This window comes from Malaya genurostris, chromosome 3 (genome assembly GCF_030247185.1).
Source record: "Malaya genurostris strain Urasoe2022 chromosome 3, Malgen_1.1, whole genome shotgun sequence".
In the NCBI taxonomy this organism is placed as follows: Eukaryota; Metazoa; Arthropoda; class Insecta; order Diptera; family Culicidae; genus Malaya; species Malaya genurostris.
The window spans coordinates 152771038-153924470 of record NC_080572.1 but is presented as its reverse complement, the minus strand read 5'-3'; the positions used below and the strand labels follow the sequence as shown (position 1 = coordinate 153924470).

The window sequence follows — 1153433 nt, the reverse complement described above, 5'->3', positions numbered from 1 at the left end:
TACTACTATGGAAAGCGAGGGATCTGTGTTATACGACACTTCGGATCACGAAGCGATCACTTACGAATTGAAGGAAAATGGAAATACAGTTGGAACGCAAACGACGGAAATTCGAGACAAGCTTCGGGAAACGATCGGACGCCAGTCTAGAGGAGCAAAGACTGGAGAGATAAATGCTCCGCACAACGTTTATTACATGCAAACACTCACACGTCATCAATGTAGTTATATTGCTAAAAAAGAGATGATTCTCCATGTGAGGCTATCATTGATTGCGGTGCTACACGAACACTAATCAGCTACAAATTCTGGAAAAGTCCGTCCAATGATTGCGGTAAAAAGTTCATTAGGACTGTTTCTGAGCAACTGACTCCCAGAAAGAACGTTGGATTTAAGTTTAGAGATCTCAAAATACATCATTCTGCCTGCGTGGTAGATTCACCGGAAGACTGCATAATCGGAAGTGACTTTCTTCCAGCAAACGGTTGCGCTATGGACTTTTCCAATGGAGATTTGAACTTTTCTGACTGTCTCTGTTTCTTTGCTGAACTACAGTGCGTGTAAGGAAAGAACGCCAGTTTTTTTCTGTTGATATCGATACCAATACTCGAACAAATCGACCATTTAACCCTTTCACGGCCATACGATGTCCTCCTTATAGCTATTGTGGGTGTAAGGTACGAGAATATCCCCAGTAAAACATAGCAGGGTGAATAAGTTTCCTACAATTTCATGGAAAATATTTTTCCCTATGACTCTCCGTAATAACAAACGAAGAGTTGGGTTTATTACATCGTAATTTAATTTATTGATTTTATTTCATTAATTAACAAAATAGTAAAATAAATAGTTAGTTATGGTATTCTACAAAACAATTTCGTGTACTTGTTAAGCACAAGTGAACGTTGCACATAACAAATTTAATGTGTTCTTTTTTCTATGCGTCGTTTTGCATAAACTTTTTAGTGCTGTGAAGATTGATAGTACTTTTTTCTATTCGTTCAAAAACACATTTGTCGCCTTGGAAATAAGCTTTTTTAACATTCAGTAAAAAAACACATCGATTTAATAATAATTGAAGAATCGATAACGATTTTTATAGAAGGGAAATATATTTCCCCACGAGCGTTAAGGGGTTAAAATCCCGCCACGGAAAATTCCACTAGCGAAACGCGCCGAAGTTGAGTATTTGCTCAAGGAATTGGAGGCACAAGGTGTTATTAAGAGGTGGTGCTCGCCAGTATTTGTCGTATGTTTGAGTCAGTAGAATCGTATGTCGTATCGTATGGTTTTGCGTTGATTATCGAACATTGAATGACTTAACTAGACTGACTTAAAGATTCTTATCCTTTCCAAAAAAACGATTTAACGCTCGACGCTTTAATCGGATCGCAGTGGTTCTCAACCCTCGACTTACAGAGTGGATTTTGGCAACTTCCATTGGATGAAGCAGTTCAAAACAAGAATGTTTTTACTACCGGTAATGTTTTGTAGAACCTCACAGCTATGCCTTTTGGGCTATGTAACAGTCCTGCAACTTTTGATTGTTTGATGGACATGACACCAAAAGGTCTTCCGTGGCCACTTTGTTTGGTTTACGCGGACGATGTGATGGTGTATTCTAAATACTTCAACGACTGTCTAATTAACCTAGCGGATGTATTTGATAGGCTACAAAATACCAACATTAAACTGAACCTCAAAAAATGTGTACTGCTGGAGCACGAAGTGTCACTTCTTGGTCATATGGTTTCATCGCAAGGAGTGCATATGATCTGAAGAAAATAAACGCAATTTCTCGATCCTCGTCTCATCCTAAAGAAATTGTTGGTCAGAGATTTCTCTTCAATGGCCAAAACGTATGTATTATATATATATATATATATATATATATATATATATATATATATATATATATATATATATATATATATATATATATATATATATATATATATATATATATATATATATATATATATATATATATATATATATATATATATATATATATATATATATATATATATATATATATATATATATATATATATATATATATATATATATATATATTCTTATCAACGTGTAAACATATTCATGTAAAGTACAGAGGTCGGATGTAAATTCTTATACCCGAACCCGACCCGAATTATCCATAGCCGACACGAAGAAGATTAAACAATGAAAAACTTTACCCGTATTAGACCCTGTCAGCTTGGAGCGAAATCAATCTTCAGTTCAGCAACGCCATCGCACGGCATCACATTCAACATATCATGTCAATTGTATGGGTGTGTAGTTCTGCTGATTTGACGCGCACGAATTTGACATTCCTCTCCCCTACTTCTATGTACGAGTTTCAATGCGGACTCGCCTGAGGGCGCCATGCTCGCAGAAAAGGATGTTGCCAATGATTTGTTCGGGGAATGTGAGAGCTGGATATCTTGTTAATATGATGTCTTTGCCCGTACCCAACCCGAACCCAAACACCCGAAGCCCGACCATCTCTCATATGCACTGACGAGTCGAATACGGAGCGTAAATAAAATCTAACCTTTGAATCAGTTTTTAATTATTCCAACAATTTTGTTTATCCTTATTATTTGATTTATGTTTAACTATTAAGTTCAATAATAATTTTACCTGTTTGGATCGTAAGTTTGATTGCCGCCATGTGACATCCTCTCCGTGCTTTCCACACCATATATCGCATACTGATCATCAGTTAACATAGTATCTTTTCTGTAAACCAACTGTTGTAAAATTCATTGTTATTTTGTTATTTGCCTGCCATACCCGCGTTCTTCATCCATAATTGACGGAGCAGGATTTCCTCGAGAACCATATTGACTGTAATATGGTTCTTCATATGATCTGTTAGTACATCCTCGTTCAGGAGAGCTCATATATCCATCTAAAAATACCAAACAACTCTGTCTGTAAATATTTTACTAAAATTTGTGATCAATTTAATTTATAATTTTATGATTATATATCCATATAAAAATGCTTACTGCAACGCTACTAATCAAAGAATCCCAATCTTTAGATTAGTTGTTTCTGCATTTCCCTGAAGAAAAGTAATACAATTTTTGGAAAACCCAACTTTCTATCGGAGCTCCAGAGACCGGAGAGGACGAGATCGAAAAATATTGACGTGTGTTTGTGTATGTATGTATGTGTGCATCTTTTTAAATATTTCATCTCCGCATAATTTGCTTGGAGATTTTATGAATACATATTCATATAGCAATTCTAACTTTAACGCTACTAATCAAAGAATCCCAATCTTTAGATTAGTTGTTTTTGCATTTCCCTGAAGAAAAGTAATACAATTTTTGGAAAACCCAACTTTTTACCGGAGCTCCAGAGACCGGAGACGACGAGATCGAAAAACATTGACGTGTGTTCGTGTATGTATGTACGTGTGCACCTTTTCAAAGATTTTATCTCCGCATAATTTGCTCGGAGATGGCTTAACCGAATTCAACAAATTTTGGCTAGTTTGAAGCTACTATTGAGTTTTGAATCAAGTTCGTTGATTATATGGGAAATAGCAGGCCAATTCAGAACTTTCAGTGATAGATTTTTGTCGTAATTATGACTTACTTTACTATGGGGTTCCTTTCCAAAATTTACCCTGTACAACAATGGGCAGAACTTTATCGCGAATATCTCTTGATGTAATTAACGCAACAACATAACGCATGCTTACCTTTTTGCACCCGGACGACGGTTTTGAGGTAGTCAAGCACATATCAGTTCTGATTGTACGAGTATAAAAGGTAAATTTCGATTGAAAATCGTTCATTCGTCATCTAACACTCGATGTGGATAGACGAATAACCTACTACGACTAATATCGATTTTGTTTTATCTTTTATTCGCAGCTGTCTACCTATCCAAGCTATGGGTAAAACGCGACATAGATCCGAGAAGGATCCAAAGGATGCTATGCGTCTGAAGCCAAGTGATGTACAGGTAAACGACCGTTTGCTGAGTAACAACCAATACGCTGATCTGCCAGTTGATGTCGAAGAGGATCTGCAGAAGAAGGAAAAAATGTCGCCTTTCTACCTGTAGGGCTTCCCACCAACTCTACGCTCGGATTTCAACACACTGATCAGCAAAGGAATATAATCCGTTTATGTACTGAAGACTACAAAATAACTATTCCGGCTTTGAACCACTACAAAGCAGTGGAATTGTACCTGAAGCAGACAAAAGCGGAATACTTCACATACGATATTGCGCCAATAAACCTATGAAGGTTGTACTTCGAGAACTACCCGACGTGAAGGAAGCCGAACTAAAGCAGGCACTGTCGGAGGCTGGACTAAAGCCTGTGATAGTATTTAAAATGAAACGACATAATACGGACAAAAAGTATCGAGATCAACTGTACCTGGTTCACCTGGAGAAGAACTCCATCACCATGAGTCAACTAAAAACGATAAAATCTTTATTCCATATAATCATCGAATGGCAAAAGTATAAACCTAATCATCGGGATGTCACACAGTGCACGAACTGTTTGAACTACCGCCATGGAGCGAGGAATTGCCACATGAAAAGTCGGTGCGAGAAATGCGCCGAATCACAAAATACCAACGTCAATGCCTACTAGATAACATAGTAAATGTGTGTAAAATGTGTGAGCTGTGATGGCGACCATCCATCTACTAGCAATTCGTTTCCCAAACGTGCTGAGTTCACAAAACTTCGACAGCAGGCGTCTAGTAAACAAAGATCGCGCAAGAACGTTCCACAGAATGATGAAATTAATTACCCACGGCTCCCACCGAAGAGGGATATTCCAAATTTGCGTCACTTCCTCACAGCAATCATAAAGATTCAGCCGCTAGATCACAAAAAGATTCTTCCTAGAAAATCTCTCCTGAGTGGGGCAATAATCAACCACAAGCAAAGGATGACTTTGGTGATTTATTCTCTGCTGAACAACTGATCGTCATTTTTGAAACAATGACAATAAAACTACGAAACTGCAGAACGCGGTTAGATCAAATCAACGTCTTAGGAAAATTCACACTATAATGAGTTGGTTGTAGTAAATTGGAATGCTTGCTCACTCAGGAGCAAAACTACTGAATTATCCGACTTTCTTCAAGAGTAGAATGCCGATATTGCTATTTTAACTTAAACCTGAAATTTCTATTTTTATTTCCAATCACAGGATTCACAGGCTCGACAGAACAACTACCAGTGGAGGGGGAGTTGACATTGCCATTAAACGATCCATTCAGCACAGGCTTCTGTCAGCCTTTAAATTGCAACTTATAGAAGCCTTCGAAATTTAGATTACAACGACGATGGGACCCATCATCATCACTGCAGCGTACTGCCCCAAACAAACCAATCTTCGAGATAGCACGTGTGCATCATTGAAGTTATATCTGGATATGCTCACTCGACGACAGAACAAATTCATCATTACTGGGGATCTGAACGCAAGGCATGAACTGTGGGGAAACAAAAGACAGAATCGAAACGGATTCGTAATTTAGTACTCAACATTGTTAGTCAACATGAAAAAGCCGTTGCTGATAGCATAGCTGAGGTTGATCAATCAGACAGCTTGGATCCTGAGGAAAGTAGAGTCACTGCGAATGAGCTGATGGCTATTGCGAATAAATCCAAAAATATGAAGGCCCCCGGTTTTGACAACACATTCAGCATTGAGCTGAAACATTTGAGTATTCGCTCATTTGTCTTCATAGCTAAAATTTTCAACAGGTGCTGGGAGCTTGGTTACTTCCCTTCAAAGTGGAAGTTAGCTAAAGTTATCCCAGTTTTGAAACCGGGGAAAGATCCTTCCTTTTTAAAGAGCAATCGGCCCATCAGCTTACTCTCTGTCCTATCCAAGCTATTTGAAAAGTCAATACAAAGGCAAATTCTTGCTTTCGCAGATGAACAGGATATATTACTGGAAGAACAGTTTGGGTTCCGGAAAGGAAGATCCACCATCCACCAACTCACAAGGATTAACAACGTCATCCAGCAAAACAAATCAGTGTCCAGAACGACTGCCATGGTAATATTGGATATTGAAAAGGCATTCGATAATGTGTGGCACGATGGCCTGGTGTTTAAACCGCATCGGTATAATTTTTCCATGTATCTTATTAAAATGATCAAATATTATCTTGCAGATAGAGCATTCCAGGTTTCTCTGAATAATGCACTTTCAGAAAGATTTACTATTCCTGCTGGTGTACCCCAAGAAAGTATCCTAGGTCCCATCCTGTACAACATTTTTACATCAGACATCCCACCTCTTCCGGGTGGTGGTGTTATGTCACAATTTACTGATGATACTGCAATTCTTTACAAAGGTCGTGTCATTAATGGTCTGAAGAATATACTACAGACAGGTCTGGACTCTCTAACTGAATATTTTACAAGCTGGACAATTGTGTTCAATGCAGCACAAACTCAGGTCATCGTGTTTCCACATTCAAGATCTCCAAAACTTGTTCCATCAGACGAATGCCGAATACGATTCGGTGATGAGGTCATCCAATGGTCCGACGAAGTTATCTATCTAGGACTCACCTTTGACAGATATCTGATATTCAGGGCACATGTTGACAAAATCGTTCAAAAATGCAACATACTCATTAGGTCTCTGTATCCGCTGGTTTGTAGAACATCTAAACTGTGCCTGAAGAACCAAAAGGCTGTCTATAAACTAATAATCTACCCCGCAATTGAATACGCAGTTTGGCGTATTGTTTGGCGAGGCTGTGCACGAACACACAAACTTAGGCTTCAGCGCATTTAAAGTAAGATCTTAAAGATGATTCTAAATCTACCCCCTTGGACAAGGACTAGTGAAGTACATGAAATGGCCTCCCTGGATATACTAGAACAAAAATTCGAACAATAGTGCACGAAATTTGAAGAGAGGTGCTCAATCTCTGTAATACAAAATATTCAAAATTTGTACGTATTAGATTAGGGATAGTTATAAGTAGGTAGATGTTTTATTAATAATTAAAATAAATATTATGATTAAACATTAGTATGTAAAACAAGAGTAACTAAACCACCTATTATTAATAACGAATTGTATGAACAACAAAGATGAAAGGCCGAAGGGTCAAAACACTTGTACCGTAAAATGTTGATGTTATACACAAAAATAAGATTAATGAACAACTTGTTATGCAAAAGTAAAAAGAAAATCATTCATTTCTTCTAGTGCTTCAGACGGAACTGGATGTAGAGGTGGTGCTCTCCCACCATCAGCAAGAACAAATCAAGTATACAGCATGAAACGCTCAGGTCGTGCTTTCATTTGGACTTCGATCGTCGGGAGCAGCAGACGCCAGTAATTAGAGCAGACCTTTTGAGTGATACAAAACCTCAAACTTACAGGTCGCAGAGCCAGTTTCACTTCGAAGAAGAACGATTGCATCATGATTGCATGGAACAAAATCAGCTCTTCTAATGGCTCCAAATGTTATCTAAAGAATTATAAAGATTTCTTCTTTGTAAATCGAAAATTAAAACCATCAGTGTAGTGCAAATTAAAGATAATTTGATTAGCTTGGTTTTTTTCGCAGTGCAAAATTCGTAACAATGTTTATTATCGTTTATATCATAAAGAGCTATACGAGCTATTTTGTAATATTTAATTGTATGTTATAATGTTTAATGTAACTAATCTGTACTTTAGTTTAGGTGTATTGTTTCAAATTGTACACGGAAATTGAATTCACAACAAACCTTACGACTGCGTGAGCCGGAGGAACCGTGACAGGAGTCAGAGTCGCACTTATGTTATTGTTTTTTGCATTGTCACAGAAAGGCACTGTTTAATGTGGAATGTTTAATCTTTAAAAGAAATAGAATTTTTTAATTCCTAAAAGCACTCCACAATACAGAGACTTTCTATCGAGACGTATTAGGTTAAAGTCATTAAAATTTACGCTACGTTTGAAGTTAGCCATATTTTGCAAAAAGCAAATACATCACATTGTGGACTATGCAATAAAACTTTGAATGAATCAAGTTTTGGCATGATGCTTCGACAATTCCACTGTAGGACAGTGATTGCATCTCATGCAACGGATGATAAATTATTCATCAAATGATATAAACCCTGAGAAAATTGACCATTGAGCTGGTAACTGCTTCAAAAAGGTTTTAACTATTGGGAGGAATGCCGTTATGAGGGTCTTTAAGGGTTCAGAAATATTGCATGCTGTGAAAATCCGTTCTACAATTTCCGAAAACTTGATACGTAATAGTAATCCTTTTCGTGGATGTGAAATGGAGCACACTGGAATATTATCTTGTGAAATGGAGCAAACTAGAATATTATCTTGTTTAACACTGCAATTTTTTTTATAGTGAAATTTAAGGTGTCTTTTTGGTAATTTGGGGGAGGACTTCTTTTTCTTAACTGACCCTTGGGTAGGGATAAACAAAGTACTTTCACTATTTCCGGCAGAATCAGATTCCTCTTGCTCCTCTACATTTGAAAACCCGTTTTCGGTTTCCAAAGTGGGGACATCAACCGGAAAAACTAATGAAAATCTGATTTTTCCCGTTCCAAGTTTTTTTTTCAAGCTCAAAATGTGCCCTATCTGCATTCATGCGGCACCTGCATCGCGAATCGGCTTTACCGAGTCATAACTTTGTTCAGCTTTACCGAGTCACAACTTTGTTGTTAGTCAACCGATCTTCAAAATTTGTTCACCATTGGACAGGCACTACTTCCAGAAATAAAATGCACCAAAAAAACGAAAAATAGGGATGTCCACTCAAAGTTATAATGAACATATGACCTAAGAGAAGGTGAGACTTTTTACAGTGATCGTAAATATCTCGAAATTCAAAGCGATGACCTATATCTTTTTACACATCATTCGATTGCTAGTGATACCAGCAACAATTTTCGTTCAACTATCATTCCTGCACAATCAAAAGAAAACATTAAAAAATCGATGAATTTATAAATATATATATGAATTTTTCATATTTTACATGTTTGTATATAACTCAAAAATTAAAGCGTTGACATGTATATTTTTTGTTTCAGAATATTGGAATCCTTACCAGAAACAATGTATTGATGAACAAAATTATATATCCGTTCAAAGAATCTCAAGAAATTTGGTACAAATACAGATAATTTCTATTATTGGGAAAATTTTGCCAAACAAAATCAAATCAAAACTTATAAATTTTATGATATATATTTTTTTATCATTTTAGTTGAAAATTTATTATGAACAAAATCTTCACAAAAAAAGTGAAATTTTTAAAATTTTAAAAATTTTGGTGAATAACCTAAAACTCTAAAAATAGTTGTATTTTTGTATTGGACATAAGATCTAAACAATTTTTATGCACAACCCAAACTCAATTGATAACTACTAAAATTCTGATTTTGTTTTAGGTTTGCCGTAGAATATCAAAAAATAAATAAAAGATCGGAAATTTTAAAATTTCCGAGTTAAATTGCATTGCACAGTGGTCCGGATCCACAATTTAGGGGGACAAAAACATTTGTGGCTTAACCTTATACTTTAGAGCTATGATGTGCTCAATATTAATGATCAGTGAAGATAAGCCATATGTCGATGTACATGGTATTAGGGTGGCTCTTATTATTAAGGTGATCCAAAACTTATTTTCCGGATGTGTTGAGATAGAGGACTGCATTCTTCGGCAAAATTGTAGATAAACTTATATCGAGCAGCTTTGCTGAGGACACCATATACTACTGCAACGGTTTTAGTGTTACAGCTATTTTTAAAGAGCAACTTAGGGTGTTCCTCAAAAAATAAGATTTTCAGCTCAAGCATTCATATTTTTCTCTTTTCGTATTTTAGGTATCTTTGAACATCGTTTAGAGTTTGTTATTTTTTAATGACTGGCGCATTCAGGTAGCGTTTCCTAAACCGAAGTTATTAGCAAAACTAGTTCAAAACCAGGTTATTTTTAACCTGCTATATTGCATTGAGGCAAACGAAAAAATATCCGTTTCTTGTATTTGACAGAAAATATTTTCGAGCATGTTCATAAAAAAAGGCGGAGGAGATATTTTTTTAATTTTTTAAATTATGTTCAAACATTTGGTTTTTTCATTTTTATTAGCTATATATGAAAATAAGGTATTTTTGTCTTCTAAAGTGTTAAATTAAATCAAGTGCATATTCTGGAATAAATCGTTGCATTCTTCTGGGAATATGCTAAATTCGGAATTCTACTTTTTCTGAATTGTTTTCTAATAGAAAATTCAAATAATTTTCGAATTCTATACATTCCGAAATAATTTTAAGTTTGTGATATTTAAATTTTAATATTTTATCGATTATAATTGATGTCGTTTAAGATAGCGGAATATTTAAGATATATGTTTTTGTTCTTAATTGCTTGTAAAACAAAAATCAACCAATTTTTTTTCAAATCGTAGTTGGTTTCTTTGGCCGTGGGTTAGTATATGGAATTCATATAAATTTACGTTCTATTTCTTTTTGTACAAAGTCATTGAAATAATTTAAAATTTTTGTGTTGTCACAAAATTTATTTTATTAATATAAAACAAATTCTACGTTCTTTGAAACAGATGAAATCAACACGGATTCCAATATTTTCACTATGATTTGCAGAAACGTTGGAACGCAATATATATCAGAAATTTTGAAATTTCCGATCTTCTACCGATTTTGTGAGATTTTACGGAAAACCTAAAACAAAAAAACCTAATTTTAGTAGTTATCAATTGCGTTTGGGTTGTGCATAAAAACTGTCTAGATCTTTTGTCCAATACAAAAATATAATTATTTTTAGAGTTTTAGTATATTTACCAAAATTTTCAAGATTTTTAGTGAAATCCAAGTTTCAGTTTTTTTTGTAAATAAATAAATATAATAAATAATAAAATATAATAATAAATAATAATAAATAATAAATAAATAAATAATAAATTTTCAACCAAAATAATAAAAAAATATATGTCAAAGTTTTGATTTGTTTTTTTTTGCAAAATTTTCCCAATAATAGAAATTCTCTGTGTTTGTATCACATTTGTTGAGATTCTTTGAACGGATATATAATTTTGATCATCAATACATTGTTTCTGGTAATGATTCCAATATTTTGAATCAAATTTTTGAGTTATATACAAACATGTGAAAAAAAATGAAAAATTCATATATATTTATAAATTTATCGATTTTTTAATGTTTTCTTTTGATTGTGCAGGAAGGATAGTTGAGCGAAAATTGTATGATGTGTAAAAGTATATAGATCATCGCTTTGAATTTCGAGATATTTACTATCATTGTAAAAAGTCTCACCTTTTCTTAGGTCATCTATCTACAGTTTTCATTATAACTTTTGGTAGACAACCCTATTTTTCGTTTTTTTACGATCGGTTGACTAACAACAAAGTTATGACCCCGTAAAGTTGAAGTATTCAATATTTTCTATGCGATGCGACGTTTATGCCAAAGGAAAGAAAATAGGAAAGCAGATAGGGCATATTGGGCGCGAGAAAAAAACCTGGAACGAGAAAAAATATTTTTTCATTGGTTTATCTTTACCAATCATCTCCTACAAAATTTCTGAATCAATCTACGAACTTCACAAAATCCGAGATTGTAAAATTTATTGAGATTCGTTGAAAAACAGCTGAGCTATGACAGCTCAAAGTTACCGTCCCAACTTTTTTTTAGGCTTGGTATTTGGAGTGTTAAAGAATGCTTCCTTTTGTTTTTGTGCAACTTAAATGCAGCGCATACTGAAAGATCATGAGGACTCTCCCCACAATAAATACTTTTTTCAATTTCTTTATTGCAATCATTTTCTGAATGGGATCCTTCGTACTTTATACATTTTGCCGAACAGGAAGACGAATTTTATCGATGTTTATTGGACGGCAACGCAGACCCGGCAAATGTCACTCGAAACGAGTCTGATGGGCGTTTTTTTTTTGAACTACTGAATACAGTTGTTTACACTCGAGTATTTTCACACCCTCAAGCATAGAGTTCTTGAAATGACTAACACCTTGCTTGAGTAATTCATCTACCGAAAGACTCCCTTCGACACCGTCAATTTCGACATCTTTGGAATGTATGTATATTTTATACTTTCTAGTAAATAGATCCGAAAAGACAATATCATTCGCGTGTATAAGATTCATGCTAGGATTTGAAATCAAATTTTCGTCCATTTAATTGAATTTTTAATCAAATTTTGAAATTTTAAATGAATTAAACAATATAGAACACTCAATAAAAAGGAAAAAATAATTCTACCTCGCAATTGTTGTCTATCTCTGTTGCACTGTCGTGTTGGATCTCGTTGTACTTGTTGATTGTACCTAATAAAATACGATGTGATGTGATTCTCTTTCATCCACTATCACCGGTGTATACCTGCGTGTTGCATGGAAGTGGATAGATCGAGTTGCCTTGTCTCGTTCTTCCTTGTGCTCCGCACCGATATGCTTCTGCACCAATGTGCCTTTGCACCTATTCGATGTTCCATTGCACTCTCTTGCTCAACTCATGGCTGTACATGCAATAAAACACAAACATTTCATCTGATTTCAAAATTTATTTTTTCATATTAAAATATAATCCTTCCGGTTAATTGTGGAATATAATTTTATTCAAAAGGCTGCCTCGGCTAGCCTTGCAGTACGTCATACGGTCGGTCCAGTTTTTTAGTAGATTTTTGATTGTATGCAGCTTTATTTCAGCCATGGCTATGGCTACACGAATGTTGTCCTTCAAGGCTTGAATTGTCTCTGGCTTGTCCACATAAAATTTATCTTTGGCAGCCCTCCAAAGATAATAGTCTAACGGCGTCGAATCACAACTTCGAGGCGGACGAACGACATCCGAAAAGTTTCAAAGTAAAACTGCACTATTTTCACGCGTTCCTTAAACCTATACACAACCATTTTTGTTCAGCGAAAGGATAAAACTAAGTTTCTGTCAAATCAGAAGTGACATTAAGGTTACCAATGTCGAAATAACCGCTAGTTAAAAAAATGTTAGATGGCGGACCCTGTTTATTGTGGCCTGGGTAGAACTTGAGAAACGCCCTTTGTTGTTTCCTTCACCAGCTTGGTCCAGCACTAAGGCTCTCTTATAAAGCACGACTACACATTTTGACGGTTGATGCCTCTACCTGTATTTTAACCGTTGTTGTTTTAACGCGTGTGAACCAACCACCGTAATTAAACTATACGCTACTAGACACAACCTCTTTGGCGAAATGGTTTTTATGGAATGAAATTATGAATTAAATTGAATAAAAATAAAAAAAAGCCCAAAACAGAATTTTTTCCTTTCAAATACTTGAAGTAAAAAAGAGCGAAACACATCACGCTCAAAATTGAATAGACGATAAACTTGCAGAGCTCGAAAATACATTAGACTTAGATCTATTTGGTAATATTTACCGTGTCACAAAATTGATCACGAGAAAATTTTTTATGACCGATTGAAAACAAATTAGCCCACGCAAAACCATCACTGCTACTCACGTTCAAAGACAAATTATGAAACAAAATCAATTAAATAAAGAAAACATGGCAAATCTCGAAAATACGACCAAAACATTCGTTGAATGGTGTCACTCCAACAAGATGGTAAAGCCTCTAAATGCTCCGTCATATCATTTTCCCGCAAGCACTCAGTAATAAGATATGACTACAACCTTTTGCAAAATGTTCTTAAGCGTGAATCGTTCGTGAAAGATTCAGGAGTTATTCTTGATGATAAACTTAATTTTAAGAATCACATTGACTATGTGATTTCGGAGGCATCGAAACTCTTTGGCTTCATATTTGGAATTACAAAAAATTTCGCTAACATACACTGCTTGAAAATTCTTTATTGTGCACTAGTTCGATCATCGCTTGAATATGCGGCTGTCGTTTGGTCACCTCATTATCAAACTGATATTGATCGTATTGAAGCTGTTCAACGCAAATTCATTAGGTTTGCTCTCAGAAGTCTACCATGGAGAGACCCATTAACCTTTCAAGTTATAATGATCGTTGCCAACTGACCGATCCACTGTGTATTCGTGGAAACGTCTACAAGGCCGTTTCCATCGCTGATTTAATACAATCACATATTGATTGCCCTGATCTCCTACGATTGGTCAACTTTGACATCCATCGCAATCTTCGTTCACATCCATTTTTACGAATCCCTCGGGCTAGAACTAACAACGGATATAATGAACCGTTTCTCAGTATGTGTCGTTTGTTTAACAGTTGCTCGCAGGTCTTTGATTTTCATCTCTCGCGTAATGCGATAAGACGCTTTTTCAACGATTTCTTAACTATCCAGTAAATAAATGTTCACCATCTTCATTGGAAACTAATCAGATTCGTTGAAACTAACCTGTTCGTCCTCCCTCTCATTTTCTTCGTCTTCCACTATCTTTTTGATCACTAACTAGATCTACATGCCGGTTCTAACCCCGTCGTTCGTCCACGCTCACTCCCAAATGCCTCCAAATTTTAACCAGTGGCATAACTTGCCTCAACAAATGTTTGGTTGAGGACAATTTTCTTTTGTTCCTAATTATCGGTTCTATTCACAGTACCAAAATCAATACAAAAATAACTGAGGAAATAACTCCAATACCAATTTTAACGAGGCTACCACGTTTGGCATAAAGTCGTTTGACATAATACCGTTTGGGATGAACATGCTGCTTAATAGAAATTGTTCTAATTTACTGCAATTTTGCAAGGTCTAATCTTTTTTAATGACCTGATGTCCGACCTCGCAGCCGCTCTTTCGGACTTAACTGAGGGATAGCTCCTAGCTTTGGGTAATCAGGACAGACGCCCGCAACTATACATAAGTTATTTCTTCGGCCGTGCTCTTATAGAATGATAGTGTGCTATTTACTACAGAATTTTAAAAATAAAAGAAAAATAATGAGGTTTCACCTAATATTATCGAGATATTTGGACCAAATATAAAATTCACATATTTCGTTCGAGTTTTCCTTGCACAACATCACTTGATCGAAACACAAACGGAAATTTACATTAGATTAAAATACTGCAAATCCAATTATTATTATGACAAATGACATTATGCTAAATGACCATTATGCCAAAAGACCATTATGCCAAATAACTGTTATGCCAAATAATCATTATACCAAACAGCGTTATACCAAACGGTATTATGTCAAATGACTTTATGCCAAATGGGCCTCCCCCATTTTAACAACGCACATCTAAGCAGAAATGTGATGTTTGCGGAAAACACTCTGGAGCTAACGTCAAAAAAGTGCAATTGGGACAACCAACACAAATTAGAACACGAGAACAGAACCAAAATGTAGGTCACATTCAAACCAGCAATGAAATTAAATTAAACCAGCAACCAGCAATGAAATTAAATTAATTAAATTAAATTGTAGATACAGGTACACACATCTTTATATTAAAAGAAAGCGCACTAAAGCCACACGTACTTCTTCACGTGAATGAGAATTGTATTATAAATGATGTTACCGAAGGTCACACGGAAACCGAAGGCAGCACATGTGCCAATATTAAACTACATAATAATTCAATACCACATAAGTTCCAAATAGTTAATGATAAGTTATTTATCTTTACAGAGGGAATTCTCGGTAGAGACCTCCTAATAAACAACGAATTATTCCAACATATGCCTAAAAACATGGCGAAATAAATTATAAAATTTTCGAAATACCCTTTAGAGATAAATTCAAAGAAAAATTTATTATGCGATCTTGATGTCAAGTTATTAAGGAAATTGATTTAAAAAATATCACTGAGGATAGTGTTATCCTATCCGAAGACATAAAGCCAGGAGTGAATTATTCAAACGCTCTCATAAGTCCTGGTGCTCAATATTTAAATATTATGAATACATGAGATAATTTTGAACTAATTTCATTTAATGGTTTACTAGAAAAAATCAAAGTAAATCCAGTTCGCAATTACAGCCGGAAATGAAAATGAAAATTATAATCAGAAAAATAAAAAACGAATATAATATTTTCAAAATCAACTTAACACTGAATATATTGTAATGCTCAAAATAAATTAAGAGACCTATGCAAAAGATAAAACGACATTTTCGCACTGAAGGATGATCCATTAAGTGCAAACAATTTCTACAAACAAGAAATTAGCCTTTAGTATCTCCGTACAATTCTCCCCTACTAGTACTGAAAAAATAAACTACTGATGACAAAAAATGACGATTAGTAATTGATTTTCGTTAATTGAACAAAAAAAAATTATTGCAGATAAATTTCCATTACCAAGAACTGATAAAATACTTGATAATTTTGGCCGAGCAAAGTATTTTACGACACTCGACATAATGTCAGGAATTCATCAGATCGAATTACGGGAAAACTCAAAGAAACACACAGCATTCTCGAGTTCAACAGGCCACTATGAATTTAATAGACTAAATATTTCACCCAATAGTTTCCTACATATGATGACAATCGCTCTGAGTGGATTACAGCCAGAATGTGCGTTTTTGTAAAAAGATGATATTATTGTGGTGGGCTGTTCAATCAACCACCATTTGAAAAATTTTGAAAGTGTTTTTCAACAACTTAGGAAAAATAATTCAAAATTAAACCCAACAAAATGTAAAGTTTTCGGAAGTGACGTCACATATTTGGGTCATCACATTTCGGAAAAAATCCAACTTGTAATGTCACATGAAAGCAATTTGCCGACTGCTCCACCTGACCTCCAAATGAGAGCACGACCTGAGCGCTTGAGGTTTTGTCTGGCTAAAAGTCTGCTCTTATTACTGGCGTCTACTGATCGATTGTGTGAATTGTGCAACTTTTGCTCTTTCTACACTACTAGAATTTGAAACGATATACCTAAACTACAGTACAGATTAGTTACATTAAAGATTCTAACACAAATGTTACGAAATAACCAGTATAGTTCTTTATGATAAAATAATGGTGGTTCCGAAAAGAACCTTTTATGAAGGCTTTCGTGATGGAGAGTGTCGAGTTGAGTCCAAATTCCGATGGATACCACTGACTTCCGATGGATACCGCGGACTTCCGTAATCTATTTCCAAGCTGACCTGTTTTTCGCGGGTGCGATACTGATGTGTTCTGTTGAAGTCTCCTGCTTCTTCCGCTTGCGGTAACAAGCTTTGTATTTTGCTTGGAGATTCTTTGATCGCACCATAATCCTTGCGCAGGGGCCATGCTAATATTCTCTGCATCGTTCCAATTTTGTCCAGCCAAAGCTAGGACTATCGCACCATAATCAACACGATGACAACGACAGCCAAATTCGAAATGAGTGACTTCTGAGTCGATGCTATGCATTTTATATAGCATCAACAGAAAGTTTACAACAAATTACAACCAGTTGAAAAATGGGCAGTACACTGTATAGTGAAGTAAAATTTCGCATAATTTTTTGGGTATAAAATTATGGTTCTAAATGGCACCTTAGAGAATTTTGATGGTTATTTCATTTCGGATTTCAATATTTCAGTAGAAGAAACTATCAAAATGCTGTACGGGATTAATTTCTGACATTCCAGAAGGGCCAAATTCTATAATTCTCTAAGATATTAAACATTGATTGGATATAAAAGATTTTAAACACTGTTGCGAATTTAGCACTGTAAAAATTGCATAAAAAACTAATCGAGTTATCTTAGATTTGCACTACACTGCTAACATTAATTTTCGATTTACTTTGACCCTTTGGCCTTTCATCTTTGTTATTCATACAATTCGTTATTAATAATAGGTGTTTTAGTTACTCTTGTTCTACATACTAATGTTTAATCATAATATTTATTTTAATTATTTATAAAATATCTATCTACTTATAACTACCTAACCTAATACGTACAAATTTTGAATTATTTTTATTTCAGAGATTGAGCACCTCTCTTCAAATTTCGTGCAGTATTGTTCGAATTTTTTTTTCTAGTATATCCAGGGAGGCCATTTCATGTACTTCACTAGTCCTTGTCCAAGGGGGTAGATTTAGAATCATCCTCAAGATTTTACTTTGAATGCGCTGAAGCCTAAGTTTGTGTGTTCGTGCACAGCCTCGCCAAACAGGGACTGCGTATTCAATTGCGGAGTAGATGATTTGTTTATAGACAGCCATCTGATTCTTCAGGCACAGTTTAGATGTTCTACAAATCAGCGGATACAGAGACCTGATGAGTATGCTGCATTTTTGAACGCTTTTGTCAACATGTGCCCTGAACATCAGATGTCTGTCAAAGGTGAGTCCTAGATAGATAACGTCGAACCATTGGATGACCTCATCACCGAATCGTATTCGGCATTCGTCTGATGGAACAAGTTTTGGAGATCTTGAATGTGGTAACAAGATGACCTGAGTTTTTGCTGCATTGATCACAATTTTCCAGCTTGTAAAATATTCAGTTAGAGCGTCCAGACCTGTCTGTAGTTTATTCTTCAGAGCATTAATGACACGACCTTTTTAAAGAATGGCAGTATCATCAGCACCACCCGGAAAAGGGGAGGGGGGAGATTTCTGATGTCACACAACCACCCGGAAGAGGTGGGATTTTTGGTGTAAAAATGTTGTATAGAATGGGACCTCGGATACTTCCGTGGGGTACACCAGCAGGAATAGTAAATCTTTCTGAAAGTGCATTATTCAGAGAAACCTGGAATGATCTATCTGCAAGATAATTTTTGATAATTTTAATAAGATACATAGGAAAATTATACCGATGCAGTTTAAACACCAGTCCATCGTGCCACACATTATAGAATGCCTTTTCAATATCCAATATTGCCATGGCAGTCGTTCTGGACACTGATTTGTTTCGCTGGATGACTTTGTTAACCCTTGTGAGTTGGTGGATGGTGGATCTTCCTTTCCGGAACCCAAACTGTTCTTCCAGTAATATATCCTGTTTATCTGCAAAAGCAAAAATTCGCCTTTGTATTGACTTTTCAAACAGCTTGAATAGGGCAGATATAAAGCTGATGGGCCGATAGCTCGTGGAAAAGGAAGGATCTTTCCCCGGTTTCAAAACTGGGATAACTTTAGCTAACTTCCACATTGAAGGGAAGTAACCAAGCTCCCAGCACCTGTTAAAAATTTTAGCTAAAAAGACAAATGAGCGAATACTCAAATGCTCAATGTTGAATGTGTTGTGGAAACCGGGGGCCTACATATTTTTGGAATCAGAACAAATTGGCTCAAATGGCACGTTACCCTTGATATTTGGAGATTTGTGCCTTGCCATCAATTTGTTTTTAGCATCATTTTTCCGATATATAAGAGGGAAGGATTGAAAGGAAATGGTAAGGGTTGGACTAGGAGGATGGGAAAAATTGACGACACAAAAACACATAAAAGCAGAAGTAAATTCTGCACCCCTAAGGGATGCTGAACAATCTGCTGAGGATCACATTTAGTGGAAGCAGAAGGAAATTCTGAACCTCTACGAGGTCCCGAACAGTCTGCTGTTAATAAAACCTCCAACCCCCGAGAGGATTTAGAGATCTTACAAAAGCGACACCATTCTCGGAAGAATGCAGAACGACTCGCAGTATGTACGAGCAGAAGTAAATTCGGTACCCCCCAAAGGATGCCAAACAATCTGCTAAACCCTATCTAAGGTGAATACAGAAGGGATTCATTCACTCCAGGAAGAACGATGAACCCTTCTGACTACAGCTCCTCACCACATTGGGTGAGAAACGAGAGAATATCCTTCAATTTTAGCTCCGCATACACAGGTGCAACCATGGATGGAGAATCAAAAACCCGGATACGTAGCTGCGTCAATGCGGGACAGTTACATATCAGATGACATGAAGTACCATAATCGCATTCACACAAATCACACGAATAATACTCAGCACGTTGAATAGTAGCCATGTGATAATTGAGTTTGCAATGTCCAGCCAGAGCTCCGACCAGAATACTGCAATGATACTTGGAGAAATGCAGTAGACACTTTGACATTTTCAGATTTAAATCTGGTAGAAATGCTTTTGTCTGAGCGCAAGTTTGCAAACTGCGCCAGTAGCTGGCATGTTTGGATGCAGCCCAAGAACGAATCTTGTGCTTTATCCAACTAGTTGAAAGTAGTAAAGCTGGTTCAGGACCAACGAAATCATTCGTTGCACCAGCTCCAGCCAACTCATCAGCCCATTCACTTCCAGTAATACCACAATGGCCGGGTACCCATAAGAAGCAAACAGCATCTGAAATGCTAAGGTCTTCAATCTGAGTTCGACATGCGATCACTAGATTCGACCGTGAGTCATTCGAACTGAGTGCTTTTAAGGCTGCCTGACTATCGGAACAAGAATAAACACGTTTACCACAGATCCCCTGCTGAAGTGCCGACTGTACTCCACACAGAATTGCGTAGACTTCCGCTTGGAACACAGCACAGCATCCACCAAGTGAGTGAGACCGCTCCAGCCTCATTTCACGACAGTAGACACCAGCACCAGCACGACCATTCAACTGAGAACCGTCCGTATAACAAACTATGTGTTCATCAAGTGGTCGTTCCAGACAACCATTCCTGACGAAGAGGATAGCTCACATTGAATGTTTTGAAAGGAAAACTGGTGTGAGAGTTAGGTCACTAGGAGCGAGTAAATACTCATCCCACGTAACCATTTGAGACCACAAGCGAGTGTGGCTGGTAGCATAATCTAATGGGTTACTGTTCCAAAGCCCTGTAACCCTAAGACGGTATGCACAAGATAATGCTTCTTGTTTTAGGAACACATGTAGTGGTTTAATACACAGTAGCGCCTCTAGAGCAGCATTAGGAGTTGTCGTGAATGCTCCTGTCATCGTCATTAGGACCATCCTTTGGAGATGATTTAGCTTTGACTGAACTGTCGCGACTTCTCCTTTCTGCCACCATACAAGACATCCATATGCTAAAATTGGTCTAACAATAGTTGTGTAGATCCAATCAATGTATCTGGGTTTGAGTCCCCATGATTTTCCAAAAGCTCGCCTGCATTGGCCGACTGCCATGCACGCTCCTTCAATCCTGAAGTCAATGTGAGCAGACCAATTCAGTTTTGAGTCTAGAATAACCCCGACGTATTTAACTTGATCGACCACAGTGACCTCTGAACCAAAGAACTGCAACGGACGAGCTCCTGTAATTATCCTACGATGAGTGAAAAGCACCATTGATGTTTTGCCCGGATTTACAGATAATCCAACCTGACAACACCATTGCTCAACAGATCGCAGGGCTTGCTGCATTAAATCAAAGAGAGTGTTAATGCTTATACCGGTCATCAATTTATGATAATCGTCGGCAAAACCATAAGTCGGAAATCCAAGGTTATTAAGTTTCCTTAACAAACCATCAGCGACTAGGTTCCATAAAAGTGGGGATAGTACACCACCTTGAGGACACCCACAGACACTTAGCTTTCTAATCTCTGCTTGCCGAAGCGATGAACAAAGAAGTCGATTGCTAAGCATTGCGTGTATCCATTAAGGGAAAAACCCAAGATATTCCGTTCACGACTGCAATGTTTAACCTTCTGCAGCCATTCAGCCATCGGCACGGAAATACACCTTGACTTAGGAGTTCATATTTTTGTGGCCTTTTACGACATGGAACAGGAAACCAGTGGATCAATTCTTGGTAAAAAATAATTCCGCCGGATGCCACACGGCTTACCTGTTTGGTGGACTTATACCACCGGTACAGGTGGACCGTAGCGTTATTCTTAGCCAGTTGGGAAACCGCTACCGACACTACACGGCTATCTAGGCTGCTCAGAGAGGGAAGTTGACATTGATGGTCAACTTCCATGGATGGCCGAGCAGCCGCATATACATATACATATTTTTGGATTTTTTTCACAATAGCCATCAGCTCATTCGCAGTGACTCTACTTTCCTTAGGAACTAAGCTGTCTGATTGGTCAACCTCAGCTACGCTATCAGCAACGGCTCTTTCATGTGGACTAACAATGTTGAGTCCTAAATTGTGAGGACACACAAACTGCTGGCCTAGCGCATTTGCCTTCTCTATTGGTTTGATTAAAGTTACTCCTTCAGCTGCGTCCTGGGGTGACATCAGAGGAGGAATAGGCTTCGGTTTTTTCTTAAGCACCTTCGTTAAGGACCAGAAGGGCCTTGAATGTGGAAGAATTTCTCGAAGCTTTTGCTGGATGTTCCTGTTGCGAAGCTCAGATATCTTTTCCTGGATTATCCTAGTTAAGTTGCTATAAAAAGTCTTCTTATCTAGGATGCCAGTTCGTTTATACTGCCTCTGGCAGATATTTCGAAGTCGGATGAGTTTCTTGGTGACACTGTCAATTTGAAGAGAGGAACTCGGCATATGTTGTACTGGAACCGTCCTATCACGAGCGAATTGAATGCTGGAAGGAAGATAGGGCCGCATCGATTTCCATCGGGGAATCTAGTGGCAAATCGATATTAATAAGTTGGTCGGCGATTTGTTGAAATTGGACCCAGTCGGTGCGATAATAGTTCCTCCGAGGTTGAATAGGCACTGTTTTCTGTGAAGATCCCAACGTCAATATTACTGGAAAGTGGTCGGAAGAGAGCTCGTTGAAGACAACCGGAGAGCTGTCTATGGCGATGTTGCTGATAAATATATCCAAAATGGAATGAACTCCTGATCTGGAAAGTCGCGTTGGTTGATCCGGAGCGAGAATGTTGTACTGTCCAGCTTCGTAATTTTCGGCAAGTACGAATCCGTTTCGATTCTGTCTTTTGTTTCCCCACAGCTCATGCCGTGCGTTCAGGTCCACAGCAATGATGAATTTGTTCTGTCGTCGAGTGAGCATAACCAGATCTAGCTTCAATGATGCGCACGTACCATATCGAAGATTTGTTTGTTTGGGGCAGTACGCTACAATGATGATGATGAATTCCGATGGCTTCTATAAGTTGCAATTTAAAGGCTGACAGAAGCCTGTGCTGAATGGATCGTTTAATGGCAATGGCAACTCCCCCTCCACTGGAAGTTGTCTTGTCGAGCCTGTGAATCCTGTAATTGGAAATAAAAAGAGAAATTTCAGGTTTAAGATGAGTTTCAGTTAAAATAGCAATATCGGCATTTTTCTCTTGAAGAAAGTCAGATAACTCAGCAGTTTTGCTCCTGAGTGAGCAAGCATTCCAATTTACTACAACCAACTCATTATATTGCATATTCGATGATGAATTTGCCTAAGACGTTGATTGGATCTAACCGCGTTCTGCAGCTTCGTAGTTTTGTTGTCATTGTTTCAAAAATGACGATCAATTTTTTAGCAGAGAATAAATCACCAGAGTCATCCTTTGCTTGTGGTTGATTATTGCTTCAGCCAGGAGGGATTTTTGAGGAAGATTCTTTTTGTAATCCAGCGGCTGAATCTTTTGTATTGCTGCGAGGAAATGGCGGCAAATTTGGAATATCCCTCTTCGGTGGGAGCCGTGGGAAATTAATTTCATCCTTCCTGATCGATTTTCGACCACGGTTCCCGTTTTATAACGTTCAGTTGAAGATATGTGCCTGACTACCTCAAAATCGTCGTCCTTGCACGAAAAACTCAAGCGAAAGTGAAGAGTTTTCCGCGTTGTTTTCAAGGTTTAAGAAAACTCAATTTTTGAGTTATTCATGGTTATCTCACACTGCTCAAAATATTATCCTAAATTATTGATCATAGTATTGATGAAATAGTGAAAGAATTATGTTGCTGCCGTTAATACAAGTCGTTATTTTCACGATTAAGTTCTGCCCATTCTTCCATATGGCTAATTTTAAAATAGTAAAGCAAGTCGTATTCACGACAAAAATAAATAATATTTGCGATAATTGTAACATGACAGTATTAAATACGAGTACCATGAAACGGATCCCAAGACCTCCTTCACGCCCAAGTGCATCAGATTACTTCTGGAAAATATTTCCAGATTTACACCGTAGCGATCATTTACCAATCATCGTCAGCGGTGGCATTGCTACTTCAAGTAATATTCCATATGATTTGACAAAAAATATTGACTGGATTAAATACCAAAGTAGTATCTCAAGTATTTTAAAGTCAATGGAAGAGCTCCCCCTACTTGAAGAATAGACTTCCTCGATTGTTCAATTCTGGAGGCCGCAGAACAATCCCAAACCAAACGTTTTCCTGGACCGACGACTAACAGAAGGCCTCTCAGAGGGTAAGGAATACTCGAACCGATGGATATTTGAGTTTGCTAGGAAAGTTTGCCCAGATTCTGTTCCCACGCGGAGCATTATTCGGGAATCTTCTCCAAATAATGGTTTCAATAATAGCCCCTGTTTGCCTTTTCCATATAGAAAGGTTATGCAATCACTGTGAAAACCAACTTTTGAACCGAGGCCCGGAGGGCCGAAAGTCATACTGACGTTTTGCGTACTCAACGAACTGAGTTGAATGGTCTCAGTTCGTCGAGTACGCAAAATGTCGGTATGTGTGTAAGTGTGTGTGTATGCGTGTGTGTGCATGTGTGTATGTATGTATGTAACATTTTTTGCACTAACTTTTCTTGGAGATGGCGGAACCGATTTTCATGAACTTAGATTCAAATGTAGGGTCTTGTAACCCCACACAAAATCCCTAAATTTAAAAAGCACTTACTTTTCCCAGAGATGCCTGAACCGATTTTCACAAACTTAGATTCAAATGAAAGGTACAATTGTCCTATACAAAGTTCCTGAATTTTATTTTGATCCAACTTTCGGTTCCAGGGTTACAGGGTGATTAGTGAAAAATATCTTATTTCAAATTACCTCCATAATTTTGTCAGAGATAGCGTGACCGATTTCAACAAACTCAGATCCAAATGAAAGGTCCCATACAAAGCTTCTAAATTTCATCCAAGTTCCGGTTCCGGTTCCGGAATTATATGGTGAATTAAGAATTGGATACCGTCATTTAATGCGGCGAAACAAAATATGGGGGAAAATTCTTAACTTACCTCGAAACTATTCCAATCGGTAACCATTGTCAATAGACAACCAGACAACCCGATTCTGATTATGCTTGTTCTCGTTTTCTGATTCCGGAAGTACCGGAAATCAAAAGTGAAATAATTTCTAAACTTGCCTCAAAACTATTCCAATCGGTAGTCATTGTCAGTAGACGGCCAAACATTAATTTGGCTTTCCTTGTTCTTAGGTTTTGGATGAATAACCGAATATTGGAACCATAGACTCAAAAATGGAAGTCACTTTTCTCAAACCAGCTTCCGAACTACCAGTTCCCAGATTTCGGTATCCGAAGTACATCTTTTCGTTTCCTCAAAGATTACCTAACCAAACTGAGTACTGTTTCACTCTGTAGGTTATATTAGTTTATGAACAAACCTTTTTTGTTTTTTAAGAATTAAAGAAAATTAATATCACAAGAATATCACACATTTATAAATGAGAATATGTGAAATATGAGAAAGACGTCATTACACCACTAGGTGGATAAAAACAGGTCATAAGTTCGTTTGTTTCTTAAGGCAGTTTACATAAGTTTTTTTCCGCCGTAGCATCACTATATCACTATATCACAGAATTCTATATATATATATATATATATATATATATATATATATATATATATATATATATATATATATATATATATATATATATATATATATATATATATATATATATATATATATATATATATATATATATATATATATATATATATATATATATATATATATATATATATATATATATATATATATATATATATATATATATATATATATATATATATATATATATATATATATATATATATATATATATATATATATATATATATATATATATATATATATATATATATATATATATATATATATATATATATATAATAGCGAAAAAAGTGTGTGTTGCTAATGTTCTATGGTATGCGTGGGCCGATCTTAAAATGATTTTTTTTTTGTTCGAAAGGTGACGTTTATGCGGAGGTTTTAGGCTATAGTACATAAAGAAAAATCCTCCGGGAAAGTACAGAAAATCTAGAAATTTGGTTCGTTTGGAATTGGAAATTTTCCACTCAATGCATGCTAGATCTCCGATGATTGTTTGGCGCGCATCAAGTTATGCAATGTTGCTGCCCGCTGAAGAAAAAATATGAATACTAGATTATTAATAAAACCGTTCGGCGCCAAACGAGCTGATTTGTGCAAAAATTTCACTGAGCCTGCTTGATTCACGTGTTTCTTTATTTCGAATCGTATGTTCAATTCAGTAAGGACTCCAAATGAACAGCATACAGGTTTCCCTTTTCAGATATATCAGGTGTACAACTTTGCTTCTGCCGTTTTCCGATAGGTGGCTGTACCGGCTGAGGCTGGTTAAAATACATAGATGATAATGCCTTTGAAGTGAGTGTGTACAGTGCCTAACGAATTGTCATCGCCGTTTCAGTGACAGTTGTTCTTGTTTTCGTATTATTCACGCTCGAAAATGTCTGTTTATGTGCCCAATTCTCGCCATTTGCGGGAAGTTTTACTTTTCTGTTACAATTCGAAAAAAATGCAACTGAAGCGCATCGAATGCTTTCAGAAATTTACGGTGATGCTGCTATGAGTAAAAGAACGTGTCGGGAGTGGTTTCAACGTTTTAAAAATGGTGATTTCGATGTCGAAGACAAACATGATGGTGGAAGAAAAAAAACCTTCAAAGATGAATAACAATTTACTACGAGCTCGTAAAACCGGGTGAAACCATCACAGGAGATCGCTACCGAACGCAACTGTTGCGCCTTAGTCGCGCGCTAAAAGAAAAGCGGCCACAGTATCAAGAGCGACATGGCAAAGTCATCCTCCAACACGACAATGCTCGGCCTCACGTCGCGAAAGTGGTCAAAAAGTACCTAAAAAGGCTGAAATGAGAAGTCTTGTCCCACCCGCCGTATTCCCCAGATGTCTGATCAGATCAACATTTGCAATCCTTCGAAGAGTTGGAAAAATGGATTGCTTCATGGATAGCTTCAAAAAAGGACTCCCTTTTTCGAGGCGGGATCCGAAAATTTCCGGAAAGATTGGAGAAAGCTAGCGACGGACAATACTTTGAATAATACATCTATGAGCACTTTTTCACAATAAAGCTTCAAATTTTGGAAAAAAACGGCGGAAGCAAAGTTGTACACCTAATATAAATTTGGGTTCAATGCCGTGAAGTCAAGTTATAGAACGAATATAAGAAAAGAAAGTAAACCGGGGTAAAATAAATGATATAAAACCCTGTTTTAATCCACCTAGTGGTGTAATGATGCCTTTCTCATATCAATCATACTATCATATATAATACTGTGGTATTCTTCAAAATACTTTTCTTCCAAAATCGGTTTGTTTGACCGTCTACTGATAAAAACTAGCAATTTGAAAAGATTTGAGGTAGATTTAGAAAACTTTTTAAGGTTTTTCCCCATTTTCGGTGATGGTATACAATTTTTAACCCCCTTTACGCTATATTTCCGGATCCGGAAGTCGGATCCGCATGAAATTCAGGAATTACGTATAGGACCTTTCATTTGAACCTAAGTTCGTGAAAATCGGTCGCGCCATCTATGAGAAAAGTTAGAACACACATTATCTTTATTTTGCACATTTTACCCCATAACTCCCGAATCGGAAGTCGGATCGAAATAATATTCAAGAATTTTTTATGAAACCTTACATACACACATACGCACATACTCACACACTGACATTTTGCGTACTCGACAAACTGAGTCGAATGGTATATCCGGGCCTCCGGGCCTCGGTTCAAAAGTTGATTTTCACAGTGATTGCATAACCTTTCTGTATGAGAAAAGCAAAAAAGAGAGGAAAAGAAAGTGATTAACGTTTTTTTCAATGATTCGTTGTTTTCCTAAAACTCCAGAAATGTGAATCAGGATTTTGAGGTGTGCTGCCACTTCAAATTAACAACGTTCACTCAAACATCAAAACTGTTCGGCTCTCTACTTTTTGGAACAGTTCCATTCGAATTAGAAGGAAATTCTTTCGGTTTGAATTTCTCAAAAGCATTTCCCATGTTGTACCTTTCAAGGATTTTTTGGACGGGATTTTGTGTAAATTTTTCTCAAAACGACCTCTAAATTTCGTCAATTGCTTCATATTGCAAGCTCGATTATTGATTTGAGTCGAAACGTCTTAAATTGAATTCGAATGGCTATGAACATTTTCGTCCAATGTACTCGAACCATCCCGTTTGCCTCCTATTATTAAATTATGCTACATTGATGAAACCGAGATTTGGGAACTCATCGACATGTTTTACCTATTCGAATGATTCACTCTCTTGCTCATAAACTGATTTTGGTTGCCTTTCACTTGGATCAGTTGGGACTTTCAAGAGCAGGAAAAAACTGTTTCAAAGTGCGAAGTGTACGTGTGTACCGGTTTTGGGGAAATCAACAACAATTATCAGAAGATTCATTTTTACGGAACATGAAGGATAATACTTCTCACTGTACGAGATAAATACCATTCTACTTCACTGATCACGAGCGATCATGAGGGTCGTTCGATTATTCTGACTTAAGAGTATTCAAAATAATTTCCACCCAAAGATCATTTTTGAGCTGCGAGAAGTTCACCGGGACAGGAGAAAATACAAAAGGTACAGGAACAAGTACAGAAATGAGTGAAACAAGTACAGGATGTACTGGCACAGTTGTAGAGAGTGCAGAAAAAGGTACAGAATGTGCAGATGGTACAGATATAAGTACAGAAGTTACAGGACCAAATACAGAAAATACTGGAGCAGGTATAGAACGTACAGGAAAAAATTCTGAAACAAGCACAGAAAGTACAGGAACAAACACACAAATTACTGGAACAAGCACATATAGTACAAAATAAAGTGAATACAATACAGGAACAAGTATGATATGTCATTTCAATTTGAACGTCATTGTATCATCCGTTTAACTTTTCTGTTACCATCAATAATCACTAGGAGTTTGTAGCGTGGGCAACCGTTTTTTTTAGAGTTTTTTCAGATAGTAAATTGTACGCTGCCTGCTTGCGTTTCGGAAAACCATCGGTTTTATATATTTTGTCCTGTTGTCCACGATATAAAAAGGTTGGAGCCACTATCATAGAGCATTATAATGATATTTTCCTTCAATAACCATTAAAATTTATAAGTAGTTTTGATTTTCTACATCAAATGTAATATTATTGCGCTAGGAAGTGCGCATGACTTCGGGACAAGTACAATGATTAGTCTCGGAAAGTTAAATTCGAAGGAGATGTGCATCTAACGTGTAGTGATTGAACATGAGTCTGCACAGCACATGAATGAAGTCCCTACTCACATTAAGCTCCCTGAACCATGTCTTTGTCGATATTTTAGGAATAATTGAGTGCATTCACCGACCAAGATCATCTCTATCCTAATAAGCTTGCCAGCTGGCAAGTGTTCTTTGGCGAAACGAAGTTTGGCGAAGTTCAAACTTCGATTCCCAAGCTTTCAATAACTTTAGTATTGAAAGAAGATAAAATTCGATGTTTAATTTGCCGTTGGACAAAAATGGCAACTCCACCACCCATTCCAGTAAACCTGTCAAATCGATGAACCACATAATGTGGATTGCTTTTCAATTCGACATTTGGTTTAAGAAATGTTTCTTTCGACATTTGGTTTAAGAAATGGCAATATGAATTTTGTGAACTTTGAGAAAATTATAAAATTCATCTTCACTTGATTTTAAAAATCGAGCATTCCAATTTAAAATAATGAAGGAGGAGATGGAAAAATTCAAATCCATCACTGATTCGTTTGCTGGTGTGCATGAGAGCATCAAGGCACACATTAATATCGCGATAGAAAAGGGAATCGATAGACTGATCAGATCTTCCAATAATGCTCTGGAGAGCAAAATGGCCTGCTTAGATAACAGTGTGGTCAAAAAGTTGGACGATTTGAAAAGTTTGTTGATTTTGAATAATCAGCCAAATAATAATGATTTGGTTGTAATGAATAGAAAGAAAATTGTTGCAAATAGGAAGACTCATTCGGTGTCGGATGGAAATCCCAGACGAAGGAGAAAAGTTATTTCAAATACTGATGATGAACCGCTTGATAAGAATATTGTTAATGAAGGTAACGACGAAGTACTTGATAGAAATAACAAAAGATCATACGCGAACGTTCTATCTGGAAAAATTTCTAGAAAAAGTACGAAAAGCAATAGAAATCGTAAGACTCGCTCGGTTATTATGATCAAACCTGTGGAGTCTTCGCAAATGAGTGATGACACGAGAAAGATTTTGAAGGGTAGGTTAGATTCAAGAACACATAAAATTAGTAATTTAAAAAATGGTAAAGAGCCATTGTTGAGTGCGCAGCAGCAGAAGACTGAAAATAGTGGGGATGAGTGATCGATATTCCTCTGATGTATTTATTGACCTTTTGAAAAGTCAGAACCAGGAATTTTCGATCGAAGATGTAAAAGTTGTTGCTGACTTTGAGAATCCACGCTTCAAATATAACAAATATGGTGTTATAATTGAGGTTGATAAGAATACTTATTCCAGCTTGATGGCAGCCGGCAAGGTTTGCGTCGGCTGGGATAGGTGCTCGGTTTTCGAGTCGTTCAACGTATTGCGCTGTTTCAAGTGTGGTGAGTTTGATCACATGAGCACCGAATGTTTAAATAGTGAAAATTGTTCTAAATGAAATTCCGCACATAAAACATCTAAGTGTTCTTCAACTGAATTCCAATGCGTTAATTGTCTGAAAATGAACAAAGAAAAAATAAATTAATTTAGACTTTCACCATCCAGCATTTAATAAGCGGTGTCATGTATATCTGAGATTGCTTGAAACGAAAAAGAACAACATTATGTCAATGGAATAACAGCTAATGGATGAGAGGCATTCAGATATTTTGTATTTGAACATAGCCGGTTTGTCTTCTAATTATGTTGCAATGCGTCATCTTATAGATGATAGACATCCTTCATTAGTTTTGCTCTCAGAAACACATATAGTTGATTCTGACGCTTTCGATCAGTTCGGTGTTCCGGGTTACACTGTTGCTTTTTGTTTGTCCCATTCCAGGCACACGGGTAGAGTTGCAATTTACGCCAGAGAATCAATTCAATCAAACGAAGCAGTCTAGAAAACTGGTGGGAGAATTTCATCGATTTTGGTAAACTAAATATTATTACTGGAGATTTTAATATTGATTGGCTCAGTGATCAAGGCTCGAATCAATTGAAACAGTTGGCAGAATTCTTCAATTTGAAACAAACTGTGAATGAATTTACAAGAATTTTGAGATACAGTACATTGATAGATCACGTGTATTCCAATTTCGACGGTGTTTATTCAAATGTGGAATCCGATTGCAAGATTTCAGATCATGAAACAATTGCAATTTCCGTAACGAGTAGTTCTAGAAATGAGGAAAATACGGTGAAAATCAAGTGTTGGGAAAACTATTCAAAGCAAACCCTATCTCGACTATCAAAAAGTTTGGGTTGTACACAGTTGACTGGAAATTTGGATCACAGGGCATCTATTCTTACGGACATATTAAAAAAGTGTACTAATGAATTAGTAACTGAAAAGTATGTTAGTTTGAATAGCTCGATTAGTTGGTACTCAATACACCTCTTACGGTTAAAACGGGAGAGGGATAAACAGTACAAGAGATTCTGTAGAACGAACAATGATAGTCACTGGAGTAGATATAGACAAGCACGAAATATTTATTCTTACCTTACCATACCTAACAGCTCTAGACCTGGGGTGTCCTTTGCTGTATCAGGCATGCATCTCCACATAACTCGGTCCATGGCTGCTCGTCGTCATCCACTCAAGGCACGGATGCTTCTGAGATCACCCTCCACTTGATTGATCCACCTTGCTCGCTGCGCTACTCTTCTTCTTGTACCAGTCGGATTAGATTCAAGAACCATTTTCACTGGGCTGTCGTCCGACATCCTTATGACATGCCCAGCCTACCGTAGACGTCCGATTTTAACTGTCTGTACGATAGGTGGTTCTCCTAGCAGCTGTTGCAATTCATGATTCATACGCCATCTCCAGGTTCCGTCTTTCATCTGCACTCCGCCATAGTTGGTCCTCAGTACCTTTCTTTCGAAAACACTGAGGGCGCGTTGGTCCTCTACCAACATAGTCCAGGTCTCGTGGACATAGAGAACAACCGGGCTAATGAGCGTTTTGTAGATGGTCAATTTCGTGCGGTTGCGTACTTTTCTCGATCGGAGGGTTCTTCTGAGTCCAAAGTACGCATGATTCCCTGCCAAAATACGTCTATGAATTTCTCTGCTGGTGCATTATCGGTGGTCACCAGTGAGCCAAATACACGAACTCGTCAACCACCTCGATATCGTCACCGTCTATCAATATTCGTGGTGGGAGGCGTAGTGTTTCTTCTCTAGAGCCTCTTCCTCTCATGTATTTTGTTTTCGACGCATTTATGACCAGTCCGATACGCCTTCAGTCCGATATAGGTTTCCGTCATCTTCTCAAGGTTACGTGTTACAATATCAATATCGTCAACGAAGCCAAAAAGTTGTACGGACTTCCGGAAGATCGTGCCACTCGTGTCGAATCACACCTTCCAGGGCATTATTGAACGAGATACAAGAAAGTCCATCACCTTGACGTAGCCCTCTCCGAGATTCGAAGGGACTCGAGAGCGTCCCAGATACTCGGACGTAGCACATCACTCTATCCATTGTTGCTTTGACGTCAGTTTATCCGGGAAACCGTATTCGTGCATTATCTGCCATAGCTGTTCTCGATCGATTGTGTCGTATGCCGCTTTGAGGTCAATGAATAGGTGATGCGTGGGTACGTTGTATTCACGACACTCCTGGATTACTTGTCTTATCGCGAATATGTGATCCGTAGTGAAGCGGGCTCCAGTAAATCCCGTTTGGTACGGCCCTACGAATTCCTTAGCTATTGGTAGAATATTTATTCACGGACCCTGAAGAAGACTAGATATAAATACATACAGAGGAAGATCGATCAATATCAACAAAACAGCGGAGGGTTATGGAAAATTCTCAAACAGTTGATCAAGCCTACACAAAGTGCATCGAAAACCATAACTTTTAACGGTATAGAAGAGCATACAGAACAAATTATATCTGAAAAGTTCAACAGTTATTTCTTAAAACAGTGTTCAGAAGATCAATCAAAGTATTAAATTGGTAGGTGAACCTGTTGAAATAACACAGCCGATGAATAAATATTGTAGACTTGATGAATTTCAACCAATCACTTTTGAACAATTGAAATATATTTGTTTTAATTTGAGAAACTCGACTGGTATTGACAATGTAAACTCAAAAGTGATACAGGATTGCTTTCATGTTATCGGACACGATCTACTGGATTTGGTAAATAAATCGTTGTACACGGGGCACGTGCCAAAAGTGTGGAAAGAATCTCTGATGGTTCCTATCCCCAAGGTTACTGGAACGGATAAAACCGAGGAGTACCGTCCCATTAACATGTTGCACACGCTTGAAAAAATTCTGGAACTTGTTGTTAAAGATCAGCTGATTACCTATTTGAACTCTAACAGTTTGCTAAAACCTAAACAATTTGGATATCGTAAGGGTCACTCTTGTGAAGCCGATTTGAACCTAGTATTGGCAAAATGGAAGGAGAAAATCAAAGCCAAAGAGAGTATTTTTGCTGTGTTCTTGGATCTGAAGAGAGCCTTTGAAACAATTTCCTTTATTGTTGCAGAGATTACGGCGTTTTGTTAGCACCGGTCATGACGCAAATGTGGAAATTGATGGTGAAACTATTGATCGCGTTAGAGTAATGAAGTATCTTGAAGTCATAAATGATGAAAAGTTAACATTCAAAGCTCATATTAATAACGTCATCAAGAAGATAACCAACGAACAGTCATTCGCACCGCACGCGTATAGCTCTTGGCTCCTGGAAATTTTTTCTGGCTACCTAGAGTTTCATTGATTCAGAGCTTCAGTCTTTTTCAAGGCTACCTGAATCACTAACAGTCTTCTTAAAGACTAAAAATTAGTCAGCCTTTCTCAAGGCTATACAAAGAGTGATATTAGAGTGACTAAGTGATACAAAGTGTGATATTAGAGTGGCTAAGTGATACAAAGAGTGATATTAGAGAGACTAAGAATTTAATCAGCCTTTTTTAAGGCTAGCTATTCAAAAAACTATTATTCAAACTTCAAAATTTCAAAATTCCATTCATTTCAAAAATGCCTGCGTCCAACCGGAAAGGCAACCAGCCTAAGGCTAAACTAATTCAATACGGAATAAATCACAATCCGTTATTCAACATTTTTCTAATAACATTCACGATCTTATAGAATCTGAATGTAAAAATAAAAGACAACGGACGGATTTCCCTTCCGCTGATCCTATGCCGTCTAACAATATTTACGAGATTCTTCCTGAATCCGATTGTAGCGACATAGAAGAAAATTCTTCAAAAATTCCCAAAATGGACGCTTGTCGTTCTGGGAAGAAACAACAATCTATGCCACCAGTGACGGTGATGATTTCCGAATTCAAAGCATTCCGTACTGAGCTTTCTACTTTTCTCCCGGAAGTAAAAGTGTCATTTCAAATCGGACGAAGAGGAGAATGTCGAGTCTTGGTTGATGGATTGGAAGATTTCGAACGTCTTATTCGATATTTGTCCGAGAATCTTCATAAATTTTATTCATATGATATAAAATCAGACAGACCCTTCAAGGCTGTCTTGAAAGGCTTATCAAATGATCAAAGTACAGATGAAATTAAAAATGAACTAAAAGAAATACTTGGTTTTGCCCCTTTTCAAGTAATACTTATGAAACAAAGAGCGAATGGTACTTCTAAACCAAGCTCTGGAATTTTCCATGAACTTTACCTAATACACTTCAATCGAAGTGATGTAAACAATTTGAAAACTTTAGAAAAATTACGTTACATTTCCCACATTAAAATTCATTGGGAACATTATAAACGGCATAATCGTATTGCAAACTTAACGCAATGTCGTCGTTGCCAAGGCTTCGGCCATGGAACCAAAAATTGTCATATGGATATACGGTGTTTGAATTGTGGTAAATCGCATTCGAAAAACGTTTGTCGAAATTTATCAGTGGTTTCATAAATTTTCATGTTCAAATTGCGATGGAAATCATAAATCTAATTATTTGAAATGTCCTCTCAGGGAAAAAATTTTAAACGCTCGTTCGCTTAGACAACAAGTCAAATCAACGACATTAAATTTACAGAACACACCTGAAAATCAAAAACCGTTACAAATGCAACGCCCAATTCTTCTAAAGCACTTATTTCTTCGAATTTAAAACAAAAAACAGGTACGCCTGTCTATTCGTCTTCTAACGAAAACAATTTATTGACAAGTAGATCGGCCTCGTCATCATCTTCTTCTAATGCCAGTTAAGCTAGTATAACAGGTAGAAATCTACCACTTAATTCTTCTAATGAAAATAATCAAAACACAGGACCGCATTGCAGTTCATCTTCTAACGAAAACAATTTATTAATAGGTATATCGGCCATATCATCTTCTTCTAATGGCAGTCTACCTACAAATATTCCTTCAATGCCATTCGCTTCTTCAAATGAAGTTGATTTAGGCGATATAACTGAAAATAATATGATCTACCTACAAGATCAAATTTTTCAAATGATCATCCGAATGAATTCGACTTCATCACTTTTTGAAGCATTTCAAATCGGATGACAATTTGCAAATAATTTTATAATGAATTTAAAATTTAACAGTGATGTTAAATAATTATTTGAATATTTTAAATTGGAATGCTCGATCTTTGAAATCGAGTGAAGATGAATTTTATAATTTTCTCAAAGTTCACAAAATCCATATTGCCATTGTGACAGAAATTTTTCTTAAACCAAATGTCAAATTGAAAAGTAATCCATATTATGTGGTTCATCGAATTGACAGGTTTACTGGAATGGGTGGTGGAGTTGCCATTTTTGTCCAACGGCGAATTAAACATTGAATTTTACCTTCTTTCAATACTAAAGTTATTGAAAGCATGGGAATCGAAGTTGAAACCATTCATGGAATTTATTTCATCGCTTGAGCATATTTGCCATTTAAATGCACCGGCGAACAGTTTAATTCTTTAAGGGCGATTTGCAAAATCTCACAAGATATCGACCGAAATTTTTCGTAATAGGGGACTTAAATGCTAAGCATGTCCAGTGGAATTGTAGGCAAAATAACAGTAATGGTAAAATACTTCATAATCAACTCTCAGCTGGTTACTTCACAGTTCTTCATCCCAGTAATCCGAATTGTTTTTCTTCCGTGAAAACCCCGTCTACAATAGATCTGGTTCTAACGGATCAAAGTCACTTTTGTAGTGAACCGATTACACATGCTGACTTTGGCTCAGATCATCTTCCTGTAACATTCAGACTTTCCAACGAAGCTTTAATTAATCCAATTAGTTCTATATTCAACTATCATAGAGCTAATTGGTTGGATTACAGATCTCACATTGAAAATCATGTGGATCATGAAACTATTTTAGAAAATTCTGCGGACATCGACACAGAAATTGATAATTTAAATCATTATATTATCGAAGCTAGAAATCTTTCAGTTCCCAAATCTCAAACTAAATTAAATTCTCCTATCATCGATGACAATTTTCAACTGCTCATTCGGTTGAAGAATGTTCGTCGACGTCAATATCAACGTTATCGTGTTCCTGCTATGAAAAACATAGTTAAGGATTTACAAAAAAAAATTAATCTTAAATTTACTCTTGTGCGAAATGAAAATTTCGCTAAAGAAGTTGAACAAATTAACCCATATTCTAAACCTTTCTGGAAACTTTCTAAGGTTCTTAAGAAACCTCAGAAATTAATTCCTGCTCTCAAGGAAGGAAATCAAATACTTCTTACGAATGGCGAAAAAGCTCAAAAACTTGCCAGACTGTCCACAATTTTAATTTGAACGTTGTGAGTCCTATTGAAAATGAAGTCTCACTGAAATATGAGCATATTTCAACCCAATTGTTATCACAAGATGACATTATTGAGACGAATTTTGATGAAATTAAATCAATTATTAGGAAACTTAAAAACATGAAGGCTCCTGGTAATTATGGAATTTTTAATATTCTTATTAAAAATCTTCCCGATGTTGCCTTGAGACTCTTGGTTAAAATTTTAAACAAGTGTTTTTCATTAGCTTACTTTCCAAAAAGATGGAAAAACGCTAATGTAATTCCTATCCTCAAACCTGATAAAAACCCAGCAGAAACATCAAGTTATCGACCAATTAGCTTACTTTCTTCTATCAGTAAACTTTTTGAAAAAAATATCTTGTTGAGAATGATGTTTCATATAAATGAGAATTCATTTTTTTTACCAGAGTAGTTTGGATTTCGTCATGAACAATCAACTAATCATCAACTTGTCAGAGTAACGAACATGATAAAATCAAATAAATCTTCTGGGTTATCCACTGGATTTGCTCTTCTAGACATGGAAAAAGCATTCGACAGTGTTTGGCACAAAGGTTTAATAGCAAAAATGTCTGATTTCCAGTTTCCTATTTATTTGATCAAAATGATTCAAAATTATTTAACTGATCGTACTCTTCAGGTTAGCTATCAGAATTGTAAATCTGAATTGCTTCCCGCACGAGCCGGTGTTCCGCAGGATTCGAGCGTAGCTCCAATCTTGTATAATATTTTCACTTCTGATCTTCCAAATCTACCCGTTGGTTGTCAGAAATCGTTATTCTGTGACGACACAAGTCTGTTAGCCACAGGTAGAAATCTAAGAGTGATCTGCAGTCGCCTTCAAAGAAGTTTAAACATTTTCAGTGATTATCTGTCAAAATGGAAAATTAAACCAAATGCAGCAAATACGCAATTAATTATCTTTCCTCATAAGCCAAGAGCTTCTTTTCTAAAACCAAACAATAATCACATTCTCAAATTGAATGGCTTGGAATTGACATGGTCTGATCAAGCTTAATACTTAGGTTTAACGTATAACAATAAACTCACTTTCAAGGATCACATTGAAGGAATACAGGCAAAGTCTAATAAATATATGAAATGTTTATATCCTCTTATAAACAGAAATTCTAAACTCTGTCTAAAAAACAAGTTATTAATTTATAAACAAATTTTCCGACCAGCCATGCTTTATGCAGTACCAATTTGGTCAAGTTGTTGTTCCACCAGGAAGAAAACGCTTCAAATGATTCAGAATAAAATTCTGAAAATGATTTTGAAGCGTCCTCCCTGGTTTAGTAAAAATGAGTTACACAGACTCACAAATATAGAACCATTAGATGTAATGTCACTGTTCGATACCGAACGCATAATGCAGAGAAAAAATCACTCATGTCTTGTCTTGTCTCAAAATTATTGTTTTGTCATACATTCCCGTTCCCATATTCCCCACTGAACTCCAATTTAATCCAATAGCTTGTATCTGTTCCCTAAAATTCACACGCATTGATCATGTCCATTCATGTCCGCACAGGAAAGTCTCCCCATGCAAGCATTCTCTGCTAACGCGCAATTCGTGTTGCTGTATTGAAAGGGGGTGGGGCTGCTGAATGAGTGCACACGTCGAACTGAAAAATAGTATATAAAGTATATAAGAAATCGTTTCACGCACTAAAATTCATTATTGTTGTAACCATTGTACAGTAAACATCGCGAAATAAAATTAAAGAGTTAAACCTGGAATTTCTATTCTGCCACCGAAAGAACTCATTCGAGGTTTGGTATCCGCTGCTTGAGTGAGAATTCCGACTGCTGCTGCTGTTGAGCCTGTCGCCATCGTGTATAGTTCGTTTCAGCGTTCCGAGTCGCTATCGAACTTCGTCCATCCGTTCTGCAGCACCGCCGAGAGAACCTCAAAAATTTGTCTATCGATCCGATCCTCAATCAGACCCTACCCAAGGTAATCTGTTGTGGACACCGGTTCAAACTGAACGGACAATTTTAATTCTCCGGTGTGCTCGTGTTAGCCGTAGCGGAATTAGATTGCCCACTGAAGAGATTTGTTCCTGTGCCATTATCCCTACATTGTACGCCGTACATTGTTTTGGTCCTTCGAACCGGATAGCAACATCGGTAGCTTTGCGATTGCAGCTGGAGTTGTTTTATTTTTCTCTGGTGGAGAAGTGAAATCCGTAAACATTTTGACCAGATTTGAGTCGTTCGCGTTCGAAAGTATAGTCCGCGCGAGAGACTAGTGAACAAGTGGAAACACGTCCGAACAAGTTTCGGTAAGACAGTTAATGGTGAACACCCAAATGATTGAACATTTAAGACAATAGTGTTTGTGCTTGATTGAACTAAATAAGTGATTGTTTTAATTGAACTGATGTCGTTAATGTACACACCGCAAAAAAGTGATAAAATGGTCGAGTTAAAAACACTCGTGCATCTTCGTGGTCAAACCAAGGCAAAAGTGACCAGAATCCGTAAAACCGTCGAAGAAGTGTCGGGTGCTGGCGCTGTGCAGTTCACACTAGCTCAGTTAAAGGTGTATTTAAGAAATTTAGAAGCCTATTATCAAGAGTATCTAAATTTACTCCATCAAATTATTGGACTATCACCGCCTGAAAAGTTAGACGATAATGATGCCACGTATCTCCAATTTGAATCACTGCATACTGAAACTGCAACTATGGTGGAAGCACTCATTCAATCGTCGAGCCCGCAACCCATCTTACAAACAGGATCAGCAGTTCTTCCTCCAAGTGTGTATCAACCGCAGATTACAGTCCAACAGCAACCGCTTCCGATTCCCATTCCTTCGTTTGATGGGAAACCGGAAAATTGGCCGAGATTTCAGCAGATTTCTGAGACTCTGATGCCGTAAAATTGCATCACCTCGAGAGGGCAATTTCTGGCGGTTCCGCTGCCAAACTCATCAATCCAAAAACGCTTAGAGAAGGAAATTTCGCCCACGCTTGGGAGCTACTGCTGGACGTATACGAAGATGAAAGGAAAGCAGTGGACTCTCACATCCATGGATTGCTGAGCCTTAAACGCATGCATAAGGAATGCTCCAAGCAAATGAGGGAGCTTTTAAACGAAACAACTCGTCACGTCGAAGGTTTGAAGCTGCTGAAACAGGATCTACAAGGCGTTTCTGAACGTTTTGTCGTCGTCGTTCTATCTGATGCTTTCGACACTGAGACAAGGAAACAGTGGGAAGCAACTATTCCTCATAAGCAGATTCCCAAGTATGAAGACACCATTCAATTTTTGAAGGAGCGATGTTCTTTGCTTGAACGTTGCGAATCCAGTCATCCTAAGTCAACATCAGCCAAGGATATGAGTCAGAAAATTACTTCAAAACTACCCCCAGCGAAATCATTTGCTACGAATGCACCCGTTTCGAATAGTAGTGCTACTTGTGAGATTTGTAGTGCGAGCCATCCCAATTATAAGTGCGATAAGTTTCTTGCTTTGACGGTACCCCAACGTAGAGTTAAGGTAAGAGAACTGAATCTATGTTTTAATTGTTTGAGGAAAGGCCATATTTCCTCGAAATGTACGTCCAACAGAACTTGCCAGGAGTGTCAAAATAGACACAAACATTGCTACATGAGCTCAAGATAACAAAGCCCAATATAAATCCCGCCGTAAACGATCCAAAATCTGTAACTGATAACTTGAAATCTGATAATCCAAAACCAAAATCAGGAGATTGTCAAGTGGTCATTAGTTCTCAATCATCTCTCCAGCCCGCAGATCAATCTTCTTTTTCCAATTCAATTCACAAGGTTCGTCGATCGGATAGCACTATTCTACTAACGGCCATGGTTGACGTCTTGGACAGCCATGGAAGTCCCCATCCCTGCCCACAATGCTTTCCTCGATTGTGGTTCCCAACCAAATTTGGTTTCCCGTTCCCTTGTTGAGTACTTGGAAATAGACCAGGTACCAACTCATGTTGAAGTATTTGGTGCCACCGGCAAAAGATCGTTGTTGAATAAAAAGGCAACACTTAGGTTCCATTCCCGTTGTACTGATTATCATGCTCAAATAGAATGTTTGGTCACCGATGTGGTGACTGGTCCCCTTCCAGGTCAAAAATTAGACTATCGGTCTTGGAATACTCCTTACGGTTTATCTCTTGCCGACTCTGCTTTCCATTCCCCAGGAGAAGTTAGCCTATTAATTGGAATTAAGTTATTTTTCCATTTAATGCTCCCCGATCAGATAACTCGGTAAAAATTTACCAATCCTTAAGGAAACCCGTTTGGGATGGGTTGTTGCTGGTGGTGCTGAAGATCTGCATGAAAATCAGCATTGTTATACAGCTAATCTCAAACAACTTTCGGAAAGCATCGAAAAATTTTGGAATGTTGAATCGGTTGAACTTGTTGATGCTGTGTCCAAAGAATAGCAAGAATGTGAGGAAATTTTCCGTTCAACTACAATTCGTAACCACGATGGCTCCTATACTGTTCATTTGCCACTTAAAGAAGCCGTTAGCGAATTACCAAATAATCGCTTATTAGCTCTTAAACGTTTTCACATTCTTGAGCATCGTTTCAAGAAAAATCCCGATTTGAAAAAGGCTTATACTGATTTCATTAATGAATACAAATTGTTATCCCATTGCAAACAAGTTTTTGAATCCGACAATCTCCCTGGGAAACTTATTCATTATTTGTCACACCACGCAATTCTGAAACCAAGCAGTTCCACCACCCGTTTAAGAGTTGTTTTTGATGCTTCGGCTCGAGCAACTGGTCCATCACTAAATGACGTTATGATGATTGGACCCACAGTTCAAGATGATCTTTTCTCCATAATTCTCAGATTTAGAAAACATCGTTTCGCAATACCTAAGGAACATCTAGCGCCCCATTGTTGGCCACCCGAACATTATTAAAATTAGCTAGAGATGAATATCACCGTTTACCATTAGCATCTAAGGCAATTGAAGAAGATTGCTATGTAGATGACGTGGTATCTGGAGCAGATACCATTGAAAAGGCCATTAAACTTTGTTGTGATTTAACAAACTTGTTTGATTCCGGTGGCTTCCCGGTGCATAAATGGTGTGCGAGTGATTCCATTATTCTTGATAATGTTCCTGAAGAAGATCGCGAAAGGTTTCTTGAATTCGAATCTTCTGATATAAACAAGGTTAACAAAACACTAGGGTTACTTTGGGACCCTGAAAACGATATTTTTCGTTTCCATTGTGATTTAAAACCAACTTCGTCTATACCAACCAAACGTATTGTTCTTTCTGAGATCTCCCGTCTGTTCGACCCTTTAGGGTTGGTGGCCCCGGTAATAGTTCTGGCGAAGGAAATTATGCAGCGTTTATGGAAAGATGGATTAGGATGGGATGATCCATTAGAAAACGATATATTGCAGTCTTGGCTTTTATTCAGAGAATCTTTGAGTTATATAAACCAAATTAAAATTCCACGTTTTGTTGGACTAGAATGCATAGAATATTTTGAAGTGCACGGTTTTGCAGACGCCTCCAATCGCGCTTACGGAGCAGTCATTTATGTAAGAGCTGTTTCTAATACCGATGTTAAACTTTCTTTGCTTTGTAGTAAGTCAAGAATTGCTCCATTAAAACCATTAACAATTCCTAAAATGGAATTATGTGTCGCCTTGTTACTTCCGAAGCTAGTTCAGAAATGTATATCATCGTTAAAATTAGATACCAGGCGCGTCTGTCTATGGTCGGACAGTCGTATTGTTCTAGCTTGGTTAAAGAAGTCTCCCACTCAGCTTGAAGTTTTTGTTCGCAATCGTGTGACAGATATAAACACCATCACCGAAAGCTTTTATTGGTCTTATGTACGTTCGGAGGACAATCCAGCCGATATTGTGTTCCGAGGGCAACTCCCACAGGCTCTTTCGAACAATAATTTATGGTGGAACGGAGCGTGTTTTCTAAAATCCCATCGATACGAAACCTTCTATCCTGATATTCCTTTGGATTCAGAGCTTCCGGAAATCATACAAAATGTGACAGTTATGTCTGCCGCAGTTGTTTTACAAGATGTTCCTTTTCTTGTAGCCTACAGCTCGTTTCGGAAATTGCAAAGAGTTATTGCATATGTCCTACGATTTGCAGCTAATTGTAGATCTAGCCACGCAAATCGTATGCATTCCAAAGGGTTGACGGTACCAGAATTACGAAAGTCAATGCTTACTATAGTTGGTTTGATTCAACGGCTTGAAATGTCGGATGAAATTTGTTTGATTTCATCAGGGAAACCTAATCGTCATCTAGGCACGCTTGATCCAGTGTTTGTGGATGGTTTATTAAGAGTTGGAGGAAGATTAAAAAACTCTCGTCTACCTTATGAAGCCCGACATCAAAAATTACTACCGAGTAAAAATCAAGTTTGCGATTTATTAATCCGAGACATGTATTTAGAAAACCTTTATTTAGGTCCCTCCGGCTTGATGTCACTTTTGCGTAAGAGATTTTGGATAATTAATGCCAAACCAACCATTCGTAAGGTGCTAAGAAAATGTATAATCTGTTTCTGATCTCGTCCACAATGTCTTCAACCCATGATGGATAATTTACCAGCAGCCCGTGCTGTTACATCTGATCCATTTTCCAAGACAGGTGTAGATTTTGCCGGACCGATATTTGTGAGGACTGGTCTCCGAAAATTCGTTCGAGTAAAGGCTTACATCTGTATATTCATATGCCTTGCTACCAAAGCCATTCACCTAGAATTGGTTTCTGACTTGTCGTCAGCGGCATTTATAGCTTCTTTGCACCGATTTGTTAGTCGTAGAGGATTAGTAGAAGAAATACACTCCGATCACGGCTCAAATTTCGTTGGTGCCAGATCAGATCTCTATGAACATTATTTGATGTTTCGCGACGATCAGGCCAAGGGAAAAATAGACCAGTTTTGTTCCGCAAGAGAAATTCTATGGAAATTTATTCCGCCACGATCTCCTAATTTTGGCTGATTGTGGGGGGCTGGTGTGAAAAGTATAAAAACTCATTTGCGTAAAATTCTGTCCAATGCTTGTCTCACGTTTGAAGAATTCTATACTGTTCTCACGCAAATTGAAGCGGTCCTAAATTCGCGCCCACTCATTGCAATATCATCGGACACACATCAACCTTGTGCCTTGACTCCGGGACATTTTCTGATTGGCAGAGAACTAGTTGCTATCCCTGAACCCAGTATTAAAGATATACCTGTTAATTATTTGTCCCGATGGAACTATTTGCAGTCTCTTAAAGAACAGTTTTGGAAACTTTGGTCAAACGAGTATCTCAATACACTACAGGCTGGTTCTAAGTGGATAAAAGGTTCCCCCAACGTGGTGCCTGGGCTCATTGTTTTAATAAACGAAGATAACCTTCCTTCCCAGTCATGGAAATTGGGCAAAATTTTAAATGTGTATCCTGGCAATGATTCTATAGTCAGAGTAGTAGACGTACAAACATCGACTGGGGTATACCGTCGTTCAGTATCCAAACTCGCATCTCTGCCAATTGAAGAGAATGATCAAGCACTCGCATCTACAGATCTACATCGTAGCCCGGCGGGTGAATGTTCGATACCGAACGCATAATGCAGAGAAAAAATCACTCATGTCTTGTCTTTTCTCAAAATTATTGTTTTGTCATACATTCCCGTTCCCATATTCCCCACTGAACTCAAATTTAATCCAATAGCTTGTATCTGTTCCCTAAAATTCACACGCATTGATCATGTCCATTCATGTCCACACAGGAAAGTCTCCCCATGCAAGCATTCTCTGCTAACACGCAATTCGTGTTGTTGTATTGAAAGGGGGTGGGGATTAATCCTTGCTGAATGGATGCACACATCGAACTGAAAAATAGTATATAAGAAATCGTTTCACGCACTAAAATTTATTATTGTTGTAACCATTGTACGGTAAACATCGCAAAATAAAATTAAACAGTTAAACCTGGAATTTCTATTCTGCCACCGAAAGAACACCATTTGAGGTTTGGTATCCGCTGCCTGAGTGAGAATTCCGACTGCTGCTGCTGTTGAGCCTGTCGCTATCGAGTATAGTTCGTTTCAGCGTTCCGAGTCGCTATCGAACTTCGTCCATCCGTTCTGGAGCACCGCCGAGAGAACCACAAAAATTTGTCTATCGATCCGATGCTCAATCAGACCCTACCCAAGGTAATCTGTTGTGGACACCGGTTCAAACTGTACGGACAATTTTAATTCTCTGGTGTGTTGGTGTTAGCCGTAGCGGAATTAGATTGCCCTCTGAAGAAATTTGTTCCTGTGCCATTATCCCTACATTGTACGCCGTACAGTCACATAATATTATAAGCAAATTCCGACAAAAATCGATGCAATCTTCAACTTATTCGATTCGCTCTCTGTATTAGTTAGTGAGTTAGTATATGAGTTCCTTTTCTCCATTACACAATACAAGTAGGTTTATAATTTTCCTAACATAAAAATCTCAGAATTGCGGAAGCAAATGATGTCCTCATGGTAACAACCAAATCATATATATATAATAAGGCTGAAAAGTCACCACTTGTGGCTGAACACCCAATTTAAATCTTAATAATTTAATTTTAACTCATATTCCAACAAATAGTTATTTAAAAAAAGGGAAAAAAAGAAGATTGCCAAAAAGTATGGTGTATTATGTCGTTTGAAAAATGACTTAACGACCCATAGTAAGATTCTTTTGTATAAAACAGTCATTTCACTACACATTGATATCTGCCCATACATTCTGTTTCTAGCTAATAACACACAAATCTTGAGATTACAGCGACTGCAAAATAAAATCATGCGATTAATTCTTAAATGTAGTAGATATACTTCCTCAGATTTTCTACTGAACGCATTACAATGACTTTCAGTGGAACAGAGAATTTACTACTTAACCATGGTATTTATTTTCAAGATATTAAATGGCATGCTGCTTCGATATTTGTGTGATTAAATTGATAGAGGAACTGATTTGCATTGGTACAATACTAGAAATGCATTTGATGCTGAAACATTAAGCTTTCTGTTAGCCAGATCGGAAAACTCATTATTGTACAGGGGAATTAGTTTTTTCAATTCGATGCCAAGAGAGAACAAACGCACAGCGACATTGGTGAAGTTCAAAAAGTTATGTATTTCACACATAAAGTCCGCTTTGTAAGCAAATATTTAGTTAGTTATTTCAAATTTTTTAGATTTTTTTTTACGTATTACGAAGATTGTATTTTCTTTTTGGTTATATATATATATATATATATATATATATATATATATATATATATATATATATATATATATATATATATATATATATATATATATATATATATATATATATATATTATTGTGATACGATGATGATGGATTTTTAGTTTGCTCGAGAGTTAAAAATAATGAGCAGTCTACAAACGTTTGAGCCTCGCGCGCGAAGCAGGTAGTGACTATTTGGAAAGCGAACAGGACTGGCCGGAAGCCTTAGCATTCAGTGTGCTAAGTTAGCTCTTGACCTTGATTAAGGTTTGAAGGTTTGATTAATGATTTAAGGAATAGATTCGGGAAACTAATTGGGATCGACAGTTGTTGATGGAATTGGGCTTGGCTCTGCTCATCCGCAGTCTCGTTACTCCATCGTAGCTGATGTGGTAAAGATATCGGGTTCGAATCCTGATGTGATCAAGGATCTTCCCGGATTGGAAATTTTCTTGATTAACCGGGAACCCTGGATAGTAAATCCGAAATATTTGAACGTTATTTAGTGGTCAGTCGTTCTTTTGAAGAAGAATCTATACCTGCTAGATTAATCAGATCATTTTATTTTGTTTATTAATATTAATTATCATTTAGATAACTCGTTCTGCTCACACCTTTGTAAGGGTATGAGGTGGGACCATCATCGTCATCATTAGAAGAATTAAGTGGTAGTTGTTCACCTGTTGTAAAACTGTCATTAGAAAAAGATGTTGACGAGGTCGATCTACCTGTCAATAAATTGTTTTCATTAGAAGACTAATTGGAATGCGTATCTGTTTTGTCGTGAATACGACTTACTTTATTATGGGGTGCCTTTTCAAAATTTATCCTCTGAGAGAGTGATATGTTTTTGATCGTGAATATCTCTTGTTGTATTTAACGAATCAACATAATTTTTGATACACGCCATCGGAAATACGATCACAATTTTATGATAAAATTAACAGTTGTGTGACATAATCTCAAATAATTCAAAATTAAACTTTTCTGAAATGTTTGGTATGAACGAATATCAAAGGGGATAATCCATAAGGCGCGTTCGCCTTGCTCGTATTTTTAAAGCTCATAGCTCAGTGATCTGTGAAAGGATTTATATAATCTAACTACCAATAGAATCGAAATTTTCAACTTAAACTTGTATAGCAAAAGCATTGAAGTATTTCAATAGTACACTATTGGAAAACCTGTCTCATTTGTCCCATGTCAACACCAGCCAATCAGAACGCGTTCTGATGAAGAGGACAAAATATCTGCTAGTGTACAACAAATCGTTCGAGAAAAATGTTCCCAAAAGTGTTGAATATCGTAGTGAGTTCTTCAATTTGGTCCTTCTGAATGCTAGAAACGAATCCCTACAGCATATTGATAGTTTCTTTCAATAAATTATGCAAATCCAATATGAAATAATCGACATTAAAATTCTATATGCGACTATTTTTATTGCCATTAGTGATAAAGCTACAAACGAGATCACGTAAAAAGAAAGCTCCAAACAAAAATTGGAGCAGTTTGGATTCTATCGCCAATGCGAGCAGATGTATTTTGTGTCGTTTGCAAAGCTAGTTTCGCTTCCGACAAGAGCGATTACGTCACAGGTGCCAGTCATTTGTATTGATAAAAAAAAACAACGGTGGAGAGCATTGCACAAAATCAGCCGTTCTAATGGCTCAAAAGTTTTCTAAAGAACTATTAGGATTTGTTGTTCGCAAATCGAAGGTAAATATCCTCAGTTTAGTGGTTAGATTTGTGCACTTTTCGCTGTGTGAAATTCACAGTAATCGAGATCAAGTGAAGCCTTCTTTGTTTTTGCGAAAAATGTTCCAGAGTTTAATGTCGTAGAGAATTACGCAATTTGACCCCCCTGAATGCTAGAAACGAATCCCTATAGCATACTGATAGTTTCGTTCAATTAATTAGACCTATTGTACCATTGATCAACCCAACGAATTTCTTTATTGGAATATTATAATCGGTAGTAAACGCTGACGGAAGTCAGCGGCATCCATCGGAATTCGAATTCAACTTATTACTCTCCATCACAAACGCTCTCATGAAAGGTTCTTTTCAGAGCCACCATTATTTTATTATAAGGAACTATACTGGTTATTCCATAATATTTGTGTTTCAGAATGTTAAATGTAACTAATTTGTACTTTAGTTTAGGTGTTTCGTTTAATATTCTACATACAATTTCATACAATTGATAAACTAATTGATATTCGGAAGTGTTAAGGAACATGTCAGTTGTTTTCGTATTAACGACATCCAGTTATATCTCTGACATTACCCACCCGACTTTTTTGTTTTAAATTCGAAGAAATAAGTGCCTTAGAAGAATTAGGCGTGGCATTTGTATCTTTTTTTTTATTTTCAGGTATGTTCTGTAAATTTAAGGTCGTTGATTTGACTTGTTGTCTAAGCGAACGGGCGAATAAATTTTTTCCCTGACAGAACATTTCGAATAATTGGATTTATGATTTCCATCAAAATTAGAACATGAAAATTTATCAGTGGTTTCATTCATTGGACAAACGTCTTTCGAAACCGATTTACCACAATTTAAACACCGTATGCCAGTGCTTCGTACCATGGCCAAAGCCTTGTCAACGACGAAATTGCGTTAAGTTTGCAATACGTTTTGCCGGTTACAATGGTCCCAATGAATTTTGATGTGGAAAATGAAACGTACTTTTTCTAAAGTTTTCAAATTGTTTACACCACTTCGATTGAAGTGTATTAAATAAAGTTCATGGGAAATTCCAGAGCGCGGTTTAGAAGTACCATTCGCTCTTTTTTTATAAGTATTACTTGCGAAGGGCTGAAACCAAGCAATTCTTTTAGCTCATTTTTAATGTCATCAGTAATCTGACCATTGGATAAGCCTTTCAAGATAGCCTTGAAGGATCTGTCTGATTTTATATCATATGAATAAAATTTATGAAGTTTCTTGGACAAATATCGGAGATGACGTTCGTAATCTTCCAATCCATCAACCAAGACTCGACATTCTCCTTTTCGTCCGATTTGAAATGATACTTTTACTTCCGAAAAAAAGTAGAAAGCTCAGTACGGAATGCTTTGAAGTTGGAAATCATCACCGTCACTGGAGGCATATATTAATGTTTCTTCCCAGAACGACAAGCGTCCATTTTATGAATTTTAGAAGAATTTTCTTCTATGTCGCTACAATCAGATTCAGGAAGAATCTCGTGAATATTGTTAGACGGCATAGAATCAACGGAAGGGAAGTCCGTCCGTTGTCTTTTATTTTTACATTCAGATTCTATAAGATCAGTGGCGTACCGAGGAAATTTGGCTCGCCCGGGACAAAATAAGAGTTTTGCCGCCCCCATCGTTGGAAGCAGAGCTGTAGAGACACAGAGGTGCGAGCGCATAGAACTGACGAGTCGCATAAAGGTGCGAAGACGAAGGGGTGGAAAGGCAACTCAGTGCTGATCTGCAAGCATCATATTTGATCGCCACCAAGAGCAATAGCACTGTACCTGGGGCCAGGTACAGGCAGCACACCAAGTTCAGTGGTGATCACAACGACGACAAAGCAACGGAGGTAGCACAAGACTGCCAATTGGAAATCGTTGGATGAGCTTTACGTCGTTCTTTACGACAGAGGAACTTAGACAACAGCAACAAGGTAGTTTTAATTGAATTTAATTTTTTGATTTCTCTTGTAACAGCAATTTTACTATACATAAGTTTTTATTTTGATATTATTAATTTACAAAAAAAAACAGTTAATGTAATGGATGATCTCATAGAAGATCATCCGATTTCGGATACTAGTTAGATCTTAAATACTCCAAGGGCTAAACATTATCCAGAGGGTTCCACTGGGCCATGGATAGTCTATTTTCGACGCAAAAAAAGGTATGAAATTTGATGCAAATTACAAAGGATTTGACATCACATTTCTCTGAAGGAAAACTCTAAAGTTCATAGAGATAAAATTCGAGTTGTTGTTAACGATTTGAAACAGGCAAACGAAATTGTAACCTGTATTTGTTTTGCTATTGAACATCGAGTTTACATTTCATCGAAGGAGGTGGAAATTGACGGTATTGCCACTGAAGGAAGTCTGACAGCCGATGATTTACTTAAAAATGGACTTGGTTGTTTCAAAAGCTTTGTTTTTCTTTTTATGCGATATTCACCTAACCAGAGACCATTTTTGTAGAAACAGAAAATGAAAATTATAGAATGATAGTACTCAAGAGAAAGCAAGGATGTGAATATATAGAACGGAAAATGCCGGTTCGGATAATAAATGGTAAAAGACCTTTATCACTACTTTCCGACATACCAGAGACTTGGGCGATTCGCATTGTTCAGATGCCTGAACCCGACTCCTTTGGTAGAAGGTAAAAGTTAAGTTACTAAAAGATTTCTGCTTGCCTAAAATAACCCTCTGTCACGTCTCTCATTTTCCGTTCTATATAATCACACCCTTGCTCTTTCTTGAGTACTATCATTATATAATTTTCATTTTCTGTTTCTACAAAAATGGTCTCTGGTTAGGTGAATATCGCATAAAAAGAAAGAAGTTTGTTTGTTGTGAAAGTTAAAGCCATTCAAAAGCCGGGTAAACCACCTTCCAAACACAACTCATATAGACCCATTGCAATGTGGTCCTGCATCAGAAAATTGTTCGAAAAAATTATTCTTCGACGTCCCTACACTTAGGTCGAGACGAACGGTTTGTTGTCAGATACTCAGTTTGGCTTAAGTGGAAAGAGACGAATGATTGCCTTGCATTACTTTCGTCTGACATCCAAATTACCTTCGCTCAAAAACAAAAATAGCGGAACAACAACTTGACCAAATTGGTACTGCATAAAGCATGGCTGGACTGAAAATTTGTTTATAAATTAACAATTTTTTTAAACACAGCTTAGAATTTCTGTTTATAAGATGATATAAACATTTAATATATTTATTACACTTTGCCTGGATTTCTTTTGTCATACGTTAAACCTAAGTATTTAGCTTGATGAGTCCATGTCAATTCCAAGCCATTCAATTTGAGAATGTGATTATTGTTTGGTTTGAGAAAAGAAGCTCTTGGCTTATGGGGAAAGATAATTAATTGCGTATTTGCTGCATTTGGTTTAATTTTCCTTTCCTTCTTTGTAGGCGACTGCAGATCACTCTTAGATTTCTACCTGTGGCTAACAGACTTGTGTCGTAACAGAATAGCGATTTCTGACAACCAACGGGTAGATTTGGAAGATCAGAAGTGAAAATATTATACAAGATTGGAGCTACGCTCGAACCCTGCGGAACACCGGCTCGTATGGGTAGCAATTCAGATTTACAATTCTTAACCTGAAGAGTATGATCAATTAAATAATTTTGAATCATTTTGATCAAATAAATAGGAAACTGGAAATCAGACATTTTTGCTATTAAACCTTTGTGCCAAACACTGTAGAATGCTTTTTCTATGTCTAGACCCAGAAGACTTATTTGCTTTTATCATGTTCGTAACTCTTACAAGTTGATGAGAAGTTGAATGTTCATGACGAAATAAAAAGTGCTCTGGTAAAAATATTGAATTCTCATCTATATGAGGCATCATTCTCATCAAGAAATTTTTTTCAAAAAGTTTACTGATAGAAAAAAGTAAGCTAATTGGTCGATAACTTGATGTTTCTGCTGGGTTTTTATCAGATTTGAAGATAGGAATTACTTTAGTGTTTTTCCATCTTTTTGGGAAGTAAGCTAATGAAAAACACTTGTTGAAAATTTTAACCAGGAGTCTCAAGGCAACATCGGGAAGATTTTTAATAAGAATATTAAAAATTCCATCATTACCAGGACCCTTCATGTTTTTAAGTGTCCTATTAATTGACTTAATTTCATCAAAATTCGTCTCAATAATGTCATCCTGTGATAACACTTGAGTTGAAATATGATCATATTTCAGTGAGACTTCATTTTCAATAGGACTCACAACGTTCAAATTAAAATTGTGTACACTCTCGAACTGCTGAGCAAGTTTTTGAGCTTTTTCGCCATTTGTAAGAAGTATTTGATTTATTTCCTTGAGAGTAGGAATTGGTTTCTGAGGTTTCTTAAAAACCTTAGAAAGTTTCCAGAAAGGTTTAGAGTATGGTTTAATTTGTTCAACTTCTTTAGCGAAATTTTCATTTCGCAAAAGAGTTAATCTATGTTTAATTTCTTTTTGTAAATCCTTAACTATGTTTTTCATAGCAGGATCACGAGAACGTTGATATTGTCGTCGACGAACATTCTTCAACCGAATGAGCAGATGAAGATTGTCATCGATGATAGGAGAATTTAATTTAGTTTGAGATTTGGGAACTGAAAGATTTCTAGCTTCGATAATATAATGATTCAAATTATCAATTGCTGTGTCGATGTCCGCAGAATCTTCTAAAATAGTTTCATGATCCACATGATTTTCAATGTGAGATCTGTAATCCAACCAATTAGCTCTATGATAGTTGAATATAAAACTAATTGGAATAATTAAAGCTTCGTTGGAAAGTCTGAATGTTACAGGAAGATGATCTGAGTCAATGTCAGCATGTGTAATCGGTTCACTACAAATGTGACTTTGATCCGTTAGAACCAGGTCAATTGTAGACGGGTTTTTTCACGGAAGAGAAACAAGTCGGACTACTGGGATGAAGAACTGTGAAGTAACCAGCTGAGAGTTGATTATGAAGTATTTTACCATTACTGTTATTTTGCCTACAATTCCACTGGACATGCTTAGCATTTAAGTCCCCTATTACGAAAAATTTCGGTCGATATCTTGTGAGTTTTTGCAAATCGCCTTTAAAGAAATTTAATTGTTCGCCGGTGCCTTGGAATGACAAATATGCTCCAGCGATGAAATAAATTCCGTGAATGGTTTCAACTTCGATTCCCAAGCTTTCAATAACTTTAGCATCGAAAGAAGGTAAAATTCGATGTTTAATTTTCCATTGGACAAAAATGGCCAGTAAACCTGTCAAATCGATGAACCACATAATGTGGATTACTATTCAATTTGACATTTGGTTTAAGAAAAGTTTCTGTCACAATGGCAATATGAATTTTGTGAACTTTGAGAAAATTATAAAATTCATCTTCACTCGATTTCAAAAATCGAGCATTCCAATTTAAAATATTCAAATAATTATTTAACATCACTGTTAAATTTTAAATTCATTATAATGTTATTTGCGAATTGTCATCCGATTTGAAATGCTTCAAAAAGTGATGAAGTCGAATTCATTCGGATGATCATTTGAAAAAGTTGATCTTGTAGGTAGATCATTTTATTTTCAGTTATATCGCCTAAATCAATTTCATTTAAAGAAGCGAATGGCATTGAAGGAATATTTGTAGGTAGACTGCCATTAGAAGAAAATGATATGGCCGATGTGCAGACTCATGTTCAATCCACTTTTCTCTTCTATCCCGCCTTTCAAGGAAGCTGCTCTGTAATGCTGTAATATTGTGTCATCAACTAGTTATATAGTTAGTGGTTTAGCTTTAACTGTTAGTTTTAATTGTTAGTTTTAAACGTAAATGTATCTGTTGGATCATTGTAATCTGTTGATACAAAAGATGAGGAGGTTTTATGCCTGCTGGAGAGAGAGATCGCTATATTTCATCTCCATCGGGCTTTTCCCTGCTCCCCAAAATAAACAAACAAAATCACTACACGTTAGATGTACATCTCCTTCGAATTGGACTTTCCGAGACTAATCATTGTGCTTTAGGCGAAGGTTATCGCGATATTGATCATGTCGTTTGGACATGCGTGGAGTATCGTGATTTCAACTAATAAATTGTCAGATCTCAACTAATAAATTCAAATGACCCAGTTCGCGGCATTCTTGTTTGTCGTTACTTTAATTTTTTATTTATCAGTGTGCGTTAGGCACTCGGCGTGTACGGTCGATTTCTCTGATAGCTCCGCGATTTTAGATATGTTTTTGCTAGTGCTGCGCCATCCGGATTGCAATACTTGTCCGGTCTCTGCCTCTCGTTTTTCCGAAGGCTCTTCGTTGGTAGTGTGTGGTAGTGCCGCGAGTGGTAGAACATGGAGAGTACGTGGCGGAGGAGTGCATTGTTGCTTTAATATAAGTGGTGCTAGAGTTCATTTCGATAATCAAACGCGCTTGCTAAAGGAGAGGAATCGCATTATAAAGCTAAACAGGTCGCTAATGGAAGGGCCTCGGGTGCAACGTTGCAATACAGTGAACGACAGAAAATAAAACCAAGGAAGTGGTTGGAATGTGTTGATTTGAATCGGCGATAGAACCACTACAGTGAAAATAGCGTGTACATCAGAGCATGTTTTCCTTGAAAATTCTAAATGGGTGAGAGAGTTCCATATCATTATTCATAAAGAATACAATGCTTTTTCAATAGTCATGTTCTCTGTTTTTTAATGTAAAATGTGCTTTGATCTTGAAATCTTGCAGGCTATTATATTTCTGATTGTAAGTTCGTATGTATTGGTGGGAGGTGCAAAAATACGGTTCGATGTTTACATACAACACACACTATAGTAACTACAGGGTCCGGCACTCGAAGTGTAACCAATTAAAAAGGCCATAAATTCAGTTTGGAAAATTACTTTTACTTAATTCAAAGTACAAAATGTGTAAAAATAATACAAAATTCAGAATCAATTCACTTTTGCTCGATATGACCACCTTTTGCCTTGACTTGATGACTTGAGAGAGCGAAGGAGTTGCTTCGTTTAGCCGAAAGCGATCAATTTCCGAACATTGTATTTTCTGACGAAAAAATTTTTCCAATTGAGCAATTCGTAAACTCTCAAAACGATAGGGTTCACTTGACCGACCGTTCATACGAGAATTTGAGTCATCGATTGGCCACCAGGAGGCAGCACCCGCAACAGATAATAGTTTGGGCCGCTGTAACCGCAGATGGGCGCTCTCCGATCGTTTTCTTCGAGCCTGGTGTCAAGGTAAATGCGACATATTATCGGGAAAGTATTCTGGAGGTTGCTTTGAAGCCGTGGGCAGACAAACATTTCGGTGGTAGACCATGGACGTTTCAGCAGGACTCGGCACCGTCTCACAAAGCTCGAGTGAACCAAGAATGGCTGAAAAACAACGTTCCGAACTTCATCACGTCCACACAATGGCTCTCGAATTCACCAGATGCGAATCCAATGGATTATTCTCTTTGGGCCATTTTGGAGAGCAAAGTCCGAACTAAAAGATACACCAGTCTCGAGGCGCTGAAAAAAGTTATTGTCCGCGAGTGGGCCAAAATACCTGCAAGTCACATTCGGCTAAACGAAGCAACTCCTTCACTCTCTCAAGTCATCAAGTCAAGGCAAAAGGTGGTCATATCGAGCAAAAGTGAATTGATTCTGAATTTTGTATTATTTTTACACATTTTGTACTTTGAATTAAGTAAAAGTAATTTTCCAAACTGAATTTATGGCCTTTTTAATTGGTTACACTTCGAGTGCCGGACCCTGTACGTTCAATCTGGTAAACTAATTCGATGGTCCCGCGGCGGAGGGGCCAAGCTGCGGGTGACGGTTTCTCTTTGGTTGCATTTTCTTTAACGATTTACCAGATTGATTTTATATATGACGCCTTACGCCTTGCGAATCTGTTCGGCGCAAAAATCTGTTTGTACCATATCGGTTTGGTGAGCAAAAAAAAAGGTCTCGTAGCAACCTTTTCTCCTGTCTATCCATGCTTTCAACGAAAATCGGTGTTTGTCTGTACGATCCGTGAATTGTCGGTATTTTGGGGGTACATATCTGTATTGCAACGTTGCACCCGAGGCCAGACTACAAAGCCGCAATGCGAGTTGTCTCATCTTGTTTAGGGTTTTTACCAGAGATGCCAGATCTGCAGATTTGTCTGTATATTTGCAGATTTCATATATAGTGCTGCAGACTTTTTTTGCAGACTCCTGAAAATCGAGTTTCTCGTAGACTTTCATCAAAATTTACCAATACCAAAAATTGCCAAAGGTTCTATATTAACATATTGATTGATATATTAGAGCCTGATGCAGTCATGCAGTATTATACGACATTTCAACGAGGCTTATTATATATGTACTAGTTTGGATCATAAGTATTCTACTAAATTTTATTGTATTATATTATATTATATTAAATTTTTTTTTCATAAATACGTTTATTTCTTAAGGCAGTTTACATAAGTTTTTCTTCGCCGTAGCATCACTTTTACATAATATTCTTATCCTAATTTAATTCTAACATAGTCACAACGTTTTGAATTTATTAAAACATATTCTCTTATAGCTTAAATATCATCTTAGGTAACTCGTCATTAATTATGAAATCTACTCGGAAAAATTATTTGAACCAAACGATTAACTTCTATAAATTATAAAATAAGCTGTTATTTTCAGACATTTTGTTGATAATTTCATAAACTGTTTCGAGTTTGTTTGTATCATTACATAATTTTTATTCTAATTTAGCTATTGGTTGAACTCATGGATGCAGCTGGGATCAGAACTAAGTCTTAAAAGGGGCCTTTATTAAATTGAAACTCCAATTTTCTTTATGAAATGATAAATAAGTTTCATGTATGAAAGGTCACGACAAGCAGGAATGTCTCGAACTGGGATATTGGATAGTCTTCCTTGGGTACGCAAAGAATTTATTAGTTGAGATCTGACATCACGATACTCCACGCATGTCCAAAGGACATGATCAATATCCCGATAACCTTCTCCGCAAGCACAATGATGAGTCTCGGAGAGCCCAATTCGAAGGAGATGTGCATCTAACGTGTAGTGATTGGACATGAGTCTGGACATCACACGAATGAAATCCCTACTCACATCCAGTCCCCTGAACCATGCCTTTGTCGATATTTTCGGAATAATTGAGTACATCCACCGACCCAGATCATCTCCATCCCAAGAAGCTTGCCAGCTGGCAAGTGTTCTTTGGCGAGACGAGCTATAGAATTCGTTGAAAGCAATCGGTCGCTCATAAATTTCACCCTCAATAGCACCACGTTTGGCTAAAATATCGGCTCTTTCATTGCCAGGAATGGAGCAATGAGCCGGGACCCAGACTATAGTGATTAGATAATTATTGTTCAATATGTCGTTCAGGCACTGTTTTATTTTGCCCAGGAAAAACGGTTCAGTCTTGCCAGTCATGTTTGAGCGAATGGCTTCAATTGCACTCAGACTATCTGTGAAGAGGAAATAATGGTTTGGAGATAATGTGACGATTACACTCAAACTATAATGAACTGCTGCTAGCTCTGCTATATAAACAGATGCAGGTTCTTGAAGCCTAAATGAGGCCGAAACATTATTGTTGAACATACCAAACCCTGTCGCTTCTTCAATTCGCGATCCGTCCGTGTAAAACATTTTCTCAGAGTCAATATGCCTGAACTTACTTGAGAATAGTTTTGGGATTTCCGTCGAACGTAGATGTTTCGGGATTCCACGCACTTCGCGCTGCATGGATGTATCGAAAAATAAAGTTGAGTCAGGGGCACTTAGGATGCTGACACGGATAGGAATATATCTTGAAGGGTTGATTTCCTGTGACATATGGTTAAAATATACTGTCATGAATTTTGTTTGAGATCGAAGCTCGACTAGTCGTTCGAAATTAATAATTACCATGGGATTCAGCACCTCACATCTTATTAGCAGGCGTGATGAAAGCTCCCAAAATCGATCTTTTAATGGAAGAACTCCCGCCAGAACTTCAAGACTCATTGTATGTGTCGAATGCATGCAGCCTAAGGCAATTCGCAAACAACGGTACTGAATTCGCTCAAGTTTGATAATATGAGAGTTTGCAGCGGAACGAAAACAAACGCATCCATATTCCATCACTGAAAGTATCGTTGTTTGATACAATTTTATTAGATCTTGCGGATGAGAACCCCACCAAGATCCTGTTATTGTTCGAAGAAAATTTACTCTTTGTTGGCATTTCGTTATCAGATACCTAATGTGTCCTCCCCACGTGCATTTGGAATCAAACCACACCCCGAGGTATTTAAAAGTTAAAACCTGTTGGATCATTCTTCCCATCATATGGAGCTGAAGCTGCGCGGGATCATGCTTTCTTGAAAAGACGACCATCTCTGTTTTCTCCGCAGAGAATTCGATACCCAGATGAACAGCCCAAACGGACAAGTTATCTAAGGTATCTTGCAATGGTTTATGCAGATCAATAGCTTTGGGTCCAGTAACTGAAACCACGCCATCTTCTGCCAATTGTCTTAGTGTACATGGGGTTTCTAGACAGCTGTCAATGTCATTCACGTAAAAATTATAAAGGAGCGGACTGAGGCATGAGCCTTGCGGTAGACCCATGTAGCTAATTCTGAATGTTGTCAAATCGCCATATGAAAAATGCATGCGTTTCTCTGACAAAAGGTTGTGCAAATAATTATTTATAACCGCTGGGAGTCCATGTTGGTGGAGCTTGTCTGAAAGAACATCAATGGAAACTGAATCAAATGCTCCTTTAATGTCTAAAAATACAGATGCCATTTGTTGCTTTTGAGCGAAGGCAATTTGGATGTCAGACGAAAGTAATGCAAGGCAATCATTCGTCCCTTTATTTCTACGGAAGCCAAACTGAGTATCTGACAACAAACCGTTCGTCTCGACCCAAGTGTCGAGACGTCGTAGAATATTTTTTTCGAACAATTTTCTGATGCAGGACAACATCGCAATGGGTCTATATGAGTTGTGATTGGAAGCTGGTTTCCCCGGCTTTTGAATGGAGACTTTCACTTGTCTCCAGTCAGATGGAACAATATTTTGCTCAAGAAACTTGTTGAACAATTCCAACAAACGTCTTTTTGCGAGGTCGGGCAGAATCTTCACCAAGTTGAATTTAATTCTGTCCAACCCAGGAGCGTTATTGTTACAAGACAAGAGTGCTACAGAAAATTCCATCATGGGTTATTAATAAAACCATTATTTGGAGGAGATTCCCGTATAATGCTCTGCGTAGGAACAGAATCTGGGCAAACTTTCCTCGCAAAATCAAATATCCATCGATTCGAGTACTCCTCACTCTCATTTCCTACGTTACGATTCCTCATTCGTCTGGCCGTGTTCCAAAGAGTGCTCATTGAGGTTTCTCTTGACAAACCTTCGACAAAATTTCTCCAATAGCTACATTTTTTGGCTCGAAGTATGCTCTTGTACTTGGTTTCTAAAACCATAAGTTATTCAAAATTCTGAGGAGTTCCTCCTCCCCGTTTTAGAAACGTCTTGCAAGCATTTTGTTTTGCGAGTTTAGCCTCTGAGCACTCTTTGTCCCACCAGGTGTTGGGAGGACCTCTGTTAGTCGTTGGCCCAGGAAAGCGTTTAGTTTGGGATTGTTCTGCTGCCTCCAGAATCGAACAAATGAGGAAGTCATATATTATATTAAATTATATTATATTATATTATATTATATTGTATTATATTATATTATATTATATTATTATATATTATATTATATTTCATTTATTATATTGTATTATATTATATTATGTTATGTTGTATTACATTATATAGTGCTGTGTTTATGACATAGTTCAGTTCAGTTTTCTTGAATCGATAGACTTTCAGCCGGAGGATGGTTCGTCTATGTTGTAATATAGTATATTATATCTTATTGTATATGTTTGAAATATATGGTATTATGATGGATTATATTACATTATTATATTATTATATTATATGATATTATATTATGTTTTATTATATTGAATTATATTACATTAAACTATATTATTTTATCATATATTGAAGTACATTGTGTTATATTATATTGATATAAAGTATTTATCATGGGGACGTAATGGGAGGTTGCACCAGGGCATCGGACGAATTGATGACTGGACGAGGGATTGTGGATAGCCAGCCCAAGTCACTTGAAGGAATCTCGTTTTCCTTCTGAAGGTCTGACATGAGCCTGACGCACCCTTCTCAAACAAACCATCAGGCGGGTTCAAGCATGTAAAGCGATATGCTTCACCCATGCATTGGATATTATGGCTTGAAGAGCATCTTTTATTCCCGCGGAATACGTGTAAGTGACTCTGCTGACATTTCCGCCCAACCCTTTTTGTTCGCTCTTCGATAACAGCTGTAGTAAGAAGGTGAATGAGTGAACCATATCGGGGCTACTGTAAGTCTACCCACATCCACTGGAAAGACCTTGAACTGATGGTGGCTTCATTTCACATCACACATCACACATCACTTTAATTTTTTATTTATGTTCGACTCCTTTCTCTTCCATGAGTTCAACCATACCATAACCATATCATACTAAATAAAAGTGATGAACTGATACAAACCTGTAATAGTTATAAAATCATGTACAAAATAAATGCATTTGATTTAAAGTAATTTTAATAGCAAACCTATTGATAAAAACAGTGTTTCGATTAACTAATGAATACCAACATACTAATATGACATTCGATATATATTAGGTTTAAAGTACTATATATTGTGGACCCCACGGGGAAGAAAAAATGTATATTGCCTATGAAATAAACGTATTTATGGAAAAAAAAGTTTCTCAATAATTGCTGCGATGCTTAGGTCATTTTGCAGTAGTACTTCCTCCGACATTTTCAGTTTTCGAAATTGTCCAATAATCAAATCCAAGTCAGTATTAGTCTACATTATTCTCAACAGTCCAAAAAATAATCATAAAAAAAAATCCAAATCGGTTTAGTACCAACGAAGATACAATCATTTGAGTTGTATTAAATTATTAAGATTCAAATTGGGTATTCAGCCACAAGTGGTGGCTTTTCAGCCCTATTATATACATGATTTGGTTATTACCATGAAGAGTCAAACTAATAACTCTTCTATTTTCAACAACAAAAACGAAAAAAAATATTCGAACATATGACAACTAACTTGTAAGACCAGCGCCGTATGCATTGAATCACCAACCCTGGTCGGTATATATATATATATATATATATATATATATATATATATATATATATATATATATATATATATATATATATATATATATATATATATATATATATATATATATATATATATATATATATATATATATATATATATATATATATATATATATATATATATATATATATATATATATATATATATATATATATATATATATATATATATATATATATATATATATATATATATATATATATATATATATATATATATATATATATATATATATATATATATGTATATACAGGGTGATTTTTTAAGAGCTTGAGAACTTTTTTAAACAATAAAACGCATAAAATTTGCAAAATCTCATCGGTTCTTTATTTTAAACGTTAGATTGGTACATGACATTTACTTTTTGAAGATAATTTCATTTAAATGTTGACCGCGGCTGCGTCTTAGGTGGTCCATTCGGAAAGTCCAATTTTGGGCAACTTTTTCGAGCATTTCGGTGTTCAGCGATGAGGCTCATTTCTGGTTGAATGGCTACGTAAATAAGCAAAATTGCCGCATTTGGAGTGAAGAGCAACCAGAAGCCGTTCAAGAACTGCCCATGCATCCCGAAAAATGCACTGTTTGGTGTGGTTTGTACGCTGGTGGAATCATTGGACCGTATTTTTTCAAAGATGCTGTTGGACGCAACGTTACAGTGAATGGCGATCGCTATCGTTCGATGCTAACAAACTTTTTGTTGCCAAAAATGGAAGAACTGAACTTGGTTGACATGTGGTTTCAACAAGATGGCGCTACATGCCACACAGCTCGCGATTCTATGGCCATTTTGAGGGAAAACTTCGGAGAACAATTCATCTCAAGAAATGGACCGGTAAGTTGGCCACCAAGATCATGCGATTTGACGCCTTTAGACTATTTTTTGTGGGGCTACGTCAAGTCTAAAGTCTACAGAAATAAGCCAGTAACTATTCCAGCTTTGGAAGACAACATTTCCGAAGAAATTCGGGCTATTCCGGCCGAAATGCTCGAAAAAGTTGCCCAAAATTGGACTTTCCGAATGGACCACCTAAGACGCAGCCGCGGTCAACATTTAAATGAAATTATCTTCAAAAAGTAAATGTCATGTACCAATCTAACGTTTAAAATAAAGAACCGATGAGATTTTGCAAATTTTATGCGTTTTATTGTTTAAAAAAGTTCTCAAGCTCTTAAAAAATCACCCTTTATATATATATATATATATATATATATATATATATATATATATATATATATATATATATATATATATATATATATATATATATATATATATATATATATATATATATATATATATATATATATATATATATAATTACGTTCTTGGTTCGCGGGAGCGAGTTTTAAAAAACTTATTTTATTATTATTATTAACAACGGAACCTTCTTTGTACACTTCTGATAAAGACTGATTGAAAACTGCCTAAGCTACCTGTCGCTAACCTAACCTGTTGGGACCAAGGGTGCTGATGATGCAGTTAATATGCCGGGTCTCTGATTTCGTTGCTAACCGGGATAGTGCTTACGTTGTTTCCTGTCTCACGCCACGTCGTCTGTTGGCAAGTGCGTGAGATGCTTAGTTTGCATGAATTTAGTCCATAACTCCTCCGGGGGGTGAAAAAGTGGCGTCCTCGGCACTTGAGCATGGGTTTCTAGAATTTGTAATGGTTTGGGAATTATTGGGTTTATGAGTTGTCTTGTGGTGATTTTTCCAACGATCTTTTGAACGTTTGTAGGAAAGAATTATGAAGGCACTTAAGGCTATTAACAATATTGTCGTTAGAGACAATCCTCCTGATAGACTCCATGTCCAGATCTTATTATCATACTGCTTTAAATAAACATGCTGAATTTGTTTGCGGTTCAGCAGTGTTCTATTATCGATCTCGTCAATGTCATGATTGTCCAACAGTTGATGATTCATAAGTAGGTTGTGTAGAGCGCCTTGCATAACTTGTGGTTCTTCGAAGATTTCGTTTGTTATGAATTGTTTATTCATAATTATTATGGTACAGTTTGAGAATGTTATTAGGAGATTTCCTTTTAATGGTCTGTTGTCTGGACCACAGTCGGATTTTAGCTCGTTGTTTTTAGCATTCGTAATTAGAAGCTGGTTGTTTCCGATGAGTTTTGCTTCGGTACCGGATTCGGTTTTGGTTATACAGTGGCTTTGCATTCCGTTGATAATGGGATAAATGCAATTGTCTTGGAACTTTTCGATGAATGTGCTTCGTTGAACGTAGTCTTCTGGTTTGCTTGTTGTAAAAAGTTCTTTTCCATGTTTGATGAGGTGAATTGGATGGTTTTTGATAACTGTGTTGTTGTAGTTTAATGCGAAAATACGGATTATGTCCGATTCCTTTTCCTGTAGTTTTGGAATATGTAGGATGTACAAAAGTGTGTCCTTGCTAGTAGCTATTTTGGGTGTAACATAGGTAAGCGCTTCATCTGGGATGTCTACTGTGACTCCTTGGTTTTGTAGTATTTGTTTGATGGTGTTAACTTCTTTGAATGATAACATTTTACTGTTGGCTGTTGCAGTTTTCGATAATAGTATCGCGTCCTGGATGTCTAGTAGTATTTTGTTTATTGTGTCTACGTTCAAGATCAGCGTAATTGTATCTAGTTCGGTGAGAACTAGCTGGTTGGAGTGGTAGTTTTCTGCTATGCTATTTATAGCGTTTGTTAATTGTTGAATTCTTTGACCCAGTTGCTCGTTGACCGTGTACTGCCTATTATTTTCGTCTATTAGTTTGTTCAGCGTTGTGTTGATTATCCTTAAGTCCTCTGCATCCGGGTTGCCGGCGATCCATTTCCATGTACTCCCTAGTGTGTCCCATCTCTTGAATCTGTGGTTTGTTTCTGGTCTGATCTGATAGAAGTTACTATATGTATTTCTAATCTTATGTTTTGCTATGTTTTTCAGAGTGTTGTTATCTGAGATCTTTTTGTATGCTATGTTGGTCAATGTTTGAATAGTAATTTCTAGATTTGTTAAGTTTATAGGATGTATAATTTGAGTGTTCCCTATTTGGATCCTGCATTTTCTTAGTTTCAACATCAAGATAGGCTTCTCGTTCAAGTCTGTGATTCCTAGGTTCTGACATAATGTTCCTGTTACTAAAAATAAGATAGTTATAATTTGCATCTTGGTATTGAATGAAGGGAGAGAGAAAAATTTGATACTAGGGTTTTTTTTTGTTGAGCTGAAAAGAAAAGAATGCTGGTATTTTGGTTAGTGTAAGCTGCTTTCAGTGGCCGGTTTTGTAGTACGTCTCTTTATTTTCTATATATTTTTTATTGTATCAATGGTTCCTAAAACGAGAAAGGAAAATATTAGTGGAGTTATCTCTTGTTTCTTGTCCGTTTTAATTTGCTCTTGTTCCTTTTAACGTTTCGTTTAATTGCAATTGTTTTTTCGTTGTTACTTAAACATTTTGATTCTGTAAATCTGGGGTCAGTTTTCTTTCTAGTTATCTTTTTTATGAAAACATCATCATTTAATTTAATTTCTGGGGGGTGTTCTTTTGTGTCGTTGTATTTGGTCATGTTTATTTGACTTCTTTTTAGGTGGTTTCGGGTTTTGGAGAATATATTCTGGGCGGCTTGTGTTATGTTGCGTGGGTGTATTGTATTCGTTTGGTTGAAGATAATTTCATTAGGTTTATATGAGGTAGCTGAGTGTATGGTTTCGTTGTATAGAGCTACGACAAGTGCAATGATTTCTGGAGAATTGAGTTCGGGGAATTTATGTTTGGATGTCTACAACGTTTCGAGTTGGGATTTCGATAAGATAGAGGTGTTTCGAGAAAGCGCATATTAGGGATAAGTAGTTGTGCTTGTCAATGCCAAAGATGTCCATATGGACCCTATGGAAAGGAGCTGTTTCTATTGGCCTGGGTGATATTTTGATGTTGTATGGTCGTCTTTCGTATTTATGTTGCGCGCAGATTATGCATGAATTTATAAATTTCCGAATTTTTTTTGTTATATTAGGGAAGAAGAAAGATCGTTTTATCTGGTTCTCCACTTCTTGTATGCCACGGTGGGCACGTTCGTGCTCTCTTTTTATAATTTGATCTTGTCTCTCTTCTACGGTCACGTCCTCTACTGTATTTTGTGTTATGACAAAGTGGGAGTTAGAGTTTGAGAAATGTTCTCTATACACGTCCTGAATCATTTGCAACATATTTTCTGGGGCTTGTATGGCTGTCTGCCTTCCGTTATGATATGTTTTCAGAGCGTCTGTAATGGTTTCATGGTTAAAAGAACCACGGCAGATAATTGTTCTTCTATAGTTTGGAAAAATTTGTTCGGTGATGTCTGAATTGAAGGTAGCTTCTCGGAATATTAATTGATTTCTGAAGTTATTGATGGGTCTTTCGGTACAGTGGATGTAGAAGTCGTCGGACGTATCAGCGGAGTGTGAGGTGTCTGGCAAGGAACAGGGTGGGTTGTTGATTTGGGAGTCTGAGAGGCTTGAGGTTTCGTCTGTTTCGTTTGCATTGACGTCGATCTTTCGGCTTAACGCGTCGGCAACGACGTTTGTTTTACCTGTTCTGTATACTACGTCGTAGTCGTAGTTTTCTAGGTCTAATCTCCAGCGGATTATTTTCTGGTTTTTGGTCGAATTTTTTATAAAAATCAAAGGTTTATGATCCGTTATGAGAGTGAATTTGTTTCCGTATAAATACGGTTTGAATTTTTCTACGGCCCAAATTATGGCTAGCGCTTCTTTTTCTGTCGTGGAATAGTTGATTTCGTGTTTATTTAACGTACGGGATGCGAAAGCAATGGGATGGTCTTTTTGTTCGTGTATTTGGGATAATACAGCGCCCAATGCGTAATTAGACGCATCGGTCGTCAAAATGAAGGGTTTGGTGAAGTCGGGGTATCTGAGTATGGGGTCGCCTACTAGGATTTTTTTTGCATTTTTCGAAAGTTTCTATGAATTGTGGGTCGTTAGCATTTAGTGTTTTTTTCTTTTTTTAAGTATTGGGTCATGGGTTTTGTAAGTTTTGCGTAATCTTTTATAAATTTCCTGTAGTAGCCTAAAAGTCCTAGGAATTGTTTGATTTGTTTTTCTGAAGTTGGCAATTGCCAATTTTGTATTTCTTTAATTTTTTCTATGTTGGGTTTTATACCGTCGGGAGTTATTATGTGTCCGAGAAATTCACAATTTCTTTGGAGAAATTCGCATTTGTCGAGTTGTATTTTGAGATTAGCGTTCTCCAATCTTTCTAATACGTTTTTCAGATTTTTTAAATGATCTTTTAGGTCCCTGCCGAAAACGATTACGTCGTCTAGGTATACATAACAGATTTTGCCGATTAGTTCTCCTAAGATGGCGTTCATGGCCCTTTGAAAAGTTGCCGGAGCATTTTTGAGGCCGAACGGCATCCGCAAGAATTCGTGGTGTCCGAGATCGGTACTAAATGCCGTTTTTTGTCTCGATTCATCGTCCATTTCGATTTGGTGGAATCCTGATTTTAGGTCGATAGTGGTGAAATATTGTGAATGTCCTAAATTGTCGAGTATATCTTCGATTTGTGGTATAGGGTGTTTGTCGTCTATTGTTACTTCGTTCAGTTTCCTGTAGTCTATAACTACGCGAAACTTCTTTTTGCCTGACGCATCGGTTTTTTTTGGTACAACCCATATAGGAGCGTTCCACGGTGAGTTTGAGTGTGTTATTATTCCGTTCTCGAACATTTCTTGAATTTGTTCTTTAACGGTTTCTTTATGGATGTGCGGATAGCGATAGGTTTTAGTATAGATTGGTCTGTCGCTAGTTGTTTGGATCTTATGCTTTATTTTGGTTGTCGAGGTCAGTTTTTCGTCTTCTTTTAATATGACATTATGATGATCGGTGAGTACCTGTAGTAGTTCGGTTTTCTCTAGGTTAGAAAGATGGTCGGTTCGAATTAAGGTTTTTAGGTTATCTTTAAATTTGGGTGAGTTTTCTGTTTTTTGCGAAAAGAAATCATGTGTTTCGAAGTTGTTGACTTTGATTTGAATTTTCTTAAGTGGTAATTGTGGTTTTTTGGGACTGTTTGTTCTGACAAGAAGAGAAGTAAGTTTATTTTTTGATTGGTATAAGCCAGGTTCGACGAGTATGTTTTTGCATAGTTTTGTAGGTTTCGGGACAAACCAGTCTCCATTTCTGTTGCTTGGAAGAGTTATTATATGGTTGAAACTTTTCTTCAGTGGGTAATATTTGCAATAAGGTATCGTGTGACCTGCTATCGATATTGTTTTTGTTTTGTAGTCAATTACAGTATTTGTTTTAGCGAAGAATTCTGAGCCAATGATTCCGTCAAAAAAATTGTGAAAATTTGCTTCGAAATAGATTTGTTTGGGGATGTCAAAACCAAGTAAGTTGACTTCTCCTTTGCGATTGATGATGTGCGTACCAGTGATATTTTTCACGCTTGTATTTTTGGTTATTTTTGTGTTGGGGATTATTCCCGGTTTAATGATATTCTTATTAGCTCCTGTATCTAAAAGCAATTTTATTTTATGTTGTGTTTCTAAATATGGGAGGTAATTCATGTTTCGGGGATGTTCTGAGTTGTTAGCCAAAAATTTACTTCATTTTCCTCCTCTTCGTCTGACTGCTCCGAGTTGTCGGAATCGGCTACCGTTTCACTATTATTAATCGCTTTCTTGTTCAAAGTGAGTCTACTCCTGATCGATGGATCTACGTCCATGGGTATGGTGGGTGGTTGTTGGTTGTAGAAAGGTTTTTTCGGTTCCGGCTTGTCGTTAGAAGTTTGTTTGTTAAAATTAGGTTTATCATTTGGGTTTTGTCTGTTGGGGTTTGATTTTACGAATTTCGGCTGGTTCATATTATTCGCCGTTATTTCTTTGCTTCCAAATTTGCACAGGAAGGCGTATGCATCTTCCAGATCTTTTGGGCGCGCAGCCTGTGCATAACCAAAGTATGGTTCGCGAAGGCCGGCAATAAAGGCTGCGAGTGCGTCCTCTTCTATGAAGCTGTTAATTGCATCCCAGTGTATGCGATATTTTTCGTTTTGTTTTGAGAGTGTTTTGATATTTTGGATGAGGTCTTTAGTCCGTTGATAGTATTTATGTACGCTTGTGTTTTCAGTCATTTTTATTTTGCCATAACTGGCTCTTGTAAGTAGATAATTCTTGTCTGTCACCTATGGCATTGGTTAGTATTTCCTTGATTTCTTCGAAAGATGTCGGGTTTCCGGCGAGGCATAAAATGTCTTTTGCCTTACCCTCTATTTTATTGCTAACTGCTTGTAAATATATTTGGAATACCTGTTCGTTAACGATAGGTCTAAAAATGTTGAGTGTATTCTCGGCAGTGGTTAGCCAAGAATTTAGTTGCCTACGGTTACCATCATAAGCTGGGATGGACTTAATAGGGTCGGGGATCCTGAATAGGTCCTTTTGGTTAACTGTGGATATTGGTGGAGGATAAAAAGTGTCCTGTGTGGAGCTATTGTTATCTATTTTAGTGTTCATCGTCGCTAGCATGTTCTCATATTGCGTTTGTTTAGCAGTCATCGTGTTGATTGATTGCGTCAACGCGTTCATTTGGCAAGCAAGTTGCTGCAAAAATTCGTTTTGATCTGTCATTTCAGCCTTTTCTTGTAATGTAAGGTCAAATGAAAGATCCAAATTTTTTATTGGAATGTGGGAATTTTGTTCTGAGTTCTCGCTATCGTCACTATGTTCGTCGTCGCTATTAATCAGTCGATTCGCGAACAGGACTTCTGCTAGCCTTTTAATCATGTAGTTTAAATAAGTAGAATGAAAACAGCGTCTATCTGGTAGTGCGTTGTTTTCGGAGAAAGGGAGAGAGGAAGAGAAAAAAAAATAACGCCAATCTGGTAGTGCGAGATTTTCTTGGACGGCGCCTATCTGGTAGTACGCTATCAAAAAGATTTTGGCCTATTTGCTAGTGCACAGAATCTTCTTCGCAAATAACTACTTAAATGATTAACGTATAGTTACTCACGGTGCTGTCGTATCCTGTTCGGCTGACGTTGCTGGTTGTCCAGATGGTTACACACGGGGGGATCCTCAACTCGACGTACACACTTTCGAGACGTTGATGTTTTCGCGGAATCACTTAAGGTATAAGAGTTCACTTTATACACAAGTCCACTGTTATCGCATGTAAATCCACTTAGCCGTTTCCCGGACGGCTGCGCCAATTACGTTCTTGGTTCGCGGCAGCGAGTTTTAAAAAACTTATTTTATTATTATTATTAACAACGGAACCTTCTTTGTACACTTCTGATAAAAGACTGATTGAAAACTGCCTAAGCTACCTGTCGCTAACCTAACCTGTTGGGACCAAGGGTGCTGATGATGCAGTTAATATGCCGGGTCTCTGGTTTCGTTGCTAACCGGGATAGTGCTTACGTTGTTTCCTGTCTCACGCCACATCGTCTGTTGGCAAGTGCGTGAGATGCTTAGTTTGCATGAATTTAGTCCATAACTATATATATACAGGGTGATTTTTTAAGAGCTTGAGAACTTTTTTAAACAATAAAACGCATAAAATTTGCAAAATCTCATCGGTTCTTTATTTTAAACGTTAGATTGGTACATGACATTTACTTTTTGAAGATAATTTCATTTAAATGTTGACCGCGGCTGCGTCTTAGGTGGTCCATTCGGAAAGTCCAATTTTGGGCAACTTTTTCGAGCATTTCGGCCGGAATAGCCCGAATTTCTTCGGAAATGTTGTCTTCCAAAGCTGGAATAGTTACTGGCTTATTTCTGTAGACTTTAGACTTGACGTAGCCCCACAAAAAATAGTCTAAAGGCGTCAAATCGCATGATCTTGGTGGCCAACTTACCGGTCCATTTCTTGAGATGAATTGTTCTCCGAAGTTTTCCCTCAAAATGGCCATAGAATCGCGAGCTGTGTGGCATGTAGCGCCATCTTGTTGAAACCACATGTCAACCAAGTTCAGTTCTTCCATTTTTGGCAACAAAAAGTTTGTTAGCATCGAACGATAGCGATCGCCATTCACTGTAACGTTGCGTCCAATAGCATCTTTGAAAAAATACGGTCCAATGATTCCACCAGCGTACAAACCACACCAAACAGTGCATTTTTCGTTCACTCACATTCACATTCACATCAAATGCGGCAATTTTGCTTATTTACGTAGCCATTCAACCAGAAATGAGCCTCATCGCTGAACAAAATTTGTCGATAAAAAAGCGAATTTTCCGAATGGACCACCTAAGACGCAGCCGCGGTCAACATTTAAATGAAATTATCTTCAAAAAGTAAATGTCATGTACCAATCTAACGTTTAAAATAAAGAACCGATGAGATTTTGCAAATTTTATGCGTTTTATTGTTTAAAAAAGTTCTTAAGCTCTTGAAAAATCACCCTGTATATATATATATATATATATATATATATATATATATATATATATATATATATATATATATATATATATATATATATATATATATATATATATATATATATATATACATATATATACATATATATATATATATATATATATATATATATATATATATATATATATATATATATATATATATATATATATATATATATATATATATATATATATATATATATATATATATATATATATATATATATATATATATATATATATATATATATATATACATATATATCGATCAATAAGTCCCGAACCTAAAGCAGAGATGGCGCTCGTAGTAAACCAGTAACCACGTCTTTCTAGAGTACTAACCTTTACTTGAAACGGGTCAAAATTTTAAGTCGATCCGACCAGAAACAGCTGAGTTATCGAGGTTGGAGTAAAGTCGTTTTGTAGTTTGTTTAAAAAATAGAAAAAACCGAGTTTCGTGTTTAAATAAAGCATTGTTTTTTTAAGGGTAAAAACATCGTGCAAGCGAAACAATGGATTGAAAAATGTTATCCGGACTCTTGTCCATCAAAAGCAACGATTTGTCGGTGGTTCGCCGAGTTTAAACGTGGTCGTACCGACACCAATGACGCGGAACGCTCGGGTAGACCTGTGGAAGCCGTTACACCGGAAAATGTGAGTGAAGTGACAAAAATTATAATGAAAGATCGTAAAGTGAAGCTCCGTGAGATTGCTGAGATGACACAGATATCATATGGAAGTGTATTTACTATCCTTCATGAAAAAATGAGCATGAAAAAGGTTTTTTCCAAGTGGGTGCCGCGATTGCTTTCGATGGAACAAAAACACCCTGCCACAAGTCGATGAAAACAATGGCGAAATTGAACGAATTGGGCTTTGATCTGCTTCCCCACCTCCCATACTCGCCAGATTTAGCCCCCAGTGACTACTGGCTCTTTGCTGATCTTAAAAAAATGCTCCAGAGAAAATATTTGGCTCAAATGAGGAGGTCATCGCTGAAACTGAAGCTTATTTTGAAGCGAAAGATAAATTTTTTTATAAACATGGTATTGAAAAATTGGAAAAACGTTGGAACCATTGTATCACCCTAAAAGGTGATTATGTTGATGAATAAAAAAAATTTTGCAAAAAAATGTTGTTTCCATTGTTAGTCTCGGGACTTATTGATCCATGTGTTATTTATAGATTCGCGTGCTTCCAACAGCTTCGCTTTGGCAACGATTGACCAATCAGAGCGATGCTTTCCCATTGATATATCGCTTACTCCTCCAAAACCGTCGTCTATGGCAGGGAAATCCGGTATGCCGGAGATTTTTAGCAGACAAAATAGGACACTGTTAGCTATTAATCAACATTTTAATTATATATATAATTGAAAATACATGGCTATGAACATTCAATTCAATACGTAGAAATATTTTCAATCAGTTGGTAAAATAATAATACTGGTTGAAACTAAACTGACTGAGCTGTAAGTGTTCAAAAGCTGACCACATTTCTACTTGTATTTACCCCTAAGTTTCTAATTTGCACCCCTATATAGAAAACAAAGATGTGTTCCACATCAAAAATAAGAAAAAATTAGCTCAATCGGCCACATTAAGCATGCAAGCGAATTGGCCTGTATAAAATATCCTTTAAATTAAAACAATTAACTGTTACATTGTTGTATTTTTATTCATGTTTGGACGGCTCTTTTGTAGATAATACGACTTACTTTTCAGTTTCGCTTCCGAAGAAATAAAGGGACGAATGATTACCTTGCATTACTTTCGTTTGTCATCCAAACTGCCTTCGTTCAAAAACAACAAATGGCATCTGTATTTTTATAATTAAAAAAAAAACATTTTTACCATTGACATTCTTTCAGACAAGCTCCACCAACATGGACTTCCAGTGGTTATAAATAATTAGTTGCACAGCCTTTTGTCAAAGAAGCGCATGCATTTTTCACATGGCGATTTGGCAACAATCAGAATTAGCTACATGAGTCTCCCGCAAGGCTCATGCCTCCGTCTGCTCCTCTATAATTTTTACGTGAAGGACATTGAAAGCTGTTTAGTAACCACATGCACACTAAGACAATTGGCAGATGATGGTGTGATTTCAGTTATTGGACCCAAAACTGGACCTGCAAAAACCATTGCAAGATACCTTAGATAACCTGTTCATTTGGGTATCGAGTTCTCTGCGGAGAAAACAAAGCTTCAAGAAAGCATAATCCCGCGCAGCTTTAGCTCGTTATGATGGGAACACTCATCGCGCAGGTTTTGACTTTCAAATACCTCGGGGTGTGGTTTGATTCCAAGTGCACGTGGAGAAGGCCACATTAGGTATCTGATAAGGAAATGCCAACGAAGAGTAAATTTTATTCGAACAATAACACATACAATGAGTCTTGAAATACTGGAGTTTTTCCATTGAAAGATGGCTTTTGGGTGCTTTCATCACGACTGCTAATAAGATGTGAGGTGCTTAATACCCGGGATATTAAATCCTTCGAAAGGCTAGTTGAGCTTCAATCTCAAACAAGATTCATAACAGTATAATTTAACTATATGTTACAGGAAATTAACCCTTCAAGGTATATTACTACCCGTGTCAGCTTCCTAAATTTTCCTGACTACACTTTATTTTTCGACACATCCGACACATCCATGCAGCGCGATGTGCGCGGAATCCCGGAACACCTACGCTCGATGGAAATCCCAAAAATATTTTCAAGTAAGTTCAGGCATATTAACTCTGAGAAAATGTTTTACACGGATGGATCACGAATTAAAGAGACGATAGAGTTTGGTATGTTCAACAATAATTTTGTGAGTCCTCTTGAAAATGAAGTCTCACTAAAAAATGATCATATTTTAACTCAAGCGTTATTACAAGATGACATTATTGAGACGAATTTTGATGAAATTAAGTCAATTATTAGGAAACTTAAAAACATGAAGGCTCCTGGTAATGATAATGATACATCTTCAATATTTTTATTGAAAAGGTTTCCGATGTTGCCTTGAGACTCTTGGTTAAAATTTTCAACAAGTGTTTTTCATTAGCTGGCTGGTAAACGACTGGACAATGCGCAATTCAGGCCCCATTGTGGTTCTTAGCCTCTTGTCCAGTAACTCCTATCCCTACCTCCCCGCGGTGCCGGCTGGGGTACGAGCAACCATAGGAAAGATCGGGTAACCAACCCCGGTGGGACCTTGGTCGTATGCTGACAGGGAAGGGGGTCCTCTTTAGAGGATGTCGGAGCGTCTGTACTCCATGTTAGGAGCGGCTTCAAACAGCGTCTGTTCGGGTATCCAGCGGCTGAGTATGAAATGCTGCATCCCGTCCAGCTAAATCCAAGGTGGCAACCCCACCAACGGGATCGTCCTAGTGCTAGTTGGGACGTTAAACAGAGCAAGCACGATGATCCTCCGGCGAGACAGGGGGTTGGCGTAGGCCTAATAAGCCGCCCATAAAACTTTAATTACAAACAATACAGGAGATAATACGACCCGGAACAATCGGCATAGACCCACGCGACGAAATAAGGACTACGATTGGAAACTTGGAACATGGAACTGCAAGTCGCTAGGTTTCGCAGGCTGCGACAGGATAATATACGACGAACTAAATCCTCGCAGCTTCGACGTCGTAGCGCTGCAGGAGCTTTGTTGGATGGGACAGAAGGTGTGGAAAAGCGGACATCGAGCGGCTACCTTCTACCAAAGCTGTGGCACAACGAACGAGCTGGGAACTGGCTTTATAGTGCTGGGCAAGATGCGTCAGCGAGTGATTGGGTGGCAGCCGATCAACGCTAGGATGTGTAAGTTGAGAATTAAAGGCCGTTTTTTCAATTACAGCATCATCAACGTGCACTGCCCACATGAAGGGAGACCCGATGACGAGAAAGAAGCGTTCTACGTGCAGCTGGAACAAGTCTATGACGGCTGCCCACGCAGAGACGTAAAAATTGTCATCGGTGACATGAATGCCCAGGTAGGAAGGGAGGTAATGTACCGACCGGTAATCGGGCCGAACAGCCTGCATGCCGCATCGAATAACAACGGCCAACGGTGTGTCAACTTTGCGGCCTCCCGAGGAATGGTAGTCAGAAGCACCTTCTTTCCCCGCAAGGATATCCACAAAGCTACCTGGAGATCACCTGACCAACAGACCGAAAACCAAATCGACCACGTTTTGATCGACGGAAAATTCTTCTCGGACATCAACAATGTTCGCACCTACCGCAGTGCGAAAATAGATTCGGACCACTACTTGGTTGCTGTATGCATGCGCTCAAAACTTTCGACGGTGGCTACCCGACGTCGAAACCGATCGTCGCGGTTTAACATTGCGCGGCTCCGGGATGCAGGAGTAGCCCAAGATTACGCGCAGCAGTTGGCAGTGGCACTACCAACGGAAGAGCAGCTTGGTGCAGCTACTCTTGAAGATGGCTGGAGACACATCCGATCTGCCATAGGTAGCACTGCTTCAGCAACGCTAGGTACGGCGGCACCGAACGTAAGGAACGACTGGTTCGACGACGAATGTGAACAGTTAGTGGCCGAGAAGAATGCAGCTTGGGCGAGTAAGCTGCAACACCGGACGAGAGCAAACGAGGAGAGATACAGACAGGCGCGGAACAGACTAAACTCGGTATCCCGTAGAAAAAAGCGCCAACAGGAAGACCGAGATCGCGAAGCGATGGAACAGGCCGATATGTGCAAGGACACCAACGGGGATCTTCTCACGAACCACTGTGAGGTGATCGAGAGGTGGCGGCAGTATTTCGACGAGCACCTCAATGGCGATGTGGCGGAATACGAAAGTGGCGGCGTGGTAACGAACTTGGGAACGCGTGCGGAGGACGATAGACTGCCGGTCCCAGACCTCCAAGAAGTGGAGGAGGTGGTAAGCCGGTTGAAAAATAATAAGGCTGCTGGTGTTGATCAACTACCAAGCGAGCTACTAAAACACGGTGATAATGCACTAGTGAAAGCACTGCACTGGGTCGTTACCAAGATCTGGGAGGACGAGATTTTACCGGAGGAATGGATGGAAGGAATCGTGTGTCCCATCTACAAAAAGGGCGATAAGCTGGAGTGCTGCAATTACCGCGCGATAACTCTGCTGAACGCCGCCTACAAGGTACTCTCCCAAATCTTATGCCGTCGACTTTCACCGATTGCAAACGAATTCGTGGGACAATATCAGGCAGGATTTATGGGTGAACGTGCTACCACGGACCAAGTGTTCGCCATCCGCCAGGTGTTGCAAAAGTGCCGCGAATACAATGTGCCCACACATCACTTATTCATCGATTTCAAATCAGCCTACGACACAATCGATCGAGAACAGCTATGGAAAATCATGCACGACTACGGATTCCCGGACAAACTGATACGATTGGTCAAGGCTACGATGGATCGAGTGATGTGCGTTGTTCGAGTATCGGGGATAAACTCGAGTCCCTTCGAAACTCGCAGAGGGCTACGGCAAGGTGATGGCCTTTCGTGTCTGCTATTCAACATTGCTTTGGAGGGTGTGATAAGAAGAGCGAGGATAGACACGAGTGGCACGATTTTCAGAAAGTCCGTCCAGCTACTTGGTTTCGCTGATGATATTGATATTATAGCACGCAACTTTGAGAAGATGGAAGATACGTACATCGGACTAAAAGCTGAGGCCAAGCGGATCGGACTAGACATCAATGTGTCAAAGACAAAGTACATGAAATGCAGGGGCTCGAGAGAAGATAACGTCAGCCACCCATTACGAGTTCTGATTGGTGGTGATGAAATCGAAATGGTCGACGAGTTCGTGTACTTGGGCTCACTGGTGACTGCCGATAATGACACCAGCAGAGAAATTCAGAGACGCATATTGTCAGGAAATCGTGCTTACTTTGGACTGCGCAGGACGCTTCGATCGAGCAAAATTCGCCGTCGTACGAAGTTAACTATCTACAAAACGCTGATTAGACCGGTTATCCTCTACGGGCATGAGTCCTGGACAATGCTTGCGGAGGACCAACGCGCACTAGCTGTTTTTGAACGGAAGGTGTTGCGAACCATCTTCGGTGGAGTGCGGATGGAAGACGGTACGTGGAGAAGGCGAATGAACCATGAACTGCACCAGTTGCTGGGAGGACCAACCCTCGTCCAAACGGCCAAGGTCGGGCGGTTACGGTGGGCCGGGCATGTTGTTAGAATGTCGGAGAACAACCCGGTTAAAATGATTCTCGATAATGATCCGACCGGTATAAGAAGAAGAGGCGCGCAGCGGGCAAGATGGATCGATCAAATTGAGGACGACCTGCGGACCCTTCGCAGCTACCGAGGCTGGCGGCGAACAGCCATGAACCGAGTTGAATGGAGACGCCTCCTGTATACAGCAGAGACCCGCGTGGTCTACGACTGATAGAGTAAGAGTAGTGTTTTTCATTAGCTTACTTCCCAAGGAAAAACGCTAAAGTAATTCCTATCCTCAAACCTGATAAAAACCCAGCAAAAACATCAAGTTATCGACCAATTTTTTTACTTTCTTCTATCAGTAAACTTTTTGAAAAAATTATCTTGTTGATAATGATGCCTTATATAAATGAAATTTTTTTACAAGAGTAGTTTGGATTTCGTCATGAACATTCAACTACTCATCAACTTGTCAGAGTAACGAACACGATAAAAGCAAATTAATCTTCTGGGATAACCACTGGAGTTGCTCTTCTAGACATAGAAAAAGCATTCGACAGTGTTTGGTACAAAGATTTAATAGCAGAAATGTCTGATTTCCAGTTTCCCATCTATATGATCAAAATGATTTAAAATTATTCAACTGATCATATTCTTCAGGTTAGCTATCAGAATTCTACATCTTAATTGCTACCCGTACGAGCAGGTGTTCTGCAGGGTTTGAGCGTAGTTCCAATCTTGTATAATATTTTCACTTCTGATCTTCCAAATCTACCCGTTGGTTGTCAGAAATCGCTATTCTGTGACGAAACAAGTCTGTTAGCCACAGGTAGAAATCTAAGAGTGATCTGCAGTCGCCTACAAAGAAGTTAAAATATTTTCAGTGAGTGTTGGTCAAAACGGAAAATTAAACCAAATGCAGCAACAACGCAATTAATTATCTTTCCTCATAAGCCAAGAGCTTCTTTTCCTAAACCAAACAATAATCACATTATCAAATTGAACGGCTTGGCATTTACATGGTCTGATCAAGCAAAATACTTAGGTGTAACGTATGACAAAAAACTCACTTTCAAGGATCGCATTGAAGGAATTAAGGCAAAGTGGATTAAATACATTTAATGTTTATATCCTCTTATAAACAGAAATTTTAAGCTCTGTCTAAAAAAACAAATTATTAATGTATAAACAAATTTTCAGTCCAGCCATGCTTTATGCAATACCAATTTGGTCAAGTTGTTGTTCAACCAGGAAGAAAAGGATTCAGAATAACATTCTGACAATGTTGTTGAAGCGTCCTCCCTGGTTCAGTAGAAATGAGTTACATAGACTCACAAACGTTCTTTACAAAAACGACTTCTACCCATGATTCGAAGCCACAAGGGTTCTGTTCTTTTGGCCAGATCTTGCTTCTTGCCACTACTCGAAATCAACGGTAGAATGGTATACTACCAAAAATGTCACTTTCGTCCCAAAAGACATGAATCCACCAAATTGCCCACAACTTCGACCAATTGAGGAGTTTTGGGCATTAACGAAAGCACATCTTAGGAAACATGTCTCGGCAGCCGAAACCATTCAACAGTTCTAAAGAGATTGGAAAAAAAGTGTCAAAACTTGTCGCGAAGAAGTCTGTATGGAATTTAAACTTGTCGCAAGAAGGTCTACAATGGCTAAGCTAGTCTACAATGGCTAAGTAGCAAATGTTGAGAATAATATTCTGTTGTTTTAGTCTAATATTATCAGTACATCGAATAAAATTTGAATATCTAACACTTGTGAATTATTTACAGCGAAATCAAAATGCGTCCATACTTTTTGGAACAGTCTTTAGTATATAAGTTCCGTTTCCCCATTACACAATACAAGTAGGTTTACAATTTTCCCCACACAAAAATCACAGAATTGCAAAAGCAAATGATGCCTTCATGGTAATAACCAAACCATGTGTTTAATAGGAATGAAAAGTTACCACACGGAGAACCCTTCGATCATAAAACTGCGATATCGCAGTTTTTGATTTTTGCGATAGTTGATTTAACTAATTTCTTTTTGATTCAACCAAAATGGTTTTTGATTTGCATATATTCAAGTAGTTGAAAAATATGTTGTTTTGAATGCTGTCAAATGCCGGAGACAGTTGAAAGCAAAACAATAATCGCAATGCAAAATCAACAACTTTTTTAGTTGAAATCTGTTCGCGTCGCTTCAAAATGTCAATGAAAACAACATCGATGGTTAAAGCGTTTAATGAAATTGTGTTCATTCGATTTGAGAATTTTATGATAACAAGTGTTTATCTAACAGCGGTGTTGTGATAAAATTAACCTCGTTTGAGATGAAAAAGATTTGGTGACAAATTAGAAAATGTTAATGAATGCTCATCTCGTAATCTTTCAGGTATGCGCAAACATTTTATGCTTCAAATTCGATCTTTATTTACTTCCAGCAGACTGTTTCATTTCCAACTGTTTGTTACCGATGATGATGTTCATGCATTAGCAATAAAACGCTTTTTGTCATGAATTTAATTTATAAAAGTAACAGGAGCGAAGGGTTTCAAACGCACAGAACGCGCTGCGATTGAATGGCGCGTTTGAATTGCCGTCGCTAAATTCCAATTCCCAGCGGTTGATGCACCCAAGCTCATATAAATTGTCTAAAATTATCAGTGCATAACTTTAGTTAAACCGTTTGAAGGCATCATTTTAGGTAAATTTAATAATTTCGCTAATTTACTCGCCCCTCCGGGCACTTTTGCTGATTAAAAACCTTTTTCTACATCAATCATTTCCGATCGAATCAGAAGTATTTTTTTTAGAATTTAGATCTTTACTCATCTACAAACAAACAAACAAATAAAACCGTTTTATTTTTCAACTAACAGAATTTTGTTTCAATAACAACACCAGTTATTTCAACTAAAATATTTGTTGAAATTGAAAGGTATGTGTGCTCACTAATTGACAGCATTTTTTTTCAAACAGTTGAATTAGTTGTTTCAATCATCGTTTCTACTAATCGAAAAACAAAAATGACAGTTTAGTTAAAACAACAATCGATTAGTTGTACCAAATTTTAACCAATCGAATTCAGAAAATCAACTAATATTCTGGTTGAAATGGGATCGCGGGTGGTTCCGTGCACTTGTGGCTGAACACCCAATTTAAATCTTAATAATTTTAACTCATATGCCAATAAATAGTTATTAAAAAATATTTCGGTCATATTTAGCCTTCAAGAACCTGCTATATAAACATAGCTAGCTGCTGTTCATTACAGCTTGAGTGTAATCGTCACATTATCTCCAAACCATCAATTCCTCTTCACAGATGGTCTGAGTGCAATTGAAGCCATTCGCTCAAACATGACTTGCAAGAATGGACCGTTTTTTGGGCAAAATAAAACAGTGCCTGAACGACATATTGCATAATGATTATCAAATCACAATAGTTTGGGTCCCGGCTCATTGCTTTATTTCAGGCAATGAAAGAGCCGACATGGTAGCCAAACGTGATGCTATTGAAAGTGAAATTTTTAAGCGACCGATTGCTTTCAACGAATTCTATAGTGCGTCTCAACAAGGAACACTTGCCAGCTGGCAAGATTCTTGGGATAAAGCTGATCTGGGTCGGTGGATGCACTTATTATTCCTAAAATATCGACAAATGCATGGTTCAGAGGGCTGCATGTGAGTAGGATTTTCATCTCGTGATGTCCAGACTCATGTCCAATCACTGCACATCTCCTTCGAATTGGACTTTCCGAGACTAGTCATTGTGCTTGTAGCGAAGGTTACCGCGATATTGATCATGTCGTTTGTACATGCGTGGAGTATCGTGATGTCAGATCTCAACTAATAAATTCCTTGCGTACACAAGGTGGACTATCCAAAGTCCCGATTCGTGACATTCTTTCTTGTCGTGGCATTCTTGTATGATTGTCATACATGAAACTTCTTCATCATATCATTGAGACCATTGGAATTCCAATTTAATTTTTATGTTATGTTAGACTCCTTCCTCTTCCATGAGTTCAACCAATAGCCAGCTTATATTGAATAAAAGTGATGAACTGATACACACAAACCTGAATAGTTTTAAGATCATGTACGAAATATATGCTTTTTATTTAATGTAATTTATAATAGCAAATCGCTTGATAAACTTTGTTTATATTAACTAATGAATACCGACATATTAATATGATATTCGAAATGTAGTAGGTTTAAAGTACTATGTATTGTGGATGCTACGACGAAGAAAAACTTATGCATATTGCCTATGTAATAAACATATTGATGAAAATATGACTTACTTTACTATGGGTCGCATTTTTAAAATTTACCAATCTTCTATATATATAAAAATGGATGTAAGTTTGTATGTTTGTAACGCGATAACTTCGGAACTACTGAACGGATTGCCACCAATTCGGCACAGGTACTTCTTGTATTTCAGAGATGATTTAGGGAGTATATTTATATGGGAGGGAGCGTAGCAAGTGTCATAAACAAGGGGGGGTCATAGAAAAATTCATATAACTTGACAAGAATCGATACGTTTTGAAGACCGTAGAACCATTTTGCATACATTAGATATGACTTTACGAAGGGTGGATGTAGCAAGTGGCTTTAAAAAAGGGGGTGTAATGTTTCAAACGGCACAATTCCGAAACTATTGAACGGATTGCCACCAAACTTGGCACAGATACTTCTTGCTCTTCTGATAAGGTCATAAGGGTATTTTAATGGGGGAGGGAGCGTAGTAAGTGTTCTTAACAGGGGGGGGGGGCATGAAAAAATTTGTGTAATTTAACGACAATCGATACTTTTTTTAGACCATAGAAACAGTTTGCATATATTAGATAAGATTATATGGTGGGTGGATGTAGCAAGTGCCTTTAAAAAGGGGGGGGGGGGGGGGGTGTAATGTTTGTAATGGCATAACTCCGGAATCACTGAACGGATTGCTATCAAACTTTGCACATGTACTTCTTGCTCTTCAGAGATGGTCATAAGCGTATTTTTATGGGAGGAGAGAGCGTAGCACGTGTCATAACCAAGGAGGGGTCATGAAAAAATCCACATAACTTGATGAAAACCGATATTTGTTGAAGATCTTAGAAACATTTTGCATGCCGTAGATATAATTTAATGGGAGATGGATGCAGCAAATGCCTTTAAACAGAGGGGTGTAATGTTTGTAATGGCATAACTTCAAAACTACTTAACGGATTGCTATCAAACCTGGTACATCAGAAATTGTCATAAAGGTGTTTTTATAGAAGAGGAAGCGTAGCAGGTATCAATAACAGGAGGGGCCATGAAAAAAATCATAAAATTTAACAAGAATCTATTATTTTTGAAGATCATGCAAACATTTTCCATACCTTAGATATGATAGATAAGGGAGTGTATATAGCAAGTGCATTTAAAAAGGGGGGTGTAACGGCATAGCTCCGACATTACTGAACGAATTGCTATCACACTTGGCATAGCTGCTTTTTGCTCTTCAGAGATAGTTGTAAGGGTATTTTTATGGGGGAGAGAGCGTAGCAACTATCCTTAACAAGGGTCATGAAAAAAATTATTCAATTTGACGAGAATCGATACTTTGTGAAGACCATAGATACTTTTTGTGCAACTTAGGGTATTCGTGTGGGGTGGATGTAGTACGGCCCTCTAAAAAGGGGATGTAATGTTTGTAACGGCGCAACTCCGGAACTACTGAACGGATTGCTATCAAATTTGGCACAAAGAAGCTCTTCAGAAATGATCATTAGGACATTTTCAGAGGGGAAAGTGTGTAGGAAGTGTCCTTAACATGGGGGAGAGGGTCAATGACGAAATTTGAAGAGAATCGATATTTAGACTAGAAGGAAGAGTTTTTGAAAATAAATTTTCATCTCCCATTTTTTATAAAACAAGAGAGTGGCAAGAAGTCAAAGGTCGAATTTTTCTTTGAATAATTTCAAAAGATCTGGTTCCATTTTGCCGGGGAATTCAAAGAACTAAGGGAAAATAATCTTTGTCTGCCTATGAACGTGAGTGTATTCAAGTCTCAGCATGTACCAAAGGTGGGAGTCGATATTTTTTGAAAAGCACAGATACTTTCTATACTACTCAGGGTAATCATGAAGGAGTTCACTGACAAAAAGGAAGTTAAATAAAAATAGATTATATGGTTATTTAGAGTGTGAGAGAGTGAGGTAAGTGTCCCGACTTGGAAAGTGAAAGGGAAAATTGATCAGGTTTTACGAAAAATTGGTACTTCTTTACGAGTACAGTATCTTTCTAGCAACAAAGTGAGGTTCACAAAAATATTCACAAGAGGAAGGGGAAATAAGTATTCTCAACATTGATCTGAATTGACGAAATCATACAACCAATGTGCATTTTATTATGTAAATTGAAAAAACTGTCGACTCAAGGTAATGGAAATAAGTTTACAACAATAATTGTATTAACTGAATCGTTATTCCATAAGTTTTCCTCCCTGATGAACGACCAAAATGGTTAAAACCTTGGTAAAATAAATTATATAAAAACGTCATTCTATAGTACGAATGTAGTTATGATGTTAAACAACCTTACGTTATAAAATAATCATTATCAGATGGAAAATTTTGAACAATTCATGATGTTATAAAATTTTTATAAAGAGGAGGGAGTAGCAAGTCATTATATCCATGGAAGACAAAGGTAATGTAGATCGATTGTGACGAGGAAGTACGGAAGTGCGTTACAAGCACATATAGATATGAAACTCGGAGGTTACTAAGAAGGTATTAATAGAGAGAAAGGTGTTTTAAATGTTTCTAACAAAAGGGTTCAAATATAAAACTGACCCAGTTTGTCGAGAATACCATGAAAATTATGATTATTGTGAGTTCTGAGATGGGACACTGATCATTCGCAATCTGAATATGAACGGAGTATTGTTCAATCGAGTTGCCGTCTAAGTTATGTTTCACTACAACAGTATTTCACTAAGCAGGACAACTTCGAGAATTTTTTTCGCCCTTCCCTTCACGAAACATTTCCGAGCAACGCCGGGTAATTCAGCTAGTGCTCTTATAAAAGATTTTCTCTCTTATAGCGAAATTGTTCATTGTTGTAGATCGAAATCTTTGCATTTATTTATTTTATTTATTTATTTATTTATTTATTTGAATCAACAGACATAATTTAGTCCAAATGATTATTTCTTAGTATATTTAAAAAATTAGATCGTATGGCACGGCGTGGCAGATGGAAACCAAATCCCAATGAAACTCTGTTGAAGAACCGCTGCATTCCTGTAATAGCACCGTTAATTCCATAATTAGTGCGACGAAATGGCAAGCGAAGGAACAAACTGTTACGAAGAACACGTGATCGAACGTTTAAATTGATTTCGCTAAGAAGTGCGGGGCAATCGATCCTATCAGATATTGTCATTGCTCGTGATAAATCACGTCGAACTTGCAGTGTGTCAATTCCAATTAACATCACTCGACTTTCATAACTCGGGAGCTGTTGTGGATTATTCCAAGGCAACCGGCGCAGTGCAAAGCGAATAAATCTGCGGTGTATCGATTCGATAAGATTGACACCGTTGAGATAGTAAGGGTTCCATACCACTGAGCAATATTCAAGAATAGAGCGTACCAGCGAACAGTAAACAGTTTTCAGGCAGTAAATATCATTGAAATTTTTGGTTATCCGTATTACAAATCCCAAGCATCGGGAAGCTTTCGCAACTAACATGTTGCTTAAACGTCAGTTGTTCATCGAGGAAAATACCAAGATCTTTCACACATGTCGTCCTTTCAATTGAAGTGTCACCAATGCAGTATTCAAAACGAACAGGATTTTTCGTTCGTGTAAATGTTATGATCGAACATTTCCGGGGATTTAGAATCATTCGATTGATCTCACACCAGTCAGCAAACATAACAATGCACTAAAACTTTTTGAGTTGACGGATCCAATCAGAAAATACATATTTTGAGTAATGAATTGAAAACGTTTGGTTTCATTTGATTAGTTTTACATGTTAAACGTTGGTTGTCACCATCATTTTACTTATAGTGTCATGAAAAATGCAATTATTTCAAATTTTAGGTTAAATTCAACATAGCTGTACTTATGTTATGTTTGTTTATTTTCTTTATAATCAATAGCTATAGCATTCTCTGAAACTAAAGAAATTTAGTTATGTCTCTGTCATTATTCACCCGGCTTATTTTGTTTTAGCTAAACCGATTTTTACAAACTAAGATTGAAACTTGAAATTCATTTGGATATGACCTCTGGTTCCGGAGTTACATGGTAATATGTGAAAATTTGAGAAATAGTGTGCATTCAATTTTCTATGAAACAGCTCAACCAATTTATCAAACTATGATTCAAATGAATGATCTTATAGTTTCCTAGAAATTTCTAGACCATTTCATCCAGATCCGACTTCCGGTTCCGGAACTAAAGGGTGATATGTGGAAAATTAATAATTTCATTTGTATTTTTTCACAAACGATGGTCAAAAACTGGTACAAATCCCATGCAACTGTCTGATATTTTTTTCTAGTTTGCAGAGCTTGTTAGTTTGTGGGTATGAAAGCTTAATTCGGCACTACTGGTCCCCCCTTTTCCAGTTCCGGAAGCACCGAAAGTGGTGCAGAAAAACTTAACAAATAGAACTCACTTCGATTTGTCAGCGATGCTTGAACCTATTTTCATATATCTTGATTGGAATTGAAGCTCATATTATCTTTAAAGCTACTGTGAAATTTTATCTGATTACGACTTCCGGTTCCGCAGTTACAGGGTGATGAGTGTCAAAGTTTACATATCGCCATATAGAATGACAATAGTACCACGCCGAAAGAAGAAGAAAACACAAAACAAACAATGCGTGCTTTGTTCTATTTCGTACACGCTATGAAAAAATCGAAACGGTTTCCAATGTCTAATACTAGTGTGTAATATTGGATAAAGACTGTGGTGCTGTGGTTGATAAAAATTATAGTTATTCAAATTTATTTGAATAAATATGCAATTTACACAGCTTGTAGTGCAGTAATAACGTTCCGGTTGTGTAGTGATGTCAATAATAAAAACAATAATAATAATAATAATAAAAATATTATTTTTTTTTGTTTATATGCTACTCTGGCCGAGGGGGTGGTTACAACGATACGCACTTTCCATGCCGGACGAACTAGGCTATGGTGCCCAAATGAACACTAGTAACGAAGGAGGAAACCGGCCTATCATTGATAGGTTCCCTCCAGCATGTAACCCAAGCGACAGATTCCTTTACGGTTATCAATTTGCAACGAAAGATACGAATATCTTCTATTGCAAGTTCACCAGAGAGTTTGTCACTTGGGCAGGAAGTGTGTGCTTCACCCTTTAACCAGTCAATCTTTGAGTCGACTGCTTCTGTGTCTTAAATATCCTCGTCGATGAAACTTTGGAAAATTTCGCATTGTATCCGCTTCGGTCTTGGCCCTGCTTTCCTATATAGTCTTTTATGTCTGAAGCGATACTTACGATTATTACTTTGAAGTTCCTTAATCAATGTAGATATGTTTGGTCTATTTACACTATCCAATCTAATCTATTCTAATTGTTTCTATCTTTGTCGATGTTACGATACGTTTCCTTTTGCCCCATTGCATTGCTTTTTACTATACCGGAGACACCTGTTAATATCACAAGCTAGTAGATGATCAGGAATAAAGGAAAAATAATGAGATTGATAATAATAATAATTAAAATAATAATAATAATAATAATAATAATAATAATAATAATAATAATAATAATAATAATAATAATAATAATAATAATAATAATAATATTAATAATAATACCAAAATTTACTTACCAAAAGCTAGGTAATTTTATAAAATACCAATTATATTTCATTTTCTTGAGAACATTCTAGGGTCTGTTTCTTGGTCTTAAATCTTCGATAATAATCCTTTGTTTCAGCAGGCTCGGATTTCGTCAAGAACATAAAATAAAATAAAATCAGGTGTTAGTAAGCTTGTCAAATTATATAACGTAAGGATGCGCATTTAACACTAGATTGCCCAGAAAAGTCACAATATGTAAAGAATGGAAGGATTGCTTAAAATTCTATGAACTTTTTTAATTCTTTATTTAACGATATATGCACTAAGGCACACTGCACTAGCTTTTATTTATTCTGTCACAGTTTTTATTATTGACTTTCTCTCTTCCAATAATTTTGACTTCTTTAGAGCAATTTAGGTCTAAACTAAGTTTTGGGCCTTTTAGTGTTGAGCACGCATCCAGGAAACAAGAACTACGTGTATTTCGTGAAGAAATACTAGGTGTGATTGTATGAAATGGTCCACGTGAACCGTTCTCTTCCAGAAACACACATCTCACACCCTTAGTTAGAAGGTGGCATCTGTGTCCAAGTTGGAGAAATCTAAGAACATTCAAACCTTTCTCGATTTGAGAGTGTATTTACACCCGATCAATCATCCTCGCTGTCATTGCAACTTGTATACATTACCGACACCGAACCGTATCGGAAAGGGTTGAAAGTTCATAAACGGTTCATAAGATATCAATTTACTTCTATTCCTGATAACAATAGTCCTTCTTTTTGAATTAAATTCACCAGTCCAGGACGATTATTATATATTAATATTCATCCCAACTGGATCAAAATAATTCAAATTGGTGACCAATTCCAGGCATAAGAATGCTCAAAACCACCTACCGACCTATTGTCAATTTCAAGCAGTATTAGTCCTGTCCACTCCGAGATCGATCCAGATAACATAACAATTTTCATCTTTTTACTTTTATAAGCGAACGATCGATCGATCTCGGTATGGTCCGACTTTGTCAGTACGAAGTATAAATTGACTCCCATCCCCATCCACCAAAGGGGGATACGCGCCCTTGTAGCTCATCAATCAAAGCCTAGGGAATAATAATAATAATAATAATAATAATAATAATAATAATAATAATAATAATAATAATAATAATAATAATAATAATAATAATAATAATAATAATAATAATAATAATAATAATAATAATAATAATAATAATAATAATAATAATAATAATAATAATAATAATAATAATAATAATAATAATAATAATAATAATAATAATAATAATAATAATAATAATAATAATAATAATAATAATATTAATAATGACAATAATAATAATAATAATCCTACATGTTTCATGCTGTTTAGCTTGACCTACATATGCAGTAGTAACAGAAACGCAGGTTCGCTTCGTTTGTTAGATTTCGTTTAATTGATTTAATCGAAATAGAGCAAGAGATAGTAAGTCTAGATTTTACAAGGTTCAAAACAGTTAGAATTTTTAAGTCATATTTGTTGCTGGCGGACAGACCAACTTCGTCTATTCCGTTCATCTAAATCCGGGTTCGGAAGAATCGGAAATGGTGACTACAGAATAGATCTCGAAATCGAAAAAAAAATCTTACAGTTTCATACGGAACTCTTTAATTTGTTGTGGATACTACTTCTGGTTCCGGAACTACACGGTTAAAAGGATTTGTACAGTTTGTTAGATTAGGTCCGAACAAATTTTTCTATTTCGATTCAATGAATAGTCATTTTTGCGAATCCCACAGTAATATTTTGGATGTTATGAGTAATATGAGAAAGGCATCACTACACTAGGTTGATAAAAACAGTTTATTTTTGTTTTTAATAATTTATTTTGATAATCATTGATTTTTCTTCGAATAATAATATTTAATTAATACGTGATGTTCGTAGTATTAGTAACGATTAGTTACTTCTTGTTCATTTTATCTTAATTTATTGAAAAATTCAGCATCACTTTCAGTTTTACCCTACTAATAAAACATTCCATTGTACCAAAACTTATGCAGAACAATGTGAGTGCAGTTAGACAGCAGTTTATACGAAGAAAAGCTATGCCCGTTGTTCTCCAACTCCATCTAGTGAACGGTAATGAATTAGTATCAATATCAGAACCCATCACAATTTTAAATTGTTTCACGTACAAAACCAGCATAAGCTAGAGCATCGAGAAACCGTCACCTAAAGGACTAGATTACATTGGAGCCATAGTTTTAATAGCAAGTCTCGTCATGGTCTACGTAATCTTTCTCATAAAAGCAATTCACAAACTAATAGCCTGTCCGCACTATACCGGGACGACCGGGACGGGACCGTCCGGGACTATCCGGGACGTTTTTTTCCCTCATCGGCGATGACTGAGCTGCCGGCGTGTGTATGTGTTGGAATCCCGGACCCGGCATAAAATCCATTTGCTTGCCGCCGATATTCCTCACCGAGTTTTTCGCACCATGCCGACAGCCCACACAGAAAGAGAGTGAATTGAGAGAGCAAGAGCGAAAGGAAGACCGAAATAAATCCAAATCGTTCCATTGATATTTCTTAGCTTAATTGATTGATTGATTTAGTTAATCATCAAGAGTCCTTACAATCGAGTAATGTCATTATAATTAGCCATTACATTACATTTTAGGATGGTGATTTTTTAATTGTTGCTACTCATTACATATTGAATTACACTACTGATCCTCGTCTATGGTCCCCTATTGATTATGTTATCATTGAATTAAATAGAAATGTTCATGGTTCATTGTACATCTATTCGTAAAACTATTTTAAATAGAATAAATAAATGGTAGTTCAGTCTTATTATTATTGAAAGGTTTGGTCTGAAGGAACTAGGCTTATTTTGATTTACAGCAGCGCCGCTTTCACGTAATAATGGGCTCGGGAGCAACATATATTTGTGTGCTTATTAATAAGACCGTGGACACGTGCCCCACTGTCTCTCTTATTATTGTTATTATTAGAGATTGGAATTAATATGAAACAACGCAAGAAACAAGTACGATGTTTTACTTCAATTCGAATCCACTGCCATACATTATTAATAAAGCTATAAAGTGATAATGTGACGAAACTTCTTTACAAGCACAGTTACTTGTTGTATCTGAGATGTTTTCATAAAAGTACTTATAGAGACAATGGGTATTTTTAACAATGGAGACGTCTACTAAACATGAGAATATAATTTAACCATATATTATATATTTAAATTTTTTATTTGAATAAATGATTATTGTTTGATTTATGAATAGAAGCTCTAGACTTTCAGGATTTTCAGGCAGCCAACGGGTAGATTTAGTTCATTCCACTAACTAGCGTCTTGACTCGTACTATGGCAGCAGTTTTGGTATTACAGGTAGCCTTAAAAAAAACTGTTACACCCGGCAACTCTAGGAAGCCAGAAATTTTTCTAGATTAGTATGCGGTGCAAACGGCTGTTTGAAATCGATTTATTTTCCCAATATTTCTCTGTATTCAGATGACAATGAGTTTGCAGGTTTGAGTACACTTGTTTAACGGTTCGCTTCTGAGTTAACCAACCTTGAAGAAGGATAAGGTCCAGACTATGTCAATTTTCAACATTTAGTACTATTATTAAATTTTCTTTCACTTATTCAAATCAAATTGGATACAGTGGTTCCCCAACCGCCGCTTATAAGAATTAAAACTGATACATTGATGAAAGATGTAATAAGCAGACCAAAATACTAGTATCTGCTTCTGTTACATCTGTTGATTATATATAAATATTTCTATTTGCAGTGACTTTAACAGCGAAATATCACAAGACATGAACAACACGATTGACACTCCTTATAACTACGACGACGCTGACGATAAAAACCCTTACAATAGTTCAATTAATGGAAGCGGAAACAGCGGCGACGATAAAAACTCCTACAATACTTCTATCAATGATAAGAAAATATCTGAAAATATCACCATTGACACCAACATTATCACCAATATGAACACGCCTACAAGTGAAGTCGTTAAAACAGCATTCAATACCATCAACAACAATTTTATGGAAATAATCAATCCCAGCGACATAACATCCAACTTAAACTATGATCATATAATATATGGAAGCCCCCCGAAAGCTTTTTCCAACTTCAAATAAATAAGTACACGTTTCTTCTTGTCTATAAGTTGTTTATTTATTCATTTTGCCATGGTACTGCTCCAGCCTCAGAATTGAAGTAATTCTTATAGATTTCTCGCACTTGGAAAGCAGATTTTGACGAATTTCCACCTCGTTTAGATAACTGTGCGAGCTCTAAATTTGCACATTTTTTATTGTAATAATGCATGCCATCATACTTACGGATAAAACAGTGCAGTAGTATATATTCAGGGTCCAACTCGATTCGTCGATTGGAAATTCTAAACTTCTGTGTTAGGATACCAAAAGCATTTTCAGATGTTCTCCTGGCGCGAATCAACCGATAGTTGAAAATCCGTTTTTGATTGTTCAGTTCTTGTCCTGGATATGGTCTCATAAGATATGTTTTCAACGGGAACGCCTCGCCTCCAACAATCACATAAGGTGCTACAGTATCAGTTCCAGGTAAGATAGAATCTGATGACACTGACAGATTGTTGTTTTCTAGTGCATGTCCTAAATTAGAGTTTGCGAAAATCCCGCCATCACTATCTCTTCCTTTGGCCCCAACGTTCACTGCCAAGAAGTTGCATTTTGCGTTTACTAAAGCTAACAACACTATTGAAAATCTATCTTTATAAATATAAAATTCTGTGCCACTATTAGGAGGCTTTTGATAAAAATGTGCTTCCTATCGAGAGCACCCAAGCAATTTGGAAAGTTCCAAATTATTGTACAGGTCTCATGCACAATTTCATGAACTGTAGTCTTCCCCAGGCGATAACTGAATGATAAAGTTGTCATTGAGTCCTAAATTAAGAGTAAATGCAATGGGGGGTGGGGGGTTGTTGGGGGATAATCGCCAGTCGAAATTTGGAGTCTTCCTTTTTTGGATAAACTTCTAGTTTGCGTAGAAGTAATTCAAAGCAGTGTTGCGACATCCTGAAGTATTCGTGGAATTTTTATCCATCGGCTACTAACTCTTTGAAAAGTGTAGCAAATTCTCCCTCCGTTTCACGTTTCGTCCAAGCTTCATGAACCCACTTCTTTTTTTTAGCAGAGGGAGTTTGATCCTCATCTTCCTCTTCGTCTTCAAATGCAATAGCAATCATCATAACTTCGTCATCAGTGAAGTTCTCCATTTTCTACTTACTAAATATTATTTATCACTTTACGTCATGAAATATATCGTATATTAACGCTTCTGATACTTGTTTCAAACTACTTTTATTACACCTAACTCAGTCAATAAATACTTGTTGGTAGGTATTCAAACGTTATTGAAAATATAAATATATAGGTACACAGATTCGCTAATTGATAGGTAACGAAATTGTGAACGTGGTATAGTGTTCATTTTATCAGGTAACCATTAAACATAATTGATTTTATGTGTATATAGAGAAGCGCCCATCGAGTCGAAAATCCGCATGTAGAGCATGTAAAGGACTGACCCGGCTACTTGTACACAAAATAATTTAAAGCAACAAATTTTACAATAAACAATCCACACTCCAAATTCTTAACTTATTAGAGCGATTGGTGGAATGAACCAATTCGCTTTTAAAGAAAAAAAAAATCCTTTTATTTTCACTATATTCAATCCAATTTGATTTGAATAAGTGAAAGAAAATTTAATAATAGTACTAAATGTTGAAAATTGACATAGTCTGGACCTTATCCTTCTTCAAGGTTGGTTAACTCAGAAGCGAACCGTTAAACAAGTGTACTCAAACCTGCAAACTCATTGTCATCTGAATACAGAGAAATATTGGGAAAATAAATCGATTTCAAACAGCCGTTTGCACCGCATACTAATCTAGAAAAATTTCTGGCTTCCTAGAGTTGCCGGGTGTAACAGTTTTTTTTAAGGCTACCTGTAATACCAAAACTGCTGCCATAGTACGAGTCAAGACGCTAGTTAGTGGAATGAACTAAATCTACCCGTTGGCTGCCTGAAAATCCTGAAAGTCTAGAGCTTCTATTCATAAATCAAACAATAATCATTTATTCAAATAAAAAATTTAAATATATAATATATGGTTAAATTATATTCTCATGTTTAGTAGACGTCTCCATTGTTAAAAATACCCATTGTCTCTATAAGTACTTTTATGAAAACATCTCAGATACAACAAGTAACTGTGCTTGTAAAGAAGTTTCGTCACATTATCACTTTATAGCTTTATTAATAATGTATGGCAGTGGATTCGAATTGAAGTAAAACATCGTACTTGTTTCTTGCGTTGTTTCATATTAATTCCAATCTCTAATAATAACAATAATAAGAGAGACAGTGGGGCACGTGTCCACGGTCTTATTAATAAGCACACAAATATATGTTGCTCCCGAGCCCATTATTACGTGAAAGCGGCGCTGCTGTAAATCAAAATAAGCCTAGTTCCTTCAGACCAAACCTTTCAATAATAATAAGACTGAACTACCATTTATTTATTCTATTTAAAATAGTTTTACGAATAGATGTACAATGAACCATGAACATTTCTATTTAATTCAATGATAACATAATCAATAGGGGACCATAGACGAGGATCAGTAGTGTAATTCAATATGTAATGAGTAGCAACAATTAAAAAATCACCATCCTAAAATGTAATGTAATGGCTAATTATAATGACATTACTCGATTGTAAGGACTCTTGATGATTAACTAAATCAATCAATCAATTAAGCTAAGAAATATCAATGGAACGATTTGGATTTATTTCGGTCTTCCTTTCGCTCTTGCTCTCTCAATTCACTCTCTTTCTGTGTGGGCTGTCGGCATGGTGCGAAAAACTCGGTGAGGAATATCGGCGGCAAGCAAATGGATTTTATGCCGGGTCCGGGATTCCAACACATACACACGCCGGCAGCTCAGTCATCGCCGATGAGGAAAAAAAACGTCCCGGATAGTCCCGGACGGTCCCGTCCCGGTCGTCCCGGTATAGTGCGGACAGGCTATAAAGCTGAAACCGCCACCTCATTTTCAGGGTTGAACCGGTTAGGACGACAATATACTCCTTACGGCTTTATCTGTTGTACTATATCTTCTCATTCAAGATAGTGCACATTTCGTGTCACCTTCAATTACCTGGCATGCTGTACAGCTGGTCCGATGGATAAGTAAACATCGGTGTTGTTGTTGTGACCTTCGATCCACATGACCGAATTGATTTAGCAGAAAAAGCTAAACAAAAAGAAAACCAAAATAGTATGGTTCAATTAGAATTTCAAATGTTCTCATGAAAGTTACATTTCACTCAGGTCTATATATATATATATATATATATATATATATATATATATACATATATATATATATATATATATATATATATATATATATATATATATATATATATATATATATATATATATATATATATATATATATATATATATATATATATATATATATATATATATATATATATATATATATATATATTATATATATATATATATATATATATATATATATATATATATATATATATATATATATATATATATATATATATATATATATATATATATATATATATATATATATATATATATATATATATATATTATAATATATATTCGGAAAAATCGAAAAATATATGAGCCGTATTTTTTATTTTGTCATTAGGGTGACCTTCAAAAAAGACATAAATTTAAAAATCATAATTTTAGAACCATTTGACCAATTACGCTAATTTTAGGATATGTTGTCAATAAATGCCTATAGATTTTGGAATAAATGTGCAAATTTCTAAAAGACAATTGCATAACTTTTTATGAGCAATTCCTCGCCAAATCATCCAAAATGGCAAAAATTCTGGCACGACCCCCTTGGATATGCATGAGATTTTACATGTGTGATTGGTATAGCAGATGAAGTATTTTTCACTAATCTAAAGATATTTTCACTCAAGACTAATTTTTGAAAAAGGCGTATGTGGCTAAAACACATTATTTTCAAACAATTATAACTAGCAATCTCTACCTTCCACAAAACAATATATCTAAAAAGGAGTTATAGGTAATCAATTGAACTTTCTAAAAATATATACACTGAAACAAAAATCTTCCGATTTATCGTGAATTCAAAAATAAAATTTAATTTTCAAAATTCTCAGGTGTTTTACCGAACGTTTTTTTTTAAATTTTTTATATAAAAAACGTCAAGTTACAAGGAAACTAATAAATGTTTTAGAAAGTTGGAAAGTTGATAAATAAAAACAGTTTTCCAAGGAAAATTTTTTAACAATTTCCGTAAAATGATGTTTTGCCTTTCTCATATAGAAAGACGAACTAAGCAAATGTGTGTGTGTGTGTGTGTGTGTATGTATGTATGTGACAAAAATATGCACTCATTTCTCTCGGAGATGGCTGAACCGATTTTAACAAACTTAGATTCAAATGAAAGGTCTCATGGTCCCATAGCCTGCTACTGAATTTCATCCCGATCCAACTTTCGGTTCCGGAGATACAGTATGATATGTACCAAAAATATGGAAAATATATGCACTCACTTTTTCAGAGATGGCCCAACCGATTTTCACAAACTTAGATTCAAAGAAAAAGTTTGACGCTCCCATAGCCTGTTTTGAATTTCATTTAGATTCGACTTCGGTTTGCGGAGTTACATGGTAATATTTGAAAATCATAGAAAAAGTGTGTACTCATTTTTCTCGGAAACGGCTTGACCGATTTTTACCAGCAATGATTCAAATTAATGGTCTTATAGTTTTCTAAAAATTTCTTGAACATTTTATTTGGATTCAACTTCCGGTTCCGGAACTAAGACGTGATAAGTGAAAAATTACCAATTTCATTAGAATAGTTTTACGAACGATGGTCAAAACCAGGTACAAATCCCATAAAACTGTCTGATAAAGTATTCTAGTTTGCAAAACTTGTTATTTTGTGGGAATAAAAACTCAATTCCGCACTACTGGTCCTCCCTTTTCCTGTTTCCGAAGCATCCAAGTAATAAAGAAAAATTTCAAAAATAGAACTCACTTCGATTTCTCAGCGATGCTTTTATCGATTCTCACAAATCTTGATTTGAATTAAAACTCATATTGTCTTTAAAGCTACTGTGAAATTTCATCTTGTTACGACCTCCGGTTCCAGAGTTGCAGGGCGATGAGTGTTAAAGTTTTCAAACTGCTATGTATCGGAATCCGGGATCCGGGATAAAATCCATTTGGTTGCCACCGATATTCCTCTCCGAGTTTTTTTTCCAGCGCCAACGGTGCGAAAAACTCGGCGAGGAATATCGGCAGCAACCAAATCGATTTGATCCCAATACATACACAATCCGGGATTCCAATACATACACAATACATGAGGAAAAAAAACCCGTTTTAATCCACCTAGTGGTGTAATGATGCCTTTCTCATGTATGTAATATTGTGGTATTCTATTCTAAAATTTTCTCTTTTATTTTTGAAAGAAACCAAGAGATTGTTTGTGCATAACATACAAAATAAAACAGTGCTTTGATTGCGTAGGTCATCCTTAAGAAAACGAAATGGGTTCACTATTATATGCACTTCCGGCACCAGAACCCGAGAACCGGTATAATCAAAGTCGGTTCGTACTGCCACCAACTAACATGACATACAAACTCTACTAGTTTTAATTCAAATTTTGAAGATTTTATACAATTTTGTCATCGCACTCTAAATGACGATATAAATGTTTGTTGCATCTGAAAATATTTTAAGTGGCGGTGTACAATATGTAACACACTTTACCATATAACCTCTGAACCTGAAGTCGGATCCGGATGAAATTCAGGAATTCCGTATGGGACCACGAGATCTTTCATTTGAATCTAAATTTGTGGAAATCGGTCAAACTATCGCTGAGAAAAGTGAGTGAGATCCTTTTTGGTATATATGACCACTATTTCCGGTACTTCTGGAACCGGATACCGGGAACCAGGATAACCGGAATTCGTTTGGTTAGTTGCCTACTGATAATGACTATCAATTTGTGTGGTTTTGAGACCAGTTTAGAATTTTTTTACGTTCTTTGTTTCGCCGGTTTAAGTGACGGTGTACAATATGTAACACACTTTACCATATAACTCCAGAACCGGAAGTCGGATCCGGATGAAATTCAGGAATTCCGTATGGGACCACGAGATCTTTCATTTGAATCTAAGTTTGTGGAAATCGGTCAAACTATCGCTGAGAAAAGTGAGTGAGATCCATTTTGGTATACATGACCACTATTTCCGGTACTTCCGGAACCGGATACCGGGAACCAGGATAGTCGGAATCGGTTTGGTTAGTTGCCTACTGATAGTGACTATCGATTTGTGTAGTTTTGAGACCAGTTTTGAAAATTTTTTACGTTTTTTGTTTCGCCGGTTTAAGTGACGGTGTACAATATGTAACACACTTTACCCTATAACTCCGGAACCGGAAGTCGGATCCGGATGAAATTCAGGAATTCCGTATGGGACTACGAGATCTTTCATTTGAATCTAAGTTTGTGGAAATTGGTCAAACTATCGCTGAGAAAAGTGAGTGAGATCCATTTTGGTATACATGACCACTATTTCCGGTACTTCCGGAACCGGATACTGGGAACCAGGATAGCCGGAATCGGTCTGGTTAGTTGCCTACTGATAATGACTATCGATTTGTGTAGTTTTGAGACCAGTTTTGAAAATTTTTTACGTTTTTTGTTTCGCCGGTTTAAGTGAAACAGCCCCCCGGGTCAATTTTCACTAGTCGGTTTTTCAAGTGATTGCATAACCTTTCTATATGAGAAAGGCAAAACGTCCCGGATAGTCTCGGACGGTCCCGTCCCGGTATAGTGCGAACAGGCTATTATGAATGTCTGCTACTGTTGTTTGATATTGGTAAAAAACGATGCAGCGGTTGATGAAAATCTTAGCTATTTTATGATAAGTGAATAAAATAGATGACAGGTACAAATAAAGAATGTCAATGAATTGAAATTTATTTGAAAAATATACACATAACGGAATTCCAAGCTTCGCGATGTAAATGAAATTTTCACAGCCGGTAGTGTTCAATAATACTACAACTTCTTATTAGACATATTTTTTGCAGAAGCTCATACGCCCTTTTCATAAATTCGTCCTACACATATGTTCTTTTCGTAAATTTGTCCTTAGTGAAAAAAAATTCTAGACCTGTAGAAAATACTTAATTTGCTATAATATACACACATGCAAAGTTTCATGCAAACCCAAGGGAGTCGTGCCAACAGTTAATCGATTTCGCATGGAATTGCTCATATGCAAAAGTTAGCGATTTATACGACAAGTTTCGTCAAGTTTAAGTTTGTTTACTATTGTTGAGTACAAAAGTATTTCAAAATAATCATTATTAAATTCTCGATTCGGAACCGAGCACCCGTGAATCGTTATTGGTAGACTCTTCGGAACAATCCTAGCGTGAAATACCACCTGGTTGTGTTTTATCTAGCCAGAGATCCCAGTGTAATTTTCAATAAAGTGCCTGCTTATTTGTTTTCGTTTACGCGCCAAGCAACTTCATTGTTATCATCTGTATTTGGTTTCTTAAAGTTCTTACTGTTTCGCTATCTACCATCCGTGAATCACAAAGCAATGAAGACAACAAGATGGATAAAAAACAGTGTGGCGAATGTAAACTTCATATGAACGACATCGAACCGATGCGCTGCGGCTTCTGTGATGCTTACTTGTACATCAGCCAACACTGTTGTGGTATGCCTTTGCTCAAGGTAAGCTTATACACTTGTGCACCGTTTGCAGAGAAGAGTTAAATGGTCGAAGCCTTCGCAGCTATATTACTGAGACTCAGCAAGCGCCAACTGTGTCGCCTGACTCGCATATCGATTTAGTTCAATTGCCTGCGCAAGTCCAGCAGCTTTCTGAAGCCCTAATTGCACTAAATAAAAAAATTGACGGTATGTTGTCTGCTCAGCCTAGATGGCCTATGCTAAACTCAGCAACACCAAGTTGCTTGAATGTAACAGAACCAGTGGATCCCGTTCAGCTTGTGCCAAAAGGGCAGGATGTTACCGGCTTCTCGTTTATTTCGTATAAAATTGGATTGGAACCTGGCTTAAAAACTAAAGCATTAGACCCATCATCTTGGCCCGTCGGAATCTTGTTCCGGGAATTCGTGCATCTTTCAAAAAACTTGGATCGTCGCGTATTTCCCACCAGTTCGGAGAGTTCCTAAATAAATCTATTTCCGTGCGCTGTACTGTGGACAGTGGAAACCTTCGGGTTTCCACCAGAGGCGAGTATTTTCCAATTGATTTATATTTCACTACACTAAATGACCCCGCTTTGCAGCATGAGGAACGTAACGAGACACAAATATGGGTGTACTACCAAAATGATCGAGGCTTGAGTACTAAAATTGATTAAATTTCCTTGACAACAGCTGATTGTAATTTTGACATTATCATTTTAACTGAAACTGGACTCGACGACCGTATCAACTCCTAGCAGCTGTTTGGGAACTCCTTAAACGTCTTCCGCTGCGATCGCAACTCAACAAATAGTGACAAATCTACATTTGGTGTCGTATTAATTGCCATCTCACAGCAATATGCCAGTTCTATCATTGAAACGCAGAATGGACACTTTATTGAAAAGTGTGTGCTAGTGCTACCGTACGTGGAATAAAATTTTTTCTATGCGGTGTATACATTCCTCCTGATAAAAGCAAAAACGTCGATTTGATAGATGTACACGTTTCAACTGTTTCTGAACTGTGCAGTAAAGGTTCTGCTATTGATATTATTTTAGTGTGCAGTGATTTTGACCAGCCCTGGATTGTATGGAATCAACGGCATGAGGAAACACATTTCATCTGTTCCTCTTTGTTACCCGCTGCAAGGACGGCGCTGATCGATAGAATCGATTATCTTTGTCAAGCGAGTCAACAAAGAAACCATCTCGGGCGATTACACGATCTAATTTTTTGCTCTTAAGAGCGTCACGTTGACCGTAGTGTTGCTCTTCTGTTACCAGTCAACTCGCATCATCAGAATTTAGTTGTTTCCGTGCCAGTTGACTGTGTGAACAATTCACTGCACTCGGAGCCTATTCAAGAATCGAGGAGGTTAAATTATCGTAAAACTAATTTTACGGCTTTACTAGAACTTTTGCCGAATGTTGATTGGACATATTTACAAGGGATCAATAATGTATGTAACCCGCGTGTTACAATGGTTCATTAAAGACTTAATAGTTTTAACAACATCTGTTACTGCAATGTTATCTTTGTATCAAAATATTGTTTTCACCATTTCTAGTTTGCTATAAAAGGAAGTTGAAGGTAAACGATTACCTCACTATCGGGCAGAACTGATCATATCGCTTGATCAGGCGCATTTCCAATGTAATTAAAATATATCAATATCGTAGATAATCGATTAACGCCCTGAGTACGATTATTAGCACCGAATAAATCCAAACCAAACGAATTTTCACGGGGCAATTCTTTGAACCAATTTTGTCGACGTAGGTGATGCATGTGACCAATTAATTAATATGTTATACCATATAAGATCAAAAAACGGCAATTAAACATATTCATACGAGTACATGGATTCTTAAACCATAAATAAAATGTTTACTTACGTTCGGCGCCTAGATAGGAGGTTACCTCTTAGTCATTTGGTTATTTCTTTAGCTAGGTTAAAATAGTATGACAATTATTGATTAGTTCGATCGTCGTTATGATCGATTTACACTACTATCATATTTGCGTTCGGATGATAACGAATTCAGATGTCCGTTTCCGGAAGATCAGGCGAGCGAAAGAGAGAGGATTTAGCGAGAGCGAGAGGTATAAAAGGACCTCTGGCACATGGATCGGGGCTATTTTGTTAGATACTCTACTGTAGAGTCGACACTAGTAGTCGGAATCGCGGATACTCGGACAAGATCAGCCCAGAAGGGTTTGATAAACGTAACATCGTGCAAAATAGTGAAATGTATCAGGAATTAACTGTTTGTGCGTGAACGCGTGTGACAGCCTTGAGGGAATGATCGCGGAGTGGTGTTCTCTGGGACCGAAAACGTACCATAGTGACCCGGAAGTGATAATTGGAACTCGTTAGAGGGTTCTATCGGTAGCGTATGCCCGATATAGTTAAATGCGTCTTTCCCTTTAAAAAAACCCACTCAATACTATAGTGCACTGTGATACCCCCCTAAAAACCTAGTGTCCGTCCTAGTCCGTCACGACCGTTCATCAACATACGGTCCCGCGATCCCGAACCCACATAATGCTTGCTCTAAAACCATTACCGATCACCGCAGTGGCCCCAGCAGTACCCACTGCATACGAAGCTGTACTCGGAGATAAGTATCGGCAATTCTCCACATCACTACCAGACCACGAGCGACCGGCGCGTCGCAGCCGAAGGTACGTGAAACCGTTTTACTCTCGCTCCCTAAATCCTCGTGCACTATATCGTCAGTCCACATGGGACCATCGAAGGCGCCCAACCCGGCCGCAGCATACTAGCTAACGTATCGCACCTTGAAATGTTTTTTTTTTTATAAATATTAAATAATATCTACAAGATGAATATACATATATTTCCGTAGTTTCTAATTAAGGTTCTTCTTTTGTTTAAATTTGAATAAATTATGGTTAGGTTATTAAAATCGCTATTGTGTACTTTTAGAAAAGAAATCTTAGTGAATCGGTAGTCTCAAATGAACGGGTAAGTGTTAATCTGTCGTCATCCACCTCTGAATTGCCCTGGGTACTTGTGACCGGTGTCCTCTGGTCAGCAGATAAAGTGGAGTTTTTCACCACTTTTCACAAAAGAAAAATATAAATTTGTTAGGAGAGTAACATCTAAAAGAAATGGCAATGGTTTTCTGCGATGCGTTACTTCTCAAATTTACCATTCGTCGAACGGCCCATCAATCCTCCTTGGTCCACAGCAAGGTCACGTGAATTAAAACGGGTTCGTAATGTATGGCAGCGTAAACATCGTCGTTGGCATAGCTCTGAAACACTACGTTCAAAAGTTCCAGTGAAAACTATCGTCGGTTGAATGCGGGGTTATACAAAGCCTACGTAATGCGGGTTCAAACTGATCTTCGTCGGAATCCCAATAAATTTTGCATCAGTTCCTTCATCTGTTTGCTACAATGGTGTTGTATCCAAATCAATATTGGAGACTTGTTTGCCATGTTTTTTGCTTCGGTATTTGCTGGAAATACTGCCTCTGACATCGAAGCTAAGGTTGCAGCGTTGGATGTTCTTGAGCACTTAGTGCACATAGGCACTTTCGATATTACTCTCGAAATGGTTGTTGCAGCGGCAAAGAAATTGAAACGTTCATTCTCGACCGGTCCTGATGGTATACCAGCAGCAATATATAGCCATTGTACTACTGTTTTAGCCGTTCCTCTCTGCATTATATTCAACAGATCATTTGAGGAAGGAATCTTCCTGATATTTTGGAATCAGTCTTTTTTTTTATTTAAAACATATTTTCTTGCAGGTCTATTTGCATACGAGCTTTACGTGGCCGATTGAGCCAATTTATTAAATAATTTTTTTTTTTTTTGTATTGGATCTCGTTGTCACCCTTTTTCTAGAGGGCGAATAGCTTCCATTTCCCTCCTGCGAGGATTGAGAGGCACTTTATTCGTGGTTCGTATCGTAATCCATTGCCGCATCGGTGGTATTGTTGTTGATTTTCGTATTCCTTTCGTTTCCCTTATTGTTTGCAGTCTTGAGTTCGTTGCTAGTTCCTGTAGATACACTGTTTACGCATCGCGTAGGTTATGGATGGCAATCTGCTCGAAAAAGGTAATACTGTTGGCTCTTTCCACCAGCAGTTCAATTGTTAATCCATCTCAGTATCCGAACTAAGAAACCGATCGTTATCGCACTTTAGCTCTCTACCCATCTTCCCGCTAACTGATAACATGTACACCGCAATCAATTTAGAGAGTTAGTCACAAATAAAATCTATCACTTCGGCTATTGTTATAAATAATTGAAGGATAAAATAAACTGTTGTATCGTTCTACCTCCAAATTTCAAGGACACTGATTCTTACTTCGAAAGACTTGATCGCGGTAACATAAAATTTGGTCTTTCGAGCCGGATCAAGGATTGAATAAGAACATTGTTTGCGACTGTTATCAATTATGATATTCGCGAGACGATAAATTGAGCTGGCCGATGTACCAAGTGATATTCAGAAGTGTTGAAATACAACAATCGTGACAAGTGATTTCCCAGTGTTATATCGACATGAGCAGAGCGTCGCCCTATTGTGCTATTTATCTGCATTCACTATTGTTAACACCGTTGTGCTTGGTTTGGGCACGTGGTTTGAACGTCGCAGCGTGGTGTGGCTTGGGTTTTCATTGTTATACGGCAAGACTGTAACAACATTTTACATGTGTTTTTGAGTACTATGCACCCTCATGCGTGTGAGGAAAACAAAACGAAATAGTTTGTCGCGAGATAATTTCGATACTTTGGCAATTTAGTGTGCACGTGTTTTTTCGATCACATTGTTCTTAATAACACATCGTTCAGGATGGATGAAACTCTTAAAAAGCATATAAAAAAGGAGCTTTTCTGTGCAGATTCTCTACAAATCATTGATCGAATGATTTGCGAATACTCAGAAGAGTCAGATACGAAAAAAATTTGGCACGTGGATGGACAGGTTAAATGCCATTTTTAGTAAAAATGAATATATAAGACTTGAGATAAATATGATAGAAGATGATAAAGCAAAACTAGACCACGCGGATGGTGAAATTGATAATGATGGCTCTATAATTTATGATCGGAGTCCAAATTCTCGTGAAGAATTCAAGATGACATGTCTAAAGTTAAAGGCGTTTCTACAATCGAAATTGCGTAAAAACACATGTCCCTTAAATCAGATAAATGTTAACCGTGTTGAGCAATTACCAACAGCCCCAAAGCAAAGCCTTGGTATTACAATTCCTGTAGAGGAATTTGACCTTCTGTTTCAACAGACTTCGCAGCCGATTCAGAGTGTACAGAACCAGTACACGGCTGGTGCTACGATTCTACTGACACTACGAATCCTTCCAGGTCGGGGCTTTTATTTGCACTTCGTAAATTAAACTGGACAGCATTTCCTCTACCATCAAATGAAGCACGCTGTATGCTTATCAATATACAAACACTAATAACGCTGCGACTTTGTAATGCTTTATTTTATCAGCGACATTATTTCTCAACGCATTCAATCAGCTCCATTATTATCGCAATTAAATTTCTATATACCTAGCTGTCAACTACGTTCCAATTATTTTTTTCTAGAAAGACATACTAGAACAAATTATGCAAAATACAGTATAGTCATTCGAATAGTGCGCCATTAAAATCAATACTGCGAACATCTTACTACGTCAAAAAATCAAATAAAATCTCAGCTTTGTCGTAGAAATGATGCGTAGTAAGCAAGTGAACATTGTAATCCTTTTATATGAAGTCTACATTTGCTTGGCGAAATAAATGAATCTGGATTTTCAGCAGTCGTAACGAAATCTTTCCGAGCCTTGAGGGCACCATCGTCAAGACGGTACTCTAACATGGTGCTCCAAGCATCAATCGGTTCACCAAGTTGAAGTGTTTTGATGTGACGTTTGAAATCGTCGACGACGCAATGCAAGGCAAAAGCGGACTCTTTTTCATTCTGGGGCAATCCAGCAGGGACATAAGATGCCGTTTTGCCTTTCTCATATATGATATACGACAAAAAAATGAAAATAAATGTCACTCACTTTACTCATAGATGGCGTGACCAATTTTCACGAATTTAAATTCAAATGAAAGGTCTTATAGTCCCACAGAACTCTATTGAATTTTATTTTCATCCGACTTCCGATTCTGGAAGTAACCAAGGTGATATGCGCAAATCTATAAGAAAAAGTGCATTCAATTTTCTCGGAAACTTTTCCACCGATTTTTACAAGTTAAGATGCAAATGAAAGGTCTTGAAAATCTTCGAAAAGTCCTCGAAAAGTCGATCCCGATCCGACTGCCGGTTCCGGTATAACAGTGAGATTAATAAAAAATTTCAATTTCGTGAGGATTTTTTCACAAGTAATGGCGAAACGAGGTGCGCATTTTTATAAAATTTACTGGTAAATTCATCTAGTTGGCAGACCTTGTTAGTTGTTGGATATATAAATCTACTTTGGGACTACTAGTGCCCGGTTTCCAGAGTCAACTTCCGGTTCCGAAATTATAGGGCAATGGGTATCAAAACTTTCAAACTGTCATACAAAATGATACAAAATCGGTACACATCGGTACGTGCTGGTACGGAAGAAGAAGAAAACGTGCCCGTCTAGCACACAACGTGCTTTATTCAAGTTTGTATAGCGTGCAGGGTTGCAACATTTAAATCTTTATTAACTTGACATAACTGTTTACAAATTGAAACTACCAATATCGAAGAAAGTTTTTGATTTTATTCAAGTTTCAAAAAAGAAACTAGAAACTAAGTAATATGAGAAAGGCATCATCACACCACTAGGTGGATTAAAAAAGGGTTTTCAGTAGATTATCGTTTGCGTATTGGGAGACGAGGGTTTGCCAAGCGGTTGTATAGTTGGTGGAGTTTATGGCAATGGACTCGATGCGTTGCGCTGCTTCTCTTTTGATAGCAGCGAGAAGATAGTGAAGCTTTTGAATGGCTGGAACCTCAGTATTAGCGTCAATTTAAGCAACGAATGTATTGTGGAAGGCTAACCATTGGTTATAGTCTCTATCGAATTCCGGAAGCGAAATGGTTGGTAAGTTTATGCCCGAGATCCCAGAGAATGTAGACTGAGGGATTACATTTGTTGAAGTAGGAAACATGGGAAGGTACGATTTAAGTGCAGATTTTATTCGAATGTAGGACGTTTCATAATGGGAACGGAATTAGATGTGTTTCGCCATACCTTCACTTTTTTTCTTCCATACCCTCGTGCTGAGTTTGTACTTCATCCAGTCACATCCACACGTTGTCTAATGTATCGGTTCGAATTGAAACTTGCCCGGCGTCCCGTTCCACCACGTAATTTTCGACGAATCGATCTACTGTTCGAAATGACGCGATGAGTAGTGTTCGTCGATTGAGAAGCGTTCGTAAGCCATTTCAAATGCGATGAATCCTATCTATGCAAACCTGATTGACCTGTTTCGCACGGCATATTTCCAAACGACACCCATACTAGTATAAAGATGTATTCTACATCATTACTTTCATTTTTGCATTGCTTGAGTCGAAATTGAAGGTGTTAGTGACGAATCAAACTTTATCTACTTCCATTATGATAAATCTGATGCTTTTTGTACGAAAGAGATAATTCAATTAATTCTTTATGATGCTTAGAATTTCTGTTTATAAGAGGATATAAACATTTAAAGTATTTATTACACTTTGCCTGGATTCCTTCAATGTGATCCTTGAACGTGAGTTTTTTGTCATACGTTAAACTAAAGTATTAAGCTTGATCAGACCATGTCAATTCCAAGCCATTCAATTTGAGAATGTGATTATTGTTTGGTTTAAGATAAGAAGCTCTTGGCTTACGAGGAAAGATAATTAATTGCGTTTTCGCTGCATTTCTTTTAATTTTCCATTTTGACAGATAATCACTGGAAATATTTAAACTTCTTTATAGGCGACTGCAGATCACTCTTAGATTTCTACCTGTGGCTAACAGACTTGTGTCGTCACAGAATAGCGATTTCTGACAACCAACGGGTAGATTTGGAAGATCAGAAGTGGAAATATTATACAAGATTGGAGCTACGCTCGAACCCAACGGAACACCTGCTCGTACCTGCAATTCAGATTTACAATTCTGATAGCTAACCTGAAGAGTACGATCGGTTAAATAATTTTGAATCATTTTAATCAAATAAATGGGAAACTGGAAATCAGACATTTTGCTATTAAACCTTTGTTCAAAACACTGTCGAATTCGTTTTCTTTGTCTAGAAGAGCAACTCCAGTGGATAACCCAGAAGATTTATTTGCTTTTATCATGTTCGTTACTCTGACCAGTTGATGAGTAGTTGAATGTTCATGTCGAAATCCAAACTGCTCTGGTACGAAAATTGAATACTCATTTATATGAGACATTATTCTCAACAAGATAATTTTTTCAAAAAGTTGACTGATAGAAAAAAGTAAGCTAATTGGTCGATAACTTGATGTTTTTGCTGGGTTTTTATCAGGTTTAAGGATAGGAATTACTTTAGCGTTTTTCGTCTTTTTGGGAAGTAAGCTAATGAAAAACACTTGTAGAAAATTTTAACCAGGAGTCTCAAGGCAACATCGGGAAGATTTTTAATAAGAATATTAAAAAATCCATCATTACCAGGAGCCTTCATGTTTTTTAAGTTTCCTAATAATTGAATTGTTTTTAAGTTTCCTATCAATTGACTTAATTTCATCAAAAATCGTCTCAATAATGTCATCTTGTGATAACACTTGAGTTGAAATATGATCATATTTCAGTGAGACTTCATTTTCAATAGGACTCACAACGTTCAAATAAAATTGTGGACACTCTCGAACTGCTGAGCAAGTTTTTGAGCTTCTTCGCCATTTGATTTTCGTATTTGATTTCCTTCCTTGAGCGCAAGAATTGGTTTCTGAGGTTTCTTAAGAACCTTAGAAAGTTAATTTAGTTTGAGCTGTGGGAACTGAAAGATTTCTTGATTCGATAACGTAATGATTCAAATTATCAATTGATGTGTCGATATCCGCAGAATTTTCTAAAATAGTTTCATGATGCACATGATTTTCAATGGGAGATCTGTAATCCAACCAATTAGCTCTATGATAGTTGTTGAATATAGAACTAATTGGATTAATGATAGCTTCGTAGGAAAGTCTGAATGTTACAGGAAGATGATCTGAGTCAAAGTCAGCATGTGTAATCAGTTCACTACAAATGTGACTTTGATCTGTTAGAACCAGATCAATTGTAGACGGGTTTTTCACGGAAGAGAAGCAAGTCGGATTACTGGGATGAAGAACTGTGAAGTAACCAGCTGAGAGTTGATTATGAAGTATTTTACCATTACTGTTATTTTGCCTACAATTCCACTGGACATGCTTAGCATTTAAGTCCCCTATTACGAAAAAATTCGGTCGATATCTTGTGAGTTTTTGCAAATCGCCTTTAAAGAAATTTAATTGTTCGCCGGAGCATTGGAATGGCAAATATGCTCCTAAGATGAAATAAATTCAATGAATGGTTTCAACTTCAATTCCCAAGCTTTCAATAACTTTAGTATTGAAAGAAGGTAAAATTCGATGTTTAATTTGCCGTTGGACAAAAATGAAAATTGAATACTCATTTATATGAGACATTATTCTCAACAAGATAATTTTTTCAAAAAGTTGACTGATAGAAAAAAGTAAGCTAATTGGTCGATAACTTGATGTTTTTGCTGGGTTTTTATCAGGTTTAAGGATAGGAATTACTTTAGCGTTTTTCGTCTTTTTGGGAAGTAAGCTAATGAAAAACACTTGTAGAAAATTTTAACCAGGAGTCTCAAGGCAACATCGGGAAGATTTTTAATAAGAATATTAAAAAATCCATCATTACCAGGAGCCTTCATGTTTTTTAAGTTTCCTAATAATTGAATTGTTTTTAAGTTTCCTATCAATTGACTTAATTTCATCAAAAATCGTCTCAATAATGTCATCTTGTGATAACACTTGAGTTGAAATATGATCATATTTCAGTGAGACTTCATTTTCAATAGGACTCACAACGTTCAAATTAAAATTGTGGACACTCTCGAACTGCTGAGCAAGTTTTTGAGCTTCTTCGCCATTTGATTTTCGTATTTGATTTCCTTCCTTGAGCGCAAGAATTGGTTTCTGAGGTTTCTTAAGAACCTTAGAAAGTTAATTTAGTTTGAGCTGTGGGAACTGAAAGATTTCTTGATTCGATAACGTAATGATTCAAATTATCAATTGATGTGTCGATATCCGCAGAATTTTCTAAAATAGTTTCATGATGCACATGATTTTCAATGGGAGATCTGTAATCCAACCAATTAGCTCTATGATAGTTGTTGAATATAGAACTAATTGGATTAATGATAGCTTCGTAGGAAAGTCTGAATGTTACAGGAAGATGATCTGAGTCAAAGTCAGCATGTGTAATCAGTTCACTACAAATGTGACTTTGATCTGTTAGAACCAGATCAATTGTAGACGGGTTTTTCACGGAAGAGAAGCAAGTCGGATTACTGGGATGAAGAACTGTGAAGTAACCAGCTGAGAGTTGATTATGAAGTATTTTACCATTACTGTTATTTTGCCTACAATTCCACTGGACATGCTTAGCATTTAAGTCCCCTATTACGAAAAAATTCGGTCGATATCTTGTGAGTTTTTGCAAATCGCCTTTAAAGAAATTTAATTGTTCGCCGGAGCATTGGAATGGCAAATATGCTCCTAAGATGAAATAAATTCAATGAATGGTTTCAACTTCAATTCCCAAGCTTTCAATAACTTTAGTATTGAAAGAAGGTAAAATTCGATGTTTAATTTGCCGTTGGACAAAAATGGCAACTCCACCATCCATTCCAGTAAACCTGTTAAATCGATGAACCACATAATGTGGATTACTTTCCAATTTGACATTTGGTTTAAGAAAAGTTTCTGCAACAATGGCAATAAGAATTTTGTGAACTTTGAGAAAATTATAAAATTCATCTTCACTCGATTTTAAAGATTTCAAATATTCAAATAATTATTTAAAATCACTGTTAAATTTTAAATTCATTATAATATTATTTGCAAAAAAAATGAATGATTCATAAAGTGATTAAGTCGAATTCATTTGGATGATCGTTTGAAAAAGTTGATCTTGTAGGTAGATCATTTTATTTTCACTTATATCGTCTAAATAGACTTCATTTAAAAAAGTGAATGGCGTTGAAGGAATATTTTTAGGTAGACTGCCATTAGAAGAACATGATTTGGCCGATCTACCTGTCAATAAATTGTTTAGTGAAGTCGGAAATCATCACCATCACTAGTGGCATAGATTGTTGTTTTTTCCCAGAACGACAAGCGTCCTTTTTGGTAATTTTTGAAGAATTTTCTTCTATGTCGCTACAATCAGATTTAGGAAGAATCTCGTAAATATTGTTAGACGGCATAGGATCAACGGAAGGGAAATCCGTCCGTTGTCTTTTATTTTTACATTCTGATTCTATAAGATCGTGAATGTTATTAGAAAAAGGTTGAATAACGGATTGTGATTTATTCCGTATTTAATTATTTTTAGCCTTAGGCTTGTTGCCTTTCCGGTTGGACGCAGGGATTTTTGAAATGAAAGAAATTTGAAGTTTTATTAACTAGGCTAAATTAGTCTTCGATTAGACTCCTAGTTTGGAAAAGTCTTGATAAATACTGATTTTGTGGGAGTCTTAATACTGAATAGTTCGAAGAATAGTTCATTGAATAGCTAGCCTTAAGAAAGGTTGATTAATTTCTTAGTCTTGAAAAATACTGATTATATTAGAATATCACTCTTTGTATAGCCTTAAGAAAGGCTGACTAATTGTTAGTCTTTAAAAAAGACTATTAGTGATTCAGGTAGCCTTGAAAAAGACTGAAGCCTGGAATCAATGAAACTCTAGGTAGCCAGAAAAAAATTTCAGGAGCCAAGAGTTATACGCGTGCGGTGCGAACGACTGTTCAACACCGACTCATCTGCTCATCTGCAGCATTATTGTGATCTTGCCCACTACGTCTCTCCACAATCTCCATTGGGAACTAACTAGATTCGATCGTCGAAATTAACTCGTTCGTGCCTTCTACTTTTTCTTTGTCATCCACCATCCGTTTTTCGAACACTAACCAAACCTTCATGCCGATTCTAACCCCGTCGTTTTCTCTGTCTTACACTATCTTTTTGATCACTAATTAGATCTACATGCCGATTCTAACACCGTCGTTAGCCCACTCTCGTTTACCACCCCACCCCCTTACCAACCATTATATAACACATAACTATTCACTTTTTACTTCTCTCTCACCTTTTAAGCAAAAGCGCTATTACTGCCCTGCAATGCTTAGTGTCATCAACTAGTTATATATAGGGTTATAGAATCAGTTTTAATTGTTAGTGTTAAGCCCAAATGCATCTGTTGGATCATTGTAATCTGTTGATACAAATGATGAGGAGGTTTTATGCATGCTGGAAAGAGATTACCATATTTCATCTCCATCGGGCTTTTCCCTGTTCTAAAATAAATAAATAAATAAAAAAATAAATTCACTGCTGAAACATATTAAAAATAGAAAACAAAAAGCACACACAATTTACGAACAAGAAAAATGTGACGTTCATTTCCAAAATTACATAGACCTCTGCAATCAACGCAAAATAGCTATAAATACAGCACATGAAAAATATAAACGGAAAATTGAAAACGAAATAAAGACTTGTCCTAAGATTTTTTAACTACACGAAAACAAAACTAACAAACATCAATTTCTTATCTCAAATGCATCTCGACGGACATGTAGGAAAAAAATAGTACAGAAATCTTCAAACAGTTAGTTTTTTTTAAGTATGTACATCGTATTCTGAAACTGACCGTGACCGTGAATACCTTTCTTTCATACCTGCATTTTCCAACTCCATCTCTGTAAACTATCTGTCAGAACATGACATTTCGACAGCACTTAAAAGCTTAGACGCCTCAAAAGGGCCTGGACCTGACAGTATACCACCAATATTTTTAAAAAATCTTGCTGAAGAACTTACACTACCACTACAATTATTTTTAACTTATCACTTAATAAATGTACTTTTCCTAAGGCATGGAAATCTTCTTTTCTTGTACCACTATTTAAATCTGATTCAAAATCTAACATTGGAACTACCGTGGAATAGCCATTATCTCATGCATTCCAAAATTATTTGAAAAAATTGTAAATGAAAAACTTTTTCATCAACTTAAAAATGTAATAACAAACAAACAACATGGCTTTTTCAAAGGCCGCTCAATTACAACAAATCTCCTAGAATTTATGACATTCACTCTGAACGCAATAGATGCTGGCAACTACGTAGAAACTTTTTACACCGACTTTAGTAAAGCTTTCGACCGTACTGACACACCATTACTTCTACATAAACTACAAAAATATGGCATAGAACATAGCCTTCTGGAATGGCTCAAATCATACTTAACGAATCGTGTACAGGTAGTCCGCTTCCAAAACATTCTGTCTGAACCAATTAAAGTAACTTCTGGCGTACCTCAGGGTTCTCACTTAGGGCCTCTTCATTTTATTTCACATATTAACGACATTTCCTTCATACTCAAAAATCTAAAAGTGCTTATATATACAGACTTCATGGACATTAAAAATATCAACAACGCTGCGATATTCCAGAACGAAATCAATCTATTCCACATTTGGTGCTGCAAAAGTCTACTCCAACTCAATGTAAAAAATGTAACTCAATAACACAATTATCAATAGAGCAAATAGTATGCTGGGCTTTATCAAACGCTTCAGTCATAATTAAAATAAAATTGCAATATAGTACATATGTCAGACCCATTTGAAATATTGCAGCCTAGTATGCAATCCATTTAATATTATTCACGAAGAACGCATGGAATCGATACAAAAACAATTTCTTATATTCGCACTTCGTAAATTAAACTGGACAGCATTTCCTCTACCATCAAATTAAGCACGGTGCATGCTCATCAATATACAAACACTAAGAACGCCGCGACTTTGCAATGATTTATTTTATCAGCGACATTATTTCTCAACGCATTCAATCAGCTCCATTATTATCGCAATTAAATTTCTATATACCTAGCTGTCAACTACGTTCGAATTATTTTTTTCTAGAAAGACATACTAGAACAAATTATGCAAAATACAGTATAGTCAATCGAATAGTGCGCCATTAAAATCAATACTGCGAACATCTTACTACGTCAAAAAATCAAATAAAATCTCAGCTTTGTCGATGAAATAATTTGGATTTTCAGCAGTCGTAACGAAATCTTTCCAAGCCTTGAGGGCACCATCGTCAAGACGGTACTCTAACATGGTGCTCCAAGCATCAATCGGTTCACCAAGTTGAAGTGTTTTGATGTGACGTTTAAAATCAGCGACGACGCAATGCAAGGCAAAAGCGAACACTTTTTCATTCTGGGACAATCCAGCAGGGACATAAGATGCCGTTTTGCCTTTCTCATATATGATATACGACAAAAAATGGAAGTAAACGTCACTCACTTTTCTCATAGATGGCTTGACCAATTTTCACGAACTTAGATTCAAATGAAAGGTCTTGTAGTCCCACAGATCTCTATTTAATTTTATTTTCATCCGACTTTCGGTTCCGGAATTACAAGGTGATATGTGCAAATCTAAAAGAAAAAGTGCATTCAATTTCCTCGGAAACTTCTCCACCGATTTTTACAAGCTAAGATGCAAATGAAAGGTCTTGAGAATCTTCGAAAAGTCCTCCAAAAGTGGATCCCGATCCAACTGCCGGTTCCGGTATTACAGTGAGATTAGTAAAAAAATCAATTTCATGAGGATTTTTTCACAAGTAATGGCGAAACGAGGTGCACATTTTTATAAAATTTACTGGTAAATTCATCTAACTGACAGACCTTGTTAGTTGATGGATACATAAATCTACTTTGGGACTACTAGTGCCCGGTTTCCAGAGTCAACTTCCGGTTCCGAAATTATAGGACAATGAGTATCAAAACTTTCAAACTGTCATACAAAATGATACAAAATCGGTACACATCGGTACGTGCTGGTACGGAAGAAGAAGAAAACGTGCCCGTCTAGCACACAACGTGCTTTATTCAAGTTTGTATAGCGTGCAGGGTTGCCACATTTAAATCTTTATTAACTTGACATAACTGTTTACAAATTAAAAAGGTGATGGTAGTTTGTATCGAAGAAAATTTTTGATTTTATTCAAGTTTCAAAAAAGAAACTAGAAACTAAGTAATATGAGAAAGGCATCATCACACCACCAGGTGGATTAAAAAAGGGTTTTCAGTAGATTATCGTTTGCGTATTGGGAGACGAGGGTTTGCCAAGCGATTGTATAGTTGGCGGAGTTTATGGAAATGGACTCGATGCGTTGCGCTGCTTCTCTTTTGATAGCAGCGCGAAGATAGCTAAGCTTTTGAATGGCTAGAACGTCATTTAGCGTCAATTAAAGCAACGAATATATCGTGGAAGGCTAACCATTGGTTATAGTCTCCATCGGATTCCGGAAGCGAAATGGTTGGTAAGTTTATGCCCGAGATCCCAGAGAATGTAGACTGAGGGATTACATTTGTTGAAGTAGGAAACACGGGGAGGTACGATTTAAGAGCATATTTTTTTTTTTTAATAACTATTTATTGGAATATGAGTTAAAATTAAATTATTAAGATTTAAATTGGGTGTTCAGCCACAAGTGGTGACTTTTCAGCCCTGTTATATATATATATATATGATTTGGTTATTACCATGCAGACATCATTTGCTTCCGCAATTCTGAGATTTTTGTGTAGGGAAAATTCTAAACCTACTTGTATTGTGTAATGGGGAAAAGGAACTTATATACTAACTTACTAACTAATACAGAGAGCGAATCGATTCAATTGAAGATTGCATCGATTTTTGTCGGAATTTGCTTATAATATTATGTGACATTACATCTAATGGTTCTATATTTGTGAGTCTGTGTAACTCATTTGTACTAAACCAGCATATTTTATTCGAATGTAACATAGGACGTTTCATAATGGGAACGGAATTAGATGGGTTTTGCCATACCTTCACTTTTTTCTTCCATACCCTCGAGCTGAGTTTGTATTTCATCCAGTCACATCCACACGTTGTATCGATTCGAATTGAAACTTGCCCGGCGTCCCGTTTCACCACGTAATTTTCGACGAATCGATCCGCTGTTCGAAATGACGCGATGAGTAGTGTTCGTCGATTGAGAAGCGTTTGTAAGCCATTTTAAATGTGATGAATCCTATCTATGCAAACCTGACGGAATTTTAAAAAAAATAGGTAGAGCCCGGAGTAGAGAACTTGGAGCGGTACTAACCTTCACAAAGCTATGCATTTAAGTGAAATCAGCAGCGAATCCTAAACAGCAACTAGAACGTTGTTGAATACTAACTGCAGATAATGTATCCTTTAAACAAGAAACAAGCGGATTTTTTCTGCTGGGTACATCCGGAACCGTAGAGGATACGGTACACGTATATGGAATGGGAAAAAGGTTGGTGGGTAATATCAGAGACATAACTGGATGTCGTGAATACGAAAACAACTGGCATGTTCCTTAACACTTAAAAATATCAATAATTTGATCAATTGAATGAATTACAATACAATTTTTCACTACTAGAATTTGAAACGATGCACCTGAACAAAAGATCAATTCAACATTATGAAATAACCATATATATAACTTTATCTACTTCCGTTATGATAAATCTGATGCTTTTTGTACGAAAGAGATAATTCAATTAATTCTTTATGATGATCTATAGCACTGAAAAGTGCTTTGAATTGTCACGAACAACAGGATCCGCATTTAGATCCCAGATGGTTCTTTGCGTGCACACTGATGACTTCAGCTGGTAGGCTTTTGGTGTGTTATTGCTGTGTGACCGCGGCCCGGCTGCGACTACCGCTCGCATTTCAGCGTGAAGTCTTTAAACTAACCTACTGCCTGTTCTACGTACATAAAGGTGGGAGGAGCCAGTTACAATACTTTTTTTAAATAATTTGTTAGCGGAAGAGAGGAAAAAGAGAAAGAATATCGATTGGTGCATCAATGCAAAAGAAGGCGATTGAACCTATCGCGCATTACGCAAGGGAAAGAAATGTCGCATTGGCGGATAGTGTGGGAAGCTTGCTTAGCTCGCCGTGTGCAGCATATGTTGCAACACGGCCGGCTAGCATGGGAACTTGATGTGAACCATATGGCTGGTTCTTGGGGAATGTAACGATCGTCAAGTGTTTTTACGACCAGTTACTAATTTGGATGCATGGTACTTGAAGGAAAAAGGATGTAAGGATTGGTGTTTAGGATTTTAGTACATGTTCGGTTTTAGTTTATGATCTGTGATCAGAGAAGGATTGGTTAGAGATCGTGTGAATGCTGGAATGTGGGAAAGTGTTTCGTTTGGGTTAATCGGATTAATATTATAATGCTACATCACCCTCCTTTTGGTTGAATAATGTAAAGTAGTGTAATCATTCAAATGTAATCGAACTGGCTTCCTAACATTATTAATGGATAGTGAGTGTGTTGTGTGTCTTCTGTATATAATCTACTGTATGTGTGGTTTTAATTGGGGTTGTATGTGTGTCATTAAAATGTATATAAATGGATTTTTTTTAATTTAACCTTCTACAAGTCTGTTTTTATGTACTATCATTCGTTGCTTTGTTATGTTGTTTTCGCAATTTACATCTAGAATTTTGATTATGGTGTACGTTCCGATATAAAATGAATCGAGATTCTTCCTATTTTCGTTTTGTAAATACACTATTTCGCCTATTTGTACTTCTAGTGGGTTTATATGGATATTTGAGTTTTTGCACCTGGAGTTTTTACATTCATTTAATCTTTGTTTTGCTATTACGTTAGATTTTTCCAATTTGTATTTGAGTTCGTTGCTGTAAAGATCAAAATTGTAAACGGGGTTCGTTATCTTTGGGTAATTTTCTTGCGATAATTTTGCTTTAATTAAAAGACTAATTCGTATGGTGTAAATTGATGTTCCGAATGTGGTGTGGTGTTGTAGGTAAATGCGTAATATGGTAACCAGTCATCCCAGTCTGATTGATGTTCATTGGCGAAGGATCGCAGATACTCGTTTAGGCATCTGTGATTTCTCTCCAATGACACAATAGTCTGCAGATGATAGGCAGTTGCAAAATTTTGTTTGATTTGTAAGTATTTGCATACTTTCTCAAGTACTTCATTTTTGTACTCGGTTCCTTGATCGGATTTTAATTCCGAAAATTTTCCGTATATTAGTATGAATTTTTCTACTAAGTTTTTAGCTATTGTGTTTGCTTCTTTGTTTTGGATGGGTATTATTGTAATGTATTTTGTTAGTTCACATTGAATGGTTATTGCATAGCGGTTGTTATTGTTGGATTTGGGTAATGGATCTATTGTATCTAGTGATATTATTTCAAATGGTTTTGACGGTGTGTTAGTTAATATTTGTTTTTCTTTAGTGTGTTTAAAAATTTTATTCCTCTTACACGACTCACATGCCTTTATGAATCGTGAAATAGTTCCTTTCATATCCTTAAAATTTTAATATTCTCTTATTTTAGGTACAGACGATGCTGTCCTACGTGTCCTCCCGTAGGGGTTTCATGATAATTTTTAATAGATTCTGTATCTTGCCAGGTTCACTGATGAACTTGGGTGGATGATACATCATTATTTGTATGTTTTTATTCGTTTGTTGTACTAATGTTTTGAATATATTCATGGGTACCCTTTTAAATATTGCTTCTTCTGTAGACATTGCGACTCTATCTATTTTCATTATTGTCAGTTCTTGTTCTAATGTTGAAAGTATGAGTTCAAGAGCTCTTCTTTCATTTACATATGAGGCTGTCCATAAAAGACGTCACGCTTTTTTGGTAATTTTTGACTCCCCCCCCTTGTCACAAATTGTCACAGCAGCAAAGACCCCCCACCCCCCCTATCTCACATGTCACGAATTCAAAGTAAATAAAATTTATCTCAATACTTACTCAATCTGTATGACAAACCATACAAATATGAGGGACATATCTGTATGACAAACTATACAAATCGATTTACTACATGCTGTCATTAGATTAAAAAATATCTCTAAAACTACAAAACCATCGAAATTATTTTATCAATATTAATTATATAATTTAGCTTTAGCTAAGGATTATTATTTCTTTAGTGTAGCATACAGGGCTGAGAAAATAAAGTTCAAAACCTCATCAAATCGAGATCACTGCCGAAGTAGATCGCTTGTGATCTTTCCCAATAAAGATCACTTCTGATCAGTGATCAGTGATCTTTAAATCACATCGATCAAAATCGGTACGGATCTTCCGTCACACAAAATCGGTCGTGATTTTGAGATAAAATGATTCTTGATTCATGTAAGTTCAATCATTGGATGGTTCGATCAGCTTTGATCTTGGTGGAGGAAAATTATGCATGATCAAGATAAGACATGACATGATCTACGTCTGAAATTGTTGATCCCCCGCTGAGGGTTGTAAGAATTAGTAATAACAGCAATCCTACAGGAATTTATAACTAAGGATTACGCGTGTCAATGAGACTTTTCCAATATCCTGGAACATAGTCAATTTTGTATCTTTAGGAAATGCTCTTTTAACACTCCTTATCAATAGAGTTGGGGAAAAAACCGGTTTCGTTACGTTGCGTTTTACGTAGTTTCAACATATATTCTCGTTTGATGCATCCCGTGTTCGATTTCGCAACCGTTGTTTCATTCGCAATAAAATAAAACGATCTTGGCATCAATTTAATTTATGGAAGTAACAGGAGCACAGGGTTTGAGCACACAGCAGGTGCTGCGTTTGAAAGACGCGTTTGAATTGCCCTAGCAAAAATTGCACTCCTACCGGGTAGATGTGAATAGTAAACGAAATCAAAATAATAACAAATATTACTATTATATCTTGTCTTGATGTTCCTGTGCCGTCATAGCATTTCTTGATATTTAATCGAAGTAATCTTCTTGATAGATTAGACAAAATCTATTTAGCATCAAGATTTGTTATTATATCTTATTTCGTTATTGATGAGGCATACCAATTTCATTAAGTACAATTGATCCAGTGGTTCCCTTTTCAAATTGAATACAATTGAATATACTGCATCAGAACAAGATAAGAGAAATTCTTATGATATACTATTCTCATAGCTAGAGAATCAAATTACTGAAAAATTCGTCTTTTATAAATGTTTTGCTCTTGCTTTGAAGTTACAATGATAGAATTTTAAATTTCGTTGCTGTTTTCTCAGGCAGACTTTGAAATAATTTTTGATATTTAAACTCTTATTTCGAACTAAATAATGGTATTTTCTGCCATTGAGATGTTTGATTTTTAATAATTGGTTTGCAATAAACAGGGTAAATTTATCAGCTGCATGACATGCTTTATGATTGAACATGTTTTTCTTATCGTTATAATTATTGATAATCACAACGTATATGTTAATGTTATTTGCTGGTTTTATTGATATTACTCCGCCAACATGGTATTGATGAATGAATTTTCAATACATCAAGAAGCATGAAATTTCACTGCGACCCCACTTTTGCTGATCACAACAGAAATGATTTCCTGCACCATTCATTACCGAATTTACAAGAAGTAGCTATTACATCAACAAATACACGTTTCCTTATAGAATGTAAACGTTTATTGTGAAGATTTTTTCAGGAAATAGGGCAAAGCAGTAATATAATTAGGTATTTCAAAAATGCGCTCATTGAAAATATTGAACGTCATATTTCAACAACCCACCCCCTTTCCCCCTGTCGCAAAAGGTCACGTTTTGTGAAACACCCCCTCACCCTTTCGGTGTGACGTCTTTTATGGACAGCCCCTATGTTGCTATTTGCTTTATTATTTTTTTCATTTGCGCGTCTTTGTATATGCTAATTATTACGTATGTATTTTCTACAATAATTCTTAACTTGAGTAAGGTTCTCGTTTCAGTCGGGTTTTCGGTCGTATAGATAACAAGGTGGTCAGTCTTTTTACCTTTTGTCGTTGGTAGCTTGTCTTTCACAGTTGTCGGTTTATTGTTAAAATTGTCGTTGTTAATATTGTTGTTATTATTAATATTATTATTTAATTTTGTCATGGCTCTTGTGTTGACTCTAAATACGTTGAGGGCTTTTAATTCATCGGAGGTTGTTATAATTCTGGATAAGGCATCTGCCGTAGCGTTGCTTTTTCCACTAATATATTCTATGTTGAAATCAAATTCTTCTAAATCTAATCTCATTCTTGTTAGCTTAGAAGTAGGGTTTTTCATGTTAAACAGATATACTAGAGGTCGGTGGTCTGTCTTGACCGTAAATTTTCTTTCGTATAGGTAAGGCTTAAAATAATTTATTCTCCAGTGTATTCCTGTCAGTTCCTTTAGTATTGTTGGTTTATTATTTTCTCCCGGGGTAAAACTTTTGCTCGCAAAAGCTATAGGTAAGTCGTTTCCGTTTCTGATTTGAGAAAGTACAGCTCCACAACCTACGTCTGAAGCGTCGGTTGTGAGTATAAAGGGTAGTGTGAAGTGTGGGTATTGAAGTAATTTAGGTGACATTAGGTATAGTTTTAATGTGTTAAAAGCGTTTTGGCATTCGTTAGTCCAAACGAATTGTTTGTTTTTCTTAAGGAGTTGATTGAGAGGGTGTGCTATCGTTGCGAAATTTGGTACGAATTTACGGTAATAATTGCAGAAAGCTACAAATCGTCTAGTGTCGTCGCTGTTTTTCGGTATCGGATAGTTGCTGATGGCGTCGTATTTTGTACTAACTGCTAATATTCCTCTATCTGTAATTTTATGTTCTAGATATGTCACATCGGTATTAAAAAATTTACATTTGTTCGGGTTTAATTTTAGGTTGTATTTTCTAATTCTTTCAAAAACTTTTGTTAAATTTTGTAATTGGTGTTGGATGGAACATCCTATCACTATTATATCGTCAATGTAAACGAATGCGTGTTCTGGTGTAAGTCCAGCCATGGCAATCGTCATCATTCTTTGGAAACTGTTTGGGCTAATATTTAGTCCGAAAGGTAGACGTGTGAATTGGTAGTGTCCACTTTGTGTTGAAAAGGCTGTAAATTTTCTTGAGTTATTTTCTAAAGGTATTTGGTGAAACCTGACATTGAATCTAGTGTCGAAAAATATTTTGCTCTACCAAGTTGATCCAAAATTGTATCAATTCTTGGTAAGGGAAATTTGTCTGCTAGTAGTTTTTTTGTTTAGTTGTTTAAAATCTACCACAAGTCTCCATTTTCTTTTTGCGTCGTTTGATTTTTTTTGGTACTAGGAGGATGGGGCTATTGTAAGGTGATATGAACGGCTGAAAGCAAAAGTCGGATAAGTGCAACTTAGTTTGGAAAACCCGTTTAAGTATTTTTGAATGCAAAAACCGGATAAAAACATTGAGCGCAAAAGTCGGACACGGACTTTGAAATGCAAAAGCCGTTTAAAAACATTTTTATTGCAAGAACCGGACAAAAATACTTTGAATGCAAAAACCGGACAAAAACTTAACCGGTTCTTCCAAAACAAATGTATTTATCCGGTTTTTGCATTCAAAGTTATTTTCGGCCAACTGCCGCTGCGGGATAAGGCATGGGTCGCTAGTTTGCTACGGGTGGCGTGATGTGTAAGGACATTTTCATTGAGTCTCGTCTTGTTCCGCAGGGAAAATCGAATGTGATTTGATAATTATGTCAAGTCTACTTTATAAATTTTAATAGAAACTCTTTGCAATAAATTATTATAGATGAATCATTAATGTATAAAACTCTTGGTACGAAAATGAAACATGAAATATAGCTTGATAAACTTAGTTCGTATCTGTTTTCATCACGACGGAACTATATTTTCCATAATGGATGGAGATAATATACTTTATTAATGACTCGTAACTACGATGCATTCATGTTCACTGAATTTATAATGTTTTCGCCAATTAACAAACAAACATGTATTAAGGTTTGCTGAAAAAAATGAGAACGGAGTTGTGTTTCTTTTGATAAGGTCAATACTCCGAGTGAAATGTTCAACATCTTCTATTCATTCAATTCATTCAAACCATCAGTTGGAGTAGGATTCACTATCTCTGCACAAAAAAGAAACTTATACGATATGTAAGTCAATAGTAATATGAAATGGACATCAATTTGATTGACAAACATACTCGATATAAAACTAAATACGAATGCATTGATTTTAAATGAATAAAATTTTATTTTTCAATTAACGCTCAGGTTTGCTTCTTGGGTAAAAAGAAAAATAAAAAACTGTAAAGTAATTTTAAATTAATTATCTTTTTTAACATATGTGCATGAAAATAGGCGTAATTGTTTATTTGTGCATGGCATTAACTCAGATGATAGAGTAACAATCGGAAGGATTGATTCGAATATTATCTTTACTAAAACACATGTATTTCGAATATACTTTTTTATTTGTTTCAAATTTTGCATAAGCATTATCCTTGCCCCATTATCCTTGTAAAAATTGCATTATTAGCTCGTAATATTCAACAGTACATTGTAGCCATAAACTGTTAGTTAAAAATGGAGGCAGAGCTGGAACTTCATTAGATTAATCCGAACACAAAAACTGCTTTTCGAAAAGTACATTCAATTGTTAAATTTAATAAATTTGGAATGAAATGCGAACACAAGCTAAGATCATATTCATTCATGTGAGGAAGCGAAAAGATTCAAAACGATTTTTTTAAATATTATTTTATAGGGCCAATTGCATTCTTGCAAATACAGGGTGGGTCATTTAAAGTGGAAGCATCGGGCAACCTGGTATGACGCTTCCAACGCGATATGTCATTAGTCGAATTGACAATTCTGTCGATCTGACGACTGATGACATACCGCGTTGGAAGCGTCATTCCAAGATAATTTTACCATTGAACAATACACATCAAAAGAATGCGCTGAAATTGGTCAGCTTTGCATGCAAAACGAGAGCAACTTTTGGCAAAAATCATCATGTCAGAGGCACATTTCACGTTTAATAGATGCTTTTATAAACAAAATTGTTGGTTATATGCAACTGAAAACCCTCAATTAATGGAGCCTCAATTAATTCAGGAACAGTCTCTATACGATCAAAAAGTTACAGTTTGGTGTGGTGTTTTTTTTTTCATAGCAACGTGAAATGTCCATGGTGATCGTTATCGTGCCATGATAAATGATTTTGTGATACCCACTGTTCGTCAAAATGGTTTGAATGGCTACTGGTTTCAACAGTATGGTGCAACATGCCATACGGTTTGACTAACAATCGATTTGTTATGAGCATTGTCTTCCGTTCTTTTAATCCAAGGTATACGCTGATAAGTCATGAAGCATAGCAAAATTCAAAGTCGACATACGACGTGAAATCGCCGCCATATCGACCGATACATTGGTCAAAACGATGGAAAATGCCGAAAAAAGGATACATTTTGTACTCAAGACCAAATGTCACCATTGCACAGTGGTTCAAAAGCGCAATTTCACGCTCCTAATTGATAACTGATAGGAACGTGGTTTTTGAGGTAGAATATCTTCAGCAAAGAATGATAGACGCCATCTTTTGGCAAATTTTATTTATGTGATTGATCCCCCTAAAAGTGATATAAAAATATTATTTCAGTTCAGGGCCAACATAGGGGCTAAGTTACTTCGACAAAGTTGTTCAAAAAGTTATTTCAAACAAATTTGCTGAAGATACTATTCCCGTAACTTGAGTGTAATTTATTATATAATGTATTTTCTGAAAAGAGTGTCCTAAAACCAGTTTTTGTATGAAAACACATATATTTTCAATTTATATGAGTTTTTCATGTTCTACAAAATTTTTCATCATTAAAAACTACATAACTTTCTCAAACATACTATGCTGCTATCATTTCAGTTCAATGAAGTAGAGCCATTTTTCATGTTTTTTATTACAAAATTTCAACTTGTCGATCATCAAAAGGCGCAGAAAGGTGCAGATGAGACTACTTACATATTACTTACATGGTTGAATTACTCGTCTGCAGGCGAGATATGTTCTTTTCAAATATTCTTGTCCTTGACATTTGCAATGATAAGGTTCACTTCATGTCATATCAGATTTCAGTATATATTCATTACTATTGTACTTGCCACAAAATATGATTTTTTTGCACATCGAAGTCTACAAACAGAAAAGTTTAGTAATCATTACAGACGATTTTTGAAAGTAACTGTCAGACGTTTTTTGAAAGTGAGATAAAAAGCCACGACTTTGAATTACGTCGAATTACGTTGTCATTTTTTGGTGAATTTTCTATAGAAAATCTCTGCGGACAAATATCTTCCATTCATCAATTATACTTGCTATATTGTACTGTTCACAATGATTAAGAAGTTTCTGTCATACAGATTTCGAGAGTATTATACACCCAAGCAATACAGATCACTTTCGAATCGGGATTCCATGTATTGGTTATTAATTTCATCGGATCCTTTGGTTACAAATATTCGTGAATGGCCAAAAGAGTCCAAGAAGAATCTGTCGGACGATGCTAAGAGTCTTTTAGCTGGTTAAGAACATTGTCAGCTATCATAGAATAAATACAAATAACTAAAAAATGAGTTTTGATCATACTTTTCTCTAACAAAAAAAGACGTAACTTAATTCGATTTAATGATTGCTTTTTTTAAAGTCGTGACAAAACAGTTACCAAACTATTCAATTTATAAACTTCGATGTGCAAAATAAATCATATTTTGTGGCAAGTACCATAGTAATGAATATATACTGATATCTGATATGACATGAAGTGAACCTTGTCATTGCAAATGTCAAGGACAAGAATATTTGAAAAGAACATATCTCGCCTGCAGACGATCGCAGACGAGTAATTCAACCACGGTATGAAAGCTTTTATCAAGTAGTTTAATATGTAAGTAGTCTCATCTGCACCTTTCTGCGCCTTTTGATGATCGACAAGTTGAAATTTTGTAATAAAAAACATGAAAAATGGATCTATTTCATTGAACTGAAATGATAGCAGCATAGTATGTTTGAGAAAGTTGTGTAGTTTTTAATGATGAAAAACTTTGTAGAACATGAAAAACTCATATAAATTGAAAATATATGTGTTTTCATACAAAAACTGGTTTTTGGACACTCTTTTCAGAAAATACATTATATAATAAATTACACTCAAGTTACGGGAATAGTATCTTCAGCAAATTTGTTTGAAATAACTTTTTGAACAACTTTGTCGAAGTAACTTAGCCCCTATGTTGGCCCTGAACCAAAATAATATTTTTATCTCACTTTTACGGGGATCAATCACATAAATAAAATTTGCCAAAAGATGGCGTCTATCATTCTGAGTAACTTTGCTGAAGATATTCTACCTCAAAAACCACGTTCCTATCAGTTATCAATTAAGAGCGTAAAATTGCACTTTTGAACCACTGTGCATTGACGCGATATCATTTTCAAAAAATAGATGTAACATATCACCTTCAACAAAAAATATTATAATCTAAATGAAAATTAAATTAACAAATCCTTCCTCTATAAATGGCCTACTCTGTACAATAATGGCAAATCCAATCACCTTTCAAACGTCTTCAATTTTCAACCCTTTTGAGACGATTTTAGAATGTTATTCACTCAATAAAGCTCGTCGTTACAGAAGATTAGAGGTTGCATATTCGACACATGCTGGCTAAACACTTGTTATACTTATTATTAGCTGGGAACGGGTATAGCGTTCAGCGATGTCAGATCTACGGAAATCTTCGTAGATCTACGGATTCAAACATTTTCTACGGATATCTCCTTTTTTCGGGTTTTAAATTTATTTGGTGTCACAATGGCGGCCATGAAATGTTCCTTAAGCAAAATTACGCTTAATCTAAAATGTGATAAACCCTTTAACCATACATTTATACCGACAGTCATCTCATTTGTTTAATCGCTTTATTTTTTAGCTGAAAGTCGAGTTTCAATTAACAAATTGTGATAAAATCGAATTAAACCTCTTTGCTTCGGCTCTAAGAATTACGTTGTCATTTTTTGGTGAATTTTCTATAGAAAATCTCTGCGGACAAATATCTTCCATTCATCAATTATACTTGCTATATTGTACTGTTCACAATGATTAAGAAGTTTCTGTCATACAGATTTCGAGAGTATTATACACCCAAGCAATACAGATCACTTTCGAATCGGGATTCCATGTATTGGTTATTAATTTCATCGGATCCTTTGGTTACAAATATTCGTGAATGGCCAAAAGAGTCCAAGAAGAATCTGTCGGACGATGCTAAGAGTCTTTTAGCTGGTTAAGAACATTGTCAGCTATCATAGAATAAATACAAATAACTAAAAAATGAGTTTTGATCATACTTTTCTCTAACAAAAAAAGACGTAACTTAATTCGATTTAATGATTGCTTTTTTTTAAAGTCGTGACAAAACAGTTACCAAACTATTCAATTTATAAACTTCGATGTGCAAAATAAATCATATTTTGTGGCAAGTACCATAGTAATGAATATATACTGATATCTGATATGACATGAAGTGAACCTTGTCATTGCAAATGTCAAGGACAAGAATATTTGAAAAGAACATATCTCGCCCTTCAACAAAAAATATTATAATCTAAATGAAAATTAAATTAACAAATCCTTCCTCTATAAATGGCCTACTCTGTACAATAATGGCAAATCCAGTCACCTTTCAAACGTCTTCAATTTTCAACCCTTTTGAGACGATTTTAGAATGTTATTCACTCAATAAAGCTCGTCGTTACAGAAGATTAGAGGTTGCATATTCGACACATGCTGGCTAAACACTTGTTATACTTATTATTAGCTGGGAACGGGTATAGCGTTCAGCGATGTCAGATCTACGGAAATCTTCGTAGATCTACGGATTCAAACATTTTCTACGGATATCTCCTTTTTTCGGGTTTTAAATTTATTTGGTGTCTCAATGGCGGCCATGAAATGTTCCTTAAGGAAAATTACGCTTAATCTAAAATGTGATAAACCCTTTAACCATACATTTATACCGACAGTCATCTCATTTGTTTAATCGCTTTATTTTTTAGCTGAAAGTCGAGTTTCAATTAACAAATTGTGATAAAATCGAATTAAACCTCTTTGCTTCGGCTCTAAGAAACAGTATTTCAGAAAAAAATTGCTTGAGGATTGAGCAATACTGCTGTTTTAGAAACGCGAATGATTCTATTTCCATCCATTTCCTTTGAGCCAGTGGCTCGAGCAGATCTTACATTAAGCAATGATTTTAGTGTATGAGAAGAGTACTGGAACTAAGTTGAACGGGGGTACCGTTACCCTATATTGACCTTATTATTCGAAACAGAAAACTCAATCACTCGATTTACAATCAAAGGATTGCATGTTATGAATACATTGAATGAATAGAAGAGCCGACATGAATATAGCATAGTTATCATATATCTATGAAAAGGTTTAGAATATGTTGAACATTTCACTCTAATATCGTTTGAATAAAAATTACAAATCTGTTGTAATATTCACAATTGAACTGATACAACTATGATGTTCCTCGAATTGAAACCACTAATATGCATACTTGACTGCACAGATAATTAACCGGAGTATTGACCTTATCAAAAGAAACACAACTCTGTTCTCATTTTTTCAGCAATCCTTAATACATGTTTGTTTGTTAATTGGCGAAAACATTATAAATTCAGTGAACATGAATGCATCGTAGTTACAGATACGAACTAAGTTTATCATCAGTCGGTGTTGAACAGTCGTTCGCACCGCACGCGTATAGCTCTTGGCTCCTGGAATTTTTTTCTGGCTACCTAGAGTTTCATTGATTCAAGGCTTCAGTCTTTTTCAAGACTACCTGAATCACTAACTAAGTGACTAAGTGATACAAAGAGTGATATTAGAGTGACTAAGTGATACGAAGAGTGATATTAGAGTGACTAAGAAATTAAACAGCCTTTTTTAAGGCTAGCTAGGAGTCTAATCGAAGACTAATTTAGCCTAGTTAATTTAATTTAAAATTTCATTCATTTAAGAAATGCCTGCGTCCAACCGGAAAGGCAACAAGCCTAAGGCTAAAAATAATTCAATACGGAATAAATCACAATCCGTTATTCAACATTTTTCTAATGACATTCACGATCTTATAGAATCTGAATGTAAAAATAAAAGACAACGGACGGATTTCCCTTCCGCTGATCCTATGCCGTCTAACAATATTTACGAGATTCTTCCTGAATCCGATTGTAGCGACATAGAAGAAAATTCTTCAAAAATTCCCAAAATGGACGCTTGTCGTTCTGGGAAGAAACATCAATCTATGCCACCAGTGACGGTGATGATTTCCGACTTCAAAGCATTCCGTACTGAGCTTTCTACTTTTCTCCCGGAAGTAAAAGTCTCATTTCAAATCGGACGAAGAGGAGAATGTCGAGTCTTGGTGGATGGATTGGAAGATTATGAACGTCTTATTCGATATTTGTCCGAGAAACTTCATAAATTTTATTCATATGATATAAAATCAGACAGACCCTTCAAGGCTGTCTTGAAAGGATTATCAAATGATCAAAGTATTGATGAAATTAAAAATGAACTAAAAGAATTGCTTGGTTTTGCCCCTTCCCAAGTAATACTTATGAAAAAAAGATCGAATGGTACTTCTAAACCACGCTCTGGAATTTTCCATGAACTTTACCTAATACACTTCAATCGAAGTGATGTAAACAATTTGAAAACTTTAGAAAAAGTACGTTTCATTTCCCACATTAAAATTCATTGGGAACATTATAAACGGCATAATCGTATTGCAAACTTAACGCAATGTCGTCGTTGCCAAGGCTTCGGTCATTGAACCAAAAATTGTCATATGGATATACGGTGTTTGAATTGTGGTAAATCACATTCGAAAGACGTTTGTCCAATGAATGAAACCACTGATAATTTTTCATGTTCAAATTGCAATGGAAATCATAAATCCAATTATTTGAAATGTCCTGTCAGGGAAAAAATTTTAAACGCTCGTTCGCTTAGACAACAAGTCAAATCAACGACCTTAAATTTACAGAACATACCTGAAAATCAAAAAACCGTTACAAATGCCACGCCTAATTCTTCTAAGGCACTGATTTCTTCTAATTTAAAACAAAAAACAGGTACGCCTGCCAATTCGTCTTCTAACGAAAACAATTTATTGACAGGTAGATCGACCTCGTCATCATCTTCTTCTAATGTCAGTTATGCTGGTATATTAGGTAGAAAACTACCACCTATTTCTTCTAATGTAAATAATTCTAACGAAAACAATTTATTAATAGGTAGACCGGCCAAATCACCTTCTTCTAATGGCAGTCTACCTACCAATATTCCTTCAATGCCATTCGCTTCTTTAAATGAAGTCGATTTAGGCGATATAACTGAAAATAAAATGATCTACCTACAAGATCAACTTTTTCAAATGATCATCCAAATGAATTCGACTTCATCTCTTTTTGAAGCATTTCAAATCGGATGGAAATTTGCAAATAATATTATAATGAATTTAAAATTTAACAGTGATGTTAAATAAATATTTGAATATTTTAAATTGGAATCGATCTTTGAAATCGAGTGAAGATGAATTTTATAATTTTCTCGAAGTTCACAAAATCCATATTGCCATTGTGACAGAAACTTTTCTTAAACCAAATGTCAAATTGAAAAGTAATCCACATTATGTGGTTCATCGATTTGACAGGTTTACTGGAATGGGTGGTGGAGTTGCCATTTTTGTCCAACGGCAAATTAAACATCGAATTTTACCTTCTTTCAATACTAAAGTTATTGAAAGCTTGGGAATTGAAGTTGAAACCATTCATGGAATTTATTTCATCGCTGGAGCATATTTGCCATTCCAATGCACCGGCGAACAATTAAATTTCTTTAAAGGCGATTTGCAAAAACTTACAAGATATCGATCGAAATTTTTCGTAATAGGGGACTTAAATGCAAAGCATGTCCAGTGGAATTGTAGGCAAAATAACAGTAATGGTAAAATACTTCATAATCAACTCTCAGCTGGTTACTTCACAGTTCTTCATCCCAGTAATCCGACTTGTTTCTCTTCAGTGAAAAACCGGTCTACAATTGATCTGGTTCTAACAGATCAAAGTCACATTTGTAGTGAACCGATTACACATGCTGACTTTGACTCAGATCATCTTCCAGTAACATTCAGACTTTCCAACGAAGCTATAATTAATCCAATTAGTTCTATTTTCAACTATCATAGAGCTAATTGGTTGGATTACAGATCTCACATTGAAAATCATGTGGATCATGAAACTATTTTAGAAAATTCTGCGGACATCGACACAGCAATTGATAATTTGAATCATTATATTATCGAAGCTAGAAATCTTTCAGTTCCCAAAGCTCAAACTAAATTAAATTCTCCTATCATCGATGACAATCTTCAACTGCTCATTCGGTTGAAGAATGTTCGTCGACGACAATATCAACGTTCTCGTGATCCTGCTATGAAAAACATAGTTAAGGATTTACAAAAAGAAATTAAACATAGATTTACTCTTTTGCGAAATGAAAATTTCGCTAAAGAAGTTGAACAAATTAAACCATATTCTAAACCTTTCTGGAAACTTTCTAAGGTTCTTAAGAAACCTCAGAAACCAATTCCTGCTCTCAAGGAAGGAAATCAAATACTTCTTACAAATGGCGAAAAAGCTCAAAAACTTGCTCAGCAGTTCGAGAGTGTCCACAATTTTAATTTGAACGTTGTGAGTCCTATTGAAAATGAAGTCTCACTGAAATATGATCATATTTCAACCCAAGTGTTATCACAGGATGACATTATTGAGACGAATTTTGATGAAATTAAATCAATTATTAGGAAACTCAAAAACATGAAGGCTCCTGGTAATGATGGAATTTTTAATATTCTTATTAAAAATCTTCCCGATGTTGCCTTGAGACTCCTGGTTAAAATTTTCAACAAGTGTTTTTCATTAGCTTACTTCCCAAAAAGATGGAAAAACGCTAAAGTAATTCCTATCCTGAAACCTGATAAAAACCCAGCAGAAACATCAAGTTATCGACCAATTAGCTTACTTTCTTCTATCAGTAAACTTTTTGAAAAAATTATCTTGTCGAGAATGATGACTCATATAAATGAGAATTCAATTTTTTTACCAGAGCAGTTTGGATTTCGTCATGAACATTCAACTACTCATCAACTTGTCAGAGTAACGAACATGATAAAATCAAATAAATCTTCTGGGTTATCCACTGGAGTTGCTCTTCTAGACATAGAAAAAGCATTCGACAGTGTTTGGCACAAAGGTTTAATAGCAAAAAGGTCTGATTTCCAGTTTCCTATTTATTTGATCAAAATGATTCAAAATTATTTAACTGATCGTACTTTTCAGGTTAGCTATCAGAATTGTAAATCTGAATTGCTACCCGTACGAGCCGGTGTTCCGCAGGGTTCGAGTGTAGCTCCAATCTTGTATAATATTTTCACTTCTGATCTTCCAAATCTACCCGTTGGTTGTCAGAAATCGCTATTCTGTGACGACACAAGTCTGTTAGCTACAGGTAGAAATCTAAGAGTGATCTGCAGTCGCCTACAAAGAAGTTTAAATATTTTCAGTGATTATCTGTCAAAATGGAAAATTAAACCAAATGCAGCAAAAACGCAATTAATTATCTTTCCCCATAAGCCAAGAGCTTCTTTTCTTAAACCAAATAATAATCACATTCTCAAATTGAATGGCTTGGAATTGACATGGTCTGATCAAGCTAAATACTTAGGTTTAACGTATGACAAAAAACTCACTTTCAAGGATCACATTGAAGGAATCCAGGCAAAATGTAATAAATATATTAAATGTTTATATCCTCTTATAAACAGAAATTCTAAGCTCTGTCTAAAAAACATTAATTTATAAACAAATTTTCAGCCAGCCATGCTTTATGCGGTACCAATTTGGTTAAGCTGTTGTTCCACCAGGAAGAAAACGCTTCAAAGGATTCAGAATAAAATTCTGAAAATGATTTTGAAGCGTCCTCCCTAGTTTAGTACAAATGAGTTACACAGACTCACAAATATAGAACCATTAGATGTAATGTCACATGATATTATAAGCAAATTCCGACAAAAATCGATGCAATCTTCAATTGAATCGATTCGCTCTCTGTATTAGTTAGTAAGTTAGTATATAAGTTCCTTTTCCCCATTACACAATACACAAGTAGGTTTAGAATTTTCCCTACACAAAAATCTCAGAATTGCGGAAGCAAATAATGTCCTCATGGTAATAACCAAATCATATATATATATATATATATATATATATATATATATATATATATATATATATATATATATATATATATATATATATATATATATATATATATATATATATATATATATATATATATATATATATATATATATATATATATATATATATATATATATATATATATATATATATATATAATAGGGCTGAAAAGTCACCACTTGTGGCTGAACACCCAATTTAAATCTTAATAATTTAATTTTAACTCATATTCCAATAAATAATTATAAAAAAAAAAACTAAGTTTATCAAGCTATATTTCATGTTTCATCTTCGTACCAAGAGTTTTATACATTAATGATTCATCTATAATAATTTATTGCAAAGAGTTTCTATTAAAATTTATAAAGTAGACTTGACATAATTATCAAATCACATTCGATTTTCCCTGCGGAACAAGACGAGACTCAATGAAAATGTCCTTACACATCACGCCACCCGTAGCAAACTAGCGACCCATGCCTTATCCCGCAGCGGCAGTTGGCCGAAAATAACTTTGAATGCAAAAACCGGATAAATACATTTGTTTTGGAAGAACCGGTTAAGTTTTTGTCCGGTTTTTGCATTCAAAGTATTTTTGTCCGGTTCTTGCAATAAAAATGTTTTTAAACGGCTTTTGCATTTCAAAGTCCGTGTCCGACTTTTGCGCTCAATGTTTTTATCCGGTTTTTGCATTCAAAAATACTTAAACGGGTTTTCCAAACTAAGTTGCACTTATCCGACTTTTGCTTTCAGCCGTTTATATAGAAGGTTCTATAATTTTGTCGTTCAGCATTTTATTGACTTGTGTTTCTATTTCGTCGTGTTGTGAATGATTCGTTTTGTAGTTAGGAATATAGACTGGAACGTTATCGTTTAGGTTGATATTTTGGTTATAGAAGTTATTGGTCGTCAAGGGTTCTTCTGGGGTAGAGAATATATTTGTATATTTCAATATTAGATTCTTTAATTCCTTTTGTGCGTAAGTAGGTACGTTGTTCATGTCTATTTCGTTCAATAGTTTATGGTTTCTTGAATCGTTCAGGGGTTTATTGTTAAATTTTATTATATTGTAATTCGCTAAGAGTTCCATTTCAGGTGTAAATTCTAAGTTGGATATATTCACAGGTATTTTCTTGTGTTCATGATTTTTATATAAGGGTTTTGTGGGGATATGATAGCAGATATGATTCCACAGAAAACTCCTGGTTCGATTTCCTGTGAAAAGATTGTCTTCTGTTATAGTTTGATTACTTAATTTTCTAATCACTTCTAATTCACTTCGTTGTGGAATAATATAGTTTTCATTAACTCTATCTTCTATAGGTATAGATACATTTATATTATTTACACTAAAATTTAATAACCCGTACTCATAATCAATCTGGCATTTGTGAAAGATGAAAAAGTCTCTGCCCAATATGCCGTCCGTTTGAATAGGAAAATCTGGTCCAACTAAATGAAAAATGTCTAGTGGTTACATTAGTTCTGTTTCGGTTATGATGTAGTTTCTATTTCCCCATCTGTTATTCCAGTTAGTTTTGTTCTTACGTTTCTATTCACAATTTGGTTAGGAATTATTCTATTTGCTTTAAAAATTGAAATATCTCCGGAATCTATCAGTAAAGTACAAATTGAGTTAGTCATTCGTACTCCGACCTTAATGAAGTTAGAAGCGCTTAGATTTAAAGTCAACACATTTGCCCAAAAAATGATTTTGCATCGGTTGGTTCTGCTGATGCAGTTGTTGCCGCTCGCTCGGTGCATTGACCGGCACAGCTGTTTGCATTTGCATTGGATGTATATACGGTAAAGGCTCAGAGCCTGCTACAAAGACATTCTGCCGATTGTGCTGGAATCGACGTGACCCATATCGAATTTGTTGAGGTTGGTAATGTCCGCGGCCTCGGTTATTATTGTTATAGTATGAGTAATTGGAGCAATTTGAGCGCTCAGGTCTGTTAGTGTGGAATTGGTTATGGTTGTTGTAAATACGGTGTGGTTCGTTATAGCGTTGATTTGCACTAAAATTGCTTTGGGTGGAGAAATTCCTCCCGTTTCCTCTAGAGAAACGGTTATGGGTTTTGAAATTATTGTGATTTTGTCTAGCTCTCGTGGTTAAGACTTGCGCGGTGGTTGTATTTTTGGTCAAATTTTCTTGTGCTTTTTGGATACCTTCCTTTATTGAATGGAAGTTTCCTGCTTTTAATATCGTTTTTGTTTCAGGTTGGTTTATTCCTGATACAAGGGTATTTAGGCCCGTATTTTTGTTATCGGTCCACTCTGTCGGGTGGCTTTTAGTTTTGCAATGATGTTTTCGGGTGTTGAAATGTCCATGCACCTTGATTTAACGTTTTCTATTAACTCGTTTATATTACTTATATTATCAGGTAGGCCCAATCTTGCTAACGGCGTGCCGTCGTACATTTGTATTAACGCCGTTGCCTGGCGGATGTCAAAGACTGCTGGTGTTGTGTTTGTCATTTTGGAGTCTCTTCTCGTCAACTAATTGTTCTTGTATCTTCGAGGTTACTGTAGTACGGATGTCTGTAATTGCATTTCTTGCTGCTTTAACGAGAAATGTTAATTCTGAATGTGATAAAGAGTCTTCGTTTTCTAAAAGATTGCTTTCTATTTGAGCATATAGCGCGTTGGTATAGTTTAATTTAGAGTTTCTGTTTTAAATTTTTTGTTAACCGATTTTTTTTAAGTTGTTATATATAGTTACAAGTATTTTTATTTCTTCGTGTAATTGCTCTATTGTCATAGGCATTTAGCCAGCTAGTAAAATGATAAAACTATGATATTAATGTATATATTTTTATTTATATTTTATTTGTGGGGTTTTTAAGCGATTGAATTTATGCTTTGTGCTGTTTTAAATCCTTTCTTGGTCCAGCGTTTTTTCATTATTTTATGTATTTTTAATAGAAGTAAGATCGTCGAAATTGCGATAATAATCCACAATTTGAACTCGTGGTCTTGGTGACTAGTCGTAGACTGTTCAATATGCTCATTAATTTGGATATTGGTGTCATCAGACTGGTTGGTTTCTTTTGATTGCCCTTTCCCCATGGTATTTGATTTTTACTACAACGAACTGGAATATTTTTTTTAAACAAGTAAAGCGCTAGCCGCGTCTTCGACTGTTAAGAACTTCTTGCAGGAAATCGTCAATTAATTCCCACAACTCTATATTGTCCCAGAATGGGTCTTTCATTTATAATATAAGCAAGAGCAAAAATAAAAATAAATAAAAGAACTTTTACTATTTATTCTCATTGATTTCGTTTTTCTTCCTCTTCTTCTACATAATTTACCCAGGTTAGTGGATCGTCTCTTGGTAAATCCTTAATTCTTTTAACTAGTTCGTTCCACGAAATTTTCTCAAGGGGGGCAAAAGCTCCTGTTCCCTTCCCTTGTTTTATTTCGTCTTACAATTCTAGGAACTCTTTTAGTTCCTGTATGTCTATTACTATTTCCTTTACTAGCTACTTATCTCCAGAGGTCTTATTAATTATTAACCTGATGGACTGTGAAGATGGAGTGTATACATACATTCGAGTTCACGGTTGCGGTTAGTTGACTGCTAGTGTTGAATTTATTCGGACTAATGTTGCTACTTCCACTAACATCGGTATTGATTCCACTCGAAACAAGGTTGTCACGTATTGATATTAAGCTGCATTATACTTCGATGGCACGACCAGCCACAAATATCGAATGTTCCGTTGCATTTGATAAAAATACTTTTTTTTAACTGTTCTGGTTTTTATGTTCGGTTTACCAGGGAACGTCTTTAATATGAACAGAAAAAACATTACCGAACTGCGGAAGTCTAGGAGTGCTTAGATAGTGTATTCGTTTTCGAAAAGATTTCTGGTGCTATAATGCCATTTTCTGTTTTTTTTTTTCTTCCGTTTCGACTACTGTTTGAACGGAACCACTGTTTGTACTGCTGTAACTACTGTTTCTGATATCACTATTTTATGTTTTTCTTCTGAAATGTTCTTTACTGGTAACACATACACTTTTTGGTTGTTGTTTGTTCTTCAATGGAAACATCACAATTTACTGGATACGGATTATTACTTTTGTCATGGTCCAATGGAAACATCAATGGAAACATCAATGGAAACATCACATTTACTGGATACGGATTAGCACTGTCGCGGTCCAATGGGAACATCAATGGAAATATCACATTTACTGGGTACAGATTACACTGTCACGGTCGCCATGTTAGTTCTTTTCCGTTCATAAATTAAGAACATTAGAAGGTAGTAAACCTTCTTTCTCGATTGTTTTACCAAGATTGATTTTATTGAAAAGTTCTAGACTTAAACTAACCTACTGCCTGGTCTACGTACATATAGGTGGGAGGAGCCAGTTACAATACTTTCGTTAAATAATTTGTTAGCGGGAGAGAGGAAAAAGAGAGAGAATATCGATTGGTGCATCAATGCAAAAGAAGGCGATTGAACCTATCGCGCATTACGCAAGGGAAAGAAATGTCGCATTGGCGGATAGTGTGGGAAGCTTACTTAGCTCGCCGTGTGCAGCATATGTTGCAACACGGCCGGCTAGCATGGGAACTTGATGTGAACCATATGGTTGGTTCTTAGGAAATGTAACGATCGTCAAGTGTTTTTACGACCTGTTACTAATTTGGATGCATAGTACTTGAAGGATAAAGGATGTAAGGATTGGTGTTTAGGATTTAGTACATGTTCGGTTTTAGTTTATGATCTGTGATCAGAGAAGGATTGGTTAGAGATCGTGAGAATGCTGTAATGTGAGAAAGTGTTTCGTTTGGGTTAATCGGATCAATATTATAATGCTTCACGTTAGATACAACAAGAAATATTCACGATCAAAAACTTATTCCTCTCGCAGAGGGTAAATTTTGATAAGGCGCCCCATAGTAAAGTAAGTCGTATTCACCTCGAAAATGCAAAATATCTCAGGCCACCTGTGATCAATTCCTACACACATTGAAAATATACGTATCGTGGCGTATGCAAATTGGGCCTTTTAAAATACTATTTGCAGCGATGATATTCTCCGGGTAATACTTGGGTGGTAATGATCCGGAAACAATAGTGATTTAACAAAAATGATTGCGAAAAGCGTCGGTTTCCGTTGTGTGATGGCGGATTTTTTGGGAAAAACCGAATCCTGGTCATGACAACAAAATGTTTTGGCAGGATCGTGATTCCCAACGGATTAGTGCTTGGATATCACACACGACAACGAACGAATAACACCGCCAAACGGAAATGCCAATTGTAACTAAATTAAAACTATTGCCACCTTTGAGCACAAAATTAGTATCTTACAATACAGCAGAAAAGAGAGGCTTTGTTTCTGAACTAAGCCAATTTAAACCTACGTTGTGTATTTGAGAAGCTTTTCTCACGAACTCAATTGTAGCAAGTTGGGCTGACCACACTGTCTTACAGCTAAACTTATCATACCCATAATATTGAGAGCTTTATTTTTTTTAAATAACTATTTATTGGAATATGAGTTAAAATTAAATTATTAAGATTTAAATTGGGTGTTCAGCCACAAGTGGTGACTTTTCAGCCCTATTATATATATGATTTGATAATTCCATGAGGCCATCATTTGCTTCCGCAATTCTGAGATTTTTGTGTAGGGAAAATTCTAAGCCTACTTGTATTGTGTAATGGGGAAAAGGAACTTATATACTAACTTACTAACTAATACAGAGAGTGAATCGATTCAATTGAAGATTGCATCGATTTTTGTCGGAATTTGCTTATAATATTATGTGACATTACATCTAATGGTTCTATATTTGTGAGTATGCGTAACTCATTTGTATTAAACCAGGAAGGACGCTTCAAAATCATTTTCAGAATTTTATTCTGAATCCTTTGAAGCGTTTTCTTCCTGGTGGAACAACAACTTGACCAAATTTGTACTGCATAAAGCATTTCTGGTCTGAAAATTTGTATATAAATTAACAATTTGTTTGTTAGACAAAGCTTAGAATTTCTGTTTATAAGAGGAACATTTAATATATTTATTACACTTTGCCTGGATTCCTTCAATGTGATCCATGAAAGTGAGTTTTTTGTCATACGTTAAACCTAAATATTTAGCTTGATAAGACCATGTCAAATCCAAGCCATTCAATTTGAGAATGTGATTATTGTTTGGTTTAAGAAAAGAAGCTCTTGGCTTATGAGGAAAGATAATTAATTGCGTATTTGCTACATTTGGTTTAATTTTCCATTTTGACAGATAATCACTGGAAATATTTAAACTTCTTTGTAGGCGACTGCAGATCACTCTTAGATTTCTACCTGTGGCTAACAGACTTGTGTCGTCACAGAAAAGCGATTTCTGACAACCAACGGGTAGATTTGGAAGATCAGAAGTGAAAATATTATACCAGATTGCAGCTACGCTCGAACCCTGCGGAACACCGGCTCGTACGGGTAGCAATTCAGATTTACAATTCTGATAGCTAACCTGAAGAGTGCGATCAGTTAAATAATTTTGAAAATAAATAGGAAACTGGAAATCAGACATTTTTGCTATTAAACCTTTGTGCCAAACACTGTCGAATGCTTTTTCTATGTCTAGAAGAGCAACTCCAGTGGATAGCCCAGAAGATTTATTTGCCTTTATCATGTTCGTTACTCTGACAAGTTGATGAGTAGTTGAATGTTCATGACGAAATCCAAACTGCTCTGGTAAAAAAAAATGAATTCTCATTTATATGAGACATCATTCTCAACAAGATATTTTTTTCAAAAAATTTACTGACAGAAAAAAGTAAGCTAATTGGTCGATAACTTGATGTTTCTGCTGGGTTTTCATCAGGTTTGAGGATAGGAATTCCTTTTTTTATTCATTATTTTCCATCTTTTTGGGAAGTAAGCTAATGAAACACACTTGTTGAAAATTTTAACCAGGAGTCTCAAGGAAACATCGGGAAGATTTTTAATAAGAATATTAAAAATTCCATCATTACCAGGAGCCTTCATGTTTTTAAGTTTCCTAATAATTGAATTGTTTTAAAGTTTCCTAATAATTTCATCAACATTCGTCTCAATAATGTTATCTTGTGATAACACCTGTGTTGAAATATGATCATATTTCAGTGAGACTTCATTTTCAATAGGACTCACAACGTTCAAATTAAAATTGTGTACACTCTCGAACTGCTGAACAAGTTTTTGAGCTTTTCCGCCATTTGTAAGAAGTATTTGATTTCCTTCCTTGAGAGCAGGAATTGGTTTCTGAGGTTTCTTAGAAAGTTTCCAAAAAGGTTTAGAATATGGTTTAATTTGTTCAACTTCTTTAGCGAAAATTTCATTTCGCAAAAGAGTAAATCTATGTTTAATTTCTTTTTGTAAATCCTTAACTATGTTTTTCATAGTAGGATCACGAGAACGTTGATATTGTCGTCGACGAACATTTTTAAACCGAATGAGCAGTTGAAGATTGTCATCGATGATAGGAGAATTTAATTTAGTTTGAGCTTTGGGAACTGAAAGATTTCTAGCTTCGATAATGTAATGATCCAAATGATCAATTGCTGCGTCGATGTCCGCAGAATTTTCTAAAATAGTTTCATGATCCACATGATTTTCAATGTGAGATCTGTAATCCAACCAATTAGCTCTATGATAGTTGAATATAGAACTAATTGGTTTAGTCAGTATGTGTAATTGGTTCACTACAAATGTGAATTTGATCTGTTAGAACCAGATCAATTGTAGACGGGTTTTTCACGGAAGAGAAACAAGTAGGATTACTGGGATGAAGAACAGTGAAGTAACCAGTTGAGAGTTTATTATGAAGTATTTTACCATTACTGTTATTTTGCCTACAATTCCACTGGACATACTTAGCATTTAAGTCCCCTATTACGAAAAATTTCAATCGATATCTTGAAAGTTTTTGCAAATCGCCTTTAAAGAAATTTAATTATTCGCCGGTGCATTGGAATGGCAAATATGCTCAAGCGATGAAATAAATTCCATGAATGGTTTCAACTTCGATTCCCAAGCTTCAAATAACTTTAGTATTGAAAGAAAGTAAAATTCGATGTTTAATTTGCCGTTGGACAAAAATGGCAACTCCACCACCAATTCCAGTAAACCTTTTAAATCGATGAACCACATAATGTGGATTACTTTTCAATTTGACATTTGGTTTAAGAAAAGTTTCTGTCACAATGTCAATGTGAATTTTGTGAACTTTGAGAAAATTATAAAATTCATCTTCACTCGATTTTAAAGATTTTAAATATTCAAATAATTATTTAACATCACTGTTGAATTTTAAATTCATTTTAATATTATTTGTAAAAAAATTAAATGCTTCAAAAAGTGATGAAGTCGAATTCATTCGGATGATCATTTGAAAAAGTTGATAGTGTAGGTGGATCATTTAATTTTCAGTTATATCGCCTAAATCAACTTCATTTAAAGAAGCGAATGGCATTGAAAGAATATTTGTAGGTAGACTGTCATTAGAAGATTAATTAATTGTTTTCGTTAGAAGATGAACTGCAAAACTGATACTAATAAATTGTTCTCGTTAGGAGATGAACTGCAAGGCGGTCCTGTGTTTTGATTATTTACATTAGAAGAAGTAGGTGGTAGATTTCTACCTGATACACTAGCATAACTGACATTAGAAGAAGTTGATGACGAGGTCGATCTACCTGTCAATAAATTGTTTTCGTTAGAAGACGAATTGGCAGGCGTACATGTTTTTTGTTTTAAGTTCGAAGAATTAGGCGTGGCATTTGTAACGGTTTTTTGATTTTCAGGTATGTTCTGTAAATTTAAGGTCGTTGATTTGACTTGTTGTCTAAGCGAACGAGCGTTTAAAATTTTTTCCCTGACAGGACATTTCAAATAATTGGATTTATGATTTCCATTGCAATTTGAACATGAAAATTTATCAGTGGTTTCATTCATTAGACAAACGTCTTTCGAATGCGATTTACCACAATTCAAACACCGTATACCCATATGACCATTTTTGGTTATATGGCCGAAACCTTGGCAACGACGACATTGCGTTAAGTTTGCAATACGATTATGCCTTTTATAATGTTCACAATGAATTTTATTGTGCGAAAAGTTTTCAAATTGCTTACATCACTTCGATTGAAGTGTATTAGGTGATGTTCATGGGAAATTCCAGAGCGTGGTTTAGAAGTACCATTCGCTCTTTTTTTTTTATAAGTATTACTTGAGAAGGGGCAAAACCAAGGATCAACGGAAGGGAATTCCGTCCGTTGTCTTTTATTTTTACATTCTGATACTATAAGATCGTGAATGTTATTAGTAAAATGTTGAATAACGGATTGTGATTTATTCCGTATTGAATTATTTTTAGCCTTAGGCTTGTTGCCTTTCCGGTTGGACGCAGGTATTTTTGAAATGAATGAAATTTTAAATTAAATTAACTAGGCTAAATTAGCCTTCGATTAGACTCCTAGCTAGCCTTAGAAAAAGCTGATTAATTTCTTAGTCACTCTAATATCACTTTGTCACTCAAATATTACTTTTTGTATAGCCTTGAGAAAGGCTGACTAATTGTTAGTCTTTAAAAAGACTGTTAGTGATTCAGGTAGCATTGAATAAAACTGAAGCCTTGAAGGAGCCAAGAGCTATACGCGTGCGGTGCGAACGACTGTTCAACACCGACTGACAATATTGAGAGCTGTAATTTTATATTATATGATATAATATTATATATTATTATATTATATTATATTATGTTATATTGTATTATATTATGTTATATTATATTATATTATATTATATTATATTATATTATATTATATTATATTATATTATATTATATTATATTATATTATATTATATTATATTATATTATATTATATTATATTATATTATATTATATTATATTATATTATATTATATTATATTATAGTATATTATATTATATGTTGTTGTGTGAGATAAACAACCAAGTTGTGTTTGAGTATTGCTTGTGACTAATAATTTTTTTATTATTTATTTATTTATTTTATTTATTTCGTCAAGCAAATATAGACTACATATAAATTGTTTACAATGTTCACTTACATACTACGCATTATTTCTACGACAAAGCTGAGATTTGATTTGATTTTTCGACATAGTAAGGTCAAGATGTTCGCAGTATTGATTGTAATGGCGCATTATTCGATTGACTGGACTGTATTTTGCATAATTTGTTCTAGCTTGTTTTTCTAAAAATAATTTCCTGGAATGTAATTGACGGCTAGGTATATAAAAATTTAATTGCGATAATAATGGAGCTGATTGAATACGTTGAGAAATAATGTCGCTGATAAAATAAAGCATTGCAAAGTCGCGGCGTTCTTTAAGTGTTTGTATATTGATGAGCATGCAGCGTGCTTCATATGATGGTAGAGGAAATGCTGTCCAGTTTAATTTACGAAGTGCATATAAAAGAAATTGTTTTTGAATAGATTCGATGCGTTCTTCGTGAATAATATTGTATGGATTCCATACTAGGCTGCAATATTCCAAAATAGGTCTGACATATGTAGTGTATAATAATTTAATTGTGTATGGGTCCTGAAAGTTATGACTGAAGCGTTTAATAAAGCCCAGCATGCTATTAGCTTTATTGATTATGGTATTGTAGTGTTCCACAAAAGTGAGCTTGGAGTCTAAGATTACGCCTAAATCTCTTACAATTTTACATTTTTCTACAAGTTGATTTCCTAGATGTATGTCTATAGGTATAGTCTCATTTTTCCTACTGAAAGTTATTGAGTTACATTTTTTTTACATTGAGTTGGAGTAGACTTTTGCAGCACCAAATGTGGAATAGATTGATTTCGTTCTGGAATATTACAGCGTCGTTGATATTTTTAATTTCCATGAAGAGTTTCATGTCGTATGCATATATAAGCACTTTCAGATTTTTGAGTATGAAGGAAATGTCGTTTATATGTAAAATAAAAAGGAGAGGCCCTAAGTGAGAACCCTGAGGTACGCCAGAAGTTACATTAATTGGTTCAGACAGAATGTTTTGGAAGCGGACTACCTGTACACGATTCGTTAAGTATGATTTGAGCCTTTCCAGAAGAGTATGTTTTATGCCATATTTTTGTAGTTTGTGTAGAAGTAATGGTATGTCAATACGGTCGAAGGCTTTGCTAAAGTCAGTGTAAAGAGTTTCTATGTAGTTTCCGGCGTCCATTGCATTCAGAGTGAATGTCATAAATTCTAAGAGATTTGTTGTTGTTGAGCGGCCTTTAAAAAAGCCATGTTGTTTGTTTGTTATTACATTTTTAAGTTGATGAAAAAGTTTTTCATTTACAATTTTTTCAAATAATTTTGGAATGCATGAGATAATGGCTATTCCACGGTAGTTCCGAATGTTAGATTTTGCACCAGATTTAAATATTGGTACAAGAAAGGAAGATTTCCATGCTTTAGGAAAAGTACATTTATTAAGTGATAGGTTAAAAATTAGTTGTAGTGGTAGTGTAAGTTCTTCAGCAAGATTTTTTAAAAATATTGGTGGTATACTGTCAGGTCCAGGCCCTTTTGAGGCGTCTAAGTTTTTCAGTGCTGTCGAAATGTCATGTTCTGATAGATAGTTTACAGATATGGAGTTGGAAAATGCAGGTATGAAAGAGAAGTATTCACGGTCACGGTCAGTTTCTGAATAAGATGTATATACTTCTTGGAAAAAAATTGCAAAGCGATTGCAGATTTCTGTACTATTTTTCCCTACATGTTCGTCGAGGTGCATTTGAGATGGAAAATTGTTGCTTTTTAGTTTAGTTTTTGTGTAGTTAAAAAAGTTCTTAGGGCAAGTCTTTATTTCGTTTTCAATTTTGCGGTTATATTCTTCATGTACTGTGTTAATGGCTATTTGAGTTGATTGCATAGATTTAAGTAATTTTGAAGATGAGCGTCACTTTTTTCTTGTTTGTAAGTTTTGTGTGCTTTTTGTTTCCTATTTTTCAAATGTTTTAATTGTGAATTGAACCATACAGGTAATTTGCTGTTATGATTTTTTCTTCTTCTTTTCATAGGCAAAGTTTCGGCTAATATTTTGTATATAATGTGATAGAATTTGTTTACTTCGACGTCGACATTTCCTTCTGTACTCAGTATGTTCCGCCAATTTATTATACTTAGTCTACACTTGACTTCTTCAAAGTCAATTTTATTGTATTCTGGCACTTCCTCATATTCCAAGTCGTAGGGAAGGGATGCATTGTGTGTAAATAATGAATAATCAATTGCGGTGTGAAATGCTTCATTTTTCCATAATGGCAGGTTTGATGCATTCACACAAAAGTCTTCTGTGCAATTTGTGAAAAGAAGGTCTAAATATGCATTTTGTTGATTTTTTACGGAGTTTACTTGATGCAGGCCAAAATTATAAATTTTGTCGAAAAAGTAATGCAATGTTGCGTTTTCTCCTACGACTGGAAGTAAGATTGATTCATTTTCAATGTCAGAAATGAAGTCCGCATTACGCATTGATTGAAGTCGCCAAAAATATGAAGCTTTACTTCAGGTTCCACATTCGAAATAATTGTGTCTAAAGATTGAAAGAATAATTCAAAAGAGAATTTGTTCGCATTTTCGGGTGGGAAATAGCCAGAGCAGTAAATATGTTCTTCTCCCAATATTGAGACTTTGGCCCATACATGCTCAAATTCTTTATATTTAGGAGTAATAATTTCTTCAGAAGTAAAGCAAGAGTTTATGGCTATGAGGACTCCACCTTCAGATTTTTTCTGACAGAGAGATAAATTTCGGTCGTGCCGGAATACGTTAAAATTATTTCCAAAAACTTCATCAATAAAATCGATTTCTTCAACGTATATACTTCAAGCTGAATAGTGTCGTGAACATATTTTGCTGTTTTTTTTTCGGAAAAAAAGTTCACCGTTTCATACGAAGGTGCTCTTGTCTACGAAAACACAATGGAGGTCGTATTGTTGTGTAACGCTTGTGCTTGCGAATTGAATGTGAAAGATAAAATTATTTGCCGTGGTTTCTGTCACTCATCTTTCCACCTGAAGTGCGATAAACTTTCCACTGTCGAAAGAGACTTAATCGTCTCTAAAACGAACATGCACTGGATGGAGGGGAGAGTTGGCATTACTGAAAGTGCGATGTGGTGTTCTGCTGCTGCTCTCAAAAAAGTATAATTTCAATGTGTTGTTTGATACGTATAGTTAAAAAATTGGTTGACATAGTTATTTTGAGTGACAGTGCAAGTGTGGCAAGTGTGTGTTTAATAGTTAGAGTGCTATTTATTGAATAATATTGATCCGCGAAACGAAAGATGCTAAAGCGGCGAAAACTGAGAATTAACCACCCCTAAATTCAACGATGTTAACCTGTTACCCTATTGAAGCGCTGTCTGCATGTTATTGTCGGTGTTGTCGGATTTCTATGGAATTAAGAAAGTTTACAAATCGTGTCATTCAGACTGAAGGTCTAGGGTTGGTCTGCAGCGGACCCATTCGCAAGTGTTTTTATTTAATTTTTCAGTGGTCGTGTTTCATCTCGCGAGTTGGAGAAAAGGGATACTGGTGAGATCGTTCCTTGGAGATATTTTATATTTTTCTTACTTATTATATTTCTCTTGTGTATCAAAAATCAGGTTTTGTTGAGATCATATTGTTTACCGAAACATATCCGGATCTCTTTCCCTCCCTACTAACAAATCTCATATCCCGTGATGCTCGTGGAGATACAGTGGTACCCGCGGTCTCTAGAAACAACGAGTATCGGACTAACATTCCTTCCTTTCCCTCAGTAGTACAGCCTTTGGTCGTAGCCAGCGTCGTTATTGATTATTTAATACAAAGTTAGGAGTGAGTGGGTATGTACAGTGTAAATGATTTGCTTCTCCCAAGCTTCATTTTCTTGGTTCATTGTACATTTCCACTCATTCGATCAATCACGAAGTGCAACTATGGGCGATCTACTTCAGCTCAGCTCTAAAACCAACATGCACTGGATGTGTAATGCCTGTACTAAGATAATGGAAAACACAACATTTCGTAACGCAATATTATCAACCAATTCGGCCCAGCAGTTAACAAATGATGAGCTTCTTAAAACACTGCAGGAGCTGAAAAGGGAGATAGAACAAAACACCAATAACAATAAACCAAATTCTAAATCAAACGACCGTAAGTAACATTACACCACATCGGATTTTTGATACCACCACTGGCCAAATTGTTAGAAAAAACGGCAACTGCTGGATGCTGTGCAAAGTAGTTCGAGTTCGAACCGTGAATTTGTCGGTATAAAGGATACGGTACCGGGTGTTACAGCTCCCCTTGCTGCAAAACTGTCTGAGAGTGAGCATTTTTGGACGTATCTTTCTGGTTTTGCACCCGAAGCCACTACTGAGCAGGTAACTGACTTAGTAAAGCATAACCTCAACATCGACGATACTATACAAGGTGAGATGAAAAAACTGCAACCAACTTCAGACTGCTGTCATTTCTAAACCGCTCGTCCCACAGCTGTCAGATTTATTCTAGTGACAGCTCATTATATTATTTACAAGCGCACAAAAGCATTTTGGTGGGAATTTTTCAGAAAAAAAATTTTTTGTGATGGAATTCAAGTGTGATAGTGTGATTGCTTTGCATTTGGCTGGAAAACCACAAGTGGCTATCGTTAGAGCCCTCCAGCATTTAAAAGTGAATAAATCTTTTGTGTCTCGTACCATCGCTCGTTACCGTGATACTGGTAGCGTAGCCCGACGTCAAGGAAGTGGACGAAAAAAAACAGCAACATCGGCAGAAATGGTTCGAAAAGTGAAGAAGCGAATTGAACGAAATCCGCGTCGCAGTGGCCGAAAAATGGCTCGTGAGCTGAACATATCGCAATATGCCATTCGGCAAATATTGAAAAATGAGCTTGGACTAAAGCCATTGAAGTTCCAAAAAGTGCAAGATCTTACTGATGCGCAAAAAAAAGTTAGACTCGAAAAAGCTAAAGAGTTGCTTCGCTTGGCCGAAAGTGGTGAACTGCCGAATTTGGTTTTCTCCGATGAGAAACCATTCGTTATCCAGCAGTTTGTAAACAAACAAAATGATCGTGTTTACTTGCCAGAGAGGTCAGCTGAAAATTTGCAACTTCGGTTGGCCACCAGAACTCAAAAGCCGGCCATGGTGATGGTGTGGGCCGCCATAATAGCCGATGGTCGCTCGCCGCTCGTATTCATCGACCGTGGGGTCAAAATAAATGCGCAAATCTATCGCGAAAATATTTTGGAGGGAGTTCTGAAGCCCTGGGCACGCAAACATTTCGGCCGCAGACCTTGGACATTCCAACAGGACTCAGCACCATCGCACTCAGCACGCGCCACCCAAGAATGGTTAAGAAATGAGGTTCCTCGCTTCATTTCCACCGCACAATGGCCACCAAAATCTCCGGATGCCAATCCGTTGGACTATTGTGCCTGGGGTATTTTGGAAAGCAAGGTTGGCACTAAAAAATACCAAAGTGTCGATCATCTCAAGCAAGCGCTTCGCCGAGAATGGGACAAAATACCGCAGAGCCACTTTCGGGCAGCGTGTGATGGTTTCATTGGCCGTTTGAAGGCCATAGTTCGTGCCAAAGGTGGCCAATTCGAACAAATCTAAACCGATTCTCAAATTTGATGTTATTTCCGACATTTTTTGCTTTCATTCAATAAAATTTAAAAAAAAAATGAAAAAATTATGGCGTTTTACTTTGTTGCAGTTTTTTCATCTCACCTTGTAAACGTGACAAAGTTAGTTCCGAAAGGCAAAAGTCTCAATGAGCTAACTTTTGTCTCGTTTAAAGTGGGAATCGGTCTGCAGTACAAAGATAAGCATTGTTAGCGGAGACATGGCAAAAAAGAATCACGTTCCGTCAATTTGATTTTGATCGCAAAACAACGTCACGCACTCCTTTTCGCTTTCAACCGTCACAGGGTGAATCAGCAGTCAAACAATAGGTCACCGCTACGAACAAACCCCAACCGGATCCGTTCGATTCCTCCCCATACTCATTCACACTTTACTACCAGAACGTAAGAGGTCTTCGCATGTAAACAAACGATCTGTTTTTAGCACTTACAGAGTGCGATTACGACGTCGTAGTACTAACGGAAACATGGCTGCATGAAAATATCACAAACAGTGCACAGTGGTCCAGATCCACAATTTAGGGGGACAAAAACATTTGTGGCTTAGTCTTATACTTTAGAGCTATGATGTCTTCAGAACAAATGATCAGTGAAAGATCCATATTTTGAAGCATATGGTATTTGGGTGGTTCTAATTATTAGGGTGATCCAAAAATTATTTTCCGTATGTTTTGAGATAGAGAACTGCATCCTTTGGCAAAATTGTAGGAAAACTTATATCAAGCAACTTTGCCGAAAACACTATTGTAGTATCTCTAACGGTTTTATTGTTACAGCTATTTTAATAGAGCAACTTAGGGCGTTCCTAAAAAAATCAGATTTTTTGCTCTAGCTATCTTAATTTTCACTTCTCGATTTTGGTGTCTGAATATCTTTTAGAGTTTGTTGAAACCATTTTTTTTTCATGACTAGCGCATTCAGGTAACGTTTTCTCAACCGAAGTTATGAGTAAAACTTGTTCAAAAACATATCATTTTTAAACTGCTATATCTAACATTGGAGCAAATGAAAAAAAATCGGTTTCTTTCATTTGATAGAAAATACTTTCGAGCATGTTTATAAAAAAAATGGCGGAGGAAATATTTTTTTAAATTTTTTAAATTGTGTTCAAACATTGGGTTTTTACATTGAAAAATGCTCTTTCAGGTAAGACATTTATTAGCTATATATATTAAAAAAATGTATTGCTGTCTTCTAGCGTGTCAAAACTAATTCAGCTGTATAATCGGGAAGATGGAGTACACTCACGTTGGTTGGTACTCTATTCGATAATGCTATTACAGGATCAGACGTTAAAAGAAATCGTTTGAATACATCCTCTAGATTCACTAAACGATTGAAATTCTGCGGATGGAATTGCCTATACTTGCGAATTGATTTATTTCGACTCTCTTGCGCTTCCTTACTGTACATACCAATAGTAAGCATAGCATGTTTTATAATTGCAGTCCCATGCACCAGAAGTTTATGCACGGTTGGCGACAGAGCATACCATCCATACAGCTCCACAAAACGGATTTTTGTTTGTTCAGCAAACTCCTGGAAAGCAGGTACCGAAATCTTCACATTGCTGTTTATCAACGTTAAGATTATAAAAAACCGTACAAGTATATTTCCATTTAACTCGATGATTTGCGCTACTGTGTTATATTCTTTGAAAAATCTACGGGCCCAGATACTATCATTCGAGTTATCGCCTCCAGGTAATGGTTTTTATTTATTTATTTATTTATTTATTTGGAGCAGGGAAAAGCCCGGTGGAGATGAAATGTATCAATCTCTCTCTCCAACAGGCATAAAACCTCCTCATCATTTGTATCAACAGATTACAGGTAACATTGGTTCACCAATGCCAGACCCTGTCAGCTTGGAGCGAAATCAATCTTCAGTATAGGAACGCCATCGCACGGCATCACATTCAACATATCATGTCAATTGTGTGGGTGCGCAGTGCTGCTATTTTTGCGCGCAAAAAATTGACATTTCTCTTCCCTACTTCTATGTACGAGATTCGATGCGGACTCACCTGAGGGCACCATGCTCGCAAAAAAGGATGTTGTCAATGATTTATTCTGGAAATGTGAGAGCTGGATATCTTGTTAATATGATGTCTTTGCCAATACGTAACCCTAGCTGCTCTTTTAATGCCGTTAGTATGTTTGTCTCTTGCTCCTTGACATGCTGATTTTGTCGGGACACGCGCCATGTCGGTTTCTCAATGTGGAAACAATAACTCATTTTTACCAAAAGTTGCATAGATCAAATCATTGCGTGTAGAGGCGAAATTCCAAATTGATATTTGTTTGGATTATTCTCATTTGTTTCAGTTCTTGAAAAATTCAGAGCTTTTCCTGAGCGCTTGCATATGCACCAAGCTTGGGAGTGTATGCCTGTTATGTCGTTTAACATTTTCGTATCGTTCAGGCAGAACAATAGCTTCGTTGATACAAATACTTTCCCGAATACTGTGGGAACAAGCTCTGCAATTTCTGCATTTACTTTGTCCACTTCCTGCTGTTAGTTCCGTGTTTTCCTTTTGAAAGATTATTATTTTGGGCAGCAAAGGGAAACAGATGAAGCATAATTGTTGTTCCAGATTATCCAGCCTTCTTGCTCAACAATCAATCGCAAGGGAACCAAACAGATAGCAAATAATGTACAGTAAAGAAGCACAAGAAAGTCGAAATAAATCAATTCGCAAGTATAGGCAGTTCCATCCGCAGAACTTCAATCGTTTAGTGAATCTAGTGGATGTATTCAAACGATTTCTTTCAACGTCTGATCCTGTAATAGCATTATCGAATAGAGTAACAACCAACGTGAGTGTACTCCATCTTCCCGATTATGCAGCTGAATTAGTTTTGACACGCTAGAAGACAGCAATACATTATTTTAATAGAGAACTGCATCCTTTGGCAAAATTGTAGGAAAACTTATATCAAGCAACTTTGCCGAAAACACTATTGTAGTATCTCTAACGGTTTTATTGTTACAGCTATTTTAATAGAGCAACTTAGGGCGTTCCTAAAAAAATCAGATTTTTTGCTCTAGCTATCTTAATTTTCACTTCTCGATTTTGGTGTCTTTGAATATCTTTTAGAGTTTGTTGAAACCATTTTTTTTTTCATGACTAGCGCATTCTGGTAACGTTTTCTGAACCGAAGTTATGAGTAAAACTTGTTCAAAAACATATCATTTTTAAACTGCTATATCTAACATTGGAGCAAATGAAAAAAAATCGGTTTCTTTCACTATATAGCTAATAAATGTCTTACATGAAAGATCATTTTTCAATAAAAAAAACCCAATGTTTGAACACAATTTAAAAAATTTAAAAAAATATCTCCTCCGCCATTTTTTTAATAACATACTCGAAAGTATTTTCTATCAAATGAAAGAAACCGATTTTTTTTTTCATTTGCTTCAATGTCAGATATAGCAGTTTGAAAATGATCTGTTTTTGAACTAGTGTTGCTCATAACTTCGGTTCAGAAAATGCTACCTGAATGCGCTAGTCATGAAAAAATTGGTTTCAACAAACTCTAAAAGATATTCAAAGACACCAAAATCGAGAAGTGAAAATTAAGAAAGCTAGAACAAAAAATCTGATTTTTTTTAGGAACACCCTAAGTTGCTCTATTAAAATAGCTGTAACACTAAAACGGTTAGAGATACTACAGTAGTGTTTTCGGCAAAGTTGCTTGATATAAGTTTTCCTACAATTTTGCCGAAGGATGCAGTTCTCTATCTCAAAATATACGGAAAATAATTTTTGGATCACCCTAATAATTAGAACCACCCTAATACCATATGCTTCAAAATATGGCTTGTCTTTCACTGATCATTTGTTCTGAAGACATCAAAGCTCTAAAGTAGTACATCATAGCTCTAAAGTATAAGACTAAGCCACAAATGTTTTTGTCCTCCTAAATTGTGGATCCGGACCACTGTGCAATGAAATCACCAAAAACTACTGTTTATATCGATGTGATCGAAATTTCGATACCAGTTCATTTCAACGAGGTGGCGGAGTGTTAATCGGCGTAAAAAGAGAACTGAATAGCTCCTCCGTCACAAGCGACCGTTCGAATAAAACTAAAATTTTTCTCTCTTTTCATCTGCATAATCTATCTTCCACCGAACTCAGACGTTTCATTGTACCAAGCGCACTCATCTTGTGTTAACGATCTCTGCACACATGCAGCCGAAAATGATGTTATTGTTGTTATGGGTGACAATAATTTGCCTCACTTAGATTAGCAGTTCGAAGACGTAACTAATTCACTGTTGCCAGTTAATGCTTCATCGGAACATGAAATTGTCTTAGTTGAAAAGTTGTTATCCAGTGGACTGCGACAGATCAACAATTTCATAAACGCTAATGGTCGATTATAAGACCTAGCGTTTACCAATGATCCTATGATCCTGCGTTGATTGATTTGCTTGAAGTAGGACTGACTATTCTAATCTGAACGAAATGATCTCCGAAGTTGAGTGGGCTGAAATTATACGAGGTGAAACTATCGATGATGCCGTTTCATTGTTTTACTCAAAATTGTATGAAATCATTGGAAATAATGTACCAATTAAACAACGTTTTCGTCGGAAAAAATTCAACCAACCATGGTGGAATTCTGAACTTCAACATTTGCGCAACCGATTGCGGAAGGCGAAGAATCGTTATTTTAAAACCAAATCCACATGGCACAAAACCGAGTCACGTGAAATAGAACGTCAATATAACTCTTTCCATGTGTCTTGTTTTCACAATTACATACAGCAAATCGAAAGCAATGTGAAGGATAATCCAACAGTATTTTGGAACTACATCACTAGCCGCAAAATATCAAACGGTATACCTATAAACGTATGCTACAATGGTGAATCTGCTGAAACATCACTAAGCACTGCTAACCTATTCTCGTCCTTCTTTCAAAGTGTGCTAAGTAACAATTCATTACCTTTGTCAGAACCGTACTTGAGTGGTTTGGCCCATTACAACCTGGACATACCATGTTTAGTTTTTGGTCTCCAAGAAGTCACTAGAAAGCTGTTGACGATTGATGTCTAGAAAGGTGCTGGTCCGGACGGACTACCTACTTCTTTCATCAAAAACTGTGCAGCCTCTCTTGCCTTCCCAGTATTCATAACCTTCAACAGATCTTTCGCCAATTGCGTATTTCCTAGTGCATAGAAAGCTGCTGCAATAATTCCGATTTACAAGAGTGGTAGTGTTCACGATGTGAAAAATTATCGCTCAATTTCAATCCTCAGCTGTTCACCGAAAATACTTGAAAGCATGGTTCATGATGCCATATAATATTCTGTTCATCACATAATCGCCGAAGAACCACACGGTTTTGTAAGAAAACGTTCTACAACAACAAATTTGATGTGCTACGTTTCGAATTTAATCGCGAAAATGCAGAAACGGCAGCAGTTACGCACTGCAATCTGATATTGAAACAATTGACTATAAAATTTCCACAACATGTATTCAACGAGTCACTATAATAAAGGATCTTGGAGTCTATTCGGAATACACAGTCGTTCGAAGACATCTATTGCCTGAAAGCTTTGTACTGTTCAGTTGTTCGCAGTATTTTAGAATATGCCGTTCCGGTATGGGCACCATTCCATAGTGTTCATATCAGAAGAATTGAAAGCGTGCAAAGGATCGTCATACGATACGCACTACGTCTACTGCCTTGGTCGAATCCCGTTCATCTCCCCTCTTACGAGGACCGCTGTCGACTCATCAATCTACCAACACTGGAAAGCCGGAGACAGGTCTTGCAGCGGCTCCTGATATTCGATATAATAGTAAAGAACATTGACAGCGCATAGCTAAGACGAACTCGACGTGTGCAATTTCTATGGCTGTCAATCCATCGCACTCAATATGGACAAAACAACCCTTTTTATGTATGTTGCCGTCTTTTTAACGAAGTTTACGACAAATTTGATTTCAATTTGTCCAAAAATATGCTAAGATTAGGAATTAGTAATTAGGTGTCTAAGCGATGTAAATTATCGAAGACTAAGTAAATAAAAAGGCGGGTGGGTAATGTCAGAGACATAACTGGATGTCGTGAATACGAAAACAACTGACATGTTCCTTAACACTTCCGAATATCAATTAGTTGATCAATTGTATGAATTATGCAAGCATTCCCCTTTTTCACATTTTTCGCAAAAAAAAAGGAAAGCTTCACCTGATCACGATTGCTGTGAATTTCACACAGCGAAAAGTGCACAAATCTAATCAAACAGTTCTAGATTTGCACTAAGCTGAGATTTTTTACCTTCGATTTGCGAGCAAGAAATCCTAATAGTTCTTTCGAAAACTTTTAGAGCCATTAGAACGGCTGATTTTGTGTGATGCTCTCCACCGTTGTCCTCTTTCCGTTGTTTTACACCAATGCAAACAACTGGCGGCTGTGACGTAATCGCTCTTGTCGATAGCGAAACTAGCTTTGCAAACGACACACAATACATCTGCTCGCAGTGGCGATAGAATCCAAACTGATCCAATTTTTGTTAAGAGGTTTCTTTTAACGTGATTTCGTTTGTAGCTATTTCACTAATGGGCGGTCCTAACAGAATTTTAATGTCGATTATCTAATTTCAGATTTGCATTTCATTGAAAGAAACTATCAGGATGCTCTACGGGATTTATTCCTGCCTTTCAGAAGGACCAAATTGTAAAACTTACTACGATATTAAGCACTGTTCAGAACATTTTTCTCGAACGATTTGTTGTACAGCAGCAGATATTTTGTTCTCTTCCTCAGAACGCATTCTGATTGGCTGGTGTTGACATGGGTCAAATGAGACAGGTTTTTCAATAGTTCACTATTGAATTACTTCAATGCTGTTGCTATACACGTTTAAGTTGAAAAATTTCTATTCTATTGGTAGTTAGATTATAGAAATCCTTTCACAGATCACTGAACTATGAGCTTCCAAAATACGACAAAGGCAAACGCGCCTTTTGAATTATGCTCTTTGATACTCGTTTATACCAAACATTTCAGAAAAGTTTAATTTTGAATTATTTGAGATTATGTCACACAACTGATAGTTTTATCATAAAATTGTGATCATATTTCCGATGGCATGCAGCAAAAATTATGTTGATTCGTTAGATATAACAAAAGATATTCACGATCAAAAACTTGGAACTCTCTCAGAGTGTAAATATAATATAATATATTATATTATATTATATTATTATATTATATTATATTATATTATATTATATTATATTATATTATATTATATTATATTATATTCTATTATATTATATTATATTATATTATATTATATTATATTATATTATATTATATTATATTATATTATATTATATTATATTATATTGAGGTGCAAAGAATGCATCAGGGTATCTTCCAAATGAATGACTGGATGAAGGAGTGAATTGTAACCTGATTCACATGGAGTAAGCATTGTATTTTTCCGTGAAGGTCTGAAGTGAGTAAGACGTACCCTACTAACAAATAAACCAGGTTAAGCTGATACAGCGGAATTCTTTATTTTATGGCCGGATGTTTTTGCTGGAAGGCACCGGGTTCTCAAAACCCATTTTTGCCTTTTTGACAGCAGTTATATAAAAAATATGTATGGCTTCACATATACCTTATGAGCAAAAAAGAACCAGAATTTTCATTTTAAAATTCCCGCGCTTGTCTAATCGGTAAACTTTTATTCTCTCAACGTTGGCAACACTTTTATACACATTCTGTCAAATTTTGATGCATATCGTACGATTAGTTTTTGTTTGGCGTCTATACAAAGAAGCTGAAAAAATTTCGTGTGGCGTACATACATACATACATACATACCATTTCTGGTGTTTCCGGTATCGAAATCCGAGCTCCATTATTACCAGAATCGGGTTGTTTGATTGTGTACTAACAATGATTACCGATTGGAATGGTTTTGAGTCTAATTTTCAAGCGGTAATTCTTGAGTCAGTAGTCAGATTCGAATGAAATTCTAGAAGTTTGAAATTTGAGGACCATCAACCAAACCAAACCAAAGTTTGTGCAAATCGGTCAAGCTATCTCCAAGAAAAGCTAGTGAGCATATGCGACACACACACATAACAGATCGGCTGAAAAGTTCGTATCGTTTCTATGAGAGGGCGTCACTAGAATTAAATCCATACCATTTTCAGTTAGTATCAACCTTCAAAAGATACGTGTATAAATTTGACAGCTGTCTGATTACTAGTTTGTGAGAAATTGCATTTTGAGTGAAGCTACTTTTGTTATTGTGAAAAAAATGGAAAAAAAGGAATTTCGTGTGTTGATGAAACACTACTTTTTGATGAAAAAAAGTGCCACCGATACCAAAAACTGGCTTGATGAGTGTTATTCAGACTCTGCACCGGGCGAAGCAACAATTCGTAAGTGGTTTGCAAAATTTCGTACTGGTCATATGAGCACCGAAGACGATGAACGCAGTGGACGTCCAAAAGAGGCTGTTACCGATGAAAACGTGAAAAAAAATCCACAAAATGATTTTCATTGACCGTAAAGTGAAGTTGATCGAGATAGCTGACACCCTAAAGATATCAAAGGAACGTGTTGGACATATTATTCACGAATATTTGGATATGAAAAAGCTTTGTGCTAAATGGGTGCCGCGTGAGCTCACAATCACAATGTCACAAGTCGATGAAAACCATGCTGAAATTGAACGAATTGGGCTTCGAATTGCTCCCTCATCCACCGTATTCTCCAGATTTGGCCCCCAGTGACTTTTTCCTGTTCTCAGACCTCAAGAGAATGCTCGCTGGTAAAAAGTTTAGAAGCAATGAAGAGGTAATCGCTGAAACTGAGGCCTATTTTGAGGCAAAGGACAAATCGTACTACAAAAATGGTATCGAAAAGTTGGAAGATCGCTAGAATCGCTGTATCGCCTCTGATGGCAATTATGTTGAATAATAAAAACGAATTTTGGCAAAAAAATGTGTGTTTCTATTAAACGATACGAACTTTTCAGCCGAACTGTTACTGACATTTCTCAACGCGACTAATCGAGTCGAATGGTATATGACTCTCATCTCTTCGGGCCTCAGTTTTCACAGCGATTGCAAAATCATTTCATATGAGGAAGACAAAACAGAGCTAACATGCGTTTAAATTTTGTGTCTGTTGCATTTTTATCGAATAAAGTCGTTGAGTATGCACAAGATGCTGCAAATAAATCTTGCTAGCGATTAACAATGTATGATAATAGATATTGCGAAATAGTGTTTTGAATTTATCTTTTTTGTTAAACACAGGAACACGATCTTCAATTTTGCTAGTATCACATAAAATAATTCCTCAAAATGTTGTTGAAAATCAGTAGTGTGTCTTTTAAATTATTATTAATAATTACCAGAAGCAGTTTTAGTTCCATCAGAATATATTCCACGAGGTAAAGTTTGCACTCCTGTGTAGTACGAAATTTTTCCGGGCTGAAAATAGGAGAAAATTAAATTTATTAAACATAATATGACAATATTTGCACAGTGAGCATTTCATTTGCATTTATTTCCAATTATTGGGGTTAGTATATTAGAGTCGATAATTTCGTTCATCTATTGGATTTTAGGCAACAAGATCAAGCATTTTTCTTTCTCGTGAAAAGATTGTGCAATCTCTGGCAAAATCGACCTGTAAGCATTAGCACGGAGGGCCAAGTATTATATAGCAATCACATCATTTCGTCGAGATGCGCAATGTTTGTGTGTGGAAGTGTCAAACCTTCTTACTCTTTTCTCAGAGATAGCTATATTGATTTCTACAAATTTATATGCAAATGAAATATTTCATGATCCCATACGGAATTCTTGAACATTATCTGGATCCTACTTAAGGTTCCAAAATTACAAAACGAGACCTAGTAATGTGATGACGCCTTTTCCATATCATTCATTCCTCAAAAACAATGCTGTGGCATTCATCACTCGGTACTGTTCATTGAATAAAAACAGAAAATTTTGTTCGAGCGTAAACAAGCATAACTCTTAGATCGAAGTAGTTTTCAACTCAGAATTAGATGAACTTTTCAATTTTGCAGTGACGATTCGAAATTTTAAAAACACTTATTTCGGAACCGGATTCCAAGGACCGGTTGAGACGAAGTTGGTTCGTATGGATCTGTAAATTGGAACAGTTTTCAGCCCAATTCTGAAGGATTTTCCCTTTTTGCATCGTCGCTCAAAATGACGGTTTGAAATTTAAAACACTTATTCTTCTGCAACTGGAAGTCGGTTCCGGACAACGTTTAGAAATTCTGGAGTTCTAGAATACCGTTTATTTGAGCCTAGGTTTGTAGAAATAGGTTGTGTCGAAGTAGTTTTCGAAGTACTTGATCACTATTTCTAATATTTCCGGAATAGGGTTTCGAGGACTAGTGAAGGAGGACTATTGGAAAAAAAAGGAAAGGGAAAATTGTGTGCAGTTTTTCACCCATTTTACTTTGTAATTCCGCAACTGGAAGTCAGATCAATACGACATTTAAAAAGTTTCTATGGACAATATTTCCTCTCATGTAAGCCTAAGCATGTGAAAATCGGTTAATCCGTCTCGGAGAAAAGTGAGTGCATATTTTGGTCACATACACATACAGACGTTTTGCGATTTCGACGAAGTGATTCAAATGGTGACCTACATTGCATTTACTTAAGATTTTTAAAGGAATATAAGGGGTGTTAACGTAATATCAAAATTTTAGGAAATTTCAATGGATCTTCAGAATTTTGAAACATTACAGATGTCATAGTAACCGAATATGACTGAAAAATTATATTTGCTCCCTCTACGAAATATCGCATTAGAGTTCATTACTGAGTCATAGCCATAGTCGAAACAGAGAAAAAGTCGGAATCGGGTCAGTCGCATCGGTCAGTTCTGCTAAGTGCGGATTGACATTTATAAAGCATTCTTTTCTTGTAGAGAACAATCCAGTGGAGAAAAATATTTCAAACAAGTTATCAAGAATAGCCTGATAAACTACACATCATTTCATCATCTGAGCATCGAATGACGTTTGAAAGCACATTTTTATAACATTCATGGTGTGTTTCGTCCCCCTAGTTTTGACTTCAATGAATTTTCCGTTTACTTAAAAAATTCAACGTGCTCTGTTCAACCGAAGGGTATGTGTTTCATTGTAGGTGGTATAAATATGCCAATGAGAGATTAACAACAACATTGCGACAATACATTATGGTTTTTGTAGAATTATTTGTCTTTTCGTGTACAAATTGTTTTACTACCAGACCAATGACCAACGTAACGTAACGTAACGACACAACATTCAATCAGTTAATGTGGTACTTTCAAATCTTAACGACATTAAAATTTGAATAAAAGGCACCTACAACCTATAATTAATAACAATCGTCAATTGAGTCAAGAGTTTTCTCATTTCAATAATTGAATTTATGTCATAGACGTCACTGAATATTTTTTACAATGCATAAATCTTGTGTATAATTCCCCTCCTACAAACATACAAGAAAAATTATAAAAACGGATAATGAGAAAGGTATTCATAAAACGTGAATATCTCCAGCGTTATTACATATATCGAAATTCAGTACCAGGAAAAGGCACAGTAACCTTTATATGAACACACCTAGAAATTTTGGAGAAATTTTAACGTGCATTCAGGCTCACAAAAAGGGCAAGATAAATTCGATTCACAATGACAATAAAATTTATGTAAACTCTGAAGTATATAAGATATTCAATTAAATTCTTCTCTACTATCGGCCTAAAGATAACTAAAAATACTTGTCGTTGATTTGTATACTAAATTTGGCCGCACTGCGTGTGGTAAGTATTTCTCACATTGGTGCTAACAGGCGACGGTGAGATAACAATTATGGCCCTTCTGGCAACTAGGTTTATGATCACGATCGATAATATAGCGTTCCCGCTCGCTCCGATCAGTCAGTAGAAAATTAAATAGTGAAGCGAACAGATCGCACTGTGAACAGTCCCACTGAAAGTAATAAAAGTCAAGTTCAAGTTGTTCAAACAAAGTGTATTCGTATGCTGAAATAAATTACTTACCTGTTTAACCTGGAAGAGACTTTATTACTTACCTGTGCTGCAGTAATCCGAAGTACTTACCTGCTGCAGTAATCCGAAGTACTTACTTAGTGTTTCACAAACAGTTCACAAGCAGTGGTTGTAGAAGATGCTGTCACTTCTTCAAGGTAGACATTAGGAGGTACATTTGATGTTTTATTTTTCGAATTAACGAAGTTCCAGAATCCTTTGGGGTTACATCGCAATCCAGATTGAACTCGAAGAACATAAGACCTATATAAGGCAGCATTAAGATTCCGATATGCAATGCTAGCGGCATGGAAATCGTGAGCAGTGATAGTCGAACGTCTACGGCGAAGTTTACGCTGACAGGCATTTCGTTTTCGGCGCAAAGAACGCAGTAGTAGTGTACTCCAAGGTGGGGAAATCGGTCTACGTGTAACGGGAAGATTTGCAGCAAGCCAGTCTTGTAAGACATTACAAAATAGAAATGTCATTGTGTCAATATCAGATAGTCCAAACAATGTTTGCGAATCAAGATGGAAACTTGTCAACGCTGAAAAATCGATCTTTCGGTAGTTCAGAGACCGGACATTACTAGCTACGGCTCTTACAGCGGATGGTTGCATCGAAATAACCAATGGGGGGGGGGGGTTGGATATCAATCGGCATGAGAGGAGCAGTTGATTCCTCAATTCACAAGGTTTTACCTTTTTCATATATATATATATATATATATATATATATATATATATATATATATATATATATATATATATATATATATATATATATATATATATATATATATATATATATATATATATATATATATATATATATATATATATATATATATATATATATATACAAGGTGAGATGAAAAAACTGCAACAAAGTAAAACGCCATAATTTTTTCATTTTTTTTTTAAATTTTATTGAATGAAAGCAAAAAATGTCGGAAATAACATCAAATTTGAGAATCGGTTTAGATTTGTTCGAATTGGCCACCTTTGGCACGAACTATGGCCTTCAAACGGCCAATGAAACCATCACACGCTGCCCGAAAGTGGCTCTGCGGTATTTTGTCCCATTCTCGGCGAAGCGCTTGCTTGAGATGATCGACACTTTGGTATTTTTTAGTGCCAACCTTGCTTTCCAAAATACCCCAGGCACAATAGTCCAACGGATTGGCATCCGGAGATTTTGGTGGCCATTGTGCGGTGGAAATGAAGCGAGGAACCTCATTTCTTAACCATTCTTGGGTGGCGCGTGCTGAGTGCGATGGTGCTGAGTCCGATGGTGCTGAGAAAAATTCCCACCAAAATGCTTTTGTGCGCTTGTAAATAATATAATGAGCTGTCACTAGCATAAATCTGACAGCTGTGGGACGAGCGGTTTAGAAATGACAGCAGTCTGAAGTTGGTTGCAGTTTTTTCATCTCACCTTGTATATATATATATATATATATATATATATATATATATATATATATATATATATATATATATATATATATATATATATATATATATATATATATATATATATATATATATATATATATATATATATATATATATATATATATATATATATATATATATATATATATATATATATATATATATATATATATATATATATATATATATATATATATATATATATAATAGGTATAGAATTCGCTCAAACTTTCGAACATTTTTCCGAGGCCCGGAGGGCCGAATGACATATACCAATCGATTCAGCTCGACGAACTAAGCAAATGTCTGTGTGTGTGTATGTGTGTGTGTCTGTATGTGTGTTGTCAACTAAGAGGTCGAGATCTCAGAGATGGCTGGACCGATTTTGATCAAACTAGTCGCAAATGAAAGGTCTCCCCGTCACCCAAAACGCTATTGAATGGTTTTGAGATCGGATGTTTACTTTTTGAGTTATTCGAAGTTTTATGTCAAAATTTTCAGTTTTTTGACAGTATCTGTCACAATTGACCTTGAAAACAGAATATGTTTTCAGACTTAGATTCCGCACGATAATACCTATTCAACAAGCCATAGATTGTTAAAATCCGTCCATTTTTAACGGAGATATCGAAATTTTTGTATAAAGGACTTTTTGCCCTATTCCAGCAGTAGGAGTTTTGAGCGCTGTCTGGCAAAGAAATGTTTGGGAGCAACGGAAAACACGATTTTTTATACTGTTACATACAATTGTTTCTAAGTACCAAAAAGACTGTGTACAGCATCCTTTTTCATGGCAATTTGCCTCGGACCGATTTTAGCACTTCTCGTTTTTGGCAACATAATCGTTCGAATATGACATATATAAACCAGATGATGGCAGATTTTTTTTAATTATATTGTTTTAAACTACTTACAGCAATAAATGCTGCAAGAACATAACATCCATATACCATTCGAATCAGTTCGTCGAGATCAGCAAATGCGTGTGTGACAAATAATTTCACTCAATTTTCTCTGAAAATTTCTTTTCTACAAATTCATATTCATACGAAAATTCGTATGCTCCCAAACAAAGTTCCTGAATTATGTTTGGTTCCGACCTCTACAGGATGATATATTAAACGAAATCAAAATTGTGTAACTCATTCTTCTCGTAGATGGCTGAACCGATCTAAGATTCAAATGAAATCTAAGAATCATCTTAGATTCAAATGAAAAGTTTTAAGATTCTATAAAACATCTTGTTTTTTTAGAGTCAGATCCAACTTCCGGTTTCGGTACAGTGTGATTAGTATAAAAATGTCTATTCCACATAAATTACTCAGGTTTATCGGGTTAGCAGATTTGGATAGTCGATAAAAAAATTAACTTTTTTCAGTTTTAGTGGTATTCAGTTGTCGATTCAGAAGGCACCTAAAAATTTAATTCGTGCTATGATTTCTCAAAGATGTCTTCACTGATTTTCAAATATTTTGAAACAAATGTAAACTATACAGCTATTCAGGTGAATTTATCTGACTTCGGCCATACCGATTTTAGAATTCCGGTTCCAGTATAAAATCGTTTCTCAAAGCTCAATCGTTTTCTCTAAAAAAGTCTAATCAAATTTCAGAAACAAAAATTCAAATTAAAATAAACTTATATACAAAATTAATTAATTTTATAAATACATACAAAAATTAATGAATTTTATCCAATTAAGCTTCAAAGTTGTACTCAAAACTGTAATTTATTCGTCATATGGCCATACGAATCGGTTTGGGTTATGCTGGTTCCTGAATACCGGCTCTTGAAGTACCTTAAATTACCGTAAACTCTAAAGTGGAACTTACATATCATGGCATGTTTAATCGATTATCACACTTCTAGATTTAAATTCGATTGTATTTGCAGTTTCGACATTACAGAGTAATGAGTGATTACAATCTCAAATTGTCGCTTAAACCGACGGTCATTAAAATAATGTAATGAAAACTTAAACACCGAAGAATATTCATGCAAAAAACACATGCGGATTGATAAAAAAAGGTATCATCTCACTACTAGGTGGATTAATCACGTTTTTTTTTTTTTCATAAATACGTTTATTTCTTAAGGCAGTTTACATAAGTTTTTCTTCGCCGTAGCATCACTTTTACATAATATTCTTATCCTAATTTAATTCTAACATAGTCACAACGTTTTGAATTTATTAAAACATATTCTCTTATTACTTAACTTAAATGTCATCTTAGGTAACTCGTCATTAATTATGAAATCTACTCGGAAATATTATTTGAACCAAACGATTAACTTCTATAAATTATAAAATAAGCTGTTATTTTCAGACATTTTGTTGATAATTTCATAAACTGTTTCGAGTTTGTTTGTATCATTACATAATTTTTATTCTAATTTAGCTATTGGTTGAACTCATGGACGCAGCTGGGATCAGAACTAAGTCTTGAAAGGGGCCTTTATTAAATTGAAACTCCAATTTTCTTTATGAATTGATAAATAAGTTTCATGTATGAAAGGTCACGACAAGCAAGAATGTCTCGAACTGGGATATTGGATAGTCTACCTTGGGTACGCAAAGAATTTATTAGTTGAGATCTGACATCACGATACTCCACGCATGTCCAAACGACATGATCAATATCCCGATAACCTTCTCCGCAAGCACAATGATTAGTCACGGAGAGCCCAATTCGAAGGAGATGTGCATCTAACGTGTAGTGATTGGACATGAGTCTGGACATCACACGAATGAAATCCCTACTCACATCCAGTCCCCTGAACCATGCCTTTGTCGATATTTTCGGAATAATTGAGTGCATCCACCGACCCAGATCATCTTTATCCCAAGAAGCTTGCCAGCTGGCAAGTGTTCTTTGGCGAGACGAGCTATAGAATTCGTTGAAAGCAATTGGTCTCTCATAAATTTCACCCTCAATAGCACCACGTTTGGCTAAAATATCGGCTCTTTCATTGCCAGGAATGGAGCAATGAGCCGGGACCCAGACTATAGTGATTAGATAATTATTGTTCAATATGTCGTTCAGGCACTGTTTTATTTTGCCCAGGAAAAACGGTTCAGTCTTGCCAGTCATGTTTGAGCGAATGGCTTCAATTGCACTCAGACTATCTGTGAAGAGGAAATAATAGTTTGGAGATAATGTGACGATTACACTCAAACTATAATGAACTGCTGCCAGCTCTGCTATATAAACAGATGCAGGTTCTTGAAGCCTAAATGAGGCCGAAACATTATTGTTGAACATACCAAACCCTGTCGCTTCTTCAATTCGCGATCCGTCCGTGTAAAACATTTTCTCATAGTCAATATGCCTGAACTTACTTGAAAATATTTTTGGGATTTCCGTCGAACGTAGATGATCCGGGATTCCACGCACTTCGCGCTGCATGGATGTATCGAAAAATAAAGTTGAGTCAGGGGCACTTAGGATGCTGACACGGATAGGAATATATCTTGAAGGGTTGATTTCCTGTGACATATGGTTAAAATATACTGTCATGAATTTTGTTTGAGATCGAAGCTCGACTAGTCGTTCGAAATTATTAATTACCATGGGATTCAGCACCTCACATCTTTTTAATGGAAGAACTCCCGCCAGAACTTCAAGACTCATTGTATGTGTCGAATGCATGCAGCCTAAGGCAATTCGCAAACAACGGTACTGAATTCGCTCAAGTTTGATAATATGAGAGTTTGCAGCGGAACGAAAACAAACGCATCCATATTCCATCACTGAAAGTATCGTTGTTTGATACAATTTTATTAGATCTTGCGGATGAGCACCCCACCAAGATCCTGTTATTGTTCGAAGAAAATTTACTCTTTGTTGGCATTTCGTTATCAGATACCTAATGTGTCCTTCCCACGTGCATTTGGAATCGAACCACACCCCGAGGTATTTAAAAGTTAAAACATGTTGGATCATTCTTCCCATCATATGGAGCTGAAGCTGCGCGGGATCATGCTTTCTTGAAAAGACGACTAACTCTGTTTTCTCCGCAGAGAATTCGATACCAAGATGAACAGCCCAATCGGACAAGTTATCTAAGGTATCTTGCAATGGTTTATGCAGATCAATAGCTTTGGGTCCAGTAACTGAAACCACGCCATCATCTGCCAATTGTCTTAGTGTACATGGGGTTACTAGACAGCTATCAATGTCATTCACGTAAAAATTATAGAGGAGCGGACTGAGGCATGAGCCTTGCGGGAGACCCGTGTAACTAATTCTGAGAGTTGCCAAACCGCCATGTGAAAAATGCATGCGTTTCTCTGACAAAAGGTTGTGCAAATAATTATTTATAACCGCTGGGAGTCTATGTTGGTGAAAGAACAGCAATGGAAACTGAATCAAATTCTCCTTTAATGTCTAAAAATACAGATGCCATTTGTTGCTTTGGAGCGAAGGCAATTTGGATGTCAGACGAAAGTAATGCAAGGCAATCATTCGTCCCTTTATTTCCACGGAAGCCAAACTGAGTATCTGACAACAACCCGTTCGTCTCGACCCAAGTGTCGAGACGTCGTAGAATAATTTTTTCGAACAATTTTCTGATGCAGCACAACATCGCAATGGGTCTATAAGAGTTGTGATTGGAAGCTGGTTTCCCCGGCTTTTGAATGGCGATAACTTTCACTTGTCTCCAGTCAGGTAGAACAATATTTTGCTCAAGAAACTTGTTGAACAATTCCAACAAACGTCTTTTTGCCAGGTCGGGCAGATTCTTCACCAAGTTGAATTTAATTCTGTCCAACCCAGGAGCGTTATTGTTACAAGACAAGAGTGCTATAGAAAATTCCATCATTGAAAATGGGTTATTAATAAAACCATTATTTGGAGGAGATTCCCGTATAATGCTCTGCGTAGGAACAGAATCTAGGCAAACTTTCCTAGCAAAGTCAAATATCCATCGGTTCGAGTATTCATCACTTTCATTGCCCACGTTACGATTCCTCATTCGTCTGGCCGTGTTTCAAAGAGTGCTCATTGAGGTTTCTCTTGACAAACCTTCGACAAAATTTCTCCAATAGCTACATTTTTTGGCTCGAAGTATGCTCTTGTACTTGGTTTCTAAAACCATAAGTTTTTCAAAATTCTGAGGAGTTCCTCCTCCCCGTTTTAGAAACGTCTTGCAAGCATTTTGTTTTGCGAGTTTAGCCTCTGAGCACTCTTTGTACCACCAGGGGTTGGGAGGCCTTCTGTTAGTCGTTGGCCCAGGAAAGCGTTTAGTTTGGGATTGTTCTGCTGCCTCCAGAATCGAACAAATGAGGAAGTCATATTCTTCAAGTGGAGGGAGCTCTTCCATTGAATTCAAAATACTAGAGACACTACTTTGGTATTTAATCCAGTCGATATTTTTTGTCAAATCATATGGAATACTAGCTGTAGTAGCAATGCAATTGTTACTGCTAATTGAGATGATGATCTGTGCTAGATCCTGGATTGGTTTGTGAATTTGACAAACCAGGAGGCACATTCTTTGGTTTTGACTTTTTTTGTTTAACACGGGGATCTTTTTTTGAAGATGAAATTTTAGGTGTCTTTTTTGGTAATTTGGAGGAAGACTTCTTTCTCTTAACTGACCCTTGGGTAGTGATAAACGAATTACCTTCACTATTTTCGTCAGAGTCAGAGTCCTCTGGTTCCTCTAGATTTGAAAACCCGTTTTCGGTTTCCAAAGGGGGGACATCAATGACCGTTTTAAGCATTTCTGCATATGTGCGCTTAGACCGTACTTTTAAAGAAAGCTTAATTTTGTCATCATCATGAGGACTATTCCCACAATAAATACATTTTTCAATTTCCTTGTTGCAATAATTATCTTTATGAGGCCCTTCACACTTAATACATTTTGGTTTATTACTACAGTAAGTAGCTGTGTGGCCGAATTTTTTGCAGTTCGTGCAATTCATTACATTTGGAAAAAAAAAGCCGAACAGGGAGGCGAATTTTATCGACATAGACATGGGACGGCAACGCAAACCCGGCAAATGTCACTCGAAACGAGTCTGATGGGCGATAAACTTTTTTTCCCTCTTCATGAACTATTGAGTACAGTTGTTTGCACTCCAGTATTTTCACACCCTCAAGCATAGAGTTCTTGAAACGACCAACACCATGCTTGAGTAAATCATCTACCGAAAGACTCGCTTCGGTAACAACACCGTCAATTTCGACATCTTGGGAGGGTATGTAAACTTTATACTCTCTAGTGAAATGTTCCGAAGAGACAATATCATTCGCTTGTTTCAAATTATTTACTACAACACGAATTTTATCATTATTTACTTTGATTGAGGAGAATCGTGATGTCAAACCTTTAGAAATTTGTAAAATGTTTAATGGCTTTGATATACGACTAAAAAAGACTATCCAAGGCCCAGAAGAGCTCTCCTGATATTTTTTCGTTCATGCTAGGATTTACGTCCATGGATTCATCCATCACATTAAAATTTTTAACCAAACTTTAAAATAAAATTTGAAACCAACACTACACAGTACTCAATCAAAAGGAAAAGAAAAAACTTCTACCTTGAAATTGTTGTCTATCTCCGTTGCACTGCCGTGTAGATCTTCGTTGCTCTAGATGTTCTTGTTGGATGTATCTGGACGTTGATACAATGCTGAAGCTCACTGTAGCGATAGAATACGATGTGATGCTACTGATACCTGACATCCAGCACCACTCGAATTCCGATTTACTTTCGTCTTCGCCAGCTGTAACCTGCGTCTTGTATGGCAGTGGAAAGACCGAGTTGTCTTGTCTCCTTCTTCCTTGTGCTCCGCACCGATATGCCTCTGCACCGAAGTGCCTTCGCGCGGGTGTGCCTTTGCACTCTCCTGCTTTTATGTGCCTTTGCACTCTTCTTCTTCGATGTGCCTTTGCACTCTCCTGCTCAGCACTTGTGGCTGTATATTGCGGCCTGGGTAGAGTTTGGGAAACGCCCTTTGTTGTTTCCTTCACCAGCTTGGCCCAGCACTAGGGCTCTCGTATGCAGCACGACTATACGTTTTAACGGCTGCTGCCAACAGGTCTCTACCTGTAGTTCAACCGTTGTCGTATTTAACGCGTGTAAACCAACCAGCGTTATTAAACTGTACGCTTCTATACACAACCTTCTCGGTTGAACGGCTATTACTGAATGTATACACAAGGTTGTTAGCGTGTAAATTGAACTGATTGAGATTTAAAAAATCCATTCCATCAATCAAGGCAGAACTAGCAGGTGATAGCTCAGATAAATTATCAACACGAATATTATTATCAATAGATACCCAATTCAACAGTGGTTGGTTGTAATCTCCGCAGACCAAAACCATATCTTCGGTAGAACCTGTGTCGCAAAGCTCTTGGACTGATGCGATATGGGACTCAATAGTACGAACATCTCTGCTAATATCAGAAGGAATATATATATATATATATATATATATATATATATATATATATATATATATATATATATATATATATATATATATATATATATATATATATATATATATATATATATATATATATATATATATATATATATATATATATATTTATTTATTTATAGCACAGAGAAGCAATTTACGATTCCCAATGCTAACCGAAACGCAAACCTGTTCCAAGTTTGCCTCATGAGTAACGTTTACGCGTGATTTAATATGGCGATCCGAAACTGCAATTAAAACTCCTCCAAAGCTCTTTTTTCGGCTGTTGTATTCGTTCCGGTAATTGAATAGACTGAATTCGATCGTCAAGTCCTGTTTCCGTCATCACAATGATATCCAAATTGCAGTCACATATAGCTACGAAAGCAGCATCGATTTTGGAGCGCAGGCCACGGACGTTTTGGTAGTACAACCATATACTGTTGAGATGTTGTTGAGAAGCAAGTTGAAAAGTAGTCTGAAACGGTATTATTCCATTAAATGTGTGTGCAGTTTCAAGCCTAGCTTCGGGAAGACATATACGCTCTTGATTTTTACCTGGCGAACCAGAGTTGGCACTGGTTTCTAAGTTACACTCAGAAGTACCAACAAATTCTCCTGGAAGGAATTAGCTGGTTCGTGACAACATCTGTAATTGAGACATCTCTCTCAGCGGTAGTGAAGTGTAAGATTTTTACCTGAGAAACCAGGGTTGGCACTGGTATATGAACATAATGAGTCCACCGTATCATCTGATTGCTAGGAGTAGTCAATTCTCAATTTGGCCATTTTTAGGCGCTTCAGGTAGAGCGGGCACTCCAAGCTCCATACAGTGTGGCAAGTTCCAGTAGCTTCATTGGTAGATGTAGACGCTCCAATCGATTTGGTACAGTTCACACACTTCTCAAAGTTAGAATTGCAATCATTGACTGCATGGTTTTCAACACACTTAGGGCAGCAGAAAGGCTTATTGTAGGTTGACGCTTTGTGGTCGTATTTAGAACAATTAAAGCAACGAAAAACATCAACATCTTCGAAAATTCGGCAACGGTCCCAACCGATGAAAACATGCTGCAACTTCAGCAAGCAGTTGTAAGTGCAGGAGTCACATTCGAAAATTACTGCCGTAGGATTACTCAGAACATGCTCTCGTTTGTAAAATTTTACGATTTGAATTGTACACGGGTCCGGCAGAGTATTTTGTTTTTTTTTTTTTTTAATTTTTCAATAAACTCGTTTTGGTTAAAATTTTCCGATATTCCGACTATTTTGATCCTAGGCTTCAATGTTTTTTTGAATTTCAATGTCATACTTTTCCGATAACAAATCTCTAGAAGTTGACACAAGCTTTGAGGCATGCTCACTAGAGACGCATTTAACAGCAACCGCATTATCTTTAAACTTTACATTGGTAACAGAAAACATGGTTGAATCTAGATTTGAACGAATGTCATTCTTGGTGATATCAACCGCCTGTGATGACTTTGGTTTGAAAAAAAAACAGTTTGCTCTAGTTTTTTCACAACTTCTGACTTCGACTTGGGTGAAATTGTATCAACATCAGAGCAATTTATATCAGATTCAGCATCATCCGCAACATTACTGACATCACGATCAACTCTACGACGCTTACCGGACATCAAAAAGCCACCTTCGTCGACTGTCGGAAAGTCATTATTTTTGTGCTTCAAGCGGTCACCGGTTACAGTTTTCGCACCAACTTGCTTTGGTTTAGAACGAGACAAGCCAGTATCACCAGACACTATGTTAGCATAGGAACTCTTAGTATTGGAGGTGTCAGCTTTGGCAGACTTTAGTGCTGTCGAAATCACTTCACTCTTTACTGCTTTCTTGACAACCGAAGTCACATGTGTAAGCAACGACCGTTCCGCTTCAAAAATTCCAGCTTTCACAACATTGTGAAGTTTATCTTCAAAGCCGCCTACAGTATCACTTAGTAGCTTTACCGTCTCGGTTAACTCAGCACATTTAATTAGAACATCATTCAGGCTAAGTTGTTGTTTGCGACACTCGAAACACATGAATTTCAGAGCAACATTATTTGTCATAGCAAGAACACCAGGATTATTCAGATCGGAGCCCCTGGTGTGCAAAATTTGCATACATCCACCAAAACAGTATATACGATCGCTTTCCGAAGAAATACGCTGTGAGCAAACATCGCACTGTACAGAAGCCATGGCTATTGTTGCGACCTTGCGTCACTCCTATTGATTCGCCCGAGTGCGAGCTTTCAAAGAAAACAGCACTGCTTGCAATAGCCTTTGTTCACCGGAGCACGTACCGAAAATGAAATATTTAACGCAATTTATAGCGAAAAATAAGCTGGAACTGATCAGATGCATACGAACAAAATGATACACTCTTCATGAGCAACAAATTGATTTAGTTTTTACCGCTAGCTAGGGCATACGGCAACCTATTGTTGCAACAAACTGCGATGCGGCAAATGCGCAGAGGCGCATAAGGACGATCTCTGCACATAAGGACGATCTCTGCAGCGGAAAAGTGTTGCTACTGCGGGGAGAATTCTCGTAATCTATCGGTGTGCCCTACGTACATACAGCGTGCTAATAAATTGAAGCGTTCCGTGAAAGAACGCTCTAAACGTTCTTACGCGGAAATCCTAAAAAGACCCACTCCATCGAACCCTGAGAACCCATTTGCACTCTTGCCAGTTGAAGAGGATAACCCTGACGACCTTGGCGAAGGACCTTCCTACACGCAGATTGAAGGAAGCAGGGAAAGACAAAATCTGGCTTCTCCCAGGCTTCCTCGTGAAGGCCTCAGACTGTCCTCTTCATCACTAAAGGACCAAACGGAAACGAAAAGTGCTGACTCAAACCCGAAGCAAACACCTTCTGGGTTAAAAAAAAACTTAGGGATGATAAAGAGTACCCAGTACTTCCTGAACAGAACAGTTGACTGAACTATTGCCCCTCCTTGCAGCGATCGCATATTTTGATGTATAATTTACTACTGAGAATCGAAGACATGATCATTGTGCTTCAGTGGAATTGCAGAAGTATCATCCCAAAACTTTAATTTTTCAAACATTTACTTCTTCTTACTTCTAACATCAACCTCGACCTTCGTAATTTTATCATAATCCGCCTGGACCGCGAAGACTCTTATGCAAGGGGAATTTTTAGAGGGAAAAAATGCTATTCATTTTATCGTATTAACCTCCCCGCGACACCGGGATTCGAAGTTGTTGCTTGCCAAATTAATATTAAAGGCAAAGATCTATGTATAGCTTCCATCTACATTCCTCCCATTCCTCCCAGAGTCTCGAAAGGGCATCGTCGGCTTGCAGACATCATAGAACTTCTTCCTTCATCGCGGTTGGTTTTAGGGGACTTTAACTCGCATGGTACAAAATGGTGCAGCTTTTATGATGATAATCGTTCTTCGTTAATCCAAGATCTGTGTGACAACTTCAATTTGACAATTCTAAACAAGGTAGAAAGGACACGGAACCCTAGACCGCCAGCACAACCAAGTGCGCTGGATTTATCCCTTTGCTCGACTTCGCTACAGTTAGATTGCAAGTGGAACGTAATCTGTGATCCCCATGGTAGCGATCACTTACCAATCACAGTTTCTATCACCAGCCATGTAAAACCATCGGAAACAATGTTTGGTACGATTTCACACGAAATATTGATTGGAAAAGTTACGCGAGCTCAATATCATCACAGGAGCTTCCTCTAGAGGAAGAGTATACATTTTTGGCTGGCTTGATTCTCAACACCGCAATTCAAGCTCAGACGAAACGAGTACCCAGCGCGCAAACTAGTATGCATTCTCCCGCGACATTGAATACAAACGAAACACCGTTTTCGATGGTAGAGTTTTCACTTGCGCTTTTGTCGTGTAACAACAGAGCCGCGGAATTAGACAGAATTAAATTCAATTTGTTGAAAAATATGTTCGACTCTGCCAAAATGCGCTTGTTGAATTTATTCAACAAGTTCCTCGAGGATAATATTATTCCACACGAATGGAAAGAAGTGAGAGTTATCACTATTAAAAAACCAGGGAAACCAGCCTCCGATCTTAATTGATATCGGCCGATCGCTATGCTTTCTTGTATTCGGAATTTGTTGGAGAAAATGATTCTCTTCCGTCTAGACAAAAAAAGCAAAGTCTTGGCATTACATTCATTTTGTGGAATTTGGCCTTTCTGTTTCAACAGACTTCGCAGCCGATTCATATAGCGTACAGAATCATTGCATGGCTAGTACTATGGATCCTACTGACGCTAAGAATCCTTCCAGGTCGGGGCTCGAACATACGACAACTGGCTTGTAAGACCAGCGCCCTATGCATTGAACCGCCAACCCGGGGCAATTGGGTCAAAACAATTGCTTTCAGGTACACAATTCGGGTTCTGCAGGGGCAAAGGAACGAACGATTGTCTAGAGTTGCTCTCAATAGAAATTCAAATGGCATTCGCTCGTAAAGAACAAATGGCATCAGTTTTCCTCGACATCAAGGGGCATTCGATTCAGTTTCCAGTAACGTTCTATCTGAGAAGTTGCATTGTCCGAAAAACACATGCATTTTGAGCATGGTGATTTGACGACAAAGCGATTCAGCTACATGGGTCTTCCTCAGGACTCATGCTTAAGCCTCTTTTATACAATTTTTACGTAAACAACATTGATGAATGTATCAACACATCCTGCATGCTAAGACAACTTGCCAACGACAGCGTTGTGTCTATTATAGGACCCGAAGCTGCTGATCTCCACGGACCATTGCAAGATACCCTCGACAACTTGTCGACATGAGCTCTTCAAATGGGTATCGAGTTCTCTACGGATAATCGGTTGTATTTTCAAGGAAGCGAGAACCAGCACAATTATAGCTTCATCTAGGGGGTGAAACCATAGCTCAGGTCTTCACATTTAAATATCTCGGGGTCTGGTTCGATTCCAAACGTACCTGGGGATGTCACATTAGGTATCTGAAACGAAAATGCCTACAGAGAATCAATTTCCTTCCTACAATAACCGGAACTTGGTGGAGCTCGCACCCAGGAGACCTGATCAGGTTAAACAAAACGACGATATTATCAGTAATGGAATGTTTCTGTTTCTGCTCCGGTGCGAATATTCATTTCAGTATACTGGAAAGAATTCAGTATCGTTGTTTGTGTATTGCTTGGGTTGCATGCAATCAACTCATACGATGAGTCTAGAAGTGCTGGAAGTCGTCCTACTGTTGAAAAACCGATTCTGGGATCTCTCATATCGATTGCTTATCCGATGCGACATCTTGAATCCGATAGTGATTAAAAACTTTGAAAAGCTTGTCGAGTTTAATTCACAGACCCGTTTTATGTCCTTGTATTTTGACTACATGGCTCGAGACTTCTTCGTTAGTTCCCAACCGTGTTCATTTTGTGGATACTTCTAATTCTACTGTGTTTTTCGACACATCCATGAGAGCAGAAATTCGTGGAGTCCCGGCCCTTAAGAGATAAAAAAATATTTTAATAATAAATTTAAAGAAGTCGACTGTAATAAAATGCTTTAAACTGACGGATCACATCTCGACGGGTCCACTGGCTTTGGTATATTCAATGTAAATTTCACCGCTTCCTATAAACTCAGTGATCCAGTTTCAGTTTACGTCGTAGAACTAGCTGCAATTCAGTATACCCTTGAGATCATTGACATTCTGCCCACAGATCACTACTTCATTGTATCGGACAGTCTCAGCTCCATTGAGGCTCTCCGTTCAGTGAGGCCTGGAAAGTACTCACCGTACTTCCTGGGGAAAATACTGAAATACTTTGAGTGCTTTATCTGCAAAATCATACCAGATTACTTTGGCTTGGGTTCCCTCACATTGTTCCATACAGGGCAGGGCGGACGCGTTAGCCAAGGTGGGCGCACTATGGGTGATATCTATGAAAGACCAATCTGCTTCAATGAATGTTTCAGATGCTGTCGTCAGAAAATTCCAGCCAGCTGGCAAAATACATGGAATAGTGGAACGATGGTTACACTCAATAATTCCACAGGTAGCGATGAAACCTTGGTTCCGGGGGTTAGACGTGAGCCGAGACTTTATTCGTGTAATGTTGAGGCTTATGTCTAATCATTATATGTTCAGGGCGCATCTCCGTCGTGTGGGGCTTGCTGAGAGTGGTGTCTGCGTTTGCGGTGAGGGTTATCATGACATCGAGCGTATTGTTTGGACGTGCGTCGAGTATTGTGATGCCAGGTCCCAACTCATAGGTTCCCTTCGGGCCCGAGGTATACCACCCTTCGTACCGGTCCGCGACGTCTTGGCAACTCGAAATCTTCCTTATATGACTTTCATCTACAATTTCTTAAAAACTATCATTGCTCCAATTTAGTGCTCTCCCTATCTCTTTCTCGTCAACAACTCTACCACACTCTTCTTTACTTTGCTGGAAGTATGGCCTGTGTATACCTGACCGAGTTACTGGAAGCTACCCAAAAACGTCACACCAACAAAGGATCCCAGTCCAGAATAATCTCTTCCTTGCTACAACCTGCAAAACAAGAAGATACATCGAACGCAAAGTGTGTCTAAAAGATGTATGCCACAAACGAATGATGTATTTAAATTTCAATTCAATACTGTGTAGGTCCCACCCTCCCTATGTCCATATACTACCTCTAGGGGAGTATGCTGCCCCGTGATATGGCATCCGTTCCTCTCTTCCTAACAACAAGACAATCGGCCACGTTAAGCTAAAGCAAATGAGCCCAATTAAATTTTATTTGAAAAAAAACACCGAAGTTTCATTATACCATACGCTAGCTGATATCGAATCCATACTACGGCTATGGAGGTAACCGTACCGTAATAATGTACAAAGACGAATATGACCAGAAGATGACCGCATTGCTGGAGAACCGCATTGCTGGAGAACCCGTACCAAAAGACCCCACACCATCGATTCAGAGACAGAATAATATGCTGATCACCAGATTGCATAACTTAAAATTAATATATACTGGAATAGTAAAACTGCTAAAATCAACAAAATCGATATGCCCCCGTATATATGAACAGCCCAAAGGTCATAAACCTAATCTGCCACTCAGATCGGTAGTTCCAAACATCACGGCGCCGACCTACAAACTATCGAAATACCTAGCCAACATTCTACAGAAATCAGTGAACAGTGAGTACAATATCTTTTACAGCTTCCAATTCGTAGAATACATTAATCAAATTACCTTACCGCCAAACTATATTCTGGTCCCCATCGATGTAGTCTCATTGTTCACAAATATACCGATAGCACAAATCACACATGATATCATAATGAATTGGAATGATATTAAAAACCACAGCAACATAAATTTAGACCTTTTTTCGAGTCGAGTTTTGTGTAAAAAGTAGCTATTTTCGCTTTCAAGAAAAACACTACGTTCAAGTTTTAATGCGGAACACATTTTTGTTTTCTATATAGGCGTGCAAACTAGAAACTCAAGAAAAATACACGTAGAAATGTGGTCAGGTTTTGAACAATTACAGCTCAGTCAATTTTATATAAATTATTAATATTATGTCACCATTTGATTGGAAATATTTCTACGTATTGATTTGAATGTTCATAGGCATGTATTTTTAATTGTGTATCATTGAAATGTTGATTAATAGCTAGCAGTGTCCTATTTCGTCTGCAAAAATTTCCGGCATACTGGATTTCCCTGCCATAGTCGACGGTTTTGAAGGAGTAAGCGATATATCAAAGGAAAAGCATTGCTCTGATTGGTCAATCGATGCTAAAGCGCAGCTGCTGGAAGCACGCGAATCTATAAATATAAGCAAAATTATAGCTAACGTTTCAGTAGGTTGTTGCTAGACAACAAGACAAAAAGTGACATAAAACGATTTGAAGCTTTAATTAGTATGCTCTGATCTTGTGTCATGCAAGTTCGGATGAAATTCAATGTTATGTCGTTTCGCCTGAGAAATTGACAACTACCCCAGGGTAAATTTGAAGTGCATAAGATTAATTTCCAATTTATATAAGATGAACTCGATTGATATTAAGAAACTCGCTTCAACCGAAATCGCAGAATGGTTGTAGTGGTATAGAAACGCTATAAAAAAAGGCGGGTGGGTAATGTCAGAGTCATAACTGGATGTCGTGAATACGAAAACAACTGACATGTTCCTTAACACTTCCGAATATCAATTAGTTGATCAATTGTATGAATTATGCAAGCATTTCCCTTTGCACATTTTCCGCAAAAACAAAGAAGGCTTCACTTTTTATTGAGAGGCTTGTTTCTACCTGATTTCGTTTGTAGCTTTTTCACTAATGGGCGGTCCTAACGGCTATAAAAATATCCGCATTCAGAATTTTAATGTTGATTATTTCATTTCGGATTTGCATAATTTATTGAAAGAAACTATCAATATGCTGAAGGGACTCGTTTCTAGCATTCAGAAAGGTCAAATTGCGTAATTCTCTACGACATTAAACTCTAGAACATTTTTCGCAAAAACAAAGAAGGCTTCACTTGATCTCGTTTACTGTGAGTTTCACACAGCGAAATGTGCACAAATCTAACCAAACTGTTCTAGATTTGCAGTAAACTGAGGATATTTCCCTACGATTTGCGAACAACAAATCCTAACAGTTCTTTAGAAAACTTTTAGAGCCATTAGAACGGCTGATTTTGTGCAAAGCTCTCCACCGTTGTTTTTTCACCAATGGTAATGACTGGCAGCTGTGACGTAATCGCTCTTGTCGAAAGCGAAACTAATTGTGCAGACGACACAAAACACATCTGCTCGCAGTGGCGATAGAATCCAAACTGATTCATGTTTTGTTGAGAGGCTTGTTTCTACCTGTTTTCGTTTGTAGCCTTTTCACTAATGGGCGGTCCTAACGGCTATAAAAATAGCCGCATACAGAATTTTAATGTCGATTATATCATTTCGGATTTGCGTAATTTATTGAAAGAAACTATCAATATGCTGTAGGGATTCGTTTTCAGCATTCAGAAGAGTCAAATTGCGTAATTCTCTACGACATTAAACTCTGGAACATTTTTCGAGAAAAAAGGCTTCACTTGATCTCGATTACTGTGAATTTCACACAGCGAAAAGTGCACAAATCTAAGCAAACTGTTCTTGATTTGCAGTAAACTGAGAATATTTCCCTACGATTTGCGAACAACAAATCCTAATAGTTCTTTAGAAAACTTTTAGAGCCATTAGAACGGCTGATTTTGTGCAATGCTCTCCACCGTTGTTTTTTCACCAATGCTAATGACTGGCAGCTGTGACGTAATCGCTCTTGTCGCAAGCGAAACTAGCTGTGCAGACGACACAAAACACATCTGCTCGCAGCGTCCAAACTGATTGAATTTTTGTTAAGAGATTTCCTTTTATGTGATTTCGTTTGTAGCTTTTTCACTAATGGGCGGTCCTAACGGCTATAAAAATAGCCGCATATAGAATTTTAATGTCGATTATTTCATTTCGGATTTGCATAATTTATTGAAAGAAACTATCAATATGTTGTAGGTATTCGTTTCTAGCATTCACAAAGACCAAATTGAGGAACTCACTGCGATATTCACCACTTCTCGGAACATTTTTCCCGGACGATTTGTTGTACAGCAGCAGATATTTTGTTCTCTTCCTTAGAACGCGTTCTGATTGGCTGGTGTTGACATGGATCAAATGAGACAAGTTTTTCAATAGTGTTCTATTGAAATACTTCAATGCTTTTGCTATACACGTTTAAATTGAAAAATTTCGATTCTATTGGTAGTTAGATTATATAAATCCTTTCACAGATCACTGAGCTATGAGCTTTAAAAATACGAGAAAGGCAAACGCGCCATATGAATTATGCTCTTCGATACTCGTTTATACCAAACATTTCAGAAAAGTTTAATTTTGAATTATTTGAGACTATGTCACTAAACTGATAATTTTATCATAAAATTGTGATCATATTTCCGATGGCATGTCGCAAGAATTATGTTGATTCATTAGATACAACAATAGATATTCACGATCAAAAACTTATCACTCTCTCAGAGGGTAAATTTTGAAAAGGCACCCCATAGTAAAGTAAGTCGTATTCACGACAATAACTGCTTGCATACAAAACATGAACACAAGTTTGGCGAAGAGATTAAATTAAAATTAAATATCGATATCCGTATCGCAAGCATAAATATCGATATCCGTATCGTGTACAAACATATAATTGCATACATTTGGGCTATTGGTTTAATTTTGTCGGCTACAAAACAAATACAAATCACGACAAATAAAGTCTATATTCTGGATTCGCGTGTTCTGTTTTGGTTCCTAATAAAGTTCAATCTAAGCAGACTCTCATGCATTTGCGAATTCAAAAATGTGACGATTGATTGAACTGTTTGATTGTAGATCATTAGAAATTTTGGTTGCCTTGTTCCACATCAATGGCTCGAACAACCCCATGGGGCTGATCCTTGTAGTTTTTGGTACTTCCATGGGCAACCCTCTATCACCCATATTAGCCGATATCGTCATGGAAAACTATCTGAAAACAGCAACCAGACAACTTCCGTTTGACATTCCCGTGATACATAAATACGTCGACGATTTGTTCATGGCTATTCCCAAGGACAAAGTACAATATACACTCGATATGTTCAATTCATACAATCCACATCTAAAATTCACCAAGGAGGAAGAATCAAACACAAACTACCATTTTTAGATACGATAGTAACGCGACAATCAGATTAAACAATGTCAACCATGTGGTATGCCAAACCCATCTCATCGAACCGACTTCTTAATTTTCTCTCGTTTCATCCGCTATCAATGAAAATAAACGTCGCTGTAAACTATATAAAAAGAGTGACCAGTCTTTCCACGAATCAAGACCATAATTTCCAGCGCAATGTAATCTTCAATCATCTTCGCACAAACAACTATCCAACATCACTAATAAACAGGCTCATGACTCGCAACAATAGCCCTAACAACATAAAACGGATAACTGACACTCCATCAAGCAACAGCTCCAGCATAAACAACAGCATAGTTTTTACCTACAGATCACTACCACATATTCCTTCTCTAAGTACGACGATAGACAGCATTCTCAAAACAGATTAAATAAATTACACAGATATCCAATAGGCCCCATGTTTCAATCAAACGTTATTTACAGTATATCATGTGAAGACTGTAATATGTGCTATATCGGTATGACAAGAAATCAACTAAAAACAAGGCTCTATGGGCATAACAGCAACATAAATCAGTACCACAAACTGAGAGACGCTGGTAGAAACAGCAACGATGAACAGATGAACAGTCTTGGGGAAAAACTGCCTTGATCCAACATATCATTTAACACAATCACACGTTTAATACAGTACAATACTAGAGATGTGCCAAATTACAAACACAGCTAATTCAGTCGGTGTTGAACAGTCGTTCGCACCGCACGCATATAGCTCTTGGCTCCTGGAAATTTTTTCTGGCTGTCTAGTGTTTCATTGATTCAGGGTTTCAGTCTTTTTCAAGGCTACCTGAATCACTAACAGTCTTTTTAAATACTAACAATTAGTCAGCCAAGGCTATACAAAGAGTGATATTAGAGTGACTAAGTGATACAAAGAGTGATATTAAAGTGACTAAGTGATACAAAGAGTGATATTAGAGTGATTAAGAAATTAATCAGCCTTTTTCAAAGAACTATTATTCAAAATTCAAAATTCCATTCATTTCAAAAATGCCTGCGTCCAATCGGAAAGGCAACAAGCCTAAGGCTAAAAATAATTCAATACGGAATAAATCACAATCCGTTATTCAACATTTTTCTAATAACATTCACGATCTTATAGAATCTGAATGTAAAATAAAAGACAACGGACGGATTTCCCTTCCGTTGATCCTATGCCGTCTAACAATATTTACGAGATTCTTCCTGAATCCGATTGTAGCGACATAGAAGAAAATTCTTCAAAAATTCCCAAAATGGACGCTTGTCGTTCTGGGAAGAAACAACAATCTATACCACCAGTGACGGTGATGATTTCCGACTTCAAAGCATTCCGTACTGAGCTTTCTACTTTTCTCCCGAAAGTAAAAGTCTCATTTCAAATCGGACGAAGAGGAGAATGTCGAGTCTTGGTTGATGGATTGGAAGATTACGAACGACTTATTCGTTATTTGTCCGAGAAACTTCATAAATTTTATTCATATGATATCACACAGACCCTTCAAGGCTGTCTTGAAAGGCTTATCAAATAATCAAAGTATTGATGAAATAAAAAATGAAATAAAAGAATTGATTGGTTTTGCCCCTTCCCAAGTAATACTTATGAAAAAAAAGAGCGAATGGTACTTCTAAACCACGTTCTGGAATTTCCCATGAACTTTACCTAATACACTTCAATCGAAGTGATGTAAACAATTTGAAAACTTTAGAAAAAGTACGTTTCATTTCCCACATTGAAATTCATTGGGAACATTATAAACGGCATAATCGTATTGCAAACTTGAAATGAAAATTTCGCTAATGAAGTTGAAAAAATTAAACCATGTTCTAAACCATTCTGGAAACTTTCTAAGGTTCTTAAGAAACCTCAGAAACCAATTCCTGCTCTCAAGGAAGGAAATCAAAAGCTCAAAAACTTGCTCAGCAGTTTGAAAGTGTACACAATTTTAATTTGAACGTTGTGAGTCCTATTGAAAATGAAGTCTCACTGAAATATGAGCATATTTCAACCCAAGTGATATCACACGATTACATTATTGAGACGAATTTTGACGAAATTAAATCAATTATTAGAAAACTCAAAAACATGAAGGCTCCTGGTAATGATGGAATTTTTAATATTCTTATTAAAAATCTTCCCGAGGTTGCCTTGAGGCTCCTGGTTAAAATTTTCAACAAGTGTTTTTCATTAGCTTACTTCCCAAAAAGATGGAAAAACACCAAAGTAATTCCAATCCTGAAACCTGATAAAAATCCAGCAGAAACATCAAGTTATCGACCAATTAGCTTACTTTCTTCTATCAGTAAACTTTTTGAAAAAATTATCTTGTTGAGAATGATGTCTCATATAAATGAGAATTCAATTTTTTTACGAGAACAGTTTGGATTTCGTCATGAACATTCAACTACTCATCAACTTGTCAGAGTAACGAACATGATAAAAGCAAGTAAATCTTCTGGGTTATCCACTGGAGTTGCTCTTCTAGACATATAAAAAGCATTCGACAGTGTTTGGCACAAAGGTTTAATAGCAAAAATGTCTGATTTCCAGTTTCCTATTTATTTGATCAAAATGATTCAAAATTATTTAACTGATCGTACGCTTCAGGTCAGCTATCAGAATTGTAAATCTGAATTGCTACCCGTACGAGCCGGTGTTCTGCAGGGTTCGAGCGTAGCTCCAATCTTGTATAATATTTTCACTTCTGATCTTCCAAATCTACCCGTTGGTTGTCAGAAATCGTTATTCTGTGACGACACAAGTCTGTTAGCCACAGGTAGAAATCTAATCTATTTTCTATTTTCAGTGATTATCTGTCAAAATGGAAAATTAAACCAAATGCAGCAAAAACGCAATTAATTATCTTTCCTCATAAGCCAAGAGCTTCTTTTCTTAAACCAAACAATAATCACATTCTCAAATTGAATGACTTGGAATTGACATGGTCTGATCAAGCTAAATACTTAGGTTTAACGTATGAAAAAAAATTCACTTTCAAGGATCACATTGAAGGAATCCAGGCAAAGTGTAATAAATATATTAAATGTTTATATCCTCTTATAAACAGAAATTCTAAGCTCTGTCTAAAAAACAAGTTGTTAATTTATAAACAAATTTTCAGACCAGCCATGCTTTATGCAGTACCAATTTGGTCAAGTTGTTGTTCCACCAGGAAGAAAACGCTTCAAAGGATTCAGAAGAAAATTCTGAAAATGATTTTGAAGCTGGTTTAGTACAAATGAGTTACACAGACTCACAAATATAGAACCATTAGATGTAATGTCACATAATATTATAAGCAAATTCCGACAAAAATCGATGCAATCTTCAATTGAATCGATTCGCTCTATGTATTAGTTAGTAAGTTAGTATATAAGTTCCTTTTCCCCATTACACAATACAAGTAGGTTTAGAATTTTCCCTACACAAAAATCTCAGAATTGCGGAAGCAAATAATGTCCTCATGGTAATAACCAAATCATATATATATATAATAGGGCTGAAAAGTCACCACTTGTAGCTGAGCACACAATTTAAATCTTAATAATTTAATTTTAACTCATATTCCAATAAATAGTTATTTAAAAAGAAACACAGCTAATACCATCAATCATCGTACCGATGTAGACGGACTCAACACTATCTACGCAGGCATTTTACACACAATTAAAGCTACCACTAGTCGCCGAAAAAGAATCACAACAGTGAGCAAAATGATTGTGGATCACGTGTCTCACTAAGCACACAAGCAACACCAGTTTGTTCACCAAATTTCTACTGATCGCTGTGAAGCAAGTGTACACCCAGAGAGTCTGTGACTGTTATCGACTACCAAATGAAAATATCCGCGAAGCAATTAAAGCCGTTTAAAATTGTTGAACTTCTTACCGCTGGCAATCAACGTACTCGACCAAATCAAATTGCCTAAAGTGTGTTTAAAATATGTTTGTAGTATTTTGTATTTATGTAACTTTTTTGTACCTTCTTTTTGACAATAATAAAAACACAACTTTACAGTTTCCTTTGAAAAAGGCCATCAAAAATGGCCGAAACGTCGGGTAATTTAAGAATTAAATCGTTTGCCTAGTGATTTGGGACTGATAAAGCCGTCAATACATATATAAACTCATATTCCAGTCGTTACAACCATCACACATTATTATTGTAATAAGTATTGTTAAGGAGTGCGACCCACATTGAACTACAATCCTGGCAGATACTGGTTTCAATCATCGAGTGCAGTCCACTACCTATACAACAAATACAACAAATTTAATTTTAGTCGGCATGAGCGTAAATCGAATGGAGATCAATGGAGATATAGATGTGATCAACGATAATCAACGTGGAACGAAGGGAGCAATATCGGAAAACATCGCATATGAAAGCCGACTACTGCATTGATCGGAGATCGGAGGTATAGTTCAGTGCCAGTCTATTAGCAAAGGAGGACAGTTCAGTTATATTTTAATTATGGGTTTTAAGATTATTTAAGTCAAATAAATCGGCATGTCAGTTTTTTAGTTAGGAGCAAAAATAAACTACAATTTACGTTTTATCAAATACTTTCTGATGTCCAATTAGCAAGATGTACGAGGTTGAATAGACAGTAACGGCGTACATCACTACGCGTCAGTGCAAGTCTACAAGGTTGATTACGATCGTTTCGGTGTTGGCCAGGACCAAAGAGCCAACATTTTGGTCCTTCGAATCGGATCCTGGACAGGATTTGGTATTACAAGAGACACGCTGACACTGGGACGCCATTGGAATAAGTGGCTACTATTGTTCACAACCGCCATCACGTTTGCCTATCAAGGAAGATAGACAATTCGGCCATTGTCGTGAACGCCATTTTGTAAACTTCATCGTCAAACCGGACATTAGCGACAAGGGATTTCTCGTAGGTGAGTTGAATCGCTACTATATGTCCAGTCGAAGCTGGCACTGTTACTTCATGCTAACACTATTGGTTTGTGGCACATCATATTGCTTTCTGCATTTGGAGATAATTGAAGCCGAGGAACAGGATCTGCACTTTGGCAACATTTTCGTGTACAAATCACCATTCGATATCGATATCGATATTGATCGTTAGCTGTCTACGGAGAGGGAGAAAGCACATTTCGTGAAATATACGCAACCTAAAGGTTTCGTAGATAATTTTATCCTCTTCGACTGCGTTGTCCAAAATACGAATTGAGCCCTGAATCAAGTCTTGATGTCTATGTACTCTGGATTTTGCGCATTGCTTTTGGATGCTAGTCGCACTGCCAGTCTCTTAACTTAATCAATTTGTACTAGCCTTTGGTACCTGGATGCTATATTTGAAATCTAGTTTTTGGAGCAGTATTTTTATGCAGGTAAAACACACATCATTGTTCAAACTGCCTCTTCTCGCGAAGGAATCGGCTTCTGAATTACACGTCCTTTTTGGAAAATTTCGAACTAATAGCTTAAACATTGGATCAAACTGTACAATCGGGTGATTATAAGGATTTGTTACTGGTTAATCTTCTCACCACACGGTTGGACCTGTTACCCGCAGTGAGTGGGAAGAATGCTCGACCAGCAGGGAAACAGATAAGCTTAAGGACCTTACGGATTTCCTTCATCAGGTGTTAAAATCGTTGCCACCAAGTGCATTTGAAGCTAGAAGCAATCAGCATGCACAACCACATTTAAAACCGAAGCTCCCTCATGTGAAGATCAAATACAATGCGACACATGCCAATTCATTTGTTGTATCAGCGTGTGGAGCCTTCAGCGGATGTCGGTAACCGAACGGGACGAATTACTTCGGACTGATTCCCTATGCCGTAACTGTTTCCGACATGGACATCAGGCAAGAGAGTGCCAGTCTAAATTCCCCTGCCGCACATGTAAGGGTCGGCAAAAAACCCATGTCATTTCTATCAAGTATACACCACATTCAGCATCTTCTTCTACTTCTCAAATATCCACACTTGGTACCAAGTTTTCAATTGGTAGTTAGTACTACTGAATACTAAATCCAAGCCAAAGGGTTTTAATTTTGATTTAAGTGGATATGCCATGTTTGTGTTGAAGTCCACCGATATTCTTTTCAAATTTTCTGATAAGAGGGTCAAAGTTGTGGTGGTAGTTTCTTTAACAATCTCACTTTTTTATCAAAGATTGTTTGGATTGAGCGCTCCGGATATGGATATCCATTGAGCTTTCCAATTTCGAAAATAAAATTTTTCTCTTTTATTACCGCATCATTATTGAGAGGTAAGGTCAGCATTCTATGAAACATATGATGAAATGCTGCCATTTTGTGTTGGTGAGAATGATTGGAAGTGTTTGGTATGACGCGGTCCGTATTGGTTGGCTTCCTATATATTCCGAAAATTAAAAACTTTGCCTTTCTGAAAATGAGAATATCTATAAAAGGTAAGCTGTTGTTTTCCTCTATCTCATAGGTGAATTTAATATTTTTATGTAATTTATTAATTATTTCTAAGAAATTAGATAAATCATTGCGTTTGATGATGCAAAATATATCATCAACGTATCTCCACCAGCGATTAGGTAATAATCCCTGTTTATTTAAAAGTTCTTCAAGGTTTGCCATAAATAGTTCGCATAAAACGGGGAGAGCGGATTACCCATTGGGACCCCTTGTAATTGTTTATAAAATTTCTCTCTAAATCTGAAGTAATTTACATCCATGCAAAGTCGAGTTAGCTTAAGATAACACCTTACTTAACATTTCCATGAACTACTACTCTTTTATTGAAGTAACCAATCCTCCAACAGATTGATTGAGTCCTCCACCGGGACACTTGGGAATAAGGCGGTTACATCGAAATATACCATTATTTCATCATCTTCGATTTAACCTGAGCTCAGAAGTTGAGTAGCGAACTCTTGCGTATTGGGATTAGATTTACTAAAAAACTTTTTCGGCATATTTTTGAATTCTTCCACTAGCCATTTGGAGATTTTTTGGGTAGGGGCTCCTACTGAAAAAATAATTTCCCTTATTTCATTCCCAGGTTTATAGTTATTTATTATAGTTCTGGCGTCATTTATTTTTTGAAAAAGAAAGGTTACGGTTATTTAGACTAGTTTCAACGTCTATAATAACTTGTTCAAGATTAACTTTGGAAAAAATAGCATAATTTAACCCCATGTTGAGAAAATTTGTTTGTTTGTTCGTGAAATTTTGAGATGAACGATTGACTAGGAAGTTCTCTGAGAACTGTATCGAAGGTTTTGGGGGTGGGATTCTACGATTTTGGGCAAGCAAATTTTCGAATTTCTTATGAAGGAGAATTCGTTTTAGTTCAGATTGACAATGCAAATTTTATTTTGGTTAGAAACTTTCAAACCCTTGAGGGTATTGTTTTGCTAGTTTTAAATGAAGGTTATAACATTCCACAGTTTCGATACAGTTCTCAAAGAACTTCCTAGTCAATCGTTCATCTCAAAAGTTCACATGTTGGCGGCACTTCACACATCTCGTCATTGTCGAAGAGGAGCTTTACTTTTCAGAAAAGGTGCTATTTCTGGGTAAGTGAGGATGTTCAGGAGTGCAACCCGGATTGAACTACAACCCTAGCAGATATTGGTTTCAATCATATAGTACAGTCCACTATCTGTACAACAAATACAACAAACTTAACGGACCTGTGGTAGTACGCCGGAGATATGGCCGTGATCAACGATCACCAACGTGAAACGAAGCAAAAGTATCCATATTCCACCACGGACAATATCGTTGTTTAATATAACCTGATCAAGTCTCCTGGATGGGCACCCCACCACTATCCGGTTATTGTACGATGAAAGTTGATTCTCCGTTGGCATTTTTGTTTCAGATATCGAATGTGACATCCCAAAGTGCCTTTGGAGCCGAACGAGACCCCGAGATATTTGAATGTGACGACCTGAGCTATGGTTTCACCCCTTAGTTGAAGCTGTATTTGTGCTGGTTCTCGCTTCCTTGAAAATACAACCAGCTCAGTTTTCTCCGTAGAGAACTCGATACCCATTTGAAGAGTTCATGTCGACAAGTTGTCGAGGGTATCTTGTAATGGTCCTTGAAGATCAGCAGCTTTGGGTCCTACAATAGAAACAACGCTGTCGTCGGCAAGTTGTCTTAGTGTGCAGGATGTGTTGATACATTCATCTATGTTGTTTACGTGAAAATTGTACAAAAGGGGATGTTACTGCATATGCCGCAATTTGATACTTTACCTTACTATAGTTGCCTTTTGATCAAATCGGTCACTCTCTTTTGCCTACAACAAGAAGAGGAGATTTCTATTGTTTGTATCATACCCATCTCATATTGATAGGCAAGACAATCAGTTAAATAAAGTACTTTGAAGAGTACACATCCCTTTTCTCTATCATGAATAATAAAGAGTGGATTACGTTTAGGAAGCAAACTAACAGCCACGTGCTAGTAAAATAAATTATCTAAAATATCACCGCCGGAGCGATTCGACATGCTTGATTCCGTCACAGTCCGGAGAACCAGCAATTCTCGCGAACATTAATGGTCCTTCGAGCCGGATTGTGAAACCAACAGTTGGTACAGAAAGTGAATAGTCGCTTCGCAAATCGATCACTACGGAGACGTAACACCGTGTTCAACACCGCTACTGTGTGGAATTTTCACAGTAGCCACGGCGTGATGATGGTAACTCTACCATCATCACGCCGTGGCTACTGTGAAAATTTCGGACTGGGAGCGTGGAGCTATCATATCATCCTCCAGTTCCACGGCATATCGGCGTGGTTTGGGTCGGCGAACAATAAGCGAATAGAGTGAGTACATTCTATATAAATTGTACGACAATAAATCGATGCTCGTCTTTGGTCGTATAAGGACAATTGTTTATGTTTTATACTTCCTGTTAAATAATTGTTCGTTGTGGAATCGGCATCTTGGCGTCGTTGCGTGAGCTAACTAAAATCGAACGTGGTCTCGTTAATTCCCTATCTAACCGTGAGTTATTTGTGGAGACATATGATGACGAGAAAGATAAAAGCAAAATTAGTACTCGTTTGGATCGATTAGAAGCCGTTTTCTCAGAATATGGAAAAAATCGTGCAAAAATTGAGACACGTCAGGAGCAAGAGTTAAGTCTTACCATCGAACCGGTTGACGCCAAGGAAAGACAAGTGCAATTAGAGGTTGAAGCTTCGAACAAAAAATGACGTGTCGAGTTTGAGAATAGATATTTTGATGTTAAAGATTTTCTCTCTGCTAGGCATGTACAACCGACTACTGCAGCCACACCCTCTGTTCCTCCTCCGTTCGGCCAACCCATTACTTCCCGAATTCATCTGCCAGCATTCAAAATCCCTTCCTTTGACGGTAGTGTTGAAGATTGGTTGAGTTTTCGAGATTCCTTTCAAAGCATGATTGATAAGGATCCTTCTCTCACGGCGGTCGATAAGTTCCATTATCATCTAACGGTGCTATCTAAAGATGCTAAGACGCTTATAGAGTCTATTGAAGTAACGACTACAAATTATGAAGTGGCTTGGACAATGTTAAAAGATCGATTTGAAAATCGGAAGATTATTACTCGTACGCTCTTATTTCAGTTGAAAAAGTTAGGACTCGTTACTGATGGTTGGTCACATCTTCTGGCACATTTACTATATAAACGTTTGGATTCAGAGACTCAGCGACATTGGGAACGATCTCACCACTGATAAGCCGAAGGCGAAACGTGAAGAAAGCTGAAATAAAATATGTGCTTTTCTGTACAAATCCAAAAAACCCCTAAATGTTCATGTAAATCTTTCTTTCTTGTACGAATATTTAATTTTGAATCTAGCATTCGGAAATACCGAGGAATAGCCATTATCTCATGCATTCCAAAATTTCTTGAAAAAATTGTAAACGAAAAACTTTTTCATCAACTTAAAAATGTAGTAACAAACATGGCTTTTTTAAAGGCCGCTCAACTACAACAAATCTCTTACATACCATTACTTCTACACAATCTACAAAAATAGGGCATAAAACATAACGAATCGTGTGCAGGTAGTCCGCTTCCAAAACATACTGTCTGAACCAATTAATGTAACTTCTGGCGTACCTCAGGGTTCTCACTTTGAGCCTCTCCTTTTCATATAACATATGAACGACGACATTATATATGCAGACGACATGAAATTCTTCATAGAAATAAAAAATATCAGCGACGCTGTAATATTCCAGAACGAAATCAATCTATTCCACATTTGGTGCTGCAAAAGTCTACTTAAACTCAATGTAAAAAAATGTAACTCAATAACTTTAAGCAGGAAAAATGAAACTATATCTATAAACATACATCTAGGAAATCAACTTGTAGAAAAATGTAAAGTTGTACGAGATTTATGCGTAATCTTAGACTCCAAGCTCACTTTTGTGGAACACTACAATACCATAAACAATAAGGCAAACAGCATGCTGGGCTTTATTAAACGCTTAAGTCATAACTTTCAGGACCCATACACAATTAAATTATTATACAGTACATATGTCAGAACTATTTTGGAAGCCTAGTATGGAATCCATACAATATTATTCACGAAGAACGCATCGAATCTATTCAAAAACAATTTCTTTTATATGCACTTCGTAAATTAAACTGGACACCATTTCCTTTACCGCCATATGAAGCACGCTGCATGCTCATCAATATTCAAACACTTAATGAACGCTGAAATTGGCATTCTCATGCAGTTTATTCCTTTTACATGAAGAAAATTCTTGAAAATGTTCATCATGTCGTTTTCTGTAAACTCTTTTGCTATTATGGTCCGGTGATATTTCGGAAAAACTTGTTCGTACGATGTTATGTCTTTGTTGCCTAATTTTAAAATGATTTGATTCCTGAAAAGGTTAATTGGTTTTTCAGTACAGGGTATGAAATAATCATCACTCGTGTCTGCTGAGTGAACTGTTTCTAGATCATCACTTTCACTTGAGGATAGTTCTACTTTTATACTTCTTGAGGAATTAGCGTTTATAGTCTGATTTTCTGAAACTATGTTGATTCTGGAGAGAGCGTCTGCTATGACGTTTTGCCTGCCGGGTTTGTATATAATCTCATAGTCGAACTCTCCTAGGTTAAGCTTCCATCGAACGATTTTACTGTTCGTGTTGGTTAAGGAATATGTAAGGGGTTGATGATCTGTAACTAACTTAAATTTTCTTCCGTAAAGATACGGTCACTGTGTGTCCTGAAAATTGGACTTCCTTTTTGAAGAACTCACATTTGTCCAGTTGTATCTTCAGACCGGCGTCTTTCAACTTTTTCATTACTCGTATCAAGTCTTTTTGATGCTCTTGCAGTGAGCTAGAGAAAATGATTATGTCGTCCATATAGACGAAACAACACACTCCTACTAGTTCTCGAAAAATACAATCTATTACTCGCTGAAATGTGGCAGTGCGCTGTTTTTCGGTATCTGCCTCGGCTAGTTGTATCTGGTGAAATCCTGATACTAAGTCGATTGTAGAAAAATACTGAGCTCTACCCAATTTGTCAAGTATGTCTGTTATATCCGGAATCGGATATTTGTCATTTACTGTTTTTTCGTTGAGTTTTCGGTAATCAAAATTTTTTTTTGTCCAGATGCATCGGCTTTTTTCGGTACTATCCAAGTTACAATTTCATGAACCGGTTTTTAAAAAAGCGGGTCTTCACAGTTCGGAAGTTAATTGGGGAATGAATTTATTTTCAATTAATTTTGTTACAGAGGCCTAACTTGCTGATCTAACTGAATTATTATAAAGTGCCTACGCTGCTCCTGCTGCTCGGTAACCGTCGCGTCGGTCAGCTGCGTATGCACTTTATGTGCTGGTGACACGCGCAATCAATTTGCGCGCGGTGATGGGATTTTTTATGGTTCGGGTGAACCTGGTGGTAACTGCTCTTTCCTGTGGTTTTGAAGCTCCTGATTCAATTTACTATGATTTTCTTTGAATATCTTCGATTGAGAGTGGTTTGTAATATATTACCGGGTTGGATGTGTTTCTCGGGTTGATTGCTGTAATGTTTACTGAAGTTGCCTTTTGTCTAGCTTTAATGAAAATATAGCGTGATGGTAAGTCGATGCCCTTCACGCCGCCCGACTGGGTTCGATTCCCAACCCCGCACATAGGGTCAGAAAGTTTTTCTGGCCCGAAGAGGCGAATGACATTAATGTCAAAGCCTCTATAATTGAAACAAAAAAAAACTTGGTTTGCAGGTGATTCAACATTTTCGTGTTCTTCAGATGAAGGTTTTGTAGTATTTCCGTATTTATCGTCCTAATGAAATGGGTTCTTGTGACATCTAAATTAATGGAGGACGTGAACGGTAGTTGTTCGACTGTTCTAATTACTCTATTGGTAAACGTGAGGTTTTGGAAAGTTAGAGTGCAATTCGTAAAGATTACCATTATGAGCCTATTAGCTTTTTACTAGCGGCTCCGCAGGTGTTCCAAAGCGTGTCATTCACATCATTGAATAAAAGGGTTGTGTGTTCCGTTTCTGTTATTGGGAGATATTGGAAAGTATTCTCGTATAAACATTGACTAGGTTGACTGTTTATCAAGTTTGCAATGCATTTGTCTTCGGAGACGTCTTCAATGGCTGAAGGTTTGCAGATTGTCCAATCTGATAGACTTTGGCAATTGGTGGTTTGAAAAAATATCTTGTTCTGATGCTTGAGATAGTGATTTCCAGGTAGTATGATTCTTTCATTGGATTTAATTATTGGTTCAACGCGAAGATATTCGAAATTCGTTTCACTGAAGTTAGGGATGCCGATGATGTAGAAAATTAATGTTCCGTTCGTGACTATAGATGTAGAGGCAAATTCTAGAGCTTCCTCGATGAGATGAGTGTGAACTCCTTGTTGTTCTAGGCACTTGTGAATAAATTCTACTTCTGCTGCTTCTAATAAATTTGGATTTATAATGTTTAGTTTTGGAAGGATAATGGCTGACTGTATAGTTTCAATTTCTTTGTTTATTACATCTAGATGGAATAAAATGTTTATAAAATTTAACTCAGATGATATATTTTTAAAGAAAGTCGAGTCTTCTAATATTGATCGTTGTAGGAAGACCGACTCTTTTTTGAATTCTACTATTTAGGGCTGTTTGCTCATTGTTGTTATCTACTAACTCGTTGATTGATTTGTCTATAGCTTTTAGGTCGTCAGCGTCTGGTGATCCGGAAAGCTATTTCCATGCTCTGCCTAGGGCTTCCCATCGTTTTACTCTATTTTGATTTGAATTTGAGTGTGTAATTTGGTATAAATTTGAGTGTATCTGAATGATTTTATGATTTATTAGAGGATTCGATTCTGAACTATTTGAAGTTTGAATGATATCTTCTATTCTGGTTACAGTTTCTTCTAGGGCAGTTATATTTATTTTGTGTATTTTTTTGTAATGGCCTGTTAATATTTTTGCTGCTCCGTTGTGAACTATTGCTATGGGATGTGTATCAAGACTAGGGATCTCCAAGGATGCAAGGATTGTAGTAATAGGGAAAAGGCTGGAATTAAATTTAGAGGTAGGTTATCAAAAGGTTGGACTTGTGAAACTATTGGTTGAGATAGAATGATGCTTCGTGTCATTGTCCCCTAACATTATTTTTTATATTTGATTTATGAATTTTGGCATTGTGTTCATTTCTAAATGTAGTATTCTGGTTTTCTTGAACATGTTGTTTTTTTAAAATTCTTTGTGTTTGGCTTTGAAGACTTTATCTTTAACAAATACAGCTTGTCCTGTTGTAAGCTCTGGATGATCTGATCTGTTTTGTTATGCTGGTTTAATTGATTTCCCGAGTAAAGTCTAACATCAAAATTAGAACAAATTGATATTTCATTATGATAGCAACATCAGATTGAAATCCTAATATGATATCAACTCATCAAATTTTCAATTAATATCACATTATGTTACCATTTGCTGTTTAAAGGCAAAAATTTTGTGAAACTCAAAAAATGAAAATATTAAAATCAACAACTTAGTGAATCCATTGAAATTGAGCAAATTTCAAATGGCAGCACAAAAATACAAAGTTATGTTTCAATGGAAGAATTATTTCTTGTTGCCTTTTACAAAAATGCTTTGACATCCTGCCGAAATTCTGCAGTTGACCGCAACCACAACCGCGAAGAATTGATTTATTTCAACATTTTTTTCAACTTTTACGTAAGTAATGCTCTTTCTTTTTAACCACGAGTATATTGGTGTCAAACCACACGTCTGGGAGGCATTAGATTAATTTGCGATCATCGGTACCACGTTCCCATCTCGCTGATCGTTAGCCGTAGAAGGAGCTTATTTAAGAATTTGAAATGAGAAATATATTTGACATAGTCGATTTCCTTCTAGATACGTTAGGTATCCGATCATGTAACAATTTTTGAGTTCAGTTTAAAAAAATGTTTCGTTATTTGAAATCATACGACGTCGCGAAGTTTTGAGACCATTATTTTCAGTGCATCCAGAAATCGGGGACCTGGATGGCGAAAACAATCTACTCGCCAAACCCGTTCTGAAAATACTCATAAGTTTATATCCAACAGTATGGAAAAATTCATTGTTTACGAAGTTCGAACATCGAATATTGAATGTCTCAGATTCCAGAACCTAGAGCTAATAATACTTCAGTAGCTTAGAGGAGCCACCAAGAAAATATATGTTTCATTTGTATATTCCTAAGTAGTCCACAAACTATGTCGAAGACACTCTTCAAAACAAACTCACTCCTGGTTATAAATGCTTAGAACTTCATATACTTACTAACGCTAGATATTATGAGAAGTGTTTCATCAATCATCTAATAGATCTTGGAACTTAAATACACTTTTCTAAAGAAACCGTCTAACTAAATCTTTATAATTTTGAGTCACAGGACTAATTCTGCATCAAATGATTGTAAATTATTAGTCTACACCAGAAATAAAAATTTACTGAAGAGATTCTGGTTCTATCTGTGGTCAGAAGCGAGATAATCGTTCATTGTCCCAATTAGTCGAAAAAACAAATGATCTGGGATACCTTATTGCCGGATTCCTAATTCACGTTCCCTGTGTTGTAGAAAACTTCACTGTAAAACGTTCGGTCTTCAGAGCCTCTAAATTCGTATTTCAAAGTGATTACATGTGCGAGTTGTGTGAGATCAAATAGACAACTCAATTTAATGTTATAATATTTGAATGCTGCAGCTTTGGATATGAGAAGGACAAAGAGAACATTTTTATACTGTGCTCAAATAGCCACACTGCTATTCACAGTGGATGCGGGATGGAAGCGACGCAACGAGTGTGCATTGACAGAAACCACCTGCATACAACTTTGTTAAACAACACTGCTTGTCATATAACCGAAAATTTTCCATTACCTTATAGTCCATCTCGAAAAGTTCTCATTCCAAATCATCTAAGTTCGAAACCGGATTCTCTTCGCGGTAGTGTGGAGGAGATTGCATGAAATCTTTTTTCTTGCTCGCGACTAATATGGAGATTGCATAAAATCTTTTTTCTTGCTATCGAGTAATATCGCCTAAATGTATACTATCCCGGACATTTTTGGGGTGTTCTATTTTTAGATTATGCTCGTGACGTGTCATTTCGAGAAAATCTACATCATATTAAGTTTTCAATGTGCTTTCACTGAGAGCAAAACTAGTTTCCAGTTTGATGTCACACAGCATTTTTTTTGCTGTCAATTTTAATCTTTTAACCGTTAAAACGACCAAAACGATAGCAAATTAAGTAATCGATATATACGAACAGCACAACATCAAATTGAGTTTTCTTTTTATTCTCACACTCTACTCGGGTTGCTTGTGCTTCTTTTAATCTTACAACGATTTCATCATACTGCTTTTTCCTACTCGCCTGAATTTCTCCTGGTGTTACTGTGTTATGAGCTGTTCCTGAAAGTATTTCTTTGGGTGTTTTCCGGTAACAGAAAGAATTGTGTTATTGTATTTTTCTACCACTACCACATCAGAGTTTTGCAATTTACTTCTGGAGAAATTTGTTTTTGAATTCGGTACATTTCTGTAATCGTAGAGTGAAAACGTTCTACAGGGCCATGAACTTCTGATTTATTACTTGGAGTTGTGAAATATTTGATATTTAAATCGAGCATCATTCCTCTTATACCGGGGGATAGGAAGGCTTTTTCGTTATCCGTGACAACGAAAGAGGGAATTAAGTTGGATGTGATGGTATCGTGGAAAGCTTTTCTAGTATGGACGGCGTGTCGGGACTTGTCAATATTCGACAGGAAGTAATTGTTATCAGTTTGGTAGATATCAATATGTAGGATCTCGAAGGGGAATTTAGGTATTGGGGTTTCTTGTAATTTTACAACAAGCGGATTCCTGTCATATTGTGATACATTACAGAGATCGCAAACTCGCACGAATTGTCGAACTTTGTCGGTTATTTTCGGGAAATAAAATTTATTTAGTATTTGTTGTTTGTTTTCTTCAATTCCGCGGTATGCTCTCTCGTGGGTTTCTTGAATTATTTTCTGTTGTATTTCAGGTTTCACAATGTTCTCAAGGATTTTTTGAGTAAATCGGACCTTAAGGAGTCGCGATCTACTGAAGAATTTTATGTAAACTTCTTGAATCTGACCTAGTACTGGCTCGGATGTGTGAAGTCCTATTAATTTATTTGGGGTGAAGAATTCTTTCATTAGAGCAGTCAAAATTTCTTCACTAAATCTTGTTCTCTTTATCGTTATTCTGGTATAACCAGGAAATGGAGATGTGGTAGTTGTGTCCGCATTTGTATTGGTTTTCTCTATTATAGTTTGTAATTTAAAAGCGTTTAGTGGAGCCTCTGTTGAGATGATATAGTGGGAGTCATCATCTTCGCCGGAGTGTTGCGTTGGAGTGAGTGAGTGAACTTGAATTCTGCTGAGCGCGTGAGCTACTACGTTAGTTTTTCCTAGTTTATACACGATTTCATAGTCGTGTTCTTCTAAGTAGGATTTCCATCGTTTGAGTTCATTGTTCTAGAGGCAAAATGTATCGGTTTGTCCTTGCCGATTTCACTCTGGCTTAGCACTGCGCTTATAGCATAATTTGAAGCGTCGGTGGTTATCAGAAATGTTTTTTTGCCTTTCTCATATAGAAAGGCTATGCAATCACTGTGAAAATCGACTTTTTAACCGAGGCCCGGAGGGCCGAATGTCATATACCATTCGACTCAGCTCGACGAACTGAGCAAGTGTGTGTGTATGTGTGTGTGTATGTAACAAAAATATGCACTCACTTTTCTCAGAGATGGCTGAACCGATTTTCACAAACAAAGATTCAAATGAAAGGTCTCATAGTCCCATAGCTTGCTATTTAATTTCATTCCGATCCGACTTCCGGTTCCGGAGATATAGGATGATATGTACCAAAAAAGTGAAAAAAATATGCACTCCCTTTTTTCAGAGATGGCTGAACCGATTTTTACAAACTAAGATTCAAATAAAAGGTATTATGGTCCCATAGCTTGCTATTGAATTTCATTTGAATGTGACTTCCGGTTCCGGAGTTATATGGTAATATGTGAAAATTTGAGCAAAAGTTTACACTCAATTATCTTTGGAACAACTCAACCGATTTTTGCAAACTAAGATTCAAATGAAAGGTCTTATAATATCCTAAAAATTTGTGGAACATTTTATCAGGATCCGACTTCCGGTTTCGGAACTAAAGCGTGATAAGTGGGAAATTACCAATTTTATAAGTATTTTTTCACGAACGATGGTTAAAAACAGGTACAAATCCCTTAAAACTGCCTGATAAATTCATCTAGTTTGCAGAGTTTGTTAGTTTTTGGGCATGAAAACTTAATTCGGCACTACTGGTCCCCTCTTTTCCTGTTCCGATAGCACCGAAAGTGGAGACGAAAAACTCCTAAAACTAAATTTACCTCGATTTCTCTGCGATGCTTGAACCGATTTTCACAAATCTTGATTTGAATTAAAGTTCATACTGTCTTTAAACCTACTGTGAAATTTCATCCGGATCCGACTTCCGGTTCCGCAGTTGCAGGGCGATTAGTGTCAAAGTTTTCAAATCGCCATATAGAGTGACAATATGTACTACACCTAAAAAAGTAGAAAAGTCAAAACAAACGATGCGTGCTTTGTTCTATTTCGTATGCAGAAGTAACAGAAACGCAGGTTCGTTTCGTTTGTTAGATTTCGTTTAATTGGTTTAATCGAAATAGAGCATGAGATAGTAAGTATAGGTTTAACTACGTTGAAAACTGTTCCAATTTGTAGGTCATATTTGTTGGTAGCAAACGATCCAACTTCGGCTATTCCGTTTATCTGAATCCGGTTTCGGAAGAATTGGAAATAGTGATCAAAAACTGCAAAAAGGATCTCACTCACTTTTCTTGGAGATGGCCAAATCGATTTTCACAAACTTATAGGTTCAAAAGAAAAGTCTTACAGTTTCATATGGAATTCCTTAATTTGTTGTGGATACTACTTTCGTTTCCGGAACTACAGGTTTTATAGAGTTTGTGAGATTAGATCCGAACAAATTATCCTATTTCTATTCAATAAACAGTTGTTTTTGCGAATTTCACGATTATACTTATGATGTAATGAGTAATATGAGAAAGGCATCATTACACCACTAGGTGGATTAAAATAGGTTTTTTTAATTTGGATATGTCAGTATGTCGTTGCTTATGATTTTTTTTTTAATTTTTCGGAAACATTCCTTTTCGTTATCATCGAATTTAATTTTCATTTTTGAAACGAGCTTCCTCTCCCCTCTCAAGAGGTTTGTAAGGGGTTTCGCTATTTTTGCGAAATCTCTAACGAATCTCCGATAATAACCAAGAAGTCCAAGAAAACCTCTCAAATCTTGAAATTGTTTCAAAGGCTCTCTTCAGATCCAAGAACACAGCAAAAATACTCTCTTTGGCTTCGATTTTCTCCTTCCATTTTGCCAATACTAGGTTCAAAGCGGTTTCACAAGAGTGACCCTTTTTTTTTTTTTTTTTTTTGCAAGGTGAAATGCATTTACGCACGGAGTGTGGGACTCTCCACAGGACTACCCAACTGTTGATTGGAACTACCCACTAAAACACCTTGGATCTCCAACCCTACCTCCCCGGCACCACCGCTAGGTATTACTTCGGGGTGAAAGGCTATTGGTGCTCACAGCACCCTTCCCAGATTTATGCAGAATGGGGATCAGCATCCTGCTCTCGAGGGATCGACCAGTTGGATGACGAGGTCGGTCCAGTGATGCCGGCTGGAGGGTAACTTCCGGTTCACTGGCGCCTCGACGACCCAAAACTGATGCTACGTCGCGGAACTACTCGACTAGCCTCCGCCAAAAGATCTAGTCTACACCGACGGAGGGTTCCCCGACGAGGGAAGTCCTCCCGAACCGACGCTTACGGTACGCGTCTACGACCCGACCGAAAGGATGCCTAAGTCGATCCAATGATTCCGGTTGGAGCGTGGCTTCCGGTTCACTGGCGCTCAGACGATCCTATCGGTATCACGCGACGATCTACTCGTCTAGTCCCAGACAAAGGATCTAGACTACTCCGACGGAGATTTCCCCGGCGAAGGAGAATCTCCCGACACCGAGTCTCTTACACCACACGGGACACCCGATGGAGTGCCGAGGTCGGTCCCGCGATTCCGGTTGGAGCATGGCTTCCGGTTCGCTGGCGCCTCGACGACTCGAATCGGTGTTGTGGCGGCTACTCGACTAGCCCCCGCCGAAGGATCTAGCCTACACCGACGGAGAGTTCCCCGACGAAGGAGGCCCTCCCGAAACCGACGCTTTCGATTCCCGTCAACGCCCGACCGAGAGGATGCCTGGGTCGGTCCAGTGATTCCGGTTGGAGGAAAGCTTCCGGTTCACTGGCGCCCTGACGATCCTAGCGGTATTACACCACGATTTACTCGTCTAGTCCCCGACGAAGGATCTAGACTACTCCGACGGAGATTTCCCCGGCGAAGGAGAATCTCCCGACACCGAGTCTCTTACACCACACGGGACACCCGATGGAGTGCCGAGGTCGGTCCCGCGATTCCGGTTGGAGCATGGCTTCCGGTTCGCTGGCGCCTCGACGACTCGAATCGGTGTTGTGGCGGCTACTCGACTAGCCCCCGCCGAAGGATCTAGCCTACACCGACGGAGAGTTCCCCGACGAAGGAGGCCCTCCCGAAACCGACGCCTTCGATACCCGTCAACGCCCGACCGAGAGGATGCCTGGGTCGATCCAGTGATTCCGGTTGGAGGAAAGCTTCCGGTTCACTGGCGCCCCGACGATCCTAACAGTTTTACGTACTACTCGTCTAGTCCCCGACGATGGATCTAGACTACTCCGACGAAGAGCTTCCCGACGAAGAAGGTTCTCCCGGACCGACGTTTATTCGCTGATCCCTCTTGAACCTACTACGGTACGCGGCTGACCTGTTGTTGATCCGCACTCCATTTCCGCTGCAATATTCCCGCAATTTGGGATGCCGCGGTCGACACTGCGTTCCAGTTCTCTACGCAGTGGCACATTCTCTGGATCAGGTTTTCCGGTGTGGTGTCCCTGCCGCATGTCTCCAGTAGCTCACTCCTTTGAGCCGCGAAACGGGAACATGCGAACAAGACGTGTTCAGCCGTCTCGATCTCGTCTGGGCAGCCAGGACATACAGGGGATGTCGCGTGGCCGAACCTGTGGAGGTACCATCTGAAGCACCCGTGCCCTGTGAGGAACTGCGTCAGGCCGAAGTTCACTTCTCCGTGAGGTCTATCTAACCAGCTCGAGACCCTAGATATGAGCCGATGTGTCCACCTGCCCTTGGTTGAGCTGTCCCACTCTTGTTGCCATCTGCGTAGAGAAGCGGCTTTGGAGGCCCTACGGGCGTTCCTGTCTCCTCGCATGCTGTAGCGCTCCGCGTCTTCCTTCACTATCAGACTGATAGGCATCATGCTTGCAACCACGCAGGCCGCATCCCTCGATACAGTGCGGTATGCACTGATTACGCGAAGACACATCAGTCTATGCGTACTCTCCAGCATCTGTGCGTTGCGTTCCACATTCAGTGCCGACGCCCATACCGGGCTGCCGTACCTGAGGATCGAAACTGCCACTCCTGCCAGTAACCTTCGTTTACTGGAGCGCACGGGCGAGCTGTTGGCCATCAAACGAGAGAGCGCCGCGATCGCTGTTGATGCGCGCTTGCAGGCGTATTCAACGTGCTTGCTGAAACTGAGTTTGTCGTCAAGCATCACACCCAATTGCTTCAGTGATCTCTTGGAGGGGATCACGCAATCTCCGGCATGTACCAGCGCCTCCTGTTCCGATTTGCGGTTGTTTACCACCATCACTTCTGTTTTGTGGTGCGCGAGTTGCAGTTTCCTGCTACGCAGCCAGTCCTCCACCAAGCAGATTGAGTGTGATGCACTCAGTTCGACCTCTTCGATGGATTCGCCGTAGACTGTCAGCGTGACGTCGTCCGCGAACCCGACTATCTTGACACCCGGAGGGAGCCTCAACCTCAGTACTCCATCGTACATTATATTCCACAGGATCGGGCCCAAGATAGATCCCTGTGGTACTCCAGCCGTGATTGGAGTGCTACGTGTGCCTTCGTCGGTCTCGTAGAGCAATACTCGGTTCTGGAAGTAGCTTTCCAGAATCTTGTACAGCCCTTCCGGTACTCCTAGTCGAAGTAGGGAATCAGCAATGTCTGCCCAGCAAGCACTATTGAACGCGTTCTTGACGTCTAGCGTTACTACCGCACAGTAGCGGATCCCTCGTCGTTTGCGCTGTATAGCTACCTCCGCCGTGGTTACCACCGATGTTATGGCGTCCACCGTCGACCTGCCTCTGCGGAACCCGTACTGTTGACTGGACAGTCCTCCTACCTCCTCTATGAAGGGGGCTAGCCTGTTGAGGATGATTTTCTCAAGGAGCTTACCCACAGTGTCTATCAGACAGATTGGTCTATACGCCGAAGGATCCCCTGGGGGTTTCCCAGGTTTCGGTAATAGTACCAATCTTTGTCTTTTCCAAATGTCTGGGAACATACGCTCGTCCAGACATCTCTGTATGACCTCCCTGAACATGTCCGGTTTTGTCATTATAGCCGCCTTTAGAGCCACGTTCGGGATACCGTCTGGCCCCGGGGCTTTCTTTGTATCGAGTGATCTCGCCGCAGTGAGCAACTCCTCGTTCGTCACCTTTACGACTTCATTCGCTGGTAGCGGAGCTGGCTGCCAGGGGGACGTGTCGTGGTGGGGAAAGAGAACCGTTATGATTTCCTTCAACCTCGCCGGACTACGTTCAGGGGGTGCTAGCGCCCCTCTCGTTTTGGCCATCACCATCCTGTAGGCATCGCCCCATGGGTTGGAGTTGGCTCCCTCGCATAGCTTGTCGAAACAGGCTCTTTTGCTTGCGCTGATGGCCTTGTTTAGTGCTAGCTTCGCCGCTTTGAACGCCGTGTTTCTCTCCATCCTCATCTCCGCTGATCGAGCTCTTTGCATCCTTCTTCTAGCCCTGAGGCAGGATGCGCGAAGGCGTGCAATTTGCTCGTTCCACCAGTAGACCGGCGGTCTATTGGTCCTCGGTTGAGCCTTTCTAGGCATGGTCGCGTCACACGCCCGTGACAGGATAGCGACCAACTCGTCCCCTCTCAGGTTCGCGTTGTTCTCCTCTAATTCGAGGGCAGCGCAAAACGTTTCGCGGTCGAAGTTAGCCACCTTCCACGCTAGAGTTTTGGGAGTATTACTCCTCCTTGTGTTTCTCGCCAATTGGCCGATCGTGTAGCGAATGGCTAGATGGTCGCTATGGGTGTAGCCATCATCAACTCTCCAGTTAAGATCTCCAGCTAGGCCGGGACTACAGAAAGTCAGGTCGATAAACGACTCGACTCCGTTCCGCTGGAAGGTACTTTTCAGTCCATCATTCGCTAACATGACGTCCAACTTGGCGAGGGCCTCCATTAGCGTCTGTCCTCTCCTATTGGTGAAGCGGCTGCCCCAAGCCGTTGCCCAGGCATTGAAGTCTCCGGCTATCACCACCGGCTTCCGACTCACCAGGTCTGCGGTCAACATGTCGACCATCCGAGTGAACTGGTCTATTGACCATCTCGGTGGTGCGTAGCAGCTACAATAGTAAACTCCGTTTACCTTAGCTATGGCTACTCCCTCCGCTTGTGTTTTCACCACCTCTTGCACTGGGTATCGACCAGTCGTCAAGATCGCCACCGTCTTGGCTTCGTCAGACACCCAGTACCCGTTATCTACCGGTGTGTGATAGGGATCCGAAAGAATCGCGACATCAATGCCCCATTCCGTCACTGACTGGTGCAGCAATTGCTGGCCAGCTGCACAGTGATTAAGGTTCAGCTGTACTACTTGCATGCTGATTTACTCCCTCCACTTGTTGAGCAAGTAGGTCCGCCCATGACGTGGTTTGTGGCCTTCTTCTTGCTCGCGCATAGCATGCAACGTGGCGTTCTTTCGCATGCATACGCCTTGTGCCCCTCGCCGCCGCAACGCTTGCAGAGGTTGCTCCGGTCTGGGCCTTTGCAATTCCACGACTTGTGGCCAGGTTCGAAACACCTGAAGCACATGTCGACCACCGGCGGTTGGTAAGCGGTCACTGGGCATACCGACCATCCGACCTTTAGCCTGCCCACTTTGAGGACCTTATTGGCATCCGTGGCCGATAGCTTAAATGTAGCTATCTGGGTGCCCTGTGGTCCTTTCCTCATGCGGATGGATTCCCGTGAGACATCCACACCTCCTTGCTCCTTGATGGCCATGGCAAGTTCTTCTGCGGTGGCGATTTCGTCCAACCGTTTGCACTGGAGTGCAACCTCGTTACGCAGGGCTCTAACTTCGGCCGTATCGCCCAGGACTTGTTGGGCAAGCGCAACAAGCTCCGTTCCGCCCTGAGCTCCCTTTTTAAGCTCGAGCAGCATCTCTCCCGTCTTCGTACGACGGATGCTGCGAACCTCTTTGCCAAGCTCGGCTAGCTTTGCCTCGCTCCGCATGGCCTTGAGCACATCGGCGTACTTTTCTTTGTCGGCCTTAACCAACAAAGCCTCTCCTTTGTCCCTAGCCTTCCTCGCGGGAATGGGCCCGGCCTCTTTTGGGACCTTTTTCTTTTTCGCGACCTTCACCCATGGATTCTCGCCGGGTTCGCTTACATGGCTCGGATCCGGGGTTCGAGTGCCGAGGTTTGGGTTGAGCCCCTCGCCACGTTCCTTTGCCCCATCACTTCCGCCATGGTCTTTGCTCCTTTTGGCCTTGGGAGTCAGGCGTTTACTGCCTGGAGAATCCCTGGCGCGTTTCCGGCGCTGTTTGTTCCGCTCAATCGTGAGCCGGAGCGCATAGTCGACCGCCTCCTGTTTTTTGTCGGTGTCGAAGGTGAAGGGCTCTGTTTGAGAACACTTCTCCGACTTTCCGCCACCCTCTAGCCGCACTATTAACGCCTCTTGGTCCCTTTTAGCTACGTTCACGGCTTTACGTAGCTTCAGAAGGTTCGCCTTCAGCTCCTTGCTGATGTTGGATTTCTCCTGCGCGAATTCAATAATCGCGTCGAGTTGATCTATGACCGCTGTCATACTCGGCTTGATTATTTCCTTCCCTTGCTCCTGGGACTCAGGCTGGTTCGCTGGTTTGACATGGACATTGCTGTCACTCGTCTCCTCAGCTACTGCTTCGCTCTCCTTTCTCGCACCCGTTCTGGATGGAGACCTCCTCAAACCCCCTCTTGCGAAAGGGTTTACCTCCTCACTCGACCCTTACGATATTCCGATTGTACCGGTATTAGCAAACTGTAAGTTAATTAGTTAATCAGCTGATCTTTAACAACAAGTTCCAAAATTTTTTCCAACGTGTGCAACATGTTAATGGGACGGCACTCCTCGGCTTTATCCGTTCCAGTAACCTTGGGGATAGGAACCACCAGAGATTCTTTCCACACTTTTGGCACGTGCCCCGTGTACAACGATTCATTTACCAAATCCAGTAGATCGTGTCCGATAACATGAAAGCAATCCTGTATCACTTTTGAGTTTACATTGTCAATACCCGTCGATTTTCCCAAATTAAAACAAATATTTTTCAATTGTTCAAAAGTGATTGGTTGAAATTCATCAAGTCTACAATAGTTATTCATCGGCTGTGTTATTTCAACAGGTTCACCTACCAATTCAATACTTTGATTGATCTGCTGAACACTATTTATGAAATAACTGTTGAACTTTTCAGATATAATTTGTTCTGTGTGTTCTTCTATACCGTCAAAAGTTATACTTTTCGATGCACTATGTGTAGGCTTGATAAGCTGTTTGAGAATTTTCCATAACTCTCTACTGTTTTGTGAATTTGATCGATTCTCCTCTTTATGTATTCATATCTAGTCTTCTTCAGGGCCCGTGAATAAATATTTCGTGCTTGTGTATATCTATTCCAGTGACTATCATTGTTAGTTCTACAGAATCTCTTGTACTGTTTATCCCTCTCTCGTTTTAACCGTAAAAGGTCTATTGAGTACCAACTACTCAAGCTGTTCAAACTAACATACTTTTCAATTACTAATTCATGAGTACACTTTTTCAGTATGTCAGTAAGAATAGATGCCCAGTGATCCAAATTTCCAGTCAGCTGTGTACAACCCAAGCTTCTTGATACAAGTCGAGATATAGTTTGCTCTGAATAGTTTTTCCAACACTTGATTTTCACCGTATCTTCCTCATTTTTAGAGCTACTCGTTACGGAAATTGCAATTGTTTCATGATCTGAAATCTTGCAATCGGATTCCACATTTGAATAAACACCATCGAAATTGGAATACACGTGATCTATCAATGTTTTACTGTATCTCGAAATTCTTGTAAATTCATTCACAGTTTCCTTCAAATTGAAGAATTCTGCTAACTGTTTCAATTGATTCGAACCTTGATCACTGAGCCAATCAATATTAAAATCTCCAGTAATAATATTTAGTTTAATATTTAGTTTAGTATACCAAAATCGACGAAATTCTCCCACCAGTTTTCTAGAATTTCCAGAAACTGGCGGTCGCTTGAACTTGGAGAGTGGTAAACGACTCCATAATTTCCCATCTGCATGTCTCTTTCAACTGATATACCCAAGAACCAATTATTTCCAACTGCTTCGTTTGATTGAATGCTGAATTTAATTGATTCTCTGGCGTAAATTGCAACTCCACCCGTGTGCCTGGAATGGGACAAACAAAAAGCAACAGTGTAACCCGGAACACTGAACTTATCGAAAGCGTCAGAATCAACAATATGTGTCTCTGAGAGCAAAACTAATGAAGGATGTCTATCCTCTATAAGATGACGCATTGCGACATAATTAGAAGACAAACCGGCTATGTTCAAATACAAAATATCTGAATGCCTCCCATCGATTAGTTGCTATTCCATTGACATAATGTTGTTCTTTTTCGTTTCAAGCAATCTCAGATATACAGGACACTGCTTACTAAATGCTGGATGGTGAATGTCTAAATTCAATTTCATTTCTTTGTTCATTTTCAGACAATTAACGCATTTGAATTCAATTGAAGAACACTCAGATGTTCTATGTGCGGAATTACATTTGGAACAATTTTCACTGTTTAAACATTCGGTGCTCTTGTGACCAAACTCACCACACTTGAAACAGCGCAATACGTTGAACGACTCGAAAACCGAACACCTATCCCAGCCGACGCAAACCTTGCCGGCGGCCATCAAACTAGAATAAGTATTTTTATCAACCTCAATTATAACACTGAATTTGTTATATTTGAAGCGTGGATTCTCAAAGTCAGCAACAACTTTTACATCTTCAATCGAAATTTCCTGATTTTGACTTTTCAAAAGGTCAATAAATACATCAGAGGAATATCGATCACTCATCCCCACTATTTTCAGTTTTGGTTTCCCGGGCTTGGGTATAACAGCATTGTATTCAGTACCTAAATATCGGGATATATGTCCACTAAATTTGCGAATCGTTTTGCAGCGGGATTAGTGTGCTGCATAGAATTTGATGCAGGTCTAGCTAATTTAAAATTTGGTCTGTTTCCGTAATTAACTCGTCTAGAGCGAATTGATTGATCGATTTCCATGGGTTCGGGGTTGTCTTGTCGTGGGTAGAAAGTTCGATTTGGTGCGAAGGCATTTCTGCCAACAGGATAAGTACGGTTAGGAGCAAACACATTTGGTGTTGCTTGAGAAATAAATTGTCTTGGGGTTGCATTCGGTGGCATTCGAGATGGTAAATTTTGAATTGGTATGCGCCTTGGTGGTAAGGCGGCTTTTCTGGTGATTTTGCTTGGTACCCTGGAATTGCTGAAATTTGTTTTGGTACCGGTGTTGGTACTGGTTGCCAAGAGGGTATGTTTACAGGAGCGTTACGTGCGTCAAGATTCAAATAATCTACACAGTAACTGTACGCTTGTGCTAAACTTTGTGGCTTAAAATTTTTGTAAAAACGTGAAAGAGGATCTCCAAGACCTCGAATGAACGTATCTAACGCGATTTGATTGTACAATCGCATTAAGATTAATTCATGACCATGACACTGGTCGTCCATAGATATGGCAGAACTAACTCTCGCACACGGCTTTGGTAGCTTTCTATACTTTCTGGCTTGCTTCTGACTAATGATTTTAGTTGGTTGTAAAGAGTCATTAAGAGTCTTTTTTCTCGCGTAATAGAGTTTTAGTACCACTTTAATGCTTTGCCATTGTGTTGGAGTGTTACTGGTAATTAGAGCATCATTTGCTTCACCTTTGATTTTCCGCCTGATTGTTTTCATAAGCAGGTGGTATTGAAAACTTTGTTGTAGGTCTTCTAATAGTTCTAACACGTCTTCGACGTCTAGAATCCATTGACTAAGGTCTCGTGGATTCCCGTTAAAGTCAGGCAAATCTCTGACTATCTGTGGTATTTTACCACGTTCTTCAAAGCCTAAATTTCGATCAATGACGAAACGGGGCTGTGGTACAGGTTGGGATTGAGGAGCAGGATCTGGATTAGGTGGATTCATATTGAGGCTATTAAGTAATTCGATTAGTTCCTCTATTTTTACCCACTGGAACACTTTAAATTTTGTTCGATTGGGTTAGTGACGCGCCTATCTGTGATATTTTAACGGTTCGCTTACAATTGGTCCGGGCTTGCCGTTGTGTTGTTAGTAGACGATTCCGCGATTATAATAATTAAGTTTTAAAGTTAAGTTTGCTGATTTTTTTTATATTAGTACACACGCGCACTATGTGTTATTCGGGGTTAGTAGTTATTAAATTGCTTTTTTTATTTAAACTATACTCACAAAAATATAGGAAGTACATCAGTACTGCGGGACAACGCCTAGCTCCTGAGGTCCTATTCTTAAGGAAGCACGGTCCGTGCTGCGGGATAATGCCTGAGTCCTTGTAATCCTGTTTTGCGGGTTTCCGGTTCCACTCAGCGCACCTCTTCGCGCTTCGAAGTCTCAAATCGCCAACTTAATTGACGATGGCGCTAGGTCCGGGCTTCGAATTCCGTCTTTCAGGCAGCTAGAGATGTCTTCGTTTTAGCAATGTGTGCTAACTTATATCGTTACTGAGAGGTCCCGACTTTGGGCGCCAGTTACACTTTCATGAACCGGTAGTTCTTTTTAAAAAAGCGAGTTTACACAGTTCGGGAGTTAATTGTGGAATGAATTTATTTTCAATTAATTTTGTTACAGAGGCTGGCTAACTTGCTGATCTAACTGAATTATCATAAAGTGCCTACGCTGCTCCTGCTGCTCGGTTACCGTCGCATCGGTTCGCTGCGTATGCACTTTATGTGCTGGTGACAAGCGCAATCAATTTGCGCACGGTGATGAGATTTTTTTTATGGTTCGGGTGAACCTGGTGGTAACTTCAATACGGGAGAGGTGTATGGTGATATCGACTCTTTGATAATGCCGTCTTTTAGCATCTTCTGTACCTGATATTTGTAGGATTTTGTATGAATTGGTATATTGTCCGCTGTCTTGATTTCATGTTTAATTTTATGTGTAAATGTCAATTTTTCAGATTCTTATTGTAGTATTTCTTTATTTTGGTTGATGACGGTTTATAGCGCTTTCTTTTCTTCGTCGTTTCGATGGTCTTCCCGAAATATTTTGGGTAATTTCTCTTCTATGAAGCTCTTAGTGCAACTAAGACTACTTCACTAGTTTCACTTAAGTTTTCCACTTAATTCCACTTAATTTGCCGTCGACTGCGCCAGTTATAATTCGGGTGGTCCGAGTTTGAAAAAAATATAAACTTTATTTCTCATAAAAAACGATTTACAAATGCACTAAACAACTTCTTCACTAGAACTGACTAAACTGGCTCGATCCAAATGGTTTTGTTTGCCGATCTTGTTGTGTCAGTATTCCTCATCCGGTTGGTTATGGTAGCTTGATTGGTTTGTTGGGTCATCGATTTATCCGTGGTGAACGTGGTATCTTCTATCCGCATGTCGGTTATGAATATTGGCTGGTCAGCTGTTTTTGTGGTGTGGTCGCGATATCGAGTTAGGGTACTGAATGGAGTTTCCGTATATATATATATATATATATATATATATATATATATATATATATATATATATATATATATATATATATATATATATATATATATATATATATATATATATATATATATATATATATATATATATATATATATATATATATATATATATATATATATATATATATATATATATATATATATATATATATATATATATATATATATATATATATATATATATATATATATATATATATATATATATAGTCCTCGAAAAGCTACTATATGCTGCCTCTGTTATATCTGGCATGAGCGAAGCTTCACTAAGATGGTTAGAGCCGATACACAACACTTGGCTAAGAATGTTAACAGGTGCATTCCGCACGAGCCCGATTTGAAATCTGCAAGCAGAAGCAGGAATTACAAGTATACAAACACTCCTAGATCAGAAAACTTCAGTTTTTGCAGCACGTAGAACAGCAACCTCAGAGGCACATAACAACGAGTCTCACAACAATAACGATACCCCTGCGAAGAAACACAGGATAGCGGAGAACTCTGGAAAACTGCACCCTGCGCAGTTAAGAAACACGACTCGTCAAGATCCAGAGTGGAAAACGTCTTGCAAAATCTCAAAATCACATTACCCACGCTAACAATGTTCACATATCCCAGCACCCCACCCTGGCAGAGACCGAGGATACCCACGGACAAAGAACTTTCTAGACGCTTGCAGCAAGGAGCTCGTCCAGACGAATTACGTACGATGTTCAGCAAGCTGAGAAACACAAGATACCGTATCCACAGCTACATCTACCCTGACGGATCAAAAATGAACGAAAGGTGTGGATACAGCGTAAACTCGGAGGATTTAACTATTAGAAAACGAATACATAGTATGAATAGCATTTACACGGCAGAAAGTCTGGCAGTAAAAGATGCATTAGCATGGGTTGCAAGTAGACAACACACAGGGGCGTTCGTAATATGTACCGATTCAATGAAAAAGGGAGAACATCTAGCAAATGGAAAGATAACGGCGGAAGTTTGTATATCCAAGCAAAACAAAAAGCTACAGAAGTGTTTATTTGTTGCGTACCAAGCTACATCGGTATCACCGGCAATGAACAAGCAAATCTAGAGGCCAAGAAAGCACTTAAAGCAGCGCAAATTGATCACGACAAACTGGACGTCAAAGAACTCAAAACAGTTGTGAAGAACTGCATATATTTAAGGTAGCAGCGTAGCTGGGATTTTGAACGTAGCAGCAAATTACGGGAAATAAAAAACACCATCCTGCCTTTCAAAGAGGCAATAGGCGAAAATAGGAAGGAAAGCGTGAAACTGTGTAGACTTCGCATAGGACACACTGCTTTCACACATGGATACTTACTCGAGAGAACCGAAGCACCCCGATACAAATTCTGCAACGAAATCCTATGGGTAAAACACGTAATTGTTGACTACGAAGCACTCAGCGAAGTATGAACACGAACAGGATTGCCGGCTAACATGAGAGAAGCCCTCGCAGACGACTCGGATAGAGCTAGAAAAGTGTTGAACTGTTTCAGAGTAATTGAACATGTACGATAACATATGAATGAAAATGAAATGAAAATATATTTTTTGGGACGGACCTTAATTAATAGATCCTAAATATACAAAAACAAATTATAATAATAATAAAAAATAATAATAATTAAATTAGTGATAATAACGATAATAATGCTAATAATTTTTTCACATCAATACGTTTAATAAGTTTTTGTATGCTGTAGCATCACTTTTACATAGAATTCTCATCCTTATATCATACGAACGTAGTCACAATGATTTGAAATCAATAAAACATATTCCTCTTATATTTTAAATTTCCCCTCTTTAGCTTCTGTGTATTTTCCCCTGAAAATACTAACAAAGCAACTTTCGAGCTATTCTTTTAAGCCGTAGAAAATATTATATCGAATATGGAATCAGAAGTTAAGTTACACAAATACGGTGACTTTAACCAACGAAACGCTCACATCATCACCGATGAACAAAATGAATCCATTCTGCTTCCAATTGCAGCAGAACATGAAGCACTACAATTTCTTTTGAACGAAATTTCTTTATTCGACTTGAATCAAATAAATTCGATAAAAAACATACAAAATGCATATCTTGATCTTCTTTTCTCAAACTGTACCGAAGACTTCTGTGTATATGCCACACCAAATCCACTCTGGAAAAATGAAGTCTCCCTAACGAAATAGAATACGATGAAGTGCCGGTATACCACAAAACAAATTTCGAAGAAGAAAAAAGTGGACTAAGTACATAAAACTGGCCAAATATTTTGAGTATAGAAGGAAACGTCAATGAAGTAGTGGAAAAATTCTATCTACCCTCCCGTGGTTGATGGGCTTGACGGTATTGCAAACATCATCAGATTACAATTTGATAAAGATATGTGTTACAGTTTTTAGCTTCATTATTGAATTATATGAATAAGATATGGAACGACTTGAATAAGATATTGATTGCATTACGCTCCAACATCCGGGTTATTTTAACTAGAGTTAACCTCATTAGTAAAACATAGTGGCGGAGATATAAAAAATTGTTCATTAGCGTGTCCCTTAGAGAGAAGTATAAAAACCCTTCTTAATCCACCTAGTGGTGTGATAATGCCTTTCTCTTCTTTCATAACAGTCTCATGAAAATATGTTTCATACATTTATTAAATAATTTTAGACGCCAATTGATTCAGATTGATTCGAGTAGTTCACAAAAGCATACTTCAGTGTTTATGTCACACAGTCAGCATCTTTTTTCCAAACTAGTGCTTGACATTTGCGTTGCCTATTTGTATGAGAACAGTGAAAAGCCTTCTTAGTCCACTTAGTGATGTTTTCATATATCTTGAAAAATCACCATAGGGGGGAGTACATGAAATTTTCGAAATCGAAAAAAATTTTTTGATGCCAAAAGGCTTAGAATTGCATGAAACGTCGAGATTTAGTGTCATCTCGAAAAAAAATTTTTTTGAAAAAATCGACTTTTTGGGACTTAGAAAAAATATGGAAATTTTTATAAGTCCCAGAAAGTTGATTTTTTCAAAAAAAAATTTTTTTTGAGATGGCACTAAATTTCTATGTTTTATGCAGTTTTAAGAGTTTTGGCATCAAAAAAAATTTTCGATTTTGGAAATTTCATGTACTCCCCCCTATGGTGCTTTTTCAAGATCGAAAATTGCCAAACCTTTACCACCGGGCAGCACCCCTTAAGCATGTCCGATTTAGGTCAAATTTTGCATGAAGGCTTTTTTCGAGGTGCTTAAACTTTTGAACACTAGAACTTTACGAAAATAGAGTTGATCCCAAAATTTTGGCACCCTTATATATATATATATATATATATATATATATATATATATATATATATATATATATATATATATATATATATATATATATATATATATATATATATATATATATATATATATATATATATATATATATATATATATATATAAGAGCGGTAAAAATCAACGTGTTTTGTCGGTTACGTCACTTATACCATCATATATCTGGAACCAAAAGTCACAAGCATTTGATCTTCGAACTTGATCAACGGCCCGACAGTAGCTTTCAAACGAGCCCAAGTTTGTTAAAATCCGATCAGCCATCTCTGAGAAAATTGAGCGCGTTCAAATACAACGCTTTTTGTCGGTTACGTCACTTATACAATCATATCTCCGGAACCAAAAGTCACAGCCATTTGATCTTCGAACTTGATCAATGGCCTGCCAGTAGCTTTCAAACGAGTCCAAGTTTGTTAAAATCGGTTCAGCCATCTCTGAGAAAATTGAGCGCGTTCAAATACAACGCTTTTTGTCGGTTACGTCACTTATACGATCATATCTCCGGAACCAAAAGTCACAGCCATTTTATCTTCGAACTTGATCAATGGCCCGACAGTAGCTTTCAAACGAGCCCAAGTTTGTTAAAATCGGTTCAGCCATCTCTAAGAAAATTGAGCGCGTTCAAATTCAACGCTTTTTGTCGGTTACGTCACTTATACAATCATATCTCCGGAACCAAAAGTCACAGCCATTTGATCTTTTAACTCGATCAATGACCCGACAGTAGCTTTCAAACGAGCCCAAGTTTGTTAAAATCGGATCAGCCATCTCTAAGAAAATTGAGCGCGTTCAAATTCAACGCTTTTTGTCGGTTACGTCACTTATACAATCATATCTCCGGAACCAAAAGTCACAGCCATTTGATCTTTGAACTCGATCAATGGCCCGACAGTAGCTTTCAAACGAGCCCAAGTTTGTTAAAATAGGATCAGCCATCTCTGAGAAAATTGAGCGCGTTCAAATACAACGCCTTTTGTCGGTTACGTCACTTATACAATCATATCTCCGGAACCAAAAGTCACAGCCATTTGATCTTCGAACTTGATCAATGGCCCGACAGTAGCTTTCAAACGAGCCCAAGTTTGTTAAAATCGGTTCAGCCATCTCTGAGAAAATTGAGCGCGTTCAAATACAACGCTTTTTGTCGGTTACGTCACTTATACAATCATATCTCCGAAACCAAAAATCACAGCCATTTGATCTTTGAACTCGATCAATGGCCCGACAGTAGCTTTCAAACGAGCCCAAGTTTGTTAAAATCGGTTCAGCCATCTCTGAGAAAATTGAGCGCGTTCAAATATCTTCTAAAAGTGCACACACACACATACACACACACACACACACACACACACACACACACACACACACACACACACACACACACACACACACACACACACAGACATTTTCCGATCTCGTCGAACTGAGTCGAATGGTATATAACACTATGGGTCTCCGAGGCTCCGTTCGAAAGTCGGTTTTTCCAGCAATTCTAATACCTTTCTATAGAGAAAGGCAAAAAGCCTGCATACATGCATAGATACATAGATACAAACATACATATATAAATACATACATACACACATATACACACATAAAAACATCATAACATTGAGTTACTATTTGTATTCTAATAAATTTTAACTAGAGTTAATCTCATTAGTAGAGTCACATTGTTATTTTACCGATTACTCGACTTTCAATCAATGAATTATGATTGATAAAATCTAATACAATATCTTTGCTTCGGATTTGTGAAGCACTACCACAGAAAAAGTAGTTCGAAAATTTTTCAATACTGATATTATAGCGACGCGAAAACTCGAAGAGAATGCTCCTAATTTTATCCTACTCTAGAAGTCAATCTATCGAACAGAGACTACAGATCTCACTCTAACTAATGGTTTTCATATATGAGAAGACTAATGGAGGTGAGACCGTTACCCTACTTTTACGTTTCTACTATTGGTTAATCGTTAGTCCTGAGCTGAAACGGTGACCTTTATTATCGTTCTTGCATGCACCTCCTCTTACATTTCACCCATCAGACATCCTCACAAAATAAACTGGATGAACATCGTTTGACAGCTATAAGTGGTTTGCTCACATGTTCGGTCTCTATTATTTTATTCAATTTTACAATATTACATCTTATTCCACTGTATTCTATGGTACACAAAGCACTAATAAACGTCAAAGATGAACTTGATTTACTGTTCATCTTCCGCCATCGTGTGAAACCCAATTGGGATACGTTCATTCCACTTAATTTCCACTTCACACTGGTACTAAGAGCCGGCAGTATGAGAATGAAACATAAAACAGAGCTCAGTTAAGCCCTACCGCCCTCACCAACCCCGGATGTTGGAGCGTAATGCAATCAGTATCTTATTCAAGTCGTTCCATATCTTATTCATTTAATTCAATAAGGAAGCTAAAAATTGTAACACATATCTTTATCAAGTTGTAACGCAAATAGACTGTATCTGATGATGTTTGCAATACCGTCAAGCCCATCAACCACGGGAGAGTAGATAGAATTTTTCCACTACTTCATTGACGTTTCCTTCTATACTCAAAATATTTGGCCAGTTTTATGTACTTAGTCCACTTTTTTCTTCTTCGAAATTTGTTTTGTGGTATTCCGGCACTTCATCGTATTCTATTTCGTTAGGGAGACTTCATTTTTCCAGAGTGGATTTGGTGAGGCATATACACAGAAGTCTTCGGTACAGTTTGAGAAAAGAAGATCAAGATATGCATTTTGTTTGTTTTTTTTATTGAATTTATTTGATTCAAGTCGAATAAAGAATTGTTCAAAAGCAGAGCTAATAAAAGTCATTTTCATTGACTGAAAAATAGACGAAAATGACAAGAAATCACTGTCACTCTCAGTTTCGCTTGCAAACTATGAGAACGAAATCCATGTTCAGTCAATGACATAAGCGGGACAGTAGTTTCAAAATTTTGTTTTTTTCTTTCATTTGCCCTTTCAGTCATTTGCAGTTTTTAGTGAAAATCCCATAGTATGCAGTGTCGATATTCAACCAAAGCTGTGAGAATTGAAAACGACAGAAAAAGGTTTCACAATATGTTTTAACTGTTGGTGCTCGAATTTGTAGTAGTTTTGGATTCCAAAGAAGTTCTGGGATGTAATTACTTCGATTTTCCATATATTAGTCACTTTTTATAGCCAAACGTCACATATTTTCAATACATCGATGAAAGAATGAGAATTGAAATTCTTCTGTTGCTACCTGAAGACGTTAGTTTGGTTTCGTCTGGTCACAGAGGAAAGAGTGACGTTGGCAATTATACTCTCTCATTTTTTCGATGAGAAACGAAAATGCTTCGTCTCTCTTCGTTTGTTCTAGTGTCGATCATTTACGAATGAGACAGTAAAACATTGAAAATGAGACTGCTGAAATGGTTTCTTTCATTGAGAATGCGTGAAAGTTTTAAGCTCTGTTCAAAAGAAATTGTAGTGTTTCATTTTCTGCTGCAATTGGAAGCAGAATGGATTCATTTTGTTCATCGGTTATGATGTGAGCGTTTCGTTGGTTAAAGTATATGTGTAACTTAACTTCTGATTTTAAAGTCGACATAATATTTTCTATGGTTTAAAAGAAAAGCTCAAAAGTTGCTTTGTTAGTATTATCAGGGGAAAATACACAGAGGCTAAAGAGGGGAAATTTAAAATATAAGAGGAATATGTTATATTGATTTCAAATCATTGTGACTACATTCGAATGATATAAGGATAAGAATTCGTTGTAAAAGTAATGCTACGGCATACAAAAACTTATTAAACGTATTGATGAGAAAAAAATTATTGGCATTATTATCGTTATTATTACTAATTTTATTATTATTTTTTATTATTATTATTTCTATTATTATTATTATTATTTGTATATTTAGGACCCTTTATAACTTTGTCATTCAGTTCGTGCTCGCATCGCACCCGACACAGTCGAAAATTTCTTACGGTCGCGACGACAGAAACAAAGAGAATACAGTGCAGTGAACAATAGAGTGTACGAAATGAGCAAATACGATTTGACAAAGCCTGAAACTTGGCCTACAAGACCAAACTCAATTTGTATTAATTTCAAGCGCTGCAAAGTTAGACCAGCAGCAACCGAAATTGAAATCTTGCTTAAGGAACGAATGCATCTAAAAGTTAATGATGTAAATGAGATTCAATTCAACAAGGCGTCTAACTGTGTGTACATTATGTTCAAACGTGAAAAAGATGCAATTTCATTTGCTTCGATTAATAACGGGGTGCACAGTATTGATCATGACAATGTTAAATATAATATCCCTGTGTACATGGTGGACAATGCCATAGAAGTACGCGTGCATGACCTTCCCCCGCAGACTAGCGATGGGTATGTTCGGGAAAGTATGTCGTAGTACGGTGAAGTTCTTTCCATCGAAAGGGAAGTATGGCGGAATTTTTTCCCACTACTTCATTGACGTTTCCTTCTATACTCAAAATATTTGGCCAGTTTTATGTACTTAGTCCACTTTTTTCTTCTTCGAAATTTGTTTTGTGGTATTCCGGCACTTCATCGTATTCTATTTCGTTAGGGAGATTTCATTTTTCCAGAGTGGATTTGGTGAGGCATATACACAGAAGTCTTCGGTACAGTTTGAGAAAAGAAGATCAAGATATGCATTTTGTTTGTTTTTTTATTGAATTTATTTGATTCAAGTCGAATAAAGAATTGTTCAAAAGCAGAGCTAATAAAAGTCATTTTCATTGACTGAAAAATAGACGAAAATGACAAGAAATCACTGTCACTTTCAGTTTCGCTTGCAAACTATGAGAACGAAATCCATGTTCAGTCAATGACATAAGCGGGACAGTAGTTTCAAAATTTTGTTTTTTTCTTTCATTTGCCCTTTCAGTCATTTGCAGTTTTTAGTGAAAATCCCATAGTATGCAGTGTCGATATTCAACCAAAGCTGTGAGAATTGAAAACGACAGAAAAAGGTTTCACAATATGTTTTAACTGTGTTTTAACTTTTATATTAGTCACTTTTTATAGCCAAACGTCACATATTTTCAATACATCGATGAAAGAATGAGAATTGAAATTCTGCTGTTGCTACCTGAAGACGTTAGTTTGGTTTCGTCTGGTCACAGAGGAAAGAGTGACGTTGGCAATTATACTCTCTCATTTTTTCGATGAGAAACGAAAATGCTTCGTCTCTCTTCGTTTGTTCTAGTGTCGATCATTTACGAATGAGACAGTAAAACATTGAAAATGAGACTGCTGAAATGGTTTCTTTCATTGAGAATGCGTGACAGTTTTAAGCTCTGTTCAAAAGAAATTGTAGTGTTTCATTTTCTGCTGCAATTGGAAGCAGAATGGATTCATTTTGTTCATCGGTTATGATGTGAGCGTTTCGTTGGTTAAAGTATATGTGTAACTTAACTTCTGATTTTAAAGTCGACATAATATTTTCTATGGTTTAAAAGAAAAGCTCAAAAGTTGCTTTGTTAGTATTATCAGGGGAAAATACACAGAGGCTAAAGAGGGGAAATTTAAAATATAAGAGGAATATGTTATATTGATTTCAAATCATTGTGACTACATTCGAATGATATAAGGATAAGAATTCGTTGTAAAAGTAATGCTACGGCATACAAAAACTTATTAAACGTATTGATGAGAAAAAAATTATTGGCATTATTATCGTTATTATTACTAATTTTATTATTATTTTTTATTATTATTATTTCTATTATTATTATTATTATTATTTGTATATTTAGGACCCTTTATAACTTTGTCATTCAGTTCGTGCTCGCATCGCACCCGACACAGTCGAAAATTTCTTACGGTCGCGACGACAGAAACAAAGAGAATACAGTGCAGTGAACAATAGAGTGTACGAAATGAGCAAATACGATTTGACAAAGCCTGAAACTTGGCCTACAAGACCAAACTCAATTTGTATTAATTTCAAGCGCTGCAAAGTTAGACCAGCAGCAACCGAAATTGAAATCTTGCTTAAGGAACGAATGCATCTAAACGTTAATGATGTAAATGAGATTCAATTCAACAAGGCGTCTAACTGTGTGTACATTATGTTCAAACGTGAAAAAGATGCAATTTCATTTGCTTCGATTAATAACGGGGTGCACAGTATTGATCATGACAATGTTAAATATAATATCCCTGTGTACATGGTGGACAATGCCATAGAAGTACGCGTGCATGACCTTCCCCCGCAGACTAGCGATGGGTATGTTCGGGAAAGTATGTCGTAGTACGGTGAAGTTCTTTCCATCGAAAGGGAAGTATGGCGTAATTTTTTCCCGGGTATCCGGAATGGTGTGCGAGTGGTACGTATGCAACTACGTAAAGCAATTCCATCTTACATCATTTGTGATCAAGACGGGATACATCCGTGTAAAACGTTGATTACGTATAAAAATCAATTGGTTACATGTCAGTTTTGTGAACAACCTGCATACTACGGCAAACCTTGCACTGAAACTGCGAAAACAAACAAAACAAACAAAAACAAGGACAACCGCTCAACAATGGAAACTAGTGAATGCAGTGCTCCTGTTTCAAAAACACCTTCACCATCTAACCAACTATCATCTGCAATCAATGTACAAAGCGCATCTACAGCAACTGCAAATGAATCCAAGACTGCGATCAACAATGAAAACAAGGAAATGGAAACCTCTCACAATTCCAACGATGTAGCCATGGATGATATGAGCAACGGACAAAATGACCTCCAATCTTCGCTAGAAGGAAATGGAAGCTCCTCTCCCCCTAGAAGAAGGGTGACAACGAGATCCAACAATAAAAAAATAATTTTATGTAACAAAAACATGGGTAAATTGGCCACGTAAAGCTATACGCAAATCGGCCAGAATAAAAATCGTTAAAAAAAACTTTGTCATTAAGGTCCGTCCCAAACTTCTCTCCGTACAACTTCTCTGAAAAAGTTCAACACTTTTCTAGATCTTTCCGAGTCGTCTGCGAGGGCATCTCTCATGTTAGCCGGCAATCCTGTTCGTGTTCATACTTCGCTGAGTGCTTCGTAGTCAACAATTACGTGTTTCACCATAGGATTTCGTTGCAGAATTTGTAACGGGGTACTTCGGTTCTCTCGAATAAGTATCCATGTGTGAAAGCAGTGTGTCCTATGCGAAGTCTACCCAGTTTCACGCTTTCCCTCCTATTTTCGCCTATTGCCTCTTTGAAAGGCAGGATGGTGTTTTATATTTCCCGTAATTTGCAGCTACGTTCAAAATCCCAGCTACGCTGCTATCTTAAATATATGCAGTTCTTCACAACTGTTTTGAGTTCTTTGACGTCCAGTTTGTCATGATCAATTTGCGCGTCCAGTTTGTCATGATTCAGTGCTTTCTTGGCCTCTAGATTTGCTTGTTCATTGCCGGTGATACCGATGTAGCTTGGACCCAACAAACAAACACTTCTGTAGCTTTTTGTTTTGCTTGGATATACAAACCGCTATCTTTCCATTTGCTAGATGTTCTCCATTTTTCATTGAATCGGTACACATTACGAACGCCCCTGTGTGTTGTCTACTTGCAACCCATGCTAATGCATCTTTTACTGCCAGACTTTCTGCCGTGTAGATGCTATTCATACTATGTATTCGTTTTCTAATAGTTAAATCTTCCGAGTTTACGCTGTATCCACACCTTTCGTTCATTTTTTATCTGTCAGTGTAGATGTAGCTGTGGATACGGTATCTTATGTTTCTCAGCTTGCTTAACATCGTACGTAATTCGTCTGGACGAGCTCCTTGCTGCAAGCGTCTAGAAAGTTCTTTGTCCGTGGGTATCCTCGGTCTCTGCCAGGGTGGGGTGCTGGGATATGTGAACATTGTTAGCGTGGGTAATGTGATTTTTAAATTTTGTAAGACGTTCTCCCCTCCGGATCTTGACGAGTTGTGTTTCTTAACTGCGCATGGTGCAATTCCCCAGAGTTCTACGCTATTCTGTGTTTCCTCGCAGGAGGTGTCATTTTCGTCAGAGGTATGGTTATTGTTGTGAGACTCGTCGTTATGTGCCTCTGAGGTTGCTGTTCTACGTGCTGCGAAAACTGCAGTTCTCTGATCTAGGAGTGTTTGTATACTTGGAATTCCTGCTTGTTGTTGCAGACTTCGATTTGGGCTCGTGCGGAATGCACCTGTTAACATTCTTAGACAAGTGTTGTGTATCGGCTCTAACCTTCTTAGTGAAGCTTCGCTCATGCCAGATATAACAGGGGCAGCATACAGTAGCTTCTCGAGGACTGTTGATCGGTACAGTTTCGTTAGAGTGCATCTATCTCCTCCCAGTTTCTTCCAGATATGCTACTTAGAAAATGAATTTTTTGTTGACAGCTCGCTTTTATTCTTCTACATGTTTTCTAAATTGTGGCAAAGCAAAGTCCTGGCATTATATTTCTTCTGTGAAATTTGGCCTTTCTGTTTTAACAGACTTCGCAGCCGATTCTTAGTGTACAGAATCATTGCATGGTTGCTAGTACTATGGATCCTACTGACACTAAAAATCCTTCAAAGTCGGACCTCGAATATACGACAACTGGCTTGTAAGACCAGCGTCCTATGCATTGAACCACCAACCGTTCAGCAAATCTGTGGCTGTTTTCTCGTGGGATGATTGTGCTGTTGAGTTGAAGTGTGTTTGGGTGACGTGGTTTACGGAAACGAGGTTTTCTGAAGATCACACTCACACTTTCGTCCGCGAATATTTTGAATTCGGTGTCTCTTTGCCAGTCTTCTATCGCTTTTAGTGCATTTTGTAGTTGGGACTCTTTTGCATTCTCTCCCCTTGCTATGAGTACGATGTCATCTGCATATATAAGGCCCTTCACGTTTAGATGAAGATATTGCGTGATTGTGTCTATCGCGATTAGGAACATGGTTACACTCAGAACTGATCCTTGACAAAGCCCTGTTTCCATGGTTTTTGCGTTAGAGAGGTAGCCATTCACAAGGACTCTGAAGGATCTCACTCTAAGCATTTTTTTCCAAAAAATAAAGCTTCTCACCTCCAATTCGATGATCGATTAGTATCTGAAGGATAAACCTTCTCCAGGTGGTGTCATATGCTTTCATAACATCCAGAAATACAGCATGTGTATAGTGGTTTTTGGACATACCATGCCTTATTTATTCCTCTATTGTCGCAAGATGATCAACTGTGGTTCTTCCTGTCCGAAATGCGTATTGATGTTTACTCAGCATGTGTTTTGTTTCCAGCAAATGGATTAGCTGGTTGTTTACCATTCGTTCGAAGACCTTTTTTAGGCAACTATTGAGGTATATGGGTCGGTAGTTTGGTAGTTTCGTGGGTTAGAGCGTATGCCTTTACCTTTGTAGATTGGTATTAATATTGATGTTGCCCATTCTGGAGGGTAGACTGATTCGGACCATAATCGGTTGTACGCTTCAAGGAGTTGTGTTTTGCAATCTTGTGGTAAATTACTGATCATTGCGTAGTGGATGTCGTCAGAGCCAGGTGATGACCCACGAAGTCCTTCCAATGCTTTTTCCAATTCGTTCATTCTGTATGCTTGGTTGTATTCTGCTTCGGTGCCTAGGGGTGTTGCCTCGAATTGCCCGTTTCTTTCTTGAAACTAGACATTGTACGATGTGTTGCTCGATATCTCTTCGAATGCATTTCCCAAAATTTCGACGATTGCTATACCAGTGGTAGCTATTTCGCCGTTGTGTTTGATTGCACTAATGATGACGCTTCTTCTTTTGTTTTCTGTTTCGGTAGCGCTCCAGGAAATGTTAGGATTATTGGTATGTGATCACTGCCGTGCGTATCTTCACTTATTGTCCATTTGAGCAGCATGCAACATCTATGCACGAAAGATTACCTGTGGCATTGTTGACATGGGTTTGCTCTCCGAAGTTCAGCACTCTCTATTCTGTGCTTTCAATGAGGTCCGCGATAAGTTGTCCACGTGGACTGCTAGTAGAACCCCATAAAGGATGGTGTGCGTGCAAGTCACCAACTAGTAGAAAGGTATTTCCGGCCTGTTTCAGCTGTTCGTTAATTTCGTCGCAAGTTACATCTTCACTCGGCGGAAGATAGAAGTTTATTATGTTCGGGTTCAAAGGTGGGCCTACTTTGATGATCATGGCTTCGAGACGTTTTTCTATGTTGACTAGTTCACTGTCAATACCAGATTTTATTGATGTTAGTATACCTCCTTCTCGGTTACGGTGATATACTGTATAGCCATTTACTTTAGGTGCGTCGCGTGGGGTACACATGCTCTCTCTTTTCTTTTATGATTATCTTCAGTTCGGCTTTACCTGTCCTCAAACCCTGAATATTCCACGAAATTATCTGCGGCGAATGGTTTGCTGTTTTAGTAGTTGTTCCGTTGCTGTTGGCAGAATGTCCGTGTAGCTGTCGGGCACAGGTTGGGGTATTACGTCCTCGCTCCCATTCACTGGATAATTTTCTCCTCCTAGGAGGAGTGGGGCGGCTACTTTCTCTTCACTCTGCCTCAACCAATGTTCTTCTTGATACAGGTGTTGCTTTGTGTGATAGTTGCTTGCTTCCATGTTGGTTTCTTCCTTTGTCAAAGGTCGTCCTAGAGTGTATTCTGAATAATTGGCTATTTTAGTGTCTTCCTCTTCCCTTTTTTGTGGGTGATGAGTTGGTGCACTTTCATATATTACTTCCGGTAGTTTTTCATCGGCACTTCCTCGAGGAACTGTTTCGCTGTCGGTCGCGTCAATTTTACGTTTTGCATTCGTTGTTTAGTATTTGTCGTCTTTCTTTGTGCTTGCTTCTTGATCACTTCCATTTGTCATTATCTGATCCTGCTCGTCTTCTGATATTTCCGAATATTCCATATTGGTCCTCCTTTTCATCTCTTCCTGCATGGATCGAATTTTTCTGAGTTCGGCTCGGAGTTTTTTTTATTTCAGTATCCTTTTTGTTTTCTTTTGCTGCGTTCTTGAGTTTTTTTCTATTTTCCCTTCAGGATTCGGATTTCGCCATCCTTCCTTATGCTATCAAGACTTTCTTGAGCAGTGCAAACTGCTGGGTATGTATTATCTCCGTGTTGTTTGGCGTAATTTGCTCTTCCTTGACGTATACCGGACACTTTCTGTTCGTGAGTGTCTGCCTTTACAGTTTTTCAAAACGGGATTTCTTCGCAGGTATAAACTATGTGGTCCCCTGAGCATTTTTGACAAACTGGTTTGTTGGAGCATTTGTCTTTTGTGTGACCATAACTACAGCAGTTAAAGCAAATCATAGGGTTCGAAATGAACTCGTGTGTTTCAACTCGTAAAGGACCGAAGTAAATGTACTTCGGGAATGTTGTTCCTTGGAACGTTAAGATTAAGGTAGGTGGGTTTACACGGGCGTCTTCTACTTTTCTCGTTATTCTTCTGATATCTTCCAGCCCCAGTGACGCCAATTCTTTTTTTAAAGACTTCGATTGGCATGTCTATTGCATCTCTGAAGCTTAGCACACATCGAACTCGGTTCAGGGTGGCATGTGACTCGACAACAACCTTTGTTCCATCGATTAACTCGTTCATTTGCAACAGTTTTTTCGCTTGTTCAACGCTTCATGTTTTCAGAACGAACTTGGTACCGCGTTCCTCTGTATGTGCTGGCTCGATTCTGCCTCCACAAATGTTTCCAATTGTTTTACCTCATCAACGGCTCGTAATTGGAGTGTTATCCTTTGACCGTGCATACCCAAGCGATCCATCCACTAAGACACAGTTTGCTAGTTGTAATTTTTTCTTCCAAGATCCGGTCCGTCGCCCGGTGGTGCATTTCTCGGACCAGAGGTGCTTGCTGACTCCATGATGCCAGCAAACCCTGGTGGGCTTCTTAATGGAAGTCGATCAGTACAGCTTATATCCAGGTGCTGTATGTTCGGAAACTTGTGCTACGAGTCCATTCTTGCCTAGACAAGAAATGTCTACCCTTTACCCTCGAGCTTTCCTGATCCACCTAAGGGTTAAAGGTACAGATGATCAGTTTGCGGCTTCACCTAGGCGGATGACGTCTACGCTTTCTCCTGATACTATGTCGACCAAGCGTTAGAGGTCTAGTCGAGATAGGAACGTTTTAACCTATTCTGTAAATACTGCCCAATACGATCAAAGGTGCTGACAGGTTCTACGCTACTCCACCGAAAATAAATTATATGACGCCTCTTGGTACTTTGTTCGCGTGCCTTGTCACAAGCAAGTTTGAAACGGACGCTTCCCACTAGCGAAAGAAAGATGGCCCTCTGTACGACAGAGAGATCAGTTTGTTGGAGCTTTCGGTTGTGACTAGCGAGCGCCAGAGCTTAGTGCATGGAATGTTGCGTGTAAGCCTGCAAGGCTAATCGGTTTGCTGTCTCTAAAAAAAACGGCTGCATTATTGTTCGTTGGCCGTTTCGATTAGCTGCCTTGTTACCTTCAGCTGAGTGAAAGTAAAACCAAGATGTTGGTTTCTACGGAATGAACGATGCTCGCTCCCTTATCACTTAATACTCGGCACTTTGGGCTGCCATGGCTACTAATACTTTTCACCAAATCGATTGGTATGCAAGAAACCTTAGCAAAAACTTTAATCTGTTGAACTGTACACTGAAAGAAAACGCCAGCCGCATATTGAATGAAATTTCATTCAATGCGACAAATAACTGAGAATTCCGACTATTGAATAATATAACAATCTGCATGATCATATGATCAATATTCAGTGAGTTTTACTTCTTTTATGTGTGATTACCATTCATATATTATATGACTGTCAGTTTCATTTGAAGTGTTAGTGAACTGTGTGTTAATCATCATGAATCAGACTGAATGTATGTTACCCATTGTCATTAAATCCCTGAGAAGAGTTTATTCCTAATAATGAATTATAGAACAGTTCGAATAATTTTACGATGAACGAAAAATGAGTTTCAACTCATTTCGTCTGATTTTCTTCCAACATTTATATGATTGGCATAAATATATGGAATTGTATAACAATTGTATTTAAAATTGATAAAATCGAAATGAATTTGTTATATGATATTCCCGTAACAAAAATCTATTCATGCATGTATTATTTTCATTTTGCAGTGTTTCATACAATCGAACACAGAAGAAGTTCTTCTTTCGAAATTTAAATGAAACTTTGATGATTCGCAATGTTGAAGGAAAAATAACATAGCATGATTTTATTACTAATTATCAGTGTGTTTCCTCCAGTTGTTAAAATATGTTTGAATAACTTGCCAGAAAAGTCGATGACAGAATGTAAACAAAACGCGTTTTTTAACCGAAGTTATACGTTTAAGGTTTTTATTTAATACGTATTGTGGTGGTGATACGAAATCAGTGATTAAGGATGGTGCTCTATGGAAATATTGGAAAACCTGTTGTCAGAGTACTTTGGTGAGTATTCAGTGAAGTAAGAGTCTGTAGTAGACTTAGAATTCACGTAATGTAAGGGTGATTTCTGCTTTAGACAAACAATTTTTGTGGCCAATTCTATTTTTCTAGGATTGTATATTGCCCCCCCCCCCCTGATTTAATAAATTCTAAATCTTTTGAATCCGTATATCGGATCAATCGTATTTTATTTGTATCTACTATCTTAAATCAGTTTGATAAGAGGAGACTTGCTCCGACCTCCGACCTTTATGTTTATTAGAAAATCGAGCCAAAGAACTGAATTGAAATGAATGACGATTTTTAAAGAAAAAAAAACTCAGATTTAATCAGTAGAATGAAAAATGATCAAAATTTGACAAGAAAGTTTTCATTCTACCATGGAGCTACTGCATACTCTTGGAATGGATCAAATCTGATGTCGTTTTCGTTTTTAAATTGCACTACACTGGTGCAGCGAAAGCTGCACTGGAACCGTTCGTTTTTATCAATTGCACTACTCCAGTGCTACACTTTTTCTGCACCGATACCACTGGTGTAGCACTCATAAAAAGTTCGGTGTAGCTCTGTGCAATGGAATCTTTTATTGTAGTCAAGGGTTACTGTTTATGTTTTCATCATTTCTGTTCGTTTATTCATGCCATGGTGTAGCACTGCACCGGTGTAGTGCAGTTTAAAAACGAAAACGACATGAGTTTTTTTTTTTTTACAAGCGTCTTTTTCCAGGATTGCTATGGAGATGGAAACCAACAAATCTCTGTAACTATATTGCAATGCATAACTTGATCATCTGCATACTTTACTGCAGGTTTTTAGTGTACAAGTCAATCATGGTCTTACTATCAATCAATTTTATTGTAAATAAAAATATTATTTTAAATAATCGTGGAAATTTATTTTAAAATCATTACTTTTACAGACAATAAATAACAAAAATAAATCGAAGCGCTGGACCTTTTTACTTTATCCAAATTTAACTTTTCTGGCTGTTTAAATGAATTTATTGTGAAATAGATTGGAAAGGTTATAACGGTTTTTCAACAGTAATGTAATTTGCATTTGAATGGAAACGGAAAAGTCGTGTATCTCACAGCGAACGATATTTTATATGGCATTGATACTTTCAACTTTAAAGTTTTCTTACATTTTTTTATATTAATAAACCATTGTATTTTTCATTTGACCAACCAATACCACAGCGGAAATAAGTGATTGTCAATCGGAACTATTCGGTTAAATACAATTTATTGTATTTTGATGACAAAATATATTTTTTACTGTGCAATATATTTTTCTTATTTTGGTTTCTGCTACTTAACACTCCTAATACCAAGCCCAAAAAAGTTACGCGAAGCACCAAGCCTCAAAAAAAGTTGGAACGGTAACTTTGAGCTATCATAGCTCAGTTGTTACTTGACCAATTTCGATAAATTTTTCACCCTCGAATTTTGTGAAGTTCGTAGATTATTTTAGGTATATCATTATTGATGATCTTTTAGGAAAAACTAATGAAAATCAGATTTTTCCCGTTCCAAGTTTTTTTTCGAGCTCAAAACGTGCCCTATCTGCATTCATGCGGCACCTGCATCGCGAATTGGATATTGAAAACTTTAACTTTACCGAGTCATAACTTTGTTGTTAGTCAACCGATCTTCAAAATATGTTCACCATTGGAAAGGTAATACTTCCAGAAATAAGTTGCACTGAAAAAAAACTAAAAATAGGGTTGTCTACCCAAAGTTATGATGAAAATTGTAAATAGATGACCTAAGGAAAGATGAGACTAGGGGACGGGTATAGCGTGATGGGATAGTCGATGCCTATTACGCAGCCCACCTGGGTTCGATTCCCAACCCCGCACATAGGGCCAGAAAGATTTTCTGGTCCGAAGAGGCGAATGACCTTAAGATGTTAAAACCTCTATAAAAAAAAAAAAAAGATGAGACTTTTTACAATGATCGTAAATATCTCGAAATTCAAAGCGATGACCTATATATTTTTATACATCATTCGATTGCTAGTGATACCAGCTACAATTTTCGCTCAACTACCATTCCTGCACAATCAAAAGAAAACATTAAACAATCGATGAATTTAAGAATATATATGAATTTTTCTTTTTTTTTCACATGTTTGTATATAACTCAAAAATTAAAGCGATGACATGTACATTTTTTTGATTCAAAATATTGGAATCATTACCAGCAACAATGTATTGATGATCAAAATTATATATCCGTTCAAAGAATCTCAAGAAATTTGGTACAAATACAGAGAATTTCTATTATTGGGAAAATTTTGACAAACAACATGAAATCAAAACTTTTCAATTTTATAACATATATTTTTTTATTATTTTAGTTGAAAATTTATTATAAACAAAATTTACAAAAAAAGCTGAAACTTGGATTTCACTGAAAAATTTAAAAATTTTAGTAAATAACCTAAAACTCTAAAAATAGTTATATTTTTGTATTGGACAAACGATCTAAACAATTTTTATGCACAACCCAAATGCAATTGATAACTACTAAAATTCTGATTTTGTTGTAGGTTTGCCGTAGAATCTCAAAAAATAGGTAAAAGATCGGAAATTTTAAAATTTCCGAGTTAAATTGCATTGTACAGTGGTCCGGATCCACAATTTAGGGGGGAAAAAACATTTGTGGCTTAACCTTATACTTTAGAGCTATGATGTCTTCAAAACAAATGATCAGTGAAGATAAGCCATATGTCGATGTACATGGTATTAGGGTGGCTCTTATTATTAAGGTGATCCAAAACTTATTTTCCGGATGTATTGAGATAGAGGACTGCATTCTTCGCTTCTTGTAGATAAACTTATATCGAGCAGCTTTGCTGAGGACACCATAGTAGTATCTGCAACGGTTTTAGTGTTACAGCTATTTTTAAAGAGTAACTTATAATGTTTCTCTAAAAATCAGATTTTTTGCTCTAGCTTTTATATTTTTCTCTTTTCGAATAGGTATCTTTGAACATCTTTTAGAGTTTGTTAAAACCAATTTTTTAATGACTGGCGTATCGAGGTAGCGTTTTCTGAACCGAAGTTATGAGCAAAACTAGTTCAAAAACAGGTTATTTTTAAACTGCTATATCTAACATTGAGCAAACGAAAAAAATCCGTTTCTTGTATTTGACAGAAAATATTTTCGAGCATGTTTGTAAAATAAGGCGGAGGAGATATTTTTTAAAAAATTTTTAAATTATGTTTATACATTGGGTTTTTTCATTGAAAAATATTCGCATTCTTCGAGGAATGCAAAATGGTGTCGCTTTTGTAAAATCTCTAAGGCCCCTCGGTGGTTGGAGGTTTTATCAACCGCATTTTGGCACCTGCAGATCGTTCAGCGTTCTTTCGGGAACGCAGGACGATTTATTTCTTTATGTTGTGTGCTGTTTTCCCACCTCACCCAATTCCCAATTCCCTTCCATGTTCATTTTATCCTTCCCTTCCCATCAGAAGGTTGATTAGAAGCTACGGCAAAGCACAAATCTCCAAATAACTAGGGGAATATGCCATTTGAGCCAATTAGTTCTGATAACATAGGTGTAGGGTTTCATTCAGTAAAAAGCATTCAAACGAAGAGGTTGTTTTTCGAGACGAAGACAACTTTTAGCTGCAAATAGATTGGTTGGTTGTTGCTAATCGCAAAGGGTGCTGCAAAGCCAATATTCGGGGCGATTCCAGTTTCATAAGTGGAACCTGAAATAGTGGAACTCACTTCACTGAGAAAGATGGCCTAACCGATTTGAGAACTGTTTCATTTTGTAGGTTACACTAGTTCATGCACTAGCTTTCATGTTTTTCAAAAATCAAACAAAACTGTTTGAAGAAAACATTTTTTATATGAGATTAAAAGAGATATGAGAAAGGCATCATTACACAACTAGGTGGATAAAAACAAATTTTACTTAATTTCGTGTGATTTTTTGTGCTAAATTCAGAATTCTACTTTTTCTGAATTGTATACTAATAGAAAATTCAAAAAATTTTCGAACTCTATACATTCCGAAATAATTCTAAGTTTGTGATATTTAAATTTTAATATTCTATCTATTATAATTGATATTGTTTAGGAAAGCGGAAAATTTAAGATACATGTTTTTGTTCTTAATTGTTTGTAAAACAAAAATCAAGCAATAATTTTGTTTAAATTGTAGTTGGTTTCTTTTGCCATGGGTTAGTTTATGAAATTCATATAATTTTACGTTCTATTTCTTATCGTACAGCCATTAAAATAATTTAAAATTTTCGTGTTGTCACAAAATTTATTTTATTAATAGAAACAAATTCTACGTCTCTTTGAAACAGATGAAATCAAAACGGATTCCAATATTTTCACTTTGATTTGCAGAAACGTTGGAACGCAATATATATCAGAAATTTTGAAATTTCCGATCTTCTACCGATTTTTTGAGATTTCACGGAAAACCTAAAACAAAAAAACCTAATTTGAGTAGTTATCAATTCCGTTTGGGTTGTGCATAAAAATTGGTTAGATCTTTTGTCCAACACAAAAACATAATTATTTTTAGAGTTTAGGTATATTTACCAAAATTTTTAAGATTTTCAGTGAAATCCAAGTTTCAGTTTTTTTGTAAAATTTGTTCACTAAAATAATAAAAAAATATATGTTATAAAATTTCAGAATTTTTGATTTGTTTTTTTTTTTGGCAAAATTTTCCCAATAAAAAAAATTCTCTGTATTTGTACCAAATTTCTTGAGATTCTTTGAACGGATATATAAATTTGATCATCAGTACATTGTTTCTGGTAATGATTCCAATATTTTGAATCAAAAAAATGTACATGTCATCGCTTTAATTTTTGAGTTATATACAAACATGTGAAAAATAAATGAAAAATTCATATATATTTATAAATTCATCGATTGTTTAATGTTTTCTTTTGATTGTGCAGGAATGGTAGTTGAGCGAAAATTGTAGCTGGTATCACTAGCAATCGAATGATGTATAAAAATATATAGGTCACCGCTTTGAATTTCGAGATATTCACGATCATTGTAAAAAGTCTCATCTTTTCTTAGGTCATCTATCTACAGTTTTCATTATAACTTTGGGTAGACAACCCTATTTTTAGTTTTTTTCAGTGCATTTTATTTCTGGCAGTATTACCTTTCCAATGGTGAACAAATTTTGAAGATCGGTTGACTAACAACAAAGTTATGACTCGGTAAAGTTGAAGTATTCAATATTTTCTATGCGACGTTTAAGCCAAAGGAACGAAAATTGGAAAGCAGATAGGGCATATTGGGCGTGTGAAAAAAACTTGGAACGGAAAAATCAAATTTTCATTGGTTTTCCTTTACCAATCGTCTGCTATAAAGTTTTGGAATCAATCTACGAACTTCACAAAATTCGAGGGTGTAAAATTTATTGAGATTCGTTGAAAAACAGCTGAGTTATGACAGCTCAAAGTTACCTTTCCAACTTTTTTTGAGGCTTGGTATTTGGAGTGTTAATGGTGAATATATTCAAACTGTACACTTGATTCTTTTCCGAAAAATTGTTGAGGGGAAAAATTAAGCTTTTAATTGTTGCGATACTTAACCTACACACTTCATTGTAAAAAGTTTGTACGATAACTCAACCGACTCCAGCATAGTTTATACAGAATATTGAAATGTATACTTATGTTCAATGGAAAAGTTTCAATGAATATGTAACAATAAATCTTATGGTTTCTCTGCAACATTGTCTCAGGTGTCTAAGTGGTATATGTGAAAACCTTGCTCTCGGCATCTTAAAACTAAAGCAGAGTACCTCATTAAATATATTATTTTTACTACCATGGAGTGGAAAGGTAAGTTTCGTGAAACATTATCTACTATTCACCCAATTGTCTTTTAGTTATTTTAGTCAAGGGCAAGAAGCCAGAAGAAACTATCTTTTATTTTTGTCGTGAATACGACTTACTATACTATGGGGTGCCTTTTCAAAATTTACCCTCTGAGAGAGTGATAAGTTTTTGATCGTGAATATCTCTTGTTGTATCGAACGAATCAACATAATTTTTGCTACATGCCATCGGAAATATGATCACAATTTTATGATAAAATTTTCAGTTGTGTAACATAATCTCAAATAGTTCAAAATTAAACTTTTCTGAAATGTTTGGTATAAACGAGTATCAAAGAGGATAATTCATATGGCGCGTTTGCCTTTCTCGTATTTTGAAAGCTCATAGCTCAGTGATCTGTGGAAGGATTTATATAATCTAACTACCAATAGAATCGAAATTTTTCAACTTAAACGTTTATAGCAAAAGCATTGAAGTACTTCAATAGTACACTATTGAAAAACCTATCTCATTTGACCCATGTCAACACCAGCCAATCAGAACGCGTTCTGAGGAAGAGAAGAAAATAGCTGCTGCTGTACAACAAATCGTTCAAGAAAAATGTTCCGAAAAGTGGTGAATATCGTAATGAGTTCCTCAATTTGGCCCTTCTGAATGCTAGAAACGAATCCCACCAGCATATTGATTCTTTCAATAAATTATGCTAATCCGAAATGAAATAATCGACATTAAAATTCTATATGCGGCTATTTTTATAGCCGTTAGGACCGCCCATTAGTGAAAAAGCTACAAACGAAATCACATAAAAGGAAATCTCTTAACAAAAATTGAATCAGTTTGGATTCTATCGCCACTGCGAGCAGATGTGTTTTGTGTTGTCTGCACAGCTAGTTTCGCTTTCGACAAGAGCGATTACGTCACAGCTGCCAGTCATTAGCATTGGGAAAAAAACAACGGTGGAGAGCATTACACAATATCAGCCCTTCTAATGGCTCTAAAATTTTTCTAAAGAACTATTAGGATTTGTTGTTCGCAAATCGCAGGTAATTATCCTCAGTTTAGTGCAAATCAAGAACAATTTGGTTAGATTTGTGCACTTTTCGCTGTGTGAAATTCACAGTAATCGAGATCAAGTGAAGCCTTTTTTGCGAAAAATGTTCCGAGTTTAATATCGTAGAGAATTTCGCAATTTGACCCTTCTGAATGCTGGAAATGAATCCCTACAGCATATTGATAGTTTATTTCAATAAATTATGCAAAACCGAAATGAAATAATCGACATAAAAATTCTGTATGCGACTATTTTTATAACCGTTAGGATCGCCCATTAGTGAAAAAGCTACAAACGACATCACATAAAAGGAAATCTCTTAACAAAAATTGAATCAGTAAGGATTCTATCGCCACTGCGAGCCGATATGTTTTGTGTCGCCTGCACAGCTAGTTTCGCTTCCGACAAGAGCGATTACGTCACAGCTGCCAGTCATTTGGATGGATGAAAAAGCAACGTTGGAGAGCATTAAAAAAAATCAGCCGTTCTAATGGCTCTAAAAGGTTTCTGAAGAACTATTAGGATGTGTTGTTCGCAAATCGAAAGAAAATATCCTCAGTTTGGTGCAAATGTAAAACAGTTTGTTTAGATTTTTGCACTTTTCGCTGTGTGAAATTCACAGTAATCGAGATCAAGTGAAGCCTTCTTTGTTTTTGCGAAAAATGTGGAAAAGGGGAATGCTTGCATAATTCATACAATTGATCAACTAATTGATATTCGGAAGTGTTAAGGAACATGTCATTTGTTTTCGTATTCACGACATCCACTTTTGTCTCTGACATTACCCACCCGCCTTTTTTTATTTCGATTATAGAGGTTTTAACCTTAAGGTCATTCGCCTCTTCGGGCCAGAAAATTTTTTCTGACCCTATGTGCGGGGTTGGGAATCGAACCCAGGCAGGCTGCGTGAAAGGCATCGACTTACCCATCACGCTGTACCCGTCCCCCAAGAAACTATCTTTGATCCGCATACATACGACCAATGTTGCGACATGTTTTACAGTTCGGAATTTATTTCAAAGAAAAATAGCACGCTCGGTAATTTCTGGTGTAATCAGTGTAAGTGGATTTACATAAATTCGGCAATAAATAATTCGATTATTATGAACCGTTTTATCAACAACAAAAATACGACCAACTTCAAAAAGCAGATCAAAACTTGAAATAACTGTCGTCGTAATGGTTAGAAGCAAAGCCTTCCAGATGAATCGGGTGATAGTGCTGATCGGTTGAAAATATATTAATTATAATTATAATAACACGTATGCGAAAATAAACAAAATTTAAATTTGAACAAATATATTTTTATTTTTGTTAAATAAATGATTTTTACCTTCAGTGTTATTTATATCTTCTTCTTTCAATGTTATTGTTTTTATTAATTCAGTGATTTTCACTTTTAAAAAATTTAAATCCATTATAGAAAAACAAATTGCAGCTTCAACCAATTGTATTCATTAAATTAACTTTTTTATGACTGTTACTATTTGAATAAAATAAATTGAAATTGCCCAAACTTAATTTTTCGTGCAATATTTCATAGTTTTATTAGGCATCCTGCGGTTCCAGGCCAAAACACTCTTGCGAATAATCTTATCAATTTTTGTAAACTATAGTACACGCCAAAAGCCGTTCCCACATCTTGGTTGACGAAAGTGTGTGGCACATTCTTCGTCATATTTTTCTTATCAAGTCTGATCATTTCCACCTTTGTTAGGAGCTCTTACATATGAGTTCATCGATTTTGAAAAACATCCATATACTGTGATACCTTTTTGACACTTTGACCAGTTCTTATTCATACTCATTGAACTCCAATGCTATTGTAAAAAAATTCAACTGTCATAGAAATGTTCAAAAATGGAAGTGGAGCATAATTAACACTCCAAATACCAAGCCTCAAAAAAAGTTGGAACGGTAACTTTGAGCTGTCATAGCTCAGCTGTTTTTCAACGAATCTCAATAAATTTTACACCCTCGAATTTTGTGAAGTTCGAAGATTGATTCCAAAACTTTGTAGCAGACGATTGGTAAAGGAAAACCAATGAAAAGGCTATAGCAGGATAAGCATGTGAAATCTGCCCCCAAAGGGAATTCATATTGTTATACCACATTCGAAAGGTCATAGACTGGAAACAATTTTCTCAAAGTTTCAACCCTTTAACTGCCATATTGACGGAGCTAGGGTGGTTCTATTGATTTTTATTTTATTTGATTTTTGAAGAAACTGCTTCTCCGAAAAATTTGAAAAAAATCAGGCATGTTTAAGGCATTATGGGGATGCTTCACAATTTTTTTCAAAATTTTTGAAGATGTATTTCTTTTATTAAAAAATACTAGAAAATTTTGAAACATATTTTTTTCCTCTTCCAATTTTTGCACCACCCTGGATTTTTTAGTGATAAATAAAGAATTTTTGGACATGTTAAAATGGTATGTTTTCATATTTTTTAAAAATGTGGACGACCAAAATATTTAATTTTTTCTAAAAAATCAATAACAGTCGACCATGCGTTCCCATCAAATTCTGAGAGAAGGAAACGCATGGTGCTTTATCTTAGCAGTTTCTAGTAGTAGTCGACCATGCGTTCCCATAAAGTTCTCTTAAAAAGGAAACGCATGGTGCTTTGTTCTAGTAGTTCATGATGCAACTCAAGCGCAGGGCTTAGAAATCAAAGTAACTAAAAGGAGGAAATGAGTTTCAACCTTTGCATAATACATACACGATCATACTTCGGGTACAACCTAGAGAGCTACAAAGCAAGAACTTACTGGTATGTGGTTTATATATGAATGGTAGTAGTATATGAACGTTGCGAGTATCACACATATGCAGTTCGGTTACGGCAGTCAAGAACTAGAGCGGATGACTGTATAAAATTCGATGATTCGATAGTGTTTCATGAAATGGTCAAATCGTTTTGCACTGTTGGGTCTCGTACAACGCGGTTTTCTTTTTGCCAGCTCTGTACATTTCACTAAATACATAGCGAGTTGAAACAGCAGTGAATTTAATGTTTTCTTTTTTATATTGGTGTCAATCAAAAGTGGCCACTGATGAAGGTTGGAATCGATTGCATAGAATTGTTTTTCCATAAATACGTTTATTTCTTAAGGCAATTTACATAAGTTGTTCTTCGCCGTAGCATCGCTTTTACATAGAATTCTTATCCTAATATAATACTAATATAGTCACATCAATTTGAGTTTAATAAAGCATATTCCTCTTATTTTTTAAATATCATATTATTTAAACCAAACGATGAACTGCTATAAATTTTAAAATAAGCTGAAATTTTTATACATTTTGTGGTTGATTTCATAATCCACTTGGAGTTTTTTTTATCAGCACATCATTTTCAATAAAATTTTGCTATTGGATGAACTAATGGACGCAGTAGGAGTGAGAACTAAGACTCAAAAGGGTCAATTATTAAATTGAAACTTCAATTGTCTTTATGAAATGATTAAGAAGTTTCATGTAAGAAAGGTCACGAAAAAATTTCTGTAAATTATTGACTGTATTTTTCATTTAAATAGGAAATGGGATAAAAATGTTATAAAAATACATTGCTGTTTCAATGCACACATTTTCTCTCTGATTCTTTTCGTTTATTCTATAGAAATATCATCGTCACTTGGTAGCTGTTCTGATTTAAGCATTTCTGACAATATTTTCGCCGGTCTCACAATTCTGGATAAAAACCGAGCATAAGGAAAGGTAGTGAATAATGGCAATATTTTTTTTATATCTGTTGTTGTTTCAAATTTTAGAATAAATATAAAAATATATAACGCTATCAGTCTACAAACCATGAAAACCATCATGAAGATATTCGATTGACGTTTTCAAACACAAAATTCCAACTTTATCTTTATCACACATTTTCCAGAAAACTATAGACATCCCTCGATAACATATCTTTATGATAACTTTTGACGCTATAATGAAATCTTCATTCTTTCATTCACTATTCTTTCATTACATCCATCAGCAACACATAAAAAACTGACACCCGCTCTAGTTCTTGACTGCCGTAACCGAACTGCATATGTGTGATACTCGCAACGTTCATATACTACTACCATTCATATATAAACCACATACCAGTAAGTTCTTGCTTTGTAGCTTTCTAGGTTGTAACCGAAGTATGATCGTGTATGTATTATGCAAAGGTTGAAACTCATTTCCTCCTTTTAGTTACTTTGATTTCTAAGCCCTGCGCTTGAGTTGCATCATGAACTACTAGAACAAAGCACCATGCGTTTCCCTTTTAAGAGAACTTTATGGGAACGCATGGTCGACTACTACTAGAAACTGCTAAGATAAAGCACCATGCGTTTCCTTCTCTCAGAATTTGATGGGAACGCATGGTCGACTGTTATTGATTTTTTAGAAAAAATTAAATATTTTGGTCGTCCACATTTTTAAAAAATATGAAAACATACCATTTTAACATGTCCAAAAATTCTTTATTTATCACTAAAAAATCCAGGGTGGTGCAAAAATTGGAAGAGGAAAAAAATATGTTTCAAAATTTTCTAGTATTTTTTAATAAAAGAAATACATCTTCAAAAATTTTGAAAAAAATTGTGAAGCATCCCCATAATGCCTTAAACATGCCTGATTTTTTTCAAATTTTTCGGAGAAGCAGTTTCTTCAAAAATCAAATAAAATAAAAATCAATAGAACCACCCTAGCTCCGTCAATATGGCAGTTAAAGGGTTGAAACTTTGAGAAAATTGTTTCCAGTCTATGACCTTTCGAATGTGGTATAACAATATGAATTCCCTTTGGGGGCAGATTTCACATGCTTATCCTGCTATAGCCTTTGATTTTTCACGTTCCAAGGTTTTTTCACGCGCCCAATATGCCCTATCTGCTTTCCAATTTTCTTTCCTTTGGCATGAACGTCGCATAGAAAATATTGAATACTTCAACTTTACCGATTCATAGCTTTGTTGTTAGTCAACCGATCTTCACCGAATTTGTTCACCATTGGAAAGGTACTACTTCCACAAATGAAATGCACTGAAAAAAGGCGGGTGGGTAATGTCAGAGACATAACTAGATGTCGTGAATACGAAAACAACTGACATGTTCCTTAACACCTCCGAATATCAATTAGTTGATCAATTGTATGAATTATGCAAGCATTCCCCTTTTTCACATTTTGAGCAAAAACAAAGTAAGCTTGATTTCGATTACTGTGAATTTCACACTGCGAAAAGTGCACAAATCTAACCAAACTGTTTTAAATTTGCACTAAACTGAGGATATTTACCTTAGACTTGAGAAAAATAATTCCTAATAGTTCTTTAACAAATTTTTAGAGCCATTAGAACGGCTGATTTTGTGTGATGCTCTTCATCGTTGTTTTTTCACCAATAAAAATGACTGGCAGCTGTGGCGTAATCGCTCTTGTCGGTAGCGAAACTAGCTTTACAAACGACACAAAATACATCTGCTCGCAGTGGCGATAGAATCCAAACTGATTCAATTTTTGCTAGGAGACTTCTTTTTACGTAATTTCGTTTGTAGCTTTTTCACTAATGGGCGGTCCTAACGGCTATGTGGCTACAGAATTTTAATGTCGATTATTTCATTTCGAATTCGCATAATTTATTGAAAGAAAATATCTATATGCTGTTGAGATTCGTTTCTATCATTCAGAAGGACCAAATTGAAAAACTCACTACGGTGAATTTTCGGAACATTTTCCTCGAACGATTTGTTGTACAGCAGCAGATATTTTGTTCTCTTCCTGAGAACGCGTTCTGATTCTCCTTCTGATTGACCTTCACAGATCACTGTGATATGAGCCTTCAAAATACGAGAAAGGCAAACGCGCCTTATGAATTATCCTCTTTGATACTCGTTTATACCAAACATTTCAGAAAAGTTTCATTTTGAATTATTTGAGATTATGTCACACAACTGAAAATTTTATCATAAAATTGTGATCATATTCCCGATGGCATGTAGCAAAAATTATCTTGATTCGTTAGATACAACAAGAGATATTCACGATCAAAAACTTATCACTCTCTCAGAGGGTAAATTTTGAAAAGGCACCCCATAGTAAAGTAAGTCGTATTCACGACAAAAACTAAAAATAGGGTTGTCTACCCAAAGTTATAATGAAAACTGTAGATAGATGACCTTAGAAAAGATGCGACTTTTTACAATGATCGTAAATATCGCAAAATTCAAAGCGATGACCTATATATTTTTATACATCATACGATTGCTAGTGATACCAGCTACAATTTACGCTCAACTACTATTCCTGCACAATTCAAGGAAAACATTAAACAATCGATGAATTAGTAAACATATATGAACTTTTCATGTTTTTTTCACATGTTAGTATATAACTAAAAAATTAAAGCGATGACATGTACATTTTTTTGATTCAAAATATTGGAATCATTGCCAAAAACAATGTATTGATGATCAAAATTATATATCCGTTCGAAGAATCTCAAGAAATTTGGTACAAATACAGAGAATTTCTATTATTGGGAAAATTTTGCCAAAATAAAACACACCAAAACTTTGAAACTTTATGACATATATTTTTTTAATATTTTAGTTGGAAATATATTATGAACAAAATTTACAAAAAAACTGAAACTTTTATTTCACTGAAAATCCTAAAAAATTTGGTAAATATACCTATAAATAATCATGTGTTTGTATTGGACAAAAGATTTAACCAATTTTTATGCACAACCCAAACGGAATTGATAACTAATAAAATTAGTTTTTTTTTGGTTTTAGGTTTTCCGCAAAATCTCAGAAAATCGGTAGAAGATCGGAGATTTCAAAATTTCTGATATATATTGCTTTCCAACGTTTCTGCAAATCAAAGTGAAAATATTGGAATCCGTGTTAATTTCATCTGTTTCAAAGAGACGTAGAATTTGTTTTTTATTAATATAATAAATTTTGTGACAACACAAAAATTTTAAATTGGTTCAATGGCTTTGTACAATAAAAAATAGAACGTAAAAGTATATGAATTTCATATACTAACCCTTGGCAAAAGAAACCAACTACAATTAAAAAAAAATATTGCTTGATTTATGTTTTACAAGCAATTAAGAACAAAAACATATATCTTAAATTTTCCGCTATCCTAAATGACATCAATTATAATTGATAGAATATTAAAATTTAAATATCACAAACTTAGAATTATTTCGGAATGTATAGAATTCGAAAATTATTTGAATTTTCTATTAGTAAACAATTCAGAAAAAGTAGAATCCAGAATTTAGCACAAAAAATCACACGAAATCAAGTAAAACTTGTTTTTATCCACCTAGTTGTGTAATGATGCCTTTCTCATATCTCTCTTATTCTCAAATAAAAAATGTATTCTTCAAACAGTTTTGTTTGATTTTTGAAACATTCGAAAGCTAGTCAATAGTTATATTCCGCTAACAGCTCCAGGTAAAAATAATGATGAAAGCTAGTGCATTAACTAGTGTAGTAACCTACAAAATGAAACAGTTTTCAAATCGGTTAGGCCATCTTTCTCAGTGAAGTGAGTGTAACGTATAAGTTATTTTAAGGTGTAAACCCATTTAATGTGCATATGAGGTGTGAGATTGCAGCGTGTAAACACTTGGAATTATGCGGCATGGGACAACGAAAAGAGATGTTGGCGACAGTGACTCTTTGATGAGGTTCTGTTGAGAGTCACTGGTAGAGTGTGGCGGGTACTGTTTTGGGCTGGTCGTCATTGTCCGTGGCGGAGAGTGGTGATCGTGGAAAAAGTTGTTATCGGTGTATTGCGGATTATCGGAAGAATCGCGACTCTGGCCACTCGCGGTGCTTCGCTATGTGCTTTACAACTCTGGAAGGAAGAGTGAATCCGGACTCCATCCATCAAGTCTGTTGGTCTCGTCGTGTCGCCAGAAATCACGGCGTGATCAAAAATATCGGTGACTACATGCACACGTTTGATTACTCGCCTCTTAGCACATGGTTGCACCTCTGCTCAAATGATAACCTATAAAATTATGACATGAGTCCCACTATTTCAGGTACTTATGAAACTGGAATCGCTCCGAATATTGTCTATGCAGCAGCCTTTGCGATTAGCACCAACCAACCAATCTATTTGCAGGTTACAGTTGTCTTCGTCTCGAAAAACAACCTCTTCGTTTGAATGCTTTTTACTGAATGAAACCCTGCACCTATGTTATCAGAACTAATTGGCTCAAGTGGCGTGTTCCCCTAGTTATTTGGAGATTCGTGCCTTGCCGTAGCTTCTCATCAACTTCCTGATGGGAAGGGAAGGATAAAAGGAACATGGAAGGCAATTGAGAATTGGGTGAGGTGGGAAACAGCACAAAACATAAAGAAATAAATCGTCCTGCATCCCCGAAAGGATGCTGAACGATCTGCAGGTGCCAAAATGCACGGTTGATAAAACCTCCAACCACCGAGAGGCCTTAGAGATTTTACAAAAGCGACACCATTCTGCATTCCCCGAAGAATGCAGAACGATTTCCTCCCGAATATGCACTTGAATTAATTTAACACTTTAGAAGGCAAAAAGCATAATTTAAAAAATTTTAAGAAAAATCTCTTCCGACTATTTTCATAAACATGCTCGAAAATATTTTCTGTCAAATACAAAAAACGGATTTTTTTTCGTTTGCCTCAATGTTAGATATAGCAGTTTGAAAATAACCTGTTTTTGAACTAGTTTTTCTCATAACCTCGGTTCAGAAAACGCTACCTGAATACACCAGTCATTAAAAAATTGGTTTTAACAAACTCTAAAAGATGTTCAAAGATACCTATACGAAAAGAGAAAAATATAAATGCTAGGGCAAAAAATCTGATTTTTGAGGAACACCCTAAGTTGCTCTTTAAAAATAGCTGTAACACTAAAACCGTTGCAGATACTACTATGGTGTCCTCAGCAAAGTTGCTCGATATAAGTTTATCTACAATTTTGCCGAAGAATGCAGTCCTCTATCTCAATACATCCGGAAAATAAGTTTTGGATCACCCTCATAATAAGAGCCACCCTAATACCATGTACATCGACATATGGCTTATCTTCACTGATCATTTGTTTTGAAGACATCATAGTATAAAGTAAGCTCTAAAGTATAAGGTTAAGCCACAAATGTTTTTGTCCCCCTAAATTGTGGAACCGGACCATTGTGCAATGCAATTTAACTCGGAAATTTTATAATTTCTGATCTTTTACCTATTTTTTGAGATTCTACATCCTACCTACAACAAAATCAGAATTTTAGTAGCTATCAATTGCGTTTGGATTGTGCATCAAAATTGTTTAGATCGTTTGTCCAATACAAAAATATAACTATTTTAAGAATTTTAGGTTATTTATTAAATTTTTTAAAATTTTCAGTGAAATCCAAGTTTCAGTTTTTTTTGTAAATTTTGTTTATAATAAATTTCCAACTAAAATATTCAAAAAATGTATGCCAATAAATTTAAAAATTTTGATTTGATTTTTTTTGGCAAAAATTTCCCAATAATAGAAATTCTTTGTATTTGTACCAAATTTCTTGAGATTCTTTGAACGGATGTATAATTTTCGTCATCAATACATTGTTTCTGGTAATAAATTCATCAATTTCTCAATGTTTTCTTTTGATTGTGCAGGAATGGTAGTTGAGCGAAAATTATAGCTGGTATCACTAGCAATCGAATGATGTGTAAAAATATATAGGCCATCGCTTTGAATTTCGAGATATTTACGATCATTTTAAAAAGACTCATCTTTTCTTAGGTCATCTATTTACAGCTTTCATTATAACTTTGGGTAGACAACCCTATTTTTAGTTTTTTTTTCAGTGCATTCTATTTCTGGAAGTAGTACCGTTCCAAAGGTGAACAAATTTTGAAGATCGGTTGACTAACAACAAAGTTATGACTCGGTAAAGTTGAGGTTCTCAATATCCGATTCGCGATGCAGGTGCCGCATAAATGCAGATAGGGAACATTTTGAGCTTGAAAAAAAACTTGAAACGGGAAAAATCAGATTTTCGTTAGTTTTTCCTAAACGATCGTCAATAATGATATACTTAAAATTATCTACAAATTTCACAAAATTCGAGGGTGTAAAATTTATCGAAATTGGTCAAGTAACAACTGAGCTATGATAGCTCAAAACCGTTCCAACTTTTTTTGAGGCTTGGTGTTCCGCGTAACTTTTTTAGGCTTGGTATTAGGAGTGTTAAAAATTTTTTTAATTGCAGGTCATTTGCATTTTAATTTATTTTCATTTCCAGCTGTATAATTTCAATATCAATCCATCTTAATATCATCCGCATTATAAGGACTCCGTAAGACATAAAACTACATGAAAATATCCTTAATATCATCCGACGATTGGTGTAGATTAAATTCATTCGGTTTATGGTATGCCATTATATGTACTATGTATTGTACTATGTATTTCCTATATGGCTGCTGTGATGATTAATTTTGAAACGAAAATCATCTTCGAACAAATTTTCAATGATATTCATACAAATCAATTTGTTTTTGACAGAGGGGAAATTGAATGGCCGACTTATTAAAACCATCTGAAAATCGTTATGGGGATCGGATGAAGCAAAAACCATTCAGCTTGTGACCGGTAAATTCTTTCAGTGTAGCAAGGATATGAACAGACTGGGGATTATTATTATTATTATTATTATTATTATTATTATTATTATTATTATTATTATTATTATTATTATTATTATTATTATTATTATTATTATTATTATTATTATTATTATTATTATTATTATTATTATTATTATTATTATTATTATTATTATTATTATTATTATTATTATTATTATTATTATTATTATTATTATTATTATTATTATTATTATTATTATTATTATTATTATTATTATTATTATTATTATAATTACTAATTAAAGATCAACCAATACATACATTTGAATTGAAATGACGTACTGATAAAAAAAACTCGAAATAGTTTATAAAACTGCTGACATAATGTATAAAAATAACAGCTTATTTTTTAATTTATAGCAGTTAATCCTTCGGTTTGAATAATATTCGTGATCAGATTTAATAATAAATGACAAAATATAAAATATGATATTTAAAATATAAGATGAATATGTTTTTTTTTAAATTCAAATCATTGAGACTATATGGAAATTACATTGAGATAAGAATTCTTCGTAAAAGTGATGCTACGGCATACAAACACTTTTGTAAACTGCCTTGAGAAATAAAAGTATTGATGTGAAAAAAAATTATCATTATTATTATTATTATTATTATTATTATTACTATTACTATTACTATTACTATTACTATTACTATTACTATTACTATTACTATTACTATTACTATTACTATTACTATTACTATTACTATTACTATTACTATTACTATTACTATTACTATTACTATTACTATTACTATTACTATTACTATTACTATTACTATTACTATTACTATTACTATTACTATTACTATTACTATTACTATTACTATTACTATTACTATTACTATTACTATTACTATTACTATTACTATTACTATTACTATTACTATTACTATTACTATTACTATTACTATTACTATTACTATTACTATTACTATTACTATTACTATTACTATTACTATTACTATTACTATTACTATTACTATTACTATTACTATTACTATTACTATTACTATTACTATTACTATTACTATTACTATTACTATTACTATTACTATTACTATTACTATTACTATTACTATTACTATTACTATTACTATTACTATTACTATTACTATTACTATTACTATTACTATTACTATTACTATTACTATTACTATTACTATTACTATTACTATTACTATTACTATTACTATTACTATTACTATTACTATTACTATTACTATTACTATTACTATTACTATTACTATTACTATTACTATTACTATTACTATTACTATTACTATTACTATTACTATTACTATTACTATTACTATTACTATTACTATTACTATTACTATTACTATTACTATTACTATTACTATTACTATTACTATTACTATTACTATTACTATTACTATTACTATTACTATTACTATTACTATTACTATTACTATTACTATTACTATTACTATTACTATTACTATTACTATTACTATTACTATTACTATTACTATTACTATTACTATTACTATTACTATTACTATTACTATTACTATTACTATTACTATTACTATTACTATTACTATTACTATTACTATTACTATTACTATTACTATTACTATTACTATTACTATTACTATTACTATTACTATTACTATTACTATTACTATTACTATTACTATTACTATTACTATTACTATTACTATTACTATTACTATTACTATTACTATTACTATTACTATTACTATTACTATTACTATTACTAGTACTATTACTATTACTATTACTATTACTAGTACTATTACTATTACTATTACTATTACTAGTACTATTACTATTACTATTACTATTACTATTACTAGTACTATTACTATTACTATTACTATTACTATTACTATTACTATTACTATTACTATTACTATTACTATTACTAGTACTATTACTATTACTATTACTATTACTATTACTATTACTATTACTATTACTATTACTATTACTATTACTATTACTATTACTATTACTATTACTATTACTATTACTATTACTATTACTATTACTATTACTATTACTATTACTATTACTATTACTATTACTATTACTATTACTATTACTATTACTATTACTATTACTATTACTATTACTATTACTATTACTATTACTATTACTATTACTATTACTATTACTATTACTATTACTATTACTATTACTATTACTATTACTATTACTATTACTATTACTATTACTATTACTATTACTATTACTATTACTATTACTATTACTATTACTATTACTATTACTATTACTATTACTATTACTATTACTATTACTATTACTATTACTATTACTATTACTATTACAATTACTATTACTATTACCCTAATACCATGTACATCGACATATGGCTTATCTTCACTGATCATTTGTTTTGAAGACATCATAGTATAAAGTAAGCTCTAAAGTATAAGGTTAAGCCACAAATGTTTTTGTCCCCCTAAATTGTGGAACCGGACCATTGTGCAATGCAATTTAACTCGGAAATTTTTTAATTTCTGATCTTTTACCTATTTTTTGAGATTCTACATCCTACCTACAACAAAATCAGAATTTTAGTAGCTATCAATTGCGTTTGGATTGTGCATCAAAATTGTTTAGATCGTTTGTCCAATACAAAAATATAACTATTTTAAGAATTTTAGGTTATTTATTAAAATTTTTAAAATTTTCAGTGAAATCCAAGTTTCAGGTTTTTTTGTAAATTTTGTTTATAATAAATTTCCAACTAAAATATTCAAAAAATGTATGCCAATAAATTTAAAAATTTTGATTTGATTTTTTTTGGCAAAAATTTCCCAATAATAGAAATTCTTTGTATTTGTACCAAATTTCTTGAGATTCTTTGAACGGATGTATAATTTTCGTCATCAATACATTGTTTCTGGTAATAAATTCATCAATTTCTCAATGTTTTCTTTTGATTGTGCAGGAATGGTAGTTGAGCGAAAATTATAGCTGGTATCACTAGCAATCGAATGATGTGTAAAAATATATAGGCCATCGCTTTGAATTTCGAAATATTTACGATCATTTTAAAAAGACTCATCTTTTCTTAGGTCATCTATCTACAGCTTTCATTATAACTTTGGGTAGACAACCCTATTTTTAGTTTTTTTTTCAGTGCATTCTATTTCTGGAAGTAGTACCGTTCCAAAGGTGAACAAATTTTGAAGATCGGTTGACTAACAACAAAGTTATGACTCGGTAAAGTTGAGGTTCTCAATATCCGATTCGCGATGCAGGTGCCGCATAAATGCAGATAGGGAACATTTTGAGCTTGAAAAAAAACTTGAAACGGGATAAATCAGATTTTCGTTAGTTTTTCCTAAACGATCGTCAATAATGATATACTTAAAATTATCTACAAATTTCACAAAATTCGAGGGTGTAAAATTTATCGAAATTGGTCAAGTAACAACTGAGCTATGATAGCTCAAAACCGTTCCAACTTTTTTTGAGGCTTGGTGTTCCGCGTAACTTTTTTAGGCTTGGTATTAGGAGTGTTAAAAGTTTTTTTAATTGCAGGTCATTTGCATTTTAATTTATTTTCATTTCCAGCTGTATAATTTCAATATCAATCCATCTTAATATCATCCGCATTATAAGGACTCCGTAGGATATAAAACTACATGAAAATCTCCTTAATATCATCCGACGATTGGTTTAGATTAAATTCATTCGGTTTATGGTATGCCATTATATGTACTATGTATTGTACTATGTATTTCCTATATGGCTGCTGTGATGATTAATTTTGAAACGAAAATCATCTTCGAACAAATTTTCAATGATATTCATACAAATCAATTTGTTTTTGACAGAGGGGAAATTGAATGGCCGACTTATTAAAACCATCTGAAAATCGTTATGGGGATCGGATGAAGCAAAAACCATTCAGCTTGTGGCCGGTAAATTCTTTCAGTGTAGCAAGGATATGAACAGACTGGGGATTATTATTATTATTATTATTATTATTATTATTATTATTATTATTATTATTATTATTATTATTATTATTATTATTATTTATATTATTATTATTATTATTATTATTATTATTATTATTATTATTATTATTATTATTATTATTATTATTATTATTATAATTAATAATATTTTTATTATTAAAGATCAACCAATACATACATTTGAATTGAAATGACGTACTGATAAAAAAAAACTCGAAATAGTTTATAAAACTGCTGACATAATGTATAAAAATAACAGCTTATTTTTTAATTTATAGCAGTTAATCCTTCGGTTTGAATAATATTCGTGATCAGATTTAATAATAAATCACAAAATATAAAATATGATATTTAAAATATAAGATGAATATGTTTTTTTTAATTCAAATCATTGAGACTATATGGAAATTACATTAGGATAAGAATTCTTCGTAAAAGTGATGCTACGGCATACAAACACTTTTGTAAACTGCCTTGAGAAATAAAAGTATTGATGTGAAAAAAATTATCATTATTATTATTATTATTATTATTATTATTACTATTACTATTACTATTACTATTACTATTACTATTACTATTACTATTACTATTACTATTACTATTACTATTACTATTACTATTACTATTACTATTACTATTTATTTATTTATTTATTTATTTATTTACTAATATACATAATCAACAGACAAAATATGGTCCTAATGATTATTTCTAAGTATATTTAAAAAACTAGTTTTAATTCGACTGCGCGGGACATGGAAATCGAAACCCGTCGAAACAGCATTGAAAGAACGTTGCAATCCAATGATGGCGCCATTGATTCCATAATTAGTGCGGCGTAAAGGCATTCTGAGGAGGTTGTTGTTGCGAAGAGCTCGTGCGCGAACATTTATGTTTATTTGACAAAGAAGTGCTGAACAATCGACATTGTTCAACAAAACATCGGCGATTAGCAATGCACGGGACAGATCACGTCGCACCTTCAGTGTATCGAGTCCGATAAGCAGTCCGCGGCTTTCATAACTCGGCAACTGATGAGGATTATTCCACGGTAACTGGCGAAGAGCGAAACGAACAAATCTGCGCTGTATTGATTCGATTCTGATATTCCCATTATGGTAAAGCGGGTTCCATACCGCCGAACAGTATTCGAGCGTTGAACGTACAAGCGAGCAGTAGAGAGACTTCAAACAGTAGATATCTGTGAAGTGCTTAGCAGTTCTCATTACAAATCCCAGGCAACGTGAAGCTTTTGCAACAATGTACGAGATATGTTGCTTGTAGTTCAGTTGTTCGTCAAGAAAAACCCCAAGATCCTTGGCACATGTGACTCTATCTATCGTAGATCCTCGGAGACAATAGTCGAAACGTATAGGTGTTCTTTTCCGTGTGAACGTGATGATCGAGCATTTACTGATATTTAATGTCATTCGATTAATCTCGCACCACTCCGAAAAAATTTCTAGTTGACTCTGGAGAGAAATGGCATCCTCAGTTGTCTTAATAATTTTGAATAACTTAAGGTCGTCGGCAAATGATAATCGTGGGACACTCAGTAAAAAGTTCACGTCATTGAAGTACAGGAGGAAAATCAGTGGTCCGAGATGACTGCCTTGTGGAATGCCAGAAAAAGCAAAAAAATCATTAGATAGATTATCACCGATCTTAACCGCCAACCGTCGATTGCAGAGGTACGATTCAGTCCACTGAAGAATACAGGAACCGAAACCAAGTCGGTCCAGTTTGGCGATAGTAATAGCGTGATTTATTTTGTCAAAAGCAGCGGAGAGGTCCGTATATAAAACATCTGTTTGAAAACCGTTTGACATAGCATCTGTTATAAACGTCGTAAAGCTTAATAGATTAGTAGCAGTTGAGCGTTTCGGCATGAATCCGTGCTGAGTTTCTACGATATACTGCTTGCAGTGATTGAAAATGGGTTCCAGAACAACCAGTTCGAACAGCTTAGGAATTGCACTAAGTAAGGTAATGCCGCGATAGTTGTCGATATTCTTCCTGTCTCCTTTTTTGTGCACTGGGAACATATAAGAAGATTTCCAAACAACAGGAAATACTCCAGTCGTGAGTGACTGTTGAAACAGTTGACATAAGGGTGTTGCAATACCGCTGGAACATTTCTTCAAGACGACAGCGGGGATGCCATCGGGTCCAGGAGAATATGAAGACTTCATTTTAACGATAGCCTTTTGGACAGAGCTAATATCAACATTGATGAAATTCAACGATTGACTCAAAACAGGAACGTTCCGTGCTGCCTGGGAGATTTGATCCGTTGATAAAAAATCTCTAGAAAAAACCCCAGAGAATTTCTTCATAAACATGTCGCAGATTTCTTGCAAGCTAGAAGTCGGTTGATCGTTGTAGTACATAGACGAAGGAAGATCTGGCTCTTTCCTTTGCTCATTAACGTGCTTCCAGAACGACTTAGGGTTAGATTTTAATTTCCTCTGCACACTTCGCAAATAGTTGGCATAACATCGTTTGGCTGTTTTTTTATAAACTTTTATTTCCAAATAGTTTTGCCTAAGCAAAAAACCACCTTTCTTGGAATATTTCCTTAGAGCTGTTCTTTTCAAACTTTTTAATTTTCGTAACTCAGCGGATTGCCACGGTGCTTGTTTGGAAAGCTGGCTGATTTGCTTTGGCACATATTGGTCAATTGCATAAATCAGAACGTTGGAAAAGGTTTGCGCTGCAAAATTTATATCATCATTGTCAAGAATTTCAGTCCAGTCCACGTTTGAAAGAAATGCAACAATACTGTTGTAGTCGGCTCTTTTAAAATTGTATCTGACGGTTTGAGAAACTTTACAGTTATCCAACGTTTGATTTGATTCAAGTACAATGTGCAGGGGAGGATGATATCTAACGGATTTCACTATAGGAATTGCTGCTTCGGAAATTCTGGGTGCAAAATCGGATTTACTTGAAAAGCAAAGATCGAGAATTCGGTTGTGCTCATTTTCGACGTGATTCACTTGACGCAATAGGTTAAGACTGTAACGGTCAAGCAGATGGACGATACCGGTGTGAAAAGAAGAATTCATTGGGTCAGCGAACATAAAGCCGTTGGAAGCAGGGTACCATTTCAGGCCGGGGAAGTTGAAATCACCAACAATTAGAATATCATCTGCCGGTTTCATGTGAACTGAAACTACTTTTTCTAGCGTCTGAATGTGCGAGTCAATCAGTGACAAATCACGTGTACGATCCGGTGGAAAATAAACCACACAAAGAAATAAGGAACATGTGTTCAGGCAAATTTGAACCCATACCTGCTCGACACTGCTACCAGAAACGTTTGTTATAAGTTGCGCTTTTAAACGTCGGTGAATAGCCGCAAGCACGCCTCCACCGCTTTTCTTCGAACTGTTGCGGGAATCACGATCGCAACGGAACACATCATAGTTCGCACCAAATGCTTGCAAAGACAAAGTACTTTCACTCAACCAAGTCTCTGTCAAGGCGATGATATCGAAACATTCATCCGAACTTGACAACAGGTAGTCATCCAGACATGTATTCATACCACCGACGTTTTGGTAATACAATTGAATATGCGATGACCTTGCCAGAGTGAAAGAATTCGAGCTAGAAACGGGGAAGCAGTCAGTGCATGAATTGTCCACGTTGTTTGTATACTTGCCGACAGCGGCGGGTTGGAAGACCTCTTCGCCACTCGCGCACACAGGACCGGGACGACTGGTGAGCGCTGGCTGCATTGGCACGACTGTGGCGGGGTGCTCAGAGGCTTCCATGATACCTTCTGCGGTGCGTCCCAGTGACCGGTGAATTGACGGCATCAAACTGGAACCAGAATACGAATCAGCGCTTGAACGACTGGAAGTGAATAAATACTTGCCAAGGAGCAAAGTTACTATTACTATTACTATTACTATTACTATTACTATTACTATTACTATTACTATTACTATTACTATTACTATTACTATTACTATTACTATTACTATTACTATTACTATTACTATTACCATTACTATTACTATTACTATTACTATTACTATTACTATTACTATTACTATTACTATTACTATTACTATTACTATTACTATTACTATTACTATTACTATTACTATTACTATTACTATTACTATTACTATTACTATTACTATTACTATTCTTATTACTATTACTATTACTATTACTATTACTATTACTATTACTATTACTATTACTATTACTATTACTATTACTATTACTATTACTATTACTATTACTATTACTATTACTATTACTATTACTATTACTATTACTATTACTATTACTATTACTATTACTATTACTATTACTATTACTATTACTATTACTATTACTATTACTATTACTATTACTATTACTATTACTATTACTATTACTATTACTATTACTATTACTACTACTATTACTATTACTATTACTATTACTATTACTATTACTATTACTATTACTATTACTATTACTATTACTATTACTATTACTATTACTATTACTATTACTATTACTATTACTATTACTATTACTATTACTATTACTATTACTATTACTATTACTATTACTATTACTATTACTATTACTATTACTATTACTATTACTATTACTATTACTATTACTATTACTATTACTATTACTATTACTATTACTATTACTATTTCTATTACTATTACTATTACTATTACTATTACTATTACTATTACTATTACTATTACTATTACTATTACTATTACTATTACTATTACTATTACTATTACTATTACTATTACTATTACTATTACTATTACTATTACTATTACTATTACTATTACTATTACTATTACTATTACTATTACTATTACTATTACTATTACTATTACTATTACTATTACTATTACTATTACTATTACTATTACTATTACTATTACTATTACGATTACTATTACTATTACTATTACTATTACTATTACTATTACTATTACTATTACTACTACTATTAATTATTATTATTATTATTATTATTATTATTATTATTGTTACTATTACTTATTATTATTATTATTATTATTATTATTATTATTATTATTACTATTACTATTACTATTACTATTACTATTACTATTACTATTACTATTACTATTACTATTACTATTACTATTACTATTACTATTACTATTACTATTACTATTACTATTACTATTACTATTACTATTACTATTACTATTACTATTACCATTACCATTACTATTACTATTACTATTACTATTACTATTACTATTACTATTACTATTACTATTACTATTACTATTACTATTACTATTACTATTACTATTACTATTACTATTACTATTACTATTACTATTACTATTACTATTACTATTACTATTACTATTACTATTACTATTACTATTACTATTACTATTACTATTACTATTACTATTACTATTACTATTACTATTACTATTACTATTACTATTACTATTACTATTACTATTACTATTACTATTACTATTACTATTACTATTACTATTACTATTACTATTACTATTACTATTACTATTACTATTACTATTACTATTACTATTACTATTACTATTACTATTACTATTACTATTACTATTACTATTACTATTACTATTACTATTACTATTACTATTACTATTACTATTACTATTACTATTACTATTACTATTACTATTACTATTACTATTACTATTACTATTACTACTACTATTAATTATTATTATTATTATTATTATTATTATTGTTACTATTACTTATTATTATTATTATTATTATTATTATTATTATTATTATTATTATTATTATTAATATTATTATTGTTATTATTATTATTATTATTATTATTATTATTATTATTATTATTATTATTATTATTATTATTATTATTATTATTATTATTATTATTATTATTATTATTATTATTGTAATGATTATTCTTGCATAACCAAGATCGTTGATACATTTCAAAGCAAGCCATTGCAATTGTCTCATATTAAAATTTCTTGAAGAATCTAATACTTCGCACTTAATAGTTTTCGAAAAAAAATACAAATTTTTTGTACCTAGCCTATATCAGCAAATCAAAAAGCTATTGTTTCAGGTTTAGAATATACAGTTTTAAAAAACTAGCTGTTCAATGTAACTAATCTGTAATTTAATGTAGGTGCATCGTTTTAAACTCTAGTAGTAAAAAACCCTTCTTAATGCACCTAGTGGTGTGATAATGCCTTTCTCTTCTTTCATAACAGTCTCATGAAAATATGTTTCATACTTTTATTAATTAAATTTAGATACTAGTTTTGACACCAATTGATTCAGATTGATTCGAGTAGTTCACAAAAGCATGCTTCAGTGTTTATGTCACACAGTCAGCATCATTTTTCCAAACTAGTGCATGACATTTGCGTTGCCTATTTGTATAAGAACAGTGATGCTAATCTAAAAAACCCTTCTTAATCCACCTAGTGGTGTGATAATGCCTTTCTCTTCTTTCATAACAGTCTCATGAAAATATGTTTCATACTTTTATTAAATAATTTTGGATACTAATTTTGACACCAATTGATTCAGATTGATTCGAGTAGTTCACAAAAGCATGCTTCAGTGTTTATGTCACACAGTCAGCATCATTTTTCCAAACTAGTGCTTGACATTTGCGTTGCCTATTTGTATGAGAACAGTGATGCTAATCTAAAAAAAAAGCCTTCTTAGTCCACTTAGTGGAATTTTCATATATCTTTAAAAATCACCATAGGGGGGACTACATGAAATTTTCGAAATCGAAAAAAAAATTTTGATGCCAAAAGGCTTAGAATTGCATGAAACGTCGAGATTTAGTGTCATCTCGAAAAAAAATTTTTTTGAAAAAATCGACTTTTTGGGACTTAGAAAAAATATGAAAATTTCTCTAAGTCCCAGAAAGTTGATTTTTTCAAAAAAAAATTTTTTTTGAGATGACACTAAATTTCGATGTTTTATGCAGTTTTAAGAGTTTTGGCATCAAAAAAACTTTTCGATTTTGGAAATTTTATGTACTCCCCCCTATGGTGCTTTTTCAAGATCGATAATTGTCAAACCTTTACCACCGGGCAGCACCCCTTAAGCATGTCCGATTTAGGTCAAATTTTGCATGAAGGCTTTTTTCGAGGTGCTTAACTCTCGGCTGCTCGGCCATCCATGGAAGTTGACCATCAATGTCAATTTCCCTCTCTGAGCAGCCTAGATAGCCGTGTAGTGTCGGTAGCGGTTTCCCAACTGGCTAAGAATACGCTACGGTCCACCTGTACCGGTGGTATAAGTCCACCAAACAGGTAAGCCGTGTGGCATCCGGCGGAATTATTTTTTACCAAGAATTGATCCACTGGTTTCCTGTTCCATGTCGTAAAAGGCCACAAAAATAGGAACTCCTAAGTCAAGGTGTATTTCCGTGCCGATGGCTGAATGGCTGCAGGAGGTTAAACATTGCAGTCGTGAACGGAATATCTTGGGATTTTCCCTTACTGTGTTAAGCGAAGCTCTGGCACAGTGGACGACTTCTTTCTTCGCAACTCGTGGGATTTAAATGATTAAAACATTTAAAAAAATCCTTACATGGTTCGCTATAGGCGATTATAAGCCAATATATTTGGTTTCTTGTAGTTGTTGTACGGTAAGTGCTGGAGGTGGAGTGTTCGTTACTTTAATTGATAATGGTTAGAGTAGCACAAATCAATCTCCAGCATAAACGTACAGCAACTATGAATCTATCCAGACTTCTGCAAGAAGGTAAAGCTTCTTTAGCTTTGGTTCAAGAACCATATTTCCAAAAGGGAAATTTCTACGCTGGAAAATTGTTAAACCCAGTCTTTGTTGCCTTTAACAAGACCGGAATGACTAATCCACGTGAAATGCCTCGAGCATGCATACTTGCAAATAGTGCTCTCGATGTCTCTCTCATATCGGAGCTCACAACTCGGGATATTTGTGCTGTCACAGTTGGTATGACTACTGATGGCATAGACAGGAAATATGTCTATTGTTCGGCATATTTGCCGCATAACCAACCTTCGCCAAGCGATGACTTCAAAAAGGTTGTATCATACTGCTGCAAAAGTGATTTACCGCTTGTAATCGGCAGTGACATAAATGCTCACCATATCATTTGGGGCAGCACAGATATAAATTCGAGAGGCTCTGATATGATGGAATTTGGAGGGAGTACAAACCTGCACATAGTCAATGCAGGAAACCGTCCAACTTTTGCGAGATCTGGCAGAGAGGAGGTTTTGGACGTAACTCTCTGCTCTGATAGAATTGCGCATGAGTTGGTGAATTGGCTCGTCTCCGATGAGCTCGAACCTTCGTTGTCTGATCATAAGTACATATTCTTTGATCATTCAAACATTAAATTTGATATTATCACATATCGTAATCCCAAATCTACAAACTGGGACCTCTATGAAGAGGGCTTGGCGACTAGATTTTACGGGTACCAACCAACAATTGAAACCCCAATTGATTTGGAAAATGTTGTCGACGAGACAAACTCACTCATAGTTGCAGCATATGAAGAGGCTTGTCCACTTCGGATTGTGCGAGCTACTAGAGGAACTCCTTGGTGGAATGCTGAACTTGCTAGACTAAGGAAACTATGCAGAAGAGCTTGGAACCACCGTCGCAGAAATGGGTCGGAGGCATTCGTGTTGGCTCGAAGGGCTTACAAAAATGCTCTTCGATCGTCTGAGCGAAGTGGTTGGAAAAGCCTCTGCACAAATGTCTCTAGTCTCAACGAGGCTAGCAGATTAAATAAGTTACTTTCGAAGTCTAAGGACTTTAATGTCAGTTTCTTAAGAACTTCAGATGGTGAACACTTGTCTGATGAAGGTGATGTACTTCACTATCTTTTTAACACTCACTTTCCAGGATGTATGGATCCATCACCGACAGCTCTTCCCGAGACTTTTTCAGGTAGTTACGATTCTTGGGCCCTTGCTCGAAGCGTTGTGACGATTGAATCGGTCAAATGGGCAGTTGAGAGTTTTGCTCCGTACAAGTCTCCTGGAAAGGATGGAGTTTTCCCAGTGTTACTGCAGAAAGGGTATGAACATTTCAAACATGTTTTGAAGAAAATACTTACTTTTAGTCTTGCGACAGGATATATTCCAAGAGCCTGGCAGGAAATAATTGTCAAATTTATTCCCAAAGGCGGTCGCGACACTTATGAGGAAGCGAAGAGTTTCAGGCCTATCAGTCTAAGCTCATTTCTTCTTAAAACAGTGGAACGCATAGTCGATCACTATATCAGAAATGTTAGTTTGGGCCTGCATCCGCTACATGGAATGCAACATGCTTACCAGCGTGGAAAGTCCACTACAACCCTGTTACATGATGTTGTGTACAACATTGAAAAAGCTTTCTCACAAAAGATTGCTTGGGAGTTTTCCTAGATATTGAAGGTGCCTTTGATAACGTGTCTTTCAATTCAATTCTGGAAGCAGCCCGTGGTCATGGCATACCTTCAAGTATCACAAATTGGATACACGCAATGCTTAGCAATCGACTTCTTTGTTCATCGCTGCGGCAAGCAGAGATTAGAAAGCTAAGTGTCTGTGGGTGTCCTCAAGGTGGTGTACTATCCCCACTTTTATGGAACCTTGTCGCTGATGGTTTGTTAAGGAAACTTAATAACCTTGGATTTCCGACTTATGGTTTTGCCGACGATTATCATATATTGATGACCGGTATAAGCATTAACACTCTCTTTGATTTAATGCAGCAAGCCCTGCGATCTGTTGAACAATGGTGTTGTCAGGTTGGATTATCTGTAAATCCGGGCAAAACATCAATGGTGCTTTTCATTCATCGTAGGATAATCACAGGAGCTCGTCCGTTGCAGTTCTTTGGTTCAGAGGTCACTGTGGTCGAACAAGTTAAATACGTCGGGGTTATTCTGGACTCAAAACTGAATTGGTCTGCTCACATTGACTTCAGAATTAAAAGAGCTTGCATGGCTTTCGGCCAATGTAGACGAGCTTTTGGAAAATCATGGGGACTCAAACCCAGATATATTCATTGGATCTACACAACTATTGTTAGACCAATTTTAGCATATGGATGTCTTGTATGGTGGCAGAAAGGAGAAGTCGCGACAGTTCAGTCAAAGCTAAATCATCTCCAAAGGATGGTCCTAATGGCGATGACAGGAGCATTCACGACAACTCCTACTGCTGCTCTAGAGGCGCTACTGTGCATTAAACCACTACATGTGTTCCTAAAACAAGAAGCATTATCTTGTGCATATCGTCTTAAGGTTACAGGGCTTTGGAACAGTAACCCATTAGATTATGCTACCAGCCACACTCGCTTGTGGTCTCAAATGGTTACGTGGGATGAGTATTTACTCGCTCCTAGTGACCTAACTCTCACATGCAGTTTTCCTTTCAAAAAATTCAATGTGAGCTATCCTTTTCGTGAGGAATGGTTGTCTGGTTGTCTGGAACGACAACTTGATGAGCACATAGTTTGTTATACGGACGGTTCTCTGTTGAATGGTCGTGCTGGTGCTGGTGTCTACTGTCGTGAAATGAGGCTGGAGCAGTCTCATTCACTTGGTAGATACTGTACTGTGTTTCAAGCAGAAATCTACGCGATTCTGTGTGGAGTACAATCGGCACTTCAGCAGAGGATCTGTGGTAAGCGAATTTATTTTTGTTCCGACAGTCAGGCAGCCTTAAAAGCACTCAGTTCGAATGACTCACGGTCGAATCTAGTGATCGCATGTCGAACTCAAATTGAAGACCTCAGCATTTCAAATGCTGTTTACTTCTTATGGGTACCCGGCCATTCTGGTATTACTGGAAATGAATGGGCTGATGAGTTGGCTAGAGCTGGTGCAACGAATGATTTCGTTGGTCCTGAACCAGCTTTACCACTTTCAACTAGTTGGATAAAGCACAAGATTCGTTCTTGGGCTGTATCCAAACATGCCAGCTACTGGCGCAGCTTGCAAACTTGCGCTCAGACAAAAGCATTTCTACCAGATTTAAATCTGAAAATGTCAAAGTGTCTACTGCATTTCTCCAAGCATCATTGCAGTATTCTGGTCAGAGCTCTGACTGGACATTGCAAACTCAATTATCACATGGCTACTATTCAACGTGCTGAGTATTATTCGTGTGATTTGTGTGAATGCGATTACGGTACTTCATATCATCTGATATGTAACTGTCCCGCATTGACGCAGCTACGTATCCGGGTTTTTGGTTCTCCATACATGGTTGAGTCTGTGTATGCGGAGCTAAAATTGAAGGATATTCTCTCGTTTCTTACCCAATGTGGTAAGGAGCTATAGTCAGAAGGGTTCATCGTTCTTCCTGGAGTGAATGAATCCCTTCTGTATTTACCTTAAATAGGGTTTAGCAGATTGTTTGGCATCTTTTAGGGGGTGCCGAATTTACTTCTGCTCGTACATACTGCGAATCGTTCTGCATTCTTCCGGGAGTGCAGAATGGTGTCGCTTTTGTAAGATCTTCAAATCCTCTCGGGAGTTGGAGGTTTTATTAACAGCGGACTGTTCGGGACCTCGTAGAGGTTCAGAATTTACTTCTGCTTCCACTAAATGTGATCCTCAGCAGATTGTTCGGCATCCCTTAGGGGTGCAGAATTTACTTCTGCTTTTATGTGTTTTTGTGTCGTCAATTTTTCCCATCCTCCTAGTCCAACCCTTACCATTTCCTTTCAATCCTTCCCTCTTATATATCGGGAAAATGATGCTAAAAACAAATTGATGGCAAGGCACAAATCTCCAAATATCAAGGGGAACGTGCCATTTGAGCCAATTTGTTCTGATTCCTGATTCCTGATGGTGCTTTTTCAAGATCGATAATTGTCAAACCTTTACCACCGGGCAGCACCCCTTAAGCATGTCCGATTTAGGTCAAATTTTGCATGAAGGCTTTTTTCGAGGTGCTTAAACTTTTGAGCACTAGAACTTTACGAAAATAGAGTTGATCCCAAAATTTTGGCACCCTTATATATACAAGAGCGGTAAAAATCAACGTGTTTTGTCGGTTACGTCACTTATACCATCATATATCTGGAACCAAAAGTCACAATTTGATCTTCGAACTTGATCAACGGCCCGACAGTAGCTTTCAAACGAGCCCAAGTTTGTTAAAATCGGATCAGCCATCTCTGAGAAAATTGAGCGCGTTCAAATACAACGCTTTTTGTCGGTTACGTCACTTATACAATCTTAGTAGCTTTCAAACGAGCCCAAGATTGTTAAAATCGGTTCAGCCATCTCTGAGAAAATTGAGCGCGTTCAAATACAACGCTTTTTGTCGGTTACGTCACTTATACAATCATATCTCCGGAACCAAAAGTCACAGCCATTTGATTTTCGAACTTGATCAATGGTCCGATAGTAGCTTTCAAACGAGCCCAAGTTTGTTAAAATCGGTTCAGCCATCTCTGAGAAAATTGAGCGCGTTCAAATACAACGCTTTTTGTGGGTTACGTGACTTATACAATCATATCTTCGGAACCAAAAGTCACAGCCATTTGATCTTCGAACTTGATCAAAAGGCCGACAGTAGCTTTCAAACGAGCCCAAGTTTGTTCAAATCGGTTCAGCCATCTCTGAGAAAATTGAGCGCGTTCAAATATCTTCGAAAAGTGCACACACACACACACACACACACACACACACACACACACACACACACATGCACACACACAGACATTTTCCGATGTCGACGAACTGAGTCGAATGGTACATAACACTATGGGTCTCCGAGGCTCCGTTCGAAAGTCGGTTCTTCCAGCAATTCTAATACCTTTCTATAGAGAAAGGCAAAAAGCCTTCTTAGTCCACTTAGTGAAATTTTCATATATCTTGAAAAATCACCATAGGGGGGAGTACATGAAATTTTCGAAATCGAAAAAAAATTTTTGATGCCAAAAGGCTTAGAATTGCATGAAACGTCGAGATTTAGTGTCATCTCGAAAAAAATTTTTTTTGAAAAAATCGACTTTTTGGGACTTAGAAAAAATATGAAAATTTTTCTAAATCCCAGAAAGTTGATTTTTTCAAAAAAAATTTTTTTTTGAGATGACACTAAATTTTGATGTTTTATGCAGTTTTAAGAGTTTTGGCATCAAAAAAAATGTTCGATTTTGGAAATTTCATGTACTCCCCCCTATGGTGCTTTTTCAAGATCGAAAATTGTCAAACCTTTACCACCGGGCAGCACCCCTTAAGCATGTCCGATTTAGGTCAAATTTTGCATGAAGGCTTTTTTCGAGGTGCTTAAACTTTTGAGCACTAGAACATAACGAAAATATAGGTGATCCCAAAATTTTGGCACCCTTATATATATATAAGAGCGGTAGAAATCAACGTGTTTTGTCGGTTACATCACTTATACAATCATATATCTGGAACCAAAAATCACAACCATTTGATCTTCGAACTTGATCAATGGCCCGACAGTAGCTTTCAAACGAGCCCAAGTTTGTTAAAATCGGATCAGCCATCTCTGAGAAAATTGAGCGCGTTCAAATACAACGCTTTTTGTCGGTTACGTCACTTATACAATCATATCTCCGGAACCAAAAGTCACAGCCATTTGATTTTCGAACTTGATCAATGGTTCGATAGTAGCTTTCAAACGAGCTCAAGTTTGTTAAAATCGGTTCAGCCATCTCTGAGAAAATTGAGCGCGTTCAAATACAACGCTTTTTGTCGGTTACGTCACTTATACAATGATATCTCCGGAACCAAAAGTCACAGCCATTTGATCTTCGAACTAGATCAATGGCCCGACAGTAGCTTTCAAACGAGCCCAAGTTTGTTCAAATCGGTTCAGCCATCTCTGAGAAAATTGAGCGCGTTCAAATATCTTCGAAAAGTGCACACACATACTCACACACACATACATACATACACACACACACACACACACACCCACAGACATTTTCCGATCTCGACGAACTGAGTCGAATGGTATATAACACTATGGGTCTCCGAGGCTCCGTTCGAAAGTCGATTTTTCAAGCAATTCTAATACCTTTCTATAGAGAAAGGCAAAAAGGAAAGCTTGCACAATTCACACAACCGATCAACTAACTTATATTCGGAAGTGTACCAGTTTTTTCGCATTCTCGACAGTTATGTCTCACCCGCCTTTTTTATGTGGCAAAAGTTAAAGGATGCGAAAAAATAATTTTCTTAACTTACCAGATAACTTACTTTCAATGAAATTAACACAATTAACTTCTAACAAACGGACTATATTATGGTTGTGCTTGGTAAATTATAGAAAATCCAGCCTTACAATTTGGCGAATTCGAAAATTTGCAGCGGGTCCGAATAGGAAGGAGTAGGCATATAACATTTCGATTTGATCGATTTCTATCGAAAGGGTTTACCGAATTGAAAATTAGTGTGACTGCTTAGAGCTATGTGGCTTACCTTACTCTTATGAATATGCTGATGTTGATATTCTGAATCGAACTCTGGTTCACTGAAGTAACTCTGCAAAAAAAGTACATACATAAATATTGTTTAATACTTTAACAAACGTCACTTTTATGTTTCGATTATAAAATGTTCCCTTGATAGGAAGGAAAGTTTCCGTACATAGCGCTTTATCGTTTCGAGATCCAAAATGTTGCCACAGGGCCAATTTTCTGTTTGCACACACTTAGTAGTAGTATCCGATTCGTACATATGCTGAACAATGTAATGTATATTTATTATTGGAATGAGAATTGATTTTGCATTAATTAAGTTAGGTATTCAATCACAAGTAGTAACTTTTCATCCCTATTATATTATTCTGGTAGTCATGACCCCCACTTACGTTGACAGTTTCTGTGTCTTGCCGGGTTTCACATCATTTCCTGATGGGAGAGGATAGGAAGAGAAGGAATGATGTGTGGGATGGGGGATTTCAGAAACAGCTCAAATAAATCGCAGGGTCGACGCAAGGTTTCCTAAGAAACCAAGAATCTCCACCGCCACGACCTAGAGCTCTTTGTCACATTGGACAAGGAATTATAGGATATCCCTTAGTTAGACATCCAACATCCATCCACATCCATAGATCCAAAAGATGTATTCAGGTTTGAGTCCTCATGTTTTACCAAAAATTCGTCTGCATTGCCCGAAAGCCAATTCAGCCAATTAGTGTTTTAATTGATGTTTTCTTTAGTAGAAGATTATAATCGATTGTGAATGCTATACCTACGCAAACCATATCATTATCTCATACACGGACAACAGGTCAGCTTGGAAATAGATGACGGAAGTCAGCGACATCCATTGGAATTTGAATTCAACTCGTCACTTTCCAACACGAACGCCTTTATAAAAAGTTCTTTTCAGATCCACCATTATTTTATCATACAGAACTATAATGGTTGTTTCGTAATATTTAATTGTATGACAGAATGTTTAATGTAACTAATTTGAACTTTAGTTTAGGTGCATCGTTTTAAAATTCTAGTACTGTAGCAGGGAAATGCTTGCACAATTGACACAATTGATCAACTAACTGATATTCGGAAGTGTGAAGGAAGCGTGCCAGTTTTATTTGTATTCACGACACCCATTTATGTCTCTAACATTACCCACTCACCTTTCTTCACTTCATCAATGTTTTATCTATTCTTGATGTACTCGGGCGCCCGGAACGCTTTGGTCGCTCATATATTCACGGTCCTCTGAGAAAATTTAGTACCATCGATAAACGTTGCTTTTATCCTTAGTAGCGTAGCCGTATGCAAGAGTCAACAACCTGAATGTTTTCGCGCTCTTTAAGTTGGTCTTTACAGAAAGTCAAGGTGGTCAAGAAAAAAATAAACTAAACTGTGCGCTTAACGTAATTTTAAGATTTTAACAAAGTTATAGACAAATTATTCAAATTCTTCTTTCTGTTCAGGAATCGCTGATTGTTGAATACAGTGAAATATACATAAAACGCAAAAAAAAGGTGACGCAAACTACTGAAATCGTATAGTTTTTACAATTAATGATCAACCACATGCCGTTTGGATTCATTGACTTTATATATGTTATCATGGAAGTACTGAAAATAATAATAAAAAACTATTTTGAGTCTATGGCTACAAACTCCGGTCGTTAATCGAAGACCGAGAACAAGGAAGGCCAAATTGATGTTTGGTCGTCTACTGACAATGACAATGAGAACCAGCATAGCCAGAATCGGTTTGTTAGGTTGTCTTTTGGCAATGGCTACTGATTGGAATAGTTTTGAGGCCAACTAATATTTTTTTTTATGTGTTTTGCTTCGCATCAGAGCCGTAGTTGTTCAAATTTCATTGGTTAGTCGTTGACTTTGTTGATGGGGCGCCTTGATTTCCGTGGTACAGGGGCGCATTGCAATTGACTGAAGTTAGATTATTTTTACGGGGTTTGTTGTTTCTTCATCTTCGTATTTTTGTATACAACAGTTTTTTTCGATTACAGAGGGTCATTCGCGCCTTCCATTTTCTGACCCTATGTGCGGGGTTGGGAATCGAACCCAGGTGGGCTGCGTGAAAGGGCATCGACTTACCCATCACGCTATACCCGTCCCCTATATACAACAGTTATATAGTTCTAGTATCAGACTTATTTGTTGCGAGCGAGGCGCCGTATTTTCCTCAACAACTCATTTTTAACTCTTTTGTAAGTTTCCTGAAGCTCTACAATTGCCACACAAATCAACCATGAAGACTCATCTGCAACAGACATAAGTGTTATCATAATCTGAATGTTAATGTTTCCAAGTATCCAGGTGCTGAGATTTCCACTTTTTGTATTTATTATTCTTTCAAATAGTAGTTCCGATTGTGTGATATTGAGATAGAGTTCAAAATCTACTTCTTCAAAACTGCACAGAAAGAAATTATGAATTCATTCCTTTCGTGACCGTCGTATCGATCGGATGGTAGTTTGCATTAGAGCAGCTGTGCGTTAATCCATTCTAATCCGTTTCAAGGTCATTTAATATCAAATCATTTGTATTCGTGAGCTTGTGCAGTAGATCAATACAGTATAAACAATAAATACCGTTAGACAGTGCCGGGTGTTATTGTGTTAAAACAATACGAACAGTTAACGGACGTTTAGTGTGGTGCCGTGAACCAGTGCTGTGTGCTTATTAATTTTCAGAGGTCGTTGTAACTAACGCTTGGCCTCAGCGGCCGAGTTGCTACGGATCATTAGCTAAATATTATATTTTTTTCCTTCGTGTCCCTTTATCGTCTTATATTTTGACTCCCCCTATAATTTGCGCGGAACCTCAACCGCGCTATGGCAAGTCCATCAAATACTCCCCTACCCCCCGAAGATAAAATGGAAACAGATTCTAAATCTGCTCCAAATAGTAAGACTCACCGCAACAACTAGGACACACAGCTTCCCATTGTGGAAATCGGATCCGCTGCTCGAAGTGTGGAGAGAGTCATGCGGATGGCGTTTACGACAGAGACATTGAAAAATGTCTTTACTGTGGGGCGGCCCCGCATGACCTCTCAGCATGTTCTGCGTATAAATTGCGTGGAGATCATTTGAAACGATCTCTCAAGCAACGATCAAACCGCTCGTTCGTAGAAATGCTGAAAATCGCCACACCACCTGAATCGAACCCCTACACCTGCTTGTCTGCGGACGATTGCGACTCTGACGATCCTCAAGAAGGTACATCTTCAACTGTCCCTCGTAGTTTTAGGAAGAGGAGAAATATATCATCTCCTAAGCTCCCTAGCAAGGGTTCGAAGATATCTCTTGAAAGCCCTCCTAAAGTAACAGCAGAAAGAAGTGTTGGTAAAAAAAACGAAAAGACGAAGCCAAAAGCTCCTAGTAATGGAGACTTGAAATTTGAGAAAGAATATCCAACACTTCCGGGGACACCCAAAACCCCGAAAGTCCCCAAGGAACCAGAAAACACATCAAGTGCTGGACTTGTAAAATTCACTGACATTGTGGACTTTATATTTTCCGTTTTCAACATTTCTGACCCCCTAAAAGGTATTTTGATGACTTTCCTACCAAGAGTTAAAATGTTTTTGATGCAGCTGGCTGCAAAATGGCTCCTCCTCTCAGCAATCGTTTCCTTCGATGGCTAATTTTTCGAACGAGGTCAAGGATTCGATCACTGTTTTACAGTGGAACTGTAGAAGTATCATCCCGAAAATAGATCCATTAAAATACCTAGTAAATAATCTGAAATGTGACGCATTTGCATTGTGCGAAAATTGGTTAACTTCTGATGTATCACTAAACTTCCACGATTTTAACATTATTCACCTGGATCGAGATAATCGGTACGGAGGAGTACTTTTGGGGATCAAAAAGTGCTATTCCTTCTTTCGAATTAACCTCCCCTCGATACCAGGTATTGAAGTTGTCGCATGTCATGTCACAATTAAAAGCAAGGACCTTTGTATTGCTTCCATCTATATTCCCCCTAAAGCCTCAGTTGGTTACCACTGGCTCAGCAGTATCATGCAACTTCTTCCCGCACCGACGTTAGTTTTAGGAGACTTTAACCGACGACACGACCAGACACTCCGAATAAAAATCGGAATAAAAAGTGTTCGTGAGCGATTTACCGCCAGTTACCACAAATATAGCGACCCCTTGGAAATGATAATAATAATCTTCTTGCGCAACACTGTTTGAGTTGCTAAGAACTAGTTACCAAGGAGCCCCATAGTAAATAAATAAACCATAGTGTCGAATAAAATCAAAACCGATTTCAAACTTCTACAAGACCAAATGTATATTAGTGATTGATTTTATTTTTGAAATTATCCTGAGTCTCAACTAGATCTTGCTGGATTACTCTGCGGAGGACGATTCAACAAGGCAGAATATGTATATGGATCAGTTTCACACAAGGTTTAAAAGTCTGAATGTTACTTTGGCATTTCATTATGATCGTTTCAGAACACCAAATATGACACCTGGACCACGCGATGGGGTAATAAGTATCAGGCCATAATAAAACATGTCTGGAAGGAATATGGCTGTTTGAGAACTGCAATGTGGTCAAGAATTGGCTGTCTATGCAAATGCGAGTTGAACAATCTTCCAGAAGAGTTTAGAATTTTACGACACTGCTAGTAGTTTGAAAGTAATCTTTCCGATCGTATTAAATTTTTTTTTTTATTTCGAATTACAGAACTACCCTGCATCAGAGTTAAGTTCAACAGTTAACCATGTAGGGTAGCTGAGGTGTTTTGGCCACTCTAATATATTTTAGTCCGGCGTACATGTTTCTGGATATAATCAAAATTAAGTACATAAGTACATCATGTCTCAGAATTTTAAACATTTTTCCATTCATAAACATATTAGGTATGAATATGCACTTCATTTTGATTATAATTAAAAATATATGCACCAGGCCAAAATATATTAGAGTGGCCAAAATAACTCCGTTGCCCAATTTGTTAACAGTTAAAAGACCAGTTTTTTATCCCTATCGCGATTATCAAAATTAAATACCTCTAATAAAAATTTTTAAAAAGATTGGACCCATGGATTTTGTGTAACTTTGAGCAAAGTGATTGTTTTTTTTCTATTTGATACGAATTAAATCGTAGTTTTTACTTGATGATACCGCAAAGATGTAAGCTCAATCCAGTATCTGTTTAAACACGTCCAGAAACTAATTTAGAGCAAGCATTAATAAGTCGATTCATATTTTCGTCTAGAAAAGATTCTGATATTCAAATGCCTTTTTATTTTCGATTTCGACATTCGATACCATATCGATTGATGTAATAAATTACACAATTCCGCTAGCGAAGATAAATCCTACGAATATTTCCTAACACGTTTGTTCCTTATACGAATCTAAGCCCATGTCAAACCTCTTTGAAAAATATAACAGTGTGGCTTCGAAGACCGATTCAAAGAAACCGTACGATCTCCAAATGAAGGTTTTTTCTGTAAAGATGGTAGCGCTGCTCCGTAGCGAAGCAACCTTCACTTTTAAAAATATTTAGATTTAAATTCCTCTTTCAACTGTTATGAAAAGATTAAGGTAAATAAATGATACTACGGCAACGGTAACTGTTATTCCAAAAACAACAGTTTTTCAGGCTGCGTTGCCAGTTTCAAACATTTTTCAAGTGATTTCATTTTGACATTACGAGTTACTGAGGGGTAGTTAAATTTGTGATACAGTTTTTAATAATGAGTGGCAGGTCGTGTCGTCGCTTTAACTCTCACGGTGCAGGATGGGGTTGTCTTCATGATGATAACAGATCAGCTATGATCCATGATATTTGCGACAACTTCAATATGACAATCTTGAATACGGGAGAAATGACACGAATTCCCGCGCCACCAGCAAGACCAAGTGCGCTGGACTTATCCCTTTGCTCGACATCGCTACGGTTGGATTGCACGTGGAAGGTAATCCCGGATCCCCACGGTAGCGATCATCTGCCTATCGTAATTTCAATCGCCAGCGGATAAAGACCATCGGAAACAATTAATGTTTTATATGACCTCACACGAAATATTGATTGGAAATGCTGCGCAATATCGATATCTGAGAAACAAGAAACAACACAAGAACTTCCTCCGAAGGAAGAGTATACGTTTATGGCTGGCTTGATTCTCGACACTGCGATTCAAGCTCAGACGAAACGTAAACCCGGCGCGAATACTAACATTTGTCCTCCCAACCCGTGGTGGGACAAAGAGTGTTCATCACTGAACGCGGAAAGATCTTTAGCATTCAAAAAGTTCAGAAAATATGGAACACCTGATAATTACAGAAATTACGCAGCGCTAGATAACCAAATGAAGAACTTAGATAAAGCAAAGAAATTAGGTTACTGGCGACGGAACACAGCCCGACGAATGCGCAACCAAAACACCACGAACGAAAGCGAGGAATATTCTAATCGCTGGATATTCGATTTCGTTGGAAAAGTATGCCCCGTTTCTGTTCCGGAACAGAAGATCTTCCGTGTCGCGACATCGAATACAAACGAAACACCGTTTTCGATGGTAGAGTTCTCACTTGCGCTCTTGTCGTGTAACAATAAAGCCCCGGGGTTAGACAGAATTAAATTCAACTTGTTGAAAAATCTTCCTGACTCTGCCAAAAGGCGCTTGCTGAATTTATTCAACAAGTTCCTCGAGGGTAATATTGTTCCACACGACTGGAGACAAGTGAGAGTTATCGCCATTCAAAAACCTGGGAAACCAGCCTCCGATCACAATTCGTATCGGCCGATTGCTATGCTTTCCTGTATCCGGAAGTTTTTTCGTAAAAATGATTCTCTTCCGTCTAGACAATTGGGTCGAAACTAATGGCTTGCTTTCAGATACACAATTTGGTTTCCGCCGGAGTAAAGGAACGAACGATTGTCTTGCGTTGCTCTCAGCAGAAATTCAAATGGCATTTGCTCGTAAAGAACTAATGGCATCAGTATTTCTAGTTATCAAGGGGGCTTTTGATTCAGTTTCTATAAATATCCTATCTAAGATCTAAGCTGCCTCAACATGGTCTTTCGCCGATTTTGAACACCTTTTTATATAATCTATATATAATCCGAGAAACACATGTATTTTGCACATGGTGATTTGTCGACAATACGATTCAGTTACATGGGTCTGCCTCAGGGCTCATGCTTAAGCCCCATTTTATACAACTTTTACGTAAACAAAATTGATGAATGTATCAACACATCTTGCACGCTAAGACAACTTGCCGACGACAGCGTTGTGTCCATTATAGGACCCAAAGCTGCCGATCTCCAAGGGCCATTACAAGATACCCTCGACAACTTGTCGACATGGGCTCTTCAAATGGGTATCGAGTTCTCTACGGAGAAAACTGAGCTAGTTGTATTTTCAAGGAAGCGAAAACCAGCACAATTACAGCTTCAACTAGGGGGTGAAACCATAGCTCAGGTCTTCGCATTTAAATATCTCGGGCTCTGGTTCGACTCCAAAGGCACCTGGGGATGTCACATTAGGTATCTGAAACAAAAATGCCAGCGGAGAATTAATTTTCTTCGCACAATAACCGGAACTTGGTGGGGTGCCCACCCAAGAGATCTGATCAGGCTGTACCAAACGACGATATTGTCCGTAATGGAATATGGATGCTTCTGCTTTCGATCCGCCGCGAACACCCATTTCATTAAACTGGAAAGAATTCAGTATCGTTGTTTGCGTATTGCCTTAGGTTGCATGCAGTCGACTCATACGATGAGTCTCAAAGTGCTCGCGGGCGTCTTACCGTTGAAAAATCGATTCTGGGATCTCTCATATCGATTGCTAATCCGATGCGATATCTTGAATCCGATGGTGATTGAAAACTTCGAAAGGCTTGTCGAGCTCAATTCTCAGACCCGTTTTATGTCCTTTTATTTTGATTACATGGCTCAGAATATTAATCCTTCTTCGTTTGTTCCTTGGATACTTCTAATTCTACTGTGGTTTTCGACACATCCATGAGAGAAGAAATTCGTGGAATCCCGGATCACGTACGCCCTCAAGTGGCCCTAAATATTTTTTATAATAAATTCAGAGCAGTCAACTGCGAAAAGATGTTTTACACTGACGGATCAAACAGGCTTCGGAATCTCCAATCAAATCGGAAACTTTATTGTCACGGACAGTCTAAGTTCACTAGAAGATCTCCGCGCAGTGAAGCCAGGAAAATACGGGAACACTTGCGAACTTTATCAGAACGGTCTTATTCAATATCGTTAGTCTGGGTCCCTTCGCATTGTTCCATTCCGGGAAATGAAAAGGCAGACTCATTGGCTAAGGTGGGCGCATTAGAAGGTGATATTTATGAAAGACCAATCTGCTTCAATGAATTTCTCAATATCTCTCGTCAGAAAACTCTCGAAAGTTGGCAAACTTCATGGAGCAATGACGAACTGGGACGATGGCTGCATTCCATTATCCCTAGGGTATCGACGAAACCTTGGTTCAGGGGGATGAACGTGAGTCGTGACTTCATTCGTGTGATGTCTCGGCTTAAGTCAAACCATTACACATCAACGCGCATCTCCAGCGTATTGGAATCGTGGAGAGCGGTCTCTGCGCTTGTGGCGACGGTTATCAGGACATCGAGCATGTCGTATGGACGTATACGGAGTATCGTGACGCCAGATCTTTATTAAAGGACTCCCTAAAGGGCCGAGGTAGACCACCTGAAGTTCCGGTCCGAGATGTGTTGGCTAGTCGGAATATCTCTTATATGCTTCTTATATACCAGTACCTCAAACACATTAATATCCAAGTGTAATCTGTTATACCTCGCTCAGAAAGTATAATCTCCACCTACAGGTTCGACACTAACATCCGCCCGATTCTCTCGATCACCGTCCCTGTCCACCATCTTCATTGGAACTAACAACTAACTTTTCGTTCCCCCTTTCGCCGTCTCTTCACCATCTCGATGGCAACTAATTAGATCTCTGTAGTTTTCAGACATTTTGTTTCCATACCCCATATTTACCTCGGTTTCCACAACATTTACTTTTTTTTCATTTTCTTCGTAACAGCACAATCACCGCCTACGGTCCTACTCTCCAGTCGATGACCAGCATGCGGGCCACCCGCCGGGCCTTCGTAGCCTGGGGGTGTTTCCCACGGACCCACACGAACCGAAAAGAAGCGGCTATAGATAGCGCCATCTTGAAGTCATGCAATATTCAATTCACCGACCACTGCCGAACGACAGCTGGAGCTGGATTTTCGAAAATTCCAGACGACATAATCTAATGATACTATTCCAGTTTTAAGTTAGTGTTTAATTAAAATTAGAAAATACATCCCTTGGCATTTTAGAGCTTAAGCAGTGTGCCTAAAAATATATTATACTATTGAAAAAAAAAGGAATTATGAATTTTCCAGGTGACATAATTATTACTAATTTACAGCCAAGCAGATATGTGCTTCTGTGGCTCAGTCGACTATCTGGTGTGCTTTGTGATCTAATGTTTTTCGATTCAAATCGCGTTGTTGCTCTCGATTTTTAGGTTTTTGTTAATCCATTCGTTATAAAGCCATGAAATTTCCAAATCACACAATTTTTCATGTTCTTGAATATAAATTTGTGTAAGATATGACGCTCCATTTATGAGCATCTGATAAGATGGTAAATTCACGAGCATTTTTCAAACTGTGTGAGTCTTTCTATACATCCATGGAAAGCCTGCAGGCTTTTGGTTACATTGAAAACATCTTGCTGCTCAAGTTGCGAAATTTCTATTGATGATTTCCATATAGAACAGAAAAAGTATCTGGTCACGATCAGTTTCAGTTTGTGTCATGTGTGCCACCACACACCGTGCGTTTGAGATATTCATGTTATTTCAATGTAGCTTAACGCGTGTTTTCCGTCTATCATCAAAAACTATTTGAAATAGCATATTGCACCAAATGCATGATACTTGAGAATATTAGATCATGCCTAACGTGCAACCTAAACTGATGTAGAACATTAAATAATCGATAACATAAAAGGCCCCGTGTGTAGTGGAGGATGTACTGAAACTAATTGCCAATTGCACTAAACCTGTGCTACACTTTTTGCACCGATACCACTTCGCAGTTTGGAAGAAACCTGTAAAATTGAATTGAATTAGATGTAACAAAACGTATCCATCAGAAATTACAAAAAATTACGTGTGATTTGAAAAAAATGATGCAAAAAATTATCGAAATAAAAAAGATAAGTTCGATTGATAACATGATTTGAACCAATAACCATTTGATTACAGAGCGTCCGTCTATTCATTGAGCCACAGAAGCACGTATCTGCTAGTCAGGTAAATCGTATATATAAATTCATACAGTCGAACTAGTTACCTATGTGGAAGCGGTAAGTGAAATTTACGCGCTAAACATGCATAAAAAATTTAACGGCAACAAATTTAATATTAATATGTGAATAGATATTTTGAAATTTATGTTACATTTAATGGAAAATTGTGTCTAATGCAGATTTCCGTTTTCACTGTTTTTGTAAGCGTTAGGATTCCATTTTATTAACACAGAAAAAAATTGTAAATTTTACAGGTGGCACAATTCTACAAAACGATACGATTCATAACAACTTAATATGTCAAATGACGCAATATTCCACTCGGGCAGAATTTTACTGGCTCCTAATGTAATTTACACCTGGCTAGCAAGTGACGCTGTATGCGTTTAGAGATATAAATTATTCACTAAGCAGATATGTGCTTCTGTGGCTCAGTCGATTAACTGGAGCGCTTTGATATCTGATGCTTCTTTGTTCAAGTCTCGCGTAGTTGCTATCGATATTTTGTTTTTTTTTTATTTCATTCGTTTTCAAGCCACACAATTCTACATGTTCTTGCACATAAATTAGTTTGAAACATGACGCTTCATTTATGTGCAGCTTATAAGATGTAAAATCACAAGATTTTTTTGAACTGAGAAATTTTAAGATTTTTTTACTGTATAAATTGTCAAATGACGCAAAAATTCCTTTTGTAATGACTTAATGTGGGATTGAAATGAATTTTATTTGTTCTTACTGTAATTTGAGCTTGGTTAGCAAGTGGGACTATATAAATATTTATGGAACATTTCCTCATCAGCGGCTTGGGTAACTCAGGTAACTAACGGATATATTTTGCATTTAATGAAGTTGCCATTGTTGATGACGAGTTTTTATTTTTTGTTCATATTGTTGAGTTTGATGCCATATAATTTTCAACACTCACAACATTACATGTTTTTCACGTAAGTTTGCGCGAATCATCAAATAGTGCATGTTTTGCAAATTCTGTGAAAACTTATTTCGATCTTAGTTTGTTTAAAATTGTAGATAGAAGACGGCATTCATTCCTAGCAGCTGTCCCGGATTGTTCTTCACTGCATCAAGCATATGTTTCAGTTCCACGGTTCATGGCCCAAGATCTTTTTATAAGGAATTACAACTGGCATTTTTCCGCGCTTGACGAGTTGTTATTAATAATTTATATTTTAAAATTCATAAAATCCAAGATGACTTCTTTTGGTTTGTTGATATTCTATCAACTCGCTATATAATTAGTGTTTTTGAAACAGGTTTGACAAGTAAGTTATTGTAAGTAATGTCATATTATTCTCATGTGGTCTGCCGTGGAATTTTACCGTTACAATTATGCAAGTGACACAATCAATCAACTAGTACATGTGATTGTCGATATTCAGATATGTAGAAAAAGCATGTCAGTTTTATTCGTATTTACGTCATCCAGTTATGTCTGACATTACCCATCAATTTTTTCTGCTAAAAAGACACTATTCTGGCTTACTGGCTTTCCCCTAACGGAGACGATGATTTTGAAAGAACGGGGGATATACGAGGTCTGTTCAAAAAGTTCCCGGAATTTTTTAATTGCGCGCGTCTGGTGAGTCCGGTGGTCAAATTTTTTTTTATTGTGTTGGTACATATGTCCCTAATGTATGGTGAAATTTTCAGCTGTATTCATTGTTTACATTCTGTCTTATAGCGGCTGGTGTAGAAGTGTTTTTTTTTAGCTCGGCGATTTTTGTTAGTTTAAACAATGGAAGAATTGAAGAGTCAAAGAATTTGTATTAAAATTTGCGTGAAAAATGAAATAAAGTGTAACCAAGTGTGCGAAATGTTACAGAGAGACTACGGTGAGTCTGCTATGAAAAAAGCAAGTGTTTACGAGTGGTATAAGCGTTTCCAAGATGGCCGCGAAGACGTTGAAGACGACGAACGCTCCGGTCGACCCAGCACGTCAATAATCGATGAAAATGTGGGAAAAGTGGAAAAAATGATTATGGATGATCGCCGAATCACTACTAGAGAAGTTGCTGATGAAATTGGCATATCAGTTGGCTCATGCCATCATATTTTTTCAAATGTTTTGGGCATGAAACGAGTGGCAACAAAATTCGTTCCAAAACTGCTGAATTTTGATCAAAAACACAAACGCATTACCATCGCTTTAATCATGCCCCAACCTCCTTATTCACCAGATATCGCTCCGTGTGATTTTTTCCTGTTCCCAAAGTTGAAGAGACACATGAAAGGACAGCGTTTTTCATCGATTGAAGAGATAAAGACAGAATCGCAGAGAGTGCTACAGAGCATTACAAAAAGTGACTATCAGGGGTGTTTCGAAGACTGGAAAAAACGCTGGCATAAGTGTATTATATATAGGGGGGATTACTTTGAAGGGGACCATATAGATGTAGACGAATAAATAAATATTTTTTTAGAAAAATGAGAATTCCGGGTACTTTTTGAACAGACCTCGTTTAAGCTGAAAAGAATTGGTCAATCAATGCAGAAGCGAAACTGTGGAAGCTGTGATCAATTGTTATTAACTCGATGAAACTTTTTGCTATGTCGTTTTCGCCTAAGATGTCTGCTACAACCCCAGATAATTCTTAAAATTAATTTCTAATTTAAATAAGATGATCTTGGTTAACCGAAAAAAGTTTTTACCGAAAAAAGTTTTGGATTTTATTCAACTTTGAAAAAAAGAAACTTGAAAGAATCTTCTAGTCATGTTTTTGAAAATATAAGTAATATGAAAAGGCATCATTACACCACTAGGTATTTCTTTAATTTTCACATATTACCCTGTAACTCCGAAATTCGGTTCCTGATGAAATTCAATAACAAGCTATGGGACCATAAGACCTTTCATTTGAATCTAAGTTGGTGAAAATCGTTTCGGCCACCTCTGAAAAAGTGATTGCGGTGATGGCGCAATCACTTTTTCAGACCTGTTTTAATCAAGTAGGAAATTATGCCTTTCTCATACCAATCATACTATCATATATAATACTGTAGTATTCTTCAAAATAATTTTCTTCGATTCTTGAAGAATAACTAAAAACGGTTTGTTTGATCGTCTACTGATGAAAACTATCAATTGGAGAAAATTTGAGGAGGAATTAGAAAATTTTTTACGGGTTTTCGCCCTTTTTTCAGTAATGGTATAAAACTGTTAACCCACTTTACCCTATATTTCCGGATCCGGATCTTCTTGGTTAAGAAAGTTATCAGAAATAAAAGAATAAAGAACGCAACAGCTGTTTTAACGAATTATATTTAGCCATGCACTAACAAGACCTGCAAATTGATTTTGCGCATTTTTGCACTGTCACTTTCAAATAAAATATTCATGGAAATTGAAATATTTAACACCTATCACCCTATTATCCCGGAATCCGTTGTTAGATTCAGATACAATTCAATTGAAATTTCAGTTAAACTGTTATAATACTTTTCGTTTGAATTGAAATTTATGCAAATTAGCCAAGCAATTATTGTGAAAAATTTGTCAAATATTTTGACACACACCTACACGAACATTTGCCATCTAGACTAATTCAAATGATATAGGGCAGTTGAACCAATGTCGTCTCATTAGTCAGAACATCACAGTATTTATCCGATTACTCGATCTTCAGCACACATATGATGGATTCGGAACCAATATCTTCGCCAATGCAGCCCTAACAATCAAAATTAGTGTGAAAATGAACTATACTTCTGTTATGAAAACGTGAAAATCGGAGCAGAATGCATATATTTTCTTCTTATTCTTCGAACCAATGCACAGTAGGGAAAAAAAGGGATCAAAAACGCTACGACTTTTTGGAGGCAGATGACCACAAAAAAATGTAAATGTAAAATGGTCAGTAAAATCGATTCTACGTACTTAGAAAAACCGCACTAAATGCTATCATGTTCATTTTACCTCAAGGTCCCTTTTGTCGTGAATACTTTACTATGAGGCGCCTTTTACAAATTTCCCTCTGAGAGAGTAATAAGTTTTTGATCGTGAATATCTCTTATTGTATCTAACGTATCGACATAATTTTTACTACATGCCATCAGAAATATCATCATCAATTTATGATAACATTTTCAGTAGTATGACATAATCACAAATAATTCAAAATTGAAGTATTCTGAAATTTTTGGTATAAACGAAAGAAATGTCATGACGTCTTTCTCGTACCTGGGTAGGTATAAAACGTTAATACTTGATATATTTCGTTCAGCTCAGGTTCAAGTATCAAGAATTCAGTTCGATATTTCATCAATTGCGTTCAGTATTTAATCCCTTCAAAGAATCGATCGATTGCGTCATCCTGCTGCTTATCGTTTGTATTTTAACAAAATATGTGGAAAACGATGGGAAACATTACGCAAAATCAGCCCTTCTAATGGATTTAAATATTATCTAAAGAACTATTAGAAATACTTATCTGGTGAAATATCTATGCAAATCAGAAGTGAATATAACCAGTTTAGTGAAGGTTTACAGTTTAATTGATTCTAATTGAAAAATTTTCGCATTTTTTCCCGGCTTTTTTAATTGGTTAATTTTGTTAGTGTCAGATGTTTTAATGTTCATTATATTTGCATTAATATAAATTTCAAAATTTTTCGTATTGAATAAAAAAGTTGAACGTATACGTCCTCCTTTTTATCATGAAGAACTATATAAATTTTTTCACAATATTGAACTGTATGTCAGAACGTTTGATGTAACTAATCCGTACTTGAGTGCAGTGCATCGTTTCATACTCTAGTAAAGAAGGGGAAAGCTTGCACAATTCACATAACCGATTCACTAACTGATATTCGGAAGTGTACCAGTTTAATTCCTATTCAAGTCATCCAGTTATGTCTCTGACATTACCCACCCTTCTTTTTGTACTGGATTGTAATAAAGTTTACCTATATAACATATCACAGAAGAAGTTTCAGAAGACCGAATAGAATGTTTCTGATGTAAAAAGGTCTGACAAATCATTGGCATATAGTTTCAATGACAACAGGAAACTCGTTGTACCGTTTTTAATCTACAATCCAGAAGCAGATCCAATACGATCTATCAATATTGATTCACATTACGTAGGAAACTGCAGAAATCCAAGTACATACAATAGGATTGGTAGTACTAGCCCTTTTAATCCGTTTTACATCAATTTATTTCATAAATCGTATCATTGGTTAAAATTTCTATCGCATTCCGAAAGGAGGCTTATTGCGGTTGATTAAAATTATGTCAGCCAAAAAAAAAGAAGAACTAGATAGAACTAAAAATTAAATTACAAATAACTTCAGTGAACGCATGAATCATGTTATACCGTTTCACACCAATATTGATAGGATAAATCCCACTTAGAAAAAAACGTTCAACGGTGGTCCTTCATTGGTCCAATACGTTGTATCATTGGTCCAATGAAAGTCCAATCAATCGTTCAACGGGAGGCCAACACGGGTCCTTCGTTTGCCGATTTTGAAACAGACCGTTGAACCGAATGCCATTTTTTTCGTTCAACAAACCCGGCAGACAGAGGTCCATTGTTGAGCCATTTTTAACATGAGGAGTTGGAGCCCCGTTGGACTAGTTTTACTGCAGAATTTCTGAAGTTTTCTCCACTCATTTGTTTAAACTAACAATACATACCTGCACAATACTTCTACTTCACGTAGAATAACAACAAATTTTCTTTCTATGTAAAGGTAAAACTTAATTTTCACACTATTTTTGCAAGAGAAAAAACAACAACAAACCGTTCCAGCAAATTGAACGAATATTTCGTGCAATATATCGTTCAACAAGCGATCAAAAATCAACAAAATTGAACGGCCTGCTGAGAGGGATTGGAGTAACACGGTATAACATGATTCGTGCGGTCATTAAATCTATTTGCAATCTACTTATTCCACACAATATCAGTCGATTTTGATTAACCGCTGTAAGCCTTCTTTTGAAATGTGAAAGAAAGTTTAATTAATGGTACGATTTATGGAATTAATTGGAGTAAAACGGGTTAGCTAGTATTGTTCTTCCCATTGTATGTACTTGGATCACCGAAGTTTTCTAAGTAATATGGACCACTCTGGCTAGGTCGCATTGATTCTGCTTCAGGATCGTAAAACAGAATTGAACTTAATATTAGGTTTCAAGAAAAATTGGGGTAGAATGTTGTTGCACGATTCACGGGATCATGGAAACTACCTGTTAATTAGTTTGTAGGGCTATGTGCGTAACATCGAACTATCTTGGTTTAACATAATTGATTGAAGAAAATGATTTGGTGTAAGACAGAAAACAGTTTTTTGCAATCGTTCTGACTAACAGCAATCTATTTATAGAACTAATAAAAATGTCAGGAGTACCTTTTCATTAGTCGAATACATTTTTCAGGGTAGTACAGTTAGTGAGGTAGAAAAAAAGAAAAATTTGAAGCAAAACGGCCATGATAGTGAATTTTACGGCTATCCTAATTGTCATCAATCGGTTCTACGGTCAACACTACATAAGATAAACCTACTTTGAAAATATTTTCAAAGATTTCTATGAAATTATTGAGTAAAGTCGCGTTTTTCATCCTTTTTCCCCACAGTGCAATGTATTAATCAAAGACAGCAGATATCATTATTAGTAATGATCCTAAAATGTTAAATTAGTGGTAAACCTGAGATGATCTAGTGTACAGATACCCTATGAAACTCAACTTCGTTTTAAAAGATGGTTGATGCAATTATTGCATAGTTTTCAAAATGACAAAAACAGAAAGCACGTCTCACTATCCATGAAATACAGTATCTATTCATACCCTAATGAAAACGACGAATGGAGCTCATGCCGGTAGAATCTATCTACAGACAACTTTATTCATAAAAATGTCTTTTAATACATGCTGGGTACAGCTAACGTATACGCGGCACAATATTATAATCCAGTCTACTCTAGTTCATTATCAATATTTTGGCGATTGATTATTTTCCATTTTAGTCAAATTGCCTAAATGCATGCAATTTCGTACTACGCGTCTTGTACACATGTCCCGGGTTGGCGGTTCAATGCATAGGACGCTGGTCTTACAAGCCAGTTGTCGTATGGTCGAGCCCCGACCTGGAAGGATTCTTAGTGTCAGTAGGATCCATAGTACTAGCCATGCAATGATTCTGTACACTAAGAATCGGCTGCGAAGTCTGTTGAAACGGAAAGGCCAAATTCCACAAAAGGAATGTAATGCCAGGACTTTGCTTTTTTTGTCTTGTACACAAACGAGTATACATTGACAGAAAATACCAGCATACAGCTTTTCGAATTATTACAGCTTGTCATATCATTGAAAAAAATCATAGTGTCTTCAAGTGGCTATCATAGTCTATAGCGTTAAAAGTGTTAGATATTCTGGAATCAGGAGATCGAAGTTCAAAACCGGTTATAAAACCATCATAGATTTTCAATTTTGTTCACGTTATTTGCAATGAAATTAAACTGAGAATAAGTTTTGTTATCAACTAGAGAAATTCCATATCTCTTTTCAATTTCTGTATGTTTTTCGATATTATAGCAATATTTATCTGCTTTCGATTTTGATTTTTTAACTTTTAAGGTGACCAATACTAAGCAAATTGAGTAACCGATAAATACGAATATCACATCAAATTCAGAAGAAAATGTTTATTTTAGCTCTTAGTGGAAAGCTTTTTAAGAAAATAAATTCCATTTATTTCCACAATATTAAAAATTTCCTAACTATTTCCCACTAATGTCACGAAATAGTAACAGACACAGTTACTAGTAGTGGGAGGAAAGTGCGGTGCTATCTCTGTTGTACTAGTACAGGTGAATCATTTCACATCTTACAGATAATTCATTTTGTTAAGTTACATTCAAATAAATGGTAGATTGGAATGTTTATATTTACATATATTCTTAAACTTTCAGCTACGTTTAGTTTCCATCGGTTAGATGTTTTAATGCGATTCGTTGTAAGCTCATAATTTTCTAAGCATGTTCAGCTATTTTTGACTAGTAATGATAACCTTATATAATTTCTCCGAAATGCACTTTGTTTATATGATCCGAATTTTTTTTCAAAGTATCTCTATGGTCTTATGTAGATCCTAGTATTATTCTTACGGAATACCAAATCCAGACCAAACCTTTTTAGTTTTGTTTAGAGCAGATGTGTAATATCATGGCTGAAATCTATTAAAACTATTTTTAATTTTTCTGTAGGGGACGGGTGTAGCGTGATGGGATAGTCGATGCCTTTCACGCAGCTCGTCTGGGTTCGATTCCCAACCCCGCACATAGGGTCAGAAAGATTTTCTGGTTCGAAGAGACGAATGACCTAAGATATTAAAGCCTCTATAATTAAAACAAAAACAAATTCTGACGGTTGGATTGAAGTAGTAAGTGATTGTTTTTCAACAGTTTTTCTTTTTATCAAAAATTGTTTGAATTAATTGCTCCGAATATTAATTGAGCTTTCCAATATCGAGAATGTATTTTTTCTCGTTTCTTACCGCATTTTCTGCATGAGCTAGGTTATGCATTCAATGAATCATGGTGAAAAGCTGCCATTTTATGCTGATGAGCAGGGCTGGAAAAATCACCAAAAATCAAAAATCACCAGTGATCGACGATCACTGCTGATCTTAAGATCACTGATCTTGAACTTTAAAAAATCACTACTGATCCTAGCCTAAAGAAAAATCGTCGTTACATAATCGCACTCATCTGATCCTTATGTGATTTGATTTCGTGTAAGATCATGATTATGGAATTAGGAAATCAGAGAAGATTTTAATTCCAAAAAATCACTACTGATGCGATCAGAAATGATTTGAGTAGAAAATCGTTTTTGATGAGGATCAGCAAAAATTGTACAAAGGGGTGAGCAAATGATACAATTGTATAAATTTTGCATAATGCAGGTGATATGCGTGCGAGTGTTCAAATCGGTGAAAATTTTCTGTTTTGTCGCTTTTGGGAATCTAATGATGGGTGAAAGAGCGTGTCAATGGGGCTTCAAAATCAATTCGCTCAAGTGTTTTCTATTCATGTTAAGATCGGCAGCTTGCAACAATGGGCTTATCAATGTTTTGAATCCCATCCAGTCAACGAAATTTAAGGGCAGTGAATTTAGTGTTGCAAGCTGTAGAATGCCCAGTATTATCCGTTCTCTGTTGCTATCTACGGACATTGAAGATTTTTTACCTTTTTTAGCTGGCGCTTTCAAAATTGACGTGTTTGCCATACGCTTCTGAGCAACTACGGGCAAACCCAAAACACTTGTAACTTGTGGGTGCTTTTTACGCAGATGCCGCAGAAAATTGCTGTAGTTTAAATTATTGGTTTGCTTATACTCACAAGTCTCTGAAGCAACGCATTTAAATTGGTTATCATTTTTTTTATTACACGCTCAACAAGCTGTTTTTGTGTAGAATTTGAATCATCCATACTGTATCGGTTAAGTATGTACTATCTATCACCTTGTAGCTTCAAACTTCGTTTCCAAACTAATTGTATTCCTTTACTTATCCTTTAGCTCATCGAATTCGAAAACAATGCCTTTTGTTCTAAATATTTGCATACTGATCTTAAATCGTTTAAAATATTAGACGGCAAAACATGATCAAAATCAGACTGTCGTTCATTGTGAGGGTTTCTAATGGAAAATGAAGACGATCTGATTTACAGTCGCATTTATACAAGTTTATCATACATTCTTTAAACAGTTTGTATCTCATTTCACATATAGTGCCATAAGAATTATTATCGTTTCACAGAATGTCATTTATATCATCTATTGTTTTTTTTTAAATTAAGACGTTTATCACCCAACTAATAATGCTGAATTATTTGCGTGTGATATGATCAACTATCCATTTGAACATCCTCCCGCATTCAATGCGTTGGAACTAACTCGTTTACAAGTCCCATTGACACACTTATTCACCCATCATTCTTGAAAGAAACCTATATGAAAAAATTCATCGATTTGAACAGTCTCTCGCGTAAACAAAATTAAAACTTTTTCATTTGATTCAATTCGTTTCGTTTAGATTTAAGATTTTTTTTATTAACTATTACCCAAGTAAAAATGTTGACAAAAGGTTTGCCTTGTGGCCTAATATAAAAATATATAATATGAAGGAAACATAAAACAACTTTTGATATCGTTTGATTCTATTTGATTTTTGATTGATAATCCTATTGACAGGCTCTGTCACCCATCATTTGATTCCCAAAAGCAACAAAATAGAAAATTTTCTCCGATTTGAACACCTCCACTCATTCGAAACATCAAAACTTATTGATTTTCAAACCCCATTGACACGCTCTTTCACCCATCATTAGATTCCCAAAAGCGACAAAATAGAAAATTTTCTCCGATTTGAACACCTCCACGCATTCGAAACATCGAAATTTATTGATTTTGAAGTCCCATTGACACGCCCTATTACGTACCGCTAATCTTTTGTTGGATGCTCAATTTTCTATTGTCATCAATTTTCGCACCCCTCACCAGATGAAACACAACATCAACGATTTAAAAAGTAAATCAATTTGCATTCATGTCTGATCACGATCACGTTTGATTTTTGTCACAATGCTCAAAACAGATCAAATCATCCGATGATTGATCTTACAAAAATCTAGATCAGCTGTGTTTCAAAATCAGCAGTGATTTTGTGTAACGGAAGATCATTGCCGATCGTCCTAGATGTGATTTGGAGATGACTGATCAACTGATCGTAAAAAGATCAGATCAGTAGTGATCTTTAAAGGAAAGATCACAAGTGATTCATGATCAGTAGTGATCGTGATTTGATGATTTTTTGATCGTGATTTTGCCAGCCCTGCTGATGAGAATGATTAGAAGTATAACGTATACTACTCTCCGTATTAGTTAGCTTTCTATATATCAAAAAGGATAAGTTTTCCGTCTTCCTCGGGATGAAAATTTCTAAGAAGTCTGCTGTTATTTGCTTCTTCACAAGTGAATTTAATGCTTTTGTTCATGTTATCGAATGGTGAACTACCTCACTATGTATTGAGTAGGTATTTAATCAAAATGATAAAATTTCATAAAGTCTCTTCTCAGAAGCATATACGAAATTGGAAAATACCAATAAAATTACCATCAGTTGAATTCATGTGGTAATTAATTCTACTATACCGACCTTCTACTAAACAATGCCGAGTTTTAAGAAAAGATGCCAGTGTTTATAATAATTCATCTCGTTCAAAATTATTGAAATTCATCATTTCTTATTCAAAACTTCATTATTATCCAATTTTTCAATAAAGTCAACTTAAAACTATTAAAAGCTGTTAATGAAGATAACAAACAGTTATAAATGCTAGTATATTTTATGTTTGAATATAATAACTGTTAGAAAATTGTCGTTAAGGCAGCACTGCTCACAGCTGACTTGTGCATTGCTTCCTCCCGAGATTCTATTTATATAACTCACAAACAAAGAAATAATTTGCGCTCCATTTATGCTTTCGAAAGCTTTGTAGTATTAGGTAAAAAAGTTCGTTTTGCACCCTGATGTCAATCCTGAGGCACTCCTTACTTATGCTATTTATTTAGCTTGAAAATAAATAATGATTTGCGCCCTCAGTAGAATTATATAAAGTATTTTAAAAGATTTCCACCATACGCCCGGAATAAATTTTAAGAGCACCCTTTTCAATTCTCCTACCGTGATTCTGCGCCCTTAAAACATTCCTAAGGCATCCTTCCAAATTAGGCGTAGATTTTTTTTGCTTGAAAATAGATAGTGATTTGCGCCCTCAGTTGGATCATTTGATGTATTTTAAAATACTTCCACCCTGCGCCCTGGAATCATTCATAAAGCGTCCTTCCAAATTATCTTTACAAGATGTTATTTATTTAGCGTGAAAACAAATAAAAACTTGCGCCCTCACTAGGATTATTTAATGTATTTAAAAATACTTTCATCCTTCACTCCTTCATTTCCCTATGGTGATACAGCGCCTTGGAATAATTCCTGAGATGCCCTTCCAAATTATCTTTACAAGATGTTATGTATTAAGCTTGAAAATAAGTAATAAGTTGCGCCCTCAGTTGGATCAATTAATGTATTTAAAAATAAGTAATAAGTTACGCATTCGGTTGGATCAATTAATGTTTTCAAAAATTCTTTCATTCTGCGCCCTGAAATCTATTGTATGGGTCGCCCTCTTCCATTTTCCTGCGCCCTGGAACTATTACTAAGGCAACCTTCCAAATTATCCTTACAATGTTATTTTTAGCATGGAAATAAGTAATAATTTTTGCCCCTTCTCACGATTATTTAATGTATTTAAAATACATTATTAGTAATGATCCTAAAATGTTAAATTAGTGGTAAACCTGAGATGATCTAGTGTACAGATACCCTACTTCGTTTTAAAAGATGGTTGATACTCAACTTCGTTTTAAAAGATGGTTGATGCAATAATTGCATAGTTTTAAAAATGACAAAAACAGAAAGCACGTCTCACTATCCATGAAATACAGTATCTATTCATACCCTAAAGAAAACGACGAATGGAGCTCATGCCGGTAGAATCTATCTACAGACAAACTTATTCATAAAAATGTCATTTAATACATGCTGGGTACAGCTAACGTATACGCGGTACAATATTATAATCCAGTCTACTCTATCATTGAAAAAAATCATAGTGTCTTCAAGTGGCTATCATAGTCTATAGCGTTAAAAGTGTTAGATATTCTGGAATCAGGAGATCGAAGTTAAAAACCGGTTATAAAACCATCATAGATTATTTTTTTTGTTGTTAATAAAATCACTGAAATTTAAAATCCCGATGATGTTTATCCCATTCTATTTTTAGCCTTTGTTCGCGGTGTTTTCAGTAATGTCAGAGCAGATCAGTAACTGATTAAGCTTTTCAATTTTGTTTACGTTATTTGCAATGAAATTAAACTGAGAATAAGTTTTGTTATCAACTAGAGAAATTCCATATCTCTTTTCAATTTCTGTATGTTTTTCGATATTATAGCAATATTTATCTGCTTTCGATTTTGATTTTTTAACTTTTAAGGTGACCAATACTAAGCAAATTGAGTAACCGATAAATACGAATATCACATCAAATTCAGAAGAAAATGTTTATTTTAGCTCTTAGTGGAAAGCTTTTTAAGAAAATAAATTCCATTTATTTCCACAATATTAAAAATTTCCTAACTATTTCCCACTAATGTCACGAAATAGTAACAGACACAGTTACTAATAGTGGTGTGCTATCTCTGTTGTACTAGTACAGGTGAATCATTTCACATCTTACAGATAACTCATTTTGTTAAGTTACATTCAAATAAATGGTAGATTGGAATGTTTATATTTACATATATTCTTAAACTTTCAGCTACGTTTAGTTTCCATCGGTTAGATGTTTTAATGCGATTCGTTGTAAGCTCATAATTTTCTAAGCATGTTCAGCTATTTTTGACTAGTAATGATAACCTTATATAATTTCTCCGAAATGCACTTTGTTTATATGATCCGAATTTTTTTTCAAAGTATCTCTATGGTCTTATGTAGATCCTAGTATTATTCTTACGGAATACCAAATCCAGACCAAACCTTTTTAGTTTTGTTTAGGGCAGATGTGTAATATCATGGCTGAAATCTATTAAAACTATTTTTAATTTTTCTGTAGGGGACGGGTGTAGCGTGATGGGATAGTCGATGCCTTTCACGCAGCTCGTCTGGGTTCGATTCCCAACCCCGCACATAGGGTCAGAAAGATTTTCTGGTTCGAAGAGGCGAATGACCTAAGATGTTAAAGCCTCTATAATTGAAACAAAAAAAAAAATTCTGACGGTTGGATTGAAGTAGTAGTGTGTAGTAGAAGTGATTGTTTCTCAGCAGTTTTTCTTTTTATCAAAAATTGTTTGAATTAATTGCTCCGAATATTAATTGAGCTTTCCAATATCGAGAATGTATTTTTTCTCGTTTCTTACCGCATTTTCTGCATGAGCTAGGTTATGAATTCAATGAATCATGGTGAAAAGCTGCCATTTTATGCTGATGAGAATGATTAGAAGTATAACGTATAATACTTTCCGTATTAGTTAGCTTTTTATATATCGAAAAGGATAAGTTTTCCGTCTTCCTCCTGATGAAAATGTCTAAGAAGTCTGCTGTTATTTGCTTCTTCACAAGTGAATTTAATGCTTTTGTTCATGTTATCGAATGGTGAACTACCTCACTATGTATTGAGTAGGTATTTAATCAAAATGATAAAATTTCATAAAGTCTCTTCTCAGAAGCATATACGAAATTGGAAAATACCAATGAAATCCCCATCAGTTGAATTCATGTGGTAATTAATTCTACTATACCGACCTTCTACTAAACAATGCCGAGTTTTAAGAAAAGATGCCAGTGTTTATAATAATTCATCTCGTTCAAAATTATTGAAATTCATCATTTCTTATTCAAAACTTCATTATTATCCAATTTTTCAATAAAGTCAACTTAAAACTATTAAAAGCTGTTAATGAAGATTACAAACAGTTATAAATGCTAGTATATTTTATGTTTGAATATAATAACTGTTAGAAAAATTGTTGTTAAGGCAGCACTGCTCAAAGCTGACTTGTGCATTGCTTCCTCCCGATATTCTATTTTTATAACTCACAAACAAAGAAATAATTTGCGCTCCATTTATGCTTTCGAAAGCTTTGTAGTATTAGGTAAAAAAATTCGTTTTGCACCCTACGTGGCCGATTTACCCATGTTTTTGTTACATAAAATTATTTTTTCAATGTGGAACACATTTTTGTTTTCTATATAGCGGTGCAAACTAGAAACTCAAGAAAAATACACGTAGAAATGTAGTCAGGTTTTGAACAATTACAGCTCAGTCAATTTTGTATCAATGATTAATATTATGTCACCATTTGATAGGCAATATTTCTACGTATTAATTTGAATATTCATAGCCATGTATTTTTAATTGTATATCATTGAAATGTTGATTTCTAGCTAGCAGTGTCCTATTTTGGCTGCAAAAAATCTCCGACATACCGGATTTCCCTGCCATAGTCGACGGTTTTGAAGGAGTAAGCGATATATCAAAGGGAAAGCAGCGCTCTGATTGGTCAATCGAAGCAAAAGCAAAGCTGTTGGAAGCACGCGAATCTACAAATAGAAGCGAAATTATAGCTAACGTTTCAGTCTTATGCGTAGCTTGCTAGAGGTAGGTTGTTGCTACACAGCAAGATAAAATGTGCCATAAACGATTTGAAGCTTTTATTGGTATGCTCTGATCTTGTGTCATGCAAGATTGGATGAAATCCCATGTTATGTCGTTTCGCCCGAGAAATTGACAACTACCCCAGGGTAAATTTTGAGTGCATAAGACCAATTTCTAATTTATATAAGATGAATTCGATTGATAATGAGAAATATTTTATCGCTTCAACCGAAATCGCAAAATGGTAGTAATGGTAAAGAAACGCTATAAAAATAACTGCTTGCATACAAAACTTGAACACAAGCTTGGTGAAGAGAAGCTTAAATATCGATATCGGTATCGCAAGCATGTACAAACATTTTATTGTATACATTTGGGCTATTGATGTAATTTCGTCGGCTACGAAAGAAATACAAATCACGATAAATAAAGTCTATATTCTGGGTTCGCGTGTTCGGTGTTGATTCCTAATAAGGATCAATCTAAGCAGACTCTTGTGCATTTGCGGATTCAAAAGTGTGACGATTAATTGAAAATGTCAATCATTGGAAATTTTGGTTGCCTTGTTCCACATTAACGGCTCGAACAACCCCATGGGGCTGATCCTTGTAGTTTTATTGTTGGATCTCGTTGTCACCCTTCTTCTAGGGGGAGAGGAGCTTCCATTTCCTTCTAGCGAGGATTGGAGGTCATTTTGTCCGTTGCTAGTATTATCCATTGCTATATCGTTGGAGTTGTGAGCGGTTTCCGTAGTGTGCAGGTTGTTCACAAAACTGACATGTAACCAATTGATTTTCATACGTAATCAACGTTTTACACGGATGTATTCCACCTTGACCACAAACGATGTAAAATGGAATTGCTTTACGTAGTTGCATACGTACCACTCGCACACCATTCCGGATACCCGGGAAAAAAATCCGCCATACTTCCCTTTCGATGGAAAGAACTTCACCGTACTGCGACATGCTTTCCCGAACATACCCATCGCTGGTCTGCGGGGGAAGGTCATGCACGCGTACTTCTATGGCATTGTCCACCATGTACACAGGGATTTTATATTTAACATTATCATGATCAACACTGTGCACCCCGTTATTATCCGAAGCAAATGCATTTGCATCTTTTTCACGTTTGAACATAATGTACACACAGTTAGACACCTTGTTGAATTGAATCTCACTTACATCATTAACGTTTAAATGCATTCGTTCCTTAAGAAAGATTTCAATTTCGGTTGCTGCTGGTCTAAATTTGCAGCGCTTGAAATCAATACAAATTGAATTTGGCCTTGTAGGCCAAGTTTCAGGCTTTGTTAAATCATATTTGCCCATTTCGTACACTCTATTGTTCACTGCAGTGTATTGTCTTTGTTTCTGTCGTCGCGACCGTAAGAAATTTTCGACTGCTTCGGATGCGATGCGAGCACGAACTGATTTTGCACCCTGATGTCAATCCTGAGGTACTCCTTACTTATGCTATTTATTTGGCTTGAAAATAAATAATGATTTGTGCCCTCAGTAGAATTATATAATGTATTTTAAAAGATTTCCACCATACGCCCGGAATAAGTTTTAAGAGCACCCTTTTCAATTCTCCTACCGTGATTCTGCGCCCTTAAAACATTCCTAAGGCATCCTTCCAAATTAGGCGTAGATTTTTTTTGCTTGAAAATAGATTTGCGCCCTCAGTTGGATCATTTGATGTATTTTAAAATACCTCCACCCTGCGCCCTGGAATCATTCATAAAGCGTCCTTCCAAATTATCTTTACAAGATGTTATTTATTTAGCGTGAAAACAAATAAAAACTTGCGCCCTCACTAGGATTATTTACTGTATTTAAAAGTACTTTCATCCTTCACTCCTTCATTTCACTATGGTGATACTGCGCCTTGGAATAATTCCTGAGATGCCCTTCCAAATTATCTTTGCAAGTTGTTATGTATTAAGCTTGAAAATAAGTAATAAGTTGCGCCTTCAGTTAGATCAATTAATGTATTTAAAAATAAGTAATAAGTTACGCACTCGGTTGGATCAATTAATGTTTTCAAAAATACTTTCATTCTGCGCCCTGAAATCTATTGTATGGGTCGCCCTCTTCCATTTTCCTGCGCCCTGAAACTATTACTAAGGCAACCTTCCAAATTATCCTTACAATATGTTATTTTTTAGCTTGAAAATAAGTAATAATTTTTGCCCCCTTCTTACGATTATTTAATGTATTTAAAATACTTTCATCCTGCGCCCTGGAATTAATTATATGGGCGCCCTTTTCAATTCTCTTACCGTGATTCTGCGGCCTAGAATCATTCCTAGAGCGCCCTTCCAGATTTTCTTCACAAGATGTTATATATTAAGCTTGAAAACAATTAAAATCTTGCGCCCTCACTGAGATTATTTTATGTATTCAAAATACTCTCATTCTGCGCCCTGAAATCTATTTCCATTTTCCTCTCGTGATTCTGTGCCCTGGAACGATTCCTAAGGCGCCCTTCCAAATTATCCTAACAAGATTTTTTTAGCTTCAAAATTAGTTATAATTTGCGTCCTCACTACGATTATATAATGTATTTAAAATACTTTCATCCTGCGCCCTGGGATTAATTATATCGGCACCCTTTACAATTCTCTTACCGTGATTCTGCGCCCTAGAATCATTCGTATTGCGCCCTTCCAAATTATCCTTACAAGTTGTTATTTATTTAGCTTGGAGACAAACAAAAACTTGCGCTCTCAGTTGAATTAATTATTAAATTTAAAAATACTTTCATTCTGTGCCCTGGAATTGGTTTTATGGACGCCCTTTTCAATTCTCTTACCGTGATTCTGCGCCATAGAATCATTCCTAGTGCGCCCTTCCAAATTATCCTTACAAGATGTTATTTATTAAGCTTGAAAACAAATAAAACTTGTCGCCCTCACTGGGAATACTTTATGTATTTAAAAATACTTTCATTCTGCGCCCTGAAATCTATTCTTTCCATTTTCCTCTCGTAATTCTGTGCCCTGGAACGATTCCTAAGGCGCCCATCGAAATTATCCTTACAAGATTTTTTTATCTAGAAAATAAGTTATAATTTGCGCTCTCACTACGATTATTTAATGTATTTAAAATACTTTCATCCTGCGCCATGGAATTTATTATATGGGCACCATTTTCAATTCTCTTACCGTTGATCTGCGCCCTAAAATCATTCTTATTGCGCCCTTCCAAATTATCCATACAAAAAGTTATTTATTTAGATTGAAAATAAATAATTATTTGCACCCTCAGAAGGATATTTTATTATAATCAAGATTACTTTCATCCTGCGCCCTGGAACAATCTATGTGGGCGCCTTTTCAATTCTCCTACCATTCATCTGCGCCCTGGAATCATTTTCAAGGCGCCCTTCCAAATTATCCATACAAGATGTTATTTATTCAGATTAAAAATGTATAATTATTTGCGCCCTCAGAAGGATATTTTATTATAATCAAGATTACTTTCATCCTGCGCCCTGGAAGCAATTATGTGGTCGCCTTTTTCAATTCTCCTACCATGAGTCTACGCTCTGGAATCATTTCCAAAGCGCCCTTTCAATTATCCATACAAGATGTTATTCAGTTAGATTGAAAATAAATAATGATGCGCCCCCTTAGAAGGATATTCTACTATAATCAAGATTACTTTCATCCTACGCCCTGGAAGCAATTATGTGATCGCCTTTTTCAATTCTCCTACCATGAGTCTGCGTCCTGGAATCATTTCCAAAGCGCCCTTTCAATTATCCATACAAGATGTTATTCAGTTAGATTGAAAATAAATAATGATACGCCCCCTTAGAAGGATATTCTACTATAATCAAGAAGACTTTCATCCTGCGCCCTGGAAGCAATTATTCTTGTGAATTCAAAGTGGCCTTTTGGAGTTGAAAACGCTGTCTGGGCTGCATCTTTTGAGTTAATTGGTACTTGGTAAAACCCTGATTTTAAATCCAAGGTAGAAAAATATTTACTGTTTCCAAGATTATCTAGAATCTCATCAATTAGTGGAATTGGGTATACAAATGGCTTTGTAACTAAATTTGAAGCCCTGAAGTCCACCACGATTCTGTATTTCTTGTTACCCAATTCATCGTCCTTCTTGGGAACACATAGGACTGGTGCATTCCACGGACTTTTGCTAGGTCTTATGATACCTTCTCTACGCATTTCTTCAATTTCTTCAATAATATGCTTCTTTGTAGCTTCTGGAAATCTGTATTGCCGTTTGTTGATAGGCACGTTTGACGTGGTATCAATTTCGTGCACTGCCGCATCAGTGATAGTTAATTTATCCCCCTTCAGATAGAATACATCGCTATATGATGTCATAATTTTCTCTATTTCCATAAAGTTTTCTTTTTTTAAATGATTCATATTTAGTGATTTTAATACTTTATCCGTTCAGTCTCGACCAGATATCTGACCGTATCTTCATTTTTCCGTAAGAATTACGTCTTGATTTGTATCTAAATCAAGGAAACATTTGTCTTCCTCGTCACACTCTCCGTCTATAAAATCTTTTTCTTCTTCATGAGTAATTTTAGTCTCACAACCGGAGAGCATACTATCTGAACGATCGTCGTTTTTGCAACTCATGGTTGCTCTGATACGATGCATTAATGTTATCATTTTTATTCACTTCATATTTATTATGCTTCGCTAAACTGCCCTCTAAGATTTCAGCATTGACGATAATTACTTCATTTTTGCCGCTCTTTGCATCCGTTTTAATATGTTTTTCGGTTGTCCTATTTCTACTTGGAGATTTTTCTATTTCAAAATTATTGTTTACTTTAGTTGCACTGTTTGAAGACATCTTTAGCTTCTCATTATTATCATTTACTTCATTATTTCTTTCATTATTTATGCGGGTTGATATTTCAATATTGTACTCATCCTTATCTGCAGGACGCATCCCACATTATTGTGCTCGTTAGGTACACTTAGGCATATGTACTCGAAATTCTGAGTGACATAAATTGTTTATATCTTTAAAAACTCTGCTCCAATGATTCCAGGAATACACAAATCTTTTACTATATAAAATCTAACTCTGTAATGAGTTTTTCCAATCATCAACGTGACTTTTACTGACCCAATAGTCTGTGATTGAGTTCCATCAAAGCCTGCAAAGTATAAATTATCTTTATAGTTTATTTTCTCTGATCCTATTTTCGCGACAGTATCCCATCTCATTACGTTATGAAATGCTCCAGTATCGAGTAAATATTTAATTTTTTCGTTAGGCCTATTTGCTGCAGCAACTTTTACAAATAACTGATTGTTTTTAGCACACGCTATTTTTAACATTTCGTGAGGCGGCATACCTTCTTGCCATTGCCCCGTATAATTTTTTGTCGTTTCTGTACACTTCGTACCCTGTGGACCAAACTTGGTTTGATCATACGCTTGGTATTCTTCCTGTATTTTGATATTGTTATCTGCCTCGTATTTTGCGACTCTCTTCTCCTGTTTCTGATGAGCTTCATATGATTCTGGTTTTGGTTCAAAGGTTAGAGGTATTTTCCGTAAGCATATCCAACCTTGGTCATTGTGTATGCTAGTCACATACTTATTCATAAATGTCATTCCCAAAATGCCCCCTGGAGTCAAATTCTCCACTACGTCAAACTTCGTTTGGAAAATTCTTCCTGCGATGATGAAGTTTAGTTCTACGGTACCTAATGTTTTTTTAACAGTACCTGTTATCCCGGAATATTCTATGATTTCGTTATCATTAATTGTATATGCTCCCATGTACTCTGCGTTTCGTCTACTTATAAAGTTGCCAAATGCTCCAGTGTCTACCAGCAACTGCGTCTCGTTATTTGGTTCGTTTGCCGATCTCAACAACATCATAAATTCGTTGTCTTTCTTCTTATGTAATTTGACCCATATCCCTTCTTTGCGTTTTTGGCTATCTTTTTCTTCAATGTAATTGTTCGCATCAGTCTTCATTAGTTTTCTATTATCGTCATTTTCATTCTCCCCGTATCGATCCCAATTTTGCATTTTACATGTTTGTTTGACTAAATTTGCATTCGGAGTTCTTGATGCTCCATATCTTATTTGATCAGGCATATTTCTGGTCCTGATATTATGATCATATCTTCGAAATACTTTTCTGTTACTGTATGTCATGCAGTTTACCCATAGTTGTTTCGCATTGTTGTTGAAATGTTTATTATCAAAATTGTTATCTTCGATTAAGCATCCGTTGTTGCGATATTCGTTGCGTAAGCTTCGGTTGTGTTTATGAGAATTTTCGATTTACTCCCCTGGATAACATTTATATTTATTGTTTGACCAGAGTTTTGGTTTATCAATTGCATGGTAGGATAGCAGCCAATTTGCAATATTTGATAATAAATAGCTGAACTCCGCCTTCTCTTTTAGGAATCTTATTAATTCTTGAAACTTAAGCTGCCTATGATTTTTGGCTAATTGTTTTAAATTTTAATTCAATAATCCTGCTATAAAATGAATCGTTAACCCTCTTTCTGCGAAGGATTTCTGTACTTTTTGTTGGCCTTGATTCCCTTGCTGAGTGTCAATATATTCCATTATTCGTAGCGCTCTTTCGGCGTACTCTTCGAAAGGTTCCCCATATTGTTGTTCGAGAGTTTCGATCCTCATAAAAGTCTCCTCTACTGTGATTTTCAAACCGAATACGTCTCTTAAATTCCTGAACATATCCTTTACTGTGTTGGCTCTTATTTTATTAATAAAGGTTGCCGCTCTACCTTTTAATTTCATTAGTGCTACATTTAGTAGTGGTTTCTGGTTTTCCCCTACCGGGATATCTTCTGCAAAATACTCTATTTGCACAATAAATGGCTCTGATTCGTCCACTGACGCGTGGAATTCCGGGATACATTGTGTTGCCTCTAGCATTGGAAATTGGTTCCCACCGTTATATCTAGCCATCCTGACTTCGTTAACCTTTTTACTGGAAGGTGTGCTATAATAATTTTTTAGCTGTAAATAATTACGATCTTGACCGTGGTTGTGGTCGACATTCATCAACGTAAATAAACTTGACCTAGTCTCACATTACTGGTCAGCTTCAACTGCTACGAGCCCTGCGTGGTCGAATTTCGTTCGCATTGGCATTTTTGTTTATTATTAAGCTAGCCCAACTCGGTGCTCTCAAATTTGTCATGCCCGCCGTGTGCGCAAACCAAACTGTCTTTGTTAATTCCGCTATAAGGGTCGACGGCATAGGGTGCAACAACACACCGTACCATACTCGTGGTTTAACGTTATTGTTTACGTACGCGACTCAAAGTCAATGTCGGCTTATTATTATTATTGTCATATACCGCTTCTTTTCCCCGTACTCTGTTTTTATTTCGGTTGCAGATTTTTAGCCGCAAATATGGCCACGATTGTTTTGATGTGTCGCCTAGCAACGCATTTTTCCGTAGGCTCCGCCCATACGGGTTGGTTTACCACCTTTTTTTAAATATATACTTCGTGGCATGCACTCCTGGTGCCTAACTCGCTGACTTGCTTTTTTATGTCAATCCAAGTACAGCTACCTTTGCTTATTCGCAAAATGATGCGTCAAATTACCGATTCTTTCGCTCAAACGCGTGAGGTTCGGTTGGTCACCTTGACCCTATGAACATTTAAACCAGTGCTAACTGTTCGTGGTCGTGGTTTTCTTGTCTCTTCAAAGAAGTCGACAACAAAAACGAAAAAAAAAACTTCGTAGGCCTTCATGCCAGTATGGCCACTTTTGTAAATATTATCGCGGTTTTTTTCTCTTTAACACATGTGCCGCTAGTACATGGGATCGGTATTGTCAAAACGTAAACAAATCTCGATCGGGCTCATACCAGCTCCGATCTGCAACCGTATTAACCAACAACAGTGCACTGACGGAATCAATTTCATTCCGTTAGCGAGCCACTCTGTCTCGTACTTGAATGTAAAACAAGAATAAAGTCAAATGTACGTAGACTCACCATACTAATACTGCTCCACCAAACATCCATTGCTGCTATAACACGTAGCGCTGTCACCACTTGCAAACAGCTCGTTGTTTTCGGCTGAGCGACGGAGGGAGAAAAATAACGAAAAGGGATGTTTCTTTCTATTTTGAATGGAAACTTGTAACTCTCTGTGTCAATAAACGTTTTTTTCTGTATTTCTTCACTTCTATTTTTTCTCAATTAACTGAGTACATTCTTGGATCAATTTAATATCGGAACTTTTACACTTTTCGTTCTGCTTTTGCCGTAATCTACGGTGGATCGATTTAATGTCGGAACTTTTACACTTTTCGTTCTGCCGTAATCTGCCTACAGCAGAAGTTAATTGATGAACTGTTTCGGTTATCGCGTATTACACTACTAACCACTAACTAACACTCTTGGACTGACTGGACTAACCGACTTGTCTACGGGCCGTCGCCCGAGACTAACGGATATTTTCCGCGCACACTCTGAGACTGACTAACTAACCGACTGACTTCTAACTTTTCCCAACTATGGGTTTTTAAGCTCCTAACATTTTCTTTCGGGTGAAGCCCGAAGATTTTAGTACAAGCCGAGCTTGTGATTCTAAGTAGAAAGTTCATTCGACTTTCTCCCGAAATTCTATTGAAATTTCCGAGAGCCGCGAACCGAAACCACTGCCACAATGTCAATGACAGTGACCGGTGCCCGTGAAAAGATATTTTTGTTGTTACTCGTCGCGTTTACGCTGACGTGAAGGCTTGCCTAAAAGGTGACGAGTTTTTCCTTCATGGCTGGGTTGCTGTTTTTGCAATGTTGTTATTCCTTCACGGCTCCCTACTTTTTCTACAATACTAGCAAATTCGGAGGAAAATTTGCTAAGGGCGCTGCATAGGGAACAATGGTCCTACGGGACGAAAACAATAAAACATTATCCAGTAGGGAACAGTGGTCCTACGGGACGAGAACAATAAAATATTACCTAGTAGGGAACAGTGGTCCTACGGGACGAAAACAATCAAACATTTCCGAGTAGGTAACAGTGGTCCTACGGGGCAAAAATAATAAAGAAACATTTTCCAACCTTCCAAGCATCTTTCCAACTATTACAAAAGGTAGGAAGTAACGAACGATGTCAACCAGGTGAGACAAGTGCTTGAAATAGATATGAAAATAAGTAAGATTTAAGTGCTATGGCAAGCAGTTAATCTGATGCTTAAAACCATTTGTTAGTAGTACACAGATAAACTAATTAAAATGCATTTACGCGTACTTTAGGGAGTTTTAAATTAGCTGGGTGATGAATAACTATGAAACAATAAAGTCTTTATACCTACTGCAAAAGGCAGTAAACACACCCATATCTAGAGAATTGTTCCCATGTACAATGGTTCAGCAGACTCATTATCATCGTTCACAGACGCCGTAGGTTTACTGGTTGAACTGACGCCAGCAAACCAACTAGCAACGGCATTAAAATTCGTTAAAACTAGACTAACCGGTAAAGCGCGGCTAGGGCTAGGAAACTGCGATACCCTACAAGCATTAGCAGACGACGTCGAAAGACGCTGTAAAGTAAGTGAGTCCCCGGACTCCATAGTATCTAAATTGAATCAGGTGAAAAGCACTAAAACCAGTTAATTATGCGAAGAAATTGAAAACCTTTCATTACGGCTAAAATGTACCCTGGGAGTCCCTGAGCAGACGGCTAACTCGTTAGCAACCAAAAGCGGACTGAACTCTCTTATTAAAGGAGTAACGTCCGAAGAAATAAAAATCATACTAAAAGCGGGCAATTTTGCTGACATTAATGCAGCAACCCAAAAGGTAAGAGAGAACACTACAGAAACGAGCAACGCTGCTCAAATTATTACCACACGACACACTAGTCGCGGGCGTGGAAGACCAAATACGTCTGGTGGATAATACTTACATCGCAATAGGCACCCCGGACATTACAATAACTATAATAGGGGGACGGGTGTAGCGTAATGGGTAAGTCGATGCCTTTCACGCAACCCACCTGGGTTCGATTCCCAACCCCGCACATAGGGTCAGAAAGTTTTTCTGGCCCGAAGAGGCGAATGACCTTAAGGTTAAAACCTCTATAATCGAAACAAAAAAAATATAACTATAATAATAGCAGAACTAATTCCAGAGGACACCAAAACTACCGCAACACATACCGAAACAATTTTAATTCAAACAGACAAAACTGGCATAATTACAATAACAGAGGTTACAGTCGCGGAGTTTATAATGATCGAAACCCTCGAATGCTCCCGTACAACCAGAACAACCGAATAATCAACATGCAGCCCCGAATGCACAACCCAACGGTAATATTACTGTTATTCCGAATAATTCTAACAATGCTCAAACACCACCACAAAATTTCTTAGGAAGATTTATTCAATGAACATCTGTGCATCAAATTTTGTAAAAATTTATGTACAAATGGCTAATTCATTGTGCAACTTTTTATTAGATTCCGGAGCGGACATCTCCGTCATAAAAATCAACAAAGTAAATAATAACCACCCACTAGACGCTAATAATAAAATAAAAATTACTGGCATAACAAACATTTCAACCGAAACCTTGGCAACAACCACAACAGAATTAAATTTTGGCAATGGATTTGTTACCAATCACACTTTCCACATAGTAGATAACAACTTTCCAATCCTAACTGATGGCATTTTGGGAAGAGATTTCCTCTCTTCTCATAAGTGCATCATTGATTACGAATGTTGGATGCTAAATTTCAAAATTTATAATAATATTATTTCATTATCAATTGAAGATACAATTTACCAAAAATGTATTACACCACCAAGGTGTGAAGTAATAAGACAACTTCACAAGCTCAAAATTAACAAAGATATCATAATAGTTTCACAGGAATTGACCTCTGGTGTGTTCTGTGAAAGTACTATCATATCACCAGAAAACACTTTTATTAAAATTTTGAACACCACAGACTCAACCGTTAATTTAAGCACCAATAATCTCAACCTAAAACTAGAACCTTTAGAAAATTATAAACACTTGAAAACAAATTTAGGCGATAACAACAAAGAGCAACGTACAAATGAAATTTTAAAAAGCATAGAAAAGTCGGATGTACCATTCTACGCAGCAAACGATTTTAAAAAACTTATAAGCAATTTCAACGACATTTTCTGTCTACAAAATGAGCCACTTACTACCAACAATTTCTGGGATGAATGGTTACAATTTTATGCTTTTACCTAAAATTCTACACCACACACAGATCATGGATATACACCGTATGAACTAGTGTTTGGTGTAAAACCGGAACTCCCACAGGAGATATACAGCAAAAACAAAATAGATCCAATTTATAATTTTGAGCAGTACACTAAAGAAATGAGATATAAAATGCAATTATCCCACGAAACAGCAAAGCAAAGATTACTAACAAAAAAGGAATTTAGACAGGATATCCTCAACAAAAATATAAACCCAATATCAATAAACAAAAATGACACAGTATACCTCAAAAATAAAAACAGGCGTTAGTTAGATTCTTTCTTTATTATTATTTTTTATTTTTTTTAGATTCTTTCTATTCTGGACCTTATAGAGTTAAACATATTTTGGAGCCAAATTGTGAAATAGAACATACAATCTCAAAACAATCATATTTAGTACATAAAAACAGACTAGTTAAACAATAAACATTGTATACTTAGGCAGGAACTAATCATCATTATAACAAAATGACGTACTTAAAGGGTGAAGGTACCCATCCTAGCATGATCCATCCTGTTTACATTCAATTCCAAACCAAATACGACATTTCCACGTATTTGGATATCCCGGTCATAAACCTTACAGAAATGCGCGTATCGCATTTACCTCGACCTAAGTCCACCGCGCAGGCAGCTAGTAATATATTTCGTGATTGCTTGCCCTAGATAAAGCGGAGGTCGATAACCAAATTTATGACATCACAGCTGGGCCACAGCTGTGAACGGTTTTACCAGTCCTTCTCTATTAGCATGACATTCTCTCCCTCTCTATGGGTTTTCCGATTTCTCCAGCTCCAGGTACGTCCGGTAGGAAACGATAAGTTACGGTAAGAATAATTGTACGGCTAGAGATAAGAAGAAATGAGAATACACGATCATTATTGAAAAACCAGTCAACCACTCTGGTTCTTAATCCGAAAACACTACAATCGCTGTAAAATGTGCGAACTGTGATGGCGACCATCCATCTACTAGCAAATCGTGTCCCAAACGTGCTGAGTTCACAAAAATTCGACAACAGGCGTCCCGTAAACAATCAACGCGCAAGAATGTTCCACAGGAGGATGAAATTAATTTCCCACGGCTCCCACCGAAGAGAGACATTCCAAATTTGCCGCCATTTCCTCACAGCAATCCAAAAGATTCAGCCGCTGGATCGCAAACAGATTCTTCCTCCAGTGAAGTTTCAATTTAATAATTGACCCTTTTGAGTCTTAGTTCTGAATCCTACTGCGTCCATTAGCAAAATTTTAATTAAAATGATGTGCTGAAACAATAGGTTAATATAGGTTATGAAATCAACAACAAAATGTATAAAAATTTCAGCGTATTTTATAATTTATAGCAGTTAATCGTTTGATTCAAATAATGTGATATTTAAATATAAGAAGAATATGTTTTATTAAACTCAAACAGTTGTGACTATATTAGTATTATATTAGGATAAGAATTCTATGCAAAAGTGATACTACGGCGAAGAAAAACTTATGTAAATTGCCTTAAGAAATAAACGTATTGAGGGAAAAAAAATCTCGCAAGCAATTCAACTCAACTGAAAGGCGGGTGGGTAATGTCAGAGACATAACTGGATGTCGTGAATACGAAAACAACTGACATGTTCCTTAACACTTCCGAATATCAATTGTATGAATTATGCACGCATTCCCCTTTTTCACATTTTTCGCAAAAACAAAGAAAGCTTCACTAGATCTCGATTACTGTGAATTTCACACAGCGAAAAGTGCACAAATCTAAGCAAACTGTTCTTGATTTGCAGTAAACTGAGGATATTTCCCTACGATTTGCGAACAACAAATCCTAATAGTTATTTAGAAAAATTTTAGAGCCATTAGAACGGCTGATATTGTGCTATGCTCTCCACCGTTGTTTTTTTTCCCAATGCTAATGACTGGCAGCTGTGACGTAATCGCTCTTGTCGAAAGCGTGCAGACGACACAAAACACATCTGCTCGCAGTGGCGATTGAATCCAAACTGATTGAATTTTTGTTAAGAGATTTCCTTTTATGTGATTTCGTTTGTAGCTTTTTCACTAATGGGCGGTCCTAACGGCTATAAAAATAGCAGCATACAGAATTTTATTGTCTATTGTTTCATTTCGGATTTGCATAATTTATTGAAAGAAACTATCAATATGCTGTAGGGATTCGTTTCTAGCTTTCACAAGGACCAAATTGAGGAACTCACTGCGATATTCACCACTTTTCGGAACATTTTTCCCGGACGATTTGTTGTACAGCAGCAGATATTTTGTTCTCTTCCTTAGAACGCGTTCTGACATGGTGTTGACATGGAGCAAATGAGACAGGTTTTTCAATAGTGTACTATTGAAATACTTCAATGCTTTTGATATACACGTTTAAATTGAAAAATTTCGATTCTATTGGTAGTTAGATTATATAAATCCTTTCACAGATCACTGAGCTTTAAAAATACGAGAAAGGCAAACGCGCCTTATGAATTATCCTTTTTGATACTCGTTTATACCAAACATTTCAGAAAAGTTTAATTTTGAATTATTTGAGACTATGTCACAAAACTGAAAATTTTATCATAAAATTGTGATCATATTTCCATGTCGGCATGTCGCAAGAATTATGTTGATTCATTAGATACAACAATAGATATTTTAGACTGCGTATAAAAGGGGAACCGTGGTCGAAATTCGACCATTCGTCATCTAACACTCGATGTGGATAGACGAATAACCTACTACGACTAATTTCGATTTTGTTTTATTTTTTATTCGCAGTTTTCTACCTACCCAAGCTATGGGTAAAAACCGCCATAGATCCGAGAAGGATCCAAAGGATGCTATGCGCCTGAAGCCAAGTGATGTACAGGTAAACGACCGTTTGCTGAGTAAAAACCAATATGCTGATCTGCCAGTAGATGTCGAAGAGGAACTGCAGAAGAAGGAAAAAATGCCGCCTTTCTACCTGAAGGGCTTCCCACCAACTCTACGCTCGGATTTCAACACACTGATCAGCAAAGGACTACAGGCAACAATCCGTTTATGTACTGAAGGCTACAAAATAACTGTTCCGGCTTTGAACCACTACAAAGGAGTGGAATGCTATCTGAAGCAGACAAAAGCGGAATACTTCACACACGATATTGCCGCCAACAAACCTATGAAGGTTGTACTTCGAGGACTACCCGACATGATGGAAGCCGAACTAAAGCAGGCACTTTCGGAGGCTGGACTAAAGCCTTTGATGGTATTTAAAATGAAGCGCCATAATACGGACAAAAAGTTCAGAGATCAACTGTACCTGATTCATCTGGAGAAGGGCTCCATCACCATGAGTCAACTGAAAACGATTAAATCGTTATTTCACATAATCATCGAATGGCAAAAGTATAAACCGGTACATCGGGATGTCACACAGTGCACGAACTGTTTGAACTACGGCCATGGAGCGAGGAATTGCCACATGAAAAGTCGGTGCGGCAAATGTGCCGAACCACACAATACCAACGATTGCCTACTAGATGACATCGCTGTAAAATGTGTGAACTGTGATGGCGACCATCCATCTACTAGCAAATCGTGTCCCAAACGTGCTGAGTTCACAAAAAATCGACAACAGGCGTCCCGCAAACAATCAACGCGCAAGAATGTTTCACAGAAGGATGAAGTTAATTTCCCACGGCTCCCACCGAAGAGGGATATTCCGAATTTGCCGCCACTTCCTCGCAGCAATCCAAAAGATTCAGCCGCTGGATCACAAAAAGAATCTTCCTCAAAAATCCCTCCTGGATGGGGCAATAATAAACCACAAGCAAAGGATGACTCTGGTGATTTATTTTCTGCTGAACAACTGATCGTCATTTTTGAAACAATGACAACAAAACTACGAAACTGCAGAACGCGGTTAGATCAAATCAACGCCTTAGGCAAATTCATCATCGAATATGCAATATAATGAGTTGGTTATAGTAAATTGGAATGCTTGCTCACTCAGGAGTAAGACTGCTGAATTGTCCCACTTTCTTCAAGAGAAGAATGCCGATATTGCTATTTTAACTGAAACTCATCTTAAACCTGAAATTTCTATTTTTATTTCCAATTACAGGATTCACAGGCTCGACAGGGCAACTACCAGAGGAGGGGGAGTTGCCATTGCCATTAAACGATCCATTCAGCACAGGCTTCTGTCAGCCTTTAAATTGAAACTCATAGAAGCCATCGGAATTGAGATTACAACGACGATGGGACCCATCATCATCATTGAAGCGTACTGCCCCAAACAAACCAATCTTCGAGAAGGTACGTGTGCATCATTGAAGCGAGATCTGGCTATGCTCACTCGACGACAGAACAAATTCATCATTGCTGGGGACCTGAACGCACGGCATGAGCTGTGGGGAAACAGAAGACAGAATCGAAACGGATTCGTACTTGCCGAAGATTACGAAGCTGGACAATACAACATCTTCGCTCCGGATCAACCAACGCGACTTTCCAGATCGGGAGTTCATTCCATTTTGGATATATTCATCAGCAACATCGCCATAGACAGCTCTCCGGTTGTCTTCTACGAGCTCTCTTCTGACCACTTTCCAGTAATATTGACGTTGGGATCTTCACCAGAAACAGTGCCTATTCAACCACGGAGGAACTATTATCGCACCGATTGGGTCCAATTTCAACAATTCGCCGACCAACTTATTAATATCAATGTTCCACTAGATTCCCCGATGGAAATCGATGCGGCCCTATCTTCCTTCCAGCATTCAATCACAGTCGCTCGTGATAGGACGGTTCCAGTACAACATATGCCGAGTTCCTCTCTTCAAATCGACAGTGTCACCAAGAAACTCATCCGACTTCGGAATATATACCGGAGGCAGTATCAACGAACTGGCATCCTAGATAGGAAGACTACTTATAACAACTTAACTAGGATAATCCAGGAAAGGATATCTGAGCTTCGCAACAGGAACTTCCAGCAAAAGCTTCGAGAAATTCTCCCACATTCAAAGCCCTTCTGGTCCTTAACGAAGGTGCTTAAGAAAAAACCGAAGCCTATTCCTCCTCTGATGTCACCCCAGGACGCAGCTGAAGGAATACCTTTAATCACACCAGTAGAGAAGGCAAATGCGCTAGGCCACCAGTTTGTGTGTTCTCACAATTTAGGACTCAACATTGTTAGTCCATATGAAAGAGCCGTTGCTGATAGCGTAGCTGAGGTTGACCAATCAGACAGCTTGGTTCCTGAGGAAAGTAGAGTCACTGCGAATGAGCTGATGGCTTTTGTGAAAAAATCCAAAAATATGAAGGCCCCAGGTTTCGACAACTCATTCAACATTGAGCTGAAACATTTGAGTATTCGCTCATTTGTCTTCTTAGCTAAACTTTTCAACAGGTGCTGGGAGCTTGGTTACTTCCCTTCAATGTGGAAGTTAGCTAAAGTTATCCCAGTTTTGAAACCGGGGAAAGATCCTTCCTTTTCCAAGAGCTATCGGCCCATCAGCTTACTCTCTGCCCTATCCAAGCTGTTTGAAAAGTCAATACAAAGGCGAATTCTTGCTTTTGCAGATGAACAGGATATATTTCTGGAAGAACAGTTTGGGTTCCAGAAAGGAAGATCCACCATCCACCAGCTCACAAAGGTTAACAACGTCATCCAGCAAAACAAATCAGTGTCCAAAACGACTGCCATGGCAATATTGGATATTGAAAAGGCATTCGATAATGTGTGGCACGATGGACTGGTGTTCAAACTGCATCGGTATAATTTTCCCATGTATCTTATTAAAATTATCAAAAATTATCTTGCAGATAGAGCATTCCAGGTTTCTCTGAATAATGCACTTTCAGAAAGGTTTACTATTCCTGCTGGTGTACCCCAGGGAAGTATCCTAGGTCCCATTCTATACAACATTTTCACATCAGATATCCCACCTCTTCCAGGTGGTGGTGTTCTGTCACAATTTGCTGATGATACTGCCATTCTTTACAAAGGTCGTGTCATTAATGCTCTGAAAAATAAACTACAGACAGGTCTGGACGCTTTAACGGAATATTTTACAAGCTGGAAAATTGTGATCAATGCAGCTAAAACTCAGGTCATCTTGTTTCCACATTCAAGATCTCCAAAACTTGTTCCATCAGACGAATGCAGAATACGATTCGGTGATGAGGTCATTCAGTGGTCCGATGAAGTTATCTATCTAGGACTCACCTTTGACAGACATCTGATATTCAGGTCACATGTTGACAAAATCGTTCAAAAATGCAGCATACTCATTAGGTCTCTGTACCCGCTGATTTGTAGAACATCTAAACTATGCCTGAAGAATCAGATGGCTGTCTATAAACAAATCATCTACCCCGCAATTGAATACGCAGTCCCTGTTTGGCGGAGTTGTGCACGAACACACAAACTTAGGCTTCAACGCATTCAAAGTAAGATCTTAAAGATGATTCTAAATCTACCCCCTTGGACAAGGGCTAGTGCAGTACATGAGATTGCCTCACTGGATATACTAGAACAAAAATTCGAACAATACTGCACGAAATTTGAAGAAAGGTGCTCAATCTCTGAAATACAAATAATTCAAAATTTGTACGTATTAGGTTAGGGATAGTTATAAGTAGGTAGACATTTTATAAATAATTAAAATAAATATTATGATTAAACATTAGTATGTAAAACAAGAGTAACTAAAACACCTAATATTAATAACGAATCGTATGAACAACAAAGATGAAAGGCCAAAGGGTCAAAACACTTGTACTGTAAAATGTTGATGTAATACACAAAAATAAGATTAATAAACAGATATTTATGCAAAAAAAAATCGTAAATCGATCATTTTTTCTTGTGCGTTGGATGAAAGCAGACGTCGGGGCGAGAAGACGCATTCAAACAGCGGCATCGGAGAGCGCACCTTCTGTGTGGTTAAAAAACTCAAACGCTCAGGTCGTAATTCTCATTTGCCTTCCGGTCGTCAAGGCGAGAAGACGCATTAAGGTCTGAGGACAGAGCGCCACGTGTCGAGTTTTGAATCGACCACGTGGCTCGCTCAATTCCCTTTGCGCATCGCATTTCTCTTGTACTCTCTCGTACATGAGCAAACTGTACCGGGTTGCCAGCATACATTTTATTATTTTGATGAGAAGTTTTATCACATTAATCTATCGTATGGGTTGGACATTACATGGATTCCAATGAACAATGAAAATATATTCAACTTTCACAAAGATTGAATGTCTGTGTGTTTGGCAGCCTTGTCAACCCATTTTCATTTCTCTCTCCTTTTTCAGAATGCTATCAGGAAACCAAAGCGAAAAAAAAATGGTGGATGCATTGAAACTGACTTTGTTTCGCAGAAAAATACAAGACTTTATTTTTATCGCGATAACATATACGTTTTTATGTACTAATCGCGTCTAAACTAAATTATCTAGACTTTGTCCCGGTAGATTTATGATACAAGCCTTCAAAGCCGAGATATTCGATGAACAAGTGGAAGTATGGATTTCTGAGCGTTCCAATTTCCAGCAGTCCTTCAGTCAGACAAAATACAACACGACCGCTAAACTCAATGAATCATTCTGAAAATTTCACAGAATATTCTCAACTAAATTTTGAAGACATTGTCACTTGGGTTTTTCTATATTCTGCACCGTTCCAAAAAAAAATAATTTGAAACGGGAAAATAGCAAAAAACCGGTAAGGTACTGTCCTCAGCCCTTAAACCAGTTTCGCATCATTTAACTGCGAGCGGATGTGACGGTTTGTTCGCAAAACTAGTTTCAATTCAAGCAAGAACGATTGCATTGAAGAGAAATAAAACAAGAAACGAAAAGTGGACAACATTAGGGGTACATGGGGTAAAATGCACCCCGTAAAAAATGTAGCTATATCTTAACTATAAAGAATAACACGGAAAAGTTTCATGCATGACTATCTTCCGTAATCATTATTTCTCAAAATTACGTAAAAATTAACTATCTTATTTTCTAAAACCCTTAAAATTGTTTATTGAAATATATGCGGGACATGACGCCCGGTCGTGAAAAACTTGAAAAATATATATTCTAAATTACGCAAAGTGACGATTAACTGAACATAGAGGCAGGATGATCTTAAACAACGGGTAAACATTCATCAAAACAACGGATTAAAGCTCATGACAACCACGGGGTAATATGCACTCTCATAAAGCTTCTTCTTCTTATTTAAAGAAAGCTTTAGACTTTTCGTTGACGAAATATTTGCCAGGTGGAAGATTGTTCACTATTATTCATTAAATTGATAACTTATGGATAATTTTTGTAAGCGAATTCTTGAGCATTTTGCCTCATACAATTCGGTTCGTTGTGCCACCAAAAATATAAAACGATATATTTGACGAATTTTCTATAAAATTGCAAATACATTGTCTGTATTAGAACTATTTTTAGAAACCCGAATGATTGCAAAGAAGTGCACTGGTTACATAATTAAAATCGTCTTCCTCACCCTAGAAAATTACTAAGGAACGAACAAAGAAAAATAACTTATAACAGAGACATAATTGTTTTTTTAAGTTCTCCAGATATGATTGAACCATCGCTACCAAAATTTTATAGTAATCTATTGTTATGGCGGACTTTCAGTTTCATTAATATTTCAGTGAAAAAAATTGGTAACTTTTGAGAAAAGCAAAAGGTGCATTATGCCTCGGGGTGCGTTTTACCCCATCTTTCCCTACATAAAATCAGCCGTTCTAATGGCTCTAAATGTTATTTAAAGAACTATTAAGATTACTTCTTTGCAAATCGAAGGTAGAAATCATCAGTTTAGTGAAAATCCAAAATAATTTGATTTACTTCGTGCACTTTTCACTGTGCGCTAATCGTTCCGAACTGTGCTAAATATCGTAAAGAATTCCACAATTTGCTCCTTCTAAAAGGCAGAAATGAATCCTGTACAGCATTTTGATAGTTTTTTTCAATGAAATATACAAATCCGGAATGAGATAATCGACGTCAAAAATCGTTGAAAATTTTAGTAGTGAAAAGGGGGAAAGTTTCGCAATTCACACAATCGATCAAATCAATTCGAATTCGAAAGTGTAAAAAAATCGTGTCAGTTTTATTCGTATTCACTACATCCAGTTATGTCTCTCACATTACACACCCGTACTTTTTTTATATTCAGATTCTATAAGATTGTCAATGTTGTTAGAAAATTTGGAATAGCAGATTGGGATTTCTTTTCCGTTAGACGCAGGCATTTTTGAAAAGTAAAAATTATCTAGGCTAATTTAGTCTTCGAATAGACTCCTAGTTGGGTTGAGTCTTGAAAATACTGATTAGTTCGAAAAAAAATCTTTGGATGGCAAGCCTTAACAAAGGCTGAATTAGGTGCAAACGACTGTTCAACACCGACTGAACCATCCTAGTTTGGTTTTTAACAGTGATATCAACCCTACGGATTTATCCGTACATCTATGGATTTCTGTATTTTCTACGGATGAATCATATGAAATCAACGAATTTGAAACTATTTTAACAGAAATCTCCCGATCTAGTATTATATCTCTTGATATCAAAGGGAAATAATGAAATATTGTTACATCGGCTGCATATTTTTATTTGCTTTTTGTCGTCAATACGACTTACTTTACTATAGGGCGCCTTTTTCAAATCTACACTGTACAATAATGGGCAGGACTTTATCGCGAATATCTCTTGACGTACTTAACACTACAACATAATTTTTATACAAGCTATCGGAAATATGATCAGGAATTTGTTTTTTTAATTTTAAACGGCGTGAGATAACCATAGATAACTGAAAAACAAAGTTTTCTAAATCTTTTGGAAATAACGAGAAAAATTCATCATCTTGCTTGCCTTTTTCGCACCCGGACGACGGTTTTGAGGAAGTCAGGCGCATATCAGTTCCGACTATCTACTGGGCGAGTATAAAAGGTTAACTCTGATTGAAAATCGTTCATTCGTCATCTAACACTCGATGTGGATAGACGAATTACCTACTACGACTAGTTTCGATTTTGTTTTATCTTTTATTCGCAGCTGTCTACCTACTCAAGCTATGGGTAAAACGCGCCATAGATCCGAGAAGGATCCAAAGGATTCTAAGCGTCTGAGGCCAAGTGATGTACAGGTAAACGACCTTTTGCTCAGTAACAACCAATATGCTGATCTGCCAGTTGATGTCGAAAAGGAACTGCAGCAGAAGGAAAAAAATGCCGCCTTTCTACCTGAAGGGCTTCGCACCAATTCTACGCTCGGATTCCAACACGCTGATCAGCAAAGGACTACAGGCAATAGTCCGTTTATGTACTGAAGGCTACAAAATAACTGTTCCGGCTATGAACCACTACAAAGCAGTAGAATGTTATCTGAACCAGACAAAAGCGGAATACTTCACACACGATATTGCCGCCAACAAACCTATGAAGGCTGTACTTGGAGGACTACCCGACATGATGGAAGCCGAACTAAAGCAGGCACTTTCGGAGGCTGGACTAAAGCCTGTGATGGTGTTTAAAATGAAACGACACAACACGGACAAAAAGTATCGATATCAACTGTACTTGGTTCACTTGGAGAATGGCTCCATCACCATGAGTCAACTGAAAACGATAAAATCGTTGTTCCATATAATCATCGAATGGCAAAAGTATAAACCGGTACATCGGGATATCACACAGTGCACGAACTGTTTGAACTACGGCCATGGAGCGAGGAATTGCCATATGAAAATTCGGTGCGGGAAATGTGCCGAATCACACAATACCAACGATTGCCTACCACATCCACCATCCACCAACTCACAAGGGTTAACAACGTCATCCAGCAAAACAAATCAGTGCCCAAAACGACTGCCATGACATTATTGGATATTGGGAAGGCATTCGATGTGTGACACGTCGGCCTGGTGTTTAAACTGCATCGGTATAATTATCCGATGTATTTTATTCAAATTATCAAAAATTATCTTGCAGATAGAGCATTCCAGGTTTCTATGAATAATGCACTTTCAGAAAGATTTACTATTCCTGCTGGTGTACCCCAAGGAAGTATCTTGGGTCCAATCCTATACAACATTTTTACATCAGATATTCCACCTCTTCCGGGTGGTGGTGTTCTGTCACAATTTGCTGATGATACTGCCATTTTTTACAAAGTCGTGTCATTAATGTTCTAAAGAATAAACTGTTGTATATGTATTTGTAACCTGCATGTCTGTCTTATATTAAGTTTATCCGATATAATAAATCAGTTGATACTGTGCAAGCCAACCGTCTATACACTGTATATCGATCCGTGCGAGATCACAACATGGCGCAGCCGGTAATAAAGTGATGAAAATAAAAAAACATCCATCAACTCCGACTCCGGATAAGCCGAACCTTCGGATTACACTTAAACGGAAAAAGTTACCGCAGAGGAGTTATTTGGATAAGTTTACGGCCGAACAGGTTGCACGTATAGCCACATTGCGGCCAATAGGAAGACCCCGCGGAACAGCCATTTTGCAACAATATACCGAAGAGACTTTCAGGATGGATAGCTTCAAGCGACCGGATACTTTGGAGTTAGCAGGGAATGTGGCTGAGCATTAAAAAAAATTTAAGCAACAAATGGAGTTTTTTATGATAGCCATTGGATATGATACAAAGCCCGAAAAAGTTAAAGTTGCGACACTGTTGAACTTGATCGGTGATGATGCGGTTGAAGTGTTTAACACGTTTGGTTTTGATGATGAAGAAGGCAGAACGTATGCGAAGGTGGTGGAAAAGTTCGATGCCTACTGCAATCCAAGAAATAATGAAATATATTCGCGATGGAAGTTCTATTCTCGGGTTCAAGCAGAAAATGAACCGTTCGAACACTTTTTGACCGATCTCCGTACGATGGTGAAAGACTGTGCTACTCTGGAGGAAGACAAAATGATAAGAGACCGCATTATTTTTGGCTGCCATAGCACCGAGCTGAGAGACAAACTTATCACCAAAGACTGCACAAAGGACGTCACGTTAAATGCTGCGATAGAGGAGGCAAGGATAGATGAAGTGAAAAGGAAACAATTGAAGCTAATCAATCGTGGATCTTCAAGTAACGTACGGGTGGATGTGGTTAACCGATGTACGACGCAACCTACTGGGATACACAACCGAAATATACCGAGTGGAAACCGTGATAACAGAAGTTTCAAACAATGTGAGTACTGCTTAACATCCCATGCAAAAGGGAGATGCCCCGCATACGGACATCAGTGCAGGAGATGCCAGAAGATGCACCACTACCAACGAGCCTGCCGAAGTCGACCAGTACAGAATCATGAAATTCGTGCAGAGATCGTCGATGGTTCAACGAGAGTAAGAGATTGGGGTGAGACTGCTGATGATTGTGATGACGTCATCGTTAGTTCAGTAGTACGAGAGTTGCCGCCACTCAATTTGGTAAATATTAGAAAGGAGAGATGGTTTGCTGATGTGAGGGTTGAAAAGGCGGGTGGGTAATGTCAGAGACATAACTGGATGTCGTGAATACGAAAACAAATGACATGTTCCTTAACACTTCCGAATATCAAATAGTTGATCAATTGTATGAATTATGCAAGCATTCCCCTTTTCCACATTTTTCGCAAAAACAAAGAAGGCTTCACTTGATCTCGATTACTGTGAATTTCACACAGCGAAAAGTGCAAGAATCTAACCAAACTGTTCTACATTTGCACTAAACTGAGGATATTTTCTTTCGATTTGCGAACAACACATCCTAATAGTTCTTCAGAAAACTTTTAGAGCCATTAGAACGGCTGATTTTTTATAATGCTTTCCAACGATGCTTATTCATCCATCGAAATGACTGGCAGCTGTGACGTAATCACTCTTATCGGAAGCGAAACTAGCTTTGCAAACGGCACAAAATACATCTGCTCGCATTGGCGATAGAATCCAAACTGATTAGATTTTTGTTAGGAGCTTTCTTTTACGTGATTTCGTTTGTAGCATTTTCACTAATGGGCGGTCCTAACGGCTATAAAAATAGTCGCATACAGAATATTAATGTCGATTATTTTATTTCGCATTTGCAAATTTATTGAAAAAAAAAACTATCAATATGCTGTAGGGATTCATTTCCAGCATTCAGAAGGGACAAATTGCGTAATTCTCTACGATATTAAACTCGGAACATTTTTCGCAAAAAAAAGCTTCACTTGATCTCGATTACTGTGAATTTCACACAGCGAAAAGTGCACAAATCTAACCAAATTGTTCTTGATTTGCACTAAACTGAGGATAATTACCTGCGGTTTGCGAAAAACAAATCCTAATAGTTCTTTAGGAAAATTTTAGAGCCATTAGAACGGCTGATTTTTTATAATGCTCTCCAACGTTGCTTTTTCATCCATCGAAATGACTGGCAGCTGTGACGTAATCGCTCTTGTCGAAAGCGAAACTAGCTGTGCAGACGACACAAAACACATCTGCTCGCAGTGGCGATAGAATCCAAACTGATTCAATTTTTGTTAAGAGTTTCCTTTATGTGATTTCGTTTGTAGCTTTTTCACTAATGGGCGGTCCTAACGGCTATAAAAATAGCCGCATACAGAATTTTTATGTCGATTATTTCATTTCGGATTTGCATAATTTATTGAAAAAAAACTATCAATATGCTGTAGGGATTCATTTCCAGCATTCAGAAGGGTCAAATTGCGTAATTCTCTACGATATTAAACTCGGAACATTTTTCGCAAAAAAAGGCTTCACTTGATCTCGATTACTGTGAATTTCACACAGCGAAAAGTGCACAAATCTAACCAAATTGTTCTTGATTTGCACTAAACTGAGGATAATTACCTGCGATTTGCGAAAAACAAATCCTAATAGTTCTTTAGAAAAATTTTAGAGCCATTAGAACGGCTGATTTTTTATAATGCTCTCCAACGTTGCTTTTTCATCCATCGAAATGACTGGCAGCTGTGACGTAATCGCTCTTGTCGAAAGCGAAACTGGCTGTGCAGACGACACAAAACACATCTGCTCGCAGTGGCGATAGAATCCAAACTGATTCAATTTTTGTTAAGAGATTTCCTTTTATTTGATTTCGTTTGTAGCTTTTCCACTAATGGGCGGTCCTAACGGCTATAAAAATAGCCGCATGCAGAATTTTTATGTCGATTATTTCATTTCGGATTTGCAAAATTTTTTGAAAAAAACTATCAATATGCTGTAGGGATTAATTTCCAGCATTCAGAAGGGTCAAATTGCGGAATTCTCTACGATATTAAACTCGGAACATTTTTCTCAAAAAAAGGCTTCACTTGATCTCGATTACTGTGAATTTCACACAGCGAAAAGTGCACAAATCTAACCAAATTGTTCTTGATTTGCACTAAACTGAGGATAATTACCTGCGATTTGCGAAAAACAAATCCTAATAGTTCTTTAGAAAAATTTTAGAGCCATTAGAACGGCTGATTTTTTATAATGCTCTCCAACGTTGCTTTTTCATCCATCGAAATGACTGGCAGCTGTGACGTAATCGCTCTTGTCGAAAGCGAAACTAGCTGTGCAGACGACACAAAACACATCTGCTCGCAGTGGCGATAGAATCCAAACTGATTCAATTTTTGTTAAGAGATTTCCTTTTATGTGATTTCGTTTGTAGCTTTTTCACTAATGGGCGGTCCTAACGGCTATAAAAATAGCCGCATATAGAATTTCAATGTCGATTATTTCATTTCGGATTTGCATAATTTATTGAAAGAGACTATCAATATGCTGTAGGGATTCGTTTCTAGCATTCAGAAGGACCAAATTGAGGAATTCTCTACGATATTAAACTCGGAACATTTTTCTCAAAAAAAGGCTTCACTTGATCTCGATTACTGTGAATTTCACACAGCGAAAAGTGCACAAATCTAACCAAATTGTTCTTGATTTGCACTAAACTGAGGATAATTACCTGCGATTTGCGAAAAACAAATCCTAATAGTTCTTTAGAAAAATTTTAGAGCCATTAGAACGGCTGATTTTTTATAATGCTCTCCAACGTTGCTTTTTCATCCATCGAAATGACTGGCAGCTGTGACGTAATCGCTCTTGTCGAAAGCGAAACTGGCTGTGCAGACGACACAAAACACATCTGCTCGCAGTGGCGATAGAATCCAAACTGATTCAATTTTTGTTAAGAGATTTCCTTTTATGTGATTTCGTTTGTAGCTTTTTCACTAATGGGCGGTCCTAACGGCTATAAAAATAGCCGCATATAGAATTTCAATGTCGATTATTTCATTTCGGATTTGCATAATTTATTGAAAGAGACTATCAATATGCTGTAGGGATTCGTTTCTAGCATTCAGAAGGACCAAATTGAGGAACTCACTACGATATTCACCACTTTTGGAAACATTTTTCTTGAACGATTTGTTGTACAGCAGCAGCTATTTTCTTCTCTTCCTCAGAACGCGTTCTGATTGGCTGGTGTTGACATGGGTCAAATGAGATAGGTTTTTCAATAGTGTACTATTGAAATACTTCAATGCTCTTGCTATACACGTTTAAGTTGAAAAATTTCGATTCTATTGGTAGTTAGATTATATAAATCCTTCCACAGATCACTGAGCTATGAGCTTTCAAAATACGAGAAAGGCAAACGCGCCATATGAATTATCCTCTTTGATACTCGTTTATACCAAACATTTCAGAAAAGTTTAATTTTGAACTATTTGAGATTATGTCACACAACTGAAAATTTTATCATAAAATTGTGATCATATTTCCGATGGCATGTAGCAAAAATTATGTTGATTCGTTAGATACAACAAGAGATATTCACGATCAAAAACTTATCACTCTCTCAGAGGGTAAATTTTGAAAAGGCACCCCATAGTAAAGTAAGTCGTATTCACGACAAAATGCTTTGTTGAGGTTTAAGCTAGATACTGGCTCTGACGTAAATTTTATTCCGTGTGATTCTTTTAACAAGATGAGTTTGAACGTTGTATCCAAGCCGTTGATAAATTTTCGTGCATATGGAGGTGTAGTTTATAAACCCAAAGCGATTGTTGAGTTGAAATTGTTTCACAATGGAAAAGAATTAATTGACGAATTTTGGATTACACAACCGATACTAGGGCTCACAACATGCGTGCGGCTAGGACTATTGAAGCGCTGCCCTCCCTGTGTAGATTCAGTGAACTATGGAAATTGTCAAGATCTTGTAGAGAGACATCGAGACGTTTTTGAAGGAGTAGGAAAATTTAGTAAAAAGTGTCATCTTTCGTTAAAACCGGATGCTGTTCCAGTACAACACCCTCCTCGCCGGATTGCTCTGGCGCTAAAAGAAAAGCTGAAAAGAAAGCTACTGGAGATGGAGAAGTCACATATCATTAGCCGAGTCGATACACCGAATGGCTGGATTCATTACACCACTGTCGTCGAGAAACCCAATGGAGATATTAGGGTATACTTGGACCCTTCTGAATTAAATGCAGCGTTAAGAAGAGATTTTTATCAAATTCCCACCTTGGATGATTTGGCTACAGCGTTAAATGGTGCAGACTATTATACAGTGTTGGATCTTAAAGACGGCTTCTATCATATGGAGTTGGATGAAGCTTCGAGTGACATTTGCAGTTTCAGTACACCGTTCGGGATATTCAAGTTTCTGCGTCTACCGTTTGGGTTGAATGTATCAGCCGAAATGTTTCAAAAGTGGAATGAGCACTATTTCGGAGATATCGAGGGCGTCATAATTTATATCGATGATATTTTGATTCATGGGCGAACTAGAGAAGAACACGACCGTCGATTAAATGCCGTTCTTCGTCGAGCTGCGGAAATCAACGCTAAATTTAATCCAAAGAAGATCCAGCTTAGAGTGCAAAAAGTTAGGTACATGGGCCACTTATTTTCAGCAAAAGGAATGGAACCGGATCCAGAGCGTACGAGAGCAATCATCGAAATGGATCTGCCAAACAACACAAAGGCATTGCAACGGTTTTTGGGAACAATAAACTACCTTCGAAGTTTTCTTCCTCGTCTAGCAGAATTAACTGCTCCTCTAAGAGAGCTACTAAAAAAAGATGCGAGTTTCAAATGGCTGCCAATTCATACGGACGCGGTTAACAAAATTAAAGAATCAATCACCACAGCACCAGTCCTAAGTATTTTTGACGAGAGCAAAGAAATAATAATCCAAGCGGATGCTTCAAAATGTGGACTAGGAGCATGTCTCTTGCAAGATGGAAAGCCGGTAGCGTACAGTTCAAGAAGTCTTTCAACCAGCGAACAAAATTATGCCCAAGTGGAAAAGGAGTTTTTAGCCATTCTCTTCGCGTGCAAAAAGTATCACCACTACATTTATGGAAGAGAAGTTAACGTGCAAACCGACCATAAACCTCTAGTAGCGCTGATGATGAAACCGGTGTCAAAAATTCATGCATCAAGGTTGCAACGAATTAAGATGAAGCTTTCAAAATATGATCTAAAACTGCATTATGTTCCAGGCAAACACATGTACTTAGCTGATTTTCTTTCGAGAGCATATATTCAATCAGAAGAAAAACCATCGTCTAGTTTGGATTATGTAGTACACACAATAAATGTTTCGAGTGACAAGCTAGAGGAGTTCAAGATAGAAACGAACAAGGATCCGGTTCTTTCTAAATTGCTACAGCTTTACCGAAGGGGCTGGCCGAATGACCGTTCCAAACTTGATGAGGACTTACGATACTATTGGCAGTTTAAAGATAAGTTGTATGAAGACGGCGGGTTGTTATTCATGGAAGAAAAAATATTCGTACCTGGCACTATGAGACGACAAATGTTACAACTGCTCCACGAAACGCATGGAGGAATAACAAAAACTAAGAAAAGGGCAGAGACAATTTTTTTCTGGCCCAGGATGAACAAGGATATCGAAGATACTGTCGCAACGTGCGCTGTTTGTGAGAAGTTTCACAGGTCAAATATCAAGGAGCCTTTGATATCACTCCCAATTCCAACAAGATGTTTCGAACAGTTGGGTAGTGATTTTCTCGAGTTGGGAGGAAAACCGTTCCTTTTAATAGCTGATTACTTTTCGAAGTGGATACACGTAGTAGAGACTAAAGGAAAATCGGCAAAGGATGTTTGTGAGGTATTCAGACGTACATTCTGCATCTTCGGTGTTCCTAAAACAATTGTTTGCGATAATAATCCTTTCAATTCAGCAGCAGTGAGAGACTTATGTGCCAAATGGGGTTGTCAAATCATTACGAGTAGCCCAAATTATCCACAAGCCAACGGATTCAGTGAACGGTGTGTGCAAACGGTGAAACGAATAATGCGGAAGTGTGCTGAAGATAATGTGGATTTTTACTATGCGTTATTGGAGTACAATAACACTCCCGCAGCTGGCCTTAGTGCATCACCAGCCGAGATTTTGATGGGAAGGAGCTTGAGGTCAAAGTTGCCGGTGGCAGAAAAGCGGCTCAAAGGAATGAAGGATGATGTAATTAGGGAGCAATTAGGAGAAAATCAGCGAAGATACAAGCAAGACTACGATAAGTCAGCACACCCGAGATCTGATTTTAAAGAAGGAGATTTAATACTCGCGCAAGATCAAACAAACAAAAAATGGGTGAGGGGTGAAATATTAAGAAAATTAGCTCAACCAAGATCGTATGTAGTGAGAACAAATTCAGCAGATTATAGGCGAAACTCTAGATTTATAAGAAGAAGAGACACTTGAAAAGGGGAGATGTTGTATATGTATTTGTAACCTGCATGTCTGTCTTATATTAAGTTTATCCGATACAATAAATCAGTTGATACTGTGCAAGCCAACCGTCTATACACTGTATATCGATGTATATCGATCCGTGCGAGATCACAACATAAACTACTGACAGGTCTGGACGCTCTAACTGAATATTTTACAAGCTGGAAAATTGTGATCAATGCAGCAAAAACTCATTTGATCTTGTTTTCACATTCAAGATCTCCAAAAAATTGTTCCATGAGACGAATGCCGAATACGATTCGATGACGAGGTCATCCAATGGCCCGAAGAAGTTATCTATTTAGGACTCACCTTTGACAGACATTTGATATTCAGGTCACATGTTGACAAAACCGTTCAAAAATGCAGCATACTCATTAGGTCTCTGTATCCGCTGATTTGTAGAACATCTAAACTGTGCCTGCAGAATCAGATGGCTGTCTACAAACAAATAATCTACCCTGCAATTGAATACGCAGTCCCTGTTTGGCGAGGCTGTACACGAACGCACAAACTTAGGCTTCAGCGCATTCGAAGTAAGATCTTAAAGATGATTCTAAACCTACCCCCTTGGACAAGGACTAGTGAAGTACATAAGATGGCCTTCCTGGCAATGCTAGAACAAAAATTCGAACAATACTGCACGAAATTTGAAGAGAGGTGCTCAATCTCTGTAATACAAATAATTTAAAATTTGTACGTATTAGGTTAGGGATAGTTATAAGTAAGTAGATATTTTATTAATGGTTAAAATAAATATTATGATTAAACATTAGTATGTAAAACAAGAGTAACTAGAACACCTATTATTATTGTTAACGAATCGTATGAATAACAAAGATGAAAGGCCAAAGGACAATCGTTTCCAATTCTAGTAGTAAAAACGTGATTAATCCACCTAACAGTGAAATGATACCTTTTTTTTATCAATCCGCATGTGTTTTTTGCATGGATATTCTTAGGTGTTTTAGTTTTCGTGACATTATTTTAATTATCGTCGTTTTAAACGGCAAATTGAGATTTTAATCACTCATTACCCTGTAATGTCGATACTGCAAATCGAATCAAATTTCAATCTTAACGTGTGACAATCGATTGAACATTCCATGAGATGTCAAAGTAAGTTCCACTTTAGAGTTTTTCGTCATTATTTATGGTACTTCCAGAGCCGGTATTCAGGAACTAGCATCACCCAAAATGATTCGAATGGCCATAAATTAATACGATTCGATACTGGAACCGGAATTCTAAAGTCGGCGTAGCCGAAATCAGTTAAATTGACCTGAGGAGTGTTTAGACATCTTTGAGAAATTGTAGTGCAAATTCAAATTTGGGGGTACATTCCGACTCCAAAAACGAATACTGCTTAAACTGAAAAAAATTCATTTGGTAATCGACTATCCAAATCTGCAAACCCGATAAACCTGATTAATTTATGTGAAATGGACATTTTTATGCTAATCACCGTGTATCTCCTAAACCAGAAGTCGGATCTGACTAAAAAGTAAGATGTTTTATAGGATTTTAAGACTCATTTCTCATTTGAATCATAGATGATTCTTAGATTTCATTTGAATCTTAGATCGGTTCAGCCATCTACGAGAAAAATGAATTGCATTATTTTAATTTCGTTTCACATATCATCCTGTGGTTCCGCAAACAGAAAACGGATCCAAACGAAATTCAGGAACCTTGTTTGGGAGAATACTACTTTCCATATGAATTTGAGTTTGTAGAAAACGATTTAGCCATCTCCGAGAAAATTGAGTGAAATTATTTGTCACGTACGCATTTGCTGATCTCGACGAACTGAGTCGTATGGTATATGGGTGTTATGTTCTTCCAGCATTTATTGCTGTAAGTAATTTAAATCAATATAATTATGGAATTACTTTCAACTCGAAAATACTGATATCATCTGGTTTGCATATGGCACATTCGAACGATTATATTGCCAAAAAAAACCGTGCTAAAATCGGGTCGAGGCAAATTGTCATGAAAAAGGATGCTGTACACCAGGGGTTTCCAAAGTGGTCGATATAGACCCATTGGGGTCGATATCCTTTTTGCGGGGGTCGGCGTAAACGAAAACTGACTCTGGGGGTCGACGAGGTCAAGAAATCGACCCCCTATTGTGTGAGATAAGTTCTTATTTGAAATATTCATGCTGAAAAGTTGTGTTTATTTGACCATCCGCAGAAATTGGTAGGTATTTTACATCAATATTAAAAAAACAAAAAAAATGAATTTTCAACTGAGGTCTAAGTTAATTTTAGTAAAGGGGTTCATGACCCAAAATAGTTTGGGAACCTCTGCTGTACACAGTCTTTTTGGTACTTAGTAACAATTGTATGTAACAATATAAAAAATGGTGCTTCACGTTGTTCCCAATTATTGCTTTGTCATACAGCGCTCAAAACTCCTACTGCTGGAATAGGGGGAAAAGTCGCTTATACAAAAATGTCGATATCTCCGTTGAAAATGGACGGATTTTAACAATCTATGGCTTGTTGGATAGCCATTACCGTGTGGAATCTAAGTATAGAAACATATTCTATTTTCAAGGTCAAGTGTGACAGATACTTTCAAAAAACTAAAAATTTTGACACAAAATTTTGTATAACTCAAAAGGTAAACATCCGATCTCGAAACCATTCAATAGCGTTCTGGGTGACGGGGACCTTTCATTTGCGACTAGTTTGATCAAAATCGGTCCAGCCATCTCTGAGATGTCGACCTCTTAGTTGACAACACACATACACACACACACACGGACATTTGTTCAGTACGTCGAGCTGAATCGATTGGTATATGACATTTGGCCCTCCGGGTCTCGGAAAAAGCGTTTGAGCGAATTCTATACCTATTTTTTATATATATAGAAAAAGGTAAAACGGGAAACGCTTGCACAATTCACACAATCGATCAACTAATTGATATTAGGAAGTGTAAAGTAAAAGTATCTGTTTTATTCCTATTCACGACATCCAGTTATGTCTCTGACATTACACACCCGTACTTTTTTCCATAGATACGTTTATTTCTTAATGCAATTCACGTAAGTTTTTCTTCGCCGTAGCATCACTTTTACATAGAATTCTTATTCTATTATAATACTAATATAGTCACAACGATTTGAGTTTAATAAAACAAACCCCTCCTCTTATTTTCTAAATATCATATTATTTGAACCAAACGATTAACTGCTATAAATTATAAAATAAGCTGAAATTTTTATACATTTTGTTGTTGATTTCATAACCATTGTTTTAATTAGCACATCATTTTTATTACAATTTTGCTATTGGATGAACTAATTGACGCAGTAGGAGTCAGAACTAAGACTCAAAAGGGTCATTTATTGAATTGAAACTTCAATTGTCTCTATGAAATGATAAAGAAGTTCCATGTAACAAAGGTCACGACAAGCAAGAATGTCTCGAACTGGGACATTGGATGGTCTAACTTGGGTAAGCAAAAAATGTATTAGTTGCGATCTGACATCACGATACTACACGCATGTCCAAACGACATGATCAATATCGCGATAAAGACTGTCCCAGAAAGTATGGATGCAATCAAAAACCGCTGCCATTTCACAATGGTTCAGAATCTGTCATTTTTTATGGCTGCGTCCTGTCGTTTACACTCTTCTCTAACCACTTGTGCAGTTGCTTATTCGTTTTCATTAGATTGTTTCGAAATGCGTGGCCTTTCAGCAGAACAACGTCGAAAAATTGTGTACAAAATGGAAGGAGTAAATGAAAAAGCCGTGCGAAATGCAATCAGGAAGTTCGATGAGGATAACACCTTTGAGGATAAACCGAAAACGGGTCGAAAAAAAGGTCCTGCTAACCCTCAGTTGAATAAACGTATACTAAAGGCGTTCGAGGTTTCAGTTCGGGATGTGACCAAAAAAGTGGGCACTTCGAAGTCAAATGTTCTTCGTGCTAAAGAACGTTTGAATATTCGAACCGATAAGAAGCAGGAACAACCAAATCGTAGTCCGAAACAAGAAGCATCGATCAAGCCGAGCGATCGAAAGCTATACAATACGATTCTTGCTGGAAATTTGAACTGCATAGTCATGGACGACGAAACCTACGTGAAAATCGATTACAAATCCTTGCCGGGACCACAATATTATACGGTGCGAAAAGGGCAAGTGTTAAATCAGTCCGAGACCTCGATTGAAGTCGAAAAATTTGGTAAGAAAGCTATGGTCTGGCAAACAATTTGTAGCTGCGGTAAGATTTCGAAACCCTTCACCACCACTGCTTGAATGAACATACATCAAGGAATGTTTACAAAAACGACTGTTGTCTGTTGGCCAGATCTTGCTTCTTGCCACTACTCGAAATCAACGGTAGAATGGTATACTACTAAAAAGGTCACTTTCGTCCCAAAAGACATGAATCTACCAAATTGCACACAACTTCGACCAATTGAGGAATTTGGGGCCTTATCAAAGGCACATCTTAGAAAACATGTCTTCAACAGCTCGAAAAATATTGGAAAAAAGTGTCAAAACTTGCCACCAAGAAGTCTGTACGAAATTTAATGATGAATGTTCGCAAGAAGGTGCGCCAGCTAGTCTACAATGGCTAAGTAGCAAACGTTAAGAATAATATTCTGTTGTTGCATTCTAATATTACCAGTATATCGAATAAAATTTGAATATCTAACAATTGTGAATTACTTACAGCGAAATCAAAGTGCGTCCATACTTTCTGGGACAGTCTTGAGCCTTCGCCGCAACCACAATGATTAGTCTCGGAAAGTCCATTTCGAAGAAATTCCACGCATCAAACGTGTAGTGATTGGACATGAATCTTGATATCACACGAATGAATTACCTACTCACATCAAGATCCCTGAGCCATGCTTTTGTCGATATTTTAGGAATAATTGAGTGCATCCAGCGACCCAGATCATCTATATCCCAAAAAGCTTGCAGCTGGCAAGTGTTCTTTGGCGAGTCGCGCCATAGAATTCGTTGAAAGCATTCGGTCGCTCATAAATTTCACCTTCAATAGCACCACGTTTGACGAAACTATCGGCTCTTTCATTGCCTGCAATGAACTTGGACCCAAACTATTGTGATTTGATAATTATTATTATCACTGTTTATTTTGTACAAGAAAAAGGGAGAAAATATTGGTTTGGAAATAATTTGACGATTACAGTAAAGCTATAATCATTTGCTGCTAGCTCTGCTATATAAACAGATGCAGGTTCTTGAAGCCTAAATGAAACCGAAACATTATCGTTGAATACACCAAACCCAGTAGCCCCTTCAATTCGTGACCCGTCCGTGTAAAACATTTTCTCAGAGTCAATATGCCTGAACTTACTGAAAATATTTTTGGGATTTCCATCGAGCGTAGGTGTTCCGGGATTCCACGCACTTCGCGCTGCATGGACGAGTCGAAAAATAACGTTGAGTCAGGAACATTTAGGAGGCTGACACGGGTAGGAATATATCTTGAAGAGCTGATTTCCTGTGACAAATGGTTAAAATATACTGTCATACATCTTGTTTGAGATTGAAGCTCGACTAGCCTTTCGAAGTTATTAATAATCAAGGGATTCAGCACCTCACACCTTATTAGCAATCGCGATGAAAGCTCCAAAAACGATCTTTCAAGGGAAGAACTCCAGCCAGAACTACGAGACTCATTGTATGTGTCGAATACATGCAGCCTAAAGCAATTCGTAAACAACGATACTGAATTCGCTATAGTTTGATAATATGAGAGTTTGCAGCGGAACGAAAACAAACGCATCCATATTACATCACTGAAAGTATCGTTGTCTGATACAATTTGATTAGATCTTCCTGATGAGCACCCCACCAAGATCCTGTTATTGTTCGAAGAAAATTTACTCTTTGTTAGCATTTTGTTATCAGATACCTAATGTGTCCTCCCCACGTACATTTGGAATCAAACCACACCCCGAGGTATTTAAAAACCAAAACCTGTTGGATCATTCTTTCCATCATATGGAGCTGAAGTTACTTTCATGCTTTCAGATGAACAGCCCAAACGGACAAGTTATCTAAGGTATCTTGCAATGTTTTTAGTGTACATGGGGTTACGAGACAGCTGACAATGTAGTTTACATAGAAATTATACAGGAGCAGACTGAGGCATGAGCCTTGCGGGAGACTCATGTAGCTAATTCTGATTATTGCCAAATCGCCATGTGAAAAATACATGCACTTCTCTAACAAAAGGTTGTGCAAATAATTATTTATAACCACTGGAAGTCCATGTTGATGGAGCTTGTCTGAAAGAACATCAATGGAAACTGAATCAAATGCTCCTTTCATGCCTAAAAATACAGATGTCTTTTGTTGTTTTTGAGCGAAGACAATTTGGATGTCAGACGAAAGTAATGCAAGGCAACCATTCGTCCCTTTATTTCTACGGAAGCCAAACGGAGTATCTGACAAAAAACCGTTCGTCTCGACCCAAGTGTCGAGACGACGAAGTATAATTTTTTCGAATAATTCTCTGATGCAAGACAACATTGCAATGGGTCTAAGGAGTGTATCGATAAGTAGTTAGCAACATTCAAACAGTTTTTACTCTGAAATGGCTTAATTTTTTGCAGCGACATGTTTGTTTACATGGCAATAACAACTGCGCAATCGATTGGTTTCGGTGCGGTTTATCGTTTCAATGATGAGTCGAATTGATCCGGAAACGCGAAAGAAAATTCTGCACACTTGGTGCTCAGAAAGTGGTGTCACGTACAACGAAATTGCATAACGGGTCAAAGAGCACCACACCAGTGTCAAAAATATTATCGAGAAGTTCGGTAAGACTCTTCCCATGAAGGATTTGCCCCGATCCGGTAGGAAAACGGGTCCCAGCCAGCCCGGCCTGGACTTAAAAGTGGTTGAGTACATCAGGAAAAACCCATCGGCGTCGACGCGGGATTTGGTCAAGCAGTTCAACACCAGCATCGGGATGATTCAACGAATAAAAGTTCGGAACTCCCTGAAAACGTACAAGAAACAGAAGGTGCCGAAAAAACCGGATTCTACAGAATAAAGACGGATGCATCCTGATCGACGACGAAACCTACGCCAAGGAAGACTCTCGAGCGCTGCCCATACCGCAATATTATACGAAATCTGTGTACCAGGACCTGGACGGCGCTGACACCACGGTGGCGATGGAAAAGTTTAGACAGAAGGTGTTGGTCTGCAAGCAATTTGTACCTGTGTTTTGCGGTCGTCGATTTTCTTCACGAAGGGCACAATTAACGCCAAGGTGTACGAGGAAGAATGTTTGAAGAAGAGAATGCTGCCACTGTACAGAAAGCATAAGGCTCCTCCTCTCCTCTGGCCGGATTTGGCTTCAGCCCACTACGCTAACTCCGTTCTACAGTGGTTGTCAAAAACTAATGTACAATTCGTGGAAAAGGACATCAACCCACCGAACTGCCCGGATCCTCGGCCAATTGAAAGGTATTGGACAATTGTCAAGCGGCACTTTCGGAAGGAAGGTACAGTGTCCCAAAACATGCAGGAGTAAAAAAAACTGGACAGCTGCCACCAGGAAAGTCGCAAAAGTAACTGTGCAGAATTTAATGAAGAATGTCAAGTCCAAAGTGCGAGCGTTTCACAGAAACTAGGATTTTCTTCCATATAATCAGTGAAATGCATAAAAATGTAATTTTTCTACAATACGAGGTCTGTTCAAAAAGTTCCCGGAATTTTTTAATTGCACGCGTCTGGAGAGTCCGGTGGTCAAATTTTTTTTATTGTGTTGGTACATATGTCCCTAATGTATGGTGAAATTTTCAGCTGTATTCATTGTTTACATTCTGTCTTGTAGCGGCTGGTGTAGACGTGTTTTTTTGAGCTGGGAGATTTTTGTTAGTTTGAACAATGGAAGAATTGAAGAGTCAAAGAATTTGTATTAAATTTTGCGTGAAAAATGAAATAAAGTGTAACCAAGTGTGCGAAATGTTACAGAGAGCCTACGGTGAGTCTGCTATGAAAAATACAAGTGTTTACGAGTGGTATAAGCGTTTCCAAGATGGCCGCGAAGACGTTGGAGACGACGAACGCTCCGGTTGACCCAGCACGTCAATAATCGATGAAATTGTGGGAAAAGTGGAAAAAATGATTATGGATGATCGCCGAATCACTATCAGAGAAGTTGCTGATGAAGTTGGCATATCAGTTGGCTCACGCCATCATATTTTTTCAAATGTTTTGGGCAAGAAACGAGTGGCAGCAAATTCGTTCCAAAACTGGTGAATTTTGATCAAAAAAACAAACGCATTATCATCGCTTTAATCATGCCCCAACCTCCTTATTCACCAGATATCGCTCCGTGTGATTTTTTCCTGTTCCCAAAGTTGAAGAGACCCATGAAAGGACAGCGTTTTTCATCGATTGAAGAGATAAAGGCAGAATCGCTGAGAGTGCTACAGAGCATTACAAAAAGTGACTATCAGGGGTGTTTCGAAGACTGGAAAAAACGCTGGCATAAGTGTATTATATCTAGGGGGGATTACTTTGAAGGGGACCATATAGATGTAGACGAATAAATAAATATTTTTTCAGAAAAATGAGAATTCCGGGTACTTTTTGAACAGACCTCGTTTAAGCTGAAAAGAATTGGTCAATCAATGCAGAAGCGAAACTGTGGAAGCTGTGATCAATTGTTATTAACTCGATGAAACTTTTTGCTATGTCGTTTTCGCTTAAGATATCTGCTACTACCCCAGATAAATCTTAAAATAATTTCTAATTTAAATAAGATGATCTTGGTTAACCGAAAAAAGTTTTTACCGAAAAAAGTTTTTGATTTTATTCAACTTTGAAAAAAAGAAACTTGAAAGAATCTTCTAGTCATGTTTTTGAAAATATAAGTAATATGAAAAGGCATCATTACACCACTAGGTTTTTCTTTAATTTTCACATATTACCCTGTAACTCCGAAATTCGGTTCCTGATGAAATTCAATAACAAGCTATGGGACCATAAGACCTTTCATTTGAATCTAAGTTGGTGAAAATCGTTTCGGCCACCTCTGAAAAAGTGATTGCGGTGATGGCGCAATCACTTTTTCAGACCTGTTTTAATCCAGTAGGAAATTATGCCTTTCTCATACCAATCATACTATCATATATAATACTGTAGTATTCTTCAAAATAATTTTCTTCGATTCTTGAAGAATAACTAAAAACGGTTTGTTTGACCGTCTACTGATAAAAACTATCAATTGGAGAAAATTTGAGGTGGAATTAGAAAATTTTTTACGGGTTTTCGCCCTTTTTTCAGTGATGGTATAAAACTGTTAACCCACTTTACACTATATTTCCGGATCCGGATCTTCTTGATTAAGAAAGTTATCAGAAATAAAAGAATAAAGAACGCAACAGCTGTTTCAACGAATTGTATTTAGCCATGCACTAACAAGACCTGCAAATTGATTTTGCGCAATTTTGCACTGTCACTTTCAAATAAAATATTCATGGAAATTGAAATATTTAACACCTATCACCCTATTATCCCGGAATTCGTTGTTAGATTCAGATACAATTCAATTGAAATTTCAGTTAAACTGTTATAATACTTTTCGTTTGAATTGAAATTTATGCAAATTAGCCAAGCAATTATTGTGAAAAATTTGTCAAATATTTTGACACACACCTACACGAACATTTGCCATCTAGACTAATTCAAATGATATAGGGCAGTTGAACCAATGTCGTCTCATTAGTCAGGACATCACAGTATTTATCCGATTACTCGGTCTTCAGCACACATATGATGGATTCGGAACCAATATCTTCGCCAATGCAGCCCTAACAATCAAAATTAGTGTGAAAATGAACTATACTTCTGTTATGAAAACGTGAAAATCGGAGCAGAATGCATATATTTTCTTCTTATTCTTCGAACCAATGCACAGTAGGGAAAAAAGGGATCAAAAACGCTACGACTTTTTGGAGGCTTAGAAAATCCGCACTGAATGCTATCATGTTCATTTTACCTCAAGGTCCCTTTTGTCGTGAATACTTTACTATGAGGCGCCTTTTACAAATTTCCCCTCTGAGAGAGTAATAAGTTTTTGATCGTGAATATCTCTTATTGTATCTAACGTATCGACATAATTTTTACTACATGCCATCAGAAATATCATCATCAATTTATGATAACATTTTCAGTAGTATGACATAATCACAAATAATTCAAAATTAAAGTGTTCTGAAATTTTTGGAATAAACGAAAGAAAAGTCATGACCTGGGTAGGTATAAAACGTTAATACTTGATATATTTCGTTCAGCTCAGGTTCAAGTATCAAGAATTCAGTTCGATATTTCATCAATTGCGTTCAGTATTTAATCCCTTCAAAGAATCGATCGATTGCGTCATCCTGCTGCTTATCGTTTGTATTTTAACAAAATATGTGGAAACGATGGAAAACATTACGCAAAATCAGCCCTTCTAATGGATTTAAATATTATCTAAAGAACTATTAGAAATACTTATCTGGTGAAATACCTATGCAAATCAGATGTGAATATAACCAGTTTAGTGAAGGTTTACAGTTTAATTCATTCTAATTGAAAAATTTTCGCATTTTTCCCGGCTTTTTTAATTGGATTTTGTTAGTGTCAGATGTTTTAATGTTCATTGTATTTGCATTAATATAAATTTCAAAATTTTTCGTATTGAATAAAAAAGTTGAACGTTTACGTCCTCCTTTTTATCACGAAGAACTATATAAATTATTTCATAATATTGAACTGTATGTCAGAACGTTTGATATAACTAATCCGTACTTGAGTGCAGTGCATCGTTTCAAACTCTAGTAAAGAAGAGGAAAGCTTGTACAGTTCACATAATTGATCCACTAACTGATATTCGGAAGTGTACCAGTTTAATTCCTATTCAAGTCATCCAGTTATGTCTCTGACATTACCCACCCTTCTTTTTGTACTGGATTGTAATAAAGTTTACCTATATAACATATCACAGAAGAAGTTTCAGAAGACCGAATAGAATGTTTCTGATGTAAAAAGGTCTGACAAATCATTGGCATATAGTTTCAATGACAACAGGAAACTCGTTGTACCGTTTTTAATCTACAATCCAGAAGCAGATCCAATACGATCTATCAATATTGATTCACATTACGTAGGAAACTGCAGAAATCCAAGTACATACAATAGGATTGGTAGTACTAGCCCTTTTAATCCGTTTTACACCAATAAATCGTATCATTGGTTAAAATTTCTATCGCATTCCGAAAGGAGGCTTATTGCGGTTGATTAAAATTATGTCAGTCAAAAAAAAAGAACTAGATAGAACTAAAAATTAAATTACAAATAACTTCAGTGAACGCATGAATCATGTTATACCGTTTCACACCAATATTGATAGGATAAATTGGAGTAACACGGTATAACTTATTCCACACAATATCAGTCGATTTTGATTAACCGCAGTAAGCCTTCTTTTGAAATGTGAAAGAAAGTTTAATTAATGGTACGATTTATGGAATTAATTGGAGTAAAACGGGTTAAACGAGCTAGTATTGTTATTCCCATTGTATGTACTTGGATCACCGAAGTTTTCTAAGTAATATGGACCACAATGTCTAGGTCGTATTGATTCTGCTTCAGGATCGTAAATCAGAATTGAACTTAATATTAGGTTTCAAGAAAAATTGGGATAGAATGTTGTTGCACGATTCATGGGATCATGGAAACTACCTGTTAATTAGTTTGTAGGGCTATGTGCGTAACATCGAACTATCTTGGTTTAACATAATTGATTGAAGAAAATGATTTGGTGTAAGAAAGAAAACAGGTTTTTGCAATCGTTCTGACAAACAGCAATCTATTTATAGAACTAATAAAAATGTCAGGAGTACCTTTTCATTAGACGAATACATTTTTCAGGGTTTTACAGTTAGTGAGGTAGGAAAAAAAATTTGGAGCAAAACGGCCATGATAGTGAATTTTGCGGCTATTCTAATTGTCATCAATCGGTTCTACGGTTAACACTACATAAGATAAACCTACTTTGAAAATATTTTCAAAGATTTCTATGAAATTATTGAGTAAAGTCGCGTTTTTCATCCTTTTTCCCCACAGTGCAATGTATTAATCAAAGACAGCAGATATCATTATTAGTAATGATCCTAAAATGTTAAATTAGTGGTAAACCTGAGATGATCTAGTGTACAGATACCCTATGAAACTCAACTTCGTTTTAAAAGATGGTTGATGCAATTATTGCATAGTTTTCAAAATGACAAAAACAAAAAGCACGTCTCACTATCCATGAAATACAGTATCTATTCATACCCTAATGAAAACGACGAATGGAGCTCATGCCGGTAGAATCTATCTACAGACAACTTTATTCATAAAAATGTCTTTTAATACATGCTGGGTACAGCTAACGTATACGCGGCACAATATTATAATCCAGTCTACTCTAGTTCATTATCAATATTTTGGCGATTGATTATTTTCCATTTTAGTCAAATTGCCTAAATGCATGCAATTTCTTACTACGCGTCTTGTACACAAACGAGTATACATTGACAGAAAATACCAGCATACAGCTTTTCGAATTATTACAGCTTGTCATATCATTGAAAAAATCATAGTGTCTTCAAGTGGCACGAGCGGTCCCACATACATAACACACAATTCGATGTCAAGGCTGGATCGTATCTACATCAGCGCTGGGCTCTGCGAACAGCTGAGAAACGTTCACACTCATGTGTGCTCCTTTACTGACCACAAGGCTGTTACCACCCGAGTTTGTCTCCCTCATTTCGGTCGAGAGCCTGGACGTGGTTTTTGGTCTCTTCGTCCGCACCTATTAACGGCAGAAAATATCGACGATTTTAAAATCAATTGGCAATATTGGACCCGCCAAAGGCGAAATTTCCGATCTTGGATGAGCTGGTGGTTAAAATATGCAAAACCTAAAATAAAATCGCTTTTTCGACGATTTTCCAAGCTATCATACGATGCTTTCTGCCGTGAACATCAACGGTTGTATGCTCAGTTACGGGAAGCTTATGACAGCTATTACAGAGATCCTACAAAGCTATCAATCATCAATCGATTGAAGGCTCAAATGCTATCCCATCAAAGAAAATTTACTCGCATGTTTGTATATAACAACGAAACCTACATTTCGGGAGAACCGATATCCACGTTCCACCTTGGGGAAAGAAGGAGGAGACGAACAACAATTACTCGAATACGAACGGAGGACGACGAAATCTTGCAGAGCTCCGAAGACATCGAAAGGCACATGCTTGCCTACTACAAGACTCTATACACAGAAGAAAGAGAGGTAAGACGTGATGAGGATTACGTATGTGATAGAATTATTTCTGAAAATGATGCAGAGAACGATGATTGCATGTGTGAAATAACGACTGCCGAAATTTTATAAGCAATCAAAACAAGCGCTCCACGAAAGTCTCCTGGTTCAGATGGTCTTCCAAGAGAATTTTACTTGCGAACCTTCAACGTCATCCACAGAGAACAAAATCTCATCATGAACCTATCATGAAGCTCTGTCGTCCAACTTCCCCGCCGTCTTCGTCGAAAGTGTTATTGTCTTGGTGAAAAAGAAAAACACAGATGATACAGCTCGTTCGTATAGACCAATTTCGCTTATCAACTATGATTACAAACTCTTGTCTCGCATCCTCAAGGCTAGACTTGAGAAAATCGTGAGCACCCAGCACACTCTCCCTGAAAGATAGAATAGCCCAAATGATCGAACGTAAACAAAGAGCAAAACTGGGGTGGCATTATGTATCTCGATTCGACTGAAATTTTATCGAATCGACCACGTTTCGTATTATGGTTCTCGATTCGAAGTCGATCATCGAGCTTCGTTCGACTTAACTCGAAGAAGTATTAGATTATCGAGAAGTTTTGGCATTATGGAACCAAAACAATCGAGCTCGTAAACGACTGAACTCGATAAGAAATGGTCGAAAGCCTTATTACTATCGACTATGAGTTTTCGAATACGTTTCTTTTTTATTTAGGTAGTTATCGATAACATCTTAGATTTTCGTAAACCTATTAGTATTGATAATCTTCATTTTAATGCATTGTTTTGTATATCGTTATATATATATATATATATATATATATATATATATATATATATATATATATATATATATATATATATATATATATATATATATATATATATATATATATATATATATATATATATATATATATATATATATATACATATATATATATATATATATATATATATATATTTATATATATATATATATATATATATATATATATATATATATATATATATATATATATATATATATATATATATATATATATATATATATATATATATATATATATATATATATATATATATATATATATTGTGTGTTTGGCATATTAAGTACAAGTCGAACTGTTTAGAAAGCATATTAATTGAAAGCTGCGTGGTGTTTACTTAAAATAACAAAAATAAGTCGAAACTAACCTATGCCCAGTAACTGTAGTTTGTAATAAAATTTCGGAATCCTGTGGACAGAAAACGTCGCTCAAACGGATTGTAGGAAAAAGCTTATTCGCTCGATAACAATGAGCAACTAATGTTTTTACCCATATATCTAACTCTAGTAAATTGAAAAATTTGTCCAAACACCTTGAAAGTATTTAGAATATGCCAAAAGCATCACAATCTCGTGCTATTAGCGTGTATTTGACTTTTCAATAGTACCTAAATGGATTATGAATACTACAAAGAATGGGTTACTCCTGGTTTATTAGCTAAAGCAATATCTCCTAATAAATATGATAAAATGCTACAAAGAAAGCTGGAAAACCTAAAAGCCTTTGATTAAAACTACACATATGGATGACGTAAATTGTATTAGACTTGAAACAATACATGAAAAATAATGAATTTTTTTAATTATTATTTCAAAAGTTCATCGATAAATTGTGTACAAGAACACGCTTGAAAAAATTCTTTACGTTTTCAAATGGAGTGGAAACGAATCTGCTTCTTGATTTAAATTTCAGTAATGTGTTCATGTTAATTTCGTGCGGCAACTTAAAACCGCAGTATTACAAGCAGTTTGCTTCTTTTCAGTACTTGAACTGAATAAATGTAATCGAAAATACCCAAACAATAATTCAGTTTAATTTTTTTCATGATTGCAATGTATATTTGTTTACCTATGTATGTTATGACCAGAGATGCCAGATGTTTTCATAGAAAATCTGTATTGATTCGTATAAAATATCTGTATTTATCTGTATTCGCTAATAAAATAAAATTTCTACAATACAATTATGTTTAAAGGTGTTATTCTAATAGATTATGGTTATAGAGTGGTAGATTAAATTTCATATCTTATATTATATTCATCGACGAAATTTTATAGCTTTTTCCTATCAACAACAATTGTATTATGGTGCCATAAACTTGTCTAATTTGAAAATGTTCACTTCATAAGTTAAGATGGATTTCCAAAATCCAATATGCAACGTCAAGTCAGGTAATACAACTGTCAGTCTGGCAATAATGTTTCATGATGCCAAGACTTGTCTAACTTTTAAGTCCAATTTAGTTACAAATTTTAATATAAATGGATTTCAGTGTTCTTCATTAAATATCTGCACAAAAAATATATATTTTACAAAGTGATTTGTACGCTGATTCCTAAACGTTTATCTCGTCATTGCAATCAAATACTAATAGATAGCTCAAATACTAATAGATAGTTTAATTTTTTCCTTAATACTTTTGGTGAAATCTGTATAAATCTGTATTAAATTCAAGAAATCTGTAATTAATCTGTACTGTGTGTTAAATCTGTATGCGCATGTAAAAATCTGTATAATACAGATAAATCTGAATAAATGGCATCTCTGATTATGACAGTTCGAGCAGCGTCAGTCGAAATCTAGTACCACATTGTTAGGATCTCGATAACGAGGTCGAAAGCGATACGTAATGCCTCAGTTCAGTCGAATCGACTTCAAAAATAATCGTTTCGAGCAACTCGATTCGAGATGCATAATGTCAGCCCTGATCTCTTTCGATATGGACCATGCTTTCGATCGTGTAAACCGAAGCTTCCTGTTCGGTAACATGTGCGCCATCGGAATCAACCACAGCTTAGTCGGATTGCTCTCACGTTTCGCCGAAATGACATCGTGCCGTCTCATTGTCAACGGTCACCTATCGGAATCCCTCCCCATCCAACGATCGGTACCTCAAGGGAATCCGTTATCTTCCATCCTGTTCTCACTATACTTGGTCCCGCTATTGGCAAAACTCAAAAGTGTGTGCGGAGACGATCTGATAGTGGCTTACGCCGATGATATCACAATCATCGCTCAAAAGTCGAAAAAATCGAGAGAATACTGAACGTGTTTACTCGCTTCTCCCGTGTCTCGGGAGCTATACTAAATTTAGCAAAAACAACGTCTATCGATGTAGGACTTGTCGACGAGAACTCCATAAGGTTAATGGTAAAACTCAACTGGGATGCTGTAACAGGAAAATTTAAACAATTATTATGGTTACATTCGATGCGCTCACTAACCCTTATACAGAAGGTGACTCTACTAAATACATTTGCCACATTTATAATATGGTACCTTTCATCCATCCTTCCCCAGACGAGTGGACACTCAGCCAACTTGACAGCATTAATGGGAACCTTTCTGTGGCGCGGCATCCCAACACGCGTACCGATACTACAACTAGCAAGGGATCGCGAACAAGGCGGTCTTAATCTCCAACTCCCTGCATTAAAATGCAAATCTTTGTTAATTAACCGTCACTTAAGAGAGATAAACTCCATACCGTTCTACAAATCCATCATTTCTCACTCTATAATACCACCATCTGATTGTCCGTGTCTGAAACTGATACGCCAAGAACTAAAACTACTCCCTTTCCAACACCAACTAAATCCATCAGCTGATGATATTCACAACTACTACAAAAAATCTACCGAGCCACCGAAAGTGGAACTAGAGAATCCGAATGTGGGGTGGCGACAAATTTGGAACATTATTCATCGCACACGTGGACTCACATCCAAACAAAAAAGTGATCTGTTCCTCTTAGTGAACGGCAAAACTGAACACAGACGTCTTCTGTTCATCATGCGTCGAGTAGATGGAGAACAGTGCTTGCACTGCAATGCTCCAGTCGAGACACTCCAACATAAATTCAACACGTGTTCACGAGTAGTAGGTGCATGGCAGGTGTTAGAAAGAATGGTTGCTCCACTAATAGGCGGCTGGAGGAGACTAAAATTCACAGATTTGATCAGACCTACTTTCAACGAAACGTCACAAGCCAGAACGAAATTGCTTAAACTTACTGTCAACTACATAAATTATATAAACGATAGAAATCCAGTTGATACAAATGAACTACAATTTTTATTAGAAAAAGATCTGTAAATATTTGACAATTATTATAACCAATAAACTTTCACAAAAAAGAAAAAAAAATTTTATCTAGGGGGGATTACTTAGAAGGGGACCATATAGAATAAATAAATATTTTTTTAGAAAAATGAGAATTCCGGGTACTTTTTGAACAGACCTCGTATATCGAAAACTGATGTCAAAATATGTTTTTTATTTCGCTTTTTTATTCAATAATCAATGTTGCTAGCTACTTTTCGATACACTTCTTATATGAGTTGTGATTGGAAGCTAGTTTCCCCGGCCTTTGAATGGCGATAACTTCCACTTGTCTCCAGTCAGGTGGAACAATATTTTGATCAAACAACTTGTTGAATAATTCCAACAAACGACTTTTTGCGAAGTCGGGCAGATTCTTCACCAAGTTGAATTTAATTCTGTCCAACCCAGGAGCGTTATTGTTACCAGACATGAGTGGTATGGAAAATAAGTCTATGAACTCCCAAGTAATGCTCTGCGTTGTCTTCTATCTTCGTTGCTCTGCCGTCGTGGTCTTCGCTGAGCTTGGTGTGTACGCTGCCTTTTTTTACAAGGTGAAATGCATTTACGCACGGAGTGTGGGACTCTCCACAGGACTACCCAACTGTTGATTGGAACTACCCACTAAAACACCTTGGATCTCCAACCCTACCTCCCCGGCACCACCGCTAGGTATTACTTCGGGGTGGAAGGCTATTGGTGCTCACAGCACCCTCCCCAGATTGATGCAGAATGGGGATCAGCATCCTGCTCTCGAGGGATCGACCAGTTGGATGACGAGGTCGGTCCAGTGATGCCGGCTGGAGGGTAACTTCCGGTTCACTGGCGCCTCGACGACCCAAAACTGATGCTACGTCGCGGAACTACTCGACTAGTCTCCGCCAAAAGATCTAGTCTACACCGACGGAGGGTTCCCCAACGAGGAAAGTCCTCCCGAACCGACGCTTACGGTACGCGTCTACGACCCGACCGAAAGGATGCCTACGTCGATCCAATGATTCCGGTTGGAGCGTAACTTCCGGTTCACTGGCGCTCAGACGATCCTAGCGGTTCCACGCGACGATCTACTCATCTAGTCCCCGACAAAGGATCTAGACTACTCCGACGGAGAGTTCCCCGGCGAAGGAGAATCTCCCGACACCGAGTCTCTTACACCACACGGGACACCCGATGGAGTGCCGAGGTCGGTCCCGTGATTCCGGTTGGAGCATGGCTTCTGGTTCGCTGGCGCCTCAACGACTCGAATCGGTGTTGTGGCGGCTACTCGACTAGCCCCCGCCGAAGGATCTAGCCTACACCGACGGAGAGTTCCCCGACGAAGGAGGCCCTCGCGAAACCGACGCTTTTGATTCCCGTCAACGCCCGACCGAGGATGCCTGGGTCGATCCAGTGGTTCCTGTTGGAGGATAGCTTCCGGTTCACTGGCGCCCTGGCGATCCTAGCGGTATTACGCCACGAGTTACTCGTCTAGTCCCCGACAAAGGATCTAGACTACTCCAACGGAGATTTCCCCGGCGAAGGAGAATCTCCCCACACCGAGTCTCTTACACCACACGGGACACCCGATGGAGTGCCGAGGTCGGTCCCGCGATTCCGGTTGGAGCATGGCTTCCGGTTCGCTGGCGCCTCGACGACTCGAATCGGTGTTGTGGCGGCTACTCGACTAGCCCCCGCCGAAGGATCTAGCCTACACCGACGGAGAGTTCCCCGACGAAGAAGGCCCTCCCGAAACCGACGCTTTCGATTCCCGTCAACGCCCGACCGAGAGGATGCCTGGGTCGATCCAGTGGTTCCTGTTGGAGGATAGCTTCCGGTTCACTGGCGCCCTGGCGATCCTAGCGGTATTACGCCACGAGTTACTCGTCTAGTCCCCGACAAAGGATCTAGACTACTTCAACGGAGATTCCCCCGGCGAAGGAGAATCTCCCCACACCGAGTCTCTTACACCACACGGGACACCCGATGGAGTGCCGAGGTCGGTCCCGCGATTCCGGTTGGAGCATGGCTTCCGGTTCGCTGGCGCCTCGACGACTCGAATCGGTGTTGTGGCGGCTACTCGACTAGCCCCCGCCGAAGGATCTAGCCTACACCGACGGAGAGTTCCCCGACGAAGAAGGCCCTCCCGAAACCGACGCTTTCGATTCCCGTCAACGCCCGACCGAGAGGATGCCTGGGTCGATCCAGTGGTTCCTGTTGGAGGATAGCTTCCGGTTCACTGGCGCCCCGACGATCCTAGCAGTTTTACGTACGTACTACTCCTCTAGTCCCCGACGATGGATCTAGACTACTCCGACGAAGAGCTTCCCGGCGAAGAAGAATCTCCCGGACCGACGTTTATTCGCTGATCCCTCTTGAGCCTACTACGCGGCTAGCGGTCGCGGCTGCCAGTTGTTGATCCGCACTCCATTTCCGCTACAATATGCCCGCAATTTGGGATGCCGCGGTCGACACTGCGTGCCAGTTCTCTACGCAGTGGCACATTCTCGGGATCAGGTTTTCCGGTGTGGTGTCCATGCAACATGCCTCCAGTAGCTCACTCCTTTGAGCCGCGAAACGGGAACATGCAAACAAGACGTGTTCAGCCGTCTCGATCTCGTCTGGGCAGCCAGGACATACAGGGGATGTCGCGTGGCCGAACCTGTGGAGGTACCATCTGAAGCACCCGTGGCCTGTGAGGAATTGCGTCAGGCCGAAGTTCACTTCTCCGTGAGGTCTATCTAACCAACTCGAGACCCTAGGTATGAGCCGATGTGTCCACCTGCCCTAGGTTGAGCTGTCCCACTCTTGTTGCCATCTGCGTAGAGAAGCGGCTTTGGAGGCTCCGCGTCTTCCTTCACTATCAGACCGATAGCCATCATACTTGCAACCACGCAGGCCGCATCCCTCGATACAGTGCGGTATGCACTGATTACGCGAAGCCACATCAGTCTATGCGTACTCTCCAGCATCTGTGCGTTGCGTTCCACATTTGGTGCCGATGCCCATACCGGGCTGCCATACCTTAGGATCGAAACTGCCACTCCTGCCAGTAACCTTCGTTTACTGGAGCGCACAGGCGAGCTGTTGGCCATCAGACGGGAGAGCGCCGCGATCGCTGTTGATGCGCGCTTGCAGGCGTATTCAACGTGCTTGCTGAAACTGAGTTTGTCGTCAAGCATCACACCCAATTGCTTCAGTGATCTCTTGGAGGGGATCACGCCATCTCCGGCATGTACCAACGCCTCCTGTTCCGATTTGCGGTTGTTTACCACCATCACCTCTGTTTTGTGGTGCGCGAGTTGCAGTTTCCTGCTACGCAGCCAGTCCTCCACCAAGCAGATTGAGTGTAATGCACTCAGTTCGACCACTTCGATGGATTCGCCGTAGATTGTCGGCGTGACGTCGTCCGCGAACCCGACTATCTTGACACCCGGAGGGAGCCTCAACCTCAGTACTCCATCGTACATTATATTCCACAGGATCGGGTCCAAGATAGATCCCTGTGGTACTCCAGCCGTGATTGGAGTGCTACGTGTGCCTTCGTCGGTCTCGTAGAGCAATACTCGGTTCTGGAAGTAGCTTTCCAGTATCTTGTACAGCCCTTCCGGTACTCCTAGTCGAAGTAGGGAATCAGCAATGTCTGCACAGCAAGCACTATTGAACGCGTTCTTGACGTCTAGCGTTACTACCGCACAGTAGCGGATTCCTCGTCGTTTGCGCTGTATAGCTACCTCCGCTGTGGTTACCACCGATGTTATGGCGTCCGCTGTCGACCTGCCTCTGCGAAACCCGTACTGTTGGCTGGACAGTCCTCCTGCCTCCTCTATGAAGGGGGCTAGCCTGTTGAGGATGATTTTCTCAAGGAGCTTACCCACAGTGTCGATCAGACAGATTGGTCTATACGCCGAAGGATCCCCTGGGGGTTTCCCAGGTTTTGGTATTAGTACCAACCTTTGCCTTTTTCAAATGTCTGGGAACATACGCTCGTCCAGACATCTCTGTATGACCTCCCTGAACATCTCCGGTTTTGTCATTATAACCGCCTTTAGAGCCACGTTCGGGATACCGTCTGGCCCCGGGGCTTTCTTTGTATCGAGCGATCTCGCCGCAGTGAGCAACTCCTCGTTCGTCACCTTTTCAACTTCGTTCGCTGGTAGCGGAGCTGGCTGCCAGGGGGACGTGTCGTGGTGGGGAAAGAGAACCGCTATGATTTCCTTCAACCTCGCCGGACTACGTTCAGGGGGTGCTAGCGCCACTCTCGTTTTGGCCATTACCATCCTGTAGGCATCGCCCCATGGGTTGGAGTTGGCTCCCTCGCATAGCTAGTCGAAACAGACTCTTTTGCTTGCACTGATGGCCTTGTTTAGTGATAATTTCGCCGTTTTGAACGCCGTGTTCCTCTCCATCCTCATCTCCGCTGATCGAGCTCTTTGCATCCTTCTTCTGGCCCTGAGGCAGGATGCGCGAAGACTCTCCTATTGGTGAAGCGGTTTCCCCAAGCTGTTGCCCAGGCGTTGAAGTCTCCGGCTATCACCAACGGCTTCCGACCCACCAGGTCTGCGGTCAACATGTCGACCATCCAAGTGAACTGGTCTATTGACCATCTCGGTGGAGCGTAGCAGCTGCAATAGTAAACTCCGTTTACCTTAGCTATGGCTACTCCCTCCGCTTGTGTTTTCACCACCTCTTGCACTGGGTATCGACCAGTCGTCAAGATCGCCACCGTCTTGGATTCGTCCGACACCCAGTTCCCGTTATCTACCGGTGTGTGATAGGGATCCGAGAGAATCGCGACATCAATGCCCCATTCCGTCACTGACTGGTGCAGCAATTGCTCGCCAGCTGCACAGTGATTTAGGTTCAGCTGTACTACTTGCATGTTGTTTTACTCCCTCCACTTGATGAACAAGAAGGTCCGCCCATGACGTGGTTTGTGGCCTTCTTCTTGCTCGCGCATAGCATGCAACGTGGCGTTCTTTTGCATGCATACGCCTTGTGCCCCTCGCCGCCACAACGCTTGCAGAGGTTGCTCCGGTCTGGGCCTTTGCAGTTCCACGACTTGTGGCCAGGTTCGAAACACCTGAAGCACATGTCAACCGCCGGCGGTTGGTAAGCGGTCACTGGCATACCGGCCATCCGACCTTTAGCCTGTCCACTTTGAGGACCTTATTAGCATCCGCGGCCGATAGTTTAAATGTAGCTATCTGGGTGCCCTGTGGTCCTTTACTCAAACGGATGGATTCCTGTGGGACATCCGCATCTCCTTGCTCCTTGATGGCCATAGCCAGTTCTTCTGCGGTGGCGATTTCATCCAACCGTTTGCACTGGAGTGCAACTTCGTTACGCAGGGCTCTAACTTCGGCCGTAGCGCCCAGGACTTGTTGGGCAAGCGCAACAAGCTCCGTTCCGCCCGCCTGAGCTCCCTTTTTAAGCTCGAACAGCATCTCTCCCGTCTTCGTACGACGGATGCTGCGAACCTCTTTGCCAAGCTCGGCTAGCTTTGCCTCACTCCGCATGGCCTTGAGCACATCGGCGTACTTTTCTTTGTCGGCCTTAACCAACAAAGCCTCACCTTTGTCCCTAGCCCTCCTCGCGGGAATGGGCCCAGCATCTTTTGGGACCCTTTTCTTCTTGGCGACCTTCACCCATGGATTCTCGTCGGGTTCGCTTACGTGACTCGGATCCGGGGGTCGAGTGCCGAGGTTTGGGTTGAGCCCCTCGCCATGTTCCTTCGCCCCATCATTTCCGCCATGATCTTTGCTCCTTTTGGCCTTGGAAGTCAGGCGTTTACTTCCTGGAGAATCCCTGGCGCGTTTCCAGCGCTTTTTGTTCCGCTCAATCGTGAGCCGGAGCGCATAGTCGACCGCCTCCTGTTTTTTATCGGTATCGAAGGTGAAGGGTTCTGTTTGAGAACACTTCTCCGACTTTCCGCCACTCTCTAGCAGGCTATCAACGCCTCTTGGTCCCTTTTAGCTACGTTCACGGCATTACGTAGTTTCAGCAAGTTCATCTTCAGCTCCTTGCTAATGTTGGATTTCTTCTGCGCGAATTCAATAATCGCGTCGAGTTGTTCTATGACCGCTGTCATACTCGACATACTTCCTTCGCTTGCTCCTGGGACTCAGGCTGGTCCACTGAATTGACATGGACATTGCTATCGCTCGTCCCCTGAGCTACCGCCTCGCTCTCCTCTCTCGCACCCGTTCTGGATGGAGACCTCCTCAAATCCCCTCTTGCAAAAGGGTTTATCTCCTTGCTCGACGCCGATGTTGATGGTGTAAAACTCATTTTGTATGGGTCCCCCTTATGGCTACCGTCAAACCCGGCCGAAAGTAGTCGCTATCATGATCCCATGGTTACCTATGCTGTGCAGTGAGGCCATGCGAGGGTTGGCTTTACGCTCAGAGCCGGATCAGCGCAAATCAGGAAAAGGGCATCTGAACCTACTTCCACCCAGTCATCCCAATCAGATGGCTGAAAGTGAGACGGCGTGCCATAAGGCCTGCCACGGTTTTATGGGACGGAAGGCAGCTGCGGCATTAGCCTACTCGCCATTTCAAGCCGGTTCCACCCTGCTTTACTGAAGGAATAGAATACCGCAGCTGTCAGCCCTAGTTTCTCTATATATTCCGATCTACCGTATCGTATCCATGGATGGTATGGTAGCCAGTATGCCATAGTTAGGACATCACTGGCGTTAGTCCTAACGTACCGAGTCGGCACTCCCGCTGGGCTTGTACACTTTGAGCGGCACACGATCGCTTTAGTAGGACTTGCTTGCGGATACATGCAGCTTTTTGTAGAGGATTAGCAGGGCCCACTGCCAAACCCCACCACATCCTAGGCAAGCCCTACAACTCGCAGTTGCCGGGGGAGGGGTCGTCAAGGCCTTAGACATAGTCCCTGCTGCCCCAGTGTGTACGCTGCCTGTACCTGAGCTTAGGTACATCGTTATAGCTCTTGTTGACGATTAAGTGTGATGCTTCTTGTGTAGCACCACACGATAATATTTCGTTTTGTTCACCGCAACCGATACTGTACACCATACAAACTGATACCTCGTGGTTGTCTCTGCTGCTTTGCGCTGATGCGCCCTAGTACCTCTGTGTCTTAGCACCTCTGTGCCTTAGCACCTCTGTGCCTTAGCACCTCTGTACCTTTGCACCACTTCGTCTCCACGCCTCTATGTCTGAGCACTTCTATGCGTTCGTACCTCTGTGTCTCTTCACATCTGTACGTATGAATGGGATGGCCTTCTTCGACTGCTTACGCTCCGAATATGGGCTGTACACCAGCCTTTGCTGCGTTTGCAATTTTCGCAGGCGGGTTTTGTTTACCTGCAGCTAAGGTTGCCTTGACTCGGTAATAACCGTTAACTAACGAGCCAGTAACACAAGCTGTCTGCTTAAACGCTTTTTACTGAATCTTTTTTTTTTTGCTTGTCCAATTGAAATTTCAATCTTGCATCAGCCATCGATCTGTCATTATTGGAAGCCTGTCTTTGTGGATTAGAGTCAAAAACTGTTAAGTTTATGAAAATGTATTAGTATAAGTACACTTGAAACCAAATCTACGGATTTGACTTCAACGAAAAGTGACATCACTGGTTCTTAATGCTGTTGGTTCATTTGCTTTTCCAATCCGTTTTTAGAACGAAATTAAAAGTTGATTATGACTCAGTCCAATAAGAATTGTCGGTTGTACACCCTTTTAGCTTTTTAATGGAATATCATTCAAATATGAATATTCAGTCTGCAATTTTTGACGCAGGACTACGTCTTCCTTTATTATTCGCACCTGGGTGCTTTTTCAAAATTTCACGACACGAAAGTGTAACGAAATTACTCCAAATTTCATTTACTAATAACTTTTTCCCTGTTTGAGTAGTTTCTCTAATTCTTTAACGAATCGAATGGAAAAAGATGTAAGATTGTTGTTAATACCACGTTTATTACGGAAACATGGTTTGAATAGTGATAAAATAGGTCCAAACACGAAACATCAAAATTAACCGAATCAATAAATACCCGTTTGCACGTTTGCTAGCTTCAGTCTATGATAATCCATGAACGGAGACACATCGGGTGCGCAAGCTGCCATCTACGCCAAGACAGTAGAACTACACCCGACATTATGGCGAAAATGAGGTTAAGTTCATCCAGCCTAAACGCAGACAAACAACAACTAGTTCTTCTGTGAGCATATCTGCTGTAGGATATTCGCAGTGTGAGTGATTGCATTTTTTTATGTCATTTATTCTACCCCGGCTTTAACCATTTTGGTCGTTCACCAGATAGTGATTGCATCATCCAGCATCTGGTCGTTTGCATTGGAGGAAAAGAAAACGAAAAGTGGACGATGGGAAACATTATACAAAACTAGCCATTCCAATGGCTCTATATGTTATCAAAAGAACTATTAAGATGGCTTCTTTGAAAATCGCTTGCAGTTTTCGCTGTGCGGCCATGCTAAGGGTTTCCCAAAGGAGTATAAGAATATTTTTTCTTTGAAATATGCAAAACAGAAGTAAAAATAATCCGTTTAGAAAAAATAATATGAAGTAATCAGTATAGTGAATCGTTCGCAGTGCGGACTGCGCAGTAAACGAATGCAAATAAAACCAACATTTAGTTGCTTTGAGTTCAAGAGAAATGCACCGAGCAGTGTTTAATATGGAGGATAATTCCAAAATATGGCACCTTTATGAACTACAAAAGAGTCCCAAATAACATTATGACAGTTTCATATCGAAAATTTTTCATTAAGCAACTTTCAAAATGCTTTGGCTCTGAAAAACTAGTATGGGCGAAGCCCTAAGCAGTTATTTTGAAGATATAAAAGAAATGTAGCCAACCGTTTAGTTTTATCTTTGTTAAAGATTGTTTGAAGCTTGAACATGTCTCAATATATGCAGGCAAAATACGATGCGGCAAAGGCAAAGAGGAAGCGCGATAACTAATGTTCGCATAATTCGTCGAGGCCCGAGAGAATAAAATATAAACGCAATCTTTTGAAACCGAAACCGATCCTTTTCAAATCTACAAATCTTAAATGGTCAAACGGTACCAAATCAATTGCTATCTATACACATCTCGAATGCAGCCCAACGTCAATCTCGCAGTTATGTCTCTGGGATTACCTACTTCCAATTTTTAACTTCCATTGATTGCTTAACCAGTTAAAGATTACTGGTCGTTATTTTACCCTTAATGGTAAATTCCTTATTAAATTCGCCATGAATTTTCAGGTGAACACATCTGCTCTCCTCTTCATTTCTGGTTACATTTTGTGTCCATTTAAGTGTTAGTGGATCAGACATTCCTTGTAGTTCTAGTTCTCTTGCCGTATTTTCGTTGAGAAGCGTGAGTGACGAACTCACATCCAAAAATGCATACTTATAAGTTATTCCCGTTGCGAAAAGTTACGGGTACTAGTTGGTAGAAAACGTTTTGTTTGGTGTGTTCGGTGTCGTTACTTAATTTAACCTCTTGAATTTCTTCATCTTTCGATAAGCCAGATTGTTCCTTTCTTCTAGTTTCTTGGCTTTGAATTTAGTGCATTCAGGTAGTTTACCCAAGTAGCATGTTAAGTTGCTGTCCTGTATTTTTCTACTGATTGTGCAATTTATCAAGTAAGTTTATATTACTATTCTTGTAACTGTTGTGTTATGGAAAAGGCGCAATTTTCTGTGTTCTGCAACATATCTTTAAGTTCTTCCGTTATTACGAACATTTATTCACAATTATTGTGCAACTGATACAAAACTCATGCGTCGATCCCATCACAGAGGCAGTCATAAAATCAGCGAAAAAACAATTGTGAAACTCGTGAAAACTCATTAAACAAGAAATGGAATGACGTTTACAAAAACATAACAAACCTAAGTTCTAATAAATAGGTTTCACATTTGATTTTCAATACAACTGTTCTTAACACAAACATGGATCTTGTAAAACAACCTGCACATGAAAAATGATAATGCTACATATTGTAGAATTGATCTTTTGTGTTTTTGTAAATGAAAAATCGACAACGAACTGCTTTTTTATGGTGAAACATGTATTCGTACGCATGAAATTTTCAAGCGCCTTTGAATTAACGTGTTTTGATGATTGTACACCAACTTCTGTGAAAATAACAATCTATTATTTTTGAAGAGAATCATCGGAATGGTGTTTAAAATACGTATATTCAAGCATACTTAAAATTTCCAGACGGTTTTGATTGAACTAATGTTTTATTGAACCTGAAAAATCTCGAAATTAATTTTTCTTCAATTTTTTCTAATATGGCATCGATGGTAACAGTGAGTTGAATAGAAAATGGTTCACGCAACGTAATGATTTATATTATTTAAATAGAGGTATACATTAACATGTGAATATTTCAGAGAGAAATATTATACGTTTTGTTTTGATTTTAAATAAACTAGTTGAATTAAGTAACAATACAGTATAAAGATTCTTAATGGGCCCGACACTTGTGATACGCACTGTAGGTATTATTTTGGCAAACCCATGTGTTGGAGTTGTGGAAACAAGTGGCACAAACAGTATCATGAGAGTAACATCAATGAACTTAACTTTTCGTTCAAAAGTGATGTCAGATCTGCTCATTACTTCAGCAAGATGAAAACCAAACACAATTGTTCTGATAATATTCTCATCTTTATAAGTTTTGTTTTTATTTCAAATAGATAAATATTTCATAACGTTTTTGTATGTTTTGGATTTCATATCATTGTTTTTTTTTAAAATGAAGAAAACTACTCACACTGACCTACAATTTTATGAGGCAGCCAAAACTATGCAGACTTAACAGAAACTTTTTTTCACAGTAATGTTATGATTCGGCGTATCAATTTTTATCTTCAGGAGAGCATCATTTTGTTAATTTCTTTTCCACAAGAGATTAATAATCATTTCGACATATTTTGTGCCCAATACAATTTGGAAATTTGTTTATAAGTTGCACAATTGGTGTAGTTACTTCCATTTTACATGTCGATGTGAAATTTTTTACAGAACTTCTAGAACTGTTAGTGCAATATGGACAAGTTGGTGATCTGCTGCATAGTTGATTTAGACGTACTGGAAGTAGTTCTACAGTTATTTTTTCGGTAGTATTGTAAAACTTTACAAGGATAAATTGCACAATCAATTTTAATAAGTTTAAAAATCTTTCTGAACATTGATAACATAAATAATAATTCTAAAACAATTGTAGAACATCTTGAAATTTCGATAAGTTACATTTGCTACTTGGGTATGGCTGCACCACACATAACGTATTTATCTGGTCATCAAATGGTGAGAGAACTAAGTCCTCACAAGTTTCTATCTCATGCCTCTCCGTGTGAACTTTTACACAAAACTTACACTGTGACATAAACTTCCATATTGTATCATAGCACAATAATTCATATATTATCATCTTATATTATTTTATGTTATATTATATTATATTATATTATATTATATTATATTGTATTGTATTATGCTATATTATCACTTTGAATGCCAAAGAAATAAAAAGTTACGCGGACTACCAAGGGTCCGATTTCAGAAATTTTTTTGCCATTAGAAAGATAAATTCATGATAAATCCACTTGAAACGATGGAAAACCGAATATTCTACTCAAAGTTATTATAAAAAGTTCCAACTAAAGTCTATTGAAAAAAGCCGGGTGGGTAATGTCAGAGACATAACTGGATGTCGTGAATACGAAAACAACTGACATGTTCCTTAACACTTCCGAATATCAATTAGTTGATCAATTGTATGAATTATGCAAGCATTCCCCTTTGCACATTTTTCGCAAAAACAAAGAAGGCTTCACTTTTTGTTGAGAGGCTTGCTTCTACCTGATTTCGTTTGTAGCTTTTTCACTAATGGGCGGTCCTAACGGCTATAAAAATAGCCGCATTCAGAATTTTAATGTTGATTATTTCATTTCGGATTTGCATAATTTATTGAAACAAACTATCAATATGCTGAAGGGACTCGTTTCTAGCATTCAGAAAGGTCAAATCGCGTACTTCTCTACGACATTAAACTCTGGAACATTTTTCGCAAAAACAAAGAAGGCTGCACTTGATCTCGATTACTGTGAATTTCACACAGCAAAAAGTGCACAAATCTTACCAAACTGTTCTAGATTTGCACTAAACTGAGGATATTTCCTTTCGATTTGCGAACAACAAATCCTAATAGTTCTTCAGAAAACTTTTAGAGCCATTAGAACGGCTGATATTGTGCAATGCTCTCCACCGTTGTTTTTTTTTCCCAATGCTAATGACTGGCAGCTGTGACGTAATCGCTCTTGTCGAAAGCGAAACTAGCTGTGCAGACGACACAAAACACATCTGCTCGCAGTGGCGATAGAATCCAAACTGATTGAATTTTTGTTAAGAGATTTCCTTTTATGGGATTTCGTTTGTAGCTTTTTCACTAATGGGCGGTCCTAACGGCTATAAAAATATCCGCATTCAGAATTTTAATGTTGATTATTTCATTTCGGATTTGCATAATTTATTGAAAAAAACTATCAATATGCTGAAGCGGAATTTTGTAATTTCGGGAATTTTAAAGAATCAGCAATACGGGAACGGATTGTTGCCGGGTTTAGGGATAAAGTACTTCAGCAACGGTTACTAAATGAAGAGAGTTTAACGCTGGATTCAGCAGAAAAACTAATCGCGACCTGGGAGATGGCAGGGGCCAACGCGCGAACATTGGGCATTGCCTCTAATGAGGAACAAATCGCTTCAATGAGACAAAATGAACAAAATAAGGCCGGTTACACCTATAACAAGTTAGCAAAGATATATAGCAGGGCTCAAGCTGAATTAAACCAGTCTCAAAGGTTTGAGAATAGAGGCTCGGTGAAGGATCGATTGGGTTTTAAACCGTATAAACAGTCTAATGCAATGGTGAAGGGAGAGAGGATAACACTTAAATCAACGTAGAATTCAAGCCTGCTGGTTGGAGAAATAGTCAGGATACTTACCGTTCGGAAAACAGGATCTGCGATTATTGTGTTATGTGACGGAATTACAAAACCACCACGTTTTCCACGTTAAACCCTCAGAACAATTGCAATAGTACATTTCATTTCATTTCATTTCGACACAATGTAGTTACATTGTAAACATCTTCTTGAGAATACTTTGTACGGAAACCAGCCATACATCGTAGCACATACAGCCTTATGATTTGATGCATCAGCACTTTACAAATCATAAACTTTAAATATTTTATGAGTTGGACCGATACAGCCGAAATTATGCTCGGTACCAAAAACGGTCCTCCTATCTTAAACACTTGAGCTGCTTACAGCGCACAAGCAAAGTAACGCAATGAATATAAACACTTTAAACCATGTGCGCCGCTGGCGTGGATTTTCCGCCTTGCGCGAAGGAAAATAAATAACTTCAATTGTTCTTGCCATCGCTGCGGGTCGAGCGATGTTTATTAAACACTAGCCTTCTCCATATAATCATTACCAAAACCTTTTCGATATATGTAATTGTCAAGTCTCAAGACTTCTCGTCAAACCTACACGTACAAAGAGAAAATTTGTACATTTTATAAAAACCAAAATGCAGAAAATAAAGACACATTAATTCAGTAACCAAGACGGGAACTGGACTTCTTCGTTAAAGAAAGAAACCTGCCACATGGCGACCGTGACACTGTTCACCGCGCGACAAGCTAAGTCCCAGATAAGAAGGGACTTAGTTAAAAAAAATGAACTTGGAAAAAAAACAATCAAGTGCAACAAATATGTGTGTTACTTTCCAAACTGAAAGAATATCGAAATAAATAACACCAAAACAGTGATTTAAAATCGAAACGGAAGAAACAATCAAGTGCAACAAATATGTGTGTTACTTTCCGAACTGAAAGAATATCGAAGTAAATGACACCAAAACAGTGATTTAACCCCGAAACGGAAGAAACAATCAAGTGCAACAAATATGTGTGTTACTTTACGAACTGAAAGAATATCGAAATAGATGAAACTAAACAAACCAAAACTAAAAAGTGCTAAACCAGTTATAAAATTTAAAAAAAAAACAACATGGGCTGGTTCGACTCGACCAATACCAACACCACGTACGTCCAGCTTGGAAACGACGCCCAAACCTGGACAGGAATCATCATAGCAGCCTGCCTGATGATCTACACAGCTGGAAGATTCATCACCAAGCTACACCGCATATACACGGAGAGGACAGCCGAGCGGACAACAAGAAGGATCATCGCCAATCAGGTCTAAGTTAAGTACTGATTTTGATTTTTATTCATTTATATATCTAGAGAATACAGTAGAAAAAATTTTTTTTTCTTTTAAACGAATCTTGAAAGTACACAGTTAAATATGGAAAATATAAAAGAATTTTTTTGAAGATATAGAGGCAGCCGCCGAATATTTTAATGAAATCGACCGGCAAGCGGCAAAAATTTTTAAAACCAAAGAAAACATAAAAGCCTTTGCCGAAGCAGAAAATCACACATTAAATTTAGAAATTAAAATTTTTCCTGGACAGCCTGAGAAAACAGAAATAGTTCAAATAGAAGTATCGCAGGGGCCGTACTTCGACAAAAAAGAAGCAACTCGAAAAAACAAGGCTTATTATGCACGGAAAGGAATTTACCTGGATCCTGCACAATATAACCTCTGTTAAAAAAAATTTCTAAACAACCATATTATATGATGTAAATTCCTACGGTTTAACTAACAACAAACAAACCATTGAATATGAATGGACGAAATTGAAGAAAGCCTGAATACATTGAAGGCAATCGAAAGTAATTTTAGGAAAGCTCCGAATAGAACCTATTCGAGCCAAATTTTACTATTGAAAAGAAGCGAAGCGAGCTTCGCTCAAAACGTAATTAACGAAAAACTTGCCGAACTAGAAAACAATCTAGACTCAGACCTTTTCAATTTAATCAACCGAGAAGCAAAATTGCTCTCGGGAAAAATTTACAATAGCATAGACACTACACTCCCATACGCCAAACCGTCGTTATTGCCTAAATTTAAACGGGCGAAAAAGAAATTAATTAAGCTAAATCGTGAGGCCAAACCAAAATGACTAATCAGGAAAATACAATAAAAACAGTGACGGCTTTAATGCCGGAATTTGATGGAAATCCAACAAACCTCACCAGTGTCATTGATGCACTGGATATTATTAAGACAATAGTCACAAATGATAACAAACAATTAGTTATCAGCATCATATTATCAAAACTAAGAGGCAAAGCACGAAACGCATTTGCCGCCAAGCCCGAAAACGTCGAGACCATAGTGGACAAATTAAAAACAATTGCACCCGCCTCCGTAGGAGCAGTGCAATCTAAACTAAAATTATGCAAACAAAAGTCTGACATAATTACCTTTACAAATGAAATCGAAACTCTCGCTACACAGCTTGAAGCTGCGTACGTATCGAAAAAAATTCATGCCGAGGTAGCAAAAGAAATGGCTACCCAAGAAGCAATCAAACACATGGCCGAGGGCCTAAAAAATGAAAAAAATTTCTATTATTTTACGAGCACTAACATACACGGACCTAGCTTCAGCAATAAATAAAGTGCTGGAAGTGAACCCGGCCTGCGAAGAAAAAGTATTGCTCACAAAAATGCAAACAAACAAAACCGCCACTCAGAAAAGAAATAACGGCGAGGGGCGGCAATTTAAACAACAAATACCGTTGTTCAATTTCCCTTTTCAGCCACGTTCTCCTATCAGGCAAATCAAAGTCAAGGTCGTCAAATGCGACCAAATTTTAACCAGTGGCATAACATGCCCCAACAAATGTGCGGTTACGGACAATTTGCTTTTGCTCCGCGGTTCTATCCACAGAACCAACATCAATACCAAAACAACTGGAGAAATAACTCCAATACAAATTTTAGCAACGCAAATCCAAACAGAAATGTGATGTATGCGGAAAACGTTTCTGCGGCAACATCGGGTGCTCAAGATGTCGGCCGCCAGGCAGATGGAACAACCAAAACGAATCAGAGCACCAGAACAAACGTGAACCAAAATGTAGGTCACATCGAGGCTCGGTCAATGAACCAAGCAAACCAGCAATAAAAATATACAATTGCGATTTAAATTATACAAACTTCGTAATTCTAAAATTAGATGTTTGTGACAAACCGGTTGCATTAATTGTAGACACAGGTGCAGACATTTCTATATTAAAAGAAAGCGCACTAAAACCTAACATGCTTATTCATATGAATGAGAACTGTGTTATAAATGGTGTTACCGAAGGTAAAATAGAAACCGAAGGCAGCACATATGCTAATATTAAACTAAATAATAATTTAATACCACATAAATTCCAAATAGTTAATGATAAGCTACCTATTTTCACAGACGGAATCCTGGGTAGAGATTTCCTAATAACCTATGAATGCAATATATGCCTAAAAACATGGCTAATTACTTTCGAAATTAATAATGAAATTTTCGAAATACCTATTAGAGATAAATTCAATGAAAAATTCATTATACCACCACGATGCCAAATAATTAAGGAAATTAAACTAAGAAATATCACTGAGGATAGCGTTATCCTATCCGGTGAAATAATGCCAGGAGTGAATTATTCGAACGCTCTAATCAGTCCTGGTGCCCAATATGTAAATATTATGAATACTAGTGATAGCTTTGCACAGATATCTCTAAACGATTTACTAGAAAAAATTGAAGTAACAATCGCTCTGAGCGGTTTACCACCAGAGTGTGCGTTCTTGTACATTGATGACATTATTGTGGTGGGCTGTTCAATCAACCACCATTTGAAAAATTTAGAAATTGTTTTTCAACAACTCAGAAACATAACCTAAAACTAAACCCAACAAAATGTAATTTCTTCGGAAGTGATGTCACATATTTGGGTCATCACATTTCGGAAAAAGGTATTTTACCAGATCCATCCAAATTCTCAGCAATAAAAAATTATCCTACCCCTACTAATGCAGATGAAGTCAGACGATTCGTAGCATTTTGTAACTACTACCGTCGCTGCATAGAAAATTTTGCGAAAATAGCAAACCCACTAAACAAACTACTTAGAAAAAATACAAAATTTGATTGGTCGCCTGAGTGCGAACAATCCTTTCAATCACTTAAAAACAAACTTCTAACGCCAACAATTTTGCAATTCCCCGACTTCAACAAGCAATTTATAGTAATCACAGATGCTTCCAAAATGGCCTGCGGTGCAGTTCTAGCCCAAAAGCACGATAACATTGAATTGCCGATAGCGTACGCAAGTAGATCGTTCACCAAAGGCGAATCAAATAAGTCGACTATTGAACAGGAACTGACAGCAATCCATTGGGCCATCACACACTTTAGACCTTATTTATATGGAAGAAAGTTTCTTGTCAAAACAGATCACAGACCATTAGTATATCTGTTTTCGATGAAAAATCCTTCTTCAATATTAACAAGAATGCGTTTAGACCTCGAAGAATTTGATTTCGAAGTAGAATACGTACAAGGTAAATTAAATGTAGGAGCGGACGCGCTCTTTAGGATTAAAATAAACACAGATATGTTAAGTAATATGTCTATTTTAAAGGTTCAAACTAGAGCCGACAAAAGGAAACAAAATGACGAAAATATTATTCAGAAAGAGAAAAACCTTAATGATTCGTTAGAAACTGAGCCTGATCAACTCAAAGTATTTCAATCAATCAATATAAATGAAGTACACAACATGCAAAAATTGAGTATTGAAAAATCGTCGACAAATAATATAAATGGCCTAAAAATTTCAATTCAAAATAAAAATTACAAAAAGGACTTGACTCAAGCGTCATTTACCCGATGTATAATCACAAATATGAATGAATCTCTCGAGAGAATTTTAAATATTATCGAAGAAAAAGCTAATAAATTGAATATTGGAAAAATTGCTCTAGCGCTTTCGAATACAATTTTCAATTTTATTAGTATTAATAATTTTAAGTCAGCATGTAATAAACATCTGAAATCACTTCAAATCATACTCTATCAACCGCAACGCGAGATAGATGATAAAAACCTAATTCACATTCGTGCCGTGACTATCGGATCGATCGGACGTAAAATCGGCTTTCTCCAATCGCGTGGTGAATTGTTTTATTGCGTTATCAAGGTCATTCCGTATTCTATTGTTTGCATCAGTTATAATTCGAATTAATCCGTTCTCAAGGCCGACACAAGTCCGTGACATGACAGGCGATATCAAATTGCCTGACCTTCCCCTTGATGATCAGATGGATGCTTCAGATGGCAATAAATCGCGCATTAGAAGCTATCCCGATGGGCTTGCACTCTCGGCCGTATGCGGTTTACATACGGACCAAAGCGAATGGTAAAAAATTGAACCTTCTAAAACTTTCTAATGACCTGTCCTCGCGATACAATACTGTACAAAAAATTGAAAAAGTACGCCCGGACAAGCTTAGGGTCTTGTTAGCCAGTGCAAAACAGGCTAATGAGATCGTTCAAAGTGAGAATTTCACGCGGGAGTATCGTTTATACGTACCAGCTCGCGAAGTCGAGATAGACGGCGTGATCACCGATACGAGTCTGACTTGCGAGGACGTTCTTAAGCATGGGGCAGGCGGATTTAAAAACCCCCTACTCAAGAACGTTAAGATACTGGACTGCAAGCAATTGCGTTCAGTATCGACCGCTGAGGATGGGACTAAGTCCTATATCCCATCAGACTCGTATCGGGTGACTTTCGCTGGCTCGGCTTTGCCTAATTACGTCCTCCTGGACCGAGTTCGTTTACCTGTTCGTCTTTATGTACCGCGGGTCATGAACTGCACCAATTGCAAACAATTGGGACATACAGCATCCCATTGTTGCAATAAATCCCGGTGTATAAAGTGTGGAGGGAGTCATGCGGATAACTCCTGCAGTGGAGACAATGAAAAGTGTCTCTACTGTAGGCCGGGAGGGGCCGCATGACCTCTCTGATTGTCCCGTGTATAAATTGCGTAAGGATAAAATGAAGCGTTCACTCAAGCAACATTCCAAACGCTCATTTGCGGAAATGTTGAAATGTGCTACGCCACCTACCGAAAATCCTTACGCTTACTTGTCAACTGACGAGAGCGAATATGATGACCCCCTCGAAGGTACATCTTCGGCTGTCCCTCATAGCTCATCAATTAGAAAGAGAAGAAATAAATCCTCTCAAAAGCTCCCTAGTAAGGGTTCGAAGATGTCCTCTGATGGGTCTCGAAAAATTACAACAACTGGTAGTGATGGCAAAAAACCAGAGAAAAAAGCTCCAGGCCTTGAAAAATTAAATTCCGAGCAAGAATTTCCATCATTTCCTGGGACTTCAAAACCCCCGAAAGTCCCTAAAGATCAGTCAGAGAATTTACCAAATACTGGGTTTGTTAAATTCTCTGATATTGTGGACTGGATCATGTCTACTTTCAATATTTCTGAACCTCTTAAAAGCCTGATAATGGCTTTTATTCCTACAGTTAAAACATTCTTGAAGCAGTTGACTGCAAAATGGCCCCTTCTTTCAGCGATCGTATCCTTCGATGGCTAAGTCACCCACCGAGGTCACGGATACAATCACTGTTATACAGTGGAATTGTAGAAGTATCATCCCAAAAATAGATCCTTTCAAATTTCTAGTAAATAATCTGAAATGTGACGCATTTGCATTGTGCGAAACTTGGCTGAAACTTCTGAAATACCCTTAAACTTCCACGATTTTAACATTATTCGTCTGGATCGAGATGATCCCTATGGAGGAGTACTTTTAGGGATCAAAAAGTGCTATTCTTTCTATCGCATCAACCTCCCATCGATACCAGGTATTGAAGTTGTCGCACGTCATGTTACAATCAAAGGCAAGGACCTTTGCATTGCTTCCATATATATTCCACCAAGAGCCTCGGTTGGGCATCAGCGGCTCAGTGATATCATTGAGCTCCTTCCCGCACCGAAGTTGGTTTTAGGAGACTTTAACTCTCATGGTACGGGATGGGGTTGTCTTCACGACGATAACAGATCAGCTATGATCCTTGATATCTGCGACAACTTCAATATGAAAATCTTGAATACGGGAGAAATGACACGAATTCCTGCACCACCAGCAAGACCAAGTGCGCTGGATTTATCCCTTTGCTCGACATCGCTATGGTTGGACTGCACGTGGAAGGTGATCCCTGATCCCCACGGTAGCGATCATCTGCCTATCGTGATTTCAATCGCCTATGGATTAAGACCATCGGAGACAATCAATGTTTCGTATGACCTCACACGAAATATTGATTGGAAATGCTACACAAATTCGATATCTGAGAAACTAGAAACAACACAAGAACTTCCTCCGGAGGAAGAGTACACGTTTTTGGCTGGCTTGATTCTCGACACCGCGATTCAAGCTCAGGCGAAACGTGTACCCGGCGCGAAAACTAACATCCATCCTCCCAACCCGTGGTGGGACAAAGAATGCTCGGAATTAAACGCGGAGAGAACTTCATCATTTATCGAGTTTAGGAAAAACGGAACACCTGATAATTTTAGAAACTACGCGGCATTAGACGCTAAGATGAAAAGCTTGATTAAAGCGAAGAAAAGCGGTTATTGGCGTCGATTCGTAGACGGATTATCGAGAGAAATATCAATGAGTACTCTTTGGAACACAGCCCGACGAATGCGCAACAAAAACACCACGAACGAAAGCGAGGAATATTCTAACCGCTGGATATTCGATTTCGCTAAAAAAGTATGTCCTGACTCTGCTCCGGAACAGACGATCATGCGCGTCGCCTCATCTAACAGAAACGAAACACCTTTTTCGATGGTCGAGTTCTCACTTGCGCTTTTATCGTGTAACAATAAAGCTCCGGGGTTAGACAAAATCAAATTCAACTTGTTGAAAAATTTGCCTGACTCTGCCAAAAGGCGCTTATTGAATTTATTTAATAGGCTTCTTGAGGATAATATTGTCCCACATGACTGAAGACAAGTAAGAGTTATCGCCATTCAAAAACCAGGGAAACCAGCCTCCGATCACAATTCGTATCGGCCGATTGCTATGCTTTCCTGTATCCGGAAATTGTTCGAAAAAATGATTCTGTGTCGTCTAGACAATTGGGTCGAGACTAATGGCTTACTTTCAGATACACAATTCGGCTTCCGCAGGGGCAAAGGAACGAACGATTGTCTTGCGTTGCTCTCAACCGAAATTCAAATGGCATTTGCTCGTAAAGAACAAATGGCGTCAATTTTCCTAGACATCAAGGGGGCTTTTGATTCAGTTTCCATAAACATCCTATCTGAGAAGCTGCATCAGCATGGTCTTTCACCAATTTTGAATAACTTTTTGTATAATCTGTTGTCCGAGAAATACATGTATTTCGCGCATGGTGATTTGTCGACAATACGATTCAGTTACATGGGTCTTCCTCAGGGCTCATGCTTAAGCCCCCTTTCATACAACTTTTACGTAAACAACATTGATGAATGTATCAACACATCTTGCACGCTAAGACAACTTGCCGACGACAGCGTTGTGTCTATTATAGGACCCAAAGCTGCCGATCTCCAAGGACCATTGCAAGATACCCTCGACAACTTGTCGACATGGGCTCTTCAAATGGGTATCGAGTTCTCTACGGAGAAAACTGAGCTGGTTGTATTTTCAAGGAAGCGAGAACCAGCACAACTACAGCTTCAACTAGGGGGTGAAACCATAGCTCAGGTCTTCACATTTAAATATCTCGGGGTCTGGTTCGATTCCAAAGGCAACTGGGGATGTCACATTAGGTATCTGAAACAAAAATGCTAGCAGAGAATCAATTTTCTTCGCACAATAACCGGAACTTGGTGGGGTGCCCACCCAGGAGACCTGATCAGGCTTTACCAAACAACGATAATGTCCGTAATGGAATATGGATGCTTCTGCTTCCGATCCGCCGCGAACACCCATTTCATTAAACTGGAAAGAATTCAGTATCGTTGTTTGCGTATTGCCTTAGGTTGCATGCAGTCGACTCATACGATGAGTCTCGAAGTGCTCGCGGGCGTATTACCGTTGAAAAATCGATTCTGGGATCTCTCATATCGATTGCTTATCCGATGCGATATCTTGAATCCGATGGTGATTGAAAACTTCGAAAGGCTTGTCGAGCTCAATTCTCAGACCCGTTTTATGTCCTTGTATTTTGATTACATGGCTCAGAATATTAATCCTTCTTCGTTTGTTTCCAACAGTGCTCATTTCTTGGATACTTCTGATTCTACTGTGTTTTTCGACACATCCATGAGAGAAGAAATTCATGGAATTCCGGATCACGTGCGCCCTCAAGTGGCCCCAAATATTTTCTATAATAAATTTAAAACAGTCAACTGTGAAAAGGTGTTTTACACTGACGGATCAAACATCGACAGATCCACAGGCTTCGGCATCATCAATCAAAACATCACCGCTTCTTACAAACTCAGTGATCCGGCTTCAGTTTACGTCGCGGAATTAGCTGCTATTCAGTACACCCTCGAGATCATTGAAACCTTGCCCAAAGACCATTATTTCATTGTCACGGACAGTCTAAGCTCAATAGAAGCTCTCCGGGCAATGAAGCCAGGAAAGTATCCCCCATATTTCCTGGGGAAAATACGGGAACATTTGAGAGCTTTATCTGAACGGTCTTATTTAATATCGTTAGTCTGGGTCCCTTCGCATTGTTCCATTCCGGGCAATGAAAAGGCAGACTCATTGGCTAAAGTGGGCGCATTGGAAGGTGATATTTATGAAAGACCAATCTGCTTCAATGAATTTTTCAGTATCTCTCGTCAGAAAACTCTCGAAAGTTGGCAAACTTCATGGAGCAATGACGAACTGGGACGATGGCTGCATTCCATTATCCCTAGGGTATCGACGAAACCTTGGTTCAGGGGGATGAACGTGAGTCGCGATTTCATTCGTGTTATGTCGCGGCTCATGTCAAATCACTACACCTTCAACGCACATCTCCGGCGTGTTGGGCTTGCGGAGAGCGGTCTCTGCACCTGTGGCGACGGTTATCAGGACATCGAGCATGTCGTGTGGTCGTGCGTAGAGTATCGTGACGCCAGGTCGAAGCTACTGGAATCCCTTAGGGCCCGAGGTAGACCGCCTGAGGTTCCGGTTCGGGATGTGTTGGCGAGTCGGGATAGTTCATATATGCTTCTCATATACCAGTACCTTAAACACATTGATATACAAGTGTAATGTGTTTATCCTCGTTCAGAAAGTATAAACTCCACCTACAGGTTCGACACTAACATCCGCCCGATTCTCTCGATCCCCGTCCCTGTCCACCATCTTCATTGGAACTAACAAGATCTTTTTTTTGTCACTAACTTTTTCGTTCCCCCTTCCCTGTCTCTTCACCATCTCGATGGCAACTAATTAGATCTCTATCGTTTTCAGACATTTTGTCCCCACATCCCCTGTTTTACCCCGTTTCCACAATATTTACTTTTTTTTTCTTCATCTCTTCCGTAACATCACCATCATCGTCCAGGGAAGACCGCTCCAGTCGAAAACCAGCATGCGGGCCACCCGCCAGGCCTTCGTAGCCTGGGGCTGTTTCCCGCGGACACACACGGACCGAAGTATGCGGCCAACATGGATATTTGCAAACGCCATATGGAAGACCCTCATGCAATATCCAATTCACCGGCATTACATAATGATACTATTCTAGTTTTAATATAGTCGTAATTAAGATTAGTAAATATCCTTGGCATCTTAGAGCTTAAGCAGTGTGCCTTAAAATTATATTATAATATTGAATAAAAAAAACCTAATTAACAGAATTATCCAAGAAAACCACGACTCTGCAATTAGCGGACACGTCGGAATTAACAGACTTTATCGAAAACTTAAATGTCATTATATATGGCCAAATATGAAAAAATCACCCACAAACTATCGGAAGTCTAGAGAGAAATCATCGATGTCTGAATGAGTACGTAAGACAGTTCGTCAACGAATCACATAGTGACTGTGATGACTGGCTGCCTTACTACGCGTTTTGCTACAACACAACTCCTCACACTGACTTCCCATACACACCTTTTGAACTGACATTTGGGAAAACAGCATCAGTACCAAACGAATTGAAAAATCCAGAATTCATAGAACCGATATATAATTATGATGAATACTATTCAGAATTAAAGTACAAATTAAAAACTGCAGCGTTGAAAGTAAAAGATCTTATAGATAAAAGCAAAACTAAACGAAACTCAGATCAAGAAAATAAATCAAAACCCTCTTCCATTCAAATAAATGATAAAGTAATGTTAGAAAATCACAACAGAACAAAATTAGACAAAATTTACAAAGGTCCTTATATAGTAAAAAGCATAGATCACCCAAATGCAACAATAGAAAACCTAGAAACAAAGCAAACTCATACAGTTCACAAAAATCAAATTGTTAAATTGTAATCAAATACAACAATATTATCACATATTACAGCAAAAAAAAATTATTAAATCTTTATGAAAAAAAAACGAATTTTACTTAAGAACAAACTTTAATTACTATATTTTATATCACATTATATACCATATAATTATACACATACGATTATATAACTATACAATTATTAACTCCAAAACATTATCTTATTACTATATCCCTGTTACATTCAAAACTACCTTATTGTCATTTCTTTACATACCATTATAACACACAAATAACACTATTGACATTATACAATAACATAATTTATCAAAATCCAGGAATTATAACACAGAAGAAAAATCAAAACATTGTAAAACACATTACACTTCACACAATATTGTAAGAGATTTCTTGAGACCAGACCTTAATTTTTATCAACCGAAAATGACTCCGTAAACTTCATCATTTTTTTTTACGGGGAAGGTGTGGCGGAATTACAAAACCACCACGTTTTCCACGTTAAACCCTCAGTACAATTGCAATAGTACATTTCATTTCGACACAATGTAGTTACATTGTAAACGTCTTTTTGAGAATACTTTGTACGGAAACCAGCCATACATCGTAGCACATACAGCCTTATGATTTGATGCATCGGCACTTTACAAATCATAAACTTTAAATATTTTATGAGTTGGACCGATACAGCCGAAATTATGCTCGGTACCAAAAACGGTCCTCCTATCTTAAACACTTGAACTGCTTACAGCGCACAAGCAAAGTAACGCAATGAATATAAACACTTTAAACCATGTGCGCCGCTGGCGTGGATTTTCCGCCTTGCGCGAAGGAAAATAAATAACTTCAATTGTTCTTGCCATCGCTGCGGGTCGAGCGATGTTTATTAAACACTAGCCTTCTCCATATAATCATTACCAAAACCTTTTCGATATATGTAATTGTCAAGTCTCAAGACTTCTCGTCAAACCTACACGTACACAGAGAAAATTTGTACATTTAATAAAAACCAAAATGCAGAAAATAAAGACACATTAATTCAGTAACCAAGACGGGAACTGGACTTCTTCGTTAAAGAAAGAAACCTGCCACAGTTATTCGAGGACATCTGAAGCGGAAGTGCTTTAAACTAAAAAATTTGAGGAAGGAGGCAGCGAAGTTTGTGGGCTCTGCAGAACCGGGACCAAGTACTTTGAGCGAGCTGTTCAGCCGTTTCAGACCACATGATTCGGAAAGTGAGGATGAAAAACATTCAGGTGATTTTGAATGTATGCTTGTTTCCTCCATAAATCATATAAATAATCCTCGATTAATTGACGTTGAAATAGAGGGCAAATCACTCAGAATGGAGATTGATTGGGGCTTTTCAGTGTCTGTTACTGGGAAATCTCAATATTTAGCTAACTTTAGTAAACCTTTGGTGAAAACTTTGAAACAATTGATAGTTGTGGATGGGGCGAGACTCAATGTCGTTGGTGAAGCAAATGTTTCTGTTAAATTAAAAGAAAAGTCGGCTAATTTAAAGCTATTAGTACTAAATTCTGATAACAAGTTTATTCCCTTATTGGGATGCCCATGGTTGGACGAGTTTTTCTCTGACTGGAGGAATTATTTTGCTGGTGATTTATCGGTTAATAATATTGGGTTGGACGATAATCGTTGCCATATAGTTTTGAAAGATATTAAACAGAAGTTTTCTAATGTATTTGAAAAAAATTCTCTACTCCTATCAACGGTTTCGAAGCTGATTTGGTTTTGAACAACGATAAGCCAATTTTTAAAAAGGCATATGACGTTCCCTACAGATTAAGGGAGAAAGTTTTAGATTATTTGACGAAACTAGAAAGTGAAAATGTAATTACTCCTTTTAAAACGAGCAATTGGGCTTCTCCGGTGGTAGTAGTTATAAAAAAACGATGAGATACGGCTTGTTATTGATTGCAAGGTATCAATAAACAAGTGCATTATTCCTAACACTTACCCTCTACCGGTAGCGCAAGACTTGTTTGCTAGTTTAGCCGGATGCAAAGTATTCTGCGCATTAGATTTGGAAGGGGCTTATACTCAGTTGCCTTTGTCAGAACGTTCACCACGAAAATTTATGGTAATCAATACAATTAGGGGACTGTATATTTACAATAGATTACCGCAAGGGGCTCTTCTAGTGCATCCATTTTCCAGCCAGTAATGGAACAAGTATTGGAAGGAATTGACTATGTATTTTGCTATCTGGACGATATATTAATTGCAGGCGCTGATTTGGCAGACTGTATAAAAAAGATGTACTTGGTTCTGGAACGTTTAGCTAAAGCAAACATTAAAGTAAATTTGAATAAATGCAATTTTTTACCTTTTTTATATATAAAAACGTACTTAATCCACCTAGCAGTGAGATGATACCTTTTTTTATCAATCCGCATGTGTGTTTTGCATGAATATTCTTCGGTGATTCAGTTTTCATGACATTATTCTAATGTCCGTCGTTTTAAGTGGCAATTTGAGATTTTAATCACTCATTACTCTGTAATGTCGAATCTGCAAATCGGATAGAATTTGATTCTAAAAGTGTAACAATCGATTAAACATTCCATGATATGTCGAAGTAAGTTCCACTTGAGAGTTTAGGATAATTTAGGGTACTTCCAGAGCCGGTATTCAGGAACCAGCATAACCCAAACCGATTCGTATATGACGAATAAATTGCAATATTTTTGAGTCCAACTTTAATTGTCATCTTCTATATCGCTGAAATTTGATTTGGCTTTTTTTGATAAAATGATTGGGCTTTGAGAAACGATTCGATACTGGAACCGGAATTCGAAATTCGGTGTAGCCGACGTCAGACAAATTCACCTGAATAGCTGTATAGTTTACATATGTTTCATAATGTTTGAAAATCAATGTAGACATCTTTGAGGAATCGTAGTGAGAAGTAATTTTTTGGGTACCAATACAACCAAAAATGAAATAAGTTTATTTGGTCATCGACTATCCAAATCTGCTAACCCGATAAACCTGATTAATTTATGTGAAATAGACATTTTTATACTAATCACCCTGTATCTCCGAAACCGGAAGCTGGATCTGACTCTAAAAAAACAAGATGTTTTATAGAATCTTAAAACTTTTCATTTGAATCTAAGATGATTCTTAGATTTCATTTGAATCTTAGATCGGTTCAGCCATCTACGAGAAAAATGAGCTACACAGTTTTAATTTCGTTTCACATATCATCCTGTAGTTCCGGAACTAGAGGTCGGAAACAAACATAATTCAGGAACCTTGTTTGAGAGTATACGCCTTCTCATATGAATCTGAGTTTGTAGAAAACGGTTGAGTCATCTCCGACAAAAAATTGAATGAAATTATTTGTAACACACGCATTTGCTGATCTCGACGAACTGATTCGAATGGTATATGGCTGTTACGTTCTTCCAGCATTAATTGCTGTAAGTAGTTTAAATCAATATAATTATGGAATTGCTTTCAACTCGAAAATTCTGCCATCATCTAGTTTACATATGGCATATTCGAACGATTATGTTGCCAAAAACGAACCGTGCTAAAATCGGTCCGAGGCAAAATATCATGCTGTACAGAGTCTTTTGAGTATTTAGAAACAAATGTATGTAACAGTATAATAAATCGTGTTTTATGTTGCTCCCAAGAATTTCTTTGCCAGACAGTGCTCAAAACTTCTACTGCTGGATTAGGGGGAAAAGTCGCTTACACAAAAATTTCGATATCTCCGTTAAAAATGGACGGATTTTAACAATCTATGGCTTGTTGGATAGGTATTACCGTGCGGAATCTAAGTCTAAAAATATATTCTGTTTTCAAGGTCAATTGTGACAGATACTGTCAAAAAACTGAAAATTTTGTCATAAAACTTCGTATAACTCAAAAAGTAAACATCCGATCTCAAAACCATTCAATAGCGTTCTGGGTGACGGGGAGACCTTTCATTTGCGACTAGTTTGATCAAAATCGGTCCAGCCATCTCTGAGATCTCGACCTCTTAGTTGACAAGACACATATAGACACACACCTACACACACATACACACACACACACACACACACACGCACACACACACGGACATTTGCTCAGTTCGTCGAGCTGAATCGATTGGTATATGACATTCGGCCATCCGGGACTCGGAAAATTTTTCGAAAGTTTGAACGAATTCTATTCCTATTTTTTATATTTATAAAAAAGGTACAAATAGGTATGGAATTCGCTCAAACTTTAGAAAAATTTTCCAAGGCCCGGAGGGCCGAATGTTATATACCAATCGATTCGCAGTTTCGACATGACAGGGTAATGTCGATTTGCAGTTTCGACATTACAGGGTAATGAGGGATTAAAATCTCAATTTGCCGTTTAAAACGTTTAAAACGACGATAATTAAAACAATGAGGACTAAAATACCAAAGAATATCCTGCAAAAAACATATGCTGATTGATAAAAAAAAGTATCATCTCACTGCTAGGTGGATTAATCATATTTTTGTAACTAAACATGGTTATCTTGGGAACATTATAATTGAGAAGGGTTTGCTGACTTGTCCAAAAAAAGTTTTGACAATTAAGAATGCGAAAATACCCAAAAATGTTACAAAACTCAAATCTTTTTGGGTTTAATCAATTATTATAACAAATTTATTCCATATTTGTCCTCAAAACTGTACCATTTGTATAATCTTTTGAGAGATAATGTTAAATTTAGGTGGGATGAGAATTGCTGCAAAGCTTTTGAAGATAGTAAGAATTCATTATTGGCTACTACATTTCTGGAATTGTATGACTTAAAAAAACCTTTAGTTGTTGTGTCCTATGCTTCAGGATATGGTTTTTTTTACAAGGTGGAATGCATTTACGCACGGAGTGTGGGACTCTCCACAGGACTACCCAACTGTTGATTGGAACTACCCACTAAAACACCTTGGATCTCCAACCCTACCTCTCCGGCACCACCGCTAGGTATTACTTCGGGGTGGAAGGCTATTGGTGCTCCCAGCACCCTCCCCAGATTGATGCAGAATGGAGATCAGCATCCTGCTCTCGAGGGATCGACCAGTTGGATGACGAGGTCGGTCCAGTGATGCCGGCTGGAGGGTAACTTCCGGTTCACTGGCGCCTCGACGACCCAAAACTGATACTACGTCGCGGAACTACTCGACTAGTCTCCGCCAAAAGATCTAGTCTACACCGACGGAGGGTTCCCCAACGAGGGAAGTCCTCCCGAACCGACGCTTACAGTACGCGTCTACAACCCGACCGAAAGGATGCCTAAGTCGATCCAATGATTCCGGTTGGAGCGTGACTTCCGGTTCACTGGCGCTCAGACGATCCTAGCGGAACCACGCAACGATCTACTCGTCTAGTCCCCGACAAAGGATCTAGACTACTCCGACGAAGAGTTCCCCGGCGAAGGAGAATCTCCCGACACCGAGTCTCTTACACCACACGGGACACCCGATGGAGTGCCGAGGTCGGTCCCGCGATTCCGGTTAGAGCCTGGCTTCCGGTACACTGGCGCCTCGATGACTCGAATCGGTGTTGTGGCGGCTACTCGACTAGCCCCCGCCGAAGGATCTAGTCTACATCGACGGAGAGTTCCCCGACGAAGGAGGCTCTCCAGAAACCGACGCTTTCGATACCCGTCAACGCCCGACCGAGAGGATGCCTGGGTCGATCCAGTGATTCTGGTTGGAGTATAGCTTCCGGTTCACTGGCGCCCCGACGATCCTAGCAGTTTTACATACTACTCGTCAAGTCCCCGACGATGGATCTAGACTACTCCGACGAAAAGCTTCCCGGCGAAGAAGGTTCTCCCGGACCGACGTTTATTCGCTGATCCCTCTTGAGCCTACTACGGTTTCACGTGGCTAGCGGTCGCGGCTGCCTGTTGTTGATCCGCACTCCATTTCCGCTGCAATATGTCCGCAATTTGGGATGCCGCGGTCGACACTGCGTTCCAGTTCTCTATGCAGTGGCACATTCTTTGGATCAGGTTTTCCGGTGTGGTGTCCCTGCCGCATGCCTCCAGTAGCTCACTCCTTTGAGCCGCGAAACGGGAACATGCAAACAAGACGTGTTCAGCCGTCTCGATCTCATACAGGGGATGTCGCGTGGCCGAACCTGTGGAGGTACCATCTGAAGCACCCGTGGCCTGTGAGGAATTGCGTCAGGCCGAAGTTCACTTCTCCGTGAGGTCTATCTAACCAACTCGAGACCCTAGGTATGAGCCGATGTGTCCACTTGCCCTTGGTTGAGCTGCCCCACTCTTGTTGCCATCTGCGTAGAGAAGCGGCTTTGGAGGCCCTATGGGCGTTCCTGTCTCCTCTCATGCTGTAGCGCTCCGCGTCTTCCTTCACTATCAGACCGATAGGCATCATACTTGCAACCACGCAGTCCGCATCCCTCGATACAGTGCGGTATGCACTGTTTACGCGAAGACACATCAGTCTATGCGTACTCTCCGGCATCTGTGCGTTGCGTTCCACATTTAGTGCCGACGCCCATACCGGGCTGCCGTACCTGAGGATCGAAACTGCCACTCCTGCCAGTAACCTTCGTTTACTGGAGCGCACAGGCGAGCTGTTGGCCATCAGACGGGAGAGCGCCGCGATCGCTGTTGATGCGCGCTTGCAGGCGTATTCAACGTGCTTGCTGAAACTGAGTTTGTCGTTAAGCATCACACCCAATTGCTTTAGTGATCTCTTGGAGGGGATCACGCAATCTCCGGCATGTACCAGCGCCTCCTGTTCCGATTTGCGGTTGTTTACCACCATCACCTCTGTTTTGTGGTGCGCGAGTTGCAGTTTCCTGCTACGCAGCCAGTCCTCCACCAAGCAGATTGAGTGTGATGCACTCAGTTCGACCTCTTCGATGGATTCGCCGTAGATTGTCAGCGTGACGTCGTCCGCGAACCCGACAATCTTGACACCCGGAGGGAGCCTCAACCTCAGTACTCCATCGTACATTATATTCCACAGGATCGGGCCCAAGATAGATCCCTGTGGTACTCCAGCCGTGATTGGAGTGCTACGTGTGCCTTCGTCGGTCTCGTAGAGCAATACTCGGTTCTGGAAGTAGCTTTTTAGAATCTTGTGCGGCCCTTCCGGTACTCCTAGTCGAAGTAGGGAATCAGCAATGTCTGCCCAGCAAGCACTATTGAACGCGTTATTGACGTCTAGCGTTACTACCGCACAGTAGCGGATCCCTCGTCGTTTGCGCTGTATAGCTACCTCCGCTGTGGTTACCACCGATGTTATGGCGTCCGCTGTCGACCTGCCTCTGCGGAACCCGTACTGTTGACTGGACAGTCCTCCTGCCTCCTCTATGAAGGGGGCTAGCCTGTTGAGGATGATTTTCTCAAGGAGCTTACCCACAGTGTCTATCAGACAAATCGGTCTATACGCCGAAGGATCCCCAGGTTTCGGTAATAGTACCAACCTTTGTCTTTTCCAAATGTCTGGGAACATACGCTCGTCCAGACATCTCTGTATGACCTCCCTGAACATGTCCGGTTTTGTCATTATAACCGCCTTTAGAGCCACGTTCGGGATACCGTCTGGCCCCGGGGCTTTCTTTGTATCCAGCGATCTCGCCGCAGTGAGCAACTCCTCGTTCGTCACCTTTTCAACTTCGTTCGCTGGTAGCGGAGCTGGCTGCCAAGGGGACGTGTCGTGGCGGGGAAAGAGAACCGTTATGATTTCCTTCAACCTCGCCGGACTACGTTCAGGGGATGCTAGCGTCCCTCTCGTTTTGGCCATTACCATCCTGTAGGCATCGCCCCATGGGTTGAAGTTGGCTCCCTCGCATAGCTGGTCGAAACAGGCTCTTTTGCTTGCGCTGATGGCCTTGTTTAGTGCCAACTTCGCCGTTTTGAACGCCGTGTTCCTCTCCATCCTTATCTCCGCCTTGTGCTACTCGCCAATTGGCCGATCGTGTAGCGAATGGCTATGGGTGTAGCCACCATCAACTCTCCAATTAAGATCTCCAGCTAGGCCGGGACTACAGAAAGTCAGGTCGATAAACGACTCGACTCCGTTCCGCTGGAAGGTACTTTTCAGTCCATCATTCGCCAACACGACGTCCAACTTGGCGAGGGCCTCCAGTAACGTCTGTCCTCTCCTATTGGTGAAGCGGCTGCCCCAAGCCGTTGCCCAGGAGTTGAAGTCTCCGGCTATCACCACCGGCTTCCGACCCACCAGGTCTACGGTCAACATGTCGACCATCCAAGTGAACTGGTCTATTGACCATCTCGGTGGAGCGTAGCAGCTACAATAGTAAACTCCGTTTACCTTAGCTATGGCTACTCCCTCCGCTTGTGTTTTCACCACCTCTTGCACTGGGTATCGACCAGTCGTCAAGATCGCCACCGTCTTGGATTCGTCCGACACCCAGTTCCCGTTATCTACCGGTGTGAGATAGGGATCCGAAAGAATCGCGACATCAATGCCCCATTCCGTCACTGACTGGTGCAGCAATTGCTCGCCAGCTGCACAGTGATTTAGGTTCAGCTGTACTACTTGCATGTTGTTTTGCTCCCTCCACTTGTTGAACAAGTAGGTCCGCCCATGACGTGGTTTGTGGCCTTCTTCTTGCTCGCGCATAGCATGCAACGTGGCGTTCTTTCGCATGCATACGCCTTGTGCCCCTCGCCACCGCAACGCTTGCAGAGGTTGCTCCGGTCTGGGCCTTTGCAGTTCCACGACTTGTGGCCAGGTTCGAAACACCTGAAGCACATGTCAACCGCCGGCGGTTGGTAAGCGGTCACTGGGCATATCGACCATCCGACCTTTAGCCTGCCCACTTTGAGGACCTTATTAGCATCCGTAGACTATAGCTTAAATGTAGCTATCTGAGTGCCCTGTGGTCCTTTACTCAAACGGATGGATTCCTGTGGGACATCCGCATCTCCTTGCTCCTTGATGGCCATAGCCAGTTCTTCTGCGGTGGCGATTTCATCCAACCGTTTGCACTGGAGTGCAACTTCGTTACGCAGGGCTCTAACTTCGGCCGTAGCGCCCAGGACTTGTTGAGCAAACGCAACAAGCTCCGTTCCGCACACCTGAGCTCCCTTTTTAAGCTCGAGCAGCATCTCTCCTGTCTTCGTACGACGGATGCTGCGAACCTCTTTGCCAAGCTCGGCTAGCTTTGCCTCACTCCGCATGGCCTTGAGCACATCGGCGTACTTTTCTTTGTCAGCCTTAACCAACAAAGCCTCACCTTTGTCCCTAGCACTCCTCGCGGGAATGGGCCCAGCATCTTTTGGGACCCTTTTCTTCTTGGCGACCTTCACCCATGGATTCTCGCCGGGTTCGCTTACATGACTCGGATCCGGGGGTCGAGTGCCGAGGTTTGGGTTGAGCCCCTCGCCACGTTCCTTCGCCTCATCATTTCCGCCATGGTTTTTGCTCCTTTGGGCCTTGGGAGTCAAGCGTTTACTCCCTGGATAATCCCTGGCGCGTTTCCGGCGCTGTTTGTTCTGCTCAATCGTGAGCCGGAACGCATAGTCGACCGCCTCCTGTTTTTTATCGCTATCGAAGGTGAAGGGCTCTGTTTGAGAACACTTCTCCGACATTCCGCCACCCTCTAGCCGCTCTATCAACGCCTCTTGGTCCCTTTTAGCTACGTTCACGGCATTACGTAGCTTCAGCAAGTTCACCTTCAGCTCCATGCTAATGTTGGATTTCTCCTGCGTGAATTTGATAATCGCGTCGAGTTGTTCTATGACCGCTGTCATGCTCGGCTTGACTACTTCCTTCACTTGCTCCCGGGACTCAGGCTGGTTCGCTGGTTTGACATGGACATTGCTGTCGCTCGTCCCCTCAGCTACCGCCTCACTCTCCTCTCTCGCACCCGTTCTGGATGGAGACCTCCTCAAACCCCCTCTTGCGAAAGGGTTTATCTCCCTACTCGACGCCGATGTTGATGGTGTAAAACTCATTTTGAATTGTATGGGTCCCCCTTGTGGCTACCGTCAAACCCAGCCGAAAGTAGTCGCTATCATGATCCCATGGTTACCTATGCTGTGCAGTGAGGCCATGCGAGGGTTGGCTTTACGCTCAGAGCCGAATCAGCGCAAATCAGGAAAAGGGCATCTGAACCTACTTCCACCCAGTCATCCCAACCAGGTGGCTGAAAGTGAGACGGCGTGCCATAAGGCCTGCCACGGTTTTATGGGACGGAAGGCAGCTGCAGCATTAGCCTACTCGCCATTTCAAGCCGGTTCCACCCTGCTTTACTGAAGGAGTAGAATACCGCAGCTGTCAGCCCTAGTTTCTCTATATATTCCGATCTACCGTATCGTATCCGTGGATGGTATGGTAGCCAGTATGCCATAGTTAAGACCTCACTGGCGTTAGTCCTAACGTGCCGAGTCGGCACTCCCGTTAGGCTTGTGCACTTTGAGCGGCACACGATCGCTTTAGTAGGACTCGCTTGCGGATACATGCAGCTTTTTGTAGAGGATTAGCAGAGCCCACTGCCAAACCCCACCGCATCCTAGGCAAGCCCTTCAACTCGCAGTTGCCGGGGGAGGGGTCGTCAAGCCCTTAGACATAGTCCCTGCTGCCCCAAACATAGTTGATGGTGTAGAAAAACCTATATGTTTTACATAGTTTTCGTTAAATAACGCGCAAAAATCTTATCCTATTCTTCATCCAGAAGCTTTAACTTTAGTGTGTACCATTAAAAAGTTTCATAAATATTTGTACGGACAAAAGTTTTTAGTATATACAGACCATAAACCTCTGTTTGGAATTTTCGGAAGGGAAAGAAAAAATACAATTTTTGTTACAAGACTACAGCCTTATATATTGGAACTTTCCATTTATGATTTTGAGATTCGTTATAGACCTTCTACGAAAATGGGCAACGCGGATTTTTGTTCACGATTCCCTTTAGAACAACAAGTTCCAAAAAACTTGGACGTAGATTTGATTAAAAGCATTAATTTCAGTAAAAGTTTTCCGATTGATCATGCGAAAATTGCCGTGGAGACAAAATATGATAAATTTCTGCAGAATATTATTGTATTCATGCGTGATGGTTGGCCAAAACGTATTGACAAACGCTTTGTTGATGTTTTTTTCAAATCAGCACGAATTAGAAATTGTTGACGAGTGTTTGTTATATAGAGACAGGGTAATAGTACCGCAAACTTTACAAAGCGGAATATTGAGACTTTTGCATGCCAACCATGCGGGCATGGTAAAAATGAAGCAGTTGGCTAGACGATCAGTTTATTGGTTCGGAATTAATAATGATATAGAAAGTTTTGTAACGCGTTGTAGCACTTGTAATTGTGGATAGCTATTCCAAATGGATAGAAGTTGAATGGATGAGTAAGGGAACAGGCTGTAATAAGGTATTAAAGAGATTAATCACATTTTTTGCTCATTTCGGATTGCCAGATGTTTTAGTATCTGACGAAGGTCCCCCATTTAATTCATTTTCATTTACAAACTTTCTTGAGAGGCAAGGAATAAAAGTATTCAAAAGTCCGCCATATAATCCAGCTAGTAATGACCAGGCAGAAAGATCAGTCAGAACAGTCAAAGACGTCTTAAAAAAGTTCATATTGGAACAAGACTTAAAGGAAATAGATTTGAAGGACCAGATAAATTTATTTTTGACTACTGTTTAAATTCAGATCGTCATTTTCCTTCTGAAAGAATATTTTCTTACACACCAAAGACGCTGCTTGATTTAATAAATCCTAAGAAACAATATAAAAAGCAAATTATATATACTAAGGACAAAGGTAAAACGAATGATGATACAAACAAACCGGCTAATGTCGTTTGTTTTCCGAAGGTGTTGATTGACCCTTTGGATCATCTGATTGAGGGGGATGAAGTATGGTATGAAAATCATAAACCCCACAATCACGCCAAATGGGTAAAAGCTATGGTTACTAAAAAGAATTCTCATAATATTTTCCAGATACATGTTGGAAAAAGTCGAGATCATGGCTCATCGAAGTCAAAAAGTGTTCTGTAAGTAGCAGAAACTTTACGTCTGCTTAGCGGTTCAAATTGAACTGCCGAGTTTAGCATTAAGCAGTTCAATTTGAACTGCTCTGCTCTGATGAGTCAAAGACGAAACGTAAACATAATAAAAACGGTTATGTGCCCTAGCACAAAATTTGGCTAACCCCTAAATGACATTATCGTAGCTTAAATGAAAATTTAGCTCGTCCAAATCTATCACATTATTACAACTTTTAATGTACAAGATGTAGCTTTGATATTTGTGAGACCGGTGAAGGTGTTCGAGACTTGTGTGGAATAGACTCTAGAATGTTGGATATCGCCTCCCACGGGCTATGAAAGACATTTTTTGTTGTAGTAATGCCTTGCATTTCAATGATAGGAGTTGAAGCCTCAGACCACCTTCACTATGTGTTCTGGAAAGTTGAATTATAGCAATTCGTATTGGCGATCTTTCCCTTAAAAATTGCTCATGACTGATGTTATTTTGGCCGTGTGCTTGCTATATGGAGGAAGTATGGATGCCATATACCGTGTTTTGAAGGTAGCGAAAGTATTTAGTATTGTTACTTTTTGTAGTAACGTCAATGAGCGTAATTTGCAACCATACATGTTGAATAAATTTTCCAGTTATCGCATTCCAATTAAGTGTCGCCATCAACCGAACCGAAAGCAAATATTACTCCTAGTATCTTGATTTTCTCTTCTGTGTCCAGCCAAGGTACATTGATAGGGTTTCTATCTACAAGACCAACGTTGATTGGTATTGTTTTTTGTCAGTTCAATTTCGCACCAGACACGTGTTCAAAACTATCAAATGTTTATATTAATTGCTCAATTTTCTGTATTGATGTTGCTATCACGCTGATGTCATCGGCATATACAACTACGAGATCATTTTCACATATTGATTCGAGTTGTTGAACCAAAGAAAAGAGATATATGACAAACACGTGCATACTAAGAGGGCAACCTTTTTTAACAGATTGTTGTATGGGAAAAGTTGAAGTGAGATGACCGTGTATTAGCATACGATAAGATGATCGATTGGCTATACAAGAGAGAAGATTCACTAACCTGGTATTGATACCAGTGTTGGTGATTGCCGATAATTTGACAGAAGCTGCTCGATATTTATGTATATTGTATACAACATTTACAATCTAATAGAAGATACTACAAGAACTCGTGTCTCTCAATACATGAACCGTGAGAGAATTTTCCTACATTTCATCGATTCACTTCATACTCTGAGTATTTCACGGCCCTTAAAAAAATGTACAGTCTGATAGTGATCGTTGCTGTGTGGAATTTCCCGAGAGAAAATCGCAATTTGATTATTATATTATTCTCATACTAGGTTGCCTTATTTCAAAACCCTTATGTGGAGCATTCACATACATTTTCATAGACACAACTTATACAAAGATTATATGAACATAGTTAGAATAAGCGGCAATAGTAAAATGATTCTATCGCAATTATCAACTGCCCGTATAGAATCGGATCGCGAAACGAGAATAAGCAACCGTTTGGTGCTTCAAAAAGGATCCCCACAGCAGCGTGCTAACCTTTGATTCCCAGACATGTCATCGAAAGAAATTCTCTCTCGCACTGGTGTCTATTCTATGTTAAATGAGCCATGCCGGTTTTTTGTTGCTGCGATGGTATCCGTCTCTCCTTGATGGCACTGATTGAATCGTGTGAAGAGTTGCTAGTGAGCGTTCTTCGATACGATAAAAGTCATCATTGATTGATACCCAGTGCACGCATATTGTTGTATAAAAACGATTGTCGCACTCGATCGAAGGCATGGTCAAGATCGAAACAGATCAATTTAGCTCTTTGTTTGGATTTCATCAGCTGCGCCACACGATCCTTGAGTGCCAGTGTGGCTTGAAAGATATTACGGCCGGGATTAGCACTCATGATTGCTTCCAATCTAACTTTTCATATACGAGAGAGTAGTTTGTAATCGAAGTTGAGCAAAGAGAGAGATCTATATGAACAAACTGTATCATCTGCACACTTCTTCTTTGCTAACACTATAATAACAGCGACAAAAGTGCTTCATTCAAAACAAAGTTCAACTCTCGGTGTATCACATCAAACGTCCGCAAATAGAATTCATCTGGTCCTGGTGATTTGCACATTTGATCGCGGTAAAAATTTCTGTTGTGGTGATTTCACTCATCGCTGCTTCGTTTATTTCATCTGCCTTGGGGATCAAAAAAGCACAGTGGAAGCTGTGGTGTAGCTCGTCATCAGTAGATCTTTCAGTGTAAAGGTCCGAAAAATAATTAAACAAATAATTTTCGATTTCTTCTAGTATTTCGATAATTTCGTTTTGTTCATTTATATATATATATACATATATATATATATATATATATATATATATATATATATATATATATATATATATATATATATATATATGTATAAGGCCTGCCACGGTTTTATGGGACGGAAGGCAGCTGCAGCATTAGCCTACTCGCCATTTCAAGCCGGTTCCACCCTGCTTTACTGAAGGAGTAGAATACCGCAGCTGTCAGCCCTAGTTTCTCTATATATTCCGATCTACCGTATCGTATCCGTGGATGGTATGGTAGCCAGTATGCCATAGTTAAGACCTCACTGGCGTTAGTCCTAACGTGCCGAGTCGGCACTCCCGTTAGGCTTGTGCACTTTGAGCGGCACACGATCGCTTTAGTAGGACTCGCTTGCGGATACATGCAGCTTTTTGTAGAGGATTAGCAGAGCCCACTGCCAAACCCCACCGCATCCTAGGCAAGCCCTTCAACTCGCAGTTGCCGGGGGAGGGGTCGTCAAGCCCTTAGACATAGTCCCTGCTGCCCCAAACATAGTTGATGGTGTAGAAAAACCTATATGTTTTACATAGTTTTCGTTAAATAACGCGCAAAAATCTTATCCTATTCTTCATCCAGAAGCTTTAACTTTAGTGTGTACCATTAAAAAGTTTCATAAATATTTGTACGGACAAAAGTTTTTAGTATATACAGACCATAAACCTCTGTTTGGAATTTTCGGAAGGGAAAGAAAAAATACAATTTTTGTTACAAGACTACAGCCTTATATATTGGAACTTTCCATTTATGATTTTGAGATTCGTTATAGACCTTCTACGAAAATGGGCAACGCGGATTTTTGTTCACGATTCCCTTTAGAACAACAAGTTCCAAAAAACTTGGACGTAGATTTGATTAAAAGCATTAATTTCAGTAAAAGTTTTCCGATTGATCATGCGAAAATTGCCGTGGAGACAAAATATGATAAATTTCTGCAGAATATTATTGTATTCATGCGTGATGGTTGGCCAAAACGTATTGACAAACGCTTTGTTGATGTTTTTTTCAAATCAGCACGAATTAGAAATTGTTGACGAGTGTTTGTTATATAGAGACAGGGTAATAGTACCGCAAACTTTACAAAGCGGAATATTGAGACTTTTGCATGCCAACCATGCGGGCATGGTAAAAATGAAGCAGTTGGCTAGACGATCAGTTTATTGGTTCGGAATTAATAATGATATAGAAAGTTTTGTAACGCGTTGTAGCACTTGTAATTGTGGATAGCTATTCCAAATGGATAGAAGTTGAATGGATGAGTAAGGGAACAGGCTGTAATAAGGTATTAAAGAGATTAATCACATTTTTTGCTCATTTCGGATTGCCAGATGTTTTAGTATCTGACGAAGGTCCCCCATTTAATTCATTTTCATTTACAAACTTTCTTGAGAGGCAAGGAATAAAAGTATTCAAAAGTCCGCCATATAATCCAGCTAGTAATGACCAGGCAGAAAGATCAGTCAGAACAGTCAAAGACGTCTTAAAAAAGTTCATATTGGAACAAGACTTAAAGGAAATAGATTTGAAGGACCAGATAAATTTATTTTTGACTACTGTTTAAATTCAGATCGTCATTTTCCTTCTGAAAGAATATTTTCTTACACACCAAAGACGCTGCTTGATTTAATAAATCCTAAGAAACAATATAAAAAGCAAATTATATATACTAAGGACAAAGGTAAAACGAATGATGATACAAACAAACCGGCTAATGTCGTTTGTTTTCCGAAGGTGTTGATTGACCCTTTGGATCATCTGATTGAGGGGGATGAAGTATGGTATGAAAATCATAAACCCCACAATCACGCCAAATGGGTAAAAGCTATGGTTACTAAAAAGAATTCTCATAATATTTTCCAGATACATGTTGGAAAAAGTCGAGATCATGGCTCATCGAAGTCAAAAAGTGTTCTGTAAGTAGCAGAAACTTTACGTCTGCTTAGCGGTTCAAATTGAACTGCCGAGTTTAGCATTAAGCAGTTCAATTTGAACTGCTCTGCTCTGATGAGTCAAAGACGAAACGTAAACATAATAAAAACGGTTATGTGCCCTAGCACAAAATTTGGCTAACCCCTAAATGACATTATCGTAGCTTAAATGAAAATTTAGCTCGTCCAAATCTATCACATTATTACAACTTTTAATGTACAAGATGTAGCTTTGATATTTGTGAGACCGGTGAAGGTGTTCGAGACTTGTGTGGAATAGACTCTAGAATGTTGGATATCGCCTCCCACGGGCTATGAAAGACATTTTTTGTTGTAGTAATGCCTTGCATTTCAATGATAGGAGTTGAAGCCTCAGACCACCTTCACTATGTGTTCTGGAAAGTTGAATTATAGCAATTCGTATTGGCGATCTTTCCCTTAAAAATTGCTCATGACTGATGTTATTTTGGCCGTGTGCTTGCTATATGGAGGAAGTATGGATGCCATATACCGTGTTTTGAAGGTAGCGAAAGTATTTAGTATTGTTACTTTTTGTAGTAACGTCAATGAGCGTAATTTGCAACCATACATGTTGAATAAATTTTCCAGTTATCGCATTCCAATTAAGTGTCGCCATCAACCGAACCGAAAGCAAATATTACTCCTAGTATCTTGATTTTCTCTTCTGTGTCCAGCCAAGGTACATTGATAGGGTTTCTATCTACAAGACCAACGTTGATTGGTATTGTTTTTTGTCAGTTCAATTTCGCACCAGACACGTGTTCAAAACTATCAAATGTTTATATTAATTGCTCAATTTTCTGTATTGATGTTGCTATCACGCTGATGTCATCGGCATATACAACTACGAGATCATTTTCACATATTGATTCGAGTTGTTGAACCAAAGAAAAGAGATATATGACAAACACGTGCATACTAAGAGGGCAACCTTTTTTAACAGATTGTTGTATGGGAAAAGTTGAAGTGAGATGACCGTGTATTAGCATACGATAAGATGATCGATTGGCTATACAAGAGAGAAGATTCACTAACCTGGTATTGATACCAGTGTTGGTGATTGCCGATAATTTGACAGAAGCTGCTCGATATTTATGTATATTGTATACAACATTTACAATCTAATAGAAGATACTACAAGAACTCGTGTCTCTCAATACATGAACCGTGAGAGAATTTTCCTACATTTCATCGATTCACTTCATACTCTGAGTATTTCACGGCCCTTAAAAAAATGTACAGTCTGATAGTGATCGTTGCTGTGTGGAATTTCCCGAGAGAAAATCGCAATTTGATTATTATATTATTCTCATACTAGGTTGCCTTATTTCAAAACCCTTATGTGGAGCATTCACATACATTTTCATAGACACAACTTATACAAAGATTATATGAACATAGTTAGAATAAGCGGCAATAGTAAAATGATTCTATCGCAATTATCAACTGCCCGTATAGAATCGGATCGCGAAACGAGAATAAGCAACCGTTTGGTGCTTCAAAAAGGATCCCCACAGCAGCGTGCTAACCTTTGATTCCCAGACATGTCATCGAAAGAAATTCTCTCTCGCACTGGTGTCTATTCTATGTTAAATGAGCCATGCCGGTTTTTTGTTGCTGCGATGGTATCCGTCTCTCCTTGATGGCACTGATTGAATCGTGTGAAGAGTTGCTAGTGAGCGTTCTTCGATACGATAAAAGTCATCATTGATTGATACCCAGTGCACGCATATTGTTGTATAAAAACGATTGTCGCACTCGATCGAAGGCATGGTCAAGATCGAAACAGATCAATTTAGCTCTTTGTTTGGATTTCATCAGCTGCGCCACACGATCCTTGAGTGCCAGTGTGGCTTGAAAGATATTACGGCCGGGATTAGCACTCATGATTGCTTCCAATCTAACTTTTCATATACGAGAGAGTAGTTTGTAATCGAAGTTGAGCAAAGAGAGAGATCTATATGAACAAACTGTATCATCTGCACACTTCTTCTTTGCTAACACTATAATAACAGCGACAAAAGTGCTTCATTCAAAACAAAGTTCAACTCTCGGTGTATCACATCAAACGTCCGCAAATAGAATTCATCTGGTCCTGGTGATTTGCACATTTGATCGCGGTAAAAATTTCTGTTGTGGTGATTTCACTCATCGCTGCTTCGTTTATTTCATCTGCCTTGGGGATCAAAAAAGCACAGTGGAAGCTGTGGTGTAGCTCGTCATCAGTAGATCTTTCAGTGTAAAGGTCCGAAAAATAATTAAACAAATAATTTTCGATTTCTTCTAGTATTTCGATAATTTCGTTTTGTTCATTTATATATATATATACATATATATATATATATATATATATATATATATATATATATATATATATATATATATATATATATATATATATATATATATATATATATATATATATATATATATATATATATATATATATATATATATATATATATATATATATATATATATATATATATATATATATATATATATATATATAGGTTCAGTTTTGACATACAGTTATGCGTTACTCCTTACAATCAATTTCGTCCACAAGTCATGCAGTTTAATCTGCCTCACTGTGATTTTGAAAGCTGGGCTAAGGTTGTTTCCAGTCGGATCACGTGAGCTTGTGAGTTTAGGACGCAGTGAAAGTATTCAACTAATATGGTGTGTGTGTGTGTGTGTGTGTGTGGAGTGTCGTAAATAATAAGCGAGCGTATGATTGAATAAACGTTCCCTCTCAGCACGTACAGTTGTGCCAGAAGAAGCAGAGATGTTGCAAATAGTTGTATTACAAATCCGCAGCGCTATAGACGACCACCAAGGCTTTTTTCAACATTCGAAAATTGTATACATATGTTGTTTGAGAACAATTGCAATTCCACCCTCGTCTTGAGTAGTCTGCATTAGATTCTGTAAAAGAAGTTTTTTATTTTAAACGCATGGAATTCCGTTGTGTGTGAGTTCATTGTGATGACGACATGTTTGTTTTTACCATAATAGGACAAGCAGATTATTTCACCGTTAATGGTAACTATAGATGAAATATTGCGATGTACTATCGTACTCACGTTGCGAATTCCTGTTGGTTTTCCACTGGAAAGATATTTTCCATCACAAATCAGTTTGCGTATTGATATCACCATACCTAGAAAAAAACTCCAGCTATTTGACGATCGTTCATGTCTTCAGACAGATCGGAGAGTCTTACATCCACCTTCTAGAGTAATTCGTAATCTATATATTTTAGCATCTACCTGCAATTCGTGCTTGTTATCGTGGTCTTTTACGACACATTGAGCTATCTCCAGGTCACTTATTTTAACGAACGCCATGATTTTTGCTGCATTGTAAATGTACGACTTCACCATGCTTGAGACCTAGCACAGATCCGATGAAATGGCGGTCCGCGATCGTCCGACGTTGTGTTCTTTAGATTCACAGATTAGTATACCGGAATAATAAATAATCACCTAGGAAGTAGAGCGCTAAATGCTATATTCAGGCACTACAACCACTTGAAGAGCGTTCTAGTTTTATTCATTATTTTCATACTGTTTAACACTGTCTAGACCCACTCTTTGGCTCATCGAATGAAATCCCTGATATGATTTAATTACTCTGATTAACCTGATATGATTTAGTTATTAAACTGGTCCGTAACTATACCCGTTCCAAAAGTAAATATTTAAGAATTGGCTTTAACCATGTAGAGGTCACCAATTTGGGTGTAATAGTGACTTGAAACATGTTTGAAACCTTCTCGTCGAACCCATTTCAAAACACCCATATGCAGAATTTTGATAAAGTTCAAACATCAGTCAATCTAATCTAATTTATTATAGGTACTTATTATAAATAGCAAACTCATTTGCTATGCTTGAGTTAATTGTTTCCGAACCTACTGGTTGTTAAATCTCGATGATTATTAGATTAGGTCCTAAGTGCAGATGACAGTTTCTTTTTGTTTACTATCTCTATCAATTATTACGAAATATTCATATATTCAGAGCCGCCGAATAGGGAGAGTCATGTTTTGGGCCCTTGATATTAAAATTCCCACAAACCCAAATTTTCTATCGGCGGCCCTGTCTGTATTTCCGATGAATTCTTCAATGTAGATTACAATATGATAGCTATTATTCTTTGCAAATAGTTAAAGAAATAGATTGCTAAGAGTACCGTAATAATCGAAAGAGAAAGTAAACAAAGAGAATCTGTCATTTGCACTTAGAACCTTATCTAATGCTCATCGAGAAATAATATAAATCCATCTTCGAATCACCTAGTAAGACGCGTTTAAAATGGTCGGCAATTCTTAGTCTATTCTGTTATTACAGCGTTGTCTGCAACTCTACCGTTCACTAAAATTAATTGCGAATTGCAGTTTAGTGCACATCCATACAAACGAGAACATGCTTCACATATTTGCCACACCCGCATAAGGCGCCGCACTGCACAGCGACTACCATTTTCAATGCCAATATTAGGCAACCTAAGACTATATCAATTTCTTGCCATTGTATTAGGTTACACGATTATTGTTTGGTTCAAAAATATTATTCAAGGGTTTATGCTGAAAGATAGTCTACAATGACCAGCCACCACCAGTGACCTGACACATCAATCCATTTTTATGCGTACATTATTGAAGTAATGCTCTCGATAAATCCATCACAAATCACCGAGATACAAGAGCTTTAAATTAGATCCGAAAATTTATCGCCAAACGATCTGAATTGTCTGCTAGTTATCGAAGAATCAACATCAACAACTAATTGATACTCAATATACTCAAGCGAACACGGTGTGAAGCAGACAGAAAATGGCATCCACAAACCGCACACAATGCATTATCCTTCGAGTGAATGAATGTAAGTTCCATTTTTACATCCACTCACTAATCAAACAACTTGCCTCGTTCACAGTCCGATGCTGACAGTGGAAAAAATGGTCAGGTCATATATTTATAGATTCCCTTTTGTGTGATAGTTCGTACGGTCGAGAAGATGATATCATTATGGCATGCTCTGATTGGCTTGTGAAAACATTTTCCAATGGTATACAATTGAAATACCTAAACCACGTTGTTTCATCTGTTTAAGTTAAATGTTTCCGAATTGATTGGTAGTTGAATTATTAAAATCCATCAACAAATAATTGAGTTATAAGCGTTCAAAATTATGGCAAAAAAGTTCACGTGGCTAGATTTGTATTTTTTATTTGACACCCAGACCCGGATAGTGAAGAGTAAGGAATTTTTAATGCCAATCAAAAACAAAAAGTAATGTTTTCAAGCTTTCCAAAAACGTTTTAGTTCTATAATTATTGATTAAAAACTCACATATACAATTCACTGAACTTCACCTTATATGCAACAGCAGAGGCCATGAAAAACACACTGCAATACTGCAACTTTCTGATCAGTTGGTTGTTTGTATGAGTATACAAGTTCCTCGTCGATATATTTACCTGTTCAGAATCCCACAATCCCGTGGCATTCATTATAGAAGAAGTTTGATAAATTCCTGGTAATGTCAAAGATTGTGGTGTGGTCACTTCGTTTGACTCAAATAGACGTAGGACCGATCTATCGCGAATTTCGCGCAAATATAAACTGCAATTACATGATGGTATATGGTATTTTTGATTCAAATAAATTTTACTGATCTTACCGAACATCTTCCAACTCATAAAACATGTCTTTACTTGAATCGTGTATGTATATTTTAACATTAGGACCTTCTAAATATTGCATAGTTAACTGTCTGGGAAATGATCTTACAAACAATGCGCGGACAGTGTCAATGGAAGTTATTTCGTTAGGCAAAAGTGCTCTTTTTGTTTCAGACCTATATTGCAGAAAAACCAAACCTGAAAATGCACATTGTAATATTTTTAGAAATACACTAGAAAACACCAACTTACCCAAAGGCCTTTCTAGAGTTTTCGACGGAGTCCTTACAACTGGTAATGAAGACCTTTGTTTTCCTCCTCTTCTAAAACCTGTGCTGGCTGTTTCAGCTTCTGACATAATTCCAGGATCATCATCAAAAAGTGGTCCTTGATTAACTGGTGTGTATGCTCTCATGCCAGTTGTCTGAAAAATCAAAAAGGCATAATAGTTCAAAATATGGGAACAAGTTGACACTACCTCTAAATTCAGGGATTGTTGAAGGGCGGATAATTCACTCCGTCCTTGGATATGTAGCATATCACCACCTAACGTATGTCGCCTTGGATCTTCTCGACTCCTTACAATGCGTCGCCTGTCTTCAGCTATTAAAACAGACAAAATTATATTTAGTCATCGACCATTAATAGAGTATACAAAGATATTATAAGGCTTAGACAGGAACTGGTTGGCAGAGTTTTATGTTTTGAATTTAGACACTCTTTCTGGTTAGATTTTTGAATAAGGGGCTGTCCATAAAAGACGTCACGCTTTTTTTTACGGTTTTTGACTCCCCATCCCCCTTTGTCACAAATTGTCACGTAAGCAAGGACCCCGCACTACCCCCCCCCCCCCCCCCCCCCTATGTCAAATGTCACAAATTCAAAATAAATAAAATTCATCTCAATACATTCTCAATATGTATGACAAACCATACAAATATGAGGGAAAATCGATTTATTACATGCTGTCATTAGATTAAAAAATATCCCTAAAACTACAAAATCATCGGAATTATTATATTAATATCAATTATATAAATTAACAAAAGTATTTGGTTGGAATTGATGAAACATTTAAATCATCTGTTTTATTCCTCCTAGAGGTACACAGATATATTATTGTTTTAGGTAAAGAATAATATTTCCTTAGTATAGCACACAGGGCTGAGAAAATAAAGACCAAAACCTCATCAAAACGAGATCACTGCCGAAGAATCTTTTCAAGATCAGTTGATCAGTGAATTTTAAATCACATCGATCAATATTGGTACTGATCTTCCGTCACACGCTAAATTTTGAGCTATAATGATTCTTGATTTATGTAAGTTCAATCATTGGATGATTCAATAAGCTTTGATGTTAGTGGAGGAAAATCACATATGATCAAGGTAAGACATGACATGATCTACGTCTGAAATCGTTGACCTATCGCCCTTTTTCAAATGGAGTACAATTGAATAAACTGCATCAGAATCAGATAAGAGAAATTCTTATGATATACTATTACCAATGCTATAAAATCAATTTACTGAAAAAATTGTCAGTGCATAACTTAAGTTAAACCGTTTGAAGGCATCTTTTTCTTTTTTTACTCATATTAGGCAAAATTTATTAATTTCGCTATAGAATGTAAACGTTTATTGTAGAGATTTTTTCAGAAAATAGGGCAAAGCAGTAATATAATTAGGTATTTCAAAAACGCGCTCATTGAAAATATTGGACGTCACATTCCAAAAACCCTCCCCCCTGTCACAAAAGGTCACGTTTTATGAAACATAAAACGGCGGGGTAGGTTGAACGAGTTTGAGGAAATATGTGAACACATTGCATCAATGAAAAACGGTTATTATTGAAAAAAGTTAGTATGCACCATTTTGTATTATGTTGGTGCATGAAAAACTTCCCCCCTCACTTTTTAGTCTTAATTATCAAACCCCTTAAAAATGTCTAAACTGGCCTCAAATCTTCCGGTTCCGGAATTATAGGGTGAAGTGTGTTTAAAATTCTATACCATCATTCAAAGGGGCAAAACAAATAAACCTAAAAACAAAGTTCTAAATCTATATCAAAACAACTCCAATCGGTAGTCATTATCAGTAGACGGCCAAACAAAGCGATTCTTTCAAGAAAAATGTTTTGAAAAAATCATTTCTTCAGAGCTATTTTTGATAAGGCCATTTTTGCCCTGCACATAGATAAAAGCTTTTCAAAAGTCTGTATGTTTTTGGTATTGGTAAATTTTTCAAAATTTCCATCGAAAATTTCCTAAAACCACCCGCGCGCATGGTACTTTTTGTATTTCGAGCGGTTGGTGAAACTTAATAGTCTTAAAAAAAGAATTTGTGGGTTCCTTTGGATTCCACACTTAGAAAACTATTGCGTTATGATACTAACGTAATAGTGAACGACAAGATACCGGTATTTCGAAACGCTTTTTGAGTTCTTCACCAGCGTCTTTATAAGTTTGTTTTCTTATAAAAACACTATGTCATCAATTTTGTTTTGCTCTTTCGACACGTCAGGATAGAAATGGCACTTCGGTGCAATTCAAGGGTACCAAACCCCTGAATGACTACAATCTGTTGGCGGTCAGTATGTCGTCAATTTTGTTTTGCTCTTTCGGCACGTCAGGATAGACATGGCACTTCGGTGCAATTCAAGTGATTTGTAAATAGCAAATACTTTACGTCTGCTCAGCGGTTTATGTTGAACCGTTAGGTGGCGTTAGCAGCTCAACATAAACTACTGACGCACTGATGAGCTGAATGCGAAACGTAAAAATCAAATTTAGTCATGTGCACTTTAGCACAAAACGGTACACATGAGGTACCAAACCCCTGAATGACTACAATCTGTTGGCGGCCAGTATGTCGTCAATTTTGTTTTGCTCTTTCGCAGGGTGGCAAGTGACCGGAAAAACCGGGAAAAAGTCGGGAATTTGATTTCACCGGAAAAAACTCGGGAATTTTAGTGAAAAACCGGGAAAAATATTACTAGCTCACCTATGAGTAACAGTTGTTAGCATAATGATTTTTTCAACAATTGAAAAGTAGGAGAAAATACCCAAGTTTGCGTTTGAGCAAAATGTTCAGTACAAGTGTTGAAATAACTTATTGTCCATTGGAAATTCGGCCAACACCCCATGTCTCGTCCAACGATTTTCAGAGGCTTGCAGGCAGTTTTAAATCAAACAGGAAGCATCAGAATTTATTTTAGTTGTTATCAATAACAGAATAATGAAAGCTCAATTTGAAAAATAAGGATAATTTGGATGCTTCTGTTGGATTTTTATTATATTTTTGAATAAGTATTCAACACACTTGCAAAATTTATGGCAAAATCTCAGGATAACATAGGGAAAATTTTTAATAAAATTATTGAACATTTTTAGGAGCCTTCATGTTTTTAAATTTCATCATAATTTGTCTCAGTAATGTCATCTTTTGGTAATACTTGTGTTATGCTTATATTTCTGTGAGATGTCAAAAGGACTCGCAAGATTGGAAGAGTTGTCGACTTTGATCTTATTCACCGTTTACAGGAACTATTTGAGTTTCTTTTTGAGAGTTGAAACTGGTTTCTGAGGACTAGTATAGAACCTTAGAAAGATTTAGAAAATGGATTGATTTGTTCAGTGAATCTATGTTTAATTTTCTTTTAATGGTCCTCAACTATTCCATAGTAGTATCACAAGAACGTTGATATTGATGTAGATAAAGGTGAATTGAATTTAGTTTGAGCTTTTGGAACTTCAATAAGGTAATGATTTAAATTATATACGGCCATATCTATTTTTCCCAAAACAATTTCATTCGATAGTATTCTAGTCGATTAGTTCTAAGCTGGTAGAATGTAAAACTAATTGAGCTAATCATTGCCTAATTTGAGACCCTGAATGTTATTGATTGATCTGCTAGAATCAGATCAATTGTAGAAAAATTTCTCATCTAGAAAAATTAGTTGAGCTATTGTAAATAAAACTGGTTTAAAACCAGCGGAGAGTTTATCATGAAGAACTAGTTCCTTCTGATTACTCTACGAGCATTTATTTTATTTTTATTTTGTTTATTTTTTGGGAGCAAGGAAAAGCCCGATGGAGATGAAATTTGGCAATCTCTCTCTCCAGCAGGCATAAAACCTCCTCATTTTTCGTATCAACAGATTACAATGATCCAACAGATACAATAAGGCTTAAAACTAACAATAAAAACTAATAAATAAAACGAAACCTATAACCCTATATCTAGTTGATGACACCAAGCACTACAGGGCAGCAAAAGTGTTCTTGCTTCAACTGGCGGAGAAAAAGGGGTAGGTAAATGGATGATGAAGGTAGGTGGAGGGGGTGGAAAGTAAGCGTGGTCGAACAACGGGGTTAGAATCGGCATGTAGATCTAATTAGTGATCGAGAAGATGGTGGAAGACGGAGAGAAAGACGGGGTTAGAATCGGCAAGTAGATCTAATTAGTAATCGAAAAGATGGTGGAAGACGGAGAGAAACACGGGGTTAGAATTGGCAAGTAGATCTAATTAGTGATCGAAAAGATGGTGGAAGACGGAGGAAAGAAGGAAGTGCGAGCGGGTTAGTATTTGCAAGCGAATCTGATTAGTTCCCAATAGAAATAGAAGACGAAGAAAATGGAAAGGGAAGTGAAAGGGTTAGTATCATCGAGCGAATCTGATTAGTTTCCAACGGTGATGGGAGAAATTTTTGTATTTTTGTTCAACCATCACTAGGATGAACAAAAATACAAACGGTTACAGACAAATCCTGATCCAAAGTTAATCTGACAAGTGGCAATGAAACAATCGTTTGATCATATTTCGGGATAGATGAAAGTCGAAAACATTGGAGCAGCTATTGAATGTCCTGCACATACTGGAAAATGGTTCATTGTAACCATAATTTGTTCGTGCAATGGGTAAACTCAAGGAACGATGAGAGCGTAGATTACGTCAATGAATGTGCAGATTAATCAATTGCAGAAGTTCGGGACAATCGATACGTGATTGTAATAAATCAGCAACAAAAACGGCTTTGGAGACATTCCTACGAACAGATAGCAGATCCAGGTCAATAAGCTAACAACGATCATTGTAGCTAGGAAGATTAGTGGGATCCCTCCAAGGTAAATTGCGCAGAGCGAATCTAACAAATTTACGTTGGATAGTTTCGATGCGTGCAATGTCGATTTGATAGTGAGGTGCCCAGACAACAGCTGCATATTCTAGCGTCGAACGGATAAGAGCACAATATAATGCCTTAAGACAGTATACATTAGTCAAGCTCTTGGTAACACGAAAGACGAAACCCAAGAGCTTGGAGGCCTTCGAAATCACATAATCGATGTGACTTTTGAAGTCCAGCTTGGAATCAAGAATGATACCCAAATCTTTCACGGAAGATTCACGTTTCAGTATATTGTGCGAGATGCTATAGTCGTAGATAATCAGTGAGCGTTTACGAGTAAACGACAAAACGGAACACTTCGAGGCATTCAAAACCATTCTATTATCCTGACACCAGTTTGTCAATAAGTCTAACTGTGACTGCAAATATATAGTGTCTTCTTGACATTTAACTAAATAAAATAGCTTGAAGTCGTCTGCGAAGGATAGTTTGTGGCATTTCAATGTGAAGTTGAGATCATTGAGGTAGAGTAAAAATAAGAATGGACCTAAGTGACTGCCTTGAGGGACTCCAGAGTTGACAGCGAAAGGCACTGTAATGAAGTCTCCGATCTTCACAGACATTTCGCGACCAATTAGATACGACTCGAGCCAATTTAGTAACGATCCACTGAAACCAAGTCTATTGAGTTTTGCTACTGCTATTTGCTGGTTTATTTTGTCAAAGGCTGCAGAGAAATCAGTGTAGATTGCATCAACCTGTAGGCGTGCTTGTAGAGAACGAACTATAAGAATATTTAGAATCCTATTAGGAAAAAAACAGACCGATATATTGTGCATTTTTACTGCTATCATTTAATTTATTTGCCCATCAACGCATTGAAATCGTAAACATTGTTTATTGACTAACAGATACATTAGACAAAAATGGTGTTTTAAAAGAGCAAGTCGTGGCAGCCGAACGGTTTTGCGAAATCTTCTAATACACACAACTAATACATCTAATGATTTAAATTTCAATTCTACTACATGAAAATTTAAAATTTTTGGTCTGCCAGGACTTTGTTAATAATTGGTTTAATGGTTTTCATCACAATCACAGCATGATAATTCATCTGATCATTCGTGCCGTGACTATCGGATCGTTCGGACGTAAATTCCGCTTTCTCCAATCGTGTATTGAGTTGATTTATTCCGTTATCAGGGTCATTCCATATTCAATTGTGCCTGCATTGGTGCGGTCGAGTGATAGTTTTTATTAATCCGTTCTCAAGGTCGACTGTGAGCTTGTGTAAAGCAGCACTGCGTGTGGTATCGTAAGCCAGCGCCAGCTGATAAATATATATATATATATATATATATATATATATATATATATATATATATATATATATATATATATATATATATATATATATATATATATATATATATATATATATATATATATATATATATATATATATATATATATATATATATATATATATATATATATATATATATATATATATATACATATAGTGATAAAAAGAGAAACGTTTCATTGGACAGTGTAGTGAGAGACTGAAAAAAGTGCTTTTTCCTGAAAGAGGTTTTTGCACTCTACTGGAAGGAATATTTACCGATTCTTCGGACCGGGTAGTGGCAGCCGTTCACCGTTTTGAAGCTCAAGCTAAGTAAAACTTTCTTTTCCCTGTTGCTTAATACCACTTTATTTGTACCCCGATTTTGACCGCACGGGCACAGGTCCGTGATATGACAAGCAATATAGAATTGCCTGACCTTCCCCAGATGATCGAATGGATGCTTCTGATGGCAATAAATCGCGCATTAGAAGCTATCCCGATGGGCTTGCACTCCCGGCTGGACCATTTGCGGTTTACATCCGGACCAAAATCAATGGAAAAAAATTAAACCTCCTTAGACAATCAAAGGACCTGACCTCGCGATATTCTACAGTACAAAAAATTGAAAAAGTACGCCCGGACAAGCCAGTGCAAAACAGGCTAATGAGATCGTTCAAAGTGAGTATTTCACGCGGGAGTATCGCGTATACGTACCAGCTCGCGAAGTCGAGATAGACGGCGTGATCACTGATCCTACTCTGACTTGCGAGGACGTTCTTAAGCATGGGGCAGGTGGTTTTAAAAACCCCCTACTCAAGAACGTCAAGATACTGGACTGCAAGCAATTGCGTTCAGTATCGACCACTGAGGATGGGACTAAGTCCTATATACCATCGGACTCGTATCGGGTGACTTTCACTGGCTCGGCTTTGCCTAATTACGTCCTCATGGACCGAGTTCGTTTACCTGTTCGCCTTTTTGTATCGCATGTCATGAACTGCACCAATTGCAAACAATTGGGACATACAGCATCCCATTGTTGCAATAAATCTCGGTGTATAAAGTGTGGAGGGAGTCATGCGGATAACTCCTGCAGTGGAGACAATGAAAAGTGTCTCTATTGTAAGGAGGGGGCGCACGACCTCTCTGATTGTCCCGTGTACAAATTGCGTAAGGATAAAATGAAGCGTTCACTCAAGCAAACGCTCCAAACGCTCATTTGCGGAAATGTTGAAATGTGTTACGCCACCTACCTTACTTGTCAACTGACGAGAGCGAATATGATGACCCCCTCGAAGGTACATCTTCATCTGTCCCTCATAGCTCATCAATTAGAGAGAGAAGAAATAAATCTTCTCAAAAGCTCCCTAGTAAGGGTTCGAAGATGTCCTCTGATGAGTCTCGAAAAATTACAACAACTGGTAGTGATTGCAAAAAAACAGAGAAAAAAGCTCCAGGCCTTGGAAAATTAAATTCCGAGCAAGAATTTCCATCACTTCCTGGGACTTCAAAACCCCCGAAAGTCCCTAAAGATCAGTCAGAAAATTTACCAAATACTGGGTTCATTAAATTCTCTGATATTGTGGACTGGATCATGTCTACTTTCAATATTTCTGAACCTCTTAGAAGCCTGATAATAACTTTTATTCCTACAGTTAAAACATTCTTAAAGCAGTTGACTGCAAAATGGCCCCTTCTTTCAGCGATTGTATATATATATATATATATATATATATATATATATATATATATATATATATATATATATATATATATATATATATATATATATATATATATATATATATATATATATATATATATATATATATATATATATATATATATATATATATATATATATATATATATATATATATATATATATATATATATATATATATATATATATATATACTCGCGAAGTCGAGATAGACGGCGTGATCACCGATCCTACTCTGCTTGCGAGGACGTTCTTAAGCATGGGGCAGGCGGTTTTAAAAACCCCCTACTCAAGAACGTCAAGATACTGGACTGCAAACAATTGCGTTCAGTATCGACCACTGAGGATGGGACTAAGTCCTATATACCATCGGACTCGTATCGGGTGACTTTCACTGGCTCGGCTTTGCCTAATTACGTCCTCATGGACCGAGTTCGTTTACCTGTTCGCCTTTTTGTATCGCAGGTCATGAAATGCACCAATTGCAAACAATTGGGACATACAGCATCCCATTGTTGCAATAAATCTCGGTGTATAAAGTGTGGAGGGAGTCATGCGGATAACTCCTGCAGTGGAGACAATGAAAAGTGTCTCTATTGTAAGGAGGGGCCACACGACCTCTTTGATTGTCCCGTGTACAAATTGCGTAAGGATAAAATGAAGCGTTCACTCAAGCAACATTCCAAACGCTCATTTGCGGAAATGTTGAAATGTGTTACGCCACCTACCGAAAATCCTTACGCTTACTTGTCAACTGACGAGAGCGAATATGATGACCCCCTCGAAGGTACATCTTCATCTGTCCCTCATAGCTCATCAATTAGAGAGAGAAGAAATAAATCTTCTCAAAAGCTCCCTAGTAAGGGTTCGAAGATGTCCTCTGATGGGTCTCGAAAAATTACAACAACTGGTAGTGATTGCAAAAAAAACAGAGAAAAAAGCTCCAGGCCTTGGAAAATTAAATTCCGAGCAAGAATTTCCATCACTTCCTGGGACTTCAAAACCCCCGAAAGTCCCTAAAGATCAGTCAGAAAATTTACCAAATACTGGGTTCATTAAATTCTCTGATATTGTGGACTGGATCATGTCTACTTTCAATATTTCTGAACCTCTTAGAAGCCTGATAATGACTTTTATTCCTACAGTTAAAACATTCTTAAAGCAGTTGACTGCAAAATGGCCCCTTCTTTCAGCGATTGTATCCTTCGATGGCTAAGACACCCACCGAGGTCACGGATGCAATCACTGTTATACAGTGGAATTGTAGAAGTATCATCCCAAATATAGATCCTTTCAAATTTCTACTAAATAATCTGAAATGTGACGCATTTGCATTGTGCGAAACTTTGCTAACTTCTGAAATACTCTTAGACTTCCACGATTTTAACATTGTTCGTCTGGATCGAGATGATCCCTATGGAGGAGTACTTTTGGGGATCAAAAAGTGCTATTCTTTGTATCGCATTAACCTCCCCCCAATACCAGGTATTGAAGTTGTCGCATGTCATGTTACAATCAAAGGCAAGGACCTTTGCGCGCGGAGAGAACTTCATCATTTATCGAGTTTAGGAAAAACGGAACACCTGATAATTTTAGAAACTACGCGGCATCAGACGCTAAAATGAAAAGCTTGATTAAAGCTAAGAAAAGCGGTTATTGGTGTCGATTCGTAGACGGATTATCGAGAGAAACATCAATGAGCACTCTTTGGAACACAGCCCGACGAATGCGCAACAAAAACACCACGAACGAAAGCGAGAAATATTCTAACCGCTGGATATTCGATTTCGCTAAAAAAGCATGTCCTGACTCTGTTCCGGAACAGACAATCATGCGTGTCGCTTCATCAAACAGAAACGAAACACCTTTTTCGATGGTCGAGTTCTCACTTGCGCTTTTATCGTGTAACAATAAATCTCCGGGGTTAGACAAAATCAAGTTCAACTTGTTGAAAAATTTGCCTGACTCTGCCAAAAGGCGCTTATTGAATTTATTCAATAGGCTTCTTGAGGATAATATTGTCCCACATGACTGGAGACAAGTAAGAGTTATTGCCATTCAAAAACCAGGGAAACCAGTCTCCGATCACAATTCTTATCGGCCGATTGCTATGCTTTCCTGTATCCGGAAATTGTTCGAAGAAATGATTTTGTTTCGTCTAGACAATTGGGTCGAGACTAATGGCTTACTTTCAGATACACAATTCGGCTTCAGCAGGGGCAAAGGAACGAACGATTGTCTTGCGTTGCTCTCAACCGAAATTCAAATGGCATTTGCTGGCATCGTTCATTGAACAGATGTGCTTGCAAGTGACATACTTTAAACAGTATATGTCCATATAACAATTTATTGTACCAAGGAAGAAGCCTTGGCAATGACGATATTATGTTAGATTCGCTGTGCCATCATCAGTGTTTGTTATTGCCGATAATTTGGTAGAAAGTGGCTCGATATTGCTCTACATTGTATACAACAATTTCAATCTGGTAGAAGATGCTACAAGAACTCTATGTCTCTCAATGCATGAACCGTGAGAGAATTCACTCCACTTCTTACTCTGAGTACTTCGCAGCCCTTAACCAAATATCTACAGTCCGGCAACGATCGCGATCGGCGCGGTGAGGAATTTACCAAGAGAGAATCGCAAGTTGATAATTATCGCAGATAATTCGACTTGATTCTCATACTAGGTCACAATATACAATATTTCAAAACCCTGGTCTGGATCATTCGCAGATACAACTTATACAAAGCTTATATGTACATATTTAGAATAAGCGGCAATTGTAAAATGATTCTATCGCAATTATCCACTCTCTTTGATGGCACTGATTGAATCGTGTGAAGAGTTGCTAGCGAGTGTTCTTTGATACGATAAAAGCTATCCTCGGCCATCATGCCGTTTATAATTTTCCCGCCGAACTGAGATTTCCACTTTCACTTCCGGAAGGAGCGAAGAAAAAAAAATGTACAAAATGATTTGAAGTTGCAAGCATAGATTGTTGTTGTTTTTTTTCTGAGTGGGAAGCGTCCGTTTTTGGGATTGTTATTCCTTATTGATTTATTTTCAGTCATATGTATACCTATTTTAATCCACCTAGTGGTGTAATGATGCCTTTCTTATGTACATATTTGGCTGAAAAGTTCGTATCGTTTAATAGAAACACACATTTTTTGCCAAAATTCGTTTTTTTTATTCAACATAATTGCCATCAGAGGCGATACAGCGATTATAGCGATCTTACAACTTTTCGATATTATTTTTGTAGTACGATTTGTCCTTTGCCTCAAAATAGGTCTCAGTTTCAGCGAGTACCTCTCCATTGCTTCTAAATTTTTTACCAGCGAACATACTCTTGAGGTCTGAGAACAGGGAAAAGTCACTGGGGGCCAAATCTGGAGCATACGGTGGATGAGGGAGCAATTCAATAGCTCCAAACACTGCTCAGAATCATCAATTCGTTGTTGTTTTTGATCGATTGTGAGCTCACGCGGCACCCATTTTGCACAAAGCTTTCTCATATCCAAATATTCGTGAATAATATGTCCAACACGTTCCTTTGATATCTTTAGGGTGTCAGCTATCTCGATCAACTTCACTTTACGGTCATTGAAAATCATTTTTTGGGTTTTTTCAAGTTTTTATCGGTAACAGCCTCTTTTGGACGTCCACTGCGTTCATCGTCTTCGGTGCTCATATGACCAGTACGAAATTTTGCAAACCAATTGTTGTTGCTTGCTTCGCCCGGTGCATAGTCTGGATAACACTCATAAAGCCATTTTTTGGTATCGGCGGCACTTTTTTTCATAAAAAAGTAGTGTTTCATCAACACACGAAATTCCTTTTTTTCCATTTTTTCCAAAATAACAAAACTAGCTTCACTCAAAATGCAATATCTCACAAACTAATAATCAGACAGCTGTCAAATTTATACACGTATCTTTTGAAGCTTGGTACTAACTGAAAATGGTATGGATTTAATTCTAGTGGCGCCCTCTCATAGAAACGATACGAACTTTTCAGCCGATCTGTTAATATTGTGGTATTCTATTCAAAAATTTTATCTTCGATTTTTGAAAGAAACCAAGTGATTGTTTATGCATAACATACAGAATAAAACAGTACTTTGATTGCGTAAGCCATCCTTAAAAGAACGAAATGGGTTCACTATTATATGCACTCCCGGCACCGGAACCCGAGAACCGGTATAATCAAAGTCGGTTCGTACGACCACCAACTAACATGACACACACACTCTTCTAGTACGCACCCTATAACTCCGGATTCGGAAGTCGGATCCGGATGAAATTCAGGAATTCCGTATGGGACCACGAGACCTTTGATTTGAATCAAAGTTTGTGAAAATTGGTCAAACCATCGCTGCGAAAAGTGAGTAAGATCCATTTTGGTATATATGACCACTATTTCCGGTATTTCCGGAACCGGATACCGGGAACCAGGATAGCCGGAATTGGTTTGTTTAGTTGCCTACTGATAATGACTATCGATTTGTGTAGTTTCGAGACCAGTTTAGAAAATTTTTTACGTTTTTTGTTTCGCCGGCTTAAGTGACGGTGTACAATATTGAACACACTTTACCCTATAATTCCGGAACCGGAAGTCGGATCCGGATAAAATTCAGGAATTCCGTATGGGACCACGAGACCTTTCATTTGAATCTAAGTTTGTGGAAATCGGTCAAACCATCGCTGAGAAAAGTGAGTGAGATCCATTTTGGTATATATGACCACTATTTCCGGTACTTCCGGAACCGGATACCGGGAACCAAGATAGCCGGAATCGGTTTGATTAGTTGCCTACTGATAATGACTATCGATTTGTGTAGTTTTGAGACCAGTTTAGAAAATTTTTTACGCTTTTTGATTCGCCGGTTTAAGTGACGGTGTACAATATTGAACACACTTTACCCTATAATTCCGGAACCGGAAGTCGGATCCGGATGAAATTCAGGAATTCCGTATGGGACCGGAAGACCTTTCATTTGAATCTAAGTTTGTGGAATTCGGTCAAACCATCGCTGAGAAAAGTGAGTGAGATCAATTTTGGTATATATGACCACTATTTGCGGTACTTCCGGAACCGGATACCGGGAACCAGGATAGCCGGAATCGGTTTGTTTAGTTGCCTACTAATAATGACTATCGATTTGTGTAGTTTTGAGACCAGTTTAGAAATTTTTTTACGTATTTTGTTTCGCTGGTTTAAGTGACGGTGTACAATATTGAACACACTTTACCCTATAATTCCGAAACCGGAAGTCGGACCCGGATGAAATTCAGGAATTCCGTATGGGACCACGAGACCTTTCATTAAAATCGAAGTTTGTGGAAATCGGTCAAACCATCGCTGAGAAAAGTGAGTGAGATCCATTTTGGAATATATGACCACTATTTCAGGTATTTCCGGAACCGGATACCGGGAACCAGGATAGCCGAAATCGGTTTGTTTAGTTGCCAACAGATAATGACTATCGATTTGTGTAGTTTTGAGACCAGTTTAGAAATTTTTTTACGTTTTTTGTTTCGCCGGTTTAAGTGACGGTGTACAATATTGAACACACTTTACCCTATAATTCCGGAACCGGAAGTCGGATCCGGATGAAATTCAGGAATTCCGTATGGGACCGGAAGATCTTTCATTTGAATCTAAGTTTGTGGAATTCGGTCAAACCATCGCTGAGAAAAGTGAGTGAGACCCATTTTGGTATATATGACCACTATTTCCGGTACTTCCGGAACTGGATACCGGGAACCAGGATAGCCGGAATCGGTTTGTTTAGTTGCCTACTGATAATGACTATCGATTTGTGTAGTTTTGAGTCCAGTTTAGAAAATTTTTTACGTTTTTTGTTTCGCCGGTTTAAGTAACGGTGTACAATATTGAACACACTTTACCCTATAATTCCGGAACCGGAAGTCGGATCCGGATGAAATTCAGGAATTCCGTATGGGACCGGAAGATCTTTCATTTGAATCTAAGTTTGTGGAAATCGGTCATACCATCGCTGAGAAAAGTGAGTGAGATCCATTTTGGTATATATGACCACTATTTCCGGTACTTCCGGAACCGGATACCGAGAACCAGGATAGCCGGAATCGGTTTGTTTAGTTGCCTACTGATAGTGACTATCGATTTGTGTAGTTTTGAAACCAGTTTAGAAAATTTTTTACGTTTTTTGTTTCGCCGGTTTAAGTAACGGTGTACAATATTAAACATACTTTACCCTATAATTCCGGAACCGGAAGTCGGATCCAGATGAAATTCAGGAATTCCGTATGGGACCACAAGACCTTTCATTTGAATCCTAGTTTGTCAAAATCGGTTCAGCCATCTCCGAGAAACCTAGTGAGATTATTTGACACATACACACACACACACACACACAGACATTGCTCAGCTCGATGAACTGAGTCGAATGGTATATGACATGGTATATGACACTTTTCATATTTCACTGGTCGGTTTTTCAAGTGATTGCATAACCTTTCTATATGAGAAAGGCAAAAATAATAAAAACAGTCATGTGCACTCGGAAGTAATCGGTTACGTGTAACCAAAACCCCTGAATGACTTGAAAAAGGCTTTATACTTTTCTTATATGCACATGTTATAATGAATATTTTCTATTTATACATCGAAATGCCTGAATAGTATGAGAAACCTCAATTAGCGGACCTATTACAATGATCCTTTTTGGACATGGGAAATCTGTTTAAAGTTTGAATTAAAAAATATTAAAAAAAACTAAGCAGGAGCGCTTTGAGCCTATTCCAAAAACCGGGAATTTTTATCTCGAAAAACCGGGAAAAATCCGGGAAATTGAAATCGGCAATTCACTTGCCACCCTGCTTTCGGTACGTCAGGATAGACATGGCACTTCGGTGCAATTCAAGTGATTTGTTAATAGCAAATACTTTACGTCTGTTCAGCGGTTTATGTTGAACCGTTAGGTGGCGTTAGCAGTTCAACATAAACTGCTGACGCACTGATGAACTGAATGCGAAACGTAAAAATCAAATTTAGTCATGTGCACTTTAGCACGAAACGGTACACATGAGGTACCAAACCCCTGAATGAATAAGAAAATAGTTTTTTCATAGTGGAATCCAAAGGAACATATAATTTCTTTTTTTAAAGACGGTGCAAAGAATTGTTGCATGGCCAGAGCTCCCAAACTACGGACACTGCGATTTGCTGCTGGTAGCATTCCCATTCTTGGTTTGCTAAGGTCAGTCATCAGCTCGGCTCAGCTTCTCGCACCCACACTGTCTGTAACACAAGCCTTACTTCTCTACAAAACATAATAAAAATTTGCAAACTCGAATTACATAGCCTAGGTTACATAATGGTCACATATTCCATGGGCGGCAATATTTCATTCAATTTTGTACTTAGCGTAAAACTCAAGCAGCTGAGCTGCTGGTGTGCGGCCTTTGCTTAAATTAAAAACGTGCTTAATCCACCTAGCAGTGAGATGATACATTTTTTTATCCATCCGCATGTGTCCAACTTAAAAGCTTTTTGGGATTGTCATAGAAGATGATCGATTTGAATTTTAAAAAATCATCATCCTGTAATTCCATAATCGGAAATCAGAAATGGATAAAAATAATTAATTTTGTATGGGACCATAAGTTTATTTTAATTTTAATTTTAGTTTTTGAAATTCGAATTGGCTCTTTTGAGAAAACGATTGAGCTTTGAGAAACGATTCGATACTGGAACCGGAATTCGAAAATCGGTGTAACCGAAGTCAGATAAATTCACCTGAGTAGCTGTATAGTATACATTTGTTGTACTTGAATGTGAGTTTGTAGATAAAGGTTGAGTCATCTCCGAGAAAATTGAGTGAAATTATTTGTCACACACGCATTTGCTGATCTCGACGAACTGATTCGAATAGTATATGGTTGTTATGTTCTTTCAGCATTTATTGCTGTTAGTAGTTTAAATCAATATAATTATGGAATTGCTTCAACTCGAAAATTCTGCCATCATCTGGTTTACATATGTCATTTTCAAACGATTATGTTGCCAAAAACGAACCGTGCTAAAATCAGTACGAGGCAAAATGTCACGAAAAAGGATGCTGTACACATTTTTCTTGGTACTTAGAAACAATTGTATGTAACAGTATAAAAAATCGTGTTTTATGTTGCTCCCAAGAATTTCTTTGCCAGACAACGCTCAAAACTTCTACTGCTGGAATAGGGGAAAAAGTCGCTTAAACAAAAAGGTCGATATCTCCGTTAAAAATGGACGGATTTTAACAATCTATGGCTTGTTGGATAGGTATTACCGTGCGGAATTCAAGTCTGAAAACATATTCTGTTTTCAAGGTCAATTGTGACAGATACTGTCAAAAACTGAAAATTTTAACATAAAACTTCGTATAACTCAAAAACATCCGATCTCAAAACCATTCAATAGCGTTCAGGGTAACGGGGAGACCTTTCATTTGCGACTAGTTTGATCAAAATCGGTCCAGCCATCTCTGAGATCTCGACCTCTTAGTTGACAACACACATACAGACACACACACATACACACACATCGTCGAGCTGAATCGATTGGTATATGACATTCGGCCCTCCGGGCCTTGGAAAATTTTTCTAAAGTTTGAGCGAATTCTATACCTATTTTTTATATTTATAAAAAAGGTAACAGATCGACTGAAAAGTTCGTATCGTTTCTATGAGAGGGCGCCACTAGAATTAAATTTATACCATTTTCAGTTAGTACCAACCTTCAAAAGATACGTGTATAAATTTGACAGCTGTCTGATTATTAGTTTGTGAGATATTGCCTTTTGAGTGAAGCTACTTTTGTTATTGTGAAAAAATGGAAAAACAGGAATTTCGTGTGTTGATGAAACACTACTTTTTGATGAAAAAAAGTGCCACCGATACCAAAGAATGGCTTGATGAGTGTTATCCAGACTCTGCACCGGGCGAAGCAACAATTCGTAAGTGGTTTGCAAAATTTCGTACTGGTCATATGAGCATCGAAGACGATGAACGCAGTGGACGTCCAAAAGAGGCTGTTACCGATGAAAACGTGAAAAAAATCCACAAAATGATTTTCAATGACCGTAAAGTGAAGTTGATCGAGATAGCTGACACCCTAAAGATATCAAAGGAACGTGGTGGACATATTATTCACGAATATTTGGATATGAGAAAGCTTTGTGCAAAATGGGTCCCGCGTGAGCTCACAATCGATAAAAAAAAACAACAACGAATTGATGATTCTGAGCAGTGTTTGGAGCTGTTATATCGAAATAAAACCGATTTTTTTCGTCGATATATAACAATGGACGAAACATGGCTCCATCATTTCACTCCGGAGTCCAATCGACAGTCAGCTGAGTGGACTACACGCGATGAACCGAACCCAAAGCGTGGAAAGACTCAACAATTGGCCGGTAAGGTTATGGCGTCTGTATTTTAGGATTCGCATGGTATAATTTTCATCGACTACCTTGAAAAGGGAAAAACCATCAACAGTGACTATTATATAGCGTTATTAGAGCGTTTGAAGGACGAAATTTAAAAAAACGGTCTCATTTGAAGAAGAAAAAAGTTTTGTTTCATCAAGACAATGCACCGTGTCACAAGTCGATGAAAACCATGCTGAAATTGAACGAATTGGGCTTCGAATTGCTCCCTCATCCACCGTATTCTCCAGATTTGGCCCCCAGTGACTTTTTCTTGTTTTCAGACCTCAAGGGAATGCTCGCTGGTAAAAAATTTAGAAGCAATGAAGAGGTAATCGCTGAAACTGAGGCCTATTTTGAGGCAAAGGACAAATCGTACTACAAAAATGGTATCGAAAAGTTGGAAGATCGCTATAATCGCTGTATCGTCTCTGATGGCAATTATGTTGAATAATAAAAACAAATTTTGGCAAAAAAATGTGTGTTTCTATTAAACGATACGAACTTTTCAGCCGAACTGTTAGAAAGAAAACAAGCACAGAAGGCAAGCGCATAGCGTTTTTCGGAATGTACATCACGTGTAGCAAAAAGGGTTCTAGAATGGTAAGTCTACTTTTGGGAAGGTTTGATTATTTATGGACTTCGGCAAAATTGTAATTTGAAACAAGCTGTGTCGATGGCAATTTCTCGCTACAACTTGTGAGGTATGTTAATGAAGGGTTTTTAGGATTAGATTTTTCGTTTATGGTAGAGTTTGGTAAGGAAGCACACTTCTGTAAATCACAAAACATTAAATTATTCTCACATCCATCCATTAGAAGATTGATGTAGTGGAACGAGACCATTCTAATTATGTTATATTTTTTATTCGTTTTTCGCCTTTTTTTGCAATTGATGGGTGTAAGTGCTGCTTAGCACACGCGACCCAACTAGCTCAATTATTTATAATCTCAGGGTCGGCTACCGTTTAAGGGAGCACTCGATCAACCCGAAACTTACCGGTTAACAAAGCGAACTTATGGAGAAATGACTCTGAAAATGCGTTCTGACTCTGAATAAAAAAATATATTTGTACAATAGGTTCGTTTATTGATGGATTCCAAAATTTCTGTACGGCGGTGTACGATGAACGGTGTGGCCCATTGATGAACGATGAAGAGAGAAAGGAGAATGGCATACCTGGGAAATTTTCGACGACGTGCGTGGCGGACAACAGGTGGCGTTACTTCTGGTGTTCACTGTTGGTCGACGTAGTCTGCAATTCCGACGGATAACCGTTCCAGCTGCTTGGAGATGTCTGCCGATCTGTTCAGGCGGCTAAACGAGGGACGCCGGCCTTCCGATAACTGCACTCGTAGGGTAAACGGGTTTTAACGTGCACTTTCACAGGCCCGCCGGTCAATGGTTTCATAGGCACTTGTGTTGTAGGTGTTCCGGTGGATGAAAGCCGGAACAACTTATATGGCACAATCAAACTTTTGGCGGCTTTATTTCCACGCCGCGTTGAACTCACTGAACTTTTATCGAATTAAAGGACTCAACAGAAAACGTCCTATGCCACTCAAGATCACTTATCGAATGCCTTCATGATCCTCCGTCCAACTGTTTGCCATCCTCACTTCTCTCTTTCTCTCACTCGTTATCCGGATACAGTAGTGTTGTGGAGTAAAAATTCCCAAAAAGTGGTATAATTTTAGCTGTACTCCCGGTTCTCGAACATATTAGAATTTTAGCTATTAGTGCGGTCTTTTTGCCGTCTTTTGCCGTTGCGGTGTTTCCGGTACATAGTGGTTCTATATTTTTTGTGCTATCATTTGAGAAGTACAGCTGCGTTGGCAAACAATAATTCTTGATCACCCAAAAGGGAAATCAAGCTAAGCCCCAACACCTGGTATGGATGTTCCGGAGTGGACGCAAAAGGTCTCTTTTAGGTTTACCTGCACCATATGTTAAGCAGTGGGTCCGTAATTTCTCTAACGATAGCGTTTACAAACTTTTTTTTCAATTTTTTTGGTTTGTGCGTAGTTATGGGGTAAATATTTAAGTGTTAGTACTTTTACTTAAAAGCTATGTTAAACAAAAATACAAATTTTGATTTCAACAAAAATTAATAAAGCTAATGACAGTGTTTACAGAGCCAGAATAACAAAAAACAAAATTTAATTAGCTTAGGTACTAAATCTGAAATACTATCGGAAAAAAAGCATTACTAGACATTTCTCCAATGTTCAACGTTCCAAAGGAACGGTAACATGGGTTGTAATGCCTTGTTGAGCTTTTATCAATCTGTTCTTGTGTACTAAAATGGACTGGTTGGTTCTAGGGTTTTTGATTTTGCAATTTGGGCTCAGAATTTCTTCTATAGTGAAAGGTCCATCATAGAATGAGTCTAGGTTTCGTCTTTTTTCAATTTTATGGTAGACTTTAAATGGATAGGGGTACTATCGTTTTCTGATGTAGTGAACCGTTTCTCTTTATTTGCGACAAGCGTTTCGTTAACAATTTTGGATTTTTGTAATTTAAATTTAAGCTCCTACTATATTGTTCAAAATTATAGACTGGCTCTGCTCCTTTTTCAAAAATGTTGTGTGGTAACTTAGCTTTCTTTCCAAATATTAACTCGTATGTTGTCGTGCCTTGTTCGGAATGCTGTTTTGTATTATAGTGAAAATGCATAAAATTTCAACCATTTATCCAAGTCAGACTGATACTCATTTACGAAAGATCTCAAGTATTCGTTTAAACACCTTTGGTTTCATTTTAGTGAGCCTATGGTCTTGATGATAAGCTGTACTAAATTTCTGTTCAATTTGTAATGTTTTACAGATCTGTTTAAAGACTTCATTATTGTATTCAGTTCCTTGTTCAGAGCGTATGACCGAAAATTTCCCAAAAATTACTAAGAAATCATTAATTAATGCTTTTGTCATAACATTTGCTTCATTTGATGGTACTGGAATCAATATGGCATGTTTGGTAAAGTCGCATTGGATGGTGACTGCATATCTATTGTTATGACCCTATAGTATCAATAGATATAATTTCGAATGGTTCGAACGGGGTTGTCGTAACTACTTGTTTTTTGTGTATTCTAATACTTTATTTCGTTTGCCTAGCTCACAGGCCAGAATGAACTCTACAATCGATTGTTTTATATTGTTCCATTTGTACAATTCACGTAATTGTAAATACAGTATGCGTTGACGAGTGTGAGTATGGTGAGAATCGATATAGATTGAAGCACTACTTTAAACAAAGACTGAATGAAATTTTTATACAATAAGCGTGAAGTTTAAACAATCGTAATTTATCTGTATATCAATGTCAGTTAAATGTCAACAGTATTCTATTATTCAATTTTAGATATTAAACCCTTAAAAGGAATCTTATTTCCACTGGGATTCCACACCAGTAAATTAGTTAATTGCACATCTTAGAATAAATTGTTTGTAATCTCAGTTTTTCTTGTTTTTTTGTTAGTATTAAAATTGTCAGTGTTAATGAACTGAGATTAGTTGCGTCCATTAATAGGGGGCTCCTAGTTGAGCTGTTTTGATGTGGGGGAGTGTGGTGGGCAATTAAACAAAAGTCGTGTAGTATTTTTTTAATTTCCAATTTGTTTCTCATCTCTTTTGGTGGATTGCAGATAATGATTTGGATGGAATGCACTTGCGTGTTCGCAATCATGTTAAGGTTTTCCATGTTTATTAAACTTAATATATAATCCTTTATATTGAGAGCCATTTTGCTTTGATTAATTCCTTTAATTAAGTTTTCTATTTTCTCCAGTGCCAACTCTATTGTTTACATTCCATTTGACATGTACTGATGCACTTGTGCAACGATTTTCTCATTTTGCTTTATCATAAATTTCAATTCATGTCTATTTGCTTGTTGTTTGTCATGTATTGAATTTTGAATCATCATTGAATTTTGAATCATCAGGGGACATACCTTGGTCTGTTGTTTTATGTCCAATATGAATTACTTCTGGGAAAAAAATCCAATTCTGTGAATTGAGTTTCAAATTGTAATGTCTCATTCGTTCAAATATTTTAGCTAAATTCGTTATGTGATGGTTTACTAAACATCCCATAACTACTATATCGTCAATATATATTCATGCTTATTCAAGTGTTAAACCTGTCATGGGAATAGTCATCTTTCGCGGAAAACTATAAGTACTAATGTTTAGTCCAAAGGGTACTCGGTGGGACTGACTCTAAACAGTGCTGACACAGTGGCCCTCCGAGACAGGAGGTTGGTGCAGGCCTAACAAGCTACCCGGAAAACAAATGTTACGTACAATCAGGATATAAATACGGAATAATCGGCAAAGATCTAGGCGACGACGCGCAACAACTGTAGCTAATGCTACCAACGGGAGAGCATCTTAGCGCGACGACTCTTTAAGACGGCTGGAGGAATATAAGTTCCGCCGTAAGTAGCTGCTGCAATCGTACTAGGTACGAGGTTATCGAATCGACTGGTTTGACGGCGAATGTCAGCAGTTGGTCGAAGAATGCAACAAGGACGAGGATGCTGCAGACCGAAGCGGAACAGACAGAAAATGGTTTTCCTGAGGAAAAAGCGCCACCCGGAACACCGAGATCGCGAAGCGATCGAAAAGCTGTACCGCGCAAATGACACACGGAAGTTCTATGCAAAAGTGAACCGCTCACGTATGGCTACACGCCACAAGCAGAAATGTGCAGAGATACCAGAGTCACGAACGAACGTGAGATTATCGACAGGTGGAAGCAGTAATATGACGAACATCTGAATGGCGAAGCACAAGATACAAAGAACGAGACACGAATCAATCTGAGTGCACACTCAGCCGACGACAGATTCCCAGCATGATCTGTCGGAGATAAGTGAGGAGCCGCGGCAATGACCAGTTACCAGGCGAGCTGCTCAAACGTGGAGGAGAGACACTGGCTAGAGCGCTGCGCTGTGTGATTTCTAAGATTTGGGAGGAGAAGATTCAACCGCAAGAATGGAGTGGTATTTCCCGTCTACAAAATAGGTGATAAGCTAGATTGTTGCAATCCTTTGCCGTCGTCTGTCACCAATAGCTAAGGAATTCGTAAGACCGTACCAAGCGGTACTTCCGAAAGTCCGCACAACTTTTTGGCTTCGCTTACGATATTGATATTATGACACGTAACCTTGAGAAGATGTCATAAACCTACATTGGACTGAAAGCTGAAGCTAGGCATATCGGACAGGCCATAAATACGTCAAAAACAACATACATGAGAGGAAGAGGCTCTAGAGAAGAAACACTACGCCTCCCACCACGAATATTGATAGACGGCGACGATATCAAAGTGGTTGACGAGTTCGTGTATTTGGGCTCACTGGTGACCGCCGATGACACCAGCAGAGAAATTCATAGACGCATTTTGGCAGGAAATCGTGCGTACTTTGGACTCAGGAAAACCCTCCGATCGAGAAAAGTACGCCACCGCACGAAATTGACCATCTACAAAACGCTAATTAGACCGGTTGTTCTCTATGGCCACGAGACCTGTACTATGTTGGCAGAGGACCAACGCGCCCTCAGTGTTTTCAAAAGAAAGGTACTGAGGACCATCTATGGCGGAGTGCAGATGGAAGACGGAACGTGGAGACGGCGTATGAATCACGAATTGCAACAGCTACTAGGAGAACCACCTATCGTACGGACAGCTAAAATCGAACGTCTACGATGGGCTGGGCATGTCATAAGGATGTCGGACGGCAGCCCAGTGAAAATGGTTCTTGAATCTAATCCGACTGGTACAAGAAGAAGGGGAGCGCAGCGAGCAAGGTAGATTGATCAAGTGGAGGGTGATCTCAGAAGCATCCGTGCCTTGAGTGGCTGGCGACGAGCAGCCATGGACCGAGTTATGTGGAAACGTATGCTTGATATAGCAAAGGACACCCCAGGCCTATAGCTGTTAGGTAAGGTAAGAAGATGGATCAGACGTGGTGGCAGGAGGACGGATGAACTTTGCTGGCGGTGCGGTCGTAGCTTCACCAAGCGCAAATCTGGAATTAAAAGCCATCGTGCGGCTGATCGACTGTGTGAGCTATTTGTCTACACGCCGTACGTTTACCTTTGTATTACCTTTTGTGGTCCTCGATCCTCCTAGTCCAACCCTTACCATTTCCATCTAATCCTTCTTTCTTATATATCGGGAAAATGATGCTAAAAACAAATTGATGGCAAGGCACAAATCTTCAAATATCAAGGGGAACGTGCCATTTGAGTCAATTTGTTCTGATTCCTGATACCCGTTCTACGAAGGACATCCAGTCGTAAACCCGTTCCGGTTTCGGCAGAATCATCCGTATCGACGCCAGCATCGTCATCATTCGGCGGAGCGTCGCAATACAAGCAGGTAGCAGCGAAGAGAGCTGTAAGTACGCTATAATTAAATCCATGCGCATGGATAAAAGGGGGTGGTCTAGACACCAACCTAAAAGTGAACTTGTATTATGGCACCTTAACGAAGATAGCTAAATATCCACCCGCACACATTTAGGTACCAATTAGTATAGGCAACACCGAGATGGAAACCTAGGTTAGGATTACGAACTGCTAAAGTTAACTTAATAAATATGAAAATGTTTCTGTTCTTTCGATAAATGATGTGTTTATGTTATTCAGGAAGATAGTCGCTATAGTTAAACAGATGTTACTGGTTTGAGCAGGTATCTCATGTTTCACGTCGTAGTAATTGTGTAGTTTTGTGGTTTACTCCGAGTTGGATTACTTGGGCATCTTAGTCCCACCACTCGCGTTTCGGATACGGTTTAGGGTTCTGGGTGAACTATTTCCTATTATATTAGGTTATCTGGATAGAGAAACGAATTTCGTTACATTCATTGGTATTGGTTGTAAATAATTTTTTTGCTTTGCCACTTAGTTTGGATGGTGACAATTCGACAGCTGTTTTTATGTCGAAAGTTACCATTTCAATTTTTTGTTAACTTTTATTGCCAATAACACTGCAAAAATAATGCCCTTGAATTGAAACCTGGCGTGAAATTTCGCCAGCCTTTTCTTAATCGCCTGACTAATAGTTAGTTTTAAATTTCTGATCTCTTTTTCTGTTTCGAATAATTTGGTCGACGTTATTTGTTCTTCATTTCAATTAAGTATTTTTGGATGTATTTGTAATTATTTCAAAGATTTTCTTTTTCTGTAAGACACTTGAGTGTGAAAAGTGTTTATTAATTGATTTTGTTATATTCGAATCTAGCCTCCTCTGTGCTTTTATCCGAGCCGCTGGATGACTTTATTATTTATCTTCTAGCGAATCTAACTTTTTCGTTGATACGTTTTTGGAGTTGGTAACGATTTCGTTAGCCGAAAACCAACCCATTTCGTGAAAATTTGATATTCATGTTTTAGGTCTACTCATTGTCTAGCCTATGTATATTGATTTTGGTGATGCTGATTTTCGGCGGTGGTGCTGTTGTTTATGTGATATGAATATCCGTTTTACATCCACTTGACAAAACTCTCGAGAAATCCCTTCCAGGAAAAACCCTAGAACATGAAATAACTTTCTTACTGTCAAAACTAACCACATGTTTAAACGAATATTATACACATCATCGAGCACAATAACCCAGATCCTCACCTCACAAAAAACATTTCGACAATAATTACCAATTCAGCCAAACCACGACTCGAATCAATTTCAAAAGTTGTGTAATAACAATACTTGGTAAACAAAACACTCTTCAATTCGTAAACAAAACGCTCAATTCGTAAGCAAACTTCATAACTTGTCTACTTTACGATTCCTTCATATACGGTTTGACCCAAAATAGCAGTAAAATGTTGCTATCTATATATTGTGTACAACATTTTCAATCTGGTAGAAGATACTACAAGAACTCGAGTCTCTCAATGCATGAACCGTGAAAGAATTTTGCTACATTTCTTCGCTCCATACTTTGAGTATTTCACGCCCTTAAAAAAAATTTACAGTCTGATAATGATCGTTGCTGCGTGGAATTTCCCAAGAGAGAATCGCAAGTTGACAATTATCGCAGAAAATCGAATCGATGATTCAACTTGTGTTACCGTTTAGAATAACGGCTACTCTTAGCCCCCGAGGATGCTCTGGTTGCGGATCCAGAATGGATGTCGCCTAAACCCCAACGCCTGGTATGAACGTTCCGGGGTGGGCACTCAAGGACTCTTTTAGTCCTCGGGTCCCAGGGTCGTTAAAAGTTGCGGGGGGGGGGGGGTTCGGATTTAGATTGTCGGTTCCGGTGATTAAACACAATTACAATTTTATTGCTACTTACTACTCTACAAACTGATCTCGTCTGAGGGGTGGTGGCCGTAACGGAGGTGATTTTGTCTGGCGGAGACCGATTATCCGGGCCATCCATGAGCGCCAGACAATGTCAGGTGGCTAATACTGCTGCCAGGTGGTGACTAATGTGACCGTCATATATTCTTCCGATGCCGTTGCCAATAGTCGAGCGGGCTCGCAAGCCACGTGGTCGTCCTTGGTAATTAGCGGGAAGGAGCGATCCTTGACCAAATTGCCGATGGACCCGCGACGACAGCCTGCTTTCTCCTATTACGATTAGCCGTGACGGCCGGTAGCCGATCAGGGCGAGACAGGCACAAATTGACTGGTCCTTTACTTTTAGCTGGATTCCAAGAAGGTACTCCGCGACCAGGGCTTTCACAGCCGATTTTATTGTACACTCTTCGCTTCTCACACGTCTAGGATCTTCTTTGTCCTGAACCGTTCGCTTCCACGGCTGATATCTCAATCCCCGATCATGGTACAGACTCTTCCTGTCAATCACTCAGTTTCATTTTCTCCTTGTTCCTCCTTCATCCGTTCACCCCATTGCAGCCAACCGCCCACACTACCAACTGTTGAGATTCGTGTTCACTGTCGACCATCTGAGTTATACTCACCCCACCATAGGGGTGTTCACCAATCTATCAGATAATCAGACTTATAATCACTGAACCAAAAATCCAAATATGAGTGTACATGGTATTTTTTTTAACAAAGTGAAATGCATTTACGCACGGAGTGTGGGACTCTCCACAGGACTACCTAACTGTTGATTGGAACTACCCACTAAAACACCTTGGATCTCAAACCCTACCTCCCCGGCACAACCGCTAGGTATTACTTCGGGTTGGAAGGCTATTGGTGCTCACAGCACCCTCCCCAGATTTATGCAGAATGGGGATCAGCATCCTGCTCTCGAGGGATCGACCAGTTGGATGACGAGGTCGGTCCAGTGATGCCGGCTGGAGGGTAACTTCCGGTTCACTGGCGCCTCGACGACCCAAAACTGATGCTACGTCGTGGAACTATTCGACTAGTCTCCGCCAAAAGATCTAGTCTACACCGACGGAGGGTTCCCCGACGAGGGAAGTCCTTTCGAACCGACGCTTACGGTACGCGTCTACGACCCGACCGAAAGGATGCCTAAGTCGATCCAATGATTCCGGTTGGAGCGTGACTTCCGGTTCACTGGCGCTCAGACGATCCTATCGGTACCACGCGACGATCTACTCATCTAGTCCCCGACAAGAGATCTAGACTACTCCGACGGAGAGTTCCCCGGCGAAGGAGAATCTCCCGACACCGAGTCTCTTACACCACACGGGACACCCGATAGAGTGCCGAGGTCGGTCCCGCGATTCCGGTTGGAGCATGGCTTCTGGTTCGCTGGCGCCTCGACGACTCGAATCGGTGTTGTGGTGGCTACTCGACTAGCTCCCGCCGAAGGATCTAGCCTACACCGACGGAGAGTTCCCCGACGAAGGAGGCCCTCCCGAAACCGACGCTTTCGATTCCCGTCAACGCCCGACCGAGAGGATGCCTGGGTCGGTCCAGTGATTCCGGTTGGAGGATAGCTTCCGAATCACTGGCGCCCTGACGATCCAAGCGGTATTACACCACGATTTACTCGTCTAGTCCCCGACGAAGGATCTAGACTACTCCGACGGAGATTTCCCCGGCGAAGGAGAATCTCCCGACACCGAGTCTCTTACACCACACGGGACACCCAATGGAGTGCCGAGATCGGTCCCGCGATTCCGGTTGGAGCATGGCTTCCGGTTCGCTGGCGCCTCGATGACTCGAATCGGTGTTGTGGCGGCTACTCGACTAGCCCCCGCCGAAGGATCTAGCCTACACCGACGGAGAGTTCCCCGACGAAGGAGGCCCTCCCGAAACCGACGCTTTCGATACCCGTCAACGCCCGACCGAGAGGATGCCTGGGTCGATCCAGTGATTCCGGTTGGAGGATAGCTTCCGGTTCACTGGCGCCCCGACGATCCTAGCAGTTTTACGTACTACTCGTCTAGTCCCCGACGATGGATCTAGATTACTCCGACGAAGAGCTTCCCGACCAATAAGGTTCTCCCGGACCGACGTTTATTCGCTGATCTCTCTTGAGCCTGCTACGGTACGCGGCTGACTTGTTGTTGATCCGCACTCCATTTCCGCTGCAATATGTCCGCAATTTGGGATGCCGCGGTCGACACTGCGTTCCAGTTCTCTACGCAGTAGCACATTCTCTGGATCAGGTTTTCCGGTGTGGTGTCCCTGTCGCATGCCTCCAGTAGCTCACTCCTTTGAGCCGCGAAACGGGAACATGCGAACAAGACGTGTTCAGCCGTCTCGATCTCGTCTGGGCAGCCAGGACATACAGGGGATGTCGCGTGGCCGAACCTGTGGAGGTACCATCTGAAGCACCCGTGGCCTGTGAGGAATTGCGTCAGGCCGAAGTTCACTTCTCCGTGAGGTCTATCTAACCAGTTCAAGACCCTAGGTATGAGCCGATGTGTCCACCTGCCCTTGGTTGAGCTGTCCCACTCTTGTTGCCATCTGCGTAGAGAAGCGGCTTTGGAGGCCCTACGGGCGTTCCTGTCTCCTCGCATGCTGTAGCGCTCCGCGTCTTCCTTCACTATCAGACCGATAGGCATCATACTTGCAACCACGCAGGCCGCATCCCTCGATACAGTGCGGTATGCACTGATTACGCGAAGACACATCAGTCTATGCGTACTCTCCAGCATCTGTGCGTTGCGTTCCACATTTAGTGCCGACGCCCATACCGGGCTGCCGTACCTGAGGATCGAAATTGCCACTCCTGCCAGTAACCTTCGTTTACTGGAGCGCACAGGCGAGCTGTTGGCCATCAAACGGGAGAGTGCCGCGATCGCTGTTGATGCGCGCTTGCAGGCGTATTCAACGTGCTTGCTGAAACTGAGTTTGTCGTCAAGCATCACACCCAATTGCTTCAGTGATCTCTTGGAGGGGATCACGCAATCTCCGGCATGTACCAGCGCCTCCTGTTCCGATTTGCGGTTGTTTACCACCATCACCTCTGTTTTGTGGTGCGCGAGTTGCAGTTTCCTGCTACGCAGCCAGTCCTCCACCAAGCAGATTGAGTGTGATGCACTCAGTTCGACCTCTTCGATGGATTCGCCGTAGAATGTCAGCGTGACGTCGTCCGCGAACCCGACTATCTTGACACCCGGAGGGAGCCTCAACCTCAGTACTCCATCGTACATTATATTCCACAGGATCGGGCCCAAGATAGATCCCTGTGGTACTCCAGCCGTGATTGGAGTGCTACGTGTGCCTTCGTCGGTCTCGTAGAGCAATACTCGGTTCTGGAAGTAGCTTTCCAGAATCTTGTACAGCCCGTCCGGTACTCCTAGTCGAAGTAGGGAATCAGCAATGTCTGCCCAGCAAGCACTATTGAACGCGTTCTTGACGTCTAGCGTTACTACCGCACAGTAGCGGATCCCTCGTCGTTTGCGCTGTATAGCTACCTCCACCGCGGTTACCACCGATGTTATGGCGTCCGCCGTCGACCTGCCTCTGCGGAACCCGTACTGTTCACTGGACAGTCCTCCTGCCTCCTCTATGAAGGGGGCTAGCCTGTTGAGGATGATTTTCTCAAGGAGCTTACCCACAGTGTCTATCAGACAGATTGGTCTATACACCGAAGGATCCCCTGGGGGTTTCCCAGGTTTCGGTAATAGTACCAACCTTTGTCTTTTCCAAATGTCTGGGAACATACGCTCGTCCAGACATCTCTATATGACCTCCCTGAACATCTCCGGTTTTGTCATTATACCCGCCTTTAGAGCCACGTTCGGGATACCGTCTGGCCCCGGGGCTTTCTTTGTATCGAGCGATCTCGCAGCAATGAGCAACTCCTCGTTCGGCACCTTTACGACTTCATTCGCTGGTAGCGGAGCTGGCTGCCAGGGGGACGTGTCGTGGTAGGGAAAGAGAACCGTTATGATTTCCTTCAACCTCGCCGGACTACCTTCAGGGGATGCTAGCGCCCCTCTCGTTTTGGCCATCACCATCCTGTAGGCATCGCCCCATGGGTTGGAGTTGGCTCCCTCGCATAGCTTGTCGAAATAGGCTCTTTTGCTTGCGCTGATGGCCTTGTTTAGTGCTAGCTTCGCCGCTTTGAACGCCGTGTTCCTCTCCATCCTCATCTCCGCTGATCGAGCTCTTTGCATCCTTCTTCTAGCCCTGAGGCAGGATGCGCGAAGGCGTGCAATTTGCTCGTTCCACCAGTAGACCGGTGGTCTGTTGGTCCTCGGTTGAGCCTTTCTAGGCATGGTCACGTCACACGCCCGTGACAAGATAGCGACCAACTCGTCCCCTCTCAGGTTCGCGTTGTGCTCCTCTAATTCAAGGGCAGCGCAAAACGTTTCGCGGTCGAAGTAAGCCACCTTCCACGCTAGAGTTTTGGGAGTATTACTCCTCCTTGTGCTTCTCGCCAATTGGCCGATCGTGTAGCGAATGGCTAGATGGTCGCTATGGGTGTAGCCATCATCAACTCTCCAATTAAGATCTCCAGCTAGGCCGGGACTACAGAAAGTCAGGTCGATAAACGACTCGACTCCGTTCCGCTGGAAGGTACTTTTCAGTCCATCATTCGCTAACACGACGTCCAACTTGGCGAGGGCCTCCAGTAACGTCTGTGTTCTCCTATTGGTGAAGCGGCTGCCCCAAGCCGTTGCCCAGGCGTTGAAGTCTCCGGCTATCACCAACGGCTTCCGACCCACCAGGTCTGCGGTCAACATGTCGACCATCCGAGTGAACTGGTCTATTGACCATCTCGGTGGAGCGTAGCAGCTACAATAGTAAACTCCGTTTACCTTAGCTATGGCTACTCCCTTCGCTTGTGTTTTCACCACCTCTTGCACGGGGTATCGACCAGTCGTCAAGATCGCCACCGTCTTGGATTCGTCAGACACCCAGTTCCCGTTATCTACCGGTGTGTGATAGGGATCCGAGAGAATCGCAACATCAATGCCCCATTCCGTCACTGACTGGTGCAACAATTGCTGGCCAGCTGCACAGTGATTTAGGTTCAGTTGTACTACTTGCATATTGTACATGGTGTATCGAAAAACATTTGTAACCTAAATGTTTACAATTCCCCCCTGGCTGGGGAAAACAAACAGCTCTTTTTTTCACTTGCGTTAGTTCCCGTAACATGGCCGATGCTCTTTTACTTCGGTATACTCCAATATTCTGTACAGGGACATGGTTATAGCTGGTTTCCCGCTTACCACATCACGTCTACCATCAATTTTCTATATAACATACACGATAATCTAACGGACTTATTTTTAATTCTATGTGCCACTGCAGAATTATCACTAATCGCATCAATTCAGACCATACACTCTAATAACGACTCTATCTTATACCATTTCCTAAGAGCGATCGCTTTACTGTTCCGACTCGGCGGACATTCGACGCGGAAGAAAACATGCTCTTGCGAGCAGTAACACGCCAACGCGGAGGCGAACGATAACTGTGGGATACAGTTGAAATTACTATCGATCTATTCTCCACTAACTGCTTCGGGTTGACAACGACCGACGATTCTACGAAGGTGATACGCTCAAATATACACTGAACCAATTTATGTTGGTGTCGCGACGATGACTCCCGAATATTATTTATGAGTTGGGCGACCGTATTATTTCCTTATTGCTCGGGTTTGCGATGTTTTTCTATTCCTCTAATTTGGAGATTCGCGAATCAATCGACTGTAACCGGATTGATAACCGATGTTAGTCTCCAATCACTAATGGACTGATGAAGATGCTGGTCCGCGTGCGCTCGAACAAAAGATGTTAACGTGGTTTAGACTCACCGGTAAAAAGTCAAAAGAAGATCCTCAGGCATTTGGTATATTTCCCTACATCGAAATCGGTTCCCACACTTCGCGGTGATATTAGATGAAACTGAAAAACGGGAATTAGATCCGACTGTGAGTAAATTGGCCGGCCAGATGCCTAAGTTTCGGCCAGAAGAATCGGTCAATTCGTATGAAGAGGAACCGTGTCGGGCAATCACTGTACACGGTACATATTGGGAACCAAGCTTAGCATTGTAGTGATCGCTTGTGTTCGATAATTTAGTATGACGCTTGTATACGATATCTCCTTCTTCAAATGGTTTCGCCAGACGATGATGTCGCAAGTTATAGTTATGGGCGGAAGTGTTATGCGCTTTAATTAAATTTTTCGTCACGATATTATAAATTTTAGGCGCGCTCCCTTTGATACGGGAGATCCTGGCCTCGAGTGCGGTTTCGTCCTCACTTTGTAAATGTTCATAATCAGTACCTTTCAAAATAATTTCCTCGCACCGCGTAACGAAAAACGGACTAAAACCAGTACATCCATGAACCGTGGAGTTGATTACCAGTTCAATTTCAGACAATCTGGTGTCCCAGGATCGTTGATCGTTCCTAGCGTAGGATCGGATTGCCGTGTTTATAGATCGGTTTACACGTTCCACGGGGTTCGCTTGCGAGTGGTATCTCGAAGTGAACCAGTGTTTCACTCCGAACGTTTCCAACATCGCACCGAATTCTTTCGACAAGAACGTACTGGCATTGTCCGTTAGAAGGATGGCCGGGACAGAGTTTCTAAAGAACCATTGGTCTCGTAATACCGGGCTAAGAGTCCGTACGGATATGCTAGGGAAGACATGGAGTTGAGTCCACTTACTGTATAAATCCATAATTACTAATACATATTGTTTCCCTTTCCCTGGGTTCTCGGGAGTGGGCCGATATAATCGAGAGCTATGATTTGCCACGGTTGTCTGGCCGCTCGCATATCGCCCATTGGCTGGGTGGTAGGGACGTTAGCCGGCTTGATTTCTTTACAGATCTGACATTTTGCCTTTCTCTATAGAAAGGTATTAGAATTGCTGGAAAAACCGACTTTCGAACGGAGCCTCGGAGACCCATAGTGTTATATACCATTCGACTCAGTTCGACGAGATCGGAAAATGTCTGTGTGTATGTGTGTGTGTGTGTGTGTGTGTATGTGTGTGTGCACTTTTAGAAGATATTTGAACGCGCTCAATTTTCTCAGAGATGGCTGAACCGATTTTAACAAACTTGGGCTCGTTTGAAAGCTACTGTCGGGCCATTGATCAAGTTCGAAGATCAAATGGCTGAGACTTTTGGTTCCGGAGATATGATTGTATAAGTGACGTAACCGACAAAAAGCGTTGCATTTGAACGCGCTCAATTTTCTCAGAGATGGCTGAACCGATTTTAATAAACTCGGGCTCGTTTGAAAGCTACTGTCGAGCCATTGATCAAGTTCGAAGATCAAATGGCTGTGACTTTTGGTTCCGGAGATATGATTGTATAAGTGACGTAACCGACAAAAAGCGTTGTATTTGAACGCGCTCAATTTTCTCAGAAATGGCTGAACCGATTTTAAGAAACTTGGGCTCGTTTGAAAGCTACTGTCGGGCCATTGATCAAGTTCGAAGATCAAATGGCTGTGACTTTTGGTTCCGGAGATATGATTGTATAAGTGACGTAACCGACAAAAAGCGTTGTATTTGAACGCGCTCAATTTTCTCAGAGATGGCTGAACCGATTTTAAGAAACTTGGGCTCGTTTGAAAGCTACTGTCGGGCCATTGATCAAGTTCGAAGATCAAATGGCTGAGACTTTTGGTTCCGGAGATATGATTGTATAAGTGACGTAACCGACAAAAAGCGTTGCATTTGAACGCGCTCAATTTTCTCAGAGATGGCTGAACCGATTTTAAGAAACTTGGGCTCGTTTGAAAGCTACTGTCGGGCCATTGATCAAGTTCGAAGATCAAATGGCTGTGACTTTTGGTTCCGGAGATATGATTGTATAAGTGACGTAACCGACAAAAAGCGTTGTATTTGAACGCGCTCAATTTTCTCAGAGATGGCTGAACCGATTTTAACAAACTTGGGCTCGTTTGAAAGCTACTGTCGGTCCATTGATCGAGTTCGAAGACCAAATGGCTGTGACTTTTGGTTCCGGAGATATGATTGTATAAGTGACGTAACCGACAAAACACGTTGATTTTTACCGCTCTTATATATATAAGGGTGCCAAAATTTTGGGATCACCTCTATTTTCGTTAAGTTCTAGTGCTCAAAAGTTTAAGCACCTCGAAAAAAGCCTTCATGCAAAATTTGACCTAAATCGGACATGCTTAAGGGGTGCTGCCCGGTGGTAAAGGTTTGATAATTTTCGATCTTGAAAAAGCACCATAGGGGGGAGTACATAAAATTTCCAAAATCGAAAATTTTTTTTGATGCCAAAACTCTTAAAACTGCATAAAACATCGAAATTTAGTGTCATCTCAAAAAAAATTTTTTTTGAAAAAATCAACTTTCTGGGACTTAGAAAAATTTTCATATTTTTTCTAAGTCCCAAAAAGTCGATTTTTTCAAAAAAAATTTTTTTCGAGATGACACTAAATCTCGACGTTTCATGCAATTCTAAGCCTTTTGGCATCAAAAATTTTTTTTCGATTTCGAAAATTTCATGTACTCCCCCCTATGGTGATTTTTCAAGATATATGAAAATTTCACTAAGTGGACTAAGAAGGCTTTTTGCCTTTCTCTATAGAAAGGTATTAGAATTGCTGGAAAAACCGACTTTCGAACGGAGCCTCGGAGACCCATAGTGTTATATACCATTCGACTCAGCTCGACGAGATCGGAAAATGTCTGTGTGTGTGTGTGTATGTGTGTGTATGTGTGTATGTGTGTATGTGTGTGTGTATGTGTGTGCACTTTTCGAAGATATTTGAACGCGCTCAATTTTCTCAGAGATGGCTCAACCGATTTTAACAAACTTGGGCTCGTTTGAAAGCTACTATCGGGGCATTGATCAAGTTCGAAGATAAAATGGCTGTGACTTTTGGTTCCGGAGATATGATTGTATAAGTGACGTAACCGACAAAAAGCGTTGTATTTGAACGCGCTCAATTTTCTCAGAGATGGCTGATCCGATTTTAACAAACTTGGACTCGTTTGAAAGCTACTGGCGGGCCATTGATCAAGTTCGAAGATCAAATGGCTGTGACTTTTGGTTCCGGAGATATGATTGTATAAGTGACGTAACCGACAAAAAGCGTTGTATTTGAACGCGCTCAATTTTCTCAGAGATGGCTGATCCGATTTTAACAAACTTGGGCTCGTTTGAAAGCTACTGTCGGGCCGTTGATCAAGTTCGAAGATCAAATGGTTGTGACTTTTGGTTCCAGATATATGATGGTATAAGTGACGTAACCGACAAAACACGTTGATTTTTACCGCTCTTGTATATATAAGGGTGCCAAAATTTTGGGATCAACTCTATTTTCGTAAAGTTCTAGTGCTCAAAAGTTTAAGCACCTCGAAAAAAGCCTTCATGCTAAATTTGAGCTAAATCGGACATGCTTAAGGGGTGCTGCCTGGTGGTAAAGGTTTGGCAATTTTCGATCTTGAAAAAGCACCATAGGGGGGAGTACATGAAATTTCCAAAATCGAAAATTTTTTTTGATGCCAAAACTCTTAAAACTGCATAAAACATCGAAATTTAGTGCCATCTCAAAAAAAAAAATTTTTTGAAAAAATCAACTTTCTGGGACTTATAAAAATTTTCATATTTTTTCTAAGTCCCAAAAAGTCGATTTTTTCAAAAAATTTTTTTTTCGAGATGACACTAAATCTCGACGTTTCATGCAATTCTAAGCCTTTTTTTAGATTAGCATCACTGATTACAAATAGGCAACGCAAATGTCAAGCACTAGTTTGGAAAAATGATGCTGACTGTGTGACATAAACACTGAAGCATGCTTTTGTGAACTACTCGAATCAATCTGCATCAATTGTTGTCAAAATTAGTGTCCAAAATTATTTAATAAAAGTATGAAACATATTTTCATGAGACTATTATGAAAGAAGAGAAAGGCATTATCACACCACTAGGTGGATTAAGAAGGGTTTTTGTATATAAGAACGGATTTCGCTATTCATTTTAGGCCAAAAATATTGTTGGCGAATTTTTGCGATTGTTTTATCAGTTCCTATATGCATCGAATCGTCATGTGTTGTAGAAATAATTAATTTGCGTGCCTCTGGGCTTGGAATCGTTTTCCAGTCGAACCTGGGATCAGTAGGGTCATTGGAAAAAACAAATTTCATGACACGATCGTTGTTAATTCGGAAGTCTGGATAGTCCTCCGGTGAATTCTCAACCTTTTTTTAAATCATTGTACCACGCAGATTCCGCTTTTGCGTCAATGGTAGCAACACTTCAGGAAAGAGCATCAGGCACCACATTATCTTTCCCTCGGCGATGTTGCAAAGTCAAATCGTATTGTTGGAGGGTTAAACTCCACCGACTTAGCCGGGATGATGTTTTCCACTTGGTACGCATCACAAATGTTAAAGCGGACGAATCTGTCACTAGTGTGAAGTGGCTACCTTCTACATACCCACGAAAATGTTCAATGGATAGGATGGCGGCTAGTCCCTCCTTCTCCGTAGCATGAAAGTTTCGTTCGGGTGTGGTTAATTTTTTTGAAAAGTACTCTATCACTAACTCATGTTCATCTATTTTCTGAGTTAAAACACCCGCGACAGCATGGTCACTTGCATCAGTATGAATGATGAACTCGAAGTCAAAATCAGGAGGGTTGAGAATGGGGGCAGTTATGAGCCTTTCTTTAATTGTTTGGAAGGATTCTTCCGCCGCTGGTGTCCATTTTAGGATTTTTGACTTCGTCTTCAAAAGCTCCAAAAGGGGGGCGGTGATCCGACTAAACTCCGAGATAAACCTGCGATAATAGTTCGCCATGCCTATAAATCGGCGCAACTTGGTAATTGTTGTAGGTGGCTCATACTCCACGATTGGTCTGATCTTCTCAGGATTCGTTTGCAATCCCCGAGAAGACAGAATGTACCCTAGGAATGGGATTTCCGCCAGACAAAAAAGGGATTTTTCTAATTTTATAGATAAATTAGCATCGCGGAGTCGCTTCGCAACCTCCTTAAGTAGACGGACGTGTTCCTCAAACGTCTCTGTGACTACGACAATATCGTCTAAGTACACAAAGACGTTTGGTTCCAAAACACCCTGACCTAGCACTCGGTTTATCAACCTGGCCAGTGTGGCTGGGCTGTTGATGAGACCGAATGGAAGTCGAGTGAATTGAAACATCCCTTTCCCTTGCACACTGAACGCACAGTACTTGCTCGATTGTTGGGCCAACGGAATTTGCAGGAATGCTTCCGTGAGGGGAAGGGTGGGGAAGGGGATAGGCGTCACGGACCGTCTTCTAATTGAGTTTGCGAGCGTCTAAGCACAGTCGTATATCTCCGGAGGATTTCCGCACAGGAACTATGTTCAGTGACCAATTAGAGTTGGATTCTTCGATGATCCCACGCATGAGTAGGCGGTCTACTTCTCGGAACAGTCCGGCCTGTATCTTAGGGGCTATTGGATATGGGTATTGTCGGACAGGCTTTTCTGATGAGCAACTATCCTTTAGGACGATTTTGTGTTCGGTTAGCGAAGTTGTTTCTAGTCTTTCCGATGTGACCGTTTTGAAGGACTGCTTTACTGATTCTAGTTCACGGTTTTGTGAGTCGGATAAATTGGTAGGACTCTTCTCATTGATTGACTCTATAGGTTGGACAGTAGAGATTGCACAAGTAGTCACCGTTGGTCAAATGCCAAAGGCTCGCCAGAAATCAATACCACATATACAGTCGTTAGTCAAGCTGGGCACATACAAAGTGGGAATAACACGAGTTCTCCCTTGGAATAAGTATGGTACTAGAACCTCACCGGCAATTATTAAAGCTTCGCCGCCCGCTGTTACTAGTTCAATAGGTTCTTTTGGAGGCCTTAGTCAAACGTTACGTAACTGTTTGAAAACGTTTGTATTGAACATGGTTCTGTGACTTTCGCTATCAAGGAGTGCGGACAGGGCGATATCGAAAATGTTTATGTCTGCGTGGGAGCGGTCGTCGTTACCGTCATCTGAGGAAAGTGTTATTTTACTGACTTGGGAAAGTATGGGTTCACTTTCTATATCATTGGTTCTTGGGTGATAGTATCCACCAATTTTCACTAGTAAGGCATTGAATGATTCCTCGAGTGGCGCTCGATGAGAGTTTGGCGGCTTTAGAACTCTCTCTGCAAGTTTTTTTTACAGTAGGGGCAACTCGATGACGGAAATCCATGAAACGCACAGGTTTCGCAGTATAATCTTCTCGGTAGAAGGCATTCAGAATGGTCATGAGCCTCCAGGCAGTTATAGCACTCACCATTTGAGGGGGGAAAATAATTTCTTACTAATTTGGCATAGGCTCCTGCGTTATTATGAATGTTTCTCTGGGTCGATTCGTTAGATTTTGATTTCGAAGGACCAGGAGTAGGTCCTTTGCATCGAGTTTGAAAGGCTGATTATGAACGCTCGGTTTCTCGCTGTGGGAGCGATTCTTCGGATTCTGAAATGCTTTCTGGTCCTCTCGTTGATTTCTATTGTGGAAAGTTCTAGTGGGCTGGGGAGGTGTGCTTTTTTGGTTAATGATGGCACAAGTTTCCTTTTTTGGATTACCAAAGACCCTAGCGAAAACTGAGGAATCAGTTGCATCGAGGTCGTGACCCAAGGTCACTAGTTGAGCAAGGCTTGGAATGGACTTTCCCACTAAAAGCTTCCGGTAGTCGTATCTTAAATTCATTTTTAATACCTCGAGCTTGTCGCTTTCAGTCATCGACTGGGACATGCTCCTAAACAGTTTCTCCATTTGCAAATAGTACTGTTAAAAACTTTCTGATCGCTGTTGTCGGGTTTAATAAATTTTTACACGCAATACAGCATCTAAATCGGGGTGACGGAACGCAGCTCGAAGTTCGGTAACGAGGTGGTTCCAATTATACAGTCGGTTTTGGCTTCGCATAGCCGTATACCAGTTTAAAGCCGAACCGTCGAAAAGGTGTATGGCTGAGTCAAATAATTCGGCCTCGGACACATGTTCGGATATAGCCATTTGTGTAATGTGATTTAGAAATTCATTCATGCCTAGTCCTTGATCATCGGCTTTGTATTTTTGTATTTTCCATCGATAGACTGGAATGACTTTGCGAGAATGCGTTTCAAAGCGTGTCTGATTCATTGGTTGATGAATAAGAGGGGGTGTATCCTGCGGTGCAAATGGTGAAATCATTGGATTAGAATTGAGAGGCCTAGAGAAGGGTGCAGTGGGAACCGACCACGTTATAGGTTTGGGCATTTAACTTTGATCTCCATGCCAAGGATACTCTTAATGTGGGTTTTGTACGGATGACTGGGCAAACTCCAACGGAGGCCTAGAGAATGTATAATTGGATTGATATTTAGTACCATCCAATGGCATTGATTTAGATGTGGTCAAGGGCGGACGATTTGCCGCTGATTCCTTGTACAGTTTGTTCGGCGGTGGAGCGGCTATACTCTGGCACACGACCGGGGTCTCTTGACAACCTGATCGATTATGAAAGTTAGATGGATTTTTACTATATTCACCTTGATTATGGTTGATAGGGGGTTCTTGAAGTATGCCGGAAATTTCTACTTTTTTTATCAACGGAGATGGAGAACGTGAGGGTCGACGTAAATCCGTCTTTAAACTATTAAGTTCAGTTGACAAGTTCGTGAATAAATCGCCAATTTCCTTCATGGCTAACGTAAAGTCGTCCTTAGTGACGTACTTAGGTTCTTTGGGGTAGTCCCAGTTACATGATGTTTCAAAGTTTTCGCCCCCGTCGGGGAGTCATTACTGCTAGAAGAAAAATCTTCGTCAAGGGAAAACCTACTCTCATCCCAAAAGTAATCCGAAAATAAAGAGGAGACTCGTTTATACTCTTCCCGGCATGAAATTTGCAATACATCGTTACTGTGGTCTTTAATTACTATTAAACGGTGTCCTAGATGCAGTAATCTTGCTTTGCACCGATAGCTGTTTGATTCATTCGACCTAAGAATTTCATTAATTGAGTTGTAAATTTTCCTACAGATGTTAAGGTCCCATTCAGGGTCTTTATCGTACGTAATTCGAAGCCCCTGACCTGATCTTTTTTCTCGTAGGACCTGATCTAACCGGAGCCGGCGTTTGCTAAGCGATTCGTCATCATGTATCACGATGTTCCGAAGCAAGCGTTCATAATCCAACTCACTCGACGTCAGGTGTGTTACGCGCATCGTCTGGTACAACGAAAGTAAATTTGGTTCGGGAGACTTGTGCATCTTATCGGAAATAATTTCGAACTTAAATCTGGTTTTTTTTTTAGAAAATAAACGTTTTGTCTACACTACATATAGTCCGAAACTCCACGACAATGTGAAATTCCCAAAAGCACATGGAATGTTAGAGGTTTGTAATTTCTTCAGTTCCAAAGGATTAATGGTATTCGCTTTTGTCTCTGCGGATAACCAACCGTCACGATCACTACTTTCACTACTTTTGTTCGTAATTCTAAAATCGCATCGGCCATTTGCAGAACTGTTTTTATTGTTCGAACCACCCAGGGAGATTATGGTTTTTTTTTTGAGAGAAAAGACACTTTTCGCGAAATTCCCCTCACAACTTGGAAGAAAAATTCGCCTAGGAAACCTTCCAAAATTTTACGTTGGGCGCCAAATGTTACCGTTTAGAATAGCGGCTACTCTTAGCCCCCGAGGATGCTCTGGTTGCGGATCCAGAATGAATGTCGCCTAAACCCCAACGCCTGGTATGGACGTTCCGGGGTGGGCACTCAAGGCCTCTTTTAGTCCTCGGGTCCCAGGGTCGTTAAAAGTTGCGGGGGGGGGGGGGGGTGTTCGGATCTAGATTGTCGGTTCCGGTAATTAAACACAATTACAATTTTATTGCTACTTACTACTCTACAAACTGATCTCGTCTGAGGGGTGGTGGCCGTAACGGAGGTGATTTTGTCTGGCGGAGACCGATTATCCGGGCCATCCATGAGCGCCAGACAATGTCAGGTGGCTAATACTGCTGCCAGGTGGTGACTAATGTGACCGTCATATATTCTTCCGATGCCGTTGCCAATAGTCGAGCGGGCTCGCAAGCCACGTGGTCGTCCTTGGTAATTAGCGGGAAGGAGCGATCCTTGACCAAATTGCCGATGGACCCGCGACGACAGCCTGCTTTCTCCTATTGCGATTAGCCGTGACGGCCGGTAGCCGATCAGGGCGAGATAGGCACAAATTGACTGGTCCTTTACTTTTAGCGGGAGTCCAAGAAGTTACTCCGCGATCAGGGCTTTCACAGCCGATTTCACCGTACACTCTTCGCTTCTCACACGTCTAGGACCATCTGAGTTATACTCACCCCACCATAGGGGTGTTCACCAATCTATAAGAATCTCTATACTAACTTATAATCACTGAACCAAAAATCCAAATATGAGTGTACATGGTGTATCGAAAAACATTTGTAACCTAAATGGTTACACTTGATGATTCTTATACTAGGTTGCCATATTTCAAAACCCTTGTGTGGAGCATTCACAGACAAATTCATAGACACAGCTTATAAAAAGGTTATATGCACATAGTTAGAATAAGCGGCAACAGTAAAATGATTCTATTGCAATTATCAACTGCCTGTACAGAATCGGATCGCGAAACGAGAATAAGCGACCGTTTGTTGCTTCAGAGAGGATCCCCACAGCAGCGTGCTCAGAAATGTCATCGAGAGAAATTCGCTCTCGCACTGGTGTCGATTCTATGTTAAATGAGCCATGCCAGGTTTTTGTTGTTGCGATGATTTCCGTTTCTCTTTGATGGCACTGATTCAATCGTGTGAAGAGTTGCCAGTGAACGTTCTTTGATACGATAAACACACCCTAAGTAAGAACCCCACAATATCTAACCATTCACTCACACCCTCACTCTTCTCTTACATTCCTGCTCACACTCCTCGTTGAAATGCAACGCTGTTGGCTCTCTTACTCTATCCACCACTACTATCACATATCTTTCTTCCATCACGAAAGCTTCGCGTACAGAGCAACACCATTGGCTCAAAATAATTACACAGACATCGTAAGCTCCGACTAGGATACAATCCTAAAATTCTCTGGAACTTTAGAATTCTGTTACCCAGGGATACTCAATTTCTTTTCTGTTTTGTTTTTGCAGGTTTAATTGTCCAGTTACTTTACAGTTTTCACTAGTGGTATTGTGCTATTTAATGTTCTGATTTTCACCAGTAGCTTTTCACTGTGGCCACCTTATATATCCGGACTCCACATGTCTAAGCGAAATAAAAGACTTAATATATCCTGATTTCACATGTCTTAGCGAACTGAAAGACATTTCTCCTTGAGTGTCGTTTTTAGAATGACTATGTTTATTTTCCTGTACTTAACTCTAAGCCTTACATTTCTACATTACATAATTAAACTTTGGATAACTAGAATTACATAGCCTAAGTTAAATAATGGTCACTTATTCCGTGGGCGGCGGATTTTCAATAAATTTTGTACATAAGTTCAAGAATGGTGATCTATAGTCGAGGGTGGTCTACGTTTGGGATGGTTTGACAATTTATGCACTTCGGCATTTGGCAATTCGGAACAAGCTGTATCGATGGCAATTTCTTGCTATAACTTGTGAGATTTTCTTAAAATTTTACTTTACGTTTCGTCTTAGACTCATCAGCGCGTAGCAATTTATGTTGAACTGCTACCTCCAACCTGACGGTTCAACAGAAATCGCAAGGCAGACGAAAAGTTAATGCTATTTACAAAACGCGTTTTTGATATTACACTTGGGTGTAATCTCGGACGAAAACGAGTTTCAGCTTGTGAGGTATGTTAATGGAGGATTTTTGGAATTAGGTTTTTCGCTTTTGGGAGAGTTTTGTAAGGAAGCGTGCACACATCTGTGAATCACAAAAGATTGTATTATTCTCACTACAATAAGCAATTTAGTAAGATTCCTTTTAGTTGTCCTTTAAAATAACAAACTAAAATCAGTTAGTAAATCAATTGATTTTTTCATCACAAAACCGGTTTCTATCTTTACGTGCAGAAACAAAATAAACGATGCAGCATCAGTACACTACTAGGAGGATTAGGATGAATATTTGTAAATACAATAGAAGTAATTCCGCATGTGTATGTGTACTGTATAGATTTTAAATAAATGAAAACCCAAGTCTTTATGCAAGGACGTCAATTTATCTGTTTTTTAGTTAATGTTTTTTAAATATATGTTTATTGGCATATATTTAACTCATATGCCATAAAGATATAAATTTGGTGCTGAGACATCATTTGCTTTCGCATTTCTGTGCCTTTTGTGTAGGGTAATTTGTAAACCTACTTGTATTGAGTAATGGGGAAAATGAACTTATATACTAACTTACTAACTAATAGAGAGAGTGAATCGATTCAATTGAAAAGTGCATAGATTTTTGTCGGAATTTGCTTATAATATTATGTGACATTACATTTAATGGTTCTATATTTGTGAGTCTGTGTACCTCATTTGCACTAAACCAGGAAGGACACTTTAAAATCGTTTTCAGAATTTTATTCTGAATCTTTTGAAGCGTTTTATTCCTGGTGGAACAACAACTTGGTATTGCATAAAGCATGGCTGATCTAAAAATTTGTTTATAAATTAATCATTTGTTCTTTAGACAGTGCTTAGAATTTCTGTTTATAAGAGGATATAAAAATTTAATAAATTTTTATACTTTGCCTGGATTCCTTCAATGTGATCCTTGAATGTGAGTTTTTTTGACATACGTTAAACCTAAGTATTTTGCTTGATCAGACCATGTTAATTCCAAGCCGTTCAATTTGATAATGTGAATATTGTTTGGTTTAAGAAAAGAAATCCTGGCTTATGAGGAAAGATAATGAATAACGCTTTTGCTGCATTTGGTGCAATTTTCCCTTTATGATAGATAATCAGTGAAAATATTTGAGCTTCCAAGTAGGCGACTGCAGATCACTTTTAGATAGGACTTGAGTCGTAACAGAATAGCGATTTCTGAAAAAAAAACGGGATTTGGAAGATCAGATATGAAAATATTATACAAGATTGAAGCTACGCTTGTAGCCTGCGGAACACCTGCTCTTACAGGTAGCAATTCCAAACCTGGAGAGTACAATCAGTTAAATAATTATGAACCATTTGAATCAAACAAACAGAAAACTGGACGTCGGAAATTTTAGCTACTACACCTTTGTGCCAAAACTGTCGAATGCTTTTTCTACGTCTAGAAGAGCAACTCCAGCGGATACGCTTGTAGCCTGCGGAACACCTGCTCTTACAGGTAGCAATTCCAAACCTGGAGAGTACAATCAGTTAAATAATTATGAACCATTTGAATCAAATAAACAGAAAACTGGACGTCGGAAATTTTAGCTATTACACCTTTGTGCCAAAACTGTCGAATGCTTTTTCTACGTCTAGAAGAGCAACTCCAGCGGATAAACCAGAAGATTTCTTCGCTTTTATCATGTTCGTTACTCTTACAAGTCGATGAGTAGTTGAATGTTCATGACGAAACCCAAACTGCTCTGTTAAAAATACTGAATTCAAGATCGAGCATTCCAATTTAAAATATTCAAATAATTATTTAACATCACTGTTGAATTTTAAATTCATTATAATATTATTTAAAAATTGCCATCCAATTTGAAATGCTCCAAAAAGTGATGAACTCGAATTCATTCGGATGATCATTTGAAACAGCTGATCTTGTAGGTAGATCATTTTATTTTCCTCATACCCAAATCGACATCGTTTAAAGAAGCGAATGGCATTTAAGGAATACTGGTAGGTTACACTATCAGTATTCCTTCAATGCCATGTTACGCTAGCGTAACTGTTATTTAAAAAAGAAGAAGAAGATGGCGGATCTAAATTGTTTTCGTAAGAAAACGAATTGGCAAGCCTTCCTGTTTTTTGTTTGTTTACGGTAGAAGAATTAAGTGGTAGATGTATGCCTGTAACTATGTACCATGACCGAAGCCTTGGCAACGACGACATTGCGGTTAGTTTGCAATACCATTATGCCATTTATAATGTTCTCAATGAATTTTAATGTGGAAAATGAAACGTACTTTATCTAATGTTTTCAAATTGTTTAGATCATTTCGATTGAAGTGTATTAGGTAAAGTTCATAGGAAATCCCATTCGCTCTTTTTCATAAGTATTACTTGGGAAGTAGCAAAACCAAGTAATTCTTTTAGTTCATGTTTAATTACTACAGTATTTTGATCATTTGATAAGCCTTTCAAGACAGCTTTGAAGGGTCTGTTTGATTGCATTTCATATGAAGGAAATTTATGAAATTTTTCGGACAAATACCTGAGAAGACGTTCGAAGAATAACTCTTTGGATCTGGTTAACAGCTATAGGCGGGTGTCCTTTGCTGTATCAAGCATACGTCTCCACATAACTCGGTCCATGGCTGCTCGTCGCCAGCCACTCAAGGCACGAATGCTTCTGAGATCATCCTCCACTTGATCGATCCACTTCGCTGCGCTCCTCTTCTTCTTGTACCAGTCGGATTAGATTCAAGAACCATTTTCACTGGGCTGTCGTCCGACATCCTTATGACATGCTCAGCCCACCGTAGACGTCCGATTTTAGCTGTTCGTACGATAGGTGGTTCTCCTAGCAGCTGTTGCAATTCGTGATTCATACGCCGTCTCCACGTTCCGTCTTCCATCTGCACTCCGCCATAGATGGTCCTCAGTACCTTTCTTTCGAAAACACTGAGGGCGCGTTGGTCCTCTGCCAACATAGTACAGGTCTCGTGGCCATAGATAACAACTGGTCTAATGAGCGTTTTGTAGATGGTTTTTCTGAGTCCAAAGTACGCACGATTCCCTGCCAAAATACGTCTATGAATTTCTCTGCTGGTGTCATTATCGGCGGTCACCAGTGAGCCCACATACACGAACTCGTCAACCACCTCGATATCGTCGCCGTCTATCAGTATTCGTGGTGGGAGGCGTAGTGTTTCTTCTCTAGAGCCTCTTCCTCTCATGTAGTTTGATTTCGACGCGTTTATGGCCAGTCCGATACGCCTAACTTCAGCTTTCAGTCCGATGTAGGTTTCCGTCATCTTCTCAAGGTTACGTGTCACAATATCAATATCGTCAGCGAAGCCAAAAAGTTGTACGGACTTTCGGAAGATCGTGCCACTCGTGTCGATCCTCGCTCTTCGAATCACACCTTCCAGGGCAATATTGAACAAGATACAGGAAAGTCCATCACCTTGACGTAGCCCTCTCCGAGATTCGAAGGGGCTCGAGAGCGTCCCAGATACTCTGACGTAGCACATCACTCTATCCATCGTTGCTTTGACCAATCGCGTCAGTTTATCCTGGAAACCGTATTCGTGCATTATCTGCCATAGCTGTTCTCGATCGATTGTGTCGTATGCCGTCAATGAATAGGTGATGCGTGGGTACGTTGTATTCACGACACTTCTGGAGTACTTGTCTTATCGCGAATATGTGATCCGTAGTGGCGCGGGCTCCAGTAAATCCCGCTTGGCACGGCCCTACGAATTCCTTAGCTATTGGTGATAGACGCCGGCAAAGGATTTGAGAGAGTACCTTGTAGGCGGCGTTCAGCAATGTGATTGCGCGGTAATTGCAACAGTCTAGTTTATCGCCCTTTTTGTAGACGGGACATACAACTCCATCCATCCATTGCAGCTCGCCTGGCAACTGGTCATTGCCCGCGGCTTTGTTGTTCCTCAGCTTGCCGATCTCCTCACTTATATCCGACAGATCAGGGGCTGGGAATCTGTCGTCGGCTGAGCGTGCACCCAGATTGATTCCGGTACCGTTCTCTGTGTCTTGTGCTTCGCCAATCAGATGCTCGTCATAGTCATATAATTCTTTGGATGGCTAGCCTTAAAAAAGGTTGATTAATTTCTTAGTCTTGAAAAAGACTGATTATATTAGGATATCACTCTTTGTATAGCCTTAAGAAAGGCTGACTAATTATTAGTCTTCGTAAAGACAGTTAGTGATTCAGGTAGCCTTGAAAAAGACTGAAGCTTTGAATCAATGAAACTCTAGGTAGCCAAATTTTTCCATGAGCCAAGAGCTATTCACGTGCGGTGCGAAAGACTGAATGTATTAGAAATTATTGCTTATGCGTTGAATCAATCATTCAAATTAAATAAAACATTTGTGAAAATAAACGGTCGTAGGTCGAAATCCTACAAAAATATGTCAAATATTGGAGTGTGTAATTTTTTTTTAAACTATTGCTTACTTTGTTGTATTTCAAGTGAAATATGAAACTATATGCGCTCACCTTGTTCGATGGTATGATTGCGTCCATTTTTATCATTTTGCCAGTCCTCTTCTGTAAAAATTATGAAACGCAATTAATGATCAATACTATTTTCAAATATATAATTAATAATGTACCCACAATCATTATAAAATGTCTCAGTAGCAAAACAGATCCACTAATTGCGTCCAGTTTTATTAAAATACAAAAACTAGGAGTTGATAATATCAGAGACATAACAGCATAAGACTGCATTCTTACTACAGCCCTTGACCATTAATATTATTATGCTGAAAATTAAAATTTCTCTAAATATACTATTCAAATCTCGCGATGCACCAAGACTCCATTTCAAAAAGTACACGCTGAGAAATGAAGCAAGTTTAATATAACAGAACAGTAGATCCTGACGTGAATACGTCTTAACTAACTAAAATATTAGAAATTACCCTCTGAGACATAACATAACATAACCATGACATAACCACAAATATTTTAAAATTAAAGTTTTCTACAATGTATGGTACAGCGAATATTAAAGAAAAAACCTCATGATACATGTTTGCCATCTTCGTACATGGGACGACTGTTTTGAGGTTTTCGACAATACATTCTGACTTGTCTAATAGGTTAACATTTGATATATTCCGTTCATTCTAACCTGAGCAGATGACTGAGTAGGAAGTAAAGCAAGTGCATTGTTTCGGTTGGTGCAGGTCCAATATCAAGAATTCAGCTTCTTCATAGTTTCAGGTGCAGAATTCAGTTTCAGGTGCAGAATCAAACGTTCAGTTTCGCTGCGGAACAAATTTGTTTTGTGCACCGTTCTCAGTGTGAGTTTCATTAAAAAAACGTGATTAATCCACCTAGCAGTGAGATGATACCTTTTTTTATCAATACGCATGTGTTTTTGCATGGATATTCTTATGTGTTTTAGTTCTCATGACATTATTTTAATTATCGTCGTTTTAAACGGCAAATTGAGATTTTAATCACTCATTACCCTGTAATGTCGAAACTGCAAATCGTATCGAATTTCAATCTTAACGTGTGACATTCGATTGAACATTCCATGAGATGTCGAAGTAAGTTCCACTTTAGAGTTTTTCGTTATTATTTATGGTACTTCCAGAGCCTGTATTCAGGAATTAGCATAGCCCAAAATGATTCGAATGGCCATAAATTATTACGCCAAACAATTTACATGAAATTTATACACTCATCATCTGTAATTCCAGCATCGGATAAAATTCACCAATTTTGTATGGGACCTTAAGTCCTGTAATATTTGTTTTTGAAGTTCGATTTGGTCTTTTTTGAGAAAATGATTGAGCTTTGAGAATCGATTCGATACTGGAACCGGAATTCTAAAATCGGTGTAGCCGAAATCAGTTAAATTCACCTGAGCAAAGTATAGGCATCTTTGAGTAATTGTAGTGCGAATTAAAATTTGGGGGTACATTCCGAATCCAAAAACGAATACCGCTCAAACTGAAATAAATTTATTTGGTAATCGACTATCCAAATCTGCAAACCCGATAAACCTGATTAATTTATGTGAAATGAACATTTTTATACTAATCACCCTGCATTTTCTAAACCAAAAGTCGGATCTGACTAAAAAGTAAGAGGTTTTATAGGATTTTAAGATCTCTCATTTGAATCATAGATGATTCTTAGATTTCATTTGAATCTTAGATCGGTTCAGCCATCTACGAGAAAAATTAATTGCATTATTTTAATTTCGTTTCACATATCATCCTGTGGTTCCGCAATCAGAAGTCGGATCCAAACGTAATTCAGAAATCTTGTTTGGGAGTATACGACTTTTCATATGAATCTGAGTTTGTAGAAAACGGTTTAACCATCTCCGAGAAAATTGAGTGAAAGTATTTGTCACACACACATTTGCTGATCTCGACGAACTGAGTCGTATGGTATATGGAAGTCATGTTCTTCCAGCATTTATTGCAGTAAATAGTTTAAATCAATGTAATTATGGAATTACTTCCAACTCGATAATCCTGGTATCATCTGGTTTACATATGCCATATTCGAAAGATTATGTTGCCAAAAATGAACCGTGCTAAAATTGGTCCGAGGCAAATTGTCATAAAAAAGGATGCTGTACACAGTCTTTTTGGTACTTAGAAACAATTTTATGTAACAGTATACAAAATCGTGTTTCATGTTGCTCCCAAGCATTGCTTTTTCATACAGCGCTCAAAATTCCTTCTACTGGAATAAGGCTTACACAAAAATATCGATATCTCCGTTAAAAATGGACGGATTTTAACAATCTATGGCTTGTTGGATAGGTATTACCGAGCGAAATCTAAGTCTAGAAAAATATTCTGTTTTCAAGGTCAAATGTGACAGATACTGTCAAAAAACTGCAAATTTTGACATAAAACTTCGTATAACTCAAAAAGTAAACATCCGATCTCAAAACCATTCAATAGCGTTCTGGGTGACGGGGAGACCTTTCATTTGCGACTAGTTTGATCAAAATCGGTCCAGCCATCCTTGAGATCTCGACCTCTTAGTTGACAACACACATACAGACACACACACACACACACACACACACACACACACACACACACACACACACACACACACACACACACACACACACACAGACATTTGCTCAGTTCGTCGAGCTGAATAGATTGGTATATGACATTCGGCCCTCCGGGCCTCGGAAAATTTTTCGAAAGTTTGAGCGAATTCTATACCTATTTTTTATATATATAAAAAAAGGTAAAAAAGAGCAATTACATCAGCATTAAGCTGCTGGTCCTTTGCATTGGAGTAAAACACACTGAAAAGTAAAGATCGACCATGAAAATTCTACAAATCAGCCCATCCAAGGGCTACACGTATGTACAAAAGAAATTAATTAGAATCAAAATTTCAAATTACTTATCTATTGAAATATGCAAATCGGAAGTGAGAATACACATTTTAGTGCACCGTTCGCAGTGCGAACTTCGCATCAAACGAGTGAAAAAATAACGATCATTCAGCTACTTTGTGTTCGAGAAAAATGCATCGCACAGTGTTCAAAATCGAAAAAAATTCCACAATATGGCCCTTCTGAAGCCAGAAATGGATTTCGAATATCATTATGATATCCTATTTTTTTAAAATAATGTTTTTGTATATCGTTTATTTATACACGGCTTGAACCTAGTTGCGGTTGTTTGCCGAAATCGGAAGTTCAAATAAATATTTTAGTGCACATTTCGAAGTACGAACTTCGCACCAAACATGTGCAAATAAAATCAACATTCAGCTGCTTTGCGTTCGAAATCCACCGAAAAATGTTCGACTTTTTTTGAAGACAGAAATGAGTGTCGTGTATCATTATGATAGCTCCAGTCGTTGAAATATGCAAGTCCGGAATGAAGTAATCAACATCAGTTTTTGGGAACACTGTTCAGTTAAGTTTGTTGTGTTTTTTTACATACCGTATTTTTGCCGTTTCAAACCGTTTCCGCGTTAGTTAATCACTAAAGTTTTTATCAGTGAATGACTGTATACTGCCTGGATCGAAGTGAGGTGTTATTCTAAACCGCCAAGTGCTAGTCAAGTCGTAATTCACGTTCATCTGTGTCGTGCCTGTGGCTATTCTTCTTGCTGCCGTCGTTGTAGTTTGACAATAAACAATCGACGAACCGTTTGCTGCTGTGATTTACCATCTGCATAGTTAAAGGCGTATTCCTGCACTTAGAATGAGTTCGGAGAAAAATTGTGCAAAGTGCAGTCTGATTATTACAGGCATCGATTCCGTTGTATGCAGAGGCTACTGTGGACGCATGTTTCATATGGCATGCTCTGGAGTTTCCCGCGCTCTATTGGGCTATTTCTCATCTCATCGTAAAAATTTATTTTGGATGTGTGATGATTGCGCCAATTTGTTCGAAAATTCGCATCTCCGCTCCATTACGAAATTGGCAGACGAAAATTCACCTTTGGTGTCGTTGACGGAAGCAATTAATGGTTTACAAAACGAAATCAAAACATTGTCGAAACCTGCTCCTCTGACTCCTACACCGCTCAATATGCGCTGGCCATTCATCGAGGGTCGCCGTCCAGCCAAAAGACCTCGTGGGCCTGACTTGGAACAAAAAGCTTCCGAATGCAAATCTGGATCGAAGCAAATCGGAGAAAACGTTGTTTGTGTTCCAGTTTGTGAACAGCAACCCGACAAATTTTGGCTATATTTGTCTCGTATACGTCCAGACGTCACCAATGATGCGATTGCTGCTATGGTGCGAGCCAATCTTGAAATGAATGAGGATCCAGTAGTTGTTAAACTGGTCGCCAAAGGTACCGATGTTAGCAACATGACCTTTGTATCATTTAAAGTTGGCCTCGATCCTGCACTACAAGCTATCGCCTTGGAACCTTCAACTTGCCCCCAAGGAATCTATTTTCGCCAATTCGAGGAGAAATCATCCCAAAAATTTTGGAAACCAGCTGCTGTGGATCCATCTCCAACGCCTGTTTCAACGCAAGGATGAATAGTTCAGCAGTGATGCAATGCAGTATACTGGGACGCACCGTAGTTGATATTGTGGAAGCCCCTGACCCCCCTTCCCCAGTCGTGCCACTGCTGCCAGCGTTCATCAGCCGTCCTGGTCCTGCGGGTAGGTGTGGTGAAGGGGTCTTCCAAACTACTCATCTTGGCAAGTATTCGTTAGCTTCCAGATTATCAAGCGCTGATTTGTTTTATCCCGTGTCGCAGAATGACGAACAAGATGACGTTGGTATCTGGGTGTACTACCAGAATGTTCGGGGGTTGAGGACAAAAATCGACGAGATCTTTTTAACGACGAGTGACTGCAACTTTGATGTCATCTTTTTGACCGAGACCGGACTGGATAGCCGAATAAACTCTCAGCAGTTGTTTGGAAATTCCTTCAATGTTTTTCGCTGTGACCGCAGCTCAGCTAATAGTGACAAAGCATCATTTGGTGGAGTTTTGATTGCCATTTCACGAAAACACGTCAGCTCTATCATTGAAACGGTGAATGGTCAGTGTCTTGAACAAGTGTGTGCAAGTGCTACAGTGCGGGGTAGAAAGTTACTGTTATGCGGTGTGTACATTCCAACTGATAAAAGCCAAAACGTTGATGTGATCGATGCGCACATTTCAACTGTTTCGGAACTTTGCAGTAAAGGTTCTGTGAATGATATTGTTCTGGTGTGTGGTGATTTCAACCAGCCCCGCATTGTGTAGAATAAACGGCATGAAGAAACACAACCCGCTTGTTCTTTGTTGCCATCCGCTGCTGGTACAGCGCTGATCGACGGTATGGATTTTTTAAATCTACATCAAGCAAACCAGTGCAGAAATCATCTTGGGCGATTGCTCGATTTGGTCTTTTGTTCTTCGGAGCATCAATTAATAGTTGATTGTAGTGTTTCTCCACTGCTACCTGTCGACCCGCATCATCCGCCTTTAGTTATCTCGTTGGCTGCTGACTGCGAAAACAATTTCCGGAACATGGACTTCACGAATGAATCAAGGCCATTAAATTATAGAAAAATTGATTTTGGTGCTTTACTTGAATTCTTGCAACACGTTAACTGGAGTGCTTTGCAAGATATCGACACCGCAAATGAAATGGCATATTTTTTCTGTAACAAAATAACTCAGTGGTTAAGTTCAAATTTGCCTTTTGTAAAACGGCCAATAAGTCCTCCTTGGAGCACAGCTTTGCTTCGTAAATTGAAACGAATTCGAAATGCTTGGCAGCGCAAACATCGTCGCTGGAAGAGCTCTGAAATAAAACGAATGTTTAAAAGTTCCAGTGATAACTATCGCAAATTAAACGCGGGGTTGTACAAATCCTACGTTATGCGGGTTCAAACTGATCTTCGTCGGAATCCCAAACATTTCTGGACTTTTGTAAACTCGAAACGTAAATGCTCATCAATTCCTTCAAAAGTTTGTTTCGATGGTGTTGAATCCAGGTCATCCTTGGAGTCATGTGATCTGTTTGCAAAGTTCTTTGCTCGGTGTTTGCAGAAAAAAACAGCCTCCGGTATCGATGCGGAGACCGCCGCGGTGGATGTTCCTGAGAATTTAGTGCACATTGACACATTTTTGGTTACTCCCGATATGATTGTTGCCGCAGCGAAGAAGTTGAAACGATCGTTCTCTGCCGGACCAGATGGCATACCTGCAGCGGTGTACAGTCATTGTGCTTCTGCTTTAGCCGATCCTTTGTGCACTATATTTAACAAATCATTTGAGCAAGGTATTTTTCCGATGACTTGGAAGCAGTCTTTCATGTTTCCTGTATACAAGAGCGGTGATCGTACAAATGTTAGAAATTATCGAGGCATAACCAATTTATCAGCTGCATCTAAACTGTTCGAAATAATTGTGAGCACTGAGGTACTTTTTCGTACTAAAAATTACATCTCTACTGATCAGCATGGATTTATGCCAGGTCGTTCAGTCAGCACGAATCTCTTAGATTTCACTTCCAGTTGTTTTTCGAGTTTGGAGAATAAAGTACAAATTGATGCAGTATACACTGATCTGAAAGTAGCTTTCGACCGAATTGACCACCGAATACTCTTGTGCAAGATGTTGCGGCTGGGCGCCACACAAAAGTTTACTGACTGGCTACGCTCTTACTTATGTGGTAGAGTTCTGCGAATTAAGCTCGGCTCTTGTGTATCATCTTCGTTCTCAAATTTATCAGGAGTTCCTCAAGGCAGCAATATGGGTCCACTTTTGTTTTTGCTGTTCTTCAACGATGCTGTTTCGGTGCTCGGAGTTGGCTGCAGATTAGTATATGCCGATGATTTGAAATTATATCTTGAAGTTCGCTCTATTGACGACTGCATCCGGCTTCAAAAACTTCTAGATACATTTGTCGCCTGGTGTCGTAGAAACTGGTTGATTGTCAGCATTTCAAAATGCCAGGTCATAACGTTTCACCGAATACTGAACCCAATTCGATTCGACTATGCAATTGATGGACAAACGCTCCAGAGAGTTGACCATGTTAATGACCTTGGTGTTTTGTTAGATGCCAAACTTACCTTCAATCTGCATCGTTCATCTGTAATTTCAAAAGCGACCAGGCAACTATGTTTTATTGCAAAGATCGGGCGGGACTTCAACGATCCGTATTGTTTGAAGGCGTTATATTGCTCTTTGGTTCGTCCAATACTGGAAAATGCTAGCTTAATTTGGAGTTCTTATCAACTTACATGGAACTTACGGATTGAGCGCGTTCAGAAACGATTTGTTCGTCTTGCTCTAAGAAACCTTCCCTGGCAGAACCCGCTTGATCTTCCACCATACCATGATCGCTGTCGACTGATCGGACTCGACTCATTGGAACGACGCAGGAAAATTCAGCAAACTACTTTCGTGGCAAAACTGATCAACGGGGATATCGACTCACCGAAGATGTTGTCTCAACTCGATTTTCGTGCTTCACAACGATCACTGCGCTCTTCCAGTTTATTTCAGCCGAGATTTCATCGAACGACGTTCGGGTATTACGAACCGATAACATCATGCTTGAGGACATTTGGCACCGTTGAACACCTTTTTGAATTTGATGAACCATCACACAAATTCGTGCAGAAAGTACAGCGATCTACAATTTTATGACTTGACTAAACCAATTCATTAAGACCATTTTATTGTCAGATGAATAAATTTAATAATAAATAAATAAATAAATAAATCAAAATCAGCTGCATAAAAGCTGCAAACGAAATCACGTAACAGGAAATCTTTTCATAAAAAATGCTGCGGTATTGAATCAATCCGCACAGGGTGCAGTTCTGCTGAGGGAAGTTTGCAATGCGAATCTCACTTCAAACAAGAGCGATTGCGTCATCTAGCCGCTGTTCGTTTGCATTGGAGCAAAATGCACCGAAAAGTGAAAAATGACCGTGAAAATCAGCTCCATTGAGGCTATAAAGGTGCTTGAAAAAACTATTAGAATTACTTATCTGATGCAAACTGTAAGTGAAAATAACCAGTTTACTGAAGGTTTACAGTCTGGTGGATTCTAATTACAAAATTGTCGTATATTTTTCTCGGTTTTTGCCTTTTTCATATAGAAAGGTTATGCAATCACTATGAAAAAAAAACTCTTGAACCGAAGCCTGGAGGGCTGAGTGTCCTATGGCGTTCGATTCTGTTCGTCGAGTACTGTGTCTGTGTATGTAACGTTTTAACTTTTCTAGGAGATGGCGGAACCGATTTTTATAAATTAAGATTCAAATGAAAAGTCTTGTGGTCCAATATAAAATTCCTGAATATTATTCAGGAACCGGAACTGAACTATGGTATAAAATGTGGAAAGATTGTTAAAATAATTGCACAAACTTTTCTCGGAGATGGGTCAACCGATTTTCACAAACTTATATTCAAATGAAGGGTCTTATAATCCCATGCCAAATTCCTGGATTTTGACTTCTGGTTCCGCAGTTAAGGAGGTAAAATGTGCAAAAAAATGAAAATTTGCGTGTAAATTTTTCTAAGAGATAACGTAACCGATTTTTATAAACTGAGATGTAATTGAATGGTCTTCTAGTCCTTTACCAAACTTCTAAATTTTTCTAGAATTTGACTTCCGGTTAGAGAATTATAGGGTGATTAGTGTAGAAATTAGAAATTGCAAAATTCTCACTGACTTTTTACTGAGATAGCGAGAACGATTTTTACAAACTTAAATTTAAATAAATGGCCGTATGATTCTATACAAAACTTCTGAGTTTCATCTGGATCCGACTTCCGGTTCCGGAATTATAGGTTAAAGCGTGTTAAAAATTTTACACCATAACTTAAAGGGGCGAAACAAAAAACTTAAAGAATTCTCTAAATTGATAAAAAAAATTACTCCGTTCGATAATTATTAACCGTAGACGGCCAAACAAACTCATTTCGACTTTCCTGGTTTCCGATTTTCGGTTCCGGAAGCACCGGAAATAATGCTCATATTCTTCCAAATGGATCGTTCACTTTTCTTAGTGTTGGTTTGACCGATTTCCACAAATTTAGATTTAAATGAAAGGATCTGTAGTCCCTTAAGGGAATCTCGAATTTCATCAGGAGGCTTTCTCATATAGAAAGATTATGCAGAGTCACGGCACAGGTACGAATATTTGTTATCGGTGATTTTATGCTGAAGTTTTGTATCTTATCTGGCATATTTTTGACCTGAAACCGTCTTAATTTACTATGAGGCACCTTTACAAAATTTACCCTCTAGAAGGGTGATAAGCTTTTGATCATGAATATCTCTTACACGTATCAACATAATATTTGCAACATGCCATCGGAAATCTGATCAACAATTCATAATAGAATTGTCAGTTGTGTGACATAACGACAAATAATACAAAATTGAGTTTTCTAAAATGTTTGATATCAACGAGTATCAAAAAATAAATCTCATGACACGTGTTTTGAAATAGTAAGAGACATTTCATTTTTGCGTTATTGGGTGTGTATAAAAGGCTAACACTTGATGCATCTCATTCATTCTAGCCTGCGCAGTTGACTGAGCAGGATGTGATTTTTATACACCCCATTTCTGTATAAATTTTCTGTATTTGAAAATGTTTGTAATACTGCGGTTTTAAGTTGCAACGATTTTTTTTTATTTAATATAACAATATATTTTGTCGTGAATACGACTTACTTTACTATGGGGCTCGATCTTTAAAATCGAGTGAAGATTAATTTTATAATTTTCGCAAAGTTCACAAAATTCATATTGCTATTGTGACAGAAACTTTTCTTAAACCAAATGTCAAATTGAAAAGCAATCCACTTTATGTTCATCGATTTGACAGGTTTACTGGAATTGGTGGTGGAGTTGCCATTTTTATCCAACGGCAAATTAAACATCGAATTTTACCTTCTATCAATACTAAAGTTATTGAAAGCTTGGGAATCGAAGCTAAAACCATTCATGGAATTTATTTCATCGCTAGAACACATTTGCCATTCCAATGCACCAACGAACGATTAAATTTCATTAAAGGCGATTTGCAAAAACACACAAGGTATCGACCGAAATTTTTTGTAATAAGGGACTTAAATGCTAAGCATGTCCAGTGGAATTGTAGGCAAAATAACAGTAATGGTAAAATACTTCATAATCAACTCTCAGCTGGTTACTTCACAGTTCTTCATCCCAGTAATCCGATTTGCTTCTCTTCCGTGAAAAATCCCTCTACAATTGGTCTTGTTCTAACAGATCAAAGTCACATTTGTAGTGAACCGATTACACATGCTGACTTTGACTCAGATCATCTTCCTGCAACATTTAGATTTTCCAATGAAGCTATATTAATCCAATTAGTTCTATATTCAACTATCATAGAGCTAATTGGTTGGATTACAGATCTCACATTGAAAATCATGTGGATCATGAAACTATTTTAGATATCGGGTATCGACACAGCAATTGATTATTTTAATCATTTCATTATCGAAGCTAGGAATCTTTCAGTTCCTGAAGCTCAAACTAAATTAAATTTTTCTATCATCGATGACAATCTTCAACTGCTCATTCGGTTGAAGAATGTTCGTCGACGACAATATCAACGTTCTTGTTATCCTGCTATGAAAAACATAGTTTCGCTAAAGAAATTGAACAAATTAAACCTTATTTTAAACCTTTCTGGAAACTTTCTAAGGTTCTTAAGAAACCTCAGAAACCAATTCCTGCTCTCATGGAAGGATATCAAATTCTTCTTACAAATGGCGAAAAAGCTCAAAACTTGCTCAGCAGTTCGAGAGGGTCCACAATTTTAATTTGAACGTTGTGAGTCCTGAAGTCTCACTGAAATATGGTCATATTTCAACTCAAGTGTTATTGCAAGATGACATTATTGAGACGAATTTTGATTAAAATAAGTCAATTATTAGGAAACTTAAAAACATGAAGGCTCCTGGTAATGATGGAATATTTAATATTCCTAAAAATCTTCCCGATGTTACCTTGAGACTCTTGGTTAAAATTTTCAACAAGTGTTTTTCATTAGCTTACTTCCCAACAAGATGGAAACACGCTAAAGTAATTCCTATCCTCAAGCTAATTGGTCGATAACTTGATGATTCTGCTGGATGAAAATCCAGCTTACTTTCTTCTATCAGTAAACTTTTTGAAAAATTATCTTGTTAAGAATGTTGTAGAATAAAATTCTCATATAAATGAGAATTCAATTTTTTACCAGAGCAGTTTGGATTTCGTCATGAACATTCAACTAATCATCAATTTGTAAGAGTAACGAACATGATAAAAGTAAATAAATCTTCTGGGTTATCCACTGGAGTTGCTCTTCTAGACATAGAAAAAACAGTGTTTGGCACAAAGGTTTAACAGCAACAATGTCTGATTTCCAGTTTCCGATTTATTTGATCAATGATTCAAAATTATTTAACTGATCGTACTCTTCAGGTAAGCTATCAGAATTGTAAATCTGAGTTGCTAGCCGTACGAGCCGGTGTTCCGCAGGGTTCGAGCGTAGCTCCAATCTTGTATGATATTTTCACTTCTGATCATAGAAATCTACCCGTTGGTTGTCAGAAATCGCTATTCTGTGACGACACAAGTCTGTTAGCCACAGGTAGAACTCTAAGGATGATCTGCAGTCGCCTACAAAGAAGTTGTTGTTCCACCAGGAAGAAAACGCTTCAAAGGATTCAGAAAAAAAATTCTGAAAATGATTTTGAAGCGTCCTCCCTGGTATAGTACAAATGATTTACACAGACTCACAAATATAGAACCTTTAGATGTAACGTCACATAATATTATAAGCAAATTCCGATAAAAATCGATGCAATCTTCAATTGAATCGATTCGCTCTCTGTGTTAGTTAGTAAGTTAGTATATAAGTTCCTTTTCCACATTACACAATACAAGTAGGTTTAGAATTTTCCCTACACAAAAATCTCAGAATTGCGGAAGCAAATGATGTCCTAATGATAATAACCAAATCATGTATATAACAGGGCTGAAAAGTCATCACTTGTGGCTGAACACCCAATGTAAATCTTAATAATTTAATTTTAACTCATATTCCAACAAATAGTTATTTAAAAACCTGTTTTAATCCACCTAGTGGTGTAATGATGCCTTTCTCATATCAATCATACTATCATATATAATACTGCGATTCTTGAAAGAATAACCGAAATCGGTTTGTTTGACCGTCTACTGATAAACACTATCAATTGGAAAAGATTTGAAGTCGATTTAGAAATTTTTTTAAGGTTTTTCCCCATTTTCAGTGATGGTATACAATTTTAACCCACTTTACTCTATATTTCCGGAACCGGAAGTCGGATCCAAATAATATTCAGGAATTTTGTATGGGACCACAAGACCTTTCATTTGAATCTAAGTTTGTGAAAATCGGTCACGCCATCTATGAGAAAATTTAGAACACATATTTTCTTTTTTTGCACATTTTACCCCATAACTCTCGAACCGGAAGTCGGACCCAAATAATATTCAGGAATTTTGTTATGGGACTCAAGACCTTTCATTTGAATCTAAGTTTGTGAAAATCGGTTCAGCCATCTCCGAGAAAAGTTAGTGCAAAAAAACGTTACATACACAAATACGCACACACACACATATACACACCCATACACACACAGACATTTTGCGTACTCGACGAACTGAGTCGAATGGTATATGACACTCGGCCCTCCGGGCCTCGGTTCAAAAGTCGGTTTTCACAGTGATTGCATAACCTTTCTATATGAGAAAGGCAAAAATGCAAGCCTTTGTTGGTGATCAGAGTACATGCGAACGGATGGACTAACAAAGTCCAAACGAAGAACAATAAACTGGTGAATGCTTAGTACGATGGAAAAATGATCGACCAAAACTCCTGGTCTCGGTCAATAACACACAATGCAATGTGTCCTAAAATTTACGGACTTTCAAAAATACACAAACCGAATATTCCACTGAGAATCATATTGTCATGCATTAATTGCCTAACAAAATAAGTACAATGTTCAAAACTCTTACAAGTTTTGTTCATTCATAAACAGCCTTTCCTTTCCACCTAACTTCGATTTGATTACTTTCGATGTCGTTAGTTTGTTAGTTGCATTCCCCGAGACCTGGTTATTAAAGCCGTGCAAAATAATTTTTATAAATTGGAGATCAATTGAGAAAAATACAACCATTGAAGACAGTGAATTATTCACTTAACAAGTCGTTTTCAATTTCTTCTTCCATTTTCAATTTACATGCGAAGTGGAAGAAAATAATCAACTGCCGTACTTAGATATGCTTCTAATAAAAACAGAGAAGCAAAAAATCGTTACCGACTGGTCCAAAAAACTACTGCATCCGGACGAATTTTGACCTATCTCTCCTATCATCCACTCTCGCAAAAACTAAACACGGGCACCGGTTTTATTGGGAGAGTGTTTTGATTGTCAACGTGCAAATCTATAGTTGAGAAAAAGAAAATAGTGCTTGATTGTTTGATCCGTAACAACTATCCAAGTTCACTTATAAATAGTTTTGTGAACGAACTGAACGATGACAACCGAAACGAAAGCAACAGTGGCCAAATGGTGTACCGGTTGCTTCATCATATGGATGCACTTACCCCAGCTTAGATTATTCAGAGGAACTTCAAGAATGTGCGTTTGGGTGCATAAAGACTAACGCATCACTTTTTTCGAAGCTCAAGGATTCCACTTTGAAGTTTTTAAGGCGCAATGTAATCTATCGCATTTCGTGTATAGAATGCGATAGCTCATACACTGGCTTAACCACACAGCAACTGATACAGCGGTTGTCTGGACACCGTTCTTAGATACAGCGGTACCAAAAATATTGTCTCGTCGGGCATCGATCAAACTGATAGCAAAGCGGATGAATACAAAACGACAACGATAATAGTTCATGTGATTGAATTTTTATTTCAACAGTGCAAAGATTCTAGATCAAGGATAATAGGATCAATGCACTGCCAATTTTAGAAATGTGTCATAATTTCACAGACGGTTCCACCATTATCTTTAGAACCGATACACATAATTTAAATGCAGCATACTCTGATTGGTTGTACTCTCTCTCACATAAACAAACAGTCCCTTTCTTTTTCTACTTGCACATCTCTTCATTTTCATTGTATATTGCTGCTCATCTATCTCTTTCTGATTTTTGCTCTATTATCAGCCATGACTGGAAAATTTCAATGTTCAATCTGATTTGAAGAAGTGACTGTGTAAGTTAAAATAAGTATACAAATTCAAGTCGTAGTTCGTTCAAAATCAATGTTTTTGCACCGTTTGTGCTTTTAGTGTAAAGTAGCCGTTCCCGTTTTAAATCATTTTCAATGTTTCAATCCATTTGAAGAAAAATATTTGTTTTCGTTGTGAGTAAACAATTTGTTATGCAATTGTATAGTATGAAAACAGTGAGTAATCATGTATGTTAATCTTGTAGTTGTCCTGAAAATGAACGGATGTTGTTAGAACCACTGATGACGAACGACGTCGACATTCCTAAACGGGACGAACCGTTATTAAACCGAAAAGAAATAAAATGAAGGTAGAAGATTTGACAGCGAAAAAGCAAGTGGATAGAAACAGGAAGAGGAATGAGATAAAGTTATATTGGATAGATAGAAGTAAAAGGTTAGGAGTTAGACCGACTATGAGAGAAAAGCGGAAGATTTTTGATTAATTCACGTTAAATTATACTGAATTTATTGTAAGTTGATTACATTTTTTATACCATTCACTAGATTTTTACAAAGCTTAATTACATACAGCAAGCGTAGGCAGAAATATCTAGTGTATCTTCACAGTAAGAAGAATTGATAAAAGGAACTAAATCTGTAAGTAACCGATGGAACTGATTGAAACGTGATTAATGCAAAATAAATATTAATTTTCAGTTTGAGCTGATTCACGAGAACTGATTCGAAATTTATTTTCCACTGCCTACCGAAACAATTTCTCGAAAGATTTAACCTCACTTTGAGATGGGAGCCTGTGTTAAGTGTGATCAGCCGGATAACGACCGCATGGTGGCATGTGATGATTGTCAGGCCTGGTTTCATTTCTGCTGTGTCGGAGAATCTCCCGCAGTAGAGCACCGTGAGTTCAAATGTGACAAATACTCTTCGAGGAGGGAGGAAAAGGGGAATAAAACTGGCAAAACAGTACCAACAACAAGCGAAAAGAGTTATTCATGAAAAACGAATGGAAATCGAAAGAGTTATTGCCCAGAAGAAGATCCTGTAGGAAAAGGATCTGCAGAACGATTGAACGAAGAAATTGAATTCCATCGACAACAACGTGAGCTGCGAGAAACCTTCCAGCGAAACCGGTTCGAAATGTTAGCGTCGGAAATGGAGCTTGAACAAGGCGCAGTCGGAGGAAATTATTGCAATGATCCGGTGATCAACAAAAACGTAAGTCGATTCTGGAATGGCTTAAAGTCAATTCGTGATCACGATCGAAACTCGATTTGCAAACATTGCACGTATCGACTTCAGGAGATCAACAAATGGAATGCACGAGTTCAAATAATGACTTGTGAGCGAAACTCTGATCTACCGCCATCGAGTCCAATGGCCGACAATAAAGTTCGAAGTTTTTCGGTGTTCGATGGAAAAAGCTCGCACCAAAGCGGAGAGCGACATAGTTCCGCCAGCAAGTGTGAAGAATCTGTTTCAATCACCAAGAGTATGCACATGGAATATGGGCCGAGGTTGACAAAGTCACATCGCGCTGCCAGACAAATTCTGTCAAAAAAGTTACCCACATTCAGCGGAAAAATTGAGGAATGGCCGCTATTCTACAGCAGTTTTATTAATTCTACAGAGGCTTGTGGATTTAGCCACATAGAAAACCTTGTTCGTCTGCAAGAAAGCCTGAGAGACTCTAATCCGTTCGTAGCCGCTTGCTGCTACCAAATTCCGTGCCGTAGGTAATTCAAACGCTGCGGATGCTCTATGGGAGGCCCGAACAGTTGATTTATACATTGTTGATGAAAGTGCAGCGCCCTTAGCGAATTTTCCTTAGAACTTGCTAGTATTGTAGAAAAAGTAGGGAGCCGTGAAGGAATAGCAACATTGCAAGAACAGCAACCCAGTCGTGAAGGAAAAACTCGTCACCTTTCAGGCAAGCCTTCACGTCAGCGTAAACGCGACGAGCAATAACAAAAATATCTTTTCAAGGGCACTGGTCACTGTCATTGACATTGTGGCAGTGGTTTCGGTTCGCGGCTCTCGGCTTTCAATTGAACTTCGGGAGAAAGTCAGATGAACTTTCTACTTAAAATCACAAGCTCGGCTTGTACTAAAATCTTCGTGCTTCACCCGAAAGTAAATGTTAGGAGCTTAAAAACCCATAGTTGGGAAGAGTTAGGGGTTAGTTAATTTTTACAGAGTGCGCGGTAAATGGCCGTTAGTCTCGGGATTCGACCCGTAGATAAGTTAGGCCGTCCCGTCCGAGCTCTCGTGTTAATAATCGTTTTAAAGTGATATCAATTCGAGTACAATATCGTTACAAAGAAGAGAATTCGCAAAATATGATTGACAGAAAGCTTGTTAACAGTTTCTGAATAGTGATAAATAGAAGTAAATATCGAATTTGTAAGCACATAGCCTGATGGTAGCAAGTGGGAGAAGAAACCTTCTCTAAGGAATAAGATAGATTGCGTGAACAAAACATATAGCACAAGACGCATAGACCCACTGTAGTGTTAGCGTGAAAAGATAACAAGTGATAATAGTTTTTGCGAAAAGTTTGCTACCACTATATAAAAGACGTTATTGTGAATTTATAACACAAATAAAAGTTTAAAGAAGAACAGAAGAAACAAATTTATTATTTTTCTAACTGTGGAAAAGAAACATCCTCCTTCGGTATCTTCCTCCCGTCGCCGCTCGGCCGAAAACGACGAGGTGCTTGCAAGTGGTGACAGCGGTACGTGCTATATCAGCAAGGATACGCCAGGAGTACGGGAGAGGAATTCGAAATTGAGGATGTTGGGCGAAGCAGTATTAGTATGGTGAGTCTCCATTATTTTTCTGATTACTTAACCTACAACCAACAAAATTCGACACACTTTCGCTTTAGCTTAAAAAAAAGCAATATCACCAAAAATTAATGTGAAATTGTGAAATACTTCTGTTAAGAAAAAAAATGAGCAAATGCACAGAATGTCATCCCATCCTTTGAGTCAATAAAAAATCTCTCTATAATGGCTTCTACATAATGGATGTGGGTTGTCACGCTTTCTCTTCCAGATGTGATTCTTGCTTTCGGTAATAAATAAAACAGTTTCGTATTGATAAACTTAACACATACATACAAAGCATTCTGAACAGTCCGTTTAAAAGGAATTACCAATACTTGAATGTTACCACTTATTGTGTGCGCTAAATCATTAGAAAGCAAAATGCAAGGAAAATCTATTAAGTGGACATTAGCGCTTCTACAGAACAATCTTTTCACTGACTCATATAAAAGATTTTTCTGATTTGTTAAATTACACACAATCCATCAACTGGTAAACGATATCAGACCTTTTTCTCATGCCTACAGCGGGTTTCTAGAACAGTTATATACATTCCGTTGTTGAGTCATTTGGCAAGCAATAATTTTGTTCAAGTTTTCTTGAAAACTGCGGACGTATAGATTACGTTCACAGTTGATTTGTTTACGTTTTGACCACGGTCAATACGAGCGAATGTGTTGAAGAGAAAAAAACAACACCGCGATAATATTTACAAAAGTGGCCATACTAGCATGAAGTCCTAAGAAGTTTTTTTTCTTGCCTTCGTTGAAGAGACACGAAAATCAGGACCAGCTGAACAGTTAGCACTGGTGTAATGATTATAAGGTCAAGGTGGCCAACCGAACCTCACGCGTATGAGCGAAGGAATCGGTAATCTGACGCATCATTCTGCAAATAAGCAAAGGTAGCCGTCTGACATAACAAAGCAAGTCAGCGAGTTAGGCACTAGGAGTTCAGACCAAAAAGTATATATTTAAAAAGGTGAAGAACCAACCCGTATGGGCGGAGCCTATAGCAAAATGCGTTGCTAGGTAACACACCAAAACAATCGCGGCCATATTTGCGACTAGAAGTCTGGCAACCGAAATAAAAATAGAGTGCGGAAAAAAGCGGTATATGACAATAATAATAATAAACCGGCATTGATTTTGAGTCGCGTACGGTAAACAATAACGTTAAACCACGAGTATGGTACGGTGGATTGTTACAGACTATGCCGTCGACCCTTATAGCGGAATTAACAAAGACAGTTTGGTTTGCGCACACGGCGGGTATGACAAATTTGAGAGCACCGAGTTGGGCTGGCTCAATAATAAACCAAAAATGCCAATGCGAATGAATTCGACCACGCAGGGCTCGTGGCAGTTGAAGCTTCGTACTATACAATGACCAGTAATATGAGACTAGGTCAAATTTATTTACGTTAATGAATGTCGACCATAACCACGGTCAAGATTGTAATTATTTACAGCAAAAATGAATATCAGGGGGATTCATTTCAGCATTTTCTAAACATACGGCAAGCCAAATAATAATTTGGAGGCTTGACAGAGATAGCATAGTACGAGAATCAAATTCAAACAAGCATGGAATTTCAATTCCCTTAAACGGAAGCACTACAGTGCATTCCAGAGTTCGATGGAACTACCGAACAGTTAGATGCGTTCATCTAACATATTGAACATTTCGAAAAACAATTCCCAGAAGAGACATCTAGAGACGATCTGATCTAGGTAATATTATTGAAGTTGAAAAAAAAAGCAGCAGCTAGATTACTGCACATAAAAGCCGAAAATTGGACTAAAATCAAAAAAAATCTAATGCGCGAATTTGGAGAAATCGAAAGAATCGAAGACGTTGTTTTAAAAATAGAAACTTTACGGCAAGAACCCAATGAACCATTCAAAAATTACAAAAAGCGCATAATGAGAATTAAAGAGCAGTTAGATAATTACAATGAAGGGTGCTTTGCTCGGGAATCGCCAATGGAAGTCAGTCTCAGACAACATTGCTTAGCAGGCTAATACAACGACGAATTGAAACGAATGGCACAAGGCCACAAAAAAAAGACATTGTATGAGTTATTGGAGTATTTAGAAGAAATTGATATAGAACGAAAACATATCGATCATTCAGTAAAAAGCGTTCAAGCAGACAGGTTGTGTTACTGGCTTGTGAGTTAACGGCTATCACCGAGTCAAGGCAACTTTAGCTGCAGGTAAACAAAACCCGCCTGCTCCTATTGCAAACGCAGCAAAAGCTGGTGTACAGCCAATATTCGGGGCGTTCCCGACTTGGAAGCAATCGAAGAAGGCCATCCCATTCATACGCACAGAGGTGCGAACGCATAGAAGTGCTCAGACACAGAGGTGCGGAGACGAAGGGGTGTAAAGGCACAGAGGTGCTAAGGCACAGAGGTGCTACGGCGCATCAGCGCAAAGCCACAAAGACAACCACCAGGTATCATTTCGTATGGTGTACAGTACCGGTTGCGGTGGACAAAACGAAGCATTATCGTGTGGTGCTACACAAGAAGCATCACAACTCATCGTCAACAAGAGCTACAACGCTGTATCTAAGGCCAGGTACAGACAGCGTACAGACCAAGCTCAGCGAAGACCACGACGGCAGAGCAACGGAGATAGAAGACAGCAAATTTAAAATAGTTTCAGCGAGCTTCATGCCGAGTACCTGTGGGAAGCAGAAAGCGACTAACAGGTAGATCTATAATTTTAATTTCTTTCACTTCAAAGAATATTCTCGTTTATATAATTCAGTTGAGATCAATTATTTAAACACATTTATGTAATGGATGATCTAATGGATGAGAATCCAGGAGATCCATCTCTGCCAACAAGCGAAAATTTAACGGTTCCTAACTCGCAGAGAACGAAGTTTTACAATGAAACTTCAGCGGGCCCATGGATAGTCTATTTTCGGCGTAAAATGAAGGCATTAAATTTATTTAATATATCTAAAGAATTGACATCACGATTTCCCGCTACCAAAGAGATCGTAAGAGTCCATAAAGACAAGATCCGTGTTGTAGTCGATTCCTTAAAGCAGGCTAACGAGATTGTTGTTTGCGAATTATTTACCCGCGAATATCGCGTATATATTCCTTCGAAAGACGTTGAAATGGACGGTGTTATCACCGAAGCGGGTCTTTCGGTTAAAGAGTTGCTTGAGCATGGAGTTGGACGTTTTAAAAACTCTATGCTTGAGGGAGTAAGGATACTCGAGTGCAAGCAATTGTACTCAGCATCTTTTGAAGAAGGAATCAAAACTTATCGACCTTCGGATTCGTATCGAGTAACATTCGCTGGATCTGCCTTGCCTAGCCATGTCCACATCGATAGAGTTCGCCTTCCTGTTCGGCTTTTCATACCAAATGTTATGAATTGCACGAACTGCAAAAAATTTGGCCACACAGCTACTTACTGTAGCAATAAGTCGAAATGTACAAAATGTCAAGGGCCTCATAAGGATAATCTTTGCGATAAAGATATTGAAAAATGTGTTTATTGTGGAGAAAGTCCTCATGATGATCTTTCAGTATGCGCTGCATTTAAATTGCGTAAGGACAAAATGAAGCTTTCTTTAAAAGCACGGTCTAAGCGCACATATGCGGAAATGCTCAAAACTATTATTTATGTCCCACCTTTGGAATCCGAAAACGGTTTTTCAAATCTGGCGGAACTAGAGGAATCTGACTCTGACGGAAATAGTGAAGATACCTCGTTTGTCACTCCTCAAGGGTCTGTTAAGAGGAGATTAACAAACCACAAAATACCAAAAAAGACACCTAAAATTACACCTTCAAAAAAAGATCCCCGTGTTAAATCTAAAAAATCAAATTTAAAACCAAAAACTGTGCCTCCTGGTTTGTCAAATTCACAAACCAATCCAGGAACTAGCACAAGAAAAGACAATAATCCAGTGGGCTCCGTTTCACAGCCACCATCAGGATTACTGAAGTTTTCGGAAATTGTAGAATGGATTTTTGCAGCATTCAATATTTCTGAACCACTAAAGACCATCATAACGGCATTCCTTCCAATAGCTAGAACTTTTTTGAAACAGTTATCAGCTCAATGGCCAGTTCTTTCAGGTTTTGTATCATTTGATGGATAAATTATCATCCGCCGCAAATGATTCAATCACTGTCCTGCAGTGGAATTGTCGAAGCATCATGCCAAAACTTGATTCATTTAAAGTTTTGTTGCATAGTCAAAAATGTGATGTATTTGCTTTGTGCGAAACATGGCTTACATCAAACATAGCCTTAAATTTTAATGACTTTAACATTATACGTCTCGATAGAGACTCTCCGTATGGTGGAGTGCTTTTAGGAATTAAGAAGTGTTATTCCTTTTATAGATTAAACATTCCTTCGACTTCTAGTATAGAAGTTGTTGCTTGTCAAATAAACATTAAAGGAAAGGACATTTGCATTGCTTCGGTATATATTCCTCCAAGAGCTCAAGTTGGACAACGACAGCTTAATGAAATGGTTGAAGCCCTTCCTGCTCCACGTTTGATTTTAGGAGATTTCAATTCGCACGGAATGATGTGGGGTTCCGTTTACAATGATAGCAGATCATCTTTAATATATAATATTTGCGACAATTTCAATATGACAGTATTGAATATGGGTAGCATGACACGAATTCCAAGACCTCCTGCACGTCCAAGTGCATTAGATTTATCTCTTTGCTCGACTTCAATTCGACTAGATTGCACCTGGAAAGTATTTCCTGATTTACACGGTAGCGATCATTTACCAATCATCATCTCAATTAGCAGTAACAAATGTATTGCTAATTCAGTTAATATTCCATATGATTTGACAAAAAATATTGACTGGATTAAATTCCAAAGTAATATGTCAAGTATCTTAAATTCCATGGAAGAGCTCCCCCCACTTGAAGAATATGACTTCCTCGTTTGTTCGATACTGGAGGCCGCTGAACAAGCACAAACCAAACGATTTCTTGGTCCGTCGTCTAACAGAAGACCTCCAAATCCTTGGTGGGACAAAGAGTGCTCAGATGCTAAACACGCGAAACAAAATGCTTTCAAGACGTTTTTAAAACGAGGAGGAGGAACTCCCCAGAACTTTGAAAAATTCTTGGTTTTAGAAACCAAGTACAAGAACATACTTCGGGTCAAGAAATGCAGCTATTGGAGACATTTTGTGGAAGGTTTGTCAAGAGAAACCTCAATGAGCACTCTTTGGAATATGGCCAGACGAATGAGGAATCGTAACGTAGGAAATGAGAGTGAGGAGTACTCGAATCGATGGATATTTGATTTTGCGAGGAAAGTTTGTCCAGATTCTGTTCCTACGCATAGCATTATTAGGGAGTCATCTTCAAATGATGATTCCATTGATAGCCCCTTTTCAATGATGGAATTTTCCATAGCACTCATGTCTTGTAACAATAACGCTCCTGGGTTGGACAAAATTAAATTCAATTTGGTGAAGAATCTGCCCGACCTAGCGAAAAGACGTTTGTTGGAATTGTTCAACAAGTTTCTTGAGCAAAATATTGTTCCACCTGACTGGAGACAAGTGAAAGTTATCGCCATTCAAAAGCCGGGGAAACCAGCTTCCAATCACAACTCATATAGACCTATTGCAATGTTGTCCTGCATCAGAAAATTGTTCGAAAAAATTATTCTTCGACGTCTCGACACTTGGGTCGAGACGAAAGGTTTGTTATCAGATACTCAATTTGGCTTCCGAAGAAATAAAGGGACGAATGATTGCCTTGCATTACTTTCGTCTGACATCCAAATTGCCTTCGCTCAAAAACAACAAATGGCCTCTGTATTTTTAGACATTAAAGGAGCATTTGATTCAGTTGCCATTGATGTTCTTTCAGACAAGCTCCACCAACATGGACTTCCAGCGGTTATAAATAATTATTTGCACAACCTTTTGTCAGAGAAGTGCATGTATTTTTCACATGGCGATTTGGCAACATTCAGAATTAGCTACATGGGTCTCCCGCAAGGCTCATGCCTCAGTCCGCTCCTGTATAATTTCTATGTAAACGACATTGACAGCTGTCTCGTAACCCCATGTACACTAAGGCAATTGGCAGATGATGGCGTGGTTTCAGTTACTGGATCCAAAGCTATTGATCTGCAAAAACCATTGCAAGATACCTTAGATAAATTGTCCGTTTGGGCTGTTCATCTGGGTATCGAATTCTCTGCGGAGAAAACTGAGCTGGTTGTCTTTTCAAGAAAGCATGATCCCGCGCAACTTCAGCTTCATATGATGGGAAGAATGATCCAACAGGTTTTGACTTTCAAATACCTCGGGGTGTGGTTTGATTCCAAATGCACGTGGGGAGGACACATTAGGTATCTGATAACAAAATGCCAACAAAGAGTAAATTTTCTTCGAACGATAACAGGGTCTTGGTGGGGTGCTCATCCGCAAGATCTAATAAAATTGTATCAGACAACGATACTTTCAGTGATGGAATATGGATGCGTTTGCTTTCGTTCCGCTGCAAATTCTCATATTATCAAACTGGAGAGAATTCAGTATCGTTGTTTGCGAATTGCTTTAGGCTGCATGCATTCGACACATACAATGAGTCTTGAAGTTCTGGCGGGAGTTCTTCCATTGAAGGATCGTTTTTGGGAGCTTTCGTCGCGACTGCTAATAAGATGCGAGGTACTGAATCCCCTAGTTATTAATAACTTCGAAAGGTTAGTTGAGCTTCAATCTCAAACAAGATTCATGACTGTATATTTTAACCATATGTCACAGGAAATCAACCCTTCAAGATATATTCCTATCCGTGTCAGCCTCCTAAATGTCCCTGACTCAACTTTATTTTTCGACACATCCATGCAGCGCGAAGTGCGTGGAATCCCGGATCACCTACGCTCTATGGAAATCCCAAAAATATTTTCACGTAAGTTCAGGCATATTGACTCTGAGAAAATGTTTTACACGGACGGATCGCGAATTGAAGAAGCGACAGGGTTTGGTATGTTCAACAATAATGTTTCGGCCTCATTCAAGCTTCAAGAACCTGCATCTGTTTATATAGCAGAGTTAGCAGCAGTTCATTATAGCTTGAATGTAATCGTCACATTATCTCCAAACCATTATTTCCTCTTCACAGATAGTCTGAGTGCAATCGAAGCCATTCGCTCAAACGCTGCTGGCAAAAATGAACCGTTTTTCTTGGACAAAATAAAACAGTGTCTGAACGACATATTGAATAATAATTATCAAATCACAATAGTCTGGGTCCCGGCTCATTGCTCCATTCCAGGCAATGAAAGAGCCGATAGTTTTGCCAAACGTGGTGCTATTGAAGGTGAAATTTATGAGAGACCGATTGCTTTCAACGAATTTTATAGCGCGACTCGCCAAAGAACACTTGCCAGCTGGCAAGTTTCTTGGGATAGAGATGATCTAGGTCGGTGGATGCACTCAATTATTCCTAAAATATCGACAAAGGCATGGTTCAAGGGGCTGGATGTGAGTAGGGACTTCATTCGTTTGATGTCCAGACTGATGTCCAATCACTACACCTTAGATGCACATCTCCTTCGAATTGGACTTTCCGAGACTAATCTTTGTGCTTGTGGCGAAGGCTATCGCGATATTGATCATGTCGTTTGGACATGCGTGGAGTATCGTGATGTCAGATCTCAACTAATAAATTCCCTGCGTACCCAAGGTAGACTATCCAATGTCCCAGTTCGAGACATTCTTGCTTGTCGTGACCTTTCTTACATGAAACTTCTTTATCGTTTCATAAAGACAATTGAAGTTTCAATTTAATAATTGACCCTTTTGAGGGTTAGTTCTGACTCCTACTGTGTCCATTAGTTCATCCAATAGCAAAATTTTAATAAAAATGATGTACTGATACAAACAAACTCAAAATAGGTTACGAGATCAACAACAAAATGTATAAAAATTTAAGCTTATCTTATAATTTATAGCAGTTAATCGTATGGTTCAAATAATGTTATTAAGTAGATTTAATAATAAATAACGAAATAGCTAATATGATATTTAAAATATAAGAGGAATATGTTTTATTAAACTCAAATCGATGTGACTATATTAGTATTATATTAGGTTAAGAATTCTATGTAAAAGTGATGATACGGCGAAGTAAAACTTATGTAAATTACCTTAAGAAATAAACGTATTTATGAAAAAAAAAAAAAAAGAAAACATATCGAAGTACTTGAACACAGACTTCAAGCAATAGAGCTGGGCTATAGAGTTCTTATGAGGAATCAAAAGTTTAGAACTCACGAAGAGTACCAATATGAAAATAATGCGTATCAGCAAAAATACGATTTAACAAATCGGTATGATAATAGAAAACCATCCAATAGATACAATGGTAATATTCGAGAGGAAAATAATGGGCTTGATAGAAAACACTACGAAAATAATGAAGCACAGTTATGGGTAAATTGCATGACTTACGATAATAGAAAAATATTTCGAAGATATGATCATAATATCAGGACTAGAAATATGCCTGATCAAATGAGATATGGAGCATCAAGAACTCCGAATGCAAATTTAGTCAAGCAAACATGTAAAATGCAAAATTGGGATCGATACGGGGAGAATGAAAATGACGATAACAGCATACCAATGAAGAGTGATGTGTACAAAAAACGTAAAGAAGGTTTGATATGGGTCAAATTACATAAGACGAAAGACAACGAATTTATGATGTTGTTGAGATCGGCAAACGAACCAAATAACGAGATGCGGTTGCTGGTAGATACTGGAGCATCTGGCAACTTGATAAGTAGACGAAATGCAGAGTACATGGGAACATATACAATTAATGAAAACGAAATCATAGAATATTCCGGGGTAACAGGTACTATTAGAAAAACATTAGGTACCGTAGAACTAAACTTCATCATCGCTGGAGGACTTTTCCAAACGAAGTTTGACGTAGTGGAGAATTTGACTCCAGGGGGTGTTTTGGGAATGACATTTATGAATAAGTATGTGACTAGCATACACAATGACCAAGGTTGGATATGCTTACGGAAAATACCTCTAACCTTTGAACCAAAAACAGAATCATATGGAGCTCATCAGAAACAGGAGAAGAGAATCGCAAAATAAGAGACAGACAACAATGTCAAAATACAGGAAAAATACCAAGCGGTTGATCAAACCAAGCTTAGTCCACAGGATAGGCTGTGTACAGAAACGACAAAAAATTACACGCGGCAATGGCAAGAAGGTATGCCGCCTCACGAAATGGTAAAAATAGAGTGTGCTAAAAACAATCAGTTATTTGTAAAAGTTGCTGCTGCTAAAACACCTAACGAAAAAATTAAATATTTGCTCGATACTGGAGCATTTTATAACGTAATGAGATGGGATACTGTCGCGAAAATAGGATCAGAGAAAATAAACTATAAAGATAATTTATACATTGCAGGCTTTGATGGAACCCAATCACAGACTATTGGGTCAGTAAAAGTCACGTTGGTGATTGGAAAAACTCATTACAGAGTTAGATTTTATATAGTAAAAGATTTGTGTTTTCCTGGAATCATTGGAGCAGAGTTTTTAAATATATACACAATTTATGCCACTCGGAATTTCGAGTACCGATGCCTAAGTGTACCAAACGAGCACAATAATGTAGCAAATATACCAGTAACAGGAAAAGAAAAGGTACATGCAACTGAGCATTATAGGATGCGTCCTGCATATACGGATGAGTACAATATTGAAATATCAACCCGCATAAATAATTAAAGAAAAAATGAAGTAAATGATAATAATGAGAAGCTAAAGATGTCTTCAAACAGTGCAACTAAAGTAAACAATAATTTTGAAATAGAAAAATCTCCAAGTAGAAATAGGACAACCGAAAAACATATTAAAACGGATGCAAAGAGTGGCAAGCATGAAGTAATTACCGTCACTGCTGAAATCTTAGAGGGCAGTTTAGCAAGGCATAATAAATATGAAGTGAATAAAAAGCACGTGAATAAAAATGATAACATTAATGCATCGTATCAGAGCAATTATGAGTTATACAAAAACGACGATCGTTCAGATAGTATGCTCCCCGGTGAGACTAATATTACTCATGAAGAAGAAAAAGATTTTATAGGCGGACAGTGTGACGAGGAAGACAAATGTTTCCTTGATTTAGATACAAATCAAGACGTAATTCTTACGAAAAATAGAAGATACGGTCAAATATCTGGTCGAGACCGAACGGATAAAGTATTAAAATCACTAAATATGAATCATTTAAAAAGAGAAAATTTTAAGGATATAGAGAAAATTATGGCATCATATAGCGATGTATTCTATTTGAAGGGGGATAAATTAACTATCACTGATGCGGCAGTGCACGAAATTGAGACCATGTCAAACGTGCCTATCAACAAACGGCAATACAGATTTCCAGAAGCTACAAAGAAGCATATTAATGAAGAAATTGAAGAAATGCGTAGACAAGGTATCATAAGACCTAGCAAAAGTCCGTGGAATGCACCAGTCCTATGTGTTCCCAAGAGGGCTTTAAATTTAATTACGAAGCCATTTGTATACCCAATTCCACTAATCGACGGGATTCTAGATAATCTTGGAAACAGTAAATATTTTTCTACCTTGGATTTAAAATCAGGGTTTTACCAAGTACCAATTAACTCAAAAGATGCAGCCAAGACAGCGTTTTCAACTCCAAAAGGCCACTTTGAATTCACAAGAATGCCTATGGGCCTGCGTAACGTTCCAAAGATTAATGAATACGGTACTTTATGAGATAGAAGGAGTTGAAGCAATCGTCTACCTGGATGATATAATTGTTTTCGGTGTTACCATCGAAGAACACAATGAAAACTTACGCAAAGTTTTAGAGGCTCTCCGTCGACATAATCTGAAAGTCGAGCCAGGTAAATGTCAAATTTTGAAAAATTAAATAAAGTATTTAGGATATGTAATTGACAAAGAAGGAATTCGTCCGATGGAGGACAAAATAAAAACAATAAAAGAGATTGCGGCCCCAAAAACAGTCAAAGGTGTTCGGTCATTTTTAGGAACAGTAAATTTCTATGGAAAATTCATACCTCACATCGCAGAGAAACGTAAACCTTTGAACGATCTCTTGCGAAAGAATGTTAAGTTTACTTGGACAGAAGAGTGTCAAAAATCTTTTGAGGAATTGCGGAATTTTTTAACTTCTGACACACTGTTAGTTAGACCGAACTATAAAGATACGTTCGTGATCACGACAGATGCAAGCGAGTACGCTATTGGAGCAGTACTCTCGAATGAAAAATCGATCGACAGGCCTATTTCTTATGCAAGCAGAGGTCTAGTAGGTGCTGAAAGAAAATACCATACGATTGAAAAAGAGTTGTTAGCCATCGTATGGGCAGTGAACCGCTTCAAACATTTTATTTATAATCAGAGATTTATTGTATACACTGATCATAGACCGCTGATTTCAATATGGCATCTAAAAGAAACTTCGCCTACGCTAACGCGTCTACGTCTGAAACTTCAAGGGTTGGAAATGGACATTCGCTATAAACAAGGCAAAGACAATGTTGTGGCAGACTTTTTATCCAGACTGCCCGAACAGGCCGAGTCCTTAAACCCTATTTCAATAGTCACTAGACAGCAAAAGCGTCAATAGCAGCAAGCAGAAAAAATGAACTTGCGAGGCGGAAAGACGGGGAAAATAAAACAACTTCCCCAAAACAACTGAAAGACGAATCAGGATGGTTTACGTTATTTAAAAATAAACAACAGACAGAATGGAATCCGCACATGGACGGATTAGAAAACATCGATTTTGGATGGGACGAAAAGGACTCGGGAGCACTCTCATATGTCGAAGAATATGAAATATGCATAAATAACAATGACATCAAATTTGATCTGTTGAAATTTTCAAAACAAAAAACTAACGAAAGTACTTTCGTAATAGTAAACAGTAGATCAGCATATAAAGAACTAGCCGATCTGATACACTTACCACACGGTTTAAAAGACTACCTGAATGGAAGAGTATTTTCAATTCCAGATCGTAAAATATGGAGATTGGTTCTAAATGGCTCGAGTAGATCAATAACCGATACAAGAATTCTAATAGATGGGTTAGTAGATGCATTCACTAACTGCCCTGAAGACATGAAATATGCAAAGAACATGCAAATTATCTCTTTTCGAAACATGCAGAAAACCCCTGAGGCAAATGTGTTGAGATTTATTGCCGAGAAATTTGATAAAATTTTCACACTATATGCACCGGAAAAAGACAGGATGTGGGTGCCAGAAAAAGACCGCGAAACTACATTGAAAGAATTCCACGATGCTTCTCTAGGCGGACATGTCGGAAGCAAACGAATGTTGAAAAGAATGAGTCCACTATTCCATTGGACTAATATGCGGAAGGATATTGAAAATTATGTTAAACAATGTATGAAGCATTTCAAATCGGATGGAAATTTGCAAATAATATTATAATGAATTTAAAATTTAACAGTGATGTTAAATAATTATTTGAATATTTTAAATTGGAATGCTCGATCTTTGAAATCGAGTGAAGATGAATTTTATAATTTTCTCAAAGTTCACAAAATTCATATTGCCATTGTGACAGAAACTTTTCTTAAACCAAATGTAAAATTGAAAAGTAATCCACATTATGTGGTTCATCGATTTGACAGGTTTACTGGAATGGGTGGTGGAGTTGCCATTTTTGTCCAACGGCAAATTAAACATCGAATTTTACCTTCTTTCAATACTAAAGTTATTGAAAGCTTGGGAATCGAAGTTGAAACCATTCATGGAATTTATTTCATCGCTGGAGCATATTTGCCATTCCAATGCACCGGCGAACAATTAAATTTCTTCAAAGGCGATTTGCAAAAACTTACAAGATATCGATCGAAATTTTTCGTAATAGGGGACTTAAATGCTAAGCATGTCCAGTGGAATTGTAGGCAAAATAACAGTAATGGTAAAATACTTCATAATCAACTCTCAGCTGGTTACTTCACAGTTCTTCATCCCAGTAATCCTACTTGTTTCTCTTCCGTGAAAAACCCGTCTACAATTGATCTGGTTCTAACAGATCAAAGTCACATTTGTAGTGAACCGATTACACATGCTGACTTTGACTCAGATCATCTTCCAGTAACATTCAGACTTTCCAACGAAGCTATAATTAATCCAATTAGTTCTATATTCAACTATCATAGAGCTAATTGGTTGGATTACAGATCTCACATTGAAAATCATGTGGATCATGAAACTATTTTAGAAAATTCTGCGGACATCGATACAGCAATTGATAATTTGAATCATTATATTATCGAAGCTAGAAATCTTTCAGTTCCCAAAACTCAAACTAAATTAAATTCTCCTATCATCGATGACAATCTTCAACTGCTCATTCGGTTGAAGAATGTTCGTCGACGACAATATCAACGTTCTCTTGATCCTGCTATGAAAAACATAGTTAAGGATTTACAAAAAGAAATTAAACATAGATTTACTCTTTTGCGAAATGATAATTTCGCTAAAGAAGTTGAACAAATTAATCCATATTCTAAACCTTTCTGGAAACTTTCTAAGGTTCTTAAGAAACCTCAGAAACCAATTCCTGCTCTCAAGGAAGGAAATCAAATACTTCTTACAAATGGTGAAAAAGCTCAAAAACTTGCTCAGCAGTTCGAGAGTGTCCACAATTTTAATTTAAACGTTGTGAGTCCTATTGAAAATGAAGTCTCACTGAAATATGATCATATTTCAACCCAAGTGTTATCACACGATGACATTATTGAGACGAATTTTGATGAAATTAAATCAATTATTAGGAAACTCAAAAACATGAAGGCTCCTGGTAATGATGGAATTTTTAATATTCTTATTAAAAATCTTCCCGATGTTGCCTTGAGACTCCTGGTTAAAATTTTCAACAAGTGTTTTTCATTAGCTTACTTCCCAAAAAGATGGAAAAATGCTAAAGTAATTCCTATCCTCAAACCTGATAAAAACCCAGCAGAAACATCAAGTTATCGCCCAATTAGCTTACTTTTTTCTATCAGTAAACTTTTTGAAAAAATTATCTTGTTGAGAATGATGACTCATATAAATGAGAATTCAATTTTTTTACCAGAGCAGTTTGGATTTCGTCATGAACATTCAACTACTCATCAACTTGTCAGAGTAACGAACATGATAAAAGCAAATAAATCCTCTGGGTTATCCACTGGAGTTGCTCTTCTAGACATAGAAAAAGCATTCGACAGTGTTTGGCACAAAGGTTTAATAGCAAAAATGTCTGATTTCCAGTTTCCTATTTATTTGATCAAAATGATTCAAAATTATTTAACTGATCGTACTCTTCAGGTTAGCTATCAGAATTGTAAATCTGAATTGCTACCCGTACGAGCCGGTGTTCCGCAGGGTTCGAGTGTAGCTCCAATCTTGTATAATATTTTCACTTCTGATCTTCCAAATCTACCCGTTGGTTGTCAGAAATCGCTATTCTGTGACGACACAAGTCTGTTAGCCACAGGTAGAAATCTAAGAGTGATCTGCAGTCGCCTACAAAGAAGTTTAAATATTTTCAGTGATTATCTGTCAAAATGGAAAATTAAACCAAATGCAGCAAAAACGCAATTAATTATCTTTCCTCATAAGCCAAGAGCTTCTTTTCTTAAACCAAACAATAATCACATTCTAAAATTGAATGGTTTGGAATTGACATGGTCTGATCAAGCTAAATACTTAGGTTTAACGTATGACAAAAAACTCACTTTCAAGGATCACATTGAAGGAATCCAGGCAAAGTGTAATAAATATATTAAATGTCTATATCCTCTTATAAGCAGAAATTCTAAGCTCTGTCTAAAAAACAAATTGTTAATTTATAAACAAATTTTCAGACCAGCCATGCTTTATGCGGTACCAATTTGGTCAAGCTGTTGTTCCACCAGGAAGAAAACGCTTCAAAGGATTCAGAATAAAATTCTGAAAATGATTTTGAAGCGTCCTCCCTGGTTTAGTACAAATGAGTTACACAGACTCACAAATATAGAACCATTAGATGTAATGTCACATAATATTATAAGCAAATTCCGACAAAAATCGATGCAATCTTCAATTGAATCGATTCGCTCTCTGTATTAGTTAGTAAGTTAGTATATAAGTTCCTTTTCCCCATTACACAATACAAGTAGGTTTAGAATTTTCCCTACACAAAAATCTCAGAATTGCGGAAGCAAATGATGTCTTCATGGTAATAACCAAATCATATATATATATATATAACAGGGCTGAAAAGTCACCACTTGTGGCTAAACACCCAATTTAAATCTTAATAATCTAATTTTAACTCATATTCCAATAAATAGTTATTTAAAAAAAAAATTAAAAAAAAATAAAAAAAAATGTTAAACAATGTAGCTCGTGCCAGAAAAACAAAATCGGTCGAGCGAACAAAATTCCAATTAGAATTACCACGACATCGTCCGAACCGTTCGAGAAATTGTATATGGACATAGTGGTATTACCCGAGTCAGAATGGGGGAACAGATACGTACTTGTGATGCAAGACGATCTGACTAGATATCTAATTGTAGCACCGATGAAAAATCAAGAGAGTGCCACGGTTGCGCAAACTTTCGTGAATAATTATATATGTAAATATGGAACACCCGCCGAATTGGTAACCGATAATGGAACCAATTTTGTTAGTTCTCTTATGAAAAATGTATGTAAAATTTTAAAAATTAAAAAAATTACTACAAGTACATATCATCCACAAGCAAACTTGGTGGAACGATCGAATAGGGAACTGAAAACCTATTTAAGACAATACGTAGGTAACGAACCGAAAACATGGGATCAATTACTCCCATTCTTCAGTTTTGAATATAATACCACTGTAAATTCCTCAACGGGTTATACACCGTTTGAATTATCATACGGAAGACGGGCGAACATCCCAAACTCCGTCTACAAATACGATAATGATGGTCTCTACTATGGGGACTACGTCAATGAAATGCGATCTACATTTAAACGACTTCACCATCAAGCCCAGGAGAATCTAATTGCGTCTAAACACAAGCGCAAAGAATTATATGATAAAAACTCCAACGAATGGTAGCCAATGTGGGGAGACTTAGTGCTAGTAAAAGCCAATCCCACAGGCGCAGGACAGAAGTTACAATCACTTTGGAGAGGACCGTATGAAGTAGTCGCTCTTCCTAGTGAGCAAACAACAACTATAAAGAATGGGAATAGACTAGAAAAGGTTCACAATAACCGATTAAAAAATATACGGATTGAGGAACCGAACGTTAGCACCGAATACCGAAAAAAAAGTAATAATAAAAAGATTCAAAATGTATACAAAGTTATACTTTAGAATAAACATATTGTATTAAAAGTTTCATCGGAAAACCAAATAAAAAAAGAGATAATAATAAAAACATAAGGGAAACTGAAACCCTGAAAGTAATTGAAATAAAGAAAATTAGGCTACAGTTATAAAAGAAATTAACAGCAAACATCATACAATGATACGTTGACATAAGAATTCCACGAAAAACTTAAAACCACAGTGTAAGGAAAACAATGGATAAGATAAAAACATGAAAAATATACCAAGAAGGAAAAAATATCAGCGAAATATGTAAGATGAAAGTCGAAATGAATCAATTCGAACACGAGAAGAAAAAAAACATGAATGCGAGCAGAAGAATATTAAAACTGTTAAGAGGGTAATAAGAGGGGGTCAATAAGAAATAAAATTTTACTTATGCAATGAAACGAACACAATGAAAACAAATGGACACCAAACGAAGAAAGAAAAATAAGGTGAAACTGATGATAATAAACTGATGATGGTGAATCAGAGGGGCAATAAAGCAACATTGTCAAAGAAGATATATAATGGGGGGAAAACATATGAAGAAGGAAAAAGAGAGAGTATACTTAAAGAAACTCAAGCATATGGTTGAAGTAATACAAAGTGGAAATAAACTATGGGAAAATATGGGATTCAACTGAATCCAATCAAGAAAATTCAAATATATTATAAACATGGGAATCCTGTCATACACAGCAATACCGTGCTGGTCATAAGGAAAAAAAGTTAAATTCAAGAGGAAGATTATAGATGTGAGCAAAATGTGTTTTTGGGAGGAAGCTATAATGTTACAAATTAGAATGAACTGGGTAAAAGTTACAATGCGTTTAAAAAAAAAGAGTACATTACACAAGAGAGGTAAACATAACGGCATGGAATACGGAAATAATGTTATAAATAAGAAGAATTTCTATGGGGAAATAAGATGGTTTATCATTGAAAAACATAAAACTAACACTAAAAATATACTAAAACAAAAATACTTCGAACTAAAAAGAAAATAGGAATGAGATATGACGGATACGACAAGAAAAAATAAGACACAAGCGGACGACTATCAAAATGACGCTGGCCAGTAAATAATTTCTATATAATGTATGCATCTATGCAATGATCGTAGTATGAGTGATTAAGTGTGTGTGGACAAGGGGATCGCGACCCCAGAATGATAAAAATAAAATATGCGTACTATATGAATGAATTGAGGATTTCTTAAGTGCAAATTACGCACTCAAATCAAAATGTCAACAAAATACAGATGCGACAATATGGACATATAATAACTGTTACATGAAACACAATGAAAGAAAGATACAACAAATAATTAACATAATATATACCAAAGAATTCATGGGGGATTGAAAAAATACATATATATGAAAACTCTGTCACTAACAAACTAATAATATTGGAATCCTCAAGAAACAGAGAGATAGGAATTGGCAGCATAAAGGGGAATAGTTCGAAAACTAAACATAACAAAATATATATATATATATATATATATATATATATATATATATATATATATATATATATATATATATATATATATATATATATATATATATATATATATATATATATACATATATATATATATATATATATATATATATATATATATATATATATATATATATATATATATATATATATATATATATATATATATATATATATATATATATACGAGGTCTGTTCAAAAAGTTCCCGGAATTTTTTAATTGCGCGCGTCTGGAGAGTCCGGTGGTCAAATTTTTTTTTTATTGTGTTGGTACATATGTCCCTAATGTATAATGAAATTTTCAGCTGTATTCATTGTTTACATTCTGTCTTGTAGCGGCTGGTGTAAACGTGTTTTTTGAGCTCAGCGATTTTTGTTAGTTTAAACAATGGAAGAATTGAAGAGTCAAAGAATTTGTATTAAATTTTGCGTGAAAAATGAAATAAAGTGTAACCAAGTGTGCGAAATGTTACAGAGAGCCTACGGTGAGTCTGCTATGAAAAAACAAGTGTTTACAAGTGGTATAAGCGTTTCCAAGATGGCCGCGAAGACGTTGGAGACGACGAACGCTCCGGTCGACCCAGCACGTCAATAATCGATGAAAATGTGGGAAAAGTGGAAAAAATGATTATGGATGATCGCCGAATCACTATTAGAGAAGTTGCTGATGAAGTTGGCATATCAGTTGGCTCATGCCATCATATTTTTTCAAATGTTTTGGGCATGAAACGAGTGGCAGCAAAATTCGTTCCAAAACTGCTGAATTTTGATAAAAAAAAAAGCATTACCATCGCTCAGGAGCTGTTAAACGACGATCCAAATTGACTTGAAAGGGTCATAACTGGTGATGAAACATGGGTGTACGGTTATGATGTCGAAACAAAAGCACAATCGTCCACGTTGAAGAGATAAAGGCAGAATCGCTGAGAGTGCTACAGAGCATTACAAAAAGTGACTATCAGGGGTGTTTCGAAGACTAGAAAAAACGCTGGCATAAGTGTATTATATCTAGGGGGGATTACTTTGAAGGGGATCATATAGATGTAGACGAATAAATAAATATTTTTTTAGAAAAATGAGAATTCCGGGTACTTTTTGAACAGACCTCGTGTATATATATATATATATATATATATATATATATATATATATATATATATATATATATATATATATATATATATATATATATATATATATATATATATATATATATATATATATATATATATATATATATATATATATATAAATATATATAAATATATATATATATATATATATATATATATATATATATATAAAAGGTGATTTTTTTGAGGTTAGGATTTTCATGCATTAGTATTTGCTCAGATTTTTTGAGGTTATGATTTTCATGCATTATTATTTGCTCAGTATGCTTTGACATTTCATCATGAATAGACTTACTAACGAGCAACGCTTGCAAATCATTGAATTTTATTACCAAAATCAGTGTTCGGTTCGAAATGTGTTATCGAAAAATTTTGTTCAGCGATGAGGCTCATTTCTGGTTGAATGGCTACGTATATAAGCAAAATTGCCGCATTTGGAGTGAAGAGCAACCAGAAGCCGTTCAAGAACTGCCCATGCATCCCGAAAAATGCACTGTTTGGTGTGGTTTGTACGCTGGTGGAATCATTGGACCGTATTTTTTCAAAGATGCTGTTGGACGCAACGTTACAGTGAATGGCGATCGCTATCGTTCGATGCTAACAAACTTTTTGTTGCCAAAAATGGAAGAACTGAACTTGGTTGACATGTGGTTTCAACAAGATGGCGCTACATGCCACACAGCTCGCGATTCTATGGCCATTTTGAGGGAAAACTTCGGAGAACAATTCATCTCAAGAAATGGACCGGTAAGTTGGCCACCAAGATCATGCGATTTGACGCCTTTAGACTATTTTTTGTGGGGCTACGTCAAGTCTAAAGTCTACAGAAATAAGCCAGTAACTATTCCAGCTTTGGAAGACAACATTTCCGAAGAAATTCGGGCTATTCCGGCCGAAATGCTCGAAAAAGTTGCCCAAAATTGGACTTTCCGAATGGACCACCTAAGACGCAGCCGCGGTCGACATTTAAATGAAATTATCTTCAAAAAGTAAATGTCATGTACCAATCTAACGTTTAAAATAAAGAACCGATGAGATTTTGCAAATTTTATGCGTTTTATTGTTTAAAAAAGTTCTCAAGCTCTTAAAAAATCACCCTGTATATATACAAGGTGAGATGAAAAAACTGCAACAAAGTAAAACGCCATAATTTTTTCATTTTTTTTTTAAATTTTATTGAATGAAAGCAAAAAATGTCGGAAATAACATCAAATTTGAGAATCGGTTTAGATTTGTTCGAATTGGCCACCTTTGGCACGAACTATGGCCTTCAAACGGCCAATGAAACCATCACACGCTGCCCGAAAGTGGCTCTGCGGTATTTTGTCCCATTCTCGGCGAAGCGCTTGCTTGAGATGATCGACACTTTGGTATTTTTTAGTGCCAACCTTGCTTTCCAAAATACCCCAGGCACAATAGTCCAACGGATTGGCATCCGGAGATTTTGGTGGCCATTGTGCGGTGGAAATGAAGCGAGGAACCTCATTTCTTAACCATTCTTGGGTGGCGCGTGCTGAGTGCGATGGTACTGAGTCCTGTTGGAATGTCCAAGGTCTGCGGCCGAAATGTTTGCGTGCCCAGGGCTTCAGAACTCCCTCCAAAATATTTTCGCGATAGATTTGCGCATTTATTTTGACCCCACGGTCGATGAATACGAGCGGCGAGCGACCATCGGCTGTTATGGCGGCCCACACCATCACCATGGCCGGCTTTTGAGTTCTGGTGGCCAACCGAAGTTGCAAATTTTCAGCTGACCTCTCTGGCAAGTAAACACGATCATTTTGTTTGTTTACAAACTGCTGGATAACGAATGGTTTCTCATCGGAGAAAACCAAATTCGGCAGTTCACCACTTTCGGCCAAGCGAAGCAACTCTTTAGCTTTTTCGAGTCTAACTTTTTTTTGCGCATCAGTAAGATCTTGCACTTTTTGGAACTTCAATGGCTTTAGTCCAAGCTCATTTTTCAATATTTGCCGAATGGCATATTGCGATATGTTCAGCTCACGAGCCATTTTTCGGCCACTGCGACGCGGATTTCGTTCAATTCGCTTCTTCACTTTTCGAACCATTTCTGCCGATGTTGCTGTTTTTTTTCGTCCACTTCCTTGACGTCGGGCTACGCTACCAGTATCACGGTAACGAGCGATGGTACGAGACACAAAAGATTTATTCACTTTTAAATGCTGGAGGGCTCTAACGATAGCCACTTGTGGTTTTCCAGCCAAATGCAAAGCAATCACACTATCACACTTGAATTCCATCACAAATAACTTTTTTTCTGAAAAATTCCCACCAAAATGCTTTTGTGCGCTTGTAAATAATATAATGAGCTGTCACTAGAATAAATCTGACAGCTGTGGGACGAGCGGTTTAGAAATGACAGCAGTCTGAAGTTGGTTGCAGTTTTTTCATCTCACCTTGTATATATATATATATATATATATATATATATATATATATATATATATATATATATATATATATATATATATATATATATATATATATATATATATATATATATATATATATATATATATATATATATATATATATATATATATATATATATATATATATATATATATATATATATATATATATATATATATATATATATATATATATATATATATATATATATATATATATATATATATATATATATATATATATATATATATATTGTATTGAAGACAACACATTCAGAGCGGAATTAGAATCTAAAATTACTTTATAGGTTCCGGTTATTATTGGAAAAATATTAAAGTCCAGATTTGAGTTTATTTTTAGAAAGGAAAAAAAGGAACACGCACCAAAAGAACCAGCTCAGGTAATGGGCATTACACAACCGACCAGTTTAGAAGCGATTTCAATAATTGAACGGAAGGACGACTTCTGATGCTGTGGAGGCAAGGATGGTAAAACACCATTAAAATGAACACGGCATAGAAGCTAGTTGCGGGAGAGTTTAGAAGAAAAAGGTTTAGAAAAGAACAAGCATTCGCATGCCGCAACTTTAACAATAGAATTTATTTCCACAGACAGACGTATTGTTGACAAGACGGGTAAACTGGTAATCTGTCTCTACGGGCGAGATAACATAAATATAAAAAAACAGATGCACAAGATTAAGTATTAAAAATTTTTTGTTAGCTATGTTGTATTCACTGTGATGTCGAAAAAGAAGTTTTAGTAAATCATTTCAGTAGTCAAAACATACAGAAAAGGCAAAATGCACAAAGATATGATAATGAAAAAACAAAAAAAGAGAATGCACATGCACAATGCGATTATGAAAAAATACGTATAAACAAATAATAACAATCATAGAACAGACAATAGATCACGTAATACGTATATAAAAATAATAATAATAATAACAATCATAGAATAGAAAAATGATTACACTAAAGGCACAGAGTCATACAAACCGAATAAAAGTTTTTTTGGAGTCCCGAACTGTGTGTGTGGTCCGAAAATAGTCGTCGCAGAAGGAAGGATGTCAGTAGCTCAGCCAAGCTACCTAAGAGAACAAGAGGGTGTGATCGGATGCGGTGGCAAGTTGAAGACAAAGGGAACCGGGGAATCACCAAGATGTCAGAAGGAAGAACAGCAGAGTTGAAAATCGAGGCAATTACGAGTTGAAAAATCGAGGCAGAAAAATTATGAAAAAGTTTAATATGGAAGACGTGATAACAAATCGAAATAATGGCAATGCTACAAATTGTACATCAACTAGTACAACTGATAACAAAACAAGAAGGAAGTAAATGCAGTCAACACAGTTAAAGATGACTTGCATGGGTATGCCACAACGTTACAAATTGCTACCCCATATTTTATTCAGTGAGCATCGTCAAAAGCTCAGCTGAGTACCATAAACCAATATATGAAAATCAAAGTTTATGATTACGTGAAAATTTAAACAATTTGTTGTTTAAAAATACACTACGAAGAAGATAACCACGAAATCAAATTAAATGCATAAAAGCTGCTAGGAGCCTCAACACATTGTACCCAACGAGGAGCCATGATGAGAAGCAACAATACAGAATACCAATAAATGACTAATCAACGAAGAAGCTTCATCACATATATTTTTACGGAACTATTATTATTACTGGCAGTAATCCCAATGATCAATTTTCAACTATGCCCAATGAAGCATAAACAACGAGAAGCCCTAATACGTATCACCAACACAGAAGAACGAGCTATTAGGAACGAGAACGACAAGGAACCCAGAGTCCGAGACTAGCAACCGTTCGATCACCCCCACAGATAAAGTAACAATAGAAGCATACAATGGAACAGGATGGCATCAGAGGAGAACACACACACGCGGACCATCGTGAGGTTAGGAAATTTAATTTGCGTATAGCCAAAAAGAAAAATAAACCATATGTAAAGAAGTCCGGCAATAGTAATTATAAATACGGAAATTTGTGACCACCAGCTACAAACCTCAATGTTATAAACCAACACATTCGACTTGATGTTCACCCTTCAGGTAACATCAAGCTCAGTAAGTAAGGGGGCTTGCAGCGCCCTTAGCAAATTTTCCTTCGAACTTGCTAGTATTGTAGAAAAAGTAGGGAGCCGTGAAGGAATAGCAACATTGCAAGAACAGCAACCCAGTCGTGAAGGAAAAACTCGTCACCTTTCAGGCAAGCCTTCACGTCAGCGTAAACGCGACGAGCAATAACAAAAATATCTTTTCACGGGCACCGGTCACTGTCATTGACATTGTGGCAGTGATTTCGGTTCGCGGCTCTCGGCTTTCAATTGAACTTCGGGAGAAAGTCGGATGAACTTTCTACTTAAAATCACAAGCTCGGCTTGTACTAAAATCTTCGGGCTTCACCCGAAAGTAAATGTTAGGAGCTTAAAAACCCATAGTTGGGAAGAGTTAGGGGTTAGTTAAGTTTTACAGAGTGCGCGGTAAATAGCCGTTAGTCTCGGGATTCGACCCGTAGATAAGTTAGGCCGTCCCGTCCGAGTTCTCGTGTTAATAATCGTTTTTAAGTGATATCAATTCGGGTACAATATCGTTACAAAGAAGAGAATTCGCAAAATATGATTGACAGAAAGCATGTTAACAGTTTCTGAATAGTGATAAATAGAAGTAAATATTGAATTTGTAAGCACATAGCCTGATGGTAGCAAGTGGGAGAAGAAACCTTCTCTAAGGAATAAGATAGATTGCGTGAACAAAACATATAACACAAAAAGCATAGACTCACTGAAGTGTTGTCGTGAAAAGATAACAAGTGATAATAGTTTTTGCGAAAAGTTTGCTATTACTATGTAAAAGACGTTATTGTAAATTAATAACACAAATAGAAGTTTAAAGAAGAACAGAAGAAACAAATTTATTATTTTTCTGTGGAAAAGAAACATCCTCCTTCGGTATCTTCCTCCCGCCGCCGCTCAGCCGAAAACGACGAGGTTCTTGCAAATGTAAGAAAAACAGATTCACATAAAGCCGAAAGGCTGGAGACGTTCATTCCTTTCGGAATGGCAGTTCAAAAATTGTGCGATCATTTAGAAGCCGCAGGCCTTCATGATCATCTCATAAATCCCGTTCTAATTCAAGAATTGGTCGAGAAGCTCCCGGTTGCCACGAAAAGAGAATGGGTGCAATTTAAGTGTCATTCAGGTCACGCGACGCATCGAACATTTGCCGATTTTACTGCGAAGATCGTTTCGGAAGCCAGTGAAGTTACTCTTATTGTTGATACAACGTCTCATACACGACATAAGATGGAAAAAATCGAAAGTGAAGGAGAAGAGTTTCATACATGCGCATAATGGAAGTGGCCGCAGCAACATTAAGCCGCGATAATCTGTTTCGTGTCAGATTTGCAAAATCGATGGACATCGCGTGAGAAATTGTGACGAATGCTGTCACATGAGCAGCGCAGAGCGTATAAAATTAAAGAATAAATATAACCTGTGCGAGCGATGCCTAAATGGCCACGATGGATGGTGTAAATTCAAGATCACGTGTAATGTTGGAACTTGCCGCGATCACCATCACCCGTTGATTCTTCGCTATTAATCAGTACCAGAGACATTAGGAAACCAGACGGGTGGTAAAGCTGAACAGCATCATGCTCATGATACGGAAGAACGTTCAATGATTTTTCGGATTGTTCCAGTAACTCTTTATTATCGTCAAACAACCGTGTCCACTCTTGCTTATTTAGACGAGGGCTCTTCGATGACGTTAATTCTGAAGGAAATCGTTGACGAACTGGGAGCTATCGGCACACCGCAACCGCTAACTTTGCAATGGACGGAAAACATCGTTCGTACGGAGCACACATCGGTATGTTTATCTCTACAAATATCTGGTAACGGTGAGAAAAAACAGGTGGCACTGAACGCAGTTCGATCGATGAAGAAACTGTATTTACCAAAACAAAAGATTAACTTTGAAGAGATAGTCCGCCACTATTTCCACTTGAAAGGATTGTATGCAGCCGAGCAAGTCGGAGATGAGCCAAGAATCCTCATAGGCCTGAACAATATGCATTTATTAGCCCCGATAGAGTCTCGTATAGGAAGTATTAATGAGCCGGTCGCAGTAAAATCGCATCATGGATGGACGATTTATGGTCCGAGCGGCAGTTCACCAAAACAAGAATTTCTCGGATGTCATCATGGACATACGAACCAGCAACTACATAACTTCATGCGCGAGTACTTCATAGTGGAAGAAGCGGGAATTACTGTGAACCAGCTGCCGGAATCCGATGACGATCATCGGGCAAACGAACTTCTACAGCGTACGACTGTGCGAGTAGGTAGGCACTTCGAGACAGCCCTACTATGGAAACAGGACGACATTCAATTACCGGATAGTTTTCAAAGGGCGCTGAGCCGTATGATTGGCCTCGAGCGGCACCTCCAGAAGAACCCGGCTCTCAACGTAGCTGTACGGCAGCTCATAGAAGACTATCTGACAAAAGGGTATGCCCACAGCGCTACTTCTGAAAAGCATTCTCTGGCAAATTCGAATCGAGTTTGGTACCTGCCTCTCACTGTTGTTGTACATCCAAAAAAAACCGACAAAGTGCGTCTCGTGTGGGATGCGACAGCGATGGTCAAAGGCACGTCGCTAAATTCTATGCTTTTAGTCGGTCCCGACTACTAAGGCCGACTAAACGGATCGCTCTTCGTTGCGTGATGAGTGTATTTGATCTGCTTGGGTTGTTGGCGCCGTTCACTGTACATGGAAATATGCTGCTACAAAAGCTCTGGTGTGCCGGTTGTAATTGGGATCATGAAATGGACGAACTGGTCGCGATGGATGAAGGTACTCCCGATGGTTGAACGGTTGAGGATTCCACGCTGTTATTTGCGGGGAGCATCCCACGAAGCTTATCACACTTTACAGCTTCACGTATTCGTTGACGCAAGCGAAGAAGCACATGGCGCTACAGCATATTTCCGAATAGCGACTTCTGAAGGTCCACGATGTTCACTAGTCATGGCAAAGACAAAAGTCGCCCCATTGAAGCAATTGTCCATCCCATGAATGGAACTACAAGGAGCAGTTCTAGGGGTACGTCTGCTAAATATCGTCGAGGCTAACCACGAGTTGAAGATCCTAAAACGCGTACTTTGGACCGATTCAATGAACGTCTTATCCTGGATCCGGTCGGATCAGAGAAAATACAAACCTTTTATGGCGTTTAGAATCGGAGAGATTTTGCAGAAGACAAAAATCGATGGGTGGCGCTGGTTGCCATCCAAAGCGAATATCGCGGATATTCTAACCAAATGGGGCAAAGGCATTTCCCTAGATTCAGATGGATCCTGGTTTAATGGAGCGCAATTGATACAGACCCCAGAGGACAGATGGCCGATGCATAATCTACCGCTACCTAACACAAGAGAAGAACTACGAGTATGTCATATGTTTCACACGAAAGTAGTTGAAGAGCGATTGATAGATGCTTCTCGTATATCTCGTTGGCTTGTGCTGCTACGTACGGTGTGCTGCGTTTATCGATTCATTTCCAACTGTCGGCGCAAGTCGCGTGGATTGACCATCGAGGTGCTTCCCAATATATCGGAGACAATGCCACGGCTGGTGTTACGTCCACAGCGTTATGTTACGGTTCCATTGAAGCAAAATGAGTATCATCTGGCAGAAATTGTACTTTGGAAAATCGCGCAGCTCGAAGGTTTCGCTTGCGAGGTTAAAACGCTTACAAAAAATCGCGAACTGCCCAAAGAGGGTACCTATTGAAAAGGACAGTATCATTTATCGTTGCGCCCCTTTTTTGGACGAATTCGGAGTATTACGGATGGAAGGTCGAAAGAAAAACGCAGAAGTCATACCATATGATACACGGTATCCTATCGTTTTACCAAAGGATCATGAAATAACAAATGAAATGAAGTTCGCCAAAGATTTTTCATTTCGAAACTTCGATCGCGTATAACTAATGTTATGAAAAGCTGCCAGTTTTGCACGATAACTAAATGTCGGCCTCTGCCCTCGAGGATAGCGCCGCTTTCAGCGTAACGACTGACACCGTTCCTGAAGCCATTTAGCTATGTAGGGGTCGATTATTTTGGTCCCGTAGAAGTCGCCGTCGGAAGGCGTGTCGAGAAGAGGTGGATAGTGCTTTTTACACGCCTCGCAGTCCGTGTCATCCATTTGGAGGTATCATACAGATTAAACGCAGGCTCCTATATATAATGGCTATTCGAAGGTTCGTTGTACGCAAGGGTCCTCCAGTTGCAATATTTTCAGATGACGGCACTAATCTGAAAGCTGCAAACAAAGAGCTTCAGGAGAAAATTCGTCAGATTGATACAGCTTGTGCCAACTTGTTTACCAATGCAAGGACACGGTGGAGCTTCAATCCCCCATCTGCTCCTCATATGGGTGGCATATGGGAACGCATGGTGCGGACCGTCAAATCGACCATATCAACATTAAGTAAAGGCTACAGGATGAGCGACGAGATTTTATTAACAGTGATCGCTGAAGCCGAAGAGATAGTGAAATTGATTTCAGTTTTTATATTATACACTAGATATTTACAAAGCTTACTTACATACAAGCGTAGGCAAAAATATCTAGTGTATCTTTACAATGATAAAAATTGATAAAAGGAACTAAATCTGTAAGTAACCGATGGAACTGATTGAAACGTGATTAATGCAAAATAAATATTAATTTTCAGTTTGAGCTGATTCACGAGAACTGCTTCGAAATTTATTTTTCACTGCATACCGAAACAGATGTTCTTTCGGAACGTCGGCCTTTAACGCCAAATAAATATTTTGTAAAGCAACACTTGACCAAAAAGTCATCTTTCAACAAATTACAACAAAGTGGTCGTACCGTCTTCACAATGTAATATGATACAATATAATATGATACAATATTATATACGATATCATTACTCATTACAGCGCCATATGCACGATTTCATAAGTTCCTCAGATGCCTTAATGTCCTGGTGCTCTCACTCCAATTGTACGTTTATAAAGAACATGCGTGTGCTCGATTGACGTCATCGCAGGATACGTGCTCCCTTACAATGCCATCACTTTCACGAACATACGACATTGTGTTACAACACAATTTAAATTGGAAATGATATATGAAAAAAAACTATATATATATATATATATATATATATATATATATATATATATATATATATATATATATATATATATATATATATATATATATATATATAAAGCAAAGCCTTTGGTATTACATTCCTGTAGTGGAATTCGACCTTCTGTTTCAACAGACTTCGCAGCCGATTGAGAGTGTACAGAACCATTGCCTGGCTAGTGCTACGACTCTACTGACACTACGAATCCTTCCAGGTTGGGGCTCGAACATACGACAACTGGTTTGTAAGACCAGTGCCCTATGCATTGAACCACCAACCCGGGACCCGAAAAAAGTGTGTGTTGCTAATGTTCTCTGGTTTGCGTGGGCCGATCTTCAAATGATTTTTTTTGTTCGAAAGGTGATGTTTATGCGGAGGTTTTAGGCTATAGTACATAAGGAAAATCCTTCGGGAAAGTAGAGAAAGACTAGAAAATTGGTTCGTTCAGAACTGGAAACTTTCCTCTCAATGCATGCTAGATCTCCGATGATTGTTTGGCGCGTATCGAGTTATGCAATGTTGCTGCCCGCTGGAGAGCAAAATATACTAGATTATTGATAAAACCTTTTGGCGCCAAACTAGCTGGTTTGTATTCAAATTTACTGAGCCTACTTGATTCACGTGTTTCTTTATTTCGAACCACATGTTCAATTAAGTATGGGCACGAAATTCACAGCATACAGGTTTCCATTTTTCAATATATATAATTTGTGTTCAATGCCGTCAATTGAAATTAAAGAACGACTGTCAGAAAATTAAGTCATTGACGAGAGCACGTTATTTTATGATTCGTTGTTTTCTTTAAATCTCAAAAATGTGAGTCTCTATCTTTACGATGGATGTAATTATTGCTACCACAATGCGCTGAACTTTCATCCAGAGGCAACAAGATTGATGTGTTCAATGGAGTAATTCCGTTTAAATTCGAAGGATGGTTTTTTTTTTGTTTTTGGCCTAATTTTTACATAAGCATTACCACTGCCCGAAAAGTAAAATTTTGCATCACAAGTTTGGGGTCAGTTATAGTCAAACTTCTTGAATTTCATTAGATGAACCCAAACACAACTGTTACAAAAAGTACATTCAATTGATAAATGGAATAAATTTGGAGTAAAATGCGAATATAATTTGGTAGAGTAACGGCAACCCTGTTCATCTCAATATGCAAAAACTAATTGTCAGAGTGAGATCCGATATCTCTGTTCGATAGATGGACTTTAAGGGTAAGTTGAAAATATGTGCATTCGCTTCGAGTTTTCACGTCGCTATAATAGTAGTGTTGAACAATTTTCGAACTATTCTGTCTGTGGTATTGCTTCTTAGAATCGAAACAAAGATGTTGTATCCGATTTTATCACAATTCGTTGATTCAATGAAAGTCGAGCAATCGGTGAAATAATATGGCGACTCTACTATTGAGATGACTATTTGTACAAAAGGTTTTGTTAGGATCATAATCGCAGCTATAAGTGTGCGAAACTCATTTCAAATATCGCTTCATTGGATCGAGTACTTTCAGGCAAATACATTTATTGCAAATCCATTCACCTTCAGCATCAATAATAGATACTTGATACCTTTGGAGATTTTATGCGTATTTTTCTCAAAATGACCTCCAAATTTTAGAGATTGTTTCAAATTTCAAATACGATTATTCATTTGAGCTCAAACGTCTTCATTTGACCGAGATACGATCCAACACAGAAAGACCGAAATCAGCATTTTTTGCGAAAAAATTAGTTGATTTTCTGATTTTAGTTAGTTATTTTTTGAGACAACTAAAAAAATCTTACTTTTGCTAATTTAGATTTTTAAATTCTAACTTCCTTAATACTAATAAAATATTTGTTGAAATGGCTATTTTTTAGTTGAATTCACCAATTAAACGTGCTGTCATTTCTTAGCTAAGGCACACTTAATTTCCATTCAACTAATTTTTTAGTTGAATTAGATAAATAAAACGTTGTTTTCAACCAGCATAAATGGTTGAATTGGCTTCTGCAATTGCAGCTATATGGCGCTCTGTCACCGAGAAAATGTTAACACCATAAAGACTACTAGCCACTAGATGGCACACTACTACCGAAAAAAAATTCAGTGGCAGGTATAAATTTCAGTGGCAGGTATAAATACGATGTTGTATTGGAGAAAAAGACATAAACGAAACATGAACTTCTTTTTAAATTTTTTTTCCTAAACCGCTGTTTTCTTCATTCGACTTCGCGAAATCGACTCACTCACTGAAAACTTTGAGCACTCGGAAAACAAAAACCGAATACAAGTAGTACACTGGACGGCGTATCCCGGAAGTTTGGAAGATACAAAAACATCATTTCACATATACAATTGGAGTGCAACATGCGAAACTCACTTCACTGTTCCGCGTAAAAACATTATTACGCACAATCGCTTCAAATGCGCACAAATTCTTAATAAATACACTTTCCACTAAGAGTTTACGTCATTTTTACATATAGGCTTAGACATTTATATATGGATATATCGTAACACATGCGAAAAAACATCAAAACAATTTGCAAGCAGTTTCAACAAGCCTATCCTTTTTAGCTTTTTAATGGATTGTTTTGCTTTGACACTTCTCATGAGTTTTTGGCTAATAAACTTGTCAATAAAACCCATTTCATTTTTGTTTTCTTTGTGCTGTCCTTCAGTAATGATGGTGATAGATAAATAGAAACAAACTTTCTGATTTTAATAACAAAATTAGTTGTCAATGAGAATTTTGTGTTGGATGGAAATATTGCTGGATTGTGTCCAGGATATTCGCCAACTAAACACATTCTCTAAAAATAAGAGCTTTTTTCAGCAAAGTAAATTCTCAATTTTAACTAATTTTATAGTTATTTTGGAAATTTTGTTGTAAAAATCAACTAATTCAAAAACAGTAATACGAATTAGGCGCAAAGCTAATTTCGGTCGTTCCGTGTGGAAAAATGTTGTGTACTGAAAATGGAGAAACAAAAAATGTTTTTTTTTATCGCAGAACAGTTATTCTCAACCTGTGGCTCCGTCTTTTTGACAATAACCATTAAAATCTTGAAACCCCTTACTTATATTGCAAGAGTTTTCAACGATTACAAACAAATCAGGAATATTACCGGAAGTTGCCATCTTGAATTTTGAAACCACCGCACACATCTTTCTCTTGCTTCCACTCTTCAAATCAGTTCCGTAAATTCTGCAAATAACTGGATTATGTTATGTCACTCATAGCGAATGAATGAAGAATCACAACTTCGAATTTAGCTAGATGCTGTAGAAGCTCCAAAAATGTATTGAACTCAACATTTATATCATAACGAATTTTTATTCTTTCAGAAAATTGCCGCAAGAGTGTAACTGTTAAAGTGTAACGATAATAATTGGGAACCGTCAATATCTAACGTAACAATTTAACGACCAAATCGGTGTGTCGATGAATAGAAATTTGTCATTGTTTCACCTTTTTCAAATGAGAGAACATATAGAATTTTACCGTGAAACATTTTTTTTATATTACTCACCAATAATTTTATTGGCGAACTATTGTTTTACATTTTTTTTCGGAAATCGTACTCACTAAATTGTAGTTTCAGTGATATTTCGTTGCATGAGGTTGCCGAGCTGGAATGTCAGCAAATACATTCAGCAAAAACTGACGTTTCAACAGCTCACAACTTTAAACATTTCACTGAAAATCAGTAAATAATTATCTCCTTTGCTAAACATTTCAGTGAGTCAATGGAAAAATTAACAACAGCATTTCACTAAAATTTCAGTAATTACGATGTAATTAATGAAAGCTTTGACGTTCATTGCTCACTACTGCATCTACAGCAATCGATATTTTACTGAATTAGTTACAGCAAATCATTTTGCTGAAACAAAACATGAAAATTCGGTGTGTAGGTTTCATATGCTGCATTGAATTGAATATGTAAGATATTTTTCGACCATGGTTTTGTTGATGAATGATTTGCATCAAAAGTTTCAATGGCATTTCATTAAAGTATAATAACAAAATTAACTCACCTACATCGCGCCCCTTCCTTTTTTTCTTTGTATTGGCAGATAGGGATGAAGTGGAAGACTTTTCCTTACTCTTCCACCTGATCAACATATTTACAGTTATATCAGAACACTATTTTTTCGTCCAACTATTAACAAATCGATTTCACTTATGTCATTTTTTTATTTGTATACAAAGTTTTCATTGTAAAAAGGTATAGTCAACATTACTTAGTGTTTAAAACTTCTGAACTTCCTAATTGTTCGATTCGAATACTGTATAACCGAATATTGAAAAGAAAATGAAAACAAACGGAATAACTAAGCTAATCAATTGCCAAATCAAGCACCGATATATTTTAATGCAGCTTAATAATTTTAAACCACCAATATATAACTGAATCAAAACCGATCATTTTTTTTATCGTTTATTTATACCCGGCTTCAACCTAATTTTGGTCGTTCGCCGGCGAAAAACCGATCATTGAAATTCACCGTAACATATTTCATTTCACTATTGCTATTCAGAGCAGTGGCACGTTCCCTGACCTATTTGTGGAGAATCCGATTCACATCCTAGAAAAAAATAAGAGGAAAGAAATGACGTGAGTTAACATAGATAACAACTAATATCATATTCATATTCGTATTCATATATTCATAGATACACAAGGATTTATACACACCTAAAAGCACATACCTGAGAAGCAATTTTATTTAAATAGTACTGCAGAATACTGCACTCAAGCAAGATTTAGCGGGTGTAGAACAGATTGACAGGAAAGTTCATTATTCGAAAAGTTCAACCGATATCTAGGTTTTTTTTTTATTTTACGAATCATTCGACTTAATGTTTAAATTTTTGTTTTTAAGCCTTTTTACTTTTTTATACATAAAATAGGTATAGAGTTCGCTAAAAATTTATTTCGAAGCCCGAAGGGTCGAGTGTCATGTACCAATCGATTCAGCTCGATGAACAGAGTAATCTGTGTGTGTCTGCAGGGGCAGCAAGTTCCATAAAATATGTGGGGGGGGCACAAAAAATTATTGCTACAGATCATTGAACTTTGTAATATATAAAGCATTTTTATAAAGAAAACGGGGAGGATAGAGCAAATGAAAAGCAACCAAGTAAAAATCACAAACATTTTTCCTACTATTCCAGTAATAACCAATATTCTAAAGTTATAAAGTATAGCACATTTCACGTTGTAGTAAATTAGTTTAAACATTTAAGTAACTTAGTTATGAAATATGAAGGATTACGGAGACGAACTACGGAGATAACAGAAAAAAGATATTTCTAGCAAATTTTCTAATATTTATTCCAGCTGCAAAAATATTTGGGGGGGGGGGAGGCAAAATGTGCCTTGTGTGCAGAACAAAGAGGTGTAGATCTCAGATATGGCTTGGCCGATTTTGATCGGACTAGTTCCAATTACATTATTGTTTTTCGACAACCAAAAAGATATTGTTTTTGCTCTTTGATGCGTTGCTTACATTTTCAATTCTACCTTTTTAGTTTTTTGACAATATATATTTCAATTGACCTCAAAAACAAAATAAATAAAAACCTCGTTGTAAAGCTATCACAGTAAAAGGAATTTTAAGCGAATTTTCATGATAAAGCAATGATACCTTTGTACCATTCTTACACGGAAAGACCGAAATTAGCATTTTGGCGAAAAAATTAGTTATTTTTTGAGACAACTAAAAAAATCTTACTTTTGCTAATTTAGATTTTTTAATTCTGATTCTCTTAATATAGTGATTTTCACTGTCGGCTAGAAAAGATTGCGATGCGATAAGATAGCGACAAAATGCCGCAAAGATAGCGAAACTGTCATTCGCATCGATTCAACCCCTTCGAGACCACAAGCCAGACAAAAATATTTTTTAAATTGACCGTTACAATAACTAATTTTTAGTTATTATTAAGAAAACTTCAGTCATAATGAATTCATATTGATAATACGTATGTGGCAGATTACGGCTACAACTTGCGCGGATTTTTTAAGCATGTGCTATATATTTGACTTAATGTACGATTCAGACGATCCGCCTCCTTCCGTCACCGTCACCGGAACGTCAGCTTCCGTCAAAATTAGTTTAATACTTTCTTTACCGGAACGTTCACACGCTCCGTCCGTCAAGACGTTCCGTGACGGTGACGTTACGTGTGAATGGCACCATAAGAATGCATGTAATTAATGTTGACGGTGCCGGTGACGGAGATTGACTGTGACAAAAGAAGACGGTACGTCTGAATCGTGCATAATGGTTATTTTGTGCTTAGTATGTTCCCTTTTCATTTATATTTTGTATTAATCGACGCCTTGGTTTTCAAAACCTCGTGCTTTAATCGATGGAGCTATTTGTCTACTCTAAAAAGTTGATCGTCTTTGACAGATATACATTTGTTGATACTTTCGATGAACAATGAAATAACAATTGTCGCTAAGGATTTTTACCAGTTGAAAATGCAATTGGCCTCAATCCAACAACCGATTAATTTTTCTTTTGGCTCTAATGCTAGTTAATTTCAATACAACAGACAGCGAAGGGGTTAAAACAACTGTCCAATTTTCTGGCAGCGATGCCAGGTGAAATTTTAGGCGTCTGTGTATATATGACCTCAATATTTAGAAGTATGACGAAAACACCAAACGAAAACCCTACAGTAATAGCAAAAGTTATCAAAATGGACGATTTTTTATAAAATTTTCGAAAATCTGCAAAAAAGTCGGCTTAATTGCACAGTCTGCTAACAAACGAAATTGCAAATTTACATACCAATCTGCAAACCTGGCATCAGTGGTTCTGACGCTCATTATTTCGCAATCCTGCGACGATTCCGTCGCATTCTATGTGCAGCTGAAAACCACTATAATAATAAAATATTTGTTGAAATGGCTATTTTTTTTAGTTGAATTCACCAATTAAACGTGCTGTCATTTCTTGGCTAAGGCACGCTTCATATCCATTCAACTAATTTTTTAGTTGAATTAGAGAAATAAAACGTTGTTTTCAACCAACATAAATGGTTGAATTGGTTTTTGCAATTAGCAGCTATATGGCGCTCGTTAACACCGTAATGACTACTAGCCACTAGATGGCACACTACTACCGAAAAAAATTTCAGTCGCGGTTATCTTTTCTATATTTGCAGGTATAAATACGATGTTGTATTGGAGAAAAAGACATAAGCGAAACATAAACTTCTTTTTGAAAAATTTTACTTCTAAATCGCTGTTTTCTTCATTCGACTTCGCGAAATCGACTCTCTCACTGAAAACTTTGAGCACTCGGAAAACAAAAACCGAATACAAGTAGTACACCGGACGGCGTAGCCCGGAATGAGAAGATACAAAAAAACATCATTTGACGTATACAATTAGAGTGCAACATTCGAAACTCACTTCACTGTTTCCCGTAAAACCATTATTACCCACAATCGCTTCAACTGCGCACAAATTCTGAATAAATACACTTTCCACTAACAGTTTACGTCATTTTTACATATCGGTTTAGAAATTTATATAGGGATATATCGTAACACATGCGAAAAACATCTAAACAATTTGCGAGCAGTTTCAACAAGACTGTCCCTTTTAGGTTTTTAATGGTTTGTATTGCTTTCACACTACTGTCCTTCAGTAATGACGGTGATAGGTAAATAGAATCAAAGTTTCTGATTTTAATAACGAAATTAGTTGTCAATGAGAATTTCGTGTTGGATCGAAATATTGCTGGTTTGTGTCCAGAATATTCGCCAACTAAACACATTCTCTAAAAATAAGAGTTTTTTTCAGCACAGTAAATTCTAAATTTCAACTAATTTTATAGTTATTTTGGAAATTTTGTTGTTAAAATCAACTAATTCAAAAAACAGTAATACGAATTAGGCGCAGAGCTAATTTCGGTCGTTCAAGGAAAGACCGAAATTAGCATTTTGGCGAAAAAATTAGTTGATTTTCTGATTTTAGTTAGTTATTTTTTGAGATAACTAAAAAAATCTTACTTTTGCTAATTTAGATTTTTTAATTCTGATTCTCTTAATAATAATAAAATATTTGTTGAAATGGCTATTTTTTTTAGTTGAATTCACCAATTAAACGTGCTGTCATTTCTTAGCTAAGACACGCTTCATATCCATTCAACTAATTTTTCAGTTGAATTAGAGAAATAAAACGTTGTTTTCAACCAACATAAATGGTTGAATTGGTTTTTGAAATTAGCAGCTATATGGCGCTCGTTAACACCGTAATGACTACTAGCCACTAGATGGCACACTACTACCGAAAAAAATTTCAGTCGCGGTTATCTTTTCTATATTTGCAGGTATAAATACGATGTTGTATTGGAGAAAAAGACATAAGCGAAACATAAACTTCTTTTTGAAAAATTTTACTTCTAAATCGCTGTTTTCTTCATTCGACTTCGCGAAATCGACTCTCTCACTGAAAACTTTGAGCACTCGGAAAACAAAAACCGAATACAAGTAGTACACCGGACGGCGTAGCCCGGAATGAGAAGATACAAAAAAACATCATTTGACGTATACAATTAGAGTGCAACATTCGAAACTCACTTCACTGTTTCCCGTAAAAACATTATTACCCACAATCGCTTCAACTGCGCACAAATTCTGAATAAATACACTTTCCACTAACAGTTTACGTCATTTTTACATATCGGTTTAGAAATTTATATAGGGATATATCGTAACACATGCGAAAAACATCTAAACAATTTGCGAGCAGTTTCAACAAGACTGTCCCTTTTAGGTTTTTAATGGTTTGTATTGCTTTGACACTACTGTCCTTCAGTAATGACGGTGATAGATAAATAGAATCAAAGTTTCTGATTTTAATAACGAAATTAGTTGTCAATGAGAATTTCGTGTTGGATCGAAATATTGCTGGTTTGTGTCCAGAATATTCGCCAACTAAACACATTCTCTAAAAATAAGAGTTTTTTCAGCACAGTAAATTCTAAATTTTAACTAATTTTATAGTTATTTTGGAAATTTTGTTGTTAAAATCAACTAATTCAAAAACAGTAATACGAATTAGACGCAGAGCTAATTTCGGTCGTTCCGTGATAAATACAAAGGTTATGAAATCAACTTTCGAATCGACGAATCAATTCTTTGAGACTAATAAATGTCAGTGTTTAGGTGTATGTTACAAAAATATGTAGTCGCTTTTCTCGGAGTTAACTAGATAAATTTTCTCAGACTTAGATTCAAATGACAGATCTCTTCGTCCTATAGCCTGCTATTGAGTTTCAAATGCATCAAACTTCTCAATTTTCTCAGAGACCGCTTAACCTGTTAGATTCAACTGAAAGTTCCATATCCTACTATACAATTTTATCAGCTTCCGACTTGTGATTTTGGAGCACGGAACGACCGAAATCAGCATTTTCGCGAAAAATTTAGTTGATTTGCTGATTTTAGTTAGTTATTTTTTGAGACAACTAAAAAAATCTTACTTTTGCTAATTTAGATTTTTTATTCTCATTCCCTTAATAATAATAAAATATTTGTTGAAATGACTATTTTTTTTAGTTGAATTCACAAATTAAACGTACTGTCATTTCTTAGCTAAGGCACATTTCATTTCCATTCAACTAATTTTTTAGTTGAATTGAAGAAATAAAATGTTGTTTTCAACCAATATGAATGGTTGAATTGGCTTCTGCAATCTGCAGCTATGTGGCGCCCTGTCACCGAAGCGGTAACACCGTAATGACTACTAGCCACTAGATGGCACAGTACTGCCGAAAAAATTTCTGACGCGGTTGTCTTTTCTATATTGGCAGGTATAAATACGATGTTGTATTGGAGAAAAAGACATAAACGAAACATAAACATCTTTTTGAATTTTTTTCTTCTAAATCACTGTTTTCTTCATTTTCACTGAAAACTTTGAGCACTCGGAAAACAAAAACCGAATACAAGTAGTACACCGGAAGGCGTAGCCCGGAATGAGAAGATACAAAAAAAACATCATTTGACGTGTACAATTAGAGTGCAACATTCGAAACTCACTTCACTGTTTCGCGTAAAAACATTATTACCCACAATCGCTTCAACTGCGCACAAATTCTGAATAAATACACTTTCCACTAACAATTTACGTCATTTTTACATATCGGTTTAGAAATTTGTATAGGGATATATCGTAACACATGCGAAAAACATCTAAACAATTTGCGAGCAGTTTCAACAAGACTGTCCCTTTTAGCTTTTGAATGGATTGTTTTGCTTTGACACTGCTGTCCTTCAGTAATGACGGTGATAGATAAATAGAATCAAAGTTTCTGATTTTGATAACGAAATTAGTTGTAAATGAGAATTTCGTGTTGGATTGAAATATTACTGGTTTGTGTCCAGAATATTCGCCAACTAAACACATTCTCTAAAAATAAGAGTTTTTTTCAGCACAGTAAATTCTAAATTTTAACTAATTTTATAGTTATTTTGGAAATTTTGTTGTTAAAATCAACTAATTCAAAAACAGTAATACGAATTAGGCGCAGAGCTAATTTCGGGCGTTCCGTGAGCAAACGAACGAAATGCACAGAAAAATGTTGAAAAGTAAATTCAATTTTCTCAAGGACCAAAATATTCATAAGCTAAGGTTCAAATGAAAGATTTTACATTTCCAAACCCAAAATTTTATCCCTGCAAATCAAAACTACTTTCAATTACAATTTTAATTGTTATTGAAAAAAAGTTTGTGGCTTCCAACCTTTTTATATCGATAACTACAGGTTGGGAATAGATGCTCTGTGGTAAACAATATGTTTTTGTTTCTTCATTTTCGGTAAATATATATAGAACCGATGGTTGCCGACAGGCGTACAGACAATACATAATTTACCATATAAAAATGTCATATTTCACGACATACCCTCCTAAACTGAACTTTTTTCATATTAAAAGGCGGCTTTTTGGTCAATTGGTTTCTCCCTCACCCCGGCGTTTGCAAGATAAATCATTCAAATCAAAATGACTCAACAAATTGTGTTCGTATGTTTCGTTTTCTGATTTCAGTGTAGAGTAGCCGTTTCTCATCCAACTATTTCAAATGTTACACCATGCTTGACGATAAAATATTTGTAGTCGTTGTGAGTACATTTTGTAAAAACAATGTATTTTGTGAAAATTTATGTAATTAACTAGCTGACCCGTCGAACTTCGTCTCGTCAGAAGAATTGTCAAAAGACTAAGTGGTCAACGTTTCTCTCCATTATTTTTCTGATTACTTAACCTAAAATCAACGGAATTCGACACACACTCGCTTTAGCTCCAAAATTAGAAACATCACTAAAGATTAATGTGAAAATTTGAAATACTTCTGTTATTTACAGTTATATCAGAACACTATTTTTTCGTCCAACTATTAACAAATCGATTTCACTTATGTCATTTTTTTATTTGTATACAAAGTTTTCATTGTAAAAAGGTATAGTCAACATTACTTAGTGTTTAAAACTTCTGAACTTCCTAATTGTTCGATTCGAATACTGTATAACCGAATATTGAAAAGAAAATGAAAACAAACGGAATAACTAAGCTAATCAATTGCCAAATCAAGCACCGATATATTTTAATGCAGCTTAATAATTTTAAACCACCAATATATAACTGAATCAAAACCGATCATTTTTTTTATCGTTTATTTATACCCGGCTTCAACCTAATTTTGGTCGTTCGCCGGCGAAAAACCGATCATTGAAATTCACCGTAACATATTTCATTTCACTATTGCTATTCAGAGCAGTGGCACGTTCCCTGACCTATTTGTGGAGAATCCGATTCACATCCTAGAAAAAAATAAGAGGAAAGAAATGACGTGAGTTAACATAGATAACAACTAATATCATATTCATATTCGTATTCATATATTCATAGATACACAAGGATTTATACACACCTAAAAGCACATACCTGAGAAGCAATTTTATTTAAATAGTACTGCAGAATACTGCACTCAAGCAAGATTTAGCGGGTGTAGAACAGATTGACAGGAAAGTTCATTATTCGAAAAGTTCAACCGATATCTAGGTTTTTTTTTTATTTTACGAATCATTCGACTTAATGTTTAAATTTTTGTTTTTAAGCCTTTTTACTTTTTTATACATAAAATAGGTATAGAGTTCGCTAAAAATTTATTTCGAAGCCCGAAGGGTCGAGTGTCATGTACCAATCGATTCAGCTCGATGAACAGAGTAATCTGTGTGTGTCTGCAGGGGCAGCAAGTTCCATAAAATATGTGGGGGGGGCACAAAAAATTATTGCTACAGATCATTGAACTTTGTAATATATAAAGCATTTTTATAAAGAAAACGGGGAGGATAGAGCAAATGAAAAGCAACCAAGTAAAAATCACAAACATTTTTCCTACTATTCCAGTAATAACCAATATTCTAAAGTTATAAAGTATAGCACATTTCACGTTGTAGTAAATTAGTTTAAACATTTAAGTAACTTAGTTATGAAATATGAAGGATTACGGAGACGAACTACGGAGATAACAGAAAAAAGATATTTCTAGCAAATTTTCTAATATTTATTCCAGCTGCAAAAATATTTGGGGGGGGGGGGAGGCAAAATGTGCCTTGTGTGCAGAACAAAGAGGTGTAGATCTCAGATATGGCTTGGCCGATTTTGATCGGACTAGTTCCAATTACATTATTGTTTTTCGACAACCAAAAAGATATTGTTTTTGCTCTTTGATGCGTTGCTTACATTTTCAATTCTACCTTTTTAGTTTTTTGACAATATATATTTCAATTGACCTCAAAAACAAAATAAATAAAAACCTCGTTGTAAAGCTATCACAGTAAAAGGAATTTTAAGCGAATTTTCATGATAAAGCAATGATACCTTTGTACCATTCTTACACGGAAAGACCGAAATTAGCATTTTGGCGAAAAAATTAGTTATTTTTTGAGACAACTAAAAAAATCTTACTTTTGCTAATTTAGATTTTTTAATTCTGATTCTCTTAATATAGTGATTTTCACTGTCGGCTAGAAAAGATTGCGATGCGATAAGATAGCGACAAAATGCCGCAAAGATAGCGAAACTGTCATTCGCATCGATTCAACCCCTTCGAGACCACAAGCCAGACAAAAATATTTTTTAAATTGACCGTTACAATAACTAATTTTTAGTTATTATTAAGAAAACTTCAGTCATAATGAATTCATATTGATAATACGTATGTGGCAGATTACGGCTACAACTTGCGCGGATTTTTTAAGCATGTGCTATATATTTGACTTAATGTACGATTCAGACGATCCGCCTCCTTCCGTCACCGTCACCGGAACGTCAGCTTCCGTCAAAATTAGTTTAATACTTTCTTTACCGGAACGTTCACACGCTCCGTCCGTCAAGACGTTCCGTGACGGTGACGTTACGTGTGAATGGCACCATAAGAATGCATGTAATTAATGTTGACGGTGCCGGTGACGGAGATTGACTGTGACAAAAGAAGACGGTACGTCTGAATCGTGCATAATGGTTATTTTGTGCTTAGTATGTTCCCTTTTCATTTATATTTTGTATTAATCGACGCCTTGGTTTTCAAAACCTCGTGCTTTAATCGATGGAGCTATTTGTCTACTCTAAAAAGTTGATCGTCTTTGACAGATATACATTTGTTGATACTTTCGATGAACAATGAAATAACAATTGTCGCTAAGGATTTTTACCAGTTGAAAATGCAATTGGCCTCAATCCAACAACCGATTAATTTTTCTTTTGGCTCTAATGCTAGTTAATTTCAATACAACAGACAGCGAAGGGGTTAAAACAACTGTCCAATTTTCTGGCAGCGATGCCAGGTGAAATTTTAGGCGTCTGTGTATATATGACCTCAATATTTAGAAGTATGACGAAAACACCAAACGAAAACCCTACAGTAATAGCAAAAGTTATCAAAATGGACGATTTTTTATAAAATTTTCGAAAATCTGCAAAAAAGTCGGCTTAATTGCAAAGTCTGCTAACAAACGAAATTGCAAATTTACATACCAATCTGCAAACCTGGCATCAGTGGTTCTGACGCTCATTATTTCGCAATCCTGCGACGATTCCGTCGCATTCTATGTGCAGCTGAAAACCACTATAATAATAAAATATTTGTTGAAATGGCTATTTTTTTTAGTTGAATTCACCAATTAAACGTGCTGTCATTTCTTGGCTAAGGCACGCTTCATATCCATTCAACTAATTTTTTAGTTGAATTAGAGAAATAAAACGTTGTTTTCAACCAACATAAATGGTTGAATTGGTTTTTTCAATTAGCAGCTATATGGCGCTCGTTAACACCGTAATGACTACTAGCCACTAGATGGCACACTACTACCGAAAAAAATTTCAGTCGCGGTTATCTTTTCTATATTTGCAGGTATAAATACGATGTTGTATTGGAGAAAAAGACATAAGCGAAACATAAACTTCTTTTTGAAAAATTTTACTTCTAAATCGCTGTTTTCTTCATTCGACTTCGCGAAATCGACTCTCTCACTGAAAACTTTGAGCACTCGGAAAACAAAAACCGAATACAAGTAGTACACCGGACGGCGTAGCCCGGAATGAGAAGATACAAAAAAACATCATTTGACGTATACAATTAGAGTGCAACATTCGAAACTCACTTCACTGTTTCCCGTAAAACCATTATTACCCACAATCGCTTCAACTGCGCACAAATTCTGAATAAATACACTTTCCACTAACAGTTTACGTCATTTTTACATATCGGTTTAGAAATTTATATAGGGATATATCGTAACACATGCGAAAAACATCTAAACAATTTGCGAGCAGTTTCAACAAGACTGTCCCTTTTAGGTTTTTAATGGTTTGTATTGCTTTCACACTACTGTCCTTCAGTAATGACGGTGATAGGTAAATAGAATCAAAGTTTCTGATTTTAATAACGAAATTAGTTGTCAATGAGAATTTCGTGTTGGATCGAAATATTGCTGGTTTGTGTCCAGAATATTCGCCAACTAAACACATTCTCTAAAAATAAGAGTTTTTTTCAGCACAGTAAATTCTAAATTTCAACTAATTTTATAGTTATTTTGGAAATTTTGTTGTTAAAATCAACTAATTCAAAAAACAGTAATACGAATTAGGCGCAGAGCTAATTTCGGTCGTTCAAGGAAAGACCGAAATTAGCATTTTGGCGAAAAAATTAGTTGATTTTCTGATTTTAGTTAGTTATTTTTTGAGATAACTAAAAAAATCTTACTTTTGCTAATTTAGATTTTTTAATTCTGATTCTCTTAATAATAATAAAATATTTGTTGAAATGGCTATTTTTTTTAGTTGAATTCACCAATTAAACGTGCTGTCATTTCTTAGCTAAGACACGCTTCATATCCATTCAACTAATTTTTCAGTTGAATTAGAGAAATAAAACGTTGTTTTCAACCAACATAAATGGTTGAATTGGTTTTTGAAATTAGCAGCTATATGGCGCTCGTTAACACCGTAATGACTACTAGCCACTAGATGGCACACTACTACCGAAAAAAATTTCAGTCGCGGTTATCTTTTCTATATTTGCAGGTATAAATACGATGTTGTATTGGAGAAAAAGACATAAGCGAAACATAAACTTCTTTTTGAAAAATTTTACTTCTAAATCGCTGTTTTCTTCATTCGACTTCGCGAAATCGACTCTCTCACTGAAAACTTTGAGCACTCGGAAAACAAAAATCGAATACAAGTAGTACACCGGACGGCGTAGCCCGGAATGAGAAGATACAAAAAAACATCATTTGACGTATACAATTAGAGTGCAACATTCGAAACTCACTTCACTGTTTCCCGTAAAAACATTATTACCCACAATCGCTTCAACTGCGCACAAATTCTGAATAAATACACTTTCCACTAACAGTTTACGTCATTTTTACATATCGGTTTAGAAATTTATATAGGGATATATCGTAACACATGCGAAAAACATCTAAACAATTTGCGAGCAGTTTCAACAAGACTGTCCCTTTTAGGTTTTTAATGGTTTGTATTGCTTTGACACTACTGTCCTTCAGTAATGACGGTGATAGATAAATAGAATCAAAGTTTCTGATTTTAATAACGAAATTAGTTGTCAATGAGAATTTCGTGTTGGATCGAAATATTGCTGGTTTGTGTCCAGAATATTCGCCAACTAAACACATTCTCTAAAAATAAGAGTTTTTTCAGCACAGTAAATTCTAAATTTTAACTAATTTTATAGTTATTTTGGAAATTTTGTTGTTAAAATCAACTAATTCAAAAACAGTAATACGAATTAGACGCAGAGCTAATTTCGGTCGTTCCGTGATAAATACAAAGGTTATGAAATCAACTTTCGAATCGACGAATCAATTCTTTGAGACTAATAAATGTCAGTGTTTAGGTGTATGTTACAAAAATATGTAGTCGCTTTTCTCGGAGTTAACTAGATGAATTTTCTCAGACTTAGATTCAAATGACAGATCTCTTCGTCCTATAGCCTGCTATTGAGTTTCAAATGCATCAAACTTCTCAATTTTCTCAGAGACCGCTTAACCTGTTAGATTCAACTGAAAGTTCCATATCCTACTATACAATTTTATCAGCTTCCGACTTGTGATTTTGGAGCACGGAACGACCGAAATCAGCATTTTCGCGAAAAATTTAGTTGATTTGCTGATTTTAGTTAGTTATTTTTTGAGACAACTAAAAAAATCTTACTTTTGCTAATTTAGATTTTTTATTCTCATTCCCTTAATAATAATAAAATATTTGTTGAAATGACTATTTTTTTTAGTTGAATTCACAAATTAAACGTACTGTCATTTCTAAGCTAAGGCACATTTCATTTCCATTCAACTAATTTTTTAGTTGAATTGAAGAAATAAAATGTTGTTTTCAACCAATATGAATGGTTGAATTGGCTTCTGCAATCTGCAGCTATGTGGCGCCCTGTCACCGAAGCGGTAACACCGTAATGACTACTAGCCACTAGATGGCACAGTACTGCCGAAAAAATTTCTGACGCGGTTGTCTTTTCTATATTGGCAGGTATAAATACGATGTTGTATTGGAGAAAAAGACATAAACGAAACATAAACATCTTTTTGAATTTTTTTCTTCTAAATCACTGTTTTCTTCATTTTCACTGAAAACTTTGAGCACTCGGAAAACAAAAACCGAATACAAGTAGTACACCGGAAGGCGTAGCCCGGAATGAGAAGATACAAAAAAAACATCATTTGACGTGTACAATTAGAGTGCAACATTCGAAACTCACTTCACTGTTTCGCGTAAAAACATTATTACCCACAATCGCTTCAACTGCGCACAAATTCTGAATAAATACACTTTCCACTAACAATTTACGTCATTTTTACATATCGGTTTAGAAATTTATATAGGGATATATCGTAACACATGCGAAAAACATCTAAACAATTTGCGAGCAGTTTCAACAAGACTGTCCCTTTTAGCTTTTGAATGGATTGTTTTGCTTTGACACTGCTGTCCTTCAGTAATGACGGTGATAGATAAATAGAATCAAAGTTTCTGATTTTAATAACGAAATTAGTTGTAAATGAGAATTTCGTGTTGGATTGAAATATTACTGGTTTGTGTCCAGAATATTCGCCAACTAAACACATTCTCTAAAAATAAGAGTTTTTTTCAGCACAGTAAATTCTAAATTTTAACTAATTTTATAGTTATTTTGGAAATTTTGTTGTTAAAATCAACTAATTCAAAAACAGTAATACGAATTAGGCGCAGAGCTAATTTCGGGCGTTCCGTGAGCAAACGAACGAAATGCACAGAAAAATGTTGAAAAGTAAATTCAATTTTCTCAAGGACCAAAATATTCATAAGCTAAGGTTCAAATGAAAGATTTTACATTTCCAAACCCAAAATTTTATCCCTGCAAATCAAAACTACTTTCAATTACAATTTTAATTGTTATTGAAAAAAAGTTTGTGGCTTCCAACCTTTTTATATCGATAACTACAGGTTGGGAATAGATGCTCTGTGGTAAACAATATGTTTTTGTTTCTTCATTTTCGGTAAATATATATAGAACCGATGGTTGCCGACAGGCGTACAGACAATACACAATTTACCATATAAAAATGTCATATTTCACGACATACCCTCCTAAACTGAACTTTTTTCATATTAAAAGGCGGCTTTTTGGTCAATTGGTTTCTCCCTCACCCCGGCGTTTGCAAGATAAATCATTCAAATCAAAATGACTCAACAAATTGTGTTCGTATGTTTCGTTTTCTGATTTCAGTGTAGAGTAGCCGTTTCTCATCCAACTATTTCAAATGTTACACCATGCTTGACGATAAAATATTTGTAGTCGTTGTGAGTACATTTTGTAAAAACAATGTATTTTGTGAAAATTTATGTAATTAACTAGCTGACCCGTCGAACTTCGTCTCGTCAGAAGAATTGTCAAAAGACTAAGTGGTCAACGTTTCTCTCCATTATTTTTCTGATTACTTAACCTAAAATCAACGGAATTCGACACACACTCGCTTTAGCTCCAAAATTAGAAACATCACTAAAGATTAATGTGAAAATTTGAAATACTTCTGTTAAGGTGAAATGTAGCGGAATGCGAAAATCGCGTTTTTGATCAATTATTCAAAAACTAGACCGATTTTCGAAAAACCAAAAACACTTAAGTTTTCGAAATCAAATTTATCATAACTAAGTATTCTTAGAATTTTGAAATTTTGCTTTGCCGAGCCGTAATTGGTTTTTGAAATGTATAAATGGTCACTGTTCCGCCCCACGGGGATGATTTTAGAACTGAAAAGTAGTATTTGTAGCAGAATTTCACAAAGAATCTGAAAATGCAACTCAAAATTATAAAATTTTAGCTAAAACAACCGAAAATTGAAAAAGTTTACATAAACTTTTTTGCATTTTTTTTATTGCTTGCACGCTGCTGTTTCGTATTGAGGTGGTGTGAGAAATGCACGGTGGGCACGGTGGCATTATATCGTGAGCAAAAATACATATAAAATTATGACGCGAATTTATGCAGCATTGGGTTTTGTGTTAAAATAGAAACGAGTTGAATACAATAAAATGGGTATTGTAAGAAATTGTTTATTTTCTAAGTAACTGTCATTTATAATGCTAATAATGTCCAATTCTGTTGAGTTCAATGCATTGATGTTGCTGAAGCAATAAAGCCTAGCTGTGTGATATCGTATAACAGGTATTATTTTAGATTGTAGCAAGCTACTGAATGAAATGAATGCAAGCCAAGTATTATCATGATCATTAACATGATATACAAACAAAGTGAAAAACATTGAGGGTAAGCTTCGAGCCAGTTAGCATGGAAAACTTATTGGAATTCATTGGTTTTTCAATTATTATGAATACAATGAATCAACGCTTGATTTTGCTTTCAAAATCGATTGAATAATAAAGAACTACGAAATAATTTTACATTCAATTTCGATCCCCAAATATGTGCTTGAGAAAAGATTCACTAAATAATTTTAACTGCATGGTATGATGAACTATTAGTTATAATTGGAATGTATTAAAAATGTAATCTAAGAAATTATTATTTGATGATTTCTGGCACCGGAGGCCAGAGGCTGTTTGGTCTTCGGTTCGTTATCGTTGAAACAGACATTTCTAGACTATATAATTCCGAAAGTCGCTTCCAGAAAAAAGTTAATGGTATTTTATGGTACTATAAAGTTTGTTCATTTCAATCTAAGTTCTCACAACCCAAGCTAGTGATGTCCGAGAAAATGTGCCGCTTTTTATTATTGCACACACATGAGCCGGCCTCTTTGGCTTGGTTTGAAATTTCTTCGGCTGTGTATGTGAATATTTCATCATACCGGTCGCACAAACTATGCTTTGAGTGCAAGTGTTAGTAGATCAGGGCCGCTTTTACACAGGCCCCGGGTCAATCGACCAAAAAAATAAATTAAATGATATAACCGGGACCTTTTTTGCTCTCATCACTTGTTCTCGGGGGTCCTCACACAAATATTGCTTGAGCCCGGACCCATTGAAACGTGAAAGCGGCCCTGTGGTAGATGGATTTTTATTCTTGAAACAAGACGCACAAAAAGAAAACAGACAGTTCGTCATTTCGTATTCAGCAATTCAGTTGGTCAATACATATACATATAACCTCATGTTAGTCACTCATAATTACTCATGATTTATAGCTCTAGTGTAAGAGTAATCACTAACAATAACGATTGAATTAGGATATATTCAAAGTGTGAAGAATTCAAAAATCCATTACGTCCAGTCTTTTTACAAGCCAATATAACGAGAGCTAAGCCCCCTGCGCTCAATCATTGTAAAAAGTTCTTGTTTCCATGTGTCCGTTTTTCGTGGTATGCTTTGTGCGACGGTTCGTTCAACTGAAGCGGATGAAATTTTGCGCGCATTTTATGACGCTACATTTCACCTTAAGCGAAAATTGAACAAATGCACAGATTTCTATTCTGAACAGTCCGTTTTATGGAATTACTCATACGTGAATCACAGACTAACAGACATGACAGTATGAGTAAATTCTAATAAAAATTATTTTTCGTGATGCACTAGTTCCACCTATATTGTACTGCGCGAACTATTTACTATCTGTACACCCCTTGTGTTATGTAAAAGTTTTTTTACTAGTTGGTTTCCCCTCGTTTGTCAACACCGATCAGCTGCTTGCAGGGATGCCTGATTTCATCAAAATATTTGAAAATGAATCGTCACAATGATTTATTGGATTACGTTGATAATATATTTAACTTTTTCTTGATGTTGGAGGGTAACCATTTATTCGACTCAAATTTGTTCATCTAGACTATTTTTTATTGTGTTGGTAGTTTTCACCCGAAATTAAGTGGCGGCAGACCAGAAGCAAGTAAATATTGTAACAAAACGGGTTCGATTTTTTATTGAGTTGGAGGATGAGAAGTAGGCGCAATTATGTATATAGTTTAGGCAATATCAAAGATAAACCCAAGATAGAGTAGTCTGCGATTTCTTAGGTATCATTTGAATAGGACCCCTCGATGAGCTCGGTTCACTGTCAATTTGAGTATTTTGAAGCAAAACAACAAGTGTCTGATCACTAGATGCGTCGTAACTATGACAATGATTGTTTATGTTTGGAAAAATATCAAGTTACAGTATGAACGATATTGAGAAATTTCGCTTTATATCAGTGATTCTTAGAATAAGAAAGTGAAAACTACTTAGAACCATTGTCTAGAATTTATTTAGTTTGTTATAGTCTCATCCCATGAAGCATCAGTTGTGGCAAGAAATCATTATATGCTGAATGTAAACATATGTGTGCTTCCTTTCTAACTTGTATTGTTTCAATAAAATTACATTATTACTGAACCAACTGGTTCACGATTACTGACCCAACATTTTTCAATGAAACGTATGGAACATTGTAATCTTCAGTTTATCTTTGGCAATATGTATTAAATCTGTATCCTGCATGAAATTCGCATGGACGTATACAAATCAATACATTACAGGTAATTCTGTATGAATGGCAACTCTGTTGGTAAATGAAAAAAATAAAGACAGTCTAGATGACAGACATCATGTTTTTGATAGGGTAACGTGGCGCCATCATGACACATGTGAGTACTGTCCCAAATAATGGAATATTCGAAATGACCGTTAAAATGATTGAAGAATCAAATTTGAGTGTCCTGTCTGTTAGTCTGTGCCAAAAAGTCGATTTTTTCAAAAAAATTTTTTTTCGAGATGACACTAAATCTCGACGTTTCATGCAATTCTAAGCCTTTTGGCATCAAAAATTTTTTTTCGATTTCGAAAATTTCATGTACTCCCCTATGGTGATTTTTAAAGATATATGAAAATTCCACTAAGTGGACTAAGAAGGGTTTTTTAGATTAGCATCACTGTTCTCATACAAATAGGCAACGCAAATGTCAAGCACTAGTTTGGAAAAATGATGCTGACTGTGTGACATAAACACTGAAGCATGCTTTTGTGAACTACTCGAATCAATCTGAATCAATTGGCGTCTAAAATTATTTAATAAATGTATGAAACATATTTTCATGAGACTGTTATGAAAGAAGAGAAAGGCATTATCACACCACTAGGTGGATTAAGAAGGGTTTTTTACATACTGTCACTAAAAGTTTTTCTTGTTGTGAGACGTTTAAAACACTCTCTATTTTTCCAATTGACTTTAGTACTTTTGTTCGGATGGGGAAGAACCACAATCTTGATAGCAGCTAAATCGCAGCTTCAAGGCTGTAATATATTTTGTTTCTATGAATTCAGTTCCATAAACTAATTTTAACTTACATTTTCGTTTTTTTCTTCCTTTTCTATCCGAAACAAATAGCGCAAACTGTAGTAGTAGCTTGTATAGCTAATAGGTTTAAATTTGCTTGTACGGTATTCGCATACCCAATATTACTGTCATGCCCATGTAATCGAGCCGTACTATTAGCCTAGTTAAATTCAATAAATTCAAACACCTAGATCTACACTCTTAGCACTTAGTTATTTTAAATTATCAGGAATAAATTTTTACTGAGACTGCACTGGTAGTTCAAGTACTGTTTTATGCTGCAGGCGACAGTTTGGCACGCGGTCATGTTGCCTGACGTTTTCGACTGACATTTATGCTCTCTTCCGTTGACAGCAGTGATCGGTGTTGAACTTCACCACCGCGGCACGAATCAGCCCTGCGGTTTCGTAACATTCCCCTGCCCGTGAAGTTCCGGACCGTCTCCCGGATTCAGTACGTCCAGAAGAGCCAACTTTACTGCAGGTCTGTTGAGTAACCCATGCTTCGTCTGCACAACCGCTCTACGAATTTGTCCGTCTGGCGCCTTGGTTACATCAACGACTCTACCTCGTAGCCAACTGTTCCGCTTGGATTCTTCCACAACTAGAACAAGATCACCGACTTTGAGAGGCTGAACAGGTTCGAACCACTTAGAGCGCCTAGTTATCGTTGGGAGGTATTCCCGAATCCAGCGAGACCAGAAGTGATCCACTAAACACTGTGCTAGGCGCCAACAATCTCGCAAAACATTCTTTCCGTTGTTCACTGGTATCTCTGGTTGTGTAATTCCCTTTGTTCCGAATAACAGAAAGTGGTTGGGTGTTAGCGACTCTTGCTCCGACGACTCCATTGGGATGTATGTAAGCGGTCTAGAGTTAACGATCGATTCGGCTTCTAGCGTTACGGTTTCCAATACCTCGTCGCTAGGATGATGAGGGTGATCCGCAATCGCTAACATGGCCGCCTTTACTGAGCGCACCATTCGCTCCCAGGATCCGCCCATATGAGGCGCCGATGGAGGGTTGAAAATCCAGCTTGTCTTGGCACTCGTGAATGTTACCGCACAGTCTTTGTGAATATCCTGTATCTGTTTTTTCATAAGGTTACTTGCCCCAAGAAAGTTCGTCCAGTTATCGCTGTTTGAAGTCTCCGGAGAACCACGACGAGCCACAAATCGCCGGATGGCCATGATACACGACTGGGTGGAAAGACTATGTACTATCTCGAGATGTACAGCACGTATCGTAAGGCACATAAATAATGCCACCCACCTTTTTACCAAACTGCGACCTTGTCTCACTTGAATTGGTCCGAAATAGTCCAATCCTGTATGAGTAAATGGTCTAATCAATCCACAGTGGTCCAGGAAGCAAAATTAGCAGGAAACAATTGTTTACGCTTTTATTATTGGGTTTAGAGATTTGAAGTCTTCGGCACATTAGTTGCAATTAATAAACTGCGTTTTTCGGCCATAGTGGTTTTAGGGTGGTCCTAAAGCAAACTATGAATTAATAAATTATTTCAAAATCTGGATGAGATAGAACAATGCATCCTTCCACAATAATTTAGAATAATCAATTTAAGGCAACTTTGTCGAAGATATTGGTTGTGTATCTTTAACCGTTTTACATTAGAACGGTTTACATATCCTAAGTTAGGGTGCTTCTTAAAAAAACAGTTTTTATTCAATAACTTTTTCATTTGAATTTTCTCAATAAAGTAATGTTCTAAGAAATTCAAGAGCCTATAAAGGCGCAACTTTTGGTGGAAAAAGATTTTTTTATACTACCTGGTTCAATAGTTATGATAGATTTTAACAAAAAAATACACAACCAATATCTTCGACAAAGTTGCCTTAAATTGATTATTCTAAATTATTGTGGAAGGATGCATTGTTCTATCTCATTCAGATTTTGAAATAATTTTTTAATTCATAGTTTGCTTTAGGACCACCCTAAAACCACTATGGCCGAAAAACGCAGTTTATTAATTGCAACTAATGTGCCGAAGACTTCAAATCTCTAAGCCCAATAATAAAAGCATAAACAATTGTTTCCTGCTAATTTTGCTTCCTGGACCACTGTACAATCCAGTAACGCGAGCTGACGGTAGCGATGACATCATAGGAGGAACAGGGATTGCCTTTCCAACGCGACAGGTCATGCACTGCTTTGATATCTTCCGAATTAAAACTCGCAGTCCGGGTACGAAGAATCGTTGACGCATTTCATTACAGACCGTCTCGTTGTTCCCATGGCGAAACTTTCGGTGATAGCTTTCGGCCAGAAGGTGTACTGCAACGTGCTTTCTGGATAGTAGAATCGGAAACTTGGTATCGTACGGCACAGTTGGTGCCTCGGATATTCTGCTGTTCATCCGGATAACACCGTAATCATCAATAAAAACCGACAGTCGGTATAGGGCACTAGACTTCGGTATTGAAACTGGACTTGTACAGTTTTCTCGATTACGACGTAGAATGACATACTCATCTGGGTACGATTCCGCTTGTATTTGTTGCCATAAGAGTTTCTCTGCTAGAAACAATTCCTTCTTAGACATGAAACACGGTTTGATAACTTTTTCACCTTTGAACCGGCGCCCAGCTCGTAGTACGTATGCTGTCGTCCTCAGTAAACGATTCCAGTTTGAGAACCTAGAAGCATCTATCAACGAATAAAGAATCGTCCCGTGGTAAAGAAACACTGAACGTAATTCGGTTTCGGCCTCTGCTCGATTTAATGACGGTTCTGAGGGCCAGTGATCTGGTGTTTGGTACAAGAATTCTGGTCCTTTAAACCACGGGCTGTTTGGGTCAAAGTTCGGCCCGTCCTTAAACTTGGTGGCAGCATCGGCGATGTTCATTCTCGAAGGTACATAGTGCCACTCATCTACACTGGTTGTAGTGACAATTTCTCCTACACGGAAAGGTACGAACTGGTGGTATCGTAGACTGTCGGATCGCAACCAACAAAGCACGGTAGTAGAGTCCGTCCAAATGAAGCGGTTAGTAATTTTGATGTCTAGCGATTTAAGCACACAATCCATCAATCTCGTTCCGATCATCGCCGCTTGTAACTCAAGACGTGGGATAGATAGCGGTTTTAACGGTGAAACTTTGGTTTTTGCCGCTACCAACACGCATCTAGGCCCGCATCCACTGCAGAATCGAAGATATAGAACAGCCGCACAAGCTAGTTCGCTTGCATCTACGAAGAGATGAGCTTCCACATCCTTGAGCATGGAACTGTTGACCCCTTTGAAAAAGCAACGAGGCACACTGACAGCATTCAGTTTCTGCATCTGTCGGCACCAAGTCCTTCAACCATCTCGCAAGTCGACCGATATCAGATCATCCCAATCCGTTCCACTTCTCCATATTTGCTGCATTAGAACTTTGCCATGCAAAACAAAGTGATTGCATCCCATCGGATCGAACAGAGACATGACCGTTCGCAAGACTTGACGCTTAGTTGGTATACTTTCGCTTTCAACTAATGCTTTGATTTCCTCCTTCATGTTGCTCAAATCGAATGTGAAAACATCTTCCTTCGGTATCCAGATCAGGCCCAACACGCGTTCTGTATAGAGTTTATCCAGGTTCATAGATACTTGCTGTCGCTCAACTGTTTCACCGATACCCGTTAGAACTTCGTCCGAATTTGAGCTCAAGTTACGGATCTCGAACCCCGCCTGTCCATGAATATATTTCACCTCTTTGACTAGTCGAATAGCTTCCTCTACGGTGTCTACACTGTCCAAAAAATCGTCCACGTAGTGGTTATCCCTGATGGCCCTCGCCGCCCTTGGGAAGATTTCTGCAAACTCTATTGCTGCACTAAGCCTAGTGGTAAATACCAGACCCTACTCACTTCGGTAGATTGAAGTTCTTCCGGAGTGATACGATGGGCGTACCCTTTCATTTCGTACTCCGAAATCTGTTCCATCACTCTTGATGCAAGAGCCGGTTCTTTACTTAACCGCCTCTCCAGCGCTTTCATGCGCCGTAGTGCCATCGGGTAGCTGTCAGGAAAACAGATGTGATCGTATTTCCATAGCAATCCCGTTTCGAATGCACCGTTGACCCGCTGAGTGGTGGTTTCCATGATTTGACGTGCTCGTTTGTCCTCGTCAGCCTCCGGCTTTACAGTCACGCTTGACTCTTCAACGGCGAAAAATTGTTTCATCCACTGATGCAGATCACGATTTGACATACCGTCGTCTATGTATACATTCAACTGCTCCATAACGTTACTGCTCTGGGAGCTTTTTCCGAAGATACACCATCTCAGGCGGGTTTTAGTCGCCACTAGCTCGTTGTTATTACCCTCTCTCGTTCGCAGCGCTGTCAATAGCCGGATATGCTCGATTACGATGATTACCCCAGGAACTGCGTTGGTATAGCTCTGTATAGGAAGGCCTTTCAGATGAGGAAAAGTATAGGACAGTTCTTCGTAGTCCAACGTTTGTGCCGGTAATTGCAAATTCTGTACTGTTCTCACGTTATGAAGCTTGAACTTCTTTCCATTTCCGTGAATTACTACGCTGATACGCTGCGACTCCTTTTCCTCTCTGGTAATATTTCCAGTCCAACTTAGACAGAAGCCGTTTGTAGGTGCTTTGATTCTCAAAGCCAACGCAATATTACACTCCAGTAAGGTTGATTTGGACCAGTCATCGAGAAACGCATACGCATAGCGATACTCATGTGATCTACAACATTTTGTACCGCAAGACCGAAATCTATCTGCGACTGCAAATTATCAGTCTTAAGAGAAGGAACTGTTCGGAGCTTCTGAAGAAGCGAGTACATAAGTATTTCCGGTCGACCGTACAATCGACGCAGTGTACCAATCACGAATGGAACCGATTGCGGCATGAGTAATCGACTTTTTACTGCGTCTAACGCCTGTCCTTTCAAACAACGTTGTAATCTCGCCAGATTCTCCGCGTCACTGAATCCACATGTATCAGTCGAATTGCAGAACGAACTGTAGAATATTGGCCAATCTTGCGGATCTCCGGAAAAGGACGGTAGCTCCCTTGGCATAACTTGCCTTGCGGCCATTTGTTCATTCGTTGGTTAACAGCGCCCTAGAACAGCGGATCGATCTATATACTGTTGCTGTCGTTGTTCGATCTGAGGAACGGATATGGACGGGGGTACGGACGACTGAAGGAACGGAATATCGAATGGACGTGAAGTGACGTGGGAAACTGGTGGTATCAACACATTCGTATTTGCACGGTAGCCACCAATATTTGTAAGCATAACGTTTGGCTGTGATGAAATCGGTATGTAATTATTTACCATCCCTGGTACATCACCGCCAAAAGGCCCGGGGGGTTGTTACGGGTCCATGTTGTTTGACAAGTAGTACTTAACGTTGCTCCAGTACGTACACTCGATACTGATAACCCAGGGCATTGGAAGTTAACCGTACTGCCTCCCATCCGACGATAATGTTCCCCAATCAAGCATGACTTTTTTTTTTTTTTTTTTTTTTAATTGCCCACCACACTCCCCCACACCAAAAAGCTCAACAAGGAGCCCCCTGGTAATGGACGCAACTAATCTCAGCTCATTAACACTGGCAAAAATTTTAATACTAACAAAAAAAAAAACAACAAGAAGAGCTGAGATTAAAAACAATTTATTCTAAGATGTGCAATTAACTAATTTATTGGTGTGGAATCCCAGTGGAAATAAGTTTCCTTTTAAGGGATCCACGTTTAATATCTAAAATTGAATAATATAATACTGTTGACGTTTAACTAACATTGATATACAGATAGATTACGATTGTTTAAACTTTACGCTTATTGTATAAAAATTTCATTCAGTCTTTGTCTAAAGTAGTGCTTCAATCTAGATCTAAATATGGTACGGATGTTGATTTGTTGTATGTCAAGAGGAAGTGCATTAAATTTTGTAGGACCAACAAACAGAATACGCCTTTGGCCCAGAGTTGTGGTTGTTCGAATGCGTTGCAAGTTGCCATTACGGCGCGTCGCGTACAAATGGTTTGGAGTTGAAAACTGTATGTTACGATGTGTCGTGGCATGCAGGGTGTCATGAACGAACAACAAGGTTTGCATGTCACATAAGTAAGCTATTGGTAGAACATTATGAGCTTGGTCGGAGTACAATGAAAGCGTAGAGAACAGCAGAGGTCTATTAAAAATGGTTTTAAGACACCTATTCTGAAGAGTTTGTAATTTTTTCAGATGAGAGCAAGCTGCACGGCCCCAGACTGATACAAGATAATTAAGTTGTGAGTGAATATAAGCATAGTAGTAGCTCAAAAGTGCACGCCGAGGAACATATGATCGCACTCTCCACATGATACCACAGTAAGATGCGATACGTTTTTCAACAAAACTTATATGATGAGTCCAAGATAACGTAGGGTCAAGATGTATGCCCAGGTATTTAAAGCATTTTACATTTTCAATCACGTAATCTGTTAGCTTCGGGTTGTCATGAATTGGTAACACTTTTCGCATAGAACGAAAAATCATATATTTCGTTTTAAGTAAATTCAATGACAATAAATTAGCGTTGAAATATTTGTCAAGGACATCTAGGTCACTGTTCATCGAGCTTATAATGGCACTGATATTATGATGGGGATAGAATAAGGCTGTATCATCGGCAAATAGTCTTGGAGTACCGTTAAGATTCAAGTTGCCTAAATCATTTATGTATAAGAGAAATAATAAAGGTCCTATAATACTACCTTGTGGTACACCAATTTTCGAAGGAGCGAGGTTGCTACGTTCCCCATCAATGGATACAAATTGTTGCCTATTTGTCAAGTAACTTCGAATAACGCTATTGGCAATGCCTCTGATACCATAACATTCGAGCTTTTCGAGTAAAATCGTGTGGTTTAACGTGTCGAAAGCTTTTTTAAGGTCAAGAAATAGGGCACCGACAATATTCTTACGATCTATTTCACTCATTATCTTGTCAACTAGTTCTATAATAGCAGTTTGTGTGCCAGAACCTTGTCTAAAACCGTATTGAAATTGGTAGAAGACGCTATGTTTATTTAAAAAGTCAAGCAATCTGGTGACTAATAGTTTTTCAAAAATTTTGTTAAAGACGGATAATGTAGATATGGGACGATAATTATTACAATCACAACGATCACCGGACTTAAATATAGGAATGACTTTAGAGATTTTTAGACAATCGGGATAATAACCGGACAGAATAATTTCATTAAAACATTTAGAGAGAATCCTAGAAAACGTTGTACAATTTTCTTTTAGTAAACCAGCTGATATACCATCGGAACCACTGCCTTTGTTATTATCTAGGCTGTGTATCAGCAATGTAACTTCGGTGATTGACGAGGGACGTAAAAATATTGAGTCACGAACACAACGAACAGTGCTTAAAGGATTAATGCTAGTATTGGTTGGAATATTATTTGCTAGTTTTTGTCCAATGCTAGAGAAATAGTCATTAAAGGTCTGACATATTTCTTTACAATCAACAATTCTTCTACCATTTTCTATGAGGTTTATCTTATCGTTTTTTTTGGTTAAGCCGAATGAGTTTTTCAAATTTTTCCAAAATTTTGAGTGAGGTGTATTGGTAAGCAAGTTTTCGTAAAACAATTGTTTACTCTTTTTTTCAAGGTATCAACTTTTTTAGAGATATGTAGAAGCATTTGCTTGAGATGTAAATCTGTCGGATTACTCTTGACGCGCTGGAGATAATTACTCTTTATTTTTATCAGAGTCCAAAGGTCAAAAGACATCCAAGGACAGTAAGAACCCTTCACTTTGATAGTTTTCGTTACTGTTCTGCTATAACGCTCAAGTAAGTGATTGTATGTATACATTATTGATTGAAGTATAGATTCTGCATTTTCATTGATATCAATACTGTTCATAAAACTTGAAAATTCACGATTAATTTGACGACGGTTAATGACCTTTTTTGTCAGTAACATTGGATCCTTTTCAGCAAAAAGCTCAATAGTTGATAATACTTGTGAATGATCACTAAGGTTATTAAAGATAGTGTCATTTCGTACTCGATTTACGTCGTCAAGTTTACATAAAACATGGTCAAGTATGTTGTTACTAGTTGGTCTGGTAGGAAAACAGTTTGTACAAATAAAACTGTAAGAATCTAACAGTGCCCTATATCTTGTCACAATGTTGTGGTTAATCATATTAACTGGGACATTCACATCACCTACAATAAAGCACGAACGTTTAGGTTGGACTTCATACATTAAGCTTTCTAAATATACAAAAAAATCATTAAAGTCAAAACTGGGCGGGCGATATACTCCATGAACATCATAGAACTGTCCTTTGACACACAGTTCAATGTGTATGTGATGGAACCCATCAAGAGTATGAACTTTAATAAGTCTATGTTGAATGTTTTGTTTCACATATACGGCTAAACCACCACTAGAGTGATTCCTGCAAGCAAAATAGGCTCTATATTGTGGTATTTCGTGAAGGATGCAGTTTTCATTTTTAAGCCATGTCTCTCCAATAACGATAACGTCTATAGAAGTTTTACAATTCTCTAGGTCCTGTAATATTACGTCAAACTTGGACAATTCATTTATACCTCTAACATTCCACTGTAAAATTTTTAACGATTGTTTATCATTACTAACGTAGCTATCATTGAAATTATAAATATTGTCGTGGGAGAAGTTTTTCTGATTTGTGTTGTCCATTTAATTAATAAAAATATAAAGTTAAAAAAGAGTTGAAAAAGTTAAAAAGTTAAAAAAAATAAAATAAATAAACAATATTCAATTTCTTTTTCTCCGACAAAAAGTTTTGAGAAGACTCCACAGCACTAGTTATGGTTTTGACCTCTTCCCGTACATGTTGCATTTGTGCAGATACAGCATTTGATATAGTTGTATTAAGTTTGCTAGTTATTGAGGATATGAGAGATTTTTCATTTTTCTGCATATCAACAATTCGTTTATAAATATCTGAACATTTTATCGAACAAAAATAGGGATGCTGCTTAGCTCGCCTGGCTGCAACACCTGTAATGCCACGGCATTTCAGATGGGCAGAGGCAAAGCAGTACATGCAAGTGAGAAGGTCACTTTTGTTGGTATCTTCCTGATGACAAATGCCACAAGTATCATCATAATTCACGTCTTCACAATCCATTTATATATTCCAATACTAGATCGGGCACGAAACAAAACGGAAACAAATAACGAGACAAAATGAAATAGTTATTACAATTATTTAAATCTAACAGATGCACATCAAAAAGGTAAAAAAAACCCTATATAGGGAAAAAAAACCAACTAATAAAAAAACTAATAATAAAAAATATATATTGTAAAGCAAATATGAGTAAATTGTCGAAGCGGACAAACCGCCCAACTCGGGTGCAGGCACAGTCCAGTTGTTCACAGAATAAATGAAGCAACACCTACCTTGAGTAAACATGCAGCATGCGGCGTGTCAGACCATCAACAGCACCACCACTACGGAGCCACACTGTGACTAACAATTGAAAAAAAAATGCTTGCGGATGGTACACGGAGATCGTTCTATCAGTCCGTTAAATCCGTCTCACTCAACCTCAGCAGCCAAGTGAGCAATCAGTCGAGGAAACAGAACCACTGTCCACGAACAGAGCACCGCCAACAAATCACAACACATCCACTCAAAAGAACTCACGCTTTTGCCCTTACTGCTAGTATACAGCTCGCGCACAACGAGAGCCCCCAGCACACAACTGGTACTTTGAGGAGCGCTGCCGAAGCGCAGGGCACTCTGCCACAGACAACGTACGGAAAGATATACTAAATCACTTATCCCAATATCGCGCACACACTAACAACACTTCGTCACACAAGGCACCGACCGTGATGCACCGATAAAATGGGACAACACCGCAGCTGACCCGAATACCTATTCAAGGCGGCACTACCACACTCCTGCAACACAAAAGAACTTTCTGGAAAATAGCCCAAAGGATGAAAGCCTAAGAACTATTTTCGGCCAGACACACCGATTAAGGCCACCTATCCTTATCGCACAATTCACTCCAACCACAGGTACACTAAAGGATTAATGAAATCAACCGAAACCTGCGGCTAGCGAATATAATCACTACAAAATTATTATAAATAACCGGAGCTCGAGAAGTGAGCTGCAATAACAGTCAACAGTGTTGCCAGATGATGGGCTTACGGATTGCTATATGAACTTTGTTGGAATAGTTGCAACACACCGACTGGCCGCAACACGGTGTGCGGGAGCATATGGTTTTAACTCTTGATATAAGGCAAAGGTATTTTGTGGAAAGATGGAATTATAGCTACACACTGGCAAGGATTTATAGGTTACGAGAGGTACTGCTGACACACTTGTTACTACTAGCGTATCATGGATCATTGGTCTACTATTACTAGAGGAATGTATGACCGCATTGTAGTCGTACTCTAGTGCCCTACTCGTGCCTAACATATCGTTATTACTAGCTATTATTTCTGATTGTTGATTACAATCCGATCTGGTAGGAAACTTAACAGTAGATGGCGGTGCACTGTTAGCAATCTTCCGCAGGACTCGATCGGTGCCTATCTGCTCCAGAATGTTTGTTTCTATGAACGAACTGCATCTAGTCCTCTGCAAAGAACTCACCGGTGCTCGGCGGGGAACGTCGATCGTTATTTCCGCATGAGAAACATAACCATCTGAACCCACTGGTACCAAATCGTGGGATACAATCTCAGCAGCAGAACACGGAAAACATTTACCATCTGTTGAATTTGGTGTTGATGCTGATGCAGGACCAGAAACTGCTATGTCAGGAACGTTCGATGCAGGTGGACTTGAAGTGATGAGAGCTGGACTGTGAGGAGAGACTGCTGAGCTGCTTCAGTGTTCACGATCATTGGCGAAGGATTACTGGATGACACTACTTTCACATTGTGTGGTGTGTCCACCACTTCCTGCTTGCTAAGCCACGTCCGTACTTTCTCCTTGCTAGCTCGACTGCTCAATCTCGATTTCCTACTGACTCCATCTTCTGAATTATCTGCTTCTGCTAGCAGAAACTCGTACTTTTTCTTCAAGAAAGTTTCCTCCATCTCAGCTAATTGAATTCTGACATTTGCTTTTGCTGCTTCTTCCTGCTGTATTCTTTGCATTCTTAAAGCCTTTTGTTCCTCCAACATTTTTAGGTTAAGTTCAGTTCTACTTGAACATTTCGATAGTCCCGCGACAAAAGGGCCTAACTGCAAATTAGAGCCTCTCTTTGTTTACTTTCTCTTTTGATTATTACAGAGCCATTACTGCAATTTATCCAAAGTTTCCAATATCAATCGAAAGCTTGTGGTTTTACCTTGAAAGTTTTGCTATGAATAAGGCATCAAATATAAAAGCAGTGCGGTAAATCGTGAAAGCAAAAGTAAACAAAGAGAAACTGTCATTTGCAGTTGGGCCCTTTTGTCGTGGGACTGTCGATTTGCTTGTAGACGAACGACCGACTGACACGCGTTATTGAATCATGGATTCCTCTTCCCTGCACTGCTCACATTTCCAACTGCGATTGCTATCCGCAATAGAATCTGTCACATTTGCACATCCAAAGTGCATCCATGTCTCACAAACATCACATCCTACGAGATTAACAGCTGAATCCGGTCGATCGCATTTAGTGCAGTGTTTCGCCACCTCCATCTCGTCGATACTCGTGATGGTAATATTATCACAAGAAAATCTTTGAAGATTGTTCGGATGGGGAAGAACCACAATCTTGATAGCAGCTAAATCGCAGCTTCAAAGCTGTAATATATTTTGTTTCTATGAATTCAGTTCCATAAACTAATTTTAACTTACATTTTCGTTTTTTTCTTCCTTTTCTATCCGAAACAAATAGCGCAAACTGTACGCAGTAGCTTGTATAGCTAATAGGTTTAAATTTGCTTGTACGGTATTCACATACCTAATATTACTGTCATGCCCATGTAATCGAGCCGTACTATTAGCCTAGTTATTTTTAGTTATTTTAAATTATCAGGAATAAATTTGTACTGAGACTGCACTGGTAGTTCAAGTACTGTTATATGCTGCAGGCGACAGTTTGGCACGCGGTCATGTTGCCTGACGTTTTCGACTGACATTTATGCTCTCTTCCGTTGACAGCAGTGATCGGTGTTGAACTTCACCACCGCGACACGAATCAGCCCTGCGGTTTCGTAATAACTTTCTTAAAAAAAATCAGTCCATCCTGTTCACTTTTTTTAAAACCCTTTTTTTCTTGGCTGTAGCACTTTTTTAAAAAAAATCTTCAGTCCATACTGTTCACTTCAGTCCATACTGTTCACTTTTTAAAACCCCAAAAATTGCGCTGAGTTCTTAATACTGGACTTAGCATTTGTTTCCCCCCTTTTAATGTGGAACACATTTTTGTTTTCTATGTAGGGGTGCAAACTAGAAACTCAAAAAAAAATACACGTAGAAATGTGGTCAGGTTTTGAACAATTACAGTTCAGTCAATTTTGTATCAATTATTAATACCATTTGATTGGAAATATTTCTACGTATTGATTATAGCCATGTATTTTTAATTATATATCATTGAAATGTTGATTAATAGCCAGCAGTGTCCTATTTTGTCTGCAAAAAATCTCCGGAACCCCGGATTTCCCTGCCATAGTCGACGATTTTGAAGGAGTAAGCGATATATCAAAGGGAAAGCAGCGCTCTGATTGGTCAACCGATGCAAAAGCGAAGCTGTTAGAAGCACGCAAAGCTATAAATATAAGCAAAATTATAGCTAACGTTTCAGTCCTACACGTAGCTTGCTAGAGGTAGGTTGTTGCTAGACAGCAAGACAAAAAGTGCCATAAAACGATTTGAAGCTTTAATTGCTATGCTCTGATCTTGTGTCATGAAAGATTGGATGAAATCCCATGTTATGTCGTTTCGCCTGAGAAATTGACAACTACCCCAGGGTAAATTTTGAGTGCATAAGATTAATTTCTTATTTATATAAGATGAACTCGATTGATAATGAGAAAAAGTTTATCGCTTGTAGAGAAACGCTATAAAAATAACTACTTGCATACAAAACTTGCACACAAGCTTGGCGAAAAGAAGCTTAAATATCGATATCTGTATCGCAAGCATATACATTTGGGCTATTGATTATTATTAGCCCAGGTTGGTGGTTCAATGCACAGGGCGCTGGTCTTACAAACCAGTTGTCGTATGTTCGAGCCCTGACCTGGAAGGATTCGTAGTGTCAGTAGAATCGTAGCACTAGCCATGCAATGGTTCTGTACACTCTGAATCGGCTGCGAAGTCTGTTGAAACAGAAGGTCAAATTCCACTACAGGAATGTAATACCAAAGCTTTTTTGCTATTGATGTAATTTCGTCGGCTAAAAAAACAAATACAAATCATGACAAATATAGTCTATATTCTGGGTTCGCGTGTTCGGTGTTGGTTCTTAATAAAGACTAAGCAGACTCTCGTGCATTAGCGGATTCACAAGTGTGACGATTAATTGAAAATGTCGATTATTAGAAATTTTGGTTGCCTTGTTCCACATCAATGGCTCGAACAATCCCATGGGGCTGATCCTTGTAGTTTTTTTCAGTTCGAATTGAGCTAAGTCCTTTTTAACACTGGACTTAGCATTTCTCACTTGTACTTTTGCCGTTCGAATTGCGCTAAGTCTTTTTTAACACTGGACTTAGCATTTTTCACTTGTACTTTTACCGTTCGAATTGCGCTAAGTCCTTTTTAACACTGGACTTAGCATTTTTCACTTGTACTTTTGCCGTTCGAATTGCGCTAAGTCCTTTTTAACACTGGACTTAGCTTTTTTTTCACTTGTTCACTATTTTTGTGCTAAGTCCCTTCTTAACTGGGACTTAGCTTGTCGCGCGGTGAACACTGTCACGGTCTGCCATGTGGCAGGTTCTTTCTTAAAAAACAAAGGAGTCTAGTTCCCGTCTTGGTTACCGAATGAATGTTCATTTATTTTCCGCATTTTGGTTTTTATAAAATGTACAAATTTTCTCTGTGTAAGTGTAGGTTTGACGAGAAGTCTTGAGACTTGACAATTACATATATCGAAAAGGTTTTGGTAATGATTATATGGAGAAGGCTAACCTTTAATAAACATCGCTCGACCCGTAGCGATGGCAAGAACAATTGAAGTTATTTATTTTCCTTCGCGCGAGGCGGAAAATCCACGCCAGCGGCGCGCATGGTCTAAAGTGTTTATATTCATTGCGTTACTTTGCTTGTGCGCTGTAAGCAATTCAAGTGTTTAAGATAGGAGAACCGTTTTTGGTACCGAGCATAATTTCGGTCATATCGGTCCAACTAATAAAATATTTAAAGTTTATGATTTGTAAAGTACCGATGCATCAAATCATTAGACTGTATATGCTACTATGTAAGGCTGGTTTCCGTACAAAGTACTCTCAAGAAGACGTTTACAATGTAACTACATTGTGTCGAAATGAAATGAAATGAAATGTGATATTGTAAATACTGAAATACAATCTAACAAGACAAAGCAATCTAGCATGGCAAACGCAGGGCAAACATCAAGACACAGACGTTTACAGCTAGAGCTGCAGAAGCTGGGCAAGGATCGCGAGCTCGACGAGCAAGAAGAAGCTAGAAAACGTGAGTATCATCGCAAACGGTTCGAACTGCTACTAGAGATGGGAGGAGATAGCGAGGTATCATCCCTTGAATGCATGAACAAAGTAGAAGAGTGGCTATCTATGCAAGAATTAGAAAGCCAAAACCAAAATACATGTCCTCCTCTACCGTATTCAAATTTACAGCAGAGAGCTCTCCAAGCATCCAGACATAATAAATTCGGAGCACCAATCAACCCTTCATTACAGCAACGAAAATATGCTGAATCTACAGATAATCAGCAAACTGCGCGAGATTTCCTTCCGATGCTAGGTTCCACACCTAGACAACACCACGTGCCACATGCTCGCCGAGACGATGAAGAAGATTGCATAAATCTATCCCGGAGACAGGTAGCAGCTTGTCAAGCCATTTCTCGAGACCTTCCTAGTTTCTGTGGTTCTCTTGAAGAGTGGCCTCTCTTTTTCTTGACTTTTACCACAACGACTAGTATGTTGTGGTTACGCTGGAAGAAAATCTAATACGTTTGCAAAAATGTCTCAAAGGCAAGGCCTATGATGCTGTAAAATGTAGGCTAATGCATCCATCGAACGTGCCTGAAATTATATCGACTTTGAAAATGCTCTATGGAAATTCGGAGGGTATCATTCGTAACATAATTGCGAAGATTCATGCAGCACCGCCTCCGAGGACGGACAATTTAAATAGCTTGATTGATTTTGCTCTAGCTGTAAAAATTTGTGTGCCACTGCAGAAGCATATCAACTACAGGAATATTCATATAATATAGCTCTCCTTCGCGAATTAGTTGAAAAGCTTCCCCCTTCTATCAAGCTAGACTGGGCAAAATATCGACGAACGCTTTCTAATGCCAACTTAACAAGTTTTGCTGCATGGCTATATGATTTAGCAGAAACCATCTCGCCAATTACACCTCTCAGTATTGACGAAATAAAGCGATCTAAAGAAAGCAAAAGAGCCCCTGTCTATTTCAATACGCATCTCGAGGAGATTGGAAAGCCTATTGAAGGTCAAACAATCCAAGTTCTACAAATGAAACTGGTAAAGGTCATTGTTCATCGGTCGAAAGATGTGAGCGTTTTGGTGAACTAAGTTGTAATTCTAGATGGGCTGTAATCAAACAGTTTGGCCTGTTTCGAATATGCTTGAAGAAGCATAGCGGATTTTGTAAATCACAGAAAATTTGTGGTAAAAACGGATGTTTGTACAAACATCATGAGTTTCTACACGACAATAAGCATGATGCAATGAACTCTAGCGATCATGCACTGAACTCTAGTTCATTAAACACATCACAAAAACCTATAGTTCATTATTGTAATGCACATCATAATTATTCACCAAAGACTCTGTTTCGTGTAGTTCCCATTATATTATATGTATGGTCGAGGAAGAGAAGTGAGAAGTTATGCATTTTTAGATGACGGTTCAAAAATTACGTTAATGGATGCAGATCTAGCTAATGAACTAATTCTAGAAGCCAACTCGGAACCTTTACTTCTAAAATGGACGGGAGATAAATGCAGGCTTGAGGAGGAATCAAAAAAACTAAACTTAGAGATATCGGGAATTGAAGATTATCACAAACGATTCCGTCTGCAAGATGTGCGAACAGTGTCGGATTTTTCATTATTCTATCAGTCACTTCAAGTGGAAAAACTGACTGAACGATAAAGCCACCTAAAAGGAATCTCAGCGGCATCTTATAGCGATGTACAACCCAAAATTCTCATCGGCATTTACAACGCTAACCTCGGGTTTGTCACGAGCCTATCGCTACCTACGCACGTCTTGGTTGGATTATACAGCTGAGAGCTTCATTGGATTTCATGACTGCAGCAGTGAGTCTGACAATAGCGCATTAAATCAAGCTCTTCGAGATTACTTCTCTTTAGAGAATCTCGGTATATTCGTTCCTGGTCGTATGATAGTATCTAAAGAAAACGAACGAGCACAATCAATTCTTAACTGTATCAAAAAGACACAAAATGGTCACTATGAGACTCTCCTCTTATAAAAATACGACAATATACGCTTAGCATATAACAAAACATCAGGCAATGGAACGTTTCCGCTGCCTAGAATCAAAGCTGCGAAAGCAGCCCGATCTTGCGTACACAATGCGGGCACAAATAAACGGTTAACTTCAGAAGGGTTATATACGAAAACTTACGAAACACGAGGTACAGCAAACACCATGTCGGTTATAGTGTTTACCGATATTTCCGGTCTTTAATCATAATAAACCAGGGAAAGTCAGGATAGTGTGGGATGCAGCAGCGAAGTCTTGTATAAGTTCCGAGAAAATCGTATAGCTTTGTGGTGACATCCGTGAAATGTTCCACCAGGTTCTTATCGCCAAAGAAGATCAGAATTGTCAGAGATTTTTATGGCGGGAGAAGCCAAACGACGTAGACCCCACCGTATTTGTAATGCAGGTTATGACATTTGGCACAAGCTGTTCCCCGAGTTGCGCGCAATACGTTAAAAATTACAACGCGAAGCAATATGTAGGAACGTTTCCCAGAGCCACGAACGCGATTATTTTTGTGCATTATGTGGACGATATGCTGGCGAGCGTAGAAACAGCAGAGGAAGCTATTCAGTTAGCACATGATGTTCGACACGTGCATGCTCAGGCGGGATTTGAAATGCATAACGTCGGAAATGAAATGGCAACTGAGAAAGTCTTGGGCATGTGGTGGTGCACAACCACAGATACATTTAGTTATAAACTTTCGAGTAAACAAAACGACGAGTTGCTACTAGAAAAACGAAAACCAACGAAGACTGAGGTTCTACGTATGCTAATGTCTATTTTCGACCCGTTGGGTCTTATATCAAATATTCTGATCCTGCCAAAAATGGTTCTTCATGAAATTTGGCGCTCGGCTATTGGATGGGACGATGTGATACCTGATAAGTTTCATCAGAGGTGGGAACAATGGATTACGGTACTTCCAAATGTACAGAATCTTCGAATTTCACGCTGTTATCGTTTCGAAACCTTCATCAATCTGGAAAACACCGTTCAACTTCACACTTTCGTGGACGCTAGTGAGACCGGATACGCTTGCGTAGTTTATCTCCGATTTCAAAACCAGGATAATATTGAGTAATCGATAGTTGGAGCCAAATCTCGTGTTGCGCCGTTCAAATACACCGCAATACCACGACCTGAGCTGCAAGCAGCAGTAATTGGATCGAGGTTATCAAGTTCCTCTCGCTGAAAATAGATGAACATATATTTTGGACTGATTCAAAAGATGTGTTATACTGGATACGGTCGGATCACAGACGATATACCCAGTTCGTCGCGTTTCGTGTAAGCTAAGTTCTCGAAACTACTAGCATAGAAAACTGGCGATGGGTCCCTTCAAAAAAAAAAAATGTAACCGATGAGGCAACAAAGTGGCAAAAAAGGCCTAGCATGGACGAGAGCAGCCGGTGGTTTTCGGCTCCAAGATTTCTTTGGAAGGTACCGAGGTATTGGCCTTCAGAAACACCAAACATGCGACCCACAGATGAGGAACTTCGTTCGAACGTTTTTGCCTTTCTCATATAGAAAGGCTATGCAATCACTGTGAAAATCGACTTTTTAATCGAGGCCCGGAGGGCCGAATATCATATACCATTCGACTCAGCTCGACGAACTGAGCAAATGTGTGTGTGTGTGTATGTAACAAAATATGCACTCACTTTTCTCAAAGATGGCCAAACCGATTTTCACAAACAAAGATTCAAATGAAAGCTCTCATAGTCCCATAGCCTGCTATTGAATTTCATTCCGATCCGACTTCCGGTTCCGGAGATATAGGATGATATGTACCAAAAAAGTGAAAAAAAATATGCACTCACTTTTTTCAGAGATGGCTGAACCGATTTTCACAAACTAAGATTCAAATAAAAGGTATTATGGTTCCATAGCTTGTATTGAATTTCGTTTGAATGTGACTTCCGGTTCCGGAGTTATATGGTAATATGTGAAAATTTGAGAAAAAGTTTACACTCGATTATCTCTGGAACATCTCAACCGATTTTCGCAAACTTAGATTCAAATGAAAGGTCTTATAATATCCTAAAAATTTGTGGAACATTTTATCTGGATCCGACTTCCGGTTCCGGAACTAAAGTGTGATAAGTGGAAAATTACCAATTTTATTTTTTCCACGAACGATGGTTAAAAACAGGTACAAATCCCATAAAACTGTCTGATAAATTCTTCTAGTTTGCAGAGCTTGTTAGTTTGTGGGCATAAAAACTTAATTCGGCACTACTGGTCCCCTCTTTTCCTGTTCCGAGAGCACCGAAAGTGGAGAAGAAAAACTCCTAAAACTAAATTCACTTCGATTTCTCTGCGATGCTTGAACCAATTTTCACAAATCTTGATTTGAATTAAAGTTCATACTGTCTTTAAACCTACTGTGAAATTTCATCCGGATCCGACTTCCGGTTCCGCAGTTACAGGGCGATGAGTGTCAAAGTTTTCAAATCGCCATATAGAGTGACAATATGTACAACACCGAAAGAAGAAGAAAACACAAAACGAACAAGGCGTGCTTTGTTCTATTTCGTACACGTTGTGTAGTAATGCCAATAATAATAATAACAATCCTACTACATGTTTCATGCTGCTGATTCATGCTGTTTAGCACGCAGTAGTAACAGAAACGCAGGTTCGTTTCGTTAGATTTAGTTTAATTGGTTTAAACGAAATAGAGCATGAGATAGTAAGTATAAGTTTAACTTCGTTCAAAACTGTTCCAATTTGTAGGTCATATTTGTTGGTAGCAAACGAACCAACTTCGGCTATTCCGTTCATCTGAATCCGGTTTCGGGAGAATTGGAAAAAGTGATTAGAAACTGCAAAAAGGATCTCACACACTTTTCTTGGAGATGGCCGAATAGATTTTCACAAACTTATAGGTTCAAAAGAAAAGTCTTACAGTTTCATACGGAATTCCTTAATTTGTTGTGGATACAACTTTCGGTTCCGGAACTACAGGGTAAACAGGATTTATAGAGTTTGTAAGATTAGATCCGAACAAATTATCCTATTCCTATTCAATAAACAGTTGTTTTTGCGAATTTCACGGTTATATTTATGATGTAATGAGTAATATGAGAAAGGCATCATAACACCACTAGGTGGATTAAAATAGGTTTTTTTTTTCATACAACCGAAATCCTACCGGCTATTGAAGTTGAAAAATTCTCTAGATGGAAGCATCTTCTTCGAGTTACAGCGACGGTGTGCAGATTTATAAGTAATATGCGATGCAAAAATAAAAATTTGCGTGCAACCGGTCCTCTAAATAAGAGTGAGCTGAATCAAGCAGAAGTTTATTTATTGAAGCTAGTACAGCCGACGGCCCCTCCGAAGGCTGACCTACTCTCAGCTCGATTAGCAGTCTTCGCAAGACCCTTTTCATTCGTTGGAGTAGACTTCTTCGGTCCTATGCATGTGGTTGTAGGACGACGGAAAGAAAAGCGCTGGGGAGTACTTATAAAATGTTTAATAGTAAGAGCGATACATTTAGAAATAGCACATTCCTTAAACGCCGATTCGTGTGCGATGGCGTTAAGAAATTTTATGGCAAAACGAGGAGTACCAATTCAAATCTTCAGTGACCGCGGCACTAATTCTCAAGCAGCTAGCAAGGAGCTAAAAGCTATGCTTAAGCACTTGGACCAAGATAAAGTAATGAGAGAAATTGTTAGTCCCCAAACAGAATGGTGTTTCATTCCACCCGCTTCGCCGCACATGGGCGGATCGTGAGAACGATTGGTACAAACAGTTAAAATGAACCTTGAACGTAGAGCGTAATCTAACAGACGAGGTTCTTTGTAATTTTCTGATTGAAAACGTGGTAAACTCCAGACCTCTTACACACGTAGCTTTAGACGAACCAGAAGCGCTGGCTCTTACTCCGAATCATTTCATTTTGGGATCATCTAGCGGGTTTAAACTTGCGACATAAATGGACGACAGGTTCTCTGCTTTAAAAAACTGTTGACGTATTTCTCAAATAGAAGCAAACAAAATGGTTTAAGGACGTGTAGACTCTTTTCTAGACTATATTTATTGTCGAAGTTATTTAATAACAAAAAGTTGTCAGGTCGTACATGGCCTGTGTGTTCAGTTCAAACTAACAAATGAATCTAATCTCATCGTTACCGAAACAAAACTAGAAGCGCAAAAAAAGGTTGTGCGGTATTGCCACGTCATTACACTCTAACTATTCTCTGGTACATTTCGAAATAATATTACACAAAATGCTACAGCTTCGTCCATCCTGACGATATTCATTGCCCTCAATGACATGGTAATACGCTTCTCAACTCCCAAAGCAAATCCGTCAAGACATCAATTCCCCTCAAATTTTCGATTTAACTACACCGCGAAAGGAATTACAAAGTTCATTGCTCTTAACCAAATTCATTCTTCAAAACCCTCAAATTCGGGCTCCGAATCGGAACTTGCGAATTGTTACCGGTCACGTTCTTCCGAACTTATCGCAGACTGATAAAGGCGTAAATTAAGAGGATCGAATATACCTTCAAACGGAATGTTAGATACTTGATATCCTTCGATATCCGCAACGACATAACGGTTCCGATCTAGCACCTGCTTAACTTCATACGGACCCTTATATTTCGGCCTAAGTTTGTTCTTTTCTCCTACCGTTTTTACGTTCCTGATCATCACTAAATCTCCCTCTTGATACGTCGTGTTACTCTTACAATGTTTGTCAAACTGCGTCTTATTATAGTTTTGCAAAGCTTGAATGTTTTCCGACGCTTTGCGCCTAATTTCCGACAAATTGCGTTCGCATTTTGTATCTAGTTCGTCTAAATAAGCGGTCATATCTCTCGGCATTTTACGCGTCTATACTACACCGAAAAGCAGTACAGAAGGGATATTACCAATCGAGCGATTCATAGTATTATTCATAAAGAATTCAGCTTCCGTCAAGACACACAAGTAATGAGAGAAATTGTTAGTCCCCAAACAGAATGGTGTTTCATTCCACCCGCTTCGCCGCACATGGGCGGATCGTGAGAACGATTGGTACAAACAGTTAAAATGAACCTTGAACGTAGAGCGTAATCTAACAGACGAGGTTCTTTGTAATTTTCTGATTGAAAACGTGGTAAACTCCAGACCTCTTACACACGTAGCTTTAGACGAACCAGAAGCGCTGGCTCTTACTCCGAATCATTTCATTTTGGGATCATCTAGCGGGTTTAAACTTGCGACATAAATGGACGACAGGTTCTCTGCTTTAAAAAACTGTTGACGTATTTCTCAAATAGAAGCAAACAAAATGGTTTAAGGACGTGTAGACTCTTTTCTAGACTATATTTATTGTCGAAGTTATTTAATAACAAAAAGTTGTCAGGTCGTACATGGCCTGTGTGTTCAGTTCAAACTAACAAATGAATCTAATCTCATCGTTACCGAAACAAAACTAGAAGCGCAAAAAAAGGTTGTGCGGTATTGCCACGTCATTACACTCTAACTATTCTCTGGTACATTTCGAAATAATATTACACAAAATGCTACAGCTTCGTCCATCCTGACGATATTCATTGCCCTCAATGACATGGTAATACGCTTCTCAACTCCTAAAGCAAATCCGTCAAGACATCAATTCCCCTCAAATTTTCGATTTAACTACACCGCGAAAGGAATTACAAAGTTCATTGCTCTTAACCAAATTCATTCTTCAAAACCCTCAAATTCGGGCTCCGAATCGGAACTTGCGAATTGTTCCCGGTCACGTTCTTCCGAACTTATCGCAGACTGATAAAGGCGTAAATTAAGAGGATCGAATATACCTTCAAACGGAATGTTAGATACTTGATATCCTTCGATATCCGCAACGACATAACGGTTCCGATCTAGCACCTGCTTAACTTCATACGGACCCTTATATTTCGGCCTAAGTTTGTTCTTTTCTCCTACCGTTTTTACGTTCCTGATCATCACTAAATCTCCCTCTTGATACGTCGTGTTACTCTTACAATGTTTGTCAAACTGCGTCTTATTATAGTTTTGCAAAGCTTGAATGTTTTCCGACGCTTTGCGCCTAATTTCCGACAAATTGCGTTCGCATTTTGTATCTAGTTCGTCTAAATAAGCGGTCATATCTCTCGGCATTTTACGCGTCTATACTACACCGAAAAGCAGTACAGAAGGGATATTACCAATCGAGCGATTCATAGTATTATTCATAAAGAATTCAGCTTCCGTCAAGACTACGTCCCACTGAACTCCACGTTCTTCTACAAGCTTCGCTAGTAGAGGTATTACCGTTCGATTGTATCATTCAATTTGGCCATTTGCTTTCGGGCACGCAGTAGCTGTCAAAACATGGGTTATTCCGTGATCGACCGTCATTCTCTTAAAATTTTCTGACGTAAAACAGGTTCCTCGATCAGAAACCAACATGGCCGGTCGCGAGTAAGTGTGTATGTATGATTTCAGATACTTATTAACCTCTCGCGTGTTCGTAGTTTTGGTGGGATACAATTTTATGAATTTGGTGAACGCATCACATATTCCGAATATGTACCTACAACCACTTCTTGTAGTCGCTAAGGGACCTACGTGATCCACGTGTACCATTTCGAAAGGAATTTTCGGCTTCTCGATACTGTTCAATTTTCCATCGTATTTCTTGCACTTCGGATTATACGCGATGCACACAATACAAGTTGTGATATGAGCTGATAGCTTTTCGCGCATTTTCGGGAACCAATATATTCGTTTGATCATCTCGTAAACCTTATCAATCCCAAAATGACCGGTTTCGTTATAAAACTTATGTATGACCGACATTTCCATGTTTGCTGGTACGTATAGAAGCGATTTTCTCCCGTCCTGTTTGTATAGGATACCGTCCCGTATTTCATAACCTTCTATACAGTCGTTTATTACCCTTTGCTTGAGCTTTTTAATATTCTCATCCTTTAGTTGATTAACGTAAAGAGCGTTATTGAACACATTTGAAGCTGTTCGGTCATCTTCATCGAATACGTAAACGTGTGTTCGTGAGAGAGCATCGACATGACGCATGCGATCCCCACTACGATGAATTATTTCGTAGTCGTACTGTTCTAGCAAACAGTGCCCACCTTGCGATCTTTGGATTGACATCTCGTTTGTCAAGGGTTGTACGAAGCGAATTACAATCCATGACAATCGTGAAATGAATGCCAAATAAGTAAACTCTGAAGCGTTGAATACTGTAAATAACCGCTAGCGTTTCGAGTTCAAAACTGTGAAGCTTTGCCTCTGCCGGAGATGACTTCTTACTGAAGAACATGATAGGGTGGAATTGATTGTCAACGTTTTGTCGTTGTACTAATATGCCACAAAACCCAGCTGCAGACGCATCGGTGTGTAATTGCGTCTCCGCTGTGGGTGAGTATATGCATAGTACGGGCTTCGAGATTATTGCTTCCTTCAATCGATTGAATGCTTCAACGTGTGTCGCTGTGAAGCAGTAATCGTACAAAGGTGATGCAATTTTGTTAAACTGATATATAAACTTTCGAAAATAACTGACTAGGCCTACAAATCGTTGTAGACTTCGTCTAGAAGTCGGAATTGGAATTTTTTAACTGATTCTACGTGTCGTTCGGACGGTTGAATTTGATTATGGGTAATTTCGTACCCCAAGTAGTCAATCCTAGTTTTCAGGAATTTGCACTTTTCGAGATTTAGTTCAACGTAATTGTCGGATAGAGTACAAAACAGTTCACGAAGCGTTTCTAAATGCTCATCGACGGATTCCGATGCAACCAGAATATCATCGATGAATACGATTAACTTACCGGCTTTGATCATTTTTTCAAGCACCTTTGTTATATACTTCACGAAAATCGATGGCGAGTTAGCGTAACCAAACGGTAATCGATTGAATTCATACTGACCTTCAGAGGTCACGAACGCGGTGTACTTTCGCGATTTTTCCTCAATTTCCACGCGATGAAACCCATTCTTCAAGTCCAAGGACGAAAAGTATTTTTTCCCCTGAAGGTTCAAGATTTGGTCTTCTATTATCGGTAACGGGTAATGCATACGCTCTACCAGCCGATTTAATGGCTCATAGTTAATACACATCCGGTAGGTTTCATTCTACTTTCGAGTCAGAACCACCTAGTATACGGTGAATCACTTTCGCGGATTATATTGTTTTGGCGGAATCTATCTACTTATACTTGCCTTTCGGCAGTGCTTAAACGCGCCGGTGACGCGGTGCATTTTCTTTAAGTATTATTTCACACGAGTAGCGAATCAAAGGCTGATCCGGCTTTTCCCGTTCAACGTAGTCGCGGAGGTAAATTTCAGATAGACGTAATCGGTTACTAATAGTCTCATCACTGTCGCCTATATCGAGGGTCAAACGTTCGTCAAAAAGTAAGGTATCTTCCCCATCTCGTTGCTCTGTATCATCGAATACGTTTCTCATTCATTCAACGTCGTAGCAATGCAACCCTTTCGCGATAGTTTCGGTATCTTTAAAGTTAACAGTTCTAATGCGATTCAGTTTCAGAAAATCTCGACCCGGAATAATATCTACTGACATGCTATTTTCCCGCACGATCGAAAAGTGAACATTGAATACGGCGGATTGAGCAATGATCGATGTTGCAAAAGAACCTATCGTGTCGATTTTAGATCCGTTTGCACCGAAAACGTCTTCTTGGACGTGACTAGGTTGCGTACTAACGTTAGGGGGTAAATTGATAAGCTTGAATAGACTTACCGCACTTCCAGAATCTACTAAAACCCTGTACTCCTTAAGGACATCTCCTAGGATAATCTGAACACTCATCATAGAATCCGAATCGGTATGGATGATTCGCTCTTCCAATTGACATTCCAAATTACATTAACGTTCGGTTTACTGGTTCCTGAAATAGCTTGAGGTGGCGCGATCGGCGTTGCTGGTTTCCTCTGGCATGCAGCGGCAGTGTGTCCGGTTCTTCAATAACTAGTACATCGCTCTAACCTCTGAGGCTTCGGGCAGTTGATCGACTTGTGGCCTGTTTCATTTCAGTTGCAACAGACGAATTCTCCTCTCGGTTTCACAGCTAAATGCTTAGTTTCGTTTTGCATCTCGGACGTTTTCTTCTAGTTCGATGGCGTGTAATTCCCTCCTTTCTTCTTGCGATGTTGAAAATTAGATTCGCACCATTTCATATGCTGCAACAATTCGTGAATGTCGTTGTACTGATGCGAAATTAGATTGCCATAGATAGGATCGTGGGACAATCCACGAATAATGTAAACGATGATTGCTTCAGTGCTAACACCTCCCTGCGTCCCGACAGCATTAACCCGAAAAACAAAATGTTCGTACGATTCGTTCGCGTTTTTGGCGATACGTTGTAGTTGTTGATGGACATCGGCTTCGTTTCGATGGTCCGGGAAGGCTCGTAAAGATCTCGTTTGAAAGAAGAATAACATTCTATCGTGCTGCGAAATCCGTTGAACCACTCTCGAGCGGCTCCGTTTAATCTACAGCTCGCGTACAGCAACATGGTTTTCTCCGCCCATCCGTACATTCCCGCATAGTGCTCGATTGTATTTAGCCATTTTGTAAACCCAGCCCCTTCGTTGAATTCAAGTATCAGATGACGCAATTCCTCCGGATGTAACAATCGCTCCTCACCGTCAGTGTTCGTATCGTGACTTTCGGTAGACATCGATTGGTCGTTTTTGAGATTGGGATCTGAAACACTGACGTTTTCCTCGTTTTGGCATGATGGACAGTCGAAATCAACAGGAATCAATACGATTTGTCCGCGTCCCAAAATGGTGTCATCAATTTCGAAGCAGTTAAAGGATTCATCCGAAATTCTCGTAGATACTTCTATTCTTATAGCGGCGAAAGTAGAATTTCACCTCTGAATTAACTGTAGACTCTTTTCTAGACTATATTTATTGTCGAAGTAATTTAATTACAAAAAGTTGTCAGGTCGTACATGGCCTGTGTGTTCAGTTCAAACTAACAAATAAATCTAATATCATCGTTACCGAAACAAAACTAGAAGCGCAAAAAAAGGTTGTGCGATATTGCTACGTCATCACACTCTAACTATTCTCTGGTACATTTCGAAATAATATTACACAAAATGCTACAGACGTTAAGCCAATATCCATGGGAGATATCGTTAAGCCAATATCCATGGGAGATATAACATGCCACGAAACTGCTGGCCCAAAGGGCGCGTGATTGCTGTAAATAAAAGCAAAGATGGAGAAATCCGCTCAGCGGCAGTTCCGACCGCGCGTGGTATTTATGAACGACCAGCAGTTAAGATAGCCGTTTTAGACGTTAGGCGCGAATTATAAGTAAACCGAATTGATGCAATCGGCATACGGGGGAGGAGTGTTACTGCACCTTCGGTCAACGCGCCGTACTGAGACAACCTCCACTCTAAAACCTATGGATCTTTTACATGATTCGAAGGAAGTGATTAGAAGTGTCTTTCTTATCAACAGGATATAGCAGCCCTTACACGTGACAATATTATTGTCAATCTAAAGTATTGTCAATACCGTCAATCCAATTGACTTGGTAACTTGAGTCCACATTTTTCGAAATAATCAAGCGTTTGAAGCTTCAAATATTGCAACTGAACATTGAAACATTGAGAGAAGAGTTCATTGCACATATTTGACAGTTTCTTCTCTGGAGAGAAAATATTGTCGGATTGATGAGCAGTTTTGATTTTTTGACAATATTTTCGTCAATCCAATGAAGTTTCCATTACACGATCAAAAGTATTGTCAATACTCCTTGTATTGACAATAATATTGTCTCGTGCAAGGGCCGCTTATGATAAAAGTGAGTTGTGATCAGTGCGGTAAAATTTCATTTTCAATCGAATAATATAAGATGAAAATGAAATTTATGGCCGCTGACCGTCAGCGTATCCTTACTAATTCATTTGACTTTTGCTGCCATTTTCAAGTGAAGCTCCTAGAATTCATCGTCAGTTGAATAATCGTACCTAGTCATTTGAAGTTTTGCTTGCTCAGTTTCAAGTGCCATGTAGTATAGCTGCTTCATTGTCTTCGCTCTTGGTAGTAAGCATATTCGAACGAATAGAATTATAAATGGAGTAAAGTATTAAAAATGAAAACTGAAGGAGGAAACAATTAGTTTATGTTTATTCTGTGATTGATATTTCAGCTATCTGATTAGTCTTTCATCTATTATCTTGAACCAATTCGAATGTTTACATGAACCTCATTTGAAGGCTGCTCTCACACTATTGAAAGAGATATTTTGTTACTTCAAGAGATCAACTGACGGTAATTAAACTGAGCCTCGATTGAAGAGAAACGAGTGATGGACTGAATGCTGCTCGTTCGGGCCGTCAGCAAACATTGTGTGTGTCAAAGAGTGAAGTTTACTGCAGTGGAGAGATCGTCAATATGTTCCACATTCAGTTTCAATTGAATTGAATGAAGTTTTACTGCACTGGTTGTGATGGTGAGGTTCGTTGGCAGGTAGTATTAGTTATTAAATATACTGATTATAGTTATCAAACTCAGGAATTAATACCACGTTAAGAATTTGAGATAGGCTCAAGTTAGGTGCAGTTCAAGTATTGATAAATTGGTATGTGATTACATATTACACTTTTGCACTGAATAACCCTCAATATAATTAGTTAGGCAAAACGTTTCAGCCGTATTAAAACTGCATTGATTGAAACACTATAAATTATATATATATATATATATATATATATATATATATATATATATATATATATATATATATATATATATATATATATATATATATATATATATATATATATATATATATATATATATATATATATATATATATATATATATCGGTGGTAAACCTAGTTAAGTGAGTCAAATTTGCTGCTATATTGAATTAAAACTAATAGTTACTGTTAGGTTCTCTAGCTCGGATCGTGTGTTATTCCACTGAAGACAAGTGAACGGACAGGAGAAAACTAAACGGAGACGAATGTACTCCTTTCAATGAATTATGTACGAATTAGTATGTTTCAGGAAATTTTTAATCCTTTTTCCTTGCAACCATCGGAAAAATATTAAAAATTTGGAAATATCTTCTGTGAGACGAATGTAATCCTTTCAATGAATTATGTACGAATTAGTATGTTTCAGGAAATTTTTACTCCTTTTCCCCTGCAACTATCGAATAAATATTAAAAATTTGGAAATATCTTCTGCTCTGTTTACGCCGAAACGACAACATGTGTCATTTGAATCCTCACCAAACTCGGGTCACCGCCAGTTTCAGTTAAATTATCATTTACATCAAAACAACAAGTGTCTTATTATAAAATATATAAAATCTTCTCTAATCGCTGTTTATAAAAAAAATAAGTTTGTACGTTCTCTGTCTTGAAAACTATTCTGATATACAGGCGCGTAGCCAGAGAAAATTTTCGGGGGGGGTTTTAGAACATGGTGATAAATCAACACATGCACAATTTATATCACAATGTTTCCCATGGGTTATAATTTTTTGTTTCGGGGGGGGGGGGGGGTTTGAACCCCTAAACCCCCCCCCCCTGTATACGCGCCTGCTGATATATAATCGTTTCTTTTGTCCAAACTTATATCTTGAGGTTGTTCGTATCCAAAATTGGTCTTTTAAGCAACTTTGAAATCATCATAATTAACTTTCATTTAAAGGATATTTTCAAAAATTTTGAAATGAAAAATTAGAGTAAGTTTTTAATTTGTCGCTGTTTAGTGCATCCACCATCATCTTTATTTTTGTATTTATTATGGATACCTTAGAATTATTTCATTTTTAATGTAATCGTGCTCGGTCGTGTCTTGCATACAACCCTTTAATTTTTTTTCTGAAGATCATAAGATTGACTTATGATTTCCATATGGGAAATTAGTAGCGGAATAACATAAGTGTTTCTTATGGATTTTAATAGCTTTTTTGCGTCCGTGTGTGAAAAAGATAATTTCGATAGTCCCACGACAAAAGGGCCTAACTGCAAATGAGAGCCTCTCTTTGTTCACTTTCTTTTTTGATTATTACGGAGTCCTTATTGCAAATTCTCTAAAGTTACCAATATAAATCGAAAGCTTGTAGTTTTACCTTCAAAGTTTATCGAAGAGTAAAGCGTCAAATATAAAATCAGTTCGGTAAATCGTGAAAGAAAAAGTAAACAAAGAGAAACTGTCGTTTGCAGTTAGGCCCTTTTGTCGTGGGACGGTCGATTTAACCACCCCCTGCTATGAAAGCTGGTTCCTGAAACCGACGCATTTTGTATTGGTGGCATAGTCACAGACTAACAGACATGACAGTATGAGTAAATTCTAATAAAAATTATTTTTCGTGATGCACTAGTTCCACCTATATTGTACTGCGCGAACTATTTACTATCTGTACACCCCTTGTGTTATGTAAAAGTTTTTTTACTAGTTGGTTTCCCCTCGTTTGTCAACACCGATCAGCTGCTTGCAGGGATGCCTGATTTCATCAAAATATTTGAAAATGAATCGTCACAATGATTTATTGGATTACGTTGATAATATATTTAACTTTTTCTTGATGTTGGAGGGTAACCATTTATTCGACTCAAATTTGTTCATCTAGACTATTTTTTATTGTGTTGGTAGTTTTCACCCGAAATTAAGTGGCGGCAGACCAGAAGCAAGTAAATATTGTAACAAAACGGGTTCGATTTTTTATTGAGTTGGAGGATGAGAAGTAGGCGCAATTATGTATATAGTTTAGGCAATATCAAAGATAAACTCAAGATAGAGTAGTCTGCGATTTCTTAGGTATCATTTGAATAGGACCCCTCGATGAGCTCGGTTCACTGTCAATTTGAGTATTTTGAAGCAAAACAACAAGTGTCTGATCACTAGATGCGTCGTAACTATGACAATGATTGTTTATGTTTGGAAAAATATCAAGTTACAGTATGAACGATATTGAGAAATTTCGCTTTATATCAGTGATTCTTAGAATAAGAAAGTGAAAACTACTTAGAACCATTGTCTAGAATTTATTTAGTTTGTTATAGCCTCATCCCATGAAGCATCAGTTGTGGCAAGAAATCATTATATGCTGAATGTAAACATATGTGTGCTTGCATGAAATTCGCATGGACGTATACAAATCAATACCACAGACTAACAGACAGGACACTCAAATTTGATTCTTCAATCATTTTAACGGTCATTTCGAATATTCCATTATTTGGGACAGTACTCACATGTGTCATGATGGCGCCACGTTACCCTATCAAAAACATGATGTCTGTCATCTAGACTGTCTTTATTTTTTTCATTTACCAACAGAGTTGCCATTCATACAGAATTACCTGTAATGTATTGATTTGTATACGTCCATGCGAATTTCATGCAGGATACAGATTTAATACATATTGCCAAAGATAAACTGAAGATTACAATGTTCCATACGTTTCATTGAAAAATGTTGGGTCAGTAATCGTGAACCAGTTGGTTCAGTAATAATGTAATTTTATTGAAACAATACAAGTTAGAAAGGAAGCACACATATGTTTACATTCAGCATATAATGATTTCTTGCCACAACTGATGCTTCATGGGATGAGGCTATAACAAACTAAATAAATTCTAGACAATGGTTCTAAGTAGTTTTCACTTTCTTATTCTAAGAATCACTGATATAAAGCGAAATTTCTCAATATCGTTCATACTGTAACTTGATATTTTTCCAAACATAAACAATCATTGTCATAGTTACGACGCATCTAGTGATCAGACACTTGTTGTTTTGCTTCAAAATACTCAAATTGACAGTGAACCGAGCTCATCGAGGGGTCCTATTCAAATGATACCTAAGAAATCGCAGACTACTCTATCTTGGGTTTATCTTTGATATTGCCTAAACTATATACATAATTGCGCCTACTTCTCATCCTCCAACTCAATAAAAAATCGAACCCGTTTTGTTACAATATTTACTTGCTTCTGGTCTGCCGCCACTTAATTTCGGGTGAAAACTACCAACACAATAAAAAATAGTCTAGATGAACAAATTTGAGTCGAATAAATGGTTACCCTCCAACATCAAGAAAAAGTTAAATATATTATCAACGTAATCCAATAAATCATTGTGACGATTCATTTTCAAATATTTTGATGAAATCAGGCATCCCTGCAAGCAGCTGATCGGTGTTGACAAACGAGGGGAAACCAACTAGTAAAAAAACTTTTACATAACACAAGGGGTGTACAGATAGTAAATAGTTCGCGCAGTACAATATAGGTGGAACTAGTGCATCACGAAAAATAATTTTTATTAGAATTTACTCATACTGTCATGTCTGTTAGTCTGTGTCAATACATTACAGGTAATTCTGTATGAATGGCAACTCTGTTGGTAAATGAAAAAAATAAAGACAGTCTAGATGACAGACATGATGTTTTTGATAGGGTAACGTGGCGCCATCATGACACATGTGAGTACTGTCCCAAATAATGGAATATTCGAAATGACCGTTAAAATGATTGAAGAATCAAATTTGAGTGTCCTGTCTGTTAGTCTGTGGCATAGTTATCAACAATATGTTAAGCTACGTTTATACCATACAATCGAACCACACTGTACTGATGTCAAAAGTTAATTTCTTCAAACCCAATATAAATATAACTCTAATCTAGTATTCTCTATAAAACAAGGAATGACCTCTTTTAAAATAAGAAAAAGAAATTGTGGCTTATTCACCCCGGTGGAACGATTATCATCTGCATACAATTGGTTTGAAGCCGAAAATTTTGGTGCTTTGGTTCTAGTTCGGTCAAATGCTGTGTTTAAGCAAAGTTCACACGTTCACATTTTTCTTCATACTGTTGCACCAACATAAGGAAACTATTTCGATGGAATATAATCAAACTATAATAAACCACAATTCGCACACATGTGTACGTATAATAATACATATATACATATATAAGTTACGTAAATGGAGGTTTGGGTGTACTAGACTAGAGTATATTTATATTCGGATTGAAGAAATTAACTTTTGACACCAGTGTGGTTTGATTGTATGGTATGAACGTAGCTCAACATATTGTTGACAACAACGCCACCAAAACAAATTGCGTCGGTTTCAGGAACCAGCTTCCATAGCAGAGGGTGGGTTTATTATAGTTTTATAATATACCATCAAAATCGTTTCCTTACCTTGGTACAACCGCATGAAAAAAATGTGAACGTGTGAACACAGCTTAGACATTGCATTTGACAGCGAATTAGAACCAAAGAACCAAAATTTTCGGCTTCAAGCCAATGCAGATGACAATCGTGCCACCGGGGTAAATTTAGCTAGATTTAGCTCAGTGATATGTTTGAATGTAGAGATGTGTGATTATTCGAATTACTCGATTATTCATCGATTATCAGAGTTATTAATCGATTGCTTGATAAATTATTCAATTATAGTAATTGAATTCTTCAAATTATTCAGTTAGTTCAGTAATCGAATATTAGTTTCCAACTAATTGATTTTATATTAGTCGAATATCTGTGTTATTAATCCATTACTCGATTAATCGATCGATACTACGACATCCCATTGTTTCAGTTTATGAATTTGGGTAATCGTAAATCAAATCATAAATTATATCAAAGAGCGGAGAATTAATATTATTTCAATTAATCAGTAATATTTGAAAATATTTTTAAACTTACTATTGATTAAAAAATGTTAGAAAATCTGTTTTCTTTTATTCCTGTGTGTATGGAATTTTGCATTTTGAACAAGACATGATGGCTAACATGAAGATCCGGAATTAATACCGGTTTGTTTGAGATTATTTTGAATGTTACAGGCAGCGTTGCCAACATTCCATATGGAAGATTTTTTTTGCTTCGACAGACACGCTAGCTAACCAGATCTTTTTACAGATTTCACCAGTATTGTCAGATCTTTACGGTTTTGGCCTAGAAGACAGGTGGTGAGACCTTCTTTTTCTTGCTCACTGAAAAAGAAGCCCGGTCAAAATTTTCTTGCGCATAGTTAGACACAGACTAATCCAGATAAATTTTTAAGCCTGTCAGATTTTTGAAAAACTACAGGTATGAATCTAGCGCCATACAGGTATGGTCTCTGACTCGAAAAGTTATCTGGATTTGTCTGGGTCCAACTATATACAAGGAAATTTTGACCGGGCATCAGTGAGCAAATAAACAAGGTCTCACCATCTATCATATAGAGGCCAAAACCGTTAAGATCTGGTGAGATCTAACAAAATCTTTGAACATTTTTTAAAATTTGAGAAAATTTGTAAAATCTGGCAAAAGATCTGGTTCGTTAGGTCGAAGGCAGAGTGGGCGCGAGAAGCTGTGCCGAACTGGTGACTGACATTAGCAAACCTAGAGCGGGAATGATATAGGCAGCAAATCAAAGGAGCCCTGTCAGAGTACAAGCGAGAAATCTGCTCAGCTTTCATTCTGACAAGGTCCCTTTGATTTGCTGATAAAATCATTCCCGCTCTAGGTTTGCTAATGTCAGTCACCAGCTCGGCACAGCTTATCGCGTTCTCTCTGTTTTCGGCCTTAGATTGTCTGACGAAGCGAGAAAAATCTGGCATTATCCAGATAAATCTGTCAACCTGGCAACGCCGGCGCCATATAACATCGGTATGTTAGCACCAGCCATTTGAAAGTACACCGAATACTTTGAGCCCAGACACCTATCGTCATGTTCTTGTGACCATCATCTTTTCCGCAAAGACGAAAACAACGAAAAAATATGTAAACATAAATAAAAGTTTATTGATGCTAAATATCTGTAATTTGTTGGAACAAAGTTGATTTTTATATGTTTGATTATAAATGTGATATCGTAATGAAACGTGTGGTGCTACATGTGGATCACGTTCCTGTCAAAACATGCTACAAACTGGGCCGTATGAATAAACGCAATAAAAGCATGCTTGAATTTCGGTAGTAAATGCTACATGTGGATCACGGTAGTAAATGCTACATGTGGATTTACGTTGCAATCAGCTGATTTTGAAGTTCGGGTTTTGATCTCATCAAGATGGCGTCGTGACAGGAGGCCGGAATCTACGTATTAATAGCGGCCCTTACACGAGTCATTAAATATGTCGTTAGTAAAAAAATATCATTTTAATGAACGTGTAGTGGTGCACTAATGACGAAATTTCTAACAAATTTGAATTACATCATTTAAATGACATCATTTAAAATGACATTTTTAATGTTCGTGTAAGGGCCGCTAATTAATGCCCCGTTTACACTTCTGCTGGCTGCCAGCATGCTGGTGCCAGTGTACTGCCCTCTTAGGAAAAAACGTTCAACTGTGGTCCAATGATCCAAAGTATTAGACCAACGAAGGACCACCGTTGAACGTTTTTTTCCTAAGAGGGCAGTACACTGGCACCAGCATGCTGGCAACCAGCAATAGTGTAAACGCTACATAAACGTTTGCTAATAACTCAATTTGCGATAACTCAATTTAACGTTGTATCATGTTAGTGCGGTGAAAATTCAGGTTCGCGAGAAAAATTTTTTATCCGTACTCTGGTGACTCGTAAACACACAGCGAAATTTTCGCTTGTAGTCCAGTGAAAAGAAAATCCATTGAACTATAAACGAAAATTAACTGTTAATATAGCCTAAGTTGCTGTGCCTTTAATCGACGTCATCTCAAGTGAGGTGACTAACCAGAAGAAAAAATTAATATCGCATATTTGGTTACATTTGCAAATGATCTTTTTTTAATTCGTCACTAAATAAATAATTTTAAAATGATCAACAATACACTTTTGTTCAACGTAATATCGGAACTGAAAATGTTGGGACAAAGTAATAGAGATAAGATTTATTTCCTAACACGAATATAACCTACTTGCTTAGGAACAAGGTGGTACAATTGAGTTATAGTTCATTACGTTGAAATTGGATTTTCATTGTATTTTGACAGATAAAATTGAAGCCATCATCACCGCACATGAACGCCTATAGTAGTAAAACTCTATATAAAACTATCGGCCCCTGTCACGACGCTATCTTGATGAGATCAATTCGGAACTTCAATTCAGCTGATTCCAACGTAAATAAACAATGAGTAATGTAATTGTTTTACGGTTAACCTTATCGCACGTAAAATAGAGAATTTTGGGTCGACTCTCTCACAGTAACTTGTCGTGAGGGTGTCAACGTAATCGGAGTACTTTCCAATGGCTGGTGCTAACATACCGGTGTCATATAGCTGGAAAGTATAGATCGCTCATTAGTTTTTGTTGGTCTGATAATAAACTTCAAAAATTGACCATGCATTTTTCGCGGGTGTTGTATATTTTTGTATATAACACACATCTGTAACGAATAGCTTATCGTTTTAGTTACTATTAGTGTGTTGTAGTGCATAACAAGAAATAAAGTCTGTCCTGTGATGCAGTCGTTTGCCTACGAACAAAAACGTCAAATGAAAAAAACAGTCGATTGTTTTAACTTGTTTGAGAACATAAAAACGATTTGTTTACTTTTGTGAGACTCTTCCTGTTGCTAAATAATTTATCATCGATTACGAAATTTCGAGAATTGAACCAATTCCAATAAAATGTATCTATGACAAAGTACGTACATGCCTACGTACTTTGGCATTTAGACACATTTGAACCTAACATTTTATTGAAAATCTGGCATTCATGAAAACATTGATAGCTTTTTTTCATTGGGTTTTGATAATGTGATTCTGACAAAGTTAAACACTGCGATTATTTACCAGCAAAATTCGAAATTGAAAGGTTGATCAACTGGCTCTGGCACGGCTATGTTTTTGTGGGAAAAAATATCGTTCCGAAGCATGTGCAATAATTTTTATTGGATTTGTGAAGCACAAAAATAATCACCACATACAGTATAACTGCAATCATTCGATTAGAAATGTTACACCAATGTCAATTTTTCAAAACAGAGACAATTCCATCACTTCCATTGAAAACATTTGTTTCAAATAATGTTACACCGAATCCGTCTGTCGATAGAACTATGCGTGCGTAAACATATTCATACTATACACGGGTGTGCCTGTTTATAAATGCACTGTAATTTCGGAGGATGTAGGATTTAAATCGACCGATTCAAATCGCCTGTTGGCTTTCAAACGCAAAACTCGAAACAACTCAGCGCCTTCTATGTTTTAGTTTATGAACCAAGAAAACGATGATGTTACACTGAAAATAATTTGCACACTAGCATCATGTTCAAAGCATTTGAAGACAAACACGAGAAAAGGTCCTAAGTGCAAATGACAGTTTCTCTTTGTTTACTTTCTCTTTCGAGTATAACGGTCCAATCAGCAATCTTTCCATCTAACACTTCACATAGGATTATAGCAAAAACCATCAACTTTCGATATGCACTGTAGAATTTGTTGGAAATTACTGGAATTTGCGTAATAATTGAAAGAGAAAGTAAACCAAGAGAAACTGTCACTTGCACTTGGGACCTTTTCTAATGTTCATCGAGATTTGAACTATCACTACTTGTAGAACACTTGAAATTCATGAAAACATACACTTAAATCATAAAATGAGTGTAAAACCTGTTGATATTTAGATGAAATCATGAGGCGCTGCTTGTTTAGAGATGATACTTGCAGCAAGAGCTGTCGAATCGGTAGGAAAATTTCTATTCTTATGAAAACAGGCAAATTCATTTGAAAAATCATAGTAGAAGTTAAAGAAAAAGTTTTTACTCTGAGGCGGTAATGTTGATCTTAGTTCATTGTGCGAAATCTACCGTTTATTCAGAATAGAGCATTAAACTTGGTTTGATACCATTTTTCAAATGTCTGGAAATAACAAATAAAGTCCAAATAACAAATAAAGCTCCAGGTAAAAAATAGTAACAAATAAAGTATCCGATATAAATAGTACTCGATCGCTATACATTCTAGTACTCGAGAAATCAACGTTACACTGGTTTCTCTTTAAAAAAAATGTTGATCCGAAAAAAACGTAACCTTACCCAATTTCACACATTTCTGAAGATTTTCCATGTTTAATCGTAGTTTACACTAAAAAAAGTAGTAGTAATCACTTTGAAATCGATTTTCTTCTACTCCGAGTGTACTTTTATTGCTAATATCTATTTCTACTCTTGAATAAACGATAAAAATGTTGCAAATCACTACTGCCGATATGAGAATTTCCGAAAGAATCCTCCTTTTCTTGGTTCCATTTTTCATTGGCAGGTGTCGCTACCGGTAAATCAGCTTTGCGACAATTTGCCAATAATTAGGTTTTTTACCGTCATTGCTAACCTCAATCGGATGAACACGTTTTGACAGTCCAGCAGTACTGTTTGTAAACAGAAATTTCTTTTATTTGTTCATTGACAAATTGTATCAGACCATTTACGGTCCGTATCGCCTAAATAAAGTTTTAAAACATTTGTTCACGATTGAATACGGTTCGTTTTTGATATTTATTAAATATAAGTGACTAGTTGCAAAGTGTAAAGATGATTGTTTTAGATGTGCTCTTCGATTTTTGTTTAAGCTTGTTTGTAAACAGTACCGCTGAACTGTCAAGGATGAATACTTGTTCATTTGTGTCGTCACGATAAAAAACCTAATATTAGGTTTTGCACGATGACCACTCGAATGAACTACCAATGAACTGTCGATGAATCAAGTTCATCTTTTGACAGCTATCAGTGGTTTGTTTTGATTTTCAGATGAAGATTCAAAGTTCGGAAATGACCAAAAAGTGTTTGTTGAAATCGTGTTCCTCGGTAAAAGGAACTAAAAAAATTGCTCTGTTTGCTTTTCCACTACCAAGCAGAAATTTCTTTATGAATAGGTTAAATGAAAAAAGGAGAGAGAAGTGGATTGAAGCCCTCGGACTGAGTGCAGGTTTCCGTTCGTTCTGTCAGTGGGGGACAATCCGTGTGCGTATGCGGATAGTTTGTGATTTTGCTTGCTTTCAACTGCATCCATATCGCTAAATTTGATGAACCTTCGTTTCATGTAAGGCAGCGTACAAAATTCGAAATCAAACGATGAACTTCCGATGAACTTATCCACTGTAAACAAACCACTGATAGCTGTCAAAATTAATTCATTTTGTTCATTTTTGTGAGGTTATGTCATGTTCGTGCAAAACCTAATTAGGTTTTTTATCGTGACGACACAAATGAACAAGTATTCATCCTTGACAGTTCAGCGGTACTGTTTACAAACAAGCTTAAACAAAAATCGAAGAGCACATCTAAAACAATCATCTTTACACTTTGCAACTAGTCACTTTTATTTAATAAATATCAAAAAGGAACCGTATTCAATCGTGAACAAATGTTTTAAAATTTTATTTAGGCGATACGGACCGTAAATGATCTGATCCAATTTGTCAATAAACAAACAAAAGAAATTTCTGTTTACAAACCGTACTGCTGAACTGTCAAAATGTGTTCATCCGATTGAGGTTAGCAGTGACGGTAAAAAACTTAATGGTTTTGCAGAAAAAATTGTGAATATGGTAACTCTGCTCGCAATATCCGTATCAGAGATGCCAGATATTTTCACAGGAAATCTGTATTACTCTCTATAAAAAATCTGTATTTATCTGTATTCACTAACAAAATTAAATTTCAGCAATAAAATAATGTTAAAAGATGTTATTCCAACACATTATGGCTGTAGAATGGTAGATCAATGATACCAAGACTTTGCTTCTCGTCACTGAAATCATATACTAATAGATTGCTCATATGAAAAAGTTTTTATTTTGCTTCTCGGGAGATTCGCATTAAATTTAGGAAATCTGTATCAAATCTGTATTCTGTGTGCGTATGTAAAAATCTGTATAATACAGATAAATCTGTATAAATGGCATCTCTGATCCGTATTAGGTTTTTTTATCGTGACGACACAAATGAACAAGTATTCATCCTTGACAGTTCAGCGGTACTGTTTACAAACAAGCTTAAACAAAAATCGAAGTACACGTATTAAACAATCATCTTTACACTTTGCAACTAGTCACTTTTATTTGATAAATCTCAAAAACAAACCGTATCCAATCGTGAACAAATGTTTTAAAACTCTATTTAGACGATATGGACCGTAAATGGTTTCATCCAAAATGTTAACAGAAAAACAAAAAAATATCTGTTTACTAACAGTACTGCTGGACTGTCAAAATGTTCATTCGATTGATGTTAGCAGTGATGGTAAAAAACCTAATACATTGCCAGAGTTGCCAGGTTATTTTTTCAAAAATCTGTCATAACTCAAAAATTTATCTGGATTTGTCTGGGTCTACTATATACAAGGAAATTTTCACCGGGCTTCATTTTCAGTGAGCAAACAAAAAAAAGGTCTCCCCACCTATCGTATAGAGGCCAAAACCTTAAAGATCTAGTAAGATCTGACTAAATCTAGGAAAAAAGGCGGGTGGGTAATGTCAGAGACATAACTGGATGTTTATTTGTTTATTTGTTTATTTGTTAAAATAATCCATCTGACAATTAAAAGTCTTAATACGAAGTACAACGAACAAACTTATAACAAGGATACACTTAATAATTTCTGTGAGAACTTGTGCGTCGGCTCACCAAATTCAAAGAGATGCTCAACTTTCGAAAATGCACGTATGCATGCTGTCATTGGTTCATGTTGTCCGAAAGTAGTACGATGAAATCTTGGTTGAAGTAGACTCGTCGAGCGTAGAGATCGCTGAGAAGCACGGAAGTCAAGAAGAGATAACAATTTTGGTGAATCAATATCGCCATTGATTACTTTAGCCACAAGTAACGCTTGCTGCATCTTTCTTCGTCGCTCTAAAGATTCCAGGCCAATCAGACGACAGCCGTCAGGGTACGGTGGTAAATCCAGAGGGTTTTGCCATGGGAGGTGCCGCAGAGCCAACCGGGCGAATCTCTTCTGTACACGTTCTATTCGTAAGTTCCAAACGAGTTGGTACGGGCTCCAAACCAAACACGCATTTTCGAGCAATGGACGCACTAACGAACAGTATAGAGCTTCTAGACAGTACGGGTCTTTGAAGTCTCGGCTAATTTTCGCTATGAAGCCGAGTTGTCGTGTTGCTTTGGAAATCAAAGTTGATCGGTGTTGGTTAAAGGTAAGCTTAGCATCCAGCAAAACGCCGAGGTCATTGACAACGTCAACTCTTCCAAGAGTTTGTCCATCGATTTGATAGTCGAATATTATGGGGTTGGTTTTGCGATGAAATGTTATAACTTGACATTTCACGATACTAATAATTAAAAAAATTCTACACCAGCCAACGAAAATATTTAAAAGTACCTGGAGACGAACACAGTCCTCAATAGACCGAACTGCCAGATACAGCTTCAGGTCATCAGCGTAAACCAGTCTGCATCCAACGCCAAGTAGTAAAGTAGCGTCGTTAAAGAACAGCACAAACAATAGTGGACCTAGGTTACTACCCTGAGGAACACCAGATTTATTCGTGAAAGGAGAAGAAATACACGAGCCTAACAGCACACGTAGCACTCTGTCGCATAAATAAGAGCTCAGCCATTTAACAAACATTCTCGAAGCGCCTAGTCGGGATAATTTTGTTACAAGTATTTCATGATCTATTCGATCAAACGCTGCTTTCAGATCAGTATAAATTGCATCAATTTGAGATTTTTCTTCCATCCGAGTGATACAGGTAGATGTAAAATCCAACAGGTTCGTGTTCACCGATCGTCCAGGCATAAAACCATGCTGATCAGTAGAGATGTACGTTTTAGTTTTGGAAAGTACGACAGTGCTAACTACCAATTCAAAAAGCTTCGACGCTGCTGACAAACTGGTTATACCACGGTAACTTCGTACATTTAGGCGATCGCCACTTTTGAATACTGGGAACATATAAGACTGTTTCCAGATTGTCGGAAATACTCCTTGCTCGAACGACCTATTGAATATCACACACAAAGAATCAGTCAAGACGTGGACGCATCGACTATAAACTACTGCTGGAATACCATCAGGTCCAGTAGAGTATGACTTTTTCAACCTTTTTGCAGCGGTGACGATTATATCCGGAGTGATTGCAAATGTGCTCAAATCCACTAGACTAACAGGAACGTCCATTGCGGCGGTTTCAGCCTGCGTGGCAGAGGCGGTACTGTTAGCAAACACAGATGCGAAGAAACTTGCAAACAGTTCACAAGAATCAAATGTTTTGTTATTATGTAAACAACCGTTCGTGGGCATACGATTTTTAGACGAGGAACGATAAGATACTTCCCTTGAAAAAGACCATAACCAGTGGTCGAAACGTCGGGCAGTATATAACAGCCGTTCTTATTTAACAGACCGCTAAAGCCGAAACCATAATTAATGCATCAAAATTAATGCTCCTGTAGTTTAATGCTCTCGGTTTATTCAAAGGAGCAGCACGACTAATATCTTCATCACAGTTAATTTAAAACGATATTGTCAAGGGAGGGTGATGAAGGTCAACGGGTAGCAGTGGAGCAGTACAATTATTTATATTCAATTGCCGCTCGGAAGGGCCAAAAACCAGATCGAGAACACGTCCGTTGTGATTCTTTTGTTTGTTTGCTTGGGAAAGGTTCAAATAGTCCATACCGTCGATCAAAGCGGTGCTAGCAGCGGTGAGCTGAGAGTAACCCGAATTTATATTTCCATCGATTCCAACTTCAGTCAGTCTCCGTCAGAATGATGACGTCGTAACAGCAGTCATGCGTAGCCAGGAAAATATCATCAACCTTTGTCCTTAAACCTCGTACGTTTTGGTAATAGATCCAGATTTGATTATCGTTATCGCCATGCTGAAACGCGTCCGCAGTGCATCGCAATGGAATGTGCCTCCTTACGAACTGTTCGAGCTGGGGGGAGTCATTCGCCGGTCGAAGTTTTTTTGGCTGGTTAATAAATTCCCGAAACAGTAATCCAACCGGCCAACACGATGGGTCCAGTGCCTTTGTTTTCATGTCAGGATTCAGTCCAATTTTATATGACACAAATGACATGCCAGATACATCCTTGCCTTTTGGTACAAGCCGTACTAAGTTGATTGGATCATTCAAATCCAGGCAACGAGCGACGATTTTCTGGACGTCACTGTCCGAGACTAACGGGTTCAACCCTGAAAGGTACAACCAGAACTTTTCCACGTTGGTACTAACAGAAGACACGGAAAGATCATTAAAATCGATCTGACTGGTTCCATGGTCGAATGGGGCTTGAATGGTAGTCGTTTCATCCACACGACGGCGTTTTGAGTTTCTAGGCCATGTGGGATTGTCCGGTTTAGGCCATTCGGGCTGGTTTACTGTTCCCGTTATATTAATGATTTTATCGTTCAGGACAGCAACCGCATCCGAAAGCTGTTGTACTTGAGCTGTTAAATCAGGTAACAAACTCTTAGAATTAGGTGGTTCACTGGAAGTTACTTGACGTTGATATAGGCGCGAATGCTACGACCTTGAAGCTCCTCCCTGCATTTGGTGCATATCAGCATAATTTTGCCGAGAGCAAAAGCTTCTTTCAAACCCCTAGTGTTGATGCCGCAGCAGGTTTGGTTGATATGCAAAAAGGCATCGCAAAAACCACATCGCATGGGCTCGAGATCGTTGATCTCATTTTGGCACTCGCCGCATTGTTTTTTGTCCATTGCGTCTCTCTTCAAATTCGTAGCACACGCCGATGAATACCAAAGAACTTAACGAAGTCGATGAAGCTGCTGTCAGCGACGATAATGGATACGCACACAAAGCAAGCAACCAATCACTTTTGGTAGAGTTTACTCGGGGTTTACCGACACGTAAAACTTGGATCAGTTAGAACTCCACACGGAAATGCTTCCAAAACGTCTAGCCAAAACGAATCACAGGTAACCGCTTACAAACAAGACGTATTTACCAAATTAACTTTAAAAAACCTCTAGCACGAAACGAAAGGTGTATACAAAGTCAAACCGACGACACGACCTGCCACTCGCTTTTAAAACTGTATCGTAAATCGAGCTACCCCTCAGTAACAGGTAATGTCAAAATGGAATCGCTTGAAAAAATGTTGGAACTGGCAACACAAGTTGGTAAATTATTGATTTTGAAAAACAGTTACCAGTAGCCTTGGTAACCACAAAAGAAATGTAAACAAAAACAAGAGATTCTCACTTAAAACGAAACCAACGAGTGTAGTTGGCCCGAGATCTGCCATAGCTGCATAATCTGCCATAGCGATTGTGTCGTATGCCGCTTTGAAGTCAATGGCGCGTTGTATTCTCGACACTTTTGGAGTACTTGTCACATAACGAATATGTAATTCGTAGTGGCGTACCGTACCGGCAACGCAAATTATTCACTACTAAAAATTTGATTTTGGTTGTTTAAGGCAATAAAAAACTTCTCGTGTGTTATCTTCAGGGGGAATATATTCATTTAATTAAGCAAAAAAACTAAAACTAGTCCACCAAGCCGATTGAATGTAGATTTTTTGATAACTCGCTCCAGGCGACTTGTAACTTCACTAGTAATGATACTAACCGAATAATCATAATCCATCATAATTTCTTGGTGTAAGGGCAGTTTTGAACGCCGTTAATAAGGCGTCGACTTGCACTATAAGGAATTGTATAAATGTTTCCCCAGCTTCATACGATGCCAACTCTTCCTCAGCGAGGTTGTGATTGTGATTGATAAATTAGTCAACCCACGGATGCAAACGAGTTTTAAAAAAATTTTGCACGTGCCTGTTCAACGTCACTAGTTTGTAATCGCCCTTGCTGGATGGAACTTTGAAGTGCCGATTGGGCTAGATCTATGTAACCGGTAGGGTAACAAGATTTCAGAGCTGATTTCAAAGCATTTATGAAGTCTAGTTCCAAGCAACTAACAGCGTTATTAACAACAGCACACACTCCGTCTAGCGATTGCGTTACACGTTCCACGTCGAATGCACTTTCGAATAATGAAAAATACACCATCCAACATGCTGGAGCATTGCTGCCCGTTTCAACACTGTACAAAATTGTCGCTTTCAGGACGCTTTCTTGAATGAAATAACTCTCTAAAAGTAAATATGTCCCAAGAATTTCCTGCATTTGCGTACTCAACCGGGACTTTTCAATCAACTCATTTAAAGTAGCTAGCTTAATTCTTACTAGAAAGATATAAGCTTCCTAAGTATTTGGTTCCAGAGAACTTTTTTCGAGATCGAACTAAAAACACAAAGCGATTAGAAATTCATTTATACGAATTAGAATATCATTTACACTCACCAAGCATCGGCGTTTGACAAACTTTATATACAATTCAGCCCTCGAATGAATTATTGTTATTTTTTGCAGTTTGTTGTAAGATTTTTAATAAACATGAAATGTGGAATTATTCCACAACTGTTTCAAACTGTTTGTTTATTTATTCTGGTGCTCCTTGGTAACTAGTTCATAGCAACTTAAACAGTGTTGCTCGAATTGTTAGTTTTTGTCATTTTCAAGGGGTCGCTATATTTATGGTAACTGATGGTAAATCGCTCACGAACACTTTTTATTCCGATTTTTCTTCGGAGTGTCTGGTCGTGCCGTCGGTCAAACTTAACGAAAGAAAAATCGTGTCGTAAATACGAAAACAACTGACATGTTCCTTAAAACTTCCGAATATCAATTAGTTGATCAATTGTTTGAATTATGCAAGAATTTGCACTAAACTGAGGATAATTACCTTCGATTTGCGAACAACATATCCTAATAGTTCTTTAGAAAACTTTTAGAGCCATTAGAACGGCTGATTTTGTGTAATGCTCTCCACCGTTGTTTTTTCACCGATGCTAATGACTGGCAGCTGTGACGTAATCCCTCTTGTCGAAAGCGAAACTAGCTGTGCAGACGACACAAAACACATCTGCTCGCAGTGGCGATAGAATCCAAACTAACTCAATTTTCGTTAGGAGCTTTGTTTTTACGTGATTTCGTTTGTAGCTTTTTCACTAATGGGCGGTCCTAACGGCTATAAAAATAGCCGCATACAGAATTTTAATGTCGATTATTTCATTTCGGATTTGCATAATTTATTGAAAGAAACTATCAATATGCTGCAGTGATTCGTTTCCATCATTCAGAAGGACTAAATTGAGGTACTCACTACACACTTAAATTTTTTAGCTGAGTCTCGGCAAAAAAATGCCGAGATTCGCACAGCCGAGTAATCAGCAATCATCTCGGCAAAAATAAAATTACTGAGCGTCTCGGCACCCTAAAATTTGACAAACGTCAAATATTGCCGAAATCGCCAGCATAAGATTTACTGTTTGCTCAGTGAAACGTTCACTGAGTATTCGGCAATCCAATGAAACGAAAAAATGAAAAAATAAATTACCGAATCATCAGTAATCAAAAATCTAGTCGATTTATTTTGTTTGTGATTTCTCAACATTATAAACACGCCATTCAGGATCAATAATTTATTTTATTAATATTTAAAGGAGGCTTACAAATTTGTTACCAGTAGTGCTTAAAGCAAATACAAATTATAATACGGAGTACTTCGACAAATTTTCAAGGACACATTTTGCATAGTGCGGTACACTGTCATGATACACTGTCAGAGTGACAATGTACTTTAACGAGTTTTCTATAAAACTAGCAACACTGAAGGGTAAGAACATGTTCACCATAGTTACTGTTTATTGTAGTGAAAAATAAACTTGAACTATGTTGTTGTGTATGAGATATGGTTATTCCATATCGGTTTTTGTTTTTTGTCCTCCTTGGCTTTTCAGAAATTTGCTCCTTGGCTTTTCGGAAATTGCTCTGTATTATATGTTAGAAAGTCTCGGCACTGTTCACCGAATCGTTATGGTAGCCATCCGTTCTTCATATTGCAAATCACTCCCGTCAGAGGAGTAGGAATTTTTCCAACATCTGCTAAATTCGGGGAACCTTTACGTCATAATACTAATAGAAAATAATTCAATTAATAAGTTTATCCATCATGAAAGAAAAACTGTTGTGTCTGCCACCGTTCGGGCTATAATCAATTTGTCTGGGTCACGCATATATGAGTGACTATTGGGAAAACGCATACACAGCTTGCATTTGTTTCTCTTTTAACTTTTATTTTATCGTGTAGAGCGCTAATCGCTGTTTCCGTGGTACGTATACGAATCGTACCCATGTTCCACACCAAGGCCCGTCTATGAAATAAAGTCCCATCACTGCCAAAAAATATCGCAATTCTTCATTCATCGATTAGCTGGAGTGTATCTTTGAATTTGTTACAACAACGGAAAACATAAACAAACAAACTTGTTTTGCGCCGTAGCAACTAGCATAAAGCGTTGCCAGAAACGATCTCCTTCCACATTTTCAAACTATCGCAACGAAAGGGAGTAATTTGCTAGGCTTACTTGTTCAGGCTGTGAACCAAACATTGGCGGTTCGTTTGTATGGGACTTAGGGGTATTATTATTTGTATTTGCTTAAAGCCTCTACCTGAAAACATGCAGCATAAAAAAAAATTAAAAAAAAGTTTGTCGGAAGGCTCGCATTTGATACCGAATACTGTAAAAACCATGCAAAGAGTTTTAAAAGCTGACAGTATTTCGGATCCTATGGGAATTATTACATCTCTCCAAACTAATGAGCAGTCTCCTTCACCAAATTCCTCTGACAACACTACCAACAGCGGCGTTTCCGGATGCGGCCCACCTTGAGTCGAGCTGGAATTATGAAAATAAATATATATATATATATATATATATATATATATATATATATATATATATATATATATATATATATATATATATATATATATATATATATATATATATATATATATATATATATATATATATATTTATTTTGGGCTTACAAAAATTCGGTATTGTTCAAATATACTTACTTTGATCCATTGAATTATTCCATGCATTGGGTTATTTTTTCGCATATCCCCCAAAGTTTTGTCTCTAGGAGGCTTTGAGCCCCGAGTTGGGTGTTTTTCCCTTATGATCGCGAGTGCTCTGATAAAGTCGCTTTTTATAAAGCGAAACATGTCACTATATTTATTCAATATTTTTACTTGCAAGTGGTTCCACGCTTCTTCGAAGATTGGCGCATTTGGTTGAAGCATTTCGTATTCTATCAATATCTTTAAAAATGAACAAGTTACATAATATTGAGCAATGAAATGTGGTGCACCTACCAACATGCCATTGAACGCTGCAACCACTGGAAATTCAGTCAAAAATTCATAAAACGTTCCTTTTGCGCGATGATCGCTCCTTACTTTTTTAGTTCGAATCCAGAGGTTTCGTATGTACGTTCTGGTTTCGTCCGAAGGAACAGAAAATTTCAACTCATTCATCTGTAATTTTAGAGTCTTAGCATTTGGAACATACATTTATCTATATATGATTAAATCTTACCAAACTATCCACATCCTCCATATTTTCTAGTAAATCAGCTTGGTTTATTTCACACATTTCGTCGATGTTTTGTTTGTTAAGCGATCTGTAAAACACCCTCTTATCTGATTTTTTTGCAAAGTATTCCATACGGTAGTGAATTTTTCCCGCGTGACGACCGTTACCTCGACCATTTTTATGGAACCACAACGCCTGAAATGATGTATCGGTTTCTTTAAAAATTCCAATTCTATGAAAAAGGAAACGTTGCTGTAGTCAGTGTCTGGAATGCCAAGTGAAATCTACAAATCAGTGCACAACAAATTGCTTCAACAAATCCTGCTGGTTTTAGTAGTGAAATCAAATTTCATTTCTTACAATGTATTAAGACTAAGAAAACTTAATTCTATATTAACATTATCCTTTCCAAAAACATGTTGGTGGTGGAATTATTTTAGAAATTGTAAAAAATTATCTCTAAAATAAGTCGTTATAATAATGAAAACATACTGCGAATTTTTCAATAGGATTATACCAAATCACCTGGCAGCGCTGGCTAAATGACTTAGAGCAAATTCAGCAGCTGCAAGATTCATATGAGTGGTCTATAATGTAAATGAAACTGAAACAAACGTATCCCCAGCAATCCGTTTTAGTTTTATTTATTCGACCAGTTCTACTGTCAAATTTAAAACTGGTATACACTGCCGTTCTATTTTTTCTATAGTGATTTTCACTGTCGGCTAGAAAAGATTGCGATGCGATAAGATAGCGACAAAATGCCGCAAAGATAGCGAAACTGTCATTCGCATCGATTCAACCCCTTCGAGACCACAAGCCAGACAAAAATATTTTTTAAATTGACCGTTACAATAACTAATTTTTAGTTATTATTAAGAAAACTTCAGTCATAATGAATTCATATTGATAATACGTATGTGGCAGATTACGGCTACAACTTGCGCGGATTTTTTAAGCATGTGCTATATATTTGACTTAATGTACGATTCAGACGATCCGCCTCCTTCCGTCACCGTCACCGGAACGTCAGCTTCCGTCAAAATTAGTTTAATACTTTCTTTACCGGAACGTTCACACGCTCCGTCCGTCAAGACGTTCCGTGACGGTGACGTTACGTGTGAATGGCACCATAAGAATGCATGTAATTAATGTTGACGGTGCCGGTGACGGAGATTGACTGTGACAAAAGAAGACGGTACGTCTGAATCGTGCATAATGGTTATTTTGTGCTTAGTATGTTCCCTTTTCATTTATATTTTGTATTAATCGACGCCTTGGTTTTCAAAACCTCGTGCTTTAATCGATGGAGCTATTTGTCTACTCTAAAAAGTTGATCGTCTTTGACAGATATACATTTGTTGATACTTTCGATGAACAATGAAATAACAATTGTCGCTAAGGATTTTTACCAGTTGAAAATGCAATTGGCCTCAATCCAACAACCGATTAATTTTTCTTTTGGCTCTAATGCTAGTTAATTTCAATACAACAGACAGCGAAGGGGTTAAAACAACTGTCCAATTTTCTGGCAGCGATGCCAGGTGAAATTTTAGGCGTCTGTGTATATATGACCTCAATATTTAGAAGTATGACGAAAACACCAAACGAAAACCCTACAGTAATAGCAAAAGTTATCAAAATGGACGATTTTTTATAAAATTTTCGAAAATCTGCAAAAAAGTCGGCTTAATTGCAAAGTCTGCTAACAAACGAAATTGCAAATTTACATACCAATCTGCAAACCTGGCATCAGTGGTTCTGACGCTCATTATTTCGCAATCCGATTCCGTCGCATTCTATGTGCAGCTGAAAACCACTATATATTTGAAACACAGATAAAACGCTGCTGGGGCTGCCAGTTTATTTTGTTATAATTTCTAGATTAAAATTTTAAAACTGACATAAATTATGCATCTAGAACTAGAACACTCCTGAATATGCCCTTATGCTGTTTTCGCTTGCAGCAAAATGAGCAAAAATCAACCCAGTTTCGACCTACACGCTTAGAAAAAGTTACTCAAAGTTTGAGTACTAGTTACTCATTTTCAAATGATACATTGAGCAATTTGACGTCTCAGTTACTCACACCGATGCAGAGTGCGCAGATCTATTCATATACGAAATTAGAATGTGTGCGAGCCGAAGTCAAAGTTTGTTGTGGGTTCAATTTTACACTGAGGTAAAACATTTTTGACTCATAATCATACACTGCGAAAAATACATATAGAATTTCGTAAGCTTTGAACTGATGAACCAAGTAGAAGACAGTTCCATTACGTGATATAGAGTTTCATGCATGATTGTATGTCTTTCTCAACTGTTCTCTTGGCATTGCAGTGTTTTTTATTGCATATATGTCTTCAATAATTGGCACGATGCGGCTCGACAAAATTCACTGGGTTATTTCGACATACTCACACTAGCATTAACCTTTCAACTGCTGAGAAAAGCCACACCAACACATTCGCACGTGGATTGGACTATGGAAACGTCAAAAATTGAGTAGTTATCATCAATGATATTGAGTAATTCCTACTCTAAATTTGAGTTTAACGCAATAACTCGTTGTTTTGTTACTATTCGCAAGATCAGTCTAAAAGTTGTAATAACCATTTGTAGCAACAGTTAGCGCTCTACTTCCAAGCTGAGCAGACCTGTTTTCTCAGTTCATAGAAGTCGTTCTCAAACTTTCTTATTCCGGTATACTACTCTGTGAATCTAAAGAACACATCGTCGGGAGATCGCGGACCGTGTTCCTCACAATCGCGATGCAACGACGCGTGAATACGTTTCGAATCGACTACTCGAGTGCTCCCAAGAAACCAAGTTACGAAGAGGTTCACCATTTCGTCGGATCTGTGCTAGGTCTCAAGCAAGGTGAAGTCGTACGCTTACAATGCAGCAAAAATCATGGCTGTGCGTTCGTTAAAACAAGTGAGCTGGAGATAGCTCAACGTATCGTAAACGACCACGATAACAAACACGAATTGGAGGTAGATGGTAAGATATACAGACTACGAATCACTCTAGAAGACGGAGCGGTGGATGTAAGACTCTCCGATCTATCTGAAGACGTAACCGATCATCAAATAGCTGGAGTCCTCTCTGAGTATGGCGATATACTGTCAATACGCGAACTGTTTTGGGATGAAAAATATCTTTTCGGTGGAATACCAACAGGAATTCGCAACGTGAGAATGATAGTACATCGCAATATTCCATCTATAGTTAACATCAACGGTGAAATAACCTGTTTGTCCTATTATGGCCAAAAACAAACATGTCGTCATTGCAATGAATTCGCACACAACGGAATTCCATGCGTTCAAAATAAAAAACTTCTCTTGCAGAAGCTGGAAGCTGATCAAAATACATATGCAAATGTTATAAAATCGGCAAACAAGCCAAAGCCTAAACCAAAACCACCAACTGGAACCAAACCACCACAAGCGAAAACGTTAGTAGTTCAGCAAATACAAATGAGCCGGGTGATCTTTGCCCTCTAACACAACCTCAAACTGAATCCTCAGATATTCTCCCTGAATCTTTACCATCTAATGGTGTTAGTGGTCAACCACCTTTGCGAGCTGCACTAAAGCCCATGGTGATCCAAAATGATAACACAAGACCTAAACAAACTACAGTAAAAGATGGGGAAGAATCCGACGCATCATCAGCTTCCACCAACAGTAGAAGACCACGCAGACAACCACCAGGAAAAAAAATTCGTTGTGATACAAACTAGAAAATCCAGAAAAGCAACGAGCGATTGAATAATGGATTATTACAGTTACAATATTGCAACGATAAATATAAACACGATAACCAACACCACGAAACTGGATGCCCTCAAAACCTTTATCAGAGCCAACGAACTAGATATAATCTTTCTACAAGAAGTAGAAAATGAACAGCTTGAATTTCCTGGATACAACACAGTGTGTAATGTAGACTACGCAAGACGTGGAACTGCAATTGTTCTCAAACAACATATACAATTTTCGAATGTCGAAAAAAGCCTTGATGGTCGTCTTATAGCGCTGCGGATTTGTAATACAACCATCTGCAACATCTATGCTCCTTCTGGCACAGCTTTACGTGCTGAGAGGGAACGTTTCTTTAATCATACGCTCGCTTATTATTTACGACACTCCACAGAACACACCATCTTAGCTGGAGACTTTAACTGCGTCCTACGCTCATGTGATGCCACTGGAAATAACCTTAGCCCAGCACTAAAAACTACAGTGAGGCAGCTTAAACTGCATGACTTGTGGACGAAATTGAATCCAAGATTGTCGGGATATACATACGTAACGCATAACTGTATGTCAAGACTGGATCGTATATATGTCTCACCGGCTCTGTGCGATCAACTAAGATCAGCCAACACGCATGTGTGCTCTTTCACCGACCATAAAGCTCTAATAGCACGTATCTGTCTCCCTTCCCTTGGCCGTGGTGAAGGGCGGGGTTTTTGGAGTCTTCGCCCGCACCTTCTAACGCTACAAAACATAGCAGATTTCCAAATTCGTTGGCAGTTCTGGACTCGTCACCGTCGGAACTATTCATCCTGGATGATGTGGTGGATTACTTATGCTAAACCGAAAATCCAATCTTTTTTTCGATGGAAATCGAAGGAAGCTCTCGACGCATTTCATAACGAATACCAACGGCTTTATTCCCAACTTAGACAAGCGTATGATGGCTACTACCAAAATCCGAATCTGTTAACGCAAATAAACCGACTGAAAGGTGAGATGCTGGCTCTACAAAGCGAACACACAAAAATGTTCGTTCGAATAAATGATACCAATATATCTGGAGAACCTCTCTCAACGTATCAGCTGGGCGAAAGAAAGAGAAAGAGAACGTTGATCACAAGGCTTAAAAATGAACAAAACGAAATTATCGAAAGACCAGAAGAAATCGAAAATTATTTGTTCAGCTATTTCTCGGACCTTTACACCGAAAGATCTACTGATGACGAGCCACACCGCAGCTTCCACTGTGCTCGTATGATCCCCGAGGGAGATGAAATAAACGAAGCAGCGATGAGCGAAATCACCACAACAGAAATTCTTACCGCGATCAAATGTAGTGCATCCCGCAAATCACCAGGACCAGATGGTATCCCCAAGGAATTCTATTTGCGGACGTTTGACGTGATACACCGAGAGCTGAACCTTGTTTTGAATGAAGCACTGACACATAATATTCCCCCCACCTTTGTCGCTGGTATTATAGTGTTAGCAAAAAAGAAGTGTGCAGATGATACAGTCCGATCATATAGACCTCTCTCTTTGCTCAACTTCGATTACAAACTACTCTCTCGTATATTAAAAGTTAGATTGGAAGCAATCATGAGCACGCATCATATAATTAACGATGCCCAAAAATGTGCTAACCCCGGCCGCAATATCTTTCAAGCCACACTGGCACTCAAGGATCGTGTGGCGCAGCTGATAAAATCCAAGCAAAGAGCTAAATTGATCTCTTTCGATCTTGACCATGCCTTCGATCGGGTGCGACAATCGTTTTTATACGACAATATGCGTGCACTGGGCATCAATACCAGATTAGTGAATCTTCTCTCTTGTATAGCCAATCGATCATCTTCTCGTGTGCTAATAAACGGTCATCTCACTTCAACTTTCCCCATACAACGATCTGTTAGACAAGGCTGCCCTCTTAGTATGCATCTGTTTGTCATATATCTCTTTCCTTTGATTCAACAACTCGAATCAATATGTGGAAATGATCTTGTCGTTGCATATGCCGATGACGTCAGCGTGATAGCAACATCAATACAGCAAATTGAGCAATTAAGAGAAACATTTGATAGTTTTGAACACGTGTCTGGTGCGAAATTGAACTGGCAAAAAACAACATCAATCAACGTTGGTCTTGTAGATAGAAACCCTATCAATGTACCTTGGTTGCAAACGGAAGAGAAAATCAAGATACTAGGAGTGATATTTGTTAACTCGGTTCGGTTGATGGCGACACTTAATTGGAATGCGATAACTGGAAAATTTATTCAACATGTATGGTTGCAAAAATTACGCTCATTGACGCTACTACAAAAAGTAACAATACTAAACACTTTCGTTACTTCCAAAATATGGTATATGGCATCCATACTTCCTCCATATAGCAAACACATTGCCAAAATAACATCAGTTCTGGGGCAATTTTTATGGGAAAGGTCGCCAATACGAATTGCTATAATGCAACTTGCCAGAACACATAGTGAAGGTGGTCTGAGGCTTCAACTTCCATCCTTGAAATGCAAGGCATTGCTTATAAATCGACACATTCGAGAGCTAGCCAGTATGCCGTTTTTCGCTGCATCTCTGCAACGAGATGAAACCATTCGAGCAGATTTGCCCTGTCTTGCACTATTAAACATAGAGTACCGTCGACTACCAGCAGCAGTTAGAGAAAATTTAACCACCGACCTCATTTTAAAACACTACATCGCACAAAATGAGTTACCGAGGGTTATGCGGAAATATCCGACGGAGAACTGGCCAATAATATGGAAAAACATTATGGATAGAGCATTAACATCAGCGCAGCGAAGCTCACTGTACCTATTCGTTAACGAGAAATTTGAACATCGTCAACTGTTATACACCATGCAACGAGTGGATGGAGGAAACTGTTTACACTGCAATACAGCATTTGAAACCTTAGAACACAAGTTTTCCGGTTGCCAGCGAGTAACAGCAGCTTGGACAATACTACAACAAAACATGTCATTCATAGCCCGTGGGAGGCGGTACCAAACATTCGAGAGTCTATTCCACCCAAGTCTCGAACACCTTCAGCGGTCTCACCGTACACAAATATTAAAGCTTTTCTTGAGCTACATCTTGTACATTAATAGTTGTAATAATGTGATAGATTTGGACGAGCTAAATTTTCATTTAAGCTACGAATAATGTTTTTGTAAATAATAACTCCTTTAATGAAATACACACTAAATTTTACAAAAAAAAAAAAAAAAAAAAAAAAAAAAAAGCAACAGGTTGTATATTTTGTTAGTGAGATCGCGTATTTCGAGGGTGAGTCGCTCAACACAAACGGTGTTGTGTCTGCAAAAACCGGAATGATAAACTCCGTGCTGTGCTTTAGAATGAAACCGAATATGCTCAAATGTCATTTATGAGGAATAAGTGTATGATTGGTGCCTGAGCATAACTGACATGTATGTTAATTTACGATTGACACACTACTCCAAGCAACCACCATTTGATATAGTATTGAGTTCAATTACTTAATATTTTAATACAATACACTCAGAAAAGGAGCAATTTTTTGCAAATTTGGTATATGTGAAATAAAATTTCACTCAAAATTTGAGTGATAGTTACTCTATTTTTGGTACATGTACAAATAAAGTATTACTCAGTAAATGAGTAGATTTTACCCAAATATCGTTTCCAGTGGAAGAACTCAAATTTGAGTAACTTCGGAGTTACTCTAAATTAGAGTTGTTCCACTTTTTCTGTAGATGAGTGAGATCTTACTCATTTTTGAGTAACTATTTTTAAGCGTGTAAGACAAGACCTGACAACTGGCTTTGTTTTGTTTTGACTTCCAGCGAAATCGATACTGTTTTATTCACATTCTATTTTTTTGTTTTGATTGTAAATTCAGTTCCTATTTTGTTTTCAGGTGATGTTTATCTTATCTAAAAGTTTGATTTAATAAGGATAACTCATTGAATAAAATGTAAGAAAAGATGCAATAATTAAAATGCTTCTACTGGAGAATGTTTTCAATTCAAATAAATGATTTGGAATAATGAACTGTCCTGTTACTTTTGCAACGTCAGCAAGTATTCGAATGTATTGAAATATTATTTATAAAATATACATACGTGTGGGACATCGGAGGCAGTAGATGCAAGGGTGGGAAATGTGTTTACGAGCGATCGAGCTATCATATCTTTATGAAACGTTGAAGGCCTCCTGAAACAAAAAAGAGTTGAATCATACATTTTCACGTTTCTGAATTTATAAATTTAAACACATACTCTCCGTATATCGCCAATAGGCAGTCACACAAAATGTGAGTGATTTGTGAAATCATTTTATCGCTCGCGCTTTTTCCTTCCAACAATTGTTCGATCAAACTCCTACCTAATTGTGTTTGGCAGAACACCGTGTTTATGTTAATTTCCTGATAATAAATTCAAAATTAAGCTTATTTTATATTGTGAATACAAAAGCATAAAAAACTAATGCAGCCATATTTCACTGATCCGAATATTACTACAGGATTCCAACATTTTCTAACGAAAAATATAGGAGCCTGTGTTGCTGCTTATTCATTACGATATATAAATACAAAATCTTTATCGTGTTTTTATGGATTCTGTTTCACCTACCACACAATCATGCACTCACCTTATCAAGCTTAATTGATTTATAAATATTGTTCCCATTAGTGATGACGTCCTCATCAACTGCCATGCAATCTATATCGTCAATTTTTACAATGCCGGTATCATCAAGTCTCTCTTCAAAAACTAGATCGCTGTATTGATTTTGTATTTTTTGAATTATTTTAACCATTTTCGTTGTTAATTTTAATCTTGTGAAGTCATTATTGTCCAACATCATAAACGTTTCCATATCCGAAATTTCTTCGTTAACTGAAAATGTATTCAGAATCAAAATTCATTGAATCCCTATCATTATTATACGTATTTCATGTTACATTTATTCAATAATCGCGATGGTAATTTCGTCTCGATATATATTTATCATTTCTTTCAAAGGGTGACCAAAAGGCGAATGTTGTATGTGAATGGATGTCATCCAAATGAAAAAATCCATCATTTGAGTTTACTATAACTTTGTACGCTTGCAGAAAATTGTCATATGATTCGGTGTAGCACATTTTAACAAGAAAGTGAATACTACTGTTAATTACAACAATCTCTTTGATGATTCCGTACGACGGATAATATTTATCGTTAATACTTTTGAGACAAACGATCAGGTTCGGACGGAAATCTATTCCATTAATTGTAACTTTCTTCGGAATAAACACATTAGATGAAATATGTTGCAAATATGAATTGCTCTGACAAGATTCGCGCAGTACTATGCTTCCAGTACCACAAAAAATGCTATCCTTGAAAGGGTTATCTAGAATATCAGTTACCATTTTAAAGTTTTGTCGTTTTGCCAAACTTTTACAGATATTTTTAAAGTTTTTACAAGTGGCGGATTGATCTTTTAAAGCTTTGTTTTTTTGCTCAAACACAAGACAATTGAATTGCTTCATATTCCCACTTTTCTTAATACAATAAACATAATGATCCAGATGATGATTCTTATTTATTTTCCTTCTAAATGTTGTGTAGAAAAGCTCTTCATACAGTCTTATATGCTCTTCTAATGAGGCTATCATATGATCGGAAATAATTGAAGACATTAGTATTCGGGATATATTAATCAAATGACCGATCATGGTCATGTGAGTGCTATCTTTTGAAAGTTTGTGACCAAAAAGAAATGGAAATGCTCTCAGCAATAGAAGATTATGAGATGCCGTTTGCTTTATTCGATATTTCGTTGGTTTGGATAGCATTTCATCGGTAAAATTGGATGACGGCCGGTTCTTCTTGTCTATGTAACCGTATTTGAACAGATGAATACGCTGGTTAATAAAATCGCTAGTCATTTTTAACTCTTTAGTTTTGTGAAAATGACTTAGGACTAGTTGAATAGTTAACGGCACCAGTCCTTCGGCGATGTCATGCATTGTATCAAGAGCAAAATTCCTGGTTATATGGAAGTTATTGAGCTCATTTAGAATGCACCCTGTTCGTTTCAATCCACATTCAGAAGGAGATATTTCTCCGGACTCAACCTTAGTTAGACGTTTTTGGTACCATTCTCTAGTGCGTAAAGAAAATTTTTCAAATGGATTTCTGTGGAAGGCTGGCCTCTGTATAGTACATATCCTACAAAAAAAAGTTGCACTGGGGCTAAGAAGACCAAATATTTCATGAATAGCTAATGTATCTCCGCAGAAAATAGTAACAGCTGCACGTAATTCAAACCGCTCGTTACCGTAATAAACAGTCACACCATTTTCAAGCTGTTTTAGATCATCTATCAGTGGTCGAAGTATCTTGTTGAATCCATGTTTTTTCGCGTCTACTGTAGTAACATACATTAATGGGAAAACTGAACGAGGAGAACTGTTCCACTTCTCAGGAATGTTTTGGATTTTGAAATCGAATACCGAAATTTTATTGATACCAGCTCTCGAGCTTGATGCGTTCCCGAGTTCGACGTCATCCTGATATAAAACTAATCTTATGGCATTTGGAAAAGCTTGAAAAAACTCTCTATTTTTATACGATTCTCCAGTTCGATAAGTATCGTACTCTTTCATAAATGAGTTACTCGTTTGACTATCGTCTAATAGTTCTCGCGTTTTTGGATTTCTAAATATTAACTTTAGAGTTTTGATTATGGGAATATATGAAAAAGTTTCGTTAACTCTAATCTTTTTCGAAATCCCGTCTATATGTCGGATATCTTCACGCGTTTGTAACATTTTTTCTGAAGGAGTAGGGATGGAAATCGCTAGTTTATTCAAGAATTGTGTTTGTTTTGTAAGCGTTGTCACCTCAGAAAATAAATCAGGTAAATGGAAACAGTTCAGTAAAGCTACAGATTCTACCGATGTTTCATTGATTTCATTTTTTCTTAGAAATGAATAAACATTATCTTGGAGATATTCACAAAGCAATTGAACAAGTGTCTGGCATGTTCTAATCATTTCAGTGATTTTTGTTTGGGGGAGTGAAACGTCTTTCGAAAGACGGCAAATACCGAGAGATAAACACTCCTTGATCTGATTCAAAGAAATTGTTGTATTTTTCAAATCCATCTCTTCTGATGAAGATATTAAATAATCGGCTTTCGGTTTTTTCATGCATGGTTCGTAATTCGATCCAAAAAATGCCTCTCTGTCACGAATATCACGGTCATTAATTGTGGTGACCACCCGGCACTACAGCCCTGAATGAATAGCTGCTGGCTCAGCGTTCAGAGTTGAAGACAAATATAGTTTACAGTTGACTGTTAGATCGTACACCTCGTGTTATTACTGAGTATAAAATATCACCTCCCTACCGGCATTATCGGTCATAACATTAATATTACTGAAGTGCATGTTGTCTAATGGATGCTGATTAATAATATGGCGCTTCAATGATTTGAAATGATCGTACCGCGACTTGCATTTTGCGTATGTGCAATCGTAAAAAATACAATTTGGATTAAAATGCTTATTTCGGATATGATGGTTTATATGTCGCTGAAATTCTTCAACATATCCCATGATGACTTCACGACAATAGAAACATGTAATAGAAGTTGCTTTCTATAAAAAAAGAATGTGTTGCAATCGTACTTACTGAATAGATCGTAGATTCTTACGTCTTCCTTTCTAACAGTTTCTAAAATATTATCCATTTTTTCACTAGATAATTTCTTCAGAAAATAATCGCGCAATGCGAAGCGAAAATGTAACGCGGCAATAAATGACAGCTGTCGTGCTGAATATTGGCAACAGCTAGCGCATATTCCGAAATCTCGGCAAAAGTCTCTGCTGATGTCGGCATATCTGTTGTTTACTGATAAATTCAGCAAGCAATTATGCCAAATTTCGGCAAAATGAAACATTTTACTGAAATATCAGTGAAAGCATTTAACGAAGTTCAGAAACATGCGTATTGATTACTGAGCTATCAGCAAATTTACGTGTTGCTGATCAGTTTCGGCATTTTATTATGCCGAGCTCAAGAAATGGTTTTAAGTGTGTACGATATTCAACACTTTTCGGAACATTTTTCTCGAACGATTTGTTGTACAGCAGCAGATATTTTGTTCTCTTACTCAGAACGCGTTCTGATTGGCTGGTGTTGACATGGGTCAAATGAGACAGGTTTTTCAATAGTGTACTATTGAAATACTTCAATGCTTTTGCTAAACACGTTTAAGTTGAAAAATTTCGATTCTATTGGTAGTTAGATTATATAAATCCTTTCACAGATCACTTAGCTATGCGCTTTAAAAAATACTAGAAAGTCAAACGCGCCTTATGAATTATCCTCTTTGATACTCGTTTATACCAAACATTTCAGAAAAGTTTAATTTTGAATTATTTAAGTTTATGTCACAAAACTTAAAAATTTTATCATAAAATTGTGATCATATCTCCGATGGCATGTAGTAGAAATTATGTTGATTCGTTAGATATAACAAGAGTTATTCGCGATCAAAAACTTATCACTCTCTCAGAGGGTAAATTTTGAAAAGGCACCCCATAGTAAAGTAAGTCGTATTCACGACAAAATGAAAAGTTTGGAAAAATTTGGAAAATCTGGCAAAAGATCTGGTTAGTTTGAGTGTCTGGCGAAACGAGGAAAATCTGGCATTTGCCAGACAAATCTGGCAACCTGGCAACGCTGTACACTGCATCGGTGTGCGTATTGAGCAATTTGACGTCTCTGTTACTCACACAAATGCAGAGTGCGCAGATCTATTCATATACGAAATTAGAATGTGTGCGAACCGAAGTCAAAGTTTGTTGTGGGTTCAATTTTACACTGAGGTAAAACATTTTTGACTCATAATCATACACTGCGAAAAATGCATATAGAATTTCGTAAGCTAAGAACTGATGAACCAAGTAGAAGACAGTTCCATTACGTGATATAGAGTTTCATGAACGATTTTATGTCTTTCTCAACTGTTCTCTTGGCATTGCATTGTTTTCTATTGCATATATGTCTTCAATAATTGACACGATGCGGCTCGACAAAATTCACTGGGTTATTTCGACATACTCACACTAGCATTAACCTTTCAACTGCTGAGAATAGCCACACCAACACATTCTCACGTGGATTGGACTATAAGAGGACGTATACACGCTCGTTCAATGTTACTCTAAAGTGAGTACAATTTCACTCACTTTCGTTAAAAGTGGAACTACTCTATAGTGAGTAAAACCTGTTTACTCACTTTTGAGTGAATATGGTATTTGTCAAATTCTGAGTAACAATTACTCAGTGCTACAAATGGTAAAGTTAGCTCGAGTGAGTAAATATGACTCAATAGCATGCGAATTGAATAAGGGATTCGAAAAGGGAATTCTTTACGTTAAACAAATACTGACTTACTTATATCCAACGAATTCGCTACCTGTTCATCGGCCATTGGAAAGGATCCGTCTGCCTTCCTACGTTGCCCACGTACGGCATTTTGTACAGCATTGGTAGAAATGCTCTGATGTATTCTTATATAGAAAAAAAATATAGAAAATACTTGCTATATGACTGAACCGACGACACCACAGACTAACAGACAGGACACTCAAATTAGATTCTTCAATGATTTTAACGGTCATTTCGAATATTCCTTTATTTGGGACAGTACTCACATGTGTCATGATGGCGCCACCTTACCCTATCAAAAATATCCTGTCTGTCATCTAGACTGTGTTTATTTTTTTCATTTACCAACAGAGTTGCCGTTCATACAGAATTACCTGTAATGTATTGATTTGTATACGTCCATGCGAATTTCATGCAGGATTCAGATTTAATACACATTGCCAAAACTATATACATAATTGTGCCTACTTCTCATCCTCCAACGCAATACAAAATCGAACCCGTTTTGTTACCATATTTACTTGCTTCTGGTCTGCCGCCATTTAATTTCGAGTGAAAACTACCAACACAATAAAAAATAGTCTAGATGAACAACGTTGAGTCAAATAAACGGTTACCTTTCAACATCGCGAAAAAGTTAAATATATTATCAACGTAATCCAATAATTTATTGTGACGATTCATTTTCAAATATTTTGATGAAATCAGGCATCCCTGCAAGCAGCTGATCGGTGTTGACAAACGAGGGGAAACCAACTAGTAAAAAACTTTTACATTACACAAGGGGTGTACAGATAGTAAATAGTTCGCGCAGTACAATATAGGTGGAACTAGTGCATCACGAAAAATTATTTTTATAAGAATTTACTCATACTGTCATGTCTGTTAGTCTGTGGACGACACGACCAGACACTCCGAAGGAAAATCGGAATAAAAAGTGTTCGTGAGTGATTTACCACCAGTTACCATAAATATAGCGACCCCTTGAAAATGACAAAAACTAACTATTCGAGCAACACTGTTTAAGTTTGCTATGCTGTGGTTACCAAGGAGCACCAGAATAAATAAACAAACAGTTTTAGTTGTGGAATAATTCCACCGTTTTGAATTTTTGTGTCTTTTCCTCTTATTTAGTGAATTCCGGAGAGCTATTAAATAATGTGGATCATCATCAATGCAAATTATGATAAAGCTGAGTGCAGGTAAGTGCTTGAATTTTATTATTAAATATTATTTTTCTATTTGCAGTTAACATTCTTTCGCCGCCTTCGAAAAAGCTTCTAAGGAAGGAGATACAGTATCTTTCTATTCGTTTCCTACGAACAGTTATATGTAAATTCAAACCAGATGGTAGATAAATAGTTTAGATATACATAATTTAGTTAATTTAAGATTAATTCAATGGAATCTTTTTTGTGCGATCACCGAACCTCATACCAAAGGGATTTGTTCACCTCATTTCTGCCGGAATTAATTTAGGGATCCATTAAACACTTCTAAAGGGTGAGAAACTGGAAAATCTGAAAACAAACTCTTGCTTATGTGCATTATTAAATAAAACAGTTGGCATATACGAACAATATGAGTCTGAAGTTAACTGTATCATCCGAACAGAAAATAAAATCGTTATTGAGTAGAATTTAATAAGCTATCACATTTAACCTTTATATACTCAAATTTATATACTACAATCAATATAATCAACTACTACGTAGTTGATTATATCGGTTAAATCGGAATCTACAGTAAAAAATTCAGTCAATACTTTTATTCTAATTTATTTTTTTTTCAACTGCATTATTACAGTCATCGTATTTTATAATTATGGAATAATTAAAGTCGAAAATTATACTTGAACATTTTTTCTGTCATCTATTCATGCATAAACTTTATTTACACATTCGACAAACTGTTCAATATATCGAATATGTATATGAAAATTATGTGTTAAAAACTACATGCAAAGTATAACACCAACAATCTTGCCAGTGGTCCAACTACATTCAGTGGTCTCGTTTAAAGTGAGAATCTCTTGTTTTTGTTTACATTCCATATGTAGTTACCGAGGCTACTGGTAACTGTTTTTCAAAATCAATAATTTTCCAGTTTGTGTTGCCAGTTCCAACATTTTTTCATGCGATTTCGTTTTGACATTACCAGTTACTGAGGGGTAGTTAGATTTGCGATACAGTTTTGATAGTCGAGTGGCAGGTCGTGTCGTCGACTGAACGCTTACTTATCGTCTTCAACCTGCGCGAATTGCAGCATTTTGTTAATGTGTACCGCTTCCGACAAAGGGAAAGTTCCGCCTTCGACAAAAAGAAAAGTTCAGTGAACGTAAATTTTTACACAACGTTTTCAAACCTCTGTGAGTAAAACTTGTTGTCGATTTAGAAACTGAGTCGAAGTTACTCATTCTTCTAAATCAATATTACTCACTTTTTGACATTTGAACTAAATAAGCAAAAGTGAGTACAAATTGCTCACTTGAGAGTAACATTGAATGAGCGTGTAAATTACTGTACACGCACAATTTCGATCAGTTTATATATGCTAAATGCTTAGCTAGAAATAAAACAGTATCTATGCAGTAATCGACGGTGTAGCATTTAATTTTGGAGTTAAATAACGAAATGTTTCATGTTTTCATTTGACGAATAGTGTATCTTGCTATTGGTTTTGTAGGCTTGTTAGTGATTACAATCTGTGATTTAAGTGACCTATTGTAGATATATTTTGAATCGACTTAGAAATGGTAACTCATTTACAATTATCTACACAACGAGCACTTTTTATTAACAATTTAACTACATGAATCATGAATATCATTTCTACTGAATCAGTTCTGGAAGCAATAGACAGGGATGTCAGGTCATTTTTCCAAAAATCTAATCAAGCCAAGATCCTGTCTGTGTAAAATCTGTGCACGTTTCCCGTGCCATAATAGCAGAAAAAAAGTCTCATTGATCGATCGTCTAAAATCTGGAAAATCTGATCGATTGCAGAATCTGTGAAAGTGTATGATTATTTAGTGAAATCTGTGCCATTTTCAATATCTGCGAAACACAGATTAATCTGTGAACCGGACATGTCTGGAATTAGATATTTATGCCGATGCGTTTCCAAAAACCGTATGACGTGACAAATTTTTCTGTATTCAAATGAGGCAAGATCCTCGGGCCAATTGCAAACACATGCAACACAACAACATATTTTGAATCGACTTAGAAACGTTATAGTAATGGTGTTGCATGCGGGCCCTTCCCACAACGGCATTTTGAGATCAACATCGGAATTTCATAATCAGTTGATTGCAACGTAATGGAATCGTTTTACGGTTCACCTTGTTTATGCCCCGTTTACACTTCTGCTGGCTGCCAGCATGCTGGTGTCAGTGTACTGCCCTCTTAGGAAAAAACGTTCAACTGTGGTCCAATGATCCAAAGTATTAGACCAACGAAGGACCACCGTTGAACATTTTTTCCTAAGAGGGCAGTACACTGACACCAGCATGCTGGCAGCCAGCAGAAGTGTAAACGGGGCATTAGTGCACGAAAGCTATGTATTTCTCGGGAAAGAAAGATTCTTCTCGTTCTGGAGTGAATCAGTATAGCGACGCCGCGAAACTATTATCAGGAGTCACTGTAAAAGACATAAGAATCGAAATTAAGAACACGCTCGCTCAATGTTACTCAAAAGTGAGTAGAATTTCACTCACTTTCGCTAAAAGTGGAACTACTCTATAGTGAGTGAAGTTATATTTACTCACTTTTGAGTAAAGATGGAATTTGTCAAATTCTGAGTAACATTTACTCAGTGTTAGAAAAGGGAAAATTAGCTCAAATGAGTAAATGCTACTCAGTTTCATTTGAATTGCCAAGGAATTGTTCTTTCCGTACAGAAATGCGTATAGATTTAAAACAACATAATATTTTATTATTATTTTAGAAAAAGATTACATTTTGTGATTACAGCTGTTTTTTACACGAAACTTGAACTACAATTCTAAGTCTTTTGCACTGGAAGCTTCTTTGAAAGATGCCGCAAGACTATTCACGCTTCAATAAATTCCTGAATTTTAGTTTCGGGAATGAATAAGTCTGCACGCATTTTGGTTATAAAGTTATTCATAGCGTCTGCTAGCTGCCGGGCACTTATTGGGCTCATAAAGAACATTTTATTGGTTACTTTAGAGTAATCAGGCTCCGGGTCCGTATCACGTCTTGTCGATGTGTCGATACTGGAAGCGAAATCGACAAAACTTTTTACTTCGGAAATTTCTTCGATATAATTTTCCAAAGGATGTGAGTTCATTATATGCCGCTGCAGAACCTTAAAACTCCTGTATAGAATCCCACATTCCGAACATTTGAACGGCAGTTCTTCATTTTTACTCGTGTTTAATTTGTGAAATTTTTGAAAATGAGCTTTTAACTCTTCCACGTATCCCGAAACGAAGGTTGCACATATGTGGCAGCGAAAACCTTCAATCGTAAAAAACTGCAAAAACTATTCGTATTATAAAATATATTTAATACCTTTTAATTTTCGATAGACGTCTTCATCTACCGCGGCTCCAACCAGCTCCATTTTCGTTCAAATACGTTTTCAATCAAAATGCGGAAATGAGCAAAAATTTTCAAAGCGTTCTCAAAAAACGGTGAGTGAAAATTGTTGTTAATTAGGAAACAGAGTAGAATCTACTCAGTTTTCTCAATCAATCTTACTCACTTTTTGACATTTATACAAAATAAGCAAAAGTGAGTACGAATTACTCACAATAGAGTAACGTTGAGCGAGCGTGAATACAATCGAAACATAACCTATACGAAAAAAAATTACCAATCCATGTGAATAAAGCCACAATCAGAAATAAAAATACGAAATAAACTAGTAATCTAACAATACACGGGCAAGATGGGCAGTGACACAGCAAAGAGAAAAAGTAAATGAACACGAACTTATGAAAATGCTTCGATTTTAACAGATTTATATCAGCTGTTTTTCAAAGATGGGCGAATCTTACAAAAGTAAACAAATCGAGTTTCTCTCACCTACCAATAAATACTTCAAAATCCAACAATTTTGCCTAAAAATTCGGATTGTACAAATATCTCAATCTTAGTAATACAAAGAAAAATAAAACGCGAAACAGTCATTTCGTTTGTTTACGTAAGTTTCGTCCTTCGTGTTCCATGCCAACAAACAGGACGATACTTCAATTGCTAGTAAGGAAGGGCGATTTATTTTCTTGATTTTAGATGGTTTTCGAACCTTTTACTAATGGAAATAGTAAAAGAGACGATAAAATTACCCGCAGATTTGCCTTAGTCGCGAAAACGAACCAATTTCACGAAAAATGTGCAAGGGCGTAACTTAATAATTCACACAGGAAGCAGTAAACAAATCAAAAAAGGGCGAAACTCTTATGTTGATTTACTCAGCGGATATAGAAGGAAAGTGGTCACATTTGCATGCCTTTCAAAGATAAAGCAACTGTTCATCCACTAATCAAATATTGATCTGATAATATACGATACTTTCTAAAAAGGATTTGATAGCAAAGTCGAAATATTCATCGACGTTTTCTCCATTTGCTGTCTTTGTAGATTCGGTCTTCTTTGAAAACCAGCTGATTTCTATAAGTATCATGTAGAATGCTTTTTATTAGGTATGTATTTATGTATGTATGTATGTATGTATGTATGTATATATATATATATATATATATATATATATATATATATATATATATATATATATATATATATATATATATATATATATATATATATATATATATATATATATATATATATATATATATACATATATATATATATGTATATATATATATATATATATATATATATATATATATATATATATATATATATATATATATATATATATATATATATATATATATATATATATATATATATATATATATATATATATATATGTGTGTGTGTGTGTGTATGTGAAGCAAACGTCAGTTCAAGGCAAGGGGAACTATCCGGAAGTCGGATCCGTATGAAATTCAGAAATTAAGTATGGGACCACAGGACCTTTCATTTGAACTCAAGTTTTTAGAAATCGGTCGCGCCATCTACGAGAAAAGTTAGAACACAGTTTCTTTTTTTGCACATTTTACCCCATAACTTCGAAACCGGAAGTCGGATCCAAACAATATTCAGGGATTGTGTATGGGACTATAAGACATTTCATTTAAATCTAAGTTTTTAAAAATCGGTTCAGCCGTCTCTGAGAAAAGTTAATGCACTTATTTTCACAATTTTTCGCACATTTTACCCCATAATTCCGGAACCGGAAGTCCCTCCCATTAGTTGGTGGGCTTGACGGTATTGCAAACATCATCCCATACAATCAATTAGCGTTAAAATTTGATAAAGATACGCGTTACAGCTTTTAGTTCAATAATTGAATTAAATGAATAAGGTATTGGACGAATTAAATGAATAAGATGTTGATTGCATTACGCTCCAACATCCGGGGTTGGAGAGGCCGGTAGGGCTTGACTCAGCTCTTTTTTATGTTTTATTTACATACTACCGGCCCTTATTACCAGTGTGAAGTGGAAATTAAGTGGAGTGAACGTATCCCAATTGGGTTTCACACGATGGCAACAAATCAACGGTAAATCGAGTCCATATTTGACGTTTACTGGTGGTTTATGTACAATGGATTACTGTGGAATGAGATAGAATATTGTAGAATAGAACGAAATAATAATAACTTAACTAATGAGCAAACCACTGATAGCTGTCAAACGATGTTCATCCAGTTTGTATTGTGAGGATTGGGACCTGATGGGTGAGACGTTTGGGACCTGATGGGTGAGATGATGTGTGAGTGAAATGTAAGAGTAAGTGCATGCAAGAATGGTAATAAAAGTCACCGTTTCAGCTCAGCTAACGATCGACCATTAGAAGAGATAGAAATTGGGTAACGGTACCCCCATTCATCTCAAATCCATTAGTCATTTCATATACGAGAACCATTAGTTATAGTGAGATCTGTTATCTCTGTTTGATAGATTAATTTCAGAAGTAACATGAAATTTGGAGCATTTTGCTTCGCTAAAATAGCAGTATTGAACGACTTCCGAACTACTGCTATGCGTTATTGCTTCTTAGAGACGAGGCAAAGACTTTGTATTCGTTTTTATCACAATTCATTCATTGAAAGTCGAGTGGTTGCTAAAATAACATGGTGACTAATGAGATGACTATTGGCACACTAGTTTTAGTAAGGATCTATAAGAGTAGAAATAGTAACTCAATGTTGTAATACTTGCGTGTGGAATACATGTAGGTATGTATGCATGTGTGTATGTGTGTGTGCCTGTGTGTATGTATGTATGTATGTGTTTTTGTGTGTATGTACAATATACATTAGCCGTGCCTTTGGGTGCGTTGTATCAAATTGGTAGTGATGCATTTCGATTGTGAGTCAGTGTACACCAGATGCCCAAAAGTGCCTGAGCGGATGGTAACACTGTCAAGGATCAACCGAAGATAACGAAATGTGTGTTGAGGACAACCCTATCGCGCGGTACCACCCGGTACTCCGTAAACCGCTAGGCTCTCACTTGACTGTATAGCTGTCGTAGTGAGATGCTGGAGATGCGTATATATGTGAATAATTGCGGTTGTCAGTTTCCGTCAGATAGTATCCGTCCAGAATATAAGTAGTATACGTCGAGTAATGTATAATTTCGGATACGCTGTCAGTATGTACCATTTTAACGTGTTCGGTAATAAATAAGTTTTATAGTCGTTATCGTTCGTGTTAATTATTTTCTTTGTACTGATGACCCGCATCTAGTACCGGGGTCGTCCAGATACAAAATGTGAACATGCTGTAGTAATACTTATGGGATCCAAAGGTCAATATAATTTAAATAAAAACGCATGTCATCAATTCTTTTCCGTCAAACCATCATGAGCGGCCTTACAAAGATGTACACTTTACACTTTTTTTCGGAAATGAATGACTGAGAATAAATAAGAAAGCTGAAAAATTGGAAAATAATTAAATTAACACTCTTAGGAAATCTTAGATACAAAATGGAACATGGGTAAGAAAAAAAAAACACATACAACTAACTTTTACATATGAGGAAATAAAATAACATATTCACCCTCATTCTTGTTTACGTCCGTATCCACAATACGACGAACGGGTACTTTCGAACGAATACGAATAAGCCATTCTTGTTTTCACTCGAATGAATTCGAACGCGAATCGTTTGCCACAAAATATTCAAATATCAGTAAACTTCTTAAAATAAATGCTAAGCCTTGATGTAATCAGTCCAATTCCTGTGATTAACCATATGCGAAACGCTAGAATGTATGCCATTTTAGTTTCAAACGAAACGTGTATTCGAACATCATTCGTACGAGCGAAATGTCCCATTCCCGTTTACGGACGAATAGGCAAAATGCCGTGGTTTCAATTCGTCAGTTTAATGTTGCGAATCAACCGTTCGAACACATTGAAAAAAGTTTAACCGATCTCTAACAAAATTATTTTCGAATCTAAAGGTGATTTGTAATCAAATCATAAATTTGTATTTTGCATAAATCATTTAGAAAGCATAGCAGTATAGTAAAGTGCTGTTTTTTCTATGGAGCCTTTGAATATATGCGAGGTTCAAAGTTTTTACGCATCAATTTTGCATCTATTAAGAACTTTATGGAAAATACGCCATGGGTAAACATGCTTTATTTTATATCAAATGCATGATTTTACCAATGAAATAAATATGTAGGCTATCGAAAACATGACAAAATTGCAAGAAAAATGCAACATATTTTTCGCAGATACTACTGATCGGACTGCTATTTCAAATGCTTTTTTTACTTTGCACGAAGTTTTTATTTGAAAATTTCATTTACCGACTTGAATAAAATTGGTCCTGAGTACGATATTTATTTATTATGTAGCATTCGTCACTTCCTTGATGCTTGGAATCTTCCTAAAAAACTACCTGCGCTGCAGATCCTTCTTTTGCACAGGAGTCGCGTACGTACACGTTCGAGTGAAAACAAGAATGGCTTGTTCGTTCGTTCGAAAGCATGTGTTCGTCGTATGGTCGATACGGACGTAAGCAAACATGATGATACAAAATCTTTTTCACTGATTTTGTACAAGTCAAATAACAAATGATATCAAAGATTTTTATTTACAACTCAAATCTGTACCAGAACTGATAGTTTAAAGTTGGATGGGCGTTGTTTTTATGCATGTACGATGTTTAAAAGTGTGATTGATTCGAACGTAAACGGGAATACGAATTTGCTATACTTTCGAACGTATCGCATACGGCCGTAAACAAGAATGAGGCTGATTAGCAAAAGTACGGAATGGAAATAAAATAGAATGACAACAAAAGACACTTACGAAACACAATTGAATACAACCACTAGAATTAGGGTAAAACAGAATATAAACTATGGCCAAATGTAAGAAAACCAACATAAATAAATAATAAAAACTGTTGGGTAATAATATAATTTCCTCATATTGAAAGAGGCGTTTATATGGCGCACATGCGCTAATTCGGCCTGATACAAACTAACGGGGAGGGAAACACATTTTGGACAGGGCCCTTCCCCCATCAAAATGCGATATAAGGAAACTATAAGGAATAATTCCGGAACCAGAAGTCGGATCCAAATAATATTCAGGAATGACCTTTCATTTGAATCTAAGTTTGTGAAAATCGGTTCAGCCATCTCCGAGAAAAGTTAGTGCAAAAAAACGTTACATACACACATACGCACATACACACACAGACATTTTGCGTATACGACGAACTGAGTCGAATGGTATACGACACTCGGCCCTCCGGGCCTCGGTTCAAAAGTCGGTTTTCACAGTGATTGCATAACCTTTCTATAAGAGGAAAGCAAAAAATATATAACAATGCAATATAACATAATATAATATAATTTCTATCTATATAAAAAACCGGGTGGGTAATGTCAGAGACATAACTGGATGGAGTGAATACGAAAACAATTGACATGTTCCTTAACACTCCCAAATATCAATTAGTTGATCAATTGTATGAATTATGCAAGCATTCCCTTTTTTTACATTTTTCACAAAAACAAAGAAGGCTTCACTTGATCTCGATTACTGTGAATTTCACACAGCGAAAAGTGCACAAATCTAATCAAACTGTTCTAGATTTGCACTAAGCTGAGGATATTTATCTTCGATTTGCTAGCAAGAAATCCTAATAGTTCTTTAGCAAACTTTTAGAGCCATTAGAACGGCTGTTTTTGTGTGATGCTCCCCACCGTTGTCCTCTTTTCGTTGGTTTTGCACCAATGCAAACAACTGGTAGCTGTGACGCAATCGCTCTTGTCGGAAGCGAAACTAGCTTTGCAAACGACACACAATACATCTGCTCGCAGTGGCGATTGAATCCAAACTGATCCAATTTTTTTTAGGAGGTTTCTTTTTACGTGATTTCGTTTGTAGCTTTTTCACTAATGAGTGGTCCTAACGGCTATAAAAATAGCAGCATATAGAATTTTAATGTCGATTATTTCATTTTGGATTTGCATTTAATTGAAAGAAACTAAAATTGACATGGGTCAAATAAGACAGATTTTTCAATAGTGTACTATTGAAATACTTCAATGCTGTTGCTAAACACGTTTAAGTTGAAAAAATTCGATTCTATTGGTAGCTGGATTATATAAATCCTTTCACAGATCACTGAGCTATGAGCTTTAAAAATACGAGAAAGGCCAACGCGCCTTACGAATTATCCTCTTTGATACTCGTTTATATCAAACATTTCAGAAAAGTTTAATTTTGAATTGTTTGAGATTATGTTACACAACTGAAAATTTTATCATAAAATTGTGATCATATTTCCGATGGCATGTAGCAAAAATTATGTTGATTCGTTAGATACAACAAGACATATTCACGATCAAAAACTTATCACTCTCTTAGAGCGTACATTTTGAATAGGCGCCCCATAGTAAAGTAAGTCGTATTCACGACAAAATGCAGAGATCATTCCTTGTAATCGCATCACACTTAAGAACGGATGGACGGATGTACATGATTCTTTTTTTGTTTGATCAGGTTTTACCCCCACCGGGTTCGTACATAAAAAACGTGTTTAATCCACCTAGCAGTGAGATGATACCTATTTTTATCAATCCGCATGTGTTTTTTTGCATGAATATTCTTCGGTGTTTAAGTTTTCATGACATTATTTTAATGACCGTTGTTTTAAGCGACAATTTGAGATTTTAATCACTCATTACTCTGTAATGTCGAAACTGCAAATCGGATCGAATTTGAATCTAGAAGTGTGATAATCGATAAAACATGCCATGATATGTAAGTTCCACTCTAGAGTTTACGGTAATTTAAGGTACTTCCAGAGCCGGTATTCAGGAATCAGCATAACCCAAACCGATTCGTATGGCCATATGACGAATAAATTACAACAGTTTTGAGTCCAACTTTGAAGCTTTTCGGGATTGTCATCTTCTATATCGGTTTGAATTTTAAAAATTCATCATCATGTAATTCGAGAACCGGAAGTCATAATTGGATAAAATTAATTAATATTTGTATATAAGTTTGTTTCAATTTGAATTTTTGTTTCTGAAATTTGATTAGGCTTTTTTTGAGAAAACGATTGAGCTTTGAGAAACGATTTTATACTGGAACCGGAATTCTAAAAGCGGTATGGCCGAAGTCAGATAAATTCACCTGAGTAGCTGTACAGTTTACATTTGTTTCAAAATATTTGAAAATCAGTTAAGACATCTTTGAGAGATCATAGCACGAATTAAATTTTTAGGTGCCTTCTGATTGAAAACTGAATACCATTAAAACTGAAATAAATTTATTTGGATATCGAATATCCAAATCTGCAAACCCGATAAACCTGATTAATTTATATAAAATAGACATTTTTATACTAATCACCCTGTATTTCCGAAACCGGAAGTTGGATCTGACTGAAAAGCAAGATGTTTTATAGAACCTTGAAACTTTTCATTTGAATCTTAGATGATTCTAAGATTTCATTTGAATCTTAGATCGGTTCAGCCATCTACGAGAAAAATGAGTTACACAATTTTGATTTCGTTTCACATATCATCTTGTAGTTCCAGAACCAGAGGTCGGAACCAAACATAATGCAGGAACTTTGTTTGGGAGCATACGACTTTTCGTATGAATCTGAATTTGTAGAAAAGAAGTTTTCCGAGAAAATTAAGTGAAATTATTTGTCACACACGCATTTGCTGATCTTGACGAACTGATTCGAATGGTATATGGATGTTATGTTGTTCCAGCATTTATTGCTGTAAGTAGTTTAAAACAAAATAATTAAAAACAATTCTGCCATCATCTGGTTTATATATGTCATATTCGAACGATTATGTTGCCAAAAACGAGCCGTGCCAAAATCGGTCCGAGGCTAAATGTCATGAAAAAGGATGCTGTACACAATCCTTTTGGTACTTAGAAACAATTGTATGTAACAGTATAAAAAATCGTGTTTTCCGTTGCTCCCAAGCATATCTTTGTCATATAGCGCTCAAAACTCCTACTGCTGGAATAGGGGGAAAAGTCGCTTACAGAAAAATTTCGATATCTCCGTTAAAAATGGACGGATTTTAACAAACTATGGCTTGTTGGATAGGTATTACCGTGCGGAATCTAAGTCTGGAAACATATTCTGTTTTCAAGGTTAAGTGTGACTTATACGGTCAAAAAACTGAAAATTTCGACATAAAACTTTGTATAACTCAAAAAGTAAACATCCGATCTCAAAACCATTCAATAGCGTTTTGGGTGACGGGGAGACCTTTCATTTGCGACTAGTTTGATCAAAATCGGTTCAGCCATCTCTGAGATCTCGACCTCTTAGTTGACAACACACATACAGACACACACACACATACACACACACAGACATTTGCTCAGTTCGTCGAGCTGAATCGATTGGTATATGTCATTCGGCCCTCCGGGCCTCGGAAAAATTTTCTAGAGTTTGAGCGAATTCTATACCTATTTTTTATATATATAAAAATAGGTAAAAATAGGAAAACTTGCCGGAAAAGTGGGCAAAATCCATAGAGTTGTTTTGTATGGACAATGGAAAAAAATACTAGATCGTTGAAAGAATCTTTTGGCGCGCAACGAGTTGTTTTGTGTGAAGTTTTTACATGCATACTTGATTCATATGATTCGTCATTCCGAGCCACGTGCTTAATTGGGTTTCAACATTATTGCTCGCCAAATGATTTAATGATGGAACGCATATGAGTGTTCTAGCTATACCGTAAACAGGATCAAAAGATGTGGTGTCGACTAATGAGACGACTATTGATACAACTATTAAACGTATGCAGTGTTCATGTAAAAGTTAATGGTTACAATATTTAAAAGAATGGTAACTTGAACTTTCGAATATCCAAGAATAACTCTTTATCTTTCGTTTTTTTTAACAATATCAAATTAACTAGAGATTATGAGAGGAGAAAGAATATGAAAAATGTAGAGCCATAGTACTCAAGGAAGAGGAAGGTTAATTTAAGTTAAAAGGTTTCTCGCGTCTAAAATTTTACCTTCTACCAGAGGAGCGATGCGAATCATCCGAGTTTTTTTAATAAATAATTACTGACTGACCAGAAGTCATAAATTAAAAGTAAAAAAAAGTTTATCGCTAAATTTTTAATCGAGAATTGTTCCTGTGATTGTCACGCTACGAACATGCATCAAACACGACTAAATAATCTCACCAGACTAGAGAGAAGTGTCGAACTACAAGTCGCGAGGGCAGCTTTCGTAAATTTGTGGAATCAATTTAAAGTAGTCATCTTAGTTATTTTTGCTTCACCTTTATCCCATATCACGAAACCATTAGTTTGGGAGAGATCTACAATCGCTGTATTGACTCAAAAGATGATATGGCGATCGGTGCATTTGCTTAATTTTTGCGTAACAAAAGCTTTTAACATATTCACAATATTTGTTGATGAATTCATCGCAGCCAAGAAATCAGTAAAATAATGGAAAGATACATTAACAGCGCAAGACGTTTGACAATTCTACTATCCGAAAACATAAATTCAAAAAAAAAAGACAAAATTCGACGGGTCAGCTAGTAACATAATATAAAATAACATAATATAATATAAATAATATAATATAATGTGATACAATCCAATACAGAATAATATCATACAACATAATATAACATAACAAAATATAATATAAGACGATAATATATGAAGTAATATGATAAGATTCAATATATAACAATTGATGTTGCAGTGTAAGTTATGCTCTTTTTTCGTTGGAGTACTGCAGGAAATATATTTCTTTGTTAATAATACTAACAATAATAATAATAATAACAACAACAGCAATTGTCAGAGAAAATAAGGGATAATAAGAAAACATATAAGTGTAGAAGATAAATGATTAAACTAAAATAAAAGATTAATCTAGACTAAATAACTTTAAAGAAATTCCACATGATTATTTTTTTCAGTGCATATTATGTGCGGTCAAAAATTTTTTTTGAATTTGATAGAAATACAAAAGTCCGATAGCAAAAATTTATAACAATAGTTGTAATAAATTAAATATATATATATATATATATATATATATATATATATATATATATATATATATATATATATATATATATATATATATATATATATATATATATATATATATATATATATATATAATATAAAATAACATAATATAATATAAGACGATAATATATGAAGTAATATAATATATGAAGTAATCTATATAAGTATAGATTCAATATAATACAATTGATGTTGCAGTGTAAGTTATGCTCTTTTTTCGTTGGAGTACTGCAGGAAATATATTTCTTTGTTATATATATGTATATATATATATATATATATATATATATATATATATATATATATATATATATATATATATATATATATATATATATATATATATATATATATATATATATATATATACATATATATATATATATATATATATATATATATATATATATATATATATATATATATATATATATATATATATATATATATATATATATATATGTTAGCTGACCCGTCGAACTTCGCCTCGCCCGTTTTTTTGTAATTTATGTTTTCGGACACTAGAATTGTCAAACGTTATGCTGTTAATGTATCGTTCCTTTATTTTACTGATTACTTGGCTGCGATTAATTCATAAAAAAAAATGGTAATATGTTAAAAGCTTTTGTTACGCCAAAATAAAGCGAATGCACCGCGAATCATCTTTTGAGTCAGTGCATCAAATAGCGATTGTTGATCTCTCTCAGACTATGGTTTCGACATATGGTATAAAAAGTGAAGCAATAATAACTGAGATGACTACTTTGAATTGATTAGAACAAATTTACAAAAGCTGCCCTCGCGACTTGTTTTTTGTCACTTCTCGCTAGTCTGGTGATGTTAATGAATCGTGTTTGATGAATGTTCGTAGCGTGACAATCACAGGAAAAAAATTACATTAACAATTTAGCGATAAAACTTTATATTTACTTTTAATGTATGACTTCTGGTCAGTCAGTAACTATTTAGTAAATTTTTAACATATCAGAGACTCTGATATTTCGCATCGCTAAGTTTGACTCCTCTGGTAGAAGGTAAAATTTTAGATGCGAGAAATCTTCTTCTTACTTAAATGAACCTTGTTACGTCGAATTTTCCGCACTTTATTTTCAAATCCGTACTCCTCCTTGAGTACTATGATTAGTTTGATATTGTTAAAAAACCGAATGACAAAATGAGTAATTCTTGGACGTTCGAAAGTTCAAGTTACCATTCTTTTAAATATTGTATCCATTAACGTTTACATGAACACTGCATTCGTTTAATAGTTTTATCAATAGTCATCTCATTAGTCAACAGTACATAATTTTGTTTAGTACCCCACCTACAATTAATGAATGGTGGAGTTCGGCACTGAGAATCTATATCAGAAAGTTTTATATGAAAATAATGTGCAGTTCTTCTGTTATAGAGGAGTGAAGATGAGGAGTGATTGTACCAGTATGCAGCTTATCGTTCTAGTCAATGCATAAAATCTCACAACTAATGGTTTTCCATCCACCAGAATTTACCCGACGCGAACGAACTTCACCTATCGATGATCTAGCAATCTTTGGCGACTTTTTCAGTGGAAAATTCCATTGTCCATACAAAATACCTTTATTGGTTTTTCCCACTTTTCCGGTAAGTTTTCCTAATTTTTTTGTTGTACGAACCCGGTGGGGGTAAAAACTGATCAAACAAAAAAAAGCATCTCAATCCGTCCATCCGTTCTTACGTGATGCGATTACAAAGAATGATCTCTGCATTTTTATATATATAGATAATTACTTTCTTTTGAAGTACTAAAACACAAAAAAATTATTCATTTGCATTTTCAATTTCTCTTCATTTACTTATAGTATCGAAAGCCTTTATAGTTTAAATTAAGTTCACGCAGGCTAATCAGTGCAACAAAAATCCAACCAAAAAAAATCAAAATTAAATGCTTAGGTGCCAGATCAATTCTGTTTAACTTGCAGGATCGTGTTTGCCGTAGTAGGCCAAAACACGTTTCATGATTCTATTCGTTTCGTTGGCCCATGTTCTGGCAGCAGCCGGAGAATCCCCTCTATATATTCTGTGTTCAAGCATACGGTCTGTAAAAACAAGTTGAATAAATAATCAATTAAAATTCAATAAAGAAGGTAGTCACCTCGTACGAATTGAACCTTTTCTGGTTCAAGCGGAATTTTTTCCACTGCATTAACAGGCAACTGACGTGGTGCATCGTGATGTCCCGATTTTCGATATATATATATATATATATATATATATATATATATATATATATATATATATATATATATATATATATATATATATATATATATATATATATATATATATATATATATATATATATATATATATATATATATATATATATATATATATATATATATATTTCTAATTTGCATTTCATATAGTTCGTACTTACTATTGATACCTTCCTCTGAATCTGAATAGTAATCCATTCCTGTAACATTCTTTCCGGAATCATTCGTTTCTGAATCATCCTTTCCTAAATCATCCTTGTTTGAGTCAGAGTCAGCCTCCTCTTCTGATTCTTCTAGCTCAATTTTTTTCGCGTTTTTTTTCTCAAAGCAGTTTTTATTTCTATTCGATTTTCAGCAGTCTAAAAACCAGTAAGAGTTTAATTGGATGGTCCTCTAAAAACAAATTCAGTAAAACTAAACAAGTTTTGTTCTTTTATATTTGTTTTCAACATAGTTTACTTACCTCATCGGAAACCGAAAAATATGACCCGTTCGTGTTTTTAGACCAGCGAGTATCCACTGATCGCTTCCTGGTAGACTCCAACTGCTTCCTGGTAAATTCTGATATTTTTCTGGTAGATTCCTTACTTCCGGTATGATTTACAATCTAAATATGAAGTTATATTCTATATTCGTGCATATTACCGGTTTAGAACGGACAGTAACAGGAATACTGTTCCTGGTGGACTGACGAGGACGACTCGTGTCCGTGCCGGTCTTTGCGATAACATCCACGTTTTTATTTTCTTTCTCCTGAAAAGGGAAGAATGTATCGATTAGAACATCAATGTTAATCAATTCATTATGCACTTACCCGATCAATATTATTTAGAAATTTTAAATTTGTCTTATTTGCTGCCGCTCGCAGCTTTTTTGTTGCCGAAGAAGTATATTTTCTAACAATTTTCTAAAGTCGCAAAAATTTTGCACTTCGTTTGCGTTGTTTGTTGAAAAAGTACGAGTGTGTAATGTCAGAGACATAACTGGATGTCGTGAATACGAATATGACACGCTTTATTTATGCTTCCGAATTCGAATTGGTAGTTGATCGATTGTTTGAATTGTGCAACTTTCCCCTCTTTCGTTACTAGAAATTCAAACGATGCGCCTAGACTAAATAACAGATTAGTTACATTAAACATTCTGAAACGCAATTAAATATTATGAAATAAGCAGTATAGTTCTTTATAATAAAATAATGGTGGCTCTGAAAAGAACTTTTTATAAAAGCGTTCGTGATGGAGAGTGACGAGTTGCGTTAGTTCAGCACGCAGACTCTGAAATCTAAACCCATATTCCGGAACTAAGCGCTGAAACTTGAAGACGATTTTTCGCCATGACTACCAGAATGCGTTGTATAGAGTACAGTAAAGTAAATTTCCGCATAATTCTTTAGGAGTATTATTATGGTTCTAAAAAGAACCGAATAGAAGAAGTCTGGAATAAAGAACTGGACCCTGAGTTCAAGAACTAAATTCAGAACCAATAACAGACTCAGTATCCAGTTTCAATTCTAGAACTGCAATTTCGAAACTCAAATCAGTTCCGAAATACAGTTCCAGAATCCAGTTTCAGCACGCAGGCTCTTAATTCTAAACCTATATTGCGGAACTAAAATCTGAAACTTGAACTTCTCGTTACGACTACCGACTACGCAAATGAGAGTTGCGACCTGAGCGTTTGAGGTTTTAACCACGCAGAAAATGCTCTCTCCGTCGCTGCTGGTTGAAGGTTTAACTTTCGCGAAGGCAGTCTTCTCGCCTTGATGACCAGCAAGCGAATGAGAATTGTGACCTGAGCGTTTGAGGTTTTAACCACGCAGAAGGTGCACTCTCCGTCGCTGCTAGGTGATCGGTTAACTCCCACGACGTTTGCTTTCATCGAACGCACGAAAAGAAATGATCGATTTTCATGCATGCATAAATATCTGTTTATTAATCTTATTTTTGTGTATTACATCAACAGTTTACAGTACAAGTGTTTTGACCCTTTGGCCTTTCATCTTTGTTGTTCATACGATTCATTATTAATATAAGGTGTTTTAGTTACTCTTGTTTTACATACTAATGTTTAATCATAATATTTATTTTAATTATTTATAAAATATCTACCTACTTATCACTATCCCTAACCAGACCCTGTCAGCTTGGAGTGAATTTAATCTTCAGTTCAGCAACGCCATCGCACGGCATCACATTCAACATATCATGTCAATTGTATGAGTCACGCAGTGCTATTATTTTGGCGCGCACGAATTTGACATTTCTCTCCTCTACTTCTATGCGCGAGATTCGATGCGGACTCGCCTGAGGGCGCCATGCTCGCAAAAAAGGATGTTGCCAATGATTTGTTCGGGAAATATGAGAGCTGGATATCTTACTAATATGATGTCTTTGCCCTAACCTAATACGTACAAATTTTGAATTATTTGTATTTCAGAGATTGAGCACCTCTCTTCAAATTTCGTGTAGTATTGTTCGAATTTTTGTTCTAGTACATCCAGGGAGGCCATCTCATGTACTTCACTAGTACTTGTCCAAGGGGGTAGATTTAGAATCATCTTTAAGATCTTACTTTGAATGCGCTGAAGCCTAAGTTTGTGTGTTCGTGCCCCGCCAAGCTATCATAAAATAAATACAAATTACTAAGAAATGAGTTTTGATCATACTTTTGTCTACCAGAAGATGACATAACTTAATTCGAGTTGATGATGACTTTCTTAAAAATCGTGACAAAACAGTTACTAAACTATTCAATTTATAGACTTCAATGTGCACAAAAAAATAATATGTTGTGGCAAGTACCATAGTAAAGAAAATATATACTGAAATCTGATCTGAAATACAATGAACCTTATCATTGAAAATGTCAAGGACAAGGATATTTGAAAAGAACATATCTCGCATGCAGACGATCGCAGACGAGTAATTCAACCACGGTATGAAAGCTCTTTTGAAGTAGTTAAATATGTAAGTAGTCTCATCTGCACCTTCCTGCGCCTTTTGATAATAGACAAGTTAGAATTTTATTAAAAAAAACATGAAAAATTTCTCTATTTCATTAAACTGAAATGATAGCAGCATAGTATGTTCGAGAAAGTTGTGTAGTTTTTAAAGATGAAAAACTTTGTATAACATGAAAAACTCATATAAATTGAGAATATATATGTTTTCTTACAAAAACTGGTTTTTGGACACCCTTTTCAGAAAATACATTATATCTTGAATTACACTCAAGTTACGGGAATAGTACCTTCAGAAAGCTTGTTTAAAATAACTGTCTGCACAACTTTGTTGAAGTAACTTAGCCCCTTTTTTGGCCCTGAGCTAAAATAAAATGTTTATCTTACTTTTAGGGGGATTAATCACATAAATAAAATTTGCCAAAAGATGGCGTCTACCATTCTGAGCAACTTTGCTGAAGATACTGTACCTCAAAAACCATGATCCTATGAGTTATCAATTAAGAGCGTGAAATTGCGCTTTTGAACCAATGTGCACCCGGAAGAGGTGGGATGTCTGATGTGAAAATGTTGTATAGAATGGGACCTAGGATACTTCCCTGGGGTACACCAGCAGGAATAGTAAATCTTTCTGAAAGTGCATTGTTCAGAGAAACCTGGAATGCTCTATCTGCAAGATAATTTGTGATAATTTTAATAATATACATGGGAAAATTATACCGATGCAGTTTAAACACCAGGCCATCGTGCCACACATTATCGAATGCCTTTTCAATATCCAATATTGCCATGGCAGTCGTTTTGGACACTGATTTGTTTTGCTGGATGACGTTGTTAACCCTTGTGAGCTGGTGAATGGTAGATCTTCCTTTCCGGAACCCAAACTGTTCTTCCAGAAATATATCCTGTTCATCTGCGAATCCTTTGTATTGACTTTTCAAACAGCTTGGATAGGGCAGAGAGTAATCTGATGGGCCGATAGCTCTTAGAAAGGGAAGGATCTTTCCCCTGTTTCAGAACTGGGATAACTTTAGCTAACTTCCACTTTAAAGGGAAGTAACCAAGCTCCCAGCACCTGTTAAAAATTTTAGCTAAGAAGACAAATGAGCGAATACTCAAATGTTTCAGCTCAATGTTCAATGTGTTGTCGAAACCGGGGGCCTTCATATTTTTGGATTTTTTCATAATAGCCATCAGCTCATTCGCAGTGACTCTACTTTCCTCCGGAACCAAGCTGTCTGATTGGTCAACCTCAGCTACGCTATCAGCAACGGCTTTTTCATGTGGACTAACAATGTTGAGTCCTAAATTGTGAGAACACACGAACTGCTGGCCTAGCGCATTTGCCTTCTCTGCTGGAGTGATTAAAGGTATTCCTTCAGCTGCGTCCTGGGGTGACATCAGAGGAGGAATAGGCTTCGGTTTTTTCTTAAGCACCTTCATTAAGGACCAGAAGGGCTTTGAATGTGGGAGAATTTCTCGAAGCTTTTGCTGGAAGTTCCTGTTGCGAAGCTCAGATATCCTTTCCTGGATTATCCTAGTTAAGTTGTTATAAGAAGTCTTCCTATCTAGGATGCCAGTTCGTTGATACTGCCTCCGGTAGATATTTCGAAGTCGGATAAGTTTCTTGGTGACACTGTCAATTTGAATAGAGGAACTCGGCATATGTTGTACTGGAACCGTCCTATCACGAGCGACTGTGAATGAATGCTGGAAGGAAGATAGGGCCGCATCGATTTCCATCGGAGAATCAAGTGGCAAATCGATATTAATAAGTTGGTCGGCGATTTGTTGAAATTGGACCCAATCGGTGCGATAATAGTTCCTCCGTGGTTGAAAAGGCACTGTTTCTGGTGAAGATCTCAACGTCAATATTACTGGAAAGTGGTCAGAAGAGAGCTCGTTGAAGACAACCGGAGAGCTGTCTATGGCGATGTTGCTGATGAATATATCCAAAATGGAATGAACTCCCGATCTGGAAAGTCGCGTTGGTTGATCCGGAGCGAGGATGTTGTATTGTCCAGCTTCGTAATCTTCGGCAAGTACGAATCCGTTCCGATTCTGTCTTTTGTTTCCCCACAGCTCATGCCGTGCGTTCAGGTCCCCAGCAATGATGAATTTGTTCTGTCGTCGAGTAAGCATAGCCAGATCTCGCTTCAATGATGCACACGTACCATCTCGAAGATTGGTTTGTTTGGGGCAGTACGCTGCAATGATGATGATGGGTCCCATCGTCGTTGTAATCTCAATTCCGATGGCTTCTATTAGTTGCAATTTAAAGGCTGACATAAGCCTATGCTAAATGGATCGTTTAATGGCAATGGCAACTCCCCCTCCTCTGGTAGTTGTCCTGTCGAGCCTGTGAATCCTGTAATTGGAAATAAAAATAAAAATTTCAGGTTTAAGATGAGTTTCAGTTAAAATAGCAATATCGGCATTCTTCTCTTGAAGAAAGTCGGACAATTCAGCAGTTTTGCTCCTGAGTGAGCAAGCATTCCAATTTACTATAACCAACTCATTATATTGCATATTCGATGATGAATTTGCCTAAGGCGTTGATTTGATCTAACCGCGTTCTGCAGTTTCGTAGTTTTGTTGTCATTGTTTCAAAAATGACGATCAGTTGTTCAGTAGAGAATAAATCACCAGAGTCATCCTTTGCTTGTGGTTGATTGATGGTTGATGCCCCATCCAGGAGGGATTTTTGAGGAAGATTCTTTTTGAGATCCAGCGGCTGAAATCTTTGGATTGCTGCGAGGAAGTGGCGGCAAATTCGGAATATCCCTCTTCGGTGGGAGCCAGTTGAAATTAATTTCATCCTTCTGTGGAACATTCTTGCGCGTTGATTGTTTACGGGACGCCTGTTGTCGAATTTTTGTGAACTCAGCACGTTTGGGACACGATTTGCTAGTAGATGGATGGTCGCCATCACAGTTCACACATTTTACAGCGATGTCATCTAGTAGGCAACCGTTGGTATTGTGTGGTTCGGCACATTTCCCGCACCGACTTTTCATGTGGCAATTCCTCGCTCCATGGCCGTAGTTCAAACAGTTCGTGCACTGTGTAACATCCCGATGTACCGGTTTATACTTTTGCCATTCGATGATTATGTGAAATAACGATTTAATCGTTTTCAGTTGACTCATGGTGATGGAGCCCTTCTCCAGATGAATCAGGTACAGTTGATCTCTAAACTTTTTGTCCGTATTATGTCGTTTCATTTTGAACACCATCATAGGCTTTAGTCCAGCCTCCGACAGTGCCTGCTTTAGTTCGGCTTCCATCATGTCGGGTAGTCCTCGAAGTACAACCTTCATAGGTTTGTTGGCGGCAATATCGTGTGTGAAGTATTCCGCTTTTGTCTGCTTCAGATAACATTCCACTCCTTTGTAGTGGTTCAAAGCCGGAACAGTTATTTTGTAGCCTTCAGTACATAAACGGATTGTTGCCTGTAGTCCTTTGCTGATCAGTGTGTTGAAATCCGAGCGTAGAGTTGGTGGGAAGCCCTTCAGGTAGAAAGGCGGCAATTTTGCCTTCTTCTGCAGTTCCTCTTCGACATCAACATCAACTGTACAAAATATTATCCTAAATTCCTGATCATATTTTTGATGAAATGGTGAAAGAATTATGTTTCTACCATTAGTACAAGTCGAGATATTCACGATTAAGTTCTGCCCAATCTTCCATATGGCTAATTTTGAAAAGGCACCCCATAGTAAAGTAAGTCGTATTCACGACAAAAAAGGCGGGTGGGTAATGTCAGAGACATAACTGGATGTCGTGAATACGAAAACAATTGACATGTTCCTTAACACTTCCGAATATCAATTGTATGAATTATGCACGCATTCCCCTTTTTCACATTTTTCGCAAAAACAAAGAAAGCTTCACTTGATCTCGATTACTGTGAATTTCACACAGCGAAAAGTGCACAAATCTAACCAAACTGTTATAGATTTGCACTAAACTGAGGATATTTACCTCCGATTTGCGAACAATAAATCCTAATAGTTCTTTAGAAAACTTTTAGAGCCATTACAACGGCTGATATTGTGCAATGCTCTCCACCGTTGTTTTTTCCCAATGCTAATGACTGGCAGCTGTGACGTAATCGCTCTTGTCGAAAGCTTGCAGACGACACAAAACATATCTGCTCGCAGTGGCGATAGAATCCAAACTGATTCAATTTTTGTTAAGAGATTTCCTTTTATGTGATTTCGTTTGTAGCTTTTTAACTAATGGGCGGTCCTAACGGCTATTAAAATAGCCGCATTCAGAATTTTAATATTGTTTATTTCATTTCGGATTTGCATAATTTATTGAAAGAAACTATCAATATGCTGAAGGGACTCGTTTCTAGCATTCAGAAAGGTCAAATTGCGTAATTCTCTACGACATTAAACTCTGGAACATTTTTCGCAAAAACAAAGAAGGCTTCACTTGATCTTGATTACTGTGAGTTTCACACAGCGAAAAGTGCACAAATCTAAGCAAAATGTTCTTGATTTGCAGTAAACTGAGGATATTTCCCTACGATTTGCAAACAACGAATCCTAATAGTTCTTTAGAAAACTTTTAGAGCCATTAGAACGGCTGATCTTGTGCAATGCTCTCCACCGTTGTTTTTTCCCCAATGCTAATGACTGGCAGCTGTGACGTAATCGCTCTTGTCGAAAGCGAAACTAGCTGTGCAGACGACACAAAACACATCTGCTCGCAGTGGCGATAGAATCCAAACTGATTGAATTTTTGTTAAGAGATTTCCTTTTATGTGATTTCGTTTGTAGCTTTTTAACTAATGGGCGGTCCTAACGGCTATAAAAATAGCCGCATTCAGAATTTTAATATTGATTATTTCATTTCGGATTTGCATAATTTATTGAAAGAAACTATCAATATGCTGAAGGGACTCGTTTCTAGCATTCAGAAAGGTCAAATTGCGTAATTCTCTACGATATTAAACTCTGGAACATTTTTCGCAAAAAAAGGCTTCACTTGATCTCGATTACTGTGAATTTCACACAGCGTAAAGTGCACAAATCTTACCAAATTGTTCTTGATTTGCACTAAACTGAGGATAATTACCTGCGATATGCGAAAAACACATCCTAATAGTTCTTTAGAAAAATTTTAGAGCCATTAGAACGGCTGATATTGTGTAATGCTCTCCACCGTTGTTTTTTTCCCAATGCTAATGACTGGTAGCTGTGACGTAATCACTCTTGTCGAAAGCGAAACTAGTTGTGCAGACGACACAAAACACATCTGCTCGCAGTGGCGACAGCGATGTCAGATCTACGGAAATCTCCGTAGATCTACGGAAATCTCCGTAGATTTACGGATTCGAACATTTTCTTCGAATCTACGGATCCGTAGTCAAAATCTACGGAAATTGGATTTTTTCTACGGAAGTCTACGGAAATTAAAATTTATCAACGGAGAACTACGGAAACTGGTTTTGTCTGACGAGCAAAAAAAAAGATGAGAGAGCTTCCGAGCAAAATGCCAATCTACGGAAATGACACTTCTACTATCTGGCATCGCTGAGTGGCGATACAATCCAAACTGATTCAAGTTTTGTTGAGAGGCTTGTTTCTACCTGATTTCGTTTGTAGCTTTTTCACTAACGGGCGGTCCTAACGGCTATAAAAATAGCCGCATACAGAATTTTAATGTCGATTATTTCATTTCGGATTTGCATACTTTACTGAAAGAAACTATCAATATGCTGTAGGGATTCGTTTCCAGCATTCAGAAGAGTCAAATTGCGTAATTCTCTACAACATTAAACTCTGGAACATTTTTTGCAAAAAAAGGCTTCACTTGATCTCGATTGCTGTGAATTTCACACAGCGAAAAGTGCACAAATCTAAGCAAACTATTCTTGATTTGCAGTAAACTGAGGATATTTCCCTACGATTTGCGAACAACAAATCCTAATAGTTCTTTAGAGAACTTTTAGAGCCATTAGAACGGCTGATATTGTGCAATGCTCTCCACCGTTGTTTTTTTCCCAATGCTAATGACTGGCAGCTGTGACGTAATCGCTCTTGTTGAAAGCTTGCAGACGACACAAAACACATCTGCTCGCAGTGGCGATTGAATCCAAACTGATTGAATTTTTGCATTTTTTTTGCATAAATATATGTTTATTAATCTTATTTTTGTGTATTACATCAACATTTTACAGTACAAGTGTTTTGACCCTTTGGCCTTTCATCTTTGTTGTTCATACGATTCGTTATTAATATTAGGTGTTTTAGTTACTCTTGTTTTACATACTAATGTTTAATCATAATATTTATTTTAATTATTTATAAAATGTCTACCTACTAATAACTATCCCTAACCAAATACGTACAAATTTTGAATTATTTGTATTTCAGAGATTGAGCACCTCTCTTCAAATTTCGTGCAGTATTGTTCGAATTTTTGTTCTAGTATATCCAGTGAGGCCATCTCATGTACTTCACTAGTTCTTGTCCAAGGGGGTAGATTTAGAATCATCTTTAAGATCTTACTTTGAATGCGCTGAAGCCTAAGTTTGTGTGTTCGTGCACAGCCCCGCCAAACAGGGACTGCGTATTCAATTGCGGGGTAGATGATTTGTTTATAGACAGCCATCTGATTCTTCAGGCATAGTTTAGATGTTCTACAAATCAGCGGATACAGAGACCTAATGAGTATGCTGCATTTTTGAACGATTTTGTCAACATGTGACCTGAATATCAGATGTCTGTCAAAGGTGAGTCCTAGATAGATAACTTCATCGGACCATTGAATGACCTCATCACCGAATCGTATTCTGCATTCGTGTGATGGAACAAGTTTTGGAGATCTTGAATGTGGAAACAAGATGACCTGAGTTTTTGCTGCATTGATCACAATTTTCCAGCTTGTAAAATATTCCGTTAAAGCGTCCAGACCTGTCTGTAGTTTATTCTTCAGAGCATTAATGACACGACCTTTGTAAAGAATGGCAGTATCATCAGCAAATTGTGACGATGCAGTTTAAACACCAGGCCATCGTGCCACACATTATCGAATGCCTTTTCAATATCCAATATTGCCATGGCAGTCGTTTTGGACACTGATTTGTTTTGTTGGATGACGTTGTTAACCCTTGTGAGTTGGTGGATGGTGGATCTTCCTTTCCGGAACCCAAACTGTTCTTCCAAAAATATATCCTGTTCATCTGCGAAAGCAAGAATTCGCCTTTATATTGACTTTTCAAGCAGCTTGGATAGGGCAGAGAGTAAGCTGATGGGCCGATAGCTCTTGGAAAAGGAAGGATCTTGCCCCGGTTTCAAAACTGGGATAACTTTAGCTAACTTCCACATTGAAGGGAAGTAACCAAGCTCCCAGCACCTGTTAAAAATTTTAGCTAAGAAGACAAATGAGCGAATACTCAAATGTTTCAGCTCAATGTTGAATGTGTTGTCGAAACCGGGGGCCTTCATATTTTTGGATTTTTTCACAAAAGCCATCAGCTCATTCGCAGTGACTCTACTTTCCTCCGGTACCAAGCTGCCTGATTGGTCAACCTCAGCTACGCTATCAGCAACGGCTTTTTCATATGGACTAACAATGTTAAGTCCTAAATTGTGAGAACACACAAACTGCTGGCCTAGCGCATTTGCCTTCTCTACTGGTGTGATTAAAGGTATTCCTTCAGCTGCGTCCTGGGGTGACATCAGAGGAGGAATAGGCTTCGGTTTTTTCTTAAGCACCTTCGTTAAGGACCAGAAGGGCTTTGAATGTGGGAGAATTTCTCGAAGCTTTTGCTGGGAGTTCCTGTTGCGAAGCTCAGATATCCTTTCCTGGATTATCCTAGTTAAGTTGTTATAAGTAGTCTTCCTATCTAGAATGCCAGTTCGTTGATACTGCCTCCGGTAGATATTCCGAAGTCGGATGAGTTTCTTGGTGACACTGTCGATTTGAATAGAGGAATTTGGCATATGTTGTACTGGAACCGTCCTATCACGAGCGACTGTGATTGAATGCTGGAAGGAAGATAGGGCCGCATCGATTTCCATCGGGGAATCAAGTGGCAAATCGATATTAATAAGTTGGTCGGCGATATGTTGAAATTGGACCCAATCGGTGCGATAATAGTTCCTCCGAGGTTGAATAGGCACTGTTTCTGGTGAAGATCCCAACGTCAATATTACTGGAAAGTGGTCAGAAGAGAGCTCGTTGAAGACAACCGGAGAGCTGTCTATGGCGATGTTGCTGATGAATATATCCAAAATGGAATGAACTCCCGATCTGGAAAGTCGCGTTGGTTGATCCGGAGCGAAGATGTTGTATTGTCCAGCTTCGTAAACTTCGGCAAGTACGAATCCGTTTCGATTCTGTCTTCTGTTTCCCCACAGCTCATGCCGTGCGTTCAGGTCCCCAGCAATGATGAATTTGTTCTGTCGTCGAGTGAGCATAGCCAAATCTCGCTTCAATGATGCACACGTACCATCTCGAAGATTGGTTTGTTTGGGGCAGTATGCTGCAATGATGATGATGGGTCCCATCGTCGTTGTAATCTCAATTCCGATGGCTTCTATTAGTTGCAATTTAAAGGCTGACATAAGCCTATGCTGAATCGATAGTTTAATGGCAATGGCAACTCCCCCTCCTCTGGTAGTTGTCCTGTCGAGCCTGTGAATCCTGTAATTGGAAATAAAAATAGAAATTTCAGGTTTAAGATGAGTTTCAGTTAAAATAGCAATATCGGCATTCTTCTCTTGAAGAAAGTCGGACAATTCAGCAGTTTTGCTCCTGAGTGAGCAAGCATTCCAATTTACTATAATCATCTCATTATTTTGGATATTCGATGATGAATTTGCCTAAGGCGTTGATTTGATCTAACCGCGTTCTGCAGTTTCGTAGTTTTGTTGTCATTGTTTCAAAAATGACGATCAGTTGTTCAGCAGAGAATAAATCACCAGAGTCATCTTTTGCTTGTGGTTGATTATTGCCCCATCCAGGAGGGATTTTTGAGGAAGATTCTTTTTGTGATCCAGCGGCTGAATCTTTTGGATTGCTGTGAGGCAGTGGCGGCAAATTCGGAATATCCCTCTTCGGTGGGAGCCGTGGGAAATTAACTTCATCCTTCTGTGGAACATTCTTGCGCGTTGATTGTTTGCGGGACGCCTGTTGTCGAATTTTTGTGAACTCAGCACGTTTGGGACACGATTTGCTAGTAGATGGATGGTCGCCATCACAGTTCACACATTTTACAGCGATGTCATCTAGTAGGCAATCGTTGGTATTGTGTGGTTCGGCACATTTCCCGCACCGACTTTTCATGTGGCAATTCCTCGCTCCATGGCCGTAGTTCAAACAGTTCGTGCACTGTGTGACATCCCGATGTACCGGTTTATACTTTTGCCATTCGATGATTATGTGAAATAACGATTTAATCGTTTTCAGTTGACTCATGGTGATGGAGCCCTTCTCCAAATGAATCAGGTACAGTTGATCTCTAAACTTTTCGTCCGTATTATGTCGCTTCACTTTAAACACCATCAAAGGCTTTAGTCCAGCCTCCGACAGTGCCTGCTTTAGTTCGGCTTCCATCATGTCTTGTAGTCCTCGAAGTACAACCTTCATAGGTTTGTTAGCGGCAATATCGTGTGTGAAGTATTCCGCTTTTGTCTGCTTCAGATAACATTCCACTCCTTTGTAGTGGTTCAAAGCCGGAACAGTTATTTTGTAGCCTTCAGTACATAAACGGATTGTTTCCTGTAGTCCTTTGCTGATCAGTGTGTTGAAATCCGAGCGTAGAGTTGGTGGGAAGCCCTTCAGGTAGAAAGGCGGCATTTTTTCCTTCTTCTGCAGTTCCTCTTCGACATCAACTGGCAGATCAACATATTGGTTTTTACTCAGCAAACGGTCGTTTACCTGTACATCACTTGGCTTCAGCCGCTTAGCGTCCTTTGGATCCTTCTCGGATCTATGGCGGTTTTTACCCATAGCTTGGGTAGGTAGACAACTGCGAATAAAAAATAAAACAAACCTCAAAATCGTCGTCCTTGCGCGAAAAAGCCAAGCAAAAGTAAAGAGTTTTCCGCTTTGTTTTCAAAGTTTGGGAAAACATAATATTTGAGTTGTTTGTGGTTATCTCACACTGTGCAAAATATTATCCTAAATTCCTGATCATATTTTTGATGAAATGGTGGAAGAATTATGTTGCTGCCTTTAATCCAAGTCGAGATATTCACGATTAAGTTCTGCCCATTCTTCCATATGGCTAATTTTGAAAAGGCGCCCCATAGTAAAGTAAGTCGTATTCACGACAAAAAGTGATGTAGACAAGGTGGTATTTCAAGATGAAGTGCAAACGTTCCATGTCTGGTGTAACAAAAGCCTTTTGAAACTAAACGTCAATAAATGTAAAGTAATAGCTTTCAGTAGGAAACAAAACACACCAGATATCACAATTAAACTAGGCGATCAAACAGTAGAAAGATGTATTAGAATTAGAGATCTAGGAGTAATTTTAGATAAAAAGTTGACTTTCATCGATCACTATAATACGATAATAGGCAAAGCTAATAACATGCTTGCATTTATAAAACGCTTCAGCTATAATTTTTGCGATCCTTACACGATTAAAACATTATACATTGCCTACGTAAGGTCTATACTTGAATATTGTAGCATTGTTTTATCCCCATTCTCAATCACTCACAAGGAACGTATAGAATCAGTTCAAAAGCAATTCCTATTATTTGCACTCCGTAAGTTAGTCTGGACAAGATTTCCTCTACCATCATACAAAGCTCGTTGCATGCTCATTGACATCCACACATTAGAAGAGCGTCGAGAACAATTAATGGTTTCATTCATACATAACATCGTTACACATCGGGTTGATTCATCTGGACTTCTGTCTAAACTTAATTTTCATATGCCTTCCCGACAATTACGAAACCGAGCTATATTCTATATAAGTCATTATCGTACCAACTATGCTAAATTTGGCCCATTAAATCAAATGATGTCAACTTATAATAAGCATTGCGGAGCAATTGACTTTACAATGACGACAGCCCAGCTCAAACAATATTTTAATTCAATACGACCTAGAACATAATGCAAATTAATGTTTATTTTAGAAAATATCACACGTGTTAAAATGTAATCAATACAATGTAATGGTCTACTATAGTTTGACGAAATAAATAAATGCAAACCATCAGCAGCTGATGCAATCGTTCTTGCTTGAATTGAAACTCTAGCTTTGCGAACAAATCGACACATCCGCCGACAAATGAGGTTTGAGGTTTTTAATTACGCAGAAGGTGCACTTTCCATCGCTGCTGGTTAAATGCGTCCTCACCGCTTGAAGACCGGAGAGTGAATGAGAGTTGCTACCTGAGCGTATGAGGTTTTTAACCACGCAGAAGGTGCGCTCTCCAATGCCGCTATTTGAATACGTCTTCTCGCCTTGACGTCTGCTTTCATCCAACGCACAAGAAGAAATGATCGGTTTTCGACCACGGTTCCCCTTCTATATCGTTCAGTTGAAAATATGCGCCTGACAATCTCAAAATCGTCGTCCTTGCGCGAAAAACCAAAGAAAACTTAATTTTTGAGTTGCTTATGGTTATCTCACACTGTTCAAAATATTATCCTAAATTCCTGATCATATTTTTGATGAAATAGTAAAAAAATTATGTTGCTTCCAATAATACAAGTCGAGATATTCACAATTAAGTTCTGCCCATTCTTCCATATGGCTAATTTTGAAAAGGCGCCCCATAGTAAAGTAAGTCGTATTCATGACAAAAATCCAAAAAGGTATTTCTCATCCTTCCTCAAAAGAATGTCAAATTACAAGAAAACCGGACACGAAAAGTTCTTAATCAAATCAGAGCCACATTCAGACATCAGACAATTTATTGAACAGCAAAATGTTTGATTTAACTGATTTAAAAAAGTGAACCTAAATACCGTAGAGGAGTTTCTTTTAAATGTTTAATAAAGATTAGGATAGGACAGAAATTATTTTATTTGTATTCTTATAGTCGTATACAAAACAAATCCAAAGCAGGCCGGAATAATTTAATAGCAGCATCAAAAGTCGACTGAAGCCAGCTAATACGGACGTTGTATCCACTTTGACTCTGGAGCCGATGCATCTGCTTATGCTAAATTAATTCCTGCCGGAGAGCTCTGGATGAGATAGGTGTTCTGTAAGAAAAACAAATGAAATAAATTACTGTTTAAATAATTTTACTGGATTATATTTACCATCTCCATTAGTGACCAAGTTTTTTAATGTTTTTTCTTAATTGCCAAATACCGTTGCTTAGAAGTGTTGCTCGGCTGAATCTACGCGGTTTATCCATCCTTTTCCGGAAAAAAAACTGGCAACACATTCAGTATTCTGTAAATAAAAAAATCAACGTAATTAAACAAAATACGAGCAGAACTGACAGATCGGAAAATAAACAAACATACGACAGAGTGGTAGCTAAAGTGGCGGGATAACGTTGCCCGCCAATTAGATGTCAACTGTACACTCTCAACGTAAATGGTTCCATTCTGCGTAGCTTCAATCGATTTTCTCTCACAAGTTGAGCTAGTAATAGAAGTACGTAATGAGTGAAACATTTCGTTAAAATTATGTATCTTTTCGACTCTTCGGAAAGAGTCAAAAAGAAAAAGTACGGGTGTGTAATGTCAGAGACATAACTGGATGTCGTGAATACGAATAAAACTGACACACTTTCTTTATACTTCCGAATTAGAATTGGTAGTTGATCGATTGTGTGAATTGTGCAACGTTCCCCCTTTTCACTACTAGAATTTCAAACGATGCGCCTAGACTAAATTACAGATTAGTTACATTAATCATTCTGAAACGCAATTAAATATAATAAAATAACTAGATAGTTCTTTATAATAAAAATGGGCCGTATAGAGTACAGTAAAGCAAATTATTTGAGAGTATTATTATGGTTCTAAAAAGAACCGAATAGAATTGTAGAATAACGAATTGGACCTGAGTTCAAGAACTAAATTTAGAACCAAGAACATAAGTTCTGCTTTCATTGACGACTGCTCTACCTGACGATTGAAGTCCAAATGAGAGCACGACCTGAGCGTTTGAGGCTTTATACCACGCAAAAGGTCTGCTTTCATTGACGACTGCTCCACCTGACGACAGAAGTCCAAAATAGGAGATGCGACTTGAGCGTTTGAGGTTTTTAACCACGCAGAAGGTGCACTCTCCGAAGCTGCTGGTCCCACGACGTCTGCTTGCATCCAACGCACAAGAAGAAATGATCGAATTTCGTTTTTTTTTTTTTTTGCATAAATATCTGTTTATTAATCTTATTTTTGTGTATTGCATCAACATTTTACAGTACAAGTGTTTTGACCCTTTGGCCTTTCATCTTTGTTGTTCATACGATTCGTTATTAATATTAAATGTTTTAGTTACTCTTGTTTTACATACTAATGTTTAATCATAATATTTATTTTAATTATTTATAAAATGTCTACCTACTTATAACTATCCTTAACCTAATACGTACAAATTTTGAATTATTTGTATTTCAGAGATTGAGCACCTCTCTTCAAATTTCGTGCAGTATTGTTCGAATTTTTGTTCTAGTATATCCAGTGAGGCCATCTCATGTACTTCACTAGTTCTTGTCCAAGGGGGTAGATTTAGAATCATCTTTAAGATCTTACTTTGAATGCGCTGAAGCCTAAGTTTGTGTGTGCGTGCACAGCCCCGCCAAACAGGGACTGCGTATTCAATTGCGGGGTAGATGATTTGTTTATAGACAGCCATCTGATTCTTCAGGCATAGTTTAGATGTTCTACAAATCAGCGGATACAGAGACCTAATGAGTATGCTGCATTTTTGAACGATTTTGTCAACATGTGACCTGAATATCAGATGTCTGTCAAAGGTGAGTCCTAGATAGATAACTTCATCGGACCATTGAATGACCTCATCACCGAATCGTATTCTGCATTCGTCTGATGGAACAAGTTTTGGAGATCTTGAATGTGGAAACAAGATGACCTGAGTTTTTGCTGCATTGATCACAATTTTCCAGCTTGTAAAATATTCCGTTAAAGTGTCCAGACCTGTCTGTAGTTTATTCTTCAGAGCATTAATGACACGACCTTTGTAAAGAATGGCAGTATCATCAGCAAATTGTGACAGAACACCACCACCTGGAAGAGGTGGGATGTCTGATGTAAAAATGTTGTATAGAATGGGACCTAGGATACTTCCCTGGGGTACACCAGCAGGAATAGTAAATCTTACTGAAAGTGCATTATTCAGAGAAACCTGGAATGCTCTATCTGCAAGATAATTTTTGATAATTTTAATAAGATACATGGGAAAATTATACCGATGCAGTTTGAACACCAGTCCATCGTGCCACACATTATCGAATGCCTTTTCAATATCCAATATTGCCATGGCAGTCGTTTTGGACACTGATTTGTTTTGCTGGATGACGTTGTTAACCCTTGTGAGTTGGTGGATGGTGGATCTTCCTTTCCGGAACCCAAACTGTTCTTCCTGTTCATCTGCGAAAGCAAGAATTCGCCTTTGTATTGACTTTTCAAACAGCTTGGATAGGGCAGAGAGTAAGCTGATGGGCCGATAGCTCTTGGAAAAGGAAGGATCTTTCCCCGGTTTCAAAACTGGGATAACTTTAGCTAACTTCCACATTGAAGGAAAGTAACCAAGTTCCCAGCACCTGTTAAAAATTTTAGCTAAGAAGACAAATGAGCGAATACTCAAATGTTTCAGCTCAATGTTGAATGTGTTGTCGAAACCGGGGGCCTTCATATTTTTGGATTTTTTCACAAAAGCCATCAGCTCATTCGCATTGACTCTACTTTCCTCAAGTATCAAGCTGTCTGATTGGTCAACCTCAGCAACGGCTCTTTCATATGGACTAACAATGTTAAGTCCTAAATTGTGAGAACACACAAACTGCTGGCCTAGCGCATTTGCCTTCTCTACTGGTGTGATTAAAGGTATTCCTTCAGCTGCGTCCTGGGGTGACATCAGAGGAGGAATAGGCTTCGGTTTTTTCTTAAGCACCTTCGTTAAGGACCAGAAGGGCTTTGAATGTGGGAGAATTTCTCGAAGCTTTTGCTGGAAGTTCCTGTTGCGAAGCTCAGATATCCTTTCCTGGATTATCCTAGTTAAGTTGTTATAAGTAGTCTTCCTATCTAGGATGCCAGTTCGTTGATACTGCCTCCGGTAGATATTTCGAAGTCGGATGAGTTTCTTGGTGACACTGTCGATTTGAAGAGAGGAACTCGGCATATGTTGTACTGGAACCGTCCTATCACGAGCGACTGTGATTGAATGCTGGAAGGAAGATAGGGCTGCATCGATTTCCATCGGGGAATCAAGTGGCAAATCGATATTAATAAGTTGGTCGGCGATATGTTGAAATTGGACCCAATCGGTGCGATAATAGTTCCTCCGAGGTTGAATAGGCACTGTTTCTGGTGAAGATCCCAACGTCAATATTACTGGAAAGTGGTCGGAAGAGAGCTCGTTGAAGACAACCGGAGAGCTGTCTATGGCGATGTTGCTGATGAATATATCCAAAATGGAATGAACTCCCGATCTGGAAAGTCGCGTTGGTTGATCCGGAGCGAAGATGTTGTATTGTCCAGCTTCGTAATCTTCGGCAAGTACGAATCCGTTTCGATTCTGTCTTCTGTTTCCCCACAGCTCATGCCGTGCGTTCAGGTCCCCAGCAATGATGAATTTGTTCTGTCGTCGAGTGAGCTAAGCTAGATCTCGCTTCAATGATGCACACGTACCATCTCGAAGATTGGTTTGTTTGGGGCAGTACGCTGCAATGATGATGATGGGTCCCATCGTCGTTGTAACCTCAATTCCGATGGCTTCTATGAGTTGCAATTTAAAGGCTGACAGAAGCCTGTGCTGAATGGATCGTTTAACGGCAATGGCAACTCCCCCTCCTCTGGTAGTTGTCCTGTCGAGCCTGTGAATCCTGTAATTGGAAATAAAAATAGAAATTTCAGGTTTAAGATGAGTTTCAGTTAAAATAGCAATATCGGCATTCTTCTCTTGAAGAAAGTCGGACAATTCAGCAGTTTTGCTCCTGAGTGAGCAAGCATTCCAATTTACTATAACCAACTCATTATATTGCATATTCGATGATGAATTTGCCTAAGGCGTTGATTTGATCTAACCGCGTTCTGCAGTTTCGTAGTTTTGTTGTCATTGTTTCAAAAATGACGATCAGTTGTTCAGCAGAGAATAAATCACCAGAGTCATCTTTTGCTTGTGGTTGATTATTGCCCCATCCAGGAGGGATTCTTGAGGAAGATTCTTTTTGAGATCCAGCGGCTGAAGTCTTTGGATTGCTGCGAGGAAGTGGCGGCAAATTCGGAATATCCCTCTTCGGTGGGAGCCGTGGGAAATTAATTTCATCCTTCTGTGGAACATTCTTGCGCGTTGATTGTTTACGGGACGCCTGTTGTCGAATTTTTGTGAACTCAGCACGTTTGGGACACGATTTGCTAGTAGATGGATGGTCGCCATCACAGTTCACACATTTTACAGCGATGTCATCTAGTAAGCAATCGTTGGTATTGTGTGGTTCGGCACATTTCCCGCACCGACTTTTCATGTGGCAATTCCTCGCTCCATGGCCATAGTTCAAACAGTTCGTGCACTGTGTGACATCCCGATGTACCGGTTTATACTTTTGCCATTCGATGATTATGTGAAATAACGATTTAATCGTTTTCAGTTGACTCATGGTGATGGAGCCCTTCTCCAGATGAATCAGGTACAGTTGATCTCTGAACTTTTTGTCCGTATTATGTCGCTTCATTTTAAATACCATCAAAGGCTTTAGTCCAGCCTCCGACAGTGCCTGCTTTAGTTCGGCTTCCATCATGTCGGGTAGTCCTCGAAGTACAACCTTCATAGGTTTGTTGGCGGCAATATCGTGTGTGAAGTATTCCGCTTTTGTCTGCTTCAGATAACATTCCACTCCTTTGTAGTGGTTCAAAGCCGGAACAGTTATTTTGTAGCCTTCAGTACATAAACGGATTGTTGCCTGTAGTCCTTTGCTGATCAGTGTGTTGAAATCCGAACGTAGAGTTGGTGGGAAGCCCTTCAGGTAGAAAGGCGGCATTTTTTCCTTCTTCTGCAGTTCCTCTTCGACATCTACTGGCAGATCAGCATATTGGTTTTTACTCAGCAAACGGTCGTTTACCTGTACATCACTTGGCTTCAGACGCTTAGCATCCTTTGGATCCTTCTCGGATCTATGGCGGTTTTTACCCATAGCTTGGGTAGGTAGACAACTGCGAATAAAAAAATAAAACAAAATCGAAATTAGTCGTAGTAGGTTATTCGTCTATCCACATCGAGTTAGATGACGAATTGATCGAATTTCGACCACGGTTCCCCTTTTATACGCAGTCAGTTGAAGATATGTGCCTGACTATCTCAAAATCGTCGTCCTTGCGCGAAAAAGCAAAAGTAAAGAGTTTTCGCGTTGTTTTCAAAATTTGAGAAAACTTAATATTTGAGTTGTTTATGGTTTTCTCACACTGTTCAAAATATTATCCTAAATTCCTGATCATATTTTTGATGAAATGGTGAAAGAATTATGTTGCTGTCTTTAATACAAGTCGAGATATTCACGATTAAGTTCTGCGCATTCTTCCATATGGCTAATTTTGAAAAGGCACCCCATAGTAAAGTAAGTTGTATTCACGACAAAATATTGAATTAAGGGCGCCCATAATATAAGTTTTAATTAGTTTAAGATAGTATGCGTGCCATGAATATGAATGAGCATGTAGTCTGAAAGTGAGTGCGATTGAGTAAAATTTATGAATGTTAGTGTGACTAAGAATGAATGAAATTGAATGAATTAAATTCAATGAATGAGACGTACGAATGAGTTAGGTTGAAATATTCTGCCCAAGCGTCGTTCTTGTGACAGTAATATTGTTTCGTCCAAGCGTCGTTCTTGTGACCGTAGTGGTGTTTTGTCCGAGCGTCGTTCTCGTGACAGTGAAAAAGTGTAGAAAATGTGAAATTTAGTCTGTTTTTCTTTCGGATAGTTTCTGTTATTTATTGTGTTTCCGATCAATATTTCTGCTCTACCAATGCAAAGACAGTCTCAAATTCTGACGCGTATTAAACAGTTTCGACAGCTACACTTTCGCAGTTGTTTTGGGAATGGTGGATGGAACATATCGCACCTGATTTTGACAAATATTTCGGCAAGAGCCTGAGACTGAAAATGGACAGGCTCTTTAGAATCACACAATTCCGGGAGAGAGAGCTCCTCTGGCCTTTGGAAAAATCATCCCTCGGAATTGAAACTGGTACTAAGGAAGAAGTAGTCGCCTTAGAAGTCGGCTTTTGTTCGAATAAAAACCTATGGTTTTTGTCGTGAATACGACTTACTTTACTATGGGGCGCCTTTTCAAAATTAGCCATATGGAAGAATGGGCAGAACTTAATCGCGAATATCTCGACTTGTATTAATGGTAGCAACATAATTCTTTCACCATTTCATCAAAAATATGATCAGGAATTCAGGATAATATTTTGAACAGTGTGCGATAACCACAAACAACTCAAAAATTAAGTTTTCTTAAAATTTGAAAACAACGCGGAAAACTTTTTACTTTCGCTTGGGTTTTTCGCGCAAGGACGACGATTTTGAGATAGTCAGGCACATATCTTCAACTGAATGCGTATAAAAGGGGAACCGTGGACGAAAATCGATCATTTCTTTTCGTGCGTTCGATGGAAGCAGATGTCGTGGGAGTGGAATCATCAACCAGCAGCGACAGAGAATGCACCTTCTGCGTGGTTAATAAAAACCTCAAACGCTCAGGTCGCATCTCTCATTCGCTTGCTGGCCATCGAAGCGCGAGGACCAGCCAGCAGCAGCAGCGGGAGTTAACCAGCAGCGAGAGAGAATGCACCTTCTGCGTGGTTAATAAAAACCTCAAACGCTCAGGTCGCATCTCTCATTCGCTTGCTGGCCATCAAGGCGCGAGGACCAGCCAGCAGCAGCAGCGGGAGTTAACCAGCAGCGAGAGAGAATGCATCTTCTGCGTGGTTAATAAAAACCTCAAACGCTCAGGTCGCATCTCTCATTCGCTTGCTGGCCATCGAGGCGAGAGGACCAGCCAGCAGCAGCAGCGGGAGTTAACCAGCAGCGAGAGAGAAAGCACCTTGTGCGTGGTTAATAAAAACCTCAAACGCTCAGGTCGCATCTCTCATTCGCTTGCTGGCCATCGAAGCGCGTGGACCAGCCAGCAGCAGCAGCGGGAGTTAACCAGCAGCGAGAGAGAATGCACCTTCTGCGTGGTTAATAAAAACCTCAAACGCTCAGGTCGCATCTCTCATTCGCTTGCTGGCCATCGAGACGAGAGGACCAGCCAGCAGCAGCAGCGGGAGTTAACCAGCAGCGAGAGAGAATGCACCTTCTGCGTGGTTAATAAAAACCTCAAACGCTCAGGTCGCATCTCTCATTCGCTTGCTGGCCATCGAGGCGAGAGGACCAGCCAGCAGCAGCAGCGAGAGAGAATGCACCTTCTGCGTGGTTAATAAAAACCTCAAACGCTCAGGTCGCATCTCTCATTCGCTTGCTGGCCATCGAGGCGAGAGGACCAGCCAGCAGCAGCAGCGGGAGTTAACCAGCAGCGAGAGAGAATGCACCTTCTATTCGTCATCTAACACTCGATGTGGATAGACGAATAACCTACTACGACTAATTTCGATTTTGTTTTATTTTTTATTCGCAGTTGTCTACCTACCCAAGCTATGGGTAAAAACCGCCATAGATCCGAGAAGGATCCAAAGGATGCTAAGCGTCTGAAGCCAAGTGATGTACAGGTAAACGACCGTTTGCTGAGTAAAAACCAATATGCTGATCTGCCAGTAGATGTCGAAGAGGAACTGCAGAAGAAGGAAAAAATGCCGCCTTTCTACCTGAAGGGCTTCCCACCAACTCTACGCTCGGATTTCAACACACTGATCAGCAAAGGACTACAGGCAACAATCCGTTTATGTACTGAAGGCTACAAAATAACTGTTCCGGCTTTGAACCACTACAAAGGAGTGGAATGTTATCTGAAGCAGACAAAAGCGGAATACTTCACACACGATATTGCCGCCAACAAACCTATGAAGGTTGTACTTCGAGGACTACCCGACATGATGGAAGCCGAACTAAAGCAGGCACTGTCGGAGGCTGGACTAAAGCCTTTGATGGTATTTAAAATGTAGCGCCATAATACGGACAAAAAGTTTAGAGATCAACTGTACCTGATTCATCTGGAGAAGGGATCCATCACCATGAGTCAACTGAAAACGATTAAATCGTTATTTCACATAATCATCGAATGGCAAAAGTATAAACCGGTACATCGGGATGTCACACAGTGCACGAACTGTTTGAACTACGGCCATGGAGCGAGGAATTGCCACATGAAAAGTCGGTGCGGGAAATGTGCCGAACCACACAATACCAACGATTGTTTACTAGATGACATCGCTGTAAAATGTGTGAACTGTGATGGCGACCATCCATCTACTAGCAAATCGTGTCCCAAACGTGCTGAGTTCACAAAAATTCGACAACAGGCGTCCCGCAAACAATCAACGCGCAAGAATGTTCCACAGAAGGATGAAGTTAATTTCCCACGGCTCCCACCGAAGAAGGATATTCCGAATTTGCCGCCACTTCCTCGCAGCAATCCAAAAGATTCAGCCGCTGGATCACAAAAAGAATCTTCCTCAAAAATCCCTCCTGGATGGGGCAATAATCAACCACAAGCAAAGGATGACTCTGGTGATTTATTTTCTGCTGAACAACTGATCGTCATTTTTGAAACAATGACAACAAAACTACGAAACTGCAGAACGCGGTTAGATCAAATCAACGCCTTAGGCAAATTCATCATCGAATATGCAATATAATGAGTTGGTTATAGTAAATTGGAATGCTTGCTCACTCAGGAGCAAAACTGCTGAATTGTCCGACTTTCTTCAAGAGAAGAATGCCGATATTGCTATTTTAACTGAAACTCATCTTAAACCTGAAATTTCTATTTTTATTTCCAATTACAGGATTCACAGGCTCGACAGGGCAACTACCAGAGGAGGGGGAGTTGCCATTGCCATTAAACGATCCATTCAGCACAGGCTTCTGTCAGCCTTTAAATTGCAACTCATAGAAGCCATCGGAATTGAGGTTACAACGACGATGGGACCCATCATCATCATTGCAGCGTACTGCCCCAAACAAACCAATCTTCGAGATGGTACGTGTGCATCATTGAAGCGAGATCTGGCTATGCTTACTCGACGACAGAACAAATTCATCATTGCTGGCGACCTGAACGCACGGCATGAACTGTGGGGAAACAGAAGACAGAATCGAAACGGATTCGTACTTGCCGAAGATTACGAAGCTGGACAATACAACATCTTCGCTACGGATCAACCAACGCGACTTTCCAGATCGGGAGTTCATTCCATTTTGGATATATTCATCAGCAACATCGCCATAGACAGCTCTCCGGTTGTCTTCAACGAGCTCTCTTCTGACCACTTTCCAGTAATATTGACGTTGGGATCTTCACCAGAAACAGTGCCTATTCGACCTCGGAGGAACTATTATCGCACCGACTGGGTCCAATTTCAACAAATCGCCGACCAACTTATTAATATCAATGTTCCACTAGATTCCCCGATGGAAATCGATGCGGCCCTATCTTCCTTCCAGCATTCAATCAGTCGCTCGTGATAGGACGGTTCCAGTACAACATATGCCGAGTTCCTCTCTTCAAATCGACAGTGTCACCAAGAAACTCATCCGGCTTCGGAATATCTACCGGAGGCAGTATCAAAGAACTGGTATCCTAGATAGGAAGACTACTTATAACAACTTAACTAGGATAATCCAGGAAAGGATATCTGAGCTTCGCAACAGGAACTTCCAGCAAAAGCTTCGAGAAATTCTCCCACATTCAAAGCCCTTCTGGTCCTTAACGAAGGTGCTTAAGAAAAAACCGAAGCCTATTCCTCCTCTGATGTCACCCCAGGACGCAGCTGAAGGAATACCTTTAATCACACCAGTAGAGAAGGCAAATGCGCTAGGCCAACAGTTTGTGTATTCTCACAATTTAGGACTCAACATTGTTAGTCCATATGAAAGAGACGTTGCTGATAGCGTAGCTGAGGTTGACCAATCAGACAGCTTGGTTCCTGAGGAAAGTAGAGTCACTGCGAATGAGCTGATGGCTTTTGTGAAAAAATCCAAAAATATGAAGGCCCCCGGTTTCGACAACACATTCAACATTGAGCTGAAACATTTGAGTATTCGCTCATTTGTCTTCTTAGCTAAACTTTTTAACAGGTGCTGGGACCTTGGTTACTTCCCTTCAATGTGGAAGTTAGCTAAAGTTATCCCAGTTTTGAAACCGGGGAAAGATCCTTCCTTTTCCAAGAGCTATCGGCCCATCAGCTTACTCTCTGCCCTATCCAAGCTGTTTGAAAAGTCAATACAAAGGCGAATTCTTGCTTTTGCAGATGAACAGGATATATTTCTGGAAGAACAGTTTGGGTTCCGGAAAGGAAGATCCACCATCCACCAGCTCACAAGGGTTAACAACGTCATCCAGCAAAACAAATCAGTGTCCAAAACGACTGCCATGGCAATATTGGATATTGAAAAGGCATTCGATAATGTGTGGCACGATGGACTGGTGTTCAAACTGCATCGGTATAATTTTCCCATGTATCTTATTTAAATTATCAAAAATTATCTTGCAGATAGAGCATTCCAGGTTTCTCTGAATAATGCACTTTCAGAAAGATTTACTATTCCTGCTGGTGTACCCCAGGGAAGTATCCTAGGTCCCATTCTATACAACATTTTCACATCAGACATCCCACCTCTTCCTGGTGGTGGTGTTCTGTCACAATTTGCTGATGATACTGCCATTCTTTACAAAGGTCGTGTCATTAATGCTCTGAAAAATAAACTACAGACAGGTCTGGACGCTTTAACGGAATATTTCACAAGCTGGAAAATTGTGATCAATGCAGCAAAAACTCAGGTCATCTTGTTTCCACATTCAAGATCTCCAAAACTCATTCAATGGTCCGATGAAGTTATCTATTTAGGACTCACCTTTGACAGACATCTGATATTCAGGTCACATGTTGACAAAATCGTTCAAAAATGCAGCATACTCATTAGGTCTCTGTATCCGCTGATTTGTAGAACATCTAAACTATGCCTGAAGAATCAGATGGCTGTCTATAAACAAATCATCTACCCCGTAATTGAATACGCAGTCCCTGTTTGGCGGGGTTGTGCACGAACACACAAACTTAGGCTTCAACGCATTCAAAGTAAGATCTTAAAGATGATTCTAAATCTACCCCCTTGGACAAGGACTAGTGAAGTACATGAGATTGCCTCACTGGATATACTAGAACGAAAATTCGAACAATACTGCACGAAATTTGAAGAGAGGTGCTCAATCTCTGAAATACAAATAATTCAAAATTTGTACGTATTAGGTTAGGGATAGTTATAAGTAGGTAGACATTTTATAAATAATTAAAATAAATATTATGATTAAACATTAGTATGTAAAACAAGAGTAACTAAAACACCTAATATTAATAACGAATCGTATGAACAACAAAGATGAAAGGCCAAAGGGTCAAAACACTTGTACTGTAAAATGTTGATGTAATACACAAAAATAAGATTAATAAACAGATATTTATGCAAAAAAAAAAATGCACCTTCTGCGTGGTTAATAAAAACCTCAAACGCTCAGGTCGCATCTCTCATTCGCTTGCTGGCCATCGAGGCGAGAGGACCAGCCAGCAGCAGCAGCGGGAGTTAACCAGCAGCGAGAGAGAATGCACCTTCTGCGTGGTTAATAAAAACCTCAAACGCTCAGGTCGCATCTCTCATTCGCTTGCTCGCCATCGAAGCGCGTGGACCAGCCAGCAGCAGCAGCGGGAGTTAACCAGCAGCGAGAGAGAATGCACCTTCTGCGTGGTTAATAAAAACCTCAAACGCTCAGGTCGCATCTCTCATTCGCTTGCTGGCCATCGAAGCGCGTGGACCAGCCAGCAGCAGCAGCGAGAGAGAATGCACCTTCTGCGTGGTTAATAAAAACCTCAAACGCTCAGGTCGCATCTCTCATTCGCTTGCTGGCCACCAAGGCGAGAACCAGCAGCTACTGAAACTGGATTCTGAGTCTGTTATTGGATCTAAATTTAGGTCTTGAACTCAGGGTCCAGTTCTCTATTCCAGACTTCTATTCGGTTGTTCTTAAAACCATAATAATACTCCTAAAGAATTATGCGGAATTTACTTTACTGTACCTCTATACAACCCATTTTTTATTCATGGCGAAAAATCGTCTTCAAATTTCAGAGCTTAGTTCCGGAATATGAGTTTAGAATTCAGAGTCTGCGTGCTGAACTGGATTCTGGAAAATGATTGTAGTTCTAGAACTAAAATCCAACTGAGTTCTGAGTCTGTTCTATGTTCTAAATTTAATTCTTGAACTCAAATCCAGTTATTAATTTCAGAATTCTTCAAATCGGTTCTTTTGTCGTGAATACGACTTACTTTACTAAGGGGTGCCTTTTCAAAATTTACCCTCTGAGAGAGTGATAAGTTTTTGATCGTGAATATCTATTGTTGTATCTAATGAATCAACATAATTCTTGCGACATGCCATCGGAAATATGATCACAATTTTATGATAAAATTTTCAGTTTTGTGACATAGTCTCAAATAATTCAAAATTAAACTTTTCTGAAATGTTTGGTATAAACGAGTATCGAAGAGGATAATTCATATGGCGCGTTTGCCTTTCTCGTATTTTGAAAGCTCAGTGATCTGTGGAAGGATTTATATAATCTAACTACCAATAGAATCGAAATTTTTCAATTTAAACGTGTATAGCAAAAGCATTGAAGTATTTCAATAGTACACTATTGAAAAACTTGTCTCATTTGATCCATGTCAACACCAGCCAATCAGAACGCGTTCTAAGGAAGAGAACGAAATATCTGCTGCTGTACAACAAATCGTCCGGGAAAAATGTTCCGAGAAGTGGTGAATATCGCAGTGAGTTCCTCAATTTGGTCCTTGTGAATGCTAGAAACGAATCCCTACAACATATTGATAGTTTCTTTCAATAAATTATGCAAATCCGAAATGAAATAATCGACATTAAAATTCTATATGCGGCTATTTTTATAGCCGTTAGGACCGCCCATTAGTGAAAAAGCTACAAACGAAATCACATAAAAGGAAATCTCTTAACAAAAATTCAATCAGTTTGGATTCTATCGCCACTGCGAGCAGATGTGTTTTGTGTCGTCTGCACAGCTAGTTTCGCTTTCGACAAGAGCGATTACGTCACAGCTGCCAGTCATTAGCATTGGAAAAAAAAAACAACGGTGGAGAGCATTGCACAAAATCAGCCGTTCTAATGGCTCTAAAAGTTTTCTAAAGAACTATTAGGATTTGTTGTTCGCAAATCGTAGGGAAATATCCTCAGTTTACTGCAAATCTAGAACAGTTTGGTTAGATTTGTGCACATTTCGCTGTGTGAAACTCACAGTAAACGAGATCAAGTGAAGCCTTCTTTGTTTTTGCGAAAAATGTTCCAGAGTTTAATGTCGTAGAGAATTACGCAATTTGACCTTTCTGAATGCTAGAAACGAGTCCTTTCAGCATATTGATAGTTTCTTTCAATAAATTATGCAAATCCGAAATGAAATAATCAACATTAAAATTCTGAATGCGGATATTTTTATAGCCGTTAGGACCGCCCATTAGTGAAAAAGCTACAAACGAAATCAGGTAGAAACAAGCCTCTCAATAAAAAGTGAAGCCTTCTTTGTTTTTGCGGAAAATGTGCAAAGGGGAATGCTTGCATAATTCATACAATTGATCAACTAATTGATATTCGGAAGTGTTCAGGAACATGTCAGTTGTTTTCGTATTCACGACGTCCAGTTATGTCTCTGACATTACCCACCCGCCTTTTTTTTTAAATCGAGTCGGGGAAAATTGATACCTGTTATTTATTGGTCACAATATGCTTCCTTTGGTCACTGAGTCCAGCTTGTATATATTTTTTGAATATTGTATATTTTTGTTTCTTTTCATTGTCAGTAAATGTCTAAGTAGAATTTAAACGTCAATCGCGTTTCTACTCCGTGTTTACACGTTTGAGTCACGTTTAAGTTCTATTTAATAGCAAAAGTTGGTGTCAAAAGTAGGGTTTTTGTTTAATTATTTATTCTATTTATTTATTTATTAGCTGACCCGTCGAACTTCGTCTCGCCCAAAAATTATTTGTTCGAATTTTTGTTTTCGTACAGCAAAATTGTCAAAAGACTAAGCGGTTTTGGTAATGGATAGAAAAAGCTCATTAACCAGAATTTTGTATTGATAAACTTAACACATACATACAAAGCATACAAACCATTCCGTTTTAAGGAATTACTCATACTTGAATATTAATCCGACGCAACAAAATAAACTTTGAAGATTTTAAGCAGCGAGAAAGTTTTCTCAGAACTTGTTCCGTATATTCAAGTTGCGAAAAAGTATCACGCGCACCTTAAGGCCCTAATAAAGTAGATATTGTTTAGGTACCAGGCCCGTGCGCAGGGGGGGGGGGGGGGGGGTGGTGTTTTAACAACTCATTGACGACTTTTTCAAGCAACTAATCAAACAAAAAAATAATCATGTAAATCCGTCCATCCGTTCGTACTGATGCGATTACAAAGAATGATCTCTGCATTTATATATATATATATATATATATATATATATATATATATATATATATATATATATATATATATATATATATATATATATATATATATATATATATATATATATATATATATATATATATATATATATATATATATATATATATATATATATATATATATGTTATTGTTCAACAATTCATATATCAAATCATATTACATATTAATACAATAAAAGGAAACAAGTGTAGTAGGTACAAATATAATCCAAGACACCAACCTGAAACACAAACGATAAATCATTGTAACCGTCATCTGTCCACACACTGTCATCGTCGATTGGGATGGAAAACGGACAGCAAGCCGATAAAACCGCGGAAACACTCTTGAGTGGCAGCTAGTATATTCTGACCCAGTGAAGTGAAGACAGCAGCAACGTGTCACCCGCCAAAAGTGACAACCCGTTACTTTGACTAAATCACAGAAAAGTTGGATCTCCGTAGTTATCCGTGTCGAAGATCCGCACGAACGTTTGTTTCGATCACGGTAATCGAGTGGGGTAAGCGCGATAGGAACGTTTCTTTTCATTCCTCGGTTTTACTAAAAATGGTGCTAGCACGACGTGAGTGCATTCCCGGTCAGTGAAGGGCAAGAAAAATTGTATTTGGCAGGCGTTGAGGACGCCACCGTAGTGAAAAAACCGGAGAATCCCCAAAGACTAACAAGTTATATGTCCCACTCGATCATACGTCAGGCACTCGCGATCGGTAAATAGTGCACAGTATCACTCATTGGGTCTTCCTCACGCGATACAGATAGGCCGAGTTACTGCTTCATCTGGAGACGAGTTGCTGTTCCACCGCCCCAAAGTCCGTGCTGCCCCGCCCGTCGTCGTAGCAGAGTCCACCAAGTCGACCAACGATCATCACGGCTGTAACGGAGAGCTGAGCTAAGACGTTCACCAAAAAAACGCGCAAGTAGTAAAAAGTATATCCTTTTGTGTTTTTTTTAATAAAATATAGTATTTAGAGTTAAAAATTGTACGGTCTTTCTTTCATATTCAAGCTGTGTCGTCCATTTTGTTTTATTTTGTTACTTGTTTCCGCCGAAACGATTTACTCAGGCCACAGGTTGGGAAGTCGAGATATTCACGATTAAGTTCTGCCCATTTTTCCATATGGAAAAATATTTTAAAAAGGCACCCCATAGTAAAGTAAGTCATATTCACGACAAAAGGCGGGTGGGTAATGTCAGAAACATAACTGGATGTCGTGAATACAAAAACAACTAGCATGTTCCTTAACACTTCCGAGTATTATTTAGTTGATCAATTGTATGAATTATGCAAGCATTCTCTTTTTCCACTACTATAATTTGAAACGATGTACCTAAACTAAAATTCAGATTAGTTACATAAAACATTCTGAAATACAATTAAATATTCTGAAATAACCCGTATATTTTTGCCTTTCTCTATAGAAAGTTATTAGAATTGCTGGAAAACCGACTTTCGAACAAAGCCTCGGAGACCCATAGTGTTATATACCATTCGACTCAGTTCGACGAGATTGGAAAAGGTCTGTGTGGGTGTGAGCACTTTTCGGAGATATTTATACGCGCTCAATTTTCTCAGAGATGGCTGAACCGATTTTAACAAACTAATGCTCGTTTGAAAGCTACTATCGAGCCATTGATCAAGTTCAAAGATCAAATGGCTGTGACTTTCGGTTCAGTAGATATGGTGGTATAAATGACGTAACCGACAAAACGTGTAGTTTTTTATCACGCAAGTTTCTCGGAGATAGCTGACAAGTCTCGACCCGTTTGAAAGCTATTGTTAAGATCAATTTCGAAGACCAAATGGCTGTTACTTTTGGTTCCGCAGATATAATGGTATAAGTGACGTAACAGATAAAACACTGTTTTATACGTCTCTACTGTATACAAGAGAGCTAATATTTTGGGATCACCTCTAATTTCGTAAAGCGCTATTGCACAAAAGTTTAAGCACCTCGATAAAAGTCCTCATACAAAATTTGAGCTAAATCGTACATGTATAAGGGGGGGCTGCCCAGCGGTAAAAGTTTGAAAATTTTCGATCTTGAGAAAGCACCATAAAGGGGAGTACATGATCCGAAATCAAAAATTTTTTTGATGCCCAAAATCTTAAAATTGCATGAAACGTCGAGATTTAGTGTTACCTGAACAAAAATTTTTTTGAAAAAAATCGACTTCTGGGACTTTTGATATTTCTTCTAAGTCCCAGAAAGTCGATTTTTAAAAAAAATTGTTTTCGAGATGACATTAAATCTCAACGTTTCATGCAATTCTAAAACTTTTCACATTAAAATAATTTTTCCATTTCGGAAATTCCGTTTTAATAAATCTGATGCTCTTGGTACGAAAGAGATAATTCAATAAATTCTTTATGATGATCTGTAGCACTGAAAAGTGCTTTGAATTGTCACGACCAACAGGATCTGAATTTAGATCCGAGATGGTTCTTTGCGTGTACACTGATGACTTCAGCTGCCGGCCTTTGGTGTGGTTTTGCTGTGTTGCCGGCCCGATGTTACTCTTGTGTGCGTCTTCCTTCTGTAACCGTTGCTCACAAAATGACAGAAAAAGTTGTTTTTTTTCGCATTGCATAAATATCTGTATATTAATCTTATTTTTGTGTATTACACCAACATTTTACAGTACAAGTGTTTTGACCCTTTGGCCTTTGTTGTTCATACGATTCGTTATTAATAATAGGTGTTTTAGTTACTCTTGTTTTACATACTAATGTTTAATCATAATATTTATTTTAATTATTTTATAAAATATAACTTATAGCTATCCCTAACCTAATACGTACAAATTTTAAATTATTTGTGTTTCAGAGATTGAGCACCTCTCTTCAAATTTCGTGCAGTATTGTTATAATTTTTGTTCTAGTATATCCAGGGAGGCCATCTCATGTACTTCACTAGTCCTTGCCCAAGGGGGTGGATTTAGAATCATCTTTAAGATCTTACTTTGAATGCGCTGAAGCCTAAGTTTGTGTGTTCGTGCACAGCCCCGCCAAACAGGGACTGCGTATTCAATTGCGCGGTAGATGATTTGTTTATAGACAGCCATCTGGTTCTTCAGGCACAGTTTAGATGTTCTACAAATCAGCGGATACAGAGACCTAATGAGTATGCTGCATTTTTGAACGATTTTGTCAACATGTGACCTGAATATCATATGTCTGTCAAAGGTGAGTCCTAGATAGATAACTTCGTCGGACCATTGGATGACCTTATCACCGAAGCGTATTCGGCATTCGTCTGATGGAACAAATTTTGGAGATCTTGAATGTGGAAACAAGATGACCTGAATTTTTAGCTGCATTGATCACAATTTTCCAGCTTGTAAAATATTCAGTTAGAGCGTCCAGACCTGTCTGCAGTTTATTCTTCAGAGCTTTAATGACACGACCTTTGTAAAGAATGGCAGTATCATCAGCAAATTGTGACAGAACGCCACCACCCGGAAGAGGTGGGATGTCTGATGTGAAAATGTTGTATAGAATGGGACCTAGGATACTTCCTTGGGGTACACCAGCAGGAATAGTAAGTCTTTCTAGAAAAGTGCATTATTCAGAGAAACCTTGAATGCTCTATCTGCAATATAATTTTTGATAATTTTAATAAGATACATGGGAAAATTATACCGATGCAGTTTAAACGCCAGGCCATCGTGCCACACATTATCGAATGCCTTTTCAATATCCAATATTGCCATGGAAGTCGTTTTGGATACTGATTTGTTTTGCTGGATGACGTTGTTAACCCTTGTCAGTTGGTGGATGATGGATCTTCCTTTCCGGAACCCAAACTGTTCTTCCAGTAATATATCCTGTTCATCTGCGAAAGCAAGAATTCGCCTTTGTATTGACTTTTCAAACACCTTGGATAGGGCAGAGAGTAAGCTGATGGACCGATAGCTCTTGGAAAAGCAAGGATCTTTCCCCGGTTTCAAATGTTGAGTCCTAAATTGTGAGAACACACAAATTGCTGGCCTAGCGCCTTTCCCTTTTCTACTGGTGTGATTAAAGGTATTCCTTCAGCTGCGTCCTGGGGTGACATCAGAGGAGGAATAGGCTTTGGGTTTTTCTTAAGCACCTTCGCTAAGGACCAGAAGGGCTTTGAATGTGGGAGAATTTCTCGAAGCTTTTGCTGGAAGTTCCTGTTGCGAAACTCAGATATCCTGCCCTGGATTATCCTAGTTAAGTTGTTATAAGAAGTCTTCTTATCTAGGATGCCAGTTCGTTGATACTGCGATTTGTTGAAATTGGACCCAGTCGGTGCGATAATAGTTCCTCCGAGGTTGAATAGGCACTGTTTCTGGTGGAAATCCCAACGTCAATATTACTGGAAAATGGTCTGAAGAGAGCTCGTTGAAGACAACCGGAGAGCTGTCTATGGCGATGTTGCTGATGAATAAATCCAAAATGGAATGAACTCCCGATCTGGAAAGTCGCGTTAGTTGATCCGGAGCGAAAATGCTGTACTGTCCAGCTTCGTAATCTTCGGCAAGTACGAATCCCTTTCGATTCTGTCTTTTGTATCCCCACAGCTCATGCCGTGCGTTCAGCTCCCCAGCAATGATGAATTTGTTCTGTCGTCGAGTGAGCATAGCCGCTTCAATGATGCACACGTACCATCTCGAGGATTGGTTTGTTTGGGTGATAGAAAAAGTGTCAGAATCAGAATCAGAAAATAGTGGTCATATTTTCCCAAATGGATCTCACTCACTTTTCTTACCGATGGTTTCACGAATGTTCACAAACTTAGGTTTTAATGGAAGGTCATGTGGTCTTGTACGGAATCTCTGAATTTCATCCGGATCCGACATCTGGTTCCGGATATATAGTGTAAAGTGTGTTAAAAGTTTTATACCATCACTTAAACGGGCGAAATAGAAAACGTGAAAAAATTCTAAATCGGCAAAAAAACTATTTCAATCGGTAGTCATTATCAGTAAACGGTCAGCTAATCCAATTTCGGTTAATCTTTCAAGAATAAAAAAAACTATTTTGAAGAAAACCACAGTATTATATATGATAGCATGTTTAATATGAGAAAGGCATGATTACACCACTAGGTGGATTAAAACAGGTTTTTCTTTGGAACTATTCTTACTCGTAAATGCTTTTGCTGTACACTAAGCTGCACGGTTCTGGTTTCAAGCTTTTTACACTATAGCAGCAAACGTGAATACACATTCAAATCCACCTCTTTGCTGTGACGGGACCTCGAGACAAATATTGCAGGACCTTCTTTATTTTATTTTGCTTTGACTACACGGCTCTATGGTAACTGGATTTAGACGTCTCCGTTTTTCCACACTCTATTACCGTTTTCGTTTTTGAACCTACACGCGGGTGACTCTGACTCCAAGTAAAAGGCCAAACCGACGACACGACCAGACACTCCGAAGAAAAATCGGAATAAGAAGTGTTCGTGAGCGATTTACCGCCAGTTACCACAAATGTAGCGACCCCTTGATAATGACAAAAATAATATTTTTGGGCATCATTGTTTAAGTTGCTATGAATTAGTTCAGGAATCAGAACAAATTGGCTCAAATGGCACGTTCCCCTTGATCATTTTCCCATCATTGACGACACAAAAACTCAAAAGCAGAAGTAAATTCTGCACCTCTAAGGGATGCTGAACAATCTGCTGAGGATCACATTTAGTGGAACAGAAGTAAATTCTGAACCTCTACGAGGTCCCGAACAGTCTGCTGTTAATAAAACCTCCAACCCCCGAGAGGATTTTGAGATCTTACAAAAGCGACACCATTCTGCACTCCCGGAAGAATGCAGAACGATTCGCAGTATGTACGAGCAGAAGTAAATTCGGTACCCCTAAAGGATGCCAAACAATTTGTTAAACCCTATTTAAGGTGAATACAGAAGAGATTCATTCACTCCAGGAAGAACGATGAACCCTTCTGACTATAGCTCCTTATCACATTGGGTGAGAAACGAGAGAATATCCTTCAATTTTAGCTCCGCATACACAGACTCAACCATGTATGGAGAACCAAAAACCCGGATACGTAGCTGCGTCAATGCGGGACAGTTACATATCAGATGATATGAAGTACCATAATCGCATTCACACAAATCACACGAATAATACTCAACACGTTGAATAGTAGCCATGTGATAATTGAGTTTGCAATGTCCAGTCAAAGCTCTGACCAGAATACTGCAATGGTGCTTGGAGAAATGCAGTAGACACTTTGACATTTTCAGATTTAAATCTGGTAGAAATGCTTTTATCTGAGCGCAAGTTTGCAAGCTGCGCCAGTACCTGGCATGTTTGGATGCAGCCCATGAACGAATCTTGTGCTTCATCCAACTAGTTGAAAGTGGTAAAGCTGGTTCAGGACCAACGAAATCATTCGTTGCACCAGCTCTAGCCAACTCATCAGCCCATTTATTTCCAGTAATACCAGAATGGCCGGGTACCCATAGGAAGTAAACAGCATTTGAAATGCTGAGGTCTTCAATTTGAGTTCGACATGCGATCACTAGATTCGACCGTGAGTCATTCGAACTGAGTGCTAATAAGGCTGCCTGAGTGTCGGAACAAAAATAAGTACGTTTACCACAGATCCTCTGCGGAAGTGCCGATTGTACTCCACACAGAATTGCGTAGATTTCTGCTTGGAACACAGTACTGTATCTACCAAGTGAATGAGACTGCTCCAGCCTCATTTCACGACAGTAGACACCAGCACCAGCACGACCATTCAACAGAGAACCGTCCGTATAACAAACTATGTGTTCATCAAGTTGTCGTTCCAGACAACCATTCCTCACGAAGAGGATAGCTCACATTGAATGTTTTGAAAGGAAAACTGCATGTGAGAGTTAGATCACTAGGAGCGAGTAAATACTCATTCCACGTAACCATTTGAGAACACAAGCGAGTGTGGCTGGTAGCATAATCTAATCGGTTACTGTTCCAAAGCCCTGTAACCTTAAGACGGTATGCACAAGATAATGCTTCTTGTTTTAGGAACACATGTAGTGGTTTAATGCACAGTAGCGCCTCTAGAGCAGCAGTAAGAGTTGTCGTGAATGCTTCTGTCATCGCCATTAGTACCATCCTTTGGAGATGATTTAGCTGACTGAACTGTCGCGACTTCTCCTTTCTGCCACCAGACAAGACATCCATATGCTAAAATTGGTCTAACAATAGTTGTGTAGATCCAATGAATATATCTGGGTTTGAGTCCCCATGATTTTCCTAAAGCTCGTCTGCATTGCTCTTTTAATCCTGAAGTCAATGTGAGACCAATTCAGTTTTGAGTCAAGAATAACCCCAACGTATTTAACTTGATCGACCACAGTGACCTCTGAACCAAAGAACTGCAACGGACGAGCTCCTGTGATTATCCTACGATGAGTGAAAAGCACCATTGATGTTTTGCCCGGATTTACAGATAATCCAACCTGACAACACCATTGTTCAACAGATCGCAGGGCTTGTTGCTTTAAATCAAAGAGAGTGTTAATGCTTATACCGGTCATCAATATATGATAATCGTCGGCAAAACCATAAGTCGGAAATCCAAGGTTATTAAGTTTCCTAAAAAAACCATCAGCGACTAGCTTCCATAGAAGTGGGGATAGTACACCACCTTGAGGACAGCCACAGACACTCAGCTTTCTAATTTCTGCTTGCCGAAGCGATGAACAAAGAAGTCGAAGGTATGCCATGACCACGGGCTGCTTCCAGAATTGAATTGAAAGACACGTTATCAAAGGCACCTTCAATATCTAGGAAAACTCCCAAGCAAGATTGCTTTTGTGAGAAAGCATTTTCAATGTTGTACACAACATCATGTAACAGGGTTGTAGTGGACTTTCCACGCTGGTAAGCATGTTGCATTCCATGTAGCGGATGCACGCCCAAACTAACATTCCTGATATAGTGATCTACTATGCGTTACACTGTTATAAGAAGAAATGAGCTTATTAGACTGATAGGCCAGAAACTCTTCGCTTCCTCATAAGTGTCGCGACCGCCTTTGGGAATAAATTTGATAATCATTTCCTGCTAAGCTCTTGGAATATATCCAGTCGCAAGACTAAAAGTAAGTATTTTGTTCAAAACATGTTTGAAATGTTCATACCCTTTCTGCAGTAACACTGGGAAAACTCCATCCTTCCCAGGAGACTTGTACGGAGCAAAACTCTCAACTGCCCATTTGACCGATTCAATGGTCACAACGCTTCGAGCAAGGGCCCAAGAATCGTAACTAGTCTCGAGAAGAGCTGTCGGTGATGGATCCATACAACCTGGAAAGTGAGTGTTAAAAAGATAGTGAAGTACATCACCTTCATCAGACAAGTGTTCACCATCTGAAGTTCTTATGAAACTGACATTAAAGTCCTTAGACTTCGAAAGTAACTTATTTAATCTGCTAGCCTTGTTGAGGCTAGAGACATTTGTGCAGAGGCTTTTCCAACCACTTCGCTCAGACGATCGAAGAGCATTTTTGTAAGCCCTTCGAGCCGACACGAATGCCTCCGACCCATCTCTGCGTCGGTGGTTCCAAGCTCTTCTGCATATGTAGTTTCCTTAGTCTAGCAAGTTCAGCATTCCACCAAGGAGTTCCTCTAGTAGCTCGCACAATCCGAAGTGGACAAGCCTCTTCATATGCTGCAATTGTTGGTTGGTACCCGTAAAATCTAGTCGCCAAGCCCTCTTCATAGAGGTCAGTTTGTAGATTTGAGATTACGATATGTGATAATATCAAATTTAACGTTTGAATGATCAAAGAAAATGTACTTATGATCAGACAACGAAGGTTCGAGCTCATCGGAGACGAGCCAATTCACCAACTCATGCGCAATTCTATCAGAGCAGAGAGTTACGTCCAAAACCTCCTCTTTTCCAGATCTCGCAAGAGTTGGACACTCCTGCATTGACTATGTGCAGGTTTGTTCTGATCACAAATTCCATCATATCAGAGCCTCTAAAATTTATATCTGTGCTGCCCCAAATGATATGGTATGGTGAGCATTTATGTCACTGCCGATTACAAGCGGTAAATCACTCTTGCAGCAGTATGATACAACCTTTTTGAAGTCATCGCTTGGCGAAGGTTGGTTATGCGGTAAATATGTCGAACAATAGACATATTTCGTGTCTATGCCATCAATAGTCATACCAACTGTGACAGCCCAAATATCCCGAGTTGTGAGCTCCGATATGAGAGAAACATCGAGAGCACTATTTGCAAGTATGCATGCTCGAGGCATTTCACGTGGATTAGTCATACCGGTCTTGTTGAAGGCAACAAAGACTGGGTTTAACAATTTTCCAACGTAGAAGTTTCCCTTTTGGAAATATGGTTCTTGAACCAAAGCTATAGAAGCTTTACCTTCTTGCAGAAGTCTGGATAGATTCATAGTTGCTGTACGTTTATGCTGAAGATTGATTTGTGCCACTCTAACCATTATCAATTAGAGTAACGAACATTCCACCTCAAGCACCAACCGTACAACAACTACAAGAAACCAAATATATTGGCTCATAATCGCGCTATAGGCGACCATGTAAGGATTTTTGTAACATGAACAGAATGGCTTTACATCTCTTTTAGTCGCAAAAAGTCTGTATTCAAGTTCGACTATAATATTCCACAAACTGTTCTCGAGCCCGCATTGTCTGTGAACGATTTAGGTGTTCTTCTGGATTTCAAGTTAAATTTAAAGGAGCACATAAAGTTTACTATCTCCAAAGCCACCAATTAGGATTTGTTTCCGCGTTACTAAAGAGTTTTCTGATGTACATTGCTTGAAAGATCTGTATTGCGCTTTAGTTCGCTCAACGCTCGAATATGAGGCTGTTATCTGGTCACCTTATTCCACCGGCTTCTCCGAGTTATTGCAATTGTTACAATTAGACATTCGACGTCGTAATCTTCGATCCTTTTTTTCTTCGGATTCCCTAAGCTAGCATGTGCCGCATATTTAACAAATGTTCTAATTTTTTCGACTTTCATTTTGTCGTGAATACGACTTACTTTACTATGGGGCGCCTTTTCAAAATTAGCCATATGGAAGAATGGGCAGAACTTAATCGCGAATATCTCGACTTGTATTAATGGTAGCAACATAATTCTTTCACTATTTCATCAAAAATATGATCAGGAATTCAGGATAATATTTTGAACAGTGTGCGATAACCACAAACAACTCAAAAATTAAGTTTTCTTAAAATTTGAAAACAACGCGGAATACTTTTTACTTTCGCTTGGGTTTTTCGCGCAAGGACGACGATTTTGAGATAGTCAGGCACATATCTTCAACTGAATGCGTATAAAAGGGGAACCGTGGTCGAAAATCGATCATTCGTCATCTAACACTCGATGTGGATAGACGAATAACCTACTACGACTAATTTCGATTTTGTTTTATTTTTTTATTCGCAGTTGTCTACCTACCCAAGCTATGGGTAAAAACCGCCATAGATCCGAGAAGGATCCAAAGGATGCTAAGCGTCTGAAGCCAAGTGATGTACAGGTAAACGACCGTTTGCTGAGTAAAAACCAATATGCTGATCTGCCAGTAGATGTCGAAGAGGAACTGCAGAAGAAGGAAAAAATGCCGCCTTTCTACCTGAAGGGCTTCCCACCAACTCTACGCTCGGATTTCAACACACTGATCAGCAAAGGACTACAGGAAACAATCCGTTTATGTACTGAAGGCTACAAAATAACTGTTCCGGCTTTGAACCACTACAAAGGAGTGGAATGTTATCTGAAGCAGACAAAAGCGGAATACTTTACACACGATACTGCCGCCAACAAACCTATGAAGGTTGTACTTCGAGGACTACCCGACATGATGGAAGCCGAACTAAAGCAGGCACTGTCGGAGGCTGGACTAAAGCCTTTGATGGTATTTAAAATGAAGCGACATAATACGGACAAAAAGTTTAGAGATCAACTGTACCTGATTCATCTGGAGAAGGGCTCCATCACCATGAGTCAACTGAAAACGATTAAATCGTTATTTCACATAATCATCGAATGGCAAAAGTATAAACCGGTACATCGGGATGTCACACAGTGCACGAACTGTTTGAACTACGACCATGGAGCGAGGAATTGCCACATGAAAAGTCGGTGCGGGAAATGTGCCGAACCACACAATACCAACGATTGCCTACTAGATGACATCGCTGTAAAATGTGTGAACTGTGATGGCGACCATCCATCTACTAGCAAATCGTGTCCCAAACGTGCTGAGTTCACAAAAATTCGACAACAGGCGTCCCGCAAACAATCAAGGCGCAAGAATGTTCCACAGAAGGATGAAGTTAATTTCCCACGGCTCCCACCGAAGAGGGATATTCCGAATTTGCCGCCACTTCCTCGCAGCAATCCAAAAGATTCAGCCGCTGGATCACAAAAAGAATCTTCCTCAAAAATCCCTCCTGGATGGGGCAATAATCAACCACAAGCAAAGGATGACTCTGGTGATTTAGTTTCTGCTGAACAACTGATCGTCATTTTTGAAACAATGACAACAAAACTACGAAACTGCAGAACGCGGTTAGATCAAATCAACGCCTTAGGCAAATTCATCATCGAATATGCAATATAATGAGTTGGTTATAGTAAATTGGAATGCTTGCTCACTCAGGAGCAAAACTGCTGAATTGTCCGACTTTCTTCAAGAGAAGAATGCTGATATTGCTATTTTAACTGAAACTCATCTTAAACCTGAAATTTTTATTTCCAATTACAGGATTCACAGGCTCGACAGGACAACTACCAGTTCCAAATCAACAGTCGATGTGATCGGATGCGTATTTACGTTTCTCTTAACATTTGTCCAGTCGAGCGTTTTAATCCATTCTCAAGGTCATTTTGCTCTGTGTGCTAGCGAGTGTTAGCATCAATAGGCACAGTTGGCCAGTGCCGGGTGCTATTGTGATATCACTGTATATTGTGTTCTGGTGAAAAGTGCCGTTATACGTTGAACATTATAGACAATTGTGTTTTTTTTCCTCGTGGAGGATTTCTACACACCATCTGCGGTGATACACCGATCTGCAAAAGCGAGAACTTGGTGGACGATAAGCCGGATTTTAAGATAAGTACTGTCTTCTCATTGTTTATTCTCCCGCCTTTCTATTATCGGTTCCTCATCATTTTATCCTCACAACTATCCGTGAGGACATGAGCAACTCTGAACCTGATCCTCACCCTCCCGATGATCAGATGGAGACTTCTGCTGACAGCAGTAAGATTCGCATTAAGAGCTATCCGGATGGGCTTGCACTCCCGGTCGGACCTTATGCTGTATATTTCCGGACCAAATCAAACGACAAAAAATTGAATACTTTGAAAATATCTCGTGACCTGTCCTCGCGATATTCTACTATAAAAAGAATAGATAAAGTACGACCAAACAAGCTCAGGGTCTTACTAACCAGCTCTCAGCAGGCAAACGAGATTGTTCGAAATGAGCACTTTACGCGGGACTACCGCTTGTACGTACCAGCTCGTGAAGTCGAAATAGACGGCGTGGTAACCGATTCGACTCTGACTTGTGAAGACATTCTTAAGTACGGAGCAGGTTGTTTTAAAGACCCCTTACTTAAGAATGTCAAGATACTGGATTGCAAACGCTTGCATTCAGTATCGATCGCCGGGGATGGAACAAAATCTTATCCCCAATCAGATTCTTATCGAGTTACCTTTGCTGGCTCGGCTTTACCCAACTACGTCCTCTTGGACCGGGTTCGTCTGCCCGTTCGTCTCTTTGTACCACGAGTAATGAACTGTACCAACTGTAAACAATTGGGGCATACAGCTTCTCATTGCTGCAATAAGCCCCGGTGCGCCAACTGTGGGGGAGGACATGCGGATGGCTCTTGCGGTAAGGATACTGAAAAGTGCCTCTATTGTAAGGAGGGTCCGCATGACCTCTCGGCATGTCCGCGTATAGACTTCGCGGTGACAGAATGAAGCGTTCTATGAAAGAACATTCTAAACGCTCTTTCGCCGATATGCTGAAGAGTGCCACTCCCCCCAAACAAATAACGAACCCATATGCCTGCTTGTCAAATGACGAGAGTGATTATGACGACCCTTTGGAAGGTACATCTTCTGCTGTCCCTCAAAGCTATAGAAAGAGAAGAAATATATCCTCCCACAAGCTTCCTAGTAAGGGTTCGAAGATATCCTCAGAAGGGCCTCTAAAAGTTACAGCTAGAGGAAGTGGTGCTAAAGCAAAACCGAAGCAAAATGCTCCTGGTCTAGGAAATCTAAATTCTACGAAAGAATTCCCACCACTTCCTGGGACATCAAACCCCCCAAGCGTCCACGAAAATCTATCTGAGAACCAACTCAGTGCTGGACTTATCAAGTTCTCAGATATTGTGGACTGGATTTTCAAAAATTTCAACATATCTGACCCTCTTAAAAGCATTTTAATTGCATTCATGCCTACAGTGAAAACATATTTGAAGCAGATGACTGCAAATTGGCCCCTTCTTTCAGCGATCGTATCCTTCGATGGCTAAGTCACCCTTTGAGGTTAAGGATTCAATCACTGTTTTACAGTGGAATTGTAGAAGTATCACCCCGAAAATAGATCCTTTCAAAATTCTAGTGAATAATCTGAAATGTGACGCATTTGCATTGTGCGAAACTTGGCTAACTTCTGATGTACCCCTAAACTTCCACGATTTTAACATTATTCGTCTGGATCGAGATGATCCCTATGGAGGAGTACTTTTGGGGATCAAAAAGTGCTATTCTTTCTATCGAATTAACCTCCCATCGATACCAGGCATTGAAGTTGTCGCATGTCAAATAACAGTAAAAGGCAAGGACCTTTGCATTGCTTCCATCTACATTCCCCCAAGAGCCTCGGTTGGGCATCGGCGGCTCAGTGATATCGTAGAGCTCCTTCCTGCACCGACGTTGGTTTTAGGAGACTTTAACTCACACGGTACGGGATGGGGCTGTCTTCACGATGATAACAGATCAACTATGATCCATGATATTTGCGACAACTTCAATATGACACTCTTGAATACGGGAGAAATGACACGGATTCCTGCACCACCAGCAAGACCAAGTGCGCTGGATTTATCCCTCTGCTCGACATCGCTACGGTTAGATTGCAAGTGGAAGGTGATCCCTGATCCCCACGGTAGCGATCATCTACCTATCGTAATCTCAATCACCTGCGGATTAAGACCATCGGAGACAATCAATGTTTCGTATGATCTCACACGAAATATTGATTGGAAAGACTACGCAAATTCGATATCTGAGAAACTCAAAACAACACAAGAACTTCCTCCGGAGGAAGAGTACACGTTTATGGCTGGCTTGATTCTCGATACTGCGATTCAAGCTCAGACGAAACGTGTACCTGGCGCGAAAACTAACATCCGTCCTCCCAATCCGTGGTGGGACAAAGAGTGCTCATCACTGAACGCTGATAGAGCCTCCGCGTTCAAACAGTTTAGAGCCAATGGAACACCTGATAATTATCGTAATTACGCAACGTTAGACACGCAAATGAAGAACTTAATTAAAGCAAAAAAACGCGGTTACTGGCGTCGGTTTGTTGACGGATTAACAAAAGAAACATCGATGAGCACTCTTTGGAACACAGCCCGACGAATGCGCAACAAAAACACCACAAACGAAAGCGAGGAATATTCTAACCGCTGGATATTCGATTTCGCTAAAAAAGTATGCCCAGACTCTGCTCCGGACCAGAGGATCTCCCGCGCCGCGACGTCAAATGCAAACGAAATACCGTTTTCGATGGTAGAGTTCTCACTTGCGCTTTTATCGTGTAACAATAAATCTCCGGGGTTAGACAAAATCAAATTCAACTTGTTGAAAAATTTACCTGACTCTGCCAAAAGGCGCTTATTGAATTTATTCAAAAGGCTTCTTGAGGATAATATTGTCCCACATGACTGGAGACAAGTAAGAGTTATTGCCATTCAAAAACCAGGGAAACCAGCCTCCGATCACAATTCGTATCGGCCGATTGCCATGCTTTCCTGTATCCGGAAATTGTTCGAAAAAATGATTCTGTTTCGTCTAGACAATTGGGTCGAGACTAATGGCTTACTTTCAGATACACAATTTGGTTTCCGCAGAGGAAAAGGAACGAACGATTGTCTTGCGTTGCTCTCAACCGAAATTCAAATGGCATTTGCTCGTAAGGAACAAATGGCATCAGTTTTCCTAGACATCAAGGGGGCTTTTGACTCAGTTTCCATAAATATCCTATCTGAGAAGTTGCATAAGCATGGTCTTTCACCAATTTTGAATAACTTTTTGTACAATCTATTGTCCGAGAAATACATGTATTTCGCGCATGGTGATTTGTCGACAATACGATTCAGTTACATGGGTCTTCCTCAGGGCTCATGCTTAAGCCCCCTTTTATACAACTTTTACGTAAACGACATCGATAAATGTATCAATACATCTTGCACGCTAAGACAACTTGCCGACGACAGCGTTGTGTCCATTATAGGACCCAAAGCTGGCGATCTGCAAGGGCCGTTACAAGATACTCTTGCCAACTTATCCATATGGGCTCTTCAAATGGGTATCGAGTTCTCTACGGAGAAAACTGAGTTGGTTGTATTTTCAAGGAAGCGAGAACCAGCACAACTACAGCTTCAACTAGGGGGTGAAAACATAGCTCAGGTCTTCACATTCAAATATCTCGGGGTCTGGTTCGACTCCAAAGGCACCTGGGGATGTCACATTAGGTATCTGAAACAAAAATGCCAGCAGAGAATCAATTTTCTTCGCACAATAACCGGAACTTGGTGGGGTGCCCACCCAGGAGACTTGATCAGGCTTTACCAAACAACGATATTGTCCGTAATGGAATATGGATGCTTCTGCTTCCGATCCGCCGCGAACACCCATTTCATTAAACTGGAAAGAATTCAGTATCGTTGTTTGCGTATTGCCCTAGGTTGCATGCAATCGACTCATACGATGAGTCTCGAAGTGCTCGCGGGCGTCTTACCGTTGAAAAATCGATTCTGGGATCTCTTATACCGATTGCTTATCCGATGCGATATCTTGAATCCGATGGTGATTGAAAACTTCGAAAGGTTAGTTGAGCTTAATTCTCAAACCCGTTTCATGTCCTTGTATTTTGATTACATGGCTCAGAATATTAATCCTTCTTCGATTGTTTCCAACCGTGCTCATTTCCTGGATACTTCTGATTCTACTGTGTTTTTCGACACATCCATGAGAGAAGAGATTCGTGGAATTCCGGATCACATACGCCCTCAAGTGGCCCCTAATATTTTTTATAATAAACTAAGAACAGTCAACTGTGAAAAAGTGTTTTACACTGACGGATCGAACATCAACGAGTCCACAGGCTTCGGTATCTTCAATCAGAACATCACCGCTTCGTACAAACTCAGTGATCCGGCTTCAGTTTACGTCGCAGAATTAGCTGCCATTCAGTACACCCTCGAGATCATTGAAACCTTGCCCAAAGACCATTACTTCATTGTCACGGACAGTCTAAGCTCAATAGAAGCTCTCCGGGCAATGAAGCCAGGAAAGTATCCCCCATATTTCCTGGGGAAAATACGGGAACATTTGAGAACTTTATCTGAACGGTCTTATTTAATATCGTTAGTCTGGGTCCCTTCGCATTGTTCCATTCCGGGCAATGAAAAGGCAGACTCATTGGCTAAAGTGGGCGCATTAGAAGGTGATATTTATGAAAGACCAATCTGCTTCAATGAATTTTTCAGCATTTCTCGTCAGAAAACTCTCGAAAGTTGGCAAACTTCATGGACGAATGACGAACTGGGACGATGGCTACACGCCATTATCCCTAAGGTATCGACGAAACCTTGGTTCAAGGGGATGAACGTGAGTCGCGATTTCATTCGTGTTATGTCGCGGCTCATGTCAAATCATTATACATTCAACGCACATCTCCGGCGTATTGGGCTCGTGGAGAGCAATCTCTGCACCTGTGGCGACGGTTACCAGGACATCGAGCATGTCGTGTGGTCGTGCGTAGAGTATCGTGACGCCAGGTCGAAGCTACTGGAATCCCTTAGGGCCCGAGGTAGACCGCCTGAGGTTCCGGTTCGGGATGTGTTGGCGAGTCGGGATAGTTCATACATGCTTCTCATATACCAATTCCTTAAACACATTCGTATACAAGTGTAATCTATTATATCTTGCAGAGAAAGTTCCTCCCATTCCTCGACGATATTTTAACTATGGCTAAGAATAATCTCCAACTGCAGGTTCGACACTAACATCCGCCCGATTCTATCGACCCCTCGTCCTGTCCACCATCTTCATTGGAACTAACTAGATCTTTTTGTTGTCACTAACTTTTCTGTTCTCCCTTTCCCCGTCTCTTCACCATCTCGTTGTCAACTAATTAGATCTCTGTCGTTTTCTAGGCATTTCGTTCCCATATCCCCTTTTTACCCCGTTTTTCTACAATATTTACTAGTATATGTTTCTTTTATTCTCTTCCGTAACATAACAATCAACCCCAATGGAAGACCGCTCCAATCGATGATCAGCATGCGGGCCACCCGCCGGGTCTTCGTAGCCTGGGGGTGTTTTCCGCGGACCCATACGGACCAAAGGATGCGGCCAGCATAAATATTTACCAACGTCATCCGGAAGACACACGCTATATTCAGTTCATCAACCACTGCGGATTGCCAGCTGTAGGCTGGATTCTCGAGAATAGACAATTTCAACACCAATATTACAGTTTTATGTTAGTCGTTAACTAAAATTAGAAAAAGCCGGCATCTTAGAGCTTAAGCAGTGTGCCTAAAAAATTATATTATATTGTTGAATAAAAAAAAAAAAAAGGACAACTACCAGAGGAGGGGGAGTTGCCATTGCCGTTAAACGATCCATTCAGCACAGGCTTCTGTCAGCCTTTAAATTGCAACTTATAGAAGCCATCGGAATTGAGATTACAACGACGATGGGACCCATCATCATCATTGCAGCGTACTGCCCCAAACAAACAAATCTTCGAGATGGTACGTGTGCATCATTGAAGCGAGATCTGGCTATGCTCACCCGACGACAGAACAAATTCATCATTGCTGGGGACCTGAACGCACGGCATGAGCTGTGGGGAAACAGAAGACAGAATCGAAACGGATTCGTACTTGCCGAAGATTACGAAGCTGAACAATACAACATCTTCGCTCCGGATCAACCAACGCGACTTTCCAGATCGGGAGTTCATTCCATTTTGAATATATTCATCAGCAACATCGCCATAGACAGCTCTCCGGTTGTCTTCTACGAACTCTCTTCTGACCACTTTCCAGTAATATTGACGTTGGGATCTTTACCAGAAACAGTGCCTATTCAACCACGGAGGAACTATTATCGCACCGATTGGGTCCAATTTCAACAAATCGCCGACCAACTTATTAATATCGATTTGCCACTTGATTCCCCGATGGAAATCGATGCGGCCCTATCTTCCTTCCAGCATTCAATCACAGTCGCTCGTGATAGGACGGTTCCAGTACAACATATGCCGAGTTCCTCTCTTCAAATCGACAGTGTCACCAAGAAACTCATCCGACTTCGGAATATCTACCGGAGGCAGTATCAACGAACTGGCATTCTAGATAGGAAGACTACTTATAACAACTTAACTAGGATAATCCAGGAAAGGATATCTGAGCTTCGCAACAGGAACTTCCAGCAAAAGCTTCGAGAAATTCTCCCACATTCAAAGCCCTTCTGGTCCTTAACGAAGGTGCTTAAGAAAAAACCGAAGCCTATTCCTCCTCTGATGTCACCCCAGGACGCAGCTGAAGGAATACCTTTAATCACACCAGTAGAGAAGGCAAATGCGCTAGGCCAGCAGTTTGTGTGTTCTCACAATTTAGGACTCAACATTGTTAGTCCATATGAAAGAGCCGTTGCTGATAGCGTAGCTGAGGTTGACCAATCAGACCGCTTGGTTCCTGAGGAAAGTAGAGTCACTGCGAATGAGCTGATGGCTTTTGTGAAAAAATCCAAAAATATGAAGGCCCCCGGTTTCGACAACACATTCAACATTGAGCTGAAACATTTGAGTATTCGCTCATTTGTCTTCTTAGCTAAAATTTTTAACAGGTGCTGGGAGCTTGGTTACTTCCCTTCAATGTGGAAGTTAGCTAAAGTTATCCCAGTTTTGAAACCGGGGAAAGATCCTTCCTTTTCCAAGAGCTATCGGCCCATCAGCTTACTCTCTGCCCTATCCAAGCTGTTTGAAAAGTCAATACAAAGGCGAATTCTTGCTTTCGCAGATGAACAGGATATATTTCTGGAAGAACAGTTTGGGTTCCGGAAAGGAAGATCCACCATCCACCAACTCACAAGGGTTAACAACGTCATCCAGCAAAACAAATCAGTGTCCAAAACGACTGCCATGGCAATATTGGATATTGAAAAGGCATTCGATAATGTGTGGCACGATGGACTGGTGTTCAAACTGCATCGGTATAATTTTCCCATGTATATTATTAAAATTATCAAAAACTATCTTGCAGATAGAGCATTCCAGGTTTCTCTGAATAATGCACTTTCAGAAAGATTTACTATTCCTGCTGGTGTACCCCAGGGAAGTATCCTAGGTCCCATTCTATACAACATTTTCACATCAGACATCCCACCTCTTCCAGGTGGTGGTGTTCTGTCACAATTTGCTGATGATACTGCCATTCTTTACAAAGGTCGTGTCATTAATACTCTGAAAAATAAACTACAGACAGGTCTGGATGCTTTAACGGAATATTTTACAAGCTGGAAAATTGTGATCAATGCAGCAAAAACTCAGGTCATCTTGTTTCCACATTCAAGATCTCCAAAACTTGTTCCATCAGACGAATGCAGAATACGATTCGGTGATGAGGTCATTCAATGGTCCGATGAAGTTATCTATCTAGGACTCACCTTTGACAGACATCTGATATTCAGATCACATGTTGACAAAATCGTTCAAAAATGCAGCATACTCATTAGGTCTCTGTATCCGCTGATTTGTAGAACATCTAAACTATGCCTGAAGAATCAGATGGCTGTCTATAAACAAATCATGTACCCCGCAATTGAATACGCAGTCCCTGTTTGGCGGGGTTGTGCACGAACACACAAACTTAGGCTTCAACGCATTCAAAGTAAGATCTTAAAGATGATTCTAAATCTACCCCCTTGGACAAGGACTAGTGAAGTACATGAGATTGCCTCACTGGATATACTAGAACAAAAATTCGTACAATACTGCACGAAATTTGAAAAGAGGTGCTCAATCTCTGAAATACAAATAATTCAAAATTTGTACGTATTAGGTTAGGGATAGTTATAAGTAGGTAGACATTTTATAAATAATTAAAATAAATATTATGATTAAACATTACTATGTAAAACAAGAGTAACTAAAACACCTAATATTAATAACGAATCGTATGAACAACAAAGATGAAAGGCCAAAGGGTCAAAACACTTGTACTGTAAAATGTTGATGTAATACACAAAAATAAGATTAATAAACAGATATTTATGCAAAAAAAAATGCGAAAATCGATCATTTCTTTTCTTGCGTTTGATGGAAGCAGGCGTCGTGGGAGTGGAATCATCAACCAGCAGCGACAGAGAATGCACCTTCTGCGTGGTTAATAAAAACCTCAAACGCTCAGGTCGCATCTCTCATTCGCTTGCTGGCCACCAAGGCGAGAACCAGCAGCGACTGAAACTGGATTCTGAGTCTGTTATTGGATCTAAATTTAGGTCTTGAACTCAGGGTCCAGTTCTCTATTCCAGACTTCTATTCGGTTGTTCTTAAAACCATAATAATACTCCTAAAGAATTATGCGGAATTTACTTTACTGTACCTCTATACAACCCATTTTGTCGTGAATACGACTTACTTTACTATGGGGTGCCTATTCAAAATTAGCCATGTGGAAGAATGGGCAGAACTTAATCGTGAATATCTCGACTTGTATTAAAGGCTGCAACATAATTCTTTCACCATTTCATCAAAAATATGATCAGGAATTTAGAATAATATTTTGAACAGTGTGAGATAACCACAAACAACTCAAATATTAAGTTTTCTCAAATTTTGAAAACAACGCGGAAAATTCTTTACTTTTGCTTGGCTTTTTCGCGCAAGGACGACGATTTTGAGGTAGTCAGGCACATATCTTCAACTGACTGCGTATAAAAGGGGAACAGTGGTCGAAATTCGATCATTTCTTCTTGTGCGTTGGATGCAAGCAGACGTGCTTTCATTTGGACTTCAATTGTCGGGAGCAGTGGTCGTCAATAATGAGAGCAGACCTTTAGCGTGGTGCCAAACCTCAAACGCTCAGGTGGTGCTCTCATTTGGACTTCAATCGTCAGGTTAAGCAGTCGTCAAAGAAAGCAGAACTTCTGTTCTTAATTCTAAATTTAGTTCTTTAACTCAGGCCCAGTTCCTTATTCTAGAATTCTATTCGGTTCTTTTTAGAACTATAATTATACTCTCAAAGAATTATGCGAAATTTTGCTTTACTGTACTCTATACGGCCCATTTTTATTATAAAGAACTATCTAGTTATTTCATTATATTTATTTGCGTTTCATAATGATTAATGTAACTAATCTGTAATTTAGTCTAGGCGCATCGTTTGAAATTCTAGTAGTGAAAAAGGAGAAAGTTGCACAATTCACACAATCTATCAACTACCAATTCGAATTCGGAAGTATAAAGAAAGTGTGTCAGTTTTATTCGTATTCACGACATCCAGTTATGTCTCTGACATTACACACCCGTACTTTTTTTTATGTAATGTTAACAACAAATCGTTCCTCAGGTGATTTTCTATATAGTTTTAGTTACTGTAGAAGCACTAGATTTAAGGAAGATGTACCGTTTTGATAATTGGAATCTGTTGATGCAAAAGATTAGGTTTTATGCCTACTGGAGAGCAGGTTTGACAGGAACTAACTCCAGTGGGCTTCCCCTGCTATGATAAAAGAATAAAAAAGGATTTATCAGAGTTTTCACTCATTCGGGTAAAGTACGGTTACACGTACACTGGACGCTGTGCAATATCCTACTTTACCCCTAGAAAACATTTCTCTTTCCGACTCGTAAGGAATAATGCTCGGACACGAAAAACATATGTTATAGAAGCACAAAAGAGAGCACTATTAAATAATATTAATAGTGGAAAATTCTAGATGGAAGGTTGTTTGTTAGCTTTTTAATATTGAAAGAGCTTTCAGCTCTCTTGATTTTGTGAAACTTTTCTAGCTATGACTAATTCTTTCTTTAGTAATCCTCGATAACATGACCATGTCTCTCTTTTATTATTTTCAGGACTGAATGATATATGTAATATTATCTGTATTTATATGTATATGATTGCTCAAAATGGATTGGTCTGCTGGAGATTTAGTGTGGTTTGATCCTGGCATGGGTCACCCAATACCTGGAGAAATTCTTGAAGTACATCGTGCAGCCCAAGTTATCATTGTTCAAGCTCTCATCAATGGAAAGGTAAATTTGAAACATAGGGTATATTATTCTAAATTTTTACATAGAAAAGCAGTGCATTAGGATGCCAATAAGAAATGCTCATTGTCTTCTATTTAGTCATCACAACTTCGCTAAATTTTGTTGTTTTTTGATACTTTTCGGTGAGAAATAAATACAATATAGGGTGTATTTATTTCTCACCGAAAAGTATAAAAAAAACAACAAAATCTAAGAAATGAACTTAAACGATATAAAAAAAATCTATGAAATGCTCATGTCTAATTTCGTAAAGCGGTAATACTCAGATGATTAAGCACCTCAAAGAATTGCCTACACAAAATTTGAAATGAATCGGATAAGTTTTTTCGGTCCAAAAAAATCAGTATATGATCCTAACTCGCAAATTTTGTCTGGGTTTTAAATTGCAGCTTTTAATAAAATTTCTGAATAGTTGTTACAATGCACATAAGTGTCTCTCTCGTCGTATGTGATATTTTATTTCAAGCTACATATCAATTGAAGTAGATTTGAAAATTGGTTTTCTCTTATAGAAAGGCTATGCAATCACTGTGAAAACCGATTTTTGAACCGAGGTCCTGAGGGCTGAGTGTCATTTACCATTCGAGTCAGTTCGTCGAGTTCCGGTATTATAGGATAAAAGTTTGTTAAAAATTTGATACCGTCACTAAAAGCGGCGAAACAAAAGGCGGGTTTCTTGAAAAAACTACAAGGATCAGCCCCATGGGGTTGTTCGAGCCATTGATGTGGAACGAGGCAACCAAAATTTCTATTGATCGACATTTTCAATCAAACAATTCAATCAATCGTCACACTTTTGAGTCCGCAACTGCACGAGAGTCTGCTTAGATTGATCTTTATTAGGTACCAAAACCAAACACGCGAACCCAAAATATAGACTCTATTTGTCTTGATTTGTATTTGTTTTATAGCCGACCTGATTACATCAATATCCCAAATGTATGCAATTATATTTTTGTACATACTTGCGATACGGATTTCGATATTAATCTTCTCTTCGCCAAGCTTGTGTTCAAGTTTTGTATGCAAGCAGATTTTTTATAGCGTTCAGTTTGTCTACCATTCTGCGATTTCGGTTGAAGCGATAAACTTTTTCTCATTATTAATCGAGTTCATCATATTAAATATAAAATAAGGAATTACTCTTAAGGTAGCGCTTCGCCGTGGTCAAGTCGAAGCGAGACAACTCACAACTTCCTCTTGCTTTGTCGCCGAAATTTCACTCTAAATTGCAAATTTCTCCAATACTAACCCGATTCACGAAAAATCAAAAACATACGATTGTAGGTAAATGATTTTACTATGCATTTGGCGAAAAATATTAGTTAGAAAGCTTTTCTTTCGCGAGATTTCGTGCGAGTTTTGTTAAACCATGCATGCGTTGACATTGTGTGCGTGCGAAAGAATAAGGAAAAACTCATTTATTTTTATAACTCGCACGAAATCTTTCGATAAATATGTTTATCAGGCACAATTTATATACGAATCGATAGAAAAATTAATTATCTAGAATCGTATGTTCTTGGAATTTCCGTTTTCTTCCCCGTTTTCTCACAATTTTGGGTAAAGTGCGTGAAACCCCGGGATAGGCAGCGAACTCCCGTGACCACGGCGAAGCGCTACCTTAAGCACTCAAAACTGACCTTGGGGTAGTTGCAAATTTCTGAGGCGAAAACGACATAACATGGAATTTCATCCGAACTCGCATCACACAAGATCAGAGCATACCAAGTAAAGCTTCAAATCGTTTTATGGCGCTTCTTGTCTTGCTGTCTAGCAAAACCCTACCTCTGGCATGCAACACGTAGGACTGAAACGTTAGCTATAATTTCGCTTATATTTATAGATTTGCGTGCTTCCAACAGTTTCACTTTTACATCGAAATCAGATCGATGCTTTCTGTCAAGTCTATCACTGTTTGCCAATAAGAAGCTAACTCACCATTTAGCAACACGAATGAACGGCCAATGAACCCAAACTGTCCAGAAAGGTCGACAAACTTTCCAGGAGCCAGGAAGATGAGGTGAACCAGGAATTTCTCAGCTGCAACCAAAAAGCAATCCGAACTACTTGATAACTCAAAAACTAATGACAGCTTTTAACTGTATTTATTAATGTGGAACACATTTTTGTTTTCTATATAGCGGTGCAAACTAGAAACTCAAGAAAAATACACGTAGAATTGTGGTCAGGTTTTGAACAATTACAGCTCAGTCAATTTTGTATCAATTATTAATATTATGTCACCATTTGATTGGAAATATTTCTACGTATTGATTTGAATGTTCATAGCCATGTATTTTTAATTTTATATCATTGAAATGTTGATTAATAGCTAGCAGTGTCCTATTTTGACTGCAAAAAATCTCCGGCATACCGGATTTCCCTGCCATAGTCGACTGTTTTGAAGAAGTAAGCGATATATCAAAGGGAAAGCAGCGCTCTGATTGGTCAATCGAAGCAAAAGCAAAGCTGTTGGAAGCACGCGAATCTACAAATAGAAGCGAAATTATAGCTAACGTTTCAGTCTTATGCGTAGCTTGCTAGAGGTAGGTTGTTGCTACACAGCTATTCTGGGTTCACGTGTTCGGTGTTGATTCCTAATAAGGATCAATCTAAGCAGCCTCTTGTGCATTTGCGGATGCAAAAGTGTGACGATTAATTGAAAATGTCAATCATTGGAAATTTTGGTTGCCTTGTTCCACATCAACGGCTGGAACAACCCCATGGGGCTGATCCTTGTAGTTTTCTTCATCATATTCATAAATGTATCATAATAAAAATGTTATACATTAAACTTTCCCATTGATATATCGCTTACTCCTTCAAAAACGTCGTCTATGGCAGGGAAATCCGATGTGTCGGAGATTTTTAGCACACAAAATAGGACACTGCTCGCTACTAATCAAAACTTCAATCATTTATAAATGAAAATACGTGGTTTGATACATTCAAATCAAGTCTTAGAAATATTCCCTATCAAATAATGTAATAATATTAATAATTGATACAAAATATACTGGGCTATAAGTGTTTAAAACCTGACCACATTTCTACGTGTATTTTTCCTTGAGTTTCTAATTTGCACCCCTATATAGAAAATAAAGATGTGTTCCACATCAAAAACAATATCAGCTTTCAATCAAAACCGGATTTAAAATCGCGCTAATTATCCTCTACGGGCACGAGTCCTGGACAATGCTTGCGGAGGATCAACGCGCACTATGTGTTTTTGAACGGAAGGTGTTGCGAACTATCTTCGGCGGAGTGCGGATGGAAGACGGTACGTGGAGAAGGCGAATGAACCATGAACTGTACCAGTTGCTGGGAGGACCAACCCTCGTCCAAACGGCCAAAGTCGGGCGGTTACGGTGGGCCGGGCATGTTGTTAGAATGTCGGAGAACAACCCGGTTAAAATGATTCTCGATAATGATCCGACCAATAAGAAGAAGAGGCGCGCAGCGGGCAAGATGGATCGATCAAATAGAGGACGAGCTGCGGACTCTTCGCAGCTACCGAGGCTGGCGACGAACAGCCATGAACCGTGTTGAATGGAGACGTATACAGCAGAGACCCGCGTGGTCTACGACTGAAAAAAATCAATATGTTTCTAGTATAAAGATGTGTTCTACATCAAAACTTGTCCAACTTCCATTTTGATGAATGATGCTTTTGGTAGGCAATAAAAAAAACTTATCCTTCTTAATGATGATCTGTGGGACTGAGAAGTGCCTTAAATTGTCACGATCAACAGGATCTGCACTCATCCGAAATAATTCTAATAATTCATTGTGTTTTCCAATTGGATTCCAAAGATAAAACAATCCATTTCGGGGGGAACCAATTGGTGCATCTTGGAACACACAATGAAGTCCGGCTTTAATTCCGGACAAATTCACTGAGCAGCGCTTCCACGACTAACAACTTCCAATATTACGCTTTAGGTGTGGTTTTGCTATGTACCCGGCTGCAACTGTTCTTCTGTCCGCTTATTTCCAAAAGTGTGAGGTCTTCGGTGTTTCTCTTCCCCGTATATATCGTTTCTGCATTGTACATGATTTACAGTGTTGTGAGATACACAGTCAATGTATATAGTGACGTGATATACTTATAACAGAATTAAAAGGTGACATAAGAAAACAATATCCTAGTGAAATTATTCAGTTCAAACACTTAAACGATAAGTTAATAAAATTACGATCATATTTCTGATGACATGAAGCAAAAATTATGCTGATACGTTGGATACAACAAAAGATATTGACGATCAAAAACTTATAACTCTCTCAGAGAGTAATTTTGGAAAATGCGCCCCTACTATGGGGAGGCCGTATTCATGACAAAAAAATGTAAAACAATATCCAAACTGGCCTCAAAACTACTCCAATCGGTAGCCATCGTCAGTAGACAACCAAACAAATCGATTCCTGCTATTCTGGTTTCCGATTTCCGATTCCGGAAGCGCCGGAAATAGTACTTATATTTTCACTTTGTCAGCTGTATCCAGCTTGCGTTGTATCGTCTCCTGGGTCGTCTTCTCGCGTATTGTGTGTTACCAATACGTTTGGTCTCGGTAACGAATTTGGCTGATTCCAGCTCCTAAGTTGTGTGCGGTGCGCCATGGTCTTTACGCTTCCAATCGCTATCTGAAGTGTATTAATAGAGAAACGTTTTAAGAATACAGCTTTAATCCATTTGTTAGGTATGTTTACGTTATGGTTTTTGTACCATATTATATCACCCTCTATCAGATTATCTAACCAATCATTTGATTGTTTGTTAGTTTTCAACGAATTATTTTCGTTTACTTCATCATTTGGGATATTTGGTATGAACAAATGTTGTTTATAAGACTTTTTTGGATTTAGTAAATCCAAGATTGTCTTAGGCTTAACACAAAAAACTCTTTCACTGGTGCGTTGCCCGAGCGGCGAGAGGGGTATTTCTTTTCGAAGCACTTATAGAACGCACAAATTCCCTTTTTTTTTCTTTATTTTCTTCTAATAATTCTTCCACTTTAATATACCGCACAAATTCTTTTTTTTTTCTTTTATTTCCTCTAATAATTTTTAAACTTTACTGCCCTATCTTCCCTACAGCACATAACTTCGTGCCTGACCTAACTCCTAATTAATGAACAACTTAATTTTTCTTCTTAACTACTGCTTTTGGCCTGAGTAATGGTGTCCAAGTTTGATTACGGTGTTACCCGGTCGCCCAAGGAGCATTACTCTACAGTAAAATTAAGAAAAAAGCCTCGTTTAAACCAAAAACCGACTTTTTTATATTCCAACCTATGTAGCTAACAAAAACCTATACTTATATATATATATATATATATATATATATATATATATATATATATATATATATATATATATATATATATATATATATATATATATATATATATATATATATATATCTGGTAGACTAACTACCACCTATAACACATTTTTGTTTTCTATATAGCGGTGCAAACTAGAAACTCAAGAAAAATACACGTAGAATTGTGGTCAGGTTTTGAACAATTACAGCTCAGTCAATTTTGTATTAATTATTAATATTATGTCACCATTTGATTGGAAATATTTCTACGTATTGATTTGAATGTTCATAGCCATGTATTTTTAATTTTATATCATTGAAATGTTGATTAATAGCTAGCAGTGTCCTATTTTGACTGCAAAAAATCTCCGGCATACCGGATTTCCCTGCCATAGTCGACTGTTTTGAAGAAGTAAGCGATATATCAAAGGGAAAGCAGCGCTCTGATTGGTCAATCGAAGCAAAAGCAAAGCTGTTGGAAGCACGCGAATCTACAAATAGAAGCGAAATTATAGCTAACGTTTCAGTCTTATGCGTAGCTTGCTAGAGGTAGGTTGTTGCTACACAGCTATTCTGGGTTCACGTGTTCGGTGTTGATTCCTAATAAGGATCAATCTAAGCAGCCTCTTGTGCATTTGCGGATGCAAAAGTGTGACGATTAATTGAAAATGTCAATCATTGGAAATTTTGGTTGCCTTGTTCCACATCAACGGCTGGAACAACCCCATGGGGCTGATCCTTGTAGTTTTCTTCATCATATTCATAAATGTATCATAATAAAAATGTTATACATTAAACTTTCCCATTGATATATCGCTTACTCCTTCAAAAACGTCGTCTATGGCAGGGAAATCCGATGTGTCGGAGATTTTTAGCACACAAAATAGGACACTGCTCGCTACTAATCAAAACTTCAATCATTTATAAATGAAAATACGTGGTTTGATACATTCAAATCAAGTCTTAGAAATATTCCCTATCAAATAATGTAATAATATTAATAATTGATACAAAATATACTGGGCTATAAGTGTTTAAAACCTGACCACATTTCTACGTGTATTTTTCCTTGAGTTTCTAATTTGCACCCCTATATAGAAAATAAAGATGTGTTCCACATCAAAAACAATATCAGCTTTCAATCAAAACCGGATTTAAAATCGCGCTAATTATCCTCTACGGGCACGAGTCCTGGACAATGCTTGCGGAGGATCAACGCGCACTATGTGTTTTTGAACGGAAGGTGTTGCGAACTATCTTCGGCGGAGTGCGGATGGAAGACGGTACGTGGAGAAGGCGAATGAACCATGAACTGTACCAGTTGCTGGGAGGACCAACCCTCGTCCAAACGGCCAAAGTCGGGCGGTTACGGTGGGCCGGGCATGTTGTTAGAATGTCGGAGAACAACCCGGTTAAAATGATTCTCGATAATGATCCGACCAATAAGAAGAAGAGGCGCGCAGCGGGCAAGATGGATCGATCAAATAGAGGACGAGCTGCGGACTCTTCGCAGCTACCGAGGCTGGCGACGAACAGCCATGAACCGTGTTGAATGGAGACGTATACAGCAGAGACCCGCGTGGTCTACGACTGAAAAAAATCAATATGTTTCTAGTATAAAGATGTGTTCTACATCAAAACTTGTCCAACTTCCATTTTGATGAATGATGCTTTTGGTAGGCAATAAAAAAAACTTATCCTTCTTAATGATGATCTGTGGGACTGAGAAGTGCCTTAAATTGTCACGATCAACAGGATCTGCACTCATCCGAAATAATTCTAATAATTCATTGTGTTTTCCAATTGGATTCCAAAGATAAAACAATCCATTTCGGGGGGAACCAATTGGTGCATCTTGGAACACACAATGAAGTCCGGCTTTAATTCCGGACAAATTCACTGAGCAGCGCTTCCACGACTAACAACTTCCAATATTACGCTTTAGGTGTGGTTTTGCTATGTACCCGGCTGCAACTGTTCTTCTGTCCGCTTATTTCCAAAAGTGTGAGGTCTTCGGTGTTTCTCTTCCCCGTATATATCGTTTCTGCATTGTACATGATTTACAGTGTTGTGAGATACACAGTCAATGTATATAGTGACGTGATATACTTATAACAGAATTAAATGGTGACATAAGAAAACAATATCCTAGTGAAATTATTCAGTTCAAACACTTAAACGATAAGTTAATAAAATTACGATCATATTTCTGATGACATGAAGCAAAAATTATGCTGATACGTTGGATACAACAAAAGATATTGACGATCAAAAACTTATAACTCTCTCAGAGAGTAATTTTGGAAAATGCGCCCCTACTATGGGGAGGCCGTATTCATGACAAAAAAATGTAAAACAATATCCAAACTGGCCTCAAAACTACTCCAATCGGTAGCCATCGTCAGTAGACAACCAAACAAATCGATTCCTGCTATTCTGGTTTCCGATTTCCGATTCCGGAAGCGCCGGAAATAGTACTTATATTTTCACTTTGTCAGCTGTATCCAGCTTGCGTTGTATCGTCTCCTGGGTCGTCTTCTCGCGTATTGTGTGTTACCAATACGTTTGGTCTCGGTAACGAATTTGGCTGATTCCAGCTCCTAAGTTGTGTGCGGTGCGCCATGGTCTTTACGCTTCCAATCGCTATCTGAAGTGTATTAATAGAGAAACGTTTTAAGAATACAGCTTTAATCCATTTGTTAGGTATGTTTACGTTATGGTTTTTGTACCATATTATATCACCCTCTATCAGATTATCTAACCAATCATTTGATTGTTTGTTAGTTTTCAACGAATTATTTTCGTTTACTTCATCATTTGGGATATTTGGTATGAACAAATGTTGTTTATAAGACTTTTTTGGATTTAGTAAATCCAAGATTGTCTTAGGCTTAACACAAAAAACTCTTTCACTGGTGCGTTGCCCGAGCGGCGAGAGGGGTATTTCTTTTCGAAGCACTTATAGAACGCACAAATTCCCTTTTTTTTTCTTTATTTTCTTCTAATAATTCTTCCACTTTAATATACCGCACAAATTCTTTTTTTTTTCTTTTATTTCCTCTAATAATTTTTAAACTTTACTGCCCTATCTTCCCTACAGCACATAACTTCGTGCCTGACCTAACTCCTAATTAATGAACAACTTAATTTTTCTTCTTAACTACTGCTTTTGGCCTGAGTAATGGTGTCCAAGTTTGATTACGGTGTTACCCGGTCGCCCAAGGAGCATTACTCTACAGTAAAATTAAGAAAAAAGCCTCGTTTAAACCAAAAACCGACTTTTTTATATTCCAACCTATGTAGCTAACAAAAACCTATACTTATATATATATATATATATATATATATATATATATATATATATATATATATATATATATATATATATATATATATATATATATATATATATATATATATATATATATATATATATATATATATATATCTGGTAGACTAACTACCACCTATAACACATTTTTGTTTTCTATATAGCGGTGCAAACTAGAAACTCAAGAAAAATACACGTAGAATTGTGGTCAGGTTTTGAACAATTACAGCTCAGTCAATTTTGTATCAATTATTAATATTATGTCACCATTTGATTGGAAATATTTCTACGTATTGATTTGAATGTTCATAGCCATGTATTTTTAATTTTATATCATTGAAATGTTGATTAATAGCTAGCAGTGTCCTATTTTGACTGCAAAAAATCTCCGGCATACCGGATTTCCCTGCCATAGTCGACTGTTTTGAAGAAGTAAGCGATATATCAAAGGGAAAGCAGCGCTCTGATTGGTCAATCGAAGCAAAAGCAAAGCTGTTGGAAGCACGCGAATCTACAAATAGAAGCGAAATTATAGCTAACGTTTCAGTCTTATGCGTAGCTTGCTAGAGGTAGGTTGTTGCTACACAGCTATTCTGGGTTCACGTGTTCGGTGTTGATTCCTAATAAGGATCAATCTAAGCAGCCTCTTGTGCATTTGCGGATGCAAAAGTGTGACGATTAATTGAAAATGTCAATCATTGGAAATTTTGGTTGCCTTGTTCCACATCAACGGCTGGAACAACCCCATGGGGCTGATCCTTGTAGTTTTCTTCATCATATTCATAAATGTATCATAATAAAAATGTTATACATTAAACTTTCCCATTGATATATCGCTTACTCCTTCAAAAACGTCGTCTATGGCAGGGAAATCCGATGTGTCGGAGATTTTTAGCACACAAAATAGGACACTGCTCGCTACTAATCAAAACTTCAATCATTTATAAATGAAAATACGTGGTTTGATACATTCAAATCAAGTCTTAGAAATATTCCCTATCAAATAATGTAATAATATTAATAATTGATACAAAATATACTGGGCTATAAGTGTTTAAAACCTGACCACATTTCTACGTGTATTTTTCCTTGAGTTTCTAATTTGCACCCCTATATAGAAAATAAAGATGTGTTCCACATCAAAAACAATATCAGCTTTCAATCAAAACCGGATTTAAAATCGCGCTAATTATCCTCTACGGGCACGAGTCCTGGACAATGCTTGCGGAGGATCAACGCGCACTATGTGTTTTTGAACGGAAGGTGTTGCGAACTATCTTCGGCGGAGTGCGGATGGAAGACGGTACGTGGAGAAGGCGAATGAACCATGAACTGTACCAGTTGCTGGGAGGACCAACCCTCGTCCAAACGGCCAAAGTCGGGCGGTTACGGTGGGCCGGGCATGTTGTTAGAATGTCGGAGAACAACCCGGTTAAAATGATTCTCGATAATGATCCGACCAATAAGAAGAAGAGGCGCGCAGCGGGCAAGATGGATCGATCAAATAGAGGACGAGCTGCGGACTCTTCGCAGCTACCGAGGCTGGCGACGAACAGCCATGAACCGTGTTGAATGGAGACGTATACAGCAGAGACCCGCGTGGTCTACGACTGAAAAAAATCAATATGTTTCTAGTATAAAGATGTGTTCTACATCAAAACTTGTCCAACTTCCATTTTGATGAATGATGCTTTTGGTAGGCAATAAAAAAAACTTATCCTTCTTAATGATGATCTGTGGGACTGAGAAGTGCCTTAAATTGTCACGATCAACAGGATCTGCACTCATCCGAAATAATTCTAATAATTCATTGTGTTTTCCAATTGGATTCCAAAGATAAAACAATCCATTTCGGGGGGAACCAATTGGTGCATCTTGGAACACACAATGAAGTCCGGCTTTAATTCCGGACAAATTCACTGAGCAGCGCTTCCACGACTAACAACTTCCAATATTACGCTTTAGGTGTGGTTTTGCTATGTACCCGGCTGCAACTGTTCTTCTGTCCGCTTATTTCCAAAAGTGTGAGGTCTTCGGTGTTTCTCTTCCCCGTATATATCGTTTCTGCATTGTACATGATTTACAGTGTTGTGAGATACACAGTCAATGTATATAGTGACGTGATATACTTATAACAGAATTAAATGGTGACATAAGAAAACAATATCCTAGTGAAATTATTCAGTTCAAACACTTAAACGATAAGTTAATAAAATTACGATCATATTTCTGATGACATGAAGCAAAAATTATGCTGATACGTTGGATACAACAAAAGATATTGACGATCAAAAACTTATAACTCTCTCAGAGAGTAATTTTGGAAAATGCGCCCCTACTATGGGGAGGCCGTATTCATGACAAAAAAATGTAAAACAATATCCAAACTGGCCTCAAAACTACTCCAATCGGTAGCCATCGTCAGTAGACAACCAAACAAATCGATTCCTGCTATTCTGGTTTCCGATTTCCGATTCCGGAAGCGCCGGAAATAGTACTTATATTTTCACTTTGTCAGCTGTATCCAGCTTGCGTTGTATCGTCTCCTGGGTCGTCTTCTCGCGTATTGTGTGTTACCAATACGTTTGGTCTCGGTAACGAATTTGGCTGATTCCAGCTCCTAAGTTGTGTGCGGTGCGCCATGGTCTTTACGCTTCCAATCGCTATCTGAAGTGTATTAATAGAGAAACGTTTTAAGAATACAGCTTTAATCCATTTGTTAGGTATGTTTACGTTATGGTTTTTGTACCATATTATATCACCCTCTATCAGATTATCTAACCAATCATTTGATTGTTTGTTAGTTTTCAACGAATTATTTTCGTTTACTTCATCATTTGGGATATTTGGTATGAACAAATGTTGTTTATAAGACTTTTTTGGATTTAGTAAACTCTTTCTCTGGTGCGTTGCCCGAGCGGCGAGAGGGGTATTTCTTTTCGAAGCACTTATAGAACGCACAAATTCCCTTTTTTTTCTTTATTTTCTTCTAATAATTCTTCCACTTTAATATACCGCACAAATTCTTTTTTTTTTCTTTTATTTCTTCTAATAATTTTTAAACTTTACTGCCCTATCTTCCCTACAGCACATAACTTCGTGCCTGACCTAACTCCTAATTAATGAACAACTTAATTTTTCTTCTTAACTACTGCTTTTGGCCTGAGTAATGGTGTCCAAGTTTGATTACGGTGTTACCCGGTCGCCCAAGGAGCATTACTCTACAGTAAAATTAAGAAAAAAGCCTCGTTTAAACCAAAAACCGACTTTTTTATATTCCAACCTATGTAGCTAACAAAAACCTATACTTATATATATATATATATATATATATATATATATATATATATATATATATATATATATATATATATATATATATATATATATATATATATATATATATATATATATATATATATATATATATATATATATATATATATATATATATATATATATATATATATATATATATCTGGTAGACTAACTACCACCTATAACTACCTACGTGAATTCACTGCGATCGCGTCGTTTATGTACATAATCAATTAATTCGATCGGTTTCTTCTGGCTGATGCAATATGTTGAAATAGCCAGCCGTGGGCATTACAATGACTCAACTGTTCTACTGCCTGTACTAGCTAAGATAAAGATTTTTATGGAAAAAATTAGGGCTGCTGCAGTTACAATGTAAGTAAATGTAAGAATTACTTCTGTATAGTTGATGAATATCGATACACTGTCATCATCGTTATCAGTTATTACTCTACTGGTCTACTGTCTGTACTAGATAAAGATTTCTTTGGAAAAATTAAGGCTGCTGCACTGGGAAATTGCCCGTGACTCGTCTCAATATTATTTCTATAATTCATCAGAAATAAATTAATCTGATCCTCCAACTCAACTTCAACCAATTCTGGTTCTAGTAAAAACTTTTTCAGTACATCTTTTGTTGTCCTTACTAGCCTTTCGGCTTGTCCATTACTAGATGGATTATAAGGGGGACTCTTTAGAACCTTCATTCCCTGTTTTTCAAGAAAGGTCGTAAAAGAGAATGAGTTGAATGGTGGACCCCCGTCCGACACTAAAACGTCAGGTAAACCAAATCTAGCAAAATAAGCTACCAATTTCTTTATTACTTTTGCACAATCCGTGCCTTTCCTTATCCATTCAATTTCTAACCACTTTGAATAAGAATCTACAAGCTGTCCGTTATTTAATGTTATAGCATTACTTTTTGCAATATTCCAAGTTGTAATAAATTTATCCATTGATTCTAAAGTGAGATTGTCTTCATTTAGAAGTCTCTGCTTGAGAGCTTCATCGCTCAGCCCCGCTAAAATTCTGTCCTGAATAGCAATATCCTTGAATGCCCCGAATCCGCAAAACTCTGCTTGCAGTTTTACTGCCAAGACAAAGTCTTCTGCCGACTCATCAGGCTGCTGAACACGGTGACTAAATCTTTAGCGCTGAACCAAATCAGGTTCAGTCTTATCGAACCTTTGTTTTAGTTTGTTAATAATTTCAGTGTAGCCCACTGTAGTCAAAGTACCATTTTGAAAAACTAATTTTAGCTGAGAATACACGTACGGCCCACATAAGTTCATAAAATGTGACTTTCGTTGTATCTCTGTTACTTCATTGGCAACAAAAGTAAATTCAAGGCGATCAGCCCAGTCAGAAAACGACGTACCTTTACGGTATGGCTCAATACTTGAAGCCAAATGCCCGTTAAATTGTGCCATATTGAAAGAAAGACTATCAACCAAAATAATGCAAGAGAAAAAAAAAACATCCGAAGCACGAATAAAATAAACAAACCCAAAAACAGAATGTGGTAAAATCAAATTAAGAATACAATAATATTCAGAATAATTATATAAAATAAAATATAAAAATGAAAAAAGAACGCAAAAAAAAGGAAACATAATCAGTTTAATGCAGCTTCACTGACTATAAATAGTAAAATTAAATGATTCACCCGTTGCTAGTTATATAGACCTTTGCCTCAAAATCGACAGTTGTCGTAATTTATATTTTCCTTCTTATTTCTTGCTACTTAGCAGTTGTTCAACACTCTTAGGTATTGTATACACGAACTCTTGTACTAAAATTATAAAAAAAATTCTATTAATTTTTTTGTAACAAAGGTATTCACGAGGGAACAATGATATAACAAAAGGATTCTTTCCACAAAGGCTCTTTGAATTCTGAAATAAAAGAATACCTAGCACAAAGCCAGAACAGTAATTCCACAGTCGCACAACAATCTCCAAAATCAGTAAATTTCAGTTTTAAATTTTATTTTACTTATAAAACATTTGCTCACCACTCGTTGAAATATTTTCACCCGACAGTAGAACCTCTTATCGGAAGGGACGCCGACACTTTTCCTTATAGGGTTATATTCCTCGTGGTTTCAACGGCAATTTGCAATGGCGTCTAACGTCAGACCGTCTTTATACACAGCGTTGTCTTTCCGGAAAAAAGATGTCCTCGCGTTGCAATTTGCTCCCAACGATGGTTGCCGCTTCCGAAATGATGATGGCGTCTGTGGGCGTTTTATTAATTTTTCTCGATGGCGTCTTCGGGCGTTGCTTCACCTCACGCTGCTTATTTTTTCAACACAGTTTTCAATCGCTGATCAACGTAGAAAAACGGTAATAAACACTATTCTCACGCTATTTAATTTAACGCGCAACTTCATCAATACTTTTAATTAACTTTAAACAAAATTTTCCTCGTCGCCAATTGAAATTACCCGGGGTTTTCTCAATTTTACTCGAGCCAATAATAACAGGTGTGTTCCAGTTCACAGTTCACTTTGAAGTGAAGTCTTTTTATTAGGACGATGTATTCGATCGTCGTATAGCGTTATCCTACTAATGTTCTAAAAAGAACGTAATGTACATGATGTACTCGAACGGGTGGACACTTCACGGACCAATTGAATAATTCAATTATATCATTTTTGTAATTAAATCAAATCTGGTATTTGATCCGATGGCCCAACGAGTGGGACATTGTTAAGTATTAGGAAAATAATGAACAAAACTAAACCGCTCTTCAAGCGGTTGTAGTGCCTGAATAAAGTAGGTTTATGATTTTGTGTGCAATCCGAGATAAGCCGCTCTTCAAGCGGGTCTAGGGCCAAATATTGGTATTTCCATATTTAGAACAATAAAATCTTTCCGCTTAGCTGTCGATAAGGGCCAAAATATGTAAACGGATCAAGGGCCAAATATTGGTATTTCCACATTTAGAACAATAAAATCTTTCCGCTCAGCTTTCGATAAGGGCCAAAATATGTAAACACACAGGATCGGTCTGAGCCGCGCACCAATGAAGTAAATAATATCTTTGTAAACAAGCAGGTAAAACTAGATGCGCACGCTGACATACTAGTAAAATACTAGTAAAGTAAAATACTTGTATATATAGTTAAGATTTCGTTAAAATAAAACACTTGCATTTCACTGCAGTCAGAGGGTAACTTACTTATCCGAAAACCAGCCAAGTATATTGATTTCAAGGTGGATAGACCGTTACTAGTGCTATCCGGCTGCGAAACAATTACGCTAGGCTTCTATACAGAACCCCTCAATATTGGTGGCAGCAGAAAGGAATCTCTGCTGTCAATAACATTGGTGACTCTAGAAGAGGAGTCTCTCGTAAGTAATATTGGTGGCTGCAGAAAGGAGTCTCTCAATAACATTGGTGACTCTAGGAAAGAGTCTTGCTAGTAACATTGGTGTCCTCCAGAAAGGGAAATCTCGTAAACTAAACACAGCTAGAAACATGATGTTCACGACATATAGATCGAATCCCCATGGCAGTCTGTGTACAGCAGCAGATGGTTCCATCTGAAGTGTGCGAAACTTTCAATTTCACCACCAGAGGAAGAAAGATGGATTTTCCCCAAGTGTTTAGACGCCAGAAAGGGAACTTATCCAATTGAAAACTCATCAAAAACAATCGCTAAATAAAGACGTCATCCAGGAAATGTTTCGGGAGAATAGAATTGCGATGGAACAATTAATAAAATCCATGCAGGCAATTAAATCAGAAACTGAAGAACCTGTACCAGGCACATCAGCAAACGGAATAAAGCCTATGAAACAAGAGCCCGATTTGACAGTTTATTTGAAACGACAAGCGCTTATGAGTTTGCCCGAATATGGAGGCACGGCCAAGAAATGTCCTAATTTCCAGAACATATTCTTGGAAACAATCAAAGAGGTGTTGTTTAACAATCTGGAGAATCTCACTAGACTCCAGACTGTGTTGTACGGCAACGCAGAGAAAAGCGTACGTCAACTAATGATGGATCCAAACAATGTGGATCAAATAATAAAGAGATTAGAGGAAAATTTCGGAAGATCCGGAAGTCTATAAAGAATTATTGGCAGATTTGATTAATATAAAAAAGGATAATCGAGATCTGATAGCAGAGATATCGTGTGCAAAGTATCACTCTTAGACAGTGAAGAGTATCTAATAGACCATAATTTGTGTGGTGGTAGTCATACACTACTTGAATGCACCAAATCCAAAGCATTGAAACCAGAAGAAAGAAAAAAACTGCTTTTCAAATCAGGACTATGTTTGAGCTGTCTTGTATTTAAGAATCATAGAATGCGAGACTGCAGAAAAACCAAATGCTGCGGAATAGATGGATGCAACAAAAAACATCACCTGTTACTACACAACAAATGCATGAAGAAAGAGGTGCCAAAGGATGAAGAAATTCAAGAGGTGGAATTAAATAACCACCACGAACACACCAAACAGAACGTTTTCTACCAAATAGTACCCGTAACTTTGCGCAACGAGAATAAGAAAATTGATACGGATGGATGCCGGTTCGTCACTCACGCTTCTCGACGAAAATACGGCTAGAGAACTAGAGCTATAAGGAAGGTCTGATCCACTAACACTGAAATGGACACAAAATGTCACCAGAAATGAGAAGGAGAGCCGCAGAGTTCAACTTGAAATTTATGGCGAATCCAACAAGGAATTCACTATTAAGGGTGTAAGGACGATCAACAATCTTCAACTGCCAAAGCAATTAATGGATGTTAAAAGGCGGGTGGGTAACAGTCACGTACCCAGAGGGGGGGCCCGAGGGGCCCTGGCCCCTCCCTAAATCAAAAACATAATTATTTAGAATGTCTCAGACATGTGTTACAGAAATAACAAGACAGTAAACGTAATGAAATAAAATACAATATCAGTTCCAGTGGAAAAATTAAAAGTGTATGTTAAAACAGCCATAAAAGGCACACCGAGAATTAGATACATAAGCAATCTTCAGTAATGGGCCCCTCCCGAAATGAAATCCTGGGTACGGGCCTGGTGGGTAATGTCAGAGACATAACTGGATGTCGTGAATACGAAAACAATTGACATGTTCCTTAACACTTCCGAATAACAATTAGTTGATCAATTGTATGAAATTGTATGTAGAATTTGAAACGATGCACCTGAACTAAAGTACAGATTAGTTACATTTAACATTCTGAAACACAAATATTATGAAATAATAATAGTATAGTATATATGAAATAATAATAGTATAGTTCTTTATAATAAAATAATGGTGGCTCTGAAAAGAACCTTTTGTGACAGCGTTTGTGATGGAGAGTGATGAGTTGAATTCGAATTCCGATGGATGCCGCTGACATCCGTCATCTAATTCCAGGCTGAACTGTTGTACGTGGGTGTGATACTGATATGGTTGGCCTAGGTGTAGCGTTTACAACCGATTATGATCTTCCAATAAAGAAAACACTAATTCGCTGGGTTGATCAATGATACAATAGGCCTACTTTATTGAACGAAACTATCAATATGCTGTAGGGATTCGTTTCTAGCATTCAGAAGGGTCAAATTGCGTAATTCTCTACGACATTAAAATCTGGAACATTTTTCGCAAAAACAAAGAAGGCTTCACTTGACCTCGATTACTGTGAATTTCACACAGCATAAAGTGCACAAATCTACCCAAGCTGTTCTAGATTTGCTCTAAACTGAGGATATTTACCTTCGATTTGCGAACAACAAAACCTAATAGTTCTATAGAAAACTCTTAAGGCATTAGAACGGCTGATTTAGTGTAATGCTCTCCACCGTTGTTTTTTCATCAATGCAAATGACTAGCAGCTGTGACGTAATCGCTCTTGTCGGAAGCGAAACTAGCTTTGCAAACGACACAAAATACATCTGCTCGAAGTCGCGATAGAATCCAAACTGATCCAATTTTTGTTAGGACCTTCTTTTTAAGTGATTTCGTTTGTAGCTTTTTCACTAATGGGCGGTCCTAACGGCTATAAAAATAGCCGCATGCAGAATTTTAATGTCGATTATTTCATTTCGGATTTGCATAATTTATTGAAAGAAACTATCAATATGCTGTAGGGATTCGTTTCTAGCATTCAGAAGGACCAAATTGAGGAACTCACTACAATATTCACCACTTTTCGGAAAAATTTTCTCGAACGATTTGTTGTACAGCAGCAGATATTTTGTTCTCTTCCTCAGAACGCGTTCTGATTGGCTGGTGTTGACATGAGTCAAATAAGACAGGTTTTTCAATAGTGTACTATTGAAATACTTCAATGCTTTTGCTATACACGTTTAAGTTGAAAAATTTCGATTCTATTGGTAGTTAGATTATATAAATCCTTTCACAGATCACTGAGCTATGAGCTTTAAAAATACAAGAAAGGCAAACGCGCCTTATGAATTATCCTCTTGGATACTCGTTTATACCAAACATTTCAGAAAAGTTTAATTTTTAATTATTATGTCACACAACTGATAATTTTATCATAAAATTGTGATCATATTTCCGATGCCGTGTAGCAAAAATTATGTTGATTCGTTAGATACAACAAGAGATATTCACGATCAAAAACTTATCACTCTCTCAGAGGGTAAATTTTGAAAAGGCACCCCATAGTAAAGTAAGTCGTATTCACGACAAAAAGCTGCAGACTGAATATCCACACTTGAGGGATATTCCATTGAACAGCTATTAGGACGTACGACCGACAAGTCTTATTGGACTGAGTCATAGTCATCTTTTGATTTTGTTTTTTTTTGTCGTGAATACGACTTACTTTACTATGGGGTGTCTATTCAAAATTGACCCTCTGAGAGAGTGATAAGTTTTTGACCGTGAATATCTCTTGTTGTATCTAACGAATCAACACAATTTTTGCTACACGCCATCGGAAATATGATCACAATTTTATGATAAAATTATCAGTTGTGTGACATAATCTCAAATAATTAAACATTGCATTAAACTTTTCTGAAATGTTTGGTATAAACGAGTATCAAAGAGGATAATCCATAAGGCGCGTTTACCTTGCTCATATTTTTAAAGCTCATAGCTCAGTGGTCTGTGAAAGGATTTATATAATCTAACTACCAATAGAATCGAAATTTTTCAACCTAAACGTGTATAGCCAAAGCATTGAAGTATTTCAATAGTACACTATTGAAAAACCTGTCTCGTTTGACCCATGTCAACACCAGCCAATCAGAACGCGTTCTGAGGAAGAGAACAAAATATCTGCTGCTGTACAACAAATCCTTCGAGCAAAATGTTCCGAACAGTTCTTAATATCATAGTGAGTTCAACAATTTGGTTCTTCTGAAAAGCAGGAATGAGTCCAGTACAGCATCCTGATAGTTCCTTTCAATGAAATGCAAATCCAAAATAAAATAATCGAAATTAAAATTCTATATGCTGCTATTTTTATAGCCGTTAGGACCGCCCATTAGTGAAAACGCTACAAACGAAATCACGTAGAAAAGCTAGTTTCGTCTCCGACAAGAGCGATTACGTCACAGCTGCCAGTCATTTGCATTGATGAAAAAACAACGGCGTAGAGCATTACACAAAATCAGCCGTTCTAACAGCTCTAAAAGTTTTCTAAAGAACTATTAGGATTTGTTGTTCGCAAATCAAAGGTAAATATCCTCAGTTTAGTGAAAATCTAGAACAGCTTGGTTAGATTTGTGCACTTTTCGCTGTGTGAAATTCACAGTAATCGAGATCAAGTGAGCCTTCTTTGTTTTTGCGGAAAATGTTCCTGAGTTTAATGTCGTAGAGAATTACGCAATTTGACCCTTCTGAATGCTAGAAACGAATCTCTATACCCACGTACAACAGTTCAACCTGGAATTAGATAACGGAAGTCAGTGGCATCCATCGGAATTCGAATTCAACTCATCACTCTCCATCACAAACGCTTTCATATAAGGTTTTTTTCAGAGCCACCATTATTTTATTATAAACAACTATACTGGTTATTTCATAATATTTGTGTTTCAGAATGTTAAATGTAACTAATCTGTACTTTAGTTTAGGTGTATCGTTTCAAATTCTACATACAATTTCATACAATTGATCAACTAATTGATATTCGGAAGTGTTAAGGAACATGTCAGTTGTTTACGTATTCACGACATCCAGTTATGTATCTGACATTACCCACCCGTTTTTTTTAAATAACTATTTATTGGAATATGAGTTAAAATTAAATTATTAAGATTTAAATTAGGTGTTCAGCCACAAGTGGTGACTTTTCAGCCCTATTATAAATATGATTTGGTTATTACCATGAGGACATTATTTGCTTCCGCAATTCTGAGATTTTTGTGTAGGGAAAATTCTAAACCTACTTGTATTGTGTAATGGGGAAAAGGAACTTATATACTAACTTACTAACTAATACAGAGAGCGAATCGATTCAATTGAAGATTGCATCGATTTTTGTCGGAATTTGCTTATAATATTATGTGACATTACATCTAATGGTTCTATATTTGTGAGTCTGTGTAACTCATTTGTACTAAACCAGGGAGGACGCTTCGAAATCATTTTCAGAATTTTATTCTGAATCCTTTGAAGCGTTTTCTTCCTGGTGGAACAACAACTTGACCAAATTGGTACTGCATAAAGCATGGCTGGTCTGAAAATTTGTTTATAAATTAACAACTTGTTTTTTAGACAAAGCTTAGAATTTCTGTTTATAAGAGGATATAAACATTTAATATATTTATTACACTTTGCCTGGATTACTTCAATGTGATCCTTGAAAGTGAGTTTTTTGTCATACATTAAACCTAAGTATTTAGCTTGATCAGACCATGTCAATTCCAAGCCATTCAATTTGAGAATGTGATTATTGTTTGGTTTAAGAAAAGAAGCTCTTGGCTTATGAGGAAAGATAATTAATTGCGTTTTTGCTGCATTTGGTTTAATTTTCCATTTTGACAGATATCACTGAAAATATTTAAACTTCTTTGTAGGCGACTGCAGATCACTCTTAGATTTCTACCTGTGGCTAACAGACTTGTGTCGTCACAGAATAACGATTTCTGACAACCAACGGGTAGATTTGGAAGATCAGAAGTGAAAATATTATACAAGATTGGAGCTACGCTCGAACCCTGCGGAACACCGGCTCGTACGGGTAGCAATTCAGATTTACAATTCTGATAGCTAACCTGAAGAGTACGATCAGTTAAATAATTTTGAATCATTTTGATCAAATAAATAGGAAACTGGAAATCAGACATTTTTGCTATTAAACCTTTGTGCCAAACACTGTCGAATGCTTTTGTCGTGAATACGACTTACTTTACTATGGGGTGCCTTTTCAAAATTAGCCATATGGAAGAATGGGCAGAACTTAATCGTGAATATCTCGACTTGTACTAATGGTAGCAACATAATTCTTTCACCATTTCATCAAAAATATGATCAGGAATTTAGGATAATATTTTGAACAGTGTGAGATAACCACAAACAACTCAAAAATTAAGTTTTCTCAAAATTTGAAAACAATGCGGAAAACTCTTTACTTTCGCTTGGGTTTTTCGCGCAAGGACGACGATTTTGAGGTAGTCATGCACATATCTTCAACTGAATGCGTATTAAAGGGGAACCGTGGTGAAAATCGATCATTTCTTTTCGTGCGTTCGATGGAAGCAGACGTCGTGGGAGTTAAACCTTCAACCAGCAACGACGGAGAGTGCACCTTATGCGTGGTTAGAACCTCAAACGTTCAGGTCGCAACTCTCATTTGCTTTTCGGTAGTCGTAACGAGAAGTTCAAGTTTCAGATTTTAGTTCCGCGATATAGGTTTAGAATTCAAAGCCTGCGTGCTGAAACTGGATTCTGGAATTGTATTTCGGAACTGTTTTGAGTTCCGAAATTGCAGTTCTAGAATTGAAACTGGATTCTGAGTCTGTTATTGGTTCTAAATTTAGTTCTTGAACTCAGGGTCCAGTTCTTTATTCCAGACTTCTTCTTTTCGGTTATTTTTAGAACCATAATAATACTCCTAAAGAATCATGCGGAAATTTACTTTACTGTAATCTATACAACCCATTCTGGTAGTCATGGCGAAAAATCGTCTTCAAGTTTCAGAGCTTAAGGAAGCGCTTCGCCGTGGTCAGGTGGAAGCGAGACAACTCACTGCTTCCTCTTGCTTTGTCGCCGAAATTTCACTCTAAATTGCAAATTTCTTCAATACTAAGCCGTTTCACGAAAAATCAAAAACATACGATTGTAGGTAAATGATTTTACTATGCATTTGGTGAAAAATATTAGTTAGAAAGCTTTTCTTTCGCGAGATTTCGTGCGAGTTTTGTTAAACATTTTGTTTTCTTTTTTCCTTTTCTCGCTATAAACAACTCGCATATGAAGGGATGTGCTACGTTTTCAACAAAGCGTCAAAGCTAGTAGCGATGAAAATCATTACTGATTTCTGGTTCACATGAAACATGAATAGACATTATTTTACAAAGTAGTAACACTTACTTACATTTTCTACTCATCTATATTCAACGTTTACGCAGAGAGAACAAACAACGAAAACAAAAGAAATGTTGTTGGCGTCTACCGCATGTGACATTGTGCACACCCCAATGCATGCGTGGACATTGTGTGCGTGCGAAAAAATAAGGAAAAACTCATTTATTTATATAACTCGCACGAAATCTTTCGATAAAAACGTTTATCAGGCACAATTTATATACGAATCGATAGAAAAATTATTTATCTTGAATCGTATGTTCTTGGAATTTCCGTTTTCTTCCCCGTTTTCTCACAATTTTGGGTAAAGTGCATGAAACCCCGGGATAGGCAGCAAACTCCCGTGACCACGGCGAAGCGCTACCTTAATTCCGGAATATGGGTTTAGATTTCAGAGTCTGTGTGCTTAACTAACTCAACTCGTCACTCTCCATCACGAACGCTTTCATAAAAAGTTCTTTTCAGAGCCACCATTATTCTATTATAAAGAACTATACTGCTTATTTCATAATATTTAATTGCGTTTCAGAATGTTTAATGTAATTAATCTGTAATTTAGTCTAGGCGCATCGTTTAAATTTCTAGTAATGAGAGAGGGGAAAGTTGCACAATTCAAACAATCGATCAACTATCAATTCGAATTCGGAAGCATAAATAAAACGTGTCATATTCGTAATCACGACATCCAGTCATGTTTCTGACATTACACACCCGTACTTTTTTCTATGTCTAGAAGAGCAACTGCAGTGGATAACCCAGAAGATTTATTTGCTTTTATCATGTTCGTTACTCTGACAAGTTGATGAGTAGTTGAATGTTCATGACGAAATCCAAACTGTCCTGGTAAAAAATTGAATTCTCATTCTCAACCAGATATTTTTTTCAAAAAGTTTACTGATAGAAGAAAGTAAGCTAATTGGTCGATAACTTGATGTTTCTGCTGGATTTTTATCAGGTTTCAGGATAGGAATTACTTTGGCGTTTTTCCATCTTTTTGGGAAGTAAGCTAATGAAAAACACTTGTTGAAAATTTTAACCAGGAGTCTCAAGGCAACATCGGGAAGATTTTTAATAAGAATATTAAAAATTCCATCATTACCAGGAGCCTTCATGTTTTTGAGTTTCCTAATAATTGATTTAATTTCGTCAAAATTCGACTCAATAATGTCATCGTGTGATAACACTTGGGTTGAAATATGCTCATATTTCAGTGAGACTTCATTTTCAATAGGACTCACAACGTTCAAATTAAAATTGTGTACACTCTCAAACTGCTGAGCAAGTTTTTGAGCTTTTTTGCCATTTGTAAGAAGTATTTGATTTCCTTCTTTGAGAGCAGGAATTGGTTTCTGAGGTTTCTTAAGAACCTTAGAAAGTTTCCAGAAAGGTTTAGAATATGGTTTAATTTTTTCAACTTCATTAGCGAAATTTTCATTTCGCAAAAGAGTAAATCTATGTTTAATTTCTTTTTGTAAATCCTTAACTATGTTTTTCATAGCAGGATCACGAGAACGTTGATATTGTCGTCGACGAACATTCTTCAACCGAATGAGCAGTTGAAGATTGTCATCGATGATAGGAGAATTTAATTTAGTTTGAGCTTTGGGAACTGAAAGATTTCTAGCTTCGATAATGTAATGATTCAAATTATCAATTGCTGTGTCGATGTCCGCAGAATTTTCTAAAATAGTTTCATGATCCACATGATTTTCAATGTGAGATCTGTAATCCAACCAATTAGCTCTATGATAGTTGAATATAGAACTAATTGGATTAATTATAGCTTCGTTGGAAAGTCTGAATGTTACAGGAAGATGATCTGAGTCAAAGTCAGCATGTGTAATCGGTTCACTACAAATGTGACTTTGATCCGTTAGAACCAGATCAATTGTAGACGGGTTTTTCACGGAAGAGAAACAAGTAGGATTACTGGGATGAAGAACTGTGAAGTAACCAGCTGAGAGTTGATTATGAAGTATTTTACCATTACTGTTATTTTGCCTACAATTCCACTGGACATGCTTAGCATTTAAGTCCCCTATTACGAAAAATTTCGTTCGATATCTTGTGAGTTTTTGCAAATCGCCTTTAAAGAAATTTAATTGTTCGCCGGTGCATTGGAATGGCAAATATGCTCCAGCGATGAAATAAATTCCATGAATGGTTTCAACTTCGATTCCCAAGCTTTCAATAACTTTAGTATTGAAAGAAGGTAAAATTCGATGTTTAATTTGCCGTTGGACAAAAATGGCAACTCCACCACCCATTCCAGTAAACCTGTCAAATCGATGAACCACATAATGTGGATTACTTTTCAATTTGACATTTGGTTTGAGAAAAGTTTCTGTCACAATGGCAATATGGATTTTGTGAACTTCGAGAAAATTATAAAATTCATCTTCACTCGATTTCAAAGATCGAGCATTCCAATTAAAAATATTCAAATGATTATTTAACATCACTGTTAAATTTTAAATTCATTATAATATTATTTGCAAATTTCCATCCGATTTGAAATGCTTCAAAAAGTGATGAAGCCGAATTCATTTGAAAAAGTTGATATTGTAGGTAGATCATTTTATTTTCAGTTATATCGCCTAAATCGACTTCATTTAAAGAAGCGAATGGCATTGAAGGAATATTTGTAGGTAGATTGCCATTAGAAGAAGATGATTTGGCCGGTCTACCTATTAATAAATTGTTTTCGTTAGAAGATGGACTGCAAGGCGGTCCTGTGTTTTGATTATTTACATTAGCAGAAATAGGTGGTAGATTTCTACCTAATATACCAGCATAACTGACATTAGAAGATGATGACGAGGTCGATCTACCTGTCAATAAATTGTTTTCGTTAGAAGACGAATTGGCAGGCGTACCTGGTTTTTGTTTTAAATTCGAAGAAATAGGTGCCTTAGAAGAATTAGGCGTGGCATTTGTAACGGTTTTTTGATTTTCAGGTATGTTCTGTAAATTTAAGGTCGTTGAATTGACTTGTTGTCTAAGCGAACGAGCGTTTAAAATTTTTTCCCTGACAGGACATTTCAAATAATTGGATTTATGATTTCCATTGCAATTTGAACATGAAAATTTATCAGTGGTTTCACTCATTGGACAAACGTCTTTCGAATGCGATTTACCACAATTCAAACACCGTATATCCATATGACAATTTTTGGTTCCATGACCGAAGCCTTGGCAACGACGACATTGCGTTAAGTTTGCAATACGATTATGCCGTTTATAATGTTCCCAATGAATTTTAATGTGGGAAATGAAACATACTTTTTCTAATGTTTTCAAATTGTTTACATCACTTCGATTGAAGTGTATTAGGTAAAGTTCATGGGAAATTCCAGAGCGTGGTTTAGAAGTACCATTCGCTCTTTTTTTCATAAGTATTACTTGGGAAGGGGCAAAACCAAGCAATTCTTTGATCTCATTTTTAATTTCATCAATACTTTGATCATTTGATAAGCCTTTCAAGACAGCCTTGAAGGGTCTGTCTGATTTTATATCATATGAATAAAATTTATGAAGTTTCTCGGACAAATATCGAATAAGTCGTTCGTAATCTTCCAATCCATCAACCAAGACTCGACATTCTCCTCTTCGTCCGATTTGAAATGAGACTTTTACTTCCGGGAGAAAAGTAGAAAGCTCAGTACGGAATGCTTTGAAGTCGGAAATCATCACCGTCACTGGTGGCATAGATTGTTGTTTCTTCCCAGAACGACAAGCGTCCATTTTGGGAATTTTTGAAGAATTTTCTTCTATGTCGCTACAATCGGATTCAGGAAGAATCTCATAAATATTGTTAGACGGCATAGGATCAACGGAAGGGAAATCCGTCCGTTGTCTTTTATTTTTACATTCAGATTCTATAAGATCGTGAATGTTATTAGAAAAATGTTGAATAACGGATTGTGATTTATTCCGTATTGAATTATTTTTAGCCTTACTTTTGATTTTGTTTGAAAAGCGGATTGGAAAGGCAAATGAACCAACAGCATTTCGAACGAAACTAGGATGGTTCGTTTTTGGAAACACAAGACGCACAATCGAAGGCAATTGTTCTATGATAAGACAACAAGCAGAAGAAATGGAAAAGGTCAAAGTAGTCACAACACTACCTAAATCGTTCGAGGAAGGCAAGGTAAATGCAATAATAAAACCCATGATAAAGTACGAAGATAGCAGATACTGAATTGGCTTATCGGGGAGAACTGATCAAATAACATTTCCGGAAAGTTATAAAAATGAAATGAGAAGATTGGTGTCAATGGAAAGAACGTTATTACGAGATCCTGAGTTGAAACACTGAGTGAAAAAGTACGGGTGCGTAATGTCAGAGACATAACTGGATGTCGTGAATACGAATAAAACTGACACACTTTCTTTATACTTCAGAATTCGAATTGGTAGTTGATCGATTGTGTGAATTGTGCAATTTTCCCCTTTTTCACTACTAGAATTTCAAACGATGCGCCTAGACTAAATTACAGATTCGTTACATTAATCATTCTGAAACGCAAATAAATATAATGAAATAACTAGATAGTTCTTTATAATAAAAATGGGCCGTATTGAGTACAGTAAAGCAAAATTTCGCATAATTCTTTGAGAGTATTATTATGGTTCTAAAAAGAACCGAATAGAATTCTAGAATAAGGAATTGGACCTGAGTTCAAGAACTAAATTTAGAACCAAGAACAGAAGTTCTGCTTTCATTGACGACTGCTCCACCTGACGATTGAAGTCCAAATGAGAGCACGACCTGAGCGTTTGAGGTTTGGCACCACGCTAAAGGTCTGCTCTCATTATTTTTTTTTTTTTTTTTTAAATAACTATTTATTGGAATATGAGTTAAAATTAAATTATTAAGATTTAAATTGGGTGTTCAGCCACAAGTGGTGACTTTTCAGCCCTGTTATATATATATATATATATATATATATATATATATATATATATATATATATATATATATATATATATATATATATATATATATATATATATATATATATATATATATATATATATATATATATATATATATATATATATATATATATATATATATATATATATATATATATATATATATATATATATATATATATATATATATATATATATATATATATATATATATATATATATATATATATATATATATATATATATATATATATATATATATATATATATATATATATATATATATATATATATATATATATATATATATATATATATATATATATATATATATATATATATATATATATATATATATATATATATATATATATATATATATATATATATATATGATATGGTTATTACCATGAAGACATCATTTGCTTCCGCAATTCTGAGATTTTTGTGTAGGGAAAATTCTAAACCTACTTGTATTGTGTAATGGGGAAAAGGAACTTATATACTAACTTACTAACTAATACAGAGAGCGAATCGATTCAATTGAAGATTGCATCGATTTTTGTCGGAATTTGCTTATAATATTATGTGACATTACATCTAATGGTTCTATATTTGTGAGTCTGTGTAACTCATTTGTACTAAACCAGGGAGGACGCTTCAGAATCATTTTCAGAATTTTATTCTGAATCCTTTGAAGCGTTTTCTTCCTGGTGGAACAACAGCTTGACCAAATCGGTACCGCATAAAGCATGGCTGGTCTGAAAATTTGTTTATAAATTAACAATTTGTTTTTTAGACAGAGCTTAGAATTTCTGTTTATAAGAGGATATAAACATTTAATATATTTATTACACTTTGCCTGGATTCCTTCAATGTGATCCTTGAAAGTGAGTTTTTTGTCATACGTTAAACCTAAGTATTTAGCTTGATCAGACCATGTCAATTCCAAGCCATTCAATTTGAGAATGTGATTATTGTTTGGTTTAAGAAAAGAAGCTCTTGGCTTGTGAGGAAAGATAATTAATTGCGTTTTTGCTGCATTTGGTTTAATTTTCCATTTTGACAGATAATCACTGAAAATATTTAAACTTCTTTGTAGGCGACTGCAGATCACTCTTAGATTTCTACCTGTGGCTAACAGACTTGTGTCGTCACAGAATAGCGATTTCTGACAACCAACGGGTAGATTTGGAAGATCAGAAGTGAAAATATTATACAAGATTGGAGCTACACTCGAACCCTGCGGAACACCGGCTCGTACGGGTAGCAATTCAGATTTACAATTCTGATAGCTAACCTGAAGAGTACGATCAGTTAAATAATTTTGAATCATTTTGATCAAATAAATAGGAAACTGGAAATCAGACATTTTTGCTATTAAACCTTTGTGCCAAACACTGTCGAATGCTTTTTCTATGTCTAGAAGAGCAACTCCAGTAGATAACCCAGAAGATTTATTTGATTTTATCATGTTCGTTACTCTGACAAGTTGATGAGTAGTTGAATGTTCATGACGAAATCCAAACTGCTCTGGTAAAAAAATTGAATTCTCATTTATATGAGTCATCATTCTCAACAAGATAATTTTTTCAAAAAGTTTACTGATAGAAGAAAGTAAGCTAATTGGTCGATAGCTTGATGTTTCTGCTGGGTTTTTATCAGGTTTTAGGATAGGAATTACTTTAGCGTTTTTCCATCTTTTTGGGAAGTAAGCTAATGAAAAACACTTGTTGAAAATTTTAACCAGGAGTCTCAAGGCAACATCGGGAAGATTTTTAATAAGAATATTAAAATACTCTCATTATTGACGACCGCTGCTCCCGACGATTGAAGTCCAAATGAAAGCACGACCTGAGCGTTTGAGGCTTTATACCACGCAAAAGGTCTGCTTTCATTGACGACTGCTCCACCTGACGACTGAAGTCCAAATGAGAGCACGACCTAAGCGTTTGAGGTTTGGCACCACGCTAAAGGTCTGCTCTCATTATTGACGACCGCTGCTCCCGACGATTGAAGTCCAAATGAAAGCACGACCTAAGCGTTTGAGGCTTTATACCACGCAAAAAGTCTGCTTTCATTGCCGACTGCTCCACCTGACGACTGAAGTCCAAATGAGAGTTGCGACCTGAGCGTTTGAGGTTATTAACCACGCAGAAGGTGCACTCTCCGAAGCTGCTGGTCCCATGACGTCTGCTTGCATCCAAGGCACAAGAAGAAATGATCGAATTTCGTTTTATACGCAGTCAGTTGAAGATATGTGCCTGACTACCTCAAAATCGTCGTTCGTGCGCGAAAAAGCCAAGCAAAAGTAAAGAGTTTTCCGCATTGTTTTCAAAATTTTAGAAAACTTAATATTTGAGTTGTTTGTGGTTATCTCAAACTGTTCAAAATATTATCCTAAATTCCTGATCATATTTTTGATGAAATGGTGAAAGTATTATGTTGCTGCCTTTAATACAAGTCGAGATATTCACGATTAAGTTCTGCCCATTCTTCCATATGGCTAATTTTGAAAAGGCGCCCCATAGTAAAGTAAGTCGTATTCACTACAAAACACATTTTCTGATTACGATAGGATAGAATATAACACAGTCAAGGCTTAATCAATCAAAACCACGAGTTTATTATCTTCCACATTTCATTGTTCGAAATAACAAGCTACCGTCTTCGACGCAGCGGCTAATGTACAAGGAGTTTTCTTTAACTCAGCCTTGCTATCAGGGCCGGACGCCACTACTTCACTATTTACTATATTAATAAGATTCCTGAAAGGAGCAATTGCGGTCAGTGGAGACATCATGGAGATGTTTCATCAAGTCAAAATAAAGTCAGAAGATCAACATGCTCAAAGGATTTTGTGGAGAAATGGTGACAACCAAAGGGAGCCTGAAACCAACGTCATGCAAGTAATGGTATATAGCAAGACTGTTAAAAAAGCGACACCGATTGAAAAGGCAAATGTCGACGCGCAAATGATGGACATTAATCGAGAAGATGATCTCACTAAGGAAGAAGGCTGTAAACAAAATACAGATGAGGCTGTAGAAAAAGAAGTCGTTAACACAGCAAGCAACATTTCAGTCTCTAATATTATATCGACTGATGTCATGACAGTGGAGGATTCTACATCCATTGCTTTACGATCAACCGAATAACAAACGATAATTAATAATGATTCGAATGAAACTGTTACCAAGTTGAAAAATTCTACGGACACTGTGCAAACCAAGTCAGAACCAGTGAAAGAAACCAGAAAACTCGAAACAGTCACCGAATCATCTTCAGTCGACTCTCGTGCATCAGCAGTTACTTGGAAGATGAAAACAAATTCGATTGATAAAACCGAGGCGATACTAGAAACAGTTTCTTTTGAACAAAGAAGATACAGCACTAGATGGTAGTATGAAATTGAAGGAAGAATCAAAGGGTTCAGTGAGAAAGAAAAAACGCATTCGACTCTTTACTGGTACAATACCGAAATTGATAATTATGGCTATTACACTTTTATCATTGGGAAGCACTTTGAAAATAAAACCAATTGAAGATCAACCCGTCGATTTTCAAGCATTATGGAACATGCATCCTCAAAAGAGGAATATGGAAGACGAATCTTAATACACGAGTAGTTCCGGAAGAGAACATTGAATGTGTTGAAAAATCTCATAATAGATCGCAATATGGAACAAATCGTATCATTACATCGTCAGGCAATCAACGCAAAATTAGAGATTCAGTATTCTACAAGAATAAAAAGAGGAAGAGGAATATTAGGATTTCTCAAGGATTCATTATTTGGTGGAAACGACATCGATGACGAAATCCAAGCTATGTGCATACACGAAAATGAAAGGTTTGATAAAATAGCGCATTCTGTGAACCTAATGAATGTTAAAGCAGCACAGATGGGAGACACATTTGCAAGCAGCATTTCTATCCTTCATGACGGAATGGAAAAACTTAAGGTTCATTATACAGAAGACCGTGTCGCTATTACTCAAAGAAAAGCCATGGAGATAGTAATTCTTACTCGAGAAATAATCGACGAAATATTGGCAAAATATAGGAAGACTCGCTCCTATCCCCTGGATAAAATAGAACTTCAGCAAATATTGCATAACATTACTGAGTAATTGCCGAATAGGGTACAAGCTTTTAGGTGACCCTTCTGCAATTTAATATGATTCAAAGATAGTGAACGGCACAATAATGATTACCATGACGACGGTAATTATAAATAAGGAAAATTATGAAATTTTCAATGTGGTGGCCATTCCACATCACGAGAATAAAACAATAATCTCTGTAGAAAACCCATATATTGCTATAAAAGTCAAAGGAGAATACTTCTACTTGACGAAGGGAATGGTATCATTAAACAGCAGTTATTTTATAATGAATCAACCTAAAATATTAAAGGCACCCGACTGCATATCTGCTGCAATATTACATGTGGAACCAAAAATCGGATGTATAGTTAATCGATTACCTACGATTACGCGACTAATACATCTTCCTATACGGAACTGTGTACTTTATTATGTGAATAATCCCAGTACGATACTATGCATTGTGAAAAAAAATTTCACCACCATACCAAGCAGCAATTGTCGAGCTGACACCAGAATGCAAGATACAAGCGAAAAAGGAAACAATTCATGCAACCATGGAAATTAGTAACAAGGCAACGTTTACCTATTTCAAGCCAAGGTCACAGATTGACATTGAAAACCAAAATGGTCGGTGAATCCTTACAGGAATTTTCTAGATATAGTTGAAACTAAGAAACCGATAAACACTTATCATCGTATTTGGATTGGCGCGTCATTATTTCTGGTCGGGATTATAATAACGGCGACTTACTTTACTATGGGGTGCCTTTTCAAAATTAGCCTTATGGAAGAATGAGCAGAACTCAATCGTGAATATCTCGACTTGTATTGAAGGCAGCTACATAATTCTTTCACCATTTCATCAAAAATATGATCAGGAATTTGGTATAATATTTTGAACAGTGTGAGATAACCACAAACAACTCAAATATTAAGTTTTTTCAAACTTTGAAAACAACGCGGAAAACTCTTTACTTTTGCTTGGCTTTTTCGCGCAAGAACGACGATTTTGAGGTAGTCAGGCACATATCTTCAACTGACTGCGTATAAAAGGGGAACCGTGGTCGAAATTCGATCATTTCTTCTTGTGCGTTGAATGCAAGCAGACGTCGTGGGACCAGCAGCTTCGGAGAGTGTACCTTCTGCGTAGTTAAAAACCTCAAACGCTCAGGTCGCAACTCTCATTTAGACTTCAGTCGTCAGGTGGAGCAGTCGGCAATGAAAGCAGACTTTTTGCGTGGTATAAAGCCTCAAACGCTTAGGTCGTGCTTTCATTTGGACTTCAATCGTCGGGAGCAGCGGTCGTCAATAATGAGAGCAGACCTTTAGCGTGGTGCCAAACCTCAAACGCTTAGGTCGTGTTCTCATTTGGACTTTGATCGTCAGGTGGAGCAGTCGTCAATGAAAGCAGACCTTTTGCGTGGTGCCAAACCTCAAACGCTTAGGTCGTGCTCTCATTTGGACTTCAATCGGCAGGTGGAGCAGTCGTCAATGAAAGCAGACCTTCTGCGTGGTGCCAAACCTCAAACGCTCAGGTCGTGCTCTCATTTGGACTTCAATCGTCAGGTGGAGCAGTCGTCGATGAAAACAGACCTTTTGCGTGGTGCCAAACCTCAAACGCTTAGGTCGTGCTCTCATTTGGACTTCAGTCGTCAGGTGGAGCAGTCGTCAATGAAAGCCGACCCTCTGCGTGGTTAAAAACCTCAAACGCTCAGGTCGTAGTTCTCATTTGCTTCCGGTTGTCAAGGTGAGAAGACGAATTAAACAAGTTTCGCATCATTTGGTGAGCGTGAGCGGATGTGTCGGTTTGTACGAGCGAGTTTCAATTCAAGCAAGAACGATTGCATCAGCTGCTAGTGCTTTGCATTGGAGAAAAAGAAAACAAGAAACGAAAACTGGACAACATTATATAAACTCAGCCGTTCTAATGGCTCTAAATGTTATCTAAAGAACTATTAAGATTACTTCTTTGAAATTCGAAGGTAGAAATCATCAGTTTAGTGAAATCCCAAAATAATTTGATACGGTTCGTGCACTTTTCGCTGTGCGAAAATCGTTCGAGATAAAAGTTCCGAACTGTGCTAAATATCGTAGAGAACTCCACAATTTGGTCCTTCTAAAAGTCAGAAATGAATCCTGTACAGCATCTTGATAGTTTCTTTCAATGAAATATGCAAATCCGAAATGAGATAATCGACGTCAAAACTCGTTGAAAATTTTAGTAGTGAAAAGGGGGAAAGTTTCGCAATTCACACAATCCATCAACTATCGATTCGAATTCGAAAGTGTAAATAAATCGTGTCAGTTTTATTCGTATTCACGGCATCCAGTTATGTCTCTGACATTACACACCCGTACTTTTCTACTGATGTGCAAAATTTTGAAACACAAATCTAACCAGAAAACGTCGAACATCGAAACCAGGTCCAACGCAGAGAGATCATCAATAGTTCGTCGTATAAGTCATCCAACTAGAACTACTGACTCAGAAATCGAGTCACAGCTGTAAAGAAAGTGAATCATATATTAATGGTCCGTTCATATTCAATAAATTTATTATTTATCAGGGCCGGAATGTTACGGACCAGTTAAATAATTCAATTATATCAGTTTTATAATTAAATCAAATCAGGGATTTTATCCGAAGGCCCAAAGAGTGGGTCTTGACATTTGAAGTATTAAGAAAATAATGAACAAAACTAAGCCGCTCTAAACTAAAGTAGGTATAGATTTATGATTTTGTGAGCAAGCCGAGATAAGCCGCTCTTCAGGCGGGTCCAGGGCCAAATATAGGAATTTCCACATTAAGAGCAATAAAATCTTTCCGCTCAGCTTTCGATAAAGGCCAAAATATATGACATAGCTAGGTATCCGTATGAGCTAAGATCCCGAAATGGGATGAAAAGAGAAAACCGAGAATGTTGCGGTTAATGTTGCGCAACATTTACATTTGTTGTAAGGAAAATATTTGTATATATACAGGGTGATTTTTTAAGAGCTTGAGAACTTTTTTAAACAATAAAACGCATAAAATTTGCAAAATCTCATCGGTTCTTTATTTTAAACGTTAGATTGGTACATGACATTTACTTTTTGAAGATAATTTCATTTAAATGTTGACCGCGGCTGCGTCTTAGGTGGTCCATTCGGAAAGTCCAATTTTGGGCAACTTTTTCGAGCATTTCGGCCGGAATAGCCCGAATTTCTTCGGAAATGTTGTCTTCCAAAGCTGGAATAGTTACTGGCTTATTTCTGTAGACTTTAGACTTGACGTAGCCCCACAAAAAATAGTCTAAAGGCGTCAAATCGCATGATCTTGGTGGCCAACTTACCGGTCCATTTCTTGAGATGAATTGTTCTCCGAAGTTTTCCCTCAAAATGGCCATAGAATCGCGAGCTGTGTGGCATGTAGCGCCATCTTGTTGAAACCACATGTCAACCAAGTTCAGTTCTTCCATTTTTGGCAACAAAAAGTTTGTTAGCATCGAACGATAGCGATCGCCATTCACTGTAACGTTGCGTCCAACAGCATCTTTGAAAAAATACGGTCCAATGATTCCACCAGCGTACAAACCACACCAAACAGTGCATTTTTCGGGATGCATGGGCAGTTCTTGAACGGCTTCTGGTTGCTCTTCACTCCAAATGCGGCAATTTTGCTTATTTACGTAGCCATTCAACCAGAAATGAGCCTCATCGCTGAACAAAATTTGTCGATAAAAAAGCGGATTTTCCGAATGGGCCACCTAAGACGCAGCCGCGGTCAACATTTAAATGAAATTATCTTCAAAAAGTAAATGTCATGTACCAATCTAACGTTTAAAATAAAGAACCGATGAGATTTTGCAAATTTTATGCGTTTTATTGTTTAAAAAAGTTCTCAAGCTCTTAAAAAATCACCCTGTAGTTAAGATTTCGTTAAAATAAAACATTTGCATTTCACTGTAGTCAGAGGGTAAATTACTTGTCTGAAAACCAGCCAAGTATATTGATTTCAAGGTGGAGTTCCGAGTGCTATCCGGCTGCGAAACAATTACGCTAGGCTTCAATACAGAACCCCTCAATATTGGTGGCTGCAGAAAGGAGTCTCTGCGGTCAATAACATTGGTGAACCTAGAAAAGAGTCTCGCCTGTAACAAATACCGCCACTTATAGTGGCGAAGTAATAATCGTAAAATAATGTCTAAACTTGCCTTTAAACCAATCCAATATTTTAGTTTATGGCCAAACCTTATTGGTATTCAAGAATCAAAGAATATTATTTTAAGAATACCACACATTTATTAATAAGAATATGAAATATGAGAAAAGCATCATTACTCCACTAGGTGGATGAAAACAGGTTTTTATAGATAACAAAAGAGCTTGACGTTTTGTTTTGATCTTCTCAACTTTGACCACAAGGCTGGAATACATATTCGATTCGACTCAAATTTGGCATAGGAACTTTTCCAACGTGCTTAATCATTGAAGAATTAAAAATGCCTTGTCTGAAAATAACAGCTTATTTTATCATTTATAGAAGTTAATCGTTTGGTTCAAATAATATTTCCTAAGATGATGTTTAAGTAATAAGAGGAATATGTTTTAATAAATTTAAATCATGACTATTTTAGAATTATACTAGGATAAGAATTTTATGTAAAAGTGATGCTACGGCGAAGAAAAACATGTAAACTGCCTTAAGAAATAAACCTATTTATGAAAAAAATGTAACAGTACGATTATAGGGGACAAGACCTATTAAATTAAAAATACAATGTTCGACTTCATTCAGGAATTGAAAAATCCACAACAACTTGTTTTTAGCCATCTATGATTTCTAAATTTAAGTTGGGAATTAATATGACATTAATTTCAACATCTTACTTGTCAAACCCGTTGCGAAATTATTATATCTCCCTCATATTAGTAAATTAAAATGCCCACGGTTATAGGCATACACAGTCAGTGTCTTTTTTACGAGCGAACAAAACATGTCGATAGCCCACTGCACTTAACCACTGAAAATATTCTATGTGTCGGTTTAGCACGATACGTTTTGTGGCGATGATTCGTTCAATTCATGCGGTTGAAATTTCACGCACCTTATTTTGGCACCGAATTTCACCTTAATGCTCGTTCATGCAAAATATTTTAGAAAATTTCCATTTGGAGTTATTTGTGGTGATCTCTCATACTCCTGAAAATTTCATCATAAATTGCTAACCATATTTCCCAACGAGAAAAAAAGTGATCTTATTAGCCCGTGTGGCTTTGCGGTAGTGTCAACATTCCGCAGATAACGCGTCTTATCGACGACAAAAGTTTGAGACAAAATACTAATAAGTTTAGTTCTACAATGAAACGCAACGCGTGTTCTCTTTAATCTGATTATCTTAAAAACTGACAGCTTAACATACACTCAACGAAAAAGATACATTGTTAGTTAATGAATGCATACATAATATTTTCTCGCTACTCTAAGAAAGCAATTTTGTCGTGAATACGACTTACTTTACTATGGGGCGCCTTTTCAAAACTAGCCATATGGAAGAATGGGCAGAACTTAATCGTGAATATCTCGACTTGTATTAATGGCAGCAACGTAATTCTTCTACGATTTAATCAAAAATATGATCAGGAATTTGGGATAATATTTTGAACAGTGTGAGATAACTACAAACAACTCAAAAATTAAGTTTTCTGAAAATTTTAAAACCGCACGGAAAACTCTTTACTTTTGCTAGGGTTTTTCGCGCAAGGACGACGATTTTGAGGTAGTCAGGCACATATCTTCAACTGAACGTTATAAAAAGGGAACCGTGGTCGAAAATCGATCATTTCTTCTTGTGCGTTGGATGAAAGCAGACGTCGGGGCGAGAAGACGCATTCAACCTGGTTAAAAACCTCAAACGCTCAGGTCGTCAAGGCGAGGAGACGCATTAAACCAGTTTTGCATCATTGGCACTACGAACGGATGTGTCGGTTTGTACGCAAAACAAGTTTCAATTCAAGCAAGAACGATTGCATCAGCTGCTGGTGCTTTGCATTGGAGAGAAAGAAAACAAGAAACAAAAAGTGGACATTATATAAAATCAGCCGTTCTAATGGCTCTAAATGTTATCTAAAGAACTATTGAGATTACTTCTTTGCAAATCGAAGGTAGAAATCAGTCAGTTAAGTGAAAATCCAAAATGATTTGCTTCGTGCACTTTTCGCTGTGCGAAAATCGTTCGTGATAAATGTGTCGAACTGTGCTAAATTTCGTAGAGAATACCACAATTTGATTCTATTAAAAGGCAGAAATGATTCGTGTACTGCACCTTGATAATTTCTTTCAATGAAATATGCAAATCCGAAATGAGACAATCGACGTCAAAAATCGTTGAAAATTTTAGTAGTGAAAAAAAGGAAAGTTTCGCAATTCACACAATCGATCAACTATCAATTCGAATTCGAAAGTGTAAAGAAATCGTGTCAGTTTTATTCGTATTCACGACATCCAGTTACGTCTCTGGCATTACACACCCGTACTTTTTTTATATTACGGAGAATACCGAAGAGGGGCACGGCGCAGTCTTCCTGTGCGACGCAACGCGGGGAGATGAATTTCATTGGACCGATTCGGGCTGGTACTTGGTGTCACGAATTGTTCCTCAGGCGAATTAGCTGGAACCGAAAGACTGGATCTATTACCGGCTGTCTGCTCTTGTGGCGTCATACTGCTGCCGTAATAACGAACGCGCCGGGTATCCTCACCTGATGCTAAAGTGGAAAACTCTGTTCCGTTTGATGTTGTGTGCGTTACCTCGTCGCCTTCGTAGCATTTGATTTGATCGACGTGACGTTTCAGACGTTTTTCTTTGTAGGAAATTTCGTAGTGCAAATCTCCCAAACGTGAAATGACAACTCCAGGAATCCATTTGTCCATTCGTAAATTTCCCGAAATGAAATAAACCTGCTGTCCAGGAACGAATGTACGGAATGACGGATCGAATTTTGCATGTTGTTTTTCAGTGATATTTGTGTTGAAATTCTTGGGACGCACAAGATCCAATCGAGTTCGGATGTTTCGACCAAGAAATAGTTTGGCAGGTGATTCTCCGGTTTCAGTGTGAGGCGCCTTCCGACACTGCTGCAGAAACACATTTAGATTAGATTGCAAACTTTCAGACGTCGTTCCCATTGCCTTTAGGGCGTTTTTAATTGTTTGTACATAGCGCTCGGCCTGGCCGTTTGTTGCCGGATGATATGGTGCTGAGAGTTTGTGATACTTCACCCCGCTCATCTGTAAAAATGTTCTGAATTCCGCGGCCGTGAACTGAGGACCGTTATCCGACACAAGTGTTATGGATGCACCATATGCAGAGAATAGCCCATCGAGAATATTGATAGTTGCAGCTTTTGTTGTAGATGTAGTGATTTTAACTTCGAACCACTTACTGAATGCATCGACTATTATTAACAGCATTACACCGGCTACTTGGCTCGCATAATCTATGTGGATGCGTTCCCAAGGCCCATTAGGGTATTCCCAATGATGAGTGTTAAAGTTAGGTGGTGCCGGTGAAAAACGAGCACACTCTGCACATGATTTTGCCATTCGTTCTATGTCCGAGGCAATTCCGGGCCAATAAACATAGGACCGTGCAAGTCTATTCATTTTAACTACACCAAAGTGAGCTGAGTGTAAATCTTTTAGAATAGGTTGTGGAAGGATATCTGGTATTAACACGAAGGATATCTGGTATTATCGATGTTCGAATAGCAAACAATTGGCTACTATTGTATACTTGGATTCCGGTGCCTTGTATCCTGATTGAACAAGATTATGACCTAGCTCCAATTCTCGAACAATTTTGCCAAGCTGCGTATCTCTTCTTGTTTCACGTGCTATTAGATTAGCTCGGACTGGAAGTTGTATATGTGAAAGAGCGAATTGTTCGAAATCATCTACGTATTCTCGTTTGCTGGACAAACTACCTTACGATTCCACTGTCTTGGCAGGAACTCGGGAGCAATAATCGGCGTTGGTGTTTGACTTAGTAGGCTTGTAGATGACGTTGAAATTAAAATGAGCCAGGTAGTCAGCGTAGTTTGCCATTCGACTAATGCAGAGCGTCGGGAGAGATTGTGGGTACTTCTACTCTGTTTTAGACATCGTACAGCTGGCGTACGCTATTGGTCGTTCAGTTGCATTATTCAGTCGATGCGAAAGTACGGCTCCGAGTCCTGTCTTACTCGCATCTGTTGCCAAAATCAGGGGCAATGTTGGATCATACTTCAGATCTTCGTACGCCTTGTGTGCCTTAGGCGTCCATTCGAATTTATCGGTAGTTAACATAACAGATCGGCTGAAAAGTTCGTATCGTTTCTATGAGAGGGCGCCACTAGAATTAAATCCATACCATTTTCAGTTAGTACCAACCTTCAAAAGATACGTGTATAAATTTGACAGTTGTCTGATTATTAGTTTGTGAGATATTGCATTTTGAGTGAAGCTACTTTTGTTATTGTGAAAAAATAGGAAAAAAAAGGAATTTCGTGTGTTGATGAAACACTACTTTTTGATGAAAAAAAGTGCCGCCGATACCAAAAAATGGCTTGATGAGTGTTATCCAGACTCTGCACCGGGCGAAGCAACAATTCGTAAGTGGTTTGCAAAATTTCGTACTGGTCATAAGAGCACCGAAGACGATGAACGCAGTGGACGTCCAAAAGAGGCTGTTACCGATGAAAACGTGAAAAAAATCCACAAAATGATTTTCAATTACCGTAAAGTGAAGATGATCGAGATAGCTGACACCCTAAAGATATCAAAAGAACGTGTTGGACATATTATTCACGAATATTCGGATATGAGAAAGCTTTGTGCAAAATGGGTGCCGCGTGAGCTCACAATCACAATGTCACAAGTCGATGAAAACCATGCTGAAATTGAACGAATTGGGCTTCGAATTGCTCCCTCATCCACCGTATTCTCCAGATTTGGCCCCCAGTGACTTTTTCCTGTTCTCAGACCTCAAGAGAATGCTCGCTGGTAAAAAATTTAGAAGCAATGAAGAGGTAATCGCTGAAACTGAGGCCTTTTTCGAGGCAAAGGACAAATCGCACTACAAAAATGGTATCGAAAAGTTGGAAGATTATGTTGAATAATAAAAACGAATTTTGGTAAAAAAATGTGTGTTTCTATTAAACGATACGAACTTTTCAGCTGAACTGTTACCACGCAAGAGTTGTGCTCTAGATGACAAATTCGGAATGAATGCACTGTAGTAGGTTGCCTTACCTAAAACAAACTGTAATTCCTCAGGCGTATATGGTCGAGATGCATCACGGATAGCTTCGATGTGCTTGTCGGATTTGTGAAGGCCATGTCGGTCGATTTTACGACCCAAACACACTAAGGATGAAACTGCGAAAATACACTTTGATCGATTCAGCCGTAATCCATTTTGTTTAATCTTGTCTAATGTTGCGGTGAGGTTTAATAGAAGATCATCGAAATTATCTGCGGCAATAATGAAAAAAAAAGCTGACAACGTTATTCAGTCCTTGGAGTAGAGCTTCCATTCGGCGTTGCCAAAAGGCAGGAATATTTGCTGCGCCGTATACGACTCTCGTAGGTTGTATGAGTCCATGTGTCGTGGTGTTGATTGTGAGCACATGACTAAATTCGCTATCGATAGGAAGATGTGTGTAGGCGTCCGTAACATCTAGGTGGCAAAACAAGGAGGATCCCTGCAATTTGTTGAATACTGCTTCAACTTTCGGTATCGGATGCTCGTCGATTATCATTCTCGGATTGACGGTAGGTTTATAATTGCCAGTAATGCGAATGCTTCCGTTATTCTTCACTACGATATGGGTCGGTGATGCCCCTTCTGAATATTCCACTTTTTCGTAAAATCCCGCTGTAAGTTTCTTTTCAATTTCAGCCGCATAGCGAGCACGTAGAGCAAATGGAACATCCCGAGCCTTGGCAAAAATAGGAGTTGCACCGGGTTTCAAGTGTACTTTTGCTGGTGGTCCAACAAGTTTACCAGGAACGTCACTGAAGATTTCATTGTATTTGTTCAGTAGTTCTGACAGTTCTGCTTCTTGGTTAACAGAAAGGTCGGAGGATGAAAGTGTGTTGACATTTGTGTGTGTGTAGCAAACATTTTGTTCATATCAATCTGGTCAGCAAACTGAGCGATCCATTCACGCCCGATGAGCGCATCCGATTCTCCTGACACGACGTATATGTTTAGCCTGCGCGTAGTTGATCCGATCGATACGTTTACCGGAATTCGACCCAGGCAGGTGATGCGATGCCCAGAATAGCTTGAATATTGTCTATCGGATGGTAATAAAGAAAATTTTGATTTCATACTCTTTAACTTCGATTCAGAAATTATTCCACATGGTGCTCCAGTGTCAAGTTCCATTTGCAGGTGTTGGCCGTCGAGTATCACGTTGATCATTTTCTTTTCGGTAGCTGTAACGTCGCATATCTGCCCCAAGGTTTGTACCACGTCGATTTCTGCTCGTGGAATTTCTGGTGACTGATCTTGATCCGTGGAGTAATTTTGAGGTACTGTTTTCGACGATCGGCAGACCCTCGCTATATGACCCTTTTTGTTGCAATTGTTACATCTGGAATCGCGGAAGCGGCATTGGCTTCGCATATGTTGACCACCGCAGCCGTTGCATGAGTTTAACGCTCTGTCGCGGTAGTTATCGGTTCGATGATGAATGATTCCTGCTGGTGGAAATGTGATTTCTGGTGTGGTAAAACACGTCGTGTAGAATGCTTTGTTTTAAGAGTTTCGTATCCGAGTTTGTTAGTGCCTTCAAGATTCATCGGTGTTCCTGCATTGACTTCCCGTGCCGTGTTACGGGTTGCTTCCAAAGTACAAGCAATGTCGAATGCAACTTTAAACGTCAGTGGGTTTTTTGCGATGATCTCGTCACATATATCTCGCACTTCAAGTCCTTGAAGAAACTGTTCGATGAGCATCCTGTCTAGGAAACCCTCGTTTTCGCAATGTGCGGCCCACTGTTTCAATCGTAGAGCGAACTGAGCAATAGATTCCTCCTTACTTTACTATGTTTCGAAACTTAATACTCTCGACAAACTTGTTTTTGGTGCGATCGAAATAGTCTGTTAATACGGCACGTAATTCTTCGTAGTTAATTTCTGCAGGATCGTTTGGGCTACTTAAAAACTTCAATGCATTATTTAGTTCGGGCCCCATATGCACTCTTGCATAATTAGCGTATTGGTTTTCTGGAATGCAACTTAGTTCTAAAGCCCATTCAAATCGATTAAAATAGTCAGACACAGATGATTCTTCCGTAGATCGATATTCTGATATGGAAAAAGGTGCTACTTTCGGCGAAGGAGCTGCGGGGTCTCCTAGCGGATTCGAAACGGATGCTTGTTGGACGACATTTACTTGATGCTTTCAGAGCCTGAGCGATCATTCCGGATAATACCTCCATGAGTTTTGGAGTAACTTGAGCCATTTTCAATTTATGCGATTCTAACCTCAATTTCACACCGTAAGAGATTTCTTAACAATCCCACCTCTGACACCACTATTCTATTCCCGTGTGGCTTTGCGATAGTGTCAACATTCCGGAGATAACGCATCTTATCGACGACAAAAGTTTGAGACAAAATACTAATAATATATTATTTGGTTTTAATTGCCGCATAATGTCTACTATATCGATTTTAATTGGTTCTTTTCGGCAAGCAAGTTTAATGCTTGCCGAAAAGAACCAATTAAAATCGATATAGTAAAATACTAATAAGTTTAGTTCTACAATGAAACGCAACGCGTGTTCTCTTTAATCCGATTATCTTAAAAACTGACAGCTTAACATACACTCAACGAAAAGGATACATTGTTAGTTAATGAATGCATACATAATACCACGGTTACGGCTCAGTGAATACGATGAAAAGAGCAGATATCAGCCTACCGTTAGCAGTGATGTTACTGATATTGTTGATCACCAGACATCATCATGCGCTTGTATCTGAAAGGAAATCATATAGGAAAAAATTCGCACTGATGGAGGACGAGACAACACTATAAGTACACTAGGACTGTTGAAGCTATACCGGATCAGCGTGTGATATCAAATAGAACACTCATTTTGATGTTTTTGCCTTTCTCATATAGAAAGGTTATGCAATCACTTGAAAAACCGACCAGTGAAAATTGGCCCGGAGGGCCAAGTGTCATATGCCATTTGACTCAGTTCATCGAGCTGAGCAATGTCTGTGTGTGTGTGTGTGTGTGTGTGTGTGTGTGTGTGTGTGTGTGTGTGTGTGTGTGTGTGTGTGTGTGTGTGTGTGTGTGTGTGTGTGTGTGTGTGTGTGTGTGTGTGTGAGTGTGTGTATGTATGTGTGTGTATGTGTCAAATAATCTCACTAGGTTTTCTCGGAGATAGCTGAACCGATTTCGACAAACTAGTATTCAAATGAAAGGTCTCGTGGTCCCATACGGAATTCCTGAATTTCATCCGGATTCGACTTGCGGTTCCGGAATTATAGGGTAAAGTGTGTTCAATATTGTACACCGTCACTTATAATATTTTCGGATACAACAAACATTTAAATCGTAATTTAGAGTGCGTTCTAGAAGAGTTTGTGTGTCATGTTAGTTGGTGGTCGGTTCTTTGGTTTGTGGAAATGTGGATGACTCAAGCAATCAAAGCATTGTTTTATTCTGTATGTTATACTAGTTAATGCACAAACAATCTCTTGGTTTGTTTCAAAAATCGAAGAGATAAATTTTGAATTCCATTCAAAATATTATATGTACATGAGAAAGGCATCATTACACCACTAGGTGAATTAAAACAGGTTTTTACATTGAGCTTGAGTAGACTTTTGCAGCACCAATCATGGAATAGATTGATTTCGTTCTGGAATATTACGGCATGTATAAACACTTTTAGGTATTTGAATATGAAGGAAATGTCGTTTACATACAGTATGAAAAGAAGAGGCCCTAGATGAGAGCCCTGAGGTACACCCGATGTTACATCAATGGATTCAGACAGAATGTTTTGAAAGCGAACTACTTGTACACGTGATTCGAGCCACTGATGCAGAATGTGTTATATCCGATATTTCTGAAGTTTGTATAATAGTAATGGTATGTCGATACGGTCGAAAGCTTTACTAATGTCGGTGTATAGAGTTTCTACGTGGTTGCCAGAATCCATGGCATTCAGAGTGAAATTGATTAATTCTAGAAGATTTGTTCTGGTTGAGCTACCTTTAAAAATTCCATGCTGTTTGTTTGTTATTACATTTTTCAGTTGTTGGAAAAGCTTCTCGTTTATATTTTTTTCAAATAATTTAGAAATGCTTGAAATAATGGCTATTCAACGGTAGTTATGGATATCAGATTTCGGGCCTGATTTGATTTATTGGTACAAAAAAGATGATTTCCATGTTTTATGAAAAATACATTTTTTAGTGATAAATTGAAATGTTGTAGAAGTGGTTTTGAGAGTTCTTCAGCAAGATTTTTTAGGATTATAGGTGATATTATATCAGGTCCAGATTCTTTTGAAGCGTCTAGGTTTTTCAGTGCAGCCAAAATGTCATGTTCTGATAGACAGTTTACAGAGATGTGATTTGAAAATTCAGGTTTGAAAGAAAAGTATTCACGGTCACGGTCAGAAAATACTTCAAGAAAAAAAATTGCGAATTAATTGCAGATTTCGATGTTGATTTTTTCCTACTTGCCGATCGAGATGCATTTGAGATGGAAGATTGTTGCTATTTAGTTTCGTTTTAGTCTAGTTGAAAGAGTTTTTAGGACATGATTTTATTTCGTTTTCAATTTTGGAGTTATGTTGTTCCTACGCCTCGTTAATGGAAATTATAAGTTGATTGCAAAGATCTAAGTAGTATTTTTTCATTTTTCCATAAAGGCATGTTTGATGCATTTACACAAAAGTATTGTGTGCAATTTGTGAAAAGAAGGTCTGAATACGCGTTTTGTTGATTTTTATGGAGTTTACCTGATACATCCCAAAGAAATTTTGTCGAAGAAGTAATGCAATGTTTCGTTTTCTCCTACGACTGGAAGTAAGATGGATTCATTTTCAGTGTCAGGAATAAAGTCCGCATTTCGTTGATTAAAATTGCAGAAAATTTGGAGCTTCACTTCAGGTTGCATATTTGAGGTTATTGTGTCTAATGATTGATAAAATAATTCAAATGATGATTTGTTCGAACATTCCAAGCATTCCTTTGCTGAAATGTTGAAGAGTGCTACGCCTCCAGTGAATGTTCTCGCTTGTTTGTCAGCTGACGAGAGCGATGCTGATGATCCCCTTGAAGGTACACCTTCGGCGGTCCCTCATAGCTTCAGAAAGCAATAAATCTTTTAGTAAGCTCCCTAGTAATGGTTCGAAGGTATCTTTTGGTGGGTCTCAAAAAATTGAAACTGGAAGTGATGGCAAAAAAACCGGAGAAAAAAGCTCCAGGCCTTGGAAAACCAAATTCCGTGCAAGAATTTCCATCACTTCCTAGGACTTCAAAACCCCCGAAAGTCCCTAAAGATCAGTCAGAAAATTTACCAGATACTGGGTTTGTTAAATTCTCTGATATCGTGGGTCATGACTGCCTTCAATATTTTAGTACCTCTTAAAAGTCTATTAATGGCTTTTATTCCTACAGTTAAAACATTCATGAAGCAGTTGACTGCAAAATGGCCCCTTCTTTCAGCGATCATATCCTTCGATGGCTAAGTCACCCACCGAGGTCACGGATACAATCACTGTTATTCAGTTGAATTGTAGAAGTATCGTCCCAAAAATAGATCCTTTCAAATTTCTAGTAAATAATCTGAAATGTGACGAAAAGGGAAAAGCCCACTGGAGATAGGTTATTATCAATCTAACACTATGTCTCCAGTAGGCATAAAACCTCCTCATCTTTTCTACCAACAGATTACAGAATATCCAAATGATACATTTCATATTATTAACTATTATAACATATTGCATACCATTAACTATTATAACTACATATCTAAGTACTTAGAACTAACGATAAACTTCTAAAGAGATAGTGTTTGACTAAACAATTTCCTGGTGGTATCACGAGTTAGATAAAAGTCGAACTGACTTGAACAGCTATTGAACACTCGGCACATACTGACAAATGACTCGTTGTGGCCATAGTTTGCTCTGGCGGCAGAAATGCGTAGGAAAGGATGAGTTTGAAGACAACGACGACGAATATCAAAATCTAGCAAACGTATAAGCTCCGAGTAATCAATTCGTGACAGGAGAAGATCAGCAATGAAAACTGTCTTGAACACATTTCTGCGAACGGACAGTAGATCGATATCTATGAGCTTGCAGCGATCTTGGTAACTCGGAAGATTTAGGCGGTCTCTCCATGGTAGTCGGCGAAGCGCAAAACGAATAAATTTATGTTGAATATTTCCTATGCGTTGAATGTCGTTTTGATAGTAGGGTGACCAAACCACAACTGCATATTCTAGTGTAGAACGGACCTAAGCACAATATAATGCTTTGAGGCAATATATGTTTTTGAAGTCTTTCGTCACACGGAAGACGAACCCTAACAGTTTCGAGGCTGTATTGAGGGTATATTCAATGTGTTGTTTCTAATTCATTTTCGAATGCAAGATAACTTCCAAGTCTTTAATACACGATTCTCGTCTAAGAACAGTTTGTAGGATCGTGTAGTCGAATTCAATCATAGAATGTTTGGGAGTGAAGAAATAACAGAACATTTTGAAGCTTTAACGGTCATTCGGTTTACTCTACACCAATTTGTAAAAATGTCCAGTTGTGACTGCAAGAATCTGGCGTTTTCGACGGTTTTGATAAGGTGAAAGAGTGTGAAATCATCAGCATACGATAACATCATGCATTTTAGCAAAATGTTTAAATCGTTTAGGTAGAGTAGGAATATGAACAGACCAAGATGACTGTCTTGAGGAACTCCGGAACTGACCGTAAATGGAGACGTAGTGCAATCTCCTATTTTCACTGACATGTCGCGATCGGTTAAATATGAGCACAGTAAGAAAAGGTCCATTGAATCCAAGTCTACTCAATTTCGAAATTGTGATCCGGAGATTGATCTTGTCGAAAGAAGCAGAGAAATCAGTATATATAGCATCTACTTGCAGGGATTTTATGATAAATGAAGTGTAAGATACAAGATTTGTAGTAGTAGATCGTTGCGGCATAAAACCGTGTTGACTTTCAGATATATAGTTTGAGCAATTATGTGGGATGAAGTCCAAGACGATTAGTTCGAATAATTTGGATACTGCGCCGCTATTCCACGATAATTTGATATCTCGGTTTTACTGCCTTCTTAAAGACGGGAAAAATGTATGATTATTTCCATATGGCCGGAAAATGTCCTGATTTCAAAGAACTATTAAACAGTATTGATAGTGGAATCGAAATACCATTTGAACATCTTTTTAGTAATATAGATGGTCCCATCAGGACCAGCACTGAATGATGACTTAGGCTTGGAGCACGCTTTGCTAACTTTAGTAGTCGTAATAATTGGATGAGAATCAAAGGGACTACGCGGAGGAACGTTACCGGTCGCTTCATGAATTTGATCGCCAGTTAAAATTTCGTCCGAAAAAATACTGCTGAAAGGCTTACGAAACAAATCACAGATTTCAGGAGATGTTGATGCTTGAACTCCATCAAATGACATTCGAGTTGGAAAGCCCGTTTCTTTACGTTGTTCGTTGAAGTAACTCCAGAAGCTTTTCGGGTTCGTTCTAAAACTTCTCTGGATCCGCTGTTGGTAGTTATGGTAGAGAGTTTTATTTAGACGTTTATAACAGTAGTTTAAACGCGAATAGAGCAATCTGAGATGTAGCGAATGATATTTGGACAACTTCTTCAAGGCAGATCGCTTAGCACTTTTATAGTTTTTCGAGGTAGGATTAGACCATGGTGGGTGGATTGCTTTACGAGGTGTCTTTTTTGGTATGATCTGATTCATGGCGTATAATAAACATGAGTCCAAGTTACTGCAGCTGAGTTGCATTCATAATATAGAGTTCCAATCTAAAGATGAGAAAAAATACTCATAGCAGTGTAGTCTAGTTTTTTAAAGTTGCAGTATGTTGATTCTTGAATGTGATAGGTTGGTCACAGATATATATTCGAAGCGGTGGATGATGGTTACAAATTTTAACAGGTGTTGCTGGAGCTTCCGTTAGTGTAATCGAGGCAGAAAGTTCTTGACTGACGAAGCAAAGATCCAGCAGTCGCTCATTGCTATTATAAACGCCATTTAGTTGGACTAAACCGGCTGTGTTGTAGTCATCCAATAATTTTGAAGCTGTAGAAGATAACGACGAGCTTGTAGAATCAGGGTACATTAATCTAGTGGAACAGCGAGCCCACTTGATAAGAGGAATGTTGAAATCACGGACCACAATAATCCTATCGTTCAAGGATACTTATGCCGTTATAAACGAGAGAGACTTTAAGTGTTCGATTAGAACAGAATCATTGACACGATCAGGCGGCAAGTACAGCGCGCATAGGTAAAGTGTGTAATTCTTGAAACTGATAGCAAGCCAAATTTGCTCAACACCGTTGCAGTTCGGTGTGAATAGCTGGCGTGATTTGATTTCAGACCGGCAGGCGACTAGGGCTCCACCTCCAGTTTTTTAACGCTGTTATGTGAGTTTCTATCCTGTCTAAAAACTGTATACACATTACCAAAAATCTAAATCCATATTATTCGTCTGGATCGAGATTGAAAATGTTAAGCAAATTCGATATCTGAGAAACTAGCTACAACACAAGAACTTTCTCCGGAGAAAGAGTACACGTTTTTGGCTGGCTTGATTCTTGACACCGCGACTCAAGCTCAGACGAAACGCGTACCCAGCGCGAAAACTAACATTTGTCCCCCCCCCAACCCGTGCTGGGACAAAGTCTGCTCAGAATGAAACGCGGAGAGAACTTCATCATATATCGAGTTTAGGAAAAATGGGACACCTGATAATTGTAGAAACTACGCGCCATCAGACGCTAAAATAAAAAGCTTGATTAAAGCAAAGAAAAGCGGTTATTGGCGTCGATTCGTAGACGGATTATCGATTTCTAAGACAGATTATTCGATTTCGCTAAAAAAGTATGTGCTGACTCTGTTCCGGAACAGACGATCATGCGCGTCGCCTTATCAAACAGAAACGAAACACCTTTTTCGATGGTCGAGTTCTCGTGGTCGTGTAACAATAAAGCTCCGGGGTTAGACAAAATCAAATTGAACTTATTGAAAAATTTGCCTGACTCTGCCAAAAGGCGCTTATTGAATTTATTCAATAGGCTTCTTGAGGATAATATTGTCCCACATTACTGAAGACAAATAAGAGTTATCGTCATTCGAAAACCAGCCTCCGATCACAATTCGTATCGGTCGATTGCTTTCCTCAATCCGGAAATTGTTCGAAAAAATAATTCTGTTCCGTCTAGATAATTGGCTTACTTTCAGATACACAATTTGGTTTCCGCAGGGGTAAAGGAACGAATGGTTATCTTGCGTTGCTCTCAACAAAAATCCAAATGGCATTTGCTCGTTAAGGACAAATGGCATCAGTCTTCTTAGATATCAAGGGGGCCTTTGACTCAGTTTCCATAAACATCCTATCTGAGAAGTTGCATCAGCATGGTCTTTTACCAATTCTGGATAACTTTTTGTATAATCTATTGTCCGAGAAACACATGTATTTCGCGCATGGTGATTTGTCGACAATACGATTCAGCTACATGGGCCTTACTCAGGGTTCATGCTTAAGCCCCCTTTTATACAATTTTTCGTAACGATATTGATGAATGTATCAACACATCTGGCACGCTAAGACAACTTGCCGACGACAGCGTTGTGTCTATTATAGGACCCAAAGCTGCCGATCTCCAAGGACCCCAAGATACCCTCGACAACTTGTCGACATAGGCTCTTCAATTGGGTATCGAGTTCTCTACGGAGAAAACTGAGCTAGTTGTATTTTCAAGGAAGCGAGAACCAGCACAATTACAGCTTCAACTAGGGGGTGAAACCATAGCTCAGGTCTTCAAATTTAAATATCTCGGGGTCTGGTTCGACTCCAAAGGTACATGGGGATGTCACATCAGGTATCTGAAACAAAAATGCCAGCAGAGAATCAACTTTCTTCGTACAATAAAAATCGATTATGGGATCTCTCATATCGATTGCTTATTCGATGCGATATCTCGAATCCGAGGGTAATTTAAAACTTCGAAGGGCTTGTCGAGCTCAATTTTCAGACCCATTTTATGTCCTTGTATTTTGATTGCATGGCTCAGAATATTAATCCTTCTTCGTTTGCTTCCAACCGTGCTCATTTCTTGGATACTTCTAATTCTACTGTGTTTTTCGACACATACATGAGAAAAGATATTCGTGGAATTCCGGATCACATACGCCCTCAAGTGGCCCCTAATATCTTTCATAATAAATTTAGAACAGTCAACTGTGAAAAAGTGTTTTACACTGACAGATCAAACATCAAAAGGTCTACAAGCTTCGGTATCTTCAATCATAACATCACCGCTTCTTACAAACTCAGTGATCCGGCTTCAGTTTACGTCGCAGAATTAGCTGCTATTCAGTACACCCTCGAAATCATTGAAACCTTGTCCAAAGACCATTACTTCATTGTCATGGACAGTCTAAGCTCAATAGAAGCTCTCCGGGTAATGAAGCCAGGAAAGTATTTCCTGGGGAAAATACGGGAACATTTGAGAACTTTATCTGAACGGCGCATTAGGAGGTGACCTTTATGAAAGACCAATCTGCTTCAATGAATTTTTCAGTATCTCTCATCAGAAAACTCTCGAAAGTTGGGAAACTTCATGGAGCAATGGCGAACTGGGACGATGGATACATTTCATTCGTGTTATGTCGCGGCTCATGTCAAATCGTTACACTTTCAACGCATATCTCTGGCGTGTTGGGCTCGGGGAGAGCGGTCTCTGCACCTATGGCAACGGTTATCAGGACATCGAGCATTTCGTGTGGTCGTGCGTAGAGTATCGCGACGCCAGGTCGAAGCTACTGGAATCCTTTAGGGCCCGAGGTAGACCGCCTGAGGTTCCGGTTCGGGATGTGTTGGCGAGTCGGGATAGTTCATATATACTTCTCATATACCATTTCCTCAAACACATTTATGTCCAAGTAAAATGTGTTATTCCTCGCTCAGAAAGTATAATCTCCACCTACAGGGTCGACACTAACATCCGGTCGATTCTCTCGATCCCCGTCCCTGTCCACCATCTTCATTGGAACTAACAATATCTTTTTTTTGTTACTAACTTTTTCGTTCCCCCATTCTCCGTCCCTTCACCATCTCGATGGCAACTAATTAGATCTCTGTAGTTTTCAGACATTTTGTTCCCATACCCCCTTTTTACCTCGCTTTCCACAATATTCACTTTCATTCTCTTCCGTAACATCACCATCATCGCCCACGGAAGCCCGCTCCAGTCGAAGACCAGCATGCGGGCCACCCGCCGGGCCTTCGTGCAATATTCAAATCATCTACCTCTGCCGATCGCCAGCTGAATGCTGGATTTTCGAGAACCCGAGAGGACATAGTCTAATGATACTATTCTAGTTTTAAGTTAGTCGTTAATTAAGATTAGAAAATACCCTTGGCATCTTAGAGCTTAAGCAGTGTGCCTTAAATTATATTATTGAATACAACAAATAGTTAATGATTACTTACCTATCATTACAGATGGTAGATACTTCCTAATAAACTACGGATGCAATATATGCCTGAAAACATGGCTAATTACGTTAGAAATAAATGATGAAATTTTCGAAATACTCATTACAGATAAATTCAATGAAAAATTTATTATATCACCTAGATGTCAAGTAATTAGGGAAATTAAATTAAAAATATATCAATGAGGATAACGTTATCCTTTCCGGTGAATTAAAGCCAGTAGTGAATTACTCAAACGCTCTTATCAGTCCTGGTGCCCAATATGTAAATATTATGAATACCAGCAATAATTTTGAATATATTTCTTTTAATGAATTGCTGGACAAATCGAAGTAATCCTAGCAAGCAACTACGACACAACCGAAAATGATAATGTAAACATAAAGAAAACGAATATTAAATTTGAAAAATCAGCTTAAGATTGAAAATATACCAGTTAATGCTCAGGATAAATTGATAGACTAATGCAAAAGATATAACGACATTTTCGCACTCAAGGATGATCCATTAAGTGCAAACAATTTCTACAAACAGGAAATCAGGGTGGCAAGTGGCCGCGAAAATCGGAAAAAAGTTGTGAATTTTGTTTCCCCGGAAAAATTGGGAATTTTAGTGAAAAAACGGAAAAAATATTACTAGTTCACATTGGAGTAACAGTTGTTAGCGTAATGTTTTTTTTTTTCAATAATAGACAGTACCCAATTTTACGTTTGAGCGAGATGTTCAGTAAAAGTGATGAAACAACTCATTGTCCTGTGCAGGTTCTATGTCTACACCCCAATTATATGATGATGATGATGATGATGATGGTCCCGCCTCATACCCCTACAAAGGTGTGAGCTGGACGATTTATCTTAATGATAATAAATATTGCATCACATATTTTAACCAGTTAAGGCCATCGTCCAAGTACCATGCGCGCGGGTGGTTTTAGGAAATTTTCGATGAAAATTTCGAAAAATTTGCAAAAACAAAAACATACAGACCTTTGAAATACATTTATCTATCTACAGGGTGAAAATGGCTGGAAAATTCGGAGGATTTTCCGAGTCTTATCAAAAATAGCTCTGAAAAATGAGTGTTTTTGTGATTTTCACAATTATCTGGAAAAATAAAGCGATGACATAAACTTTTTTTTTCAAATAAACTTTATTATGGATACACAGATTACATTGGGACACATTTTTGGAAACCCTTTTCACGCTTTTCATAGAAAATCCACGAATTTCAAAAATTTCCACGAAATCGGTTATATGAAATTCGTTGATTTTCCATGAAAAGCGTGAAAAGGTTTTCCAAAAATGTGTCCGAATGTGATCCTTGTTGCCAGCATGAGGTTTTTTTTTGAAAAAAAATTTCATTCCATCGAATTATTTTTTCAAATAATTGTGAAAAATTACAAAAAAAAGCTCATTTTTTCAGCGCTATTTTTGATAAGACTCGTAAAATCCTCCGAATTTTCCAGTCATTTTCACCCTGTAGATAGATAAAAGTATTTCAAAGGTCTGTATGTTTTTGGTTTTGTCAAATTTTTCGAAATTTCCATCGAAAATTTCCTAAAACCACCCGCGCGCATGGTACTTGGACGATGGCCTTAACTAAATATAAAACGATCTGGTTAATCCAGCAGGTATAGATTCTCCTTCTAAAGTACAACTTAGAACAAGAAAACATTCAAATATTTCCGATTTACTTACTATCCAGGGTTATTCAAGAAAATTTCCTACCCGGGAAGATTCTTGAACAAATCAGGAATCGAACCCGATATCTTTGTCAGTATCAGACAGTAATTCACCTGGCCCTTCCCGCCGGACCAGTTCATCGCTACAAACATCAGCTACGATGGAGTAACGAGACTGCGGATGAGCAGAGTCAAGCCCAATTCCATCAACAACTTCCGATCCCGATTATTTCCGAAATATAATCAATAAATCATTCATCAAATCTTACAAAGTCAAGATTCCAACTCGACACGTAGAATACTAAAGCTCTCAAAAATGAAAGAGAACATATCCAGTTCCAGTCATATTCAATTTCCAGATTGCCTCTACCTGCTTTCCGCGCGCGAGGCTCATACTTTTGTAGACAACTCATTTTTTTTTAACTAAACAAATCATTAAAAATTTATCATCATCATACAGAACAAAACAACCTAATGCGTCTTACTTAAAAAAAAAAACAAAAATAAAATAAATACAAACTTCGTCATTTTACACAGTTTTCGAAAAAATCAAATTGCACTAATTCATTAAAGATCTAATTACAAAATAGATTTTATGTGTGAAATACACAATTTTTTGAACTCCCTCAATGTTGCAGCCCGCTTGATTCGTCCTGGCATCGAATTGAAAAAAAAACTAATCCCTTTGTACAATAACGAGTTTTGCGATCTGGCTGACAAAAAGCTTGGTGTTCTCGCATCAGACGCATTTCTAGTATTGTACCTATGCAAGTCACTTCCTCTTTCAATCCTATCACACAAATATCGAGGCAGCATTCCATTTAAGATTTTGAAAATGAACACCATTGTTAAATAATATACTCTCTGTTTCACTAAAAGCCATTGGAGTATATCTATTCGATTTCAAAATCAATCGCATGACCTTATTTTTCAATCGCTGGAGTCTCAATATTTGCGTGTTGTTAGCAAGGCACAGAATCGATGAGCAAAAGTCAATGTGAGGAGAGATTATTGATTTATACAGGAGAATTTTACTACTGGTCGTTAAATCATTTTTCAGGCGGCATAAAACACTGTATTTTGTCGTGAACACGACTTACTTTACTATGGGGTGCCTTTTCAAAATTAGCCGTATGGAAGAATGGGCAGAACTTAATCGTGAATATCTCGACTTGTATTAATGGTAGCAACATAATTCTTTCACCATTTCATCAAAAATATGATCAGGAATTTAGAATAATATTTTGAACAGTGTGTGATAACCACAAACAACTCAAAAATTAAGTTTTCCTAAAATTTGTAAAACAACGTGGAAAACTCTTTACTTTCGCTTGGGTTTTTCGCGCAAGGATGACGATTTTGAGGTAGTCAGGCACATATCTTCAACTGAATGCGTATAAAAGAGAAACCGTGGTCGAAAATCGATCTCGGGTGGTAATGTTCTGTCACAATTTGCTGATGATACTGCCATTCTTTACAAAGGTCGTGTCATTAATGCTCTGAAGAATAAACTACTGACAGGTCTGGACGCTTTAACGGAATATTTTACAAGCTGGAAAATTATGATCAATGCAGCAAAAACTCAGGTCATCTTGTTTCCACATTCAGGATCTCCAAAACTTGTTCCATCAGACGAATGCCGAATACGATTCGGTGATGAGGTCATCCAATGATCCGACGAAGTTATCTATCTAGGACACACCTTCGACAGACATCTGATACTCAGGTCACATGTTGACAAAATCGTTTCAAAATGCAGCATACTCATTAGGTCTCTGTATCCGCTGATTTGTAGAACATCTAAACTGTGCCTGAAGAACCAGATGGCTGTATATAAACAAATCATCTACCCCGCAATTGAATACGCAGTCCCTGTTTGGCGGGGCTGTGCACGAACACACAAACTTAGGCTTCAGCGCATTCAAAGTAAGATCTTAAAGATGATTCTAAATCTACCCCTTGGACAAGGACTAATGAAGTACATGAGATGGCCTCCCTGGATATACTAGAACAAAAATTCGAACAATACTGCACGAAATTTGAAGAGAGGTGCTCAATCTCTGAAATACAAATAATTCAAAATTTGTACGTATTAGGTTAGGGATAGTATAACTATAGTAGGTAGATATTTTATTAATAATTAAAATAAATATTATGATTAAACATTAGTATGTAAAACAAGAGTAACTAAAACACCTATTATTAATAACGAATCGTATGAACAACAAAAATGAAAGGCCAAATGGTCAAAACACTTGTACTGTAAAATGTTGATGTAATACACAAAAAATAGGATTAATAAACAGATATTTATGCAAAAAAAAATATATTTATGCGAAAATCGATCATTTCTTTTCGTGCGTTCGGATGAAGCAGACGTCGTGAGAGTTAAACCTTCAACCAGCAGCGATGGAGAGCGCACCTTCTGCGTGGTTAAAACCTCAAACGCTCAGGTCGCATCTCTCATTCGCTTGCTGGCCATCAGGTTGCAACTCTTTTTTACTGAAATATTTAAATCCGAAACGAAATGATTGACATCAAAATTCTGTATAGTTCTATTTAGAACAATAATTGTATACCCAAGGAATTATGCGAAATTTTTTTCACTATACTATATACGCCCCATTATTCAACCACTTGTAGTTTGTAGTAGAACTTTCTGCTGATTTGCTATATAAAATGCATAGCACCGACTTAGAAGCCATTAATGAAAGGTTCCTTTCAGAATCACCATTATTTTATCATAAAGAACTATATTTGATATTTCGTAATATTTAATTGTGTGTCAGAATGTTTAATGTATCTAATCTGTACTTTAGTTTTGGAGTATCGTTTCAAATTCTAGTTGTCGATCAACTTATTGATATTCGAAAGTACAAAGATAGAGTATCAGTTTTATTCGCATTCACGACATCCAGTTATGTCTCTGACATTACACACCCGTACTTTTTTGGCAACTGTCTTAATGATGTTGTTAACGTGAGATTTGAATGTTAGCTTTTCATCAATTATGACTTCAAGATACTTCAACTCTCTAACGCGATCAATAATCTCTCCATCAATTTCAATGTTGGCTTCACGTCCTGTGCTTAAAGAAGAAATAACCATATATTTAGTTTTTATGACATTCAGTTTTAGTTGCTTGAATTTCAACCACTGAGCCAGAGAATGTAAGTCTTCGTTCAAATGTGCAACCGCTTCATCCAGATCTTTAGCTGTAATGAACAGAACAGTATCGTCAGCAAACAAATTTATTTCACAAAACCGTAAAACTCGCTTCATGTCATGTACATAATGAATAAAATCTGACCAAAAACACTACCCTGTGGCACACCAAGTGAATTACCCTGGAAACTAGACACAACATCGTTAAAAACAGTTCTCTGAGTTCTATCAAATAAATAGCTTCCAAACCAATTATATGCTACTCCTTCGATACCAAACCGTTGTTTTGTTTGTAACAGTATAGGTGTAGAAATTGTTTCGAAAGCGCGCTTGAGATCCAAGAACACTGCAAAAATAGTTTCTTCAATCTCGATTTTCTCCTTCCATTTTGCTAAAACCAGATTTAAAGCGGTTTCGCAAGAGTGACTTTTCCGATATCCCGATTGTTCCGGTATTAGCAAACTGTTGGAGTTTAAATAGTTAATCAGCTGATCTTTAACAACAAGTTCCAAAATTTTTTCCAACATGTGCAACATGTTAATGGGACGGTACTCCTCGGCTTTATCCGTTCCAGTAACCTTGGGGATAGGAACCACCAGCGATTCTTTCCAAACTTTTGGCACAATCCCCGTATATAACGATTCATTTACCAAGTTCAGCAGATCATGACCGATAACATGAGTTAACATTGTCGATACCAGCCGATTTTCCTAAATTAAAACAAATATCTTTCAATTGTTCAAAAGTGGTTGGGTGAAATTCAAGGAATTTACAATAATTACTAATCGGCTGTGTTATTTCAACAGGTTCACCAATCAAATCAATACTTTGATTGATCTGCTGTACACTATTTATGAAATAAGTGTTTAATTATTCTTGTATCACTTGTTCTGAGTGCTCTTCTCTGCCATTAAATGTTTAAGTTTTTGTTGAGCAATGTGTAGGTTTTAGTAATTGTCTAAGAATTTTCCTTGCTGTTTTTCTGATTTTGATCGATCTACCTCTGAACATATTCACATCTAGTCTTCTTCAGGGCCCGTGAATAAATGTTTCGTGCATTGGTATAAGCACGCCAGTGACATTTATTCTTAGTTCTACAGAACCTCTTGTACTGTTTATCCCTATATCGTTTTAATCGTAAGAGGTCCATTGAGTACCAGCTATTTGAGCTATTCAAACTAACGTACTTTTCAGTGACTAATTTATTAGTACACTTTTTTAATACGTCCTTAACAATAGATGCCCTGCGATCCAAATTTCCAGTCAACTGCGTACAATACAAGCTTCTTGACACAAGTCGAGACATGGCTTGCTTTGAATATTTTTTCCAACATTTTATTTTCACTGTGTTTTTTCCATCTCTAGGGGTACTCGCTATGGAAATTGCAATTGTCTCATGATCTGAAATCTTGCAATCGGTCTCCACACACGAATAAACTCCGTCAAAATTGAAATATACGTGATCTATCAAAGTTCTGCTATGTCTCGAAATTCTTGTAAATTCATTCACAGTTTGTTTGAAACTGAAAAATTTTGCTAACTGTTTTAAGTGATTCGAACTCTGATCACTGAGCGAATCAACGTTGAAATCTCCCGCAATAATATTAAGTTTACTAAAATCTACAAAATTTTCCCACCAGTTTTCTAGAATTTCCAGAAACTGGCGATCGCTTGAACTAGGGGAATGATATACAACTCCATAGTCTCCCATCTGCATGCCTCTCTCAACTGATATATCCAAGAACCAATTATTTCCAACTACTTCGTTTGATAGAATGCTGAACTTAATCGATTCTCTGGTGTAAAAGGCCACTCCACTCGTGTGTCTGGAATGTGACAAGCAAAAAGCAATAGTGTAACCCGGAATACTGAACTGATCGAAAGCATCAGAACTTTTCAAATCTTCCAACTTTTTGGAAACACTGTTTTCCAAGCATGCCATCTTTCTCTCAAAAGCTTCATTGGAAGACCTGATCAGTCTCTCGATTCCACTCTCTATTGCGACATTAATCTGTTTTTCGAAGCTCTCCCGCAAACCAGCGAACGATTCAGAAATGGATGTTAGTGTCTCCATCTCCTTCTTCATATCGCTAATGAACGAATGAACATCGTTATCGACAATACTAGATACAACGTTACCTTCTAAGTATTCTGCACATATAAACAATAGCGCGGGTAAATCCGCTATCCAATTAGCAATAGCTCGGGTAAGGCCAGAACAGCGCTGGTGAAATACATTCTCACAAACCAAACATTTAATTCCAACATCCGATATGGCTATGTTCTCCCCACACTTCTTGCATTCCCCCATGCTTTATGAACAAACAAAGCGGCCCGACACACACATGAGGAGAACAAATCACAGAACAAAAAACGGTGCAAAAACAATACAATAATCATTCAATAAATTACGGAACGACGCCGCTTTCTTTGGGCGAACGTCGCACGGTAATTTCGACACTTTTATCAATACAAATAGAAGCATGCACAGAACACACTACTTATCTGTATTCAACATAATTCAAGCTCTAATTCAGCACACAATTTTTCACGAATAGGAAATTATTTCACACAATTTTTGCAATTTGATTCTGCACTGAAAGTTGTCATGTTCGCCATTAACACACACAGATGATGAAAGATACAACGAAAAGATCTTAATAAAAGAATAAGTATTCAACACACTTGCAAATTAATGCCAAAGTCTCAAGATAACATCGAAAAAATAAAAAAAAAAATAAAATTCTTAGGAGCCTCCATATTTTTAAGTTTGCTAATGATTGCCCTCACTTCATAATAAGGAGTGTATCGAAAAGTAGTTAGCAACATTGATTATTGAAGAAAAAAGCGCAAAAAAACATATTTTGACATCAGTTTTCGATATATTGCAGAAAAATTACATTTTCATGCATTTCACTGATTATATTGAAGAAAATCCTAGTTTCTGTGAAACGCTCGCACTTTGGACTTGACATTCTTCATTAAATTCTGCGCAGTTACTTTTGTGACTTTCCTGGTGGCAGTTGTCCAGTTTTTTTTAACTCCTGCATGTTTTGAGACACTGTACCTTCCTTCCGAAAGTGCCGCTTGACAATTGCACAATACCTTTCAATTGGCCGAAGATACGGGCAGTTCGTTGGGTTGATGTCCTTTTTCACGAATTGTACATTATTTTTTGACAACCACTGTAGAACGGAGTTGGCGTAGTGGGCTGAAGCCGAATCCAACCAGAAGAGAGGAGGAGCCTTATGCTTTCTGTACAGTGGCAGCATTCTCTTCTTTAAACATTCTTCCTCGTACACCTTGGCGTTAATTGTGCCCTTCGTGGAGAAAATCGACGACCGCAAACCACAGGTACAACACCTTCTGCCCAAATTTTTCCATCGCCATCGTGGTGTCAGCGTCGTCCAGGTACTGGTACACCGATTTCGTATAATATTGCGGTCCGGGCAGCGCTCGAGAGTCTTCCTTGGCGTAGGTTTCGTCGTCAATCAGTATGCATCCGTCTTTATTCTGTAGAATCCGGTTATACAGTTTTCGCGCTCTTGTTTTGGCCTGAACTTGCTGTACCAGGGATTTTCTCGGCACCTTCTGTTTCTTGTACGTTTTCAGTGAGTTCCGAACTTTGATCGGTTGAATCATCCCGATGCTGGTGTTGAACTGCTTGGCCAAATCCCGCGTCGACGCCGATGGGTTTTTCCTGATGTACTCAACCACTTTTAAGTGCTGGCCGGGCTGGCTGGGACCCGTTTTCTTACCGGATCGGGGCAAATACTTGATGGGAAGGGTCTTACCGAACTTCTCGATGATATTTTTGACACTGGTGTGGTGCACTTTCACCCGTTTTGCAATTTCGTTGTACGTGACACCACTTTCTGAGCACCAAGTGTGCAGAATTTTCTTTCGAGTTTCCGGATCCATTCGACTCATCATTAAAACAATAAACCGTACCGAAACCAATCGATTGCGCAACTGTTATTGACATGTAAACAAACATGTCACCGCAAAACACGATGCAAAAAATTAAGCCATTTCAGAGTAATAACTATTTGAATGTTGCTAACTACTTATCGATACAGTCCTTAATTTGTCTCGGTAATGTAATCTTATGTTATGCTCATATTACTATGAGATGTCAATAGGACTCACAAAATTGGAAAAGTTGTCAAATTCGATCTTATCCACCGTTTTCAGGGAGTATTCTAGTTCCTTCTTTAAGTTCTGAAAATGATTTCTGATGACCAGTATAGAACCTGACAATGATTTAGAATATGGATTGATTTGCTCGGTGAATCTATGTTTCATTTTCTTCTAAAGGTTCTCAATAATAAATAATAAAATTCGATTTATTGACTATAGAAAAATTCTTTCATACAATAAAATTACACAGAACAAATGAGCACAGAAAAAATATGATTTTTACGGTTTTATGTGGTTCAGTCGATTACCTAGCGTGCTTTGTGATCGAATGTTTCTCGGTTCAAGTCGCCCTGCTGCTATCGACCTTTTGATTAAATTTTTAAATGACACAACTTTACATGTTCATGAATATTAATCTTTGTGAAATACGATGTGCAACTATTCCATTGTAGGATCACAAGTAGGTTTATATTGATGTAGATGAAGGAGAATTGAATTTAGTTTAAACTTACTGAGACTCCTAATTTCAATAATGTAATGATTTGAATTATGTATGGCTGTATCGATATTTTCCAAAACAATTTCAGGGTTTGCATTGCTTTCGATATAAGATCTGTATCCTAGCCAATTAGTTTTAAGGTGGTAGAATATATAACTAATTGAACCGGAGACGGGTATAGCTTGATGGGTAAGTCCACGCCTTTCATGCAGCTCACCTGAGTTCGATTCCCAACCCCGTACATAGGGTCAGAAAATTTTTCTTTGGGTTAAAATGATGGCCTGAATCAAAGTCAGTTTACTACAAATGTTACATTGATCTACTAGAATCAGATCAATTGGATTTCTCATAGATGATAAATTCTCATAGATGGTAAATTGACATTTTTTGTCGTAGTATTGTCCAAGCTGCTGTTACTCGCTGACAACCGGCAAACTTGTGTTCTATGGTTTCGAATGCTGTATTGCAGTGTAAACAATTTCCTCCATCCATGGTGCATCGTTGCATGGTGTATAACAGTTGACGATGTTCAAATTTCTCGTGAATGAATAGGTACAGTGAGCTTCGCTGCGCTGATGTGCTCTATCCATAATCTTTTTCCATATTATTGACCAGTTCACCGTCGGATATTTTCGCATAACCCTCGGTTACTCATTTTCTGCGGTGTAGTGCTTTAAAATAAGGTCGGTGGTTAAATTCTCTCTTACTGCTGCTGGTAGTCGACGGCAATCTATGTTTAATAGTGCAAAACAGGGCAAATCTGCTCGAATGGTTTCATCTTGTTGCAGAGATGCAGCGTAGAACGGCATACTGGCTAGCTCTCGAATGTGTCAATTTATAAGTAATGCCTTGCATTTCAATGATGGGAGTTGAAGCCTCAGACCACCTTCACTATATGTTCTTTCACATAAAAATTTACCCATAACTGATGTTATTTTAGCCGTGTGCTTGCTATATGGAGGAAGTATGGATTGTCCCGGGTTGACGGTTCAATGCATAAGGCACAGGTCTTACAAACTAGCTGTCGTATGTTCGAGCCCCGACCTGGAAGGATTCGTAGTGTCAGTAGAATCGTAGCACCAGCCATGCAATGGTTCTGTACACTCTGAATCGGCTGCGAAGTCTGTTGAAACAGAAGTTCAAATTCCACAACAGGAATGTAACACCAAGACATGGATGCCATATACCATATTTTGAAAGTATGAAAGTGTTTAGTATTGTTACTTTTTGTAGTAGCGTCAATGAGCGTAATTTTTGCAACCATACATTTTGAATAAATTTTCCTGTTATCGCATTCCCATTAAGTGTCGCCATCAACCGAGTTAGCAAATATCACTCCTAGTATCTTGATTTTCTCCTCTGTGTGCAGCCAAGGTACATTGATAGGGTTTCTATCTACAAGACCAACGTTAATTGATGTTGTTTTTGGTCAGTTCAATTTCGCTCCAGACACGTGTTCAAAACTATCAAATGTTTCTCTTGATTGTTCAATTTGCTGTATTGATGTTGCTATCACGCTGATGTCATCGACATATGCAACGACGAGATCATTTCCTTGTGTTCTATGGTTTCGAGTTGTTGAATCAAAGGAAAGAGATATATGACAACCAGATGCATACTAAGAGGGCAGCCATGTCTAACAGATCGTTGTATGAGAAAAGTTGAAGTGAGATGACCGTTTATTAGCACACGAGAAGATGATCGATTGGCTATACAAGAGAGAAGATTCACTAATCTGGTATTGATGCCCAATGCACGCATATTGTCGTATAAAAACGATTGTCGCACCCGATCGAAGGCATGGTCAAGATCGATAGAGATCAATTTATATCAGCTGCGACACACGATCCTTGAGTGCCAGTGTGGCTTGAAAGATTTTACGGCCGAGGTTAGCACACTTTTTGGGCATCATTAATTGTAAGATGCGTGCTAATGATTGTTTACAATCTAACTTTTTATATACGAGAGAGTAGTTTGTAATCGAAGTTGAACACAGAGAGAAGTCTATATGATCGGACTGTATCATCTGTACACTTCTTGTTATCTTAAACTATAATACCAGCGACAAAGGTGGGGGGAATATTATGTGCCATTCAGAACAAGGTTCAGTTCTCGGTGTATCACATCAAAGTCCGCAAATAGAATTCTTTGGGGATACTATCTGGTCCTGGCGATTTGCGGGATACGCTACATTTGATCACGGTAAAAATTTCCGTTATGGTAATTTCGCTCATCGCTGCTTCGTTTATTTCATCTCCCTCGGGGATCATGCGAGCACAGTGGAAGCTGCGGTGTAACTCGTCATCAATAGATCTTTCAGTGTAAAGGTCCGAAAAATAATAAAACAAATAATTTTCGGTTTCTTCTATTCTTTAGATAATTTCGTTTTGTTCATTTTTAAGCCTTGTGATCAACGTTCTCTTTCTCTTTCTTTCGCCCAGCTGATACGTTGAGAGAGGTTCTCCCGATATATATGTATCATTTATTCGAACGAACATTTTTGTGTGTTCGCGTTGTAGAGCCAATTGTCGATTTAGCATAAATAATCCACCACATCATCCAGGATTCATAGTTCCGATGGTGGCGAGTCCAGAACTGTTCGCTGTTTTGCAGCGTTAGGAGATGCGGACGAAGACTCCAAAAGCCCCGCCCTTCACCAACGGTCACGGGAAAGGAGACAGATACGTGCTATTAGAGCTTTATAGTCGGTGAAAGAGCACACATGCGTGTTGGCTGATCTTAGCTGATCGCATAGAACCGGAGAGACATATATACGATCCAGTCTTGACCTACAGTTATGCGTTAAGTATGTATATCCCGACAATCTTGAGTTCAATTTCTTCCACAAGTCGTGCAGTTTAAGCTACCTTACTGTAGTTTGTAGTGCTGGGCTAAGGTTATTTCTAGTGGCATCACATGAGCGTAGGACGCAGTTGAAGTCTCCCGCTAAGATAGTGTGTTCTGTGGAGTGTCGTAAATAATAAGCGAGCGTATGGGGTTGGCAGTTCAATGCATAGGACACTGGTCTCACAAGCTAGTTGTTGTATGTTCGAATCTCCACCTATAAGTTTTCTTAGTGTCAGTAGGATCGTAGCACTAGCCATGCAATGATTCTGTACGCTATGAATCGGCTACGAACTCTGTTGAAAAAGAAAGGCCAAATTCCACGGAAGGAATATAATGCCAGGACTTTGCTTTGTATGATTAAAGAAATGTTCCCTCTCAGCACGTAAAGCTGTGCCATAAGGAGAATAGATGTTGCTAATAGTTGTATTACAAATCCGCAGCGCTACCATCAAGGCTTTTTTCAACACTTGAAAGTTGTATATGTTGTTTGAGAGCAATTGCAGTTCCAGTTGTGTTGTATCCAGGAAATTCAAGCTGTTCATTTTCTACTTCTAGTAGAAAGATTATATGTAGTTCGTTGGCTCTCATAAAGGTTTTGAGGGCATCCAGTTTCGTGGTGTTGGTTATCGTGTTTATATTTATCGTTGCAATTTGTAACTATAATAATCCATTACTCAATCGCTTGTTGCTTTTCTGGGTTTTCTAGTTTGTATCACAACGAATTTTTCCTGGTGGTTGTCTGCGTGGTCTTCTACTGTTGGTGGAAGCTGATGATGCGTCAGATTCTTCCCCATCTTGTACTATAGTATGTTTAGGTCTTGTGTTATCATTTTGGATCACCATGGGCTTTACTGCAGCTCGCAAATGTGGTTGAGCACTAACACCATTAGATGGTATAGGTTCAGGGAGAATGTCTGAGGACTCAGTTTGAGGTTGTGTTAGAGGACAAAGATTACCCGGCTCATTTGTATCCGGCTGAGCTATTGACGTCTTCGCTTGTGGTGGTTTGGTTTCAGTTGGTGGTTTTGTTTTAGGCTTTGGCTTATTTGCCGATTTTATAACATTTGCATTTGTATTTTGATCAGCTTCCAGCTTCTGTAAGAGAAGTTTTTTATTTCATTGCAATGACGACATGTTTGTTTTTGACCATAATAGGACAAGCAGGTTATTTCACCGTTAATGTTAACTATATATGGAATATTACGATGTACTATCATTCTCACGTTGCATTCCTGTTGGTATTCCATCAAAAAGATATTTTTCATCCCAAATCAGTTCGCGTATTGACAGTATATCACCACATTCAGAGAGGACTCCAGTTATTTGACGATCGGTCACGTCTTCAGACAGATCGGAGAGTCTAACTCCGTCTTCTAGAGTGATTCGTAGTCTATATATTTTACCATCTACCTCCAATTCGTGTTTGTTATCGTGGTCGTTTACGACACGTTGAGCTATCTCCAGTTCACTTGTTTTAACGAACGCACAGCCATGATTTTATCTGCATTGTAAGTGTACGACTTCACCATGCTTGAGACCTAGCACAGATCCGACGAAATGATGGATCTTTTCGTAGCTTATTTTCTTGGGAGCCGTTGCATCGCGATTGTTAGGTCGGCGATTGCCCGACGATGTGTTCTTTAGATTCACAGAGTAGTATACCAGAATAATAAAGTTTAAAAACAACCCAGCCCATCGTACACGTCCGATTTTTGCTATCCGTACTATGGGTGGTTCTCCTAGCAGCTGTTGCAATTTGTGATTCATATGCCGTCTCCACGTTTCGTCTTTCACCTGCACTCCGCCAAAGATGGTCCTCAGTACGTTTCTTTCAAAAATACTGAGGACGCGTTGGCCCTCTGCCAACATAGTCCAGGTTTCGTGGCGATAGAGATCAACAGGTCTAATGAGCGTTTTGTAGATGGTCAATTCGTGCGGTGGCGTACTTTTCTCGATTGTAGAGTTTTACTGAGTCCAAAGTACACACGATTTCCTGCCAAAATACCTCTCTGAATGTTTCTGCTGGTGTCATTATCGGCGGTCACCAGGGAGCCCAAATACAATGAACTCGTCAACCACCTCGATATCGTCACCGTTTATCAATATCCGTGGTGGGAGGCGCAGTGTTCCTTCTCTAGAGCCTCTTCCTCTCATGTATTTTGTTTTTGACGCATTTATTGCCAGTCCAATGCGCCTAGCTTTCGCCTTCAGTCCGATGTATGTTTCCGTCATCTTCTCAAGGTTACGTGTCATAATATCAATATCGTCAGCGAAGTCTAAAAGTTGTACGGACTTTCGGAAGACCGCGCCACTCGTGTCGATCCTCGTTCTTCGAATCACACGTTCCTAGACAATATTGGACAAGGTACAAGAGAGTCCATCACCTTGCCGTAGCCCTCTCCGAAATTCGAAGGGACTCGAGAGCGTCCCAGATACTCGGACGTAGCACATCACTCTATTCATCGTTGCTTTGACCAATCGCGTTAGTTTATCCGGAAACCCGTGTTTGTGCACGATCTTCCATAGCTTCCATAGCTGTACTTGTCTTATCGCGAATATGTGATCTGTAGTGGCGCGGGCTCCAGTAAATCCCGCTTGGTACGCCCCTACGAATTCCTCAGCTATTGGTGATAGACGACGGTAAAGGATTTGGGAGAGTACCTTGTAGGCGGCGTTCAGCAATGTGATTGCGCGGTAATTGCAATTATCTAGCTTATCACCTTTTTTGTAGACAGGACATACCGCACCTTCCATCCATTCCTGCAGTAGCAGCTCCTTCTCCCAAATCTTAGAAATTATCCAATGTAGCGCTCTAGCCAGTGCCTCTCCTCTATGTTTGAGCAGCTCGCCTGGTAACTGGTCATTGCCCGTGGCTTTGTTGTTCCTCAGCTTGCCGATCTCCTCACATATCTCTGACAGATCAGGTGCTGGGAATCTGTCGTCAGCTGAGTGTGCACCCAAAGTGATTCCTGTGTCGTTCTCCGTGTCTTGTGCTTCGCCATTCAGATGCTCGTCATATTACTGCTTCCACCTGTTGATCACCTTACGTTCATTCGTGAGAAGTTTACCAATGGTATCTCTGCACATTTCGGCATGTGGCATGTAGCCTCTACGTGAGCGGTTCACCTTCTCATAGAACTTCCGTGTGTCATTTGCGCGGTACAGCTGTTCCATCGCATCTCGATCTTGGTCTTCCTGGTGGCGCTTTCGGAAAACCGTGTTCTATTTGTTCCGCGCCTGTCTGTATCGTTCCTCAACGCCGCACTAAACTGCTCTTCCGTTGGTAGCTCTAGATCCAGTTGTTGCGCCTATTCCTTTGCAGTACGAATACTACGAAGTTGCTCGAGATTGAGTCCCGGCGTTCGTGTGCGACGTATCTTGATCAGGTGACCTCCAGGTGGCCTGCAAAGTTTACGCATCGTTGGGTGTTGTCGCTTTTTGCCGCGTGCAAACTCTCCAGCCGCTCACGGGCATTCATGTCGCCGATGACGAGTTTTACATCCCACCGGGGACAACTGTCGTAGATTCGTTCCAGCTGCGCATAAAATGTTTCCTTCTCATCATCGGGTCTCGTCACTAGTAGGCAGTGGACGTTGATGATGCTATAATTGAAAAAGGGCTCTTGATCTTCAATACGCGGATCGTTCCGTAGGGATATTTTATATTTTTCTTAAGCCTTGTTATATGTCTCCTGAGTATCGAAAATTAATTTTTGTTGAGATCATATTGTTTACCAAAAAATATTCGGACCTCTTTCCCTCTCTACTAACACATCTCCTTTCCCGTGATGCTTGTAGAGATACAGTGGTACCCTCGGTCTCTAGAAACAGCGAATATCGGACTAACATTCCTTCCTTTTCCTCAGTAGTACAGCCTTTGGTCGTAGCCAACGTCGTTATTGATCATTTAATGAAAAGTTAGGAGTGAGTGGGTATGTACAATGAAAATGACTTGCTTCTCCCAAGCTTCATTTTCTTGGTTCATCATACATTTCCACTCATTCGGTCAATCACGAAGTGCAACTACAGGCGATCTACTTCTCAACTCAGTTCTACGAATCAGCTGCGAAGTCCGTTTAAACAACTTCCACAAAAGGAATGTATTGACAAGACTTTGATTAGTGTAGTGATTGTCGAGATCTAGAATGAATTGATTGCGTCATATATATTATAATCTGATAATTATCTGTGCGTTTCATGCTAGCATGAAATCCTCATAGAAAACTGTCCTTCATCATAACAATATCTTCATTTAAAGATCTTTCTAAAGCTACATATTTTGATATAATCCTTGTTTACTAACTATATTTTCTATTTTTCAGCATCAAACTTTCACTCTCAGTCCTAGCGAGGGTAATTTTCGTCCACGCCAAGATCTTGGAACAACCGGAGTAGAAGATATGACTCAGCTTGAGGATCTCCATGAAGCCTCTTTACTTTGGAATCTGAAGTTACGTTATGATAACACCTTAATATATACTTACGCTGGGAGTATATTGATTTCAGTTAACCCATATAAAATGTTTGCTGATGCGTATGGTATAGAAATCGCCAAAATGTATTCTGGAAAGTCACTTGGCACACTTCCCCCGCATCTATTTGCAATTAGTTCTGCTGCTCACGCTGCTCTACCATCACCACAAGTGGTTGTTATTTCCGGTGAATCGGGATCAGGTAAAACAGAATCAACCAAACTGGTTATGCAATATTTGGCTGCAGTAGTTCCAGGGGGAGGATCAGCATCTGCCGTTATAACAGAACAAATATTAGAGGCTGCACCACTGTTAGAAGCATTTGGTAATGCTAAAACTACGAGAAATGACAATAGTTCAAGATTTGGAAAGTATTTAGAGATTTTTTTCAAATCAGGAGCAATCATAGGAGCAAAAATAACACAATATTTATTAGAAAAATCTAGAATCGTTACTCAAGCCCCCGGAGAACGAAATTATCATGTGTTTTACGAACTACTCGGAGGTCTTTCGGAAACTGATCGTACGAAATATGGTCTGTTAGATGTAGACAAGTACTTTTACTTAAACCAAGGAGGATCAGATTGTTCTCCGGGACGTGTTGACTGGGCATCACTTCAGAGCGCAATGCAAGTACTAGGTGTATCCGAAAACGAACGAGAAGGAATTGTGAACGTGCTCGCCTCCGTTTTGCATCTTGGAAATATTTATTTTCACCGAAGACAATTAAGACATGGTCAAGAGGGTGTAGAAATCGGATCTGATGCAGAAATTAAATGGGCCGCACATTTACTCCAAATTCCTTCAGAAGGCATTCACCGATCGCTTACCTCACGGATAACTGAAACGAGATCAGAACGATTGTATACACCTCTCAGTATAGATCAAGCTTTAGATGCAAGAGATGCTCTAGCTAAAGCTTTATACTCTGGACTCTTTAATTGGTAAATATTCATTATAAGTAACTCACTAAGTTTAACTATATTATTGTTCCACAGGTTAGTTCTTCGAATCAATTCAATTGTTCATAAGGGAGGCACATACGATGCACATCGTATTTCAATACTTGACATTTTTGGTTTCGAAAACCTTGTCGAAAACTCCTTCGAGCAGTTGTGCATCAATTATGCAAATGAAAGTCTTCAGCTGTATTTCAACAAGCATGTTTTCAAATTGGAACAAGCAGAATATATTAAAGAACGTTTAGAATGGAAACCACTAGAGTGGGAAGATAACCTTCCAGTTATCCATCTTCTAGCAAAAAAACCAGTGGGAATATTTCATTTATTAGACGATGAATCTAATTTTCCACGCGCTAATGACCTGAGTTTTCTTGAAAAGTGTCACTATAATCATGCATTGAATGAACTTTATTCTAGGCCACGTATTGGTGCACAGGAATTCGGAGTAACGCATTATGCTGGACAAGTTTGGTATTGCGTTGATGGTTTTCTAGAAAAAAATCGCGATGCATTAAAAATGGATGTCATTGAATTGCTAAGCTCTAGCACCGAACCACTTGTTGGTGAAATGACTAAACAGTTGAGAGCACAGCGAGACATAGGTAAAACTTTGCCCAGAGGAATAAACGGCAGATTTGTTACTATGAAACCTAGAACACCTACCGTTGCGGCGAGATTTTCTGATTCTTTACAGCAACTACTGCAATCAATGGCCAAATGCAATCCGTGGTTTGTTAGATGTGTTAAACCTAACAATGACAAGCAAGCATTACGAATGGACATGCCATGTGTTTTACAGCAATTGAGATATTTGGGAATGCTTGATACTATTAAAATACGACAATGTGGTTATCCAGTTCGACTGAGATTCCAACATTTTGTTGAACGATATAAACATATGCTAAAGATGCCATTACCACGAGGAACACCATACCGTGAGCTGAGTCGTTTTGTATTAGATTTATTGGCCGGAACAAATAATGAGGGACCAGATTTTCAACTTGGAGCTACGAGAGTATTTTTAAGAGAGGCTTTACATCGTACATTGGAAGGAAGTAGATCTGATCGACTACGTGTAGCAGCAATAACTATTCAAAAACATGTCCGGGGAATGCTTGCGCGAAAGCGCATTCAACGTCGTAAACGAGGAGCAGTTGCGATTCAAAAATTATGGCGCGGATACCGAGAACGAAAAAAATTTCTTTCCTTAAAAAAAGGTGTTGTCAAAGCACAGGCATTGTACCGAGGACATGCCCAAAGAATCCGTTATGCGAAACTAAGAATAGAACTGACACGACGCCGAGATATAGAACGGATTAATAAAGAACGTGTTGCACAGAACCTTGCAAAAGAGCAAGTAGAACGAAATTCTTCAGCATACCTGGATATTCCGGCCGAACTCGTGTTCATATTTTCCAAATCTGAGTACTGGTCTGGCCAACATAATGATCGCCATTTAGTTAAAGTAGTGGGAACTGTTCCGGGCCCTCCAACTGCGTCCGATTTACCACATGATTTGGAACTTTTTGCATTTGGAAAATTCAGTTCTGTATACTGCAACGGAATGAAATTATCTCCAAGGCGCGATGCAATATCTACACCCTTTTTATCTAGAGCGGCTGCTCGTGATCAAGACTTTAAGGATTCAATAGCAATATTCAAACTAATTTTACGATGGACGTCTGATTTCACAATGAATCAAAATAAAGAAAAAATAATGGCAGACTATATCATACATAAAGGACTATCCTCTAGAGGTCTTCGAGATGAAATACTCGTTCAAATTTGCAATCAGGTTTACAGAGCTGATGAAGCATCGTCATACAAATTATGGCTGTTGATGTCACACTGTTTGTCCGCTTTTCAACCTGGCTTGGCGTTCAGTAAATATCTTATTAAATTCATAGTGGATAATGCTCCGCAAAACACAAAAGAGCAGTTATTGAAAAAACTTCTGAGAAATGATACTAGCGTTCAAGCGAATCCATGCCGTCTTTTTCCTCCTTCTTGGTTAGAATGGAGATCAGCCTCAAGACTTGCTGACACTGCTTTAGGACTTATTTTACCGGATGGCACCATGCAAACAGTTGCAGTAGATTCTTGGACGACATGCGAAGAGGCGGCTGCTTTATCAATTTCATCACTAGGAATTCCAAACCTTGGATGGACTGTAGTAATTGATGATAGAGGATTGGTAACAGATTCATGCGGTCTTGATTTTGTTTTTGATTTAGTATCGGAAAAAGAACTTTGTCCTGCCTTTCCAGCAGCTCGTAGTGATCTTCTTAGATGCGGGGATAGAAATACTCAAAGTTCAATGGAATCGGAAATCATTCCCAAACGCCCCCAAGTTCCTCCACCGGAACCTCCGCATGTAAAACGCATGTCTGAAATACAAATCCAATCGTCATTAAGAGGATCGCCATTAGGTGAAGATCATGAAGACGGAAATGAAATAAGACCACAGTATACAGTTCATATGGAGTCTGTAGTGAGGAAAACGTCGCATGATGCCCGTAAAAATATTTTAACTGAGCGATATTTCGAATCAGAAAAATCTAAATCGAGATCGCTAGACGATCTTTTGGTGACAGATACGAACGAGATTAGTACAATGAACGAATCAGAACCTGTATTGGCAGAAGTAGATCGGAGGCAAAATGATCAATTCCATTCAGCTAATGATATCACCCCTCTGAAAGAAGCACAGCCTAGATATGTTAAATCTCAATTTGCTGGCAAACGATCTGCTGGTTCTCATTCAAGTAAATATATTGAACGGTCGGAGATAAGTATACGATCCTCTGCTATGTCCGATACGAGCGAGGCACCTTCTTTAGCAAGCCATGTCAGAAGAGTGCGTGTTCCTTCACAGGCATCTGATGTTGATCAGTTTCTGGATGACTTGTTCAGTCCTGTTCTAGACGGGTCATTAGATGAATTATCCGATGCTAGATCACTTGCCGCTAGCATAAAAGGCATTGACAATATCAATGAAGTTCAAAATAAGAGCAACATTGAAATTCAATACTATCTAGATGATGTATTGAATCAAATACAAATATGCGAGTGTATATCGCACCTGCGGAATGAAAAGCAAATTGCACGTAAAATTAAGGGAGGTGGCACCGCTCATCAAACAAAAAGTAATGGTTCGAATGGATTTTCTCCTAAGTCAAACAGCTATACTGCATCTCAAATCACTCCGATTGCTCCAATTAATCCGAATTCTATTATGATGATGACATCAACTAATTCAGACACTAATATGCCAGTATTCAATGTACCTGCAGGAATTGATTGCAATGCATATCAACAACAGGTACAGCGGGCTTTCTTGCAATCCGCAATGGCTCAAAATATACAAATCCAGCAACAATTGATAGCTCAAAACCAAGCATTGCAGACACTTTTGACTCAACAGAATGCTCCAACATCTCCTGTCGCTCAAAACTTATCCCCAAAACTAATTGTGGCAGTATCTCCACCAACATCTCTTCCATTAAATCGTAAGACTAGCATAAAAAATAAATCTGATACAACAGCTTCAATTTCTGATTTACTAAGAAATAGAAAGGATTCATCGTCAGCTAACTTAATACCTCCTCCCCCCCCACCACCGCTACCACCACCATTGGAAATGAAAGATCCACTTGAAGTTCGTCCATTTCTCGATCCTTATGGACGTGCTAAAACTGTGAGAATTGGAAAATGGAGGTGGCCTCCACCACAGGATACGGTTAGTGGAGATGGAGAAGAAAACTTTATACAGTTCAAAATGAGACAAACCAATCGTAAAACTACACCACAATCACAAATTAGTAGCAGTCTAGATACTCCCATTGGATCACCCAATGGGATTGAGTGGGACGAATTTGAAATAGATCAACAAATTAAAAACAATATAAGCAATGCGCATCAAACAAGTGATCAAAATCAACAGAACCAAAACAATCGCATCACGACACGTAGTTTTGATGTTGGGGTAGATAGACCATTACCTAATAGTGTCGGAAAGCTAAAGCTTAGTAATGAAATGAGACAGCGTCTTGAACAAGTGACAGCTGGTCATTCAGTGCGTTCTAGTAGCACTCGCTCCGATAGAACTGAACCGGTACCAGCTAAACTAGAAGATACTCGGAGAATGATTTTAGAGCAACAGCTTGGAGGTATGAGTGCATTGCAATGTACTCCTCTTACCAAATCTGACGCACCGTCTGTAAAAACACAAATACTAAGAATGGAAGCTGGAAAAAGAGGATCATCCGTTTTATGGCCAACGGTAAGATAAATTTATATTTTTGACATCAAAAATGACTATACGGGGCTGGGTGTGAATTCAAAACTAGCCGCGTTATATTATGGTAGGAAGTGGGTGTTTGCGATTAGTCTTAATCTTACAAGACATCTTGCTCCGGCAACAGCTCTCGAATCACTCCTTGATTTTCACATTTCAAATATATTGTTACTGGCGTTTATGAGGCAAGATCCTCGGGACAATTGCAAACACATACAACAGTAACAAATATATCTGTCATTGATTCTATGTATAGCTTACACACTTAGTTTTTCTTGTTACTCATTTTCAAATGATACATGGAAACGTCAAAAATTGAGTAGTTATCATCAATGATATTGAGTACCTCCTACTCTAAATTTAAGTTTAACGCAATAACTCGTTTTTTGTTACTATTCGCAAGATCAGTCTAAAAGTTGTAATAACCATTTGTAGCAACAGGTTGTATATTTTGTTAGTGAGATCGCGTATTTCGAGGGTGAGTCGCTCAACATAAACGGTGTTGTGTTTGCAAAAACCGGAATGATAAACTTCGTGTTGTGCTTTAGAATGGAACCGAATATGCTCAAATGTCATTTATGAGGAATAAGTGTATGATTGGTGCCTGAGCATAACTGACATGTATGTTAATTTGCGATTGAAGCACTACTCCAAGCAACCACCACTTGAAATAGTATTGAGTTCAATTGCTTAATATTTTAATACAATACACTCAGAAAAGGAGCAATTTTTTTTGCAAATTTGGTATATGTGAAATAAAATTTCACTCAAAATTTGAGTTTTTGGTAGATGTACAAATAAAGTATTACTCAGTAAATGAGTAGATTTTATCCAAATATCGTTTCCAGTGGAAGAACTCAAATTTGAGTAACTTCGGAGTTACTCTAAATTAGAGTTGTTCCACTTTTTCTGTAGATGAGTGAGATCTTACTCATTTTTGAGTAACTATTTTTAAGCGTGTACTTCGATTCTCTCAGTCGCACATAATCAAGTTTTCTCTATCGTAAGAGCAAATTCAGCAGCTAGAAGTTCTATATGGAAGATCTATAATAGAACAGAAACTGGAACAAACGTATCCCCAGCAAGCCGTTCTAGTTTTATTTATTCGACCAGTTCTTCTGTCAAATTTGAAATTGGTCTACGATGCCGTTCTATTTTTTGTATTGTCGCTGCAGCACTAATCTGTAATTTGCTGACAGTCCAGCGCAGCGACGTTGCCGAGCGACGTCAGTGTAACTACCATTTCCTATACAGCAACTTATAGAATCTTGTTACTTTATACATACTTTGTTGTCTTGATGTGATGTGATGTGATGTGAAGTGAAGTTCATCAGTTCAAGGACTTGCCAGTGGATGCGGGTAGACTTACAGTAGCCCCGATATGACTCATCCATTCACCTTCTTACTATAGCTGTTACCGAAAAGCGAACAAAAAGGGTTGGGCGGATACGTAAGTAGAGTCACTTACTCGTATTCCGCGGGAATAAAAGATGCTCTTCCAACCATAATATCCAGTGCATGGATGAAGCATATCGCTATACATGCTTGAACCCGCCTGATGGTTTGTTTGAGAAGGGCGCGTCAGACTCATGTCAAACCTTCAGAAGGAAACAAATTTCCTTCAAGTGACTTGGGCTGGCTATCCACAATCCCTCGTCCAATCATCAATTCGTCCGATGCCCTGATGCTCCCTCCTCTTTACGCCCCCGTGCAAAATATTTTATATTGATAAATACAATGAAACATAGTGTAATGAAATTAATATAACATAAAATGATATCATAGATTACAAAATAATATAATATAATATAATATAATATAATACAATATATTTTAATTAAATATAATATAATACAATGTCATACAATATAATATAATATATTACAAAACACGATATAAAATAACAGTTAATGTAGAGTGTCAGTTATGCTCTTCTATCTTCGCAATACTGCAGGAAGTAGAATATTTCTCTTCTAATAACAATAATAATATCTACATCTATAAAAATAATATATGTTATTATTATTGATGACAAATTAATAATAATAACAATAAATATAATTATGAAAATAACAATAAAAAACAATATAATATAGTACAATGAATTATGTAATAAATAGTAGAATAAATAAAATGATATGTTGCGATATGCTATGATATTATATTACTTGAATTTATATGTCATTTCTCATCCTCTCATTCTGCCATCAACGCCTTCCATAGACCATTTGTCACCACAGACACACGTGTAGGCATGAAACAGGAACCAGTGAGAACCAAGCTCACCTTGTGACGACCTTGATATTTAATTGAAAGTTACTTTAAAAATGATAACTTATAAGGAAAACAAATTTATATTTTGCGCAGAGGTATGTAGTACTACTCATAATAAACCCTATAATATAATATAATATAATACAACATAATGCAATACAATATAACATAATATAATAGAATACAATACAATATAATATAATATAATATAATATAATATAATATAATATAATATAATATAATAAAATATATTATAACATAATACAATATAATGTGATATAATGCAATCCATACAACATAGTATATAATAACATAAAATAGTGTAAGACGATAATATTTGAAATAATATGCTATGATACAATATAACAGTTAATGTCGCAGTGTAAGTTACGCTCTTCTAATAATAATAATAATAATAATAATAATAATAATAATAATAAAACATGATGTAATAAACAACAGAATTATATGTTGTAATATACTATGATAAACACTGCATTTTAGGATGGGCTTCAACCTACAAGCCATTTCGCACCCTCTCATTCTGCTACTAACGCAGAAGGCGATAGCACCCAGTCGACGCCGTTCTATTGACCAAATGTCATCATAGACGCTCGGGGAGGCATGAGATAGGGACTTGTGAGGACTTAGTTATCTCACCATTTGACGACCTTATACATACTTTGTTGTCTTGTTTATGAACTACGTGCTTCAACATAAATGAATTCATTGTCTTGTCTCGACTATCGAAGCACATAACGATGGAATATCACTTTCTGTATTCGCTTTAATTTGATAATGTACATATGTTATGAATCAATGGGCTTGACACTGAACGTTACAAGGGAGTGAATTTTCGTACAATTATGAGTGATTAGTATATCCCATGACAGTCTACATACCATTGGTACACAGTGAACTTCGCTGGAGCAACATAATCTGACGAGAAAGACGTCGCTTCCGATTTTTCCGCATACACAATATATTTGAAACACGAGTAAAACACTGCTGAGGCTGCCAGTTTTTCTTGTTATGAAATTCAGATTTAAATTTTCTAAATGACATAAATTATGCATCTAGAACTAGAGCACTACTGAATATGCCCTTAGGGCATACTTTAAAAATATATCAGTTTTAAATTTCTGAATATTATAACACGAAAAACTGGCAGCCCGAGAAGTGTTTTACTCGTATTTGAAATATAAAAAAAAGAACGGCAGCGTATGCCAGTTTAAAATTTGACAAAAGAACTTTTCGAATAAACCCAAAACGGTTTGCTAGGGATACGTTTTGTGATATTTTAGATCTCCTCTATAAAACATTCAGCTGTTGCATTTGCTTCAATGTCGTTTTTCATTGAGAACACTCGTGGAGTGTTTTGCTCAAATCGTGCACTTTTCGTGCAGTTGGGCAAAAAAAAAAGGTGCACTGCGTTTCATTGATTTGCACCGCACGAAAAAAATGCACTTTCGGCGCAATTCGTGGGCAACTATTTTGCACCCGTTTTCTTTTCCGAGCTGCAAGCGTGCAAACCAAACTTTACAAAGCCGTTTCATTGATCATCTGTCAGAGCAAAACACTGGCACCGAGCGAATGGAATCAATGAAAATAAGTATACTAAGTATACTAAGTATACTAAGAGCAAATTCAGCAGCTGCAAGATTCATATGAGTGGTCTATAATGTAAATGAAACTGAAACAAACGTATCCCCAGCAATCCGTTTTAGTTTTATTTATTCGACCAGTTCTACTGTCAAATTTAAAACTGGTATATTCAGTAGTGTTCCAGTTCTAGATGCATAATTTATGTCAGTTACAAAATTTAAATCTGAATTGTATAACAAGAAAAACTGGCAGCCCCAGCAGTGTTTTACTCGTGTTCCAAATATACAAAAACCTGTTTTAATCCACCTAGTGGTGTAATGATCCCTTTCTCATATTACTCAAAACATCATAAATTATACTGTGGAATTTGCTAAAACAACTGTTCATTGAATAGAAATAGTAAAGTTTGTTCGGACCTAATCTAACAAACTCTACAAATTTTGGTTACCCTGTAGTTCGGGAACCGGAAGTAGTATCTACGACAAATTTAGGAATTCCGTATGAAACTGTAAGACTTTTCCTTTGAACCTATAAGTTTGTGAAAATCGATGTGACGAGCTCCTGTGGTTATCCTACGACGAGTTAAAAGCATCATTGATGTTTTACCCGGATTTACAGATAATCCAACCTGACAACACCATTGTTAAACAGATCGCAGGGCTTGCTGTATTAAATCAAAGAGAGTGGTAATGCTTATACCGGTCATCAATATATGATAATCCTCGGCAAAACCATAAGTCAGAAATCCAAGGTTATTAAATTTCCATAACAAACCATCAGCGACTTGGTTCCATAAAAGTGGGGATAGTACACCACCTTGAGGACACCGACAGACACTTAGCTTTCTTATCTCTGCTTGCCGAAGCGATGAACAAAGAAGTCGATTGCTAAGCATTGCGTGTATCCAGTAAGGGAAAAATCCAAGATATTCCGTTCACGACTGCATTGTTGAACCTCCTGCAGCCATTCAGTCCTCGGCACGGAAATACACCTTGGCTTAGGAGTTCCTATTTTTGTGGCCTTTTACGACATGGAACAGGAAACCAGTGGATAAATTCTTGCTTATGACAGACATGTGATATCGGAATCACTGTACACTATGAAATCACATGTCTGTCACCCTGAATCACGGTGGTATCACGCGAGCATCATGAAACAACGGTGATTTCCATACTACGGTCATTGATCGTTATACTGTGCAAAATCAAATCACTGTTTACTGCTACCAGCGAACGATGGTGATGGTCATGAAACAATATTTCCTTCTTTTAAGCATCAAATAATGAACAACCATCGTTTTGTTTTGCAAAAAAATCTCGGTTAAATGCTAATAAGCAGCATAAAACTTATATACTTTATCAACGTTATATACATATTTTCAAAATGCAGTCAACAAATAAATTTGATGAAGTTTTGAAATACAAATAGGGAAAACAATACATTCATATTTGTTCATAAAACCAGTACTATTGACTAATTGTTTTTCATTCAATAACAAGTAAATTTATTGTTGAAATGGATTTAAAAACATAATGATTTATATTTTGAATGCACATGTGCTGAATAAATAATAAACGATAAATATCCATGTTTATTGTTTATTGATACCTATATTAAATTCCATTTATCACATTGTTTCCTTATATTCACTTCTGGAAACTCTAAATCTTCTAATTACTTTGTCTTATATAATCACGTTGAATGCCGTTGAATAGAAAGAAAACTTGTTTCTAAATTGTTTAGAAAGAGTCTTATTTTGAGTATGAATAGAGAACAACGAATCATGTCTTTCAGTGTGAGTAAATTGAAGCAGAACACTTACCTAGTTACATATTCAATTTAAGAAATACTTGTAGTAGTTTTCAGTGTTACTTTATAAATATAGCATAACAACTTTAAACACCTCAAAATTCTAATAAAACTATTGTGAGATTATATTCCAGTCTAGTAGACCATTTTTCATAACATTTATGAAGCAAAATAAAGCATCAAACCTATGTCATATCTATTTCGAAATGATTTAAAATTCCAGGAGGTTTTAAATTCAGCTTTATGTTGAACATCCTTTTTATGAAAATTTCGTAATGAATAAATCGTTACGTTGATAGAATTTTTCTGAAATATGTGTGTGCATGCCATTTCTGATGGTTACATACTAATAATATCGTAGATATATTTACTATTTTGATGCTCAATGTTGAAGTTTATGCGCTCTTAATTTTATCGTGAATATGCGGGTGAAAAAGGAATTATGACTGAACACATTGAAATTTATGCAGATTTTGCAATAGTCGGCATGATTTAAAAACAAAATTTGGCTATTCATCACCTTTTTGGGTAGAAATCAGCTTCTTTGCATAAAAAATAGTGCTACTGTTTATCATATTTCCTCCGTTTTCCATTTTTATTTGATGTCAGTAAATGTTACGGTAGAACATCAAAATTATGGACATCAAATTTTCCCTAATGCTAATTACATTTAAACAATGAAGGAAAAATCCTGTATCTCAGAACAAATGTTTCATAAATGTACCTTAAAACCACAGAATTTGATATGGGTGAAACAGTCATCCGATGAACACTCACACACTAAACTAGTTCAATAATTCAGAGAGGTATTGATTATATCTGTCATAAATCAGCTACTGGGAATACACTTCAAACCGCAAAAACTTGTAGTTTCTAAATTATCGATCATCGGAGCTGGGCAATCAAGCTAATAATACCGCTGACAGACATGTGATTTCCGTACAATGATTTCTGTACAACGTTATACGCGTACAGTGATGAGGTGACAGACATGTTTTGCACACAGAATGAATGTACTGTGAAACGAAAAACTCAAAATTTAGCCTAATTTCCCAGCTCCGATGATCGATAATATAGAAACCAAAAATATTTGTGGTTTGAAGATTATTACTAGCAACTAATTTATGACAGATATAATCTTGTCTCTCTGTCTTAGCTATTAAACTATTTGTGTGTGAGTGTTCATTGGATGTCAGTATCACTCATATCATTGTTTAAATGTAATTAGCATTAGAGAAAATTAGATGTTCATAATTCATAATGTTGATGTTCTACCGTAACATTCACTGATAAAAATAAAAAACAAATATAAATATAGAATGGAGAAAATATTAAAGGCTTTTAGAACTAATTTTCGGAACACGAGCCCTATTTTTTTGCAACGACGCTGATTTCTACCAAAATGGTGATGAATCACTAAATTTTGTTTGTAAATCTTACCGACTTTTGCCAAATCCGCATAAATTTCAAGGTGTTCAGTCATAGTTTCTTTGTTCACCCGCATATTCACGATATAAATAAGAGCGCATAAATTATTAAGATTGAGTCTCAAAATAGTAAATAAAGCTAAGATATTATTATTATTTTTTTTTTTTATAATATAATTTTTATTGGGCTCATTTGCGTTAGCTTAACGTGGCCGATTATCTTGTTGTTAGGTGGATATGAGTGGAAGCCGTATTATGGGGCGACCTGCTCCCCTAAAGTTAGTAAAGGAGTGTCAGGAGGGTGGGACCTATACTGTATTGATTTTGAACATATTTTGGTATTACAAATCATTCATTAATAGCTTGCATCTTCTTAACACACTTTTCATTTCCGAGTTCTTGACGTTCTCCAGATTGTAACGAGGAAGAGACTGTACTAGACTCGGATGCTTTGTTGGTGTACTTTGATGTCGCTGTGTCATTTATGGATGGTTTCCAGCAATTCAGCTTGACCAGTGTTTAGTTCATTTGGGGTAGGACTACTGTAGAAGAAAGAAAGAGAAAGAGAGGGCACTAGATTTGCACGTTTATAGCTTTGAGGAAGTTATAGAGGTAGGTCATGTAAAGGAGATCTCGGGTTGCCAAAACGTCACGGACTGGAACATAAGGTGGTCTACCTCGGGCCCGAAGGGAATCAATTAGCTGGAGTCTGACGTCGCAATACTCGGAGCACACCCAAACAACATGCTCGATGTCATGATAACCGTCTCCGCAAACGCAATGATTACTCTCACCAACACGATGAAGATGCGCTTTGAGCAAAGAGTGGTTGGACATAAGTCTTGACATTGTGCGAATAAAGTCCCGGTTCACGTCCAACCCTCGGAACCAAGCTTTCGTCGATACCTGCGGTATAATGGAATGTAACCACCGTCCTAGATATCCATCATTCCAGGAGGTTTGCCAGCTGACGAGTGCCTCTTGACGAGAACGACTGAAAAATTCATTGAAGCAGATTGGTCTTTCATAGGTTTCACCTTGTAATGCGCCCACCTTGGCCAGTGAGTCCGCCATCTCATTGCCCCTTACGGAACAATGTGATGGGACCCAAACCAAGGTAATCCGATATGATTTTTCAGATAAAGCACTCAGTTGTTCCCGTATTTTCCCCAGGAAATACGGCGAGTACTTTCCAGGCTTCACTGAGCGAAGAGCCTCGATAGAGCTGAGACTGTCCGATACAATGAAGTAGTGGTCTGTGGGCAAAGTTTCAATGATCTCAAGGGTATACTGAATTGCAGCTAGTTCTGCGACGTAAACTGAAGCCGGATCACTGAGTTTATAGGAGGCGGTGAAATTTTCATTAAAAATACCGAAGCCAGTGGACCCGTCGAGATGTGATCCGTCAGTGTAAAACATTTTATTACAGTCGACTTCTCTAAATTTGTCATTAAAAATATTTGGGATCACTTGAGGGCATACGTGATCCGGGATTCCATAAATATCTTCTTTCATGGATGTGTCGAAAAACACCGTAGAATTAGAAGTATCATAGAAACGAACACTGTGAGGATTATATGAAGAAGAATAATTGTTACGTGACATGAAATCAAAGTACAATGTCATAAATCGGGTCTGAGAATTAAGCTCGACTAGCCGTTCAAAGTTATCGATAACCAACGGGTTTAAGACGCTACATCGAATGAGTTGTCGATATGAGAGATCCCACAAACGGTTTTTCAGCGGTAGAATTCTCGCTAGTACCTCGAGACTCCCCGTATGAGTCGACTGCATACAACCCAAGGCAATACGCAAGCAACGATACTGGACTCTCTCCAGCTTGATAAAGTGTATCTTCGCGGCTGAACGGAAACAGAAACATCCATACTCCATCACTGACAATATCGTTGTTTGGTACAGCCTTATAAGATCTGTTGGGTGAGCTCCCCACCAAGTCCCGGTCACTGTACGGAGAAAGTTGATTCTTTTTTGGCATTTTCGTTTCAGATACCTAATGTGACATCCCCAGGTACCTTTGGAATCGAACCAGACTCCGAGGTATTTGAATGTGAAGGCCTGAGCTATGGTTTGACCCATTAGTTGAAGCTGTAGTTGTGCAGGTTCACGCTTCCTGGAAAATACTACCAACTCAGTTTTCTCCGTGGAGAATTCGATACCTAGCTGTAGAGCCCATGTAGACAAAGCGTCTAAGGTAGTTTGTAATGGTCCTTGCAGGTCGGTAGACTTGGATCCTGTAATAGACACCACGCCATCATCTGCAAGTTGCCTTAACGTGCAAGAATTTTCAAGACATTCATCGATGTCATTGACGTAAAAGTTATAAAGAAGGGGGCTGAGGCATGAGCCCTGGGGAAGGCCCATGTAACTAATTCGTGAGGTCGTCAAGTCTTCATGTGTAAAAAACATGTGCTTTTCCGATAATAAGTTGTGCAAAAAATTGTTCAAATGTGGGGAAAGACCATGCTTGTGCAGCTTCTCCGAGAGAATTTTTATGGAAACTGAATCAAAAGCCCCCTTTATGTCCAAGAATACTGATGCCATTTGCTTCTTGTGAGCGAATGCCATTTGAATTTCTGTAGAAAGCAGCGCAAGGCAATCGTTCGTTCCTTTGCCTTTACGGAAGCCAAATTGTGTATCTGAAAGCAAGCCACTTGTTTCCATCCATTCATCGAGACGAAACAGAATCATTTTTTCCAGCAGTTTCCGAATACAGGAAAGCATTGAAATCGGCCGATACGAGTTGTGGTTGGAGGCTGGTTTGTCCGGTTTCTGAATAGCGATAACCCTCACTTGTCTCCAGTCTTGAGGAACAAAGTTCTGTTCGACGAACTTGTTGAACAAGTTTAACAGACGTTTTTTCGCGATATCGGGAAGATTTTTAAGCAAGTTGAATTTAATTTTATCACACCCTGGGGCATTGTTGTTGCACGATAAGAGGGCTAGAGAAAACTCCGTCATCGTAAAGGGGGAATCGTTTTCACTGTATCGAGAGGACGCGACGCGATAGACATTCGATTCGCGAACAAAATCCGGGCAAACTTTCTTGGCGAAGTCAAATATCCAGCGATTTGAATATTCTACGGATTCGTTATTAGTGGTTGCATTTCTCATACGACGGGCTGTATTCCACAGAGTGGTCATCGATGTTTCCCTAGATAGGCCATTGACGAACCGACGCCAGTAACCTTTTTTTTTTGCTTTAATCAGATTTTTCAGGGTCTTTTCTAATGATGCATATTTCTCGTAGTCTTCGCGCTTGCCACTGTTCCCGAATTTTTTATACGCGGATGATTTTGTTTTATATATTTCCGAGCACTCTTTATCCCACCATGGGGTTGAGGGTCGCGTAGTGATTGTAGTTTTGGGTACTCGTTTGGTCTGGGCTTGAATCGCGGCGTTGAGGATCAAGTCAGCTAGGGATTTGTATTCTTCTTCTAGCGAATCTGGTTGTTTCGTTTCGAGAGCTTGGGATATCGCGGTCGAGTAGGAACTCCAGTCGATGTTTTTCGTGAGATCATATGTCATATCGACTGATGTCGGTGTTTGTGCACCAGTGGATATTGAAACCAAAATCGGCAAGTGATCACTACCGTGGGGATCAGGGATTACCTTCCACTTGCAATCTAGCTGTAGTGAGGATGAGCAAAGGGATAAGTCCAGCGCACTAGGGCGGGCTGGCGGTCTTGAATTGCGTGTTATTTCACCCGTATTTAAAATTGTCATATTGAAGTTGTCGCACAGATCATAAATTAACGAAGAACGGTTATCATCATATAGGCAGCCCCACCCCGTACCATGCGAGTTAAAGTCTCCTAAAACTAACCGCGGGGTGGGAAGAAGCTCAATGATGTCTGCCAGTCGTCGATGCCCTATCGAGACTCTGGGAGGTATGTAGATAGAAGCTATACAAAGATCTTTGCCTCTAATTCTGATTTGGCAAGCAACAACTTCAATGCCCGGGATCGAGGGGAGGTTAATTCTATAAAACGAATAGCACTCTTTGATCCCTAAAAGAACCCCTCCATAGGAGTCTCCTCGATCCAGGCGTATAATGTTGAAATTGTGGAAGTCAAAGTTTATATTTGAAGTGAGCCATGTTTCACACAATGAAAATACGTCGCAGTTACGCGAATTTATCAAAAATTTGAAAGAATCTAATTTTGGGATGATACTTCTGCAATTCCACTGCAGTATAGTGATCATATTCTCGATTTCTGTAGGTATTTCAGCCATCGATAGATACGATCGCTGCAAGGAGGGGCCATTGTTCTGTCAACTGTTTTAAAAATGTTCTTACTGTTGGTAATAAAGCCGTTAGAATACTTTTAAGAGGATCAGTTATATTGAAGGCTGTTAATATCCAGTCCACGATATCAGAGAATTTTAGTAATCCAGAGTTTGTCGGATTTTCTGGTTGTGTTTTGGGATCACCTGGGTTTTTCGGTGTCCCTGGAAGCGCAGGAAATTCCTGGTTGTATTTTAGAAATCCAGGCGGTATTGGCTTGGGTTCAACGGAATTTTTCTGGTTCAACTTTAATGTTTTATTTTCATTTTGATGTAGTACTTTTAGACCTTTGCGAGGAAGGTTAGGAGAGGACATAATTGGTCTTTTCCTATTTGTTCCTAGCTGAAGAGAAGAAGGTCCTACGCCGGGGTCATAAGAAGCATCAGCGTCAGTCGACAAAAGAGCAAACGGATTGTTAGGGGTAGGGGGAGTGGCTCGTTTGAGGATTTCCGCGTAAGATCGTTTAGAATGCTCCCTTACGGTTCGCTTAAGCTTTTCCTCGCGTTGTTTGTACTTGGGGCATTCAAAAAGATCATGCGGATTCTCGCCACAGTAAATACACTTTTCGGTCGTTTTCCTGCATGAGTCATCCCCGTGTCCCTCGCCACATTTACCACACCGTGGTTTGTTACAACAGTATGGTGCCGTATGTCCCATCTTTTTGCAGTTCGAACAGTGCATTACCCTCGGTACATACAACCGGACAGGTAGACGAACCCCTCCCACTAAAACGTAATTCGGAAGTGCAGAACCGGCGAAGGTCACACGAAAAGAGTCTGATGGGTAGTACTTCCCATCTTGTGCCGATTTAGAGTGCAATTGCTTGCACTCCAATATCTTCACTGGTTGAAGATCGGCATTCTTGAAGCGGCCAATCCCATCCTTCATAAGATCTTCAACCGTTAAACTCTCCTCGCGAACCACACCGTCGATCTCCACCATCCGAGAAGGTACGTAGACGCGATACTCCCTCGTGAAGATCTCATTGCTAGCAATATCGTTTGCTTGTTTCAGATCAGTCACGACGACGCGCAGTCTATTTGGTGACACCTTGTCAATGTGTTTCACTGCCGAGTAGTACTTATACAGATCTCGAGCTATATTAAGGACTCTAAGAGATTTAGCTATGGGCCGGAAGTATACCACCCACGGGCCAACCGATCCGTCATCCTGATAGACCTTCCGACGGAGGGGTGGTTTTTCCAAAGGGGTTGCGGGGATATCCATGTAAGATGTGTCACCATAAGAGTATTCATCTAAATGTTCCACCTCTTCAGGTACATCATAATCTTCCCCGGGGTTCCCCCCATCGGAAGACATATCTCCCACAACAACAAGATAAATAGAGCAAATAGATAGGGTAGTAAGAAATAGAAAGATAAAAATAAGGAAAAAACTACTTCACCGGTATGGTTTGTTGAGCCGATAGATGAGTTCGCTTCGATTGTTTCCCTCGCGTGACCTTGATGAATCAACCACTGCTGGTGCCGATGCTATTCAAGCGACAGGTAGAAACGCTGAAGCACACAACTGTCTGCTGCCGGTGTGTATCACTGCCGGTGTGTATCACTGCCGATCACTTATTAGATCTAAGAAAGATCTCACAACAGAAATGTTTCCGCTAGCCCTTGCTAGGGAAACACCTTCGCACTCGAGATTTTGTAATTAATACCGTCCTGATACGGAGCAGAAAAAAACAAGTGTATCGCGGACGACTGCTCGGATACGAATGAAAAGATATTATTAGTATGTAACCATCAGAAACGGCATGGCACACACATATTTCAGAAAAATTCTGTCAACGTTATTATTCATCACGTTATGTCAGCTGTTAATATTCATCACGATATTTTCATAAAAGTGCTTCAGAAATCTTATGAAAAACGGTCTACTACACTGGAATATAATACCACTGACAGACATGTGATTTCCGTACAATGATTTCTGTACAACGCTGTACGCGTACAACGATGAGGTGACAGACATGTTTTGCGTACAGAAAGAATATACAGTGAAACGAAACAACTCAAAACTTTGCTTAATTTCCCAGCTCCGATGATCGATAATATAGAAACCAATAATTTTTGCGGTTTGAAGTGTATTCCTAGTAACTGATTTATGACAGATATAATCAACGCCTCTCTGAATTAAAACTAATTTTGTGTGTGAGCGTTCTTCGGATGACAATTTCACTCATATCAAATTTTATGGTTTTAAGGTACATTTTTGACACGTTTGTTCTGGGATACATGATTTTTACCTTCACTATTTAAATGTAATTAGCATTAGGGGCTGTCCATAAAAGACGTCACGCTTTTTTTTACGATTTTTGACTCCCCATCCCCCCTTTGTCACAAATTGTCACACAAGCAAAGACCCCCCACCCCCTCTATGTCACATGTCACGAATTCAAAATAAATAAAATTCATCTCAATACATTCTCAATATGTATGACAAACCATACAAATATGAGGGAAAAATCGATTTATTACATGCTGTCAGTAGATTAAAAAATATCCCTAAAACTACAAAATCATCGGAATTATTTTATGAATATCAATTATATAAATTAACAAAAGTATTTGGTTGGAATTGATGAAACATTTAAATCATCTGTTCTATTCTTCCTAGGGGTACACAGTAGAGATGGTCGGGAATAGAAATTCTTATACCCGACCCGTACCCGAGTGATCAGCAAAAAAATTTACCCGTACCCTACCCGTACCCGATTAAAAATTAAAAAAATTACCCGTACCCGATCAATAAAAAAAATTACCCGAACCCAACCCGTACCCGAAAAAAAAATAAAAAAATTTACCCGTACCCGATAAAAAATTACCTGTACCCGTACCCGACCAGAATGAGTAGTAATAATTTTACCGAAATTCAGTATGGAAAAAATAAAGTGTTTTAGATATCGAGCCGTATCAGGCTCTAGTTGGTAAGTAAAATACATTAAAATGCTTGTTTACATTTAAAAATAAAAATACACGGTGAAGCATGAATACAGGGTCCGCCATGTAACTTTTTTTTTAAACATGCAATAAAACACAAACGGTTCATCCGAAAATTTATTTTTTTATATAAAAGTACAATCCTTCCGGTTAATTGTGGAATATAATTTTATTCAAATGGCTGCCTCGGCTGGCCTTGCAGTACGCCATACGGTCGGTCCAGTTTTTTAGTACATTTTCGATTGTATGCAGCTTTATTTCAGCTATGGCTGCACGAATGTTGTTCTTCAAGGCTTGAATTGTCTCTGGCTTGTCCACTTAACACTTATCTTTAACAGCCCTCCAAAGATAATATTTTAACGGCGTCAAATCACAGCTCCGAGGCGGCCAAACAACATCCGAATTTCGACTGATAATTCGATCTTCGAAGACTGTGCGCAGAAGCTCGATCGTAGCGTTGGCTGTGTGGCACGAAGCGCCGTCTTGTTGGAACCAAATGGTGTCCAAGTCTTTCTCTTCAAGTAACGGGAAGAACCAATCGCTAATCATGGCGCGATAGCGCTCGCCATTGACCATGGCGGCGGCTCCTGCTTCATTTTCGAAGAATAATGGACCAATGATGCCGCCAGACCTAAATCTGCACCAAACCGTCACTCTCTGAAGATGCATCGGCTTCTCTATGATAAAGTGCGGGTTTTCCGTCCCCAGATGCGACAATTTTGCTTATTAACATACCTGCCGAGGTGAAAATGTGTTCATCCGAGCGTATACACAACCATTTTCGTTCAGCGGAAGGATACTGAAATGACCAATTAAATGGTGCATACCAGACTGAGAGAAGGAACTCTTTCTCAATGCTAAATTGAGAACGCGTTCGATTCGTGCGAATAAAGCGTTCGACAACGATGAGCAGGCTCATTCGTATTTTGTATCTCTAAACTTGTACGCGTGTTTATTAGTGATCCGAAAACCCTTTTAAAGTTTTATAGATATATAAAAACTGGCGACGAGTATAAAATTAAAAGTAAAGGCAAAATCATTAGTGATCTAGTGATTAATATTTGCTCAACATTTTTTTTATGGGCACAAATGAAATAGTGCGCAAAAAAAATTGTCTTCGCCGAACAAGTGATACCGTGGTGTTTAACAAGGTAGTGATCCGTGGTGTTTAACAAAGGTTATTGATAAAAGTGAATTCAATTGAAAAAAAGGAATCTTCAATAAAAAAAATTATCTATATATTAGGTTAAAAAAAATCTAGAAATCTAGAAAAAAAATGAGTGGCTGACAGAAAGTCTAAGTGACGCCATTTCCTCCATTTTGGACGCCGACCCGCGTGTGGCTAAATAATATTATTTTAACGTGGTGGTGTAATCACACAATACGTTGAAAGTTCTAACAGTGAGCATATAGAGCAGTGTTTCGAGTCATTCGAGCTGTGTGTGTGCGATCATTTGCCAATCGGTGAGAGTTCACTAGCAAAGACTGGCAAAACAGATTTAAAGGAAGAGAGAGCGTTTCCCTGCTTTTGGATCAAAAGTAATAAGTGGTAAGTGTATTCTCTTTACAATTACACACACACTATTTCTCACAACACCATTTGTTCATCTTTGTGTTGAATAATTTGTATTGCTCCATTGTGTATGTATATAAGTTTTGTTTGGTATTATTTATCTACACTGTATAGATGGCGAATAAAATATTAGTTGGCTCTATAGAGCAATTTATAAGCGGCAATTCGTTCACGAACTACATTGAAAGATTGAGCTATCTATTTGAGGTGAACGAGGTACAAGACGCTGTACAAAAAAAGCACTATTCATTACACTCAGTGGGCCTACCGTTTTTGATGAATTGAAATTACTATATCCTTCAACCGACATTGCGATCCTAAGTTATGACACAATAATACAAAAACTTAAAGAAAGACTGGACGATGTTGACTCTGACCTTATTCAACGATACAAATTTTACAACAGAATTCAAAAAGCTGGAGAGAAAACCGAAGATTTCGTTTTAGCGATCAAATTGCAGGCTGAGTTCTGCAATTTTGGGGAATTCAGAGATATCGCAATTAGAGACAAACTTATTATGGGTGTAAGCGATAAAGTACTACAACAAAAATTATTAAACGAAGAAAACTTAACTTTAGCTACCGCGGAAAAACTGATCGTCACTTATGAGTTAGCGGGAAACAGATCACGAATGATCAGTGATAATAATTATCAAATTGCATCAATAAAAGGTCCAATAAAATCCAGGCTCGGAAGGAAGGAGCAGTATGAACAGTGGAAAAATAATGAAAACAAAAGGTTCCGAAGTAGAAGCAGAAGTGAAAGTTTCAACCGCGCTTATCACACACAAAAATCGCACAGAAATCGTTATGCAAACTTGATATGCGATTTTTGCGGCATAAAGGGCCATATTACTCGTACTTGTTTTAAACGGAAAAATATTAAGCGTAATTCAGTTAAATTTGTAGATGAATTGAAGGACGTCAGTTTTGGCGATGACAAAGTAACGAACATGTTCAACAAACTGGCAATGCAGAAAAGGGATGCATCCAGCGAAAATGACTCAGGTGAATTTGAGTGCATGCAGATACATTCTATAAATAAAAAAAGTGAACCTTTATATCTAAAATTACAAATAGAGGGAAAATATATTAAAATGGAAATTGACTGTGGTTCCTCGGTAACAGTAATGGGAAAAACTATGTTCTGCAGGTTATTTAATTTGTCGCTGGTGAATTGCAAAAAGAGATTAGTTGTTGTAAATGGTTCCCGACTGAATGTTTTAGGAAAGGTTAAAGTGCATGTGCTATTCAAAGGAATAGAAAAAGTTTTGAGTTTGGTTGTGTTAGATTATGATTCAAATTTTATTCCACTCATGGGCAAAAAATGGATTGATGTGTTTTATCCGGACTGGAGTCAGTATTTTACTGGTTTTAATTCGATCAATAATTTAAGTGTTTCAATATATAACGACGAACTTTTAAGTGATATCAAGCAAAAATATGTAAACGTATTTAATGACAATTTATCCTCGCCAATAATTGGTTTTGAGGCCGATCTAGTGCTTAAAGACGAAACTCCAATTTAAAAAAAAATTATGATGTTCCATATAGATTGCGAGAAAAAGTTCTCCAACATTTGAACAAATTAGAGTATGAAGGCATAATCACACCAATTAAAACAAGTGAATGAGCCTCACCTGTTATAGCGGTGATAAAAAAAATCAGGAGATTAGATTGGTGATTGATTGCAAGGTAACAATCAATAAGATAATAATTCCAAACACTTACCCCTTGCCTGTCGCGCAAGATATTTTTGCGGGGTTATCGGGCTGTACAGTTTTCTGCGCCCTCGATTTGGAAGGAGCGTATACTCAACTATCCTTGCCAGAGAAATCTCGTAAATATATGATGATAAATACGATAAAAGGTCTCTATACTTACAACCGATTACCCCAGGGGGCCTCATCTAGCGCTGCAATTTTCCAGCAAGTGATGGACCAAGTTTTAGTGGGTTTGGAAAATGTTTCATGCTATTTAGATGTGTTAGTCGCAGGACGTAATGTGAATGAATGTAAAGAAAAACTTTTTCAAGTATTAGATAGATTAGAAAAAGTGAATATCAAGGTGAACTGGAACAAATGCAAATTCTTCGTTTCATCTCTACCATATTTGGGTCATATTATTTCAGACAAAGGCATACTGCCATCTCCAGATAAAATAGCAACAATACGTCAGGTTCCCAAAAATGTTTCAGAATTGAAATCGTTTTTAGGGCTTATCAATTACTATGGGAAATTTATTCCAAATTTGTCCAGCAAATTATACTGGCTATACGAATTGTTAAAAAAAGAAACACAATTTGTATGGGATGATAAATGCAACAGAGTCTTCGAAAACAGTAAAACTGAGTTGATCAATGCAAATATTTTAGAGTTTTATGATCCATACAAACCCATCGTTGTGGTTAGCGACGCCTGTAATTACGGTTTAGGGGGAGTGATATCGCATATAGTGGAAGGAGCAGAAAAACCCATTTCATTCACATCATTTTCGCTTAACACAGCTCAAAAGCAGTACCCTATTCTACATCTGGAAGCTTTAGCTTTAGTCTGTACCATCAAGAAATTCCATAAATATTTATATGGACATCAATTCATTGTTTATACCGACCATAAACCCTTAGTGAGCATTTTTGGTAAAACTGGCAAAAATTCAATCTTTGTAACAAGGTTGCAACGCTATGTTTTAGAATTGTCTATTTATAATTTTGAAATTAGATACAGACCGGCCGCTAACATGGGTAATGCGGACTTTTGTTCTCGTTTTCCTATAACACAAACGGTTCCAATTGATTTAGATATGGAATTTATAAAAAATATTAATTTTAGCGATGAATTCTCGATTGATTTTACACGTGTGGCACTTGAGACAGAAAAAGACACATTTTTACAAAAGATCAAGAGTTATTTGATTAATGGCTGGCCAAAACGTGTAGATAAACAACTCAAAAACGTCTATGCAAGCCAACAAGATTTAGAATTCTATATTGGTTGTTTATTGTTTCAGGACAGAGTACTTATTCCACAATCAATGCAGTACGCAATTCTAAAATTATTACATGCGAATCATTCAGGTATCGTTAAAATGAAGCAATTTGCGCGTCGCTCTGTTTACCGGTTCGGTATAAATAAAGACATTGAAATTTTTGTAGGCTCATGTGAACCATGTAATAGAATGGCTATTGTATCTAAACCCAAAATCAGCTCTTCTTGGACTCCTACTATAGGGTGATTTTTTAAGAGCTTGAGAACTTTTTTAAACAATAAAACGCATAAAATTTGCAAAATCTCATCGGTTCTTTATTTTAAACGTTAGATTGGTACATGACATTTACTTTTTGAAGATAATTTCATTTAAATGTTGACCGCGGCTGCGTCTTAGGTGGTCCATTCGGAAAGTCCAATTTTGGGCAACTTTTTCGAGCATTTCGGCCGGAATAGCCCGAATTTCTTCGGAAATGTTGTCTTCCAAAGCTGGAATAGTTACTGGCTTATTTCTGTAGACTTTAGACTTGACGTAGCCCCACAAAAAATAGGCGTCAAATCGCATGATCTTGGTGGCCAACTTACCGGTCCATTTCTTGAGATGAATTGTTCTCCGAAGTTTTCCCTCAAAATGGCCATAGAATCGCGAGCTGTGTGGCATGTAGCGCCATCTTGTTGAAACCACATGTCAACCAAGTTCAGTTCTTCCATTTTTGGCAACAAAAAGTTTGTTAGCATCGAACGATAGCGATCGCCATTCACTGTAACGTTGCGTCCAACAGCATCTTTGAAAAAATACGGTCCAATGATTCCACCAGCGTACAAACCACACCAAACAGTGCATTTTTCGGGATGCATGGGCAGTTCTTGAACGGCTTCTGGTTGCTCTTCACTCCAAATGCGGCAATTTTGCTTATTTACGTAGCCATTCAACCAGAAATGAGCCTCATCGCTGAACAAAATTTGTCGATAAAAAAGCGGATTTTCCGAATGGACCACCTAAGACGCAGCCGCGGTCAACATTTAAATGAAATTATCTTCAAAAAGTAAATGTCATGTACCAATCTAACGTTTAAAATAAAGAACCGATGAGATTTTGCAAATTTTATGCGTTTTATTGTTTAAAAAAGTTCTCAAGCTCTTAAAAAATCACCCTGTACAATGCCTTTCAGTAGAGTTCATGCAGATTTCTTTTATTTTGAGCGAAAAACTTTTTTGTTAGTTGTTGATAGTTATTCCAAGTGGATAGAGAACACTTGTTTAGCTTCTGATGGGAAATTTCCATCTGAAAGAATATTTAAATACAGACCAAAAGTATTGATAGAGTTGATCAACCCCAAACTAAACTTCAAACAATTTTTAGCCCTGCACCGAAGAGTTTCAATGAGGATTCAAATGAAACATTAGTTAAACCAATAAAACAAGACAATATTGATAAGCTAGTAGTAGGTGATATTGTTTATTATAAAAATCATAAATCCAACGATTTTTCTAGATGATTGAAAGCAACATTTTTGAAACGATTTTCCTTGAACACATTCCAGGTGCCAATTGGAAACGCTACCCTGATGGCGCATCGCAGTCAACTGCACGCACCAAATGAAATAAAACATCGAATTCGGGGGAAGATTCTCCTACCCATTGTTACAGAAAATATGAACAAGAACAGTAATTCAAATGCATGCGAAAAAGGAGCGAGGGCTCCTTCCGTAATAGACAACGATGAAGTCATAAGTAGCAAAATACCAAGACACGACGATAGCAATTTTGGTACGGGGAACGGTTTTCGAGGATTCTCGACCATTGGCGGGGAAACCTTTAGGGGATTTGCGAGTGAAAATTTTAATCCTGAAAGTGATGCAAACTTAAAATAAAAACGAGACCGAGAAGATCAGATAGGTTGAGCAAGAAGAAAAAAAAAGTTTACAGAAAATAAATTAATGATTTAAATGATAGTGTATTAATGCTCGAGAATAGAAATATCAATTCATTGCAAAAGCAAAATCGAATTTTAAAGATTCATGAATTTGTAAAATTATTAAGTGAATTACGAATAACTATAAAGCTTATAACTGCTTGAAAACTTATGAGAATTTATACCATTTTATGTAATTAAATGTCGAAGTTTATCTTTGAAAGGAATCATACTCAAAATCTGAAAGGGTAAAGAAGTTGAAATGACCAATTAAATGGTGCATACCAGACTGAGAGAAGGAACTCTTTCTCAATGCTAAATTGAGAACGCGTTCGATTCGTGCGAATAAAGCGTTCGACAACGATGAGCAGGCTCATTCGTATTTTGTATCTCTAAACTTGTACGCGTGTTTATTAGTGATCCGAAAACCCTTTTAAAGTTTTATAGATATATAAAAGATACAACTAAGTTTCTGTAAAATCAGAAGTGACATTTAGGTTACCAATGTCAAAATAACCGCTAGTTCAAAAATAAATTTTAGATGGCGGACCCTATAGATTTCCAATGTCTTTGGTACTTTATACTCATTTACAAATGTCAACAAAAGGGAGTAATATCTACTCAAATTTTTCGAGAAGCATATTTACCCAATATGTCGTAATACCCGTTGTATTCAATTTTGGGTAGGTATGGTTTTTACGAAACAGTGCGACTTTTGATCCAATTCTTTAGAACCACAAGTAAGCGTGCTCATTATCTTGACACACAAATAAAAATTCACATTCGAATCACTTGAAAAATCACGTAAAATGGTTCCAAATGTCAAATTGAATATTATACGTGACTAAAAAGAATGTTATGCTAACATCCCCAAAAATGAATAGTGTGTTATCAGTTCGTTTACGTGAATTGACCAAACATCAAATAATGTACGTGTATTCCCGGTGTGAAAAATTCAATTTTGAACATGGTGAACAGTGAGTCCTTCAAGTGTAAGTAGTTTGAACATTCGTAGGAAATTTTTTTTGGTTGCAATTTTTTACTACAAAGCAAAATGAATTTTGATTTTGATTTAAATTAATCTGTCAACTATGCCCGTTTTGTAAGCCTCACAAACCCACACCCACGATATTAACGGTTGCTGGTGGTTTTTACAGCCATTGAACTTCTATGCCACCTCCAGTGGAACCCTCAACGAGTACTTTTGCGACTCCACGTTGTCACGCATCGAGATTTTCACTTGTAGTCCAGTGAAAAGAAATGAAAATTAACTGGCAATATAGCCCAACTTGCTGTGCCATCAATCGGTGTCATTTCAAGTGAGGTGACACCACCCAGAAATGAAGAATAGGAAGAACTTCTATGCAGATTTTCTGAAATAAATGTTCATGTTTTTATGGTTAGAATCCTAATGATTTATAAGAAAATTTTGAAAATCTCCAACCAATATTTAATATAAAAGTTTTCTGGTATCTGAATGTGATATGAGTACTACACGCTTAAAAATAGTTACTCAAAAATGAGTAAGATCTCACTCATCTACAGAAAAAGTGGAACAACTCTAATTTAGAGTAACTCCGAAGTTACTCAAATTTGAGTTCTTCCACTGGAAACGATATTTGGGTAAAATCTACTCATTTACTGAGTAATACTTTATTTGTACCAAAAATAGAGTAACTATCACTCAAATTTTGAGTGAAATTTTATTTCACATATACCAAATTTGCAAAACATTGCTCATTTTCTGAGTGTATTGTATTAAAATATTAGGTAATTGAACTCAATACTATATCAAGTGGTGAAAGCAAATTTGCTCAGGCACCAATCATACACTTATTCCTCATAAATGACATTTGAGCATATTCGGTTTCATTCTAAAGCACAACACGGAGTTTATCATTCCGGTTCTTGCAGACACAACACCGTTTGTGTTGAGTGACTCACCCTCGAAATACGCGATCTCACTAACAAAATATACAACCTGTTGCTACAAATGGTTATTACAACTTTTAGACTGATCTTGCGAATAGTAACAAAAAAAACGAGTTATTGCGTTAAACTCAAATTTAGAGTAGGAGTTACTCAATATCATTGATGATAACTACTCAATTTTTGACGTTTCCATGTATCATTTGAAAATGAGTAACTAGTACTCAAACTTTGAGTAACTTTTTCTAAGCGTGTACACTACATTTTATATATGAATCATATAATTTTTACTGGGTTGTGCATTAAACAGCTTTAAAATGGCAGTCCATTAAAACCTACGTGAAAAGTAGATTCCGACCGCAACATCTTAGAGCTAAGGCAGTGTGTCTTATTAAATATGTTATAAACAAAGTAGGGTGGGAAATATTCACATAACTTTTCAAGTAACTATGATTGATCGTTTTTTTAAATGAAGAGAAGACATGTTTTTTTTCTGGAAAAAGATGCCAGTTGTCAGGTCTGTTCCTAGGCGCAAATGTCAAAACCCCTTGAATCAAATTGTTTATTTTTCGGAAGAACTGTTTTGCAATAAAAAATTCTCGTCAACGTGTAAACATATTTATGTGAAGTACAAATGGTCGGGTAATCGATCAGAAAAAAAAATTTACCCGTACCCGAGTGAGCAGTAAATTTTTTTACCCGTACCCGAGTGAGCAGTAAAACTTTTTACCCGTACCCGACCCGTACCCGATCGAAAATAAAAATTTTTACCCGTACCCGACCAAAAACCCGTCGGGTTTCGGGTAAAATACCCGACACCCGACCATCTCTAGTACATAGATATATTATTGATTTAGGTAAAGAATAACATTTCCTTAGTGTAGCATACAGGGCTGAGAAAAAAAGACCAAAATCTCATCAAAACAAAATCACTGCCGGAGAATCTTTTCATGATCAGTTGATCAGTGAATTTTAAATCACATCGATCAATATCGGTATTGATCTTCCGCCACACAATGGGTAGTGATTTTGAGCTAAAATGGTTCTTGATTTATGTAAGTTCAATCATTGGATGATTCGATAAGCTTTGATGTTAGTGGAGGAAAATCACATATGATCAAGATAAGACATGACATGATCTACGTCTGAAATCGTTGATCTCCCGCCCTTTTTCAAATGGAGTACAATTGAATAAACTGCATCAGAATCAGATAAGAGATATTCTTATGATATACTATTATCAATGCTAGAAAATCAAATTACTGAAAAAATTGTCAGTGTATAACTTAAGTTAAACCGTTTGAAGGCATCTTTTTCTTTTTTACTCATATTAGGCAAAATTTATTAATTTTGCTAATTTACTCGCTCCTCCGTGCACTTTTGCTGATCACAACAGAAATGATTTCCTGCATCATTCATTTCCGAATTTACAAGAAGAAGCTTTTACAACAACAAATACACATTTCCCTATAGAATGTAAACGTTTATTGTGGAGATTTTTTCAGGAGATAGGGCAAAGCAGTAATATAATTAGGTATTTCAAAAATGCGCTGCGAAAATATTGGACGTCACATTCCAAAAACCTCCCCCCTGTCATAAAAGGTCACGTTTTATGAAACACCCCCCTCCCCAATGTGGCGTGACGTCTTTTATGGACAGCCCCTTAGGGAAAATTTGATGTCCACAAATTTGATGTTCTACCGTAAAACCAAATAAAAATAGAAAATGGAGGAAGTATGATAGGCTTTCAGAACTATTTTTCGGAACACTAGCACTATTTTTAATGCAGCGGAGCTGATTTGTACCGAAAAGGTGATTAATCACCGAATTTTGTTTGTAAATCATGCCGCCTTTTGCACAATCCGCAAAAATTTCTAGTTGTTCAGTAATAATTCCTTTTTTACCTGTATATTCACAATAAAAATAAGATCGCATAAACTTTTAACATTGAGCCTCAAAATAGTAAATAAATTAAGATATTATTATTATGTAACCAATAAAAACGGCATGGCACACACATATTAAAAACAATGCTTTCAACGAAACATTTTATTCATTACGAAATTTTTATAAAAAGGATTACGTTTATCATAAAGCTGATTTCAAAACCTTCTTGAATTTGAAATCATTCCGAAATAGATTTGACATAGGTTTGATGCTTCGTTTTACTTCATAACGCATGAAAAATGGTCTACTAGGTTGGAATATAATCTCATAATGGTTTTATTAGGATTTGAGGAGTTTAAAGTTGTGACTACACAATTGGTTTATTGATGTTGTGTATATTTATCGTTTATTATTACCACATGTGCATTCAAAATATGAATCTTTATGTGTTCTAAATCCTTTTCAACAATAAATTTACATGTTATTGAATAGAAAACAATAACTCAATAGTGCTGATTATATGTACAAATATGAATATATTGTTTTCCTTATTTGTATTTAAAAACTTTATGCTACTGGTTAGCATTTTACAGAGATTTTTTTTTTCAAAATAAAACAAAGGTTGTTTATTATTTGATACTATGAAGAAGGAAATATTGTTTCGTGAGTTCACCATCGCTCGTCAATGGCGCTGGTAGCAGTAAACAGTGATGTGATTTTGCACAGTACAACGATAAATGACCGTAGTACGGAAATCACCGTTGTATCATGATGCTCGCGTGATACCACCGTGATTTAGGGTGACAGACATGTGATTTCACGGTGTACAGTGATTCCGATATCACATGTCTGTCATAAGCATAACTTTGAGTTGTTTCTTTTCACTGTATATTCATTCTGTGCGCAAAACATGTCTGTCACCTCATCGTTGTACGCGTACAGCGTTGTACAGAAATCATTGTACGGAAATCACATGTCTGTCAGCGGTATTACCTGTTTGGTGGACTTATACAACCGGTACAAGTGGCCCGTAGCATTATTCTTAGCCAGTTGGGAAACCGCTATCAGGGTGGCAAGTGAATTGCCGATTTCAATTTCCCGGTTTTCCCGTTTTTTAGATATAAATGCCAGGTTTCTGATATAGACTCAAATCGCCTCTGTTTAGTTTTTAAAAATATTTTTTAATTTAAACTTTGAACAGATATCCCATGTCCAAAAGGGATCATTGTATTAGGTCCGCTAATTGAGAATTCAAATACTTTCCAGGATTTTCGATGTATAAATAGGAAATATTCATTATAACATGTGCATATAAGAAAAGCATAGAGCCTTTTTCAAGTCATTCAGGTGTTTTGGTTACACGTAAGCCTCACAAACCCACACCCACGATATTAACGGTTGCTGGTGGTTTTTACAGCCATTGAACTTCTATGCCACCTCCAGTGGAACCCTCAACGAGTACTTTTGCGACTCCACGTTGTCACGCATCGAGATTTTCACTTGTAGTCCAGTGAAAAGAAATGAAAATTAACTGGCAATATAGCCCAACTTGCTGTGCCATCAATCGGTGTCATTTCAAGTGAGGTGACACCACCCAGAAATGAAGAATAGGAAGAACTTCTATGCAGATTTTCTGAAATAAATGTTCATGTTTTTATGGTTAGAATCCTAATGATTTATAAGAAAATTTTGAAAATCTCCAACCAATATTTAATATAAAAGTTTTCTGGTATCTGAATGTGATATGAGTACTACACGCTTAAAAATAGTTACTCAAAAATGAGTAAGATCTCACTCATCTACAGAAAAAGTGGAACAACTCTAATTTAGAGTAACTCCGAAGTTACTCAAATTTGAGTTCTTCCACTGGAAACGATATTTGGGTAAAATCTACTCATTTAATGAGTAATACTTAATTTGTACATGTACCAAAAATAGAGTAACTATCACTCAAATTTTGAGTGAAATTTTATTTCACATATACCAAATTTGCAAAACATTGCTCATTTTCTGAGTGTATTGTATTAAAATATTAGGTAATTGAACTCAATACTATATCAAGTGGTGAAAGCAAATTTGCTCAGGCACCAATCATACACTTATTCCTCATAAATGACATTTGAGCATATTCGGTTTCATTCTAAAGCACAACACGGAGTTTATCATTCCGGTTCTTGCAGACACAACACCGTTTGTGTTGAGTGACTCACCCTCGAAATACGCGATCTCACTAACAAAATATACAACCTGTTGCTACAAATGGTTATTACAACTTTTAGACTGATCTTGCGAATAGTAACAAAAAAAACGAGTTATTGCGTTAAACTCAAATTTAGAGTAGGAGTTACTCAATATCATTGATGATAACTACTCAATTTTTGACGTTTCCATGTATCATTTGAAAATGAGTAACTAGTACTCAAACTTTGAGTAACTTTTTCTAAGCGTGTACACTACATTTTATATATGAATCATATAATTTTTACTGGGTTGTGCATTAAACAGCTTTAAAATGGCAGTCCATTAAAACCTACGTGAAAAGTAGATTCCGACCGCAACATCTTAGAGCTAAGGCAGTGTGTCTTATTAAATATGTTATAAACAAAGTAGGGTGGGAAATATTCACATAACTTTTCAAGTAACTATGATTGATCGTTTTTTTAAATGAAGAGAAGACATGTTTTTTTTCTGGAAAAAGATGCCAGTTGTCAGGTCTGTTCCTAGGCGCAAATGTCAAAACCCCTTGAATCAAATTGTTTATTTTTCGGAAGAACTGTTTTGCAATAAAAAATTCTCGTCAACGTGTAAACATATTTATGTGAAGTACAAATGGTCGGGTAATCGATCAGAAAAAAAAATTTACCCGTACCCGAGTGAGCAGTAAATTTTTTTACCCGTACCCGAGTGAGCAGTAAAACTTTTTACCCGTACCCGACCCGTACCCGATCGAAAATAAAAATTTTTACCCGTACCCGACCAAAAACCCGTCGGGTTTCGGGTAAAATACCCGACACCCGACCATCTCTAGTACATAGATATATTATTGATTTAGGTATAGAATAACATTTCCTTAGTGTAGCATACAGGGCTGAGAAAAAAAAGACCAAAATCTCATCAAAACAAAATCACTGCCGGAGAATCTTTTCATGATCAGTTGATCAGTGAATTTTAAATCACATCGATCAATATCGGTATTGATCTTCCGCCACACAATGGGTAGTGATTTTGAGCTAAAATGGTTCTTGATTTATGTAAGTTCAATCATTGGATGATTCGATAAGCTTTGATGTTAGTGGAGGAAAATCACATATGATCAAGATAAGACATGACATGATCTACGTCTGAAATCGTTGATCTCCCGCCCTTTTTCAAATGGAGTACAATTGAATAAACTGCATCAGAATCAGATAAGAGATATTCTTATGATATACTATTATCAATGCTAGAAAATCAAATTACTGAAAAAATTGTCAGTGTATAACTTAAGTTAAACCGTTTGAAGGCATCTTTTTCTTTTTTACTCATATTAGGCAAAATTTATTATTTTGCTAATTTACTCGCTCCTCCGTGCACTTTTGCTGATCACAACAGAAATGATTTCCTGCATCATTCATTTCCGAATTTACAAGAAGAAGCTTTTACAACAACAAATACACATTTCCCTATAGAATGTAAACGTTTATTGTGGAGATTTTTTCAGGAGATAGGGCAAAGCAGTAATATAATTAGGTATTTCAAAAATGCGCTGAGAAAATATTCTACGTCACATTCCAAAAACCTCCCCCCTGTCATAAAAGGTCACGTTTTATGAAACACCCCCCTCCCCAATGTGGCGTGACGTCTTTTATGGACAGCCCCTTAGGGAAAATTTGATGTCCACAAATTTGATGTTCTACCGTAAAACCAAATAAAAATAGAAAATGGAGGAAGTATGATAGGCTTTCAGAACTATTTTTCGGAACACTAGCACTATTTTTAATGCAGCGGAGCTGATTTGTACCGAAAAGGTGATTAATCACCGAATTTTGTTTGTAAATCATGCCGCCTTTTGCACAATCCGCAAAAATTTCTAGTTGTTCAGTAATAATTCCTTTTTTACCTGTATATTCACAATAAAAATAAGATCGCATAAACTTTTAACATTGAGCCTCAAAATAGTAAATAAATTAAGATATTATTATTATGTAACCAATAAAAACGGCATGGCACACACATATTAAAAACAATGCTTTCAACGAAACATTTTATTCATTACGAAATTTTTATAAAAAGGATTACGTTTATCATAAAGCTGATTTCAAAACCTTCTTGAATTTGAAATCATTCCGAAATAGATTTGACATAGGTTTGATGCTTCGTTTTACTTCATAACGCATGAAAAATGGTCTACTAGGTTGGAATATAATCTCATAATGGTTTTATTAGGATTTGAGGAGTTTAAAGTTGTGACTACACAATTGGTTTATTGATGTTGTGTATATTTATCGTTTATTATTACCACATGTGCATTCAAAATATGAATCTTTATGTGTTCTAAATCCTTTTCAACAATAAATTTACATGTTATTGAATAGAAAACAATAACTCAATAGTGCTGATTATATGTACAAATATGAATATATTGTTTTCCTTATTTGTATTTAAAAACTTTATGCTACTGGTTAGCATTTTACAGAGATTTTTTTTTTCAAAATAAAACAAAGGTTGTTTATTATTTGATACTATGAAGAAGGAAATATTGTTTCGTGAGTTCACCATCGCTCAATGGCGCTGGTAGCAGTAAACAGTGATGTGATTTTGCACAGTACAACGATAAATGACCGTAGTACGGAAATCACCGTTGTATCATGATGCTCGCGTGATACCACCGTGATTTAGGGTGACAGACATGTGATTTCACGGTGTACAGTGATTCCGATATCACATGTCTGTCATAAGCATAACTTTGAGTTGTTTCTTTTCACTGTATATTCATTCTGTGCGCAAAACATGTCTGTCACCTCATCGTTGTACGCGTACGCGTATATTCATTCTGTGCGCAAAACATGTCTGTCACCTCATCGTTGTACGCGTACAGCGTTGTACAGAAATCATTGTACGGAAATCACATGTCTGTCAGCGGTATTACCTGTTTGGTGGACTTATACACCCGGTACAAGTGGCCCGTAGCATTATTCTTAGCCAGTTGGGAAACCGCTATCAGGGTGGCAAGTGAATTGCCGATTTCAATTTCCCGGTTTTCCCGTTTTTTAGATATAAATGCCAGGTTTCTGATATAGGCTCAAATCGCCTCTGTTTAGTTTTTAAAAATATTTTTTAATTTAAACTTTGAACAGATATCCCATGTCCAAAAGGGATCATTGCATTAGGTCCGCTAATTGAGGATTCAAATACTTTCCAGGATTTTCGATGTATAAATAGGAAATATTCATTATAACATGTGCATATAAGAAAAGCATAGAGCCTTTTTCAAGTCATTCAGGTGTTTTGGTTACACGTAACCGAATTCTTCCGAGTGCACATGAATGATTTTATTATTTTTTTGGTATACATATGATTTTTTTTTCATAAAATATATTTATTAAGGCACAATGCGTTAGCTCTATGATGCCAAAGGCATTTTGTAATAATAAGGATTGTGTAGGTGCTGGCCTCTCATGTTTTACTGGTGACGTTGCTACTCAATGGTAGTGACCGTATGCTTGTCCGTATGGGTGCACGGAAGACACCCCCGAGTCAAAGACCCGGCCGGTGGCCCGCGTGCTAGTTATCGACAGGAGTGGTCCTCCGTTCTTGGAATCAGCCAGGTGACGTGAAAATGTATCAAAAATTGCTGCATCCTTCAGTGGGTCCGCGGAAAACAGCCCCAGGCTGCGAAGACCTTGCGGGTGGCCCGCATGTTAATCATCGACTGGAGCGGCTTTCCGTGGCAATGCTGGTGATGTTGCCGAATGGTATGAAGAAATAAAAAAATAGAGAAGTAATTGTTGTGAAACGGACAATCTATGCTTGCAACTTCATTTTGTACAGAGCTTTCTTTGCTCCTTCCGGAAGTGACAGTGAAAATCTCAGTTCGGTGGGAAAATTATCAAAGAGAGACGGATATTATCTCAACAACAAAACATCGTCATGGTTCATATAAGATAGCATGGACACCAGTGCGAAAGCGAGTTTCTCTCGACGACCTGTCTGAGCATCACGGGTTAGCACGCTGCTGTGGGATTCTCTATACGATTCTATACGGGAAGCGGATAATTGCGATAGAATCATTTTACTATTTCCGCTTATTCTAACTATGTGCATATAACCTTTGTATAAGTTGTATCTATGAAAACAGCTGTTAATGCTCCAGACCAGGGTTTTGAAATATTGTATATTGTAACGTAGGATGAGAATCATCAAGTCGAATTATCTGCGATTTCATCACCAGTGTATCAAAACAACTTACCGCCATTGTTGTGTGTTTGTTCGCTCTGATGGTTTTTCTGAATATTTCGGAGTTTTTTTTGAGTGTTTTGCCCACTGCGTTATTCATGATTTTGACGAGATCTGGATTGTGTTTCGTTACGTGTCGAGGCGGAGGACTTCGAAGTGTTTTTTCGATCCATTTGGTCGCTGTTTGTGATTTGTTTGGAGTGATAGTGCCGGCTACCGAAGATTTCGTTTTATATAGAAATCCTACTACTCACTCTATTTTTCCCGTTCGAAGCGTTATCTGAACCTCAGTGTCAGCATTGTGAGTCTTGTGCACGATGGCTAGTGCCGTTAAATCAGATGATGATTCATAGGGTGTTTGGGTTTTTGCAATCATGTAGTCCACATGAAGTGCGCAAAACTGAACAAGCCGTTTTTGAAAGTAATTGACGAAAATCCCAATTCGCTCTGGATTTGTGACGAATGTTGTAAATTGATAAAACTTGCTCGTATTGGCGAGACAGTTTCCTCCATTGGGTGTGCTGTCTCAGCTATTGCTGAAAAAACTGAGTCAATAAGGTGCTGAGCTGAAAGCCGAAATAACAAAAAATAGCCAGCAAATATCTCGCCAAATATATGAACCCCTCACCACAGTTGAGCCATTGCAGCCAGCGTTCTCCAGCCGTCCTGGTCCTGTGTGTGGGTGTGATGAAGGAGTCTTCCAAACATTTCTCCACGGCAAGTATTTCTCTTTGCATCCAAGTCTTGATCTTGTTCGCGCTTGTAGATGTCTGTCCCTCGTTGGAAACCTATTGCTGCCCAGCACCATTGATGCGCGTAATATTTCGTCAGAGGTTGAACTGGGACGCAACATAGTTAGCATCATGGAAGCCCGATACGTTCTCCACAGTATAGCCACTGCAGCCAGCGATCGTCAGCCGTCCCGGTCCTGTGTGCGGAAACGAAAAGGGGGTCTTCCAAACCACCACAAATGGCAAGTACTCATCTGCATTGAATGGTTCTAGCACTGATCCTATCCCCGTTTCCAGTCTTTCATCGCAAGTCCGATCAAGTAACTCCAATCTGCAGATTTACTACCAAAACGTCGGTGGTATGAACTCATGTATCGACGAGTATTTGTTAGCAAGTTCAGACGATTGTTTTGACATTATCGCTCTTACCGAAACTTGGCTCCGAAAAAACACGCTGTCTGTCCAGGGATTTGGTGCCAGTTACGAAGTTTTCTGAACCGATCGCAGTACTCTTAACAGTCCCAAACCTATCGAAGGCGGAGTGCTCGTTGCGGTACATAGACGATTTGAAGCGCATTTGATCGAATCAACGCCTGGTTGTCGTGTCGAGCAATTGTGGATCTGTGTCAAGCTCGCCGAGTTCACACTTCCTCTGCGTAGTCTATCTTCCACCTGATCGATGTCGCGATCTTGCTCTAATCAATGCTCACTTAGAATCCCTTCAAGAAATTTTTTCAACTCACGCGCGTTCTATCGACGAAATTTTAATCGTTGGAGACTTCAATTTTCCTGAAACCAAATGTATGTATGTATGTATGTGTGAGGCCACCATCAGTTCAAGGCATTACCAGTGGATGCAGGTAGACTTACAGTAGATCCGAATTTGATTATCAGATAATTTTCATATTATTGCTGTTAAGAAGGCCAAAATGGGCTTTGAGGACCCGGCGCCTTCCAGCAATAATATCCGGCCATATAATAAAAGAATTCGCTGTACCAGCTTGAACCTGCCTGATGGTTTGTTTGTTAGAAGGGTGCGTCTTACTCATTTCAGACCTTCTGGGGAAAACACACAGCTTTCCCCTATGAATCGGGTTGACATTTCACTCCTTCATCCAGTCATTCACTTGTAAGATACCCTGATGCACTCCCATTCCTCTTCCCTTACAATGTACTTGAGCATAGTATTATATAATGTAACATAATACACTTTAATATAATTTCCGGCAGTATAATACAATAAAACACAATATAGTATAAAACGGTGCAAAATCGTATGGTACAGTGTATTATAGTCTACTATAATATTTTATGATGAATATAATAGTATCATAATGTTATGTGACATAATATAGTAAAATATACCATAATATATTATAATATAGTTTGGTCACTATACGACACTGAATATAATAAAATATTATTATGCATAAAATATAAAAATGTAATACATCACAATGCAATATAATACACTTATAATTGTGTATTAAAAAAAATGCATTACAATACTATATAAAACAATACCAAACATTGTACCATAATATAGTATAATATAGTACAATGTAATATTATATGATACCACAAAATATGACGTAATATAATATGATACAATTTAATAATATATGTGTAAAGTGAAATGTGTAGTATGGAAATGAAAATGTAGCTGATAATGATAAAGATTATAATAATGGTAACAATAGTAATAATAATAATAATAATAATCATAAAAATAATACTAATAGAAACAATAGAAATACTAATAATAATATGATTGATAATAATAATAGTAATAAAAATAATAATAATAATAATACTTAAATACTACAAAATAATATAATATAACATAATATAGTATAATATATTTTAATTTAATATAATATAATACAATGTCATACAATATAATATATTACAAATCAATATATAAAATAACAGTTAATGTAGAGTGTCAGTTATGCTCTTCTATCTTCGCAATACTGCAGGAAGTAGAATATTTCTCTTCTAATAACAATAATAATATCCACATCTATAAAAATAATATATGTTATTATTATTGATGACAAATTAATAATAGAAACAATAAATATAATAATGAAAATAATAATAAAAAAACAACATAATATAGTACAATGAATTATATAATAAATAATAGAATGAATGAAATGATATGTTGCGATATGCTATGATATTATATTACTTCAATTTATATGTCATTTCTCATCCTCTCATTCTGCCATTAACGCATTCCATCGACCAATTGTCACCACAGATACACGTGTAGGCATGAAACAGGAACCAGTGAGGACCAAGCTCACCTTGTGACGACCTTGATATTTAGTTAAAATTTACTTTAAAAATGATAACTTATAAGGAAAACAAATTTATATTTTGCGCAGAGGTACGTAGTACTACTCATAATAAAGCCTATAATATAATATAATATAATATAATATAATATAATATAATATAATATAATATAATACAACATAATGCAATACAATATAACATAATATAATAGAATACAATATAATATAATAAAATATAATATAATATAATACAATATAATATGATATAATGCAATGCAGTATAATACCATACAACATAGTATATAATAACATAAAATAGTGTAAGACGATAATATGTGAAATAATATGCTATGATACAATATAACAGTTAATGTCGCAGTGTAAGTTACGCTCTTCTAATAATAATAATAATAATAATAATAATAATAATAATAATAATAATAATAATAATAATAATAACTATAATAATTATAACAATAATAATAATAATAATAACAATAATAATAATAATAATAATAATCATAATAATACATGATGTAATAAACAACAGAATTATATGTTGTAATATACTATGATAAACACTGCACTTTAGGATGGGCTTCAACCTACAAGCCATTTCGCACCCTCTCATTCTGCTACTAACGCAGAAGGCGATAGCACCCAGTCGACGCCGTTCTATTGATCAAATGTCACCATAGACGCTCGGGGAGGCATGAGATAGGTACTTGTGAGTTCTTAGTTATCTCACCATTTGACGACCACTTCAATTTTCCTGAAACCAAATGGCAAGGAACTTCCGGTGGATTCTTTTTCGCTGATCTGACGATTTTTTCTGGCCCGAAGAGGTGAATGACATTAATGTTAAAGCCTCTATAATTGAAATAAAAAAAAAAGTTGAAAACAATGAAAATAGATTAAAATGAAAATGCATAATTGTTACAAAAAGCAATTTACCAAATTGTAGTTCAACATTACCAAAACGAATACAACGGGAAGAGAAGAAAGTAGAGAAAACAAACAATTGTAAGTAGTAGAAGAAAAAATGAGAAATTTCGAATAATAAAGTGAGTTTTATTTAGTTTGATCTGCTAATATAGAATAGCAGATTTCCGAAAATATTGTTTTCAACTGTCGTCCGAATGTTTCTTTTGTTAATCCGTCAACAAACCGACGCCAGTAACCGCTTTTTTTGCTTTAATTAAGTTCTTCATTTGCGTGTCCAACGTCAAAGACCAGTCAAAGAATCTACCAAATGCTGGATTTATTAAATTTTCTGCAATTCCATTGTAAAACAGTTGACTGTTTTACAATGGAATTGCAGAAGTATCATCCCAAAAATTGATTCCTTCAAACATCTATTATATATCATGAATTACGTTACATTTGCGTTGTGCGAAACTTGGTTAACTTCTGAAATATCTTTCAACTTCCACAGTTTTAATACTATTCGTTTGGATCGAGAAACCCCCTATGGAGGAGTACTTTTGGGAATCAAAAAGTGCTATTTCTTTTATAAAACTAACCCCACGATACCAGACATTAATGTAGTTGCATGTCAGGTAACAATGAAAGGCAAAAAAGGCTTTTGCATTGCTTCTATTCACATTCCCCCAAGAGCCTCGGTTGGGCATCGGCGCACAGTGATGCCAAAGTGGCAGAAATCCAAAAAATAAATTTATTTTTTCCTGCATTATATTAATTTTTTGAATTCTCAGATAAGCGAAGGATTACAGTTTAAAGTATAAAAGTTTTTGAATAAGAAATAATCTCTTCATATCCTCTCAAAGATAGGGTATTACAAACTTTCTTTTCATCCTCCCATACAAAATATATGGCGCAATGATGATGTTTTGCGATTAGAGTTCTATATATTTAGGGAAGGGCTGCCACTGTTTAATAGTATTTGAGTTTATAGCATTTTTTCTCTACTTTTCAAAAACCACTATGCGATTCTGCACATCTCTGCACTTTAAAGGTTATTTTCAATTGTTGGCGAGGTCGACAATAAAAATCACAAAGACAAGGGCTATACTTTTGTAAGTGAAGTCGGTGCAAGTAAAATTTAAATAAACGGCTATATGATAAATAAAATCAGGACATTTATAACATACATAACATAAAACACCTATATAAATGTCGTTATATAAATCTATTTATAATATCAGGCGTTGGAATAAATAAGTAGCGTTTTTTCTGCAAAGTTTCATGATTTTTAGTCAGAGTATCTTTGCAGTACCGTTTCTCAAAGTATAGTCCATCGTTATGTACCACTTTCTGTCATCTTTCTGGTAAGACTCGGATACCACTTTTGAAAAATTCCTTTTTCTCAGATTCGACAAATGAATCGATCCAATTTTGTCGGTGTCGTAGTTTTTAAAACTGACGTGACAAGTTATGCGCCATGGATTGGAGCAAATGGCAACCGTATGAAACAATATCTAATAAAAAAAATGGCGGCTGGGGCAGAACTTTTCATTGCAATGATTACAAAATAAAGGCTTTTACAACTTTCGAAATTTACAAACCAAACAACTCTGTTTTAAGTTGCGATTAAGAATGTCTTTTATTTGTATCAGTTGTTAACTTATATATCCTATCCTCTCCTAGTCTAGCTAATTAGTTTTTACAATTGGTGAGAATCTTGGGAAGGAGTTAGAAAGCACAGTGTAAGCCGGGTTTAACCAATGGGACTAGTTGTATCGAGTCGGTCATTGTATACTTGAAGAGTAAGAGGGGAAATAAGCTTTTTGATGAGAGTGAGCGGGTGTGATACGGAGAGGAGCGGGCGATAGCAGGTTGGGTTATTCTCGTGAGTGTCGTTAGTGTGCATTCTTGAGTTACTGTTATTCTCGGTCGTGCCGGTTGGTATTCAATTGTGGGCATGAGTGGTGACAAGAGAAGGGGAAGTGACACAGTAGGTCATGTTTACTTTGTTGTTTGACGATGATATAACCATTTGTAACTTGATGCTTCCTTGTTTCTTTGCAGTCGAAATTTATGTCGACTTCGTTCCTTTCTTTTGGTCAGCGTGAGGTGCAAGTGTTGATATTTTAGTTGCCTTCATGTAGGTAATGTATTTGTTTTATGTAGGTTTCTAGGTTTTCGTGGAATGGTGTTTTTACTAAATTTTGTCAAGTGCATGTGGTCTGGGATGTGAGAAAGATTTAGTCTTGAATATTTATATTACATGGACTGAAATGTGTGAGGAGATTTATGGTCTGAAATGTGTGAGGAGATTTAGCGTTGAATGCTCATATTACATCATCCCTCTTTTGGAAGAATGATGTAACGAATGGAAATCATTCTATAGTGCTTTATGGGATTAGGTTACTGTTATGCGTTCGAACTCCCTAACAATTTTAATGTATATTACATAGTTTTCTTATAGTTTAAATAACCGAATTTGACAGTTTTTCTCAGAGAAGCTGAGTAAAACTTTTTTTTTTGTGTTTTACCTGGGGTTTAGCTCAGTAGCTGAATCTTAATTCTAAAAGTTTGATGTTACAATTTTGTATTTCATGTCTTAATGAGTCTATTTTTGTGAACAATGGTTTTTTCTTTTGATTGTAAACTTTGTATTTCGCAATTTGAATCTTGAAGTTGTGTAACTTTAAATGGACCTATTGAGGCATCTGTGATTTCTTTCCAAAGAACCAATTGTCTGAGGATGATAAGCTGTCGAAAATGTTTGTTTAATTTTTAACAATTGGCAAATTTGTTCTAGAACCTCGTTTTTATATTCGGTTCCTCTGTCGGTTTTTAACTCAAGAAACTTACCGTAAGTTAGAATAAAATTTTCTACTAAAGCTTTAGCTACAACGTTAGCTTCTTTGGTAGGTATGGGTATGTATACAACGTATTTGGTTAGTTCACACTGTATGCTTACAGCGTATGGGTATTATGGGTTGTTTGTGGCAACGGTCCTACGGTATCGATTGCCACTATTTCAAATGGTTTATTAGGTGTATTCGTAATTTGTAATTTTTCTTTAGTAAGCTTAATGATTTTGTTCTTTTTGCAAATTTCACAGGCCTTGATGAAATTAGCAATTGAACTTTTCATAAATTTCCATGTATATATTTCTCCTAATTTGAGGTACAATCTGTTTTGTCCGATGTGTCCTCCTGTAGGTAATTTATGGTGATTCTTTAATATTACTTGTATTTCGCGAAGGTTACTAATTAACTTCGGTGGTTTGTAGATAATGATTTGTAATGTTTTTAGTGTTTGTAGGCAGTGCTGGAAACGGTCCCTTCACGTGACAGTTTTAAGTGAAATTCCTATGTTGGTACCTAAAACTGTAGATGTTTACTTTGAATGTCGTGTGCTGGAAACTTTCATGTTGCCTACTATTCGGGCTGTCACACATGAATGTCGCACGAACCATACAGATGAAAGTCGCATGTGACAGTCATGAGCGAGCGCTTCATGAATGTAGCGGCGACAGTCTTACTCGTGTTGGACGATGAATGTAACGAAAGAATGATAGTCCTCAATAGAATCGGCTGCATTTTGTCTTCGGTGCGAATTTCACTTCTGGCAATAAACATTCATGAAGAAATCCAAAACGCCGTCATTAGTGATAGTTTTCATCTCGATACTGTTCCATGAAATGGTCAAATTTCATACCATTATTGCAAAAGGAGAACGTCAATGTCAATGAAAAAGCGCGAGTTAGGGTTGTCAATCAACGAAAATTCTCAATTTAAAAAAAAACATGAATTAAATGGAAAAAGAAGTGAATATTAATCGAAAATCACAACATTTAAACATTTACTAGATGCATAGGGTTGTCAACTAGCGCAAATTTTCAATTTTTGAAAAAAAATGTAAAATAGCAATAAATAAAAAGTAAGTCTTTAGAGTACAAAATTTACTATATTCATGCACTTTAAAAGGGCATAGAGTTGTCAACCAGCAAAAATTTACTACTTTTGAACAGTTTCTAGATTTATTTCAATAAAAAGTAAAGTCAATAGTTAAAGAAATTTACCAAGAAAAAATTTAAATTTCTTTCGTAATAATCCTCGATTATTAACAACGTCAACAAAATCAAGAAACAAAAAAAGTTTATGTAATTTAAAATTCATTACGTAGAATAAGTTGACGATATTTCAGATTTTCCACATAATTTTTATCTTATGTACATTATTCGACATAATATAATGGATATTCATATCGACATTTGTAACAAACCATATCAATATGAGTATTTTTCGAAAGGATTTGATAAGTGGATGTAAGAAAACGACGTTAGAAACCGTTTCAAATTCCAAGATGGCGGCTTCCGGCATATCGATGTTCGTTATAAACCATCACAATATGAGTATTTTTCGAATGGATTTGATGAATGGATGTTAGAAAACGACGTTAGAAACCGTTTCTAAATACAAGATGGCGGCTTTCGGCATATCGATGTTCATTATAAACCATCACAATATGAGTATTTTTCAAACGGATTTAATGAGTGGATGTTAGAAAATGACGTTAGAAGCCGTTTCAAAATTCAAGATGGCGGCTTCCGGCGTATTGATATTCGTTACAAACGATCACAATATGAGTATTTTTCGAATGGATTTGATGAATGGATGTTAGAAAACGACGTTAGAAGCAGTTTTTAAATACAAGATGGCGGCCTCCGGCGTATTGATATTCGTTACAAACCATCACAATATGAGTATTTTTCGAACGGATTTGATGAATGGATGTTAGAAAACGACGTTAGAAGCCGTTTCAAAATCAAAGATGGCGGCTTCCGGCATATCGATGTTAATTATAAACCATCACAATATGAGTATTTTTCAAACGGATTTAATGAGTGGATGTTAGAAAACGACGTTAGAAGCCGTTTCAAAATTCAAGATGGCGGCTTCCGGCGTATTGATATTCGTTACAAACGATCACAATATGAGTATTTTTCGAATGGATTTGATGAATGGATGTTAGAAAACGACGTTAGAAACCGTTTCTAAATACAAGATGGCGGCTTCCGGCATATCGATGTTCATTATAAACCATCACAATATGAGTATTTTTCAAACGGATTTAATGAGTGGATGTTAGAAAATGACGTTAGAAGCCGTTTCAAAATTCAAGATGGCGGCTTCCGGCGTATTGATATTCGTTACAAACGATCACAATATGAGTATTTTTCGAATGGATTTGATGAATGGATGTTAGAAAACGACGTTAGAAGCTGTTTTTAAATACAAGATGGCGGCCTCCGGCGTATTGATATTCGTTACAAACCATCACAATATGAGTATTTTTCGAACGGATTTGATGGACGGATGTTAGAAAACGACGTTAGAAGCCGTTTCAAAATACAAGATGGCGGCTTCCGGCATATCGATGTTCGTTACAAACCATTACAATATGAGTATTATTCGAAAGGATTCAATGAGTAGAAGTTGAAAACGGCACTTACAGTCGTTTCAACATCCAAGATAGAGGGAATGAGAATAAGTTGCATTATATTTTTGGTGCAAATTCCATTTTCGTTATAAACTGTCATAAAGAAATTAATAACGACGTATTCGTGATTGTTTTCATTTTGATACTCTTATAAATCTTATATTCCTGCTGTGGAGGCGATCAAAAACCGCAGTTTTGTGGTTTTTCAAAAAGATGTTTTTTGGCACAAGCACACCAGCATGATGTTATCGCTTGCCTACTGCTGGTTGTCACTAGTATCAAAATTTTCGATCGTTCTGAATTAAATGCTAGCGAGTGATGCTGGTAAAGAAATTCAAGATATCGACAGAATGAAAATTTTGCACTTTTTAACGGAATTCATGATTTGTTCCGATAAATGGAGACAATATAAAAAATTAGGAATACAGATAGTAGTATTATACAGCAATATTAGTATATATTAATACAACAATAAATTTCACAACAAATGCACATCCTGTTTAGAACGATTCAAGTAGGATTTCTTATTGTTTGTAATATGACAAATGCTGATTCAAAAATATTTTTAAGAAGTAATAAGTTTGGAATGATATGTTATTGCGTGCAACGACTCTGTTTTTGAAATCCAAAGATAAATTTTAAGCAAAGTCGAAGTTTGCTGGGACAGATAGAAGAGTATACATCTAAAAACCCGAAAAAAAGAAATTTTTTTTATTGGTATGACTGTTGACAAGTGTCTTCTTATTAGACTTTATCAAAATATGCGACAATTTTCTTATTTCGCTCTTAAATCGAAATTAGATTATAGCAATAAAAAGTCCATTTGAAAAAGTATGATGTTTTTCTACTACAAATCAAAACAAAAATAAATTCAATCGTATCGTGCAACATTACCTGGAGCGTTGCGATGTATTCTTAATATTACCAATTGAAATCGATTTACTTTCCGATTGGCGTGTACGTGTTTTATAACAGCAATAGAAGACATCATATAATCAAGATATTCAGCTCTCATATTTTCCGAACAAATCATTAGCGACATACTTTTTTGATAGCATGGTGCTGCCAGTCGTGTCCGCATCGTAACTCGTACATACAAGTAGATGAGAAAATGTAAAATTCGCGCGTGAAAATAACAGCACTGCATACAGGGCTTGTATTGTGAATCCTCAAACAAACGAAGCAACAAAATAACACCCGCTAAGAATACTTTGCTTGACATAACTGAATGAGAGTCCTATATTAGAGAGAAACTGGATGCGTGAGAGTATATGCTACTGAGCAGACCAGTTCCCTTGTTTGGTAAATTGCCTGTGCTCTCAGTCTCAATTAACACATGAACTAAGCAATCCATGGCAATGCAACGAAATGAAGGGTTCGCTCTCGTTAGTACTGTACGAGAATGAAGAACTTCACGCTTCACGGCGTGCTACAAGATGCGAAGCAAGGTCATACAGGCAATATTTACGGTGTCTTTTTAGTGTAGGTTTGCAGAAATCATTTTTGAACATAACGTTTGTACTCCAAGACCAAATTTGATCACATTTCAAAAATATTTCAGACATTTTATAGTATAAATTTTGCATTTGAGTCCGTTTTCAAACGATCCATTTTTTTCTTGGAAGAATATACTGTGTATATATCCTACAAACACAAGAAGCAATGTTTTTTCAGTTAATATTCATTGGAACTAAAAGTTATCAATCTAGTTTTCTCATAGGCATCTTCAATATGCGAACCATTCATCAAAGGCTAACCTCATGAAGCATACTCATCAGCTGGCAGACATGTTCAGGAACTAATGAACGTACGAAGCAGCTCTCCTTGCTTGGGTTGCGCTGTGAGTTCTACCTAACATACGAATGTATGACATACAATTGACATGATATGTCAGCTGTTTTTCAAAGAAGGGCGAATCTTACATAAGTAAACAAATCGAGTTGGCAAGCGTTTAAATTATGCTGGTGTGCTTGTGCCAAAATACTGGCAGCCAACAGAAATACAAACTGGTCATATCGTAGTCATAGATCAATATTGGCGTTCTTTTCCATTCAATTCATGTTTAAATTTTTTTGGAAGGTTGTGAATATTCGTTGGTATGAGCAAAATCTAATGATTTTCGATCCCTTAATTCCGTTGTAGTTCAAATATTATTACAATGTTATTTCTTCAAAAATTGTTTGCTTTCGAAAAAGTACAAAACTACGATTTTCGATCGCCTTCATAACAGCAATATAAGATTTGGAAGAATATCGAGATGAAAACAATTTATGAATTTCTTTATGACAGTTTATAACCAAAAACTAAATTCGCTCATTCTGTCCACCATCTAGGATGTTGGAATTACTCATTTTCATAATTCTACTCATCGAATCCGCTAGAAAAATACTCATATTGGAATGGTTTCTAACGAATATCGATATGCCGGAAGTCGCCATCTTGTATTTAGAAACGGCTACTAATATTGTGATCAATTGTAACGAACATCGATATGCCGGAAGCCGCCATCTTGAATTTTGAAACGGCTTCTAACGTCGTTTTCTAACATCCATTCATCAAATCCATTCGAAAAATACCCATATTGGGATCAATTGTAACGAACATCGATATGCCGGAAGCCGCCATCTTGGATTTTGAAACGGCTTCTAACGTCGTTTTCTAACATCCATTCATCAAATCCATTCGAAAAATACCCATATTGGGATCAATTGTAACGAACATCGATATGCCGGAAGCCGCCATCTTGGATTTTGAAACGGCTTCTAACGTCGTTTTCTAACATCCATTCATCAAATCCATTCGAAAAATACCCATATTGGGATCAATTGTAACGAACATCGATATGCCGGAAGCCGCCATCTTGGATTTTGAAACGGCTTCTAACGTCGTTTTCTAACATCCATTCATCAAATCCATTCGAAAAATACCCATATTGGGATCAATTGTAACGAACATCGATATGCCGGAAGCCGCCATCTTGGATTTTGAAACGGCTTCTAACGTCGTTTTCTAACATCCATTCATCGAATCCGTTCGAAAAATATTCATATTGTGATGGTTTGTAACGAACATCGATATGCCGGAAGCCGCCATCTTGGATTTTGAAACGGCTTCTAACGTCGTTTTCTAACATCCATTCATCGAATCTGTTCGAAAAATATTCATATTGTGATGGTTTGTAACGAATATCATTACGCCGGAAGCCACCATCTTGTATTTAGAAACGGCTTCAAACATTGTTTGCTGACATCCACTCATCAAACCTTTTCATTTTATTATTCAATTATTATTTAATTTTTTTTTTCAAAATATTCCTTTTTACATTCGTTGACAACCCTACGCACCTTAACAAAGTTAAAAGCTACGGTATTTGATCCCCTCCACAGCAGCAATTTGAAATTCAACCATTTCATGGAACGGTATGGATATGAAACCCGTCACTAATGACGCCGTTTTGAATTTCTTCATGAATGTTTATTGCCAGAAATGAAATTCGTACCGAAGACAAAATGCAGCCGATTCTATTGAGGACTATCATTCTTTCGTTACATTCATCGTCCAACACGAGTAAGACTGTCGCCGCTACATTCATGAAGCGCTCGCTCATGACTGTCACATGCGACTTTCATCTGTATGGTTCGTGCGACATTCATGTGTGACAGCCCGAATAGTAGGCAACATGAAAGTTTCCAGCACACGACATTCAAAAAAAATGTCAGCAGTTTCCAGCACTGTTTGTAGGACGAGTCCTTTAAATATTTCCATGGATACCATTTCAAATATTCTATCATTGCAGGAGATTGCTACTCTGCTAACTTTTAATTTCCTCATTTCTTCTTGATATATGGAGATTGCAAACACGAGTGTTTGTATGATATCTCTTACTTCTGTAATTACACGATGCATCGGTTTTTGTTTCTGTGTTCCTTTATATGTGTCAATTATAATATGATTGTTTTCGAAAAAACATCTCATCTTCAATAAGTTTCTTACTTCGCTAGGAGTTTCCGTTGAATAAACAGAGAGTTGATCAGGCTTGCTGTTGATGCAAGGATTATTATTAGTGCTTGAGTTATTCATATGGTTAGTATTTTTGTTAATATTTAATTTGTTATGTTCTTTTTCCCTTTTTATGAGTTCTTGTTTTCTTGATATTGACCTTGTGTTAACTATTAAAATACTGTTTTTGCAATGACTGAGCGGAAATATATATTAGAGAAGCCATGTGAAAGAAAAACTAACAGAAAAGATGAATTTTTGGAAAAAGATACGCTCAGAGACAGGACTCGAACCTGCGTTCTTATGCATTCCGTGCATACGCGCTACCATTTCGCCACTCTGATCTTGTTTTAGCCACTCCAAAACTCGAAACAGACATAGTAGCAACGTACATCGAACATGGTCTACATCCTGGCCGTCACCCGACCGACACCTTACATCCAAACATCTTCTCTGTCTATCAAACACTAGTCCTCTCGCTTTATACCTATTTCTCCGATCAAGCATTGAGTAGGAGAGTGTATTTATAATCGCTTGTCACCTTCTTAATGGTGCCAGTCGCTGGCTGGACATCGAATTCGTCATCTTACACTCGATGTGGATAGACGAATAACCTACTACGCCTAATTTCGATTTTGTTTTATTTTTTTATTCGCAGTTGTCTACCTACCCAAGCTATGGGTAAAAACTGCCATAGATCCGAGAAGGATCCAAAGGATGCTAAGCGTCTGAAGCCAAGTGATGTACAGGTAAACGACCGTTTGCTGAGTAAAAACCAATATGCTGATCTGCCAGTTGATGTCGCAGAGGAACTGCAGAAGAAGGAAAAAATGCCTGAAGGGACATCGCAAGGAAAAAATGCCTGACATAGATGACATCTCTGTAAAATGTGTGAACTGTGATGGCGACCATCCATCTACAAGCAAATCGTGTCCCAAACGTGCTGACTTCAAAAATCCCTCCTGGATGGGGCAATAATCAGCCACAAGCAAAGGATGACTCTGGTGATCTATTTTCTGCTGAACAACTGATCGTCATTTTTGAAACAATGACAACAAAACTACGAAACTGCAGAACGCGGTTAGATCAAATCAACGCCTTAGGCAAATTCATCATCGAATATGCAATATAATGAGTTGATTATAGTAAATTGGAATGCTTGCTCACTCAGGAGCAAAACTGCTGAATTGTCCGACTTTCTTCAAGAGAAGAATGCCGATATTGCTATTTTAACTGAAACTCATCTTAAACCTGAAATTTCTATTTTTATTTCCAATTACAGGATTCACAGGCTCGACAGGGCAACTACCAGAGGAGGGGGAGTTGCCGTTGCCATTAAACGATCCATTCAGCACAGGCTTCTGTCAGCCTTTAAATTGCAACTCATAGAAGCCATCGGAATTGAGATTACAACGACGATGGGACCCATCATCATCATTGCAGCGTACTGCCCCAAACAAACCAATCTTCGAGATGGTACGTGTGCATCATTGAAGCGAGATCTGGCTATGCTCACTCGACGACAGAACAAATTCCTCATTGCTGGGGACCTGAACGCACGGCATGAGCTGTGGGGAAACAGAAGACAGAATCGAAACGGATTCGTACTTGCCGAAGATTACGAAGCTGGACAATACAACATCTTCGCTCCGGATCAACCAACGCGACTTTCCAGATCGGGAGTTCATTCCATTTTGGATATACCATCAACAACATCGCCATAGACAGCTCTCCGGTTGTCTTCTACGAGCTCTCTTCTGACCACTTTCCAGTAATATTGACGTTGGGATCTTCACCAGAAACAGTGCCTATTCAACCTCGGAGGAACTGTTATCGCACCGATTTTGTCCAATTTCAATAAATCGCCGACCAACTTATTAATATCGATTTGCCACTTGATTCCCTGATGGAAATCGATGCAGCCCTATCTTCCTTCCAGCATTCAATCACAGTCGCTCGTGATAGGACGGTTCCAGTACAACATATGCCGAGTTCCTCTCTTCAAATCGACAGTGTCACCAAGAAACTCATCCGACTTCGGAATATCTACCGGAGGCAGTATCAACGAACTGGCATCCTTGATAGGAAGACTACTTATAACAACTTAACTAGGATAATCCAGGAAAGGATATCTGAGCTTCGCAACAGGAACATCCAGCAAAAGCTTCGAGAAATTCTCCCACATTCAAAGCCCTTCTGGTCCTTAACGAAGGTGCTTAAGAAAAAACCGAAGCCTATTCCTCCTCTGATGTCACCCCAGGACGCAGCTGAAGGAATACCTTTAATCACTCCAGCAGAGAAGGCAAATGCGCTAGGCCAGCAGTTCGTGTGTTCTCAAAATTTAGGACTCAACATTGTTAGTCCACATGAAAGAGCCGTTGCTGATAGCGTAGCTGAGGTTGACCAATCAGACAGCTTGGTTCCTGAGGAAAGTAGAGTCACTGCGAATGAGCTGATGGCTTTTGTGAAAAAATCCAAAAATATGAAGGCCCCCGGTTTCGACAACACATTCAACATTGAGCTGAAACATTTGAGTATTCGCTCATTTGTCTTCTTAGCTAAAATTTTTAACAGGTGCTGGGAGCTTGGTTACTTACCTTCAATGTGGAAGTTAGCTAAAGGCATCCCAGTTTTGAAACCGGGGAAAGATCCTTCCTTTTCCAAGAGCTATCGGCCCATCAGCTTACTCTCTGCCCTATCCAAGCTGTTTGAAAAGTCAATACAAAGGCGAATTCTTGCTTTCGCAGATGAACAGGATATATTTCTGGAAGAATAGTTTGGATTCCGGAAAGGAAGATCCACCATCCACCAACTCACAAGGGTTAACAACGTCATCCAGCAAAACAAATCAGTGTCCAAAACGACTGCCATGGCAATATTGGATATTGAAAAGGCATTCGATAATGTGTGGCACAATGGACTGGTGTTCAAACTGCATCGGTATAATTTTCCCATGTATCTTATTAAAATTATCAAAAATTATCTTGCAGATAGAGCATTCCAGGTTTCTCTGAATAATGCACTTTCAGAAAGATTTACTATTCCTGCTGGTGTACCCCAGGGAAGTATCCTAGGTCCCATTCTATACAACATTTTCACATCAGACATCCCACCTCTTCCAGGTGGAGGTGTTCTGTCACAATTTGCTGATGATACTGCCATTCTTTACAAAGGTCGTGTCATTAATGCTCTGAAGAATAAACTACAGACAGGTCTAGACGCTTTAACGGAATATTTTACAAGCTGGAAAATTGTGATCAATGCAGCAAAAACTCAGGTCATCTTGTTTCCACATTCAAGATCTCCAAAACTTGTTCCATCAGACGAATGCAGAATACGCTTCGGTGATGAGGTCATTCAATGGTCCGATGAAGTTATCTATCTAGGACTCACCTTTGACAGACATCTGATATTCAGGTCACATGTGCAAGCTCCCGGCCGAGCGGTGGCGGGAGAGGAATAACGGCGAGGATGTTTCTTTCAGTTCTATATGGAGTAACACTCTCCAATTCGGTTTCTCTTTTATGTCATTGTATTGATCCATCCATGTACTTGAGTTTAATATCACGAAATTCACCTTTTCTGAGTTTCAATTTTTTTTTGTGCTTTTCACTTGACAGCTACTTATTCTCAATAGTGAAGGATTAGGCGTATTTGGTGATCTCGTCGAATATATGTCTCAAAATTTACTTGTTTACATTAATAAAAGAAGTTATTCTTCAACACATACTTTTGTTGTCGTATATTATCAACACTACCCTGACACGAGCAATGGTTGTGTCTAACTATTGTTTTTTTTCGCATGTGAATATCAAACACTGCACATGAAACTGTTAATTTTCACTCATCACAGCAATCTTTCACCCAATTCTTTAAAGGTCTTCAGAAATCTATTATATCCCATTTTAAACAATATTTCTTACTTGACTTTGAGGTCACTTGATTCTTTTAATGCCAATAGGGCGAAATTGAACCATAATACAAAATTATAATGCGAACCATTTGTGTAATTTCGACGAACTACCTCAAGCCTCACAATGCACACATATTCCTATGCATACTGTATCATACTCCGCTACTGAACTAGCTACTAACTTGTCTACGGGCCGACGCCCGAGACTAACGGATATTTTCCGCGCACTCTGAGACTGAACTGACTGCTAATTTGTCTACGGGCCGACGCCCGAGACCAACGGCTATTTACCGCGCACTCGTTAAAACTGAACTGCCCCTAACTCTTCCCAACTATGGGTTTTTAAGCTCCTAACATTTACTTTCGGGTGAAGCCCGAAGATTTTAGTACAAGCCGAGCTTGTGATTTCAAGTAGGAAGTTCATCCGACTTTCTCCCGAAGTTCTACCGAAAGCCGAAACCACTGTCGCTAGGCCAGAGGCAGTGTCCGTAAAAAAATATAACTTTGTTTTTACAACATTGCCGCGCTGACTAATGCCCGGAACTGTCTATGGTTTTATAACAATAGCTTTTGTTTTACAACATTGCTGCGCTGATTAATGCCCGGAACTGTCTATGAATTTATAACAAAATTTTCTAAACATCGTGGCGCTGACTAATACTCGAAAATGTGCACGCTTCAATAACAAATTTTATACTTGAAGGTTGCAGCTACGCTGATATGAGAGTTTCCTTCACAATTTCCTACTTTTTCTACAATATTAGCAAATTCGAAGGAAAATTTGCTAAGGGCGCTGCATGCCCCCTTACTTACTGAGCTTGATGTTACTTGAAGGGTAGACATCAAGTCGAATGCGCTGGTTTATAACATTAAGGCTTGTAGCTGGATCACAAATTTCTGTGTTTCTAATTACTATTGCCGGACTTGTTTACATGTTTTGGCTATACGCAAATTAAATTTCCTAACCTTACGGTGGTCCGTGTGTGAGTGCTCTCCTCTGATGCCATCCTGTCCCATGATATGCTTCTATTGTTACTTCATCTGTGGGGGTGATCGAACGGTTGCTAGTCTCGGACTCTGGGTCCCGTGTCGTTCTCGTTCCTAATAGCTCGTCTTCTGTGTTGGTGATACGTGTTAGGGCTTCTCGTTGTTGATGTACTCGCTTCATTGGGCATAGTTGAAAATTGATTATTGACTCCTTTGCGTTTTGGGCATCATTGAGATTACTGTCAATAGTAATAATAGTTCCGTAAAAACATATGTGATGAAGCTTTTTCGTTGATTAGTCAGGTATTGGTATTCTGTATTGTTGCTTCTCATCATGGCTTCTCGTTGGGTACAATGTGTTGCGGCTCCTAGCAGCTTTTATGCATTTCATTTGATTTCGTGGTTATTTTCTTCGTAGTGTATTGTTTTAAACAACCAATTGTTTAAATTTTCACGTATTAATAAACTTTGATTTTCATATATTGGTTTATGGTACTTAGTTGAGCTTTGACGATGCTCATTGAATAAATTATGTGGTAGCAATTTGTAACGTTGTGTCATACCCACGCAAGTCATTTTTAACTGTGTTGACTGCGTTTACTTCCTTCTTGTTTTGTTATCATTTGTACTTGTTGATGTAGCAATTTGTAGCATTGCCATTATTTCGATTTGTTATCACGTCTTCCATATAAAACTTTATCGTAATTTTTCTGCCTCGATTTTTTTTTCAACTCGTAATTGCCTCGATTTTCAACTCTGCTGTTCTTCCTTCTGACATCTTGGTGATTCCCCGGTTCCCTTTGTCTTCAACTTGCCACCGCATCCGATCACACCCTCTCGTTCTCTTAGGTAGCTTGGCTAAGCTACTGACATCCTTCCTTCTGCGACGACTATTTTCGGGCACACACACAGTTTGGGACTCAAAAAAAAAACTACTTTTATACGTTTTGTATGACTCTGTGCCTTTAGTATAATCATTTTTCTATTCTATGATTGATATTATCATTGTTATTTTTATATACGTATTACGTGATCTATTGTCTATTCTATGATTGTTATTATTTGTATATATATATATAAATTTTTTCCCATTGTCATATCTTTGTGCATCGTAAATATTTTTTTTTCGTTATACATGTTCTTTCTATTAGTTGAATCTATGTGTTTTTTTTCTATGCCTTTTAATGCTTCTGCGATCTATTTATTCGTCTATATGTTATCTCGTGTACTTTTCCATTAATCGAGAGGTTTTAATGTTTACTTTTCTTTTTTTTCTTTGAGGTACCTCGCACCTCTTTTAATCCGTAGATACAGGTCGACAACCCGTCTGTCGACAATACGTCTGTCTGTGGATATAAAATTGTTATTAAAGTTGCGGCATGCGAATGCTTGTTGCAGGTTATAATGAATCTTTTCTTAACCTTTTTTTTCTAAATTTTTCTCGCAACTAGCTTCTATAGCGTGTTCATTTTAATGGTGTCTTACCATCCTTGCTTCCATAGCTTCAGAAGTCGTCCTTCCATCTGGTCGGTTGTGTAGTGCTCATGCCGCAGCTTCTCTCCCCCACTACCTGAGCTGGTTCTTTCGGTACGTGTTCCTGTTTTTTCTTTCTAAAATTAAACTCAAATCTGGGTTTTAATATTTTTCCAATAATAACGGTAACCCATAAAGTATTAAAATATTATTAGTTTGTTAGTGGCAGAGTTTTCATATATATATGTATTTTTGTAATCCCCCATGAATTCTTTGGTATATAATATTTTAATTATTTGTTGTATCCTACTTTCATTTTGTTTTCGTAACTTTCACATGTCCATATTGTCGTATCTGTATTTTATTGACATTTTGATTTGAGTGCGAAATTTGCACTTAAGAAATCCTTAATTCATTCATATTGCATTCATCTTTCATTTTTTTCATTCCGGGGTCGCGATCTCCTTGTTCACATATACTTGATCACTCATACTAATATCATTGCATAAATGCATACATTATATAGAAATTATTTGCTGGCCAGCGTCATTTTGATAGTCTGTTCGCTTGTGTCTTATCCTTTTCTTGTCGTATCAGTCATATTTCATCACTACTTTATTTATTTTTTTTATTCGAAGTATTCTTTTAGTATATTTCCAGTGTTAGTTTTATGCTATTGAATGATAAACCATTTTATTTCACCATAGAAATTCTCCTTATTTATAACATTGTTTCCGTATTCTATACCATTATGTTTACCTCCCTTGTGTAATGTACGCTTTTTTTTCTAAACGCATTGTAACTTTTCCCCAGTTCATTTTAATTTGTAGCATTATAGCTTCCTCCCAAAAACAAATTTTTTTCACATCTATAATCTTCCTCTTGAATTTAACTTATGACCAGCACGGTATTGCTGTGTATGACATGATTCCCATGTTTATAATATATTTGAATTTTCTTGATTGGTTGACTCATCTAGGATCATTAGAATCCCATATTTTCCCATAGTTTATTTCCACATTGTATTACTTCAACTATATGTTTGATTTTCTTTAAGTATACCCTCTTTTTTTTCTTCTTCATGTTTTCCCCCTATTATATATCTTCTTTGACAATGTAATCTATTGCTTTATTGTCTCTCTGATGTATCTTCATCATCGGTTTATAATCATCAGTTTCACCATATTTTTCATTCTTCGTTTGGTGTCCATTTGTTTTCATTGTGTTCGTTTCATTGCATAAGTAAAATTTTATTTCTTATTGACCTCCTCTTATTACCCTCTTAATAGGTTTAATATCCTTCTGCTCGCAATCATGTTTTTTTTTCGTGTTCGAATTGATTCATTTCGACTTTCATCTTACATATTTCGCTGATATTTTTCCCTTCTCGGTATATTGTTCATGTTTTTATCTTATCCATTGTTTTCCTTACACTGTGGTTTTAAGTTTTTCGTGGAATTCTTATGTCAACGTATCATTGTATGATGTTTGCTGTTAATTTCTTTTATAACTGTAGCCTAATTTTCTTTATTCCAATCACTTTGTATACATTTTGAATCTTTTTATTACTTTTCTAATGTTTCTTGGATAATTTCTTAATTATCTCAATATTTTGTGGTAAGATTCAGTTTCTCAATCCGTATACTTTTTCAATCGGTTATTGTGAACCTTTTCTAGTCTATTCCCATTCTTTATAGTTGTTGTTTGCTCACTAGGAAGAGCAACTACTTCATACAGTCATCTCCAAAGTGATTGCAATTTTTGTCCTGCGCCTGTGGGATTGGCTTTTACTAATACTAAGTCTCCCCACATTGGTTGCCATTCGTTCGAGTTTTTATCATACAACTCCTTACGTTTTTCTTTGGACTTAATTAAATTTTCTAGTGCCTGATGATGCAATCGCTTGAATGATGATCGCATCTCATTTACGTAGTCTTCATAATACATTCCATCATTGTTGTATTTGTAGACGGAGTTTGGGATGTTCGCCCGTCTTCCGTATAATAATTCAAACGGTGTATAACCCGTTGAGGAATTTACAGTGGTATTATATTCGAAACTGAAGAATGGGAGTAATTGATCCCATGTTTTCGGTTCGTTACCTACGTATTGTCTTAAATAGGTTTTCAGTTCCCTATTCGAGCGTTCCACCAAGTTTCCCAAGTAACAATTAAAACTTGTTATAATTGGCATATTTCACAATTGCTCCATATCGGTTATTTTTGTTAGATAAGTTAGACAATTGATTCAACACGTTTTAAAAGGAATGTAAAATTCATTCATATTACTGCTTGTGAAACCAACTCAAAAACCTGAATGGATTAAGTTCCACATCCGGTTTTTCAACTGACTGTACGACATGATCATTTGAGCAGTTTAAATTCCGGTTTCCTCTTCGCAAATATTACTGTTGTGAAACATATGAAACAAGAAGCTTGTTGCACATCATACATGAAAATCGACGGGTGTTCCATATTTATAAATATAATTATTCACGAAAGTTTGCGCAACCGTGGCACTCTCTTGATTATCCATCGGTGCTACAATTAGATATCTACATATCTGAAACTCAACACGGTTTCATGCCTAAGAGGTCAACATCTACAAACCTTGTAGCTTACACATCTTTTATCATCCGATCTCTACAATCGCATCTACAGGTTGATGCTATCTACACAGATTTTTCAGCGGCATTCGATAAAATAAATCATCAAATAACAATTGCTAAACTCGACAGACTGGGCTTTAGTGGCGCTTTACTGGATTGGATGAGTTCATATCTTACTGGTCGCGAGATGTTGGTGAAAATAGGAAAATTCACAACAGTTCCTTTTACTGTTAGTTCAGGAGTACCTCAAGGAAGCCACTTAGGACCGTTTATATTTTTACTCTACCTCAATGATCTCAACTTCTCCGTGAAATGTTTCAAACTATCATTTGCTGATGATTTCAAACTATATCATCCTATAAAAGAACTAGAAGATGCACGTTTTCTGCAAGCTCAGTTTGACACATTCGCCAAATGGTGCCACAATAACAGGATGGTACTAAACGCTTCCAAATGCTCCATTATATCTTTTTCCCGTAAACGCTCAATAATTACATATGACTATCATCTCTTGCAAAATGTCCTCAAACGTGAATCCTCGGTTAAGGACTTAGGTGTTATCCTCGATCACAAATTGGATTTCAAGAATCATGTCGATTATGTAATTTCGAAGGCTTCTAAACTCTTAGGCTTCATATTTCGGATCACTAAGAACTTTACCAATATACACTGCCTGAAGACTCTTTATTGTGCGCTAGTTAGATCAACATTAGAATACGCAGCTATCGTTTGGTCGCCTCATTATCAAATCGACATTGATCGTGTCGAAAGTGTCCAACGCAAATTCGTAAGATTTGCACTCCGCAATCTACCATGGAGGGACCCATTCAACCTTCCTAGTTACAAAGATCGCTGTCGGCTTATTGAGCTAGATCCGTTGTCTGTACGTAGGAACGTATGCAAGGCTGTCTTTATTGCTGATCTAATTCAATCACGTGTTGACAGTCCTGATCTCCTACAATTGATCGATTTTGACATTCATCGTCGAAGTCTTCGTTTTAATCCATTTATACGAATTCCCCATGCTAGAACCAATTACGGATATAATGAACCCTTTTCCAGTATGTGCCGTTTATTCAATAGTTGCTCACAGGAATTTGATTTTCATCTCTCTCGTAATGCGATACAACGATTATTCCATGATTCTTTATTTTTGCAGTTATAATACTAATGTTAATTCTTTCCGCTCGATCATCCCTTCGTTCTCTCCACCATCTCCATTGAAAACTAATAAATTCGCTCGTTGTAACTAATCCTGTTGTATCTCCTCTTCTCCGCTCTTAATCGTTCTTCTCTAATCTTTTTGAACACTAATTAGATCTGTATGTCGGTTCTAACCTCGTTTGCTAGCCCTCTTTTTTTATCCGTCTTCCACCATCTTTTCGACTACTAATTAGATCTACATGCCGAACCTAACCCCGTTTCGTTCGCCAACTCTCAATCACCACTCCCTCCTTCTACCTCCCATTTTAAAGCATATTTCTTTTTTTCTTTAGTTTTAATGCAAATCACCAACGTTTACCCGATGGGTTTAGTGTCGGAGTTAGTTAGCTAGGATTAGTTTTAATTGATAGTATTAAGTACATACATGTATCTGTTGGATTGTTGTAATCTGTTGATATAAACGATGAGGAGGTTTTATGCCTGCTGGAGTGAGAGATTATTATTTCAGCTCCAGTGGGCTTTTTCCTGCTCCAAATAAATAAATAAATAAATCTAGTCAGATCGTCTTGCATCACAAGTCCGTATCTGTTCCCCCATTCTGACTCGGGTAATACCACTATGTCCATATACAATTTCTCGAACGGTTCGGACGATGTCGTGGTAATTTTCATTGGAATTTTGTTCGCTCGACCGATTTTGTTTTTCTGGCACGAGCTACATTGTTTAACATAATTTTCGATATCCTTCCGCATATTAGTCCAATGGAATAGTGGACTCATTCTTTTCAACATCCGTTTGCTTCCAACATGTCCACCTAGAGGAGCATCGTGGAATTCTTTCAATGTAGTTTGGCGGTCTTTTTCTGGCACCCACATCCTGTCTTTTTCCGGTGCATATAGTGTGAAAATTTTATCAAATTTCTCGGCAATAAATCTCAACACATTTGCCTCAGGGGTTTTCTGCATGTTTCGAAAAGAGATAATTTGCATGTTCTTTGCATTTTTCATGTCTTCAGGGCAATTAGTGAATGCATCTACTAACCCATCTATTAGAATTCTTGTATCGGTTATTGATCTACTCGAGCCATTTAGAACCAATCCCCATATTTCACGATCTGGAATTGAAAATACTCTTCCATTCAGGTAATCTTTTAAACCGTGTGGTAAGTGTATCAGCTCGGCTAGTTCTTTATATGCTGATCTACTGTTTACTATTACGAAAGTACCATCAATATCACTTTCGTTAGTTTTTTGTTTTGAAAATTTCAACAGATCAAATTTGATGTCATTGTTATTTATGCATATTTCATATTCTTCGAAATATGAGAGTGCTCCCAAATCTTCCTTTTCGTCCCATCCAAAATCGATGTTTTCTAATCCGTCCATGTGCGGATTCCATTCTGTCTTTTGTTTATTTTTAAATAACGTAAACCTGCCTGATTCGTCTTTCAGTTGTTTTGGGGAAGTTATTTTATTTTCCGCGTCTTTCCGCTTCGCAAGTTCATTTTTCTCTGTTTGCTGCTGTTGACGCTTTTGTTGTCTAGTGACTATTGAAATAGGGTGTAAGGACTCGGCCTGTTCGGGCAGTCTGGATAAAAAGTCTGCCACAACATTGTCTTTGCCTTGTTTATAGCGAATGTCCATTTCCAACCCTTGAAGTTTCAGACGTAAACGCGTTAGCGTAGGCGAAGTTTCTTTTAGATGCCATATTGAAATTAGCGGTCTATGATCAGTGTATACAATAAATCTCTGATTATAAATGAAATGTTTGAAACGGTTCACTGCCCATACGATGGCTAACAACTCTTTTTCAATCGTATGGTATTTTCTTTCAGCACCTACTAGACCTCTGCTTGCATATGAAATAGGCCTGTCGATCGATTTTTCATTCGAGAGTACTGCTCCAATAGCGTACTCGCTTGCATCTGTCGTGATCACGAACGTATCTTTATAGTTCGGTCTAACTAACAGTGTGTCAGAAGTTAAAAAATTCCGCAATTCCTCAAAAGATTTTTGACACTCTTCTGTCCAAGTAAACTTAACATTCTTTCGCAAGAGATCGTTCAATGGTTTACGTTTCTCTGCGATGTGAGGTATGAATTTTCCATAGAAATTTACCGTTCCCAAAAATGACCGAACACCTTTGACTGTTTTTGGTGCCGCCATCTCTTTTATTGTTTTAATATTGTCCTCCATCGGACGAATTCCTTCTTTGTGAATTACATGTCCTAAATACTTTATTGCATTTTTCAAAATTTGGCATTTACCTGGCTCGACTTTTAAATTATGTCGGCGGAGAGCCTCTAATACCGTTTTCGTTTATTGATCAGAGCAGCCCGAAAGCTGACCCAGAGTCGCCCAAACAACGTTTGATATGTTTGTTTTAGCAACTTGAGGTCGCTCTAGATTGGACTCCAATCGCGTAGTTTCGCTCTGAAAATTTTCTCGGGTCGCACCACGCATCCAGCCGAGTTTGTTTATTTTTTCTTTTTTTCGTGAGTTGTTGTTTAGGGCGCGTAACACGTGTTCGTTTTACTCGGAGTCAGAGTAGCCCGCGTCTAGGTTCAAAAACGAAAACGGTATAAAACTTTGCGTAGGTTTTCATTGTGTTCTTCGATGGTAACACCGAAAACAATAATATCATCCAGATAGACGATTGCTTTAACCCCTTCTATCTCATAAAGTACCGTGTTCATTAATCTTTGGAACGTCGACGGGCTGTTACGCAGGCCCATAGGCATTCTTGTAAATTCAAAGTGGCCTTTTGGAGTTGAAAACGCAGTCTTGGCTGCATCTTTTGAGTTAATTGGTACTTGGTAAAACCCTGATTTTAAATCCAAGGTAGAAAAATATTTACTGTTTCCAAGATTATCTAGAATCTCGTCAATTAGTGGAATTGGGTATACAAATGGCTTCGTAACTAAATTTAAAGCCCTGAAGTCAACCACGATTCTGTATTTCTTGTTACCAAATTCATCGTCCTTCTTGGGAACACATAGGACTGGTGCATTCCACGGACTTTTGCTAGGCCTTATGATACCTTGTCTACGCATTTCTTCAATTTCTTCATTAATGTGCTTCTTTGTAGCTTCTGGAAATCTGTATTGCCGTTTGTTGATAGGCACGTTTGAGGTGGTCTCAATTTCGTGCACTGCCGCATCAGTGATAATTAATTTATCCCCCTTCAGATAGAATACATCGCTATATGATGCCATAATCTTCTCTATATCTCTAAAATTTTCTCTTTTTAGATGATTCATATTTAGTGATTCTAATACTTTTTCCGTTCGGTCTCGACCAGTTATTTGACCGTATCTTTTATTTTCCGTAATAATTACATCTTGATTTGAATCTAAATCAAGGAAACATTTGTCTTCCTCGTCACATTCTCCACCTATAAAATCTTTTTCTTCTTCATGAGTAATATTAGTCCCACAACCGGGGAGCATACTATCTGAACGATAGTCGTTTTTGTATAACTCATAGTTGCTCTGATACGATGCATTAATGTTATCATTTTTATTCACGTGCTTTTTATTCACTTCATATTTATTATGCTTCGCTAAACTGCCCTCCAAGACTTCAGCATTGACGATAATTACTTTATTTTTGCCACTCTTTGGATCAGTTTTAATATGTTTTCCGGTTGTCCTAGTTCTACTTGGAGATTTTTTTATTTCACAATTATTGTTTGCTTTAGTTGCACTGTTTGAAGACATCTTTGGCTTCTCATTATTATCATTTACTTCATTATTTCTTTCATTATTTATGCGGGTGGCTATTTCAATGTTGCACTCATTCTTATCTGCAGCACGCATCCCATAATGCTCAGTTGCGTGTACCTTTTCTTTGCCTGTTACTGGTGTATTTGCCACATTCTTGTGCTCGTTTGGTACACTTAGGCATATGTACTCGAAATTCTGAGTGACATAAATTGTGTATATCTTTAAAAACTCTGCTCCAATGATTCCAGGAACACACAAATCTTTTACTATATAAAATCTAACTCTGTAATGAGCAGGGTGGCAAGTGACCGGGAAAATCGGGAAAACCGGGAAAAAGTCGGGAATTTGATTTCACCGGAAAACCGGGAAAAAGTCGGGAATTTTAGTGAAAAACCGGGAAAAATATTACTAGCTCACCTATGAGTAACAGTTGTTAGCATAATGATTTTTTCAACCATTGAAAAGTAGGAGACAATACCCAAGTTTGCGTTTGAGCGAAATGTTCAGTACAAGTGTTGAAATAACTTATTGTCCATTGGAAATTGGGCCAACACCCCATGTTTCGTCCAACGATTTTTAGAGGCTTGCAGGCAGTTTTAAATCAAACAGGAAGCATCAGAATTTTTTTTAGTTGTTATTAATAACAGTATAATGAAAGCTCATTTTGAAAAATAAGGATAATTTGGATGCTTCTGTTGGATTTTTATTAAATTTTTGAATAAGTATTCAACACACTTGCAAAATTGGCAAATCTCAGGGTAACATAGGGAAAAATTTTAATAAAATTATTGAACATTTTAGTAGCCTTCATGCTTTTAAGTTTCATCACAATTTGTCTCAGTAATGTCATCTTTAGGCAATATTTGTGTTATGCTTATATTTCTGTGAGATGTCAAAAGGACTCGCAAGATTGGAAGAGTTGTCGACTTTGATCTTATTCACCGTTTACAGGAAGTATTTGAGTTCCTTTTTGAGATTTGAAACTGGTTTCTGAGGACTAGAATCTTAGAAAGATTTAGGAAATGGATTGATTTGTTCAGTGAATCTATGTTTAATTTTCTTTTAAAGGTCCTCAACTATTCCATAGTAGTATCACAAAAACGTTGATATTGATGTAGATAAAGGTGAATTGAATTTAGTTTGAGCTTTTGAAACTTCAATAAGGTAATGATTGAAATTATATACGGCCATATCTATTTTTCTCAAAACAATTTCAGGGTTTACATTCGATAGTATTCTAGTCGATTAGTTCTAAGCTGGTAGAATGTATAACTAATTGAGCTAATCATTGCTTAATTTGAGACCCTGAATGTTATTGATTGATCTGCTAGAATCAGATCCATTGTAGAAAAAGTTCTCATAAGGATAAATTAGTTGAGCTATTGGAAATAAAACTGGTTTAAAACCAGCGGAGAGTTTATCATGAAAAACTCGTTCTTTCTGATTACTCTACGAGCATTTAGAATCATATTAGGAAAAAACAGATCGATATATTGTGCATTTTAACTGCTGTCATTTGATTTATTTGCCCATCAACGCATTGAAATAGTAAACATTGTTTATTGACTAACAGATACATTAGAAAAAAATTGGTGTTTTAAAAGAGCAAGTCGTGGCAGCCGAACGGTTTTGCGAAATCTTCTAATATACACATCTAATACATCTAACGATTTTAGTTTCAATTCTATTACATGAAAATTTAAAATTTTTTGTCTGGCAGGACTTAGTTAATAATTGGTTTTATGGTTTTTATCACAATCACAGCATGATAATTCATCTGATGAGATCGTTCATTGAACAGATGTGCTTGCAAGCGACATACTGTAAACAGTATATGTCCATATAACAATTTATTGTACCATGGCCGCAGCATTGGCAATGACGATATTATGTTAGATTCGCTGTGCCATCATCAGTGTTTGTTGCCTATAATTTGGCAGAAAGTGGCTCGATATTGCTCTACATTGTATACAAAATTTTCAATCTGGTAAAAGATGCTACAAGAACTCGATGTCTCTCAATGCATGAGCCGTGAGAGAATTCACTCCACTTCATACTCTGAGTATTTCGCAGCCCTTAACAAAATATGTACAGTCCGGCAACGATCGGCGCGGTGAGGAATTTACCAAGAGAGAATCGCAAGTTGATGATTATCGCAGATAATTCGACTTGATTCTCATACTAGGTCACAATATACAATATTTCAAAACCCTGGTCTGGAGCATTCGCAGCTATTTTCATAGATACAACTTATACAAAGGTTATATGCACATAGTTAGAATAAGTGGCAATAGTAAAATGATTCTATCGCAATTATCCACTGCCCGTATAGAATCGGATCGCAAAACGAGAATGAGCGACCGTTTGTTGCTTCGGAGAGAATCCCCACAGCAGCGAGCTAACCTTTGATTCTCAGACAGGTCATCGAGAGAAATTTGCTTTCGCACCGGTGTCCAGTCTATGTTATATGAACCATGATGGTGTTTTGTTGCTGAGATGATATCCGTCTCTCTTTGATGGTACTGATTGAATAGTGTGAAGAGTTTGTAGAGAGCGTTCTTTGATACGATAAAAGCCAGCCTTGGCCATCATGCCGTTTATAATTTTCCCACCGAACTGAGATTTCCACTTTCACTTCCGGAAAGAGCGAAGAAAGCTCTGTACAAAATGATTTGAAGTTGCAAGCATAGATTGTTGTTGTTTTCTCCGAGTGTCAAGCGTTCGTTTTTGGGATTGTTATTCCTTATTGATTTATTCTTAATCATATGTATATAAAAAATAATAAAAACAGTCATGTGCACTCGGAAGAAATCGGTTACGTGTAACCCAAACCCCTGAATGACTTGAAAAAGGATTTATACTTTTCTTATATGCACATGTTATAATGAATATTTTCTATTTATACATCGAAATGCCTGGAACGTATAAGAAACCTCAATTAGCGGGCCTATTACAATGATCCTTTTTGGACATGGGATATCTGTTTAAAGTTTGAATTAAAAAATATTAAAAAAAAACACTAAACAGGAGCGATTTGAGCCTATTCCAAAAACCGGGAATTTTTATTTCAAAAAACCGGGAAAAAAACGGGAAATTGAAATCGGCAATTCACTTGCCACCCTGAATGAGTTTTTCCAATTACCAACGTGACTTTTACTGACTCAATAGTCTGTGATTGAGTTCCATCAAAGCCTGCAATGTATAAATTATCTTTATAGTTTATTTTCTCTGATCCTATTTTCGTGACAGTATCCCATCTCATTACGTTATAAAATGCTCCAGTATCGAGCAAATATTTAATTTTTTCGTTAGGCCTATTTGCTGCAGCAACTTTTACAAATAGCTGATTGTTTTTATCACAATCTATTTTTAATGTTTCGTGAGGCGGCATACCTTCTTGCCATTGCCGCGTGTAATTTTTTGTCGTTTCTGTACACAGCCTATCCTGTGGACTAAGCTTGGTTTGATCAACCGCTTGGTTTTTTTCCTGTATTTTGGCATTGTTCTCTGCCTCGTATTTTGAGACTCTGTTCTCCCGTTTCTGACGAGCTGCATATGATTCTGTTTTTGGTTCAAAGGTGAGAGGTATTTTCCGTAAGCAAATCCAACCTTGGTCGTTGTGTATGCTAGTCACATACTTATTCATAAATGTAATTCCCAAAATGCCCCCTGGAGTCAAATTCTCCACTACGTCGAACTTCGTTTGGAAAATTCTTCCTGCGATGATGAAGTTTAGTTCTACGGTACCTAATGTTTTTATAACAGTACCTGTTATCCCGGAATATTCTATGATTTCGTTATCATTAATTGCATATGCTCCCATGTACTCTGCATTTCGTCTACTTATCAAGTTGCCAGATGCTCTAGTGTCTACCAGCAACCGCATCTCGTTATTTGGTTCGTTTGCCGATCTCAACAGCATCATAAATTCGTTGTCTTTCGTCTTATGTAATTTGACCCATATGTCTTCTTTACGTTTTTTGTACACATCACTCTTCATTGGTTTACTGTTATCGTCCTTTTCATTCTCCCCGTATCGATCCCAATTTTGCATTTTACATGTTTGCTTGGCTAAATTTGCATTCGGAGTTCTTGATGCTCCATATCTCATTTGATCAGGCATATTTCTGGTCCTGATATTATGATCATATCTTCGAAATATTTTTCTATTATCGTAAGTCATGCAATTTACCCATAACTGTGCTTCATTATTTTCGTAGTGTTTTCTATCAAGTGCATTATTCTTCTCTCGAATATTACCATTGTATCTATTAGGTGGTTTTCTATTATCATACCGATTTGTTAAATCGTATTTTTGCTGATACTCATTATTTTCATATTGGTACCCTTCGTGAGTTCTAAACTTTTGATTCCTCATAAGAACTCTATAGCCCAGCTCTGTTGCTTGAAGTCTGTGTTCAAGTACTTCGATATGTTTTCGTTCTATATCAATTTCTTCTAAATACTCCAGTAACTCATACAATGTCTTTTTTTTTTGTGGCCTTGTGCCATTCGTTTTAATTCGTCGTTGTATAAGCCTGCTAAGCAATGTAGTCTTAGACTGACTTCCATTGGCGATTCCCGAGCAAAGCACCCTTCATTGTAATTGTCCAACTGCTCTTTATTTTTCATTATGCGCTTTTTGTAATTTTTGAATGGTTCATTGGGTTCTTGCCGCAAAGTTTCTATTTTTAAAACAACGTCTTCGATTCTTTCGATTTCCCCAAATTCACGTATAAGATTTCCTTTGATTTTAGGCCAATTTTCGGCTTTTATGTGCAGTAATCTAGCTGCTGCTTCTTTTTTCAACTTCAATAATATTACGTAGATCAGATCGTCTCTAGATGTTTCTTCTGGGAATTGTTTTTCGAAATGTTCAATATGATAGATGAACGCATCTAACTGTTCGGTAGTTCCATCGAACTCTGGAATGCACTGCAGTGCTTCCGCTTTAGGGAATTGAAATTCCATGCTTGTTTGAATTTGATTCTCGTACTATGATATCTCTGTCAAGCCTCCAAATTATTATTTGGCTTGCCGTATGTTTAGAGAATGCTGAAATGAATCCCCCTGGACGATATTCATTTTTGCTGTAAATAATTACAATCTTGATTCTTGACCGTGGTTATGTTCGACATTAATTCATGTAAACAAACTTGACCTAGTCTCACATTACTGGTCATTGTATCGTACAAAGCTTCAACTGCTACGAGCCCTACGTGGTCAAATTTCGTTCGCATTGGCATTTTTGTTTATTATTGAGCCAGCCCAACTCGGTGCTCTCAAATTTGTCATGCCCGCCGTGTGCGCAAAAATAAACTGTTTTTGTTAATTCTGTTATAAGGGTCGACGGCATAGGCTTCAACATCGCATCGTACCATACTCGTGGTTTAACATTATAGTTTACCGTACGCGACTCAAAGTCACTGTCGGTTTATTATTATTATTATTATTGTCATATACCGCTACCGTACTCTGTTTTTATTTCAGTTGCCAGACTTTTACCCGCAAATATGGCCGCGATTGTTTTTGGTGTGTTACTTAGCAACGCATTTTTCTATAGGCTCCGCCCATACGGGTTGGTTCACCACCGTTTTAAATATATATATACCTCGTGGCATGCACTCCTGGTGCCTAGCTTGCTGACTTGCTTTATTATGTCAGTCGAAGTACGGCTACTTTTGCTTATTCGCAAAATGATGATTCAAATTACCGATTCCTTCGCTCATACGCGTGAGGTTCGGTTGGTCACCTTGACCTTATAATCATTACACCAGTGCTAACTGTTCAGCTGATCCTGATTTTCGTGTTTTTTCAACGAAGGCAAAAAAAAACTTCTTAGGCCTTCATGCTAGTATGGCCACTTTTGTAAGTATTATCGCGGTTGTTTTTTTTTTTGTCGTGAATACGACTTACTTTACTATGGGGCGCCTTTTCAAAATTAGCCATATGGAAGAATGGGCAGAACTTAATCGTGAATATCTCGACTTGTATTAATGGTAGCAACATAATTCTTTCACCATTTCATCAAAAATATGATCAGGAATTCAGGATAATATTTTGAACAGTGTGCGATAACCACAAACAACTCAAAAATTAAGTTTTCTTAAAATTTGAAAACAACGCGGAAAATTCTTTACTTTCGCTTGAGTTTTTCGCGCAAGGACGACGATTTTGAGGTAGTCAGACACATATCTTCAACTGAATGCGTATAAAATTTTCGTGCGTTCGATGGAAGCAGACGTCGTGGGAGTGGAATCATCAACCAGCAGTGACGGAGAATGCACCTTCTGCGTGGTTACAACCTCAAACGCTCAGGTCGCATCTCTCATTCGCTTGCTGGCCATCAAGGCGAGAACCAGCAGCGACTGAAACTGGATTCTGAGTCTGTTATTGGATCTAAATTTAGGTCTTGAACTCAGGGTCCAGTTCTCTATTCCAGACTTCTATTCGGTTCTTCTTAAAACCATAATAATACTCCTAAAGAATTATGCGGAATTTACTTTACTGTACCTCTATACAACCCTTTTTTGTCGTGAATACGACTTACTTTACTATGGGGTGCCTTTTCAAAATTTACACTCTGAGAGAGTGATAAGTTTTTGATCGTGAATATCTATTGTTGTGTCTAATGAATCAACATAATTCTTGCGACATGCCGACATGGAAATATGATCACAATTTTATGATAAAATTTTCATTTTTGTGACATAGTCTCAAATAATTCAAAATTAAACATTTCTGAAATGTTTGGTATAAACGAGTATCAAAGAGGATAATTCATAAGGCGCGTTTGCCTTTCTCGTATTTTTAAAGCTCATAGTTCAGTGATCTGTGAAAGGATTTATATAATCTAACTACCATGAGAATCGAAATTTTTCAATTTAAACGTGTATAGCAAAAGCATTGAAGTATTTCAATAGTACACTATTGAAAAACCTGTCTCATTTGCTCCATGTCAACACCAGCCAATCAGAACGCGTTCTAAGGAAGAGAACAAAATATCTGCTGCTGTACAACAAATCGTCCGGGAAAAATGTTCCGAAAAGTGGTGAATATCGCAGTGAGTTTCTCAATTTGGTCCTTGTGAATGCTAGAAACGAGTCCCTTCAGCATATTGATAGTTTCTTTCAATAAAATATGCAAATCCGAAATGAAATAATCGACATTAAAATTCTGTATGCGGCTATTTTTATAGCCGTTAGGACCGCCCATTAGTGAAAAAGCTACAAACGAAATCAGGTAGAAACAAGCCTCTCAACAAAACTTGAATCAGTTTGGATTGTATCGCCACTGCGAGCAGATGTGTTTTGTATCGTCTGCACGCTTTCGACTAGAGCGATTACGTCACAGCTGCCAGTCATTAGCATTGGGAAAAAACAACGGTGGAGAGCATTGCACAATATCAGCCGTTCTAATGGCTCTAAATTTTTTCTAAAGAACTATTAGGATTTGTTGTTCGCAAATCGTAGAGAAATATCCTCAGTTTACTGCAAATCAAGAATAGTTTGTCTAGATTTGTGCACTTTTCGCTGTGTGAAATTCACAGTAATTGAGATCAAGTGAAGCCTTCTTTGTTTTTGCGAAAAATGTTCCAGAGTTTAATGTCGTAGAGAATTACGCAATTTGATCTTTCTGAATGCTAGAAACGAGTCCCTTCAGCATATTGATAGTTTCTTTCAATAAAATATGCAAATCCGAAATGAAATAATCGACATTAAAATTCTGTATGCGGCTATTTTTATAGCCGTTAGGACCGCCCATTAGTGAAAAAGCTACAAACGAAATCAGGTAGAAACAAGCCTCTCAACAAAACTTGAATCAGTTTGGATTGTATCGCCACCAGGGCTTGCATATTGAAGCAACGAATATGAACGAAAGGGTTTCACTATCTGTGCTATTCACACACATTCGTATGTCAGGTAGAATTCACAGCGCAACCCAAGCCAGGAGAGCTGCTTCGTTCGTTCGTTAGTTCATGAATATGCCCGCTTGCTGAGACCTATGCTTCATGAGGTTAGCATTTGATGAATGGTTCTCATATTGTAGATGCCTATGAGGAAACTAGTTTCATAACTTTTAATTCCGATGAATATTAATTTAAAGAACATTGCTTTTAGTGTTTCTAGGATATGTACACAGTGTAAACTGCCAAGAAACAAATGGATCGTTTTGAAAATTGGCTCAAATGCAAAATTTCTGCTATAAAATGTTTAAAGTCTGTTTGAAATGTGATCAAATTTGGTCTTGGAATGCGAACATTATGTTAAAAATGATTTCTGTAAACCTACTTTTTAAAAATAAACCGTAAACATTGCCTATATGACGTTGCTTCGCGTCTTGTAGCACACCGTGAGGCATGGTCTTCTTTCTCGTACAATACTAACGAGAGTGAACCCTTCATTTCATTACATTGTCATGGATTGCTTAGTTCATGTGTTAACTGAGAATGAGAGCACAGACAATTTACTTGGCAAGGGGAATTGGTCTGCTCAGTAGCATATACTCTCACGCATCCATTTTCTCTCTAATATAGGTCTCTCATTCAGCTATGTCAAGCAAAGTGTTCACAGCAGATATTTTTTGTTGCTTCGTTCGTTTGAGGATTCACAATACAAGCCCTGATCGCCACTGCGAGCAGATGTGTTTTGTATCGTCTGCACGCTTTCGACTAGAGCGATTACGTCACAGCTGCCAGTCATTAGCATTGGGAAAAAAACAACGGTGGAGAGCATTGCACAATATCAGCCGTTCTAATGGCTCTAAAAGTTTTCTAAAGAACTATTAGGATTTGTTGTTCGCAAATCGTAGGGAAATATCCTCAGTTTACGGCAAATCAAGAACAGTTTGCTTAGATTTGTGCACTTTTCGCTGTGTGAAATTCACAGTAATCGAGATCAAGTGAAGCCTTTTTTTGCGAAAAATGTTCCAGAGTTTAATGTCGTAGAGAATTACGCAATTTGACTCTTCTGAATGCTGGAAACGAATCCCTACAGCATACTGATAGTTTCTTTCAAAAAAATATGCTGTAGGGATATAAAATATCCGAAATGAAATAATCGACATTAAAATTCTGTATGCGGCTATTTTTATAGCCGTTATGACCGCCCATTAGTGAAAAAGCTACAAACGAAATCAGGTAGAAACAAGCCTCTCAACAAAACTTGAATCAGTTTGGATTGTATCGCCACTGCGAGCAGATGTGTTTTGTATCGTCTGCACGCTTTCGACAAGAACGATTACGTCACAGCTGCCAGTCATTAGCATTGGGAAAAAACAACGGTGGAGAGCATTGCACAAGATCAGCCGTTCTAATGGCTCTAAAAGTTTTCTAAAGAACTATTAGGATTTGTTGTTCGCAAATCGTAGGGAAATATCCTCAGTTTACTACAATTCAAGAACAGTTTGCTTAGATTTGTGCACTTTTCGCTGTGTGAAACTCACAGTAATCGAGATCAAGTGAAGCCTTCTTTGTTTTTGCGAAAAATGTTCCAGAGTTTAATGTCGTAGAGAATTACGCAATTTGACTTTTCTGAATGCTAGAAACGAGTCCCTTCAGCATATTGATAGTTTCTTTCAATAAATTATGCAAATCCGAAATGAAATAATCAACATTAAAATTCTGAATGCGGCTATTTTTATAGCCGTTAGGACCGCCCATTAGTGAAAAAGCTACAAACGAAATCACATAAAAGGAAATCTCTTAACAAAAATTGAATCAGTTTGGATTCTATCGCCCCTATGAGCAGATGTGTTTTGTGTCGTCTGCACAGCTAGTTTCGCTTTCGACAACAGCGAATTCGTCACAGCTGCCAGTCATTAGCATTGGGAAAAAAACAACGGTGGAGAGCATTGCACAATATCTGCCGTTCTAATGGCTCTAAAAGTTTTCTAAAGAACTATTAGGATTTGTTGTTTGCAAATCGTAGGGAAATATCCTCAGTTTACTACAAATCAAGAACAGTTTGCTTAGATTTGTGCACTTTTCGCTGTGTGAAATTCACAGTAATCGAGATCAAGTGAAGCTTTCTTTGTTTTCGCGAAAAATGTGAAAAAGGGGAATGCGTGCATAATTCATACAATTGATATTCGGAAGTGTTAAGGAACATGTCAGTTGTTTTCGTATTCACGAAATCCAGTTATGTCTCTGACATTACCCACCCGCCTTTTTCTTCAACAACAGCGCTCGTATTGACCGTGGTCAAAACGTAAACAAATTAACTGTGAGCGTAATCTATACGTCCGCAGTTTTCAAGGAAACTTGAACAAAATTATTGCTTGCCAAATGATTCAACAACGGAATGTATATAACTGTTCTACAAACCCGCTGTAGGCATGAGAAAAAGTTCTGATATCGTTTACCAGTTGATGAATTGTGTGTAATGGGGTTAGAAAAATAATGTTGGTCATTGTGAGCGCGATTTAAACAAATTAAAGTTATAATGTGTCCTCCTCACGCGCCTTTGGAATCCCAAACGTACAAGTTGTCTAAGGTATTTTGCAATGGTTTTCGCAGTTTAGCAGCCTTGGTTCCAGTAAATGAAACCAGGCCATCATCTGCCAATTGCCTTAGTGTGCATCGGGTTACTAGGCAGCTGTCAATGTCATTCGCGTAAACGCGTTACCATATCACCATGTGAAAAAATGCAAGGTTTTGCGAATAATTATTTATAACTGCTGGAAGTCCATGTTGGTGGAGCTTGTCTGAAAGAACATCAATGGAAACTGAATCAAATGCTCCTTTTATGTCCAAAAATAAAGATGTCATTTGTTGTTTTTGAGCGAAGGTAATTTGGATGTCAGTTTGGTTCAGTGTATACCGAGTTAATAAAAGTTCTTATCTTTCGCTCTATTATTAATCGTCCAGTGATAATTAATCGCAAACGTTTATAATTTCCATCGTGAAAAGTGTATGACCGCGCACTTCGTATCTGGTGCAAATATCTACTGATCAGTGCTTGGAAAACGAATGAACCGAATTAGAGTGAATATCCTTCATACGCTTCTTGGTTCATGAATGTACTAGCAACTGAACCATTCACCATCCACTTCTGGTCTGATGGATTTGGTTAACATTTGTTTGTGTTTGTGAATTAACGCACTACTGGACGTGGAAGGTGAGCGTATAGAAGTGGTATTAGTTGCTCATTCTCTTTCACATTACAAGGCGAAGCTACGAGCGAATATCGTTCGTTCTGCATCGCAAGGAGCCACGGCTTGGAGAACGAATGTATAAAATTGTATGAAATTTCACATTCGGTGTATATTGATCAAATTCGCTCGCATTCGCACTTTTGTTTGAGCTTTAATAGTATCAGGATTGTTGTGATGGCTATGGCTACAAAAAGCAAAAATCGTTCTTCAAAGGGACCAACATTGAAGCAAAAATAAATTAAGATTGAAATTATGCAGCTAAAAAAGAAAATAATTTAATATGCAAATGATCTACATTTAAAAGCTCTGATTTTGCTCCAGTTCAATTTCGACACATTTCATATACAAAAAAATCTTTTTGAAATTGTATTTAATGAGTATGAATTAGAAATTTTTAAAATGCCTAAATAGGTTTCACATTTTTCAAAATGGATTAATTGATATATAAGTGTTCCTAACAAAGGTCGAAATGATCAGATTTGATGAAACAATTTTGACAATTTATGTCCCACACATTTTCGTCAACCAAGATGACGGAAAGAATTTCGATTCATACTAAGATTCACAAACATTGGGACAATATGTTAAGAGTATTTGCAAGAGTCTTTTCGGATTAGAATCGAAGGATGCCAAACAAAATTTAATGATAATTGCCATTTGTATTATTGAAAACTTTATACTTGAACACAAATATTTGTACGTAGTTTTTTTTTTACATATAATGTAAAATATTGTACGAATAATTTAGGCAGCTTCAATTTATTTCGTTGAAATAGTTATAAAAATAACAAGTTTACTTTAATGAATTGAACTGGTTGAAGCTGCAATTTGTTTTCCATTAATAGATTTGAATATTTAACATATATTTCATTAAATTAAGTATTTTATATCAAAAAAAGAATACTGATTATTGAAGATGAAAACAATTTCTTTAAAATAGCAAGAGTAAAATTAAATTTATTCAAACTTTAATTTGGTTCATTTTCACATACGTGTAATTATAATAAAAATATATACATATTTTGAACCGATCAGCACTATCACCCGATTCATCAGGTAGGCTATTGCTTCTAATTATTTGGGCACTCGTGCAATTTCGATAGTTTTTTAGAGTTTTGATCCGCTTCGCGAAGTTGGTCGTATTTTTGCTGTTGATAGAACGGTTTATAATAATTGAATGATTTATTATCAAATCTATGAAAATCCACTTACACTTATTGCACCTGGAATTACCAAGTGAGCTATTTTTCTATGAAATAATTTTCGAACTGAAAAACATGTCCCAGCATTGGTAGTATTATTCATCGATAAACTTCTAATGGCTGGCTGTATGCGGCCGCACAGTAGATTTCTTCGTATTTCGCCCCTGACTGAAATAACAGAAAGACAATTGGTGGAATAGTTGATAATGTCTCAATGTCTCAAGAAACTTACCTTCCCACATCATGGCAGTGAAAATAATAAATTAATAAGTTTTCATATATGCTACTTAACCACCGAAAAAAATCAATAAGATTCATTGTAACTACACTACACTGGTAATAATGGAGATGGTCGAATCAAGTGAAATAAAATTTCAATTCAATGTACTTTGTCATGTCAAGCCAAAAACTATACACTTCGAAAAACGCTTATTTTTAATGTCCAAGAACATGTAATGTTATGTGGTTGGAAAATTCTTTGACATGAAATTCGTTAAAACAAAATAAATGATACTGATAGATACAAATAGAATGTCAATTATCCGGTATATGGATTCTAGAAGATTTTGAATTTAGTATATCATATACATTTTTTGAATTTTTTGAATTTAGTATATCATATACAATCTTAGAAAAACAAAATTTCCCGCAATAATTGTTTGTCTAAAGTTGAAATTGCACTATAACCACATGAACTCTAAGACTCTCACTTCAATGAATACTCACCAAATTACTCTGACACCACCACAATACGTATCGAAAAAAACTTCAAACAACTTCGGTTAAAATAAACTCATTTGTTTACACTCTGTTATTGGGTTTTCTTACAAGTTATTCAATGTTTGGTATGATTATAGATGACATACTTACAATTATAAAATTGTCAAGCTCATCTGAAGCTGTCATGCAACATACGGACAAAAATATTTTATAATGTGAAGAAAACGCCCTCATAATCAAAGCTTCATTAAACTTCAGGGAGAAAAAAGTTCGTGTGTGTTCTATTGTATGCAAAATAAAAATACTGCTTGCATGGAATGATTTTTGTAACAGGAATACGATATTAATTTCGAATCAATAGAACATTCATACAATTATAATACAATTCCATATTTTTATGCCATTCATAAAAATAGTGGAAGAGGATACGAAGAAACGTGTATAAAACTCCTTCATTGTTCTACATAAAATTATTCGAACTGTTCCATAATTTATTTTTAGGAATAAACTTTTCTGAAAGATTAAAATGACAATTGGTAATATACATTCAGTCTGATTCATGACACATGACACAGTTCACTAACATTTCAAAAGTAACTGACAGCTTTATAACATCTGGATGGAAACCACACATAAAAGAAGTGAAACTCTATGAATAATGATCATATGATCATACAAATTGTTCTATAATTCAATAGTCGGAATTCTCAGTTATTTATCGCATTGAATGAAGTTTCATTCAAAATGCGGCTGGCGATTTCTTTCAATGTACACTTGAAGGAACACAAGCTCATACTGACTCAAAAACATGAATTATAGCTACTGGTAGTGAAAGATGACGCGGAAAGTCTATTCTACAGCAGCGTGAAACCTTCTAAATTTAATTTTGTTATGCCTAAATACTTTAATGATATAAATTATTTTTGCATTCAAATTCAACAGTATTCTTAGATGATGAATGGTTCACCAGCGATAGTGTGCTTGAATCACTTATACTACTGATGAATTATTTGAACGAATTGCTTATATTTGAGAAAAAAGAGAATACTGCATACTCTTTTTCAGAAAGGTTTAATAGTATTAAACGTAATACGGCACGCTCGTCGGCAAGTATGTATGGAATGGTTCGTTCTCCAATCTGTTCACTCGAGTATATTTCCTGCATCGAAGCCGGTAACTCAGTCTGTTGGTATGAGTGCTGTAGCTGCGCTGAACCGTTTTGTTGCAAGTCCCTCGCATTGATGAATGAATGGTGAAAGCTCTGCTACTGACTAATAAATCATTAAGTGCGCTTTTGTGTAATAAGTTATCTCTGGAATCACACAAAGGGAAGCCTTTCTTGCTAAGGGGCTGTCCATAAAAGACGTCACGCCGCAAGGGGTAGGGGGGTGTTTCATAAAACGTAACCTTTTGTGACAGGGGGGAGAGGTTTTTGGAATGTGACGTCCAATATTTTCAATGAGCGCATTTTTGAAATACCTAATTATATTACTGCTTTGCCCTATTTCCTGAAAAAATCTCCACAATAAACGTTTACATTCTATAGGAAAACGTGTATTTGTTGATGTAGAAGGTTCTTCTTGTAAATTCGGAAATGAGTGATGCAGGAAATCATTTCTGTTGTGATCAGCAAAAGTGCACGCGAAATTAATAAATTCTGCCTAATATGAGTAAAAAAGAAAAAGATGCCTTCAAACGGTTTAACTTAAGTTATGCACTGACAATTTTTTCAGTAATTTGATTTTCTAGCATTGATAATAGTATATCATAAGAATTCCTCTTATCTGATTTTGATGCAGTTTATTCAATTGTACCCCATTTGAAAAAAGGCGGGAGATCAACGATTTCAGACGTAGATCATGTCATGTCTTATCTTGATCATATGTGATTTTCCTCCACCAAGATCAAAGCTGATCGAATCATCCAATGATTGAACCTACATAAATCAAGAATCATTTCAGCTCAAAATCACGGAAGATCAGTACCGATATTGATCGATGTGATTTAAAATTCACTGATCAACTCATCATGAAAAGATTCTCCGGCAGTGATCTCGTATTGATGAGGTTTTGATCTTTATTTTCTCAGCCCTGTATGCTACACTAAGGAAATATTATTCTTTACCTAAAACAATAATATATCTGTGTACCCCTAGTAGGAATAAAACAGATGATTTAAATGTTTCATCAATTCCAACCAAATACTTTTGTTAATTTATATAATTGATATTAATAAAATAATTCCGATGATTTTGTAGTTTTAGGGATATTTTTTAATCTAATGACAGCATGTAATAAATTTATTTTTCTCTCATATTTGTATGGTTTGTCATACGTATTGGTATTGAGATGAATTTTATTTATTTTGAATTCGTGACATGTGACATAGAGGGGGTGGGGGGTCTTTGCTTCTGTGACAATTTGTGACAAAGGGGGGATAGGGAGTCAAAAATCGTCAAAAAGGCGTGACGTCTTTTATGGGCAGCCCCTAAGCCAATCGAAGTCAGTGGCACTCACAAGTACTCTCAAGCACTCATACGTTTGACATCTATCGTGCGTCACAACGAATACAATGGTAAAAAGTAAATGCGAAGCCGTTGTTTGTTTTGATTCCTCTAGTACCCGAGGTACCAAAATAGCTTGTCGATTCTGCTTTAAAAGTTTCAATGTGAAATGCGTCAATCTAAATAACTCGCTAGCTAAATCTATTCGTGAATTCCCGGGAATTTTCTGGTTGTGCACCCCGTGCCGGGAAATTTCCAATCGCAACGAGTTATCAGAAGAAACTATGCAGTTAATACTCCAACGTACTACCTCAGCGCTGAAGATGATTAGTACTTTGACGGATACTATGCAGTCATTTTGCCGCTTGCACTTCAATGTTTGTAATATAACTAGTTGTGTCCATCGATCTGTATCATGAGATCCAGTTGAACGCTATGTCAACGACAGCACTCCATTTCTTGAACGTCTTGATGACCCACAACTTAATCTAACCAACCTCTTTGAATCTATACTGGAAGACACTAATAAGCGACCTCGAACCAGCAGCACCAGCAGACCATCTCTATCGCAGCCAGATAAAATCCCGAGAGTCGACCTTCCAGTTTTAAATAAATCTATTTCGCATTCTACAACCCCGTTTGTTTCAGACACAAATAAAAGCAATTCCTCAAATTTGATAACTTTTCCTACTGATGAAAATGCTAGTATGGACACCACTACAATGTCAGCTGCAACTGCAGTCACTACTGAACACACCACCAAAGAGGTTACACCACACGGACCACAATTCAATTCAATTCATATCCATTCTTACCACCAAGTACCAATGCCACCATCACCTTCACAAATTCGACTAGTACGTGCAACACCGATACCCCCTTTGGAAATGCTGTCACACCGGTAATAAATTGGGTCGCTCCATCAGTCAACACTGTTAGTAAACCATTCGAGTATGCAGCCGATGCACCGAACATCCACACGAATTTTGTTCCATGGCAACGTATTATTTCATCTCAATCTAATAACCTGATCAGCAATGCAGGGCACGCTACGATACCAATAGGTAATACAAAACATGTATCAGTTATTTCTAACATTCCTTACGTAGGCCCCACGCAGTTCCAAATAGTTGATACTAGTCGCAAACAGGTCAAGTGCATTGTACCTCCTCCGACACCTATTATAAAAAGCACAGGCTTAGCCAATACCCAGAGCACCACACTTCTGGTAGCTGCACCTCAGACTCTTAGCAACATAAACAATAGAAATTGGTACTATCTTAGCAAATTTTTACCGAGTGAGTCAGAAGAAAATATCATACTTTACATTCATTCCAAAACTAAATGTGATCGTAGCCAAATTTTGTGCTACAAGCTCGTCAGTCAGTACCAAGATAGGCCACTATCATTCATCTCTTTTAAATTAAGTGTTCCGCAAGCTTACGAGCAACAGATTACGTCACCAAATTTTTTGCCGAACGGAGTAGCAATCACTTCTTTTTTAGAGCGCAAACCCGAACAGAGAGCAGAGCAAACTTATCTTTCCCTACCCCTACGCAGATCAATCCCCTCTCGGCCCCCGTACAAACAACAAAATTTGCACAGCACCAGTACACAAAATCCCCTCGGTTGTTTCTACCCGCTCCACGTCTCTTTCGTCAAACTGCCCCCCGCACTCCAATAATGAACTCGTTATTATCGATTCCGCATCGCACATCCACAGAGACACTGGTTTGAATATTTAATACCAGAATATTGGGGGAATGAACCGTTCTATCAACGACTATCATCTTGTATGTACTGACGCAGAATACGATGTATATGCCTTTACGGAAACCTGGCTGAATGAAAATACGTTAAACATGCAGATCTTCGATCGTTCTTACTCCGTATACCGGCAGGACCGTAACTGTCAAAATAGTTGCAAAAGGAGCGGTGGTGGAATCTTGATCGCCTGTCGCTCAAAATTCAATTCTCGTTTGGTGCCTACCTTAAACTGCGACAATGTCGAGCAAATTTGGATCGCTATCACGTTCCCACTTTTTACGCTATACTTGTGTGTGCTTTACCTCCCTCCTGATCGCGTGAATGATCTAGACCTGATCGAACAGCACCTGAGTTCACTTTCATTGATAAGCGATACTATGCGTTTAAACGATAAAATCGTTATCTTGGGGGATTTCAATCAACCCGGTATTAAAAGGATTCGAGGTTCTTGCGATTATCTCTATCCGGATGTGACGTGCACTACAAAATCGCATACTTCAGTACGACTGCTCGATGATTATAACACTGCTGGTCTAGTTCAGTTGAACGATAATTACAACAGTAACAATCGCCTCCTAGATCTGTGCTTTGCCAGTCATGAATTGTCTAGCCTTTTTTCTGATAGCGATTGCAATTCCGTTGCTACGTTATGGTCTCATATAATGTCGTACTCAATCGAACAATTCATACCCAAAAAAAAATTCGACGAGAATCGGTTCATCCTCCATGGTCTAATATGACATTGAAACGTTATAAGCGCGCTAAGCGGTCTGCGCTGAGAAAATTAACTAAGCGTCCTTCGATCCAATTACGATCTCATTATATGCACCTTAACAACCGCTATAAACGATTGAACAAAATATTACATCAAAACCATCTTCTTCGTATACAAAATAATCTAAGAATAAACCCGAAACGCTTCTGGAATCATGTGAACGAACAGAGGAAAGAAACAGGACTACCAAACCAGATGTTTCTTGGCGATGCTGAATCATCGGCTTTAATTGATATTTGTAACCTATTTCAACGACATTTTAACAGTGTATTTTCGCACGAAATCTTATCCGATGATCAAATATCCAAAGCTATTATCAACGTTCCTCGTCGTTCTCCAATTGGACCACACCCTTTAATTACTGATATTATGATTGCAAAAGCGTGCTCTAAATTGAAATCATCCTTGAATGTTGGTCCGGATGGAATCCCCTCTTTAGTATTAAAAAAAAAGCTCGAACAGCCTATTAATTCCACTATTAATACTGTTCAACATATCACTTAATTCAGGAACGTTTCCCGACATCTGGAAGAAATCATTCATTTTCCCTGTGTTCAAAAAGGAAAACAAATCTGATGTTTCTAATTATCGTGGGATAGCCGCACTATGCACCGTATCCAAATTACTTGAAATTATTGTTCTCGAATTTGTTACGTATAACTGCAACAACTACATCTCTGAAAGTCAACATGGTTTTATGCCAAATCGATCAACCTCAACGAACTTATTAACTTACACATCCTTCATTATTCGATGTCTACAAGCACGTCGACAAGTTGACGCTATATATACTGATTTTTCCGCTGCTTTCGACAAAATAAACCATCAAATAACAGTTGCAAAACTCAATAGGCTTGGATTCGACGGATCACTACTTAAATGGCTATAGTCTTATCTAATTGGTCGTGAAATGTCAGTAAAAATTGGAGACTGCATTACAACAACTTTCGCAGTCTGCTCTGGAGTCCCTCAAGGCAGTCACTTGGGACCATTTTTATTCTTGCTCTACCTCAACGATCTTAATTTTATATTGAAATACTACAAACTATCTTACGCAGATGATTTTAAACTATATTATCCAATAAAATCACCTGACGACACCATATTTTTGCAGTCACCGCTTGATATATTCGTGAACTGGTGTATTAGCAATAGAATGGTTTTAACTTCCTCGAAATGTTCCGTTATGTCGTTTACTCGCAAACACTCTTTAATAAGGTACGACTATAACATTTCGCAGAACATACTTAAACCTGAGTCTATCGTTAAAGATCTAGGTATAATTCTTGATATCAAGCTAGATTTCAAAAGTCATCCAAGCTTTTAGGTTTCGTTTTCCGCATCACCAAGAGCTTTGTCAATGTACATTGTCTAAAAGCATTATATTGTTCTTTAGTCCGCTCGACACATGAATATTCAGCTGTTGTCTGGTCACCTCATTATGAAATCGACATAGAGCGGATTGAAGCCATTCAGCATAAATTTGTTAGATTTGTCATGCGTAACCTACCTTGGAGAAACCCTGCTAAACTTCCTAGTTACATAGATCGCTGTAAGCTTATTGACTTGGATCGGTTATTTGTTCGTCGAAATATCTCCAAGGCATCTTTCGTAGCTGATTTACTTCAATCACATATCGACTGTACGAAGCTTTTGCAGTTGATTAATCTCGATATTCATCGACATAATCTACGTTCCCACCCCTTTCTTAGATTACCTATTGCAAAAACAAATTATGGGTACAATGAACCATTCTCCAATATGTGCCGAACTTTCAACAACTGGTTCAATGTTTTCGACTTTCATATATCTCGAAATATGATTAAACGATTGTTTCGTAATCACTTGTTAGATTAGCCTTACGTTCAGTATTTATTTTGTAACCGACAATATTGTTTTTTTCGTTCAACCCCCATTTCGTCTCTCCACCATTTTAATTGGACACTAACTAGATTTGCTAGCAGAAATTAACCCGGTCGTACCTTCCTCTTTTTCTCTGTCTTCTGCCATGCTTTCTTCGATCACTAATTAGATCTACATGCCGATTCTAACATAGTCGTTTTCTTTTTCTTCCACCATATTTTTAATCACTAATTAGATCTACATGCCGTTTCTAACATACTCGTTAGTCCACGCTCCTTTACCACCTCTTCCACCAACCCTCGTACTCCATTCGCCTACCCACTTTTTTCTTCTCTCTCTCTTAACAAAGAGCACTATCACTGCCATGTAATGCTTGGTGCCATCAACTAGTTATAGGGTTTTAGATTTAGTTTTAATTGTTAATTTTGATTGTTAGTTCTAATTGTTAGTGTTAAGTCCAAATGTATCTGTTGGATCTTTGTAATCTGTTGATACTGATGAGGAGGTTTTATGCCTGATGGAGAGAGAGATTGCCAAATTTCATTTCCATCGGGCTTTTCCCAGCTCCCAAACAAATAAATAAATAAATAAATAAATGAAAGCAATGCAATGCAATCATTCATCCCTTTATTTCTACGGATTCCAAACTGAGTATATAACAAGTGTCGAGATCAGTTCGGTTTCACATCTCATCCAAGTCAGTCGATAAACCAAAACCGCTTACGGTCGGGACAGAAGAAACCAAATACAGTATTGTGTAGTGAACAATAGAACGATCTCGAAATGAGCGGACCAAACGAACAAAAGCTACCGCCGGTACGAAAGAATACAATTATTGTTGACTTCAGACAGTGCAAAATTCGACCTTCGATACGAGAACTTGAAGGTTTGCTTAAGGAGCAAATGCATCTTGACATTAAACGTGTGCATTTAATTCAATGCAATAAGACCAATAATGTTGTTTAGAGTTCTATAAAAAGTTGGATGCAATTCAATTCGCTAAAGACAATAATAATGTGCACTATGTGGAGCATGAAAATATCAAGTACAACATTCCAGTATATATGGAAGATAGTGCTAAAGAAGTGCGTGTGCATGATCTTCCCTCAAGTGTCATCGATTCTTATATTCGCGCAACTATGTCCCAATACGGAGAGATTCTCTCTATCGAAAAAGAAAAGTGGAAGAATTTTTCCCCGGTATTCTAAATGGCGTACGTTTGTTACGCATGCGCTTGAGGAGGCCTATACCTTCTTATGTGACATTCGGTCAGGATACAAGAATACCGTGCAAATCACTTGTTACCTATGACAATCAGATGACTTCATGTCAATATTTCCAAAAAGCTGTTCACTACGGTAAGCCATGTGATAAACCGGACAAGGAGACAACTATACCAAAGGACAACGGAGCTTCCTTCACACCAACCCCAAGCAACCCCAGTACACCTGTGACAGTCACCAACAACAGTGAAGCATCCCCTTCAACGAAACAATCCAACGTATCCCCTATAGAACAAAGTACACAAGCTGCAATTAACAGCTTACCATCTAACCAACCAGCAACTGCAAACAATGTACATCAAGGCGCATCTACAGCAACTAGCAACAAAATCAACAACAATACCACGGCAATGGATGACGAGACGAACCACGAATAAACTGCCCCTCAATCCTCGCAGGAGGAAAATGGAAGCTCCTCTTCCCCTAGAGAAAGGGTGACAACGAGATCCAATACAAAAAAAAATTATCTAAAAACTCAGCTAAATCGGCCACGTAAAGCTTGTGCGCAAATAGGCCTGGACAAAATATCTTTGAAATAAAAAAAAATTGTCGAGATGTTGAAGAATAATGTTTTCGAATAATTTTCTGATACAGGACAACATGGCAATTGGTCTGTATGAGTTGCGATTGGAAGCTGGTTTCCCCGGATTTTGAATGGTGACAACTTTCACTTGCCTTCAGTCAGCTGGAACAATGTTTTGCTCAATAAAATCGTTGAACAATTCCAACAAATGTCCTTTTGCGAAGTCGGGCAGATTCTTCACAAAGTAGTATTTAATTTTGTCCAACCCAGGAGCATTATTGTTACAAAACAAGAGTGGTATAAAAAATTCCATCATTGAAAAGGGGATTTTAATGAAACCATTATTTGGAGTAGACTCCCGAATAATGCTCTGCATAAGAACAGAATCTGGGCAAACTTTCCTAGCAAAGTCAAATATCCATCGGTTCGAGTATTCTTCACTCTCATTTCCCACGTTACGAATCCTCATTTGTCTGTCCGTGTTCCAAAGAGTGCTATTTGAGGTTTCTCTAGACAAACCTGCATGCTCTTTTACTTAGTTTCTAAAACCATGATTTTTTCAAAATTCTGAGAGGTTCCTCCTCCCCGTTTTAGAAACGTTTTGCAATCGAGTATAGCCTCTGAGCACTCTTTGTTCCACTAGGGGTTGGGGGCCTTCTGTTAGTCGTTGGCCCAAGAAAACGTTTAGTATGGGATTGTTTTTTGGCCTACAGAATCGAACAAACAAGGAAGTCATATTCTTCAAGTAGTGAGAGCTCTTCCATTGCGGCTAGAGATACTACTTTGGTATATAATCCAGTCTATATTTTTTGTCAAATCATATGGAATATTAACTGAAGTAGCAATGCAATTGCTACTGCTAATTGAGACGATGATTGGTAAATGATCGCTACCGTGTAAATCAGGAAGTATCTTCTAGGAGCAAACTAGTCGAATTGAAGTCGAGCAAAGAGATAATCCTGATGCACTTGGACGTGCAGGAGATCTTGGTGTCCGTGACATGCTACCCATTTTGAATACTGTCATGTTAAAATTTTCGCAAATATTATATATTGAAGATGATCTGTTATCATTGTAAACGGAACCCCTCATAATTCTGTGTGAATTGAAAACCCCCAGAATCAATCGTTCTTGGAGGAATAAAAACCGAAGATATACAAATGTCTTTTTCTCAAATTATTCATCAAATGATACAAACCCTGAGAGAATTAGCCATTGAGCTGAAAAGTTCTAGCTATTGAGAAAAATGCCGTTATGAAGGTCTTTAAGGGTTTAGAAATATATGAAAATCCGTTTTACAATTTCCGAAAACTTCAGTAATCCTGTTGGTGGCTGTCAAGTGAAACTGTCTGAATTAATATCATTTTCTGTGTTAGTTCCTGGATTGGTTTGTGAATTTGACAAACCAGAAGTCACAGTCTTTGGTTTTAACTTTTGTTGTTTAAGACGGGAATCTTCTTTTTAAAGGTGAAACAAAAAGCCGAACAAGAAGACGAATTTATCGACATAAAAATACAGGGTCCGGCACTTGAAGTGTAACCAATTAAAAAACCCATAAATTCAGTTTGGAAAATTACTTTTACTTAATTCAAAGTACAAAATGTGTAAAAATAATACAAAATTCAGAATCAATTCACTTTTGCTCGATATGACCACCTTTTGCCTTGACTATGGCCTTGAGACGGTCAAAAAACGAATCGCAAGGTGCCCGAATGTGACTTGCAGGTGTATTTTGGCCCACTCGCGGACAATAACATTTTTCAGCGCCTCGAGACTGGTGTATCTTTTAGTTCGGACTTTGCTCTCCAAAATGGCCCAAAGAGAATAATCCATTGGATTCGCATCTGGTGAATTCGAGAGCCATTGTGTGGACGTGATGAAGTTCGGAACGTTGTTTTTCAGCCATTCTTGGTTCACTCGAGCTTTGTGAGACGGTGCCGAGTCCTGCTGAAATGTCCATGGTCTGCCACCGAAATGTTTGTCTGCCCACGGCTTCAAAGCAACCTTACAGTGGTGTTCTTTATTCATTTAAACGTATGTATTTATTCTGTGATAAGGATTTTTTTTTATAATACAAGACCGTTGAAAAAGCATTGCAACATATTCTGTTCCATTTTTTTCTTGTCTGCTTTGTTAGGATTACATGATAAGATTGAATGCAGCTGAATTAAATTAAAGTAAACAATTTTTTTAGATACTACCGCCTGCTCCTACGGGCCCGGCTCCTCCTCCACCAATTCGTCCGCCAAATACGATGCCTCCAGTACCACCACCGCCATTAAACCCCAGCTACTCGAAGCACTTACAACTTAATCTTCAAGAAATTCCTTCTTTTGTTCAACGACAAGAGCGGGACACTTTCGGAGCGAAAGATCCGTTCAACGATTCATGGAGTCGTTCTGAAGCAGCTAAACTTGAGTTAGTATACGAAACGAGTAAGTTATGCATGTTTTTTTTTTAAATGTATATACTAAACAAGATTTTTTTTTTGGGGAAAAGACTTCAAGAAAGAAATAGCACTGCAAAGAGAGAGATCTAGATCCCGTTCTAGATCAAGAGATCGCGAGAATTTTTCTGAATCAGTTTGGGATCGTACAGAAGTTGAAGGCCCACCATCTACTAACAGCGATCGTGAAAACAAAGAACGCGAAAAACGCGATCGCAATTATGAAATGTCACAGATACAACGAGAAAAGGAAAGTAACAAAATATATCAACCATCCCAACCAAAAGAGCGATCTACATCAATGACCAGTAATCATCAGTCTGTAGCGACCTTCAAAACTCATATGGTGCAAAAAAGTGTGCAAGAAAAGGAGCGCAAATTATCAACAACAACGCTGTCTACAGTTACTAACGACATGCTAGATGGAAATGACATGCCTGTACACGATCCACCCGCCCCAATCATGCCTTCTCCATCTCCACCATCGTTAAAAAATCCTGCTGCTGCCTGCCTCACTTACAATAAAGTGGCATGGAAACTCCGTGTTCGAAAAGAAGTTTTTCGTCCTAGTGAGTCTGTAACTGCACCTGCTGCATTAGACTTATTGTTTCAGCAAATAACTGCCGATGTGTTTAGTATAAACCCTTGTATTCGTATATCTCCACCAGAAAAACGCGCGGCTATAAATTTGTTAAATAGTCACGGTGTGAACTCATGCGAAAACACTACTGCGCAAGTTAGAGCAATTGTAAAACGGCATCTTCTAGACATGGCACGTAGTTGGCCGCTATATTTTACTCGCATTTTCATATTAAACGGTTCACCGTCTATTTCTGGTGGTACTCTATTAGCTGTTTCGCATATCTCCATGTATTTAGCAAGAAAAGAGCAGGATTTTATTTCCGTTCAAAAAATTATTCCATTCACGGATTTGCAGAGTGTTACGACTTTACCTAGACCGTCAACCTTTCAACTTGTATTGAAAAATGGAGCTCGTTTAGTTCTTCATGCACCCAAGGCAACTGCTATACAAGGCATGATACAATCCTATCTAATGGAATATCGACAGGTATGTATATTAATTTTTCTGTTATATGATCGTAAATAAAGGTTGAATCAACATTAAAGTCGTGGGCACAAATACATAGTTTCCAGTACTTTACATGTCAGTTTTTCCTTAGGTGAATCGTACTGTAATATATGCCCTGAAATGAATATATTGCTGTATATTGAGAAAATGAGAACATATCAGTGTTAATAGCAAGCATTTTTTTGCCTTTGGCAAATTTATATTATTGACTCATCGAACTCTCAAACTCTCTTCCCGTCAAATTCCAACTATTTATAGATCTGACGTTCAATATGTGGTGTTTCGAATCGCAATACGAAAAACCAAGTTCTCTTCGTTTGGCGTTTAACCTAAGTTTGTGTTTAGGGTACATAACCGCTTTTACTTTTCTTCACGTTTCGTCTTAGACTCACCAGTGCAGAGTAAAAACTGTTCCGCATTGACGCAATTGTTTTTATTACTGCACACTTAGCAGCACGGTTCTGTGTTAATGCTTTTACACTATGGCAACAATCGTGTTTAAGTGTCCGAATATTCTTAATGACCGGACTTTATCCTTCTGTTTTCGTGGTAGAAACACTAATAAAGAGAATGAATAATCTTCTCAATCAATCTCTGATTCTCTGATATATTGTATAAAACACTTTACTTCGGTTTGCTGATATATTAGATGGAACACTTTACTGTTCTAATTTTTCTGAAGTTTACTGAAGTTTACTGAACTAAGATTACACTCGACGCCGTCTTGTTTCATATAGCTTCTTCTGGGCTCTACAAACTGAAACTGAAACCAGTGTCCATGAAAAGGTATTTTTTTGCTACTCGTCGAGGTTACGCTGACGTGAAGGCTTGCTTGAAAGGTGACGAGTTTTTCCTTCACGACTGGGTTGCTATTTTTGCAATGCTGCGAGTTCAATGAAATTTACTGAAAAACTCTGGTGAGGGCGCTGCACGCTTCGGTCAGACGATTGAAGAGCATTTTTGTAAGCCTCCTACCCATTTCTGCGTCGGTGGTTCCAAGCTCTTCTGCATAGTTTCCTTAGTTCAGCATTCCACCAAGGAGTTCTCTAGTAGCTCGCACAGTCCGATGTGCTCAAGCCTATTCATATGCTGCAACTATGAGAGTTTTTCTCGTTGACATTTTTCAAGTCAATTGGGGTTTCAATTGTTGGTTGGTATCCGTAAAATCTCTCTTCATAGAGGTCCCAGTTTGTAGATTTAGAATTACGTTATGTGACAATATCAAATTAAACATTCAAACGGAATGTGACAATATAAGATTTAATTAAATAAACTTATGATCAGATAACGACGGTTATATAACTTGGCTTCGGTTATGCGGCTGCGCCACATAAAAACACAAGGAGACATGAAAACACAAAAAATAATAATATGATGTATTCGAAATTAACCTTTCGGTGAAACTTCCCTTTCAGCGAAATGACTCTATCGGCGAAACGACTTTCGGCGAAATGACCTACTCGGCGAAAAGACCGTTAAATCACTTTTGCAGAAGTATGATAAAACCTTTTTGAAATCATCATTTGACGAAGGTTGGTTATGCGACAAATATGCCGAGCAATAGACTATACAGATTAATCTGTATTTTTATTATAAAGAACTATACTGGTTATTTAACACTCCAAATACCAAGCCTCAAAAAAAGTTGGAACGGTAACTTTCAGCTGTCATAGCTCAGCTGTTTTTCAATGAATCTCAATAAATTTTACACCCTCAAAATTTGTGAAGTTCGTAGATTGATTCCAAAACTTTGTAGCAGACGATTGGCGAAGGAAAACCAATGAAAATTTGATTTTTCCCATTCCAAGTTTTTTTCACGCGCCTAATATGCCCTATCTGCTTTCCAATTTTCTTTCCTTTGGCATAAACGTCGCATAGAAAATATTGAATACTTCAACTTTACCGAGTCATAACTTTGTTGTTAGTCAACCGATCTTCAAAATTTGTTCACCATTGGAAAGGTACTACTTCCACAAATACAATGCACTGAAAAAAACTAAAAATAGGGTTGTCTACCCAAAGTTATAATGAAAACTGATAGATGACCTAAGAAAAGATGAGACTTTTTACAATGATCGTGAATATCTCGAAATTCAAAGCGATGACCTATATATTTTTATACATCATTCGATTGCTAGTGATACCAGCTACAATTTTCGCTCAACTACCTTTCCTGCACAATCAACAGAAAACATTAAACAATCGATGAATTTATGAATATATATGAATTATTTAATTTTTTTCACATGTTTGTATATAACTCAAAAATTAAAGCGATGACATGTACATTTTTTTGATTCAGAATATTGGAATCATTACCAGAAACAATGTATTGATGATCAAAATTATATATCCGTTCAAAGAATCTCAAGAAATATGGTACAAATACAGAGAATTTGTGTTATTGGGAAAATTTTGCCAAAAAAAACAAATCAAAACTTTGAAATTTTAAGACATATATTTTTTTATTATTTTAGTTGGAAATTTATTATGAACAAAATTTACAAAAAAAACTGAAACTTGGATTTCACTGAAAATCTTAAAAATTTTGGTAAATATACCTAAACTCTAAAAATAATAATGTTTTTGTATTGGACAAAAGATCTAAACAATTTTTATGCACAACCCAAACGGAATTGTTAACTACTAAAATTAGGTTTTTTTGTTTTAGGTTTTCCGTAAAATCTCAGAAAATCGGTAGAAGATCGGAAATTTCAAAATTTCTGATATATATTGCGTATAACGTTTCTGCAAATCAAAGTGAAAATATTGGAATCCGTTTTGATTTCATCTGTTTCAAAGAGACGTAGAATTTGTTTAAATTTTGTGACAACACAAACATTTTAAATTATTTCAATGGCTTTGTACAAAAAGAAATAGAACGTAAATTTATACGAATTCCATATACTAACCCATGGCCAAAGAAACCAACCAAAATTAAAAAAAAAATTGCTCGATTTTTGTTTTACTAGCAATTAAGAACAAAAAAATATATCTTAAATTTTCCGCTATCCTAAACGACATCAATTATAATCGATAGAATTTTAGAATTTAAATATCACAAACTTAGAATTATTTCGGAATGTATAGAATTCGAAAATTATTTGAATTTTCTATTAGTAAACAATTTAGAAAAAGTAGAATTCTGAATTTAGCACAAAAATCATACGAAATTAAGTAAAATTTGTTTTTATCCACCTAGTTGTGTAATGATGCCTTTCTCATATCTCTCTTATTCTCATATAAAAATGTATTCTTCAAACAGTTTTGTTTGATTTTTGAAAAACATGAAAGCTAGTGCATGAACTAGTGTAACCTAAAAATTGAAACAGTTTTCAAATCGGTTAGGCCATCTTTCTCAGTGAAGTGAGTTCCAATATTTCAGGCACTTATGAAACTTGAATCGCCCCTAATATTGGCTTTGCAGCAGCCTTTGCGATTAGCACCTACCAACCAATCTATTCGCAGCTTACAGTTGTCTTCGTCTCGAAAAACAACCTCTTCGTTTGAATGCTTTTTACTGAATGAAACCCTGCACCTATGTTATCAGAACTAATTGGCTCAAGTAGCATGTTCCCCTAGTTATTTGGAGATTCGTGCCTTGCGTAGCTTCTCATCAACTTCCTGATGAGAAGGGAAGGATAAAAGGAACATGGAAGGGAATTGAGAATTGGGTGAGGTGAGAAAACAGCACAAATCATAAAGAAATAAGTCGTCCTGCATCCCCTAAAGGATGCTGAACGATCTGCAGGTGCCAAAATGCACGGTTGATAGAATCTCCAACCACCGAGAGGCGTTAGAGATTTTACAAAAGCGACACCATTCTGCATTCCCCGAAGAATGCAGAACGATTTCTTCCGGAATATGCACTTGAAGTAATTTGACACTTTAGAAGACAAAAATACCTTATATAGCTAATAAATGACTGATACGAATATTTTTCAATGAAAAAATCCAATGTATGAACATAATTTAAAACAATTTAAAAAAATATCTCCTCCGCCTTTTTTTATAAACATAAAATAAAAAAATAAGTTTTGGATCACCTTAATAATAAGAGCCACCCTAATACCATGTACATCGACATATGGTTTATCTTCACTGATCATTTGTTTTGAAGACATTATAGCTCTAAAGTATAAGGTTAATCCACAAATGTTTTTGTCCCCCTAAATTGTGGATCCGGACCACTGTGCAATGCAATTTAACTCGGAAACTTTAAAATAACCTATTAAATCTATTTTTGAGATTCTACGGCAAACCTACAACAAAACCAGAATTTTAGTAGTTATCAAATGCGTTTGTGTTGTGCATAAAAATTGTTTAGATCGTTTGTCCAATACAAAAATATTTTAAGAGTTTTAGGTTATTTACTAAAAATTTTAAAATTTTCAGTGAAATCCAAGTTTCAGTTTTTTTTGAAAATTTTGTTTATAATAAATTTCCAACTAAAATAATAAAAAAATATATGTCATAAAATTTAAAAGTTTTGATTTCATGTTGTTTGGCAAAATTTTCCCAATAACACAAATTCTCTGTATTTGTACCAAATTTCTTGAGATTCTTTGAACGGATATATAATTTTGATCATCAATACATTGTTTCTGGTAATGATTCCAATATTCTGAATCAAAAAAATGTACATGTCATCGCTTTAATTTTTGAGTTATATACAAACATGTGAAAAAAATTAAAAAATTCATATATATTCATAAATTCATCGATTGTTTAATGTTTTCTGTTGATTGTGCAGGAAAGGTAGTTGAGCGAAAATTGTAGCTGGTATCACTAGCAATCGAATGATGTATAAAAATATATAGGTCATCGCTTTGAATTTCGAGATATTTACGATCATAGTAAAAAGTCTCATCTTTTCTTAGATCATCTATCTACAGTTTTCATTATAACTTTGGGTAGATAACCCTATTTTTCGGTTTTTTCAGTGCATTTTATTTCTGGAAGTATTACCTTTCCAATGGTGAACAAATTTTGAAGATCGGTTGACTAACAACAAAGTTATGACTCGGTAAAGTTGAAGTCCTCAATATCCGATTCGCGATGCAGGTGCCGCATGAATGCAGATAGGGCACGTTTTGAGCTCGAAAAAAAACTTGGAACGGGAAAAATCTGATTTTCATTAGTTTTTCCTAAAAGATTGCCAATAATGATATACTTAAAATAATCTACAAACTTCACAAAATTCGAGGGTGAAAAATTTATCGAAATTGGTCAAGTAACAACTGAGCTATGGTAGCTCAAAGTTACCGCTCCAACTTTTTTTGAGGCTTGATGCTTCGCGTAACTTTTTTAGGCTTGGTATTAGGAGTGTTAATAACATTCAATTGTGTCTCAGAACGTAACGTAACTAATCTGAACTTCAGTTTAGGTGCATCGTTTCAAATTCTAGTAGTGAAAAAGGGGAATGCTTGCATAATTCATACAATTGATCAAGTAATTGATATTCGGAAGTGTTAAGGAACACGCCAGTTGTTTCCGTATTCACGACATCCAGTTATGTCTTTGACATAACCCACCCGCCAAACGAAACAATTTGCATCAACAATTTACCCTTTTTATTCCAGCTTTACTTTTGAGAAGGGACTAAGAAAAACTCTCTTGAAAATTTTCAATAATATAAGTTTCAGAAACGGTAGGTCCAGCCGATTTAGTGTCTTCTGCAATGTTTTAGGTAATTACCAGGACTATATAAAAAAATTTAATACCGTAGAAAAAAAAATTCTAGGGTGGAGAAATAATATTTCAATCTGTTACATATTTTCAAAATAATGTAAATTTTCGAAATCATTACAAACATTTTTTTATATTTTTCATAAAAAATTATGGAAGAACGCCAAATTTCCAGTGAAAAAGTTTGCATAGAATTTTGTCGGAATTTGCTTACAATATTATGTGACATTACATCTAATGGTTCTATATTTGTGAGTCTTTGTAACTCATTTGTACTGAACCAGGGAGGACGCTTCAAAATCATGTTCAGAATTTTGTTCTGAATCCTTTGAAGCGTTTTCTTCGTGGTGGAATAGCAACTTGATCAAATTGGTACTGCATAAAGCATGGCTGGCCTGAAAATTTGTTTATAAATTAACAATTTGTTTTTTAGACAGAGCTTAGAATTTATGTTTATAAGAGGATATAAACATTTCATATATTTATTACACTTTGCCTGAATTCCTTCAATGTGATCCTTGAAAGTGAGTTTTTTGTCATACGTTAAACCTAAGTACATATTTAGCTTGATCAGACCATGTCAATTCCAAGCCATTCAATTTGAGAGTGTGATTATTGTTTGGTTTAAGAAAAGAAGCTCTTGGCTTATGAGGAAAGATAATTAATTGCGTTTTTGTAGCATTTGGTTTAATTTTCCATTTTGACAGATAATCACTGAAAATATTTAAGCTTCTTTATAGGTGACTGCAGATCACTATTAGATTTCTACCTGGGGCTAACAGACTTGTGTCGTCACAGAATAGCGATTTCTGACAACCAACGGGTAGATTTGAAAGATCAGAAGTGAAAATATTATAGAAGATTGGAGCTACGCTCGAACCCTGAGGAAAACCTGCTCGTACGGGTAGCAATTCAGGTTTACAATTCTGATAGCTAACCTGAAGATTACGATCAGTTAAAAAATTTTTAATCATTTTGATCAAATAAATAGGAAACTGAAAATCAGACATGTTTGCTATTAAACCTTTGTGCCAAACACTGTCGAATGCTTTTTCTATGTCTCGAAGAGCAACTCCAGTGGATAACCCAGAAGATTTATTTGCTTTTATCATGTTCGTTACTCTGACAAGTTGATGAGTAGTTGAATGTTCATGACGAAATCCAAACTGCTCTTGTAAAAAAATTTAATTCTCATTTATATGAGACATCATTCTCAACAAGATAATTTTCCCAAAAAGTTTACTGATAGAAGAAAGTAAGCTAATTGGTCGATAATTTGATGTTTCTGCTGGGTTTTTATCAGGTTTGAGGATAGGAATTACTTTAGAGTTTTCCCATCTTTTTGGGAAGTAAGCTAATGAAAAACACTTGTTGAACATTTTAACTAGGAGTCTCAAGGCAACATCGGGAAGATTTTTAATAAGAATATTAGAAATTCCATCATTACCAGGAGCCTTCATGTTTTTAAGTTTCCTAATAATTGACTTAATTTCATCAAAATTCGTCTCAATAATGTCATCCTGTAATAACACTTGAGTTGAAATAATATCATATTGCAATAGGACGCACAACGTTCAAAATAAAATTGTGGACACTCTCGAACTGCTGAGCAAGTTTTTGAGCTTTTTCGCCATATGTAAGAAGTATTTGATTACCTTTCTTGAAAGCAGGAATTGGTTTCTGAGGTTTCTTATGAACCTTAGAAAGTCTCCAGAAAGGTTTAGAATATGGTTTAATTTGTTCAACTTCTTTCGCGAAATTTTCATTTCGCAAAAGAGTAAATCTATGTTTGATTTCTTTTTGTAAATCCTTGACTATGTTTTTCATGGCAGGATCACGAGAACGTTGATATTGTCGCCGACGAACATTCTTCAACCGAATGAGCAGTTGAAGATAGTCATCGATGATAGGAGAATGTAATTTAGTTCGAGCTTTGGGAACTGAAAGATTTCTAGCTTCGATAATGGAATGATTCAAATTATGAATTGCTGTGTAGATGTCCGCAGAATTTTCTAAAATAGTTTCATGATCCACATGATTTTCAATGTGAGATCTGTAATCCAACCAATTAGCTCTATGATAGTTGAATATAGAACTAATTGGATTAATTATAGCTTCGTTGGAAAGTCTGAATGTTACAGGAAGATGATCTGAGTCAAAGTCAGCATGTGTAATTGGTTCAATACAAATGTGACTTTGATCTGTTAGAACCAGATCAATTGTAGAGGGGTTTTTCACGGAAGAGAAACAAGTCGGATTACTGGGATGAAGAACTGTGAAGTAACCTGCTGAGAGTTGATTATGAAGTATTTAACCATTACTGTTATTTTACCTACAATTCCACTGGACATGCTTAGCATTTAAGTCCCCTATTACGAAAAATTTCGGTCGATATCTTGTGAGTTTTTGCAAATCGCCTTTAAAGAAATTTAATTGTTCGCCCGTGCATTGGAATGGCAAATATGCTCCAGCGATGAAATAAATTCCATGAATGGTTTCAACTTCGATGCCCAAGCTTTCAATAACTTTAGTATTGAAAGAAGGAAAAATTCGATGTTTAATTTGCCGTTGGACAAAAATGGCAACTCCACCACCCATTCTAGTAAACCTGTCAAATCGATGAACCACATAATGTGGATTACTTTTCAATTTGACATTTGGTTTAAGAAATGTTTCTGTCACAATGGCAATATAAATTTTGTGAACTTTGAGAAAATTATAAAACTCATCTTCACTCGATTTTAAAGATCGAGCATTCCAATTTAAAATATTCAAATAATTATTTAACGTCACTGTTCAATTTTAAATTCATTATAATATTATTTGCAAATTGCCATCCGATTTGAAATATTTCAAAAAGTGATGAAGTCGAATTCATTCGGATGAACATTTGAAAAAGTTGATTTTGTAGGTAGATCATTTTATTTTCAGTAATATCGCCTAAATCGACATCGTTTAAAGAAGCGAATGGCATTGAAGGAATATTGGTAGGTAGACTGCAATTAGAAGTAAGTGATTTGGCCGATCTACCTATAAATAAATTGTTTTCGTTGGAAGATGAACTGCATGGCGTTCCTGTGTTTTGATTATTGACTTTAGAAAAATTAAGTGGTAGATTTCTACCTGTTACCAAAGCGTAATTGTCATTAGAAGAAGATGATGACGAGGTCGATCGATCTACCTGTCAAAAAATTGTTTTCGTTAGAAGACGAATTGAATGCCAACCTGGTTTTTTTAAATTCGAAGAAATAAGTGCCTTAGAAGAATAAGGCATGGCATTTGTAATGATTTTTTGATTTTCATGTATGTTCTGTAAATTTAAGGTCGTTGATTTGACTTGTTGTCTAAGTGAACGAGCGTTTAAAATTTTTTCCCTGACAGGACATTTCAAATAATTGGATTTATGATTTCCATCGCAATTTGAATATGAAAATTTATCAGTGGTTTCATTCATTGGACAAACGTCTTTCGAATGCGATTTACCACAATTCAAACACCGTATATCCATATGACAATTTTTGATTCCATGAGCGAAGCCTTGGCAACGACGACATTGCGTTAAGTTTGCAATACGATTATGCTGTTTATAATGTTTCCAATGAATTTTAATGTGGGAAATTTACCGTACTTTTTCTAAAGTTCTCAAATTGTTTGCGCCACTTCGATTGAAGTGTATTAGGTAAAGTTCGTAGGAAATTCCAGAGCGTGGTTTAGAAGTACCATTCGTTTTTTTTTTTCATAAGTATTACTTGGGAAAGGGCAAAACCAAGCAATTCTTTTAGTTCATTTTTAATTTTATCAGTTCTTTCATCATTTCATTAGCCTTTCAAGACAGCCTTGAAGGGTCTGTCTGAATTTATCTAATATGAATAATATTTATGAAGCTTCTCGGGCAAATATCGAATAAGACGTTTGTAATCTTCCAATCCATCAACCAAGACTCGACATTCTCCTCTTCGTCCGATTTGAAATGAGACTTTTACTTCCGGGAGAAAAGTAGAAAGCTCAGTACGGAATGCTTTGAAGTCGGAAATCATCACCGCCACTGAAGGCATAGATTGTTGTTTCTTCCCAGAACGACAAGCGTCCTTATTTGAAATATTTGAAGAATTTTCTTCTATGTCGTTACAATCGGATTCAGGAAGAATCTCGTAAATATTCAACGATTTTGTTTTAGGCTTTGTTAAGACGTAAAGCCGTCTTGAGCTAGTTTTAATATGATCAGTATCTAACGGGGAAACAGATTGGGAAAACCGACATGTGAACACAATGATGTAATGAAAACCGCGAAAATGTTACCGCAGAGACGGGACTCGAACCCGTAGCTAACTCCTAACCGGGGAAATTGTTTTACCAATTAAACTACCCTACATATGAAAACACATGAAGAGAAAGTTTCATTGTATTTATCAATATAAAACATTTTGCACGGGGGCGTAAAAGGGAGGGAGCATCAGGGCATCGGACGAATTGATGACTGGACGAGGGATTGTGGATAGCCAGCCCAAGTCACTTGAAGGAAACTTGTTTCCTTCTGAAGGTCTGAAATGAGTCTGACGCGCCCTTCTCAAACAAACCATCAGGCGGGTTCAAGCATGTATAGCGATATGCTTCATCCATGCACTGGATATTATGGTTGGAAGAGCATCTTTTATTCCCGCGGAATACGAGTAAGTGACTCTACTTACGTATCCGCCCAACCCTTTTTGTTCGCTTTTCGGTAACAGCTATAGTAAGAAGGTGAATGGATGAGTCATATCGGGGCTACTGTAAGTCTACCCGCATCCACTGGCAAGTCCTTGAACTGATGGTGGCTTCACTTCACATCACATCACATCACATCACATCACAAGTAATGGTATGTCAATACGGTCGAAGGCTTTGCTAAAGTCAGTGTAAAGAGTTTCTACGTATTTTTCGGCGTCCATTGCATTCAGAGTGAATGTCATAAATTCTAAGAGATTTGTTGTAGTTGAGCGGCCTTTAAAAAAGCCATGTTGTTTGTTTGTTATTACATTTTTAAGTTGATGAAAAAGTTTTTCATATACAATTTTTTCAAATAATTTTGGAATGCATGAGATAATGGCTATTCCACGGTAGTTCCGAATGTTAGATTTTGCACCAGATTTAAATATTGGTACAAGAAAGGAAGATTTCCATGCTTTAGGAAAAGTACATTTATTAAGTGATAGGTTAAAAAGTAGTTGTAGTGGTAGTGTAAGTTCTTCAGCAAGATTTTTTAAAAATATTGGTGGTATACTGTCAGGTCCAGGCCCTTTTGAGGCGTCTAAGTTTTTCAGTGCTGTCGAAATGTCATGTTCTGATAGATAGTTTACAGATATGGAGTTGGAAAATGCAGGTATGAAAGAGAAGTATTCACGGTCACGGTCAGTTTCTGAATAAGATGTATATACTTCTTGGAAAAAATTTGCAAAGTGATTGCAGATTTCTGTACTATTTTTCCCTACATGTTCGTCGAGGTGCATTTGAGATGGAAAATTGTTGCTTTTTAGTTTAGTTTTTGTGTAGTTGAAATAGTTCATAGGGCAAGTCTTTATTTCGTTTTCAATTTTGCGGTTATATTCTTCATGTGCTGTGTTAATGGCTATTTTAACTTGATTGCATAGATTTAAGTAATTTTGAAGATGACCGTCACTTTTTTGTTGTTTGTAAGTTTTGTGTGCTTTTTGTTTTCTATTTTTCAAATGTTTTAGTTGTGAATCGAACCATACAGGTAATTTGCTGTTATGATTTTTTCTTCTTCTTTTCATAGGCAAAGTTTCGGCTGATATTTTGTTTATAATGTGATAAAATTTGTTTACTTCGACGTCGACATTTACTTCTGTACTCAGTATGTTCCGCCAATTTATTATCAGGAATCAGGAATCAGAACAAATTGGCTCAAATGGCACGTTCCCCTTGATATTTGGAGATTTGTGCCTTGCCATCAATTTGTTTTTAGCATCATTTTCCCGATATATAAGAGGGAAGGATTGAAAGGAAATGGTAAGGGTTGGACTAGGAGGATGGGAAAAATTGACGACACAAAAACACATAAAAGCAGAAGTAAATTCTGAACCTCTACGAGGTCCCGAACAGTCTGCTCTTAATAAAACCTCCAACCCCCGAGAGGATTTGAAGATCTTACAAAAGCGACACCATTCTGCACTCCCGGAAGAATGCAGAACGATTCGCAGTATGTACGAGCAGAAGTAAATTCGGCACCCCCTAAAGGATGCCAAACAATCTGCTAAACCCTATTTAAGGTGAATACAGAAGGGATTCATTCACTCCAGGAAGAACGATGAACCCTTCTGACTATAGCTCCTTACCACATTGGGTAAGAAACGAGAGAATATCCTTCAATTTTAGCTCCGCATACACAGACTCAACCATGTATGGAGAACCAAAAACCCGGATACGTAGCTGCGTCAATGCGGGACAGTTACATATCAGATGATATGAAGTACCATAATCGCATTCACACAAATCACACGAATAATACTCAGCACGTTGAATAGTAGCCATGTGATAATTGAGTTTGCAATGTCCAGTCAGAGCTCTGACCAGAATACTGCAATGATGCTTGGAGAAATGCAGTAGACACTTTGACATTTTCAGATTTAAATCTGGTAGAAATGCTTTTGTCTGAGCGCAAGTTTGCAAGCTGCGCCAGTAGCTGGCATGTTTGGATACAGCCCAAGAACGAATCTTGTGCTTTATCCAACTAGTTGAAAGTGGTAAAGCTGGTTCAGGACCAACGAAATCATTCGTTGCACCAGCTCTAGCCAACTCATCAGCCCATTCATTTCCAGTAATACCAGAATGGCCGGGTACCCATAAGAAGTAAACAGCATTTGAAATGCTGAGGTCTTCAATTTGAGTTCGACATGCGATCACTAGATTCGACCGTGAGTCATTCGAACTGAGTGCTTTTAAGGCTGCCTGACTGTCGGAACAAAAATAAATTCGCTTACCACAGATCCTCTGCTGAAGTGCCGATTGTACTCCACACAGAATCGCGTAGATTTCTGCTTGAAACACAGTACAGTATCTACCAAGTGAATGAGACTGCTCCAGCCTCATTTCACGACAGTAGACACCAGCACCAGCACGACCATTCAACAGAGAACCGTCCGTATAACAAACTATGTGTTCATCAAGTTGTCGTTCCAGACAACCAGACAACCATTCCTCACGAAAAGGATAGCTCACATTGAATGTTTTGAAAGGAAAACTGCATGTGAGAGTTAGGTCACTAGGAGCGAGTAAATACTCATCCCACGTAACCATTTGAGACCACAAGCGAGTGTGGCTGGTAGCATAATCTAATGGGTTACTGTTCCAAAGCCCTGTAACCTTAAGACGGTATGCACAAGATAATGCTTCTTGTTTTAGGAACACATGTAGTGGTTTAATGCACAGTAGCGCCTCTAGAGCAGCAGTAGGAGTTGTCGTGAATGCTCCTGTCATCGCCATTAGGACCATCCTTTGGAGATGATTTAGCTTTGACTGAACTGTCGCGACTTCTCCTTTCTGCCACCATACAAGACATCCATATGCTAAAATTGGTCTAACAATAGTTGTGTAGATCCAATGAATATATCTGGGTTTGAGTCCCCATGATTTTCCAAAAGCTCGTCTGCATTGGCCGAAAGCCATGCAAGCTCTTTTAATCCTGAAATCAATGTGAGCAGACCAATTCAGTTTTGAGTCAAGAATAACCCCGACGTATTTAACTTGATCGACCACAGTGACCTCTGAACCAAAGAACTGCAACGGACGAGCTCCTGTGATTATCCTACGATGAGTGAAGAGCACCATTGATGTTTTGCCCGGATTTACAGATAATCCAACCTGACAACACCATTGTTCAACAGATCGCAGGGCTTGCTGCATTAAATCAAAGAGAGTGTTAATGCTTATACCGGTCATCAATATATGATAATCGTCGGCAAAACCATAAGTCGGAAATCCAAGGTTATTAAGTTTCCTTAACAAACCATCAGCGACTAGGTTCCATAAAAGTGGGGATAGTACACCACCTTGAGGACACCCACAGACACTCAGTTTTCTAATCTCTGCTTGCCGAAGCGATGAACAAAGAAGTCGATTGCTAAGCATTGCGTGTATCCAATTTGTGATACTTGAAGGTATGCCATGACCACGGGCTGCTTCCAGAATTGAATTGAAAGACACGTTATCAAAGGCACCTTCAATATCTAGGAAAACTCCCAAGCAAGATTGCTTTTGTGAGAAAGCTTTTTCAATGTTGTACACAACATCATGTAACAGGGTAGTAGTGGACTTTCCACGCTGGTAAGCATGTTGCATTCCATGTAGCGGATGCACGCCCAAACTAACATTCCTGATATAGTGATCGACTATGCGTTCCACTGTTTTAAGAAGAAATGAGCTTAGACTGATAGGCCTGAAACTCTTCGCTTCCTCATAAGTGTTGCGACCGCCTTTGGGAATAAATTTGACAATTATTTCCTGCCAGGCTCTTGGAATATATCCTGTCGCAAGACTAAAAGTAAGTATTTTCTTCAAAACATGTTTGAAATGTTCATACCCTTTCTGCAGTAACACTGGGAAAACTCCATCCTTTCCAGGAGACTTGTACGGAGCAAAACTCTCAACTGCCCATTTGACCGATTCAATCGTCACAACGCTTCGAGCAAGGGCCCAAGAATCGTAACTACCTGATAAAGTCTCGGGAAGAGCTGTCGGTGATGGATCCATACATCCTGGAAAGTGAGTGTTAAAAAGATAGTGAAGTACATCACCTTCATCAGACAAGTGTTCACCATCTGAAGTTCTTAAGAAACTGACATTAAAGTCCTTAGACTTCGAAAGTAACTTATTTAATCTGCTAGCCTCGTTGAGACTAGAGACATTTGTGCAGAGGCTTTTCCAACCACTTCGCTCAGACGATCGAAGAGCATTTTTGTAAGCCCTTCGAGCCGACACGAATGCCTCCGACCCATTTCTGCGTCGGTGGTTCCAAGCTCTTCTGCATAGTTTCCTTAGTCTAGCAAGTTCAGCATTCCACCAAGGAGTTCCTCTAGTAGCTCGCACAATCCGAAGTGGACAAGCCTCTTCATATGCTGCAACTATGAGTGAATTTGTCTCGTCGACAACATTTTCCAAATCAATTGGGGTTTCAATTGTTGGTTGGTACCCGTAAAATCTAGTCGCCAAGCCCTCTTCATAGAGGTCCCAGTTTGTAGATTTGGGATTACGATATGTGATAATATCAAATTTAACGTTTGAATGATCGAAGAAGATGTACTTATGATCAGACAACGAAGGTTCGAGCTCATCGGAGACGAGCCAATTTACCAACTCATGCGCAATTCTATCAGAGCAGAGAGTTACGTCCAAAACCTCCTCTCTTCCAGATCTCGCAAAAGTTGGACGGTTTCCTGCATTGACTATGTGCAGGTTTGTACTGCTCACAAATTCCATCATATCAGAGCCTCTCGAATTTATATCTGTGCTGCCCCAAATGATATGGTGAGCATTTATGTCACTGCCGATTACAAGCGGTAAATCACTTTTGCAGCAGTATGATACAACCTTTTTGAAGTCATCGCTTGGCGAAGGTTGGTTATGCGGCAAATATGCCGAACAATAGACATATTTCCTGTCTATGCCATCAATAGTCATACCAACTGTGACAGCACAAATATCCCGAGTTGTGAGCTCCGATATGAGAGAAACATCGAGAGCACTATTTGCAAGTATGCATGCTCGAGGCATTTCACGTGGATTAGTCATTCCGGTCTTGTTGAAGGCAACAAAGACTGGGTTTAACAATTTTCCAACGTAGAAGTTTCCCTTTTGGAAATATGGTTCTTGAACCAAAGCTAAAGAAGCTTTACCTTCTTGCAGAAGTCTGGATAGATTCATAGTTGCTGTACGTTTATGCTGGAGATTGATTTGTGCTACTCTAACCATTATCAATTAAAGTAACGAACACTCCACCTCCAGCACTTACCGTACAACAACTACAAGAAACCAAATATATTGGCTTATAATCGCCTATAGCGAACCATGTAAGGATTTTTTTAAATGTTTTAATCATTTAAATCCCACGAGTTGCGAAGAAAGAAGTCGTCCACTGTGCCAGAGCTTCGCTTAACACAGTAAGGGAAAATCCCAAGTTATTCCGTTCACGACTGCATTGTTTAACCTCCTGCAGCCATTCAGCCATCGGCACGGAAATACACCTTGACTTAGGAGTTCCTATTTTTGTGGCCTTTTACGACATGGAACAGGAAACCAGTGGATCAATTCTTGGTAAAAAATAATTCCGCCGGATGCCACACGGCTTACCTGTTTGGTGGACTTATACCACCGGTACAGGTGGACCGTAGCGTTATTCTTAGCCAGTTGGGAAACCGCTACCGACACTACACGGCTATCTAGGCTGCTCAGAGAGGGAAATTGACATTGATGGTCAACTTCCATGGATGGCCGAGCAGCCCACGGGGGCGTAAAAGGGAGGGAGCATCAGTGCATCGGACGAATTGATGACTGGACGAGGGATTGTGGATAGCCAGCCCAAGTCACTTGAAGGAAACTTGTTTCCTTCTGAAGGTCTGAAATGAGTCTGACGCGCCCTTCTCAAACAAACCATCAGGCGGGTTCAAGCATGTATAGCGATATGCTTCATCCATGCACTGGATATTATGGTTGGAAGAGCATCTTTTATTCCCGCGGAATACGAGTAAGTGACTCTACTTACGTATCCGCCCAACCCTTTTTGTTCGCTTTTCGGTAACAGCTATAGTAAGAAGGTGAATGGATGAGTCATATCGGGGCTACTGTAAGTCTACCCGCATCCACTGGCAAGTCCTTGAACTGATGGTGGCTTCACTTCACATCACATCACATCACATCACATCACAAGTAATGGTATGTCAATACGGTCGAAGGCTTTGCTAAAGTCAGTGTAAAGAGTTTCTACGTATTTTTCGGCGTCCATTGCATTCAGAGTGAATGTCATAAATTCTAAGAGATTTGTTGTAGTTGAGCGGCCTTTAAAAAAGCCATGTTGTTTGTTTGTTATTACATTTTTAAGTTGATGAAAAAGTTTTTCATATACAATTTTTTCAAATAATTTTGGAATGCATGAGATAATGGCTATTCCACGGTAGTTCCGAATGTTAGATTTTGCACCAGATTTAAATATTGGTACAAGAAAGGAAGATTTCCATGCTTTAGGAAAAGTACATTTATTAAGTGATAGGTTAAAAAGTAGTTGTAGTGGTAGTGTAAGTTCTTCAGCAAGATTTTTTAAAAATATTGGTGGTATACTGTCAGGTCCAGGCCCTTTTGAGGCGTCTAAGTTTTTCAGTGCTGTCGAAATGTCATGTTCTGATAGATAGTTTACAGATATGGAGTTGGAAAATGCAGGTATGAAAGAGAAGTATTCACGGTCACGGTCAGTTTCTGAATAAGATGTATATACTTCTTGGAAAAAATTTGCAAAGTGATTGCAGATTTCTGTACTATTTTTCCCTACATGTTCGTCGAGGTGCATTTGAGATGGAAAATTGTTGCTTTTTAGTTTAGTTTTTGTGTAGTTGAAATAGTTCATAGGGCAAGTCTTTATTTCGTTTTCAATTTTGCGGTTATATTCTTCATGTGCTGTGTTAATGGCTATTTTAACTTGATTGCATAGATTTAAGTAATTTTGAAGATGACCGTCACTTTTTTGTTGTTTGTAAGTTTTGTGTGCTTTTTGTTTTCTATTTTTCAAATGTTTTAGTTGTGAATCGAACCATACAGGTAATTTGCTGTTATGATTTTTTCTTCTTCTTTTCATAGGCAAAGTTTCGGCTAATATTTTGTTTATAATGTGATAAAATTTGTTTACTTCGACGTCGACATTTACTTCTGTACTCAGTATGTTCCGCCAATTTATTATACTTAGTCTACACTTGACTACTTCAAAGTCAATTTTATTGTATTCCGGCACTTCCTCATATTCCAAGTCGTAGGGAAGGGATGCATTGTGTGTAAATAATGAATATTCAATTGCGGTGTGAAATGCTTCATTTTTCCATAATGGCAGGTTTGATGCATTCACACAAAAGTCTTCTGTGCAATTTGTGAAAAGAAGGTCCAAATATGCGTTTTGTTGATTTTTTACGGAGTTTACTTGATGTAAGCCAAAATTAGAAATTTTGTCGAAAAAGTAGTGCAATGTTTCGTTTTCTCCTACGACTGGAAGTAAGATTGATTCATTTTCAATGTCAGAAATGAAGTCCGCATTACGTTGATTGAAGTCGCCAAAAATATGAAGCTTGAAAGAATAATTCAAAGGAGAATTTGTTCGCATTTTCGGGTGTTGTTTGTAAGTTTTGTGTGCTTTTTGTTTTCTATTTTTCAAATGTTTTAGTTGTGAATCGAACCATACAGGTAATTTGCTGTTATGATTTTTTCTTCTTCTTTTCATAGGCAAAGTTTCGGCTAATATTTTGTTTATAATGTGATAAAATTTGTTTACTTCGACGTCGACATTTACTTCTGTACTCAGTATGTTCCGCCAATTTATTATACTTAGTCTACACTTGACTACTTCAAAGTCAATTTTATTGTATTCCGGCACTTCCTCATATTCCAAGTCGTAGGGAAGGGATGCATTGTGTGTAAATAATGAATATTCAATTGCGGTGTGAAATGCTTCATTTTTCCATAATGGCAGGTTTGATGCATTCACACAAAAGTCTTCTGTGCAATTTGTGAAAAGAAGGTCCAAATATGCGTTTTGTTGATTTTTTACGAAGTTTACTTGATGTAAGCCAAAATTAGAAATTTTGTCGAAAAAGTAGTGCAATGTTTCGTTTTCTCCTACGACTGGAAGTAAGATTGATTCATTTTCAATGTCAGAAATGAAGTCCGCATTACGTTGATTGAAGTCGCCAAAAATATGAAGCTTTACTTCAGGTTCCATATTCGAAATAATTGTGTCTAAAGATTGAAAGAATAATTCAAAGGAGAATTTGTTCGCATTTTCGGGTGGGAAGTAGACAGAGCAGTAAATATGTTCTTCTCCCAATATTGAGACTTTGGCCCATACATGCTCAAATTCTTTATATTTAGGAGTAATAATTTCTTCAGAAGTAAGGCAAGAGTTTATGGCTATGAGGACTCCACCTCCAGATTTTTTCTGACAGAGAGATAAATTTCGGTCGTGCCGGAATACGTTAAAATTATTTCCAAAGACTTCTTCGCTTCTAACACTTTCATCCCAGCTGCTTTCAGTTCCAAGGATTACGTCGAAAGAGAAGGTTATAAAATTTTGATGAATTTCTTTCATTTTGGCCGGGCTTTTCATGCGGTTGAAATTTTGGCAATAGACCAAAATTTCAGTCACATTTTGTCTATGAAGCGAAGAAGTTTTTGAGAATTCTGGAATACTTACATTACTAATTCATGTTTCTACTCCTTCGTCAAAGGGCGTCGTTATTTCCGAAAATTCGGCCTTGTAAAATTGTGTTCGGCTTCCCGGATTAGTTGGAGTCGGCGGGTACGTTCACTTGTCAAAAATTTCCCATAAGAGTCCAGGTCGGCCAGCGCTTCCTTAGATTTCATTCCATATTCCTGATGCACTTCGATGAAGATTCGTAGGAGGTGGTCAGGTGTTGTTGGAAGGCCTTCTGATGCTAATAGCATTTTTATACTAGTTGGTGTCATACCCTCGATGTATACTGTAGGTTGTTGATTTTTCATGTATGACAAATACAGACGGACGACGTGCGTTATTTTCGGGTCACGAAGCCTTGCTTTTAAGAAGCGTTCGTCGCCATTTGCAGATTGTGAAGTAAGACGTACAATTGGAGGACGCATTGGATCAATTTCGAATTGGCTGTCTGTACTCATGTCCTGTGATACTGTAGATGTATTTATGTTCTGTGATAAAGAAGATGTGTTCACATAGTTAGTGGATGGTGCAGCTTCGATGTCATTACTTCCTAAGACCGGAGTAGTGTTGTTTTTAATACTTCTTGTTCCTTTGTAAGGGTTGATTGTTTCACCTTTTCGAAAATTTATGAATTTTGAGGCAATATCTGCACCTGGATGCCCGGAGAATTGAACCCGTGCAGCTGCCAATAAGTCCTTGTCCAAGGGTAAGGTATGTTGTAATGACATATTATTGTTATTGTTGTGGCAGGTATTGTTACTATTAGTGTTCAAGTTGCTGTTGTAGTGCACATTATTGTCGTTGTTGTTGTTGCTGCTGCTGTTGTTGCTGTTGCTGCTGTTGTTGTTGTTGTTGTTGTTGTTGTCGTGTTTGCTGTTGTTGGTGTAGTTGTTGTTTTTACTGCGTATACTGTAATTTGTATTATTTTGCTGTTTCCGCTTCCGATGTTTTCGTCTGAGGTTTGCTTTTTCTGCTTGTTTTTCTTGCAGTCGTCGAGTGCGCTGTTTTTTGTCATACTCGCTCCAGTCGCATTTCCATATTTTTTTGCTGCCGATGAAGTGCCAGCCTGACGTGACTTCCGAGTCAGCTTTTTCTTCCGGTGAAGGTTTAGCATACTGGGCACTGATTCCCATTTCTTCAGCAATACATGGATGAGCTTGAGGGACTTGCTCTTTCTTCATTATTGCTTCATTGCACAGTGCTTTGATGTCGTCCAAAAATTCTTTCGATGATAAGCTACATGGTGGGTCGATACTTTTTATTTCATTAATATTTGTTTGCACGCCGTCAATTTTGTTTTCGAAAAAAGTAAACACTTTTTCAAGGTTTACTTCTGTCTTAGTGGACAGTTGCTTGTTGGCGGTTTTTATGTCAACTAAAAAAGTTTCGTCGCGTTCATTCAAAAGTGATGAAATGCGATTTATGACTTTACTGGCCGCGTTGCATGTACTATTGTTTACATTTTTTATGTCCGTTTCTAGCTTTAGCAAAAGAGATTCCATGCTGTCGAGAGCGTCATGTGATACTTTCATGCTTTTTATTTGTGCGAATAAAGCATGGTTTGCTTCAATTTGGGCACGGACTGTTTGGTTCAATTCCTGCTGTTGATGGATAAGTTTTTTCATTTGCAGTTCTTCGGCAAATTCCTGCTGACAGTCAATACAGAGAGGTATGAAGGTCCTTAATAATTCTTCGTGGTTTCTCTGTGTTCCCACGCAGGCTGCATGAAATTTTCGATTGCCCTTTCCGTGACACTTCCAGAGATAGCGATTGTCGTAGACAGTACAATTACTAATTCCGCACTTCTCCATGTTACGCGACGGTATGTTAAAAAATGATTACTATTTAAAAAAGAGTGCCTACTTGCACGTTTGCGTCGAAATAAAAAAGTTTAAATAAAATTATAAATATATATATATATATATATATATATATATATATATATATATATATATATATATATATATATATATATATATATATATATATATATATATATATATATATATATATATATATATATATATATATATATATATATATATATATATATATATATATATATATATATATATATATATATATATATATATATATATATATATATATATATATATATATATATATATATATATATATATATATATATATATATATATATATATATATATATATATATATATATATATATATATATATATATATATATATATATATATATATATATATATATATATATATATATATATATATATATATATATATATATATATATATATATATATATATATATATATATATATATATATATATATATATATATATATATATATATATATATATATATATATATATATATATATATATATATATATATATATATATATATATATATATATATATATATACATATATATATATATATATATATATATATATATATACGCGCGTGATATACTGCGACACGAGTCCCGTGAACACGTCCGTTCGGTTGGACGGATGGACAAAGAAAAACAACCCGTTAGCGACAATTGCGTACAGTTCGAGTGTGAGACCGTAGTGCTGAGAAACCAAAGTGATCATTTTGCAATCCATCCACTAATTACCGTCCAGCACAATATATGTTGACCAAACATCCTATCGTTGGCAATAAACGACACCGGTACACTATGTATACCCTTATTTATTGTACAAAATTTCCTCCGTAATAAATTTACACTGATTGTAATCTCCCTTGAAAAAGGCCATCAAAAACGGCCGAAACGTCGGGCAATTTAACGAATACATCGTCTGCCTCATGCATTAGACTGAGAAAGCCACAAATAAAAACTATTATGACCTGAATATCAGATGTCTGTCAAAGGTGAGTCCTAGATAGATAACTTCGTCGGACCATTGGATGACCTCATTACCGAATCGTATTCGGCATTCGTCTGATGGGACAAGTTTTGGAGATTTTGAATGTGGAAACAAGATGACCTGAGTTTTTGCTGCATTGATCACAAGCTGAAAAGCTTGTAAAATATTCATTTAGAACGTCCAGACCTGTCTGTGGTTTATTCTTCAGAGCATTAATGACACGACCTTTGTAAAGAATGGTAGTATCATCAGCAAATTGTGACAGAACACCACCACCCATAAGAAGTGGGATGTCTGATGTAAAATTGTTGTATAGGATGGGACCAAAGATACTTCCTTGGGGTACACCAGCAGGAATAGTAAATCTTTCTGAAAGTGCATTATTCAGAGAAACCTGGAATGCTCTATCTGCAAGATAATTTTTGATAATTTTAATAATATACATTGGAAAATTATACCGATGCAGTTTAAATACCAGGCCATCGTGCCGCACATTATCGAATGCCTTTTCAATATCCAATAGTGTCATGGCAGTCGTTTTGGACACTGATTTGTTTTGCTGAATGACGTTGTTAACCCTTGTGAGTTGGTGGATGATGGATCTTTCTTTCCGGAAACCAAACTGTTTTTCCAGTAATATAACCTGCTCATCTGCGAAAGCTCTCGCCTTTGTATTGACTTTTCAAACAGCTTGGATAGGGCAGAGAGTAATCTGATGGGCCGATAGCTCTTGGAAAAGGAAGGATCTTCTACCGGTTTCAAAACTGGGATAACTTTAGCTAACTTCCACATTGAAGGGAAGTATTCAAGCTCCCAGAACTTGTTAAAAATGTTAGCTATGAAAACAAATGAACGAATACTCAATTGTTTCAATTCAATGTTGTATGTGTTGTCGAAACCGGGGGTCTTCAAATTATTGGATTTTTTTTCACAATAGCCGTCAGTTCATTCGCAGTGACTCTACTTTCCTCAGGAACCAAGCTGTCTGATTGGTCAACCTCAGCTACGCTATCAACAACGGCTCTTTCATGTGGACTAACAATGTTGAGTCCTGAATTGTGAGAACACACAAACTGCTGGCCTAACAAATTTGCCTTCTCTACTGGTGTGATTAAAGGTATTCCTTCAGCTGCGCCCTGGGATGACATCAGAGGAGGAATAGGCTTCGGTTTTTTCTTAAGCACCTTCGTTAAGGACCAGAAGGGCTTTGAATGTGGGACAATTTCTCGAAGCTTTTACTGAAAGTTCCTGTTGTGAAGCTCAGATATCCTTTCCTGGATTATCCTAGTTAAGTTGTTCTAAGAAGTCTTCTTATCTAGGATGCCAGTTCGTTGATACTGCCTCCGGTAGATATTTCGAAGTCGGATGAGCTTCTTGGTGATACTGTCAATTTAAAGAGAGGAACCCGGCATATGTTGTACTGGAACCGTCCTATTACGAGCGACTGTGATTGAATGCTGGAAGGAAGATAGGGCTGCATCGATTTCCATCGGAGAATCAAGTGGCAAATCGATATTAATAAGTTGGTCGGCGATTTGTTGAAATTGGACCCAATCGGTGCGATAATAGTTCCTCCGTGGTTGAAAAGGCACTGTTTCTGGTGAAGATCCCAACGTCAATATTACTGGAAAGTGATCGGAAGAGAGCTCGTTGAAGACAACCGGAGAGCTGTCTATGACGATGTTGCTGATGAATATATCCAAAATGGAATGAACTCCCGATCTGGAAAGTCGCGTTGGTTGATCCGGAGCGAGGATGTTGTACTGTCCAGCTTTGTAATCTTCGGCAAGTACGAATCCGTTCCGATTCTGTCTTTTGTTTCCCCACAGCTCATGCCGTGCGTTCAGGTCCCAAGCAATGATGAATTTGTTCTGTCGTCGAGTGAGCATAGCCAGATCTCGCTTCAATGATGCACACATACCATCTCGAAAATTGGTTTGTTTGGGGCAGTACGCTGCAATGATGATGATGGGTCCCATCTTCATTGTAATCTCAATTCCGATGGCTTCTATAAGTTGCAATTTAAAGGCTGACAGAAGCCTGTGCTGAATGGATCGTTTAATGGCAATGGCAACTCCCTCTCCTCTAGTAGTTGTCATGTCGAGCTTGTGAATCCTGTAATTGGAAATAAAAATAGAAATTTCAGGTTTAAGAAGAGTTTCAGTTAAAATAGCAATATCGATATTCTCCTCTTGAAGAAAGTCGGATAATTCTGCAGTTTTGCTCCTGAGTGAGCAAGCATTCCAATTTACTACAACCAACTCATTATATTGCATATTCGATGATGAATTTGCTAAGGCGTTGCTTTGATCTAACCGCCTTCGGAAGTTTCGTAGTTTTGTTTTCATTGTTTCAAAAATGACGTTCAGTCGTTCAGCAGAGAATAAGTCACCAGAGTCATCCTTTGTTTGTGGTTGATTATTGCCCCACCCAGGAGGGATTCTGGAGGAAGGATCTTTTTGTGATCCAGCGGCTAAATCTTTTGGATTGCTGTGAGGAAGTGGCGGCAAATTTGGAATATCACTTTTCAATGGGAGCCATGGGAATTTAATTTCATCCTTCTGTGGAACATGCTTGCGCGTTGATTGTTTACGGGACGCCTGTTGTCGAATATTTGTGAACTCACGTTTGGGACACGATTTGCTAGTAGATGGATGGTCGCCATCACAGTTCACACATTTTACAACGATGTCATCTAGTATGCAATCGTTGGTATTGTGTGATTCGGCACATTTCCCGCACCGACTTTTCATGTGGCAATTCTTCGCTCCATGGCCGTAGTTCAAACAGTGCGTGCACTGTGTGACATCCCGATCTACTGGTTTATACTTTTGCCATTCGATGATTATATGGAATGACGATTTTATCGTTTTCAGTTGACTCATGGTGATGGAGCCTTTCTCCAGATGAACCAGGTACAGTTGATATCGATACTTTTTGTCCGTATTGTGTCGTTTCATTTTAAACACCTTCACAGGCTTTATTCCTGCCTCCGACAGTGCCTGCTTTAGTTCGGCTTCCATCATGTCGGGTAGTCCTCGAAATACAACCTTCATTGGTTTGTTGGCGGCAATATCGTGTGTGAAGTATTCCGCTTTTGTCTGCTTCACTTACATTTCCACTGCTTTGTAGTGGTTCAAAGCCGGAACAATTATTTTGTAGCCTTCAGTACATAAACGGATTGTCAGTTCGTGTATAACATCCTTCGCGCACGGTCGTGTTTTTCTTTCACTCTGTACTCTTTCGTTGAATGTCGCTCGGGATGCGCCATCCGGACTGCTGGGTTTCTGCCTCCCGGATTCAGGAAAGTGCAAGTGTTGGTGTGTTCTGACTGTGGATTTTTCGTATGCAGAAAACGACAGGAACCAGGTGTATATCTTTGATCAAGTTGCATGCTTAGGACTCAATCAAATTAATCACGTTAAAAATCAGCAAAACTGTTACTTAGATTTTTTACTAACAAATTCACAAGAAGACTTCTGTCTTACCGAATCCCTTACCTCCTTATGGAAAAATGAAAGATTTCACACTGCAATTGAGTTGTCCATATTTGTTCATGAGTATAATAGACCCGATGAATATGAGTATGACGATGCCTTTCAGTATGACTTGGCAAATTATGATAACATAAAGTTAAAATTATGTAACATTGATTGGCAAACCATTTTCAGGGAGTCTAATGTTGAAACTTCTATGGAAATGTTTTATAAGATTTTATTTGATACTATTAACGATCAGGTACGTTTCAAGAGAATCAGACGACGACTTAACTATAAATATCCAATATGGTGTAACGATAACATTAAAAATCTGAAAAATCGAAAACAGATGGCCCATAAAAAATATAAAAGAGACAGTAGTAGCATCAACTTAGAAACTTACTTACAAACTTGTGATCAATTGAATCTGGCAATTGAAATTGCTTCCGAGGAGTACTATTCAAAATCGGAGAGTGAAATCAAATCTAGCCCGAAGAATTTCTTCAATTACGTAAAACAAAAACTGAAATCTAATAATTTTCCCTCAAAAATGTTTTTCAAGGGTAAAACTGCTGACAATTCGGAAGATATTTGTACACTATTTGCAAATTACTTCCAAGAAACCTATACTACGTTTTCCGAAGAGGATCGAGACCGTGAATATTTTAATTTCTTCCCTGAACATGCTTGTGACATCAATATTCATCACATGAGTGTCCAAGATATTATGCAAGTGCTCAATAAATTAGATATCTCTAAAGGTCCCGGACCTGATGGAATTCCTCCCATATTCATGAAAAAACTATCGTTAGAACTAACCACACCCTTGTTTTGGCTTTTCAATAAATCACTCATGACCGGTATTTTTCCTAAAATATGGAAGGACTCCTATTTGGTACCGATTTACAAAAGTGGAAAAGAATCAGATGTGTGTAATTTTCGAGGAATTGCAATTATCTCTTGCATTCCTAAACTTTTTGAAGCGATAATCAATTAAAAAATGTTTTATCAAGTTAAAAATAGAATCACTAATATGCAGCATGGTTTTTTAAGGGTCGCTCGACTAATACAAATTTACTTGAATTTGTCAATTACTCACTGGCTGCTATGGATAAGGGTAATTACATAGAAGCTCTCTATACTGACTTCAGCAAAGCATTTGATCGCATTGATATACCTATGTTATTATTCAAACTACAAAAAATAGGAACTGGTCCTGAACTACTCAAATGGCTTGATTCGTATCTGACTGATCGTCAGCAAATGGTTCGATTTAAAGGGAGGATATCCAACCATGTCCTAGTAACCTCAGGAGTTCCACAAGGTTCTCATCTAGGCCCTCTATTATTCATTTTATTTGTAAACGATATATCTCTTATTTGAAAACACATTAAAGTGTTAATTTATGCCGATGACATGAAGCTCTTCCTAGAAATAAAAAGTGATGTAGACAAGGTGGTATTTCAAGATGAAGTGCAAACGTTCCATGTCTGGTGTAACAAAAGCCTTTTGAAACTAAACGTCAATAAATGTAAAGTAATAGCTTTCAGTAGGAAACGAAACACACCAGATATCACAATTAAACTAGGCGATCAAACAGTAGAAATATGTATTAGAATTAGAGATCTAGGAGTAATTTTAGATAAGAAGTTGACTTTCATCGATCACTATAATACGATAATAGGCAAAGCTAATAACATGCTTGCATTTATAAAAAGCTTCTGCTATAATTTTTGCGATCCTTACACGATTAAAACATTATATATTGCCTACGTAAGGTCTATACTTGAATATTGTAGCATTGTTTGGTCCTCATTCTCAATCACTCACAAGGAACGTATAGAATCAGTTCAAAAGCAATTCCTATTATTTGCACTCCGTAAGTTAGGTTGGGCAAGATTTCCTCTACCATCATACAAAGCTCGTTGCATGCTCATTGACATCCACACATTAGAAGAGCGTCGAGAACAATTAATGGTTTCATCCATACATAACATCGTTACACATCGGGTTGATTCATCTGGACTTCTGTCTAAACTTAATTTTTATATACCGTCCCGACAATTACGAAACCGAGCTATATTCTATATAAGTCATTATCGTACCAACTATGCTAAATTTGGCCCATTAAATCAAATGATGTCAACTTATAATAAGCATTGCGGAGCAATTGACTTTACAATGACGACAGCCCAGCTCAAACAATATTTTAATTCAATACGACCTAGGTCCTAGAACATAATGCACATTAATGTTTATTTTAGAAAATATCACACGTGTTAAAATGTAATCAATACAATGTAATGGTCTACTATAGTTTGACGACAAATAAATAAATAAATAAATAGTTGTAGGGGCTGGGGTCCACTAGGAGATTGATAGTACCTATTAGCTCTCTCCGGACAGTATCAGCCTAGATGCCGTGTGGAATCCGGCGGAAAAAACTGAACCAAGAATAGATCCACTGGGTTCCTGCTTCCATGTCGTAAAAGGCGATAATTGCAGGAGTTTCTTTTTCCTTTCAGTTATCAGATATTTTCAATGTTTTACTTCTGATTACTCAATTTTACTAAATTATCTCTTCATTCAACCTATCAATTTCCGTCTAACTTTGAAAAAAAGTTTGGAATTTGGAATGTTTTCTTCTTCCATGTTATTGATTGTCTGTCAGGATTATAAATTGAATGATAAATAAATAAATAATCTATAACTATTGCGCAAATCCGTTGATATTACAAAGTTAATAACAGAGACAATATTGAACACGTAGTAAAAAACACTTGATATTAATATTTCAAAAAATAAATTAATATTTTTCTTGGTAGCCGGCTGCCCAGATCAACCAATATAAAGAATTAATAAAGAACAATAGATAATAAATAAAGACGCGCGTGAAATCTGTTGACCTTTATTTGGTGATTTAAAATGATTTTATAACAACTGTTTAGAATATGTCAATGCAATGAATCAACTATTTTGTCTAAATCCTATTCACTCGTTTATTTTGTATCGCGTAATTTCTTATATAAAAATAGGGAAGTTTTCATTCTTTACGCGATAGTATTTCAAATTTTTCTTCAGTTTTCTCGAATAAGAGCTGTGAATCAAGACATGCCGGGACTTCAATTTAGGATATTGTTGAAACGTTCACTCGGGAAGTCAATGAGTTTGAGTGTTACATCCGAGCATCTTGAAACCGGAACATACTAAGTCGCCCGCGAATAATACCAATACTGAAATTTTTACTAACAAATATCATTCTCCCGTGACACTTGTGGAGTGCGCAGTAGTATATACGGCCTCTAGTAACAACAAGTGTTGGACTAACATCCCTTCCCATTCCTTAGACGATCTACGTTCGGGCCTGGCCGGCGCCGGTACTGATCAATGAATTCTGGGATTACCAGAAGATGTACATTGAAGTATGATTTACCAGTCCCAGGATGGATCATCTAGAAACTCCCTATACAATTTCAGCTAATCCCGATCAGTAACGGAGTAGCAACCAGGGGTGGTCGCTTAAGCTCAAGCTCAAGCTCATTTAATAAATGAATAAATAGTTGAAGTTGCTGTTGAGAACAGCGATGCCAGGTTCACAGATTAATCTGTGTTTCACAGATTTTCAACTTTCTGCACAGAATTTAAAAATGGCACAGATTTTCACAGATTTCTGAAAAAGATCACAGATTTTCACAGATTCTGAAATTAATCACAGATTTTCACAGACTTTTGAAATCGATTAGACACAGATTTTTGAATCGATTAGATTTTCACAGAAAGGTTTTTGGTTTTGGCTGAAACTACGTTCGGTCGCAGTGTTTTTATTTTTCATGTATGATTTATCAATCAGACGATGTATCTGTAATGTTTTGTGTGGAGCACTCGTCGCGTAAGATCTCTCTAATTCGTTTGCTGCATTTCACTCGGACGATCATCACAGTGATTGCTATCGTCGAAATCGCGAGTGCTCAACGTTTTTGCTACTGACGCGTCATCTTGGCCGCGAGGTTTACTGTCTACCGCATGAAATTTTGGTGGTAAAGTAAGCGATCGACCAAGACACATTACGGAAAATAAGTTAAATACAGGATTCAGGATACTGGTGAGATCGTTCCTTAAGCATTTTTACATATTCTGTTCAATTGACAATAGCACTGCGATTCAGTGTCAGCGACAAATAAATTAATGATTCAATCAAGGTTGCTGATCGTTTCACGAAATCAAAACTCGCGTTTCATAGTTTTTACCAGTGTTATGCTTTTCTTTCCTAGCATTCATATTTTCTTAAAAGCAAGCCTGCAACGAGAGAGCTTGATTTTAGGTGGTGTGTCTGTTTATTCAACTCTTTCTCACTATCCGGTGAGTTATATCGCTTGCCAAGCAAGCCAGTAACAAGCAGGCACTCTTTTTGTTCAAAATGAGCTCTGCTCGATGCTTTCAGGTAAAAGGATATTCGCTGTTACCATATACTAAGGTCGAATCGAATCGAATTTTCACTTGTTTATCATAAGTAGTACCATGTACCACTACGCAACATAACAGTTCGGCTGAAAAGTTCGTATCGTTTAATAGAAACACACATTTTTTTGCCAAAATTCGTTTTTATTATTCAACATAATTGCCATCAGAGGCGATACAGCGATTATAGCGATCTTCCAACTTTTCGATACCATTTTTGTAAAACGATTTGTCCTTTGCCTCAAAATAGGCCTCAGCTTCAGCGATTTCCTCTTCATTGCTTCTAAATTTTTTACCAGCGAGCATTCTCTTCAGGTCTGAGAACAGGAAAAAGTCACTGGGGGCCAAATCTGGAGAATACGGTGGATGAGGGAGCAATTCGAAGCCCAATTCGTTCAATTTCAGCATGGTTTTCATCGACTTGTGACACGGTGCATTGTCTTGATGAAGCAAAACTTTTTTCTTCTTCAAATGAGGCCGTTTTTTTTTTAAATTTCGTCCTTCAAACGCTCTAATAACGCTATATAATAGTCACTGTTGATGGTTTTTCCCTTTTCAAGGTAGTTGATGAAAATTATACCATGCGAATCCCAAAATACAGACGCCATAACCTTACCGGCCGATTGTTAAGTCTTTCCACGCTTTGGGTTCGGTTCATCGCGTGCAGTCCACTCAGCTGACTGTCGATTGGACTCCGGAGTGAAGTGATGGAGCCATGTTTCGTCCATTGTTATATATCGACGAAAAAAATCGGTTTTATTTCGATATAACAGCTCCAAACACTGCTCAGAATCATCAATTCGTTATTGTTTTTGATCGATTGTGAGCTCACGCGGCACCCATTCTGCACAAATCTTTCTCAAATTTTAATTTCATTACACTATGTTTCATTGTATTTATTAATATAAAACTTTTATCATGGGGACGTAAAGAGGAAGGAGCATCAGGGCATCTGACGAATTGATGACTGGACGAGGGATTGTAGATAGCCAGCCCAAGTCACTTGAAGGAAACTTGTTTCCTTCTGAAGGTTTGACATGAGTCTGACACGCCTTTCTCAAACAAACCATCAGGCGGTATCAAGCATGTATAGCGATATGCTTCATTCATGCACTGGATATTATGGTTGGAAGAGCATCTTTTATTCCCGCGGAATACGAGTAAGTGACTCTGCTTACATATCCGCCCAACCCTTTTTGTTCGCTTTTCGGTAACAGCTATAGTAAGAAGGTGAATGGATGAGTCATATCGGAGCTACTGTAAGTCTACCCGCATCCACTGGCAAGTCCTTGAACTGATAATGGCTTCACTTCACATCACATCACATTCAGTACATAAACGGATTGTTGCTTGTAGTCCTTTGCTGATCAGCGTGTTTAAATCCGAGCGTATAGTGTTTTGGGAAGCCCTTCAGCTAGAAAGGCGGCATATTTTTCCTTCTTCTGCAGTTCCTCTTCGACATCAACTGGCAGATCCGCGTATTGATTGTTTCTCAGCAAACGGTCGATTACCTGTACATCACTTGGCTTCAGACGCTTAGCATCCTTTGGATCTTTCTCGGATCTATGGCACGTTTTACCCATAGCTTGGGTAGGCAGACAGCTGCGAATAAAAGATAAAACAAAATCGAAATTAGTCGTAGTAGGTCATTCGTCTATCCACATCGAGTGTTCGATGACGAATCCTAACCATATTCCTTAATGTTTGACTATATCTGACTATATAAATAAGGGAAGAGATAGTTTATTCTCTGTTTGTTTTTAAAACGGTCAGTTTACAGTTCTGTATAGTTTTTTTTAAATATAAATTGAAAATGGAATGCTTGGAATCATTGGATTGCTCATAAAGACTCCCATCCTCAACTTTTTGCCATAGCAATGGTGGTATAAGCTACTCCAGCCAAATATTAGTGAAACGTGCATTTCAGTTCAATTCATGTTCGATTTTATCAGATTTGTGGATAGGGATCTCTGGAGAAATTTTGGAGGACGTTTTACTCGCTAAACTGAATAAACAGTTATTTGAAAGTACTCTTCCCACACTCTATGATTTTAAAAATTCTAACAATGAGTGATTTTCTACTACAACATATCCATAACAATTATTACATAATACACTGCAGTATGGATTTCATTTCATGTAGTATCCAGATGCAGATTTTCCACTCTAGTTGAACTTTGAAGATATGAAATAAACAAAAGAATTTGAATTCAACTGAACACGTACAGTTACTGACTATACATATGAATCGTTCTTCCTTTTTTCCCTAAAAATATGCAGAGAATAATCATTAAACTCAAAGTTTTGGATTCTTAAATATATGTGTATGTGTATGCTGCTTCAACAATGCACTATTCGACTTTTATTGATACAAAAGTGTTTTGTTTTGATCACATTCATTTTCATCTAGACTGCTTACTACGAATAAAAATGACGTCGCAACACGATCTTGTAAGGAGAAGTGGGTTTCTTATTCTACAAAAGCTATAAAACTACCATTTACTAATCGTTGTAACGAAGCCTACTTTGATGTTCACTATCATTTTCTCACACACCTAGCGTATAAGATGATGCAAGTCTTGCGTTGATTTCGTTCTGTTAGTAAATCTTCGGTAATGTTAAAAATCTAAGAATTTAATATTATGTAAGTTATCACCAGGCGAAACCGAATCACCCAAAAAAATACCATTGCCACGCGCAATGGAATGCACTCGTCATCGACACCTGAAATGCTTATGAAGCAGCACCAGTCCGTCGGTAGCGATGACCAGCAGGAGCTACGTAGGCATTTTATGTTTAGTTCGGTAGGGCTCGATTTAATTATTGATGAAAATAAAGCACACAATTAATTTGTCATCCGAAGTGGCGGCTCTCTTTTTTTAAAAAGGAAATTCCGTCCATGTATTTGTAACTGGCGCCCGAAGTCCTGACCTCTCAGTAACTGTATAAGTCAGCACACATTGCTAGAACGAAGACATCTTTAGCTGCCCGCACGGCGGAATTCGAAGCCCGCACCTAGTGCCATCGTCAATCCAGTTGGTGATTTGAGACTTCGAAGCGCGAAGAGATGCGCTGAGTGGAACCGAAACCCGAGAAATAGGATTACGAGGACTCAGGCGTTATCCCGCAGCACGGACCGTGCTTCCTCCAGAATAGGACTTCAGGACCTAGGCGTTGTCCCGCAGTACTGATGTACTTCCTGTATTTTTTGTGAGTATAGTGTTAATAAAAAAAGCAATTTAATAACTACTAATCCCGAATATCACATAGTGCGCGAGTGTACTAATATAAAAAATCAGCAAACTTAACTTTAAAACTGAATTATTATAATCGCGGAATCGTCTACTAACAACACAACGGCAAGCCCGGACCAACCGTAAGCGAACCGTTAAAATATCACAGATAGGCGCGTCACTAACCCAATTCGAAAAAAAATAAAGTGTTCCAGTGTGTAAAAATAGAAGAACTAATCGAATTACTTAATAGCCTCAACATGAATCCACCTAATCCAGATCCTGCTCCTCAACCCCAACCTGTACCACAGCCCCGTTTCGTCATTGATCGAAATTTAGGCTTTGAAGAACGTGGTAAAATACCACAAATAGTCAGAGACTTGCCTGACTTTAACGGGAATCCACGAGACCTTAGTCAATGGATTCTAGACGTCGAAGATGTGTTAGAACTCTTCGAAGACCTACAACAAAGTTTTCAATACCACCTGCTTATAAAAACAATCAGGCGAAAATCAAAGGTGAACCAAATGATGCTCTAATTACAAGTAACACTCCAACACAATGGCAAAACATTAAAGAGGTACTAAAACTCTATTACGCGGACAAAAGAGACTTAATGACTCTTGACAACCAATTAAAATCATTAGTCAGAAGTAAGCTAGAAAGTATAGAAAGCTACTACAGCCGTGTTCGAGAGTTAGTAACCCTTATTAGTTCGGCCATATCTATGGACGACCAGTGGTATGGTCATGAATTAATCTTAAGGTAGCGCTTCGCCGTGGTCACGGGAGTTCGCTGCCTATCCCGGGGTTTCACGCACTTTACCCAAAATTGTGAGAAAACGGGGAAGGAAACGGAAATTCCAAGAACATACGATTCTAGATAATTAATTTTTCTATCGATTCGTATATAAACTGTGCCTCATAAACGTTTTTATCGAAAGATTTCGTGCGAGTTTTAAAAATAAATGAGTTTTTCCTTATTCTTTCGCACGCACACAATGTCAACGCATGCATTGGGGTGTGAAAAATGCCACATGCGGTAGACGCTAACAACATTTCTTTTGTTTTCGTTGTCCGTTCTCTCTGTGTAAACGTTGAATAAAGATGAGTAGAAAATGTAAGTAAGTGTTACTACTTTGTAAAATAATTTCTATTCATGTTTCAGTAGAACCAGAAATCAGTAATGATTTTCATCGCTACTAGCTTTGAAGCTTTGTTGAAAACGTAGCACATCCCTACATATGCGAGTTGTTTATGACGAGAAATGGAAAAAAGAAAACAAAAGGTTTAACAAAACTCGCACGAAATCTCGCGAAAGAAAAGCTTTCTAACTAATATTTTTCGCCAAATGCATAGTAAAATCATTTACCTACAATCGTATGTTTTTGATTTTTCGTGAATCGGGTTAGTATTGGAGAAATTTGCAATTTAGAGTGAAATTTCATCGACAAAGCAAGAGGAAGCAGTGAGTTGTCTCGCTTCGACTTGACCACGGCGAAGCGCTACCTTAATGCGATTGTACAATCAAATCGCGTTAGATACGTTCATTCGAGGTCTTGGAGATCCTCTTTCTCGTTTTTGCAAAAATTTTAAGCCACAAAGCGTACAGTTACTGTGTAGATTATTTGAATCTTGACGCACGTAACGCTCCTGTAAACATACCCTCTTGGCAACCAGTACCGGCACCAAGACAAACTTCGGCAATTCCAGGGTACCAAGGAAAACCTCCAGAAAAGCCGCCTGTACCACCAACGCGCACACCAATTCAAAATTTTCCATCCCGAATGCCACCGATTGCACCCCCACGACATTTTATTTCGCAAACTTTTAACCCTCAAGTAACACCTAATGTGTCTGCTCCCAACCGTACTTTCGTTCAACCCCAACCGCGTCCTGAACCTATGGACACGAATACGCTTAGAACACATCAAATAAATTATGGCAACCGACCAGCGGCACAACGCAGAGGACCAAGCGACTCCATGAGAGCTCTTGATCCTCGAGCAAAACGTATGGCTTACACATTCGAAGAATATTTAGACCCGGCAGAATACAAGAAATGGTACACAGAACAATTGGAAATGAGCAAAGAGTTTTTCAATGAAGATCTGGAACCATTGGAAAATTTGAATATCGCTGATGATTCAGAGCAGGGAAAACCCATCTCTGATGAAATCGAAACCAATTTTTTAGAAGAACCAAATTGGGTGACGAAATGGTTCGAATAGAACGTATATCACCTTTGCCATATATCAAAGTTCCAACAAGCAAAGGAACATTGAAATTATTAATCGACTGCGGTGCAAACATTAACATTATTTCTAAAAAATGGGCCAAAAATTCAGGCCAACCAATTGTCAAAAAACCACAACAATCCTTTAGAGGCGTTGCTGGAAATGGAATCATTTCAGAGGCAACATACCTTTCGATTTTTTCCCCTGTGATAAACGAATCTTTTAAATTTTCGATTTTCACCCATTTTTCGACGGTATTGTAGGCACTGGAATAATTTTCAACGAATGTTTTAACTTAATTTCAAATCGACACATATTGCAAGTATTCGGAAAAAATGAAACTTTGAATATTCCGATTCACTTTTATACGCCTGAGGCAACACCCCGAAAAATTAACTCAACCAAATCAACTGAAAAATTAAGACTCGATCATCTTTCATCACTCGAAACATCCAAACTCGTACCCATTTTAGAGCAGTACGCTGAAGTTTTTCACAACCCAAACAGTTCTTTAACCTGTGCTACGAATGTCAAATGCGATATTCGCACTACAGATGAATTGCCAATTTACCAAAAAACCTACCCATATCCAATGGCCTGCAAAGATGAAGTGGACAAACAAATGAAGATATTAATTGAATCTGGTATTATCCGACCGTCCAGGTCTCCGTGGAATTCACCAGTTTGGATCGTCCCTAAAAAAATAGACGCATCCCGAGAGAAGAAATTCCGACTGGTAATTGACTATGAACCAAAAAACAATATCTGATAAATATCCAATGCTAGAGATAGCTAACATATTAGATCAGTTAGGTGGGAATAAACATTTTTCTAAACTCGACCTTGCATCGGGCTTTCATCAAATAAAAATGAACCCCAAAGATGTCGAAAAAACCGCATTTTCAGTCAATTATGGCAAATACGAGTTCGTTCGTATGCCTTTTGACCTCAAAAATGCTCCCGCAATCTTCCAGAGGGCAATGAATGATGTACTGCGAGAGCATATAGATAAATCTGAGTTTCTCCACAGTTCGATTGAATTGTTGGGTTACGTAATCACAAATAAAGGAATAAAACCAAATGAAAAAAAGATCGATTCTTAGGACTGGTAGGATACTATAGACGGTTTGTTAGAGACTTTGCAAAAATTTCCAAAGCTCTAACAAAACTTTTGAGAGGGGAGAGAAACCCAGACTCTCGAAAGCAAATATCCTGAAACTCAGAAGAGAAAAAATGCTTCGAAAGTATGAAAACAATACTTTCAAGTAATGATGTGCTTACTTACCCCGACTTCACCAAACCATTTATAATAACTACAGACGCAACGAACTTCGCCATCGGAGCAGTTTTGAGCCAAGGCGAAATTGGCAAAGATAAACCAATTCACTTTGCCTCGAGAACCTTGAACAAAGCTGAAGAAAATTATTCAGCGACGGAAAAGGAGATGCTTGCTATTTATTGGTCCCTCAAAGTCTTTAGGAATTACATTTACGGCCAGAAATTTAAAATAGTCACCGACCATCAGCCACTCACATTTTCATTATCACCCAGAAATGTGAATGCAAAATTAAAAAAATGGAAGTCTTATCTAGAAGAGTATGACTACGAAATTGTGTACAAACCCGGTAGAAGTAATGTTGTCGCCGATGCTTTAAGCCGAATTCAAATTAATTCGTTAACGCCAACTCAACACTCAGCTGAAGACGATGATACGAACTATATTATCTCAACTGAAGCACCTCTAAATGCTTTTAAACTACAAATAATAATTGAGCAGACTAATATTAACGCAGAGACAACGACAACTTATCCGTTCCCCGGCTACACCAGAATTACTATCAAACGCACTAGATTCGATGAACAAATTCTTGCCACTCTGATGAAAGAATTTTTCAGTCCGTCAAAATTAATTGGGTTACACACATCAGAAATCATTTTGGGCCAATTACAAGAGGTATATAAAAAATTCTTCAGTAGAGCTGGAATGTTGAAAATACGGTTCACACAACGAATCCTTGTAGACGTACAAGACCAACAGGAACAAGAGAAAACCATACGCGAAACACATCTTCGAGCACATCGCGGTAATAATGAAAATAAAGAACGAATCTTGCGAGAGTTTTACTTTCCAAAACTCACGCAAAACGTTCGAAAATTTATTCAAGTCTGTGACGTCTGCAATGAATCGAAATACCACCTTCATCCACTTGTAATACCATTTCAAGAAACACCTCTTCCAAAATATCCCTTTCAAATTCTTCATATAGATATCTTCCACATCCTGGAAAATTACTTTCTATCAAGCGTAGACAAATTTAGCAAGTACGGACGAATGGTTCCAATACGATCCAGAAATGCTATTCCCATAGAGAAAGGAATGTGGACGACATTTACATCCCATGTCATCCCAGAATCCGTAGTGGTAGATAACGAAAGAGGTCTACAATCTCCGAATATTCGTGGATGGATGGTAGACCTAAACATTCGGGTGTACCTAACACCCAACCATAAGTCAGAAGTTAACGGAATAGTCGAACGATTCCATTCAACTATTCTAGAACTTTATCGAATTCAAAAACAAACCACCCCAGACGCAGCTGTTCGGAACCTTGTTCAAACAGTTGTCGAAAAATACAACAATACAATCCACTCGGCGACAACCATGACCCCCAAGGAAATTGTATTTGGTAAGACTAGACTAACCGACCAACAAATTGACCCCGGCCGACTGGAAGAGATACGCCAAAAACGATACGACGAAGTTCTGGCAAATTTAACGAGAACGCAAAAAAACCAATTATCGATGTTTAATAAAAATAGATCAGCTGCTCCAATGCTTCCAGTAGGAAAAGAAATATTTGTCAAAGATAAAATTATCAGGGCTAAGCACAAACCTAAGTTTAAAAAATATTATGTTCAACAAGATAACGAAGTTATCTTTAGAAACGAGGAATAATGCAAAATTACACAAGTCAAATGTAAAAAACATTAATATTTCATAATTGCAGGTTACCACTGTCAGTTTGTCAGAATATTGAAATTCATAATTTAAACGAAGATCCAATAGCAATAGTCAAGACAGGAGAGGCAAAGATCATAGAAGGATATCACAAAATCATACATTCAATAAATATAACTGCCATCAAAGAAACATTGCTACAAGTTGAATCACAAATTGCCGCAATAAACTTCAGCTACTCAGACTTGAACGACCTTATAAGACGGAAAACAAACCAACTCAAAGACAATATCGACCAACTCACCCCAAGAACAAGAACAAAACGATGGGACGAACTCGGACGAGCCTGGAAATGGATTTCCGGAGCACCGGACGCAGAAGACTTACGTATGATAACGACAGGGATTAATGACGTAATCGATAATAATGATAGGCAGTCCTCAATCAACAATCAAGTATTTAGCAGTTTAGACAACATTACCGAAACAATGGATAAAATTATTGCAGTTGAAAGAGATCATTTTAAATTAGCAACCGAAGAAAATTTGATACTGAACATTATTATAAATTTAGATTTCATTAACGAAGAAATTGAAGCTATACAGGAGTCGATAGTACTCGCTAAGTTAGGAATAGTAAGTCATAAGTTACTAGATCCAGCAGAAATATATCTAACAGACGAGTCTCTAGCCAACCAAGGAATGCATCCGGAACTTCTGGACGAAGCTCCCAACTTCGTAAAGGTGACAATCGGTACAGATAACGAGATACTGTTTTATGTGATAAACATTCCGACATTCTATCAGACAACATACGAGGAATTAAAAATCGAGGCGATATTCAAAAACGCACGACGCATTAAATTGAAGGGAGACATTTATTTCCGAGGACCAAACAAACTATTATTACAGAAAAATCATTGCGAAAAACTTGGTAATTGGAGCCTTTGCCATCGATCTGATATAGAAGAAATTTCAAATGATAAGTGTATTTCCCACATAGTTTCAGGAACAGAAAGTATGTGTAAATACGAATATAACCCTAATCATCCACCCGTCACCGAGATGAGTCTCACGACAATTTTATTAAACGACATCGAAGCCACGCTATATACTACATGTGGAATTGCACATAGAAACTTAACTGGTTCATTCCTGGTTATATATCGAAACTGCTCAATTTCAGTGGGACAATATAATCACACTAACAGCATAATCAATACATTCAATCAACGTATCTTCATCCCATCAACAAGCTTGATAGTGATGGAAGAAGCCATCGAACATAAAGTTGATATCCACACAATCACTCATTTACAGCATCAACATCTCAAACGATTAGATCATCTCAAATCGAAGACAACATTGCATGGTTGGTCACTCTTAGGAGGATTTTCAATCTCTACCATGACCATCATATTCCTCGCAGTTTTTATCATAATAAAATTTAGAAGTCAAGGCACAATTGTCCAAGTAAACTCAACGAAAACTATACCCCCGGAACACCACGTAGCAACCACAAGTATCCAATATTATCGACGATCTTCTACAAATTTGACAGAGCCAGCAGTTTAACGTTGACCCAAGAGGCTCAACACTACGGGAAAGAGCAGTTATCACCAGGCAAAACCGAATCACCCAAAAAATACCATTGCCACGCGCAATGGAATGCACTCGTCACCGACACCTGAAATGCTTATGAAGCAGCACCAGTCCGGCGGTAGCGATGACCAGCAGGAGCTACGTAGGCATTTTATGTTTAGTTCGATAGGGCTCGATTTAAGTATTGATGAAAATAAAGCACACAATTAATTTGTCATCCGAAGTGAGCGGCTCTCTTTTTTTAAAAAGGAATTTCCGTCCGTGAATTTGTAACTTGTATTATATACGCTGGTATGAGAATTGGTTTGCTTCAAGGATTAATTAATTTGATTGCGATTGAATTGACAGTAAAACTCATACATTATTAATGACAGTATGTGCAATAGTGATAGTTGTATTTTTAAGCCAAAAAATGTATCTGTTGGATATTTGTAATCTGTAGATGCAAAAGACGAGAAGGTTTTATGCCTGTTGGAGAAAGAGGTTTCAAGAACCTCAGCTCCAGCGGGCTTTTCCCGGCTCCAAACAGAAAGTATGTGTAAATACGAATATAACCCTAATCATCCACCCGTCACCGAGATGAGTCTCACGACAATTTTATTAAACGACATCGAAGCCACGCTATATACTACATGTGGAATTGCACATAGAAACTTAACTGGTTCATTCCTGGTTATATATCGAAACTGCTCAATTTCAGTGGGACAATATAATCACACTAACAGCATAATCAATACATTCAATCAACGTATCTTCATCCCATCAACAAGCTTGATAGTGATGGAAGAAGCCATCGAACATAAAGTTGATATCCACACAATCACTCATTTACAGCATCAACATCTCAAACGATTAGATCATCTCAAATCGAAGACAACATTGCATGGTTGGTCACTCTTAGGAGGATTTTCAATCTCTACCATGACCATCATATTTCTCGCAGTTTTTATCATAATAAAATTTAGAAGTCAAGGCACAATTGTCCAAGTAAACTCAACGAAAACTATACCCCCGGAACACCACGTAGCAACCACAAGTATCCAATATTATCGACGATCTTCTACAAATTTGACAGAGCCAGCAGTTTAACGTTGACCCAAGAGGCTCAACACTACGGGAAAGAGCAGTTATCACCAGGCAAAACCGAATCACCCAAAAAATACCATTGCCACGCGCAATGGAATGCACTCGTCACCGACACCTGAAATGCTTATGAAGCAGCACCAGTCCGGCGGTAGCGATGACCAGCAGGAGCTACGTAGGCATTTTATGTTTAGTTCGATAGGGCTCGATTTAAGTATTGATGAAAATAAAGCACACAATTAATTTGTCATCCGAAGTGAGCGGCTCTCTTTTTTTAAAAAGGAATTTCCGTCCGTGAATTTGTAACTTGTATTATATACGCTGGTATGAGAATTGGTTTGCTTCAAGGATTAATTAATTTGATTGCGATTGAATTGACAGTAAAACTCATACATTATTAATGACAGTATGTGCAATAGTGATAGTTGTATTTTTAAGCCAAAAAATGTATCTGTTGGATATTTGTAATCTGTAGATGCAAAAGACGAGAAGGTTTTATGCCTGTTGGAGAAAGAGGTTTCAAGAACCTCAGCTCCAGCGGGCTTTTCCCGGCTCCAAACAAATAAACAAATTTTTCAGTGAGAGAACTTGCAAGAGAAACGATTCTTGTTGGAACGCTTGTGTCATCGAATATTCTTCGTTTACGGATATTGGATACAAGACTGCTCCAGACCAATATTTGGTCAACGTGACAATTAGGAGGGTCGGAAAAAGACAAGCTGTTCAAAAAAGGCTAATGACCATTACATTGCCTACAACCGATTTAAGGAATTGAACACTGAAATACAAATTGAAATTTCGTTCTTTGCTCAACTCCGGCTTAAGAATTACAAACTGTCAACAGGCTCAAGTACTCACAACGTGTGTGTATGTACCATAGACGAATATGTGAATGTTATCATCCATAGCTCAAAAATATGGCTTATCTAATAAATTGAAAGTGCATACAAATAGTTTGAGGTATGACAATGTAACAATAGACTACTTTTTTTCAAAAATACAAGTTATTACTTGCAGGAAGTAGACTTTTTATCTATAAGTGATTTTTCAAAAACTACACTTTTGTACTGCAAGATGAAGTTCTGAGTCACCACTGGAATGCACAGCAAGCCACTATTCATCCATTTGCGATTTATTTTAAGCGAAACGACATGCTCAATCATGTATGTTTTGGAGCTATTTCCGATTATTTGCGTCACGATTCTATTTTGGTTAACTTATTTATCTAAAAAATGATTGATTTTATACGACAAAAAACCTGTTTTCAAACTCTCATCAGAAACCGTGTTAATTGCAAAATCCGCGTAAATAAAAACCGTGTTATTTCCGGAATCCGTGTAAAAAAAACCGTGTATAAAAAATCGTGCGAAAAAACCGTGTAAAAATAAACTTTAGTGTATAGATGTTGAATGGCGTTTTTTTTCGAAATAAGGGACCATGTAATGCTGTAGGAGGAACAATGAAACGCATGGCTACAATGGCAAGTATTGCTAACGAATGAGAACATCCCATTAAAAATGCAAAAGAACTATTCGATTGAGCTCGAAAACGAAAGGAGGAACAACTAACACGAATTTTCTTCAACTATCAGGTTTACAACTTTGCTTCCGCCGTTTTTTTCGAAATTAAAAGCTTTATTGCGAAAAAGTGCTTACAGATGTACTATTCAAAGTATTGTCCGTCGCTAGCAATAACTTTCTCCCATCTTTTCGTTAATTTTCGGATCCCGGCTCGCTATCCATGAAGCAATCCATTTTTCCAACTCTTCGAAGGATTGAAAATGTTGATCTGCCAGGCCGTGTGCCATCGAACGGAATAGGTGGAAGTCAGAAGGGGCGACATCTGGGGAAAACGGCGGGTGGGGCAAGACTTCCCATTTCAGCGTTTCCAGGTATTTTTTGACCACTTTTGCGACGTGAGGCCGAACATTGTCGTGTTGGAGGATGACTTTGTCCTGTCGCTCTTGATATTGTGGCCGCTTTTCTTTTAGCGCGCGACTAAGGCGCATCAGTTGCGTTCGGTAGTGATCTCCTGTGATGGTTTCACCCGGTTTTAAGAGCTCGTAGTAAATCACTCCGAGCTGATCCCACTGAATACAAATCATAACCTTTGCGCCGTGAATATTCGGTTTTGCTTTGACGAAGTAGCATGATTTTCTGTGTTTAGCATTATCGTATCGAACCCACTTTTCATCACCGGTTGCGATTCGATGTAAAAACCCCTTACGATTTTGTCTTTGAAGCAGTTGCTCACATACAAATAGACGGCGCTCGATGTCCCTCGGTTTCAACTCGTATGGCACCCAGTTTCCTTCTTTCTGAATTATGCCCAGGGCCTTGAGACGTTTTGAAATGGCTTGCTGACTCACTCTCAACGATTCGGCAAGCGATTCTTGGGCTTGACACGAATCTTCATCAACCAATGCTAGTTGTTGTTCATCTTTGAAGGATTTTTCTCTTCCACCACCATGTTTATCTTCGACATAGAAATCACCATTTTCAAAACGTTGAAACCACTCCCAACACGTTCTTTTACTCAGAGAAGCATCACCGTAAGTTTTTGAGAGCATTCGATGAGCTTCAGCTGCATTTTTTTCGAATTGTAACAGAAAAGTAAAACTTCCCGCAAATGGCGAGAATTGGGCACATAAACAGACATTTTCGTGAATAATACGAAAATGAGAACAACTGTCACTGAAACGGCGATGACAATTCGTTAGGCACTGTACACACTCACTTTAAAGGCTTAATCATCTATGTATTTTGACCAGCCTCAGCCGGTACAACCACCTATCGGAAAATGGCGAAAGCAAAGTTGTACACCTGATACAATATGCAACTACAATAGAGTATGAAAATACCAAGCAACATTTTAACGAACAGTTTTCGAAAGCAAATACTATTGAAGGAAAACAAAAATATCATTCATTCATTCCAGTTTCTGTAGATAAAGTAGAAATTGGACAATTTTCAAAACGTAATGCTAGTATAAAAATTGTAGATATTATTAAACAATAAGAAATATTCAATAAATGCATTTTGAACATTGCATAAAAACTTAAAATTGTTTCAGGATAAAAGCTTTTTGCCTTTCTCTGTAGAAAGGTATTAGAATTGCTGGAAAAAAAACTTTCGATCGGAGCCTCGGAGACCCATAGTATTAAATACCATTGGACTCAGTTCGACGAGATCGGACAATCTGTATGTATGTGAGTGTGTGCACTTTTCGAAGATATTTTAACCGCTCAGTTTGCTCAGAGATGGTTGAACTTCTTTTAACATATTAAAGCTCGTACTGTTGGGCTATTGATCAAGTTCGAAGATCAATTGGTTTTGACCTCTGGTTACGGAGATTAAATGATATAAGTAATGAAAACGACAAAACGTGTTGTTTTTTCCGCGCAATTTATTCATAGATGGCTGATCCAATTTAAACAAGCTTAGGCTCATCGAAAGCTACTATTAGATCATTGATCAAGTTCGAATATCAAATGTTTACGGACTCTGGTTCTGGAGATATGATGGCATAAGTGACGTAACCGACAAAACGCGTTGTTTTCATACCGCTCAATTTTCTCTGAGTTGATGTAACCGATTTTAACAAGCTTAGGCTCGTTTGAAAGCTACTGTTGGGTCAAAACGAGTTGAAAAATCAAAAGGCTGAGACTTTTGTTTACGGAGATATGATGGTATAAGTGATGTTACCGACAAAACACGTTTTTTGCCGCTCTAAAACAGATGTGCCTTATAAGGCTAATGCTCAAAAGTTTAAGTACCTCGAAAAAAGTCCCCGTCAAAATTTGAGCTAAATCGGATATTGGTAAGAGCTGCTGCCAGGCGGTTAAGGTTTGAAACTTTTCGATCTTCCACTAAGTGGATTAAGAAGGGTTTTGCCTTTCTCATATAGAAAGGTTATGCAATCACTTGAAAAACCGACTAGTAAAAATTGGCCAAGTGTCATATGCCATTGAGTATGATGTATGAATCAAAGAATCTCGATTCCGGCTATCCTGGTTCCTGGTCTTCGGCTCCGGAAGCACCGGCAATAATGATTATATGTTATAAAATGCGTCTCACTCACTTTTCTCGGCGATGGTTTGACCGATTTCTACAAACTTAGATTCAAATGAAAGGTCTCTCGGTCTCATACGGAATTCCTGCATTACATGCGGATTCAGCTTCCGGTTCCGGAGTTATAGGGTAAAGTGTGTTAAATATTGTACACCGTCACTTAAACCAGCGAAACAAAACCGTAAAAAACTTTCTAACTGGTCTCAAATTTACACAAATCGATAGCCATTATCAGTAGGCAACTAAACAAACCCGTTCCGGCTATCCTGGCTCCCGGTCTAGTGGTGGTCGTATATTCCAAAATGGATCTCACTCACTTTTCTCAGCGATGGTTTGATCGATTTCCACAAACTTAGATTGAAATGGTCCCATACGGAATTCTTGAATTTTATCCGGATCCGACTTCCGGTTCCGAAGTTATATGGTAAGGTTTGTAAAGTATGTTACACCATCACCCAAACTGACGAACAAAAACCGTAAAAAATGTTGTAAACTGGACTCAAAACCCTTATTTCCAATCTCAGGGTTAAATGAAAGGTTAAATAAAATTACTGCATATTTTCGGATGCAACAAAAATTAATGTCGTCGTATAGAATATGTTGGCAAAATTGCATAAAATCTTCAAAATTTGAATAAAAACTAGTAGAGTTTGTACGGCATATTAGTTGGTGGCTTTCGATTATACCGGTTCTTGGGTTCTGGTGCCGGTAGTGCAACCCATCGTGAACCCACTTCGTTTTCTTGAGGATGACCTACGCGAGCAAAGCACTGTTTCATTCTGTATGTAATACGAACAATTAATGCAAACAATCCCTTGGTTTCTTTCTAAAATCGAGGAGAAAATTTTTAAATAGAATACCACAATATTATATATGAGAAAGGTTTTATCATACCACTAGGTGGATTAAAACAGGTTTTTTTCTGATAAGCATCACTCCTACAAATCGGCGACGCAAATGTCATCCGCTCGGTTTGAGAAATGATGCCGATAATGTGACGTAAACGCTGAAGCAAGCTTTTGTGAACTACTCGAATCAATCTGAATTATTTGGTTGAAATTTAGCGTTCTCTCATAAAAATTTGTTGAAAAATAATAAAATATTATATTTCATGGTTTTCAAAAATTCACATTATTTTAACAATGCGCAAATGGCAAACTTATTATGCAAATTGTCTCTTCTTATCATAAAGAGTGCCTTGGTTTTTGTATGGAATATGGAATTGCCGGACGGCCGACGATCCTGAGCGACAAGAAGCTCAAAAGGATGCTGAAGATAGAGACCGAGAGCAAAGTTACTACATCGTTGCGAGCATTTGGGTGGGAGGTCGGTGGACAGCCAAACAGTGAAAAAGTACATGGTGAACATCGGAAGCGGAAGTAGCGTCAACTGGTTTAGGAGCTGCAGGCAATGACGCAGCGGCTAAATAAGATGGTCAACTCGATATTCCCGGTTAGTCGCGACCTGTCGGTGGTGATGGTTGATCATTGGTTACATTCTGAAAAAATGCGGATGAAAAAACGCGTTTTATCTCGGAGAAAATTGAGCGGGAAGGATATAAATGCGTTTTGTCGATTACGTCATTATGCCTTCTTACCTCCGAAACCGAAAGTGGCAGCTACTTGGTCTTCGAAGCTAATTCACAACTCAATAGTAGCATTCAAGAGAGTGACCGTAGTGTTGCTCCTATAGTTGTTTCGGTGCCAGTTGACTAAGTGAACAATTCGCGGCACTCGGAGCCGCGACTTCACTCAATAATTTCATGAAAACCTAAGCAAATATGCTCAAAGTTGTTATTTCTAAAGAAAAAATTACCGTAGAATCGATTGGTGATAGTTAGAAGATCCACAAAACTCGCTATCATGCCCGTTTTGAAGCTTTCGAATCTATTTGTAATCTTAATTTTAGGTCTTTCTTCATAATATCAATCGATTTTCATCAAACGCAATCAGCCCGCTTTCGGTATGCGAAAGAAAGTTTAATCAGAGATATGACTAATGAAATAAATTGGGGTAAAATGGTATAACAAGATTCGTGAGGTCATGGAATCTATTTGTAATCTTATTTTTAGGCCTTTCTTCAAAACATCAATCGATTTTCTTCAACCGCAATCAGCCTGCTTTCGGTATGCGAAGGAAAGTTAAACAGATTTGCGACTTATGAAATAAATTGGGGTAAAATGGTCTAACAAGATTCGAGCGGTCATTGAATCTATTTGTAATCGTATTTTTAGACCTTTCTTCGTAATATCAATAGATTTTCATCAACCACGATCAGCATGCTTTCGGTATTCGAAAGAAAGTTTAACCTGAGATGTTACTTATGAAATAAATTTGGGTAAACAGTATAACAAGATTCGTGCGGTCATTGAATCCATTTGTAATCGTATTTTTAGACCTTTCTTCGTAATATCAATCCATTTTCATCAACCGCAATCAGCCAGCTTTCGGTATGCGAAAGAAAGTTCAACCAGAGATACGACTTATGAAATAAATTGGGGTAAAATGGTATAACAAGATTCGTGCGGTCATTGAATCCATTTGTAATTATATTTTTATGCCTATCTTCGTAATATCAATCGATTTTCATCAACCACGATCAGCCTGCTTTCGGTATTCGAAAGAAAGTTTAACCTGAGATGTTACTTATGAAATAAATTGGGGTAAAATGGTATAACAAGATTCGTGAGGTCATTGAATCTATTTGTAATCTTATTTTTAGGCCTTTGTTCAAAACATCAATCGATTTTCCTCAACCGCAATCAGCCTGCTTTCGGTATACGAAGGAAAGTTAAACAGATTTGCGACTTATGAAATAAATTGGGTTAAAATGGTCTAACAAGTTTCGAGCGGTCATTGAATCTATTTGTAATCTAATTTTTAGGCCTTTCTTCGTAATATCAATCGATTTTCATCAACCGCAATCAGCTTTCGGTATGCGAAATAATATTTAACCTGAGATGCGTTTTATGAAATAAATTGGGGTAAAACGGTATTAGAAGATTCGTGTGGTCATTGAATCCATTTGTAATCTTATTTTAGGCCTTTCTTCAAAACATCAATCGATTTTCATTAACCGCAATCAGCCTGCTTTCGGTATGCGAAGGAAAGTTAAACAGATTTGCGACTTATGAAATAAATTGGGGTAAAATGGTCTAACAAGATTCGAGCGGTCATTGAATCCATTTGTTATTATATTTTTATGCCTTTCTTCGTAATATCAATCGATTTTCATCAACCATGATCAGCCTGCTTTTGGTATTCGAAAGAAAGTTTAACCTGAGATTTTACTTATGAAATAAATTGGGGTAAAATGGTATAACAAGATTCGTGAGGTCATTGAATCTATTTGTAATCTTATTTTTAGGCCTTTGTTCAAAACATCAATCGATTTTCATCAACCGCAATCAGCCAGCTTTCGGTATGCGAAAGAAAGTTTAACCAGAGATACGACTTATGAAATAAATTGGGGTAAAATGGTATAACAAGATTCGTGCAGTCATTGAATCCATTTGTAATTATATTTTTATGCCTTTCTTCGTAATATCAATCGATTTTCATCAACCACGATCAGCCTGCTTTTGGTATTCGAAAGAAAGTTTAACATGAGATTTTACTTATGAAATAAATTGGGGTAAAATGGTATAACAAGATTCGTGAGGTCATTGAATCTATTTGTAATCTTATTTTTAGGCCTTTGTTCAAAACATCAATCGATTTTCCTCACCCGCAATCAGCCTGCTTTCGGTATGCGAAGGAAAGTTAAACAGATTTGCGACTTATGAAATAAATTGGGTTAAAATGGTCTAACAAGATTCGAGCGGTCATTGAATCTATTTGTAATCTAATTTTTAGGCCTTTCTTCGTAATATCAATCGATTTTCATCAACCGCAATCAGCTTTCGGTATGCGAAATAATATTTAACCTGAGATGCGTTTTATGAAATAAATTGGGGTAAAACGGTATTAGAAGATTCGTGTGGTCATTGAATCCATTTGTAATCTTATTTTAGGCCTTTCTTCGAAACATCAATCGATTTTCATTAACCGCAATCAGCCTGCTTTCGGTATGCGAAGGAAAGTTAAACAGATTTGCGACTTATGAAAAAAATTGAGTTAAAATGGTATAACAAGATTCGAGCGGTCATTGAATCCATTTATCTTATTTTTAGGGCTGTTTTTGTAATATCAATCGATTTTCATCAACCACGATCAGCCTGCTTTCGGTATTCGAAAGAAAGTTTAACCTGAGATGTTACTTATGAAATAAAATGGGGTAAAACAATGTAACAAGATTCGTGCGATCATTGAATCCATTTGTAATCTCATTTTTAGGTCTTTCTTCGTACTATCAAATCATTTTCATTAACCGCAATCAGCCTGCTTTCGGTTCGGAAAAAAAGTTTAACTAGAAATAAGACTTTTGATATAAATTGGGGTAAAACGGGTTATAAAGGCTAGTACTGTCATTCCAATTGTGTTTAATTTAATCACAAATGTTTTGTACGTACTAGTAATCAATACTGATAGATCGTATTGGATCTGCTTTTGGATTGTAGATCATATTTCAACTGAACATTAGAAGTAGAAAAAATGGGGTAAAACGGTACAACGAGTTTGCTGCTGTCATTAAATCTATATGCAATCGATTTGTTAGACTTTTTTACTAAATACGATACAGTATAAAAAGGGAACTTGGGGTAAAATGAACATGATAGCGTTTTGTGCGGTCCTTATAAATACGTGGAATCGATTTTACTGACCAGTGAGGCATCATACAGTGCTTTGTGGTTAGCTGTATGATGCCTCAAAAATTTGTCGCACTTTTGGTTAAGTTTTCCTCACTGTGCATCGGTTGATCTCATTACAGAATCCTGCAGCCATACCGTTAACTTCACCAGTGGTAAACAAGAGCAGAGAAACCCATCCAACAATAGTTAAATGGGCGCAACGTACTGCGGTTATCGCCCCTCGTCTGTACATTACCAGTATTAACACGAAGATAGATGCCAAGCGGTGGATGATGGGTGTCAACAGGAAGTAGCGGCACAGGGTAACGATCGACTCTGATATTGCAATCGTATGGACAAAATACCAGATCAAGTGTACGACCCAACAAATTGTACACTGTATTCGTCTGCCCAAAGCCCAAAAATTCCATCCCATCAAGTAGTGTGGAACGTGGCAATTGCAAACCATTACAAATGATACCCCTTTCGCTCTTTGGCCAATGCATGCGTGGCTGGTTGAAGTCACCACATACTAAAACAGTATCGTCATCGAGTCCATTACGTAGAAGCTCGTTCACAGAGGCAATGTTGTCATTTATCACGTTCATTTACCCTTACTCCGATCTGAAGGGATATAAATAGCACATACCGTACAATTTTCATTCTCTATCCTCAACGAAACAGATATCTGCTCCAAACTGTTTTCATTGGTCGTCGTCATTAATCTGCATGTGCGGTTAAAACGATTATGCCGAAATCGCAATCTGTGGCCGCCAGAAACAAATAGTCGATTTTTGTTCTTAATCCTCTCACGTTTTGATAGTATATTGAGATGACACTTTCAAGGTCAGGCAGCTGTTGTAAACAACAGTGATTGTATACGAAAGAATCATATAAGTCCAAATACTCGCCTCTGGTGGGAACTCTCGAGTTCCCGCCGTCCTACAAAACGCGTTTCATTCAAGCAAATATTATCCGGAATAGTTACTCTAGCATTGTTGTGGGTTTCTCTCGGGACTAAATGGTTTTTAGTTTTCACAATACGTTTTTTGAAGCGTCAACAAATTGTCTAAGTACTAAACCGGTAGGCCAGCACGCAGGATATAACCATAATTTAGGCGGGGGTGGTGCCGGAGCGATGAAAGTAACGGAAAGATCAACAAAATCTGCAGTATCAATACCACGATCAACGGTCGGGATTGTAGACGGTGTGTAATTATCGACTCGACGACCCTTTCTTGTAGAGTTTGGCCATAAGGGTGTTCTAAAATCACGAGACGTTGAGGGCTTCGGTGTAGAAGTAGTTGCAAGAGAGTCAACTTTTTTACTGAGAACCTCAACAATACAATCTGCTTATTTAGGCCATTCGTTGTCACTGATCAGTTGACAGCAGACTGTTGCTTTGAACACACGCGTTTTTTTTCTGCAACAGATAAATTTGTTCGTTATAAACAAAAGTTACGGACTTTGTCCGTTAAATTATTTCGAGCAGACTAAATTCCCATCAACGATGCATTTGCCTAAATGGTATTAACGATCAACAGAACTTACTTTCGATCAACAGAATAAACTTTCAAGTAATACCCGTCAAACTAAACTTCTCGGTTATCGACGATTTCATCACAAAAAACCCTTCTTAATCCACCTAGTGGTATGATAATGCCTTTCTCTTCTTTCATAACAATCTCATGAAAATATGTTTCATACATTTATTAAATAATTTTAGACGCCAATTGATTCAGATTGATTCGAGTAGTTCACAAAAGCATGCTTCAGTGTTTATGTCACACAGTCAGCATCATTTTTAAAAACTAGTGCTTGACATTTGCGTTGCCTATTTGTATGAGAACAGTGATGCTAATCTAAAAAAAAAGCCTTCTTAGTCCACTTAGTGAAATTTTCATATATCTTGAAAAATCACCATAGGGGGGTGTACATGAAATTTTCGAAATCGAAAAAAAATTTTTGATGCCAAAAGGCTTAGAATTGCATGAAACGTCGAGATTTAGTGTCATCTCGAAAAAAAGTTTTTTTGAAAAAATCGACTTTTTGGGACTTGAAATATGAAAATTTTTCTAAGTCCCAGAAAGTTGATTTTTTCAAAAAAATTTTTTTTTGAGATGACACTAAATTTTGATGTTTTATGCAGTTTTAAGAGTTTTGGCATCAAAAAAAATTTTCGATTTTGGAAATTTCATGTACTCCCCCCTATGGTGCTTTTTCAAGATCGATAATTGTCAAACCTTTACCACCGGGCAGCACCCCTTAAGCATGTCCAATTTAGGTCAAATTTTGCATGAAGGCTTTTTTCGAGGTGCTTAAACTTTTGAGCACTAGAACTTTACGAAAATAGAGTTGATCCCAAAATTTTGGCACCCTTATATATACAAGAGCGGTAAAAATCAACGTGTTTTGTCGGTTACGTCACTTATACCATCATATATCTGGAACCAAAAGTCACAACCATTTGATCTTCGAACTTGATCAACGGCCCGACAGTAGCTTTCAAACGAGCCCAAGTTTGTTAAAATCGGATCAGCCATCTCTGAGAAAATTGAGCGCGTTCAAATACAACGCTTTTTGTCGGTTACGTCACTTATACAATCATATCTCCGGAACCAAAAGTCACAGCCATTTGATCTTCGAACTTGATTAATGCCCCGATAGTAGCTTTCAAACGAGCCCAAGTTTGTTAAAATCGGTTGAGCCATCTCTGAGAAAATTGAGCGCGTTCAAATACAACGCTTTTTGTCGGTTACGTCACTTATACAATCATATCTCCGGAACCAAAAGTCACAGCCATTTTATCTTCGAACTTGATTAATGCCCCGATAGTAGCTTTCAAACGAGCCCAAGTTTGTTAAAATCGGTTGAGCCATCTCTGAGAAAATTGAGCGCGTTCAAATATCTTCGAAAAGTGCACACACATACACACACACATACACACACACATACACACACACACACACAGACATTTTCCGATCTCGTCGAGCTGAGTCGAATGGTATATAACACTATGGGTCTCCGAGGCTCCGTTCGAAAGTCGGTTTTTCCAGCAATTCTAATATATTTCTATAGAGAAAGGCAAAAAGGCGGGTGGGTAATGTCAGAGACATAACTGGATGTCTTGAATACGAAAACAACTGACATGTTCATTAACACTTCCGAATATCAATTGCATGAATTATGCACGCATTCCCCTTTTTCACATTTTTCGCAAAAACAAAGAAAGCTTCACTTGATCTCGATTACTGTGAATTTCACACAGCGAAAAGTGCACAAATCTAAGCAAACTATTCTTGATTTGCAGTAAACTGAGGATAATTACCTGCGATTTGCGAAAAACAAATCCTAATAGTTCTTTAGAAAAATTTTAGAGCCATTAGAACGGCAGATATTGTGTAATGCTCTCCACCGTTGTTTTTTTTCCCAATGCTAATGACTAGCAGCTGTGACGTAATCGCTCTTGTCGAAAGCGAAACTAGCTGTGCAGACGACACAAAACACATTTGCTCGCAGTGGCGATAGAATCCAAACTGATTCAATTTTTATTAAGAGATTTCCTTTTATGTGATTTCGTTTGTAGCTTTTTCACTAATGGGCGGTCCTAACGGCTATAAAAATAGCCACATATAGAATTTTAATGTCGATTATTTCATTTCGGATTTGCATAATTTATTGAAAGAAACTGTCAAAATGCTGTAGGGATTCGTTTCTAGCATTCAGAAGGACCAAATTGAGGAACTTACTGCGATATTCACCACTTTTCGGAACAATTTTCTTGAACGATTTGTTGTACAGCAGCAGCTATTTTCTTCTCTTCCTCAGAACGCGTTCTGATTGGCTGGTGTTGACATGGGTCAAATGAGATAGGTTTTTCAATAGTGTACTATTGAAATACTTCAATGCTTTTGCTATACACGTTTAAGTTGAAAAATTTCGATTCTATTGGTAGTTAGATTATATAAATCCTTCCACAGATCACTGAGCTATGAGCTTTCAAAATACGAGAAAGGCAAATGCGCCATATGAATTATCCTCTTTGATACTCGTTTATACCAAAACTTTCAGAAAAGTTGAATTTTGAACTATTTGAGATTATGCCACACAACTGAAAATTTTATCATAAAATTGTGATCATATTTCCGATGGCATGTAGCAAAAATTATGTTGATTCGTTAGATACAACAAGAGATATTCACGATCAAAAACTTATCACTCTCTCAGAGGGTAAATTTTGAAAAGGCAACCCATAGTAAAGTAAGTCGTATTCACGACAAAATCTTGAAATTGAACCATCTCAGATACAGCACTTACAAGTTAGGAATGGTTGCGTATTCGTGGGAACCGAATCACCACAAACAGCGCAAGACATCGTACAGGAGCATAACATGAAATACCAATGTCAATGGAAGACGGCTCAATTGAGGTTAGAGTACATGACCTTCACCCAAGCACTGGAAATAGACAGCTAGCGATACGAATGCGTGAGTATGGAGAAATCAACGTCATCCGTGAATAAGTATGGAAGGATTGGATCCCAGAGTTCCCAATGGAGTGCGAGTCTTACGTATGAAACTTACCAAACCGATACCATCGTATGTGATGGTAGATACAACAACGACCTTGGTCAACATTGTAAACATTGCAACAAACGAGTTCATTATGCACAAAAATGCTCTGAATATGCCAAATCACTGAAAACGAGTGCCAAGAATAGTCTTACACTAGCAGATATTGTTAGAAACGATGACAGCCGATCAAGCACACAACTAACTTCCCGGATGCTAAATACATTCCATGCTTTGAGAAAAAGTGCTTCTCGTAGCGGGTCTAACATCTCATCTGAATTGGACACACCTAAGGCATGACAGCACCGCTATCTTCAATGATAAAAACAGAACTACATTGGAAAACTCTAAAAGACCCGCATCACCATTGGACACCGATAGAAAAAGCAGTGAAAAAAGACAGACCAGATCAGACACACGGACAGAGCCGAGTACCACACGAACGTCGTCCCATCACAAACAATAGAGCAATTTCTCATCGGTTATCGGACTCACAAATTCGAAGATAAAGTAAACTTGATAGCAACCGTTTTAGTTTCTTGAAATGAATGAAATGACTAGCTATGAGATCGCCACAATCAACACGAACGCAGTGACTAACGAGTCGAAATTATTGGTCATAACATCCTTCATCCGAGCAGCTGAACTTTATATAATTTTTTTACAAAATGTAGCATTCATTAAATTAAATTTTCCAGGTTACAATATCATTTACAATGTTGATGAGCGACGAAGAGGAAATGCGATTGTAGTTCGAACAAACAAATCCTGCATAACCAACACGTCGAGTTTTCCTTTATCAGGTCAGATTCTGCCTCAATGATCGATCGTATACTCGTAACACCGAATGCGAGTCAGTGGTTAAGAACAGTAGATTTTATTTCAACAGCTGTTTCGGATCACAAAGCATTCATAATAAGATCAATTCTTCCCACCCTTGGAACATACCCTGGAAGAGGAGTATGGCGCTTGCATCCAAACCTGATTGATGATCCTATAATAAAACAGGAACTTCAAGTCAAATGGGGATTTTGGACGAGGCATCGACGAAATTTTCGCACTTGGATTGAATGGTGGATTAACTTTGTTAAACCAAATCTGATCTCCTTCTCAAAGTGGAAATCATCGGTACTACAGCACTCTTTTCATAACACAATGGCTCTGTACTACACTCTGCTTCGTTCAGCATATGACAGATATTATGGTGATCCCCGACAGCTACAAGAAATTAACCATATCAAAGGACATATGCTCTCTTTGCAACGGAACTATACACATCAAACACGATATTGGAATGAAGTTTACATTGGGGGAGAAAACACATCTATCTTTCACGTATCAAGTCAGAAGAATCGAGGTGCTGAAATCGCGATCAGAACATTGCAGCAAAGAACAGACACCATAACAGAGCCAAACGATATTCATCAGAATGTAAATTGCCTATTTCGAGACTATGTACACTTCCACACGCCCGCTAGACAACGATGAATAATGATGAAATTTCATCAAATGAAATATTACAAGCCATCAAGTCAAACCAATCACGAAAATCCCGCGGCACCGATGGGACCAAAAAAAACGAACTCCATCTCCGAAAAGATGACTTGGACGAGCAAAAAAAGGTCCCATTGGTTTGGCGCCCCCCTAAAAACGTTGCGCCCGTAGCGAATGCCCACTTAATCCCCCTTCCCCTCCCCTAGATTCGCCACTGACCGAAAGTGTCATTTAAAAGCGTGGGAAGCAATAAAAAGAGAATTTACGTTCGTGATCAATTAAGAAATGTTCTCCCAAGCGCCACAAAATTTTTTCGATGGAGTCGTAATGTTAGTAAAGAAGAAAAAGTGTGACAATATTTGCCCGAATAATTAAAAATGAGCTCCTTACTTCCACTGATTTTAACGAATAGTCAAAATGTTCCAATGCACAGTGGTACCAGTCATGTCAAAACACGCGTTTTTTTTATTTATGCTCCAAAAGCTTTCATGTCTTCAGAAGAAATTCTGTTTTATATAGTCCGCTTCTTTCAATATAATCAAAGTTGACATTAATCTACCTACAAGTGAGTTGAAAAAATTATTTTGCATACAATACGAGATAGAGCATTTATGTCTTTAGAAAAATTGTAGATCATGTTTAAAAAAGAAAACACGCCGAAGACATGAATAGTTTAAAATGTATTGGTGTCGAGATATGATGCACTGTTTATTAAGGACCCCTAAAATCAAGTATTTCCATCATAACTGTTGTCAATCAATTTTTAGAATTTTCGGATGTTCTACAATTATATTTTAATTATCAAAATACATATTTTTGTCAAACACTGCATATTATTAGGTTCTCAAACTAAAAAGTTTTTGAGCAATTTAATTACAAAATACTACATATTCAAGTATCAATATCTCGAAGATGTGGCCGAGCGGTGGCGCGAGAAGAATAACGAAAAGGATGTTTCTTTCAGTTCTATACGGAGAATTGTAACACTCTTCAATTTGTTTTTTCTTTTTTGTATTAATTCACTTCAATTTGGTTACACTCTTGAATGTATTATTTTTCCTTTAATCAACTCAGCACCGGAACTTATACAATTTTCGTTCAATTTTACCTTAATCTACCTACAGCAGGAGGTATTTGATTGACTGATTTTCTCTTGGTAAAAAAATGCACTTTTCTTTGATTCTAACGAGATGTGAGTCTGAAATTCAGAACACTAGTGTGCGATTAAATCATTTTTCGCCTAATTTAATTAACTTCCGACCGCTTATCGGAATTGCCACTTTGTTGAACTTGCTAGTCGCGATCGATTATCGCGTATCACGTTGACATTTCGGAACTGATCAACTGTGCAACACAACTGACTAACTGAACCAACGAGCTCACTGACTTGTCTACGGCCCGAGACTTACGCCTATTTACCGCGCACTCTGTAAAACTGAACTGGATTCTAACTCTTCCCAACTATGGGTTTTTAAGCTCCTAACATTTACTTTCGGGTGAAGCCCGAAGATTTTAGTACAAGCCGAGCTTGTGATTTTAAGTAGAAAGTTCATCCGACTTTCTCCCGAAGTTCTACCGAAAGCCGAGACTACTGTCACTATGCCAGCGGCAGTGACCAGTGTCCGTGAAAATAACTTTGTTTTTACAACATTGCTGCGCTTCTACCGAATGTCGAGACCACTGTCACTATGCCAGAGGCAGTGACCAGTGTCCGTGAAAATAACTTTGTTTTCTACAATATTACGGTGCTGACTAATGCCCGGAACTGTCTATGGTTTTATAACAAAGTTTCTTAAACATCGTTGCGATGACTAATGCTCGAAAATGTGCACGCTTCTATAACAAAGTTTATACCTGAAGGTTGCGGCTACGCTGATATGAGAGTTTCCTTCATTTTCCTACTTTTTCTACAATACTAGCAAGTTCGCAGGAAAATTTGCTAAGGGCGCTGCATGCCCCCTTACTTACTGAGCTTGGTGTTACCTGAAGGGTAGACATCAAGTCGAATGCGCCAGCTTATAATATTGAGGTTTATAGCTGGATCACAAATTTCCGTATTTATAATTACTATTGTCGGAATTCTTTACATATGGTTTTTTTCTTCATTTTTGCTATACGCACATTAAATTTCCTAACCTTACGATGGTCCGCGTGTGTGTGTTCTCCTCTGATGCCATCCTGTCCCATGGTATGCTTCTATTGTTACTTTATCTGTGGGGGTGATCGAACGGTTGCTAGTTTCGGACTCTGGGTACCGTGTCGTTCTCCTTCTTAATGGCTCGTTCTTCTGTGTTGGTGATACGTATTAGGGCTTCTCGTTGTTTATGTACTCGCTTCATTGGGCATAGTTGAAAATTGATCGTTGACTCCTTTGCATTTTGGACATCATTGGGATTACTGTCAGTAGTAATAATAGTTCCGTAAAAATATATGTGATGAAGCTTCTTCATTGATTAGTCATGTATTGGTATTCTGTATTGTTGCTTCTCATCATGGTTTCTCGTTGGGTACAATGTGTTGAGGCTCGTAGCATCTTTTATGTATTTCATTTGATCTCGTGGTTGTTTTCTTCGTAGTGTTTTTAGTTTTCCACGTATTAATAAACTTTGATTTTCCTATATTTGTTTATGGTATTCAGCTGAGCTTTGACGATGCTCATTGAATAAATTATGGGGTAGCAATTTGTAACGTTGTGGCATACCCACGCAAGTCATCTTTAACTGTGTTGACTGCACTTACTTCCTTCTTGTTTTGTTATCATTTGTACTTGTTGATGTAGCAATTTGTAGCATTGCCATTATTTTGATTTGTTATCACGTCTTCCATGTTAATTTTTTTCGCAATTTTTCTGCCTCGATTTTTCAACTCGTAATTGCTTCGATTTTCCAGCTCTGCTGTTCTTCCTTTTGACATCTTGGTGATTCCACAATTCCCTTTGTCTTCAACTTGCCACCGCATCCGATCACACCCTCTCGTTCTCTTAGGTAGCTTGGCTAAGCTACTGACATCCTTCCTTCTGCGACGACTATTTTCGCACACACACACAGTTCGGGACTCCAAAAAAAAAACTTTTATTCGTTTTGTATGATTCTGTGCCTTTAGTGTAATCATTTTTCTTTTCTATGATTGTTATTATTTGTATATACGTATTTTTCCATAATCGCATTGTGCATGTGCATTCTCTTCTTTTTATTTTTTTGTTTTTTCATTATCATATCTTTGTGCATTTTGTCTTTTCTGTATGTTTTGACTACTGAAACGATTTGCTAAAACTTCTTTTTCGACATCACAGTGAATAAAACATAGTTAAAGAAAAAAAGTTTTAAAACTTAATCTTGTGCATATGCTTTTATATTTATGTTATCTCGCCCCTAGAGACAGATTACCAGATTACCCGTCTTGTCGACAATACGTCTGTCTGTGGAAATAAATTCTTTTGTTAAAGTTGCGGCATGCGAATTCTTGTTGCAGGTTAGAATGAATCTTTTTCTAAACCTTTTTTTTAACTATCCCGCTACTAGCTTCTATGCCGTGTTCATTTTAATGGTGTCTTACCATCCTTGCCTCCATAGCTTCAGAAGTCGTCCTTCCGTTCAATTATTGGAATCGCTTCTAAACTGGTCGGTTGTGTTAATCTGGGTTATAATATTTTTCCAATAATAACGGTTACCCATAAAGTATTAAAATATTATTAGTTTGTTAGTGGCAGAGTTTTCATATATATGTATTTTTGTAATCCCCCATGAATTCTTTGGTATATAATATTTTAATTATTTGTTGTATCTTACTTTCATTGTGTTTTCGTAACTTTTATATGTCCATATTGTCGTATCTGTATTTCATTGACATTTTGATTTGAGTGCGTAACTTGCACTTAAGAAATCCTCAATTCATTCATATTGTAGGCATCTTTTATTTTTTTCATTCCGGGGTCGCGATCCCCTTGTCCACACACACTTGATCACTCATACTAGTATCATTGCATAAATGCATACATTATATAGAAATTATTTGCTGGCCAGCGTCGTTTTGATAGTCTGTTCGCTTGTGTCTTATCCTTTTCTTGTCGTATCCGTCATATCTCATCTTTATTATATTTATTTTTTTTATTCGAAGTTTTCTTTTAGTGTCCTTTCAGTGTTAGTTTTATGTTATTTAATGATAAACCATTTCATTTCACCATAGAAATTCTCCTTATTTATAACATTGTTTCCGTATTCTATGCCATTATGTTTACCTCCCTTGTGTAATGTACTCTTATGTTTTTTCTAAAAGCATTGTAACTTTTCCCAAGTTCATTTTAATTTGTAGCATTATAGCTTCCTCCCAAAAACAAATTTTTCTCACATCTATAATCTTCCTCTTGAATTTAACTTTTTTTTTCTTATGACCAGCACGGTATTGCTGTGTATGACATGATTCCCATGTTTAAAATATATTTGAATTTTCTTGATTGGTTGACTGATCTAGGTTCATTAGAATCCCATATTTTCCCAAAGTTTATTTCCACTTTGTATTACTTCAACTATATGTTTGAATTTCTTTAAGTATACCCTCTCTTTTTTGTCGTGAATACGACTTACTTTACTATGGGGTGCCTTTTCAAAATTAGCCATATGGAAGAATGGACAGAACTTAATCGTGAATATCTTGACTTGTATTAATGGTAGCAACATAATTCTTTCACCATTTCATCAAAAATATGATCAGGAATTTAGGATAATATTTTGAACAGTGTGAGATAACCACAAACAACTCAAAAACCGTGGTGAAAATCGATCATTTCTTTTCGTGCGTTCGATGGTAGCAGACGTCGTGGGAGTTAAACCTTCAACCAGCAGCGACGAAAAGTGCACCTTCTGCGTGGTTAAAACATCAAACGCTCAGGTCGCAACTCTCATTCGCTTGCTGGCCATCATGGCGAGCAGACTGCCATCGCGAGAGTTAAACCATCAACCGGCAGCGACGGAGAGAGCACCTTCTGCGTGGTTAAAACCTAAAACGCTCAGGTAGCAACTATCATTCGCTCGCTGACCATCAAGGCGAGCAGACTGCCATCGCAAGAGTTAAATCATCAACCGGCAGCGACGGAGAGAGCACCTTCTGCGTGGTTAAAACCTCAAACGCTCAGATCGCAACTCTCATTCGCTTGCTGTCTTTCAAGGCGAGAAGACTGCCATCGCGGGAGTTAAACCAGCAGCGAAGGAGAGAGCACCTTCTGCGTGGTTAAACCTCAAACGCTCAGGTAGCAACTATCTTTCGCTTACTGGCCATCAAGGCGAGTAGACTGCCATCATTTGCTTTTCGGTAGTCGTAACGAGAAGTTCAAATTTTAGATCCGCAATATAGGTTTAGAATTCAGAGCCTGCGTACTGAAACTGAATTCTGGAACTGTAATCTGGAACTAATTTGAGTTTCGAAATTGCTATTCTAGAATCGAAACTGGATTCTGAGTCTGTTATTGGTTCTAAATTTAGTTCTTGAACTCAGGATCCAGTTCTTTATTCCAGACTTCTTCTATTCGGTTCTTTTTAGAACCATAATAATACTCCAAAAGAATTATGCGGAAATTTACTTTACTGTACTCTATAAAACCCATTATGGTAATCATGGCGAAAAATCGTCTTCAAGTTTCAGAGCTTAGTTCTGGAATATGGGTTTAGAATTCAGAGTCTGCGTGCTGAACTAACTCAAATCGTCACTCTTCATCACGAACACTTTCATACAAATTTCTTTTCAGAGCCACAATTTTTTTATTATAAAGAACTATATTGCTTATTTCATAATATTTAATTGCGTTTCAGAATGTTTAATGTAACTAATCTGTAATTTAGTCTAGGCGCATCGTTTAAATTTCTAGTAATGAAATAGGGAAAATTTGCACAATTCAAACAATCGATTAACTACCAATTCGAATTCGAAAGCATAAATAAAGCGTGTTATATTCGTATTCACGACATCCAGTTATGTCTCTGACATTACACACCCGTACTTTTTTCTTCATATGTTTTCCCCCCATTATATACCTTCTTTGACAATGTAACCTATTGCTTTATTGTCCCTCTGATGTATCTTTATCATCATCAGTTTATTATCATCAGTTTCACCTTATTTTTCTTTCTTCGTTTGGTGTCCATTTGTTTTCATTGTGTTCGTTTCATTGCATAAGTAAAATTTTATTTCTTTTTGACCCTCTCTTATTACCCTCTTAACAGTTTTAATATCCTTCTGCTCGCTTTCATGTTTTTTTCTCGTGTTCGAATTGTTTCATTTCGACTTTCATCTTACATACTTCGTTGATATTTTTCCCTTCTTGGTATATTGTTCATGGTTTTATCTTATCCATTGTTTTCCTTACACTGGGGTTTTAAGTTTTTTCGTTGAATTCTAATGTCAACGTATCATTGTATGATGTTTGCTGTTAATTTCTGTTATAACTGTATCCCATTTTTCTTTATCTCGATCACTCTCAGGATTTCAGTTTCCCTTATATATTTTAATATTATTCCTTTTTATTTAGTTTTCCGATGAAACTCTTAATACAATATGTTTATTTTCGTGTATCACTTTGTATACATTTTGAATCTTTTTATTACTTTTCTAATGTTTCTTGGATAATTTCTTAATTATCTCAATATTCTGTGGTAACATTCAGTTTCTCAATCCGTATACTTTTTCAATCGGTTATTGTGAACTTTTTCTAGTCTATTCCCATTTTTTATAGTTGTTGTTTGCTCACTAGGAAGAGCGACTACTTCATACGGTCCTCTCCAAAGTGATTGTAACTTTTGTCCTGCGCCTGTGGGATTGGCTTTTACTAGCACTAAGTCTCCCCACATTGGCTGCCATTCGTTGGAGTTTTTATCATATAATTCTTTGCGCTTGTGTTTAGACGCAATTAGATTCTCCCGGGCTTGATGGTGAAGTCGTTTAAATCTAGATCGCATTTCATTGACGTAGTCCTCATAGTAGAGACCATCATTATCGTATTTGTAGACGGAGTTTGGGATGTTCGCCCGTCTTCCGTATAATAATTCAAACGGTGTATAACCCGTTGAGGAATTTACAGTGGTATTATATTCGAAACTGAAGAATGGGAGTAATTTATCCCATGTTTTCGGTTCGTTACCTACGTATTGTCTCAAATAGGTTTTCAGTTCCCTATTCGATCGTTCCACCAAGTTTGCTTGTGGATAATATGTACTTGTAGTAATTTTTTTAATTTTTAAAATTTTACATGCATTTTTCATAAGAGAACTAACAAAATTGGTTCCATTATCGGTTACCAATTCGGCGGGTGTTCCATATTTACATATATGATTATTCACGAAAGTTTGCGCGACCGTGGCACTCTCTTGATTTTCCATCGGTGCTACAATTAGATATCTAGTCAGATCGTCTTGCATCACAAGTCCGTATCTGTTCCCCCATTCTGACTCGGGTAATACCACTATGTCCATATACAATTTCTCGAACGGTTCGGACGATGTCGTGGTAATTCTCATTGGAATTTTGTTCGCTCGACCGATTTTGTTTTTCTGGCACGAGCTACATTGTTTAATATAATTTTCAATATCCTTCCGCATATTAGTCCAATGGAATAGTGGACTCATTATTTTCAACATTCGTTTGCTTCCAACATGTCCGCCTAGAGGAGCATCGTGGAATTCATTCAATGTAGTTTCGCGGTCTTTTTCTGGCACCCACATCCTGTCTTTTTCCGGTGCATATAGTGTGAAAATTTTATCAAATTTTTCTGCGATGAACCTCAGTACATTTGATTCGGGAATTTTCTGCATGTTTCGAAAAGAGATAATTTGCATGTTCATTGCATTTTTCATGTCTTCAGGACAGTTAGTGAATGCATCTACTAACCCCTCTATTAGAATTCTTGTATCGGTTATTGATCTACTCGAGCCATTTAGAACCAATCCCCATATTTTACGATCTGGAATTGAAAATACTCTTCCATTTAGGTAGTCTTTTAAACCGTGTGATAAGTGTATCAGCTCGGCTAGTTCTTTATATGCTGATCTACTGTTTACTATTACGAAAGTACCATCAAAATCACTTTCGTTAGTTTTTTGTTTTGAAAATTTCACAGATCAAATTTGATGTCAATGTTATTTATGCATATTTCATATTCTTCGAAATATGAGAGTATTTCCAAATCTTCCTTTTCGTCCCATCCAAAATCGATGTTTTCTAATCCGTCCATGTGCGGATTCCATTCTGTCTTTTGTTTATTTTTAAATAACGTAAACCTGCCTGATTCGTCTTTCAGTTGTTTTGGGGAAGTTGTTTTATACAATAAATCTCTGATTATAGATGAAATGTTTGAAGCGGTTAACTGCCCATACGATGGCTAACAACTCTTTTTCAATCGTATGGTACTTTCTTTCGGCACCTACTAGACCTCTGCTTGCATAAGAAATAGGCCTGTCGATCGATTTTTCATTCGAGAGTACTGCTCCAATAGCATACTCGCTTGCATCTGTCGTGATCACGAACGTATCTTTATAGTTCGGTCTAACTAACAGTGTGTCAGAAGTTAAAAAATTCCGCAATTCCTCAAAAGATTTTTGACACTCTGCTGTTCAAGTAAACTTAACATTCTTTCGCAAGAGATCGTTCAAAGGTTTACGTTTCTCTGCGATATGAGGTATGAATTTTCCATAGAAATTTACTGTTCCTAAAAATGACCGAACACCTTTGACTGTTCTTGGTGCCGCCATCTCTTTTATTATTTTTATATTGTCCTCCATAGGACGAATTCCTTCTTTGTCAATTACATGGCCTAAAAACTTTATTTCATTTTTCAAAATTTGACATTTACCTGGCTCGACTTTTAGATTATGTCGACGGAGAGCCTCTAAAACTTTTTGTAAATTTTCATTGTGTTCTTCCATAGTAACACCGAAAACAATTATGTCATCCAGATAGACGATTGCTTTAACTCCTTCTATCTCATAAAGTACCGTATTCATTAATCGTTGGAACGTCGACGGGCTGTTACGCAGGCCCATAGGCATTCTTGTAAATTCAAAGTGCCCTTTTGGAGTTGAAAACGCTGTCTTGGCTGCATCTTTTGAGTTGATTGGTACTTGGTAAATCCTGATTTTAAATCCAAGGTAGAAAAATATTTACTGTTTCCAAGATTATCTAGAAAATCGTCGATTTGTGGAATTGGGTATACAAATGGCTTTGTAACTAAATTTAAAACCCTGAAGTCAACCACGATTCTGTATTTCTTGTTTTCAAATTCATCGTCCTTCTTGGGAACACATAGGACTGGTGCATTCCACGGACTTTTGCTAGGCCTTATGATACCTTGTCTACGCATTTCTTCAATTTCTTCATTAATGTGCTTCTTTGTAGCTTCCGGAAATCTGTATTGCCGTTTGTTGATAGGCACGTTTGACGTGGTCTCAATTTCGTGCACTGCCGCATCAGTGATAGTTAATTTATCCCCCTTCAGATAGAATACATCGCTATATGATGCCATAATTTTCTCTATATCCCTAAAATTTTCTCTTTTTAGATGATTCATATTTAGTGATTCTAATAGTTTTTCCGTTCGGTCTCGACCAGTTATTTGACCGTATCTTTTATTTTCCGTAAGAATTACGTCTTGATTTGAATCTAAATCAAGGAAACATTTGTCTTCCTCGTCACACACTCCGCCTATAAAATCTTTTTCTTCTTCATGAGTAATATTAGTCCCACGTGGAAGCATGCTATCTGAACGATCGTCGTTTTTATGTACATCATAGTTGTTCTGATACGATGCATTAATGTTATGATTTTTATTCACTTCATATTTATTATGCTTTGATAAACTGCCTTCCAAGACTTCAGTATTGACGATAATTACTTCACTTTTGCCACTCTTTGCATCAGTTTTTTATATGTTTTTCGGTTGTCCTATTTCTACTTGGAGATTTTTCTATTTCGTGTAATATTTTTCCCATATTTAGCTTGTCTAGCCGTATCTCTGTTTGTTTATTAGTGCCCATTGGCGTTTGTCTATGTACCTTCTACTGCGTGGGCTCTTTTTCCTGTACTAAATATAATGTTCCTCATGGGCAAGGTCTCACTTTCGTGCTGAACTCTATAGGTTCTTTTTGCATGTATATTATCCCATTTTTGTTATCCAAGCTCGTGACGTATCTATTTATGAATTCCATTCCGAGGATTCCATCGAACCCCAATTCTTCGACTACGTCAAATTTCACTTTTAGATTTACGTCTTGGATTATAAATTCTGCCTCGGTTGTACCTAGACTTACCCGCGGGATGTTTACCACCCCCGTATAACGTATTCGCTCTTGTCCGTTTATCTTACCAGAGCCTATTTCCTCTGCACATTTTCTACTGATTAAGTTGGAACTGGCCCCCGTATCGATTAGAAATTTCTTTCTTATATATGGGTTAGCTGTAGACCTCAATTCAATCTGATATGCATTGAACCTATTTCTAGTCATTGCATGACTTGTGGTTCCTGACTTCCTTTCTTCTCGGATGCGTTTTTGATTTACTGACCCAAGATTCCTCTTGGCCGCCTCTTGCTGTCTCATTTCTAGCATCATATCTGTGATTTGCTCGACTTGATTTCTCAACTGTGAAATAAATCTTTGAAGTACACATATATTCTTTTGTAAGTCTTGCTTTTGAATAATGTCATGGGGTGTTCGGTCCTCTATCCACTCGAATGACCCCTTGTTTAGTTTTTTCTATAGTTGTTGTAGTTGTTACAGTTGTTATCTCGATTGTTTTGGCGTTCCTGCCGGTACGAGCGCTCCGTTGTTTCGTAATTGTTCCAATTGTTCCGGCTTCTGCTTTGTGTATGGGTATTTTGTGGTTGGTGCCCATACATTCGAGCACTTGGTCGTTGTTGATCTTCTCTCTCATAATCTCTTCTTGTTAGTTGGTTACACGGTTCTTGTCGGAATGCCTGGTGTGATTCGCTATAATGTCTCTGGTTGGACCCACCGCTTCCCGCATTATATTGCCGCGGTGTGCTCGGTTCCTGGCTGTGTCTCGTGGTTTCCCTATGGGGAGCCGGACCTCCATCACGTGTGATTCTGAAATTATCTCCCTGGTGGTATGTATAATTTTGCCTTGCGCCGCGATTCGTTCTTGTTTGCGCGATGCTATAATTACTATTTTGATTATAGTTTCGTGCCTGCCTATTACCATTCCCGTGTCCGCCATACGCCTCTTGGTTCCTTGGGCCACTCCTATTTTCCTGTTGGTATGTTCGGTTGCCATTTCCATTCCGTGAGATTCGACAGGCTTGGAGTCTCTGCTCTATTGCTCTATTTCTTCTAGGTGATCGCAGTCTGCATGTTCCTCTTGAAGAAACTGAACAAGATCCCTGAACGTGGTGTTTCTTTGACTTCTTGCCAATTGCTTCAAACTCTTGTTTCTCAATCCTCCAATGAAGTGGCTTCTCAAACATTTTTCTGCCTACGACATCTCAGTTTGATTATCCCCCTGCATTTTCTCGATACACTCATACATGTGTAACGCTCTGTTGGCATATGCTGTAAAAGACTGTCTGCCGCTGCTCAAGTGTTTCCACTTTCTGTTGGATATCCCCACTCGAACTTTTTCTGCTGAATTGACGTTTCAGGTTGTGAAACATAGCCTCCCATGTATTTGCCCGTATTTTATTGATAGATCCGGATGCTTTCCCCTTCAACTTCATTAATACGATATTGAGTAGTGGTCTTTCGCTTTCTCCTTCCGGTATATCATCTGCAAAATATTGTATCTGGACCAAAAACGGCTCTAGTTCGTCAGCGTTACCTTGGTACTCAGGAATACACTGTATCGCCTCCTGCATAGGAAATTTATATTCTCTGTTTACACCCTGCATTTTGTCTTCTTTATCTTTGTTATTTCCGCTTTCGCTACTACTGTTTCCTTGCTCGCGTTGCAATTTCTCACTCCCACCACCTGATTGAGTTCTCCGTCGTTCTATTAGCGTCTCTTTTCTGAAAATTTCCCCAGATATACTTCCTCTGCGTGTTGCTGGGCGGTCTGGATTTGGGTCTATTACGATTGAACCGCCCAATATCTTTATCGAGGAGTTATACTTCTCCTTTATAATACTATATCGATCTGTTGAATTGTTCCAATCATCAATTGTTAAGCGAAATTCGCAACGCTCCACTAGATTGGTATATTTCTCAAAGGCTTCTTTCAGCGCTTGAGTTTTTCCTAACACGCCTTGTAATAGTCTAGGTCGTGTTTTGTTTTTATATACATTATCGTGTTCTCTTTTTATGTACTCTTCGATTTCGCTCAGTCTGTCCATTTGCGGGGACACCTTAAAATTTCTCACGAGTACTTGCTATAGCCCCACATTTTTTTAATCAAAATTCCCAAACAGAAAAAAAAACAAAACACCCACACACCTGGCGGAAAGTGTAGTGGTCCTGAAACAAATAGCCTTCTTGATAACTTCAATAATAATTAAATTCATTGACGGCATATGCTGCAACGGAACATCATACCATACTCGTGGTTGACCGTTATTGTTTACCGTACGCGTCTCAAAGTCAATGTCGGCTTATTATTATTATTGTCTTCTACCGCCTCTTTTCCCCGTGCTATGTTCTCGTCTCGGTTGCCCGGCTTTTAGCCGCAAATATGGCCGCGATTGTTTTGGTGTGTCGCCTAGCAACGCATTTTTCGGTAGGCTCCGCCCATACGGGTTGGTTCACCACCGTTTTAAGTATACATATCCCGTGGCATGCACTCCTGGTACTTAGCTCGCTGACTTGCTTTGTTATGTCAGTCGTAGTACGGCTACTTTTGCTTATTCGCAAAATGATGCGTCAAATTACCGATTCCTTCGCTCATTCGCGTGAGGTTCGGTTGGTCACCTTGACCTTATAATCATTACACCGGTGCTAACTGTTCTGCTGGTCGTGATATTCGTGTCTCTTCAACGAAGGCAAAAAAACTTCTTAGGCCTTCATGCTAGTATGGTGTCACTTTTGTAAGTATTATCGCGGTGTTGTTTTTTTTCTCTTCAACACATGCGCTATTATCGCGGTGTTGTTTTTTTTTCTCTTCAACACATGCGCTCGTATTGACCGTGGTCAAAACGTAAACAAATCAACTGTGAGCGTAATCTATACGTCCGCAGTTTTCAAGGAAACGTGAACAAAATTATTGCTTGCCAAATGACTCAACAACGGAATGTATATAACTGTTCTGATATCGTTTACCAGTTGATGGATTGTGGGTAATGGAGTTAGAAAAATAATATTGGTCCTTGTGAGCGCGAGTTAAACAAATCAGAAAAATTTTCGCGCTAATGCCATCCTAATAGATTTTCCTTGCGTTTTGCTTTCTAATGATTTAGCACTCACAATAAGTGGCAACATTCAAGTATGGGTAATTCCTTTTAAACTTTAAGTAATCAGAAAAATAATGCAGACTCACCATACTAATACTGCTTCGCCCAACATCCTCAATTTCGAATTCCTCTCCAGTACTCCTGGCGTATCCTTGCTGAGCGTACCGCGTCTTTCTTCTTTACTGTAGCACGCCGTGAAGCAAAGTCTTCTTTCTCGTACAATACTAACGAAAGCGAACCCTTCATTTCATTACATTGTCATGGTTTGCTTAGTTCATGTGTTAATTTTGAAGCTTTCATGTCTTCAGAAGAATTTCTGTTCGCAAGGCTTCTTTTAATATAATTAAAGTTGACATTAATGACCTACAAGTGAATTAAAAAAAATATTTTGCATACAATACGAGATAGAGCATTTATGTCTTTAGAAAAATTGATATTAAGCTCAAACAAGAATACATGCCAAAGACATAAACAATTTAAAATGCATTGATTTCAAGATATGATACTTTATTAAGGAGCCCCCCCATTTTTTGTTAAGGAGCCCCAAAATCAAGTATTTCCATCATAACTTTGTTCAATGAATTTTTGGAAGTTCTTCAATTATATTTTAATTATCAAAATACATATTTTTGTCAAAGACTGCATATTTTTAGGTTCACAAATTAAAATGCAATTTAATTACAAAATACTACATATTCAAGTATCAATATCTTGAAGATGTGGAAATATGTGGAACCAATTTCAACAAAGTTTGAAAGTATGGTCAAAACACTATTAGAAAAATTATTAGTAACAACTTGAATTCACCTAAATTTATATAAAAACACACTTTTAAAAAACAAGTCCCAATATTTCCCAATATATATTTAGCACCTACGCAGTATTCATTAACCCTGCACCTTAAATTCAATATTTATCAAAGTAAGCGAGAAAATAGGAGTAGTTGAAAACTTCAGACAAAATCAACAAGAATTTCCTAAAGTAGAAGAAGTTTTCAACGATTTCTTCAATTAAATATTGTTAATCTGTTTAGCGGTTTGTATTTCATTTTTGATTGTAAGGAGCACTGCATCAGGACACCTCTCCGTTTTTGTTTATTTTTGTTTTTTCTGCTCCTATTTTCTCGCTAACTTTGATCAATATTGAATTTAAGGTGCAAGGTTAACGAATACTGTATGTTAAGGTGCTACATGCATATGTTATGTTAGATGTGGTTATGTTAGAACATGTTGGTTATGTTGGAACATGCTTTTTTAAAAGTGTGTGTTCTCATAAAAATTTAAGTGAGTTTAAGTTGTGACTTCTATTTTTTCTAATAGTGTTGCAGCGCCCTTAGCAAATTTTCCTTCGAACTTGCTAGTATTGTAGAAAAAGTAGGAAAATGAAGGAAACTCTCATATCAGCGTAGCCGCAACCTTCAGGTATAAACTTTGTTATAGAAGCGTGCACATTTTCGAGCATTAGTCATCGCAACGATGTTTAAGAAACTTTGTTATAAAACCATAGACAGTTCCGAGCATTAGTCAGCACCGTAATGTTGTAGAAAACAAAGTTATTTTCACGGACACTGGCCACTGCCTCTGGCATAGTGACAGTGGTCTCGACATTCGGTAGAAGCGCAGTAATGTTGTTAAAACGAAGTTATTTTCACGGACACTGGTCACTGCCGCTGGCATAGTGACAGTAGTCTCGGCTTTCGGTAGAACTTCGGGAGAAAGTCGGATGAACTTTCTACTTATAATCACAAGCTCGGCTTGTACTAAAATCTTCGGGCTTCACCCGAAAGTAAATGTTAGGAGCTTAAAAACCCATAGTTGGGAAGAGTTAGAATCCAGTTCAGTTTTACAGAGTGCGCGGTAAATAGGCGTAAGTCGCGGTAAATAGGCGCTCGTTGGTTCAGTTAGTCAGTTGTGTTGCACAGTTGATCAGTTCCGAAATGTCAACGTGATACGCGATAATCGATCGCGACTAGCAAGTTCAACAAAGTGGCAATTCCGATAAGCGGTCGGAAGTTAATTAAATTAGGCGAAAAATGATTTAATCGCACACTAGTGTTCTGAATTTCAGACTTACAGCTTTGTTTAGTTATCCGTGTTCACATCTCGTTAGAATCAAAGAAAAGTGCAGTCAATCAAATACCTCCTGCTGTAGGTAAATTAAGGTAAAATGGAACGAAAATTGTATAAGTTCCGGTGCTGAGTTGATCAAAGGAAAAATAATACATTCAAGAGGCTGAAGCGAATTAATACAAAAAAGAAAAAAGAAGAATGTAATGAAATGATTCGGTTCGCTTTCGTTAGTATTGTACGAGAAAGAAGACTTTGCTTCACGGCGTGCTACAAGACGCGAAGCAAAGTCATATATGCAATGTTTACGGTTTATTTTTAAAGTGTAGGTTTACAGAAATCATTTTATAACATAATGTTCGCATTCCAAGACCAAATATGATCACATTTCAAATATACTTTAAACATTTTATAGCCTTTTAGATTTTATCATTTCTGCCTTTTAGAAAGACCAAATTGTGGAATCCTATAAGATATTTAGTACAGTTTGGAACATTTTTTTGGATTTTCACTAAACTGATGATTTTTTCCTTCGTTTTGCAAAGAAGTAATCGTAATAGTTCTTTTTTTCACATTATATATTTTATTTATTATCCATTTATTTGTTAACATTTATATACAGTGTCTACAATATTTTAGTGATACGGTTCGTAACTTTACATCTATGGTATTATCTGCTTAGTCTATGCTTAATTTTAATTCCTATTGTTTCAGTTATACATGGTTTGCGACTTTTATTTCATGTTTTTCATCTTGGAAATTGTATATTTTTATCTACCTAAACTAACCTAATCTAACTCTAGCTGTAAAGCGCTCTAATAATGGCATGAAACTGCGTACTCAACGACTGGATAAACTATTTGCCTATAAACAGCTAGTTTGTTTTGAGGTGATAATTTAGATTTACTGTTAATCAATGGGTAGAGATTTCAATAAAATGATGCATTTTTACTCTATTTTGTCCACATGTGACCTAAAGAGAAACTTACTATCCATGATAAGTCCTAGATAAACTGCCTCATTCAACTAATCTATTTCACAGCCATTTATTTTAGTTTTGTTATTCTCAGGTGGAAAAAGTCGGGGAGATTTACAGTGGGGAAATATGACAGCTTGAGCTTTAGTTCCGTTGATGCATATTGCCCATCTGCTGAAATAATCAACAAGTACATCCATTCCTCTCTGCATTTTGTTTACTAATGAACGAATTACGCGGTCTCTGTAGATGACGGAGGTGTCATCGGCAAGTGAGACGCCATCACCCGGAAGTGCCGGAATATCTAACGTAAAAATATTGAATAACATTGGGCCAAGGATACTACCTTGAGGAACACCAGCGGGAACATTAAGTTTATCTGATGATAAGTTGTTTACAAAGACTTCGAAACTTCTATTTGACAGATAGTTTTGTACTATTTTTACCAGGTAGGTTGGGAAGTTGAGATAATGCATTTTATGAATCGTGTCAGACATTGTCAAACGCTTTTTCAACGTCTAACAGAATCATGCCAGATGTTTTCGAAACAGCTTTATTCCTCGAGAAGGTGTTTTTGACTCTGACCAACTGGTGAATAGTAAAACGACCTCTTCATTTCATTTCATTTCAATTTCATAAATAGTTTACAATAGTTATCTAGCTTACTGATATGGTCTGAGAATTCCCTGTTTTTGATATCGCTCATTCTTTGCCCAATGATATTAGTGAGATTATTAGCTGAAGTTGTCTTTTCCCAGAGTCCTGTTCTCTGGACTGCCTTCGATAAATTCTTCTTAACCTAATCAATGTTTTAGTGGTAGGATCAATGGTGATAGATTTACGGAATATTGGTTGTCTGTCGATGTCCTCTGCTGATTCTAATTGGCGATCGTAGTTAATGTTGTTGTCAACACTGAATGCTGACCAGTCGACATGATGATAATCACTCCGAGTACATTGCTGGGTTTCAACACCGGGCTCAACTTCCACCACAACAGGATAGTGGTCGGAACTGAGGTCTTTAATGATCACAGGATGAGAGATGTTATCTGCAAGATTGGTGATACGTCTCTGATCTGGCAACATACGTTGAACTGTCCGAACTCAGTATAGTGTAGTAACCGTTTTGAAGGTCGTCGTTCAGCACTGCTCCATTTCGATTATTTCAGGAATTTTCCCATATTTTTCTGGCATTGATATCACCGGCGATGATGAATTTATTTCGTCCTGTTGTCAGCTTCTGCAGATCATTTCTTAGTTGTGATTGAGTTCCTTGGTTCGGTGAGCACTGTCTAGGGCAGTATGCTGCGATGAATTTTATCTTTCTGATCGTCGTATCCAATTCAACTCCTAGCTCGATGAATTTCGTACCAAAGCTAGAAAGTACAGTAAACTTTACACCGCCTCTGACTGCAATCGCAACACCATCACCTCTAGAGTGGGTTCGATCCAGGCGAATGATGACGTAGTTCGGTATTGAGAAGGACATCTTTGATGACAAATGTGTTTCCGTAATAATACACACATCGACGCGCTGTATTCTTACGAAGTCCAATAGTTCAACTTGCTTTGGACGCACTGAGCAGGCATTCCAATTCATCCCTTTCAATGTTTCACAAGCCGTACTGGATAATAAACGAACCGAGCACTTGAATCTGCTCAATTTTCATCTTGCAACCACGGTGCGCAGAGAAAATTTTCATCAGTAGGGCCATGATCAGTAGTTTTGAAACCAGGTAACGACGGAATTTCATCTGGTAGATCATTCAGCTTGGGGAAAGTTACTGGGTCCAATGGTCACTTTGGTGTTCATTACTTCCAAAATGTGGTACACAGCATCAGTGATTCCTCTCTCGAACAAATATAGCGGAAAGATTATCTCGCGAATTGGTTCTTTTTGATGGCATGGAAAAACACGGACCAGGATCGCGTTTGAAAACCCTAATATTACCTAAACATCGCGGAGAGCTAAACATGAATTTTTCTCCAATTGAAGCTAAAGCCTTAATAACAAATTGTATGCTGTGAATAGCTTCGGACCATTCATATTTGTGGAGTTTTCTAGAGCACAACCTGAGTCCTCCAAACATAGCTGCCATTCCCCGGAAATACGAACACATTCGTACAGTGATGAAAGAGATTGCTTTTCTTACTAATGAAATAGTGAGAGCACCTAGTTCCAGTGAGATATACCATTGCGTTCTGAATCAATTCAAAAACCCAAAAACAATCAGAGAAAACCCACAACGTAACTGGACACAAATATTCAAAAATTTACACTAAAAAAACTAAGTTCTCTTCAGAGGTCTACATGGTTTGCAGACTTACATCGTAAAGTCGTCACTAATGAATTTATTCATAAATTGAACAGAAGAGAGTTGTTATGCTATGTGATAAGTGTACCAACACACGAAAAAAATTGTAAATTTTATTTTAAAGTAGATATTAAAAAGACGGGTGGGTAATGTCAGAGACATAACTGGATGTCGTGAATACGAAAACAACTGACATGTTCCTTAACACTTCCGAATATCAATTAGTTGATCAATTGTATGAAATTGTATGTAGAATTTGAAACGATGCACCTAAACTAAAGTACAGATTAGTTAAATTTAACATTATGAAACACAAATATTATGAAATAACCATTATAGTTCTTTATAATAAAATAATGGTGGCTCTAAAAAGAACCTTTTATGATAGCGTTTGTGATGGAGAGTGATGAGTTGAATTCGAATTCCGATGGATGCCGCTGACTTCCGCCATCTAATTCCAGGCTGAACTGTTGTATGTGGGTGCGATACTGATATGGTTGGTGTAGGTGTAGCGTTTACAACCGATTATAATCTTCCAATAAAAAAAACATTAATTCGCTGGGTTGATCAATGATACAATAGGCCTAATTTATTGAACGAAACTATCAATATGCTACGACATTAAACTCTGGAACATTTTTCGCAAAAACAAAGAAGGCTTCACTTGATCTAGATTACTGTGAATTTCACACAGCCAAAAGTGCACAAATCTAACCAAACTGTTCTAGATTTGCACTAAACTGGGGATATTTCCTTTCGATTTGCGAACAACAAATCCAAATAGTTCTTTAGAAAACTTTTGAGACCTCAGAACGGCTGATTTAGTGTAATGCTCTCCACCGTTGTTTTTTTCATCAATGCAAACGATTGGCAGCTGTGACGTAATCGCTCTTGTCGGAAGCGAAACTAGCTTTGCAAACGACACAAAATACATCTGCTCGCAGTGGCGATAGAATCCAAACTGATCCAATTTTTGTGATTTCGTTTATAGCTTTTTCACTAATGGGCGGTCATAACGGCTATAAAAATAGCCGCATACAGAATTTTAATGTCGATTATTTCATTTCGGATTTGCATAATTTATTGAAAGAAACTATCAATATGCTGTAGGGATTCATTTCTAGCATTCAGAAGGACCAAATTGAGGAACTCACTACGATGTTCAACACTTTTCGGAACATTTTTCTCTAACGATTTGTTGTACAGCAGCAGATATTTTGTTCTCTTCCTCAGAACGCGTTCTGATTGGCTGGTGTTGACATGGAGCAAATGAGACAGGTTTTTCAATAGTGTACTATTGAAATACTTCAATGCTTTTGCTATACACGTTTAAGTTGAAAAATTTCGATTCTATTGGTAGTTAGATTATATAAATCCTTTCACAGATCACTCAGCTATGAGATTTAAGAATACGAGCAAGGCAAACGCGCCTTATGGATTATCCTCTTTGATACACGTTTATACCAAACATTTCAGAAAAGTTTAGTTTTGAATTATTTGAGATTATGTCACACAACTGATAATGATATTTCCGATGGCGTGTAGCAAAAATTGTGTTGATTCGTTAGATACAACAAGAGATATTCACGATCAAAAACTTATCACTCTCTCAGAGGGTAAATTTTGAAAAGGCACCCCATAGTAAAGTAAGTCGTATTCACGACAAAAACTGGACAAAGACATTTTATAAAAATTGAACGATCGCTGCGGAACACGTTATAGACTATCCCAAAGAGCGGAAATCATGTGATGCTATCATGTATTCCAGTTTCGGTTAAACCAATTATGTCGAAATCGCAATCTGTGGCCGCCAGAAACAAATCGTCGATTTATGTGCGCAATCCTCTCGCGTTTAGATAGTATATTGAGATGACACTTTCAAGGTCAGGCAGCTGCTGTAAACAACAGTGATTAAATACGGAAGAATCAAATAAGTTCAAATAAACGCGTTTCATTCAAGCAGATGTTATCCGGAATAGTTACTCTAGTTGCTGGTTTCTCTCAAGACTAAATGGTCAGTTTTTACAATACGTTTTTTCAAGTGTCAACAAGCTTTCGATCCAGCTTTTTCATTGGTAGCAACGATGTCGACTATAACGATTTTAGCGATACAGTAATACAGACATGTCTTCTCAAATACCGATAATTCCATTTTCATACAGATTCCATTTTTTTAACCAGCAGGTGCGACTATGTTGTTTGCTCCCTAAAACCATTTTTCATCACAGACTCATTTTTCCAACTAGTACAGAATTGTTGGTAGCTGTTTACTGCCTATGGGTACCCGGCTATTCTGGCCATTCTTAAAATGAATGGGCTGAAGAGTTGGCTAGAGCTGATGCAACGAATGATTTTGTTGGTTCTGAACCAGCGGAGGTTTTATTTACTGTGTATTTTGGCACATGCAGATCGTTCAGCAGCCTTTCTTTATGTTTTGTGTTGTTTTCTCACCTCACCCACTTTAAAATTCCATTCCATGTTCCTCGTATTCTTCCCTTCCCATCAGGAAATTGATGAGAAGCTACTGCAAGGCACAAATCTCGAAATAACTAGGGGAGCGTGCCACTTGAGCCAATTAGTTATGATATCTGATTCCATACATGAAACTTCTTTATCATTTCATAAACACAATTGGAATTTCAATTTAATAATTGACCCTTTTAAGACATAGTTCCGGCTTCAACTGCGTCCATTGGTTCATCCAATAACCCGGTGATAGACCGCAACTAGGTTAAACCCGGGTATTAATAAGGCAATATGAATAATAATAACTTCATCCAATAGATAAATTTGAATAGGAATGATGTAACAATACAAATAAACTCAAAATAGTTTATGAAATTATCAAAAAATACATAAAAATAACAGCCTTTTTTATAATTTATAGCAGTTAATCGTTTGGATTTAATAATAAATGACGAAATACCTAATATGATAATTATAAAATAAGAGGATATATTAGAATTATATTAGGAGAGGAATTTTATGTAGAAGTGATGCTGTGGCGAAGAAGAACATATGTGAACTGTCTTAAGAAATAAACGTACTTATGACAAAAAAAGAGAGACGGATATCATCTCAGCAACAATAAACCAACATGGTTCATTTAACGTAGAATGGACAACAGTTCGAGAGCGAATTTCTCTCAATGACCCAACTGAGCGTTACGGGTTAACACGCTGCTGTTGGGATTCGCTCTGAATCAACAAACGGTCGCTCATTCTCGTTTTGCGAACAAATTATATACTGGCAGTGGATAATTGTGATAGAAGCATTTTACTATTGTCGCTTATTCTAACTATTTGCATATAACCTTCGTATATGTTGTGTCTATGAAAATGTCCGTGAATGCTCCTCACAAGGGTTTTGACATATTGTAACATAGTATGAGAATCATCAAGTCATCGAGCTGAGCTGAAGTAGATCACCCGTAGATGCACTTCGTGATTGACCAAATGAGTGGAAATGTACAATGAACCAAGGAAATGAAGCTTGGGAGAAGCACGTCATTTTCATTGTATATCATTAAATGATTAATAACGACGCCAGCTACGACCAAAGGCTGTGCTACTGAGGAAAAGAAAGGAATGTTAGTCCGATACTGTTTGTTTCTAGAGACTGCGAGTACCACTGTATCTCCTCGTGCATCACAGGATAGAAGATGTGTTCGTAGGGAAGGAATAAAATCCGGATATGTTTTGGTAAACAATATGATCTCAACAAAAGCTGATTTTCGATACTCAGGAGAAATATAATAAGGTATTGTAATCTAGAAAAATATAAAACAAAATAAATACTCATTGATAACAATAATAATAATAATAATAATAATAATAATAATAATAATTATAATAATAATCATAATAATTATAATAATTATAATAATAATAATAATAATAATAATTATAATTATAATAATAATAATAATTATAATAAATATAATAATAATAATAATAATAATATTATTATTATTATTATTTTTATTATTATTGTTATTATTATTATAATTATTATTACTATTAATATTATTACCTTTTTTATATATATAAAAATAGGTATAGAATTCGCTCAAACTTTCGAAAAATTTTCCAAGGCCCAGAGGGCCGAATGTCATATACCAATCGATTCAGCTCGACGAACTGAGCAAATGTCTGTGTGTGTGTGTGTCTGTATGTGTGTTGTCAACTAAGAGGTCGAGATCTCAGAGATGGCTGGACCGATTTTGATCAAACTAGTCGCAAATGAAAGGTCTCCCCGTCACCCAGAACGCTATTGAATGGTTTTGAGATCGGATGTTTACTTTTTGAGTTATACAAAGTTTTATGTCAAAATTTTCAGTTTTTTGACAGTATCTGTAACATTTGACCTTGAAAACAGAATATGTTTCAAGACTTAGATTTCGCTCGGTAATACCTATCCAACAAGCCATAGATTGTTAAAATCCGTCCATTTTTAACGGAGATATCGATATTTTTGTGTAAGCCTTATTCCAGTAGAAGGAATTTTGAGCGCTGTATGAAAAAGCAATGCTTGGGAGCAACATGAAACACGATTTTTTATACTGTTACATATAATTGTTTCTAAGAACCAAAAAGACTGTGTACAGCATCCTTTTTATGACAATTTGCCTCGGACCAATTTTAGCACGGTTCATTTTTGGCAACATAATCTTTCGAATATGGCATATGTAAACCAGATGATACCAGCATTATCGAGTTGGAAGTAATTCCATAATTATATTGATTTAAACTATTTACAGCAATAAATGCTGGAAGAACATGACTTCCATATACCATACGACTCAGTTCGTCGAGATCAGCAAATGCGTGTGTGACAAATAATTTCACTCAATTTTCTCGGAGATGGTTAAGCCGTTTTCTACAAACTCAGATTCAACAAGGTTCCTGAATTACGTTTGAATCCGACTTCTGATTGCGGAACCACAGGATGATATGTGAAACGAAATTAAAATAATGCAATTAATTTTTCTCGTAGATGGCTGAACCGATTTAAGATTCAAATGAAATCTAAGAATCATCTATGATTCAAATGAGAGGTCTTAAAATCCTATAAAACCTCTTACTTTTTAGGCAGATCCGACTTCTGGTTTAAAAAATGCAGGGTGATTAGTATATAAATGTCCATTTCACATAAATTAATCAGGTTTATCGAGTTTGCAGATTTGGATAGTCGATTACCAAATAAATTTATTTCAGTTTGAGCGGTATTTTTTTTTTTGGGATTCGGAATGTACCCCCAAATTTTAATTCGCACTACAATTTCTCAAAGATGTCTACACACTGCTCAGGTGAATTTAACTGATTTCGGCTACACCGAGTTTAGAATTCCGGTTCCAGTATCGAATCGATTCTCAAAGCTCAATCATTTTCTCAAAAAGACCAAATCGAACTTCAAAAACAAATATTACAGGACTTAAGGTCCCATACAAAATTGGTGAATTTTATTCGATTCTGGAATTACAGATGATGAGTTTATAAATTTCATGTAAATTGTTTGGCGTAATAATTTATGGCCATTCGAATCGTTTTGGGCTATGCTAATTTCTGAATACCGGCTCTGGAAGTATCATAAATAATGACGAAAAACTCTAAAGTGGAACTTACTTCGACATCTCATGGAATGTTCAATCGATTGTCGCACGCTAAGATTGAAATTCGATATGTTTTGCAGTTTCGGCATTACAGGGTAATGAGTGATTAAAATCTCAATTTGCCGTTTAAAACGACGATAATTAAAATAATGTCATGAGAACTAAAACACCTAAGAATATCCATGCAAAAACACATGCGTATTGATAAAAAAAAAGGTATCATCTCACTGCTAGGTGGATTAATCACGTTTTTTTATTATTATTATTCTATCTTCATTTGAAACTAAATAGATTCGCTCGCCTAAATTAACCCGGTCGTCATTTCTTCTTTTTTGTGTCTTCCACCATCCATTTTTATATTTTCTTATATATACAGGGTCCGCCGTTTCACTTTTTTTTTAAACTAGCGATTATTTCGACATTGGTAACTTCAATGTCAATTCTGATTTGACAGAAGCATAGTTTTATCCTTCCGCTGAACGAAAATGGTTGTGTATACGCTTGAGGAACGCGTGAAAATAGTGCAGTTTTACTTTGAAAATCATGGTAATGTTGCGGAATGTGTGTGCCAAATATCATCTCGGATGAGGCACATTTTCATCTCGGCGGGTATGTTAATAAGCAAAATTGTCGCATCTGGGTACGGAAAACCCGCACGTTATCATGGAGAAGCCGATGCATCTTCAGAGAGTGACGGTTTGATGCGGATTTAGGTCTGGCGGCATCATTGGGCCATTTTTCTTCGAAAATGAGGCAGGAGCCGCCGCCATGGTCAATGGCGAGCGCTTATCGCACCATGATTAGCGATTGGTTCTTCCCGTTACTTGAAAAGGAAGACTTGGACACCATTTGGTTCCAACAAGACGACAAAATGTTCCAACATTTTTAACGGAGATATCGTCATTTTTGGGTAAGCGACTTTTCCCTCTATTCCAGCAGTAGAAGTTTTGCGCGCTGTATGACAAAGCAATGCTTAGGATCAACGTGATATACGATTTTTATACTGTTACATACAATTGTTTCTAAGTACCATCGAATCAGTTCGTCGAGATCAACGAATGGGTGTGTGACAAAAATTTCACTCAATTTTCTCGGAGATGACTCAACCGTTTTCTATAAACTCAGTTTCATTTGAAAAGTCATATGCTCCCAAACAAGGTTCCTGAATTATGTTTAAATCCGACTTCTGGTTCCGGTTCCGGATGATATGTGAAACGAAATTAAAAACTCATTTTTCTCGTAGATGGCAGTACCGATCTAAGATTCAAATGAAATCTAAGAATCATCTAAGGTTCAAATGAAAAGTTGTGAGATCCTATATAACGTATTGCTTTTCAGTCAGATCCAACTTTCGGTTTAGGGTATACAGGGTGATTCTCAAAGATATCTACACTGATTTACAAATATTTTGACTTCGGCTACACCGGTTCCAGTATCGAATCGTTTCTCAAAGCTCAATCGTTTTCTAAAAAAAATTGAATCGACGAAGACAAAATTAATCAATTTTATTTAATTCTGACTTCCAATTCTGGAATTACAGGATGATGATTTTTTAAAATTCAAACCGATATAGAAGATGACAATCCCGAAAAGCTTTAAAGTTGGACCTAAACCTACTCCAATTTATTCGTCATACGTCATACGGCCATACGATTCGGTTTGGGTTATGCTGGTTCCTTAATACTGGCTCTGGAAGTACCGTAAATAACCGTAAATTCTAAAGTGAAACTTACTTCGACATCTCACGGAATGTTCAATCGATTGTCACACGTTTACATTCAAATTCGATCTAATTTTCAGCTTCGACATTACAGGGTAATGAGTGATTAAAATCTCAAATAGCCGCTTAAAACGACGATCATTAAAATAATGTCATGAGAACTGAAACACTGAAGAATATTTATGCAAAAAACACATGCGGATTGATAAAATAGGCACCTCTCACTGCTAAGTGGATTAAGCTCGTTTTTACCACTAATTAGATCTACATACCGCTTCTAAGCCCGTTGTTTTTTTCTGCCTTCCACCATATCTTTGATAACTAATTAAGACTACATGCTGATTCTAACTCCGTCGTCTACTTTCGTTTAGCACACCCTCCTGTATTCCATTTACCTATTCACTTTTCTCTTCTCTCTCATCTTTTAAGCAAGAGCACTATAACTGACCTGCTATGCTTGGTCATTAACTAGTTCAGTGTTATAAATTTAGTTTTAACTGTTAGTCTTAAATGTAGTGTTAAGCCTAAATGTATCTGTTGGATCACTGTAATCTGTTGATACAACTGATGAGGAGATTTTATGCCTGCTGGAGAGAGAGAGATTGCCTAATTTCATCTCCACCGGGCCTGCTACCAAATAAAAAAATTAATTAATGAATATTATTTTTTATTATCATTATTATTATTATAATTATTATTATTATTACTATTATTGTTGTTATTATTAATATTGTTATTATTATTATTAATATTATTATTATTATTATTATTATTATTATTATTATTATTATTATTATTATTATTATTATTATTATTATTATTAACCGAACGTTATGTAAATGACAGCACTCCAATTCTCGAACGTGTGGATGATCTACAGCTTAACCTAACTAACGTTTTTAAATCTATACTGGAAGATACTAATAAACGGCCTCGAACCAGCAGCACTAGCAGGCCATCTCTATCGCAGCCGGACAAAATTCCGAGAGTCGACGCTTCAATGTCAAACATATCCACTTCAAATTCTGTAATACCGCTCGTTTCAGATACGAATAATAGCAATCATTCGACCCATCTAATAACCTTCCCCGCTGATGATAATGCCGCTGTCGACAGTATCGCTACTCAATCTACCTCATCTACGCTACGTCAATCTTCCGTCGCCGTCATTTCGAACCACAACTAACAACTACACCAATGACATCGATTTGCCTCCACTTCCAACTGATACAGTAGTGCAATCAGCACCGTCAACCACCATTGCCGATACAACTCATCTCCCAAATGCTCAAACTAACTCTTGAGCACCGACTTCTATGACCTCTGTCGCAGGCACTGTCAATATATATCCGTTGCTATCACGAAGCACCAGTTCTCCCGGCAAATCAGCAATTAGGTGTTCCGCAAGCTTTTAAGCAAAATATTACGTCACCTAAGTTTTGGTCGAAATGGAGTGACAATCGCCTCTTTTTTAACAGATTCAACTATACGACCACAACCGATATCCCTACGCCGATCGAGCTCCTCTCGTCTCTGCCCCGAAGATAGCTAAATTATCACAGGACCAGCACGCAAAATCAATCACCTCGGTTGTTTTCAGGTGCTGCTCGTTTTTCTCGTCTAACCCCTTATCTCGTACCCTCTGTCGTAGACTCCGTTCTATTATCAGAATATTGGGGGAATGAACCGTTCCTTCGTTGACTACTATCTGACCTGTTCTGGTGCTGCGTATAATATCTATGCTTTTACCGAACCCTGGTTTGTTTTTTGTAGGCACATATTACGAAGCAGAGGAAATTTCGAAGCAATGAATCAATTTTTGCTGTCGCTCGACTGAAGAAGTTTGTTTACTAATGGCGATTGCAATTCTATTGCTATGTTATGGTCCCATATAATTTCGTACGCTATCGATTGTACCCAAAAACATTCGACGTGAATCTGTCCATCTCTCATGGTCCTATCTGACCCTTAAACGTTATAAGCATGCTAAACGCTCTGCTCTAAGAATACTATCGAAGCATCCTTCGCTCCAATTAAGATCTTATTATATGTTCCTCAAAAATCGTTATAAGCAACTGAATAAAATGTTATTTCATTACCATCTCCTTCGTGTACAAAATTATTTAGGAATCAACCCTAACAGCTTCTGGAACTACGTGAACGAAAAGAGGAAGGAATCAGGACTACCCAACCAGATGTTTCTCGGTGACGTGTTGCCTGAAATTTGTACCTTATTGAAATCACATTTCAGTAATGTATTCTCTGATGAAACCTTAACGAATGATCAGATCTCCGAAGCTATCATTAATGTTCCTCACCGTTCCCCGATTGGCCCCCATCCAATCATAATGACAGCTATGGTTGATAAAGCGTGTTCTAAAATGAAACTATCCTCGAAAGCTGGGCCTAATGGTATTGCTTCTTTGGTATTGAAAAAGTGGTCGAACAGCCTTCTGATTTCACTGTCGATGCTGTTTAGTTTCTCATTCAACTCAGGAACTTTTCCGGATTTTTGGAAAACATAATTGATTTTTCCTGTTTTCAAGAAAGGAAATAAAGCTGACGTATCTAATTATCGTGGGATAGCCGCATTTTGCGCTGAGTCTAAGTTGCTTGAAAATATAGTTCTGGACTTCATCAAGCATAACTGCAATAACTACGTCTCGGAAACACAACACGGTTTTATGCCAAAACGATCAACTACAACGAACTTATTTTCTTATACATATTTTATAATTCGATCCCTACAAGCGCGCCTTCACGATCTATGCGCTGTCTATACGGATTTCTCCGCACCCTTCAACAAGATAAGCCACCAAATTGCAGTTGCTGAACTCGAAAAACTTGGATTCAGTGGATCTTTACTCAACTTACTTCAATCATATCTTATTGGTCGAGAAATGTTAGTGAATGCACGACAACACCGTTTACCGTAGGCTCTGGAGTCCCTCAAAGCAGTCACTTGGGACCATTTTTATTCTTGCTCTTCCTCAGTGATCTCAACTTTCTATTGAAATGCCACAAACTATCTTTCGCAAATGATTTTAAACTATATCATCTAATAAGATCACCCGATGACACTATATTTTTACAGTTACAGCTTGAATTATTCTGGTGTAATGACAATCGAATGGTTTTAAATGCCTCGAAATGTTCCGTTACGTCGTTTACTAGCAAACACTCGTTAATTAGCTGCGACTATAACATTTCGCATAATGTACTGAATCGAGAGTCTACCGTTAAAGATTTAGGTATCGTTCCTGATACCAAGTTGAATTTCAAAAGTTATATCGACTATGTGATTTCGAAGGCCTTCCAGCTTTTAGGTTCCGTCTTTCGCCTTACTAAGAGCTTTGTCAATGTACAATGTCTTAAAGTATTATATTGTGCTCTAGTCTGCTCGACGCTTGAATATTCAGCTTCTGTCTGGTCACCCCATTATCAAATCGACATAGAGTGGATCGAAGCTATTCAACATAAATTTGTTATATGTGCCCTGCGTAACCTACCATAGAGAGATCCTACTAATCTTCCTATTTACATAGATCGCTGTAAGCTTTTTGACCTTGGACCTTGATTGTCTCCTGGCAACTTTTGTTTGCTGATTTGCTTCAATCACTGATCGATTGTTCCGAACTCCTGCGGTCGATTGATCTCGACATTCATCGACGCAATCTACGTTTCCACCCCTTTTTAGATTACCTATTGCAAGAACAAATTATGGTTATAATGAGTCATTCTCCAGTACGTGCCGAACATTCAACAACTATTCCAAAGTCTTCGACTTTCATTTATCTCGAAATATGATTAAACGATTGCTTCATAGTCACTTGTCAGATTAGGATTTGTCTGGAACCGGTAATGTTTTATTTTCGTTCAACCCCCACTCTATCATATTCATTTTAAACTAACCAGATTCGCTCACCTAAGTTAACCCGGTTGTCTTTTCCTCTTTTTTTCTGTCTTCCACCATCCATTTTTTATCACTAATTAGATCGACATGCCGATTCTAACCCCGTCGTTTAGATCTACATGCTGATTCTAACCCCGTCGTTCGTTTACGGTCGTTTAGTACCCCCTCCACCAACCCTTGTATTCCATTTACTTAACCACTTTACTCCTCTCTCTCTCTCTCTCTCTCTCTCCATTACTCCTCTTTCTCACTATGTTTAGTGTCATCAATTAGTGTTATAAATTTAATTTTAACTGTTAGTTTTTAATGTAGTGTTAAGCCTAAATGCCTCCTAAATTGAGGAGGTTTTATGCCTGCTGGAGAGAGAGAGATTGCCTAATTTCATCTCCACTGGGATTTTCTCTGCTCCCAAATAAATAAATAAATACATATATTGTGGGGACAGTGCTCATGATCTCTTAGCATGCGCTGCATATAAATTGCGCAAACAAAATTAAGCTTTCTATAAAAGCAGGATCTAAGCGCACACAGAAATGCTTAAAACTGTCACTAAGACCCTCCCCCCCTTCCACCTTTTGAAACATAAAGTGGTTGTGTAAATCTAGAGTCAGAGGAATCTGACTGATGAAAATAGTGAAAGTACATCGTTTCGGAAATTGTAGAATGGATTTTCGCAGCATTCAATATTTCTAAACCCTTAAAGGTCTTCATAACGACATTTTTTCCAAAAGCTAGATTTTCTATGAAGCAGTTACCAGTTTACCAGTTCCATGGCCAATCCTCTCAAGATTTGTATCAATGGCGGAGTGCTTTCAGGAATTAAGGAATGCTATTCTTTTTAAAGATGAAACATTCCTTCGACTGCTAATATGATATCATCAATGAGAACTCTACTCTTTCACACATATACACCACTGTTATATAAAGTATGCACGCATCATGAAAGTGCGTGTTTATTTTCTTTCGCATCTAGCACTGGATCATACCAAAGTGCTGGTACAGAGCTCTGAAATTCTCTGAGGTGGAAACAGATATTCACCGAAGTGTACATGCCGGTGGGCACTCTGGTGTACGGTTCGCATAAGAGAAGCGTGGGTTACTCATATTCAGCAATTTATCGTTGAAATTCCGCTTTTCCGTGCTGCGAAAAAGATTTTCATAGCAAGGCCAACGCTATCCTCTATACATTTAAAAATACAACTCACAGAAATGTTCTCTCACTAGCACGCACAAGTGATCACTGGGGTGTACTTAGGCTCGAGCGCGTGAGAGTGATTCATGTGAAGAGAATGTGGTTCATTCGCACTAGCTTCTTTAAAGCCAATCACACACTCAAAGTCTGTCTATTCGTGGTGTTCGCTTGCGATATCCCCAGTGTAGACTTAAAACTTACACCAGCGCCTATCACTTTAGGTTCTAGCTGACTGGAGGCAAGTAAACGTTATCGCCATTGAAAATCCGGGGAAACCAGCTCACAATCAAAACACATATATGTAAACCCATTGCAATGTTGTCCTGCATCAGAAAACTATTCGAAAAAAATATTCTTTGACGCTTGACTCTTGGGTCGAAACGAACGGCTTGTTATCAGATACTCAGTTTGGCTTCCGTAAAATAAAATGGAAGAATGATTATGGCATGTGATAATTTTTTTTTCAAGATCTGCGAATAAATATCCTTTTTTCTCAATTAAAGTGGAGGATGATAAACGCTTGCTATATTGTACTGTTCATAAGTTTCTTTTATACATATGTCGGGAGTATCATACACGCAAGCAGTCCAGATCACTTACGAATCGTGATCCCATGAATTGGCTATTACTTTCATCGGATCCTTTGATTACAAATATTCGTAAATGGCCGAAACAGTCCAAGCAGAATCTGTACGATGATGCTAAGAGTCTTTTAACTGGCGAAGACCATTGTTAGCTAACATAAAATATACAAATATGTAAAATTGGAATTTGATATTATTTTTCTTAACCAGAAGATGACATAACGTAATTCCATTTGATAAATGTTTTTTTTAAGTCGTGACAAAACTGTTACAACACTTTTCTATTTATAGTCTTCGTTCCGCAAAAAATCATTTTTTGTGACAATTAGCACGGTAACGAATATATACTGAAATCTGGAATGAGTATTATTCGTGTGATTTGTGTGAATGCGATTACGGTACTTCATATCATCTGATATGTAACTGAAATGATGAAAAGCCACGGCAAGGCACAAATCTCCAAATAACTAGGGGAAAGTGCCACTTGAGCTAATTAATTTTGATTCCAGAGTCCTGAAAATGTGTAAAAAATGTTAAAATAAGATCGATTTCAACAAACCAAAAGTCTAGCAGTCCCATACAAACATCCTGAATTTTGTTTGGATCTTCCAATTCCAGGGTTATGGGATAAAGTGTACACCAAAATGAATATTTGTACTAATTTTTCTTAAAGATGGCGTAATTGATTTTCACCATTTTAATCGGATGTTGTTGGATAACTACTGCACGGCCGGATTAGTACAAATAAATGGTGTTCCCAACGAAAATAATTGCATTCTGGATCTTTTGCTTTTGTGGCAATGAGGTTGCAGTTGCAACGTCAGTTCTGAAAGCTCCAGTTCCATTAGTTAAACAATGTATTCATCATCCACCACTTCTGATCAGTCTTCGCTGTAGTAAACCGGTGGAGTTCCATGAAGTAACCGAAGCGATATCATACAACTTTCGCAAATCTGATTTTCGGTTCATGAATCTATTTCTCAAAAGCGTGAATTGAATCGATGTATTATTTAATTGTGCTGCTGCTTGAAAACTATGTCACATTTTGCTCTACGATCAATTTGTGCCGAAAGTTATAGAGTTTGACGCCTCTCAACCTAAGTGGTCATCTGAGCATCTTAAAATATTGAAAACTGCGAAAAAGTTTGCTCTTGGCAAGTTTTCAAAAAATCGAACTGATTATCTTCCTTCATGGAACATACCATAAAATAATTCTTATAAACGCCTAAATGAACAATTATTAAAACCTTATCGGTAGAAAACGCAAGACAATTTGACAAATAAAAAAACGCTATACAGTTTGAGAAACAAGATTGGGTTGCCTAAAACAATGTCTAACGGAAATGTTGAAGCAACCTCGACCGCTAGTATATGTAGCCCCTTTCGTGAGCACTTCAGTAGTGTATTTCTCGGCAGTCGTCTGGTCCCCTTATTATAACAATGGGGTACAACGCATTGAAGCTGTACAGCATAAATTTATCTGATTTACTTTACGTCAGCTGCTATGAAGAGATTCATACAACCTTCCAAGATACGAACACAGACGTAACCCTATCGGACTTGAATTACTTTGTGATCGACGCAATGTGTCTAAAGTAATGTTTGTTTCCGATTTAGTTCTAGGTAATATCGACTGCTCTAGTCTTCTTGGACAACTGGACATAAACATCAGGCGCAGAACTCTTCGGAGTAACTCTTTTCTCGTCCTTTAGTTTTCTAGAATGAATTAGGCGAAGAATGAGTCAATTTCCAGTACGACTCGCATATTTAATCGCTGTTATGAAATATTTGATTTTGTACTGTCTCGTGTTACTTTTTTGTTACGTGTTTTGCCTTTCTCATTCGACTCAGTTCCTCGAAAATGCAAAATGTCTGTATGTGTATGTATGTAACATTTTTTTGCACTCACTTATCTCAGAGATGGCGATTTTCATAAACTTAGAATAAAATGAAAGGTCTTGTAATCTTATGTAAAGTGCCTGAATTTTATCCGAATCCAACATCCGGTTCCGGAATTACAGGATGATATGTGATTAGTGAAAAAATCACAATCACAAATTCCGGTTCCGGTTCACAAATCACAAATTCCGGTTCCGAAATTATAGGGTAAGGTGCGTTGAAAATTTGATACCCTCACTTGAAGTGGCGAAACAAAATACATAAAAAAAAAATATAAACTGATCTCGTGACTATTCCAATCGGTAGCAACTATCAATAGACATAAAAAATAAACCGATTCTGGCTATCCTGATCTCACTCACTTTCCTCAGCGATGGATTGACCGATATGGTTCAAATGCAAGGTCTCGTGGTCCGATATTGAATTCCAGAATATTATCCTGATCCGACATCCGGTTGCAGAATTATAGGGTGAAGATTAAAAAAATATTTATACCATTTCTAAAAGTGATGAGTAAAACACGTAAACTAATTTCTAAACTTGCCTCAAAACTATGACGATCGATAGTTATTGTCAGTAGACGGTCAAACAAATTGATGTTGGCTTTTCTGATTCCCGGTTTTCGGTCAACGACCGGATATTGTGACTATCGACTCAAAAATTGATCCTAGTCACTTTTCTCGAACCGACCTAGATTGTACTGGTTCCCGGATTCCGGTTTTGGAAGTACCTGCAATAGTGGTACTCACTTCGTTTTCGCAGAGATGGTCTTACCGATCTGAGAACTGTTTTACTTTGTAGGTTATACTAGTTGATGGATAAACCTTTTTGCCTTTCTCTATAGAAAGGTATTAGAATTGCTGGAAAAACCGACTTTCGAACGGAGCATCGAAGACCCATAGTGTTATATACCATTCGACTCAGTTCGACGAAATCGGAAAATGACTGTGTGTATGTGTGTGTGCACTTTTAAAAGATATTTGAACGCGATCAATTTTCTCAGAGATGGCTGAACCGATTTTAACAAACTTAGGCTCGTTTGAAAGCTACTGTCGGGCTATTGATCAAGTTCGAAGATCAAATGGCTGTGACTTTTGGTTCCGGAGATATAATTGTATAAGTGACGTAACCGACAAAACAAGTTGATTTTTACCGCTCTTACATATATAAGGGTGCCAATATCTTGGGATCACCTCTATTTTCGTAAAGCACTAGTGTTAAAAAGTTTAAGCACCTCAAAAAATGTCCTCATGCAAAATTTGAGCTAAATCGGACATGCGTAAGGGGTTCTGCCCGGCGGTTAAGGTTTGAAAATTTCCGATCTTGAAAAAGCACCATAGGGGGGAAAAGCACATGAAATTTCCAAAATCGAAAATTTTTTTTGATGCCGAAATTCTTAAAACTGCACGAAACATCGAAATTTAGTGTCATATCAATAAAAAAATTTTTTTGAAAAAATCAACTTTCTGGGACTTTTGATATTTTTTCTATTCTAGTCCCAAAAAGTTGATTTTTTCAAAAAAAAAATTATAAGTTATATGAAAACTCCACTAAGTGGACTGAGAAGGGTTTTTCTAGATTAGCATCACTGTTCTCATACAAATAATCAACGCAAATGTCAAGCACTAGTTTGGAAAAAATGATGCGGACTGTGTGACATAAACACTGAAGCATGCTTCTGTGAACTACTTGAATCAATCTTAATCAATTGGTGTCAAAATTTGTATCTGAAATTATATAATAAAAGTATGAAATATATATTCATGAGACTGTTATGAAAGAAGAGAAAGGCATTATCACACCACTAGGTGGATTAAGAAGGGTTTTTGTTTTTCAAATTATTTTGCGAAAATCCACGCATTTGTATGAGAGTATGAGAGATATAAGAAAGGCATCATTACACCACTAGGTTTATTAAAACAGGTTTTTGTAAACTTTACCTATTTTAATATGTATTATAAAACTATTGTATGTGTGTCTTTGTATTAGTGTAATGTTACAATTTTTTGTGTACGTTAAGCATATATTTTACTATGTAATTTATAGTAGAATCATTTGGATTATGTAATGTCAGTTGGAAGAGGAGGTTTTGCGTCCTTCTGAGTGAGTATAATATTTTGGTCAACTCGAGGGTGCTTTTTCTTGCTCCAATAATTAAATAAAAAATGAATAAATAAAATATAATAATAAATGAAACAAAACCGTAAAAAAATTCTAAAATGGTCTCAAAACTACACAAATCGATAGTCATTTTCGATTAACGACGAGGGATAATAGTCATATGCCCAAAAATGGATCTTACTCACTTTTCTCAGAGATTGTAGAACCGATATTGTCAATCTTATTTTCTGATTCAATAAAAATTTACACCGTCTTTTATAGTACGATGTCAAAATCGTTCAAAATTTTCAAATTTCGTTTATACTAGTGAGTGCACAAACAATCCCTTGGTTTCTTCCAATAATCGAATAGAAACATTTAGAATAGAATACCACAATAATCTATATGGGAATATGATTGATATGAGAAAGGCATCATTTTAAAATTTTTAGTGTTGACCTATATATATATATATATATATATATATATATATATATATATATATATATATATATATATATATATATATATATATATATATATATATATATATATATATATATATATTTCGCTCACCGATCTAACATCTCCCATGTACTATTTGAGAAAGAGGGTTGCATGAGCAAAAGGAAGTATGTTGGACAACGGATACTTTCTCGCATAATGCAATTTTCAAACCAGTAGTCGTTGACCATACTTCGGCCAATAAACATCGGTCCACTATACCGTTCGATGATAGTTTTTTTTCAATTTCTCTTTTACATTACCTGCTGTTTTTGTATTTCATAGCCTATCGTGAACGCGTAAAGGTAGTAACCTGTTACTGTTCCAACGTTATTAAATAGATTCGAACTAATAATTCGCAAACGAATTTGTTTCAATGCAATTTTTTATGTTTTAAACGTATGTTTCATTTGTGATACTTTGATGAAAACTTTTCAATATTATTGTGAATGATTGACTATTCCACACTTATATATGTTGTCAATTATCATTTGAAGACAAGTATGCACAAATAAATGAATATGAATAATGTTCGTGGTGATGTCGTTAGTAATAAATTTAGCGTGATATACCTGAAAGTGCAACATAATCAGAGCATATGAAAGGTGTAGAAAGTCTTACATGAGTGTTTTGTTTTGTGCTCCTCGTCAACACTAACCATGGGTCCGACGGAGAAACCAACAGTTATAAGAAAAGTACATCATACTTACAATCCGAGCTGCAATAATAACAGCAGTTCGCATAAATGTTATGAAGAAATTTCGCCAAACGATAGTATTGCCATTAAAAACTTTTATCAAGTTAATAAGTTGCTGAGTCATAGTTTTAAACATGAACCAAATTCCAAGACATGGATTGTTTCTCCATCACTGGATAGTTTTGAAAATTTACCGGATCCGGAAGTTAACATAGACGATAAATTTGAACGACTCTCTGACTCGGACTCTATGGCTGAAATTTGTGAAATTACAGGTGAAACACGGGTTGATATACATCGCAGAAGTGATCTGGACGATTTGCACGTAAAACCGTTTGACGAACCCGTCATCAACACTTATTTAGCAAAATCTCATATCCAATGTGAATTCAAAAATTGCGGTTTTAAAAATAAACAGTCTCTTTTCAAAACAGCCAGAGACATGCAAGAAGCTTCAGAAATAACGAGCACTCCCCTCGTTAATACAAATAGTGTAGAAACATCCTCAACGTCTTCTTCTTTGCAAATACCAGTAAAGAATAGACGAAACAGCACACCGGGAGTTGGATCAGTTGATAGAATGGAAACAATAATAGAAGAGCCGTTAGAGCCAAAAGTTTCAGTGAAGGAAATTCTTGCACGTTTCGAAACACTTCGTGAATCAACTGAGGTAATGTAATGTAGTTTACTCAATTTGAAATGCAGGTGAGCTTGGGAGGACAAGATAATGAAGTAACAATAAAAAGATTAATGCTATTAAAATTTCAAAGGATGAATATTTTTGATTAAACTGTTGAATCAGTCGTTGAGACTATCATTCATTCGATTCTTCTTCGCAACTAAATGCTTTTAGTTTTCCTTACAAGCACGATTACAAGTGCATATATACCGATTTCTTTGCTGCGTTCGACAAAATTAATCATCACATGAAGATCTCCAAGTTAAGTAGACTGGAATTCAACTGATCATTTTTGAATTGATTTCGATCATATCTAACTAGTCGTAAAATGATATTGAAAATAGGAGATTGTATAACCTTACCATTCGCTGTTACCTCTGGAGTTTCTCAATGATGTCCGTTTATATTTTTACTCTATCTCAACGATTTAAATTAAATTCCTACAAGAACAGTTGAAAAATTTAACTAATTGTGATTCCCAACTAACCAGTTCCCAAACTGGTTCCTACACCCCACCATTGGGCGCTAACTAATTTTTAGTGAGCAGTAAACTCAAAATGGGGGATCGTGAGCCGAAAATATTGGACTTTTTTCCATAAAGAAACCCTCTTGGTAATCTTTGTAGTGGTGTGGTAATGCATTCGTCTTATTATTTTTCAAACAGTCTCATTAAAACATATTTTTTTCGTTGGGATAATTTCCGACACGAATTCGGACTGATTTTGAATATAAATTAACACTCCAAATACCAAGCCTCAAAAAAAGTTGGAACGGTAACTTTGAGCTGTCATAGTTCAGCTGTTTTTCAACGAATCTCAAAAAATTTTACACCCTCGAATTTTGTGAAGTTCGTAGATTAATTCTAAAACTTTGTAGCAATTGGTAAAGGAAAACCAATGAAAATTTGATTTTTCCCGTTCCAAGTTTTTTCACGCGCCCAATATGCCCTATCTGTTTTACAATTTTCTTTCCTTTGGCATAATCGTCGTAAAGAAAATATTGAATACTTAAACTTTACCGAGTTAACTTTGTTGTTAGTCAACCGATCTTCAAAATTTGTTCACCATTGGTAAGGTACTACTTCCACAAATAAAATGCACTGAAAAAAAAATAAAAATAGTGTTGTCTACCCAAAGTTATAATGAAAACTGTAGATAGATGACCTAAGAAAAGGTGAGACTTTTTACAATGATCGTAAATATCTCGAAATTCAAAACGATGACCTATATATTTTTAAACATCATTCGATTGCTAGTGATACCAGCTACAATTTTCGCTCAACTACCATTCCTGCACAATCAAAAGAAAACATTAAACAATCGATGAATTTATAAATATGTATGAATTTTTCATTTTTTTTCACATGTTTGTATATAACTCAAAAATTAAAGCGATGACATGTACATTTTTTTTGATTCAAAATATTGGAATCATTACCAGAAACAATGTATTGATGATCAAAATTATATATCCGTTCAAAGAATCTCAAGAAATTTGGCACAAATACAGAGAATTCCTATTATTGGGAAAATTTTGCCAAAAAAAAACCAAATCAAAACTTTGAAATTTTATGACATATGTTTTTTATTATTTTAGTTGGAAATTTATTATGAACAAAATTTACAAAAAAATGAAACTGGGATTTCACTGAAAATCTTAAAAATTTTGGTAAACATACCTAAACTCTAAAAATAATTATGTTTTTGTATTGGGCAATTTTTATGCACAACCCAAACGGAATTGATAACTACTAAAAATAGGTTTTTTTGTTTTAGGTTTTCCGGAAAATCTCGAAAAATCGGTGGAAGATCGAAAATTTCAAAATTTCTGATATATATTGCGTTCCAACGTTTCTGCAAATCGAAATGAAAATATTATAATCCGTTTTGATTTCATCTGTTTCAAAAAGATGTAGAGTTTGTTTCTATTAATAAAAAAAAATTTGTGGCCATCCGAAAATTTTAAATTATTTCCATTTATTATACAAATTATTATACAATAAGAAATAGAACGTAAAATTATATGAATTTCATACACTAACCCATGGCAAAAGAAACCAACTACAATTTAAAAAATAATTATTGCTTGATTTTTGTTTTACAAGCATTTAAGAACAAAAACATATATCTTAAATTTTCCGCTATCCTAAACAACATCAATTATAATCGATAGAATATTAAAATTTATAAAAACACAAACTTATTTCGGAATGTATAGAATTCGAAAATTATTTGAATTTTCTATTAGTAAACAATTCAGAAAAAGTAGAATTCTGAATTTAGCTCAAAAAATGACACGAAATTAAGTAAAATTTGTTTTTATCCACCTAGTTGTGTAATGATGCCTTTCTCATATCTCTCTTATTCTCATATAAAAAATGTATTCTTCAAACAGTTTTGTTTGATTTTTGAAAAACATGAAAGCTAGTGCATGAACTAGTGTAACCTACAAAATGAAACAGTTCTCAAATCGGTTAGGCCATCTTTCTCAATGAAGTGGGTTCCACTATTTCAGGTACTTATGAAACTGGAATCGCCCCGAATATTGGCTTTGCAGCAGCCTTTGCGATTAGCACCAACCAACCAATCTATTTGCAGCTTACAGTTGTCTTCGTCTCGAAAAACAACCTCTTCGTTTGAATACTTTTTACTGAATGAAACCCTGCACCTATGTTATCAGAAATAATTGGCTCAAGTGACATGTTCCACTAGTTATGTGGAGATTCGTGCCTTGCCGTAGCTTCACATCAAATTCCTGATGGGAAGGGAAGGATGAAAGGAACATGGAAGGGAATTGGGAATTGTATAAGGTGGTAAAATAGCACAAAACATAAAGAAATAAATCGTCATGCATCCCCGAAAGGATGCTGAACAATCTGCAGGTGCCAAAATGCACGGTTGATAAAACCTCCAACCATTGAGATGCCTTAGAGATTTTACAAAAGCGACACCATTCTGCATTCCCCGAAAAATGTAGAACGATTTCTTCCCGAATATGCAGTTGAATTAATTTAACATTTTAGAAGACAAAAATACCTTATTTTCATATATAGCCAATAAATGACATGGCACGAATATATTTCTATGAAAAAACCCAATGTATTTTATAAACATGCTCGAATACTTTTTTTCGTTTGCCTCAATGTTAGATATAGCAGTTTAAAAATTACCTGTTTTTGAACTAGTTTTGCGCATAACTTCGGTTCAGAAAACGCTACCTGAATACGCCAGTCATTAAAAATTGGTTTTAACCAACTCTAAAAGATGTTCAAAGATACCTACACGAAAAAAGAAAAATATAAATGCTAGAGCAAAACATCTGATTTTTTGAGGAACACGCTAAGTTGCTCTTTAAAAATATCTGTAACACTGAAACCGTAGCAGATACTACTGTGGTGTCCTCAGCAAAGCTGCTCGATATAAGTTTATCTACAATTTTGCCGAAGTTCTCTATCTCAATAATCCGGAAAATAAGTTTTGAGTCACCTTAATAATAAGAGCCACCCAAATACCATGTACATTGACATATGGCTTATCTTCACTGATCATTTGTTTTGAAGACATCATAGCTCTAAAGTATAAGGTTAAGCCATAAATGTTTTTGTCCCCCTAAATTGTGGATCCGGACCACTGTGCCATGCAAATTCGAAATTTCCGATCTTTTACCTATTTTTCGAGATTCTACGGCAAACCTACAACAAAATCAGAATTTTAGTAGTTATCAATTGCGTTTGGGTTGTGCATAAAAATTGTTTAGATCGTTTGTCCAATACAAAAATGTATCTATTTCTAGAGTTTTAGGTTATTTACCAAAATTTTTAAAATTTTCAGTGAAATCCAAGTATTAGTTTGTTTGTAAATTTTGTTCATAATTTCCAACTAAAATAATAAAAAAATATATGTCAAAAAATTTAAAAGTTTTGATTTGATTTTGTTTGGCAAAATTTTCCCGGTAATAGAAATTCTCTGTATTTGAACCAAATTTCTTGAGATTCTTTGAATGGATATATAATTTTGGTCATCAATATATTGTTTCTGGTAATGATTCCAATATTTTGAATCAAAAAAATGTACATGTCATCGCTTTAATTTTTGAATTATATACAAACATGCGAAAAAAAATGAAAATTTCATATATATTCATATATATTTATTATCATCGATTTTTTAATGTTTTCTTTTGATTGTGCAGGAATGGTAGTTGAGCGAAAATTGTAGCTGGTATCACTAGCAATCGAATGATGTGTAAAAATATATAGGTAATGGCTTTGAATTTCAAGATATTTACGATCATTGTAAAAAGTCTCACCTTTTCTTAGGTCATCTATCTACAGTTTTTATTATAACTTTGGGTAGACAACCCTATTTTTCGTTTTTTTCGGTGCATTTTATTTCTGGAAGTAGTACCTTTCCAATGGTGAACAAATTTTCAAGATCGGTTGACTAACAACAAAGTTATGACTCGGTAAAGTTGAAGTTCTCAATATCCGATTCGCGATGCAGGTGCCGCATGAATGCAAATAGGGCACGTTTTGAGCTTGAAAAAGGCGGGTGAGTAATGTCAGAGACATAACTGGATGTCGTGAATACGAAAAAACTGACACGCTCCCATCACTTTTCCGAATATCAGTTAGTTGATTGGTTGTATGAATTGTGCAAGCTTTCCTCTTTTTCACTAATAGAATTTGAAGCGATACACCTACATTAAAGTACAGATTAGTTACATTAAACAGCTACTATTCTACAACTATATATTCCAAACTTGAAACAATTCCTTTTTAATTTGCTAATATAGGAAGCTAGGTACGACAAATTTGTAGTTTATTTTTATTGAAGCTATGAAGTTCGAAGATATTTGATTCTTCTCGAAATTTCAGTACGAGACAATTGCAATGGCCTGGTCTGAAATGTATCTACGATCTTCGGTATGCAAGAGTGATTCTAATAATAATAATGATAGTAATAATAATAATACAGATTAACCTGTATATATGGCAACCCTGTTTCGCATGGCATATTTTCACACGACCCCATACTAGTATAAAGATGTGTTGAACATCATCACATTCGCTTTCGCATTGCCGTTCGTAATTGAATGTGTTAGGGACGGTACAAATCTGTTTTTCTACCTGTTTTCGGAGCCATCGTTCTGATGGTGTCTCGTACGTATGTACAGAGTAGCTGCTGTAACTTAAATGACGCTATTTCTCACATCACATTTCCTTTTATACGTGCTAGTGGTAGCACGGTAGGACGTCCCCTTTGTTAGAATTGCTTTCCTATACGCAGAACGGGAAACAGTGAAACGATATAAAAGAGAGAGTTAGCAGAGCGGCAGCCAGTAATTCTGAATGGGTCGTCGAGCTGTTAACAGCATATTGTGGAGGAACAATTAAGGGCAAGGTAAAGTCCCGCTCAAACCGTGCTGGTCTGAAGTGCCCAGTTGGCGGCAGAATCCATCATTTGCCTCGGAAGGGGAACTACGCCGAGCGTGTCAGTGCTGGTGCATCGGTTTATCTGGCGGCAGTGATGGAGTACTTGGTTGCCGAAGTGTTGGAGTTGACCGGTAACGCTGCCCATGACAACGAAAACGAAAATCATCCCTCGTCATCTGCAGCTGGCCATCCGTTGAAAATCCCGTCCTTTTCAGGATGACCACATCACTGTGATAAAGAAATATTTAGAATTGCTTTAAGTTTAGCCAGTTCTGATACGCCTGGAAAGTAGAATGCGCAAATCAAGTGGAAACATTTGTTCTAACAATTTTTGTTTTCGGCCGCATACTAAAGTACTCGCGACAAAAATACATATTGATCTGTGGCAACTCTGTTTCACACGGCATATTTGTAAACTAGTATAAAGATGTGTTTTAAATCATCACTTTCGCTTTCGCATTGCCGTTCGTAATTGAATGTGTTAGTAACGGTGCAAATTATTTTAACTCCCATATTGATGAATCTTTTGGTAGGAAATATTGAGATCTGAGATGGTTCTCGTGTGTGTCTTGTTTCGGCATTGGGCCTTGCTGGACTTTTTGGCTGCCTTTTTCGGTGTCATTGTTCTAACAGTGTCTCGTGCATTCATATCGGGAAACAATGAGACGACAGGTCCTCGATGTTGCTGTCGTGTGTCTTGTTTCGGGAAGAGTTGCTCAGCAAATGGTAGGAAAAGTGAACCATTCAACTTTTATATGGATGCTCTTGTATAGATGCAGACATCTCGCGTTCTGATTGGCTGGTGCTGTCATGGGTTAAATCAAACAGGTTTTTCAATAGTGTACTATTGAAAAACTTCAATATTGTTGTAATATACGTTCAAGTTGAAGATTTTCGATTCTATTGGTAGTTAGATTATATAAATCCTTCTACAGATCACTGAGCTATGAGCTTTCAAAATACGAGAAAGGCAAACGCGCCATATGAATTATCCTCTTTGATACTCGTTTATACCAAACATTTCAGAAAAGTTTAATTGTGAACTATTTAAGAGTATGTCACACAACTGAAAGTTTTATCATAAAATTGTGATCATATTTCCGATGGCATGTAACAAGAATTATGTTGATTCGTTAGATATGACAGGAGATATTCACGATCAAAAACTTATCACTCTCTCAGAAGGTAAATTTTGAAAAGGCGCCCCATAGTAAAGTAAGTCGTATTCACGACAAAAAAAACTTGGAACGGGAAAAATCGGATTTTCATTAGTTTTTTCCTAAAAGATCGTCAATAATGATATACTTAAAATAATCTACAAACTTCACAAAATTCGAAGGTGAAAAATTTATCGAAATTGGTCAAGTAACAACTGAGCTATGATAGCTCAAAGTTACCGTTCCAACTTTTTTTTAGGCTTGGTGCTTCGCGTAACTTTTTTAGGCTTGGTATTAGGAGTGTTAATTCAGATTGTTTCGGGTAGTTCAGATCAGCGTGACTCAACGCTTATGTTGAATATTCAACAACGTTCTTTAATCTAAAAGTATCAGCAACAACACATTTGAACTTGTTCATTAGTTAGTTTTTGCAAAAAGTACGGATAGAAAAAAAGCGTGTTTTGCAGGTTACGTCACTTATATCATTATTTCTTCGGAACCACACTGCCCATACTTGCATATCAGTCCCATATTGAAAATCGGCATGTCGAGAAAAAGACGATTAAAATTTTATTTTGGATTTTTTTTATTTATTGTGCTACCTAATGCTAAATTATGGTATTATTACATGAAATATCGGTAATACACCTTTGCTATTCCTGTATTGCAACAAATGAAATTATTGAAATTTACACAGGATGGGACTGATATGCGGGTACTTAACATATGGGACAGACATGAGTTGATATTTTTTTCACATTTTACTGAACAAACCCTCAACTTTTATTGCAATTTCTGAGAGTATATTGAGGATAATTTGCATTCCTAAAACTAACTAAAAATTGGCAAAAATCGATATGGGACTGATATGCGAGTATGGGCAGCACAGGTGACCGCCAATTGATCTTCGAACATGATTTACAACCCAATAGTAGCTTACAAACGAGCCTCTGCTTATCGAAATCGGTTTAACCAGCTCCAAGAAAATTGTGCGGAATGCAAAAATGCGTTTTTCCCGTTACGTCACTTATTCCAGTATATCTCCAGAACAAGAAGTGACAGCAACTTGATCTTCGAATTTGATTCAGAACAAATCAGCCTAGCCATCTCCGAGAAAAATTTTTGGAGAGAAAACATACGTTTTTTGGTTACGTCACTCTTACCAGTATATCTGCGGAACCGGAGGCGACAGCCAAATGGACTTCGAACTTGATTCTCAACTCATTAGTAGCTTTCAAACGAACTTAAGATTGTGAAAGCTAATCCACCTCTGAGAAAATTGTGCAGAGAGAAGAAAAATGCGAGAGCCACATGATCTTCGAACTTGATTTTCAACCCAGCTTAAGTTTGAAAATTTCAAACAAGCTTAAGTTTGTAAAACTCGGCTAAGACATCTCCGAGAAAATTGTGCAGAGAAATGAAAAATTCACATTGTCGGTTACGTCACTTAGCTTAGTAAATCTCCGGAATCGAAGTGACAGCCACTTTTTTTTTGTCGTGAATACGACTTACATTACTATGCCTTTTCAAAATTAGCCATATGGTAGAAAGGGCAGAACTTAACGGTACCAACATAATTCTTTCACCATTTCATCAAAAATATGATCAGGAATTTAGGATAATATTTTGAACAGTGTGAGATTACCACAAACAATTCAAAAATTAAGTTTTCTCAAACTTTGAAAACAACGCGGAAAACTCTTTACTTTTGCTTGGCTTTTTCGCGCAAGGACGACGATTTTGAAGTAGTCAGGCACATATCTTCATCTGAATGCATATAAAAGGGGAACCGTGGTCGAAAATCGATCATTTCTTCTTGTGTTTTGGATGGAAGCAGACGTCGTGATACCAGTGGCTTCGAAGAGTGCACCTTCTGCGTGGTACCAGCCGTCAGGTGGAGCAGTCGGCAATGAAAGCAGACCTTTTGCGTGGTATCAAGCCTCAAACGCTCAGGTCGCAGTGCCAGTTTCCCTTCGAAGAAGATCGATTACATCATCCTGTTGATGGTCGTTTGCATTGGAGAAAAATACAACGGGAAATGGACAACAATGTGGAACATAATGGCTCTAAATGTTACCTAAAGAACTATAAAGATTGCTTCTTTGTAAATCTCAAATTAAAATTAGCAGTGCAGTGCAAATCTAAGATAATATGATCAGTTTTTTTGCAATTTTCACAGTTCTAAATTCGTAACAGCGTTCAAAATCGTTTATATCCAATCAGTGTTTAATATCTTAGAAAATTATACAATTTGGCCCTTCATGCACGCCTTCATAAAAGGTTCTTTCCAAAACCTCCAATATTTTATCATAAAGAACTATACTGGTTATTTTGTAATATTCGTGTGTCAAAATGTTTGATGTAACTAATCTATGCTGTAGTTTAGTGTATCGTTTCACATTCTAGTAGTGAAAAAAGGGAAAGTATGCACAATTCACAAAATCGATCAAATAGTTGATATTCGGAAGTATAAAGAAAGAGTGTCAGTTTTATTCGTATTCACGACATCCAGTTATGTCTCTGACATTACACACCTGTACTTTTTTTTTAAATAAAATGCTTTTATTTGGCTCATTGCGGTTAGCTTAACGTGGCCGTTGGTCTTGTTGTTAGAAAGAGATGGAAGGGAAGCCATATTAAAGGGTGGCCTACTCCCCTAGGGTTAGTAAAGGAGTATCGGGAGGGTGGGACCTGATGAACAATAAATCTTGTAATTAACAATTCATATCTATGCACAGCTTGTTTTTGCGTTTTCCGGTTGGGTTTTTCATGTTTCTTCCGGTTGTGGTGTAGTAGTGGTTGACCAGCACTGTAGGACATTTTTGGCGTTTTCTGCAGTCCGAGGAATTGTTCATCGTATACCATACCGTTCCATAGAAGAGAAGGATGAGTTGGGCTGTAGAATGAAGAGAAAACGAGGGCACTAGATTTGCACGTCTATGGCTTTTAAGAAGTTATAGAGGTAGGTCATGTAAAGAGGATCTCGGGTCGCCAGAACGTCACGGACTGGAACATAAGGTGGTCTACCTCGGGCCCGAAGGGAATCGATTAGCTGGAGTCTGGCGTCACAATACTCGGAGCACACCCAAACAACATGTTCGATGTCGTCGTAACCGTCACCGCAAGCGCAGTGATTACTCTCCGTAGTGGTTGGACATAAGCCTTGATATTGTCCGAATAAAGTCTCGGTTCACATCCAACCCTCGGAACTAAGCTTTCGTCGATACCTGCGGTATAATGGAATGTAACCACCGTCCTAGACTTCCGTCATTCCAGGAGGTTTGCCAGCTGACGAGTGCCTCTTGACGAGAACGACTGAAAAATTCATTGAAGCAGATTGGTCTCTCATAGGTTTCACCATGTAATGCGCCCACCTTGGCCAGTGCGTCTGCCATCTCATTGCCCCTTACGGAACAATGGGATGGGACCCAAACCAAGGTAATCCAGTATGATTTTTCAGATAAAGCACTCAGTTGTTCCCGTATTTTCCCCAGGAAATACAATGAATACTTTCCAGGCCTCACTGAGCGAAGAGCCTCGATAGAGCTGAGACTGTCCGATACACTGAAGTAATGGTCCCTGGGCAAAGTTTCAATGATCTCAAGGGTATACTGAATTGCAGCTAGTTCTGCGACGTAAACTGAAGCTGGATCACTGAGTTTATAGGAGGCGGTGAAATTTTCATTAAAAATACCGAAGCCAGTGGACCCGTCGAGATGTGATCCGTCAGTGTAAAACATTTTATTACAGTCAACTTCTTTAAATTTGTCATTAAAATATTTGGGATCACTTGAGGGCGTACGGGATCCGGAATTCCACAAATATCTTCTTTCATCGGTGTGTCGAAAAACACAGTAGAATTAGAAGTATCAAAGAAATGAACACTGTGAGGATTGTATGAAGAAGAATTATTGTTATGTGACATGAAATCAAAGTACAATGTCATAAATCGGGTCTGAGCATTAAGCTCGACTAGCCGTTCAAAGTTATCGATAACCAACGGATTTAAGACACTACATCGAATGAGTTGTCGATATGAGAGATCCCAAAAACGGTTTTTCAACGGTAGGATTCCTGCCAGCACCTTGAGACTCCTCGTATGAGTCGATTGCATACAACCTAAGGCTATACGCAAACAACGATACTGGACTCTCTCCAGCTTTATGAAATGTATTTTCGCGGCGGAACGGAAACAGCAACATCCATACTCCATCCATCACTGATAATATCGTTGTTTGGTTGTGTAAAAAACATGCACTTTTCAGACAATAAGTTGTTTAAAAATGGGGAAAAACCATGCTTGTGCAGCTTCTTCGAAAGAATTTTTATGGAAACTGAATCAAAAGCCCCCTTTATGTCTAAGAATACTGATGCCATTTGAATTTCTGTGGTAAGCAGCGCAAGGCAATCGTTCGTTCCTTTGCCTTTACGGAAGCCAAATTGTGTTTCCATCCATTTGTCGAGTCGAAACAGAATCATTTTTCCAACAGTTTTCGAATACAGGAAAGCATTGCAATCGGCCGATACGAGTTGTGGTCGGAGGTTGGCTGTATTTCACAGAGTGGTCATCGATGTTTCCCTAGATAGCCCATTGACGAACCAACGCCAGTAGCCCCGTTTTTTCGCTTTGATCAGATTTTTCATAGTCTTTTCTAACGATGCGTATTTTTCGTAGTCTTCGCGATTCCAACTGTTGCCGAATCTTTTATACGCGGATGACATAATTTTATACATTTCTGAGCCTTCCTTGTCCCACCATGGGGTTGAAGGTCGCGTAGTGATTGTAGTTTTGGGTAATCGTTTGGTCTGGGCTTGCAGCGCGGCGCTGAGGATCAAGTCAGCTAGGGATTTGTATTCTTTTTCTAGCGAATCTGGTTGTTTCGTTTCGAGAGCTTGGGATATCGCGGTCGAGTAGGAATTGCAGTTGATGTTTTTCGTGAGATTATATGTCATATCGACTGATGTTGGTGTTTGTGCACCAGTGGATATTGAAACCAAAATCGGCAAGTGATCACTACCGTGGGGATCAGGGATTACCTTCCACTTGCAATCTAGCTGTAGTGAGGATGAGCAAAGGGATAAGTCCAGCGCACTAGGGCGGGCTGGCGGTCTTGAATTGCGTGTTATTTCACCCGTATTTAAAATTGTCATATTGAAGTTGTCGCACAGATCATAAATTAACGAAGAACAGTTATCATCATATAGGTAGCCCCACCCCGTACCATGCGAGTTAAAGTCTCCTAAAACAAACCGCGGGGTGGAAAGAAGCTCCATGATGTCTGCAAGTCGTCGATGCCCTATCGAGACTCTGGGAGGTATGTAGATAGAAGCTATACAAAGATCTTTGCCTCTAATTTTGATTTGGCAAGCAACAACTTCAATGCCCGGGATCGAGGGGAGGTTAATTCGATAAAATGAATAGCACTTTTTGATCCTTAAAAGTACCCTCCATAGGAGACTTCTTGATCCAGGCGTATAATGTTGAAATTGTGAAAGTCAAAGTTTATATTTGAAGTAAGCCATGTTTCACACAATGAAAATACATCGCAATTACGAGAATTTATCAAAAATTTGAAGGAATCTAGTTTTGGGATGATACTTCTGCAATTCCACTGGAGTATAGTGATCATACTCTCGATTTCTGTAGGTAGTGCAGCCATCGATAGATACGATCGCTGCAAGGAGGGGCCATTGTTCACTCAACTGTTTTAAAAATGTTCTTACTGTTGGTAATAATGCCGTTAGAATACTTTTAAGAGGATCAGTTATATTGAAGGCAGTTATTATCCAGTCCACGATATCAGAGAATTTTAGTAATCTAGAGTTTGTCGGATTTTCTGGTTGTGTTTTGGGATCACTTGGGTTTTTCGGTGTCCCTGGAAGCGCAGGAAATTCCTGGTTGTATTTTAGAAATCCAGGCGGTATTGGCTTGGGTTGTACGGAATTTTTTTTGTTCAACTTTAATGTTTTATTTTTATTTTGATGTAGTATTTTTAGACCTTTGCAAGGAAGGTTAGGAGAGGACATAATTGGTCTTTTCCTATTTATTCCTAGCTGAAGAGAAGAAGGTCCTACGCCGGGGTCATAAGAAGCATCAGCGTCAGTCGACAAAAGAGCAAACCGATTGTTAGGGGTAGGGGGAGTAGCCCGTTAGAGGATTTCCGCGTAAGATCGTTTAGAATGCTCCCTTACGGTTCGCTTGAGCTTTTCCTCGCGTTGTGTGCACTTGAAGCATTCAAAAAGATCGTGCGGATTCTCGCCACAGTAAATACACTTGTCGGTCGTTTTCCTGCATGAGTCATCCCCGTGTCCCTCGCCACATTTACCACACCGTGGTTTGTTACAACAGTATGGTGCCGTATGTCCCACCTTTTTGCAGTTCAATCAGTGCATTACCCTCGGTACATACAACCGAACAGGTAGACGAACCCATCCCACTAAAACGTAATTCGGAAGTGCGGAACCGGCGAAGGTCACACGAAAAGAGTCTGATGGGTAGTACTTCCCATCTTGTGTCGATTTAGAGTGCAATTGCTTGCACTCCAATATTTTCACTGGTTGGAGATCGGCATTCTTGAAGCGGCCAATCCCATCCTTCATAAGATCTTCAACCGTTAAACTCTCCTCGCGAACCACACCGTCGATCTCCACCATCCGAGAAGGTACGTAGACGCGATACTCCCTCGTGAAGATCTCATTGCTAGCAATATCGTTTGCTTGTTTCAGATCAGTCACGACAACGCGCAGTTTATTTGGGGACACCTTGTCAATGTGTTTCACTGCTGAGTAGTGCTTAGTCAGATCTCGAGCTATTTTAAGGACTCTAAGAGATTTAGCTATGGGCCGGAAGTATACCACCCACGGGCCATCCGATCCGTCATCCTGATAGACCTTCCGACGGAGGGGTGGTTTTTCCAAAGGGGTTGCGGGGATGTCCATGTCAGATGTATCACCATAAGAGTATTCATCTAACTGTTCCACCTCTTCAGGTACATCATCATCTTCCCCGGAGTTCCCCCCATCGGAAGACATATCTCCCACAACAACAAAATAAATAGAGCAAATAGATAGGTTAGTAAGAAATAGAAGGATAAAAATAAGGAAAAAACTACTTCACCGGTATGGTTTGTTGAGCCGATAGATGAGTTCGCTTCGATTGTTTCCCTCGCGTGACCTTGATGAATCAACCACTGCGGGTGCCGATGCTATTCAAGCGACAGGTAGAAACGCTGAAGCACACAACTGTCTGCTGCCGGTGTGTATCACTTATTAGATCTAAGAAAGATCTCACAACAGAAATGTTTCCGCTAGCCATGGCTAGGGAAACACCTTCGCACTCGAGATTTTGTAATTAATACCGTCCTGATACGGAGCGAAAAAAAAACAAGTGTATCGCGGACGACTGCTCGGATACGAATGTGACAGCCACTTGATCTTCGAAGTTGATTCACAGTCCAATAGGAACTATCAAACGAGCCTAAGTGTGTTCAAATCGGCTCAGTCATCTCACAAAAAAACATTCGAAGAGAAACGTCACTATTATTAGTATATCTTCAGAAGGTGACTGCTACTTGATCTGCTAGCTTTTAAAATAGCTTAAGTTTGTTAATATCGGCTAAGCCATTTATGAGAAAATCGCGCAGAGAGAAAAAACGCGTTTTAGCGGTTATGTCACTTATACCATTTTATCTCCAGTACCGAAAGTGACAGCCACTTGATCTTCGAACTTGATTCACAACCCAATAGCAGTTTTGAGACGAGGCTAAACCTTTAAAAAGGTGCACGCATACATACACACACCGACATTTTCCGATCTCCGAGCTGAGTCGAATGGTGTATAAAACTAGGGGTCTGAGCGTTTACTCCAGCAATTTTATTACCTTTATGTAGAGAGAAGCAGAAAGTAGTGTCGTAGTATTTTATAGTGCTCTCGTGTAACCTAGCTTTGTCAAGTGAGAGCAAACTCTGGTACACCTTACTGATACAATTTCAATGTGCGAATAAAAAAATCAATTTCATTGTAGAAGATGTAACTGTTTTATTTATTTATTTAATTTTCGACATAATGGTAGCCAAAATTACTTACACCACGTAATTCTTGAACCGTTGTTTGCATTTCTTATATAGGAAGGCTATGCAATCGTTGTGAAAACTTTTGAAACAAGATTCGGGAGGTAGAGTCTCATATAGAATCCAAATCAGTTCATCGAGTACGTAAAATGTCTGTGTGTGTATGTAACAAAAATGTGAACTTTTTTTCATTTGAAACTGTAAGACTTTTCCTTTGAGCCTATAAGTTTGTGAAAATCGATTTGGCCATCTTGAAGGAAAGCGAGTGAGATTCTTTTTGCAGTTTTCAATCACCATTTCCAATTTATCCGAAACCGGATCTGGATCGGTATTACTGCACAAACGGCTGTGAAAATTTCATATATTTTTCAAATAAATTTGAATTCAATGACATTCGTTTATTCTTTCGGTCGCAATTACCATAGAAAGCAAAAATTTTTATCAACCGCAGCCCCGTCTTTTACCAATATCACACACCAGTATCAGACATCCCTAATCGTTTCTTCATAGCGTGTACAATATAGAACAAAGCACGCATCATTTGTTTTGTGTTTTCTTCTTCTTTCAATGTTATACATATTTTCAATTTATATGGCGATTTGAAAAATTTGACGCTCATCGCCCTGTAACTGCGGCACCGGAAGTCAAATCCGGATGAAATTTCACAGTAGCTTTAAAGATAATATGAACTTCAATTCAAATCAAAATTTGTGAAAATCGGTTCAAGCATCACTGAGAAATCGAAGAGAGTTCTATATTTGGAGTTTTTCTTCACCACCAAAGGGGGAACCGTAGTACCGAATTGAGTTTTTATGCCCACAAACTAACAATCTCTGCAAACTAGATAAATTTATCAGACAGTTCTATGGGATTTGTACCTGTTCTTGACCATCGTTCGTGAAAAAAAACGTTCTAGGAGTTTTTAAGAAACTATAGGACCTTTTGTTTGAATCTTAGTTGGTTAAAATCGGTTGAGCTGTTTTAGAGTAAATTGAGTTCACATTTTTTCTCTAATTTTCTTATAATACCATGTAACTCCGGAACCCGAAGTCGGATCTGAATTCAATAGCAAGCTATGGCACCATCAGGCCTTTCATTTGAATTGAGATTTGTGAAAATCGGTTCAGTCATCTCTGAAAAAAGTGAGTGCATATTCTTTCCATTTTTTTGGTGCATATCATCCTATATCTCTGAAACCGGAAGTCGGATCTGGATAAAATGCAATAGAAAACTATGGGACCATGAGACCTTTCATTTGAATCTTATTTTGTGAAAATCGGTTCCGCCATTTCCGAGAAAAGTGAGTGCATATTTTTGCTACAGACATACACATTTCATTTGAACGGCTGAAAGCAAAAGTCGGATAAGTGCAACTTAGTTTGGAAAACCCGTTCAAGTATTTTTTTAATGCAAAAACCGGATAAAAGCATTGAGCGCAAAAGTAGGACGCGGACTTTGAAATGCAAAAGCCGTTTAAAAGTAGTTTTATTGCAAGAGCCGAAAAAAATTACTTTGAATGCAAAAACCAGACAAAAACTTAACCGGTTCTTCCAAAACAAATGTATTTATCGGGTTTTTGCATTCAAAGTTATTTTTGACCAACTGTCGATGCGGGGTAAAGCATGGGTAGCTAGTCGCTATGGGTGGCGTGATATGTAAGCTCATTTTCATTGAGTCCCGTCTTGTTCCGCAGGGAAAAAATCGAGTGTGATTTGATAATTATTTCAAAAAAGCAAAGCCTTGGTATTACATTCCTGTAGTGGAATTTGACCTTCTGTTTCAACAGATACTACGAATCCTTCCAGGTCGGGGCTCGAACATACGACGACTGGCCCTATGCATTGAACCGCCGACCCGGGACATAGTGTGGGATAATTATGTCAACTCCACTTCATAAATTTTAGTGGAAACTCTATGCAATAAGTTGTTAGAGAGGAATCATTATTGTATAAAGCTGAAAAATAGCTTGGTAACATTAGTCCGTATCTATTTTCATCACGACTGAACTATATCTTCTATAATGGATGAAACTGAGGTACTTTATAATTGGCTCGTAGCTACGATGCATAAATATTCACTAAATTTATAATGTTTTCGCCAATTAACAAACAAACAGAGATGTGTTTCTTTTGAGAGATGTGTTTCCTTGTCAATACTCCTGTTAATTATCTGTGCAGTCAAGTAGGTAAAACCGGGGCTAGTTGAAAAGCTAATAATGATTTCAGAAAGATATAGTCTTCGATATCTGAATATTTTCCATGTTTTGGACAGTAAGCCTAATGTTTTTTCGAGCACACTTAAATAAATCGATTTTGAGGGACCAAAGATGATATTTTACCAGGTTTTAATCCAAACCGACCAAAATAGCAGTAATGCTCTATAGCTTACCAATCTCGTGTATTTACAATTTGTATGTAAATGTCATCAAACTTCAGTATGGAGTGATAAATAATTCAGTATAAAATTATGAAGAAATGAGTCTCAGCTCAGCTCTACCGATCGATCGGTAAATGATACTTTTTACTGATCTTATTGTTGAGCTGTTCAAAAGTCAGCAATATTTTATCGATTTTTTGTTATTAGAGGAGGGTGGCCCAAATTTCCCACTGTGGGCTAAGTCGCAATTCCAGCGTTTCTCAGATATAGCGTGGGTGTTAGCTTTACCTAACCTAACCTAACAATTACCATAAAGGTTTCCGTTTGACAGAGTCAGTGCAGTTGAAATTATTTGTGTATCAGAGATTTAATTTTCTTCGAGTTTACTGAAGTGGCTCTAGGCATGTAAATATACTAGATATTTTATAACACTAGGTGCATTTGTTTCTTGGGAAGCTTTCGATTTATATAACCGATTTTGAATCAATTCTGTGTTTAGTGCGTAACAGATTGAAAAGTGTAAAAAACGGTAGTGTTCATAAGTCAACACTTTTCAGGTGGTCCTTAGGTTGCTGTCAGAGAGAACGCGATATACGAAGCACCAACTTTTCTCTTTCTAATGCGACACCTTTGGAAAAATAATATAAATGAACAATCAGCTGACGAGGATAGCAAGACAGCGATCATACCAATGGAAATAAATTTGGATGATCTGCATGTTATAACACAGTACAAAACTTTTTTCAATACATATGATTGACGGCAGTACAAATAGAGTACAATGAATCTAACTATGGCAGTTTAAGTTACTATTCTAATTTGTTTCTTTAGTACTGTGTTTAATTATTGATTATATTTTATTGTGAACCGCACTCATTAATCCGTTAATTTGTTCTTAAAATAACAAAACCTTCTAACAGGCAAAGTTTCGAGTATTTCCATTCCGAGTGAGTTTTTCATTCATTTCGATCGAAATACTAATTGATTTTATTATTTTGTTCATATCACGGTTTAAATTATTTTACACGTATAAATATGTCATTTCGGAACTAGTATTTCAATTTTATACGAAATTAGTGAGAATCGATCAAACCATTTCAAAAATATCTTTCGCCCACTACTTTCCGGAACCAGTAAAGTCGAATTGAGTTTACTTGCCCATCAATTAACATGTCCAGAAAACATGAATAATTTATTGAACTAATCACACAGTCACTGTGCGAATTAAATGAACTGATTTAAACGGTATAAGACTCTCGGACCTACAAGCCTCTATTCAAAAGTTGATTCTCACAGCGATTACACAATTTCTTTATTTGAAAAACATAAATAATTCTGCAACTTAATAATTTTACTTCAAAACATGTTTGATTCGAGAAAAATACTTCATTAATACCCTCTGGCAAAACCACCCATCATACCTCCTGGCAACGATCAAAAGCTTAAAACCGGGGTTAAATAAATGATATTAGCAATACTACTTTATAAACATTCTTAATAAGCGAAAATCATCTTTGAAATAGCTAAGAATATAAGCAATGTACTGCGCTTACTGTTCTTCGATACCACTGTTAACTACCGCGGTAAAGTACATTTTTCTATCGCACTAATCTACTATTTCTACAGCGGCAAAGTACATTTTTCTACCGTAGCGAGCTACATTTTCTGTGCTACAGTAGCGCGAACAAGGAGACAGTAAAATTTAGAAAGATAGAATTTCTACCTACCTCAAGCGGCGGTGATTTCGGCGGAAGTTTCTAACGCGATACTGCTTCGCATGCCTACTGTAATAGAATTTTAGTTTAGATGCAGCAGCGTGGTACAGTATGAATAATAGAAAATGTAAATGTGGGTTAATGCTTATGACAGACATGTGATATCGGTATCACTGTACACCATGAAATCACATGTCTGTCACCCTGAATCACGGTGGTATCACGCGAGTATCATGATTCAACGGTGATTTCCGTACTACGGTCATTCATCGTTGTACAGCGCAAAATCACATCACTGTTTACTGCTACCAGCGCCATTGGCGAGCGATGGTGAACTCATGAAACAATATTTCCTTCTTCTGAGCATCAAATAATAAACAACCATCATCATATTTTGAAAAAAATCTCGGTGAAATGCTAACAAGCAGCATAAAACATATATACTTTGTAGCATGTTTTCATAAAGCAGTCAAACCAAGAAATATTCATGAATTTGGTGAAGTTTTGAAATACAAATAAGGAAAACAATTTATTCATATTTGTACAAAAAATCAGCACTATTGAGTAATTGTTTTCTATTCAATAACAAGTAAGATTATTGTTTAAATGGATTTAAAAACATAATGATTCATATTTTGAATGCACATGTGGTAATAATAAACGATAATATCCAATACATGAATAAACCAATTGTGTAATCATCCTGTTTATTGATGACCTATCGAAATTCCGTTTATAACATTGGACCCCTATATTCACTTCTGGAAACTCTAAATCTTCTTATTACTTCGTCTTGTTCTGCGATGAAAAAAAAACTTGTTTTCAAATTGTTTAGATAGAATCTTGTTTTGGGTATCAATAGAGAGAACAGCGAATCATGTCTTTCAGTGTGAGTAAATTGAAGCAGAACACGTACCATGTTACATATTCAATTTAAGAAATACTTGTAATAGTTTTCAGTGTTACTTCATAAATATAGCATAACAACTTTAAACTTCTCAAAATCCTAATAAAACCATTATCAGATTATATTCCAGTGTAGTAGACCATTTTTCATAAGATTTATGAAGCAAAGTGAAGCATCAAACCTATGTCAAATCTGTTTCGGAATGATTTAAAATTCAAGAAGGTTTTAAATTCAGTTTTATGATGAACATAATTCTTTTTATGAAAATTTCGTGATGAATAAACTGTTACGTTGACAGAATTTTTCTGAAATATGTGTGTGCCATGCCGTTTCTGATGGTTACATGCTAATAATATCTTAGATTTATTTACTATTTTGAGACTCAATCTTAATAGTTTATGCGCTCTTATTTTTATCGTGAACATGCGGGTGAGAAAGGAATTATGACTGAACATCTTGAAATTTAAGCGGATTTGGCAAAAGTCGGTAAGATTTACAAACAAAATTTAGTGATTCACTACCATTTTGGTAGAAATCAGCGTCGTTACGGGCTCCCTTGAGTAATAAATTGTTTCCATTGATTTTATAGACAAAAAAACTTTGAACGCTTTTTTCTCGAAAGCTGGTATTGAAAGTCGTGTCCATCGTCATTCAAAAAACAACTGAACCAATTTTTTTCAAATTTTGCACACACTTTCTACATATAAAAAAACCGACCCCAACGTTTTCCTTCTCCTTGTTTGTTACTTTGGGGAGGTTTTACAGATACAAAATGGCGAATTTTTTCGTGAAAAATTGTAGTTTTCACTTTGAACAACCACCAAAAATTTAAAAAAAATTAAAAAATCAAACAGAAACGTTGGGGTCTAGAAAAACTTCTACTCTATCTATGCTGCTTTGATTTGTTGACTTCTTATAAGTTTGCGCTGAGATACAGTGGACACCGCAAATCATGATTTTTAAGAAGCGTTCTCAAAAATACCTCTTCACCGACTTATTTCTCAATATTTTTCCACGAAAAAAATACAAAATTTTGTTCGAATGATGCTTTTTATCATGCAAAAAATTTGAATTTATTTTGTTGCACGATAACTCTGAAAAAAATTCTCAAAAATGATGATATTTTTCTTCATTTAGACCCTACCTAGAATGTCTACAAATACTAAAGGAATTTTCTTATCTACAATAAAATGAAAAAGATTTCGTATATGTTTCATTAAAATTCATTTTTATTCACTTTTTATGTTATCATTACACTCATTCATTATCACTCGTGCTGCTTGCTAATCCAAAGTCGAAGGTATCTTCGTCTGATTTTCGAAGATTAAAATAATCTCTATGTCCAACACCAATGTTTTCAATTAGTACCTGCAGATTCTTGAATTTTGCTGAGGTTATTGCTTCGCCGAATTGATACAATATAGGATTTTCCATTTTTTAACGAATTCTCTGAGACTCCCTTTTTTAGTATTAATGCGTTGAATTTTATTTTCGTCATCGTAAGCAAAAATGAGCAATGGCTGTTCACGATCGTATACCATTTTTATTGTCTTCAACCAGTTTATTTAAACTTTCCTCTCGTCAACCTTTCAGTTTGTTGTAAGTTTTCCTAACTCAGAAACTGAAACAAAATTTTCCATCTGCATTTTATTTACTATAAATTTGGAATCGTTCGTTTTACCATTTTTAATGAGGAACACATCTTTATTTTCTATATAGGGGTGCAAATCAAAAACTCAAGGAAAAATACACGAAAAATTTTTCAGGTTTCAAGCACTTACAGCTCAGTGTATTTTGTATCAATTATTAGTATTATTTCATTATTTGATTGGAAATATTTCTAAACGTATTTTCAATTATAAATGTTTGAAATTTTGATTAGTAGCGAGCAGTGTCCTATTTTGTCTGCTAAAAATCTCCGGCATACCGGATTTCCCTGCCATATACGACGGTTTTGAAGGAGTAAGCGATATATCAATGGGAAAGCATCGCTCTGATTGGTCAATCGATGCGAAAGCGAAACTGTTGGAAGCACGCGAAGCAATAAATAGAAGTGAAATTATTGAAAAATAACTGCTTGCATACAAAACTTCAAAGAACAAGTTCGGCGAAGAGAAGCTTAAATATCAAAATCCGTATCGCAAGGATATACAAAGATATAATTGCATACATTTGGGATATTGGTGTAATTTCGTCGAAATACGAATCAAGACAAACAATGTTCGATGTTGGTTCCTCAGAAAGCTCGGCACATCGGATTCAAAAGTGTGACGATTGATTAAACTGTTTGATTATAGATTATCATTAGAAATTTTGGTTGCCTTGTTCCACATCAATGGCTCGAACAACCCTATGGGGCTGATCCTTGTAGTTTTTATCTCTTTTATCCAGCTGTCTGGTGTTTCAGTTTTATCATAATGTTTAGACGCATTTTCGATTATCGCAAATTGTCTCTCAAAACTGTTGTAGCTGTGACCAGAAAAAAACAGCTTTGCTCGATCGACTCAACTTTACTTCGTGAAAGGAAATGCTGTCAAAGCAACGTCAATTTTGTATTTCGGTTTTGTCCACCACAAGAATCCGAATATAAAACAATAAGTTTTATGGATTTTGCGATGTGATCCTGTAGGTATTGTAAAAGACAAGATCCAATTTCTTGTCCGCTTATGGATGCTACATTCTCTGACAAACAGTACATGAACGCAATAAAAATTAAAAAAAATTACATCTATTTAATTATCTATAGAAATTCAAAAAAATACGTTTTTATTGTATTAAAACTTGTTTTTTTTATGCGAATTTATGACCACCTCACCCTTTCTATTGACCTCGTCTACGATGCACAGAATGTACGTCCAAAGCTGACGTTTGGAGAAAACTTCTCCAGTCGTTAGCATCGGAGTTGGTAATGCTTTTTGCAAATCAAAAGCTAATATGGTTGTATCTTTTGATGCTTTCGCCATTTCGATCTCTTCGCTAAATTAATCTTTGATCATTTTAGATAGCTCATGGTGCTGCCACTGCATTTTACTTATGGGGGGAGTAGGGTCTAAATGATGAAAAAAATCATCATTTTTGCGATTATTTTTCAGAATTATCGTTTAACAAAATAAATTCAAATGTTTTGCATGACAAAAAGCATCGTTCGAACATTTTGTAATTTTTTCGTAGAAAAATATTGAGAAATAAGTCGGTGAAGAGGTATTTTTGAAGACGCTTCTAAAAAATCATGATTTGCGGTGTCCACTGTATCTCAGCGTAGGCTAATCAGAAGTGAACAAATCAAAGTAGCATAGTTAAAGTAGAAGTTTCTCTAGACCCCAACGTTTCTGTTTGATTTTTTTTTATTTTTGAAATTTTTGGTGGTTGTTAAAAGTGAAAACTTCGATTTTTTAAGAAAAAAATCTGCCATTTTGAAGCTGCAAAAACTTCCGAAAGTAACAAACTACGAAAAGGAAAACGTTGGGGTCTGGTTTTTTATATGTAGAATGTGTTTTAAAAATTTGAAAAAATTGGTGCAGTAGTTTTTGAATGACGATGGACACGGACTTTCAATACCTGCCTTCGAGGAAAAAGCTATATATCTAATATTTAAAAAAAAACATATTTTTTTTTATAATTAGTTATAATAAAGCATTTCAAGAATGTTTTGTCAAGTTTTTTAGTCAATCGAAGCAGAAGTCTTGGGCCTATGTGCCGAGCTCTTACTTCTTTGCAGTATGAGATAAGCAAAGATAAAGGCCCATAATTTGCAGAGTTTTGTTCCGATAGGCTTGAAACCTTCACAGAATATTCTTGAAATGTTTTACTATAAGAAAATATAAAGAAATGATTTTTCAAAAGTGCTAGACCCTACCCGCCCCTTAATCTAGTCCGTTCGTCTGGAGATTTATGTGGATCTTTCAAAGAAACATCGAAAGAATCGCAGGTTTTCAACTGTCCGTGTGATGTAACTTAAACATCAGATTAAAATCTTCATTGACAATCTTTCGAAATATGCTATACGAAGCACAGTTTCCATGGTTTTGCTCGAACTCGCGAAAAATTGTTGCGAGTGTAAGTCCTTGCTTCAAATATTTTTTTTAATGATGATGATCGTCCGTAGTGAGATTCGTACGCTTGATGGGAACTGATGAAACCACAAACAAGATTCAATGTTTCCGTTTTAGTTTTCAGTGGACAGGAAGCAATGCCACGTTTTTCCATTCCGCTTGGATTGTAGGATACCGATTTTATGCGATCACTGATTGTGGAGCTAGGAACATGATATAAATTTAAAAAAGCAATGGCATACTGAGTGAATCAAACCATGTTTATCTGTCAATTACAAAAGTATGCTCTCTTTTCCGAAATGTTACCACTGGTGAATTGCAGCTTCTTCTTGTATCATTTGCGGGACTTAATCTAACAGATGATCGCAAGATTAATGTTTTCTGAGCGTGGTTGGATTCATAATAATATACGTTAAACAGTTGCTTTTGGCGATCGATATCTATAATTTCTGGGCATTTACAAACGGAATACGTCTAGCTTAAGCTTTCAGTCCAATGTAGGTTTCCGTCATCTTCTCAAGGTTACGTGTCACAATATCAATATCGTCCGCGAAACCAAAAAGTTGTACGAACTTTCGGAAGATCATGCCACTCGTGTCGACTCGCTCTTCGAACCACACCTTCCAAAGCAATATTGAACCATATACAATAGAGTCCATCACTTTGCCATAGCCATCTGCGAGATTCAAAGGGACTCGAGAGCGTCCCAGATAATCGGACATAGCACATTACTCTATCCATCGTTGCTTTGACCAATCGTGTCAGTTTATCCGGGACACCGTATTCGTGCATGATCTACCATAGCTGTTCTCGATCGATTGTGTCGTGTGCCGCTTTGAAGTCAATGAATAGGTGATGTGTGGGTACGTTGTATTCACGACATTTCGGGAGTACTTGTCTTATCGCGAATATATGATCCGTTGTGCGCTGGCTCCAGTAAATCCCGCTTGGTACGGCCCTACGAATTGCTTAGCTATTGGTGATAGATGACGGAAAAGGATTCGGGAGAGTACCTGGTAGGCGGCGTTCAGCCATGTGATTACGCGTTAATTGCAACAATCTAGCTTATCGCCCTTTTTGTAGACGGGACATACCACTCCATTCATCCATTCATGCGGTAGAAACTGTTCCTCCCAAATCTTAGAAATGGTCCAGTGCAGCGCTCTAGCCAATGCGTCTCCTTGTTTGAGCAGCTGGCCTGGTAACTGGTCATTGCCCGCGGCTTTTTTATTCCTCAGCTTGCCGATATCCTCACTTATCTCTGACAGATCAGATGCTGGGAATCTGTCGTCGGCTGAGCGTGCACCCAAATCGATTCCTGTGTCGTTCTCTGTATCTTGTGCTTCGCCAGATGCTCGTCATAGTACTGCTCCCACCTGTCGATCACCTCACGTTCGTTCGTGAGAAGGTTACCACTGGTATCTCTGTACATTTCGGCCTGTGGCGTGTAGCCTGTACGTGAGCGGTTCACCTTCTCATAGAATCTCCGTGTATCATTTGCGCGGTACAGCTTGGTCGATTTGATGTTCCGTATGTTGATCAGGTGATCTCCAGGTGGCTTTGTGGATATCTTTGCAGGGGAAGAAGGTGCTTCGAACTACCATTCCTCGGGAGGCTGCAAAGTTTACGCATCGCTGGCCGTTGTACATTGCCTTCCGGCCTACCTGAGCATAAATGTCGCCGATGACGAGTTTTAAATCCCGCCGTGGACAGCTGTCGTAGATTCGTTCCAGCTGCGCGTAAAATGCTTCCTTATCGTCATCGGGTCTCATCACATGTGGACAGTGCACGTTGATGATGCTATAATTGAAGAAACGGCCCTTGATCTTCAATACACACATCCTATAACTGATTGGCTGCCACCAATCATGCCCGCAATCATGGCGCATCATGCCCCACACCATAAATCCCGTTCCTAGAACGCTGGTTGTACCACAGCCCTGGTAGTAGATGACCGCTCGATGCCCACTTTTCCACACTTTCTGTCCCGTCCAACAAAGTTCGTCCAGTGCTACGATGTCGAAGCCGCGGATTTGAAGCTCATCATGCAGCATTCGGTCTCCTGGGTTCTGGTATCCTGGGAAGGAAAGCAATTTGCAATTCCATGTGCCACATTTTAAATCGTCCTTTGTTCGTTGCGTAGGTCTTTGCCGATTATTTCGAGTTTCGAGCCACCCTAACATGGGGAACAGACGCTCAGGTAGCCTCGCTCTCTGTAAAGAAAAGACAAGCCCCTCCTTCCCTGTCAGCATACGACCAAGGTCCCACCGGGGTTGGTTACCCGATCTTTCCTATGGTAACTCGTACCCCAGCAGGCACCGCGGAGAGGTAGGGATAGGAGTTACTTGACAAGAGACTAAGAAACACATTGGGGCCTGAATTACGCATTGTCCAGTCGTTTGCCATCAACAATATATGAGGTGCGGTGTAAAACAATTTATACAATGGGAGTAATTAAGATAATTAAAGGGTGCTACGTTATTACTAAGGTTGAGAAGTCATAGGATACATTTTGTGCAAACCGAATTTTGAATCGTGGACCGAACAGCCGAGTATTATATACCGTTCGAATCAGTTCGTTGAGATAACAAAATTATTGTGTTTGTGTGCATGTGTAACAGCAATATACTCTCACTATCTTCCAAGTAACATTTTTAATTTTATTAAATACTTGTCGCAGTCTTAGTATTACATCAAAATTCTAGCATTAAAACTTTAAAATCCACGAAAGCCTCCTGAAAACAACAATAAGATCATATTCCAGTCCACTGAACTTCCGCATAGGGTTTATAAAGTAAAATGAGGAGTTTTTATTAAGCTGTGTTAAATCTATGTCTAAATGATTCGAAATTCAAAAGGGTCTCAAAACCAGCTATATGATCAACATCGAATTTGTTAGGAAAGAAATAAAATCCGTGATGAATAAATTGCCATTTTGTTAATATTTTTCTTGAACATTAGTGTATCATGTCGTTTTCGAAAGCCTTCGATTTCATTTACGACTTCGATGCCTTTTCTAAATGCAAAATCCTTACGCGCTTCTAGTTTTATCGTAAATTCTACATTCACATGAAAAAATATAACTATATAACTAATTCACATGAAAAAATATAACTATATAATATCGCTCTGAAACAAATACGGTTTTTTCATAAGTCTGCATGATGTATAAAAATTCATTTTTATGGATTAATTAATTACATTTAGGTATGAATCATTGTGTCAAAACTTATGTCACGGTATAACACTCTTAATCAAAAATGTGATAAATCCTATAGCCCACAGCAAATGTGCTACAAATCTTCTTCAAAACCACCAAAGGGTGTAGCCGGGTTTGCATATAAAAATTGATATACGCTGTTTGAAGGGTTTATATTGGAGATGATTTTTCCAAAATTTTAACCACCTAACTGCAATATTGGTGAAGTTAGGGTAGTTCTTCTGATTTTCATTTAACTAAATTTTTTCAAAAACCTCTTTAGCCAAAAAATTGAAAAAAATCAGAAACATCTTAGAGATTATGAGATTTTTTTCAGAATTTTTCAAAATGTATTTCATGTGAGAAGAAATGTTCAAAATTTTCGATTTTTTTAATCGCGCTCGCAATTTTGGTACCACTCTAGATTTTACATAAAAAATAAATCATTTATGAGTATATTACGCTATAATTTTTTCAGATGTAAAAAAATGTGGACGGGTATAACATCAGACTTTAAAAAAAAATCATTCCGAAAACCATGCGTCCCCATCAAATTGTCCGATGGAGTCGCATGGTATTTAGCTCTAAAATCTTATATCACATACCCTAAGAAACATGAATCAGAGCTAATGAATTGACAAATATTTAGGTTATAATATACGGTTTAAAGTTTTTATTTATGAACTGATAAGTCATTTTACATTTATTTTACATTTATTGTAGTCAAATTAAATAATAGCTATATTTAGTAAAAATTCTAAAGGACAATTAGATTATAGTTCTTTTGCAGAAAAAAAGTATTCCTTGATACCAAGCGAAATCTAAAAACCTTTTTCAATCCACCTAGTGGTGTAATGATGCCTTTCTCATATTTCTTATATTTTAAAAAATATCACTAGAAAATTCTGCGAAGAAATTTTTTTTTCAATCTTGAATAAAATAAGAAACTTTCTTTGGGTATGTACTAACATAACCTTTTCAATTTGTAAACAGTTATTTCAAGTTAATAAGATTTTTTGTTTATTTTGCATCGTCGCACTAAATGATTAAACACACTTTTCACTATAGTTCTTGAATCGGAAGTCGGACCCGCAAGAAAATAAACTGTAACCCATGAGACTATATTAACTTTTATTTGAGCCTGTTTGTGGGAATCTATCAAATACTCTTTGAGAAAATTGAGTGGGTCTCATTTAAAACTTTTTGATCACTATTTCCGCTACTTCTCTAAATGATGGTGTGCAGTTTTAAACACACTCTACCCTATGAAAGTATGATGAAGCTCAATAGCAACCTACGAGATTTTTTTATATTATAAGTGACATTATTTGACACACACTCACACTCATACACGCACAGAAACATACATTGCTCAGCTCGATGAAATGTGTCGAACGATATAGAACACTCACCCATCCGGGTCAATTTAAATGAGTCAATTTTTCAAGGGATTGCTTAAACTTTCTATATGCGAAAGTACACTTATTACTTTCATAGAAAAGCATTGTTATTATGATCTTGTAATAACACTAACAAGTAGTTACAAATTCAGTTCGCTTTCTCATCTCATCCAAGTCAGTCGATAAAACAAAACCGCTTACGTTCGGGACAGAAGAAACCAAGTACAGTATTGTGAAAATCGGTTCAGCCATCTCTGAGAAAATTGAGAGATTGGTCATATAAGCACGTACATACATACACACACAGACATTTTGTGATCTCGACGAACTGAGTCGAATGGTATATGACGGTTCAAAAGTCGGTTTTCACAGTGATTGCATAACCTTTCTATATGAGAAAGGCAAAAACTATCAGTTTTAAGGTAAAATGTTGGTCGACGCTTTGTATCACATGGTATGAATAACCAAGTTGCCTGAAATTGCTCAACAAGGCAGTTGAAGTAAATCGGCTTAAGCTCATAAAGACGGATTAATCAAACTGGGATCGGACTGACAGTAAATCCGTCGAAACAAAATGTATGAGAGGAAAAAGCTTTAAAATATAACACCTTCCCACTCGAATAAATGGCGACGATATCGTGGTGATTGATGAATTCGTGTATTCATTCATTTATGACCGCGGATAAGGATACAAGAAAAGTAATACGTCACCATAAGAAATTGCTCAACGGCGTATAAACCACGGTTTTCCACAGCTACTTGGAGATCCACCTAGCATACGTACAGCTGAAATTGGACAGCTACAATCGCAGGGAATGTCATCAGGATAACAGACGGCAAACATTTGAAAATGGTTATTGAATGTGATTCGGAAGGCTAAAGTAAAAGAGAAGCATAGCGAGCAAGATGAGGCAAAGAGTGGTCATAGTCTGAGCTGTATGGAACGACTTCTAAATACTACGGGCTTGAGCTGATACGTGAGAAAAGTACGAAACACCAGAGAAAGACCACTAAGTGCAAGTGAATTCAATGAACTATATTTGCGAAGGCGTTTGAAATTAACCTTTTATACATAGCTCAGTTTCTCATTCATTCTAAGTTAATACATATTCCGATTAAAGCAATAAAACAATATGATTTCCTGAAACTGTTTAATAAAGGGGTCCTGTTCAGGAAATAGCAAAAAACAGAAAATATTAAGTGTTTGTATAGAAAATCGACGATGCGAGTTAATACGTTCTTTTTGGGTTTTCGGGACTTGCTGCAGGCGCTTCGACTTGATTTCTATCTGGTTTATAGTATTTCTTAGGACAGCTAATATCTAACCTCGAAACCTCCAGACTATCCCGCAAGATGTTGAAGTTAGAAACAAATTACAACCATCCGCTGACACACGTGTTCACTAATGCATTCCCTACATCATTACTTGGTGAATCGACCCAGGCGTGCGGACGTGTGTAAATAACATAAGGAATAACATTCTTTTATCATTGTCAATTACGACAATACTCAAGCCCTGTGCTCAAGTTGTATATGGAAACGCATGGTATTTAGTTCTAAGGGCATATGATTTATGATTTTAGAACTAAATACCATGCGTCTCCACCGGGTCGTCAAATGGTGAGATAACTAAGTCCTCACAAGTCCCTATCTCATGCCTCCCCGAGCGTCTATGATGACATTTGGTCAATAGAACGGCGTCGACTGGGTGCTATCGCCTTCTGCGTTAGTAGCAGAATAAGAGGGTGCGAAATGGCTTGTAGGTTGAAGCCCATCCTAAAGTGCAGTGTTTATCATAGTATATTACAGCATATAATTCTGTTGTTGTTTATTACATCATGTATTATTATTATTATTATTATTATTATTATTATTATTATTATTATTATTATTATTATTATTATTATTATTATTATTATCATTCTATTATTATATAATTCATTGTACTATATTATGTTGTTTTTTATTATTATTTTCATTATTATATTTATTGTTATTATTATTAATTTGTCATCAATAATAATAACATATATTATTTTTATAGATGTGGATATTATTATTGTTATTAGAAGAGAAATATTCTACTTCCTGCAGTATTGCGAAGATAGAAGAGCATAACTGACACTACATTAACTGTTATTTTATATATTGATTTATAATATATTATATTGTATGACATTGTATTATATTATATTAAATTAAAATGTATTATACTATATTATGTTATATTATATTATTTTGCAGTATTTGAGTACTATTATTATTATTATTATTATTATTATTATTAATATTATTATTATTTTTATTACTATTATTATTATTAATAATATTATTATTAGTATTTCTATTGTTTCTATTAGTATTATTTTTATGATTATTATTATTATTATTACTATTGTAACCATTATTATAATCTTTATCATTATCAGTTACATTTTCATTTCTATACTACACATTTCACTTTACACATATATTATTAAATTGTATCATATTATATTACGTCATATTTTGTGGTATTATGTTATATTACTTTGTACTATATTATACTATATTATGGTACAATGTTTGATATTGTTTTATATAGTATTGTAATGCATTTTTTTAAATACACAATTATAAGTGTATTATATTGCATTGTGATATATTACATTTTTATATTTTATGCATAATAATATTTTATTATATTCAGTGTTCAAACTATATTATAATATATTATGGTATTATGACATAATATAGTGTCACATAATATTATGATACTATTATATTCATCATAAAATATTATAGTAGACTATAATACACTGTACCATACGATTTTGCATCGTTTTATACTATATTGTGTTTTATTGTATTATATTGCCGGAAATTTTATTAAAGTGTATTATGTTACATTATATAATACTATGCTCAAGTACATTGTAAGGGAAGAGGGATTGGAGTGCATCAGGGTATCTTACAAGTGAATGACTGGATGAAGGAGTGAAATGTCAACCCGATTCACAGGGGAAAGCTGTGTGTTTTCCCCAGAAGGTCTGAAATGAGTAAGACGCACCCTTCTAACAAACAAACCATCAGGCAGGTTTAAGCTGGTACAGCGAATTCTTTTATTATATGGCCGGATGTTATTGCTGGAAGGCGCCGGGTCCTCAAAGCCCATTTTGGCCATCTTAACAGCAGTAATATGAAAGTTATCTGATAATCAAATTCGGATCTACTGTAAGTCTACCGGCATCCACTGGTAATGCCTTGAACTGATGGTGGCTACACATACATACATACATACATACATACATACAAATACCATGCGTCTCCATCGGCAATTTGATGGCGACGGATGGTTTTCCAAATAATCTATTTTTTTTAAAGTCTGATATTATACCCGTCCACATTTTATTAAAAATCTGATAAAAATACAGCGTAATGTACTCATAAATGATTTATTTTTGAAGTGGTACAAAAATTGTTAGTGCAATTAAAAAAAGAAAATTTAGAACATTTTTTTTCACATGAAATACATTTTGAAAAAATTATAAAGGTTTCCCATAGTTCCTAAAAAAACCCTGATTTTTTTTATATTTTTGCGAGGTTTTTAAAAAGTTTCAATAAAATGAAAATCAGAAAAACCACCTCAACTCCACTAATATGGCAGTTATAGGGTTAAAATTTTGGGAAAATCATCTCCAATATAAAACCTTTCAAACAGCGTATATCATTTTTTTTGTTTGGGGACAGTTTTTATATGAAAACCGGGCTACACCTTTTGCTCTAAGTGAAACTGTCATCCACTTAACACATACACAAAACTAGTTTTATGGAAGAAGAGTTTTTCCCTCGTATCTGGAAGAACTCCAGACTGAAGCGAATTATTAAAAAGAACAAAGGGGTTTGCAAGATTTAATGCAATCTAATTTTTTCATAAATATGGGCCGAATCCCATCAGGTGCGGCACTTTTAGAGACATTCAATTTGTTTGGGGCATCTATTATGTCTAGCACTTCGATCTTATTTATATTAATATCTTCAGTAAACTCTGGAAAGAAATTAAAATATTCCCGAACCTTGAGAAACCTTCGTGTAGATTTGTTGAAAAAAATTAGCAAAAAGATTACAAATTTCTTGTCAGTTATTACCAATGTTTTCCTGTAGATACATTTTCGACGGAAAGTTTTCTAATTTCAATTTGCTTCTTATGTTAAAAGTTTTTTGGGCAAGACTTTATTTCCTGTTCAATTTTAGAGTTATACTCTTTGAATGCAGTATCAATTGCTAAGCTAAGTTGGTCACAGATGTGTATATAATTCGATAAATTGTCACTGCTATTTTCTCTATTGTACTCTTTATGAGCTTTTTGTTATCGATTTCTTAAGTTTCTAATATGATAGTATATTTTGAATTATTTTGTCGTCTAATTTTCTTCAATGGGACATCTTCAATTATTATATCATACAGCAGTGTTTAGAAAATATCGACAGAAATTTCGACTTTTCCTTCGAGGAGTGCTTCCCAATAAATTTCTCGTAGCTTAGGACTAATACTATCATAATTTGCTGAGTGATAATCGAAAATATCCTCATACTTGTAGTCATCGGTTTTATTAATCTGATGTATAAATATTGAAAATTCGATTACTGTGTGAAAAGAGTCACGCTTTCTACATTCTAATATTCAAAAATCATGTCTATACATTGTAGGCCTTTCCAGAAGTTACTTTGTTCGGAACCCAGCCATACATTGTAGCACATTCGATCCTATGATTTGGTGCATCAGCACTCTGAGAATCATATCTTTTAATTTTATGAGCGGGACCGATACGACCGAAACCATGCTCGGTACCGAAAACGGTCAACCGCTCTTCTAACACTTAAAATACTTAAACTGCTTACAGCGCATAGCGAATTAAGGCAATGAAAATAAATATTTTAACTTGCGCGCTGCCCGTGTTGACTTTCCGCCGCGCGCAAGAGAAACAATTAATTTCGCTTGTACTTTCCGTCGCCTCAGATTGGGCGATATTTAATAAATAATTAGCCTTCTCCAAGCATAAGAAGTCTTCCCAGTTAAGAAGGGATTTAGAAAAAAGTGAGATCGAAAAAAAAACAAAAAAAAATATGATAATTTCCCTTGGCCAAATTTTGACTAGTGTGAAGTACAGTGCAAAGGAAAAATAAAATTATCAAAGTGATAAGACTTATCATCTAGTGGTGATGATTTTCGAGTATCAGGCTCCGTTCCATGGCAAATGCAAAAGTGGCTTGAAATACAAAGCAATAAAGCTCACATTTGACTACTAACCAAACCAACAGTATGGACGGAAAATTTGCTAGAAAGTGCTATATCCAGTTATACTGATACAACTTTAGATTCCACGAAAGTGTTTAATGCTCTCGGAATAAGAAAAAAAATTAGTTTACGGAGAACCCTTCGATCATAAAATTGCGATATCGCAGTTTTTGATTTTTGCGATAGTTGACTTAACTAATTTCTTTTTGATTCAACCAATATGGTTTTTTATTTGCATATATTCAAGTAGTTGAAAAATATGTTGTTTTGAAAATGCCCGAGACAGTTGAAAGCAAAACAATAATTGCAATGCAAAATCAACAACTTTTTTAGTTGAAATCTGTTTGCGTCGCTTCAAAATGTCAATGAAAACAACATCGATGGTTAAAGCGTTTGGTCAAATTGTGTTAATTCGATTTGAGAAATTTATGATAACAAGTGTCTATCTAACAGCGGTGTTGTGATAAAGTTAACCTTGTTTAAGATGAAAAAGATTTGGTGACAAATTAGAAAATGTTAATGAATGATCATCTCGTAATCTTTCAGGTATGCTCAAAAATTTTATGCTTCAAATTCGATCATTGATTTACTTCCAGCAGACTGTTTTACTTCCAGCTGTTTGATACCGATGATGATGTTCATGCATTAGCAATAAAACGCTTTTTGACATGAATTTAATTTATGAAAGTAACAGGAGCGAAGGGTTTCAACACACAGAACGCGCTGCGATTGAATGGCGCGTTTGAATTGCCGTCCTAAAATTCCAATTCCCAGCGGTTGATGCACCCATGCTAATATAAATTGACTAAAATTTTCGCAAATCAATAACATTGTTCAAGTTGAGTATTTGCATTGTCTAAAACAAATAAAACCGATTTATTTTTCAACTAACAGAATTATGTTTCAATAACAACACCAGTTATTTCAATTAAAATATTTGTTGAAATTGAAAGGTATGTATCCTCACTAATTGACAGCATTTTTTTTTCAAACAGTTAAATTAGTTGTTTCAACCATCGTTTCTGCTAATCGAAAAACAAAAATGACAGTTTAGTTAAAACAACAATCGATTAGTTGTACCAAATTTTAACCAATCGAATTCAGAAAATCAACTAATATTCTGGTACAAAAATCGATGCAATCTTCAATTGAATCGATTCGCTCTCTGTATTAGTTAGTAAGTTAGTATATAAGTTCCTTTTCCCCATTACACAATACAAGTAGGTTTAGAATTTTCCCTACACAAAAATCTCAGAATTGCGGAAGCAAATGATGTCTTCATGGTAATAACCAAATCATATATATATATATAACAGGGCTGAAAAGTCACCACTTGTGGCTGAACACCCAATTTAAATCTTAATAATTTAATTTTAACTCATATTCCAATAAATAGTTATTTAAAAAAAAAAAAAATAAAAAAAAAAAAAAAAAAACTAATATTCTGGTTGAAATGGGATCGCAGGTGGTTCCGTGTAGCTGTGTGTAAACTGTTTTCCACAAGCAGTGTTAAACTAACTCACGTTAGTGAATCGCTTACACTGGATATATCGTGAAAAATGAACAGTGTTAAACACCGAAATACAAACAAAGTAAGGGTTTGTAGTGTCAAAGATTTAACTGGACGTGATGAATACGAATAAAACTGGCACTCTTTATTTATACTTCCTAATATCATTTAGTTGATCGATTGTGTGAATTGTGCAAACTTTCCCCTATTTTCAATACTGGAATTTGAAATGATACACCTTAACTAAAGCACAGATTAGTTACAATAAACCTTCTGACATGCAATTAAAAAAAACCATTTTCAACTCTGTTGCGTATTTTGCACTGCAAAAATTGCACAAATCTAATCAAATTATCCTAGATTTGCACTACACTGATGGTTTTAATTTCCGATTTGATAAGAAGCAATTTTTATAGCTCTTTAGATAACATTTGGAGCCATTAGAATGGCTGATTTTGCATAATGTTCCCTATTGTTGTCCATTTTCCGTTGTATTTTACTATAATGCAAACGACCAGCAGCAGGATTATGCAATCGATCTTCTTTGAAGGAAAACTGGCTTTGCGACCTGTGCGTTTGAGGTTTTGTACCACGCAAAAAGTCTGCATTCATTATTGGCAACTGCTGCGCCCAACGGTCGAAGTCCAAATGAAAGCACGGTCTAAGCGTTTCAAGCTTTATACCTGGTTTGTTCTTACTGTTGTTGGTGGGAGAACCTCACCTCGACATCCAGTTCCATCTGAAGTAGAAGAAACGAACGATTTTCAATCCTTTTATATTCGTTTAGTAGATAATCGGAGCTGATCTGTGTTTTACTACCACAAAACCGTCGTCCGGGTGCGACAAAGACAAGCAAGCGTGATGAATTTTCCTCATTATTTCCAAAAGTTTTAGAAATTTTTGCTTTTCGGTTATTTATGGTTATCTTACTCTGTTGAAAATTTAATGACAAATTTCTGATCATATTTCCGATACCTTGTAGATAAAATTATGTTGTTGGGTCAAGTACATCGCGATAAAGTTCTGTCCATTCTTGTACAGCGTAAATTTTGAAAAGGCACCCAAAAGAAAAGTAAGTCGTATTCACGACAAAACATCATGGGATGGTTTTCATCGAAGGAGTCGGCAGCGACGAATATCCTATACGTAGGAAACGATGCTTAAACTTGGGCGGCAGTAATTTTGGCAGCTACCGCAGGAGCCTATATCTTAGGCAAAGCTGTCTACAAGCTGAACAGGATAGTTACTGAACGAGCAGCAGAGCGAGCGAACAAATGGATAATCGCAACGGTCTAATGATAAGTAACACTATGTTAATAAATTTATTCTTATATTATATGAAAAAAAATTTTTTTTGTTTAAAACATTTTATACATCTTAAAATCTTGTTTTGGTAAAATGCAAAAATGCCGTACAATAAAAAATTAGACGAAGAAATCAATGAAGCGGTAGAATACTTCAGGGAAGTTGAATAACAAGCAAGGAAAATTACGCGCACAAAAAAAAAAGAATTTTTAGAAGCAGAAAACGATATTGAATTCGCAGTAACAATATTTCCACACCAACCGGAGGAATACCAACCGGAAAAACACGATTATCGGCATCTAGACAAATTTTAATAATTAAAACAATCTAGCAATTAGAAATTATGAATTATATTAAATGGAAAAGATCGATGAATAGTTAACAATACATACTCGATTCGACTCAAACTCTACAAATAAGAAGAAACGAAGCACAATTCACGCAGAACCGTATCTACGAAAAACTTGCTGAGCTAGAAGACAATCTAAACACAGACTATTTCAATTTAATCAACCAAGAAGCAAAATTGCTTTCCGGAAAAAATTTCACTTTAATAGTCTATGCTAAACCACCGCTACTACCTAAATTCAAACAGGCAACAAAGAAATTAATCAAACTAAGCCGTGAAGCCAAAACCAAAATGACTAATCTAGAAAATACTGTAAAAAATGTGGCAGCTTTAATGCTGGAGTTTGATGGAAATCCAATAAACCTGACCAGTGGCATCGATGCACTGGATATTATTAAGACAATGGTGACAAACGATAATAAACACTTAGTTAGCAACATCATTCTACTAAAACTTAGACGCTAAGCGCGAAACGCATTTGCCGCAAAACCTGAAAACGGCGAGTCCATAGTGGACAAATTAAAAACAATTGCACTGCCTCCATAGGAGCAGAGCAATCTAAACTAAAATTAGGCCAACAAAAGTCTGACATAATTTCATTTACAAACGAAATCGAAACTCTCGCTACGCAGCTAGAAGCTGCATATTTAGTTAAAAAAAATTCGTGCCGAAGGAGCCAAAGAAATGGTTACCCATGAAGCAATTAAGCACAGGTCGAGTGCCTAAGAATTGAAATGAAAAAATGTCTTTTATTACACGAGCAGGAACATTCACGGACCTAGCTTCCGCAATAAATAAAGTGCTGGAAGTGAATCCGGCCTGCGAAGAAAAAGGCGGGTGGGTGATGTCAGACATAACTGGATGTCATGAATACGAAATAACTGGCACGCTTCCATCACTTTTCCGAATATCAATTAGTTGATTGATTGTATGAATTATGCAAGCTTTCCCCTTTTTCACTAATAGAGTTTGAAGCGATGCACCTATATTAAAGTACAGATTAGTTACATTAAACAGCTACTATTCTACAGCTATATATTCCAAACTTGAAACACTTCCTTTTTAATTTCCCAATATAGGAGGCTAGGTACGACAAATTTGTAGTTTATTTTTATTGAAGCTATGAAATTCGAAAATATCTGATTCTTCTCGAAATTTCAGTACGAAACAATTGCAATGGCCTGGTCTGAAATGTATCGACGATCTTCGGTATGCAAGTCATTTTAATAATAATAATGATAGTAATAATAATGATAATAATAATAATAATAATAATAATAATAATAATAATAATAATAATAATAATAATAATAATAATAATAATAATAATAATAATAATAATAATAATAATAATAATAATAATAATAATAATAATAATAATAATAATAATAATAATAATAATAATAATAATAATAATAATAATAATAATAATAATAATAATAATAATAATAATAATAATAATAATAATAATAATAATAATAATAATAATAATAATAATAATAATAGTAATAATAATAATAATAATAATAATAATAATAATAATAATAATAATAATAATAATAATAATAATAATAATAATAATAATAATAATAATAATAATAATAATAATAATAATAATAATAATAATAATAATAATAATAATAATAATAATAATAATAATAATAATAATAATAATAATAATAATAATAATAATAATAATAATAATAATAATAATAATAATAATAATAATAATATTAATAATAATAATAATAATAATAATAATAAAAATAATTATAATTATAATAATAATAATAATACAGATTAATCTGTACATATATGTATGTATAAATAAAATACAAATTAACCTGTATATATGGCAAACCTGTATCGCATGGCATATTTTCACACGACCCCATACTAGTATAAGGGCATGTTCAGGGGTGTTCTAGTTCTAGATGCAGAATTTATGTCAGTTTTAATTTTTAAATCTAGAAATTGACGTTATTTCTCACATCACATTTCATTTTATACCTGCTACTGGTAACGGTGTAGGGACGTCCCCATTGTTAGAATTCCTTTTCTGTAGGCAGAACGAGAAACAGTGAAACGATATAAAAGAGAGAGTTAGTATAGCAGCAGCCAGTAATACTGAATTGGCTGTCGAGCTGTTAACAGCATTTTGTGGAATTTTTACGCCGAAACACGCACACAGGAGGAAGAGGTAATGGCAAGGCAAAGTCCCGCTCGAACCGTGCTGGTCTGCAGATCCCAATTGGCAAAATCCATTGTCTGCTCCGGAAGGGAAACTACGCAGAGCGTGTCGGTGCCGGTGCCGGTGCATCGGTCTATCTGGCGGCAGTGATGGAGTACTTGGCTGCCGAAGTGTTGGAATTGACCGGTAATGCTGCCCGTCATAACAAGAAAACGAAAATCATCCCTCGCCATCTGCAGCTGGCCATCCGTAACGATGAGGAGTTGAAAACCCCGTCCTTTTCAGGACGACCATATCACTGTGATAAAGAAATATTTAGGATTGCTTTAAGTTTAGCCAGTTCTGATACGCCTGGAAAGTAGAATGCGCAAATCAAGTGGAAACATTTGTTCATCTCTTTCATTTGTTCAATTTGTTCAACTCTGTTTCGCACGGCATATTTGTATACTAGTATAAAGATGTGTTCAAAATCATCACTTTCGCTTTCGCATTGCCGTTCGTAATTGAATGTGTTAGTGACGGTGCAAATTAATTTAGCTTCCATCTTGATGAATCTTTTGGTAGGAAATATTGAGATCTGATATGGTTCTCGTGTGTGTCTTGTTTCAGCAATGGGCCTTGCTGGACTTTTTGGCTGCCTTTCTACCGATTTTCGGTGTCATTGTGCTGACGGTGTCTCGTACATTCAGATCGGGAAACAGTGAGACGACAGGTCCTCGATGTTGCTCTCGTGTGTCTTGTTTCGGGAACAGTTGCTCAGCAAATGGTAGGAAAAATGAACCACTCAACTTTTATATGAATGCTCTTGTATAGATTCAGACATCTCGCGTTCTGATTGGCTGGCGCTTTCATGGGTTAAATCAAACAGGTTTTTCAATAGTGTACTATTGAAAAACTTCAATGTTGTTGCAATACAGGTTCAAGTTAAAATTTTTCGATTCTATTGGTAGTTAGATTATATAAATCCTTCTACAGATCACTGAGCTATGAGCTTTCAAAATACGAGAAAGGCAAACGCGCCTTATGAATTATCCTCTTTGATACTCGTTTATACCAAACATTTCAGAAAAGTTTAATTTTGAACTATTTGAGAATATGTCACAGAACTAAAAATTTTATTATAAAATTGTGATCATATTTCCGATGGCGTGTAGCAAGAATTATGTTGATTCATTAGATATAACATGAGATATTCACGATCAAAAACTTATCACTCTCTCAGAGGGTAAATTTTGAAAAGGCGCCCCATAGTAAAGTAAGTCGTATTCACGACAAAAGTATTGTTCGCAAGAATGCAGACAAACAAAACAAACACACAGCAAAGAAATAGCGGCGAGGGCACAACCAAAAAGAATTGTGATGTTTGCAGAAAACACACCAGAGCTGACGTCTGGTCCCCAAGACGTTGACCAGCAACGAAGTGCAAATGGGACAAACAAGACAAATCAGAACATGAGAACAGATGTGAACCAGAATGTAGGTCACATTCAAGCTCGGTTAATGAACCAAGCAACCCAGCAATGAAAATATTCAATTGCGAAAGAAATTATACAAATTTTGTAATTTTAAAATTTGATGTTTGTAACAAACCACTAATTGTAGACGAAGCAGCCGGAAACGAAAATAAAAATTTTACACAAAAAATTAAGCAACGAATACTACATTTGCAAGATCAGATTAATATTAAAATATACCAGATCAAGATTAATTGGTAGACCTATGCAATAGATATAACGACGTTTTAGCACTCAAGGACGATCCGTTAATTGCAAACAATTTCTACAAACAGGTAATCAATCTAGAAAATAAATCACCAGTATACATAAAAAATTCTCGAACACCCGGAATCCACAAAGGAGAAATAAATAAACAAATTGGTAAAATGCTTGATGAAGGTATTATACAGCCTTCAGTATCCCCGTACAACTCTCCCCTTTTACTAGTACCGAAAAAATCAATTACTGACGACAAAAAATAGCGATTTGTCATTGATTTTCGCCAATTGAACAGAAAAGATTATTGCAGATAAATTTCCATTACCAAAAATTGATACTAGATAATTTAGACCGAGCAAAGTATTTTACGATCCTCGACCTGATGTCAGGTTTTCATCACATTGAATTACAAGAAAACTCAAAAAATACACAGCATTCTCGAGTTCAACAGGCTATTTTGAATTCAATAGACTACCTTTTGAATTAAATATTTCACCCAATAGTTTCCAACGTATGATGACAATCGCCCCAAGTGGATTATCACCAGAGTGTGCGTTTCTATACATTGATGACATTATTCTTCTATGGACATTTCATCACCATGAAAAAAATTAGAAATTGTTTTTCAGCAACTCAGGAACTATAATTTAAAATTAAACCCAACAAAATGTTATTTTTTCGAAAGTGACGTCACATATTTGGGTCATCACATTTCGGAAAAAGGTAATTTACCAGATCCATCCAAATTTTCGGCAATAAAAAATTATCCTACCCCGATTAATGCAGATGAAGTCAGACGATTCGTAGCATTGGTAACATAACTACTATCGTCGCTTCATAGAAAATTTTGCGAAAATAATCCATTAAACAAACTACTTAGAAAAAATACAAAATTTGATTGGTCGCCCGAATGCGAATAATCCTTCCAAACACTTTAAAATAGACTTTTAACACCGACAAATTTAAGATTCTCTGACTTCAACAAGCATTTCATCGTTATCACAGATGTGATGTGAATGTGTTGTGATGTGAAGTGAAGCCACCATCAGTTCAAGGACTTGCCAGTGGATGCGGGTAGACTTACAGTAGCTCCGATATGACTCATCCATTCACCTTCTTACTATAGCTGTTACCGAAAAGCGAACAAAAAGGGTTGGGCGGATATGTAAGTAGAGTCACTTACTCGTATTCCGCGGGAATAAAAGATTCTCTTCCAACCATAATATCCAGTGCATGAATGAAGCATATCGCTATACATGCTTGAACCCGCCTGATGGTTTGTTTGAGAAGGGCGCGTCAGACTCATTTCAAACCTTCAGAAGGAAACAAGTTTCCTTCAAGTGACTTGGGCTGGCTATCCACAATCCCTCGTCCAGTCATCAATTCGTCCGATGCCCTGATGCTCCCTCCCCTTTACGTCCCCGTGATAAATGTTTTATATTGATAAATACAATGAAACAGTGAAATGACATTAATATAACATAAGATGATAGATGATAGATTACAAAATAATATAATATAACATAATATAATATAATATAATATAATATAATACAATGTCATACAATATAATATAATATATTATAAAACAATATATAAAATAACAGTTAATGTAGAGTGTCAGTTATACTCTTCTATCTTCGCAATACTGCAGGAAGTAAAATATTTCTCTTCTAATAACAATGATAATATACACATCTATAAAAATAATATATGTTATTATTATTGATGACAAATTAATAATAATAACAATAAATATAATAATGAAAATAATAATAAAAAACAATATAATATAGTAAAATGAAATATATTATAATTAAAAGAATGAATAAAATGATATATCGCGATATGCTATGATATTATATTACTTGAATTTATATGTCATTTCTCATCCTCTCATTCTGCCATCAACGCATTCCCTCGACCAATTGTCACCACAGACACACGTGTAGGCATAAAACAGGAACCAGTGAGGACCAAGCTCACCTTGTGGCGACCTTGATAGTTAGTTGAAAGAATAATAATAATAATAATAATAATAATAATAATAATAATAATAATAATAATAATAATAATAATAATAATAATTATAAAAATAATAATAATAATAATAATAATAATAATAATTATAATAATAAGAATAATAATAATATTAATAATAATAATAATAATACATGATGTAATAAACAACAGAATCATATGTTGTAATATACTATGATAAACATTGCACTTTAGGATGGGCTTTAACTTATGAGTCAATTCGCACCCTCTCATTCTGCTACTAACGCAGAAGGCGATAGCACCCAGTCGACGCCGTTCTATTGACCAAATGTCATCATAGACACACGGGGAGGCATGAGATAGGAACTTGTGAAGACTTAGTTATCTCACCATTTGACGACCAGCATTTCATCGTTATCACAGATGCCTCTAAAGTGGCCTGCGGTGCAGTTCTAGCCCAAAAGCACGATAACATTGATTTGCCGATAGCGTACGCAAGTAGATCGTTTACCAAAGGCGAATCAAATAAATCGACTATTGAACAGGAGCTGACAGCAATCCATTGGGCTATCACATACTTCAGATCTTATTTATATGGAAGAAAATTTCTTGTCAAAACAGATAACAGACCATTGATTTATCTGTTTTCGATGAAAAATCCTTCTTCAAAATTACAAAAACAGAATTTGTGTTATTTTATTCAAACACTAACACCACAAAAATTCTTTTCTTCAATAGCTATGGACACAATAAGACCATTTACAAAATCAAAGTGAGGAAAAAGATACGCGCTGGCAATTCAATGCGACTTGTCTAAATATATCATAGTACAACCAATTCCAGACAAACAAGCAAAAAAAAATAGCCATAGCTTTTGTCGAACACAGCATTCTAGTTTACGGAACTCCGTCTATTATACGAACAGAACAGGGAACCGAATATAAAAATGAAGTCTTCCAGAAAATTAGCGAATTACTCAAATTTAGCTTAAAATTTTCGACACCGTATCACCCTCAAACTATCGGAAGTGTAGAGAGAAGTCATTGATGTCTGAATGAGTATATAAGACAGTTCGTCAACGAATCACATAGTGATTGGGATGACTGGCTGGCTTACTACGCTTTTTGCTACAATACGACTCATCACACCGACTTCCCATACACACCTTTTGAATTGTTTTTTGGTAAAACAGCATCAGAATCAAACGAATTGAAAAAACAAGGATTCATAGAACCGATATACAATTACGATGAATACTACTCAGAATTAAAATACCAATCAAAAACTGTAGCGATGAAAGTAAATAAACTCATAGACAAAATCAAAACTAAACAAAACTCTGATCAATAAAATAAATCGAATCTATTCAAATAAATGATAAGGTAATTCTAAAAAATCACAATAGAACAAAATTAGAGAAAATTTTCAAAGGTCCCTATATAGTAAAAACATAGACCACTCAAATGCAATAATAGAAAAGCTAGAAACAAAAGCAAACTAATACAGTTAACAAAAATCAAATTGTTAAATTGTAATCAAATACAACAATATTACCACATATTATACAAATATTAATTACAACTTTATGGCAAACACGAATTTTTACTTTAAAACAAATTTTTCAAACTATTAAATTGTATATCATACAATGTACCATATAATTATACACGTACCTAACAGGTCGGCTGAAAAGTTCGTATCGTTTAATAGAAACACACATTTTGTTTTTATTATTCAACATAATTGCCATCAGAGGCGATACAGCGATTATAGCGATCTTCCAACTTTTCGATACCATTTTTGTAGTACGATTTGTCCTTTGCCTCAAAATAGGCCTCAGTTTCATCGATTACCTCTTCATTGCTTCTAAATTTTTTACCAGCGAGCATTCTCTTGAGGTCTGAGAACAGGAAAAAGTCACTGGGGGTCAAATCTGGAGAATACGGTGGATGAGGGAGCAATTCGAAGCCCAATTCGTTCAATTTCAGCATGTCAAATTTATACACTTATCTTCTGAAGGTTGGTACTAACTGAAAATGGTATGGATTTAATTCTAGTGGCGCCCTCTCATAGAAACGATACGAACTTTTCAGCCGATCTGTCATCATTACCATAATCAAATTATATAAGAATACCGTTACACAACTATATAATTATTAACTTCAAAACATTATTTTATGACTATATCCTCGTCACATTCGAAATTATTTTATTATTTCTTCTTTACATAACATTATATAACACAAATTACACTATTGACCATTATACAACAATATAAAAGCAAAATCAAATTTGGGAATTATATCACAGAAGAAAAATCAAAACGTTGTAAAACACACTACACTTTACAAAATATTGTAAGAGATCTTCCGAGACACAATCTTAGTTTTTTCTCAGTTTAACGAAAATGACTCCGTAAACTTCATCATTTGTTTTACGGAGAAGGTGTGGCGGAATAGTGAAAGTCACCACGCCTTCTACATTCTAATCTTCAAAAAATCATATCCCATTGCAACACAATGTCTATACATTGTAAGCCTTTCTAGAAGTTACTTTGTACGGAACCCAGCCATACATTGTAGCACATTCTATCCTATGATTTGCGTTTTTCTCGAAAGCAGGTTTTGAAAGTCCATGTCCATCGTCATTCAACAACCACTGCAACAATTTTTTCCAAATTTTGCACACACTTTCTACATATAAAAAACCAGACCCCAACTTTTTCCTTTTCGTTGTTTGTTATTTTGGGGAGGTTTAACAGCTACAAATTGGCGGATTTTTTCGTGAAAAATTGTAGTTTTTACTTTGAACAACCACCAAAAAATTAACAAAAAAAAACAAGCAGAAACGTTGGGGTCTAGAAAAACTTCTTCTCTAACTATGCTGCGTTCATTTGTTCACTTCTGATTAGTCTGCGCTGAGATACAGTGGACACCGCAAATCATGATTTTTGAGAAGCGTCCTCAAAAATACCTCTTCACCGACTTATTTCTCAATATTTTTCTACGAAAAAATTACAAAATGTTGAATGATGCCGTTTATAATGCAAAACATTTGAATTTATTTTGCTGAACGATAGGAAAAAAAATCGTAAAAATGACGATTTTTTTCATCGTTACCCCCCTTAAACTAGCGCATAGCGAAGTAAGGCAATGAAAATAAACATTTTAATTTGCGCGCTGCCCGTGTTGACTTTCCGCCGGGCGAAAGAGAAACAATTAATTTCGATTGTATTTCCCGTCGCCTCAGCTCGGGAGATAGTCTTCTAGGATTGGCCGAAACAGATTCGGTGTTAGAAACATAATGTAAAGTGGGTGCATAGGGTAATGTTTATGTTGGTTCAGTATGTGTGTTCATGTGACTGAAATATATCTCGGTGTAGAAACCTACTGAAACAATAGGAATTATGTTCGGAGATAATTTGGCAGATTTCTCGTTAACCGATGCATTTCGGAGTTACTGTCTGGGGTACGTTTATGGGATATTGTGTTGGTCGTTTAGAGAGTGTTGTCCAGTAAATGTTCTGGGGTTCTGTCGAAGATAAAGCAATGCTATGAGTGAGAAGAATGATACCTTTCCAACTTATGATTGGAGTAGTCCGGAGATCTAACAAATCTGTTACAGTTATGTTATAGTTTACTGTCATATGTGTTGTATGGGGAATCGGCTTGATCTAAAATTTTAATATTTTAGATGCAATGCTATAATTTGGGAGTTTATGTGTTATAGTGTGATTGGGGGTGAACTGCCAATAGAGTAGCGGAAGAAACGTCGAAGATGCTCCGTTTCTGTACCGATGTTGAACCTACGAATTTGTTTCTGCGATTATTGTTACATTTTTCTGTAAATTCTCGAGTACGAAAATTTGGTTTTACTGCTTCAACCAAATGTACGTGTTAGCCAATAAAGCATCAAACTGCTACCACTTCAAACAGGTTAGTTTTATAACATGAGACATTTTTTAAAACAGGCAAATTTACAGAGGTATTAGCGCAGTTAGGAGATAGTTACAAGTGCGGAGACTTTGTGTGCAAGTGCGAAGACCACCAAAAGGTAGATAATAGCTTACAATGTCGATCAGCCGTACGATGGCTTTTATTGGCAGATTTGCGCCTGGCGAAGCTAAGACCGCACCGCCAGCAAAGTTCATCCGTCCTCCCACTACCACCTTTGATCATCGAGCGTTGGTTCGGTTGTTGTCTGTTACCACCAAAATCGGACCCCAGAGCGTCGCCACGTGGTATCAGCGGCCATCATCATTTTCGCCGCCAGCCGGACTCAGCTCCGATTTATGTTGCTGGTATGCTGTTTTGAGGTCCAACACTACCAGCAGTTACCCTTTTACCCGAAGACCTCACCTAGAAAACCGCGCCTAAGAGGCGCAGAAAACTTTAGCGACCCATGTGCGCTGAATTAGTGCCGTGCGCAGCAATACGACGCAGCAGGTAGCATAAACAAGGCTGGTCGACTGATAAGAGTGAGTAAACGCCTAAATCCCTACGCAGGTTTATATAAAAGCTTCGAAAATTATAGCAAATATTAGTTTCTCCACCCGCACTTGCTAGGGCCCTGAACCGCGAGTAAATAATATAAAATTATGTAAATATGTAAAATAGATTTAGATTAGAAAATGTTAAGTGTTTGTAGATATCGAATTAATGTTCGAATATGGTTTAGGTAATTTAGTGGTTAGGAAATTCGTTGGTCGAATAAATGTTCGATATTATTTCACGTTTCATAAAAATTTGTTTTGCTATTTGAAGTGATATTCCAGTAGTTTTGTTTTCTTTGAAGGGTCTTTGGTTTTGCGATCGTCTCATTTGTAGTTTTGTGTTTTAGTACTCTGGGTTGGACTGCTCGGGAAAACAGTCCCCTCTTTGGTTTCTTCGCTGGCTTATTAAATAATGGTTTTAGGGATTTTGCCAGTGAGGAATCTGCGCGTTGGTTGGAGAAATAGGTGGTCTATTCACGAATTCGTTAGGTGATTATTAGGGATCCACCTTTGAGACGGAGTGCCCTTTGACGTTTGCGTCTTCCGTTTCGTTTCCCCAAGATTATTGTAATCTGACCCGCCCTGAGGCGGCGTTTCTAGTCGGGCAACCTTTGAACGTGACAAGTGGTCCTCGTAAGATGTGGCGCCTATGCCATTTGTTAGCAGATCCGGGAAACGATACAGCAGACAGTTCCGTAACACCGTAGTGCACGCTACATGCAACGCAATTTACTTTAAATAATTTCAAAAGATCTGATTCTATTTCGCCGGGAAATTCGAAGAACCAAAGGAAAATAATTTTTATCTGCCTATGAACGCAAGTACTCAGAGTAATCATGGAGGAGATCTGTAATAAGTTCACTGACAAAAAGCAAGTTAAATCAGAATAGATTATAAGGTTATTTTGAGGGTAAGTGAGTGTAGCAAGTGCCACGAACATGGAAAGTGTAAGGGAAAATTGATCGGGTTCTACGAAAAGTTGGTATTTCTTTACGAGTACAGCATATTTCTAGCAACTGAGCGAAGTTCACAAAAATATTCACACAAGGGAGGGGGAATAATTCTCAACATTGATCTGAATTGACGAGATCATACAATTTATGTGCATTTTTTATATAAATTGGGAAAACTGTCGACTCAAGGTGATGGAAATAATTTTACAACATTTGTATTATCTGAATCGTTATTCTATAGGTTTTCCTTCCGGGTGAACGATCAAAATGGTTAAAGCCGGGGTAAAATAAATTATTAAGTTATTCTATAGTACGAATGTAGTTATGGTGATAAACAGCCTTTCGTTAGAAAATAATCATTATCAGATGGAATATCTTGGGCGATTACGTGGAAATAATAATGTCATAAGAATTTTTATGACGAGTAAGTACGGAAGTACGTTACAACCATATATACATAATAATTTAAGTACGTTATAAGCAAATATACATATGAAACTCGGAGAGTACTGAGAATGTATCTATAGAGAGAAAGGTGACTCGAATGTTTCTGACAAAAGGGTTCAAATATAAAATTGACCCAATTTGTTCAGAATACACCATGAAAATTATGATTAATGTAAGATCTGAGATGGGACACTGATCATTCGCAATCTGAAATGAACGGTTTTGTTCAATCGAATTGTCGTCTAAGTTGTGTTTCATTGCAATCAGAGTATCAATAGGGAGGACAATTTCTAAATTTATATATGTATATATGTATATATAAATATATATATATATATATATATATATATATATATATATATATATATATATATATATATATATATATATATATATATATATATATAAACCTTTTTAAATTTTTTTATGCTTTTTTTTATGCGGCACGTAAATTTGCATAAAAAAGACTTCAGTGTATATATATATATATATATATATATATATATATATATATATATATATATATATATATATATATATTTATATATATATATATATATATATATATATATATATATATATATATATATATATATATATATATATATATATATATATATATATATATATATATATATATATATATATATATATATATATATATATATATATATATATATATATATATATATATATATATATATATATATATATATATATATATATATATACATATCACTGTTGCACATATCAATACGGCAAACGTAAATATAAAATCTGTCATTCTTTTAGTGTTTTTGGGTTGTAGAAAATAAACTTAATATAATTTATTTCTTATAGAATCGTGTTTTTCTTGGTTTAGATACAATTTTTAGAACCAAAACGAAGTTATTTGCTTTAATTTTTAATTTCCAGATCTTATTTCAGATCGTAATCGTTATTAGAAATCATAATTTCATATTTTGAAATAGTGCGCAAGCTGCATTCGTTAATAATGTTAAGCGCATTAGCCATTTCACTACACACCAAAAATTAAAGTACAAACAAACTAAACCATTAGGAAATAATAAATTTCTTGATTTATTGCTAAAAGAAACAATATTCACAGTATCAAAGCGGGTTTTCTGCTGTTACTATTTCTATAAAATTAATCGTGTTAAGCCCAAGTATAGTTAGTTTTACAATTTTTACTCCTGTGTATACAAGTACGAGCAATGGTTATTGTTGTCATGGGCGGAGATACCAGATTCACAGATTAGTCTGTGCTTCACAGATTTTCAAAAAACTGCACGAATGTAAAAACTGACAAAGATTTCTTATAGCGATCACAGAATGGCAACTCAACTAACCAAAAGTTCGGATAAAAGGGACTGATTAGTCTTAAGCAGCCTACGAAGTTCATGAATAGCATTCTAAGCAGCCCGGTTTTAAAGTAATTATCCACACTTTGAAGTTCGCGCAACGCTATCGAACGATCAGGAATCAGAACAAATTGGCTCAAATGGCACGTTCCCCTTGATATTTGGAGATTTGTGCCTTGCCATAATCTGCAATCGGAACGTTATCGTACGTTACATGTTCAAGGGTTGATTCGTGTCCATCCGATGATTTGGACCGAAAAAAATTACATTTGCAATACTCAAAAAAGTTTAGGTGCGCACTAATCGCACACCTCTCCCCTATTGAAGTTATACAAAGTAACTAAGCATTATAAATGACTCTAAATATCTTAAAACCGTACAGCATGGCTTTATTGTTGGGTTCGAGCATTTCTGCTTATTTTAGTTATCTGTAGGTTTTCTTAGAGAAAGTCAAACTGAATATTATTTTTTTATTTTTATTTTTTTTAAATAACTATTTATTGTAATATGAGTTAAAATTAAATTATTAAGATTTAAATTGGGTGTCCAGCCACAAGTGGTGACTTTTCAGCCCTATTACAGTTAGCACTCAGTCTCCGAGTCAAGCAGACGTTTAATTTCGGTTCAGCTAGTATTCGGCAGTCGTGCACAGACTATTTCATTCGCGTTTCATTATCGGGCATTATAGGCCCAACTGGTTTTATTTCTCGAAGACGAGTGTCGTAGTTCTCGTCATGAGACGTCGCGAAAACACGTTTCACATCGACTTCGCACACTTTCCAAGGAAGCCATAATACGAGGAACTTCATAACTTCGTCAGTTCAGTGCTTGAATTGGAAAAGCAACATATTGTTCGTATTCAACCAAGCAGAAGCCAAGGTTGCGTCTTTATCAAGGTGGATGACCTGGAATTGGCCCAAAAAATTGTACGAGACCATGACAACGCACACGAGACAGAGATAGATGGTAAAACCTACAAAATTCGCATCACGATGGAAGACGGAGCAGTGGAGGTAAAACTCTTCGATCTCTCCGAAGATGTGTCGAACGAGAAAATTATCGAATTTCTAAAAGCTTTCGGAGACGTACTCTCTATACACGAACTAATGTGGGACGAAAAGTACGCTTTCGGTGGCATTCCAACTGGTGTGCGAGTCGCAAAGATGTTGGTGAAAGAAAATATCCCTTCATATGTCACTATAGATGGAGAGATTACAGCTGTGACGTATTATGGTCAACAGCAAACATGTCGGCACTGCAATGAGTCCGTCCATAATGGCATTTCATGTATCCAAAACAAAAAGTTGCTGGTCCAAAAATTAAATGCGGACCAAACAGACAGATCTTACGCAAAGATCGTTAAACAAACACCACGCCCCAAGCCTACGGCAACAGCAAAGCCATCTGCTAGAGAGAACATAATGCCTTATCAGCAAAACAGTGCGAATTCCATGCCTCAGTCCTCGAGCTCAAACTATCCACAACCTTCTCGCTCTACCGTTGAGCCAGTATTCAATCAACCGACATTGTCTCTCGAGAGTAATTTCAAAATCCCCAACAACCAACCAATCAGTAAGACTGACGTGATAAGCAGATATTCGGGCTCCGATCGTAAAAACGATGGTGACGAATCCGATCGTTCTTCAGCCTCAACTAATAGCCGACGATCACAACGTAAACCACCTGGTAAAAAACCACGACAGGATAATGGCGATGAGCCGCTAAACGACCCCAACGCATTATAATAGAGTTCTGCAGTTACAATATTGCCACCATCAACATCAACACTATCACGAATCCAACGAAGCTAAACGCCCTACACTCGTTCGTCCGCACAATGGAGCTAGATATTGTTTTCACGCAGGAGGTCGAAAACGAACATTTGTGTCTATCAGGCTATAACATAATAACCAACGTTGATCATGCCAGAAGAGGAACGGCGATCGCGCTGAAAGAACACATTCGTTTCTCTCACGTCGAGAAAAGCCTAGACGGACGTCTAACAGCTGTTCGGATTCAAAACACAACATTATGCAATGTATACGCGCCTTCGGGATCAGCAGCCAGAACAGAACGAGAGAGATTCTTCAGAACCACTCTCTCGTATTATCTTCGACACAGAACCGAGCATGTTATATTAGCAGGCGACTTTAACTGCGTGTTAAGGCAGTGTGACAGTACTGGAAATAATGGGAGCCATGCGCTGCAAGCGACCATCAGTCAAATGCAATTTCACGACGCCTGGGTGAAATTATATCCCCGTACCGCAGGACACACATATTTAACTCACAACTCTATGTCAAGGCTTGACCGCGTATATGTGTCCTCTGGACTCGTTAGTCAACTCAGAACAGCAGAAACTCACGTGTGTTCATTCACGAACCACAAAGCGGTCACGATTCGAATTTGCCTGTCAAACCTCGGCCGTGCATCTGGACACGGCTTCTGGTCTCTTCGCAATCATCTTCTAACAGCTGAAAATATTGAAGAGTTCCGATTCAAATGGCAATATTGGACCCGTCAACGCCGCAACTTTCGTTCGTGGATAGACTGGTGGTTATATTTTGCCAAAAATAAAATAAAAAGTTTCTTTCGATGTTAGAACAAACTGGCTCACGATAGACTACATAACGAGTACCAACGATTATACACCCAACTTCGCGTAGCATATGACAACTACTACCAAGATCCCTCTATGCTGACGACTATCAACCGCCTCAAAGCTGAAATGTTAAAACTACAGCGAGAAACCACAAATGTTCGTACGCAATAACGAAACATACGTTGCTGATGAGCCCTTATCCACATTTCAACTCGGGGAACGAAGAAGAAGACGAACAACGATCGTACAGTTATGGAACGAGAGAAACGAATTACTTGAACGCTCCGAAGGTATAGAACAGTGCATGCTGCAATACTACCGTGAACTGTACACAGATGATGAACCAGAAAGAGAAAGAGATACCAACTTCGTATGCGACCGAGTGATCCCAGATGAGCTAAACGAGTGCTGTATGACTGAGATAACCACTGCCGAAATTCTTGCAGCAATAAAAACGAGCGCATCAAAAAAATCTCCGGGACCCGATGGCACTACGAGAGAACTCTATTTACGAACGTTCGACATCATACATCGAGAACTCAATCTCGTACTAAACGAAGCGCTGGCATCGAACTTCCCTCCTGACTTCGTGAATAGTGTTACCGTACTAGTGAAAAAGAAGAACACTGGTGACACCGCTCACTCGTATAGACCTATCTCGCTGATCAACTACGATTACAAACTCTTGTCTCGCATACTCAAAATCAGGCTGGAGAGAGTAGTAGGCGCTCACAGAATTCTAGGAGATACCCAGAAATGCTCTAATCCCGATCGCAACATTTTTCAAGCCATACTCTCGCTCAAAGACAAAGTCGCACAGCTGATCCAACGAAAACAAAAAGCGAAACTCATATCGTTCGACTTGGATCACGCTTTCGATCGGGTCAATCGTAAATTCATGTTCGGCACCATGTGCTCACTCGGCATAAACCCCAGGTTAGTAGAACTGCTCTCCACACTAGCCGAACGATCGTCGTCACGATTACTCGTCAACGGACACTTATCGGCTCCTTTCGCTATCCAACGTTCGGTTGCCCAAGGAAACCCAATCAGCAGCTTGTGTTTTGCTATCTATCTTACTCCACTGTTGAAACAGTTAAAGCACGTGTGTGGAAGTGACTTGATCGTCGCCTATGCAGACGATATTAGTATCATCGCTACTACAATTCCAAAGATAGAGGAAATCATCAATGTCTTCTCTCTATTCGCTCGTATTTCAGGAGCGAAGCTCAACCTGGCTAAAACAACTTCCATCGACATCGGTCACATTGAAGGAAACCCCCTCAACATACCTTGGCTACACACAGGAGAAACAGTTAAGATACTGGGAGTTATATTCACAAACTCTATTCGAACAATGATTAAACTAAACTGGGACAAAGCAGTAAACAAATTTACATATCTGTTGTGGCTGCATTAATTGCGATCCTTGACACCTCTACAAAAAGTTTCCTTTCTCAACATCTTCGCCACGTCTCGCATCTGGTATCTCTCGTCTATTATTCCACCATCCAGCAGTCACATTGCTAAAATGACCTCTGCAATGGGGAATTTCCTGTGGCGTGGAATCCCAGCCCGTGTTACGATGATGCAATCAGCACGAGATCGACAGCAAGGCGGTCTCAATCTTCATTTACCGGCACTTAAATGCAAAGCATTGCTCTTGAATCGTCATTTCGCATAAATAGACCATCTTCCTTTCTACAAATCGTTATTGCTACGAGATAATACAATCCACCCTTCGATACCAGCGGACTGCCCGTGCCTAAAAATAATTAAACAGCAACTCTCAGTAATCCCAGCACATATTCAGCCATCACCGTCCGCAAAATTGATTCACAGTTTCTACCTATCTGACACAGAAATACCTAAAGTAGAAAGAGAGCATCCACATGCAAGCTGGCGTCAAATTTGGTCTAACATACACTCCCGAGGTTTATCGTCCGCACAAAAGAGTGATATGTTTCTTCTAGTCAATAGGAAAATCGAGCATAGAAAACTAATGTACATCATCCATCGAGCTGACGGTGAGAACTGCGTACACTGCAACAATATGATTGTAACACTGCAACACAAATTCTGCGAATGCCCTCGAAGCGCATGGACACTTATGCAACGGAAAACGTCATCATTACTACATGGATGGCGACGACTATCTTTTACCGATCTCATCCTACCAGCCCTAAGCGGAATACCGAGAATAATAAAAATACAAATTAGAAAAATGTTCACAACGTATATAAACTTCATAAATCAGAGTACTACGTAAATAGAAATTTTTAACAATAAAACAATACTAATGACAAAAAAAAATTATATACATGATTTGGTTATTACCATGAGGACACTATTTGCTTCCGCAATTCTGAGATTTTTGTGTAGGGAAAATTCTAAACCTACTTGAATTGTGTAATGGGGAAAAGGAACTTATATACTAACTTGCAATACGTTTGCAATACGATTATGCCGTTTATAATGTTCTCAATGAATTTTAATGTGGGAAATGAAACGTACTTTTTCTAAAGTTTTCAAATCGTTTACATCACTTCGATTGAAGTGTATTAGGTAAAGTTCATGGGAAATTCCAGAGCGTGGTTTAGAAGTACCATTCGCTCTTTTTTTCATAAGTATTACTTGGGAAGGGGCAAAACCAAGTAATTCTTTTAGTTCATTTTTAATTTCATCAATACTTTGATCATTTGATAAGCCTTTCAAGACAGCCTTGAAGGGTCTGTCTGATTTTATATCATATGAATAAAATTTATGAAGTTTCTCGGACAAATATCGAATAAGACGTTCGTAATCTTCCAATCCATCAACCAAGACTCGACATTCTCCTCTTCGTCCGATTTGAAATGAGACTTTTACTTCCGGGAGAAAAGTAGAAAGCTCAGTACGGAATGCTTTGAAGTCGGAAATCATCACCGTCACTGGTGGCATAGATTGTTGTTTCTTCCCAGAACGACAAGCGTCCATTTTGGGAATTTTTGAAGAATTTTCTTCTATGTCGCTACAATCGGATTCAGGAAGAATCTCGTAAATATTGTTAGACGGCATAGGATCAACGGAAGGGAAATCCGTCCGTTGTCTTTTATTTTTACATTCAGATTCTATAAGATCGTGAATGTTATTAGAAAAATGTTGAATAACGGATTGTGATTTATTCCGTATTGAATTATTTTTATCCTTAGGCTTGTTGCCTTTCCGGTTGGACGCAGGCATTTTTGAAATGAATGGAATTTTGAATTTTGAATAATAGTTCTTTGAATAGCTAGCCTTAAAAAAGGCTGATTAATTTCTTAGTGACTCTAATATCACTCTTTGTATCACTTAGTCACTCTAATATCACTCTTCGTATCACTTAGTCACTCTAATATCACTCTTTGTATAGCCTTGAGAAAGGCTGACTAATTGTTAGTCTTTAAAAAGACTGTTAGTGATTCAGGTAGCCTTGAAAAAGACTGAAGCCTTGAATCAATGAAACTCTAGGTAGTCAGAAAAAATTTCCAGGAGCCAAGAGCTATATGCGTGCGGTGCGAACGACTGTTCAACACCGACTGACAAACTGAATATAAATTTGTACTTGGCACGGTGATCGTAAAGCTATTTTTTGCGAATACTATTAATTTTGAAAAGAGTTCTTGTTAAAAGTTCAATGGATAATCTTTAATGATAACCTTGTAAATTGCATATTTTCTTCCAGATACAATCTAAAGGATCGACCATATCATCTGGAGTACGGGCTGCAGCTGAGATCCTTAACGTTCCTTTGGAACGGCTCGAAATGTGTAATAATAATTCTAACGCTCCAAATCAGTTGTTTCCTGTCGAAAGATCCAGCTTATCCCCTCAAAACATTCCAGTCTCTAAGAACTCAGTTAATTCTACTGGGAATTTATATTCTCAAGGTAACCAAAACCTACAACACGAGGACCATGCACCATCCCAAACCTCACTCACGAAACATTCATTGCTTCAGTTTGCAATGCAACATTTCAGAAATGAGTAAGTATCATTTTCTTTTTGGTAATATGCGATATGAGTGAAAGTAAATATAAATATGGGAAACTTCACTGTTTATCCCATCTATTTTTTTGTTCAACAAAATATTTAGAAGGGCATACTACTTTAGCTCTAAGATACCGAGGGTTTTTCTTAACAGTAATTAAGACTACGATATTTGTATTTGGTTCACAGTGTTGTATTTCTTTCACGTTGCTGATCACCTCTATTCTGGGGGATCCAGCCTCCAGTTGGTACTCAGTAGTGGTTGGTGGGTTGGATATTACATGAGGGTTGTTTTAACGCGTGGTTACTTCGATTGTAGCCGTATTATTTTGTTCCTGTAGGTCCGCGGGAAACACCCTCAGGTTACGAAGACCGGCGACCCGTGGTCCAAGGCTACGAAGACCTGAGTTGCCCGCACGTTGGTCATCAACTGGAGCGATCCCCCGTCGCCAATTATGGAGATTTTACAGAAGAGAATGAAAGAAACATAGAGAAGTAAATGTTGTGGAAAACTGGATAAAAAACGAAATAATTAAGAACGACAGAAATCTGATTAGTTGACATCGAGATGGTGAAAAGACGGATGAAGGGGGATCGAAAAAGTTATTTACATCAAAAAATTATTAGTTCTGATGAAAATGGTGAACAGACGAGGTTCGTGAGAATCGGGTGGACTTTAGTGTCGAACATGTAGGTGAAGACTATGCTTAACCACAGTTGAAATATCGTTGAGTAATATGAGGATCTTTCTGAATAAGATGTAACAGGCTACACTGTTAATGTGTTTAACGTATTGGTATATGAAAAGCACATACGAACTATCTCGACCGGAACCTCATGCGATTTTCCTCGAGCTTTGAGGAATTTCAATAGCTTCAACCTGGTTCGCAATACTCTACGCACGACCACACAACATGGTTGATGTCCTGATAACCATCACCACAGGCATATAGACCACTTTTCGCAAGCCCAACACGCCGAAGATGTGCGTTGAAAGTGTAGTGATTTGACATGAGCCGTGACATAACACTGATAAACCAAGGTTTCGTCGATACCCTTGGGATAATGGAATGTAGCATTGTACCAGGTCAACATTGCTCCATAAAGTTTGCCAACTTTCGAAAGTCTTTTGACGAGAGATACTGAAAGAATCATTAAACAGATTGGTCTTTCATAAATTGAACAATGAGAGGGGACCCAGATTAAGGGTATAAAATAAAACCGTTCAGATAAAGCTGTAAAATGTTCCCACATTTCCCCAGGAAATATGGGAAATAGTTCTCTGGTTTCATTGATCTTATAGCCTCTATTGAGCTTAGACTGTCCGTGACAATGAAGTAATGGTCTTTGGGCAAAATTTCAAGATTCTCCAGAGTTTACTGAATAGCAGCTAATTTTGCGACGTAAACTGAAGCCCGATCACTGAGTTTGTAGGAAGCGGTGATGTTCTGATTGAAGATACCGAAGCCTATGGATTCGTTGATGTTTGATCTGTCAGCGTAAAACATCTTTTGGCAGTTGACTGTTCTCAATTTGTTACAAAAAAGGCGGGTGGGTAATGTCAGAGACATAACTGGATGTCGTGAATACGAAAACAACTGACATGTTCCTTAACACATCCGAATATCAATTAGTTGATCAATTGTATGAATTATGCAAGCATTCCCCATTTGCACATTTTTCGCAAAAACAAAGAAGGCTTCACTTTTTGTTGAGAGGCTTGTTTCCTGATTTCGTTTGTAGCTTTTTCACTAATGGGCGGTCCTAACGGCTATAAAAATAGCCTCATACAGAATTTTAATGTCGATTATTTCATTTCGGATTTGCATAATTTATTGATTGCGTAGTTCTCCACACACTGTGGCACTTTTCGCAAAAACACAGGTTTCACTTGATCTCGATCACTGTGAATTTCACACAGCGAAAAGTGCAAAAATCTAACCAAACTGTTCTAGATTTGCACTAAACTGAGGATATTTCCTTTCGATTTGCGAACAACAACTCCTAATAGTTCTTTAGAAAACTTTTAGAGCCATTAGATTGGCTGATTTTGTGTAATGCTCTCCACCGTTGTTTTTTCACCAATGCTTATGATTGGCAGTTATGACGTAATCGCCCTTGTCGAAAGCGAAACTAGTTGTGCAGACGACACAAAACACATCTGCTCGCAGTGGCGATAGAATCCAAACTGATTCAAGTTTTGTTGAGAGGCTTGTTTCTACCTGATTTCGTTTGTAGCTTTTTCACTAATGGGTGGTCCTAACGGCTATAAAAATAGCCGCATGCAGAATTTTAATGTCGATTATTTCATTTCGGATTTGCATAATTTATTGAAAGAAACTATCAATATGCTGTAGGGATTCGTTTCCAGCATTCAGAAGGGTCAAAATGCGTAATTCTCTACGACATTAAACTCTGGAACATTTTTCGCAAAAAAAAGGCTTCACTTGATCTCGATTACTGTGAATTTCACACAGCGAAAAGTGCACAAATCTAAGCAAACTGTTCTTGATATTTTCGAGGAAGCGAGAACCAGCACAATTACAGCTTCAACTAGGGGGTGAAACCATAGCTCAGGCCTTCACATTTAAATATCTCGGGGTCTGGTTCGACTCCAAAGGCACCTGGGGATGTCACATTAGGTATCTGAAACAAAAATGCCAGCAGAGAATCAACTTTCTTCGTACAATAACCGGATCATGGTGGGGTGCCCACCCAGGAGACCTGATCAGGTTGTATCAAACAACGATATTGTCCGTGATGGAATACGGATGCTTCTGCTTCCGATCAGTGGCGAACACTCATTTCATCAAGCTGGAAAGAATTCAGTATCGTTGTTTGCGTATTGCCTTGGGTTGCATGCAATCGACTCATACGATGAGCCTCGAAGTGCTGGCGGGCGTTCTTCCACTCAAAAACCGGTTCTGGGATCTCTCATATCGTTTGCTCATTCGATGCGACATTTTGAATCCTCTGGTGATTGAAAACTTCGAAAGGTTAGTTGAGCTTAACTCTCAAACCCGTTTTATGTCCTTGTATTTTGATTACATGGCTCAGAATATTAATCCTTCTTCGTTTGTTTCCAACCGTGCTCATTTCTTGGATACTTCTGATTCTACTGTGTTTTTCGACACATCCATGAGAGAAGAAATTCGTGGAATTCCGGATCACGTGCGCCCTCAAGTGGCCCCAAATATTTTTTATAATAAATTTAGAACAGTCAACTGTGAAAAGATGTTTTACACTGACGGATCAAACATCAACGAGTCCACAGGCTTCGGCATCTTCAATCAAAACATCACCGCTTCTTACAAACTCAGTGATCCGGCTTCAGTTTACGTCGCAGAATTAGCTGCTATTCAGTACACCCTCGAGATCATTGAAACCATGCCCAAAGACCATTACTTCATTGTCACGGACAGTCTAAGTTCAATAGAAGCTCTCCGGGCAATGAAGCCAGGAAAGTATCCCCCATATTTCCTGGGGAAAATACGGGAACATTTGAGAACTTTATCTGAACGGTCTTATTTAATATTGTTAGTCTGGGTCCCTTCGCATTGTTCCATTCCGGGCAATGAAAAGGCAGACTTATTGGCTAAAGTGGGCGCATTGGAAGGTGATATTTATGAAAGACCAATCTGCTTCAATGAATTTTTCAGTATTTCTCGTCAGAAAACTCTCGAAAGTTGGCAAACTTCATGGACGAATGACGAACTGGGACGATGGCTACACTCCATTATCCTTAAGGTATCGACGAAACCTTGGTTCAAGGGGATGAACAAGAGTCGTGATTTCATTCGCGTTATGTCACGGCTCATGTCAAATCACTATACATTCAACGCACATCTCCGGCGTATCGGGATCGTGGAGAACGGGCTCTGCACCTGTGGCGACGGTTATCAGGACATCGAGCATGTCGTGTGGTCGTGCGTAGAGTATCGTGACGCCAGGTCGAAGCTACTGGAATCCCTCAGGGCCCGAGGTAGACCGCCTGAGGTGCCGGTTCGGGATGTGTTGGCGAGTCGGGATAGTTCATATATGCTTCTCATATACCAGTACCTTAAACACATTGATATACAAGTGTAATGTGTTAGTCCTCGCTCAGAAAATATAATCTCCACCTACAGGTTCGACACTAACATCCGCCCGATTCTCTCGATCCCCGTCCCTGTCCACCATCTTCATTGGAATTAACAAGATCTTTTTTTTTTGTCACTAACTTTTTCGTTCCCCCTTCCCTGTTTCTTCACCATCTCGATGGCAACTAATTAGATCTCTGTCGTTTTCAAACATTTTGTTCCCACACCCCTTTTTTACCCCGTTTCCCACAATATTTACTTCTTTTTTTCATTCTCTTCCGTAACATCACCATCACCGGAAGACCGCTCCAGTCAATGACCAGCATGCGGGCCACCCGCCGGGCCTTCGTAGCCTGGGGGTGTTTCCCGCGGACCCTCACGGACCGAAGAATGCGGCCAACATAGAAAATTACCATCGCCATCTGGAATCATCTCATCCTAAATTCAATTCACCGGGCACTACCGATCGCCAGATACTATATTACATAATGATACTACTCTAGTTTTAAGTTAGACGATAATTAAGATTAGTAAATACCCTTGGCATCTTAGAGCTTAAGCAGTGTGCCTTAATATTATATTATATTATTGAATAAAAAAAAACTGTTCTTGATTTGCACTAAACTGAGGATAATTACCTTCGATTTGCGAACAACAAATTCTAATAGTTCTTTAGAAAACTTTTAGAGCCATTAGAACGGCTGATATTGTGTAATGCTCTCCACCGTTGTTTTTTCCCAATGCTAATGACTGGCAGCTGTGACGTAATCGCTCTTGTCGAAAGCGAAACTAGCTGTGCAGACGGCACAAAACACATCTACTCGCAGTGGCGATAGAATCCAAACTGATTCAATTTTTGTTAAGAGATTTCCTTTTATGTGATTTCGTTTGTAGCTTTTTCAGTAATGGGCGGTCCTAACGGCTATAAAAATAGCAGCATACAGAATTTTAATGTCGATTATTTCATTTCGAATTTGCATAATTTATTGAAAGAAACTATCAATATGCTGTAGGGATTCGTTTCTAGCATTCAGAAGGACCAAATTGAGGTACTCACTGCGAAATTCACCACTTTTCGGAACATTTTTCTCGGCCGAATTGTTGTACAGCAGCAAATATTTTGTTCTCTTCCTCAGAACGCGTTCTGATTGGCTGGTGTTGACATGGGTCAAATGAGACAGGTTTTTCAATAGTGTACTATTGAAATACTTCCATGCTTTTGCTATACACGTTTAAATTGAAAAATTTCGATTCTATTGGTAGTTAGATTATATAAATCCTTCCACAGATCACTGAGCTATGAGCTTTCAAATTACGAGAAAGGCAAACGCGCCTTATGAATTATCCTCTTTGATACTCGTTTATACCAAACATTTCAGAAATGTTTAATTTTGAATTATTTGAGACTACGTCACGAAACTGAAAATTTTATCATAAAATTATGATCACATTTCCGATGGCATGTCGCAAGAATTATGTTGATTCATTAGATACAACAATAGATATTCACGATCAAAAACTTATCACTCTCTCAGAGGGTAAATTTTGAAAAGGCACCCCATAGTAAAGTAAGTCGTATTCACGACAAAATATTAAGGCCACTAGAGTGTACGGTATCCGGATCTCCACGAATCTCTCTTCTTCCATAGATGTGTCGAAGAACACAGTATAATCAGACGTATTCAAGAAATGAGTACGGTTGGGAACAAACGAAGAAGGGTTAATATTTTGAACCATGTAATCAAAAAACAAGGACATAAAATGGGTCTGAGAATTGAGCTCGACAAACATTTTGAATGGGTGTTAGCCGCAGATCGGAAGCAGAAGAAACCGTATTCCATATCGGACAATACCGTTGTTTGATACAACCGTATCAGGTCTCCTTGGTGGGCATCCCACTATGATCTGGTTATTGTACGAAGAAAGTGGATTCTCTGTTGGTATTTTTGGTTTAGATACCAAACGTGACATTCCCTTGTGCCTTTAGAGTCGAACCAGACCTCGAGATATTTGAATATGAAGACCTGAGCAATGGTTTAAGCCCTTAGATGAAGCTGTGATTGTGCTGGTTCTCGCTTTCTTCAAAATATAACCAACTAAGTATTCTCCGTAGAGAACTCGATAATAATGTGAAGAGCCCATGTTGACAAGTTGTCGAGGGTATCTATAATAGACACAACTCTGTCGTCGGTGAGTTATCTTAGCGTGCAAGATTAATCGATATCACTTACGCAAAAATTGGATAAAAGGGAGCCTAAACATGAGCTTCGAGCACCCTGCTGAAAGTGCATGAGTTTCTCGGACAGTAGATTATATAAAAAGTAGTTACTGCTTCTCAGTAACCATAAGCCGCCTTGATGTGAAGAAGGCTTTATTGTTACACGGCAAGAAAGCAAATTAAAACTCCACAAGCTTTTGTTCTGGAACAAAGTCGAAACATATCATTTTAGCGAAATCGAATATCTAGTGCTTGGAATATTCATCGCCTTCGTTCGTGGTGTTTTGATTGCGCTTACGTTGGGTTGTGTTCCAAAGAGTGCTAGTTCAGTGATTAACACGGGTAAGTTTCGTCTAAGCTTAAATATGGGTTTACTACCGAAATGTTCGAGGCTTGAGTACAAAAATCGACGAGTTTTTCTTGACAACGGCTGACTGTAATTTTGACATCATCATTTTAACCGAGACAGGACTCGACGATCGTATCAACTCCCAGCAGTCATTTGGGAACGCCTTCAACGTCTTCCACTGCGACCGCAGTTCAGCAAATAGTGACAAATCATTTGGTGGCGTATTAATGGCCATCTCTCAGAAATATGCCAGCTCTATCATCGAAACGCAGTATGGGCACTCTATGGAACAAGTGTGTGCAAGTGCCACCGTGCGGGGAATCAAATTATTTCTGTGTTGTGTGTGCATTCCCCCTGATAAAAGCAAAAATGTTGATTTTATAGATGCACACGTTTCGACTGTTTCTGAGCTGTGGTTCTGCTAATGATATTGTTCTGGTGTGCGGTGATTTCAACCAGCCCCGGATTGTGTGGAATAAACGGCATGAGGATACACATTTCATCTGTTCCTTTTTGTTACCCGCTGCAAGTACGGCGCTGATCGATGGGATGGATTATTTGAATCTTTGCCAAGCGATTCAACAAAGAAACCATCTCGGGCGATTACTCGATCTAATTTTCTGCTCTTCAGAGTATCAATTAGTCGTTGACCGTAGTGTTGCTCCTCTGTAACCCGTCGACCCGCATCATCCGCCTTTAGTTGTTTCGGTGCCAGTTAACTGTGTGAACAATTCACGGCACCCCGAACTTATTCATGAATCGAGGAGATTAAATTATCGTAAAACTAAGTTTACTGCTTTACTAGATCATTTGCGGAATGTTGATTGGGTATGTTTGCAAGAGTCCGATAATGTAAATGAAAAGGCAACGGTTTTCTGCGATGCGTTACTTCAATGGTTTAGCTCAAATATACCTTTCACCAAACAACCCATCAATCCTCCTTGGACCACATCAAGGCTTCGTGAGCTAAAACGGGTTCGCAATGCTTGGCTGCGTTATCATCGTCGTTGGCACAGCTCTGAAACACTACGAATGTTCAAAAGTTCCAGTGAAAACTATCGTAGATTGAACGCGGGATTATACAAAGCCTAAGTTATTCCTTTCACGGCCATAAGATGTCCAGGACGAAATATGTCAGTACAACACAATATTTTAGGTATTGGTGGTGTAAATTAAGATAATATCACAAGAAACACATAGTATGGTGAATTAGTTTCCTTTAATTTCATGGGAAATGTTTTTTCCTATGAGCCTCAGAAATAAATAAACGAAGAGTTGTGTTTATTATATCGTAATTTAATTTATTGCTTCAATTACTTTAGTTATCCGAGCAGTAAAATAAATAGTTAGTTATGGTATTCTACAAAACGATTTCGTGTACTTGTTTGGCACACGTGGACGTTGCATATAGCACATTTATTATGTGTTCTATTTTCTATACGTCGTTTTGCATTGACAGTTCTATTTTTATTCGTTCAGAAACACATTTGTCGTCTTGGAAATAAGTTTTTTTTAACATTCAGTAAAAAACACATCGATTTAATAATAATGGAAGAATCGATAACAATTTTTATAGAAGGGAAAAATATTCCCCAATGAGCGTTAAGAGATTATGCGGGTTCAAACCGATCTTCGCCGGAATCCCAAAAATATCTGGAATTTTGTGAATTCCATACGCAAATCTAAATTAGTTCCGTCATCTGTTTGTTACGATGGTGTTGCATCCAGTTCAACATTGGAGTCTTGCGACTTGCTTGCAGAGTTCTTTGTTTCGGTATTTGCTGGAAATACTGCCTCTGACATTGAAGCTAAGGTTGCAGCGTGGGATGTTCCTTAGAACTATACATAGATACTTTTAATATCACTCCAGATATGGTGGTTGCAGCGGTTGCAGAAATTGAAACGATCATTCTCGGCCGGGTCAGATTTACTCCCAGACGTTTGGATTCTATGAACCGCTAACTGCATGCATCATAACATTTGCCACGGTTGAACACCTCTTCGATTTCGGCGAACCTACACATTAATTTACGCAGAAAGTGTTACGATCCACATTTTTATAACTTGTCTACATTACACTAAGGTCTCTTTTTATACGGTTATTTTTCGCACGGTTTTTCATACACGGATTCCGGAACTAATGCGATTTTTATTTACACGGTTTGCGCAATTAACACGGTTTCTGAGGAGTGTTTAAAAAGCACTGTTATTTGTTTTTTGAGAAAAATTCAAAAATAGGAAACAGGTTGTCTGTAATTTAAAGTTTGAAAGTTAACTAAAATCATTCATTCAACAATTCACGGGAGTATTGACTGTCGTTCCATAATATGATTAATCATGATTAGCACTTCTTTAGTCGAACGTTCTACGTATTATCGTTCTTTTGAAAACTGAATGCATTATATAGAAGGCATGAGCCATTTAGAATAATTTGCTTATCGTACAACGCGTTTCCTAAGTGTTCTAATTTTAATTTGTCATCCAATGTGTTTGTTTAAGTATGACTAGACCCTTTTCGTAACCCCAGTCTGGTTTTTAGATTTTCGTTTTTATTGTGAAACAACAGTTACATTTTCACAGTTATGTGCATCTTGCATAAATTTGGGGGTTAAAAATGGGTTTTTTCACCTTCACATCATCCAAAGTTATATTTTATCCCAAACAAACAAACAAATAATCAAATCTAGGGTTTTTTGAACTATTACGTCGAATTTTTCACGCGGTTTTTTTTGCACGGTTTCCGCAATTAACACGGTTTTGTTTTACACGATACATAACCCCGTGTAAAAAGTGACCTTAGTATATGTTCATTAAGACCTTTTACTGTTGAATGAAGTAAAAATAAATAAATAAATTAAAAATGTGTGCTATTTCTCTGAAGGAAGTTGTGTTGTTTCTAATCTCTCAGACACCGCATTTGCGTACTACACTGAGGTCTTTTTTTATGCGGTTTTTTACGCGACTTTTTTATGAGAATTTTCAGAGTTATGCGGTTTTTTTTACGAAGTTTCAGAGTTATGCGGATTTTTTTATGCGAATTTTCAGAGTTATGTGGTTTTCCTTCTGCTGTTTATTTTTTATGCGAAGTTTCAGAGTTATGAGGTTTTTTGCCTTTCTCTATAGAACGGTATTAGAATTGCTGGAAAAACCGACTTTCGAACGGAGCCTCGTAGACCCATAGTGTTATATACCATTCGACTCAGTTCGGAAAATGTCTGTGTGTGTGTGTATGTATGTGTGTGTATGTGTGTGTGTATGTGTGTGCACTTTTCGAAGATATTTGAACGCGCTCAATTTTCTCAGAGATGGCTGAACCGATTTGAACAAACTTGGGCTCGTTTGAAAGCTACTGTCGGGCCATTGATCAAGTTCGAAGATCAAATGGCTGTGACTTTTGGTTCCGGAGATATGATTGTATAAGTGACGTAACCGACAAAAAGCGTTGTATTTGAACGCGCTCAATTTTCTCAGAGATGGCTGAACCGATTTTAACAAACTTGGGCTCGTTTGAAAGCTACTATCGGACCATTGATCAAGTTCGAAGATCAAATGGCTGTGACTTTTGGTTCCGGAGATATGATTGTATAAGTGACGTAACCGACAAAAAGCGTTGTATTTGAACGCGCTCAATTTTCTCAGAGATGGCTGATCCGATTTTAACAAACTTGGGCTCGTTTGAAAACTACTGTCGGGCCATTGATCAAGTTCGAAGATCAAATGGTTGTGACTTTTGGTTCCAGATATATGATTGTATAAGTGACGTAACCGACAAAACACGTTGATTTTTACCGCTCTTATATATATAAGGGTGCCAAAATTTTGGGATCACCTCTATTTTCGTTAAGTTCTAGTGCTCAAAAGTTTAAGCACCTCGAAAAAAGCCTTCATGCAAAATTTGACCTAAATCGGACATGCTTAAGGGGTGCTGCCCGGTGGTAAAGGTTTGACAATTTTCGATCTTGAAAAAGCACCATAGGGGGGAGTACATGAAATTTCCAAAATCGAAAATTTTTTTTGATGCCAAAACTCTTAAAACTGCATAAAACATCGAAATTTAGTGTCATCTCAAAAAAAATTTTTTTTGAAAAAACCAACTTTCTGGGATTTAGAAATATTTTTTCTAAGTCCCAAAAAGTCGATTTTTTCAAAAAAAATTTTTTCGAGATGACACTAAATCTCGACGTTTCATGCAATTCTAAGCCTTTTGGCATCAAAAATTTTTTTTCGATTTCGAAAATTTCATGTACTCCCCCCTATGGTGATTTTTCAAGATATATGAAAATTTCACTAAGTGGACTAAGAAGGCTTTTTGCCTTTCTCTATAGAAAGGTATTAGAATTGCTGGAAAAACCGACTTTCGAACGGAGCCTCGGAGACCCATAGTGTTATATACCATTCGACTCAGTTCGTCGAAATCGGAAAATGTCTGTGTGTGTGTGTGTGTGTGTGTGTGTGTGTGTGTGTGTGTGTGTGTGTGTGTGTGATTTGAACAAACTTGGGCTCATTTGAAAGCTACTATCGGACCATTGATCAAGTTCGAAGATCAAATGGCTGTGACTTTTGGTTCCGGAGATATGATTGTATAAGTGACGCAACCGACAAAAAGCGTTGTATTTGAACGCGCTCAATTTTCTCAGAGATGGCTGAACCGATTTTAACAAACTTGGGCTCGTTTGAAAGCTATTAAGATTGTATAAGTGACGTAACCGACAAAAAGCGTTGTATTTGAACGCGCTCAATTTTCTCATAGATGGCTGAACCGATTTTAACAAACTTGGGCTCGTTTGAAAGCTACTAAGATTGTATAAGTGACGTAACCGACAAAAAGCGTTGTATTTGAACGCGCTCAATTTTCTCAGAGATGGCTGATCCGATTTTAACAAACTTGGGCTCGTTTGCAAGCTACTGTCGGGCCATTGATCAAGTTCGAAGATCAAATGGCTGTGACTTTTGGTTCCGGAGATATGATTGTATAAGTGACGTAACCGACAAAAAGCGTTGTATTTGAACGCGCTCAATTTTCTCAGAGATGGCTGAACCGATTTTAACAAACTTGGGCTCCTTTGAAAGCTACTATCGGACCATTGATCAAGTTCGAAAATCAAATGGCTGTGACTTTTGGTTCCGGAGATATGATTGTATAAGTGACGTAACCGACAAAAAGCGTTGTATTTGAACGCGCTCAATTTTCTCAGAGATGGCTGATCCGATTTCAACAAACTTGGGCTCGTTTGAAAGCTACTGTCGGGCCATTGATCAAGTTCGAAGGTCAAATGGTTGTGACTTTTGGTTTCAGATATATGATTTATAAGTAACGTAACCGACAAAACACGTTGATTTTTACAGCTCTTATATATATAAGGGTGCCAAAATTTTGGGATCACCTCTATTTTCATTAAGTTCTAGTGCTCAAAAGTTTAAGCACCTCGAAAAAAGCCTTCATGCAAAATTTGACCTAAATCGGACATGCTTAAGGGGTGCTGCCCAGTGGTAAAGGTTTGACAATTTTCGATCTTGAAAAAGCACCATAGAGGGGAGTACATGAAATTTCCAAAATCGAAAATTTTTTTTGATGCCAAAACTCTTAAAACTGCATAAAACATCGAAATTTAGTGTCATCTCAAAATAATTTTTTTTTGAAAAAATCAACTTTCTGGGACTTTTTCATATTTTTTCTAAGTCCCAAAAAGTCGATTTTTTCAAAAAAATTTTTTTCGAGATGACACTAAATCTCGACGTTTCATGCAATTCTAAGCCTTTTGGCATCAAAATTTTTTTTTCGATTTCGAAAATTTCATGTACTCCCCCCTATGGTGATTCTTCAAGATATATGAAAATTCCACTAAGTGGACTAAGAAGCCTTTTTGCCTTTCTCTATAGAAAGTTATTAGAATTGCTGGAAAAACCGACTTTCGAACGGAGCCTCGAAGACCCATAGTGTTATATACCATTCGACTCAGCTCGACGAGATCGGAAAATGTCAGTGTGTGTGTATGTGTGTGTGTATGTGTGTGCACTTTTCGAAGATATTTGAACGCGCTCAATTTTCTCAGAGATGGCTCAACCGATTTTAACAAACTTGGGCTCGTTTGAAAGCTACTGTCGGGCCATTGATCAAGTTCGAAGATCAAATGGCTGTGACTTTTGGTTCCGGAGATATGATTGTATAAGTGACGTAACCGACAAAAAGCGTTGTATTTGAACGCGCTCAATTTTCTCAGAGATGGCTGAACCGATTTTAACAAACTTGGGCTCGTTTGAAAGCTACTATCGGACCATTGATCAAGTTCGAAGATCAAATGGCTGTGACTTTTGGTTCCGGAGATATGATTGTATAAGTGACGTAACCGACAAAAAGCGTTGTATTTGAACGCGCTCAATTTTCTCAGAGATGGCTGATCCGATTTTAACAAACTTGGGCTCGTTTGAAAGCTACTGTCGGGCCGTTGATCAAGTTCGAAGATCAAATGGTTGTGACTTTTGGTTCCAGATATATGATGGTATAAGTGACGTAACCGACAAAACACGTTGATTTTTACCGCTCTTGTATATATAAGGGTGCCAAAATTTTGGGATCAACTCTATTTTCGTAAAGTTCTAGTGCTCAAAAGTTTAAGCACCTCGAAAAAAGCCTTCATGCAAAATTTGACCTAAATCGGACATGCTTAAGGGGTGCTGCCCGGTGGTAAAGGTTTGACAATTATCGATCTTGAAAAAGCACCATAGGGGGGAGTACATGAAATTTCCAAAATCGAAAATTTTTTTTGATGCCAAAACTCTTAAAACTGCATAAAACATCGAAATTTAGTGTCATCTCAAAAAAAATTTTTTTTGACAAAATCAACTTTCTGGGACTTAGAAAAATTTTCATATTTTTTCTAAGTCCCAAAAAGTCGATTTTTTCAAAAAAATTTTTTTTCGAGATGACACTAAATCTCGACGTTTCATGCAATTCTAAGCCTTTTGGCATCAAAAATTTTTTTTCGATTTCTAAAATTTCATGTACTCCCCCCTATGGTGATTTTTAAAGATATATGAAAATTCCACTAAGTGGACTAAGAAGGGTTTTGCTGGAATTGCTGGAAAAACCGACTTTCGAACGGAGCCTCGGAGACCCATAGTGTTATATACCATTCGACTCAGCTCGACGAGATCGGAAAATGTCTGTGTGTGTGTGTGTGTGTGTGTGTGTGTGTGTGTGTGTGTGTGTGTGTGTGTGTGTGTGTGTGTGTGTGTGTGTGTGTGTATGTGTGTGTGTATGTGTGTGCACTTTTCGAAGATATTTGAACGCGCTCAATTTTCTCAGAGATGGCTGAACCGATTTGAACAAACTCGGGCTCGTTTGAAAGCTACTGTCGGGTCATTGATCTAGTTCGAAGATCAAATGGCTGTGACTTTTGGTTCCGGAGATATGATTGTATAAGTGATGTAACCGACAAAAAGCGTTGTATTTGAACGCGCTCAATTTTCTCAGAGATGGCTGAACCGATTTTAACAAACTTGGGCTCGTTTGAAAACTACTGTCGTACCATTGATCAAGTTCGAAGATCAAATGGCTGTGACTTTTGGTTCCGGAGATATGATTGTATAAGTGACGTAACCGACAAAAAGCGTTGTATTTGAACGCGCTCAATTTTCTCAGAGATGGCTGAACCGATTTTAACAAAATTGGGCTCGTTTGAAAGCTACTGTCGTACCATTGATCAAGTTCGAAGATCAAATGGCTGTGACTTTTGGTTCCGGAGATATGATTGTATAAGTGACGTAACCGACAAAAAGCGTTGTATTTGAACGCGCTCAATTTTCTCAGAGATGGTTGATCCGATTTTAACAAACTTGGGCTCGTTTGAAAGCTACTATCGGGCCATTGATCAAGTTCGAAGATCAAATGGTTGTGACTTTTGGTTCCAGATATATGATGGCATAAGTGACGTAACCGACAAAACACGATGATTTTTATCGCTCTTATATATATAAGGGTGCCAAAATTTTGGGATCACCTCTATTTTCGTTAAGTTCTAGTGCTCAAAAGTTTAAGCACCTCGAAAAAAGCCTTCATGCAAAATTAGACCTAAATCAGACATGCTTAAGGGGTGCTGCCCGGTGGTAAAGGTTTGACAATTTTCGATCTTGAAAAAGCACCATAGGGGGGAGTACATGAAATTTCCAAAATCGAAAATTTTTTTTGATGCCGAAACTTTTAAAACTGCATGAAACATCGAAATTTAGTGTCATCTCAAAAAAATTTTTTTTTTAAAAAATCAACTTTCTGGAATTTTCATTATTTTTCTAAGTCCCAAAAAGTCGACTTTTTCAAAAAAATTTTTTTCGAGATGACACTAAATCTCGACGTTTCATGCAATTCTAAGCCTTTTGGCATCAAAAATTTGTTTTCGATTTCGAAAATTTCATGTACTCCCCCCTATGGTGATTTTTCAAGATATATGAAAATTCCACTAAGTGGACTAAGAAGGGTTTTTGCCTTTCTCTATAGAAAGGTATTAGAATTGCTGGAAAAACCGAATTTCGAACGGAGCCACGGAGACCCATAGTGTTATATACCATTCGACTCAGTTCGTCGAGATCGTTTTAGATTAGCATCACTGATTACAAATAGGCAACGCAATTGTCAAGCACTAATTTGGAAAAATGATGCTGACTGTGTGACATAAACACGGAAGCATGCTTTTGTGAACTACTCGAATCAATCTGCATCAATTGTTGTCAAAATTAGTGTCCAAAATTATTTAACAAAAGTATAAAACATATTTTCATGAGACTGTTATGAAAGAAGAGAAAGGCATTATCACACCACTAGGTGGATTAAGAAAGGTTTTTTAGATTAGCATCACTGATTACAAATAGGCAACGCAAATGTCAAGCACTAATTTGGAAAAATGATGCTGACTGTGTGACATAAACACTGAAGCATGCTGTGCATGTGAACTACTCGAATCAATCTGAATCAATTAGTTTCGAAATCAGTATCCGAAATTATTTAATAAAATTATGAAATACATTTTCATGAGACTGTTATGAAAGAAGAGAAAGGCATTATCACACCACTAGGTGGATCAAGAAGGGTTTTTATGCGAAGTTTCAGAGTTATGCGGGTTTTTTTTATGCGAATTTTCAGAATTATGCGGTTTTTTTAATGGGGTACGTAAATTCGCATCAAAAAAGACTTCAGTGTATATCCAAATTTCAATATCTGGTATCGAAGGGAGGATTATTCGATAGAAGGAATAGCACTTTTGATCTCTAAAAGTACACTTTCTTAGAGATCATCTCGATCCAGGCGGATAATGTCAAAATCGTGGAAGTATAAAGGTATTTCAGAAGTTAGTCAAGTTTTGCAGTATGCAATGCAGATTATTGACTATAAATTTGAAAGGATCTATTTTTTGTATGATACTTCTACAATTCCATTGTCGATCAGTGATTGCATCCGTGTCCTCGGTGGGTAACTTAGCCATCGAAGAATGCATAAAAAATGCCATGAATGTCATTAACAGACTTTTAAGAGGATCAGAAATATTGCAGGGAGATATTATCAGGTCTACAATTTAAATTCACAAATCCAGTATTTGGTAAATTCTCTGGTTAGTCTTTATGAAGGTTATTGGGGTTTTCAGAGTCCCAGAAAGTGGTGGAAATTCTCGCACGGAGTTTAATTTCCCGGGACCAGGAGTTTTTTGCTCCGATGATTTAGCTCCACTGTAATTTTTGTGGTCCTCCCTGAAGACACTTTCGAACTCTCACTTGGGAGCTTATATGCGTATTTATTTCTCTCTGAAGCTATGAAAATGTACCATCGAGAGTATGATCAGCCTCGCTCTCGTCAGTTGATAAGCAAGCGTAAGGATTTTCTGGATGCGTAGCACTCTACAACATTTCTGCAAAATAGCGTTTGGAATGTTGCTTTACGGAATGCCTCATTTAATCCTTACCGAATTTGTACGCGGGACAGGCCCCTCCTTGAAGTAGAGACATTTTTTAATGTCCCTACCGTAAGAAATATACGCATGCAGTCCTCCACACATGATACAACGAGATTTGTTGCAACAATTGTCCCAACCCAACTCCCCGTCATAAGTTTTCCTTTTTGCCTTTCTTTATAGAAAGGTATTAGAATTGCTGAAAAACCGACTTCTGAACGGAGCCTCGGAGACCCATAGTGTTATATTTTATTATTCGACTCAGTTCGACGAGATCGCAAAATGTGTGTGTGTGTGTGTGTGTGTGTGTGTGTGTGTGTGTGTGTGTGTGTGTGTGTGTGTGTGTGTGTGTGTGTGTGTGTGTGTGTGTGTGTGTGTGTGTGTGTGTGTGCGTATGTGTGCGTGTGTGCACTTTTAGAAGATATTTGAACGCGCTCGATTTTCTCAGATATGGCTGAACCGATTTTAGCAAACTTATGCTCGTTCAAAAGCTACTGTCGGGTCATTGATCAAGCTCGAAGATCAAATGGCTGTGACTTTTGGTTCCGGAGATACAGAGTCCGGCACTCGAAGTGTAACAAACTTCAGACCGCTCGCACAGCTGACGCACGGGCATCAGCTCTCTAGAAATTTGCTAAATGACAGTTCGGAGTTGTATTGTTTACAAGCGCAAGAAAGCATTTTGCCAGAAGTGAACGCGAAAAAAAAATCTTGACTTGAGAGAGCGAAGGAGTTGCTTCGTTTGGCCGAAAGCGGTCAATTTCCGAACATTGTATTTTCTGACGAGAAAATTTTTCCAACTGAGCAATTCGTAAACTCTCAAAACGATAGGGTTTACTTGACCGACCGTTCATACGAGAATTTGAGTCATCGATTGGCCACCAGGAGGCAGCACTCGCAACAGATAATGGTTTGGGCCGCTGTAACCGCAGATGGGCGCTCTCCAATCGTTTTCATCGAGCCTGGCGTCAAGGTAAATGCGACATATTATCGGGAAAGTATTCTGGAGGTTGCTTTGAAGCCGTGGGCAGACAAACATTTCGGTGGCAGACCATGGACGTTTCAGCAGGACTCGGCACCGTCTCACAAAGCTCGAGTGAACCAAGAATGGCTGAAAAACAACGTTCCGAACTTCATCACGTCCACACAGTGGCTCTCGAATTCACCAGATGCTAATCCAATGGATTATTCTCTTTAGGCCATTTTGGAGAGCAAAGTCCGAACTAAAAGATACACCAGTCTCGAGCCGCTGAAAAAGGTTATTGTCCGCGAGTGGGCCTAAATACCTGCAAGTCACATTCGGTAACTTGCGATTCGTTTTTTGACCGTCTCAAGGCCATAGTCAAGGCAAAAGGTGGTCATATCGAGCAAAAGTGAATTGATTCTGAATTTTGTACTATTTTTACACATTTTGTACTTTGAATTAAGTAAAAGTAATTTTCCAAACTGAATTTATGGCCTTTTTAATTGGTTACACTTCGAGTGCCGGACCCTGTATGATTGTATAAGTCACGTAACCGACAAAACACGTTGATGTTTACCGCTCTTATATATATAAGGAAGGCAATATTTTGGGATCACCTCTAATTTCGTAAAGCGCTAGCGCTCAAAAGTTTAAGCACCTCGAAAAATGTTCTCATGCAAAATTTGAGCTAAATCGGACATGCGTAAGGGGTGTTGCCCGGTGGTAAAGGTTTGGCAATTTTCGATCTTGAAAAAGCAGCAGGGAGAGTACATGAAATTTCCAAAATCGAAATTTTTGTTTGATGCCGAAACTCTTAAAACTGCATAAAACATTGAAATTTAGTGTCATCTAAAAAAAAATTGTTTTGAAAAAATACACTTTCTGGTACTTTTCCCAAATAGTCGATTTTTTCAAACAAATTTTTTTTTTCGAGATGACACTAAATCTCGACGTTTCATGCAATTCGAAGCCTTTTGGCGTCAAAAATTTTTTTTTCGATTTCGAAAATTTCATCTACCCTATGGTGATTTTTTAAGATATATGAAAATTCCACTAAGTGGACTAAGAAGGGTTTTTTTAGATTAGCATCACTGTTCTCATACAAATAGGCAACGCAAATGTCAAGCACTAGTTTGGAAAAATGATGCTAACTGTGTGACATAAACACAGAAGCATGCTTCTGTGAACTACTTGAATCAATCTGAATCAATTGGTGTCAAAATTAGTATCCGAAATTATTTAATAAAAGTATGAAATATATTTTCATGAGACTGTTATGAAAGAAGAGAAAGGCATTATCACACCACTAGGTGGATTAAGATGGGTTTTTATTTTAGGCTTACTTTTAAGAAGGGACTAATCAAAAATCCCTTGGAAATTTTCAATAGCATATGTTTCAGAAACGATGGGTCTAATCGATTTAGGGTCCAATGTTAATCAAAATGTTGCTAAATGCTACCGTTCTCGAGATACAGCGGTTTAAAAAAATCATTAGAACATACTTTGTTTATTTTGTTAACTATTTACGGATGGTTATTCGAGTTTATTAAAAAAAGATTTTTGCCCGAAAGAATTTTATTTTAACTTTTTATGCAATGTTCGAGAATCGTATTTATTAAAGATTTCTTATTGTTTAATAATAGCTAAAATTTTGATACTAGTATTACAATTTGAAAATCGTTCAATTTCTGTTTTATCTACAGAATCTGGAATGAATGAATGAAATTTTTGTGTTTCTTGAATACTTTTTTCTCTGATGACTAAGTGTGGTAGTTAATATTTATTTTTTTCTTATTGCGATATTCATCTAACCAGAGACCATTTTTGTCGAAACAGGAAATGAAAACTATAGAATGATAGTACTAACCTCTGAGAGCAGGTCTTATAAGTTCTTCAAAAGATAGACGCCTCCATCCGTTTGTGATATCTAGTAATCTCAGCTGTAGGGTCGTCCAAACCGGCGCGACACGAGCACAGGTACTAAACTTGTGGCAGAGAGTCTCTTCCGTTTGATTTCCACAGTGTGTGCAGAATTCGTCTGGAGTACGGTGCATAGCAAACAACAATTTGCGGTGCTCGATGCGTTGCGACGATGAGAGCTGCTTCAGAGCTATGTTACGCCATGTGCGTTTCCAGTCGATTGTCGAATTATTCCGTACCACCCTTGGCAAATCGTTTTGTTGTACAAAATAGCGTTGGATTTGATCGACAGAGGTATTCATCACTGGTAGTTGGAGCTTCAGTCCGCCTTCCTCTCTGCAGCGGGTTAATTGCATCATTGAAACGCGGGCGATCATTCCTCTCCAAAGAAAAGTGCCCATCGTTGACGTGATTTTAGCCGTGTGTACTGCAAATGGTGGCAGAATCGATGACATATACCATATCCTTGAAGTGCCAATCGTATGCAGCAGAATAACCCTTTGGTGAAGTGTTAGCTGTCGTGGAGATGGCAGCCACCTAAGCTGAGCGAATTTACTTGTAATCGCATCCCAATTCATTGTCGGTATCAGCCGTATCGAGTTCGATTTTGACCGTATCTGTTGTTTGTATCCACGAGGTACTGATTTCATGCCCCTCCCAGTCTCCAACGTTAACTGCAGTTGATTTTCGATGGTTGAGTTTGGCACCGGAAACTGGTGAGGTGAGCATAACCTTTGTTCTGATATTCCTGAATTTGACGATGTAAGTTCTCTTTGAGATCGGGATTCCAGTACATACGACGCTCAATGCATTTCAAACGAGAAACTGCCATGGTAGAAATTACGCTGGCTTGCTCTACCGCGAAAAACTGTTTGATCATCTCGTATAGTTCATTATGAGATGTACATTCGCAGATGTGCAGGTTGTTTTTTTTTCAGTCGGTCTCTGGCGCCCGAACACACACCAGCCCAGCCTGGTTTTTACTGCTGTTCAGCCCAGCCTGGTTTTTTTTACTGTCCAGATCCTTCACCTTCCCGCAGCTTCAATGGTAGAACTAATCGTAAATTGTCAGCTTAGGGGCAGCGTCCATGTAACTTTGTAAAGGAATCCGCTTTAGATATTGAAATCGCGATGAAGCCCATTCATTGTGGAAACTTTGATGCGGCAGATTGAGGCTTTCGACAGTTCGTGCCTCTGCCACGGTATACCGTTTACCATTATTCGTACTAGATATTTCGAATGAAACGTTTTGCGAATTTCGTTCTTTTCGTGATGTATTTCCTGTCCAGTGTAGGCAAAGAGATTGCATACTGCCACGAATTCCAAGCTCTGCATCCACCTTTTCATCTAAGAGGGTAAGAGATGACCCTTCATCGAAAAAATATTCATTTCGCCGGACGCCCCGTAGATGGTCACGGGAATAATTCTGAAGAGAACACTTGAGTCTAGATATCGATGAGTATGATTCTCCGCTATTTCAGCCGCTGGCACATAGTGTAAGAGAGGATGATGTCGGTATCAGGGTGGCAAGTGACCGGGAAAATCGGGAAAACCGGAAAAAAGTTGGGAATTTGATTTCATTGGGAAAAACCGGGAAAAAGTCGGGAATTTTAGTGAAAAACCGGGAAAAATATTCCTAGCTGACATATGAGTAACAGTAACACCGTAATTATTTTTTTTCAACAATTGAAAAGTAGAAGGCAATACCCAATTTTGCACCCATGTCTCGTCCAACGACTTTTAGAGGCTTGCAGGCAGTTTTTAATCAAAAAGGAAGCATCAGAATTTTTAAATTGTTATCAATAACAGCATAATGAAAGCTCATTTTGAAAAATAAGTATAATTTGGATGCTTCTGTTGGATGTTTATTAAATTTTTAAATAAGTATTCAACACACCTGCAAAATTTATAGCAAAATCTCAAGGGAAATTTTTTAATAAAATAGGAAGGAGCCTTCATGTTTTTAAGTTTACTAATGATTGCCCTCGTTTCATCATAATTTGTCTCAGTAATGTCGTTTTGAGACAATGCTTGTGTTATGCTTATATATCTGTTAGATGTCAAAAGGACTCGCAAAATTGGAAGAGTTGTCGACATTGATCTTACTCACCATTTACAGGAAGTATTTGAGTTCCTTTTTTGAGAGTTGAAACTGGTTTCTGAAGACCAGTAAAATCTTAGAAATTATTATTATTATTATATCGTTTATTTATACCCGGTTTTAACCTATTTGCGGTCGTTCACCGGGTCATCTTAGAAAGATTTAGCAAATGGATTGATTTGTTCAGTGAATTTATGTTTAATTTTTTTAAAGACCTCAACTTTTCCATAGTAGGATCACAAGAATGTTGATATTGATGTAGAAGAAGGTAAATTGAAATTAGTTTGACCTTTGGGAACTTACATAAAGTAATGATTAAAATTATATACGGCTACATTTATATTTCCCGAAACAATTTCAGGGTTTACATTCGATAGTATTATAGTCGATATGTTCTAAGCTGGTAGAATATTGCATTAATCATTGTTTAATTTGAAACCCTGAATATTTTTGATTGATCTGCTAGAATCCGATCAATTGTAGAAAGATTTCTCATAGAAGATAAATTAGTTACTACTACTCTTTCAGTCGTAGACCACGCGGGTCTCTGCTGTATACAGGAGGCGTCTCCATTCAACTTGCTTCATGGCTGCTCGTCGCCAGCCTCGGTAGCTGCGAAGGGTCCGCAGGTCGTCCTCAATTTGATCGGATCATTATCGATAATCATTTTAACCGGGTTGTTCTCCGACATTCTAACAACATGCCCGGCTCACCGTAACCGCTCGACCTCGGCCGTTTGGACGAGGATTGGTCCTCCCAGCAACTGGTGCAGTTCATGGTTCATTCGCCTTCTTCACGTACCGTCTTCCATCCGAACTTCGCCGAAGATGGTTCGCAACACCTTCCGTTCAAAAACACCTAGTGCGCGTCGATCCTCCGCAAGCATTGTCCAGGGCTCGTGCCCGTAGAGGATAACCGGTCTAATCAGCGTTTTGTAGATAGTTAACTTCGTACGACGGCGAACTTTGATCGATCGAAGCGTCCTGCGCAGTCCAAAGTAAGCACGATTTCCTGACAATATGCGTCTCTGAATTTCTCTGCTGGTGTCATTATCGGCAGTCACCAGTGAGCCCAAATACACGAACTCGTCGACTATTTCGATTTCATCACCACCAATCAGAACTCGTAATGGGTGGCTGACGTTATCTTCTCTCGAGTTCCTGCCTTTCATATACTTTGTCTTTGACACATTGATGTCTAGTCCGATCCGCTTCCATCTTCTCAAAGTTGCGTGCTATAATATCAATATCATCAGCGAAACCAAGTAGCTGGACGGACTTTCTGAAAATCGTGCCACTCGTGTCTATCCTCGCTCTTCTTATCACACCCTCCAAAGCAATGTTGAATAGCCACGAAAAGCCATCACCTTGATGTAGCCCTCTGCGAGCTTCGAAGGGACTCGAGTTTATCCCCGATACTCGAACAACGCACATCACCCGATCCATCGTAGCCTTGACCAATCGTATCAGTTTGGCCGGGAATCCGTAGTCATACATGATTTTCTATAGCTGTTTTCGATCGATTGTGTCGTAGGCTGATTTGAAATCGATGAATTTATTGTCCCACAAATTCGTTTGCAATCGGTGAAAGTCGACGGCATAAGATTTGGGAGAGTATCTTGTAGGCGGCGTTCAGCAGAGTTATCGCACGGTAATTGCAGCAATCCAGCTTATCGCCCTTTTTGTAGATGGGAAACACGATTCCTTCCATCCATTCCTCCAGTAAAATCTCGTCCTCCCAGATCTTGGTAATGACCCAATGCAGTGCTTTCACTAGTGCATTACCACTGTGTTTTAGTAGCTCGCTTGGTAGTTGGTCAACGCCAGCGGCCTTATTATTTTTCAACCGGCTTATCGCCTCCTAGACTTCTTGGAGGTCTGGGACCGGCAGTCTATCGTCCTCCGCACGCGTTCCCAAGTTCGTTACCGCGCCGCCACTTTCGTATTCCGCCACATCGCCATTGAGGTGCTCGTCAAAATACTGCCGCCACCTCTCGATCACCTCACAGTCGTTCGTGAGAAGATCCCCGTTGGTGTCCTTGCACATATCGGCCTGTGGAGATAAATTAGTTAAGCTATTGGAAATAAAACTGGTTTAAAACCAGCGAAGAGTTCATAATGAAGAGCTCGTACTTTATGATTATTATTTTTGATTACTCTACGAGCATTTAGAATCCTATTAGGAAAAAACAGATCGATATATTGTGCATTTTAACAGCTATCATTTGATTTATTTGCCCATCAAATGATGCTTAGATAGGTCATCGAGAGAAATTCGCTTTCGCACTGGTGTCCATTCTATCTTATATGAACCATGACGATGTTTTTTTGCTGAGATGATATCCGTCTCTCTTTGATGGCACTGATTGAATCGTGTGATGAGTTGGTAGAGAGCGTTCTTTGATACGATAAAAGCCATCCTTGACCATCATGCCGCTTATAATTTTCCCGCCGAACTGTGATTTCCACTTTCACTACCGGAAGGAGCGAAGAAAGCTCTGTACAAAATGATTTGAAGTTGCAAGCATAGATTGTTGTTGTTTTTTCCGAGTGGCAAGCGTCCGTTTTTTGGGATTGTTGTTCCTTATTGATTTATTTTCAATCATATGTATACCAAAAAATTATAAAAACAGTCATGTGCACTCGGAAGAAATCGGTTACGTGTAACCAAAACACCTCTGAATGACTCGAAAAAGGTTTTATGCTTTTCTTATGTGCACATGTTATAATGAATATTTCCTATTTATACATCGAAAATCCTGGGAAGTATTTGAATCCTCAATTAGCGGGCCTAATACAACGATCCTTTTTGGACATCTATCTGTTTAAAGTTTAAATTCAAAAATATAACAGGGGCGATTTGAGCCTATACCAAAAACCGAGAATTTTTATCTCAAAAAACCGGGAAATTGAAAACGGCAATTCACTTGCCACTCTGCGGTATTGACACCCGTTTGTATCGCAACAGTTGGTACTACGACAAAAGCGTCTCCCATGCCAAAATAGACAATTCTCTAATTTTACACCAGCGTTCGTTTGCTTTGACGTTTTTAAAATGATTACATTCACGCAATCGGTGGCCCGATTTTCCACACATTAAACAATCTGGCGATTTGCGCACTCCCATATCAGACGATCATTCATTGGTAGTGGGCAGATGCGAATTCACCCATCCTTTAATTCTCTAATTTTACACCAGCGTTCGTTTACTTTGACGTTTTTAAAATCATTACATTCACTCAATCGGTGGCCCGATTTCCCACACATTAAACAATCTGGTAATTTGCGTTCTCCCATATCAGACAAACTTTCGTTGGTAGTGGGCAGATGCGAATTCACCCATCCTTCAGAGTTAGCACGTTCCTTACTATATGCTTTCCTTAATTCTGGTTCGAAGGACACAACGCTCGAAGCATCTTGAACTAAGCCGTTCATGTAATCGCAAAAGGTCCTCAGGTTTGGTACGTTTGTATCCAGCCCACATTAATTTTTGTTCAGTCGGCAGTTTGCTAACCAAATCTTGGAGAAGAGTAGGATTAGACAGGTGCGCATGTTCGTCAGCCGCTTCAATGTGGTCGCATAGGGCCTGTACCGTCATACCAAACTCGTTTAGGCTTTCCAATCGGTCCGCTCTAGGAGCTGAAAGAGATCACACTTTAGTTTACAATGCACTGATCAGCAGTTCAGGTCGCCCAAAACGCATACGTAGAATTTCGATAATCTGCGGTACCGCTGCTGGTAGTATCAGTCGACTTCGGACAGTTTCAAGGGCCCTTTCAGGCAGCGCTGTAGACGAATCACATTTTCGCCATTCGTGTAGCCGTCGTGTAGTTAAAATTTGATATAAATATTGGCCATTCGGACGGGTCGCCGGAAAAGCTCGATAAATCGCGAGCCAGAGATTTTCGAGCGAATAGCTGTTGCTGATTTGGACTATGTATAGTTATGAATCTGCGTGGTACATTCGACGCACCGAAAGTAGCAGCTGGTCGATTCGAATGAACGGTTCCGTTTTCATCGTGCGCGCTGCCTATGCGCTGCTGCGTGAAATCGTTGTTTATGTTCGCGTTTAGATGTGCCCGGGGAGTAACTCCGGATGAGTTCATTTTTGTATTTTCATTTAGATTATTTGTCATTTCCATACGACCTTTTGTTGCTGATGTAGCATCTGCTAACTGCATATCAAAAAGGAATTTCATACATTCATTCAACCGTTGTGCAAATTCATTTAATTCCATTTGGGTGGGGGCAGGCTGCACAGAAAGAAAAGATGAAACTTACACGACATGTAAACCGATAGTACTATGAAATCGATATCAGTTGAAACGAAAATCTGATTTAAAACCATGATTGATGTAAAATTACATTAAAATTTATTTAGTTTTTCATTGAACAAGACTGTATATTTACAATCCGCTTCGTTTTGTAATGTAAATTTCCATTCAATTGCCTGCTCCAAATATGTGCATGAAAATAAATGTAAAATCACAAAATATTTTTATCTGTGTGCTCGCGATTTTCCTGAGAGTCGCGGCGTTGTGACTCGGTTTCCTCTTCATATTCTTCCTCTCCATTCGTTTTTAACCCCAGTTGAGTAGAAGCAAGGCTTGAAATTTGTAGTCCACTGCATCCTGGGGATTCATAATGTCGGTAGTCGTTATCCTTTTGATCTTCTTCTTTCGATTTAGATCCCGTTCGATTGGAAGCAGGGTTTACATTATGTTGCTCCTTTTTCGAAATCGTGTCATTCTCTACCCAATCCTTTACTCGTTCTTTGCAGTAGCTTCCGTGGCTCCGATGGCTTCGGGTCTCCTCGGTCCCGATAGAATCAATCAGTTTTTGTTTTTCATCGAGGAACTTCTGTTGAAGATCTAGCTCTAACCGTTTTTTTTTTGCACTAATTTCGACAGTCGTGAATTTATCGCTTCAAACTGAAATTGAATAAGCATATTTTATCATACATTTTCCGCACGTTCAAGAAGTCTTACTTTTCAGTGTGCTTTCTGTTTCAAGTATCCTAACAATACTTTCTACCTTTTGCCAGTTCAATCTATTTCAAACAAACACAAATATTAAATTCAAATACAAACAGGTCAATTACAACAGCTTGTTCTATTCAAGAAAACCAGTCGATGGCGCAAAGTCGTTTCTTTTGGAAGTGTTGCCATGTTTCCAAATGTGGTAACAATACCGATCACACATGTAAAGTTTCATGCAAATCGAAGGGAATCGTCACAACAGCCAGCTGATTCAGCATGGAATTGCTCTAAAGAACTATAAGAATTATTAAACTTAGCACATTTTAAGGTGAAATGTAGTCCCAAAAAAAGCGCGTAAATTTTTAACCGCTTCAGATGCACGAATCGTCGCACATCCGTCCAACCTTTGTCCTTTGTCCATCCGTCCTACCGAACAGACGTGTTCACGGGACTCGTGTCGCAGTATATCGCTCGCGTATATTTTTTATCTTATTTCAACTAATTGTACTGTCTACGACAATCGCTATCTTTGGAAGTGTCACGGAAAGTGCAATAGGAAATTTCATGCAGCCTGCGTGGGAACACAGAGAAACCACGAAGAATTATTACGGACCTTCATGGTACCTCTCTGTATTGGCTGTCAGCAGGAATTTGCCGAAGAACTGCAAATGAAAAAACTTATCCATCAACAGCAGGAATTGAACCAAACACTCCGTGCCCAAATTGAAGCAAACCATGCTTTATTAGCAGAAATAAAAAGCATGAAAGTATCACATGACGACAGCATGGAATCTCTTTTTCTGAAGCTAGAATCGGACATAAAAAATGTAAACATTACTAGAATTGAACCAAACACTCCGTGCCCAAATTGAAGCAAACCATGCTTTATTCGCAGAAATAAAAAGCATGAAAGTATCACATGACGCTCTCGACAGCATGGAATCTCTTTTTCTGAAGCTATAATCGGACATTAAAAATGTAAACATTACTACATGCAACGCGGCCAGTAAAGTCATAAATCGCATATCATCACTTTTGAATGAACGCGACGAAACTTTTTTAGGGGACATAAAAACCGCCAACAAGACAGAAGTACACTTTGAAAAAGTGTTTACTTTTTTCGAAAACAAAATTGACGGCGTGCAAACTAATAAGAATTAAATAAAAAGTATCGACACACCATGCAGCATATCATCGAAAGAATTTTTGGACGACATCAAGGCATTGTGCAATGAAGCACTCGGAACTCACGTCAGGCTGGCGCTTCATCGGCAGCAAAAAAAAAAATGAAAATGCGACTGGAGACAGTAAGACGCAAAACAAAGAACTCGCCATCTTCAAGAAAAACAAGCTGAAAATGCTACTCGAAGGCGGAAATAACGTAAACGACAGCAACAAATACGCACGGAAAATAGACCACTGAGCAACAAGTATAACAGCAAAAGCAATAATTCCGAAAATTCTTTGGCACCTACTAAACAAAAATTGTCTTCCGATAAGGAATTACTGGCAGCAACATGAACTCAATTCTCTGGACCTCCAAGTGCTAGTATTGTCTCTACATCCAGCAAAAAGTAATTTTAACAAAACACTCGGAAAATAACCACCACCATACCATCGCCATCTACTCGTAATAGCCAAATTATGGACAACATTCCGACTTTTTCAATTAACAGTGCTAAGGACAGCCAATTTGAACTGGACCCTATGCGACATCCAATTGTTTGTCTTCCTGAACAGTCTACAACTGGCGACGGTCGCTTCTTGAAAGCTAGACTTTGTGACCCGAAAATTTTCAACATTGTGCGGCTGTATCTAGCATACAAGAGGGACCAATCTTCCAACGTCTGCATTGAAGGACAAACACCAATAAGTTTAAAAAGCAGCTCGTGTCTGAAGGACTTCCTACATCACCTGAACATCTTCAGCGTATCTTCATTGAAGTGCATCATGAATATGGACTTAAACCGGACGAAGCCGTAGCACACTTCGACGCATACCAAAATTATTTGTCCAGTGAGCGGACTCGTCACTTACAACAAGTACGCGACAGTATTAATAAATTTTATCAGCCGATTTTTCGGAACAAATAAAGCCCTTTTACGAAGGAATAGAGACAGAAATTAGTAATGTAAGTATTCCAGAATTCTCAAAAACTTCTTCGCTTCATAGACAAAATGTGACTGAAATTTTGGTCTATTGCAAAATTTCAACCGCATGGAAAGCCCGGCCAAAATGAAAGAAATTCATCAAAATTAATTAATCTCCTCTTTCGACGTAATCCTTGGAACTGAAGGCAGCTGGGATGAAAGTGTTAGAAGCGAAAAAGTATTTGGAAATAATTTTAATGTATTTCGGCACGACCGAAATTTATCTCTCTGTCATAAAAAAATGTGGAGGAGGAGTCCTCATAGCCATTAACTCTTGCTTTACTTCTGAAGAAATTATTACTCCTAATTATATAGAATTTGAGCATGTATGGGCCAAAGTCTAAATATTGGGAGAAGAACATATTTACTGCTCTGTCTACTTCCCACCCGAAAATGCGAACAAATTCTCTTTTCAATTATTGTTTCAATCTTTTAACACAATTATTTCGAATATGGAACCTGAAGTAAAGCTTAATATTTTTGGCGATTTCAATCAACGTTATGCGGACTTCATTTCTGACATTGAAAATGAATCAATCTTACTTCCAGTCGTAGGAGAAAACGAAACATTGCACTACTTTTTCGACAAAATTTCTAATTTTGGCCTACATCAAGTAAACTCCGTAAAAAATCAACAAAACGCATATTTGGACCTTCTTTTCACAAATTGCACAGAAGACTTTTGTGTGAATGCATCAAACCTGCAATCATGGAAAAATGAAGCATTTCACACCGCAATTGAATATTCATTATGTATACACCATGCATCCCTTCGATACGACTCGGAATATGAGGAAGTGCCAGAATACAATAAAATTGACTTAGAAGAAGTCAAGTGTAGACTAAGTATAATAAATTGGCGGAACATACTGAGTACAGAAGGAAATGTCGACGTCGAAGTAAACAAATTCTATCACATTATAAACAAAATATTAGTTGAAACTTTGCCCATGAAAAGAAGGAGAAAAAATCATAACAGCAAATTACCTGTATGTTTCAATTCACAACTAAAACATTTGAAAAATAGATAACAAAAAGCACACAAAACTTACAAACAAGAAAAAAGTGACGCTCATCTTCAAAATTACTTAAACCTATGCAATCAACTCAAAATAGCCATCAACACAACACATGAAGAATATAACCGCAAAATTGAAAACGAAATAAAGACTTGTCCTAAGAACATTTTTAACTACACAAAAACTAAACTAAAAAGCAACAATTTTCCATCTCAAATGCACCTCGACGAACATGTAGGGCAAAATAGTACAGAAATCTGCAATCAATTTGCAAATTCTTATTCAGAAACTGACCGTGACCGTGAATACTTCTCTTTCATACCTACATTTTCCAACTCCATCTCTGTAAACTATCTATCAGAACATGACATTTCGACAGCACTGAATAACTTAGACGTCTCAAAAGGGCCTGGACCTGACAGTATACCACTAATATTCTTAAAAAATCTTGCTGAAGAACTTACACTACCAATACAACTACTTTTTAACTTATCACTTAATAAATGTAATTTTCCTAAAGCATTTCTTGTACCAATATTTAAATCTGGTGCAAAATCTAATTCGGAACTACCGTGGAATAGCCATTATGTCATGCATTCCAAAATTATTTGAAAAAATTGTAAACGAAAAACTTTTTCATCAACTCAAAAATGTAATAACAAACAAACAACATGGGTTTTTTGAAGGCCGCTCAACTACAACAAATCTCTTAGAATTTACTACATTCACTCTGAATGCAATGGACGCTGGCAACTATGTAGAAACTATTTACACTGACTTTAGCAAAGCTTTCGACCGTATTGACATACAATTACTTCTACACAAACTACAAAAATATGGCATAAAACATACTCTTCTGAAATGGCTCAAATCATACTTAACGAATCGTGTACCGGTAGTTCGCTTCCAAAACATACTGTCTGAACCAATTAATGTAACTTCTGGCGTACCTCAGGGTTCTCACTTAAGGCCTCTCCTTTTCATTTTACATATAAACGACATTTCCTTCATACTCAAAAATCTGAAAGTGCTTATATATGCAGACGACATGAAACTCTTCATGCAAATGCAAAACCACGCTGTAATATTCCAGAACGAAATCAATCTATTCCACATTTGGTGCTGCAAAAGTCTACTTAAACTCAATGTAAAAAAATGTAACTCAATAACTTTAAGCAGGAAAAATGGAACTATATCTAAAAACATACATCTAGAAAATCAACTTGTAGAAAAATGTAGAATTGTACGAGATTTAGGCGTAATCTTAGACTCCAAGCTCACTTTTGTGGAACACTACAATACCATAATCAATAAAGCAAATAGCATGCTGGGCTTTATTAAACGCTTCAGTCATAACTTTCAGGACCCATACAAAATTAAATTATTATACAGTACATATGTCAGACCTATTTTGGAATATTGCAGCCTAGTATGGAATCCATACAATATTATTCACGAAGAACGCATCGAATCCTTTCAATAACAATTTCTTTTATTTGCACTTCGTTAATTAAACTGGACAGCATTTCCTCTACCATCATATGAAGCACGCTGCATGCTCATCAATATACAAACACTTAAAGAACGCCGCGACTTTGCAATGCTTTATTTTATCAGCGACATTATTTCTCAACGCATTCAATAACCTTCTTTATTATCGCAATTAAATTTTTATACACCTAGCCGGCAATTACGAACCAGGAAATTATTTTTGGGAAGAAACACTAGAACAAATTATGCAAAATATAGCCCAATCAATCGAATAATGCGCCACTACAATCAATATTGCGACTTGACCTTGGTACGTCCAAAAATGAAATGATTCGTACTGGATTTTTTTTTGTTTTATTTAGGACCTTTTAACTACTTGGTCATTCGGGTCCATCGAGTATTCGGCATAATGTAATTTACATCAAATTGACTTGACTAAATTTTGTGGTACAGTTTTGTGTTTTTCAGGAATTGTATCACAGAGACTGCTTTATACTGGATTTTTGAATGTTTCACAATTTGTATATATCCAAATTCAACCTTTTATTTTTATTGATTACTTTTGCACTAGAGCTATGAATCATTAGTATGTATAATTGATTAACATGAGGCTTTATGATATGTACTGACTAACTTGCCTGTATATGCCTGAGTTTAGTAGCAAGCATAGATTCTTTTTCAAAAGAACGATTGAAATCAAGAAAACATTCATTTTTTAGATATATATGACAGTACCAAATAATAATTGTCCTGGGTTGGCGGTTCAAAGTATAGGACGCTGGTCTTACAAGCCAGTTGTCGTATGTTCGAGCTCCGACCTGGAAGGATTCTTAGTGTCAGTAGGATCCATACTACTAGCCATGCAATTATTCTGTACACTAAGAATCGGCTGCGAAGTCTGTTGAAACAGAAAGGCCAAATTCCACCAAAGGAATACAATATAATGCCAAGACAAATAATAATTCAAGGTATGAGAGAGCGAGGTCGAGATTACTGAACATTCACAAGACAATGGAAATAATTATAACAAATAAATACATTTTCCATAAACGTATGTATTTTTGAATTGTGAATCTGCCACCAGGTTATATGAATATTATGTGTTTCAATATTCTAAATGAACGATAATACTTCACGGATGAAAATCCATTGCCGGTACCATGATTAAGAAAATAATGAAATATGTCTTCTCATGAGATCATACTTATCATTAGTGATATGATGAGCAAAATTATTTAAATCATGAAAAAATTTATCGGATTTGTTCACAAAATCCTCAGTAATAGCCGTGGTCTCACGAGAAGTAATGTTTAATTATTTTCATTATTTCTCAATCATGGCACCGACAACATTGAAAGAAGTGTTTAAGGTAGCGCTTCGCCGTGGTCACGGGAGTTCGCTGCCTATCCCGGGGTTTCACGCACTTTACCCAAAATTGTGAGAAAACGGGGAAGAAAACGGAAATTCCAAGGACATACGATTCTAGATAATTAATTTTTCTATCGATTCGTATATAAATTGTGCCTGATAAACGTTTTTATCGAAAGATTTCGTGCGAGTTATAAAAAAAAGAGTTTTTAATTATTCTTTCGCACGCACACAATGTCAACGCATGCATTGGGGTGTGCAAAATGCCACATGCGGTAGACGCTAACAACATTTCTTTTGTTTTCGTTGTCCATTCTCTCTGCGTAAACGTTGAATATAGATGAGTAGAAAATGTAAGTAAGTGTTACTACTTTGTAAAATAATTTCTATTCATGTTTCAGTAGAACCAGAAATCAGTAATGATTTTCATCGCTACTAGTTTTGAAGCTTTGTTGAAACGTAGCACATCCCTACATATGCGAGTTGTTTATAGCGAGAAATGGAAAAAAGAAAACAAAAGGTTTGACAAAACTCGCACGAAATCTCGCGAAAGAAAAGCTTTCTAACTAATATTTTTCGCCAAATGCATAGTAAAATCATTTACCTACAATCGTATGTTTTTGATTTTGCGTGAATCGGGTTAGTATTGGAGAAATTTGCAATTTAGAGTTTCAGCGACAAAGCTAGAGGAAGCAGTGAGTCGCTACCTTAAACACTTGATATATATTTTCATTCAAATTATAATAATGTGAAATGTAATACATCGTTTTGACGAAACCAGATAGCCAAAATTTTGTAACGCTTGAGAACAATGGGAGCCGTCAAGTTACTTTCAAACGAGCCTAAGTTTGTTGAATTCGGTTCAGCCATTTCCGAGAAAATCGTGAGGAGAAAAAATCTTTAAAAAGGTATACGCCCATAAACACAGAAATTTTTCAATTCGTCGAGCTGAGTCGAATGGTAAATAACACTAGAGGTCTCTGTAGCTCCGTTCAAAAGTCGGGATCTCCTGCAACTCTATTAGCTTTTTTAGAGAAAGGGAAAAATACATAAGTATCATCACGAAGTCCGATGAACTGATTTTTTTTATATATTTCAGCGACGACGAATTTAAGTCATGCAGCAAGAATGACAAACGTTCAACTATACGAAATACACATGCTGATATAGTGAAATGGCAAGGCCAACCTTTGAAGCTCCCTCTACTCCGATTGTCATCTGAGCTGGCTCCATTGGCACTAGAATGTTTTGACTGCATACTTCGTTACTGCGGAGACTTAGTTCCTGATCCCGAACAAACAGAAGTCAAATGTGTCTACACTGTTCTTATGGTAATGTTCAACTTTTATTTTATATCATTTTTGTGGGTACAGGTTGCAAGCTTCGATACAAGGAAATCAAATTTTTTCACATTAATCTAAAGTAGGCAGGAAAATATATACAACTGAATGTAAAAGTCGGTTACTTGCTGAAATTTGTTTGTACAAAAATCGGTTGAAAGGTAAAAAACGCCATTCGCAAATCCTAACTAAACAATCATTATCAGAAATCTCCATTCAACTCAAACGATAAATATAACTCAAGTAACACGTAATTGAGCTCACCAACATTAAAAAAAATCTTTAAATCATTGAGAAGAAATCTTGGTTGGCGACCACTCAGAAAGTAGGACTGCAGAACAAATCTTTTACAAATTCAACCAAATAAAAATACCCACGATTAACGACACCTAAATGGCGATAATGTCAAGGTGCACAAATTGACAAATAAACAAATAATTGGGAAACACTGTCTAGGATTAGTTCAGTTACTAATATATCATCGTCAAGTGTGTTCATGAGTATATATAAGAATATAACAAAAAGTTTTTTTGCAAAACTTTCGCTTTCGTTCGTAAATGGAGATTTCTGTTCATGACAAGCGCCACCAGTGCACAGTGATCCGGATCCACAATTTTGGAGGGACATTTGTGGCTTCTTCTTCTTCCTCTTCTTGTTGGCGTCACCTCACTTGAGATAACGTCGATTTGATGGCACAGCAACTAAGGCTATATTGCCAGTTAATATTCGTTTATAGTCCAATGAACTTTCTTTTCACTGGACTACAAGCGAAAATCTCGCTGTGTGGCAGCGTCGATTCGTCGAAGTACGGATGAAAATCTTTTTTTTCTTGCAAAATACTCGAATTTTCTCCGGACTGACACGATGCAGCGTGCCCACCCGTTGGGAGTTTCGCCTGAAGTGATTTGTGGCTTAGCCTTATAGTTTAGCGCTATGATGTCTTCAGAACAAATGATCAGTGACGGATAAGCTTATGGTATTAGGGTGGCTCTTATTATAAGGGAAATGCAAAAATTATTTCTCGGATGTATTGAGATAGAAAATTGTAGAAAAACTAATATCAAGCAGCTTTGCTGAAGACACTATTGTGATATCTCTAACGGTTTTCCGAAAAAGATTGATATTTTGCTTAAGCTATTTTAATTCTCACTACTCGTATTTGGTATCTTTGAACAACTTTTAGAGTTAGTTAAAATTAAGTCATTTTTAATATTTCGTTAAAGCAAAAGTCATTTTTAATATTTCGAAACACATCTCTATACATTTCAAACAGTCGAAATTATCGATTTTAACTTACTTGTGATAATTCTTTTTTTCCCCTTTATGGGCTACTGTGGCCGAGGGGGGTGGTTACAACGATCCGCACTTTCCATACCAGACGAACTAGGCTATGGTGCCCAAATGAACACTAGTAACGAAGGAGGAAATCCTCCAGCATGTAACCCAAGCGACAGATTCCTTTACGGCTATCAATTTGCAACGAAAGATACGAATATCTTCTATTGCAAGTTCGCCAGAGAATTTGTCACTTGGGCAGGAAGTGTGTGCTTCACCCTGTCAATCATTGAGTCGTGCGTCTATATCGTATTGGTATTTTTTCATCCTATCAACTGCTTCTGTGTTTTAAATGTCCTCGTCGATGAAGCTTTGCAAAATTTCGCATTGTATCCGCTTTGGTCTTGGCCCTGCTTTCCTATGTAGTCTTTTATGTCTGAAGCGGTACTTACGATTATTACTTTAAAGTTCCTAAATCAATGTAGATATGTTTGGTCTACTAACACTATCCAATCTAATCTAATTGATTGTTTCTATCTTTGTCGATGTTACGTTACGTTTCCTTCTGCCCCATTGCATTGCTTTTTTACTATGCCGGAGAAACCTGTTAATATATAAAGCTAATAGATTATCAAGAATAAAGGAATAATAAAAGGATTAATAATAATAATTACAATAATAATAATAATAATGAAAACAATAATAATATTAATAATAATAAAAGTGATAGTAAAGTGAAGCTCCGTTAGATTGCTGAGATGACACAGATATCATATGGAAGTGTATTTACTATCCTTCATGAAAAATTGAGCATGAAAAAGGTTTTCTCCAAGTGGGTGCCGCGATTGCTTTCGATGGAACAAAAACAGCAACGAGTCGATGATTCAGAAAGCAGTTTATCAAAAAAAAAAAAACGTTAGAACCATTGTATCACCCTAAAAGGTGATTATGTGGATGAATAAAAAAAAATTGCAAAAAAAATGTTGTTTCCATTGTTAGTCTCGGGACTTATTGATCCATGTGTTATATAATGTAAGGATGCGCATATAACACTAGATTGCCCAGCAAAGTCACAGTATGTAAACAATGGAAGGATTGCTTAAAATTCTGTAAACTTTTGAATTCTTTATTTAACGATATATGCACTAAGGCACACTGCATTAGATTTTATTTATTCTGTCACAGTTTTTATTATTGACTTTCTCTCTTTCAATCATTTTGACTGCTTTTGAGCAATTTAGGTCTATACTAAGTTTTGGGCCTTCTAGTGTTGAGCACGCATCCAGGAAACAAGAACTACATGTATTTCGTGAAGAAATACTAGGTGTGATTGTATGAAATGGTCCACGTGAACCGTTCTCTTCCAGAAACACACATCTCACACTCTTAGTTAGAAGGTGACATCTGTGTCCAAGTTGGAGAAATCTAAGTACATTCAAACCTTTCCCGATTTGAGAGTGTATTTACACCCGATCAATCAGTTTCGCCGTCATTGCAGTTTGCAAACATTACCGATACCGAACCGGATCGGAAAGGTTTGAAAGTTTCTAAGCGGTTCTTAAGATATCAATTTATTCCTATTCCTGATAACAATAGTCCTCCTTTTTGAATTAAATTCACCAGTTCAGGACGACTATCATATATTAATATTCATCCCAACTAGATCAAGATAATTCAAATTGGTGACCAATTCCAGGCATAAGAATGCTCGAAACCACCTACTGACTTATTGTCAATTTCAAGCAGTATTAGTCCTGTCCACTCCGAGATCGATCCAGATAACATAATAATTTTCATCTTTTACATTTATAAGCGAACGATCGATCGATCTCGGTATGGTCCGACTTTGTCAATACGAAGTATAAATTGACTCCCACCCCCATCCGCCAAAGTGTTGTACGCGGCCTCATCATCCAAAGCCTGGGGAATATTTCGAAACACATCTCTATACATTTCAAACAGTCGAAATTGTCGATTTTAACTTACTTGTGATAATTCGTTATTTTAACTTACTGGTGATATTCATTCGCACTTGCTCACTACCCGCAGTGAAGACAAGGAAGACAATGAAACAGGTAGACTACTTGACACAACAAACTGAGCAAGCAAAACGTAGAGTGACTAGGTACGGTTATTCAATTGACAATAAGTTCTGGGATCTTCGACAAAAAAGTAAAATGAATGAGAATGGATATGCTGACAGTGAACGGCCATGAATTCATTTTCATCAAAAATTATTCGAATGAAATGTAGTTTTACCACACTTCTCCCTATACTTGCGAATTGATTTATTTCGACTTTTTCGCGCTTTTTCACTGTACATGCCAATAGGAAGAAGCGCAAGTTTTTTAGTTGCAGTATCAATTCTTCCTCATTTTGTTTTGCTATAAGAAGCTTTATTCTAAAGAAACAATGTATTATATTTAATAAGTGCTAATAATACTGTGTCATCTCCGCTCATATCGAAGGAAAGCTCACAAATGTATACAAACAAACAATTCTGGAACTATCGATCGGGAATGGCTTCTGTGATATTCAGGCTTGAGAGTGCCATCTCAAACGTATTCTGTGTGTTATACTAGTTATTGCAGAAACAATCCCTTGGTTTCTTTCAAAAATCGAAGAGAAACATTTTGAATAGAAAATCACAGTATTAAATATGAGAAAGGCATCATTACACCACTAGGTGGATTAAAACAGGGTTTCGAACTAGTTTTGCTCATAACTTCGGTTCAGAAAACACTACCTGAATAACAAATACGAGTAGTGAAAAATAAAACTACTAGAGCAATAAAACTGATTTTTTAGGAACACTCTAAGTTACTCTCTTAAAATAGCTGTAACATTAAAACCGTTAGAGATATCACAATGATGTCTTCAACAAAGCTGCTTGATATAACCTTATATGCTTAGCGGTTCAAATTGAACTGCCTAGATTTGTATTAGGCGTATTCTGGAAATAGCAGAAACTTAACGTCTGCTTAGCGGTTCAAATTGAACTGCCGAATTTAGCATTAGGCAGTTCAATTTGAATTTGTTCTGAAAACATCAAAGCTCTAAACTATAAGTATAAGCCACAAATGTTTTTGTGCCCCTAAATTATGGATCCGGACCACTGTGCAATGATTCATTTGCTATGTTTGATGTATGTTATTGGGTTACGTTGAATAATGGTCGTATGTGAAGTCCACTGCTTCCTCTACGAATCTACTTCTTAGAACTTATGTATTTTTTCTAAACCTACTTGAATTGTGTAATGGGGAAAAGGAACTTATATACTAACTTACTAACTAATACAGAGAGCGAATCGATTCAATTGAAGATTGCATCGATTTTTGTCGGAATTTGCTTATAATATTATGTGACATTACATCTAATGGTTCTATATTTGTGAGTCTGTGTAACTCATTTGTACTAAACCAGGGAGGACGCTTCAGAATCATTTTCAGAATTTTATTCTGAATCCTTTGAAGCGTTTTCTTCCTGGTGGAACAACAGCTTGACCAAATTGGTACCGCATAAAGCATGGCTGGTCTGAAAATTTGTTTATAAATTAACAATTTGTTTTTTAGACAGAGCTTAGAATTTCTGTTTATAAGAGGATATAAACATTTAATATATTTATTACACTTTGCCTGGATTCCTTCAATGTGATCCTTGAAAGTGAGTTTTTTGTCATACGTTAAACCTAAGTATTTAGCTTGATCAGACCATGTCAATTCCAAGCCATTCAATTTGAGAATGTGATTATTGTTTGGTTTAAGAAAAGAAGCTCTTGGCTTGTGAGGAAAGATAATTAATTGCGTTTTTGCTGCATTTGGTTTAATTTTCCATTTTGACAGATAACCACTGAAAATATTTAAACTTCTTTGTAGGCGACTGCAGATCACTCTTAGATTTCTACCTGTGGCTAACAGACTTGTGTCGTCACAGAATAGCGATTTCTGACAACCAACGGGTAGATTTGGAAGATCAGAAGTGAAAATATTATACAAGATTGGAGCTACACTCGAACCCTGCGGAACACCGGCTCGAACGGGTAGCAATTCAGATTTACAATTCTGATAGCTAACCTGCAAACTTATGTATTTTGGTTTTCTGTAGAACACTGCAGAAAATTGAAATTGAGAATTATTTAATTATTATTGGAGGAAACCAGGAAAAGCGGCTATCTCAGTTTTGTAAAACAAACGAATGTTGTTTACTGTTCAACGTTTCGGCCTTTGGTGTAGGCCTTTTTGAAGGAAAACTGGAAAATGTATTGTGTTACATAAACAAAAAACCTGTTTTAATCCACCTAGTGGTGTAATGATGCCTTTCTCATGTATAATATTGTGGTATTCTATACAAAAAATTTCTCTTCGATTTTTGAAAAAAACCAAGGGATTGCTTGTGCATTAACTAGTATAACATACAGAATGAAACAGTGCATTGCTAGCGTAGGTCATCCTTAAGGGGTAACACCAATGTAGAAAAAAAGAGAAGGACTTTTTTGGGGAATTATTTTGGGACCCAAAAAATGGAGTAATCCGTATTTTGTATAAAGCACTTTTTAATATGTATATTTAAGTACAAAAAAATTATCAGTTTTAAAAATTAAAAAACAAAATGGTGGCTTGGCGGCATTCCCGCGAAAGTGCTGCATTTTGACGGCCGGAAACATAAGTCGAGTAAATCTTGACCTATCGATTCAAAAATTTTACAGAATATTGTCGATAGTTATCTCCACAGAGGTACGTAAGCGGTTTTCAATCAATTGATTTTCTGTAAAATGGCAGCCTTTTGAAAATAAAACCGCATTTTTTCATAACAAAATTGTTCATAAACAAAATATTCAAAATTTTCAAAAACCCCTACGTACCTCTGTGGAAATCCGTGAAAGTCCGTGTCCATCGTCATTCAAAAACTACTGCATCAATTTTTTTCAAATTTTGCACACACTTTCTACATATTAAAACACAGATGGGGTCTGGTTTTTAATATGTACGTTTTCCTTCTCGATTTTTGTTACTTTGGGGCGGTTTCACAGCTACAAAATGACGGATTTTTTCGTGAAAAATCGTAGTTTTCACTTTGAACAACCACCAAAAATCCAAAACATTAAAAAAATCAAACAGAAACGTTCGGGTCTAGAAAAACTTTTACTCTAACTATGCTGCTTTAATTTGTTCACTTCTGATTAGTCTGCGCTGAGATACAGTGGACACCGCAAATCATGATTTTTAAGAAGTGTCCTCAAAAATACCTCTTCACCGACTTATTTCTCAATATTTTTTCACGAAAATCTCACAAAATGTTGTTCGAATGATGCTTTAACATGCAAAACATTTGAATTTATTTTGTTGAAGGATAATTCTGCGATGCGATAATTCGTAAAACTGATGATTTTTTTCATCATTTAGACCCTACCTAAGTTTTTGTCCGGTATTTAATGCTTTTGCCCGGTTCTTGCACTAAAAATGGCTCGAAACGTTTTCTATTCTGGAAAGTTCAAGTCCGATTTTGGCACACGAAGTATTAATTCGGTTTTCGTATTCAAAAGTACCTAAAGAGGGTTTCAACGATAAGTTGCACTTATCAGCCTTTCATATAACGCTCAATCACTGTTATGTTTCAAATAGTACCACACGCAGAGATTTTGTTGATAAAAAGTTTGGAAATTAATGTTTCATTCATGTTAACTTGAACATGCGACCGCAGATTTTTTTTAGATTCAAAACAAAGTTATTATGAATTGAATTTTATTCAGATTCAACTTCCGATTATGCAATTATAAAATTAAGAGATAAATAACCTCGTGGTTATTTAACTCTTCGGATCAGAAACACTCCACAAAAAATACTAAAACTGACATATAAATGAACACAAAAAGGTTATAATTCTTCAAAAGTTTGATTTTTATACTCATTTGATAGAACGTTTTGCTAAGAATATACGAATAGTGTAGGCATCATTTTTTCTAATTTTTGCATCTAATTAGAAAGCGATACCCATATGTAAAAGATACTGCAGTTGAATTCTTGAACTTTACAGAGAGTGAAACTGTTGACTTCGAAGATACTCTTGAATCTGGTCTGGAAAAATCAAGATAGAAAAATCATCAAACCATAATCACTACCGAAGATGATCGCTTGTGATCTTTCCCAATAAATCTAATTGTTTTAAGATCAGTTGATCTTTGAATCACATCGATCATCCGTCACACATAATCGATAGTGATTTTGAGCTACTATTTCACTGATTCCTGTAAGATCAAATCACAAGCCAGTTGTCGTATGTTCAAGCCTCGACTTGGAAGGATTCTTAGTGTTAGTAGGATCATAGCACTAGCCATGCAATGAATCTGTACGTTATGAATCGGCTGCGAAGTCTGTTGAAACAGAAAGGCTAAATTCCACAAAGGAATGTAATGTCAGGACTTTAATTTTCGATCAGCTTTGAGCATTGTAGAAAATCACATATGAGCAAGATTTGACATGAGTGCCGATTGATTTACGTCTAAAATCCTTTTTTGTCCTTTTTTAGTTAGCGTAGCAAAATCCTGCACTTCTGTTGCTTCTGTGTATGATATTCAAGCTTCAAGCGCTTTGTGATTGTACATGTTTTTCTTATCATAATAATTATTATTCATCGCAGCATGTATGTTAAAATTATTAGCTGCTTTTATTGATGATATAACTCCACCACGACGGTATTTCAAATACATCACGAAACATGGAATTTATAATATCTATATATTATAATATCTACAATAAATATGTGACATGAAAAGATAATAATGACTTTTTTAATTTACTGTAAATCAAAAAAAATTGCTTATTTCCACCCCTGGTTTATAGTAAAAATGTTGATGTCTGACACAACATTTTCTGGTCAATTTTAGAACATGCTTTAAGGTACTATGAATACAAATGGTCATTTATATTAATTATGAACCAAAACACTATTCAAAAAACTTTTACTATTGACTGCATACCAAATATTTTGTTTGCATGAATAACGTACAATGTCAACGACTTTTGATTGGTTATTGGGTGATAGCGGACTACCCATGACGTTTACAAACGTCTGTAGATAGAATTTGATTCGGAGGCCAATATTAGCTGACATCGTCATGGAAACCCTTATCGATCGATCATCCATTCAAAATACCGGTTCTCCACAAATATGTTGACGATTTAATTCTATTGTTACCCCATGATCAAGTCCACCACACATTAGACAAATTCAACAGTTATAACGAATTTGTTTCGGAGGCCAATATTAGCTGACATCGTCATGGAAACCCTTATCGATACAGTGTTTAAAAATGTTCCATTCAAAATACCGGTTCTCCACAAATATGTTGACGATTTAATTCTATTGTTACTCCATGATCAAGTCCATTACACATTAGACAAATTCAACAGTTATAACGAAAACATCCAATTTAATGCAGAAGAGGAATCAGATAAAAAACTACCATTTCTGGATACTTTACTAATACGAAATAAAGACCAAACCATAAACACACAGTAGTACTCCAAGCCTATTGCATCTGGAAGGTTGTTAAATTATCACTCGTTTCATCCAATGACGATTAAAATCAATGTAGCCTCATATCTCATAAAACAAATTACCGCTTTAAATAAAAACACAACACATCATATACTAACATCTTTAGCAAAATAACTATCCATCATCACTTATAAACCAGCTTATCAACATTTTTTACCCAAAATAGCCTTACAATAACACGCTGTCTTCAAATGTAGTTGCCAAACAACAGACCGATATAGCACAGGATATAGAATCTGAAATCACTGATAAAACCACTATGCCAACCAACGATATGCCACAACAAATTCAATATATTATAGATTCATACCATTCATACTGGATTGCAAGCAACTGCGTTCAGTATCGATCGCTGGGGATGGTACTAAGTCATATATTTCATCAGACTCGTATCGGGTGACTTTCACTGGTTCGGCTTTTTCCTGGACCGAGTTCGTTTACCTGTTCGCCTTTTTGTACCGCGGGTTATGAACTGCACCAATTGTAAACAATTGGGACATACAGCATCCCATTGTTGCAATAAATCCCAATGTGGAAGGAGTCATGGGGATAACTCCTGTGGTGGAGACAAGGAAAAGCATCTCTACTGTAATGAAGAGCCGCGTGACCTCTATGCATGCCTCGCGTACAAACTGCGTAAAGATAAGATGAGGCGTTCATTTAAGAAACAACCCAAGCGTTCTTTTGCTGAAATGTTGAAAAGTGCTTCGCCTTCAGTAAATCTTTTCATTTGTTTGTTAACTGACGAGAGCGATACTGATGATCTCCTTGAAGGTACATCTTCGGCGGTCCCTCATATCTTAAAAAAGAGAAGAAATAAATCCTCTAGCAAGCTCCGTAGTAAAGATTCGAAGGTGTCTTCTGGTGAGTCTCAAAATATTAAAACTGGAAGTGATAGCAAAAAACAGAGTAAAAAGCTCCAGGTCTTGGAAAATTAAATTTCGAGCAAAAATTTCCACCACTTCCTGTGACTTCAAAACTCCCGAAAGTCCCTAAAGATCAAACAGAAAATTTACCAGATACTGAGTTTATAAAATTCTCTGATATTGTGAACTGAATCATGCAAAGTCTTGGTATTACATTCCTGTAGTGGAATTTGACCTCCTGTTTCAACAGACTTCGCAGCCGATTCAGAGTGTACAGAACCAGTGCATGGCTGGTGCATGGCTCTACTGACACTACGAATCCTTCCAGTTCGGGGCATGACTACCTTTAATATTTCAGAACCTCTTAAAAGCCTGAAAAGACTGCAAATCAGCCCCTTCTTTCAACGATCGTATCCGTTGATGGCTAAGTTACCCACCGAAGTCACGGATACAATCACTGTTATTTAGAAGTATCATTCCAAAAATTTTCAATTTTTTTGTAAACAATTGAAGATTTGACGCATTTGCATTGTGCGAAACTTGACATTATTCGCCTGGATCGCGATAATCCCTACGGAGGAGTATTTTTTGGGATCAAAAAGAGCTATTCGTTTTATCGAATGAACCTCCCCTCGATACTAGGTATTGAAGTTGTTGCATGTCATGTTACAATCAGAGGAAAGGACCTTTGCATTGCTTCCATCTATATTCCCCCAAGAACTTCGGTTGGGTATCGGCGACTCAGTGATATCATAGAGCTCCTTCCCGCACCGACGTTGGCAGGCTTATGGTAGAAATGAGTTACCTTCAGGTTTGGTTTTAGACTACAATTTATTCTTAACAACTGGGGGTATTTATAAAACTTCAGATAGCGCCTTATCATATGGCGCTTGGAAACTATAAGAATGATGTTATAATGGGTTATAGTTTAAATTCAATATAATTTATCTTGCGTCAGCTAAACTTTTCTGCAGAGATCAGCAGAAACAACCGTTGAGACACAAAAGCCAAAGAATTCCATTTTCTGAAGCGATTGCGGATTGTCTGACAATAAAAACTACCGCATGCTTGTTGCATCGGCGTTGCTTGTAGCGTTGGCGCGCGACGATAGACAGCGTTCAGATGATGCTACAAGACTTTAACTCACACGGTACGGGATGAGGCTGTCTTCATTACGATAACAGATCATCTATGATCCATTATATTCGCGACAACTTCAATATGGCCATCTTTAATACGGGAGATATGACACGAATTTCTGCACCACCAGCAAGACCAAGTGCACTGGATTTATCCCTTTCGCTCGAAATCGTTACTTTTGGATTGCAAGTGGAAGGTGATCTCTGATCCCCACGGTAGCGATCATCTTCCTATCACCTGCGGATTAGAACTATCGGAGACAATTAATATTTTGTATGATCTCATACAAAACATTGAATGGAAAGACTACGCAAATTCGATGTCTGAGAAATGAGAAACTCGAAACAACACAAGAACTTCATCCGGAGGAAAAGTACAATTTTTTATCTGGCTTGATTCTCGACTCTGCAACTCAAGCTCAGGCGAAACGCGTAACCGACGCGAAAACTAACATCCGTCCTCCCAATCCGTGATGGACAAAGAGTGCTCATCACTGAACGCGGAAAGAACCTCAGCGTTAAAACAGTTTAGAGCCATTGGAACACCTGAAAATTATCGTACATGGTCCGGCACTCGAAGTGTAACCAATTAAAAAGGCCATAAATTCAGTTTGGAAAATTACTTTTACTTAATTCAAAGTACAAAATGTGTAAAAATAATACAAAATTAAGAATCAATTCACTTTTGCTCGATATGACCACCTTTTGCCTTGACTATGGCCTTGAGACGGTCAAAAAACGAATCGCAAGCTGCCCGAATGTGACTTGCAGGTGTATTTTGGCCCACTCGCGGACAATAACTTTTTTCAACGCCTCGAGACTGGTGTATCTTTTAGTTCGGACTTTGCTCTCCAAAATGGCCCAAAGAGAATAATCCGTTGGATTCGCATCTGGTGAATTCGAGAGCCATTGTGTGGACGTGATGAAGTTCGGAACGTTGTTTTTCAGCCATTCTTGGTTCATTCGAGCTTTGTGAGACGGTGCCGAGTCCTGCTGAAACGTCCATGGTCTGCCACCGAAATGTTTGTCTGCCATCGGCTGCAAAGCAACCTTCAGAATACTTTCCCGATAATATGTCGCATTTACCTTGACGCCAGGATCGATGAAAACGATTGGAGAGCGCCCATCTGCGGTTACAGCGGCCCAAACCATTATCTGTTGCGGGTGCTGCCTCCTGGTGGCCAATCGATGAATCAAATTCTCGTATGAACGGTCGGTCAAGTAAACCCTATCGTTTTGAGAGTTTACGAATTGCTCAATTGGAAAAATTTTCTCGTCAGAAAATACAATGTTCGGAAATTGACCGCTTTCGGCTAAACGAATCAACTCCTTCGCTCTCTCAAGTCATCAAGTCAAGCAAAAGTGAATTGATTCTGAATTTCGTATTATTTTTACACATTTTGTACTTTGAATTAAGTAAAAGTAATATTCCAAACTGAATTTATGGCCTTTTTAATTGGTTACACTTCGAGTGCCGGACCCTGTAATTACGCGACGCTAGACTCGCAAATGAAGAACTTAATTAAAGCAAAAAAAAAAAACAAAACACGCGGTTACTGGTTCTGGTTTGTTGACGGATTAACAAAAGAAATATCGATGAGCACTCTTTAGAACACAGCCTGACAAATGCACAACAAAAACACCACGAACGAAAGCGAAGAATATTCTAACCGCTGGATATTCGATTTCGATTCTTGAACAATTTGCCTGACTCTGCCAAATCGCGCTTATTGAATTTATTTAATAAGCCTCTGCACTGATGAGTCAAAGACGAAACGTAAAAATAATAAAAATGGTTATGTGCCCTAGCACAAAATTTGGCTAATCCCTAAATGAAATTATAAAGATTTGATCGATGTCAAATAGACTCGAAACTTACGCAATTAAATTCGATACAAAAATTGCAAATATAGCTGATTGCTTAATTTTAGGTACTAATTGATTTAGAAACCAGCTTTAAACGACACTGTCACCCTTAACGTGTAGTATTTATTTTGTTTTTAACTTATTCTCTCATCTATCGTTTTTCCGTGACAGTGTCAGGCTAAGTCGGTGAGTTCACCAAGGTGTACTCGCTGTCACATACCCCCTCCCGTGAAGCATTTTTTTGCTCTAAATCGGCTTCACTATAAGATTTGACGTCGAGTAACGCCAACTTAACTACTGGTCGTGATGATTCCACTTGCTGTTTTCACCCATGCCTGCCGAACATGTCCATCCGGACTTGGAACTGTTTTCTCAACTCTTCCCCACAACCATTGAATCCGGATTGTTCCATCGACCACCAACACTAGATCTCCCACACCGATATCCTTGACTTCTTCGAACCATTTTGATCGCCGTAACATATTCCTTTAACCATCTTCTCCAGAATTCGTCCACAAGATGCTGCGCAAGTTTCCAGCTACTTCTCAAAGTACTTCGCTCTTGTGTTGGTTGTACTGAAAGTTGTTTCACTCCGTTGGAAGTGGTTAGGCGTTAATGATTCCTGGTCAGCTGATTCAAGCGGTATTTATGTGAGAGGTCTGGAATTGATCATTGCTTCTGCTTCTAGAATAATAGTTTCTAGTGTTTCGTATCTGGTCTACGAGGCGATTCCAGCAAACCACTTATTACTACTTTAACTGATTTGACCAAACGCTCCCAAGCCTCTCCCATGTGGGGCGCTGCGGGGGGGTTAAAATTCCATTTGGTATTCGCGATTGTGAATATTGACGCCATGGTGGTAATACGCTCTTCGATTTCCTTTTTTAATCGTCTATCCGCTCCCTGAAAGTTGGTACCGTGTTCACTAAATATTTCTGCTGGGGCACCTCTTCGTGACACAAATCGTCTAACTGCCATCACGCAGGACTCAGTGGACAGACTATGAATGACCTCCATGTGTACCGCTCGAATAGTGAGGCACGTGAAAAGTCCAATCCACCGCTTGACATTACTGCGACCTAGCTTCACGGCAACTGGACCGAAGTAGTCTATGCCGACGAAGGTAAAGGGTTGAACAAATGGTGTGAGGCGAACTCTAGGTAGCGGCGCCATAGGTGGCGCAGCAGGGACTGTTTTATACACCTTGCACCAAACACATGACTGAATTACTTTTGAAACAGTGCTTATGCATTTGAAATATATACGTGAACTCGTCGCTGCTGGGAATCCATTTCATTCCAAGAATCGATGCCTTGACATCCATTTTCTCCTCCGTCAGTTGCCGATCATATTGTTCATAACTCGTTCCAATACGTTTCGTTATCTCTTCTAAATTGGACATGAAATTTCGGATTTCGAATCCTGCTTTAGCCTGAATCATCTTCACGTCGTTCCCCACTTTTACAGCTTCTTCAATTGTTCCGAAGCTATCCAAATAATCGTCCACATAGTGGTAATGAATGATTGCTTGCGTCGCTCTAGGACATTGTTCAGAATATACCTGAGCATTAGTATTTTTAATATATTACTATTATTATTGCGGGTTGTTACTAAGTTTGTTCTCCAAAGACTGCAGACGTCGGTAAGCCATTCCGTAACTGTGAGGTAAGCAAACATCATCTTCCTTCCATTACAGCCCAGTCTCATAGCCTGTCGGAGTTTTTCTCGTCGTATTTTCTAATAATATTCTTGCACGCTTGTTATCGTCTGATTCAATAATAGGCGAAGGGAAGACCATCAAGTACCATCAAGTCCTAATTGTTTAGCGACTTCTTTTTCCAAAAGTATCAACTGGGATCCTTTATCAATAAACGCAAAAACGGTTTTTTTTGTCTTGTCGAAAAGCGTCACTGGGAGGAATAAAGGACTACCACGTACACCGAATTGTTCGCGGTGAATTGTGGAGACTGCGGTGTTCACCGCCGCTGGGTGTAATAAAATGTGATGGCGAAGCCTACAACCTTCAATTCCACATCCCATCCACGTCTTACATGGCCATTTATCGTGGTAATTAAGGCACATTCTGCAAAGCAAATTTTGGTGTACTACCTTGAAACTTTCGTTCAACGTTAATGATTTAAATTTAAAACAGTCAGCCACCCGATGACCTTCCGTTTTGCATACATAACAGCTTTTATTCGACGATCGTTCTGACATATTTCTGCGATTATTTTCCAGGGAGTCCAAATTGTTTTCAGCCTCGGAATGCGTATGAACAAAGGCTTGTTTCTTTGGTCGTGGTTTGCTATTTTCCTTCACTGAGGGATCGTCTGCACCCTCATACGCAAGCTCCACTATTGCTGACATAAATGAACCAAAGGTTTTCAAGTTGGGTTCTGTAATCGTTCCTTTGCCAGCATGACCACTTCAACCTATAGTCAACTTGCAACTTAGCCACCATGTCGTGGAGAAGTGTGGGATTAGATAAGTGCGCACTCATCTTAGTACTTTTGATGTGTTCCACTAAGTTGTCCACTGCATTTCCGAACTCAATAACACTCTCCATGTTATTCATTTCTGGTGATGGCATCAATCGTATCTTTTCTATCAATGGATGAATCAGTGTTTCTGGACGTCCGTATCTCATCTGTAAAGTTTTAATTACATGCCGTACACTATCAAGAGATAGAAGCCGACTGCGAACCATCTCCAAGGCAGGCCCCTTAAGGCATCTCTGTAATTTTATAAGATTTTCATCTTGAGAGAATCCGCAGGTCGCGGTCGAACGCTCGAAATTACTAATCCACATAGGCCATTCTTCAGGTTCACCTGAGAAAGTAGGAAGATCTTTCCCCATCACCTGGCGTGCTGCAATCTGACGACTAGTTGGACAGACTTTGTTCTGGTCATTCTCCGTTTCTGTAACTATATTTTGAGCGGTAAAATCGTCGAAGACATTCTTTATAGCACGGTCTTTGTTTCCCTCTGGAATTAGTGAAGTCGTCTTGAGCGTCGATTCAGATATCGATCCTGAGTCCGGAAACTGTGGTTCCGAACGCTCTAACCAATCTTCTACTCTATCATCCGAATTGCCTTCTCTCTGTCCAATACTACCTTTGCTACTTTCGTATTGCGATAGTTGGCTAACTATCTTAGCATTCTTCTCGATTGACTGCTTTCGTATTAGCATTTGTTTTTTACGGAATTCCTTCTCTTCTTCTAGTTTTCGCCGTTGAAATGTCTTTTCCTCTGCTAAATTCTTACTCTCAATGGCTAATTCCTGTTCTTTTAATAGTTTATCTTGATTTAACTCCAAATCACGAATTTCTTTTTGTAAAAATTATTTCAAGTTCTTGAAGCTGCCTCTGCTCTTCTATTCTGTTCACTCCTCTTTGAGCTAGTTTTACTGCTTGAGACTGAACCACCCTTGCTGCTGCCGGGAGTCTTTAAAGGCTTTGATGTCACGATCTTCTTCTTAGTACCAGTTGTCTCATTCGAATGCTCAGAATCATTAGGGGTTCGCATGTTGCACAGTTCCAAGGACAATGTTTAACGCTAGCATCCACTTTGCCACAGCTATAGTGAGACCACAATTGACACGTATCACACGCAACCATATCATCAATGTGGTCCGGCTCGTCGCAGATCGCACAATTGTATTCCACAGACGAATCAATCCCTTTGTTATGTTCCATTATAGGTGCTCGAATGCAAATTTCTAAAGAATGTTAAAACTGCTTTCCTTAGACCGATCAAAACACTGTTTATTTGATGATCAGCTTTAGCTGTAAGTATCATTTGTTTATTTTAATTCAGATTCTAACTTAATGAAACTTACAAATTTGCAGTATTCCAAATCACCGATCGTATTACCTCACTGGGTTTAGGTTAGGTTAATGAGTTTACTAGAAATTTAGGATTACTTCAAACAAATTATAAAGATTTGATCGATCGATCGATAGACTCGAAACTTACGCAATTAAATTCGATACAAAAATTGCAAATATAGCTGAATGCTTAATTTTAGGTACTAATTGATTTAGAAACCAGCTTTAAACGACACTGTCACGCTTCACGTGTAGTATTTATTTTGTTTTTAACTTATTCTCTCATCTATCGTTTTTCCGTGACAGTGTCAGGCTAAGTCGGTGGGTTCACCAAGGGGTACTTGCTGTCACAATGTCAAAATTCAGCAGTTGTAGGAGATCTGCGCAGTCAATCCGGAATTTATGAGACTACATCGATTTTCGTAGCTTGGAAGATTTGATGCATCTCTCCATGGCAGACGGCGCAAAACGAAACGAACAAATTTCCTGCTTCAATTCGCAGCTTATCAGAATGATAATACGGTGCCCAAACAACAACAGCGTACTCAAGGGTCGGGCGAACTAATGCGCTATATAACGATTTCAAACAATATGTGTTGTCAAAAGTTTTTGCAATACGAAAAATGAGTCCCAACATCTTAGATGCTTTTGAGTTTGTATATTCTACATGACCTTTGATATTAAGTTTAGAATTATTCGTAACCGAATGTTCGAAGTGAACACACGCGTTTTTTAACAATCGGCATCGGTAAGACGAAGGTGCCTATCACAGCAGGGGCTGTAGTATAGGCATTAAATAAAAGTGATAAAAAGTAGCATCCCCGCAAGTGAGTTCTGTCTGTGCACCGGTTTCGTATCGGTATCGACAGTAGACGCTATTGTGCTATCCTCAGGCAGCAGTTATTTCTATTGTTTGCTACCCGCATCGCAGCAGCCAAATCTGGAGTCAAGGTCACGCTGAGACACAACGAAGGAGTGAAAAAGCAACTCACCTAACAGCTTACCTTGACATACTGTTAAGTATTTTTTCAAACTTTTTCTTTCTACTTTTACTATTCATATATTATCTTTTCATTTTATTACTTTCATTCTCATTTCCAGTGCGGGAGACTTCTTTACTCCCGCACTTTAAATATGAATATGGATGATAGTGGGGGTGTCTCGGAGGAGGGCGAAGCTTCTAAATGTTCTTCGTTCATTTACGAGGAACATTTAGAAGCTGAGTTTGCTTCCGAGATACCATCTAGCCCTCCGATACCATCTCCCCCTCCGATACCATCTCCCCCTCCGATACCATCTCCTCCTCCAATACCATCTCCCCCTCCGATACCATCTCCCCCTCCGATGCCATCTCCCTCTCCGATGCCTCCATCTCCCTCTAAGATATTGCCTGCTCGCCAAAAAGTTTACCAAGACGATGGCTCGGGGGTCCGTGGGTGGTATACTTCCGACCCAAATTAAAGTCTCTCAGAGTTTTAAATATTGCTCGGGACCTGACAAAACACTACTCGGCAATAAAAACAATAGATAAGGTTTCGCTAAACAAGTTACGCTTTGTTGTGTCCGACCTGAAGCAAGCAAACGAGATTGCTACCAGCGAGTTGTTCACGAGGGAGTACCGCGTGTACGTCCCGTCTCATGTGGTGGAGATCGACGGTGTGGTCCGTGACAAAAGTCTGACAATCGAAGATCTGATAAAGGACGGGGTAGGCCGTTTCAAAAACCACGACCTTCAACCAGTGAAAATTTTGCCAATTGGACTCATTTCGCGTGACTTTTGTCGGATCTGCACTTCCAAATTATTTGGTAGTGAGTGGAGTTCGTCTACCTGTTCGGCTGTATATACTGCGGGTAATGCATTGTACAAGCTGCAAACAGCTAGGTCATACGGCAACCTATTGTTGCAACAAGCTGCGATGCGGCAAATGCGGAGAGGCCCATGAGGACGATCTCTGCAGAAGAGCAGTGGAAAAGTGTTGCTACGGCGGGGAGAATCCTCATGATCTTTCGGTGTGCCCTACGTACATACAGCGTGCGGAGAAATTGAAGCGATCCGTGATAGAACGTTCCAAACGTTCTTATGCGGAAATCTTAAAAAGAACCACTCCATCGACCCCTGAGATCCCGTTTGCAATCTTGCCAGTTGAAGAGGATACCTCTGACGACCCAGGCGAAGGACCTTCCTACACACAGGTTGAAGGAAGCAGGAAAAGACAAAATCTGACTTCTGCCAAGCTTCCTCGTAAAGGCCTCAGACTGTCCTCTTCGTCACAAAAGAACCAAACGGAAACGAAAAGTGCTGACTCAAAACCGAAGCAAACACCTCCTGGGTTAAAAAAACTTAGGGATGAAAAGGAGTACCCAGAACTTCCGGGGGCATCAAAAAACCCGAATGACCCCAAAGCACAACCAGCAAATCCAACAAACGCTGGATTATTGAAATTTTCTGATATCGTGGACAGGATATTAATAGACTTCAATATTACCGGTCCTATAAAAAGTTTCCTAACTGCTCTACTGCCTACAGTAAGGACATTTTTAAAACAGTTGAGTGAACAATGGCCCCTCCTTGCAGCGATCGTATCTTTTGATGGATAATTTACCACTGAGAATCGAAGATATGATCGTTGTGCTTCAGTGGAATTGCAGAAGTATCATCCCAAAACTTGATTCTTTCAAACACCTAATACATACTCATAATTGTGATGTATTCTCCTTGAGTTAAACTTGGCTTACTTCTAACATCAACCTCGACTTCCATAATTTTAACATAATCCGCCTGGACCGAGAAGACTCTTATGGAGGGGTACTTTTAGGGATTAAAAAGTGCTATTCATTTTATCGTATTAACCTCCCCTCGACACCGGGAATTGAAATAGTTGCTTTCCAAATTAATATTAAAGGCAAAGATCTATGTATAGCTTCTATCTATATTCCTCCCAGAGTCTCGATAGGGCATCGTCGGCTTGCAGACATCATAGAACTTCTTCCTTCACCGTGGCTGGTTTTAGGGGACTTTAACTCGCATGGTACAGGATGGGGCTGCTTATATGATGATAACCGTTCTTCGTAATCCAAGATCTGTGTGACAACTTCAATTTGACAATTCTAAACACGGGAGAAATGACACGAAACCCTAGGATTTATCCCTTTGCTCGACTTCGCTACAGTTAGGTTGCAAGTGGAAGGTAATTCGTGATCCTCACGGTAGCGATCACTTGCCGATCATAGTTTCTATCACCAACCATGTAAGACCATTGGAAACAATCAATGTTTCGTACGATTTCACACGAAACATTGATTGGAAAAGTTACGCTAGCTCGATATCTGAGAAACTAGAAACATCGCAGGAGCTTTTTCCGGAGGAAGAGTATACATTTTTGGCTAGCCTGATTCCTGACGCCGCAATTCAAGCTCAGACGAAACGAGTACCCAGCGCGCAAACTAGTATGGTTCAGCCTTCATCTCGTTTAGAAGGAACGGAACCCCAGAAGAAACGCGGTTACTGGCGAAGGTTTGTTGACGGTTTAACGAGAGAAACAGCAATGAGCACTCTTTGGAATACGGCACGTCGCATGCGCAATCGAAATCACGCGAACGATAGCGAGGTATATTCTAACCGCTGGATATTTGATTTTGCTAAGAAAGTATGTCCTGATTCTGTTCCGGAACAGAAGATATCCCGCGTCGCGACATTGAATACAAACGAAACACCGTTTTCGATGGTAGAGTTCTCACTTGCGCTCTTGTCGTGTAACAATAGAGCCTCGGGGTTAGACAGAATTAAATTCAACTTGTTAAAAAATATGTTCGACTCTGCCAAAAGGCGCTTGTTGAATTTATTCAACAAGTTCCTCGAGGGTAATATTGTCCCACACGAATGGAGAGAAGTGAGAGTTATTACTATTCAGGTCCAGGTGCTTCCAGGTACACAATTTGGGTTCCGCAGGGGCAAAGGAACGAACGATTGTCTAGCGTTGCTCTCAACAGAAATTCAAATGGCATTTGCTCGTAAAGAACAAACTTTGAAAACTTTGAAAAGCTTGTCGAGCTTAATTCACAAACCCGTTTTATGTCCTTGTATTTTGACTACATGGCTCAGAATATAAATCCTTCTTCGTTTGTTCCCAATCGTGTTTATTTTGTGGATACTTCTAATTCTACTGTGTTTTTCGACACATCCATGAAAGAAGAAATTCGTGGAATCCCGGATCATGTGCGCCCTCAAGAGATCCCAAAAATTTTTAATAATAAATTTAAAGAAGTCGACTGTAATAAAATGTTTTACACTGACGGATCACATCTCGACGGGTCCAGTGGCTTCGCTATATTCAATGTAAATTCCACCGCTTCCTATAAACTCACTCTGCCCACAGATCACTACTTCATTGTATCGGACAGTCTCAGTTCCATTGAGGCTCTCCGTTCAGTGAAGCCTGGAAAGAACTCACCGTATTTCCTGGGGAAAATACGAGAACAGTTGAGTGCTTTATCTGCAAAATCATACCAGATTACCTTGGCTTGGGTCCCCTCACATTGATCCATACGGGGCAATGAGAGGGCAGACACGTTAGCCAAGGTGGGCGCACTAGAAGGTGACATCTATGAAAGACCAATTCGTGTAATGTCAAGGCTCATGTCTAATCATTATATGTTCAGCGCGCATCTCCGTCGTATGGGGCTCGCTGAGATTGAGACTCATAGGTTCCCTTCGGGCCCGAGGTATACCACCCTTCGTACCAGTCCGCGACGTCTTGGCAACTCGAAATCTTTCTTATATGACTTTCATCTACAATTTCTTAAAATCTATCAATGCTCAAATTTAGTGCTCTCCCTATCTCTTTCTCGTCCACAGCTCTACCGCACTCTTCTTTACGTTGCTGGAAGTATGGCCTGTGTAAACGATGCTTCGGAGCATGCACCTGCCTTGAACTGACTGAGTTGCTGGAAGCAACCCAAAAACGTCACACCAACAAAGCATCCCAATCCAGAATAATCTCTTCATTGCTATAAGATGAAAAACATGAAGATTCATCGAACGCAAAATGTGTCTAAAAGATGTATGTCACAAACAAATGATGTATTCAAATTTCAATTCAATACTGTGTAGGTCTCACCCTCCCTATGTCCCTTTACTAACTCTAGGGGAGTATGCCGCCCCGTAATACGGCATCCCTTTCTCTCTCCCTAACAACAAGACAATCGGCCACGTTAAGCTAAACTAAATGAGCCTAATAAAAATTTTATTTGAAAAAAAAGTTTAGAATCCAGTAACACTCCTAAATCCTTGATTGTTGACTCCCGTTTTAGGACGGTTTGCGAAATAGTATAATTACACGTGATTCTTGTTCTTTTGCGAGAAAGAAATGACTGAACATTTTGATACATTTAGCATCATCCTGTTAACATTAGCACCATCCTGTTAACGTTACTTTCATCCGAAATTCAAATGACATTTGCTCGTAAAGAACAAATGGCATCAGTTTTCCTAGACATCAAGGGGGCTTTTGACTCAGTTTCCATAAACATTCTATCTGAGAAGTTGCATGAGCATGGTCTTTCACCAATTTTGAACAACTTTTTATATAATCTATTGTCTGAGAAACACATGTATTTCGAGCATGATGATTTCTCAATAATACGATTCAGTTACATGGGTCAATTTTAGTTACATGGGTCATTGATACAATTTTTATCAACAACATCGATGAATGTATCAATACATCTTGCACGCTAAGACAACTTGTCGACGTGTCTATTATAGGACCCAAAGCTGCCGATCTCCAAGGACATGAGCTCATCAAATGGGTATTGAGTTCTCCATGGAGAAAACTGAGCTGGTTGTATTTTCAAGGAAGCGAGAACCATCACAATCATAGCTTCAACTATGGAGTGAAACAATAGTTCAGGTCTTCACATTTAAATGTCTCGGGGTCTGGTTCTACTCCAATGGCACCTGGGGCACCTGTTTCACATTAGGTGTTTGAAACAATAATTCCAGCAGAGAATCAATTTTCTCCGCACAATAATTGGAACTTGGTGGGGTGCCCCTCAGGAGACATGATCAGACTGTACCAAACCACGATATTGTCCGTAATGGAATATGGATGCTTCTGCTTCCGATCCGCGGCAAACACCCGTTTCATTAAACTGGAAGGAATTCAGTATCGTTGATTGATTATTGTTTTAGGTTGCATGCAATCGACTCATACGATGAGTCTCGAAGTGTTCGCGGGCGTCTTACTGTGAAAAATCGATTGTGGGATCTCTCGATTGCTAATCCGATGCGATATCTTGAATCCGATGGTGACTGAAAGCTTCGAAAGGCTTGTCGAGCTCAATTATCAGACCCGTTTTATGTACTTGTATTTTGATTACATGGCTCAGAATATTAATCCTTCTGCATTTGTTAATCCTTCTGCATTATATTTCATATAAACAGGTCCGAAAACATCGGCATTTTCAATCAGATCATCACCGCTTCGTACAAACTCAGTGATCCGGCTTCAGTTTACGTCGCAGAATTAGCTCCTATTCAGTACACCCTTGAGATCATTGAAACCTTGCTCAAAGACCATCACTTTATTGTCACGGACAGTCTAAGTTCAATAGAAACTCTCTGGGCAATGAAACCAGAAAAGTAGCCCCGATCTTATTCAATATCGTTAGTCTGGGTCCCTTCGCATTGTTACATTCCGGGCAATGAAAAGGCAGACTCATTGGCTGAGGTGGGCGCATTAGAAGGTGATATTTCTGAAAGACAATCTGCTTCAATGATTTTTCAGTATCTCTTGTCAGAAGACTCTCGAAAGCTGGCATGGAGCAATGACGAACTGGGACGACGGCTACATTCCATTATCCCTAGGGTATCGACGAAAACTTGGTTCAGGGGGATGAACGTGAGTCGCAATTTCATTCGTGTTATGTCGCGGCTCATATCAAATCACTACAGTTCAACGCACATTTCCGGCCTGTTGGGCTCGCGGAGAGCGGTCTCTGCACTTGTGGCGACGGTTATTAGGGCATCGAGCATTTCGTGTGGTCGTGCGTAGAGTATCGCGACGTCAGGTCGAAGCTACTGGAATCCTAAGGGTCCGAGGTAGACCGCCTGAGGTTGCGTTTCGGAGTGTGTTGGCGAGTTGGGATAGTTCATATATGCTTCTCATATACTATTACCTCAGACACAAGACAATCTCCACCTGCAGGTTCGACACTAACATCCGTACGATTCTCTCGATCCCCGTCCCTGTCCACCATCTTCATTGGAACTAACAAGATCTTAATTTTATCACTAACTTTTTCGTTCCTTCTTAGATCTCTGTTGTTTTTAGACATTTTGTTCCCACATCCCCTTATTACCCCGTTTTCTACAATATTTACTTCTCTTTCATTTTCTTCCCAAACTTCACCATCACCTCCCACGGAAGACCGCTCCAGTTGATGACCAGCATGCGGGCCACCCGCTAGGTTTTCGTAGCCTGAGAGTATTTCCCGCGGACCCACGTGGACCGAAGATTAATTGAGATTAGAAAACATCCTTGGCATCTTAGAACTTAGACAGTGTGTCTTAAAATTATATTATATTTTTGAATTAAAAAAATACATTTGAACCACAGAGCGATTAAAACAACACAATCTCTACTCCGACCAATTAAATATCCTGTTGACAATCCAATGTCGCCTGTAGCATTCCCTACAATGATTGTTGAAATTCATACATTGGAATGACAACCAATGAACTAAAAACTAGACTCAGTGGTCATCGATCCAACATAAACCATTTTTTTAAATTGACTGAACATCCCCCAGCACACGCAGCCGAGGAAATATCAAGGCTAAAAGAAAAAAAAGCACTAATTCATTGATTACTGATCGATCTTTGCGTCATATTTCCAATACTACCAAAACAGCCTCAACAATACTTACGCTGGTATCCTACATTCTATCAAATCCATCAAACGCAATACGAATGTCGACTATCCGATCAACACCAATACTATTTTACTCTACAGTCACTTTGTTGAACTTTTCAAATATAACGTTACTTAATAACATTGATATGCTTATTGTATATAAAGGGAGGGGGGATTAGGGTTTAAATGATGAAAAAACATCATTTTTGCTATTTTTTCCAGAACTTTCGTTCAAAAAAATAAATTTAAACATTTTGCATAATACAAAGCATCATTCGAACAACATTTTGTTTTTTTTTTGAGAAATAAGTCGATGGAGAGGTATTTTTGAAGACGCTTCTTAAACATCATGATTTGCGGTATCTACTGTACCTCGGCGCAAACTAATCAGAAGTCAACAAATCAAAGCAGCATAGATTGAGTAACCCCAACGTTGCTGTATAAATTTTTTTCAATTTTTTGAAATTTTGGTTGTTGTTTAAAGTCAAAACACGATTTTTCTTGAAAAAATCCGTCGTTTTGTAGCTGTAAAACCTCTCAAAAGTCACAAACAACGAAAAGGAAAACGTTGGTCTGGTATTTTACATGTAGGAAGTGTGCGTAAGATTTGAAAAGAATTGGTGCAGAAGATTCTGAATGACGATGGACACGGAGTAGGTTACTTTCGAGAAAAAAGCGTTCAAGGATTTTGTCTATAAAATCGAAGGAAAAAAGTTATTACTCTAGGGAACCTGTAGGATCTAACATTTTCAAAAAATCATTCGTTTCCAGAATGTTTCGTCAAGTTTTTAATTCAATTGAAACAAAAATCTTGGGCCCATGCGCCGAACGCTTACTTCTTTGCAGTATGAGATAAGTAAAGATAAAGGCCCATAACTTGCTGAGTTTTGTTCCAATAGTCTTGAAAATTTTACGGAATATTCTAGAAATGTTTTGCTATAAGAACATACATAGAAAAAAATAAATGATTTTTCAAAAGTGTTAGACCCTACCCGCCCCTTAATTACCGTGATGAACGCTTCAGAATAATCGGTAAATAAAGTAGCTGTTGTACGTTATTCATGCAAACAAAATATTTGTAATGTTTTCAATAGAAAGAGTGTTTCCTTTTCGAATTGCTGGAAAAACCGACCTTCGAACGAAGCCTTGGGGACCCATAATTTTATATACCATTTGACTCAGTTCGACGAAATCGAAAAATGTATGTGTGTTCACATTTCGAAGATATTATTACCGCTTAAATTTCTCAGAGATGGTTGAACCGATTTCAACAAGCATAGGATCGTTTAAAAGCTACTATTAGGGTATTAATCAAGATTGAAGAACAAATGGCTATGACTTCTCGTTCCGAAGATATGATGTCAAAAGTGAGGTAACTAACCAAACGCGTTGTTTTTTACCGCGCAAGTTTCTCGGAGATGGCCGATTTTAACAATTCTGGACCCGTTTGAAAGATATTATTAGGCCATTGATCAGGTTCTCAGATCAAATGACTGCGACTTCTGGTTCCAGAGATATGATGGTATAAGTGACGTAGCCGACAAAACACGTTGTTTTTTACCGCTCTAATATATGAGGGTGCCAAAACTTTAGTTCTCAAAAGTTTAGGCACATCGAAAAATGTCCCCATGCAAACTTTAAGCTAAATCGGGTATGGGTAAGTGGTGCTGCCCGGCGGTTAAGGTTTGAAAATTTTCGATCAAGAAAAATCACGATAAAGGGAAAATACATAAAATTTCCCAAATCGAAAAAAAGAAAAACATGTAAGCGACTGCCACAATAAAGAAGGCAGAAAGTGATTAGAAATATACTCTCCTACCCAGTGCTTGAGCGGAAGAATAGGTATAGAGCGAGAAGACTACCCGGGTAGGTGTAAATAGCAAACAAAGGTCAAAAGCAAACAAAGGTGTAAATAGCAAACAAAGGTCAAAATAATAACAAATTTTACCATCATATCTTGGCTTGATGTTTCTGTGTTGTCAGAGCGATACTTGATATTTTCGTGATATTTCATCAAGGGATCAAGACATTGTACAATATCTGTTCAAAATCAAAATTAGTTATAATATCTTATTTCGTTATTGATGAGCTATTTCAATTTCATTAAGTAAATTGACCCAGTAGTTTTATCTTTAAATAAAATACCATTTAATAAACTGCATCAGAATCAGATAAGAGAAATACTTAAGATATTACTCTATTCTTAATGCTAGAATACAAAACAATAAACAAATTCATCTTCTATAAATATTTTGTTCTTGGTTTGATATTACAATGACAGAAGTTTTTATTTTGTTGCTATTTTCTCATGCAGGCTTTGTTATGATTTTTGATATTTTAACTCTTATTTCAAACTAAATAATGTTAATTTCTACCATCGAGATGTTTGATTTTAATGACAGAATTTGATATTGGTTTGCAAATCACTTCTACCCGGGTAGTGTTTGTTGTCTGATGAACAGATAAGATGTTTTGATATGGAATACCGGTCTGGAGGCGGCTAGGATTTAGACCATGTTCGATGTATGCTATATCATACCAAGTCGTGTATTAGAGCTGCGTCTATCACAAGGTTCAGGGTGGTGAAATGGTAGCGCGTATGCACGGGAATACATAAGATCGCAGGTTCGACTCCTGTCTCTGAGCGTATCTTTTTCTGAAAAAAAAATCATTTCTGTGAGTTTCTCATTCATTTGGCTTCTCCAATATATGTTTTCACTCAGCCATAGCAAAAACTGAACTAAGTTATGAAGACTTTACGTTAAATCAACTAAAAATGAAAAATACCATTCTCAATCCACTTAGTGGTGTGATAATGCCTTTCTCTTTCTTAAAAATAGTCTCATGAATTTTTTATCTTTTCATTAAATAATTTCTGACACTAATGTGCATGCTTCAGTGTTTATGTCACACAAAAACATGCTTCAGTGTTCATGTCACATAGTCGGCATCGTTTTTCCAATCAAGCGCTTGGCATTTGCGTTGCCTATTTGTATGCGAGAGCGATGCTAATCTAAAAAGGCGGGTGGGTGATGTCAGACATAACTGGATGTCATGAATACGAAAAAACTGGCACGCTCCCATCACTTTTCCGAATATCAATTAGTTGATTGATTGTATGAATTATGCAAGCTTTCCCCTTTTTCACTAATAGAGTTTGAAGCGATGCACCTATATTAAAGTACAGATTAGTTACATTAAACAGCTGCTATTCTACAGCTGTATATTCCAAACTTGAAACAATTCCTTTTTAATTTCCCAGTATAGGAGGCTAGGTACGACAAATTTGTAGTTTATTTTTATTGAAGCTATGAAATTCGAAAATATCTGCTGTTTCGCACGGCATATTTGTATACTAGTATAAAGATGTGTTCAAAATCATCACTTTCGCTTTCGCATTGCCGTTCGTAATTGAATGTGTTAGTGACGGTGCAAATTAATTTAGCTTCCATCTTGATGAATCTTTTGGTAGGAAATATTGAGATCTGATATGGTTCTCGTGTGTGTCTTGTTTCAGCAATGGGCCTTGCTGGACTTTTTGGCTGCCTTTCTACCGATTTTCGGTGTCATTGTGCTGACGGTGTCTCGTGCATTCAGATCGGGAAACAGTGTCCTCGATGTTGCTCTCGTGTGTCTTGTTTCATGAACAGTTGCTCAGCAAATGGTAGGAAAAATGAACCACTCAACTTTTATATGAATGCTCTTGTATAGATTCAGACATCTCGCGTTCTGATTGGCTGGTGCTTTCATGGGTTAAATCAAACAGGTTTTTCAATAGTGTACTATTGAAAAACTTCAATGTTGTTGCAATACAGGTTCAAGTTAAAATTTTTCGATTCTATTGGTAGTTAGATTATATAAATCCTTCTACAGATCACTGAGCTATGAGCTTTCAAAATACGAGAAAGGCAAACGCGCCTTATAAATTATCTTCTTTGATACTCCTTTATACCAAACATTTCAGAAAAGTTTAATTTTGAACTATTTGAGAATATGTCACAGAACTGAAAATTTTATTATAAAATTGTGATCATATTTCCGATGGCGTGTAGCAAGAATTATGTTGATTCATTAGATATAACATGAGATATTCACGATCAAAAACTTATCACTCTCTCAGAGGGTAAATTTTGAAAAGGCGCCCCATAGTAAAGTAAGTCGTATTCACGACAAAAACCCTTCTTATTCCACTTAGTGGAATTTTCATAGATCTTGAAAAATAACCACAGGGGTACATGAAATTTCCGCAAACGAAAAATTTTTTTATTGCCACAAGTCTTAGAATTGCATGAAACCTCGAGATTTAGTGTCAAATTTTCAAAAAATCGACCATCTGGGACTCAATATTTTTCTAAGCCCAAGAAAGTCGAGTTTTTCAAAATGTTTTTTTAGATGACACTAAATCTCGACGTTTCATGCGATGCGATTTTTGACATCAACATTTTTTTCAATTTCGGAAATCTCATGTTCTATGGTGATTATTGAAGATCGAAAATTTTCAAACCTTAACCGCCGAGTAGCACCCTTATCTATATCTGATTTAGCTCAAATTTTGTATGGGGACTTTTTTCTAGGTACCTTCAACTTTTTTCCACTAGTGCTTTACGAAATTAGGGGAGATCCCTAAATATTGGCACCCTTATGTACATTGAAGCGGTAAGAAACAACTTGTTTTATAGGTTACGTCACTCATACATACCATCATATCTCCGGAACCAAAAGCGAAAGCCGTTTGATTTTCGAACTTAATAAATGGCCTCTTAGGAGCGTTCAAACGAGTCTAAGCTTATTAAAATCGGTTTGGCCATCTCCGAAAAAACTTGTGCGGTAAAAAACAACACGTTTTGCCGGTTATGTCACTTATAGCATCATATCTCCGGAACCAAGAGTCACAGCCATTTGATCTTCGAAATTGATCAATGTCCTAACAATAGCTTTCAGACAGGCCTAGATTTGCTAAAATCTAGTCATTTCCGAAATACTTGCGCACACACACCTGTTCTCCACTAGCAATACCAGCACTCGCAACTACCACCGACATCAACCGAGCTACATTCAATGCACCTCCATACAACCCATTACAAATTCGTCAGAATAATGCCAGGCAAGTCAACGTCATTTCTGATATACCGTACAAAAATACCTGTCCGACTCATACAAACATTGCATCCTCTTAACAAAATGTAAACCTGATTACTCCACGCAATATTATTAGCACAAATAATACAATCGAGCAACCAAATAGTCAATACGTGTATCTACAGGTTGCTCCTAGCGAACAGCAATTATACGGCTCAACTTCCGACGTTAATTGGTTCTACATCACCAGGTTCTTGCCAAGTGAATCTGAGGATAACATCAAATCCTATGTCCAAGCCCGAGATAAGTGCAGTCGTGACTCTATCCATTGTTACAAACTCACACGCCTGAACAGAGTTCGTCCACTCTCATTCATCTCATTTAAAATTAGTGTCCCTTTGACCTTAGAGAAAGTCATTACTTCACTAGATTTCTGGCCAGAAGGAGTTACAATCTCTCCTTTTTTAGTGCGCACCTCCAGTCAGAAAATATCATCCAATATCAAGTACGCAAGCACACTGCACAGACCTAGCTCGTCACGCTTCCCGCAGTTCATAACAGTATCTCGATCGGTTCATCCAAACACCCCGCCGATTCCGCGCCACACGATCAACCGAGTTCGGCAGTCACATCATCAGTACCCAACAAAAGCTTCATTTCAAACCACTCTGGTTTGATAATGTTTTATCAAAATGTAGGAGGAATAAACAGTTATCTCAATGAATATCGCCTTGCTTGTTCGGATTGCACTTTCGATCTCTATATATTCACCGTGACCTGGCTTAATGATCATTACAGTTCGGCTGAAAAGTTCGTATCGTTCAATAAAAACACACATTTTTTGCCAAAATTCGTTTTTATTATTCAACATAATTGCCATCAGAGGCGATACAGCGATTATAGCGATCTTCCAACTTTTTGATACCATTTTTGTAGTACGATTTGTCCTTTGCCTCAAAATAGGCCTCAGTTTCAGCGATTACCTCTACATTGCTTCTGAATTTTTTTCCAGCGAGCATTCTCTTGAGGTCTGAAAACAGTAAAAAGTCACTGGGGGCCAAATCTGGAGAATACGGTGGATGAGGGAGCAATTCGAAGCCCAATTCGTTCAATTTCAGCATGGTTTTTCGTTGTTGTTTTTGATCGATTGTGAGCTCACGCGGCACCCATTTTGCACAAAGCTTTCTCATATCCAAATATTCGTGAATAATATGTCCAACACGTTCCTTTGATATCTTTAGGGTGTCAGCTATCTCGATCAACTTCACTTTACGGTCATTGAAAATCATTTTGTGGATTTTTTTCACGTTTTCATCGGTAACAGCCTCTTTTGGACGTCCACTGCGTTCATCGTCTTCGGTGCTCATATGACCAGTACGAAATTTTGCAAACCCCTTACGAATTGTTGCTTCGCCCGGTGCAGAGTCTGGATAACAATCATCAAGCCAATTTTTGGTATCGGCGGCACTTTTTTTCATCAAAAAGTAGTGTTTCATCAACACACGAAATTCCTTTTTTTTTCATTTTTTTTTCACAATAACAAAAGTAGCTTCACTCAAAATGCAATATCTCACAAACAGACAGCTGTCAAATTTATACACGTATATTTTGAAATTTGGTACTAACTGAAAATGGTATGGATTTAATTCTAGTGGCGCCCTCTCATAGAAACGATACGAACTTTTCAGCCGATCTGTTACATTGTTAAAGCAGATTTTCGGTAGTGAATATGCAGTATATAGACAGGATAGGAATCCACAAAACAGTGTTAAAAAAGTGGTGGTGGAGTTTTAGTCGCCTTTCGTTCTCAATTCGATTCACGCCAGTTTACATTACCGAACTGCAACAATGTTGAGCAAATTTGGATTGCTCTCACACTCTCAACTTACACACTCTATCTTTGCGTGCTGTACATTCCGCCTGATCGAGTAAATGATACATGTTTAGTTGATCAACATTTGAAATCGTTCGCATTCATCACGAATCAAGCAGCATTGAATGATAAGATCCTTGTGGTAGGCGACTTTAACTTTCCACGTATCAAATGGACTGATCAATGCTCCATGTATTTGTATCCAGACACAATGAGCTCTTCGTTAACTTCTACGGTTCAAAGATTGTTGGATGACTACAACACAGCCGGTTTAATTGAATTAACCTTTGTTTTGCCAGCCAGGAATTTTCCGATTCCCTTACACTAATCAGCGCTCTAACAAAACTGGTCAAAGTTTGTAACCATCATCTTCCTCTTCTAATCAATCTTCGTGACCACCCAACTGGTACTTATAAAAACCCTTCTTAATCCACCTAATGGTGTGATAATGCCTTTCTCTTCTTTCATAACAGTCTCATGAAAATATGTTTCATACTTTTATTAAATAATTTTGGATACTAATTTTGACACCAATTGATTCAGATTGATTCGAGTAGTTCACAAAAGCATGCTTCAGTGTTTATGTCACACAGTCAGCATCATTTTTCCAAACCAGTGCTTGACATTTGCGTTGCCTATTTGTAATCAGTGATGCTAATCTAAAAACCCTTGTTAATCCACCTAGTGGTGTGATAATGCCTTTCTCTTCTTTCATAACGGTCTCATGAAAATATGTTTCATACATTTATTAAATAATTTTAGACGCCAATTGATTCAGATTGATTCGAGTAGTTCACAAAAGCATGCTTATGTCACACAGTCAGTATCATTTTTCCAAACGAGTGCTTGACATTTGCGTTGCCTATTTGTATGAGAACAGTGATGCTAATCTAAAAAAGCCTTCTTAGTCCACTTAGTGGAATTTTCATACATCTTGAAAAATCACCATAGGGGGGAGTACATGAAATTTTCGAAATCGAAAAAAAAATTTTGATGCCAAAAGGCTTAGAATTGCATGAAACGTCGAGATTTAGTGTCATCTCGAAAAAAAATTTTTTTGAAAAAATCGACTTTTTGGGACTTAGAAAAAATATGAAAATTAGTCCCAGAAAGTTGATTTTTTCAAAAAAAATTTTTTTTGAGATGACACTAAATTTCGATGTTTTATGCAGTTTTAAGTGTTTTGGCATCAAAAAAAATTTTCGATTTTGGAAATTTCATGTACTCCCCCCTATGGTGCTTTTTCAAGATCGAAAATTGTCAAACCTTTACCACCGGGCAGCACCCCTTAAGCATGTCCGATTTAGGTCAAATTTGGCATGAAGGCTTTTTTCGAGGTGCTTAAACTTTTGAGCACTAGAACTTAACGAAAATAGAGGTGATCCCAAAATTTTGGCACCCTTATATATATAAGAGCGGTAGAAATCAACGTGTTTTGTCGGTTACATCACTTATACAATCATATATCTGGAACCAAAAATCACAACCATTTGATCTTCGAACTTGATCAATGGCACGACAGTAGCTTTCAAACGAGCCCAAGTTTGTTAAAATCGGATCAGCCATCTCTGAGAAAATTGAGCGCGTTCAAATACAACGCTTTTTGTCGGTTACGTCACTTATACATTCATATCTCCGGAACCAAAAGTTACAGCCATTTGATCTTCGAACTTGATCAATGATCCGATAGTAGCTTTCAAACGAGTCCAAGTTTGTTAAAATCGGTTCAGCCATCTCTGAGAAAATTGAGCGCGTTCAAATACAACGCTTTTTGTCGGTTACGTCACTTATACAATCATATCTCCGGAACCAAAAGTCACAGCCATTTGATCTTCGAACTTGATCAATGTCCCGACAGTAGCTTTCAAACTAGCCCAAGTTTGTTCAAATCGGTTCAGCCATCTCTGAGAAAATTGAGCGCGTTCAAATATCTCCGAAAAGTGCACACACATACACACATACACACATACATACACACACATACACACACAAAGACATTTTCCGATCTCGACTAACTGAGTCGAATGGTATATAACACTATGGGTCTCCGAGGCTCCGTTCGAAAGTCGGTTTTTCCAGCAATTCTAATACCTTTCTATAGAGAAAGGCAAAAAGCCTTCTTAGTCCACTTAGTGGAATTTTCATATATCTTGAAAAATCACCATAGGGGGGAGTACATGAAATTTTCGGAATCGAAAAAAAATTTTTGATGCCAAAAGGCTTAGAATTGCATGAAACGTCGAGATTTAGTGTCATCTCGTGAAAAATTTTTTTTGAAAAAGTCGACTTTTTGAGAAATATGAAAATTTTGAATTTTGAACCATTTGATCTTCGAACTTGATCAATGGCCCGATAGTAGCTTTCAAACGAACCCAAGTTTGTTAAAATCGGATCAACCATTTTTGAGAAAATTGAGCGCGTTCAAATACAACGCTTTTTGTCGGTTACGTCACTTATACAATCATATCTCCGGAACCAAAAGTTACAGCCATTTGATCTTCGAACTTGATGTCGACAGTAGCTTTCAAACGAGCCGAAGTTTGTTAAAATCGGTTCAGCCATCTCTGAGAAAATTGAGCGCGTTCAAATACAACGCTTTTTGTCGGTTACGTCACTTATACAATCATATCTTCGGAACCAAAAGTCACAGCCATTTGATCTTCGAACTTGATCAATGGCCCGACAGTAGCTTTCAAACGAGCCCAAGTTTGTTAAAATCGGTTCAGCCATCTCTGAGAAAATTGAGCGCGTTCAAATATAACGCTTTTTGTCGGTTACGTCACTTATACAATCACATCTCCGGAACCAAAAGTCACAGCCATTTGATCTTCGAACTTGATCAATGGCCCGACAGTAGCTTTCAAACGAGCCCAAGTTTGTTAAAATCGGTTCAGCTATCTCTGAGAAAATTGAGCGCGTTCAAATATCTTCTAAAAGTGCACACACACATACACACACACACATACACACAGACATTTTCCGATCTCGTCGAACTGAGTCGAATGGCATATAACACTATGGGTCTCCGAGGCTCCGTTCGAAAGTCGGTTTTTCCAGCAATTCTAATACCTTTCTATAGAGAAAGGCAAAACATTGTTGAATCAATCTACTATGATTTCAAAAAAAGAGATTACATTGCAATGGACTTCAGTTTTCTCGGAGATGGCTGAACCGATTTTGACAAACTTAGATTAAAACGGAAGGTCTCATGGTCCCATACGGAATTCCTGAAATTCATTCGGATCCAACGTCCGGTTCCGGAGTTAGATGGTAAAGTGTGTTCAATATTGTACTCCGTCACTTAAACCGGCGAAACAAAAATCATGAAAGAATTCCTGAACTGGCCTCAAACCTACACAAATCGATAGTCATTATCAGTAGGCAACTAAACAAACCAGTTCCGTCTATCCTGGTTCCCGGTATCCAGTTCCGGAAGTACCGGAAATAGTGGTCATATATACCAAAATGGATCTCCCTCATTTTTCTCAGCGATGGTTTGACCGATTTCCACAAACTTATATTCAAATGAAAGGTCTCACGGTCCTATACGGAATTCCTGAATTTTAATTAGTGAATAAAATAAGTAGTGAATAAATAAGTAAATAAATAAATAAATAAATAAATAAGTAAATAAATAAATAAATAAATAAATAAATAAATAAATAAATAAATAAATATATAAATAAATAAATAAATGAATAAATGAATAAATAAATAAATAAATAAATAAATAAATAAATGATTAAATAAATAAATAAATATATAAATCAATAAATAAATCAATAAATTAATAAATAAATCAATAAATAAATCAATAAATAAATCAATAAATCAATAAATAAATAAATAAATAAATAAATAAATAAATAAATAAATAAATAATATCTCCGAAACCAAAAGTCACAGCCATTTGATCTTCAAGCTTTATCAATGGCCTTACAATAGCTTTCAAACGGACCTAATATTGTTACGTCACTTATACAATCATATCTCCGGAACCAAAAGGCACAGCCACTTGATCTTTGAACTTGATCAATGGTTCAACGCTAGCTTTTAAACAAGCTTAAAAACGGGTCAGCTATCTCTGAGAAAATTTAGCGGTAAAAATACCTTCGAAAAGTGCACACACACATACATACACACACAGACATTTTCCGATCTCGTCTAACTGAGTCGAATGGTATATAACACTATGGGTCTCCGAGGCTCCGTTCGAAAGACGGTTTTTCAAGCAATTCTAATACCTTTCTATAGAGAAAGGCAAAAATCGGTAACACCATTACCTTTTCATAAATTGCATTTATACCTTAGAAATCAGTAGTACATGACGAACAATTTTCTCATATTTTATATTCCGGGTATATCGAATCAATACAGATCGATATCAAGAAAGACAGGAATCACTGATGCTGTACGATATTCGAAGTACGAAGCGGTATTTAAGCTACTCTGATTTGGTTAAACGAACGATATAACGAGTCATTTCATTCTGACTTTAAAGGTGAAATTCCGTGGAATGCGCGCGTTGCGAATTTCACCAATCATTGGAAAACTGGATCGATTTTCAAAGACCAAAAAACACCTAACTTTCCGTAATTAAATTTACAACAACTAAGTATGGATGGAATTTATAATTTTTGCTTTGTGAAGCTGTAAATTGGTTTTCGAAAACTATGATCGGTTATTGTTCCCTTTTACGAGGATGTCTTGAAAATTGTAAAAACAATATTCGAAGTAATTTTTTTCCAAAAATTCATATTTTGAGACTCAAAACTACAAATTTTTAGAAGAAATCGCCGAAATTTCAATATGATTCAAAGATTTACTAAATTTCCGCAATTTTCTTTATGCCTCGTGTTCGCTGTTCCGTACAGTGCTGATGTGGGAAATACACGGTGGGTTTGCTGGTATATATCGTGAGCAAAATCACATGAGAAACATTGAATCAGAATATTAGCAAATTGAGTTTATTATCGAAATGACAGCATAATGCGCACAAAAAATTGAAAAATGTAGAGAAAAAATCCTCTCGTGGTTAATGGGCTTGCAAACATCGTCAGATACATTCAATTTGCGTTATAACTTGATAAAGATACGTGTAACAGCTTTTAGCTCATTATTGAATTAAATTAATAAGATATGGAACGATTTGAGTAAGATGTTGATTGCATTACACTCCAACATCCGGGGTTGGAGAGGCCGGTAGGGTTTAACTGAGCTCTGTTTTATGTTTCATTTTCATACTACCGGCCCTTATTACCAGTACAAAACCGAAACAAAGATAATGTATTCGATTTTACCACAATTAATTGATTGAAAGTCGAGTAATCAGTAGAATAACATGGTGACTCTACTAAAGAGATAACTATTGGTACATTAACCCTAGTAAGAATATATTAGAATAGAATTATTAACTCAATTTACGATGTTTATACAGGGTCCGCCATCTAACTTTTTTTGAACTAGCGGTTATTTCGACATTGGTAACCTTATTGTCACTTCTGATTTGACAGAAGCATAGTTTTATTCTTCCGCTGAACGAAAATGGTTGTGTATACGCTTGAGGAACGCGCGAAAATAGTACCAACTGGGCTTGCGATCAGCTTGAAGAAGACGCCGATTTTTGCCAAAAAATCATATTCTCCGATGAGACACATTTTCATCTCGGCGGGTATGTTAATAAGCAAACTTGTCGCATCTGCGGGATGGAAATCCCGCACGTTATCATGGAGAAGCCGATACATCCTCAAAGAGTGACGGTTTGATGCGGATTTTGGTCTTGCGGCATCATTGGGCCATTTTTCTTCGAAAATGAGGCAGGAGCCGCCGCCACGGTCAATGGCGAGCGCTACCGCGCCATGATTAGCGATTGGTTCTTCTCGTTACTTGAAGAGGAAGACTTGGACACCATTTGGTTTCAACAAGGCGGCGCTCCGTGCCACACAGCCAACGCTACGATCGATCTTCTGCGCACAGTCTTCGAAGATCGAATTATCAGTCGAAATTCGGATGTCGTTTGGCCGCCACAGAGCTGTTAGACTATTATCTTGGGGGGGCTGTCAAAGATAAGTGTTATGTGGACAAGCCAGAGACAATTCAAGCCTCGAAGGACAGCATTCGTGTAGCCATAGCTGAAACAAAGCTGCATACAATCGAAAATGTACTAAAAAACTGGACCGACCGTATGGCGTACTGCAAGTCCAGCCGAGGCAGCCATTTGAATTAAATTATATTCCACAATTAAACGGAAGGATTGTACTTTAATATGAAAAAAAAATTTTAGAAATCGGACGAACCGTTTGTGTTTTATTGCATGTATAAAAAAAATGTTACATGGCGGACCCTGTATATGGGTATATGTGTATATGTATGCATGTGTGTATATATGTATGTATGTATGTATGTATGTATGTATTTATATATGGATGTTCGTATGTATGTATGTATGTATGTATGCAGGGCTTTTTTCACTTCTCTCTAAGAGACACACTAATACACAATTTTTTGTATCTCCTCTATGTTTTGAAGAGAAAATATTGATTCATCTCTAAAAACCTGTTTTAATCCACCTAGTGGTGTAATGATGTCTTTGTCATGTATAACATTGAGGTATTCTATTCAAAATTTTTCTTTTCGATTTTTGAAAGATACCAAGGGATTGCTTGTGCATTAACTAGTATAACATACAGAATGAAACAGTGCTTTGCTCGCGTAGATCATCCTGAAGAAAACGAAGGGGGTTCACTTTTATATGCACTTCCGGCACCGGAACCCGAGAACCGGTATAATCGAAGTCGGTTCATACGGCCACCAACTAACATGACGTACAAACTCTATTAGTTAACGATTTATTAATTTTTAGTTTGACGTAAACCCGCCATAACTAAGTTGGCAGTTTTTGCAATTACTGAGCGGAAACATATATTGGAGAAGCCAAATGAAAGAAAAACTAACAGAAAAGATGAATTTTTGGAAAAAGATACGCTCAGAGACAGGACTCGAACCTGCGTTCTTATACATTCCGTGCATACGCGCTACCATTTCGCCACTCTGATCTTGTTTTAGCCACTCTAAAACGCCAAACAGACATAGTAGCAACGTACATCGAACATGGTCTACATCCTGGCCGTCACCCGACCTATATCTTCTATCCAAACATCTTCTCTGTTCATCAAACACTAGTCCTCTCGTCGCTGGCTGGACATCGTCAGCGACACAATACCAACGATTGCCTACTAGATGACATCGCTGTAAAATGTGTGAACTGTGATGGCGACCATCCATCTACTAGCAAATCGTGTCCCAAACGTACTGAGTTCACAAAAATTCGACAACAGGCGTCCCGTAAACAATCAACGCGCAAGAATGTTCCACAGAAGGATGAAATTAATTTCCCACGGCTCCCACCGAAGAGGGATATTCCGAATTTGCCGCAACTTCCTCGCAGCAATCCAAAAGATTCAGCCGCTGGATCTCAAAAAGAATCTTCCTTAAAAATCCCTCCTGGATAGGGCAATAATCAACCACAAGCAAAGGATGACCCTGGTGATTTATTCTCTGCTGAACAACTGATCGTCATTTTTGAAACAATGACAACAAAACTACGAAACTGCAGAACGCGGTTAGATCAAATCAACGCCTTAGGCAAATTCATCATCGAATATGCAATATAATGAGTTGGTTATAGTAAATTGGAATGCTTGCTCACTCAGGAGCAAAACTGCTGAATTGTCCGACTTTCTTCAAGAGAAGAATGCCGATATTGCTATTTTAACTGAAACTCATCTTAAAGCTGAAATCTCTATTTTTATTTCCAATTACAGGATTCACAGGCTAGACAGGACAACTACCAGAGGAGGGAGAGTTGCCATTGCCATTAAACGATCCATTCAGCATAGGCTTATGTCAGCCTTTAAATTGCAACTAATAGAAGCCATCGGAATTGAGATTACAGCTACGATGGGACCCATCATCATCATTGCAGCGTACTGCCCCAAACAAACCAATCTTCGAGATGGTACGTGTGCATCATTGAAGCGAGATCTGGCTATGCTCACTCGACGACAGAACAAATTCATCATTGCTGGGGATCTGAACGCACGGCATGAGCTGTGGAGAAACAAAAGACAGAATCGAAACGGATTCGTACTTGCCGAAGATTACGAAGCTGGACAATACAACATCCTCGCTCCGGATCAACCAACGCGACTTTCCAGATCGGGAGTTCATTCCATTTTTAATATATTCATCAGCAACATCGTCATAGACAGCTCTCCGGTTGTCTTCAACGAGCTCTCTTCTGACCACTTTCCAGTAATATTGACGTTGGGATCTTCACCAGAAACAGTGCCTATTCAACCTCGGAGGAACTATTATCGCACCGATTGGGTCCAATTTCAACAAATCGCCGACCAACTTATTAATTAACTCCTTCCAGCATTCAATCACAGTCGCTCCTGATAGGACGGTTCCAGTACAACATATTCCGAGTTCCTCTCTTCAAATTGACAGTGTCACCAAGAAACTCATCCGACTTCGAAATATCTACCGGAGGCAGTATCAACGAACTGGCATCCTAGATAGGAAGACTTCTTATAACAACTTAACTAGGATAATCCAGGAAAGGATATCTGAGCTTCGCAACAGGAACTTCCAGCAAAAGCTTCGAGAAATTCTTCCACATTCAAAGCCCTTCTGGTCCTTTACGAAGGTGCTTAAGAAAAAACTGAAGCCTATTCCTCCTCTGATGTCACCCCAGGACGCAGCTGAAGGAATACCTTTAATTACACCAGTAGAGAAAGCAAATGCGCTAGGCCAGCAGTTTGTGTGTTCTCACAATTTAGGACTTAACATTGTTAGTCCACATGAAAGAGCCGTTGCTGATAGCGTAGCTGAGGTTGACCAATCATACAGCTTGGTTCCTGAGGAAAGTAGAGTCACTGCGAATGAGCTGATGGCTATTATGAAAAAATCCAAAAATATGAAGGCCCCCGGTTTCGACAACACATTCAACATTGAGCTGAAACATTTGAGTATTCGCTCATTTGTCTTCTTAGCTAAAATTTTGAACAGGTGCTGGGAGCTTGGTTACTTCCCTTCAAAGTGAAAATTAGCTAAAGTTATCCCAGTTTTGAAACCGGGGAAAGATTCTTCCTTTTCCAAGAGCTATTGGCCCATCAGCTTACTCTCTTCCCTATCCAAGCTGTTCGAAAAGTCAATACAAAGGCGAATTCTTGCTTTCGCACATGAACAGAATATATTACTGGAAGAACAGTTTGGGTTCCGGAAAGGAAGATCCACCATGCACCAACTCACAAGGGTTAACAACGTCATCCAGCAAAACAAATCAGTGTCCAAAACGACTACCATGGCAATATTGGATATTGAAAAGGCATTCGATAATATGTGGCACGATGGCTTGGTGTTTAAACTGCATCGGTATAATTTTCCCATGTATCTTATTAAAATTATCAAAAATTATCTTGCAGATAGAGCATTCCAGGTTTCTCTGAATAATGCACTTTCAGAAAGATTTACTATTCCTGCTGGTGTACCCCAAGGAAGTATCCTAGGTCCCATTCTATACAACATTTTTACATCAAACATCCCACCTCTTCCGGGTGGTGGTGTTCTGTCACAATTTGCTGATGATACAAAGGTCGTGTCATTAATGCTCTGAAGAATAAACTACAGACAGGTCTGGACGCTTTAACGGAATTTTTACAAGCTGCAAAATTGTAATCAATGCAGCAAAAACTCAGGTCATCTTGTTTCCACATTCAAGATCTCCAAAACTTGTTCCATCAGACGAATGCAGAATACGACTCGGTGATGAGGTCATTCAATGGTCCGATGAAGTTATCTATCTAGGACTCACCTTTGACAGACATTTGATATTCAGGTCACATGTTGACAAAATCGTTCAAAAATGCAGCATACTCATTAGGTCTCTGTATCCGCTGATTTGTAGAACATCTAAACTGTGCCTGAAGAATCAGATGGCTGTCTATAAACAAATCATCTACCCCGCAATTGAATACGCAGTCCCTGTTTGGCGGGGCTGTGCACGATCACACAAACTTAGGCTTCAGCGCATTCAAAGTAAGTCTTAAAGATGATTCTAAATCTACCCCCTTGGACAAGGACTAGTGAAGTACATGAGATGGCCTCCCTGGATATACTAGAACAAAAATTCGAACAATACTGCACGAAATTTGAAGAGAGGTGCTCAATCTCTGAAATACAAATAATTCAAAATTTGTACGTATTAGGTTAGGGATAGTTATAAGTAGGTAGATATTTAATAAATAATTAAAATAAATATTATGATTAAACATTAGTATGTGGAACAAGAGTAACTAAAACACCTAATATTAATAACGAATCGTATGAACAACAAAGATGAAAGGCCAAAGGGTAATACACAAAAATAAGAATAATAAACAGATATTTATGCTTCTTTAATGGTGCCAGTCGCTGGCTGGACATCGTCAGCGACAGACCCCTATGAAGGTTGTATTGATTGTCTGCCCTTTCCTACCAGAAGCAGATTGTTACGAAAAATCAAACCGCAATTGTTTTTAACGATTTATTAATTTTTAGTTTGACGTAAAGCCGCCATAACTAACTTCAGTTTTTGCAATGACTGAGCGGAAACATATATTGGAGAAGCCAAATTAAAGAATACGCATACGCGCTACCATTTCGCCACTCTGATCTTGTTTTAGCCACTTTAAGACGCCAAACAGACAGTAGCAACGTGCATCGAACATGGTCTACATCCTGGCCGTCACCCGACCCCCTTTATTAGTTTCTATTCAAATTTTAATGATTTTATACAATTTTGCCATCGCACTCTAAATGACGATTTAAATGTTTGTTGTATCCGAAAATATGGAGTAATTTCTGGTTGGACCATTTTGGTATATATGACCTTTATTTCCGGTACTTCCGGAACCGGATACCGGGAACCAGCATAGCCGGAATAGATTTGTTTAGTTGCCTACTGATAATGACTATCGATTTGTGTACTTTTGAGATCAGTTTAGAAATTTTTTCAAGTTTTTTATTTCGCCGGTTTAAGTGACGGTGCACAATATTGAACACACTTTACCCTATAACTCCGGAAACGGAAGTCGGATCCGGATGAAATTCAGGAGTTCCGTATGGAACCGTGAGACCTTTCATTACCCAAGTAACAATTTTTGTTACGCTAGCTTGTTTGTGACTAGTTTGCAACCAGATATTTGAGTGATTGTTACTAACATCTAACCACTTGCATGACTCAAAAAGTGCAGTTTCTACTAGTTAAGTCGGCTAAAAATAAGGTGTTACGTTGTAATGCTATACTGAAATAACTTATCTTTTCATAACTAACTTTTTCATAACCATCGACATTATGAACATTGAATGAATCCAGAATACTTGTCTATCATCAATAAAAAAGCAGCAGAGTACTTTAAATCACAAACTTGATACAAGGTACAAATTTCACAACGATTTTAAAACTGTCGAGCGGAATTCAATTTTACTTCACTGTTTTTTATGCGCCTTCAATCAAAATCTGTTTATAAAGATATAAAAAATAAACAACAAAATAACAAAGAATACTGAAAATTATTCCAAGTAGCGTGATTTCTCATAATTTTAAATTCATATATCATGAGAATTATAATATTATCACAATCGATGTTCAATCCCTATATTATTTTCTTCGTGTTTCTGACAGTGCATAGAATAAAAATGACCATTCTGCCTTTCATTATTTTCGGCAAAAAGTAGTTTTGAAAAAAGTATCATCCTGGTTTTATTTATGTTTCATACACTTCTTGAGACTCCATATTGTGTTCGCCATATTCAAGCCAACAAAAGTTTTCTTGTTTGCATTTTCGTTATGGTACGATTACATTAGCCAGTTTATCTGCACAAACTTGTGCAGTTTGACTGTATCATAGTGTAATCGATTCGCAGTTGTCTGCAAGCAGTCAAAATCGGCTTGACTGTCCATCTGTATGCAGTCAAAGTGTGCAGATTATCTGTGACAATGTAATCACAGTGTGATCATAGTCGACAGACAAACAGTTGAAGGCTGTACAGACAAATTTGACTGTTTCTGAAACTGTTGTGCAGAAGTTGTCTGCCACAGATTCTATGACAACCAAAAACTTGTTTATTTCATTCAAACACAAAGCAAAACGTTCCAGCACCAGTGTGAGAAGTGAGTACACGTGGTTTTCCCCAAGAGGGTTGGTTTCGTGATCGTGATTCTAATGTGTAAAAACCAGATAGTAATAAATAACCTGTTTTAATCCACCTAATGGTGTATTGATGGCTTTCTCGTATTACTCATATTCTCACATTTTCATATATGTGGTATTCTTCGAAATAATTCTTATCGCTTCTTGAAAAAAAAACAAAAAAAAATCAATTAGCACAACCAACAACCAACAAAATGAAACAGTTTTGCTATTGCAGGTACTTCTGCAACCGGTGTAAATAAAGTCGGTTCGAATGACCATCTGTTAACATGACTTACAAACTGTATTGATTTCAGTCAATGTTATATGATTTTATATAATTCGGCCATCGTACTTTAAACGACGGTTTAAATTTTAAATACTTATAATTTTAGAAATGGCAAAATGAAATTTAAAACACTTGCATCCGCGCAAAGTTTAGAAGCTCAGGAGTTTTGCCCTTTTATTTGAACCTAAATTTGTGAATATCGGTCAAGCAACCTCTATGAAAAATGAGTTAGTTCCATTTTTGAGTATATGACCACTATTTCAGGAACAGAAAACCGGGAATCAGGATAGCCCAGAGCTCTTTGGATGTGATGCTGCGGATATCTGTGACAATACACAATAATTGTTTATTTTACAAAAAAGTACTTAAAATCGATCGGAATCGATTAACGAGTATTAGACCCCACTTCTATCTCTCAACCACGTGTACTAACTTCTCACCGAACCGCGTTGTCAATGTCGTCATTTCCGGTCAAAATAATGAAGCTTATCGCATATTTCGTAGAATTCTTAATAGCAATTACTACTGAATTTTCCGAGCTCCTCCTTCACGATAAAGTGCAATGGATCTCCAGAAGCAGTCACGTACCCAGAGGGGGGCCCGAGGGGCCCTGGCCCCTCCCGAAATCAAAAACAGATATTTAATTATTTACAAAATCTCAGACATGTATTACAGAAATAACAAGACAGTAAATGTAAAGAAATGTAATACAATAACAGTTCCAGTGAAAAAGTTTAAAGTGTCTGTTAAAAACACCCGTAAAAGGCACACCGAGAATTAGGTACATAAGCAATCTTCAGTAACATTATTTTTCATCTTTGGGCCCCTCCCGAAACGAAATCCTGGGTACGGGCTTGTCCAGAAGCATAGTACTGGAACGTTTTGCTTTGTATTTGGATGAAATAATTATGAAAAATTAAATAATGAATTAATGAAAAAAGTATTTACTACTCGAAATTAAAAAATGCTGAACGGTAACAGAAAATGCACTTATTTGAATTTTTTTCTAGATTTTGTAAATATTTACCGAATTTCCAATAGTTTATCGTTCGTTCATTAGTTCGATAATTGAATTGATTACAAAGCGTTTGGTAATAAAATTGTGGATCTGTCAAAATCTGAACTCTGCCCCAATGTGAATTCATACCGTTATACCATATTTGAAAGAGCTTGGACTGGAGACAACCTTCCCAAAATTTCAACTCTTCAATTGTCATGTTTACGGAGGTAGGATGATTGTATGGATTTTCATTGCATTTGATATTTGAATCTACCACTCCATTTAGAATCTATTGAAAATGTATATGTTGCGTGAAAAATACCTAACAATTGCGAAATATATTTTTTCACGCTTTCGATCTCGGTGCCACTCTGGATTTTTTATTAATAGCAGATATACCCGTATGATGTAAGCGTTAAGACACAAACGTGTAGATAATGAAAATATGATGTGAAAGAATCTCAATTTTCATGTTGTTATGACATCTGCTAAATATATAAAATATACATCATAGTAATAGAACAAACAACATTGTCGATTTTCATCATTTAAAAATGGTCGAATTTTGTATTAGAAAGAGATGATTAAGGGAAAGCAGTAGAATTATGATTGCATTTGAAGAAAAATACTGCAGAGTCAAATCAAAATCAGTTTCAAAGTTCAGGAAGGATACAATCAAAGCACTTGACTGGGAGCTTCTCCCTCACCGTCGTATTCATTTATTTCCGAATACTATTTGTATCAAATGACACTAAATCAGTGAAAAGAAAGATACAGATAAGAAAAAAAGAAGCAGAACAACCAAAGTACTGTAACAAAGATGAAATATTTTATTATAGAATCACTTGAAATGTAAATCATTCAGAGATAAAAAAGTAAGGAAAACAAATACGAATTTAAATGAAATGACTACCATTTATTTTCATCGAATAGTCACGCATTGACTTTGCACGATTTCAATTCAAAGTCGAAAATGGGATGTCTGGTTCTCGAGGTATCCACAAATTGCCAGAAAGCTGGTCACTATTTCGACTATTTATTTTTCTCATTCAACATAAACGTTTCATTTTAACAAAAACACGCTCACTTCATACTTGGTTAATAAATGCTTTTTAGATACATTGAAGAGCTTCGGTTTCATATTTTTTAAAACTGTGGAAAAGTTCAGTATTTGAAATTTTCTAAAATAATAACCAATCCACCATGCGTCTCCGGGCCTCGGAAAATTTTTCTAAAGTTTGAGCGATTTCTATACCCATTTATGATATTTATAAAGAAGATAAAAAAAACCGGAGCACATTTACATTCCTTCCTTGCTTCCAAACACAACACACCAAGTAGCAACGCAACAAACTTCCGTTTGTGAGACCAGATCAATATTTTATCATAATGCAATATTCCGTGAAAGGTTCTCTGCCCCACAAACATTATTTCAATGTGATCACTGTGTGCAGAAAAACTGTAATAAACAGCCCACTCCCTATATTTAAGTCTTTAACCAGTCGGTGTTGAACAGTCGTTCGCATCGCACGCGTATAGCTCTTGGCTCCTGGAATTTTTTTTCTGGCTACCTAGAGTTTCATTGCTTTAAGGCTTCAGTCTTTTTCAAGGCTACCTGAATCACTAACAGTCTTTTTAAAGACTAACAATCAGTCAGCTTTTCTCAAGGCTATACAAAGAGTGATATCAGAGTGACTAAGTGATACAAAGAGTGATATTAGAGAGACTAAGTGATACAAAGAGTGATATTAGAGTGACAAAGAAATTAATCAGCCTTTTTTAAGGCTAGCTATTCAAAGAACTATTCTTCGAACTAATCAGTCTTTATTAAGACTTTGCCAAACTAGGAGTCTAATCGAAGACTTATTTAGCCTAGTTAATTTAATTTGAAATTTCATTCATTTCAAAAATGCCTGCGTCCAACCGGAAAGGCAACAAGCCTAAGGCTAAAAATAATTCAATACGGAATAAATCACAATCCGTTATTCAACATTTTTCTAATAACATTCACGATCTTATAGAATCTGAATGTAAAAATAAAAGACAACGGATGGATTTCCCTTCCGTTGATTCTATGCCGTCTAACAATATTTACGAGATTCTTCCTGAATCCGATTGTAGCGACACAAAAGAAAATTCTTCAAAAATTCCCAAAATGGACGCTTGTCGTTCTGGGAAGAAACATCAATCTATGCCACCAGTGACGGTGATGATTTCCGACTTCAAAGCATTCCATACTGAGCTTTCTGAGAATGTAATCTTGGAAGATTACGAACGTCTTATTCGGTATTTGTCCGAAAAACTTCATAAATTTTATTCATATGATATAAAATCAGACAGACCCTTCAAGGCTGTCTTGAAAGGCTTATCAAATGATCAAAGTACTGATGAAATTAAAAATGAACTAAAAGAATTGCTTGGTTTTGCCCCTTCCCAAGTAATACTTATGAAAAAAGCGCGAATGGTACCACTAAACCACGCTCTGGAATTTCCCATGAACTTTACCTAATACACTTCAATCGAAGTGATGTAAAAAATTTGAAAACTTTAGAAAAAGTACGTTTCATTTCCCACATTAAAATTCATTGGGAACATTATGAACGGCATAATCGTGTTGCAAACTCAACGCAATGTCGTCGTTGCCAAGGCTTCGGCCATGGAACCAAAAATTTTCATATGGATATACGGTGTTTGAATTGTGGTAAATCGCATTCCAAAGACGTTTGTCCAATGAATGAAACCACTGATAAATTTTCATGTTCAAATTGCGATGGAAATCATAAATCCAATTATTTGAAATGTCCTGTCAGGGAAAAAATTTTAAACGCTCGTTCGCTTAGACAACAAGTCAAATCAACGACCTTAAATTTACAGAACATGCCTGAAAATAAAAAAACCGTTACAAATGCCACGCCTAATTCTTCTAAGGCACTTATTTCTTCCAATTTGAAACAAAAAACAGGTACGTCTGCCAATTCGTCTTCTAACGAAAACAATTTATTGACAGGTAGATCGACCTCGTCGTCATCTTCTTCTAATGTCACTTATGCCAGTATAACAGGTAGAAATCTACCACTTAATTCTTCTAATGTAAATAATCAAAACACAGGACCGCCTTGCAGTTCATCTTCTAACGAAATCAATTTATTAATAGGTAGATCGGCCAAATCATCTTCTTCTAATGGCAGTCTACCTACAAATATTCCTTCAATGCCATTCGTTTCTTTAAATGAAGTTGATTTAGGCGATATAACGAAAATAAAATGATCCACCTGCGAGATCAACTTTTTCAAATGTTCATCCGAATGAATTCGACTTCATCACTTTTTGAAGCATTTCAAATAGGATGGCAATTCGCAAATAATATTATAATGAATTTAAAATTGAGCAGTGATGTTAAATAATTATTTGAATATTTTAAATTGGAATGCTCGATCTTTGAAATCGAGTGAAGATGAATTTTATAATTTTCTCAAAGTTCACAAAATTCATATTGCCATTGTGACAGAAACTTTTCTTAAACCAAATGTCAAATTGAAAAGTAATCCACATTATGTGGTTCATCGATTTGACAGGTTTACTAGAATAGGTGGTGGAGTTGCCATTTTTGTCCAACGGCAAATTAAACATCGAATTTTACCTTCTTTCAATACTGAAGTTATTGAAAGCTTGGGAATCGAAGCTGAAACCATTCATGGAATTTATTTCATCGCTGGAGCATATTTGCCATTCCAAACGGGCGAACAATTAAATTTCTTTAAGGGCGATTTGCAAAAACTCACAAGATATCGACCGAAATTTTTCGTAATAGGAGACTTAAATGCTAAGCATGTCCAGTGGAATTGTAGGCAAAATAACAGTAATGGTAAAATACTTCATAATCAACTCTCAGCTGGTTACTTCACAGTTCTTCATCCCAGTAATCCGACTTGTTTCTCTTCCGTGAAAACCCGTCTACAATTGATCTGGTTCTAACAGATCAAAGTCACATTTGTAGTGAACCGATTAAAGACTTTGACTCAGATCATCTTCCTGTAACATTCAGACTTTCCAACGAAGCTATAATTAATTCAATTAGTTCTATATTCAATTATCATAGAGCTAATTGATTCGATTACAGATCTCACATTGAAAATCATGTGGATCATGAAACTATTTTAGAAAATTCTGCGGACATCGACACAGCAATTGATAATTTGAATAATTATAATATCGAAGCTAGAAATCTTTCAGTTCCCAAAGCTCAAACTAAATTAAACTCTCCTATCATCGATGACAATCTTCAACTGCTCATTCGGTTGAAGAATGTTCGTCGACGACAATATCAACGTTCTCGTTATCCTGCTATGAAAAACATAGTTAAGGATTTACAAAATGAAATTAAACATAGATTTACTCTTTTGCGAAATGAAAATTTCGCTAAAGAAGTTGAACAAATTAAACCTTATTCTAAACCTTTCTGGAAACTTTCTAAGGTTCCTAAGAAACCTCAGAAACCAATTCCTGCTCTCAAGGAAGGAAATCAAATACTTCTTACAAATGGCGAAAAAGCTCAAAAACTTGCTCAGCAGTTCGAGAGTGTACACAATTTTAATTTGAACGTTGTGAGTCCTATTGAAAATGAAGTCTCACTGAAATATGAGCATATTTCAACCCAAGTGTTATCACAAGATGACATTATTGAGATAAATTTTGATGAAATTAAATCAATTATTAGGAAACTTAAAAACATGAGGGCTATAATGATGGAATTTTTAATATTCTTATTAAAAATCTTCCCGATGTTGCCTTGAGACTCCTGGTTAAAAATTTCAACAAGTGTTTTTCATTAGCTTACTTTCCAAAAAGATGGAAAAACGCTAAAGTAATTCCTATCCTCAAACCTGATAAAAACCCAGCAGAAACATCAAGTTATCGACCAATTAGCTTACTTTCTTCTATCAGTAAACTTTTTGAAGAAATTATCTTGTTGAGAATGATGTCTCATATAAATGAGAAATCAATTTTTTTACCAGAGCAGTTTGGATTTCGTCATGAACATTCAACTACTCATCAACTTGTAAGAGTCACGAACATGATAAAAGCAAATAAATCTTCAGGGTTATCCACTGGAGTTGCTCTTCTAGATATAGAAAAAGCATTCGACAGTGTTTGGCACAAAGGTTTAATAGCAAAAATGTCTGATATCCAGTTTCCTATTTATTTGATCAAAACTCTTCAGGTTAGCTATCAGAATTGTAAATCTGAATTGCTACCCGTACGAGCCGGTGTTCCGCAGGGTTCGAGCGTAGCTCCAATCTTGTATAATATTTTCACTTCTGATCTTCCAAATCTACCCGTTGGTTGTCAGAAATCGCTATTCTGTGGCGACACAAATCTGTTAGCCACAGGTAGAAATCTAAGAGTGATCTGCAGTCGCCTACAAAGAAGTTTAAATATTTTCAGTGATTATCTGTCAAAATGGAAAATTAAACCAAATGCAGCAAAAACGCAATTAATTATCTTTCCTCATAAGCCAAGAGCTTCTTTTCTTAAACCAAACAATAATCACATTCTCAAATTGAATGGCTTGGAATTGACATGGTCTGATCAAGCTAAATACTTAGGTTTAACGTATGACAAAAAACTCATTTTCAAGGATCACTTCACATTGAAGGAATCCAGGCAAAGTGTAATAAATATATTAAATGTTGATATCCTCTTATAAACAGAAATTCTAAGTTCTATCTTAAAAACAAATTGTTAATTTATAAACAAATTTTCAGACCAGCCATGCTTTATGCAGTACCAATTTGGTCAAGTTGTTGTTCCACCAGGAAGAAAACGCTTCAAAGGATTCAGAATAAAATTCTGAAAAAGGTTTTTGAAGCGTCCTCCCTGGTTTAGTACAAATGAGTTACACAGACTCACAAATATAGAACCATTAGATGTAATGTCACATAATATTATAAGCAAATTCCGACAAAAATCGATGCAATCTTCAATTGAATCGATTCGCTCTCTGTGTTAGTCAGTAAGTTAGTATATAAGTTTCTTTTCCCCATTACGCAGTACAAGTAGGTTTAGAATTTTCCCTACACAAAAATCTCAGAATTGCGGAAGCAAATGATGTCCTCATGGTAACAACCAAATCATATATATAATAGGGCTGAAAAGTCACCACTTGTGGCTGAGCACCCAATTTGAATCCTAATAATTTAATTTTAACTCATATTCCAATAAATAGTTATAAAAAAAAAGTTTAACCAGTTTTATTTATCTGATCAATGTAATCACAATACAGACATGCTCAAAAAGTCTGTCACAGTCAAACATAACAACTGTCAAATATAACTAGTAGCTCTCAACAGCTCTCCTAATAAAAAAATTAAGTGCTAGGTATGTCTTGATTACCATACCTCATCAAACCGAATCCCGGTTAAAGGATCACGATCTGACGTGCCATTAGCGTAAGGCAAGCCTATAGAACAAAGTGCATTAACTGCAGTGAACAACTTACCATCCAACCAACCAGCAACAGCAAACAATGTACAACAAGGCTCATCTCCAGCAACTAGCAATGAAACCAACAACAATACCATCGATGTGGCAATGGATGACGAGACGAACCACGAACGAAGTGCCCCTCAATCCTCGCAGGAGGGAAATGGAAGCTCCTCTCCCCCTAGAAAAAGGGTGACAACGAGATCCAACTAAAAAAAAAAATTATTTAAAAAATCGGCTCAATCGGCCACGTAAAGCTTGTACGCATATAGGCCTGAATGAAACTATCTTTTTAAATAAAAACTGTCAAATATAGTGTGATCACATTGCCAGACCAAATATAAACTGCCGAAAAATTACTTGTCTGTGGCAGAAAAACTGTGACAGATAAACTGGCTAGTCTGATCGATTCACATTCACATATACGCTAAGGGGCTATCCATAAAAGACGTCACGCCAAAAGGGGGAGGGGGGTGTTTAATAAAACGTGACCTTTTGTGACAGGGGGAAGGAGGGGAGGTTTTTGGTATGTGACGTCCAATATTTTCAATGAGCGCATTTTTGAAATACCTAATTATATTACTGCTTTGCCCTATTTCCTGAAAAAATCTCCACAATAAACGTTTACATTCTAAAGGAAAACGTGTATTTGTTGATGTAAAAGCTTCTTCTTGTAAATTCGGAAATGAATGATGCAGGAAATCATTTTTGTTGTGATCAGCAAAGTGCACGGAGGTGTGAGTAAATTAGCGAAATTAATAAATGTTGCCTAATATGAGTAAAAACAGATGCCTTTAAACGGTTTAACTTAAGTTATGCACTGGCAATTTTTTCAGTAATTTGATTTTCTAGCATTGATAGTATATCATAAGAATTTCTCTTATCTGATTCTGATGCCGTTTATTCAATTGTACTCCATTTGAAAAGGGAACGTGTGACGGAAGATCTGTACCGATAATGATCGATATGATTTAAAATTCACTAATCAACTGATCATGAGAAGATTCTCCGGCAGTGATCTCGTTTTGATGAGGTTTTGGTCTTTATTTTCTCAGCCCTGTATGCTACACTAAGAAAATATTATTCTTTACCTAAAACAATAATATATCTGTGTACCCCTAGGAGGAATGAAACATATGATTTAAATGTTTCATCAATTCTAACCAAATACTTTTGTTAATTTATATAATTGACATTAATAAAATAATTCCGATGATTTGGTGTTTTAGGGATATTTTTTAATCTAATGACAGCATGTAATAAATCGATTTTCCCCTCATATTTGTATGATTTGTCATACATATTGAGAATGTATTGAGATGAATTTCATTTATTTTAAATTAGTGACATGTGACATAAGGGGGGTGGGGGGTCCTTGCTTCTGTGACAAAGGGGGGATGGGGAGTCGAAAATCGCCAAAAAAGCGTGACGTCTTTTATGTACAGCCCCTAATGTATTTATAATGGTTTCGCAACGGAAAATAAACCGGTTTTCAACTAGTAGCTAAAAGCACAGCTGTGATTAAAGGATATGTTAGAATCAAGTAACGATAACTTACAAATGATAGCTAGTTCAATGTTTACGTTATAAAAGAAACACTGCTGTCACCTTGTCATAAAAAACATGTTCGTGCTCTTGTTGCAACACAGTTGGGTTAAGTGGTATCAAAACTAGTTACGGGTTGCTACTATTGAAGTCAAATAAACTTAGTTTCAACTAGTAGCTAGAAGCATGGTTGTGATTAAAGATATGCTTGGATTAAGTAACGATAGCTTATAAATTATATTTAATGCAATATGACACAAAGATGTTATGATTGGAAACCTAAATAACTATTTCGAAACTAGTTATGTTAATATAAAACATTGCTGTCACCATGTTTCAACCAGTATAACATAAAAAACTTATTCGTGCTCTTGTTGCAACATAGTTTAGACTTTGTCGTATCAGAACTAGTTGCGGATTGCTACTTGGGTAGAATCTAAGTTTGTGGAAATCGGTTGAACCATCGCACAGTGGTTCGAATTATTAAAAACGTGGACATAAATCAGTAGCTGCCAAACCGTTCTTTTAATGCATATATTTGCTTTTAAGAAATTATTTACAAATACATACCGCGTGATTTGATTCTATCCCTAATTGTTCATAGCCTACTTTGACTAACAATATAACTATAACTTTTTTTCTGAAGAGATAGAAAATTATTTTCTTCTACAAAGTTTTAGAACTATTGAAAATAATTTACTTTGTCAAATATACCAAAAGTCTAAATTGCACCGTTTCGGATATACATATACCAATGTCATATACCAATCGATTCAGCAAATGTCCGTGTGTGTGTCTGTATGTGTGTTGTCAACTAAGAGGTCGAGATCTCAGAGATGACTGGACCGATTTTGATCAAACTAGTCGCAAATGAAGGGTCTTCCCGTCACCCAGAATGCTATTGAATGGTTTTGAGATCGGATGTTTACTTTCTGAGTTATACGAAGTTTTATGTCAAAATTTTCAGTATTTTGTCAATATCTGTCACAATTGACATTGAAAACAGAATATGTTTCTAGACTTAGATTTCGCACGGTAATAGCTATCCAACAAGTCATAGATTGTTAAAATCCGTCCATTTTTAACGGAGATATCGTTATTTTTGTGAAAACGACTTTTTGCCTTATTCCAGTAGTAGGAGTTTTACGCGTTTGATGATAAAGCGCTGTTTCGGAGCCAAATGAAACATGATTTTTATACTGTTACATACAATTGTTTCGAAGTACCAAAAGGACAGTGTACATCATCTTTTTTCATGGCATTTGCCTCGGACCGATTTTAGCATCGTTCATTTTTGGCAACATAATCGTTCGAATATAACATGTAAACTAGATGATGGTACCATTTTCAAGTTGAAAGTAATTCCATAATTATTTCGATTTAAACTATTTACAGTAATAAATGCTGGAAGAACATAAATCCTATATACCATTCGACTCGGTTCGTCATGATCAGCAAATGCGTGTGTGACAAAAAGTTTCACTCAATTTTCTCGGAGATGGCTAAACCGTTTTCTACAAACTCAGATTCATATGAAAAGTAGTATACTCCCAAACAATGTTGATATAGGATGATATGTGAAACGAAATTTAAATTGTGTAACTCATTTTTCTCGTAGATGGCTGAACCGATCTAAGATTTAAATGAAAACTAATTATCTAAGATTCAAATGAAAAGTTTTAAGATTCTGTAAAGCTTCTTGTTTTTCAGTCAGATCCAACTTCCGGCTTAGGGGATATAGGGTGATTAGTATAAAAATGTCTATTTCACATAAATTAATCAGATTTATCGGGTTTGCAGATTTGGGTAGTCGATAACCAAATAAATTCATTTCAGTTTTAGTGGTATTTAGTTTCGATTCGGAAGTTACCCAAAAACTTAATTCGCCATTCGGCTACACCGATTTTCGAACTCCGATTCCAGTATCGAATCGTTTCTCAAAGCTCAATCGTTTTCACAATATAGAATTATAGGATGATGAATTTTTAAAATTCAAACCGATATAGAAGATGACAGTCCCGAAAAGCTTTAAAGTTGGACTCAAAACTATTGCAATTAATTCATCCTATGGCCATACGAATCGGTTTGGGTTATGCTGGTTCCTGAATAACGGCTCTGGAAGTACCTTAAATAATCGTAAACTCTAAAGTGGAACTTACTGCGACATATCATGGAATGTTCAAACGATTATCACACGTTTAGATTCAAATTCGATCTGATTTGCTGTTTAGACATTACAAAGTAATGAGTGATTAAAATCTCAAATTGCCGCTTAAAGCGACGGTCGTTAAAATAATGTCATGAGAACTAAAACATCCCGGAATATTCATGCAAAAAACACATGCGGATTGATAAAAAAAAGGTATCATCTCACTGCTAGGTGGATTAAGCACGTTTTTACCTTTGATAAAATCTTACACCGAAGCGAAATATGCAACTTCAGCAAAAATACTTCAAATGTTTTTTTTCTTCAAAATGAGATAGAAAAAAGTTTTTTTCTTGTAAAAAAAACTACCCCCTTAACAAAAATTAAGGTGCCGCTTTCTAAAGAAGCGTAATATAATCTCTTAAAACTTCTTCGAAGACACGTTAGCTCTTAAAAATCAGTGAAAGTCAGTACAGATTTTTGACCGTCTTTTTCCAGTTTTGGACCACTGTGTATCGCTGAGAAAAGTGAGTGAGATCCATTTTTTATATATGACCACTATTTCCGGTGCTTCCGGAACCGGATACCGGGAACCAGGATAGCCGGAATCGGTTTGTCTAGTTTCCTACTGATAATGACTATCGATTTGTGTAGTTTTGAAACCAGTTTAGAAAATTTTTCAAGTCTGTTTTTTTCGCCGATTCAAGTGACGGTGTACAATATTGAACACATTTTTCCCTATAACTCCGGAACCGGAAGTTGGATCCCGATGGAATTCTGGAATTACGTATGGGACCATAAGACCTTTCATTTGAATCCAAGTTTGTAGATATTGGTTGAACCATCGCTGAGAAAAGTGAGTGAGATCTATTTTGGTATATATGACCACTATTTCCGGTGCTTCCGGAACCGGATACCGGGATTGATTTATGTAGTTTCAAAGTTTCAAAGAAACAATGAATCAGAATAACATCAAATTGGGTTTATTATCGAAGTGACAGCGTAATGCGTACAACAAATTGAAAAATGCAAAAAAAAAACAAATCATTTCCCGCTCAATCGTTGATTGTACTGTATTTGCGGAAATGTCAAAAACTTTTACCTCGTGGGTATGAGTTTCATTATAAAATGAATTCTCACCGTAAAACTTCAATACTAATCTTAACCGACTGTAGCGTATTCAAAATATGCAAGCATAAAGGTGGTATTTTTAGTATTTCGGAAGTCTTATTCTTTGTTAGAGTTAGTTACTGCAGTGCACGGAATGACAAGGACGTTAATCCAAACATATGCTTCGTGTGTATGTGTAAACAGATGGTTTTTCATAATTGAAAAATGGATGACGATGAGAAAACACAAACAGTTGAAATTGGTATTCCAAACAAAACGCAACTTTCAAACAAGCCTAAGCTTGGTAAATTGTTTAAGACATATCCGAGAAAATTAAGCAAAGAGTAAACAATGCACACACAGACATTTTTTGATCTCATTGACCTAATCGAATAGTACATAGGCACTATGATTTTCCGGGACTCCGTTCAGAAGTCGGTTTTACAATTTCTTTCTATTGTTTTTATAGAGAAAGACGAAAGACGAATTTTGATTCAAAAGCATGAAATAATGTCAAACGAAAGTTTATTTCAAACTCAAACTTTCGATCAGCATCCATCTGATAGTCAGTTGAATATACTAGAAGTAACAGAATGAACAAAATATTGTAAAATGTATAGAAAAGCTTACCTCAAATTTTAGAGTTGAAATAATATAATATTATATATTATTGAGATATTATATTATATTATATATATTATTGGTAGAAAAATGTATCGAAAGTCCACTGCGCTCAATCACCATAAAATATTCTTAGTTTATATGTGTCGGTTTTAGATCATGCGAAAATTCGTTCAACTCAAAAGCGGTCACGTTTTGGCGCGCACTCCCTATCATTGAATTTCACCCTAATAGCAAATTTAACGGTGGATAATGTCAGGAACAATAGTCGTCGTGGATAAACAATGGTTTGTATATAGTATTGTCTACTACCACATGCTAATTTAACTAGGAGATGCAGATTATTTGCAGCCTCTGTCAGCTTGGAGCGAAATCAATCTTCAGTTCAGTAACGCCATCGCACGGTTTCACATTCAACATATCATGTCAGCTGTATGGGTGCGCAGTGTTCCGAATTTGACATTTCCCTCCCCTACTTCTATGTACGAGATTCGATGCGGACCTTAGGGCACCATGTTCACAAAAAAGGATGTTATCAATGATTTGTTCGGTAAATGTGCGAGATTGGTATCGGAATATTTCGTAGCGCAGTAAATTAAAACTGTACCGGTCAAGCAAGTGTATAATACCAGCGTGAAACGAAGAATGCATTGGATCTGAAAACAGAAAACCATCGGAAGCTGGGAACCATTCAAGGCTTGGAAAGTTGAAATCACTGACGATAAGTAAAACTAGAAATATACGACTACTTGCCAAGGTGGAAAGTTTGGAAGCTCCTTTCACCACACCTGCCCGCAGGACCAGGCCGACTGATGAACTGGCTGCGACGGGAAGATTGCGTTGGATGAGTCGGAGGCTTCCACATTGCTATCAACAGTGTTTCCCATTGTTCTGTATTAAGTTATTGCTGAACGGTTACGTCAGTTACATCCGTTAATGTAGGCGTTGGAGACATATTTTCCTCGAATTTTCGAAAATTGCGGGATCCAAAGTAACGGATTCCAAAACAGGATGGAGGCCAACTTTAAACGATACGAACGTCATCTTGCTAATGTTAGAACCTTTGCAACCAACTCAACTACCACTGGATTCTGAGCCATTCCCAAATTGGCTCTCACAATAGAAGGAATGTAATTGTTGGTGACATCCGGACGAACGCGAGACAAATACAACCAAAGTTTATCAATTTGTTGTTCACACACTGGAACACAAACGCCGTCGTATTTGTTTCGACCCGGTTGACACGCAAAACCTTCAAGAACAGGTCTGCGAGATCTCTTGGCCGGACGATAATGTTCATAGGATGGCCAGGGTCTATTGAACGGTTTAGGTATTTGTGGAGTTGACTTGGATAACGATTTGATCTCGCTTTGTAGGCCGTTTATTGCTTCCACCTGGCGCAGAACGAAAGAATGTAAATCGTTATCCAATTTACAATTGACTTCCAAAAATCACACAGCGAATTGCTTACGGAGAAATAATTTTAAAACGCAAGAAATACAGACTGATTTTATGTTGAAATGTCATGGACTCGTTCGAACACTGACTTATATTATCATGATATGAATAATGATGCTAGTGCGAATTGTTGATTTCAGCTCGTCTTAGTTTCAAAGCCTTGTAGGGTTCTTGATAATTTCAAACCGTCTTGGCAATACTCCAAATGCATGTTCGACATCTCTCCTAGTGGACTCTTGCTTTTCGGCAAAGTGCTGAATTAAAAAAATAACACAGTTAAATAAACATCAGTTTTATGTAATGAAGAATCGAAGATTTTTTTAATTATTTGCAAAGATTAAGCGTTAAGTATAGAAGAATAAATCAGAAGAATTGAAGTCAATTTATTTTTTAATAATAATAAATTACTTTTATTTTTAATGACCTGTCGTTTTTTGGCCGACAGGGGATGGGATGGTTTGTAGCAAGGTCGATAGCTTCGGGGCCATCGGCCAATTAATATCCCATGTTTTATGTAATACCATTAATAGTATACTACCTAGATCAAAAAGTTTCCGGAATCATCACCGTGTGGCTCAGTCTTAGTCACCCGACTAGATTTTTTTTAGGTTTCAACTGTGCGTGGTATCGATTGTGTACAATTTTCAAAATGGAATTGAACGAGTTTGCATTCAATGGAACGACGGCATTGCAAATGTTAGAAGAGTTTTTCGACAACGATACTCTGAAGAAAACAGTCGTTTATCAATGGCACGAACGTTCCAGAAGTGGCCGTGTGCCTATAAATGATGATGAGAGATGCGGTAGGCTATCAACATCGTAAACCGACGAAAACATCAACAAAATCAAAGAATACATAACCGTAGACCACAAATTGACTATTAGAAAGATGCCAGAGGAGTTGGACATTACTTTTGGCGTTATAAGATGTTTGCGTGAAGCAATTCGTTGGAAAAGACAAGATTTGTGGGTAAACAACTCGTGAATCTTTCACCACGATAACGCACCGTCACACAATGTCATCGTTATCCGTGAATATTTGGCTAAAAACGAAACCATTCAGCAACCAACGAATTCACCTAAATTGGCACTCTGCAACTTTTTCCTATGCTGCAATAATAGAGATATACTTTATTTTCGAAATTGGAAAGCTCAATGGATATCCGGAGTGTTCAATCCAAACAATCCTCAACAAAAAATTAAGATTGTTGAAAAAACAATCACTTACAACTCTGCCATCGGAAAATTTAAAAAGAATATCGGTGGACTTCAATCCAAACATTGTACATCTTTTAAAATCAAAACCAAATAAATTTGGTTTAGATTTAGTATTCAGCAGCATGAACTGTCAATTGAAAAATTTACTAGGTTCTACAAAAGATCCTACGGATAATTTGAAAAAATCTGGGGTGTACAAAATCTCGTGTTCTCATTGTGATAAAATATATATTGGACAAACAAAGAGAACTCTAGACATCCGTTTCAAAGAGCACGTCGCTGAAATAGCGAAAGCGTCTAAAGAATTAGAGAAATGACTACCACATCATTTCAAGTCAAAAGTAGCTGAACATGCCTTTCCTGAAGATCATGAACTCACTACCAATGACATTCCAACCCATTGAAATTAGACACAGCCGAAAGTTTAGAAATCTTCAAAAATAACTCCATTTCTTTATTAAATTGTGACCAAGGAAGTTCACGCTGTTCAAGTTATTACCGAAACATAGGATACAAATAGATTTAGAAAATACTTAATCTCCTAATCTCCCACTTCTTCAGTTTGTTACCCTCCGCTGACAATCAAACTACCGTCCTACCCGTTTGTTACTACCTTGTTCTTCCCGTTTTTACCCGTTGACAATAAGACATTTCGTACAAAAGGAGCAGCATTACAGCATTCTTTCAAACAAACATATAAAACCGATACGCTGAAGAAGTATGTAAATAACATTCCGAAATATGCGTATCTGTATTGTAACTTTTGTTATGCTTCATTAAAGTATATTTATTAAATTCCGGGAACTTTTTGATCAAGGTAGTATTCTGCTGGTGGAATTTTTCCGATGTATTGGCAATAACGTTCATCTATCCATCACATTGATATCGTTGTTGCATCCAAGTATTCCGAAAATACATGCATAATCCACAAATCTTGAGATGTCACCTCTTCAAGAATGATTGCTGGTTTTTTTTTTGTCTTACCCTGGCCTGTCCAAGCAGTGGGACAGTTTTTCAATTGCCAGTGAGTACGATCGAACAATTCCAACATTTCTGAAAAACCCTGCTCCTTGCCAATTCGCAACAATCTTTGTACATTCTCACGGTTTGGTGAGCGAAGGTATTCTGCACCAAAAGTGCCTTCTACTCTCTGACAGAATTCTCGTAGGCATTCCAAGAATAGCGGCCCTTACACGTTCATTAAAAGTGTCATTACTAAGTAATGACACTTCTGCTCAAACGCTCGTCATTACTGCATTACTGTACATCATTACTTTTAGCATTACACGTTCATTATTAATGATGAGTTTTTGTAACAAATCCAGCAATAGCAATAGCAATATTTTTATTTTCGTTTAGCTGAAAATAAATTTGATTTGCCATTGAAGCGTTAAGGTTAATGAAATATTAACAATTTAAATCTACACTTTGTCATTTTTTCGCGTATAGTTCTAAAGATATTCAGCACTTCCACAAAAAAATAATAAGAAGAAATAATGTTGGTAATGATGGAAAATCCAGAATTCCATCATTACTCGTGTCATTACTGAACTCGTAGACCTTACACGATCATTAAAAGTGTCATTACTTTTTAGTAATGACACTTTTAATGATCGTGTAAGGGCCGCTAATGATTCCTTACGTATGCGGAAGTGTCGGCGAAACTCATCACTTGAAAAACTGGTGTTTCTGCAAAATAATCGCTATATAGCTGCACTGTTCTTTTTGCTGCAAATCTGTTTATATTTGGTAGTTTCCCTGGACGAGATCCACCGAATAAATGACTTGATTTAGCAGCAACTTACTTTTCAACATGATACAAAATCTGCTGGGTAAATAGTATAAGCTCATTGAATTCTTCATTGTTCATCAAACACCTCGAAAGCGTTATTCATTTTTAACTGTTTTTATTAAATTTATCATCAGACGTTTGCTTTAGAAATACGATATATACTATGCCCACCGGTAGGTATCTAAATGTGTGTCTATTATGATTACAAATTGCTAGCATAATAAACGCTGGTGCGGAAACCACATTTGCTCGAACGGATCTTGGTGGTGGTCCAAAACACCGAACTGCTTACCACAATATAAACTTTTACTGACGGCTTATTGGATGTTGAACGACTGAACACGACAGCAATACATACCCCTCCACCTACGACCTTTTTGCTTTGATTACATCGCAACGATTCAAAAAATTGAAATCGATAATCCATTGGTAGCTTATGGCGTTGCAGTGCTACACGGAGGCATGAATAAACGAACAAAAATGACGAAAACATAAACAGTAACCATTGACTACCATAAACAATTCCAGTGCACAGAGCTACACCAAACTTTTGATGAGTGCTACACCAGTGGTATCGGTGCAGAAAAAGTGTAGCACTGGTGTAGTGCAATTGGCAAAAACGAACGGTTTCAGTGCAACCTTACCTACACCGGTGTAGTGCAATTTAAAAACGAAAACGACATTAGATTCATTTTTATGAATTGACATGTAGTTTTTCGATATCTTTAAGTCTAATCGTAATCGTAATTATGCATCTAGAACTAGAACACTTCTGAACATGCCCTAAGGGCTTATTCAGTAGTGTTCTAGTTCTAGATGAATAATTTATGTCAGTTATAAAATTTAAATCTGGATTTCATAACAAGAAAAACTGACAGCCCCAGCAGTGTTTTACTCGTGTTTCAAATATACAAAAAAATAGAACGGCATCGCAGACCAGTTTAAATTTGACAGAAGAACTGGTCGAACTAATAAAACTAGAACGGCTTGCTGGGGATACGTTTGTTCCAGTTTCTGCTCTATTATAGATCTTCCATATAGAACTTCTAGCTGCTGAATTTGCTCTAAGGGCATATTCAGGAGTGTTCTAGTTCTAGATGCATAATTAATGTCAGTTTTAAAATTTAAATCTAGAAATTATAACAAAATAAACTGGCAGCCCCAGCAGCGATTTATCTGTGTTTCAAATATAGTGATTTTCACTGTCGGCTAGAAAAGATTGCGATGTGATAAGATAGCGACAAAATGCCGCAAAGATAGCGAAACTGTCATTCGCATCTATTCGAGACCACAAGCCAGAAAAAAAATATTTTTTAAATTGACCGTTACAACAACTAATTATTAAGAAAACTGCAGTCATAATTAATTCATATTGATAATGCGTATGATTATGGCTTTAACTTGCACGGATTTTTTAAGCGTGTGCTATTTATTTGACATAATGTACGATTCAGACGATCCGCCTCCTTCCGTCACCGTCACCGAAACGTCAGCTTCCGTCAAAATTAGTTTAATACTTTCTTTACCGGAACGTTCACACGCTCCGTCCGTCAAGACGTTCCGTGACGGTGACGTTACGTGTGAATGGCTCCATAAGAATACATGTAATGTTGACGGTGCCAGTGACGGAGATTGACTGTGACAAAAGAAGACGGATCGTCTGAATCGTACGTAATTATTATTTTGTGCTTAGTATGTACCCTTTTCATTTATATTTTGTATTAATCGACGCCTTGGTTTTCAAAACCTCGTGCTTTAATCGATTGTGCTATTTGTCTACTCTAAAAGGTTGGTCGTCTTTGACAGATATACATTTGTTGATGCTTTCGATGAAATAACAATTGTCGCTAAGGAATTTTACCAGTTGAAAATGCAATTGGCCTCAATCCAACAGCCGATTAATTTTTCTTTTGGCTCTAATGCTAGTTAATTTCAATACAACAGACAGCGAAGGGGTTAAAAAAAACTGTCCAATTTTCTGGCAGCGATGCCAGGTGAAATTTTAGGCGTCTGCGTATTAGAAATGGTCCTATGCGACCTCAATGTTTAGAAGTATGACGAAAAAACCAAACGAAAACCCTACAGTAATAGCAAAAGTCATTAAAATGGATGATTGTTTATAAAAATTTCGAAAATCTGCAAAAAAGTCGGCTTAATTGCAAAGTCTGCTAACAAACGAAATTTCAAATTTACATATCAATCCGCAAACCTGGCATCAGTGGTTCTGACGCTCATTATTTCGCAATCCTGCGACGATTCCGTCGCATTCTATGTCAAGCTGAAAACCACTATATAGAAAAAATAGAACGGCAATGTATACCAGTTTTAAATTTGACAGTAGAACTGGTCGAATAAATAAAATTAAAACGGATTGCTGGGGATACGTTTGTTTCAGTTTCATTTACATTATAGACCACCCATATGATTCTTGCAGTTGCTGAATTTGCTCTAACGATGATACAATTTTCAATAATTTCTTCAATTTTTATAGATGGCCATGATTTGAATACCTGTCGAATATATGAGTTATATATGAAACCTTTCAAAAACATCCGATGTTAGAGTTTTTTTTATGGGATAACAAATTCAACTACTAATGCTATAGAATATTCAATATTTTCCAACGAGTCCTAATTTAATTATTATTTCAATTATTACACAGCACTGTCACAAACATTTGACGTTGCGAGATGAAGTATACTGTCAGCTGATCAAACAAACCACTGCCAACCGTTCTTCGTGTCCAGAATCTGCACAACGAGCCTGGCGTCTTCTAAGTATACTAGCGGCATATTTTGGATGCTCAGATGCCTTACGCCCATACTTGATTGAACACCTCACATCTGCAGCATCGGATCGACGAAAACCATGCCATGGGACGGCAGCTGTATGCCTTACAAATTTACGGAAAACGGCGCGGTGTGGTGGTCGTAAAAATGTTCCAAGCGTAGAAGAAGTAACAGCAGTATCAGCCGGACGGTAAAATAATATTAATTTATATTCACGTTAAATGTATTATAAAAATTTATTTCCTTAGGTCTGCTAGGAGACAAATTTATCGGTTACCAGGTGGAGCAGAGCGAATTGTTAACACACGATGTTCAACAGTGGTTGAAGATGTCATATCAGAATTATGCTCTCTGCTGGGAATCGAAGTCCATGCAGAACAACAAGAATTCTCTTTATATTGCATTGTTCAAGGTGATGCGTTCACGATGCCACTCGCAGCCGATGAATACATACTTGATGTAACAACTGAATTGTTGAAGTCGGGTCAACCATTTTATCTTATTTTTTGCCGCTCTGTGTGGCACTTTCCCTTGAAGCGAGATCCAGCGCCTACGCCCTTATACGTAGAAGTACTGTTCAATCAAGTTGCGCCAGATTACTTGGAAGGATTACTGTTAGAATTGCCCAGTGGAGGAGGGCCCACACCTGACTACGTTCGTGACATGGCACGAATCGCTGCAATATTACACAGAGCTGCAGATTTGAATCATTTACCAGCAATGAAAGAAATTAAGTTTCTTCTACCTAAGCCTGCTTTATCATTGCGAGAACTACGCCCCGCCCAGTGGGTTGCATTGGTTCAGTCAGCCTGGCCATCGATCGCTGGCCTAAGCCCGATTCAAGTGAAAGCACAGTTTTTAAATGTATTATCCTCATGGCCACTATTTGGTAGTAGCTTTTTCGCAGTTAAACGAGTATGGTCCGAAGAAAGTCCTGCTGAAGAAATTGGTCCTATGTGGAGAGAACTCATCCTTGCTTTGAACAGAAGAGGAGTATTATTTCTTGACCCTAATACACACGAAACAATGCAACATTGGTCATTTAATGAAGTGATTTCAACGCGGAAGGTAAGACACTTCAATCTACATTTGTTCTAACCATTTTGCTCGGCTCGTGTGTGTGTGTGTGTGTGTGTGTGTGTGTGTGTGTGTGTGTGTGTGTGTGTGTGTGTGTGTGTGTGTGTGTGTGTGTGTGTGTGTGTGTGTGTGTGTGTGTGTGTGTGTGTGTGTGTGTGTGTGTGTGTGTGTGTGTGTGTGTGTGTTGAGACTCACTTTTCTCTTATAATTTTAACAAACTCAGATTCAAATGAAAAGTCTTACGGTCCCATACAAAGCTCCTGAATTCCGGAAGCGTGAGCTTTGTTGTTTCATTGGAAAGGCTGTCCATGCACGAGAAAGGAAGAGAGCGAAAAATATTCACCCATACCACAGATTCTCCTTCTCCCGTTAACAGAGAATGTCTAGCCCCACAATTCATAGCAAGCAACTATCTCTAATAGACTGAATAGTGCTGAAGATTATATATTCAGTTTATGCCAACAAACTGATGACTGACTCTCAATTGTCGAAGGTTTTGCTGTAATAAGGACATGGGTTCTTTATAGCTCTCAACAAGTCATTGAAACACCCAAATGAAATTTCAATCAAATGTTTCATGCTGGATATTGATTACAAGACGTATTTTTTATCCAGCGGGTTGATTTACTCTCATGCACTATTTTTATTAAACCCAATCAAACACTATTTAGCAGGAATTTTATTTATAGAAGTAACAAGGGTGCAGGAGTTAGTTTTTTCTCGAGGATCCAGCAAACAAAGCGCTTGTTTGTTCGCAGTATTTGCTGAGATCGCCAGATCGCCATCACTAAGCCTGCGTTCCTGCTACTTCTGTTTATAATATTCGAGTATAACTAGGAATTCTTATCCTCGATTAACTTGACACGGATTGAATAATTGATATGGAACAGTGTTCGTGGCATAAATTAATCATTAGCAGCAGCTCGCGTTCTGAGCTCGTATAAACATTCAACATTTAAGAGTCAGTTATCAGTCTGTTGGCGAAAACTGAATATATAATACTCAGCACTATCCAGCCTCGTGAAGATAGTTGCTTCGCTATGAATTATTTTGTGAGAGCAACTAGGGATGTCCGATACCGAGTCGATACTTTGAGGTATCGATACTTATTTTCAAAAATCGGGTATTTTTGGTATCGATATAGCATCAGAGCGATACTGTTAGTATCGATACTTTTGGTCTCGATACTTACAGTATCGCAACGGATTAAAGTCAATTCCCATTACGATGGATTTTTTTTTGTTTCAATGACAGAGGCTTTAACCTTAAGGGCATTCGCCACTTCGGGCCAGAAAAACTTTCTAAGACTATGTTCAGGGTTGGGAATCGAATGTTCAGGTAGGCTGCGTGAAAGGCATCGACTAACCCATCCCGCTATACCCGTCCCCAATTGAACTTTTTTTTCTTCGGATTTGACGAAGCGCCAGGCTCGTGCATGGATTGGTATGACGTGGACTAGCCGTTGTTGAAATTTGTTCTCGACAATCTCGCTTCGTCCCACAAGTGCACTGAAAGAAAGTGAAATTAGCGAAACCCATCAACAAAACAGGCACATAAAGGCCATACTCTCAGAAGATTCAAACATTTCAATATTTCACACTCATTGCACTTGTGGGACGACGCGAGGTTGTCGAGTACGAATTTCAACGACAGCTAGTCATACCCGTCATACCAATACATGCGCGAGCCTGGTGCTTCCGTTCCGTCCGTCCCTGGTCCCGTGGTAATAGTAATAGTAGTTCAATTTAAACCACAAAATTAGCTCTGACGAGCCGAAGAAAAAGAATATGTGCTTTTGCACAAACCAACGAAACTCCTAAATGTTCAATAAGAATTGGCTTTTAGTGTAGTATCCGTGTATGGACATAAAGGTTATGATATGATTTTTTTTGAGAAAAAACGTGAAATGTGAAATTCTTTGACATGGATCAAAAGTCACCAAAGGCGAAGTGCAATCTATATGGCAAGAAATATTCGTATACTAGTTTCACAACAAATTTATGGAAAAACCTGCTGCTGCTCAAGTATCAATTGATACTTACAGGTATCGATACTTTATTGCCTTTTGATACCTTGTATCGATACCCAAAATTTTGGTATCCCGATACCCTAGGTATCGATACTTTGAATCCTTCAATTGCTCGATCTCAGAATTACGCGTCTCTGCCATTTTTATACACGTGAAAAATAGGATTCAACTACTTACAGTAAGGTTTGTAGCATTGATCCCTATGGAGTGAGCGGGTTGGTCGTTGTCGTCTTGTAGGCTCGCTCTCGCTGCGGTGCTCGAAGGATCCAGTTGGTCTCGTGCTGATGCTGAACGTGAGCAGCTTCCAAGGAATCGTTGTCGTTGCGGTGCTCGAAGGTTCCGCACGGTCGCGGGCTAATGCTGAACGTGAACGGCTTACTAGAGCTGTCACGCCAATCACTTTTATTTTCACACTCACTACTATCCCACTTCTGACACCAGTCAGGGGATTTTCACAATGTATAGCCGTTTTAACGCTACAAACTGTAATCCAATATATATATATATATATATATATATATATATATATATATATATATATATATATATATATATATATATATATATATATATATATATATATATATATATATATATATATATATATATATATATATATATATATATATATATATATATATATATATATATATATAAATATTTTACACAAATGACTCTTGTGGGTTGCGTTTGGTAACAAAATTACAATAAAGAAATTTAAAACAGGGTTTTGACCTAATTGAAAGATTTTCTCCTACCACACTGGGCCATGTTTTTCTTCGTTGACGTTTGGGAAAATGAATCGCCAGTCACTTAAGCTTCATCGTCTCACTCACCATGAAATGAACCTCTCACGTCACTCGAGTCGACTCGTAGAATAGGGTGACTACAGTCATGCGACAGCGAGGTGAGATTTGTCGAGTCACCTCGCTCGACTCGCAGAATAAGGGCCAATGTCTAAATAGTAACAAAAGGTAACGAAAACGATCCAACAAATTTTAAACGTCGATATGATTCCAAACTTTTTCTAAAAATATCTTTTGTTGTCTCATAGCTGGCATTATGCTCTTTTTAAGAAGATATCTGACATTTTGAACCTGAGAGTGTTGTAGTGCAATATTTTGGTTTTGATTTTTTTAGATAACACTAAATCTTTTTTTGAGAGAACACTAAATCTCGACGTTTCATGAAATTTTAAAATATTTGACATAAAAGTACGAGTGTGTATTGTCAGAGACATAACTGGATGTCGTGAATACGAATTAAACTGACACTCTTTCGTAATACTTCCGAATATCAATTAGTTGATCGTTTGTGTGTATTGTGCAAGCTTTCCCCTTTCTCACTTCTAAAATTTGAAACGAAAAAAGTAAGTACAGATTAGTTACATTAAACATTTTGCCAAACAATAAAATATTACGAAATAACCAGTACAGTTCTTTATGATAAAATAAAGGTGGTTCTGAAAAAAACCTTTTATGAAGGCGTTCGTGATGGAGAGTGACGAGTTAAGTTCGAATCTATTCTGAGTCGGTTTAGCAAATCAGCAGAAAGTTCTACTACAAACCACAACTGGTTTAAAAATGTACCGTATACAGTATAGTGAAGGTAAATTTTGCATAATTCTTTGGGTATTTAATTATGGTTTTTAATAGCAACATACAGAATTTTGATGTCGATTATTTCATTTTGGATTTGATTATTTCAGTGAAAGAAACTATATAAAGGCAGTACGGGATGAATTTCTGGTATTCAGAAGGGCCAAATTATGTACTCCTCTAAGATATTAAACACTGTTGCGAATTTTGCACAAAGCTAATCAGATTGTCTCAGATTCGCACTATACTGATGGTTTTGATTATCGAATTGCCAAGAAGCAATCATTATAGTTCTTTAGATAATATTTGGAGCCATTAGAAGGGCTGATTTTGCATCATGTTTCTCATTGTTGACCATTTTTCGTTATATTCTGCTCCAAATCAAACGATAATCAGCATGATGATGCAGTCGATCTTCTTTGAAGGGAAACAGGCTCTGCGATTTTTATACCACGCAAAAGGTCTGCTCTCATTACTGACGGATGCTACTCCCGACGATCGAAGTCCAAATGAAAGTACGAACTGAGCGTTTCACGCATTATACTTGGTTTGTTCTTACTGATGTTGGTAGGAGAACTTCACCTCGACATCCAGTTCCGTCTTAACTGGAAATAAAATGAACGATTTTCAATCAAAGTTTACCTTTTATACTCGTCCATAGATAACCGGAACTGATATAAGCTTGACTACTTAAAAACCGTCATTGGTCGGGCGAAAAAGTTAAGTAAGCGTGATGATTTTTTCTCTTTATTTCCATAAGTTTTAGAAAATTTTGTATTTTAAATATTTATGGTTATCTTACGCTGTTGAAAAGTTAATCACAAATTCCTGATCATATTTCCGATAGCTTGTAGAAAAATTATGTTGTTAGGTTAAGTACATCAAGAGATATTCGCGATAAAGTTCTGCTAATTCTTGTACAGGGTACATTTTGAAAAGGCGCCCCATAGTAAAGTAAGTCGTATTCAAGACAAAAAAAATTCGATTTCGGAAATTCCATGTAGGGTAAGGGCTCCCTAATCCATTTCATTTGTAAGGACATTACCGCCCTATGGTGCTTTTTCAAGATCGAGAATTTTCAAACTAACCGCTGGGCAGCACCCTTTACCCAGCGGTAAAAATCAACGTGTTTTTTCGGTTACGTCACTTATACCATCATATCTCCGGAACAGTCATTTGATCTTTGCACTTGATCAATGGCCTAGCAATAGCTTTCAAACGGGTCTAGACTTGTTGAAATCTGTTAAGCAATCTCCGAGAAACTTGCGCGGTAAAAAAACAACACGTTTTGTCGGTTACGTCCCTTATACCATTATTTTTTCTCCGTGTATTTCAACTGGACCAGTGCGAGTGTTCTTTGTTGACTCTGTTTTTGCGGTTTTCAAGTGCTATTAGAAAGGATTTGTTTCCGTTCTATTTTCATCGTCACCGGCTGTTCATCCGTTTCCGCAAGTGATTGAAGTATTCATCGAGTTTACTGCCGTTTATTCGCGTTTTGCTGTTTTCCGGCTAATTTGTGGCGTGCTTTCGACCGTTAGCACCAGTCGCTGACATAGTCGTTCTTCGCTCTGTGAAACAAATTGTGTCATCTTGATATCAGCTCGCTGTCGAACGTAGATCAAAACAAACATGGCAAAAAAAACAATGCGGAGAGTGTCACCATGACATCAACGACTTGGAACCAATACGTTGTGGTTTATGTGAGACTCCTTTCCATATTAGTCAAAATTGCTGTGGATTCAATTTACGATCATGTAAAGAGGTGTTTGCTCAAGGTAAAGCAGTGTTTATTTGCACAAATTACAGAGACCTGCTAAATGGCAGAAGCATTTGTGCTTACATTTCGGACCTGAATGTAAACACTGTGCCCACCACTACTTGCAACACCAATATTGACACGCAGATACAGCAACTCACTGATATTCATTACCATTTCAACCTTCCGAGCGAACGGACGTGCTTTGTGTTTACTGCGAAAGCGTTGAAAACCAGTACCGTGTGTGATAACGTGACCGGACGGCCAAAACTAGATTATATCGCTATTGTGTAATAGACAATAGTGCTTTTTTCTGTGAGAGGTTTTTTGCACATTATACACTGAAGCAGTGCATTGTTGTGAGCGGACGATCAAAACAGTACCGTTAGCCGGTGATTGTTTGATCGATCAAGGCCAGATCTCAGTGGCCATTGTGATTATACTAAGCGGATTACAAAAGAGTGTGCTTTTTCCTCTTCCTCCTTTTTTGCACACCATCGAAGCGACGATACGCCGATCGACGAGGGCTGGGCCTTGGTGGCCCCCGTTGGATTTAAGTTAAGTATCATTAATATTTAGTTTTTTTTTTCCTTCCTGCATTCGACTGTTCTATTTCTCCCCGAGTCATTCTATGTCTAATTTAAATCCTGACCCCCCCCCCCCCCCCCGTTCCCGATGATCAAATGGAGACTTCCCTTGACTGTAAAAAGTCTCGCATAAAGAGCTATCCGGATGGGCTCGCACTACCGGCCGGGCCTTACGCGGTCTATTTCCGGACCAAATCGAAAGAAAAAAAGTTAAACATTTTAAAAATATTGCGGGACCTGACATCGCGATACAATACCATCAAAAGTATTGATAGAATACGGCCAGACAAGCTCAGGGTCTTGTTTACCAGCTCAAAACAGGCTAATGAGCTTGTTCAAAAGGATCCTTTTACGCTGGAGTACCGCGTCTACGTGCCAGCTCGCGAAGTCGAAATCGACGGTGTGGTCACCGATTCGAGTTTGATTTGCGAGGACATTCTGTACGGGGCGGGTTGTTTTAAGGACCCCTCACTTAAGAACGTCAAGATACTGGACTGCAAGCGATTGCATTCAGTATCGATCGCAGGGGATGGAACAAAGTCTTATCTCCAATCAGACTCGTATCGTGTGACCTTCGCCGGATCGGCTTTTCCCAACTTCATCCCCTTGGACCGGGTTCGTCTGCCTGTTCTTTTTTTGTACCTCGAGTAATGAATTGTACTAATTGCAAACAATTGGGGCATACAGCTACCCATTGCAGCAATAAGCCACGTTGTGCTAAATGTGGGGAGGTTCATGCAGATGGCTCTTACGATAAGGATGCTGAAAAGTGTCTCTACTGCAAGGAGGGTCTTAAAAGTGCCACCCGTCCTAAACAGACAACGAACCCATATGCCTGCTTGTCAACTGACAAGAGCGATTCTGACGACCCTTTGGAAGGTCCATCTTCGGCGGTCCCTCATAGCTGTAGAAAAAGAATAAATAAATCCTCTCATAAGCTCCCTAGTAAGGGTTCGAAGGTGTCTTCCGAAGGGCTTCGAAAAGTTACAGCTAACGGGAATCGGGACACACCACCGAAGCAAAAAGCTCCTGGTCTCGGAAAACTCAATTCCGAGATGGAATTCCCACGACTTCCCGGGACTACAAAATCCCCCAGCGTCCCAGAAAATCTACCAGAGAAACAACTAGGTGCTGGATTTATCAAGTTCTCTGATGTTGTGGACTGGAGTTTTACAACTTTCAATATTTCAGACCCTCTTAGAAGCATTTTAATTGCTTTCATGCCAACAGTAAAAACATATTTGAAGGAGTTGACTGCAAATTGGCCCCTTCTCTCAGCGATTGTATCCTTCGATGGCTAAATCATCCACCGAGGTCACGGATCTAATCACTGTTTTACAGTGGAATTGCAGAAGTATCATCCTAAAAATAGATTCTCTTAAATTTCTAGTAAAAAATCTGAAATGTGACGCATTAGCATTGTACGAAACTTGGTTAACTTCTGAAATATCCTTAAACTTCCACGATTTTAATATTATTCGCCTGGATCGAGATGATCCCTACGGAGGAGTACTTTTGGGGATCAAAAAGTGCTATTCTTTTTATCGAAATCACCTCCCCTCGATACAAGGTATTGAAGTTGTCGCATGTCATGTTACAATCAAAGGTAAGGACCTTTGTATTGCTTCCATCTACATTCCTCCTAGAGTCTTGGTTGGGCATCGGCGGCTCAGTGATATCATAGAGCTCCTTCCCGCACCGACGTTGATTTTTGGAGACTTTAACTCACACGGTACGGGATGGGGCTGTCTTCACGACGATAGCAGATCAGTTATGATCCATGATAATTGCGACAACTTCAATATGACAATCTTGAATACGGGAGAAATGACACGGATTCCTGCACCACCAGCAAGACCAAGTGCGCTGGATTTATCCCTTTGCTCGACATCCCAACGGTTGGATCACACGTGGGAGGTAATTCCTGATCCCCACGGTAGCGATCATCTACCGATCGTAATATCAATCACCAGCGGCTCAAAACCATCGAAGACAATCAATGTTTCGTATGACCTCACACGAAATATTGATTGGAATAGCTATGCGACCTCGATATCTGAGAAACTTGAAAGAACTCAACAACTTCCTCCGGAGGAAGAGTACACGTTTTTGGCTGGCTTGATTCTCGATACTGCGATTCAAGCTCAGACGAAACGTGTACCCGGCGCAAAAACTAACATCCGTCCTACCAACCCGTGGTGGGACAAAGAGTGCGCAAATTTAAACGCGGAGAGAGCCTCCGCGTATAAAATATTCAGAAAAAATGGATAATTACCGGAATTACGCGATGTTAGACGTTAAAACTAAGAACTTGATTAGAGCCAAGAAACGCGGTTACTGGCGTCGGTTTATAGATGGCTTAACGAAAGAAACATCTATGAGCACTCTTTGGAACACAGCCCGACGAATGCGCAATCATAACACCACGACTGAAAGCGACGAATATTCCAACCGCTGGATATTCGATTTCGCTAAAAAAAGTATGCCCAGACTCTGTTCCGGAACAGAAGATCTCCCGCGCCGCGACACTAAATACAAACGAAACACCGTTTTCGATGGTAGAGCTCTCACTTGCACTCTTGTCATGTAACAATAAAGCCCCGAAATTAGACAGAATAAAATTCAACTTGTTGAAAAATCTGCCTGACCCCGCCAAAAGGCGCTTGCTGAATTTATTCAACAAGTTTCTCACGGGTGATATTGTCCCACACGACTGGAGACAAGTAAGAGTTATCGCCATTCAAAAACCAGGAAAACCAGCCTCCGATCACAATTCGTATCGGCCTATTGCTATGCTTTCCTGTATCCGGAAATTGTTCGAAAAAATGATTCTGTTTCGTCTAGACAATTGGGTCGAAACTAATGGTTTGCTTTCAGATACACAATTTGGTTTCCGCAGGGGCAATGGAACGAATGATTGTCTTGCGTTGCTCTCAACAGAAATTCAAATGGCATTTGCTGGTTAAGAACAAATGGCATCAGTTTTCCTAGACATTAAGGGGGCTCTTGATTCAGTTTCTATAAATATCCTATCTGAGAAGCTGCATCAGCATGGTCTTTCGTCAGTTTTGAACAACGTTTTACATAATCTATTGTCTGAGAAACACATGTACTTCGCGCATGGTGATTTGTCGACAATACGATTCAGCTACATGGGTCTTCCTCAGGGCTCATGCTTAAGCCCCCTTTTATACAATTTTTATGTGAACGACATCGATAAATGTATCAACACATCTTGCACGCTAAGACAACTTGCCGACGACAGCGTTGTGTCTATTATAGGACCCAAAGCTGCAGATCTCCAAGGACCATTACAAGATACTCTCGACAACTTGTCATCATGGGCTCTTCAGATGGGTATCGAGTTCTCTACGGAGAAAACTGAGCTGGTTGTATTTTGGAGGAAGCGAGAACCAGCACAACTACAGCTTCAACTAGGGGGTGAAAACATAGCTCAGGTCTTCACATTCAAATATCTCGGGGTCTGGTTCGACTCCAAAGCCACATGGGGATGTCACATTAGGTATCTGAAACAAAAATGCCAGCAGAGAATCAACTTTCTTCGTACAATAACCGGATCATGGTGGGGTGCCCACCAGGAGACCTGATCAGGTTGTATCAAATAACGATATTGTCCGTGATGGAATATGGATGCTTTTGCTTCCGACCCGCGGCGAACACTCACTTCATCAAGCTGGAAAGAATCCAGTATCGTTGTTTGCGTGTTTCCTTGGGTTGTATGTAATCGACTCATACGAAGTGCTGGCGGGCGTTCTTCCATTGCAAAACCGGTTCTGGGATCTCTCATATCGTTTGCTCATTCGATGCGACATTTTGAATCCTCTGGTGATTGAAAACTTCGAAAGGTTAGTTGAGCTTAATTCTCAAACCCGTTTTTTGTCCTTGTATTTTGATTACATGGCTCAGAATATTAATCCTTCTTCGTTTGTTTCCAACCGTGCTTATTTTTTGGATACTTTTGATTCTGCTGTGTTTTTCGACACATCCATGAAGGAAGAGATTTGTGGAGTTCCGGATCACGTACGCCCTCAAGTGACCCCTAATATTTTCAATAACAAATTTAGGACAGTCAACTGTGAAAATATGTTTTATACTGACGGATCAAACATCAACAAGTCCACAGGCTTCGGTATCTTCAATCAGAACATCACCGCTTCGTACAAACTCAGTGATCCGGCTTCAGTTTACGTCGCAGAATTAGCTGCTATTCAGTACACCCTCGAGATCATTGAAACCTTGCCCAAAGACCATTACTTCATTGTCACGGACAGTCTAAGCTCAATAGAAGCTCTCCGGGAAATGAAGCCAGGAAAGTATTCCCCATATTTCCTGGGGAAAATACGGGAACACTTGCGAACTTTATCTAAACGGTCTTATTCAATATCTTTAGTCTGGGTCCCTTCGCATTGTTCCATTCCGGGCAATGAAAAGGCAGACTCATTGGCTAAGGTTGGCACAATAGAAGGTGATATTTATGAAAGACCAATATGCTTCAATGAATTTTTCAGTATTTCTCGTCAGAAAACTCTCGAAAGTTGGCAAACTACATGGAGCAATGACGAACTAGGACGATGGCTACACTCCATTATCTCTAAGGTATCGACGAAACCTTGGTTCAAGGGGATGAACGTGAGTCGTGATTTCATTCGCGTTATGTCACGGCTCATGTCAAATCACTATACATTTAACGCACATCTCCGGCGTATCGGGATCGTGGAGAACGGACTCTGCACCTGTGGCGACGGTTATCAGGACATCGAGCATGTCGTGTGGTCGTGCGTAGAGTATCGCGACGCCAGGTCGAAGCTACTGGAATCCCTCAGGGCCCGAGGTAGACCGCCTGTGGTTCCGGTTCGGGATGTGTTGGCGAGTCGGGATAATTCATATATGCTTCTGATATACCAGTTTCTCAAACACAATAATATACAAGTGTAATCTGTTACATCTGGCTTAGAAAGTTCCTCCTATTTATCGACGTTGTTTCAACTGTGGCTAAGAATAATTTTTCAACTGCAGGTTCGACAATAACTTCCGCCGATTATCCCGATTCCTCATCTGTCCACCATCTTCATCGGAACTAACAAGATCTTTTTGCTGTCACTAACCTTTTCGCTTCCCCCATCCCCACCTCTTCTCCATCTCGATGTCAACTAATTAGATCTCTGTCGTTCTTAGCCATTTCGTTCCCATATCCGTATTTTACTTCGTTTTCCGCAATATTTACTTCTCTATTTTTTTCGTTCTCTTCTGTAACATCACCATCATCGCCCACGGAAGGCCGCTCTAGTCATGCGGGCCACCCGCCGGGTATTCGTAGCCTGGGGGTGTTTCCCGCGGACCCGCACGGACCGAACGACGCGGCCAACGTCATCTGGAAGACTCATGACATATTCCATCCACCGGCCGGTGGCGATCGCCAACTGAAGGCTGGATCTGCCAAAGTCGACCACTGCGACCCCAATACAACATTATCCATTTTTACTATCCTAGTTTTAAGTTAGTCGTTAATAAAAATAGAAAAAGCCCTTAGCACCTTAGAGCTTAAGCAGTGTGCCTTAAAAATTATTGAATAAAAAAAAACTCACTGATATTGTCGAAACGCTTAGCAAAAAAGTTGACTGTATCTCAAATAGTTCAAGTTCTAAGCCGCCTGCTCGGATACCTATATGGCCAATTTACAATGCGAAGCGTCGTCGTGGTGAAAATGGTGAAGCAATTCGTCCAGATGCGAATCGTGGTACTAACCAAATTGATTTTGGTGATCTGTCTGCTCCTTTCGTAACACCCCCGGCATAACAACCTAAATTTTGGCTTTACCTATCGGGCTTCCAGCCGTTGATCAGTAATGAGGATGTGCAGAAGATAGTTGCTCGCTGTTTGAAATTAGAAGCCCCTTTTGATGTTATTCGTCTTGTACCTAAAGGACATCAGACACATCAAACATGACTTACATCTCATTCAAAGTTGGTCTGGATCCAGCATACAAGCAGCAAGCTCTCAACGCTGCGTGCTGGCCAACCGGTTTACTATTTAGAGAGTTTGTTGAGATTTCAAAAAACACAATAGGACGGCCATTCACCAACGATCCACCACCAACGATCCCAACACAGCAATAATTAGTAGTAGCGGAAATGGTTTAAATGCAACGCGATTTTCAGTGGACGGTGGGTGCCTTCGGGCCCCCACCAGAGGCGAGTATTTGAACGCATCGTTCGGTTTATCTGCATTCAATGATTGTCCTTTGCAGCCACTATCTTCCAATGATATCATGGTCTACTATTAAAACGTTAGAGGACTGAGGACAAAAATAGATTACTTGTTCCTGAATTCTGCAGAATGTGACTTTGACGTGGTGATTATGACTGAAACTGGTCTTGACGATTGCATAACTTCTCTGCAGTTATTTGGGACGGCCTACAACGTTTTTCGATGCGAATGTTGTCAACGCAACAGTAATAAATCGCGCTTCGGTGGCGTGCTAATAGCTGTGGCACAGCGATACACTAGTAAAGCGATACACACGATGGCTGGACAGAATTTGGAACAAATATCTATCGCCACGAAAATTAAAGGTAAAAAACTAGTCATATGTGCTATTTACATTCCCCCGGATCGAAGCCAGGATCTAAACGTGATCAATGAGCATATTGATTCTTTGAACGAATTGTGTGATCAAACTTCGAACGACGATACAGTTATTGTGTGTATAACCAGCCTCGCATGTAGTGGAGTAAGAGCAACAATAGCATTGTTTGCTGTACCTCACAATTGCCACCTGCTAGTCACACACTGCTTGATGGAATGAAATTCCTTGGTCTCAGACAGAGGAATCTGGTGTATAATTCGCTAGGCCGAACACTCGATCTTTTGTTTTGATCTAACAATTGTGTAGTAGATCGTTGTCCTAACCCGTTGCTTCCCGTGGACAATCATCATCCACCGCTAACCATTCAGCTGTTCACGATTGCGGATAGTACCCAATTGCCGACGATTAGCGATAGCAGTGCTTCACGTTCTTTGAATTATCGGTTGGTGGACTTCTTTGCTTTGTCCGATCATCTTAACAATGTCGATTGGGAAATATTGTTTGGTACCGGTGATGTCGACGACATGGCAGATATCTTCTGCGACGAAATCAATCGTTGGCTTGAGTCAAATGTACCTCGTGTTAGGCAACCCGTTTCTCCTGCTTGGAGCACATTAGAATTACGCAAATTAAAACGAGATCGTAATGCAAATAAGCGCAAATTGCTTCGACGACGTTATGCTTCCAACGTTGCTAACATTCATCGATCTGCCAATGCTTATCGTGCTCTTAATGCTAGTTTATACAAAGCATATATACTTCGCATGCAGACTAGTCTAAGACGTAACCCTCGTGGCGATTCGTTAATTCGAAAAGGAAAAACTCATCTGTACCTACGAATGTTTTCCTCGAGGATGAGGCTGCCCAATCATCAAGTTTCTGAATCTTGTGAATTGTTTGCCAGGCATTTCGCTGGTGTGTTTTATAGTAATCTGACTTCAAATGAAGAGACGGAAATTGCTGTTGTTGATATTCCTGCTGACCTAATTAGTTTGAATACTTTCATCGTTACCTCTGAGATGCTCATACTCTCCCGGGCCAGACGGTTTACCCGCAGTTGTTTTGAATCGATGTATTGGTGCATTGGCTAAACCATTGAGTACAATTTTTAGTCAATCTTTTGAGCAGGCAAAATTCCCGTGCATATGGAAGCAATCGTACATTTGTCCCATATTTAAAGATGGCGATCGGCGAAATGTTGCTAATTACCGTGGGATTACCAGTCTCTCTGCCTCATCTAAACTATTTGAAATGATTGTAAGTGGTGCCATATTAGATCGAGTGAGGAATTACGTTTCATTTGATCAACATGGATTTATACCAGGAAGATCAGTTTCGACGAATCTAAGTGTATCGCTAGCATGGAAGAAAAAAACTCAAATGGATGTTGTCTACACTGATCTAAAAGCAGCATTTGACAAAATTGACCACGAAATATTTCTTTGTAAATTATATCGTCTCGGCTTCTCTGCGCAGCTCGTGTCCTGGTTAAGATCGTATCTGACTGGTAGAGTATTACGAGTGAAGTTGGATAACTGTTTCGTCCTTTTTTCAACGATGTCTCATTTGCTTTGCAAAATGGCTGCAAATTGATCTATGCAGACGATTTAAAATTGTACCTCGTAGTTCGTACCGTAGAGGATTTGCCAGCGGTTACAATATCTACTAGAATTTTTCGTTCGTGTCACAGAAACAAGCTAATCATTAACGTGGCAAAATGTCAGGTGATTACGTTCCACCGTACTTTGAATCCTGTGAAATTCAATTACAGTATTGGTGGCTCTGTTCTGACTAGAGTTAACCAGATGAGCGATTTAGGAGTATTGTTGGATGAAAAACTGACCTTTGATTCACATCGATCACTGTTCATTTCAAAAGCTTCACGTCAGTTGGGATTTATTTCAAAAATCGCAAGGGATTTTAAAGATCCTCATTGCTCGAAGGTATTATACTGCTCACTCGTAAGACCTATTCTTGGGAACGCTTCATCAGTTTGGTTACCTTATCAGCTCTCGTGGTGCATGCGAATTGAACGAGTTCAAAGCGGTTTGTTGGGTTGGCATTACCGAATTTACCGTGGAGAGATCCCTCGAATCTTCCACCATATTCCGATAGATGTCAACTAATCGGAATCGAATCGCTGTTACGTCGCCGTAAAATACAACAGGCAGTATTTGTTGCAAAACTGATCAACGGAGAAATCGATGCACCGGAATTGCGATCCGAAATTAATTTTCGAGTACCGAACAGAACCCTGCGAAATGTCACTCTACTTCAGCAAAGATTTCATAGAACTAGTTTTGGATGCAATGAACCGATAACCGCTGCCATTCGATCATTCACTGCTGTAGAAGATCTTTTTAAGTTTGGTGAATCATCTAGTCGTTTCGCAAGTAAAGTCAAACGATCTTCTGTGTTTTGATATTTTTTCTAGCCTTTAGTTTTTGTTTTTATTTATATTATGTGTATTTTATTTTTAATAATGTTATGTGACTATGTAGATGTAGATTTCGTATCCGATGGATATTACAATAATAAATAAATAAATAAATAATATCTCCTGAACCAGAAGTCACAGACATTTGATCTTCGATCTTGATCAATGGCCTAACAATAGCTTTCAAAAGGGTCTAGACTTGTTAAAATCGGTTAAGCCATCTCTGAGAAACATGCGCAGTAAAAAAACAACACGTTTTGTCTCGTGAACTCGGTTGATTTGAATCATATTATTATTGAACTTTATTGTAAAGTTATTTTATAGTGTTTATGTAAAAACGAATGTTTGTCAATATATGGCTAGGTAATTTTTAAAGAATCTTCAAGCTTTACTTTGATTACTAAAATAGCAGGATATCAATACGTTGATAGGTAGGTGTAACACTTGGTGAGAAAATGGAGGAATGCCATTTGATTTTATTCAATTTGTCATCTAGATAACATCACCATCACTTCTGACGAATATTTTACTACAATGGTTAACTAAATAACAAGTCTAGTATTTTCGAAGTGTCGAAGAGAACATTACAAAAGGTTAGTATAATCAGACCGTGTCAGCTTGGAGCCAGAGATGTCCATCTCCTCTGTGTGACGAAGAGTAAGCAAAATTTCTCCCCTCGCACTGACAACTTCAACGAGAGCTCTTCTCTTTCACATATATACACCACTGTTGTATAAAGTGTGCACGCATCATGAGTGCGTTTGTTTATTTCCTTTTACCTCTTCCACTGAATCACACCAAAGTGCTAGAGCATTAGCTAATAAATTCTCTGAGGTGGATGCAGATACTTTCACAGAGGTGTACACGCCGGTGAGCGCTCTGCTGTAAGGTTTGCGTAGAAGTAGCGTGGATACGCAAAATCAGCAAAATAAAACAATTTATCGTAAAATTTTCGGTTTTCCTTGCAAATTTTTCATAGCAAGGCCAGATCTACTCTCTATTAATTGAAGTTCACAGAAGTGTTCGCTCACCATCACGCGCCAGTGGTCACTTGGGTGTATTTAGACGAGAGCGCGTGTGAGCGATTCATGCGAAGAGAATGTGTTTCACTCGCGCCAGCTGCTTTAACCACAAGCTCACACTCAAATGCTGTCTATTCGACACTGAGAAGAAGTGCGCTTTCCTCTTTGTGCGATTCTTCGTTTTTTGCATCCTCGGTGTGGACAAGAATCTGACGCCAGCGTGTATCACTCTGGTGAAATGCCATCTCTTGGAGCAAAATCAATCTTCAGTTCAGCAACGTCATCGCACGGTTTCAAAATATCATGTCAATTGTATGGGTGCGCAATGCTGCTATTTTGTCGCGTACGAATTTGAAATTTCGCACCACTACTTCTATGTACAAGATTCGATGCGGACTCGCCTGAAGACGGCATGCTAGTCAAAAAAGACGTTTCCAAGGATTTGTTCGAGAAATTTGAGAGCTGGATATCTTGTTAACATTATGTCGTTGGTGTTATACAAGCATATCAACCATCATGGTGACCATCCATCGAAAGGGTTGCTTATGATTACGACTGCGCGGTTGGTTAGTCTTGATTCAGATTTAATATATTCAGAGAATGATTTCGAGTTCCCATAACTTCTCTGAAACCGTAGAACAAATAATTTGTTGTTGAAAACTACTAAAAGTTCAAAATACGAAATGCCTCAAATTTAGTTCAAATTTATTTAAAGTTGATAACTTCAACCTGTTCCATCTGATTTCATTGAGTAAATGCTCATATTAATCAGTTGATTCAGTCCAGTTTCGTAGAACCGAAATAATTTTAATTAATTTAGTCCGTAAAAAATTTTGATCGATTAAGCTAGAATTCGTATATTTTTTAAACTAGCTGAAATGAAGTAAAATTACACAGTTTATCAAAAGTTATGGTTAAAAGCCATAGTTAGATTTAGTACAAATCAGCAAAAATATTACTTAACCAAAGAGTGATTATTACTAAAATCAACTGACAATATTAGTTCGAATCAACAAAATTGATTGATTCAATAACGACATTAGTTACCTTCAACATTTTCAACTAATACCAAAATCAGCAGATATTATTGCTAAATTATCAATCAATATCAATTTGAATCAACAGAAATTATACAAGCTATCGGAAATATGATCATGAATTTGTGATTAAATTTTAAACGGCGTTAGATAACCAAGAATAACTGACTAACAAAGTTTTCTAAATCTTTTAGGAATAATAAGGAAAATTATCACGCTTGCTTGCCTTTTTCGCACCCGGCCGACGGTTTTGAGGTAGTCAAGCACATATCAGTTCCGACTGGACGAGTATAAAAACTTAACTCTGATTGAAAATCGTTCATTCGTCATCTAACACTCGATGTGGATAAACGAATAACCTACTACGACTAATTTCGATTTTGTTTTATCTTTTATTCACAGCCTTCTACCTACCCAAGCTATGGGTAAAACGCGCCATAGATACGGGAAGGATCCAAAGGATGCTAAGCGTCTGAAGCCAAGTGATGTACAGGTAAACGACCGTTTGCTGAGTAACAATCAATACGCTGATCTGCCAGTTGATGTCGAAGAGGAACTGCAGAAGAAAAAAAATGCCGCCTTTCTACCTGTAGGGCTTCCTACCAACTCTACGCTCGGATTTCAACACACTGATCAGCAAAGGACTACAGGCAACACTCCGTTTATGTACTGAAGGCTACAAAATAACTGTTCCGGTTTTGAACCACTACAAAGGAGTGGAATTGCACCTGAAGCAGACAAAAGCAGAATACTTCACACACGATATTGCCGCCAACAAACCTATGAAGGTTGTACTTCGAGGACTAGCCGACATGATGGAAGCCGAACTAAAGCAAACACTGTCAGAGGCTGGATTAAAGCCTGTGGTGGTGTTTAAAATGAAGCGACGTAACACGGACAAAAAGTATCGAGATCAACTGTAGTTGGTTCATCTGGAGAAGGGCTCCATCACCATGAGTCAACTGAAAACGATCAAATCTTTATTCCATATAATCATCGAATGGCAAAAGTATAAACCAGTACATCGGGATGTCACACAGTGCACGAACTGTTTGAACTACGGCCATGGAGCGAGGAATTGCCACATAAAAATTCGGTGCGGGAAATGTGCCGAATTACACAATACCAACGATTGCCTACTAGATGACATCGCTGTAAAATGTGTGAACTGTGATGGCGACCAATCTTCGAGATGGTACGTGTGCATCATTGAATCGAGATCTGGCTATGCTTAAGACAAAACCGAAGCCTATTCCTCCTTTGATGTCACCCCAGGACGCAGCTGAAGGAATACCTTTAATCACACCAGTAGAGAAGGCAAATGCGCCAGGCCAGCACTGTGTGTGTTCTCACAATTTAGGACTCATCATTATTAGTCCACATGAAAGAGCCGATGCTGATAGCGTAGCAGAGGTTGACCAATCAGACAGCTTAGTTCCTGAGGAAAGTAGAGTCACTGCGAATGAGCTGATGGCTATTGTGAAAAAATCCAAAAATATGAAGGCCCCCTGTTTCGACAACACATTCAACATTGAGCTGAAACATTTGAGTATTCGCTCATTTGTCTTCTTAGCTAATATTTTTAACAGGTGCTGGGAGCTTGGTTACTTCCCACCAAAGTTAGTTTTTTTAGCTAAAGTTCAGTTTTGAAACCGGGGAAAGATCCTTCCTTTTCCAAGAGCTATCGGCCCATCAGCTTGCTCTCCAAGCTGTTTGAAAAGTCAATACAAAGGCGAATTCTTGCTTTCACAGATGAACAGGATATATTACTGAAAGAACAGTTGGGTTCCGGAAAGGAAGATCCACCATTCACCAACTTACTCATCTTTTTTCCACATTCAAGATCTCCAAAACTTGTTCCATCAGATGAATGCCGAATACGATTCGGTGATGAGGTCATCCAATGGTCCGACGAAGTTATCTATCTAGGTTGACAAAATCATTCAAAAATGCAGCATACTCAATAGGTCTCTGTATCCGCTGATTTGTAGAACATCTAAACTGTTCCTGAAGAACCAGATGGCTGTCTATGAACAAATGATCTATCCCGCAATTGAATACGCAGTCCCTGTTTGGCGAGGCTGTGCACGAACGCACAAACTTAGGCTTCAGCGCATTCAAAGTAAGATCTTAAAGATGATTCTAAATCTACCCCCTTGGACTAGTGAAGTACATGAGATGGCCTCCCTGGATATACTAGAACGAAAATTCGAACAATACTGCACGAAATTTGAAGAGAGGTGCTCAATCTCTGAAATACAAATAATTCAAAATTTGTACGTATTAGGTTAGGGATAGTTATAAGTAGGTAGATATTTTATAAATAATTAAAATAAATATTATGATTAAACATTAGTATGTAAAACAAGAGTAACTAAAACACCTATTATTAATAACGAATCGTATGAACAACAAAAACGAAAGGCCAAAGGGTAAAAAAAAACTTATACTGTAAAACGTTGATGTAATACACAAAAATAAGATTAATAAACAGATATTTATGCAAAAAAAATGAAAATCGTTCATTTCTTCTAGTGCTTCAGACGAAACTGGATGTCGAGGTGAGGTTCTCGAACCAACATCATTAAGAACAAACCAAGTAAAATGCGTGAAACGCTCAGGTGCTCTCGTTTCGTCTTCGGTCGTCAAGAGGAGCAATCGGCAATGAAAGCAGACCTTTTGCGTGGTACAAAATCATATAAGCTCAGGTCGCATAGCCAGTTTCCCCTCAAAGAAGATCGATTGCATCATCCTGCTGGTGGTCGTTTGCATTTCAGCAAAATACAATGAAAAATAGACAACATTATGCGTAATCAGTCCTTCCTTAATGGCTCCAGATGTTATCTAAAAAACTATAAAGATTGCTTCTTGAAATTAAAACCATCGTGTAATGCAAATCTAGGATAATCTAGGACAATTTGTCAACGTGTTGATTATGGTGCGGTCGAGGCATCTCCAAGCGAAATACAAAGCTTCCTACCGCAAGCGGAAGAAGCAGAAGACTGCAACGGAACACATATCAGTACCGCACCCGCGGACAACTGGTCAGCCTGGAAATAGATGACGGAAGTCAACGGTATCCATCGGAATTCGAACTCAACTCGTCACTCTCCGTCACGAACAAAAACGTTATTTCAACATAAAGAACTATACCGATTATTTCGTAATATGTAATTGTGTATCAGAATGTTTATTGTAACTAATCTGTACTTTAGTGAAGGTGTATCGTTTCAAATTCTAGTAGTGAAAAGGGGAACGCTTGCACAATTCACACAATTGATCAACTAATTAATATTCGGGATTATAAAACAAGAATGCCAGCTTTATTTCTATTCACGACATCTAGTTATGTCTCAAACATTACACACCCGTACTTTTTTATTTTTCAGAAATACGTTTGTTTCGTAAGTCAATAGGGTAAAGATGGGACTGATGTCACACTTTTTTAAAGATAAAATGAAGAGGAAGTGACGAATTGTTACTGTAAATATTTTTAAAAATACTTCAAGCATCACAGTTCACTGTCCTTTTTTTCATAAATAAGTTTATTTCTTAAGGCAATTTACATAAGTTTTTCTTCGCCGTAGCATCACTTTTACGTAGAATTCTTATCCTAATATATTACTAATATAGTCACAACGATTTTAGTTTAATAAAACATATTCATATCATATTATATGAATCAAATGATTTACTGCTATAAATGATAAAATAAGCTGAAAATTTTATACATTTTGTTGTTGATTTCGTAACCTATTTTGAGTGCTGATACATAATTTTTATTAAAATTTTGCTACTGGATAAACTAATGGACGCAGTAGGAGTCAGAACTAATCCTCAAAAGGGTCAATTATTGAATTAAAACTTCAATTGTCTTTATGAAATGATAAAGAATTTTCCTGTAAGAAAGGTCACGACAAGCATGAACATTGGATATACCGAAGGAATTTATTAATTGAGATCTGACATCACGATATTCCACGCATGATCAATATCGCGATAGCCTTCGTCACAAGCACAATGATTAGTCTCGGAAAGTCCAATTCGAAAGAGATGTGCATCTAACGTGTAAAGATTGGATATGAGTCTGGACATCACACGAATGAAATCCCTACTCACATCCAGTCCCTCGAACCATGCCTCTGTCGATATTTTAGGAATAATTGAGTGCATCCACCGACCCAGATCATCTTTATCCCAAGAAGCTTGCCAGCTGGCATGTGTTCTTTGACGAGTCGCGCTATAGAATTCGTTGAAAGCAATCGGTCGCTCATAAATTTTACCGAGGCTCAAACGTTTGTAGACTGCTAATTTGCTAACTAAAAATCCATCATCATCATACAAAACACAGTAACTTATTACGTCTCATAACTCATAACAATATATATATATATATATATATATAAATATATATATATATATATAAATATATATATATATATATATATATATATATATATATATATATATATATATATATATATATATATATATATATATATATATATATATATATATATATATATATATATATATATATATATATATATATATATATATATATATATATATATATATATATATATATATATATATATATATATATATATATATATATATATATATATATATATATATATATATATATATATATATATATATATATATATATATATATATATATATATATATATATATATATATATATATATATATATATATATATATATATATATATATATATATATATATATATATATATATATATATATATATATATATATATATATATATATATATATATATATATATATATATATATATATATATATATATATATATATATATATATATATATATATATATATATATATATATATATATATATACAAATATATACAAATCTTCGTAATACCTAAAACAATAAAAAATTTCAGCTAACTAACTAATATTTGCTTACAAAGCGGACTTTATATGTGAAATACATAACTTTTTGGACTCCACCAATGTCCTTGCGCGTTTGATTTCTCTTGGCATCGAATTGAAAAAACTTATTCTGCAATAATGAGTTTTGCGATCTGGCTAACAGAAAGCTTGGTGTTCTAGCATCAGATGCGTTTCTAGTATTGTACCTATGCAAATCAGTTCCTCTTTTAATTCGATCACACAAATATCGAGGCAGCATGCCATTTAAGATCTTGAAAATAAATACCATGGTTAAGTAGTAAATTCTCTGTTTCACTTAAAGCCATTGTAATTCGTTCATTAGAGAATCTGAGGAGGTATATCTACTACATTTTAGAATTAATCGCATGCAGTCGCCTTAATCTCAAGATTTGTGTGTTATTAGCAAGAAACAGAATGCATCGGCAAAACAGTGCTTAGATTAACTAATGAATACCAGCATACTAATATGATATTCGAAATGTATTTGGTTTAAAGTACTTTATATTGTGGATGCCACGGCGAAGAAAAACTTATGGGACTAAAAACTATCGAAAGCAATTTTAGAAAATCTCCAAATAGAGCATATTCGATTAAAATTCTACAAATAAAAATAAGTCAAAGTCTTGGCATTACATTCCTTTTGTGGAGTTTGGCCTTTCTGTTTTCAACAGACTTCGCAGCCGATTCTTAGTGTACAGAATCATTGCATGGCTAGTACTATGAATCCCACTGACACTAAGAACCCTTCCAGGTCGGGGCTCGAACAATAGGCTTGTAAGACCAGCGTCCTATGCAGTGAACCGCCAACCCGGGACTATAATAAAAATAAGCGAAGCACAATTCGCGTAAAACCATATCAACGAAAAACTTGCTGAGCTAGAAAACAATCTTGAGTCTAGATTTCAATTTAATCAACCGAGAAGCAAAATTCCTTTCCGGAAAAATTTTCACTTTAAGAGATGCCAAATTAATCTATGCCAAACCATCGCTACTACCTAAATTTAAACTGGCAACAAAGAAATTAATCGAACTAAACCGTGAAGCAAAAACCAAAATGATTAATCTAGAAAATACCGTTAAAACTGTGGCAGCTTTAATGCCGGAGTTTGATGGAAATCCAATAAACCTGACCAGTGTCATCGATGCACTGGATATTATAAACACAATGGTGACAAACGATAACAAACACTTAGTTATTAGCATCATTCTATCAAAACATAGAGGCAAAGCGCGAAACGCATTTTCCGCCAAACCTGAAAACGTCGAGTCCATAGTGGACAAATTAAGAACAATTGCACCTGCCTCCGTAGTAGCAGTGCAATCTAAATTCAAATTATGCAAACAAAAGTCTGACATAATTTCTTTTACAAACGAAATCGAAACTCTCGCTACGCAGCTTGAAGCTGTATATGTAGCTAAAAAAATTCATGCCGAGGTAGCCCAAGAAGCAATTAAACACATGGCCGAGGGCCTAAAAAATGAAAAAAACGTCTATTATTATACGAGCAGGTACATTTACGGACCTAGCTTCCGCAATAATTAAAGTGCTGGAATTGAATCCGGCCTGCGAAGAAAAAGTATTTATCGCAAGAATGCAAACAAACAAAACGAACTCACAGCAAAGAAATCACGGCGAGGGTCGGCAATTTAAACAACAATCGATACCGTTCTTCAATATGCTTTTTCAGCCACGGTTCCCCTAAAGGCCTAAAAAATGAAAAACGTCTATTAATATACGAGCAGATACATTCACAGACCTAGCTTCCGCAATAAATGAAGTGCTGGAAGTGAATCCGGCCTGCGAAGAAAAAGTATTTGTCGCATGAATGCAAACAAACAAAACGAACTCACAGCAAAGAAATAACGGCGAAGGTAGGTAATTTAAACAACAACCGATACCGTTCTTCAATATGCTTTTTCAGCCACGGTTCCAGACACAGCGTGGTTGGAATAATCAAAACAACCAACAAATGCCTACTCAGGCAAATCAAAGTCAAGCCCGCCAAATGCGACCGAATTTTAACCAATGGCATAACCTGGCCCAACAAATGTTCGGTTACGGACAATTTCCTTTCGCTCCTAATCAGCGGTTCTATCCACAAAACCAAACTCAACACCAAAATAACTGGAGAAATAACTCCAATACTAATTTTAGCAACGCACATCCAAACAGAAATGTGATGTTTGTGGAAAACAGCTTAGAGCCGGCATCTAATTCCAAAAATGTCGGCCGCCACCAACAAAATGCAGATGGAACAAACAAAACAAATCAGAACACCAGAAAATTCACAAACACAGGAAAACAAAATGATAAAAATATTATTCAGCAAGAGAACAATCTTCTTGATTCTTTACATACTGAGCCTGATCAACTAAAAGTATTTGAATCAATCAATGAAAATAAAGTACATAACATGCCAAAATTAAGCATAGAGAAATCGTCGACAAATAATATAAACGGCCTTAAAATTTTAATCAAAAATTAAAATTACACAAAGGATTTGACTCAAGCGCCATTCATCTGTTGTAAAATAACAAATATAAATGAAACTCCCGAGAGAATTTTAGTCATTATTGAAACAAAAGCTAATAAATTGAATATTGTAAAAATTGCTCTAGTGCTTTCGAATACAATTTTCTATTTTATTAGTATTAATCATTTTAAGTCAGCATGTAATAAAAATCTGAAATCACTTCAAATCATACTCTATCAACCGCAACGTGAGATAGAGCTTGAGCTTGAGTGACCACCCCTTGTTGCTACTCCGTTACTGATCGGGATTCGCTGAAATTGTACAGAGAGTTTCTAGATGATCCGACTTGGGACTGGTAAATCATCCTTCAATGTACATCTTCTGGTAATTCCAGAATTCATTGATCAGTACCGGCACCGGCCAGGCCCGAACCTAGATCGTCTAAAGAATGGGAAGGGATGTTAGTCCAACACTTGTTGTTACTAGAGGCCGTATATACTACAGCGCACTCCATAAGTGTCACGGGAGAAGGATATTTGTTAGTAAAAATTTCAGTATTAGTATTATTCGCGCGCGACTCAGTATCGTATGTACCACTAAACTCACTAACTTCCAGAGTGAACGTTTCAACAATATTCTATATTGAAGTCCCGGGAAGTCTTGATTCACAGCTCTTATTCGAGGAAACTCAAGAAAAGAAAAATTTGCAATACTATCGAGTAAAGAATAAAAACTTCCCTATTTTTTGTAAATGAAATTACGTGATACAAAATAAACGAGTGAATAGGAATTAGACGAAATAGTTGATTCATTGCATTGACATATTCTAAACAGTTGTTATAAAATCATTTTAAATCACCAAATGAAGGTCAACAGATTTCACGCGTGTCTTGATTGTGTATTATTTCCGTTTTATTATTTTAATAATTTATTAAAATTATCAATCGATTATATTGGTTGATCTGGGCAGTCGGCTACCGAGAAAAATATTAATTTATTGTATGAAATATTAGTATCAAGTGTTTTTGCCTTTCTCATATAGAAAGGTTATGCAATCACTGTGAAAACCGACTTTTGAACCAAGACCCGGAGGGCCGAGTGTCATATACCATTCGACTCAGTTCGTCGAGTACGCAAAATGTCTGTGTGTGTGTGTATGTGTGTGTATGTGTGTGTGTATGTGCGTATGTGTGTATGTAACGTTTTTTTGCACTAACTTTTCTCGGAGATGGCTGAACCGATTTTCACAAACTTAGATTCAAATGGAAGGTCTTGTGGTCCTATACAAAATTCCTGAATATTATTTGGATCCGACTTCCGGTTCGAGATTTATGGGGTAAAATGTGCAAAAAAATGAAAATATGTGTTCTAAATGTGCAAAAAAAAGAAAATATGTTTTCTAACTTTTCTCATAGATGGCGCAACCGATTTTCACGAACTTAGATTCAAATGAAAGGTCCTATTGTCCCATGCGTAATTCCTGAATTTCATGCGAATCCGACTTCCGGATTCTGAATTATGGGGTAAAATGTGCAAAAAATTTTGAAAATAAGTGCAATATTTTTTTTCTCAGAGATGGCTGAACCGATTTTCCCAAACATAGGTTCAACTGAAAGGTCTTGAAGTCCCATAAAAAATTCCTGAATATTATTTGGATCCGATTTCCGGTTCGGGAGTTATGGGGTAAAATGTGCAAAAAAAAGAAAATATGTTTTCTAACTTTTCTCATCGATGGCGCGACCGATTTTCACAAGCTCAGGTTCAAATGAAAGGTCCTGTGGTACCATGGGTAATTCCTGAATTTCATGCGGATCCGACTTATGGATCCGGAAATATAGGGTAAAGTGTGTTAAAATTGTGTACCATCTCTGAAAATGGGGAAAAATCTTAAACAATTTTCTAAATCGACCTCAAATCTTTTCCAATTGATAGTTTTTATCAGCAGACGGTCAAACAAACCGATTTCGGTTATTCTTTTAAGAATCGAAGAAAATTATTGTGAAGAATACCACAGTGTTATATACGATAGTATGATTGATATGAGAAAGCCATCATTACACCACTAGGTGGATTAAAACAGGTTTTTTACTGTGTATTCAATATACCGATATATGTTATCTCTGTTATTAACTTTGTAATATCAACGGATTTGCGCAATAGTTGATTTTTGTCATTCAATTTATAATCCTGAGAGACAATCAATAACATGGAAGAAGAAAACATTCGAAATAAAACTTTTCTCCGAAGCTAGTCGGAAATTGATAGGTTGAATGAGAGATAATTTAGTAAAATAGAGTAATCAGAACTGAAACATTGGAAACATCTGATAACTGAAAGGAAAAAAACTCCTGCAATTGTCGCCTTTTACGACATGGAAGCAGTAACCCAGTGAATCTATTCTTGGTTCATTTTTTTCCGCCGGATTCCACACGGCATCTAGGCTGGTACTGTCTGGAGAGAGCTAATAGGTACTATCAATCTCCTAGTGGACTCCAGCCCCTTCTAACAACTGCAACGCAAGATAGATGATAAAAACTTAATTAACAGAGCGGTTTAAGTTGAACTGTTTAATGTTGCAATAAGCAGTTCAATTGAAACATCGGAATTAACAGACTTTATCGAAATCTTAAGTGTCATTATATATGACCAAATATGGAAAAAATCCATTGCAAATTATATCCATAACTGTATAAAATGCAAAGAAAATAAACACACTTTTAGAACAACAGAAGATTTCATTCAAACACTAACACTACAAAAATCCTTTTCTTCAATAGCTATGGACACAATGGGATGCATTCAATGCGATTTTTCAAAATATATCATAGTAATACCCATTCTAGATAAACAATCAGAAACAATAGCCAAAGCTTTTGTCGAACACTGCTTTCTAATTTACGGTACCCCGTCTATTATACGAACAGATCAGAGAACCGAATATAAAAATAAAATCTTCCACAAAATTAGCGAATTACTCAAATTTACCCAAAAATTTTCGACACCATATCACCCTCGAACTATCGGAAGTCTAGAGAGAAATCATCGATGTCTGAATGAGTACGTAAGTCAGTTCGTCAACGATTCATATAGTGATTGAGATGACTGGCTGCCTTACTACGCGTTTTGCTACATACAACTCATCACACCGACTTCCCATACACACCTTTTGCACTGATACCAAAAAAACAGTACCAAACGAAATGAAAAATCCAGAATTCACAATTAAAAACAAATTAAAAACAAATTAAAAACTGCAGCGTTGAAAGTAAAAGAACTCAGACATCATTCGTACCGTAACTATTGGACGTAAATTTTCGTTTCTCCGTGACATGGCAAGCGATATAAAATTGCCTGACCTTCCCCCATATGATGAAATGGATGCTTCTGATGGCAATAAATCTCGCATTAGAAGCTATTCCGATGGTCTTGCACTCCCGGCCGGACCGTATGCGGTTTACATCCGGACCAAAGCAAATGGAAAAAAAATAAACCTCATTAGAATATCAAAGGCCCTGACCTCGCGATATAATACAGTACAAAAAATTGAAAAACTACTCCCGGACAAGCTTAGGGTTTTGTTAGCCAGTGCAAATGAGATCGTTCAAAGTGAGCTTTTCACGCGGGAGTATCGCGTTGTTATAACTGATACCAACTCTCCTCCTCCTGGTTCCGGAGATAGAGTGCTCAGTATGAAAAAGTCAATTTTAGGAATACTTTGTTCATAAGCTACCTCTTCATATTGGCTAGTGATTTTCTCTAATATGCAAACCATGAGATTCTGTAACCAAATAAACCATTGATAGTTCCATAAATGATTTGCTGAATTTTATCCAAGTCCGACTACCGGTACATTTTTTTCAAAAATTCAAATCGTCATAGAGAACCGTAAATAAATTTGTAGTTCATGTTATGTGTGTGCATGAGTGTGTGTGTATATGTGTGTATGTATGTAACAAAAATATGCACTCACTTTTCTCGGACAGGGCTGAACCGATTTTCACAAACTTATATTCAAATGAAAGGTCCTATGGCTCCATAGCCTGCTGCTGCATTTCATTAGGATCTGACTCCCGGTTCCGGAGATACATGGTAATATGTGAAAATTAAAGAAAAAATGTGCACTCAATTTTCTCGGAAACGGCTCAACCGATTTTAAAAACTTAGATGCAAATGGAAGGTATTATAGTTTACTAAAAAATTCTAGAACATTTTATCCACATCCGACTACCGGTTCCGGAACTAAAGCGTGATAAGTGGAAAATAACCAATTTCATTAGTATTTTTTTTTACGAACGATGGTCAAAACAGGTACAAACCCATAAAACTGTTTGACAAATTCTTCTAGTTTGTAGAACTTATTAGTTTGTGGGCGTAAAATCGTAAATCGGACTGGTTCCCCTTTCTCCTGTTCTGGATGCACCGAAAGTGGTGAAGAAAAAATCGAAAAAAACTCACTTCGAGTTCTCAGCGATGCAATTTTCACATCCGGTTGTGCCGTACCGGTGGTATTTTGGTGTCAATAATAATAATAATAATAATCATCATCATCATCATCATCATAATCATAATCATAATAGTAATAGTAATAGTAATAGTAATAGTAATAGTAATAGTAATAGTAATAGTAATGTAATAGTAATAGTAATAGTAATAGTAATAGTAATGGTAATAGTAATAGTAATAGAAATAGTAATAGAAATAGTAATAGTAATAGTAATAGTAATAGTAATAGTAATAGTAATAGTAATAGTAATAGTAATAGTAATAGTAATAGTAATAGTAATAGTAATAGTAATAGTAATAGTAATAGTAATAGTAATAGTAATAGTAATAGTAATAGTAATAGTAATAGTAATAGTAATAGTAATAGTAATAGTAATAGTAATAGTAATAGTAATAGTAATAGTAATAGTAATAGTAATAGTAATAGTAATAGTAATAGTAATAGTAATAGTAATAGTAATAGTAATAGTAATAGTAATAGTAATAGTAATAGTAATAGTAATAGTAATAGTAATAGTAATAGTAATAGTAATAGTAATAGTAATAGTAATAGTAATAGTAATAGTAATAGTAATAGTAATAGTAATAGTAATAGTAATAGTAATAGTAATAGTAATAGTAATAGTAATAGTAATAGTAATAGTAATAGTAATAGTAATAGTAATAGTAATAGTAATAGCAATAGTAATAGTAATAGTAATAGTAATAGATATAATATAATATTAATAATAATAACACTCGTACTTTCTGATTAGTTTTCTGATTACTCCTCGAGCATCTAGAATCTTATTAGGAAAAATAGATCGATATTTTGTGCTTTTTACAACTATCATTTGAATTATTGAAATTGCTGCATTTCAAATTTATTTTTTTTTGTCTGATAGAACATTGTTGATCACAATCAGACCATAACAATTCATCTGTGGGTATCGTTCGTTGAACAGACGTGCTTGGAGGCAAATTACTACAATTTAAACAGCGTGTGTCCATATGACAATTTGTTGTACCATGGTCAAAGCCCTGGCAATGACGATATTGTGTTAGGTTCGCTGTGCCATCATGCCGTTTATAATTTTCCTGTCGAACTGAGATTTTCACTTGGACTTCCGAAAGTAACGAGGAAAGCTCTGTACAAAATGTTTTGAAATTGCAGGCATAGATTGTTGTTATTTTTTCAGAGTGGCAAGTGTGCGTTTTTGGGATTCTTGTTCCTTATTGATTTATTTTCAATCATATGTATACCAAAAAAATAATAAAAACAGTCATGTGCACTCGGAAGAAATCGGTTACGTGTAACCAAAACTTGTAGATGGCTAGAAAAAAGGTTTATACTTATATTTACTTGCTATAATAAATTTTTTATATATATACATCGAAATTCCTGAAAATTTTTGAAATCGAAAAAAAAAATTGATGCCAAAAGTCCTAGAATTGCATGAAACGTTGTGATTTAGTGTCATCTCGAAAAAATTTTTTTTTTAATCGACTTACTGGGACTTAATAAAAATATCAAAATTTTTGTATGTCCCAGAAAGTCGATTTTTTCAAAAATAAAATCGGATATTTCATGGTGCTTTTTCAAGACCGCTTTTTTTACCGCTGGGCAGCACCCCTTACCTATGTCCGATTTAGCTCAAATTTTGCATGAGGACGTTTTTCGAGGTGCTTAAATTTATGAACAATATCGCTTTACGAAATTAGAGGTGATCCCAAAATATTGGTACCCATCCCTCTGATAGCTGTCTCATAGAGCCAAGATGTTGTAGATGCCGGAACGGGTGTATCATATGACCACAAACGGCCGCACGATGTCCGTTTTCGACGCGACGGGATGTCGTTCTTTGAACAAAACGCGCACACATCACGAACATGCTTCACTGTTTTTACCATCACTGTTAGTGTTTGACTGGTTGTGCTGTCAGAATTTGTCTGCTGAATTTTAAGTTACTAATATTTATGCTGCAAGGGTAGTTTAATCAATGCGGGTGAAAATAGGTAAACCTATGAAAAATCGGTAATTTTTGTTCATTTGTTTTATACAAACGTTAATAAAGAATATTTCGTCCTATTTTGTCTAATAATCAACATTATGAAGATTTCAGTTCAACTGTAACTATCGGGCCGATCGGACGCAAATTCGTGTTTCTCCAATAATGCGGTGAAATTCCGTTTTCAAGGTCATTCCGTATTCTATTGTCTGCATCAGTGCGGTCGAGTAATAATTCGCATTAATCCGTCATCAAGGTCGATTGCGAGCTGTGTAAAGAAGCACTGTGTGTGGTACCGTTAGCCAGCGCCCGCTGGGCGCTGCTGCTTTATTATTTGCAAATACATTAGACAGTGTATAGTGAAAAAACGTGTATAGTTTCATAGTACAGTGCAGCAAGAGACAGCAAAAAAGTGCTTTAATGTGGAACACATTTTTGTTTTCTATATAGGGGTGCAAATTAGAAACTCAAAAAAATACACGTAGAATTGTGGTCAGGTTTTGAACAATTACAGCTCAGTTAATTTTGTATCAATTATTAATATTATGTCACCATTTGATTGGAAATATTTCTACGTAATGATTTGAATGTTCTTAGTCATGCATTTTTAATTGTAAATAATTGAAATGTTGATTAGTAGCTAGCAGTGTCCTATTTTGTCTGCAAGAAATCTCCGGCATACCGGATTTCCCTGCCATAGTCGACGGTTTTGAAGGAGTAAGCGATATATCGAAGGGAAAGCATAGCTCTGATTGGTCAATCGATGCAAAAGCGAAGCTGTTGGAAGCACGCGAAGCTATGAATATAAGCAAAATTAAAGCTAACTTTTCAGTCCTACGTGTAGCATGCTGGAGGTAGGTTGTTGCTAGACAGCAAGACAAAAAATGCCATAAAACCATTTAAAGCTTTAATTGGTATGCTTTGATCTTGTGTCATACAAGATTGGATAAAATCCCATGTTATGTCGTTTCGCCTGAGAAATTGACAACCTCCCCAGGGTAAATTTTGAGTGCATAAGATTAATTTCTAATTTATTTAAGATGAATTCGATTGATAATCAGAAATAGTGTATCGCTTCAACCAAAATCGCAAAATGGTAGTAATGGTACAGAAACGCTATAAAAATAACTGCTTGCATACAAAACTTGAACACAAGCTTGGTGAAGAGAAGCTTAAATATCGATATCCGTATCGCAACCATGTACAAACATATACACTGAGGTCGTTTTTTATGCGGGTTTTTACGCGACTTTTTTATGCGAATTTTCAGAGTTATGCGTTTTTTTATGCGAAGTTTCAGAGATATGCGGTCTTTTTTTAATGCGAATTTTCAGAGTTATGCGGTTTCCCTTCTGCGGGTTTTTTATGCGAAGTTTCAGAGTTATGCGTTTTTTTTTATGCGGATTTTTAGAATTTTGCGGTTTTTTTATGCGAATTTTCAGAGTTATGCGGTTTTTTGTCGTGAATACGACTTACTTTACTATGGGGCGCTTTTTTAAAATTTACCCTCTGAGAGAGTGATAAGTTTTTAATCGTGAATATCTCCTGTTGTATCTAATGAATCAACATAATTCTTGCTACCTGCCATCGGAAATATGATCAGAATTTTATGATAAAATTTTCAGTTGTATGACATAATCTCAAATAGTTCAAAATTAAACTTTACTGAAATGTTTGGCATAAACGAGTATCAAAGAGGATAATTCATAAGGCGCGTTTGCCTTTCTCGTATTTTGAAAGCTCATACCTCATTGATCTGTGAAAGGATTTATATAATCTAACTACTAATAGAATCTAAATTTTTCAAATTAAACGTGTATAGCAACAGCATTGAAGTATTTCAATAGTACACTATTGAAAAACCTGTCTCATTTGACCCATGAAAACACCAGCCAATCAGAACGTGTTCTGAGGAAGAGAACAAAATATCTGCTGCTGTACAACAAATCGTTCGAGAAAAATGTTCCGAAAAGTGGTGAATATCGTAGTGAGTTCCACAATTTGGTCCTTCTGAAAGGCAGGAATGAATCCCGTACAGCATCCTGATAGTTTGTTTCAATGTAATGCAAATCCGAAATTAACTAATCGACATTAAAATTCTATATGCTGCCATTTTTATAGCCGTTAGGACCGCCCATTAGTGAAAAAGCTACAAACGAAATCACGTAAAAAGAAACCTTTTAACAAAAATTGGATCAGTTTGGATTCATCGTCACTGCGAGCAGATGTATTGTGTGTCGTTTGCAAAGCTAGTTTCGCTTCCGACAAAAGCGATTACGTCACGGCTGCCAGTTGTATGCATTGGTGAAAAAACAACGTAAAGAGGACAACGGTGGGGAGCATCATATAAAATCAGCCGTTCTAATGGCTCTAAAAGTTTTCAAAAGAACTATTAGGATTTCTTGCTCGCAAATCGAAGCTAAATATCCTCAGTTTAGTGCAAATCTAGAACAGTTTGATTAGATTTGTGCACTCTTCGCTGTGTGAAATTCACAGTAATCGAGATCAAGTGAAGCCTTCTTTGTTTTTGTGAAAAATGCGAAAAAAGGGAATGCTTCCATAATTCATACAATTGATCAACTAATTGATATTCGGAAGTGTTAAGGAACATGTCAGTTGTTTTCGTATTCACGACATTCAGTTCTGTCTCTGACATTACCCACCCGCCTTTTTTATACGGTACGTAAATTCGCATAGAAAAGACTTCAGTGTAATTGCATACATTTGGGCTATTGACACGACAAATAGAGTCTATATTCTGGGTAATTTCAGACATAACTGGATGTCGTGAATACGAAAACAACTGGCATGTTCCTTAACACTTCCGAATATCAATTAGTTGATCAATTGTACTAGAATTTGAAACGATGCATATAAACTTAAGTTTAGATTAGTTACATCAAAAATTCTGAAACACAATTAAATATTATGCAATAACCAGTATAGTTCTTTATAATAAACATACAGATTAATCTTTATAATAGGCAATTCTGTTCCACACGGCATATTTCCAAACGACACCCATACTAGTATAAAGATGTGTTGTACATCAATACTTTCATTTTCACATTGCGCAAAAATTATGTTGATACGTTAGATACAACAAGAGATACTCATGATCAAAAACTTATCACTCTCTCAGGGGGTAAATTTTAAAAAGGCGCCCCATAGTAAAGTGAGTCGTATTCATGTTAAAAGCTCCAGGCCATGAAAAATTAAATTCCGAGCAACAATTTCCATCACTTCCTGGGACTTCAAAACCCCGGAAAGTCCCTAAAGATCAGTCAGAAAACTTACCAGATACTAGGTTCGTTAAATTCTCTGATATTGTGAACTGGATCATGTCTACTTTCAATATTTCTGAACCTCTTGAAAGCCTGATAATGGCTTTTATTCCTACAGTTAAAACATTTTTGAAGCAGTTGACTGCAAAATGGCCCCTTCTTTCAGCAATCGTATCCTTCGATGGCTAAGTCACCCACCGAGGTCACGGATACAATCATTGTTATACAGTGGAATTGCAGAAGTATCATCCCGAAAATAGATCCTTTCAAATTTCTAGTAAATAATCTGAAATGTGACGCAATTGCTTTGTGAGAAACTTGGCTAACTTTTGAAATACCCTTAAACTTCCTCGATTTTAATATCATTCGTCTGGATCGAGATGATCCCTATGGAGGAGTACTTTTGGGGATCAAAAAATGCTATTCTTTCCATCGCATTAACCTCCTCCCAATCCGTGGTGGGACAAAGAGTGCTCAGAATTAATTGCGAAGAGAGCTTCATCATTTATCGAGTTTGTGAGCAGTTCGGTTTTATATCTCATCCAAGTCTGTCGATAAAACAAAACCGCTTACGTTGGAAACAGAAGAAACCAAGTACAGTATTGTGTAGTGAACAATAGACCTCGAAAATGAGTGAACCAAACGAACAAAAGCTACCGCCGACACGAAAAAATACAATTGTTGTTGACTTCAGGCAGTGCAAAATTCGACCTTCGATACGAGAACTTGAAGGTTTGCTTAAGGAGCAAATGCAGCTGGACATTAAACGTGTGTATTTACTTCAATGCAATAAGACTAATAATGTTGTTTACATCCAGTTTTATAAAGAGTTGGATGCAATTCAATTTGCAAAAGACAATAACAATGTTCACTATGTGGAGCACGAGAACATTAGATACAAAATTCCAGTATATATGGATGATAGTGCTATAGAAGTGCGTGTGCATGATCTTCACTCAAGCGTCACCGATTATTATATTCGCAAAACTATGTCCTAATACGGAGAGTTTCTCTCTATCGAAAAAGAAAAGTGGAAGAATTTTTTCCCCGGTATTCTAAATGGCGTACGTTTATTACGCATACACTTGAAGAAGCCTATACCTTCTTATGTGATTTTCGGTCAAGATACAAGAATTCCGTGCAAATCACTTGTTACCTATGACAATCAGATGGCCACATGTCAATATTGTCAAAAAGCTGTTCACTACGGTAAGCCATGTGATAAACTGGACAAGGAGACAACTACACCAAAGGACAACGGTGCTTCCTTCACACCAACCCCAAGCAACCCCAGTACACCTGTAACAGTCACCAACAACAGTGAAGCATCCCCTTCAACGAAACCATCCAACGTATCCCCTATAGAACAAAGTGCATTAGCTGCAGTGAACAACTTACCATCCAACCAACCAGCAACTGCAAACAATGTACAACAAGGCTCATCTCCAGTAACTAGCAATGAAACCAACAACAATGCCATCGATGTGGCAATGGATGACGAGACGAACCACGAACGACGTGCCCCTCAATCCTCGCAGGAGGGAAATGGAAACTCCTCTCCCCCTAGAAAAAGGGTGACAACGAGATCCAACTCAAAAAAAAAATTATTTAAAAATTCGGCTCAATCGGCCACGTAAAGCTTGTACGCAAATAGGCCTGAATAAAAAATATCTTTTAAATAAAAAAAAATTATCGAGTTTAAGAAAAACGGAGCCCCTGATAACTTCAGAAACTACGCGGCATTGGACGCTAAAATGAAAAGCTTGATTAAAGCGAATAAAAGCGGTTATTGACGTCGATTCGTAGACGGATTACCGAGAGAAACATCAATGAGCACTCTTTGGAACACAGCCCGACGAATGCGCAACAAAACACCACGAACGAAAGCGAGGAATATTCTAACCGCTGGATATTCGATTTCGCTAAAAAAGTATGTCCTGACTCTGTTCCGGAACGGACGATCATGCGCGTCGCCTCATCCAACAGAAACGAAACACCTTTTTCGATGGTAGAGTTTTCACTTGCGCTTTTATGGTGTAACAATAAAGCTCCGGAATTAGACAAAATTAAATTCAACTTGTTGAAAAATTTTCCTGACTCTGCCAAAAGGAGCTTATTGAATTTATTCAATAAGCTTCTTGAGTATAATATTGTCCCACATGACTGGAGACAAGTAAGAGTTATCGCCATTCAAAAACCAGGAAAACCAGCCTCCGATCACAACTCGTATCGGCCGATTGCTGTGCTGTCCTGTATCCGAATATTGTTCGAAAAATGATTCTGTTTTGTCTAGACAATTGGGTCGAGACTAATGGCTTACTTTCAGATACACAATTTGGCTTCCGCAGAGGCAAAGTAAAGAACGATTGTCATGCGTTACTCTCAACAGAAATTCAAATGGCATTTGCACGTAAAGAACAAATGGCATCAGTTTTCTTAGGCATCAAGGGGACTCATGCTTAAGTCCCCTTTTATACAGTTTTTACGTAAACAACATTGATGAATGTATCAACACATCTTGCACGCTAAGACAACTTGCCGTCGACAGTGTTGTGTCTATTATAGGATCCAAAGCTGCAGATCTCCAAGGACCATTGCAAAATACCCTCGACAACTTGTCGACATGGGCTCAAATGGGTATCGAGTTCCCTACGGAGAAAACTGAGCTGGTTGTATTTTCAAGGAAGCGAGAACCAGCACAACTACAGGGGGGATTTCAACTAGGGGATGGAACCATAGCTCAGGTCATCATATTCAAATATCTCGGGGTCTGGTTCGACTCCAAAGGCACCTGTGGATGTCACATTAGGTATCTGAAACAAAAATGCCAGCATAGAATCAATTTTCTTCGCACGAAAACCGGAACTTGGTGGGGTGCCCACCCAGGAGATTTGATCAGGCTGTACCAAACAACGATATTGTCCGTAATTGAATATGGATGCTTCTGCTTCCGATCCGCCGCGAACACCCATTTCATTAAACTGGAAAGAATTCAGTATCGTCTTTTACGTATTGCCTTAGGTTGCATGCAGTCAACTCATACGATGAGTCTCGAAGGGGGCGTCTTATCGTTGAAAAATCGATTCTGTGATCTCTCATATCGATTGCTTATATATGCGATATCTTGAATCCGATGGTGATTGAAAACTGCGAAAGGCTTGTCGAGCTCAATCCTCAGACCCTTTTTTATGTCCTTGTATTTTGATTACTTGGCTCAGAATATTCCACCTTTTCGTTTGTTTCCAACCGTGCTCATTTCTGGGATACTTCTGATTCTACTGTGTTTTTCGACACATCCATGAGAGGAGAGATTCGTGGAATTCCAGATCACGAACGCCGTCGAGTGGCCCCTAATATCTTTCATAATAAATTTAGAACAGTCATTTGTGAAAAGGTGTTTTATACTGACGGATCAAATATCAACAGGTCCACTGGCTTCGGCATCTTCGATCATAACATCACCGCTTCGTATAAACTCAGTGATACGGCTTCAGTTTACGTCGCAGAATTAGATGCTGTTCAGTACACCCTCGAGATCATTGAAACTTTGCCCAAAGACCATTACTTTATTGTCACGGACAGTCTAAGTTCAATAGAAGCTCTCCGGGCAATGAAGCCAAGAAAGTATTTCCTGGGGAAAATACGGGAACACTTGCGAACTTTATCTGAATGGTCTTATTCAACATCGTTAGTCTGGGTCCCTTCCAGTGCTGTAGTTGCGGTTAGTCACAGTTAGTCAGTGACTAACCAGCTCTTGAAACTGCAACCGAAAAAAAATTTTTTTTAAATTTTGATAATGACTGATTCAAGTAACCTGAAGGGTTCAAAAAAAATTATAATACAATTGAAAAAAGGTGCTCATATAATTGCTCCCAGGGCGCAAGGTGAAAGTAATCTTGATTATAGTGAAATATCCTTCTGAGGGCGCAAATCATTATTTATTTTCAATCTAAATAAATAACATCTTGTATGGATAATTTGGAAGGGCGCCTTGGAAATGATTCCAGGGCGCAGACTCACGGTAGGAGAATTGAAAAAAGCGCCCACATAAATTGTTCCAGGGCGCAGGATGAAAGTAATCTTGATTATAGTAAAATTTCCTTCTAAAGGGGCGCATCATTATTTATTTTCAATCTAACAAAATAACATCTTGTATGGATAATTTTAAAGGGCGCTTTGGAAATGATACCAGGGCGCCGACTCACGGTAGGAGACATAACAAAGGCGCCCACATAATTGCTCCCAGGGCGCAGGATGACAGTAATATTGATTATAGTAAAATATCCTTCTAAGGAGGCGTATCATTATTTATTTTCAAACTAAACAAAATAACATCTTGTATGGATTATTTGGAAGGGCGCTTTGGAAAAGATTCCAGGGCGCCGACTCACGGTAGGAGACATAAAAAGGGCGCCCTCATTATTGCTCCCAGGGCGCAGGATGACAGTAATTTTGATTATAGTAAAATATCCTTCTAAGGAGGCGCATCATTATTTATTTTCAAACTAAACAAAATAACATCTTGTACGGATAATTTGGAAGGGCGCTTTGGAAATGATTCCAGGGCGCAGACGCACGGTAGGAGAATTGAAAAAAGCGCCCACATAAATTGTTCCAGGGCGCAGGATGAAAGTAATCTTGATTATAGTAAAATATCCTTCTACAGGGGCGCATCATTATTTATTTTCAATCTAACAAAATAACATCTTGTATGGATAATTTTAAAGGGCGCTTTGGAAATGATTCCAGGGCGCCGACTCACGGTAGGAGACATAAAAAGGGCGCCCACATAATTGCTCCCAGGGCGTAGGATGACAGTAATCTTGATTATAGTAAAATATCCTTCTAAGGAGGCGCATCATTATTTATTTTCAAAATAAACAAAATAACATCTTGTATGGATAATTTGGAAGGGCACTTTGAAAATGATTCCAGGGTGCCGACTCACGGTAGGAGAATTGAAAAAGGCGCCCACATAATTGCTCTCAGGGCGCAGGATGAACGCAATCTTGAAAAGTAAAATATCCTTCTGAGGGCGCAAATAATTATTTATTTTCAATCTAAATCAATAACATCTTGTATGGATAATTTGGAAGGGCGCTTTGGAAATGATTCCAGGGCGCCGACTCACGGTAGAAGAATTGAAAAAGGCGCCCACATAATTGCTCTCAGGGCGCAGGATGAACGCAATCTTGAATAGTGAAATATTCTTCTGAGGGCGTAAATAATTATTTATTTTCAATCTAAATAAATAACATCTTGTATAGATAATTTGGAAGGGCGCTTGGGAAATGATTCCAGGGCGCAGACTCACGGTAGGAGAATTGAAAAAGGCGCCCACATAATTGCTCTCAGGACGCAAGATTAAAGTAATCTTGATTATAGTAAAATATCCTGCTGATGGCGCAAATAATTATTTATTTTCAATCCAAATAAATAATATCTTGAAAGGATAATTTGGAAGGGCGCAATAGGAATGATCTAGGGGGCAGAATCACGGTAAGAGAATTGAAAAGGGCTCCCATATAATTAATTCCAGGGCGCAGAATGGAAGTAATCTTGATTATAAAAAAATATCTTTCTGAGGGCGCAAATAATCATTTATTTTCAATCTAACTAAATAACATCTTGTATGGATAATTTGGAAGGGCACTTTGGAAATGATTCCAGGGCGCCGACTCACGGTGGGAGAATTGAAAAAGGCGCCCACATAATTGCTCTCAGGGCGCAGGATGAACGCAATCTTGAAAAGTAAAATATCCTATTGAGGGCGCAAATAATTATTTATTGTCAATCTAAATAAATAACACCTTGTAAAGATAATTTGGAAGGGCGCTTTGGAAATGATTCCAGGGCGCAGACTGACGGTAGGAGAATTGAAAAAGGCGCCCACATAATTGCTCTCAGGGCGCATGATTAAAGTAATCTTGATTATAGTAAAATATCCTGCTGATGGCGCAAATAATTATTTATTTTCAATCCAAATAAATAATATCTTGTAAGGATAATTTGGAAGGGCGCCCATATAATTAATTCCAGGGCGCAGGATGAAAGTAATCTTGATTATAATAAAATATCCTTCTGAAGGCGCAAATAATAATTTATTTTCAATCTAACTAAATAACATCTTGTATGGATAATTTGGATGGGCGCTTTGGAAATGATTCCAGGGCGCCGACTCACGGTAGGAGAATTGAAAAAGGCGCCCACATAATTGCTCTCGGGACGCAGGATGAACGCAATCTTGAAAAGTAAAATATCCTTCTGAGGGCGCAAATAATTATTTATTTTCAATCTAAATCTGTAACATCTTGTATGAATAATTTGGAAGGGCGCTTTGGAAATGATTCCAGGGCGCAGACTCACGGTAGGAGAATTGAAAAAGGCGCCCACATAATTGCTCTCGGGACGCAGGATGAACGCAATCTTGAAAAGTAAAATATCCTTCTGAGGGCGCAAATAATTATTTATTTTCAATCTAAATAAATAACATCTTGTATAGATAATTTGGAAGGGCGCCTTGGAAATAATTCCAGGGTAGGAAACATAAATAAGGCGCCCACATAATTGCTCTCAGGGCGCAAGATTAAAGTAATATTGATTATAGTAAAATATCCTGCTGATGACGCAAATAATTATTTATTTTCAATCCAAATAAATAATATTTTGTAAGGATAATTTGGAAGGGCGCAATAGGAATGATTCCAGGGCGCAGGGTGGAAGTATTTTAAAATACATCAAATGATCCAACTGAGGGCGCTAATCTTTATCTATTTTCAAGCAAAAAAAAATCTTGTACGCCTAATTTGGAAGGATTCTTTAGGAATGTTTTAAGAGCGGTAGGAGAATTGAAAAGGGTGCTCTTGAAACTTATTCCGGGCGTATGGTGGAAATTTTTTTAAATACTTTATATAATTCTACTGAGGACGCAAATCATTATTTATTTTCAAGATAAATAAATAGCATAAGTAAGGAGTGCCTCGGGATTGACATCAGGGTGCAGAACGAATTTTTTTTACCTAATACTACAAAGCTTTCGAAAGCATAAATGGAGCGCAAATTATTTCTTTGTTTGTGAGTTATATAAATAGAATCTCGGGAGGAAGCAATGCACAAGTCAGCTGTGAGCAGTGCTGCCTTAACGACAATTTTCTAACAGTTATTATATTCAAACATAAAATATACTAGCATTTATAACTGTTTGTAATCTTCATTAACAGCTTTTAATAGTTTTAAGTTGTCTTTATTGAAAAATTGGACAATAATGAGGTTTTGAATAAGAAATGATGAATTTCAATAATTTTGAACGAGATGAATAATTATAAATACTGGTATCTTTTCTTAAAACTCGACCTTGTATAGTGGAAGGTCGGTATAGTAGAATTAATTACCATATGAATTCAACTGATGGGAAATTCATTGGTATTTTACAATTTCTTATATGCTTCTGGGAAGAGACTTTATGCTATTTTATCATTTTGATTAAATACCTACTCAATACATAGTGAGGTAGTTCACCATTCGATAACATGCACAAAAGCATTAAATTCACTTGTGAAGAAGCAAATAACAGCAGACTCCTTAGACATTTTCATAACGAGGAAGACGTAAAACTTATCCTTTTATATATATAGAAAGCTAACTAATACGGAAAGTATTATACGTTATACTTCTAATCATTCTCATCAGCATAAAATGGCAGCTTTTCACCATGATTCATTGAATGCATAACCTAGCTCATGCAGAAAATGCGGTAAGAAACAAGAAAAAATATATTCTCGATATTGGAAAGCTCAATTAATATTCGGAGTAATAATTTCAACCAATTTTTGATAAAAAAAAACTTGAAAAACAATCACTTACTACTTCAATCCAACCATCAGAAAAATTAAAAATAGTTTTAATAGATTTCAGTCATGATATTACACATCTGCCCAAAACAAAACTAAAAAGTTTTGGTCTGGATTTGGTATTCCGTAAGAATAATACTAGGATTTACATAAGACCATAGAGATACTTTGAAAAAATCCGGATCATATAAACAAAGTGCACTTCGGAGAAATTAGATAAGGTTATCATTCCAAGTCAAAAATAGCTGAACATGCTTAGAAAATTATGAGCTTACAACGAATCACATTAAAATTTTATGTTAAACATCTAACCGATAGAAACTAAACGTAGCTGAAAGTTTAAGAATATATGTAAATATAAATATTCCAAGTTACCATTTATTTAAATGTAACTTAGCAAAATGAGCTATCTGTAAGATGTAAAATGATTCAACTGTACTAGTACAACAGAGATAGCACCGCAATTTCCTCCCACTATTAGTATCTGTGTCTGTTACTATTTCGTGACATTAGTGGGAAATAGTTAGGAAATTTGCAATATTGTGGAAATAAATGGAATTATTTTCTTAAAAAGCTATCCACTAAGCGCTAAAATAAACATTTTCTTCTGAATTTGATGTGATATTCGTATTTATTGGTTGCTCAATTTGCTTAGTATTGGTCGCCTTAAAAGATAAAAAATCAAAATCGGAAGCAGATAAATATTCCTATAATATCGAAAAACATACTGAAATCGAAAAGAGATATGGAATTTCTCTAGTTGATAACAAAACTTATTCTCAGTTTAATTCTACTGCCAAATAACAAAAACAAAATTGAAAAACATAATCAGTTATTGATCTGCTCTGACATTACTGAAAACACCGCGATTTTATTCTCAAGAACGAAAAAAAAATCTATGATGGATTCATAACCGGTTTCGAACTTCGAGATCTCCCCCGATTTCAGTATATCTAACCCATTTAACGCTATAGGCTATGATAGCCACTTGAAGACATCATGATTTTTTTCAATGATATGACAAGCTGTATTAATTCGAAAAGCTGTTTACTGGTATTTTCTGTCAATGTATACTCCTTTGTGTACAAGACGCGTAGTACGAAATTGCATAAGTTTAGGCAATTTGACTAAAATGGAAAATAATCAATCGCCAAAATATTGATAATGAACTAGAGTAGACTGGATTATAATATTGTGCCGCGTATACCTTAGCTGTACTCAGAATGTATTAAATAACATTTTTATAAATAAAGTTGTCTGTAGATAGATTCTACCGGCATGAGCTCCATTCGTCGTTGCAATTAGGGTATGAATCAGGCGCGTATACAGGGGGGTGTTTTAGGGGTTCAAACCCCCTACGAAACTCAAAAAAGTATGATATTATGTAAACTCTTTTTTTCAAATAAGTAAAAAATAAAATGAATAATTTTCAACAAACGACTCCACAATAAAAAAATTTCAAATAATTATATAAAAAGTTCCATTTGTATGGAAATTGATCAACATGTTCAGAAACACCCCCCGAAATATTTTTCTGGGTACGCGCCTGGTATGAATAGATACTGTATTTCGTGGATAGTGAAACGTTTGTTTTTCTCATTTTGAATAGCTATGCAATAATTGCATCAACCATCTTTTAAAACGAGGTTGAGTTTCATCGGATATCTGTACCCTAAATCATCTCAGGTTTACCACTAATTTAACATTTTAGGATCATTACTAATAATGATATCTGCTGTCTTTGATTAATACATTGCACTGAGGGGAAAAAGGATGATAAACGCGACTTTACTCAATAATTTCATAGAAATCTTTGAAAATATTTTCAAAGTAGGTTTATCTTATGTAGAATTGACCGTAGAATCGATTGATGACAATTAGAATAGCCGTAAAATTCACTATTATGGCCGTTTTGCCCAAAATGTTTCTTTTTTCCTACCTCACTAACTGTAAAACCCTGAAAAAGGTATTCGACTAATGAAAAGGTACTCTTGACATTTTTATAAGTTCTATAAATAGATTGCTGTTTGTCAGAACGATCACAAAAAACTGTTTTCTGTCTTACTCCATTCATTTTCTTCCATCAAATATGTTAAACCAAGATAGTTCGATGTTACGCACATAGCCCTACAAACTAATTAACATGTAGTTTCCATGATCCCATGAATTGTACAACATCGTTCTACCCCAATTTTCCTTTAAACTTAATTTTAAGTTCAATTCTGATTTACGATCCTGAAGCAGAATCAATGCGACCTAACCATAGTGGCTCATATTGTTTAGAAAACTTCAGTGATCCAGGTACATACAATGGGAATGACTATACTAGCTCGTTTAACCCGTATTACTCCGATTAATTCCATAAATCGTACCATTAATTAAACTTTCTTTCACATTTCAAAAGAAGGCTTACTGCGGTTAATCAAAATCGACTGATATTGTGTGGAATAAGTAGATTACAAATAGATTCAATGACCGCACGAATCATGTTATACCGTGTTACTCCAATTTATCCTATCAATATTGGTGTGAAACGGTATAACATGATTCATGCGGTCTCTCAAGTTATTTGTAATTTAATTTTTAGTTCTTTTTAGTTCTTTTTTTTTTTTGACTGATATAATTTTAATCAACCGCAATAAGCCTCATTTCGGAATGCGATAGAAATTTTAACCAATGATACGATTTATGAAATAAATTGGTGTAAAACGTATTAAAAGAGCTAGTACTATCAATCCTATTGTATGTACTTGGATTTCTGCAGTTTCCTACGTAATGTGAACCAATATTGATAGATCGTATTGGATCTGCTACTGGATTGTAGATTAAAAACGGTACAACGAGTTTCCTGCTGTCATTAAAACTATATGCCAATGATTTGTCAGACCTTTTTACATCAGAAACATTCTATTCGGTCCTCTGAAACTTCTTCTGTGATATGTTATATAGTTAAACTTTATTACAATCCAGTACAAAAAGAAGAGTGAGTAATGTCAGAGACATAACTGGATGACTTGAATAGGAATTAAACTGGTACACTTCCGAATATCAGTTAGTGAATCGATTATGTGAATTGTGCAAGCTTTCCCCTTCTTTACTAGAGTTTGAAACGATGCACTGCACTCAAGTACGGATTAGTAAAACACTACCAAAATCCAATTAAAAAAGCCGGGAAAAAATGCGAAAATTTTTCAATTAGAATCAATTAAACTGTAAACCTTCACTAAACTGATTATATTCACTTTTGATTTGCATAGGTATTTCTAATAGTTATTTAGATAATATTTAAATCCATTAGAAGGGCTGATTTTGCGTTATGTTCCCCATCGTTTTCCACTTATTTTGTTAGAATACAAACGATAAGCAGCAGGATGACGCAATCGTTCTGCTTTGAAGGGATTAAATACTGAACGCAATTGATGAAATATCGAACTGAATTCTCGATACTTGAACCTGAGCTGAACGAAATATATCAAGTATTAACGTTTTAACCTACCCAGGCACGAGAAAGACGTCATGACTATTCTTTCGTTTATACCAAAAATTTCAGAACACTTTAATTTTGAATTATTTGTGATTATGTCATACAACTGAAAATGTTATCATAAATTGATGATGATATTTCTGATGGCATGTAGTAAAAATTATTTCGATACGTTAGATACAATAAGAGATATTCACGATCAAAAACTTATTACTCTCTCAAAGGGAAAATTTGTAAAAGGCGCCTCATAGTAAAGTATTCACGACAAAAGGGACCTTGAGGTCCTTCTAAGTACGTAGAATCGATTTTACTGACCATTTTACACCAAAAAATGCTTTGTGGTCATCTGCCTCCAAAAAGTCGTAACGTTTTTGATCCATTTTTCCCTACTGTGCATTGGTTCAAAGAATAAGAAGAAAATATATGCATTCTGCTCCGATTTTCACGTTTTCATAACAGAAGTATAGTTCAATTTCACACTAATTTTGATTGTTAGGGCTGTATTGGCGAAGATATTGGTTCCGAATCCATCATATGTGTGCTGAAGATCGAGTAATCGGATAAATTTATTTATTTATTTATTCCATTTATTCATCTGACAATATAATAAGTCCTAATGAATATATCAGTCAAGTTATAAAATATTCGATCGTAACACTTTCTGAATAAACTTATGTGTCGGTTCATTAAAATCGAAAAGATTTTCAACAGTGGAAAATGTTCTTATACATGTAGTTATCGGTTCATGGAATCCGAACGTCGTTCGATGATATCTCGGTTGAAATAGGCTAGTAGAACGCAGCAATCGTTGCGTGGCACGGAAATCAAGTAGAGACAAAAGTTGCGGTGAGTCGATATCGACATTGATTAGTTTTGCCACAAACACAGCTTGTTGAATTTTCCTGCGCCGTTCCAATGAATCAAGACCTATCAGACGACAGCGATCGGGGTACGGTGGAAGGTCAAGCGGGTTTTGCCAGGGAAGATTTCTTAGAGCCAGTCGGACAAATCTTTTCTGAACACGTTCAATCCGTAAGTTCCAAACAATCTGATACGGGCTCCAAACTAAACTAGCATTCTCAAGTAGCGGTCGAACCAATGAACAGTATAATGCCTTCAAGCAATGGGGATCTTTGAAGTCACGTCCGATTTTGGCAATAAAACCCAGTTGCCGTGTTGCTTTTGAAATCAAAGTTGAGCGATGTAGGTTGAATGTAAGTTTGGCATCCAACAAAACACCAAGGTCGTTAACATGATCAACTCTTTGGAGCGTTTGTCCATCAATTTGATAATCAAAATGCAATGGATTCTGTATTCGGTGGAACGTTATGACCTGACTGGTAATCAGCCAGTTTCTTTTGCACCAAGCAACAAATGTATCGATTAGCTGTTGGAGCCGGACACAGTCGTCAATAGATCGAATTACATGGTACAATTTCAAATCATCAGCGTAAACTAATCTGCAGCCGTTACTGAGCAGCAAAATAGCATCATTGAAAAACAAAGAGAACAGAAGCGGACCCATATTGCTGCCTTGAGGTACTCCTGACACATTCGTAAACTGAGATGAAACGCTCGAGCCCAATTTTATTCGTAAAACTCTACCACACAAGTAAGAGTATAACCAATCAATGAACTTTTGAGTTCCACCTAATCGCGACATCTTTCGAAGGAGTATTCGGTGGTCTATTCGGTCAAACGCTGCTTTTAGATCCGTGTATACCGCATCGATTTGTACCTTTTCCTCCATACGCGAAATGCAGGTCGAAGTGAAATCTAATAAATTTGTGCTGACCGAGCGTCTAGGCATGAACCCATGTTGTTCAGTTGAGATATAATGTTTAGTGCGAAAGAGCATCTCATTGCTTAAAATTATTTCAAAAAGCTTTGAAGCAGCAGATAAACTTGTTATGCCTCGATAGTTTCTTACATTACGACGGTCACCACTCTTGAATATAGGGAACATGAAGGATTGCTTCCAAATCTCAGGAAAAATGCCTTGCTCGAAAGATTTGTTGAAAATAATGCACAGAGGCTCAGCTAAAGCAGCAGTACAATTAGTGTAAACTGCAGCGGGTATACCATCAGGTCCGGCTGAATACGATTTTTTCAGTTTCTTCGCAGCGGCAAGAATCATTTCAGGAGTAATTATAAACGTATCCATCCAATACTGTGATGTCCTGACTAATGAGATGACTATTGGTTCAACTGCCCTATATCATTTGAATAAGTCTAGCTGGCAAAATGTTCGTGTAGGTGTGTGTCAAAATATTTGACAAATTTTATACAATAATTGCTTGGCTAATTTACATAAATTTCAATTCAAACGAAAAGTATTATAACAGTTTAACTGAAATTTCAATTGAATTTTATCTGAATCTAACAACGGATTCCGGGATAGGATGATCAGTGTTAAATATTTCAATTTCCACGAATATTTTATTTGAAAGTGACAGTGCAAAAATACGCAAAATCAATTTGTAGGTCTTGTTAGTTCATGGCTAAATACAATTCGTTGGAACAGCTGTTGCGTTCTTTATTCATTTATTTCTGATAAATTTCCTAACCAAGAAGACTTCCGGATCCGGAAATATAGAGTAAAGTGGGTTAAAAATTTTTACACCATCACTGAAAAAAGGGCGAAAACCCGTAAAAATTTTTCTAATTCCACCTCAAATTTTCTTCAATTGATAGGTTTTATCAGTAGACGGTCAAACAAACCGTTTTTAGTTATTCTTTCAAGAATCGAAGAAAATTATTTTGAAGAATACAACAGTATTATATATGATATTATGATTGGTATGACAAAGGCATAATTACACCAGTAGGTGGATTAAAACAGATTTTTGATATCGCCATCACCGCAATCACTTTTTCAGAGGTGGCCGAAACGATTTTCACCAACTTAGATTCAAATGAAAGGTCTTATGGTTCCATGGCTTGTTATTGAGTTTCATCAGGAACCGAATTTCGGAGTTACAGGGTAATATGTGAAAATTAAAGAAAAATCTAGTGGTGTAATGATTTCTTTTCATATTACTTATATTTTCAAAAACATGACTAGAAGATTCTGTCAAGTTTCTTTTTTTCAAACTTAAATAAAATCAAAAACTTTCTTCGGTATAAACTACCATCACCTTTTCAATTTGTAAAAAGTTATGTCAGGTTAACCAAGATCATCTTATTTAAATTAGATATTAATCTTAAGCACGCAAGATTTATCTGGGGTAGTAGCAGATATTTTAGGCGAAAACGACAAGGCAAAAAGTTGCATCGAGTTAATAACAATTGATCACACACACCAAAAAAATTTGAATTTTACAGGTGACTTAATCCCTCATACGATGTAATTCATAAAGACCTAATTTGTCAAATGACAGAAAATTTCATTTGTAATGACTTAATGTTAGATTAGCTTGAATTTTACTTGTTTCGACTGTAACTTGCGTTCCTCTAGCAGATGCGACTGTCTGGTTTTAAATGCCTCTTTTACCAACCAAGCATTTGTATTCTTCTGTAGCTCAGTCGATTAACAACGTGCTTTGCGATCCAATGGTTCTTGGTTCAAGTCGCTATCAATATTTATTTCTTATTTATAAATAAATTTATATAATGAAATTTAAGACACAATATTATATGTTCTTCCACGTAAATTTACGTGAATGGCGACACTCCTTTTATGTGCATCTAATGAGATGTAAAATCACAGGGTTTTTTCGAAGTGTGCAGCCTCCACAGTTTCGCTTCTGCATTGATTGACCAATTCTTTCCAGCTTATATATCCCCCATTCTTTCAAAACCATCGTCTCCGTTAGGGGAAAGCCAGTAAGCCAGAATAGTATCTTTTATTTTTAGCAGAAAAAACTGGTGGGTAATGTCAGACATAACTGGATGACGTAAATACGAATAAAACTGACATGCTTTTTCTACATATCTGAATATCGATAATCAAACGTACTAGTTGATTGATTGTGTCACTTGCATAATTGTAACGGTAAAATTTCACGGCAGACCACATGAGAATAATATGACATTAATTACAATAACTTACATATCAAACCTGTTTCGAAAACACTACAGGGTCCGGCACTCGAAGTGTAACCAATTAAAAAGGCCATAAATTCAGTTTGGAAAATTACTTTTACCTAATTCAAAGTACAAAATGTGTAAAAATAATACAAAATTCAGAATCAATTCACTTTTGCTCGATATGACCACCTTTTGCTTTGACTATGGTCTTGAGACGGTCAAAAAACGAATCGCAAGCTGCCCGAATGTGACTTGCAGGTATTTTGGCCCACTCGCGGACAATAAATTTTTTCAGCGCCTCGAGACTGGTGTATCTTTTAGTTCGGACTTTGCTCTCCAAAATGGCCCAAAGAGAATAATCCATTGGATTCACATCTGGTGAATTCGAGAGCCATTGTGTGGACGTGATGAAGTTCGGGACGTTGTTTTTCAGCCATTCTTGGTTCACTCGAGCTTTGTGAGACGGTGCCGAGTGCCACCGAAATGTTTGTCTGCCCACGGCTACAAAGCAATCTCCAGAATACTTTCCCGATAATATGTCGCATTTACCTTGACGCCAGGCTCGATGAGAACGATTGGAGAGCGCCCATCTGCGGTTACAGCGGCCCAAACCATTATCTGTTGCGGGTGCTGCCTCCTGGTGGCCAATCGATGACTCAAATTCTCGTATGAACGGTCGGTCAAGTAAACCCTATCGTTTTGAGAGTTTACGAATTGCTCAATTGGAAAAATTTTCTCGTCAGAAAATACAATGTTCGGAAATTGACCGCTTTCGGCCAAACGAAGCAACTCCTTCGCTCTCTCAAGTCTAACTTGTTGCTGCTTCGGTGTGAGATCATGCGCCTTTTGGATCTTGTAAGGCTTGACCTTCAGATCATTTTTCAGTATGCGGCGGATGCTACGGTCGGATATTTTCAGTTCTTTTGCCATTTGATTGGCACTTCGTCGAGGATTTCGTTCAAGTCGCTTCTTCACTTTTTGAACCATCTCACGTGACGTTGCAGTCTTTTGATGACCACCTCCATGACGTTTTGCGATGCTACCAGTATTATTGTAACGAGTTATGGTGCGATAAACGAAAACTTTATTCACTTTAAGGTGTTTGAGCTCACGAACAATCGCTGGTTGTGATTTTCCATCTAAATATAAAGCAATCACACTATTACGTTTTAAATCCATCACTGATTTTTTTTCGCGTTCACTTTTGGCAAAATGCTTTCTTGCGCTTGTAAACAATACAACTCCGAACTGTCATTTAGCAAATTTCTAGAGAGCTAATGCCCGTGCGTCAGCTGCGCGAGCTGTCTGAAGTTGGTTACACTTCGAGTGCCGGACCCTGTAATTGTATAGCGAGTTGATAGAATATCCACAAACCAAAAGCCGTCATCTTGGATTTTATGAATTTTAAAATATAAATTATTAATAACAACTCGTCAAGCGCGGAAAAATGCCAGTTGTAATTCCTTATAAAAAGATTTTGCGCCATGAACCATGGAATTGAAACATATGCTTGATATAGTGAAGAACAATCCGGGACAGCTGCTAGGAATGAATGCCGTCTTCAATTTTAAACAAACTAAGATTGAAATAAGTTTTCACAGAATTTGCAAAACATGCACTATTTGATGCTTCACGCAAACTTACGTAAAAAACATGTAATGTTGTGAGTGTTGAAAATTATATGGCATGAAATTCAACGATATGAACAAAAAATTAAAACTCATACACAGAAAGAAATTATGAATTTTACAGGTGTTATAATTCTACAAACGATACAATTCATAACTACTTAACTTCTCAAATGACGCAATTATCCATTCGTATAGAGATTTACTGGTTCCGAGTGTAATTTGCACTCGGCTACCAAGTGAGACTGTATGAATTTATATGCACGATTCACCAGCCAAGCAGATATGTGCTTCTGTGGCTCAGTCGACTATCTGGTGTGCTTTGTGATCTAATGTTTTTCGGTTCAGGTCGCGTTTTTGCTGCCGATCTTTTGATTTTTATTCCATTCGTTTTAAGGCCATGTAATTTTCAAATAACACAATTTTTCATCGTCTTGAATATAAAATTGTGTAAAATATGACGCTCCATTTATGTGCATCTAATAAGATGTAAAATTACAAGAATTTTTCGAACTGTGTAGAGCAAACAATGGTAACTTCAACCAAGAATCGTTAAATGGCAAAGTATGTCCGTTAGTTGACTGAGTAAATGGTCCATACAAATTTATATAGTCCCACTTGCTAACCAAGCTCAAATTACAGTAAGAACAAATAAAATTCATTTCAATCCCACAAAAGTCATTACCAAAGGAATTTTTGCGTCATTTGACAATTTATACAGTAAAAAAATCTGAAAATTTCTCAGTTCAAACAAATCTTGTGATTTTACATTTTATAAGATGCACATAAATGGAGTGTCATGTTTCAAACTAATTTATATGCAAGAACATGTAGAATTGTGTGATTTGAAAATTACATGGCTTGAATCGAATGAAATAAAAAACAAAATATCGATAGCAACTGCGCGAGACTTGAACAAAGAAGCATCAGATCTCGAAGCGCTCCAGTTAATCGACTGAGCCACAGAAGCACATAACTGCATAGTGAATAATTGATACCTCTAAACGCATACAGCGTCATTTGGTAGCCAAGTGCAAATTACATTAGGAGCCAATAAAATTCTGCACGAGTGGAATATTGCGTCAATTGACATATTAAGTTGTTATGAATCGTATCGTTTGTAGAATTGTGCCACCTGTAAAATTTACAATTTTTTTCTGTGTTAATAAAATGGAATCTTAATGCTTACAAAAACAGTGAAAACGGAATTCTGCATTAGACACAATTTTCCATTAAATGTAACATAAATTTCAAAAAATCTATTCACATATTAATATTAAATTTGTAGCCGTTAAATTTTTTATGCAGAGTAAACTTTAAAATAGATAATCATTTTTCTTTCCATCAGTTGTATTTTCCATCACGATTGATTGAAATTACCATGTTTAGCGTGTAAATTTCACTTACCGTTTCCAAACGAGTACTAGTACGACTGTATGAATTTATATATACGATTTACCTGGCTAGCAGATACGTGCTTATGTGGCTCAATGAATAGACGGACGCTTTGTAATCAAATGGTTCTTGGTTGAAATCCAGTTGTTATCTATCGAACTTATCTTTTTTATTTCGATAATTTCTTGCATCATTTTTTGCAAATCACACGTAAATTTTTGTAATTTCTGATGGATACTTTTTGTTACATCTGATTCAATTCAATTTTACAGGTTTCTTTCAAACTGCGAAGTGGTATCGGTGCAAAAAGTTTAGCACAGGATTAGTGCAATTGGCAATTGGTTTCAGTACATCAAATATATTATATATCAATATGGATCACTTTAACGAATTCAATACAAATCGAAAAGGACATCACAGTAACACCATCTCGTGACGCTCAAGGCTATTAGTTCAGTTAAATTTAATAGTCTGCGTTTATCGTGCACCCAGAAATGAAATGTCACAACTAATTGAGCATGATGCCCAAATAGAGGTGTGAACATTTTCATATGTTTTTCTGACGAAAGTAAATATTGCCTATAAATAATGTAGAATTACGTTCTTTAAGACCTATCGTCTTAATCACCAATGAAAATGAAAATTTTCGGAGGATGTTTCACTTTCTTCAATTTCATTTGTAATAAATGTTCATAGTGGCAGCACTGTGTAATTAAAATCAGCCGTTCTTCTTTCTAGTGAATTAATGTGTAAGCAAAAAAGATTTGTTAACTGTAAACTTACTATGATTTCGACCTGTTTGCCTCACGGATAAACAGTAAATTAAAGACATAGAGCAATACCAGTAGTGCCAACAGCATTACAAACAATAATATACCGTAGTATTACATATCTGCTGTTCAATGATATGCTCTGAACAAACTGGACTGGAATCGGGAATCATTATCACAGTAAACCTGAATACAAATGGATTAAATTTTCAAATCAAGAAATTGCAATACTTAATTCGGAAATGTTGGTAAAATTCTGGAATTAGCATTAAGATTAATTCGTTTAGTTCTGCGTTTACATTTCACACTCATTTATATAAATAGGGAATATTTATATAACAATGTGTTCTCTTCCGAGTTAGTATCAGATTGCAATTCTAAACCGTATTTACAGCTTATTTTTTCGTGCAGTGTATATCGAGAAATATTCCATATATTTGGGTTTGTTTGATTCAGTGTACTGAAACCATGGCTGTCATATGTGCATTAAAAAATTTGTAGTGTATTAGTAACCTTTTTTACCACCGCACTTTACTGTAATGTCCCTCGTGAATCGCAAGAGTGATGCATATTGATATATAATATATTTGAGTACATCCTCCACTACACACGGGGCCTTTTACGTTATGGATTATTTCATGTTCTACATCAGTTTCGGTTGCACGTTAGGCATGATCTAATATTCTCAAGTATCATGCATTTGGTGCAATATAAAATTTCAAATGGTTTTTGATGATAGACGGAAAACACGCGTTAAGCTACATTGAAATAACATGTATATTTCAAACGCACGGTGTGTGGTGGCATACATGACACAAACTGAAACTGATCGTGACCAGATACTTCTTCTCTTCTATATGGAAATCATCAATAGAAATTTCGCAACTTGCGCAGCAAGATGTTTTCAATGTAACCAAAAACCTGCAGGTTTTCCATGGATATATAAAACGACTCACATAGTTCGAAAAATGCTTGTATGAATTTACATCTTATCAGATGCACATAAATGGAGCGTCATATTTTACACAAATTTATATTCAAGAACATGAAAAATTGTGTGATTTGGAAATTACATGGCTTTATAACGAATGGAAAAACAAAAATCTAAAGATCGAGAGCAACAACGCGACTTGAATCGAAAAACATTAGATCACAAAGCACACCAGATAGTCGACTGAGCCACAGAAGCACATACCTGCTTGGCTGTAAATTAACAGTTCGGCTGAAAAGTTCGTATCGTTTAATAGAAACACACATTTTTTTTGCCAAAATTCGTTTTTATTATTCAACATAATTGCCATCAGAGGCGATACAGCGATTATAGCGATCTTCCAACTTTTCGATACCATTTTTGTAGTACGATTTGTCCTTTGTCTCAAAATAGGCCTCAGTTTCAGCGATTACCTCTTCATTGCTTCTAAATTTTTTACCAGCGAGCATTCTCTTGAGGTCTGAGAACAGGAAAAAGTCACTGGGGGCCAAATCTGGAGAATACGGTGGATGAGGGAGCAATTCGAAGCCCAATTCGTTCAATTTCAGCATGGTTTTCATCGACTTGTGACACGGTGCATTGTCTTGATGAAACAAAACTTTTTTCTTCTTCAAATGAGGCCGTTTTTTTGAAATTTCGTCCTTCAAACGCTCTAATAACGCTATATAATAGTCACTTTTGATGGTTTTTCCCTTTTCAAGGTAGTCGATGAAAATTATACCATGCGAATCCCAAAATACAGACGCCATAACCTTACCGGCCGATTGTTGAGTCTTTCCACGCTTTGGGTTCGGTTCATCGCGTGCAGTCCACTCAGCTGACTGTCGATTGGACTCCGGAGTGAAGTGATGGAGCCATGTTTCGTCCATTGTTATATATCGACGAAAAAAATCGGTTTTATTTCGATATAACAGCTCCAAACACTGCTCAGAATCATCAGTTCGTTGTTGTTTTTGATCGATTGTGAGCTCACGCGGCACCCATTTTGCACAAAGCTTTCTCATATCCAAATATTCGTGAATAATATGTCCAACACGTTCCTTTGACATCTTTAGGGTGTCAGCCATCTCGATCAACTCCACTTTACGGTCATTGAAAATCATTTTGTGGATTTGTTTCACGTTTTCATCGGTAACAGCCTCTTTTGGACGTCCACTGCGTTCATCGTCTTTGGTGCTCATATGACCAGTACGAAATTTTGCAAACCACTTACGAATTGTTGCTTCGCCCGGTGCAGAGTCTGGATAACACTCATCAAGCCATTTTTTGGTATCGGCGGCACTTTTTTTCATCAAAAAGTAGTGTTTCATCAACACACGAAATTCCTTTTTTTCCATTTTTTTCACAATAACAAAAGTAGCTTCACTCAAAATGCAATATCTCACAAACTAATAATCAGACAGCTGTCAAATTTATACACGTGTCGTTTGAAGGTTGGTACTAACTGAAAATGGTATGGATTTAATTCTAGTGGCGCCCTCTTATAGAAACGATACGAACTTTTCAGCCGATCTGTTAGTAAGAATTATGTCACCTGTTAAATTCATAATTTCTTTCTGTGCAGTTTTGAAGAAGTAGATTTTGAACTCTATTTCAAAACCACACAATCGGAGCTATTATTTGAAAGAATAATAAACACAGAAAGTGGAAATCTCAACATCTGGGTACTTAGAAACATTAACATTCAGATTATGATAACACTTATGTATGTTGCAAATGAGTCTTCATGGTTGATTTGTGTGGCAATTGTAGAGCTTAAGGAAACTTACAAAAGAGTTAAAAATGAGTTGTTGAGGAAAATACGGCGCCTCGCTCGTAACCAGTGCTTTCACCATTCACGCTTGAACCCGACGAATGAGCAGTACGAACATTCTGCACAGCTATAACATTCACATTGAAATACTAAGTTAACGGTCTCGATGTTGCCGAATAAACACGAGCAAGCAGATCCGAGAACTAACCATTCCACACATACTTGCCGACGAGCGGGTCCTTATTACGTTTAACAGTATTGAACTCTCCTAGAGAAGAATGTGATATTATTCTCTTTCTCTCGAATATAGGCAATTCGTTCGAAGAATTGCTTGATAGTATAGTTGGTTCAGGCATGCTCTCGCTGATGAATCATTCATCTTCAAAGAACGTTGTTGAATTTGAATGTAAAAATATTTTTTTTAATTTAATTTGTGAAGAAAAACTACAATTCTAATGTTTTACTCCGCTGTTTAATGGACCTTCCAAATCATGTTTTATTTGCCAGTACCTATACTCAATGTTTCGGGTTAGATAGAGCGTGTATTCTATTAAGTGCACGAGCTAAGAAAAGCATTACAAATAACCACTGAAGCTTGACTCTCACTTAAAAATATTGATGATTATAAGCTTTATCGATGATGTGGTATCTATATGGCGTTATTCATTTAAAAACACTGGTGGTGTGGTACTAGCATGAATGATTCTGAACGATATGAATCGGCTGCTAATTCTGTTGAAACAGAAAGGTCAAATTCCACAAAAGGAATGTGATGCAAAGACTTTAACTTTGGTTGTGCACTTTCGAGCAAAAATAGCAATTAAACACCGTCAGAGGATAGCACTTCTGCTTGAAAGTGTAAATTCAAAGCATCAACGCCACTAGTGATTTTCAATGAAATCGCAAATAACTACAACTACAAAACGTTTAGTTCAATTAAGGTAATCGAATAACGTTTAAAAAGAGTCACTGAGAATTAATATTCACCCTCATTCTTGTTTATGGCTGTTTGCGATACGTTCGAAAGTATGTCAGTTTCGTCTTACCGTTTACGTTCGAATCAATCGCCCAGCGTACATACATAAGAACAACGCCAATCGAACTGTTTTTACGCGATTCCTGTGGTAAAGAAGATTTTAAGCATCAAAGAAGTGACGCATGCTAGAGAATAAATAAATATCTTCCTTAAGATCAATTGTATTCAAACCGATGTTATGTTACGTTTGTTAAATTCAATTTTGTGGTATTTGAACAAATGTAATATAAGCGTTAGATTGTGATACAGTCTGTAATTGAGATTTTGATTTCATAATTTTAATTTTCATAGTATATTTTTTAAATAATATAGAAATAATTAAAAAATAATAATAATAGCAATAGTAATAATAAAAACAATAATAACAATAGTAATAATAATAATTATTATTATTATTATTGTATAGTATTATTTTTTCTCAAATCTTTATATACAAGCCAAAAATTTAGTCAGAAGTTTTCTGCAAAGCGTCGCATAGGGCGACCGAAACCAATTCTTCATTAAGCTTTATCTGCATAATGTTTTGTAGTGTTTCTTCGCCAATTGCGTGACGATGCGGAGTAAAAACGTTTGAGAAATGAGAATTATCCCTCTCTACCGACACTTGAGTGGACGCAGCCGAGTATACAACCTTTGCAATGTCCCATAGGCGAGAATCGACTACTTTCAGCTTGAAGTAATGATTAACTACTTTGAAGTTGAGATCAGAAGCCGATTGGCGTTGTTGAAACTGTATGTTTCGTATAGCAATCTCGATATCATTTTCAGTTGCATTTGTTACTTGTTTTTCTTCTCCAAAAATACTAGATATGTATTTATCAATATCAAAATCATCTGCATCACATTTTTCTGTTTCAGGTGGCACACTAATATTCACATCAGGTGTGTTAGAACGAAGCTTCAATTTGTTCCACACACCGATCAGATATTGCTGGAAAAAATAGTTTTTATTAAATTGTGAGACATAGGAAAATTTTCTTACTATTATCAACTCCTTTTCGTTTGCAGTGAACATGGTTGATCCATTATAAACACATCTAGGATCCATGTAGAGTGCCGCTCGATATGCTTTATTGTTGAAAATCGTCGACTGTCTTTTTTCCATAGAATTGAGTATTCCCAGTTTGAACCGATTATTAGATGAAATTGTAGAAATTTTCCCAAAAGCTATATACCACTCCAAATAAAATTGGCTAAGCGTACAATCAAGACTTTGAACCCGTACTGTAGCCGAATGCAGAGACAAAAACGCTTCATTAAACTCGTTTATAAACTCCCAATATGTTGACATGTCTAAAGAATAATAAGCTATTTGAACTTGAGTAATTATGTAATTTATTCAATTATTACCTAGCTTAGAATGGTTTTTACCCATTTTTTCAAAAAACTGACGTCCATCCTTCAGTACTTTCATTAAAAGATAGTACGTGCCCAATCTGGTCACATTTGGAATTGGGGGATATTTTTGGTGATGTAGTTCAAAAGCTTGTTTGAATTCGGAAAGCCGATAAGCTTTTACCACTTCGATAATTTTAGACAATATTGCAGCAGTTTCTTTATTTCGAGTTCCATTAATATTATCAGTTACTACCAGGTTAAAGGTGTGGGCACCGCATCCAATGCATTCAAGCTGGTGGAAATTAAGGCGATAAGCCAATGCTTCAATTTTATTGGTTTCATTATCATCGTCATCATCTTCGAGGTTATCATCGCTGTGATTCAATGAATCGTCAAGAAAATTGGTAAAATCATCTTTTTGCAAATCTTTCAGCAATTGTCCAGTCGCAACCACATTCCTAGCATTACACAGTAAAAAATTATGAATTTTACAGGTGACGTAATTCTACAAACGATACAATTCATAACTACTTAGCTTCTCAAATGACGCAATATTCCATTCGTACAGAAATTTACTGGTTCCGAGTGTAATTTGCACTCGGTTAGCAAGTGAGACTGTATGAATTATTATGCACGATTTACCAGCCAAGCAGAAATGTGCTTCTGTGGCTCAGTCGACTAGCTGGTGTGCTTCGTGATCTAATGTTTTTCGGTTCAAGTCGCGTTGTTGCTGTTGATCTTTTGATTTTTATTCCATTCGTTTTGAAGCCATGTAATATTTAAATCACACAATTTTACATGTTCTTGAATATAAATTTGTGTGAAATATGACGCTCCATTTATGTGCATCTGAATAGATGTAAAATCACAAGAATTTTTCGAACTGTGTATCAACAGTTACACTATATATTTGCCAGGATTGAATGCCAAATTTTGCATATACTTCTTCAATCTTTTTAGTAAGATTAACTGCAGAATGTCTTTCGTGAAGTTCTACCATACCTTTAAAAAATTATATAGAAATTATGACAAATTATACAGTGACCCAAAATCGAGAGAATGATTTTCAGTTTCCAGTAAACCTGAAAATACGCTAACAATTTTGGAATTGTTCTTGACATTAAAAATAATTCAAATTCAGATTTTGAAAGAATAGTAGAATTGTATAAATGAATAATAACATAATAACGCGTCGCTGCAATTATTCTACCATGAAAAATTACTGCTTTTGGTGACATATCAATATTCCGCATGAGAATTGAACACGCGTGAGTTTGCGGGTTTTTGTTTTAATATCACAAAATAAGACCAACCAAAACAACAATTTGATCTGTTATAATTTTGTTAGGTGTTTTCTATTACTATCTTATAATCGTCTATTGTGCTATTATTAAATGCACATACATACATAAAATTCACACGATCTTACGACTTTTGACCTATTAAATAGATTCATTTAACTTGTTTTTTTTTTGTTTAGATTTTCCAGTCAAATGACTTCTGTTATTTTAAAATATGTCGTGTAAAACAAATTGGTTACATATACTATACACACTAAGAGTTTTTCGGTTGTGATTAAATCCTGCTTTTGTTGATGACTATTTCCCAAAGGTATTCACAGTAAAAAATTTGTGTTAGTAAATAAGCTGTAATGTGTTTGTTAAGATGTATCGTTTCTCATTAAATCTAATTCACATTTGATCTCTTCTTTTCCTTATTGCATCTTCACTCCTGAAAAAACTCCAACGAATCTCGATACAAGTAATATTTCTACTCGTCAAAGAACAAGGTTTTATTGTCAATTTTGATCAATTAGTCCTAGACTCTCTATTCCAGAAACACGGAATGCACAATTTTCCTCAAAAATACTTTTATTTTTACTTCTGATGTTCAAGAAGTATCTGTGTCCAATTTTGGTGGTAATTTGTTGGATTTTTAGGGGATTATGGTAGAATATACATGCACACTAGCAATGAAACAACATATTGATTTTCACATAGTAATAGATATAAGATAGCTTTGATTTCAGCAATCTCGTATGTGCAATAATTCGTTAACCTGTTTACTAGTTTGTTCAGAGAATGAAATATTAACTTACCTAAGGTTCTTTTGACAAGCATGTTGTTTTTATAGTATTGTGCATTCAAACCCAACACACTTCGGTAGCACTTTGTTGTCGTATCGAATTTTAAAGAAATTATTTCATTTCTCAATTCGTCCACAATTATATTGTCAATTGCAACCCGCAAATCCTTGACGTAGTCGCCTATGTTCCTATTATTTAATTTTACATTAAATGGAGCTAATAAATCATCAATAATGTCATGGATGCCTTCCCAACTAAGAGCATTAAATGGCATATTGTGTTTTGTCACTAGTTTAATAACACCTCCAATGACTTTCTGTTTGGATACTCTAACTAGTGCAGTATCTTCGGCTTTGCTCATTTTATGTTTCGCAGTACAACTAGCCGACTCTCCTACTTCTAATATTTTATCACCAATTTCGAGAACATTGTAAATAGTTGGGTGAAATGCTTTCATGTGACGAGCGAAATTGTGTTGGTTGAACGACAGTTGCTTATAACCACAAGTTTTATCAACATCACAAAAAATAATTCCGTTCTCTTCTCTGGTAATACTCAGAACTTTTTGCTTCAATGTTGGTCCATCTGAAGACTTGATTTTTCTTTTTGGTGCCATATCTATGAATTCAAATTCATGCGAGATACAAACGAAAGTACTAACAAACTTGTACAGCCTTCGAACGATATGCACTGTCAGACAGCAAATTCGAAAGACAATATACTTGCAGATCCGAGAAAATATGAGAGAACCTTACATATCTAATGCCTTGTGAGTCTTCTGCTTCCTTTTGCAACATAAACACCCGCACATTTGAGTATTAGTATGAATGCTCCAGCCATGCGGAACGATTCCACTGCTCTATCTTCGCACTAGAAAACACATGAAGAGATTCATGTATATACAGCAGGCGATGAGGAACGAACGATATTCTCTTGTTGCTTCGCCTACTAATGTTAAAGAGAATGAGTAACGAGTGTCAGTTCTATACGGTCACCTTCAAAGTACAGAAGAGCGTTGGTTCACCAATACAAACCAACGTGAACCAAATCCGTTAGCTTAGAAGTGGATGATGTTCAGTTGTTGGTGTATTGATGAACCAGGAAGTGAATGAATTATGTTCACTTCTATTCAATTCATTCATTTTTCAAGCACTGCTCGTAACAAATAAGTCTGATACTAGAACTATCTAACTGTTGTATACAAAAATACGAAGATGAAGAAACAACAAACCCCGTAAAAAAATCTAACTTCAGTCAATTGCAATGCGCCCCTGTACCACGGAAATCCAGGCGCCCCATCAACAAAGTCAACGACTAACCAATGAAATTTGAACAACTACGGCACTGACTCCCTTCGCATTGTTCCATTCCGGGAAATGAAAAGGCAGACTCATTAACTAAGGTGGGCGCATTAGAAGGTAACATTTATGAAAGACCAATCTGCTTCAATGAATTTTTCAGTATCTCTCGTCATAAAACTCTCGAAAATTGACAAACTTTATGGAGCAATGGTGAACTGGGACAATGGCTACATTCCATTATCCCTAGGGTATCGACGAAACCTTGGTTCAGGGAGATGAACGTGAGTCGCTATTTCATTCGTGTTATGTCGCGGCTCATGTCAAATCACTACACTTTCAACGCACATCTTCGACGTATTGGGCTCGCGGAGAGCGGTCTCTGCACCAGTGGTGATGACATGGTCTAATGATACTATTCTAGTTTAAAGTTAGTCGTTAATTAAGATTAGAAAATACCCTTGGCACCTAGAAGCTTAAGCAGTGTGCCTAAAAATGTATTATATTATATTATTGAATAAAAAAAATATGAAGATTTAATGAGTTTCTAACAAACGTGAAAACGCCAGTATAAATGTAAACCTAAACGATGATTTTTTTTCTAGGTTCGATCGGAGGACGGCGCACTTTTCCTGGATATGAAAGTTGGAAATCTTCTCCAACAACGTGTTATCAGGGTTCAAACAGAACAAGCTCATGAAATTTCGCGACTTGTTAGACAATATATTTCCATGGCTCAGGCACAGCTTCGAGATCGTAGAGAATAGTTTCATCAACTTAAATACTGGAAAACAAATTTTAAGCACAAGTTTATCATGTTAAGGATAAAAAATGCATTCCAATACCACGAACAAAATGCCACATTTCAATTTCTTTAATAAACAATATTTTTAAATATAACGTGTATATTACAAGTTTATATATATATATATATATATATATATATATATATATATATATATATATATATATATATATATATATATATATATATATATATATATATATATATATATATATATATATATATATATTTATATATTTATATATATATATATATATATATATAAAAGGTGATTTTTTTGAGGTTAGGATTTTCATGCATTAGTATTTGCTCAGATTTTTTGAGGTTATGATTTTCATGCATTATTATTTGCTCAGTATGCTCTGACATTTCATCATGAATAGACTTACTAACGAGCAACGCTTGCAAATCATTGAATTTTATTACCAAAATCAGTGTTCGGTTCGAAATGTGTTTCGCGCTTTACGCCCGATTTATGGTCTACATAATTCTGGTTGAATGGCTACGTAAATAAGCAAAATTGCCGCATTTGGAGTGAAGAGCAACCAGAAGCCGTTCAAGAACTGCCCATGCATCCCGAAAAATGCACTGTTTGGTGTGGTTTGTACGCTGGTGGAATCATTGGACCGTATTTTTTCAAAGATGCTGTTGGACGCAACGTTACAGTGAATGGCGATCGCTATCGTTCGATGCTAACAAACTTTTTGTTGCCAAAAATGGAAGAACTGAACTTGGTTGACATGTGGTTTCAACAAGATGGCGCTACATGCCACACAGCTCGCGATTCTATGGCCATTTTGAGGGAAAACTTCGGAGAACAATTCATCTCAAGAAATGGACCGGTAAGTTGGCCACCAAGATCATGCGATTTGACGCCTTTAGACTATTTTTTGTGGGGCTACGTCAAGTCTAAAGTCTACAGAAATAAGCCAGTAACTATTCCAGCTTTGGAAGACAACATTTCCGAAGAAATTCGGGCTATTCCGGCCGAAATGCTCGAAAAAGTTGCCCAAAATTGGACTTTCCGAATGGACCACCTAAGACGCAGCCGCGGTCAACATTTAAATGAAATTATCTTCAAAAAGTAAATGTCATGTACCAATCTAACGTTTAAAATAAAGAACCGATGAGATTTTGCAAATTTTATGCGTTTTATTGTTTAAAAAAGTTCTCAAGCTCTTAAAAAATCACCCTTTATATATATATATATATATATATATATATATATATATGTGTGTGTGTGTATAAGAAATAATTCAAACATTCGGTATCATGGCAACCTTGATAATAAAACATCGGTAGGAGGAAATGTTTCGCCAGGTGGTTCCGTGCTACCACCATGGTTTATGTTATGAAAGGTTTTGTGCTACCATCAAGAGGTAATGTTATGAAAGGTATCGTGCCTTCATAAGGAGGTAATGTCATGAAGGGCAGTGTCGTGCCTCCACAAGGAGAAATATATTGCCAGATAGTATCGTGCCCCCAGCAGGAGGTAATGTTATGAAAGGTGGGACGTGCCTCCACTAGCAGGAAATGTCTTACCAGATAGTATTATGCCTCCATCAGGAGAAATCCTCTTGCTAGATGACACGGTGCCCCCATCAATAGGAAATAGTTTGCCAGTTAGTGCAGTGCCCTCCACCAGAAGGCAATCAGTGTAGCAATAGTAATTCGTATGAAGCATTCTTTAACCAGTTTTACAATAATACATATCCAGTGGAAATCGTAACGGGATTTTGTAACTGGTTACGTGCCTTTGTTAATGTGGCAACTGCACTGATTGTCGTCCGTCATCTGAGTCATTGGAGCAGATCTTGAAGTGTTGTTGAAGAGCAAACTCAGTGTTGTCTTTTTAGCAAACTCACGCTAGTTTTGCGTTGATAAATGCTGAAAGCTGAGAAGGATTTTTTTATTATAAATTCAACAACTCAATTCAATAATTCACCTTACATCTGTTAGGATCAGGGTCATTTCGCAAAACCCATTTCGTCGAAAGCCGTTTCGCCGAAAGAGTTAGCGCTTAACTTCCAAGCCGAACAGTTGAGTTTCTCGCGTATTGTTTTCTGGAAGTCTATCACAAACTTCATCGATAATATTTAACATATATATCTTCTTGACTATTGGGTCAAAGTTTTTCGATATCTTTCGTCGATAGGTATGAATCGTCGCGAAAATACATTTCGCGTTGATTACGCAAACATTCCGAGGAAATTACGAAGAAGTGTATCAATTAGAGCTGTGCGCCGATCAAAATTGTCAACATCGGCGGCTGAAACGTCTTTTTGACCAGCGGCGGCGGCGAATCGGCGTGACGCTATTTCCTGAAAACATCGGCGGCGGAGGCGGCGCGATTCGGCGTATTTCTCTATCTTATTGTTTCGTCGACCTACAATCAACGATCCTAATGTTTATGTGATCCATTAAAGCCAACGTAGTGAATGGAGATGGTAAATGTTTTCGAATGCATCGAATTAGAGGAGAAATTGAGATGAATATAAGTGCGTTATTTTGAGATGGTTGATTATTGTTTTAATAAATATTTCATTCATATACAAAGGGTTTTTTTTTTATTATGAGCAAGAAATATGAAGTTTTATTCGGAACTATTTTTCAAATCGCTTTTTACATAGTTGATAATTATCATGTATAAAAATCGTTTTATCAACTCAAAAAATAAGTATATCTTTTTCGTACGTATGTAATTAACATAAAATCGATTAGGCGCTCAAATTCATTCAGATATCAAAAATAATATCAAATTAACAAATTCAAATTTTAATTACTTCACATTTGTAACGATTTCTTATAAAAACGGGTAAATTCATTTGAAAAGTCATAGTAGAAGTAGAAGAAAATGTATTACTTTGAGTTGGTAACGTTGATCTTAATCTATTGTGCGAAAACTAACATTTATTTAGAATGGATCATGAAATTTTGTTCAATACCATTTTTCAAATGCCCGGAAATAACAAATAAAGTATCCAAAATAAATGGTACTCGATCACTAAACATTCTAGTACCTGAGAAATCAACACTTTACTGGTTTCTAAAAAAAATGTTAATCGGAAAAAAACCAAACATTATTTATTTTTTTCGGAAGAACCCTCCTTTTTTTGGTTCCATTTTTTATTTTCAGATGTTGCGAACGATAATGTGTCAATAGCTCAAAACCTTTTAAATAAAGACAGAAAATAGGCTTTGAATCAAATGACATTGGCTTCGGTTGACATCGGTAGTACTGATTTTCAGTATAAGTAGGAGGAAAGTAACTGTACTGTAATTTTCAATGAATTTCAATGAAAACTGTAAACAATTTTCCACATTGATAAAATCATTTTTTCGGCTGATGTAATATTATCGGCGGCACGATTAAAATGTGATAACCGGCGCGCTGATCATCTTTTTCTTAAATTGGCGGCGTGTCGAAATTATCGGCGACGGCGGCGTGGCGCGGCGGCGCACAGCTCTAGTATCAATGCGTCAGTGATACACTCGGTCTAAAACGAGAAGAGGTGCAACGCATACAATGTAGCAGATTTCTAGGGTGCGCTTTCGTGAAGACAATTGACATTGAAGTTGCTCAATTTACAATTTTACTTCAACTGCGCCATCCTCCATGGTGATACGCAGTTTGTAAACTTTACCATCGATCTCGACATCATGCTTATTATCATGTTCGTCGATTACACGAACATGATAATAAGCATGATGTCGAGATCGATGGTAAAGTTTACGAACTGCGTATCACCATGGAGGATGGCGCAGTTGAAGTAAAATTGTACGATCTCTCCGAAGACGTAACAAGTAATCAAGTTTCACGTAGTTTTCGTCGTCCATGATTATGCAGTTCAAATTTCCAGCAAGAATCGTATTGTACAGTTTTAGTATCCTCGGCTTGATCGATGCTTCTTAATTTGGACTACGTTTTGGTTGTTTCTGCTTCTTATAGGTTCAAAGATTCAAACGTTCTTTAGTACGAACAACATTTGACTTCGAAGTGCCCACTTTTTTGGCCACATCCCGAACTGAAACCTCCTTCTTTTGCTCGAACGCTCTCAGTATACGTTTGTCCAACTGAGGGTTAGCAGGACCTTTTTTTCTACCCGTTTTCGGTTTATCCTCAAATGTGTTATCCTCACCGAACTTCAGTGACAGTTCGCGTTCTGTGCACCATTTGTACACAATTTTTCGACGTTGTTCTGCCCACGCATTTCAAAACAAACTAATGAAAACGAATAAACAACTGCACAAGTGGTTAGAGAAGAGTGTAAACAACAGGACGCAGCCATAAAAATTGACAGATATGGGACAGCAAATATGTGTTTGGCAATATCCCGACTGGTGTGCGAATTGCTAAAATGATAGTGAAGAAGAACATTCCGTCCTTTGTCAATGTTGAAATAACAGCCCTATCCTAGTATGGTCAGAGTCTAACATGTACACACTGTGAAGAATGCTCATATAGGAATTCCTTGTGGCCGAAACAAAAAAACTGTTAATACAGAAGGTCGAAGCCGAGAAAAAATCGTACGCGAACGTAGCGAAAATCGATCCGAAAGCCCTCAACACAAAATCTAATTTGCTTGCACATATGCCAAAACAACAGGCATCAAATGGTAAATAGCCAGTAATACATACAAAAATGTCACCGCCGGCGCACAGTGATGCCTCTCCATACAAAAGTTGGCAAAAACCATAAATACGTCGATAAACGTCAGCTGGATGATGTTTTATTAATAATTTGAGGTCTTTAAATATATTTCCATCTTGATAACGTAGGAAAAAATATTCGATCCACCTAAAAGTTACATGATGCACCGTTCTCTATGGACCGGAAAATGACGACTTTTTTAATAAATTAACTTGTGTATTTTTTTTTGTTTCAATTATAGAGGTTTTAACACCTTAAGGTCATTCGTCTCTTCGGACCAGGAAATCTTTCTGACCCTATGTGCGGGGTTGGGAATCGAACCCAGGTGGGCTGCGTGATAGGCATCGAATATCCCAGCACGCTATACCCGTCCCCTTGTGTATTTTTATTTATTTCGTGATTGAGTAGGAGCTTTAACTGCTGTTTCAAATAATGATTAAACCTGTGTGGAATATGTATACACGGAGAAAAAAAAACTTTTCCTTATCTATTGAAAATAACATAAAAAACTTTTCCTTATATATTGAAGAGTAACAATCAAAAAAGTGTTATTTTTTTGTTTTTAACAAAAATTCTAATTTTTGGAAAATGTTCTGCATTTTGCATTTATTAAGGTTTTCGACTTTATGAAGAACGCAAACACAAGTACAAAACAAAATTTGGTTGAATACTACCGCTTCACTAATAATAGTGGATTTTTATTATGTTAAAGTATCTCATTAAACTATGTAAAATGAAAAATGACGAAAAAAATAAGTGCATAAAGTGGTTTTTGTGGTTCAAATTTGGGAATTTTTATATGGACTACAAGAAAGTTCCGGAGAACAGAAAAAGTGCATGTGGCGGGATCAACTGGGCGCTATTTATTATGAGCTACTCAAATGCGTTTGGACAGAGCATTGCATGAAAAGCGGACGCAATATGAAGATCTTCATGGCATAGTATTTTTTCTTCATGATAATGCAAGACTGCATGCTTCGAAAGTTGTAAAAGCTTTTTTTTATAATCGCTGCAATGAAAAGTTCTGCCCCAACCGCCATTTTTTTCAGACATTGTTCCATACGGTTGCCATTTGCTCCAATCCATGGCGCATAACTTGTCAGGTCAGTTTCAAAAACTACGACACCACCAAAAATTGGATCGATTCGTTTGTCGAATCTGAGGAAAAGGAATTTTTCAAACGTGGTATCTGAGTCTTAGTGGTGGTATATAACGATGGACTATGCTTTGAGAAACTGTACTGCAATGATACTCTCACTAAAATCATGAAAGTTCAACAATTTATTCCAACGCCTGATATATTATAAATAGATTTATATAACGACATTTATATAGGTGTTTTATGTTATGTATGTCATATGCGGTTTATTTAAATTTTACTGACACCGACTTCAGTTACAAAAGTCTGGCCCTTGTTTCTGTGATTTTTATTGTCGACCCCGCAAACTATTGAAAACAACCTTTAATGTGCAGAAATGTGCAGAATCGCATAATGGTTTCTGAAAAGTAGAGAAAAAATGATATAAAATCAAATACTATTGAACAGTGGCAGCCCTTTCCTACCTATATAGAACTCTAATCGCAAAACATCGTCATTGCGCCATATATTTTGTATGGAAGGATGAAAAGAAAGTTTACAATACCCTATCTTTGAGAGGAAATGGAGGGATTATTTCTTATTCAAAAATTTTTATACTTTAAACTGCAATCCTTCACTTATATGAGAATTCAAAAAAATTAATACAGTGCAGGAAAAAAATAAATTTATTTTTTGAATTTCTGCCACCTTGGCATCACTGTGCGGTGCCTCGCCAAGCTAAACACGACACTCTAACATTGGATGCCGAAAATATACAAGCGATCCAAAAACAAATAATACCGAAAGGACAAATGCTTCGAAAAGTCACATTCAGCGGAAGAAAGGATGGGAACGAAACAGATGATTCTTCTTCATCTTCGATAAGCCGACGACTACGCGAACGACCCCCAGATAAGAAACAACGACACGAAAGTGAGGTTGAGAGTTACAAATTCGCAACAATAAATATTAACACCATATCAAACACAACCAAAATAGATGCAGTTCGCATCTTCATACGTATGAATGAGCTTGACATAATATTTCTACAAGGAGTGGAAAACGAACAACTATTTCTTCCTGGTTATTATATAATTTTCAATATTGATACTGCAAGACGTGGTACAGCAATTGTGCTTAAGGAGCATGTAGTATACACTCATGTTGAAAAAAGTCTAGATAATAGATTGATCGCACTTCGCATACACAATACAACTTCGCATACAACGGAATACAATACAAGTTTCATCAAAAGTTCCAGCGATTATATGCACAATTGAGAGCCGCGTATGACGATTTTTTCCAAAATCCTATGATGCTTGTAAATATAAATCGAATCAAAGCGGAAATGTTAGCCCTACAAAGAGAGTTCTCGCAAATTTTCATCCGAATTCATCAAACTTTCGTTGGAGGGGAGGCTCTTTCAGTATTCCAGCTTGGTGAAAGAAGACGCAAGGAAACTAAGCTGTTTCAAATAATGATTAAACCTGTGTGGAATATGTATACACGGAGAAAAAAAAACTTTTCCTTATCTATTGAAAATAACATAAAAAACTTTTCCTTATATATTGAAGAGTAACAATCAAAAAAGTGTTTTTTTTTGTTTTTAACAAAAATTCTAATTTTTGGAAAATGTTCTGCATTTTGCATTTATTAAGGTTTTCGACTTTATGAAGAACGCAAACACAAGTACAAAACAAAATTTGGTTGAATACTACCGCTTCACTAATAATAGTGGATTTTTATTATGTTAAAGTATCTCATTAAACTATGTAAAATGAAAAATGACGAAAAAAATAAGTGCATAAAGTGGTTTTTGTGGTTCAAATTTGGGAATTTTTATATGGACTACAAGAAAGTTCCGGAGAGCAGAAAAAGTGCATGTGGCGGGATCAACTGGGCGCTATTTATTATGAGCTACTCAAATGCGTTTGGACAGAGCATTGCATGAAAAGCGGACGCAATATGAAGATCTTCATGGCATAGTATTTTTTCTTCATGATAATGCAAGACTGCATGCTTCGAAAGTTGTAAAAGCTTTTTTTTATAATCGCTGCAATGAAAAGTTCTGCCCCAACCGCCATTTTTTTCAGACATTGTTCCATACGGTTGCCATTTGCTCCAATCCATGGCGCATAACTTGTCAGGTCAGTTTCAAAAACTACGACACCACCAAAAATTGGATCGATTCGTTTGTCGAATCTGAGGAAAAGGAATTTTTCAAACGTGGTATCTGAGTCTTAGTGGTGGTATATAACGATGGACTATGCTTTGAGAAACTGTACTGCAATGATACTCTCACTAAAATCATGAAAGTTCAACAATTTATTCCAACGCCTGATATATTATAAATAGATTTATATAACGACATTTATATAGGTGTTTTATGTTATGTATGTCATATGCGGTTTATTTAAATTTTACTGACACCGACTTCAGTTACAAAAGTCTGGCCCTTGTTTCTGTGATTTTTATTGTCGACCCCGCAAACTATTGAAAACAACCTTTAATGTGCAGAAATGTGCAGAATCGCATAATGGTTTCTGAAAAGTAGAGAAAAAATGATATAAAATCAAATACTATTGAACAGTGGCAGCCCTTTCCTACCTATATAGAACTCTAATCGCAAAACATCGTCATTGCGCCATATATTTTGTATGGAAGGATGAAAAGAAAGTTTACAATACCCTATCTTTGAGAGGAAATGGAGGGATTATTTCTTATTCAAAAATTTTTATACTTTAAACTGCAATCCTTCACTTATATGAGAATTCAAAAAAATTAATACAGTGTAGGAAAAAAAAAATTTATTTTTTGAATTTCTGCCACCTTGGCATCACTGTGCGGTGCCTCGCCAAGCTAAACACGACACTCTAACATTGGATGCCGAAAATATACAAGCGATCCAAAAACAAATAATACCGAAAGGACAAATGCTTCGAAAAGTCACATTCAGCGGAAGAAAGGATGGGAACGAAACAGATGATTCTTCTTCATCTTCGATAAGCCGACGACTACGCGAACGACCCCCAGATAAGAAACAACGACACGAAAGTGAGGTTGAGAGTTACAAATTCGCAACAATAAATATTAACACCATATCAAACACAACCAAAATAGATGCAGTTCGCATCTTCATACGTATGAATGAGCTTGACATAATATTTCTACAAGGAGTGGAAAACGAACAACTATTTCTTCCTGGTTATTATATAATTTTCAATATTGATACTGCAAGACTTGGTACAGCAATTGCGCTTAAGGAGCATGTAGTATACACTCATGTTGAAAAAAGTCTAGATAATAGATTGATCGCACTTCGCATACACAATACAACTTCGCATACAACGGAATACAATACAAGTTTCATCAAAAGTTCCAGCGATTATATGCACAATTGAGAGCCGCGTATGACGATTTTTTCCAAAATCCTATGATGCTTGTAAATATAAATCGAATCAAAGCGGAAATGTTAGCCCTACAAAGAGAGTTCTCGCAAATGTTCATCCGAATTCATCAAACTTTCGTTGGAGGGGAGGCTCTTTCAGTATTCCAGCTTGGTGAAAGAAGACGCAAGAAAACTACCATCACACTACTACAAGATGGGAACGATCAGTGTATTGAACAACCTGAGGACATTGAAGAGCATATGTAGTGTTATTTAAAAAAGCTGTATGAACATGAGGCAGCGAGTAGAGATGGTCGGGTATCGGGTATTTTACCCGAAACCCGACCCGTACCCGTACCCGACGGGTTTTTGGTCGGGTACGGGTAAAAATTTTTATTTTCGATCGGGTACGGGTCGGGTACGGGTAAAAAAAATTTACTGCTTACTCGGGTACGGGTCGGGTCGGGTAAAAAAATTTACTACTCACTCGGGTACGGGTCGGGTACGGGTAAATTTTTTTTTCTGATCGATTACCCGAGCATTTGTACTTCACATAAATATGTTTACACGTTGACGAAAATTTTTTATTGCAAAACAGTTGTTCCGAAAAATAAACAATTTGATTCAAGGGGTTTTGACATTCGCGCCTAGAACCAGACCTGAAAACTGGCATCTTTTTCCAGAAAAAAACATTTCTTTTCTTCATTTAAAAAAAACGATCAATCATAGTTACGTGAAAAGTTATGTGAATATTTTCCACCCTACTTTTTTATAACATATTTAATAAGATACACTGCCTTAGCTCTAAGATGTTGCGGTCAGACCCTACTTTCCACGTAGGTTTTAATGGACTCCCATTTTTTTTGTTACAATTATAGAGGCTTTAACATTAATGTCATTCACCTCTTCGGGCCAGAAAAACTTTCTGACCCTATGTGCGGGGTTGGGAATCGAACCCAGGCGGGCTCCCATTTTAAAGCTGTTTAATGCACAATCCAGTAAAAATTATTTGATTAATATATAAAATGTAGTGTAGTACTCATATCACATTCAGATACCAGAAAACTGTTATTTTAAATATTGGTTGGAGATTTTCAAAATTTACATATAAATCATTAGGATTCTAACCATAAAAACATGAACATTTATTTCAGAAAATCTGCATAGAAGTTCTTCTTATTCTTCACTTCTGGGTGGTGTCACCTCACTTGAAATGACACCGATTGATGGCACAGCAAGTTGAGCTATATTGCCAGTTCGATGTCAACATTTCATAAGGGCACATAAACCAATGAGAGTTTCTCTTTGTTTACTTTCTTTTTTGTGAATATCTCCTTAATTTTCACGTGTACCTACAAAGTACCTACAAATGTTCAAACTACTAACACTTGAAGGACTCACAGTTCACCATTTTCAAAATTGAATTTTTCACACCGGGAATACACGTGAATTATTCGATGTTTGGTCAATTCACGTAAACGAACCGATGATACTCTATCAATTTTAGGGGATGTTCGTGATTTTTCAAGTGATTCTAATGTGAATTTTTATTTGTGTGTCAAGATAATGAGCACGCTTACTTGTGGTTCTAAAGAATTGGATCAAAAGTCGCACTGTTTCGTAAAAACCATACCTACCAAAAATTGAATAGAATGGGTATTACGACATTTTGTATAAATATGCTTCTCGAAAAATTTGAGTAGATATTACTCCCTTTTGTTGACATTTGTAAATGAGTATAAAGTACCAAAGACATTGGAAATCTATTCATGCTTCACAGTGTATTTATATCACAAACGAATTTCCAGACATGACAGTCACGATCTTTTTTTGGCGCACATCTACGGTCCTCCGTGAAACTGGCACCAATGGTGATAAATTGGTTGCACTGCTGAGTTCCCATCATCGCATTCATAATGCCAATGTCAAACCGTGAGAACCCTTTCGATACGTTAGCTCATTTGTATATATTGAGATTTCATGGCACACTTTGGTCGAAATGATAACAATGCAATTAATCTCGCGCTCCACCAAGCGGTGAGTGCGGTCATTTCAGAAGACCGGGAACGGACCAGATTTTTATTTAATACTAGCTGAATTACCCGGCGTTGCTCGGAAATTTTTCGTGAAGGGATGACCGAAAAAACTTCTCGAAGTTGTCCTGCTTAGTGAAATACTCTTGTAGTGAAACATAACTTAGACGGAACCCCGATCGAACAATACTCCGTTCATGTTCAAATTGCGAATGATCAGTGCCCCATCTCAGATCTCTCAATAATCATAAATTTCATTTCTCGACAAACCTCATTTAGTTGCTAGAAATTTGTCAGTGAACGTACTACAGATCTCCTTCATGATTACCCTGAGTAGTGTAGTAAGTATCTATGCTTTTCAAAAAATATCGATTCCCACCTTTGGTACATGTGCCAAACTTGATGGCGATTCGTTTAGTTGTTTTGTAGTTATGCTGAGACTTGAATACACTCACGTTCATAAACAGACAAAGACTATTTTCCCTTAGTTCTTTGAATTCCCCGCAAAATGGAACCAGAACTTTTAAAATTATTTAAAGAAAAATACGACCTTGAAATTCTTGCCACTCTCTTGTTTTATAAAAAATGGGAGAATAAAATTTATTTTCAAAAACCCTCCTTCTAGTCTAAATGTCGATTCTCTAAGTTGCGCAAAAAGTATCTATGGTCTTCAAAAAGTATCGATTCTCGTCAAATTAAATAAATTTTTTCATGACCCCTGTTAAGGATAGTTGCTACGCTCTCCCCCTTAAAAATACCCTTACAACTATCTCTGAAGAGCAAAAAGCACCTATGCCAAGTGTGATAGCAATCCGTTAAGTAGTGTCGGAGCTATGCCGTTACATCCCCCTTTTTAAATGCACTTGCTACATCCACTCCCCATATCTATCATATCTAAGGTATTGAAAATGTTTGCATGATCTTCAAAAATTATCGATTCTTGTCAAATTTTTGAATTTTTTTTCATGCCTCCTCCTGTTAATGATAATTGCTACGCTTCCTCACCTATAATAATACCTTTATGACTATTTCTGAAGAGCAAGAAATAACTGTACCAAATTTTATAGCAATTCGTGCAATAGTTCCGGAATTATGCCGTTACAAACATTACACTCCTTTTTTAGAGGCACTTACTACAGCCTCTCTCCACAGAATATCCTTATAATCTTATCTAAGTTGTGCAAAAGTGTCTTCAAAAAGTACCGATTTTTGTCAAATTAGATAATATTTTAATGACCACCTTTGTTAAGGACACTTCCCACGCTCCCTTCCCCCATGGAAATATTTTCATGACCATCTCTGAAGAGCAAGAAGTACATGTACCAGGTTTGATAGCAATCCGTTAAATAGTTTTGAAGTTATGCCATTACAAACATTACACCCTTCTTTTAAAGGCACTTGCTGCATCCATCCCTCATTAAATTATATCTACGGTATTCAAAATGTTTCTAAGATCTTCAAAAAATATCGGTTTTCATCAAGTTACATGAATTTTTTCATGACCCCTCCTTTGTTATGACACTTGCTACGCTCCATCTCCCCATAAAAATACGCTTATGACCATCTCTGAAGAGCAAGAAGTACATGTGCCAAGTTTGATAGCAATCCGTTCAGTAATTCCAGAGTTATGTCATTACAAACATTACACCCCCCTTTTTAAAGGCACTTACTACATCCACCCCCCATATAATCATATCTAATACATGCAAAATGTTTCTATGGTCTTAAAAAAGTATCTATTCTCGTCAAATTAGTCAATTTTTTTCATGACCTCCCCCTGTTAAGAACACTTAATACGCTCCCTCCCCCATTAAAATATCCTTATGACCATCTCAGAAGAGCAAGAAGTATCTGTGCCACGTTTGGTGACAATCCGTTCAGTAGTTTCGGAATTATGCCGTTTTAAACACTACACCCCCCTATTTAAAGACACTTGCTACATCCACCCCCATATAGTCATATCTAAGGTATGCAAAATGTTTCTACGGTCTTCAAAACGTATCGACTCTTGTCAAGTTATATGAATTTTTTCATGACCCCCCCTTGGTAATGACACGTGCTACGCTCCTTCCGCTCCATCTCTGAAATACAAGAAGTACCTGTGCCAAGTTTGGTGGCAATCCGTTCAGTAGTTCCGAAGTTATCGCGTTACAAACATACAAACTTACATCCATTTTTATATATATAGATTTGTAAGCACATACATGTCTTTATTATTTGTCTTTGTTTATATGTTTAAATGTAAACAAGCATTTTAATGTATTTTACTGACAAACTAGAGCCTGATACGCTCTATCTAGCTCGCTATCTAAAACACTTTATTTTTTCCATCCTGAATTTTGGTAAACTTTTTACTACTCATTCGGGTCGGGTACGGGTACAGGTAATTTTTAATCGGGTACGGGTCGGGTACGGGTAAAATTTTTTATTTTTTATCGGGTACGGGTCGGGTACGGGTAATTTTTTTTTATTATTGATCGGGTACGGGTCGGGTACGGGTAATTTTTTAAATTTTTAATCGGGTACGGGTCGGGTACGGGTAATTTTTTTTGCTGATCACTCGGGTACGGGTCGGGTTCGGGTATAAGAATTTCTATACCCGACCATCTCTAGCAGCGAGTGATCATGCGGAAGAGAGATTCGACAGTGACACGCTCTTACGCTTAACCAAAAAATAATTCAATTGAACACATATATTTATTCAAAAATGGGTTATTTAGAATCGAATCTTCCGTGAAATTATTATATTGCAAAAATTACATCGATGATGGGAAATTTCTTGTGGGGTAGATACTCAACCAGAGTTTCAATTTAATGGCTAGCAAGACTGCATGAAGAAGGTGGTATGAAACTGCAGCTACTTATATTTAAAAGTAAGGGTCTCCTGATCTCGAGACATATGGGAGAAATAGATTCGACACCCTTATATAGCTCATACATTCTGCAAAATACCAATGCTGGAATGAACCCACCTGCGCATCTTCCGTGTTTAAAATGTATATGCCAAAACTTTCCTCAATTACTAGTTCAGATTCAGCGTAATATAACTGCGAACGAGGCTCATCTTTTTTATGTGAGGTAAACCGAAATTCCTCGTGTAGAGTACAATAACCCAACGATTCAATGGCGACGAGTATGGAAAAACGTTGCAAACAAGGAGCTCACTTCAATACAGCGAAGCACATTATATGTTTGGGTGAATAGGCAACTGATGTTTACTATCAGACGCACAGATGGTGAGAATTGCATCGTTTGTAATGCAGAGGCCCTTATTACCAGTATCACTACACGGTGAAAACCAAATGTAGTGATTGTGACCCTTATATAAGGTATCTCTTCACGGTGGAAATTACTACGAAAGTCGCTTCGGAGAAAAAAGTAATTACTTAGATGAGCTTGTGGTTATTACGAACATCACATCACCAAAATTTTGTTAGAAAATTGCTTTTTTTCACAACAGTGATTATTTCACTGTGCGTGATATTGATAATAGGAAAATCAAGTGAAGTAACATGTGAGTGAAGTGATTGTGAGAGTGGAAGTGATACCGGTAATAAGGACCAGAGACACTTCAACACAAATTTTGCGACTGTCCAAGGGTTCAGACCACATGGATCGAATAACAACGAAAAGCAACAAATATATTGGGTGGCTTGCGAAAAATCACATTCAACGAGTTTCAATAACCTGAACTACTAAATGTAGAAAAAAGGAGGAAAGTGAAAATTTTACAAGTTTTTGTAAGTTATATAATTTTTATGTAAAATCAAAATGTACTTAATATAGATGCACTTAACTTCCTTTTAGATCTTTAAGTATACATACACTTGACAAATAAACAATATTTAAAAAAAAGATTGACATCGACATGCGCAACGATTGTTACTGAGAGACGATCCAGTCCAGGAGTCACAAGTGTACTTCATGAACGTGGCCACGTTCGGATCCGCGAGCTTGCCTTGTTCGGCGCAGTTCGTTAAGAACATGAACGTTACAGAATATGCCCTAATACCCTGAAGCAGCCGATGCGATTATACATAAACACTACGTCGACGATTATTTCGACAACATGGATTGTGAAGAAGAAGCAATTCGTAGGGTACGAGAAGTTACGTTTGTTTATTCGAGAGGCGGTTTTGTCATTCGTGGATGGATGTCTTACTGGGAGAAGGCACTAAAATGGTTAGGGGAGAACAAGACGGGTGAAGTGAAAAAACTCGTGACCGGTACAGGTCTATGTTCGGAACAAGTACTGGGCGTACTGTTGATAACAAGAAAAGACGCATCCACTTACGCGTCCAATTTTGCGATAGTACCGGAATGGCATACCAAGAGAGAACAGCTGAGAACGGCGATTAGTCATATGATCGTCTAGGGTTTCTCTCTAATTTAACGATTCACTTGATATTCCTCATCCAAGACGTTGGGCGAAGCAAGACTACATGGGACAACAGAATTTCGACCGAGTTGAAGAAATGGTGGAACCAGTGGGTTGAATTTTTCCTTCGTTGGCATCGGTGCAAGAAACGCGTTGTTATTTTCCAGGACAGCCTGCAGCAGTAGTTAAAAGTATAGAAGTACACGTATTTGTGGATGCCAGTTTGGTCGCATTTGCTTGTGCTGCTTACCTGTGTACCGAAGTAGCGGGACAGCAGCAATGTGTGTTTGTGTGTGCGAAGGCGAAGGTAGCCCTAATTTAAATAACGTTGGTGCCAAGACTGGAACTCCAAGCTGCACTGCTAGGAGCGCGAATGATGGAAGACATCTGTACCATTCACTCGTTACCATTTGCAAAGAGGTTCATGTGGACTGATTCGTAAACCGTGATGGGATGGTATAACTGTGATTAACGCAGATACTCACAATATGTGGATTTCCGCATCGGATAGATTTTGGCTAAGACCAACCGAGCTGAATGGAACTGGCCCCCGTCGGATTAGTATGCTTCAGATGACGCTACGATGCTTATTGGCCGCCATCTTCTGATGTGAACTACGATACAAGCGAGGAGCGGCGTTCTAACCTGGTAATGGAACACAAAATAATCTATTCGGTGTTCGCCTGAAGAAGATTCTTGAACTGGTAACGTTTCACGAGAGCTGTTCGATGTGTCGGTCGATTTCTCGGTAATCTGAAAGCGAGAGTACGTCGGATTGCTTCCGAGCAAGGGTCCCTGACGCGAAAAGAGTTAGAAACGGCAGAAACGTGAACTATTCGCTCTATCCAGAAAGGGAAAGATATCATTCGTATGGAGAACCGGATAAGCTTGGTCGCATTCGCGTCGTATAACACAAGAAATTCTATCATACTTCCTCCGGATCATCATGCTACAGAACTCATTGACCTGTGGTATCATTACAAGTTTCTGCACGGTTGTACAGAAACGGTCATCAACGAACTGAGACCACGCGTCCACATATATCATCTACGCACCGTCGTTCGGAGTGTAACCGGAAGATGTATTCGATGTAAAATCAGTGGCGCGATACCGCGAGTTCAGAGAATGAGTTCACTGCCAAAAGTCAGATTTGGGGCTTTTGTCCATCCATTTACGTGTATAGGGTTGGATTATTTCGGACCGATGGCCATTGGTGTGGGGACGGTGTAACGTAAAACGATGGGTAGCGTTGTTCACTTGCCTATGCATCCGAGCAGTGCACTTGGAGATCGTGCACTCATTGTCGACGGAATCGTGCAAGATAATGACGTTTCATAGCCAGGCGAGGCTCTTCGTCTAAAATTTACAGTGACAATGCGACGAACTTTTTACGTGCAAGCAACGAACTTCGGAACGAAATCATGACCATAAACACATCCTTAGCCAAAATTTCCACAAATACCATAACTTTTTGTTCCACCGTCTATTCCACACATGGGCAGAGCCTGAGAGAGGATGGTGCGCTCCGTTAAATTGGCTTTGTACGCGATATCAACAACGAAGCATCCTACAGAAGAGATGTTCAGTACAATTCTGGTAGAGGCGGAAGGTATCGTCAACTCGGACCTTTCTGCCTCTTGATGCGGAAAATCAGGAGGCTCTGACCTAAACCACTTCCTTCTTGTCAGTTTTGAAGGGGTGGTGTAGCCGTCAAGAAGACTAGACTGGAATCGTAGTCGTCGCATGGTGGACCTATTTTGGATACGGGAGTATCTGCTCGTTATAACCCGCAGGACGAAATGGTTCGGAGAAGTGAAGCCGGTTAAGCAAGGTGACTTGGTAATCATCGTTGACGACAAATGCCGCAATGGGTGGTTACGTGGGAAGATTCTGAAGGTTCAGCAAAGCCAAGATGGACGTATACGTCAAGCACGGGTGCAGACTTCATCCGGAGTACATCGGAGATCAGTGGCAAAATTAGTGGTATTAGATGTGAGTTCTGGTAAATCTGATCCTGAGGGATTGGATCAGTGTTACGGCCCGGGGAATGTTTCGGTGTATATGCCGAACCTCGCGAGTTCTATATTTTTCGGCAACCCTGCAAATGACAGCGACGTGTGAGATGGATCTGGACATACGGTGGAGTGCAAGTCATACTAGTTCTGCAAAACCGCGTGGCAACTATCGATTTAGTGTGAGTATATGGGTTTGATTATTGTAATCAATACATAATGTCTAAATAGTAAAAATAATTGAGCTACAAATGTTATATTTGAACAGATCTAGTACGGTATAATTTAAAATAGAGATCAAGATCATTTTTGGAGTGAGAAGATATTAGAGGTTAACAGATGTAAGATGAATTATTGAATTGAGTTGTCGAATTTATAATAAAACGTCCTTCTCAGCTTTTAGCATTTATCAACGCAAAACTAGAGTAAGTTGGCTGAAAAGAGCCGAAACTTTCCTCTCCAACAACAAGCACCATCAGATCTGCCTATCAATCTATTCCATGTATCATCCAAACCATAATCCTTAACGTTTGACGATATCAGGTATAGTTGGTTTATGGTATCCGTTCCTGCGGATATATAGCAAATTTATTTAAGCAGTAATCAAACTGTTCAGCAAAAGCTTGTATTCATTATATGATATGGTTTTAGAATGTTTAAAATATATGAGAAAGGAATCAGAAAATATGTTTCCCAGTGTTCATAAAGAATGAGAAAATATGTTTCCCTGTTTTCTAATATAACCTGTGATTTTCTTAGGGTAAGCCTGTTGTTATATTTTTCCTGGTCTTACAAAATTGTACCTGTTGGTTGTTACAGTACCCATATTTGTATATAAAACGATCTGGTACTTGAGCTTGAGCGACCACCCCTGGTTGCTACTCCGTTACTGATCGGGATTAGCTGAAATTGTACAGGGATTTTCTAGATGATCCGACCTGGGACTGGTAAATCATCCTTCAATGTACATCTTCTGGAAATCCCAGAATTCATTGATCAGTACCGGCGCCGGCCAGGTCCGAACGAAGATCGTCTAAGGAATGGGAAGGGTTGTTAGTCCAACACTTGTTGTTACTAGAGGCCGTAGTATACGCGCGCGACTCAGTATGTTCCGGTTTAAAGATGCTCGGATGCATCACTAAACTCACTAACTTCCCGAGTGAACGTTTCAAATATCCTATATTGAAGTCCCGGGAAGTCTTGATTCACAGCTCTTATTCGAGGAAACTAAAGAAAAATTTGCAATACTATCGCGTAAAGAATAAAAACTTCCCTATTTTTATAAATGAAATTACGTGATACAAATTAAAAAAGTAAATAGGATTTAGACAAAATTATTTAAATTATTTATTAAAATTATTAATTGGTTATATTGGTTGCCGGCTACCGAGAAAAATATTAATTTATTGCTTGAAATATTAATATCAAGTGTTTTGCCTTTCTCATATAGAAAGGTTATGCAATCACTGTGAAAACCGACTTTTGAACCGAGGCCCGGAGGGCCGAGTGTCATATACCATTCGACTCAGTTCGTCGAGTACGCAAAATGTCTGTGTGTGTGTATGTGTGTGTGTATGTGTGTGTGTGTATGTGCGTATGTGTGTATGTAACGTTTTTTTGCACTAACTTTTCTCGGAGATGGCTGAACCGATTTTCACAAACTTAGATTCAAATGAAAGGTCTTGTGGTCCCATACAAAATTCCTGAATATTATTTGGATCCGACTTCCGGTTCCGGAATTATATGGTAAAATGTGCAAAAAATTGTGAAAATAAGTGCACTAACTTTTCTCAGAGATGGCTGAACCGATTTTCACAAAATTAGATTCAAATGAAAGGTCTTGAGGTCCCATACAAAATTCCTGAATATTATTTGGATCCGACTTCCGGTTCGAGAGTTATGGGGTAAAATGTGCAAAAAAAATAAAATATATGTTTTAACTTTTCTCATAGATGGCGCGACCGATTTTCACAAACTTAGATTCAAATGAAAGGTCCTGTGGTCCCATACGTAATTCCTGAATTTCATGCGGATCCGACTTCCGGATCCGGAAATATAGGGTAAAGTGTGTTGAAAATTGTACACCATCACTGAAAATGGGGAAAAACCTTAAAAAATTTTTTAAATCGACCTCAAATCTTTTCCAATTTGATGGTTTTTATCAGTAGACGGTCAAACAAACCGATTTCGGTTATTCTTTTAAGAATCGAAGAAAAAAATTTTTTTTACCTTTTTGCCTTTCTCATATAGAAAGGTTATGCAATCGCTGTGCAAACCGAATTTTGAACCGAGGCCCGGAGGGCCGAGTGTCATATACCATTCGACTCAGTTCGTCGAGTACGCAAAATGTCTGTGTGTGTGTATGTGTGTGTGTATGTGCGTATGTGTGTATGTAACGTTTTTTTGCACTAACTTTTCTCGGAGATGGCTGAACCGATTTGAACAAACTTAGATTCAAATGAAAGGTCTTGTGGTCCCATACAAAATTCCTGAATATTATTTGGATCCGACTTCCGGTTCCGGAGTTATGGGGTAGAATGTGCAAAAAAATGAAAATATGTTTTCTAGCTTTTCTCATAGATGGCGCGACCGATTTTCATAAACTTAGGTTCAAATGAAAGGTGCTGTGGTCCCATACGTAATTCCTTAATTTCATGCGGATCCGACTTCCGGATCCGGAAATATAGGGTAAAGTGTGTTAAAAATTGTATACCATCACTGAAAAGGACGAAAAACCGTAAAAAGTTTTCTAAATCGACCTCAAATCTTCTCCAATTAATAGTTTTTAATCAGCAGACGGTCAAACAAACCGATTTCGGTTATTGTTTTTAGGAATCGAAGGAAATTATTTTGAAGATTATAACAGTATTATATATGATGGTATGCTTTATATGAGAAAGGCATCATTACACCACTAGGTGGATTAAAACAGGTTTTTTACTATGTATTCAATATACCGATATATGTTATCTCTGTTATTAACTTTGTAATATCAACGAATTTGCGCAATAGTTGATTTTTAACTTTCAATTTATAATCCTGAAAGACAATCAATAACATGGAAGAAGAAAACATTCCAAATAAAACTTTTCTTCGAAGCTAGATGGAAATTTATAGGTTGAATGAAGAGATAATTTAGTAAAACAGAGTAATCAGAAGTGAAATGTTGAAATCTGATAACTGAAAGGAAAAAGAAACTCCTGCAATTGTCGCCTTTTACGACATGGAAGCAGGAACCCAGTGGATCTATTCTTGGTTCATTTTTTTCACCCGGATTCCACACGGCATCTAGGCTGGTACTGTCCGGAGAGATCTAATAGGTACTATCAATCTCCTAGTGGACCCCAGCCCCTTGTATATAAAACGATCTGGTACTGCGGATAAACAAGTTAGTGAGAAACGAGTGACAGGCAAGTGATAATCTAGTAAAAAGAAGAAATTGCGCTGAATTAAAAAATGAAGTACAAAATAAATAGCTTTTTCTACCGGGATTGTTTTAAAGTGTTATCTCAAATCTTTTTCAAAAATTGCTGAGCTCTCACGGAAAGTAATATAGCCAAATCAGTTGAAATAAGATTTGCTGAAAAAAAAACAAAAAAATTAACGTTTACGATTCATGTTGTTTGGAGTTGAACAAACAAACTGCTCTATCTAATAGCGATGACTTATCGAGTAGTGTAGAGGAAGATGCTTGTATGGATGTTCAGGGTCAGGGAACAATACAAGCAACAACAAAAACACCAATAGAGTCAACAAATTCCAATATGATTGTTTTCAATCAGGAAACATTAGAAGCGACGTCAGCAACGTCAATAGAGACAACGGACTCAAACGTTCCAGAATATATCCGAACAGTTAATATTCATAGTTTTAATGAATTATTCTGGATTATTGCCGTTGCCCTAATTGATAAAACAAAAATTAGTTCTGTTAAATATATCACGAGCTGTCGAATGAATTGAAAGTGTACACATAGTTTGACATGTGTAGATGTAACAGTACGTCATCTACACAGTACAGTTTTTACGTCAATGCGACAAATGGATAGATTCAGCCTCAATTAAGTTTATTAAAAGAAATGGATCAAAAATGTATTGATGAAATCATTCTTGAACTGACAGATGCAATGTAGAAACGTTTGTAAAACAGAAGGAAGAGTTTGTTTCCTATTTTGCTAAAAAATTAGAAAAATTGACACCACATAATTTAATTAAAAGAGATCAGTTTACTACTTCAAAAAAAAAACAACTTGCAGGAAGGCGAATTTTTAGCTACATGTGATTTTTGTCGTGAATATGACTTACTTTACTATGTGGCGCCTTTTCATAATTAGCCATAAGGAAGAATGGGCAGAACTTAATCGTGAATATCTCGACTTGTTTTAATGGCAGCAACATAATTCTTTCACTATTTCATCAAAAATAGGATCAGGAATTTAGGATAATATTTTGAACAGTGTGAGATAACCACACACAACTCAAAAATTAGGTTTTCTGAAAATTTTAAGCAACGCGGAAAACTTTACTTTTGTTTGGGTTTTTCGCTCAAGGACGACGATTTTGAGGTAGTCAGGCACATATCTTCAACTGAACGTCATAAAAGGGACCCGTGGTCGAAACTCGATCATTTCTTCTTGTGCGTTGAATGAAAGCAGACGTCGGGTCGAGAAGACGCATTCAAACAGCGACATCGGAGAGCGCACATTATGTATGGTTAAAAACCTCAAACGCTCAGGTCGTAGTTCTCATTTGCCTTCCGGTCGTCAAGGCGAGAAGACGCATTAAACCAGTTTCGCATCATTTGGCACTGCGAGCGGATTTGTCGGTTTGTTCGCAAAGCTAGTTTAAATTCAAGCAAGAACGATTGCATCAGAGACATAACTGGATGTCGTGAATACGAAAACAACTGAAATGTTCCTTAACACTTCCGAATATCAATTAGTTGATCAATTGGATGAACGATGCAAGCATTTCCCTTTTTCCACATTTTTCGCAAAAAAACAAAGAAGGCATCAGTTGTTCTCGATTACTGTGAATTTCACACAGCGAAAAGTGCACAAATCTAACCAAACTGTTCTAGATTTGCACTAAACTGAGGATATTTACCTTCGATTTGCGAACAACAAATCCTAATAGTTCTTTAGAAAACTTTTAGAGCCATTAGAACGGCTGATTTTGTGTAATGCTTTCTACCGTTGTTTTTGTCGTGAATACGACTTACTTTACTATGGGGTGCCTTTTCAAAATTTACCCTCTGAGAGAGTGATAAGTTTTAGATCGTGAATATCTCTTGTTGTATCTAACGAATCAACATAATTTTTGCTACATGCCATCGGAAATATGATTACAATTTTATGATAAAATTTTCAGTTGTGTGACATAATCTCAAATAGTTCAAAATTAAACTTTTCTGAAATGTTTGGTATAAACGAGTATCAAAGAGGATAATTCATATGGCGCGTTTGCCTTTCTCGTATTTTGAAAGCTCATAGCTCAGTGATCTGTGGAAGGATTTATATAATCTAACTACCAATAGAATCGAAATTTTTCAACTTAAACGTGTATAGCAAAAGCAATGAAGTATTTCAATAGTACACTATTTAAAAACCTATCTCATTTTTGACCCATGTCAACACCAGCCAATCAGAACGCGTTCTGAGGAAGAGAAGAAAATAGCTGCTGCTGTACAACAAATCGTTCAAGAAAAATGTTCCGAAAAGTGGTGAATATCGTAGTGAGTTCCTCAATTTGGTCCTTCTGAATACTAGAAACGAATCTCTACAGCATATTGATAGTTTCTTTCAATAAATTATGCAAATCCGAAATGAAATAATCGACATTAAAATTCTGTATGCGGCTATTTTTATAGCCGTTAGGACCGCCCATTAGTGAAAAAGCTACAAACGAAATCACATAAAAGGAAATCTCTTAACAAAAATTGAATCAGTTTGGATTCTATCGCCACTGCGAGCAGATGTGTTTTGTGTCATCTGCACAGCTAGTTTCGCTTTCGACAAGAGCGATTACGTCACAGCTGCCAGTCATTAGCATTGGGAAAAAAACAACGGTGGAGAGCATTACACAATATCAGCCGTTATAATGGCTCTAAAATTTTTCTAAAGAACTATTAGGATTTGTTTTTCGCAAATCGCAGGTAATTATCCTCAGTTTAGTGCAAATCAAGAACAATTTGGTTAGATTTGTGCACTTTTCGCTGTGTGAAATTCACAGTAATCGAGATCAAGTGAAGCCTTTTTTTGCGAAAAATGTTCCAGAGTTTAATATCGTAGAGAATTACGCAATTTGACCCTTCTGAATGCTGGAAATGAATCCCTACAGCATATTGATAGTTTTTTTTTCAATAAATTATGCAAATCCGAAATGAAATAATCGACATAAAAATTCTGTATGCGGCTATTTTTATAGCCGTTAGGACCGCCCATTAGTGAAAAAGCTACAAACGAAATCACGTAAAAGAAAGCTCCTAACAAAAATCTAATCAGTTTGGATTCTATCGCCAATGCGAGCAGATGTATTTTGTGCCGTTTGCAAAGCTAGTTTCGCTTCCGACAAGAGCGATTACGTCACAGCTCCCAGTCATTTCGATGGATGAAAAAGCAACGTTGGAGAGCATTATAAAAAATCAGCCGTTCTAATGGCTCTAAAAGTTTTCTGAAGAACTATTAGGATGTGTTGTTCGCAAATCGAAAGAAAATATCCTCAGTTTAGTGCAAATGTAGAACAGTTTGGTTAGATTTTTTCACTTTTCGCTGTGTGAAATTCACAGTAATCGAGATCAAGTGAAGCCTTCTTTGTTTTTGCGAAAAATGTGGAAAAGGGGAATGCTTGCATAATTCATACAATTGATCAACTAATTGATATTCGGAACTGTTAAGGAACATGTCATTTGTTTTCGTATTTACGACATCCAGTTATGTCTCTGACATTACCCACCCGCCTTTTTCACCAATGCAAATGACTGGCAGCTGTGACGTAATCGCTCTTGCCGAAAGCGAAACTAGCTTTGCAAACGACACAAAATACATCTGCTCGCAGTGGCGATAGAATCCAAACTGATCCAATTTTTGTTGAGAGGTTTCTTTTTACGTGATTTCGTTTGTAGCTCTTTCACTAATGGGCGGTCCTAACGGCTATAAAAATAGCCGCATATAGAATTTTAATGTCGATTATTTCATTTTGGATTTGCATTTAATTGAAAGAAACTATCAGGATGCTGTACGGGATTTATTCCTGCCTTTCAGAAAGACCAAATTTTGGAACTCACTACGATAATAAACACTGTTCGGAACATTTTTCTCGAACGATTTGTTGTACAGCAGCAGATATTTTGTTCTCTCCCTCAGAATGCGTTCTGATTGGCTGGTGTCAAATGAGACAGGTTTTTCAATAGTGTACTATTGAAATACTTCAATGTTGTTGCTATACACGTTTAAGTTGAAAAATGTTGATTCTATTGGTAGTTAGGTTGGTCCTTCTAAAAGGCAGAAATGATTCCTGTACAGCACCTTGATAGTTTCTTTCAATGAAATATGCGAATCCGAAATGAGATAATCGACGTCACAATTCTATAAGTGCCTATATGTGTGGCCGTTGGAACCGCCCATTTGCGAAAAAGCTACAAACGAAATCAACTAAAAAAGGCGGGTGGGTAATGTCAGAGACATAACTGGATGTCGTAAATACGAAAACAAATGACATATTCCTTAACAGTTCCGAATATCAATTAGTTGATCAATTGTATGAATTATGCAAGCATTCCCCTTTTCCACATTTTTCGCAAAAACAAAGAAGGCTTCACTTGATCTCGATTACTGTGAATTTCACACAGCGAAAAGTGAAAAAATCTAACCAAACTGTTCTACATTTGCACTAAACTGAGGATATTTTCTTTCGATTTGCGAACAACACATCCTAATAGTTCTTCAGAAAACTTTTAGAGCCATTAGAACGGCTGATTTTTTATAATGCTCTCCAACGTTGCTTTTTCATCCATCTAAATGACTGGGAGCTGTGACGTAATCGCTCTTGTCGGAAGCGAAACTAGCTTTGCAAACGGCACAAAATACATCTGCTCGCATTGGCGATAGAATCCAAACTGATTAGATTTTTGTTAGGAGCTTTCTTTTACGTGATTTCGTTTGTAGCTTTTTCACTAATGGGCGGTCCTAACGGCTATAAAAATAGCCGCATACAGAATTTTTATGTCGATTATTTCATTTCGGATTTGCATAATTTATTGAAAAAAAAACTATCAATATGCTGTAGGGATTCATTTCCAGCATTCAGAAGGGTCAAATTGCGTAATTCTCTACGATATTAAACTCTGGAACATTTTTCGCAAAAAAAGGCTTCACTTGATCTCGATTACTGTCGAAAGCGAAACTAGCTGTGTGCGTTGCCCGAGCGTCGAGAGGGGGTATTTCTTTTTAAAACACTTATAAAATCGCACAATTTCCTTTTCTCTCGTTTTTTTTTTATTCTTCTAATATCTTTTACACTTTACTGTCCTATCTTCCCTACAGCACATAACTTCGTGCCTGACCTAACTCCTAATTAATGAACAACTTAATTTTTCTTCTTAACTACTGCTTTTGGCCTGAGTAATGGTGTCCAAGTTTGATTACGGTGTTACCCGGTCGCCCAAGGAGCATTACTCTACAGTAAAATTAAGAAAAAAGCCCTGTTTAAACCAAAAACCGACCCTTTTATACTCCAACCTATGTAACTAACAAAACCCTATACTTATATATATATCTGGTAGACTAACTACCACCTATAACTACCTACGTGAATTCACTGCGATCGCGTCGCTTATGTACATAATCAATTAATTCGATCGGTTTCTTCTGGCTGATGCAATATGTTGAAATAGCCAGCCGTGGGCATTACAATGACTCAACTGTTCTACTGCCTGTACTAGCTAAGATAAAGATTTTTATGAAAAAATTAGGGCTGCTGCAGTTACAATGTAAGTAAATGTAAGAATTACTTCTGTATAGTTGATGAATATCGATACACTGTCATCATCGTTATCAGTTATTACTCTACTGGTCTACTGACTGTACTAGATAAAGATTTCTTTGGAAAAATTAGGGCTGCTGCATGCCCCCTTACTTACTGAGCTTGATGCTACCATCAAGTTGATTGCGCGGGTAATAACTTAACCCGTTATGCTAACTAAATGTAAACCCTAAGATTGCCGTTACAAAAGATTAATAATTTTTTTTTTGCTCCTTTTTTTTTTGTTCACATATTCATTTGTTTTTTTTTCTGTTTACATATGCACTTTGTTTCATTTAAATATTTGATGACGTTAGCTTCCCTAACCTTATAATGCCGTAGCGTGTGCTTCCATTCCAGACCCAGTGCCGCCTTGTAGTTGCTTTTGTCTGTACCTTCTCTGTGTGGTGGGGTGATCGAACGGTTGCTAGTCTTGGACTCTGGGTGCCGTGTCATTTCCTCCATGGTGGCTCCTTCTTCTCGTCTGGTTCTCATCTCAGTATCATTCGGTTTGTTGACCATAGTTTAGGAATTAATCGCTGTTTCGTTTGAGTTTTAATTATCATCGAAACTGCTGCATTATTCTGTCCGATGAGTTGAGGCTTCTAGCGCATCTCCAAAAAATGTTACGTCTGGTTTCGTGGTCGCTTTCCCAATGATCATTGAATTCTTTTCCTTTGCTTGTTTATGGCACTCAGTTGAGCTTTGACGATGCCCACTGAATGAAAGACGGGGTAGTACCTTGTATTGTTGTGGCACCCCCGCGCAGATCATTTCCTACGGTGTCGACTACGTTTAACTCCTTCTTGTCTTATTTCGTGAGAGATATGGGATAGCACTTTGGACTGTTGTGCTGCACCCGTGCATCGTCTTTTATTGTGTTGACTGCGTTCACTTCCTTCTTGTCTTCTTTCGTGAGAGATATGGGATGGCACTTTGGACTGTTGTGCTGCACCCGCACATCGTCTTTAACTGTGTTGACTGCGTTTTACTTCAATTCGTTACTATGGTTCCCAATACCGAATCTGCACCTTCTTCCGATTTACTGGCTCTTCTGTTCATATTTCCGACATCTTGATGGGTCCACGGTCCCCTTTGTCTTCGACTTGCCACCGCATTCGACCACACCCTCTCGTTCTCTTAGGTAGCTTTGCTATGCTACCGACATCCTTCCTTCTTGCACGACCGCGATGAATACGTTGGATGCACACGTTGGCGAGGGCTCCGATTTCTACTAGAACTAATCTCTTAATAAATTTGCATGCGCATAACTATAAATTGTAACTACCACTCAATTGTTATCCTTTCTATAATGCATTATTTCCACTGAGTTTTAACACAAATAAAATTTCGTAAATAATTGAAGACTCATGACTGATTATATATATATTTCCACTGAGTTTTATACAAATCAAATTTCGTAAATAATTGCAGGCTCGTGTTTTTTTTCTCTGATTATATTGCTCGTTTTTCTTATTTTTCCGTATTGTATAGTTATTTTTGGAACTCATAAAGAAATCTATCTAATCTATCTTTGGCAATCAACCTACTATTAGCTTTCCTTTAACTTTAATGCAATTAGGTGTATCTGTCGATATATTTATTCGTCTATAATTTATCTCGACTGAATTTCCGTTGAGGTACCCGTCCTTTCGTTGAAGTACCCATCTGCCGACAATACGTCTGTCTGTGGAAATAAAATTTTTATTAAAGTTGCGGCATGCGAATGCTTGTTGCTGGTTATTATGAACCTTTGTCTTATAAATATGTCTGTTTTTTTTTGTATTCCCTGCAACTCACTTTACATGCCGAATATTTTAGCTTATCTTACCATGAATGCTGCTTACATTTTGCTCATCTCTATCCATCAACTTTGTTTTACCTTTATTTGCCTCTGGTAATTGCTTTCTTCCTTCTTTCTGTTTGGTTACTTTTTCATCCAGGTCGAATGGTCAGTTCAATGCCGCAACTATCCCCCCTTACTTACTGAGATGTGTTTTCGGCGGTCTATATTGTTCTAAAAACATACTTAGATTTGTCTTTTAGATTAATTTGAACAAAAATTGTGAAAAAATCAGATATATATGTTAGTATACATTGTAAAGTGGTTTATGAATATGAATTGTATTTCTCTTCATCCTTTCAATACGTTTTTTTTTGAGTATCATTAATTAATTTCCTATTTATTTGATTTATGTATTATTCCTTTATACGACCCTGCGTGATTCGTTGAGTGTTGTATTTATTTTGTCATAAATAATTTGAGGTTTCAAGTAAAATCCGATTTTCAGGTTCATATTCTTGTTTCATTACGATTGTCGCGAAGTCTTGTTTGAGTATTGAGAATTATCACAAAATTTGATTTCATCTCTATCCAGATGCTTTGTTTAATAATACAAATTGCCATTCCGTTCAAAATAGTGCGCACTTTCTTTTCATTCTGGGGTCCGGCTCCCCTTGTCCACACACACTAGTTTCCACACTCATACTGAAGAAATTGCTAAAATACCTTTATGGCATAGGAATTATATGCTGGCCAGCGTCGTTTTGGTATTCGTTAATATGTCCACTAGTTTCTTATATCTTTCTCATTTTGTTGTCCTCTAACGTTGTGTCGTATTCTAATTCCATCACGTCATTGTTGAATTATATTTTTCATTATATTAGTTTAATGTCTAACTACGAATCAATATATTTGTGCTGACCTAATGTTTATCGTGTCATTTTATTTTGAATCCATAAACTCTATGAAAAAAAAACTCGTTTGAGTATACCCTTTTAGTTATATCCCATCATCCTTTTACTACTACTTGATATTGTTTCCCTTGCATTAAGTTTGCTTTCCATTGTAAGCAAAAATATTTCTCATAATTCTCTCTTTTGTGATTTTTTTATTTTTATCTTCTCATTGTTATCCTGACTGATTTTCATGCATGGAATTTTTTTTCTTCTTTTTTTTTACATAACCTTTTTCGTAATCCATAGATCCATCCAAGTTGATTTTTCTTTGGTACTTTTAACCCTGAATCATTATTTAATGTTTTGTTCGTGTTGATATCTAGTCGTACACCTTTAAATAACTTTTGTCCATTTTACATTAATTTATCTACACTTTTATGTTGCATATTCAAACAATATCGCTTTGTCGAATATATTTTTCGCTATTGATTTTCATAATTTGTTAACTTGAATTTCATCTTGATTTTGTGTTTCAAAATCCCATACTTGGTTTAAAAGTCTTTCTTTTGTTACACTTTTTCATGATTAACAAACAAACGATCTTTATCCCATTATTTCGTTTATTATTATATTGTATTAACGGTTATCTTTTCAGTTAAAAGACTCTATAGAGTGGAATTTTTTTTTGTATAAATCATTCGGTATATCTTTTCAAGCGATTATTATGGATCTTCTCAAGCCTGTTTCCATTTTTAATCGTTGTTGTCTGTTCACTAGGTAGAGCGACTACTTCATATGGTCCTCTCCAGAGTGATTGTAATTTTTGGCCTGCGCCTGTGGGATTGGCTTTGACTAACACTAAGTCTCCCCACATTGGCTGCCACTCGTTGGAGTTTTTATCATATAATTCTTTGCGCTTGTGTTTAGACGCAATTAGATTCTCCCGGGCTTGGTGGTGAAGTCGTTTAAATGTAGATCGCATTTCATTGACGTAGTCCTCATAGTAGAGACCATCATTATCGTATTTGTAAACGGAGTTTGGAATGTTCGCCCGTCTTCCGTATAATAATTCAAACGGTGTATAACCCGTTGAGGAATTTACAGTGGTATTATATTCGAAACTGAAGAATGGGAGTAATTGATCCCATGTTTTCGGTTCGTTACCTACGTATTGTCTTAAATAGGTTTTCAATTCCCTATTCGATCGTTCCACCAAGTTTGCTTGTGGATGATATGCACTTGTAGTAATTTTTTTAATTTTTAAAATTTTACATACATTTTTCATAAGAGAACTAACAAAATTGGTTCCGTTATCGGTTACCAATTCGGCGGGTGTTCCATATTTACATATATAATTATTCACGAAAGTTTGCGCGACCGTGGCACTCTCTTGATTTTCCATCGGTGCTACAATTAGATATCTAGTCAGATCGTCTTGCATCACAAGTCCGTATCTGTTCCCCCATTCTGACTCGGGTAATACCACTATGTCCATATACAATTTCTCGAACGGTTCGGACGATGTCGTGGTAATTCTCATTGGAATTTTGTTCGCTCGACCGATTTTGTTTTTCTGGCACGAGCTACATTGTTTAACATAATTTTCAATATCCTTCCGCATATTAGTCCAATGGAATAGTGGACTCATTCTTTTCAACATTCGTTTGCTTCCAACATGTCCGCCTAGAGGAGCATCGTGGAATTCTTTCAATGTAGTTTCGCGGTCTTTTTCCGGCACCCACATCCTATCTTTTTCCGGTGCATATAGTGTGAAAATTTTATCAAATTTCTCGGCAATAAATCTCAACACATTTGCCTCAGGAGTTTTCTGCATGTTTCGAAAAGAGATAATTTGCATGTTCTTTGCATTTTTCAGGTCTTCAGGGCAGTTAGTGAATGCATCTACTAACCCATCTATTAGAATTCTTGTATCGGTTATTGATCTACTCGAGCCATTTAGAACCAATCCCCATATTTTACGATCTGGAATTGAAAATACTCTTCCATTTAGGTAGTCTTTTAAACCGTGTGGTAAGTGTATCAGCTCGGCTAGTTCTTTATATGCTGATCTACTGTTTACTATTACGAAAGTACCATCAAAATCACTTTCGTTAGTTTTTTGTTTTGAAAATTTCAGCAGATCAAATTTGATGTCATTGTTATTTATGCATATTTCATATTCTTCGAAATGTGAGAGTACTCCCAAATCTTCCTTTTCGTCCCATCCAAAATCGATATTTTCTAATCCGTCCATGTGCGGATTCCATTCTGTCTTTTGTTTATTTTTAAATAACGCAAACCTGCCTGATTCGTCTTTCAGTTGTTTTGGGGAAGTTGTTTTATTTTCCGCGTCTTTCTGCTTCGCCATTTCATTTTTTTCTGCTTGCTGCTGTTGTTGACGCTTTTGCTGTCTAGTGACTATTGAAATAGGGTGTAAGGACTCGGCCTGTTCGGGCAGTCTGGATAAAAAGTCTGCCACAACATTGTCTTTGCCTTGTTTATAGCGAATGTCCATTTCCAACCCTTGAAGTTTCAGACGTAAACGCGTTAGCGTAGGCGAAGTTTCTTTTAGATGCCATATTGAAATTAGCGGTCTATGATCAGTGTATACAATAAATCTCTGATTATAAATGAAATGTTTGAAACGGTTCACTGTCCATACGATGGCTAACAGTTCCTTTTCAATCGTATGGTATTTTCTTTCAGCACCTACTAGACCTCTGCTTGCATAAGAAATAGGCCTGTCGATCGATTTTTCATTGGAAAGTACTGCTCCAATAGCGTACTCGCTGGCATCTGTCGTGATCACGAACGTATCTTTATAGTTTGGTCTAACTAACAGTGTGTCAGAAGTTAAAAAGTTTCTTAGTTCCTCAAAGGCTTTTTGACACTCGTTTGTCCAAGCAAACTTCACATTCTTTCGCAAGAGATCGTTCAGTGGTTTACGTTTCTCTGCTATATGTGGTATAAATTTTCCATAAAAATTTACTGTCCCTAAAAATGAGCGGACTCCTTTAACCGACCTGGGCGCTATCATTTCTTTAATTGCCTTAATGTTTTCTTCAGTAGGCCGGATGCCTTCCTTGTCGATTGCATGACCTAAGTATTTTATTTCCGTTTTTAAAATTTGACATTTTCCTGGCTCGACTTTTAAATTATGTCGGCGCAATGCCCTTAAAACTTTGCACAAGTTATCATTATGTTCTTCAATTCAACTAAAACAATTATGTCGTCCAGGTAGACTATAGCTTTCACATCTTTTATTTCATACAACACCGTATTCATTAATCGCTGAAAAGTGGATGGACTATTTCGTAAACCCATAGGCATTCTTGTGAACTCAAAGTGGCCTTTTGGAGTTGAAAACGCTGTCTTGGCAGCATTTTTTGGGTTAATGGGTACTTGATAAAATCCCGATTTTAAATCCAAAGTGGAAAAATATTTACTGTTTCCGAGATTGTCTAAAATCTCGTCGATTAGTGGAATTGGGTATACAAATGGTTTTGTTACTAAATTCAGAGCCCTAAAGTCAACCACAATTCTGTATTTCTTGTTTCCAAATTCATCGTCCTTCTTAGGAACACATAAGACTGGTGCATTCCACGGACTCTTACTAGGCCTTATGATACCTTGCCTCCTCATTTCTTCAATTTCTTCATTAATATGATTTTTAGTGGCTTCTGGAAATCTGTATTGCCGTTTATTGATAGGCACGTTTGAAGTAGTTTCAATTTCATGTACCGCTGCATCGGTGATAGTTAATTTATCCCCCTTCAAATAGAAGACATCGCTATACGTTGCCATAATTCTCTCTATGCCTACAAAGTTTTCTCTAGACAAGTGATCTGTATTTAATGTTTCCAGTACTTTATCCGTCCGGTCCTGACCAGTTGTTTGACCGTATCTTTTATTTTCCGTTAAACTCAGGTCTTGGTTCGATTCTAAATCAAGTAAATATATATCTTCCTCGTTGCAATATCTATTTAACAAATCTTGTTCTTTTTCATTAGCAATGTTAGTTCCACAAAAGGGAAGCATACTATCTGAACGATCGTCGTCGTTGTATATTTCATTGTTGTTATGAGGCACAACATTAAGGTTTTCATTTTTATTCACTTTTTGGTTTGTTTCATGTTTATCATGCTTCGATATACCGCGCTCGATGGCTTCAGCATTTACGATGATTAATTCTTTTTTGTCATTCTCCACATTATTTTTAATATTTTTCTTGATTGTACTCTCTCTACTTGTTGATTTATTTATGTAACAATTGTTGTCGCTTTTTGACAACATCTTTGGCTTTTGTTTACTATCACAAACTACTTTGTTTCTTTCATTTCGGTTTGATATTTCAATGTTGACCTTATCGTTATTTGCAGCACGCGTTCCATAATTCTCAGCTCTGTTAAAATTTTCTTTTTCCGATATTGGAATATATTCTGTTTTAATGTACTCGTTTGGTACCCTTAGGCATATGTACTCGAAATTCTGAGTGACATAAATTGTATATATCTTTAAAAATTCTGCTCCAATGATTCCAGGAACACATAAATCTTTTACTATGTAAAACCTAACTCTGTATTGAGTTTTTCCAATAATCAACGTGATTTTCACTGACCCAATAGTCTGTGATTGAGTTCCATCAAAGCCTGCAATGTATAAATTATCTTTATAGTTTATTTCCTCTGCTCCTATTTTCGCAACAGTATCCCATCTCATCACGTTATAAAAGGCTCCAGTATCGAGCATATATTTAATTTTTTCATTCGGTCTATTTACTGAAGCAATTCTCACTAACAATTGATTGTTTCTAGTACAATTTATTTTCAACAATTCATGTGGTTGCATACTTTCTTGCAATTGCCCCGTGTAATTTTTTGTCGTTTCTGTACATTGCCTACCCTGTAGACTAAGATTGGTTTGATCTTCTGTTTGGTATTTTTCCTGTACCTTGACCTCGTTACCTGCCTCGTATTCCGAGACTCTGTTCTCCTGTTTCTGATGAGTTTCATACGATTCCGTTTTTGGTTCAAATGTGAGAGGTATTTTCCGTAAGCATATCCACCCTCGGTCATTGTGCATACTAAGAACATACTTATTCATAAATCTCATTCCCAAAATACCACCTGGAGTCAAATTCTCCACTACGTCGAACTTCGTTTGGAAAATTCTTCCTGCGATGATAAAACTCAGTTCTACGGTACCTAATGTTTTTTTAACAGTACCTGTTACCCCAGAATATTCTATTACTTCGTTCCCATTAATTGTATATGCCCCCATGTACTCTGCGTTTCGTCTACTTATCATGTTGCCACTTGCTCCTGTGTCTACTAGGAAGCTCATTTCGTTATTAGGTCTGGTTGCCGATCTCAATAACATCATAAATTCATAGTCTTTTGTGTTATGTAGTTTAAACCATATCCCTTCTGGACGTTTTTCCTTGAAATTATTTGCGTTCGAATATCTAGATGCTCCATATCTCCTTTGATCAGGCACCTTTCTGCTTCTGATATTATTATCATATCTTCCCAATATGTTTCTATTACTGTATGTCATCAAATATATTATATATCAATATGGATCACTTTAACGAATTCAATACAAATCGAAAAGGACATCACAGTAACACCATCTCATGACGCTCAAGGCTATTAGTTCAGTCAAATTTAATAGTTTGCGTTTATCGTGCACCCAGAAGTGAAATGTCACAACTAATTGAGCATGATGCCCAAATAGAGGTGTGAACATTTTCATGTGTTTTTCTGACGAAAGTAAATATTGCCTAAAAATAATGTAGAATTACGTTCTTTAAGACCTATCGTCTTAATCACCAATGAAAATGAAAATTTTCGGAGGATGTTTCACTTTTTTCAATTTCATTTGTAACAAATGTTCATAGTGGCAGCACTGTGTAATTAAAATCAGCATCAACCCACATTATCGAAATGACGGAATGCGTAATGAATTCTTACTCGACTGCTTGATTTTTCAGTGCTCGATCGGTTCAGTGCTAGAATTTTCGCCTGAGTTGGCTGCTCGATCAACCTGATTGACAGTGACATTATAAATGTCATTGAATATTCGCTCATTTTATGAATGTGTTAGTGTAAAATTTAGGCGACTTAAGCCATTTCATTACACTCCAGCTAGAGGAATGGATGATGCTGACTAAGGTAGGCTGTTTTGTTAATTTCCAGCGAATTTCAACAGTTTATGTTGGAATTCTAAGAAGAACCGGTTATTTACTAGTTCTGTATATACGAAAAACATGAAGATTTCAATGTGTATAATCAGTTATGTAATGTTTTCATTTAAAAATAAACTGAAAGTCAGCACGAAAACGTGCAAAATCGGAAAAGAAGAAGAAGAAGACAAACTGACAATTCAGTCCGCATCTTCTTACTCAATTCAGACTGATTTCCGAATCAACCGGTTGTAGGCGAAATTCATTCGGAATCGGTTGTTGCACTGGAGTTGGAATTGATTCGGAATTCATTATGATTTCCACATGAAATTCCGAATGAAAATTTCTCGCCGATTCGGAATTGATTCGGAATCCATTCGGATCTGATAATGTGGGAAGCCGTTCTTCTTTCTAGTGCATTAATGTGTAAGCAAAAAAGATTTGTTAACTGTAAACTTACTATGATTTCGATCTGTTTGTCTCACGGATAAATAGTAAATTAAAGACATCGAGCTGTACCAGTAGCACAGACTAACAGACAGGACACTCAAATTTGATTCTTCAATCATTTTAACGGTCATTTCGAATATTCCATTATTTGGGACAGTACTCACATGTGTCATGATGGCGCCACGTTACCCTATCAAAAACATCATGTCTGTCATCTAGACTGTCTTTATTTTTTTCATTTACCAACAGAGTTGCCATTCATACAGAATTACCTGTAATGTATTGATTTGTATGCGTCCATGCGAATTTCATGCAGGATACAGATTTAATACATATTGCCAAAGATAAACTGAAGATTACAATGTTCCATACGTTTCATTGAAAAATGTTGGGTCAGTAATCGTGAACCAGTTGGTTCAGTAATAATGTAATTTTATTGACCCTCCGTTAACAAGCGTCGACTAGTTCCGACAAAATGCCATGGAAACAATACAAGTTAGAAAGGAAGCACACATATGTTTACATTCAGCATATAATGATTTCTTGCCACAACTGATGCTTCATGGGATGAGGCTATAACAAACTAAATAAATTCTAGACAATGGTTCTAAGTAGTTTTCACTTTCTTATTCTAAGAATCACTGATATAAAGCGAAATTTCTCAATATCGTTCATACTGTAACTTGATATTTTTCCAAACATAAACAATCATTGTCATAGTTACGACGCATCTAGTGATCAGACACTTGTTGTTTTGCTTCAAAATACTCAAATTGACAGTGAACCGAGCTCATCGAGGGGTCCTATTCAAATGATACCTAAGAAATCGCAGACTACTCTATCTTGAGTTTATCTTTGATATTGCCTAAACTATATACATAATTGCGCCTACTTCTCATCCTCTAACTCAATAAAACATCGAACCCGTTTTGTTACAATATTTACTTGCTTCTGGTCTGCCGCCACTTAATTTCGGGTGAAAACTACCAACACAATAAAAAATAGTCTAGATGAACAAATTTGAGTCGAATAAATGGTTACCCTCCAACATCAAGAAAAAGTTAAATATATTATCAACGTAATCCAATAAATCATTGTGACGATTCATTTTCAAATATTTTGATGAAATCAGGCATCCCTGCAAGCAGCTGATCGGTGTTGACAAACGAGGGGAAACCAACTAGTAAAAAAACTTTTACATAACACAAGGGGTGTACAGATAGTAAATAGTTCGCGCAGTACAATATAGGTGGAACTAGTGCATCACGAAAAATAATTTTTATTAGAATTTACTCATACTGTCATGTCTGTTAGTCTGTGCCAGTAGTGCCAACAGCATTACAAACAATAATATACCGTAGTATTACATATCTGCAGTTCAATGAAATGCTCTAAACAAACTGGACTGGAATCGGGAATCATTATCACAGTAAACCTGAATACAAATGGATTAAATTTTCAAATCAAGAAATTGCAATACTTAATTCGGAAATGTTGGTAAAATTCTGGAATAAGCATTAAGATTAATTCGTTTAGTTCTGCGTTTACATTTCACACTCATTTATATAAATAGGGATTTTTTATATAACAATGTGTTCTCTTCCGTGTTAGTATCAGATTGCTATTCTAAATCGTATTTACAGCTTATTTTTTCGTGCAGTGCATATCGAGAAATATTCCATATATTTGGGTTTGTTTGATTCAGTGTACTGAATCCATGGCTGTCATATGTGCATTAAAAAATTTGTAGTGTATTAGTAACCTTTTTTATCACCGCACTTTACTGTGATGTCCCTCGTGAATCGCAAGAGTGATCCATATTGATATATAATATATTTGATGTCATGCAGTTTACCCACAGTTGTTTTGCATTATATTTTAAGTGTTTACTATCAAAATTGCTATCTTCGATCAAGCATCTGTCGTTACGATAAAATTCGTTGTGTAAATTCCGGTTGTATTTATGGGAATTTTCAATTTGTCTCTCTGGATAACATTTATATTTGTTGCTTGGACAGAGTTTTGGTTTATCAATTGCATGGTAGGATAGCAGCCGATTTTCGATATTTGTTAATATATAGCTGATTTTTGCCTCCTCTTTTAGGAATCCTATTAATTCTTGAAACTTAAGAAGCCTGTGATTTTTTGCTAGTTGCTTTAAGTTTTTATTCGATAATCCTGCTATAAAATGAATCGTTAATGCTCTTTCTGTAATTTTCTGGATTTTTGTACTTCCTCCGTGACTTGATTCTCTTGTTGAGCGTCAATAAATTCCATTATTTGTAGCGCTCTTCCAGCGTACTCTTCAAAAGATTCTCCATATTTTTGTTCAAGAGTTTCGATCCTGATAAGAATCTCTTCTACTGTAACTTTTACTGCAAATTGATCTCTCAAATTTTGGAATACATCATTTATTGTATTGGCTCTTATTCTATTGATAAAAGTTGCGGCATTTCCTTTTAATTTCGTAAGTATCACATTTGCTAAAGGTTTTTCATTCGCACCTTGCGGGATTTGCTCCGCAAAATAACTTATTTGACATAAAAATGGTTCCAGTTCATTAACTGAACCATGAAATTCTGGTATACATTGTATTGCATCCAACATCGGAAATCGATAGGCACCACCGCCTTCAGTATTGTTTTCGTTCGCCATTGTCAATGTGACTTTAATTCGCTATGCCGCTTTATCTTTTTAACTAGTAGCACTTCATTTCATTTTTATACTCTTGTATTTTTGTAAAACCTCAGTTGTATGTTTTTTACGAGCATCATTTTTAACATATGCAGGAATTTTTCAAACACGCTGTGCGCTTCTAATAGTTTTGTTTTCACTACCCCCCACCAGTACGATTTCCGTCGACTACCTATCTTTAACAGTGAAAAACTACGATCTTGACCGTGGTCATGATCGACATACAAAAAGAACAATCATCGTAAACAAACTTGACCTAGTTTTAAATTACTGGTCATTGTATAACACATCGCAATATAAGAAGCCCTGCACGAGCAACTTTCGCCCGGAAATGCAATTTTTGCGCTGTTCTTTTAGTATTACCACATCCATTATAACACAGGGGTTTTAAAATTTGAATCGAATGAACTGATAACATCAGTTCCATCATATTATGTGTTGAAAATTATGGGAAACGCAAAACCACTGTTAGAAATCTTTCTTTTTTTTCACGAAATTATTACACCGTATGATATACCATACACACAAATGTTAGCATCGTGTGCAACTCTAACCAGCATAAAATACCAAACTGACATGTAAGTGTAATTTATTATTTTGCTACAACTCATGCAATCTATATTAGTTTAATATTTTGATTGGAATCTCGAAATACTTGTTAGTCATAGCAAATTTGATATGTTCCAAACATCTACAAATCATCGTAGGCCGCAATATCTTGACCATGGCCAACACACAACACATACCATACGAGAATTTAACCTGCGCTAGTAAGGTTTCAATCGTTCGCGAAGTCGATCGCGCGAAGTTATTACCCTTTATTGTTATTATTATTTACACTGTATGTATCATCATTCATCATACCGCTGCTATGCGCGTGGTTTAAAATGCATTGTTTGCGCTTTTTGTCACTATTCCGGATATGTGCATAGGTTGTTACTTTGAATCGTGGATGACATGTCGTCATCGTGAATGGGTTTCAATATATTCAATTAGTACGAGAAAACGTTCTACCGTTTCATTTGAGGATTATTTGTACTATTTAAGACACTTTGAATTTAAAATGCAAAACTACTTGTTCCGATATTTTTCTTATGTTATAGTTGGTTGCAAAAATATGAACCAACAATCATTGCCGAAGCATAAGCGGTTGTCAAATATAAGAGTCAGATATATGTCTGTTTTTTTATTTCATTTCATTCGCGCGCGCGTTAAGTGCAAAAGCTACCCAATGATATTATTGTCGATATGTGTACGCGGTTGTATCTGTTGCGTTTGCTCGTTTTATCAATATATATATTATGTGCTTTCATTAGCACCGAAATACTCGGGCGGACGTTGATTATTAGTACGATCAGAACTTCATATGCACTCAGTCAATTATGTACCTGACTGCTTTTGTTCTAACCGTCTGCTCGCGTAATAAATCCTATTTTTTTTCTACTCTATCGTTCGCAAACCTGACCGAAGTGAAGAAATATAAACTCAAATTTTTAACATGACCGCGGATATCACTGGTACCGACAATGTACACACTGCTGGGTTCATAAACTTGCCTTGTCGTGCGTTTATTTATTTAAAAAATTTAAATGCAGACTCACCTGATTATAATTTTCTTTATTTTAAATTCACTCGCGGCACAATACCTCGTCTCGAATAGCGTTCCGTATATTTTTTCAAATGTTCTTTTTTTTTCACTGTCACCACAATGCGTTGCCCGAGCGGCGAGAGGGGGTATTTCTTTTTAAAACACTTATAAAATCGCACAATTTCCTTTTCTCTCGTTTTTTTTTATTCTTCTAATATCTTTTACACTTTACTGTCCTATCTTCCCTACAGCACATAACTTCGTGCCTGACCTAACTCCTAATTAATGAACAACTTAATGTTTCTGCTTAACTACTGCTTTTGGCCTGAGTAATGGTGTCCAAGTTTGATTACGGTGTTACCCGGTCGCCCAAGGAGCATTACTCTACAGTAAAATTAAGAAAAAAGCCCTGTTTAAACCAAAAACCGACCCTTTTATACTCCAACCTATGTAACTAACAAAACACTATACTTATATATATATATATATATATATATATATATATATATATATATATATATATATATATATATATATATATATATATATATATATATATATATATATATATATATATATATATATATATATATATATATATATATATATATATATATATATATATATATATATATATATATATATATATATATATATATATATATATATATATATATATATATATATATATATATATATCTGGTAGACTAACTACCACCTATAACTACCTACGTGAATTCACTGCGATCGCATCGCTTATGTACATAATCAATTAATTCGATCGGTTTCTTCTGGCTGATGCTGATGATGTTGAAATAGCCAGCCGTGGGCATTACAATGACTCAACTGTTCTACTGCCTGTACTAGCTAAGATAAAGATTTTTATGAAAAAATTAGGGCTGCTGCAGTTACAATGTAAGTAAATGTAAGAATTACTTCTGTATAGTTGATGAATATCGATACACTGTCATCATCGTTATCAGTTATTACTCTACTGGTCTACTGACTGTACTAGATAAAGATTTCTTTGGAAAAATTAGGGCTGCTGCATGTGCAGATGACATAAAACACATCTGCTCGCAGTGGCGATAGAATCCAAACTGATTCAATTTTTGTTAAGAGATTTCCTTTTATGTGATTTCGTTTGTAGCTTTTTCACTAATGGGCGGTCCTAACGGCTATAAAAATAGCCGCATACAGAATTTTAATGTCGATTATTTCATTTCGGATTTGCATAATTTATTGAAAGAAACTATCAATATGCTGTAGAGATTCGTTTCTAGTATTCAGAAGGACCAAATTGAGGAACTCACTACGATATTCACCACTTTTCGGAACATTTTTCTTGAACGATTTGTTGTACAGCAGCAGCTATTTTCTTCTCTTCCTCAGAACGCGTTCTGATTGGCTGGTGTTGACATGGGTCAAATAAGATAGGTTTTTAAATAGTGTACTATTGAAATACTTCAATGCTTTTGCTATACACGTTTAAGTTGAAAAATTTCGATTCTATTGGTAGTTAGATTATATAAATCCTTCCACAGATCACTGAGCTATGAGCTTTCAAAATACGAGAAAGGCAAACGCGCCATATGAATTATCCTCTTTGATACTCGTTTATACCAAACATTTCAGAAAAGTTTAATTTGAACTATTTGAGATTATGTCACACAACTGAAAATTTTATCATAAAATTGTAATCATATTTCCGATGGCATGTAGCAAAAATTATGTTGATTCGTTAGATACAACAAGAGATATTCACGATCAAAAACTTATCACTCTCTCAGAGGGTAAATTTTGAAAAGGCACTCCATAGTAAAGTAAGTCGTATTCACGACAAAAAGCCTCTTAAGATGTATTGATTCAGTCTGGCATCATTTGGCACTGCGGGCGGATGTGTCGGTTTGTTTGCAAAGCTTTTTTTGTAAAATATTTGTGTTTATTGTCAAATCTCAAATTAGGTCAGCATTCATTATTTACCAATCAATGTGAAACATTGTTTCAGCTACATCTATTCTACCGTTTTTTCCATTTACGAAGCAAATTTACTTTATAAATATATTAAAATTTTTTATTTTTTTTTCTTTTGTCCAAGCCTCTGATAGTAGGTCTGACAAGATATTTGAACGATAGGCGTCTCCATCCGTTTGTTATACCTGTTAACCTCTGTTCCGATCGTTGCGATGAGGAGAGCTGTTTCAGAGTTATGTTTCGCCACTTGCGTGGCCAGTCGTTTGTTGGATTATGCCGTTCCACCCTTGGCAGATCGGCTTACTTCACAAAATGTCGTTGTATTAGATCGGCGGACGGGTTTTGTTGAAGTAGGTGGGGAATTTGGGATATATTTGAAAGGATTTGTTTGAGGTCAGGAAGATCTGCTGGAATTATTGGGCGGGGATTTTCGTGACGAATTAAGGATGTGTAGTAGGGTAGGGAGTCGATCTCACGAAGATGCCTGCTAGCGATTTGTACTTCAGCGCTGGTAGTTGCAGTTTCAGTCCATCTTCCTCTCTGTTGCGGGTCAACTGGGACGCGGGCTATCATTCCTCTTCATAGAAAGGTTCCCATCGTTGATGTAATTTTGGCCGTGTGTACTGCAAGTGGTGGTAGTATCGATGACATGTACCATATCCTTGAGGTTCCGAATGTATTCAGCGGGATAACTTTTTGAAGAAGTGTCAGCTGCCGCGGAGAGTGCAGCCACATAAGTTGAGCGAATTTTCCTGTAATCGCATCCCAGTTTATTTTCGTCATCGTCCGTATAGAATTAACGAACACGACACCCAGGATTTTCACGGCAGCCGTTGTTTGTATCCACGTTGTTCTGATTTGATGAGTTTACCGGCACGACGACGGTGGCGTAAATCAGCAATTCGGTCTTTCAGAGCAAGAGTGGCTTGGAGGATGTTTCGATCAGAATTCGAACATTTCTGTACGTCACTCAGAATGCGGTGAGCCTTCATCACTTGATCTAGACGGGCTTTCAGAATGCGAGAGAACAATTTGTAATCGCTGTTAAGGAGCGAGATCGGGCGATACGATCGGACTGTGTTGTCTCCTCCTCTTTTTGACCAAAACGAGGATGCCCTCTACGAAGGTAGCGGGTAGATTTCCAGTGAGCGCTTCGTTCAGCAACAATTTAACTCTCGGTGGGCGACGTCGAACATGCGTTGGTAGAACTCTGTCGGGATGCCATCGCTGCCGGGATATTTTCTGCGTGCACTAGTACGTATTTCGAATAGAATTTCTGCTGTAGTAATCTCGTTCGCGCATGCCTCGTTCAGTGGATCGTTCGATGGAATGACTCTCTCTGAGATAAAGTCATTTAAGCTCTCGTCATTTGTTTCTTCGCCGTAGAGACTCGAGAAATAGTCTGTTATGTGCGACTCGATGGCACGTGGATCCTCGACGATTTCTCCCCCCTCAGTCTGTAGTTGCGTGATGTTAGTTTTTTTTCCTTCGCCTCTCTCCCAGTTGAAAAACCGATATCGGTTCCCCTGCTACGTACGTTTCATTGATTCTCATTAACGTGTGTGAGAAATTTCTTTGAAGCTCCAACATTTCGCCTTTCAAACGGTTGATGGAGGGTAACATTCCAGGGTTTCGAAAGTATCCGTCGTACGCTAACCGTAGCTCAGCATATAATCGCTGATGTTGACTGTGAAAATCTTCGAAAACGCATGGGATAGAACTGAGCAAAAGGACATCCAATTAAGTTTTTCTGCAAGTGGCGTATCGATGCGCGGTAATTTAAATTATACACAAAACGAACACAGTCGTTAAGAGCAACTTCCAGTTTAAAAATCATAGCTGCGCTCATATTTATGTGAAGAACGTCTCCGAAGATGAAATGCGGTAAGATGAGGCTCTTGAACAGATTCAATTTGATGTGTTGAGGCAAAGCGAATGTTGTTGATCTCGAAGTTCGAAGGCAAGCATAAACTTTATCACACTGAGTTGCAACAGCTCTGTCCCATAGAAGGTTTGCTTGAAAAATGAGCCCAAGGTTGTTAGCATTATCCGTGACCTCAATAATATTTTGGTCGATAACCACTTCGGATAATGAGGTGTCTCGACGATGTACTCCGAACGGCACAAGCTTAGTTTTAGAAAAGTTAATGCATAACGAGTTATTTTTAGCACATCGCACCACTGCATGTATATTTTCCATTAACAACGCCACAAGCTCCGCATGCGTCATACCAGGTTTTGAACATATCAAATGAACATCATCAGCAAACATCTGGACACCGCAGTTTTTCAAAACGTCAGGAAGATCGTTGATATACATTGAAAAAAGAATGAGTCCAAGCACAGATCCTTGCGGGACACCAGAAACAACCGACACCCTTTCTGATGTAGAACCGTGGCAACACACAAACTGCGTTCTCCCGGATAAATATGATTTTATCAATGTAACTGCCTGTTGATTGAAACCAAAGAGATAACGAAGTTTGCCGCATAAACGTAGATGTGAAATTGTATCGAAGGCTTTAGAGAAGTTCAACAGCAGAAGCAATACTTGACTTTTTTTATCAACAGCAACAGCAATATCATCATAGACTTTGAGCAGAGCAGTTTTCACACTTAGACCTTGACGAAATCCAGCCTGCTTATCAGAGAGCAGACGATTACGATTTAAATGAGAAACAATTTGCGATTTCAGTAGTTTCTCAAAAACTTTAGAAAGTCCACATACAATACTTATCGGTCTCAAGTTGACGATCGTGTTTAAATGCTTTTTATTGTTTACTGGTACTACATTAGCCGATTTCCTGGCATTTGGAACACAATAATTCTATTAAAGATGGACGATATGTGAGAAATGATGAGAGGAGTAATTATTTTTTGAAATTTCCATGATCAGACCCAACAGCATTCGATTTAATATCAAAAAACGGCATTTATAACCTCATACTGCTGAACTTCTCGGAACGAAAAGACATTTAGACATTCGTTGGGTCGTAAATCACTCGATGTTGTAGCATCTCTAAAATGCGTAAAGTGAAATGCAAAGGTGTTGTTTACTAAGTTAGGATCAAAGTTACATGTGATCTCACACTTCTGTCTTCCGAAGCTACCTTGTAGATCATCCTTAATCTATCTTTCTGATCATCCGCAGCAAATTTCCAATCTCTGTGTCAAATTTCCAAGCTATGTCTCTTTCCATTATTTTTGCATGGATTTCAGTAGTAAATTACGTATTATGTTGTTTACGTTGTTTAACAAATCGTAAAGGAATAACGGAATCATGAACATCATTAATTTGTCTAGTGAAGAACTCGACCATATGATCCTTTTCACTCATAGCATAGAACTGTGTTTTGGTTGGTAAACGACTGGACAATGCGCAATTCAGGCCCCAATGTGGTTCTTAGCCTCTTGACCAGTAACTTCTATCCCTACCTCCCCGCGGTGCCGGCTGGGGTACGAGCAACCATAGGAAAGATCGGGTAACCAACCCCGGTGGGACCTTGGTCGTATGCTGACAGGGAAGGGGGTCCTCTTTAGAGGATGTCGGAGCGTCTGTACTCCACAAACCTACCTGGAGATCACCTGACCAATAGACCGGCAACCAAATCGACCACGTTTTGATCGACGGAAAATTTTTCTCGGATATCAACAATGTTCGCACCTACCGCAGTGCGAATATAGATTCGGACCACTACTTGGTTGCTGTATGCATGCGCTCAAAACTTTCGACGGTGGCTACCCAACGTCGAAACCGAACGTCGCGGTTTAACATCGCGCGGCTCCGGGATGCTGGAGTAGTCCAAGATTACGCGCAGCAGTTGGCTGTGGCACTACCAACGGAAGAGCAGCTTGGTGCAGCTACTCTTGAAGATGGCAGGAGAGACATCCATTCTGCCATAGGTAGCACTGCATCAGCAACACTAGGTACGGCGGCTCCGAACGTAAGGAACGACTGATTCGACGACGAATGTGAACAGTTGGTGGCCGAGACGAATGCAGCTTGGGCGAGCAAGCTGCAACACCGGACGAGAGCAAACGAGGAGCGATACAGACAGGCGCGGAACAGACTAAACTCGGTATCCCGTAGAAAAAAGCGCCAACAGGAAGATCGAGATCGCGAAGCGATGGAACAGCTGTTCCGTGCTAATGACACAAGGAAGTTCTACGAGAAGGTGAACCGTTCGCGCAGAGGCCATGTGCCACAGGCCGATATGTGCAAGGACACCAACGGGGATCCTCGGTATCCCGTAGAAAAAAGCGCCAACAGGAAGACCGAGATCGCGAAGCGATGGAACAGCTGTTCCGTGCTAATGACACAAGGAAGTTCTACGAGAAGGTGAACCGTTCGCGCAGAGGCCATGTGCCACAGGCCGATATGTGCAAGGACACCAACGGGGATCTTCTCACGAACGACTGTGAGGTGATCGAGAAGTGGCGGCAGTATTTCGACGAGCACCTCAATGCCGATGTGGCGCAATACGAAAGTGGCGGCGCGGTAACGAACTTTGGAACGCGTGCGGAGGACGATATACTGCCGGTCCCAGACCTCCAAGAAGTGGAGGAGGTGGTAAGCCGGTTGAAAAATAATAAGGCCGCTGGCGTTGACCAACTACCAAGCGAGCTACTAAAACACGGTGGTAATGCACTAGTGAAAGCACTGCACTGGGTCGTTACCAAGATCTGGGAGGACGAGATTTTACCGGAGGAATGGATGGAAGGAATCATGTGTCCCATCTACAAAAAGGGCGATAAACTGGATTGCTGCAATTACCGCGCGATAACTCTGCTGAACGCCGCCTACAAGGTACTCTCCCAAATCTTATACCGTCGACTTTCACCGATTGCAAACGAATTCGTGGGACAATATCAGGCAGGATTAATGGGCGAACGCGCTACCACGGACCAAGTGTTCGCCATCCGCCAGGTGTTGCAAAAGTGCCGCGAATACAATGTGCCCACACATCACTTATTCATCGATTTCAAATCAGCCTACGACACAATCGATCAAGATCAGCTATGGAAAGTCATGTACGACTACGGATTCCCGGACAAATTGATACGATTGGTCAAGGCTAAGATGGATCGAGTGATGTGCGTTGTTCGAGTATCAGGGATAAACTCGAGTCCCTTCGAAACTCGCAGAGGGCTACGGCAAGGTGATGGCCTTTCATGTCTGATATTCAACGTTGCTTTGGAGAGTGTGATAAGAAGAGCGAGGATAGACACGAGTGGCACGATTTTCAGAAAGTCCGTCCAGCTACTTGGTTTCGCTGATGATATTGATATTATAGCACGCAAATTTGAGAAGATGGAAGATACGTACATCGGACTAAAAGCTGACGCCAAGCGGATCGGGCTAGACATCAATGTGTCAAAGACAATGTACATGAAAGGCAGGGGCTCGAGTGAAGATAACGTCAGCCGCCCATTACGAGTTCTGATTGGTGGTGATGAAATCGAAATGGTCGACTGCCGATAATGACACCAGCAGAGAAATTCAAAGACGCATATTGTCAGGAAATCGTGCTAACTTTGGACTGTGCATGACGCTTCGATCGAGCAAAATTCGCCATTGTGCGAAGTTAATTATCTACAAAACGCTGATTAGACCGGTAATCCTCTACGGGCATGAGTCCTGGACAATGCTTGCGGAGGATCAACGCGCACTAGGTGTTTTTGAATGAAAGGTGTTGCGAACCATCCTCGGCGGAGTGCGGATGGAAGACGGTACGTGGAGAAGGCGAATGAACCATGAACTGCACCGGTTGCTGGGAGGACCAACCCTCGTCAAAACGGCCAAGGTCGAGCGGTTACGGTGGGCCGGGCATGTTGTTAGAATGTTGGAGAACAACCCGATTAAAATGATTATCGATAATGATCCGGCCGGTATAAGAAGAAGAGGCGCGCCGCGTGCAAGATGGATTGATCAAATTGAGGACGACCTGCGGACCCTTCGCAGCTACGCGCGAACAGCCATGAACCGAGTTGAATGGAGACGTCTCCAGTATACAGCAGAGACCTGCGTGGTCTACGACTGAAAGAGAGAGTAGAGAGTATAGAACTGTGCCCAAGGAATCTGTTCTATGGCGATGCGCAAGGACTCTGCATCAAAGTTGAAGTAATCTCTATAAGACTTCTGAATTTGTCGATGAGTGTCGAAATCCAGCGATGCAAAAATCAGATCGTGTTTAGATAGACCCAGTACGCTCACTTGATTGAAAACACGTACCCGATCAGGTTCATTAGTCACTAACAGTTGTGAACATCCGCCAGTATGGAAATAAATGGGTTCCACTCCTATCACCTGCACTGAGAAGGTGTCGAAAACTGCCAGCAAATTGTCTCGTTTTTTTCCATCGCACATGAAGTCCGTAACACATGGATCAATAAGTCCCGAGATTAAAGCAGAGATGGCGCTCGTAGTAAACCAGTAACCACGTCTTTTTAGAGTACTAACCTTTGCTTGAAACGGGTCAAAATTTTAAGTCGATCCGACCAGAAACAGCTGAGTTATCGAGGTTGGAGTAAAGTCGTTTTGTAGTTTGTTTAAAAAATGGAAAAAACCGAGTTTCGTGTTTTGATAAAACATTGTTTTTTAATGGGTAAAAACACCGTGCAAGCAAAACAATGGATTGAAAAATGTTATCCGGACTCTTGTCCATCAAAAGCAACGATTTGTCGGTGGTTCGCCGAGTTCAAACGTGGTCGTCCCGACACAAATGACGCGGAACGCTCGGGTAGACCTGTGGAAGCCGTTACACCAGAAAATGTGAGCGAAGTGACAAAAATTATAATGAAAGATCGTAAAGTGAAGCTCCGTGAGATTGCTGAGATGACACAGATATCATATGGAAGTTTATTTACTATCCTTCATGAAAAATTTAGCATGAAAAAGGTTTTTTCCAAGTGGGTGCCGCGATTGCTTTCGATGGAACAAAAACAGCAACGAGTCGATGATTCAGAAAGCAGTTTATCGCTATTTACTTGCAACAAAAAAGATTTCTTGCGTCGTTACGTGACCATGGACGAAACATGGATACATCACTAAACTCCAGAGTCGAAGCGGCAGTCATCTGCGTGGCGCACAGCTGGCGAAAGCCGTCCGAAGCGTCCGAAAACGCAGCAGTCAGCAAGCAAAGTCATGGCGTCAATTTTTTGGGATACACATGGCGTGATTTTCATTGACTACCTCGAAAAAGGTAAATCGATCAACAGTGATTATTATATTGACTTACTGGTGCGTTTGAAGGAGGAAATGGCAAAAAAACGACCGCACATGCAGAGAAAAAACATCCGTTTTTCATCAAGACAATGCACCCTGCCACAAGTCGGTGAAAACAATGGCGAAATTGAATGAATTGGGCTTTGATCTGCTTCCCCACCCCCCATACTCGCCAGATTTAGCCCCCAGTGACTACTGGCTCTTTGCTGATCTTAAAAAATGCTCCAGGGAAAAATATTTGGCTCCAACGAGGGGGTCATCGCTGAAACTGAAGCTTATTTTGAAGCGAAAGATAAATTTTTTTTATAAACATGGTATTGAAAAATTGGAAAAACGTTGGAACCATTGTATCACCCTAAAAGATGATTATGTTGATGAATAAAAAAAATTTTTGCAAAAAATATGTTGTTTCTATTGTTAGTCTCGGGACTTATTTATCCATGTGTTATTAAGATCCCCAACTAGGAAAATATGCTCGTACGAATTAAGAAGTTCTGACAATTCTGATTGCAAGACACTCTGTCAGATAACTCGACAACAGACGCAAAAACCTGTTCAAACTGGATTTCTTCTTTGATTTACATGATTATTCCTTCTCGTCGTCTGTACAAACGATCATTTCGTAACATTTTATAACCAGGAATCCTTACTACATTGTTCGGTACACTCTCTTTCAACCATGATTCCGTCAAACATGCAACAGTAACTTTCGATATTTCTAACATGTTTTTAATCTCGTCAAATTTACTAAATCTTCGGGCACAGAGACTTTGAACATTAGCGTGACAAATATTAAACTATAAGAACTATTTATACACTCATTATCAATCATTACAAAAATCAAGCGAATTATAAAATAATACCATCAATACAACTAAAGTGCACGAATGAAGTTGATTTAGATTTGTTCAAATTACTCAACAGATAGAATAGCCATCGATGGTCCCTCAGGTACTTTCTTCACGTATACAATGCCAAGTTTTGTTGGTACAGCTGCCAATCTCTGTATTACTAAGTTTTTCAGTATCGAAACAAATAACTTTTGTAATATTTGTCAGATGATCACGAAGATGTTCATTGACAAGGTACGGTACACCAGTAACGATCAAATCCTATCTGTTTTCAAGCCGATGAATATCCTCGGTACTAGTGTGAATAAGAGATTTGACTGTTTGAACGTCCGTTCTAAACGAATTTAGATCAGACGAGCATTTTACCTTAATATCATCAATGTCACACTTGACTGCGTTAATTCGACTTTGGAGATCCTGCTTTATATCATCAAATTTCGCGTTCAAGTCCATTTTCAAAGAATCAATTTTAGAATTCGTTTCGTCGAAACGTTTGATCAACATTTGCATAACAACTTCCAAGGTTATTTCGGCTGTACCATCAGACTTAGCATCCTTCATCAATACCGAGGCAGTGCCAGTATTCGCAACCGCTTCATACTACGCTCGTCATTCGCCATCATCACAATAAAGAACAGTTGGATTTACAAATGGCGGTTACACAGTTTAGTTAGAATTATAACGAATATCGAAAACGAACGATCTGGTAGTGGTCAGTTCGCGAAAACACGTGACGAACATCCAGTAATATTTAGTTATCGGAAAAACACATTTACAGCAAACGGTATACACTTTAGTTGTTTGTCGCTACCGCATCTATTCACAACGTATAACCTTTGGCATGGTTGCCAGAATTAGTTTTAACACGCTAGAGGACAGCAATACCTTATTTTAATATATGTATATAGCTAATAAATGTCTTACATAAATGAAAAAACCCAATGTTTGAACACAATTTAAAAAATTTAAAAAAATATCTCCTCTGCCATTTTTTATAAACATGCTCGAAAGTATTTTCTATCAAATGAAAGCAACAGATTTTTTTCATTTGCTCCAATGCTAGATATAGCAGTTTAAAAATGATCTGTTTTTGAACTAGTTTTGCTTATAACTTAGGTTCAGATAACGCTACCTGAATGCGCTAGTCATCAAAAAATTGGTTCCAACAAACTCTAAAAGATATTCAAAGACACCAAAAACGAGAAGTGAAAAATAAGAAACCTAGAGCAAAAAATCTAATTTTTTTAGGAACACCCTAAGTTGCTCTATTAAAATAGCTGTGAAACTAAAACCGTTAGAGATACTACAATAGTGTTTTCGGCAAAGTTTTTTGATATAAGTTTTCCTACAATTTTGCCGAAGGGTTCAGTCCTCTATCTCAACACATACGGAAAATAATTTTTGGATCACCCTAATAATAAGAACCACCCTAATACCATATGCTTCAAAATGTGGCTTATCTTTCACTGATCATTTGTTCTGAAGACATCATAGCTCTAAAGTATAAGGCTAAGCCACAAATGTTTTTGTCCCCCTAAATCGTGGATTCGGACCACTGTGCATTGGTACTTTTGTTTTGTGCTCGTGTCTTAATGCAGGGTTTTTTTAACATTTCGGCTGTAGCTACGCTGGTATTGGGCAATTCGTCGTTTTGCGACCGCTTCGCTGCTGGTAGGCGTTGTTGTACCAGGCGGTTTAGTCAGTTCGGGAAACGTTTCAGACGTTAGTTGAGGTGAGGTCGAGTTTCTAGCTACGGCCAGTCGCTTATTGACCGATTTCATAGCATTTTGCTTTTTCGGCTGCTGTCGTGTCACATTTTGGCTTGCAACGTTTGCGTAGCTCTTTTGAACAAGCAGTTTTTTGTTTTGGACACAAGATATATCTGTGTGTGACTGTTCCTTACAGTGCCGGCAGGATTGCAGCTGTCCTTTGTACACAACGTACGCTTGTTCACCATCAATCGTAACCCACGAGTCTATGTTCCGTGTCACGATCATCCGAACAGACCAGATTCCGAGTGGAATTCCCCCGAAATCAAACCCTTCGCCCCATGTCAGTTCACGAATCGTTAATACTTCACCGAATGCGCTCAAAAATTTTACGATTTTCTCCTCGCTTACATCTTCGGGGAGGTCATGTACCTTCACTTCGACACTTCCATTCTCCAATGTTATTCGGAGTTTGTACTTCTTCCCCTCTAACTCTACTTCATGCTTTTCGTCGTGTTCGTCGACCACTTTTTGTGCTAACTCTAGGTTACTAACCTTCACGAAAGCACACGCTCCACCTCGGTGGCACTGCAGTCTCATCACATCTTCCTTCTTCAAGCCAAGCACTGTACGGCAAAACCCATGCACTTTTTCGAAAGATGGCTTGATGGGGAAACCCGAATAGTCTATTTTGAAGGTGTTTTCACGTCTCATCACGGAAACCGGTCACGCGACGCGGCACAATCAAATCGAGTTTGGAAAAAACACGCGAGTATAATTTCGGTTTGACTCTCGGATAGCGCAATCAGATAAAACGTCCGTTCGGTATCAAGAACAATCGATGTATGGAGCTAGTTTCAATTCTAGCAAGAACGATTGCATCAGCTGCTGATGGTTTGCATTAGAGATAAAGAAAACAAGAAACGAAAAGTGGACAACATTATATAAAATCAGCCGTTCTAATGGCTCTAAATGTTATATAAAGAACTATTATGATAACTTTTTTGCAAATCGAAGGTAGAAATCATCAGTTTAGTGAAAACCCAAAATAATTTGATTTGCTTCATGCACTTTTCGCTGTGCGAAAATTGTTCGAGAAAAATATTCCGAACTGTGCTAAATATCGTAGAAAATGCCACAATTTGGTCCTTCTAAAAGGCAGAAATGAATCCTGTACAGCACCTTGATAGTTTCTTTCAATGAAATATGCAAATCCGAAATGAGATAATCGACGTCAAAATTCTATAAGTGCCTATATGTGTGGCCGTTGGAACCGCCCATTTGTGAAAAAGCTACAAACGAAATCACGTAAAAAAAGCCTCTTACAAAAAAATTGATTCAGTTTGGCATCATTTGGCACTGCGAGCGGATGTGTCTGTTTGTTTGCAAAGCTAGTTTCAATGCAAGCAAGAACGATTGCATTAGCTGCTGATGGTTTGCCTTGAAGAGAAAGAACACAAGAAACGAAAAGTGAACAACATTGTATAAAATCAGCCGTTCTAATGGCTCTAAATGTTATCTAAAGAATTATTAAGATTACTTCTTTGCAAATCGAAGGTAGAAATCATCAGTTTAGTGAAAATCCAAAATAATTTGATTTGCTTCGTGCACTTTTCGCTGTGCGAAAATCGTTCGAGATAAATGTTCCGAACTGTGCTAAATATCGTAGAAAATTCCACAATTTGGTCCTTCTGAAAGGCAGAAATGAATCCTGTACAGCACCTTGATAATTTCTTTCAATGAAATATGCAAATCCGAAATGAGATAACTGACGTCAAAAATCGTTGAAAATTTTAGTAATGAAAAGGGGGAAAGTTTCGCAATTCACACCATCGATCAACTATCAATTCGAATTCAAAAGTGTAAAGAAATCATGTCAGTTTTATTCGTATTCACGACATCCAGTTATATCTCTGACATTACACACCCGTATTTTTGTTTAAATTACACTTTTGTACCGCAAGATGCAGTTCAAAGTTACTATTGGAATGCACAGCAAGTCACTATTCATCCATTTGCGACATATTTTAATCTTAATGACATACCCAATCATTTAAGTTTTGTAGTTATTTCCGAAGATTTGCGTCACGATTCTATATTTGTTAACTTGTTGATCAGAATTTATTTGTCTTCTTTAGCTAGTTTCAATGCAAGCAAGAACGATTGCATTAGCTGCTGATGGTTTGCATTGAAGAGAAAGAAAACAAGAAACGAAAAGTGAACACATTGTATAAAATCAGCCGCTCTAATGGCTCTAAATGTTATCTAAAGAACTATTAAGAATACTTCTTTGCAAATCGAAGGTAGAAATCATCAGTTTAGTGAAAATCCAAAATAATTTGATTTGCTTCGTGCACTTTTCGCTGTGCGAAAATCGTTCGAGATAAATGTTCCGAACTGTGCTAAATATCGTAGAAAATTCCACAATTTGGTCCTTCTGAAAGGCAGAAATGAATCCTGTACAACATCTTGATAGTTTCTTTCAATGAAATATCGAAATATATGCAATCGATATATAATAGTCTTCCTGATGAGCTCAAACAAACCTTCAATCCGGTCGAATTCAAAATGAGAATAAAGCGCTACTTAAGGTGAAATGTAGCGTCATAAAATACACGCAAAATTTTATCCACTTCAGTTGAACGAACCGTCGCACAAAGCATACCAAGAAAAACGGACACATAGAAACAAGAACTTTCTTCAATGATTGAGCGCAGTGGGCTTACCTCTCATTATATTGGCTTGTAAAAAAGACTGGACGTAATGGATTTTTAAATCCTTCACACTTTGAATATATGCTAATTCAATCGTTATTGTTATTGATTACTCTTACACTATATAGCTCTAGTAATTATCAAGAGTAATTATGAATGACTAACATGAGGTTATATGTATATGTATTGACCAACTTGCTAACCATGTATATGCCTGTTGTTTTTCAATGGTAATCACATTGTTTGTATCGCAATAATACTTGGTTTGTATTTCATTCAGTAGCTTGTAAATGATGAAGTTATAGTTTTGCTATAAAAATTGCTACAATCAAAAATAATACCTGTTATACGATATCACACAGCCAGGCTTTTTTGCTTCAGCAACATCAATGCATTGAACTCAACAGAATTGGATATTATTAGCATTATAAATGACAGTTACTTAGAAAATAATTGTATTCATTTTATTGTATTCAACTCGTTTTTATTTCAACACAAAACCCAATGCTGCATAAATTCGCATCATAATTTTATATGTAATTTCTGCTCACGATATAATGCCACCGTGCCTACCGTGCATTTCCACACCACCTCAATACGAAACAGCAGCGCGCAAGCAATAAAAAAATGCGGAAAAGTTTATGTAAACTTTTTCGAATTTCGGTGGTTTTAGCTAAAGTTTTATAATTTTGAGTTGCATTTTCAGATTCTTTGTGAAAATCTGCTACAAACACTACTTTTAAGTTCTAAAATCATCCCCGTGGAACGGAACAGTAACCGTTTGTACATTTCAAAAACCAATTACGGCTCGGCAAAGCAAAATTTCAAAATTCAAAGAATACTTAGTTATGATAAATTTGATTTCGAAAACTTAAGTGTTTTTGGTTTTCCGAAAATCGGTCTAGTTTTTGAATAATTGATCAAAAACGCGATTTTCGCATT

At 37.4% G+C, this 1153433-nt stretch overlaps 3 protein-coding genes, 1 non-coding gene and 1 pseudogene across 11 annotated transcripts in view; 1 reads left to right on the top strand and 4 right to left on the bottom strand.

Annotated features, from left to right (window-relative positions):
* LOC131437439 (coiled-coil domain-containing protein AGAP005037) overlaps nucleotides 1-553442 on the bottom strand; it is a 993236-nt gene extending 439794 nt beyond the window's left edge. Inside the window, exons 1-14 of one of the 6 annotated variants that reach the window (XM_058606791.1) lie at nucleotides 553307-553442; nucleotides 553151-553241; nucleotides 486524-486604; nucleotides 478793-479344; nucleotides 428981-429031; nucleotides 382127-382251; nucleotides 381901-382072; nucleotides 381648-381846; nucleotides 381445-381589; nucleotides 262054-262116; nucleotides 157252-157330; nucleotides 94018-94113; nucleotides 2800-2917; nucleotides 2647-2745 (exon numbers count right to left, since the gene is read on the bottom strand). In XM_058606791.1, coding sequence (XP_058462774.1) covers nucleotides 2647-2745; nucleotides 2800-2917; nucleotides 94018-94113; nucleotides 157252-157330; nucleotides 262054-262116; nucleotides 381445-381589; nucleotides 381648-381846; nucleotides 381901-382072; nucleotides 382127-382251; nucleotides 428981-429031; nucleotides 478793-478880 — 1235 coding nt within the window. In that variant the 5' untranslated portion in view covers nucleotides 478881-479344; nucleotides 486524-486604; nucleotides 553151-553241; nucleotides 553307-553442. Of the gene's footprint in view, nucleotides 1-2646; nucleotides 2746-2799; nucleotides 2918-94017; nucleotides 94114-157251; nucleotides 157331-262053; nucleotides 262117-381444; nucleotides 381590-381647; nucleotides 381847-381900; nucleotides 382073-382126; nucleotides 382252-428980; nucleotides 429032-478792; nucleotides 479345-486523; nucleotides 486605-533610; nucleotides 533924-553150; nucleotides 553242-553306 lie in introns of those variants that run through there. The other 5 variants (XM_058606789.1, XM_058606794.1, XM_058606790.1 and 2 more) reach the window with 5 other exon arrangements.
* LOC131439731 (U6 spliceosomal RNA) lies at nucleotides 17196-17293 on the bottom strand (annotated as a pseudogene).
* On the bottom strand, nucleotides 499147-500436 carry LOC131434045 (uncharacterized). The gene has a single exon (XM_058600679.1). It carries the CDS (start codon nucleotides 500434-500436, stop codon nucleotides 499147-499149), a length of 1290 nt encoding a protein of 429 aa, XP_058456662.1.
* Nucleotides 553443-561036: 7594 nt separating the features above from the next.
* On the top strand, nucleotides 561037-1097958 carry LOC131435110 (unconventional myosin-XV). 3 transcript variants are annotated; one of them, XM_058602646.1, is made up of 12 exons: nucleotides 561040-561233; nucleotides 564088-564149; nucleotides 627678-627857; nucleotides 696859-697952; nucleotides 698007-702252; nucleotides 784669-784909; nucleotides 784974-785989; nucleotides 935753-936054; nucleotides 969732-969963; nucleotides 1033928-1034244; nucleotides 1034303-1035122; nucleotides 1097664-1097958. In XM_058602646.1, exons 3-12 carry the CDS (start codon nucleotides 627732-627734, stop codon nucleotides 1097823-1097825), a joined length of 8556 nt encoding a protein of 2851 aa, XP_058458629.1. In that variant the 5' UTR covers nucleotides 561040-561233; nucleotides 564088-564149; nucleotides 627678-627731; the 3' UTR covers nucleotides 1097826-1097958. The 3 variants fall into 3 exon arrangements, with proteins under 3 accessions (XP_058458630.1, XP_058458629.1, XP_058458627.1); XM_058602644.1 differs by lacking the exon at nucleotides 564088-564149; XM_058602647.1 differs by lacking the exons at nucleotides 564088-564149; nucleotides 969732-969963; nucleotides 1034303-1035122; nucleotides 1097664-1097958 and having other exon boundaries at nucleotides 561037-561233; nucleotides 1033928-1034090.
* On the bottom strand, nucleotides 1021206-1021358 carry LOC131439737 (U11 spliceosomal RNA). The gene has a single exon (XR_009231194.1). It is a non-coding gene; the product is annotated as a U11 spliceosomal RNA (small nuclear RNA).
* Nucleotides 1097959-1153433: the final 55475 nt, after the last annotated feature.

Excerpts from the sequence above, each read along its gene's own strand:
- LOC131434045 (XM_058600679.1), bottom strand. The coding sequence starts at position 500,436 with ATGCAGAAACTGAATGCTGTCAGTGTGCCTCGTTGCTTTTTCAAAGGG.
- LOC131435110 (XM_058602644.1), top strand. The coding sequence starts at position 627,732 with ATGGATTGGTCTGCTGGAGATTTAGTGTGGTTTGATCCTGGCATGGGT. Across the intron at positions 627,858-696,858 it reads AAGCTCTCATCAATGGAAAG|CATCAAACTTTCACTCTCAG; the intron begins GTAAATTTGAAA and ends TCTATTTTTCAG. Across the intron at positions 936,055-969,731 it reads ATGCAACATTTCAGAAATGA|CGACGACGAATTTAAGTCAT; the intron begins GTAAGTATCATT and ends TATATATTTCAG.